Source organism: Schistocerca serialis, chromosome 4 (assembly GCF_023864345.2).
Source record: "Schistocerca serialis cubense isolate TAMUIC-IGC-003099 chromosome 4, iqSchSeri2.2, whole genome shotgun sequence".
Taxonomy (NCBI): Eukaryota; Metazoa; Arthropoda; class Insecta; order Orthoptera; family Acrididae; genus Schistocerca; species Schistocerca serialis.
Window position 1 is genome coordinate 164,750,495 of NC_064641.1, and position 1,153,433 is coordinate 165,903,927.

The 1,153,433-nt window shown below is 42.0% G+C and overlaps 1 protein-coding gene and 1 pseudogene across 1 annotated transcript; one reads left to right on the forward strand and one right to left on the reverse strand.

The window, feature by feature from the left end:
• The first annotated feature begins 392,391 nt into the window (after positions 1–392,391).
• LOC126474332 (prolactin-releasing peptide receptor-like) lies at positions 392,392–885,744 on the forward strand. The gene is made up of 2 exons (XM_050101800.1): positions 392,392–393,687; positions 885,624–885,744. The coding sequence occupies exon 1, from the start codon at positions 392,392–392,394 to the stop codon at positions 393,685–393,687; it is 1,296 nt and encodes a 431-aa protein (XP_049957757.1). The 3' UTR covers positions 885,624–885,744.
• A 158,760-nt stretch (positions 885,745–1,044,504) lies between these two features.
• Positions 1,044,505–1,044,622, reverse strand: LOC126476117 (5S ribosomal RNA; annotated as a pseudogene).
• Positions 1,044,623–1,153,433: the final 108,811 nt, after the last annotated feature.

The following is a 1,153,433-nucleotide window of genomic DNA, read 5'->3' on the forward strand; positions in this document are numbered from 1 at the left end:
GTACTAATCACGTACGACTGCACATAAAGCTGAAGGTGTTCTGTTTCCTGCCTGAATATTAAGAGAAACACGTCGACAGGCCTAGAGGAGTTGAACAAGTTTTTAGTTACAGAATTTCTGGTAGCTGATAAGAAACGGAAAATAGATCTGGTTCAAATACTATTGAAATGTATTAGAGAATCGCACAGACCCAAATCGCTGTCAGGAATGGGTATAGCAGTCGTCAGAAAGGATAACATGAAGATGTTAGACGACAAAATTATCCAAGCAACGGCGGCCGGAATTGGTATCGCTGTGTTGACCATGTGGGAACATATTGATGCGTCGTGGTGGATCTTAGGTAAAGCATACGTGTTAATGAAATGGGCCATTTGCAATCTGTCAAAATATCTCAGTTGGTGATAGCAAAAGGTTATCCAAAAGGATTGCATTTTGTTCATCCAGTTCTTGTATTTAGCTAAGACGTATAAGCTCAATTGCTTACGAATCGTGACATTTGGTAGTCAGTGCGATTAGTGCACGACTTGTTCATGGGCCATCTATAGCAGGACAGTTTTGCCTATTCAGGATGATGCCAGTATGCTCTTCGTGTTCTTGTATGAGTTGTTGCTTAAGACGAAATCAGCTTCTCCATAAAGTATGACGCTGACGTCACCTGCATAAGCCTGAACTCCATATTGATGTCTCAGTAACGTGAAGCCCTCGAGGTTAGAATGGAAGCGTTGCAGAAGTAGTACAGCGGCTAACGCATGTAAAGCCATACTCGTCTCAGACATCGATGGAAAGATACGTGAGAGGTGTTGGACTGATTGATCCTAATTCTGGTTCTAGTGTGCATGATACATCACGTTATAGTGTGATCGAACTTGGGATCCAAACCGTTACCCAGTAGCCACTGCCTTTGGTAGAAATATTCGGTGCGGTCATAGGATATATTAAAACCTAAAAAGCAAGTAAGTGTTCACATGCAACGCCATTCATACAACGTCTCTGTATAGTGCAAGAACTTCTCCCATGGATCGACACGATACTGATATAAGAGCAGTGGCTGTCAGCAATCGTGTATTAAGTGCCCTGGTATACAGTTGGAAGACAGCGTAAGGAACGTTATAGGCCGATAACGCTATTTCGTTGTTGGTTTGCCTTTGTTGGCTGTAAGGACGATGATTCCATCAGTGAAAGGCCCCATTATTAATACACCAATTGAAACATAATTAAAGATTTGCTGGAGGTTTAGTCCCAGTAAGTGCCAAAACCTCTTATACAATATCTTAGCCGGCCCGGGTGGCCGAGCGGTTCTAGGTGCTACAGTCTGGAACCGGGAGACCGCTGCGGTCGCACGTTCCAGTCCTGCCTCGGGCATGGATGTGTGTGATGTCCTTAGGTTAGTTAACTTTTATGTAGTTCTAAGTTCTAGGGGACTGATGACCTCAGATGTTACGTCCCATAATGCTCAGAGCCATTTGAACCATTTGAAGCTATTAACGACTAAATTCAGTGACGTATTAACTGATGTATGAATTTGATTGCACATGAGCCCTAGTAAACAAAAATGGAATACTAAAGAATGAGTTTAATACTACGATAACAGAACTATTTTTGGTAAGCAACAGAAACCAGCCTTTACGTTTACACCAAGTACGCTGAAGCTGTCAAATTTTTAAACACAATCTGCGTTGTATCGTCATGTATATATTCAGATTATTGTGTAACATTTGTCTGTTTTTAAGGTCTTATTTCTGACTAGGTTTGTTTCGAAAAATTTGGATGAGGTGCTGCTCCCCTGATCAGATTTTTCTGAATTTTATGAGTTTCTTTAGTATTGACGATATCTTAGTTTTAGTAGGGAGTGCCCTGTTTGAGATACTACCGAGCAAGTTTCGGCAGGGGTAAAACATTGGAAAGGTATTTTGTTCAGTCCCAAAGATGCCATCCAGACAGAGGTTTTCGTAAATTCCCTACATCGCTTAAGACGACCTCCTGGTCGACGGTACGTAAACCTCAATCATTCTTGTAAACCTCAATCAGTCTTCCTTTTCTTACCGCGATCCTACGTATGAAATTACTAGCGTAACGCCTGTTGCTCCTCTCGTGTAGACCGTATGGTTTGCTCAGATATTTTTATTTTTCTTTAATCAAATTTTTATGTTGTTCATTAATTACAACACCTTCTGAGCGTTTCGCACTAATTAAGGTCATTGAAGCATGCTCGTTTCCGAATGTGCTTATGATCAAAAAAGCGATTCTGGTAGTTTGAGCACAAGGTTTTTGTTAATCATGTCTTTTGCGTTCTTGTAGTGATATTTTCATAGAAACTTAAACCCCCTAACACAGATATATCTAACAGAGAATTGTTGGTTGGGTTGTAGTGGGGAAGAGACCAAACAGCGGGGTCATCGGTCTGATCGGATTGGGAAAGGATGGGGAAGGAAGTCGGCAGTGCCCTTTCAAAGGAACAATCCCGGCACTTGCCTGAAGCGATTTAGGGAAATCACGGAAAACCTAAATCAGGATGGCCGGACGCGGCACTGAACCGTCATCCTCCCGAATGTGAGTCCAGTGTGCTATCCACAGCGCCACCTTCCTCGGTAACCGAGAAGTGTGATACTAATTCCCATAACTGAAGCTTTAAAACATAGCCAAGTCTTTTCTCAAACATCTTCATCCTCTATTTCACCCCATACGGACTGAATTTCCAGGAACAGTGAAATGCGTATTTCCTTACTTTTATCAGAGGAGTCAAATATAAATTCTCGTAGATTTAGCTTCAAAAATGCTTCCATAATGAAATATTTGCTTAAAAATTTTCATCCTCTATTTCGCTCCATATTGGTTGAATTTCCAATGGTTCGTACGCTGACACTTGCTGATGGCCCAGGATTGAAATGTGCAGTAATTTGCGGAAGGGTGGCACTTCTGTCACGTTGAACGATTCTCTTCAGTCGTCGTTGGCCCGTCCTTGCAGGAAGCCGGCCGAAGTGGCCGTGCGGTTAAAGGCGCTGCAGTCTGGAACCGAAAGATCGCTACGGTCGCAGGTTCGAATCCTGCCTCGGGCATGGATGTTTGTGATGTTCTTAGGTTAGTTAGGTTTAACTAGTTCTAAGTTCTAGGGGACTAATGACCTCAGCAGTTGAGTCCCATAGTGCTCAGAGCCATTTCCTTGCAGGATCTTCTGCCGGCCGCCGTGATGTCGGAGATTTAATGTTATACTAGATCCCTGATATTCACGATACACTCGTGAAATGGTCGTACGTGAAAATCTCCACATCATCGTCACCTCGGAGATACTGTGTCTCATCGCTCGTTCGGCTATTATGACACCACGTTCAAACTCACTTAAATTTTGTAACCGATCTAACAACTGCCAAGACACTTGTCTTATATAGGCGCCGTATTCTGCCTGTTTATGTATTTTTGTATTTGTATACGCTTCCCTATAGCAGTTTCGTCTATTACATAGGTGAGATACTCTCAGACTTCAGAAAAATGTAATAATTCCAATTCGAAAGAAAACAGATGCTAACAGGAGTAAATATTACGAACTATCATTTTAATAATTCATGGTTGGAAAACATTAATAAGAATTATTTACCGCTGAGTAGTAAAAGTGGTAGTAATCAGTCTCGGGGAAGATCAGTTTCGATTGCCAAGAAAATAGGAACACGCGAGACAGTACTGAATGTTAGACTTACCTTAGAAGATAGGTTAAGGAAACCCAAACCTACGTTTAAAGGTTTTGTAAGCGTGGAGAAATGATTGGTTAATGTCGTTTGGAATAAACTCTTTGAAATTATAATGGTGGTATGGGTAAATTATAGGGAGCGAAAGGATGTATCCAACTTGTTCAGAAACCAGAAGGCAGTTACTGAGTCGAGAGGCATAAAAGGGAAATAGTGGCTGAGAGGAGAGTGAGAGAGCGACGTACCCCATACCAGACGTTACTCGATGTGTGCAGTGGCCAAGCAGTAAAGGAAATCACAAAAAAACTGAGAGAAGTAATTAAAGGTAAGAGAAAAGAAATAAACTCTTTGAGGTTTCCCGTGAGATAGTCAGTCTGTCAGAGACAACAAAGGACTTGTAAGAGCATCTGAACGGATTGGACAGTGTCTTGAAAGGAAGATATAAGATGAACACCAATGAAAGAGAAACAAATGTGATGGAATTTAGTGAAGTTAAGTCAGGTGACGCCAAGGAATTAGATTAGGAAACGGGGCACTGGAAGTAGTAGATGAGTTTTGCTGTTTTTGGTTGAAATTCACGATTTTCTGTTTTTGTGTCCTAAAAGTTCGGAAGGAAGATAGATTAAGTACGTCATTAGATAAAGCTAGGATGTTTAGATTTAGGTAGAATGGAGATATGCATAATAAAAAAGATGTGAGAAGTTTCCAAGAGGTAGCTATTAAACTGTAGCTGTAGCGTCTCTCCAAAGAGGAAGTTCAGAGCTTATCTATCGCGTGCAGTCCAACTAAAATAATTCTCTCGCAAAAAGTATTTAACCTAGCCGCATCCGAATTTTATTATAAATACTTACCTGTGTGGTAAGGACCGAGCGGTTCTATGCGCTACAGTCTGGAACCGCGCGACCGCCACGGTAGCAGGTTGGAATTCTGCCTCGGGCATGGACGTGTGTGATGTCCTTAGGTTAGTTAGGTTTAAGTAGTTCTAAGTTCTAGGAGATTTATGAGCTCAGAAGCTAAGTCCCACAGTGCTCAGAGCCATACGAACCATTTTTTCTCTTCTAGATTCGTATCAGTGTGCACTCTGTGTTCGAAGCTGCGTCGCGTTTGTGTACTTGCCAGGAACACCCTTGGATGCTGTATTATGTAAATGAGTTCGCATTGGGGCAGGGAGTTAATAACGGAATGAATCCAGTGATTTGTTCTCAGTTTGCGTATGTCGTATTTTCATGTGTCGCCGTAGGACAGACCTTCTATTATTACTAATGTGGCATTTGATGAGTATTAACATCAAATTTTGGCGAGCATTTCACTTTCAGAATTTACACCGACAGCGATTATTGAACAGTTTCATAATCTAGGAATAATAGAATCCACGCAATAGACTCTGATAGTACAATAGCTGATATGGGTAATCATTTGCCTAGAATTTTACGCTTTATCGCTTTCAGAATATAGTGAAAATTGTTATAGTAAACTGCATTTTCTGTGAATTCCAGACATCATCCTGAATCCTGAGAGTAATGAACTTCAATAATCAATAACTTCTATTCGCCATCAGACTGGGCACAGTGAAGTCTATAACTTTATTTTCCACCCACCGCCCCACAGTACTTGTTCCTACCTTCTCTGCTGCGAGACATGGCTGGTAATACACGCGCGGCGGCATCGAAATTACTCGGGGCCAGAAAGAGAAACTATACATGTGCGGAGATGCACTCAAGGTGGAGGACAGTAGCGCTTGAAGTGCCCTCTGCCGGGAGTCGAGTGAAGCCTTCCAGGGGGCAATGGCTGTGCTGCCGGACGCTGCTGTAGTTAAAAGCTGAGATGACTTTCTGTGTCGGTAAGGGAGAGATAGGTTCTTGTGCCTCCCATTTTAATTTAATGGCAGCCAGTGCTGGATTCCTAGCGGTACTTATTTAAAATCTCGCGTCCGTGTGAACAGAATTTTCTGTTCTACAGATGTTTATGAAATCCTAAAAGCACAATCTAAAACGATGATGGTGAGGAAAAGACTTCACTCTACTCATAGAACATGCGATGCTCCATGTTCAGGGATTGCTCCGCCACAGTGGATTTGTCCGGCGGCCCCGAGCGTGTGTGTCGATGGCTTCAGCCCAACTTTCTTACATGTCGAGAAGACCCTGTGCAATATACAGTGAAGTGGCAAAACTCATGGGATAGCAATACGCACGTATACAGATGGCGGTCAGGTCACGTACACAAGGTACACAAGGTAAAAGGGCAGTGCATTGGCGGAGCTCTAATTTTTACTCAGGTGATTCACGTGAAAATCTTCCCGACCTGATGCTCGACGCACGACAGGAATCAACAGACTTTCATCGCAGAGTTGTAGTTGTCGCTAGAAGTATGGGACATTCCATTTCGGAAATCGTTAGGGAATTCAATATTGCGAGATCTGCAGTGTCAAGAGTGTGTCGAGAGTACAAATTTCAGGCATTACCTCACACTTCGAACAACGCAGAGCTCGACGATCTTCACTTAACGACCAACGTAGAGAGTTGTCAGTGCTAATAGACATGCAAAACTGCATGAAATAACCTCAGAAGTCAATGTGAAACGCACGCGAGTGAAATCTGGTGGTAATGGGCTATGGCAGCAGACGGCCGACGCGAGTGCCTGTTCTAACAGAGCGACATCCACTGTAGCGTTTCTCCTGGGTTTGTGGTGACCATATCGGTTGGACCATAGACGGTTGGAAAACCATGACCTGCAGATCAGATGAATCCTCAGACTCAGATGGTGAGAGCTGATGGTAAGGTTCGAGTGTGGTGCAGGTCACACGAAGCCATGGATCCAAGTTGTCAACAAGGTTGTGTGCAAGCTGGTGGTGGCCCCACAATGGTGTGGTCTGTGTTTACATGGAATGGACTCAGTCCTCTTGGCCAACTGAACGGATCATTCACTGGAAACGGCTATTTTCGGCTACTTGGACACCATTTGCAGCCATTTCTCGACATAATGTTGTCAAAGAACGATGGAATTTTTGTGGGTGGCAATGAGCTATGTCACTATGCCACAATTGTTCGCGATTGGTTTGAAAAACTTTCTGGACAGTTCGAGCTAATGATCTGGCCACCCTGATCGCCCGACACACATCACATCAAACATTCATGGGACTTAAACGGTAGGTCACCTCGTGCACACAATCCTACACCGGTAGCACTTCCGCAGTTGTGGATGGCTATAGAGGCAGCATGGCTCAGTATCTCTGCAGGGCACTTCCAACAAGTTGCTGTTAACAAGACAGGTCGAGCTGCTGCATTACGCTGGGCAAAAGGAGGTCAGGCACGATATTAGGAGGTATTCCATGATTTTAGTCGTCTCGCGTGGCGGCATTGAAATTCATCGGGGCCAGGAACAGGAACTATGCGTGCAGGGATTAGCACTCACAGGTGGAGGTTCAAAATGGTTCAAATGGCTCTAAGCACAATGGGACTTACCATCTGAGGTCATCAGTCCCCGAGACTTAGAACTAGTTAAACCTAACTAACCTAAGGACATCACAGACATCCATTCCCGAGGCAGGATTCGAACCTGCGACCGTAGCAGCGGAGCGGTTCCCGACTGAAGTGCCTAGAACCACTCGGCCACATTGGCCGGCACACAGGTGGAGGAAAGTAGCGCTTAAAGTGCCATCTGCCGGGAGTCGAAGAGAAACCTTGCAGACATACGAAGTCGGCAGTGGCTGTGCTGCCGGACGCTGCTGAGATAACTTTTCTTGTCGGGTCAGAAAACATCGGTTCTTGTGCCTCCCGTTTTAATTTAATGGCAGCCTCCCACAATGGCAGCCTCCCACACTGGCGACTGATCCTATATACCCCGCGTTTTCCAAGGCCGGGATCATCTTTGAGCTAACACACAAGTTCAAAGAAAATGGCTCTGAGCACTATGGGACTTAACATATGTGGTCATCAGTCCCCTAGAACTTAGAACTACTTAAACCTAACTAACCTAAGGACATCACACACATCCATGCCCGAGGCAGGATTCGAACCTGCGACCGTAGCAGTCGCGCGGTTCCGGGCTGAAGCGCCTAGAACCGCTCGGCCACCGCGGCCGGCTAACACACAAGTCCCTCATATTTGCCACTGCACATAAACAGCACTTAAAGTCGTATTTCTGGAAGATACTTTCGGTTCATGAAGACATTAGTTGTCCCCCATCTTCGTTTACATCCCTACAGTAAACTCGCTTTGATCGCGATGCATTACTCATCACTGTTTTAGAATACCCGTTCTGTTGGAACACCGTTCACGGGTGTTGGAGCTCGCTTGGCAGGCTGTAGGGATCTGAGACCACATGCACCCTATATAAGACACTGTAATATTGCACAGAGACGGCAGATCGATTTCGAAGGAAGAAAGTCTGGGTTAAACGTCCCGTAAAAATCGATGTCATTAGAGACGGAGGATTTGGTTAAGGATAGGGATGGAAATCGGCTGTGCGCTTCCAAACGGACGATCCTGGTATTTGCCGGAAAACCTAAATCGGGATGGCCCGGACACGGGTGTGAGATGTCGTCCTCCAGAATGTGAGTCTAGTGTGCCAGCCACTAGCCACCTCGCTCACAATTGGACCCTCCATAATGTAAATCACTGATTTTGATGCGCTTCAAATATGTTGTAGAGGCACCTACCCAGAGTACGTGGCTATCCGGTTTTTTATCGACGGGCCTTGGGTTTTGAGAAAATCGATTTTGAAATTCATTGCATGGTTTTCATACCCGTAACAATACATATGATCCGAGCAAGTCAGCGTAGCGCAGCGGTCAAGGATCACAACTACCGCGCTGGAAGTACCGTGGTCGAATCCTGCTCGTGTACCTTTTTTTTTCAAAATCGACGGAATTTTTCAATTTTATTTCAAAGAATATCAACAAACAGTGTAAGGTGTGCGAAATTATAATGATATATTCAGTTACAAATTTTTTCAAATATTCATTCCATTTGTGGTTCGCATCATATTCTCCCAATTCATCTTCTTCGTTGAAATCTATCAATTCATCATCAATAATGATCTGTCTTTCGTCCAAGAGATCCTGTATTGCGATACATATTCCATCGCCAATTGCAACGGCATTGGCAGAGATCGCGCTAGGGGGTGTATTAGTTACGACATTCAAATCGCAGAGTAGATATTCGGCGTATTTAATGGCATTTGTGATTTCGCCTTTTGATTCCTCGTTCAGCTCCTATACTTGTGCATCTTCTTCCTGCTGCACTGCTGCAAAAACAGTTGGTTCTTCCATTTCACAGAATTTTTCTGACACACGGCATTAGAGACGCTTTGCGAGCAATTGACGCTGTAGTTAGATGCGAACGTAAAGGAATACAACTCGCGTCCTCACTGGCCTAGGAGCTGGGGTTCCCGTTACGGCTAACGGTATTCACAGGACCGGGGACGACAATGGGCGGAGATCGATTTCAGGTAATACAAGAAGCGACCGTTGCACGAACATTTGGAACTCCAACTGCGAACCACAAACGGAATGAATATTTGAAGAAACTAAAAGCTGAATATATCTTTATAATTCCGCACACCTCACACTGTTTGTTGATATTCTTTGAAATAAAAATAAAAAATGCGGTCAATTTTGAAATAAAAAAGAGGACACGAGTAGGATTCGAACACCGTATCTCCAGCTCGGTAGCCACGAACGTTTACCGCTGAGCTGCACTGACTTACTTGGAATATGTGTAATGTTACGGGTATAAAAAGTGAGCAATGAACTCAAAATCAATTTCCTCAAAAACCATGGCCCGCCGCTCAAAATCCGGATAGCCAGGTACTCAGGGTAAGTGCCTCTACAACATATTTGAAGCGCATCAAAATCCGTGATTTACAGTATGGAAGGACCCCTTGTCAGTGATAGATTTCGAGGTCGCACGCGAACATCACCTGCCGCGTCTCAACAGCAGTGAATTACAGCAACAATCACCACCATTAGATGTCAAACGGTTGTTCTAGTGAAATTTTGTGGACCTTGCGTGAGCTTATCCGGTGCTGAACACGAGAAGTGCGTTTGCATTCTTGTAGTTCCCGTCAATTGTAATAAGTTAAGCATATGGTGATAGCTTTAATCTGGTGTAAAATGCCTGTATAGCTCAGTCCTACCATCATCGAAAGAGACACTATGCCTGAATCGTCATATACAGTGGTGTCCAAAATGAAAAGCAACAAACGGACACTGTGCACGGTTGTGCTTATTTTGCAACAAAACAATATAAACAGGTGATAATAAAGGAGAGACAATGTAAAGAATGCAGAACGTAAACAACTGCAACATTCATAATGGTAGACTACAATGTTCTTCTTTTTTTCGAACTTAGCGCATTTGCAAACACATTCCGACAACTGGTTAATGTGCTCAATGTGGGGTGCGACCACCTCTGGCAGCAGTACAGACTTGAAAACGACGGGGAATGTTATAAATGATGTCATCAGTCTCATGTTGAGGGAATATCGCTCATTCTTCCGACAGAGCTGCTCGCAAGTCTTGGAGAGTGGTTAGTGAATGCTACCGTGATGCAAACTATCTCCGTAGTGCACTCCAGACGAGCTCTATGGGATTAAAATCTGGATAGAGAACAGACCACGCCATGCACGAAGTATCTTCCGTTTGCGAGAAAACACCTATCACACGTGCTCTACGAGGTCGATCAGTATCGCCCATCAATACGGAATCTGGACCCACTTCGCAAAAACAGCACGTGTAAGCCTAACATGTCATAGTACCTGACACCAGTTAAACCTTGCTGGTTCAACCGTACAATTTCATGAGGTGATTTTCGAGAGATGAACATAATCCCTGCCACACTATCAGGATCTTCCTCGATATAGGTCTCTTTCTACGACTTTTTGGTCCCGAAATGGTGGTCCAAGTTCTCTCCAGATGCGATCCGATGAGAATCACTCTGAACAAATAGGAGCGCATCTGTGAAAAGAACATTGGCCCCCTGTCGGCCGTCCAGGTGGCATGTTAACGACTACACTCTATGCGTTCCCTTCTGTGAAGACGCATCAAAGATACATATACAGCAGGTCTTCGACAATAAAGGCAACTCTGCCGTAGCTCTCTGTACACGTTTTGCTTCGATACAACACATCCATTTGATGTTGAAAGGTCAGATGCCGGTTGCCGTAATACTAACAAGGGAACCTCCTCATCGCACTCCCCTTATAACTAAACAACTTATAACTAAATCTAAGTTATTAGTTGGCACAGTGGATAGGCCTTGAAAAACTGAACACAGATCAATCGAGAAAACAGGATGAAGTTGTGTGGAACTATGAAAAAAATTAGCAAAATATAAAAACTGAGTAGTCCATGTGCAAGATAGGTAACATCAAGGAAACTGTAAGAACAAGAGCGCCGTGGTCCCGTGGTTAGCGTGAGCATCTCCGCAGCGAGAGGTCCTTGGTTCAAGTCCCCCCTCTAGTCATGAGTTTTATTTTTTATTTTCAGGCAATTATTATCTGTCCATCCGTCCGTCCGAATCGAGGTAACTGCGCCGTATTATGGGGACGCTACACCTAAACGGAAAAATTTGAAAACGTTAAAAACATATGTTTTGACAGAGCGCAGGGAAAACTGTGCGACTGTGAAACTGTTGCATTCATTTGTTGCAGTTTATTAGACCAACTCTTATGTTTCCATCACCTTTTTGGGAGTGATTATCACATCCACAATAAAACCTAAATCGGGCAAGGAAGAAGAATCTTTTTACCCATTCGCCAAGTGTACAAATTAGGTGGGTCGACAACATATTCCTGTCATGTGACGCACATGCCGTCACCATTGTCGTATAGAATATATAAGACGTGTTTTCCTGTGGAGGAATCCGTTGACCTATGACCTTGCTATCAAATGTTTTCGGTTCCCATTGGAGGCACGTCCTTTTGTCTACTAATCGCACGGTTTTGCGGTGCGGTCGCAAAACACAGATACTAAACTTATTACAGTGAACTGAGACGTCAATGAAAGAACGGACAGATATAACTTTGCGAAAATGAAGAAAGCACACTTCTCACTCCAGGGAAGGCTTGAACCAAGGACATCTCGTTCTGCAGCTGCTCACGCTAACCACCGGACCACGGTGCCCCTGGGCTAGTACTTTCCTTGATGTTGCCCATCTTGCGCATGGACTACTCAGTTTGTATATTTTGCTTATTTTTTTCATAGTTCCACACAAGTGCTTCCTGTTTTCTCGATTGATCTGTGTTCAGTTTTTCAAGGCCTATCCACCGTGCCAACTTATAACTAAATCTGAGGGGGGTGCGATGGGGAGGTTCCCTGGTAAGCTGGTACCGTCGTTCCCTTACAGCCAAATAAGGCGCCTCTCTTTATGACGCCACACGTGGTCGGCCTAGCCCTGGTGTTCGGGGTACTGTTTCGTTCTTTGTAAATTGTTGCCACATCCGAGAAACAACAGATCGATTCACGTTAAGCCTTCCGACCACATAAGTTTGCGACAGTCCTGCTTCCATTCTTCTTGTGGCCCTCCATCACAGAGAGTGTGGTAGGCGTCTTCTTTGTGCCATATTGCACCGTCTGTGACTGTATACACAGCGATGTGGATGTAGGACTACCCGGCAAACACTATCTTGTTTAATAGGTGGCCTGAAGTCGTCTTTGGTGTAGTTGTTCATTGACCAGAAAGTCATCTTCCGTGCAGAACAGAATCTCAGTTCGTATTACTTTATATTGAATTAGACACAGGACGGGGAAACAGCGGTTTGTTGCCTTAATTTTGGACACGAGTCTAAAGGACCACCCTATCATACTTGTAAGAATTAGAGAATGTCTGCAGTTTATTTCAAATAAGCTTTTACGTTGTCACAGATTTGACATTTATTTCAGATGATCGCCGCTTGCAGTTCGACAGAGGGTTGAGTGCGTATCGCAGCTGAGACGCTGCTTCTTTAAGGAGACACTTAACCGAGGTTGTCTCCAAGTTTCATTTCACGCGTAATTAACGTCTTCATTTCCTCGGCCGCGGAAAGCAGCCACTTCCAGCCTCCACGCTCCAGTTACGACCTCCCCTTTACTGGAGGAGGCGCGATGCTTAACTGGAACAACGATGTCGCTGCCGTTACAGGTCATCATGTTACGGAGATGAAATAAATTAGCGCCGAGGACGCCGGAGGAAAGGAAATGAGAAGGAGTGGTGCTCCTTCGAGGGAACACTGGCGGGATCGCACCTGCTTACCGTGGTGATCTGGGGTGCAGCCAATAGCCAGTGCGATCGGCTCTCGGTTGGGTTCAAATGGCTCTGAGTACTATGCGACTTAACTTCTGATGTCATCAGTCGCCTAGAACTTAGAACTAATTAAACCTAACTAATCTAAGGGCATCACACACATCCATGCCCGAGGCAGGATTCGAACCTGCGACCGTAGCGGTCGCTCGGCTCCAGACTGTAGCGCCTAGAACCGCACGGCCACTCCGGCCGGCACTCTCTCGGTTGGGACTTGCGTACAGAGCTGTTCCAATTATTACGTCAATAGATTGTAACATCCCACTTCCTAATTGGCCTACAGGTAAGCGATGTAATTGCCCGTGATAGCGTATGCCTAATGAAATTTTTCAGTGAGTAAGGCTCTCGTTACCGAAGGAAAATAGTACAGGTTAGTAGGAGGAGCCTTCTGAAGGAAGACTCTATTCTAAACTTAATCTAAATACTGATGATAATTTTTAAATGGGGAGAGTATAGTGCAATCATGGCGATCCATACAGTGGAGAAAAGGATACCACACTATATTTAATTTAAAAAAAAAAAAAAAACACCGATAATACAAAAAACACTGATTAGCTGAAAAGGCGATAATTAACGGTCACCAGCCCGCTATTTCAATGAACCGTAAAAATTGTAATGTCAAAGAAATTTATGCAAATAACCACTGGCGTGGCAACAGGAGGTTCTCAAGCTTTTCCACAACACAACAATTCACGAGAAAATAAATAGGTCAAAAGGTAGTGAGTTTGTAGTTATTTTCAGATACAACATTTTGAAAGAAAAGTTAAATAAATGCAACTAACACTTCGTCATGTAACAAAATGACTTTCAGAAAAATCAGGCAAGTAATTTACTTTTGATTACCGAAAGATCGAAGTGAACATACTCTAAGCAATGAGCAACTGATTTTACTTTTAAAGTAACAACAGTGAAATACCCACCAGGCCAGCTGAAGTTGCTCGCTAAGCTAAATATAGAATAAATGAAATTGGGCACACTTAATTTATGCAGTACCTTCAGCTATTAGTTTTGCCAGTGAAATTTTACGTTACTTTAAATGAATGAAGTTAATACTAAAAATTGCTAATTAGCCAAGCGTCTCTTATGCAACGGAAGAATGAACAGTTAGTGAGGCAGAAAGTTCATACCAAAATTGGTCATTAGCAAACAAACAAAACTGGCAGTAAATATTTAATCAATTTTCATATTTTTACGACACTCCGTGACTGTATGGGAAGGTAAGGACACTGGTTGGTGCTAATGTCTGAGGTCAATGGCAACACAGGTGTATTACAAGTTTTAACTATTGCAGGCTATAATTCAAGTTAGTGCTACTTTGTGAAAGAAATATCTGGATAATGGCTAGCCGATGACAATGCTGAGCTACCCATGTTGCTGCTGCTTGAGAACCCCGAGCCGTCTCCAGAGCCACGGATAATAATGGGACACGCAATAGTTAGACTTGTAGCTTCCTCCGCCTGTCCACTCCTACCGCATCCTCAATACTCAGGGGTTAACGAATTAGGCGTGCCTACACTGGCACGATCATAGCTGCACACCGCGTCTGCGCGAGCGCCAACGAACACTTCCACACTCTTTCATGATTCAGACTGCTCTTCTTCCTCTCTGATTGCAGCGCGACAGACACTCTCCCCACGCAAAGATAAATAACTGCGCATGCTGCCATTTCGTCGCTGCCATCGGTGCATCAAATTAAAGTTCCCTTGACTATTACCCAGAATTTACTATATTAACATTATAATTACAATCAATTATATACATTCACAATTAAATGCCCTATTACATACGTTACATATTAAATAGAGCTTCTGTAATAAAGATAACAGATTAAAAATAAGAAGTATTCTGCTCTCTCGCGATGTCTAATGACTACTGAGGTCGCTAATATGGAGTGCCGGACAGTAGGTGGCAGCACGATGCACCTAATATGAAAAACGTATGTTTTTGGGTGTGTCATGATACTTTTGATCACATAGTGTATGTATGGTGCGAGAAGTGGCTGTTTACAGTAAATAAGAAAACGTGTAAGGTCTTCCACATGGGCACTAAAAGAAATCCATTAAACTTCGGTTACAAGATAAATTTAACAAATCTAGTGTCTGTCAACTGGACTAAACACCTAGGAATTACGATTACGAACAACCTGGAGTCGAACGAACACGTAGATAACGTTGTTGGGAAGGCGAAACAGAGACTGCATTTTGTTGGCAGAAATCTTAGAAGACGCAACAAGTCTAGTAAAAAGACCGCCCACATTACTCTCGTCCGTTCTCAGCTACAGTACTGCTGCGTGATGTGGGATCCTTGCCAGATAGGATTGATGGAGGACATCGAAAAATTCCAAAGAAGGTCAAATCGTTTTGTATTATCCCGAAATAGGGGAGAGAGTCTCACGAATACGACAAGCGACTTGGGGCGGCTGTCATTAAAACAAGGCGTTGTTCTTTGTGGTTAGGTAGTGTCACGCAATTACCATCACCAATTTTCTCCTCTGAATGTGAAAATATTTTATTAATGCCAGCCTACACAGGGAGGAAACAATGAAAATAATAGAAATCACAACCCGTGCGGAAAAATTTAATTGTTCATTATTCCCAAGCGCTGTTCGGGAGTGGGAAGCTGGTTCAGTGAACCCTCTGCCAATCACTTAAGAGTGAATTGCAAAGTACTTATGCAGATATAAATGTAGCTGTAGATATAGATATAGCACCTAACGTACTCCTGATATATTCTTGTAAATTACATTTGCTGTTTTGCTCTCAGCTACAAATAAGAGTAAGTTTTATGTTTGTCTAACACTTAGTTGTCCATAGGAGAAAGACGATTCTTTTAATTCACTCCACAGCACTGGTATGTTTGTCCTAGTGCCTAATAGACAGTCGTATAATGGGCCAATCCTATCGGAAATTGGAGTCCTCTGAAGGTAAATGGTATGTTAGCTGACTGGATGGAATTCGTAGTGTGAATACGGACACTCCTTTTTCTCTTCAGGTTAATGTTTCCTCTTCTAGGATGTAGTTCAGAAGTCTTCTCGCTAGGGCATATCGGGAACACTGAGCAAACTTGGGAATGCTGATGGGAAGTTTACGCTTCCGTCTTGTTTCATCACGGTATGAATGAATTTAAATATTTTTTTCTTGCCCAGGTATCAAAGTTCGTGTATGATGATTTGTTTATAGAACACACACAAATTTTTTGTTTACATGTCAATTATTATTGGTTTCTTCGTCTTAAGCTTACTGCAGTTAATTTAAGAGAATTTTACTCCAGACGCGTTTCACTTTTATACACGAAGATCTACCGTTGTCATTTGAGTTTGCATGTTATCCAACCCACTGCTTTGTTACCAGAGGTTGATGTCGAAAGATACTTCGTTACATATATACACTTGGGAGATTTGGCCGTTTTGCACTTTTCCTTACGCTGCATTTGCATTGTTTACACTTGACCTGACCTGCAATAATATGCTCAGTAAGGACACATGTAACTTCAGTTCTATTTCCAAAAGCGAGGTGAATTGTAAATAACCCAAATACAGCATAAGAAAAATGGAAAGAAGGCAAAATCTAACTGGTATTCACGTGTAACGAAATTTATTTTAACATCAGCCTCTGCTAAGAGAGAAAATAGATGCAGTGGTTCGAAGAATATGTAAACAAGAGGCAGAAACACCGATGACAACAGCAGATACTTTGTAAATAAAAGTTAATTGTGTCTGCTGGAAAATTCTCTTTAATTGATTGCAGTAAGCTTAAGACGGAGAAACCAATAATAATTGCCTTTAATAACTTCTCCGGAAGATCGCCATGCAAACAAACATGTTTGCTTACGTGGTTTCTCTCTATAAGAGGATACACTTGTCGATGAGTTGTTTCTGTATTTACTACCATGCACAGTTCACTGATAAAGGTGATTTTGCGAGTGAGCGTTTGATGTGGTATTTGCTGTTACCAGATTGCATTGTAGAACAATTGAGAACATTCGAAAATATTCATTAACATTCGAGAATATTAACTAAAGATTGAACATACTGTAGAATAAACTCGAATTTTTCATTTCAAAAATACATTGACGTGAAAGAGGCATAAGATGTCCAGGTTACTGCTATGGGGTGTATATTGATTTAGCGTCGACAGTAACGATCTTGCCACGGTACTTTGAATTATGGCAGTGCCTTCTGACGATAACTGTACAAAGCTAATTCCGCTTGCTAGGTAAAATTCAGCACGTATTCGTGGTTTTTTTTTATCATTATATTTGTAACTATGGAATCAAGCTGATATGACGACAGTGCATGTCCTGTACGAATAAGGACGTAATGAACATGGTGGGTCTGCATCTTACCACGAACCAACTTGTGACTGTAGCCACGTACCTTCCGTTGTATTTCGGACTTCGAAATATCATGAGAACAACATTACGAAGATGTTTTACTGACAAACGTTCTTTTATAAACATACAGAGTAATAGAAAATACCACATTAGTCACAGAGCAATCATGAAACGTAATTGTGGAAAATGTCTATAGTAATTTATAACGAATATGAAAACGAATCGACTACCATAAATAGCTATAACGGTTCATGTGATTATTATAGGCTCGTGAAATCCCAAAAACTTTAACTTTGTATCTAGAGACATAATTGCGTTACACAATGATATATCAAACAAAAAGAGCTCTCGGACAAAAGTCAAGCAAATGTAACTTATTCATCGGAAGGAAGTTGAAGATTATGATGTAAATCAGACTTTAGCAATATAAACTAAGTGGAGAGCACAGTACCCAGTTACAAATATAAGTGCGCATCAACAATAAACCAAGTGATTATTGCCACGTACCCATATACTTCCTGATGAAACTAATGGGGCCTTTTCATCTCTAATATCCTAAAATCAGTTTCACAATACTGACAAGCACTCCATGAGTTTCGTTAACTACATTCTCGCTACTGCATAGGTACAGCAACATGCAGAACTTTATTCGCTACTGCTTCACGTTTTGAAACATATATCAAGAAAGTGTTCCTTCTACCATCGGAACAGAAAAGGTCTTTTTTTGTTTCTCGTACACAGCACAGACTGACAATATAGAATATCAATGGAAAACCGCTATAGATAAATACTAATCAAAATAAACTTCAAGAATGCACAGCAGCCGTTACCGTCACAAATGGTTCAAATGGCTCTGAGCACTATGGGACTTAGAACTACTTAAACCTAACTAACCTAAGGACATCAAACAACATCTAGTCATCACGTTTACCGTCACATCTTAGATGAAATTTGATTGTCATTAACGCAGATTTCTTTTGCGCAATGGTGGTTTTTTGAACATAAGAAACACATACAGTTTTGTGTACGAGAATTTGCTACATGGTGAAACGAATACACAAAATTACAACTATTATAATCAATGACATATACGTATGAGAAATGTTTCTTGGAAAGAAAAGGAATCGACTACCATAAATAGCTCGAACGGACTTCAAGACATAGAGTATTAACTAAAAAAAAATATATATGTGTAGATAAATAGCAGCTAGTATTTGAAAATACACTTCACCTACATGGATCAAAAGAAGACTGCATTACGCTGTTTCAAATACATATGGTTTTCAGCAAAAGAGCGAAAATCATTTAATACGAAGCAATGCAACTACATTTGAAGAAACTGAATCGAGTATCGTGAAAACAGCTGTACAGAGTCACATCAGACAGTAGAATCACAAAAAATATCTCGTAAGTAAATGATAGATAGGTACAACTTAAATAAAAATCTCAAGAGGGGACTTCGTTTTTTAGTGGTAAGTCGGCACATCATTTATTTGTCAGGAAAAAGTGAGTTAAGTTCTGTAGAAATAAGCAGTACAGCTAAAATGGACATAACGGCGTATAGTATGAACGTATGAAAGATGCATTTATCGTAAATAAATCGAAGCTGGTATCAGAATATACGTTTTACTTTTATGGCTGAATGAGGGACTGCGATATGGAGTTACGAATATACGGTATTTCTCAGAAGTAATTGGAGACGTAAGAGACATAATTTTTCCAGAAAGGAATTGTCTCGATTATGGTAAAAAGATGTCTACAGTTGCTGTGGAGATTAAGATTCACCCTATGAAGCAAAAATAAAATATCGCAATCGGAACTAGTGTCGTAAAATACACTTTAGCTATAGAGCTGAATAGTAGATTGCGGTACTCAGTTTCGATTTTACATACTTTCAGCCGTAAATCGTAATGTTTGTGGCAAGAAGCTATTTAACGTTTTTTCGTAAACGAGTCGAGCAGCATCAAAACAGTTGCAGTGTGTACCACGGCATACAGTGCGAACTAAAATGAATCATACAGAGGTCGAAGTTAGTAACTGAAAATAGCTCAAGCAGAGACTGTGATACACAGTTCCCAATACATGTAGCAATCAGAAAACGATCATCGCAAGAATAACTATATATCGGAAAGAAAAACCATCGACTACTGCAAAATAGCTCTGTAGCTGTAGTGGAAAACCACAAAACGTCGACTCTTTAACATCGAGAACATGTTTCAGCTATATACCTCAAGTGGAGACTATAGTACGCAGTTATGAGTATATGCATGTATCACTAGTAACCGAAACGTTATCACACAAGAACTTTAACTACTTATCGGGATGTAATGACTTAACACAATAATGCACCAGTAATGTGGACTACGAGAAACAGTCCAAACCAGAAAACAATAGCTCGCGCAAATAAGCCTGATGAATCGACTAAGCATTATTATTCCCTCCGAAACAGAACAGAGGGTAATTTGTTTCTTATTCACGGCGAAGATCACAAATATAATTTCACCAATAACCATCTAAAGCATGTCAAGAAGCAGTGCAACAAAGAATTGCAAATTAAAACGCGTATCTAGACGAGAGCTCAGCTCTACGACAACCATTACATCAGTGGTCAAACTCGATGGTTAGCATCATCAATTTCTCTTCATCCTGGCAAGACATACGTGAGCATCGCGAAGGAGGACAACTTTTATTTATAATTTGTGTTTATAAAATTGTTATCGGCCTAGGAGTAGAAAGCTATTGAAATATTTGGTGATCACTCACCTTGTGTATAGGCCAGCTCGCCAATCACACAGCAGTCCTCGATATTCCGAAGGGAAGCCGCGTTCGCATTGCTTCCCACCATTCTCGTTCGATACTGATATTGCTACGCAACGGCGTGTGACGTTCCATGGACTCGTGCATTGTTGAGAACTACGTTTCATCGTTTTTTCTATACGAGATACAGATACGAAATGTTGAGTATCTCAATGTGCATATGAGTTGTCAGCTGTGATCGTAATGCAGTATTATACATGAAGGATATTTGTCAGGTGGCCAGTTGTCATGTCTGTCGGCAAATGAGATACAGTTCTGCATTCACGTGTGTCTCCTGTGTAAAATACATCTTATTGTAATATTACGATAAAATACCAGAGGTTTTAAGGTGTAGTACTATACACTAGAATGAACCAAAATGTGTAACATTTATCTTAAAATAGTTTCTGGGTGACATATGGAGAGGGTAGTCCCATAGGTATCGAGAACATTGGAAACCTTGGGCTACTTCTCTATGGAGAACAGTCTCGGCTTGCGTCCAAAATTAGGAAATAGGGATAGCGGCTTGGTATAATGAATGGCAGCTCTTATTAAACGTACACAAATTTGAGATAATGCCCGTACGCATAACAAAGAGAAAGAACGCACCGATGTTACAGTAGTTGTCGTTAAATTCCCCGGCATACCCTGAAATATTTAGGGACGATACGGCCCTATGGAATGAAGTAGTACGAACAAGTAATATCGTTAACACGGAAGGTGAATGAAAATATTACAAGTTCTCACCTAACCGTTAGCAGATGAGTGTGATTCATTTAAATAAAAGTAGTTGTCGAGAACAAGCGCAACTAAGCTTTCACTTAACTGGTTTTTCTTGATGTTGACCTTAGTTCACTGTAGCCAGTTGTTGAATACCTATCTCACGTATCCCGTTTTTTTGTAAAATTAACATATATCACGTAGAGCAAATGCTTCGAACACAAATAAAAAACAAAATTCATTATTTATTTGCGTTTCTCACAGCTCATTTCTCCTACCCGCCATTCTGTCTTTCTGTTGGCTCCTGTCCGATCTTCAATACAATCTCTCCTGTACCAAAGACATAAGGTCTGTTAAATATGGCACGGAAACTGTACACAAACGTTTCAGAGGTATAAAATTAATGTTGTTAGCAGAATATGGTTTTGAATTATAATGTATTTTGTGGAACTGCTCCAGTAAATGTTTGATTCTGCAACGTCATATAGTTAGCTTAGCTATAGAAAATTTACAGTACGACTAAACATATAAATTATGCTATAACTGATCTAGATGTGAGAGAACCACACACTTTTGTTAGAAGTTGTTTTTGTTGTTGCTGTTGTGGTCTTCAGTCCTGAGATTGGTTTGATGCAGTTCTCCATGCCTCTCTATCGTGTGCAAGCTTCTTCATGTCCCAGTACCTACTGCAGCCTACGTCCTTCCGAATCTGCTTAGTGTATTCATCTCTTTGTCTCCCTCTACGGTTTTTACCCTCCACGCCACCCTCCAGTACTAAATTGGTGATCCCTTGATGCCTCATAACATGTCCTACCAACCGATCCCTTCTTCTAGTGAAGTTGTGCCACAAACTTCTCTTCTCCCCAATTCTATTCAATACCTCCTCATTAGTTATGTGATCCACCCATCTAATCTTCAGCATTCTCCTGTAGCACCACATTTCGAAAGCTTCTATTCTCTAATTGTCTAAACTATTTATCGTCCATGTTTCACTTCCATACAAGGTTACACTCCATACAAATATTTTCAGAAACGATTTCCTGACACTTAAAACAAGACTCGATGTTAAGAAATTTCTCTTCTTCAGAAACGCTTTCCTTGCCATTGCCAGCCTACATTTGATATCCTCTCTACTTCGACCATCATCAGTTATTTTGCTCCCCAAATAGCAAAACTGCTTTACTACTTTAAGTGTCTCATTCCCTAATCTAATTCCCTCAGCATCACCCGACTTAATTCCACTACATTCCATTATCCTCGTTTTGCTTTTGTTGATGTTCATCTTATACCCTCCTTTCAAGACACTCTCCATTCCGTTCAGCTGCTCTTGCAAGTCCTTTACTGTCTCTGACAGAATTACAATGTCATCGGCGAACCACGAACTTTTTATTTTTTCTCCATAAATTTTAATGCCTACTCCGAACTTTGTTTTTGTTTCCTTTACTGCTTGCTCAATGTACAGATCGAATAGCATCGGGGAGAGGCTACAACCCTATCTCACTCCGTTCCCAACCACTGCTTCCCTTTCATGTCCCTCGACTCTTATAACTGCCATCTGCTTTCTGTACAAATTGTAAATAGCCTCTCGCTCCATGTATTTTACCCCAGCCAACTTCAGAACCTGAAACAAAGTATTCCAGTCAACATAGTCAAAAGCAATCTCCAAGTCTACAAATGCTAGAAACGTAGATTTGCCTTACTTTAATCTTTCTTCTACGATAAGTCGTAGGGCCAGCATTGCCGCAAGTGTTCCAAGATTTCTACGGAATCCAAACTGATCTTCCCCGAGGTCGGCTTCTACCAGTTTTTCCATTCGTCTGTAAAGAAATCGCGTTAGTATTTTGCAGCGGTGACTTATTAAACTGATGGTTCGATAATTTTCGCATCTGTCAACACCTGCTTTCTTTGGGATTGGAATTATTATATTCTTCTTGAAGTCTGAAAGTATTTCGCCTGTCTCATACATCTTGCTCACCAGATGGTAGAGTTTTGTCAGGACTGGCTCTCCCAAGGCTGTCAGTAGTTCTATGGGATGTTGTCTACTCCCGGGGCCTTGTTTCGACTCTGGTCTTTCAGCGCTCTGTCAAACTCTTCACACAGTATCATATCTCCCATTTCATCTTCATCTACATCCTCTTCCATCTCCATAATATTGTCGTCAAGAACATCGCCCCTGAATAGACCCTCTATATACCACTTCCACGTTCCTGCTTTACTTCTTTGCTTTGAACTGGATTTCCATCTGAGCTTTTGATATTCATACAAGTGGCTCTCTTTTCTCCAAAAGTCTCTTTAATTTACCTGTAGGCAGTATCTATCTTCCCCCTCGTGAGATAAGCCTCTACATCCCTAAATTTGTCCTCTAGCCATCCCTGCTTAGCCATTCTGCACTTCCTGTCGATATCAATTTTGAGACGTTTGTATTTCTTTTTGCCTGCTTCACTTTCTGCATTTTTATATTTTCTCCTTTCATCAATTAAATTTAGTATCTCTTCTGTTACCCAAGGATTTCTACTAGCCCTCGTCTTTTTACCTACTTGATCCTCTGCTACCTTCACTATTTCATCCCTCAAAGCTACCCATTCTTCTTCTACTGTATTTCCTTCCCCCATTCCTGCCAATTGTTTCCTTATGCTCTCCATGAAACTCCGTACAATCTCTGGTTCTGTAAGGTTTATCCAGGTCCCATCTCCTTAAATTCCCTCCTTTTTGCTCTTTCTTCAGTTTTAATCTACAGTTCATAACCAATAGATTGTGGTCAGAGTCCACATCTGCCCCTGGAAATGTCTTACAATTTAAAACCTGGTTCCTAAATCTCTGTGTTACCACGATATAATCTATCTGAAACCTTCTAGTATCTCCAGGGTTCTTCCATGTATACAACATTCTTTCATGATTCTTGAATCTAGTGTTAGCTGTGATTAAGTTATGCCCTGTGCAGAATACTACCAGGCGGCTTCCTCTTTTATATCTTAGCCCTATTCCATATTCTCCTGCTACGTTTCCTTCTCTTCCTTTTCCTACTGTTGAATTCCAGTCACCCATTACTATTAAATTGTTGTCTCCCTTCACTATCTGAATAATTTCTTTTATCTCACTATACATTTCATCATTTTCTTCATCATCTGCAGAGATAGCTGCCATGTAAACTTGTACTACTGTAGTAGGCATGGACTTCGTGTCTATGTTGGCCACAATAATGCGTTCACTATGCTGTTTGTAGTAGCTTACCCGCATTCCCATTTTTTATTCATTGTTAATCCTACTCCTGCATTACCCCTATTTGATTTTTTGTTTATAACTCTGTATTCACCTGACCAAAAGCATTGTTCCTCCTGCCGCCGAACACTAGTTCCCACTATATGTAAATTTAACCTATCTATTTCCATTTTTAAATTTTCCAACCTACCTGCCCGATGAAGGGATGTGACAATCCACGCTCCGATCCGTAGAAAGCCAGTTTTCTACCTCCTGATAACGATGTCCTCTTGAGTATTCCCCACCCGGAGATCCTAAGGGGGGACTATTTTACCTCCGGAATATTTTACCCAAGAGGATGCCATTATCATTTAATCATACAATAAAGCTGCATGCCCTCGGGAAAAATTACGGCTGTAGTTTCCCCTTGCTTTCAGCCGTTCGCAGTACCACCAAAGTAAGGCCATTTTGGTTAGTGTTACAATGCCAGATCAGTCAAGTATCCAGACTGTTGCTCGAGCAACTACTGAAAAGGCTGCTGCCCCTCTTCAGGAACCACACGTTTGTCTGGCCTCTCAACATATACCCCTCCGTTGTGGTGGCACCTACGGTACGGCTATCCGTATCGTTGAAGCACGCTAGCCTCCCCACCAACGGGAAGGTCTATGGTTCATGGGGGCGGGGGGTTAGATATGTAAAAGGAAATGTTGCTTGAGGCTTTCTCGACAGACTACTTGCACGGTGTGAAAGGACACACTGCTGAACTAGGACTGAGGCCTGCTTTTTATGGCAATTTATTTATTAATTCTGCACGCATGAAGCCAATAAATTCAGTGACCAATAGTTGAGGTTTCCCCATCGGTAGCAGGCAGGACAGCTACACCACCGGACGGGCTTTGAAATAAGGACTCGGTTGCACGCGCGAAGGTTGTCATTTCTACGTAGATTTCAATAACCTCTCATTTATTCTATTTACAGACGTCACAGCCCTTTAATTTTCTACAGTTCAGTTACCTATTCTCTTTTAATATGCAATTAGTATCCAATAAATTATGACAAGAGTCCAACGCTGCCGTCGTAAATTTTTTCCCTTTCAAATCGTTTTTCAAGATCTCTGTGTAATCCGTCTCAAACATTCCGGTGTACCTAAGTGTCCCCAATGTACACAATCTTAGTTTATCCTTCCTAATGCAAGTGTTAGCAATTGTGCACTGAGCCAAATTCTGCGAGACTGCTCCTCTTGCCTCAGTCCATGTTTTCCTATGTTTTATTCTTCTCTTCTTTTCCCTACCATAGAAGTGTGATTCTTATCATAATTGAATGTTCCCCTTAAATATCAGGATAAAATCATCTATCTCACTCTATCTTCTTACAGTTTCTTCACCACCTGCGGAACTAGTAGTAAAAACGTGTACCCCTCTCATAGGTTTTCCACTTACCTTGGCTACAATATTGTGTTCTCTATGTTGTTTATAGTAACTTAATGAATTCCTACTTACTTTCTCATTATTAGACATACTCGTCCATTACCCCTGTTTGATTTTGTTTTGATCACACTGAACTCACCTGACAAAAAGCCTGTTATTCCTGTAACCACACTGCACTATCTCCCACTCTGTCTAACTTAAAACCTATCCGTATCTCCTTTTAAATACTCTAACATACCTCCCAGATTAATTGGTTTAACATTCAACTTTCTGACCTCAAGACCGACAGTTTTGTTTTTCCTGATGACAAGATCCTCTTTAGCGCTCCCACCAAGAAACCATTGGGTTACGAGTATTTTACCTTCGGAATAGTTTACACAAGAGTGTGTCATAATTAGTAAGACACACAGTATAGCTCCATGTCCTATGGAAATATAACGGCTGTAGTTTCCACATGCTCTCAGACGTTGGCAGTCGCACCACAAAGTGAAACTCCGATGAAGCTTTGCACAGATATGTTGAACAGTGTTTCTAGTATGCCCAGAGATCGCGTCACGTCGCTATTTTGAGTTCTGACCGCACAGTGAAAACGTAAAGATGTCTAGATAAATAGGACAGGGTGGTGGTTTGTAAAAATGGCTTGGACGAATGCGTGCATACAGCCACACCTCGTGAAGCTCACACGACGTGAACCCCCCGACACGTCATTCACACCGGTTCACGGTGCATTTACACTATATTCTCGCCTGACTGTTATTTTCAGATGTCAGTCTATTCGCGGCCATAGCTGGCCACCCAGGTCACCGGATCTGTCAGTGTGTGACTACTGTGTGTGGGGAGCCCTCAAATGTAAGACGTATTGCTACAACGCTCATAGTCTTCAAGAACTGCAGCAGAACATTTCGAATGACTTGCAGCAATTCCGACTGTCCAGATTCTACCTGCCTTCAGCAACTGGCTGACCAGGGCCCAGAAGGACCAAGAGATGAATGGTGGTCACTTCCAACATATTCTGTAGTCAGTATATAACACTAACTTGCTGCGAAACATGCTAGTGTTACCCTCTGGGAGGATTTTTAAGATTGAGCTCGCATGTGTCTAAAGGACGAGGGTATCGGACTGTAATTTTGAATTTGGTGAAATTAATAGAAAAAAAACTTACTTTAGCCTTGGGAGTTCATGGCAGTGATAAACTCGTAAGTGAACGAAAAAAATGAACGGTCGCCAGCCCAATTAGGTACATTAATTTGGAAATATACGTTTGAGAAAATTGAATATTGTTATTGAAGTTACTTTCGTTGAGATTTCCCTTTGAATAGCAAACAGGATACAAACTAACACAGAGCATTCTGAACTGTGTGTAGCAGCAGTTACCACAAACGCACACATCACCAAATTATAGGAAGTAATTTAGCACCAAGCTCATACCAATGACAGCTACACTCAAGAGCGTTACTTAATTAAATACTGAAATCTTACTGCATGAAATGCACAACTAACTTTGGACAGGAGGGGCTTTTATCTTCACTGACATAAAAAACATCAATGAGGACGAATAATCTCATAAATACACTGGTTAAGCTGCTCTACATACATCAGTTTTCCTTAGCAACAGCAGTAGTTCAATTCCTTCGTATAAGTGGAGAATATAATATGCTAGTTTAGTAGCATAGTTTCTCCAGTCGACTTTCTCTCATTATTACAGTAAAAAAAAGACTAATTCAAAAAGATAACCATTCATTTCACCTGGAGTACTTCATAATTTACTTTGTAAGACAATAAAACGCAACACTGGGCTCATTAACTTCAAAAAAGGAACTTCATGATAAAAATCAAAACCACACTATTTTGGAAAGGGAGCTTAACTTATTTCCCTTTTTATCACCTGTGAAACAGGTATTTTAAACAGTAATATTTACACAATCTTGCACTGTCTTCCAACGAAACTGTACTTTGTAATAAACTAAGGATACCTTAGCAAAATCCTGTGTAACTTCACTTTTGTGATTTTAAGTTTAATTTTTACTACTCTTTTTACATTAGGCAAAACATCGCTCTAAAACACTTGAATGCAAGAATTGTTCATTTAAATCAGGATGCTTGGTTTTAGTAGCACTTAGGTGAGAACCCTGCGTATGTTACTGACCATGATAGAAAATATGGTTCTGGACACAAATTTTTTTTGGGATTGGTATTCAAACCATACACAAATTAAGTGGTCCATACCCACATACATTACTGAATGTACGAAGTTAGTGAAGCAGTGGCGAAGATGGGTGGCAAGTGACATGGCGGCTAGATGTACTCACGGCTCTTGATGTTCGAATGCTCTATAAACTCTCTTCGTAGCGTCGGATTTTCAGCGTATTAGAGCTATACCTTTTTGTCGAGAATACCAAATAACAGACAGGTCCACATCGGAGGCAAATCCATTGAAACGCAACTTCCAATTGCCTCTCTTAGCACCATGGAAGTGTGCCGTGCTACGGCTAGCCACATACTGCGTACCATTCACACCAAGGAGCCACTCAGTTCGACCGCCATACCCATCTTTTACATCGCGCCATGCCACTTCTGTTGTGGAGGGACTTCCCTATATATTTTATGTGTTAGAAATACAAGTGCCCTAAGCATGAACCAGCTTTGAATAAACATTTTCTTTTTATGAACATACACATATTATAATAATTTTTAATTTTAACAAATCATTTTGCATTTTTCATATATAAATTACAAAACTCTAATTTTCCTGTCACAAATCAAGGACTTTAAATAATTATGAATACACACTATATTGTTGCAGACACACAGTTACATAATATTAACCTACTTGTAATCTATATTTGTGATTCAAGTACGGTACTGTCTTTCCTTTCCTGTGCTGTGTTTTCCTGTGCCCTAGAACTCTCAAAATGGTTCAAATGGCTCTGAGCACTATGGGACATAACTTCTGAGGTCATCAGTCCCCTAGAACTTAGAACTACTTGAACCTAACTAACCTAAGGACATCACACACATCAATGACCGAGGCAGGCTTCGAACCTGCAACCGTAGCGGTCGCGTGGTTCCAGACTGTAGCGCCTAGAACCTCTCGGCCACCCAGCCGGTCCCTAGAACTCTCTTCTCCAGGGTTCTCTTGTTTGCCCCATGCTGTATCTCCCACCACATATAAGGGCCTGGTGAGAGATTGCGCCTGATGTCATGCAGCCCACGTAACTTGACTGACATGCAGTTTCACCCACATCATAATTTTCGGCCGCACTCTGCAGAGGCAGTGAAGATGCTCCTGCAGCGTTTTCTGTGGGAAGTGTTTGCTCACCCACAATACATCCCGTAGTTGGAGCCGACTGAGTTTCATCTCTGTTCACATGAACAACTGACTGTGAAGGCAACATTTTGTCACAGACAATGAGCTGTAGACCAGCGTGTAGAATTTCCACCGATCGGACCTTACTTTCCGAGTAGCCCTCTTGTTATAAGCCCAAATTAGTCTGCCGCACCTGAAACTATAGAAAAGACTGCTACCCCTCTTTTGGTACGATTCATTAGAGTGTCCTGTCCACAGATACTCCTCTGCAAAGTATGCACTTATGAGACGGGACGGCTATCTTTTTTGTTGAGTCACGCGAGAAACTTCACCAAGCCAACAACCAGCAACTTCTATGTTTCGTGGAGAGGTTGTGACTGGGGGTGGGAAGGGATCTGTGCATCATTGTTGTAAATACGAGTAGCTAAATGAGAATGGCAGATCGGTCGTCAGGTAGTAGATGTCGTACACTATTCGACTTGTTAAGGTGCCGTTTCTGTTCAGATTTTGGTATCACTATGGCTAATCTTGGTTTTAACTTTGCGGATGTAAACAGTTGTAGGGAAATGCGTCTGAATCAGTCTCACACCATCCCTAGAAATGATTTTCGCCATTCTCTTCTTCGGATATGCCCTAAATATTCTAGTTTTCTGGGTTTGATTCCGTTCCCCAATAACTTATCGTTACTGATTCGTATCAGAACGTCTTCGTTGGTAACTGCTTGTGTTCGTGATATTTTTGACACTCGTCGGTACAATCGTATTTCGAAAGCCTGTGTCTTCTTCATTGTTCGGTTTGTTAATTTTCCCTGTCTGCATTCCACATATAACATTTAATCATTCGGAGTCATGGCTGAAAGTTTAAATTACATTTGGCAAGGAAGTACGTCATTTTAAAAAAGGTAGATCTAGACTGTACAATTCGTTATTGGTTTCCTGGGTCTCTCTGACTTTATCACTGATGCAAGTACCGAGCTATTTTTAATTTGATACACATTTAACGGCTACGGTGTTAATAGCAATGCACGACGATATCTTAGGAATTGTATATGTGGTTTTGCTAAAATCCATTCTGAGGGAGAAACGTTGCTGACTGCATAAGTTTCTTCAAATCGGGTCTGTAACTGTGTCACAAGTTCTGCCAACACTGGTGTTTCGTCACCTTAACGTATATTATTAATCTATCTTTCATTCACTTTTCACCGAGCGAGGTGGCGCAGTGGTTAGCACACTGGACTCGCATTCGGGAGGACGACGGTTCAATCCCGTCTCCAGGCATCCTGATTTAGGTTTTCCTTGATTTCCCTAAATCGTTTCAGGCAAATGCCGGGATGGTTCCTTTGACAGGGCACGGCCGATTTCCTTCCCCATCCTTCCCTAACCCGAGCTTGCGCTCCGTCTCTAATGACCTCGTTGTCGACGGGACGTTAAACACTAACCTCCTCCTCCTCCTCCATTCACTTTTACACTTATCTCTATGTTTGATAAGTATTGCGTTACTACACTGGCTGCCAATGACAGGTAGAGAAAATCTATAAGATAATGAGGTCATGATAGGATAGGGGACGTCGAATCCAGCAAAATTTTCCAGGTAATCAACGACACATCGTAAATGCTATGAGCATAACATGATAGCCAATCGATGACGAACGCACGGAAGGGTGTGCATTTAAACTTACATGCGCCGGCCAGATCGTGTCATGTTAAATGGCAGAGTTATTAATGAAATTAGCTGTACATAATGATTTCAGCTAAATAGTCAAAGCTAGGCAAACTTCAAATACCTATGGCTGCATAAGGACGATACACATTACGTGTGCAGTTTGCGGTCAAGGCATGGCTGTTAAATCAGCCAGGCTTAAAGTACCGTAACACTCTTAGTTTGTCAGGATAATAGACCGTATTACACAAGTAGCACTTTAGTGAAGTACTTGACATACAAGGTGTTCCTGTAAGAGCGTGTAAAAATTTTACATGTCACAGAGGACGCTCCACTGAACGATTTGAGGTAGGGAACCTGGGTTCCGAGAAGCCACCTTAAGGAGAGAATAGGAATAAATTCACATTACTGTGTACCTTTTTATTACCTTTAGTTACAATTAACTACAAATACCATCACTGACAGAACGTATGTACCATTTGTACTGTATCTTACAAAATGTGCTGAAACTGACGGCCATCAACCTCAATGCTAATATAACATCGGCGAACAAGAATCCGACGCGCCCTGACAAGTATCCCTCGTGTTGTCAGGTCCCTTGTATCTCCTTTCCAATGAACCAGTCTTCCTCATTCGTCGATCGAGAGAAATAAACACTCGTTATGCGGAAGATGCCTATTAGGGAATCATTTCCTTTACAACCTTTCAGCAGCGAAAGCATTGCAAAGTATTTCTACATACACAAGTTGCATGACAGTGAGTTCTGCGAAACTATACCGGTACTGCTACATCGTAACGTACTGTACGTCTCTGAACAGAACTATCTGAATGGTCTGTTGTTGATTCATAGCACGTTCTGTCATGGGACACAGTATATATGATACGCCATAGGCAGCTTATGGATAAGTAAAGTAAACAAGACCTCTACCACGACTTCCTAATAAACAGGCTCGTCCTCCTGGTTTCCTTGCAGGAAATAAAGAACGTACATGTAAACAAACACTACAGTATGTGAAATCTTGTACGCATGTTACTTGCAAATAAGCTAGAAAACAGAAACGGTACACAAAATGGTAGACAAGTTTACTTCCAAATCTCCTTAAGCTGGTTTTTCTTATCCCATGTCCCATGCCTCAAATTGTTCAATGGAGCATTTTCTATGTCCTGTTACATTTTTCCACGCTCTTACGAAAACACCCTGTATGGTGCTCTAAAGCTCAATATTTTGGCTAATGATATCAACAGAGCACAACATAAATGTTTATTAATGAACATGAAGCGTAAATGGACGTTTATTTTTCCCAAATAATTTTTTTTACGAGACAATCAAGAAATTTCTGTCTCCAACATCGCCAGCAGTCCACAGCAGCTACTCATTACCCGACCACATTTCTGCACTTGGTCTCCCGTGGACGTCATTGGATCATCTACATCTAAATCTACGGGATTACGCTGCTATTCACAATAAAGTGACTGGCAGAGGGTGCAATGAACGACCTTCAAGCTGTCACTCTACCGTTCCACTCTCGAACCCGTGCGTCAAAAACGAGCACTTAAATTTTTTCTCTGCGAACCCAGATCACTCTTATTTTGTCGTGATGATCATTTAACCATATGTAGGTGGGTGCCAACAGAACGATTTCGCAATTGGAAGGGAAAACTGGTTGTTGAAATTTCATGAGAAGATCCTGTCGCCACGAAAAGCGATCTTGTTTCAATGATTGCAATTAAAATTCACGTATCGTGTCTGCGGCACTATCTCCCTTATTTCGCGATAATACAAAACGAGCTGCCCTTCTTTGTACTTTTTCGATGCCATCCGTCAGTCCCACCTGATCCGGATCCCACACCGCACAGCAGTACTTAAGAATAGGGCGGACAAGAGTGGTGTATGAAGTCTCCTTAGTAGATCTGTTCCACCTTCTAAGTGTTCTGCCAATAAATCGCAGTCTTTGGTTGCTCCCCCTACAACATTATCTATGTGACCGTTCCAATTTAGTTTATTTGTAATTGTAATCCTTAAGTATTTAGCTGAACTTACAGTCTTCAGATTTGTGTGACTTACCCCGAAATCGAAATTTGGCGTATTTCTTTTAGTACTCCTGTCAATAGCTTTACACTTTTCTTTACTCAGAGTCAATTGCCACTTTTAGCACCATTCAGATATCTTATCTAAATCATTTTGTAATTCGTTTTAATCATCTGATGACTTTAAAAGACGGTAAATGACAGCATCATCTGCAAACAAACTAAGGTGGTGGTGGTGGTGGTGGTTAGTGTTTAACGTCCCGTCGACAACGAGGTCTTAGAGACGGAGCTCATGCTCGGGTTAGGGAAAGATTGGGAAGGAAATCGGCCGTGCCCTTTCAAAGGAACCATCCCGGCATTTGCCTGAAGCTATTTAGGGAAATCACGGAAAACCTAAATCAGGATGGCTGGAGACGGGATTAAACCGTCGTCCTCCCGAATGCGAGTCCAGTGTGCTAACCACTGCGCCACCTCGCTCGGTAACAAACTGAGAAGGGTACTCAGATTGCCTCCTACGTCGTTAATATGTCATGAACAATAGAGGCCCCTTAACACTTCCTTGGGCAACGCCAGACATTACTTCTGTCTTTCTCAATGACTCTCCGACTACTACTATGAACTGTGACCTTTCTGCCAGGAAATAATGAATCCAGTCACACAACTGAGGCGATATTCCATAGGCACGCAGTTTGGTTAGAAGACTCTTGTGAGGAACGGTGTCGAAAGCCTTCAGGGAATCTATAAATATAGAATCAATTTAACATCCCCTATCGATACACTCAGTACTTCATGAGTATAAAGAGATAGTTGTGTTTCGGAAGAACGATATTTTCTGAATGCGACTATTGTGAATAAATCGTTTTCTTCGAGGTACTTCATAATGTTTGAATAGAGTATATGTTCCAAAACACTAGTGCATATCGACGTTAGTGATATGGGCCTGCAATTGAACGGATTACTCCTACTTCGCTTTTTGGGTATTAATGTGACTTGAGCAGTCCCAGTCTTTAGGTACGGATCTTTCTGTGAGCGAGTGGTTGCATATAATTGCTAAATATGTACCTATTTTATCAACTTACTCTGAGAGGAATCGGACTAGTATACAATCTGGACCGGAAGCCTTGCCTTTATTAAGTGATTTAAGCTGCTTTGTGACACCAAGATATCTACTTCTATGTTTCTCATATTTGCAGTTGTTCTTGATTGGAACTCAGGAACATTTGCTTCGTCTTCTTTGGTGAAGCAGTTTTGGAAAATGATGTTTAATAACTCTGCTTTAGTGGCACTGTCATCAGTGATTTGACAATTGTTATCACACACCGAATATATTGATTCCGTCTTGCCACCTGTGTGCTTTATGTATGACCAGAATCTCTTTGGGTTTTCTGCCAGATTTCGAGACAGAGTTTCATTGTGGAAATTATTAAAAGGATCTCGTATTGAAGGAAGCGTTATCTTTCGAACTTCTGCAAAACTTTGACAATGATGGTGATTTGACGTTCTTTTACATTTGGCACGCTTTCTCGTTGCTTGTGCAACAGCGATGTGACCCGTTTTGTGTACCATGGGGGTTTAGTACCATCATTAATTAATTTTTGTGGTATACATCTCTCAATTGCCGTCGATACTATCTGTTTGAAATCATTAGACATCTTTTCTATGCTTACATGATCAGAACGGAAGGAGTACCTACTATCTCTTAAAATAGCGTGGGAGGCATTTTTAGCTGCTTTTATAAATAGATATACTTTTCGTTACTTTTTGATGGTTGTAGGAGCTACGATATTCAGCCTAGCAGCTACTGCCTTGTGGTCGCTAATCCCTGTATTCGTCACGGTATTTACTGTTTGTCTAGGATTATATGTTGCTACGAGGTCAAGTATGCTTTGTAACCATTTACGCTTCGAGTGGGTTTATGAACTAATTGTTCAAAATAATTTTCCTAGAAAGCGTTCAGTACAATATAGGATGATGTTTTAACGCTTGCCGCCGGCTTAAAACGTACAATTTTTCCAGCATACCGAGGGTACATTGAAGTCACCACCGACTATAATTTAATGAGTTGGCTACATGTTGGAAATGAGACTCAAGTTTTCTTTGAACTAATCAGCAACTATATCTTCTGAGTCAGGGGGTCGGTAAAACGATCCATTTAATAATTTAGTAAGAGAGTCAAGGATAACCTCAAGCCATAATATCTTCTTCAATTTCACTACAAGGCCAACTACTTCTGACGGCAATAAGTACTCCACCACCAGCTGTATTTAATCTGTCCTTTCTGAATCATTTGAAAAAAAAAAAAAAGACTGGCAGTCTTTAGCGTTTCCGCTACGCGTCCGAAACCAGATAGAACCTCCTCTGATCCAAAGAGGCACAATACATGAGCCGTCACCTACAGTTGGCTACACCCTGTACTTTTCATGGCATCCAGAAGCATCCTTTCCACATCCGGAATGATTCCTCCGGCATGCAGAAGGAGTACACACTGACTTCCTTCCCCTTTTTGGCAGCCATGTTCCTAAGGGGCCCCATTATGCGCCTAACGTTGGTTCAAAAATGGTTGAAATGTCTCTGAGCACTATGGGACTTAACATCTGTGGTCATCAGTCCCCTAGAATTTGGAACTACTTAAGCCTAACTAACCTAAGGACATCACACACATCCATGCCCGACGCAGGATTCGAACCTGCGACCGCAGCGGTCACGCGGTTCGAGACTGAAGCGCCTAGAACCGCACGGCCACTCCGGCCGGCCCCTAACGTTGGAGCACCCAACTTCCAGCAAATACACCTTCTCTGAATGCGCAGACCTTGCTGGCGGAGACGCTTCCTCTGGAACAGGGTGTACGATTGTATCCGGTATAAAGACGTCGTCTGCCACAGATAACGCCCGAAACGTGCTCATCAAACGAACCGGGGAGGCGCTACGATTGGCCCCTCGGAAAGTATTTTGCTGACTTGGGAATGATATCCCACTCAACCACAGATGAGGGGTTAACCTCAATGCATGCAGTACCCAGAGCGGCCAAAACAGTGCACCGACACGTGGGATGTGCTCGACTTCCTTCTCATCCACGCGTCCGACCCCCCACAGTGATGCCTCTTGGCAGCAGCCTCAAGTTGTGTGACGGAAGCCAATGCAGCCTGAGGCTGTGAGCGAAGTGTCGCCAACTCATGTCTCATCTGAACACAGCAATCACAGTTCATATCCATTACTGGAGTTGCTCCTGTCTGAAGCTCATAAAACAATATAACAAATGATCGGTGCTTTCGGCTTATTGGCAGCAGGAATTCGAAGTGCTCTCTCACTAACGGTCTAAACGACACTGAGCTACACAAACCAAAACAAATAAAAGCCTATACGATACGAAGGTCGATAATAACGGCAGTAATATACGCTACGCTGTTATTAGAATAAAAGCTTGTGCCTAGTAAGCACTCGAACACGCAAGAAATTACAAAAATAATCTAGTAACATCTGTAAATAAATGGCTCCAGTTGAAAGCTCGTAACAAAATATATTAAATGAACGGTGTACTCCCATTATTAGCAGCAGAACTCAAGGTGCTCTGTCTCTGACCGTCTATCCGACATGCGGTGACGTTACCATGAACAAGTTCAGTGGTGACTAAGAAAAACGCATCGGATTGTGAATGATTTCAAGACAGCAGTGCAAAAACTATTAATTGTTTCAGCGTGTCCTCGGGAAACGTCACGATAAAAACTCTCAAGATGCCTACCGGAGCACCGTCACCTTAATTTCCAATAATATTGTACACGACTGAAGGCCGCTTCACATACGTCAGCACCGCTACAGCGCCCTGACCGGCCCGTGGTTGCACCGGCCGTGATGGCACAGTGACCCTTTTTCTCATTGGTCAGTGTTTCCTCTGGCGTGCGGCAGTGCCCTTGAGCAGCAGGGACGATCAAGTTCTCGGACAACGATCTCATGCTGATTATTGTGACTAGTATAAGCAAGAAGCAAAACAATTGATGAAATGGAATTAGGTTCGTCAGTCGTGGAAAAATGGATTAACAGAAGTGGAATTTGCCACTCTGTACATTGAACTGATGGGCGATGGAGCAAATATTTACTAATATCTTCCAATGTCAGAAAACTCATTCAGTTTACTACTGAACTAATTGGAGGTTCATTTGAAAAAGCGAAGCACACACTGGAGAAAAGCCATCATATCAAGAGAACGACTTACCGTTGGTTTGAAGTTTGTTCGTATGTTATATAATTAACATACATTTTGACAGTGTATTGGTAAATAAAGACATGAAATCAACATTCATAAATATTGGTTTCTGTTGTATAGTCCTGCGTGTTTTGTTCTGTCTCGCGCAAATCTGGTTCATTACCTCTAAGACCACCTGTGACATCTTCGTTTGTCATCATTGTTAGTACTGGTCTCCATCCCCTCTTAGCGTTTCTTCTAAAAGCTCAACTGTTCCGAATTTTTGTATAGCTTCATACATTTACTCTTTCGATCACTCACAGTTCCAGTTCTCTAACATTTTCCCGCCTACCATTCAATGATGGCCCTACAACATACTAAACGTTATTTTAGCGTCAAGAGGTTTTTGTAGTCTTAATTTTCAGATAAAACGTACTATTTACAGCTAATGTCTACGTTTTGTACATGTTTCTTGGAGATGTGTTAAACAAAATTTCATTTAGATATCGTACGGTGCATAGTGCAGTTCTCATGATTGTACGAGAACCTGCAACATAATTGCAGGCATTATGATGGACGAACTGATGCCTACTCCGACAGAAGAAATGTGGAAGAACATCGCTAAGGGTTTTTATGAAATGTGGCATTTTTCAACTTAATAAGAGCTGTGGAAAAACACGTCTCTCTTCAAGCTTCTTTGAACAGTGAATCACTATCTTTAATCACACAAAGACATTCTCCATAAATTTATTGCCTCTTGTAGACGCTCAGTGTAACTATACTGCTAATGATGTCGAAGCATGTGGAAAGATAATGCTAGAACTATGCCCAACATTCTCCAACAATAATATTTTGTTTCACCGGTTGTATTTATTGATGTAAAATCAAAGATAGACTCTATTGTACCTACCAGTCGTTTTCATTTTAGCTACTTCTTTATTTGAGATTAGCCGAGCTGTACTAGGCGCTTCAGTCTGGAACTGCTGGACCGTTACGGTCGCAGGTTCGAATCCTGCCTCAGCCATGTATGTGTGTGATGTCCTTAGGTTAGTTAGGTTTAATTAGTTCTAAGTTCTAGGGGACTGAGGACCACGGATGTTAAGTCCCATAGCGCTCAGAGCCATTTTTTTATTTGTGATTGTTTTCATCAGCTCTGCGTTCAGGTATTTGGGACTGGAGATATCATACAACACAGGACAGTTGCGTACTAATTCAATAAGTCTTCGTTGCTCAAGTTTGTGACGGTAAACTGCTGTACGACTTGCAACGACCTGAACGTGTCGCGACCTATAAGTGAAAAATATCGGTAGCAAGAAATACGGCGATCACGGTACGGACTCGGCGGAAGCACGGTTTGCAAAAAAATGGTTCAAATGGCTCTGAGCAGTATGGGGCGTAACTTCTGAGGTCATCAGTCTCCTAGAACTTAGAACTACTTAAACCTAACTAACCTAACGACATCACACACATCCATGCCCGAGGCAGGATTCGAACCTGCGACCGCAGCGGTTGCGCGTTTCCAGACTGTAGTGCCTAGAACTGCTCGGCCACAGCCGACGGCTGCACGGTTTGCGCTTTCACAGTCACGCCACAGGCGAGTATGAAAACTGCCCTTGAAATTCCGAGGAAAGATCCTTCAAATACACCGTCTCCCTGACAAAATTAATTAATTTTAATAGCATAAGGCCGAGACGCTGTACATTACTCACTGCCATGTAGGTTGCATCTGATGATACTGCTTTTGGCCACGAAACCGATTGTGTTTCAATGCCACAAGAATTTTACAAACTGTCAATGGAATTCTTCTTAAAATCATAAAACTGTCGCATACAAACCATATACACACACCCTCAGAGAATATTTCCAACACCAGCAGGTTATGGAGACATCTCAGGGGGCATGGGCTACAAATGTGCACTCAGTACACTTAAAATATTTTCAGCGTTTAAAACTTTTTAACAACATTGTTGTGCTTTAAGTTGTTCCAAATGCAAGAAACACTTAACTTAATATCGCTGGATGTACAAAGTCCAGTTTAAAACGTTAAAAAGAGCGGAACATTGCCAGATTTCGCCGACATTATGCATTCTGCTTAACTGAAAAGATGTGATGATTTCCATAAATTAAAAACCGTTTAAAACCAAATCACTTACTGGTCCAATTATTTGTGTGGAAGTTAAATATTTTGGACAGAATATTACTTCGCCGGCTACATACGTACAAGTCTCACGCACCCAGTGGGAAGGAAAGAAAAAGAATTTCCGCCGTTCTGGCCTCAGAGTGGCCAAACAGGCCGAACCATCCACAGTGTCATCTATCAGTCAATGATGTTACTCGGATGCTGTACGGAGGGGCGTAAAGTCAGGTCATCGTGTCTCAGCCATTGTCGTTTTTTTTTTTCTTTTTGAGTCATCAGTCATATGACTGGTTTGATGCCGTCCACAACGCATTTCCTCTCCTATGCCAACTTCGTCATGCCAGAGTAACAATCTACGTCCTCAGCTATCTGCTGCATGTATTCCAACCTCTGTTAACCTCTACAGTTTTTACCTTTTACAGCTCCCATTAACACCATGGAAGTTCTTGTCTTTACAGAAGTCCTACCATCCTGTCTTTTCTTCTTGTCACTGTTTTCCATATTTTTCTATCCTCGCCGATTCTCCAGAGAACCTTCTCATTCCTTACCTCATTAAGCCACCTAACTTTCAGCGTTCTTCTGAAACGTAACATCTAAAATGCTTGGATTCTGTTCTTTTCTCGTTTTTCCACAGTCCGTATTTCACTACCAAGCCATGATGTACTCCAAACTTACATTCTCAGAAATCTCTTCCTCAAATTAAAGTCTATGTTTGATCCTAGTAGACTTCTCTTCACCAAGGATTCCGTTTATGCTAGAGTTATATTGCGTTTGATATCAGCCGTGATGTATTCCAAACTTACATTCTCAGAAATCTTTTCCTCAAATTAAAGTCTATGTTTGATCCTAGTAGACTCCTCTTCACCAAGGATTCCGTTTATGCTAGAGTTATATTGCGTTTGATATCGTCCTTGCTCCGCCCGTAATGGGGAATTATGCTGTCTTGGTAGCAGAATTCCTTATCTCATCTCCTTCGTGATCACCAATCCTGATGATAAGTTCCTCGTTGATCTCATTCCTGCTACTTCTCATTACTTCGTCTTTCATCGATTCATTCTCAAGCCGTTTTCTGTACTCGTTAGACTATTCATTCCAATCCTATGATTCTTATTCACTGACGAGAGCAATATCATCAGTGAGTGCTGTCACTAATATCCATTAACCTTGAATTTTAGCTGTACTCTTGACCGTTTCGTTTATTTCTGTTACTGCTAAGGCGAAATGGATTGACATCTAAAAATAAAATAGTTCAAATGGCTCTAAGCACTATGGGACTAAACATCTGAGATCATCAGTCCTCTAGACTTAGAGCTACTTAAACTTAACTGACCTGAGGACATCACACACATCCATGCCCTAGGCAGGATTCGAAGCTGCAACCGTAGTAGCCGCGTGGTTCCGGACTGAAGCGTCTAAAACCGCTCGGCCAGCGCCTAGAACCGCTCTGCCACCGCGGCCGGCGTCATCTAACACATCCTCAATTTTCTCTTCCATTCTTCTACATATTATTCTGGTCAGTAACTGGAATGCATGACCTGTTAAGCAAACTGTGCGCTAATTCTCCCACTCGCCGGCTGTTGAAATCCTGGGAAACGTGTGGATGATTTTTTCCGAAAGTAAGATGATGTATCGCCAGACTCACACATTCTTCACACTAACGTCAATAGTTGTTTGTTGCTACTTCCCCCAATGATTTTAGAAATTCTGATGAAATGTTACCTATCCCTTCTGCCTAATTCGATCTTAAATCTTCCAAGGCTCTTTTAAGTTAAAATCGTAATACTCTATCCCTTTCTCTTCTCTATCGGCTCATGTTTCCTCTTCTATCACGTCATCATACAAGTATCCATCCCCCCCCCCCCCCCCCCCCATTAATAGGGTCCTTCAATGTACTCGTTCCATGTATCTGCTCTCTCCTCCAATTTAACAATGAAATTGACCTTGCACTCTTAATGTTATTAGCCTGTTTTTCAATTTCACTGAAGGTTGTTTTAACTTTTCTGTATGCTAAGTCTTTCCAACAGTCATTTCTTTTTCGATTTGTTCACTTTTCATGCAGCTATTTCATCTTAGCTTCCATGCACTTTCTATTTATTTCATTCCTAAGTGCATTGTATTTCCGTATTCCTGATTTTCCCTCAACATTTTCGTGCTTCCTTCTGTCATCGATCAACTGAAGCATTTCTTCTGTTACGCATTGTTTCTTCGCTGTTACCTTCTTTGTACCTACGTTTCTTTTTCCAACTTTTGTGATAACCCTTTTGCAGGTGGCGTCTCATCTTGAATTGAACTGCCTACTGAGCTGTTCCTTGTATCAGTATCTATAGCCTCCGAGAACTTTGAGTGTGTCTCTTCAATCCTTAATACTACCGTATCCTACTTCATACATACGCAATGATTCTTCCTGCCTAACGTCTTACACTTCAGCCTACTCTTGATCACTACTAAGATGTGATCTGAGTCTATCTGCTCCCACATACGCTGTACAATCCAGTTTGTGATTTGGGAAATCTCTGCCTGAGCATGACGTAATCTAACTGTAATCTTCCCGTATCTCAGGGCCTTTTTCAAGTATACGTCCTTGTCTTCTGGATTTTGAACAAGTATTCGCTATTACCAGCTCAAGTTTATTGCACAACCCAATTAATCATTCTTCTCACTCATTCTTAGTACCAAACCTATTTTCTCCCGCAACCCTTTCTTCTTCTCTTTCCCATACAACCTTATTCAAATTTCCCGAGACCAGTAGATTTTCATCTCTCTTTACATACTGAATTACCCGTTGAATATCCTCATATACGTTCTCTGTCTCTCCATCTTCGGCTTGCGACGTCGGCTTACCTGAACTATCGTTGTTGGAGTTGGTTTGCTGTCGATTCTGATGAGTACAATCCTGTCACGGAACTGTTCACAGTAACTCACTCTCTGTACTTTCCTTTCTATTCATCATGAATCCTAATCCCATTACGCCATTTTCTGCTGCTGTTGGTACTACCCTGCATTCATATGACTAGAATCCATGTCTTCTTTCCATTTCACTTTCTGATGCCCACTTTATCTAGATAGAGACTTAACATTGTCCTTTACAGATTTTCTAGCTTCCCTACCACTTTAAAGCTGCTGACATTCCACGCGCTCCTCATAGAACATTATCCTTTCGTTGTTTATTCAATTTTTACTCATAATCGACTCCATACATGGCTGAGTCTATATACCCAAGCCGGGGTCGCTCTAGATTGCATATATGCTGCAGCAACCGTCCAACGGAAATATGTTGATCGCCCCTTATATTAACTTTTTAGTGGTACCAATAAATAGGTTTTAGTTCATTTTTTCGTCCATATTTATGATGATAGCTTTAGTTAACAGTGACATTCGAATTTGGATCAAAATGCTGAAGCTCTCAGTAACGCTGGTATGGAAGAAATATAGCTGAATGAACCAGTATTCTCAAGATAATTTCAAGTCCATATATGGTATCTGAGAGGATTGTTCATATTCTGAAAGTACATGATTACAGAAATTCGAAGAAACTGAATCAATGATGACTAAATTTTTGGCTAAAAATACTTGTGAGCAGTTTTAAAAGCAAGTGGTTACGTCAGCAAACAATGAAAAAAATGAATGCTCAGCATTTACCAATGGAGATACATCGATCAGGAGTACAAATCAGTGGGAAGACACACACAATGCTTCAATAAATTCGAGTTAAAATTATTTGTTCATTAATTTAAATACAAAATTTATAACCTAGAAGCAGTTATTAAACTTTTAGAGGAAACATAAAATTGATATTTAGTGTCAGATGTATGAAAAATTCGTATTTAAATACATAATTTTTAAAGTATTGCATTTTACAAAGAAAAGTTTTATTTTCCTCTTCTTCAGGTAAGAAACGTTATTCGCCTCTAAAAAATTGGAACTCTATTCGTGGCTCACGTACAGCCGAAAAGCCTGCCCTAGTGTGTAAGCAAAACCACCGAAACCCGGAGACTGTGCCGAAACATTCACGGATCTGACACAACATTCAAAGAGTTGTATCAGTCAGCTGTCATGCGTTAAGCGAAACCACATTGACCGAGAATGTTAGGGTAGAACTTTCAAATAGATGACGTGACGCCGCAGACTAGTTTCATTCTTTTGTTTTATTTGAGTAAAAAAACTGCCTGAACAAAGAAACAACAGCTCGCCAATAGTTTACAAATGGAAATCGGTTGTAACATCATTAATTAAACGTCAGTGAATTCTTTTCCATTATTAAGGGCACAGATGCTGTGTTCATCATTTTTGACGTGTTAAAACGGTTGGGGACTCGATTGTAGCGCTGCTCCACTAGAGAGTAACATTCTTCGATTGACCAGTTGGAGTACACCTCACACACCGATGCTCTGTTTTTAGCAGGACCCTAACGTTTCTTTAGTCGCCCCTATTGTCACAGTGCACAATTATGTCCCACGACATTGCGGGCTTGCCTTTGAATCGCCGGAGGAACACAGCTTTCGAATGGAAGGTACTTGAAGTCGATTTCAGGTTCAGTTTCCAGCAGTACGTCAGTTATGATAACGCAGTTGATGCTCTGGTGCGAAGCACTGGCTAGCACCGCAAACATTCTATGAAGTTTTGAACTAACACAGGTCGTCGTTGGTTAACGATGTCGACTTTTGCTCAGTCATCGCATCTAATTTTGCCACCCATTAAGCTCATAAACGGAGTGCTTATAAGTCAGTAATGTATTGCATCCTGGGATGTTGTTCTAGGCGCTTCAGTCCGGAACCACGCGACTGCTACGGTCGCAGGTTCGAATCCTGCCTCCAGCATGGATGTGTGTGTTGTCCTTAGGTTAGTTAGGTTTAAGTAGTTCTAAGTTCTATGGGACTGATGACCACAGATGTTAAGTCCCATAGTGCTCAGAGCCATATGAACCATTTGAACCTGGGATATTATTCAGGAGTGTGAAACCGATGCGAAACAGTACGACATGGGGTATTGAACGTATATGAAGAGGAGAGGGAGGAATGGTCGCAGCATTGTTTTAGTTACGGGAGAGGGCCATGCAAACACTGGAAAACCTGAAAGTACCAAGAACCAATATTAAGTTTTTACGTTGGCACTGCCACTATTTTCGGGCGATACTGAGGAAAATAACGGCATTGCCATGGCTATTGCAAAAGTTCCGTGGTAGCTTGCAAGCAGAGAATCGACCAAAACACCCTTACGACAGAGACAAAAATGGTTCAAATGGCTCTGAGCACTATGAGACTTAACTTCTGAGGTCATCAGTCCCCTAGAACATAGAATTACTTGAACCTAACTAACCTAAGGACATCACACACATCCATGCCGGAGGCAGGATTCGAACCTACGACCGTAGCGGTCGCGCGGATTCAGACTGTAGCGCCTAGAACCGCTCGGCCACTACGGCCGGCTACGACAGAGACGGCAATGCACAAGTCGAGTCCACACAGTGGGCTAAGCCAGGCCCAAGCTACGTAATAATGTCTATACAGCAACAACAACAACAAAAAAAGAAAAAAAAACGCAGAAACACTGTGGCGTTGACAGGCCAGTTAATACACCTTCAAGGACCAGGCTTCTTTTGGTGTACTTGGCTGGAAGCAGTGCCACAGCGAAACGGGCAAGCGCTAACTTGTATAAATATCCACCATTTTAAGCCATTTGCATCCCAGTCTGGCAGAACCGTCCATGCGGGGAACTCTACAGCCTACGAGTCATCATGATTCCATCAGCTTCCACCTCCGGACACGACTTCTGCACTGTGCAACATAATTAAAGGATCACTTTTCCGAAACACCGTACGTGTCTCCCATTGCGACGCATAAGTTTAAAATTTGGCTCAAAGGTGCGTACAACTCTCATCTGTAATGGTGCAAAAGCGTGGCACCCTGCGAGCTCACCATTGGGCTCAACAACGCATCAGACAGTAAGGTTTAGACACTTTGTAACACCATAGCTCTAATGTTCCGCTGACATATTTTGCTTTTTGTTTAACTCAATTTTACATCGTTGAGTTTCTGTAATTATTGATTGATTGAGTCGATACTGTATAAAAATGTATACTTTTTTCTTTGTCTTGTTAAATCATATGTAATGTATTATCTTCATTAGTGAAATTCTTTGCCTTATTTCGAGGAAGACAAAACTTACCACATGTAACTGGAATTTGTGTAAATAGTTTTTTTGTAGAATTGTCAATATGTGCAAATGATCTGTTTTGTTTAAAATGTCTGGTTCCTGCTACGTAATTACTGACCTTCACTTAGGGCTCTTAGTTTATTGTAAGAGGAAAAGTTTGTGTGGTTCCCCTGGAACGAAAAGTAGCAGCACGCGAAAAACGTGGTTGGCAGGGATAGAAAGGTGGGACCAAGAGTTAGTCGGAGACGAGCTACTGAACTGTCAAGAGCTTATGTTTGAACAGTGTGATGTGCTGATGCCGAGAGAGGCTTTTTGTGTGCTGGTTTCCACTATGCCAAAGTCTCAGATGGATGGATTAATTAGCTGGCTCTGTTCTGGAAACTGTACTTAGTAATCTGAGGATCATTGCCACTAATAAATGACAGAGCTCAACATTACCGATTGCAAATCCACCTCCCAAGTAGTACTCGCCACCAAATTGCGCAATCACCGAAACGGAACAATGTATTTGTAGAAGTGAAGGATCAGACTATTTGGATGTTTTGTTTGGTCCCAATAGTAAGGTAACTTAGAAACAATTTCTGAAAACTTACCTTGAATCATCCTGAATTACAGAACCACGCCGGGTCCCTTTCTTATTAACCAGGCTTACCGAGTGTCCTAGTTGCGAGGGTGAAAATATAAAAGCTAAGTTATTAATTGAATAATGACACTTAAATACAGTTAAAAGAAGGTAGTTAAATTCATTGTAAACTTGGCAAACTTGTCTGAGATAGTAAATGCAGTTTTGTGGAAGTATCTCAGTAATTGAAACAGTTCTTTTTGAAGGTATGTGGGCTTTCAAAAGCATAAATATACTCATTGGTTTCCAAATAACAGATTGAAGCAATAAAGACGGGCATTAATTCTATTTGAAGTTAGTTGCAAATGTATTTACTTTTAAAAACTTGGCTTAAAGTGTTCTTCATAGTAATCAATTATTTTACAGTCGGTTGGAAAGTACAAAAGGTGAGCCTGTGCTATATTAAATTATGTTAGTTTGTGTCTCACTGCAGTAAAGTCCAAATACTCTCACTGTTAACAGCTAATTACTCAGGCTTGCTAAATTTATGGTTCTTGTGCGTGTTAAAGAATATATTGGCAGTTTAAGGGGATCCATATTTTGTCTTTTGTGCTTACTGAGAAAATTTTAACAGAAAGATCATTACATATAAAAGTAGTTACTCCTTTTCTTTAGATAACAGTGAGAATTTTTTTGCTAATGAATTCTATTTGAATTTCTTGTCAGGTACAAAAGTATTTGTTAAAGTGAGACGAAACCTATGCCCAAATATATAATTTAGCAGTGAAATTTCATAATAATGTTATTGAAGCTATATGGGTAAAGCATTATCTGTTGCTTGTTGGACGATTACGTAACCCTGATTTTCACGTCCGATAGCAATCTTCTTTAGGGACATCACAGTCAAAACAACCAAATTCCTTTTAGAGGGTAACATTGGACTGTTTCTTTATACCATATTTGATTAACAAAACAGTTTCGTTACGTAAATAAGAGGCAGTATGTTGTGTTGTGAAGATCAGTATACGTAAAAGTTAATGATACCACATTTGGTAACACGTACTGACTCAAGTCTGTAGGGTTAAGGTGTAACAGCGATAGTGGAAGTGTTATAACGTGAAAAAAAAACTGTAGACGTTTTACACTATGGGAAGATAGCCACATCTCATATTACGTACATTTCACCCCCACCTTTAGCGTCTCTGTGATGGAGGCCAGAAATTCAACTTCCAGCGTTGAAATGTTGAAATCAAGCGGTTTTCTTATGAGTGGCGGCAGAAAACATTTCAGACAAACTGCTGTTCTACAGGTATATCGAAACGAATAGGCCTCAGGGAGCGGTGCAAAACGAGTCAATGAAAACACGGCTTTCTTTGGGACGTTGATTTCCACACCTCTCCCGTCTAAAACAACAGTCTGTAGTGAGAGGAGCAACAGGTAGACATTCTTCATAACCTTTGATACTGCTGACATCTCCATGACTCTTCAATACTTTTTTAACGACATCGTGGTCTAGCAACCACATCGAACGGGATCTCACCCCTGTGGAGTCCAGTGCGACGGCAGTTTTCGCTCTGGCATACAGGATGTAACCACTAGGAACCGTTCAACACCATTCGATGAAATCTGAACATGAACCGAAGCGGCAAAGTAGTCTTCTGCGTTTCAATACTCCTATTTCGCTCCCACCTATGGGGTACTCACGGAGGGATGGGACTTTGACACGTGCGTGAATAAAACTACAGATGGTCCCTCTGAAGTCTCACAGTTCGGCAATAACCTCGGCGCAACCCCCCCCCCCCCCCCTCCTACATTTACTGAGAATTTTAAAAAAGTGCCTTTACAAGTAAAACCTTCAAAATAGTCCTAGGCGCTCGCAGGAACGCAACTTGTACTGGTTGAGTACCAAATGTTCGCCTACCTGCAGGCAGTCTAATCTTCATAAAAAAATTAAAGAAACAGCTGATGTGGTTGCTGATCGAGAGTACAACTCAACAACTCAGCGAGATGCCTGGGAGTGGAGAGGAGAAGCCAGTGGAGTCTCATCCATACACTCCAGCCCAGCTAACGAATGCCGGAGCTGGCCAGCTGCCCTGCCAGTGTATGTAGCGTGTGCGCGGTCCCCTTTAATGTACTGTCCCATGTACGTTGTGTTCCAGTGCGTCATGACATAATGTATGTGTCATTGAGAGTACACAATTTACACATTGACATCTTTTCAGGAAGGCTGATTAACAGGAAATAAATAAATGTACTATGCTAATGTTTACGCCCTAAATTCACTTTCTCATACGTTTACAAAATGTACGACGTGTGTGAGGATAATAATGAGTCTGACATCAATGAATGCGATCTGTCAACGCCGGAATGTTCTACTTGTGTAGACCGTTGTGTTCATTTCTTCCTGATGCTCAGTGCAAGATCCAGCTCCGTACAGCCATCACGTGATTATTTTTCAAGCGCCACCGTTGAAGTTGTGTGTTACGAAAATGGAACTGCGGAGCTTAGATCTATGTTATGCTATCAAGTTTTCTGTTAAACTTCGGGAATCCCTAAGTATGACCATTCTAAATGGAAACGGGCCTATGGAGAACATTCCTTACCAAGAACACAAGTATTTCCCCGGCACAAGTGGTATTTTGAACGCCGAGTACATGCGGAATATGAATCTCTGCCAGGGAGAACTTCAACTTCATGAAACCGACGGAAACATCGAACCCGTGTGTGCTCGTGTCGAATGAGGCCGATGTTTAACAGTAAGGTTGATGGGTGACCTGTTAAACGCTTTCACCGTACATCAAATGTCGGTCGAAGTTTTGCACATTGCAGAAAGGGGATGTTACATCATGACAACACCCCATGTCACACGGCCACTTACATGAAGGAACTTTTGGCCTCAAAAGGCATTCCTTTCCTTCCACAGTCCCTCTATTCACCTTTTCTTTTCGCAAAATGGAAAAATGTCTTAAAAGTGTGTCATTCTGCGACTATGGAAAAAACCTGTATAGCTATCGAAGTGAATAACTTTGAAGAGGACAATATTGTAGGAAAAAATATAAGCATTGGTAGATAAAAAAATTTACCTCATTACTTTACCCGCACACCTTGTACACAGAATATTAGAAGGGCTTATTTACATCATAACCATGCATAGTTTTCTGGTTTTCTGAGTCAAGTGTCAACACAATGGTTTTGACTTTCTCGATGTTTATTGTGTTAATATTTTGTCTGACGACGTAAAGTGTTCCTGTAAATGCAGTGCCTACATTTGTGTCTGTTACAAAAGTGTACAGATAATCATCTTGAGGTTGAAGCTCTTCTGTCCGGGTTGGCTTACAAATGGCTTTGTTGTTGGAGAGGGCCCACCTTGAGCAAAACACAATTTCTTATTTTTCTTTTTATTCCCCAGACATATTTCCCTGAAGTTACAGCATCGTCTTTGGGTTACATGTAATCTTCTACAAAATATTTTGATGTAATGTTGCTGTGGTGTTCTGGATTTTGTTGTAGAGTTTGCTTGGAAATGCCTGACAGGGCTTTGAGATAATAATTATCAGATGTGTACAAACTGTGTTTAAAAAGTCAAATTTATATCTGTACTAGTGGTGAAAAGCATTTTTCCTGTATTGTAGAAGATAAACGTCACCCACTGATGATGCAGTAAATTCAGCGAAACATGACCGGGAAAAAGAAAGAAAAATAGGAACTTGTGTTTTTCTCAAGGTGGACCCTATCCAGAAACAAATCTAAATTGTACGGAAATGGGATACATAGTTTATTTTTCGGTCTTGTGTGTGTAAAAAAATTAAAATCGGTAAAAAATCTTTAGAAAGAAAGGGGTACGTGCCCACTGGGCAACCTGCTAACGATGCACATTTCCGTACGCCCTAAACAGCATACGTCTTGTCGAAGGGTGGAGGGGAGGGGTGTGTGTGGTCACGCTAGAGTGCCGTCACGGTTGTGTAACCCAAGGAATAATAAATGGATGAATATTAAAGATATTGGTCATCCTCCCGGAATCTGCTCACCGTCTCAACTGAACCCTGACACTGTAGAAGCCCTCCACGCCAATCTTTTGCAGTAGAGACTTCCACAGGCCCCTTCGTATTGCTCCCGTACGGATCGTACAAGTAAGTGTAGACTAATTTCAGTACACACAGACGTTTTTAAGGAATAATTCTAAGCTCACTTCGTATGGAACGGGACGCTCTAACATTTTGTATCATGCCAAGTACACCCTGCTTTCATTGCATATCAGGTTGCAAAATATGTATAAAGATGTAGGAATAGAAGCAGATCTGTTTGGAACAGTGAACAAGGAGATGTCCCGACTGGTGGGATCGACTTATCCAGGTGGGCCCTAGTTTGCGAGCACTCGACGAAAAACAAAATTCGGAATTTCACCTTGGGGACTGGTTCTATAGCACAACGGGTAAGATACTAGTTTCGCATGCAAACGAGTGTAGTTTCGAATCTTGTCGGGTGCTTCGAAATATTTATCGCAATGACTTTCATAATTATTTTTATTCAATTAATTGGTTTAAATGTAATTTATTCTATTCCCTTGTCATCGTATGAAATACACATTTGCTCTCTTTTTTCTTTCTGTCAGTCTTTTTAAAAATGGAATTTACATTCACATGATAGTGATTATTATCATGCATTAACATCGGTTGGATTGCTTTTGTTTTGTTATCTTACACTTTTATCCATGTTATGGCCTTCGTTATTTCTGTTTATCATTTTTCTTGAATTTCGTTTTACTTATAATCCCTACTTTCGGTTAAATTATCCTTCGCGTTATTTTGTCCAGAATACAATAATAATTTGTTTTTTAAATGTTTGTATTATAATTGCTATCCAGAAGGACATACATCGTGTAACAAAAAATACACTCTTGACGCCATTGCATAGGCAGTATAAATATATTATTGCATCTTTTGTTTTTAACCGACAGATCGGCATTCTCAAATGTTCAAATATTATGATAGATACATGACGATAATTATAAATTCCTGTGCACACAGATTCCAAGTGGAAAAAGAGTGATAGACAGAACAAATAAGAGCAACTGAAGAAGTTAAAACATTCATTAAAATGGCGTGACAAAGAGATATAAATAAAAGAACTGCGTTTAAACCAATCAATTGAATAAAGATAACTATCACAGTCATTTTGATAACGATTTCAAAATAAAAAGAACTCCGATGCATTTGACGAAATTCAGACAAACAGCCTGTGACGGTAAGAACCCCCGCTACTAGATGAATATTTCTAGTATGCAAGGATTGCTTTGTGGAGAGCGAGCGCGCTACATGGTGGGCGATTCGCGGAAGCGCGTGGCGCGCCCGCGAGAGATTTGGGCGTGGGACGGTCTCCGCGGCCCGGCGGGCACGTGGCCCGCAGCTTGGGCTGTTTGGTTCTTCGCGCTTTACGCGAAAACTGTGTAACTTACGGTGAAGATCGATGCGGCAGTGGATTGTGGCCAGCACTATGCACCTACTGAAAGATTGATCTTTATTTCAAGTCACGAGACGCAAAAGTTATAGTAACCTAAAAATCTGTTAACATCACGAATACTGAAACATTAATGAAAATAGTAAATAACAACTCACAGGGATGAGCGAGTACTCTTTAAAAACATTTCGTCATAGCGTATCGAGTGCCGTAGTCATATGTTAAGATTCATAAATAATTAAGCCCGTAAAGAGCAATAAACAACGTTTGAGTGAAAATTGTATATAAAATACTATAAAAAATTCATGACGTAAAGAACGGCACTGTATAATATTTTGGGTGGCATCACACGTATTTTAAACTAGTTAAGTTATACTATACACTTAACTTGCCATAGTTTTCATTGTTTGTAAATTATTATTAACATTTATCGCCCATAATTAAGAAATAATTATAGATATGAAGATTATACGAGGGCAGTTCAATAAGTAATGCAACACTTTTTTTTTCTGAAACAGGGGTTGTTTTATTCAGTATTGAAATACACCAGTTTATTCCCCAATCTTTTAGCTACACAACACTATTTTTCAACGTAATCTGCATTCAATGCTACGGCCTTACGCCACCTTGAAATGAGGGCCTGTATGCCTGCACGGTACCATTCCACTGGTCGATATCGGAGCCAACGTCGTACTGCATCAATAACTTCTTCATCATCCGCGTAGTGCCTCCCACGGATTGCGTCCTTCATTGGGCCAAACATATGGAAATCCGACGGTGCGAGATCGGGGCTGTAGGGTGCATGAGGAAGAACAGTCCACTGAAGTTTTGTGAGCCCCTCTCGGGTGCGAAGACTTGTGTGAGGACTTGCGTTGTCATGAAGAAGGAGAAGTTCGTTCAGATTTTTGTGACTACAGACACGCTGAAGTCGTTTCTTCAATATCTGAAGAGTAGCACAATACACTTCAGAATTGATCGTTTGACCATGGGGAAGGACATCGAACACAATAACCCCTTCAGCGTCCCAGAAGACTGTAACCATGACTTTACCGGCTGAGGGAATGGCTTTAAACTTTTTCTTGGTTGGGGAGTGGGTGTGGCGCCACTCCATTGATTGCCGTTTTGTTTCAGGTTCGAAGTGATGAACCCATGTTTCATCGCCTGTAACAATCTTTGACAAGAAATTGTCACCCTCAGCCACATGAGGAGCAAGCAATTTGCACAGATGGTTCTCCTTTGCTCTTCATGGTGTTCGGTTAGACAACGAGGGACCCAGCGGGAACAAACCTTTGAATATCCCAACTGGTGAACAATTGTGACAGCACTACCAACAGAGATGTCATTTTGAGCACTGAGTTGTTTGATGGTGATCCGTCGATCATCTCGAACGAGTGTGTTCGCACGCTCCGCCATTGCAGGAGTCACAGCCGTGCACGGTCGGCCCGCACGCGGGAGATCAGACAGTCTTGCTTGACCTTGTGGCTATGATGACACACGCTTTGCCCAACGACTCACCGTGCTTTTGTCCACTGCCAGATCACCGTAGACAATCTGCAAGCGCCTATGAATATTTGAGATGCCCTGGTTTTCCGCCAAAAGAAACTCGATCACTGCCCGTTGTTTGCAACGCACATCCGTTACAGACGCCATTTTAACAGCTCCGTACAGCGCTGCCACCTGTCGGAAGTCAATGAAACTATACGAGACGAAGCGGGAATGTTTGAAAATATTCCACAAGAAATTTCCGGTTTTTTCAACCAAAATAGGCCGAGAAAAAAAATGTGTTGCATTACTTATTGAACTGCCCTCGTAGATACGTAGGTCGCTATGGATTACATCGAAATACGGTGCTATATGCAGTTCTATGTTAAAACTTTGAGGCACAGATGTAAACAAATTTGCGCTAAGTGATGAAACTTTGCCAAAACTAAAACTTGATGTACGGGCGATAGAATAATCCTAGAAATTAATGTAACATAGTAAATAAGATATAGTTTTTAGCGCGGTTCGATTGTGTACTTATTTCTGTCGAGGAATGTATGTATCAAAATTTGTAATCTTAACTGGTGAGATGGGTACTTGCATAACCAGGGGGTAGACATACGGGCCTATACAAGCGAGCGGCCATCTTGGTCAGGGGTCAGTCGTTAGTCAGTCGTTTTGGAGGGTGGGTGGCGAGCGAGTCCCACTTGAGGGTGGCCCATGTGGTCGTTTGAGATTTTTTTTTTTATTGCGCCGATTTATTTCGAGAAAGAGTATTGTTTAATAGTGCAAGTGTGCAAGCATATATTTGGTGAACTGGAAGTGCTAAGATTATTTGTGTGACTGTGAATTACGAGATCTACATCGTCGTAAGGGAACATGTGGCGATCTGTGATGTCACGCCAAAACTGCCAGAACAAAGAGGACAGTGGGACTTGTGGTTCTGTTCGAATTGATTCAGTAATTTTCGTTTATAGCAGCCTACATTATTGCTATTGGGGGCTCGAAGTCAAATTATTATTAAAGTAAAACTGTAAACCGTCTCATCAGTGCTAATTTCATTGTGTGAAAGAAAAGGGCAACGCCAATAAATAGTGATTGAACTGTGTCGTGAAACACTGATTTTGCTATAAGAATCAACTAATCTTGTTCCCTAGCGTTAATAGTACTCATGAATATTAATTCAAAAACTATAACTAATGCGAGGGTGCGGAACAGTGCACTAAAGCACCGAGTGTGGAAATCATCCCCTGAGACTTGCGTGAGAGCCAAAATTTGCAATAACATTTTTTAACCAACATTTGTATATGCACATTCGTGTGTACTCTTCAAGTGCACTGCTTTATATTCCCGCCCCGTTGCAAACCTTTAACTTGTGAGGGCAGTATTTTAGCCATTACATTATGCAGTCAGTATTTAGATTGTTTTGCTTTTAAACCTATAGACCTTCACGCGAAATTCCGAACTTTTTTTTGAGTCTATTATTCGGGCATGGTGAATGGTTGCAGGGTGTAATTCTTTGAGGCTTAACCTACATCGCCGCACATAATGTTATAAAATGTTTAGCCCAACACTGGGGACCTCTCCTTCTTAGACGGATGAGAAATATGAACACGCGCCAACATTTTTGTGTGGAGTGATACATATTCCATAGTGAGACTTTCACTCTGCAGCAGAGTGTGCGCTGATATGAAACTTCCTTGCAGATTAAAACTCTGTGCCGAACCGAGACTCGAAATCGGGACCTTTGCCTTTCGCCGGCAAGTGCTCTACCAACTGAGCTACCCAAGCACGACTCACGCCCCGTCCTCACAGCTTTACTTCTGCCAGTACCTCGTCTCCTACCTTCCCAACTTTTCAGGTGTGCTAGTTCTGCAAGGTTCGCAGGAGAGCTTCTGTAAAGTTTGGAAGGTAGGAGACGAGGTACTGGCAGAAGTAGAGCTGTGAGGACGGGGCGTCAGTCGTGCTTGGGTAGGTCAGTTGGTAGAGCACTTGCCCGCGAAAGGCAAAGGTCCCGAGTTCTAGTCTCGGTCCGGCACACAGTTTTAATCTGCCAGGAAGTTACATATTCCATAATTCTTTTTTTGTGTATTTACTGCAAGTCGTTGTGATATGTAACTCTTCACTGCTTTAAACAACGTCCTAAACATTCCTTGAAATGACTTGCCATCGCCTGTGTAATACCAAGTGTTCGTTTTGTTTCGCATATAGCAGTGGTTCAAAGATATTGTGACATGCTTAACAACACTGGTTGCTACGTGATTATTAAATTTAATATGCGTGGGACGGAGGTCAGATTCGAACTTCGTCATTAAAGCAAACCAAGAGGTAGCATCCATTTCGTATGTGGCCAGTGACCTACACCAGCTATTTAAAGAGTCGAACTTCTGTGTACTAAACAGCTTAAATTATGTTTGCAATTCGTTGGGAGTGGCTAAGCGCTATCATTTTCGAACACTGGATGAGTATATTTCACGGAATTTGCGCTATGTTTTCAAAATGGTTAACTTTGCATGCATCTCAACGTTTATGACACCATATATCCTACAGTATGTATTGTAAAACTTTATATTTTTCAGGTACATTGAGACTTTTGTATGGATATTGTCTGCAAAATGTATTCTGAGTCGATTCAGTAGTAAAGAAGTGAAAAATTAAAACGCCATGGCTTTGCAGAAGTTTTACTCCACCAACAGAGAAAATGTATTAAGCGAAAAACTGTTTTCATTCATTACTTGGTACAGAGTGCCCGTGAGAAAAAGTAACGAAAACGTTTAAAAAGAGAGGAAAACACTTTTCGATGTCACTAAGTGGTCTCATTTTTAAGTACCAGATGCGTATTATGTAGGTAACTTGCCCGTCGTAAGTTATGACGCCCCAATACATACACACAGTAGCTAACTTTAATATTTGACTTATTATGTTAAACGTTCAAAGTTAGATTATAACTCTTAAACAGTAGGTTATGGTAGCATATTAATTGTTTACATTCGGTCAATAGTCACGTGACATAAGGGAAATACAAGCATATTGGCTCAGGAAGCTGGTTCTGCAATTGCAAACGGATGATTTTAGTAGTTTAGTAGCATAAGTGACCTCGTTGTGGGATCACTCAGTAATATCTGCGTAGCTCACAAGTGTCTTATTTTTGGCGTGACGCATTTAGAATATGACATCATCGCCTTTATGTTGAAGGTCTTTTAACATTGCTATTCCTACCGTAAATCTCTTTTGTCATATCTTGCAGGAGAATTTGAGGCGGCCAGAAGCTTATGTTGCGTCTTGCACATGGAAGAAATATCGTACATGAGCTGCGTTCTGAGTTGGATCATCCTAACTGACAACGACGTGAGATGCAACATAACCTCCCGACCACTTCGCAGATTGTTTCAATAAAGCACCAATGCTTTTTAAGTAATGCAATAAGAGACCTGCCACCTGAGTGTGGTCCTGAAACTATCGAAATGCGCAGTGGAAAGAAATAAAATTCTTGCGAATTTCGCAGACGCTGCGTTACACCGAGAGACTTGCACAGATGTTATTTTACTGAACGATCGCACTGCACCAGCGTAAACACTTGCAGAAGGGCGCCTGCGAGGCAGAGATAAATTTCGATTCTGGTTTTCTTTACCTGCAGCAAGGGGGCGATGCCCCACACACCTTCCTACGGGGCGTTCAGTGTGCGCAGCTGCCAACTTTCCCACGACAGCAATGCCTCGTCTCCGTCTTCGCAAGATGTAGCTTTCTTTCTGGGTACAGCATTGCCTTCTTTTTTCCACTGGACATTGTAGTTCATCGACTGCGGTTATTTTAAAAAAATATTTTCCCTTAGTACTTGCTCTTCGGGGCTTACCTTCTGTGTTTTTACTGTTTCCATCGGAGCACAGTGACTGAGTAACAGTTCTGTGACTGAATAACGGTCAAACTGATATTTGAAAAACAACACTGCTCTCTGACGTTTGTTATGTTAACTCCACTGCCTACTTTCGTTGGTATATTTACGTCTGGACCTTCACTGTCGTCAAACTATGTTCTTTGTAATAATACTGACATTGCATTTAGATAAAACACAGTACATGAAACTCTCCATTAGACAGGGCTTGACGAAACATCGACAGAATGTGTGATGGGAACTCAATACATTAAACACAGGGTGATTCAAAAATAAAAAATAGATTTCAGTTGTTTATTACAGACAATCTATGGAAGTTATACACACGTTACACATGTCACTGGGTGGAAGAACGTTCAGAGTTATATGTTTTCACATATTCTGTACTATACACTCAATACGTGCATCATGAATAGCACGAGAAACATCGAAACGATAGTCCATTTCATTCCACACACGAATCAACCGGTATGTGTTTGTTGAATAGACAACTTCAACAATTCGAGTTTTCAGCTCTTGAAGAGTAGCTGCCATAAATGGGACATAGGCTCTGTTTTTTTTTGTACAGTGTAATCTCCCCCCCCCCCCCCCCCGTCCCCTCCTTGCTACATCCATGTGTTGTCCACATTAAGTAAAGTACATTATGAAAATTTTAGAGGAGTCATGATCACTGTAAACTTTCTAGTTTACTTAGTTTGTCATATTGAGTTTGCTCAATTTCTTCTTATCCAAGGGTCTGACTCTTGAACCTGAAAATCTCACGTTTTAGGTCCTCACGGTTGGATTAAACTAAATAAATTTTAAGATTGTTGTTGCAGGACTTCTGCTTTTACGTAAATGCATTTTCTCACATTTTATATATCATACAGTCGTTTGATCTTTCACATTAACATAGCCGAAATTACGTTGTTCGTAGAAAATTACGTTCGATCACAGCAGAGGCATGCTTACGACCCCCACACTCTGAGGAAAATAACACTATTCCTAAGTTCTTAAAATTTTTCTTAACAAATAGATTTCTTCTAGTTTCTCTTACATTATTGAATTCCATTATTATTTCAGAAATGGATACAGAAATAAACATAGTAAACAGTAATTAATAATGGAAATTTTAAGTCTGCCAGTAATTCGTAATATCAAATGTTTCTGAAAAAATAATTCTAACTGTACATTCAGAACTACCAATTATCGATTGTAGCATTGAAACTAAAATATTTTATAAATTAATTCCTTTTCATAAATTTTACCTTGAAATATAAGATACTGTATATAAAATTATATGACAGTTTTTAGAAAAGCAACTTGGATAATATTGGCCAGTTCGAAATTCGAAAAATAATACTGGTATCGACAACTACTGTTAAGGAAAGGTAATGCCAGAGGAGAATATCCCATTAAAACCGCCGCAGATAACAATCACAAGATGTGAGGTCTGGTGATCTGTGAGCCGAAGAGCAATGAATAAAATCTTGTTGCCCACCTCTTCTAATCCAACGTTGTGAGAAGAGGTTTTTAAGGTCACGGCACCCCTTATGGTGGAACCGGGGCAGAGCGCCGCCATGCATAAAAGTGATATCAGTGGAACCTTCGTAAAGTTTAGAAAACAACCAGTTCTGCGATATATCCAGGTATAACATTCCTGCCACAGTCTGCTCTGCAAAAAAGAAAGGTCCATAAACTTTGTGAACAGGTATTTCACAGAACACATTCCGTTTCGGATAGTCTTTTTTATGTTTGAAGACGACGGCAGGATTTTTTCACTCCCAAATTCTTACATTTTGGCGGTTTACTTTAACCGATGTTGATTCCTTCGAAGACATAAGACATTGGGAAAAAGTGATGTAGTTAAGCGTAACTCGTAAGGCTTCATATGCAGGCGTTGTTTCAGAACACGCCACACCGTTGTTTGAAGGAGATGAAGTTCGTAGCCTACCTGCAAGCGTGGCCGACCAGTGGTCTTCCCATTGCATATGCAACCAGTTTCCAAGAATTTTTTGTGCCAGTCATAAATCTCTTGTACAGAGGCGGCTTCTTGCTACATCGACGGCGGAATGCTCGTTGCACCTGAACAATGGATTGAATTCGCTATAATTCCAAGACATAAAATAATTTTTCATGTTGCTACAAAGAAACAACAGCACAACTGCGTCAAAACTTTGAACCGTCTGTAACGCCGGAAATGCATATCCTCCTATTTCCATCTATTGTACTATAATTTGTTTTCCTTATTTTTGTTACCTGAATATATGACATTTCTGTCTCTTTATATATTGTAATTGTTTTACTGTTTGTATATATATATTTATGTATTTATGTCGATGTATAATTGGTTTGTTTCGTAAATATCATTTGTATTTTTACGCTGGGTCTTGCCTAGGGAAAACTGCTATCGAACGATTACATCGATAGGTCGTGTGAAGACTCAAAGTGTGTAGGATCTTTGGTAGTGTTAACTCTGCCGCGCGAAGCGCGGGCGGAGCAGTGAGAGTCTGGCGGGAGTAGCGAGTGGAGCAGGTGTTGTGTGACGCTCCCGCGAGTTGCCGCGCGTTCGGGGTTTGGCAGCATGTAATTGCGCTCGACTCGCGATGATAGTTTCTGACATGGTGTCGCGGACGGGAAGCATTAGCTGGCGCACATCAAGAGCCCATATCGCCTGGTGACCGTGTCGAGAAGAAGGCGCGCCAACATCCAGCTTCTGCAACAGCGACGGCGGACAATGAGTGACTGTCGCCACCTCCTCGATCGACGGCTTCAAACCTTCAATCAACCAACAAGGAAGACTAAAGGCACGTAAGGTTTCAGAACTGTATGGCAGACCTCAGCTTTTCAAATTGTTCCATTTGCCTCGCGAAATTACAGCAACTTAGCATGAACCTTTGTTGCTCATTGTCCCAACTGCATTGCCAAGCAGGGTCCCTTCCTTTTCCGAAATGAACCCGAGTGTCGTTGAAATTCAAACGCCAGCATTAAAATAATATAATTAGATTTCACTGCTTTAATTTCAAAGTTCAGTAGCTGGCTACAATATTTAGGTTACACGAGCACAAATTTAGAGAGCGAGTTTTGTTAGCATATTTTAGCTTACCTGTGACTGCAGCTCAGCTTGGTACGTACTAAATTTTACTATTGTTAATAGTTCAGAATCATTTAATTCAAGTTCAAAGTTAAATCTCTTGTTTCTAAATTGCGTAGAGTCAAGTTGCTTTTGAAATGATTGTTGAGGTAGTCCAAGACTAACCGTATTTTACTGGATTTCGATGTGCTTCAGAAAGAAAGCTCACTATTAACTTCAGTCACTAAATTAACTTTCGATTTTCCGGTTTTATTAATTCTTTTGCTAAATTAAGTCAGAGTGTAGCGAAATTTATTACATCTGACAAACTTTCAGTTTTCACACTACACGTGTCAACCTTCAGTTGTCACGCTTCTAGTGTTAATTATATGTGTAATAACCTTTCTTTTTCAGTTACTATAGTAATTGTCCTTAGGACTGGCGACCGTGATTTCCCCCAAATCTCAAATATCTAATTACTGCTAGTTAATTGTTAACGTAACGGCCGCACATTTACTTTCTTTATTAACTTTACCCCTTTTCAAAATTAATTTCCACCAGTTTCATTTGCATTTTTCCTTTCATTTAGATGTAACCCTTTCCTCCCTCTTTACCGAAAGATTAACTTCGGTGACGATTGCTTTTCCCAAATTTCCATTAGGTACACGCGGTTTAATTTTTCACTGTCATTAAGGTCGATAAGTGAGGGGGGAGGTTACACGTGGCGACCTGGTGACAGGACAATCTTCAAATTTGAGGTTGTTGTGGACACGAATTTTGCATTGTGCAAATCGCGTAAGAAAGTACTGGTTACGAAATGGTCGATACATCAGCGAGAATATTCGTGTGAGGAATCCTAATTAGAGTTGAGATTTTGCATTTATATTGAAAATTATTAAAATGAGTGAAGGCAACAATTACCAAAATTTGGTAGACTTAGATACGGAACAATCGGTCGAACAGTGGGAAGCGCGCACAGCGGTACCCACTGTTCCGGGGCAGGCGGCTAGCATGAAAGATGCGACCGCCGAAACGCTACAAAGAGCAGAAATGGAATTCCAGACTTTAGAAAATGTTTCGGAATCGGAAGTGAAAATCAAATCTGAATCCCTTGATGACGAATACGGGGGGACAATGGAAGAGGAAGCCGCTACGGAAGTAAAACCGGTGGTTTCCTGGAATTTAACTGATTTATTGAATGTTTTGATTAACGAAATCAAGAGTCAATCGGCAGAAATTAAAGATCAGGCTGCCAAGCAAGAAGCTCAGGCTGCCGAGCAAGCAGCTCAGGCTGCCAAGCAAGTAGCTCAGTCTGAAAAAATTGAACGAATGCTAGACAATCAGAACAAAGCTATTAATGTTGTTAACAACAATGTTGAAGTTGTTAACACAAAAGTTGATAAAATCAAAGACGATATTGTCGTGATTAATACCGAAATCGGTAACCTTAAACAGGAAATGATAGGCGTTCAGGCGGAAATTGCGAGCATAAATACTCGTCTTGATTCCGAAATTAGCAGAATCGAGAAAAGTGTAGGAGACGCAGTTGCTCCGATCATCGAGAATAAGGTGACGGAACAAATTCAATTAGTGAGAAAAGAGGATCAACAGAAGGTGGAAACTTTAAAGGCTTTAGTATCCGAAGTAGATACCAAAGTGACAAAGCAGGCTAACACCTGCGAAGAGAAAAAGAGGGAAGTGGAAACGCTTGCGACAACCACTTGCCAAGTGATTACGAGGGTGTCGGAATTAGAAAGGAAACTTGACGAAAAACAGAGCTATGTGCCAATCTGTGCACATAGTTCGGAGTTGTTGACGAAAGAGGAGCGGTTCGACCCCTTGAAAAAAGGCGGTATACACCCGACGGATTTCATTAAAAATTGTGAAAGAGTTTTACCCAGATCATGGACTAATGAGAGAAAAATTAATGCGGGTATTGATGTGTTGGCTGGTGATGCCAAGCGTTGGGGCCTAAACCTCAACATTACGAACCTGACTTTTGACGAGTTTAAAAATTTGTTTCTGGCTGAATACTGGTCAGAGCAAAAACAGCAAAGTGTCTGGCGCGAATTTGTCGTATCGAGGCCTTTCGATGCGAATTCGCGCGGCTCGATGAAGGAGTTTTGTGAGGGCTGGATCCGCAAGTTGGAATATTTGCGTGATCGCCGCACGGAATCCGAAATAGTCTGGGAACTCTACAAAAAGCTTCCAGATGATACAAAACGCTACGTAGGAAGCAATTACAGGACAATAAATGATTTCCTGGAAAGAGTGGAGGACGAGGACAATTGGCGCAATAATCGCGACAGTGGTAGAGGCCGTGGTAACAACAACGGGTACCACAGCAACCACACCAACGATAACCATGGGAATAATGCATACCGCAACCATGGCAGCAATAACAATAATGGCTCGGACCGTAATAACAATCGGTACAATGCAAATAATAACCGGAATGACGGAAACCAGTATCATACTAGCGTGATACGGGCTGCGCAGAATAGTAATAACGCCAGAGGGTGTGACCAGCCGCCTCAGCAGTATCCGGGGAGCGTATCTGCTGGGACGAGACAGGGAAACCATTAGCCGCGCCGGTGAGGGGCCGACCGGGCGTGGAGAAATTTTGGCGGCCCAATAACAGGAGAAAACCCAGGTGTCGTCGTTATGAAAATTCCGTATGGAATAATCAACGGCGGGAGAGTGTGCAAGTGTTAGGAGAAAGGAGTGCGCCCACAAGTAGTAGATCAGCTGTAGACACGGCAGTAGGAAGTACATTCACTGTCAGTGAGAACAATTTAAGTAGTGTTCCGGAAATCGATTATAAAGTGGCAGCTGTAATACCCACAGCGGAACTGGAGATTGAGTTTATGAATGATTCGCAAGTGTTGAAAGAAGATCAGATGTCGGATAAAACGTCCGTCATCGAGCGAGGAGATGCAGAGAGGGATGAGGTCTGGTTAAGGCAGTTCGGTCGCTTATACGACGAACTAAGAGATTATAGGGGCCTGTACGGGAGAAGTGTTTATGGGGAGCGCGGGCAGGATTTGCCGCGTCTCGTCCCGCAGGAAGATAGTGATTGTGAAGTGATAGAAAGTTCTGGCCCTAACCGGCAGACTTTACTAGAAATAGTTGATGTTAATGGGGAGCACGAGCAAGATGCGTCGTGTTTCGTCCCGCAGGAGTTGAATGTTGAAGTAGTAACGGAAAGTTCTGGCCCTAACCGGCAGACTTTACCGAAAGTTGTAATGGTAGAAGTAGCCGACCCATCCGACGCGAACATCCAGTTTAAACATTGCGAGAGTATTAAGGAGAAAGATTACGAAAATTTTAGTGATAGCCGAACACGATTGGTAGAAAAGCTCGTAGATTACAGCGTGTATGAGGTTAGAGCTGACATTATACGGTCAGAAGATAACAGTGTGGGTTGCGCAGATCTAGAGGAAGTAATTGCAGATACTACTGGGCACATGTCTCCAGGTAGATTGGCAGATGAGATCAATCTGATTAAAGAGGAATCAACGAAGGTGACAATTAGTGAATTGATAGCAAAGCAACACTCACTAGTTGACGAGTTACAGGAAAAGGTTTCGGTATTGGAGGCGACGCTACAGACTAAGCCTCAGGACAAACGTGTTGAAATTAAAACTGTATGTGAACAGAGGCTGAAAAAGCCGCCAGATAAATCGGATTTAGGATCAAAGCCGGATGGTTTGTTCTGGAATGACCTGGATATAGAGGAGGATTTACTGTGGGAAAATAAAGAAACAGTCGAGGACAAGTGTAGACAGATAGTAGTGTCTTAATATGCACGACCTACAACTAAACGCGTTGATGGACACCGGTGCAGAACTGAGTGCTGTATCAGGGAAAATATTTGAGTTACTGAAAAACAGACCCGGCATCGTAGTTATGCCAGTAACAGGAGTGAAAATTATCGGTGCTACTGGGAAGGCCAGTAAACCGGTCACAAAACAGATTTTTGTCAAGTTCGAGATATGTGGGGCACGATTTGAACAAGAGTTTGTCGTCGTGCCAGATTTAACTACGGAAGTAATTATCGGGTTATATTGGCTATTAAAGTACCGTGCAGTGATTAACTGCGAAAGCAAAACTTTGACATGTATGTCACTAGATAAAACAATGGTAGTTGGTTTTGACGAGGCAGGAGACGGTGTGCATAGGCAATACCAGCCTATACACATTGTTAACTGGCCGGATGACATTGACGTAGGAATGAGTTTGAGCTGCAGTAACATGAGGAATCTCAGCATTCACAAAAGTGTAGAAAGTGAATTGGAAGAGATAATCAAATTCCCTCCACGGATTGACATTAGTATTGGTGTGAAAAAAGATCGTTTGCGAGAAGTAATGAAGCTTAAAGCCGATGCTCGCATACGTCGTCATGACGCTAAAGCGCGTTTTGCTAAATTTGCAATCGGAGACTTAGTACTTGTAAAAGCTCATGAGAAATCGAGCGAGATAGACAATGAAATCTCTAAATTTAAGTTTCTTTATAATGGACCATATAAAGTCATTGGTATACCTCACACAAATGCTTATTGCTTAGAGTTTCCAAGCTCTGGAAAACGATTAGGTATACGGAATATAGTAGACTTGAAATTGTACCAACCTAGGATCGATTAATACCACACAATGCGTAATTTGTACAATATGTAAATATAGAGTGTAAGATTTAAGGTTTGCTAGATTGCCATGCTTTTGCCTGACCAAGAGGACATTAAAGAAGTTGTAATTAATAAGTAATTAATTTTGACTAAATGATTTAAGAGAAAGTGATTATTTATCAATTGAAAAATCCAAGCTGCTAGTTTAAGTTTTCAGCTGAGTCACAGTAGATTAAGCAATGTAAATATGATTTTGTAACTAGCTGTAAGATTTCACGAATATGTGTTTTACTAGTCATTGCCGATGCACTTAGACGGTGTTTTAAGTTTCAGGCTAGTACATGCGTGTGATGATGGACAGTGTTGAGTTATCCACTGTGATAGTGTTAATGGACTCCTTGAGATTACTCGGGAGTGAGTTTTCCCCAAAGAATCCAGTGAAGCGGACGTTCTGGAAATGTCGTTAGACAGGCGAGTGAGATCAAGCGTGCCGCACCGGCGGGCGCAACAATACTGACGAGGCGGAGCCGCTGTCGGCTCTTGTGCCGCCGTAGGCTCTCCGTGCCGCTCTCGGCATTCTTTGTACTTGCGGGTACGAAAGGCGGAATAGTTTTTCTTCCCGGACAGCTGATGTGAAAGAATTCTGCTGTCAATATTTATGTTTTTTTCGATCTACTAAATATTATTTTCTTGTTTAGCGTTAAGTAGATTCTCGTGACGAGAATATTAATTATGAAAAGGTTATATAAAATGTGTAGTCTATTTAATTATTTATTTGCGTATTTTGATCTACCTGTTTTTATGACCATGCAATCTAATTAATTTTGCAAATAGTATTCCATTTCTCATAGTGTTACGCATTTTAATGATTTTGGAATAGCTAAACCATTTTCTATATTTTCTATGAATTTTAATATGTTGTCAACCTGTTTTATTTTGTGCAAGGTGACAGAGTGGAATAAGATTAGGAGTGTCTCCACTCAATTATTATGGTCTAAAAATTGATTTATGATTAATTAGACGAATGCTAACTTTTGTTGATGTTTTGAGCATATGCATTTCTGCTGTTTCTTTTTTGGGACATTTTCTGAGTCTGTTTACGTTACACGAACATCCTCAGACAATGTGGGGCACGTGTAACGCCGGAAATGCATATCCTCCTATTTCCATCTATTGTACTATAATTTGTTTTCCTTATTTTTGTTACCTGAATATATGACATTTCTGTCTCTTTATATATTGTAATTGTTTTACTGTTTGTATATATATATATTTATGTATTTATGTCGATGCATAATTGGTTTGTTTCGTAAATATCATTTGTATTTTTACGCTGGGTCTTGCCTAGGGAAAACTGCTATCGAACGATTACATCGATAGGTCGTGTGAAGACTCAAAGTGTGTAGGATCTTTGGTAGTGTTAACTCTGCCGCGCGAAGCGCGGGCGGAGCAGTGAGAGTCTGGCGGGAGTAGCGAGTGGAGCAGGTGTTGTGTGACGCTCCCGCGAGTTGCCGCGCTTTCGGGGTTTGGCAGCATGTAATTGCGCTCGACTCGCGATGATAGTTTCTGACATGGTGTCGCGGACGGGAAGCATTAGCTGGCGCACATCAAGAGCCCATATCGCCTGGTGACCGTGTCGAGAAGAAGGCGCGCCAACATCCAGCTTCTGCAACAGCGACGGCGGACAATGAGTGACTGTCGCCACCTCCTCGATCGACGGCTTCAAACCTTCAATCAACCAACAAGGAAGACTAAAGGCACGTAAAGTTTCAGAACTGTATGGCAGACCTCAGCTTTTCAAATTGTTCCATTTGCCTCGCGAAATTACAGCAACTTAGCATGAACCTTTGTTGCTCATTGTCCCAACTGCATTGCCAAGCAGGGTCCCTTCCTTTTCCGAAATGAACCCGAGTGTCGTTGAAATTCAAACGCCAGCATTAAAATAATATAATTAGATTTCACTGCTTTAATTTCAAAGTTCAGTAGCTGGCTACAATATTTAGGTTACACGAGCACAAATTTAGAGAGCGAGTTTTGTTAGCATATTTTAGCTTACCTGTGACTGCAGCTCAGCTTGGTACGTACTAAATTTTACTATTGTTAATAGTTCAGAATCATTTAATTCAAGTTCAAAGTTAAATCTCTTGTTTCTAAATTGCGTAGAGTCAAGTTGCTTTTGAAATGATTGTTGAGGTAGTCCAAGACTAACCGTATTTTACTGGATTTCGATGTGCTTCAGAAAGAAAGCTCACTATTAACTTCAGTCACTAAATTAACTTTCGATTTTCCGGTTTTATTAATTCTTTTGCTAAATTAAGTCAGAGTGTAGCGAAATTTATTACTTCTGACAAACTTTCAGTTTTCACACTACACGTGTCAACCTTCAGTTGTCACGCTTCTAGTGTTAATTATATGTGTAATAACCTTTCTTTTTCAGTTACTATAGTAATTGTCCTTAGGACTGGCGACCGTGATTTCCCCCAAATCTCAAATATCTAATTACCGCTAGTTAATTGTTAACGTAACGGCCGCACATTTACTTTCTTTATTAACTTCACCCCTTTTCAAAATTAATTTCCACCAGTTTCATTTGCATTTTTCCTTTCATTTAGATGTAACCCTTTCCTCCCTCTTTACCGAAAGATTAACTTCGGTGACGATTGCTTTTCCCAAATTTCCATTAGGTACACGCGGTTTAATTTTTCACTGTCATTAAGGTCGATAAGTGAGGGGGGAGGTTACACGTCCCCCTTACCAGTGTCATGCGTAATGTATCTCTATCGTTTATAGTTTGTTCTTTCTTTTCAAATCACATCGTACAAAATTCCATATTTTTAGTGTTAAAAAGATTTTAAAAAACTGAAACATCAATACGTATACTAACCTTTCCTATTTTATTATGATACTACTTTCTGGGTCAGCCGTTCACTGAGGAAGAAAATGTTCATTGCTCAGGGGCGTGGGAGAAGCGTTAGAATGTGGTGTTGATTGCATGGGGAAGTGCCGTCATTGTGTTATTGTAGGAGAGTAGAACATGACTTAAACAGAATTTCTATCTGATGTGATGATTGGTAGCTTGCTTTAATGTAAATTGATGCACATGAATAGTAAAAGCAGTCTATTTATATACTCAAATACAGTATTAGTGGTGACATATATGAGTAACGTTGCAAAGCGATATGAAAAGGAACCAGCACATAAGGACGGTAATTGATTAATGGTCGACTCTGGTTTATTTGGAGGATTCAACGAAAGTGTAGCTCATCTGTAAAGGAGAACGCTTACAGAACATAACGTGACCCAATCTTCAGCACTTATCGAGTGTTTGGGATCTCCAACAGGTGGACTAAAGGAGGACATCCAAATAATTCACAGAAATACTAATAGGTTTTTTACCATTACGTTCGATAAACGCCAGAGTATTACGGTAATGCTCAGTGAACTCAAATGGAATCCATGGACGGAAAAGGACTTTCCTTTCGCGAAGCAGTAGGTAGAAAATGTAGAGGACCATAGTTTGGAGTTGAATGCAGAACGATTCTACTGCCGCCAAAGTACGGACAGCGTAGACAAGGTAAGAGAAATTTTGGCTGGTACAGAGACTTATAGACAATCGTTTTCCCGTGGCTCTACTTGCGAGTAGAACAGGATAGGAAGTAGCTAGTAGTTGTAGAAGATACCCTCCGTCACTAACCGTATGATGGCTTGCGGAGTATGTGCGTAGATGAAAATGTACAACCTCCCTTAAACAGTTTATTAAACAGTTGGGCATACCGTCAAAAGACAACAGTACATGTAATCCCTTGTGAAACTGGTTGTACAGAATCAATCATAGTTAGAAAACAAAACTAACATTCGTAAATATCACACTAGAAGGAGGTGAGTGAGATATTCCATCACTTGACCTTAGTGCATGGATGAGACACTCGGCCACAAAACTTTTTGTCAAATACACCAGTGATGTGAAGAATACAATCTATATGGCTAATAAAAGGGGAAGCACGCATGGTGCAGATTTGTATGTGTATGTATATTCCACATTTCCTTCAATATCACTCAGCCGTCTTTGTACACTGGTACGCCTACCACTTACTGTCCGGAAAGTATCGCTGATGGAGCATGAACCACCTGCCAATCAAAGTGGTGGGGAATGGAATGAAAAAAGCGTGCGCGAATGTTCACATTTTAGTCGTCTAGTATTTGAGAATGAGAGCACTTAGTGACTTGCAACAATTTTTACACGTAAGTTCAAATCCTTACGAATGTACAAGGTGGGGCAAATTGAAGCGGCCGGGAGAACAGAGTTCCAGGAAAAAAAAAAAACACAACAGAGAAAGGGCAATACAGTAGTAACTTGACTATAGGAGATGTTGAAAGCGACTACCATTCATCTCTTGGCACTTTCTGGCCATGGTAAGCAAGTTACTGAAGGCGGATCGAAGCTGGACTGCTCGGATTGCTGCCATCTCATCCGAAATGTTCTGCTGCAGTTCTCGAAAACTATGAGTGTTGTTGCGATCCACGTTAGACCTTAGGGCTCCCCACACGAAGTAACTGCTCGTTGTCAGATCAAGTGACCTTGGGGCCAGCTAGGGAGGCGACCAGGCTGTCCTCTGCTAACATTTCTGCCAGGCGTGAATATTGTGTAAATCTGCTTCAAGGTTGGGCAAGCTTCTGGGCATTTACTCCACCCTGTTGGATGTAATAGTCCACTTTTATTTGCCCCACCCTGAGCATAAAAGATTATATCATTGTACGATGCGTAGTTGAGGATATATGATGTTCATAAATATTGAATTGCGTGAATACGAAATTTCAGTGTGAAATTCGATAGAGATCAGGTGGCACGTAATGTGAAACATGTATTAAATGTATTGACATGTGTGTACGTGGGCAAACCCACGGGTAAAATTCTCCTTCTAAACCCATGGATCGATTTCGTCTAGACTTGGTATAGGTACTACTTACTACATCTAAAGGTATACTGTGGGGGTAAGAACGGGCAACCTCCCATTGTGGTATTGATGATAACATGGATAGAGAACGGGAGAAAAGGATATGGGCAGACAAAGAGGGAGATGTAAGGAGATGAGCTGAGATAGGGAGTCGAAGGAGATTGATAGAGGGGGGAGGTAGGCTTAGAGAGGGAAGAGGAGATGCACAAAGGGAAAAGACACAGAAAGGAAAGAGGAGATGGATACAGGAGACAGGAAGAGATGTACAGAGTGAGGGGGTGGGGTGGAGGAGGAGACAGACAGAGAAAGGGGATGAGGAAATATGGGAAAGGAGGTTAGTTGGTTGTTTTGGGAAAGGAGACCAGACAGCGAGGTCATCGGACTTATCGGATTAGGGAAGGACGGGGAAGGAATCCGGCCGTGCCCTTTGAAAGGAACCATCCCGGCATTTGCCTGGAGCGATTTAGGGAAATCACGGAAAACGTAAACCAGGATGGCCAGACTCGGGATTGAACCGTCGTCCCCCGAATGCGAGTCCAGTGTCTAACCACTTCGCCACCTCGCTCGGTGGGAAAGGAGGAGATGGACAGAAAGAGGGGGCAGAAGGAAGTAGGGACAACAAAGAGGAGGAGATGAACAGAGAGGAGAGAAAGAGATGGAATAGGAAAGGAAAGTGAATTTGGAAAGAGAGAAGAGGAGGAGGAGGAGGAGGAGGAGGAGGAGGAGGAATTGGACCTTGGGGTGGGAGGGGGGGAGATGGATTGGAATAAATACGTATATATCCGGGAAATGCTGGGAACTCAGCTGGTTGACAATATAATTACATTGAAATCCAGTTCTCTTTGTTTCGTGGAAAAGTTTCTAAATATCTAACAACATAAAATGTGTGTGTGTCTGTGTGTGTTTCTCGGAGAGAGAGAGAGAGAGGGACAGACGAAATTAAATGTAAATGAGCATGCGTAAGAATAGGTGAAAGAAATGTTAACATTACTGAGAAGGGCAGCCATGTAAGTGGTCTATATGTTGCTGTATTTTCACAGGCAGAGGCATTTGTAGGCCTAGTAAGGTAGCAGAAGAGACCAATTAGATTTGGAAATGAAGAGAATGTTGTTGTTGTAGTTGTGGTCATCAGTCCAGAGACTGGTTTGATACAGCTCTCCACACTACTCTACCCTGTGTCAGTTTCTTCATCTCTGAGTAACTACTGCAACTTACATCCATCTCAATCTGCTTACTGTATTCATCTCTTGGCCTCCCTCTACGAATTTTACCCTCCACGCTTCACGCTTCCCTCCAGTACTAAACTGGTGATCCGTTGATGCCTCAGAATATATCCTACCAATCGATCCCATCATTTAGTTAGGTTGTGCTACAAATTTTTCTTCTCCTCAATTCTATTCTGTACCTCCTTATTAATTAAATGATTTACTCACTCATCTTCAGTATTCTTCCGTAGCACCACATTTCTAAAGCTTCTATTCTCTTCTTGTCTAAACTTTTTATCGTCCATGTTTCACTTCCATACATGACTACGCTCCATAAAAATACTTTCAGAAAAGACTTCCTGACACTTAAATCTATACATGACGTTAACAATTCCTCTTCTTCAGATTCGATTTCCTTGGCATAGCCAGTCTACATTTTATATCCTCTCTACTTCGACCAACTTCACTTATTTTGCTCCTCAGATAGCAGAACTAATCTACTGCTTTAAGTGACTCATCTCCTAATCTAATTCCCTCAGCCTCACCCGACTTAATTCGACCACATTCCATTATCCTCGTTTTGCTTTTGTTGATGTTCATCTTATGTCCTCCTTTCAAGACACTGTTCATTCCGTTCAACTGCTCTTCCAAGTCCTTTGCTGTCTCTTACAGAATTACAATGTCATCGGCGAGCCTCAAAGTTTTCATTTCTTTTCCATGGATTTTAATTCCTACTCAATATTTTTCTTTTGTTTCCTTTACTGTTTGCTCATTATACAGATTGAATAACATCGGGGATAGGCTACAACCCTGTCTCACTCCCTTCCCAACCACTGCTTCCCTTTCGTGCCCCTCGACTCTTATAACTGCCATCTGGTTTCTGTACAAATTGTAAACAGTCTTTCACTCCATGTATTTTACCCCTGCCACCTTCAGAATCTGATAGAGAGTATTCCAGTCAACATTGTCAAAAGCTTTCTCCCAGTCTACCGATGCAAGGAACGTAGGTTTACCTTTCCTTAATCTACCTTCTGAGATAAGTGGTAGAGTCAGTATCGCCTCTCGTGTTACTGTGTACCTCGCCACGTTATCTCAGGTACTTCTCCTCACAGGGAAAGTTTATGGTTAATGGAACACACAAACACCTAACTGCGCATCTACCACAGACGCGTCACGTTAGTTATTACACGAACCAGGAAGGGGAACAAAACCAGTCTCTGGTGTATTTCGTAATGTGAATGAAGCACCACTTTCAAACAGTTGAAAATTTTTGAATAAGATTTTAATTTGATATTAGGCGACATCGTTTTGAAATACGTCATCAACAATAACACTGGCGTTATGACCTTTAATGTGGAGTTATTCTCTGTACACACTTTAACAGTGGGAAAAGCTAGTTCCGATAAATATCGCGCGTATTTTATGATAATCGGACAGTTTTGTCCTTCTAGCTTTTTCTTTTAAGCTCCTTCGTATGTACTGTACAACAAGTAACCACTCCAGGGGGCTACAGCCAGATAAACTACGTCTATCGAGTGACTATCGTCATACAAGTGGAAGTTCAATCATTTGTTAAGTTCTCAGATTAATTGCAATTTCACTGTAATTCGCTCTGTCGCATTTTTACAAAGCAATTATCCGTCGCTCAGCAAAATACCACCGTTTAACTTTGTATGTCAACTTGCGTGCTCCAGCACGCAACAGCGACTGTATAAACGTTTTCAATAGACAGTCGCTGCTCTAATTGCTCTCGCAATGGAAAAATGCCAATAACAGAGGTAGCGCAATTACGTTCTCTCTGCAAACGCACTGTCTCTTCCACTCCGAACTGGGGGATTAAATTGTTTGGATAACGTAACGATGGCTGGTAGCGCTATTTGCAATTGACGTAATATGTTTTCACATGGGAGTAATCTGCAGATACATACTTCATAAAATGATGAATTCGGGCGGGAAGACGTATCGGCTAACGACGTCACAATTGACTGGTTTTAGCAACTGACTGGACAATCGATTGTTCTTTCGTTCAGTCAGATTTTTCAGTCCAATGAGCATCGAATCGAAATTGTCTCTGTGGTCACGTCAGGTAAGTGAATGTTTTCACTCACTCCACGGGTTAGAGTCATTTCAGTGTGAGAATAAAGATTGACGTAAGTCTTGGGCGGATATGTCATGCACATGAAGGTTTTCGCTCAGTTGTTTCACTTGCATACCTAATAACCATTTTCGCTTGTGCATGAACCATCACTAGATTGCCCAATTTTTGACACAATAATAACAAACTTTATTTCAAAGAAGTGTAGAAGAGCTATATCCCTAAAAAGAAATAATTTCCGAAATTCACTTAGTTATCGTCTTTTCTCAGTTTTCCGTCATTCCTTATTTACTTCAGAATTTATGAACGTATGTTCCGTCTATGCAACTACATGAAAAGCACTTTGTTTTTTGCCATACATTTTCCATTTCGATTATTTATGAAACATCTTCAGTGGCCTGTAATACATGCTTATTTTTGCACACTTAATAAACGCACTACGTGGTAGTTACAGTATGTTACTGTATTACATTCTGCCACGTTTTTCTCTTGGTTCTCGGATTAGAAACCACATCATTAGCATAAATTTCGTGAGATTAAGTTATCGTTTGGTGTTACTTGCGATTACCAGTGTTGTTAGTGTGTGGTCCTGGAGATGTATTCATTCGGTCCTCATTCTCCAGTTGGCCTATTTTGGCGTTTTATCCACCACATTTATTACAACACATCACGTACACTTTTGATTTTGTGATCAACATGTGTGTCTTTACAGTGTAGTGCTGGCTACTTTCACTGTATATTCATCTTTTGTCCTTTATTTGTGGTGTGTATGTGGTTTGTTTTTTTTTCATTTGTTTTGTGTGTGTGTATTTTGTTATGTGTGAATGTGTCGTTTCTTGTGAGAGGGGTTATTTGTGGATATCTGTGTGTGTGAATCTGTCTGTGTGTGTGTGTGTGTGTGTGTGTGTGTGTGTGAGAGAGAGAGAGAGAGAGAGAGAGAGAGAGAGAGAGAGAGAGAGAAAGGGAAAGAAAGAAGGAAGATTTGGAACATTTGTTAATTATTTACTCTGATTATGTTTCAGATTGCTATTCTATTTTTGTGTCTACCATGATGAGTGAGCTATTACTTTTATTGATTTGGTCATTCATTACTTTATTTTTCATTTGCAAGGGCTCTTTGTATGCTAACGTTTTTTTGTGCTGTCAGGAGTTTGTTGTGATTGTTCACTCTAATAATTCGATTGTATTGTTCAGTTTTGGATTGTTGAGGTCCATTTCATATCGGTGTGCAGCAAAGGTAGAATGGCTAATTTTATAATTATAGCTTCTTATATGTTCTTTATAGCTAGTTTTGAAATTGGTGCCTGTCATTCACATTCTTGGCATTCTAACTGATATATACCTGCTCCTGGTTAATTATCTGGTTTGTCTGTTGTTGCTTGTAAATGTGTCTGGACTGTGTTTCTTGTTCTATAAGCAATGTGAAATCTCTGTTTCTTTAATATAATGGCTATCTTGTATGTAGTTTTGTGTTTGTATGTTAAAGTGTTCCATTTATTTCTGTTAGCTATGTCATGAGTGCTACTGTTTCGTGTTTCCATGTGCGCTGTAGTCTTGTGGGGTTCATTGGTGTCTGTGATTTCTGCTTGTTGTAATTTTTATTTAGTTATGTTTGGATTTTTTGGTTGACTTCTTTGTACTGTACGGTTGTTGTAACCACTGTTTATAGCTATGGGTTGTATTGAAACTTCCTGGCAGATTAAAACTGTGTGCCCGACCGAGACTCGAACTCGGGACCTTTGCCTTTCGCGGGCAAGTGCTCTACCATCTGAGCTACCGAAGCACGACTCACGCCCGGTACTCACAGCTTTGCTTCTGCCAGTATCTCGTCTCCTACCTTCCAAACTTTACAGAAGCTCTCCTGCGAACCTTGCAGAACTAGCACTCCTGAGCCGGCCGCGGTGGTCTCGCGGTTAAGGCGCTCAGTCCGGAACCGCGCGACTGCTACGGTCGCAGGTTCGAATCCTGCTTCGGGCATGGATGTGTGTGATGTCCTTAGGTTAGTTAGGTTTAAGTAGTTCTAAGTTCTAAGGGACTGATGACCACAGCAGTTAAGTCCCATAGTGCTCAGAGCCATTTGAACCATTTTTGGCACTCCTGAAAGAAAGGATACTGCGGAGACGTGGCTTAGCCACAGCCTGGGGGATGTTTCCAGTATGAGATTTTCACTCTGCAGCGGAGTGTGCGCTGATATGAAACTTCCTGGCAGATTAAAACTGTGTGCCCGACCGAGACTCGAACTCGGGACCTTTGCCTTTCGCGGGCAAGTGCTCTACCATCTGAGCTACCGAAGCACGACTCACACCAGGTACTCACAGCTTTACTTCTGCCAGTATCTCGTCTCCTACCTTCCAAAGTTCTGCAAGGTTTGCAGGAGAGCTTCTGTAAAGTTTGGAAGGTACGAGACGAGATACTGGCAGAAGTAAAGCTGTGAGTACCGGGCGTGAATCGTGCTTCGATAGCTCAGATGGTAGAACACTTGCCCGCGAAAGGCAAAGGTCCCGAGTTCGAGTCTCGGTCGGGCACTCTGTTTTAATCTGCCAGGAAGTTTCATATCAGCGCACACTCCGCTGCAGAGTGAAAATCTCATTCTGGATGGGTTGTATTGTTTATCATTCTTTTTCGTAGTTTTCTTTGCTGAGTGGGATGTTATTTAATATATGTAACATGTGTCGTAGGGCCGAAAATTTTTTATTTTGTAGGTGGTGGATGAAGAATGTATAATTTTATCTGCGGATGTTGGTTTTCTGAAGCTGTCAATTTTGTGCTTATTAGTGTCTCTTCTTTAGGAAATGTATTTGTTTCGGTGTTTATTATTTCATGGTGAATTGAATATTTTCATGTATATTGGTCATGTCTGTATGAAGTTTATCTGTTTTCTCTGTATTGTGATACAAAATTTGTTTCGAATCTAAAAACCAGAGAAAAAAACATGACAAAATGTAACATTGCAACATACTGCGACACTTATATGTGTATAAAAACAAATATGCATTAAAGGCCACGGAAGATTCTTCATAAATAAAAGAAACGAAATGCGTATGGCGAAAAACAAACTGACTTTCATTTAGTTGCATAAATGTAACATACCTCACAGAATCAAATATTTATTTACTTAAATACGAATGTTTCGTTCTTCAGACATTGAATATGAAATATTAGTTGGACTTAAGAGTTTAATAACAGGAGCTGCACTGTAAATTAATGGCCGAGAAACCACTCAAGTGCGAGTTCTGTACAAACTTAATTATGTATAGAGATAGTTCGTCTGTAGTTTCTGACGAGTGAGTTTGCGAGTTTCAAATATTTGACAAAATTAGTCTCTATTAATGGCATTGACCAAGAGTCTTTCGGTTTTGGTACTGGGAAGAGACCGTAGCCCTTACTATTTGGCATATCAATTTGATACTTACATCCGTTCTTGAGAAAAAGAGGTGTTGACAGCTGTATCTCTTTATTGCGTCGACTTAGTTGCCCACTTTTTTGCTCCTCCAAGAGACTGCAGACATTAGTACGAGGTGCATTCAAGTTCTAAGGCCTCCGTTTTTTATTCTCCGGACTGGAAAGAGATAGAAACATGCGCATTGTTTTAAAATGAGGCCGCGTTCATTGTCAATACGTCCCAGAGATGGCAGCACCGTACGGCAGATGTAATTTTACCGCCTGTGGCGAGAATGAGATCTGTTTTAAATACATAAAATGGCGACGTTTTCCTTACTTGAACAGCGTGCAACCGTTCGTTTTCTGAATTAGCGTGGTGTGAAACCAATTGAAATTCATCGACAGTTGAAGGAGACATGTGGTGATGGAGCTATGGATGTGTCGAAAGTGCGTTCGTGGGTGCGACAGTTTAATGAAGGCAGAACATCTTGTGACAACCTCGGGCTCGCACAAGCCGGTCTGACGACATGATCGAGAAAGTGGAGAGAATTGTTTTGGGGGATCGCCGAATGACTGTTGAACAGATCGCCTCCAGAGTTGGCATCTCTGTGGTTTCTGTGCACACAATCCTACATGACGACCTGAAAATGCGAAAAGTGTCATCCAGGTGGGTGCCACGAATCCTGACAGACGACCACATGGCTGCCCGTGTGGCACGTTGCGAAGCAATGTTGACGCGCAACGACAGCATGAATGGGACTTTCTTTTCGTCGGTTGTGACAATGGATGAGACGTGGATGCCATTTTTCAATCCAGAAACAAAGCGCCAGTCATCTCAATGGAAGCACACAGATTCATCGCAACCAAAAAAATTTCGGGTAACCGCCAGCGCTGAAAAAATGATGGTGGACATGTTCTGGGACAGCGAGGGCGTAATCCTTACCCATTGCGTTCCAAAGTGCACTACGGTAACAGGTGCATCCTACGAAAATGTTTTGAAGAGCAAATTCCTTCCTGCACTGCAACAAAAACGTCCGGGAAGGGCTGTGCGTGTGCTGTTTCACCAAGACAACGCACCCGCACATCGAGCTAGCGTTACGCAACAGTTTCTTCGTGATAACAACTTTGAAGTGATTCCTCATGCTCCCTACTCACCTGACCTGGCTCCTAGTGACTTTTGGCTTGTTCCAACAATGAAAGACACTCTCCGTGGCCGCACATTCACCAGCCGTGCTGCTATTGCCTCAGCGGTTCTCCAGTGGTCAAAACAGACTCCTAAAGAAGCTTTCGCCGCTGCCATGGAATCATGGCGTCAGCGTCGTGAAAAATGTGTACGTCTGCAGGGTGATTACGTCGAGAAGTAACGCCAGTTTCATCGATTTCGGGTGAGTAGTTAATTAGAAAAAAAATCGGAGGCCTTACAACTTGAATGCACCTCGTATGTCAGACATATTTCATCTTGATACCCCGACCCGTACCGCGAAGAATCAGTCTTAACAGACAGAGAACAAATGGGAAACAAATAATTTTGTATGTGATATAATTACAATTCAATAATTTTCGAATTTTTTTGCTTTACTTGCATTCTGAAACGTTGCTCCTTTCCAAATTTCATGATTTAGGACAACGGGAGGCATCCTACTGGTTTTGATGTATGAGTTTGTCCCTATCAAAATATGTGACATAAATGGCTATCTCTTTTCACTACATTGATTTGAAAACTTAAATTATTTACAGTAGGGCTTAGAATTTTGTATAAGTTTGAACTTGATATCTCTATGAGGTCCTGAGAAGAGCAGGTGTTAACGGACGGACGGAAAATAAAGTGATACTATAAAGCTTCCTTTTTTGACGATTGAGGTACGCATGCCTAACAGATAAACAAATTGTTTTTTATTTAAATTAATCGAAACTATACCTACCTCTTTCCGCTAATTTGAAATAATCGCCCATAATTCCCTTTCAGTAAATGCTGAGGTGACGTGAAGATAGAATGTTTTTTGATTGTTCGTGACTTAATCACTTGCTATTTTATCATATACTTATTGCCACTTGTGAGTAGCATTTTATTGGGAAAAATCTTTGTATCATTACTAAATTTCTATGAATTTTGCTAGTTACGATAGTTTTACAATATGAATCATCTTGCATATGCTATCTGCTGCATTGAATTTACGTTGATTGTTACTCTTTATGCAGTCATATAATTTCTCCCATTCGCACGCCACTGACCGCTTCGGCATTTGGATGTAGCCAAAAACTCATTATTGTTGAAACGCACTATTCAGAAACATTGATAAAAGACTCAACTGTACGCTACTTACTATCCCTAAATAAAAAGAAAATAACTTAAGAATAGCTGTACGGACAGGTAATAACACAGTACAGTCAACAATAATTATTTAATAGCAATAAGATAATCGATTGTTTTCTCTCAGAGGTTAATGCGGCTAGGGTCAGGCGAGTTGAAGTGTTGGTGCCAGCTGACCAGAGAGGTGAAATATCGGGTATGGGCCTACATTTTGCAGAGTTGGCTACAGACAGACTGTGAAAGTGGAGGGCTAATCTGTGAATGTGAATGTGAGTACTTCCCCATACCAATGATATACTTTACCTGCTGTTATTCACACGCTGCGAAATATAAACATGTCTGTGTGCATAGGTGTTATTTCTGTGTACATAGCTCCTGTGGCAGTCGTCTGCACAATATACACTTTAAGTTGAAAAAAGGCGGACCACGAAGGAATTATCCGAATGGGAGGAGAATCGCTAGAAATGATGAACATGTACAGTTAAACAAATGATTACAGTTTCAGAGAAAGAGGATGATATGTTATAGAGAAAGATGTTCACAAACCAAGAAACACTAGCCCGTTGGTCCACCTCTGGCCCTTATTCAAGTAGTTATTCAACATGGCATTTACTGATACCGTTACTGGAAGTCCTCCTGTCGGATATCGTGCCAAATTATGTCCAAATGGTGCATTGGATCTTCAAAATCCCGAGCAGGTTGGAGAGCCCTGTACCTGGTGTATTTCACACTCTGTGAAATATAAACTGCTCCCAACGTTCTCAGCAGGTGAGAGATCCGGTGACCCTGCTGGCCAAGGTATGGTTTGCCAAGCACGAAGACAAGCAGTAGAAATCCTCGCCCTGTGTGGCCGGGCATAATATTGCTGAAATCTAAGCAGGGGATGGCTTGTCATGAAGCGCAAAAATCGGGGCGTAGAATATCGTCGACGTACCGCTGTGTTGCCGCGGTTGACAATCAAAGGGGTCCTGTTATAAAATGTCACGGCACCCCAGACCGGCACTACTGTTTGTCGGGCAGTATGGCGCGCGACAGTCAGGTAAGAGCTGTCCGGAGCGTCTATCGACACGTCTTCGGTCTCTAATCTAATTGACTGGCGCAGAAGTGTTTTCAGTGAAGACTTCCGCTTCGAAATGTCTAGACGAGTAGCGAATATGTGTATGGAGGCACACCGCGATATTGCCTGTCCGTACTCGGCGAAAGTTTCTACTTCTTGTTTGACAAACCACGCCTCTGCCAGCAAGGTCATCAGACCTCTCCCGAACTGAAGACGTTTGGAGCATTTTGGGCTGGGCCCTCCAATCTGCTCGGCATTTTGACAATCTGACGCGCTACACGCACGGAATTTGGTACGATATTACCTCAGGAAGACATCCAACAACTCTATGAATCAATGTCAAGATGAAGAACTGCTTTCATAAGGGCCTGTCGTGGACCAACGCGTTATTTACCTGCTCAATTTTTGAAGCTCTTCCTCTTGAACAGATAGTCCAATTTTTCTGAAATTGTAATTATTCGTTTGTCTGTACATGTACATCACATCTAGTGATTTTGGTCCCATTCGGATAATTATTACGTGGTGCGTTCTTTTCCATTTTTTTTTTCTTTTTTGGAGTGTATACAAATTCAACCAAAATACGTAATGCTGCAGGACGAGATAATAGAATCTGAGTGCAACTTACTACGTGCAACCACCATCGTGGAAATGTGAACGATTACACTTACAATTGTTCGTGACAGGTAGGACGGCCACCAGAGTGTACTAGTGTTGCTTTTATTCACTGTTGTTATCGGGCTGGTATACGCATTGGTATTCAAATACAGAGATATGTAAACAGGCGGAATACGGCACTGCGGACGGCAACGTCTATATAAGACAACAAGTTCAAATGGTTAAAATGGCTCTGAGCACTATGGGACTTAACATCTGAGGTCATCAGTCCCCTAGAACTTGTTGTTGTTGTTGTTGTATTTGTTGTGGTCTTCAGTCTTGAGACTGGTTTGATGCAGCTCTCCATGCTACTCTATCCTGTGCAAGCTTCTTCATCTCCCAGTACCTACTGCAACCTACATCCTTCTGAATCTGTTTAGTGTATTCATCTCTTGGTCTCCCTCTACGATTTTTACCCTCCACGCTGCCCTCCAGTACTAAGTTGGTGATCCCTTGATACCTCAGAACATATCCTACCAACCGACCCCTTCTTCTAGTTAAGTTGTGCCACAAGCTTCTCTTCTCCCCAATCCTATTCAATACCTCCTCATTAGTTATATGCTCTACCCATCTAATCTTCAGCATTCTTCTATAGCACCACATTTCTAAAGCTTCTATTATCTCCTCGTCCATGTTTCACATCCATACATGGCTACGCTCGTTACAAATACTTTCAGAAACGACTTCCTGACACTTAAATCAGTACTCGATGTTAACAAATTTCTATTCTTCAGAAACGCTTTCCTTGCCATTGCCAGTCTACATTTGATATCCTCTCTACTTCGGCCATCATCAGTTATTTTGCTCCCAAAATAGCAAAGCTCCTTTACTACTTTAAGTGTCTCATTTCCTAATGTAATTCCATCCGCATCACCCGAATTAGTTCAACTACATTCCATTACCTCGTTTTGCTTTTGTTGATGTTCATCTTATATCATCCCTTCAACACACCATCCATTCCGTTCAACTGCTCTTCCAAGTCCTTTGCTGACTCTGACAGCCGGCCGGTGTGGCCGAGCGGTTCTATTCACTTCAGTCCGGAACCGAGCGACCGCTACGGTCGCAGGTTCGAATCCTGCTTCGGGCATGGATGTTTGTGATGTCCTTAGGTTAGTTAGGTTTAATTAGTTCTAAGTTCTAGGGGACTGATGACCTCAGATGTTAAGTCCCATAGTGCTCAGAGCCATTTTTGACTCTGACAGAATTACAATGTCATCGGCGAACCTCAAAGTTTTTATTTCTTCTCCATGGATTTTAATACCTACTCCGAATTTTTCTTTTGTTTCCTTCACTGCTTGCTCAATATCCAGATTGAATAACATCGGGGATAGGCTACAGCCCTGTCTCACTCCCTTCCCAAGCACTGGTTCCCTTTCGTGCCCCTCGACTCTTATAACTGCCATCTGGTTTCTGTACAAATTGTAAGCAGCCTTTCGCTCCCTGTATTTTACCCCTGCCACCTTCAGAATTTGAAAGAGAGTATTCCAGTCAACATTGTCAAAAATTTCTCTAAGTCTACAAATGCTAGAAACGTAGGTTTGCCTTTCCTTAATCTAGCTTCTAAGATAAGTCGTAGGTTCAGTATTGCCTCACGTGTTACAATATTTCTACGGAATCCAAACTGATCTTCCCCGACGTCAGCTTCTACCAGTTTATCCATTCCTCTGTAAAGAATACGCGTTAGTATTTTGCATCCGTCATTATTAAACTGATTGTTCGCTAATTTTCACATCTGTCAGCACCTGCTTTCTTTGGGATTGGAATTATTATACTCTTCTTGAAGTCTGACGCTATTTCGCCTGTTTCATACATCTTGCTCGCCAGATGGTAGAGTTTTGTCAGGACTGGCTATCCCAAGGCCGTCAGTAGTTCTAATGGAATGTTGTCTACTCCCAGGGCCTTGTTTCGACTCAGATCTTTCAGTGCTCTGTCAAACTCTTCACACAGTATCGTATGTCCCATTTCATCTTCATCTACATCCTCTTCCATTTCCATAATATTGTCCTCAAGTACAGTGCCCTTGTATGGGCCCTCTATATACTCCCTCCACCTTTCTGCTTTCCCTTCTTTGCTTAGAACTGGGTTTCCATCTGAGCTCTCGATATTCATACGAGTGGTTCTCTTTTCTCCAAAGGTCTCTTTAATTTTCCTGTAGGGAGTATCTATCTTACCGCTAGTGAGATAAACCTCTACATCTGTAGATTTGTCCTCTAGACATCCCTGCTTAGCCAATTTGTACTTCCTGTCGCTCTCGTTTTTGAGACGTTTGTATTCCTTTCTGCTTGCTTCATTTAGTGCATTTTTATATTTTCTCCTTTCATCATTTAAATTCAGTATTTCTTCTGTTACCCAAGGATTTCTACTAGCCCTAGTCTTTTTACCTACTAGGTCCTGTGTTGCCTTCACCACTTCATCTCTCAAAGCTACCCATTCTTCTTCTACTGTATTTCTTTCGCCACTGCTGTCAATTGTTCCCTTATGCTCTCCCTGAAACTCTGTACAACCTCTGGTTCTTTCAGTTTATCCAGGTCCCATCTCCTTAAATTCCCACCTTCACTTAGAGCTACTAAAATCTACCCAACCTAAGGACATGACACACACCCATGCCCGAGGCAGGATTCGAACCTGCGACCGTAGCAATCGCGCGGTTCCGGGGTGAAGCGCCTAGAACCGTTTGGCCACAACGGCCGGCTAAGACCACAAGACGAAAAGCATCTAGCGCAGTTGTTAGATCGGTTACTGCTGCTCCAATGGCAGGTTATCGAGATTTAAATGAGTTTCAACGTTGTGTTAGAGTCGCCGCACGAGCGATGGGACGCAGCATCTCTGAGGTAGCGATAAAGTGGGGATTTTCCCGTACGACCATTTCACAAGTGTACTGTAAATATCAAGAATCCGGTAAAACATCAAATCTTCGACATCGCCACGGTCCTGCAAGAACGGACCAACGTCGAGGGAAGAGAATCGTTCAACGTGACAGAAGTGCAATCCTTCCGAAAATTGATGCAGATTTCAATGCTGGGCCATCAACAAGTGTCAGCGTGCGAACCATTCATCGAAACATCATCGATATGGGCTTTCTATGCCGAAGGCCCACTCGTGTCCCTTGATGACCGCACGACACAAAGCGTTACGCCTCTCCTGGGCCCGTCAACATCGACATAGGACTGTTGATGACTGGAAACATGTTGCCTGGTCGGACGAGTTTCGTTTCTAATTGTGTACAGCGGATGTACGTGTATGGGTATGGAGACAACCTCACGAATCCAAGGACCCTGCATGTCAGCAGGGGACTGTTCAAGCTGCCGGAGGCTCTGTATTGGTGTGGGGCGTGTGCAGTTGACAGGTGACATGTACGTAAGCAACCTGTCTGATCACCTGCATCCATTCATGTCCACTGCGCGTTCCGATTGACTTGGGAAATTCTTGCAGGACAATGCGACACGCCACACGTCCAGAATTGCTACAGAATGGTTCCAGAGACACTCTTCTGAATTCAGTCACCAAACTCCTCAGACATGAACTTTTTTGAGCATAGCTGCGGTGCCTTGAAACGTGCTGTTCAGAAGAGATCGCCTCCCCATCATACCCTTTCGGACTTATGGACAGCCCTGCGGATGTCAGTTCGCTTCCAGCACTACTTCAGACACTAGTAGAGTCCATGCCACGTAGTGCTGCGGCACTTCTTAGGCAGTGTACCAGTTTCTCTGGTTCTTTAGGGTATTTTGAAGAATTTAAATGTTACACAACTGTGATGATTAACTGAATATCATTTTCCAATCCGCAAATCATACACGGGAATGGACAAAACGGAACGCGTCCTTTTCAGCTACGGCAAAATTAATCGTCGACGGGAGGTTTGGAAATTAAAACGTCACTCACAGTGCGGGCCGGTACTGTTGATACCTTCTGTCAGTAGGATCAAAATCTTAGAGGTTATGGCTGGAGGGTGAACGGGGGAGGGGGGCGGGGGGTGGCAGCAGCGTATGTGGCTACGAACGCTGACTATGTGACTATGTAGGGCACAGAGAGCAAGCGTAAGATGTTCCAAAGAGAGAGAGAGTCGCGGAAGCGGCGAGGGTGGGACATGTGCGTCCCACACAAGCGTATCGAGTGTCACACACGGCACCGAAGGTAGCAGTGCTACTGGATACTAGGCAGGAGTCGGTCGAAGCCGCTGTGAGCAAGCAGCCCTCAGAACGCGCTGACAGTGTGTTTACACAATCATCGTTGACATCAGTTCCTGATGAGTAATGGGATGATAGTGTTAATGGATGATTAAAGAAGAAACACTTAGGACGTTTAGTTACTGTTTAGTTCAGAATCTGCTGTTCAGTTTAGTGAAATGGGGATTTCGCGTTTTGCATGCCATTATAAATTTTACCGGGATGCAAGTCACTTATCGTCGTGCTGCCTTATCGTTGTTATCCACCATAAGCTTCATTTTTATAAAGCTTTTTCTATATAAAAAGTCTCGTGTGGTACGTTGTATGTGTGAGGAAGCAGACTATATAGTTCCCTCCTACAGGGTCAGATAGCCCGAGGTGGACTGTCATTTTCTCAGTGTGAATTGGGCCCATGTTAGTGTGACATCTCATTTTGTCACTCTTTAAACCATACCTATAATAAAAATGGATCTGTGACCAACGTGTCCACCTGAATTACTGGACCGATTTCAACCATATTTGTAACATTTATCACTTACTGTCTGGAAATAATCGCAATGAGGTACGAACTACATACTAGTCAAAGGTGTGGAGGAGAGAAGGCGAAAGAAATGAAGCACACGACACCCGAATACCCGAAATTTATTTATACAATATTTGAGAATGAGAGCAATATTGGTGGTTTGCTGATACAATAGATCCACATTTAAAAAGCGTATACAACCGCTAGCTCGTCGAAAGATCCGTGCCTAAAGACTGCAAAGTGGCACAAGTCACACCAACATCAAAGGAAAAAAATAGTAGCGCCCTAAATTACAGACCCATATCGCTAACGTCGATTTTTAGTAGGATTTTGGAGTATATAATATGTTACAACATTATGTGTTATCTTGAAGAAAACGGTTTATTGGTGGCCGGGGTAGCCGAGCGGTTCTAGGCGCTACAGTCTGGAACCGCGCGACCGCTACGACCGCAGGTTAGAATCCTGCCTCGGGCATGGATGTGTGTGATGTCCTTAGGTTAGTTAGGTTTAAGTAGTTCTTAGTTCTAGGTGACCAATGACCTAAGATGTTAAGTCCCATAGTGCTCAGAGCCATTTGAAAAAGATTTATTGAAAAACATCGAACACGCATTCAGAAAATATCGCTTTTGTGCAACACAACTGCCTCTTTATTTTCACGAAGTAATGAGTGCTATTGAGAGGGGATGTGAAATTGATTCCATATTTTTAAATTTCCAGTAGGCTTTCAACACCGTTCCTCAGAAGCGAATTCTAGTCAGATTGCTTGCATATGGAGTATTACCTCAGAAGAGCGACTGGATTCGCCATTTCCTGTCCGAAAGGTCACAGTTCGTAATAACTGATGGGAAGTCGTTGACTAAAGCAGAAGTAACATCTGGAGTTCCACAAGGAAGTGTTGTACGCCCTCTGCTGTTCGTGGGCTATATAAATGATTCAGGAGACAATATGAGCAGCCCTCTTAGATTGTTTGCAGACGATTCTGTCACTTACCGCCCTATAAAGTAATCAGATGATCAGAACAATTTGGAAAACGGTTCTGACAAGCTATCTCTATGGTACGAAAATAGTTAACTGTCTCTAAATAACAAACACCAAGAAGTCATTCACACCAGTACTAAAAGGTAACCACTATATCTCCGCTACACAAATATAAAGGCTGTAAATTCAATTAAACACTTAGGCATTACAATGACGAATAACTTCAGTTTGAAGGATCACATAGATAATGTTGTGAGGAAAGCAAACCAAAGACAGGAATTTATTTGTAGAACACTTAGAAAAAGTAACATGTTCACTAAAGAGACTGCTTACAGTACACTTGAACGTCCTCTGTTTCAGTATTTCTGTGCGGTGTGGGATTCGCATAAGAGAGGATCGACGGAGAACATCGAAAAAGTTCAAAGAAGGGCCAAGAAACACAGGACACTCACAGCTCTTAGCAGCATGATGTGTAAGTAGTTCACGTAAATCTCCGGTAATGAATACGTCATTCCTTCTGTGTTGACTGCGCCAGCACAATTCTGTTGCTTGACCAGTGCAAGAGATTTTGAATTTACATCACGCTTTAAAATGCATAAAATTTTTGATGTTATATTCTAGTAAAATCACGAGTTACGTCTCTGTGTTTGGCCGCGTTTAAAATTCTCTCGCACGCTGCGTCATTGGTCATTTTAACGTAAGTGTTACAGAGAACTGAGTGGCGGATACCCAGGTGAAGTAACTCATGAGTTAAAAATAACAACTTGTCCCTCGGACTGACGAACATCAATGTCGCTTTAGAGAGAATCCCTCATTTTCAGAACTGGTTTTTAACATAAAGTTAATAGTAATATATCTCAACAGAAGGCCAAAAAATTTCGTAATCACCTTTGTTGTCTTCAGGAAAGTTTATGACTCAATCGACAGCTAGTCATTGTTTCATATTCGCAAAGTAATTGGTTTAGACATCAAAGCTAACGCTTTAATAAAGCAAACGCTAACAAAAACTCAGTCTAAAGTGAAACGGGAAGGCTGCCGGCCGCGGTGGCCGTGCGGTTCTGCCGCTGCAGTCCGGAACCGCTGGACTGCTACGGTCGCAGGTTCGAATCCTGCCCCGGGCATAGGTGTGTGTGATGTCCTTAGGTTAGTTAGGTTTAAGTAGATCTAAGTTCTAGGGGACTTATGACCTAAGATGTTGAGTCCCATAGTGCTCAGAGCCGTTTGAACCATTTTTTGAAACGGGAAGGTGAAATTTCTGAATATTTTGAGAGAGAACTGGATTGAGACACGGATGTGGTTTCCCTCATCTGCTCTTTTTCCTTTTTTCTTTTTTTTTTGTTCAAAAGTCAAAAGACCATGAAAAATATCGTAAAGAAAAGTCAAATCACGATATTGCAGTGCCTGTCTTGTCAAGAAGTACGATTCAATGTACAGACACTGCACGATTACAGCAGTCATGAAATATGCAAAATGTATTCGCTTCTGAGAATACGGACAACCTTCACATGTATAATCGAATGACGACACTGGAAATTTGTGCTGGACCGGGTTTCAAATCCGTCTCGTCAAGCGCTCTGCTTGCATGCAAGTCCGAAGAAACTCTGTATTGTACTTCTTAAAAACACAGCCACTGTACTAACGTATTCATCTACCGATACCGTGCACTAAGTTTCAATTAACAAGCCTCCCCACTGTACATGAATTACACAATGTTTACGAGTGCAAATAGTGATGCCCGAACGACATGGTAGATTGTATCTAGCCGTGACTCGCGCATGGATAGCCAGATTGGCAGTTTGGCATTAGCTGCCGCCCGGAGAGAACGTGCCAATTCCGCCTGCGGAGCGTGTGAGTTCGTGTTTGTTTACATTACGACTTAGGCGCGCGGGCTTCGAACACAGAAATCACTGAAAATAAATTCAGTTAATCAACATTACACTTCAACTTTAGTCCGGAATATGCATGACCTAAAGCCTCAGATGTGGAAAATTTCCTTCGTGAGGAGACAAAGATCCCACCATCGTAACTTGTGGGTATCCGCCTCTCGATTCTTTGTAACACCGTTTACGTTAAATGATCAAAGACGCCATGTGCGAGCGTGTTTTAAACGCTACCAAACAGGGAGTCCGTTTCCGTCGCGCTGACGGTAACTTCGGCGTGGACAAAGTCGAATATGCGTAACTAGGCATTAGAACTACTCGCCTGTTCGAACTGCCGTTTGCAGTACTTGCAGAGGACGGCATAGAGGCTTTCCGGCCCTACGGCGCTGTTCATGATCATAAGGCAGAACGCTGGGCCCACTTAACGGGGTGCGTCATATGACAATTGATCTACACAGCCAGGTTCCGTCTTATATGACAGTCAGCGGATGTCAGGCCTTAATCATTAACGACGGACAGTTGCCTACTTGATCTGGGTGTGTAAAATAGGGCCACATCAGATCTGAATGTCTGCAGCGACGGATAACGCAGCTACCAACTGGAGGAGTGGTGTTTCCTTGGTCGTCTACGGTACTTCCGCTCGGCGGCTTTCGGAATCACGTGAACAGCTGATGGATAGTGTTCCGATCTTTTCCGAACCGCTTTTGGACGACGTGACTGACCATGTGACTTACGGTATGTCGTCAGTTCTGTTGGTTGCTGCGGCTGCGTCCGTGGCCGACGCTATGTCGAACGTGACTCCTTGGTCGACGCTCTGGTTGTCCCGACGAACAGTGGAGGTTTCAGTTTCCTAACAAATCAATAAAGATATGTCATAACAGCCTGCTAGTACCGATTGTGGGGTACGGCTCCAGTCTGTGAGCCGAATGCTCACTCACGTGCTGCCGGCTATGTCAATAACAACAATTCAAAGATATGTATAGTATCGTTGTGTTGTAGCCTTTTAGTACGAGTCTACAAATGCCGTACTGGCAATAATGGGTTTATGTCATTTGGATTTAATAATAAGGCAGCAAGCTATTATGTAATGGTTTCAAATTCTGAAGATGGCAGGGGTAAAATAAAGGGAGCGAAAGGCTATTTACAATTTGTACAGAAATCAGATGGCAGTTATAAGAGTCGAGGGGCTTGAAAGAGAAGCAGTGGTTGGGAAGGGAGTGAGACAGGGTTGTAGCCTATCCCAGATGTTAAGCAATCTGTATATTGTGCAAGCAGTAAAGGAAACAAAAGAAAAATTCGGAATAGGAATTAAAAGCCATGTGGAAGAAATAAAAACTTTGAGGTTCGCCAATGACACTGTAATTCTGTCAGGGACAGCAAAGGACCTGGAAGAGCAGTTGAACGGAATGGACAATGTCTTGAAAGGAGGATATAAGATGAACATCAACAAAAGCAAAACGAGGATAATGCAATGTAGTCGAATTGAATCGGGTGATGCTGAGGGAATTAGATTAGGAAATGAGACGCTTAAAGTAGTAAATGAGTTTTGCTAATTGGTGAGCAGAACAACTGATGATGGTCGAAGTAGAGAGTATATAAAATGTAGACTGGCAATAGCAAGAAAAGCGTTTCTGAAGAAGAGAAATTTGTTAACATCGAGTATAGATTTAAGTGTCAGGAAGTCGTTTCTGAAAGTATTTGTATGGAGTGTAGCCATGTATGGAAGTGAAACGTGGACGATAAATAGTTTGGACAAGAAGAGAATAGAAGCTTTCTAAATTTGGTGCTACAGAAGAATGCTGAAAATTAGATGGGTAGATTACATAACCAATGAGGAGGTATTGAATAGAATTAGGGAGAAGAGAAATTTGTGGCACAACTTGACTAGAAGAAGGGATCGGTTGGTAGGACATATCCTGAGGCATCAAGGGACCACCAGTTTATTACTGGAGGGCAGTGTGGAGGGTAAAAATAGTAGAGGGAGACAAAGAGATGAATACACTAAACAGATTCAGGATGTAGTTTGCAGTAGGTACTGGGAGATGAAAAAGCTTGCACACGATAGAGTAGGGTGGAGAGCTGCATCAAATCAGTCTCTGGACCGCAGACCACATCAATAACAATAACCAAAGCAAGACTGCAATAAAGTGCATTTATGAAAGGGTGTTCCCCTGGCTTCGGTGAAAGACATAAAGAATAAAAGTACTTGGAATGTTGGAAACTCAGTGGGAGGAATCGGTAACCGATAGGAGCGTTATGTATTCCTGCCCAGCGGCAGACAGACAGCGATTCTGAAGGAATAATACATTCTCGTACTGGCCGTGGCCCCCATCCGATGTATTTTCATGGGATAGCTAAACGACTGTCACCGGAGTGTGACTGTGCCGCCGCAAGGGAACGCCTGGACATATATTGTCTTAGTACTCATCACAGGCATGGGTTGCCTTGATAGAGAGGCAACAGTTAACAATCCAGCAATTGAAACATAGTTTTACGATGGTGACTTACATCGTATTTACTCTAAGCTGGCAAATAGTGTTTAGGAGAACCTCCTACCGTGTATTACGGTAAACAATAGAAGCCAACGTAAGACAGTGGCAGAAGCCGTGCGACTTAGTAAGTAGGAAAAAACAGTTAACTGAGACAAAGTTAGAACAGATGTTAGCAAGAACATTCTTCGGGAAGGCGCCCATGGGTTGGGCCGCCGAAGGGAATGGTTGCTGATTTACCAAATGTTGATGGACCGAGGTGGACGCTGGAGTGTGGTGCTTGGCAGGCTTCACTTCACTACGCTAGTGGTGGGGGGAGGAGGGTGGGGTGTCGTGGGAATAGCTGTGTTGATGGTTGCCTCGTATCAGGCGTTAAGAAATATTTTGTAGTTGTGCTGTAGTACAGTAGCGCAAACAGAATGTTAGACAGTAAATTTTTTGTCAGTTGTAACTGTTGTCATTCACTGACTGTTGATAAGACTTTATGGGGGGAAGGGGAAGGGATCTACAGAGTAGTGGCACTAGGTGGCACTAGCTTTACTGTCAGATGGTAGCGACCCGCCTCTTGGATAGGAACAAGCATCTGTCTGCGATTAGCCACGGAGGCTAAGAGGTCGAATCACAAGTGTATCGTAAAGTTAAGCAGAAGTATTTGTAATAACCACGGTAGTAGATGTATGTATGTACTAAATTGTGGACCTAGACACAACGGAGAGGCTTCGTCCCGCCGTCGTCCTCAGTGGTTCAGTACCTTGAAACAAGCCACACCAGTCCACCCTCCCCACCGCAGCCCCATACCGAACCCAGGATTATTGTTTGGTTCGGCCGCCAGTGGAACCCCCGCCCCCCCCCCCCCCCCACACCTCCCCGACCAGGAACGTCTCATACCAGCCGAGTGTAACCCCAAATGTTTGCGTGGTGGAATAATTATGGTGTACGCGCACTTGGAAACGGTATTTGCGCAGCATTCGCTGACACAGTGTAACTGAGGTGGAATAAGGGGAACCAGCCCGCGTTCGTCGAACTAGATGGAAAACCGCCTGAAAAACCATCCACAGGCTGGCCGGCGCACCGGACCTCGACACCAACCCGCAGGGCGGATTGCGGAACGGCGGCTGTCGGTGGCTCTCGCATCGACGAAACGGAGTGTTCCTGCCTCCGAAGTTTTAAATTTCACGTTCAAATAATCGTTCACACAGGAGAATCGTGCAAACATACTGTCATTTGACCTACGAACAGGCTTCCGTATGGACGATATAGTAATAGGCAGAGAAACAACCGAAAGATTTGAAAGCAAATAAACCACCAGGTCCGGATGGAATCTCCGTCAGTTCCCTTTTACGAAGAGTACTCTACGACATTTCGCCCTTACCTGGCTTCATTTATCGTGAATCTCTCACGCAGCACAAAGGAACCAGCGACTGGAGAAAACGCAGGTGACTCCCGTGTACAGGAAAGGAAAAAGAATGGACCCGCAAAATAACAGACCAATATCTCTGACTTCTGTTGGCTGCAGAACACTTGAGAATATTCTCAGTTCGCATATAAAAAATTTTGTTCACACTGGTAAGCTTATGTTCACGAATCAGCATGGTCTTAGAAAGCATCGCTCGTGCGATACTCAGCTTTCCCTGTTCTCACATGAGTCACTGAGAATTATGGAGAAAGGTAACAGGCACATACCATATTTCTAGATTTCGCGAAAACATTTGACACTGTACCGCACTGTTGGCTGTTAACGAAGGTACGAGCATATGGAATAAGTTCACAGATATGTGAGTGGCTAGAAGACCTCTTAAATAATAAAACCCTCTACGGCAAGTGTTCATCAGAGATGAGGGCACCGTCAGCAGTGCCCCAGGGAAGTGTGATAGGATGGCAGTTGTTCTCTACATACATAAATGATTTGGTAGGTAGGGTGGGCAGCCATCAGCGATTATTCGCTGATGACGCCATGGGGTACGGTAAGGTGTTGAATTTAACTGACTATAGGAGGATGCAAGACGACTTAGAGAAAAAATTCACTGATGACCCTAGATGTTAAGTCCCATAGTGCTCAGAGCCATTTGCTCAGAAAAAATTCCAGTTGGTGTTGAAAGGCAGCTGGCTCTAAATGTGAAAAAAAGCAAGTTAATGTTGATTAATAGGAAGAACAAACCTGTAATGTTAGGATACAGTATTACTAGTGTCCTGCTTGAAACATTCAAGTCGTTTAAATATCTGAGCATAACGCTGCAAAGCGATATCAGATGGAACGAGCGTGTGAAAACTGCGGTAGAGAGGGCTAATGGTCGACCTCGATTTATTGGGAGAACTTAGGAAAGAGTGGTTCACCTGTAGTGGAGACCGCATTTAGGACGCTGGGGCGATCTAGTCTTGAGTACTGCTGGAGTGTTTGGGATCCGTAACAGATAGAATTGAAGCAAGACAAGAACCAGATCAGAGGTGGGCAGCTTTATTTGTTGCCGTTAGGTTCGAACGATACATGAGTGTTGCGGAGATGCTCTGGGAACTGAAATGAAAATTGCCGGAGGGAAGGTGACGTTCTTTTCCAGAAACACTATGGAGACAATTTAGATAACCGGCATTTGAAGCTGACTGCCGAACTATTCTACTGCCGCCAGCACGTATTGCGCGAAAGGACCACGAACGTAAGGTACGAGAAATTAGGGCTCATACAGACAGTCGTTTTTCCATCGCTCTATTTGCGAATGGAAAAGGAAAAGAAATGAAAAGTAGTAGAATAGGGTACTCTCTGCCAAGCACCGTACGTTGGCTTGCGGAGTATCTATTTAGCTGTAGATGTAGATGTAGAAAAAGGAACGCTATCTGCCGATGTGACCTTGTCAGCAGGAGCTGAACAAATGGATACCACGGCGACGGAGTCACCGTCGGCGTGGAGCGTGGATTTTGAAGAAACAACATATCCCGTACAGCTATCTCCAAGGTTTGGTCAGACGTGCTGATGTCAGCTTTTGCTCCCTTCCACGGACGCCGGCAGCGCCTGCTGCCGGGTCCCTCTACCTCGTCACAGCAGCAACCTGCAGCCCCCCACACTGGTAGGACGTATTTTCAAGGACATCGTATCGCGACACTGAATGTCAACGACGTCCGCGCACCCATCAAGATCCGCCTCCTGAAAGAAATGAAAATGGGTTTCGGAACGAGACATTGCACTGTCACGGGGGGTGCATTTAGCAGCGCTTCCACGGATAGCAGGATACGACTTCTATGCCTATCGTGGCCTTCAGCTCGGCTGTGGACTGGCGGTGTAGTTACGCGAAGGCATCCTAATTCGCGACAACATGTATCTCCCGTTTGTCAGGGCTATAGCGTTTACGATTCTTTCCATACGGGTCATTAATGTGTATGCACCTTCTGGTACTAGGTGTCGGCTTGAAACGGCACAATTTTATGCGAAAGAAATTTCCCCACTGTTCTTATGTCGACAAGAACATCTTCTCTTTTGAAGGAACTTTAACAGCGTACTCGGTCGGAAAGATCAATACCTGGACTTGTCAGGAGCTGCGTCTCATTGTTCACGATCCAGATCTACGGAATACCTGGGCGGTACGGCGCTCAGATGATCCTGGATTCACGTTTCTCAAGAACCATTAGGCCAATTCGGTTAGACCACATTTATGTCTCCCGTGGTCTGGTTGATGCGATGCTCAATGTAGAGCGCGGCCTTTGGTGTTCCTGACGACTGCACGTAAATGTGTACACTGCTCCTTACCCGACAGGAGGTTCGGAGGAGTTGCGCACCGTGGAAATTCAACATTCACTATCTACAGGATCCGTATTGTTGCCAGTATATCTCTCATACGTGTAAAAGGCGCTAACACCGTCCCCGATCCTATGCATCAGTAATGGACTGGTGGCAGGAATGTGACAAACCGATGGGCCATTGAACATTCATCACTTACAGCAGGGAAGTGGTCGCTTGGCACAGGCACACTACCGACTTCTACTTCAGCGCCCTCGGCGACCTTGACAGCCAACACCTTCTCCGGCAGTGCAAACTGAACGCAGCATGATTAAGGCGAAACTACTAGCCATTACTTGCCGGAAAGTACAGGGGGCTGTGGTGGAGGCCCACATACATAATATGGTGAGGCGGGAGAATTTCACCATGCATTATATTGTGCACTACCGCAGACACCGCAAGCAAAACTTAGTCAAAGAACTCGTATATCGCCGAGCGCAACGCGTCACCTGCCAATCGGACATAGTCGATAGCTTTGTCGAACATTATCGCCGAGTCTACCGTGCCGATGATGGGGCCACCCTGGTCTTCGATCCTATCGCAGTGGACGTTCACTGTTGAGGAGTGGGCTGCATTAAGGAAACCTCCGTGGAGATCACTACCGCTTTCATGAGAGGTGCGCTGCGCAAGTCGCCATGCATTACAGTGAAATGAACACCCCTAGCTTCATATAGGCGTTGATATAAGTCAACGAGGACAGTCGAAAATTTGTGCCCCGACCGGGATTCGAACCTGGGATCTTCTGATTCCATGGCAGACGCTCCATCCATCTGAGCCACCGAGGACACTGAAGATAGTGCGACTGCAGGGACTTATCTCTGGCACGACCCCCGTGAGACCCACATTCGGAACTTACTGTCCGGCACTATATTCATAGTGCCCCTGCCCATTATGCTCATTACTCGCGACTTTACGGCGGAATAGCGTAAGAGTTCGGGCACTGTTTGTGCATCCGCGCAGAAGAAGATGGTCAATGGCCGGTGAGTCTTAACTATATATATATATATATATATATATATATATATATATATATATATATATATATATATATGAAGACGGTATCTGTTGTTTCGGACATGATGTATATATCGCCAGACACTGACGGACCTCGTACTGAATTTTATTGTACGTGTTTTGGTCTCATGTCTACATGATGAACGGAGGTGTATAATGAACTGATCGAGTCTGCAGCTGCGCCTCCGCAAGCTTTTGTCGCGGGCATTATTGTTCCCTCTTGGAATTACTACGACCCATTACTGCCCTATTGAAACGTCCCCTTAGAAAAATTTATGAATTGCTGTGCTGGAAAACCTCTTACGTTATTTGCTTTTCAAACAGCTGAGCAAAACTGAACGTACACAGACATTACTCTGTTTACTTATTCTGATCATTACTAAACTGACACACAATACTTTTAGCGCAACGGTGTCTGACTTTTAATAAACCCTACAAAAGAATTTCCCTGACTAACAGTAACCTATACCTTTCATGAATCACTTACCTCACAAAAATTTTCGTTACTCGAACTACTGCAATACAGCGAGCGCCAATACTGGCAGCTAAATAAAAGATTCTACACTCCTGGAAATGGAAAAAAGAACACATTGACACCGGTGTGTCAGACCCACCATACTTGCTCCGGACACTGCGAGAGGGCTGTACAAGCAATGATCACACGCACGGCACAGCGGACACACCAGGAACCGCGGTGTTGGCCGTCGAATGGCGCTAGCTGCGCAGCATTTGTGCACCGCCGCCGTCAGTGTCAGCCAGATTGCCGTGGCATACGGAGCTCCATCGCAGTCTTTAACACTGGTAGCACGCCGCGACAGCGTGGACGTGAACCGTATGTGCAGTTGACGGACTTTGAGCGAGGGCGTATAGTGGGCATGCGGGAGGCCGGGTGGACGTACCGCCGAATTGCTCAACACGTGGGGCGTGAGGTCTCCACAGTACATCGATGTTGTCGCCAGCGGTCGGCGGAAGGTGCACGTGCCCGTCGACCTGGGACCGGACCGCAGCGACGCACGGATGCACGCCAAGACCGTAGGATCCTACGCAGTGCCGTAGGGGACCGCACCGCCACTTCCCAGCAAATTAGGGACACTGTTGCTCCTGGGGTATCGGCGAGGACCATTCGCAACCGTCTCCATGAAGCTGGGCTACGGTCCCGCACACCGTTAGGCCGTCTTCCGCTCACGCCCCAACATCGTGCAGCCCGCCTCCAGTGGTGTCGCGACAGGCGTGAATGGAGGGACGAATGGAGACGTGTCGTCTTCAGCGATGAGAGTCGCTTCAGCCTTGGTGCCAATGATGGTCGTATGCGTGTTTGGCGCCGTGCAGGTGAGCGCCACAATCAGGACTGCATACGACCGAGGCACACAGGGCCAACACCCGGCATCATGGTGTGGGGAGCGATCTCCTACACTGGCCGTACACCACTGGTGATCGTCGAGGGGACACTGAATAGTGCACGGTACATCCAAACCGTCATCGAACCCATCGTTCTACCATTCCTAGACCGGCAAGGGAACTTGCTGTTCCGACAGGACAATGCACGTCCGCATGTATCCCGTGCCACCCAACGTGCTCTAGAAGGTGTAAGTCAACTACCCTGGCCAGCAAGATCTCCGGATCTGTCCCCCATTGAGCATGTTTGGGACTGGATGAAGCGTCGTCTCACGCGGTCTGCACGTCCAGCACGAACGCTGGTCCAACTGAGGCGCCAGGTGGAAATGGCATGGCAAGCCGTTCCACAGGACTACATCCAGCATCTCTACGATCGTCTCCATGGGAGAATAGCTGCCTGCATTGCTGCGAAAGGTGGATATACACTGTACTAGTGCCGACATTGTGCATGCTCTGTTGCCTGTGTCTATGTGCCTGTGGTTCTGTCAGTGTGATCATGTGATGCATCTGACCCCAGGAATGTGTCAATAAAGTTTCCCCTTCCTGGCACAATGAATTCACGGTGTTCTTATTTCAATTTCCAGGAGTGTAGCTACTGAAGGCGCTAACTACTGACAGGTACAGTTAGCAAATGAAAGATTTTGATAGTGAACAAACAATGTATTTACCTTAATAGTGTACAAAAGTCATAATATATATTTCAGTTCATGACATCCAGTCTTACAAATTTACTGTCTCTGATGCACACACGTCCAGATCATCCACTCTCAAAACTCCATCTCTCACCCCACATACACCACTGCTGGCGGCTCACATCCTACTGCGCAACGCTACACGCTGTTCACATCCAGCTGCCCAACACTACATCAGCAAACAACAATGCAAACAAGCCACAGACTGCACACAGCACAGCCAGTGATTTTCATACAGAGCGCTACGTGGCGTTATCAATAAAAAAACCTAAACAGCCTACTTACACTATCACACTATTAAATACTTATTGTAATATTTTTGCGCGTATGTTGAAGGCACGCTGCAGACCCCACTTACTACGTGTCCTCTCCGCAGAGCAAACTACGCCAGGTGCACAGTTAACGTCCACACAGCCACTGGAATTTGCGTGACGTAATTTTGCTGGCAGAGGTGTGCAGACTTCGTGCGGCGATAGGAGCCGTAGATTTAGACAGCGTGTTTGACAGGGTGCGCCATTTACGTCTATAGTCTATTTCCTGGTTCATCAGGGTCCTTTGGCGGCTCTTCTTCATCGCGCGTTCGTTGGTCCAGGTCAACGGGCGTGTGGTGGGGTGGGTCCGATACCGATCCAACGATCAGTCCGCCTAGTCTGCCCCCTGTGCATGTACCTTTATCCTCCTGCGACATATGGTATCATATATGATACCTTCTAATTTTTTATTTCGTCGTGCGTTGACGCTGGCGAGTTGTGCTGGTAGTTGCGGATTTTGTGCTCCAACGACGTGTGGAGCAACAAAAGTAAGTTACACAGCTTTCTCAACTGTTATTGTTTCGGATGTTTTTATATCTGGTTTTTAAAATGTCTTCGAACTAACATGTTGCAGAATCCAGTGATTGAAAGTGATATAACTGTTACTAACGAACAGTTTTCTATATGGTATCACCTATCTACGCCAGAACTCTATTACTGCAATTACGTTTGTTACATATATCAACTTTTAAGTGCACACTGGACTACTTAAGCTTAAATATCATGAATTTCACATTAAAATTTTAAATCCATCTTTTTTGTTTACGTTTTGTTACATTCATTCTTTAACTATCTGCAGGATTGTCCGAAATGAAGAAGAGCTCTTACAAGTGACTGATCCAAACATCTCGGATGCAGAATGATCTGAAGTTGAAGACGATGCTGATTTAACTGTCCAGGCTGCAACTCCCCCAGAGTACGAGATACCATCGGAATCTGAAAATGATTCCATTCCTCCTGGTGATTAACATGTCGAAGCGTAGGACGTTGACACAAATCTGAGTATGTGGATTAGAATTACGGTTAATTCCCAAATTCATAATGGATGTATAAAAATGTGTGTAATATGAGTCTATCTTAATTTCACACTGTTTTTGTCTCATTTCTAGTTTCCGAGTAACTCTGCCTGATACTCCGTCTGTTAGTATTCCTGAAGTGTAGGTACCATTTCACTACTTTCGCCAGTATATTCCATATTTTTTATTGTTCGCTGAGATGGTGTACAAGATGAATGTGCGCCATATTCCAATTACTGGAAAGTCTCTGAACTGGAGCGATGTGGATCTGCAGAAATTTTGTGGAGTTAGTATTGTTGCTGCATTGTTGGGTTTCCCGAGTATGAGCATGCGCTGGGAACGTCAAAGCCGCTATCCTGTAATAGCAAAGAACATTACCAGGAATCGCTGTTATTATCTGCTAAGAAGCCATTTAATATTGATGAATGATAATGCCATCGCAGTTGAAGTGAAATACAAAGATAGTTACTGGAAAGTACGTCCCCTGATTGATAGTGTGAAGTGTGAAGAATACTTGTCTGTGTCATCCCCGGCCAATATATGTGACGTTAGATGAACAGATGATTCCGTTCAAGACCCGTCAGTATTTAAGGGGTGTATCTCATAGTATCTGTGTTAAAAAAATTGTAATGGCTGTACGCTATGCCTTACCACTTGATTTCACGCTCTGTCACGAGAAAGGAAAGAAAATAACTTCTGAAAAATTTCCTACTGCAGAGAACCTGGAAGTAGGAGGGCGAACTGTTCTGTTCTTATCAGACTCCTTGCCACCAGGGTTATAGTTATACTCAGATCGGTACATCAAGTCTATCCCTCTATTAGACTCTCATTTGATTTGCAGTTCTGTTTCCCTCACAGTGACAACAATGACAAACTGTCTGCCCAATTCTGTTCAGTTAAAAAAAGCCGGTTCTAGGCGCTTCAGTCTGGAACCGCGTGACCGGTATGGTCGCAGGTTCGAATCCTGCCTCGGGCATGGATGTGTGTGATGTCCTTAGGTTAGTTAGGTTTAAGTAGTTCTAAGTTCTAGGGGATTGATGACCTCAGATGTTAGGTCCCAAAGTGCTCAGAGGCATTTGAACCATTTTTTTCAAAAGAGACCCTGATACGAGAAAGGAAGGCAGGAGTTCTTCTGACCAGGCGTAAGGAATGATGACAACATGTCTATCATCAAATAGTGTGACAACAAACTAATTATCGTTGCTTCACCTGCCTTTGGTGTTGAACCTGAACTGTAGATTCTGCGTTGGTCAAAGAAGGATGCAAGAAATGTGAGGATTCCTAGACCAAACGCTATTACCCAATACAATAATCTTATGTACGGATAAGATCTATTTGACAGGGTTAGAAAGAAGTATGCAATGAAAGAGAAAACAAAAAAATGGGCAGTAGGAATAACACATCATTCTGTGGACTTTGCTATAACTGCTGCGTGACTAAAAAGCAGACAGGATGCTATCCAAAACAAATGGTCAAGAAAGGATATGATGCAGTATTTCACATCTAAATTTGGTATTGCTCAAAATGTGGACTACTAGAAGAGGCCTGCTGAACAAAATGAGGGCAGCTTAGAAGGGGATGATGGACAGCAAGAGTCCAAACGTACGAGAGCACTTCAGGCGATGCCCCAGTTCACTCTAGGTCATCAAATGCTTTACACTTGCCAGAAATGAGAAAAATCTCACCATAAATGCAAATCCAAATGTAGATTCCCGGGATGTAAGGATCTCACCTTCATTTGTTGTACAGAATTCGAGGTATATATTGCAGCACAAGCGGACGCAACTGTTTTCTGAAGTCTCACAGTATGCAATCAAAGAAGAGCATCAGTTGAAGTTGAAGCTTAAATCTGCGTAGTGAGAACATAATGCAGTTTTCTCCTTTCATGTGCATTGTATAATAGCTGAGGGCTGAGGTAACAGACATGAGACCATCTGTAAAATTTTACTAAAAATAAAAATAAAAAAGTTATTTCATCCTAATTTATTCATGTAGGGGCCCTGAAATATACTTTCATTAAAATAGGAGATTGTATGTGTCTTCAGGACGCAAGAAGCTATGCCGTGACGCTGGAGCTGCTAACAGGTCTGCAGACGGCACAGCTGTCTGGACTGCCCTTACGCCCTTACACCTTCCGATGGGCATGCGCAGATGACTTCCTTCTGCTGATTCATTCTTGAGAGGAGGTCGCACAGACCCTCGACACCATTATTGCTCATAGGAGGGCAGTCAGAAGTGTGACGAATGTGCGCAAGTCCAGACGGTGTCCACTGGTCGCGAACTACCCCTAGAAGAGCTGGCGCCCCTGCCACTTGTCCCACTTCTCCGCTGTCATGGGACCACTTTTATCTCTTCAACGCTCCGTATAGAGGCGGGCGACTTTCGTCAAGTTTTGAGAATTACTCCATGACACCACTCACAACTCCCTCCGCCGCCTCGATCCTCTGCAGCCTGTTGGCTACCTGAACGCCTGTCTGGCATCCAGAATGGTTCATACTGTGCAGGTTCTACCGATGCCAATTACGATAGGACGCTGTACTCAAGCGGCATTCGGAAATTTTCTGACGGCTGGGTCCATCTTCAAAGTACGCTGTGACACACCTACTCGCCCCCGCGTGTAGCAGGGCTCGGTCGTACGAGACTATACGGCGGTACTTTACATGGCCACGATGTGTATACAATGATGCAGTGGCGGGACCTCCATTACGCACCATGTACTTGTCGTCCTTTTGCCGGCGTCCCTTTCCCTGCCGTTCCCGTTCGCTAGCAGCAGGCTCACACTGGCATACATCGCTGCCCTCATTGTGGAACTCAGTTACGCTCGCGCCGATATCCCAAGAAATGGCCAGCCGCATGCAAAAGTATTTTTGTGTCATTTTCCTGCGTAGTATCGTCTGTAAAGTGATAGAACGCAAGTTCCCTTTGCTGCAGTGGACTGTAATTTGGCGGCACATACATCACCACATTTTTTCCCGACACGTATCAGATCAATATGGTATTATGCCGCCTGTAGTAAGTATCCAACTTATCAGCGGCTCCATGCCATATAAATGACGTACTCTCTCTTCGGTGCCGTCTGTCGTACTATCGATGTGATCATCACCGATTCAACTGTGTAGCCGTTGCAGATATCTGATTGTTAGGGCGACAAACGGTCGAGTATTTTCTACGAGTTCCGCCTTATGTTATTGATCTCGAGTGCTTTCTATACCTAACCGTGGAAAATTTTCCTCCCACAATGTCTTGGGCGGTTCTCTGGATAAAGGGCTGGACCTAGTATATCCATATGGAGATGCTCTTCACTCGCACCTTGATTGTTGTCAGTGCTTGCAGACTGCAAATGCAGAGGTTGCGCGCTGTTCTCGTTATCGCACATGTTTCGCCAGTTAATCTTTGCAGCATTTTCACCTCCACCCTACTAAGTTGGCTTGTTTCCTGCGTGGCAGGCGTTCGCCCGCTTAGGAACGAAACGTGACGCGCCGTCACCTTGCACCCAGTTCCCCTACCTTGCTTTACCACTTAGTGGGGTTTCCACCCTTCCGAATGGGTATACTTGTTTTAATTTGCTTTTTCACAGCACATAAGTGCACAAAAAAAAAAAAACAAATAAGTAAAACAAAAATGAACATTGAGAGAGTGCAGCATATCTGCAAACAGGAAATATTTTCCCACACTTAACAAAAAAATGGTTCAAATGGCTCTGAGCACTAATGGGACTTAACATCTGTGGCCATCAGTCCCCTAGAACTTAGAACTACTTAAACATAACTAACTTAAGGGCATCACACACATCCATGCCCGAGGCAGGATTCAAACCTGCGGCCTTAGCGGTCACGCGGTTCCAGACTGAAGCGCCTAGAACCGCACGGTCCCACCTGCCGGCCTGTCACTTACATATGCAGCCAACATCGGTGCATTTGAAGACAGGCAGAAGCCAGATTTTACTTAAAACTGTTATTCTTGTTCTACCAATAAAAATATGTCGAAGCCGTGTTGGTAACTGGGCACTAATAAACAACTTAGAGTTCTTTTAAAGATTATTTGATTAGTAACTAAATCTTTGTGGATGCTGAGAATCCGTCGAAAATACATACTGCTAAGTCATTGACAATGTTGTGGACCGTAGTAAGTAACATTAGAGCTTCATGTAGTTTAATTTGGTAATGATTCCAAGAACTGAGCTTTTCTTTGAAAAATAGATCTATTGTGATTTGTAAACTGGGAGACAGTAATTAATATTTCCAGTGCCTTCAACCGGGCTATGTGAGATTCTCAGAAAATCGCATTAAGAGTAACTCATATAACTGCCTTTTCAGCTTCAAAACCAAACCTGAGTACAATGTGCTAAGACGCGTTAGAATCACGTATTACATGTAGATTGAAAGTTAGCGGAGTAGAGTAGCTTTTCTTTTCTTTTTAAATCACTACAGTCAAAGTTATCCACACTCCAAATACAGATCCACTTAAGTTTTCCGGTAGATCTGTGGTAAGGTTTTCGCAATTGAGTTTATCAGTTTCTAGTCACAAGAATTCAACAAAGCTTTTTCTATCTTGATGGCAGTTTCCATCTTCACAAAAGCGTGGACACTAGGGCCTAATATGATTATCAAATTCACTTGTTTCCATTATGTGACCCGAAAGATGACAAATGATTTGTGTTTCAGGTCAGAGTTAACTGTCATTCTACTGCATGTATGAAAAACTAACGTTTTATATGAAAATGATAGAATAAGTAATGATGAAATTTGTATCTATAGTATTCTTATACGGATTTTTCCCTTCTTACTTCCTCCGTAATATATTGCACTGCTGATGACATTAAAGTATCATTACAGAGAGAGAGAGAGCAAAAATTTACTGCAGCAGTACAATATTTGACATAAACTTTTCTTAAAGTGTATGGATCAGAGCAATGAAATTTGCTGATTATAATGACAATGGTGATGAGGAAATTGAGGAAATATTGTGTGAAATTTTTTGGTACTGTGTGGTGCCTGTTTATTCAGTTCAATTAGAACTTAGGAAACTTCGTTTGGAAACGCTGTAGTACTGCCAACACCTTTTTAACATGCTGCAAGTTTGTGTGTCTGTGTGAGTGTGTTTTATGTGTGTGTGTGTGTGTGTGTGTGTGTGTGTGTGTGTGTGTGTGTGTTGTGTGTGTGCTGAATAGAAAGTTGAATAGAAAGTGATGTATATGTGTGTGTGTTTTTGTGTACCATGTAGTGCCATTTTCAAAAATGTTCAAATGTGTGTGAAATCTTATGGGACTTAACTGCTAAGGTCATCAGTCCCTAAGCTTACACACTACTCAACCTAAATTATCCTAAGGACAAACACACACCCATGCCCGAGGGAGGACTCGAACCTCCGCCGGATCAGCCGCACAGTAGTGCCATTTTACTCAATTTAAGTGAATATTACATGTTTCTTTTATATGGAAACACTGTAAATCTTTCATCGTGGCGCCATTTTTACTTAATTGAAGTGAAACTTATATAATATCACTGTTATGTTGTGATTAGCTTAAGAATTTTAACGCCAGATAAAACACCAGGCTATTATTGGGTACTTCATTTCAATGGCCACAAAAATACTATGCTAAGATTGGCTGGAGAAGAGAGTCGAGAGTGTAGAGAGTGGTGGAAAGGGGTAGGTAGGGAGGGGTAGGTGAGAGAAGGGGCGTGATGACGTCGTAGGTAATGTTGACAATACTTCTTCTGTATGTAGGAACACAGATGTTAAGAAGTATCTTTTCCAACATTGGCAAAACAACCTGTTCGGCCTCAAGTCACCATTAAAAGTTACGCCATTTCCATTTTCGAATCAGAGACTGTAGGAATTGTCGCTTATCATCTGAGAGGGTATGGGTTTGCTTCAAGGAGTTGTCTTTATTTAAGTGCACGGGGAATCAAACTTTATTTCTGGAAGACAGTGATAAACCAGTTATGACTACAGCGTCGCTACCTACCTTCAGCATGCAGTAATAAAATAATCTAAGCGTAGTCAGTTCCTTTGGTTTTAGTTGAAGACGTTCTACATTTCGTTTTTTCTGATGGAATGTACAAGGCTCTATGTCTGCTATTTTAGCGCCAACTGCACCCCCACACACCACCGTCACGTAATGTATGCGAATAGCGTGACCTGAGCGTACACGTCTGGTGCTGTTTAACTCCAGAAGATGACGAATCACTTGTTGAACACCTGCCACACACAATAGACGCTGTACTGCGTTCCGAAGGTGGGCGAACTCCCTATTAAGCAAGCGACCAAAACGTTTTGGATGGGCAATATACTTACCTTACACTATATTGGCGCCTCGGTAGTATTATTTACGTCTTGGAATCCAGAGATGGGCTCCTTAATGGATCCGACATCCATTTCCATAACTACTGATCCCGCCCAGTTTTCATATCTGTCACAATCACTTTTCTACCTGTCTTTTCTCTCGTCCATTTGTTAGTATCCCTGTCTTTCTAGCACCTCTCAAATAGCATCTCTATATTGCTCGATCAATAAATCAGTTTTTGGGTGGTTTTTGCCTTGAGGTCTGTGTCTCACTGTTATACCTCGCAGGCAACCTTCAATGAAGTAGCAGAAGCGTAGTTATCAATACTCTAGGAAACCTCCACTCCTACGGTTATTTCTCTTCCTGTCCATTAGGTCGTGGTTTTTATATACTTTGAACAAAAAACTGGTTCTATAAATTCATTCTCATTTACTTCTATTTGATTATAAGTATATACTTCAACGTTATTGTAGACGTATTATTTCGGGCATACTTAACAAACTTTCTACCGGTCGATGATGAGGTTTTTCTCCACTAGACAAAGGCGGTTCGGATATGTTCCACTAACATGTATTCTCACTTCGCTTTTCGGTTTCAAGGTGTTAAATCATTCCTCCAGGACTGTTGGGTAAAGGTTTGGTTCTGTGAAATATCCTTACCTAAGTCCTCTTTGAATACTGAAATTTTATCATGAAGAAGACTCGTAGAAGCTGTAGGATTTAGATGTACAATGACGGAAAAAAATCGCAATATTAGAGAAGAATTATTCTAGAGCAATGAAATTCCGGGAATACATTTGTCTAGGTAACTCATTTAAGTGATTAACACTGCAAGATCATAGGTTTATGTAAATGCGTGATAAGCAATAGCAAATGTGAAATTCTAGTACATTAATAGCCGGCAGAATAGTCAATTCAAGCATGCAAAGCTGCAAGCATTGGGTTGTAGAGGTGCCGGATTGTAGGATGGAGTTCTATGTCTGGTGCATTTGGTCCATCAATACAAGGATGGTTACTGCTCTTTGTGCATAATGCTGGGGTTGTTTTCGGATGATATCCCATATGTGCTCCATTGGAGACAGATCTCGTGATCGAGAGGCCAAAGGCACATGTCGACAATCTGCAGATCGTGTTGGGTTGGAATAGTGGTATGTGGTTGGCCGTTATCCTGTTGGAAAACACCCCCTGGATTGCTGTTTATCAGTGGCTGCACACAGACTTCAAAATCCTCCATCAAAACATGAAATCAATAAAAAAATAAAATACAACTATATGAAGTTGAGCTCCGATCTTTGAACTGCACAGTAGTTTGTATTACTGAGCACTGGTGTACAGACACAGAAATCCAACATATAGTATTATCATTGCATGAAAAGGCAAACTCTTATTGCAGAACTACATCAAGGGGTGGAGGATCATGCATTTCTATCAGAAAAGGAACACATTTCAAATCAATACATGACCTCAGTACTGTAAGTGATGACAAACACTTTGAAACATCAGCTATTGAATTAACGGGGCTTGATATCACCAAGAAATTAATCATTTTGTGTGTGTATAGATCTCCCAGTGGTAGTGTCGACACATTTTTCAATAAGTTAACAGAAGTTCTAGATAAAGTCTCAAGTACAAAGGTCAACATAATTCTGTGTGGGGACATGAACATCAACACTAACATCATAAATGAATACAGCAGCACCTTCATAAACATCGTTCAAACTTTTGGCATGTTCCTATTGGTCAATAGTGCAACAAGGGTTACCACAACTACTTCATCAATAATTGACCATGTGGTCACAAATATGGACAGGAAAAAATGTGATGTAGCTGTAAGAAGTCTCTATCAGACCATCTCTGTCAAATAACAACAGCAAAGTCAGGCATCGAATGATTCCCTAAACTACAAGCTTACAAACAACACCTATAAGAAATCAAAATAAAAGAATTTTCAAAGGAACTAGAAAAACAAAGCTGGGATGAAGTTTATAAGGAAACCAATGTTAATATGAAATTCTCTAAATTCTCCACATTGTTTAAATTGAACTTTGAAAAGGCATTTCCAGAAGTATGCATGTCTGTATCAGCATCCCACAAAAACAGATTGATAACAGTAGGTATTAAGAAGTCCTCCCAAACACTTAAACACCTCAGATGAATAAAAAAATTACGCAGTAATCGAAAATTCTTAAATTTCTATCATAGATACTAAAAGACCTATAGAAAGGTACTGATTGCTGCAAAAAAGTCATTTACTGACAAAATAATGTATAATGCAGAGAATAAAAGCAAAGCAGTCCGGGATGTTGTAAAAAAGGAAACTGGGAGAGGCAAATAAACGCAAAATAACATATTGCTAAGGGAGGGGGATAAAGTATTTCAGAGAAGTTACAGCAAAAATTCACCCAAACAAATATAACACCTGTGAATAATGTTGCACTACATACAATGATGTTACTTCCAACCACAGAGAATGAAGTCAGTAAAACAATTCAGAAACTAAAAAATAAAAAGTCAATAGGCTTAGACGAAGTACCAATGTGTGTACTGAAACAATGCACAGGGATTATACAAGGCCCCTTAACAAATATAATAAATGAATCCTTCACATCAGGGACATTTCCAGAGCAGTTAAAACAGGTAGGAGTTGTACCTTTGCTTAAGGAAGGTAATGCAGAAGACATAGAAAATTATCAGCCCATTTCCCTGCTGTCAGCATTCTCAAAAATAAAAGAAGCAATTATGAAAGACAGATTAATGAATTACCTGAATAAATAGAATCTTTTAAGCGAATTACAGTTTGGCTTCCAAAGTGGCAAAAACACAGTCAGCCATAGTATAATTCACAAAAGTTGTACTTGATGCTCCTGATGAAGCTGAATCTGTCACAGGCATATTTTTGGATCTTTCTAAGGCGTTCGATACAGTCGACCACAAGATTCTATTAAATAAATTAGAAGCATTTGGAATAAGAGGGGTAGCTAATGACTAGTTTCGATCATACCTAACATATAGGGTACAAAAAGTAGAGATAACACATACTTCAAACAGATCCAAACATTTAGTAAAACACTTATAAGAACCAAAATACAATAATATAGGGGTTCCACAATGTAGCATATTAGGACCAATACTGTTCTTGATATACATCAAACACTTTCCCAGCAGTGTTACTCATGGTGAAAAATCCTCTTCACTGATGACAGCAATATTATAGTCACTGAGAAAACAAGAGAACTCCTTGCCAAGAAAGCAGCTGAAACACTTAGGGAAGTTTATGATTGGTCAGTAAGTAACATAAAGGAAACTAATGCCATGAATTTCAGTTTCAAGAGGAAAAATGACAATCTTAAATTAAATGTAGATGGCACCTATATAGAGGTGTAACAAACGCCAAATTTCTGGGAATGAATTTTGAATCTCAGTTGACGTGGTGTGAACGCACAAAGGTACTTGCAAACAGAATGTCATCAGCATGTTATGCCCTTAGAATCCTATCATTAGTATGTAACATGCAGTGTCTTTTAGTTACATATTGTTCATATGTACACTAAATTCTTAAATATGGCATTCTTTTTTTGGGGAACAAATGCAGAAAATATGAACACAATTTTCAAACTCCAGAAAAGAGCCATAAGAACATTAACCAAAAATACTAGTCGAGCTCATTATAAAGATCTGTTCAGAACACTGGGGATTTTAACTACTCCATGTGAATACATTTACCAGTCAGTTGCACACATCAAAAATAACATTGGTAATTACAGCACAGACAGCTCTGTCTATGACCATGCAACAAGAGATAGACTGAACTTACATCTACCAAGAAAAATTATACATAATTAAATATAAAACTAAAAACAGCATTTTCTACAAAGGAATAAAACTGTACAACAAATTACCAAAAGAGATTAAAGAAACTGCAAAAATTCGCTTATTTAAAAAGGGAGATAGAAGTACCTCTTATGCAATACATTTTATACATTGAAGGAGTACTTAGCTAAAACAAAGTAGAGGTTTGATAACAAATTTCATGCAAATAAATACTAATAATAATGATTATAAAATATCCACCATTCCACATAACACTTTCACTTTATGTTTTTTTCCTTCTTTTTTTCCCTTTCTGGAAATACTTCTCCTCTTTCTGAGCTCAACATCTCACTCGTTATGGAGGGATGCTGACTCATTGTTTCAGGATAGCATATGGGAAGTTGCAATACAAAAAATGCCCCAGAGATCACCAGTGTGTGTGTGTGTGTGTGTGTGTGTGTGTGTGTGTGTGTGGTGAGTGAAGTGTTATGAAACAATGTGTATATAGTGTGGGCAGTGGCTGGGAGTGAGATATGAGTGAACAATGTGGCATTACATTATTTAATAAGTTATTTGTAAAAATGTATTGTATACCAGAAGTAAATCTAATGATTGTCTCTAACTAGAAGACTGTAAAGATATGTGTATACGAATTAGCTTATTTTAAATTTATCTAAATTTGTAAATACTTTGACATGTCCTATATCCTTATAAAAAGAGATATACGGTTGAATAAAGCTACTACTACTACTACCACATAACGTTTCTGTCGCCTAACCACGTCCGTTAACTAGTTCTCACGACCGGTAAAAAGTCTACTTAAAGCAAACCTAATTTGCATCCTCATAGTGGTACTACTAGCACCACTATTAGGAGACTGTCGCGAAATATGAATAATCATGATACTCCATTTATAGAAACACGCCTACCAAATTTCGTTTAACTCGCACCGTTCCTTCTCAGTGATTTTTTATTTTTTGCCATAAGTTTATATTCTTCAGTGTACTAACGTATGTTAAATCAGTGCCTAGTTCGTGATAAGCTGTTAGTACAACTGCTGTTGGAACTGAGCTAGAAGCTTTTCCAAAATCAGTCATTGTCACTAAAAGAAATAATATATTTTCAATTACTCTTTAGAAGCTACTTCGCAAGTTTTGTTGTTTTAAAGGCCAATATTTCTCTTTGACTGGCTCATAACCGATGTGTTTCTATACGAAGTTAGTGATAACTGTTCTGTAACATAGTATGGGATAGCTTTGAACACGCTGCCCTCATCGTGAGGTGCTACGAAATAGTACACTGAGCTTTATGATTAAAATTCTATGGAAATCCTGCTGCTCAGTAGATGGAAAAGCGCATGTTTAAGCCTACTTCATTTCACGCAAATACTATCGGCTCTTTCTAAAAGTAACAATGATTTATAGAGTTATCAAACACTTGTAAGTATAGTGAGGAAATTAGTGGATCTTATAACAATATGTGGAATACAAAACTGCATCACACACATGGTTTGCAGCACTCTTTTGAGCGGACATACAAAATCTACTGCCAGGCCGTGAAATGACTGTCTGCAGTGTTCGATCCTTGTTGGAGAGCAGGCTTTTTTGCCACTATCAGTTCTCCGCAGGAGGCCTCCCCATTAAAAGTTTCATCGCTTCGAGAGACTAAAGCGGACGGATCTGCACCGCTGTCCATGCGGCCCTACACTGAGTACAGTAGAGCGCAGTCAAACCCATCCTCTTATGCTATAAAAGCTATCAGCCCTAATAGATCGGAAAATACTATTGCTAATACAATTCAGTAATGCTGCCCATTGCAGTTACTTGTACCATTACGCAACAAACTTTGTCAGTTGTGCCATTTCACCGTGAACATTGAACTGCGGAGTGCAATATGGGAGATGTTTACATGATTGCAAGATAAAACTGTTATGCAGACGAGGAAGCTTGTCATATTTATTTATTGATATTTGCAATACACGTTGTGCAGACAGGACGTACGAGAGATAATCATAACGTTTTAATTGTCACCTTAGAAACATTAAGATTCGTAATTAAAAAAACAAAGAACACCAAAAATTAAAAGAAGTTGGAATTAGGCTGGATAACAACTCAACTAATAGGCTCGCATTTGCGTAAGACGTTGATGTAATAAGTGGTAGCGATGTGGACTTGTAGGTCGCTACAAGTTCTTACAAAAACATTTCTAGGGAAGCTGGTTTACAAATTAATGAAGAGAAGTGGTCGTGAGCAAGACACCCGACGATGGCATCCCATTGAGAAGTGATGCAAAACCTTTAAAAGAATTGACATATATTTTTATCGAGCTGATTAGAATAGAAACTGAGATTAACCAATCGCACCGGCAAAAAAACATATCTGCCTTAAGGGATGCGTTACGCAGAAGAACAGCTTTAAGAAGTTTTAGGATCAACTATGCAAGAGTAAAATTCTCTCGGTGTTTTTCTTTGGCTCTGAAAGATTTACATTAAGGACAACAGATGAACAAAAGCTGCTAGGCTCCCAGAGAAAGATATTAAGGAAAAGAAATTGGAACACGTCATAGGAATGAATGATTTAAAAAAATTAGAAACTGCGAAACCTGCACTGACAAGCTCATATTTTATATGTACTCAATGTGATCAAAAGTATCCGGACACAACCCAAAAACATACGTTTTTAATATTAGGTGCATTGTGCTGACACCTACTGCCATGTACTCCATATCGTGACCTCAGTAGTCGTTAGAGATCGTGAGAGAGCAGAATGGGGCGCTCCACGGAACTCACGGACATCGAACGTGGAAAATTTCTATGAGACTGAACTGCTGAGACCATCGGTCCCTATACATTAAACTAATTTAAACTAACTTACGCTAGGTACAACACACACACCCATGCCCGAGGGAGGACTCTAGCCTACGAAGGAGGAAGCCACGCGAACCATGACAAGGCGCCTGAGACCAGGCTGCTACACCGCGAGGCTTCGAACGTGGTCAGGCGATTGTGTGTAATTTGTGTCATACGTCTGTATGCGAGATTTCCACACTCCAGAACATCTGTAGGTCCACTGTTTCCGATGTGACAGTGAAACGAAGATGTGAAGGGACACATACAGCACAAAAGTATCCAGGCCCACCACGCCTGTTGACTGACAAGAGACCACCGACAGTTGAAGAGGATCGTAATGGGTAATAGGCAGACATCTATCCAAACCATCACACAGGAATTCCAAAATGCGTCAGGATACACTGCAAGTATTATGACAGTTAGGCGGGAGGTGAGAAAACTTGGATTTCATGGTCGAGCGGCTGCTCGTATGCCATACATCACGCCGGTAAATGCAAAACGATGCCTCGCTTGATGTAAGGAGCGTAAACACTGGATGATTGAACAGCTGAAAAAGGTTGTGGAGTGACCAATCGCGGTACACAATGAGGCGATTCGATGGTAGGGTGTGGGTATGGCAAATGCCCGGTGAACACCGTCTGCCAGCGTGTGTAGTGCCAACAGTAAAATGCGTAGGCAATGGTGTTATGGTTGGTTGGGTTTTTCGTAGAGGGGATTGTACCCCTTCTTATTTGGCGTGGCACTGTCACAACAGAAGCCTACATTGATGTTTTAAGCACCTTCTCGCTCCCACTGTTCAAGAATAATTCGGGGATGGCTACTGTATCTTTCAAAACGATCGATCACCTGTTCATAATGCACGGCCTGTGTACGGAGTGGTTCCACGACAATAACATCCCTGTCGTGGACTGGCCTGCACAGAGTCATGACCTGAAACCTATATAACACCTTTGGGATGTTTCGGAACGCCGACTTCGTGCCAGGTCTCACCGATCGACATCGATACCTCTTCTCAGTGCGGCACTCCGTGAGTAATGGGCTGCCACTCACCAAGAAACCTTCCAGCACCTGATTGAAAGTATGCCTGCGAGAGTGGAAGCTGTCATCAAGGCTAACGGTGGGCCAACGCCATATTGAATTCCAGCATTACCGATGCAGGGAGCCACGAGTTTCAGGGTCATTTTCAGCAAGGTGTCCAGATACTATTAATTACATAGTGTAGTTAGTTCGGAATGGAGCATGTCTCATGAAAACGCAGCGCAGCGAGTTCGTCTCCACCAACATGCTATTGTGAACCGTGCAGCCCACTACACAGTTCCGCTGCAGCATGATGGCTTGAAGGCAGTTGAGGAGGAACACAGACTGAGAACAGGACAGCGTGGTCAATAACCTGAAAGACGGCTGGCGGCGCAAGCTGCACACTTCAGTTGGACGTCAGAGTACCTGTTCATAGGTTACAAAGTCAAAGATATTGTACAAATATAACCTCTGTCGAGAGGATCCGATCCGCGGCTGAGATATATTCTTTATCTGCTTTTCCTTAATAATGTAGAATAACTGTTTCTGTCTGTTTTCATGATCTGTGACTGTAATCGATTGCCAGCTAATATTATGCATGTGTGTATATTTGCGCAAACATCCTTTTGTCGTAAGATGTACCTCTTAACCACTTTTATGCTGGAATTTCTTTTCTTTTTTAGTCGCTGGGTTGTAGCACCAGGACCTCCACTTCTGATGCGATTTCCAGTTATCTCAGAGAGATGATTTGTTGCTTCTTGTCATTGGGACTTGTTTGATCACACTCCATCTAACCATAAGTGTCATACGATGGTACCCAGTTTCTGCACGCTTCCGTGAACTTAGAACAGTTTGTTGCAGCCCATTGTCACGAGCTGTGATGTTACCCTATAACGGACACAAATTAACTGTTTTTCTTCGTAATTTGTTGCCTTGGTCCAGGAGGCCAAAAGCGTTCTCAACATTCCTCCACCAATCATTTTTATTCCTGGATTTCTTGGTCCGTTCTCCTTTCTTCAGACCTATTGCTTCTGTATCCCTGATATCATCCATACGTTTTCTCCGTGTCCTCCATCTGTCCCACTGCCTTCCAGTGGCGCTGAGAATGCTACTTGTGGTAGTCATCTCTCTTCCATCCCAATTAGACGTCCTGCAGATATCAATTTTCTTTCCTTCATCCATATTTTTATACACTCCTGGAAATTGAAATAAGAACACCGTGAATTCATTGTCCCAGGAAGCGGAAACTTTATTGACACATTCCTGGGGTCAGATACATCACATGATCACACTGACAGAACCACAGGCACATAGACACAGGCAACAGAGCATGCACAATGTCGGCACTAGTACAGTGTATATCCACCTTTCGCAGCAATGCAGGCTGCTATTCTCCCATGGAGACGATCGTAGAGATGCTGGATGTAGTCCTGTGGAACGGCTTGCCATGCCATTTCCACCTGGCGCCTCAGTTGGACCAGCGTTCGTGCTGGACGTGCAGATCGCGTGAGACGATGCTTCATCCAGTCCCAAACATGCTCAATGGGGGACAGATCCGGAGATCTTGCTGGCCAGGGTGGTTGACTTACACCTTCTAGAGCACGTTGGGTGGCACGAGATACATGCGGACGTGCATTGTCCTGTTGGAACAGCAAGTTCCCTTGCCGGTCTAGGAATGGTAGAACGATGGGTTCGATGACGGTTTGGATGTACCGTGCACTATTCAGTGTCCCCTCGACGATCACCAGTGGTGTACGGCCAGTGTAGGAGATCGCTCCCCACACCATGATGCCGGGTGTTGGCCCTGTGTGCCTCGGTCGTATGCAGTCCTGATTGTGGCGCTCACCTGCACGGCGCCAAACACGCATACGACCATCATTGGCACCAAGGCAGAAGCGACTCTCATCGCTGAAGACGACACGTCTCCATTCGTCCCTCCATTCACGCCTGTCGCGACACCACTGGAGGCGGGCTGCACGATGTTGGGGCGTGAGCGGAAGACGGCCCAACGGTGTGCGGGACCGTAGCCCAGCTTCATGGAGACGGTTGCGAATGGTCCTCGCCGATGCACCAGGAGCAACAGTGTCCCTAATTTGCTGGGAAGTGGCGGTGCGGTCCCCTACGGCACTGCGTAGGATCCTACGGTCTTGGCGTGCATCCGTGCGTCGCTGCGGTCCGGTCCCAGGTCGACGGGCACGTGCACCTTCCGCCAACCACTGGCGACAACATCGATGTACTGTGGAGACCTCACGCCCCACGTGTTGAGCAATTCGGCGGTACGTCCACCCGGCCTCCCGCATGCTCACTATACGCCTTCGCTCAAAGTCCGTCAACTGCACATACGGTTCACGTCCACGCTGTCGCGGCATGCTACCAGTGTTAAAGACTGCGATGGAGCTCCGTATGCCACGGCAAACTGGCTGACACTGACGGCGGCGGTGCACAAATGCCATTCGACGGCCAACACCGCGGTTCCTGGTGTGTCCGCTGTGCCGCGCGTGTGATCATTGCTTGTACAGCCCTCTCGCAGTGTCCGGAGCAAGTATGGTGGGTCTGACACACCTTTCTCTGCCTCGTGATGGCTGGGTGTTGTGTGCTGTCCTTAGGTTAGTTAGGTTTAAGTAGTTCTAAGTTCTAGGGGACGTATGACCACAGCAGTTGAGTCCCATAGTGCTCAGAGCCATTTTCTGACACACCGGTGTCAATGTGTTCTTTTTTCCATTTCCAGGAGTGTAATATGTATGGATATAAACCGGTACATTATAATATCGGTAAATTACCATTCATAAAAATTAAAAATTTACCTTTTTTTCTTTACTGCATTTCAATGCCCCATATCGGGCGGTAGCAGCATAGGCGCCGCTCTTCAGCCGAGAGACAGACAGTAAGTACAGAACATGGAGGCATTTAAAACAACAGGAAGGAGGAAATACTGCGAAACAGACACATAAGGGGGGAAGCATAATGGATGATAGCGTAAAAAAGGGGGTGACTGTTAAATGGTGATAAAAATCTAAAAACTGTACACAAAAAACCAAACACTGTGACTGTTAAAAGAAACACAAAGCGAAGTACGGCCGGAGCATAAAAGTAGCGATGGGCGGCGTAGCACATAAAAACGTTTATCAAACGATCGCTCGATTAAAACTCCCTTGTTCAATTGCACGTAACTTCTTCAATCTCAACTAACTTCTTTTCGATGGCCTTTGATGGAATGAGTACGAAATGTAGCGAGAAAAAGAGAAATGTTTACATGCCACCGTGCTTGTTTTACGAAGTGATGAATAGATTGTTCTCGGGGCTTGGCAGACGGACCAAACCGACACTTTGCTATCGTTGGGAAGACGAATGTTAGCAGAGCCCCGCGTGCCGTTAGCAGATGCAACGAGCTTTCCGATTTGCCGCGAGAGCGCAGCTCTGTCGAGTTCTGCACGGCACCCAGGCGGAATTCCGTCTCTCGAGTTCCCTTGCTTCCTGCGGTAATAAATCACGTACCCTACGACACTTCTCCAATATTACAAAGCTATGAATACACCGTCTCTGTATTGTTTTACTGTAGATAACACTATCGAGGTGACAGAAGAAAAGTTATGGATTACATTGTACGAACAAAGGTCAAAATATTATCCTCTTGCACTAACACGTGACCCAATAATGTTATTTCGAACAGCTTTGCTGCTTCCCATAAATCCTAAAAATGCTGTCAAACGTAGTTGCATCTGTCTCCCTGCTGCTGAACAAACCATTTTTTACGGATTATTGTAGTGGGCTCTTGCAGAATAATGCGAATTAAATTCTCCAGTTTCATTGAAAACTGGAGTTGTAATTGACATTGTTATGTTAACCACTAGTTGAGGCTTCGAGCGACCTACATATAAGCCGATAACTCATTTTACTTACTGACTCAACAAATAGATATGAAACAAGTTTTTCTCACACTAACAGGACTGAGACATGGTTCATCAAATCAGCATCGCTCTATTTCTCTATCGTGCCACCCTCGAAACATGCGCGGGAGAAGCGAACGGCTCCATCTCTCTGCACGAGATCAGGCTTCTCTTATTTTCTCCTTGTGTAGGAGGAAATCAACAAAGTATTTTCACATTCGAAGGAGAAAGTAGACGATTGAAATATCGGCAAAGGTCTCACAGCAACGAAAAGCTTCTTTGTTTTGATAACTGCCACATCAAATTGCGTACCGTATCCGCAACACTCTCTCTTCTATTTCGCCATAACACAAGACGAGCTGCCCCACTGTGAACTTTTTCGATGTTCGCCATAAGCTCTGTCTAATAAGGATCCCATAACGCATAGTAATACTCTAGCAGAGGACGGACAAGAGTAGTGTAGGCTATCACTTTAATAGACCTTTTTCTGATTTCTGTCAGCAAAACGCTGTCTTCGGTTTACTTTCCCAACAACTTTATCTACGTGATCTTTTCAATTTAACTCGTTCGTAATCGAAATTTCTAGATATTTAGTAGGACTGACAGTCATTATGTTTGAGTGATTCATCCCGTAACCGAAATTTAATAGATTCCTTTTAGTTCTCGTGTGAATGACCACATACTTTTCAGTATTTAGGGTCAACTGCCATTTTTTGCACCATACAGGAAACGTGGCTAAATAATTTTACAATTAGTTTTGATCTGCTGTTGCTTTACTAGACGGTAAATGACAGAATCAACTGCAAACAGTCTACGATGGCTGCTCAGATTATGTCCTAATCACTGCTCCTGTTGTTTGCTGATGACGTTGTGGGGTAAGGGAGGGTGTCGTCGCTGTGTCACTGTAGGATGGTAGCCGGCCGGTGTGGCCGAGCGGTTCTAGGCGCTTCAGTCCGGAACCACGCTGCTGCTACGGTCGCAGGTCCGAATCCTGCCTCGGGCATGGATGTGTGTGTGCTGTCAAATGGTTCAAATGGCTCTGAGCACTATGGGACTTAACATCTTAGGTCATCAGTCCCCTAGAACTTAGAACTACTTAAACCTAACTAACCTAAGGACATCACACACACCCACGCCCGAGGCAGGATTCGAACCTGCGACCGTAGCATCCCCGCGGTTCCGGACTGCAGCGCTAGAACCGCACGGCCACCGCGGCCGGCTGTGTGTGCTGTCCTTAGGTTACTTAGGCTTAAGTAGTGGTAAGTCTATGGGACTGATGACCGAAGAGGTTAAGTCCCATAGTGCTTTGAGCCATTTGAAACATTTTGTAGGATGGTACAAAATGATTTGGACAAAATTTCTAGGTAGTATGATGAATGGTAGCTAGTCCTAAAAGTAGAAAAATGTAGGTCGATGCATTTGAGTAGGAGAAACTAATCTGTAACGTTCGAATAAAGCAATAGTAGCGTGCTGATTGAGAGGTCACATCGATTAAATATATAGGCGTTACGTGCACGGCAATATGAAATGGAACTTACATGTGCCAAGTGTATTAGCGAAGGTGAAAGATTGAGTTTGGTTTATTGGTAAAATTTTATGAAAGTGTGGTTCATGTGTAAAGGAGGCTGCATAAAGGACACCAGTGCGACCATTCTTGAGTATTGATCGAGTATTTGGGATCCCCTTGCTAGCTCCCCCTTTCTAATCGGTCTACTGAATTACGATATAACTGTCCGTGATCGCAGTATGCCTAATGAAATTTTAAAGTGAGTAAAGGTATCGTTAGCGAAGGAAAATGACACCAGTTAGTTGGTGGAAAGTGTGCAACACATCCTTCTGAAGGAAGAATCTATTCTAAATTCCAGCTAAATAGAGATGATAATTTTGAAATAGGTGGAGAATAGCGCAATCGCTGAGGAACCACACAGGGGAGAAAAGGGCACCACGTAATATTTACTACAAAAATTACTCATAATACAAAGAAAACACTGATTAGCTAAAAAAAGGGATAATTAAACGGTCGCCATCCCGCTAGGGCAATGAATCTCCAGAATCTTAAGAAAGGTAATGGCAGAGAAATTTAAGGAAAGTAATCACTGGCGTCTCAGCTGGAGGTCGTCACGCTTTTCCACAGCACAACAATTCAAGAGAAAGTAAATCGACCAGGAAGCATTGAGTTTGCAGTTACTTATTCTGAAATTCTAAGTTTGAAAGTAAAATTAAAAGGAATTACTGGTTAAATAAATGCAACTAAAGCCTTGTATGGTTAAAAAAAATTACTTTCTGTAACCTCAGTGTAATATAACGCAAAATTTAAGAAAAGTCAAGCAATTAACTTTTGATTATGGAAAGACTGAAGTGAATTTACTTTAAGCAAATGAGCAAAAGATTTTACTTTTAAAATAACAACAATGAAATACGTACCAAGCCAGCTGCAGTCACTAGCTAATCTAAATGCAGAGTAAATGAGATTGTGCACTCTTAATTTGTGCTGTGTCTTTAGTTATTTGTTTTACCAGTGAAATTTTACGTCACCTGAAGTGAACGAAGTTAATACTTACAATTGCAAATTAAACAAGTTTAGCCGCTGTTAGGCAATACAGGAATGAACAGTTGATGAGAGAGAGAATTTAGACTAAAACTGTTCATTATCAAACACACAAAACTGGCAGCAAATTGTTAATCAGTTTTCATATTCTTACGACATGGAAACGAAATGGACCCTGCCTGGTAATAATGTCTCACGAGAATGACAACAGAGGGGCCCTACAAGATTTAACTGTTGCAGGTTATTGTTCAAGTAAGTCATATTTTGTAAAAGAAACATCACTGGGTAATAACTACGTAAGTTTATAGTTTTTCACTTAACGGTCTTTGGACGTTGTAGTTGTGCGGACGACGAACAGTGTAGCCGACGACAACGCTGGGATGCCGCTGGTGCTGTTGCTGCTGCTGCTGCTGGATAAGAAACCGGAGCCGTCTCGAGATCCAAGAACACTTTTGGGACAGGCAACAGACTTGTAGCTTCCTCCGACTGTCGACTCCCGTCGTGCTCTCAATATTCGAGGTTAATGAATTAGGTGCGCCTACACTGGCGCGATCATAGCTGCACCCGTGTCTGCGAGAGCGCTCAACAAAGACTTCCGCACTGTTTCATGACACAAGCTTCTCTGCTTCCGCTATGCTCGTAACTCGACAGATAGTCTCCATACGCAGTGATAAACAACGGCACAGCTACTGCCATTTCGTCGTTGCTATCGATACATTAAAGTTCCCTTGGCTGTTACCCAGCAACTTACAATATTTTCATTATAATTGTGATCAGCTGTATTCAGGCAGGAATAAATGCACTGTTATATACACTCCTGGAAATTGAAATAAGAACACCGTGAATTCATTGACCCAGGAAGGGGAAACTTTATTAACACATTCCTGGGGTCAGATACATCACATGATCACACTGACAGAACCACAGGCACATAGACACAGGCAACAGAGCATGCACAATGTCGGCACTAGTACAGTGTATATCCAACTTTCGCAGCAATGCAGGCTGCTGTTCTCCCATGGAGACGATCGTAGAGATGCTGGATGTAGTCCTGTGGAACGGCTTGCCATGCCATTTCCACCTGGCGCCTCAGTTGGACCAGCGTTCGTGCTGGACGTGCAGACCGCGTGAGACGACGCTTCATCCAGTCCCAAACATGCTCAATGGGGGACAGATCCGGAGATCTTGCTGGCCAGGGTAGTTGACTTACACCTTCTAGAACACGTTGGGCGGCACGGGATACATGCGGACGTGCATTGTCCTGTTGGAACAGCAAGTTCCCTTGCCGGTCTAGGAATGGTAGAACGATGGGTTCGATGACGGTTTGGATGTACCGTGCACTATTCAGTGTCCCCTCGACGATCACCAGTGGTGTACGGCCAGTGTAGGAGATCGCTCCCCGCACCATGATGCCGGGTGTTGGACCCGTGTGCCTCGGTCGTATGCAGTCCTGATTGTGGCGCTCACCTGCACGGCGCCAAACGCGCATACGACCATCATTGGCACCAAGGCAGAAGCGACTCTCATCGCTGAAGACGACACGTCTCCATTCGTCCCTCCATTCACGCCTGTCGTGAAACCACCGGAGGCGGGCTGCACGATGTTGGGGCGTGAGCGGAAGACGGCCTAACAGTGTGCGGGACCGTAGACCAGCTTCATGGAGACGGTTGCGAATGGTCGTCGCCGATACCCCAGGAGCAACAGTGTCCCTAATTTGCTGGGAAGTGGCGGTGCGGTCCCCTACGGCACTGCGTAGGATCCTACGGTCTTGGCGTTCATCCGTGCGTCGCTGCGGTCCGGTCCCAGGTCGACGGGCACGTGCACCTTCCACCGACCACTGGCGACAACATCGATGTACTGTGGAGACCTCACGCCCCACGTGTTGAGCAATTCGGCGGTACGTCCACCCGGCCTCCCGCATGCCCACCATACGCCCTCGCTCAAAGTCCGTCAACTGCACATATGGTTCACGCCCACGCTGTCGCGGCATGCTACCAGTGTTTGCGAGGGAGCTCCGTATGCCACGGCAAACTGGCTGACACTGACGGCGGCGGTGCACAAATGCTGCGCAGCTTGCGCCATTCGACGGCCAACACCGCGGTTCCTGGTGTGTCCGCTGTGCCGTGCGTGTGATCATTGCTTGTACAGCCCTCTCGTAGTGTCCGGAGCAAGTATGGTGGGTATGACACACCGGTGTCAATGTGTTCTTTTTTCCATTTCCAGGAGTGTAGATTGCTAAGTAAATCTAGTTTATGTGATGCAGTTTACAGCTTCAGATTCAGAAGTACAGTATTAGTATTCAACGGATATTAAACGCAAAAAATTTCTGGATGGTGCAGAAGGTGTTTCATCAGCATTTCCGGTGTTACTTTCTCCATATCGGGTAGAAAGAAGGCATGAAACACGTTTAGAGGGGGCTGCCAGATTTGTTATCGGTAGGTTCCATCAGCATGCAGGTGTTACGGAGATCCTTCAGGTACTCAAATGCGGAACCCCAAAGGGACGACGACTCTCATTCGCAAGGCACTATCGTAGAAATTTACTGAACTGGCATTTGAAGCTGTCTAAAGAACTGCCGCCAACTCACATTTCGCGTAAGCATCGCGACGACGACACAAGGGAAATTAGGGTTTTTACGCAGGTACATAAATAGTCATTTTTACCTTGCTTTATTTGCAATTACAACAGGAATGGAAATGAACAGTAGTCGTACGAGGTAACCTCTGCCGCGCACCGTTCGGTGGCTTGTCGATTATGAATCTAGATATCAATGTAGATTAGAAACAGTAGAGGACCTATAACACTTCCTTGATGAACGTCAAATATCACTTCTCGTTTACTCGATGTCTTTCCATTAGTTACTACGAGCTGTGACCTTCCTAACAGGACATAACGAATCCAGTCGCACAATTGAGATGGTACTCCATAGGACATTAATTTGATCAGAAGCCTCTTGTTAGGGGCGTAGCAAATACCTTTTGGTAATCTAGAAAAAAGGAATCAATTTGAGATTGCCTGTCGATAGCACTCTTTACTGAATTAGAATAACGAGCTAGTTCTGTTTCACAAGAACAATATTTTCACCGAGCGAGGTGGCGCAGTGGTTAGACACTGGACTCGCATTCGGAAGGACGACGGTTCAATCCCGCGTCCGGCCATCCTGATTTAGGTTTTCCGTGATTTCCCTAAATCACTCCAGGCAAATGCCGGGATGGTTCCTCTGAAAGGGCACGGCCGACTTCCTTCCCCATCCTTCCCTAATCCGATGAGACCGATGACCACGCTGTCTGGTCTCCTTCCCCAAACCAACCAACCAACAATATTTTCTGAATCCATGTTGGCTGTGTGTAAACAGTTCGTTTTCTTCGAAGTATTTCTCGACGTTCTAACACAGTATGTGTTCCAAATTCCTACTGCAAATCGACATCAGTGATATGGGTCTCTAATACACCCGATTGGTACTATTTCCTTTCTTGAGTAATTATGTGACCTGTGCAAGTTTCAACTCCTTAGATGCGGATCGTTGGTCGAGCAAGCGGTTGTAAATGATTGTGAAGTACGGAGCCATTATGCCAAATGGTACACGCTCTAGACCGGTGGCATTGCTTTCATTAGGTGCTTTAAGGTACTTCGCTACACGTAGAATATCTGTTTCTAAGTTGCTCATGTTGTCAACGATTCTTGGTTCGATTTATGGAATATTTACTTCGTCTTCTTTGGTGAACTGTGTTTAGTAACTCCGCTTTAGATTCACTGTAATTGGAACATTATCGTTAATATAGTGCATTAAAGATATTGATTGTGGATTGCCGCTGGCGTAGCTCACATACGACCGAATATCTCTGAACTTTGTGCTGGATTTTGAGGTAGAGCTACACTGCGAAAACTATTAAATGAATCTCTGACTGAAGCTCGCGCTAAGTTTCACTCTTCTGTAAAACCTCCGTACCTTGTGGATTTTGCGTTCTTTTAAATTTGGCATACATTTTTCGTTGCTTCTGCAACAGTGTTCTGACATGTTTTGTGTACCTTGGGAGTCAGTTCCGTCTTTTAATTTATATTACAGTTCGCACATACTACACAACAAAGAAAAATGATCTTACAGCAGAAAGCTTAAAATCGCCACAAAATTTTAGCTCTATACCTCAAAATTCTGTTTTCAGTACTACGAATTACGGAATAAACCGATAAATACGAATAATCATAAGCACAAGGCCTTCCAAAAGCGGGAGGACTGTTTATGCAGCGTACTGTTGCTACATGCTGAAGCTCAATCTCGACTGAGTAAAAGTACAAGTGTGGACATCGTAATTACAGAAGTCTCTAACAGTAGCGAATCGGCGTTGGTTTGTTGCATGGGCTTACAATACATCTTTTTTGCGGTTCAACCTTGCCTTTATGTAGCTTAGATGTCAACTTTGAAGCTAACAGTTGAAAAATATCATGACACCATACAAGCAAGCACATTCATATGCAGCCAGACTTCTATCTGCCCACCAGCTCTCGTCAGCCAATTTTTTTATGACTATGTGTGGAAGAATTTTACTGATGCAATGAAGCTGTCATCGTCAAGCCGATTCAGGAACATAAATAAGACATAATCATCCAAAAATTCATATAGGTTTCGCTTTTTCCTACAATATGTCGGCGCGGTAGCGTTTTGAGCACCCGTAATGTCGGATTTCTATAGACGCGAAAAACGTAGCAGTTTCTACCTGTGACTCCGCATTTGTTAAACAGAATCCCTGTGTTGTGATATGCCTCGGGATATTCCACTGAACAAGTTCTGTGTTACTGTGCGTCATGGGTGTACAGGATGGGGCAAATAAAAGTGGCCCGGCGGAGTGGTACGATTGGACGTCAAAGTATGCATATAACCACACCGCGTGACGCACACACCACCCGTACTGACACCAAGTGACCGACACCGGTTCAGAGCGTAGTGCAGACTACGTCAGTGTGAGTGGAGCTGTGCAAAGGCGACGATAGTATTCACAGTGCTGGAGTGGGTGTTCGTTGTGGCGAGTTACGAGAGAACAGTGTCGTTTGAAACGGAGTGGTCAGTAGTTTGCCAAAAGGTTTAATGGTGTCAAAGTGCCAACACTAAAAAGTGCCATAGAACGCTTAGTCCGAAAATGGCGTCAGACCAGATCTGTTTTGAAGAAGTCGAAAAACATTCCGAAATGTTCCAGCACTCCAGAAAATGCTGGACAGATAATGCTTCAGAGTGCTACCAAATCAAGACGACGTCTGTCGCAAGAGACCAGTGTATCACTCGATTGTGCGGACGAATACTCCACCCTGACCTGCAGACGCATCCCTATCGACTGCATGTTGTTCATGCATTAAAACCAGCAGATACTCCTCAGCGATAGAGTTGTTGGCATAGACCAGTCTGGTCGTGGCCCTAGCTGGCCATCCAGGTCACCTGAGCTATCAGTGTGCGATTATTTTGTGTGGGAGCGTTCGTGCCTAAGGTGTATCACTACAGCCCTCATAGACTTCTAGAACTGCAGCGGAACATTTAGGATGAGACTGCAGCAATTCCAGTAGCCCAGTTTCCATCGGCCTTTATCAGGGTCCAAAAGTGCCAAGAGAAGAATGGTGGTCACTTTCAATATCTGCTAAAGTAAGGTTAGTTCTGCATTCCCTTTCCTCTGCTGTTTCTCTTTGGACCCTAGAACTCTGTTCTCCGGGCCGCTTTTATTTGCTCCTCCCTGTATAAGTGGCCACAGTTTGCACCAAATTGTACATGTATTTTCCACCAAAGGGGATAAAAGTGAAACGTCCCCTTAGAAATGTTTATAAATTACTGTGCTGGTAAATCTCTTACATTATTTGATTTTCAAACTGCTGAGCAAAACTGAACGTACTCAGATATTTCGCTCTTTACCTATTCTGATCAACACTAAACTGACAAACAATATTTTTTAGCGCAACGCAATCTGACTTTCAATAATCCCTACAAAAGAATGGCCCTGACTAACATTAACCAATACCTTTCACAAATCACTTACCTCACCAAAATGTTCGTTACTCGAACTACTGCAATACAGCGAGCGCCACTACTGCCAGCTAAATAAAAGATCCAAACTACTGAAGGCACTAACTGCTGATAGGCACAGTTAGCAAATGAAAGATTTTGATAGAGAACAAACAATGTATTTACCTTAATAGTGTTCTAAAGTCATAATATATATAGCAGTTCATGACATCCATTCTTACAAATGTACTGTTACTGATGGACACACGTCCAGATCATCCGCTCTCAAAAATCCACCATCTCACTTCCCCACATCCACCACTGCTGGCGGCTCACCTCCAAGTGCGCAACGCTATCCGCTGTTAACAGCCAACTGTCCAACACTACAATAGCAAATGCCAACAATGCAAACCAGCCACAGGCTGCACACTGCAGTCAGTGATTTTCATACAGAAAGCTACGTGGCGTTACCCATATAAAAACCTAAACAGCCTACTTACATAGCCCCCATGCTCCCTAACAAAAAGGTTTACAAATTGTTTTGGGCAGTGGCCAATACAGATTTGAAAAAAAATTTCATAATTACAACAACAAAGAAATCAAATACACACACTTATTGATACAATGTTGGTCAAAAGCTAAAATTTTCTCACAGTCCATAAAGACAGTCCTGAACATTCATCACAGTCCATAAAGACAGTCCTGATCATTCATCACAGTAAAATTGCAGTGTTTTTTTTCCCTCAAAGTCTGAGCAGTAAAAGAGAATGTACACGGAAGTAGTTGATTTCCATGCAGTCTTGAAGAAGTAGTGTTGTCCATCCAACGGAAAGACAGTGCTGACTCTTGACACGCAGACAGGTAATAGGTCACAACAGAGCAAACCCACAGCAGAGTCAGTCGAAGTTTTGTAGAATATTGGTAGGTAGGTCATCACAGAGCAGACCCGCTGTAGTCCTGGTAGAGAATATGGTATTGGTGGGCCATCATAGATGCAGACCCACTGTAGTCCTTGTAGAGACGCCCAACAGCCATCTGTTGCGACTGTGCAGGTGCAGAATCACCATCGAAGAGTCTTGCAGACAATATAGCGCTCACAAAAATTTTTTTTTTTAAATGTCCATAGAACCAGCAATGCCGTTATCCAGTCCCTTGCTGAACTATTAACAAACGTGCAAACACTAATAGTCCCAACTTCTCACATATTGTGCATTACTATGACCAACAGAAATGTGTGCAGTGAAATGTACCTTAACTTGAAGAACTGGTGTCTATGCAATTATAAATTTACAACATAAGAATACAATTACAAAGGTACAAAATACATCATTAAAGAACATAATAGTACAGATACCATTTGTAGTAATACAGGCTTTACAAAAGAATAGAAATAGACATATACATCAGTGTTACAGGAATTATGACATAAATAAATATATAAAATAATGAGAATAGTTTTCGAAACATTAATTTCACACATGAGCATTGAAACAGAACATAATTAATAATGTCTATAAACATCTTTACAAAGAAAATAACATATTATTAATACAAATTATATTTGAGGATAACAGTATTCCTCATCATAGTGAATGTAACTGAGTATTAGAAAAATTCTACAACATAATTCTCATCAGATAAACACATAAAGACAGGAAGAACACAAATACACAAGGGTACATAAACACATAGCGGAATAATACAACGGAAAAGGACAGGGTTTGTTTTCAGTGTAACATTTGGTACTGCAGTCCAACCCAAAACTTCATTCCATAGATCTTTCGTCTTATTTCAACATTTATTTCCACCAAAAAAATCCTATCCAAGCATGCTTTCTGTATTTATATGTTTACATATTTCTTACTTCATTATTTATTATGCATTATCTTACCTCATCATTTATTTCCAAGAAAATCTTACCTAAACCTGTTGTCCCTAAACCGTAATTTTTGTTCATATCCTCTTTCAAAATCCGTTTTTGGCCAAACCATTTTCTTACAGCTTCTCAATGCATTTCATCCAATTCATCACAGCTCATTCTCATATATAGCCTACCCCATATTAAGCTAACTTAAATCTACTGAGCTCAGATATATATACTAAGAGACGAGGCAATCAGCAGCACATAACAAATTAACACAAACAGCAATGACAAAAAAATGGAAATTGGCAAAGCAAGCAGCGGTAGATATAAATTAGCAAAGAAAATGCAACATTACAACTAATATGAGCCAATGTGTAGCAACAAGAAAAATAAATCAATAGTAAAACTGGTTTAACAGAGTAATCAAAGTGAAATTTAGTAGCACAATGCCTGGCAAACAGCAGCAGCAAATGCAATAATTAACATCTAAACATGACAAAGCCCAAGCAGAAAAAATAGTACACTAAAGACAACAATGCAGCTAAGGGAAATGTCTATTCACATCTTAATGTCTATGTCATTAAAGTTGTGCACCACAACTTATTCTACAAAAGAAATTACCAAGTACTTGAAAAGAAAATTCTGTATGCAATTCCGGTGAAAATAATGTCCTTCTGTGTTCCTTCATTTTTTTTTAAAGTACAACATAAAGTTATTATTTACTGGATCTGTAAGCATAAAATATTTATATTAGTACATATATAAAATTTTATTTTAACCAATGCTGCAGTGGAGCTAGATACTAGATATTAAACAAAATGAGCAATCTCTCAACTACAAGGACAATAGATGTAAAATGTTTCTCATCATTTCATTAGGCATTTTAGTAAAGATCATAAATTACGAGCTCCACAGTGTCATCATATGTTTTCAAGTTTGAGTGTGTCGTATTTGCGATGCTTTCTACAAAGAAATGTCAATAGCGAGGATAATGGCCTCCTTTTTTCTCCATCTGTGCCTTTGAAAGGCACACACTAATGGCTTTTTTTTCCAGGTGACTGTCGCTCAGCTGGGTCTCCACAGCACATTGCGTCAATGTCATCTACCTTCTTTACTGAAATATTTATAGCAGCAGTTTCCACTACAGTGACAGTCTCATATAAAATAAAAAGATTCAATGGTTAGAAATTTACATTAGAAGTGTGTAGAAACAAAATCTCATGTATACCAGTGTCAAAAAAATTTTCGTTGACATTGTGATACATTCACGCATTTACACACATTTCATAACTCTTAAAGTACTATCCTTATCCTTTATCACAAATCAGAGTCCCTAACCACTACTCATTATTCCTTACCTTATTACACATGTACATATTCGTCGACATTCTTCAATATTTCATCATTATAAATATGTAGCATAATCAAATTCCTTTAAGGGGATGTTTCAAACAGACACAGCTTCTTCATTTTAACTGTAACCACAAGTTCACCAGACACAAAAGAAAGAGCATTTAGAATAATTTACGTCGAAACACTCATCACAACTTCTCTGTATCTCTCTATGAACGTGGTGACATAAGTTACGCTGTGTCTCGCTATTGTCCTAGGAAACTTGCGGGAGGTGGTGAGTATGAAGTGAAAATGTTGTGAAAAACAGTTTATATAATTACAGCCTAGAAACAAAGACACTATAGATACGCAATATGACGAAATACACCAGCTGTTGTCAAGTCATGAAACGTGTTAACACAAACCAGCCTGCACAAACCCATCAATACAATTTATGCAGTTCCTGGTATAAGTCTACATGTAGTGAAGTTGACACATAGGTGTCAAAAAATGCTTTGGTAAAAAGTAAATAAAAGGGAAGATACTGTGTTCATCAGAAGATGGATTTGCAAAAGCACAAATTTAATTTGCAAAGAACGAATAGTGGCCTTGAGCTCCCGGGCGCCATAAGACGATTTTTTTTTAAAGAACAGAAATGTAGATATCGTTAGAGAAACTGAAGAAACCAGAGGTGCTGAGTTGTCAGCTGCCATATACCAACAGCCAAATCAGCTATAACCAGCCTTGCAAGAGAAGGACCAATAGTCGACACATAAGTTTTTGATTTTCACCCAGTAGTCAGCAACAGTCGATGGAAAATAGAAAGCCTGAAAAAGTGAGAGCACATACATACTGACGGGGATCAAAAGAGCCAAAAGGTGCTACGAAGGCTCATTTGAAAGAAGGTCTTTTGTTTCAATGTATGAAGTTGCTGTGTTGGACAACGAAGCCTACCTCGCCAGAGAAACATGATAAGACACTACTTGTCACTTTTCTTCTGACACTTATCACTTGTCAATTGTCTACCAATCATCCAGGAAGAACACAAACCCATTCAGTTTCTCCGCCCCTCCAAACGTTATAGACATTGGTGCTATTATATTCAATGTGTTTTAGGATATTATCGCTCATGCTATGTGCGGTCATGAAGCTCTAGCAGGCGAATGTAAGCTTCGCATCAGCTGCCACTAGTCACTGGCGATCTATGTTTCTATTTGGTGCCTCCCGACATCAACCTCGTCTGCCGTCCCAATCGCAGAATGAACACATTTGATAAGGTTTAGTAGTGTGCGTTCTTATTTTTTGGCGATATACGCCAGAATTGAAACAGTTTGGTAAAAGCAGTCGTCACTTACAGGTATAAATACGTAACTGTCTATTTCTCTGCATACAGAGCTCGAAAGAGCTTAAGCATTAACTTGAAAATTTAGATTATACGCTAGTCAAAGAATGAAGGAAACATCAGTGTAGTGGTATTTCTGTACGGCACGGTTGAACCTGTACAAAATTCAAGCAAAAGAAACTTGCAAAATTATTTACAAAATGTTTGTGAAAGGAGACAACAAGCAGAACTGGAATAATGCTATAATCAATCCACGTTACAAGAAATTTTTATTTTTATTTATTTATTTATTTATTTGGAAATTTGTGGTAAGGTCTTTTGGGACCAAATTGCGGAGGTCAACGGTCCCTAAGCTTACACATTACTTAATCTAACTTAAACTGACTACGGCTAAGGACGAAGCACACACCCATGCCCGAGGGAGGACTCGAACCTCCGACGGGGGGAGCCGCGCATACCGTGACAAGACGCCATAGACCACGCGGCTACCCCGCGCAGCTCATTGAGCTCTTATCATACTCTCCATAGTGTACAGAATGTTCATTAAATCCAGAATAACGTAAACTTTTTCAACTTCTTTGGTGACTTCCATCCGCCAGAAGAATATCGCCAATATTTTTCCAGCTATCATGTGTTTACAATTTTACACATTACTGAAACTTCAGTAAATGCTTACGTAGCCATGACTCTTGTTCCTCCTGATGAGTGTATATAAACAAGAGCCATGCACATCATTACATCAGTTGAGGTTTAGATCTCGTACAAACTGACTTCAAAAGAACGATTGTCAGTTCTATGTGTGAGCTAATGGTTCAAATGGCTCTGAGCACTATGGGACTCAACTGCTGTGGTCATAAGTCGCCTAGAACTTAGAACTACTTGAACCTAACTAACCTAAGGACATCACACACATCCATGCCCGAGGCAGGATTCGAACCTGCGACCGTAGCGGTCGTGCGGTTCCAGACTGTAGCGCCTTTAACCGCGCGGCCACTCCGGCCGGCTGTGAGCTAATTTTCTTCATTAAGTATAAGCAATGGAGACTGGAGTGTAGTTTTCATTGGGCTGGAGACGTATAACAGGATTCCTAATACCCAAGGCAAACAATAAATTACATCTAGAAGCTAGAAAAAATGTCGTGGGAATACCACCCAGCGCATTCCATATTAATGTGTTGCACCATTTTTAAGACCGAAAGTAAAAGGGATTGTGCAACGTGCAAACAGCAGTACACTTTAATTAGAAATACGGACAATGCAGTAAACAATAAACTTTGGCCAAAAAGGTTTAATAGCACGGCAACTACGTTTTCCAAAAACTCGGAGTTTGGGAAATATTCCCAATATATTTTGTAATTCCCATAGCGTAAAGCACTGCGCTAACACACGTCTCAACAACAATCTCATTACGATCTCATCTCTGCATTTGATCCAGGATATAAGATTACTGAGACGTCGACCAACGCAATACACCTTCCTCTGACCGTCTAGGCATTAGACCATCTCGAGCTGTTTATTGTGGACCAAGAGTGCTATGTAGTCGACATTCCTGCTGAGGAAATCATAGTACACCTTCACCTAAAGCAGGACGGGTGTAAGGTATCAAACGAGAACATGGAGTCATCAGTGTACAGCTTCACACTGAGGACATGACGTGATAACAGAGGAGAACTTACAGTTTCTTAAATTACTGGACCTGAAACCTCACAATGATATCACTCGTTAAAATATCTTCCATCAAATATGGCGTCCATACAACACGTCAGTAATACTTTTCACAAGCGCTAAGCTTTTGAAGCATTTAACAAAAATGATGAAATCAGGATTGTTACCCAGAACAAGGACAGTTTAACGAGTCCAAGCAAGAGTTTATTATGCCTTGACAGCAAGTTTCGGAAAAGAGATGGTAACACTAGTGCGGCATCAAAGCTAAAAACTAATGCTTTAACAGCCCCGTTTCATTAAATAAGGTATGAAGTGAACAAAGTAGAGATTGCCCGCACTTGCAATGTAGGCACCACGTCATTCATTAAAACATACGTTTTCGCATCGGACTCTGACCTGAATGGTTCAGAACGCACAGGATGTTCCCCAACACAAACTGGCGGGCGGAACAACGCCTGAATACAGACGTTTTAGCTGATGCATTCGTCTTAAGATTCTGATGAGATATTTCGAAACCATGAAATGCGTTGTTACACCTGCTAAACAGGAACTTATTCTAGTAAGGGTGATAGCTCATACATTGAAGGAGGTGGTGAAGAGAACAAGGCTATCACTGATAAAATAATAAGGAAAAGTGCCTGAGCTCACCACGACGGAAGAAGAATCTCTCAGACTTTTGAAGATTGCAAATGCATGTAATCATCTGTCTTGAGCTTTATGGTCTAGGTAGATCTCTGAATAACGCCATGTTACCGAACGCATCCAAAGAAATCAGGGGTATTTAAAATTCAATTCAAATAGAAACACCAAAGCCCATTACACTAGAATTCAAAACCGAGATGAAGGTAGATTTAGAGAGGTTCCTATTGTATTCGACAACTATAATTTAACTAATGGTAGGGTCTATCTTCACCCTGTGAACCATGGACCATGCCGTCGGCGGAGTGGGTTGCGTGTCTCAGCGACACAGATAGCCGTACCTTAGGAGAAACCACAGTGGGGTGGTATCTATTCAAATACCAGAAAAAGGTGTGGTTTCTGAAGACGGGCGGAAGCCTTTCCAGTAGCTGTAGCGGTCACTTTCTGGATGAATGACTGGGCTGCCCTTCTGACATCAACCAAAACAGCCCTGCTGTGCTGGTACTGCAAACGGCTGTAAGCAAAGGGAAACTACAAATAAAATTCTTTTCTGGGGATTTATAGCGCTACTGTATGGTTAATTGATGATGGAGTCCTCTTGGGTAAAACATTATGTATGCAAAATAGTCCCCCATTCGTGTCTACTGGCGTTGCTACCAGGGTGGATGTTATCGCCAGGAAAAACAAAACTGCATTCTACGGATCGGAGTGTATAACGTTAAGTCCCGTAATTACGCAGTAGGGTAGAAAATTTGAAAAAGGAAACGAATATACTGAAGTTAGGTATGGTGGGAATTAGTGAAGTTCGGTGACAGGAAGAGCAGGATCACTGGTCAGCTGAATACAGGGTAATAAATATAAAATCAAATAGGGGTAATGCAGATGTAGGTTTAATGAAGAATAAGAAAACAGAAATGTTGGTGAGGTACTATGAACGGCATAGTGAACGCATAATCGTAGCCAGGATAGACACGAATCCCACACCTGCGACGGTAGTAAAAGTTTATATATGTATACTAAGATGGTATCTGTTCTTTCGGCAATGTCCGAAAGAGCAGATACCATCTTAGTATATACACTCCTGGAAATGGAAAAAAGAACACACTGACACCGGTGTGTCAGACCCACCATACTTGCTACGGACACTGCGAGAGGGCTGTACAAGCAATGATTACACGCACGGCACAGCGGACACACCAGGAACCGCGGTGTTGGCCGTCGAATGGCGCTAGCTGCGCAGCATTTGTGCACCGCCGCCGTCAGTGTCAGCCAGTTTGCCGTGGCATACGGAGCTCCATCGCAGTCTTTAACACTGGTAGCATGCCGCGACAGCGTGGACGTGAACCGAATGTGCAGTTGACGGACTTTGAGCGAGGGCGTATAGTGGGCATGCGGGAGGCCGGCTGGACGTACCGCCGAATTGCTCAACACGTGGGGCGTGAGGTCTCCACAGTACATCGATGTTGTCGCCAGAGGTCGGCGGAAGGTGCACGTGCCCGTCGACCTGGGACCGGACCGCAGCGACGCACGGATGCACGCCAAGACAGTAGGATCCTACGCAGTGCCGTAGGGGACCGCACCGCCACTTCCCAGCAAATTAGGGACACTGTTGCTCCTGGGGTATCGGCGAGGACCATTCGCAACCGTCTCCATGAAGCTGGGCTACGGTCCCGCACACCGTTAGGCCGTCTTCCGCTCACGCCCCAACATCGTGCAGCCCGCCTCCAGTGGTGTCGCGACAGGCGTGAATGGAGGGACGAATGGAGACGTGTCGTCTTCAGCGATGAGAGTCGCTTCTGCCTTGGTGCCAATGATGGTCGTATGCGTGTTTGGCGCCGTGCAGGTGAGCGCCACAATCAGGACTGCATACGACCTAGGCACACAGGGCCAACACACGGCATCATGGTGTGGGGAGCGATCTCCTACACTGGCCGTATACCACTGGTGATCGTCGAGGGGACACTGAATAGTGCACGGTACATCCAAACCGTCATCGAACCCATCGTTCTACCATTCCTAGACCGGCAAGGGAACTTGCTGTTCCAACAGGACAATGCACGTCCGCATGTATCCCGTGCCACCCAACGTGCTCTAGAAGGTGTAAGTCAACTACCCTGGCCAGCAAGATCTCCGGATCTGTCCCCCATTGAGCATGTTTGGGACTGGATGAAGCGTCGTCTCACGCGGTCTGCACGTCCAGCACGAACGCTGGTCCAACTGAGGCGCCAGGTGGAAATGGCATGGCAAGCCGTTCCACAGGACTACATCCAGCATCTTTACGATCGTCTCCATGGGAGAATAGCAGCCTGCATTGCTGCGAAAGGTGGATATACACTGTACTAGTGCCGACATTGTGCATGCTCTGTTGCCTGTGTCTATGTGCCTGTGGGTCTGTCAGCGTGATCATGTGATGTATCTGACCCCAGGAATGTGTCAATAAAGTTTCCCCTTCCTGGGACAATGAATTCACGGTGTTCTTATTTCAATTTCCAGGAGTGTATATAGTTAAGGCTCACCGGCCACTTGACCATCTTTTTCTTCTGTGCGAATGCAAAAACAGTGCGCGAACCCTTAGAGGAATCGGCAACGCGCCGCGAGTAACGAGTATAATGGGCGGGGCACTACGAATGTAGTGCGGGAATTACGTTGAGAATGTGGGTTTCGCGGGAGGCGTGCCAGAGATAAATCCCTGCAGTCGCGCTATCCTCTGTGTCCTCGGTGGCTGAGATGGACGGTCCGCAGTTCGTGGTCGTGCGGTAGCGTTCTCGCTTCCCGCCCCCGGCTTCCCGGGTTCGATTCCCGGCGGGGTCAGGGATTTTCTCTGCCTCGTGATGACTGGGTGTTGTGTGATGTCCTTAGGTTAGTTAGGTTTAAGTAGTTCTAAGTTCTAGGGGACTGATGACCATAGATGTTGAGTTCCATAGTGCTCAGAGCCATTTGAACCATTTTTTTTTCGGATGAATAGAGCGTCTGCCATGTAAGCAGGAGATCCCGGGTTCGAGTCACGGACGGGGCACATATTTATATCTGTCCCCGTTGACGTATGTCAACGCCTGAAAGCAGGTAATGGTGTTCATTTCATTGTAATTTCAAAAATTTATATGCCGGCTGGCTCCGCAGATGTTGAACAGAATGCAGAAATGCACGAATACATAAAAGACAATATTAAGATAGTTGAGGGAACGTAAATTTAGTAGTGATGGGTGACTAGAATTCGAAAGTAGGAAAACGAAGTGAGGGAGAGATGGTAGATGAATAAGGACGTGATGAAAGTAAGAAAGAGGAAGCCGCCTGGCGTAATTTTGCACTGAGCATAATTCAATCATCGTTAATGATGAAGTAAGTAGGTGGTATACATGAAAGAGACCTGGACCCATCAGAAGGTTCCAGATTGATTGTATTGATTGTTTAAAAGACCAGAGGTTGTTGAGAGTTACAGAGGGATAACTGGGCGGAGGTTGATTAGAACTTCGGAAATCAGTCTGCTTCAGGCGGTGGCGCGACACGAACCTGCTGTCCCGGCCGCGGGCGCTCGTGGACGAGGAAGTGTTCCCACCGCCGGTACTCGCGCGTGTTGTTGTCTGACTCGGTCGCCATGGCACACAATTTTCGAGAGACTACGTTCCAATTTACGTTCGACAACGAATTTGCCAGACCAGAGGCTTTCGAAATAGAGCGCTTTTTGAGGGAAGCAGTTCTTTTACCTGCTGCAGACGTAATTGGAATACACCTGTCCATTGTATGCAGTACAATGTACGTAAAGATGACCGATGAAGCTGCGTGTGAAAGAACTCTCTCCGCTGCTCAAAGAGGATTTAAATTTCGACACTCTGATGGCCAAATCAGCCGTGTAACAGTAGCTCCTTCAGGATTGGGTGCGAGGGTCATTCGGATCTTTGAATTGCCGTTTGAGGTGCCAGAATCGATGGTTACTGAATCGCTGCGACCATGTGGAACGGTACTTAGTCATACGCCTGAACGCTGGGCAACTTTTAGCACCTATCCTGTGGTAAACGGCGTCCGGCAGGTGCGGATCGTCGTTGCTAAACATATCCCTTCTTATTTATACATTGGGGCATGTCGAGCTATTGTGATTTAAGATGGCCAGCCACGCACTTGTTCTGGCTGTGGTGGAGAAGGCCATATCCGCTCGGAGTGCATCCAACGCCGCGTCGTGCAACTGGCACATGGAGAAGCGTCACAGTGAGAAGTTCCCACAAAATTGCCGATGACGTACGTGTCGGTGGCCCGCCGGGAGGTGTTGCCAAGTTCAGAGCGTGACAAGGACGTGTTTATGCAAGAGCAGACCGGGTTACGGGAGCATGGAGGTGACTCGGAGAATGTCCCTACATCCACGTCACGTCAGTTGAGGGGGCAACCTTCCGAAAACTCACATGTAGCACGCGGCGTGGAAGTAGAGGTCGAGACAGTGGCGCCGGCAACAGACCAACGAACGATCGACGAACACAGTGAAGCGGCAGAGACAGCGATCGCCAAAGCGTCGCAGAAAGCTTCGCCATAGTTCGGGTGACACGTCCTCCCCAGCCTAGGGGACACGGAAGGTATCCTAGCCGAAGAACTGTCTGACACGGAACACGTGCCTTTAGAGGACGCTGACAGGATTCCGTCAGATGGTGACCGGATGTCCTGCCTTTCACATGGTCCCTCTTTATTGACACCGACTGATCCAGCGCTGCCGACGAAGGAGTCAGGGACACCAATGTCCCGGCAACCACGTCGAAATACATCAGAGGACTTTTCTCGGATCGATGACCGCTGCAACTGGGCGGAACCAGTCGAAGACATACGGGAATTGCCACCCCCAAATGATGACCACTCACATACAGGATGCACACCATGGAACGACAACAAAGGAGGGAAACCCGTTGGCGGGCACCCCTCTGAGCACGAATAGTGGACTAAAGCCCTTGGTGTTCTCAATGACATGACACGAGCATGACAACGACAACGAACCAAGCATATAAGGTGGGCACAGTGAACATTAACATCGCGCGTTCGCTTGCAAAGATGCAACTTCTCCGGGACATGATTTATGCCACAGACGTTGATATTCTGCTGATGCAGGAAACCTGCAATGCTGCTTTTCTTGACGTGCGTGGATACAACACTTATCTAGCGCCGACTCCAGATGGAGGACGTGGCACAGCAATACTAGTCCTGGAAGGGATTCCGATGTGTGACCTCGATTATCTTCCTTCGGCTCGGGGTTTGGCTATTACCGTGAACGGCATTCGTATCGTCAATATCTATGCACCCTCCGGATCTGACAATCGACAAGCGCGTGCACGACTCTACTCGGAGGAGATTGACCCCCTATTCCATGGGAGGTATGACCACATCTTGGTAGGAGGGGATTTTAACTGTGTACTCACACCGAAGGATCAAACTCCTAATTTCAGCTCCTGCCACGCATTGAAAACGATCTGCCGGGACATGGCCCTAATACGAGGGAAAAGATCCATGGGCAGCGAGAGGGCTGCACGTATTTTACTAGCCATTCGGCGAGCAGGGTGGATCGGATTTATGTTTCTGACGGATTAAGAGATCACGTGTTGGCTGTTGAACGTTGGCCCACAGATTTTACGGATCACCTTGCATATTTTTGCACGTTAACCCTCCCACGGCAGCGGGTCTGGCGGAGTCGTAGTTCCTGGAAACGTAATTCATCCTGAATGAGATTTTCACTCTGCAGAGGAATATGCCCTGATATGAAACTTGCTGGCAGATTAAAACTGTGTGCCGGACCGAGACTCGAACTCGGGACTTTTGCCTTTCGCGGGCAAGTGCTCTACCACCGAGCTACCCGAGCACGACTCACGTCCCCTCCTCACAGCTTTACTTCTGCCAGTACCTCGTCTCCTACGTTCCCAACTTTACAGAAGCTCTCCTGCGAACCTTGCAGAACTAGCACCCCTGAATGAAAGGATATTGCGGAGACATGGCTTAGCCACAGACTGAGGGATGTTTCCAGAATGAGATTTTTAATCTGCAGCGCACACTCCGTCTGGAGCCGCGTGACCGCTAGGGTCTCAGATTCGAATCCTGCCTCAAGCATGGATGTGTGTGATGTCCTTAGGTTAGTTAGGTTTAAGTAGTTCTAAGTTCTAGGGGACTGATGACCACATGTGTTAAGTCCCATAGTACTCAGAGGCATTTTTTGCTGTTTCGGCCACTTTAAAGTTTAAATATTAACACTTCGAATTTTAGGAGAAAATAGAACGTTCTAGTGTGGCCCTCCCCAAAACAGAGAACTGCCGAAAGTATTTTTTGCAGCAGACCATAGGCTTTCCTAAGACCCATCGTCCGAAAATGTATTAGTAATGGGCAACAGATTTGCAAAAATTACGTCAAAATATCACAGTGTGAACTGAGACTAAAGGTAAATATGTTAAAGATATTTACTGCCGGCCGAAGTGGCCGTGCGGTTAAAGGCGCTGCAGTCTGGAACCGCAAGACCGCTACGGTCGCAGGTTCGAATCCTGCCTCGGGCATGGATGTTTGTGATGTCCTTAGGTTTAACTAGTTCTAAGTTCTAGGGGACTAATGACCTCAGCAGTTGAGTCCCATAGTGCTCAGAGCCATTTTTTTGATATTTACCACTGTACAATGTCTCCAACGAATTCGCCAGAACAATGATGCATTTTACTAATATCTAATTGCTGATTCGAAAACCTTTCCTGGCTATATCGTGGTACACGCTGAATTCTCAGTGTCTGCGGGGCCGTAGTGTGGTTTTCGCGCGGCCAAGGGTGAAATTCAGGCGGATACATCATCAGCTAAGCAGATTACCTACCGAATGCCGCAGGGGACGCTTGCGTTCCCTGAATTCCAGCTCCTACCTCATAGGGCTCCACGTTCCGTCGTCCGTTTGACCCCGGGCGATCGGTTATTTGTCGTAAAAGCCATTCCGATGGCATGTCACCCAATTATGTATATGATCTATCGGCGCTCTGCTGTAGTCGTGATCATATTGTGTTGTTTTCTTTGCTGTAGTCATAACTTTGCCACATACTTGTCGAATTTCTCTCTCGGCCTTAAACAGGGAGCTAAGTGCTTATAGTGGATATCATTACTTATTCTCTGAATTGTCTGTCACTGTACCTCGTAAGGTTTAAAAGGGAGTGAAAATACACTCCTGGAAATGGAAAAAAGAACACATTGACACCGGTGTGTCAGACCCACCATACTTGCTACGGACACTGCGAGAGGGCTGTACAAGCAATGATCACACGCACGGCACAGCGGACACACCAGGAACCGCGGTGTTGGCCGTCGAATGGCGCTAGCTGCGCAGCATTTGTGCACCGCCGCCGTCAGTGTCAACCAGTTTGCCGTGGCATACGGAGCTCCATCGCAGTCTTTAACACTGGTAGCATGCCGCGACAGCGTGGACGTGAACCGAATGTGCAGTTGACGGACTTTGAGCGAGGGCGTATAGTGGGCATGCGGGAGGCCGGATGGACGTACCGCCGAATTTCTCAACGCGTGGGGCGTGAGGTCTCCACAGTACATCGATGTTGTCGCCAGTGGTCGGCGAAAGGTGCACGTGCCCGTCGACCTGGGACCGGACCGCAGCGACGCACGGATGCACGCCAAGACCGTAGGATCCTACGCAGTGCCGTAGGGGACCGCACCGCCACTTCCCAGCAAATTAGGGACACTGTTGCTCCTGGGGTGTCGGCGAGGACCATTCGCAACCGTATCCATGAAGCTGGGCTACGGTCCCGCACACCGTTAGGCCGTCTTCCGCTCACGCCCCAACATCGTGCAGCCCGCCTCCAGTGGTGTCGCGACAGGCGTGAATGGAGGGACGAATGGAGACGTGTCGTCTTCAGCGATGAGAGTCGCTTCTGCCTTGGTGCCAATGATGGTCGTATGCGTGTTTGGCGCCGTGCAGGTGAGCGCCACAATCAGGACTGCATACGACCGAGGCACACAGGGCCAACACACGGCATCATGGTGTGGGGAGCGATCTCCTACACTGGCTGGACACCACTGGTGGTCGTCGAGGGGACACTGAATAGTGCACGGTACATCCAAACCGTCATCGAACCCATTGTTCTACCATTCCTAGACCGGCAAGGGAACTTGCTGTTCCAACAGGACAATGCACGTCCGCATGTATCCCGTGCCACCCAACGTGCTCTAGAAGGTGTAAGTCAACTACCCTGGCCAGCAAGATCTCCGGATCTGTCCCCCATTGAGCATGTTTGGGACTGGATGAAGCGTCGTCTCACGCGGTCTGCACGTCCAGCACGAACGCTGGTCCAACTGAGGCGCCAGGTGGAAATGGCATGGCAAGCCGTTCCACAGGACTACATCCAACATCTCTACGATCGTCTCCATGGGAGAATAGCAGCCTGCATTGCTGCGAAAGGTGGATATACACTGTACTAGTGCCGACATTGTGCATGCTCTGTTGCCTGTGTCTATGTGCCTGTGGTTCTGTCAGTGTGATCATGTGATGTATCTGACCTCAGGAATGTGTCAATAAAGTTTCCCCTTCTTGGGACAATGGATTCACGGTGTTCTTATTTCAATTTCCAGGAGTGTAACTTGAAATAAAAGCGATTAGTAATTCTTTCTAACAGATGCTCAAAGGGCGTGAAATTTTCTGCACTTGCTCTTCGATAAATCGATTCACTTGTAAGCCGTGCGTGGGCCAGTGACGCCGTTATGACTAGGGAAGGAGAGATAGTAGTTCCCCCAAGATAGCATAAGCCACGATAAATGACGAGAGAGGAAAACCACAGGTCATAAAGTACTCGTAAAATGATGTTCATTCGGAAAATATTTCGTGTACCTGACGACAGGCGTCCTGTTTTACATTAGCCGCATCCAGCTGATCAGAGAGTTGGGTGGCCGATCTTATGGTCCATGAAATACTTATTTTGGTAATCTTATACTCTTATTGTTGCAGAATGATCAAACATGTTTTATTGGTATTTTGCTACACAGTATTTCTTTCTGTTAGAGGCTACAGTTATCCTTGCTTGATGTATGAATACCGTAAGTGAAATCTTGATAATCGGACATTGTAAATCAGAGACTTCGGCTACTCAGCTACCACTCCTAAACTATGCGTGGTGGTCACAAGGTGTCATTTAATAACAAGGCAAAGTGCTTTTACAGACTATTCACACAGCAACCTGATACCTCGTAAATACGGAAACTACAAAACAGGGTGGGGAAGAAAGCGTTCTACATCCGAGGGCGTGCTGAAGAGTGAGGCCTCAGAACATTTTATTTGAAAACTCTTAAAGCATTTTAAATAAAACTAAAGTTATTAACATTCTATGTCTTTATTCTTCTTGTCTAAATATTTATTTCTCAACACGGTCACCCTGGCGACGAACTCATTTCACCAACGAGAGACCACTTTGTCGATACCGTTACTCTAGAATGTATTAATTTATTGACGGAATCTGAAAGCCACCTCTGCTCGAAACGCTCCATCATTGTGAAAAGTGATGTCCACGAATGTGTCCTTGTGTGTTGGAAACAGAAGAAAATTGGATGGGGCCAAGTCGTTACTGTATGGAGAATGATCGATAACAGTGCATCTAAGGCGTCAGATTGCTGCACATATCGTAGGGGTCGCGTGTGGCCAGGCATTGCAATGATGAAGGATAGGGTGCTACCCATTTGTACCAACTCTTCGAATCCGAAATTGAAATACAGCATGCCGTTTGTCATGCAACGACATATTTACGTTACGTAATACTATGTTACACGCTACTGTTCGGAGCCTTCTAGCGGTAGAGGGCTGCAAAAATTTAGACATGAAGAATAGAGATGTCTGTTTTATTTAAAAATCACCAAGAGTTTTCATGTAAGAAATTCGGAGACATTTATGTTCATTACGCGCTTTTAATGTACGTCTTTGAGGATCTGAACTCTGTAACATATCTGTTTCTTGAAAAAATAATAAGACGGGCTTGCTGCAAAAACCAGATAAGTCAATTTCTGGTCAAAAATGAGATGTTATCGGCATGAGATGTAACATCAGAACGTGCATCTTTTGGTGAAAGAACCAGACTTTTGCGGACTGATCTGAATGCATGGTTGCGTTTGGTGGAAGAAACAGATTAGTCCTGGACTTGCCTGGTTCTAGCACTAGTAGGTGGCAGCACTAGTGTGGCAGGCTGTTGTGTTGCTTACATGGCTGCATGTGAAGTTGAAGTTGTTCAGATCGTGCGTTTATCTGCAGTGTATATTGTTTTTAAGGCATGTCTTCCGATGACTCACGCAGTGATAGTGAATTTCAACACGTAACAAAGAGAAGAAAAGGTGATTCTAGTAATGGAAAAGAAACAGAGACAAACTGAAAAGGCTACGCGGTGAGTCGTATGTCACATGTAGGGGCACAGTTATTGCAGATCGTGAAATTGGGCCTGCATGCAACTGCAAAAGAAAACGTTTAGATGTACCTGATACAAAGGAAAAAGAGGAAATACCGACAAAGTTTATCTCACTTGCAACAAAAGAAGCACAGGATGCGTTTTTGTGTGCATCGATTACATCAAAGCAAGTTGACCGGCGAATGGCTAAAGAAGGTGAAGATTAACAAGTTCGTAACTTCACTCACGTTCACAAAATATGTATTTGTGTAATAGCATGCAGTGAAGTAATATTAGCCCAAAATTATATGATTTTTAAAATGAGGAAACCGAATTTATTCACGAAAGTTTTTGAAATAATATTTTATGTCTTTCCAGGTTCAGCTTAAAACCCAACAACATGTAATATGCAAAAAAGCTTTCTGCAGCCTTTATGGGATAAAGAAGGCACGTGTTGAACGTCTGGCTTCATTTGCATAAAAAAATATTGCTCCACCCGCAGATCGTAGAGGAAAACGTCAAAACAGGCCTAACAGAGTGAGTGATAATGACCTACAAAATGTTATGAATCACATAAAACAGTTTCATGCACAAACATCGCACTACAGTAGAGCAGATAATATCAAGAAAGTATTTTTATATCCAGAATTGAATGTAAAGAGAATGTATGTGTTATATTTAGAACAACATGAGACAGATGTTTCTAAAGCCTTAACACCAATTCATTATTTGTTGTTATTTTGTTTTTATGTTATTTATGTCCGATTTTGCATGCAGTATTCCAGATGTTAAAGTCCTTGGTGAAAAAACCAGGTAATTCCAAATATTTATAATTGCAATTTTGATTTATTTGTGTGCATATTTTTAGTTTCAAAATTTTATGTATCGCACATAAAATACAGGGCTATAAGTCAGTAACATTGTCTTTTATAATTTCTCAAAAATGTACACGTTCTGTAGATGTCAAACTTTGTTTTTCAGTTTTCTCAGAATGTGTATTTTGTGACTTGCCTGGTTTTTGCAGAAAGTCCTTCAATTGCCTGTTGCTTTGAAACATCATAACGTGTAATTTTTTATTTTTTTATACTCCTCTTTGTAATATTAGAATGCAGAAACTGCTTTAGGACTAGGGATTATTAATTAATAACATTCTGTCGTCCGTCAAATATTTTGTTTTATAAAAGCTGTCTAACGCGTTGCGAAGCTACAACTCCATTTTCAAGGAATGTGTTGATATATTTGGCGTTAAATGTGTCTCAGTCTTTCTCCTGACAGTCACAGAACGGCACAGTTGTTAGAGTTAGCGAGACAGACTATTACTCACGCCCGATTAATGAGATAAAGCCGCAGAAATGAGAGGAATAAAGTCTAGTGACCCATTATCTGAATTACACCAAATGACTTTCGTCTCTCGTACTGGTGAAAAACTTCCACAATTGCACTTACGTTTTGAAACTATTTAGCTTGTTAATTATAGTACTACATGGCTCAAATGGTACATATTTAACTTACGTTACAGTGATGTGACGGAGTATTGGATTTAGTGTTACTTCCATTCACATAATTGACGAAATAAAATAATAAATTAAAAAAAAGAAATTTTGTTGAGGAGTGACAGTAGCAACTGCAGTTTTACATGTTTATGCATTCAGCATGAAATCTGAAGCGGTGATCTACATACGGAGTGACTTAATAACCATTTCACTTTGTTGATTCTATTGCTAATAAGGTGGTTGTGATGAAGTGTTGGTTGCTGTAAGACGAACGTACTGTGAGACTTTACCAAATATTTTTGAAATACGGATGCTAAGGAAATTAGATTAGGAAACGAGACACTTAAAGTAGTAGATAAGTTTGGCTATTCCGGCAGAAAAATAATTGATGATGGCTGAAGTACAGAGGATGTAAATTGTGGACTGGAAAAAAAAGAACATTTCTGAAGAAGGAACTGCGCATTTCAAATGAACATTTAGTGCTATTTTGGCTACTTGCTTCTGTATTTCAATGATTTGTTCGTTGGCCTTATCCAATGTGTATGTGATTGCCGCCATGTCGTCCGCAAACGCTAGACGGCCGATATTGATGCTTTTGAGATTTACTGCTATTTGAACAGCATTAGTCTTAATTATTTTCGTCCTTTCTCTCACTGTCTTATCTAAAGCACATTTGAAAAATACAGGTGACAGTACTATAATTTATTATTTGTATTTCTCTTGGTACTGAAAGTGTGTGCGAAGCTTATTCAATGTTCGGGTATGTAACTGTTCTTTTTCAACGGGAATTTCCAATATTCGTGGGTATAGTGCAGAGGAATTTTCAGTTAGGATAGCTAAGAGACGGTTATGATTAATCGGAATGGTTGTTACAGCGTCTGAACTCGTATGCTAGTGCAAATAAAACCATGACTCCTGAGAGAAAACCATGCGTCCTAGCACAGTTGTAAAATGTTACATCAAAACACCTTCAGTCATCTAAATTTCCTGTTGTTATTTTGCTTGAGCAGCCAGCTTCAGCACTACATTATGCAATCTTCAGGCCCCCTGACTGACTTCTAGGAAGAGTCCCACCTCTGGGCCAGACAAAACGGGGCCATGATTCAGTGACTGGTGTCCGCAGATTACTTCTTCACACAGCGAACCCTTCGATCATCACTTGCCCTTTCCCTAGGGACAGTCTCATTCGGATTACTATACTGTTCTTTACGTAACACCTATTCCAACTTTCGATTTAAAATATCGACGTGCCGCATGACTTCAACTGCCAAATGCGCCCTCGTAAATACGTCTGTCAAATTTCTCAGAATGTTTCTTGAAATGGATTTGCATTGAAGTTAACAAGTTACGTATTTTAAAATTTGTTCTCTGACTACCATGCAGGAATGAGACCTCAGGGTGATAAATCTTTACAACTTTTGCAGCACAGAACGACTTCGCTTATCTGCAAGGACAGTCTGCTTTGAGTTCACCATGGATAACTAATTACCCATTGTCACTCTCGTTCTGCTTTGATGACCATATACACTCATATAGCTTGAGTTTTAAGTATAAGAGGAAGTCTATTTTTATATAACAGCCCCTAATTTGTGCAGCTATAACAACTAACAGTCTCTCTCCTTGGCTTCCATCGATGTTTGGCTATTACAAGAATATAGTACTACATTACTGAAGGAAGAAGAATTGAATTTACCTTCGTAGTGATACGGACCTTATCAGTAACGAAGCATTCACTTTGATTCGTCTACCTTCAGGGAAGAAGTCGTTCATGGCCGTGTGTAATCTAACATGGTTGTATATGCTTCATGTGATAGAGGAATACTAGCCTATCTCAAGACGTCCACAAAGGAATTTGTAATATCTCATCTCGAAAGCGTTGACAGTTTTCAAATCGCTTCACACTATTTCGAAAATGTGTAAACTCTTCATGTTGGAGGTTGTCGATATTTTGTCCCAAATGCCCAAAGACACATGGCGGTAGAACTTCGAGTTGCCACATTCCGGAGTATTATTTAGGTTCCCTTTATACCTAATGGGAGACACATTGTTTTATTTTTTCTCGTTTATTATTGCTAATCTGTAGGTCCTATTTGCTTTCTGAAGGTTATTTGTGATGGTCGGAAGTAGCAGAAGTGCACTACAATTCTTTAACGGAGCAACGTTTCGTTTCTTAGTTAATTTATTACCGAAGCTACAGCTTCGGATTCCAACTACTGACGGACACTTTGATTCTTATCGGAATATGCAAGTATGTTTGCAGGACCTCACAATGTTGGATGTATCATTTTAAGAGGGTTAAACTGTTACAGACTGTACTTCATATATGGGTACGTACACAAGTAATGAGGTAATAATACTATCCTCCTTTTCTTCGAAATAGCAGCTGGGTGTTATTTGACAATAGACGCTCATTGTTTCGTCAGTTTACTCAAATTTAATGTGAAATATTTTGATTGATGCATGTTGTGCTTTCCTATCCTCAACTAGATTTGAACAGTAAGGCGATAATAAGTCCGGGACTTGGTATGATATCGTTAGAGAATACCGAACACTTATTTTCTTTTGTAAGAGTAGTGTACTGTTTAATAATCAGATTCTTGTTAGACAATACGTACTTCATCTAGGAAATAGTAAACTGGTAATTCTCGCGCTTACGAACTCAAATGGAATCTGGTTCTGTCTTTTCATTCCGTATTCTTTGTTCTCAAATTAACTCAAAGAGTGTTGCCCAATCAACATCCTTTCCTCTTGACGTGAGCTGCTATAGGAAATTGATCACAAAGTGGAAACGCGAGTTAGAATGAACAGCCCTTCTCACTAATTAAACGAATCGAGCTGAAGTAAAAGAGCTTCGATATTAAACCACTTCCAGTGATTTCTCTCGCTCCAGTCTCTGGGCCCGAAAGGAAAAACGAATGAATTTTACGTGTTGGATAATTCTGAAACGAAGTAGTTACAGACTTTATCTAGTTTTATATAATGCTGTTTATAATAGTGTGATAATGGAGGCTAATGAGACTGGTGTATTTGTAAGGAGGTTCATTCATTGACACAACCACTCAATAATTATGTTACTGTCTCCGACTATCTAACGACGTTCTTTAGAACGCACAATGCCCCAGAAACGTACTCAATACCCTCAGCTGACAACACAAGGGTTCAATACGCAATTATAACCTTTTATGTTCTACTGAAGACCGTTGCACGATCGAAATCAGTAACAGTATGAAATTACGCAACCATTTTGAAGGTGAACAGACAATTCTGAACCTTCTAAAAGAAACCAACGTATGTCTAGATTTACTGATAATACTGCTTATTAGTTAATGACAAACGAGATAACCGTCGAATTACCTCTTCTTCACAACTGACTGTTTTCTAGAGATATTGGAATCAATAATTCTTCTTACTCAACTTAATATTAAATTTACCAATATTCAACAAATAATACATTGGTAATACCTAATTTGATAACAGACGTAGAAAGGTCATAAAGGGCTGCTGTGATCCTCAAAATATCATCATAACATAGATATAGAATGTTTACGCCTGCCACGTAGCAAATGACAAACGTGACAATGATCTAAATCTTCACAGACTGTAACCCTTACTAAAATTCTCAACCGGATTTACCACGTGCTGTCACGTCTGAGGTGAGCTCAGAACGACCAATTCCTTCTGTGATCACGAAAACAAGCTTAGCTTTGTTCTCTAAGGTCTCCTAAAAGCTGAAATGTCGTACTTACAGTCTCCAGGTTCTGCTAAAAAAGATATAATGGATATAATTTCCAAAAATAAAAAGTTAACACACATTTTTGATAAACTCAGAAGCTGTTTAAGGTTCTTTCCCCACAATTTTGTTTCATGTCATACAAGTTGCTATAACATTCACAAGGATAACTAATACAAAGCATCAGCCCTGCAACGCATCTCAGTTGCATCCTTTTTCGGAATTGTTAGTGCCACAATGGCACACTTGGTCAAAAGACAAAAAAGATGTTTCACATTTTAACCTTTTACTGCAGATTACTAATAATCGTTCGAATTACGTTGAACAATAAACAGAGTTAGGAAATTGTAATGTAATATTTCTACTTCTTCGAAATGTTCAATGATCATATTATCGCATTACTATTACAATTACATTGCTCTTAATAATTTAGCGTTCTTGTTTCTAAAAGATCAAGGAAACTGAGCTCAGCAGATATGTTGATAGTCTTCTAAACAAAACTACAATCCGACGTCGCCTTTTCTCTGAAGACGACTTCCAGGTTCTGTATAGTGTTTCATAGCTGCAAAAACCTAAATGTGATGTTAGTACCGGTATTTGAGAGAATGAAGTATGTATTAATTTGAAATGTACTTTTGTTTTTTTTAATATTTGGGTTTTATGCCAATACAACAGTTGAGAAATAATCTAAAGTGTATGTTGTTTACACCTTATCCAGTATATTCTGAAGCCAAGTGTTTCTTTAGATTATATATCAATTTGATTTCTTGAATAGTTTGATTAGTGCTGCAAAGAATGTTGGAAGGGGTTGTAATTACTACTCATCAATAATGTATTGTTTTCTTCATCTATCCGTGAGTATGTAAACTGAATGTTAGAAAAACTGTATACGTATAAACATCTAGGATAGTAACCCCTTGTGTATTCCTTCGTCTGTGTGTGTTATGTGCTGCTATTTAAGTGTGCAAATTCCTACTGTAATATCGGATTCACAGTGAACACTATTATAAACAACCCAATTCAGGATTATAGTATCCGATTTACATTCTACTACACAACGCTGTAAACGCCACCTGTAGAATAACTTACATTTACCGCTATGAATGGTAATTTGACCCACATAGAAGCTGCAATTATCTGATTTACGATAAAACCGTGCATTTCTTGTCCATAAACAGCAACATTTGTTAACTTTCTGCACGCATGTGTATAGGCTTAAAAATAAGAACGTAAATATCAAAATGTTCTCATGAATATTACTGTAGTATTAGAATTATTATGAGCGGTGTTTAACCACTCTCTTCACACGTGTAACAACTACATTACATGTGTGAACCGCACACATTGCTCATGAAGTGTTCTACAGAAACCACTCGCGAATGTTGTTCCGTGTTGAATATATGTGGTACTCGATGCTTTTTCTCGTAAATGCTACAGGGCTTGAAGATGACTCTATTGAGGAGTCAAAACTGGTAGTTTAAATAAAAAGCTATAAAATTAACCGCTGTTGGGATATTATTTTTACAAAACATCGATCTGCCGCATTCCCGCACTCTATAATCGCAAAATGAAGCTACGTTTATTTGTTTCCAACTCATTCACTTGCTTTTCGGCTCCAGGGCTGCCAATTACTACGTCCTCCATACGGGAGTCTCTGCGACTGTAAACGATGGTATGTTTGAATGAGACGCCGACGTAAATAATTTCTTAAACGCGAAATTTAAAACTTAGCTGCCGTCGTCTGTTGCCACACGAGACTCGTCAGCGACTGATTGGACAGGAGCGTTCGACCCACTTAGCAGTTTTACATAGGGCCAGAATTTTCTTGGGTCCTCGGGAACATCTTTTGCTTCGATGTAACGGTAGTAGTTGTATCCTTCGCGCCTCGATCTTTTTACAGATACACGAATTTCTACTAACTTTTGCCTCTCGGCATTTGCACGTTCTTTTGTCAACTGAAAAATTAACAGTCTCGTGATTCCCCATCATATTGTGGGTTTTGTTATTAAACCCCGTTGGGTCCTTTCCTTCCTTAATCTACTTCCTCGGCAATTCCTACTCCACAGGCTGATGTACAGTCCTTTTAAACATTACTTACAATTACTCTACTTCCGTCACATTAGAGCTAAATGATGTCCATTCATTGTCTAAGTGGGGTGGTAGCAACTGCTTATTGACACTTTCTAGCAAAAATACTCACCTAGCCATCTGGATGGTTTCATCAGCTTTGGTAGCCATCGTCGTCATGATGGTATCACGATCACTAGTCCCTCGCTTTACACTGATGCCACTGATAACGTCAGGCCAGTTGGGAGCTACAAGGTCTAAAATATTTCCATTGTATGTGTTGTATGAAACTAGTTTTCCGAAAATGTGTTCAAGAGTGCTCTACAGGATTTTCTATCCGTAAAACCTGCACTGAATCAGTTGTCGGTATCATATGGGTATTTCCCTTTTACTGAGCGTAGACCATCTCTGAATGACTCTAAAGCTGCCACGGTGGAATCGCGTAACGGATAAAAATATCAGATGAACAAGTTGGTTCACCTAGACCTACTACACGAGTCCAGATAAATTCACAGCCAGACTCAATTTCGACCTCGATAAACGTAAGGTTTCTATCAATTCCAATGACCACTTCCCCTCCTACGACTATCTAATCTGCTTTTTCGATGTGCCTCGCTAAATATCTTAAGAGCTTTCCAATTTGGGTTGGTCAGTTCTCTGTTCCGAGAATAACTTGAACACCAGAACTTTCCCGGATGCCAATGAATTTAGGGTTACAGAAACATTGACAATATACTGCTAAAATTTGGAATATAGAAGTGTCTTTACTTGTTGTGCGGTCTGATTTCGCCCTCTGAGTATCGACTAACGAGCGTTCATTAGAGGCCCTCTAACTACCGCATAGCCTAGAAAGCCACCATCTGCTTCCATTTTGTAATGCACGCCTAACCGATCAAGGGGAGTCGAGGAACTCCTCACCCACATGCAGCCAAGACGGAGCCTTTGAGTGAGAGCCTCCACTAGGCTCGAAATACATATTAACATTGAAAGTACTCACAGTGAAAACCACTTGTACAATAATAACTTCGACCTACTTCGGCATTATGAGTCTGAATACAGAGAGTAACGATGGTTGCAGTGCGACGTTTGTGGTTATCTCTACTTGACGCTATAGCAACGAAACATAATGAATATTATGAGGCTATGCAGCATGACAGCAAAAATGTAAAAAATCTCTGGGTACTACCAGTAAATACCACCGACAAGAACTTCAGTACAAAGTGTAATCGCACAGATCTACAACTAGCTAAATAAACATATATACAGAAGGAATATGATGTTCGTGGTGCGCCAGTCCTTGGTCATCTAAAACAAAGTGTAACACAGCATCCCGAGGTGCTGCTGTTATGCCACTGTGAACAGATTATCTCCTCCAAATCGAGAGTATGCATACAGGGTGACAATTATTGAAAAAAATGAAAAAAATAGCAGTAAATCCTTAACGCTTTTCGTTAGGACGTTCAAGCTGCACTCTTGGCCGCGGGACATGTCCTAGAGGAGCACTTTAGGGATCGCACTCTGTCTCTGGGGTACCCAGAGGCCACTGGCTTGGACCTCGATTGTCCGCTATATTATCCGGATCTGAACGCATGCGACATCTTTTCGTGGGGCTATATTAAAGACAAGGTGCACAGTGATCCCTCAAAACATTTGCTGGGCTGCAAACAGCCATTCAATACGTCATCGACAGCAACGATGTTCCGACGCCCTAGTGGGTCATGCAGAATTTCACCTTCCGTCTGCCCCACATCACCGCCAGTGATGCCAAGCATATCGAACATGTCATAACCTAAATCCGAATATCTGTAGTGACGTTTATATGTTGAATAAAGTGTGTGTACGTCGTAGTTTGTAACTAATTAACGTTTCCATTCATGTAGTTCAATAATAATCATCCAGTATAAAGCAGAACGGCTGAAATGACTACAAATTCCTATTATGAAACACTAATTTATTTAATAATGCTTACACTCAACCTCAGGATTTGGTTTCTTGTGCCAGGCCTGCTCTGAGACTAAGTCCAGTCGGTGAACAGTACTTTCTTCTTTCTGGAGTAAACATTATCGTGGCGGAGTCGTGCGGTTTTCGATGAGCAACGGATTCATCTACGGACAAGTGAGCTGCGATGAACTGGTGGCGTAACTACGACTGGAAATGTGACTTGAACTGCCGGCCGGTGTGGCCGAGCGGTTCTAGGCGCTTCAGTCTGGAACCGCGCGACCGGTACGGTCGCAGGTTCGAATCCTGCCTCGGGCATGGATGTGTGTGATGTCCTTAGGTTAGTTAGGTTTAAGTAGTTCTAAGTTATGGGGGACTGATGACGTCAGATGTTAAGTCCCGTAGTGCTCAGAGCCATTTTGTAACTTGAACTCTGGCTGACTCTCGCTGGAATTCTGCCAGGTAAGCCGCTGAGAGCGGCTTATTTGCTAGTGCGCAGTGATCCTTAGATCCGCACTATCTGTTCCACGTGATGCTTGACGTGAAACATAGCTCATACTCTGCTAGCGGTCTGTGTAGATGGCCAACAGAATTTTCTGGTGGCCAAGATCCACTTAGTGCTTAGGCTGCCCCGTTCAACCTCTATCGCTGGAGGGAAGTCTAGCTTGCAAGAGTTGCCACTCTGGCCACAGCATTATTTCGAAATAAACACGTGAAATAACATAGAGACAGTGAATGCAGCTCGATCGCTACACACATGGTTTATTTAAGTGAAGTGAAAAAGGAAATAGTTCATAATGTACTCAGAGTGTTACTGATTCTTCATTGGCAGAAAAGTACTACAATACTTGCGTCTACTCTGACAATGACCAATTTGTCTACAATTAACTCCAATATTTTTCTTTTGACTAAATACACAAAAATACTTAGCAGTTGAGATTAACATGTGAATGTGCATCCACTTAGGCTTTTCCTATGGGCTACACTTGCAATTTAAACCATTATTGAAGTCAAATATCAAATATTATGCTTTCACGTGAGGTTCACTACAACATGAAAACCGATTTGCTCTAAGATCTAAATAGACAAAACAGGGGATATGCATAAGCGTAAAACATTACTGAAAATGATTTGACACATAGAAAAATACAGAGTAGTATCTCTGTACCGTAACAAACAAGTGATTTATCACAAAATCAATACAGCTTGCACGAAACCGGTCAGTGTATACAAGAACATATCATGTTACATGGGTGAAGTATCATCATGAATAATCAACAATTCCTTTTAAACACAAGTGTTCCACTTCTTGATCTCAACATAGATCAGATTAACTTGTTTTCCACTTTCACACTATAATTCTAAGAAATATATAACATGACATACACAATACGTTAACTGTATTTATAGAATCAGAAGACAAAGTTAGTGCAACGCCAGTAAATGGCAATAGAGGGTCAGCCTTTCACGGCGAGGATGCTTGTATTTGCCAGGGACATGAAATTAAAAGAATGTGTGCACCACTGATGTCATATGTTGGTGAAAGCCTTTCATTTTCACGTAAGAGTCATTAAGTGCCAGTGTAAATCTTTAAGGTTTTTATATTTTGGGAGTCCCACTAATTTTGTATAATGTATCAACAATATTTTCGGTCAACATATCACAATGTATGTCATCAAATTCTACATCCTTACTATAATCAACCTTGTTACCTTTATTATAAGTTTAATGCTGATTCCAAAATTGTGGTGCTGCACCTCATCACTTCTGTTTCCCAATAGCGTTTCTACTTTCTTTTAAATATTTATCAACATCGTCTAATCTATCATTAAAGTAGTTGCAGAACACACCTGACACTTTTTTCATAATTCTGGATCTAAAGAGAGTAATTACTAGAAACTGGACGTAATTCGCACATTGTGTTGGTATCACGATCAGCAAACTCAATATATCTGTAATTTATTATTTAAGATTTTCGTCAGCGTCCCAAGATAACCATAATACAGACGAGCAATATCGGTTATGCTGATATGAAGTAAAAACAAAAGAATTACGTACAATGAAACATTACACACGCCAGTATGTCACAAATTTATTGCACTGCTGTTAGATAATGTTGTCTTTCGTGTTTTGTTTATTACGTTGTACCTTGCAATATATGTGATGGTTTGTGAAAGAACGAAAATAATCGTAACAAGTCATTAATAAAAATGTTATTTCCAACTCCGATGGATATTTTCATTAATTAACTACAGGAAACTATACTAAAGTTTTCCCAATTTTGTACAGGAACCTTTCATTTTTCCCCATTGGAACTATGTTCTCACACATCATGAGTTTTGTGTATTTAAATGATCTGCAAGCCGATTACTATCTAATACATGAGCAGACCGTCATTTCCAACGCCGTAGACTTTGGGTAACCTATAGCTTCTCATAATCTCTCAACTTCTGACAACTTCGCTATATACGATACATTGCATTCTTTATTACCTAATGAAATTCATAATTTGAACCGACGTGATACCCTACTTCTCCATTACTTCCATCTCCATATCTTCACTTTCCACATCTTGAAACTACTGTAATAGGAAACCATCAGCTACTGTATTGTGTGTTACGTCCTATCATTCAGTTCATTCTCTTCTGTTCCCCTCTGCAGGCAGCCTTTGAGTTCCCAGTTCCTAATTCCTGCCACTCGGAGTGGCCACGTGGTTTAAGTCGCCTTGTCACGGATTGAGCAGCCCCTCCCGCCGGAGGTTCGAGTCCTCCCTCGGGCACGGTTGTTTATGTTCTTCTTAGCATTAGTTAGTTTAAGTAGTGTGTAAGAATAGGGACCGATGACCTCAGCAGTTTGGTCCATTAGCAATCCACACACGTTTGGACCTTTTCCTAATACCTTTCCTCCCTTGGCTTACGTCCGGTTCTTCATTGAATAGCATTTAGAAATCCCTTTCCTCTAAATAAAACCCTGCAACTCCTGTTTATTTATTTTTTTGACAGTCTGAATGATGTTCTCATACTTTCTCGTCAGTGAAAGTTTTATTTATTTAATTTATTTATTTGAATCATTTTCACATCACTGATATCATTCCAGGCACAATTCGTAAACCAAGCAATTATCCCTGTAAATCGTCCCTGTACTGAAACCATCATATGCTCTCACATTGCTGGACTGCCAAAAGAGAGACCTTCTCTTTGACGAGGTATCTTTTCTCTAATTGGGCCTAATACAGTGTGTGGTTGATTGTGCTTTGGCCAAGGTCTATTTCTACCTTCAGATAATCTGTTACCATTTCTGCCCCCACTACAATTCTGATTACATCAGACGAGCCCCCTCTCAACATAACATTACCTGTACTTATAGCCATCCCTGTTGTCTTAATTATTAATATTAATATTATTATTGTGCTTATCATTCCCCAATTGTGTCTCCCTTAGTCAAACTTCTGTATACGTGATCTGTCCAAAATCCTATACAACTTACCCACATATTTCAAAAATTGCTCGGTTGAGTAGTCTGGTGCATACAACAAGCAATGCCATTCTTTCAGCCAATCTCCTCTCAACGCATTAATCTGTGCTAATGCGTCAAAGAGTGGATTCAAACGAGCGAACTCTTTCAACTGAAGTATGCAACAATCATTCGAGACTCTCTTCTGTCTCTGTAGCATGGTGCATTCAGAAACGCACTCTTTATCCTAGCTAGCTCTGATTCTGACAAAAACGTCTCCAGAAACCCTTTCTCAGACTGGTCAAACGGTAAAATCTGAGAGTTGATTTTGTTGGGTCAAGAAATACTTCACCCTACAGAATTCTCTTTACAAATTTAATTTCTACCTCGTTACCTATTTCAGGACGTAACATACCCTTCCAATGATGCACAAAATCCACAGGGTGCGAAATCCTATCCCCAGGAACACTGTTCAGAGGTATATTACCCCGAAGGAATCTTTTTGAGTAAGTCCACTTTGTAGTTGACACATTTGAGTATGCATATTTACTACATTCTCTTCGCAAGTCGAGGTGTGTCCCGTCTCCATGTTATCCGTGTTTATGTATTCCATCAGCTGTGTACTGCCTTACTTGGCATAATGTGGATGATAATGTGGCTCTCTATCTTCAATGTCACACGGACTTGAGCACTCATTAGTGCATAAATGCCGATGAGGTGAGCTAGTTTTGCTTTGCTGTAAATAAGAGCTGTAGCCCTTCTTCGGCAGTGTTGGACAATGGTCAATAACATTCATCTAGCTGTTGTCGTAGATACAGATGACTGTATTAATCGGCGTGTCTTCATCACATTCGAATATTTCTTCGTATTTATTTAATATTTTTCTTAACGGGAAATGGATTCCTGTTTCTTCTTATCCACAAGGGGATCGTCTAGTCTGTCTCGCTAAGGAACGACTTCTTCTAAAACTCCATTTAAGTTGTTGCTGTAGTGCCAAAATTCCTTTAGCGGTTACTCAAAACAATGGCACGTAGCCCAGTAGAATTCGATTGGACATAGGTACTATTTCAGTGTGTAGCCGCGTAATATTTAGGTATGTCACTTCAAACTGGTTATTCTTCCAAATTTTCAGTTAATACTATCAGTGACAATGTAGGATCTGTTGTTCTTCAATGTTATTTTTGTAATTTACGTATATTTTTATTTATTTAAACTGTTACTAAGACATTTCCAAAGATTCCTTGACTTGATGCAAATTTCTTATAACTGTAAGAAACAATTGTATTACCACCAAAGTCAAATTTCTATTCTAGGAATTAATGGAAATTTATTGAAAGGGATTATTAAAAACTGATATTAAGGTTACCCTCTTTCTAATTTTGTAGAACTATAATTCCAACACTCTTTCTCAAATGGGTGAAACTTTTGGTATATGTTTTGACTTGCCTAATATATTCCAAAACAGACTCCTCACTAATATCTTTCAAGGATTCCTTAACTGGCCAACAAAACGTCAAAATTAAGGTTATTTGCTTTAACTATGAAGCGCTCATAGGCCTCTCACCGTTATTCAAAACCAGAAAAATTAAGAATCTCTTTCGTACTTTTGGTAGTATCGCTGCACTGTTCAACATACATAGTCAGCACACATTTCAAGTAATACACTTTCTAGTCGTGAAATGTTGATCTGATGTACAGGAATCATTGCAATTTCAAGAACTCGTCTGAAGTAACTCATTGCCTGCCGAGGTGGCGGAGCGGTTCTAGGCGCTTCAGTCTGGAACCGCGCTCCTGCTATGGTCGCAGGTTCGAATCCTGCCTCAGGCATAGATGTGTGTGATGTCCTTAGGTTAGTTAGGTTTAAGTACTTCTAAGTTCTAGGGGACTGATGACCTCAGATGTTGAGTCCCATAGGGCTCAGAGCCATTTGAACCATTTATTAATTAACTCATTATTCAAAAATTAATTTCAAATATTCATTCAATAAGAAGGCTCAGAAGAGATCTTACAATGATGGCGCGATGTTCTCACCGTCATGAACGGCCGACGCCAGTTTTTTAGTGACTTGCACTTCCGATTGCTTCATCGGTAGAAAATAGCTAGATCCGGAACTTATTTTGTACCATTATGTACTTCTGTTAACAGAGTTTTTTAGTAGTGTTGTCTAGGAAAATCTGCTGTATAAGTCTCACACTATTAAGTTTCATAGAATTCGATATTGAGTGTGGTTAACATTGGAGCTATTTGATACCCACTAATAACTTACCTTTAGAAATATTTGTGACTTCACATAACAAAATCATACAAATACTGAATAATATCTGAGTCATAATTTTAAGAATAAATCACTTTTCCATACTTCAGCACTGTCTGTTTAGTTCCTATTAGTGTTGAATTACTTGACATTTAATAATTACGATTCCTTTACGTTGCTGCTACACATTCATCTTTTGGATTTGCAGGCCTTTCATTTTTCCGTGTTTGCAGTTAAAACTAATGGATACTTGTTCAGCGTATTTTGCAAAACACAGTGTCCCCCTTGTTACCCAAACATGTTTCGGCATCTCTGTGCCAACATCATGTGTTTTTCATAAAAGTTGGAACCTATATGCAATGATTGCTGCTATAATTATTTGTACGTCTCCCTAATTATCGTAGGTTTTACTTCTGCTCTTCTACTGCTTGGAAGGATATTGACACCACGTAGGTATATTCCTAGTTTTACCATTAAGGTGCAGTCATAAAGTTCTCTCTTTACATAGGTTTCGGTTTTGCTTCAAGAATGCAATAAAAATAATTTTGGCCCTCCGTTGAGATATTAGGATCTGTTATTTGTAAATTACTTTAGAATAACTCACTCGTCTTTTATCTTTATACATACGAAGTATATATATTGTTAGTAACGGAGAACACGTCAGCTTACTATATCGATTTATAGCACATTGGTTGTACTTATGTTCAGTGACTGGCTCTTTCCGTGTATAATACCTTGAACAGTAGGGGTAGTAACATTTACCTTTTATTCTCATCATATTACCTTACTGCTGCTGGCATTAGTTGTCCTACTATCCCACAGGATAGCGAATGTTGTATTTACCGTATGTGTGGACTGCTACCCCTCCTTCCATTGTTAAAATATCGCCGTTGGCTCTACAGTGGTTATTATCTCACTCTTTCTGCCATTAAGCTTGCATTTACCATTTCCCTTTTAATATCTGCTTAGCATTACTAAGTATTCTCGATCATTGGATAAAGTGTTCTTAATTACGTTGACAATACGCCTTGGAATGAGTACAATGTGTATTTACCAAGCACTGCTTGCAATATAGGCGGGCACTTTATCTTTCATTATTTATTTTCTCCGTTTAAATCGAGGAATGATCTGAGAAAACTTTAAAGATGCATCTCGTGACCGAGAAAATTCGGGATTCGTTGGGATGGCTCCTGTTCAGTATTTTAGTGAGTATATTTTGGAGGCACTGTTTAGTCCAAAACCTCTGACAAAATTCTTTTACGGTATGAACTCTAACAGTATAAGTAATGAAAAATGGTAGTCACTTACAGAATTACGTCTGCTGCACCAACCTTCATGAGCAGCTCAGGTTCATGTTTGGTTTAGCACTACCCTCTTCCTTAACGATCAGTTCCTATCAACATGCCAACATCACTCTGCCGGTAATGGCTATTGTGGAGATTGCTTCCATGCAATACTCCGAGTACTATATCACAGAGAAATGGAGCTACACTAGTAGAGATTAGTGGTAAACTGTACGTCAACCATTGTGCTTAATGGGATGTACTACACAAAGTATCTCTCTTAGTAAACTACGTACATTATATATGTAACACTGCACCGACCAGAGACAGATGTTAGCAATATCTTCGCTTTTCTTCATACACTTTACTATTCCATAAGCATTTTTATTTTAGTTTTATACACGTTTCTCCTCGATTATTATAAACTATGGGCTAATCACTCCTTTTCATTTCCCTGCATGGTATCAAATTATAATTATCTCTTATGGACCGGTAACAGTTATTATAATTTAAGCGTTCCTGCTTCATCCCCCTTTCTCAACTTGTATTAGAGTACTACAGATATCTCCTATCCTAATTCTCATAAAGGACTGCTTTACGATAGTCGCGCGGTAATACATATATGTACCTCTTCCTCTAAATGTACTTCATGTACTTACAATGTTAAACACCTGACGTAATATTATGTAGCCACAACTGACCGTAACAGTACTTCTACGGTGTTCTTCCTCCTATCACCTGGTTCATTTATCAAGTGAAAAACGGATAGTCGAAGAAACTACAAAGAGAAGGTACAGGATACTTAGAGGATACGAATGGTGTACGGAAAACAAAAGAAGATGATATACATCAAACGACTGTGAATCCTGTTGTCGTCCGCTACATTTTCACAAAGAGTGCCAACACTTTGAGATTACAATCAGGATCTCACGTGGATGTCCCTACACATGACACCCTTTCTTCTCTTTTTCGAGTTCCATGAGGCTCTCAAAATGAATACAACCTGCCTCACGATAAACTAAACTCCTCCCGCTATTCTTTGGGATATCGTGACATGTAGCTAGGATTTCCTTGCTTTAATTCCGATATTATTCTAGAATAAGTTTTAAGCTGACACTTTGCACAATGTAGTTCAATAGTTTACTTCCTCATCTCTTCCTATGAATTAGATAATCCTTCTTCTTGTTTCTTGTCCCAAGCAAGTCTTACTTCGTTAGTAGATTCTGTGTGTTCTTGCATATTAGATTTTACTGCTTTGCGTAGATCGTCTTTATCCTTTTCGAGATAGGTGAGTAACTTTAATCCTAAACTAGATAAATTCTCTTTTAATTTGTTTATATCATTGTGTACCTGCTCTTCATTTGACTATGGAGTTGCATGTTAACTTAGCGTATCTGCTGAGAGATCTCTGACTTCGAGCTAAATCACTATTTCAACTGTTTTACTCCTGTCTTCCTCAGTTGCGTGTAATATTACGGTATACTGATAATTTTTGCTTTATGGACTGTCTGACAGCAACGGAATAAAACACAATGTTAGTGCCGTACGAGTTTCGCCTTTATTTCCTGCAAGGCATCTCCAGTCTCGATTGTGTGGACGATTTACTACGTATTACGCTCCTCTAAATGCAAATTTTCCGTTTTCTTCCCACATTTCACAGCACTATGGAGAAGTTTAGAAGAAGAACAACACCACCAAAAGTGCAACAGGAACGTAATACGTAGGAAATCGTCCACACAACCTGAGACTGAAGATGCCTTGCAGGAAATAAAGGCGAAACGCGTGTGGCACTAAAATTTTGTTTTTTTCAGTTGCTGTCAGACGGTCCATAAAGCAAAAATTATCTATAAACCGAAAATTGCTACTGGTTACATGTCCTGAGATCTGAGTAGTTATTTACTCGGTAAGAGCCTGATTATCATTAGACATTCACTCAGTAATACCCTGTTTATAATTGGACATTTGTTCACGAAGGGCCTGATTATTTTTAGACATTTACTCCGAGAGCAGATGAGTTAGTTACTGAGCCAATTCTCTATTATAATCTCTATTCATTTTCGCAATTCTCTTCGATCCTTCCCTAGCCGCTCCCTCAATTCTTTGGACAGTTTAGCTATATCAGCTCCATTTTAATTAATACACTAAACCATACACTAGTAGCAAAATGGATAAATGTCGTTCTCAAGTGTCTGCACTATTATCCACACTCACTGTAACAGGAAAGCCTATTGTAGAAGTAAGAGACACTTCAATCAAACACAAACACGCGCCCGTAGACAGAAAGGTGACGGCTAAGATCGGGCCATATTGGTGTTGACAGCTGAAATCAGTCACGGAGCACTCAGCGGAAAGCTCGTAGATTTTTAACCACTTGGCGTGGCTGCAATTATTTCAACATGTGATCAATTGTCTGATTTTAGGACCATCAGCACCGTCTGTTTAGGGTGCCTACATGGAACGGGGTACCATTCCCAGCCACATTAACACGGCTACTTGCAAAAGGATTCTAACCGACGAGAAAGGAAGACGAGTCTTATGTGTTGCCAATGACAATCGGTTCCAAACCCTACAGGAATTGCTACTATCAATGTTCGCAGGGCTACCTCAAACAGGTCCGAGGTAACGTCAAGAATGGACTGTGTCTAATGGACAGAAGATCAGTGTTCACAGCGGAACGCAGAGGCTGTCTTCAGCGGTGCGAGCAACAGAAGCTGCACAGTAGCTCATAGGAGGCACTGCACGTGGTTTGGCGAGTGTCGATGCTGACTCTGCTCAAGTTAATGCAAGACGTTGAGTGCCCAGGCTGCTCAAAGCGGCGTTCTTTTTAGCTTTTTTTTGTATTTTTTGTACTTTTGCTTTGCGCTTATTCATCCATGTTACCGCGAACGTGAAACAGGAAGTTTATTTCTACATTCACGGTGACTAAGTCTTATCCCCGATTTACACCTTATAAGGAACATACTGAGTGCTCATCTGAAGGTGTTGTGTTGACAGTTGTGACGGGGAAAATATTAATAGCTAACGGCTCACCTTGAGGGCGACAGAAAATGAGTATCCGAGAGGTGCAGAGATCAACCTTCTATGGGATGTATTTATTGCACTTCACAAAACGGACACCGTCGACATTCAAGAAATGTTCGAAACAAACCATTAATTTGCACAATATTCATCGAACGAAAAACCTCGCGCCACAGTGATCACAGCCGGCCGGGGTGGCGCTACAGTCTGGAACCGCGCGACCGCTGCGGTCGCAGGTTCGAATCCTGCCTCGGGCATGGATGTGTGTGATGTCCTTAGGTTTAAGTAGTTCTAAGTTCTAGGGGACCGATGACCTCAGAAGTTAAGTCTCATAGTGCTCAGAGCCATTTTTGATCACAAAAATTTGCACCATCAGAATGAAAGGCGATCACCTTGGGAGTTACAAAGCCCGCTGGACGTTCAGCTAGGTATCCACTCTTAAGGAACACATGCAGAATCATACTGGTGTAATGGAAGAGTAAAAACTGGTGGAATGTGATGGCGTGCAACTGGAAGCGAAACGGTCTGTCTTGGAGCTTATTCTAAAACTGGCTATCCTTTAAAGCGTAGCTGCAGATAGTGCGATAATATGTTCTATTGGCACGGAAAAGAACAAACATGCAGAGGCTGATTTTGTCCAGTGATTACAGGTGGTATGAATTGAAATGTCATACTCTTTTCAGGAGGGATTGTTTGCTCTCAGGAAGTATGATTTTTACGTGGCCCACCCGGGTAGCCGCCCGGTCTATTGCGCTGCTTCCCGTGCGGGAAATAGTGCCGATCCCCGGCATGAATCCGCCCGGAGGGTTAGTGTCGAGGTCTGTTGTGCTGGCCAGCCTGTTGATGGCTTTTAAGGCGGTTTTCCAACTGCCTCGGCGAAGGCGGGCTGGTTCCCCTTATTCCGCCTCAGTTACACCATGTCAGCGATTGCTGCGTAAACACTGTCTCCCCGCACGTGTATACCATAATTACTCTAACACAGAAACATTTGGGGTTACAATCGTCTGGTATGAGACGTTCCCCGGGCGATCCACTGGGAGCCGAACAGCACAATAATCCTGAAGGATTCGGCGGGACTAAGCCTCTCCGTCGTTTATAGGTCCCTGGTTTAATACACGATACAAACTATGAGTTTTATGCACGCACCAAGATTCAAGCAAATGAAAGTTATTTTAACCATCTGTTTGCCAAAATCGGTGCTCGTAATAGTTTTCTTACGCCCATTTTCTTACGCTTGCTTGCTGTGACGTAAATATTCCCTAAGTCCCTTGTAAGATAACGCAAATGAGAAAGAATCGTAAGGGCAGAGGACTCCAGCTTCTCTCAGCACAATAGATAACTACTCAACCAATTTTCCATCCAAATTAACAGTCAGAGAGACAGTATATGTATGGATTAAGGCAACTCTCTCGGTACCTCTAATTTTAAGGGTTCCTATCACATGCATTTCCACTGCAAATCCCGATTTTTCAGAGTTGAAAATAAATTCGTTCCTGAACGACGGGTTAAGTTTGTTTATCTCATCTACGAATTTTCTGTCCCATTCAGCAGGTTTCTATGCACCGTCAAGTCGACCTTTTGTTTGAAATTTCTTTGTCTGACGTCGTCCAATTCTGTAGCTCTGTTTAAAGTTATCCAACCATCCCCTGATTTGTTTGATATCACTGGAATTTATGACGTGCGAAACCTAATGTGCGTAACGTAGTAGGTCACTATGGTGCTCGTCATGTAAACTGTATCGAGAAGACCTGAATCACGCGAACACCAGTTTTTGTAACATGTGTACCTTGTCCTCGTTTGAATATCTGTAATATTTTTTTATGCACTACATTTCATATAGCTGCAGACTTATTAGAAATCTGTTGACAATGGTTTTTTACTATGCTGCGGCTGATCTTCCAAGCACGTAGTTATGTTTAGTACTCACTCCTTGGATAACGAGTGTCCTTTACTACGTTTCAGTGGAGACGAGATTTGTGGGTCCCTGTCCAACAAGGGCGATGAACTGCACGACTCGACACGTGTTTCAATGCCACTTTGACTTGTTACGCACGTACCGTCACCATTGTACGCCTCATGTACAATATCTGCCCAGTCGAGCATATACGACACCACACATTCTACTGACATATCTTACAGGAAGGCTAATATTTTATCTGGCACTTCTTTTCCAGTCTGCGATATTCCTTTGGTCCTTTTCTGACGAAATGTCAACTTCGCAAACGTATGTCGTAGAAACATTACACTCATCTCCAGACAAAATAGAACATCTCGAATGGGTAAAGGTAGACGTGTATTTTCACAGGACATGTACATTAGTATGTTCTGCAGAAATGATAAGCATTTCAATCACCTCGATTCAGCATGTGTCCTGTTGTCTAGGAGATACAGGATAACTTGTTTTTTGCACGAAGGCATCGTCGCGTATTAGACGCGAATAGCGGCATGTGGTATCGTCATGCACGACGCATTCACCTAGTCCCAGACTTCGTCTGTGGTTGTTGGCGTTGAGTCACAGTACTGCACCCGTCGTCTCACTATACATTACGCATTTTCGATTGGCAACAATCCTGGAGATGTGGTGGTCCAGACCAAAAGTCTGACTTCCTGTGACGCCATGAAGGCACGTGTTGGTGTAGTAAGATGTGGTCGTGTGTTGTCTTGCTGAAAAATATCGTCTGGGGTGTCGTGTAGAAAGAGTACGGCTACGTGTTGCAGGTAGTCATTTGCGTAGCCCACACTGGTCACGGTGTCCTGAAGAGGCAACAGCTGTGATTTTTGGTTGTACCCAATAGCACCCGAGACCATAAAGCATTTCGTTGACGCTGTATGTCATGTGCGTATGCAGTCACTGTGATGCCGCTCCATCTGTCTGCGGCGAACCAAAATGCGGCCATCAGTTTCAAAAAAAACACAACCTTGATTCGTCCAAAAACACTATCTGATGCTACTCCTGTCCCCCGTGACGTCGTTCCATTCAACACTGACTTCTGGCATGTTTCTGTACATTCGTCATAAGTAAGCGGACAAGTGGGTGACGCGCACGTAACCCATGCCGTAATAAATGGTCACGGACTGCCACCTCTGACAGTTTACGATGTGTTCCACTGTTCTACTGTTGAGCTACAGCCGACGAGAACGCAGATGTGTCCTGCAGTGCCATTTGGATGCTATGTCGATCTTCGTGGGGGAGTGATCTAGGTGGTTCGATCTGACCACTCTCGTCGTTTTCTACGGCCTTCCGTGATTCATTCTGCATGCACCCGTTGCACTGCCGGAGTACATCATCCCAAATGAGATGAAGTTTCCCGGATGGGTGCATCACTCTTTATCTTGCCAAAAATGTGTCCTCTTGCGAACTCACACATGGCATGGTTCACCCATATGTCTGCGAGGTATCTGCTCAAGTCACACTGATCCATTATCTTTGGTTTATAGCGGCGACGAGAGCAGCAGGCACATTTTACTAGTAGGTGGTGTTATGCCACTATAAGGATGTTGACGTTGAACCCGCTGGTTGACGTTGTTCAAATCCTAATCATTTCTACAGAATATATTAATGTACATGTCCTATGAATGTGAACGTCCTATCTCTAGTCGTTCAAGGTGTTTTGCTGTTCTTGAACATGAGTGTACAATATTTTCTTTGCTTATCGTCGCCATTGCTCGGCTTTGTATAAACACCACTATCAATGTAGCATTATTGAGAGTTACTTGTCGACTAAGCTGTTTGACTATGCTGCCTAGCCTCATGCTGTGCCTCCAGCCCCGCTCCCTGTTGCCATTAGCAGCCAACAGTGTGGCTGCATGGTAGACAATATGTGGGGCGGCGGATGCCGTCAACAGCATTGACCTTTTGCAGTTTCGCACTCAGGGATTGAGCCGGCCGTGGTGGCCGTGCGGTTCTAGGCGCTCCAGTCTGGAGCCGCGCTGCTGCTACGGTCGCAGGTTCGAATCCTGCCTCGGGCATGGATGTGTGTGATGTCCTTAGGTTAGTTAGGTTTAAGTAGTTCTAAGTTCTAGGGGACTGATGACCACAGCAGTTGAGTCCCATAGTGCTCAGAGCCATTTGAACCATTTGAGCCACTCAGGGATTTCTTTGTTAATGACGAGTAGGCTGTGACCGAGCACTCTTCTAAGATGACAACAGCTGTGTACGCAGTTCTGGATGTTACGTGCCTACTTTGAGGAACATTTTGGCACCTATACCACCCGACATTACACAACAGAAAATCTCTGGAACTATGTGGAACAACAGGTGAAAATTAGCAGTCAGCGATGCAGGTAAGTGAGCGTTCCTGGAAAGTAGACGGAGAAAGTGGTGTTGAAACTTGACCGGATGCACAGGAAAGATGCATCGGCGTGCAATTAGTTCGCTAGTTGAAGGTTCAATGTATCATTTTGAAAAGCCCCACGGAAACGATGTGGAACGATTCAATTTATAGGCTATGTATATATGATTAGTTAGTATGAGTACCTGCTTGCTGGCCATTTAAAGATTACTAACCTGGATAGTTGTTTAACTTTAACAAAAGCGAGCATATAACAAGAAAGTAAACATAGTTGTCTACTACAATCACACACTACCCGATTTTTATTAAAGTTAAATGATGTGAAAGGGTAACAGGTGAAAATGTTTTCGGATTTGATTTAAAATTTGTCTTTAATCATTTGTTTAATGTGTAAATGGACAATGAATGTAGCCCCGACAGTATGACGCTTAATCTTCCTCCATCTGGTGTTCCAAACGCAACACTGAAGAACTTCTTGAGGCAGCAGTGTTATAGCAAAACCATCTTCAAAACAGACTCGAAAAAAAAAGCAGCTACAGTGATATTTGATGGGTTTAGCAGGTTTTTCTGGGACATTCAAAAAAGGACTACCCTGACAGCTCAGAAGAGGAGCCGTGAGATGAAGGGCTTTGGGCTCCCACTTACGTCTTGGCCACATTGGTGGGGACGTATGTCTTTCCATCTGCCTTCAGGAACCACCACAATCATCACTCTAATTTCTGTGTATTTGTGCATCTTCACACACACACACGTAACGGCCCTGACAGAAAACGGTACTCAAGGTAAATGTATACCCTAAATATGTTAACCAATGTGGGACTGAATTATACTGTATGCCCACATTTAGCCCTTAATCATAGACCAAAGATAGCCTTTATAGGAGTCTGTTGATGTAGGAAATCGCAGGCTACTTGGTCCTTATTCTGTATCACGATATCTCACACAAATTCGTTGAACACTGATGTCTTCTAACCGTATAAATTCTGCCCCTGCGACTAAGCGAAAGTCTGTTTTCTTTGTTCCCTGACGCATTTCTCTTCTTAAATTTTCGAAACACCTTATGTGAACCATTGCACTTATTTTGTTTCCGAAATCCACTGTGCGTTATTTTGTCGAACTCTTTTGTTGTGGTGGCTGTATGCAGTTAATTTTTAATAGTATGTATTACCCCTTTATATAAGGATGTAAGTGGTGGCTTATCTCTGTTTCTCGGTTTATTCTCGTTTCTGTGATCAGTATCACCAATTAGTTGTTGCATATTCTGGTTTGGTTAGTTTAAGGGTTTCTGTACACAATAATGCAGTGTTGTCATGTTTCTTTAGCGGTTTTTCATTGTACTAACTTTTAAATCCTGTTCCATACTTAGTGGTTCATGGTTATACTATGAGAGGCGTTCAATAAGTAACATACCATCGGAAGCGGTCTCGGAAGATGAAACGGTATTGGTTGACCACCGTGTCATCCTCAGCCCTCAGGCATCACTGGATACAGATATGGAGGGGCTTGTGGTAAGCTCGCCACTCTCCCTGTAGTTGTCAGTATTCGTGAATGGTGACGATACTTCTCAGTCATGTAGTTCCTCAGTTCACCTCACAAGAGCTGCGTGCACCCCAGTGGCCAACAGCACTCGACGTACCCGGGCAGTCCTCCATCCAAGTATTAGCCAAGCCCGGCAGTGCTTAACTTGGGTGAGCTGACGAAAACTGGTGTTACCACTGCGGCAAAGCAGTAGGCGTTCAATGGGCAATGCTAAACTCATTTGTCTGAAAGCAGATTCTCTTCATTCAGGATTCCAATACACCATTTTATTCCCCACTCTTTTGGTTGGTACCCTATTTTTCAACATAATGTCCGTTCAGTGCGACGGCCTTACGTTACGACCCGCTACACTTACTGTATACCCGCATTTTACCACTCTACTGGTTGACGTTGGAGCCAATCGACTGCTGCAGCAATGACCTCCCCAACACCCACATACTGCTTTGAAACAGATGGAAGACGGAAGGGTCGAGATCCTGGCTGTAGGATGGATAGGAAACAACAGTCCAATAGAATTTGGCGAGCTGCTATCGGGTGACAACAATTGGTATGAAATTGTTACGGTTATCTTGGTAAAGCTCACTTAGTTCAACAGAGATGGTCCTTCGTTGCTCTTTATGGTCTTCTGATCGGCGGTGCTGAAATCAGCGGAAATACACCTTTGAGTACCGTAACTGGTGGATGAGTGTCAGCACTACCAACAGAAACGTCCAGTTGTGCAGCGAGGTCTTTCATTGTGGTCCATCTATCACCTCGAATGGTTCTGAAAGCACGTTCCAACATTGTAGGAGTCAGGTGCCTGGCTGTGATCTTCCGATCACCTTGAATGAGAGTGTCCGCACGTTCCATCAGGAGTCATAGCTGTTGTGGCTGGTCGGCGGATTGGACAGATTTTCGTGACCTTCCTGTTGCGATGACGACAGACGTCCCGCCTGACGCCTCATCGTGCTTTTGTTCAATGCCAAGTCTCCGGAGACATTCTGCTATTACCTGTGCATATCTGCGGTGCACTCGTTTTCCGCCAAAGTAATGTCAGTGATAGCTCACTGCTTGGGACCAACCTGCCTGACAGACGCCATCTTGAAGGCTACGTATCCTATCGGACCTTACGAAACTATAAGGGCGTAAGGGGGAATATTCCTCGATTTCCCACAAGAAATATCGCGTTGTTTCAATCTAAAATGACCGGAAAAAAGTGTTGCGTTACTTATTGAACGTCCATCGTAGTTAGCTGGTCAACAAAAGATGCAAAGCCATTTTCATGTTCACAACTTGTTACATGTTCTTTGTGACGTGTTTTGAGATTTCTTCTCATCATTCCCAGATACCAACATTTGCAGTCTCGACACCTTAACTGACATATACTTGCACTGTGGTCTTTGACGTTTTTCTATAGATATGTGTAAGTGTGACTCTCGTGTCAATCATGTTCTACATGCTACGTGTACGCCTTGTTCTTTGATATGTTTCATATCCTGTGTGTCATCTTGTACGAGAAAAGTCATTGTGTATGGATTACCTTTGTTAATGTTGTTAGGGTTTCTGTTTCCATTTATTTTTTTGTAATACAGCGTCTGTGTTGTATGTGAAGTTTTGTGCCTGTTTACCTTTTTTTTGTTTCGTTTTGTGTCATTTCAGTCTTGATTCTGTAACTGAGTTTTTATACGATGTGAGTATACAACAGATTAGATACTTAAGCATTAACATCACTGTCAGTTTGCTGCAGTTCACGCAGCGAGATTAATGTATGAACTGAAAGTAAATTAGCTCCACAGTCTACATAAACCGATATCCAGTCGCAAAGATATCATCGTTATTGATTACATTAACGAAAATCCAGGGTGTGGCCCTCGTATTATCTCTGTGCAGAGGGCGTTGCACGTCATAACGGGATGAAAGCGGCCGCACTGTTTATCATAGAACAAAGCGGTGTGTGCTCTGTCACTTAAGTGCCGGGATCGTTAGCATTGACCGCTCCATAATTAGCAGTCGTGTCCCTTATGTGTACGTAACTCTCGGTTCCGAGTTTGCCCTGATCCAGTATAATGGAGAGAAGTCACTGACTTTGACTTCTGAAGTACAAAAACTGGTTGAAGAGCAGTTGGCATGTAATCTGAACGTTGAAGTTATCATATTGGACCAATTCAAATGAGAAATAGGAATTCTGTGGCTCAAACTAACTTGGTGATTACATGTCGGTAGCATTTGGAATGAAATACGGGAACAATCAAATAGTAATCATCTTGAGGTATTCATAGAAAAATGGGGTATCCCAATGCATCCAGTAGCGTTTAGTCCTATACTAACTAAACAGTCGTCACACGGCCGTAAAACAGTATCACAGATATAAGCTTCATTTGTTGAAAGTTTGTACCGAAATCATATAAAAGATCGTGATCTTTAAGCTGTGAGATATCTGGAAACGGCAATAGTTTTATAGTTTTTAAAGCGAATCGGACACATAAACTGCGTCGTAGCAAAATTTAAGCTCAATTTGTTCAGTATTCTACATGTGATTGACTAACGGGCGGACGCGAGCACACACAGTTTTTTCTATACTAGTCTTGATCGAATGAGTTTATTAACAATTGCTCTACCTTTCTTCATACATTGGTCACCGAACATACTTTCACTTGTATTTATACTCCAAATCGACTATATCTTTCTGGCATTTATACTTTGATCGTCCTACGCCGCCTTCGGCAGAATGAACATCCGTGTCAAATTTTTTGTGTGTTTACTAGAGACTTTTGTTAAACCTTCCAAAATAAAGCGGTAGGGAGCTGAATGCGGGGTGCTAAGGTACTGGGATCACAAAATTAAGTGATTTTAACAACAATTTATCAAAATGAATCAATACAGTTAGAAAAATACACCAATAATGAAGCACCGGGAAAAGAAAAATTTTAAAGTTGAAAAACTGACTGTACAAGCAGTGACCAAAGCATAATTCGTCAAGAAAAATTAAAAAAAGGCCAAAGCGGCAGTACATATGAGTTATAAGTCGAGCCCACAGCTCAACGGTGCTAGTTAAATAGTTTTACACACATAGCAACTTCTAAACTGACTCAAGTGGCTATTAAAGATATGTTTCGTTGGTAAGTCCAAAAATTTAAGTCACAAGTAGGTGTAGAGCAATAAAGTACGCTACATTTAAGAAGTTAACTGGATGCAGTGAGAATACCGAGAACAGTTACGAATTTAGATTGTAAATACTAAAAATAATATATAGCTTTACAAGGAACCTTAACAGGACCCTAAAGGAAAGGTATGTAGAGCTAAGTAGAGTAAGATCTGGTAGCTAATACTTCAAAGCCATTTCAAGCTAAACTGTTTGACCTAAAGATTGTCAAATGTAAAAATAAACAATATCTAATTGGGTACAGCATAATATTACTGAGAAGTCATAGCTTCGTTACCTTCTCAGTGAGTAGTTCATTTACAGAAAAAGTCGTATCACTCTGTCTTACCCCATTAGTAGGACAAGAGTGGGTACCAACTTTATGGAAATACAGAAAAACTAGATTTTCAGTGAGAAAGCAGAAGAAATTTTTATTGAAGTATAATTTAATCAGCAATAATATTCACAGAATTGACATGTAAAGCAACAATCATCATCTGCTCCGAAATGACACACTTATAAGTCGCGATCGCAGTGTAGACACATTTATTGCTCAAACATGACCGGTTTCAACAGCCTTATACAGCCATTATCTGATCTAAGGGGAAAACAATGAAGAGGGGGGGGGGAGGAGGGAGACTGCAGCTCATATGACGGATATATAAAATATACAATATTCCACGTACCTTCTGGAACTTGCTATAAAATTGTCAAGTTACATTACATGAAGTCAAAGTATAATAGAGACTCCCACGTATACCCGGGTTCCCAGGTTCGATTCCCGGCGGGGTCAGGGATTTTCTCTGCCCCGTGATGACTGGGTGTTGTGTGATGTCCTTAGGTTAGTTAGGTTTAAGTAGTTCTAAGTTCTAAGGGACTGATGACCATAGATGTTAAGTCCCATAGTGCTCAGAGCCATTTGAACCATTTTTGAACTCCCACGTATACATACCATGTTCAAAATGCAGTCAATAAAATAGACACAGTTGGTAAAATGTTGACAAATGGTGAAAGCACACAGTTTAAACCCTCGTATCGTCCATGGAAGTTGGTGGCGAACGTGGCTGTTCCAGACTTCCCGCACAGCACTATGCTGCCACTGCAGTGTTAACATAGAGGCGGCAGACCCACTAGAAAGTTAATCTAACTTGCAGCTGGATGGCGTTTGTAGTACATTCTAAATGATCGGATACGGTAGTTACAAGCAATGAATAGCGGTACACCAGTAAGAAAGTTGGATTTTTCGAAGTGTCAGATACAACAATCAGGAAAGGCACCTGCCCATACGCACAATATTTCCATGGGCCTATGCTCCATACAAAATCTGCAGTAATTACATACCGCGTGCTTATTCACAATGCGTACAGGAGATTGGTTCAAATGGCTCTGAGCACTATGGGACTTAACTGCTGTGGTCATCAGTCCCCTAGAACTTAGAACTACTTAAACGTAACTAACCGAAGGTCATCACACACATCCATACCCGAGGCAGGATTCGAACCTGCGACCGTAGCGGTCACGCGGCTCCAGACTGTAGCGCCTAGAACCGCACGGCCACTCCGGCCGGCGCGTACAGGAGAATTGAAGGGTTCACAGCAGCAGCAAAAAATATAGAGAGCCCTCATTTTATTGACTGGTAGTCTCTAGTTTACTAAAATTAGCTATTTAGTGCCAAACGATGGACAAACAGTATTATGGCGAATGAGAGAATGAAGTACAGGCTCTACAGGTCTGTATTACTAAACTGCCATTCACCAAGTCCTGTGAAATACGTGTACTTTAGAAAAGAATCGTAATTAAAATGTCCTCCAACCTTCCGTTTCGTATCTGCTTGGCTCCTTAGAAAACTCAAGAATGACAAACGTTGTCTCGTTTTCTAGTTATTGGCGACCGTTATTGCGCTACATGCGCTCCTTACTGTTAAAACTGTGTTACAAATCAATATAAACGATAGTGTTTGTACTCATCTGATATCGTGGTCACTTCCTGGCCTCTTTGCGCGCTGCAATCGCAGTGGGTAACAAAAAAATGGCGGAGTGTCGCTACTGTTACGTTAGACTGTGGTACAGGTACAGGTCTATATTGCTAAAAAGCGTGACAGGTTGATTGCCTAACGGCTTCGTTTTCAATGTTTCATATAATTAGTGATCGAATGTTTTAAAAAAATGTGATGCTGTCACAATCTGTTCGTTAAGAAGTATGACGTTCCAGTAAAAGTTTGGGATGAAAGTCAAAGTCAAAGTCAAGTTAGAAACTATGAAAATTCACGACGTGCGAATGGTCCACAACTTATTCATCCAGTAATTGAGGATGAGAGCACTTAATGACTTCCAACAAAATATACACTAAATTTCAAACCTTTTGAAAACATTTTCTCACTTAACCTCCGACAAAATAATGAAGGGAAAAAAATGTATAGCGCACTACATTTTCGCTGATCAGGTAGTGAAACTTAAGCATCACGCATTACACTTCAGTTTAATACTTCTTCACTACTAACTCCGCAGTCACTAAATTTTGCAAGCAGTACCCACACATACCACTGAATGCACCTGAAAAGTTATTATTGTAAGTCACATAGTTCAAGAGACATGACATCACGGACATTGAAATGCATGAGAAACAAGCTTAATGCTAAATATATAACAAGTTAACTCATTTACAGGTGAGAGTTCAATTCAGCAAAGTTTCTGGGTGAGATGAAACAAGCGCTGTTATCGTTGTAAGAGGTATAGAGGCGAGCGAGTGTGCCGGGCCTTACCCCAGTTCGCTGCTACTAACGTTACATCACCATAACCCACCTGTGTATTAGATACAAAGGGCTACACCATAATTTATGAATGAAATTAGAAATTAAAATAACTTTTCAAAACTTCGTCAGTGTGTGCTTCAGTATATTAAAGTTAACATTGTAAGGTCTCAGAAAGATCAAATGAATACGATAGACAACCTATACGATCTTATGGAAATCATAAGTGGCGCTTTATAATAAAGCTACAAAGTCAAGTACTGTTCAGAACATGCAAATGTATGTCACAATTAAACGTTACAAGTATCAAATTGATCAGAGCAAAATTTTGGTCAAAATTGGTGTTATTACGAAAAATTGAAGGCACCAAATATTAGACTCAGAAAGATGAAAATTCCTATGTAAAGTCAGTTTGATACAAAAACATTAACTATGTGACATTGAAAGGAGTCTACCGGGGCACACTTGTCTGTGGCACCTGATTATGGCAATAATATTAATGTAAATTAAAATGGAACTAGTATACAATTAAACGATGTATGTCTCTCATAGGCTTTCTAATGCAGATCTATGACTGTGTACGTACGACGCCAGACTCAAAGACACAGCGTCTGGTCTGAGATTGTAGTGTTGGAGTAAGAGAGGACTTGGCGCTCAGTTGTAGGTTGCTGTCTGGGAGTGAAAGACGATGGAGTAGGCAGTTTTTGTGGTGTGCTGTGTGAAGCCACTAAGTGTTAGATTAATGGCGGAATTCCGAGAACATTCAAGCAAGGTAAACATGTTACATAATTACGATTTTTGTTCGCCAGCGCGTTAGGATACATGAGGTGGATGAAAACTTGTATTTGTTGTTTAACTCCAGAATATGTATAAACTGATTTGATAAAAAGGCTAGTTAGATATTTCACTTTTGAAATGTTTCTATGATTTGTTTACAGACCTATATATCATTTGGTGATTTGCATTTATGCTTGTTTAGTGAGGTTATATAGTACTTGTTGTATAAATCTCATTATTTGTGGATCAATTAGAAAACATGATATATTATTCTAATCAATATAGCTTCAATTGTAGATGTTTTTGAAACGACAAACTTAACTTGCTATATAATATTGCTAAAAATCTCAGCGTTACTAATTCACCACAATCAGTACCGCCTCCCTGCCGAGTCCATACGTTTTTCTAAGACGTCGGATTTTTCTCGAATGTTTTAATTTTTCAGCCAAAAGAATTTTATGTGCATTTCAAAGTATTACGGTCAGCACTGCACACCGTTGAGCCTGTAGCTAGTATATTTTTCTCATGAGAGACAAGAATATATCGCGTTACACCGTTGCTGCTTTAGAGATCAGACAACTTAATTTATTGGTTATGTGTACAGAGACCAGAGTTATCATTTTTGAACAGGGCAGAGGATTCAGTGCCTCAGGGGCTGAATGTATTTTGCAGTTACTGTATTTCTTTATTGGTATTGTGAGTTGCATTGTCCAATCAATGTGTATAAATTTTTCCTAACAGTAACACAGAGTAGGCACACCATTTGCACTTAACAATACGCTACACGATAATTCGAGTTTGGTACCCATTCCACAGTTCAGACATTCAGTCAACGTAAACGTAAAGCTTCCTTATGATAGAAAGTTGCAACATGAATGAGCTACCACTGTTAGTTTTCAAGGTACTCGATAAAAACAAAATTTGGAACGAAAAGGTCCTTATTTATGGTAGATTAAGTATAATTTGTATTTGTAATAGGAAGTTCTAATTACAGCACTCGATTACGTTCATGCTATAATACAGCTGCATCCGGTTTCAAGACTATTGTAAATAACTAGGGCTGCGTGGAATCTTGAAGAGGCAGTTCTGAGGTCATGTTCTACTGTCATTTCCGTTCTAAAAATTCTAATCGGAAAGGTTTAAATGCAGTCGAACTAAAAGCAAACTTTACTGCATTCATATGAAGATTAAGAAGATTGTAAATCGTTAGCATACATAGTTATTAATTAATACGAGTCCAACAAATATGCCATTTAGATACTGCTACCTACACCCGGGTGGTTGATAGCAGCTCTTCTGTTAGGCGATCCACTGCACCCCTACATAAACATAACCAGAGAGGTAATAAGGAGAGACACTTCGCCGTGAGATATCTACCTGTTCGCGTGAATCAAACGCCTGCATACGTTGGGCCTCGGATGACGCCAGAGCTGGACAGATTTGAATGCGTTTTCAGTAAAAGTAAGAAGTGAACTCGCGAGGACTCTACATCATCCTGGATCTGTTACATTTCATGGAAATAACTGTTTGTGTGCCCGCCGTAATGTCGACAAAATCGCTTGGGAAGGGGCGAGATTATTTTCCACTTTTAATGCGACCAATTAACATCTGGTGATTAGAAGTTAGGGAGATAGACCATTTTACTTGAAACCTCCTGTAGAGGTCGCCTCTGAACTGCTGACAGTGCTGCATCGACAGGTGTGTTGTTATTGTTAATATCATGAGGGGTATTACTAGTTTTGTGCATGTTAACTTTTACATACTATACCAAACCGTTAAAACTCATAACTTTTATTTATAGTCAAAGTTCCTAATCCCTCTGATTGAATGACAAGTAGGAACATTTCCTTTCAGTGAGTAGACTTGCAGCCTGGAAACTATGGTCGCTATGTTCTCTTATGGCTCTTGTAAACGGCGAAGGTAAGTATAAAGCAGGTACAGAAAATTTAAGTGTCTTTTGATGACGTCATAACGAGTATTCACAATTTATATTACTTACGCGCCACCCTACAAGGGGTGGTAGAGAGTTACCGGTGGGGAAAACAGTGAAAAAATAAGCTGTCCTGGGGCGTCTGTTCGCGAACTTCGTGTAGGACATTGTTAAGGAGACCCGCAATTCTAACTCTCATCCCTGCAGATATATTCCAACATGGGATTAGTTACTGTCAGTATCGATTTATTCAGAAGTAACTTGACCATTCATCCAGGGAACGCTAAGCGGAAAAAAATGATGTGCACTAGGACATATAGATCTTACATATCACATCTGTCACAACTATTCAAAAATAACGTGCTACAAAGATCTTATATATCACATTTATGACAACTATTCGGAAACGACGTGCTCCTACGATAACAGAACAAATATTTACAAGTTATTTCAAAGAAATTACATACAGTCATATTTATAGCAATGATGAACGATAATTAAATATAACTGGAAACGAAAGCATATGCAGGTTACGTAACAAATATCTGTAAAATAATTATAATCTTCCTACTATTAAGTATGTTATAGATAAAAGCTTTTCTACGGCTGCTTTAAAGTAACGTGCTGCTAAAATAGCGTGAACATTTTAGGAGCATACCATGATGTCATAGGAGCAACGACGTATATGACATAATCTGTACTAAAAAATTATCAATAAAGGAAGTTATAATGCGCCTATTAGATCTACAGATATGACTTGCCCTACATCAAAATCACAAGTGTCACTAATGTATACAATGTACGTTACTTCAGTTATAGATACTTGAAAATGGCCTAAGGCCGAAATTATACAACCGTACAAGATACAAAGAGAATTGCAGCTGAAGGCTTCAAGAAATCTTTCAAAAATTTCATCGCTTTGACAATTATATGCTCAATAATGTTTATGTCTTGGCAGTTTGGTGGCCAGCGCAATTACACTCCTGGAAATGGAAAAAAGAACACATTGACACCGGTGTGTCAGACCCACCATACTTGCTCCGGACACTGCGAGAGGGCTGTACAAGCAATGATCACACGCACGGCACAGCGGACACACCAGGAACCGCGGTGTTGGCCGTCGAATGGCGCTAGCTGCGCAGCATTTGTGCACCGCCGCCGTCAGTGTCAGCCAGTTTGCCGTGGCATACGGAGCTCCATCGTAGTCTTTAACACTGGTAGCATGCCGCGACAGCGTGGACGTGAACCGTATGTGCAGTTGACGGACTTTGAGCGAGGGCGTATAGTGGGCATGCGGGAGGCCTGGTGGACGTACCACCGAATTGCACAACACGTGGGGCGTGAGGTCTCCACAGTACATCGATGTTGTCGCCAGTGGCCGGCGGAAGGTGCACGTGCCCGTCGACCTGGGACCGGACCGCAGCGACGCACGGATGCACGCCAAGACCGTAGGATCCTACGCAGTGCCGTAGGGGACCGCACCGCCACTTCGCAGCAAATTAGGGGCACTGTTGCTCCTGGTGTATCGGCGAGGACCATTCGCAACCGTCTCCATGAAGCTGGGCTACGGTCCCGCACACCGTTAGGCCGTCTTCCGCTCACGCCCCAACATCGTGCAGCCCGCCTCCAGTGGTGTCGCGACAGGCGTAAATGGAGGGACTAATGGAGACGTGTCGTCTTCAGCGATGAGAGTCACTTCTGCCTTGGTGCCAATGATGGTCGTATGTGTGTTTGGCGCCGTGCAGGTGAGCGCCACAATCAGGACTACATACGACCGAGGCACACAGGGCCAACACCCGACATCATGGTGTGGGGAGCGATCTCCTACACTGGCCGTACACCACTTGTGATCGTCGAGGGGACACTGAATAGTGCACGGTACATCCAAACCGTCATCGAACCCATCGTTCTACCATTCCTAGACCGGCAAGGGAACTTGCTGTTCCAACCGGACAATGCACGTCCGCATGTATCCCGTGCCACCCAACGTGCTCTAGAAGGTGTAAGTCAACTACCCTGGCCAGCAAGATCTCCGGATCTGTCCCCCATTGAGCATGTTTGGGACTGGATGAAGCGTCGTCTCACGCGGTCTGCACGTCCAGCACGAACGCTGGTCCAACTAAGGCGCCAGGTGGAAATGGCATGGCAAGCCGTTCCACAGGACTACATCCAGCATCTCTACGATCGTCTCCATGGGAGAATAGCAGCCTGCATTGCTGCGAAAGGTGGATATACACTGTACTAGTGCCGACATTGTGCATGCTCTGTTGCCTGTGTCTATGTGAATGTGGTTCTGTCAGTGTGATCATGTGATGTATCTGACCCCAGGAATGTGTCAATAAAGTTTCCCCTTCCTTGGACAATGAATTCACGGTGTTCTTATTTCAATTTCCAGGAGTGTATTTAAACTCGGAAGAAAGTTCCTGGAGCCATTCTGTAGCCATTCTGGACCTGTAGGGTGTAGCATTGTCTTGCTGGATTTGCCGAAGTCCATCGAAATGCACATTGGACATTAATGGATACAGGTGATCAGCCATGATGCTTACGTGCATGTCCCCTGTCAGAGTCTGTCTAGAAGTATCAGTTGTCCCAAATCACTCCAACGGCACACGCCCCATACAGTTACAGAGTCTCCAGCAACTGGATTCATGAAATGGTCTCCATACCTCTACACGTCCATCCTCTCGATGTAACTTGAAACGAGACAGGCAATATGTTTCCAGTTATCAACATCCAAATGTCGGTGTTGACAGGCCCAGGCAAGGCGTAAAGCTTTGTGTCGAGCAGTCGTAAAGTGTAGACGAGTTGGCCTTCGGCTCCGAAAGCCTATATCGATGAAGTGTCGTTGAATGGTTCGCGCGCTGACACTTGCTGGTGGCCCAGCATTGAAATCTGCAGCAGTTTGCGGAAGGTTGCACTTCTGTCGAGTTGAACGATTCCCTTCAGTCATCGTTGCTCCTGTTTTTGCAGGATCCTTTTCCGGCGGCAGCGATGTCGGAGGTCTGTTGCTTCATCGGATTCCTGATATTCACGGTACACTCGTGAAATGGTCGTACGGGAATATCCCCACTTTGTCGCTGCCTCGAAGATGCTGTGCCCCATCGCTAGTGCGCCAAGTATAACACCACGTTCAGACTCACTTAAATCTTGATAACCTGCCATTGTACACCAGTAACCGATCTAAAAACTGAGCGAGACACTTGTTGCCTTATATAGGCGTTTCCGACCGCAGCGCCGTATCCTGCCAGTTTACGTATCTATGTATTTGGACACGCATGCCTATACCAGTTTCTTTGGCGCTTTAGTGCACTTTATACTGCCTTGTCCCATGACTAAGTAGCTGTCGCTGACATGGTACGACTGAATTTGAGAAATAAATAAATAATAGAAATAGACTACCATCAGCTACACTATGTTATCAAAACTATCCAGACAACCATATGTAAAAGGGAACTGGCCAATACATGTACATGCGCTGTGTTGGCAGTATTACCAGCAAAATAGATCAGTTAAAGGGGCTCAAGGACTTCGAAGGTAGACTAGTGATTGTTGTCGCATAAATAACACATCCGTCAGCGATATTTTAATCGTTATAAAATTCCCTAAGTCGATTGTTGGTGATGTGATTATGATGTGGAAAAGCAAAACCAGGACTTGGCAGACTTCAAGTACCGACTGAATGCGGTCTTTTAGTGTTTTCGAGGGTATCTGGAAATAAAACATCTCACGATATCAGCGACGGGAATAACTCGTGAGTTCCAAAGTGCTACTGGCAGTCCAGCTAGAACAAAGAATATGCGTAGGTAGTAAGAACGGAGTTTCTCCTCATAAGCCAGACATACGTGTAATCAATACAAAGCAATACTTGAGATGGTGTAAAGAGCGACATCACTGTACAATGGATGATTGGAAACGAGTGACTTAGAGTGTCGAATCGTGCTGTACCCTTTGCGAATTCGATGGCAGAATTTGGATTTGGCTAATGCCTGAGTAACTTCACCTGCCATCATGTGCCGTACCAACACTAAAGTACACGGAAAATGGTGTAAGGATATGGGTGTGTCTTTCTTCGTTAGGGCATAGTGTTCTTTTTGCACTTGAGAAAACGCTAAATGCCGAAGGTTATGAACACATTTTACAGCGTTGTGCTCTCCAAACATTACAGTAACAGTCAGGGGACAATCATTTTATCAGCATGGCAATGCAACCTGTTTTAAGGCATCATCTGTAAAGCTGTTTGGAAAGTAACGATTCTAAAACGGACTGGCCTGGCCTAAGTTCCATCCTGAATCAAATGGTATATCTTAGGGATGGGTTAGGAAGTCAACTTCGCTCCACATCCAACTGCTCAAACCATTAAGTTCTCTTTTCAATTCAATAAACTTTACCAGCAGTCGTACACTTTAAGGTACTTTGTTTTGAACGCAGACAGTTTTGGCAATTCAATTTCCCATCTTCAGTCCCCATACACTTTTTTTTTAATCAGCTAACTTATAGCATAGTGCCGTGAAACTGGATACCGTGAATCCCAATCGTTGTACAGCTGATTCATACGATTGGGATTCACGATATCCAGTTCTATGGCGCTTTACGACAAGTTCGTTGATACGACAAAAAAAAAAGAGAGAAAGCGTATGGGGCTTGAAGATAGCAGAATGAATTGCAGAAACTGGTTGCGTTCAAAATAAAGTATCTAAAAGTGTACGGCTGTTGCTAAAGTTTATTGAATTGAAAAGTACATTCCCCCTGTCCGCAATGGACCAACGGAGACTACGTTATCTGGTCTCACCCAGTGAGCTAAAATCGGGTACCATCCCTACACAGACATTTTGACAACTTGTTGAAACTATCCCCAGAAGAGTTCAAGCTTTCATAAAGGTGATGAGTGGACGCACACCTTATTAATGTCCTCGAATAGGTGTCCAGATAGTCTTGATAGATATTTTATGCCTTCGTCATAGGCTTCTAAGTACACACGTACCACAGTACTTCGCGTCAGTGATCAACTGTCTGTCATTTCGCTATAATCAAGGCACAAGATCTCACTTATTTATTATGCAAGGTGTGCTCAAAAATAAATAAAAAAGAAACTCGCTCTTCATTGTTGTTTTCGTCCGCAAGCTGCTGCAAGCTATCCAACAGCCTGCTCGCATTTCAATCACCAATTCTTTGTAAAATGTAGTTGACGCACTTCTTTCTACCACGAAATTAGAGTTATATATTCATACGTTCAGCTGCAGACGGGCGTTGATATGCACCAACGGAGACAGGTGAAAATGTGTGCCCCGATCTGAACTCGATCCCAGGATCTCCTGCTTACATGACAGATGCGCTATCTATCTGAGCCACCGAAGGCACAGAGGACAGTACGACTTCAGGAACTATCTCGCACACGCCAGCCGCGGGATCCACATTCTCACCTTACATGTCCACACACGACATTCGTAGTGTCCTTACCCAACACACACATTACTCGTGGAAGACATTCTTATCAAGTCCCGTAAGACTTCGGGTAATATGTGTGCATCTGCCGGCCGCGGTGGCAATGCGGTTCTAGGCGCTCAGTCCGGAACCGTGAGACTGCTACGGTCGCAGGTTCGAATCCTGCCTCGGGCATGGATGTGTGTGATGTCCTTAGGTTAGTCAGGTTTAAGTAGTTCTAAGTTCTGGGGGACTGATGACCACAGATGTTAAGTCTCATAGTGCTCAGAGCCATTTCAACCATTTGTGTGCATCTGCACAGAAGGAGAAGGTAATGGCCGGTATTGCCAGAATTATGTACTTATACGATTATGGTGTTTTTCGCACATGTCCGAAAGAACAGACACCATATCCATATAACTTGTCCGAAAGAACAGACACGATATCCATATAACTGTACAGTTCTGCAATACCGACAATGACCTTCTTCTTCTGTGCGGATGCATACATATTACCCGAAGTCTTACGGGACTTGATAAGAATGTCTTCCACGATTAATGAGTGTGTTGGGTAAGGACACTACGAATGTCGTGTGTGGACATGTAAGGTGAGAATGTGGATCCCGCGGCAGGCGTGTGCGAGGTAGTTCCTGAAGTCGCACTATCCTCTGTGCCCTTGGTGGCTCTGCTGGACAGAGCGTCTGCCATGTAAGCAGGACATGCCGCGTTCGAGTCCCGCTCGGGGCACAGATTTTCGCCTGTACCCGTCAGCAGCTGAAGGTATTAATATATAATTCTAATTTCGTTCCAGACGGCTGCAGGTCATGAATGTTGTGGGTTCTTTTGGATATGTCCGAAAGAACAGATACCACATCCACATAAGTATATGTTTCTACCAATCTGACAATGTTTCCTTGATAATGAAGACGTTTGGTTATCTTCCCGTCTGCACAACATATTCTCGCTGCTTCTGTTTTTTTTTTCTTTTTATTTCACTATCAGTCACAACTCTCTCTTTCCCCCATCTGCAGTACCTCTTCCTCATCACGTTCCTCTCTCTTTCAGTCTTCCATCTGTTCTCTCACTCCATTGCTACTGAATGTCATAGTTTAAAGCATCCAACCTGTAATTTATCTTTGTTGTAGCACTTATTACGAACGAATATAAACTCTTATTTTTTCTGAGCAATTTAAGTCATTCTAATATCCCAGTGTCGTATTCCACAGTAAGTTTAACCTGTACCACTCTGGCAATAGTATCATCTCCGCTCTATTGCGTCGTCAATCCGCCGAGTGCCCACGTCCTTTAGAAAGGCAAGGAGCACACAGCGAAAATCCCTAGTGGGAATTAATACTCAGCGTCCCATTAGGATGGCAGAGACGTGACGGGAATGCAAAGTGAGGTTGGGGAGCGGAGGTGCTAAGCTTGAGCCGTCCGCACCCCCGGCACAGCAGACCCCTCTGCCCAAATCCGACACGGCTCTCCCTCCCGTTTAATGTCCCATTTAATAGCAGTCACTAAAATTCCAGGTCCATCGATCTCCGCCAGCACGGAACAGCGCCGAGCGAGCGAAACTGCAGACAGCTGCCACATGAGACACGGTTTCGTTGAGCTTTAGACAGTGTTTGTCGGTATTTTGCGTGGTAGTTTAAAGTCCTCCGGGAGATACGTTGAAAGACGAGCTGCTTTAGCGTAATGGTTAAAGTGTATGGCTGCTAAGCGAAAGGTTCTGAGTTGAAACATTGATCGGTGCTTAATATTTTCTTTATTTAAAAACAATATTGAAGTGTCTTACATCATGAATTTTATTCGTTTGAATGCCATTTTTTGAAATTTCTAGTGGCAACTAAATTCGACCATACGGAAAGTAAACACTATGGACTTTTTACCTCTGCGAACTCTTCAAAATTTCGTGCAATGGTTTACTGCATCTAATGCTGCACAATAACTGGGTTGAACATCGAAACAATAGGAGATAAACAATTACTGCTGTTCTTTATTGTGAAAAAGCGGTTAGTGAGAATGATACATACACTTTTCCTTGCTATCGCCTGAATTAGGGGGCTTATTGCTTGTTTGGTTTAATTAATTAATAGACTATGAAGCAATTGGTACAAGGAATGCTTTTTCCAAACTTTCTATAAAAGAAAGTCTCCTATCAAGACATTGCTTTTGTTCAATTACTTTATTTATGACTGAACGTTTTTAAAACTGAAGGCACTCGTCCGTGCTCTGCACTGCAGTCGAGCTCTGGCAACGTCGTTCTCTGTTCATTGGCTGACTGTGTTTTGTGACATCAGATGCGCAGAACGAACCTAAACTCGGCCGCCATCATAAATGACGCGCACTTAAGTTTTCTACAAGACAATAACATCACAGTTATGTGGAATGTAAATTTTCTTCCCAAAAGATGAATTACTCAAGAGCACAGTAAGTGTAGTAGTACTGTAGGAAAACAATCGGATTATGTTAATGTACTGATTTGTCTCTCTCCAAGGTTGCAGTGTTGTGAAGTGCCACTGCGGCTGAAGTAAGTCGTTTGAGAAGCTGTCAAATATATTGATCACTTGTTTTGAATTTAAATTCTCATCAATACACACAAACTATTGAATTTTAAATACGTCACTGGGGTTCTACCCTTCGAGGCGTAGAACTGGAATTAAGATTGTGTACGGAAACCCATCAACAATCTTCGTAGACCAGCTCTGTAGAATTTCCAAAATTGTTCTCTGTTTATTGGAAATGAAAACGATAATTGCGTCACCTATAATATGACCAAACTCTGGTTTATGTGCATAAAATTGTAGATAATTGATACACATAAGGCGAAATACAGGCCAGAATGTTGAACGTTGGGGAATTCTAAGCACAGGTGCTTAGTTATGAACTACCACTTAATGCATTCCTTTTGTTTAATATTGAGTGAGCAGTCTGTTACCTATGTTGTTACTTGTGTAAATTTGTAACAGTGTGTTGGGATCAAAGAAAGTTATAATTCTAATTTTTTTGTCTCGGAGGGGATATGAGAAACCTTGCTTTCTCTTTTTGTTCTCTTAGATTACGATTCTAAGGCAAAATCGGCACGCGTTTCCTCTAGAGCATTTCCTTTGTTTCGCCACAGATGGCGCTGTAATCGGAGGAATAGAAACAGGTACACAATCGCAATTTACGACATGCTATTCAATGGCCCTATCTCTTCCGATTCAAAGTGACACACATCATTGGTACCTACATAAGCCACAACCTGCAGTTGGCTGCACCCTGTGCTCTTATCGACATCCGAAAGGAGCCGTTCCACGACTTGAATGGCGTTGTTTCTCACGTAAACGTAGCGACCGTGTAATTGTTTCTGCGACAGGAGCAGAACGTGCGGTGCCAGTGGCAGTAGGGGCGACCCCAATGGGTCTTGGTAAACTATCGAACTGAGACAGGCATTGTAGCTAAAGTGAGGAATTGTGTAGAAGACAAACAGAACTTTCACTTTGAGGTTAATGGTAGCATCGCTTCATACGTGCTCGTACGTTCTAAGAAGGCAAAGAAAAGAGCAAGTCAATAAAGCATTGGTCCAGTTGTTCGGCTTGACATTGACTGATACAGTTGTAGAGTGTCCTCCTGACGGACGTTTTGCCAAATTCTGTCCAACTGGCGCGTTAGATCATCAAAATCCCGAGATGGTTGGAGAGCCCTACCCAAAATTCTCCAAAGATTCTGAATTTGGGAGAAATTCGCTCACCTGATTGGCCAAGAAAATATAAGCCGAGAACGGCTTGCCATAAAGGGCTGTCGGATCGTATGGCGGGCGACTGTCGGGTTGGTAACCCACTGCTGTCTGGGATGACTCCAGACACGTCTCCACTGGTCATCGGGGCACAGTTCGAAGCAGGACTCATCACTAAAGACAATTCTACTCCAGTCAGTGAGGTTATAGGCCGAAGACGTGTCTGGAGAGGCACTGGACAGCGATTGGGCACTAACCTCACTGTCGTCCACCGTAGGGCCCGACAGCCAGGAGTGTTGCTCTGGGGTGCCATTTTTTTCTTAGTGAGACCCCTTCGGTTGCCATCCGTGGCTCCCTTACTGCACAGCGGTATGTCGATGATGTTCTTTTTCTTGCTCTTCGTGGCAGACCATCCTGGGCTTACATTTCAGCAAGATTATGCCCGCCCACACGACGACGAGAGATTCTGCTACTTGTCCTCGAGCTTGCCAAACACTACCTTGTCCAGCTTGGTTGCCAGATCTGTCCCCAATTGAAAGCGTTGTTTGAACAATGGGCTGAAGCCTACGACCATCTGGGGGTTTTGACGATCTAACTCGCCAAGTGGACAATAGTCGCCATGATATCACCCAGGAGGACACTCAACAGCTGTTATCAATCTGTGCCAAGCTGAATAAACGCTTGCGTAACGGCCAGAAGTGGACCAGCACGTTACTGACTTGCTCAAATTGTGAAGGTCTTTCTCTTAAATAAATCATACAATTTTCCTGAAACAATAATAATTTGTTTGTTTGTACATGTACGTCACATCTACCGATTTTCGTCCTATTCCGAAAATTCCTTCTTGGTACGTAGATGTTTTTCTCTTCAACTTTACATTATTACAAACCCGGTAATTGCTAGATATTTTCGATAACGTTTGCGTAACTGCTACCTTAACTAATTCACTGGGGAACAATTTGTAACTCAGTTTCTGTTGATTTCGATTTTTAAGGTGTTGTAGAGTTAAATAACCACACTGATGGCAAAATCATAGTTAGTTCTTTTCTACCATGTCAAGTTTTTTCTCTACACCTTAAGTGAATGTAACTGCTTCCCGAGGGTTCGAACGTGGTGTACAGCAAGCACTACTGTTCCCCCATCGGCTGACACAAACCTTCTCTGACTGGCGAAGGGAGAAGTGAATAATGCCGCAGTAAAGCAATAACAGGTTCATATCGACAAGACGACTTCAGTTAGGACTGAGGTACTGTAGTGAGACGTTGTATGTGGCTCTCATGTAGTGAGACGGATTCCGACGTAGACACCTAGTTCTTTTTTGTACAGAAGGTTAGCAGTGTTCCGTTTTTATTTATATGTGAACTGAAACCTTTCGATATGTCTACCTCAGGTAGTTAGCGTTGTAAATTCTTAAACAGCCCCTATTCGTTTTGTTATATGTATGGCTGTTTTGCCTTTCCCCATCGACGGAGAAACATCTCGACATTTCTCAGGCAAGCATATTTTGCCTGTTTTAAAGCGATAATTGGTGATCATTAACGAATTATACGCATCATAAGAACCTCAAAATGTATGTGCAAATATGCATGAAAAATGTTTAAAAATGCGTGAAAAGTGTTGAAATATGCAAAATCAAATAATTAAGAAAAAGGTAGTTACTTCGTGCGTTATATGTCAGAGTCGAACCTGTGCATATCAGTTACGAAGAAAAGCACCAGACACGCGAAAAATCGGGACATTTAGAACGCTGATAACATTTTCTGATTACTTTCAGGTAGAGGTTCGGAACGAGGCGTTTCTGAGATTATTTTGTACAAATTTAGAAAATTGGGACGTGTACTGTGTTTCAGGAATAGTTCCTTCTTTGCTACTGTTGCAAGTAACAAGAGGATACGATACGAGCGAGTCACAATGAACCAATCGGTAAGTACAGGACCGACTTCGAGATGTATCGCACCCAGGGGGCCACGCTCAAAAACTACGTAATATATTATTTCAAAAACAACATATAATCATGAATTTTTTGCACAGCATTATCTTTTGATTAATGCTATTGGACCAAAGAATCATTTATAACTTATTTTACATTTTTCTTCTATTGTAAACACAAATGACCAAGTACATCTCCAAATTGTCAGTAGTAAGATTGTGTCTTCAATCACTGAAAACATTTTTGTAAGCAGAAAAGGACCATTCTACATCAACTGAGGTAACTGGACAGTATTAAAATTTGTTTCGCTATGTTGGGGCTTATTGTTTCTGGTAAAAGTTCACCCATCCCGTTTATAAAACAATCAGTTTGGCACAGGGCTTCAAAGCCTAATTTATTGTTTAAAATGTTTTCTAACTTTTCTTTAAGTTTTGTTGGGAGTACCTCTAGCAATGAGGAGTTCACTAGAATAATTTTATTCATTAACTGAATAGATTCCTTCAACGCCTAATCTTGAGTTTGTACGGATATGTGCGCAAATGGATAATGCAGCTGAAGTGTCATCTCAAACCCAGGGTGTTAAACAGACTTTCCAAACAGATATGATTCTGGCATGTAACTTCAATGCATGAATTAATAAAAGTCAAAATTTGGGATCTATTCTAGAAAGACAAACAGCTGTTCCCTTTTTCATTCTACATATAATTTATCAACTGTGCTTTCAGGGTTCAAGTGATACACAACAATGATGTTCAATTAATTACTTTCAACTCTTATAACAAAATATTTAACTCTTGGACATATTGAATTGGCAATTGTTAAATCGTTATACCTACAAATGAAAATGTTATCACAAGCAAGAATGATCAAATTATTCATCTGTTAAATTTGCTTCTACAATATCGTAGCTGGTCAATGCACTAAGTTGGTGCAGAATAAATTTACCTTTTAAATCAATGAAAAAACGCTCATGTACTCAGTGTGAGAGTATGTTAGTATCCTAACTTTTGATATTCAATGGTTGGACTGAGCACAATCTCGACTCAACATTTATTGTGGCTTTATTGTGCGCGATGGTACTTTACCAATCGGAATCTGCAATGGCATTGTCTCTGTGCTGGATCTGAAATGCTAATTCCCTACTCTGGCCTTGAATGAATTCACTCAGTCTCAACTTCCCTCCATTCCCTAAAATGTTAATGTTTCCCAAGTCGAAATAATGCCTATTGCACATTCGCTAAGGGTTGGAGCGACATGCACAATTTCATTGTCCACAAAAATTCCCGCAGGGGTAATTAATTACCTCTCTGCTATTTGTTGCCACGATATGTGAAGCATATCATCCTGACTTCGCAGATGCTAAGCTCTCAACGCCCTTGCTATTTTCCACACACTTCTGCGATCTCCCACGAGACGGGAGATCTCCTGACATTTTTAGTTCTCAAAATGCTTTTATATAATGGTGACCTCCCCGCCATGTCGCGTTTGCATCACTCAGTATGGCTTCAGCCAACCGCCGTCTCGTTAGGGGTGAAGTTTTATTTTTCTTGCCGGGTCGCCGCTATCCCTGTTAAAGCCATGCAGCCACTGCCCTCGGTCCCGGCCGTATTTATGTTAAAGGGAATGATGTTTTGTTCTGGCCTTATCCCTTTCTGCACACAAGCTCGACGTTCTCTTGTTAAGTGGGGTTTTCCAATGCCGTCAACCACCTGCTCGTTTGTCTCTAAAATACGTTTCACTTTAGCTTATTTATGCACGCCCCCGTCCTTATATTGGTAGATATTGCTTTTTTAGTTTTCAGTACATGAGATTACTGCAGTTTCTTTTTGTTGATAATATAGTTGTCTGAGAATCTCATTCTGTATCGTATTGTCGTTATGAACCGAGCTCATGTAATGTCCGTAGAATCCAGACGCCTTACAGGTTATAAGCTTTCCATTACTCGCAGGTATATGGGAGAAATGAGTGCTAATCACAGCAACATCTTTTTTAATAACGGAATCATTAAAAGCTTTCTTGCACTTGCAAACTGCCCAAGCCTCTGCACTATCGAAGTAGTTTACTACCCCTCTAATGGCCTTGAAATGTTCACTGTAAAGCAACTCAGCTTCGACCCACGTATCCCAACGAATTACCATTGGTTCTGAACGTAAAGGCACATTTGGTAGTTTTTCTTTGTACATGATGATGCGAGCAGGAGCCTTTAGAAACACTTTCTTTGTGGATAAAATCAGTTTATCTTCATTCACAAACGTGGAACATACTTCTTCAGCAAGGTGTTGTTGTCCATAATCAAAGTACATCACATGAATCATAATGGGATGAACTACTCAGAGGGCTTTTCCTGCTTTGAAGACATAGGGAACAGCATCTGAAATAAACACCAACACCCTTTCATTTGCAGAAGATTCTGGAAATACTTTTCTAATAGCCTCATTCACAAATCTGACCATCGGAGAACGATTTACTTGTTCAAGTTCTTTGCAGGTCGCTAAATAGGAAGATGAAGGCTCTTCGTTTAAAGCACCAACAATTGAATTTGCAATGTAACGGTAACAAGTTTCAGTAGCTTCGTAAACTGAAATTCAGATAATGCTCTCCTTCAGTTCACTGCGTATTTCTTCAAGAATATTTACGTAATCTGTCGGTATGTAATTTTTACGCCATGTTGATTCATCAGGTATATTTCTATTTAAACAATATTTGCACACGAAGCCTTTGAGGATAGGGCTTGTACGTTTGGGAAATGAAATATTGCTTGCTGTAAATGCTTCACATATATCCTTGCTAAACCGACTTTTTTTATTACCTATGGATAGATCCCTGCTACTGCAACTTGCTGTTGTCAGAAATTGTTGTCGTGGTCGTTTCTTCTGCAATTCTCCGATATGAAGAGTTGTCTTGACTAGCTGGTCCATTTGAAACTTGTTTTTTGCACGAAACGGTTTTCTCTCAAGCCTGAGAATGTAAAAAAGAAAATCCATCGCATGTAAATGTTCCAGGATGGTCAGCTATCCACGAAAGGACGTTTCTTTTTCCCGGCGTCATAGCGCACAACACGTTGCACATTACAAGTCGTAAACACATTCAGCTGTGTACAAGTAAACAGAAAGCTAAAATGAAACAATGGACGTGCGACTAAAAGCTTGCATAGTTTAATGTAATTGTTGCCGACGCGTACTGTGTGAGAGCGGAAGGGAGTAACCGGTGGTACGGGCGCAGGAGCATTGACTTCGGTCTGTCTCTTCCTGCTCCTTTTCAGCAACGATTTCGCTAGATAGTTGCCTCTCGGTTAGCGATTGCACGCAGTTGTAGGTCGCGGTCAATCTGTGAGACTTCAAAACTAGATCGAGCTAGAGACACCGTCAAAATTTTTAAAATATTGTAAACATGGAGCGAAAATATGCATCATCACTAGTTTTTAGTTAAAATATGCAAAAACAGGTAAAAAGGAGTTAAATCTCTAGTGATCAAGATAAATCAAGAGCCCTTCACAAAGTATACAAAGAGTCTGTCGAGAAAGCACTGATGTGAACGCAGAGAACACGTGACGAAAAACATCAGTTTGGTGTATATCTAATTTGTCAGGAGCCCAGTAATTACCAAAGTTGTTGTTACTGAAAACGTAAGGATTCAACAACAAAAACCAATGTAAAATAGTGTGTCCTAGTTTATCATCAGCTATACAACAAATTCCTCATTCAACTGAAATCGCAGTGCCAGTTTTCAAAGAATTACCCCCTTGGGAAGTATAGGAATACGAGTGCGACCCAAGAACGAATATGTTGCTACTGAAGACGGTGCCGTTCGTAAGGGATTTGAGCAGCATGGCCTAAATTATTGACATGAGAGTTGGGATTATCCAAGGAAGCTTCATAACTGCGAGCAATAAGTCTGTGGCCAAACAATTTGTTTGGAAAAGGAGCTAAGGTACCCTCCTTTGTATCGCGAGAAAACTAGTTCTTGCATTACTTTCGAAGCGGTGATGGATTTGTGATATTGCCATAAAGTACAAGGTTTAATGGAAGAGTTGGGATATTTTGCTTATATCGCAATTGAAGGGCGATTTTTCATCGCTGGCTCAATGCGTCACTTGAAATGTGCCCGTCTCCACAGTGGAAATTCATTTGGTGTTAATCGATTGATACGTTTGTTACCTAAACTTGCTATTATACAAAGAGGAAAAGTAGCTAAACTTAACCGTTTGAGCATCTCAGTAATATGATCCACAATTCAAATTTTCGTCAATATATGCATCGAGAAACTTCGAGCATTCAGTCTCGCTTGGTGACTCATGTTCGTGGGACACCCCTATTCATTTTACAACTGAATATTGAAAACATCATGAGCAATTTCTTCAGTGTCATTCTCTGTGCTGACTGTCTTCAAAAACGACCATTTCTGCTTTATGAGTACTAAGCGGAAGGTCGTTCACAAATATGAGGAATAGGAATGGATTCAAAATAGGACCTTACTGTTTCACAGTATACCATGTTGTTTAAATAATATTATCTGCTTTATCAATTTTTCCCATGATAAGCATATTTTTGGACATTTTGATGAATTTCCTCAAAACATTATCGAATTTTTGCCAAAAATCAATTACTGTCGGATCTTGACTTCTTGTGGCATTTATCTGAACCTCCAGTTTCCTTTTATACAATATTTCGATCCCTTCAGTTTTCCATGGCGTACTTTTCTTTTAATGGACTTCCTTAATAATGTTTTAGGAAAGCTACTTTGAAGTATTGACCATAATATAGTATGGAATACTCACACTTTCACATCACCATCTCTTCCATGCATATATCACTCTGTACTACCACTCAACTTATTCTTAAAACATTGTATCTTTGTGTCGTTAGTAAGCCTCATTGATCTGTATGGATATGCATCAGAATCTGAAAAGTGCTACATTCTTTAGTTCCAGTAACTATGAACGATGATCAGACGATACATTGATGGCTGGGTATAAGTTAACTATCTCAGCCGGCGCAATGCCTACAAAAACGCTCTCAATTAGCGTTCTGATGTATTGCTATATCGTGTAGCCAACAGAGGGCCAGAAGAATTTCAAGTGTGGTTCTTGTTTATTTACTTAATGAAGATGTGGGCGTATGTCGAGTGAAACGTGTCAATAAATAAGATTTACATGGGACATGAGGCTGCTGTACGATTTTTTTTTAAGCTGAGTTATTATTGCAGCTCATTTTTCTTGTTAGTGTCTTTTAAGAAATCAACATTGAAATTTACAGAAACAACTAAATGTTTCATCTCGTCTGACTGTTACTCAATAATGAATCGAGAATTCTCATAAATATCTGAATGATTCCTAGACGGGATATGTAGACTGTCACAATTACAAATGAAGTATTCTGCAGTAAAAACTAAGGAGCACATGCTCCTAGGTTCTGATCTACACTGAACCTACTTGTTTCAATATTTCTGATTTTTTTAGACGTTCTATACATCTTACAACTCCTCCTTTTTTCAATGTGAGTCTACAGGAAAGTAACGTTTATATATAGCTTCTAATATTAAACTTCTACACCCTTCTGGCTACATAGTTTTCAGAGAGGCACGGAACATTCATCAGTCCAGAATTATCCACATATTTTAGACATACAAGGCGCTCCTTTTCTTATCCCGAATGATGTGATTTAGACAAATTGATATTACTTTTCCAGAAACCGGTACACATATTAGGGTCCTGTTACGTTCTTATTTCTTTCAGGACTATGCGAATTGCCCAAGCTAAATCATCTTCATAGACGACTAGGAGCGCTTATAGAGATATATTTTCGTAAGAAGGAGTACTTGAGAGTCTAAAATGGGTGTGAGTACACACCAAAATTAGTTCTACGGATGACCTTTTGGATTTCGTGGAAAAGGTTCAAGATTCCCTGTGCTACACACCATGTGGTTTACAGCGAAATCAGCAAAATAACGACTGGATCAGGGGTAAAAATTAGAGACCGTGACACATGCGGAACTGTCATGAGTTGAAATATCAAAATAAGTAAGAACAGACTGGTAATAACTGTAATAGGATTGGCAATAACTGCTGAAGGGAACAAGAGCAGAGTCAGCAGCATTTTCATGAACCTGTAAAGCATACAACAGCGAAAAGGAAACCGGTAAGTTGCAAGACTCGAGAGACGTTCGCTACTGAGGCATTCGCCGGCACCAATGAGCTTTAGAACTCTTAGAGGAGACGATAAAACCGGAATGAAAACGATTGTAATTTCAGCCAGATAAGGAGATGATTGATGATACTCGCTTATCTAAGGAAGAAAAGAAGGAAGAAGAATGTGTAGGTCTAGCCACGCTAAAGAACAGTGTTTCAGAAGCAGAGGGACGCAGAGCTGACTGAAACTAGAAATGGGTCTGTTGCGGACTGAACAATCACAGTAATTCCAGCTTCGATTACGTAGGAGGAAAGCAGTATTAATGGACAGGTGTTGTGTTACGCGCGTCTACAACAGTTAATTGTATTAGTGGGGACCACGGAGACTGTACGAACCAGAATCACAATGAAAAGTGCCCTTTAATGATGTTGTCGAGAACAAGGCTCTGACAGAATCGATGGAAATAAAGGTTATAACTTATATGAAATCCACTGGGGTCTTTGCCTACGAGAGCGGATCAACACCTTTGTTTTTACTGAGCACTGTGAGCGAATGACTCTAGATGGGGATGTTAATTTAGGATCTCTTGTAAAGCAGGAAAGCTGTTTTACTGTTACGGACAGGAATACTTATGCGATATTATAGTAATTTCTTTCATGTGATTCGTAAGAGCTTAATACATTCAAAGTAGTATGGCCTGCACGGGATACTGAACGAATCTCTGTCGGTGGTGTACAAGATGTGCTGATTACAATAGATGTTGTGTGACCTAGAATGACATACAAGAAACTTCAAGTTTGTGAAGCGTCTCTTAAATCTTTTCCCAGCGTAAAAGCGGAACGACTGAGAGACGTATTTTCTCGCTGATCATGTGATGTTCTCTATCGGAGCAAATGGATTTGCATGAAATGCCAGTACGTTACCTTGCTGTTCTCGGCTGAGAGATGATAGCTGACAAATCAGGCAGTACTTCTCATTCATTCATTTTACACCTACCTACGTACTCTGCAAGTCACTGTACGAGGCGTTGTGTGGAGTACCCTCTACTACAACTAGTCGTCTCCTTTGCTGTTCCACTCGCAAGCAGAGCGAGGGAGAAGGGACTCTTTATATGCCTCCGTATGAGCTCTAATTTCTCGTATCTTAGCTTCGTTCTCCTTACGCGAAATGTATGTTGGCGGCAATAGGATCGTTCTGCATTCAGCTTCAAATGTCGATTCTCTACATTCTCAGTAGTGTTCTTTGAAATTAATGTCTTCTTCCATCCAAGGATTCCCAGCTTGAGCTCCCGAAGTACATCCGTAGCACTTTCATGCTGATGGAACGTACCTGTAACAAATGTAGCAACTCGCCTCTGAATTGCTTCGAAGTCTTCTTTCAGTCCGACGTGGTGCGGATCCCAAACACTCGAGATGTACTCAAGCACAAGTCGCACTAGCGTCCTACAGGCTGTCTCCTAGACTTCCCTAAAATCCTCCCAATAATCCGAAGTCGATCATTCGCCTTCCTTATCACAATCCTCACATGCTCGGTCCATGTCACATCGCAATACAACGTCACGCCCAGATATTTAAACGAAGTGACTGTGTCAAGCGGAACGCTAATAATGCTTTACCTGAACTTTAGTGGTTTGTTTTTCCTTCTCATCTGCATTAACTTACATTTTTCTACATAAAGAACCCCCCCCCCCCCATGAACCATGGACCTTGCCGTTGGTGGGGAAGCTTGCGTGCCTCAGCGATACACATAGCCGTACCGTAGGTGTAACCACAACGGAGGGGCATCTGTTGAGAGGCCAGACAAACGTGTGGTTCCTGAAGAGGGGCAGCAGCCTTTCCAGTAGTTGCAAGGGCAACAGTCTGGATGATTGACTGATCTGGCCTTGTAACAATAACCAAAACGGCCTTGCTGTGCTGGTACTGTGAACGGCTGAAAGCAAGGGGAAACTACAGCCGTAATTTTTCCCGAGGGCATGCAGCTTTACTGTATGATTAAATGATGATGGCGTCCTCTTGGTTAAAATATTCCGGAGGTAAAATAGTCCCCCTTTCGGATCTTCGGGCGGGGACTACTCAAGAGGATGTCGTTATCAGGAGAAAGAAAATTGGCGTTCTACGGATCGGAGCGTGGAATGTCAGATCCCTTAATCGGGCAGGTAGGTTAGAAAATTTAAAAAGGGAAATGGATAGATTAAGGTTAGATATAGTGGGAATTAGTGAAGTTCGGTGGCAGGAGGAACAAGACATCTGGTCAGGTGACTACAGGATTATAAACACAAAATCAAATAGGGGTAAATCAGGAGTAGGTTTAATAATGAATAGGAAAATAGGAATGCGGGTAAGCTACTACAAACAGCATAGTGAACGAATTATTGTGGCCAAGATAGATACGAAGCCCACACCTACTACAGTAGTACAAGTTTATATGCCAATTAGCTCTGCAAATGACGAAGAAATTGAAGAAATGTATGATGAAATAAAAAAAAATGGTTCAAATGGCTCTGAGCACTATGGGACTCAACTGCTGAGGTCATTAGTCCCCTAGAACTTAGAACTAGTTAAACCTAACTAACCTAAGGACATCACAAACATCCATGCCCGAGGCAGGATTCGAACCTGCGACCGTAGTGGTCCTGCGGTTCCAGACTGCAGCGCCTTTAACCGCATGGCCACTATGAAATAAAAGAAATTATTCAGATAGTGAAGGGAGACGAAAATTTTATAGTCATGGGTGACTGGAATTCGAGTGTAGGAAAAGGGAGAGAAGGAAACGTAGTAGGTGAATATGGATTGGGGCTAAGTAATGAAAGAGGAAGCCGCCTGTTAGAATTTTGCACAGAGCACAACATAATCATAGCTAACACTTGGTGCAAGATTCATAAAAGAAGGTTGTATACATGGAAGATCCCTGGAGATACTAAAAGGTATCAGATAGATTATATAATGGTAAGACAGAGATTTAGGAACCAAGTTTTAAATTGTAAGACATTTCCAGGGGCAGATGTGGACTCTGACCACAATCTATTGGTTATAACCTGCATATTAAAACTGAAGAAACTGCAAAAAGGTGGGAATTTAAGGAGATGGGACCTGGATAAACTGAAAGAACCAGAGGTTATACAGAGATTAAGGGAGAGCATAAGGGAACAATTGACAGGAATGGGGGAAAGAAATACAGTAGAAGAAGAATGGGTAGCTTTGAGGGATGAAGTAGTGAAGGCAGCAGAGGATCAAGTAGGTAAAAAGACGAGGGCTAGTAGAAATCCTAAAGTAACAGAAGAAATATTGAATGTAATTGATGAAAGGAGAAAATATAAAAATGCAGTAAATGAAGGAGGCAAAAAGGAATACAAACGTCTCAAAAATGAGATCGACAGGAAGTGCAAAATGGCTAAGCAGGGATAGCCAGAGGACAAATGTAAGGATGGAGAGGCTTATCTCACTAGGGGTAAGATAGATACTGCCTACAGGAAAATTAAAGAGACCTTTGGAGATAAGAGAACGACTTGCATGAATATCAAGAGCTCAGATGGAAACCCAGTTCTAAACAAAGAAGGGAAAGCAGAAAGATGGAAGGAGTATATAGAGGGTCTATACAAGGGCGATGTACTTGAGGACAATATTATGGAAATGGAAGAGGATGTAGATGTAGATGAAATGGCAGATACGATACTGCGTGAGGAGTTTGACAGAGCACTGAAAGAACTGAGTCGAAACAAGGCCCCCGGAGTAGACAACATTGCATTGGAACTACTGACGGCCCTCGGAGAGCCAGTCCTGACAAAACTCTACCATCTGGTGAGCAAGATGTATGAAACAGGCGAAATACCCTCAGACTTCAAGAAGAATATAATAATTCCAATCCCAAAGAAAGCAGGTGTGAACAGATGTGAAAATTACCGAACTATCAGTTTAATAAGTCACAGCTGCAAAATACTAACACGAATTCTTTACAGACGAATGGAAAAACTAGTAGAAGCCAACCTCGGGGAAGATCAGTTTGGATTCCGTAGAAACACTGGAACACGTGAGGCAATACTGACCTTACGACTTATCTTAGAAGAAAGATTAAGGAAAGGCAAACCTAAGTTTCTAGCATTTGTAGACTTAGAGAAAGCTTTTGACTGTGTTGACTGGAATACTCTCTTTCAAATTCTAAAGGTGGCAGGGGTAAAATACATGGAGCGAAAGGCTATTTACAATTTGCACAGAAACCAGATGGCAGTTATAAGAGTCGAGGGACATGAAAGGGAAGCAGTGGTTGAGAAGGGAGTAAGACAGGGTTGTAGCCCCTCCCCGATGTTGTTCAATCTGTATATTGAGCAAGCAGTAAAGGAAACAAAAGAAAAATTCGGAGTAGGTATTAAAATCCATGGAGAAGAAATAAAAACTTTGAGGTTCGCCGATGACATTGTAATTCTGTCAGAGACAGCAAAGGACTTGTAAGAGCAGTTGAATGGAATGGACAGTGTCTTGAAAGGAGGATATAAGATGAACATCAACAAAAGCAAAACGAGGATAATGGAATGTAGTCGAATTAAGTCGAGTGATGCTGAGGGAATTAGATTAGGAGATGAGACACTTAAAGTAGTACAGGAGTTTTGCTATTTGGGGAGCAAAATAACTGATGATGGTCGAAGTAGAGAGGATATAAAATGTAGACTGGCAATGGCAAGGAAAGCGTTTCTGTAGAAGAGAAATTTGTTAACATAGGGTATAGATTTAAGTGTCAGGAAGTCATTTCTGAAAGTATTTGTATGGAGTGTAGCCATGTATGGAAGTGAAACATGGACGATAAATAGTTTGGACAAGAAGAGAATAGAAGCTTTCGAAATGTGGTGCTACAGAAGAATGCTGAAGATTAGATGGGTAGATCACATAACTAATGAGGAACTATTGAATAGGATTGGGGAGAAGAGAAGTTTGTGGCACAACTTGACCAGAAGAAGGGATCGGTTGGTAGGACATGTTCTGAGGCATCAAGGGATCACCAATTTAGTATTGGAGGGCAGGGTGGAGGGTAAAAATCGTAGAGGGAGACCAAGAGATGAATACACTAAGCAGATTCAGAAGGATGTAGGTTGCAGTAGGTACTGGGAGATGAAGAAGCTTGCAGAGGATAGAGTAGCATGGAGAGCTGCATCAAACCAGTCTCAGGACTGAAGACCACAACAACACCAACAGTCATTCATCACACCAACTAGAAATTTTGTCTGGGTCATCTTATGTCAACCTACAGTCAGTTGTCTTGAACACCTCCCTGTACACCGCAGCATCATCAGCAAACAACCTCAGATTGCTGCCACCCTGTCCGCCAGATCATTTACGTACGAGTGTATAGAAAACAGTAATGATCCTATCACACTTCACTTTTGCACACCTGATGTTACGCCTGTCTCCGACGAACACTCGCCGTCGAGGACAACATACTGGGTTCTGTAACTTAATAAGTCTTCGATCCAATCACATATGTGGGAGCCATTCGGTAACTACGTATCTTCCTTAACAGTCCGCAGTGGGCTACCGTGTCGAAGGCTTTTCGGAAAATAGAATCAACCTTTCGTCCTCCATCCATAGTTCGCAGTATATCATGGGATAAAAGAGCAAGCTGGGTTTCGCACGAGCGGTGCTTTCTAAAACCGTGCTGCTTCGTGGAGATGAGCTTTTCGGTCGAGAGGAAATTTATTGAATTATTCGATCTCAGAATATGCTCTTGAATTCCGCAGCAAACTGATATTAAGGATGTTGGTCTGTGGTTTTGCAGGTCCGTTCGTTTACCTTTCTCATACACAGGAGTCACCTGTCCTTTCTTCCAGTCGCTGAGCACTTTGCGCTGATCGAGAGATTCGCGATAAATGCATACTAAGGAAGGGGCCAATGACGTATACTAATCTATATCATACCGGATTGGGATTCCTTCCGGACCTGGCGACTTATTTGTTTCCCACTCCTCCAGTCTTTTTCTCTACGCCAGCGATGCTTATTACTGAGTCATCCATGCGGGTCTCAGTGCCACGGTAAAACGAAGGTACGTTTAAACGATTGCCTTGCGTGAACGATTTCTTAAACACGGAATTTAAAATTTCGTCCTTTCTTATGATATCTTCTACTGCCAAACCAGACTTGCCAACGAGTGACTGGATGGAAGCCTTAGATCCACTTAGCGATTTTACATAGGACCAGAATGTTTTCGGGTTCCGCGCCAGACTGTTTGATAATGTATGACGGTTGTAGTTGTTGTATTCTTTGCGCATAAATCTATTCACAGACGATGAATCTCTATTAATATTTTCCTGCCGTCACTTGCGCGTCCTGTATTCAACCGAGTGTGGAAAAAAGAATTGTTCAAATGTGTGTGAAATCTTATGGGACTTAACTGCTAAGGTCATCAGTCCCTAAGCTTACACACTACTTAACCTAAATTATCCTAGGGACAAACATACACACACCCATGCCCGAGGGAGGACTCGAACCCCCGCCGGGACCAGCCTCACAGTCCATGGCTGCAGCGCCCCAGATCGCTCGGCTAATCCCGCGCGGCGAGTGTGGAACAGCCTTTGCTTCCTCAGCATTTTCCGAACTTCGTTATTAAACCACGGTGGGCCTTTTTCGTCCTTAATCCACTTACCAGGCACACACTTGTCCAGAGTACGATTTAAAATTTGTTTAAACTTTGCCCATAATAGCTCTATGTGCATCATTTTTTGCACTAAATGACGGCAGTTCATTGTCTAGGTGACACGCGAACCACTGCTTATCTGCTTTTACAGCAGAAACACTCTTGTAGACATCTTGACTGATATATTAACTTTCGCAACCTTAGTCGCTATGATATCATGATCAGTAATCCTGGTCTCTACATTTAAACCATCGATATGGTCCGGTCTGTTTATAGCTACAAAACCCATGATACTTTCTTTGTGTGTAGGCTGCCGAACTAGCACCTCAAGACTGTTTTCGGAAACGTGTTCAAAATTACTTCACAAGGCTGTCTGTCCGTAGCCCTCCAATTAGTCCACACACGTCCCGTCTGGTAGGTTGAAGTCACCCCCAACTATTGTTGTATGATTTGTGTATTTATGTACAACCGACTACAGAATTTCTTTGAAGGACACTAGAACTATCACAGCACAGTCGAGTGGCCGATTAAACCATCCAACAATTAACTTGGTTTCATATAGACCTGTTATGAGCGACCAGGTAACTTCATTATCACACTCAATTTCAACCTCAGTAGAGACAACAGTTTGGTCGACCACAATGCACACTCTCCCTCTTACGGCGTCTAATCTGTCTTTCCGATAAACATTTCTAGACTCGCTAAATATTTCAGAGCCTTTTACTTCGAGTTTTAACCAGCTCTAATTCCCAAGAATAATTTGAAACTGAGAACCTTCGCGAATGGCAGTAAATTCAGGAACGTTGTTTACAAATAGTTGGACAATTTAATGATAGAATTTTTACATTTGAACTGTCTTTATTCTGAATATTGCCTCATTTCCCTACATGAGTATCGACAAGCGAATGTCCATGAGAGTACGTAAAACTATCGCCTAGCCTAAAGACCCCCATGGGCTCTTCACAAGTACTCTGCTACCGGAGTAACTGCTTCCTTTGTGTAGTACACCCCTGACCTATCAAGGGGAGTCCTATATTCCATTCCAAGTACGTATGCAGCATACAAGAATATCCTTTCTTTGCCTTGTGCGAACGGAACTCACGGTCTTGGGTGTTTTTCGATACGGATCATATAGCCAGCTTAATGTGGCAACATTCTAATGTGTTCATTTGCGATAAGGTGATTTTTTGTTATTAACAAACATATAGTTGTTGGGTGTCCATAACTGTAGAGCCAATGGTTAAGCTGAATCTTTTTATTGCCAAATGAAGATAATGTCAATTACTACTTTAATTCTTCGTTGAACTCGTGTTTGAAACCTTTCTCGACAAACGAAGAACAGTGTCGTTCATTTACTACTAGACTGTGAATTAGCACAGATGTAACACCAAGAAACATCAATGTACTTCTTTCATATAGAGCTACAGCTCCGAATATCGTTGGTTCCAAACAGATAAGTATGAGACCCTCATCCAGAAGGGATTAATAGAAGTAGAGAAAATCCGACAAAAAGAAGTACCTTCATTTATGGAAACGTTTACTTAGTGCGAAAACGACAGGAAGAAGCTCAAGAATTTCCAGTGGAAGGCAACATGATAGGCGTTGTCTATTACATAGATGTTTATTATTGAAATTCCAAGAGCGCACTTTCCAACCTAAATCAAGCAACATGTTACTTCATTTCACATACCTTTTGTGAAATGGCCACGACACGAAAGTAATAGGAAATAGAAGTCGTACGAATCTGTCACGATTAATTGCCTGCATCACTTGTGCTAATTGTGTACTCGATGAAGTGGCCTCTCAAACAGAGTGTACAAACTGCAGGCAAATGGAAAAACTACGTTGACATTTGTTTTGGAGGTCAATTCTATAGTGTTTGTATTGTTAATGAGCTGGTAATCGTAAATAATGTATGGTCACATTTGACATTACATCGAGCGGAGATGGTGCTCTCACTTTTACCCACACCACAAAGCGAAAAGGACTGTGTGCTGTGTGATGGGGACTGCGTTTATTTTTGTTTTATGTACTGTGGTCAAACATGGACGACCAAATGTCGAAAAATGAGAGTTCAACTGATTTATTTTTTTAGAGTTACCACGAGATTGTTGAAACTGCACCTTCAGCAACGTGTATCATGGCGTTTATTACCATCCACTAATTTTCGCAATATACATGACACGATTTCTTACTACAAAATTTTAAAACGAACATGTGAAGTATGGTGGAATTACATTTACCTGAAAAAAATGGAAATGAGCGTATGGCATCGTTTGGCCGCCGGTGCAAGTCTTATTTTAGTCGACGCAACATTGGGCGACTTGCGCGCCGGTGATGAGGATGACAACACAACACATAGTCCACGAACGTAGAAAATCTCCAACCCGGCCGGGAATCGAACCCGGGACCACTGCATGAGAGGCAAGCTCGTGACCACACAACTAGCCTGGCGGACATCTTATCTATCAGGCGTAGCTGATCAGTTGATCTGATGGAATTACATTTACCTGGAGCTATACTGAGTCTCAACTTTATCTTCCATAAGGATAGACGCTGAAGTAACGAATCAAAATTTGTGTCAAGGCCAGGAATCGAACCTGGGACCTTCTAGACATACGTGGCATGACAGTCAACACACCTGCATTGACTATTCCAGTACAAAACCCTCCCTAGCACAATATGTTTCCAAAGAAATATAATTCCATCAGATCAATAAATCACCTACGCCTAAGGTAAATGTAAGTTTCGTGTGACTAGCGCCTCCCGTCGGGTAGACAGTTCGTCAGGTGCCAGTCTTTAGATTTGACGCCACTTCGACGACTTGCACCTCGATGGGGGTGAAAAGATGATGATGACAACACAACACAACACCCAGTCCCTGAGTGGAGAAAATTTCCGACCCAGCTGGGAATCGAACCCGCGCCCTTAGGACTGACATTCTGCCGTGCTGACCACTCAGCTACTGGAGGCTGACTACACCTAAGGTGAAAGCAGGATATCCCCATTATGTACTAAGCTCGAGTGATATTCAAATATCGGAGAGCCTTGGCAGTTGTGACGTTTTAAGAAGGCGAAAATCATGGTGGGCTGAGGAGCGAATTGGAGTTTTTGCTAGGGAAGGCGCTGGACTTGGGTATTACATGCATGTGTGTTGTAGAGGGGAGATAACAGATAAGCTTTTACGTAGGACCCCAGGTCCGAAAACGTCATCCGAAGACGCTACAGAGCATCAAAGTTATAGGCGCCGGTGCCTGTAAATAGATAGGGTGTAGAAAAATTCGCGCTCACAGACTTCGCAGCACAATTATTGACCTAATGGCATATATCGGGCAGTAAACGGACGTTAGAGACTGGGAATATGGCAATACTGTAATCACAATTACGTTAACTACCTCTCCCAGTAGAAAGAGCGACACGACACTGTATAGTGGACAGCGTTTTGGGTTAGCATGCAGGAGGTCGAAGGTTTGTTTATGGCTGGAGGCTTATTTGTTTTTATGTGCTAAAAATAGTCTACATGGCACGGTATCTGGTATCTTGATTGTCAGTTAGAAATTACACTGGGTCTTCTACAAAACACTTGCAGTGACATGGTCTTCTTTTAAATAAGCATTTTGCACCTCGTGGACGCGAAATACTTCGCACCACTGTATCTGTTAGATTCCTAACCTGTTTTCTCTGTACCCACCCACAATGTTCCGATCGATGTGAGGCCCTAAGAGAATATGATGGACCTGAACTTGGCATGAATAATTAATCGATGGGACCATTGGGGGGGTGTACGCCGAAAACTGTGCGGAATCTAGTAGATGCAGTGGTGTGAAATAATTTGCGTCCACGACATGCAAAAGGGTTCTTTAAAAGCCGACTAATGAAAACTATTCTATTTCCTTTTCTGTGTTCATAGTACGTAAGTCCAAATGTTTTGCAAGAGGCCCAATGTAATCGCTGTATTACGATTAAGACGCCAGATAGAGTACCACGCAGACTTCTTTTAGCAAATAAAACCAAATAAACGTCTACCCAGAACCTAACTCTCGACCTCCAGCATCGTAACCCAAAACACTATTCACTGCACCAACTGCACAGCACTACTGCTATACCCTGACAGAGGTAATTACCATACACGTGATTAAAATGTTGCCAGATTGGCAATATTTAACGTCAATTTACTGCCCGAAGTACGTGAAGGATGAACTTTTCTGAGATACATTTTTGTATTGTCAGTATGTGAGGAACCGCGCTGCGCAGTCCAAGTACGCGAATTGTTCTTCACCCTGCATGAAGGGTGATTCCGTGATGGTGCCACTAACTGTCTAGGATGGTGGAGAAGGATAAATGTATCAATTTATGATAAGAGTCCCTGTTCTTCAAACGAACGAGTAGAAAGCTATAAGAGAAAACCGTTCCGATACCTCTGACAGTGGAATATATCTACTTTTGTCGGTAAGACTTAGGGAAGGCAACTTATAGAGGTGGTACGATGAACCAACTACAAAAAAATCCCAACAAAAATAGGATCGAGAATGCATACCTGAGGAAATTTGAGCACTTGTTGATCGTAGCTACTTTGAAACACATCTCCTCTACTAAGCAAGTGTTCATAGCTCTTAAAGTATGCATTTTATAGTCCATATTTACCAAACATTCTTTCTATTTATGGTCCATACCAACACCTCTGAAATTTGCCTGCGTTACAATCTTACCAACGACAATACCAGTACACGTATTCCACTGTCAGAGGTATCAGAACTTCTAACTTTCGACTCGTTCATTTGCGGTTCAGGGACCCTTACTTCATACTGATACATTTATTCTCCTCCATCGTCTTAGGAAGTTCGTAAAACCATCACGGAATAACCCTGTACATACATATGTACATTTACAGGTGCCTAGTTTATAGCATTGACGTTCTGCACGGTTGTTGTTTCCGGACATGGATTCCGATGTATAACTTGACCTACTAATTCTCCTCTACAACTTCTAGAACTGTGTAACATGTATAGTGAAACACTCTGTAGATTACAGACATAATACAAACCCCGACGAATGTGAACGGGGCTCACGCTCTGAGTTTTTCGTATAAACGTAATTATATATGTAAATCATAATCGTAGTTTCGTATTTCTCTGTGGCCTGATAGAAGTGTTTCTATTGGACGCCGTCTTGTCGACTTCGTGTGTCCCTTACCTACGACAGTTATCCAATCGGTTAAAAATTATCTTTAGCCTCATGTGGAATCTGAACTACTTCTGGTTTTTAGCAACTCATCATATCGTTAAAAGGTGAAGGCCAGGTTAAAACAAACAATGAACATTTGTGATTCGAATGAGTTTCGGTCCAGTCATCTCTCAGTTTGCCGGCACGCGATTTACCTCTTGACCACAAGACCCGACATACTGTATCTAAGGTGCCCATAATTAAGACTGTAGTTTCAAAACGCTGTAAGAAGAGAATCACGGCTCAGAACGGCGTCATATTGGAACAGCATATTATTGACGCCGGGGAAAGGTCATGGAACAAATAAAATTAGTAAAAGTTTTACCATTAGATGACTCTGATAGATTCTTAACTTAAATAGAGTTGGCTGGGAGTGACAGATGAGACGCAATACAATGGCTATGGTTTGAGGTGCGCATTACACTACCCGTACTGTTCAATGTGCATGATTGCACAAGTTGAGCAGTCAAGTTGTGGCACTGTTAGTTTGGTAAGCCTATCCATCACGAGATGGGAAAAATCGGGTTACAATTGTTCCGAGAAAAAAAAAAAAAAAAAAAAAAAAAAAGGAGATCGGGTTTTAATTGAACTCGGTCCAGAAACCATGTAATAAGGAAAATTAGATGTTGTGAGACTGGCGCAAGACACGTTCACTTTGCTGTCCACCGTATTCTGTCACACGATGAAATCGAGGAATAGCATGTTCCACAGCAAATTGGAGCATCTCAGGGGTCGCGTTCAGAATGCGTTGTTCACTTCGTGTCTTCAGTTCAGCCACGTTTGTAACCGTAGCACTCAACTCATCTTTTAGATAACTCCACATCCGGAAGTCACACGGATTATGATCACGTGATCCAAACGTCCAGTTTGCAGAGAAGTGACGGCTGATATTTCTAGACGTTCCAGAATTCCTCTGCAGTGACCGCCTCACTGGGTGTGCAATGTGCAGAGCAACACAGTTATGCATAAAAATGATACTCAGCGCTCATCCACGCTGTTGAAGGATTCGAATGACGTTCGTACGGAAAAGCCTCTCATAACATTTACCACTGGTGGTACAGGTAAGAGGATCTGCAGGACTCAACTCCTCTATAAAAATACAGCCCTACCATAGACGATGCTATTAACCCCACTGCACAGTCATGTTTGCAAAATTAAATAGTACCGCCTGATATGCGTGCGGATTTTCTGTTGCCAGTATTCTGCAATTCTGGGTATTCACATGTTCTTGGAGATGGAAATGGGCTGCGTTTGTCCATCGAATATTTCATAGCCGTTCAGTGTCCGCTCTCATGCGAACGAGAAATTACAGAATGGTCGTTTGTCTTGCTACCAGGTCAGCAGTAAGCAACAGCTGAAAATGGGTGATTCAAATGGTTCAAATGGCTCTAAGCACTATGGGACTTAACAGCTGTCATCAGTCCACTAGACTTAGAACTACTTAAACCTAACTAATCTAAGGACATCACTCACATCCATGCCTGAGGCCGGATTCGAACCTCCGACCGTAGCAGCAACGCGGTTCCAGACTGAAGCGCCTAGAACCGCTCAGTCACAACAGCCGGCATGAGTGATTCTTTGTTGAATGCAATAGCGGAAGTTTCATAGAATTTTTGGCACCGTGATCGCGGGCATGTTCACCGTTCGGGCAATTCCACGTGCAGAGCATGTTTGTACACCACTCCTGCAATGCTGTGGACATGTCATCGACGTCGGACCAACTGCTTTCCTCTCTCTACCGCACTGCACTTAAGAAGAACAAGTCTCTTCGAATTTTGTATTCATTTTCTCCAGACCCTTAGCGACCATCGAACCTATGCCTTTTTTCATATCCCTGAACTCCGGGAATTCTGTAGGGCTACTGTGGCACGGTCACAAAAAGAGCATCAACAGCAGCGCACGATCCTTCAAGGAGACAATTCCACTGGTCGTCTAGAATGCAAACTGAGGAACACCTGTATGCAGCGTTTCTGTTGGTGTACATAACCTGAGGCTTAGAGCTGCATATGGTCGTCAGGTTTTCGTTAAATCTTCTTTGTTCATGACGTTTCCCTCTGTGTCAATAACATGATGTTCAAATATGTCGTCCTTCTGACCGGTGGTTCTCTTCCAACAGAGTTTTGAGGCTGGGCTTTAGTTCCGGACATCCTGCATATGGATAGTTCTGCGATAGGCTTTGCTAAGTGAGATTGGTAGTGTCGAAAATTGTGACACATATGGCCACAGCTTTTAATTTCATTGACTTAGAAGCTTTAATTATGTTCACCGCCAATGGAGCGTGGTCCTTAGTGTTTGACATAAAACTTCAACTTGACACGTATATCTGTTCCTGTGAAAGAAGGCTCTTAATAGTTGGAAAGGCAGACCGACAGACCAACAACCACGTAATTCAGTGACAGTTCTGTTTCTACCGACTGAGATTCGAAAATCTGTTAAAAAAAGTATAAATGTATGTGCTTGTAACGGTGTAATTTGTTCACTTCTATGTGTCGAATTTAAATGGAATTAAAGTTGTATTCCTAACTGAATTTAATGTTTAAAAAATGTATCCAAAGAAGGAAATTTAATGCTACATGCTCTGATTACTCACACATTATTTACGAAAGAATGGAACGCATGGTAGAAGCCAGACAGGTAATAAACAGAAGACAAAAGAAAGTTTGGTACATCTTGAGTGAAGGCAGGGTATAAGGTGGCTCCCTATTAGGCCATTTCCATCTCCAGTCCTGGCTCGAAATTTTGGTTCGATACCCGGTCGATTCTAGCACTTTTATATATCATTTATCAATATTTTCACGTCTAGCAATGGTTCTAATGTCAAAAATTCAGAGTTGCACTGTAGTTCGAAGTATACCGTAAACTGAATATTTCCCAACAACCGGTAGAGTAATCAGTTCATCAGTCGGAGAATATCTCTAGTATATTATAGTGCTGTGACTTCCATAACGTTGTTATTGTTGAATACGTCTTTACTTTTAGGCTCATAAGGCATCAGTGAATTGTTAATTGGGTGTGGGAGGTAAGTGTGTGGGTTAAATGTTCTAGAGGGAGGTCAAAATTTTACTATAGCAACCAGATCAAATGGATGTAAGTTTCAGTACTTCTTCCTAAATGAAGAGACTTTTACGGGAGACGAACGGGAGGTGGCACTAAGCAATACTGCGGACTGAAGAAAACATCTAAAGCACGTAGCCGTATGCTTTCACAAGTCTATTGCTTTTTGTTAACCAGTATTGCATGAAGGTAACACTTTCACAGGAAATTAAAATGCGGAATAGATAACAATAACACTCACTTACTCATGGAAGGCTAAGGGAAGAACGGAAACGTCAGTAATTAGTTTGTTAAAATTTTTGCAGATATTACTAGAAAAGACAAAATACCAAATGATGAAACAAGGCTTATGTTTGGCCTATATTGATTGCAAGGTAGTGATAAGAGGTATTTAATCAGATGGTGTAGTGAGTCTGAACGTATTGAAAGAAGTGACTGCCTGACAGAATTCATGATCAAAATGGTACAGTGCGACTTTGGACGAAAACTGGTAAAATTGTAGATGGTATATAGATGAAAGAGCTACCAGATAACATTGCAGAAAAATACGCGGTGTTTGAGAACTCGTTTACGGGATGCAGCATTACCAAGCATATATATATATATATATATATATATATATATATATATATATATATATATATATATATAGGTATATGCATTCTGATGCAAGTTATTTACGTGTTGTGAAACATAATCTCTAATGGTCTTCATCAGCGATATCTCTGTCATGGGAATCTTAAAGATAACAAACAACAGCTAACAATCCGCTGTTTCTGTTTTAACAGCTTTTGTGAGGACTGTAATTAACCAAGAAATATATCTCAGAGATTTAATAGCGTATGTGCTATGGTAAACGGTAGTCACATATGAACAGATGTACAAAGTTCCTTACATAATTTATCTCTCTGCGGCAGCTCGCCTTCCGCTGCCAACAGCTTGACGAAATTTGGGACGCTGGAAATTCTCTTAAAAGCCAGATTTACAACAGCATTGGAAGCAGGTCGCTGTGTCTGAACGAAAATTAATCACATGTAAGAATCACAAAAAGCCGCTTTCAGCGTCAGAATAATAATTTCGCACGAATGAACTGGGTCCGGAGTTACCGTGGGGATTTATGTGTGTTTTTGCGTCGAATTCGCTTGCAGGCTTTTATGATCCGGGATTAACGCGAAATTACTCGTGCGGAAATTGTGGGAGCAACAGAATCGATATGTTCCAAAGCATTTACTAGAATCTGGAGCTGACGGTTTAAAAGCGGCTGAAGTTTCTGCATCCAGAGATTGTGGCACAGCTGTGCGCTGGTACTGTCCACGACTGTTGACCTAATCTATATACCGAGATGAGTTTTGTTTTACAAAGAGGATTCTTTTTAAATGCGAGAGACACATGAACCAATGAAGCAAGCCACAATACAATAACGCACTAAACTTTTCGTTTCGGAAATAAGATCTCTGCCGCCAGTGGCACGTATCGAAAGATGTGTTGTAAGTGACAGTATTGTCAAAAATATCGGTAACTGTGTTCTTAGTCGGCGCTAGAGAGAATGCGTTACTAAATTCAGGAAGAAGGTTTTATTTATGTTCTGCAAAAGCGTTTATTCGTACAACAATCGACTTCGTGCTTCTTACGATGTTATCAGATGACAACTGACTACCGCTCTCGGAGATAGATTCACATGACAGAAGTAAAATATTAGTGATGTCAGTCTGAAATAAAAATTGAATTCAAAACATCTTCAACTTTTATTCAAAACGTCTATAAACTAATGAAGAAAATAATTGTTAGTTGTTTGCACCAAAGCTGCTGTTTATTTATTGGCTGATTAGTTTCGGCTTTGCAGTTTTTCACAAACCAAGTGTTACAGGGAACAAAATTTAATGATTGGCTACGTCGATTGATAAAAATATCAGAAATAATATGGTCCAGATGGCAACTGTTTACATATTTTGCATTTCGATTCCATTTGGTGTGGACTGTTGTATGTATGTTACGACACTCTAGGTATATCTTAGATCTGCGATAAAACACATAACAGTGGTGGCTATACATTCCTGTAGTATGTCAATGAATGAACATAAGATGTACACAGGGGTGATAGCGATTTGCACATATACCGATGGTGTGGCAATAAGCATATCCGAGGGCGGTAGTATCGCATACACAAACTATGAAAGAGCAGTAAATTGGCGAAACGTGGGAAGTTCGACGAGCGTATCCTTCAGGACAGTGCGGTGAAATCTGGGGTTAATGTGTTATGGCTGAAGAAGACCGACGCGAGCGCCTTTGCTAACAGAACGGCGTCCTCTGCAGCCCCTCTCCTGGGCTTGTGACCTTATTTGTTGGACCCTAGACAGCTGGAAAACCGTGTCCTGCTCAGATGAGTCACGATTCTAGTTGTTAAGAGCTAGTAGTAGGGTCCAAGTGTGGCTCAGAGCTCACGAAGCTATCGACGCAAGTTTTGAACAAGGCACTGTGCAAGTTGGTGGTGGTCCCTTAATGGTGAGGGCTGCGTTTACATGTAACGGCTACTTGGAGACCATGTGGGGCGGCGGGTGGAATAATTTTTAATGTTCCTATTATTTATTTAATGCTGTCTTTTGCTGTTCTCAACATTGGCTCTCTAACTACAATATTGGTATCCAGAAAGTGATTAGCAAAACGTGAAGCCTGTAATTAGAATTCCTAGTGCCCACTTCATCTGCGAAACACATTTATAGCTACAGCTTATAGCTCTGAGGAATTAGGAGATTGTCTGGGATTCATAATCAAAAACCATTCTCTCTAAAATGTTCACTATATTCTGTAAGTCACAGACCAAAAAGAACCCACACAATCCAACTACCAGAGCAGTTCAGAGTCTAATGCGCTGATGAAAGTATAACTGTTCAAATTAAATATTTAAGTGAATGCTCGACAAAATTTGATGATAATGTTCATCAAACGCCACGCTAATAATGGTAGAACGTCTGTCCTGCGGCGGCACGTGAAAATACGACATACGCAAACTAAAGATAGATCATTAACGTCATCCCAAAATTAACACTTCACTCGAAAACGATTTCATGGTTACGCGTATCCCGTGTAACTTATTACTGCATCCGAGGCTGTTTATATCAACGATACCTACGCGACGCGACTCCCGGCACAGGTGGTGCGCTAATCAGCGTCTGGAGAGAACTGGGGCCTTCCTTTTTCACGCAGCTTTCTTACATATAAATCCGCGGTGCGGACGGCTAAGGGAACGCCTCATCAAATCCGCTCTCCCGACTACCCGCTTGGCTTCCTTTGCTGATGGCCGATGAAGCTCTCAATTTAAATGTGCAATCAGCACACAGGTAAGTAATCATAATAAAAGTCTGAGGCGGCCGGGGTGGCCAAGCGGTTAATGGTGCTACAGTCTGGAACCGCGTAACCGCTACGGTCGCAGGTTCGAATCCTGCCTCGGGCATGGATGTTAGGTTTAAGTAGTTCTAAGTTCTAGGGGACTGATGACCTTAGAAGTTAAGTCCCATAGTGCTCAGAGCCATTTGAACCATTTTAAAAGTCTGATGTGGCTAAGTCAAATATTTTGGGCGAGATAATTAATTTAATTACATTACACGCATTAGACGAGCTGTGAACACGCCCTTTGGAGATACGTTATCGCTGTAGTTTTATAGTTATTCAGTTGAAACCTCTCACATCTTTATGATTATAGCGGATCTCCCTTCTGCTTAAACTTAAAAATCCTAGCTGTATTTATTCGCCTACTTAATCTATCTTGCTTCCTAATTTTTAAGATAAAAACCAGAAAATTATGAATTTCAACAAAAATTTTAATTTGTGAGATCCAGAATACTGTTTCTACTAAATTTTTACGCAAAAGGAATCTAAATATAAATCTTTAAGTTTCTAGCTCTTCTGTTGCACCAATGACTTTTACAGAAAAAGTCCAAATTTCGAAAATGGTTAAAGCTATTGAACTGAAATTCAACACATATTGATTTAGTATTACTCCTGACAAGCTAGAAACGTTTCAGGTTATTTACTTGATTTTTTAAAGTATTGTGCAACATTTATGACGTCAGAACTAGTTACAGCGGACTGGCTGGCACACAATGGAAAGACTCATGTGAATTTTATAAGGCGTGAGTAGGCTGCTTCCCTACATCACCCTCTACTTAATTTTTTTGAATGTAAATAAAAAAAACAATTACAAAAAGGGATGCAAGAGTACAGCTTAACTCCGTATGAAAAATTAAAATTGAAATCTAAACATATTGAAATATTAAAAGAAAGTTATTACCTACTACAATTATTTAAATTGCTGGAATGTTCACTGCCTCTTAGGCAACATTATTACTCAAAATTTAAGCAAAATCAATGAAACACTTTGGCATACATATTGCCTTAGACAGACAAACTCATAAAAATATGTAAAATTATGAAAATCTTAAATCCATTAAATTGTCTGTAAATATTTTTACATACACAAATTCAGAGAAAATAACAGTTATTCATTATACATAAACAGATAATTATATCTTAGCAGTCTTTTCTAAACCTGAAAGAAAATTTCACAAATCGTGACAATTTCATTTTTACACACGTGGTTGTAGCCGCTTTGGCTGGCGTTCTTCACTTCCATTGACAAGGGTAGAGGACGGGAAGTTGCTATGGTGTGCGTCCTTCACGTTCACTCTAAATTACATGGGGAAAGGGGAGGGGTCACTGTGAGTTGTGTCCAAGTCACTCCACGCTTTCACGCAGCTACCAGGCTGCCATTATCTGGTTTGTCCTGCAGAACAAACAAAAAGAGTGCCTCAGACTCTGTTCACTTAATATCTAAGGGTGAGTCACAATGAAATGGGGATATATACATTTTATCTTTCAATATGTTGCTGGAACAAAGTTAACAGAACTTTTTCAATTTTACTCTTGCGGTTACTTAACTGTCATGAAATCGGTAAACAAATGGCTCAAAACGCCTTTACTCACGTACTAGAGAAAATTTATGCTCAAGGCATACATAATCATAAATCCTATTTAATCTCAGTTCATTATTTCTGGGCCGTAACACTGAACCAATGCTCGGTACATTCCTGAAAAATCTGTATTTTATTTACGTAACTCACTCGTCTTCGATTACCTTATACTTAGAGATAGTACGAGTATATTTGATTAGCAGTTGTCTTCTCAGCCTCTTTGTACATGCGAGTGACTTGTGGTAATAGTACAGTTCTGAGTGTTTAAAACACACTACGTTTAGCTGACTACTAAATCCACTTATTCGTCCTCTGGTACTGTGTCAGTTCCACATCTGCAATTATGTACCTACTTCATCGAAGTGTGTTTATGCTGAGCTATAAATAATGTTTCATGTCCGCCATTATGTTACTCAATTATGTTGCTAGTGTATGTACTTATTTAACACTCACTCTATTAACATTTAACGCATAGGATAGCACATTTATTTCATATCTATAGTGTATTACAGCTGATCAGTCTGCTCACGTTGCAGTCCATTTCCACTTGATTGGATGCTGAAACCACAGGTAGTCTCTCTCGACCTTCCACTAAAGTGCATTAAGAAATTATGGCAGAGCGTAATGTTAAATTCCTTAAAATTATAGGACACCATGAGCTGCTCTGTCTCATCTAACATAAGGGTACCTATGGTCGCATTCACGCCTCCAACTCATAACCTTAACACGTGTAGGGGTGTCCTGTCACACACTACACCAAATAACGGCCAGCTCAAACCTTACAAATATTTCAAGGACGTGTCCTTCACGTCTCAACCACAAACACTGTTAAATTCTATTACACTGCCATTCCTTGCTACACAAGATGAGTTCATTTTTACAACTTATCTGCCCATTTTTCATAACACTAAGCACTCTCTCTTACTATTTAGTAGTTAGCTCTAATGCATACACTAGGTCTTATTGCCACTTCAGATCCAGCTTATAAATGAACTTATATATCTTTTTTAAATATTATTGTGGGACCATTTCCAATAAAACAACACTTTGTACTTACAATATTACCAGGGTTCTATACATACTTATTACTCAAATACATTTGAATCTTAATTACGTCATACTTCTCTATTGTTTATGTCACTGTTAGGTTTGTCACATTAGGTATTTTCTTTACTAATCGGTGGATAGAATGGTTACAGAACTCATGGCTTGATAGCCATGACAGAAACTTTTAGTATTGCAAAGAAGGAGTCGAAACTTTGGTAGATAGGAAAGATGAAGAATGAGTGAGACCTGAAAAGGAAAGAAGATCTCACACAGCTGTGACTGCACAGCTGCCACACTGTGTAGAGGTTACAGAACAACCTCCTCCTTACGGAATTCATTAGCTTAATGCTGGCTTGATAGTCATACCGGAAGATTTTAATATTTGAGAGTAAGAGCCGATATTTTGGTGAATAGGACAGATGAAGAACGAGTGAGACCTGAAAAGGAAAGAAGATCTCACACAGCTGGGACTGCACAGCTGCCACACTGTGTAGAGGTTACAGAACAACCTCCTCCCTACAGAATTCATTCACTACCTATGAACTTCTTTAGGTCGATCACGTTCCTGAGACCTAATAGCTTTTTACTCTTAGGGTACTCTAGCCTATATGCATTTGCATGTGGTTTTCCTATGATCCTGAAAGGTCCTTCGTATACGAACATGAATTTCTTTGTTTCTGCATTTATTTTCTTTGATTTTTCCTTGGTCTTGACAAGGACTAACTGACATATTTCGAAACTGGTGGGTACAGCTTTTGCGTCATGACGCTTCTTTCTTTCTAATGTTCTTTTCCTTATATTTGCCCTAGCCCTCAACTTGTTTTCGTCTGTGGATATTTGCGTTAGAATAGGGAATTCTACCATATCTGCAATCACATTGTGTGGTTCGTGGCCAAGTTTCACCTTTAATTGACATTCATAACCTTTGACCACGCCAGGTCGATTTGAAAATACCTTATGATGCCTTTTTAAAACCTGTCTCAGTTCTTCCTTCTGATTAGCTGAAATTTTATCGATTTCCTGCAATTTAGCTTCTATATTGTCCAAAATAATTGCTTCCTCTTCTTCTTCTGTGTTTAGCTTACTTTTACTAAGATTAACACCTTCGTCCCAATATCTCCTATTTTTCAGAACTCGTATAGGCAGCTCTCAAGTTTCATCATTAGTTACTACATGTTTATCAATGAAAGGTACCGTAACTACTCCGGTTATCGCCAAGACCATTTTTAACTGGCTTCTATCAAAGACAACAACACTCTGATATTTTGAAAATAAATCTGTGCCAATTAAAACTTCAATAGTGAAATAATTTACAATTAAGCATGGATAATCAATTAAATTACCATTAATGTTAAAGGGCCGCAAAGCTTCTTGTTTTACCGTATTTGATACCTTGCCAGTAGCACCAATTATTCTTAGACCTGATACCCTCATTACGGTAAGCTAGTCTTTACTAGGTAATGCATCAAAGAAGGACTGAGATTTCGCACTCACCTCACTTCCACTGTCTAAGAGACAACGTACATTGATACCCAACATATTCACTATTATTATAGGGTGGCTTATTCTAGGTTGCACAGGTGGTTCCTCAAACTGATCCAATAGTTCCTTTTGGATTTGTCTCCAACTAAAGTGATTGACATCTGTCTTCATTACATTTAGGTCAAAGTGTGTAGGGATTTCCTGAATTACATTTTCAGCTGCCTTTTCCAGTCGGCCTATTAAAGTAAAATCGAAACATCGCACGACTTCATTACATTTAGTTTGCTGAACATGACCCAAATTACTGTAGTCTGAGCGATTCTGCGCCTCCAGACCGGGCATAACACTAGTTACAGCTAAACCACTTTCACTATTATCGTCGGGTTCCTTTTCAAGTGACAACTGGTCGCTGCTACTGGGTTCATCGACCCACAATAAGCTATCCTCTACATTCTCACTTACCTCCTGTCCTAAATCTATTAGTCTAGTATCAACATCCTGCACAGGCACTTTAGATAAGAGCACATCATCCTCATCGTAAATATAAGCATGAATTTCTTCTGCTTCTTCACATGACAATTCAGTATTTTGTAGCGTTTCCCTACCGTTACACTGCTGCGCCTTGTCTTTCTCTTCCCACTTAGAAAGAGTCTCTAACATGGTATCTACTAAATACTGTGAGTGATCTAATATTTCTGCTGTATCCTTAGATGCTACCGACCGCTCATCTACATGTTCAGTCTGAGTATACTGATCTGTCTTACCAATTACTGTAATTACTGGCTTAGGAAAAGTAACCGCTTGGTGAGCGCCAGTGTCCTCATAGACGGGAACTAGTTTTCCTGCCTCGGCCTACTACTGTTTCCTTTATTTCCATTATAGTTAACTGGCACAGCATTGCTTTTGTTCGGAACAAAATTACTATCATTTGGATGCCATTGTTGGTTCTGACAATTATTTCTCCAATTCCTACCTCTCTTAGGATGGCGAATACCTACTGTTCTGACGTTTACATTGCCATTCTGCTCGTTCTTAAAATTACTACTAGTGTTATTACCATTTCTGTTATTACGTGCTTGCTCCTCATTGGCAGCAACACGATCTACACGTTCCAAATACTCAATGAAACGATCAAGATTGTTTCTAGGGCAGATATAATTCTAGTTTGCCAATACAATGGCAGTTTGGCTTCAACACCTAGTATTATCATTTCAGGTTTCAGCTTTTCCGCCAAATGTGACAAACGCGAAATCCATGACCTAGCAAACTCTTTAATTGATTCCTTGCCTGCATTGAAGCGTTTTCCACTCCAAAATTCTCTCAACACTTCATTTTGCTTATTGCTAGACCAATACTCATTACTGAAAGCTGTTTTAAATTCCGCTAATGTTTTACACTTCAACATAACATCAGCTGACCAACGCATGGCGTCACCTGCTAAATGGCTTCTAATAAATGAGATTTACTCACGTTGAGTGGTGGAATCAGATCTTCAAAATCGTTCCAGAAATCTAGCGGGTGGATATTTTTATCTGGATCGAACGGCAAGAACTGCCGACATCCGATAAATGCGGCGTTAGCAGCTACAACTTGTTGTATACTACCATTACCAGAAGCTACTGAAGCTACTTTCCTCTGAATGTTAGCAATGTTAGTACTAATATTTTCTACTCTCATTTCAACATTATCTACTCTTTGCACAATATGAGTAGTATCAGTTTTGATTGCATCTACTTCTGCTTGGCATATGTTTACGTTTATATTAACATCTTTAAACCTATCTGAGCACAGTTCAGATTCCGCCTCGATCTTTTCTGTTAACTTGTGCTCCAGCGTCGCATCTTCCATTTGGAAGTCTTTGCGAACCTCAGCAACTTCGGCTTTTACTGTTTTATACATTTCAGAAAATTGTTGAGCAACCTTTTTCTTAATATCCTCATGATTGTAATCAATTTTATAATTCAAACGGTCAAGATCCTCTTTCAACTTATTGCAACCAACCTCCAATCGTTTATTAAAATTGGTTTGGCTGGCCACTGTCTCATTCTTCAATTCAGCATTACTGGTAGCTATTGCTTGTAATATAACATTTAAATCAATAGCCCCAATATCTTTGGGTTGCACACTAGCTGGTTTTTTATCACACTCAGGTGATGAAAAGCTAGCTCCAGTACCAGAATCATCAAAACGAAATGAAACATCTGATTGATCAGTCATATCTAACTTATCATTTTTAAACTCTACCACCTCTGATGACTGTTTCGTTTTTAACTCGTCAGATAAACTATCATCCAATAAATTAACAATTTCTGATTTCTGCTTTACTACAGGGGTCTCTATTATTGAATCATTGCCCCTTTTCACACTACTGTCAGGAGACAATACTTCTGATTTAAGTTTAATCTCAGTTTTATCTGGCGGTTCCATCGCCGACAGTCTTTTAGTGCAGCTTTAACAGCTTTTCACTTAACATAGTTCCTTCTGCACGACGTATGGCGTTGCCGGCGCGGCGTACCAGGATTACTGATGCTACGCGGCGCGTTGAGCTGCAGACGGCACTTCGACGGCTGCTGTGTCTTTGCGTGGCTCGCAACAGCAGTCGCGGCTCCAGTTCCTCCGGCGTACGACTGCGGTGAGGCGATACTGGCTTCTCGCGATGCCGGCAGCGCCGCTAGACTCAGTGCCAGCTCCGTCAATCCAGATGCTTTGTTAATCCAGTTGCGTCTTCCACATGTACCCGTAACACTATCACTGTTCTATTACTCAGTTGCATGTCGCATTTTACTCCTGAATCCCAATATTTAAAAATCACTCTCACTTTTACTCAGTTTCATACCCAGCCGATGCACCATATGTGGGGCGGCGGGTTTAATAATTGTTAATGTTCCTATTATTTATTTAATGCTGCCGTTTGCCATTCTCAACACTGGCTCCCTAACTACAATATTGGTATCCAGAAAGTGATTAGCAAAACGTGAAGCCTGTAATTAGAATTCCTAGTGCCCACTTCATCTGAGAAATACATTTATAGCTACAGCTTATAGCTCTGAGGAATTAGGAGATTGTCTGGGATTCATAATCAAAACCCCTTCTCTCTAAAATGTTCACTATATTCTGAAAGTCACAGACCAAAAAGAATCCACACAATCCAACTACCAGAGCAGTCCAGCGTCTTATGCGCTTATGAAAGTATAACTGTTCAAATTAAATGTTTAAGTGAATGCTCGCCATAATTTGATGATAATGTTCATCAAACGCCACAGTAATAATGGTAGAATGTCTGTCCTGCGGCGGCACGTGAAAATACGACATACACAAACTAAAGATAGATCATTAACGTCATCCCAAAATTAACACTTCACTCGAAAACGATTTCATGGTTACGCGTATCCCGTGTAACTTATTACTGCATCTGAGGCTGTTTATACCAACGATACCGACGCAACGTGACTCCCAGCACAGGTGGTGTGCTAATCAGCATCTGGAGAGATCTGGGGCCTTCCTTTTTCACGCAGCTTTCTTACATATAAAGCCGCGGTGCGGACGGCTAAGGCAACACCTGATCAAATCTGCTCTCCCGACTAGCTGCTGGGCTAGTAATGCACCACTTTAAGTTATCGAATAATTCATTGCTTCCTATGCTGATAGCCGATGAAGCTCTCAATTTAAATGTGCAATCAGCACACAGGTAAGTAATCATAATAAAAGTCTGACGTGGCTAAGTCAAATATTTTGGGCGAGATAATTAATTTAATTACACTACACGCAGTAGACGAGCTCTGAACTTGCCCTTAGGAGAATCGTTATCGCTATAGTTGTATAGTTATTCAGTTGAAACTTCTCATATCTTTATGATTATAGCGGATCTCCCTTCTACTTAAATTTAAACATGCTAGATGTATTTATTCGCCTACTTAATCTGTCTTGCTTCCTAAATTTTTAAGATAAAAACCAAAAAGTCATGAATTTCAACTAAAATTTTAATTTGTGAGATCCAGAATACTGTTTCTCCTAAATTATTATGCAAAAGGAATCTAAATATAAATTTTTAAGTTTCTAGCTCTGTTGCGCCAATGATTTTTACAGAAAAAGTCCAAATTTCGAAAATGGTTAAAGTTATTGAACTGATATTCAACGCATATTGATTTAGTATTACTCCTGACATGCTAGAAACGTTTCAGGTTATTTACTTGATTTTTAAAGTATTGCGCAACATTTATGACGTCAGAGCTAGTTACAGCGGTCTGGCTGGCACACAATGGAAAGACTGATGGGAATTTTATAAGGCATGAGTAGGCTGCCGCCCTACAACCATTTGCAGCCATTCTCAGACTTCGTGCTCCCAAACAACGATGGTCTTTTTATGGATGAAAATGCGCTAAGACACCTGGCCACAATCATTATCAGAACACTTTGGACAATTCGAGCGAATTATTCAGTAACCTATATCGCTCTACATGAATCCCATTGCACATTTATGGTTATTAACGAGAGGTCACATCATGCACAAAACCCTGCTCCGGAAACACATTCGCAGCTATGAATATTTCAGCAGCGGCCTTCCAACAAGTTTTTGAGTTTATGCCACATCGAGTTATTGTACTAGCCCGGCAGAAGGAGGTCTGACACGATATTTGGAGGTATTCCTCTGACTTTTGTCACGTCAGCATATTTGCGTTATTTGTTGTTCCTTCGTTATGTGGTATGATTTGATGCACGTGACAACGATATTTCTTATATGATAGAGAATTTGCTCGTTTCGGAGTTCACTGTGTGTCATGCAGGCTTATCGTTCATTTGTGTTTACGTAAGTATGGCAGATGTTGATGCAAAGAATCAAATTATATGTTCCTACGCAGGGTGGTCAGAAACATTCTGAAAAATTTGTTAGTGTTGTAGGGTAGGCTGTGAGATAATTGTAAAACAGTTCATTACGCCGTTTCCGAGTTAATTAGCACTAAACCTAGCCAATCACTCCGTTGCGTGCTTGTACATGATAGCACACGATAGTGCTTAGCCTTTTGATCCTTACTGCCATCCCATATCCACTTTTTGATCCGCTCTTTTGCCGGCCGGAGTGGCCGAGAGGTTCTAGGCACTACAGTCTGGAACCACGCGACCGCTACTGTCGCAGGTTCGAATCCTGCCTCGGGCATGGATGTGTTTCATGTCCTTAGGTTAGTTGGGTTTAAGTAGTTCTAAGTTCTAGGGGACTGATGCCTTCAGAAGTTAAGTCCCGTAGTGCTCAGAGCCACATCCGCTCTTTTGTTCTGTTCTAGGAAGGAAAATGAAGAACACGTTTCCCGACACCATCTCTGGGGAGCAGCTTCAGTTTGTGCATGCAAGGGCCTGTTTTGCTAACTTCAACGATAATTAACTCCGAAACGTTGCAGCTTATCGAAATTTTTGTCTCAACACAACCTACCCTGCAACAGCCTTTTAAGACGGTTTCTAAAGTCACTATATGTTCTCTGAATTATCCAACTTAGTCGGCGGCTATATCAGTGTCACTCATTTCGTCAATGCGAGACCCAATGTTCCAGTACATTACAACTGTGAAATTAATTTTTCATTCTTTTTCTAGCATTGTGTGAGGGAAGGCATATTACTTCATTTGTATTTCTATGGACTCAACAGTACTGTCCCATTCTCATAATTGAATTATCAGTGACTGATCTGTACAGAATGATCACAAAGCCCCGTTACTTCCTACCGCGTGTCCGCATATTCAAATATGGCCCCACTGAATTGCGGGATCATGGTGGAGGACAACTTTGAGGTTGTTGCTGTTTTTGTGGTCTTCAGTCCTAAGACTGGTTTGATGCATCTCTCCATGCTACTCTATCCTGTGCAAGCTTCTTCATCCCCCAGTAACTTTAAGGTAGTGTGACTCTTATTCGAGTGTGCGGCTGGTCCCGGCGGAGGTTCGAGTCCTCCCTCGGGCATGGGTGTGTGTGTTTGTCCTTAGGGTAATTTAGGTTGCGTAGTGTGTAAGCTTAGGGTCTGATGACCTTAGCAGTTAAGTCCCATAAGATTTCACACACAATTTTTTCTATTCGAGAGTGTCTGTATGTACATCATCCTTATCATAGCAGAATGTGAGTCTCCTCCATGTATCACGTGAAATTCTCCTCAACGTTGCTGACGTTGAAGAGCACCTTTGTGTTCATCAACTATCCCGTAACGTGTGGCAGTAACCTTCTCTTTAATGAAACCCCACAATGCGGTGTCACAAGATGACAGATCAGGACGTCAGGGTGGCTACTCCAAAGGCGAAGCCAAACAAACAGAACCACGTCAGTTCCATTTATCACGAAATATCTCACGGAGATATTCTGTAACGGCACTAATTTAACGATACATCCCTGGCATAAAATAAAAGCTAGTAATAAAATGAAACCTAATTTTGGTGGGAATGTAAAGAGTTAACTCCCTGAGTAGTTTATAATGCGCAGTGTGTACCTGTGTTGCCTCATATTTCGTTCCCAACTCGAGAGATCATGTACGGCAGTTGTAGAACTTTGTCCTTTTCTGCCAAGTATCGCATCAGTATGGGGCAGTGGTAGGGGGGTGGGGGGGGGGATCTGAACTGGAAGTATGTGGAAGGGCATTTCCATTCCAACTGTAGATCTGATGGCGAAGGGCAAGCTACCGAAGACATGGTATTTTTGCAGGAAACCTCTACAAATGGCGAAAGCTTCCAGCACCAGACTACGATTGCGAAACTCTAAGACTATCCACACCTTCGGCTGTATCACCAGTTGCTGCCCATCCAGTATGCCACAAATCGAGGGAGCCTGCATCCCTAGCAGTCGCTACGGAACCAGGTTGCGCTACGTTCGCGGTATCCACCACTGGTATCATTTCTGCTGTTTTGATTACGCGAGTCATACCATACCCTTTACTGCTATTCTTCTGCTAGACGACTTTATAGGACATCGCAGGAGGTCGACATCGGGCGTTTACGGTTCACCAGGTTAAACGACGTCCGAAATAAACGGTTTCTCAATCAGAGGACCATTCGTTGAGCTCTAAGACTTATACTAGCCACACCTGTGGCCCACCAGTCGGATCCTATTGCCATGCATATTGTCGAGTCATCATTATTGCATTTTCTTTAGACTGCATCTGTTGAGTGGTACTTAAGACAAGTAAATAAATTAGTGAAATCAAATTTAAGCAGAAATTAGAAAATAAATTAAAACTTTGGTTTACATACTGGCAAACAGCGGGCAGAGCAGAAGAGACAATGACCGTGAAGTCAGCAAGTTCAGAAGCCATCGCCCTCCTCACATAAGAGGACGCTGTCGATTCAGCCGTCAGGGCATCGCCCGACCGGCTCACGTGTTTCTCAGTTGTCACATGTGAGCAAAGGCCCTCGCCTACATTCCAAGAGCCAATGACCGACGTTAAGAATAATCTTCGAGAAGCTTTTCACGTGACAGAGGAGGCAATGACCGGCTCAAGTGCTTCTCAGTTGTCACATGTGATCAAAGGCCCTCGCCTACATTCCAAGAGTCAATGACCGACGTAAAGAAGATTTTTCGAGAAGCTTTTCAATTTGACAGAAGAGGCAATGACCGTGAAGTCGTTCACCTCCAATGAACTGAAGTGAATAAATACACGAGACGCAGTTGTCCCGACAAAGAAGAGGAGAGTAGCAATAGTTTTCAGTCAGTTTCGGTGCTGAGGACCATCATGCAAGAAGAGACTACATCATACACAGACGCACAAAGTCCGGCGCTATAATGGAATAGCAAGCAGCAGCCTCGGCGACAGAAGTTAAAAGGTATTTGAAGTCTGATTTTTACGTGCCCGGGTGACTCGTGAGGACGGGAAGGAGACGGCCTCACATCAGCAGTCACCTGTGAGCTGGGATGAAGATCTGACAGCCGAAGACTGGCAAGATAAAGTCCGTTGTTCGAGTCCAGGACACTGGCCTTCCCCCGCCGCGCCGCACAGCTGACCGACGCACAACACACGCGGCCGCTTAGAGAAGAGATCAGAAAAGTTAATATTAACACCTATCAGTTGACAACTAGTGATGAAGCAAATAAAGTTATTTTACAAGAGGCAAAAGATAGAGCTCTGGATACATTTTTACGTGGGTTACCTCCTGAAACGTCCCGTCGTGTTAGGGTAGAGTTTCGTAAAAATTTAGCAGAAGCTGTATCTATGGCGACGGCTTTCGAAGAAATACACGTTGACACCAGATACAAACAGAAGCGAAATATATTTTCAGCAGGAGTACGATGTTTTACATGCGATCGACAGGGACATACAGCAAAAAACTGCAGACAACCTCAATGCACTAATTGTCAAAGAATAGGTCACACATTCAAGGAATGCAGGTCTAAGAAAATTTTTGGAAATAGAAATCAATTAAACTCAAACGGTAATGTCGGAGCCGCCGCCAGGCGTTCCCAATAAATTTTCATGCCATTAAGGCGAATGTGAAGGCGGAATGCTGGTTATCTGCTACAATACTGGATAAAGAAGCATGGATACTGGTGGACACAGGCGCAAACGTATCAATAGTGAGTAATGAATGCGTTGGAGAAAAGAAATATGACCCTCCAAGGTATAGATTGAGTGGAGTAGGAGGAGGTACAGTGAAGTCATTAGGATGTACATCACTGATTTTCTATATTTACGATGTACAATTTCAAGATGTAGAAGTGATAACAAAGGTAACTGACGGGTACGACGCGATCCTAGGGCTGGATTTCCTGGATAAACATCACGCTAAAATCGACCTCAGACAGCAAACTGTAGAACGTAGCGGAATAGTGTTTCAGCTAGGTGACACCGCTGCAAAGGGCCCGCTGCCGCAAGATTTCCCCAACCAGAAGGCGAAATCAACTACACTGCGCGCAACGTACTTGAAGGTTGATTCACGGGATACGATACCATTTGCCTCAGGAAAACGTTTCTGGATGACCGTTGACCCCGAGGTACCTACAGATACAGTGTGTTTAATAGAGCCACTAGAGGAAAATGAGGAATTAGATGTACCATATTGTTTTGAACATAGAAGTGTTGTACGGGTTCAAGACACTGAGGGAGAAAGAAAAGTACCGGTACATACTGAAAATTTCGGAGTGGAGGACAAAGAGTTGCATAAGGGAATATTAGTAGCAACAGTCAGTACTTTTGAAGAAGAAGATTTCATTTGGTGAGATATTGATGATGGTCAGAAACCAGACGCCTATAAAACCGCATTACGCCAGAAGATTGAGCATTTGAAAGGAAATGATAGAGACACGATAGAAGCAGTTTTAGTTGAGTTCCAAGATTTATTTAATGCAGAAGGTCCACTGCCAGCAACAGATATCACACAGCATAGGATCCCAGCAGGAAACAGCCCCCTAGTTTATAGGAAGCCTTATAGAGTTCCGCATCACTTTCAGCCAGTACTGGATGAATTTTTAGAACAGCATCTAAATGATGGAATTATAGAATATTCTGATTCGCCTTACAATTCAAATATTGCAATTATTCCAAAGAAGTCTCCCGACGGTACGAAACGATATAGATTTTGTTGTGACTACAGGCACCTTAAAAAACAAATTATCTCAGATGTTTATCCTCTTCCAAACATTACAGATATCATAGACAGTTTGGGTAACAGTAAATACCTTTCAACAATCGATTTACGTAGCGTATATCATTAATTGGAAGTTGCACCCGAAGATAGGCATAAAACAGCATTTTCTACCCCTGGAGGCCACTGGCAAGTTAAAAGAATGCCTTTCGGTTTGAAAAATGCACCAGCAACTTTTCAGAGACTACTGGATGGAGTAGTGTGAGGACTCAAAACTCAGCAATGTTGTGTATATTTAGACGATATTATTGAATTCTCCAAAGACATTAATGAACATGCTGTGCATCTGCGTAATGTTTTTTAGAGACTTAGAAAAGCAAAATTAACGTTAAATATGGAAAAATGTAGTTTTTCACTGACAGAGGTTACATACCTAGGGCATGTCACTAGTGGAAAAGGAATTAAAACAGATCCTCGATTAATTTCGGCAGTTAAGGACTTCCCAACACCACAACGCGTTAAGGAAGTATAAAGTTTCATTGTTCTCGCATCGTATTACCGAAAATATGTTCCATATTTTGCTGAAATTGCCCGACCCTTAACCCAATTATTGAAAAAGGGTGCAAAATTTCATTGGTCTGAAGATTGTGAATCAGTATTTCAAACCCTTAAAGATGAGTTAACACACAGTCCAGTATTCGCCTACCCAGATTATAATACAGAGTTAATTTTTCATCCTGTGACGCAAGTGGTCATTCAGTAGGAGTTGTTTTGAGTCAGAATATTAATGGTGCGAAGCACCCCATAGCCTACGCTTCGAGACAACTATCAAGGGCAGAAAGAAATTATTCCACAACGGAGAAAGAATTGTTAAGTGTTATTTATGGCATCAAGTACTTTAAGTATTACTTACTTGGTAGGAAATTCGAGGTTATTACAGACCACTCAGCTTTAAAATGGTTGCTTGGGTTGAAGGATCCATCTAGTCGTCTTACCCATTGGGCCCTATGTCTTTCCGAAATGGATTTCGAAGTTATCCATAAACCAGGTAAAAAACACACGCATGCAGATTGCCTAATTCGGTAAATAGCACTTTTGGAAGCAACAGGTCGAGATACTGAGGACTGGAGAAAGGCACAAGATGAGGATACAGAATGCAAAATTTACGCAACTCAAAAACAATTTTTCTTTGAAGTTGGTGTATTATGCCGTAAAGCAAAACTTCGACAGAGAATTGTTGTTCCCCAACACCTTAGACAAGAAATAATGGCAGAGGCCCACGATCATATCCTAGCAGGACACGGTGGACGGTGGACAACCGAAAGACGCGTAGCAGAGCGATTTTGGTGGCAAACCAGAAAGCAAGATGTTGCGCAGTACGTTCGTAATTGCATTGCGTGCGCACAACGAGCTGAACTTTCTCGTTCAAAAATACACTTACAGAGGCTCCCTGAGGCTTCATGTCCACTTCAAATCTGTGGACTGGATCTATACGGACCATTTCATAAAACACCTGCTGGTAGTAAGTATGTTCTTACAATTATAGATCACTTTTCACACTATCTACCTATGGTGAGTCTCCCAGATCAGCAAGCAAATACAGTTGCCCAAGCTTTACTTAACAACTGGATACTTAAATTTGGCGTATGTGAAGCTATTATCACAGATCAGGGATCTAATTTTATGTCTGAATTAATGAAACAGCCATGCCACTTACTAAAAGTACGTAAATTACACACAACTCCATTACACTCTCAGTGCAACGGACGCACAGAAAGAGTTCATCAAACAATTGGCAACATGCTTAGTTATTATAGTAATGAACAACATTCTAATTGGGATACATATTTACCAATAATCGTGTCGGTATACAACGCCAAAACGCATGAAGAAACTGGCATGTCACCTTATGAAGTGGTCTATGGGAGAAAAATGCCGTCCCCTTTTGGTGTAATCTGGCAGAAAAACGGAAAAGTCGGAGAAACAGTAAGAGATTTCAGTCGAATGATGAAGGATATATGGAAAAAGGTTCAAAAATCTAATACAATGGCTTTGGAACGACAGGAAAGGTTAGGTAATGCCAAAGCTAAATATCTAAATTACAAAATCGGTCAGTGGGTGATGCTGTCAACCCCATACATTGCAAAAGGAAAAACGAAGAAATTTGTAACAAACTACAGAGGTCCTTACCATATTATTGAGATCACGTCACCAGTCAACGTTAAACTACAATTGCCCACCCGAACTACCATTGTGCATGCAAGTCGTTTCAAACCTTTTAAGGGCGCTCCAGATGCAATTCCTTCAACAATAGTGTCGGCTTTTCCGAAGGGTGGAGGAGGTTCCCGAAAAGGTAAAAGAGTGCCCACGCCAGCACAACATACAGACATGGCACCATACAATCTTCGACCAAGGGTGCGAATGTCCTAGTTGAATCTTAGTAGACTGTGGATAGTATACAAACGTAAATAAGTAATAAACGATAATGGTTTATTTTGTAAGGAAAAAAAGTTGAACGTAGAAACATGTAGATATTGTAGTTAACAATATATCCCTTCTTTTCTTTGTTTTTGTTTTTACTAGCATTTCCTACACAAAACTTATCCTATCTCAATGACTCCCTTCACAGTTCCCTTCTGAAGTCATTAGATATGTTTATAAGCTAACAGCAAGGCAAAATTGATGCCAATGTTATGATGGAACATGTTTTAAAGTTAAAAAGTGAACACAAAACTAAAATTATAATGCTAGGAACGGGAATATCTGGAACCTTTGTGTTGGTGTTTCTGCTTTGTACAGTTTTCTTTTATTTAAGATGAAAAAATAAGCCAAATAATAATATACCACTTTATCAAATCCCTGTTAACTGGATACCACACTCTTAACTGGTGTACTTGAGTACTTATGAGCATTATTGTATTAATTTTGTTTATTGTACTTCAGTCTTTATTAAACAGTCTCATGTTAAAATAAACAATACTGTAGAATAGATATTCTTTCCTTAATATAGGGTAGATTAAACAGGTGTTGCTATGTAGTTCTATAAGTGAAAAATCTATTTTTGTTTATTCATAGTCATCAAGATTTGTTACACTTATTATAACCATTTATATGTGAACTATGTGATTCATGAGCGTACAGTGCTTTAGTAAAGTGATAAAATATTTTCAACATACTTAATGTAAAGCATGTGTAATCGTCTGAGTCGAGAGTTTTCATTGCTTGTGTTAGTGCTTTTGCCGTGTGAAGAGTGGAGGAATATTGAGTGGTAAATTCGAGGGCGAATTTCTCCGAAGGGTGGAGGAATGTTGAGTGGTACTTAAGTAAATAAATTAGTGAAATCAAAGTTAAGTAGAAATTAGAAAATATATGAAAAACTTGGTTAAGTTTAGAGAGTTACATACTGGCAAACAGCGGGCAGAGCAGAAGAGACAATGACCGTGAAGTCAGCAAGTTCAGTAGCCATCGCCCTCCCCACATAGGCGGACGCTGTCGAATCAGCCGCCAGGCCATCGCCCGACCGGCTCACGTGTTTCTCAGTTGTCACATGTGAGCAAAGGCCCTCGCCTACATTCCAAGAGCCAATGACCGACGTTAAAAAGATTTTTCGAGAAGCTTTTCAACGTGACAGAAGACGCAATGACCGGCTCAAGTGTTTCTCAGTTGTCACATGTGATCAAAGGCCCTCGCCTACATTCCAAGAGCCAATGACCGACGTAAAGAAGATTTTTCGAGAAGCTTTCCAACGTGACAGAAGAGGCAATGACCGTGAAGTCGTTCACCTCCAGTGAACCGAAGTGAATAAATACGCGGGATGCAGTGGGCCCGGAAAGGAGTGAAGAGTAGCAGTAGTTTTCAGTCACTTTCGGTGCTGAAGACCGTCAGGCAAGAAGAAACTACATCATGCACAGACGCACCAAGTCCGCCGCTGTAATGGGATAGCAGCAGCCTCGGTGCCAGAAGACAGAAGTTAAAACGTATTTTACGTACCCGGGTGACTCGTGAGGACGGGAAGGAGACGGCCTCACATCAGCAATCACCTGTGAGCTGGGATGAAGATCTGACAACCGAAGACTGGCAAGCGGGAGTCCGTTGTTCGAGTCCGGGAGACTGGCCTTCCCCCACCGCGCCGCTCAGCTGGCCGACGCACAACACTGTCACACGCGTGCGCTTAGAGAAGAGAAACACAGGGACGCCACATCCAAGGTATCACCATCTGATATACGACTTCGCTCTCAATAATTAAACGGCCCCAGCAAGATGAGCGTCTCCAGTCAACTGGGCGAGACGGCGACATTAGATATACACTGCAAGGCGTAATCAGACGCCGCCGCTGCCGCAGCAGAAGGCTTCGCAAATGACACAGCTGCCTCTCTCCGAGCCAGAACATCCAGTAAGAAACAGTTGTACAAAACTTTCAATAAAAGTTATCTTATGTAAAAATGCTGTTTCATTCTACCTCATACCCGAGATAAGGGAGAACCCACCCAGCCCACATGTTATTAAGAGAGAAAAATTAATTTATCTAGGATTTTCACCCTGATATAATGCTTTAGAATTAAATTCCCATTGCAGTAATGCTTATCCTGACAACTGACTAGCATCAAAAGAGAAAACTCAGTTACATTTAGTGACAGAAGTGTTACATTTAGTGTCAGAACTGTTATACATCCTCGTACAAACAGTTCCCGGATTCATCAGTGATACCCTATTATGACTGACCAATATAATTCCTTCAGTGACTACTGGTATCAAACACGATATTGTTCGTACCTTCTAAAGAAATATTACTGTTTTCTCGAGCCATACACAGATCAGAACAATCTCGTGTTCTTTCTGACCCGCCTTTGAATTTCCTTTGTGTTTGAGTTAATAAACTTCCATTGTTCTTTGGCCACATGGGCACAGCCGTCCATAACTATTGCGCTAGTGTGCATCAGGCTCCATGGGACTTAACGAACTTGCCGATGAATGTGAGCTGTCAGCATACCCTGGTGATGCAATGGAGTCCGTTGTTCTAACACACAGGGGCCATAAGTGGCCAGCTGTAATAAATCTCGGCACACTGATACCTAATATTCACAGATTTTAAGAACATGGCTGTAAGTAAGTATAAGACAAACTCAGCCTGAATCTGAATTACTGAAAGTAAAATACGGTAACTGGCGAAACAAGCTCTGTATGATTGTAAGAGGTACAGAGACGAGGGAATGTGCTGGGCCTTACCCAGTTCACTGCTACCAACACCACATCGTAAGAATGCGCATGTACTTAGCACACAATGAAATGCACCTTAATTTGATACTGAAATTAAAAATTATAATAGCTTTCTCCAAACATCAACAGTGTATGATTAAGTATATTAATATTAACACAGTAAAGTCTCACAATGATCAAACGAACATGTTAGGCAAAATATACGATCTCAAGCAAACAATAGGTCGTGGAGAATAACAAAGCTATAAAGCTAAAAATTGATCACAATATGCAAAAGTATGTCACAATTAAAAGTGACAACTCTTAACTTAATCAGAGCAATACTTTGGCTAAAATCAGCGTTTTTATTAAAAATTGTAGTCGCTAAATAATGGACTCAGAAAGCTTAAAATACATATGTAGCCTCAGTTTCATGTAAAAACATTTAATGGGTGACACCAGTTAGCTACCTGGACTAGTTTTCAAGTTATTTACTAAAAACCAAAATTGCAACGAAAACGTCATTGTTCATGGCAGATTAAGTGTCGTTTGTATTTGTAATAGAAAATTCTAATCATAGCATTCGATTACATTCATGCAGTAACACATCTCTACCACGTTTCAGGACTGTTTTGTAAATAATAGTGGTTACAAAGGTCCTCAAAGAGGCAGTTCAGAGCCCATGTTCTACAGTCAGTTCTGTTCTAACAATTTTAGCCAGCAGAGTTTAAATGTATCGAGGTAAAACCTATTCAGTAACAAAGGCGAACTTAACTATACTGATATAATAATTTACAATATTGTAAATTGTTAAACGACAGAGCTGTTAATTAATACATCCCTGAGAAAGGGACCATTTACATACTACTACCTGTATCTAGGGCGACTGATCGCAGATCTTCCGTTTGACAGGCCGCTGCGCCTCTCCATAAATACAGCCAGACAGGCAGTGGGATGACACACTTTGCACCGAGATGTCAAAATGTTCGTGTCAGTCGAACACCTTCGTGCATTGTGCCTCGGATGGGCAGACTTGCATATGTTTTCTGCAAGAGTAGGAAGTGAACTCGCGAGGACTGTACATGGTCCTGGATAGCTTAGATTTTGCGGTAGGAACAGTTTCTTCCGCCCGTAATGTCTACAAAACCGTGTGGTAGTTGGTGAGACTGCAATTGTACCCCGACATCAAAATGGGATATGATCACTGTCCACACGTATACAGGCTGCACAACGGGTTGGCATACTCTGGAGCAAGTGGTCGAGCAGCTGCTGGGGTATAGCTTCCCACTCTTGCAGCAGTGCCTATCGGATCTCCTGAAGTGTCTTAGAGGTTTGAAGACGTGCAGCGATACGTCGACCGAGAGCATCCCAGACGTGCTCGATGGGATTTAGGTCTGGAAAACAGGCAGGCCACTCCATTCTCCTGACATCTTCTGTTTCAAGTTACTCCTCCACGATAGCAGCTCTTTGGGCCGTGCGTTTTCATCCATCAGGAGGAAGGTGGGACCCACTGCACCCCTGAAAAGGCGGACGTACTGGTGCAAAATGACGTCACAATACTCCTGACGTGCTACAGTTCCTCTGTCAAAAACATGCAGGGGTTTATGTGGACCAATCATAATCCCACCCCAAACCATCAAACCACGACCTCCATACAGGTCCCTTTCAACGATATTAAGGGGTTGGTATCTGGTTCCTGGTTCACGCAAGATGAATACCCGGCGAGGAGCACTCTTCAGACTACATCTGGACTCTTCCGTGAACATAACCTGGGAGCACTGTTCCAATGACCGTGTACTGTGTTCTTGACACCAGGCTTTACGGGCCCTCCTGTGAGCAGGGGTCAGTGGAATGCACCTTGCAGGTCTCCGGGTGAATAAACCATGTCTGTTCAGTCGTCTGTAGACTGTGTGTCTGGAGACAACTGTTCCAGTAGCTGCGGTAAGATTCCGAGCAAGGCTACCTGCGGTACTCCGTGGCCGTCTGTGGGCACGTATGGTGAGATATCGGTCTTCTTGTGGTGTCGTACACTGTGGACGTCCCGTAAAGTACCACCTGGACACTTTTCCTGTCTGCTGGGGTCGTTGCCACAATCTTGAGATCACACTTTGTGGCACACGGCGGGCCTGTGCTACGACCTGCTGTGTTTGGTTCAAATGGCTCTGAGCACTATGGGACTCAACTGCCGTGGTCATTAGTCCCCTAGAACTTCGAACTACTTAAACCTAACTAACCTAAGGACATCACACACACCCATGCCCGAGGCAGGATTCGAACCTGCGACCGTAGCAGCAGCGCGGCTCCGGACTGGAGCGCCTAGAACCGCGCGGCCACCGCGGCCGGCTGCTGTGTTTGGCCAGCCTACAATCGCCCTTATATTCTACCCCTCATAAGGTCATAAAAAGTGTTCTTTGGGCCATTTTCAACTCACAATCACCATTAGCACATCTGAAAACATCTGCACACTTACTCGCTGCACCGTATTCAGACATTCACCAACACACCTCTGCGTTTGTGGACTGCTGCTAGCACCACCGTGCGATGACCGCAGGTCAAATGCACCGCATGGTCATACCCAGAGGTGATTTAAACTAGCAAACCGCCCACCAGAGAGTTGTTTCACGATGTATCAGCATTATCTTCCATTTATGTGCATGAGTGTATTTTGGTGGCAGTGTAATTCTTCTGCTGTCAGCGTCAAACGCCGGTTCTCAAAATTTTCTCGATTTGTTCCTCGGAAAGAACCTCGACTCCTCCTCGGAGTTCCGAAGCATCACCGTACTACTTTCGTGGTGTTCGAACCTACCGGTAAGAAATCTAACAGCGCATGTATTCAGACATGTCATCTTTTAATCCCACCTGGTGCGGATCCAAGGCATTGGAGCAGTACTCAAGATTGGGGCGCAGTAGTGTACTGTGTGGTAGAGATGAACAACTCCATTCTTCTCTCCGCTGCACAGCTAGCAGCTATTATGTTACCCCAATCTCATTCTTCTTATTGGATAAACAAAGTAGGGAGGATACGTTATTGCATAGGGCAAAGCTCTGATAAGAGGACCTTGTCAGCCAAACATGAAGCTAGGCTTGTTGTGTTGTTTGCAGGTATGTAGGTCGCTGCGACAACTAACGTTGGGAAACTACGCCTGTAGCTTGGTGACAGTTACTCAGATGTTCAAATGTGCGTGAGATGTTATGGGACTTAACTGCTAAGGTCATCAGTTCCTAAGCTTACGCTCTACTTAACCTAAATTTTCCTAAGGAGAAACACACACACCCATGCCCGAGGAAGGACTCGAAATTCCGCCCGGACCAGCCGCACAGTCCATGACTGCAGCGCCCAAGACCACTCGGCTAATCCCGCGCGGCGGTAACAGCTACTGACGTGATGTGAAGTTTTGGATTCTCAGCAACGTATTAATAAATTACTCCCAGTTGCTCGGAATGGCTATACGTACAACCAATACAAGTGGTCGCAGGGATCTGCGGTTCCACAAAGTCCTCCCGCCAAACGGGTTGACTAACTAAAGTAAGGTAAAGTTCCGCATTCTGGCCCTATACGGGCCACTTGCTACTGTCCGGCAGCCGTGTCATCACCTACCAATGGCGTCAGCGTTGGGTTGCGGAGAGGAACACTAAGGTTGAGCAGAGAGGACATCAAAACTAGGATGGTTGTGTTTCATTTTCCTGTAGTGTTGCCAAGGGAAAAATTTAGTTATAATTGTATTTAAAATTTTCCAAATAATGTCACAATAAATTTCCAAATATGTCAAGCAAATCACATAGGGCCCCACAACTGAAATGTGGAGGAAAAAGTTTGTACAACAGTTTCGGGAAACTGATTCTAACAGATGATATCATTACATCATAACACAATTTTGTGGAGTCATCTTAAAATGAATGACCGAAGTAAGACATGTAGTGCAAAATACTACTGCAACATATCACAGAGTGAGATAAGTACTAGTGTACTTCGTATTTCGATAAAATCGTGAAGTACTGTTTAAAATAAAATATAACTGTATGTTTGTCATAGATGTCTCCAACAGTTAAACACATTATTAGTATGCAAACTAAACTTTGACATTAACAGCGGCAAGAGCTTGTTCCCACCACCAAAAGTATTTAGCTTGGTAAAACATGCGACGGTGTACTTTTCAGTAAATGATTTCATCAAATCCGAATCTCTCGCAAAATGCACGTAGATTACTGAAACATCGTTAGAATTTATATTTATTATGTTTTACGTGTCTCACCAAGAAAAGTGAAACATCCATTCATCATACAATCATCTCTGCATTGACGCAGCTCATATTTGACAACAGCTTAACGGTTTTGGCTCACTATCGCCACAAATATTTTACTAATTCTATCCCCAATACATATACTATTCTCCGATGCATGAGCATTCTTGCAGTCGCTCATATCATTATACAAATATACAAAGGATTATAGCTTCTGACAAGTCCTATATTCAGCTGTCATAAAATAATCGTTACTAATTAACATAGAATAGGCCACCATAATAGTGACCACCAATGAAAGGAGATAAACGTCGTTTTAGCACACTAAGGTTACAGGGACGACCAACCATCACTCAACGACGACTTTTTCCGTTCACCACAATATAATCAGGAAACAGCCGCAGATTGTTGCTCACCTTGTCTGCAGATCATACATGTACAGGGTGGCGCATGAAATGTGTTACCAATTGTTTCTTTCACAATTTACGACGCACATTAGATATCCCGCTGGGATCTCTACAGCAGTACCAGCAGAGATTCGAAAAACAAATGAGTTACGAAATGACGTGTAATTCACTATACCGCCGCTAAGAGACTAGTAAGTAGCAATGGCTGACAATGGAAGACAGACGACACAGCAACAATCGGTAATTGTGTTACTTTTTCATGAAAGGAAATGCCTTGTTGTGACTCAGAGGCGTTTTCGACAACAGTTTATCACACGATAGGTCCCTTGCAAGAAGATCATCCACAGGTTGTACGACAAATTTGTACAGGAAGGAAAATTATTGGAAGCGAGGCGACCTCGGCCTAAGCCTGTTTGTTCGCCGGGGAATATTGAAGCGGTATGTGTTGCTGTACAGACAAGTCCCGGGAAATGGTGTAGAAAGGCAGCAGTGCAACTGGGAACATCCAGACGCTCCGTTCAACGCATTCTTAAAAGTGACCTCCATATGTACCCATACAAGATGACCTGTGCACAGAAGCTCACTCAAGAACAGAAGCAGCAGAGACCACAGTTTAATCAGTGGGCGGAGGACAGGGAAGAAACTCTCAACAACGTTTGGTTTTCAGAAGAGGCGCATTTTCATTTAGACGATGAGGTTAACAAACCTAATGTACGCTTCTGGGCCACTGAAAACCAACAAGTGCTTCATGAACGACAACATTATGCTCCGAGGATTACAGCATGGGCAGCAATTTCTAGTCACGGACTTATTGGACCCCTTTTCTTTGAAGAAACCTTGAACAGCGAACGTTATTTGAGCATGCTTCGCAATAGCTTCATTCCACAGGTTCTTGCTACTGCCTTGGCATTCAACACGCAATGGTTCATGCAAGATCCAAGGCCACATACTGCAAACACTGAGTTGGAGTTTTTACACGAGCATTTCGACATGCGGATGATTTCACTCAGGTTTCCAGGTCGCTTCAATGAAGGATAAAATTGGTCCCCCCAATAGTCCAGACCTCAATCCATGTGACTTTTTCTTCGGGCGCACCTTCAGGAAAAAAATTTCCCAAAATATCCACGTGATTTAATGGAGCTCAGAAGAAAAAAATGCTTCAAATGGCTCTAAGCAATATGGGACTTAACATCTGTGGTCATCAGTCCCCTAGAACTTAGAACTACTTAAACCTAAGTAACCTAAGGACATCACACACATCCATGCCCGAGGCAGGACTCGAACCTGCGATCGTAGCGGTGCAGCTCTGAAGACTTATTCTTCAAGCTTGCAGTGAAATTATGGAATACATGTGCCGTAGGGTAATCACTAACTTCAGTGTTCGTTTAAAGGAAGATAGGAAACGAAATGGTGGAAATATTGAGCGTGTGCTGAGTTAGAACAAATCTCCATTGTAGTATATGTTTCTTTCATATTGTATTGACAATAAAGTTTATATTCAAAAACAAAGTCGTAACACATTTCGTGCGCCACCCTGTATACAGAAAATAAGAGCGGTCATGTCACACTTCCTTGGGGTACTGACTATAATCTTGTCTCTGATGAACACTCGCCGTCGAGGACAACGTACTGGTAACTGTAACTTGAGAATTCCTCTAACCACTCCAGCATTTTGGAGCCTGTTCCATGTGTTCGTACCCTAGTCAACAGTCTTCAGTGGGTCATCGTGTCAAGCGCTTTTCGACCACTGGCATCGTCTCCTTCACTTTTTTCCCAGCACTGTTCTATCGCTGTCGACTATGTTCACAGCCACTGTGACCCTATCTTTCTCTCACACAGCGGTTGTCTCCTTGGTTCCTCGCATACCGCAACCACTGTCAGGTACCTGCCGGTAGCCGGCCGAGGTGGCTGAGCGGTTCTAGGCGCTACAGTCTGGAAGCGAGCGACTGTTTAGTTTCGTCAGGATTAAGTAGTTCTGACTTGTAGGGGACTGATGACCTCAGAAGTTAAGTCCGATAGTGCTCAGAGCCATTTGATCCATTTGAAGCTGCAGGCACTTACCACTCACTGTCTCTTTCCCACGGGCTCCTCTCTCAGCATAGATAAGTGCGGTTCGTGTGAAACTTTTGCGGAAAACTTAAAAAGTACTGAGGAACGCTGAATGAGGCAAATGGGAACCCCCTTTTCAGACAGTCTTCCGATCAGGAGCATATTCGTCTTTATTGTGCTCTGGCAGGAACATTTTTCCGCTGATTCCCTTTTTCTGATGCAACAGCAAAACATGTCACTCACATGAAATGTGAAAAGAACTTCTTGGGTCAGTATACTTTTGATAGATTAATTAAGTGAAACTGAAATACTACCAAAGTAATTCTATACATCAGACAGATTTTCTGTTTACAAAAATTTTGCGTTTACCTTTGTATTACACCATGTGATTCCCAGAACGACAGTGATAATAGCACAGACACTTCGTAGCATACTTTTCCGTTCTACGTGACCGTATAAACTTTGTTTTCACCCCACACAAGATTTTACTGTCTATTTTACGTATAAAAATAGGATGACTTTGAGCCTCTGGTGACCGAGCGGTTCTGGCGCTACAGCCTGGAACCGCGCGACCGCTACGGTCGCAGGTTCGAATCCTGCCTCGGGCATGGATGTGTGTGTTATCCTTAGGTTAATTAGGTTTAAGTAGTTCTAAGTTCTAGGGGACTTATGACCTTAGTAGTTGAGTCCCATCATGCTTAGAGCCATTTGAACCATTTTTTTGAACCTCTGTAGCTCAGAAAAGGATAAAGACATCAACACAATTTTCAAGGTAATTCAAGAGCGGCATCGTAGGAATGTATCCCTAAAATTTTAGACATTTGCTTTGCACTGCTTTCTTGGGCACCACTACTCCATTTTGGTACTGAAGACCCATATTTTTGGGATGTTTCTCAACAAGACATAAAGATTCTTGAAAAAACGAAAATGGCACTTCTAAATAAATGCCTAGAGAACATAAATGGCATTTGAGCAGTTTTATGCTCTTACTCATTTAAGTATCCGCTGTTGACGGAGAAAAATGGTGAGAAACGCTTTTTCTGGTTTTCTCAGTAATTGCTCTTTAATTAAATGGCGTTTACATAAGCACGTTAAGGCACACTGTAGGTCACATCCAATACAAACAGAACCGACCCATTTTCTCAATTTGTTTAAGCTAGAGAAAGTGTGTAAAATTGAAACGTTGGCCCTGTACTGTAATATAGTTACAGTGAGACGATACTTCTGTTGGTACACAAATAGTTCCTAGCCCAAGGGCTATCGAAAACACTTAACACTACCTTTCTATCACCAATAGAACACAAGGTATGAACCCCGAAAAAATCTAGATTTTATGCTCCGCGTTTTGGATCACGTGCTGTCCCATGTTTACTGTAAGGTTTGTGTTTCGTAAATACTTACATTTAACATGTATATGTTGGTGTTGACGAGTTCATACTCTGTATTAACCATTTTTCTTTTGTTCGTGAGGTTATTCTGAAAGAATGCGAAGCTTGTCACTCAGAAGTTTATAGGTTCAGAGGAACATCGTGGTAATGTATCCATTCGAAGTTGCACCAGGTCCTGATATTCAACAAGCAGATGAAATTGGTGCAAATGACCATTGGTGTCGGCAGAGAGGTCAGAAGAGGGTAAAACATGGAGGTATACAGAAACAAATGAAGAAAAAGGGAATGAAAGGAAAGGAATATAGGACATACATAGCAGGTGGGAGACTGTTGATGGAGACATTAGGCTCAACACGTGAATGCTCTAAAAAGTGTTTTTTGAATATTATGTAAAAAAGACAAGCAATGCCTAGTCAGGAATTTCTGGCAGCAAAAGATACACAAAATGCGTACCTAAGGTTTGTTTACCGTCAAAAATTGTTATCCATAAGAGGACCTTTTGAGATTCGTATTCTGGAGGTGTTTAGCGGTGATGCTTCGTTAACTCGCCCAGCAAGTAAACATTCGCAAGTCAACGGTAAGTGATGTTAAGTGCACTCGGTTTACGAGTAAACGAAGTTAATTATCCATTAAAATTTTGTGAATAATATTGTGGGTAGAATTTACCATTTTCAAAATATGTCGTTACAGTAGATTTTACGACGGGGCGGGTTGCTCTCTCACTATCATTTAAACAATCTGTCCACCTACCAGAAAATGCTTCAGGTTGTCTGCTTCTTCACTCTGCGATGGAAGATACTGGTTTAACCAGCAAAAATATCGTTGATGAAAATTCTGCTGAACACCTACTACGCAAAGCCCACATAACTCTAGTCCATGGGTAGCATCAGAAAGTTGCTTACACTACCGAGCGTTCGGGATTCTTGCATTAATCTTTTGAAAAAAAAATTGTCAATAATTTCCTTTTAGCTGATTTATTCTCTTATTGTCTTTAAAACAAGAAAAATGGCTATCAAGTCCGTATTTAATATCCCGACATCAATTATGCAATGCTACTGACTGTCTCTGTAAGAATTTCATACGCAAAAGCAGCCTCAAGATATTTAGTCTGACCAGATATTTTAAACGTCCTAGACAAACACTAACCCACGACTAGTTGCGAGCTAACACGGTCAAGCCCTCTTGTACAGAGGTGCTCGCCATAATGTCTCGTTACACCACGTAGAGTTTATGTACGACTTGAAATGTTCACACGCGAATCTCACCTAAAATAAACCACTCATCATTCTCAGTCTTTCAGAAAATACTTAACACTGTAGTCGCCTTTCGTCACCTACACGAGAACCGAGAAAACACACGGAGTTCTTCATTTTGGTACAAATTCGACCAGCGCGATTTAACACAGGTGTTAACCAATAGATGCTCCCGAGCGTCTATATCGACTCACTGATCTGAGGCATAAAGCCCTACTCAGACGCGCGATAAATGGTGGATTCCAATAGGCTAGTATGTTAAACAGCCAATCACATCATCTCGAGCACTTCTATGCGAGCTCAATTTCAAATGTCAGCCAATCGGATTACGACACCTAATTTAGACTAGGAACCATGTAATCCTGACACTAGATATAATTTATTGAAATCAGTATACGACTACTTTCCACAAAATGAATTTATAGTAAATTTAATATTCGACGTCCCTTCTGTCTGCCCTTTACAAAATTAAGCTCACTCCAACATGCGTCAGAAATGCCCCTATTATACAACTGCCCTCTCACGCTTACATTTATATAGTTTTGATAAAATATCACATTCTCACTTAACGTACGTCCTCCATTCGCTCTCTCAGTCTCTCCAAACCTTCAAATAACCAAACCACAATGAAATAATAATTTTCCAATATATTGTTAATTGCGTCAGAAATCTGTGGTAAGGAAACTAAAGAAAATTAGATGATACTAACCTATCCTCTTGGTAGTAGTTTCAATTGAAACAATGGATGAAGGTTTCACAATTCCAGCACATTTATTACGTGTTTTAGTTAAAAATTTGTATCTCCGAAAGTACTGAATTAACTGATTTGAAATTTTAGCAGTATGGTTCTGTTATTCTAGAAATTGTTACACTAAGTATCAAAAAGGTCGAATAATATTTAATAGTACTTCTTCAGATTCATAGAGAGTATGTGTAACGTATTACGGGCAGCATTGGTCAAGTACACCGCTCGCTTGACCCAGCAGTCAGCGTCAGCTGTGAGAGTGTGAGAACTAACATGTTCTCTCTTCCCGGCTCCCCGGCAAGTTACTTTTTCAAAGGCAAGGTGACAACGTGTAATGATTTGCTACGTTGCAATATTTGTGAAAAAGTGATTTATCGGCACAAAAAAAACACGTTGGATGTATATGCAATATCATATTATGAGAATTTGTTGAAACTTTACTATTCGATTTCTCGAGACAACAGAAATGTCTCCTACCACTATTTACAGGTGAAGTTTTCGTTTTACAGTTTTTCTTTCCTTAAATATATAGAAATATAATACCATGTATACCATACACCAAATAAATACAAATAGCGAAATGCTTCATCACTACCTGGGGCAGAACCTATTCTTAATTTATTTATGAAATAATGTTGTTCACATAACTGTAAGTGTGAGAATAACTGTTACATTATTATGGAGTTGTAGGAACATATTTCGAAAACTTAACAGTATTCTCATCTTTGTGTACAGTAGATACTCGTAATCTACGTTGACATTTATTGCAAGCCTCCACTAACCTCCTGATCGTTAAAAGCGTTGCAAAAGTGCGCTTGTTAAGTTCGACCAACACATTTTCATTTAATAACGAATTATTCAGAGGATAAAAGCTCTTCAAGAACAAAACGATTTATAAATAAAAGAGTTATTCGTAGGATAAAAGCTCTTCAGGTAGAAAAAAGTATATAAAGGGTTTTGTTAAAGAGATATTTCTTTACAAAAATTTTAAAATTTCTTACACTTCTTAAAAATGCCGCGGTATAGTAATTTACAGTGAATCCTTGAACACGTTTTCTTTTATTCGAAACTTTTCCTCCACAAGATAGATCAGTCAAATAAAGAAACAAAGAATTACTGTGTAACTTCATGAATGCCAATTTCTACCCGTAACCTATTAAACCGATCTCGTGCAGGTGACTTCATCCGAAGAAAACGCAACTGGTTCATTCCAGCTATATACTCCAACACAGTTTCGCGGTTCAGAAATGTTTCATGAACATGGAAGTTTCGGCTATCAATATGTTTTGACTGTAGATGATATTCAGTTTTTCTTTGGCACTTTTAATACGGAACTCAAAGCTTTCGAGGTTGTTCTGGTTTTATAACACCTTCGTTTAGTAAGCGATGCCGTCAAATTAGTTCTTTGACACCAGCATTTGCTGCAATAATTTCGGCTTCATTTGTAGACGTGGCCACGACTATTTACAGTTGACTTGTCCATGATGTTGCCTCACCAGAACTGGTTGTGGAACGCCTTGTCCGCATATCATCAGCGATACTAGAATTATTGTACATCACAAAACTTCTTCTCTAACTTAAGTAATACAATCAATTAAAGTCCCTTAAGAATCTTCAATATGCATTTCACTCGATTCCGATACTTAGTAGATGTTTTTATGATAGATCGAGCAGATTTCATTACGGGAGAAGTTCTAAGTTCTAGGGGACTTATGACATCAGTAGTTCAGTCCCATTGTGCTCAGAGCCGTTTTTTTTTTTTTTTTTGAGTCGTTATTGAAAGACAGATGAGACATTCTGTTGCCTCGGAATAAGAGACGGACGACGAAACTGACTCATTTGTGTCGTTCTCTTCACATCCTATAGGAGTTGGAATTCCTTGATTCGGAATCTTCCCAGTATCTGTTTCGTTAAATTTTCTGGTCTTATCACAAATCTTCAGTTTCCATTCTGCTTTATTTTTATGCCAAGGAAGCTCAAGAGTATATGTTGTTACATCAAAGTAGCTAGTAAAATTTTCAGAAAAACTGTAGTTTCCTTTCTTGCCACTTCTCTCTGAGCAACTGGAAGCTTTAATAATAGGTGTTTTTCAGCTAGTGTTGTTAGTATGGACATCACTGTTCTTCTCGAAATGTGATAGATTGTTAATGATGAATTTTAATTAACAAATATGTGTTTTCTGGCGGTGCAGTTAAAATCTCAAACGTCTTTAAGAGGATATGCATGACGACCGTGGGTGAATGCAACATATTATTCCTAATGCTCGCTTTTGTACAATCAATACTTTCTTTTTAAGTGGTTAATTACCCCGCAAAGCTTATCCATAGGACATTCTTGAGTGGAAGTATGACAATTATGTCAGGAGCTGATTCCTTCGTTTCCAAGAATAGCAGTTATACGAAGAACAACCCTACCTGAACTTAATTATCTGAGTAGCTCAGTAACACGTCTCTTCTGGTTCTACGTGTCATCAATATGCACACATAAAATTTGGAGCACTCTACCCTATTACTAATTCTGTTCGTGTCCTACACGAGCTGTTGGTATGGTTGTCCTTGTTGCACAGAAACGAATGTGGTGCATCTTATGAACATTTAAGGACAATCCATTTTCAGAAAATGCTCAAGTACTCTTTGAAAAATTGTTAACAACCTCTTCTGCGTTTTACCTCTAATGGGATTTGGTATAACAATAGTATCTTCAACAAAAAGCTTCAATTCTGCTTATTGAATGTAAAGTGGAACGTCGTTCACATATACGAGTATATGGAATAGGAATGGACTCAAAATTAAACCATGTGGGTCTCCCTTGTGATTTCTCCACAGGAACTGCAATTTTCTACTCTTGAACATTGTTTGAATTATTCAGCCTCACTTTTTGCTTTATGTTTGTTAATAATGAATCAGACCACTTGAGTGTAAAGCCATCAATTCGATAAAACTCGACTTTTTCTAAGCTGGAACATGATCCTCAGACTGAAATGCCTTCCAAAAAACCCAGAACATATCTGTTGGCGATAATTTATTATTTATGGCTTGTATATTTAGTGAGTAAATGTGTAAATAACATTATCGGTCGAGCAATCCTTATGGAATCCTAACTGGTATTCTCTAAGCAAACTGATTCGAGTTAAATACAAATTGTTGAGCAACCACAATTCTCACGTAACTTCTTCTTTATTTTTATATGTTTCACTCGGGCACCTGCAATAGCTTCAACTCCGTGTAAATACAATGTGTTGCCCGACCATAGAACAAGATAAATTCACAGTTTCACCTCACAACGTTATAACACACGTAGAAATATGCGACTGCCTATAGCGCCGCCGTCTTACATAAAATGAAGTAACCTGGTTGCGTACAGGTCGCGAAACCTAATGAAAAGCAATGTATGATCGCCCGAAATAGCGACGGATATTTCTCATAGTTTTCCGATATTAGTGTTTTTTGTATTAAATGTTTGATGTTTAATGTTATAATGTACCTAACCAGATAGTTTACATTAACTGTACACAAGCAACTTTCTCTCCATTCTATGTATGATGTTTTCGCCACACACAGGCTGATATTTGTAACGCGCGGCGTCGGCTGCACAATGCAAGTTATCAGGTTGTAAACTGAATCTGGGTATTTTCTTTATTTTATACTGGTGTAACTCGTTGTATTTCCAGAGTCCTGAAGATGCTCGCATTGGACGAGTGAAACATGTAAGAATAAAGGAGAAGTTACATTTCACTAGGGGCTGCTCTGCAGTTTCAGTGTCTAATGGTTGCTGTTCCCCTACAGGCAACGACTGTGCTCGATATATTTCTATTTAAATATGAGACTACTCTCGAGGAATTTACTTTTTCTGTTATTTTAGAAGAAGATGTCAGTAAAGAGATGTGATAATAACTATTTAGGCCTTTCTTGTTGCCTTTCTTATGAAGATGTTAAACAAATACCTATTTCAGTCTGTTCAAAATGGTTCAAATGGCTCTGAGCACTATGGGACTTAACATCTATGGTCATCAGTCCCCTAGAACTTAGAACTACTTAAACCTAACTAACCTAAGGACATCACACAACACCCAGCCATCACGAAGCAGAGAAAATCCCTGACCACGCCGGGAATCGAACCCGGGAACCCGGGCGCGGGAAGCGAGAACGCTACTGCACGACTACGAGCTGCTGGCATTTCAGTCTGTCTGGAAAATTTTCCTACTACAGTAGGATTACTGAAAACATTACTTATTAAGTTAGGAGACCTTTTCGGAATTCAGTTTGAAATTCCATCAACACCATAACGACTTTTGGTTCTTAGAATTTTTTTAATTCCATTAATTTCAGTGGAGGATGTTACCTTCAGTTCATAATTTTCCGCACAATCAGCAAACTGTTCACCACATCGACTTCTTCTGGAAGCAGAATGCCTTTGATGTTTGCCACATGAAACCCCAAAAGGAGCATTGAAGGGAAAGAGGAACCTGATTACAAATCTTGGGTCTTCTGAAGAGGTGACATAATGAAAAACTTTACATTGAACTTTAAATTGCTTTTCCTGGAAAAGTATGATGTTTAAGTTTTATTTAGGTTTTATGCAGAATCTATGGCGGCTAGAATTATGAAGTTTTGTACTCTTATTTCTATGAAACCAATGAATGTTGTCACTAGAGTTAATTTTGAAATCCTGAGAGTAAGCTGAGATAGGTGGAAAAGTGCTTGGAATTTTGCATGAATTATACATTATCCTTACATAATTACAGTTAAAAATTATTAAAATTCTCTTATTCGATATAGTCCAAAACTGTGAAATTTCCTGACAGATTAAAACTGTGTGCCGGACCGAGACTCGAACTTGGGACCTTTGCCTTTTGCGGGCAAGTGCTCTACCAACTGAGCTACCCAAGCACGACTCACCCCCCCTCCTCACAGCTTCACTTCTGCCAGTACCTTGTCTCCTACCTTCCAAACTTAAAAGAAGCTCTCCTGAGAACCATGCAGAACAAGCACTCCTGAAAGAGAGGACATTGCGGAGACATGGCTTAGCCACAGCCTAGGGGATGTTTCCAGAATGAGATTTTCACTCTGCAGCGGAGTGTGCGCTGATGTGAAACTTCCTGGCACATTAAAACTGTGTGCCAGACCGAGACTCGAATTTGGGACCTTTGCCTTTCGCGGGCAAGTGCAATATCCCTTCTTTCAGGAATGCTAGTTCTGCATGGTTCTCAGGAGAGCTTCTGTAAAGTTTGGAAAGTAGGAGACGAGGTACTGGCAGAAGTGAAGCTGTGAGGACGGGGCGCCAGTCGTGCTTTGGTAGCTCAGTTGGTAGAGCACATGCCTGCGAAAGGCAAAGGTCCCGAGTTCGAGTCTCAGTCCATCACACATTTTTAATCTGCCAGAAACTTTCACATCAGCGCACACTCCGCTGCAGAGTGTAAATCTCATTCTGGAAATAGTCCAAGACTCTCATGCAGAGAAGCATGCTGTATGCAAAGAGATTGAACAGATAAAATTTTCTAGAAATCCCTTGAATAGTTTCTGAGAAAAAGGTGCATAAATGAAAAAAAATTTAAATTCCATAAAATAATTTTAATATATGTATTGCGAAAAGGAAAGCTGCTACTCATCAAGTAGTGGATATGCTGACCGCAGACAGTCACAACAAAAAGACTGTCTCAAATAATAGCTTTCGGCCAGTAAGGCCTTCATCAGAATTAGATGACAAACACATGTACACACACTTGAGCAAACGCAACTCTCACATATATGACTGCAGTCTCAGGCAACTGAGGTCACTTGTGCCTGATGGAGGTCGCGAATCGGTGGGGCTAAGGAGGAGGATAGGACAGGGAAGGGGAGGGATAATAGGGTAGGCATGGCGGACAGTTATGTGCTGTTGGGGAGCACGGGGGGGATGAGGTGGAAAGAGGGTAGGGCAGTTATGTGCAGTCAGGGGGTTAGTAGGAGGGAGTGGAGAGGAGGTGGGAGATAGTGGAAAAGGAGGGATCTAATAAGACTGCGGCATATGGAGGAATGAGGGCTGCACTCTGTCTGCCCCCTCCATCTAACCTCCAAACTGCACCTAGCTGCCCAACCCTTTTAACACCTCATCACTTTGTGTTCCCCAACACCACATCATTGCTTGCCATGCATACCCTGCTGTCCCTCCCTCTCCCTGCCCCAGCCTCCTCCTTATCTCCACCCAGTCGCAACTCACATCATGCACCACTGCTGTTGCTCACAGTGTGGCCTCAGTTTTTCAACCTTTTCGAATACGCAACTCCTTTTCAAGTAAATATATTCTGACGACCCCTAAAGCCATAGTGAAAGTATGTCAGCGATTTCAAAGCCAACGTATATACTTTTGGTTCTACTGATCGAGAAATCAAGTGCAATGTGAAATGAGGTCGCAGTGATCTGGGGACAGATATATTCTTTGCAGCGGTAGAGGCATGGGGGTGAGGAGGGGTCAGTGGGGTCATAATCACTCGTTTCCATCACTACAATCAGTTGTCAGAGTACACCAGCAAGTATGGAGGTGATTATTATCTTCGTGCCTTGCTCTGAGCGAAGATAAAACGGTCAAGTTTCTTAAAAGATCTGTGCAGTCCTCCATGTGTGGCACAACTTGCAGTGGCGAAAGAGAATCATAATCGAAAAAAATAGACTTCATGGCGACAGTTATCTGAAGTATGGTGTTACTGTCATGAACAATTAACCTCAATGTGTCATTTGCGGTGAAGTATTGCCACGTGACAGTATGAAACCATCAAAGGTTATTGTGTCACGTCTCAACTAAACAGTCTAAGGAATCTGATAAAACGTTGGATTTCTTCGCAAGAGAATTGAAAATACTTAACTAGCAGCAAGCTACTCTGATTCAGGTAATAAAATAGTAATGTTATATGTTGATTTAAAATAGTATTAACGTTTCTGAATTTTTATTCGTTTTTATGATTTAACAATATTTTTTCTGATTTTTGTATCCAGTGTCAACGAGAAAGCGTTACCAGCTAGCTACCGATTCGCATTCCGAGTCCCTAAAACAGGGAAGCAGCAAACTGATGCAGAGAATCTCATTTTGCCAGCAGCCCTGAATATGGTTGATATTATGTTACGTAAGCAAGAGGCAAACAAGCTAAAAGCATACCAGTTTCTGACAATAGTACTAAATGTGGAATAAACCATATGGCAGGTGACATCCAGGAAGAGTTTGTCGAAAATTTGAAGAAGAGCCCACATTTTTCACTGAAGTTTGATGAATTTATTGATGTTTCGGATTTTGCTCGATTTATAGTATTTGTGTGGTTTGAAGCAGATTAAAGTATCATGGAAGACATTTTATTCTGCAAAAAACTCTTTTCGAATATTACTGGTTACTGTTTGTATGACATGATTTTAGAAAGCACCCCCACTACGAGACTGATTGGACAAAATGAATTGCCATTTGTAGTGATGGTGCTAAAGCTATGACTGGAAGTGAAAGTGGGCTTGTCGAGACATTAAAATCAATAATGCCAAATATTTTCATCGACACACTGCTTTCTTCATCGACAAGCTCTGGCACTTTAACTTCTGATTTAAATGATGTTTTTAAAGAGGTAATCAATGTTGTAAATTGTATTAAAGGTGTAGCGTTGCAAACTCGACTGTTAGGATGATTTGTGAAGACACAGCTTCGCTTCATTAAATTCTCCTTTATCACGCAGAGGTCAGGTGGCTTTCCAATGGAAAGTTATTGACTCGAACTCTGGAATTGAAAGGTGAATTGTTAATATTTTTACAAGATTCTAAATCTAGGTATACGAATTACTGTTGTGACCGTGTTTGGCTATTAAAATTAGCATTGCTCACGGATCGTTTTAATCACCTAAATATTTCAAACAAGAGCCCCAAGAGAAAGAAGAAAACATTGTAACAAACTTAGTTTGCGGTCAAGGTTTTTAGAAAAGATGTTATTTGAGTCTTACTCTTGTATTCAGACGATTGTCAAAGAAATAGCAATGGACCAGTCTGTGGTACCAAGTTCTCACATTCCTTGCACGATACACAACTTGCATAATTTGGAAGAGAAACTGTTAAGTTACTTTCCAGAGTTGAACTCTGACGCTGAGAACTGTCAAACATAGTCACTAAATCCTTTTTTAGATATGTCAGTACAACTGGCTGATCTCAGCACGACCACAAAAGGAACACTTATAGATTTAGCTGCTGGTGGGATGCTTAGAATGGAATTTAATTCGCAAAAGATTGAAGTCTTATGGGTGAAGAGAAAGAAGAGTATTCACATATGGCAAAGGAAGCTCTGAAATTATTAGTGATATTCACCACTTTCACCTTTTTTAATTAGCCTTTTCTGCAATGGTGAAAATAAAATCTAAGAAGGGAAATAGACTTCAACTACAAAATGATTTGGTGATTTGTGTCTCAAAAATATAACCACAATTTGACAAATTATTAAGAAACAAACAGGCACAGCCTTCTCATTGAAACTGGTATATTTTGATTGAAGTCTAGGACCTATAACCCTTGCTTGCTTTCATCTTGTTAAGTATCACCCATGGCATATATCGCTGGTGTCGCCCTATGAATGAAAATTGTTCGAAACAATAAAATGTTAATAAGTGTCAAGTATGAAATTAGCCATCAGGCACCAAACTGCAGTTGTGCCAATAAAGCGCTTTGCATTTGCGTATAATCGCTGAATCGTTCTAGTATTGTTACTGACGTTACTCTGGACAGTATTGCTTATGCTCCATTGTAAAGAAATGAGAATGAAATAACAGACAATGCAGAGGAGGAAAGAGCATAATGCTTTACATCAGTATTGTTATTACTATTGTTATTGTTATTATTATTATTATTAACGAACAAAATACACTAGACGCTCTGACAAAGACAACGCCGCCGACAATGCAGTATTGAGCTGTATTGTTAGACAACATTCCTCGAGTTTCAATCATTGTAACCGATACCTCCACTCGGGTCTCCTCGATGATGTTGCCAAATTCTCTGTGATGGTGTTGGAAGCAAGACTCGTGTTACTTTATGCCCTTGAAATACCTCTATGTGAATTCCAACTTAGATATGTCGTCATTAACCAACACGAATTCAATAAAGCTGAGCATTAGCAAATATATAGGCCGATGTTTCATTCAGCTAGCCATCTTCAATGTTTATGAGTCATTTTGAAGAGAAGGTAAAAGCCAATTTCATTACATGACTTCTTGTAAAAAGGGACCTACATTTTATAAACTGTATTAGTAATTTTTAGATATGGAATGCATTATTCTTTTCGTATATGAATGTATCTTAATGCAGGTATGACTCAGGTGAATTATACTCGTTAAATAAGGTCCCACTCGATTGTCAATTAGTAAACATGAAGATCTGACATACTGTATCTAAAAAAGTATTTAGTGTCTATCTATCACTGTTGTCAGTGTCAGAGTCCAACTCTGGAAAGAAACTTACCAGTTTCTCTTCCAAATTAGTCTCACAGTTACATATTGGTTTCGTCTTCATTTAGTTATCTATCGGTTCCTGAAAACAGTTTTCCACATTTGCATTAATTTATTGTTATATGGGTAGTGGGGCAAAGAGGGAGCTGGCGCATTTGGTTAGTGCAGGTTGCCTACATCAGGCGCAGGTATACACTTAGGGACAAACCTATTGTTCTCCTTTGATTGACAGGTCATTAACCTATTGTTACCTCATAGACTGACAAGTCCTTAACGTATTGTTCTGCCAAAAGGATCCTTCATTTTTATTGATAGGCACTCAACCTAATGTTCCCTCACCCACTCACACACCCCTTCCGCTGCAGCAAACCTCCAACCCCCTCCCCTCCTCCTCACTGCTACAAGTACACTTTCAGGTTTAAGTTATTGGAACAGTCTCCCTCACTCTTATCAATTTCATTGACCACTTAATTAAATTGATCAATTAATTAACATAAATACCTCCCATCCTCCACCCCTCCTCAGAAAACGGCAGTAAGTTCAAATTCCAGCAGGAAACTGCAACACACCACGGATACCTCCATTAACCTAGGAAAATGGCGGAGAAGTAGCTCACTTGGGCTATCTGCACTAACCTAATTCATCTGAATGACACCTCTTACTAGGAATTGTTGGGGAAGGCCTCAGCCTGCTCTGGGCTGCTGGATAGGATGGACCCAAGTCTTTATTTTGTATGCAGTGTTTATTTAAACAATTTGAGACATTAGCTCCATCCAGTGTGTTCACCATGAGGTATGGATTCCAACTGAAGTAGTAAACAGTACCACCATCAGAGCATGCTGTCGTCCCTTCCATGACGTAATCGAAGATGGTGGTCTTGGGGCAAAAAATGGTGGGAAAAGGACTCAGCCTGTGCTGGGCTGCTGGAGAGAGCTAGGAGTGTACTTTATTTATTTTGTAACAATTTATTTAGAGATGGATCTCAGTTAGTTTATTTACTACAGTGACACAAAGCACTCGTTCGGACGTGCTTGGGCTCGCAATACACAGTCTACAGACCGGCAACTACTCGTAAATCACTGAAATAATGCAGTCTACCGATGTACAGACACGAAAACAACTCATACATTGTTATAATAAGGCATGTATAATGCTCTGTTAACACGCTTACTAATTGTAAACTGTCGAAATAATGCACTGAACAGCCTACAGAGCTGCAAACTACTCGTAAATCACTGAAATAATGCAGTTCGCCGATGTACAGACATGCTCACTAATTGTAAACTGTTGAAATAACGCTAACAATTTATTTGAGGATGGATTTCACGTAGTTTGTTTACTACACTGATACAAAATACTCCCCCTTGCGTGGTTGGGGTCGCACTAAATAGTCTACAGACCTCTAAACTACTCGTACAACACCGAAATAATACGGTACATTGATGTGCAGAGACTAAAACAACTCGTAAACTGTCATAATGGTGCATGTAAAAGTCTCTGCAAACACGCTTGCTAATCGCGAACTGTCGAATGAAGGCGTTTCACAGCCTACACAACAGTTTGTAACCTCCCCCTCACTTATCGACCTTAATGACAGTGAAAAATTAAACCGCGTGTGCCTAATGGAAATTTGGGAAAAGCAATCGTCACCGAAGTTAATCTGTCGGTAAAGAGGGAGGAAAGGGTTACATCTAAATGAAAGGAAAAATGCAAATGAAACTGGTGGAAATTAATTTTGAAAAGGGGTAAAGTTAATGAAGAAAGTAAATGTGCGGCCGTTACGTTAACTATTAACTAGCGGTAATTAGATATTTGAGATTTGGGGGAAATTACGGTCGCCAGTCCTAAGGACAATTACTATAGTAACTGAAAAAGAAAAGTAATTACACATATAATTAGCACTAGGAGCATGGCAACTGAAGGTTGACACGTGTAGTGTGAAAACTGAAAGTTTGTCAGAAGTAATAAATTTCGCTACGCTCTGACATAATTTAGCAATAGAATTAATAAAATCGGAAAATCGAAAGTTAATTTAGGGACTGAAGTTAATAGTGAGCTTTCTTTCTGAAGCACATCGAAATTCAGTAAAATTCGGTTAGTCTTGGACTACCTCAACAATCATTTCAAAAGCTACTTGAATCTACGCAATTTAGAAATAAGAGATTTAACTTTGAACTTGAATTAAATGATTCTGAACAATTAACAATAGTAAAATTTAGTACGTACCAAGCTGAGCTGCAGTCACAGGTGAGCTAAAATATGGTAACAAAACTAGCACTCTCAATTTGTGCTTGTGTAATCTAAGTATTGTAGCCTGCCATGAATACTTAAAGTGAACTTTGAAATTAAAGCAGTGAAATGGAATTATGCTGGCGTTTGAATTTCAACGACACTCGGGTTCATTTCGGAAAAGGAAGGGACCCTGCTTGGTAATGCACTTGGGACAATGAGCAACAAAGGTTCATGCTAAGTAGCTGTAATTTTGTGATGCAACAATTTTAAAAGTTTGAAAAGCTGAGGTCTGCCATACAGTTCTAAAACTTTACGTGCTTCCAGTCTTCCTTGTTGGTTGATTGAAGGTTTGAAGCCGTCGATCGAGGATGTGGCGACAGTCACTCATTGTCGGCCGTCGCTGTTGCAGAAGCTGGATGTTGGCGCGCCTTCTTCTCGACACGGTCACCAGACGAAACGGACTCTTGATGTGCGCCAGCTAATGCTTCCCGTCCGCGACACCATGTCAGAAACTATCATCGCAAGTCGAGCGCAATTACATGCTGCCAAACCCCGAAAGCGCGGCAACTCGCGGGAGCGTCACACAACACACCTGCTCCACTCGCTACTCCAGCCAGACTCTCTCTGCCCGCGCTCCACGCGGCAGAGTTCACACTACCAAAGATCCTACACACTTTGATTCTTCACACGACCTATCGATGTAATCGTTCGATAGCAGTTTTCCCTGGGCAAGACCCAGCGTAAAAATACAAATAATATTTACGAAACAAACCAATTATACATCGACATAAATGCAGAAATATGTATATATATATATATATATATATATATATATATATATATATATATACAAATACTAAAACAATTACAATATATAAAGGCACAGAAACGTCATATATTCAGGTAACAAAATAAGGAAAAAACTTACAGTACAATAGATGGAAATAGGAGGATATGCATTTCCGGCGTTACAAGTTCACAAAATAATTCAAGAGACAGGAAAACAACTCGTAAATTGTCAAAAGATAATGCATGTGTAATCCTATGCAAACATGCTTGCAGTGCCTAAACAGCCGAAAATAGTGCAGTGCACAAACACTCATTGCACATAAAAAAACGCTTTTGAACTTTCGTGAATCGCGACATATCAGCGAACTGCCCCCTTACAGAACTCCAATAGGTGCACTCCAGGCTGCGTGCTCACGCCAGTCCCATAAGTGAGACACCTCTGGGCCATTCACGCGTGTTAACCGTTGCTGGCGTGATAACTCTCTACCTGGGGATGCAGGTCACGCTATAGGAATTTGTTCCAATGCTTCCCAGAATAGCACACGGTGCATTGTTCCTAGCGATCCTAACGGGACAAACGAGCTGTGTCTAGCTGTGCACGCATTTACCTGCCCAGCATGGCTGATGCATCGCCACAAAATGTTCGCCTAGCATTTTACCATCACAGGTGCATCTAAAAGGTTCTCAACATTATACTGATGTCACATTGCATTGTAAATAAGAGCCAAGTCGACCTCTCAGAAACTGTAAATTGTTGCAGATATAGTTAATGGTCTCTTTTGTTGGAGTTTTCGTGATGTCTCAGCCAGTCCACATGGAAATCCTCGTCCTAACTGATCCTGTTTACGAAAACAGCCAGATTAACACCAAATGCATTCCTCCTGATGGTCCTAACGTGGCACCCCATCCATCACATATTACCTTTCCTGGAAAGCATTAAGTCCTACTTTCAACAAACATCTCTGAAACACAGACGTACTCACTGCTATGTAGAGGCTCCTGTGCACTAGCACAAACGATGTCTTGTGAATGAACGGAGTATTCTGATTGGCTCTAGTTGAATTTACCCGCCAAATTACTGATGCTGCTGGTGTGGGAGCACTGTCTGCCTTTTTTATCTGCAGACGAGACTTTCAGCGAAAAAACTATTTTGTACAGATCGCCGTATTGCACTGACAGTTAAACCCTGCAAAAAGTAATCTACAGATGGTCAAATAAATGCCATGTCATCTCCATTCTGCTGTGCACGCCGAAGGGGGAAACTACCACCATGAACGGTTCCCACGACCACAGCCACAGAATCTTGTGTCAACCAGAAAGAGGCCAGCCAACTGTGGAAAATCTCACATCCCAGGAGATCGCTGTCAATATTCCCAGCTCAAACACTCGTTATAGTCAACCTTCTCAAGTTTCTGCTGAGTATACACACCACACGCAGAGTCCCGCAGGCGACTCAATGCAAACTTCGTATTATTCCACTATTCACCTGTCCAGTGGAAGTGTGAGCCAAATCATCATAAACCAGACGCTTTCTTGGTCGCTTCAAACAAATGTGCAAACGATGGACAAACCCCAGGTTAGAACAAAGGTGTCCACTGTGATGCTGTTTCCGACTCCGACCTGCCTGCTTGCTGCTGTATTCTATATAGCCATCTTCAGATTCACAAGAATGTTGGGAACCAGAAACACATTTAACAGTGTAACTACAGTTTAATATCAGGATTGCTGCTGCAGTCTACACTGATCAATATATCGTTTTAGGACCGTGGTTCAGGAACCAGTATTTATAGTGCACATAATTTTCCATGTAAAGAGAAAACAATCTTTCATTTCCCTTATGGCCATCGATGTGCTGAATCTATATGTTCCTGATGGACGGGGTAGCCATGCAGTCTGTGGCGCCTTGTCGTGCTCCATGCGGCTCTCCCCATTGGTGGTTCGAGTCCCTCCACAGTAGTGGGTGCGTGTGTTGTCCATAGTGTAAGTTAGCATAAGTTAGGTCAAGTAGGGTGTAGGCATAGGGACCGACGACCTCAGCAGATTGGTCCCATAAGTTCTTACCACCAATTTAAATTTAAATTTTTTTATACCTCCCTTATGATGGGACATGTGGTAGCGATCACTGGACACTCGTACATATCCCATGAAGAATGTTGTAGAAAAGCTGGGTCGGTTCTTCTTGGCATAAAGGCGTCACTGTTTCAGACCCCGACCTATTTGCTTCTTTGCTTAATTTCTACAGCAACCTGGAGACTCTGGGATTACAAGAACATACCTAATTTCAATTGCTTGCCAGAACAGCATACCAGTTTCACTATAATTCTCGATATGAACCACATAGCAGAATGTTACTGATCTCTCACACAACATAATTCCGAACATATAGACGAAATTATATCTCGCGGAAACCCGAAACATTTGCGAGATGGAGCGTGCTGGTAACTACAAACTGATCTCGTCTGCGAAGACCTCAAAAAAATTGAGGGAACTAATATTTACACTCGCAAATACTGATGTCAGTGACATAACAGATCCCAAATTATCTTTATAATTTACAAAGACCGCTAAGGTGTTTCTCATGTGTACAGAACCAGCAAACGTGTCTTCCACCAGTCTTTCACCTGCTAGATGTGTACACCACAATCGATGTTCTCTTAACCAATGAAGAAAGGAAATGTGCAGAAGTGGTAAACCAGGCAATTCACATGGCAGGGAATAACGAGCCAGCACAAACACATGTCCATATTGAATCTTCTAAAATTTCCACGCGATTATGAAAGCTCTACAACACATATTAAGTATTAGTTCGCTATTCTGGCGTCTAGTGGATGACACAGTTAAGTGAACTACATCTCTACATCCGAACAGGACTGTGACACAAGCACAGATAGACGGAACCAGAAACCTCCTAGGAAGCCGGCCACATATATACTTGATCGCCATGCTTACAAATAAATGTTACGATTGCAGTCTCAATTCAGTGACATGCGACAATGAGCGATGTATCAGAAGTACACCCTGCTGACGGCTGTGCCTCTGGATATAGAAATATCTGTGCCATTCTTATGTCCTGACATACTCACCCCTTTGCTATCACAGTATTCCACGCCAAATCCATACCTTCCTTACAACTGGTCATAGCCATTACGTTTGCGCATGTCAGGATAAAAACACATACTTCACAAATCAGATGCTCAAGGCAAACCAATCACACATCCCCTACTACTAAGCATAAAACTTTGACGATAACTGACTGTTGGCGATACGAAATAGTACTGATCCAAAATCAGCGATAGGAGGACATGTCTCATGAGCTTTTATTGCTAGTGGTACCACTGTGTCTTAGAAAGAGAGGCATAGTCGTCTCATAAACCACTATATGTTTAAAAAACACAGTCACAACGACCATATTACTGTCACAAGCGGTCTTGGGTCTATAGGTGCAGTGTATATTATCAGACCAACAGTATGGATAGACATCACCAACGGTGCAACCTCGTAATAAAATTACCGAATCTAGAAAGTGATTCCCTAAGGAAAGTCTTATGAAACCGGCATTTGCAACTCCCTCATGCCACCGCTAGATTTATCTCCAGTATTTCCCACGCATTCTGTGTGGATTCAATGTCAGAGATTCAGTGATATTTCGACTGGGTTATAGGCGATGGTTGATTCAGAAGGATAACAACTGTAGATAGTGTGCTGATTCAGGTCATAAGAAATGTACGCAAGCTTTTCAGATCTCTAGTGCTCAGTCATCCACTAGAAAGCTGTCTGTGGTTTTGAATCAAGTCTTTCCATTCACCTACATATCTGCAGTAGATCCTATCCAGAAGTTCTTTAATGATTACAGCGACTAGTGAGTCATATTTCTGGCGCTCTCATATCTCGGAACGAGTCACCTTTCTCGAACATATCTGATACAGTAAAATTCTGATGTTATTTTAGGTAGTTCCAAAGCATCTTGCAATTGCTGCCACTTCTTCAGCTTTACGCATGTGATCGTTCCAATTTAAGTCAGAACTGAGTAGAAATCTGTGAAAGCTGTATCTTCCACCTTCTGAAACCTGTGAAGAAACAGGCTAAGCTGAGTCAGTGCGACAGGACTGAGTTTTGACCATTCGATGGAAACGGGAACATGTTGTTGTAGCTCCACCAAAGGTTTACAATGTTTAAGGTCAGCACCAAAGGAAGCCCACTCCTGCAACAGGAGGTAGTATAAAGGACTGTACAGGATCTGGGAGCAGGTTTAGGCTTTTACTACTCCAAACTACGTAGAGATACTGCAGACACAAGCAGATTCGCATCCCTCAGGGCCCATTCACCTGTGTCACTCCAACTAGCTGTCATCCTTATTCTGTATCATCCAACAGAGAGAAATTACGAACTATGAAAGCTCCACTAACTTCATCCGATAGAGAACTCGATAAGACTTTTACCCCATCTCTCTCTTCCCATACGTCAAAAATAAGTACCACATGCGTGATGGCACTGAGCACATGTGATGATCCTATGTACAGGAAATGATCCACTCCACAGACAAGTTAAACATTTCATCATCTGTACTGTAGGAGGATGACCATACGAGTATCCCACATACTAAACTGCAAGTCGCAAGAGATGCTCCCTGTGACCCTGTGTCGTTCTTTGAAACAGTGCTCCATTTTCTACTGTAACATGCTTTGTACACTGTCATACATTTTGATTTTCCGCCGCAACTTCGAGGTCATCGTCAGATTCAAAACTGACATTAATACTTTCTGATCCTTTGTCTCTTGGAGAAAACTAGACTTCGCATGGTGTAAATCACGTAGTTACTGCTGCTACCATAACACACCACACACGCTGGATGATTTTAAATAAAAGACATATAGTTCTGCGCTCCGTTTCGAATGATTCCTCATATTGCAGCCAAGTGCACGATCACTGTTTCGGTGCTAGCCATCCCCAGAAGGGGTTGTGACTCCACCAGAATTCTTTCTCCATCTCAAATAAGGGATGCCAGTCAATAATTGTGGGGTTACCAACAGCATACCAGTGGATGGATGGGATGGAACAGACACCGTAGATATACTGTAATAATAAGCATCACAGTTGATAGTGTGAACGATTTTATCAATTTTACAGTAATTTCAACACCAGCAAATGATGAAACAGCATGTTTCGCAATTTCAATACCAGCACGAAACCGCCCATTCTCTACTTTGCTAGTATCACCGCCAATTTGATGGACAACTATTCAGTATGTTCATTCACTGTTAATTATCGAACATACACATCATGAAAGTATACCAGACAGCGTTCATCATATTTCTAGCACCTCAAACATGGTGCATAATTTACAGTCTATCACTATGCAGATGGAAGTCTCACTGCATTTTCACAGTCTCAGGATAAAATTAGAGACTGAAAGACCACCTCGCCCTATCTCTGACCAACCCGCCCTGCAGCTAAGATACCGATTAACTCTGCAGCTCACCAGAAGTAGACTCCTACATTCTGTGTCTTGTGAATGAATGGACCTTGCTGAGTCCTTGCCCATCCAATAGCACAACATTTCTTCAGATGTGGCCATGTGGAGCAGGATGGCACCCCTCATCAGTGTGTGGTAGAAGATTTTGAAGTGTTGTAATAGCAGACGATTAAGAAGAACAAGGCACTCGTGGTTTTTATGCATGAAGGAGCTCTAGACGGATAGAGTTTGAAGAATTTAGCATAAATAAACTACGTTATCAGTTTTAAAATATTGCTCTTGTGTTTCGGATCAGTACCAAGAAGGTTATGGTAAGAGGGAACGCAAACACACGCACCCCTAAGGCTACACGGTTATGCACTTATAACCAGCTATAATGTTAGATCGCTTCAGTTTCTGACTTATCATTCATGTTGAGTGCAGCGCTGTAAATATACCACTGTAAGATACATATTTCCAGTGCATGACACACATTGTTCTAGGAGGTTTCTCTAAGATAAACTGTGGTAACAAACTGTAAAATGAAAAAAACTGTGATGGAAAAATATGTCTTACAGTGGGATATTAACAGCGCTGCAATCAACACGAATGATAGGTTGGCAACTGAAGTGGTCTAACATTATAGCCAGTTTTAAGTGCAGAACCATGTAGCCTTAGGAGTGCATGTGCTCATGATCTCTCTTACCATTACCCTCCTGGTACTGATCCGAAACACTAGAACAATGTTTTAAAATTTATAGTGTGTTTGATTTACGTTAAATGCTTCAAACTCCGTCTGTCTGGAGCTCCATCATGCATAAAAACCACCCGTTTCTTGTTTTCTTAATCGTCTGCTATTACAACACTTTAAAATCTTCTACCATACACCGATAACGGGTGCTAACATCCTGCACATGGGCGCATCTGGAGAAATCTTGTGCAATAGAATGGGCAAGGTCCATTCATTCGTGAGATGCAAAATGTAGCGGTCTACTTGTGGTCAGCTGCAGAATATATCGGTAAATATACTGCAGGGTGGGTTGGTCAAAGACAGCTCGAGTTGGTCATTCTGTCTCTAATTTTAGCCTAAGAGTGCGAGAATGCTCTGTCACTCCCACCTGCATAGAGACAGACTGTAAATTATGTGCTGTGATTGAGGTGCTAGAAATATGTAGAGTACTGTCTGTTATACATTGATGATGTATATGTTCGAGAATTAACAGTGAATGGACGTACTGCTGAGTTATCTACCTAGATTCACAATGATACTCGCAAAGTAGAGAATGTGCGTTTTAGCGATGATACTGAAATTGGGAAACATGCTGTCGCATCAATGGCCAGTTTTAAAACTACTGTAGAATTGCTAGAAATGTTCTCACTATTAACTGTCATGCTTATTACTGCAGTACATGACGGATTCTTTTCAGCCCCATCCATCTATTGGTGCACTGTGGTCACCACATAATGATTGAGTGACATCGCTTGTTTGAGGTGGGGAAAGAGATTTGGTGGAAAGGCAAACCTTCTGGGGATGGCTAACACTGAAACAGTGATTGCATACATGGCTGTAATATGAGGAATCAGTCTAAACAGAATGCAGAGCCATCTGTTTTCTATTTAAAGTCATCCAGTGTGTTTGGTGTGTTATGGTAGCAGCAGTAACAACATGGTTTACAATATGCGATGTCCAGTTTTCTGCGAGAGGCAATGGATCAGAAAGTGTTAATGTCAGTTTTGAATCTGACACAGACCTCGAAGTCGTGGTGGAGAAACAAAATGTATGGCAGTGTACAAAGCATGTTACAGTAGAAGAAATGTCAATGTTTCAAACAACGACTTAGGGTAACTTTAAACTGTTTTGTGCAGTGGGTCAATGCCTGTATACATATTAGGTACGTCACATGTGCTTGGTCTTTTTTTTTGTGGTTTTAGGGCGCACAACTTCAACGGTCATTAGCGCCCCGACTACGTTAGGAATGCACAGCGAGGCACAAGTTTAAAACAGCAAATAAAAGGGAAAACACGATAAAAGATTGACAGGCATAGGATTAAAAAAACAGCATAATCAAATGTCCTTATATAGGTTTGTCAAGTAGATAAAACGAAGAACGCGAGCAGCTGCTCCTGGGTCATCCGCTAAAATGGCATCGAGAGTACATGGCAGGCCAAGATCAAGACGCAGTGTAGTAAAATCCGGACAGGACGTTAAAATGTGGCGGACCATCAGCAATTGCCCAAATGGGCAGAACGGCGCCGGCGCAGCCGTCAGCAGATGGCGATGGCTGAACCGGCAGTGTCCAATTCGTAACCGGGCCAAAACTACCTCCTCCTGCCGAGAAGGGTGTGAGGAGGACGTCCAAGCCGCCGGAAGAGGTTTCAAGGCCCGAAGCTTGTTGTCCGTAAGTGCAGCCCAATCGGCATGCCACAGCGATAAAATGCGCCGACAAATGACCCTGCTACAATCAGATGAAGGGACACAACAAGAAGCTGTCCGAGGCTGGAGGACCGCAGCCTTGGCCGCGGCATCTGCAGCTTCGTTCCCAGGGATAACGACATAGCCAGCAACCCACGTAAAGCTAACCGGAGAACCGTCGTCCACCAGCTGCTGAAGAGAGCGTTGGATCCGGTGCACGAAAGGGTGAACCGGATACGGATCACTGAGGCTCTGGATGGCGCTCAGGGAATCGGAGCAGATGGCATAAGCAGAATGTCGGTGGCGGCAGGTATAAAGAACAGCCTGGTAGAGGGCAAAGAGCTCAGCTGTGAAGACCGAACAATGGCCATGGAGCCGGTATTTGAAACTTGGTGCCCCGACAATAAAGGAATAACCGACCCCGTCATTGGTCTTAGAGCCATCTGTATAAATGAAGGTCATATTAATGAATTTCGAACGAAGTTAGACAAAACGGGAGTGGTATACCGAACCGGGGGTAACCTTCTTTGGGAGCGAGCTGAGGTCAAGGTGAACGCGAACCTGAGCCTGGAGCCAAGGTGGCGTGTGTCTCTCGCCCACTCTAAAGGTTGCAGGGAGTGAAAAATCAAGGTGTTGAAGGAGGCGACGAAAGCGAACTCCAGGGGGTAGCAGGGCAGAGACATACAACCCGTATTGACGATCGAGAGAGTCGTCAAAAATTGAACGATAAGACGGGTGGTCGGGCATTGACAGTAGCCGACAGGCATACCGACAAAGCAGTATATGGCGCCGGTAGGTCAGTGGCAATTCACCGGCTTCAGCATGAAGACTCTCGACGGGACTAGTATAAAACGCTCTTGTCGCAAGACGTAAACCCCGATGTTGTATGGAGTTGAGGCGGCGTAAGATGGACGGCCGTGCAGAGGAGTATACGAAGCTCCCATAATCCAGCTTTGAGCGGACGATCGACCGATATAGGCGAAGTAGGACGGTTCGATCCGCTCCCCACGACATACCACTGAGAACACGGGGGAAATTTAGAGAACGGGTACAACGGGCAGCCAAATAAGACACATGTGGAGACCAGCTAAGTTTCCTGTTAAATGTAAGACCTAAAAATTTTGTTGTCTCCACGAATGGGAGAGCAACGGGACCGAGTCGTAAGGACGGTGGGAGAAACTTAATGAAACATAATGTTTATTTATATATTCGAACAGTGCATTAGCACGTCCAAGTGAACTTCGGGACCGCATGAGATCACTTTCCGCGAGACTGCTTCCGCCAGATATATCTGGTGACCGTGGCCAGCCACCCAGCCGTGCTTGGTCTGTCACACATGCAGTATCTGTTTTCGACATACTGGACGAGGAAGATGCGATAAAAATCTGATAGAGTTCTCTACCGAATGAAGTTAGTGGAGCTTTCATAGTTCGTAATTTTTCTCTGTTGGATGGTACAGATAAACGATAATAGCATGTTGGAGCGTTAGTGGTGACTTGGCCCTGAGGGACGCGAATTTGCTTCGGACTGCAGCATCTGCATGTAGTTTGGAGAAGCACCACAATGCAGTAGAAAAATCCTCGTCCTTCTCCCAGTTCCCATACTGTCTTTATACTACCTCGTCTTGCAGGAGCGGGCTTCTTTTGGCGCTGACCTTACACATTATACACTGTTGGTGGAGCTATGACAACATGTTCCCATGTCCATCGGATGGTCGAAACACAGTCCTGTTGCACTAACTCAGCTTAGACTGTTTCTACATGGGTTGCAGAAGGTAGTAGATATAGCTTTCACAGACTTCTACTCAGTTCCAACTTAAATCGGAACGGTCACATGCGTAAAGCTGAAGAAATGGCAGCCATTGCAAGATGCATAGGGACTACCTAAAACCACATCCGAATTTTACTGGAACAGATAGGTTCGAGGATGGTGACTCATTTCGAGGTATGAGAGTGCCATAAATATGATTCACTAGTGGCTGTAATCACTAAAGGACTTCTCAATAGGATCCAATGCAGATACGTGGTTGAATGGAAAGATTTGATTCCAAATCCCGGAAAGCATTTGTGGTGGAACACTAGAGATCTGAAAAGCTAGTGTACATTTCTTATGACCTCAATCAGCTCACCATCTAGTGTCTGTGATCCTTGTCCACAACCCAGTCAATATATCACCAAACCTCTGACATTCCATCGAGACAGAATGCATAACCAACACTGGAGAAATACCTAGCGGAGGCATAAAGTAGTTGCATATATTGGTTAACTGAAGCACTTTCTAAATTTGGTAATTTTAATATGAGGTTGCATCATCAGCAACGTGTAACAGTACTATTGTTCTGATAATATACAATCCGGCGATAGCTGTCTATTTTCAGTGTCGATCAATTCATTTGGAAGTAACGTCATACCTCGATCAATAACGCTGGTATAGTTTTTAACTTGTTTTTTGTCTGCACCTGTAGAACCAAGACTACTTGTGACAGTAACGTGGTCGTTATGACCGTGTTTTTTTAACACTTAGTGGTTTGTAAGACAATTACGCCTCTCGAAGACACAGTGATACCACTCGCAAGAAGAACTCATGAGACATGCCCTCCCATAGTTGATTTTTGGTCAGTATTATTTCGTATAGCCGGCAATCGGTTATTGGCGAAGTATTATACTTAGGAGTTGCAGATGTGCTATTATCTCGCCTTGAGCATCAGGCTTGTAAAGTATGTGCTCGTGTTGCGAGATGTGCAAAGGAAACATCTATGTCCTATAGTAAGAAAGGTATGAATTTTATATGATATACTGTGATAGCAAAGGGGAGAGTATATCAGGCTATAATAATGGCACAGATATTTTTATATCCAGAGTCACAGCCGTCAGCAGGGTGTATTACTGATACTTCTCTCATTGTCAAATGTCATTCAATTGAGACCAGAATCGTATCATTTAATTGTAAGTATAGCGATAAAATGTAAATGTGGCCAGTTTTCGAGGAGGCTTCCGATTTTGTCTATGCACGCATGGAGCTTAGTGCCAGTGGTCTGTGGCAGTAGTGATTGATGTTTCTCTCTAATGGAACGAGCTGTCCGAGTGGAGAGGCCTGTTGGGATGCAGGAATGTAGGTAGCTTAACTGTGTCTTCCTCTAGACGGAAGAATAGTGAACTAATACTTAGTATGTGTCGGAGAGCATTCGTGATCACGTGGAAAATTGAGGAGGTTCAATATGGACATAAGTCTGTGCTGGACCATCATTCCTCCCATGTGAATTGTTTGGGTTACTGCTTCTGCTTATTTCTCTTCTTTATTTGGTTGCGAGAACATCGATTGTGATGTACGCATCTAGCAGGTGTAAGACTGGTGGAAGACAGGTTTGCTGGTCCTCTAGACATGAGGAACACCTTAGTTGACTTTGTAAATTATAATGTAGATTTGGGATCTGTTATATCACCAACATCGGTATTCGTGAGAGGAGATATCAGTTTCCTCTAACTTTTTTTTTCGATGCCTTCTAAGACGAGATCAGTTTCTAGTTACTCAATGGTTTAGAGCACGCTCTACCTAACTAAAGTTTCGGGTTTCTACAGATATAATTTCCAGTTTATATCTGCGGAATTATGTTGCACAAGCGATCGGTAGCACACTGCTATGTGTTTCATATTGATACGTATTCGGAAATGGTATATTATTCTGGCAATCCATGCAATCTCAGAGTCTGGAGATTGGTGTATAAAGCAAGCAAATAGGTCAGGACGAGATACAGTGACGACTTTGTGCTGCGGGGAACCGACCCAGCCTTTCTACAACAGTCTTCGTGAAATATATACGAGAGTTTGGTGATCGCTACCACATGTCCTACCGTGCGCGAGCTGTAGATTCAGGTCATTAATAGCCATAAGGGGAAAGAAAGATTGTGTTTTTTCGTGGACGATTATTTCCGCTACAGATACTGAGAATCGTTCCAGAACCACAGTCATAAAGAGGAGACATATCCAGTACACTGCTCGGCGTCAGGCTGGTGCAACAATCCTAATGTTTAATTGAAGTTACACTGATAAATATGTCTCTGATTTCTAATGTTCATGTGAGTCTGAAGATGGCCGTAGAGAGCACAGCAGCAAGCAAGCAGGTCATGACCGGAAACAGCATCTCAGCCAACGCCTTTGTTCCGACCTGTGCTATTCTGGGACGCATATGAACAAATTTGTACAGCGAAACCTGTGACGTCAGTATCTCCAGGTAGAGAGGTATCGTGCCAGCAACGGTGAACACGCGCATGCAGACCAGAGGCGTCTTGGGTACGGAACTGACTTCAGCACGCATCCCGGCATACGTGCCTTTGAGCTCTGTAGGGGGACACTTCGCTGATATGGTTTTCAGAAATTACTGCAACCAGTCGCCTTTTATGTAGATGTATTTTATTTAACCATGACCGGTTTCGAGCTGCCTAGCAACTCATCATCAGATGGTATATACATTTAGTGTATTTTTGTACCCATTGTGTGGGTGGTTGAGTATCTGTGGCTAGACAGAAACGAGAACAAATAATCGCTACATGTGGTACAGTAACACGAAATATTTACAGCATAATTTATGTTTAACGTATAAGAGCAAATAATCACTACATGTGGTACAGTTACACGAAATATTTACAGTTTAATTTACGTTTTGAGGTGTTACTTACAGATAAATCTTTCTGCAGGTATATATATCTCTTTTAGGACGTATTTTTGAAACCATTGTGTCTTGTTTTTCACAATTTCACAAGTTAAAACTTTCACTAGATGTATATTACTTTTATGAGGCACTGTTGGAAACATATATCTTGTTTTACGTAAACATCGCTGAACACACTTAGCCACAGATACGAATACAGGATTTACACATTATAAACAAGCCAAAGATTGCAATATAATTACAGTATCAAAGATTTCAAGTTGACCAGAGGCATTATTAGTCATCACACACATTGACAAGAGATTTGTCTTTATTACATAGAAAATAAATGTAAATTAGCTTAAACTAGTAAAATGTTTATTTATAAATTAACTGTGCAATTTTAACAGGTATATAAAAAACTAGATTTTTTTACATTATATTTCAGTTACATTTAAGATTATTGGTATTGAGAGTATTATGACAGCTAATTTCTTGCTCCTTCCATTGGCTGATCTTGGCATATGATGTCTGGGATGAGAGGTTAATGGTTAACTTGAAATAATAAGTGATGCTGGTACTTGAAAGGGTGTGGAAAAGGAGTTGGCGGTGGGGGGGGGTGTGTGTGTGTGGGGGGGTATAGGAGAAAGGAGAGGGGGGGGGGGGGGGGTTGAGAGGATGATGTGGAGAGAGAAGAGAGCTGAAGGGGGGGGCAGAAGTGGTACAAGCTTTTATGTGTGTGTGTGGGGGGGGGGGCATTTTGTTTCTGAATGACTGTTTAGTTTTTTAAGTTCAAAGAATCCTTAAAATTCTGAAAGAAGGAGTTATTCGCCAATTCTGTCTGCTCATTTAAAATGGTATGTGGGGAATTATGTTTGTGGGTAAAAATCTCTAATTGTTCGAGAAGATCCATTTTGAATCCCTTGTCTACAGTGTGTAGGATTTGAAGGTTAGTTTTAATGTCTGTTATGGAATGTTTATTATCTGCTAGATGGGTAGCAAAATGGATAAAAGTCTTACTTCGCTGATATGTCGTGACTGACGATAGTTCGAAAGCGTTTTTTTGCATGGTTCTAGTGGTTCAAATGACTCGGAGCACTATGGGACTTAACTTCTAAGGTCATCAGTCCCCTAGAACTTAGAACTACTTAAACCTAACTAACCTAAGGACATCACAAACATCCATGCCCGAGGCAGGATTCGAACCTGCGACCGTAGCGGTCGCGCGGTTCCGGACTGTAGCGCCTTTAACCGCTTGGCCACCACGGCCGGCTTTTTTGCATGCAATAAGTACTTGTGCACTGCATTATTTTCCAATGATTATGTGTTGTGAGTGTGGTGTCACCGCCAAACACAACAGATGCTAGGTGGTAGCCTTTAAACCGGCCGCGGTCCGTTAGTATACGTCGTACCCGCGTGTCGCCACTATCAGTGATTGCAGACCGAGCGCCACCACACGGCAGGTCTAGTCGAGAGAGACTCCCTATCAATCGCCCCAGTTGTACAGCCGACTTTGGTAGCGATGGTTCACTGTCTACATACGCTCTCATTTGCAGAGATGACAGTTTAGCATAGTCTTCAGCTACGTCATTTGTTACGACCTAGCAAGGCGCCATATTCAGTTACTATGAATGTATTCTGAACAGATAATATTGTGAATCATGTACCGTCAAGAGCGACGTTCATCATTAATGGATTAAAGTTACGTATGAAACTAATTACGTCCGCTTTCTGAATTCTAATTCCTTGTCATGTTCCAGACCTCACGTCAGTATAGTCCTTCCCTCCTCACGCCAGCCTGCGTGAGCTAAAACGCGTGTATTTCGGCCTCCTCTAGTAACACGGTGTTGGCTCTTCTGCCAACACAACAGTGAGCGTGTTTGCATAGTGCTACACATGCACTATCTTTAGACAATTTTTGAGTTGTTTTCGTGTCTTTTGAATTATTTTGTGAACTGGTGTGTAGGCTGTGATATGCATTATTTCGACAGTTCATGATTAGCAAGCGTGTTTGCAGAGCCCTTTACAAGCATAATTTTGAGTATTTACGAGTTGTTTTCGTCTCTGCACATCAGTGTTTTGCATTATTTCGGTGATTTACGAGTAGTTGCAGGTCTGTACGCTGTGTATTGCGACCCCAAGCACGTCAGAATGAGTGTGTTGTATCAGTGTAATTAATAAACTACCTGGAATCTTTCCCTAAATAAATTGTTACCAAATAAATAGAGCACATTCCTTCCTCTCTCCAGCCACTCAGCACAGGCTGAGCCCTTTTCCCTCCATTTTTCGCCCCAAGACCGCCATCTTGGATTACGTCACGGAAGGGACGACAGCATTCTCTGATGCGATACTGTGTACTAGGTCAGTTGGAATCCAAACCTCATGGTGAACACACTGGATGGAGCTATTGCCTCAAGTTGTTTAAATAAACACTGCATGCAAAATAAAGACTTTTATCCACCCTATCCAGCAGCCCAGAGGAGGCTGAGTCCTTCCCCACCAATTCCTAGAAAGAGGTGTCAGTCAGATGAATTAGGTTAGTGGAGGTAGCCCAAGTGACCTACTTTTCCGCCATTTTCTTAGGTTAGTGGAGGTAGCTGTGGTGTGTTGCATTGTCCTTCTGGAATTTGAACTTCTCGCCATTTTCTAGTGAGAGGAGGGAAATGGGAGGGCTTTAGGTTAATTAATTGATCAGTTTACTTAAGAAGTCATTGAAACTGATAAGAGTAAGGGATGCTATTGCAATAACTGAGACCTGAGTGTGTACCTGTAGCAGTGAGGGGGGATGGGTGGGTTGGAGGTTTCCTGTAGCGGAAGGGTTGTGAGAGTGTGTGAGGGAACAACAGGTTAAGTGCCTGTCAATAAAAAGGAAGGATCGTTTTCGCAGAACAATAGGTTAAGGACCTGTCAATCAAACAGGAACACTAGGTTAATGACCTGACAATCAAGGGAGAACAATAGGTTAATGACCTGTCAATCAAAGGAGAACAATAAGTTAATGACCTGTCAATCAAAGGAGAACAATAGGTTTGCCCCTGAGTGCTTGCCTGCCTACAATGTAGGTAAACTCCACTAACAAAATGCGCCAGCTCTCTCTTTGCCCTACTACTAACATGGTGTACTTATTATAAAACAATCTGCATTATGCTCAATTCAGAATTAATGTTAAACAAGAAATTACACAGCTTCAATAAAAGAGAATACCTCTCTCTGCATGCCTATGTTTTTATGTATTACAGAACCCCTAGTTTTGAGACATGTAGCAGAATGATATTTCATTGACTTTCATTCAGTTTCAAGAGGAAACAACATTTCTTTTTAGTTAATTGCGATAATATGTAGTACATATTTTTACAAATGGTGATCCTGGTTTTTGTAAGGTTTTTTCAACTTTCTTACAAAGCGCTATCAAAACAACAATGATTCCCTTCCCAGGAATCACCACAATTAACTATGTCAAAGAAAGGGTTAATTAACCAGGTTACTAGCAACGACGAATAGGTGGGAATCCTGATGAATCTGCAGAACTAGGAAAACAGAAACAACGTCAACGTTCAGTTTGTGAATTAAAGTGTGAGTTGAGCTCAGGCATCCTAGATCCGCTCGGTAGAAATTGCTGTACTTCGTGCCTTGTCTCACTGCTGCCAATCCTAGCGATCTATTGTTCGGTTTGAAGCTTGTAACTGGCATGTTTCTAGTAGCCGTGGTGCCAAAGCTTGCACGTGAGCTGTGTGCGTGTTGTTGCAGTCATTTCGTGTCACATTTGAACGAGTGCATCTTCTAAATTCGCATTGATTAATTGTTCTCGTTGTGTGTGATATTTTTATCACAACAGATGATTGGCACGTAAACTAAGTTGTCACTAATTCACAAGACGCTGTAACTGCACCGCCGTTCTAGGCCGGAAATTGATGTGGTCCTTTCCCTATCGCTGCCAACCTCTCAGAGGTAAATACTATCTGTACAGGACTGAGTGACTCTCGCCGCCCTAGTTCCATTCCGCTGAAGTGCGAAGAGATCGATTAACGTCATGTTGCTTCTCACTGCTGCAAGTGTTTGCGTATTAGAACTCTTCAACAGGTTGAAATTAAATTCGTATTCGTTATTACAAAGAAGTACCACATCTGAAACTGAACTTACTTGCAACGTGCTTTCACAGAACCTTGTCACTTCCGTGTGACATTTATATCGTAGCAGATGACCGTCATCAAACATACGTTACCAGCCATGCTCCAAATGTTTTATTCTGCGACACAACCCAAAGATCAAGGTTTTGTAACCATCGAGGTGGTCGCGACCTACAGGTTGAAAAACACTGGTTTAAATATGTGTATATAAACCAAGGAACTTAACAGTAAGTGTTAATTTCACGTAAAGCAGAGCACAAATTTTCTTTCCCGTGGCTCCAAGATTGTGGTACTGGATCATCTTTTCAGCAGTGTATTTTTCATGTACGTCCCCCTTAACTATTTTGTTGTTAAATTATTTGCCTCCACTAAATTTTAATTGTTTAGTAACACGTCCATAGATTTGAGCTTCATTTAAATATTTTTAGTGCATCCTTCATTTCATTATGTCTTTCAGAAAGAAAAGTCGACGAAATTTACTGAAATAATCGTTAAAACAATAATAACGTCGGACATCTCCCAACGATTCTATACTTATTGTTCCGTTGACATGTGCATAGATTAATTTGTAAGGAACTATAAAACGTCTTACGTAATGCGAACCACCGCAAAATTCATCCTGGCAACCTCCTGTACTGCTGACAAAGTTTTTCAACATGTTTTTGAAGTATTACTTATTTTGGTGGTACACTTGTAGTGATTCAGAGGGTATCACGAAGTTCATTTGATAGCTTTATTCTGCTCTGACAACATGCAGATTCCATATAAAATGTCTGGACAATGCCATCATGCCTTCTTCTCGACTCGTCAGTTTTCTAATCCTTCGTTATAGTGTAGCGCTATATGTAACTGTCCTCGATGAAAACAAATGAGCGCCTGCATCAGGCACATGTACAACATTTCCATTCTAGACATGCACCGTTCATTGCTTCGTCTAATTTCGATATAAACTGTTCCTTTGCGAAATGGCACCTTGTTTTCCCAGTGAAACCACTTCAGGGACAACAAATTCGAGGGTCCGAAACAAAGCGATATTTATTCGGAATGATATGCTTGGTAGCACTACTACCACAATATCATTTATTTGCATCGGTGTAGTTTCCAACATCCGCATGCATGTCATATGGAGTGAATACATCGTCTCCACTCGCCTTGTTCTCTTTTCATGTATTTTTGCAGTCATGAGTGTTCTGTGGACATTCAACTACAGATTGAGTTAGTTGTTTACTTTCATTACATGAAATTTTTGTTTTCTCATTCTTTTGTCTTCTTCATACGACTGTTATTTTGTTGCCCTTTTCGTGAGATTTAAACTAAAATGCAGTTCTTTCCATTATATTTTTTTCACGGAATACTATAGCAAAAAACTGATTAATAACTCAGCTCAAATTTTGATTTTGCCGTGGTATTGTGTCCCAGAGACCTTTCAAATGATCGTATTCCTTTAATGGTTTTAATAGCATTGCTCACAAGAAAAATTTGTTGTTTATAAGCTGGTAATAGTAAACTCGTTGTTATTGAACTAGTGTGAGTAGTCTCTCTGCTTGTATCTTCGTGAAGAACAATATCCCGAGTGGCGTTGACTAGTCCTGCAGCTTACGTAATGTGATACAGGTAGACAAGTTACTCTCATGGTGTAGAAGCAGCTGCTGACTCCGACGGTTGCCTGTAAAATTCTTGAAATGTCAGAGAAAGAAAACTTCTATAGGATATTCTCGAATTGGAATAGTGCGATTCGCATTTAGTCATTCGAGTCTGCGAGTGAAATGAGTTCGTTTTGCAGAGAAAACGTTCTCTATGCTTTTGACCATGTTATTGAAGCAGGTTATACAGCAAACATCGGCCACCAAATGTTCGAAGTCTTGTACAAGCTTCTCGTACATTACAGTTCATCACCGAATCTTTTGATAAAAAATAAATACGCAAAATTACCTTTGCCATGCAACAGGCTCTTATGGCCGCTACTAAACTCCACGTTAACGTTACTTATCGCTTGTTAGTCTCAAAAAACTCAAAATATATAATATGGCGGTTAACAATGACTGTCTCATTGCGAAGACTTCATACACGCCATCTCGTTATCCTGTCTCGCAACCAAGTCCCGTCACAACCCGATTTTCTTACTTTTCTTCGCTCGCCATGGAGCACCGCGAAGTCAAGCAATAAATATTTCACTCCCACAGGAAAAATGCGCCACTTTCCGATCAGCTGATCGACTCACGACTACTTCCCGCTAGAATGGGCCAAGGGATATTACACAGCGCATTTAAAATACGATACTTTTGTATTCGTTCAATGTATCCCCTTCATATTTCGTAGATTCACCATTTAGATAAACAAATAGGCTTTCCAGTTCGGCTCCCTGTGTGTTATAATCCTTAGCTTCGCCTCACATATCTTAAAGAAAGGTGTCAAATGGTTCAAATTGCTCTGAGCACTATGGCACTAAACATCTGAGGTCATCAGTCCCCTAGAACTTAGAACTACTTAAACCTAACTAACCTAAGGACATCACACATATCCATTCCCGGGGCAGGATTGGAACCTGCGACGGTAGCGGTCACGCGGTTCCAGACTGAAGCGCCTAGAACCGCTCGGCCACCCCGGTCGTAAGAAAGGTGTCAAGTGACGAGTTTAAACTTTGTGTGTTGCTACATTCAAATTGCGGTCATAGTTTGTCACATATTTCTTTAGCATTCCAGCACGTGAACCTAATTTCTATAATTGGTTTACTTAGGGCATATATCTTTTCGCCATTCTACATTTCAGTTGTTGGTTGCCATGGCAACATCGCACTTCCGCGCGTGCCTTTAGTAATGTCTTCCAGTCGATATGAACGAAGCGCCACAGTGATAAACCATTTCCACTTTTCACGATTGTCTTTCCCACATACTTTATCAGATTTTCTCTGCCCGGAGACTGAGTGTTTGTGGTGTCCTCATCATTGTATCATCTTCAGAATTCGTGACAGTGGCTAGATTGGATTGTGTAGAAAAACTGGGCTGTGGAAAAATTAGGATTTTGTATGAGCGCTGATGACTGCGCGGTTGAGCGCCCCACAAACCAAACAAGCCAAACATCATCTTAGTTTATCAATATTCACTTTCTTAATCGCCATTGGCAGCCTTACTGATATGGAAGTTTCCCATTACCGTACAACTTGTTTCAACAGAAGTTCCTTCTGCAAGCATAAACTGGATTTAGTCAGTCTTTTTATAAAACTGTGTTTTGTTCTTTTTAACGTCATCTGGCCACAAATGCTGTTGCAAAACAATTTCAGCCTATGAACAGAGTTTAATTTAACGATATTCATTGCATACGAACCAATTACAAAGGTTTTTTTAAAGAAAGAAGGATAATTACAAGCTACCATGGAACCTCTTTTTACAAGCAACTGACAAACATTCTTCGTTTTGCTGTTTAATTCATGGCTTTCATTTACAGCAACTATAATACATATTTTTTAGAATAAAATTCAGTCGTCTCTTCGAAATATATTTTTAACACAATTTTCCATCCTAAAATTAAATTTACATATAAAAATTAAAGTCAGCATAGTGAAATTTTTCTGGATATCAAACTATGTTTGGTGCATGATAAAATTAACTTTGATATCTGCAGGAAATCCACCACAACAGATGACATTACTCATGTCTCTTTTTGCCACTCCTTTAAGCACAAATTTGCTTTCATTCATGCTATAATCGACCATATTTTTGAGGTGCTCCCATTACCGCTTCTGCTATTGCTACGGAACTTAATAACTAAAAGTATACAGCAGTCAAAAACTGATACCAAGTTCATTTTGTACAAAAACTTCACAATAGTAATAGCAAAAAGAATATAAATTCGTCTACACTCAATGCAATTGGCCTTACTCTCAAGAAATACACTACAGTCCCTTTTCTAGGTGACATTTCATATAACGTAGGCAGTTTCTTTAAGAACGTGGCATCACTGTGTTCTTTACCATTAACAGTGCCACCAAGTTTCTCTTTACACGTAATGTGAAACCTCCAACTTACAAATATCTTGAAACAGGATCATATAAAACAGAACGTAACATGTGTCTAGGTTTTCATATAGGGCAAACAGAGACAGCATTAAGACACACTTTCGTGTGCACTTGCCCAACAGAGTGGACGATAATTATTATGTCAGTAGTTGACGAGGTCTACAAAGTGAAGCTTCTAGAAGAAATTAAAATGTATAAACTTTCCCACCTACATCAACAAGATTAGCTCAATTTGCTTTAAAAAAACGGACACTGCTTTGATTGCATATTACTTCTTATAAACTACGAAAATCAGCCCATCCTTATTCTTTTTATTTTTATATACTTTTATATATGGCCCTTGCTACTAGCACTACAGCTTGACATAAGCGTAGATGTACTGAAGTTACTGTAAATTGTCAGTATATATTTAGAATAATCACATACAGTTTGTACAATATGGACAAATCATGATAGTGTACTTCTATGAAAAAGATTTTGTAATCGGTTAAGCCTACACTAAGAAAGTTTCTGTAATACACTTCTTATAACTGACGTAAATGTATAGCTGAAGTTTAAATATTTATAACATCCCTAATTTAGTTGGCTTCTGAAGAGAAGAAATTACTTTGTCGTAGCCCGTGAAGTGTAACAAACATTTATTTGCAGCTGACGACTGAAAATTATTCTGAAAAATTTTTCATTTTATGCTACATCATATCTGTTCATTGTTTTTTATGTAATCTGATTGCTCATCTCAGATATTACCTATGACAAATCGGGCGTGACTGGTTCACATATTTACGAAAAGTTTTGCATTTCATACAACAAACACACTCACAAGTATAATTCACATAAATAGTTGTACACAGGAATATTACATGATTTACATCATAGTTCTTTGTCTGATATGACCTCGTCGTCGACTAGGCGATAAACCATAATCCTCCTGTCATCTATGAAAGGAGTCATTAAGACTTGATATGCAGAGGAAACGAAAACAAAATTACCAAATAACCGGAAAAACGGGGAGGGGGGGGGGGGGGAGATTTGGTGGTGGAGGAGGTTAGCAGAAGTATCACAGGTTAATAATACTGAATCAATTGTTTAGAATAAATGAAGAGGAATGGTCTCTCAGATACAATGCGTTCACTGCAGCCAAATGGAATAAAAGCATTATCATTTGCCTTGGAGGTATATTGTTTAATGTTGTCACTTTTAATGAACTAATGTGTAGGTAAATGCACTATAGTAGTGCGTAATGGGTCGCATTACAATGCCTCGGGGAGTTGCAGCAAAAGGAAAATTGTGCAAAACCAGACGGACAGAAAAGTAAATATGGGTAGTATTGGACTCTAAATACATGATGATCCAGCACACACATACAGTTGTTAAGTGAAAGCGTGTTGCGAATAGCGTGAGGTAGTTTATTGCACAGAGGAGAGGGTGTGTTTTATTTTTGCATCCTCCACAAAGCGATTATGGTAATACGCTGAATAACAGGAAATGTGTTTAGTTCGTTTTCTGCACTGCAGTCAAATAATCACCACAGAGAATCGAATAACGAGGGTTTCAGAGGTTAATTACCTTAGAGCTACCGCTAGATGAGCAACGTCCCAGCGGCAACGTGTATCAATGGTTTGTCTTTTAAAATCTCATTGCGTAGTATACTTCAAAGTGTTTTGATATTTAAACACTCTGCATAGATAATTTACAGGTGGAATTAAAGAAATTAAATGAAAATAACGAAAGTTTCACCACTGTTTGTATTTCGTATAACGTTGCTTTTCCATTTTAATGTACGTTTTACCGGTACTCTATCAAAGGGATTAGCTCCGATGAGATTCTTGGCTAGGACAGAAGCCGCATGGCTTGAGGTACTTTAATGCTTTCTTGAAAATATTAGCTGTCCCCTTAAAAGAGTTCATTGGTCGCTTCGTAGCGCTGAAGATTTCTGAAACTCGTACTGGGCGAGAGGAGAGCAGACTGATCTTGGTCTACAAATTCACGTTTGAGTTATCGGTTGAATGGATGGAAGTTGTGTCGATGATAGTGGTGGCGTTGCAGCGACTATTTCATCAGACTCAGTCTTTTATCCACCCGTTCCCAACACCTCTCCTAAGTCACTGTAGTTTCTAGGAAATAGATCAATCAATAATCTTCTAACAAACCCACAAACAATTTTTAGAGTCAAGGGCCACAATTTTAGTGAGCGTTGGAAAGAAGCATTCAGTCAGTACGTATCCCAGAGTCAGCCTCTTATTCTCTGTACCCCACTTGTTGCAAGGCACAATGGACACTGAAATGAAGTGTAAACAATTTTATTCCGAGAAATGAGAAAGGGCTCACTTATTAACACCACTCATGGAATTTGTAAGTTAAGGTACACTTTGCAGAGACTATTGTTAAATCTTTGGTTCCAAAATAGCTCTGAGCGCTATGGGACTTAACTTCTGAGGTCATCAGTCCCCTAGAACCTAGAACTACTTAAACCTAACCAACCTGAGGACACCACACACATCCATGCCCGAGGCAGGGTTCGAACCTGCGACCGTAGCGGTGGCGCAATTCCAGACTGTAGCGCCCAGAACCATTCGGCCATTCCGGCCGGCGTTTAATCTTCAATTCCAAAATATTCCCGTTCAAGGGCTTCTAGATATCCCAATTACAACCCGGCGTTTTACCATCGGTTAAAACAAATCAAACAATCAGTATAAAACCCTGAGTCGGCCATCTTCTTCTCTGTACCCCGCCGGTTGTAAGGCACAATGGATACACAAATCGAGCGCCACAATATTCTCTCACGTCTAAATAACGTATATTAATGGTCTGTACCAGTACAGAACACATGTGGAATAGATGGTACAGTAAAGGAAGTACCATCCGTTTACAGATTTAGAAGTTCTTTCACTGATAGTCCATCTCAGGAAATACTGTTTTTGGAAAGGAATAATGTAATGCATTACTTTCTGCTCAAGGATGTATAACTATTTGTCATTAGTGACGGATAAATATATATATTCATTCTTTCGATGTTATTAGGTCCTGTTGAGGAGATATTCCGCTACGACTGATAACATTCGTTCTTATCTATATGATCGACATAATCGAAGTACCTGCAGACATTAGTAATATTATACTGTCTGCAAATAATTTCCTTCTCAGACCTACGACTAATGCAAGAAGGCCCTTTTGTGTCTAGAGTTCAATGATCAAGACACAGCATACTTTACAATTGAAACCTGCCTTCCTGGTAGCACTGGTATCATCACAGTGCCAGGTAGTGTGCTTATGTATAACAAGCATAACATTTCTTCTAGTCAAAAGCACTTCGAAATTTTGATTTTGCCCCGTATTTCTTTCATAGTAACATTTTTAATACATTCTACAACTACAATTCAGTCGATTGAGATTTATATTTTGTATGCTTACTCTCTGGGGGACTATTCCTGGCCAGACACCGAAGGGATTAAGGAACAGATGACCTTGTAATTTGTCCCTTTAACCCCATCAATCCATCCATCCATCCATTTCACATTCTTGTTAGTGTACTTTGTCAAAACTTTCAGATATTTCAGCGGAATTTGCGAATAGAACACTAAGTTTACAGCTTTGGAAAAGGAATGGTCATAAAAGTAGTTATTCCGTAAGTCTTAAAGTCTGTAAATTAGTTTGCTTTTGTTAGTTGCACAATGTTGAGAGCACCACATTTAAATATAATGAAACCGTCCACTGAAGCAGGTCAGAACGGAGATGAAAATTTTTAAACAGATTTTTTGTTAATGCTGTAACGCAAGAGATGTTCTTCTATCATTCATTTTCTGCGAAAATTCCAAGGTGGTATGCCCACATTCTGCTGATATTTGCAGTGAATACTGATATCTTGTGTCTGTCCCAGCAGTATCCAGAATTTTTCATGTAAGGTGTTAAGTAATTTGCAAACCATGTCTGCACATATGCAGTTACTGGGTCTTTTTCAATACCAGATTATGTTCTTCCCTCGTGGCAGTTGTTTCTACCAAATACTCCAGTGAATGATTTTTTATTTCGACGTCTTTCGTTTGGTGTACACACAACACGTTAAGCTCTATTATAGGGAATAGTTTAAGTCCATAACAAGTAACACGTTAAGTTCTATTATAGCGAATAGTTTAAGTCCGTTAGATACATTCCTTCTATTTCTTAAGAACTGCGGAATAACATTATTCAGGGGAGCCAACCAAATTGGGAAGAATCAATGATTGATGGAATTGTAGAGAACTATCTCCTGGATTGAAAAAAATTTGTTCCTCCACCTTTAACACAATCCTTTGTTACATTCAGTTTCAGCAATTTCCATATAGTTTATACATATGTACTTAAAAATGTAGGAAACAAAGAACGTGGTTTACAGTCATTCCTTCGTCTTGATTGTGAGGAAGTTTATTTTTATAAAAATTAAGTTTTGTGTTCTTATTGCCTTCCAGTAGAGAAATTACGGAACACTTTTAGCAATTACTCAGCAACTGTTTTGTAATCTATCTGATACTTAACACAACATCGAAGGCCACTGGGACAAACTACAATGATGCTTATTGTAAACACTGTTTGTAGGCATTTAATACACTTAGTGTTCCCCAGGATTAAATACACCATCCGTTCCGTAGTCATAAATCATTGTTCCAGTCTTGCGACAGCATTTCCTTTAGGTAACGAAGCTTTCTTCTTGTAGCATATTGGGTAATACTTTTCAAATTCGATAACATGGTTACTGATATCTTTATTAATCTTAAGTCTCGTGATGTTGTTGTTGTTGTGGTCTTCAGTCCAGGGACTGGTTTGATGCAGCTCTCCACGCTACTCTATCCTGTGTAAGCTTCCTCATCTCCCAGTACCTACAGCAAACTACACTCCATACAAATACTTTCAGAAACGACTTCCTGACACAAATCTATACTCGATGTTTACAAATTTCTCTTCTTCAGAAACGCTTTCCTTGCCATTGTCAGCCTACATTTTATATCCTCTCTACTTCGACGATCATCAGTTATATTGCTCCCCAAACAGCAAATCTCCTTTACTACTTTAAGCGTCTCATTTCCTAATCTAATTCCCGCTGCATAACCCGATTTATTTCGGCTACATTCCAAAATTCTCGTTTCGTTTTTGTTCATGTTAATTATAGATCCTCCTTTCAAGACACTGTACATTCCGTTCAACTGCTCTTCCAGATCCTCTGCTGTCTCGAACAGAATTAAAATGTCATCGGCGAACCTCAAAGTTTTTATATCTTAAAGCTGCATGCCTTCGGGAAAAATTATGGCTGTAGTTTCTCCTTGCCTTCAGCCGTTCGCAGTACCAGCACAGCAAGGCTGTTTTGGTTAGTGTCACAAGGTCAGATCAGTCAATCATCCAGACGGTTGCCCCTGTAACTACTGAATAGGCTGAATAGGCTGCTGCCACTCTTCAGGAACCACACGTTTATCTGGCCTCTCAACAGATACCCCTCTGTTGTGGATGCACCTACAGTACAGCTATCTGTATCGCTGAAGCACGCAAGCCTCCCCACCAACGGCAAGGTCCATGGTTCATGAGGAGGGGGGGGGGGGGCGGGGAGGTCTCGCGCTATGATGCCTAAATTTGTTATATATCTTTATTGTACAACTGGAGCTAATCCATATTAAGTTATTTGTTCCACCTGTTTTATTGTTGTTTACGATCAGGCTGCTGTTTTCTTGCTAGTATTCTTGTACACAAAAGACTTGGTTTAATGTTAGGTATTTACACTTCTGCACTTAGTCAAAAATCCCAGGAAAATCTTACATCATATCCAGATCTATATGTACCGCTTGGGTGACACCCCCAACTCTGCATCACATAATGTGGGGCACCACGTTGCATAACCCAGATTCAACATTGTTGTATTCCACTGTACTACAATGCCATGCAGGAGGCATTGCTGGGGAAGGAACAGTTTTTCAGTATTCCTTCTGCTGTCACATTGTCATTCCTGTGTAGGACGAGTAGTTGTTTTCTCTTGAAGTCATATTTCAGAGGCACCAATTTGTCATGTAGGTAACAGTTAAATACGTTTCGTTCTTTAACATGACAAATGGTAACGTCTTTAATTGTTCTTGACAGTCTACTAGTGAACAGCTGTCTCTCTGGCGGCAACCTTATGGATGTGCAACCCACATCTCCATAATATGAAACCTAGCTGACTAAGTAAATATAAGGATCTTATCACAGTCACGGTGAAGTCATATTGACCAAGGTGGTGCGAGGGAATGGAGCCGGACTCCGTGCATGTGACATCGTAGGGACTGTCTCACGATATGTATGTGCATAAGTCAGTAAGATGTCATACAAGTCGATACTTCTTCATATTCAAACTTGGATGTGTCTTATTTCTCATATTACAGGTCTGTGAGCAGCTAATGTACAGCGCCAGCGAGAGCAGCTGCAAAGAAAAATTGGAGATGGTACAGCCTGTAATGTTAAAGAAGAAAATCATATGGTACTTAGCACTTTCAGCATGGTAAAGTCTCCAAGATTTTCTCCACGAGACACTGACTCAGGGCCACCCTACAATTCCACTTACATGAGAAATTCAATGAGACAAAAGAGGACAACCTGGAAAAGTTTTTTCTTTGTGGCCACTCACACTGCAGCGCATGAATGAGATAGAATGATTTAGTATCCTGACTAAACAATGAGGTTCTTCAGATTATGCAGTCTCGGAATAAGGGTGTCACACTATGGGCTGCACGTGGACCTGGATATAATTCAACGTTCTGCATGGATTTTTGACAAACTGGAGATTTTCAATTAGCTAACAGCAAATCAGTGGTTCTGTGTGCAAGAAGACTGCGAAGAGAGCAGAAAAGTGATTATGAAGCCAATAACAGGGTTGGAATACACAGTTTGATGTGGATTAGCTCCAGTTGTGCAATAAAGGTATATAACAAATTTAAGTATCAAAACACATCCCTAGGAGTGAATAAAGTTATCAGTAACTATTGTATCCATTTTATAAAGTGTTCGCCAATATGCTCCAACATTCTGCGTGGTTTCTGTTTGTTGCAAGTCGTGTCTCCCTACCACTTTCGCGCAACGACGCTCTGAGCATGTTTTTTAGGGAATTGACTAGTTTGAACCTGGGACCTGTTGCTGGTAAGGAGACGCCAGACCACACATGACATGTAGAGTTCAGAAGAGTTCAGTGAGACTAGCGATGATATAACCAAATACTTAATGATTTCAGCGTCAGCTCCACTGCACTCCCTGTAAAAGAATCTTTAAAAGAATCTCAATATTAACTAAATTTAGAGGAAGGGATTCAAGGTTTTCCTATTTTTAGTTAGTTGGTAAAATAACGTCGAAAAAGCAGTTAAGTTTACCATTGGAATTTTTATTCTACTCAGAAAATATTGTTTATGAATTGCACTATTGATAAAAGGAAATGTTTTAACACAGGATGATAAAAACCAACTGCGTTCAACAAAAATGTGAACGAATTTTCCCTGAATGGGTTTCCAAGTTCTGCAAGGGATCGAAGGATGACCTATGCTATATCACATCTATAATCTAGGTTTAAATTAAGTTTCACAAAAGAGAAAACTATCAAAATGGGCTACAGTGACCCTCAATTATCTTTAATTACTTATCTAACTTGTCGTAAATTACAGTGGCTGATGTGGCTTCGCAATAATTATATAACAGAAAAATTATCGCGTTTCAGATTTTAACTTACGTAGCAAATGTGAATATCATGAGCTTCAATTGAAGATCGACACTAGTATTACATAAAAAGGGGACGTAACAGATGAGACTTCTGCAGTTCTGAGTGAAGACTTATGCGCTGTTATGCGGCATCGTGTGCGTTCATTACCTTGTCGTAGGTTAGGCAGTGTCAGGGGGCGTCGGGCGACGCAGCTCCATCCAGCTCGCCGTCTCGGAAGCAACTCTCTCCTAACTTTTCGTTACTACAATTTACCAAAGTTGGTTTAAAAAAAACTATCTGGCTGCGTTTTCATCTGACCAATCAGGGTCTCGATGTTAACCTTAAGCTCCACCTACAAAAATTCTGTCCATCCAATGAGAAACGTTATACTTTTCGTAGTGGGGCAATGTTTTTAAAGTTTGCAACGTAACAGAGACGCGAAAAAGTCTCACGCTTAAACTAGCAGCAGGTGTGGCCCTTTTAGTGTTATCGTAAGATCCATACTGTTCTTCTGGAGGGCTCTATCTTTTAACATGGGCTGGGGGGTGGTCCTGTCGGTTACGTTTCGTGGTGGGGCAATGTTTTTAACGTTTGCAACGTAACAGAGACGCGAAAAAGTGTCATGCTAAAACTTGCGGCTGGTGTGGCCCTTTTAGTGTTATCGTAAGATCTATACTGTTTTTCTGGAGGGCTCTAGGTTTTAACATGGGTTGGGGGGTGGTCCTGTCGGTTAGCTGGCGACGTGGATGTCCGTCCCTTATCGTAGGGCCTTCTAACTTAACACGGTTCTGCTCTCGGCTTCAGTTCTCGTTTCTCCCCTCGGAACTGCGTCTGTCTCACGGTGGGAAGGTATGACATGCATTTAGGCATTCTTGTGTTAGTCTGTGGTATTTCATTTGCTCACTCGTTACTCGTACTACTTTGGTTAATTTAATGTCACGATTTATTCGGAGCTATGTGACATACTACTGGATTTGCTTATCATCTCAGGGTTTTCATGGAAGGTGTTGGATTTGCCTGACACCTTACAATGCATCTACGAGAAACTTATTCATCTACCTTGCCTAAGTGTGGAGAATGGGAACTGGAATCTACGATTCATATTTACAGAATGGATGGAACGTTTGGACCTGTGGAAGACAGTCTAGTAGTGTAAAGTGCAACAAGCAGTATTTACGATATGATTCAGTGTATTCTGTGTCAATAGCCTTCTGTATGGTGTCAACTATCGGATGCTTACACAATAGTTGCTGTTTTGTGTTTGACAGTGTTGTGCAATTTGTGTGCTGGGAGGCAATAAGAAGGAACAAAGTTAATCGATGTACAAGCAAACCATCTTGACAAGGGGGTACAAATATCGAACAACAGCTGTGTTTTTGTGCCACAGAAAACAGGATGCCTGGTTTGGACGTATTTCTTGACTGGTTGTGTCGCCTTAACCAATGGAAAAACAATGGGCTGTGAGTCATTTTGTTGCATATGATCAGCACTGTAAGACAGGTCCGCTTGGAGACTTGAAATAATGGTAGAAGGAAGGGTGGGCGAGATAATGGCAAAATAGATTGGTTCGTGTATTAACATGGCGTGCGCATCAGGTCTACAATGAATGATTTACCCCTTGCCACTATGTAACACAGTGTCAGTATAACTTTATAACTGACAGTGAACGGAATGGAGTATGAGTCTCATTTGTAATCAGACACACATTTGGTAGGAACTGCTACTGTTTGTGAATACGGGCCAGACTGGCAGTTTTTGCACGTATGTATCCACTGCAACGCATATACAAAGTTAAATGGGGTAAGAAATGAAACCACATTCAGATATTCCGTATACAAAAGCGGACAACCAAGCACTACTGAATTCAAGCATCAGCAATTATCCCATGTGTATGGAGTCTGTTCGTATATAAACGGGACAAACAACACGTACTACCGACATTCACGTTTTGCAGATATTTCTGGTGGAACGGAGATGCAAATGTAAGCGGGTAGCAAACAAAACGAAATTCTCTTTCTCTGCATCAAGCCACTGGAGACTAGAGTCGCTTATATCGGCATATGCAGTAAACACCTCTGAACAACCTCTACAACCTGTATACGTGAATAAAAGATTAAAATAGAAAAGCGAACATGATAGTCAGATTCTGGCCAGCAGCTGTAAAAGTTAAAGATGTGTCTGCTAATGTTGATGGCAAAAGAATATATATGTATATAATAGAGAAGTGAAAGCAGTTTCAGTGGTGATGAAATACTATTATTTCCATTTTGGAACACTAAATAGTGCACAAAAGGACATCAGAAGTGAACAAAAGACATGAATTATGTAACTGTTTGCGTTACCGTCCAAGGAGGAATATTTTTAATGTGCAATGCGTTATCTTGTTTCCTGTAAGGATATGCAAGGATTATTCTAGCTCTGTCTGCGATCGAAACTAGTCATATTATATATGAGCTGTTGTGTCATGGTCTGTAGTTTACAAAATATTTAGAACGTATGTGGTAAATGTTGGCCTTCTGTTCATTTATAAAATTTTAGCATCCTCCTCCATGCCAAATATGTAGGTCTTTCTAGATTTTCAGTACAACAGAAGCAGCTAATAGTAGCATCACTGGCGTCGTGCATTCAGAGCGTACCAATACGTCGCCATTACGCGGCCATTTCAGTTGTACTTAAATATAAAAATAATCGCACACTTATTGTGAAGAAAAAGTAGTAAGCCCGACTTGTGTTATATTTTTGCATCATAGTAAAGCAATTTAAGGCGATTGTTGAGCTTCTAAATGCCCATACTCTGGATAGGCTTTGGCCTGTATTTATTTATTTATTGTTTATTTACATTTCAAGTTCCATAGGACCAAATCGAGGAGCAAATCTCCAAGGTCACGGAACGTCTCACTACATGCAATTACAATATAAAGGTAATAACAGATAGAAATAAAATGTTTATGAACCGGAGAGAAATAAAATGTTTATGAACCGGAGAAAAGTCAAGCCATAAGTTTATGTAAATGCGATCAACAATACAACAAGAATCAGCTTAATTTTTCAAGGAACTCCTCGACAGAATAGAATTAGTGACTCATGAGGAAACTCTACACGTTCTATTTGACAGCACGAGGATTATTGCTAAGATTTTTGAATTCTAGTGGTAGCTTATTGAAAATGGATGCAGCAATATAATACAAACCTTTATGCACAAGAGCTAAGGAAGTCCGATCCAAATGCAGGTTTGATTTCTGCCGAGTATTAACTGAGTGAAAGCTGCTTATTCTTGGGTATAAGCTAATGTTGTTAACAAGAAATGACAGTAAGGAATATAAATATATTGATAGGCCAATGTCCAAATATCCAGACTAGTGAACAGGGGTCGACTCGAGGTTCGTGAGCTTAACACCACTTACCGCCCGACCCATCCGTTTCTGAGCCAAAAATACCATTTTAGATTGGGAAGAGTTACCCAAAAATACAGGGTGAGTCACTAACTATTCACGCCTAGAATAACTTCGAAAGTACGATAGTAGCTGAAAATGTTGCATGGGAAAACGGGGGCCATAATATGACGTTGGTTTTTTGTTGCTAGGTGGGGGGTTGTCAGAGGTATGAGTTCCTACTTTGTCTTTTAAATGGGATGTTATAGTTTGGTACATATTTTCCGATAGCGGCTATCGAGACGAATCCAGTAATGTGTAACAGTAAGGTCTTTGAAGTTCAGTAAAGGTCAAAAAGGTGGCATGAACCTCCATATGCAGAAGGTGTTCGAAGTGATGACCATTGGTATCAGTGCACTGCTGCAATCTTCTTATCATGGATTGAGTGGTATTCCTTATCACTTCGGCACTTATCGAAGCACACGCTCTGACACTTCTCTCTCGAATATCGCGCAAATAGCAAATATTCACGGAATACGGTGTATCCATCTAACGTGCCATTGACATGTAAACACCTTTAGATGATTTCGCAGTACAACACTAATAGGAAAGGTAAGACTAGTGTCGTCGAATCAAGCGAATGTGAGTGACGTATTCCATCGGAGAAGTAGTCAATATGCTTCTCATTTACAGAAAATTCCAACGAAATTCAGTGAGAGCTAGAGACATATGCTGGAAGATATCGTCAACGTACTCACCCTACACGTCATACATTTAAATATGTGTATGATAAACTGAGAATAACTGGATCTTTAGCGCATCGGAAACATATCCGGCAAAGGTAAGTTACTAACGAGGAAACAGGAATTGGTACTCTTGCCACTGTGCTTCGACATCCTTGAGTTAGTTCGCGTCAAATCGCAAGGGAATCTGACATGAGTCAGAGTAGTGTTGTTGGTGTTCTGCATCGTCATAATTATCTTCATTACCATATCAGTCTCCACCAAGAATTAACTGTTACGGGTTGTATGCGTCACATTGAATTCTGCCGATGGGCTCAACTTCAGATTCAGAGGGATGACAAATTTATTAATTTGATATTATTTACTGACAACTGTACATTAACGAACCATAGAAATGTTAATTTTCATAACATGTATAATTGGGCAACTGTAAATCCATGTTGGCTGGTGCATGTTTCCCACCAAAAACCGTGGTTGGTGAATGTATGGTGTGGGATTCTGGAGGACAGAATTATAGAATTATAGGCCCCTATTTCATCGAAGGAAATCTTAATGGTTGGAATTACACCACATTCCTGCAAGAAGCATTAGGTTTGTATTGGAAGAAATACATTTAGGAACAAGGAACAGAATGTGGTATCAAGAAGATGGGTGTCCGGCACATTTTTCGCTGATGGCTAGAAATGAGTTGCAGAGATAATTCCCAAATCTTCGGATTGGACGCGGAGGAGATGTGCCGTGGCCGTCTCGTTCGCCAGACTTGAGGCGTCTGGATTTTTTCTTGTGGGAATTCGTAAAAGACATTGTTTATAAAGACGTTCCAACTACACCTGAAGATATGCTAGAGAGATCTGTCAGAGCATATGCTTTGATAAGTGCCGATGTGTTAAGGAATATCACTCCATCCATGATAAGAAGGTTGCAGCACTGCATTGATAGCAATGGTCATCACCTTGAACACCTTCTGTAAATGGACGGTCATGCCACCTTTTTGACCTTTGTTGAACTTCAAAGACCACTCACCAAATACCGTTCGAATAGTAAAAAATGGCAACATTAAGACTTTGAACGTGGGCTTTCCACGACCGTTTATTACCTACCTGAACACCTAGAAATTTGAACTGCTCATTTTCACTGATCATATGCCCATTCTGTTTGCTACAAGCCATGAACTTATGAATTTCACTATAACACTGAATTAACAAAAGACAAATGCACGACAGAAATTTTCACTCATCGAAATACTCGTTGACCAGACTTAATAAGAAAAAGTAATGAAATTAGTCAGTGATATTGCGTCAAGTGGTTGAATAATATCCTGTTTCCTACTCGTAGCGCCCTCGCGATTTAGTACTGATATTTGAAGGTTAGAAATTCATTCACGATCCAAAGGTTGAACGTATAATGAGTTGCTGTAATCTGAAAGCACAGTAGTTTAAACTGGGTAGCTGGAAAACCTTGATAAGTCTTTGAAATTGCTTTATGTCGTTGAAAGGATCGCAACCCTCGTTTGCTATCTATATAAACAAAACTATTCGTAAGCTCCTTGTCAGTTTTATTAAGTCCCCTGAAATGTATGTATAAGTAAGTCTTAAGTCTTCACTGGCTACGAACATGGTATTACCACACTGGAAGCTACTGTTTTTATCTGCAGAACAGATAGTGTGTTTGATTCTGTGGAGGAGGGCTTAAGTATTACAAGTTTGTCTGCAATGTTCTGTGCCATTCACTTCCCTGTGGTGCAAATTGCCGGATAGCTTACAGAACATAAGGTATTTTGTACTTAACAGTGAACTGCAGTTTGTCTAGTACTGCAATAAGAACGTACGAAAGTTGATTCGTGCACAAGTAAACTAACTCAACGGTGAAGACCAAACAAAAAGTATGAATTATCATAGAACGCAGGCTTTTACAGTGGTATTTGTGTTACGGTTGATCATTTAAGGACGTAAAGCTGTAATCCAAGGCATCAATCTCTACCTAACGTTTCGTCTTCCAAAGGTGAAGAAACCGTCAGAGCCTTTAACAACTCACAAAGCCGTTACAGACACAAGCAAGCACAGCAAGTCGAAGTGTATACTCAATGGTCAAATCATAACATAATGAGACCGCTGCTCCATGTCCATGAGAAAGGCAGCCCGTGGCGCGTACGTCACAGCACGTGACACTGCAGGTCTAACGAGGGCCATCAGCTGTCTCCGACAGGAAGCGGGTAAGTATTTCAGACGAATTTAGTAATTATTGACCGCGCATTTAAATGCATGCAAGCTCTCGATAGCACATGACAAGGTTAAGACCTTTAGTGGGTGGGCCTACCTTTTCAGTTTCGTACTGATTTTCCGTCGGACCTACACGGAGCTGAGCTCTCGCAACGTGAAGCAGACAAGCCGATTAATGTGATGTCACAAGTTCGCTGCAGGGCCCGTATTTCTCTAGGTACGCCACCTCTGCCTAAGACTGCAGAGCCCCGCTGCTGTATGGTGTGGCACTAGCAGTGAGGAAGAATTGGCGCTGTTTGTTTTATTTTACACTAAAACCCAAGCGCATCAAATGTCAGTCTTCCTTCTCCTCTGTTCACTTTTAGTTTGTGGTTTTAAAGTTCTACAGCTTCTGTGTACATCCTACCACAGTAATCATTAGGTCTTGCTAAAAACACAGTGTCAGAGAAACGAATATGGAGGTTTCTCGGTGATAGTGCGTGATTATTTTGCAGATTTTTCCATTTTGCGCAGGCGACAATTGCTATCATGTTCTTTAAAGCGCGTGTTAAGGCTTTTTTGTAGTTACTACACATACTAGGCCGCAAATAAAAGGGATTCTAAATTATCCTGCTGTGACAGATGGCGTAAGTCCTTTTCAGTGTTCAAATACTCGTACAGCTTTCCTGTTGGTTTAAACACTGGGTAAATGCGCCCAGTGATAGTTCTCACAGATGGAAGGAAAATTTTCCCTCTACTTGGTTGCCTTTCATTAGAAGCCCTAGATATTTTAGAACCTGGGAACACAAGAAAAACCATTAACACTCGCCTTAAGGAGCACAAGAGCGATTGTAATCTGGACATAGCGTACAAACCAACACTGGACGCCCATGTACCTATGCTGAACGTTACGTTAAGTTAATATTCGATCTGAACCAATCACTGTATAATACTATAGTCCACTTTAGGACCGGTGAGAGTTTTATTTCACTAAATAATTAAAATTTCACTAAATTACAGTTTCGTAATTTGTAAAAAATCCACCTAATTCACAGTTCTGTGGAGCACTTGTGTTCAGCAGTAACTCAATTAGTGCTCTGAGAAAAACTGTTATTAACATGGCGGATTTTTGCAACATTCTCAGGATACTATATTTTATATTTTGTTATGATTTCTGTGTTATAAGCTGGAAAGTAAAATTCAAGATATTATTGAATAAAATAGTTTCTCTCATTTTTCTGAAGTGTATTAAATGTCGAAATAAAGAAAGCGTTCCATCAAAGTACCAAATTTCCACGAGTGTTGTGTCAGAGGGAAAGTTCGGGTACTCCAGGACCAATTAATCAAATTCATGTTTACAGTTACCCATGTTTTCACCGAATCCTTATTACGGCAGTACATCCATGTGAAATAATAAACGTTAGTTGCATAATTTTGCACATCATTTTCAGTTATTTTCTTCGGATTTTCCGGTGATTAGCCACACTCAAACACGGGTGACTGAATAAATATAGAAGAGTGTGTTTTAAATTAAAGAATACCTCAAAGAGTCTGAGGGAGACCATTACATAGTGGTTAGTGCGACATCTAGTGATACAGGAACAGTTGACCTGTCACTGATAAGAGCAGTACTGGAGAAAAAGGACGCAGACCGAAGACGCAGTGTGCAAAACAGATCAGAGAATTTTGGGTCTGTTTTATGGACAAGAACGGATTGGGACGTGAGAAGAGTGGTTCGAGAAAAGCATCAAGTTATTCGAAATGCCAAAGACTTAAAAAAAAAAAAAAGAGACTGTTATCGTTTGCTTTAACTTTTACATAGCCTTCAATTTTGTGGGCCATACATTAATTTATGGCATACGTTATGGCTTCGAAGGAAGGAAAATTAGTGTATAACGTCCCATAGACGACAATATCCCGAGAGACAGAGGACGAGTTCGGATGGGGTAAGGATGCGGAATAAAACATTACTTGTCCTTTCGTCGGTAACTATCCCACCTCGTCCGTCAAAATTAGAGGAAACAATGAAAAATGTAACATCAGCGTGGACATAGAACAATGGCAGAAAATCCAGATTCCGGTCTTGTGATAATGTGTACCAACGTTAAAACACAATCAATATCTTCAGTGTGCTATAGCATTGGTAACGTTAACGATGCGCCGGCCGGAGTGGCCGAGCGGTTCTAGGCGCTACAGTCTGGAACTGCGCGACCGCTACGGTCGCAGATTCGAATCCTGCCTCGGGCATGGATGTGTGTGATGTCCGTAGGTCCGCTAGGTTTAAGTAGTTCTAAGTTATAGGGGACTGATTATCTCAGAAGTTAAGCCCCATAGTGCTCAGAGCCATTTCTACCATTTTGTTAACGATGATAGCACCAGTAAAGTAGATTTGTTGAACATGATTTACCCAAAACCCTTCATCAAAGAATATACAACAAATATTCAAGAATTCGAATCAACAGCAGCCACCAACCTGAGCAAATTCGACGTGTGTACCCTAAGTAGAGCGTAGCCACTCAATTCGGTTAATGAATGCAAATCTTCTGATTCAGACAGCATACCAATTAGTTCATTTTCGACTATTCTGATATAATACCTCCATATTTATCAATAATGTAGAACCTCTCGCTCGACAGAGGACCTGTATTTAAGCACTTAAAAATTTCACAGCTCATACCAATACACAAGAAAGGGAATAGGAGTGATCCGCTGAATTACAGACACATATCACTGACATCAACTTGCTGTATCGTTTTGGACCATCTACTGTGTTCGGACATTATGAAATACCGCGAAGAAAACGGTCTGTTAGTGCCTAACTAGAACGGATTTAGGAAATATTGTTCGTGTGGAACACAACTGGCTCCTGATTCACACGAAGTAACGAGTGCTGTCAAAGGGATATGCCTGGGCTAGCAGGACAGAGCGGATTAGGTTGGGGAAAGGGGCCAAAATGAGTTCCTGTCAGTTACACTCATCATACAAACTTTATTCATCAACACACAATATTACAAGAAGCGTGAAAAACACTCAAAACTTTAATCGACCTCCTTTGATTAACTTTAGATCGGCTGAAGGCCACACTCAAAATCCAAGACACAAGGCCTAAGCAAGAAATTGAAATACAAGGTTCTTCTGGAGGTTTCACCCAAGAATATTTTCTAAATCTTCAATCTAGACATGCTGAAGGCCTTAGAAATTTAATTTTAATGAAACTTGGCTGGAGGCCGCATATTAAGCAATAAGAAGAGTTCCAATCAAAAGGCATAAGGCATTATCTCAAAATGTGCATAATTTGGCTGAAGGCCCCATACAAATGAATAACAATTCTATGCCTTAAGGACAAGACAAGAACATTACTTTAAGAGATATTAAAACTCGGCTGAAGGCCACGCTTCAAACAAATACCTAAAACCCAAACAGCGAAATTACTATGTAACACAGAAGGAACGGTTCTGAGAAGTTTCCAAAGGTTGGCCTGGGATTGTAACACTAACGCCCGTTTAGATGAGACAGGCAGCCAGTCCAACGACTTCTTAATCTGAAGGCAACCCAACCGACAGACAGCCGTCTGACCAATCAACAAAATCAGTTCTGCTCCACACACCAGCAAAACGACCACATGGATTTAGTACAACGACACACAGAATATTGGCGCCCACAATGACCAAAAACACCTCAGCTGTCGAACTGCACGTCGCGCTGGGCCGCAACAACACGACGAGGAAAATACACTGCCGAAAATTACGGCAACGACCAGGCCCAGTAACCAGAATGTCAACGGTCACAAGGCAGAAGATATCGCTGGTCAACCTCTACAACGGGGAATAAATTAAGTTAAACTCTACAGGACGACAACTGGTATCTTTGCCAACTTGAAAACACACACACGCTGTTGCTCGCGGGAATGTCCCAAAAGCGACAGCCAGTATCAAACGAAGGAATGTAAACTGTTGAGGCTCGATAGTAAGTTAAGTGAAGACTGAACTTTCGTGTCCAAGATCGGTGGGCGACGAACTTCGTAGCACTCGTAAGCAGCACTTCACACTCCAACCACGCATGCGCATCGACAGAGGCCCCGGCCAGAGCATGCGCAACGGAGATTTCCTTGCTGCCCCACGCTAAGCGACCGATTGGTCACACTCCGCGCAGCCGGAAACTACATCCGCCACACCAAAGATAGTAGAGCCATACTAGTATCGATACACACTGCTGCTGCCACTCACGGAGAGGACAGCAACATGATCTCTTTAACTGCAGGAGAAATAAAACCGCAGGACTGCAACCAAGGTTTAATCCTAGACAAGCATGACTCGAGCCAGCCACGGCTCAGATATCTAAAACTGATTTCATATTTCTGGATTTTCAGAGTGTTTTGGCACCATTCCTCACTACTGGCTTCTACTCAAGTTGTGTGCCTATGGAGTATCGTCGCAGTAGTGTGACTGGATTCGTGATTTCGTGTGAGGAAGGTCACATATCGCAGTAACTGACGGAAAACTATCGTGTGAAACAGAAAATATGTCTGGAGTCCCCCAAAGAAATCTACAGACCCTATGCTGTTCCTGATCTATATGAACCTTTTAGGAGACAATCTGAGTAGCCCCCATAACCCGTCTGCAGATAATTCTATCGATTACTGTCTTATAAAGCCGTCAGAAGATCAATAGATGCAAAATAGTTTAGAAAAGATACCTGTATGGTGCGATAAGTGGCAGTTGCGCTCAACAATAAAAAGAGTGCTGACATCCACATGAGTTCTACAAGAAATCGGGTGAAGTTCGATTACATGATAAATCACTCAAATTTTAGGATTCTCTATTCAAGCACATAAGATGGAATTACATTTACGAACAAGTTAAACTCGAACCCTGAAGCAGAAAACTTTATGGGGAAGACGAAGCAAAGATTACATTTTATAGGCAGAAACCTTAGTAAACGCAGTAGGTCTACTATACTGAAGTGAGGAATTTCATGGGATGGCGATATGCACAGATAGAGATAACCTTTTGTATCGCATACACGAGGTATAGAAGAACAGTGCATTGGCAGCGATATCTTTTGTACTCAGGTGATTAATATGTAAAAGTTTCCGACGTGATTATGGCTGTACGACAGGAATTTCCTAACAGCACGACATCGACTGCAGCGGCTGGGCTCGTGACCATATCGGTTGGACCTAATACGACTGGAAAACCATGGCCTGGTCAGATGAATCCCGATTTCAGTTGGTGAGAGCTGATGCTGGGGTTCGAGATGGCGCAGACCCAGCGAAGCAAGAGACCCTAGTTGTCAACAAGACACTGTGCAAGCTTGTAGTGGCTCCATAATTGTGTGGGCTGTGTTTATATGAAATAGGCTAAGTCCTCTGGTCCAACTGAGCCGATCATTGACTGGAAATGGTTACGTTCTGCTGTTTGGACACTATTTGCAGCCATTCATCTTGTTGAAGTTCACCAGCGACGATAGAATTTTTATGCATGACAATACGCCATGTCATCGGGTCACAACTGTTTGTGATTGCTTTGAAGAACATTCTGGACAGTTCGAGCGAATGATCTGGCCACCCAAATCGTCCGACATGATTCCTATCGAACATTTATGGGACGTAGTCGAAAGGTCAGTCCCTGCACTAAATCCTGCACCAGCAGCAAGTTCGAAATTATGAACGGCTCTAGTAGCAGCATGGGTCGATACTTGTGTATGGGACCCTTCAGCGACTTGTTGAGTCCATACCACGTCGAGTTTCTGCACTATACCGGGATAAAGGAGGTCCAACACGATATTACGAGATATTCCATCACTTTTGTCACTTCAATGTATGTTCCATATTGAAAAGTATGCAGTTCAGCAAGTTAAAAAAAAAAAAAAAAAAAAAAAAAAGAAGATGAGCTTAAAAAAGGGTTTTGTTTCGAAAACGTTCTTCGCATTCATGCATTTCTCAGCATTAATATGAATTAGTTTTCATAAAGGCAACTTCAGAGAATGATAATATCCGGTGAACTTTTCTCAATACATATTGTGATGCAAGCAGTGTTCTAGATTCTTATAGTGTATTGCATAGCTTTCTGATCAACCAAAGTGGAAATTAATTATTTGGATCATTAAGCTTACCCTTGTAACTGTTTCAAAATGGTTCAAATGGCTCTGAGCACTATGGGACTTAACATCTGAGGTCATGAGTCCCCTAGAACTTAGAACTACTTAAACCTAACTAACCTAAGGACACCACGCACACCCATGCCCGAGGCAGGATTCGAACCTGCGACCGTAGCGGTCGCGCGGTTTCAGACTAAAGCGCCTAGAACCGCTTGGCCACAGCGGCCGGCCCTTGTAACTGGGTAAGTGATATTGGTTAAAAGTAACAGTTAACGCTAAACGAGTAACGTTTAACAATTAATTGACAACATTTAATAGTGTACAGTTTCAGTTTGCTGTTCGTGGTTCTCTGTTATCAGTTAGTGGTTAACAGTTACGGGTAGATGGGGGCAGTAGACTGCATGTAGTCATTTCTGGGTAGTGGGTGGTGTTCGGGCAGCAGGTGGTGGTTGGCAGTCAGTGGGAGGCCAGCACCATGCATCAGTCATCAAGTAACATTTATCTCTTTAGTTGTTGGACCTTTTGAAAGTTTAAGAATTTCACGGTCTAACGGTTTAGTCAATTACCCATGTGGGCAGTGGGATAAACTGAGACTTCTGCTTACATTTTAGTTGAGATATCGGCTGAACTTTGTGGTTTCCAACGTGTCCATTGGACGAAAGATTAATCTCAAATGTCAGCCGCTGAAATCCCAATGAAATATCTGGAACAAACTGGCGTTCCTGCAGAAAACACAAACTGAATCTGAACTGCATTGCAAAATATATTTAAATCAGTTTCTCAGCTGCTACAGAGACTGGAGATGCTGTTTTGATAGGAGATGGCAGGGCAACAAAAAGAAGATGTAGTGAAAGACAAAAATGTATTTATTAAAGCAGAAGGTGGAGATAATGAAGGAGAAGAGGTGGAATATCCAAATAATCAGGAAAACGGTGGTTATGATGAAGAAGAAAATAATTATAATGATGATTGTGATGATGGAGACAATGAAAAATCAGGAAACAATATTATAGCAGACACGAGGGGCAAACTGGCACAGCATTTTTATTGAACCAACAGATAAAACACCTGATGTTTCCATACTACTTCAGATTTGAACTGATATCAGAAATGTGGCTGGTAATGTCCATGGAGATGATTTAATAACGCACTTTATAAGTTACACAGCACGGAAAGGTCTACCCAATCTATTGATTAAAAGTGAACCATCTAAAAGGAATTCCACAACACGAAGAGAATCACGATTATGGTAAAATTCTCAAGGCTATCAATGCTCGCAATCAACGATATCTCTTCCATACACAAGCTAATTTAACGGAGACTGCAAATATGTACATACTTTTAAGCCTGCATTAAGTAGAATCCAAGGTTCGCTACTGTCAAATGATGACATGTATACCACATAGGAGACACCACACTTTCATATCGTAATCAATATGCAACTTTGACATAATAATATCTCACCTGGTTTTGTCGGAGAAGAAGATGCTATAAGTACGTCTCCAACTTCCTATCATATCCGTTTCTCAACAACTACAGATGTTCAGGAAAACAGAATATGATGAGGAAGAAGCTGATGAAGACCGTGAAGACAAGGGTGATAATGCTAAATGAAACAAGGTATTTATAACAGGAGGAATCCGAGAAGTTGCAGCAGACGTACAACAGTTGGATTGCGATGAAAACTTGAAGGGCATGGCTACTATGATGATAATGATATTGATGGTTATGATGTGTTGATAACTAGGAGGCAGACAACGTTCATCATTGGAAGATGCCATCCAACAAGTCTCGAGCTGATATCGACTATACCCACTAGAATGGCCCAAATGAACTGGTAGAGCGTTTAGTGTACTTGTTACCTCTGACGGCATACACAATAATGTCCATATTAATGAAATACTATATACTAAAGGGGAACTTTGAGAAACATCGACGACCGACTGAAGTTTACGATGGCTGGCGGAAATGGTAAAGACTAAATTTCAGAATGAAACTATGCGTATGAGAACATTTCGTCATCTGCAAAACACCTCAAATGATACATTTCGCAAATTAAAAAAAAATAGAAACAATTATAGCGCGTGATTTTGCATATCGAACAGCTTGCATTGGATTTGGGGGAAAAAATGGCTAGGGAGATGAGAACTAAATATATAGACTGACTTACAGTGTCTGCATTACAAGCTGATCGTCACAAACGGTGAGAACTTAGCAGATGCACGTTTGTTCCTTGTAACGTCCTATTGTTCGCAAAAGACAATATTATACATCGTGCTGTTTCATTTTAATAGTCTGTAAACTACTTTTTAACGTGAAAATATGGGAGGCTACAGCGTTTTACGTGATTTCTTGGGTAAACACCTCGGAACATGGCCCAAAAAATTCAAAGTGTGCCGATAATTTTGAGCACATCCAAAGGTACTAAAGGTTACAAAATTAAGGTAAATTTTTGGATAAGGCGAACTTTCATATGCAGCAAATATTTTATGGCGTTTGGATATTTTGGAGCACATTAAAAAATACTTGAACTTATTCCCTTTACGTAATTTGCAGATAAAGAGTTTTGATGGTGGCACAGAAATATTCAGACCCTTTAGACACTATTGAGCCCTCCCAAGGTGACTACATTGTTATGCTTTACGTAGTTTTTGCAGTAAATACCTTTGAACAAGGCGTAAAAATGTGTCACAGCATTTAGTTGCTCTTGAGCGCAGCCGAAAATACGAAAAGCTACACACCTTCCGTAATATTTAGATAAATGGGTTTGAAAACTGCTCAAATAATATTCAGAGCGTTTGCATACATTTGAGAATAACCAAGAAGGCTACATTGTTACCCCTTACATAAATTTTTGGAGTAATACTACTGAACTTCGTGCAAAAGAAAATTTGGAGCGTTCGTATACTATCTAGGGTGGCCGAATGGCGGGACTGTTACCGCCTGTTTCATTATAATAGTTTGTGATGTATTAGGTATTAGGTGGGGGGATGGGTAGTGTGGGGAAACTGAGCTGGTTCATCTATCTTCAATTTTATTAAAATTTTTTGTTCATCATTAATATTCCAATTTCCCACCATCTGCCATCTTCAATTTTTAAGTTTCCCGCCGTCTGCTCTCTCGATAACATCATGCGTTGAAGAATATTGAGTCAAGTGATGCAACCAGGGAACAAGTCAAGTTCAAGGTCACTCATGAGATCACTGCAAAAGTGGTCTCACTGTGTCGTGAAGTCAGGACGTATACATCCGGACCCAGGGCTGACGACTGGGTAAGGTCGCCATAGCATTATACTCGTTTTGATTGACAATTTGTTGCTAAACTACTCCAGCAAAATACTTTTGGGGAAAAGACTGCAGCTTCACAGATTTAAGTGCATAGAAATTGTGTTATTGGAGAGTACTGATGCAATAGACTGATAAACAAAGAGGGGTTCAGCAAATGTGAGACATATTTGAAATGAATGGGTTACGAGACCCGCGGTTTCGAATTGCTCCTTTGCCTTGTGAACTCTGCACAACGGCTTAAATTGAAACGCCTGAAGACAAACTGTGCGCTTTGTGGTGTGCTTCTGTTAGCTGCACTGCGGAGATACTCAGTAGTACCTAATTGGAGACATTCACAGAACCGCTTCCTCATTCATATAATGGGCTCGTTTACCTGTTCCGAGAACGCTTCAGCATCGAGAATTACACGTGCGTATTACACTTCTCTACCACGTATAGCGTCGGTTGCTTATCGATCAAGTTAAAGAGACAGCTACAGAACAGCACGGGATATAATTATCTCTTTCCACACACCAGTTCTAAACAGCATAGTAAAGAACGTAGGTCTATTCTGTTAACTACGACAATGAAGCTTGATAGAAATGCTTCACAAAGTAAGCATACAAACGTAATTTAGAGTCACTGACCCAAAGTGATATACAAGGATCTATACCTTTCCGTAGTCTGCATTGCCTGTTATATACTAGTAAAGGAAATGGTGATTGCAAAATTCGCCTCCTGTACACTTCACCGTTGATTAGTAGTATAAGCTATCTATATGTCTCTATATTATTTCGTTTTTACTTAGAAAGTATAAGGCAAAAATAAAGTGAAACTATTCGGAAAAGTCTTCTAGAGACTTGAGGACCTACAATCAGTGTTTGGTAATAGAAACAACTGAAGACAATAAGAGCGTAAAAAGATGGAAACCAGTTGAGTAGAAACCTAAATTCGACATTTAAGACGGTTGATTATATACACCCAGAAAGAAAAACGACGCACTATTGGGGAAGTATGCAAACTGGACACAGATTAATATTCATACAAGTATCGACGGAAAATGCAAAACTGTAAACATTGGCGGCGCGTGTGTCCCACTGCAGCGCTGTTTCACCACGCAGCTGCCGAGGCTAGAAAACAGATGACATGTCGATATCAGTTTCATTCCGTGTCCTCAGTTAGACAGTAACAATGTCTCACAGACAGATGCGTGAGCAATATACGCAAATTTCTCTGTTAGATGGAGGACGTGTAACTGGCCTCAAAGATGCCTGATGGAGTAATCGCCGAATCTCTCGACGTTTCAGTAATAGTGATGGGATTATTCGACGATGTTGGCACGAATGGATGAACCACGGATGAAAACTACGTCAAGAAGGAAGCGGTCGACCTACAGAGACAACAGAACGAGAGGACCGAACAGTCGCCAGAGAGGCACTCAGAGCCACGGATTCACTATGATCACCGATCCGACGTGCAACTGGTGCTTGTCTGTCCACAAGGACCATTAACAGGCGGTTCACAGAAAGGGAACCGAGTTCACGGCGTCCCTTCTGCCTGTTAACGTTGCCCTCTGTTCACCAACACGCCCGTTTGGAAGGGTGCGGGCACATATGACTTGGAATCTCATTGACTGGAGTAGAATTGTCTCTAGTGATGATTGCAGTTTAGAACAGAGCCCTGATGACCATCGCAGATGCCTCTGGTGAGAACCCAGAGAGACGTGTGATACAAGCCTGACTGTCACACACCTTACGTCACGACAACCAGGAGTGGTGGTCTCTACTGCCATTTCATTACAAAGTAGTACCGCTTTTTTTGTCATCCGTGACAACCTTACAGCTCAGCACTACGTCTACGATATTCTACGCCCTGTGTCGTTGCCTTTCATGGCAAGCCTTGCTGGGCATGCATTTCAGCAAGATAATGCCCTCCCACAAACAGTGAGAATTTCTACTACTTGTCTTCGTGCTTGCCAAAACCTACCTAGACCACAAAGGTCGCGATGTCTCTCCTAGTTGAGAACGGTTATAGCACTATATGCAAGGTCCTCTAATCAGCTCAATATTGTCGACCTAATGCGTCAATCGGACAAAATTAGGCTTGATATCAGTCAGGAGAACATTCATCAGCTGTATCAATCATTGGCAAAATAAGGACCAGAGATGGGCCAATGCACTATTGACTCACTCTATTTGCTCGGATAATTTCTTAGTGGTTTCTTTCCTTTTTTGTTTATTGTTTCTTAGCGTGTATTAAGTAACTGCAGCGAGCAAATTGTACAAACATCGACGTTTCCTTAGGAGGCTCTGTTTTTAAAGAGTTTAATCTGGAACAGGGATAAAAACGAAAACAAATACTTTGTTTCAGTAATTTGAGATAGGGTGTATAAAATCACTGAAGGTACGAGGAAAGTCAAGATTGCTCCAGAACATTATTTTTCTATGTAATTGATCAGAGAGGGGGCGAAGTATTACAGTAGGTACTCTGGCAATTATTTACGGAATGCCAAACGAGAAAATTATCTTTCTAAACGAATGAAGTTCTGTAACTACTATAGCTCACAGTAAGGCAGACTGGAAACACGTAAGAAAATGTAAGCTTGTCGCCCCCCATTCCGCAAGATTTAATAGTTTTGTATCCCGCCTGGATAGGCGTTGCGTGGTTCTGCTCCTGAGAACTGCTTCTGTAATATAGGCCGAGAGTGAAGGAAGCGAGTAGGAGCAGGAGAGGTGAAGCACTTCGGTACTGCACGTAACTTTGACACTTTTAATAGAGTCAAAACTACAAGTAAATATCAAATGCATACATAACATTGGCTAGGATGAGCACGTAGGAGTGAAGTCGTACTCAGTGTCTAATCCTGTGAAGTTACGATCACTGTTCTCTATAATCTCAAAACTAATAAATACTGGTAGCTGTCCAAACTTTAACTGAACGTAACTACTGTAATACGAAGTCTCAACACCAAGCTAGCCCACTCGGTTGTAGAAGCGATATTTCTAGGCCGTCTGCTCTTGATGAAATGGGCCACAAAACAAGACGGCACTCGCTGAGCTCCACAGCGTCGGCCAGAGGGCGCTGTGGTCGGTGTAGTTAGTCTTCTCTTGTAGTGCCAACTTCCGAGAACGCGCACCTCCGTTGTGGCATCGTAACTATCGACGCCACAAACACATTCACTAAAATTGTCACCAAAGGCACAGAAAAATCTAAACATTTTAGTTCAACAAGCGAAGAAGTGAGTTATGACATTGGTGAGCGTATTGTAACGTATATCCCGTACCGACAACGGTTGCTAAACAACGCATTGATTCAACTATTCATAGAGTACTGCGGAACATACACCTTAACGTCACAGCTATCATTAGAGCTTAGAAAATACTGAAACATGTATACCACTGTGCTACTGCTTCCGTTACAACTCACACCAATAGTGAGAACACCTAAACAGAAATAAGTATCAGTTAAGGAGATAGCATATCACCAAATTAGTTGTCCGAGAGGAAGATTTCAAACCCTCGAACTAGGAGGGCGATAAAGGAATATATGGTAATTGACTATCTGTGAATCAACTTCATTTTACTGACGATATGTAAAGTTTGTTTACATTAAACATCAGCTTCCGCAACTAATGGAGGAACCTAGTATGTTAAGATTTAAGGCAAGCTGGAAAAATCAGTTATTTTTTGAACTTTTTACCCTGTGCCAACTTGTGCATTTCAGAGTAGCACTTACACCGAAGGTTTTCGACCGTCTACGCCTCACTCTTGTACCACGGTCGTTGATCCCACATGTCCAAACAAACGTTCTACCATCATCTCTCTCCTTCTTGTCAATATTTTCCACATGGTCCTTCCCTTTCTGGTTCAGCGGACAACCTCCTTGTGTCTCATAAGTCTACCATAGACTCTAAATGTGAAAGCGGCCGAAACGAATCAAGGAGCGATGGAGACGCACATGTTAGGAATTACTACCAGAGACAGGTAAATCAACCAATGCATCAGAGGGCTGACGGAAATGGAGGACGTAATCACAAGAGGAATTAAATTTAAAATGGAGGGTTAAACCTTACTAGATTGATGATACATGCAGCTTGGATGTTTTTCCTTGTATTCCAAAACTTAATAAACGATTGCAGTTTCGATCTAAAGGAATGTGGGTAGATGGCATTGCAAAACATTTGCACTCGAGATTCGTTCTATTTATTAATTCAGATCATGTGGACGTATGCAATTAGGACACTCTCATCTAACCACGAAGGTACTGTGACCAATATGATGCTTATGAAAGAGGGCTGACACTGGTCCGGTACTGTGTTCAGTAGTAACTAATTGCCCGGGGCTATTTTATGTGACGGGGACCTAATTTGTGCTTGATCTGGGTGAAGAGAGGCCCGGCGAGGCTTAGACGGTCAAACGGCCGCTGTATTGGTGCCAGTTCAGCGAACGAGGAAGTGGAGCAAGTGCTGGTATTTCAGCCCAGCCTGGGAGACTTAGCCGTCGGTTTCATGTAGAGGGAGGCAGGCTGGCGTATACTGCCTGAGCAGCAGTGAGTGAGCCACGAGCAGAGAAGGGCTGTTTGCGAGCCAGAGTACATTGACAGAGAGGTTTATGGCAGAGTCCTTTACGACTTCTTTAGCCAAGTCGGGATAGACCGGCGTGCTGATAATTTATCCCTGTCGTGGTCAGTGCATTCTTCAGATTTTGCAGGTTTTTCCAGGACCTTCCTGCGGGAACCATATCTGTAATGACAGAGAATATATTTCGCCTTGGTGGCTGAAAAGGGCGGCATGGCAGGACACTCGAACGACTGCCACCTGGAGAGTCGTTGCTTTGTTAGGAGTCACTTAGGCACAAAGGCCAAGAGGTTTCGTTCAAGAATAGGGAAGAAGTGCCTTAACTGGAAATTCGATGGTTAAGTCAGAAAACGTATCGGAGAAATTTTTTCCCGTCCCAGAAAGCTATATGATCGGCGGAAACGAATTTGCTTGTCTTCTGGATGAAGATTTTACTGAAAAAAGACAATAACTGAAATGTCAATAACTCAATTTGGCAGTTTCAGTTTCTTCAAGAATACTTGATGTGGAGTGTTTTTGGCAATATTAGAGAAGAGACGGAGACATTGTTAATTGGATCTTGGCCGCAAGTCGAGTAAGATTGAGGTACGGGCTTTGGCCGTGAGTTGCGTTAGGTTGTGGTTACAAGTTTTGATCTGGTGATGCGATCACGAATCGTGGTCCGAGAGAAGAAAACGGAGATCCACTGTTAAAATCGACTCACAGACGCACTAGTGGCAGTATTGCAGACTCCTACAAGTGCAGTGTGAACGTTTTGCAGTTCCGGTGCTCTAGGAACCGTTAAGGTGAATTTTCACTCAATGTGGTACGTTTGTTCAAACAGCAACAATCACTGTTCATTATATTCATATCGCTTGAGTTTGCTCCTTTCCAGTTTACAATCACTGTCAAACAAAGCGGATTCAGTCAGATCACATTATCGATATTGAAAGTCATGGGTGTAATTAATTTTCCATCCACTCCCCTACTTCTTCAACCGTACTTCAGTATGTACTTCATCTTATTAGACAGGTGCTTGAATGTCAACAACGTGGTTTACTTCTGTTTACCTCAAATATCGTTCATGTTCTTTCGTAATATATCTTTAACTATCTCGAATATCGTCCCTTGTTCCAGAAGGTACCATTTCGTTATCATTTATTAATTTTCTTCAATAATGTGGAAGATAATAAAAGTATATTGGAGTGTAATACATCGTATCAACTTAAGCTTCACTGTTCCGTGGTCAAACTCAGTCGTTTGTGTAGAATTCTTCCTTTGCGTTAATTTCAAGTAGTGTAGCTGATGGGTGACTCTGTGCCCTAGAGTAATCCGGGGCAGAAGTTCTTTATACCTATTCCCACACTGCCTCCCCACCAGGCACATTTTATAAAGCGTCATTCCCTACCAGGAAGTCAAAATTTTTGTGATGCATTCAGAACAGTAATGCTCAGTTCACACTTCGTTTAATTTCGCTAGTGTATATCGCGTAAACGCCTGGTACTATCGGGTTTTGTTATGTATATTTCAATTCAATTACCAGTCAGCTTTATTTGAGTGTGTGCGTTAGTCTGTGGTTCCTGTACCACATGTTGTTGCTGTTCACGGTATCAATAACAGAGGAGTTCACTTCTGGAACTGTTACTTTTTCGATATAGTATATGTGTGCCAATACGCTGTAGGTTTTTTTCTATTTTCTTGCTAGAACTACAAGCAATATTCTGTTGTTATAATGATAAGGCAGATCGTCACGTCAATGGTACCGAGAAGTAAAGCACCGTTAGAGCGCGTTGGGAGTAAAAACAGGTTTAAAATAGGAAACTTGACGAGTCCTGCGAAAAATTGATCAATTTTCATATGGAACTGTCAGGCAGAAGTGCTGACAGTTTGGATAAGGCAGTGTCAAATTGTGAGGAACTGAATGGTGTACGATGGCAACGAAGATGAGGGGATAATAGAATCCCGACGTGTCCATGCTATGGTCACGATCAGAAGTACTTCAGTAGGGGTTAATGATAATTTGGTCTTGGCACCAAAGCGACGTAGGGCAACGAGTTCACGCGCATCTACACCAGAAGTAGTGATGGGAATGTATACACAGGTGGATGTGATCTTAGATTTTTTGAAGCAGGAAGATGAGAGGAGGGGAAAGAATTTAAAGCATGAAGAATAGAGTAGGCACAGGTAGAAGATTGGAGGCGAAAGGAAGAAAAGATAAGTCAGAGAGAAAGTAAGGAAAAAAAGGAATTCGAGAAAAAATGGAGGAAAATGTAATCCAAATCAAAGAAGAGGTGACGGTAAATAAGGAGATGGCAGTTGAGTCAAAGCATACAGCAGTTTAAGCGAAGAAAGACGCAAGAGTAGCTAGGATCGAACCATTACGAACAAGGGAAGTGCCACTAGTAGCGAAGAAACACGGGAGGCTAGCTGGAAATGCAGGAACTCAAATGAAGAAGGGTCTTCCCACACTACAGGAATTACAGAATGTAATACCATAAAGTCCGAAGAGGATAGAACAGTTAGAACGGCAGCAGGAAAACATGTCATACTTGCTGGAGTTCCACTCGCGCATTAGTGCACAGCAAGTAGAAATAATTACTGATCTCAAAGAAATGCAGTGTCCCGTAAAGCATGTGGAAAGTCGCTCTGCGAAGAAGTTGAACGAGGACAATGATAGTTTAAAACGAGTAGAGCAGGAAGTGAGTAGGGACAGATTGCATTCGGTAGTAACAGAACCTTTACATACAGTACAATCAACACTATGTTGACCAGCCGCTGCACATCATCACAAGCGAGTGCGTCACATGCTGCGACTTAGAGAGCCCCTATAGATACCTGTCTCACACATTAGTGATGAAGATAGTGTCCGAAGAAGTGGCAGTAACAAGCGTAATGGGGCCACCCACCTTATGGAAGAAATACGCATTTCGGAAGCAAGGGAAATAAGTAGTACAGCATTTTATTTTCGTTCAGAATTTCCAGAGCTATCGATTAAGTGGCAACAAACAGCATCCAAAGTCTCGAATTGCTCAATTTCATAGCTCGACGTCACCTTCTTGACTATTCAGTTACAGAGCGGAGATTATTTCTAAAACATGGGTGGTTCGATAGACAAGAAAATGCGATGTAATGCGACCACTTTTAGATCACAAAAGGAGATCAGAGATAGTTCCCTCACCAGCTAAAGGTCACATGACATTCAGAATCGAATGAAACAGGAATTTAGGACCCTTGTGAAACTCTTGGAATTAGTAATAAAAAAGCATCAGTTCGTGGACGGGCCATGTAGCTCAAGCGAAATAATCCGTTTCTCCTAAAAGAAGTGACCATTCACCTATCTACAGGTTCTTGTGAGTGGGTGCAGATATAAGAGAGAGGCATTCAAAAGCATTCTCCGAGAGCTAGAGCTCACCTATGAAGCGCAGAACGCAAGAGAGAAGGGGATGAATCATGATGGAAAGTTCCACGACCTGTCAAATACAAACAACGATAGGAGGAATAACAGTAGGAGTGCAACATCAGGAGGATAGTGCTATAGCCGACCACAGGCTAAAGTGCTACCATCAGAGAAAAGAAGCATCTAGAATAATTTTGATTGGGGTAATAACAGTTGGCATTTTGAGTGAAACTGGCAAGAAACGGATGAGAAACATTAGCAGGCCGAAATCGTAGAGGTGCAGCCTCCAAATCTGTCGAACAAACACCATAATGGGAAACCATTACACAACGCTCAACAACTGGTCGTGGGGCAGGAAAACACTCTCATCAGTAATCGCAACGAGCCATATGAACTTGTTTGAACATGAAGACATAGGCAAGCTACTTTCGTAAGAGAAAGAGAAACTCGCAAGACAGGATTTGCACTCCACTGTAAAGGTTACACCAGGAATATTAGGGTGAAGGCCATTTTGGACAACAGTAACCACGTGACAGCCATATCAGAATCGGCATATCACAAACTCCTTGTTGGCCGGGTCTGTCACTCAAGAATATGAGATGTGCTAATAGGAAAACATAAGGATGTACAACGCCAAACTCGCACAGTATTCAGATGTCAAGGATATACGCTTGTAACACATCTGTTGGTCGTGGTGAATCTGGTCCGGGGGTTCCTGAATTAGCTTCAAGCAATATTACATAGATCTCGGTAGGGGTCTGGTCAGTACGGCTATGCTACAATGGGATGCTTTCACTCACATACGATCTGAAGAGCATGAAACTTGTCTTAAGCCGAGTTATGCCGACAGAAAAGATGACAAAGAAGTGATGCTACAATCGAGAAGTATACGACCACAACGAGAAACAGATGAGGGAAGATGTGAAGGATGCAATTGAAGAAAATGTACAGAAAGTCCGGTACATTTCAGGAAAAGAGAAAGAGGCACTACAAAACACTGCTGTAAACTGGCACCAGAAAGAACTTTGAGTACACATTCAGGATACGAGAGCACATGAAATTCTTTGTATCACCATATCCAGTTCCGATAGTGTACAGATACAGAGTGGTCCTTGAGATTCGCAGACTGTGAGACGATGACATAATTCAGCCTGAAACATCAACAAACATTACCTCACTCAGAATGGTGCAGACGTAAGATGGGTCTGTACCACTTGTCTTAAACTCACTTCAGATAAACACCGCAACCGCATCAGAGACGGAGAGAACAGAGAAATTACAAGAAGTTCTACAAAATGTTCATGACGTGACGGTATTTACGTCAACTGATTTGCACTCCAGATTCTGGCAATTATCACTAAACCTAGACTGTCGGAAGTACGCGGCGTTTCTGGCGTGCGCTAGATGCTATCTGTTCAAGCACCTACCTTTTTGGTTAAAAGTACCTTTATCTGCCTTTATAAGAGAGCTGTGCAGTATTCGGAAATATTCCCTTAAGCAGCACGTCACCAGTTATGTGAATTACCTCTTCATAACAGAAGTGCCTTGGAAGGACCATAATAAAACCATGAGCCACGTCCTACAGATTTCAAAGAGCACGGTGTGAGAGCGTACATCAATAAATTATTTTTTTCGAATTCTCGGAGTCATATTTCTTCGACACATTAGTACATAAAGGAGTATCTCCGAATCCGGAAAACACAGTGGCTATTGATTAACTGGCGAGATCAACAACGAAAAATCACCTTAAAAGATTCCTGTGGATTCTTAATTTCTAAAAGAGATTTATAAAGATGACTACATCAGCAGCAGCGCGACTTTGTCAACTTACTGGCAGGAAGTCTATATGGTCTTGGGACACTGTGGCAGAACAAGAATTTTAGTCCTTAAAGTCGGCTTTGTTACGAGTGCCGTAATTTTTGCACTCCAGTTTATCAGAGGAATTCTGTATGGCCACAGACATTGCCTATACGGTGTACAAAGTCATCACATTTCAACAATATGGAAAGAATAGAAATCTAGTCCACAGGAAATTTACGTATTTTATCAAAATGTGAAAAGAACAGTTCTGTCACTGATCGGAAGCTCTGGCTGTTGTTCCATGTTTCTAACATTCAGGTTTTCCTTGTTTGACAGAAAGGTAAGAATATTCGCAGACCACGAGACACTTGAGTTCCTATTAACTGTAAGATTAATGCACAAGAGATTAACGAGATGGGTATTTAACGTCCGGAAAATTGATTTCACCATCATATAAGTACCAGGAAAGACCAATATAATTGTGGATGTGTTGTCATGTTCACATGTCGGATTGATTGATGGTATGAGGCACAACCACTTCAGTTTATTCTCCACATGCAAAGTGAAATTTGGAAATTGTATAAGGACATGAATGAGATCGAGAGAAAGAGAAGACAAGAGCCAGGCGCTTCCAGCACTGAAAAGGAGATGAAAACAGCGGTACCAAGCAGCGAGTTGATGGATTTACCTGTTGTGTAAGGGAACTGAGTTCCACCAGAACAGTGCAGCAGAGTCATTGATACCGTTGTTTGTATCTGAGGAACTAATTAACAAAGTCTTACGGCATACACGTCTGAGTTACGCGCAGTTTCAACCCAGAAAGAGCTTCTTACAGCTACAGACACTCTGTTACGTCAACAAATCGAGAGGAGAATTACGAGAGTCTTGGCTCACTGCAAGTCCTGCCAGAAAGCAAATCAATACACATTGGCAATGCAGGAACCATTGTACCTCATCGTGATCCAGAAACTGAAACAATTAGAGGCAAAGGATTTGATGGGACACATCCCACAAACTCAAAGAGGATTTTGTTACATAATGGTGGTTGTGGAGACGCTTCGAAATTCGTGTCACTCACACACACCTACAGAAGTTCTATAGGATCTGCTGTATAAAACAGCACACTTCTTGGATTCTTCGTACGGAGTTTCCAATATGTGATGCATGATGTGCCGTTTGATATTGCAACGCTGGCTCCAGTCACTCTATCGAGGAACCATGAGCCAAAACACTTATTTGGAGAATTTTTTTTTACTTTCCGCCAAAAATACAAAAATACAGAAACAACACAAAAATATAATGGAACAGGAACTCCAGAAGATACAGGAAGCAGCCAGGAAGCGGAACAGTCCGACAAGAAGGCTGAGTACACAAATTATATTTTGGGCATAAAGTCCTTGGGAAGTCTTTCAGACTTTCGGATGTGCATAATCAGAGTTGCTATATAATTTTCTCGGTTTACCGTGTATCAGACAGGCTGAACACCTCAGAACACTACAGCTGGGATACATGAAAATTAAGAAGCCAGTGGCAGTACATCAAATTTGTCATATCAACCTTTCTGTGAGTAGAGAGAGATTCTATGGACTCAGTTTATAAGCGTATTGTCATATCGCTGGCTTCGTTGTGGACTATCTTTGCGGGCAGCCGCGTCTGGGAGTCGACTGCGGGACACGGTACTGTTATGTTGTGTAGTGTGTAGCTGTGCATGTGAGAGGCTTTTTTGGTATTCAGGTTGAAGTGTTGCTAGAAGTGCTGTTACAGTAAAGTGATTAATAAATATGGAAGTAATTCAGAGGAAAGTGCATCAAGATGTAATTAAAAGCCCGCATCTCGTGGTCGTGCGGTAGCGTTCTCGCTTCCCACGCCCGGGTTCCCGGGTTCGATTCCCGGCGGGGTCAGGGATTTTCTCTACCTCGTGATGGCTGGGTGTTGTGTGCTGTCCTTAGGTTAGTTAGGTTTAAGTAGTTCTAAGTTCTAGGGGACTTATGACCACAGCAGTTGAGTCCCATAGTACTCAGAGCCATTTTTTTGTAATTAAAAATGAGCAGTGCCGCCGATAACGTATTTGTGTATCCTCTCGTTGCGTGTCACTCAGCATCGATCATCCGCGCCGTGTTCGGTCTCACACAATGAACCAATGTGAATCAGTAAAAATTAGTTACCATATAAGAGTGCAGTCAAGTGCCAGTGTCTTGTAGCGAGCGTGAGGACGTGCGTTCGATCATCGCGTTTCCGCATTATCAACAGTCAGCCGCGCCGCGACGGTGAGAACTGAGAACTGAAAAATTAACTTTACGAACAGTGTTATATCATTACTAGTGACAAGGAGGACTATTACCAGGTATCTGTATGTGTGACGAGCGTAAGAACTTTCGTTCAATCATTCGGATTCCGCATCATCAACAATCACCGGCGTCGTTTTGGTTAAGCGTACGCTCGTCTGAATTTTATTTTTGACTGTTAATCATCAAGATTGTTAATTGGGATAAACATTTACGATTTAGAGTGTAAACAGTGCAACCTGTGGCTTCCATATCGTCTCAGAATATAGATGTTCATACCAGACATAGGGCAGTGTTGTGTTCTAACGTTGAGTGGCTCCCCTAAATACGCTTGCATATTTGGATAGATAATTGTAGGCAAGCTAACAGCAGTGTGGAGCAGAACAGTACAAACGCAGCGGGATTACCAGGTACGTGGTGTGGACAGGGAGCACGGTCACGAAACGAGAAAAAAGTTTAAGGGTCCCACACCCCCATTTGTACCCCCAGGCGTGTTACAAGTTATGTTAATATTACTTTGCTTCAGTCTAATTGTTTTCGTTAAATAAAATTTTTTAATTTTGGTATGTGGTTCCCATTAACTAAAAAGCGCGTCTCATCCCAGTGTGACAATAATAAATTAACTGCAATATCATTCAGCTCGAAAGGAGCTGGGTATGTTGTATATTCTCAATACTTCCTGGTTGATACAAGTGCGTTGATAAAGAAGGTAAGAAAATGTGCAGAAGGCTTACCAGAGTAAACTATGCAATAATGCTGACAAGGTTCCTTCCCCATGAACCACGGACTTAGCCATTGGTGGGGAGGCTTGCGTGCCTCAGCGATACAGATAGCCATACCGTAGGTGCAACTCCAATGGAGGGGTATCTGTTGAGAGGCCAGACAAACATGTGGTACCTGAGGAGGGGCAGCATCCTTTTCAGTAGTTGCAGGGGCAACAGTCTGGTTGATTGACTGATGTGGCCTTGTAACACTAACCAAAATGGCCTTGCTGCGCTGGTACTGCGAACGGCTGAAAGCAAGGGGAAACTACAGCTACAGTATGGTTAAATGATGATGCCGTCCTCTTGGGTGACATATTCCGGAGGTGAAATAGTCCCCCATTCGGATCTCTGGGCGAGGGCTACTCAGGAGGTCATTGTTATGAGGAGAAAGAAAACTGACGTTCTATGGATCGGAGCGTGAAATGTCAGATCTTTTAATCGGGCAAGTAGGTTAGAAAATTTAAAAAGGGAAATGAATAGGTTAAAGTTAGATATAGTGGGAATTAGTGAAGTTCAGTAGCAGGAGGAACAAGACCTCTGGTCAGCCGGACGGTGTGGCCGTGCGGTTAAAGGCGCTTGAGTCTGGAACCGCGTGACCGTTACGGTCGCAGGTTCGAATCCTGCCTCGGGCATGGATGTGTGTGATGTCCTTAGGTTAGTTAGGTTTAATTAGTTCTAAATTCTAGGCGACTGATGACCTCAGAAGTTAAGTCGCATAGTGCTCAGAGCCATATGAGCCACCTCTGGTCAGGTGACTACAGGGTTATAAACACAAACTCAAACAGGGGTTATGCAGGAGTTGGTTAAATAATGAATAGGAAAATAGGAATGCGGGTAAGCTACTACAAACTGCATAGTGAACGCATAATTGTGGCCAAGATAGATACGAAGCCCATACCTACCACGGTAGTACAAGTTTATATGACAACTAGCTCCACAGATGACGAAGAGATTGATGAAATGTATGATGAGATAAAAGAAATTATTCAGGTAGTGAAGGGAGACGAATATTTAATTGTCATGGGTGACTGGAACTTTATAGCAGGAAAAGGAAGAGAAGGAAACGTAGTAGGTTAATATGGAATGGGATTAAGGAATGAAAGAGGAAGCCACCTGGTAGAATTTTGCACAGAGCATAACTTAATCACAGCTAACACTCTTTTCAGGAATCATAAAAGAAGGTTGTATACATTGAAGCAGCCTGGAGATACTGGAAAGTCTCAGATAGGTTATATAATAATAAGACAGAGATTCAGGGACCTGGTGTTTAACTGTAAGACATTTCTAGGGACAGATGTGGACTCTGACCACAATCTACTGGTGATGAACTGTAGATTAAAACTGAAGAAACTACAAAAAGGTGGGCATTTGAGGATATGTGGACCTGTATAAACTGAAAGAAGCAGAGGTTGTAGAGAGCTTCAGGGAGAGCATTAGGGAACGATTGACAAGAATGGGGGAAAGAAGTACAGTGGAAGAAGAATGGGTAGCTTTGAGGGATGAAATAGTGGAGGTAGCAGAGGATCAAGTACGTAAAAAGACGAGGGCTAGTGGAAATCCTTGGGTAACAGAAGAGATATTGAATTTAATTGATGAAAGGAGAAAATACAAAAATGCAGTAAATGAAGCAGGCAAACGTCTCAAGAATTAGATCGACAGGAAGTGCAAAATGGCTAAGCAGGGATGGCTAGAGGACAAATGTAAGGATGTAGAGGAGCATATCACTAGGGATAAGATACATACTGCCTGCAGGAAAATTAAAGAGACCTTTCGAGAAAAGAGAACCAGTTGCATGAATATCAAGACCTCAGATGGTAACCCAGTTCTAAGCAAAGAAGGGAAAGCAGAAAGATGAAAGGAGTATATAGACGGTCTATACAAGGGCGATGTTCTTGAGGATAATATAATAGAAATGGAAGAGAATGTAGATGAAGATGAAACAGGAGATATGATACCACGAGAAGAGTTTGACAGAGTACTGAAGGACCTAAGTCGAAACAAGGCCCCGGGAGTAGACAACATTCCATTAGAACTACTGACAGCCTTGGGAGAGTCAGGCCTAACAAAACTCTACCAACTGGTGAGCGAGATGTATGAGACAGGCGAGATACCCTCAGACTTAAAGAAGAATATAATAATTCCAATCCCAGAGAAAGCAGGTGTTGACAGATGTGGAAATACATGTGTACTAATAATACTGTATCAAATTATCTTCTGTGAAACAAGAAAATCGATTATATTTATAAGTAGAACGTCTGTATGAACGAGACTCTTCGCCGTGTTTACGTTATGCTACTACAATGTGCGAAAAAGTGTGTGACTATGTATATATCCCAGTATGTACTGCAAAATTAAAGATGTATATTGTGTATACCAACTACATAACAGAAGCAAACATCATACAATGTTAAACTGTAAGTTAAATGTTAAACTTATATCTACGATATACCATGTTGTAACACAAAATTGTAATATCAACAGGCAAACAACTAAAACAACCCGATGTAAATCACTAAAAAGCACCTGAGGATGAGCCTCCAGGGCTCGAAATGCATAGTGCAGTAAATAAACGCAACTTGTGACTGAAGGCGGTGTGTTCTTCATTTTACATACGGATTTAGATGTTAATTCCACCATAAAAACGTAAGGGATGCGATCTTTCACCAGAGTGCTACAACTTTACACAGTTCAGGGCCCTTTCTCCTACACACTCGGCTATCAGGTTACTATTCGAAGCATTATCTGTAAGGAAAATGGTCACGGAAGCAGTTTCTCGCCCGTTAGTACATTAATCAGTGTCTGTGACAGGTTGCAATTTGGTTCAGCTCTCGTCATATCTGAATATGGAGGGTACGGAGCGGTAACAGCTGAGAGGCGTGCTGTCACACACAGGAATACCTTCTGTTGTTGCATACGTACGAGCTCTGCATCCCTTACCTTCTGTCGTTCTTAGTGGACTGGTGTGGAAAATACGACAGTTTATGACATAACAAATAAATAAAAATAGTTACCTGTGTCACCTACTTTTCTTTCGCAATAATGATATTTTTAAGCAAATGGTTGTGCACATTAGATGTGTATTATCTTCGATCCGCTATGTGAGCTTGTATTGCTCTTTATTTATTTATTTATGCATTTATTTTACCTGGCAAGATTAAGGCCTTCAGGACCTCTCTTACACCTAAGCAGGCATACTCAGATTGAACGAATTTCAGTTTGTACAGAACATTATGGACATACCACGTGTTACACATTATTAATGTTAAAGAAAAAAATTGAGATTATAACAGTAGTGCAAGGATAATTATAACAACCAATGATAATAATAACGATAGTAATGACTATTACATGAAAGTAAACATATTTTTCTTTTATGAATGTCAGTCATATTGCTATTTGGGAATTTTCTCGTTATGTTCTTGCAGCTTGTGAGTTATTCACATCGAGCAGAGACATAAGACGATAGAGTGGGGTGAAAGAGATATAGAAGAGGTAGCTAGGTTAGAGGAAGAGAAATAGAATGGTACAATTTGAAGCTATGATGGAGAGGAGAAAGAAAGAGATGAGAGGGGCACAACTATGGTGGCTACACCGTCCCTAATATGTAAGTTCTGAGTTCCCTCTTGAATGTTGAGTGGTTCTGGATAAGACCCAGTTCACAGAGGAATGTGTTCCATAGTCGTGTGGCTGAGATGGAGAATGACACGGAGAAAGATTTTGTGTTATGTAAAGGTACAGCCAAGATGCTAAACGTATCCGGTCTGGTGTTGTCGGTTGTGGAATGTTGATAGGTGTTTAATGTGAGAAGATAAAATTGGGGGCACCAGTGACTAAGAAATCGATGAAGTAAGCACATCGTGTGAAGATCGCGTGCCTTATGTTGGCGTATCCAACCTAGCTGGGAGTATGAAGGACTGATATGATCATACAACCGTATATTGCACACTTATCTAACGCAAGCGTTCATCACTAGCTCGAGGCACCTCGAATTTTCACTATTTGAACTGTGTTGAACTACATCACAGTAGTGAAGATTATGCAAGACTAGTGTTTGGACTAATTTTTGTTTAACATGGGTTGGAAATATTTTTCTAAATTTTTGGATTGCATGTAGGGAGGAGAGCGATTTCCGGCAAGTAGTGACTGTTTGTTCTTCCCAGTTTAGGTGTTCATCCAAGATTATTCCAAGGTCTTTTACTGTTTTTTGGTATGGTAGTTGGGTACCATTGAGGAGTATTTGAGCCTTGGGGAACTCCAGAGCACACGTTTTTCCATGATGACTTCTCCGACCCACAAATGACGTGTTGACTTCTGCTTTTGAGGTAGCTGTCAAACCAGTGTATTGCGCTGTTTGAGAAATTCAGCTGTTTCATTTTAATTAGTAATATATCAAAGTCAGCTGTATCAAAAGCCTTGCTAAAGTGAAGCAGTGTTACGATGGTAGCTTTTTGTCTGTCAATAGCATGTTTAATGTCATCAGTTACTTTTATTAATGCAGTTTCTGTACTATGGTGCTTTCGGAAGCCTGACTGTTATTTATGATGGGTGTTATGAGTTTTGAGGTAATCCGTCAGCTGCTCATGGACAATGTATTTTGGAACTTTAGATATTGCAGGTAGTATGCTGATCGACCTTGCGACTTTCGGTTGTCAGTCTTGGGTATAGGTTGAATTAAACTTTGCTTCCACTCAGTACGATATGTACTACTGACAAGAGACAGGTTGAAGGTGTCAGTGGTAACTGGAATAATAGTGTCTACAACGTTCTTAATCCTGCCAATGCTCACTCCATCATTTCCTACTGCCTCGGAAGAGATTCTCATAATTGCCTTGTGTACTGTTCCTCAAGAGACATGTTTTAAGAAAAACTTGTCCCTCGAGGGACTGATGTCTTGGGGCTGGTGATTTGTCGCTGCGTGACAGTTCACGACTGTTGAGAAGAAATCGTTTAATTCTTCTGCAGACGCTTGAAACACAGCGTCAGATATTCGCTTCCCTATACCGAAACTGCGCAGCTTTTTCCACAGTGCAGCAGGTTTCGATATGCCGCATACGACAAAGCGGGCATGCCAGATTTTGGCATTCCTCTTGCTTTGCTTGGTTCTGTTTCGGAGTTCCCTGTAAGCTCCATACGCCTCGTGAGTTGGGTTATGCTTGAAGGCTCTATTTGCAGCATCACTTTTATTCGTTAACTGGCGTAATTCAGTGTTGAGTCACGGAGCGGGAGCTCTCTTTACCTTGACACTGCGCTGAGGAACATGTTTGTCATACAGTGCAATAATTTTGCGACATAATTCCCGAATTTTTCCATCTAAAGTCGGTTAATTGCTTATATCATGCCAAGGGAGTCTGAGCAATCCTACTGAAGAGCGTCATGGTTAACATTTTTTAGGTTTCTGCAGGTTACTAGGTGAGATTTTTCTTTGGTAGTATGCATTGAGTAATTTAAGAATATCACATCATGAGCAGAGAGTCCCGAAGCGGATGTTTGATTAAGGCGAATTATTTTATCTGGTCGCTTTGTTGCTATTATATCTATGAGTGTATGGCTGTGTGGCGTGTGATCAGTTGGGTCCAGCGGTGTTATATCACTGGAGAGGAACAGTTTCCTTAGTTTTTCTACAGAGGGAGATTTTAACCTTAAGTCAATGTTTGTGTCGCCCATAACGATTATGTGTTCATACTGTGACACGAACGAGGACAGGGCAGACTGAAAGGAGGACATAGCACCGACGTTTGGAGGTTTATAGATTACTCCAGTTAGCAGTTTCTGATTTGATGTATTTATTTCGAAAAACAAGATCTCTACTTCTCCTTCGCCCTTTGCATCCGATGTGCATAGTATCATAGGTTTTCTGATCAGAGCGAACATAGGCACTCACACCAACCCCGCGTCGTGTTTCACGATCTGCCCTTGGGAGAGAGTAACCAGTGATTCGGATAGCGTCGGAAGAAATGTTTGGTTTCAACCAAGTTTCAGAGACGAGGATAATATGGAACAGCGACTGGCAGAACAGGTCACAGAACTCGTCGAAGTGAGCCGTTAGCGACTGCGCGTTCGCGTGGGCCACAAAAGAGCCCGCCGCCGGAACCGGTCCGTCCCACTGTGGCCGCCTGTAGGACCGAGCGCGCTCCGTTTACCTGCTGCCCGGAAGAGGGCCAAAAGCTGGAATTCGGGGGGGAAGGCATATTTGCAGGTGTGCCCAAGGTCATGGCTGACTCAAGCATATGTGGGCTAAAGGTGAAAAACAGGCTCGAAGTATCGGAGAAGGGAGCGAAAAGAAAGATGGAAAGTGGCAGTAGTGGTTACGAAAAAGATAATAGTAGTAGTAGTGGTAGTGACGAGGATGAAAATAATAGATATAGAAAGGCGGATTTAAGGAGATTCCTGCTAATGGAGAATGTTAATTCCTGTTTGACTGACGATATGAATGTACTTGAGCACCTACGATAGAGAAATAAAGAAGCAATATTTATGTGAAAGAACTGACTTACTTTAAACAGAGTACTTATGGTACTTAGAGAAATAACGAAGTAATATTTACGTTAAAAATGAAAAAAATTAAAAATTAACTTATATTAGACAGAGTACAATATGAGACTTTGTGTCTCGCAAGATTTCGCTCAGTCTTTCAGTTCGAACATGTTCGTCACCGTTTTCCTCTCTCCTTCCATCTTGACTATGATCCCGCCATTGTGGGTCCATACATTTTGAAGGCTGAACCGTGTGATCGCAGCGTTCAAAGCTTTTAGTCTTTTGTGCGTCAGAACTTCCCTCAGGGGGACCCCACTCTTGGTAGTTTTCTTTTCTGAGCAAACACTTCAGCTCTTTTCCGGTAGGACACAAATTTAATTATTATGGGCCTGGGTTTCATGGCACCTGGTATCCAGCGCCCAACACGTGGCTTCAGTCGACCTCCACGCCAACTGTCTCACGCACTAGGTTAGTGACCAGGTCGTCGGTGTTTTCACTATCGTTTCTGGCGACCCCGAACATGCGCAAGCTGTACCTTCGCTAATACTGTTCAATTTCATTGGTGGCCGCAGACAGTTTAGCTTCTAGGTCGGCGGCTTTTCTCTCTTGTGCGGCCAGGGACTTTCTAAGAGACTGGATTTCGGCGCTGTTGCGCCCGACAGACTCTTGCAGTTTGTCCACGTCCGAGGCCGTCACAGAGTCCGTTATGGATTGCACGATTCCGTCTAGCGTGTCTTTACTGTGCAGCGCCGCACTCACCTGGGACCGGACGAGCTTCCCGATGTCGGGAAGCGAGGCCTCACCTGCCGCCGGAGACCGGGCGCCCGCGCTGCCTGCGCCCCTGTAGCCTAGCCTGCTGCCGCTTGCTCGTGCTCTTCCCATTTTTCATTCACTTATCACTTATCACTTGTGGTAATCAACGGAGAACAATACACCACGGCAAGTAACACTTGTTTACTCGGATGCTCACGTTGTGGACTGCCGCACTGCTCTGTAACACCTTCAGTAAGCGGAAAAACTCGCGAGCCGAAGAAACGCACGCCACTCAGTGGCCGCCATCTTAAGCTCCCTTTTTTACTTAACTTACAATGCACTGTATTTCTATACCTGTATAACCTCGGGACTGTTTGTGCTCCCGTTTCCAGGTTTTGTGCCACAGAGTGATCAAAGTGTGTAATTGTAACGCACCTCATGCCTCTTTTTGCTAGAAAAGTAGTACGTGCTTTATGAGTGTTCAAAATGTATTATTGCAGTTGTGCATTACGATACCAAATGCAAACTACACCCTGTTCGTAGCGAAAAGAAATTCAGTACAGACGACTGGCTACAGCCACCAAAACCGAATGTAATTAGTCCTTTCATCGACTTGAAGATGAGAACTTAAGCAATCGAAACGCATCGTGGGAGGAAATATAACTGATTGACATGCATATTTGTTTTAAATTTATCTTTTACACTATCTGAGTACTCGTAGTTTCTGGGGTACACACAGGGTGATCAAAAAGTCAGTGTAAATTTGAAAACCTAATAAACCACGGCATAATGTAGACAGAGATATAAAAATTGACACACGTGCTTGGATTGACATGGGGTTTTATTAGAACAAAAACAAAGTTCACAAAATGTCCGACAGATGGTTCTGGACAGCAAAACAGCTACCGTGACGGGTGAGAGGTACGCCGAAATGTTATAGAATCGCATCATCCCCAGCCTGGCTGATAAACACCTGCTGGAACGTACGATGATTATGCAGGATGGCGCTCCACCCCATATTGCTAGACGCGTGAAAACATCTCTTGCGCGCGTCGTTTGGTGATGATCGTGTTCTCAGCCGCCACTTTCGTCATGCTTGGCCTCCCAGGTCCCCAGACCTCAGTCCGTGCGATTACTGGCTTTGGGGCTATCTGAAGTCGAAATTGTATCGTGATCAACCGACATCTCTAGGGATGCTGAAAGACAACATCCGACGCCAATACCTCACCATAACTCCGGACATGCTTTACACTGCTGTTCACAACATTATTCCTCGACTACAGCTATTGTTGAGGAATGATGATGGACATATTGAGCATTTCCTGTAAAGAACATCATCTTTGCTTTGTCTTACTTTGTTATGTTAATTATTGCTATTCTGATCAGATGAAGCGCCATCTGTTCGGCCAATTTTAGGACGTTTGTATTTCTTTGGTTCTAATAAAATTCCATGTCATTTCAAGCATGTGTGTCAATTTGTACCTCTCTATCTACATTATTCCGTGATTTATTCAGTTTTCGAATTTATACTGACTTTTTGATCACCTGTTATTTATTCTGTTAACAAATCTTCCCCTTCCACCTGCCTTTATATATCTCCGCCCCCCCCCCTTCTCTTTGTCTATCTCCTTCTCTTACTCTCTCTGTCCAACTCCTATACCCCACATACTCTGTCTAACACCCCTTCATCCCCCACCCTCTTTCTGCCCATCTCCTCCACGCTAATCTTGACAGTCCATCTGCTCGTGCCCCCTCTGTCGATCTGACAACCCCCTCTGTCCATATCATCCCCACCTCTGAGGCCATTTTCTCCTGCCTCTATATCTCCTCCTCAGTCCCTTTATCTCCACGTCCCCATGTCTCAGTACATCTCCTCCTCACCCTCTCTCTGTTCATGTCCTCCTTCTGTACCTCTCTGGTCATCTCTTCTTTCCTTTCTGTGTTTGTTTCCTACTCCCCTTCTCTCTGTTCATCTCTTCCTCTTTCCCTTCTCTGTCCATATTCTCTTCTGTCATCTCTCTCTTCATCTCTTCCTCTTGCCTCCCTCACTCTATCTTTTGCTCCCCCTCTCTCTGTCCTCCTCCTCCTCTTGCCTCCCTCTGCCCATTTCCATCACCTTATCATTGTGTGTCCATCTGCTGCTCCCAAATATCAGTGTTTGTATCCTCATTTCCTCCCAGTCTCTGTCCATCTCTTCCTCCACCACACTATTTCCTTCCATATCCAAGAAGTCTATCTGGGGGATTGGGAGGAGCTTTTTACTTGCAGCCTTCCAAGAGGACTCATGTCACGTATATTTAACATATTCTTTACATATTTGTACTCTAGTTTCACTTGTATCTGTACCGAATTTCGTCTTCACGTTTCGTTTTCACGCAGCTCATTTCTGTTACATCATGTCTCCTGAAGAATGTGTCGCACAGTGATCCAGTTTTGCAGGTACATTCGATGGTGTATTGAGATGCTGTCTGGGAAATACGTTGCTACTAGAGTTAGTGGTAAAGACTAATAAATTAAAACGTCATGCGGGATGTAACAGGATATCACGCCACCCAGTACTCATCACCTTATATCTCCTGTGTCGTACAACTATCTTACTTCGCTGCTACATTGATTGGCATATGTGGTTACTGTTTGCGAATTCGTTAGCCAATAGAGCTAGTAGCAGAGAAGTAATAAATTTAAATATAAAGCACGATGCGGCGGTGTTTCACGTGTCTCAGTGCTTACGACATCATATCTCCTGAACCACATGTCGCACTATGGTACAATTTCGCATGTACATGTATTGGTATATGTGAATACTGTCTGCAAGATGTGTCAACAATACAGTTAGTAGTAAATAAATTATAAAGTAAAACGTCAGGTCTTATGCGGCAGTTTCACAGCATCAATAGCGAAAGCGTAGTAAGCGAGAAACCTTTTTCCTTTCATCATTTCGTGGTGGTTGTCAGCAACTGTTTCATAATGGTTGTAAATGATTGTAAAATTTGTCGCATATCACTAAGTACTCTCACTCTCAAATACTGGATAAATTAGATCTTTCACTTCTTACCAAGCTCCTTTGATAGGTGCCTAGTTCTTACACACTCAACGATTGTTTCCAGACGGTGAGAGCAATGTGTACCAGGTGTGGTTGAAATCAGTCCAACGGTTTAGGTGGAGATGTGGAACATAAGTACTTAAGCACATGAGTGTGTATGTATATCCATTTATATATACAGGGTGAGTCACCTACCGTTACCGCTGGATATATTTCGTAAACCACATCAAATACTGACGAACCGATTCGACAGACCGAACGTGAGGAGAGGGGCTAGTGTAATTGTTCAATACAAACCATACAAAAATGCACGGAAGTATGTTTTTTAACACAAACCTACGTTTTTTTTAAAAAAATTGAGCCACGTTAGTTTTGCTAGCACATCTGAACATATAAATAAATACGTAATCAGTGCCGTGTGTTGTATTGTAAAATATTAATTACATCCGGAGATATTGTAACCTAAAGTTGACGCTTGAAACATTGTCCTCACTTCATTGCAGGGGCCCAAACAGCTGCAACATACATCGCGTTTCTACAGAATGATCTGCCAACGTTGCTCGAAAGTGTCCCACTGGAAACGCGTCGACGTATGTGGTATCAGCATGATGGTGCACCTGTACATTCCGCAATTAACACTAGGCTGACCCTTGACAGGGTGTTCGACGGGCGTTTCGTAGGACGTGGAGGACGCATAAATTGGCCAGCCCGTTCTCCTGATCTTACACCTCTGGACTTCTTTCTGTGGGGTACGTTAAAGGAGAATGTGTACCGTGATGTGCCTACAAGCCCAGAGGATATGAAACAACGTATTGTTACAGCCTGCGGCGACATTACACAAGATATACTGCGGCGTGTACGACATTCATTACGCCAGAGATTGCAATTGTGTGCAGCAAATGATGGCCACCACATTGAACATCTATTGACCTGACGTGTCGGGACACACTCTATTCCACTCCGTAATTGAAAACGGAAACCACGTGTGTACGTGTACCTCACCCTTCATGGTAATGTACATGTGCGTCAGTGAAAAAGACCAATGAAAAGATGTTAGCATGTGGACGTCATGTGCTGTTCCAGTCTCTTCTGTACCTAAGGACCATCACCGTTCCCTTTGGATCCCTACGTAATTCGGTGCTCTCCGATACACACGATCGAACAGCGGAGGAGTGGTACTCAAGCGTCAACATTAGGTTACAATATCTCCAGATGTAATTAACATTTTACAATGCAACAAACGGCACTCATTACGTATTTGTTTATATGTTCAGATGTGCTAACAGAACTAACGGGTTCCATTTAAAAAAACGTAGGTTTGTGTTAAAAAACATACTTCCGTGCATTTTTGTATGGTTTGTAGTAACCAATTACACTAGCCCCTCTCCTCACGTTCGGTCAGTGGAATCGATTGTTCAGTATTTGATGTGGTTTACGAAATATATCCAGCGGTAATGTCAGGTGACTCACCCTGTATATATATGGATTCAATATTACAGTAGTTCATTTTCCTACTTTTAATGAAGTGCTCAAAGGGGAAGGGAGCTTTCAAAATTCGAGAGCCACTTTTTCTTTACACAACGATCATGCTTCAATAGAAGGGAATAGACAGACCTATTACTGGTCGTAGACTGTCTTTGAATCTTCTAGGGAATGTCTTGGCGGAGAAACTACTCATTATCTTTCCATCCAGTTTGTATCCACCCGTAGTCTCCACAATTCTTTGGCTAAATGAGGCATCAAATTAGCATCCTTGTCCTTTGTCCCCTCGGCCTCTCCTGGCCATCTTGGGCAGCGACGATCAGTCAATGAACAGTCTACACTTCGCAAGTGAAAATGATTCACGCGGAAAGCAGTTAATATTTATAGAGTTTACAAGTATTAATAACCTATTATTAAGTTTAACCTTGCAGTTTGAATACAAATACGGTAGCTATACGAACAATTGCAGGTCTAGTTCATTAACACGTGGGAACACAAGGAAGCCAGGCTATAATTGGAGCATACAGGAATCCCTGCATAGGACACAATGTGTAGTGACCCCCTATACACTGTCACTGCGTTGTTGAGGCACAGGATCAGGTCCCAGTTGCAGCAAAAGTGTCAGCAATTGGGGGACTGCAAGGTGTGACTGATCAGTCCAAGAATTGGGCTGTGGCGCTCATCCTTCCTCCGTCTTCCTCAGCCACAGGACCCACCATGGTGTATGTCTTGTGGCTGACAAAATTTTCTTTGTGTTTTATTTTAACAAAAGGGCAGGATCCAGATTTAGTAGCTGATCTGCTCTCGATTTCAAGTGACAACAAGACAAATGTTTTAAATTTATGTGTTGTTTACGATGAACTGGAATGATCATATGGTATTTTTGATAAATATATATATATATATATATATATATATATATATATATATATATATATATATATATATATATTTATTATGTAAAATGAATGGATGAAAATGGGGAATAAATGGCTTTAAATATTTTTGTTAATTACTCTTTCAGTACGAACTTTGTTGTAGAACCCTTTTTTTTACGTGTGGTAATAAAAATTCATTTAGACAGAATGAAGCACATTTAAAATTACGTGAACTTTAGCAACCCTCTCATGCTGATAAATTCAAACTAACTGATTAACAATATTTATGAGTTTGAAAATTATTGAAATTAAATTTTTACTTATTTCGGCCTTGGCACATATTTTCTAGATGCAGTGGGTTCTTAAATATTTACTGAACTCTTTCCCGTCGTTAGCTATGGAACACAAGACTATCTCTGGTAGCATAAAACGGTTAAATATTGTCAAGCCGACCTGAACGTTTAATTATCATTGACAAAACACACTTCACTATACGTTTAAGTTATTTGCTTTAGAAATTGAAAGAACCAACAGATTAACAACAACTTCAACGTTAATTATCCGCCTATGAATGCACAAATGTAAAACCAGTAATAAATTCAGTCAGCCTCCGAATCGCTATAAAAGAAAAATATTTCGTAATTCACTGCTAACTTTACCTGCTCCCGATTTACGGGTTTGGTTAATTTTATAGCGGAACAATTTTTTAAATGTGCCGCCGCTGCAAATCGTTCGGCCGCGGCACAGCCCAGCAACACCAACGATAATCGCTAAAAGTGCTGAAAATTCTTTAAAGAAATATTATAGATGACATGGGCAAGCTAATTTACATTAGTAATACACAATTTTGATAAATTATAATGTATTTAGACCGTAACAATAATTAAAATTACAATAATTACAATAATTAAAATTACACACCTTTGCAATTTCTCCTCTAATGGCGGCTAAAGATAGATACAGACAAAAGAAATCTACTTATTCATATAATGCTACGTCACAGGTTCCTCTCTCTCAGCTCTCGAGGGAGACGACAAAGGATGCACATTATGTAGTGCTATTTATACTATTGCTGGTTATGCATATCTCTTTGTAATCTTACAACATTATTTTCCTCTGTGGGTATATTTACATTTTTTATAGCATATATTAACATATTTCGTAATTACATTATGAGTATAGAAATATTGCAATCATAAATACATCGAGAATATTATTACAGAAAATATTACAATAATAACCAACGTCCATTATACAAAATGAAATAATATTTTTTGTTAAACAATTACAGTACATACGAATTGCTTCATAGCGGCGTACATAGTACAATTAAATGTCATTTCAGTTTATTAATAGTGTGTGTGCTGCCAGGGAACGTTACATTACTCCCTGGCAGCATTTGGCAAAGAGTTTCTATACTTTGACAAACAAATAATTAAAACACTCACTGCCACTGTCCTAGAAATTAAACATTCGTATCAATATGTAATACGATGTGCACAGTAAACAACAACTGGAGATAATAACAAAGTTTACAGACTGATTGTTGTCACAGTAGATGATCATTATTGAAGTTTGACCAGTCCACAACGAAAATTACACACTCACTGTCCAATTAATCATTTAAAACAGTCACAGTGTCTTTGTAATAACTCCTAGACTGGAAAGCTAGATAAACTGCGTTCATTTTCAGACTTGTAACATGAACTAAAACTAGTCTGTGGTACATTATTCTATATTTTCGGACATAGATGTTTCCCTGTTAAAACTGACAGCAGACTGACCAAAATGGTTTCCGCCCGGGCTCTTTTGTAAGTTTGCAGGAATTATAACTACATTCAGTTACTGTCGTTCACTAACATTCCCCAAATTACAATTAAAGATTTAGCTTCCTGAGCATATCAACAGAAGAGGAAGATTCTTCGGAATGTGAACTTCTAGCCACTACATTAATTAGTATTGAACTATACTCTCTAGTTTCCCAAAATATGGGATTTAATTTCAGTATTAATGTCTGAAGTAAGAATGTAATTACTCTGAAACTAAATGAGTGTAAATATCGCTAACATGTTTCCAATATAAGCTGTATAAATCCTATAGTTCTTTACGTATCTTTTTCATAGTGTCACGTAAAAGAAGGTGAAGCTAGATGAATGACGAACACTAACTTCACTTAACGAAAGTTTATTCAGCACTTGCACATACAAGAGCTCGGAGCGGACCACCTCCGGCCAGAACACATACGGTATATATACAGGTATAGAACATCCCGTACAATGATTCTTGAAATCCGTGGAGACTTCCAGAATGTACTCGAAACGAAGATAGAAATCAAAATTCTACAGTTCAGCTGAGTTATGAACTAACGACCCTCCATACAACAGTCTATTACCGTAACCACTACACCACGGATTCTGCGACATTGCTCCCTCCTTAAGCGAACAGCGTCTCATTGTTACGTCCACCTACTCCGGGAACGAGTCATCGGACCTGCATACTCCGACTGCCGATGACTGATGTTCGCCCTGGCGGTGATTTTCTGAGAACTTCCTTTGCCGCTACTCTCTTCGTCACCTTTCCAGCCTGTCGCTGGATCTTCGAATTTAATCTGAGTTGCAGGATCCTTATAGGGCTTCATTCGGAGGACGTGGACCGTATCTCTGATATTGCGTCGTCTTGTGTCCGTGTCGAAATCTTCAACTTCATAAGTAAAATCAGACAACTGTATTACAACCTTACAATGTCAAAAATAGCGCCTGAGGAGCTTCTTAGAGAGACTAACCTTCGAACAGGAGTGAAGATCAAGACGGTGTCACCAGGCTGGTAGACAAAAGTGCAGTGGCTCGCGTCATACCTTCGGCAATCGTTTCCTTGAGCCTGCAGTGTGCGGAGTCGAGCTATCTGCCGAGCTTCCTCAGCTCTGGTTAACACCTGGTCGATGTAGTCGTCGTCCACGTAGTCAGGATTTAACGGAAACACAGTGTCCATTACCGTCGTCGCCTCACGCCCATGCACCAGCAAACATATCATAAATCCTGTGATATCTTGTTTGGCGGTGTTGTAGGCAAACGTCGCGAAAGGTAGCACCTCATCCCAGTTGCTCTGCTCAACATTGACGAACATTGATAGCATGTTGGCCAAGATCTTACACTACTGGCCATTAAAATTGCTACACCACGAAGATGACGTGCTACAGACGCGAAATTTAACCGACAGGAAGAAGATGCTGTGATATGAAAATGATTAGCATTTCAGAGCATTCACACAAGGTTAGCGCCGGTGGTGACACCTATAACGTGCTGACACGAGGAAAGTTCCCAAATGATTTCTCATACACAAACAGCAGTTGACCGGCGTTGCCTGGTGAAACGTTGTTGTGATGCCTCGTGTAAGGAGAAGAAATGCGTACCATCACGTTTCCGACTTTGATAAATGTCGGATTGTAGCCTATCGCGATTGCGGTTTATCGTATCGCGTCATTACTGCTCGCATTGTTCGAGATTCAGTGACTGAAAGCAGAATATGGAATCGGTGGGTTTAGGAGGGTAATACGGAACGCCGTGCTTGATCCAAATGGCCTCGTATCACTAGCAGTCGAGATAAAAGGCATCTTCTCCGCATGGCTTTAACGGATCGTGCAGCCACGTCTCGCTCCCTGAGTCAACAGATGGGGACGTTTCCAAGACAACAACCATCTGCACGAACAGTTCGGCGACATATGCAGCAGCATGGACTATCAGCTCGGAGACCATGGCTGCTGTTATCCTTGACGCTGCATCACAGACAGGAGCGCTGGCGATGGTGTACTCAACGACGAACCTGGGTGTAAGAATTGCAAAACGTCATTTTTTCGGATGAATCCAGGTTCTGTTTACAGCATCATGATGGTCGCATCCGTGTTTGGCGCCATCGCGGTGAACGCACATTGGAAGCGTGTATTCATCATCGCCATACTGGCGTATCACCCGGCATGATGGTATGGGTTGCCGTTGGTTACACGTCTCGGTCACCTGTTGTTCGCTCTTTGAACAGTGGACGTTACATTTCAGATGTGTTACGACCAGTGGTTCTACCCTTCATTCGATCTCTGCGAAACCCTACATTTCAGCAGGATAATGCACGACCGCATGTTGCAGGTCCTGTACGGGCCTTTCTGGATACAGAAAATGGTTGACTGCTGCCCTGGCCAGCACATTCTCCAGATCTCTCACCAACTGAAAACGTCTGGTCAATGGTGGCCAAACAACTGACTCGTCACAATACGCCAGTCACTACTCTTGATGAACTGTGGTATCGTGTTGAAGTTGCATGGGCAGCTGTACCTGTACACGCCATCCAAGCTCTGTTTGACTCAATGCCCAGGCGTATCAAGGCTGTTATTACGGCCAGAGGAGGTTGTTCTGGGTACTGATTTCTCAGGATCTATGCACCCAAATTGCGTGAAAATGTGATCAGATGTCAGTTCTAGTATAATATATTTGTCGAATGAATACCCGTTTAACATCTGAATTTCTTCTTGGTGTAGTAATTTTAATGGCCAGTCGTGTATTAAGGCGTTCAGTAAGCCCGTTAGTTTGCGGATGGTAGACTGTCGTCATGTGATGAGTAATGTTGCACCGACTGTTAATCTCAGTCACAAGATTCGATTGGAAAACTTTCCATCTATCCGCAATTGCCGTCCCTGGGGCACCGTGTTTTAATACAATGTCTTCCACTATTAATTTGGCTACCTCGGCTTTTGTAATGGCATAGCGTGTCAGATAATCAGCGCAAACAGTAATCCATCTGTTGCCACTAGCAGACGGTGGAGATCGTTCAAGGAAGTCAATCCCAACACGCTGGGAAGGCGTTTCAGCTGGTGGAATTGGTATGAGTCGGCAAGGTAGTTTCTGAGGTACTGCCTTCCTCCTCTGGCACTCCCGACGTGCGACACATAGTGACGGACACTCCTAAATAAACCTGGCCAGGAAAATCTCTTGCGGATCCTATCGTATGTCTTAATAAATTCTAAATGTCCGGCATCAGGTGTTGAGCCGTAGCGCCGTATAGCAATCCTGCCTTGGAGGCGGTTAAGTGGGAGATGTGTCTCAGAGATGGAGAGTAATAGATGGTGACGCGAGACTGGACGCGCACGTAGTTTATGTATCAACCGATAGAGGACAATGTTGGATAGGGGACTGATTCAGTTTCGATTGTGCCCACTAGAGTGCACTAAAGTAATAGAATGTTTTTCATAAACCGTTCTATTATTTTGATAAAGTGTTATTATGTCGTTTTGTGTAGTTAAAATGTCATAAATGTGTTTTAGCAGTATGAATGATGCGTGAGTGCAGTTTAAGGTTAATATGAATATAATTGTTTAGCGAGTAATGTAGTGGGGTTTTTGTGTGGGAACATTTCAAAGAAGTATGGATGTGGACAAAGGGGATTTTTGTAGAATAGATTTGTAAAGTAAGTTTATGGTAAAGGGAAAGTTAATTCAGGTATAAATAACAATAGTAAATAACTTTATGCATAAGCAAGACTTCAGCATATTAGATAATTACGTCGGTAAAAAGTGCAGTCGTTAGGTTTACTATTTTGCGTTTGGTTATTGATGAAAAGAGCGGATTGATGCGGGAGAATCTTGTTCTGCTATTGGCTGTTGAGTAAACTGACCAATGGTAAAGCAATATTCTACGCGCGCCCTTCTCTGCAGGTGGAGAAGATTTAGAGTATTCTATAGAAGAGTCGGAGCCTAGCCATGAAACAGTTCGGACGTGTGTAGTAGTAGTTACGATGGAAATAATAAGTTGCCGGATCTAGCAGTGTTCCATACATCAAAAGTGTTGTAAAGTGACGGCATAATTATTCCGATGGGTGTGCAGAAATTTCGGAATTTTTAAGTGAATTATGTGAGGAAAAGAGATAAATTCCGAGTCGTGTATTGAGCAGGTCGGTGGCTAAAAACTGTGACTGCATTTGGTACGGACAGACTTAATATTTGGCGAGCATTGTCAATCAAAAACAATCAGTATTTTTGTAGCTATTACGTTTTCGGGAAATGCATCACCATAAACTTGCTAACGTGAGTGAAAGGTATTGTGAGTGACCGTGTTAAGACTAGCACGGGCTTGGCAGGGATATTTGTTCACCTAAGTTTCAGAATATATTAATTGACGACAAAATTTCCAACCTTTCATTTCATGTTTCTCCCGAAACGTAGATTAGTGACTTTAATATCAGCCTGGTTCACGTCGAAGTACAGTAGGTTTCACTCCGCTTTCCTACTGATGATCTGCTGAGACAATGTTCACAGATAGGTGCAGGTTCGTCGTAAAGGGACGGAAAGAACCGCACCGCCGCAGTGTCTCATGGAATTTCTGTAGAACATCTAAGAGCATGTGTTTAGGAATCATAGGTAGCCACCTCTTCCCAAGCGGATCAAAGTTTTCCTCGCAAAGTAATCCATTAAGTACCTTAAATTGTCCTTCCACATCGTCTGACCGATTTAAGGCACGCATGTGAAATCAGTTTCTTCCTCCATCACAGACATCGATACGACGTTTGGAAGTGGTTCAAACTTCTTGCGTGTAATTCTTTTTTGATGCGTTGTCTCGATATACAGGCAACATTTTATGAAGTTGTCTGCTGTCGGAACATCCTTCAGGAATAGGGCTTGATACATGTCCTCAGCAACACCCTTCATGAGATGTGCAATGTGCAACCGTATCTTCCTCCTTTATTCTAGGATCCACTATTCTACACAGCTCCAAGATGTCTTGAACGTACGATGCTGTAGTTTTTCCTGGACGCTTTGCCCTGCACTTTAATTTATCTTCAGCCTTCCACTTCTGTCGCTGTGTGTCGCCGAAATACTTGCGCAGTTCCGCCTGGAATACTTGTCGGCTTGTGAACTTCTCCTCGTTGTTCTCACACCATTGCTTCGCAGTGCCCTCCAACTAGAAAAATACGTTAGCCAAACACACGGTGTCATCCCATTTCTTAAATTTGGCTGTACGTTCATACACCTTCAGCCACTTGTTTGGTTCTTGGCCATCGTCACCAGAGAACCCTTAAGGATGTCTCATGTTGTGGCACACAGTTGCTGTCATCGTGTCGTCTTCTTCTTCTTCTGCCTCCGATAGATTGCGACCTGTTGAATATGGCTCGAACTCGTGTTTCTCGCCACGTAAACGGCGGCTCTGTCGTGGCCTGATGGGAGCTACTGTGTCGTCGATAATGTGCGCTATCACTAGTTCCAATATGAAGCGCCACCAACAGAATAATGTTACGTAGAAAAAGGTATAATTAGATGAATGACTAACACTAACTTCACTTAACGAAGATTTATTCTGCACTTGCACATACAAGAGCGCGGAGCGAACTGCCTCCGGCCAGAACATTCCAGTACAAATCGTTCAAATGGCTCTGAGCACTATGGGACTTAACAGCTGAGGTCATCAGTCCCCTAGAACTTAGTACTTGTTAAACCTAACTAACATAAGGACATCACACACATCCATGCCCGAGGCAGGATTCGAACCGGCGATCGTAGCGGTCGCGCGGTTCCAGACTGAAGCGCCTAGAACTGCTCGGCCACACTGGCCGGCACACTCCAGTACAATGATTCTTGACATTTGTGGATACTTCTAGAATGTACTCGAACTGAATACAGAAATCAAAATTTTAGAGTTCTGGTGAATTTTGAACTCACGGCCCTCACAGTCTAGTATCATAACCACTACACCACGGTTTCTTTGTCAATATACTTTGTCTGGGAGTCGGTAATCAGATTTATGTTTACTCCGATCAGCCACAACATTATGACCGCCTACCGACTATCGATATAAACCAGTCCAGGCGACAGCAGCGTCGCCTGGTGAGGAATGACTGCTTGTCTGCCACCCGCACGGCGCACGTAGTATGAATGAGCGTGCTGACCGTGTGTAGAATGGGGAAGATTGTGATGGCTTGGAAGCTCGACATGAGCATTTCGGAAACTCCACGACTTGTGTGTTTGAGGAGAGCTGTGGTGAGTGTCTTCAACAGGTGACGAAACGAAGGTGAAGCCATGTCCAGGCGTCGTCGGGTTGGGCGGCCATCCCTCATTACAGATGTCTGGTAAGACCGATAAAACAGGACAGGCGGCCAACTGTGGCGGGACTAATATCAAACTTTAAAGCAGGGGAGAGTGCAAGTGCGTCCAAACATAGAGGGAACGGGACACTCCTAACGACGGGCCTTCGTAGCCGATGACCCATGCGTGTGCCAATGTCAACACTTCAACATTGGCAACTACGAATGAATTAGACACCTGACCTTTGGCACTGGACGTTGGCGCAGTGGCACAGCGTTGCATCGTGTGATGAATCCCAATACTTTTTGATCACGCTGATGGGAGGGCGTGAATCTGTCGTCTTCCCAGGGAACAGCTCCTTGACACCTGGGATGGTGAAAGACGGCGGGGGGGGGGGGAGGAGGGGGGCTCCATTATTCCCTAAGGAATTCACATCCATGCGTCCAGTGGAGCCCGTGGAAGGCACCATGACAGCCGAAGAGTGTCGCACACGATTGCAGACCACGTACGCCATTTCATGACGATCATGTTTCCCGACGGCAGTTGGATTTTTCAAGAAGATAATGCTCCATGTCACGAGGCTAGGAGTGTGATGGAGTGGATTTGAAGAACACAGTGGCGAGTTCCAATTAAAGTGCTGGCCCCAACATCTCGCCAGATCAGAGCCCATTCGAACACATCTGAGTAGTGATTGGCCGTTTTCTTAGAGCTCAGTGCCAACCTTCCCGTAATTTACGGCAATTACGTGAGTTGTGTGTGCAGATGTGATACCAACTCTTCCCCCACCCCCACCCCCACCCCCTCCCTCGACCGAGCGACCTCATTGTTTCCTTTGCCAACGTGCGTTGGCGCTGTTATCCGTGCGAAAGGTGGACATACTTGCTGTACGGTAGGTGGTCATAATGTTCTGGCTGATCAGTGTACATCTGAACAATGAAAACTAAATTAAAAATCAATTTTGTTTGTAATTAGCATTATTCTTAGGTAAATTCATTACCCTTGTTCTTGTTGTCACCCTTATGGGTTTTAAATAACCGAAAGACAGAAATAGGTATTAAAGTGAAGTTGGCTAAGTATTGAGATAATTTTGAAGATTTTTATGTGTTGTGCACATTCCCTATAAATGATCATATCGAAAATATTCGTTAAGAACAAATAATTTTGCTGCGAAGAGAAGTATAAATGATGGAAGGAGTCCACGTGTTTTGTTACACATTGGACACAGGGTACATGTCCTTAGGCTGTTATTTTGCTTCGAATGATCGTTCCTGCAATATTCCTGATTATCATATCATTCTCCCTGGGACATCCGGTATATGAAATCAGAGGGTCCCACTACCCTCACTTACTGTGTTGGTTCACCTGCGCGGTGTAGCCGCGTGGTTCATCCGCGCGGGGTAGCCGCGTGGTCTTGGGCGTCTTGTCACGGTGCGTGCGGTTACCCCCATCGGAGATTCCAGTCCTCCCTAGGGTACGGGTGTGTGTGTTGTCCATAGCGTAAGTTAGTGTAAGTTAGATTGAGTAGTGCGTAAGCTTAGGGACCGATGACCTCAGCAGTTTGGTAACATAAGACCTTACCACAAAATTCCAAATTTTACTGTGTTGGTTTCCTTATATAGTAAATCACTGTTTTAATCCTCTGTTTTAAGAAACGGAAAAGAAATAGGTGTATTTCATTGTCAATGTAAATGTGATTGTATGCATGTATGCTAGAATAGATGGGAGTGGCTGATTGGTCTTCTAATCAAGCCTGTGTGGAACCGGCTTGTAAATTTTAGACGTTTTAACTTAATACTTTGTAGGGCGGTTTATTACCAGCGTTGATAACCGTCATGATGAGGGCGCCAAAACAAAAGTAGTCATTGCTATCCTTATTCTTTTACTCCTAACATCCATCAAAGAACTTGCTTAGTGCAGTTACTAACCATTCTCCTGGAATGTGTTTAGTATAACTCTGTTTCATTTTAGGTCGGGGCTAGTAGTCTAGTGGCCGGCACCATACCTCAGCGTGTGCTGCTCTCTGGAATAAAAAAAGTAAAAAAAAAAAAAAAACATGAGTGAAGTATTCGACATATAACTTGAAGGAGCCTCCCATGACGTCAGCCAAGACTAAATGGTGAGTATAATGACAAGTAAAATTAAAAATTAAAAACGCGGTAAAGCGAGTGCCTGAAACGCCAGAGGTCGTGGTATCGAATTCCGGCAAGATCCTGGAAATTTTGAGTGAGCTCATCTTTGTAGAAGATTGTTGACGGACTTGGGCTGATCAATACAAAGTATAAAATTATAGACACCTGCAGCCGTCTATATTTTGAATGCAAAATTAATTTTACGTTTTGTTTTTTATGGAAATTTTCAGTATGGCTGCAATCTAACCTTCAGCTTTCAGCGAAGTGAGGATCCGTCACGAAAGACCCGTGGTTAGGGTTCAACTTTAAGCTGTAGGTCATCTTTCCGTTGGATAGCAAGGGTACATTAGTTCACAGAAGTCGCAAAAGTGGCGCCCACTCGAAAGACTTGAACCCGTTCACTGAGAAACACGCAGCTTCATTTCATCACAGTTATAATTAAGTCCACCCCGCCAGTCTTTTCTTTGATCAGGAAAATGTGCCCTCTCGATAGAGAAATTAAGCGACAATGAAAAACGCGAATTAATTAAAAGTTTCTCATGCGTATTTTGTCGCTAATTAGTCAGCCAGCTAGACCGTTACACGTTCTGATGATTATGTGAACGATTCCTTGGTCGAAATGCGTGGAACGAGTCAGTTTACGAGATATGTATGCATGATTATACACGATCAGTGTTAAGATTAACGAACACATTATTGTTTGTTTTAGTCCTAATGTCTTCTCGTATCTCTTCCTCACTACAAGTTTTTCAGTAGAAATTCATCAATGGAATAGAAGCAAATGTCCAGGAGAAATGCTTTTAATTTAGTCTTAAGACATCAACCTGTCAGAAATCTTATGCTATTGGACAAATAATCAAAATTTTTTGTTGCTGCATATTGAACTAATTTCGGGGCCATTGACAGCTTGAACAACGGGTAATGAAGGTCACTTTTCTCTCAAATTTTGTAGGTATGTGCCTCAGTGTTCTTCTGAAACTTGATGGGCTATTTATGACGAATTTAATTAGCGAATATATGTATTGTCACGGAACAGTTAATATGCATAACTCCTTGAAGAGGTACCTACATGCCTTTCGTGGGTGAACACCACTGCCATACTGCTTGCTTTTGTAAAATCAATACTTTCTTCCGAAGTGGTGAGTTACCCCAGAAAATTATTCTGTACGACATTATTTAGTGTAATACGCAGAATAGGTCAGAGGGCTGATACGTTTGTTTCCAAGATTAGCAATTGAACGATAAGCAGAAGTGTCTGACTGGTTTTGAAGCTCAGCAACATGCTTCTTCCATTTCAGGTTTTCATTAATATGGACCTCTAAAAATTTGGAGCATTGTACACTATTACTAACTCCTGCTCATGTCTTACATAAGTTATTGGTATGAACTGAACTGAATGTAGTGTGGTTGCTCAAAATACACGGAAGAATACATTTTCAGAGAACCATTCAACAATTCTTTGAAATAAAAAGTAACAACTATTTTGTTGGTTTCTCTCTAATGAGGTTTATAATAACGCCAGTATCTTCAGCGAAAAGCACCAATTTAACATTTTGAATGTTAAGAGGAAGGTCTAGAAGGCAAAGTCCAACCGCGATGCCTATAGACAACGTAAATGCTTTTAATAAGAAATCTTCAGTCACTTGAAACAATAAGCCTACCAATAATAATTATTACCATCGCCATATAAATGATGATGTTTAAGGCCACTGCCTTTGTTAGCCTGTCGTCACTGTACAGTGACTCCCGACCATAAAAATTTAATAAAGTAATTAAGATTAATATAATGAGACCTCGATACTGACGATGTAAATTTCTTTCTCTATTTAGAGAATTATTAACGAAACAGAAAAAATTAAGTTCAAATCGGTTGGTCATTAAAGATATCTACTCTATCCCTTCGGAAACGACCTCTGAAACCTCTGAAAATAGTAAATAAGACATAAAAACCTCAAAATGTTTTTCATGAATTGAAAGTAAGATATTTCATCTACTAGTATGAAATTCAGAACATTTGAATAGTTGATGATAACTTATTATTCTGTAAACAGAGTGTACACATATCCTACATGTTGCTTCCACCAGAACAATGTAATGAAAGATAAACAGATACACATGTGACAAGTGAATATAAAACACAACTTTGCTAAAACAAGGTGATGTAGCATAAATATATAGCTTATCGGGCTGTGATTTTATTAATATACATTAGTAAGCGGACGTTGTGAAATTAAAATCTTTGGTTTTAAATGTTGCATATTCAAAAAATAATTCTGTCACCCACTGATGTTCGAAGCGATTTCATATATTTTCTGCAGCTCTGTTATTTGACATATCTCCACAGACCTTAGTACACCGTTTCAAAAAGATTGCTTTACATACTAAACCTTCTCGAAATGTGGCCCCTACTGACTCTGGAGAGATCAAATCGATAATGAAGTTCATCTCACGTTTAGCACAGCATGTCCCCATAAGTCTGTTCAAAAGCACTGATTATGAGAGCTCGCAGTTATGGTAGGTTTGTTGGTGGCGGAGATCTAAACATGAATCTTTCACATAGCCCCACACAAAAAAACTACATGGTGCTACGTCGGGAAAACGTGGAAGCCTGACATGAACTGCCGATAATTAACACTGCCGCGACCGACCCATCGGATTCTTAATTTACAAGTAACGAAAGTCAAGTGGGATGTTAGTTGGAGCACAAGCCTATTGGTAATGAAGTCCGTAAATGAAGTCCGGACCCCAGTTGTGGCATGAACCAATTTTCCAGCATGTCCAGATACGCAGCCTTTTGCAAAAGAAAAATGGGCTGTAAATTTTAAACCACGACACTATACAGAACACTACACCTTTTGGTGGATGTTTGTTCAACTTATTCCTGAAGTGACGTTGCATTGTTATGGCAGACTGATGTGAATGTATTTTAAACACAACATCCGCCTTCTCGGCGCCTGTAGCCATCTTGCTTCACTGCCCTCTTTTGCACTCTCGTGGCAGAAAACTGAAGTGTGGCACCTACAGTACAAACCTTTTTCAGTTTTCCCATAGCAGTGTTGAAATTTGTGACAATGTAACAGTTACTGTAGCTACAGTGAATTTATAAAATCGCTTCAGTCATTTATAACAACCTAGTAGTTTACAGTAAAGAGCCAAAGAAACTGATACACCTGCCTAATATCTTGTAGGGTCCCCTCGAGCACGCAGGAGTGTCGCAGCACCACGTGGCACGGACTCGACTAATGTCTAAAGTAGTGCTGGAGGGAACTGACACCATCAATCCCGCAGAGTTCTCCATAAATCCGTAGGAGTATGAGGGGGAGAAGATCTCCTCTGAACAGCACTTTGCAAGGCAACCCAGATATGCTCAATAACGTTCATGTCTGGTGAGTTTGATGGCCAGTGGAAGTGATCAAACTCAGAAGAGTGTTCCTGGAGCCTCTCTGTAGCAATTCTGGGCATGTGGGGTGTCCCATTATACTGCTGGAATTGCCCAAGACCATCGGAATGTACAATGGACATGGATGGATGCAGGTGATCAGACAAGATACTTGCATACGTGTTACCTGTCAGAGTTGTATCTAGACGTATCAGGAGTCCAACTGCACACCCCCCACACCTTTACAGAGCCTCCACCAACCTGAACAGTCCCCTACTGACATGCAGGATCCATGGATTTATGAAGTTGTCTCCACACCCGTGCACGTCCATCCGCTCGATACAATTTGATATGAGACTCGTTCGACTAGGCAACATGTTTGCAGTCATCAAGAGTTCAATAGTGCTGACGGGCTCAGGCAAGGCATAAAGCTTTGTGTCATGCAGTCATCAAGGTTACACGAGTGGACCGTCGGCTCACAAAACCCATATTGATGATGTTTCGTTGAATGGTTCGCACGCTGACTGATGACCCAGCATTGAAGTCTGCCGCAATTTGTGGAAGGGCTGCGCTTCTGTCACGTTGAGCGATTCTCTTCAGTCGTCGTTGGTCCCATTCTTGCACGATCTTTCTCAGGCCGCCGCGGTGTCGGAGGTTTCATGTTTTACCTATTCCTGAAATTCACGATACACTCGTGAAATGGTTGTACGGAAAAATTCCCACTTCATCGATACCTCGGAGATACTGTGTCACATCGCTCGAGCGCCGACTGTAACACCACGTTCAAGCTGATTTAAATCTTGGTAACCGATTTAAGAAGTGCACCAAACACTTGTTGTTTCATATAGGCGTTGCCGACCACAGCGCCGTATTATGTCTGTTTACATCTCTCTGTATTTGAATAAGCACGTCTGCACCAGTTTCATTGGCGCTTTAGTGTAGTTCATGATTAAAAAGAAATGCTATATCACCTCGCTTTCTTCTCTGCCCAAATAATTCTGGATCAGCTACAGTGATGTCTTCTATAAAACAGAGATGACGGTTGAAGCATGTAGCAATTGACGCGTGACCGTTACGGTCGCAGGTTCGAATCCTGCCTCGGGCATGGATGTGTGTGATGTCCTTAGGTTAGCCAGGTTTAAGTAGTTCTAAGTTCACGGGGACTGATGACCTCAGATGTTAAGTCCCATAGTGCTCAGAGCCATTTGAACTATTTTTTGTAGCAATTGAGCTCAGCAGTCTCTGGTGAGAGAAGGTGTTTCATGTTGGCTTTGCGCGTATAGTGAAGACTTTTGTTCTAAGTTTTTTGTGCGAGGTATAAGAAGTAACATCATTTTCGCTTGCCCAAATCTTGGCCCATATGACGTTCGGGTAGGACACAGTACCACTAGATGCAACATTTATGCCGACAAGCAGAAATTTGGAACAAAATCGCGTAACTGTTAACGGTTTGTAAATAAAGTTACGCAAGTGGGCACACAGCTCGAAAGGGAAGACTAGGATTACGAACCGGGGGACTCGTGGAAAGTTTGAAGGGAACTCGTGGTAAGCCCGAGTTTCTCCTAAGGCTTTTTCCAACCAAAACTGTGAAGCGGAGGGACTGTGTGTATCCGCCGGAAGCCGGTCAGCGTGGCCTTAGCCGCCTGTTGCCGGGGGCGGACCATCTGCCGGCTCCCACCGGCGCCTGGTCGGCAAGTTCGTTGGTACAGAGAGCCGCCCCCGGGCGTTCTGCGGAGGGAAGGAACACCTCACAAAATCGGACCGCTCGCCTCGCGAGAGGGCAGCAATCTGCCTAATGCAGAGAGGGCGTAAGTACGGCGAACCTAGCTCTGCAACCGAATACCGTGCCCACTGATCTTCTCGACTGTGAGCCTGTCCAATATTACACCATGATGCCTTTTAATTTAAAATATGGATAAAAGAGAAGAGGAAGAAATATTAACTATAATATTACTTTCTATACTGAAGCGCCAAATAAACTGGTATAAGCATGCGTATTCAAATACAGCTACGGTCGCAGGTTCGAATCCTGCCTCGGGCATGGATGTGTCTGATGTCCTTAGGTTAGTTAGGTTTAAGTAGTTCTAAGCTCTAGGGGACTGATGGCCTCAGAAGTTAAGTCCCACAATGCTCAGATCCTATTCAAATACAGAGATATATAATCAGGCACAATACGGCGCTGAGGTCGGCAACGCCTAAATAAAACAAGTGTCTGCCGCAGTTGTCAGATCGGTTACTGCTGCTGCAATGGCAGGTTATCAAGATTTAAGTGAGTTTGAACGTTTTGTTACAGTCCGCACGCAAGTGATGGGACACAGCATCTCCGAGGTAGCGATGAAGTGGAGATTTCACCATACCACCATACCACGAGTGTACCGTGAATATCAGGAATTCGATAAACCATCAAATCTCCGACATCTCTGTGACCGGGAAAGGATCGACGACGCCTGAAGGGAATCATTCAACGTGGGAGAAGTGCAACCTGCCGTGCGGAATGGCTGCTAAGTTACAGGCGCCATGTCACGGATTGCACGGCCCAACCCACCGGAGTATCGAGTCCTCCCTCGGGCATGTTGTTGTTCTTAGCATTAGTTAGTTTAAGTTAGATTAAACAGTGTGTAAGTCTAGGGACTGATGTTCTCATCAGTTTGGTAGGTTAGGAATTCACTCACGTCTTAACATTCTTGAAGTGCAACCCTCCCGCAAATTGGTGCAGAGTTCAATGTTGGGACATCAGTAAGTGTGAGCGTGCTAACAATTGAACGAAACATCATCGATATGGGATTTCGGAGCCGAAGACCCGGTCGTATATCTTTGATGACTACACAACACAAAGCTTTAGGCTTCGCCTGGGCCCGTCAACACCGACATTGGACTTTTGATGATTGGAAACAAGTAGTTTGGTCGGATGAGCCTCTTTTAAAATTGTATCGTGGGGATGGGCGTGTACGGTTATGAAGACAATCTCATGAATCCATAGGCCCTGCATGTCAGCAGGGTACTGTTCAAGCTGGCGAAGGCTCTGCAGTGGTGTGGGGCGTGTGCAGTTTGAATGATATGGTGAATGGTCTCTGTAGGATTCCTTTCATGTTAATTTCTTAAATCTGTTGTCATTTACGGCATATATACCTCTTCTAAATTTACTGTGGCGTTTCTGACTATCTGGGAGGAGACTGAGTAGAGGAACGTGTTACTTTTACACATAAACATGAACGATCTGTCACACTACTACACTTTAAAAGACAGTATGTATGTAACTCATGTCACACAGTCTCATACGGAACCTACATCCGCTTTCTTTTATGTTCTGTATATGATAAGATACTGTCATCCCCCTTCCCTTCTGTGTGAGAGGATGAATGAGCAAATGTATTTCTAGTTGCATGCTGGATGGTAGCAGACAAGCCTGTCTGCTAGAGAACAGTAGGACCAACGTCGGAACAGGTAGCTACGCTTTCTAAACGCAAAGAGGTTTCTATCCTTAGTATGGTCCTGTCCGTCCCTTCTCATGTTGATGTAGGAAGCTGCCTCTCTGGTCACTTCCGTTTTGTATACTGAAGCACCCTTGGTAGGAGCCCAGGGCAGTCTGTCCGCGGCGAGCGTCTGAAGTGGTAAGATCTCCGGCTAAGCGCGTGTCTGCTAAGTCCGTAGAACAATGGATTTCTTAAGTTCAGCCTAACTGAAAATTTAATCATCTTTATTTCAGGTTTAGCTCTAAAATATCTAATGTTATCTTAAATTGCAACGCTGTGTAATTCGAGTGTGAAGTTCAGAATATATTCCGGTAGTTGCTTTGTCACTACTTTGTGAGTAAAGTGGAAACACGTGTTGATCAGTAACTCTAACAAGCATCATCAATCTTCAATGCGAATGTGCGTGAGATTATAACGTCTCGTCTTGACAATATTTTTCAACATAGCAACATTTCTTTATGTTCAACCCACGTGGGGTGTACTTTGTGAGACCAGTACCACGTGCCTATACAATTGTTTGACCCATCAGGTTAATAGTAAGACGATAGTAACCAGTTCGAGGTTTTTCTTTAGTAGATTGCGTTTCGATGTAATTTATTTTAATTATCAAAATTATTGTGGAGCTACACTCTTTGTGTAAACCAAGTTGACCACGTGAAGCATGTGCTGTAATCATCAAAGTAGCCCTCAGCTATTCTTTTTGGGAAGATTTAACAGAGAGTTAGTATGAATTTAGTATACCAGTGTGTGGTAATTACATGACGGACAGGATTGCGCTACGAACGTAACTTCTTTGGGTGAAAATTGAAGCGGTCGGTTGTGGTTAATTTCCTTTTGCATATGTTTCAACGTTCCTCGTGTGTTATTTTATGAATGCAGTGTTGTATGCAGTCTCTCAATCTTGGCTCCATATTTGATGTGTTCTGTAAGATTACAAACTCACATTTTCACAATCCTAAATAAGGCACCAGTTCAGTTAAAATTTAATATGCTGAAATTTCAATGATCAATGTTAAAATAAATGTCCAAATATAAACTGATTTATTTCTTTTTATTTAAATTGTCTTTATATATATATATATATATATATATATATATATATATATATATATTTATTTATTTATTTATTACATGAACAACACGTCATAACATCGTGAACAACTTGAGAAAGATACATTTATGCTAATTTGGTTTGAGGACAAAGTCATACTGACAGTAGGTACAATTTCCATAGCACGAAATGTGCGTCACTAGATAGCATCGTGAACGACATAAGACAGCTATTTGTTAGTCAATAGCCGCGTGGGATTAGCCGAGTGGTCTAAGGCGCTGCAGTCATGGACTGTGTGGCTGGTCCTGGCGGAGGTTCGAGTCCTCCAACGGGCATGAGTGTATGTGTTTGTCCATAGAATAATTAAGTTTAAGTACTGTGTAAGCATAGGGACTGATGAGCTTAGCAGTTAAGTCCCATAAGATTTCACACACATTTGAAAATTTTTTTTGCTAATCAATAATCAAAACAGAAACATGTTTCCAGTATTTGACTGGTGTAGTAAATATAAACTGCGCAACTGTTTCACCAGGTATCCAGTCTAGATTACCAAATTCCCAACCAGACTAACATTAGTTATAATCTTTTAGTACTCCTCTTAGGATAACCGATAGTATATATATATATATTATCGGTGATACCTGGATACCTGGTGAAACACTTGCGCAGTAATGCAAGGTTAACTTCCTCAGATAGCTTACAGCTTTTAACCCATTTTTATGATCTTGTATATCAGCACCGCTTACACCTCAAATTAATGCAACAACATTTAATGGGACACCTAATATGTCTACATATGACTCTGACAAGTGATACGCAGGTAAGCATCGTGTCTGATCACCTGCATCCATTAATGTCCGTTATGCATTCCGACGGACTTGGGCAGTTCCATCAGAACAATGAGACACCCCACACATAAAGAATTGCTACAGAGTGGCTCCAGGAACACTCTTATGAGTTTAAACACTTCCGCTGGCAACCAGAATCCCCAGGCATGAACATTGTTGAGCAATCTGGGTTGCCTTGCAACGTACTGTTCAGAAGAGATCTACATCCCCTCGTTGTCTTACGGATTTTTGGACAGTTCAGCAGGATTCATGGTGCCTTCAGAAATAATTCAGACATTAAGCGAGTCCTTGCCACGTCGTGTTGCAGCACTTCTGTGTGCTCGCGGGGGCCCTACACGATATTAGGGAGGTGTACCAGTCTCTTTGGTTCTTCAGTGTATATTTAGACTATTGTAATATGACTACAGTTGATCATAAACTTCTAACATTTTAGTGTGTGAAGGCTGTAAACTTCTAAATCGGTAACATCTGGACTGTTATTAGCCGGCCGGTGTGGCCGAGCTGTTCTAGGCGCTTCAGTTTGGTACCACGCGTTCGCCACGGTCTCAGGTTCGAATCCTGCCTCGGACATGGATGTGTGTGATGTCCTTAGATTAGATGGGTTTAAGTAGTTCTAAGTTCTAGGGGACTGATGACCTCAGATGTTAAGTCCCATAGTGCTCAGAGCCATTTGAACCATTTTGGACTGTTATTACGATCTAACAGTATACCATGAAGCTTTCAAAAAGAGTACATTGGTCAAACGCAGCGCTGCATCTCTAAAACGTGCGAGGAACACATCAGGCATATTCTACTTGGACAGATAGAGAAATCTGCTATAGCTGAACATAGCATCAAAGAAAACCACACCTTTGATTTCGAAAACACCAGGGTGCTGTGTCGAGCCGGGAGCTATTGGGATAGCGTCATTAAAGAATCAATAGAAATACGGGTCCACGAGAATTTTGCGAACAGGGACGAAGGCTATCAACTGAGCGCGGCCTGGAATCCAGCATTAGCCACAATAAGCCAGGAACGCACCTAGAACCGTCCAGCTCACGAGACGCGATCAGAATGCTCTGACGGAGACACGAACGGCGCACCCGCTTCCCCCTCCACCCCGCCCGCCGGCTCCACTGGACCCAGCCTCCCGCGGCCAGGTGGTGGGGGGCACACCGCAGGTATAAAGGGACCGGCATCCACAAAGGCTCGGCGCTTCGCCTGAAGGTGATGAGTATGTCACTCGTCGAAACGTCGCAGTTTTGAAGACATCGCCACCCGGCTGGAAGCCCGAGAACTCTTCGCCAGCTGTATACGCCGGGAAAGGATACATTCACAAAATTAAAAAAGTTTTTAATTGTAGCATTAACCTCCTTTTTATTTGAAGTTGTTGCCTTTCATATAGTCTCACCTGATGATCCTTTTAGTATATTACTTCTTGTACCTTCGACTCATGTAATACGACCACTTTTGGTGATATTTATGTAAGATTATACTTTGTGCCGAATGTAAATGTATTCTTTCACTCCTTATATTGTATTTGTGATCTATAACACTTTTATGTTTATATTTACTACACCAGTCAAAGACTGGCAACATGTTTCTGTTTTGATTATTGACTAGCAAAAAAAAATTTCAAATGTGTGTGAAATCTTATGGGACTTAACTGCTAAGCTCATCAGTCCCTATGCTTACACACTACTTAAACTTAATTATTCTATGGACAAACACACACACTCATGCCCGTTGGAGGACTCGAACCTCCGCCGGGACCAGCCACACAGTCCATGACTCCAGCGCGTTAGACCGCTCGGCTAATCCCACGCGGCTATTGACTAACAAATAGCTGTTTTATGTCGTTCACGATGCTATCTAGTGACGCACATTTCATGCTATGGAAATTGTACCTACTGTCAGTATGACTTTGTCCTCAAACCAAATTAGCATAAATGTATCTTTCTCAAGTTGTTCACGATGTTATGACGTGTTGTTCATCGCAATGTACAGTTCTTTCTAAAGCTACTCTTTCACCTCATTTCTTCTTACATAGCCTAATCGCCACGCTCGGTTTGGCAATGACTCCCATCGAACAGACAGCGGCACTGTCAGATATGCCTATATAAGATGAGAAGTCCATTATATTCGGTCTCGTTTCGTGAGCATTTTACTAAAGTTTCGTTTAAGTGTAAGTATGATATCAATTGAAAATTACTTATGTTACTACGTATATATAAACTATCGTTAATTTCTTTGTACACTTTATTCCACAGCCTCAGTATGGTGGTAATATTTTGAAAAGCGTAAGGCTTAATAAAGAACAGTGCGATCAAGACCTTTCTATATTTCATTGTTGTGTAAAGCGTAAATGGTCGCGTTCCTCTACCATGGATGTATTTTTCCATCAAGTAATAGAAGATAAGAGCTTTTTTTGCATGTTGCTGCAATATTATTGCGTTTCAATCGACGAAAACCTTCACAGAGAGCTACAGGAACAACGATATTTATTAGCGAGAATCTTTATCAGTATAAAATTCTTTCTAAGTAGGTTACACGAGAAGAGACGGTAGAAGGGGATAATCTCACCGTAAAAGTAATAGTTAACCTCTACGAAGAAAGGACTATTCACTTCGCAACGATGTTGATGGCTTAAACCAGGCACCAGGCTGCCATGCAAGTCTCCACTGCTGTTGCAGTTCATAGCAGTGTGTATGTGGAGGTCGGTTTTATTGCATCGTACGACTGCACATGAGACAGATTGACAGAAAGAAGCTGTCTTCCTCGGTCGTGCTCATGAACTACATTGTGAGTGAAGTTAACCGCTTTGTTGGCATATCAGTGTGTACTCTTCAAAGCGACGAACAAGTATGGTATATCCCTCACAGCCGCGTAATACGACGTCGGAACAGTGCTTCTAAAGAGACGTCGGCCGACATGGACACAAGGCGAGTGTCACGCCTTGTCAGTGACAATCGGATACAAACCCTACAAGAATTGCCGCCTACTGATGAATACAGGTAAAGTTAAAACAGTTTTCCAGTGAACATTGCAAAACAAATCACATACAGTGAACTTTAGCACTCGGATATCTCGCAAAAGGCATTTTCTAACACCAAACACAAGAAGATACACAGATACTGGACAGTAACTAAATGTAGGCGTGCAGTATGCTTCAAAGGGTCGCTGTTTCGCCTGTTTTCAAATGATGGAAGCGTCTAGTTCACCGACAGCCCAATGAGGCGTTGAAAGTGCTGTTTGCTGAAAGTATAACTGAGGCCGGAGACAGTTCCGTTGTTTTGGGGAAGTAGGATTTTTACTTCAGACATTAAGCGAGTCCATGCCACGTCGTGTTGCAGCAGTTCTGCGTGCTTGCGGGGGCCCTACGCGATATTAGGCAGGTGTACCAGTCTCTTTGGTTCCTCAGTGTATATTTAGTCTATTGTAATATGACTATTTTTCGTGACCAAGTGTTGCCCTTTCATCTACGTCTTCATGATGACTATTATGTGCTCACTCCTGTGTACCCTGACGGCAACAGCCGATTTCTCGGTTTGCCTGCATACGTTTGTGGGTTGAAAAACACATAAATAACCCTTCGCAACTCGACTTGCTTGACAAATCACCCGATTTTAAATCCATAGTTGAGACTATTGGGAACAAAAGATGAACCGTAAAAATTAACGTCCCAACAAAGTACGATAGTTGTACAGGTTCTAACACTTAATGCGTGGCTTCTGCAGGCTATTGCAAACATAAAGCAGTTTGTGGATTATCTTACTCTTCCAACTGGGATCATTATCAAGGCTGGACAATGGCTACTAGCGTAATGCCTTCTGCGGCTCACTAGTTGTTAGTCTCGTCTGCTTATTAAAAGCATGTCAGTGCTGTCAGATATAATGGCCACAATGAATCTATTATAGTGACATACATCTACAACACTGTCTAGTCATCGAGCACAGTAAATCAGTACCATACCGTGCGAAGAAAATGATAGACACACACAGCCTACTCACATTAATGTGTCCACTACGTATATTCGTCGTCAACATGAAATAGCTACTCGTAGATGGTAGATGGCATCACTAGCAGTGTAGGGTATGCAGGGTGATTTTTCCCACCGTGTTCAAACTCGAGGGATTGTCGATGAGAGGACACGGAACCAAAAAGATATAAGAACTTATGTCCGAAAATGCATTGTTTCCGTGCTAGAGACCATTTATTCAAGTATACTTTGTTACAGAAATATTTTGTTACAGAGACTGCGATCTAATACGCGCTGTACCATGAAGCCACACTTTCATTACAAAGGGTTTCCTCCTCGACGGTGGTACTGTTCCTCATTCGTCATGACACAGCGCCCTCTCCTATCATAGTAATTGGTAATCCTGTGTCCGATTCGCTTCTCTTGCTGAAATAGATGTGATACAGCTTTGTACAGAATGGTTCCGTATTCGAATCGAGAGCTTGTCGACATCTACATCTACATCCATACTCCGCAAGTCACCTGACGGTGTGTGGAGGAGGATACCTTGAGTACCTCTATCGGTACGTGCTGTTCACTTACGGAAAGGCAAATGGCAACGGGAGATGGGTCGCAAAATTGTATCAGGAGATCTCTACCCGCCGACAACAACCACAGCATTCAATGTTTGCAACAGTATTTCGCCGTTTGCCTGAGACAGGGTGATTTCAGGAAGCAGAAAATCGTGAAGGACACACCTGAAATGTTCGAACACCATAGTTCGAGGAAAATATGATTAACACTGTGGAAGGCATCCGCTGTGTCAGTACCACGTAGTCGGCCAGCTAGTACAGGGAAGGTCAGGTGACCGTGTGTAGCATTCACCATGACAATTGTTACTATCCTTATCACTTACAGCATGTGCAGGAATTACTAATGACAGACTGTCTTATTCACTAGAAAACCACGATTCCGGCATTTGTGACATCCATCCTATTCACACATGAGGACAGCTTTACGCAGAATGGTATCTTCAACGTTCATAACGGTCATGTGTTGGATAGTGTGCAGAACCCCTACGGTATGGTAACAGCGAATCGTCAGCATCAGTGCAGCCGGAATGTGTGGGCCAGGATAACTGGGAATCTTATTGTGGCACTAGTCTTCCTCCCATGACACCTAAAAAACCGGAATTATTGGCGTTTCTTGCGGCTGGCTTTGTCTTCCATGCTAGAAGAAGTTCTAATGATGATTCGTAGGGTTTTGTGGCTGCTTCATGGTGGTGCTTCAGCCTTTTCGCAGTTAACGTCCGGACGCATCTCAGTCTTGTCTTCACTGGTCAATGGATCATGTGACGAGGGGTCCAGTTCCATGGCATGCTCGTTCGCCGGATCTCAACCCGCGCGATTTTTAGTTATGGGGTCATCTCAAAAGTATTGTGTATGCAGAGTGTATTCCAGATGTGGACACACTGGAGCAGCGTATTGATGCTGCCCTCAACACTGCCTGGCCGATGTAAACGTGTGAGACAGAACATGCTACGGCGCGTACACACATGCGTTGAGACATATGGTAACCATTTTCAGCACATACTGTATCCGTGGCTGCATGGTACGGCGCGTAGACTGAAGTCTCTGTAAGGATGTATGATTGAATAAGTGGTCTCTAGCATAGAAAGCATGCATTTCCGGATAAAAGTTAAAATGACCTCCTTTCTTCCGTATCCTCTGATCGAACAATCCTTAGAGTTTGTTGGAAAAAATCACCTGTGTAATGAGTGTCGGGGAGGGGGAGTCGGGAAACAATGTACGTGTTGTTGTGAAGCGGAAACGAAGCCACTTATCTGAGCTCCTAAAGCGCAAGATCATTGGTTTTCGGATCAAGGGTGGCAACATTTCTGAAGTAGCTAAGCTTGCAAACTGTTCACACACACCGAGGCAACAGTGGTCCACCAAGGCCAGTAGGTGACAGCGGTAAACGACGACTGTGGAGACGTGTGTGGGCGAAAAGACACTGAACTATTGAGCAACTGACCAACCACATGAACCAAGAGACTACAAACAGTTTCCTGAACGACGTCCGGCGAACGTTGCTAGATATGGACCTCGGCAGCAGGCTCCTGGTTTATGCACGAATGATGACTACTGGTCATCGGCGACGAAGGCTGTAATTTGCACCCCATTACCACAACTAGACGCCCACAAAGTGGCAACAGGTGGCCTTTCCAGATGAATCACATTTTAAGCTCTATCGTATAAATGACAAGCTCCCTGCAAAAAACGCCGAAAGGATCTAAGTTGGATCAGTGTGCGTCGTGGGCTGTGGAATTTTGTATTTGTTGGGATCCACAGACTCCAGAGGCTTACCAAATGTAAACATTTGTAATATCTGTATTTCATGTCATTTTCAAATCACTCTTAGATATTATGTCAGTTTAAGAAAGGATCCACATTACAATGGCACCTTTTATGATCGTATTCTGAACTTTGCTCTATGTACAACTAGGTAAACATCACATTACAGCCTACTACGGTACATGTTTACTTTTATTAAGGTCTGTGGAATGTTTTCGTGGCGTTCACTGGCTGATCTCATCATCCTGCAAGGCACAATGGATCGGCACAAGTACTAATCTATTTTCGGGGGACCGAGTCTACTCTTACATGCAGTGTGTGTTTTCTCAGCACGATGGCATCTACCAGCAGGACTACGCAATGCATCACACAGCTCGCAGTGCGCGTGTGTGGTTCGAAGAGTGCCATAATCAGTTTTCCGTACTCCCAAGTCCGCCAGACCTCCCAGATTGAAAGCCAGACGAGAATCTGTGGGTCCGTTTGCGCCACGAGAAACATAGATCAGACATGGCAATGGAACTGACATGGCTGCATATACCTGTTGATACCCTCCAGACCTTAAGTAACACTCTTCCAACTTGTCTCGCTGCGGTTCATGGTGCAGAAGGACGTTACTTAGGTTTTTGACAAGTGGACACATTAATGCGACTGCAGAGTGTAGAATGAACATGAATGCAAAGCCACAGATATTATGCCTAGCCAACGGAACGAGCAGACAACGCTGAAAAAAAAAGTTGAAGGTATTTCAATCATTTTTCACACAATTTGTCTTACTTGTGTAATAGCTAATCTGATATTATAATACTGACTATTATGTCATAGTACTGTCCTCTACAGAAGAACACCGTCTGTCCTAATACGTTTGTAACATTATCTTCTACTTTTGTAGTCCTGTTTTCCTCAGTTGCGTGTAATATTACGGTATATCGACAATTTTTACTTATGGACCGTCTGACAGCAACTGAATAAAACACAATTTTTGTGCCATACGCGTTTCGCCGGCATGGCTGCACATACCTGTTGATACCCTCCAGACCTCAAGTAACTATCTTCCAGCTTGTCTCGCTGCGGTGCACGGTGAAGAAGGACGTTACTTAGGATACATAGTGCAGTAACGGACGGGCACCAGTCGGCGGTACGAGCGCTAGCAGAGGCCGCCATTTCCAAGACACCTACTAGCATCGCCATACACGTGACCAGAAAATAGTGTCACAAGTATTCCGCTGCCGGTCGTTGCAAAGGTTGGCACCAAAGCTGCACAAGTCTGTTCTTCTGGCTTCGAGTCTCCCTCCTAGTCTCCGGGCGCGGGCTACTCACCCCGTCGTCTTAGGACACTCTCGAAGCCCATCGTAGAGACCGACACCGCTGTGTTCATAATCCATGTTCATTTCTCTAGGTGAAATTAGACTCTATCCAGGCTAGCCTTTTCTGTTCCTATGCCGGTGTTTTTCAGTACAGCTTCATCGGACTTGGAACGTTTTCCATACAAGCGTATTTTTCTATGAAGCTCACAGTTGTGCTACTTGGAAGACTCTGGAATCGCCATACTGTCTTCTTACCTGTGAGACACTGTATATGTAATCTTCGTCAATTAACTTTCATAAGTTATCATCACTGTTTTCACCGTATAGTGAGAGTGACATTTCACCACACGTGTTCTGCCGGTACAGCGGAGGGATCTTGCTGACCATAGGAGTACTTACAAATAACGCAGAAAGTTCATAGAGATACACACGATGTGTGGAAAAGCATGGTGGTATTGAAAAATGGTACCCGGATAATGTTGCATTAGCAGTAGCAAGAAGTCCGTGAAGTACCGTTATGGAGTCAGAGGTCCGTCAGTCATCACCAACCGTGACCTGAAGTTACGCCACAAGGCTCTCCACGCCGTGACATCAGGAGCAACAATGCTACTCCTCTCCAAAACGAAGTGGGAACGTGACCTCTCACTAGGTGGCCGCCATATTCAACAACGACGGCCATCTGCAGTAGTGCAGAACCGCGTTTCATTGCTGAACGCATGCAACGTCATTTATCTGCTTTCCGTGCTTCCTGGACACTGCACCACCCCAAACGCAATCGTCTGTATTTGGTAGTAATGGCTGCCCACCCGGAAGCAGAACATCCGGCACTTGCAGCGTGCGCCTTGGAAGACTATTGGGGTCTAGCGGCCGCCAAGACATGGACAGCGGGTGCGAAAGCAATGAGGATAGGACAGCTCGTTAGCTTGACTGTCCGAGAATTCTGTTCCTAGAATCACGGGCAATGTTGTGTGGTCTATACACAGGTCCCCTAGCACCAGTGGAAGTTTTGCTGCCACTATATTGTCGACTCCCTGTTTACTGGAAGTAGAACAGTTACTGGAGCTAACACAGAGTTACACAGCTTACAAGGTCCATCGATAAAAAATAACCAGAAGAGTTATATAAAAAGCACACAACTTGGACAAGGTTCGTGCTTTTTTAAAAATTTTTACGCTGTCCTAAACTATTACACTGGTGCATAAGTAGCGTTTTTGTTTTGCATGTTGGCTGCAATGATGTTGTCACTGTTGCTATTTGAGTTTACATGTAGTCATTTATTGATAGTGACTGGAGGTGTGGACGCTAAAAAGTGTAGTGACTAGTGGAGAAATAGGAACATTTCCGACATATTTTTCCGTTTGAGTTCAGTAGAGGGTAACAGCAGCGGAGTCAGCCAGAATCGTGGTCACAGTGTACTGGGATATTTCAGTTGCAAAGATCCTTGCAAAAAATGGTTTCCTTGTTTTAAAGATGATCGTTCTGACTTTAGTGACTCTCAGCTTTCAAGGCTGCTGTTATTATTGTTGTCTTCAGTCCTGAAGCTGGTTTGATGCAGCTCTCCATGCTACTCTATCCTGTGCAAGCTTCTTCATCTCCCAGTACTTACTGCAACCTACATCCTTCTGAATCTGCTTAGTGTATTCATCTCTTGGTCTCCCTCTACGATTTTTACCCTCCATGCTGCCCTCCAATTGTAGGGTAACGACATAAGTTTTGTGTAAATCACTTCCTTTTGACATACGACCATGTGCAGCCTTCGTCATCTACGTCAGTTACAAATCTCTTCAAAATAATTTAAATTCTTTTTAAAGTTGTCTCTGAATGGTTCTTGAACGAAACTGTAATTAAAACATCATCATTTGAGTCGTATGCGCAGAATTACGTCATTCAGTCCAATTGGTTTGCGCAAATTTTTTTCAATTTAGCTGTCGTTTGTTTCTTCTCAGACATTATATTAATGCAAGTTATCTGCTTTACTAAATATTAAAACCACATTGAGTAAACTTTTAAGACTCAAACTCGCGATGAACGTTGTCAAAATTAATAATCTTGTCAAATAAATCGGTACTGCTTCTTCCTTAATATAATTCTTCATAAATAAATTCTCGGAACACGTATTTAAACTTTTGTAGTATACATTAGTTTATTATCTTCCTATATATTACATATAGACGTGAACCTGAGCCTTGGCAAGATAGGACTGAACATTTACAACATGATTAAACTTTCTATGACGTCATTGTTGTAGAAACATTACAAATTCTTATTTTTTCAGTTTTTGGAAGCACGACGCAACGACTCGGTTTCAGGATCTTCTGTGGCTCTTTGGCTGTCGACCCGCGACGTATAGTGGCCAGCAATTTTCTCTCTGGTCCCGGCAGTGAAGATGCTGTCTCCGTTCGTTGCGCCGCCCTCTCCGTACATGAAACATAAAAATAAATACAAAACTTTAGATAATTCACAACAATTACAAATATTACAAAATACATAAACAAAACACTAAATTAAACTTATATTCACCTGCAAACTGGGCTGACACTGGTGGATGGGTGACGCTTCAATTTCACGTCCCACTACATACCCCACCCACAAGCTCAGTTAGTCAGGTTTTAACCGAAAATAAAACTTCTTCTATATCCAATATTTAACTGTTAATATTATACATTTTTCTCACATTTTCCGTAATCTAAAGTCCTTGCTCTTAGATAGATTCAATCCTTTTATGACGATATTGTTGTGACTATTTGTCATTGACTTTTAATTGTGCTATTATGGTAATTCATAACCGAATGTATGGAGATTACTCCCTTTCATTTAATAGTTGCTAGTAAATAATAATTTAGTACGTTCTTTAACGTTGTTACATTAGGACAGAGCGTTCAAATTGTGATAGGTTAGTTTCAGTTTTATTTATTTACTAGAGTTATTTTTTCCAGAATATATATTACTAATAAGTTTCTCACAATAACTAATAGTACTATTTCCTTTATGTCGTTCTTTTCCATAATGCTTTATTTATGCCTGAGGTCAAGAAGAAACCAAGAAAAACTTTCTTTAGTTTCTCGGCACGGCTTTCTTTACCTTCGGACACTTTGTTGGGTAATGGCAATTTATTTAGGAGAAACAAGCGAGAGAGCCCCGTTTGGTGTGTTCTATATTAACACTATTACAAATCGCTATTAACGGCACTCTGCTATGTTCCCGTGAGCCATATAGCTCTGGACACCCATGGTCCCTAAAATTATTTACCATCCCCTTTGGTTCCTACTATCCGAGTAAATATAAAATATACAAAATTCCTTCTGACCTAGTAACAAATATTTCTTCTATATAAATCCCTTTTTAGTTATCTTTCCCTTTTTGAAGTACCGGTAGTTATTGTAGGACACTTGTTTAAGCTTCCTGTTATTTCTTTAAAATAACACGTAACTATCACGAAAACTTCACATGAAGAAACTATGAACGCTCGTCCGTATGTAACATGCACTATATATTAACTTGTTTAGCAAAGAAGGGTTTAATTAGATCGACACTATATAATCCTTTAATTACACCTGATGAAGGTTCCATAATAAGTAACGCTTTGGGATGTACAATCGTATGAACAACATATGGACCCTCAAAGGTAAAGAAGAATTTTCTACATTCCTTATTGATCTTCGAACTTTTAGGATGAGATCGTACTAATACAAGGTCTCCTACCTGAAATGACGGTTCTATAGCATGTTGATTATAACTTTTAATTCTTCGTTCAGCATTTTTAACAATCTGTTCGCGAATTTTGTCGCTTGGAATGCATTGTCGGATCTCATATAATGGTGGCCAAGGTAGAGCAGCTAGTAAAGGCTCACCTATAATTCATTTGCCTAAAATTTCTGTAGGTGACTAATAGTTCCCTTTAGTCGACCTGTACTAAAGGACTTTACTAGTTTTCCGAACTTTCTATGATAACATCACCTACAACTTGACCTTCATTCATTTCTTGAAGATGATTTATCTCATTATCGTTATTGTGTTAATTTCCGAATTTTAAAATAACTACCCCGATTTCGTTGGCTCTCTTTATCTTTAGATTGACGTTTTATATAACAAAACCGGCTATGATCGTTGTTGTTAAATTTTCGTGGTTCTGAATTATTATTATTTCGAGAATTGTCATTTCTACCAAATCTAAATTTCTCGTCTTCCCGTTCTCTATTAAGTACATCTAACAGTTCTTAATATCCTAATAATTCGCAAGGTTGTGACCATTCCCTTTCTATCATTCTTTCCCTTACATAATACGGTAACCTGCTAATTAGGACTCGTATTAGATGACTTTCAATAATTGTTTCTTCAATTAATTTAGCACCGTTTAAATGCCATTCGAAATAATTCCTATAACCTCCCCACCGTTTAGAATAAGGAGGAGGGTCTAATAACTCTAAAGTTAAGTGTTGTTGTTTTCTTCTTGACCAATAATTTTGTTTAAACTGCTTAACAGAATCGACCCAGTCCCTAAATTCAGTTCTATGCAGTACTGCTCATTCCGCAGCTTTTGCTTCTAAACGTCCTATTACAAATTGAATCCGTTTTTCATTACTCCATTTAGGAGATAATGATGTTTCAGAACCTTTTATAAATATTATAAGGTGAAGTTAGCCTCCTGGTTTGAATACAGGAAATCGACTTGCTACATTTGAATTTGTCGTTATATCACCCCAACATTCTGCGAGAGACATAGTTGGATTTAGTTTAGATTGCAGAGACGGAGTTGCGTCGGATTTGCTTGCCGTGATTTCTTTATTTGTATAGTTGTCGCCCGAGCTAGCAAACACGATGCGACTGTTGTCTCTGATTACGTTATTATTTCTACTACTTGAATTGTTTTCATTATTGTCTAATTCCGATAACCGTTTAGTAATTTCCTGTATTCGCATTTCTATATTGGATACACGCTTAGCTAATGTTGATTCTTCACTGTGTTCACGATGTGAACGCTCTGTACCTTCGTCAATGTTATTATCTTTGGAAGTTTCAAGGTTACTGCATATTTCAGTAATTAAAAATTTCATGTTTTCTATTTCAGTATGATCTTATTCTACTCGATGAGTTAATGTCTCATTCTATATTGAAGAAATCTCTACTGGTTTGGTAGAAACCTCTTTAATAGGTTCTAATAATTCTCTACGAACAGTTTCTGTTTGTATAGAAAATTCTTCTCGTAATTTATCGTTATTTTTCTCTATTTCTTTTACAATTAAGACATTGACATTATCTAATCTCTTGGTTAAGTCAGTAATATCATTTCGCATGCGAGCTTTTTTCTCAAGCTATTCCTGGATATGTTCTTCTAACCTTTTACAATTATCAGCAATCTTATTACTAAGTCCTACTAGTTTCTCCTGAATTTCGACTTTAGAAGCCTCTATTTTATCACTTAATTCTTGACTGGTTTCATTAAGATGTTCCTGTAACCTGTCTGTAGATTTTGTTAGCTCACTAAATTCTCGACTGGTCTCATTAAGATGTTCCTGAAACCTGTCTGTAGACTTTGTTAGCTCACTTAATTCTCGACTGGTTTCATTAAGATGTTCCTCTAACCTGTCTGTAGATTTTGTTAACCTCCTTTAAGTTCCTCTTTTAATCTAGCCGTAGATTCTTCGTTAGATTGTTTTAATTTAGCGATCGCCCTAAAAAGGGATCTCATGCTCCTATCGGCCACAGATTGCTCTTCGTCTGACATTTCACTTCCCGACATTATTGTAAGATATTAACTAGTTACACACACATACTTGTAATCAACAATCCTATTAAAAGCACACTCCCTATGAACAACACTCCACTTACAACTTAAAACAGACTCACCGGACACCAATATTGCAGTTTGTAGTTCTCGGTGATCAGTGTGCTGCTATGGGCTGCAGAAGTAACAGCCGTTGGTGCAGCCGCTGAGATGCTGCGACCCCGCTTCCGCAACCGGCAGGATGCTGGGTCGAACACCGGAGACGTCACTGGCTGCAACCACGCCCGGCCGCACCGTGGACAGGCGAAGCCCTCAGCAACACATCTAATACCAGCCGGAGGACCCCCCCCCCCCCCCCTCAGCTGACCGTACTGGGCATGGTAGTTTCGGGAGGAAAAGGTGGTCGGGGTTTGCAGCGTTCAGCTGCTACCCAACAGATGCTCCTTCTCGTGGAATAATTGCGTGACCGTACTGCTTGGCTGCGCTCCGTCAGATGCCAACACCCGCGAAGTCGCCGCTGGCTGGTGAAGGCTTCACGAAGACTCGCGTTGACTTTCGAAGGACTCTTGATGTTTTAATTTTTTCGTACCTGTGTGCCTTAGTTGCACACACGTCCTGTTTATATGGTCGCCACGGTGTAGTGTAACGACGTAAGTTTTGTATAAATGACTTCCTTTTGACATATGACCATGTGCAGACTTCGTCACCTACGTCAGTTACAAAACTCTTCAAAATTATTTTAATTCTTTTTAAAGTTGTCTCTGAATTGTTCGTGAACGAAACTGTAATTAAAACATCATCATCTGAGTCGTATGCGCAGAATTACGTCACTCAGTCCAATCGGTTTGCGCAAACTTATTTCAATTTAGCTGTCGTTTGTTTCTTCTCAGACATTATATTAATGCAAGTTATCTGCTTTACTAAATATTAAAACCACATTGAATAAACTTTTAAGACTCAAACTCGCGATGAACGTTGTCAAAATTAATAATCTTGTCAAATAAATCAGTACTGCTTCTTCCTTAATATAATTCTTCATAAATAAATTCTCGGAACACGTATTTAAGCTTTTGTAGTATACATTAGTTTATTATCTTCCTATATATTACATATAGACGTGAGCCTGAGCCTTGGCAAGATAGGACTAAACGTTTACAACATGATTAAACTTTCTATGACGTCATTGTTGTAGAAACATTACAAATTCTTATTTTTTCAGTTTTTAGAAGCACGACGCAACAACTCGGTTTCAGGATCTTCTGTGGCTCTTTGGCTGTCGACCCGCGACGTATAGTGGCCAGCAATTTTCTCTCTGGTCCCGGCAGTGAAGATGCTGTCTCCGTTCGTTGCACCGCCCTCTCCGTACATGAAACATAAAAAAAATACAAAACTTTAGATAATTCACAACAATTACAAATATTACAAAATACATAAACAAAACACTAAATTAACTTATATTCACCTGCAAACTGGGCTGACACTGGTGGATGGGTGACGCTTCAATTTCACGTCCCACTACACAATGCCAAATTTGTGATCCCTTGATGCCTCAGAACATGTCCTACCAACCGGTCCCTTCCTCTTGTCTCGTTGAGCCACAAACTCCTCTTCTCCCCAATTCTATTCAATATCTCCTCATTAGTTATGTAATCTACCAATCTAAGTTTCAGCATCCTTCTGTAGCACCACGTTTCGAAAGCGTCTATTGTCTTCTTGTCCAAACTGTTTAATGTCTATGTTTCACTTCCATACATGGCTACGCTCCATACAAAATATCCTTAAATTCCCACCTTTTTGCAGTTTCTTCAGTTTTAATCTACAGTTCATAACCAATAGATTGCGGTCAGAGTCCACATCTGCCCCTGGAAATGTCTTACAATTTAAAACCTGATTCCTAAATCTGTGTCTTACCATTATATAATCTGTCCTTCTAGTATCTCCATGATTCTTCCATGTATACAACCTTCTTTCATGATTCTTGAACCAGGTGTTAGCTATGATTAAGTAATGCTTTATGCAAAATTCTACAAGAAGGCTTCCTCTTTCATTTCTTACCCTCAATCCATATTCACCTACTATGTTTCCTTCTCTCCCATTTTCTACTCCCGAATTCCAGTCACCCATGACTATTAAATATTCGTCTTCCACCACTACCTGAATAATTTCTTTTATGTCATCATACATTTCATTAATTTCTTCATCATCTGCAGAGCTAGTTGGCATATAAGCTTGTACTACTGCAGTAGGCGTGGGCTTCGTGTCTACCTTGGCCACAATAATGCGTTCACTATGCTGGTTGTATTAGCTTACCCACACTCCTATTTTTTTATTTATTATTGAACCTACTCTTGCGTTACCCCTATTTGTTTTTGTATTTATAACCCTGTATTCACCTGACCAAAAGTCTTGTTCTTCCTGCCACCAAATTTCACTATTTCCCACTATATCTAACTTTAACCTATCCATTTTCGTTTTTAAATTTTCTAACCTACCTGCCCGATTAATGAATCTGACATTCCACGCTCCGGTCCGTAGAACGCCAGTTTTCTTTCTCCTGATAACGACGTCCTCCTGTGTAGTCCCCGCCCGGAGATCCGAATATGGAGCTATTTTACTTCCGGAATATTTTACCCAAAAGGACGGCATCATCATTTAACCATACAGTAAAGCTGCATGCCCTCGGGGAAAATTACGGCTGTAGCTTCTCCTTGCTTTCAGCCGTACCCAGTACCAGCACAGCAAGGCTATTTTGGTCAGTGTTACAAGGCCAGATAAGTCAATCATCCAGACTGTTGCCCCTGCAACTACTGAAAAGACTGCTGCCCCTCTTCAGGAACCATACCTTTGTCTGGCCTCTCAACAGATACCCCTCCATTGTGGTTGCACCTATGATACTGATATCTGTATCGCTGAGGCTCGCAAGCCTCCCCACCAACGGCAAGGTCCATGGTTCATGGGGGGCAGGACTGATAATACTGTGTAAACATATTAATGCATAACGTTCCATGTCAGTGCACCCAAGAGCTGCCACATATGATGAACTGTGGTCATTCCGCTAGCGTGCGACATTTGCATCCAGTTGGAAAGTTAAAAAATCGGATGTATTGGTACCGCATGCTCTAAGCCAGAATAACCTAAATCAGCGGGTGGCGATACATGCATCTCTGCTAGCACGCCATGAATTGGCTCGTGAACAGTACCGTTACTGATGACGAGAAATGGTGTCCTTAAGCAAGCGTAAGGAAAAAAAAGGAACTTCTCAGCCCCAACAAAGCAGAAATTCCCCGTACAGAGATATGCCCACATCCTCAAATAATGTTACCTATCTGGTGGAACAGTGACGGTGTGGTTTAGTAGGAATTGTTTCCTTGATATGTAACCGTAACTTCTGCTATTTATTGTCAACAATGAGACGTCTTGCAGATACAATTCAAGAACAACGACCAGGAAGAATGTGTCAGGTGGTACTAACCCACAATAATGCCAGCCCGCGTTCTGCTAGACTGACAAAAAACACTGCACACCAGCTGGACTGCGAAGTCATTCCGCACCATCCTTATTCACCTGATCTTGCGCCCTTAGGTATGCACATCTCTCGCTCCCCATCAAACAGCCTTCAAGGAACTTACTTTCTGCATGAATATACGCTCCAAACATGGTTCGACGATTTCTCCATCTCATAATCACGTGATTTTTACAGTCGCGGAATCGGTAAGGTACCCCAGCATTGGTAGACTGCTTACATAGTGAAGGAGAATACATATGTATGAATAAAGTATCTGTTATCTCTATCTCTTGTGTTTATTAAAACTATGGAGAAACGCTGCGAACTTATGCACCAACGAAATGTAATCACATGGGGCAGACGCCCCTGACTTGTGAACGGAATGCTGGGAACCAGTGGAACAGGCTGTCGGTACCCTTGCAGGTGCGCGGGAACGTAAAGCAACGTCGTGTTGTTAGAATTCTGTTGCTCAGAAGGTTGAAGCCAATCGAAATTCACCGTCAGATGGCAGTGCAGTACGGTGAAAGTCGTTTGAATCAAACACAACTGTACGAGTGGGCGTGTAAGTTCAAACTGTGTGTAACAAGTGTTGCAGTTTCGCAACGGCCAGATCGCTATGTCTCTGCAGTCATGGAGGACAACACTGCGAGTGTTGATCTCATGCGAAAGAACGGTCGTATTACGGTGAGTGATATTACAACAACGGAGAATGTTAATCTTCGATGAGCTCACCTTATTTTTCGTGACGTTGGAGGATGAGTAACTGTGCATTTCATTCTCGTAACATTGTCTTTAAGATAATCCGAGTTTTTTTACTGACTGACCACTGTACAATGGCAGGGGTGGGCTATAGCGTACGTCAGAGGCATTGTCAGCCGGTGGTACGTAGTAATGTGGTACAATACTCTTTAAATATCGCACTATAATTGTGCCATTTCCCTTCGAATATGGGTCGCAATATGTGTATTGGTACGCAAATAAAATAGATGAAAACATATTTAGTAGCAGAAGGGATGCAGCTGTCTGTTTTCGACTGCACGCGCTCTGATGTGACGTCATGCTTCACGGCAATAATGGTGCTACATCGCTCACAGAACCTGGTCAGTATCTCTCTTTGAAAATGCGTGTAAAACATTATCTAAGCAACATGGCGAATTCTGCAGATAATCTGCTAAGGAGGCCGTTTCGCAGTGGATCTTCAGAGATGAGAGTTATCAGGAAAGCCTACTGGAAATTTAAATCTAACTTGGAGAGGGTAAGGGACGAAGCTCACCGATTTGACTGAAATTATAGTCGGGGAAAAAAAATCGCAACAGCAAGAAGCAATTGTACGACTTAAAGAAAAGTTTGTAGGTGTATTTCTACATCTGAAAGATAATGTCTACTTAGACTTTGTCCCAGCCGTCTGAGAGTGGCGCTTGTTTCGCCACTATGAGGCTGCACAACAGGTTTCCTTCAAATTACACGTTTTAACGGATATGAGCGTTAGTTAGCTTTGAGATTGGACATGGTGAGTTGATGTTACTCGAGATTGCCTTTAAGGCGACAAAGACGCCATTACCAACACCTCACTGAGTTTGAACGATGTATTGTAATAGGGCTACGAGATGCTGCGTATTTCTTCTGCGATAATGCACAACGACTTGGCAGGAATGTAGCCACTGCACGTGACTGATGACATCGGTGGTCGCGTGAATGTACGGCCTCATGAAGAAAGGGCTCTGGACGGCCACGTCACACTACCGAGAGGTAAGGCACCAAGTTCGCAGTATAGCTCTGGCACATCATGCTCCATCTGCAGCAGCAGTTCGAACAGCAATTGGCACTACAGCGACGCAGCGAGCTGTTACAAATCGTTTACTTACAGAAGAGCACCGAGCTACACGCCCAATAGTGTGCATTCCGCTCATCCCAAACCACCGCCGTTTGTGACTTCAGTGGTGTCACGCGAGAGCTCATTGGAGTGCAGGGTTAAGGTCTGTCATATTTTCTGATGAAAGCTGGTTCCGCCTCGATGGCTCTGATGGCTGTGCGTTGGTTAGGAGGAGGTCAGTTGAGGGCCTGCTACCAGCCTGTCTGCATGCTAGACACAGTGGACCTCCACCTGGTGTTATGATCAGGGGTGCGATTTCGTATGACAGCAGGAGCACTTTCGTGACTATCTCACGCACAAAGACTGTAGTTTTGTACGTCAGTCTGATGATACGAAATGTTGTGCTGCCATACATGCACAGCATTCCAGGGGATGTTTTCCAACAGGTTAACACTCGCCCACATACCGATGTTGTAACCCAGTGTGTCCTACAGAGTGTCGACATGTTGCCTTGGTCTGGTCGATGGCCACATTTGTCTCCAATTGAGCACATATGGGACATCGTCTGACGACAACTCCAGCGTCCAGAATGAAATTTTCACTCTGCAGCGGAGTGTGCGCTGATATGAAACTTCCTGGCAGAATAAAACTGTGTGCCCGACCGAGACTCGAACTCGGGACCTTTGCCTTTCGCGGGCAAGTGCTCTCCCAACTGAGCTACCGAAGCACGACTCACGTCCGGTACTCACAGCTTTACTTCTGCCAGTATCTCGTCTCCTACCTTCCAAACTTTACAGAAGCTCTCCTGCGAAAAGGCAAAGGTCCCGAGTTCGAGTCTCGGTCGGGCACACAGTTTTAATGTGCCAGGAAGTTTCGTATCAGCGCACACTCCGCTGCAGAGTGAAAATTTCATTCTGGAAACATCCCCCAGGCTGTGGCTAAGCCATGTCTCCGCAAATCCTTTCTTTCAGGAGTGCTGGTTTCGCAGGAGAGCTTCTGTAAAGTTTGGAAGGTAGGAGACGAGGTACTGGCAGAAGTAAAGCTGTGAGTACCGGACGTGAGTCGTGCTTCGGTAGCTCAGTTGGGAGAGCACTTGCCCGCGAAAGGTAAAGGTCCCGAGTTCGAGTCTCGGTCGGGCACACAGTTTTAATCTGCCAGGAAGTTTCAACTCCAGCGTCATTCGCAACCAGCATTAACCGCCTCTGTATTCACTGGAAGATTGCTGTAGGCCTGACACTACATCCAACGGACTGACATTCGACAGCTGTACAACACAATGGATTCACGTCAGCATGCTTGCAATCAACATTCTTGAGGTTACACTGGACATGAATGTGTCAGCATATCACATTTGCTATGCTTCAATTGCGCTTAGGCAATGGCCTTGACGCAGTGGATACACCGGTTCCCGTGAAATCCCCAAAGTTAAGCGCTGTCGAGCGTCGTCGGCACTTGGATGGATGACCATCTAAGCCGCCACGCACAGTTGGCATTTTTCGGGGTGCACTAAGCCTCGTTATGCCAATTGCGGAGCTACTCGACCGATTAGTAGCGGCTTCGGTCAAGAATGCCATCATAACGACCGGGAGACCGGTGTGCTGACCCCACGCCCCTCCTATCCGCATCCTCTACTGAGGATGACACAGTGGTCGGGTGGTCCCGGTAGGCCACTCGTGGCCTGAAGACGGAGTGCTTCGCAATAGCGCTTACATTAACCTGTAAGATTGCACTGTTACTCGCTTAAATATGTTACCTAGACAAATGTAGCTGAGGGAATTGGATTAGGAAACGAGACACATAAAGTAGTAGATGAGTTTTGCTATTTGCGAAGGAAAATAACTGATGAGCGTCAAAGGAGGGAGAGTATAAAATGTAGACTGGCAATAGCAAGAAACTCGTCTCTGGAGAAGAGAAATTTGTTAATATCGAGTGTAGATTTAGGTATCAGGAAGTCCTTTATGAAAGTATCTGTACGGAGTGCAGCCATATATGGAAGTGAAACATGGAGAATAAACAGTTTAGACGAGAAGAGAATAGAAGCCTTTGAAATGTAGTGCTCAATATTAGATGGGTAGGTCACGTAACCAATGAGGAGGTACTGAATAGAATTGAGGATAAAAGAAATTTGTAGCTCAACCTGACTATAAGAAGAGATCGGTTGATAGGACACATTCTGAGGCATCAAGGGATCACTGATTTGCTCTAGTAATGGAGGGAAGCGTGAGGTGTACAAACTGTAGCGGAAGGCCAAGGGATGGTTACAGTAAACAGATTCGGAAGGATGTTGGTTGCAGTAGTACTCAGAGATTAAGAGTCTTACACAGGATACAGTAGCGTGTAGAGCTGCATCAACCAGTCTCTGGACTGAAGACCACAACAACACGTTAACGCATCCCTGAAATTTCGTTCGTCTACATTAATTAAGTTTTATTGTAGCGACTGTTTCCCGGCAGTGTATGCGAGTAGAAGCAGTTAAATGCCCCTCTCAAGTTCCTTAATATATTTCTCCTGAGTTGGTCGTAGGAAAAATTAAAATGCTCTCTAATGATTTACGAGCACTGTATGTATGACGGTTTTTAGAGGAACGTTTGGCGTGCTGGTGCTGAGACGCAGTGGTGAAACGTGACGACTAGCAATTCCTGGATTCGGAATCGATTGCCGCTACTATCACCATTTTCCCATGTTATTTCATTTAGCGAAATATTAAACCACTATTATATATTGAAATACATTTAAACAGTTCAGTTCATTAATTTCAAACGAGTATATTCAAATTAGTTACGGCTACTACATGGTGGTGGTAAAAAAAGAGCTAGTGTAAGAGAAAATTTAATATGAAAGTTACGAAAAGAGTGGGATCTGGGTTGAGATGCTCCCAATGCATTTTTATGATTTCCATTTTACTAGGGCTACAACTTCGCTTCCGCCATTTTTCTCGAAGTTCGAGGCTTTGTTGTGAGCATCTTACAAAAAATTTACGTTTCAAAGTATTGGCCATCGCTGGCCACTACTTTCTCCCATCTTTCGGGCAGCATACGAATCCCACGGCGGAAGAACTGGGCGTCTTTCGAGACGATCCGTGCATTGATCCAATTTTGCAATTGTTCATATGACCGGAAGCGATGGGCAGCCAGGTCGTGTGCCATTGAACTAAAAAGTTGGTAGTCAAAGGGAACTATGTCTGGAGAATACGGCAGGTGGGGTAGGACTTCCCATTTCAACGTTTCCAGGTATGTTTTGGCGAGTTTTGCGACATGGGGTAGAGCACTATCATGCTGCAAAATCACCTTTTCACGTCTATCTCTGTATTGTGGCCGTTTGTCTTTCAGCAATCGGCTCAAACTCATCAATTGCTTTCGATAACGATCTCCTGTGATTGTTTCCGTCGGTTGCAGTAGCATCGAAAGCCTCCTCTCTTTCACAACCATGCCCGTCTTCAACATCAAAATCACCGTTCTTGAGGCATGGAAACCATTTTATGCAACGTTCTGTCACTAACAGGCGTCTCATCATAGGTCTTACCCAGCTTTTTATGAGCCTTAGCCGCAGATTTCTGCATATAAAAGCAGAAAACTGAAACCTCCCGCAGATTACGAGAACTGGGCTCATTAGTTGAAATATTCAGCGGAGAATAACTTTAAGGTGCAATAAAACATCGACTAATATTTTGATGTTGTTGTGTTCTCAAATGCCGAAGATTACCGTATAACACGAACTACGACTTGCGCCACTACTTTCTACTAATGCCGTGTACTGCAAAACAGCGGAAGCAAGGTTGTAGACCCAATAGTTATTCAGGAACAGCGAAGCGCGAGGTATAGATGGAGAGGAATATGTAGTTCATATTAATGCAGTAATAAAAAGAAGTAGCGAAAATTATAAGCATATAAACAACATACTTGATCTTAGCGCATTAGATTAAGCTTATACCACAATGATATTAAGTCACGCCTATCATGATGACGAATGCTGAATGTTAAATGGGTAGATCACATCACTAATGATGAGGTATTGAATAGAATTAGGGAGAAGAGAAATTTGTGACACAACGTTGACTACAAGAAGGGATCGGTTGGTATGACATGTTCTGAGGCATCAAGGGATCACCAATTTAGTATTGGAGGGTAGCGTGGAGGGTAAAAATAATAGAGGGAGACCAAGAGATGAATACACTAAACAGATTCAGAAGGATGTAGGTTGTAGTAGGTATTGGGAGATGAAGATGTTGCACAGGTAGAGTAGCGTGGAGAGATGCATCAAACCAGTCTCTGGACTGAAGACCTCAAAAAAACAATCATTACGACATAGTGAAAGGCCCTCTGCTTGTTTCTGTAATATTGTAGCACAATTGTACAATTTGGCACGATCCACTGTGTGAAATTTTTGTGGCAGGGTAATTTCCACTGCTAAATCAGCGTTATAAAATTGACCAAGTTCTTAGATCCAGGATAACATTGCCTTTGACCTATTTATGTGCTGCTGTCTCAGTTTTGGTTATGAGCCTCCTGTCTGACATTACTTTATGCAGTTCTTGCCGTAGTTATTTTGACCAGATAGTTCTGTGTAAATGCTTAGGTAAAGCACATCCATACTCTTTCAAGGCAGCCTCACATATTTGTCACGGATGTTTGGATACATCGGTTCTCAAACATACAAGATGTTCCAGGAGGAATGGCCGATATACAGGGACATGACAGGAATGGTCATTTGAAGCAAAAACCTTCTTCACGCAGACGTATGCTCTATTCTGAATTGTTCCCAAGATAGTACACATTTAACGTATACTATTGCATATTTCTGTATTATTCAATTCACTGTCAGGGTTGCACATGTACACTTGTACAACAGTTAGTTAATAGTACAACATGGGTTTTTCAAAGTATCAACTCAAAAATACATACTTTTAACGCATTCATTCATACAATTATCGTACGCGTCATATTACAGCTGTTGTACCGTTCACAATACGTGTGGAAATATCCCACCGTCAGCTTCAACGTGTTTTTGGTCTTTTGGTAGAACACGTCATATTACTTGGCTGAGTGTCTTTGGATGTTCTCTAATGAGGCCAACAGTGTCCACGATGCGACCAAGCAGTTCATCTCGCATCTCCACCTTTCGTTTGTACACGTCAACTTCACCCAGGACCATGAACAAAATTCTAATGATGTAATGTCTGCCAATCTCGGCGGCCAGTTCATTGTACCACGACGACCGACCCAACGATTAGGTTAAGTGCTGCTGAGATTATCCCTCTCACGTCTGGAGGGCTCGGTCGTGCTCAATTTATACTGTAGTCCGCGTGACCAAAGGAACATCCTATAGGTGTTCAAGAAAGGAATTTTCCAAAAAATGCAAGTAATTCTGCCCCGTCATGTGTGCTAATAACCCAAAAACAAATGTAGATTTAATGTTCTATCTCGGAAACCGTATGTCCACTGTGTACATATGATGTATTTTTCTCGATATCAGCGTTCCTTTATTTCCCTGAATATTGTCCATTCCTACTGGGGCACCCAATATAACTGAATTACAGATGTATTTTCCGCGCACGCATAATTTTTATGTGCCTGCCTTGTTCCAATGCCTCATATTTTGCTGCTGGTTACAATGAAGATCTGTAACGAGTAACATTTGACCGTATTTCCTTGAGGGATAACATTCTCAAAGCAATTTTCAGACTGTTGACGTGTCTCACTCTAGCTTATTTCTTCGAAAGAAGCACAGCATCATCAGTGAAGTCCAAAACTGTACGTCTGGTACGAATTTACTCTACATCCTTCTTTTTCTCCACTGTCATACGAAGTACTGGGCTCTATGTATTGAACTATTTTACTCCACATTCTGCTGAGACTTCATCAATAACTGATCAGCACGTCTGAAATGAGCAGCCCTAGTACAAGAGCTTTCTACAGACAGCATGACGTACTGGTCAGGAGCACTCCATAATATGCTGCACATTACATCCAGGTAGATGCCTACATATACCTTTGTTAGGTCTCATAACTTTCGAAGATCACTGGAAATAATATCCCGGATGCTGCCAACCACTCACCTGAAACCATTTTGAAGGGCCTCATACTTCTACACCCTACTAGAACCTTGAACTACTTCCTTAAAACGAATCATGTTTCCTGAGACGGAATAGTGATAGGAGAAATATTAGATGGCGACCTCACTTTGCCCTTCATTTGCGAGGAGTCAGACCATATACATATCGAAACACCTGTTCAATAAACAAAGCCGTCTCTTCGTACGTCCCTAAAGAGACAATTTATGACTGAGATCACTTTATCACTAGGTTGGACTTGGAAAATTGTTGCCTCCAGCTTCAGCGACTTTTTAAACCAAATTTCCAGGATCGTACAAAAGTGTCGGAGGAGAAAGGAAACCTCACGCTTTATAGAATTTTCATAATGGATGGAAATTTCGACGAAAATTGGACACTAATTGTGTTTACGTAATTTAGTCCCGAAGCACTTTTCATCTCAGTAAAGTTGGTTAATTTAGTTTCTTCTTGACAGGAAGAACTTTTCAGCCTAACATCACACTCACTCCAGCTGCGATCTGAATGCCTGCTACAGACTTCTAGAAATAATCTGAATAAAGTGGTATACGCAGTAATCTGACATCCACGCCATACTGTGGGCACCACATTCTTATGGTACGTGTACCGAATTATTCATTACATTTTCCATCGTAGGCACGGAAGCGTGGGTCGCTTGAATCTACTGGATGGAAGTAAACTGTTTCCGATAGTGACCCTGATTCAGGTTTTCTGTTTTGACGAACAGTTTCAGTTTATCAGTAGTTCTGACCTTCCCTCAGATTTCTACCGAAATATTCTGTTATGCGGTTCTGGACAAACATTCCTTGGAAAAAAGGTATGGTAAAGAGAGTGTTAATCATATCCTAAAAATTCTTTTTCGAGTAACTATTTCGCGCTGTTACGCTTTGCACACATCTGTAAAACGTTTTAACAGATAACAATTACTGTAAGCTGCAATACGACTCTTAGCTCCACTCGCGCGTTTCAAAGCACCTTACTTACCACTGCTAAGAACGTAGGAGATTGCGTTGTGGCCATTCGGCAAGAGAGATATTTTTATAATGAATGTTAATGTCGACATCACTGGAAGCTATGCGATTTCATCTCACTGTTTGTCTTTCTATAGCACTGGCGTTGAATGAAGGTCCCATAATAGGAATATATCTCTATAGTCTTGCTGAACTAGTGTCCTCCACTACGCCAATTTTTAGCGACCGAGAAGACGAAACCAGACTGTTACGAAGTCGGATTATGGGAGTATTACATGAACCTGATATGTAACCTTTCGGTTCCAAACCATTGCTGCGTTTACGAATTGTATATACGAATTATTGAAAAATTTGTAACATTGTCTGCTGACATGAAATATAATTTTAAATTAAAAACCGTTATCATTTGTTGTCAGATTGTAACAGTCTATGAATTTTTTTTTTTTTACTTTAGTCTGTAATAGCTATGGATTTTTAACTAACTATTGCCTGCTGAAATTAAATATAATGTTAAATTAAAAAGGGTAATCATTTGGTGTCAGATTGTAACAGTCTATCAAACATTTTTATGTTGGTCTGTAATAGTTATGGATTTTTTACGAACTTCCAGCATGCTGGAGTAGCTTGGATCAGCAACTTCTGTTCACCAGTAGAACGAAAAACCAGTTCAAGTTGCTAATTTTTACTTTTTATTCAATCAATGACTAGTTTCGGGCCTAGACCCAATCCAAACCATCGTAATATAGTCGAAAATGGCATTTCCGAAGATGGCAAAAATGAGCAACAAACATGTACACTGCATACAGATAACACAGTATGCACTGTAAATGATTGTTGCACATTTTTAACATATTCGGAAATGCCATAATGATCTGAAAATGAGTCTTGACTCGAAATTAGCCATCTAATGAATAAAAAGTAAAGTTATGGATTTATTTTATATTACCATCTCACTAAAGACTAATGTAATGCCCGATACTACGTCGTTGATAGGGAAAAGGATAATTCATAATTCGCATTATTACACAGGTGCTGAAACAAATATCAATTTTGAAATTCCACGTTTTCCAATTGGACTAAAAAATATAAAATATTTTCTCTTAATCTATTCCAGATCCCTAACCCTATGCAGATAGTCTGACAGGTTTGTAGTTGTGAATTTTTAAGAGCTATGAGAATAGTTGCAAGATTTACCAATAGAAACTTGGGGAGAATGTAGTAGACAGTAACAAAAAAGTAAAATATTCATGCATCTTATGTATTATGTTCATCGCTTTGAATCTTACAACTAGAGTCAAAGCTATTAAAAATTCACCGTCACGAATTTTCAAGATTATCTCCACTGATTTATGAATTTGTATGTGGCTAGGAGAAATAGTTTTATACTTTTTAGTCCGATTTAAATGCATGGTACGTTAAAAATCACTTAATAATCCTTTACAGTATTAACGAACAGTATCAGGAATTACACTAATTTTGAGTGACATGATAACAGAAGAAAAATCCAAAACTATTAACCATTGACTTCAGATTCTTTCGTTTGTTTTTTAATTGTTACAAACCAACATAGTCAGTCTATCTGCATGGGGATAGAAATCTCTGTGTGGATGACATAAATTAATACTTTCTACTCTGATTTAAATACGTGAAATTATTTTGATTTACATAAATATTTTCTAGTTTTCAGGTCTGTTTGAGTAAAATTTTTCAGTCGGTTTCTAAATTTTTGATGAGATTACAACATGGTCATATGATAAATCTCAGGATTATTTCAATTACTTTTCCCCTAAGTCAAATGATATATTACTTCCTGCTATGTTTATCTCACGGAGAGATTGTGAAGTTAAAAATTAGAGAGGTTAGAGCTCACACAGTGGCATACCAGCAGTCGTTCTTTCGCGAACCATTCTCGACTGGAAACAGGAAAATTGAGAAATGGGAGTGGTACACAAAGTATCTTCCACCACACACCAGACAAGAACAGGAGTTAATATTGCATTGCCTCCCAGTTTTCAACTATGCTGAAAGTTTCAAGTGGCATTGGCAATCAAGGTACCCTCCGATACACACCAAACGAAAAAGTGACTTAACGTTGTCTCGTCATCTACTTCAATTTTGAAAATTTCAAATTCCTGCTAAATCACTGAGTTAGTTTGAAATTAGTTTTAAAATTTGTGCCGAACAGTCAATCAGATAGACAAGAAACTGAAATGGCCTAGAAAGCATTAACCTATGTGCTTGCGTGTTTCTTGTACTGCAACGATTTCGAATCAGCTTGGGGAACTATTGTCAGGCAGATATGTTTTTTGGAGAGTCGTAAGAGAACATTGCCGTTTCACGGAAACATCTACTAAATATCAAATATCCTACGATCAATGCATACGGTATACCAATAAAATCGTTATACAATCGAAGTTCATTCGTCAGCGAAGTATACTGGAATACTAAACAACGTAAAGTTGTGAGAGATGGAAGCTGAGATTCCTAAGATTAGATCCAACGGACAGACGTGTTCTAGCATCTACTGCTCCACAAACCACTCCCTTCCAGCGGACGTCAGAAACCGATTGAAAATTATAATCTGTTGGTAAATGTTCCCTAGTATCCAACATCCAGAGAATCTCACCTGAATACTTCGCGGGGCAGAATACAAGGCAGAGACACTCAGGCATAGAAGGTCTTATACACTTCTTATCCAAGGTTTTAGGGCGAAGAGATATTTTGGCAGCTAAAAGCGTTCAGGTTACTCCGCTTGTACTGCTGAGTTAGTGTTTCGAATCGAGATCTAAGTGTAGACGTAACGACGAACACTGAACTTTGAACAAATGGGGACGTACATACTAGTTACTGTCTATAGTCGATGTTGACACCTATTATTCAATATGGAAATGTGATTCTGCCCTGAGAAAACACAATTCCTCTTGTTTTAGTACCCAAACGTGTTTCGCAAATTTTCTCCATTTTTAATGGGTACATTTACTCTCTGTTAAGTAATATGTTTAAACTTAGCAGCATAACACATGCTGGTAACAGTTTTTGAGATTGCAGTATTACATTAATAAATGCAAACAGAAATACCAGCACGATTAATATGACGCTTAATATTACGTGTTAGTGTTCATGTGGCTGCCTGACATCACAGTACGTAACATAACGCTGAAAACGTTTTGTTAATTTCAGATGATGTACTAGAGGACAATAACACAGGTAATATTATTGTCCTCTAGTATGTCATCTGAAATTAATAAAATGTTTTCAATGTTATGTTACATAATTTGTCAAACCTTAGGTCTAATACAAAATTTTATTGATTAACGGAAACCACATCTGTTGCCTTATGACAGCTGGTTTTTAGTAATCACTAACGTTAGTGTCAACTTTGATGCTCAACATGATAAAGATTAGTGTAAGTTTATAGCTTTACTGTTTTTATTTAACGTTCTGTTGTCAACAAGAGCTTGCCGTTTTCCTCTTTGACTACCGCTTTTTTAGGTCACACTACTAGTTTTCGGAAATGTGTTGAAGAATAGGTGCGTTGTGAATTGGCGTCGTGAAATGGTGAATTTTTTAGGGGGGAGGGGGAGGTAAATAATGTATCTAAATTGTATGTGCTTATTGAATATCGTTTTCTTAGGTTACATTACTAGTTTTCTAGAATGTTCAGCAGAATATGCTGATTGTGTGTACGTTCTCTGAGATGGTGAGTTGCTGGAGTGTCTCAGCATATTCTCCAGTAAGTTTTCGAAAAGTAATAACCTAAATAAAACAATAGTCGAAGAGAAAAAGGGTGAACCTATGTTGACAACAGAATGTAAAATAATAACAGCAATGTGAAAATCTATTAAGCCTGAAAATTTGGGAAATTACATAAAGTATTATCAATAAAGCTTTATTCATTACAGGTGACGTACTTAGGCACAATAATTATACTGTACCCTGAATGTCTGACGCCCACATGAACACTAATATGTAATAATAAGATACACATCATTCCTGCTAATCTTTCTGTTAATACTTTTATTAATATAATCCTATAATCTCAAAAGCCGTATGATGACGGAAAAATTCTTTATAGGTTATTTAACATAGAATAAATGGTCCTAATGAAGATGGAAAACTTCTCCGAAACATGTTTGGGTACTAAAATGAGATGAACTGTGTTTTTCTAAGTTAGAACCACGATTCCATGTTACACAGTATATCAGGAAGCAAACAAGGATGAGAAAAGGGCTTCAAATACAAGATAATTGACGTCTATTGTAAACAGTTATACTCCGGAAAGGATCAACAGTTTATTCACACAAAGCAGGGTGCTGATTTCAGTGAAGAGATTCATTTAACTAACTACCCTCTCACCGTATTATGTCAAGGAGTTATGATAATTATTAGATCCTTCAAAGCTCGTTTTCCCCTCTTTTGTGAAGTGTATCTAAAACGTGCCACTCTGTTGCTCACTAAGCCTAGAATGTAGACTTTCTATAAACTGATCTAGAAGTCAATAGTTAGTGGGTGGCTTAGTACGCATGTACATCATTGGCCATTTGCGTCAGGGTTCTGGTTCTGTAAAAACTTCTACGTTCTACTCAAGTATACCTGTATACTACCGTTAGTATCCTGTTGACCTTGCGCAAAAAATCATTGTCTACATGCACACTCATTATAACAAGGAAGTCACGTTCGATGATAAGGCATTTACGCTACCGTAAAGAAGAAGTAAAGTAACTCCCTTTACCTTTCTCGTAAAGCAATATTTACAAATGAGATCCAGTTTACTGGTATTAAGTATTAATGAGCGCAAAGCCATTACAGATACTAATTTCATGGGGGCAAATTTGTAGCTTTCTACCTGCACCTTGGCTAATAGATTAGGTAAAACACCTCATGAATCTCGGAGACACTGCACAATGGGCATACAAATAAGTCCCTCTCCTGAAAATCGTATCTGCTACATGCAGAAGCGGAATACTGTCAGTTATTCAGAGGAACTGTTAACTAAGCTATGCTCAGACATTAATCGACGATAGCCACTGACCATCATAACCAGTAATTGTCTGACACTGCTAATCGCGGTTACTATTTAGTGACAAGAGTTATTGTGCCGTCAGGAGACCACAACGTGGTGTCGACTAACTATAGCAGTCTGCTCTTATGGATGCTTTAATTGGTAGGCGTATTTCATAAGCGGCTGAATAATCGCCAACTTTGTTGGCTAACTGTAATGATTTTTATAAATAATAGCGGGATTTAACAATACTTACTCGTTCGGTTTCGTAATTACAGCAAGATCCTCGCTTGTGTAACCGGTGACATCTTAACTGATGTATTAGATCTGTGGCTACAGGAGTCCTATTTCGGTAACTGACTAATAATTTTACTGATTATGTTGGCGTTACCATTGCAATTAATTTTTAATTGTTGTTAAATGCAAATTATGTTCTCATTGATTTGGCAATTTAGTACAGAGTTATTCTATTTCACCAACTATCAGACACTTGATGGCCATTAAAATTAAAGGTGTTTACTTTAATAGTTATGAAAACGCACGTTAAATTCATTAATGTTCAAACGATATATTCATATGAATGTCTGGCACCCACACATGAAATCATTGGTGCTTCTTTTTTCCGGTATGAAACTTCTACGTGGAGTAAAAACTGTCTAAAAGTGATATTCACTTACGGCTCATCTTAGTCCTACCGCCTCGCTGCTCTGTCACACTAAGAAAGAAAAAAAATTCATTCTGATTAATTTGTACTCAGTGTCATACATTATTTATTTGTTTATTACTTTCTTTTAGTCTCTTATTTATATGAAAATGGTCCATATGGCTCTGAGCACTATGGGACTTAACATCTGAGGTCATCAGACCCCTAGACTTAGAACTACTTAAACCTAACTAACCTAAGGACATCACACACATCCATCCCCGAGGCAGGATTTGGACCGTAGCAGCAGCGCGGTTCCGGACTGAATATTTATATGAAAGAACAAACAGACTGTTGTACACGAATTGGCATGACTAGAGCACATAATATTTTAACATAATTTCAAATGTATTGGTAATACCTTACCATTATGCTCTATAAGGGCGGAGATCTGCGTAGAATAACTACATTAAAACAACAAATAATAATAATAACTGAAAACGGTCTGTTTAGTACAATTTGGCCAACTAGCGTACGGATTTGTTCATTTGGAATCCATAAAATATAAATTACTAATCCAATACACATCAGTAATTTCATAATTTATAATTCTGGACTGCACTAATACAACACTATACAACACAGTACTACTACACTACACAACACTACATTATTATTCTTGGTATCTGAACCAAGCTGGATCTCTCACACGTCTGGATGGTTAGCCCGTGGCGCGCTAAGGTGCCAATCAAGATTCTCAGGGGCCATCCAAGATGTAGAGATTTGGGAATGGCTGTCAGAGACTCAGGAATTCCTTCCTGGGCCTCCTTGAGGCCCGTCTGCTCCCTACTTCCAGATGGTTGAAGTAGTTGGGTTTTCTGCCGTTGCGCATCTCGTTATCATCATGTAAAGCGTCTTCTTGGTTGCCTCTCAGCTACGTATGGTGGCAGTTCGTAATCTGATATCTTAGCTGTCAGTGAGTTCATCTTATGCCACAGTTCCTCATTCCTTATTATGCTATAAGATGTTGCATTTCGAAACGCGTCCCTTTCGTGGTCTTCAACATCGCGTTCAAAGGTACACTCCCAGACGATGTGATCTGGGATACCGATTGCTCACCATTCGTTAAGTGTCTGTGGAGCGCTGCGCAGTTTTAGTAAGTAGCTGGTTAACGGACCATGTCCCGGCAGGTAGTCTATAGCTCCATTGGTAGGAAGGAATTTGGTCATTCTTGATATTTCTTTTAGGCTAGGGAGGAACTACTCAGTGTCCGACAGTGTAATGTCTTAGGACATTAATAATTAATGTGCAAGTGAGCACCAGAATGAGTAACCAGCGTCAGACGTACCTGCTGCAAGAACAGAGTGCAGATACATTACACACAGCCTGACAAAAGTTAAGCAGTCGGAAGGGGAGGAGGAAACGAGATGACACTCCACAGGTTGAGAGAGCAAGTAATGACATTGTTGTGATTAAAAAATCGAGTCAAATTTAGAGATAACTTCACAGTACTGGCCGACTTAACCGTATAATGTTTGACCTCGATGCATGAGGTGATTTTGTCGGGAAGGATATCACAAAGCCGTTGCATCCTCTCCTGAGATAACCTGGCCCACGACTGCTCGGATTGGTGTTTGCCAACTGGATTTGGGCGCTGAGACGAAGTTAAACGTCCAAGTTGGTCCCACACATGATCTGTGGGGGACAGATATAAGGTGGCCACGGGAGTATCTGAACATCACGCTGTCTCAGTTGGTAAAGACATGTGTCATTTCTATAGGGGCTGTGTCCTGTTTGTCCTGTTGAAAGATTTCAGCACAATACTGCTCGCGTGAGAGGTAACGCATGAGGGCTCTGGATGCCAGTGTCTTAACGTTGCGCCGTCGTAATTCTCCCATCTACTACCAGCCGCTGTGCGTATCCAAGATAATGGAAATTTGGCGTCTCTTACCAGTTCGCCCCCTTATTCGCTGACGACTGCATTCTGGGCTAGTGCAGAACCACATTCTACCGCTGAACACAGTGCGACGCCATTTATGAGCAGTCTATGCTTCCCCATCGTGGTACAACCCCAAACGCAGCCGTTTGAGTTGTGGTGTTAAGGCATTGTACGCGCGGGCCGGTAATTCCATAATGCTGTTGCTGCTAGTCTTCGACCAGTGATGCAGGATGTCAGAATGCTGCGTGGAAATGTAGATGACAGACTGTTGCCGGGAGTCCATTACTTGTTTTCGGATGGCAGGCGCGTACGTTAAGTGCTTACGATGTACTTGGCGCACAATGCGGTGATCGACCCTTGTGGTAGTCGGACGTTGTCAATCAAATACTTGAACACGCGTATGCCTGCCTTCACGTTCCTAAACATTCGAACGTTGGGTCACGGTCACACCCCAATTCCCCACAAATGCACCTACTGCCAGGTTCGACCAGCAATATCTACAATGAGACCCCTTTCGATCCGCCACATTGGCTGATAACGCAGTCTTGCACGAGTTCGTGTATCTCCGTGATGTTAACAGTGATCAGTCAGTATCCGATTCTTTTCACCCCAATAGTGCATCAGTAATGCACTGTTGTGGCCATTCTACCTGCATCACAGAATTGCAACACTAATCATTTACGTACCCTGCAATGGTGTGTACTCGTACAACCGTGTCTTCTGGGTGCTTCAGTTTTTCGACAGGTAGTTTTTCCTTGTATTTCACGTAAAATAGGTTCGGGCACCGCTGAATATTAGTACAGGTTCCCACTTTAAAGATCTTCAACAGTACCTTTTTGCAATGGTTGATGAACATGAAACTGCCTCTCTCCAAATACTCTTTAATAAATTGTTGTGCATCTCATCTGTAATGTCGAGGTCATTTTGATTTTTTATTAAGGGGAGACGGAAGGCAATTTTCATCACTATTCTGGCAATACTATTTCATCCTTTGAATTGGTACACTTTTTAGAAGAATTATAAATTTTAAATCAGTGAATATTTTACTCAATTAATATAACATATACCTGCATTTACAAGTAAAATTAACAAAATGCCACTTGTGTGCGCGAAGAAATTTTTTTATTCTTTCACTAACAAAATATCACTTCTTTTAATACATGAATTATTATAAAACAGTTCCTTTTGGGTTGGTGGTTCTCAGTTTAATTTTAATAACTTATTACCAGCCTGAGTATAAATTCAACAAATTTTGTATTTATAACGTAATTAATTTAGAAAAAATGACACCAGAAAGTAAAAAAAGAAAAACTTTCTTCTGAAGCAAATCAATTTCAAGTTTAGTAATGCAGTTTTAATATGGTTATTGATGAGAATTACTCACCACTACTATTTTCCTAGAGCATACTGAGCATAATTTGAGTCATACTAATGTTCTTTTCTTCTCTTTGTCATTCTTATTTTTTTATCTAGCTTCTTTTGTGCATTTTAAATTAGCAATTTCTGCTTTGCAGATTCTCTCTTTATCTATTTGCACCAAGGATTTTTCAGTATTTCCATTAGATTTTGACCCAATACTTCCAAAATATTCTATTTTTTAGTACCTCGTCAATGAAGCTTCAAATAGCATCATAAACACCAGGTTTCAAGGTTTTAATATGAACAAATTCAGTTTTCGATAATCGTGTCCAAATGACCAAATTCACACATTCATTTAAATTTTGCGTTTTTCCGTGAAGACAAACAAGACTACAATAAAATGTCTTTACAAAGATCCCTAACAGTTTAATTTCCTTCATTACTGTGGCAGGTAAAAAATGTTTGTGGTCGTATGTTGCACTTCTCCTGCGCTTTGCACTTGCACCAAATGTCAGGATCATTCACACAAAGACAGCACTAAGGATTTTCATTTGTCGAAAGCTCATAGCGAAAGATAGCTCATACAGCTTTTTCGTGTTTTCTAAATTCCCAACATTTCTTCTTATGGCCAAGCCATAACAATTCTGTAACCTGTTTCAGCATTTTTCGGGCTACATTCACATCATTTAAAAACGACAACAAACGCCATGTGAACGATGGTTATCGATAGTAGATATGGGGTAGGAAACCTTGACACGATAAAACAACAGAAGCAGGAAATAACGCACAAGGAATCAAAGAAATATCTGCATTATCTCAGCATGACGCGAAAAAGAAGGCGTTAAATTTAAATACCTGATCACGCACAATGTTAGGAGAACCATCATAACTCACGAAAAAATTGTCGTATTAGCGAGAAAGAAAAACTGTTTACGAAAATTTACAAATCGATTATTTGATCGCTTTTCGCTTCTGTCTCTCCTTAAATATTTGTGATTTTGAGATAAACTTTGGTCATTAGGATGAACTGGTATCATGAACTGGATGACGACTGTGTGGGCTTCTTCAAAACAGATGCAAAACCAGCCAACATAAAATCTCTGAGTGGGGCCAGCAACAGGTGATTACATGAAGAAGTAATGTCTTGTACCAGAAATATTGCTGATTGACACAAAGTTCTGGTGAGCAGTGCCTGAAACACGAAGCTTCAGTAGAAGCATAAACCATAAATATCATCACCTAAAGGTCTAAAGCGTAAGTGCGACAGTAACATTCACCCTCCGCCTAGGCTCAGTTTACACTGACACGTTAAAGACTAACAAAAATTTCACAGAAATATTCGAAAAATGTTTGGAAGTGTTTCACTCTCACAATAAAAATCTCTTCTCGCATAGTCTCAGTGCTGCAGCAGAAAGTTACACTGAGAGTACCCTAGCTTGATCCTCAAATAGTTTTTTGAAACGTTCGCTATTTTAGCTGATGTCCATCTTCTCACATTACATGTGTTTGCAAAACAATCTGAATAAGTGGTCCCATGGGCTCGAACAGCACTCCATTACTGATTATGTATGTTTTTAACGAGTAGTCACCTTTGCAAATAAGCTTCGGTTTGTGTAACCTGTGAGGTAACGGGCGAGTTGCGGCGCCCTGGAAATGTTCTAAGTTCTGAGTTGGGGCCATTGCATGTGGCACGCGGCAGGTTTAAGTTCGTTAGCATCTGCGTGGTGCCTCACAACGGCCAGAGCACATGGACCATCGGCAATGTGGCTGGGAATTCCATGGTAGCGCTGTGTCGATGAAGGAGACATGCAGGGAGTGCCAAAGATGGCGGACTTCGTGAAAACTTAATGGCAGACATTTCACAGTTCGTACAGAAAGTAATAGTAGCCACATGAATCATGATACCTCAAAAAGAAACATGTACATAACCATTACATGCACGACGATTCTGATAGTGTAATCAGATTTTAAATACACTCCTGGAAATGGAAAAAAGAACACATTGACATCGGTGTGTCAGACCCACCATACTTGCTCCGGACACTGCGAGAGGGCTGTACAAGCAATGATCACACGCACGGCACAGCGGACACACCAGGAACCGCGGTGTTGGCCGTCGAATGGCGCTAGCTGCGCAGCATTTGTGCACCGCCGCCGTCAGTGTCAGCCAGTTTGCCGTGGCATACGGAGCTCCATCGCAATCTTTAACACTGGTAGCATGCCGCGACAGCGTGGACGTGAAACGTATGTGCAGTTGACGGACTTTGAGCGAGGGCGTATAGTGGGCATGCGGGAGGCCGGGTGGACGTACCGCCGAATTGCTCAACACGTGGGGCGTGAGGTCTCCACAGTACATCGATGTTGTCGCCAGTGGTCGGCGGAAGGTGCACGTGCCCGTCGACCTGGGACCGGACCGCAGCGACGCACGGATGCACGCCAAGACCGTAGGATCCTACGCAGTGCCGTAGGGGACCGCACCGCCACTTCCCAGAAAATTAGGGACACTGTTGCTCCTGGGGTATCGGCGAGGACCATTCGCAGCCGTCTCCATGAAGCTGGGCTACGGTCCCGCACACCGTTAGGCCGTCTTCCGCTCACGCCCCAACATCGTGCAGCCCGCCTCCAGTGGTGTCGCGACAGGCGTGAATGGAGGGACGAATGGAGACGTGTCGTCTTCAGCGATGAGAGTCGCTTCTGCCTTGGTGCCAATGATGGTCGTATGCGTGTTTGGCGCCGTGCAGGTGAGCGCCACAATCAGGACTGCATACGACCGAGGCACACAGGGCCAACACCCGGCAACATGGTGTGGGGAGCGATCTCCTACACTGGCCGTACACCACTGGTGATCGTCGAGGGGACACTGAATAGTGCACGGTACATCCAAACCGTCATCGAACCCATCGTTCTACCATTCCTAGACCGGCAAGGGAACTTGCTGTTCCAACAGGACAGTGCACGTCCGCATGTATCCCGTGCCACCCAACGTGCTCTAGAAGGTGTAAGTCAACTACCCTGGCCAGCAAGATCTCCGGATCTGTCCCCCATTGAGCATGTTTGGGACTGGATGATGCGTCGTCTCACGCGGTCTGCACGTCCAGCACGAACGCTGGTCCAACTGAGGCGCCAGGTGGAAATGGCATGGCAAGCCGTTCCACAGGACTACATCCAGCATCCCTACGAACGTCTCCATGGGAGAATAGCAGCCTGCATTGCTGCGAAAGGTGGATATACACTGTACTAGTGCCGACATTGTGCATGCTCTGTTGCCTGTGTCTATGTGCCTGTGGTTCTGTCAGTGTGATCATGTGATGTATCTGACCCCAGGAATGTGTCAATAAAGTTTCCCCTTCCTGGGACAATGAATTCACGGTGTTCTTATTTCAATTTCCAGGAGTGTATCTTTATTAGTGTAAAGTTTAGTATATGACGATAACTTACACAAGTAACACCCAGCAACGAATTATCAAAATCTAAGCGGTTCGTCTGATTCTGTCGATCGACATGTCTTTAGAAAGCTATTAGTGTAAACCTAAATTGGTATAAATCGCAGGCATGTAACTTGAATAGTACATGAGTTATTGGGGGTCAAATTGGCCCATTACTATCGATCGCATCAGGCCATAAGTACTCCAAAGTTACACGAAAAACACGTTAGCAGCACGCTTATAAATATATTTATTCATCTATGTCTTTGTTCGTATCCGATATGTGCTATTCATGAAGAAATTGTTCAATTATTTACCGTGTTTTAGAAAGCACAGAGACTGCTAAGCTACTGTCCTACTTTTCCTTGCTATTCCTTTGGTATATGTGTATTTAATTAATTTGTGTATTTAATAATGTACGATAGAGCATGTTTATTGCCCAGCTGTAGGAATATTTATTTAATTTTAAGTTATTTAAATGTAAATCCAGTATTTCGAAAGCGATTTATGTTTTTGAGTGTGCATTGGCTTGAAGACATGGCGGGTGCGCTCTAGCCAATCACAGCGCTCGTGAATGGGGGGACTCGATGGAAGTGGGAGAACAGTACGGGACAGGACACGGGAGAGTATTGGACGTGACGGCGCTAAGGACGCACAGTTGCAGAAAAGACTTGGAGAGGGGAGCAGTTTGCGCATGGTGGCGAGAGATTGAAATATTTTCTAGTGCCGACTTGTGCACTTGTGACATTTCCGTGGCTTCTGCAGTGAAGACGTAGTATGCGTTTGGAAGTGAATTTCTGGCGAACTATGTTGTTGCTCATAACTAATTACATGAAGTAGGAATCTATTATTTCCCTGTTATTCAACTTATATTTTGTTTAATTGCTGTACCGTAGACATCAATAAGGGTTTTACAGTAATAAAGGGCATTCTTAAAGGTACTTCTGCTATCGTACTCATCATATAAAGTCGTTAAAATAGCACCTGCAGATTTTTTTTAATTGAAATCTTTTATTTATAAATTTATATGTTACATTCATAATTCGCAATTGCCGAGTGATAGGACCCTTCGACCATTCGATTCATGTGTATTTTCATATTGCATACTGTAGACTCAGGAGTATTTGGCTTGTAACGCGACAACTACGCATCGCAGCCCGTAGACAACGAGACCAGCCAAAACTTTTAATATTTCAACTCCTTTTTTAATGTTTCAGATCTGAGTCTGCGGATGCACAGTTGAGGGCCACCACATCATTTCATTTTATTTGAAAGCCCACAAATCTCTTGTAGTACTTCTTGACTTTCATTTATTTAATTTTGGGACATTATTTCATACATTCAATACGACCAACGACCTACTGTCAATATAAATCCGTCCAGGCGATAGCGGCATCACCTGGCGAGGAATGACTGCTAGTCAGACACACGCACGGCGCATGTAGTATCAGTCTGTGTTCTGTCCGTGTACAGAATGGGAAAGTTCTGCCATCTGTCAGAGTTTGACTGAGGAAAAATTCTGATTGCCCGGTGGCTCGGCTCAAGCATTTCGAATACGGAACGACTTGTAGGGTATTAGAGGAGTGCTGTGATGAGTGTCTTCAATTGCGATGAAACCACGGCCTGACGCCGTAGGGTTGGGGGCTATCCCTCATTACAGGTATAGGACGCCATTGGTTGGGCATATTGGTGAAACAGGAGAGGCGTTGAATGGCGACGGAACTCACATCAGGCTTCAATGCTAGGCAGAGAACAAGGGTGTTTGAATAACAGTGCACTCAACACTCCTAACAATGGGCCTCCACCGCAGCCGCCGACCCATGCGTGTTCCAATGTTAACAACGTGACATCGGCCACTAGGACTGAAATGGGCACGTGACCATTGGCATTGGACATAGTCGTAGTGGAAGAGCGTTGCACAGTCTGATGATTCCCGATACCTTCTTCATCACGCCGATGGGAGGGCGTTCATCCGTCGTCCTCCAGGGGAACAGCTTCTTGACACCTGTAATGCAGCCGCGCTGGGTGACCGTGCAATCTGAGGCGCCTTGCCACGGTTTGGGCAACTACCCCCGTCGGACGTTCGAGTTCTCCCTTGGGCATGTGTGTGTGTGTGTGTGTGTGTGTGTGTGTGTGTGTGTGTGTGTGTGTGTTGTCCTTAGCCTAAGTTAGAATAAGTAGTGTGTAAGGCTAGGGACCGATGACCTCAGCACTTTAGTCCCATAGACACATACCACAAATTTCCAGTTTTCCTGTAATGTAGGACAGAGACAAGCTGGCGGTGGCTCCAATACGCTCTGGGAAACATTCACATGAACATCCATGGATCCAGTGGAGCTCATGCAAGGCATCATGATGGCCAAGGAGTATCGTACAGTGGTTGCGGACCACGTACACCCATTCACGACTGCCGTGTTATGCTTCTAGTGGATGGTGCGTCTTGTCCCAAGGCCAGGAGTGTGATGGAGCGGTTCGATTAACACAGTGGCTACTCCCAGTATATGGTGGCCACCCGATCCAACACATCTGCGATGTTACTGAACCTGGCGCCAGAGCTCATCGCCCTCCTTCCCGGATTTACCGAAATTGGGTCACTTGCGTGTGCAGATGTGGTGCCAAATCCCTTCTCTGACTCCATGCCTCCAGACGTCACCGCTGTTATCCGTGCCAAAGGTGGACATACCGGATATTAGGTAGGCAGTCATAATGCTCTGGCTGACCAGTGTGCGTTGCTTTTATCTATAACTGAAATGACACCGCTTTCTTTCAACGCACAATAACCGCGAAATGACATTGTGCAATACCAATCTTATTTACAATGCCACTTAACACTGTTTGAGCTTAGTATTATTTCGTTAAAGGATGTACAGGAACTGCCGTTTCAAAGGCCTCGGAAGAATTAATTTTGACAGTGTGCAATGACATTTCCAGTCTCTAATTAGAACACAGTTTTTAATTGGCAACAAAGTCAATTTTTTTCATCAGTAGTCAGCAGGTCACAATTTTACAGGCCTTTTTGTTATTATTGTTCCTTGCATTTAATTTTTTGTCTGATTACCATTAGTGAGGTTCCAGCGATTGTATAATAAAGGTTATACGAATATTTTAATCTCACTCTTATACTAACATCATACACAGGCAGTAATAACTTAAATGTTAGGCGCAAAAAAAAAAAAAAACAACGGCAAATCATTAGAATCGTCCATTGCTTCACTTGAAGTAGCCTTATGAAGTCAATAAATTGTGACTTAACATACTCTAGCTACTATACCTGCAATCGTAAGAACATACTTAAGATGCTATCACTGGCCCAAGATATTACAATAGGGATTTATGTGGGTGTCAGCATCGTTTTATTCCAGTATTCATCTCGATATCAGGCGATACTTTAAGCGGTAGATTTCTATACCTCTCCAAGAGGCTTGACAATATCTATATTTACATCTACATCTACATATTTAATCCTCAAGCCACAGAATGGTGCTCGGCGGAGGGTACCTAGTACCACAGCTACTCATTTCCATTCCTGATCCATTCGAAGATAGAGCAAGGGAAAAACGACTATCTATATGCATCCGTACGAGCCCCAGTTTCTCTCCTCCTATCGTTGTGGTCCCTACTGGAAGTGTATCTTGGTGGCAGTACAAACTTTCTCCACTCAGCTTCTAATTCCGGTTCTCTAAAGTTTCTCAACAGTGTTTGGCGTGAAGCAAGTCGTCATATTTCCATGTATTTCCATTTGAGTTCGTGAAGCATCTCCGTCATACTCACGTGTTGCTCTAACCTACTAGAAGTAAATATAGCGGCCCGCTTCTGAATTCCTTCGATGTTTTCCTCTGATACAATAAACAGAGATCCCAAACACTCGAGCAGTACTTAGGAATCGGTAGCAAATGTGTTATACGTGTTATAGTACGAATTGAGATTGGTCATTAAATAGGATGAGAATGTACAGAAAACGTAGGTAATTTCAGCCACGAGAATGGAGTAGTATCTACTACAGCAACATATTGGCAGTAAATATTGCAAATGTTGAAAAGAAAAAATACTGAAAGTAATCTCTTGTAAAGGTCTCCAACGATAAGTCCGACACACCACACGAAAAATAATCAATAATCAGTTGACTTTGACCATGTTATAAAAGGTTACTGGCAACGACGCTTCTGTAGAGAAGACCGTTACCAAAAAGCATTAAGCATATCAACAGTCCTATGAAAGCTTTACTTTCTTACTGTGAAGAACGTGATGAAATTACACGCTATTCTAAACAACAGACCCAAAAAGTCTGTTTTGCTCGAATCTGAGGTCTGTGCTACCGTGGAACACGGACTGAGCCGTCGGTGGGTTTGCTTTCGTGCCTTAGCAATACAGATAGTCGTAGGGCAGAGGTAACCACGACGGAGGGATATGTGTTGAGAGGCCACACAAACATGAAGTTCCTGAAGAGATGCAGCAGCTTTCCAGTAGTTGCGGGATGACAGTTTGGATAATTGACTGATCTGGCCATGTAAAATTAGCCAAACCGGAATTTCTATGCTGGTACTGCAAACGGCTGAAAGTGAGGGGAAACTACATCCGAAATTTTTACCAAGAACATACAGCTCTATTGCATTGTGAAATGATGATGGTGTCCTCCTGCGTAAAATATTCCGGAGGTAAAATAGTCATCCCTTCGGATTACAGGACGGTTACCACTCAGGAGGACAAAACTGGCGTTCTGCGGATTGGATCGTGGAATGTTAGGTGCCTTAATCGGGAAGGAACGTTAGGAAATTTTAAATGGGAAATGGTTAGGTTTGAAGTTAGAAACAGTGGAAATTAGTGAATTTCGTTGTTAGGACGAACAGGACTTCTGATCAAGTCAATACAGGGTTGTAAATACAAAACCAAATAGGGGTAATGCTGCAGTAGTTTTAATAATGAATATGAAAATAGGAATGTGGGTGAGCTACTATGAACAGCATAGTGAACGCTCTACCGTAGCCAAGATAGACACGAAGCCCACACCTACCACAAAAGCACAATCCTATCTTTCCACTATACCCGCAGGTGATGGAGAGATTGAAGAAATGTATGAGATAAAATAAATTATTCAGGTAATTAAGGAAGACCAAACTTTGTGATCAGGAACCAGAATTCGATAGTAGGAAAAGGAATAGAAGGAAAAATAGTTAGTGAATATGGGCTTGGGGGGAGGGGGGAAGGGGAAGGAATGAAAGAAGAACCCGATTGGTAGAATTTTGCACGGGGCATAATTTAATCAACGCTAATATTTCGTTTAAGAATCATAAAAGACAACTGTATACGTGGAGGAGACGCAGAGACTCTTGTAGGTTTCAGATTGATTGTATAATGGTAAGGCAGAGATTTCGGGACCAGATCTTAAATTGTTAGATATTCCCAGGGGCAGATGAAGACTATGACTACAATTAATTGGCTACGAACTGTAGATTAAAACTGAAGAAAATGCAAGAAGGTAGGAAATGAAGGAGTTGGTACCTGGATAATGGTTCAAATGGCTCTGAGCACTATGGGATTTAACATCTGAGGTCATCAGTCCCCTAGAACTTAGAACTACTTAAACCTAACTAACCTATAGACATCACACACATCCATGCCTGAGGCAGGATTCGAACGTGCGACCGTAGCGGTAGCGCGGTTCCAGACTGAAGCGCCTAGAACCGCTCGTCCACGCCGGCTGGCACCTGGATAATCTGAGAGATCTGGAGGTTGGTGGGAGATTCAGACAGGGCATTAATCAGGAGTTGACTAGAATGGGGGAAAGGAATCCAGTAGAACACGAAGGGGTATGTAGACAAGGCCTAGTAGAAATCTTCGGATAACACAGGAGATTTTGAATTTAACTAACGAAAGGAGAATATAAAAAATGCAACAAATGAAGCAGGCGAAAGGAAATAGAAACATTTGAAATATAGGGTTTACAGAAAGTGCAGGATGGCTAAACAGCAGTGTCTAGAGGATAAATGTCAAGATTCAGAAACGTATTTCACTAAGGGAAGATAGACACCACGTACAGGAAAATTAAAGAGGCCTTTCGAGAAAAGGGAAGCAGCAGTGTTAACGTCAAGAGCTCAGATGGAAAACCGGTTCTAAGCAAGGGAGGGAAAGTACAAAGGTGGAAGTAGTATACTACATCTACATCTATGTGGATACTCTGCAAATCATTTAAGGGCCTGGCAGAGGGTTCATCGAACCACCTTCACAATTCTCTGTTATTCAAATATCATCTAGCGCGCGGGAAGAATGAACACCTACATCTTTCCGTACGAGCTCTAATTTCCCGTATTTTACCTTGGTTATCGTTCCTGTCTTTGTAAGTCGGTGTCAACAAAATATTTTCGCATTCGGAGGAGGAAGTTGGTGATTGGAATTTCGTGAGAAGATTCCGTCGCAATGAAAATCGCCATTCTTTTAATGATGTCCATCCCAAGTCCTGTATCATTTCTGTGACACTCTCCCATATTTCACGCTAATGCCAAACGTGCTGCCTTTCTTTGAACTTTTTGGATGTACTCAGTCAGTTCTATCTGGTAATGATTCCAGACCCCACAACGGTATTCTGAAAGAGGACGGACAAGCGTAGTGTAGGCAGTCTCCTTAGCAGGTCTGTTGCATTTTCAAAGTGTCCTGCCAATAGAACGCACTCTTCGGTTAGCCTTACCCACAACATTTTCTATGTGTTCCTTCCAATTTAAATTGTAGGTATTTAGTTGAATTTACGGCTTTTGGATGAGACTGATTTATCGTGTAACCGAACTTTAACGTGTTCCTTTTAGCACTCATGTGGATGACCTCACACTTTTCGTTATTTAAGGTCAACTGCCAATTTTCGCACCATTCCGATATTTCTTCTAAATCGTTCTGCAGTTTGTTTTGATCTTCTGATGACTTTATTAGTCTATAAACGACAGCGTCATCTGCAAACAACCGAAGACGCTGCTCACATTGTCTCCCAAATCGTTTATATAGATAAGGAAGAGTAAAGGCCTACAACACTACCTTGGGGAACGCCAGAAATCACTTATGTTTTACTCGATGATTTTCCGTCAATTTCAACGAACTGTGACCTCTCTGACAGGAGATCACAGATACAGTCACATATACCGAGCGAGGTGGTGCAGTTGCTAGCACACTGGACTCGCATTCGGGAGGACGACGGTTCAATCCCGCGCCCGGCCATCCTGATTTAGGTTTTCCGTGATTTCCATAAATCGCTCCAGGCAAATACCGGGATGGTTCCTTTGAAAGGGCACGGCCGACTTTCTTCCCTGTCCTTCCGTAATCCGATGAGACCGATGACCTCGCTGCCTGGACTCCTTCCCGAAACAACCCAACACATCCCGTCACATAGCTGAGACAATATTCCATAGACACGCAATTTCACTACGAGCCACTTGTGTGGCACAGTGTAAAAAGCCTTCCGGAAATCCGGAAATACGGAATCGATCTGAAATCCCTTGTCAAGAGCACTCAGCACTTCATGTGAATAAAGAGCTAATTGTGTCTCACAAGAACGATGTTTTCTAAATCCGTTTTAGTCTAGTTAATTCATTATGTTCGAACACAATATATGTTCTAAAATCCTGCTGCATATCGACGTTAACGATATGGGCCTGTAATTTACTGGATTGCTCGTACTACCTTCCTTGAATATTGCTGTGACCTGTGCCACTTTCCAGTCTTTGGGTACGGATCTTTCGTCGAGCGAACGGTTGTATATGAGTGTTAAGTATGGAGCTAATGCATCAGCATACTCCGAAAGGAACCTAATTGGTATACAGTTTGGACCAGAAGACTTGCTTTTATTAAGTGATTTAAGTTGATTCACTACACCGTGGATATTTACTTCTATGTTACTCATGTTGGCAGCTGTTCTCGATTCGAATTCTGTAATATTCACTTCGTCTTGTTTTGTGAAGGCATTTCGGAAGGCTGTGTTTAGCAATTCTGCTTTGGCAGCAGTGTCTTTGATGGTATCTCCATTGCTATCGTGCCGAGAAGGCATTGATTGTTTCTTGCCGCTAACATACTTCACATACGACCAGAATCGCTTTGGATTTTCTGCTAGGTTTCGAGACAAAGTTTCGTTGTGGAAACTGTTATAAGCGTCTCGCATTGAAGTCCACGCTAAACTTCGGGCTTCTGTAAAAGATCGCGAATATTGGGTACTTTTCGTCTGTTTAAAGTTGACATGTTTGTTTCGTTGTTTCTGCAACAGTGTTCTGACCCGTTTTGTGTACCAATGAGGATCAGATCCGTCGTTTGTTAATTTATTTGGTATAAATCTCTCAATTGCTGCCGATACTATTTCTTTGAATTTAAGCCACATCTGGTCTACGCTTATATTATTAATTTGGAATGAGTGGAGATTGTCTCTCAGGAAGGCGTCAAGTGAATTTTTATCTACTTTTTTGAATAGGTATATTTCTCGCTTAGTTTTCGAGGGTTTGGGGATTACAATATTCAGTTTTGCTTCACAGCCCTGTGTCCACTAATCCCTGAATAGGTTTCCATGCTCGTTATTAACTCAGGATTATTTGCTGATAAGAGGTCAAGTGTGTTTTCACAACCGTTTACTATTCGCGTGGGCTCATGAACTAATTGCTCGAAATAATTTTCAGCGAATGCGTTTAGCACAATTTCGGATGATATTTTATGCGTACCTGCTGAATTAAACATGTATTTTCGCCAACATATCGGGGGTAAATTAATGTCACCACCAACTATTATCGTATGATTCGGGTACGTGTTTGAAATCAAACTCACGTTTTCTTTGAACCTTTCAGAAACTGTATCATCTGAATGAGATTTTCACTCTGCAGCGGAGTGTGCGCTGATATGAAACTTCCTGGCAGATTAAAACTGTGTGCCCGACCGAGACTCGAACTCGGGACCTTTGCCTTTCGCGGGCAAGTGCTCTACCAACTGAGCTACCGAAGCACGACTCACGCCCGGTACTCACAGCTTTACTTCTGCCAGTACCTCGTCTCCTACCTTCCGAACTTTACGGAAGCTCTCCTGCGAACCATGCAGAACTAGCACTCCTGAAAGAAAGTAAAGTTTGGAAGGTAGGAGACGAGGTACTGGCAGAAGTAAAGCTGTGAGTACCGGGCGTGAGTCGTGCTTCGGTAGCTCGGTGGTAGAGCACTTGCCCGCGAAAGGCAAAGGTCCCGAGTTCGAGTCTCGGTCGGGCACACAGTTTTAATCTGCCAGGAAGTTTTTTTGTATCATCTGAATTGGGAGGTCGGTAAAAGGATCCAATTATGACTTTATTCTGCTGCAACAAACAATTCTTCTGACTGAAGACGACAACAGCAACATTACATCTTTACAGCACTTGTGATGTCTCTCGCTCCCGGTATAAATACACACTACTCAGACTGGTAAGTGATATCCAAGTCTGACAGTGATTTCACAGAAACATCAAAAAAAAGTATGAGAGAGGGTTTCACTCTCGGTTAGATAAATATAGTGAGAATGACGATTGCCAATGAAGTGCGAATAAATTCCAAAGTCGTACTGACGAGCAGTTCCAAAAAATTTAAGTCCCACTTCAAGGTATACGATCAGATCACAAGCTCCCATTAAACTATTCGTTGCTTTATTCGCTGCTGAAGGAAATTAATAAAAAAAAGTTTGATTTAAGCGTTCAGATTAATGTACTAAACAGGAAAACCTTTGGGATCCGCCCTGTTTACTTTACGTCGGCCCGTAACCATCTCTTACTTTCTCATCTTCACCGATGTAGTCAAATGGTAGAAATGGATCTAAGCACTGTGGGACTTAATATCTGAGATCATCAGTCCCCTAGACTTACAACTACTTAAACCTATCTAAGCTAAGGACATCACACACACCCATGCCCGAGGCAGGATTCGAACCTGCGACCGCAGCAGCCGCGTGGTTCCAGACTGAAGTGCCTAGAACCACTCGGCCACCGCGGCCGGCCACCAATGTAGTCCCGCGCGCCTGGAGGAGTAGAGATCCCAGAAGGAAGAATACTGCCGAGAAATGATTTAGCTGTAGCCTAGAGAATTATATCCAGAGTGAAATATTTATTATGAAAACAATCGCTTACGGCAAGAGGAAGCCATTTCCTCGCAGTGCTCTTCCTTCCGGGACTGCTAGTCCGTGAGATATGCAGAGCACGTGTCTGAAATTTCGTAACTGGAAGAGACGTACTGGTTGAGGAGAATCTTTGAAGACGGGTCATGAGTCATTCCCGGATGGCTCAGATGACAGAACACTGAGAACGGTAGGTGTAGCTCGGGCTTCGAGTCTCAATCCAACATACAATTTTAATCTGCCAGGAAGTATCAAGCAGTATACACTTTACTATAGAGTGACAGATTCATTCAGGATATCAATGTTTGATTGCCAGACAAAGTAACTATCCGTTGGTACGTAAACGTTGTCCTGGAAAGAACGAGATGCTATAAGTTAGGACGTGAGACTCGGGTTTTTCAGTGCACCGTTCTGGGCGAATTACAAGCATGTCAAGAACAGGAAGTTGCTATCTCAATTGCGAATGTCATCGCTAATCCGAAGTGTGGTTCGGAGAGTGGATAAAGTGTGGTTCTCTAGCCGAGTAGCCGCAGAGATTCGCCTGTGCCCCACCGAGGCATCGCGCTGCATTCCGCTCCCCAGGAAACCTTATCTGCGCAACTAGGATCTCCTGCCGCCGTTGTGCAGTGTTTGCATAGCCAGCGACCGGAGTCTCTCTGCGTGGCCCAGTCGAGGCTGGCGGCGGCTCGGCTGAGCGCAGGCGCCACCGCCGCCCCCGCGAGGCGTCGCGGCGCCAGCCCCCAGTGGTCGGCAGTTCGCCGTCCGCCGCCGGCAGCGACGAGCCTGCCTCGCGACCACAGCCCACACAGCCGTCGCCGCCGTTGCCGCCGAGCGCGCCGCCGCTGTCGCCCCGGAGACGGGAGCGCGGCACAAGTTGCATTGTTGCCGACTACCACTCGAACGCAGGTGATCATCGCGTGACTGCTGCGGTCCGAACGCAAACTGTGTTCATCGGTGATTCATCGTAGATATTTAAATGATAATTGCACGCTGAAAGGGTAAAAGACAATTTCTCTACTGGCTACGTAAAGTGGACTTACGGAAAAAGATGAATTAGTGTGCGCATATGTAACGTATCGTAATTTCTTACACAGTCATTCTCAAAATCCAGCACGAAACAGAGAAAACAAAAACACTTGTGTCGTGCATATGCTGTCACGTCAACGAGTGAAATTTTGATCTACAATTCTCAAAAACAAAAGACATTCTTGCTTGTTTACCAATAACCAGGTTACCCAACTCTCAATGAAGGTATAGTTGGCGTATAACATAGCAATTTCGTGATGGATTTCTTTGCAAACGTCACGACGTCGAGCAAACTTCGTCCCCAAGGAAGTACTTTTCATACTGGAAACATCAAATCTGGCAATGGTTTCAGGTATAAAATACATCATCGTTAACACTGTTGAATATCAAAGTAATTTCCAGAAGAAATTAGTCTCGTAAAGTCTCTACGTTCAGTCCACATCCTGGCATTTTTATAGTCGTCATCATATCAAGCGACAATTGCTACTGAGGCGATAAGCTAAGTCAGTGACCAGTACAAGTCCTTCTGAAGCTGGACGACGAAGCTCAATTTTCAGAAATTTTGGTGCTGCTATTGTTTCGAGTAATACTTGTGCTAGCTAGAGGAAGCTAAAATACGCAGATTAGCACCTCCGTATTCTTATTATCTCGCCTTGCTTTCCACTAGACGGCTCTGTCCTACGTTATCCAATAACCGGAGCACTTGTCGTACAAATCGTAAAACAGAGCCACTAAAGAAGACAGGACAGTCACAGAGCCTCTGCGCATGTCCTACGGTAGTCGATGAAACGTTATTCGTAGCTGTGGAAATATAATAGAGGACAATGGGAAAACTGACAAGTTTTTGGAGAGTTGACAATCTTCAACGGTGTTTTTATCCGACTGTGAGTGTACTTCTAGCGTAAACCGAGTTAAAGAGCGACAGATAACAACTTTGTATTTTACGAGATTGTGAAAGCACGTGAAAACTTGATACCACAGTAGGTATACTGATGGAATGATCACGTATGAATAACGTCAACAGCCCTTCTGTTTCTCGTACATTATGACCACTGAATAATCTTCATCGAGAAACAGCGTCATACGGTTCAAGAGACAACAGGTGTGTAAAGTGCTCACGTGACGATTCCTTTTATTCTCGCGGTATTAACTGTGAACGTAAAAGTAAATAATGCACATTAATCATGTTGGTTCGTCTAATATTCTCTGTGTAATATTTAATGCGTAATATCTTGAAATATTCATAATTTGGTTCCTCTGCGTTATCGGAGGAAAGTAAGTTTTTCTCTTCTTTTCCACACAAGAAAGAAATACTATTCCAAATCCGGATGCTATGTATACGACTATGGACCATCTCACTTCATTTATGACCAAGGTTTTATGAATGTGTAAACATATACAGTGAAAAACACCAATGTATTTGTGCTCTGCCACGTACAACGTATTAACAATTGCTCTGCAATACTCGTACTTGTAAACTCAAGTGTAGGAAGTGACTGAAATGGATTACGATATCCTTAAAGAAAAGAAGTTTATTTTATTGTTGTTACGAAACTAGATCAAATATACTTTAGTACGGCTCCAAGATATATTTTGTTCGTTCATCTACACAAAGCTTTGACCAGTGTATTTGAACGTGTGATAAGACGTGGTTGTTGACTTCGCGCATTTCTGTGCTGAATATCAGGTATCAATAATATTTAATGTTTCGTGGAGGTCTATTACAAAGATTTTCACTTGGTAAAATGTATTAAGTATTACACTGATTAATATTAAAATTTATATGATCTCTCTGGTGTATATTAGCTTGAAGCTCTGGAAGTAACATACTTAACTTCAAAGCACCCCAAAAATGATAACATGTTGACAATTTACTGAAATAAAAAAAAACAGAACTTTTAAAAAGCTGATAGAAAGAAACCTTACCAACGACTAGTGCCAAAAAGATAACGGATATATGAACGATCATATCGATTTTTATGAAACTTTCTACGTTTTGCCTGATATCTCCAGCGAACATTTGAAGCGTGCTACAGAGAGCCAGCGGAATTAATGGGATGATAGTTTTCGAAATTGATAGTGCTGACTATGAAATGTCTTTTCCTGCGTTGGTGATGTGTTGTTTAGGTTAGTGTATTTAGAAGTTTCGTAAACTAGAGTTCTGAAAGTATCTGATGGTGTCCGGCATCGTCTAAAAAGTAAAATTGGAGAGTCTTTGTGAAATCTGGAACTGTATAACCGTTTTAAGCTAATGAGTAATATACCTTGTGATCAGTTATGCACTCTTGAATTTTGGAAGAAACTAATGGACTGTTCACGTGAAGCGTCTTTGAGAAGTAGAAAAACCATATACATCATTAGAAGCTAACAAGCAATGTTCCCTATGCCAGGTATGCATGTTCCTGAGCCACATGCTTAAGACATTTGTGCTCTGAAATTACTCAGTAGCTCAACCACTCTTTATCCACTCTTCGAACCACACATGGCATTAGCGACGACATTCACAAGTGAGACAGCAACTCCCTGTTCTTGAAATGCTTGTAATTCGACCAGAAAAATCCAGTGAGAAGCCTGACTCTCACTTCACAAGTTTTAGCAATTCGTTCTTCCCAGGGCAATGTTTACATATCAACGATTATTTACTTAGTATTGCGAGCAAACAATGATTTCGTGAATAAATCTGAAGTGTATACTGTTTTGAAATTTCCAGTTCCCAGAGAAACGAATGGATTTTAGCTTGATTTGTGAAGTAAAGTGAAGATCTTCTCCCACGCTATAGACAAATAATGGCTCTGTTGAATGATTTTTGTCCTCTGTTGGTGATGTATTGTTAAGGTCTGTGTGCACTGAGCTAAGAACAGAAATTGGTATTCGGTTTGTGTGCAGCATATCGACAAGTAGTTATGACAGAGGGTTATGGAGCCAGTGAGGTACCTGTGACGGCTAATACGTCATGGACCACGAACAGCTCTGAGAGTCCCGCTTTCCTGGAGTACGACATCGGCAACGACATAATCTACAACGACGCGGTGCAGGTGCTGTTCTGCGTGGTGTACACGACCATCTTCGTGCTGGGCCTGGCGGGCAACGCGCTGGTCGTGGCGGTGGTGGCGCGCAACCGCGCGATGCACACCGTGACGAACGTGTTCATCGGCAACCTGGCGCTGTCGGACGTGCTGCTGTGCGCGCTGTGCGTGCCCTTCACGCCGCTCTACACCTTCCTGGGCAGCTGGGTGTTCGGCGGCGCGCTGTGCCGCGCCGTCGTGCTCGCGCAGGGCACCAGCGTCTACACGTCGACGCTGACGCTGACGAGCATCGCGGTCGACCGCTTCTTCGTGATCGTGCACCCGTTCCGGCCGCGCATGCGCCTCTCGACGTGCGCCTGGTCGCTGGCCGGCATCTGGCTGTTCTCTGCGCTGGCCACGCTGCCCTACGGCCTGTACACGGTGCTGCGCGCCGAGCACGGCTACTACTACTGCGAGGAGAGCTGGCCGTCGGAGAGGGCGCGCCTCGCCTACGGCGCCGTCACCGCCGCCGCCCAGTTCGCGCTGCCCTTCGCCGTCTCCGCCTTCTGCTACGTGCGCGTCTCGCTGCGCCTGGGCCGGCGCGCGCGCCACAAACCCGGCTGCCGCTCGGCGCGCAGAGACGACGCAGACCGCGAGCGCAAGCGCCGCACCAACCGAATGCTCGTCGCCATGGTCGCCATCTTCGGCCTCTCCTGGATGCCGCTCACGGTGCTCAACCTCGCCAACGACGTCTTCACCTCGTTCGGCACCTGGCGCTACTTCAACCTCTGCTTCTTCCTGGTGCACGCGCTCGCCATGAGCTCCACCTGCTACAACCCGTTCCTCTACGCCTGGATGAACGACAACTTCCGCAAGGAGTTCCGCCGCGTCCTGCCCTGCTTCGGACTCGACACGGGCGGCGGCAACGTTCGCGGCGCACCGAGGATCTCCTGCGCCCCTAGTGGCAGGACGCAGGACTCGCTGCTGCCGACGACGTCAACTACGCAGCCCCTACCTGCATCTGCGTGCCTCACACGTCTTCCATCTCCTGCCGAGGTAAAAGAAGACAACTCCACAAGATGCGCCTCCTACTCCGTACCTGCCGAAGAGGTTCACCTCCAGGTGAAGGACGAGTCGAAATTCGAACAAGACGGCCGCCATCTGCTCACCGGCGTCCTCAGTAATACCTTGTAGGTGAGTACACGTATAGCCACTCATAGCAATGTATTATTATGATTGATCGGGCAGAATTATCACCATTTTGTTCAATGCTATGCTGCTATTACAATACAGGGTGTTGCAAAAAGGTACAGCCAAACTTTCAGGAAACATTCCTCACACACAAAGAAAGAAAATATGTTATGTGAACATGTGTCCGGAAACGCTTACTTTCCATGTTAGAGCTCATTTTATTACTTCTCTTCAAATCACATTAATCATGGAATGGAAACACACAGCAACAGAACGGACCAGCGTGACTTCAAACACTTTGTTACAGGAAATGTTCAAAAGTCCTCCGTTAGCGAGGATACATGCATCCACCCTCCGTCGCATGGGATCCCTGATGCGCTGATGCAGCCCTGGAAAATAGCGTATTGTTTCAGCGGTAGACCAAAATATTGCACTGAAACAAGCGTTCAGTTCATAGTGCTGTGGAATGTGAAAAAAAACAGCAAATTGGCATTCATAAGAAGAACAACAACACCAGAAATGCAACAGGAGCGTAAGATGTAAGAAATTGTTCACGCAACCTGCCACTGATGATGCCTTGCAGAAAATGAAGTCGAAATTCGTATGGCACTAAAATTGTGTTTCATTCAGTTGCTGTCAGACGGTCCACAAGTAAAAATTATCAACATACCGTTAGCCTCTGCAATACTCATAATCTTCATGAAGGGTAGTAACAAGATGGGCTGAAGCGGCAACTGAAGTTCATATGCGGGAGAGACACGTACTACGGTAACTTGCATTGCTGTGTTAGCTGCAGTGCCAAGGTGCGCAGTGGTTAGCGCATCTGCATACTGTGTAGAAGACCCGAGTTCGAATCATGGCCTAGGTACAAATCTTAACTCATTGCTTCGGCCTGTATTCATTATCATACTATCATTATGTTGTCTAGCACATCCAGTACACCATCTTCTAGAGTGGGCATAATACATAGCTAATTATATATTAATGAAATCATAATTAAATCAATACCCTAAGCTGTTGACAGGCGTTGATTACATTAACGGGGACAGTTGAAAATGTGTGCCCCGGCCGGGACTCGAATCCGGGATTTCCTGCTTACATGGCAGACGCTCTATCCATCACAGCCACCGAGGGCACATAGGATAGTGTGACTGTAGGGATATTGTCCCTTTCACGCTCCCCGCGAGACCGACATTCCCAACTTTATGTCCACACACAATATTCGTAGTGCCCCTGCCCACTATACTCATTACTCGCGGCAGACAATCTTACCGAGTTCCGTAAGAGTTCGGCCAATGCGTGTGCGTCCAGCACAGAAGAAGAATGTCAATGGCCGGTTAGTCTAAACTATATGAAGACGGTATCTGTTCTTTCGGACATGTCCGGAAGAACAGATACCATCTTCATGTAATTATATATTATGTTGCGTCCCTTCCTTCGGTCATGTCCGAAAGAACTTACACCACGTATACATATAATGAAGGTGACGATGGGCAATGATCTCCTCAGTGTGGATGCACACAAAGCTTCAGCAATTATGGGAATCGGCGAAATGCAGCGACTATTGAGGACAATGCTGAAGTGGTACTATATCAGTAGTGCTTGTATAAGATCAGAACTTGGTTCTGACAGGAGGCGTGCTAGGGTAGTCCATGCCGTTGCATTAACCACTCCGCACAAAATGAAATGATCTGGCCGCCCGCGGTGGTCTCGCGGTTCTAGGCGCGCAGTCCGGAACCGTGCGACTGCTACGGTCGCAGGTTCGAATCCTGCCTCGGGCATGGATGTGTGTGATGTCCTTAGTTTAGTTAGGTTTAAGTAGTTCTAAGTTCTAGGGGACTGATGACCACAGCAGTTGAGTCCCATAGTGCTCAGAGCCATTTGAACCATTTTGAAATGATCTGTGGCATTGCCGGCCGGGACACCCCCATCCGGGGAAGTTCGGCAGCCGAGTGCGAGTCTTATTACAGCCGACGCCGCATTGAGAGAATTAAGTGCCGGTGATGAGGATGAAATGATGATGAGGGCAGCACAACACCCCGTCCACGAGCGGAGAAAGTCTCCAACCCGGCCGCGAATCTAACTCGGGTCCGCTGCATGGTAGGCAAGCACGTAACCACTTAGCTAAGCAGACGAACGCTAACCAGTCTGTCTGGATGGCGCAGTGGTTAGCGCGTCTACTTATTAGCCAGGAGACCCGGGTTCGAATTCCCAGTCTGGCATACATTTTCAAATTTGTGCTTTGACTTGGCCAATGGAAGCTAATGTCATTAATTCCGTTGTGTCTTGTGTGGGGCTTTGCACACTAATGTTGTATAGGGTGCCTAAGGCATGCTGCGTTCTCGGAATGCTATACAACAATTCAAGCAAATAACATTAGTAATTTTGTTTCAATAAAGCAGATTGACGATAATTAAATTTGAAATAACAATGGTATCGCAAGTGATGGGCGACATGCATCATGAATCCAAGTCCTTTGTTATACATAATGTTCATGCGTCATGGTTTATGATCAGAGGGAGCATTTGTTACTAAGTATACAATTATTTTCTTGGTCTGAGATTCATCAAAGAGATAATTATCAGTTAGGGTCCTACAGCTTTTTGTCCACCTATGGTAGAAAGTTAATTACTGAGATTAAATTCTAGGATCTAAATAAAGTTTGCAGATGATTTCTCTTATCAGATTCCCTCATGAAATCTACATTGAAATCACCACTGACTATTAACCTTTTGCTGCTGTCTGACAGAATGTACGCATTCGGATTTTTACCAAAAAAACCACACCGTTAAGCCCAACTTCCCACTTATAGTGTCTGAGATTTGCATTGAATGAGAATGTCTGTTACGCTTTCGCACTAACTAAAGGAACCTGTGAGAAAACACAGTTCAGGTAAAATGTTCCATAAACTTCTCTTGCACTCTACACATTTCTAATATATTTCCAGGTGACAATGCCACCTTATATCATTTAAATAGAATGTAAGAACGCGTATGTTGTAACTACTCGACAACACGTCAGCTGCCACTGAATCTCTCCATTTTGTCGAAATTTGTTATACTGTAAAGTTTTAGTTTTAGTTCGATAAACAGACAGGCATTAATATAGTTATTTACTAATGAAGGTGGTCACATTATTATTTGTCATACCATTCGCTGTTAGAACAATATAAGGAAAAAATGCACCATATGTGTGTATATGAAGATAATTTAATTTGGAAAAATGTTGATGTTTTACATCTAGTGCGTCACGTGCATTTTGCTGTTATGACACTCCAGTGACATTGGGGTACAGGATTATTGTCCTGAAATTCCGATTTACTTGTTCCGCAATTTTTGCAAGACACGTCAGTAGACATTAGAATGGTTCATAATAAAATATCCACAGCCGATTTACTGGAATGGGCTTAACCTAACTAGATTGTACACAATCTCTCATGATTTCTATGTTAAGACGTCAGTAATGTTTTACATTTCCTCTCTCTATACCATATAACTTGCAGAACAGATTGCCAACTTCTGCACTTTTCTATGCGCTCCCTTCCTCTTCACTTGCAGCTACTGAAATAAATCCCAGAGCAATGAAGACTATTTCTGTAGGAATAACGAATCCCAACTTCATTCGGACCTAGAGTTAGTACGCGTTTGAGACTAAGATTGAAATTACTAGCCAGGGATCGCTTATTCATCTGCAATACCTAGGCGGTCCGTACGTGTCGCGTTTATTGCGTTTATGACACAGGTCGTCAATCATTTTGCAAGTGTTAGTCACATATTATCAGCAGATCAAAATTGAGTGTAATCATTGAGTACTGAAGCCTGCGACAACAAACTTAAAAGAAAACAATTACACAGTGTGTGCTAAAAAATCTACAAATGTTAACATGTTGTGTGTGCTGTTTGTTGTGTGTTGCGTTGGTGATAGGGGTGGGTGTGCTCCTTTCTTTTTCTTTATTTTATTGCGCATGTTTGTTTCAAAGTTTTCTGTGTATCCATTACCTGAGGCTGCTTGTAATGTGTTATTCCTTTCTTTTTGCCAGTTGTTTGTCTCTGCATAACACACGAGAAAACGAGAAGGAAATCATAACGATAAACATATCAAAAAGACCCTCTCACCATACAAGAAAGCTACCACATTCAGAATGCCATAAGAGATAACAAACTATTCATAGCTATTCAAAACCAACATGGCAAATGACGCACATTATAAACTAATTATATCAATGTGTGGGGTCTGTTTTTTCTTACATGTCCGAAAGAACAGGAACCACGTGGAATGGTTCAAATGGCTCTGAGCACTATGGGACTCAACTGCTGTGGTCATAAGTCCCCTAGAACTTAAAACTACTTAAACCTAACTAACCTAAGGACAGCACACAACACTCAGCCATCACGAGGCAGAGAAAATCCCTGACCCCGCCGGGAATCGAACCCGGGAACCCGGGCGTGGGAAGCGAGAACGCTACCGCACGACCACGAGATGCGGGCCCCACGTGGAATCCGCAGCTGTGTTACATATTATGTAAACTGAAGGTGGAGTGGGGAGGAAGAGAATGAAAGGGATGGAACTGATGATATCAGCTGCTTCGTGTGAAATCAGCTGTCGTGACCGAAAATGTGTGCTTGATCTGGACTCAAACTTGGAATCTCCTGCTTGCTAGGCAGTTGAATTAACCAGTGTGCCACCCAGACACAGTGTTAATCGCAAATGTGGGGGCTACCTCAGAATGCTCCTGACAGTCCTCATCCATGCTAACTGTGATTCATAATTTTAAATTCCACCTGGAGGTTGAACATAAATGTGCATCCACACTGATGATTGAGGATCTGTAGGCTATCCAGGCACATCAATCATATGAACATTTCAACTGGGAACGATAATTATCGAGCATTGAGCACACTGACAACGACTGTGGCTAAGTGGTGGCAGTAGGTGGGAATGTGGATCAGCCGAGGAGCGTGCCGAGATGGTCCACGTTTTTTCGATTAACACTGGGTCTAAGTGGCGCACTGGTCAATGCAAATGTATACTAAGCAGGAGATCCCAGATTCAAATCCTTGCCAAAACACGTTTTCACTCAGCACAGCTCATTCCACGTAAAGTCCCGATCCAGCTGATATCAGCAGTTCCTTGCCTTTTCTTTCATTTCCTTCCCCCTCCCCCCCCCCCCCCCCCCCAGTCTTCAGTTTACATAATTGTAAACTAATGTTTCACTTACATAATACTACAAATGACATATTATCACTCGGCTATGTATGTCACCCATTGAGTACCACCTGCAATCAGTTTCCACTCACCATACCATCTGCTCCAAGTTGTTTTCCCTGTATCACTATCCCACACTTTTAACTTAATACTCCATGCTGAGCTTTCCCCCTCCCCCTCCAATCACACATCTGCTGTGAATATAAGAAATCTTCACTAATATGCTCTCGCTCAAACCTCCCTCCCCCCCCCCCCCCCCCATCACCACACACGTACACATTTCTCTCGCTGCAGTACTGCTCATTCTAATCCCCCACCCTCTCTCTTTCTCTCTCTCTCCTTCTCACACACACAAACACTCTCCATTATCCCTAAATACAATGCACAATTAAACCAAAAACACAGTAATTTAAATTTAAATATATTATTCGGAAATTTCCATTTGTTATAGAAAGACAAATATCTGACACCTCGAAAAGAGTAGCTACACCTCTTCCTACTCTGTGTAATTCAAATGACATTTGTTTCCAAAAAAGTCAACACATACAAGAACTATTTACAAGATTGTAGGTAATGAACACAAAAACAACCCTGCATCATCCTCCTAAGTATATAAGGCAGTCACTTGTAATATTCGTGGAATTCCAGAAATCAACCCAATGAGGTAATTTTATTTGATGGGGCAGTTGGAGCTGTGGGTAACTCGTTCACCAGTGAAGTACTGTAGACCGCTGGTATCTGAATTCGTAAGAGTGTAGGCAGGTTTCAGTTCATCAAGTGAGATGTTAACTGCGACATCCACAATTTCTAGAGCTAAATATTTTATTATTCACTCCAGTACTTCATAGTGTCCTTCCTTGAGAGATACTTGTTTGGGACTTTAATTTTGCAGTTCCTCATGTATGCATGAGTCCTTTATACAGATCTCTACTGACGGATGGCGTTTCCTTTACGTTCTGGAAACATTCTGAAGAGCGTAGTTTATCCATATGTTGGTGCCGATGTGGCTTGCATGCTGGTACATCTACGTCCTGTTTGTTTACAGAAATTAAAATGAAAATACCAGGCAATATGAGAGCTGTGCTACACAGCATTTCAGCATCTGTTGAGCTACTTTCTTTTCCCACACACCAATACAGTCGTAGGAGGAGGAATGAGATCACTCCATTTGTTATTACCATGTGCTGTGATGGCAGCTTCATTGTTCGATGGAGTTTCTCTATTTTACCACTTGATTGTCGATGATATTCAAGAGTTTTTGTTAATTTAGAATCACAAATCTGAGCTAATGCACACAACGGCTCTGACTGAAATTGTGGTCTTTGGTCAGTAACTATTTGGTTAGCTGCTCCAAATCTAGTGATCCAAGAGTTATAAGACGCTCGTACCACTGTTTTTACTAGAACATCACGTACTGGAGTGACCTCGTTCCACATACAGAACCGATCGATAAACGTTAAATAGTGCATGGATCTATGTCAGTGAGGCAATGGGCCGATCACATCGATGTGTATCACCTTAAATAGTCTATCTGCGCTTGGAAAAAAGCCAATAGTAGACCTAGTACATCTAGTCACATCGTTCTTTTTACACACTTTGCATAATTTCACCAATTTTATTTGATGCTTGGCTAAATACTTCTCCACCTGAATAATGTCACAGAAAACTTAATACCAGGTTGTGTCATACTGTGGTAATGCTGAAAAAGAATATGAAATCGAAATTTACTTGTATATATATTTGACTACAATAAACTTCCACTGCGAGCGGGGGTTGCATACTCTTTAAATTTCAGTGACGTCTGGACTGATTATTCACGAGTTCTTCTACACTCACTTGAACGCCTGCTATCTTCTCGCAATCAGTTGGTACTACTTCTTCCAGTCTGGATAGGGTGTGAGCCACAATATTTTCTTTTCTAGAAATGTGTGTTATATCTGACGTAAGTCGTGATATGAATTGTGGGCGATGCTATCACATGCAACCTCATAGGGGTTGCCTTATCGTTTCATTATTGAAAGTCATGCATCAAAGGAAGAGAGTCCGTATACACTGCATATGAACGTCCTTGAACTACATATTTAAAATACCTTAATGCCACGTACATTCTGAGAAGCTCTTTATGGTATGTTGAATAATTCTTCAGGGAGGACGAGCATTTTCTGGGGTTCGAACCAACTGGTTCCCTATTTCTTCATCTCTCTGTTGCAGCACTGCACCAGGTACAATATCTGAAGTGTCTATACACAATGCAAGTTCATTGTTTACATTGTGGAATATTAGAAGTCTGCATTTGCTAGGTTGATTTAGCACTTCTCGATCTGCCTTTCTGCATCTTTTATCCACTGAATGTTTCTTTTGTCTTTTGTATTGGTGTTCTTCAGATAATCATTTCAAGTAGCTTGAAGTTCTGCGATGTGTTCCAAATCCCTTTGGTAAAAATTCAGTTGCAAAACAAAATACATAATTGTAAAACAGTTCCTTGACATCTGAAATTGATGATCAGTTGCATTCGTTCTGGCTCTGGTTTAGTACCTTCTGGAGCAACATCATGGCCTCAAAATTTAATTTGAGTGTGTTCTGGAGAGCTAGAAACCATTACTAAGTCACCTAAGTACACAAAACAGATATATAAATTTCGTGAAACTTCATCAATAAATCTGTGAAAGGTGCTGGGTGCATCCGTGAAGCTAAAAGGGATGAAACTTAATTCATAAAGTCCAAATGGTGTTGTCACAGAACTTTTCGTTATCATTTTTGTCTAATCGAATTAGGTAATATGTTTCGAGGAGATTGACATTACAAAGAAATTTCTGGTCCACAACGATGGAATTTGCACCAGTTACATGGGGTTATTTCATAGTGGTCAAGAAGAATCCAGTTATTAAGGTGTCAGTAGTCTTCATTAACATGCCACTGACCATCTGACTTTCCTACCACGTGCACAAGACTAGCCCACTGTGGTTTAGAGGGGAAAATAATATTACGATTCAGAGGGAGATGTAATTCTTGTTTAGACTGTTTCCATTTATGTGGATCTAACATGCGGGCTTTAAATACACTGGAGGGCCATTCCTGGTTGCTACTTACTGTTTGGAATCATGCTTAATTTCTTCCACTGTAAGGGTGGACTTTCTCAATTCGTGAAATTTTAAATAGCTCAGTGTTTACAGTTAGTGGGGAGGGAACTAACGGGATCTGGGATATAAACTGTATTCTTTATTTTTAATCATGTTTGTTTCGTGTTTAAATCACATCTGGGTCATCACTTGTTGTTCCTGTTGTAAGATAAACACAAAAGCTCAAAAATATTATATAGAAACTTCTCCTTGGCACAAGGGGAAATATCACACACTGCAAAAGAACAGTTGTTGGGGAGATCTCTTACTCTGTGCAATTCAAATGTCACTTTTCTCAAATAAAAGCAAAGTCAATACAGAAAGAATCACTATCACTTACTGATATACAGCCTATGAAAGTAAACATCACCCCACAATGCTCAAAGCCTTCACAGAAAATAATGCATAAAGGCAGTCACTGTGCTCATCGCAGAACAAATTTTACTCAACGCATTAAACTGTGGTTCCATTTCTGTTAAGAAGTTTTAGAAGGTGAGGTGAAGCGCATATAACGGTAAGGCAATGTCGAAAGAAAAATCAATTTCAAAGAAGGTAGAAAATATCCAAGAAGAAATGTAGAAGTTTCTTTTGATCTCAGCCATTAATAGCAACAAAAGAAAAACCAGTGGTTCGCAGGATATATAAACATGAGGCAAAAAAAACCGTAAGTAAATTGGAAAGCAATTTTATAAAAATGTACTACTTTCAATCCAATAAGATCAGTTTGCATCGACGTATTATGTATCTATGTCGCTACACTGTCCAGTCACACTAACACGACTACATATCACAATCACTAATAACCACCTTTTGCAGTGCAAACCGCTGCGAGACATGCAGTAGGAAAGTCGATTATGTTCTGGATGATATCGACATGGGAGTGGAGCCTTGCTGATTCCAGTACAGTGGCAGGCTGCGCTAGGTTTCTTGGTTGAGGATTTGTGGCACCAACAGCCTGATCTAAGTGGTCCAGGTTTCTTGGTTGAGGATCTGAGGCACCAACAGCCTGATCTAAGTGGTCCTGCACACTGTCGATTGGGTTTTTCATCTGGGGATTCTGGTGGCCAAGGGAATATGTTACATTCATCGTGGTACTTTTCGAACCACGCATGTATCCTTGCGAACTGTGTGACACTCTCCATCGTCCAGCTAGAAGATGCCATCCTGCCAAGGGAAAATAAAACTGCGTGTAGGGGTGGATATGCTTCGCAAGAATAGATGCCTACTTGTGTTGATCCATTGATCCATGACGTGTCAATTCCAGTCTTCATCACCGATGAACAGCGGTCAGCATAGGTAAATGGACCAGGTGGCGCAACCCTTGTGACCTACGGCCAGTGGTGCATTCTAGTTGCCTCAGTGCCGGTTTTGAAGAGCCCTGTTTTACCATGCACAGTATACTTTAACCATGGTGGCACACGAACAGTTTACAGACTTTGTCGTTTCGGAAATGCTTTCCCCAATGCTCAAAAAGCCAATGATAGATGCCCTTTTGGACGTCAGATAAGTCGCTCTGTTTCCACCTGACGACAAAGTCTGCACTGTTCTCTCCGTCTCTCCGACATGCTTTATGTGTCTTCCATTGATAGTGCTGCCATCTGCAGTCTGTAAGAGTTTATTGAACGTTGACATCGTTTGTAGCAGTGGTCACATCAATGTTGCTTTAACGTGTAGATTAACCACAGGAGCTGTTTCGTAAACATAATCGAAACACGTCTGGTGTAAAATACACTTCCACTGCCATAAGCTTAAGACGAAAGAAAACAACAATAATTTACATAAAATCTACTGCGGAACATGGCCAGGCACGAAAATATATTATTTTGCACTGAAATGCGATTTTTAACTCCAGGGATGACACAGCTGCTTTCCGATATTGCTGATGAAGTGCTTTAAGTGGATGTTTTGTCCGTTATGATCGCTCAAGGCTTCAAGTGTTTCTTTGTTTTTAATGAATTAATTACATTTGTATTCTCTGATGAAACCACCTTCATAAATTACAGTGTAATTTATCATGTTAATAATGATATCGAGGCCACAGAATGTTGTAGGTAGGTAAGACATGTAGGTTATCAAAGTACGTGGTACAATATTTTGATGTGTGGCATCCTTGGACATGAGATAGTCATCCTACACTACTTCTCGGTTACTACGACAGATCGACAATTTAGACGCTTTCTTGAGAATATCAGTTAAGATATTAAAGGCCGTCTGTGGACGAAGGATGATGGTCACTCAATCCACTATGCGTGTGATGTTTCTGCACAAACTCAACAACGGGTTTTCTGGAACATATTTACGACGCCTTGGTCCTCAGGAATCACCTGTACGATAATCCGATTCAACACCAGTAGATACCTTCTTGCGAGGAAAACTAAAAAATCGTGTTTATGTCACCTTGTTCACAACCTCAGAAAGAAATTGTTCAAACGCTTTTCGCAGTAAGTTACTCTCCGATTTAAATCGTTACCGTGCAGCTGCTGTGTCGGTGCAGGTGGTCTTTGTGAAACTTGTGACCTTGTACTACTCGCAACGCACATATTACACTAATACTAGACACTGCAGCAGTTACCGTTAAGCTGACAAGGAGAGCATGATTTATCGCAGCTAAAACTGATATTATTAAATCCTTTATACATTCTGGTACTCGTTTATCAACGCGCCTCCTCAGATTATTGCTGCTTGAGCCCTTCCACCAGCGTATCTAACGGTACAAGCCATAGCTGCTTCAATGGCATCGTGTTGGCCTTCGTCAATCGTCATCAGCGGGCCAGCGTACTCGTTGGATCTATATACCTTTTCATTCCACGTTAATTTCCGTGACAGACATACACCTTGTTTGTTCGTGTAATCCTACCTACCTTGTCTACTGCAATGTAAGGATATGTTCTACAAATAAATGGAACAAGACTTCAAACATCGTGACTCATTGAAGGCACCAACTTCATATCAAGACTGCAGGAGCACAGCCGAGCATTCAGGAAAATGGGCAATCCTTTAAACACTTCACTTACATGAACATCCGCCACCACAACATCTATTTTTACACAGCCATTTATGCACAACATGTTATACCCACCTCCGAAACATTGAATGTTTGGAGATACATAGCCTAAACTGCCAGAAATTTAATTTAAACTGATATGCACGCAGTTGGTTCAAATACATCAGCAATGTATGAGACGGAAATAATGTTCTATTTTTTTAATATTATAACTCTTTGGTATATCTCTCTGTTCAATAACTAAATACACTATGTTCGTAAGTCCGCATAAAGGCGAACGCTTCTTAAGCGTACCCATCCAATTAAATATTCCTTTAACTTCTTAGTTTGCACATTACAGAAAAAAAACGTGTAACTTGATGGCAGTTCCCTAAGATACTCAGTTATCTTAGATGAATAAACGTAGTCTTCAAGTCAGTCCAAAGAATCTATCTCAACATACAATTCTAAGCTGACCAATGAGTGATTCCATACCGTATGGTGTCTCAAATACACAGCAGTCCGCACGTAATCTTTGATCAATATCTGACTGGAACGGCTTAAACTCACATATTAGGAATCTCTGTCCAGACCACACAGTCAGCAGAATTTGGGAACTGGCGATAGTAAAATTGATTCTCTAAGACTCTGGTTTCTTCATCTAACTCTATTTTTTCAACTTCAGTTTCCATATTTAATTAAACTCCTACTCCTCTCATTGACAAAGTAACATCATTATTATTACTGTTCTTGTCTAAGGTATTACTTGTGTAACACGTCGTTCATTACAGAATACAAATGGAAAAAAAAGTTGGAACCCTCAACAACGAGATTATTTGCACCCATACTGAAATATTCATAGAAACTACATGAAATACAGGCTCACGTAAAATTGGAACCTCTCACCCATTTTCACACACATTCACCTACTCAATCAAACCCACACGAGCCGGTTATATAATACCGATATCTTCAACGTTCAAATACTTCGATAAAATTCTAAACGAACTTTAGAACAATGGCTAAAATAATAACACAGGAAAACTTAGCTACATGATCACTCAAAAGAAACTGGATACAATGTAAACTCAATTAATATGTGCCATTCTGCAATTAACAAACCACAGAACGTTGGTGGCCCCTGTAGTTGGACTAGGAAGTCATCCATCATCCATGAGAGGACCTTCATATCGCCCTAGTGGCCGCAGTGAAATTTAATCCTATAATAAAGACAGTAGTTCGCGGAAAGGTGTAGTAAGGCATTTATCTACCAGATGACGACAAATCGCTGACAGTGTTGATAACTTTTAACATCAAAGTGTAAATATTTTTTTCATATCTAGACTTCAAGAAACAAATTCTCTTTGGAAGTTCTTCAAAATTCCATGTCAACAAAACATGCTGCAACGTCTGCGTTCACATTAACATGGAGGAATCAATACAGAAATTTCCAATGAAGGCATTAACTGGATTTACTTTGATATACAATAGACGTTTTATGCAATTTTTACTACAAGGTATGTCGATTAATTAATTAAAGTATGAATGGTATTCAGTAACGTTACTGGTATACTGAATATTGATAGATATATCTTGAAATCTGAAGCATTTACTTCAGCAGAATTTACAACAAATTTATGTGCCAGTAGATTCAGGAGATTTGAGGTCTGATAATGCGGAATTCTTAGATAACGTTCTTCGGGATTTATGAAATAATTTGAGGAAGGGGCATCAAACTGACTGTTCAAGTTAGTGAGTAAAATATTTGAGATTGGGGACATACTGTCACGATTTCGGAAAATATGATACACACAGTTCGGAAGATATCATAGGTGGATCAGTGAGAAAACTATCATACAACCTGCTTAACGGCTCATGTGTTACTATAACTGACAAGAATAATACACAGAAGAATGGAAAAGAAATTTAAGGATCTAATAGGAAAGGGAAAGGCACCACAGTGCCAGTAACGACTTTGCACTTGGCAACGCAAGCAGGATTTAAGAAGAGTTACATTCATAGAATTTCTTGACCTTGAACAGGCAGTAGAATTGTTCTGCAGTCAGTTTCAAATGCCGGTTCACTAAAGTTTCTCAATAGTGTTCCTCGAAAATAACGTTGCCTTCCATCCAAGGATTTCCATTTGAGTTCCCAAAGCATCTCTGTAACAATTGCATGTTGTCTGAACGTACCAGTAACAAATGTAGCAGGCCTCCTCTGAAGTGCTTCTATCTCTTTCTGTAATCCAATCTGGTGGAGATTACAAAGAGTCAAGCAACACTTAAGAATATGATGCACTGGCGTCCTATAAGAGCAGGGGGACAAACTGCGTTCGTGCACATTATTGATATAAAATTGGTATGCAAATTAATTAAATTGCGACAGCTGATTTATTATTGATCTTAAGCTATTCTTTTGCTAGTGGCTTATGACCTCCTGAGGGCTTTCTTGGAGAGCTGGACTACCCCAGGCAGTCATAAATCAGCCCTCAGGGGACATAAGCCACTTAGTAGCGCAATAGGTTAAGGTTATAAATCAATCAGCTATCACAGTTTACACACATAGAAAAAAGTTTTGCATCACCTTGGTTCAGAGAGTTCCGGAACCTCTACAGAAAACTGGAATAGAGATCGACAAAAACATCATATTAGCCTTTTTTTTTCTGCTAATGGAAACAACACATTTCATGACATCTTGGGTTGTCGGGTGTTCTGCCGGATATCAGCGTCGTACTTGCACGATATTTCGGTCACGTAGCTAGCAACCTTCATCAGGTGCGACCTGAGACTGCTCCTCAAGTGGACCTGGTCCAGTATTTATGCCACGCTATAGGCATAAATACTAGACCAGGTCGACTCGAGGAGCAGTCTCAGGTCGCACCTGATGAAGGTTACGAGCTACGTGACCGAAATATCGTGCAAGTGCGACGCTGATATCCGGCAGAACACCCGACAACCCAAGATGTCATTAGATCGCCAGGAAAGCCTGTAGAGTTACAACACATTTCATGTTGTACCAACATACAGCGAGACCTTCAGAGGTGGTTGTCCAGATTGCTGTACACATCGGTACCTATAATATCTAGTAGCACATCCTCTTGCACTGGAGCATGCCTGTATTCGTCGTGGCATACTGTCAGCAAGTTCATCAAGGTACTATTGGTCCAGATTGTCCCATTCCTCAACAGCGATTGGGCGTAGATCCCTCAGAGTGGTTAGTGGGTCACGTCATCCAAAATAGTCCTTTTCAATCTATCCCAGTCAAGTTCGATAGGGTTCATGTCTGGAGAACATGCTGGCCACGCTACTCGAGCGATGTCGTTATCCTGAAGCAAGTCATTCACATGATATGCACAATGGGGGCGCAAATTGTCGTCCATGAAGACCAATGCTTCGCCAGTATGCTGCAGATGTGGTTGCACTATCAGTAAGAGGATGGCATTCACGTATCTACAGCCATTGCGGCGCCTTCCATGACCACCAGTGGCGTGCGTCGGCTCCACATAATGCCACCCCAAAACATCAGGGAATCTCCACCTTACTGCACTCGCTGAACAGTGTGCTAATGCGCTCAGCCTGACTGAGTTGCCTCCAACCACGTCTCCAACGATGGTCTGGTTTAAGGCATAAGCGACACTCATCAGTGAAGACAATGTGATGCCAATCCTGAGCGGTCCATTCGGCATGTTGTTGGGCCCATCTGAACCGCGCTGCATTGTGTCGTGGTTGCAAAGGTGGACCTCCCTACGGACGTCGGGAGTGAAGTTTCGCATCATGCAGCCTATTGCGCGTAGTCTGAGTCATAACACGACGTCCTGTGGCTGCACGAAAAGCCTTACTCAACAAGGTGGCGTAGCTGTCAAGGTTCCTCAGAGCCGTAAACCATCCGGTAGCCTTCATCCACTGCAATATTAGTCCTTGGGCGACCTGAGCGCGGCATTTCATCGGCAGTTCCTGTCTCTCTGTATCTCCTCTGTACCCGAACAACATCGCTTTGGTTCACTCTGAGACGCTTCGACACTTCCCTTGTTGAGAGCCCTTCCTGGCACAAAGCAGCAATGCGGACGCGATCGAAACGCTGTACTGACCGTATAGGCATGGTTGAACCACAGGCAACACAAGCCGTGTACCTCCATCCTGTTGGAATGACAGGAACTGATCGGCTGTGGGAACCCCTTTGTCTAATAGGCGCTGCTCATGCGTGTTTGTTTACATGTTTGGGCGGGTTTAGTGACATCAGTGAACAGTGAAAGGGACTGTGTCTGTGATACAATATCCACAGTCAAAGTCTATCTTCAGGAGTTCTGGGAACGGGGGTGATGCAAAACTATTTTTGATGTTTGTTATTAGTATCATATCAATATGAAATCAAAAGTGTGCCAGAACGCAGTTCATCACCCTCCTTATATGTGGTCTCCTTTATGGATGAACGACACTTCCCACGAATTCTCTCACTAAACCGAAATCGACCATTCGCCTTCGCTACCACAATCATCACATACTCGTTCTACTTCATATTGGTTTGCAACGATACGCACAGATACTGAAACTATGTGACTGTGTCAAGAAAGATATTGCTAATGCTCTATCCGACCATTATAGGTTTGTTTTTCCTACTCATCCACATTAAGTCACATTTTTCTACTTTTAGAGTTAATTGCTATTCATCACACCGACTACAAATTTCGTCGACGTCATCAGGGTTATTCAGGGTGATTCAGCTGCCCCTACTGATATGTTTTAGGCAATCTGCAACGCCGGCACAAACCGCACCTGGTGTTTTCACATTCTCTCACTCGCTACGCGTGAACTGTTAATCCTACAGAAACAATGAGCTGGACCTGTTCGTCGAAAATTTAGTGTAGTTAAATTCTGTACTGTGATGCTTTTTCTCTGGAGGCCACAGTTTTCGAGTTATTGTAGAAAAATATATTTGAGGGTCACTTTTGTACGTTTTTATTTAATATTTTGAAAACTATTGCATATGGCGAAAAAGTATCTCAATACAGAATTTAACTTCGTTTTGAAGATGTTGTAGGTTGCATACAACCTATCGGTAGGGCAAGTGAGTCACCCTGTACATTCATGCTTCTGTGTGAGACATGTTTCCCAATAACTGGTGACTAGCGGTCACCTTGGTTGTAGAAGTCTACATTTGTGGCTATTCAGGAAATGCTCCACATGGAAATTCACCTCACCATGATTTCTCCTATGCGTGCCATGCAGTGGCTTCTTCATCCTAAGAAAGACGAAAACGTTGCTGTCTTGAGAATACAGGTGTTAAGGTAAAATTTAATAGCCCAAAGAAGCAGCAAGTGTGTCCTATCTGGAATGATCAGGGTTGTAGTGTTGGAACGTAAACCCACTTGGCGCTGCCTCCCTTTGCTCTTCGTCATCACAGTTTCCGGTAACCCTGTCAACATATTTTATATTCCAGAAGAGGGATTTCAATCACAAGATTTAGTAAAGACGAAAATGTCGCTGTCTGGAGAACAGGTGTGTCCTGTGCAGAATTAGTAGGGATGCAGACTTGGAACATAAACATTAGCTGGCGCGGCCTCCCTTGGCTCTTTTTCTCCCCAGCTTCCACTAATCCCATCAACATTTTTATGTTCCAGGAGGGGATCCACTCATAAGATTGTAGAATGGGCACAGATAACGACGGTATCATGATCAGAGAGAAAATTATGTCCATCGAAATGCAGCAAAAAAGGTAAAGACCATTCTAATTTTCTGAAGTGAAAAAGGAATTTTTCTTACGGATTACCTTGAAAATGACAAAAACACAAGTGACGAATGCTATGGAGGTGACCAAAGCAAATGAATGAAACAAATGTTAGTTATCTTGGGCGCAGTAACAAAATAATTATGTTCATCTATGATCGGGACTATGCACACATAATCCCTTGTAAGAGAAAAACCTACAACGTTTCGTACATATTAACCCATCTGAAGCAATATATGGATGCTATGCGTTTTCAGTGCAAAGGGGAGAATACCAGAGTCTAGATAGGAGTATTGTTCACTTTCGTGAATTGCTGTATCATCTCCGGATAGACACAAAAGGCGATTTGGAAATAATACAGACCATTTGGCTGATGAGACGACAACCATTCCAGTTGGCCTTGAAAAGTGCTGTGGAGTGCGCATCTTGTAGTTTTGACAGCGTAGTGAGCACTCTATGCGTTTTCAAGATGGCACGTGCTCGTTGCGCCAGCCCTCGAAGGACACCCACAGTTTGTGAGGGTTGGTACGCATGTTTCTTCAAGATACAGCAGTTGTGGAAAGGTTCTGAAACACCCACAACCTCAGTTAAACGAAAAGAAGTGTTCTTCACATCAGATTTGTACAGATTTATTGAGGATAATACGAGACTGGTCAGAGATAACGAGGAAAAGGAGATGCTTCTGTTTAGAGAGTTCTTCTCATATGTTGGCCACATTTTGTCTAAATTAGGCTGAACTTCAGAAAAGCATTACACCCCACCTTTCAACAGCTTCAACGACCTGTGGTTTTGTCGACTCTGTAAAGGGTTACTTGGGGTTGCAGGTGGCTGCACTTTGCAGGTTCCTCTGTACAAAGGTAGGAAGGTAGTGTAAACCGTCCCGTCGATATCGAGGTAATTAGATACTATCTTGTAACAATGAATATTTTGGTTAAAGTACAAACATAGTACATGAAATTTTAAGTAACATGAGTGCGACCCTCTCGTTTTGCATCCCAGTAAGTCAATAATAACTAGGAATTATATCTCAGCATGGTATTTGATGGGCTAATCTGCCTTCTAGAATTCTATTTTTAAGATTCTTTTTGATGGTGGCTTTTGACTTGACGAGGCGTGGGGTTCAATGATTTCAATTTATTCGCAGAGACAAAATTTAGCTCTTGATTCCTGATGCAGCCCGCTCCGTATTCCACTTATATTTGATCACTACCAATTCGTGAAACCAAGTACACTTGTCCGTTTTGAAACGTCTAGACAACCTTGTCTAAACCCTCTACAGTTCCTACCTACACACAACGCTCTGTTCACTCATCAAGGTGCGATATCCGTACAGCATCGCTGCCAGAAACATCTGTTCACTCGGAACAACCAAACCGCTGTTTACGCTTATCCTGTCCCAGCACAAAAGCCATACAATCATCCAGTATGAAATGATCCTTCGACACCATCACACTGAAGCCACTCCTACATTCTCTATCAAACAGGAAACCCCCTTTCCATGGCCCGAGGTAAGTGCTGCATTTCTTCACCCTGTTTGGCAACAACCTCTATTACATATCCACCTGGCCCATACCTCATAGGGACTTCCCCTTCCTACTTTTCGATCTTTCCTTATGTTCATTATTGCCCTGACCGCACACTAAACTCTTGGTACCAACAATACACACCATAAATCAACATAAAGTCCACATTTTCCCAAAATAAAGTCAGGCGTCAGCTGCACTATTGAAATATTTTGTTGCATTTAGCCAGTTCATCCAACTTTGGATGAAATTATCACTAAGTACATTTCGCAATATGCCATCTAAACTGGTTAAGAGCAATGAAATATTTCAATACTGAAGCCGGTGACTGGTTTTACTACGGAAAAATGTATTCCACAGTTGTTGGAGATATGACAACCAGGAAGAAAATTATTAATGTCCACATTTATACCTGAACGGACTTCTTACAATACATGTAATGCTTTTCCCTCCCCTAAATAGTCTTCTCCAGCGCTTGTTTTGAGGATAGCACCCATCTGCAACGTTTTTATTTAAAATGTTATTAAATTTATGGTCTTCTGGTTTTTATTTAACAACTAAAATGTTAACATTAGGTTCGGTCTTCGGGTTTAAAAGGACGGAGCAAGTGTTGGAGCGTTAGTGACGTCGGCTTACTCTGAAGATAGTTAGACGGTATTCAGCCGAAGAAGAGGAAGCCGAATTTATGCGACTGCACTCCCGAAACTTTATGGAACAGCTTCAAGCTCTGTATGTACAGTTTCATCTTCATGTATTTGTTAACCTTTTGGTTAATAGAGACATGTTGGACCACTGGTCGCACACCCTCAACTGCTGGAGGCTGTAGTATGCCACGTTACGGTACAGTGTTTCCCATAACTGTACCATAATCTAGTTAACAATTCACTACACCAAGTTAGACAACCAAATCAATTCACATTATGCGACGCTTAACAGTACGTAGATACACCCCACTGACACGGAATCTAATACTTACTTCTCAGTTTTATTTCATCGTTGAAGGAGATTATGTTCTTCTGTAGGCTGTGTTCACTAGAAGACTGTGGGAAAGTGAAGAAGGCAGCTGTAAGATGGCAAGGGGCTTTGAAACGGTTGCTTCTCTAAAAGGAAGAGTCACTGGGTGACGGGTGTTCTTTGATACAGCCGCTGTGCCATATAGTCCACCACAGCAGAAGTCGCTAGGCCGAACTCAGCATGTTGCGCATTGTGAGCTGCATTGAGAAGACCGCCTCCAAATGAAGGTACTGCTCTGCAAGGAGATGGCAAAAGCACGATGCACTCAGAGCGAGAGAAATCCGTTCCATTCAAAGAGGGTCGTCAGTAGTTCATGTTCAAATTTTGTAAGGGGGTCGCGGGTTGGTTCACCCAAAATTATATTGGTAGCAATGATGAAGACTGACAGACGCGTATCTGGAGCTGGTATCACTTACCGAAATTTGAAATTGTCCCTCCCCTACTGATGTAGTTAATGGATGACGGCTGCCACATTGAACATTTATTATAAAGAAACTAATCGTTGCTAAAAATCAGCTGTTATCCTACTTACTGCTTTCGTATCATATGAAGCGCCATCTGTTGGTGATTTTGTGCACTTTTTTGGTTTCAATAGAAACGCAGTGTCATTTCAAGTATTTGAGTAAAGTTTACCTCTCTACCTACTTTTTTCGGTGACATATAAAGTTTTCGCCGGCCGGTGTGGCCCTGCGGTTCTAGGCGCTTCAGTCTGGAACCGCGCGACCGTTACGGTCACAGGTTCGAATCCTGCCTCGGGCATGGATGTGTGTGATCTCCTTAGGTTAGTTAGGTTTAAGTAGTTCTAAGTTCTAGGGGACTGATGACCTCAGACGTTAAGTCCCATAGTGCTCAGAGACATTTGAACCATTATTAAGTTTTCAAATATTAACAGGATTTTCGGTGACCCTTTAGTTATTACACTGAGGTGGGAAAAGTCATGGGATACCTCCTCATATTATGTCGTAGCTCCTTTTTTCCGGCGTAGTGCGGCAGCTCGACGTGTCATGGTCTGAACAAGTCGTTGGAAGTCCCTGCAGAAATATCGGGTCAAGTCGCCTCTACAACTTCCATAATTGCGGAAGCGTTACCGCTGCAGGATTTTAGCACGAGAGAATTTCGGCTTTCTGCCCCGCCTTAGAGCTGCAGTGGGGCTACGTCTACGACTTGGGTCGTCAGAGGGAAAGATACATTCTCCATAGATCTGTGCAGAGCAAGGATTCCTTCAAAGAGCTGATCAGAGGGGCCAAGGCTGAACTTTTAATTCTCAGCTATCACTGCAACTATCTTCTGCACCCGAATTTCATTGCGATCTTAAGCATGAGCAGCATCTGCACGCTCCGTGACGAGAGAATCCCATAGGCTTTTGTTCCGAGTTTGAGTCTTGCTTTTGTAAATTAATTCATGCAGTTCACTACTTACACTCAACATGTCCTTAGGGAAATGAGCTGGTGCCTATAAATACTTTTCTGTAATCTGTTGACTAATTCAGGAATCGCTGGGGATTTATAAGAACACAGTAAATTGTACCAATGCCAATTCCACCCACCTGTGTGGAGGTGATACTGTGTATAAGTAATGACTCATTTGAAACTTTGGCCACCGTATAATTATTTCTTTTGCCTATTCAATGATCAAAATGTAGCTCATGTATTTTCTTGTAGCTTTAGCTTCATTTTGTATTTCGACGAAATCTCTTTCTCATCATATCTATGTCACCTATGGTACCAATATTTCATGTTTAACTGGGCCACCCATGTTTAAATTCAGATGTTCAACAGGTCCTGTTACTCGACATTTTCTTCATTACATTTCACATGCAGTTATTGAAAGCGTCCAGTTCGTTGTATAGCTCACTGGGTTCAGATCATGCTAGCATCTCAGGGTATGATAAATGCCCAACTGTAGTCTCACAGAAATAATTAAAGACAAAAAAGTCCAGTTGTCATACTCACCTTCGGATCAGTGCCACAGTTACCGACATAAGAAGTCGAAGGCATTCGAGTCCACTCCCGAAACCTCATGGAATACGAGGGACAATGCGAGATGACAGACAACCGCGGCTAGACTCCGAGCATAGGATACGAGGCAGTAGCAAGTGGCGCTGTCGATCGCACCTCAGCTTAAGCGGATGGCGAAATATACGAAATAGGCTGGCAGTCACACGGGCAGCAGCTAGCCTTAAGGATTCTCCAGAGGTGTGTGGCGGAGACAGATACAAGTGTGACGTCAGAGTGCCGTGTCGTCATGGTGATTACTCGGAGAACCCAAATTTTTTGACAGCTGCAGTGTATGTGATGTGCCTATCAGAAGAGACACAGAATAGGTATTGGCTCTACAGGAAAGTCAGAAACCACGCAAGAAAGCATAGCTGAATAACAACTCTGTAGATACACTGACGATAAAAAAAAAAAAAAAAACACAACACCAAGAAGAATTTGTGCGACATAAACGAAAGTTGGTAGGTGTGTTTCTACATCTGAAAAATGATGTATTTTTAATTCAGCGCCAAAGCCACTATAAGGATGCAAAACAGGTTTGCTATACGCGCTATAAAAATCGTAAACGTTAGTTACCTTTGAGACTGGATATTGTTAGTTAATTAGCCAGTTAGTTAGTAACGTGTTCCATGGAACGTTTTGCACGATAGTTGGTAATAATGTGGAGCGAGTTATTACACAGTCACATCGCAAATTAATTTGAACATACTGCTGCGTTCTGAATATTTCAATTTTTTTTTTTACAAAAAGAAACAAAAGATATACGGATGTGAGTTAGAAATTCCTACCCACTACCTCTTACACATTACGACGATAGAAATTCCTCTGCGGAGTGGAAGGAGTTGTCAGGAGAAACTTTCTCAGTTTCTTATTGAATCATACTTTGCTGTCTGTCAGACGTTTTATATTACCGGTAAATGACCAAAATATTGTGCACTCCTCTTTCTCCTAAAGACAACTGTAATGTGGAATAACGAATGACATTTTTCCTTCTGGTATTGTAATCATGTACCTCACTCTCCCTCTTGAACTTAGTGGCTTATTTACAACAAACTTCATGAGTGAATAAATATACTATGAAGCAACAATTAGAATTCTCAATTCCTTAAACAAATGTCTACAAGATGATCGTTGGTAGGGACCACATATTATTCTCACAAGTTTTTGCGCAATGAAGACTTTCTTTCTTAAAGATGAGTTACCCCACAACATTATTCCATATGGCATTATTGAATGAAAATATGCAAAATATGTCAATTTACCGATTTGTCTCTTCCCAGGATTTGCAATGATTCTAAATCCAAATGTGGTTGCATTAAGTTGTTTTGGGAATTAAAAAATTTGTTGTATTATCAAAAAAATGGCTCAGAGCACTATGGGACTTAACATCTATGGTCATCAGTCCCCTAGAACTTAGAACTACTTAAACCTAACTAACCTCAGGACGTCACACAACACCCAGCCATCACGAGGCAGAGAAAATCCCTGATCCCGCCGGGAATCGAACCCGGGAACCCGGGCGTGGGAAGCGGGAACGCTACCGCACGACCACGAGATGCGGGCTGTTGTATTATCAACTTAAATTCTTATCAGTATAGACCGCTAAGAAATTAGAAGTTTCCACATTGTTTATTATTTCCTCACCATGTGTTACACTTACCAATTAAGACGTGCAGAACTGAATATGTTGCATCCTTTTAAAACTGACGGTGAGACCACTCACAGAAAACCAGTCAATAATACTTCCAAGAACTTTGTTTACTATGTCTTCCTTTTTCTTTTGCTTGAATTGATTACAATTTTAGCGTCATCTGCAAAAAGAACTAATTGTGATTTTTGTGTATTAGATGGAAGATTGTTTACTTACATGACAGGAACATTAGTCATCCACAAACGACAAAGTGCAACCCACATGGAACTCCATCCCACGAACTGACATCCGGTAGCTGTTCAATATACTGCATGAAAGTTTGCATGCTTGCATTCAGCGCTCTGGCGGTTAAACCATCTAGTCATGTACTAGCTTCTCAACTTTGCAGTGGATTATTTTGCATTTCTATTAGCTTATGATCTTGCGATATTAATCACTTAAACATGTTACCTAGACAAACGTATTTCCAAAATTTCATTACTCTACATTGATTATTTTCTGACGCTGACTGACGACGAAAGATCTGAGTACATTTAATACCCTTAAACATTAATTAATTCTGTACCACATGAACAACACTACTCCAAACGGCTTTATAAGTTCTATTGAAACAGTTATATTTGAGATCTGATCTGGAATATTGATCCATAGGTTTAAAAAGCTAATATTAGAATAAAATATCTAACGTAACAATAGATGTAACGACAGTATTATAAAACAGACAACAATAACGCTCTGTACAGACCTGGGGTCGCCTTAAATAAAAAATAGGTACTATTAAATAAAATAATTTTCACCGTTTCGCTGAATAAGATGCTAATAACATAAGAACCATGAACCCCAGCAAAAACCTAACGTCACCCCTGAAAACTTGATGACGTTACAGCCGTAATTCAGTGTAATACTTATGACAGCGATACGTTTAATGCAATATATTATTCCTTGTAGAGTTCAGGCACTAGCAACGAAAGACATTATGTCGGATTTCGTAACAGAAAGACTATCTAACTGGCCTTTTGAGCTCAAAGAATCACCATGCAGGTACGAGTCACGAAATGCGGCGTTTGTTGTTTGGTGTTGTGGTCTTCAGTTCATAGATTGGTTTAATGTAGCTGCCCATGCTTCTCTACCATATGCGAGCCTCTTCGTCTCTGAATAAATACTGCAACCTTCATCATTCTGAATCTAATTGCTGTATTCATTTCTCTGTCTCCCTCTACGATTTTTACCCTCCCGTCCCCCATACTTTCCTCAGTAATAAACTGTTGATTCCTTGATGTCTAAGAACGTGTCCTACCAACGTATACCTTCTTTCGGACAAGTTGTGCCACAAACGTCTTGTCTCCAGCTGTGCGAGCCACTCATTTAGTCTTCTACATTCTTCTTTAGCACCTCACTTCAAAAGCTTTTAATCTTTTTGTCTACAATGTTTATCTTCCATATTTCACTTCCACACACGGCTACACTCCAGACAAATACTTTCAGTAAGACTTCCTAGCACTTGAATATTCGACGTTACCAAATTTCTCTTCTTCATAAATTTTTTTTTTTGCCCTTGCTATTCTACATTTTATATCCTCTCTACTGCAACCATCATCTGTTATTCCGCTGCCCAGACAGCAAAAAACATCTAGAACGTCAAATGTCTCGTTTATTAATTTAATTCTCTTAGTATCACCCTACTACGTTGTACTTTCGTCGACGTTCTTCTTGTGTTCTTTTAAGACAACGACCATTCCTTCATCTGCTCTTCCAATTCCGTTGCTGTATTGCGTTGGCATTTGGCAACCTCAAAGTTATGTCTTTTCTCTGAACTTTAATTCGTACTACACATTTTTATTTGGTTTTCTTTACTGCTTGTTCAGTGTACAGATTGAATAACATAGGGGATAGTCTACAAGCCTGTCTCACTCCCTTCTCGAGCACTGCGTCCCTTTCATGCCTCTCGACTCCTACTGCTGCTGCCTGGTTTCTGTGCAAGTTGTAAATAGCGTTCAGTTCCTGTCTCTGTATTTTACCCCTACTATCCTCAGAATTTCAAAGAGAGTATTCGTTTCAACATTACCAAAAGCTTTCTCTGAGACTACAAATGCTATAAACGTAGGTTTGCCTTACCTTTACTTATATTCTACGGCCAGTCTTATGGTCAGAAATGTCCCGAATGTTCGTACATTTGTCCCGAATCCCAACTGATCTTCACCAAGGTCGGCTTCTACCAGTGTATCCATTGTTCTGTAATGAATTGGTTTTAGTACTTTGCAAAAATTACTTATTAAACTGATGGTCCGGTAACGTTCACACCTGTCAGCAACTTGAGTATTTGGAATTACTACGCTCTTCTTTAAGTCTGAGGGTGTTTCGCTTGTATCATACATCTTGCGCACCAGATGGCCGAGTCTCCCATGGTTATTAGTAGTTCTGACGGTATATTGTCTACTCTCAGGGCATTGTTTCGAGTTAGATCTTTCAGAGGTTTGTCAAATTTTTCTTACAGTATCATATCTCCCATCTCATCTTTATCTAAGACCACTTTACCTTGCATGGACCGTCTATATACTCCATACTTATATACTTTTCACCTTTCTTTTCTTTGTGTTGGACAGGTTTCCTAAGCTCTTGGTATTAATACAGCTGCATCTCTTTTCCCCAAGGGCCTCTTTCATTTTCCTTTATGTATCTTTCCGCTGATGCAATATGCGTCTTAATCCATACATTTGTCCTGTAGTCATTCCTCTTTAGCGATTTTGTATTTTGTATTTTGTATTTTGGTCAATCCGATTTTTAATACGTTTGTATTCCCTTTCGCCTGCTTCATTTGCTGTATTCCTATAGTTTCTCCTTTCGTCAACTAAATTCAGTGTGTCTTGTATTATCCAACGATGTCTACTATCCCTTGTCTTTTTATGTATTTGATCCTCTGTTGCCTTCACTATTTCATCTCTTAGAACTGATCACTGGTCTTCCACCATATTCCTTTCCTCTGTTATAGTCAACTATGTGTGTAGTTTTATAGTAACTTGTACAGAATGGCTCATTTTTAGGGTTTTACAACAACATATCGGGGATATACTGGGTTTAAGAAAATGGTACGGCCAAACATTCAGGAAACTTCCCTCACATCGAGTGTAATAAAATGCTTTATATGGTCATAGCTCTAGTAAACGCATTATTATCATGTTATAGATAATTTTCTACATCTTCTCATACTCACATTAACCGTGGGAAAGAAACAGAAACACAGCGTACGAACATTATGTGAAATGTGTTTTCTTACTGTCTAAATATCTTCCTTTGAATCAAGAACTAATTTTAGGACACTTCCTGAACAGCAGACACTGGGAGGTACGATAAAGTTTATCTTCTCAAGATTTATCTCCTTTGTGAATAAAATGTTAAATTGCTCTAATATTTAACTTTCAGTACATATTACATTTCAATCTCTCTGAGCAAAGAAATAAAGGAAATTGTGGACAAAACGGTTCTCATAGATTTAATTTTTGTAATTTTGGCCGATAATTTTGATTATTTAAACTCAACAGACCCCGTTTTGCCCCCAAAGTTAAGTAAAGTATCCACGTCAGAACTTGGTAACAAACTACAGGAGAACAGAAAACACAAAAAAATGCGTAAATAATTCGGTAAAAGTTTGTAATTCTTTATATATATATATATATATATATATATATATATATATATATATATATATATATATATATATATATAAACTTCTACTTGGTCATGAATATGCTGTAATTGAGTGTAAATACATTTTACGTTGCTGACAGATGTGAGATTTAAAATTTCCATCTATATATAGCGTGTGTTGCACAAACCACGCAGGAGCCGCCAAAGTGGGATTGGTCACCGCTCGCAGTCTAATGGTAAATGCGTGTGAGATCTTATGGGACTTAACTGCTAAGGTCATCAGTCCCTAAGCTTACACATTACTTAACCTAAATTATCCGAAGGACAAACACACACACACATGCCCGTGGGAGGACTGGCACCTTCACTGGGACCAGCCGCAAAGTCCATGACTGCAGCGCCTTGGACCGCTCGGCTAATCCCGTGCGGCAATCTAATGGTAAACGCCACAAATTGGGCACATACCACAGAAAAATACGTCAATTCATTTGATAAAACACTGCGTACATCCAAAAAGTCACAGCCCTCCAAAAGACAATTTTGAAAGGCTTGCAATAGCAGCTACAATTAAAAAGAAAACGAAGATGGAAGTAGGTAATAGGAATGACAAATGATTACGGTGAAACCAAGAGTGTGAACAACTCTCTTTGGTGAAACTACATTTATTTTAAGGAAAGCAAAATTAAGGAACATTTTGTCACAACAGAAAAAGAAATCATATCTTGAACAATCTAAACACTTCTAATCTTTATAAAAGAGAGCGCTTAGCGTTGCAGCTTATATGTATGTGGGCTCATTGTGATGTAACGTCGATGGTGGTTTGCTGATGCTGGCGGCGTAATTATTATAGCTCCATCAGTCCTTAGATCGCCACGTATATGTCTTCTTGCTTACTATGTCGTTTTCAAGGTGATGCATTCCTCTTCTCATAAGCCGGTCGAACCCATTTGCTAATGTGTAAATCCATTTTCGTAGTTGTGCAATTACGACATTCCTTACACATGCTTCTCTGTTTTTTAACACCACGTGCACATCTTTTAAATAGTATACAATTCCCTTTTACTCGCCAATCGAGAACTTACAGTCCCTCCGATTTTAGTAATCACGACCGCTATGTAACAGATCTGAGAAAAATAGTGACACACGTAACAAACTGCTGAAAACTGTCCGCGGCAGCAGTTAACGTTTCATTGCGGAATGCAGCTGATTAAGTTGAACTTACGTAAAAAAAAAACAGTTCGTTTCTAACAACGACAATCACAGTCCATTTGTGTAAGCATTGCCACTGCTATTTATAGTACACAATTATGTTCACATTATTCACATTCTAACATTTTGTTTCATAACGTCCGCACCGAAATTTTGTTTATAGCTTGACGATCAAAAATGCATGTACAGGGTAAGACAAGCAGAAGAAAAGGAAGGCGAAACAGAAAGAAAGGGATATCTCGTAGTTGGCAGTAACCTCACAACCTCCCTTCCAGTACACGATTTTGAGCAGCATTCAAAGGTGGGTGACACATTTCTCAAACCTACATTTACGCAAACCATTTAGTAAAACATTTTACAATTGTTAATTTTTTTTCTGTCTGAAGGCCCGGTGTGTGCAGTGACACGTGCTGTATGTGAATGCACTAAGCTGCATGACGTAATTAGTTTTTAGGAGACCGAGAGCTGTGCAGCTCGCGGCTGCCCTTTCGGCTGCCATATTCTCAGTGCGCGCGTGCAGACTGCACCAGAGTCAACTAATACGGGTAATTAGCTTGATGGACGTCACACGCTGACGAGTGAGTTTGTTCCGCGCTGCACCACCCTGCTCCCTGGTGGCACAGCAAGGTACTGTACTGCCCGCCAAATAATCGCTGCCCAGTGCACACACATACATCGCCCGTCGCGGACAAGCCTACGACGTGCGTCAGACTACAAATAAATTTGCTGTTTATATCTACGTCTGCAACTGACAACGAATGGGCAGCTGCCCCAGGAGTGGCGTGGTGTTCCTGCTGGTTTCGCATGGCCAGTAGTGTTCGTCCTTTATTTTGCTTTAATGGTACGGGTCTGTTCACGTGTGTTACGTCCTGTTCACTCAGATACATCAATTTACAGTAACAGTATTAATTTGTAGCAGATATCATATGCTTACTCCTTGAACAACAATGTTAAGCGATATGTTCATATCAGTCAGCAAGTATAGTTTTCTTACGATATATTCTTATCACCTCCCCTTTATTGAGCAGATTGTTTTAAAAGACCCTCACAGTTCATAAAAATCTATTCTTATTCTGAATTAATAAGGAAAATAAGCTCTTTAAGGCATTTCAGTGCTTAGAAGGCATAGTATTCAAATTTGTCAGCCAAAAACATGCTAAATATACTCCCGTGATTTAAATTGATAGCTGTAAACACGGATACGCAAAGAGCCGGATATATAGCTTTCATATGAAGGTAGCAAGCATTAGATAACGAGACCTATTTTCAGTTGAGTTTCCTCTTGGTTCAAATGGCTCTGAGCACTATCGGACTTAACTTCGGAGGTAATCAGTCCCCTTGAACTTAGAACTACTGAAACCTAAGGACATCACACACATACATTCCTGAGGCAGGATTCGAACCTGTGACCGTAGCGGTCGCGTGATTCCTGGCTGTAGCGCCTAGAACCGCTAGGCCATTACGGCCGGCAATTTCATCTTAATGTGGGCAGTAACACGTTGGAAATTTGTCTGAATCCTGAAATACAATCCCTATGTCAAAAATGGCGACGTTTAACTTAAAGCTACAAGTAAAATAGTCCACAAGCTTAATCGAAATTATTTACATTATCCAATATTTTACTACGACTCAGTTTACTGATTACAGTGCATGTCATTCAGCTTATTGCACATAGAATAGTATTGAAAAACGCGATTGACGAACAATGAAAAATACAGAAGCCATTTAAACAAAATAACGTTTTCTTCAAGAAGTATGGGGAGAAGTAGAAGGAAATATGTGAAACAGAACAAAAGATATAGGTACCCAAGCACGACTCACGACCCGTCCCCACAGCTTTAATTCCGCCAGCAGATCGTCTCTTACCTTCCAAACTTCACAGAAGCCCTCCTGCGAACCTGGAGAACTAGCAGTCCTGGAAGAAAATGAATTTTCGTGTACTAATTTATTGGGGAAACTGGTAATATAGACTTAAATCATTTCTGTACAACATAAGAACGCTGTATTTTTGTATCTTTTGTGGGAATGGCCTTCAACCATTAGAGAATCAGGCAGTGGCTGAACCGCACAGGAGTCAGAGACAGAACTTTTCAAATGGTGTGCTCAAGGGAGCGATTCTGGGCACATTTCGTGTGGATCTTGAAGAAGACATTTTTTGTCGATTTCTTCAAGGACACACGCATACCTGTGGAATCGTGTGATATTTGAACAAGTGGGTGACAGATTCCGGGCAGATGATGGTTGCTACGAGACTTTAACTTTAGGACACTTATATGTTTGTGCTAGAAGAGGGCAGGTCTGCCTGTGGTAAGGTGTGTGATTTGGGAGTACAGGTGAACGGCAGCTACAAAACTCTGACTTCTTCCGACGACATTACGGAAATGACAATACACAAAATACGCGTTTCTACTTGTTATCTCTCGTATTTTAATTTGTAAATCACCATGTAGAAGTCTGCGTTCTTTCGAGCTGGTGAATATTTCGTGTGTTGTTATCACAAAAGTACTTAGTTATCGTATGTAATGAATGACGATTTAGCTTGGGGACTCTGCTATCATTCTTGTAACGCTGTCAACGCAACTCAACTTCATTTACCAATGTTATTTTCTGTCTACACTTTCATCGGATATCGTAGGACCACTTTCTGTTTATGTCAGATGAACTTTCTCGAATAAACATTATTCAGCATACTTGTCTGTCACCCTGATCAACTACAGGTGTTAGAAGAGAACTCTTTTTTCCGTTTTTAACTTCTCGCGGCATAATGAATAGTCCATGAAATTTCGGGCTTGCAGCCACACAAATAAAATTTCTTTCACTGATATTTCGGCCGCATGTCGTCTGGCCATCCTCAGAGTAAGTCACAAAAGTGACGACAAGTTTCTTTTTATTGTATTTTAGTTCCCCATATGGAGCGGGCTGGCAGCAGCATAGGCGCCGCTCTTCTGCCGAGAGACAGACAGTAAGTACAGAACATGGAGACATTTAAAACAACATAAAGGAGGAAATACGGCGAAACAGAGATATAAAAGGGGAAAAATTAATGGAAGATAGCGTAAAAAAGGGGGTGACTCTAAAAATGATGATAAAAACCTAAAAACTATACGCAAAAACAAGATACTTTTTCTTTCTTTCTACTTTCTTTTACTACTGCCTTTATCTTGCATTGTGCGCAGGGTCGGCAGGGTTAAGTATGGAATTGGCATCGTTAATTTCAAGGGGTGGCCGGATGTCCCTCCTGCCGCCACCCTATAACCCCCTGGGACGGAAATAGTGTAGCCCAGCTGTCTGCTTCTAGTGTAACTCGTGAAATAGTGTGAATGTGTTTCATATGTCTGCGAGTCGTGTAACTGAGGCGGGACGTGGGGACCAGCCTGGTATTCCCCTAGTAGGATGTGGAAAACGGCCTAAAAACCACATCCAGGCTGCCCAGCACACCGGCCGTCATCGTTAATCCTCCGGGCGGATTCGATCCATGGCCGGCGCGCCTACCCGAGTCCAGGAAGCGGCACATTAGCGCTCTCGGCTTCCTTGCCGGATGCAAAAACGGCCGGAGCATAAAAGTAGCGATGGGCGGCGTAGCACATAACAATCACTGACAGCAACGCTATGTACAAGTCAAGCACATGATTAAATTCACAGCTCTTGATGCCATGGGAGGACAGCACCAAACACAACACTGAGGTAGCGCACCGACGACGGTGAACAAACTGAGAGGATCTGCCAGGGGGACGGAGACGAGGGAGAAGGGAAGAAAGGGGAATTTTTTACAATACACATGACTAGAAACCCAAATGAAGGTAAGTTAAGAAATAAAACACAACATTTCATAACAGCATAAATGTTAAACATAAACGTAAACATTAAATATAACATTATAGTACCACCTACCGCCTGGATGAAGCATCACATCAACGTCGCGCGCGGAAGGCACTATGGAGAATAAGGGTTCGAGATATGCTCTACATGCCAGATGTGGAGGCTGGCGAGCTTTTTCACGTTCAGCTTGCCTGGCTGCTCAAGATTGGGACTGGGCAGACATTGACCCTAAGCTCTAGGACAGTGCTCCAGGAAGAAAGACTCATTGAGCCAGTGTTGGTTGTATATGTCAGGAAACAAAGCAAGTGGAACATACTGTCACCATGCTTAACCTAAGCGGCAAGCAGTTTCCTGACACCACCAACTCTGATTGCTTGCTATCAATGGGAGCAGTCCGTAAACAACTAGCAATCAATCACTGTTATTCTGATCCTGGTAAAAGAGGACAAGCGTGGGTTAGGCACTTACTGAGAATGACAATTCATCATAAAATGCTTGGCAAAATACTCAATATGAAGTAACCTGTAAAACGAAAGCTTGGGCCCCAACGTTGCAGCTGCTCCTCGGAATGTGCCTATTTAAAATTATATATTCGATATATAACCGACATATTTCCACCACATGTGGCAGAAGAAATCCACTGGGAGAACTGCAGGTTGATCATCAAGATAAAATCTCCAAATCTAACATTTGCAGACATGAGAAGCTGGCACTCAAGAAGATCTGGGAATTTCACAGTTGTTAGGAAATGGACTGACTACGTTGAGAAAGTTCGTCAACTTCTGGAGGATTCAGCACACAGACTTCAGGAATCTGACATAATGGACAGAATGGACGAGTGACTAGACCTCTCTTGAGCCCAATATATATGACTTGAAAGCTCATCAAACAGCTACCACCAAGCGTTCCACCCCTGCTATAAGGAATGCTGAAAGAATACATAAGAGTGAACAACTACGGCCAGTTGTCAGCAACAGGATCACGTATTATGTTCGAGTATAATGACTTTTCTGGAGACTAGAAATCTACTCTGTAGGAATCAGCATGGGTTTAGAAAAAGACGATCGTGTGAAACCCAGCTCGCTCTGTTCGTCCACGAGACTCAGAGGGCCATAGACACAGTTTCCCAGGTAGATGCCGTGTTTCTTGACTTCCGCAAGGCGTTCGATACAGTTCCCCACAGTCGTTTAATGAATAAAGTAAGAGCATATGGACTATCAGACCAGTAGTGTGATTGGATTGAAGAGTTCCTAGATAACAGAACGCAGCATGCCATTCTCAATGAAGTCTTCCGATGTAAGAGTGATTTCAGGTGTGCCGCAGGGGAGTGTCGTAGCACCGTGGCTATTCACAATACACATAAATGACCTTGTGGATGACATCGGAAGTTCACTGAGGCTTTTTTAGGATGATGCTGTGGTATATCGAGAGGTTGTAACAATGGAAAATTGTACTCAAATGCAGGAGGATCTGCAGCGAATTGACGCATGTTGCAGGGATTGGCAATTGAATCTCAATGTAGACAAGTGTAATGTGCTGCGAATACATAGAAAGAAAGATCCCTCATCATTTAGCTACAACACTATAGGTCAGCACCTGGAAGCAGTTCATTCCACAAATTATCTGGGTGTTCACATTAGGGGTGATTTGAAATGGAATGATCATATAAAGTTGATCGTCGGTAAAGCAGATGCGGGACTGAGATTCACTGGAAGAATCCTAATGAAATGCAATCAGAAAACAAAGGAAGTAGGTTACAGTACGCTTGTTCGCCCACTGCTTGACTACTGCTCAGCAGTGTGGGATCCGTACCAGATAGGGTTGATAGAAGAGATACAGAAGATCCAAAGGAGAGCAGCGCGCTTCGTTACAGGATCATTTAGTAATCGCGAAAGCGTTACGGAGATGATAGATAAACTCCAGTGGAAGACTCTGCAGGAGAGACGCTCAGTAGCTCGGTACGGGCTTTTGTTGAAGTTTCGAGAACATACCTTCACCGAGGAGTCAAGCAGTATATTGCTCCCTCCTACGTATATCTCGCGAACAGACCATGAGGATAAAATCAGAGAGATTAGTGCTCACACAGAGGCATACTGACAATCCTTTCCACGAACAGTACGAGACTGGAGTGGAAGGGAGAACCGATAGAGGTACTCAAGGTACCCTCCGCGGAGTATGGATGTAGATGTAGATTGGTGCGTCAATGTACCATGCAGCTAAGTATTTGAAGAAAATGTTGTGCCCATATGTGGAGAAATAAATTTTCCATACCTGCAGCTCAAAAGATATCACAAAATATCTCAAATTATGTTCATGGAGTCTCATATAACGGTCATTTATGTCGATGCAGGTCTTTTCTGTATATGAGCCAATATTATCAGCAGACAGAAGGAATGGCCTTGGGTAGCCTCTTGTCGCCAGTGGTTGCCTATCTGTTCGTGGAGAATTTCGTGCAGGGAGCGTTATAGATGGCTGGGTATAAGCCCACATAGTTTCTCACGTATCTGCATAATAACTTAGTGATCATGATGGGGAAGAGATCCATGAGACTTTGGAACATCTTAACTTACGCCAAACAAATGTCGAGTTCACCATTTAACTGAAGCAGGATGACGAGCTGCCTTTTCTGGATCTGCTGATCAGAAGGAGAGCAGATGGATCGTTTGGTCACTGCCTGTACCGCAAACAAATATACGGCGGTTTATATCTGCACGCCAGCAGCTGTAATCATCTGGCTCATAAGAATGGAGTTCTAAAGATATAGGTCCACAGGGCACACACCCCGTAAGAACGAAATATTTTGACGTCAGAAATAGAGCATCTACCCTTGGATTTCTGCAAAAATGGATACAGCGTCAGAAACAAAGGCCTTTCCACCAACCACTGTGGCACCAGTTGGAGTAGAGAAGCGAAATGAAACAAAGACAGCAGTTTACTTGCCCCATGCGGGATTTATTTCTGACAAGATCAACAGGCTTCACAAGAAGTATAACGTCAAATGTATGTTCTCTACCAAAGGACGAGGAGTACTGGGGTATGTGAAATATTACCTTGGTTTACGAAAACCAGGCATTTACGTCATGTCAATGTGACGTGCCGTACATGGACCATGAAACCAGGGTAGTGGATATCAGATAACAAGACCATCAGAGGTACACCAGACTGGGACTGGCAACTAAATCAGCTATGGCTGAACACTCCCTGGAAATCATACCATGATATACGAAGAAATGAGAGTTCTGGCGCAGACCCCGAGGTAATTGGACAGTACTGTAACAGAAGCAATAGAGATCATGATGGCAGAAAATCTCATGAAGCTCAGCAAGCATGTTGTCCTCTACTGTAATCTCTAAAACTGCAACGGCAGAACTCAACAGAAAGAACTGAGAATGAGGACATGGGAAAGGAACCCCAGAAAGAACACCAGGTGCAGTACACCGAGAACAGAACGCCAAATCGTCGTCCGTCGCACCGATCAGAAAGTGGAAGATCAGCTTGCTCTTAGGAGAACGGGACCGATTTGTGTGTGTGTGTGTGTGTGTGTGTGTGTGTGTGTGTGTGTTTGTCATGTGTTGTCCCAAGTGTGAGTGCCTTTGGTGGTATTTACTTCTTGGCTGTGTGGTTACAGGGTAAAGTTATAATTAATTTTATTTATTTCACATTCGAATGAAACTTGTGCTCTCAGAATCGGGTGGATTAGAACTTCTGTGGTCTTTTCCTGTCATTGAGAGGTCTATTATATGGCGTCTCTTCCAATTTTGGGGTAGTGGAACGGCTGTCGTTGTCTTCCTGGTCTTTGTTCACCTCTGTAAATTTCTTTCTTCTTTTATTGACTTTTGTACTTTGAAACTATGCCATGTATGGGTATCAACTGTTCCTACATCTCGTATCTGTGGTGTTACGTCCCTTACGAGGCCTATCTTCAAGAAATTTTTTCTGCGTGATCTTTCATTCTGTCTATAATATAATTCTCGTTTCGGTTTTCGCGGATTTCTTGGAAGCTGGTGTATGAAAAGGGAACGTTCTAGGTTGGATCTAATGGGAACGGACCGTAGGCTAAGGACTACAACTAGAAGACAGGAGCCATAAAAAGTGGATGCGTTTCACTCGTCTAACGGTACAGAGTCTCCGAGCTGATAGTCCATGCTGCTCCAAACGTCGTCGAACTGTTCGTGCAGATGGTTGTTGCCTTCAAACGTCCCCATCTGTTGTCTCAGGAATCGAGACGTGGCTGCACGATCCATTACAGCCATGCGGAAAAGATGCCAGTCATCTCGACTGCTAGTGATACGAGGCCGTTGGGATCCAGCATGGCGTTCTGTATTACCAGACAAAGACCACGAGTTATGCTGTCGCATTGCTATTGATATCCAGCAGAAATCTCAGCACCTCAAGATGCCAACATAGCACTGGGAAAGCCTGAAGGATTAATTGCACCTTTTGTCTGGTTAGATGTGTGTTCAGATCCATTAAAACAGTGAGAAATAATACACTACTGGCCATTAAAATTGGTACACCAAGAAGAAATGGCAGATAATAAACGGTATTCATTTTACAAATATATTATACTAGAACTGATATGTGATTACATTTTCACGCATTTTTGGTGCATATATCCTGATAAATCAGTACCCAGAACAACCACCTCTGGCTGTAATAATGGGCTTGATACGCCTGGGCATTGAGTCAAACATTGCTTGGATGGAGTGTACAGGTACAGCTGCCCATGCAGCTTCAACACGATTCCACAGTTCATCAACAGTGGTAACTGGCGTATTGTCACGAGCCAGTTGCTCGGCCACAATTATCCAGATGTTTTCAATTGGTGAGAGATCTGGAGAATGTGCTGGCGAGGGCAGCAGTCAAACATTTTCTGTATCCAGAAAGGCACGAACAGGTCCTGCAACATGCGGTCGTGCATTATCCTGCTGAAATGTAGGGTTTTGTAGGGGTCGAATGAAGGGTACAGCCACGGGTCGTAAAACATCTTAAATGTAACGTCCACTATTCAAAGTGCCGTCAATGCGAACAATAGCTGACCGAGACGTGTAACCAACGGCACCCCAAACCACCATGCCGGGTGATACGCCAGCATGGCGATGACGAATACACTCTTCCAGTGTGCGTTCACCGCGATGTCGCCAAACACGGATGCGACCGTCATGATGCTGTAAACAGAATCTGGATTCATCCGAAAAAATGACGTTTTGCCATTCGTGCACCCATGTTCGTCGTTGAGTACACCATCGCAGGCTCTACTGTCTGTGATGCAGCGTCAAGGGTAACCGCAGCTATGGTCTTCGAGCTGATAGTCCATGCTGCTGCAAACGTCGTCGAACTGTTCGTGCAGATGGTTGTTGTCTTACAAACGTCCCCATCTGTTGACTCAGGGATCGAGACGTGGCTGCACGATCCGTTACAGCCATGCGGAAAAGATGCCAGTCATCTCGACTGCTAGTGATACGAGGCCGTTGGGATCCAGCATGGCGTTCTGTATTAGCCTCCTGAACACACCGATTCCATATTCTGCTAACAGTCATTGGATCTCGACCAACGCGAGCAGCAATGTCCCGATACGATAACCCGCAATCGCGATAGGTTACAATCCGACCTTTATCAAAGTCGGAAACGTGTTGGTACGTATTTCTCCTCCTTACACGAGGCATCACAACAACGTTTCACCATGCAACGCCGATCAAATGCTGTTTGTGTATGAGAAATTGGTTGGAAACTTTCCTCATGTTAGCTCGTTGTAGGTGTCGCCACCGGCACCAATCTTCTGTGAATGCTCTGAAAGCTAATCATTTGCACAGCACAGCATCATCTTCCTGACGGTTAAATTTCGCGTCTGTAGCACGTCATCTTCATGGTGTAGCGATCTTAATGGCCAGTAGTGTATTTCAAAGTCACACTGATATCTCATTCCCAAGAACCTACGCAGCAGAGAATAAAGACAGAACTCAGATAACTTTTTTCAGATGTAGAATACTTTATAATATACCAAATGAAATACCGATATGAAACTGGAAGAAAATTTAGTAATGCCGACTACCGTTTTCTCCAGAATGAATATTCGCTATGCAGAGGAGTGTGTGCTGATGTGAAACTTCCAGAACAAAACCGTATGCTTTACTTGCACTCGAAGTTTGAATCTCTGCGTTTCGCGATCAGGTGGGGCACCGGATAATCTACCCTCACAGGCTCACCGCCCGCCCTTACAGCTGTGCCTTTGGCAGTACACCCCTCCTGCTTTCCAAAGTGCCGCGGGTTCGTGACGGCAATTATAAATAGGGGCAAGTCTGTGGTCTGTTGGTAGGACCCGTAATATTCCTCTGCTGTTGCTTGAGAGTGAGAGAAGAGGGAAAGAGAGAGAGGAAGAGACAGAACGATAAAAATAAAAAATAAAAATATAAAACGATGGGTGTAACATGCTGATGGAATTTACACAGCCCGCAGACATCTACGTCGTCTGTTTGAACTAAATTCAGATACAAGACAGATCACGGTCCTTGCCCTCCATACATCAAAATCACTTTGTTTTTAGGATACTGCCACCATAGCTGGTGACTGGAAGAAAATAGTACCCGATCTGAATGTTGATAACGGACCTCTTTCGTTTCCCCCTGGTGGAAACATGCTTCCGGAAAACACCTGCTCTGCTGCCACACGAAGTGACATCAAAATATGAGGATCTCGTGACACCATCATACCTTTTAGCCAAAGCAGTATCCCCGAAAGTAGCAGTCAGCAAGAAAAACTATACTGTCGCCGGGTACTAATTCTATTCCATCGCCGCATGAGTTAAAATTTTCAACACTGCTACCCCTCCTCTTCTATTGCGTAGATGAACTGGCGATTTTGTAGCTAATATAAACAATAAATACAGATTAATGGAGCATCTTAGACACACCTATTTAGTGTCATTTGAAACCCCAGATTACAGATTAGAAAACACACTTGCGCTTACATGCATGTTTGCACAAGTACTGGTGTATTAAACGTTGCCAAGAACATTAACACCCCCCCCCCTCCCCCCGCAAAACGTAACCACTGTTTCATATTTTCTCAAAATGCCTATTTAATCCATGTTTATGACAAAAATGATTACATGTAATTTGTACATAATTTACTTCCAGATGGTAGTATTGAAAACAGTATGGAATACAAACTCCAACGCTGCAGTCCTTGTATCGCCACCTGCTTTCTTTCCTTATCCACTTACCAGTCTTTTGCTTTCCTTTGTCGGAGCAAACTTAATAGTAGCACATGGCGTTTATTTTCTTGGCAGTTCGCGGTATTTTTCTGGGAAATATAGACCAAAATTTCTATTTACGCTTGTTTTTTGTGTTGTTTGCAATTATCGAATATCTCCTCCTGCATCTAAAATGTCGATGCTAAGTGTTCTTTTTTTTTTTTTATTAACTCCACTAGAGATATCTTTTGCTTGGTGATATCCTTGTACAAATTGAAACGATCGACAGTGGACCATAGGAAAATGGGAAAGAAAAGTTTTTCCACCACTTCATTTTTTGTCTTACAAATGGGTAGCTGTTCTAAAACTTACAGACACAGTCTTCAAGTTGTGTTCGTGTTAGATTATGTTAATGTTTGACTTTATTGTCCTTCTAAAACCTCGTTTTGAACGTACAGAAACCCCTTCAGCGATTGCCTGACGTTTCACGGAGAGGCCGTATACATCACTTCGATTTTTCCATTGGAGCCTTAGAATAAGAGAACCCCCTAAAAAAATCATTTTGCATCAGCTTTCTTGTTTTGAAGCTTATTGGTAGAGCCTTTTCTGTTTTCCATGACAGTTTCGATAGCTAGTGTCTAATGTTCCTAGAACACGTTCCTCAAAGGCACACTCGAAAGATTTTCTCCTGCTGCATGTAGTAGACAAAATATGAACTACTACGGCTATCCTAAAGCCAGGAGTCGTGTAGCGTGCTGGAAAGCACACTTCAGCGAATGGAAAAGCTGTGCCTGTACGGGGTAGGGGAGCCGTCCACACGGTCGGTACATGCCCGAATGGCCTACGGGCATAGTGCTGAAAGTGTTAAAAGCTTGTGTCTAATACATAAAAATATGGAAACTGGAAATTTTTTTCAGCAAATTACTTAATGAAAAGTCAATTCTGTTACGTAGCACGTAATAAAGAACGACAAAGTACTTTCACATTGTTTAAGAATACAAAATTTATGCATTTCTTTCTGCACGATGGTGTAAGTGGTGTAGTAGTGTCGTCCGAAAAGCGAGGTGACATGGCAAGGTTGGTACCTACGGCGGAACAGCAAATAAACATAGTCGCTGACAGACGAAACGACGAGCGCGAGACGTTGACATACACAAGCGCTAAAGGGTTTCCATACGTCACCGCTGGTGCTGCCTTACTGATGTCAGAACGCCACTCAGCCCGGTCTGTAGTCACGTGGTAGACAGACTACACAGCAACGTTTATAGGTAACTGTACTTTGAATGTTCAGTGACGGTAACAAATACACGCGACTTTCCTGTGGAAACAGAATGTTTCAAAGTATTCCGTCTTGTTGAAGTTATAGTAAAGTGATGTAATATTTTGTATGTGGTCTAGCATGAACTTGGTCTCCTCCAGACGTAATCTAACAACCCACTGCCGAGGCAACGAGTGTTATTTCTTCCGGGATAACATAAGGGACAACATAAGTAAGTGTTATGGAGATATTTCGGGAGCTAAAATCGGAATCCCTGGAGGGTAGGCCACATTCTTTTGAGGAACAATATTGAGAAAATTTAGAGAAACGGCATTTGGAGCTGGCTGCCGAACGATTGTACTGCCACCGACAGTAAGGACCGAGAAGATTAGATACAAGAAATTAGGACTCATAAGGAGGCATATAGACAATTTTTTTCCCTCGCTATGTTTCTGAATGTAAGAAGGGAGGGAATGACCTTCCGCCTCGCACCGTACGGTGGCTTGCTGTGGATCTATGTGAATGTGGATGGATGGATAGAAGAAATCGTATAACATTGACCTGTGAGGCTTCCTCATTCTAACTGCGTCGAAGAGAGAGAGGGGATAGAAGGCCATCTCATAATGGAAAAATTCTTGAAGCTGATCATCGGATTTCCTGAGGAGCTCTATCCGATGGAATATGGTTTAATGGGTCACTTGTAGATCCATCCAGTCAACGATCACAGCAGATATGAATCCTTGTATACTCGTCACTCTTTTTTTTTCGGACATACTTCATGTTGTCAAAGGTTTGGTTCAAATGGCTCTGAGCACTATTGGACTCAACTTCTGAAGTCATGAGTCCCCTAGAACTTAGAACTATTTAAAACTAATAAACCTAAGGACATCACACACATCCACGTGTCAAAGGTTTGACCAACCAAGGCAAGCATTGAGGAATTACCAAATTCAAAGACCCTGTGGCAGCTGACTGAGTCATTTCCGATGATTCCTGTGGATAGATATAACAAAATAAGTAGCAGGGAAAGGATCATGGGGTGGAAGCATCACTCAACAAACTTCTGAAGTTCTGCATTGTCACGCTGCACTCTAGCATCCCTCGCACCAACATCTTGCACTGAGATGGTGAGTGATACCCAACAAAACTCTTGAAACTGCTGGGTCACTGTACTAGCAGCTGGCATGATTAGAATCCATATACTGAGAGTATAGTCTGAAATCCCGCGACCATGACGAACCCTCTGGTACTTTTTGACGATTGCGTTAGGGTCTGCTCGGTCGTAATTTCAGACCATAACCCTCTACAAGACGTATCAGTCCTTCGATAGTAAAACACCCATTCTGCGCATCTTGTGCATAGACTTCTTGGGGTATTTTCTTTTCAAGGAAAATTATGTCGTGTAAATAAAGCTGCGCAGATATGGCGTACAGGAAATGCCCACTGGCATGAAACTAGAGTACCATTTTCTTGACAATGGTGAAGTGCAGTTCCCCATCGCCACTCCTCAAATCCTGGTGGTCAATTCCTTCCAAGGGAATTGTTGAGGTAGACCCCTCTTCAGGGTGCTCATTTGTTATCTTATTATTACTCATTCTCGTTAGGATGGTATGTGCAAGAACCAAATTGGGGAAGTTATGTCCTTGAATAAGCACAACCGACCATCGTTTATTTTCCGTGGATACGCAACGCAAAATTGCTCCAGCAGCCCAGTTCCGTCCATAACGTGGCCTGTGGCTGCTAAGAACGACATGAATAGGTGATACCCTCTTAACTGTACTATTCACATGCCCAATTCGGAGTCTGGAGAGAAGGATGCCACTGTCTCACCTGCCTTAAGATAGAGAGGCTGGTCAAATGTAACAAAATACTTTGATGCTTTTGCATTTTATTATTGCAGTGAGAAGTGAAGTGTAAACAGTGTCATTGTTATTGGAAGTTGCAGTGGTGAATGGTAAATACAGTATCTGTGACTTCGAGTACAGTTCAGAGCACGTTATTTGCTCCATGAAGCCATTCTAACCTGGAAGATAATCTCAATTTAGCAAAAATCCACTTGAAAACCTAACTCTAATATGAAACATGCTGCAACAAAAAGTTTCCTACTCTTCCCCACAACTTAAACAACCATTGTTAAATGGTTCACTCTTAATGCGGACCTGTACGGAAAAGGGTGGTCGAAGAAACTCAGTTTTGGACTTTTGGTCTGATATAACGCAAAATTGATATTTCTATAACTTTTGTATGGACCACTTTATTGACAGACGGGTTGGTTTAGCTGATATTACCAAACAGCAGATGCTAAAACGAAAATTTCTCATAAAGATGTAAAATTTGTCCAACTTTAATGAGTTATAGAATGGGAACGGGTTGTCCAGAAATACGCCTCTGGTCTCATTCAGTGCAAAATTTTATGCACAATATTTTCAGAAAGGACCATGTTTTCGGTATTGTGAGTTCTTTACGAGATATAGATGCGATACCGAAAGAAACCTCTTCTGGGCTACATTTTTACCCCCCTCCCCCTCCCCCCGTCTCCCAGCCACTTAAGCACAGCTATGCTGGGAGTTGGGAATTTAGGATACTCATACTGTGTCACAAATGATCATTAAAACAATTTAACCTTTTGTTTCTGATTTGGATTTGAAGCCTATTGGCCTAATTCTTTGTAGAAAATTTGCATAAACCTTTGAGTATCCCAGTTGTTGAATAAGTGTCATCACACTGCCTTCACTGAGGGAAGTTACGCGACGCTAATCATCTGTAGTCGCCCAACTGTCACAAAGAATGATGTCATCGACTTGCTGAATGTTGTTTGCAGTCACTGCAGTCACCGGCCTGCCACTCTTTCTTTTGTCAGCTGACGGCGATTGTCCTTAAGCTTCCTTACAGTGACGAACGTCTAACAGTATTGATATGCACTGCTAACATCACCGTACGTATTTTTCAGTCTTTCAAGAGTTGTTCCACATTCTGCATTCAAAAATTGTATCACAGAACGCTGTTTAAGACGAACATTGGTATCTGCCATTTTGCAAGCGATCGCAGTACTTGTATCTATCGACGCAGACAGTTACAACTAACTGGGTTAGAGAAGATAGTTTGCTGAATAGCGCCAGACTCAAATCATTCCCTTAAAAAACTTTATTTAAGGAGGTAAGAAGCAGGAGGCATCACTTTGTGACTTACCCTCGTATCTGCACTCATTCCCCCTCAGCTGTTATCTTGGATTATGCTTTACCGTACAGATAAGGAAAGTTCTGTCTATTGCAACTGAATCTATTTGTGTGCACGTAATATGTTTCGCTTATTCAAGCTAGGCATCTGAAGTGATATTCTTTTTATTTCCTGTCCACGCATCCATGTTCATAGTAACTCTGTCATAGTGGCATTGTCATTGGTAACATTTCCGTCGCTTTTACGTAGTGAAGGTAGCGATTGTTTCTTGACGCTTGTGTACTTTACTTACGACCAGAATCTATTTGGATATTCTGCCAGATTGCAAGAAAGTATCGTTGTGGATAGTATTAAAATCACCTCACGTTGAAATACACACTAACTTTCGAACCTGTGCAAAACGTCACCAACCTTAAGGTTTTTGCTTTCTTTTAAATTTTAGCGTGGCAATAGCCACCTTTCATGGGGTAAATCCTAATTCTATCACGCATATAATAAAAAAGAAACGAATGGAGGACACGTGGAAGGGATGGATAGTTAAGAAATGTACATACTTAATTCATTTTCCTAGAACCGATAAATATATGATCAGTCGTTACTTATGTGTTGGTCCAAACCATCTGCAACAAACCTAGTAGCCCGCCTCTTAACTGCCTCGATGTCCTCCTTCAATCCGACCTGGTACAGATCCCACACACTGGAGCAGTACTCAAGAACTGGTCACACCAGCGACCAATAAGCGGTCTCCATTACCTATGAATCACGCTTTCTTAAAATTCTCCCAATGAATCGAAGTCGTGCATTAGCGTTCCCTAGCAGTTCTCGTACGCTCGTTCCATTTCATATTGCTTTGTAACGTCACGCCCAGATATTTAAACGATTTGACTGTGTAGAGCAGAACAATATTAATACTGTATCCGAACATTACAAGTTTGTTCTTACGAACCATGAACATTAACTTCTATTTTTCCCCATTTAGAGCTAGCTGCCATTCATCACACCCATTATAAATTTTATCTAAGTCGTCTTGTATGTTCCTGCAGTCACTCAAATTCGACACCGTACCATACACCTTACTATACACCACAGCTTCATCAGTAAACAATCTTATGTTACCACCCTTCGTGTCCACAAAATCATTAATGTATATGGAGAACATTAGCGGTCCTATCGCACTTCACTGGTGCACTCCTGACGATATCCTTGTCTCTGATGAACACTCGCCGTCGGGGAGAACATACTCGGTTCAGTTACTAAAGAAGTCTTTGAGCCATTCACATTTCTGTGAACATATTCCATTCGCTCTTACCTTCGTTAACAGCCTGTTATGGGGAACCAAGTTAAATGCTTTCGGGAAATCTAGAAATATGGAATCTGCCTGTTGCCTTTCATCCTTAGTTCTCAATATATCATGTGAAAAAAGGGCAAGCTGAGTCTCGCACGAGCGATGCTTTCTAAAACCATGCTGATTCATGGACATAAGCTTTTCAGTCTCAAGAAAGTTTATTATATTGGAACTGAGAATATGTTCAATGATTCTGAAGGAAACAGAAGTTAGGAATATTGGTCTGTAATTTTCCTGGTCCGTTCTTTTACCTTCCTTATATACTAGAGTCACCTGCGCTTTTTTCCAGTCGCTTTGAACTTTGAGCTGGACGAGGGATCCACTATAAATGCTGGGTAGGTAACGGGGCAATGCCGTAGAGTACTCTGGAAAACAGAACTAGGACTCCGTCTGGACCTGGTAATTTATTTGCTTTTAAATCTTTCAAGTGGTTCTCGACGCTATGCATGCATATTACTATGTCGTCCATACACAAGTCTGTCCGACGGTCAAGTAACGGTACGTTTTTACGATTCCCCTGCGTGAAAGATTTCCTCGACGTGAAATTTAAAGCTTCAACAGCAACACCACGCTTTTCAACAAGCGACTGCATGGAAGCCTTAGACCCGCCAAGAGATTAGAATTTTCTCGGGTTCTCTGTCAGATTTTTTGCTAAGGTGTGACGCACGAAGGTCTACTAACCTTTGCTATTCGTTATTTGTGCGTTCGATTTTGAACCGAGAGTGCCACAACCTCTGCTTCCTCAGCATTTCCCAAATTTCTCTGTAAAGCAATGGTAGGACTTTAACGTCGTTTGTCCACCTACTAGGCACGGGACCCTACAGTCTGTTTAAGCTTTGTCTATAAGCCCTCAACATCCATTTTACTGGTGCTAAGTGATGCCAGTTCACTGTCTAAGTAAGATGTTAACAGCTGATTATCTTCTCCGTCTAGCAGAAACACTCTCCTTGCCCTCTTGACTGATTTGTTAATTTTCGGAATCAATAGTTGCTAAAATAACATCTTACTCACTAATCCCAGTTTTTATTCTAACATTGTCGATAGGGTCCGGCCGATTTGTAGCTACAAGGTCTAAAATATTTCCGCTGCATGTGGACCGCCGAGCTAGATGCTCAAGACAATTTTCAGAAAACGTGTTCAACAGTGTATTTCATCACTATCTGTCTGTACCCTCCGCAACGAATCCATAGACATCCCATTCTGTAATCGACAGGTTGAAGTCGCCCAGAACTAGTAATGCATGATCTGGATATTTACGCGCTACTGACCGTACACTTTCTGCGAATGACTCTACAACTTTGACAGTGGTGTTTGGTGACCGGTAAAACATCCAACAATTAACTTGGTTTCACCTGCATCTGTTACAAACGACAAATAATTTCACTATCACCTTCAACTTCGACCACAATGGGGACAATATTTTTGTCAACTACAGTGAATACTCCCCCTCCTATGGCCTCGAATCCGTCTTTCCGATATACATTCCGGGACTCGCTAAATATCTCAGAGCTTTCCTCTTCGAGTTTCATCCAGCTTTCGGTCGCAACAATAATCTGAGCGCGAGAACTTTCCTGGAAGGAAATTTGGTCACGAATATTCCCACAGCTTACTGATAAAATTTTGACAGTCGAAGTGTCTTTACTCCGAACGCCGTTTGGCTTCCGTTGCTGTGAATCGACTGGTGAATGCTAATCCGTGCACCTCAAACTGCCACCTAGCCTAAAATACCCTCACACGCACTCCGCAATTACTCTGCTCCCCGAGTAGCTGTTTCCTTAGTGTCATGCGCCCCTGACCTATCAAGGGGAGTCCTACAAATCCTTACACGATAACGCTCGTCAAGAAATCTGCAGCCAAAACCCTCACAGAGTCGATGAAGAGACTCTCCACTCAGCTCCATGCCAAAAGACCCCGATCTGCTCTGGGAACAATGCTCCAAATTGCTAGCTCTGTTTGCACCCCGCAAGGCAGGTTCAAAATGGTTCAAATGGCTCTGAGCACTATGATACCCAACTGCTGAGGTCATTAGTCCCCTTGAACTTAGAACTAGTTAAACCTAACTAACCTAAGGACATCACAAACATCCATGCCCGAGGCAGGATTCGAACCTGCGACCGTAGCGGTCTTGCGGTTCCAGACTGCTAGCGCCTTTAACCGCACGGCCACTTCGGCCGGCCCGCAAGGCAGGAAATCAATCTTCACCACCTCTTCCAGTCGCCTGTGAGGATGGCCTCAGAACCCATACAACAACCGTCGTTGGTGCTGGCGTCAGCCACAACCTGAAGACGACTGCACCCTCCACACTCAATAGCCGGCAGGCAACGCCCGCCTCCAAATCTCGGGTTCTCGGGTGAACCTCCCCCCCCCCCCCCCCCATCGCCCCAAGCAGACATACCAACTGCATATTGGCTTTCTTTCCATCCCTGAAAGCTAGGAGCGTAAGGAGCTCCATGACGCATCTGACCCTATAGCTCCCGATAACTAGTAAGTTTCTCCCACTATTTGCGTCTCGGACCCTTGTCCACTTGTCCACTGACAGAGTGAATGGGCGAAGACGGGCGGCCAGTCTCCACGTAGGCCTTTCCCCTCTACTAACGCGAAGGCGTTACCACCCGCCACCCACCCTGTGTAAGGGCCAATCCTCCGCGTCGGGTACGTTAAGAAGTCCCTCGAAAGCTTAGTGCGTGGACAAAACAAGCGACACCTGGGTGTCCCATGCATCAGCATCTCCGCCACCGACTCACCCCGTGGCAGAAGCCTTAAGGTGACTGACCATAGCTAAAATGGCATTCAACTATTCGGGAACATAGTCCTGCTCATCCTGCATCCATACACAGTATGTATATATTCTCGCGAAACTAACTGAGGAAGTAAGCTATAAAAGCAGACAGAATCCTAAATTTGTAACTTGCTACCTTCGTGCTGTCACCGATGGACGCTGTTGCGTCAGTGAGTTATGTAGTTGACTGTTCAGTGGGCAGCTATTGCGCTACAGACTGGGTGAATTTACTCTGGCAGAAACGAGAGGCTGAACCGCTTAAACAGAAAAACACGCCTGAAATTAAATTCAAGTACTACAGGAAAACACAGGAAAAAATAAACACTCATCTAGCCACTCTGTAGATGTGTATCAGCTGAGAGCTGCTGCGTGATTGACTAGATTAACAAACAAATAGACGGTTCTCTTCAGAACACAGCAAATGAGCAACTACTGCTGTGCATACTGAATGAATGTACACTTACAAAAAATGAAAGAGGTAAACTTGGAAGGAGCAGCTTTTGTAATCGATGACGGATTTCTTCTCCAGCAGGTTGTGTGGAAGGAAGATGAAATACTACAATGAATCCTCACCAAATACGTTAACTACCTACGAAGGCACTTCAACTGAAGTGGAAAGGTGTGGTGTTTGATGGATATCCAGAAGGCCTGCCAACCAAGTTCGTCAAATATGTTGAGGGCGTCCACCGAAATTAAAGACACACTACTCCTGAGATTATCTTCACCGATTTAATTGTGATGACCATGACTCAGAAGCATTTCTTTTCAAACGACAGAAATAAAGCGCATCTCATTAGCTTACTTGAGAGGCCTGAAGGTGAAGACTTCTCAGTGAAGCAAGCTGATGAAGACGCTGACCACCTGATTGTTGTCACGGCCCTAAGGTATCACAGAAGCGTGAAAAGGTTGTTGTAGTTGGTGAGGATACTGACATTTGCATCATGCTCAGTGCCATGGCCAAACGATCAGCAAACATTTATTTCTCAGAAGCAGCAAAAGGAAACATCCCTTCAGAAGTATTTAGTCCCAGTAGCTTCACACTGGCATAGAACGACAGAAGGCTACTGATACTTCTCCACAGAGTAATTGGATACGACACATCTTCAGTACTATTCGAGCAGGGCAAGAAGAAGGTAGTCAAGCAAATGGTCGAAAACAAATGTCACGTTGAAGAAATCGAACTTTTCTTCGTCGATAGCACTCAAGATGAAGCTATTGCCGATGCTATTCTATGATTTTTAACAACCCTGTGCGAATTTAGGGCAGCAGATACTGCAGATAAATTGCGATTCGACATGTTTTCCTAAGACCTCGTGATATACAAATTCAATCTGACTGCCAACAAATACCATAAGCAGCCTATCAACATTGCTTCATAACGTCCCTACAGGAACGTATGGGGACAGGACACCAGATGGATACGCTCCTCTGTGGATGACGGGTTTCAAAGGTTGATTTTGACCATCTTTATACCTCCAAGAAACCAGTGAAATAGTCTCGTCTCTCCACAGTTTTCTGAAAATGCACGTGATTGTGGGTGTCGGAGGGCTGGGATTAAGTGATAACTGATTTGCGACCATTGGAAGAAGAATTCCTCCTCGAACTTCCTCCAGCCAGATGAAACTGACGAACCAGACGTTGACGAAAACGTGAACTGCATACTTGGGGCGACGAACTACACAGACTTAAAACAGCTTGGTGTTGGACGACGAACTCCGAATCGGAGATTACAGACTTTAAAAACCCGGGTGGCTCAACGATGGTCAAAAGTTGACGTCTGCGAAATTTGTGTACTACCTATTTTTCCCCTTTCCATCTTCATACCTTTAACTACTGTTTCTGTCATGAAAAATTATCATCACTTATTGATTTCTAAAATTGTATTTATTTTCCTCCCTTCATCTTCATATGATTTGAGTGGATTACATCATATTCTATATGAAACCATTTTTAAGATAATCTCTTCATATATTGTACCAATTTAATATTACATTGTACTACCATATTTACTAGGTACACGATTAGTACAATGAAGTGCTATAGTAGTATATTTAATGTAGTGTAAATAACAGTTACTGAAGAATTGCAGTTTAAACATTCTTCATTGATGATGAGATATGATCGAACTTCATGGTGGAGCTGTATGGAAACTTTTGGTCTCATCGAACTTAGAATTTATTCATCCATAACTTGCGTATGGACTAATTTATTGATATATGGTTTAGTTCAGATCATATTACCAAAAAGCACAAGTGAAAATAAAAATTTTTCATAGATATGTAAAACTTGTCCATATTTGATGAGTACTAGTATGGGAACTGGTGGTCTGAAAAATATGCGTTTGGTCTCCTTCAATGGAGAATTTAATGCTCTACAACTTTCAATAGGACAATGTTATCGATATTGTGAGTCCTTTGTGAGATATAGCAGTAAAACCGCAAAAATACACATTTTATGGAGACATTTTTACCGCGCAACACTTAAGCACAGTCTCTTTAGGGGGGGGGGGGGGGGGGGTGGACTTAGGATAAGCATACTTGACCACAAATGAATCCATTGAAACAACCTTTTGTAGCAAATTTGTGCGATTCGTTTACTTTTATAGTTTTACATTACTGACCTAAATGTTAACTGCCTAGAATAAAGAGGAAAGCAAAATAACTTTCCTCCACGTTTTTCAGAGCTTCCGTTTAGAGGGAGAGGAGTGTCTGGAAGAAACTTTGGCCAAAGTAGAGACATGGATTCAGTTTTTTAACCAGGCACAATGCTGCTGTCATGGAATGGCACCATGAAAACTCATCGAAGAAGAGAAAGTTCAAAACTGTGCGATTGGCAGGAAAGATACAGCGGGAGTGATTATGATTGACTTTTCAGAACAGGGATTCATGATAAATTCTGTCGAATACGTCAAAACCCTTGCACCGTTCTTCCAACAAAAGCTATGGCAGATGTCCTTCTTTGGCATGACAATGCAAGGTCAAACGCCAAACGTCACATCACTGAAGAGAGTGTGGAAATCTGATGAGAAGTCTTTCCTCGGCCTCCAGACAGCGCTGCCTGGTGCCATCAGATTTCCATCTGTTCAGGTACCTAAAAGAAGTCTTTGTGGGATTCACGCCGAGGATGAGGAGGTGGTGAAAACGTCTGTGGATCAGTGGCTTCGGAAGCAGAAACTTGTGTTTTACCACACTGGAATACATGCCTTTGTTAAAAGATGGACCAAGACTGTGAAATGGACAGAGATTATATCGAAAAGTCATAAATTAATCGTCAATGTTCTGCTTTTCAACGTACGTAACTGCGTCTAAAATTCGTCGCAAATAAATGAATCAAAAATGAAGAAAGAATATAGGATGGATTACTTTTTCAGTGACACTTGTAGCAACAATCTTACTACTGTCCGTCAAGTATTTCCACCAGAGTCCTACAACACCTATAATAAGGCCCTCAACCATCTCCACAGGACGAGCAACAATTAGAAATTCGACAAAAAGCCTAAACAATACCATTACATTCCATATTACATTAATATAAAGATAAATACAAGTCTCTGAGCAGCACAAAAAGCCAATTTAACAACACAGCGACCTCATTTAAGTAATTAAATAAGGCAGCATTTTACAACGAAACAAAGAAGCTAGCAAAAAACTGTACAGATTTCACCCGCAGATAGCAATTTACCTGGACCTGCAGCCCTATGGCGTATGATAGATAAAGCTGAGCAGGTAGCAAAGAGGGTATAAAGAGAAGAACACAATACACAAAAGATGAAATAAATTTTATTCACAAAAAATCAACTGCAGGAGAACACCCATCCACCCACCAACACCTCCCCCCCCCCCCCCCCCACACACACACAGAACACATTTCGACTTACATATACCTGATAAGTCTCGCTTACACACTACTAAGTGAAGCAGAAACAAATTTGTTAGGAAAAGAGATTAAATAGAATGTTATTCGAAGTGGATTAACAAATGCAGACCACAAGAACAAAAAACCAAATCAATTAAATAAATGCAGTGCTGGTCGCGAAACTGATTGCAAAGCAAGTAAATAGTTTCATCAGACATCAAGATTCCTTTCACAACAGGTCGAAGGATAACAAAGAAGAACTAAGACGTGAGTCAGTAAAGAAAAATCTTCAGGGTGGTCTTCGTAGATAAAAAATAATACATGGATAAAGAAAGAAGTATTACAGAATACAACATTGAGGAATAAAATCCTGTTCCAACCAAAATATTTGAAACAAAACTGAAATTCACACATTAGCAGATATCAAAAGCACACTCATAGAAACACAGAAAAAACCGTAGTGCAAAAAATCCGGTACCATCAGTGCTGAAAAGACAGCATAAAATACATAAACACAATATTCCTGTAAGACCTGTTAATTAAATGTCTGCTCTCACATATACAGCAAAGTTCTCACACAAATACTTATTGGAACACATCCAAAAACCGCAAAAGTATAAAAATTTCCTTAAAATTTGACCAAAATGTAAAAGATACACAGATCTCATCAACTGAAAGACTGATTCCTTTGATGCGAAATACACATACACTTCAGTCCCACTTGATGAAACAATTAACTTCATAGGTGAACGAATAACTGGAAACCCAGACACTTCGAACACCACTACAGAAAAACTTATACAAATCATAGAAATAATTACTAAGAGAAACTATTTTCAGTGTAACAATTCAGTCTATTTACAAAAGAAAGACATCCAATGGAAAGCCAATCCATACATACTAGTAAATATTCTAATGAATCACACTGGAAACGGAATGTTTGCTACAACAACAGAAACAAAAAAACTATAAACTATTGTACTGGCACAGTCATGTAGAGAATATAATATGCCTAACCACAGAATATACGAACACTTTACTCAGCAGATAAATGACATAAACCACAATATTCAGATCGACATGGAAACAGAAAGAGTAGAGAAAACACTCTACCTCTATTTCCAAATCACAACATCTAACAATATCCACAGTTTCTACATTTTCAGAAGGGAAACAGCTACAGGCATGATAACAGATGAGGAAACACACCGCCTACATTCTCCAAAAATAGCAACTATCAAACGTACGGTATAAACTGTGCAGACCTCTAAGCAAAAAGAACTATAATGAAAAATTAAATATAACCCACCAACATAAGGCAAAACAATGGACGCAATAACAACACAATACAGAAAGTACAGGAGTCTATTAAAAGGGAAATACAGACAGGGGAAGCAAAATTGTAAACAGTCTAAATATACCAAAAAATGACAATAACACACAGTGCACACTCACACCAGAAGAGAGGGTTCCCAACAAAAAAGGCAGAGGAACATTCTAAAATAAATTCGCATAGAACATTGTTACATTTTAAAAAGACATAGAAATAATATATTGTTTGAGAGAAGTAGCACAATTCAAAAGTAACTAAAAATGTGACGGAATATAAAGATAAATACAATAGTTCAAGAATATATGGATTAACATGTAATATGTGCCACTCTAAATATATTGGAACGCCTACAAGAAATTTTTACACCAAGTACAAAGAACATGTAAAAGACACTGATGTCTGAACGTACCAACTCCACTTGTTCGGAATATTTAATACAAGAAATACACATCACACTTGGACAAAAGTAAACGTGACAGTCTTATGCCATAAAAACAAAGAGAAAGAAAAAGCGAACGCTCACTCCAATTAAAGATTATTCAATATAGAAAGGCCATGACTAACGACATTAAAATGAATTCACTATTAACCATAAAATGTTGCACACCCACAAACACACATACACACACGCTTCCCCACCATCCACACCACCCACCCCAAATCCATTCCCATTCCAACACGCCGCCTAACATCTCTCTCTACAACTCTTCTTATCTCTCGTCAGTCTTAAAGTATGTGAGAAAGGACATGTGCTATGTCGTACAGTACACGTCTTGTGCAAGGAAATCTTTAAAGGTGACATATCAACTGGAAGAAAACTGTGCTATTTACGAACTTATCTAGAATAACAAATTAATGCAGGAATAGCCATAAAATGAATACCACTAATAATGTCTTGTATGAAGAGGCGAAACATTTTGCTACACACAAATAAATTCAGCTGAAAAGGACGGAATTTTTCTTATCTATATGATAAAGCCTAAACTTATTTTATCCTCTGTCTTGCGCTGTTGAACTGTGAGCGAAGTTTCACAGTTTCAGCCTGTGTTGTCCAGGGAACACTTTGACAACATTAATATCTTCGGTTGGATCACTGTGTCGGTCTCTCCGTAACCAGACTGAATAATACTGTCGAAAATACAGATCTTCATACAGCTATGACTCTTCCCATTTATCTGGAACAATTCATACAGCTCGGTATGTCTGTCAGCAGTAGATTCGCAGCTGAAGCACGCGACGGGAAAGAAGTATTTCTGCAGGTGGGGTTCTATGGCCCCAGCAGAGAGAAGACGAAATTCCGGCAAAAGGTCTCAACGTCTCGGAATAGTCCCCACCGCTGCTTCCTATGGAGCGCGACCTGGCGGTCTGGTGGGTGGGGGGGTGGGGGGGGGGGGGGGGGGGGGGGGTGGGGGAGGGGTAGCCAGACATTACGTCACCGACTGCGTCAGCCGACGACGAGGTCGTTGACGCAATTACGGCTGTTCTTCGACAGATAGGGAGGGGTTAGGAGCCGGTAGAGTGAGGGTATTTAATCCATGGGCGTCGTTAATGGAGCACTAAAAGTAAATAAAGGAACTAGCGGGTCCGATTCTGTAGAGAGCTGGGGGATGGGACGCTGAGGAGCTAGGTACTGCACAGGGCGATTTCTTAGCCGTCGCGTCTTCGTGGCAAAAGAAATGCTCATCCATGAACTAGAGTGTGTTCTTCAGGACAGTTTGAGGGTGTTAATGTGTTAACTGAGTAACTCTCCTGTTACGCTGGGCTACTATAGTCATTTATTACACAGTTGTTAAAATATGTGTGGATCAAAAAATAAAATCACGAAACGTGAGAAATCAAAAGACAACCGGTAGGTACAATGACACTCAGATAGATTTATTGGATTAACACGTCACAAAAAAATGTTAAAACCTACAGATATGGCAGGAGAAAATGTCGTAATAGAGGTACACTGAAAACATATTTTTATCAGCAAAGTTATCATTGTTTTTGGAACTATGAAATGAAACAGGTGTTCAAATTAGGAGAATAGCGTCCTGACGAGGGCGATATTTCAAATGTACGTCATGCTAGGACAGAAATAGTTGAGCGAGGAAGTAGATTGTGGACTTTTCAAAGGAACCATAACAGTTCAGTCTTACGTGATTTATAGAAATCACAGAAAATCTGTATGGTTAGATGCGTATTAGGTTACTGTTAGTGCCACATCACTGGGTCTCGAAACACTTTTGCTATCAACGACTCAACTACTGTAATGTCTCTCCATAAAACATGGCCATCTGGGAATTCAGTCGGTTAAAATTGTATTTTTCAGTACTTTACCATCTTCGTTGGCGACAAGGGAGCCATTCAGTGAGATAGAGGACCAGATTCTGGCCACCGGATTCACAATACAACTTTACAGAATCCACGAAGCTATGCTGAAATTTCTGAAGTGTGTAAACAGCATTTCAAACTTAAAGTTCATGTAGCGTCAAACTGCTCAGCTGTTTAGAAGAAAAATGGTTCAAAGGGCTCTAAGCATTCGGGAACTTACAGAACTTTTGAACACCTGCGTTCGTGGAAGCTGTCTCTGAATGGCTGAGGGCCGGCCGCTGTGGCCGAGCGGTTCTAGCGCTTCAGTGCGGAACCGCGCTGTTGCTAAGGTCGAAGGTTCGAATCCTGCCTCGGGTATGGATGTGTGCGATGTCCTTAGGCTAGTTAGGTTTAAGTTGTTCTAAGACTAGGGACCGATGACCAGAGACGTTAAGTCCCATAGTGCTCAGAGCCTTGACCATCCATTTACCGCTTCGTAGACATGTGTATGGCTGTCCCATCAAAATCTGCATTTGCAATAAATATCACTCTCAACAATTCGGTGATCATGTGTTCACTGCAGTCTAAATTGACGATGCCGTTGAGTCAACATGGGACAGGTTACTCTGCTGTGGAATGTGCGCAAACGCAACAATCCATAATTACGATCGAATACACTGTAAAGAAACATTTAAGACTGATGTTGTAGTTGTATTTTATTGAATGTCGAAAATCCCATTTAATTATGTTGGAATGTTGATGGCTTGCATTTAGGAAATACTATAGAGTACAGCCAGTTCCACAGGGAGTGTACGCCGCTATCTGTGTGAAATAAAAGACGCTATCATAAATAAATGTTTACTAATTGCACAATTACCTAATAGTGAATCCAATAGCTGCCATTACCGAATATGGGTTGGCACCTTAGCCTTCTCTCTGGTAAATCATTCACGATTCCAACCTCTAAATATCGTTTGACCCACTTCGCAACGTAAGTGTTTGTCTTTCTAAGAATTTTAGCTCCATATGAAAGCTTTAGGCCCTTTCGATGATTTACGATCATACCTCGTGATGCTTCAGATATTTTCCGCTCATTTTAAACTGAAACCGACAAAATAAAACATTCAGCACTCACACGGTTTATCTATATACACTGTGCAGAAGCGGACTGATTACAGATTCGAGACGCTGTGGACGTTAAATATAAAATTAAGGCGCAGACTTTCTTGTGGGACTGACAGTATATGTAGCACTTGTATGACTGTATAACACACACTGCGTAGAGAACTCCGCTCTCACGCCGCCCACCCCTACCCACCCCACACACACACCAGGAAGTTTTTGCTGCGTGGGAAGTTTACAGAAACACGGCGATATCACAAATACAACAGTGACAAAGAAATTCTCTGAGAGGTATTAAATTATACATATTGATTTGACGGTAGTAAATCTATATAAAATAAACGTTATACTACATGCATTTAATATTTAATGGGCATTATTTACGAATAAAGACTACGGATGTAGCAACCAGTATGTTGTGAAATGTTACTTAGGGGCTACTGTGTACGAGATACGTAGATACTGCGGTATACACAGGGAAAAAAAATAAGCGGTGAGATATAACGAAATATTACGGAAGTAAATATTATATTGACATCTGATGACTAGTTGAAAGCTTAAATTAACCGTTGTATTAACGTGTGACTGAACAGGCTGCTATACTTTAGTGTGATGTTTATATTGGATTACTGATAGCATGTTGTTTATTCGCGACGGAAAGTAGGCGATTGAAATCCTGTAGAAAGGCTGTACCGGGTAACTCCATCTGTTCATTGAGGAGATGATGTGATTTGCTTTGATGTACATATGTTCGTGTTTCTATCTCTGCGAGTGGCTTCATAAGGCTGCATTTGACAGCATGGTGCAATATCCAGATGTGTTCTCCAATACTTTGAGACGTCCCCTTTGAAATATTATACATGACTGTGCTTAAACTGATACACAATATATTTTAGCGCAACGCAATCTGACTTTCAATAATCCCTGCAAGAGAATGGCCCTGACTAACATTAACCTATACCTTTCACAAATCACTTACCTCACAAAAATTTTCGTTACTCTAACTACTGCAATACAGCGAGCGCCACTACTGCCAGCTAAATAAAAGATTCAAACTACTGAAGGCACTAACTACTGATAGGCATAGTTAGCAAATGAAAGATTTTGATAGAGAACAAACAATGTATTTACCTTAATAGTGTTCAAAAGTCATAATATATATAGCAGTTCATGACATCCATTCTTACAAATGTACTGTCTCTGATGGACACACGTCCAGACCATCAGCACTCAAAACGTTGACATTTCTCTCCCCACATCCACCACTGCTGGCGGCTCACCTCCAACTGCGCAACGCTACGTGCTGTTAACATCCAGCTGCCCAACACTACAACGGCAGACAACAATGCAAACTAGCCGCAGACTGCACACAGCACAGCCAGTGATTTTCATACAGAGCGCTACGTGGCGTTACCAATAAGAAAACGTAAACAGCCTACTTACAACTTTTTACTCCTTGTCTGTAGATAACGAACTGAGAGAAGCTTCGACATTCGATTCAAAGAGCGTTGAGATGCCACACATCTAAACAACTCATCAAAACCTGCATTTCCAATACATATCACTCTCTACAAATCGGTGAACACGTGTTCACTGCGGTCTAATTTGACGATGCCGTTGAGTCAACATGGGACAGGTTTTTCTGCTGTGGAATCCATGTTGTACAATGTGTGCTGAACAGTGCGCTTCGAAACATTTTTGTCTTTACCGAGACTGTACTCTGTCGTCAGGATGGCCACAGATCGCAGCCTATCCGGCTTTACAAAGAGGGTTTGCCACCGACCGCAACATTATGTGATGAGGCTTGCACATCGAACACCATGACGCAGTGGAAAGACTTCGGAGTGTCAGAGAGGCCCATTCCTAGACTTTCTTATCTTTTCTTTCTTTTGCTTGTGCCTTGTTTCCCGCAGCGACGCAGGGGCGGCATGGTTAATCGGATGTGGCAATGTTAGTTGAAGGGGTGGCCGGATGCCCTTCCTGCTGCCACCCCGTACCCCCCCCCCCCCCCCCCCCACCGGGAAGGAATTAATGTACCCTAACTGTCTGCAACTAGTGTAATCCATGGAATAGTGTGAAAGTGTACAGATGTCTGCGAGCTGTGTAACTGAGGCGGGACGTGGGGACCAGCCTGGTATTCACCTAGGGGGATGTGGAAAACCGTCTAAAAATCACATCCAGGCTGGCCGGCACACCGGCCTTCGTCGTTAATCCGCTGGACGGATTAAATCCGGGGCCGGGACGCCTACCCGAGTCCAGGAAGCAGCGCGTTAGCGCGCTCGGCTAACCGGGCGGGTAGAGGCCTGTTCTTAGACGTCGGGCAAAAAGAAGATGGCATTTGTCGGTGGTGTTCATGTTGGTGGGTCTGCCCATCTGAGTACCATACCCCCGCTAGAATGATTTCCCTCTTCACCACTCTTGGCCTCGGTATTGGTCGAAATATTTTGGCTCATCGCTTTACACTACATGTTGATTAACGCAGTGAGAATGGCTACTTGAGCAGCGGAAGTGCATCGCAAATCTCAATTTCAAGTCAATGTTGGCATCAAGTATCTCCTTCGCTGCGAATATATAGTGCATAATAGGCCTCGGTATTGGAAAAATGTCCAGCATGAGTCAATCATCTTCATGTGAAATCGTAGTTCAATCTCTGCGTCACGTGATCCGGCAACTATTTTGTAAGAACCTCCCACTCGGAAAACGAAATGAAAGTATGTAGAAATTTTTGTTCGTTCACTGTAGCCTGTAGTCATTACAGCATTACAGTGCAAAATAACCTATCTTGTATGTTGTATAGTGATTTCATTTCCTAAATTTTGCTTTTTTCATTTTGGAGAAGTAGTATCTCCGTAAACGTTACCGATAGCGATCAGGTTGGTGTCTTTGTTCGTATTAACAACAGATTTGTAATTATGATTGAAACAGAGGCGATAAGCTGAAATGCTAGAATAACTGTCCAATTGCAGCGACTGAATGTGTTGGAAAACAAAAGAAATGCATGGCGGGTACAACGCCCTTCTGTATACTACCAGCAAGAACGACTGAAGTCATCCGTGCCAGTTACAGGTTTGCTTTTTAAAGGCTTCTGGGGAACAAAAATTTTATTTTCAATATTTCATGTATTTATTGACCTAGTTTATAATTTCAAATGCTCTCATACTCCTCGAATCGAGAGGTATAATTGTACATTAAAGGTTTAACACAATAAGTCAGTTATTAAAGTTAGAAACTGTGTGTGTATCTTGAGGGACCCAAACCATGGCGCACAAATTACCTAAGCTATATTCACTCCGTATCTGAGAATGAGAGCAGTTATTGACTTCCAACAGCCTGCACACGTAATTTCAAATCTTTTATAATCTTTTCTCGCTAACACCCTTAGTAATATTATGAAAGATTGATGTGGTGGAATTACAATATCCTCGAGAAAGGTGCATCTCGACTTCATCTTCGATAATGACGGAGACTGAAAAAATGGGTTAAAGTTTGTGTCATAGCAGGACATGAACCGAGATTTCCTGCTTATTAGGCCGATATGCTAGCCATTACAATACCCCAGCTTTGTATGTAATATGGAAATCCTGCCTGTATTTCAGGCTGTGATACTATTCCTGTAACAGAGAGCCCTGGAAAATTGACGATTTAAGAGGGGGCAAATCGGCTGAAGGCATAAAACGAAGTTTATGTTAGGGAGGACACTGAATGGGTGTAGACCATGCAGATGGATAAGCTCTAGTGGTACAGTGGTGTAAAGACCAGCGCATCGATCTAGCAAGCAGAGTACATGAAATCAAGTCCCATTTGTATCACATATTTTAATACATTTCTTCAGCTTCTATCATTATCGAAGATAAACTTGAGACTCACATGACTCTACATCTATATCTACATGTACCTGATTACTCTGCTATTCACAATAAAGTGCCTGGCAGAGGGTTCAATGAACCACCTTCATGGTGTCTCTCCACCGCTCCACTCTCGAACGGTGCGCGGGAAAAACGTGCACTGAAATTTCTCTGTGCTATAGCTTATTTCTCTCATTTTATCGTTATGATCATTTTACCCTGTGTAGGTGGGTGCCAACAGAATATTTTCGCAATCGAAGGAGAAAACTGGTGCCGCGCGGAGAGGCCACGCGGTTTGAGGCGTCCTGTCACTGACTGCGTGGCCCCACCCTCCAGCGGTTCGAGTCCTCCCTCGGGCATGGGTGTGTGTGTTGTTCTTAGCATAAGTTAGTTTAAGTAGTGTGTAAGCCTAGGGACCGATGACCTATGCAGTTTGGTCCCTTAAGAATTCACACACATTTGAACATTTGAGAAAGCTGGTGATTTAAATTTTATGAGAAGATCCCGTCGCAACGAAAAACGCCTTGCTGTTCCAATTCACGTATCGTGTCTGTGGTACTATCTCCCCTATTTCGCGATATTACAAAACGAGCTGCCCTTCTTTGTACTTTTTCGATGTCATCCGTCAATCCCACCTGATCCGGATACCACACCGCACAGCAGTATTCCAAAATAGGGTGGACAAGAATGGTGTAAGCAGTCTCTTTAGTAGACCTGTGGCACCATATAAGTGTTCTGCCAATGAATCGCAGTCTTTGGTTTGCAATACCCACAAGATTATCTATGTGATCGTTCAAATTTAGGGTATTTGTGATTGTAATCCCGAAGTATTTAGTTGAATTTACAGCGTTCAGATTTGTGTGACTTATCGCGTAATCGAAATTTAGTGGATTTCTTTTAGTATTCATGTGAATAACTTCACACTTTTCTTTATTCAGGGTCCATTGCCGCTTTTCTCTTCACACAAACATCTTAGCTAAATCATTTTGCAATTGATTTTGGTCATCTGATGACCTTACAAGACGGAAAATGACAACATCATCTGCAAACAATCTAAGACGGCTACTGAGATTGTCTCCTATGTCGTTAATATAGATCAGGAACAGTAGAAGGCCTATGACACTTCTTTGGGGAACGCCGGATATTACTTCAGTTTTACTTGAAGACTTCGCGCCTATTTCTACGAACTGTGATCTTTCAGACAGGAAATCACGAATCCAGTCACACATCTGAGGCAATATTTCGTTGGCACGCCGTTTGGTTAAAAGACGCTTGTGAGGAACGGCGTCGAAAGCCTTCTGGAAATCTAATAATATGGAATAAATTTAACATCGCCTGTCGATAACACTGATCACTTCATGAGTATAAAGAGCTAGCTGTGTTTGGCAAGAACCATAATTTCTGAATCCGTGCTGACTATGTGTCAATAACTCTATTTCTTCGAGATACTTCACCATGTTCGAATACAGTATATGTTCCAAAACCCTACTGCAAATCAACGTTAGTGATATGGGCCTGTAATTCAACGGATTACTCCTACTGCAATTTTTGTGTACTCGTGTGGTTTGAGCAAGCTGTTGTATATAGCGAGCTGTTGTATATAGTTGCTAAATATGGAGCTATTGTATCAGCATACTCAGAGAGGAACCTGACTGGCATTCAGTCTGGACAGAAAGCCTTGCCTTTATTAAGTGATTTAAGCGGCTTTGCGACACCGAGGGTATCCACTTCATTGTTTTTATCTTGGCAGTTGTACTTCATTGGAACTCAGGAATATTTACTTCGTCATCTTTGGTGAAGGAGGTTCGGAAATTCGTGTTTAATAACTCTGTTGTAGTGGCTCTGTCATCAGTGACTTCACCGTTGTTATCGCGGAGTGAAGGTATTCATTGCGTCTTGCCACTGTTGTGCTTTATGTATGACCAGGATCTCTTTGAGTTTTCTGCCAGATTTCGAGATAGAGTTTCGTTGTGGAAACTATTAAAAGTATCTCACATTGAAGTACGCTTTATATTTCGAACTTCTGCAAATCTGTGCCAGTCTTGGGGATTTTGCATTATTTTAAATTTGGCATGCTGTTTTCGCTGCTTCTGCAACAGCTATCTGACCCGTTTTGTGTACCATGGGGGATCAATACCATCACTTATTAATTTATGTGGTACGTATCTCTAAATTGCAGTCGATACTATCTCTTTGGAATCATTTGACAACTTTTCTACGCCTACATGATCAGATGGGAAGGAGTGAAGACTGTCTCTTAAAACGGCGTTAAAAGTATTTTTATCAGCATTTTTAAATAGACATACTTTGCATTTCTTTTCGATGGCTGTAGGTGTTACGGAATTCGGCCTAGCAGCATCTGCCTTGTGGTCACTAATCACTGAATTCATCACGATACTCACTATTTGTCCAGCATTATTTGTTGCTAAGAAGTCAAGTATACTTTCGCAACCATTTACGCTTCGAGTGGGCGCATGACCGAATTGTTGAAACTAATTTTGTGACAAAGTATTCAAGACAATGTCGGATGACGTTTTATGCCTGCCGCCGGTTTTAAAGTTAAAATTTTTTCAGTCGGGGGGGGGGGGGGGGTTGGTAAAACCATCGAATTAATACTTTAGTCCGATTGTCAACTATAACCTCTACCCATACTATCACTACTATTACGCAGGAACAATTTCAATGTAATACGATGAGGTTTGGATCCCAATACTTGCACTTTACTTTCTGTTATCTTATTATTGTCTTACCTTAGATTGCTGTCGTAGTTTGTTCATATTGATTTATTTTTTTCAGCAATGTTATGTGAGTCTTCTGTCCCTATCACAGGATTTTATGCAACCCGCAGTGCAAATAACACGTGCAAGGTTAAATTAGTTAAATTTCGTATTGGAACGCATTTTCTCTACACATTGTAGTTTTCGAATTACTTATAAAAGTGATCTTTAAATGCGTTTTTTCTTGAATAACTCGAAAACCGTGTCCTTTATGGAAAACGAAAATCTCGCCTGTGGTTTTAGAAGGTATTATGTGTTGGATATACATATCAGTAGGGGCACTCTAATGTATTTATACTTAGCCCTATTTAATAACCTTTTAACAGTAACTGGCGTGAGAAGTTTTGAAATAAATCTCGATTTCGCCTGTTTTAAGATCAGTTCATGTTGTACGTTGTGCCAAACTTTATTTACGTCAGCACCTACAAAAGACATGCCCTCTCGTAAAACGTCTTCTACACCTCTTTTTTTGTTTAAGTGAGTTAATGCAGGTGGCCCTTGAATCTACTGTATACTTTGATTCATATTCCCTTACTTCTATATAAGGTCCTGATGCTTTACGGTAGGTATACTGATTGCAGTTTAAAACCGTTATTACTTCTTGTGGATCTAGTGGAAAGCAGCTTTCATTAAAGTCTGTTTGGTCCAATACATTACTTTGGCTTCAACTTTTTTAACATTATGTCTAAGACAACCCTACGTGCTGAGCTACTTCTGCGCCCGTTCTTCAAATTCTAAGTCAAACAAACATAAATTTGTCCTTTAATTTCGGCTTTTGCCCTTCGAAGTTCTGGGAGGTGCTACGCCCAGTTGCTGTGTGATGCTGTTGTCCCAGCTGAGGGCTGAGGGGTCGCTACCTGAGAACACGCGGCTCCGACCCGGAGCACGGCACCACCTGGGCAGTGCGTCTGAGTCCCCGGGGCGGAGTTTCTCATTACCGACTGTTGCCGCCCCCGCTCCGCCCCTCCCCACACTAAGAGGAGGCGCCGTTGTTACGGGGGGCGGCTGACCCAGCCTTCCCTGCAACCAAGCCACGTGCCACGCCACAGTTTTTTTCTAACAAAGCGGTTCCCAACCTCGGCGTAATTAACCCCTGAGGGCTAAAATGAAATTTTCATGGGGTAAATTCTAAACGATTACATTCTGTTTCCGTCACGGAACTAAATTATTTTCAAAGCGTCGTTACTATTATCAAAAGTACACTACTGGTCATTAAAATTGCTACACCACGAAGATGACGTGCTACGGACACGAAATTTAACCGACAGGAATAAGATGCTGTGATATGCAAATGATTAGCTTTTCAGAGCATTCACACAAGGTGGGCGCCGGTGGCGACAATTACAACGTGCTGACATGAAAGTTTCCAACTGATTTCTCATATACAAACAGCAGTTGACCGGTGTTGCCTGGTGAAACGTTGTTGCGATGCCTCGTGTAAGGAGGAGAAATGCGCACCATCACGTTTCCGACTTTGGTAAAGGTCGGATTGTAGCCCAAAGCGATTGCTGTTTATCGTATTGCGACATTCCTGCTCGCATTGGTCGAGATCCTATGACTGTTAGCAGAATATGGAATCGGTGGGTTCAGGAGGGTAGTACAGAACGCCGTGCTGGATCCCAACGGCCTCGTATCACTAGCAGTCGAGATGACAGGTATCTTATCAGCATGGCTGTAACGGATCGTGCAGCCACGTGTCGAACCCTCACTCAACAGATGGGGACGTTTGCAAGACAACAACCATCTGCATGAACAGTTCGACGACGTTTGCAGCAGCATGGACAATCAGCTCGGAAACTATGGCTGCGGTTACCCTTGACGCTGGATCACATACAGGAGCGCCTGCGATGGTGTACTCAACGACGAACCTGGTTGCACGAATGGCAAAACATCATTTTTTCGGATGAATCCAGGTTCTGTTTACAGCATTATGATGGTCGCATCCGTGTTTGGCGACATCACGGTGAACGCACATTGGAAGCGTGTTTTCGTCTACGCCATACTGGCGTACCACCCGGCGTGATGGTATTGGGTGCCATTGGTCACACGTCTCGGTCACCTCTTGTTCGCATTGACAGCACTTTGAATAGTAGACGTTACATTTCAGATGTGTTACGACCCGTGGCTCTACCCTTCATTCGATTCCTGAGAAACCTTACATTTCAGCAGGATAATGCACGACCACATGTTGCAGGGCCTGTACAGGCCTCCATGGATACAGAAAATGTTGGACTGCTGCCCTGGCCAGCACATTCTCCAGATCTCTCACCAATTGAAAGCGTCTGGTCAATGGTGGCCGAGCAACTGGCTCGTCACAATACGCTAGTCACTACTCTTGAAGAACTGTGGTATCGTGTTGAAGCTGCATGTACAGCTGTACCTGTAAACGCCATCCAAGCTCTGTATGACTCAATGCCCAGGCGTATCACAGGCGATATTACGGCCAGAGATGGTAGTTCTGGGTGCTGATTTCTCAGGATCTATACACCCAAATTGCGTGAAAATGTAATCACATGTCAGTTCTAGTATAAAATATGCGTGTCCAATGAATACCCGTTTATCATCTGCATTTCTTCTTGGTGTAGCAATTTTAATGGCCAGTAGTTTAGTAAGACTCTCATAGTGATTAAGTAATTTGCCATTAATTAATTTTTCTCAGTTGGTAGCACTAATTCGGTGGAGATTACAGGTTCTCATTTAGTCCACTCTCTAAACACATACGTTGTGCTTTGTCCCGTACATCGCTGATAACAAAAGTGAGAAACATATGTTACAAATGCTAAATATCTGAAGAAAATGTATTCTCCGTGTTGTAGATAGTACCTGCAGTAGTCCAGGAACACTTCAATACCCGCTTTGAAACAGATAAATTAATTAATTAATAGCAGGACGCAGCACTAGAGACATGAGGGCTACTATGCTACTGTAAGCAATTATTATTATTACTATCAGTGGCTGTGATCAGACACATAGCATTAGTAGTCTATAGTCGTCCAATTTCTGCCATTTCAGAAGTAAGGAGTGCAGCAATTAAGAGATTTACAAATAGTGAGTGTAGTGCACACACCTGAACTTGTGTGATTTTAAATGGGGTTGCAGTGTGCAGGTGAAGCAAATGGCGCACTGGAGAGGAGTAATGTAGGAGAACCATGTTTTCTAAGAAGCCTGTACCCTCATTGTCTATAGTAAGCTTTTTTTCCGAGAAGGAGTCGTGGGTAGCACTTGTGATGCATCACGATTTCCTTCGTTATTCATTCTAAAACACACCCACACACAAACTCAAAGTAATTCATCTTTCATAATTGCAAAAATTACAATTTTCCAAAAAATGTCTTATTCTACAGTTTAGTTAGGTGTTAAAGTTAGGGGCAACAGATGGCAGACGAGAAGGAGGGGGGAGGGGGGGTGGACCATAGTACTACCTAATGTCCGATGATACTCAGGGGTAATGGTCTAACAAAGATTAGGAACCTCTGTTCTAGCGGATATTTTACTACAGTGCTGCCCAGATACTGTGTTTTCTAGGTTAGCTTCGGCAGCGAGCTCCAAAACGACGGATCAGCGTTTAATCTTCGAGTTATTGTCATTAAATATTTTTACAAAAAATACTGATTGCAGTCACTGCAACCTAGTTTGTTTGTGGGGGATATTCTGTAACAGGGAGGGGGGCTAAAAATGGAATGGGGGTGTGGAACATTTTTAATGCTTTGGAAGACCAGTGTTGACTTCTAAGTAGACATAGATAAGTTCCAGTTATTGGTCCTGTAGAAAAACCTTCGTAATCCTGTTTTGTAATTGATTTCCTTGAAAGAAAATTACCTGACTAAAACACATTTTTTTCCTTACCCTAACAACAAAACCTCCAGATGTCTGACAGGTCATTTCGGAATTTTATATAGCGACACAGTATAAACTAAAACACAGCTGCAATCTGTACTACACGCTGCTGTCCAGGAGAACGTACGTAAACTGTACGTACTAGGTAAGAGCTTACGTATGCAACACAGTAAAAGAGTAACTGTGAGTGTCTACCGCACAGAGCTACAATGGGGAAGTCCATATGACGTTAATTTGTCGTACTACAAATCCCGAGCTCGAGTACTGGTGGTGCCAGTTTTGTACTGTAATGCGTAAAATTTTGTGGCAAGTCCCTATGGGACCAAACTTCCGCCGTCTTCAAAAAAATGGTTCAAATGGCTCTGAGCACTATGGGACTCAACTGCTGAGGTCATTAGTCCCCTAGAACTTAGAACTAGTTAAACCTAACTAACCTAAGGACATCACACACATCCATGCCCGAGGCAGGATTCGAACCTGCGACCGTAGCGGTCTCGCGGTTCCAGACTGCAGCGCCAGAACCCCGCGGCCACTTCGGCCGGCCCGCCGTCTTCGGTTCCTAGGCTTACACACTACTCAATGTAACTTAAACTAACTTGGTTAACACACACTCCCACGCCCGCGGGATGTCTCGAACCTCCGTCGCGGGTAGCCCTGCGAACCGTCACATGGCGCCCCTAACCGGGCGGCAACACCACCCGGCTAATTCGTAAAGATATGTAGTGTGTGAAGCTGTTGCGTTGGGCAACATATTCAGGCTCTCGTGGGGAACTCGATATGCTGTCAGTTTGTCACTATAGGGATCCCGAGTTTGAGCACTGGTCGTGCCAGTTTTTTGTATTGTAGTGTGTGAAGTAGCTAGTGTGTATAGCTGTTAAATGGGGTGACACATTTCTCAAATATAAAAGGACTGCTCGGTGTTTATAATAATGTTTAATTGGCTGTCCACTTTCGCTTAGTTTATTCCAAAGAGTACAGAGTACGCTTGTAGTTTCACAGAATAAATATAAACAATCGGAAAAACGAAATGAAGAAACATTTGCATCACTCGTGGGGAAGTGCTAGTAGTAATAAAAATAATTGTTATTATTATTATGAATTTTGTTCTACTTATTATTACTATTATTGTTATTATTGTTGTTGTTATTATTGTTATTACTGCTATTACTGACACTCCTGCGCGTGTGGTGCAACAGTTTCTGTGTTCTTCTGTTGTGATCATTATTTACGTTTATTCTGAAACGCTTCAGATGTCCTCTGCGGGTTTGCTGCATTTAAATAAACGAAGCTAAAGTGGATGCCAACAGAACATAACGATAAACTCTGAACAGTACTTTTACATGTCAGGAACATGTTTCCGCGGATAATAGTTTCATACGTTCTACAGCACAAAGACTGACACGACCTTGAGTCGCAATCACACCCTTGGCACTACGACTAACTTTCTACTGATTTTGTCCACACGGGCTTTATACTGCAGAGGTGTAAAGCTATGCTTTTCATGTGCTCCGTACGTCAGGTGTTACTTATAAATTACTTTTTATACATGGACTCCTAGGCAACAGCCCATAGCACAAACTATATTGGATATTTGGTTGGTCCTCTGTGTATGCAAAACGTTTGATACCGGTCTGACTATCTGACATATGGAGGTTTGAGTGTAAGAGCTATAGGGACAGGAGGGGAGAGCGGCGTCCCCTTGAAACTGGGTGTGGGTGCTCTTGATGAGGCAGGGGCTCACAGGTTGTTACTCTACCCACCCCCATGCAAACATTACTTCTCCTCCGCACACGTTTAACGCGAGACAAATGCCCATGATTATAACATTAACTAGCAATCAGCCGCCACTATGAGCGGGTGGCAGTAACTATCTACGGACGAATGATGTGTCGGCCGAAGCGGTAATACAGTATACCAAAAACCTACCTTCTGAGTCAGGTTTCCATGCATGAAAACTATATCAAAGTGCCTATAGTGGCCCCTGAAATTAGCCTTCGCATATAGAAAGAAAATAACGAGTCAGGTGGCTGTAACATATATAGATGTATATACAGGGTGGTCCAAAGATTGTGACCGGGTCAAATATCTCACGAAATAAGCGTCAAACGAAAAAATGATACAAAGAACGAAACGCGTCTAGCTTGAAGGGGGAAACCAGATGTCCCTATGGTTGGACCGCTAGATGGCGCTGCCATAGGTCAAACAGGCATCAACTGCGTTTTTTTAAACAGTAACCCCCTATTTTTTACATATTCGTGTAGTACGTAAAGAAATATGAATGTTTTAGTTGGGCCACTTTTTTCGCTTTGTGATGGATGCCGCTGTAATAGCCACAAACGTATAAGTACGTGGTATCGGGGTAACATTCCGCCAGTGCGGACGGTATTTGCTTCGTGATACGTTACCCGTGTTAAATGGACTGTTTACCAATTGCGGAAAAGGTCGATATCGTGTTGACGTATTGCTATTGTGATTAAAATGCCCAACGGGCGTGTGCTATGTATGCTACTCGGTATCCTGCACGACATCATCCAAGTGTCCGGACCGTTCGCCGGATAGTTACGTTATATAAGGAAACAGGAAGTGTTCAGCCACATGTGAAACGCGAACCACGACCTACAACAAACGATGATGCCCAAGTAGGTGTTTTAGCTGCTGTCGCGGCTCATCCGCACATCAGTAGCAGACAAATTGAGCGAGAATCGGGAATCTCAAAAACGTCGGTGTTGAGAATGCTACAACAACGTCGATTACACCCGTACCATATCTCTATGCACCAGGAATTGCATGGAGACGACTTTGAATGTCGTGTACAGTTCTGCCACTAGGCACAAGAGAAATTGTGGGACGACGAAAGATTTTTTGCATGCTTTCTTTATAGCGACGAAGCGTCATTCCCCAACGGCGGTAACGTAAACCGACTTAATATGCACTATTGGGCAAGGGAAAATCAACGATGGCTGCGACAAGTGGAACATCAGCGACCTTGGCGGGTTAATGTACGGTGCGACATTATGGGAGGAAGTATAAATGGCCCCCATTTTATCGATGGCAATCTAACTGGTGCAATGTATGCTGATTTCCTACGTAGTGTTCTACTGATTTTACTACAAGATGTTTCACTGCATGACAGAATGGCGATGTACTTCCAACATGATGGATATGCGGCACATAGCTCTCGTGCGGTTGAAGCGGTATTGAATAGCATATTTCATGACAGGTCGATTGGTCGTCGAAGCACCATATCATGGCCCGCGCGTTCACCGGATCTGACGTCCCCGGATATATTTCTGTGGGGAAAGTTGAAGGATATTTGCTATCGTGAACCACCGACAACGCCTGGCAACATGCGTCAGTGCATTGTCAGTGCATGTGCGAACATTATGGACGGCGAACTACTTGCTGTTGAGAGGAATGTCGTTACACGTATTGCCAAAAGCATTGAGGTTGACGGACATCAGTTTGAGCATTTATTGCATCAATGTATTTACAGGTAATCACGCAGTAACAGCCGGCCGCGGTGGCCGAGCGGTTCTAGGCGCTGAGTCCGGAACCGCGGGACTGCTACGGTCGCAGGTTCGAGTCCTGCCTCGGGCATGGATATGTGTGATAAACTTAGGTTAGTTAGGTGTAAGTAGTTCTAAGTTCTAGGGGACTGATGACCTAAGATGTTAAGTCCCATAGTGCTCAGAGGCATTTGAACCATTTGAACCAAGCTGTAACAGCATGCGTTGTCAGAAATGGTAAATTCACAAAGGTACATGTATCACAATGGAACAACGGAAATAAAATTTTCAAACTTACCTACGTTCTGTATTTTAATTCAAAAAACCTACCATTTACCAACTGTTCGTCTAAAATTGTGAGCCATATGTTTGTGTCTATTACAGCGCCATCTATTACAAAGCGAAAAAAGTAGTCCAACTAAAACATTCATATTTCTTTATGTACTGCACGAATATGTAATAAAAATGGGGGTTCCTATTTAAAAAAACGCAGTTGATATCCGTTTGACCTATGGCAGCGCCATCTAGCGGGCCAGCCATAGCGCCATCTGGTTTCCCCCTTCAAGCTAGACAAGTTTCCTTCTTTGTAGTTTTTTCGTTTGACGCTCATTTCGTGAGATATTTGGCCCGGTCACGATCAGTGGACAACCCTGTATAATATAGATATGTAGGTGATAGGGATGTGATAATTCTGGTGTAGCTCTGTGCGTCTCTGGAGTTGTGGCGGCTGAAAAGAGGATTGTACACGTGAAAGAGATCTGAAGACACCGAAAGTCTTCACGATTATTACGTCATGGTAAGACGGAAATTGGGGAACCGTATTTTATACTGTAAGACATTTACAGGGCCCTTGCGGACTCTGACCACTATTTATTGGTTGTGAACTGTAGACTGAAACTGAAGCAACTGGAAGCAAGTAGGAAATTAAGAATATGAGGCCAGTTTCAGTTAAAGGAAAATAGGCTGCTGAGAGTTTCAGGGGAAGTATTAGGCATCGGTTCATTAGAACAGGGACAAGGACTACAGGAGAAGGCGAATGGGTAGCTTTAATAGATGAAATAGTGAAGACAACAGAGCATCGAATAGATAAAACGACAAGGCCTCGCAGAAATCCTTGAATAACACAAGAGATATTGAATTTAATTGATGAATGAGAAAATATGAAAATGCAACAAAAGCAGGCGAAAGGGAATACAAACGTTTAAATAATCAGCCTAAAAGAAAGCGCAAAATGGCTAAGCAGGAATGGCTAGAGGACAAATGTAAGGATTTAGGGGCACATTTCACTAGGGGGAAAGATAGATGCCACCTGCAGGAAAGTTAAAGCGCCCTTTGGTGAAAAGAGAAGCTGCTGTACGAATATCAAAAGTTCAGATGGGAAACCGATCGTAAGCAATTAAGGGAAACCTGAAAGGTGGATGGAATATGTAGAGAGTGTATACAAAAGAGATTAACTTGAAGGCAGTATTGTAGAAAGGGAAGATGAAAATGATATGAAAATAACATGAGAGTTATAATACTGCGAGATGAATTTAACAGAGCATTGAAACATCTAGCTCGAAACAATAAACCCGGAGTATACTATATCACGTCACTATTTCTGACAACCTTGAGAGAGCCAGCCGTGACAAAAGTCTCCCACCTGGTGTGTAAGATGTATGAGACAAGAAAAATATTTTCAGACATCAAGAAGAATGTGGTAATTCCAATTCCAAAGTTTCTGACAGCGTGAAAATTAGCGAAGTATAGTAAGTTATCGTTTCAAAATACTAATTCCTTACAGAAGAATAGAATAACTGGTCGAAGCCGACCTCGGACAAGATCTGTTTGGATTCCACAGAAACGTAGGAACACGTGAGGCAATACTGAGCCTACGACTTATCTTAGAAGATAGGTTAAGAAAAGGCAAACGTACACGTATAGCATTTGTAGACTTAGATAAAACTTTTGATAGTGTTGACTCTTTGAAATCCAGAAGGTAGTAGGACTAAAATACAGGGAGCGAGAGACTGTTTACAACTTGTACTGAAACCAGACGGAAGTTATAAGAGTCTAAAGGCACGAAAGGAAAGAAGTGGCTGAGAAGGAAGTGAGACAGAGTTGTAGCCCATCCCTGATGTTATTCAGTCTATACATGGAACAAGAAGTAAAGGAAATCAAAGAAAAATCTGGATTAGTAGTTAAAGTTCAGGGAGGAGAACTTCAAACTTTGAGGTTTGCCAGTGGCATTGTAATTCTGTCAGAGACAACAAAAGAATATAAGAGCAGTTGAACGGAATGGACACAGCTATAAAAGGAAGTTATAAGGTGAACATCCACAAGAGGAAAACAAGGATAATGGAATGTAGTCGAATAAAATTATGTGAAGTTAAGTGAATTACATTAGGAAACGAGACAGTTAAAGTCGTACATGCGTTTTTCTATTTGTGCAGCAATATTAACTCATGATGGTTGAATTAGAAAGGATATAAAATGTAGGAGGAAAATGCCAAGAAAAGCATTTCTGAAGAAGAGAAATTTGTTAACATCGAATATAGATTTAAGTATTAGGAAGTCTTTCTGAAGATATTTGTCTGGAGTGTAGTGATTATGGAAGTGAAACATGGACGATAAAGAGGTTAGATAAAAAGATAATACAACTTTTTTAAATGTGGCGCTACAGAATGCTGAATATTTGACAGGTCGATCATGTAACTAATGAGGAGGTGCTGAGCAGAATTGGGGAGACAAGAAGTCTGTGGCCCAATTTGACCAAAAGAAGGGATCGGTTGATAGGACACATTCTGATGTATCAAGGGATCACCAATTTAGTGTTAAGGGGAAGTGTGGGGGTAAAAATTGTAAAGTTTCACCAAGAGCGGAAGACAATAATCAGATTCATAAGGGTGTGGGTTGCAGTTGTTATTTGGGGATAAAGAGGCTGGCAAAGGATGGTGTAGCATGAAGAGCTGTATCAAAATAGTCTTAGGATTGAAGACTACAATAACATATATGTACAGATTCTGGTCTAGGTTTGTGTATCTATGGAGTTGTGGTGGTTGTTTACTTCTCTGCTTTCTCTGTCTGACACGCCCCCTACCTAACTGACCAGCTCATATTGAAATTATTGCCTCGAGATGCAACTACAACCGCAAATTAAATGTGGACCAGATAACAATATACATAATGTGCACTCAACATTATCTTACTTGTCAATTATATACACACCCATTCCTCGTGAAAATCACTACGGTAGTTTTTCAGATTACCCTTCAAATAGCTAAAGAAAAAAGCGACAGGGGACTTTCAATTATAATAATATAAATTATATTATTATTTATTTAATATTTATGTATAATATTGTCCTACGCCGGCCGAAGTGGCCGTGCGGTTAAAGGCGCTGCAGTCTGGAACCGCAAGACCGCTACGGTCGCAGGTTCGAATCCTGCCTCGGGCATGGATGTTTGTGATGTCCTTAGGTTAGTTAGGTTTAACTAGTTCTAAGTTCTAGGGGACTAATGACCTCAGCAGTTGAGTCCCATAGTGCTCAGAGCCATTTGAACCATTTATTGTCATACGTATTTCATTATTACTGGCTATATAAACCAGCGTGGCTGGAATCCAGGCAAATAGTGTATGTCGCATAGCAATCACAGCGTCTGAAGTGGAGATATATTCGGCCATTCTGATATTGTTCATAAAAACAAACGGAGCATCTCGGTTGGCGTCCGCGATGCACACATTAGCCAATCATGCATAGAAAACCTGACACAATACAGATGTGGTCCACTACAACATCAAAAGAGCTTAACCATTTAACAAGATATATCTAGGACAGACTGTAACTTCGTGTTCTAACTATGCCAAAAAGGGTGTAAAACTGTAATGTCAAATACTTTTACCATGAAATTTCGATGTAACATCTGCTCTAGAGGTACCTTTGGTACAGTCTTGTCTTTTGGCGTAAACCTTTTGCAATATAGAACATCTTGAAAGAATCGGCAATGTCCGTTATAGTCGCTTGTAATTCTAATCAGTCTTTAGAGACTATGTACGAATTAACCGTCATCTTTACTAGTGCCTGAGAAAAAAAAGCAGGATTCGGTATGGCTGTGTTTACTGTGCGAACATCATGTTACCGCTAAAGAACTTACGTTTTCTCTTAGCTGCATTTGACAAATATTGAAATTTAGAGGCCTATACCTCTATAAGCCCCCCCTACCCGCAAGAACCATGGACCTCGCCGTTGGTGGGGAGGCTTGTGTACCTCAGCGATACAGATAGCCATACCGTAGGTGCAACCACAACAAAGGGGTATCTGTTGAGAGGCCAGACAAATGTGTGGTTCCTGAAGAGGGGCAGAAGCCTTTTCACTAGTTGCAGGGGCAACAGTCTGGATGATTGACTGATCTGTCTTTGTAACACTAACCCAAACAGCCTTGCTGTGCAGGTACTACGAACGGCTGAAAGCAAGGGGAAACTACAGCCGTAATTTTTACCGAGGACATGAAGCTTTACGGTATGGTTAAATGTTGATTGCGTCTTCTTGGGTAAGATATTCCGGAGGTAAAATAGTCCCCCATTCGGATCTCCGGGCGGGGACTACTCAGGAGGAAGTTGTTATCGGAAGAAAGAAAACTGGCGTTCTACCGGTCGAAGCGTGGAATGTCAGATCGCTTAATCGGACAGGTAGGTTAGAAAATTTGAAAAGGGAAAGGGGTAGGTTAAAGTTAGATATAGTGGGAATTAGTGAAGTTAGGTGGTAGGATAAACAAGACTTCTGGTCACGTGAATACAGGGTTATAAATACAAAATCAAACAGGGGTAATGCAGGAGTAGGTTTAAAAATGAATAAAAAAGTAGGAATGCGGGTAAGCTACTACAAACAACATAGTGAACGCATTACTGTGTCCAAGATAGACACGAAGCCCATGCCTACCACAGTAGTACAAGTTTATATGCCAACTAGCTCCGCAGATGACGAAGAGATTGATGAAATGTATGATGAGATAAAGGAAATTATTCAGATAGTGAATGGAGACGAAAATTTAATGGTCATGAGTGACTGGAACTCGATAGTAGGAAAAGGAAGAGAAGGAAACGTAGTAGGTGAATATTGAATGGGGATAAGGAATGAAAGAGGAAGCCGCCTCGTAGAATTTTGCACAGACCTTAACTTAATCGTAGCTAACACTTGGTTCAAGAATCATAAAAGCATGTTGTATACATGCAAGAAGCATGGAGACACTGGAAGGTGTCAGATGGATTATATAATGGTAAGACAGAGATTTAGGAACCAGGTATTAAATTGTAAGACATTTCCTCGGGCAGATGTGGACTCTGACCACAATCTATTGGTTATTAACTGTAGATTAAATCTGAAGAAACCGCGAAAAGGTGGCAATTTCAGGAGATGGGACCTGGATAAATTGAAAGAACGAGAGGCTGCAGAGACTTTCAGAGAGAGCATTAGGGAACGATTGACAAGAATGGGGAAAAGAAATACAGTAGAAGAAGAATGGGTAGCTTCGAGAGATGAAATAGTGAAAGCAGCATAGGATCAAGTAGATAAAAAGACGAGGACTAATAGAAATCCTTGAGTAACAGAAGAGATATTGAATTTAATTGATGATAGGAGAAAATACAGAAATGCAGTAAATGAAGCAGTAAAAAGGAATACAAACGTCTCGAAAATGAGATCGACAGGAAGTACAAAATGGCTAAGCAGGGTTGGCTAGAGGACAAATGTAAGGATGTAGATGCATGTATCACTAGGGTAAGATAGACACTGCTTGCAGGAAGATTAAAGAGACATTTGGAGAAAAAAGAACCACTTCCATGAATATCAAAAGCTCAGATGGAAACCCAGTTCTAAGCAAAGAAGGGAAAGCAGAAAGGTGGAAGGAGTGTATAGAGGGTCTATACAGCGGCGATGTTCTTGAGGACAATATTATGGAAATGAAAGAGGAGGTAGAAGAAGATGAAATGGGAGATATGATAATGCGTGAAGAGTTTGAAGGGCACTGAGAGACCAAAGTCGAAAGAAGGCCCCGGGAGTAGACAACATTCCTTTAGAACTACTGATAGCCTTGGGAGAGCCAGCCCCAACAAAACTCTACAATCTGGTGAGCAAGAAGTATGAGACAGGCGAAATACCCTCCTCAGACTTCAAGAAGAATATAATAATTCCAGTCCCAAAGAAAGCACGTGCTGACAGATGTGAAAATTACCGAACTATCAGTTTAATAAGCCGCGGCTGCAAAATACTAACACGAATTCTTCCCAGACGAATTGGGGAAGATCAGTTTGGATACCGTAGAAATATTGGAACACGTGAGGCAATACTGACCCTACGACTTACCTTAGAAAATAGATTAAGGAACGGCAAGCCTACGTTTCTAGCATTTGTAGACTTAGAGTAAGCTTCTGACATTGTTTATTGGAATAGTCTCTTTCATATTCTGAAGGTAGCAGGGGTAATATACATGGAGCGAAAGGCTATTTATAATTTGTACAGAAACCCGATGGCAGTTACATGAGTCGAGGGTCATGAAAGAGAAGCAGTGGTCGGGAAGGGAGTGAGTCAGAGTTTGTAGACTATCCCCGATGTTTGTTATTCAATCCGTATATTGAGCAAGCAGTAAAGGTAGCAAAAGAAAAACTCGGGTAGGAATTAAAATCCATGGAGAAGAGATTAAAACTTGAAGGTTTGCCAGTGACATTGTAATTCTATCAAAGACAGCAAAGGACCTGGAAGAGCAGCTGAACGGAATGGACAGTGTCTTGAAAGGAAGATATAAGATGAATATCAACAAAAGGAAAACGAGGATAATGGAATGTAGTCGAATTAAACTGGGTGATGCTGCGGGAATTAGATTACGAAATGAGACGCTTAATGTAATAAATGAGTTTTGCTATTTGAGGAGCAAAATAACTCACAGTGGTTGAAGCAGAGAGGATATAAAATGTAGACTGGCAATGGCGAGGAAAGCGTTTCTGAAGAAGAGAAATTTGTTAACATCGAATATAGATTTATGTGTCAGGAAGTCGTTTCTGAAAGTATTTGTATGCAGTGTAGCCATGTATGGAAGTGAAACGTGGACGATAAATAGTTTAGACAAGGAGAGGATAGAAGTTTTCGAAATGCGGTGCTACAGAAGAATGCTGAAGATTAGATGGGTAGATCAGATAAGTAATGAGGAGGTATTGAACAGAATTGGGGAGAAGAGAAATTTGTGGCACAACTTGACTAGAAGAAGGGATGGGTTGGTAATACATATTCTGAGGCATCAAGGGATCGCCAATTTAGTATTTGAGGGCAGCGTGGAGGGTAAAAATCATAGAGGGAGACCAAGAGATGAACACACTAAACGTATTCAGAAGTATGTAGGTTGCAGTAGGTACTGGGAGATGAAGAAGCTTGCACAGGATAGAGTAGCATGGAGAGCTGCATCAAACCAGCCTCTGGACTGAAGACCACAACAACATCAACAATATCCTCTATAAGTTTAGTCATAATAAAATAATTGTCGCATACGTATTTATGAGAAGGGTTTTTCAATATTCTTGATGTTTTATCGCATTACTCTTATTGATATTTTGCAATGCAAAACACAAAACAACACATAATTACGTCAGTAACTTTCTCGTGAAGAAAAATTTGCGTATTCGTTCTTCACAGAGCGAATCCACACACACTAATGCAACACAAAAATTTCTGTCACAAAATTTCGTCCTAGGCATATTTCGGGCCGTGAATGGACGGTAAAGAATGGCAGTCGGTAGCTCTGTTATCACTTGTACGGTAACTACCTCTGTCATTGTACACAAAGAGTGCTATGTAGTTGATGCAGTGCATAGCATTATGGGTTAAGTTGCAGGAGGTGGAGGATAATTTTTTTTTAAATGTTGTCTGTATGATACGGTATCTGGCGTCTTAATCGTCATACAGCGATTACAGTGGGTCTTCTACAAAACATTTTCAGTTATGTACTGCGAACACAGTACTGTAAATGCAGTTGATTTAATTGGTCAAATTTTAAAGTAACCTTTTGCATGTCGTGATGCATCTACTAATTTCGAATCTTGTTTTCTTGTACACTGCCCCAATGATCCCATCGACTAATAACAACTATTACTCTTGTCACGTTCAGGTCCATTACATTCCATTAGGGCCTTTCGTCATTAGTAGAGCTACCAACAAGCTCTGTAAACAATTTCAATGGGACCATTGGTTGCGGCTACACTGGATACTGGTGTGGAATCTAGCAGACGCAGTGCCCCGAAACAATTCGTGCCCACGGTTTCAGGCTTCTTTAAAAGCTGACCAATGAGTACGATTGTACTTCCATTTCTGTGTTCGTAGTATGTAAGTGCCTAAGTTTTGTAGAAGACCAACTGTAAACGCTATATGAGAGTTAATACGCCAGATGCCCTGCAGATTACATTTAGTAAATAAAAACAAATAAACCTCGACCCACAATCGAACCGTGGACCTCCTGCAAGCTGACCCAAAACGCTATCCACTGCACCAACTACAGACGGCTGTTTGTGTATATACGAAAACAATTGCTGGCACCGTTGTTAGCTCGGTTACTGCTGTTACAATGGCAAATTTTTGAGATTTGAGTTTCAACGTGGTGTTATAATCGGCCCACGAATGATGAGGCATAGTATCTCCGCAGTATCGATGAATTGTGGATTTTCCCGTACAATTATTTCACGAGTGTACCGTGAATATCAGGAATTCGGTAAAATATCAAATCTCCGACATCGCTGAGGCCGGTAAAATATCCGGCAAGCGCGTCAACACCTACATAGGACTGTTGATGACTGGAAACATGTTGCCTAGTTAGACCAGTCTTGTTTCAAAATGTATCGAGAGGATGAGCGTGTACAGGTAGGGAGACAACCTCAAGAATCCATGGACCCTGCATGTCAGAAGGGACTGACCAAGCTGGTGGAGGCTCTGTAATGGTGCGGAGATTGTGCAGTTGGAGTGATACTGGACCCCTGATACTACATATAGATACGACTCTGACAGGTGACACGTACATAAGCATCCTCTCTGATCACCAGCATCCATTCATATCCATTGTGCATTCCGACGGACTTGGGGAATTCCAGCAGTACAACGCGACATCCAACACGTCTAGAATTGCTTCAGAGTGGCTCTAGGAACACTCTTCCGAGTTTACTCTGGCCATCAGACTTCCCAGACATGATCATTATTGAGCATATCTAGATGCTTCGTAAGGTGCTGTTCGGAAGTCATGTCCAACCTATCGTGCTCTTACCGATTTATGGACAGCCCTGCAGTATTCATGGTGTCAGTTCCTTCAGCACTACTTTAGACATTAGTCGAGTCCGTGGTACGTCGTGTTGTGGCACTTCGGCGTGCTCGCGGGGCACTAACAAGATTTTAGGCAGGTGAACCAGTGTCTTTGGCTTTTCGGTAACATAAGTTACCGGCGAAGCTCGATTTTAGGATGAAGTAGTTTCGCCTAGTCCAAACTCGTTCATCCTGTTACCGATGGGATAAAACAGTTTAGCCTAGGTCGAATCGGTTTATCCTAGTTAGAACTTACATGATTTAGGGTAAACTGCTACGTCATAGTCTGAACTAATTTTGCCTAGTCGGAACGCATGTCTCTGCCTGTACGAAATGGGAATCCCCGAATCATCTCTGGCTCGGCCCTCACGCGTCTCAACCGGTCTTCGCTAGCACTGTTCTTTGTTTCGAATGGCATTTTGCACCGGCGAGTGCGTTTAGAGGATTTTATTATAATCCTACTATAATTATTGAGAGACGTTTCATCATGGATGAGCCTTCGTGTAGTAGGCAAGCCACTCAAAAGCTGTGGAGAGAAAAGTTTCTGGAGGGAATTTTGCAGTGTGAAAACAAAAAGTCTTCTCATTATAATGTGTTATCAGTAGACGAATATGCGTATTTGGTTAAACAAGTAGAAGACACGGAAAAGTTGGAAAAAAGAACATCACTACAAAACAGAAGACTGAAACGATTTGCTGTTTTGAAAATTGGTGATGTGAAAAAACTCATTGCGTGGTGTGAAGGGAACATAAAATACTCTGTTCCAGCTGATGAACCTTATGATGTGATGGACGCAGCTCATGTAGCTATGAGTCATGGTGGTCGCTATAGGATGTTAGCCGAGACATCAAAAACACATACCAATATCACAAAGAACATGATACGCTTCTATTTATCAATGTCTGATGTTCGTCATCAAAAGAAGACAAAAAAGAATACAGTGATAGTTTCAAAGCCAACTCTCCATTCGGAAATAGCAGATGCCAAGTCGATTTGATTGATTTCCAAACACAACTAGACGGGAATTTCCAATTCATTCTAGTTTAGCAAGACCATCTCACAAAATTTGTTCTCCTTCGTGCGCTAACATGAAAAAGTGGCTTATCATTTGAATGACATATTCCTAAATGTAGGGGCGCTGTGCATTCTTCAGTCTGATAATGGCAGAGAATTTGTCAATAATGTTATAAGTAAAATCGCAAAGCTTTGATCACAACTGAAAATTGTGCATGGAAAGTTGAAGTGCCAACCAAGACTTTGAAAATATGAAAAGTACTTGGTTAATAGACAACAATTCGACGAAGTGGTAGGAAGGATTAAGGTATGTCCAATTGATGAATAATCGAGCTTACCACTCTGGCATAAAACAATCACCCTACAAAGCATTATTCGGAATCGAACCCAGAATATGACTTTCCACTTCCTCGTTGCCTCAAGAAATCGTGAATGATATTCGGGATGAAGATGACCTAAAAAAAGCAATCGACGATGACTGCAATACTGAACAATACGACGACAGTGATGATGATAACAGTGTGAAAATTGACGCAAACGACATTCAAAATGCTAGAATAATTGCGTCAGGAAATATTAAAAAACAAGCTAAAGGAATGAAAGCTTCCTCTGACAAATCCCATCCACCAACTGACACTGAAGACCAAGTAACCATACCTATTCCAGATGTAGATAAAGGCAGAAGTGACCTTCGAAACATAATTGGAGTAATACTTCAAAAGACTGGTGAGGCCCTCTACAAAGTTGACACCAAACATGGCGTACTTCAAAAACATTATTTCAGGTATAATTTTATTAAAATTTCCCTCAATTTTTGTAATAACATATTAAAAATATTTGTTTTAGCTTCTTTTTTATTCTTTAGAACTGATTTTGACGTCTGCGTTCAGAAGTTTTTAGATATGGGAGATATTAACCAGGATATTAAAATATCTTTAGGGACTACAGCCACAAAACATTTTATTGGATCAGGGAAAGGCTTCGTGAAATGCAGTTGTATGAAAAACTGTACAACAAACAAATGCAATTGTAATAAAAACAAAGAACTCTGCTGTTCTAAGTGCCACCAAAGTAAACCTTACAAAAATAAGTAAATAAGCAACTTGCAAATAAGATGATTTATGTGGATGCATATACATGTAAATTGATCTAGTGATAGATATGAATTTACTGATTAGTTTATAAATAACTTTAATGAATCATATTGACTATTTTATTTCTATTCCTTTATTCAGTTCACTTTGAAAAGCTTATAAAAGGTACAAAGTAGGTGAAATTAGTTCAGAATACTTACCAGTTTATCCTAAAGTATGTAAATTCTAACTAGGCTAAACTGATTCGACCGAGGCTAAACTGTTTCATCCTATCGGCAACAGAATAAACGAGTTTGACCTAGGCGAAACTAGTTCATCCTAAAATCGGGTTTGTCTGGTAACATATATATGTATATAGCGAAGAAAAATGCATATTTATAATGACCCATCTATCTTTGCGATCTCATGTATTTGCTAAAGGAGACAAAATGTGAGAAATGAAATTGGTCGGGGATGTACCTATGGGAGGGGCCCACACAGTGACCAGGAATGCTCTATCTCTACAAGTAAACAGACATCACTTTAAACACAAAGTTCTTTTTAAAAATGGTACATGTATCTTCTTCTAGCAAAATTAATATGAGAGGAGCAAAAAATTATGGCAGACTTGAATTCACTGCGCTAAACCTTACACATTCTGGCATACTTAAGACTTTAATTAATGAGAACCGCGCCACAGTTTCTGCCGTAATGCTACACTGATGTAATGTGGGTTGTCTGCACTGTCCCAAAGCCTACTGTGAGCAGCCCTTTCGCTTTGCATTACGACAGAAACTGTGGTTCCCTTGCCATCCTTTTAAATCTATGTCTGTAAGAAGGTATGAGGTTTAGAACAGTGAAAACACGTCATTAACTTGTACGTCCAATGTTCACTTCGTCAGGAGAAATATACATAAGCCATTTTATAAAACGTAATTTTGTGTTGAAAATTGTAACTGTTTAGATTTACAGATTGTGCGCTCCTGCCTCAGCCATGCGTTTCCCAGTCGTCTGCTGAGCGTGGATGTAGATGTGGACGCATTATCATCGAAAGCTCGATACTTTGTCCCAAAATGGCGCCCTAAGAATACCGAGAATATTTTAGAAAAGAATGTCGTTCTGTTAGAACATATCCTCTACGTTCATCTTCAGTTAGAAAAATAAGTGAACAACGCTGCCACTTGCTTCTACGTGATTGGTGCTATTGATAAAATATTGATATATCGATCATTTTTCCAAAAAATGTAGATGTGTATCGGCATTATTATTTTCACTGATACATCGGTATCGAAATGGCAATATCGAGTGCCGATATTTTTATTTTGTATTACAATTTTTTTCGCAATTTCCGAGAAATTCTTGATGCAGTTCTTTTGAAATTATTGTAGAACGTAATTTCACTTTCATTGTCTGTAGGAGTCTTAATGCTTTTTAATCTTCCATCACGCCCAGTCTTTCTCTTTGTGTGAAGCAAGTACAGGTGGCACAAAGAGGAAGTCCGTTTCCAGTGGAAGGTCGTGGTGTGATGGGTTATCAAAATATACGATGTGAATAAATGACACACCAGTAGCGGCAAGAAACAATTTTTAACGCAACTAGCATGCCATTCCTTCATATCGGTATTCTTCAGAAGCAGTTGCTGAAAGTGATGAGCAAAAATCTAAATGACAGAATTGGTCTTTGCGGTGGACGGAGACGTGTGGGGGAAAATACTGACGTGATCGGCCCTCGGTGGTACCAACAGAAAGTGCAACGTTTAACTTCATTACGGAATTTTAACACTACAGCTGTTAAGTGGCTGGCGTTTACAGGAATGAAAAGAAAGGGAAGTCGACAGGAAGCGTTCAAGACATCCGATATGTGACGAAACCGAACGACCATCGGACAGCTTTTGTTAATCACTTACCTGCAGTTACCTTTGTTAGCAGAGCGGTTATCACCAAGCGTGAAAGTGTATCGTGTTTCTTTCAGTTCTTGCTCTAAGCGGCATGAGCAGGCTGATAGCTCGTTTATGTACAGAATATCTAATAATAAACCAACATTTAAATGTACAACTCTAAAACTGGTAGTATATTTACAACTAACAGCAGTAATTTTTTTCCCTGTTCGTTAATATCTTTTCTGACCATGTATTGATTACCTATTACTTTTCTCGATACATCCAGAGCCACTAACATTTTTTAAAATATCGGTATACCGGACTCCCGATATTTTTAAAAATATCAACAGTCCTATAAGGGAGTACCGCTACAAACTGCAGAGAGTGGCTTATCTAGCTTTGGAAGATAACATGCAGTTCACTGATGGCTTTGAAACTTAGAATCTACCTGAATCATTACAATATGACTAACGCACGTACGTGATAATACACACCTTCTTGATAAGGTGACAGAGGAATGCTGTGAATAACGCTGATCGTGCACCCACGCCCATCCGTCAGCAACGCTGTGCAGTTTGACACTGCTGTTAAACCTGACTCATCACTCTTCATTCAGTATCCGCATAGAAATTAAAAACGAATTTAAATCGTATGCAGCAATTGACATCATCCTTTCTCTGATTTATAGTCATCCAAAATAGGACGTAAATAACGGATGACAAGCTAATTCCGCATTGCGAAATTTTTTGTTGACACAAAATCCTCGCGCTTTTTGCTTCAGTCTTCATGCTCCACCCTGTTACGAATTGATGTTAGTTTAAGTCGGAAAATCGTTTTCGTGAAGTGATTTTTAAATGTAACACAGAATAGGTATTCACAGGTAGTATTATATATCAAATCGTGAATGAAACAAGTTGTAGAAATGCGCCCTACAAGCTTTGTTAATTTAATTATGAGCTCTCGTTCATATGGGTTGATAAATGTGAAATGTATACATTAAAATGTACCTATTGCAACATGTAGTCTCACGCATCGACTGAGTGTAATATGAAACACATATGTACTATGTTACTGGCCACAATATTTGCCACTGAAGAGGAATAATCTTGTCAGCTTCACTGGAGAACTCTACGTTTCCATTCCATATTCTGTCGTATAAACCACTCACTGCTACTGTTAGTAATTAATAGCTACATATGGCTGCACAAACGACATGTGTTAATATCAGTTAACAATCAAAACAGTCTGTCAACCATTTTACGAGTATAAGGTGATTAGAGAACTTAAAAACTGAAGATATCATAGATATATCTACGAAAAATTACAAATATCCTCTTAGAACCACCGGAGACGTCTTACATAGGATGAAAAGCGGATTGGTAGAACACTGTTGTATTTTTGAAATAAATAAAACTAATCCGAAATGTTTAGGTGAAGATTTCAGAAACTACTGATATGCAATCGTGAAGGAGATAGTTGACTTAAGCTTGAACGAGCTATAGAAAAAGCGTCAGCGTCTTTAGCTCCTGTGTTTAAATATTTAATAAAAATCATCAGCAATGGCAGGCGAAAATTTCTGGAATAAGGAGTCACTTCGTTCTGACAACAGCCACATCAAATAGGCTGGAAAAGCAGGACAAACTGTTGTCCGAGGGGTGAGAAACTCCTCTCAAAGGCGGAAGAATCCTAATTAAGCAACAAGTGGATGTTGCAGGCAATGGAAACCATTGCATTGAAGACATATAAGTTGTATCTACAGGGCATATGACATGATAGTGAGAAAATATCATCATGATCTTTACATCTGCAAAACATTTTTTACCATTTCCCCACTGAGATCTCTGAGAGGAGACTGCCAAGACGGAAAACACCACGAGAACAATATTAAATATCCAATATTTCATATAATATTATATTTCTCTACTACTTCATTATTATTATTATTGACATTACTTATTGAGTTATCACAATTATTATATCATTGTATTTTAATAATAATGTCTTAATAGTCTAGAAGTGTAGAAAATCAGAATTATTATAATTGTTATTATTTTTATATATTAATTAAATTAGGTTATGATATTTTAATGTTCTACAAGGCAGAGTGTAGAAGTCATAATTTTGATTCTGGTAGGGAAGCTAGAAAGTGAGGATTTACAAAGGCTCAGTTTAAAAATAGCAAGCGATAGCAGCGTGAAATGGAAATGGGGACCGACTAATATTGCGTAACGTCAACAGCAACAAAAAGGGTGTGACAAGTGTATTACTACTACTACACCATGGGTGCATTCTATGAATCGAGAATTGTAGATGAAGATAACTTTTAAAGTATACTATTTTCAGAAGAGACCACATCTTCTTTAAGCTGACGGAAATGAGGGATGCCAAGTAACGTAACTTTGTCTTAATGCATACAATTATTAGCGTTGCCTGATTTTGGCAATACGTGTGGTTTACAATAAGTGTGGTTTACACCAATTGTCGTTTGAATACTTTTATAAGTGCAATGCTTCTACACCATGGATCCGCAGAATAGTTATCAGCAAGCAGTAAATTATATACAAAAAAAGTGCCCTAAACTGGACGCACCCTCCAACTAAGGGATACCTCCGGGTAACTTGGCTTTGTATACTCTTAAACCCTAGTGAGATCAAAACTAAATAGCTGTTTAGGCTTTTACCACTCTGTATGGGAGACATACATGATCTGCTGAATTAAATGAACAGCCTAATTACTACAGAATATGGATTGAGAGTGAACAGAAGAAAAACGAAAGTCATGACAAGCAGCAGAAAAGAGAATAGCGAGATACTTAATATTAGAATTTGGTATCACAAAGTAGATGAAATTTAGGAATTTTTCTACCTTGGAATGAAAATACGCAATGATGGACGAAGCAAAGAGGACATAAAAAGCAGTCTATCCCAAACAAATAGGGCATTGCTGGCCATGAGAAATTGGAACATATGCAAAACACTGGCAAGGAGAAGGGACAGAGCGCTAGAATACATTTTAAGACGTCGGGAGGTAACCTCCACTCTAATGTAAGAGAGAGTAGAAGGTAAAAGCTGTAGGGGAGGACAGATATTGGAATAAATCCACAATTCAGTATGCAAGTGCCACTCTGAGATGAAAATATTGGTACAGGGGAGGAATCCGTATAGGGGCGCATCAGACCAGTCAGAAGAATGATGACAAAAAAGAAAAATGTAGTACACAAGTCGCTCTCATGGCTTGGTGCTTTTGTGTTCACCATTACATGTTCTCACAATGGAAAAAGTTTTTACAATTTTCCACGTCGTTATTTCTTGAAGGTGATGGCAGGTAAGCCTTTCAACCCGCATGTTCTCTGGAACAGTAAAAAGGAATAAATGAATAAATTGTCTCATTTACATGTTTAAATAAAAATTTGTTCGGTTGACAATGTGTTGGCTGTAGTTGCTTAAACTGGACCATCTACAATAGCGTCAACCATGTCCCTTACCTTTTCATGTTCCAGGTCTGCCTGTATTAGCGCACGCTCTTTTTGTCTTGGAATTTTCTTGCAGATTTCAAGAGGGCAGTGGAAAAGGTTGATCAAAGGAAATGGAGAATATCTAAAACGACTAAAGCTGCTAAGGCAGCTGAGAGAAAGAACATCTGTTAGAAGAAGGCCAGTAAACATTTTTAATTTTCCAAATACTATACACAAGAGGTTGTTCAAAATAGAGTGCATTACACCTGGGCATCCAGCACAAACAAAAAGAGGCACACTTGCAGTGCTGGGTAAAGATTCTGAAGAACAGCTGGTTGACTTTTGTCTTTCTATGAAAGCTACTACTTTTGAGGTTACTCGTAATGACATGTGAAGAAAAAACGCTAGAGGCAACTAATATTGAACAACGTTTCATTGACGAAACTGCTCGGAAAAAGTGGGTTAGTGCTATTCTTTAAGAGCCACAGAAAAAGCAAACTCTCAGAAAGTAAACCAACATGAACGTCGTACAGTAGGGCTGCTGGATTGAGCAAAGAAAACTCTGAGAAATTCTATAACCTGACTGAACACAGTTCTCTAGTTTTGTTCAGTTCTGTCTTAATTATTTGAGTCAAATTTTAGCAATTATTTTTCAAACTGTCTATGTGTAAGGCTGTGAAAAATAATTTTCGTTGAAAATTTAATAGTAATTCCTGGAGTGAAATGTAAATGTCACACAGCATTACAGTAAAATGACATCCTTTCAAAAGACATTTTTTTTTTACTTTGTTAATATTTTCAATTTGTTAGGCCAATAACAAATCGGTGTCCGGTTTTGGGCACTTTCCTCTACAAAATAGCAAGGTTTGGAAAAATACAGCTTGGGTATGCGTTAGGAGACTGATATTCCTACTACACCTGAAGATATGCGAGAGAGAATTGTCAGAGCATGTGCTTCGATAAGTGCCGATGTGATAAGGAATACCACTCAATCCATGATAAGATGATTGAAGAACTGCATTGATACGAATGATCATCACTTCGAACACCTTCTGTAAATGGACGTTCATGCCACCGTTTTGACCCTCAAAGACCTTACTGTTACACTTCATTGGATTCGTCTCGATAGCCGCTATCACAAAATAAGTACCAAACTATGGCATTCCATTTAAAACAACAATATTGACCTTCATATCTCTGACGCGACCCCACCTAGCAATAAAAAACCAACTTTATATTATGGCCTCCCTTGTCCTATGCAACATTTGTCTCACAAACGTTTCAGCTACTATAATACGTTAGGAGTTATTCTGGATGGCAATAGTTGTGACTCACCCTGTATAAGGAGAAAGAATGCACAAGGTTATTATAAATGATTGAAGTGATTTCATAAATTCACTGTAGCTGCATTAACTGACATATTGTCACGAAACTCATCAGTCAGGTAGGAAACCTCAAAAAGTTTTCTATTGTTGGAGCCGCACTTCAGATATTTGTCTCGAGCCTGCAGCAGTGAACATTGAGGCAACATGGCGACAGTCACGGAGAAAGCTTATGTTGCTATGAAATACATTCACTTCGATCTGCCTTAACGGTGCAACGATATTTCAGAACGAACTTCAACAAAGATCCACCAGCTTCCAACTCCATTCGGAGATGGTGTGAGCAGTTCAAAGTTCGAGAATACCTCTGCAAGCGGAAATCAACGGGTCGGCCAGAAGTGAATGAAGAAACGGTTGACAGCGTGCGGGCGTTTCGCACGTAGCACACAGAAGTCGATGAACAGAACAAGCAGACAGCGAAACATACAACAGATCGTTCTGATGGTCTTAAAGAAACGACTGAAGTCAAGCCTTACCGCTTGAATTGCACAAGCAGTGATTCCCGATGACAGAATCAGAAGCTCCCAATTTGCGGCACAGTTGCAGCAGCCTATGGATGAGGATGAATATTGTAAGAAACCCATCTTAAACGATGAAGCAACACTTTTTGTGAATGGAACAGCGAACAGAGAATCGCCACGCTAACGTTCAGCACTTTCGAGATTCCTCAGCCATTAATGTTTTCTGTGCAGTCTCACAGTTTAAAATATACAGGGCCTTTGTTCTTCTGCGGAAAGACCGTTACAAGACACGTGTATCTCGACATCTTGGATAAATGGGTCATACCGCAACTGGAGACCGTCTAGTGCAAACTTCATCTATCAACGGGATGCTGCTCCAGCTCCAGACGTTATGATGTTCGTGAATTCTTAAACAGAAAACTGAGAAACTGATGATTCGCAGGGTTGGTGATCAGCAATTCATATCACGACTCTCACGGTCTCCCGACCTAAGCCCTTGCAACTGTTTTGTGTTGGGTTAAGTGAAAGCTTCAGATTTACCACCCCTTCGTCCAACGAACCTACCAGAACTGCGAGCTCGCATTAAAAATGCCTTCGCACTGATTGATAGGGGTGCACAACTTTTTGAAACAACTTTTTGAGGTTTTCCTTGTGTTTACAGAACCCTGTAACATTATCTAAAGTAATATTCGAGGACTTTACATCAAGTAATGCAACACCTTTCTTTTTCTCGACGAGTCTCGGTTGATAAAATGCGGAATTTGTTGTGGGACATCATGGAATTTTCCTGTTTCAGTCCCTATAGTTTCATTAAGTTCCTGTAGATGGGGACACTAAAAGTAGGCTTTAAAATGGCCTTCCAAGCGGAGACCTGTCATTGAGATTTTATGGACAGAAAACCACAACGTCACAGATGTTCATAAGGTGTTGCAGAATGTCTGCGGAGACCTGGAAGTAAATAATAGCGCATTTGAGTCGTAGGGCCAGGCGTCTGTCATCACCGCAGCGAACGTGATCTAACCTACATGATCTCCGGCTTACCCGCGGGTCACACACAGCTGTGGCACCTGCAACGTTGGAACGTCCGGACACACTTATTCGAGGTGATCCTCTTCTTTTTCTCCTACTTCTAGTTCTCCATAACAAAGCAAGGCCTCACAGAAGTCTGTGCATCCGAGAGGAGCTCACATAATGTCAATGAACTGTTCTTTCTCATATACCCTACAGCACGGATCTCGCATCTTGCAACTTCCATCTGTTTGGCTCACTGAAATATGCACTCCGTGGGAATTTGTACGTGGATGGTGGGGAGGTTATTGATGCAGCAAGACGTCGGCCCTGACTTTAACCAGTAGATTGGTAGCATTTTGGCATACAGGACCTCCAAGCAGGGTGGCACTGAATGACGATTATGAAGAAAGTAGGGTTTTGTAGCCAGAAGAGTGGGGCATAATTTGGTGTATTGGAATCCTGAATAAAAGCAATCTGCTTTTATTGAGCATTATTTATTGAACGTCCCCCGTACTAGACAAGAATCTTATGGCTTCAACATCCATTAATTCCAAAACGTGATTTACAACTGAGTACGCTTTTCTACAATTTTTTAAATTATTGTTTATTGCATTTGATTCCTTCTCTGGTTAATATTTGTACTATTTTGTAATAATTTGTCCAGTAGGTCCATCTTCATAAAGAGGGAGACATATTTATGTTTGCCGAAGCCATTGTAAAGTGTTAATAAACCTTAGATTCTGCAGCAGGGTGGCTGTTACTTTCGAATCCTACCAAAGTTCTAAGTGCACCGTTGCTCAGCCATGTTTAAAACTGTATATTGTCACTTTAAAAAAAAAATATGCAGCCTATCTCTGAGAGTTTTTGCTACTGTATCGTGTAAAAATGTGAAGTAAATTGGTTGAGAAGATTCCGAAATACTGGCTTACAACATTTCCTTATAATGTATTATATGTATATTTATATATTAATAATTCCGGAGTCACTGTATGCATCTGAAACAACACAAATAGGCGGGCAAACTGAAATCAAAGAAATAGAGAAACAAGAAAGGAAAATTCTCAGGAAAATTTTTGGTCCAATACAAGAGCAAGGAATCTGGAAGAAGAGACCAACGTCAGAATTATACAAATACACAGACAAGATTACGGATACAATAAGGAAAAGAAGAATGCAGTTCGACGGACGTATCCACTGGATGAATGATAACAGAATTTCAAAGCGAATTCTTAAAGTCAGGGGAAAAACAAAATGGATAAAAGAAGTTGAAGAGGACCTCAGACAAGCACACATAACAGTAAACGACGCAGAAAATGGAAATGAATTCGGGAACATCATCAAAAAACATACATTTGACACCACAACACAGAAGAGACCAGGATGCAAATGGACAGCGGAACGAAAGAAACAACACAGTGAACACATGAAGAAAATTTGAGATTAGAAAAAACGTAATCAATCATCATAAAGGAATTCAAGTTCAAACGCTCTCTTTAAATGGGAATAATCTAAAATAATAATAATAATATATATTATTAATAAAAAAATGAAGACCATGTCCATCCGATTGTTTGTTAAAATATCGTGTAAAAAATTGGAGTAAATCGATCAAAAGTACTTTTTGAGATTGTTGATAACAATGTATTGTCTTTGTATAGTAATATATTAGTAGATCCTCTTTCCAGTGACGCTAAAGCTTTATAAAGTAGTTGAAGAGTATGAGTAATTTTCAGAAATCACCCTTGCACGTCGTCGCGTTACGGGGCCCGTTAGGACGCAATAGCACGTGGGAAGGAGTGACATTGATGACGACATTTCAGAGCGAGCGCGTGGGGAGAGCACAAAGGGCCGAGGCTGGGGTTACATTCCCAGTCGGGGGCGGAGGGGCCGACAATAGCCGCGCCTGGATCGATGGTCCCGGATGGGCGATGAGCGGGCAGGACGGGGGCCGTGCCACTGCGTCGCGACGCCACGCCTCCATTAACGCCGGCCGTCAGCTCCAGGCGGCGCGCGCCGCGCCCGCTCCGTCCATCCCTCAACGTCAACGGCCGCTTGCGTCACGGCTTGCGCACGTGGAGGACCGTCGCGCACCCCGCCTATCCGAAAGCCGACAACTGTCGCTTCCCTCACCACCGGGCAATTAATTGCCGCGACCACTGCCCGCTAGACTGCGGCTGCGCGGAAACCGATTCAGTGACGGAGTCCAGCAAAGCAATCCGGCAAGCGTGGTTGCCAACTGATTGGAGGAAAAATTGAAAGTGATGTCTAAGAACTTGAACTCCTGTTTGTCTTTACTTAAACTCGTATTCGCAAATGTCTGGCTGGTATCTGATAATTCTATAAAACATATTTTAACATCGAAATATGTAAATCTCAGTCCAGGGCAAAAGAATTGTCTTAAAAATAAATTCTGAACGGAAGTACATTACTGACCATTAAAATTGCTACACCACGATGATGACGTGCTACAGACGCGAAATTTAACCGTCCGGAGGAAGATGCAGTGATATGCAATTGATCAGCTTTTCACAGCATTCACACAAGGTTGGCGCCGGTGGCGACACCTACAACGTGCTGACATGAGGAAAGTTTCCAACCGATTTCTCATACACAAACGGCAGTTGACCGGCGTTGCCTGGTGAAACGTTGTTGCGATGCCTTGTGTAAGGAGGAGAAAGCGTACCATCACGTTTCCGATTTTGATTAAGGTCGGATTGTAGCCTATCGCGATTGCGGTTTATCGTATTGCGATATTGCTGCTCGGGTTGGTCGAGATCCAATGACTGTTAGCAGAATATGGAATCGGTGGGTTCAGGAGGGTAATACGGAACGCTGTGCTGGATCCCAACGGCCTCGTATCATTAGTAGTCGAGATGACAGGCATCTTATCCGCTTGTGTGTAACGGATCGTGCAGCCAGTCTCGATCCCTGAGTCAACAGATGGAACGTCTGCAAGACAACAACCATCTGCACGAACAGCTCGACGACGTTTGCAGCAGCATGGACGATCAGTTCGGAGACTATGGCTGCGGTTACCCTTGACGCTGCATCACAGACAGGAGCGCCTGCGATGGTGTACTCAACGACAACCTGGGTGCACGAATGGCAAACCGTCATTTTTTCGGATGAATACTGGTTCTGTTTAGAGCATCATGAAGGTCGCATGCGTGTTTGGCGACATCGTGATGAACGCACTTTGGAAGCGTGTATTCGTCTCGCCATACTGGCGTATCACCTGGCGTGATGGTACGGGGTGCCATTAGTTACAGGTCTCGGTCACCTCTAGTTTGCGTTGACGACACTTTGAACAGTGGACGTTACATTTCAGATACTTTACGACCCGTGGTGTTCTACCCTTCATTCGATCCCTACGAAACCCTACATTTCAGCAGGATGATGCACGACAACATGTGTCAGCTCCTGTACGGGCCTTTCTGGATACAGAAAATGTTCTACTGCTGCCCTGGCCAGCACTTTTTCCAGATCTCTCACCAACTGAAAACGTCTGGTCAATGGTGGCCGAGCGACTGGCTCGCCACAATGCGCTACTCACTACTCTTGATGAACTGTGGTATCGTGTTGAAGCTGCATGGGCAGCTCTACCTGTACACGCCATCCAAGCTGTGTTTGACTTAATGCCCAGGCGTATCAAGGCCGTTATTACGGCCAGAGATGGTTATTCTGGGTACTGATTTCTCAGGATCTATGCACCCAAAGAGCGTGAAAATATAATCACATATCAGTTCTAGTATAATATATTTGTCCAATGAATTCCCGTTTATCATTTGCATTTCTTCTTGGCGTAGAAATTTTAATGGCCAGTAGTGTATGGGAAGTACACTCTACACGATGTGAAATCCAGGCTAGCCAATACATCCAGTAACTTCTCTGCGAGACAGCAATCTATTTTCAATGAAATTTATAAGTGCTATTTGACTGCAAAACAAATGACTGATATTAAAATGTTGGTCCTATGTGTTAATTTAATTGACGCGTATGATTTTCTGATATAACTGCTTGAAAACTCACAAGACAGCACTTTACTCAGATCTTCTACTGGTATTACGCCTCTGAACCAATGTATTATTTTCGCAAGTAACACTCTGAAAACCACTGTGCCTTACAATGTCCATGAATTTTGACGATGATTAAATTTGTCGGCATACGTGCGCGCACCGAAAACTGGTCAGTCCTGCAGTCTGTTAGTATTCGGAATGTTGCTCCGACCGTCCAAAACCTAATTTCGTTTACCTTACTTGCGATGTGCAAGACAGTGTCCTAGCAGTTTTCATAAAAATGCTTCTCATTACACAAGTCGTGGTGGGGAATGCGAGCATGCCAGCAATTATAAAGTAAATCAAAATGAGGAACTACACTTAGCGACATATAAATGGGAACAAAAACTCCCCGTTAAACTACGCTTCTCTACGCCATGACAACAGTCATGGCCTACACAAGTTATCAACATTTTTCTGATTATCATTCCTGTGTACAATTACTTTCCTTGACACTTGTTTCAAATATAAGAAAAAACCATGTGTTGCATTATAAAATTACTTCACCAAACTTTAATCATGGTCAATGTTTTAACAATAAGAAACTAAACAAATACGAAAAACTGGATTACTTTACACGTTGGATTACATAATTCCTCCATTACTACAGTTACTTAACAGAATATTTTTCATCAAAAGATATTGTTACAAAATCCATTTTAAATAATGCTGCCTCCACTATACGGCCGGTCAGCTTCCATCCTATTCAAACCAAGTACATTGTCAGACTGTGTAATACGCACTGCCTGCTACTCTCTACAAAAGAAGTAACCTCTCTGATCATTGTGTGAGGTCTCTTGAAAAGGCTTACAAATAATTTGGTTATATCTGTTATATTGGAAGCAGAAGCTTCAGGGAAAGTATACCGTCACTGGTGATAGTGCAACTTGACTGGCCCATTTAGTGAAAGTGGATTACTGATTCCAGCTCTGTCAAATAATACACATTGGCTAGGATTAGTGGAATATCGCTAGTGAATGTGTACCTTCACTGCCAAGAGGTAAGGCATGGCTGCAATAACAAAACAGTCGTACTTCGAAAGCTGTATTTATCACCTGATGTTTGAAAACATAGTCATATTATGTAAAATTCATTTATTGCCGCAAGTATGTGCTTTATGCATCCTCTTGCAATGGAAATTTATTGTGATCATTATCCTGCGACGTTTCAGTGCCTGTCTCATTGCTAACACTCAACTGTTTAATTATATTTTCATCAGTGCTTCAGGAGGTAAACTTGTTGAAGACAAACCATGTTTAGAAGGACAGCCAAACATCGCTTCATACGGAGATATTTTATTTCCAAAATATAAAGCGCGTCTCTAAATGGTTCAAATGGCTCTGAGCGCTATGGGACTTAACATCTGTGGTCATCAGTCCCCTAGAACTTAGAACTACTTAAGCCTAACTAACCTAAGGACATCACACACATTCACGCCCGAGGCAGGATTCGAGCCAGCGACCGTAGCGGTCGCGTGGTTCCAGACTGAAGCGCCTAGAACCGCACGGCCACACCGGCCGGCAAAGCGCGGCTCTAATCTGCAGTGTAGTGCTCCTGCATCCATGTAGTTTGCATAATTTCTGGGTCTTGACTGGCTTGCTCTACGCTGCCTTGGTCCTGACTGTCTAGGTTTACCGTGAGAAACCTTAAAATTACCGAGCGAGGTGGCGCAGTGGTTAGCACACTGGACTCGCATTCGGGAGGACGACGGTTCAATCCCGTCTCCAGCCATCCTGATTTAGGTTTTCCGTGATTTCCCTAAATCGTTTCAGGTAAATGCCGGGATGGTTCCTTTGAAAGGGCACGGCCGATTTCCTTCCCAATCCTTCCCTAACCCGAGCTTGCGCTCCGTCTCTAATGACCTCGTTGTCGACGGGACGTTAAACACTACCCACCACCACCACCACCTTAAAATTGGGCCATAGTTCAGTTAAGCTGCTCATTATTTTGCCAACGAACCCTCTACCACTGACAGACAGCAATACTGACGGGGCACCTGACAACGTAAAAATGTCAGTAATGTCAGCGCATAGTTCTTCATCTGTTTTTGACTTCAGTGCCATGAAAACAACGAATTTTGTGAGATGGTCGTGATAAACAATAACGAATTTGTAATCACCATCTGGTTGCGATTTGAAGTTGATGGCCAGCCGCGGTGGCCGAACGGTTCAAGGCGCTTCAGTCCGGAACCGCGTGACTGCTACTGCCGCAGGTTCGAATCCTGCCTCGGGCATAGATGTGTGTGATGTCCTTAGGTTAGTTAGGTTTAAGTAGTTGTAAGTTCTAGGGGACCGATGACATCAGGTGTTAAGTCCCATAGTGCTCAGAGCCATTTGAACCACTTTTTTGAAGTTGATGAGATCAACTTGACATCTGGAATTTAGCTCCTTGAACAGCTTCGCCTCACTATTATTCCTTTTTTCTGACCTTTTTGCTTTAGTAAACAAGGCTCACATGAACTAGGATAAATTTAGACATCTATGTTATAATGTAAGGCAATGGCCTTGCCGCAGTGAATACACCGGTTCCCCTTGAGATCACCGAAGTTATGCGCTGTCGGGTGTGGCCCGCACTTGGATGGGTGACCATCCAGCCGCCATGCGCTGTTTCCATTTTTCGGGGTGCACTCAGCCTCGTGATGCCAATTGAGGAGCTACTCGACCGAATAGTAGCGGCTTCGGTCAAAGAAAACAATCATAACGACCGGGAGAGCGGTGTGCTGACCACACGCACCTCCTATCCGCATCGTCAACTGAGGTGACACGGCGGTCGGATGGTCCCGATGGGCCTCTTGTGGCGTGAAGACGGAGTGCTTTATGTTATATTACAAAACACTGACGTCAAGCATTTCATCATTCGGTCGCGTCAACCGTGGCCAGTCATTACAAGAGCATCATGCAGAATATCATGCAGTTCGTCATCATAAAGACAGCATTTAATCTTACCTTCTTGAGTTACAGGTTGTGTTAATTTGGTTACGTCATTCACTTCCAGCACTTTACATGTCTTCAAATACTTGTAGTCATTGCCGTTGTCCGTTCCTCTTTCGTTCAGATTTTAGCGAATTAGCCTTGCTGATAAGTGACTCGTACTTTTCTGTGTCCACGAAGACAGAATTATAACTGAGGTTTTCCAGTTAAAAAATGGTTCAAATGGCTCTGAGCACTCTGGGACTTAACATCTGTGGTCATCAGTCCCCTAGAACTTAGAACTATTTAAACCTAACCAACCTAAGGACATCACACACATCCATGCCCGAGGCAGGATTCGAACCTGCGACTGTAGCAGTCGCGCGGCTCCGGACTGAGCGCCTAGAACCGCTAGACCACCGCGGCCGGCTTTTCCAGTTCCACTCGAAGTTGTTGTTAGAACTACACTGATTCAACCATAACAGATGTGAATCGTAACTGCACTACTGTCAACAATAACTGCACTGCTGTTTAACATAACAATAATGAACTGACGACAATTATATTTATGCTTCCAGAATGAGATTTTCACTCTGCAGCGGAGTGTGCGCTGATATGAAACTTCCTGGCAGATTTGTAAAGTAGCGGACGAGATACTGTCAGAAGTAAAACTGTGAGGACCGGGCGTGAGTCGTGCTTCGGTAGCTGAGTTGGTAGAGCACTTGCCTGCGAAAGGCAAAGGTCCCGAGTTCGATTCTCGGTCGGGCACACAGTTTTAATCTACCAGGAAGTTTTATATTTACGCTGATACGTGGTAGCACTGTTGGACGCACCGTTAATAACCCTGGAACAGCGATAGTACACCTTTACTTGTGGATAGTATGCTACTGTACACTTTTCCTAGCCGAGTACAGTGATGGTTCACTTTCACTAGTGGATATGGCTTTTTGAGTTTATGGTAAGCTCTAACTGATCATTTTAGTGATGGTGTACATCCACTTGGGAAGGTTTACCTTCCATAATCTTCCATTTCCACTATAGCATATCGATACTACAGAGGTTGAGTACATTTATCATATTCACAACTGGCTTTTACATTTATGGTCAGAACTTCTTGAAAATCGTAGTGGAATATGAGATAGTGCCCATTCAACTTATCGATTACAGAGAGGGAGAAAAGTACAGAGACAACGTAAACGTAACTTATTACAATGTCTAATGCGGAAAAGGAAACCCGTTGGAATTCAAAATTGCTTCGAAAATACAGGTCCTGTATAGTTTTCAAAGCAGTCTTATATTATTCTTCTTGCAAAGTAGTGCCAAGTTCAGGTACCGATAATGGAGGAGATTGGCCATCATGCACCCTTCTCTCCAAAGTAGACCTCAAAGGCTCAGTTGTATTCAGATCTAACTAGTCCTGGACCTTGTGCAACGAGGTGACAAAAGTCACTGGATACCTCCTAAAATCGTGTCGGACAGCCTTTTCCAGGCGAAATGCAGCAGTTCGACGTGTCATGGACTCAACAAATCGTTGAAAGTCCACTACAGAAATACTGAGCCATGCTGCCTCTACGGCCGTCCATAACTGCAAAAGTGTAGCCGTTGCAGGATAATGTGCAAGGACCCATTATGTCCCATAAATGTTCGACGGAATTCATGTCGGGCGATCTGGGTGGCTAAATCATTTGCTCGAACTGTCCAGAATGTTCTATAAACCAATCGCGAACAATTGTGGCACTGTGATGTGGCGCTCTACGATCCATGCAAATGCCATCGTAGGTTTGGAGCATGACGTCCATAAACGGCTTCAGACGCTCTCCCAGTAGACGAAGATCCAAAGGACCCAATGTATTCCATGTAAACAGAGCCCACACCGTTATGGAGCAACTATTACCTTTCACATTGCGTTACTAACAACTTGAGTGCATGGCTTCGTGAGATCTGTGCCACGCTCTAAAACTAACGTCAGCTTTTACCAACTGATATCTGGCTCAGATGACCAAGCCATAGTTTTCCAGTCGTCTAGGGTCCAACCGATATGGTCGCGAGCCCAGGAGAAGCGCTGCAGGCGATATCGCGCTGATGGCAAGGGCATTCGCGTCGGTCGCGTGCTGCCATAGTCCATTAACGCACTGATTTTTGCGGTTAGTTCACGCAATGTTGCTTGTCTCCGAGCAATAACATCTCTATGATAATGTCGCTGCCCGTCGTTAATTGAAGTAAGTCAGCTAATGCACTGTTCTCGGTTAGAGATAATGCCTGAAATTTGGTACACTCGGCGCACTATTGACACAGCGGATATCGGAATACTGAAGTTCCCAACGATTTCCGAAATGAAATGTCCGAAGCGTCTGTTGATTCAAGTCGTACGGCTATAGTAGAGTAGATTAGATTAGTACTTGTTCCATAGATCATGAATACGACACTTCGTAATGATGTGGAACGTGTCAGGTTAATAAAAGGTGTCTATACAAGATATTACGTTACACAAAATATTACATGACACTTAATATTTTAAATAATATTTTTTGTGGGGGTTGGGGAAATTGCCCACTTATTATATCCAAAAATTCATCTAATGAGTTGAAGGAGTTGCCATTAAGAAACTCTTTTAATTTCCTTTGAAATGCTATATGGCTATCTGTCAGACTTTTGATGCTATTAGGTAAGTGACCAAAGACTTTCGTGGCAACATAATTTACCTCCTTCTGAGCCAAAGTTAGATTTAACCTTGAGTAGTGAAGATCATCCTTTCTCCTAGTGTTGTAGCCATGTACACTGCTATTACTTTGAATTCGTTCGGATTGTTAATAACAAATTTCATAAGTGAATATGTATATTGTGAAGCTACAGTGAATATCTCTAGCTCTTTAAATAAGTGTCTGCAGGATGATCTTGTATGAGGTCCCGCAATTATTCTGATTACACGGTTTTGTGCAATGAACACTCTTTTACTCAATGATGAGTGCCCCAGAATATGATGCCATAGGAAAGCAGAGAATGAAAATAGGCATGGTAAGCTAATTTACTCAGATGTATATCGACAAAATTTGCAATGACTCTAATAGCATAAGTACCTGAACTCAAAAGTTTCAGCAGATCTTCAGAGTGTTTTTTTTTTTCAGATCAACCCCTCATCAATGCATACACCTAGAAATTTTGAATATTCTATCTTAGCTATCGATTTCTGATCGATCAATGGTGTCATTCCATTTACTGTGTGGAACTGTATATACTGTGTTTTGTCAAAGTTTAATGAGAGCCCATTTGCAGAGGACCATTTAATGATTTTCTGAAAAACATCTTTTACAATTTCACCAGTTGATTCTTGTCTGTTGGGTGTGATAGCTATACTTGTATCATCGGCAAAAAGTACCAGCTTTGCATCTTTGTGAATGTAGAATGGCAAGTCATTAATATATATTAAGTAAAGACGGGAACCTTTTCACGTGAATCACCAGAGTAAAAATGACAGCTCCACCATGCACTGCCCTTTTATACCTTGTGTACGTGATACTCCCTCCATCTGTATACATGCACATCGCGCTCTCATGAGTTTTGTCACCCCAGAGTAAGTTGTGTGAAAATGGGTCCTGTTGTTTTGGAATACGGCATCACCATTCGGGACCAGATATTGTACGATGAGGTAGATCTGATCACTCCCATGCAATATCACGATATGGCTGCCCAAACAATACGAATAACTTTGTTCCATGGCTGAAATGATTCACGATAGCGACATTCAGTTTAACGTTAATTTCTGCAGCTGTCATCCTCTTATCTTTCGTCACAGTCCTCGTCAAAACCGTCCGTCACAATCACTCAACACACACGTCTGTGCTCTAGTTTAGTGGATGATGTTTCTCCGCTCTCGCAGTACGCGATGTACTGGTTGGTCACAAGTAGTCTGAAATACTTGTAAGGGTATTGCAGGGTAGTTTGTGCTGAAACATAATTGTTAAGAAAAAATTCGGTATGTTACACTGCTTTCGATTTAATTAGCGTTGAAGTTACCCAATCAGACCCTTGCGCGTACAAATTCAAGCGGTCCGTCAGAGGCAGTGTCGTCAAACTTGTATTTCGTGTTGGTTTCCTAAAACCGAACAAGAAGCAATACAAAAATTAGACATGAGACGATAGGAAGGATCGAACTCGAGCCAAGGGCTGAACAGTCTCTCACGCTATCTTCTGCGCAAACACTAATGGCATCTGACCACCCTGTATATCTTCGATAGGGTGCCTCTTGAAACACATTGCGGCTACTTTGGGTACGGACGTACGAACCCCACGACCACCAACAATTTGCCCAAATTCTAATTAATTTACCTCCGACGCAACGCATTCAGAACCAAACAGAACAATGTTCTGACCGCGACTAACACGTGCAACGTTCTGAGGGCCTTCCACAGGTGCCGTTCGTGATTAAATGTAACAGCGCAAAATGCAGACCAGACTAGCACCTGCATTTATGTTGAAGGTTGTGTGTCTAGCGGTGTTTCAGAACCTCAGTGTATCTACTACGTCCACATTTATACTCCGCAATCTACCTTAAGGTGCGTGACGGAGCATAATTTGTATCTCACCATCACTTCCCTCCCCTTTCCTGTTTCAGTTGTATGTAGTCTTCGAAAAGAAAAGAAATGTCACCAAGCCTCAGTGCCAACTTGAATCTCTCGAGCCTTTACTCTCATGAATCTTTTCACCTAATTTGCATGGGAAATAACTTACTGACTGACTCTTCTGAGAACGTACGCTCTCGGAATGTTATTAGTAAACCACACAGGAATGCACTAACCCTAGCGTCGGCGACTGGAGTGGGCAGAGCATCTCCATGACGCATTCGCGCTCACTAAACGATCGTGTTAGGAACCGTGTAGCTCTTCTTTGGATTTTTTCATTTACTCTATTAATCCTTCTGATACACATAGAGGTAATGGAATTAAGCCAGTTACCGTATTTCGCGTATATTTGTACTTACAATTCCGAAGTCTCTGCATTTGTTCATTATATATCTATTAGCGTTTTTCACTTACCATATCTAAATATCCTATTTCCATTTTTCATTGATAATCCATTCTTCATTTGCGACTTTCTTGTTACTCCCCTTCGTAGTGTTTGATATGAAATTTGTGGCAAACATAATTTCATTTATATCCTTGTTACAACAGACAGAAGCAATGGAAGTTATATTGTCATCAATATTGTTTTCAAATTGTACTTGGATTTTCATCGCTGGGCGTAGAAAACATTGACAACAATGACTTTATAACGTTTCTTTGTTGCTCTTTCGATCTGTGGCATTCTTATTTTGATCAGCGCATAAGTTTGGACAAGCGTTACAGTCTGCGGGTGTGTGAAACGAATACTCCTGTATAACATAATTCAGATGATCTCTTGACGGTGATTATGATACGTAAAATTTGTGGTATGATGGAGGTCAAAAGGTTAACTTTGATGTTAATGAATGTGATATCGTAGAAATGAGAGGCATATACAGAGGCCAACCGGGGACAGATAATTTATTAGATGACATCAACAAAGACGAGGACCCCACTCTTCCAGAAGAGGAACTTACGGGCGCTCAAAGGCGAGGTTATCAGCGTCCAAATCCTGCAGGTATTCGAATCTAGAAGTGGTCTAGCATGGCATTCTATACCCTTCCGTTAACGAAGAACTGCAATTTAAAATATTCTTTCACACGAGTCTAGTCTAATAAAAGCAGTAATTATATTTCCTCTCTTTCTTCTTGAAAACTTTTTTGATATTACATGTAGGCATATTAGTGAAAAATGCCAACAGCACCCAAAACAACCTAAGGAGTGGAACAACATGACAAATGAGGAGCTGGCGTTTATTTCCATTCTCCTGGCAGCAGGAAACGCTCATGGAAATTACACTATCGTTTCCGAGTGATGGGACCACCCACTCAGCTTTATAGAAATCCATTTATCACGAATGTCATGTCACGTACCATATTTCAACAATGAGGTTTGATGACAAAACCATAGCCGACCGCAAGGCGGGTTTGGGGGGGGGGGGGGAGGTGGCACACTTTTCCCCTCCTGGAGCCTGGATAAAGACTTTTTACTTATTATAGATTTCTTACACATTTTTCTCAGTGACTCTACTGAGCTGTAAGTTTAACATTATTGAGCACGACGAGAACTTCTGTGACTTTAGTAATCAATATACTGTACATCTTGAATTTTTTCGTTGTGAAAATGGCCGAGGGAAATTATGTCGAATCCTAGATCCGGTGGCGATTTCAACACTGTTCTGCAGTCAAAAAGGTTGCGAAACATTTCAGAACTGTGCCGAAATACTGTCCTCGATTTTTCTCTGTCACTTCCTCATACAGCAACCACAACAGTAGTATACTGTTTTCGATTGGCGAAGAAGATTTGTGATGAGTTGCTGAACAAACATTCAGCTTTACACAGCAGAGCTACTGCTGATACCTAAATAGGTCATTCGAAAAACAGATAACACCGTCTTCTGCGATAGAGTGGAGGTAGAATGAAACAGTGAAATTTCAAAATCGAAACGAGGTCCTGCTCTTTACCTCTATGGGGTAAGACACAGCCCCAAATGCAGTCGTAGAGCTACGAATCCTGCAGAACAATAGGAATGACTGCATACAAATGTGACAGTTTTGTGAGATCTGCCGCATTGATGAAGTTCAATGTTGTCTCTCCGTTATACTTCTTCCAACCAAAAAAAAAAAATGTATATCTTAAGACGTTTATTTTTCAACTTCAGTTTCGTAAAAGAAATGGAGTGTTCCAATTCAGGGAATCAATTAAAATGAACAGATGTGAAGCTTCGTAAGCAAACAGTGTTATAGATGTCATCAAAGTTGAATAAGTGTTACGTAAAGTTTATTTCTTGTTTCTTCACTTTGTGGAAGTTTGAGATGTCTTTCCTTCGGTTGTTTTCGTTGATGTACAACACGTTTTTCTCAGTCATTCTGAATTTTTCTGCAACCGAGTTTTAATTTCAGTGTCAGCCGAACTTTACTAAGAGTTTTTTGTGAATGTTTTTACCCTATATTTCAATAAGGACTGGTAACTTTCAATGTAATTATATGATGATACAATTTCAGGTTGTTTATTAAATATTGTAGCGTCCATATTAACTTAATAATATCAAAAGATTGCATATACGGTTGAAATATGCATACCGTTTATGTATCAAACAATCTACCTTCGAGTACTAAGTGACTAATGTTCAGTCTTTTGAGATAGAATTAGTTTTTCCTGTTAAAATTATTATTTGGGAAGTAACACTTTCTCAAATTCAGCAGATCAGTGATTCCTGGGGACGTCCATGGCCTTCAGAATCCCAGATACAAATGGCAATTTCAGGTAGTGAGAGATGTTTTTGATATTTTTGTGGTAAATGGGAGTAGTTACAGCTGTAATCCTTATTTAACTGCTGACGAACGACTGGCAACTTTCCGTGGCCGCTTCAAGTATGCATGAAACTGAAACCAAGAAGCAGAGAATACAAATTTTTGGTATTTGCAGATGGTAAAAACGGATATGTATGTAATCTTGAAGTATATACGGACATGAAACACAACAAGAGAGAAGAAAATGTAGGGCAACATGATGTATTAGATATGATCGAACCAAATTTTTAGTCCGGAAGTGGAATCTCTTGAGATAATTATTTTACTTCCATATTTGTAGCTGAAAAATTTTTGCATCACAACTTAATGTTAGTTGCAACTCGATTAAGTGTAAAAAAAAGAGAAATAGCACAAGAGCTTTTGTCTAATGCTACAAAAGAAAACAAAAATCTTCATCGTTTCGATTGAGAAGAAAGATGACTGCTATGTCATACGATCCAAAGGAAAAGAAGTGTATTAACCTGCTTTCAGGCCAACACCATGATGATCCTGCTAAAGAAGAACAAGCAAACAACACGCTTACCATAATTGCTCACTATATTGAGACTGAAGGGGTAGTAGATATCGATGATATGACGACAAGAATATACAACTGTGTATGTATAACAGATCGAAGGCCATACTCAATATTCAACGAAATAATGGATACTGCAGCTCTCAATGCATGTAATATGTAGTTACAAAAATATACACATTGACAGAAAGATTCCACAAGAGGAAGAAAGCATTTTCCTCAGGAAATTATCCTGAAGTTAGCGGGACCACACGTAGAAGAACGTGCAGGAAATCCAATTGGACTATAGACGGAATATGTAAGAGCAATTGCAATTGAAGTAAATAATGCACATTGCACTGAAGGTACCACAGAAGAGCCTACCAAATTGAATGCAAGAAGATGACGTTCAATGTGACCGACAAATGAATAGTGAAAACAAGATTAAGATGCATAAAGTGCAAAAATCAGCGTTCAAAAACCATACAAGGAACACAGTTTTTGCTGGAAAAATCAGTGTTAGGACAAGTCATTTGAAAAGATTAAATTTGTCGGTTATTGAAAGTTTTAATATCCTGTTGTGTATGCAAAGTGGCTGGCTCTGAGCACTATGGCACTTAACTACTGTGGTCATCAGTCCCCTAGAACTTAGAACTACTTAAACCTAACTAACCTAAGGACATCACACATATCCATGCCCGAGGCAGGATTCGAACCTGCGACCGTAGCAGTCGCGCGGTTCCGGACTGTGCGCCAAGAACCGCTAGACTACCGCGGCCGTATGCAAAGTGACTGTATACCTGCGGTCCTTAATTCTAATACATCTCAATAGTTGCTTCAAATCTTTAATAAACATTAGTTTACTTTAGTAACTGCCATTCTGTATTGCTCTGTGTGACGTATAACAACAATTGTTTTATTTACAGTTTTGTCTCAGAAGAATTGTATTGTCCCCTTATCCCCCCTCCCCCGCCCCTTCGTAAACGATGATGTAAAATAATCTTGATAGCAGCTTGTAAGCTGCCTCCTTCGTGAACAGATTGCACTTCCTGAGGTTTCGTAAAATTAATCTCGCTGTTGCATCTGCCGTATCTCCGATTGCTTCTATGTCTGGTCGTTCCACATTAAATCGTACAGTCCGCGTACTCTCAGATATTTAATGTATGTGATGGCTTCCACTGATAGTTTTTCAATCGTCTGATCAAAAAGTAATTGATCTTCCTGCATATTTATGCACAATACGATACATAGAGTCAGCTGCGAGCATCTGCGCCAATCATCTATCCGACACGACGCAAAAGCTACTAGCGAAGCCATTTCTCTGCATATAACAACATAAATTGAGAAAAGCCTCATGAAATTTCCGAAATTACTTACTGAGTCGTATACATGTATTGTAAAAAAAAAAAAAAAAATGCTCCTTTTACACTTCTTTGGGGTACGCACGAAATTACTTTTGCGTGTGAATGTTTCTCTCCATTAAAAATAAGATGGTGTGCAGTGTTTTCTAGGAACTCTTAAGTATAGAGACAAAACTTGTCTGATATCCAGTGAGCTGCTATTAGAACAGTTAGGTGACCGTACGGAAACTTACTGAGACCTTCAGGAAGTCAAGAAACACATCAAACTTAGCACAGATGTATACTCACTTGTGGAGCTCACTGTCGAACCGAGTGAGCTGGCCTTCACACGATCGTTTCTTCTGGTATCTGTGTTGATTCCTACAGAGAAGATTTCCAGTCTTCAGAAATGTCGCTGTAAGCAAGCATAACGAGCATGAAACGTGATCCGAAGTTCTGCATTATACAGACGTCAGCGATATAGGTGGTTGGTGACTCTGCTTAACGGATCTCGTATTTTTCCAATAGCCTGAAATGCTTCGCACCTCCAGCAAACCCGCAGTTCACTGCTGCTCTGTGTAGAATCTTTAATGTATTGAAACAGGTCCAGCTGCCTTACCTCTGTTCACCGATTGCAGCTGATTTTCAAACCCACTATCATCTATATCATATTTACTTATGATCATGATTAACTTGGGATCGAGTCACGAATGTAACCAAAATTTAGAAATCGTTCAAGTACAGTTCATCACGTAAAGATCTGTTTCGCATTAGCGCAGTTACTAGGCCTCTGTCAACCATCTATGGTTTGCTCGACATCTTGACTCAGTTTTTTTGAGTACCTGTCGAAGAAGTTTATTCTGGTGCATTGTGGTATTGTTTAAAACGAACTGCGAAGAAGACGGGGTTACTGGTGTTAACTCCTTTCTCTATGCTCGTAATATTTATTAACTAAAGGAAATATATAATGATACAGTAATGAACGAAGGAAGTAATGTGAAATATTCAACAATGAACATACAAAATTCGACTTTCTTCATTTATCAAAGATTAATCGAAGTAGCAAGCAAGGAATGAAATAATGCAATACACCTATGCACAGTGTCTAAAGAGTTCTTGTGCAAAAAACGTAACGGAAGATATGCAGAGGCGAAGACCGCAATGAAATGGGTAAATGGACTGAGAGCAGGCGACTGCGACATGTGGATTCTAAATTTCGTCGGAAAATTTGGCAAATGTTTAAATAAAACAGTTTAAATGCGCAGAAATAAGCTAAGGTTCAATTTCTTTAGTTTGATGTCATTTGATAATATAAGGTATTTCTGGAGATTTTATTCTCTCCTAACGTTCGTTACTTCCTGGAATATCTTCGTATATGGAACGCCTGGAAAAAGAAATTGTAACACGTTTCGTTTGGGGTGACACAGTTTAAAGATTCACTTCTCATTCTAAAATGTCAACTATATGGTAATAAGCATCGTAACCAAACTACAATCGAGATCTACATTTACGTAAATCGACAAAATATAATACCTGTGACTCTTATTTCTTATGAAGCTACTGTGAAACAAATAAAAACCGTTGCCGTAAAGAGAAATGTAATCAGAGAAGACGAACGTATAAAAGGAAACATACATTACTGTAAAGTAGCACGACAAGTAAGGTAATTCACTATGTACTCACTTAGTACATCAAGTAATAACGAGCACCTGCATTCAGGAACTTAACGTAATCAACTTGTGTGCATATGGGCTACATGATAACCAACATGCATGGTAGGCCTCATATAACTTTGTTGTGCTGCTTGTAACGGAACCTATTAAAGGAAGTACTACTTTGTGTTGTGTCATTGTCTTTGGTGGACAGTGGAATTGAGATGGCCACCAGAGTAATAAATATTTGAAGTTTGAATATTTGTTGGTTCCGCTCGTTATTTATCATCAAAAGCACATCATTTTACCCCTAGACAACCAGATTTAGAGCCAGCATCAGCATCGAGACACAGCAGCGATCCAGCAAGCAGCAGCGATTACCACAATGCATTCTAATGGCGCCAACCTAACATCAAGTGCTAACATGCTCCGTAAATGGGAGTGAAATAGTGCGATTATAGCAATATCTACGACTAGGCGACTATAAAATGCTGTATCAAATTTGCCTGCAAAGTCTGCCTGCATTTGCTGGTGTGTCTCAGGGAGGAAGATAACGCTGAGAACATAAATTGCGTGTTTACGTTCATTTCAATTACAACTGGTATCAGCACAACATGTTCCCATAACCACAAGTCCCAAACATGGATGATCTTTCGATTTGAATGATTGTGGGTGTAATTGCAGACGAATGCCAGCGGACAGATTGAGGTGAAAGTACTTGGTAGACGTTATGTACATGTATATGTACAGAAAAACTAAGGATATCGATTTCAGAAGAACTGGATAAATTATTCAAGAACAAGAGCACCACAAGGTGAGGGAAGTAATAACTCGTTGGTCCACGACCGGGCTTTATGCAAGCAGTTTTTCGACTGAGCATTGATTGATAGAGATTTAGAATGGTCCCGTAAGAGACATCGGGTCGAATTCTGTCCAATCTGGCGCGCTATATCGTTGGAGCGTCCTGTCCATAATGCTAAAAATTTTCTTAACTTTTGGGAGATCCAACGATCTTGCTTTCTAAGGTAGGGCTTGGCAAGCACTAAGACAAACAGTAGAAACGTTCGCTGGCTACGGGAGGGCATTAGTCCTATCTGGCCAAAATGTAGGCCCGGTACGGGTCTGTCATCAAAGTGGTCTGGCCGTGTGGCTGGTAATTGGTTGGCGTCTCATCGCTGTCCATGGCGTCTCCAGACGTGTGTTCACTGGACATCAGGGCTCAGTTCGAGGCGGGAATTCATCACCGATAACAATTGTACTGCAGTAAATGAGACACCAGACCTCGAAGAGCAGTGAAGTGTACGGAGAAATCCCGGATTGTGATGAGATACCAATCTGTCAGCCACCATACAGCCCGACACTCGGGAGTAACAGTCTGTCGTGCCATTTACTAGTATTTCATAGCAGGACCGCTTTGGTTGTCATTCGTGGCACCCTGATAACACAGTGGTACGTCGAAGATATTCCACGCCAAGTTTTGTTGCCCTTAATAGCAAGCCATCCTTGGCTTTCATTTCAGCAAAATAATTCCCGGCCACACACTTCGAGAGCTTCAACTTCTTGTGAACGTTCTTGCCAAACCGTACCATGGCCAGAAGGGTCGCTGGACTTTCCTCCAACTAATAACGTTTTGAGCCTTATGGAGAGGTCCTTCTAACCATCTTCGGATGCTGACAGTGGAATGTGCCAGTGGGATAGAATTCGGCACGATATCCCTCACGAGGCCATCTAAAAACTAAAAATCAATGATACGCCGAGTAACTGCTTGCATAAGGGCCATACGCGGATCAACCCATTACTGACTTCTTATTTTTTTCTGTGTATATGGAACTTCAGACGATTTAACAGTCAGAGTCAGGTAGGTAATATTAAGCACGGTAATTGTGCAACAGGTAACTCTCAGCTACGGAAAGACCTTGGTACAGCGTAGTTAAGACGCTGCTTTAACCAAATCTCATAGTCATTTCCCAACAAATGCTGTGAGGGTTGCAAAGGAGGATGCAGATATGAGCAATAAAATTGTAGAAAGCAGTGCTATGTCTGAGAGAGTGACGAAGGGGTAGGTGGTGCTGTTAGGCTGGAAAGCGTGACTGATAAGTGAGTGCTGGAACATAATGGAGCGGAGGTGTGGCTATATAGTAGTAACAAAGGAGGCGGCGAGTGGTATTAAAGACCTGACCGAAGGAGAGAATATGAAGGCTACGGGTATAGCAGCTACTCTGGAAAAATGTTTTCCCTGTGGTTTCAAAGAGAGATAAGGAATAAAAAATTTCCGTATGTAGAGGCTGAGAAAATAAGCCAAGGGGGCACATGTTGGTATAAACGCGGCGAGTATCTGCGACAGGGGAGAATTTAGGGAAACAATGAAGTTATGATCGTCAAATTTACAGCGTGTTTAAGATTTACAAAAATGTTTATGGGATTAGGAAAGGGGAGTAGGATTTTATCACCTCTTATAGTTTGCTTGTTTGTGTGTATATCCCTTTCATATGTCAGCGTCCAAGGCAAAACTACTATTATCTACTTTTGTTGGTAAAACATTTGGTGGGTTTCAGGATTTACCTTTATGGCTCATAATCTGTCTAACTTATAGATTCTTTTAAGTTGCAGTCATGTATCACTACAGCGGGAAGGCAAAGCAACCTGACCAATTATTGAAAAAAGTTCAATGATTTATTTACTTTCCTCTTGTAGCACTTCTAAGTTCATTCTGTGACTATAACGCAGTAAGAATTCGCATTAGATTTCAGTTAGAATAACAGGTAATAGCAGTGTGTTCTATATTCGGCAGTCGTTTCATTAATTTAAAAGAGAATCGAAAAGTATTACTCTATCGTCGTAGCGGAAACGAAGTTTTACAGTGAATGGTTATCTGGCATATGTTATTTTCGATCATTAATTCCATAGACCCTCTTGATCTTAACGTCCACATGCTAAAGCACAACTTTTCACATTTTACACCACACAGTTTAATGCACTGTACCTTGGAACAATTCTTTAGCTGAACTAAGGTAGATTTCATCCTCTGTCTTTGGTACAGCTCGCATTCTCCTTCCGTGTTTAACATTTAACAACGACACAATACACGTAGGTAACTGGCTAAAAGTTTCAGTTGCTACCACACAAAAATTAATTGTGAAATATTTTACATTGAGACAGTTTTTATTTCTTTTACTGCCCTTTCACTTCACTGGTACATAATTACTCAGCCGCGTGGGGTAGCCGTGTGGTCTGGGCGGCTTGCCATGGTTCGCGCGGCTTCTCCCGTCGGAGGTTCGAGTCCTCCCTTGGGTATGTCTGTGTGTGTGTGTGCGTGTGTGTGTGTGTGTGTGTGTGTGTGTGTGTGTGTGTGTGTGTTTCCTTAGCGTAAGTTAGTTTCAGTTAGATTAAGTAGTGTGTAAGCCTAGAGACCGATGACCTCAACCGTTTAGTCCCATAGAACTTACCACAAATTTCCAAAATTTTCAATAATTACTGAATATAACGCAGATCGCCGGTGTGCGTGTTCTGATAAAATCTCCAAGTCTTTACTACTTTGAAGGTGTTGCCACTGACAGCAGTCTATCTCTTTTTAATCTGTTTACAGAAAATACAATGCTTCGCACTTTCTCTCTCTCTCTCTCTCTCTCTCTCTCTCACTTTTTACACTGAGGTGACAAAAGTCATGGGATTCTAAGTAATATCCTGACGAAACTCCTTTTCGCCGGCGTAGTGCAGCAACACGACGTGGCATGGACCCAAAAATTACTTGGAGGTCCCCTGCAGAAATAATGAGCCATGCTGCCTCTATAGTTGTCCATAATTGCGAAAGTGTTGCGGTGCAGGGTTCTGTGCAGAAACTGACCTCTGGATTATGTTCCATAAAAGTTCGATGACATTCATATTGGTCGATCCGGATGGCCAAATCATTTGCTCGAACTCTCGAGACTGTTTCTCAAACCAATTTCGAATAATGACAAGGCGCAGTGTGATCCGTAAAAATCCCATCGTTGTTTGGAAACATGAAGTCCATGAATTGCTGAAAATGGTCTCCAAATAGCCGAACATAATCATTTCCAGTCAACGATCAGTACAGTTTGACCAGATGACCCAGTCTACTCCTTGTAAATACATCTCGCACAATTATGAAGCCACCTCCAGTTTGCACAGTGCGTTGTTGACGACTTGGCTCCACTGCTTCGTAGGGTGTGCTCCACACTCGAACCCTACCATCAGCTCTTCTACATCTGCATCTACATCTACATCCATACTCCATAAGCCACCTGACAGTGTGTGGCGGAGGGTACTTAGAGTACATCTATCGGTTCTCCCTTCTATTCCAGTCTCGTATTGTTCGTGGAAAGAAACATTGTCAGTATGCCTCTGCGTGGGCTCTAATCTCTCTGGTTATATCCTCATGGTCTCTTCGCTAGATATACGTAGGAGGGAGAAATATACTGCTAGACTCCTCGGTGAAGGTATGTTCTCGAAACTTCAACAAAAGCCCGTACAGAGCTACTGAGCGTCTCTCTTGCAGAGTCTTCCACTGCTGTTTATGTATCATCTCCGTATCGCTTTCGCGATTACTAAATGATCCTGTAACGAAGCGCGCTGCTCTCCGCTGAATCTTCTCTGTCTGTTCTATCAACCCTATCTGGTACGGTTCCAACAACGGCGAGGAGTATTGATTTCGGATTGCATTTCCTTAGGATTCTTCCAACGAATTTCAGTCTGGCATCTGCTTTACCGACGATTAATTTTATATAGTCATTCCGTTTTAAATCTCTCGTAATGCCTGCACCTAGATAATTTATAGAATTAACTGCTTCCAATTGCTGACCTGCTGTATTGTAGCTAAATGAAAAAGGATCTTTCAATCTATGTATTCGCAGCACATTACACTTGTCTACATTGAGATTCAGTTGCCATTCCCTGCACCATGCGTCAATTCGTTGCAGATCATCCTGCATTTCAGTACAAATTTCCATTGTTACAACCTCTCGATATACCATAGCATGATCCGCAAAAAGCCTCAGTGAACTTCCGATGTCAACTACAAGGTCATTTATGTATATTGTGAATAGCAACGGTCCTACGACACTCCCCTGCGGCACACCTGAAATCACTCTTACTTCGGAAGACATCTCTCCATTGAGAATGACATGCTGCGTTGTGTTATCTAGGAACTCTTCAATCCAATCACACACTTGGGCTGATAGTCCATATGCTCTTACTTTCTTCATTAAACGACTGTGGGGAACTGTATCGAATGCCTTGCCGAAGTCAAGAAACACGGCATCTACCTGGGAACCCGTGTCTATGGCCCTCTGAGTCTCGTGGACGAATAGCGCGAGCTGGGTTTAACACGATCGTCTTTTTCTAAACACATGCTGATTCCTGCAGAGTAGATTTCTAGTCTCCAGAAAAGTCATTATACTCGAACATAATACGTGTGCCAAAATTCTATAACTGATCGACGTTAGAGATATACATCTGTAGTTCTGCACATCTGTTCGACGTCCCTTCTTGAAAATGGGGATGATCTGTGCCCTTTTCCAATCATTTGGAACGTTATGGTCTTCTAGAGAACTGCGGTACACCGCTGCAAGAAGGGGGCCAGTTCCCTCACGTACTCTGTGTAAACCAAGTAAAATTGGGACTCATCTGACCAGGCCACTTTTTCCTGTCGTACAGGGCTAAAGCAATATGGGCATTAGCCCAGGAGAGGCGCTGCAGGCGATGTTGTGCTATTAGCATAGGTACTCGCGTCGGGCGTCTGCTGCAATAGCCCATTAACACCAAATTCCTCCGAACTGTGCTAACGGATACGTTCGTCGTACGTCTCACATTGATTTCTGCGCTTATTTCACGCAGTGTTGCTTGTCTGTAGGCACTGAGAACTCTACGTGAACACCACCGCTCCTGGTCGTTACGTGAAGGCTGTTGGCCACTGCGATGTCTATGGTGAGAGGCAACGCCTGAAATTCTGTATTCTTGACACATTCATCACACTGTTGATCTCGGAAGACTGAATTCCCTCACTACCGGGTGATCAAAAACTCAGTATAAATTTGAAAACCCAATAAACCACGGAATAATGTAGATAGAGGGGTAAAAATTGACACACATGCTTGGAATGACATGGGGTTTTATTAGAACCAAAAAAAACAAAGTCCACAAAATGTCCGACAGATGGCGCTGGACAGCAAGACGTCAATGACTGCGCATGACAATCGTGTATAAAAGGATCTGTAATGAGAGAGATAATCAGATGCGCCAGCAGTCGCAGCATGTTGACGTTACCTGAAAAGGCGCTTTTAGTGAAGCTGTATTATCAGAATTGGGAATGTGCTAGTTCAGCGTTACGATCCCATCGCCATAGGAAGGGGATTCGAGCAGTTACAGGTCCTTTGGCAAGTGCAGCTGTGGCGAGAATGATTTCGAAATTGGAAGCCACGGGTTGTTTGGACGATAGACCCAGTAGTGGCCGACCGAGCACAAGGCGTAATGTTGCTGAGACAGTTCGGGAAGAAATGAAAACTGTATCGGGTTCGCCTATGCACGGGGAAGTCAGTGCTCTTGCAGTCACACCTCGCACCAGCATTCCATACACTACTGTTTGGTTGGCACTGAGGCGTACCCTCCGATGCTATCCGTACAAAATCCATCGGCATCATGAACTGTTACCTGGCGATTTGGTGAAGCGGTGGGCATTTGCGGTGTGGGCGTTTCTAAAGATGGCGAAAGATGACGATTGGTTGAGTAACGTGTTGAGAACCGACGAAGCTCATTTCACGCTCCGAGGGTCTGTTAACGCCCACAACTGCTGAATTTGGGCTACCGAAAATCCTAGAACCGTCGTGGAAACTCCATTGCACGACAAGAAAGTCACGGTATTGGTTGGATTTACCACATCTACCGTTATCGGGCCGTTTTTCGTCGGGGAAATGCGCGATTCTGGTTTTGTAACTACTTCCGTCACGGGTGAGAGGTACGCCGATATGTTACAGAATCGCATCATCCCCGGCCTGGCTGAGAAACACCTGCTGGAACGTACGATGTTTATGCGGGATGGCGCTCCACCCTATATTGCTAGACGCGTGAAAGATCTCTTGCGAGCGTCGTTTGCTGATGATCGTGTGCTCATCCACCATTTTCGTCATGCTTGGCCTCCCAGGTCCCCAGACCTCAGTCTGTGCGATTATTGGCTTTGGGGTTACCTGAAGTCGCAAGTGTATCGTGATCGACCGACATCTCTAGGGATGCTGAAAGACAACATCCGACGCCATTGCCTCACCATTACTCCGGACATTCTTTACAGTGCTGTTCACAATATTCTTCAACTACAGCTATTGTTGAGGAATGATGGTTGACATATTGACCATTTCCTGTAAAGAACATCATCTTTGCTTTGTCTTACTTTGTTATGCTAATTAATGCTATTCTGATCAGATGAAGCGCCATCTGTCGGACCTTTTTTCGAACTTTTGTATATTTTTTTGTTCTAATAAAACCCCATATCATTCCAAGCAGGTGTGTCAATTTGTACCTCTCTATCTACATTATTCTGTGATTTATTCAGTTTTCAAATTTATACATACTTTTTGATCACCCGGTATTTCCGATTACTTTTTGATCACCCGGTATTTCCGAAATGAAAGTCTTATGCATCTAGCTCCAACTACCATTCCTCGTTCAAAGTCTGTAAATTCCGGTTGTGGGTCCATAATCACGCGAGAAACGTTTTACATGAATCACCTGAGTACAAATAACAGACTAGCGTTTCATACCTTCTGTAAACAATACTTTCGTCACCTGTATATGTGCATATCGCTGTACCATGACACTTGTCACCTCACTATAATATTTACCAGTATCAGAAATATTTAAACTATCATTATCTGTAAGGGGATTTGTGGTGTCACCGCCAGACACCACACTTGCTAGGTGGTAGCCTTTTAAATCGGCCGCGGTCCGCTAGTATACGACGGACCCGCGTGTCGCCACTATCAGTGATTGCAGACCGAGCGCCACCACACGGCAGGTCTAGAGAGACGTACTAGCACTCGCCCCAGTTGTACAGCCGCCGTAGCTAGGAAAGGTTCACTGAGAATTACACTCTCATTTGCCGAGACGATAGTTAGCATAGCCTTCAGCTAAGTCAATTGCTACGACCTAGCAAGGCGCCATCACCAAGTTATATTGAGATGATAATACTGTATCAACAAGACCAATGTTCACCAATTGTGGATTAAAGTTAAGTATTCCAGAAGCTACGTACTTTTCTTTATAGCATTCATTACGTATCCTGTTTCAGACCTCACGCCAGCCTGCGTGAGTTTAAGCGCGTGCCTTTCGGTTACCCGTCACTGTGGACTGGCTGTCTTGTCAGTCCACAACAGGAATTTTATATTTGACACTGGGTAGTTCTGATAACAGCAAAACAAGCTAAATGCTGTGACATTTGATAATTCTCACAATGGAAAAGCATGCTAACAACGCCGCCTAGTCAGTGCTAGCGCTGCTCATACACCGTGTTGCGCCACTTGTAACCTAGAGGGCTCTTGTGTATCAACTTCGATATTTAGATCTGAAGCAGCCCGCACGCAGGGAACGAGAACTGGAATTTGTCAGTCAGATGGCACTGGCATTCACTAATGGATACTTCATTCTATTGACGTTATGATAGAAAAAGATGAAACGTGTCTGCTAAATGTCATAAATCTGTTATATGCCAGAAAGACAGTTTGGCCCACAGCTGTTGGATTTGTTGTCCTTGATATCGGAAATGAGACGAAGCTGACGTCCAAGCTGGTCTCACATATTTTCTATTGGGGAAAAGTCTCGCGAGCTGGATAGCCTCAGTGTCGCGGAGGTAATTTACAGATAATCGTGCCAAATGGGAACATGTACTGTCCTGTTGAGAAGTAACACGACGATACAGTCACGTGGCAGGTAACATATGAAGACACAGGATGTCTGTGAGGTACCATTGTGCCATCATAGTTTTCCCAGTCACTACCAGCTGTGACCTGGAGTCCCACCACACCAAAAGTGCCCCCCCCCCCTCTCACCCTCCCCCTCTCACGATAGCGCCAGGAGTAACAGCCCTTTGTTTTGCAGTGAACACATAGTATGTGATGGGTCGATCACTCTGTTGTAGAAATAATTAAAAAGCCAAGATCGCTTAAATACTGTTTACTGGATTAACTGGATTACTTTACCTTGTCTACAAGAAGAAAGAAGAAGCTGAATGCTGACGAGTATCTGTTTATATGGGCTAAAGTGGGGAACAACAGTTGTAAAATAAAGATTGTTGGTGACCGTAAGTTTTACTATAGACAATAAAAATTCCTTGAGGGACCCGGTAGACCACTCGTGGCCTGATGACGGAATGCTTTATCTCTCTTCCCTAAACAGTATCTAAGCGATCTTGGCTTTTGAATTAGCCTTGTGTTTCTCTGCGAGAAAGGGACCTCTCGCCAGGTCAGCACCATACTCGCAGATGATTCATCCCTGAACATAGTGCGATACCATTCACCAGCGGTTCACTCACACCAACCATAGTGCTGCTCCAAACGCACCTATTTTTGTTGCGATGTTAATAGCAGCCCACAGGATCTCTGGTCCGGCTGATTTCAGACTCCCACCAGTGGTGATGGATAATACAGAATGTTTTAAGGAGCCCATTACTTATTCTCGGATGGCAGCCACAAATGTGAAGGGGTTGAGATATGCTTGGTACACAACTCACCGGTCCTCTGTTATGGTGATCGACCGAAACTTTAATGGTGAATGTGCCTGTGCCCACAAATGGCTCTGAGCACTATGGGACTTAACATCTGAGGACATCAGTCCCCTAGAACTTAGAACTACTTAAACGTAACCAACCTAAGGACATCACACACATCCATGCCCGAGGCACGATTCGAACCTGCAACCGTAGCGGTCTCGCGGTTCCAGACTGAAGCGCCTAGAACCGCTCGGCCACACTGGCCGGCGCCTGTGCCTACCTTCACGTTCACAAGCAGTTCAACATCGGGTCACCATCATAACTGAATACCTCAGGAAACTGGATATGGCAGTATTCGGCCAGTCAGTAAGAGGAGACTCACAATGTGCCCCTTTCAGACTCTTCCTGGTAGTTATAACGCTGTCTCACAGGAGCACACAGTATCTCCGCGTCCTTCGCAGCGATCACCCGACACTTGCAGCCCCTTTACCAGACCTGCCACAACAACGCAAGGAATCACACTATCATCCAGCAATATGTCCATGGTACATTATTTCCTTAAAGTCAGTACCGCCATTAGACTGTTGTTAATTTACCGTGTTACATTACACTTACACAATCACGATTTCGGTTTCAAAATGCCATTATCAAATGTTTTAAAACACTTGATAATGGCACTTTGAAGCCGAAGTGCTTTAAAACACTTGATAATGGCACTTTGAAGCCGAAATCATGATTGTGTAAGTGTAATGTAACACTGTAACTAAACAACAGTGTAATGGTGGTACTCGCTTTAAAGAATTATATTATGACTGTGGCCCCACATTATTTATTTTCAGGAAATGTAAGCGTAACGCACGATTATGGAAATACCAAAGTTGCCCCAACAGCAACATCATGCTCCTCATAAACTCATACGAGTAAAAAAAATTAAATCGCCATATTTCTACCAACAACCTTTTGCTTACTATCCACATTTACACTATAATAGTACTTTGACTGACACCTTCAGAAAAATAAACCTTTTTTCATCTTAGCTCTACAATAGATTCACAGTCTCATATGTATATCACTTTGATTACTCTTAATTTTCAACAGTCAGTAAATGCACCAGTAATTTTTATCTACAAGACAACATCCTACAAACAGAGCTTAACACACCATCTACAGCTTTAGATACAACATGTACTTCACAGCCAACGTAACACTGTGCGTTATCACGATTGTTTCATATGATGACATTGGGAACAATGGCCACATAATTCCTTAAACAATGTTCCCCAGGTCTCTACTATTATCCTCCACCCAGAATACGAACATGGTCTCAGGAAAAACTCACTAATCCTAATTTTTCCTAACCTCACAAATCCTGCTATGATGCCTCCACCTACTGTCCCAGCAGCCTCAGTTCGTTGTTTAGGCATGTATTTCAGCCGATCCTCTCCAAACACATTCACAAACACTATGGCATGATTTAGTGGCTCACAGCACAGTTACGTTCTACCCCACTCAGCATTTTGTGACAGGGCTGATGATGTCTCCGTTCCATGGCAGCCATTCCCCAAAACGTCAAAGCTAGGAACCTCAAAGCTACCATCGGTTGACGAATGGGACAAACGTTGCAGGAGTAGCCACCAATTGAAGCCAGCAGCAGGTCCATGGGTAGCAGCTGCCTGATATCCCTCCACGAGTGGCTTCAGACGCATGGACGATGCACTATCTGGTCTTGTCTTCGTCCCAGAGTAGCTGATCTCTGAGACTGATGGCTAGACATGTAGCTGCCTGGTCTTGCAGCAGATGCCAACTATGACACATTGCAGTTAACAAGCTGTCACATTCAGACGGCCCAGATCCAAGGACCATGGGCCAGGCACTGTTGCCTTGATGTCCAAAAGCTGGTTGTCCAGCAGCAGAACCGTGGAGTTGGGAGTGCGCACGTTGGGAGATGAATGGCAGTTAGAGGCAGACCACATGTGATAGTGGGCCCATGTTGGTAGAGTAAGAGGAAGCACTCTCATCTTGATGTCCGAGAGAGTGCGTTTTGATGTAATAGAACAGCACAGACTTCTAGAGCTGCCTAAAGAGTCGACTGGTGGTTGCCGATTGACAGCACGATAATGCAGTCCCACACGGCGTCTGGTGTTGACTTGGTGTCTGGAAATCTGCGACTTTCGGCTGTATCAGGGGCTGCGTGTGCACCTTGCGTGCAGCACTTCTCAAGGACCAGTGTAAGTTGTTTTAAGACAGCCCATCATACAGCCGACCTTGTTTTACTGAAAATGTAACAGGTGTTAGAAAAAAATAATGTATTTGGGGCAGTAGGTCTGTCAAAGACTGATCCCTTTCTTACACTGCATTTAACTGACTTTGTGTGTGTCTGATTAGGCCCAATTGTGAATCTCCTGGGTAACATTACCTTGGGCAGGCCCTGTAACAGTTTTCGGTGAGGCAAAATCTTACGTGTGTTAATTGATGATACATTCGAACCTAGAAGGTAAACTCATTGTGGACTAAATGACGATGGCTATGGTGTTAATTATAATACTTATTTTATAGTTTCATTTTGTGGAGCTTGTGAGCACAGCGAAGTATTCTCTTGATTTGATCATGAGGGTCTGGTGTGATTAAATTTTCTGTTCTGGAACCATGACGACTGATTTTTATTATAACAGTTCATTTAGTCAATTTGAACTCTAATTTTTTGGTTTCGTCTAATGCAAATTAAATTTGTTGTTCTAGTTTTAGTGTTATTGTCCTGTCAGTCTCTTTCTTCTTTCATTTTCGAATTTTGGAGACTGAGTCATCTTATCCTGCATTATTTGGGAAGCCGTTAATGCTGTTCCTCAATATGTGACTTGCTATTTGCCAATCTTTAGATTTCTATTAAAGTTCTTTATTTGTATTGAACTGTATTACTGGTTGCAAATTGTTTTCAAAATGGCTCTGAGCACTATGGGACTTAACTTCTAAGGTCATCAGTCCCCTAGAACTTAGAACTACTTAAACCTAACTAACCTAAGGACATCACAAACATCCATGCCCGAGGCAGGATTCGAACCTGCGACCGTAGCAGTCGCGCAGTTCCGGACTGAGCGCCTAGAACCGGTAGACCACCGCAGCCGGCCTGCAAATTGTTTTATATTACTCTAACGGGGAAAAGCTGTGTGTTCTAATGAGAAAGGTAGATGTCTCACAACCCTCAGTTACCTCTTCTCCCCAGTTTGTGTTGCTAATACCCCTATTGTACGAAAACCTAAATAAGCACATAGCCCTTCCTCTTATCTAGTGTGGCTTGTGTCTCACTTTTCGCATTACGGCCGACTTCTCTACTTCAGTCACCTCCTATCCCTTCAGCACGATAGCCGAAAGGCCGTTAGATTTTATCCGTTGAAGTCGAAAAGAACGTAATGCTGTGTATAGAATTCGAGTCTCTTTCTAGACTTATGACCTTCCCACCAAACTATGTCGGCCTTGATGCGTAGTTACTGTCCAATCGTCCACTCTTTCCAGCCACAAAGAACAACAAATCCCATATATTCCCTTCTTGTGAAGGAGTGCAGAAAGGCTCAGTCTTCTCTCTACTGCTATCTGTTCCTTAAACTGCCCACATGCCCAAGCCACCACCTCCCTTCCATCTCCACCAGTGCGCCGCTGACATCCTTCCTAACTAGCCCTTTACCGTATACTCAAAAAGTTCAGAGTTTCCCTTCAGGTACATGTCGTCGTTTGATCTAGGAGTACAGTCAGTGACTCCTCAAGATAAACTGTATAAAAACCTAGGTACGAAGTAGAGGACGAACCATCTACAACTTCAGTCAGCATGACTTCTTCCGAACTATTTATGACCATCCTCTCGAATTCATAATCATCTGGGTTTCCTTCCAGCGATCTGCGTACGAACTTTGTGAACGATATGCTTTCATTGGTTTATGTCCTGGTACGGCTTTTCTCTCTCCATTGCAGTCCACGTTACTCTTCTCTTCTTGCGATTTTCCTTATCCTGGTTTGCACGTCTCTTCTTAGGGCGGCCAGTTTGTCTTTTTCTGGTACCATCATCTCAGAATACTAATGTGGAGTTCGAGTTGAGTGAATTCACCTCACTTGACCTCACCACTTCAATTATGCAGCACTCTGTCTGTCTTCCAGAGTCAAGGGCACTTGCTTGTCTCTCCTTACATAATATTTCCTGAAAACTCTGTTTCTCCTGTTTCGTTGTAGAGCCGACAAAGGAAACTTAATTTCATATGCTTGTATTTGACCCTTTACTCTCTTATTTATGTCACAAGTCTCCATACTGTACATCATGATTCGCAGGAGATACGTTTTCTGTATGGTGTGTTTAGATTTTAGAGTGACTCCATTGTTCCAGGCGTTTCGTACTTGGTGTAAGAAGCTGAATCGTTATGCTACTCTGTTTAAAACTTCTTGTTTGGCACTTCCAACACTTGATATGACACTTACAGATAACTGAAACTCTTCAGCCATCTCTCCTTCCACTACAATTTTAGAAAGTGTGTGTATCCTACTCATTTTAATAGCCACTGTCGTGGTCTTATTCACATTCAACATGATTCTTCAAATTTTTTATTCCAATAATCCAGTCTCCTCTTAACCTCTATTTCCTTCTCTGAAAATGACATTGTCTCCAATTAAACCAAAAGCGTAACAGGAAAAGCGAACTGCCTCTCTCATTAACAGACTAAAATATCACGTTATAGGAAATTAACATAGAAATCCCAACAATTAAACATCTCACAAGGCACCAAAGGTACCATATCTACTAAGTGGGTGAACGCGAGACAGCATCTTTCCGCGCCTGACCCATCCCGTGATAAGCAAATGTAGCCTGCACATCCTCTCTACCAAAGTTATATCCCTCTCTTCCTAAAGTCCGCAGTTCGTAGTCTAGTGGCTAGCGTTACTGCCTCTGGATCACAGGGTCCCAGGTTCGACTCCCAGCCGGGTTGGGAATTTTCCCTGCCCAGTTACTGGGTGTTTGTGTTGTCCCCATCACTTCTTCATCAGCATGATCATTCGTGACAGTGGCTAAATTGGACTGTGTAAAAATTGGACTGTGTAAAAGCTGTGACTTCGTACGGGCTCTGATGACCCCGTGGTTGAGCACCCCACAAACCAAACATCATCATCATCTCTCCCTAAATATTTGAATACTATGCACTCCGCCTCGCCTTCTTCATCTCCTTACACTCTCCTACGTGAATCAGTTTCGAGTAGTGTGTCCCACCTATTCTTCATCTACACTATTTGCATACTCTACCAACGCAAATTTAACTAGATCTGTCACCCAGACAATGACACCCATTCTGACTGCTACCCTATCCTTCTCCTCAATAGGACTCTTATAAGAAAGGTCTTTCCTCTACCCCACTTACATCTGCATCAAATGTCTTATTTCCTTAAAGGGTTGTAGTTACGACGTAAACTAGCGTGGTTCGTTGACTCACGTTGAGTAGTCCATTCTGGCAGTGGATTGCAGAACACTCCATTGTCAACTGATGCACGAGTAATTTACATCTGCATCAAATGTCTTCTTTCCATACTAAAAAACGTCCGACATTACGCAGAATTTACTTTGTAGGCTGCTTTTTCTCAGAACTGAAAAAATGAAACCAAAAAAGGGCTCAATCTCCCTTAAAGGGCTGAAAGGGACTACGTAAAACTTTCACAGAAGTATTAGGAGCTAAAGAGGACTTTTCCAGAAAAATCAAGGTTTTGAAATAGAATTCCCGACTTAACACTAAGGAAAATTAACAGTGTGACGTGGAACATTTTAAGAAAGAACATAAGAAATATATGTACACACTGAACTGAAACCAAGAACGTGTATGACGCAATGTTGCTTGTCTTCATAGCTCGATCATGCACCAGTACGATGCTTTTTCGGTGACATTTGAGTCTACTAATGTTTGTAGTTCGAATGGTATAAGAAAACAGCCTGCTCTGAAATCGACACTCTTTATGGCGCCGCTGTGACCCAGTGAACCTTTCGTTAAATTCCTTTTGACAGTATATGAAACGGAAACATCGATAACACGGGAGTTTATTTATTTTGTAGTTACGAAGTAAACTAGCGTGGTTCGTTGACTCACGTTGAGTAGTCCATTCTGGCAGTGGATTGCAGAACACTCCCGTGTCAACTGATGCACGAGTAATTTTTAACCAATCATCATCATCATCATAATCATCATCATCATCATCATAATCATCACTTAAGACTGATTATGCCTTTCAGCGTTCAATCTGGAGCGTTGTCCCCCTTATAAAACTCCTCCATGATCCCCTGTTCAGTGCTAATATTGGTGCCTCTTCTGATGTTAAGCATATTACTTCAAACTCATTCTTAACCGAATACAGGTATCTTCTCCTTGGTCTACCCCGACTCCTCCTAGCCTCTACTGCTGAACTCATGAGTCTCTTGGGTAACCTTGCTTCTCCCATGCGTGTAACATGACCTCACCATCTAAGCCTGTTCGCCCTGACTGCTACATCTATAGAGTTCATTCCCAGTTTTTCTTTGATTTCCTCATTGTGGACACCCTCCTGCCATTGTTCCCATCTACTATTACCTGCAATCATCCTAGCTACTTTCATATCCGTACCCTGAACCTTATTGTGTGTGTGTGTTTGAGGTGTACGGGCGCTAAACAGCGGGGTCATCAGCGCCCAAACGCATAAAAACAGGAACACATGCAGTGAAGAGACTAAGACGAACAGCGAACAAGGGGAACAGCTAAAAGACACAGACCGGACGCAGTTCCAAATTCTCACATACAGAGGCAAAACTAGAGGAGAAGGAGTGCACTAAAGAAGGAAAGGAAACACAAGGAAGGTAGGACAGAAACCGAAGGAAAACATGGAGGTATTCGCGACTGGCGGACCTCTTACCTAAAATCTGGGTGAGCCAGTCATCCAGCAGCACATTAAAACCCTCTCCCTAAAATCCGAGGCAACAAATTGGACAGGACACAAAACTGTAAAACCTTAACCACAGACGTTGCGTCGACTTTCAAAATAGAGGGCAAATCCGGTGGCAAAGAAACCACCGCCCTCTGGTCAGAGAATAGAAGACAGTCAAGTAAAATGTGGTGGACAGTAATCTGGACGCCACAAGCACTGCAGATTGGGGGATCCTCCCGCCGGAGTAAAAAACCATGTGTGAAGGGACTGTGCCCGATGCGGAGGCGAGTGAGGAGAACCTCATCCCGCCTGCATGACTGGTAGGACGTACGCCATGGCCGCGTGGTGGCCTTGACCAGACGCAGCTTATTTTCACCGACTGCCAGCCACTCCTCTTCCCACTGACGCATAACACGAAAACGCAGGAGGGAGGTAACAGCATGGAGGGGGACGGCACATTCAACAACGTGAGGGAGGGAACATGCATCTTAGGCAGCCACATCCGCCAGTTCGTTTCCCGTAATACCCACGTGCCCCGGCACCCAGCAGAAGGAAACCTCCTTCCCCTACCGCTGCAGGTGGAGTAGGGCATCATGGATGTTCTGGACGACCGTATCCGCTGGGTACAAGTGTTGCATGGTCTGAAGGGCACTCAGGGAGTCAGAACAGATGAGGAACTTACGACTGGGAACACATCTCATCTGCTCCAATGCCCGCAAGATCGCAAACAATTCGGCATCAAAGATGGTAAACGCCGCAGGAAGCCGTAACTTGACGAGTCGATCAGGGAAAACAACAGCACAACCAACAGAGTCCCCCTGTTTAGAGCCATCCGTAAATACTGGTACATGGCCGGGATGCTGGTTTAAAATATCTTAAAATAAGGAAGTAAAAACAAACGCAGGAGTGCAGCTCCTCCAGTACTCCGACAAGTCTAAAAGGACGCTGGGCCTCTGGAGCAACCAGGGAGGCAGGCGAGTAAAACCTTGTCGTTGGGGGGCCACACGCTCCACACCAAGGGACTCAAGCAAATGCTTGGCACGAATCCCAAATGGTCTCGTTGCCCTGGGACGACTGGAAAAGAAACGTTCCATAGGCGGTCGGGCAACGGTAGGGTACGCAGGGGAGGTAGGACAGGCAAGGAATTGACACACCCGTCGCACCATGAGGAGTTTCCGCCTGCGAGCGGCGGTTCCCCTGCCTCAGCACACAGGCTGGGGATGGGACTGGTACGGAAGGCAACAGTGGCCAGCCTGATACCCTCATGGTGTACTGCGTCAAGTATCTTCAGGTACGAAGGCCTTGCTGACCCATACACGGTGCAACCATAGTCAAGACGCGATCGGACGAAAGCCCTATAAAACTGCAGCAGACGCGCCCGATCTGCTCCCCAGGACCGATGGCTCAGACACTTTAAAATATTCAGTGCCTTCAGGGCCCGCACCTTGAGGTCTTTAAGGTGAGGGAACCATGACAGTTTGGAATCAAAAGTGAGGCCCAGGAACCGCACAGTGTCGCTAAAAGGAAGAATGGTGTCCCTCAGACGCAATTCAGGGGAGGTAAAAAGACGTCGAGAACGATTAAAATGAACACACACACATTTGTCTGCAGAAAAGGTAAAACCCGTCTTCGCAGTCCATGCCTCTAATCGCTGTATCGTAAGCTGCAACTGCCGACTAGCAGTGACAAGACTGGAGGAAGAACAGAAAACAGCAAAATCATCCACAAACAAGGAGCATTGGGTAGGACACCGGATAGTGGACGTGATACTGTTAATGGCGACGGCAAAGAGGGTGACACTTAAAACGCTTCCCTGAGGAACACCATTCTCCTGCACATACAAATCAGATAGCACATTACCAACCCTATATCGAAAGAGGCGGTGGGAAAGAAAGGACCGAATGAAGATGGGGAGACAGCCACGAAAGCCCCACTCATGGAGTTGATTGAGGATATGGCGGCGCCAAGTAGTGTCATACGCCTTATGAATGTCAAAGAATACACCTAGACAAAGCTGGTTACGCAGGTAGGCCTGTTGGATGGCCGCCTCAAGCAGGGTGAAGTTGTCTATAGTTGAACAACATCTTCGAAAACCACACTGAGAGGGGCTAAGGAGCTGCCTGGTCTCGAGCAGCCAAACCAGGCGACGGTTGACCATGCGTTCCAATGTCTTCCCGACACAGCTCGTCAAAGCAATACTCCGATAACTACTGGGATGCGTTTGGTCCTTCCCCGGTTTGAGGAGGGGAATCAAAATCGCCTCCCGCCACGAGTCAGGGTAAGTGCCGGATAACCATATCATATTAAAACAATTCAGGAGGACTTCCTTGGAAGGCAGTAACAAGTGCTGCAGCATGCTGTACCGGATTTGATCATGACCAGGCGCAGTATCATGAGCCACAGACAGCGCCGAATCCAGTTCCCACATTGTGAAGGGGCAGTTGTAGGGCTCAGAATTTGGAGACCGGAAGTCCAAGTGACCCCTCTCGATGGCAGTGCGGTAGCGGCAGAAATCGGGATCACAGTTAATAGTGGCGGTAGATGCCGCAAAATGCATGGACAGTGTCTGGGCAATGTCTCTCGGCGCCGTGAGAAGACTTCCCTGATGCAGCAATGCCGTGACAAGTAGCTGGCCGAGTTTCCCGGAAATCCTCCTGATGGCTTCCCATACTTTCGTAGAATTAGTGGAGCGGGAGATGGAGTTCAAGAACGAATGCCATGACCGTCGTTTGCTCTCTTTAATCACGCGCCGCGCTTTGGCCCTTGCCACCCGAAAGGCCGCAAGATTGTCAGCTGAGGGACGGCACTGGAAGCGGCGCAGAGCTGCACGGCGGGCTCGGATGGCTGAGCGGCACTCAGTGGCCCACCAATGGACAGGACGCCTCTTGGGAAGACCGGATGACCGTGGGATTGACAATTCAGCAGCATGGGAGATCACAGCTGTAACATGGTCTACCCATTCATGGACGCTGGCACGGTGTTCCAAAACACCCAGTTGGCTGAAAAGTGTCCAGTCAGCTCGTCAGAGGTGCAACCGGGGCGGCACTGGTAATGCCATAGCCCCATCCAGGAGGCGAATCCAAAGGGGGAAGTGGTCACTAGAATGGAGGTCAGCAGCAGCCTCCCACAGAGCAGAATCCGCGAATGCTGGAAAGCAAAAGGAATGGTCAATAGCTGTTGACGACCCAGAAGCAGTACATAAATGAGTGGGAGCACCAGAGTTGAGGATGCACAGTTCTTCAGACATCATGAAGCTTTCCAGAATGCGACCCCTGGGGCAAGTAGTCGAAGAGCCCCATAAGACATTATGAGAATTGAAGTCCCCCAGAAGAAGAAATGGGCGGGGGAGTTGGCTAATAGGGTCTGCGAGAGCCTCAGAGTCTATCGCATGCTGAGGTGGTAAGTAAAGTGAACAGACTGTGAGCCTCCGACCCACAAGAAGGTCAACTGCAACTGCTTGCAAGTCTGTAACGAGAGGGAGCTCAGATGAGGGGTGCATGTCACGGACAAAAACCGCAACACCACCCTTTGCCCTTTCCCCCGTCAGATCATCTTTCCGATAGATGGTTTAGCCCCGTAAAGAAGGAGCATCAGTGGCCCGAAAATGTGTCTCTTGGAGACATAAGCACAAAGGGCACTCTCGCACAAGGAGCTGTCATTCGGCCACATGCGTCCTGAACCCATTCATGTTCCACTGTAATAGGGGAGCCAGTGATCAGGGGGGCTGAACTCTCACCTTGCCTCTGTGCTTTGGAGGAGAGCCCGTACTGGCCGGAGATTTATTCCTGGGCCGAGAAGATCGCCCCCGGTCTTCGTCAATGTCAATCAGCTCCGATGACGACCCACGAGAGACGTCACACAGTACGATGGCCTCGTCATCGGACCGACCCTGACTAGTCTCCGCAGGTGGCAAAACCTTCAGCTTCGGCGTCTTTGTCTTGGGGGGCTTAGAATGCAGAGCCTTGTCAACAGGCGGAGCATTACTTACTCGCATGGGCAGAAGGCCCCATATGGGGAGAGGGAGGAAGTACCCCAATGTCAGCAATCACAGCCTTGTCCGACGTTGCGGGGAGAGCCGCAGGTTGCAAAACAACCGCAGCAGCACAAGTGCACTGGCAAACGCAGGTATTAGTGCTAACACTAGCAACCTCCGTTTGCGTAGCAACAGTGGCCACTTGTACCGGTTTTTTCAGAGCGGAAGCGAAAGATGTCGTAAACACAGGAGGTTGCAAGGCCTTAGAGAGCTTCTTGGCCTCACCATAGGGGATGCGCTTAGATGTTTTAATCTCCTGTACCTTCCGTTCGTCGAGATAGATGGGGCAGACCCGGCTCCAGACGGGGTGACTCCTTGAGCAATTCACGCACTTCACAGGCGATGAACAATCCGCTCCTTCGTGGGCAGGCTGACCACATTTACCACAAGTGGCTATCCCATTGCACCCCAAAGTAGTATGCCCAAAGCGCTGACATTTAAAGTAGCGCATTGGGTTGGGGACATATGGCCTTACTGGCAAACGTAAGAACCCCGCTTTAACATGCTCTGGGAGTCGTGGGCAACTGAACGTGAGAATAAACGAGTCGGATTTGACTAGGTCCCCATCGACTCGTTTCATAATATGCTGCACGTCAACAATACCTTCATCAGCCCATTCAGACTTTAACTCGTCTATGGGGATATCCACTAAGTCCCTACACGTCACAACACCCTTTGTGACCCAGAGTCCCATCTGCTCGTTTAATTCAGTCTACAGGGAAGATACGCATACCGATCGTTATCTTCATAAGCATTCAAACCATCATCCCAGGCAGAAGAGGGGTATTATCAAGACATTGGTGGACAGGGCTAATAAAATCTGTGAGCCAGCATATTTGCAAGTGGAACTAAACCACTTGCGAACCGCTTTCCAGAAAAATGGGTATGCTGGCAAGGAGATAGATAAAGCACTCCATCCCAGAAGAAAAATGTCCGAAAACGTGCAACAACAACAACCATCGGTGGGGAAAGTTTTTCTTCCATTCATCCACAATATTACGAACCGTATCGGGAAAGTGCTGGCCAAGTTCAGAGTTGAAACAATCTTCAGACCCACCAAGAAGATTAGTGAATGCTTAAGATCGGCGAAAGATGCACGACACCCTCTAGCTACTCCTGGTGTCTATAAGATTCCGTGTAGTTGTGGGAAGGTTTACATTGGAACCACAAAAAGAAGTATCAATACTCCCCTAACTGAACATAAAAGGAACTGTCGACTGGGACACACGGACAAATCGGCTGTAGCGGAACATGTTTTTGAAACTGGTGACTATGAAATAAAATTTAGTGAGCCGAGCGTGCTAGCTAAGACATCGCATTATTATGCACGTGTGTATAGAGAGGCTGTAGAGATTTTTAAACACCACAATAATTTTAACAGAAAAGAAGAAGGCTTGAAGCTAGATAAGATATGGCGATCGACTCTGTACCAAAGACGTGACAATCGATTACCTTCGATCGAGAGTAATGACGCCAGCCAGAGATAGCTTTACTGTTGACAACACGTGACGAGTGGTGGCGCCCTCTACGCGCTCTATATAAACAGGACCTCCACGGCCTAGCAGCCAGTCGTAGACTCACCTCAGATGATGTTGCCCGCAGCTGGCAACGAAACGTCAGGGAGAAGTATTTCTACTATTGGACCACGGCCTCTTAGCCCGGAAGTTTTAATTACTGAAGACGCCGGCCCCGAAAGCCTACACGCTATGATTAGGCGCCTCTACGGGTAGGATATGTCGGTTATGGTACGACGACTGGAGAGCCTACGCAAGAAGAAGGCCCAGCAGCTTTGTTCACTCACTTTCTTGCTACGTTGTCGTGACACCGGTACAGTTCCGAAGTTTTTGAAGGTGAGAAGATTGTTTCATTCAGCGCAAGCTAGCCGTATCTATTCACGCATGGAACTGGCAATGCTACGAGAACGGATCCATCTAACACGTCGAGGACTGGCGGTAACATGCAGTCAACTATTAAATCTCCATCTATTTATTAGCAATACAATGCAGGTTTGCGATTGGAGTAAGGTGGACGGGCTAACATTTAGATCCATGGAACATAGTGCAGAAGTGTCTTCTAATAGACAGAAGAAGAAGTTTGACTATCTACATAAGAGCAGACAGGAAACACCGGCTATAGACAATTCTCGAACGGTTACAAATTTGTTCGGAAAAAGAGTTATCCCGGGAAGAAACTTCTGTTCTCTCGAAAGGAGGTAATTTTGCAATTACCCCACTGAAGATTCCAACGGAGGATATTGTAGCTAATATAGAGGCGGGGATTCGGCTGTTACCATCACACACTGCTGATGAAGTTAGGATGGAAACAGCCAGGATACTGCATAAAGCTAAGCCACCTAGCAGTAATCTGTCTCAAGGAGAAAAGAAAGCATTACTGGAGATTAATGCGGACAAGAGTATTATTGTACTTTCTGCTGACAAGGGAAATGCTACCGTGGTGATGAAGAGTGAAGACTACCACAAGAAGATCAGTGACCTTTTGGATCTTACCACTTATAAAACGTTGAAAAAGGATCCTACAACGAAAGTGTTGACAGTTACCAATCAATTAATAAAAAAGTCTTCTATTCCTTCAGAGGATAAAAAAGATCTTTGTAAAACGGAAGCTTATCCTCCTAGATTATATGGGCTACCTAAGGTGCATAAAGCTAATGTCCCACTTAGACCGATAGTAAGTGCTATAGGATCCCCTACTCAAGAGCTGGCTAGACATCGTGCGACCTTGTTAGAACCGTTTATTGGAAAAACTGATCATCATATTAAAAACTCTATGCACTTCATCGATAAATTGAAGGAGATTACCGTCAGCCCCAGTGATATTCTTGTCAGCTTTGATGTGGTGTCTCTGTTCACCATGGTTCCTGTCAACGAAGCTCTTGCTTGCATATCTGACATATTTCCGACTGATATAGTAGCTTTGTTTAGACATTGCCTTTCCACGACTTATTTTCAGTCTAATAATGAGTTCTATGAACAAATTAATGGAGTGGCAATGGGTAGCCCTCTAAGTCCAGCCGTTGCCAATATTTTTATGGAATTTTTTGAACATCAAGCACTGCAGTCAGCCAGAAAGAGGCGTTTGAAGTGGTATCGGTATGTGGACGACACTTTTGTCATATGGAATCACGGTCAAGAAGAACTGAACCGTTTTTGAAGCATTTGAATAGCATCAATTCAAAAATACAATTCACTATGGAGACAGAAAGTAATGGACAGATAAATTTTTTGGACGTCTCAGTAATTAAACGAGCAGATTGGACTCTTGGTCACAAAGTCTACAGGAAAGATACGCATACCGATCGTTATCTTCATAAGCATTCAAACCATCATCCCAGGCAGAAGAGGGGTATTATCAAGACATTGGTGGACAGGGCTAATAAAATCTGTGATCCAGCTTATTTGCAAGTGGAACTAAACCAGTTGCGAACCGCTTTCCAGAAAAATGGGTACGCTGGCAAGGAGATAGATAGAGTACTCCATCCCAGAAGAAAAATGTCCGAAAACGTGCAACAACAACAACCATCGGTGGGGAAAGTTTTTCTTCCATTCATCCACAATATTACGGACCGTATCGGGAATGTGCTGGCCAAGTTCAGAGTTGAAACAATCTTCAGACCCACCAAGAAGATTAGTGAACGCTTGAGATCGGCGAAAGATGCACGACACCCTCTAGCTACTCCTGGTGTCTATAAGATTCCGTGTAGTTGTGGGAAGGTTTACATTGGAACCACAAAAAGAAGTATCAATACTCACCTAACTGAACATAAAAGGAACTGTCGACTGGGACACACGGACAAATCGGCTGTAGCGGAACATGTTTTTGAAACGGGTGACCATGAAATAAAATTTAGTGAGACAAGCGTGCTAGCTAAGACATCGCATTATTATGCACGTATGTATAGAGAGGCTGTTGAGATTTTTAAACACCACAATAATTTTAACAGGAAAGAAGAAGGCTTGAAGCTAGATAAGATATGGCGATCGACTCTGTACCAAAGACGTGACAATCGATTACCTTCGATCGAGAGTAATGACGCCAGCCAGAGATAGCTTTACTGTTGACAACATGTGACGAGTGGTGGCGCCCTCTACGCGCTCTATATAAACAGGACCTCCACGGCCTAGCAGCCAGTCGTAGACTCACCTCAGATGATGTTGCCCGCAGCTGGCAACGAAACGTCAGGGAGAAGTATTTCTACTATTGGACCACGGCCTCTTAGCCCGGAAGTTTTAATTACTGCTTATTTTGTGTTCACATATCGTAATCTTAACCAGCCTGTCTATTGTTTTCAACGTAAGATCCATAAATAATATGAACAATAGTGGAGACAGGTTGCAGCCTTGTCTTACCCCTGAAACTACTCTGAACCATGCTCAATTTACCATCAACTCTAACTGCTGCCTGACTATCTATGTAAAGACCTTTCATTTCTTGCCAAAGTTTGCCTCCTACTCCATAATCTCGTAGAACAGACAATAACTTCCTCCTAGGAACCCGGTCATATGCCTTTTCTAGATGTATAAAACATAGATACATTTCCCTGTTTCACTCGTAACACTTCTCCATTATTTGCCGTAAGCTAAAGCTTTGGTCCTGACAACCTCTAAGAGCCTTAAACCCACACTGATTTTCATCGAAATTGTCCTCAACTAATACTCGCACATTCCTTTCAAAAATACCTGAGAAGATTTTACCCACAACTGTGATTAAAGAGATACCACTGTAGTTGTTACACTCTTTTCTGTTTCCATGTTTAAAGATGGGTGTGATTACTGATTTCATCCAGTCCGATGGAACCTGTCCCGACTCCCAGGCCATTTCAGATATCTTGTGTAGCCATTTAAGACCTGACATTCTACTGTATTTGATGAGTTCCGACTTAATTTCATACACCCCAGCTGCTTTATTGCACTGCAATCTATTGACCATATTCTCCACTTCCTCAAATGTGATCCTATTTCCATCATCATTCCTATCCCATTGTACATCGAAATCTGAAACATTACTGGTCGAATTATCACCTAGATTGAGCAACTCTTCAAAATATTCCCTCCATCTGCCCAAGGAATCAACATGATTCCCCATCAGTTTTCCTGACCTGTCCAAAATACTTGTCATTTCCTTCTTACCTCCCTTTCGAAGACTACTAATTACACTCCAGAATGGTTTTCCAGTAGCTTGCCGGCCGGAGTGGCCGTGCGGTTCTGGGCGCTACAGTCTGGAATCGAGCGGCCGCTACGGTCGCAGGTTCGAATCCTGCCTCGGGCATGGATTGTGTGATGTCCTTAGGTTAGTTAGGTTTAATTAGTTCTAAGTTCTAGGCGACTGACTACCTCAGAAGTTAAGTCGCATAGTACTCAGAGCCATTTGAACCATTTTTCCAGTTGTTGTTGTTGTTGTGGTCTTCAGTCCTGAAACTGGTTTGATGCAGCTCTCCATGCTACTCTATCCTGTGCAAGCTTCTTCATCTCCCAGTACCTACTGCAACCTACATCCTTCTGAATCTGCTTAGTGTATTCTTCTCTTGGTCTCCCCCTATGATTTTTACCCTCCACGCTGCCCTCAAATACTAAATTGGTGATCCCTTGATGCCTCAGAACATGTCCTACCAACCGATCCCTTCTTCTGGTCAAGTTGTGCCACAAACTTCTCTTCTCCCCAATCCTATTCAATACTTCCTCATTAGTTATGTGATCTACCCATCCAATCTTCAGCATTCTTCTGTAGCACCACATTTCAAAAGCTTCTATTCTCTTCTTGTCCAAACTATTTACCGTCCATGTTTCACTTCCATACATGGCTACCTCCATACAAATACTTTCAGAAATAACTTCCTGACACTTAAATCTATACTCGATATTAACAAATTTCTCTTCTTCAGAAACGCTTTCCTTGCCATTGCCAGTCTACATTTTATATCCTCTCTACTTCGTCCATCATCAGTTATTTTGCTCCCCAAAAAGCAAAACTCCTTTACTACTTTAAGTGTCTCATTTCCTAATCTAATACCCTCAGCATCACCCGACTTAACTCGACTACATTCCATTATCCTCGTTTTGCTTTTGTTGACGTTCATCTTATATCCTCCCTTCAAGACACCATCCATTCCGTTCAACTGCTCTTCCAAGTCCTTTGCTGTCTCTGACAGAATTACAATGTCATCGGCGAACCTCAAAGTTTTTATTTCTTCTCCATGGATTTTAATACCTACTCCAAATTTTTCTTTTGTTTCCTTTACTGCTTGCTCAATATAGAGATTGAATAACATCGAGGAGAGGCTACAACCCTGTCTTACTCCCTTCCCAACCACTGCTTCCTTTTCATGTCCCTCAACTCTTATAACTGCCATCTGGTTTCTGTACAAGTTGTAAATAGCCTTTCGCTCCCTGTATTTTACCCCAGCCACCTTTAGAATTTGAAAGAGAGTATTCCAGTCAACATTGTCAAAAGCTTTCTCTAAGTCTACAAATGCTAGAAACGTAGGTTTGCCTTTCCTTAATCTTTCTTCTAAGATAAGTCGTAAGGTCAGTATTGCCTCACGTGTTCCAGTATTTTTACGGAGTCCAAACTGATCTTCCCCGAGGTCAGCTTCTACTAGTTTTTCCATTCGTCTGTAAAGAATTCGTGTTAGTACTTTGCAGCTGTGGCTTATTAAACTGATTGTTCGGTAATTTTCACATCTGTCAACACCTGCTTTCTTTGGGATTGGAATTATTATATTCTTCTTGAAGTCTGAGGGTATTTCTCCTGTTTCATACATCTTGCTCACCAGATGGTAGAGTTTTGTCAGGACTGGCTCTCCCAAGGCCGTCAGTAGTTCCAATGGAATGTTGTCTACTCCGGGGGCCTTGTTTCGACTCAGGTCCTTCAGTGCTCTGTCAAACTCTTCACCCAGTATCGTATCTCCCATTTCATCTTCATCTACATCCTCTTCCATTTCCATAATATTGTCCTCAAGTGCATCGCCCTTGTATAGACCCTCTATATACTCCTTCCACCTTTCTGCTTTCCCTTCTTTGCTTAGAACTGGGTTTCCATCTGAGCTCTTGATGCTCATACATGTGGTTCTCTTATCTCCAAAGGTCTCTTTAATTTTCCTGTAGGCAGTATCTATCTTACCCCTAGTGAGAGAAGCCTCTACATCCTTACATTTCTCCTCTAGCTATCCCTGCTTAGCCATTTTGCACTTCCTGTCGATCTCATTTTTGAGACGTTTGTATTCCTTTTTGCCTGCTTCATTTACTGCATTTTTATATTTTCTCCTTTCATCAATTAAATTCAATATTTCTTCTGTTACCCAAGGATTTCTACTAACCCTCTTCTTTTTACACACACTTTTTTCCAGTAGCTTGACCCAAAGTCTCCAACCTATTTCCAAAGTCTTACCAAGATTTCTTCTTAGATGCTGCAATTATCTGTTTGCCTTTGTTTCTTTCTTCAACATAACTTTCTCTGTCTACCTGAGTTCTAGTATGTAGCCATTTTTGATACGCCTTCTTATTCCTTTTACAGGCTGCCTTGACTGTGTCATTCCACCAAGCTGTTTGCTTCATCCTAGCTTTACACACTACTGTTCCAAGACATTCCTTAGCCACTTCTAGTACTGTGTCCTTGTATCTTGTCCATTCCTTTTCCAATCACTGTAATTAACTACATTCAACTAACTGGTACGTTTCTGAGATCACTGTTATGTACTTGTGCCTGATTTTTAACCAAGCTTGTCAAAAATGTGAGTAAACATATGTTACATTTAACATTCATTTTATGCACCAGCCTTCTTGTTTGTCTTCTTGCCGTGCGGAGTGGCCGCGCGGTTTGAGGCGCCGTTGACTTCAGCAGTTTTGTCCCATAGTCCTTACCATAAATTTTTGCGAAGTCAGTGTTTCTACATTGCCACCAGTCACCAATCACAAGTTTCACATCCAGCAAAGTGTCAACTGAGAGAGAGAGAGAGAGATGGAGATAAATTCAATAGCATTGATACGTGAAACAGCAAGCATAATCTCAAACACAATAACACATTTCAGAGACTTGGCAGTGCAGTGCAGCTTAGAACCTAACCACTGTTAAAGAAGTGGGCCAATGGAGATAACGAATGGAGACTCACGACTCAAGCCATTTTCTCCTGCTCGTCTCAGTAATACTGAAATTCTCTAGTCCTGAAGGAAGTCAGTCGTTAGGATCGATGGTGTTTGTATCGAAGCACTCAGTTCAATGATCCATGTGTTGTTCGTGCACTTCAGATGACCATGCTGCTTGCAGTTCCTAAGATGACAACATACAAGTAACTACAACCAGTCACTCGTAGAACTTGGTATTTGCCACCACCTATCACTTTGCTGATGGAGGTACTGAAGGGCTTCCACGACTTGTACGTCTCGCGTTGCTTATCACACTAACACCGTCATCACTGCTGGGCGAGAGGTCCATCTGGTGCCTCTGTTCCTGTACATCTCCATAGGCACTTCTGGGTGCCAGGATCTACCTGTGGGATGACCCAATGAGGCATCACATGACAATGTCATCTTCCATAGTAGAATTAAGGATGCTCTAACAACATGGGGGCACTCTCTCCCAGTTTCACCTGCAGAAGATGACAGCCGCAAGACTCCAGGTAAAGCTCTAGAATAGCGGCCTTGGCGACTACCTGGGCCAAGCTGGATAAGCAGTCATCGGATTTCTACAATGTCACTGGCATGGGGCTTCATCCGAGGCTAATGAGAAGACAATGAGCTATAAATCGGAATTAGTGAATGTTAACTAGCTAATCAGGTTTTATTAGCATCAAAAGACACTCTACAGGTCCACAAAACCATTCTAACAATCTAGCGGTACTTCTACTCAGTATCACTCAGCTAGAATGTCAGCAGCTATAGTATACCAGATGAGACGTCATTGTGCAAGAATCATTTGAAACATGTGTAGGACTAGGTCATTGCCGATTTTAGAACACACAATGGTGACTACTATATGGGGCTTGCAGTCGATGAGACCATTGACAGTTGTGCAGGTCAGTAGCTCATGTCGGAGATGGAAAATTAGATTCCAAAGAACCAGGGAAACTTCACCTTTACCTGTTTAAAGAGATAGAGATGACCAGTCACAGTACTGTAGCAGATACTGTCGTGCACACTAGGGCCAGAAGAAGATAGGAATGAGAATTTTTGCCGTTAGTGACAGCCTGTTGTCCATACACGATGAATGTGAGAGAAACGTGAGATAAATCTGTTCCAGTATGATGAAATGCACTTGCCTTGCTCATGGCGTACAACGTCTATCAAAGAAAGCCAGAAATAATTTTCCTGGTTTTAACAGTTTCATTTCCTGTGTTAAGGATATTTTTCTCCAAGCTCCTGCGTGTTTCAGTCATTTCAGAAAAGAGCTCTGAACATTCGTGTCCTATCTGAAGCCCTTCTTAGTTGTTCCACCTGGCTCTTGGCAGCTTATTATTATGCCGAACACTACCTAAAAAGTAACAAAAATTTGACATTCTTGGCACTTTTGAGTTCGCTACCAATGTCTACCTGTTGCAATTCAACGTCTAGAGCCCGTATCACTGTCACTGAAATATGATCTACACATGAATCGCAAATGTAATGGAAAGAGATACTTGGTCCAGTGGATACAACATTTGTCACAAAATTAATCGATATTCTTCTGAGAAATCCCGGATATGAAGAAACGGTTCACCATTAATTAGGAGCAGAAGTTCAGTGGAGTGTAGTGTTGTGGGAAAATGAGCAATTGGGTCGGAATATGCACCACTGACGTCCAGTGCTGTAGCTCGCTCTTTCTCAGGATACAAATATGTACTGACAGACAATAGGAAACTCTTTACTTTACAACACTTAGAAAGGTGGTTAATTATATACTGCACTAGCAAAAAGAATGTATAATTTCTTGTCAGTTGTAGCGTTAGGCCACGGAATGTGATCATACAAACCTACACGTTTCTAGTGTCTGTTTTTATGTGAGAGATAACTAAAAGGAGTTTTTTAGTAAAAGGCTTTTCTATAAAACATTGTGAAAAGGGAAAATGATTGCAACAGAGGTAAATATCTTAATTTTTTGTGTATTTTATCGAGTGCGATACAAGAAATAGTTAACTGTCTACTTTGCGTGAGTAACTAGAATAACTCTGTGAAAACTGTATTGATATTTTCTATGTTTATTTTAGTGTCCATTATGTTTCATTAAAACACACCAAAAATTTTTAACCAGTTTCTTTATATCTTAGCAGGGCTATTCCAAGAAAATAGAGGGTTTACACCCACTTTATACAAACTTAAAGTTTGGGCCCTACTTAAGACTGATTCCAATTGTAAATCATTCATATAGCGATCACAGGATATCACCTTTCTATGTTTCTTGGTTTATACAATTTTACACTTACAAAAATTCAAACCATGTTGCCAGTCTGTTCTCCACTTTGTAATCTTGTGAAGGACTGGCTTTACATTTGTGCTACTTTTCTTAAATAATACTTCATTACATATAACTTCGTTATCTGCAGAAAGTGTGATGTTATTTTTATCACTGTTGCGAGGTCAAAAGCATACAATATGAACAGCAAGGGTGTCAACAAACGTCCCTCAGTGACTCCTGAAATCAGTTCTATATCTGTCGCTGACTATTCATCAAATATGATGAGTCCTCCCTACCAACAAATCTCCAGTCCACTCACAAATTCCCTATTACTCTCCATATTGCCACTTTTTCATTAATAAACGTTGGTGTAATCAAGTGCAGTTTTTAAGTCAATGAATACTGTATCTACATAACTCCTTTGATCCGTACTTCTCATGATTTCATGCGAAGAAAACACAAGTTGGACCTAAATTTTTTGAAGCGGATCTACTTTCTATTCTGCGCATGTACCTTTACAAGAAAGATGCCCATACTCAAAATTGGACTCAATGTCACTTTCAAAATACTGCTTAACCGCTAAGTAAGAAAATAGCCCTAAGTGTATACTGTCTACCACTTGCTGCCGCTAACCCGCTAACATATCATTGAAGATGTTAAGTTACTTCTGATGCACTACAGTTAGCATATTTAAGGCACTTTGAACTTTCATCAAGCAGAGACCCATGATTGGTTATAGTAACAACATGCGGGAACAGACTCATGAATACGGATGCCGCTTGCCTCCAGCAGTAAACCATATTACACTAGTGAAGGCCACTAATACGGCGTAAATTGCCTGCTGACAACGTGTATATTAATATTCATAAGTGGTACGCACTCATGTTAGGAGCATCACTTCCACAGTTAACCTTGTTCGCCGCGTGTTCACAAAAGCGCGAAGCCCGCGTCGCTGAAAGCGCATTGCTTCAGCACTGAGTCCAGTGTGCTTTTCAGCTATCTACTACCAATTAATTAGTGATCGTAAGAGTACTAATCTGAAAAAAAGGTGTTTAAGAAGTAGTGCTTTAGTTGTATGAGATCAGGGGAATCAACTTTTGATACAGGAAACGATAGGTGACATAATGCTTTTAATACGCATACTTTATATAGCATAAGACTGTTCACAGGTTTGTTGAACGTACCGTATATCTGTCAATATGCAGTCCCTATTAAGGACCTTGGAGTCTTTAATAAGGGTACCGATAAATAAAACAGCCATAAGTACTCAATACTGACTGTTTTGTGTGCTTGTGTTTGTGTATTCATAGCCTCAGTAGCGCGGTTGTTAACATCCTTTTCATGTTCGTTCCATTTGTTGATTGTGAATATAATTATGTACATGTGTAACAATCTCAGTTCATTTAGACCTTCGTCTAATTTCATAGTAAGGTGAATTCCTTTATCATTGCCTTGATGGATTATTTTTACTTCTATCAGATATGCAGGGCCAAATTTAGACACTTGATTGAAGATTGCAATGAATGTACCGATTAAAGTAATATGATATGGCCTTAACTTACAGCACCTATTTTCAAATCTGGCATCTAAACACAGTGCCCTGTTCGAGGCCTAAGAATGCCGAATTAGCAGTAACTAGATCGAATTCACGAAGCTGAATTGACTCAACCTGTTGAAACCACTGCTTGGGTCACACTTTTGGCAGTGGAAAAGAAACCCAATGGCTTTATCCACCTATGCGGAGACTTTAAATGGAAAAAATACCGAGGTACAAAAAATGGTTCAAATGACTCTGAGCACTATGGGACTCAACTGCTGTGGTTATCAGTCCCCTAGAACTTAGAACTACTTAAATCTAACTAACCTAAGGATATCACACACATCCATGCCCGAGGCAGGATTCGAACCTGCGACCGTAGCAGTCGCACGGTTCCGGACTGCGCGCCTAGAACCGCGAGACCACCGCGGCCGGCAATACCGAGGTACAAATGGAAACCTATCCCGTACCTCATCCAGAGGACCACCAAACAAAGCTGTAGGACGTGAATATTTTACTAAGGTAACTCTTGCTGATGCATATCTGCAGATCCTGCTGGATGAATTAAAAAACATCATGCTTATACAGATACAACAGTTTTGCCTTTTACTAACTCTTGCGCTCTGGCGGTTTTCTGGAGATACCTGGAACAATTAACTGTGTCCATACCCGTTCATACTAACTGTGTCGAGGAATTAATTGTCATACGCGCTATGTATCATGAGGAAGTGTGCAACATTTGTAACCACCTTATTCTTTTGGGACGGCTCCCACTCTGGCAGTCTTCTAGGGACACCTGGAAATGCTAATCATGTACATCACTGCTCGTAATATCTCGAGGACTTAATTGTCGCAGGCATTACATATCAAGAACAACTATGCAACCTTAGTACCCACTTTCTATTTCTTTGCGGTACAGGGCTAAAGTGATAGTTAGAATGTACTATTTTCAGAATGAGATTTTCCACTCTGCAGAGATGTGTGCGCTGATATAAAGCTTTCTGGCAGATTAAAACTGTATAGAGGACCGACACTCGAACTCCGGAGCACTTGGGGCGAAAGGCAAAGGACCCAGGTTCAAGTCTCGGTCCGGCATACAGCTTTCATCTGCCAGGCAGTTTCAAGTGCCATCTCTTCAGGAGCAAGTGGAGAATCTTGAACAACGCTCAACAAAGAAGGGATCAAGCCCACTGACTGCAGCGTTACGGGAGGTGCAGGTTTCTTTGGGAAAAGTAAATTAGTGCACTGACCTACAACATTTTTGTTGCGTGCTATCAACAGTTGTTTAAGGGTGTTTATTTCAGATCTGAAGTCGGTTTTTATCTTCTGAAACTCTACTTTTATTGGAATCATAAAATGTCAATATTTCATGTTTTTTCATTAAATCATAATGTAAGTGGATAAATATTTCATATAAATCTCTTGAATTTAGCTGGTATTACAAATCAAATCACTTTAAATGGAATAGAATCCAAACAGAGTCTAAATCTATTAAGTAACATGAGCTGAAACACATACCGCCATAAAGAGGGTTACAGTTTGATAAAAGTGAATTACAACGAAATCCTCTGTTGAGGCAGAAATGTTCGTTTAAAACTCTTCAGTTTGTGGACTACATCAGGGAGATACAGTTTATTACTCCAGCAATAGTCTGTCATCATATGTTTGCCCTATCTTCCCTGATAGCGCTCTTCCATGGTCATAAGGTCCTGATGCAACCGTTCGCCTTGTTGATTACAGACGCCTCCGAGGTTTTCAGGAAATTTATCAACGTGCTGGGATGTTGTTGGAAACTCACAGTACATCACACGTCAAGAAACGCTGACAACATACGAGCTACGGGACTTTTAAAGCTGTTTTCTTATTACTAAGAAAATTTCCCATCACCGCCAAGAATGACGCCCATGCAGCCCTTTCCTTGATGTTCCTTTTTGTGATAAACCACGGATATTAGGATATAATATTCCATGTCTGTTTTTCATACGAATTTTCTTTGTATTAACGGTGCAAAAATAGTAGTCACTTGTGTGATGTACTGATTCCCACCGGGACATGGGGATTCCGAAAGGTAAGCTCCTAGGCTTTCTTCTGGTCCAATCATCAGCACTTCCTCACAATTGCGACGTGTAGTTTGTGGGGCCAATGCTTTATTTTGGTCGCCAAGAGTAAATCCACAGTACGTTTTATAAGCTTGCAACGGAAAAGATGTCATATTGTGTCTTTGACGGATAAGTGTGTAGCAACCACAACTGCAACAGAAACCCATGAAATGGATGCGCAGTTGCGAATACCGCCAACGATCAGCTGCACAATGAAACGATGACAGTGGTCATGTTTACCGCTTTGGTTTCCCGTGCGCCACTCTCGGTAAACCCCACACTTCCAAGCGTCATCATTCGTGTGTCCCCGGGTTCCCGGGTTCGATTCCCGGCGGGGTCAGGGATTTTCTCTGCCTCGTGATGGCTGGGTGTTGTGTGATGTCCTTAGGTTAGTTAGGTTTAAGTAGTTCTAAGTTCTAGGGGACTGATGACCTAAGATGTTAAGTCCCATAGCGCTCAGAGCCATTTGAACCATTCGTGTGTCACAACCTGTATACATTATGCAACTCTTACCACACTTCTCAACAACATATGCCTTGCAATATCGCAGCAAAAGCTGTCACGCAAATGAGAATTTGAAAAATTTGGTTGGCGTCTTTTCGTAGCCGCGACGTAACGATATCAGATCTGCAACAAAAATTACAATATCATAATTGTTTCAACAACGCAAACACGTAATTGATTAAAAAATGTTCAAATGTGTGTGAAATCTTATGGGACTTAACTGATAAGATCATGTCCCTGAGCTTACACACTACTTGACTTAAATTATCCTAAGGACATACACACACACCCACGCCCAAGGGAAGACTCGAACCTCCGCCGGGACCAGCCGCACAGTCCATGACTGCAGAGCCTGAGACCGTTCGGCTAATCCCACTCGGCATGTAAGTAATTAGTCTATCCGCAGACCATTAGAATGGGAAGGTTGTGAAAACGAGAGGATGGGGAGTAACACTGACGCAGGTTTTAAATCAGCAGGTCAATAACGTTAAGAATCAGTAAAAATATCATGCAAATAAGAATTTGAAAAATTTTGTGGACCAACGCTGTTCTTAGTTCTTCTTGTAAGTGGCCCATATTACATATATGCTATACCAGTGGCGGAAGAAAGGCATTCACCCTTCTTTCTTTTTTCCGTCTTTCCCTTAGTTGCTTTAACTTCGTGGAGGTATATACCGTCTATGCAACTAATTGAATGAAGTTTGTTTATTGCCATACGCGTTTCGCTTCATTTATCGCATATATCAATTTATGCGATGTGACAAATGTGGGTGAAAGAACGCCAGAAATTGGCCAGCTGGAGTATGGAAAGTAACGAATACATCTCCAGGACCACACATATCAGTTAACAACGCTGGAAATCGCATGTGATGATTCTTCCCAAATAAATGAAGCGAAACGCGTATTGCAATAAACAAACTTCCTTCAATTAGTGGCATAGCCGGTAAGCAGCTCTACGAAAAACGGTCAGTGCAGATATTCGGGGTGGACGGCTACCTGTGAGCACGCCTCCACACAGTCGAAGCGCCTGCTGCGCTCGCCACACCTCGTTACGACCTTTTCCACATACTCATAGCCCGTGGATGCCTCTCGAAGCCGGGCGAGTTTGAAAGCGCTCCGTAGAGCATGGAACTCAATAACAGCCGCTAGACGGCGCTGCTACTCCTGCGAGCGCAGGTGTCGCCGTTGGAGTGGCGGCCACGTAGCCACGTTCATCTTACTGGCATATCAATGTTCACGGATGCTCTTTAAAGTCAGCAACGCAGCAGGTCAATCTTTCGTGGCTATTCCTCTGCATTTGTGTATCATGGGCACTCTGCTGTGCCATCTCCGTTCCATCCTTACCTGAAGCATCCACCAGCATCTCCGACAGCACCGCCTCCTTCCCGCTACCCAGTGTGGCTTTCGACCGTCCGATGGCCTTCTCCTCTCATGGCCATGTCCTCTCTCAACAGCTCAACTCCCGTCGATCCGCCATCTTCCTCTCCCTCGACCTTGAACGTGCTTACGACCGTGTATGGCATTCCACTATCCTCTTCAAGCTCCAAACCTTTGCCCTTCCTATCACTTACGTCCGTCTGATAGGGTCCTTTCTTTCCCAACGTCCTCCCTATGTCACCATCCATAATACGGATTCCTACACCTTCTACCCCTCCGCCAGTGTGCCCCAAGGTTCCGTCCTCTCCCCTCTTCTTTACCTTCTGCATTCGGCGGACATGCTACCGCCTTCGCCCCATGTCCATTTTCTCCAGTACGCCTGATGACACCGCCTTCCTTGCCCACGCCCCCACCCTGCAACGCTCGCAACATCTTCTCCAATCCCATATTGACCAGTTCACCACTTGGTGTAACCAGTGGTTTCTGAAGGTCTATCCTTCGAAGACCCAGGCGATCATTGTAGGCAAAACCACCCCCTCCTTCCGTCTCCTCGACTTCTACACCACCATTTATGGCCGTCCTATCACCCTCACTCTCACCCTCAAGTACCTTGGCGTCACCCCTGACCGTCGACTCTCCTGGACCCCCCCCCTCCCATCTCCGGACAATCCAAGCCAAGGCACGCCCCTAACTCCATCTCCTCAAGCTCCTTTCTGGCCGCACATGGGGTCTGGACCCCTCCACCATCCTTGAAACCTATAAATCCCTCATCCACCTTATTCTCTGTTACGCCCACCCTACCTGGATCTCCGCCCCTCCTACCTTTTACAAATCGCTTCAAATCCTAGATCGCCATACACTCCCACTTGCCTATCATATCCGCCTCCCCTCCCCCACACGGATCCTGTATGACCTCATTCCATTCCCGCACCTCCTCCTTTTCCTCAAACAGATGTGGATACTCTACACCTCCTGTAAATTTCATTCCCCTGACCCACTTGTCTCTCCCATCCTCTCCAACCCCCGTCCGCCGCTGCACCTGTATTCCCATGTCCCACCTGCTCTCCATCCCTCCACTCTCCATACCCTCGCCCAAGGTGGCTTCTGCCAACTCCCCCTCCCTAATGATGCCCTCATCCCCTCCATCTGCCCCTCCTACCAACTTTGATCCTCCCCTTCCACACCCTGTGTCTTTTCGTATGGGCACCCTCTCCCCCTTCTTTCCCTCCTCTGTTCCTCCCTCCCTCCTCTCCCCCAGATTTCCCCTACCTCACCTAGGTTCCTTCCTCCCTCTCACATTTCCTCTGCCACTGGCATCTACACCCTCCCCCTTCCCACCTCTCCCATCTATTCCCCTTTGTCAGGTCCACGCACTCATACACATATAGTGACCTTCGCGTGCCGGCGATCATCGCCTAGTGTTTGTGTGTGCTGTCGTGTTCGTGTTCCAGTGTTTCATCATTTGTGCTTCGTCGTTCACGTGTGTCATCTCTGTCATCTCTGTGCATGTCCACGTTTCTGAACGTTTTATTATTTTTATATTTTGGACACTGCACCCGTGAATGGCTCCGTGTGTTTTAATTTTGTATGTCTACGTTTGTATATCCACCATGTCTGTTTTTCCACTGTCTCTATTTGTATCGTTTGTCATTTCTGTGGGCGCGACTGCTACGGTCGCCAGTTCGAATCCTGCCTCGGGCGTGGATGTGTGTGACGTCCTTAGGTTAGCTAGGTTTAAGTAGTTCTAAGTTCTAGGGGACTGATGACCACAGATGTTAAGTCCCATAGTGCTCAGAGCTATTTGAACCATTTGAATCATTTCTGTGGCCGAAGAGTGGCGTACTATGCCGCTGCCGGCCTACCTGTATCAGGTGTGAAAATAAGAATAAAGGAAAAATACCATCTCCTTAGCCTCTCTCTTTCTCTCGTAGTTGTCCACCCATTCAGTCTTTATGACTTGATGCTGACGGTCTTGGCTTTTTGGCGTGCTTCTGTAGGTTTTGAGGTCGTTCGCGGTCTTGACATACACCGGTAGAGTCAGATGTGATCAAAAAATTAATACGATATTGCAGTGTCTTTGCAGTTAATGCAATGTTCCGTCGGACATGTATTCATGTCTGAACGGACATGTACTGCAGCGACTATAGCCAAAATGAAATAGTATACGAAATGTATTTGCAGTCGTGAATATTTGAAGTAACTTTGCATCGTTTTTCTTTACAATGCAAGCACAGCAATATAGTATTTATCCGCTGACAGCAGGCAGCTACTTTCTGTTAAAATGTCCTCTCCTGTACAGGAATTACATATTGTCTATATGAGTACAGAGTGTGACGTAGGAACGACGACATACGAAAGTTCTGGTCTGGCTGTGAGTCGTGCACGGGTAGCCGTAGCAGCTACGGCGACAGCTCGCGTAAAGCGACAAATCTGAGTTCCATTCCCAATCCGGCACTAATTTTCGTAGGTCGTCATTGCAGCTGATACAGCTGGTGGTTGTTTGTATTCGTAACTGTGAATACTTTCTGTGTAAAAAATTACTAATTCTCGTAGAAACGAACATTGCACTCGCTTTCTTACAGTGCACATCATGTAAACGACTGCAAGTAGGTGGACGGGCTGTTCGCATGAGAGTAACCATTCTCTTGTTTGTAACCGCTACATAGCACATAAGCAATTCGGTGCCAGTATCTAAGAAGCTTATGGATAGGGATGGTTGTATGAATACAGGGAGATGACCACTGAGGTCCCACTGTCAGAAATCTGTGAGAATATTTTTCCTTCCATTAGTTTCATCTGGACTGCTGTTGATTTAGATTTCATTTGCTGCAGCGTGCTACATTATATTTTATGGCAGGGTGTGTTGTAACTTCTCATCCCTATAACAGTCATAGCAGCCCACCTACCTGAATAGGTTTCTTGTTGCCTGCCCCTCCATTCAGTGTTGATAGGTACTGACCCAGCCGACAAAAGCAGCACGGGTAGAAATTCGACTAAATACGTGCCAAACGAAGCTTGCCAGACTAGAGCCTGGAGGCAGCATCTGTGAGTTCGTAAATTTTTCGGGCTTTCGGGATACTAAGGAACTTGCTTGAAAATGTTTTAGAGTTCACTTAATAAGTCTTTATTGCCTCCAAAACACGTGGCAAATGGCCATCAAATCGGTATTACTGCCATGCTATTACCGGTGTAGTTTGGTTACTGTTTTATCTACAAAGTTTCACATGTAAACAGACAGAACTTTGGAAATCCGATCTGAATGATTTTGACGTTCTATACAGTCGCCGACCCACTGTTATTCGTGAGTTACTGGATCAAGTCATTCAGTGGTCTTAAGAAGAAGTGCTCACCCAGAATGGTCCGAGATGTTCCCGAAACATGCCACGCGGAGTTTTAAATATGACAGAAAAGTTTACGTGCCAGTAACTTCGAAACTAACTCACATTAAATTCCCAAACTTTCACCAAAACGTTCAAAATCATTGTTCTTTCTTAAATACGATAATTTTACTGACAAAAGTCTACATATTCTTCATTTTAACAAAGATATATGAGTGCCGTGGATTCACATTGACCTCTACGATAAGACGTTTTTCGGGCGAATCCAAAAGACACAGATATGTGCAACAACTCACTACACAAAGCGCAGGAAATGCTTAATTCCTACCGGATGATGATTTAAGTAGCCGACGGGAACACCTGCAGCCCTCCAATACTAGCATTAATCCCTATGTCATCCAATAGAATCACAGAAAAAAATTACGTAAGAAATGCTATATTTGCGAAACAAATTTAGATTTTAGTAAAAAGAAGTATGAATTATCCCCAGAAATGAAATACGAAGTGATTTATAACCAAGCTCTTCTAGCTGCTTTTATACAAATAGTTTTTAATAAAATGAAACATCCCCCCTTCATACATGTGCCCTCCATACACTCTTTCACTCTTCCGACATGTCACACAACAAAACATAATTAAATAATAATTTTTCCACGTGATTACTATTATGTCAGCAAACTGTTGTAACAAAAACAATGAAAAATTTAGAAAAACAATTTCTATGAACTAAATATTTTTAGTTATAGTTTCAATCGATATTGTAAATGATTACATTAAAATTCCTGGCTCATTTTGTAACGTCATCAAAGATAAAGGAAAGAAAAAAACGGATACTACTAACTGTAAGTAACGCAACAAAATCGGTCTCATAATGTGAATATTTGTCGCCACACTCAGTACTTACACGTTTCAATTACACCTCATGCCACAGCTACATGACTCTGCTGCAGACAGTTAACGAATATGTACCATCTGATGGCGAATCACGAGGCGGTTCGAAACTGGTAGTGAGAAGATAAAAATTGAAGAACAAAAGAGAAGTGATTGGTTGCCCTACCGTCAAAGAAAGTATCGGTTTTAATTACAAGTTTATGTCCTGAAAAGTATTGAAAACTTTGAACAAAGATTTCTTGCAGTATCATCGTATTATTTATACGAGTCTGTACGAGTAGTATGATTAAGATCGAATGAAATTTAATACTATAATTTGTAAGTAGGCTGTTTAGATTTTTATGTCGGTAATGTCACCTAGCGCTCTGTATGAAAGTCACTGGCTGTGCTGTGTGCAGTCTGCGGCTGGTTTGCATTGTTGTAATATTCGCCATTGTAGTGTTGGGCAGTTGGCTGTTGACAGCGCGTAGCGTTGCGCAGTTGGAGGTGAGCCGCCAGCAGTGGTGGATGTGGGGAGAGAGATGGCGGAGTTTTGTGAGCGGACGATCTGGACGTGTGTCCATCAGAGACAGTAAATTTGTAAGACTGGATGTCATGAACTGATATACATATATAATGACTTTTGAACACTATTAATGTAAATACATTGTTTGTTCTCAATCAAAATCTTTCATTTGCTAACTATGCCTATCAGTAGTTAGTGCCTTCAGTAGTTAGTATCTTTTATTTATCTGGCAGTAATGGCTCCTCGCTGTATTGCAGTAGTTCGAGTAACGAAGATTTTTGTGAGGTAAGTGATTTGTGAAAGGTATAGGTTAATGTTAGTCAGGGCCATTCTTTTGTAGGGATTATTGGAAGTCAGATTGCGTTGCGCTAAATATATTGAATGTCAGTTTAGTGTTGATCCGAATAAGTAAAGAGAGTAATGTCTGAGTACGTTCAGTCTTGCTCAGCAGTTTGAAAAGCAAATAATGTAAGAGGTTTATCAGCACAGTCATTCATAAATTTTTCCAAGGGGACGTTTCAAATTTCATAATTACCTTTTTTCACATTGAGGAGCATGAACAAGATCGAATGAAATTTAATACTGTAATTTAATAATTTCCTTACATTCACACTGAGTGGGCACAAGGGAATCGTAAGCACAGTAGCCAGCTCACGCTGCCCCGCCGTTCAGCGATGCCTGTGCCGATTTGGAAAAATACATAAATAAACAAATAAATAAAATACTCTCCTCCCGGGTCTGCAGCAAGACACAGTCCAAGATCGCTTACATCACTGTAAGGTGCGAAGCCCCTGAATAATTTTCTGCGTTACAGTTTGTTGTATCCGTATCACTAGGGAAAGACAGTGTGACAGGCAGAAATGTCCAGTGTGACGAAGAGGTGTGGCTGTTTAGCGTTTGACAGTTATAACATGTACACACAACAAATTCTGTAACGCACAGAACGCCATCAATTTCAACATCATAAAGATTTAATTCATCACCCACATATCATTTGATATATACCTTCTCCATCAGTCCAAAGAAGTTTCGAGAATAGAAAAATAAAAAAAAATAGACAAATGTTAACATGGTGGTTTTAGTCCTTCATGTTGTTCAACAGTCTCCCCCCACTTTAGTACAACGTACAGAACGTTTGTGCAGCTATGTTAAACTGTCAGAAAAGTGGTACTTGATGTTGTTCAAATTGCACTTTATATCAGTATAAACGTAGGTTTTGTCGACAAACTGTTGACCCTTCATGTGAATTTCTATACTTTTTCATTTTGTGGTAACTGCATATAGATTAAACCAAATCTCCACATGCGTGATGATTTTTCCGGAAAAGAACTGTCAGCTTTTTGCATTTCAATCATGTCGCGGCAGCTTGTTTCTGTTCGGGAGTCCGGGAGTACGGGTATGTGGGGCAAACTTTGCACACACCTCCTCTCTCCCTGCAAACATTCTGGAAAATGCCTTGAACCCTTGATTGAGATACCTTTCTCCGTTGCGATTTGCGACATAACAGCGATGACACACTACCATCGCATGTGCCACATATCGATTACTTAACAATGCCTGTTGACAACTGACTGGTTGAACGCACATCTGTTGTTTACAGTTATTAGTTTAAGCTGCCTCCGTAATTACAGGACTGACGTCGCTTATACGCTAGGAGTAAAATTAGCCTCTGAACTGTTATGTGCAACTCGTAGTGTATAGCAAGATGTCTCTTAATGAATACAAGTATGGAGTACCAATAAGCGAAGACTTTTGACGCTTTAACGAACTTTAGGAGTCATTTTGCACCAATCGCAGATCATTTTCAAGCATTATTTCCAAGTTAGAACTCATTTCCTACAATTTTTCGTACTCTGTTAAGAACTTGAAACGCAAAGGAAGTGAATGAACCAGCACAGTACTACAAATCTTTCTTCAAAATAATGTCTTGGTTAAGTTGTCGCCATCCAAACAACAGATAACTGACTCCATCAGAAATTTATAAGGTGAAGTGAACTAACCTTAATTTTCCTTTTTGTTTATTGAAGCATTTGATAATTATTGTGTATCTTTTTCTTAAAAAAATTATAATTCTTGTCATATGAACTTACATAAGTAAGTCAACATTATAAACAGGAAATTTTTGACTTGACACTGTTCATTGTGAATAGGTGTTACAGGAAGGCATACTCAGAGTGGATGGATGCACTGTGCATGTAGCATCACTGAACATGCTGTCCATACGTAGAACGGAGAAGGCGAGCAATCCATCTGAGTTTGTCAGAGCTGCTTGTGATAGCCTGGAGGTTCAGCACGAGCATTTCGGAAACTGCACGTCTTGCCGGATGTTCGACGAGAGCTGTGTTGAGTATCTTCAACACTTGCCGAAACCAAAGCGTAATCACCACCAGACGTCGTGGGGTTGGGCAGCCGCCCGTCGTTACAGATGTCGACGCCGTAGGCTAGGCAGACTGGTAAAGCGAAAGGCGGCAAAATGTGGCGGTAGTGACATTAGACTTTAATGCTGGACAGAGTATAAGTGTGTCTGAACACACAGTGAACCAAAAACTCCAAACGACTTTGCTCTCCAACTGACGACCCATGCATGTGCCAATGTTAACACTACTACATCAGCAACTGGGACTGAAAGGGGCACGTGACCATCGGCACTGCACGTTGGCGCAGTGGCAGAGCGTTGCATTGCCGGATGAATCCCCGTACTTCTTCATCATCCCGATGGGAGGGTGCGAATCCATTGTCTTCCAAGCGAACAACTCCTTGACACTTGTGTTGCATAACTGAGACAAGCTGGCGGCGGCTTCATAATGCTCTGGGGAACATTCACGTGGGCATCCATGTGTTCAGTTGATCTCGTGCAAGGCGCCATGATGGCTAAGGGGTACTCTACGCTGGTTGCTGACTTTGTATACCCCTTCATGACGATTATGTATCCCAATGGCAGTAGCATTTTTCAGCAAGATAATGCGCTATGTCAAAAGGCCTGGAATTTAGTGGTTCGAGGAATCTGGGATGTGATTGAAAATGGAGTCAGAACTCATCGGCCCCGTTTCCAGAATATACGGGAATTAGGTGACTTGCGTGTGCAGATGTGGTGCCAACTCCATCCAGCGACATACCAAGGCCTCATTGCTTCCCTGAACCTAATAAGATGGCGCAGTGGCTAGCACACTGGACTCGCATTCGGGAGGACGATGGCTCAATCCCATGCCCTGCCATCCTGCTTTAGGTTTTCCGTGATTTCACTAAATCGCTCCAGGCAAATGCCAGGGTGGTTCTATTGAGAGGGCATGGCCAACTTCCTTCCCCGTCCATCCCTAATCCGATGAGGCTGATGACCTCGCTGTCTCGTCTCCTCTCCCAAACAACCCAGCCCAACCCAACCCAACCTGCTTCCATGACACGATGCATCCCCGCTGTTATCCATGCCAAAGGTGGACACATTGGCTGTTAGATAAGTGGTCATACTGCACTGGCTTATCGGTCATAGACATACTGCACTGTTTGGTCGACTATCCATGTTGTGGAAGACCGCTTGTTGGCAGGGAACTGCTTAAAGTGTGGTCCCGTGATTATTGCTGAACCTAAAGGGTTCGGCGCGTTTCTGTTTATCAGGCTGTGTATTAGTTCACTAGTTTTCCATAAGTATGTGAGTATTCGACAGACTCCCGTGTTCCAGAGTGTCTCGTCCCCTACACGTGTTGTAGGTGTCTGTCCTCACTACATGTGTCTTTGATACTTTTTCATTCGTCGGTGTCGTTCTGTTAGCAACATTGCACCACGTGCTGCTGACTTACGGTGATAAAAACCGCGCTCAGACGTTTTACCATACGATATTCCACCGGTATTGCGTAAATGTTGATTTAGTGGTATGTTTAGTGGACTGCCTTTGAATAGGTCGTATAGTTACTTTGCCGGCCGGGACTCTGGGGGCTTCCTAGCAAGCAGCTCTACCGCATGCGGTATAGTCACATGTAGCCGAGTGCAAACGGAATCTTTTTGTGTTTCTTGGGCGCTATAGCGGTCTCTGATACGTATTTGTCACACAAGACCACTGTCAGAGAGGCCAGATTGTTTTCTATGATCTTCTATTCCCTCTATCAAATCTTGATGAGGATATAAAAAGTCGTTCTGCCAATATTGGCTGTGAAACAATACTCAGAACTTCGTGGTATATCAGCATACTCACAATTAAATGCGGTCAAAGTTTTATGCATATATTAATGATAACTGATATCATTTTGAACATTTCATGTAAAGAAGAGCTTCGTTAGTAAGCTGGTTAATCTGCACTACACGCCCTGACCACTCCAGCCACCTCCACACTAGAATGTTTCACGGTATTCTTCACACAATGACACTCAGACGATTCAGATGACACGGTTTAATCTGTAACCTTTTTGTCTGTTTATCTGAGCCTCGCAGCCCCGTTCTGCTCTGAGATCTGTTAACGGAAGGGCATACGGCTTCTGACTCATTTGACGCTGCCCGCCAGGAATGCCTCTCCTGTGCCAAATTTTCATCTCAGGGCAGCACTTGCCATCTACGTCCTCACTTATTTAATGAATGTATTCTAATCTCTGCCACCCTCTACAGTTATTACCCTATACGGGTCCCTCTAGTACCATCGAAGTTATTCCCTTACGTCTTTATACGTGTCCCTTCTCCTTGTCACCATTTTTCATAGGTTCCTTTCTTCGCCGATTCTGCGGAGACCCTCCTCGTTCCTAACCTTGTAAGTCCACGTGATTTTCAGCATTTTTCTGAAAGACGACATTTAGCTGGTTAATCTGCACTACACGCCCTGACCACTCCAGCCACCTCCACACTAGAATGTTTCACGGTATTCTTCACACAATGACACTCAGACGATTCAGATGACACGGTTTAATCTGTAACCTTTTTGTCGGTTTATCTGAGCCTCGCAGCCCCATTCTGCTCTGAGATCTGTTAACGGAAGGGCATACGGCTTCTGACTCATTTGACGCTGCCCGCCAGGAATGCCTCTCCTGTGCCAAATTTTCATCTCAGGGCAGCACTTGCCATCTACGTCCTCACTTATTTAATGAATGTATTCTAATCTCTGCCACCCTCTACAGTTATTACCCTATACGGGTCCCTCTAGTACCATCGAAGTTATTCCCTTACGTCTTTATACGTGTCCCTTCTCCTTGTCACCATTTTTCATAGGTTCCTTTCTTCGCCGATTCTGCGGAGACCCTCCTCGTTCCTAACCTTGTAAGTCCACGTGAATTTCAGCATTTTTCTGAAAGACGACATTTCAGATGCTTTGGTTCTCATTTGCTCTACGTTTCCCATATTACATGATTCACTGCCAGTCAATGTTGTACTCCGTATGTGTACTCTCAGCACTTTCTTCCACAAGTTAAGCCTTTGTTTGGTACCGCTAGACTTCTGTCGAACAGGAATGGTCATTTTTCCGGCGCTAATCTACTTTTCATGTCCTCCTTGCTTCGTCTGACGTGAGTAATTTCACTAGGTAACAGAATTCAATAGTTTCTTTTAATTGATGATCACCAATTTTTATCTTAAGCTTCTCTGTGTTCACGTTTCTGCTATTCCTCATTACTGTCGTCTTCCTTCGGTTTAATCTCAACCCATAATATGTACTCATTCAGTCGTTCATTTCTTTCAACAGAATCTGTAATTCTTCTTCACTTTCGCTGAGAACTTCAGTGTCATCAGCGAATGGTATCACTGATATTCGTGCTGAAATTTAGCCCCAACCCTCAAATTTTCTTTTCTTTCTGTCAGTATTTCTTGTACGAAAAGGTTAACGAGTAGGGGCGGAACACTACAGTTCTCTCTTACACCCTGTTCATACTGGGCACTTCATTTTCCTCCAGTCTTAGTGTCCCCGCATGGCTTTTGTACGTATCGTATATTACCCATCGTTCCCTGTAGCCTTCTCTAACTTTTCTCAAAATATAGAATTTCTCGAACCATGTCACACTGTCGAACGTCTTTTCCAAGTGGATAAATCGTATGAAATGCTCTTGATTTTTCTTCAGTGTTGTTTCGATTATCTAGCAAGACTGTAAGGTGTCAGGCAAATCCAACACCTTCCATGAAAACCCGGACACGATAAGCATATCGAGTAGTATGTCACATAGCTCCGAATAAACCGTGACATTAAATTAACCAAAGTAATACGAGTAACGAGTCAGCAATAGGAATACCACAGACTAACACAAGAATGCCTAAATGCATGTTATACCTTCCCACCATGAGACAGACGCAGTTCTGAGGGGAGAAACGAGAACAGAAGCCGAGAGCAGAACCGTGTTAAGCCAGAAGGCCCTACGATAAGGGACAGACTGGTCACCCACGTCGTCAGCTAACCACTAGGACCACCCCAGCTGCAAGTTTTAGTGTGAGACTTTTTCGCGTCTCTGTTACGTCAGGACCACCCCCCAGCCCATGTTAAAAGCTAGAGCCCTCCAGAAGAACAGTATAGATCTTACGATAACACTAAAGGACCACACCAGCTGCAAGTTTTAGCGTGAGACTTTTTCGCGTCTCTGTTACGTTGCAAGCTTTAAAAACATTATCCCACCACGAAAAGTACAGGGTGATTCAAAAAGAATACCACAACTTTAAAAATGTGTATTTAATGAAAGAAACATAATATAACCTTCTGTTATACATCATTACAAAGAGTATTTAAAAAGGTTTTTTTTTTCACTCAAAAACAAGTTCAGAGATGTTCAGTATGGCCCCCTCCAGACACTCGAGCAATATCAACCCGATACTCCAACTCGTTGCACACTCTCTGTAACATATCAGGCGTAACAGTTTGGATAGCTGCTGTTATTTCTCGTTTCAAAGCATCAATGGTGGCTGGGAGAGGTGGCCGAAACACCATATCCTTAACATACCCCCATAAGAAAAAATCGCAAGGGGTAAGATCAGGGCTTCTTGGAGGCCAGTGATGAAGTGCTCTGTCACGGACTGCCTGGCGGCCGATCCATCGCCTCGGGTAGTTGACGTTCAGGTAGTTACAGACAGATAAGTGCCAATGTGGTGGCGCTCCATCCAGCTGAAATATGAATTGTTGTGCTTCTTGTTCGAGCTGAGGGAACAGCCGATTCTCTAACATCTCCAGATACTGTAGTCCAGTTACAGTAGCAGTACAGGGACCAAAAACTTTATTGGCTGAAATGGCACAGAAAACGTTCACCTTAGGTGAGTCACGTTCATACTGACTTGTTTCCCGCGGATTCTCAGTGCCCCATATACAGACATTGTGATGGTTGACTTTCCCGTTAGTGTGGAAAGTTGCTTCATCACTAAACACAATCTTTGAAACGAAAGATTCATCTGTTTCCATTTGAGCAAGGATAAAATCACAGAAATCGATTCTTTTAATCTTATCAGCTGCATACAATGCTTGAACCAATTTCAGACGATAAGGTTTCATAACTAACCTTTTTCGTAGGACTCTCCATACAGTTGATTGTGGAATTTGCAGCTCTCTGCTAGCTCTGCGAGTCGATTTTCCTGGGCTGCGAACAAATGCTTGCTGGATGCGTGCTACATTTTCATCACTCGTTCTCGGCCGTCCAGAACTTTTCCCTTTGCACAAACACCCATTCTCTGTAAATTGTTTATACCAACGTTTAATACACCACCTATCAAGAGGTTTAACACCATACTTCGTTCGAAATGCACGCTGAACAACTGTCGTCGATTCACTTCTGCTGTACTCAATAACACAAAAAGCTTTCAGTTGAGCGGTCGCCATCTTAGCATCAACTGACGCTGACGCCTAGTCAACAGCGCCTCAAACGAACAAATGTACAACTAAATGAAACTTTATATCTCCCTTAATTCGCCGACAGATAGTGCTTAGCTCTGCCTTTTGTCGTTGCAGAGTTTTAAATTCCTAAAGTTGTGGTATTCTTTTTGAATCACCATGTTTAACGTTTCTCATTGGATAGACAGAATTTTTGTAGGTGGAGCTTAAGGTTAACATTGAGACCCTGATTGGTTAGATGAAAACACAGCCAGATAGTTTTTTAAACCAACTTCGGTAAATTGTAGTAAGGAGAAGTTAGGAGAGAGTTGCTTCTGAGACGGCGAGGTGAGCGGAGCTGTGCTGTCCGCCGCCCCCTGATGAACACCGACAAGGCAATGAACGCACGCGATGCCACATAACAGCGCTTAAAGCTTCACTCAGAACTGCCGAAGTCTCATCTGTTACACCCCCTTTTTGTGTAATACTAGTGTCGATCGTCAATTAGAGCTCATGGTGTTCACATTTGCCACTTGATGTAAAAATCTGAAATGCGATGATTTGTCTGTTATATAGTTATTGAGAAGCCACATCAGCCACTGTAATTTACGACAAGTTAGATAAGTATTTAAAGATAATTGAGGGTCACTGTAGACCATTTTGATAGTTTTCTCTCTTGTGTAACTTAATTTAAACCTAGATTATAGTGTGATATGGCATAGGTCATCCTTCGATCCATTGTAGAACTTGGAAACCCATTCAGGGAATATTCGTTCACATTTTTGTTGAACGCAGTTGGTTTTTAGCGTCCTGTATTAAACGTTTCCTTTTATCAATAGTGCAATTTATAAACGATGTTTTGTGAGTAGAATAAAATTTCCAATGGTAAACTTAACTGTTTTTCGACGTTATTTTACCAGCTAACTAAAAATAGGAAAGCCTTGAACCCCTTCTACTAAATCTAGTTAGTATTAAGATTCTTTTACAGGGAGTGCAGTGGAGCTGACGCAGAAATCATTAAGTATTTGGTTATATCATCGCTAGTCTCACTGAACTCTTCTGAATTCTACATGTCATCTGTCGTCTGGCGTCTCCTTACCAGCAACAGATCCCAGGTTCAAACTAGTCAATTCCTTAAAAAAAAAAAAAAAAAAAAAAAAAAAAAACTCGCTCAGAATGTTGGAAGATGTCAGAACTGCCCCTGATTGTTCTTTCCCTTTCACAATGTCAAACTGATGGTCATCCAACAGATCCCCAATTTTCCTTCCCTATTCTTCTGCAGATTATCATCGTCAGAAATTTGTTGCTTTAGCTGTTAAGCTGATTGTGCGGTAGTTCTCTCACTTATCTGCCCTTACTATCTTCGATACGTTGTGCGGATGATGTTTTTTAGAAAGCCAGATGTTATGCCCCCTGTCACATACACTGTACACACAAACTTGAGCACACTGGACTCGCATTCGGGAGGACGACGGTTCAATCCCGTCTCCGGCCATCCTGATTTAGGTTTTCCGTGATTTCCCTAAATCACTTCAGGCAAATGCCGGGATGGTTCCTTTGAAAGGGCACGGCCGATTTCCTTCCCAATCCTTCCCTACCCCGAGCTTGCGCTCCGTCTCTAATGACCTCGTTGTCGACGGGACGTTAAACACTAACCACCACCACCACACAAACTTGAATATTCATTTGTTTGCCAATTCCCACGGTGATTTTGGAAATGCCAATGAAATGTTATCTATCCCTTCTGCAATACATGATATCAAGTATTCAATAGCATTTCTAAATTGTAACTCTAATACTAGACCCCTACCTCTTCCATATCAACTACAGTTCCTTCTTCTATAGTATCAAACAATTCCTCTCCCTCATACAGTCCTTCAGCGCACTCCTTCCACCAGTCTGCGCCATTCACGCTGGCTACACGACCGCAGTAGTGGTTCTTTGGCTATCGATGATCGTCCGTCGTTTACTCTTCCCATCAGAGACTCTGGTCTAAGGGTCTCTGGTCGGAAGACTATTTAAGAGCGCGCTCCGTGTCGGTGGCTCTCTAGTCTTCCAGTTTGGTTCCGAGGTGGTATGAGGATACTCCGGGAGATGGAGGGTCACACTGCTGCTGGCAGACTGAGAGAGCGATCGGGCGGAGCACTGGGGGACGTTTTGTCCTCTGTGATCGATGGGAGCCGGTGTGGTCGCTGAGTACGGTTCTGCAAGGGTGCTGTACACTCGAGTCTGCGGGGCCAGTTTGCACTCATGTTTACAAACAGCAGAGACCGTACGTTGGTTTTATGGCCAAAATGCTCTTTAAAGTATTAGTGTGTCCCACAGCCTGGTTACAGTACAAGTGCGAGTACATATACTCTGTTACATGCTACTCTCTGACAGAATCGCACTACCGAGCTCATGTACGGGTGTTATTCTGAAAGTAAGGAACTATCGGTCGTGAAACTGGAAATACAGTGAAAATCTGATGAAGCTTTACAAGATGCGTTGGACACTGTACTTAGTACGCCTGTCGATCACATCATATCGCTCATTTCAGTTCTGAGCTCACAGTCAGAACGCAAAGATGGCTAGAAATTAGTTCAAAAAAATGGTTCAAATGGCTCTGAGCACTATGGGATGTAACATCTGTGGTCAACAGTCCCCTAGAACTTAGAACTACTTAAAGCTAACTAACATAAGGACACCACACACATCCATGCCCGAGGCAGGATTCGAACCTGCGACCGCAGCGGTCACGCGGTTCCACACTGAAGCGCCTAGAACCTCAAGGTCACACCGGCCGGCGCTAGAAATTAGTGTCTCCCACCAAGTATGAGGGCCTGGCGAAAGATTTCTCCTGAAGATACGCAATCAACATAACATAACTTTCATACTGTTCGTTCTACACGACAATTCTATGCCGCACTCTGTAGGGGCAATAAATATGCTCCTGCAGCGTTTTCGATGGGAAGTTTTTGATCGCCCACAATACAGCCCGTAAATGGCTACCCCTGTGATTAATCTCTGCTCAAATGAACCGCAGGCTAAGAAGACAATGTTTTGACACAGATAACGAGCTGCAGTCCAGAGTAGAAAATTGTCGAAAAGCACTGGCGGTTGTCTTCTATAAGGAGGGAACTGAAAAGTTGGTACAACGCTACGACTGATGTCCAGGTCTGAGCTGCGACTGTGTAGGGAAGTAGCTGGAAGGTCTAGTTAACCGTTGCAAATCAAACAGTTTTGATTTTCACTGTGGTTTCCATTTCACGACCGATCGTTCCTTACTTTCCGAATAGCCCTCGTATTATGAAACAGCTGGTTGGTGTAAGTGGTTCGATATTAGTAATTTGCCCATGTTGTACCGTTCAAAATTCTTCTGCCTGTGAAAAACCGTTTCAACTCCAGTTGGCTGCATTTTAGTACAGTGTGCATATTTATAACACCACTGTTGTTTTTTTAACGTACTTTAAATATTTTGTGCTTTAAATTGATTCCTCGAGTCAGCCGTTTGTGAAACAATAGATGTAATTGTTTGTTTTAAGGAGACACGGTCATATCTGAAGATTCTTGAAAATCTTTGTGCATGTTGTTTATCGTCAATATCATTTTACTGCCAGCAATCAGAGTTGTTAAATTAACAATCTTCTTAAATGTTGGTTTTCAGACTTTGATTAAAGTTCCCTGATATGACAATTTGAGTTCAAGTATTTAAAGTTTTCAGGAGATTAACAATAAATCTGTTATTAAGTGTGTTTTTAAAGTGCCTTACCAGTCCCCTCATGCTTCTACCATCCGCTCTCTCCACTGCGTTAAGCTTTAAGATTCCGATTGCGCTTTTTCTATTGCAAGGCTTTCCTTTCATTTCTCACTTTTCTGTATGCTGAATCAGTCGTTCCAACGATCTTTTCTTTTTCTACTTCTTCACACATTTTGGCAGCCATTTCATCTTGGCTTCCCTGGAGTTGCTATTTGTTCTACCTGCACTTCCTCTTATATTTCTGTTTTCCCCTGTATATTCCCCTGAACATTTTTGTACATTTTTCTCTCGTCGATCAGTTGACGTATTTCTCCTGCCAACTAAGGTTTCTTCGTAGTTACCTTCCTTGTACTTAATTTTCTCTGTCTAACAAATGTGATATGTGGTGTGTCACTTGGTTCCAATTGCCTACGGTAAACCATCGCAATCTCCTCCCTCGTAATTATTAACAACTATTGTCTAGACAGCTAAGACTGCCAAAAATGTCGCCTTACTTCGAAAATTTTTGAGCCAGCAGCACATCACTAAGGACTTTGCAGTTTAATAAATGTAAAGCACCAGTTTGCTTTTGTTCTACAATATTGCAGTTTGCTTGTAAGCTTGATTACGTCATCGAGAGTGCAGTATTTTCAAAGCGTGGCGAGAGTAGGAGGGGAGGATGAGAATTCACCCCCTGCCGCTGGAACGTTGTCCAGGCTTCATACTCAGACGTCTGAGTTTTCCGTTCTCGTTAGGCCGTATCAGAATGCCGGTAGGGAGAACAGCAAGCTCTCTGGCTTGGCTTACCTGCAAGTTCCTTAGAACGATCCTCCTACGGGATGTTTTATTTTGATCTCCACTTGACAACCTCTCCCAACATTCTCCCATAGCCAGTCTTGCATATTTTGTCTTTCTGTATCCCTAGTAGCCCTGATGAAATGGTGGAATGTGTCAGGAGGGCCGGGTTACTAGCTAAAGTTTACAGTAACTTTTTTATACATCATCTCAGACAGCAGCATTGTACGAAACCAAAGGTGTTCTAGACATTCCATTTTAAACTATTTTAGTATGTCTCTATATTTAACTTTCTCCCTTAGCACCAAACTTGAAATGCTTTTAGCTTCTACATTTTCATACGTCAGATGGTTCACATCATATTTGTATACGGTCTGATATTTTCCTTGCTTCGGCTACAAGAGACACTTCTCTCGCCTATCGAGAAAAGCAAAATTGTCGTTTCCCCCTTCCCACCCAATAAATAATCCTAAGCGCGGGATGGCGGACGCTGCTAGCACTTCCCCTGCTGTCACCCGCAGCAAGACTGCAACACACGAGGCGCGAGAACCGACTGCACCCGCCGAAACTCGCGCCCCGCCCGCTACCGAAGGCTAGGGAGCGGCTGGCGACGCTCAACAGCTTGGCGCGAAAGCGCAAAAGCAGCTCGAGTCGCGCCGGCTAATCACCGAACTTTTCGGGGCGGATGTCTCTCCCACCGAAACAACTACACTCAACATCACTTTACACTCACCTGTCACTGGACAGTCATTTACCATTCTCCCACCGACGCCGCAGCCTCAAGAGATCGAGGCAGCGGCGGCGGATGTGGACACAGAAAACCACTACATAGAGCCCTGGCAGGCGGAGGGCCCAAAACGCAGACCCAGAAAAACACCAGCACAAACAAGCGAGCAACCAAACTCGCTAGGCAACCGAAAGGCGCTGTTGCCTACACCCACTAGCTCATCTCAGGCTAGCAACATTAACACAAAACAAAACGCAAACACAGCTGTGGCGATCAACAACAAAGCACACAAAGCCTCAGCGGTGCCCACACAACACAAGACTGGTTTCCCCCCAGTCGTTATACAAAACTATGGGAACCTTAGTGCCCTTAACACTGCATTCGCGGGAAGGCACATAAACAGCACATTACATGCAAAGTACTCGGGGGATAGGGCCTCACTGTACTTTGCCACAGACTACGAATATAAAGATCTTCTGACCTTCCTCAAAGATCGGAAGATCGAACATTACACGTACAGAACGCTGGACGAGAGAACCCAGCAGTACGTGATCCCAGTACCCCCAACGAGACAGTACATGCGGCCCTTTGTTATCTGGGATTCGACTGTAAAAGTGCCTCCCGGATGACAGGGTTCCGTACACACGCACCGTTACCACACTACATGGTGGAGTTAGCCGACACGGCTGATTCCCGCGCCATCCTGCTTTCAGCGGATGGACGTACGTGCAGAACACTACGAACCACCTAACGTCCCCCAACAATGCAACAACTGCCAGCGGTTCGGCCACTCGGCCCTCCGCTGCGGCCTGGCAACTCGCTGCCGCGGATGCGCTGGCAATCACAGATCCAACACTTGCACACAAACACAGCCAAACCAGCGACGCTGTGCCAACTGCGGTGGGCCCCATGCGGCAAACTTCAGACAGTGCAACTCATACAAACAGCCGCTGAAGGGTAAACAAGACAAGAGCAGGGTACAGTACGACATACCACGCCCAAGGCCAGCGCCGAATCCAGTAAGGAACGGCGTAACGTTTGCCACGATTGCACGCCCTGGCGGAATGGCTCAGGCTGCGGAACCTCAGCGCCCTACACACACGTGAAACAACCGCTGCAACAGCCACACAACAGCACCAGACAACACCTGAAACCCAACAAGCATCGGTACCAACACCTATGCCCCCCAAACAACACGACCCCACTCCCAGAAATCACGTGCTGCGAAGAAACGCGCCATATACAGGAAAACACATCCACACAAGAACCCCCCGAACCCCAAGCCCAGAGGAGGAATAGACGTACACGCAAACACAGGGCGGGGAACACGAAATCACCACAACAGGCCACGCAGCAACGACAGAACAGCAATACACAGGAAAACAGTCAACAAGACACCGAGACTGTAACTCACACTACCATCCCCCTCACCACAGAAGTAACACAAGCGCCACAACCTCTGTCACAAAGCACAAATGCCGCTCCTAACAACACACCGATACCCGCACATGCGGCCGCTAACTCCACAACAGCACCTCAAATGTGTGTGTGAAGCCTTATGGGACTTAACTGCTAAGGTCATCAGTCCCTAAGCTTACACACTACTTAAGCTAAATTATCCTAAGGACAAACACACACACCCATGCCCGAGAGAGGATTCGAACCTCCGCCGGGACCAGCCGCACGATCCGACAGCACCTCAGGCTGCCACACCCAGCACCAACACACCACCTGGGGGAATACTGGAAACACTATTCCCCCGACACACGACCGTTCAAATCCTTACCAAGATGCTGACGGCCGTCAGTACACTCATCACCCAGCTCATGAGCGCCGAACCCGTGCAATACTGGGCTGTCATACACACTGCCATCACAACACTCTTTCACACTCCTACATGAATAATATGCCACACCCGGCCCGTAACGCAGAGCCGCACACACTATCACAGATCCTGTTCTGGAATGCAGACTCGATCCACAACAAAAGGGTAGAATTTGCCGCGTTCATGGAGCGCAAGGGAATCCTTGTTGCGCTACTGAGCGAGACTAAACTTAAACCGCACAAACAATTAAACTTTGGTTCAAATGGCTCTGAGCACTATGGGACTTAACAGCTGTGGTCATCAGTCCCCTAGAACTTAGAACTACTTAAACCCAACCAACCTAAGGACGTCACACACATCCATGCCCGAGGCAGGATTGGAACCTGCGACCGTAGCAGTCGCGCTGTTCCGAACTGCGCGCCTAGAACCGTGAGACCACCGCGGCCGGCAATTAAACTTTCCTGGCTACTGTGTCTATCGTACCGACCGACCGGGCGACGCCGTGGCAGGTGGAACTGCAATCGTCATACACAAAGACATTGAGCACACAAACATAGAGCTCCCTGAACTGGGAAAAATCGAGGCTAAGGCCGTCAGAGTCAAGTTCAATGGAGCCTACACCACACTGATATCGGTATACAATAGCCCTGCAGGCATTCAACACGCGATATCAGCACATTACTCAACATTTCACCGCGAGTAATAGTCGCTGGAGATCTGAACGCAAAACACCCAGAATGGAATTCACGCATACGAAATCCCAACGGCAAAAAACTGTACGAACATTCACTAGGCAGAAACCACATTATACTAGCGCCGACTGAACCGACGCACATTCCCTATCAGAGGGGACACAGGCCAGACGTGATAGACACGGCCTTCATCAAGGGCATTACAGCGACACTCAACGTTGCCGTTGAAAACGATCTGCCCTCAAACCACCAACCTGTAATACAATACATTGAGGAAACACTGCAGCACATGGAACAACGCAAGATGTTGGACTACGGGCGTGCGAATTGGACATTGTTCAGGCAAACACTCGATAGCCACATCCAACCTATACACGAAATTAATGAAACAGCACAAATTGATGAGGCAGTAGAAACCATCACTAACGCCGTCCAGGACGCAATGGCTGGAACCATACCTGATCGCACCTCACAACAACGCAGTGCGGCCCTGCCCCAGGAAATCTTGGGCGTAATCTCAATGAGAAATCGCCTCAGGAGACCATGGCAGCGCACCAGGCGTCCGTACTTCAAACGGCACATTAACAGACTACAGGGCATCATACACGATAAAATACAAACACATAGAACACAACAGTGGAACCAAAAACTCGAAGGGCTGGACACCGCACGACCTGGCGTGTGGCAACTAGCCCGACACTTCACCAGGGAGAAAATATACACCCCAACGCTTCAAGGGCCTGACGGACCTGCATACTCAGCAGAAGAGAAAGCAGAACTAATGGCCCGAACACTCGCAGCGTCATTCACACCGAACCTGGTACCATCAGATCCAGTGTTCACACTTGCTACTGACCAAGAGGTTACACGCATTCTAGCCCAACCATCGCGCGACGACATTCGACATGCTAGCACAGCCGAAGTCTCCTGGGCTATAATGCATTCCGCTGCTACGAAAGCCCCTGGTCATGATGGCATTCAAAACCGTGTCCTGCAGGAGTTCACGGATAAAGCAACTGAGTACCTAACACACATAACGAATGCCATACTAAAACACCAACACTTCCCCGCCTTTTGGAAGACGGCCAAGGTCCTGATGTTCCGGAAGCCGGAGAAAGACCACAGCCTCCCACAAAATTACCGACCCATCAGCCTTCTGAGCTCGCTCAGTAAGATTGTTGAGAAGGTGATTCTTAAACGCATCAATAGGCACTGCATAACAAATGACATCCTGAGACTGGAGCAATTCGGCTTCAGGAATCACCACTCCACAACACAACAACTCCAACAGGTCGTTGAACATATAACACATGGCTTCAACATAAACAAAGCTACAGGGGCAGTGTCCCTGGACATCGAAAAGGCTTTCGACCGTCTATGACACAACGGCCTCATCCGCAAACTCAGCGACGTGGGATTCCCCGACGGGCTGCTGCGTCTAATACACTCATACCTCACAGACAGGAGTTTCAACCTTGACGTGCAGGGAAAACGATCAACACGACACGGTATACACGCGGGAGTACCCCAGGGAAGCATCCTACGGCCCCTACTGTTTAACCTCTACATAAACCTCTACATAATCTCCCAACCACACACAACACAATGATGGCAATGTACGCGGATGACACAGCCGTCCTTGCGCAAGATTGGAAACGATCAAACATTACGTCACGCCTACAGACTGCACTCAGAGTGGGCGAGCCTTGGTTGGAGAAATGGCGTGTTACAGTAAACGTCGACAAGTGCGTAGCCGTTCTGTTCACTAGAAGACCGAAGCAACTGCGCAAACACCGCTACTGCAGACCAATAACTCTACATGCACGTCCAATACGTTTCCGCAAAAAAGTCAAATACCTCGGTGTCTGGCTGGACCGGAAATTACTCTGGGGGGACCACAAACAATACATGACCTACCGAGCTAGCGCGAGGCTCAAACAGCTCTATCCTATGCTCAACAGGCGTAGCACACTGAACAGAAGGGTGTCGGGGTCCATGGACATGACACTTATCCGACCCCTGATGACGTACGCAGCTCCTGTCTGGGGATACTCTGCCCCTACACGCCTGCGCCGTCTGCAGCTCATACAAAACAAAGTACTTAAAATCATAAGCAATGGTCCACGATACACACGCATCGTGGACCTTCACCGGGAATACCGACCTGAGACTCACACGGAGGTAATCTACAAACTCACCACAAGACTATACAGAAACTCCAGACATTCGCAGAACCCGTTTATTCTGAATCTGGGGAACTACGACCACAACCATAGATGGAAACATAAAAGACCAAAAGACATACTTGTAAGGACATAACATCTATGGCCAAGCATACGCAAACATAACGACACAGGCGAGCCCCTGTTAATCAGACGCCATTACTGGATATCCAGCTGGAATACACTGCCGAATAACTGGCACCACACAGGGAAGCTGTACCGTACACTGCATGCAAACAAGCTCCACACATCTCCCACACAGTGAGATGATCTATTGCCGATCTCCCACTACTGTATAACGATCTTGATTGTTCCAGGAATGTAGCAGCTGCAGCAACTGGGACACATCGCCATCGCTTGTCACGGTAATGATGCATGATACCTATACTAACAAATCCAACCTTGCATGAGCTATCGCAGCTAGTAAGCCACTACTGCTCTTACTACCCATCCCACTGTCGCAGAGGTTTTTTCCCACGGCACGAGCCATGGCACTTTTTTTCTGCTCTTCAAATCCCTACCCTCACTCGCGTTTCGTCCACTATCTATCACCTGATGGACCGTGTTAATGCGTAGTCTTACCCAGACGCACGGACAACATCACAGCCCAGCATCCTGTGATCCACTTACTACATAACTAACATGTTTACGGAGGTGACAGTGGAACTTTTGGTTTGGCCACCACGTTGGTGCGGGCGTGGAGGGGCCCCATGTCTTTTACCGGAGACCAATGATGTTTATGAATGGGGTAGCCTTAAATCTCGCATTGTGCACTACACTGGTTTGGTAGCGGAAGTGGAAGTGGGTGGCAAAAATCGTAATGCTCACGTAATTAATAATCGGAGCTGGTAACACAAATTGCATGGTGTAATTAATCTCTGCCTAGTGCGTCCCAATATTATTTATAGTAACCACAGGAAAAAAATATAAAAAGGAAAAACTGCTCCCGAAAATATTTATTCAGTTCCAATTCAACATTTAAAGGAGGAATAATTAATTTCTGTGAGTAATAATAAAGAAAGTGAAAATATACTAGAGCAAAATGCCCGAACGTAAAAGCAACTACTCGCGACCACGTATAGTGTCGAAATGGCCAAATATGGCGCAGGACAACGAAACAGATCATGAAAGAGAAGCATATGTAGCAGTGTTAGGAGCCAACGAAGAAGAAATTATCAAACAGAAAAGCAACGTGAAACTATTAGGGAGACAGATCAGAGAAGAGAGCACTCATACGGAGGAGCAGGAAAAAGGTCGGGCTGCAATAAAAATGATGAACAGAATAAAGGTGTAATAAATAATCTTCGCTTAGGAAATCAGGCCGAGGCACAACCATTGTAGACATCTTCAAATGATGGTTGGGCTAGGAACGTCGTGAAAATGAGGCATTTCATTACGATCCAAGTATAAAATATAGTGACCATCCATGTATAGCAACCCGGAGAGTGGATAAACTATGTAAGTATTGTAGGACGAAAAATTTTAAAGGAGAAACACCAATTATATGCTGCTCAAATAGTAAAATTACATAGCCACCAGTAAATTACTTCCAGCTGAACCCTTTGCATTTATGAATGTGAAACACTGATATCAAAGGACTGTTATTGTAAAAATGGAGACGCTGTAACGCATGTTTCCAAATAATAACATTGGGATCAATAGCAATAACCGGGGAGGAAGGATTTAGTCCGGTGTTTAAGATTCTAGGACAAATACATCGTAAAACTGGGTCACTGCTATCGTTTCCAAACAAAGCGCCGAAGTTTTTTCAAGTTTACTTTGTAGGAAACGAAGATGATGAAGCCGATCAGCACTCTCTGAACATCAATGGATTGCATCGAGATTTTATTCTGGACCTACAACGTTTCCGTCATAAAAGCAATGTGTTGGTAGGAAAGTTGAAAAATCAAATAGGAAAACCTATCTCACGTATTTACAAATTAATAATTAGAGCTGATAAGAGACCAACAGGTGAGCATGAATGACGGTTCAATACACTTCAACCATATGAACTGGCCGTAATAATTGTGGATAAAGAAATTAGTTATCGTGATACTGCAACAGAGCGAAAAAGAATAGGAAACGAAAATGTCTTTCACTGCAGTTTTTTCCATTATTAAGTATATAAAACTACTGGAACAGAACTAAAATCCAAGCGAAGCCTGTTATTATGAGATAGTAGGATTATACATAAAAATCCCACGCTCAGACCACCGTGCTACAAGAGTGTTGCAGTGTCGGGAAAGGGTACATATTCCAGGGCTGCTGCGGACTCAGTTCTGCTGTGATACGGTTAACAGGCACGCTACAGCGTGCGAGTGAAAAGGCAATGCAAACGTACTCCGAAGTTGAAGTACTAGGTCTATTCAAAAAATTTCGCAACATTAGTAATTTCGCGCCAATGGCGTGTTGGAGCGAAATGCCGTTGGCGTCCCTTCACACGTCTGTATTTAACGTGTAACTGCTTCAAATTTCATTGTTGTATATCGGTTCATTATTGTTCAGTGATGTGTTGAGTAGAACGTTGTGTTGCACAGTTGCGAATTTCGAGATGGGAGGGTTATAGCAGCAACGTGTCTCCATAATTTTGCGTGAAACTCAAGATAACTTTTAGAGAGGCACCAAATCGTGCAGGAGGCCTACGGTGTTGAGTTCTTCAGCCGTATTCGGTGTTATGAATTGTTCTCACGGTTTAAAAATGGACTGGCGGTAGTTAAAAAAAATGGCTCTGAGCACTATGGGACTCAACTGCTGTGGTCATAAGTCGCCTAGAACTTAGAACTACTTAAACCTAACTAACCTAAGGACATCACACACATCCATGCCCGAGGCAGGATTCGAACCTGCGACCGTAGCGGTCGTGCGGTTCCAGAACGTAGCGCCTTTAACCGCTCGGCCACTCCGGCCGGCTCGCGGTAGTTAAAGATGACTCTTGTTCAGGACGCCCTTCGGCGTTGACTGACCACCCTCACACCAGGAATGTAAACGAAATTTTGCGTGCCAATAGAAGACTCACTGTCCGACAGATTGCAGAAGTATGCAACATTTCAATCGGATCATGTCATGAAATTCTGATTGAGCATCGTGCAATGAATCGTGTGACCTCCATGTTTCTTCCACGGCTCATGAGTCAAGACCAGAAAGACCTTCGCCTCACAATCTGTGAAGAGCTTTTGGATCCCGCATATCTACAGCTATGATGTTCTGACCAAAGATCACTCTTAAGAATGGGTCGGGAAGAGACCAAGAAATGCTCGTCACGTCAGGTCAAATGTCAGAGCTGTGCTGATAGTTTTCTTTGACTTCGAAGGAGTAGTTTATCACGAATTCGTGCCATAGAGACAAACTGCTAATCGATGGTACTATCTGGATGTGTTGCGACACCTGCGAAAAAAATGTGAGGAAGGAACAGCCTGAAATGTTGAGAGACGGTTCATGGCTGATGGATCACGCCAACGCACCCGCCCATTCATTCCTGTCGGTGTGTGACTGTTGCTCAAAAAACGAAATCATTGCGCTGCTTCATGCTCCGTACTCTCCAGACCTGGCGGCATTGGGAGCTGTTTATCACTTCTGAAGGAAAGTATTTCGAAGGGGACCATGCACAAGAAGTAAAAGGCCAGCCTAGAAAAATTATGTGGACAAAGTTCCGGAATTTTCCGAACAGTCTTCGTACACGGGACAATGCGAAACATCTAAATTACACACAGATTTGCCGTGATATTCTTGAGGTTTACGGACCAAGTAAAACGACGCGTCCAGCTGTGATGAAATGGTGCTGAAAATTTTAGCACAGCCTCAGAGAAGTGGGTAATGCCTGATCGGGGAGGAAGACCATCAACATCGGGCACAGGAGACAATGTCCAGGCAGCTGAGGAACTGATTTGTACCAGTAGCGGACTTTCCAGCGATAAGGATCATCACATAACTGTTCTCTAATGTCTCCGTGATCAGGGAGCGGACTTCTGTTATCGAGGAACTGATAGTTTGCTACGACGGTCCGGCAGTCGTTTATAGAAACTCGGTGGCTATTTTGAAAAACAGTGTCGTGTATCTTTGTTTCATTCCAGTGTGGTGCAGCAATCAGTAAAAGTTACTTGACCTCCCATAATAAAGTGTAACTTACTTTTTGATATCCCTTGTAGTTGGACGAGGTACCACAACTCTATCCGGAGACTATTACCGCTGGAAGCAAAGATGTTGGGGGCAGTCTGACGTCATCATGGCTTGAGGAAGATTGAGGGGGTGGTGGTGGTGGTGCAAATCTGTTTCGAGAGGTCAAATGGGAATCTCTGGAGAGGAAGGGACATTACTTTCGAGGAATACTGTTGATTAAATTTAAAGAACCGGCATCTGAAGCTGATTGCAGAACGATTCTGCTACCACTAACACACACTGCGTGCAAGGCCCACGAAGATACGAGAAATTTTGGCTAATACGGAGACATATAGACAGCCGTTTTTCCCTGGCTCTGTTTGCGAGTGGAATAGGAGAGGAAATTACTAGTGTTGGTAAGGAGTACCCTACGCCACGCGCCGTGCGGTGAATTTCGGAATGGCTATGTAGATGAATAAGTAGATTTCAGTTCACCTTTCCATTATATCCTTAATTTCGTTTAAGATTATCGATGTTTTAGAAAAGCCCGCAGCTGTATCACTCCTAATTTAAATAATGAAAAACTGCATCAAGCACTTATTTTCTTATGCTTAACACAATGCGTTTTGATAATTTATTCTCACTTTCAATTCCATTTGTTTACCTGGATATTTTTGGTGATGTTTGCGTGTGTGATTATCTGCCTCTTTTGTACTGTAGATGCCATTTTCAGGTTCGACTGCTGTCGGAAAAGCCGGCATAATGTATCTAGGAGTACTTTTATACGTTGTTTCTGACATTACCGCATCAAAACACTTTACAATTCATTTTGTCCGACTTTGAGATTGCAGTATTAGCCCAAAACCCATCATTGTGATTCGAGTTCTGGTGCGTGGCGAAGTTGTACCCTTCTTACTACAAACACCTCTCGAAACATGTCCCTAACGCCTGCGTTTTTTCAACCAGTAACCCTACTCTGAAATGCTTCGATGTCTTCCTTTAAACCGACCTGGTACGGATCCCAAACACTCCGGCAGTACTCAAGAACAGGTCGCACTCTCGTCCTATATGCCGTTACCTTTACAGGTAGACCACACTTTCCTAGAATTCTTCCAATAAACCGAAGTCGACCATTCACCTTCCCTATCACAATTATCATATGCTCGTTCCAGTTCAAATCGCTTTGCTGCCTTACGCCCTGAGATTTAAAAGGCGTAACTGTGATAAACAGGACGCTACCAGTGCTGTATCCGAAAATTTCGTGTTTGTTTAACCTACTTATTCTCATTAACTTACATATTTCTACATTTAGGGCTAACTGCTATTCATGGTGCCAACTAGAAATTTTGTCTGTTATCTTTTATTCTCCTATAGTCACTCAACTTCAACACGTTACTGTACATCACAGCATCATCTGCAAACAACCACACATTGCTGTCTACCTTGTCCTCCTCATCTGCAAAGAACCACACATTGCTGTCTACCTTGTCCTCCAAGTCATTTATGTACGTGGAGAATAATAGCAGTCATGTCACACATCCCTGGGGCACTCCTGACGATACCCTTGTCCCCGATGAACAGTCGCTGTCGAGAACAAAATACTGGTTCCCATAAGTCAAGAACTCTTCGAACCACACACGTATCTGTGGACTTGTTGCACATGCTCGCAATTTTTATAATAGTCTGCAAGGGGCACCGTGTCAAACGCTTTCCGGAAATTTACAAATATGAAATATGCCTGTAGCCCTTCATCCATACTTCGCAGCATGTCATATGAAAAGTGGGCAAGCTAAGTTCGGCACGAAGAATGCTTACTAATACCATGCTGATTCGTGGACGCAAGTTTCTCGGTCTCCAGAAAATGTATTGTATTCGAACTGAAAATATGTTCAAGGATTCTGCAGCAACAGAATTGTTTGGGATATTGATCTGTAAGTTTAGGGGTCCATTCGGTTGCCCTTCATATATAAAGGAACCACGTATGGTTTTTTTCCTGTCCTTTGTGAATTAGCTCTGGATAGCCTACGAATCCCGTGGCGGAAGAACTGGGCTTCTTTTGTGGGGATCCATGAATAGATTCAATTTTTCACTTTTTCGTATGATAGGAAGTGCTGGTCAGCCAGACTGTATGCCACTGATCGAAAAGAGAGAGCAAGGTATGGAGAATACGGTGGGAGGGATGGGACTTCTCATTTCGACGTTTCCATGTATATTTTGCCGGGTTTTTCGACATGGGGTCGAGCACTGACCTGCAGCAAAATTACCGTTACGTGTCTATCGCTGTATTGTGGCCGTTTGTGTTTCAATGCTGGTCTCGAACGCATCAATAGCTTTCGATAATCATGTACTGTGACTGTCTTCGTCTGTTTCAGTACCTACAAAAAAGTTTTGTCCTCCCCCGCCATGCCGGTCTTCGTCATCAGAACCGCCGTTCTTGAGGCGTTGAAAACATTATCTGCACGTTCTTCCACTAATAGTCCCTCGCCACTGGTCTTACCCAGCATTTTAAGAGCCACAGCCGCAGATTTCTTCATGTGAAAGCAGAAAATTAAAACTTCCCGCAAGTGGCGAGAAATGGGTACGTAAGTTGACGTACTTAATCGAGAATAACCTTATGATGCAATCACAAGTCGACTAATATTTTTATGGCATTATGTTTACAGATGCCCAAGCTTGTTGTGTTATACCTATGACCACCCACCTGAACCCCACTTGCCGCTACTGCCGTCTATTGCAAAACGGCGGAAGCAAAGTTGTAGACCTAATATGTCTGAGAGCACCTTAATGACTGATTTAACATTTCACTACACACAATGATGTGTTCAATTTTCTCCTTTCTCTTAGAGGGCTTGATTCCACAGCTTTTTGAGTATCCTGGTACAGTCTCTGTGCCCAGTGAGCACCTACCGATACCCAGAATCATTATTTTTTTTTTTTAAATTTCGGTAATCTCTAAATTAATTTATTACTGACAATCGAAACTTCTAATAAGCTCAGTACTGTAACAACTTTCAGCTCTTGTTGACCTTGTCCGTACTTTTTCCTCACATTGTAAGTGGCGTGTACCATATTGCAAACTGATCTGCTACCGTGAGTAGTTAGATTAACCCCTAATCTGCTGTATGAATGGTCATGACCCAGTATTCAATTTGTAAATGATACTTGTCCATAAGTACGCAATTATACTTATCACAGTAATACACATTTACTTAACTCTCATTAACGTAAAACAAAAGTGCATAGCCTACGTAATTGAATGTCAAACATTAGGTAGTCACTCAATCCCACCAAAATTGTGTAATAGGCATACGTTCAGCTCGTGACTCTTCACCTCTTGACTGTGATTATGGAACTGGGATTCTAAAAGGATTTATTACTGCAGTGCCTCATCCAACTGACACCATGAGAGCGTAGTTCATGGACCATATCTCACAAACTATTGGAAAAGTAGGAAGGTGTTACCTGCATGTGTTATGCAAAATATCTCGTTGTCATATGAATATACACACTACAAAATTTGCCCCAGGTGTCTGTATTCTGGAGACAGCATCCAAACAGACCGTGTAGTATTTGCCATTACTCATGCAAAGAGAGGGATATTTATTATTAGTGAAGTGGGGGAGTTCTAAACCATTGAATTTTTACAATATACGTACACCGAAAGATCATCAAAGGAACAAAGGGGTTTTTAGCAATACGTGGTGGTAAGATAGCGTCAGAGAAGTCGTGTATCTATGTTACGTGCAAGAGTTAATGGATGGCTTGGAGAGACCAAAATAACTAGCAGTACTACCGAACTCAGAATGTGTATTGACTTCAGACTGATCAGACATATAATATAAACTGCGTATGATTCTCAGTACACGTACCATGAATCGAAGTTCTGGTAAAGCCAAGAATTACGTGTTCTCCCTACGCGTCTTCCACAAAATCAGTAACGTATTTAAAGTGCAGGAGAGGACTGAATACGTCTTGATCCCATAATCGGGTTCTGTCTTAAGAAAAATATGCGATCTGTAAGACTTTAGAATCCTTCACGACTGAATACCAAATCACGTTAAACTTCATTACAGTTCACAATACGGATTGGTTGAGAAATAAGTGTGCAAATGTTTTAATCACGTGACTTAAGTGAGCTGATCGTTGCATAAGAACAACCACGGAAAATCACCTGAAGTGGTCTCATCAAAATCTCCAATACTGCACTCACCACCTCAGAACTGCTTAGCTTCGATGAAAAGAACTCGTGTGAATTCAAATTCACTCGGTTACGTGCCTAGCTGATCGCGCACGTTCCTGACAGGCTAAAAACCAGGCGACTTTTCAGAGATGAAAACACTCATGCGCTCCAAAGCCTACCACAGAACCTCACAAGTGCTGTATTACTAGTCTTTACTATTCATACTACCTTCCCCGTCTTGAATAAGACTCTTGCGATAGTAGGAATCTACATCTTTCCTTTCGACCAATGTCGTTCCCGAAGGACCACACAGTAAAACCACGGTGTAAAAGCCACTGAAATGGTTCGTCATTTCAGGATTTTCACTGCCTACATGAGACGTCGGAACGCATATTCTTCTTTAAAGACGGTGCTAAGAAGTGCATCTTACGCCTGGCGTTTTAAAAATGGATCATATGAGTGTGGTAGATTTATGGCATACAAAGGGCCAAGCTGTGCAGAAAACAGCTGATTTAATAGCAGTTTTGTGGCAAGCTGAAGCATGAATTTATCGCGACTGACAAACCTCCATGAATCTGCGTCGAAATTGCAACAGGAAATCTAGAGGTGATGGCTGCTTCCTGAATCGTGAACGAAATTCGCTTAACTGCGGAACTGAATTACTGCTCATGGCTTGTAACACGTTTGCAAAGGTCCTCCACCATTTGTCACTGTCTCACCGAGGGAAGCTCTGCGTTCATATGTTACGGCGACCACAGGAGCAAACTGTAACAGCATCAAACATCGCTAATACTAATGTGTTGGTAGTGAAAGTAATGACACTCGCTATTGAAATTCATATCTGCGATGGCAAACTTTTTCACATTCGAAGATGAGTTTTTCATCAGTAATTGTTTTATCCGTCCTACATTTTCTGTTGTACGTCAGCACAGAGTTTCAATGTATCGTTATTTTACCTCTGCATGTAGTAAGCGGTCAGGTAGCATTAATAGTTGAGAGCGTTGGCTGTAATACACGTTTTCATATGAAAAACACCGATTTAACCAATATGAAATGACGAAGGCTTCCTAATAGATCGAAATAAGCACGACGAAAAAAACAAACTACATGTCAGCAAAGAAGGAAGCATATGGATGTGCACAATGTACGACAGTATTTCACTTCGTTTTGTTAACGAAAGAACTAAAGTAAGTTTGTAATTGTGGGGTAATATGGCATTCTATGGGGCTCAGTATCTGTACATGAGTTTCAAAAAATTTCTGGTTATTAACGTTAATGGATAATTTGATATACGGCAGTTTTGGCAGCGGAACGTTTTTTTTATTATGATTAGATCGCTCGAATGTGGAGTGAGACGTTTCAGTGAACACCGTCTACTTTTATTTATCAGAAGCTGTATGCGTTATTAATGGCGGGTTTCATTAAGTTTTAGGCTTTTTTTTTTCAACAAATAGATCCCCAGGCGTCGATGACTGTCTCACATTACGCAGATGTCACATCTTTCTGGGTAAAAGCTTTGTCAGATGTAAAAGTACCATCTACTTTGAGTTATTACTACTTTTCAGATACTTAAATGTCCAACAATCCTATTTCTATTATTTATCTTCTCTCTTCACGAACAAGTCCGCTAGTGCATTACGTCTTATTTCCTGTGCTCCTCAGCTTGAAGACAAAAAGCGAATGTATGGCTTTCCACCAACAATCAAAATCCAGACAGATCGTACGTTTATTACAGAAGACTGTACTGGATTATTAAAGATGACTGCACTGCGAAAGTCTTTTAATTTGTCCAGTGCCATGCTGATAATCCCGAGGACACATAGATGTTACTTAAGTCTCATCGTAAATTATATGATTGTATGAGAATCGTCTCGAGCTTCTAAAGTTTATCTGCGTCATGACTACACCATATCTCGGACAGCCCGGATATGTCATTCGTTTTCATAGTGGAAGACAGGTTTGTTTTGCTCTACACACCTGACTTGAAATTAGTCTGTATTATTGACTCTGCAAAGGAATGTGGTGATATAGCTGCCATTTTCTCTGGTTAGTTCTTTTTTCAGTAGTGTACTCGTCGGTTTGATGCGACACAACACGATGTCCTCTGCTGGGCCAAACTCTTTACCTCAGAACAGTACTTACATTCAGTATTATTATCTTTTGGAACGACTGTGAGCTGGTATTTGATAAGGTACTCACTACTAGTAGCTTCACAGCACAATCACTCCACTTTCTGTATTACCGTACCAGTGAATGTGATTCTATTCCATGCCCACAATTAGTGATGGAAAATAAACGCTGCGATATAGACCAAAAATCACGATGCCGTAACAAGGTCCACATCTCGCATCGATGCCAAAGAAGTTGATGTCTCGCTGCATTCAGCAACGACGAATGAGAGACGTTGGCGAATCCACACTCTCCCTCCGAGTGCTGCAGCGCAACCGCACGGAGGCCAACGTACAACAGAACAGAGGAAGGCTCAGCAGTTCGTAACCTCCAATCACGTAGACAACATCGTCTGATTATGACATGTATGTTACTCATGTCTTAGACTCAACTGTCATTCTGGACGCTATCTGCGAGATTTGTACGTCGAGGGGAGAGTTAAGTGCCCGTGTGCATCTGGTGACACTTTAATATTCAAAGACTATTCTAAACATTCGGTACATTCTTGTGGCAACGGATTGTATAACATTAAGTAAGTCTTTTTATCAGTTTTGTAATAAAGTGAACTAATAATTCGTATCTTGTAGTTCCACTCCACCATCTCACAGAACAATTAAAAAACCAACAATTATGCTAGATGACTGTTGTTTCCTCAAGTCAAAACAAGCTCATTATTGGTAACAGCAAGGAAAAGAAACTGTCGTTTCAAAACAATCATCGCGGTATTCACGTAGTGGTTATGTGGGTATACATACATAACCACGGACGTAACTACGCGTTGTAGAAAGTGATAATATGACGTCTTAAACAGCAGTAAGTGAAGACGATACAAACTCTCAACCGACGAATCGAATAAGATCTCTTAATCCAAAACACGTTTCATTTATTAACTGGGACAGTAACTTTCAGTTACATAATTATGCACCGGTAACCAAATGAGAATGTTAACTCTTTAAACGTGCTGTGCTGAAGGATGAGGGATGTTTTACAGTATGTCTGCATATTACAGTGTTACCATCGTTTACGCAGTAACAACTACCACCCCCTGTTCCAAATTTTGGGATAAATTGAAATACATAGTTGATGGTGATTTGCCGGCCGGGGTGGCCGAGCGGTTCTAGGCGCCACAGTCTGGAACCGCGCGACCGCTACGGTCGCAGGTTAGAATCCTGCCTCGGGCATGGATGTGTGTGATGTCCTTAGGTTATTTAGGTTTAAGTAGTTCTAAGTTCTAGGGGAATGACGACCTTAGAAGTTAAGTCCCATAGTTCTCAGAGCCATTTGAACAATTTTTTTGTTGGTGATTTATACTGTAAGGGCCGTGGTCGAAGACACGTTTCTCTGCTTAACGTTTCGTCTGTTAATCCTGGAACTGCAATAGAATCTATAAGACGCGGATAGTACTGATAAATTTAAACCACACTGAGCTGTGCGTGGCTCGTGTTCATGCCATATCTTACATGACATCCCGTTTTTACTGTACAACCAGCCTCGTTTAAAATTTTCATTTGGTAAAGGTTTGGGCCTTCTGCCTTTTGAAAATTCTTTGTAGTTGTGTTTTCCAATCGGGCTTTCAGCAGTCTTAAAATTAAGATTCCTTACTTGTTAAGTCTTAGATTCTTTAGGCCTTCAGCCTCATTTAAAATACTTTTAAATAAAGCTTTGGGCCTTCTGCTTTATGAAAATTTATTGTATTTGTATTTTTCAATCGTGGCCTTCAGCCGTCTTAAAATTTAAATTCCTTGCTTGTTAAGTCTTAGATTGTTTGGGCCTTCAGCCTCATTTAAAATATTTTTGGATAAAGCTTTGGGCCTTCTAGCTTTTGAAAATTTATTGTAGTTGTGTTTTTCAATCATGGGCCTTTAGCCCTCTTAAAATTTAAATTCCTTAGTTGCTAAATCTTGCATAGTTTGGGCCTTCAGCCTCATCAAAAAAAATAAGGATAAAGCCTTGGGCTTTCTACCTTATAAAAATTGATTGAAGTTGTGTTTTAAATCATGGGCCTTCAGCCGTTTTAAAAATTAAAGAGGTTCTGCCCTTAAGCCATAAGATTGTGTGACATATTAAGTCGATAGCTAAACTCGGAAATTTGGGCTGTAATGTTTGGGCAAGTAAATAATGTTATATATGTTCGAGTGTAACTGACTGCCGATCATTTCTGTCCCCTTTCCACAATCCCAGCTACCTGTTCTGTCCTGCGGATTTAACCAGGCATTTCATATACTCAGAAAGAAAAATTCTTGATCCATATCCCCACAACGGTCGGTCCCTCATGTCATCAGGAAGATACCTAAGACCACGGAGTCGTACCGAGGTGGGGTATGTAGTCTGTAGTAGCGCGAGTTACTATTTTTCGATTGATTTAGCACTAACAAGGAGAGGCCCCTAGCAGTGGCGTCGACTTTTTGAAACCATCCATACGGTGATGTGCGTTACAATTCCAGCTATTACACCCTGTAGCCACTCACTCTGGTGGCCCTTCGTTCGCGACTAATCGTCGAAAGAAAAAAATTCAGAAGTTTGCATCGAGCTCAATAACATTGAATAACGAGGTTTGTGTTGAATGGTTCTGTGGTGGAATGGACGGAGTTCTACCTTCGTATGCAACAGCTTAGGAGTTTAAAACATGTTGGATGACCTACATTATTTTTCCTTTATTATTCATTTGTCACATCATTTTAATCAGCACATCAACTTCTTCATTTACCCTCATTTTTTCCCCACTCGGAATTCTTGTGAATGTCAATTTAAATATGTTTATACATTATAATATTTAAATCCTTGAAAATTCCGATCTATTGGTTAGAGAGCAAACGACTAAATAATGTGCACTGTTGTCCAAAATGTATTTTTCGTTAAAAGGTGTGCACTGGTTTTTGGATGGCATTCGTCATCCAAACATTGAAAACATACCCTAAAGTCCTATTGCACTATAAACAAAATAACGCGGATGAAGACTTAAACGAAAGAAAAAACTAAATCAAAAATAGTACATAAATTAATTACAATCACACGAAAAAAGATTTCAAGCGGAAAAAGAAAAACGGGAAGAAAATGAGTGCTCATGAAGAATTCGATATCATGATTAAAATGACTTTACAAAAGAATATAAATATAAAATTATGTTTCAACTATCTAACCAAGGCAAACTAGTGATCAGAGTCATTTCGATAAAGATTTAAAAATAAAAGAATCCACGAGGTACTGTAGGTGAATGTACTGTCCGTTCCACCACGGAACGCGTCAACAGGGTATTGCTTATTAATGCTATTGGACGTCTTGCAAAATTCGGATTTTTTAGTCGATTACTCGCAAACGAGGGTCCACCAGGGTCAATGGCTGCTGGTGGTAATAACTGGGATCTTAACCTACATCACCATATAGATGGTGAAACACGCATGTTGTGTGGCGGCGATGGCGAGGCATTGCAGAGTCTCTGAGCAGAGAGCTATTTGTCATTCCTAGTCTGCGCTTGACCGCGCGAGTGTTGCGAGCAGTAGTCCGTGGGTAGTCTGTCGGCAGTGCAGTTGTCTGTTGCACTCTGTCGGTAGCAGTAGTCGAGTTCAGTTGCGAATGGCAGTCTGTTAGCACTAGTAGTCGAGTACGGTCGCGTGCGGGACGCAGTCGCAGGCGTCGACGTGGGTCTCTGGTCAAGATGCTGAATGAGGTATATTGTTAATTAAGGTAACCAAGCTGCATTACACACATCAGATAATGTAAAGTTTATTCACTGTAATTAATTTTCAACAACTGCCCCAATAATAATTTTGATTTCAAAGCAATTTTTTTTAACAAAAGAACTATTTAATTGAACGAACGATTTCCTTCCATTTCCTTTAAAGAAAAGTTTCAGTAAATTTAAAAAAAAACAAAAAAAATACTTGCGATGCATTTCCTCCAAGCCGTGGCCAATAATAAGAGCAGAAATTTGACATGCAGTTTGAATGAAGTAAGAAATTAATTCTGATTTTTTGCACAGGGCCAAAGACTGATATTTCGGTCTAATTTAGTTTTCATTGTCACTGAAGTTTCATTAGCATTGAATTTTTTTATTATTTTTGTGGGAGCTTACATCTTGAGTCAGATTGCGATTTTTCACATTTAATTGTCTTTGTCAGTACATTTCATTGCTGGGAGGTTACGCTAGGCTCCCAGTCATTTAATATTTCAGACGTACAATTTTCGGTGGGGAGGTTACAATGGTTTCAAAAGTCGATCACGCTCTGGCGACCTCTTCTTGTAAAGTACACACCTTGTGTAATATCAGTCCTTCTTCTTCGCTGTTAAAGGTATGTTTTTACATCTGAATTCGTATTCTCTCTCTGTATATCCTAGCATAGTAATTAGTGATCCTGGATAAACTCCTCCCCAAAGAAAGCTCCATAAAATACTTCGGACTGGTACCGCAGTTTTTGCCATTGGTCTGACAACGTCACCAGTTGACCATTCCGCGGGTACTTATTGTTAGTTGCAGTTGTTTTGTTTCTTGAAGTATGAAGTACTTGAGTCTCTGTAGCGTGTGCTGATGTTTCCAGCATTAGAGGACGAAACGTTTTCGTGGCTTGGACTACAGCCTCGAGTCCATACACCAAAAACAACCAAGGATGCATGTGCTACGCATATGTCAGTATCGATACGTCTTGCTCAGTATACTTCTCTGAACATCTTGTCTGAGCGATGTGTTCACCGGCGTCCCATGGGAAGCAGCTTAGCTGTGTGCCGAACGTATTTATTCGCACGCGCACTAACTTCTTGTCCGCAGCAGTAAGGAAAACGGTGAGTGCCTTTTGTTACGTATGATTAAATTACTGATTGTGATCCAGGAAAGCCTTTGTTCTATGAGCAAGCCTTTGCCGTAGATATTTAATTTTGTTTCTTAAGTGTAGCGGTGTGTTTCTTTGATCAGTGACCGTCATATTGACCTTAGTCCCAAACGTGGCTCAGCATTCCGAATTACCTGTAAATACCTGAGTAAGTTTAAGCCTACTTGTAACCGACAAACGGAATTCATGGATCCATACTGATTGTTTTGTAGAATTCTTATTTAAGAAGAGATATTAAAGTTCAGTATAACTGTATGCTTCCTTTTGAAGGCCCATGTGTTAAAATTGATAAATGGTTAAAACTGTAAGGTGTTCACTTTCTTTTAAGTGGTCACATGTCAAAATTGCCAGAAATATTTTCAAAATAACTGAGTCACACTTAAAGCCACGAAGTGCCTTATGAGATACCTCTACCTTGTGAGTTCATTTCAGATTTTTTGTCAGCTTATGGATATGCGATTTTAAATTTGACCTTGTATGTGTTTTAGAATCTACCGAGCGATGTATGGGTTGAGTTCATGTAGGTCGCCTTATTTCAACTGTTAATCAATAACCAAGAAGATTTAATTCAGTTCACTGAGTTGAGATTTAACTTTGCTAGTGTTTTCTTTGTTTGAATCAACATTCTTTATCTCAGTGTTTATCGTATTGAAAATCATATGTATAAAACTTTCAAAACTGACCTTAAATGTTTAATGCTGTGTAAATGCTACTGAGTGGATTATATGTTGTCAAAAGTCGCTCTTTCTTTGGGTTCAGCACCCTCCCATTTCACCTTCAATTTCCCTGCCATCTCAATGCAAATGCAATGACACGATTGTCCCTAGACACTGATCTACTTCCTAAGGATATGACAAGACGACTAAAGGTCGACCAACTGAATGGCAGTGGGCAATCAGTTCAGTGCAGCAGCACCGAGGGCTGTGGGAAACAGGAGACGTTCATAACTTAGGGGAGACGGAATATCTCTGTACTAATCTTAATGAACAACCACATTGCGGACTCCGATTTTCTAGCTGATTGAGACGTTCGTAGTCTCGTCTGCATCTTGGTCGTTACAAACACAGAAAAATCATCTACATAAAGATGAAGAAATGTATCGACTGTAGCCTATTGAACAACTTACGTAGAAGTTCGCCTAAACTGATGTAGAAAATTCACAGAATGAATCCCCTGTTGTTCTCTTTGAACACCAATTCTGTCAGGTTGGAATAATTCTACCGGGTGATCAAAAAGTCAGTATAAATTTGAAAAGTGAGTAAACCACGGAATAATGTAGATAGAGGGGTAAAAATTGACACACATGCTTGGAATTACATGGGGTTCTATTAGAACAAAAATAGGGTTCTATTAGAACAAAAATAACAAAGTTGACAAAACGTCCGACAGATGGCGCTGGACAGCAGACAACTGCTACCGTGACGGGTGAGAGGTACGCCGATATGTTACAGAATCGCATCATCCCCAGCCTGGCTGATAAACACCTGCCGGAGCGTACGATGTTTATGCAGGATGGCGCTCCACACCATATTGCTAGACGCGTGAAAGATCTCTTGCGAACATCGTTTGCTGATGATCGTTTGCTCAGCCGCTACTTTCGTCATGCTTGGCCTCCCATGTCCCCAGACCTCAGTCCGTGCTATTATTGGCTTTGGGGTTACCTGAAGTCGCAAGTGTATCGTGATCGACTGACATCTCTAGGGTTGCTGAAAGACAACATCCGACGCCAATGCCTCACCATAACTGCGGACATGCTTTACAGTGCTGTTCACAATATTCCTCAACTACAGCTATTGTTGAGGAATGATGGTTGACATATTGACCATTTCCTGTAAAGAACATCATCTTTGCTTTGTCTTACTTTGTTATGCTAATTAATGCTATTCCGATCAGATGAAGCGCCATCTGTCGGACCTTTTTTCGAACTTTTGTATATTTTTTTGTTCTAATAAAACCCCATGTCATTCCAAGCACTTGTGTCAATTTGTACCTCTCTATTTACATTATTCTGTGATTTATTCAGTTTTCAAATTTATACTGAATCTTTGATCACCCTGCATATCATTAGCCATCAGCTTAAGAGCCACAGCGGAATATGTAAGTACAGCCAACGTTCACATCCAAGATGATTTGTCTCCATTGTTCAGATTAGGAGAAAGCATTAACTTGAGCTAAACGATAAAAAATTTACAAATAATTTTAGCAACAAATGAGAAATTGATAGGGCATCTGTTCTGTGAACAGTATTGCAATGACTTGGCCGTAAATTATGTTTAATCTGGATGTTACTGTGGGGTTTTGCCTACGCGTCTCTTATAGGGTGCGTAAAGGATGCTACTTTCTCGGACAGTTATGCAACAATTCAAGCAAATCACATTAACAGTTTCTATTACAATAAAGCGACAGTACTTAACGTTGGATTTACAACGGTGTCGACGGTGGGCGACGTGGAAGTACTTCAGTGTCCTTAATATATACAATGTCCATGTAAGCAATGGATATGGATCACTATGCCAGTCTACTACTGTGCGGCAAAGGCTGGGAGGAGCGGCTCTTGTATTCTCTTCGGATAGAAGCCGCTCCGGGCTATTGGCTGACGTCGTCTCACAGACCTCTCTGCTCTTTCTCTCTTCATCTTCGCGGCAGCACTTGTGGTCACGCCGGAACAGTTGCTTTGAAGAGAAAATAAAATGGCCAGAATACAATGTTGCCGTAAGTAGGAAGACGTCCAATTGTACAAATGCCCTCCAAAGATTCGGGACTCTATTTATACTGGATGAGAAACAGAATTTTGTGCAGAACTTATTCTTCTGAATCTCTGTAGTGCACTGTAATCCAAGACTGCAGAAGAAGCGAAAAATCGAGACGTTTAGAATTAAGTATATCAGCTGAACCAAGCGTGTGCCCAAAACGCCGTGCCGTTATCTGTGGATGGCATGGAGGTTGAAAATAAAGGTTTTTTCACTTGCCTGTAACACGCCTACATATTATGCTCCAAGTACCTCTTGGTTTCTCATATCGTATCTCCGATTTTATTGCAATAGATACAACAATATTTCATCTATTAATTATTATATCTATATTGATATGAAATAAAAAGAGTCTTAAATACATTCTCCACTGACGCGGTCAGTATCTGGAGAAGCTACCCTGTACTCTGGGCACAACGTAACGATCCACCGCTTTTAAGAAATCGCTGAAGCCCTTTAGCCATCCTTGTTATTTTTCCCTAATAGTAAACAAGTAAGAACAGTTCTCTCTATTAAACAGAGAAGCAAACGCTAACTTCTTTTTCCAGTTACGATTATTCCTGTTTTCATTATTCACCTGCTTTACTTTCCGTTACTTTCCCTCCACCGGTTTACCATGTTTCTTTGTCTTTCCTGATTCCATCTCTCTTATCGTATCAATTGCTGCCACCACCCATACCCTAAACACAGCGCCCTGTAATTACTTTAATATTCACAGCTAGCTACACCCCTGTTAGCTATTGCTGGTATGGTTATTACATTGTCACTACTTTCATCATTATTGTTTCTAAGTGTTAGATTTCTTAATAACTGTTAATGGGAGGGTGGTGATTTGTGTCGTATTCCTCCAACGCTTCCTGTCTTTCAGTGTATTGTTAGCGAAGCTAAAGGAAGTAACACATGGAACGTGTAATAACATTTCTCTCCCACTTCTTCCTTGCTTAATGGGTCAGTTATTCACAATTCACTGATAAATAACCTCTCTGTTCCATGTAATAAACACTGTGGATATCTCTATTTTAAACAAAACCGCTATTTTGGAGTGGACAGAAGCAGTGTTATATACTTTCTTTGCCATTCTCTTTCACCTGTTACCTCTGTCCGAATATTTCTTTCACTTCCTTCAATGCCCTTACAACCTGTAATTGTGTCTTATTTCCTGTTTCATTAATCTTATTCAAACAAATTTTCTTTTGCAGAGATTACAAGCGTTGGCTCCATAGCTGCTCTTGAGCTCTACTGCTACCAATGTTATGCGATTGTTACTTTCTCTAGGGATTGATAGTGTAATTGTTTTTTATTACTACTTTCATTTCTCCCAGTAAGCGCGATGCCAGTTTTTTTTCTCAGGTAGGTTTCCTTACTCAAAACTGATGTGTTTATTTCAAATTTTCATTATATGTTAACGTTTCCTTTGACGGTGATCAGTTACGTTTTTCTTCGAGCATTTTATTTAATATACTCGGCTATAAGTATCGTGAACCAGGAAAAAAACCTTATGCCTACCAAATATTCATATGAAAGTAATTGAAGTCTTGTTGCTTTTAGTGTTTCACTCTATCCTTGTCTCAATCTTTCTGCCTGCTAACATAGATAAATGGAAAATAGCGTTTGACGTCATTGGCCGGGAGGCCCCTTATGGGGCAGGTCCGGCCGCCTTCGTGCAGGTCTTATTACATTCGACGCCATAGTGGGCGACCTGCGCGCCGGAGGGGATGAAATGATGGTGAAGACAACACAACACTCAGTCCCTGAGGGGAGAAAATCTCCCACCCAGCCGGGAATTGAACCCGGGCTCCTTAGGACGGCATTCCATCACGCCGACCATTCAGCTACCTGGGCGGACGCCAACGTGGATGTCATTTTGCGGTATAACATTTATGTTTTGCTTTGGCAGAGTAACTGACACTAGTTGCTCCAAAAAGTGGAAACTTTCTGAACTCAACCTGAATAAATCGTAGAATTTGTCGTATTGAGGATCCTTAAGAGAAACAACAGCCGAACTACGTGTGATATTTATAGCATTGTACGTGTGCAGACAGCATTTTCTTTTCTTTTTCGACATCTTGAGCATTAATTAATAATAAACCACAGTAAAGTCCTCTTCATCAGAGCTCACGATTGCTACTGCAACTGAAGCAGAAACGTGATTCATGCTTGTCGTATGGCGAGCCGCATCGCTTATGGTGTAGCCTATTCTATCCTCGCAGTGGGAACTCGGGTGACGTACCGATAAGCGACACGGGGTGTGACCTTTATTGCATAGTGTTGTACCGCATGTCGCGTTGTCTCAATATGAACCGAGCTTTACATGTCACCATGCAAGCAAACCTGGCATAACGTCCCTCATTCCATCGCGGTTCTCAGCGGAGCTTTTGCGAGAATCTGATGAAAGTGAGCTGTTAAGTTTCTCTCGTGTAAGGAAATTGAAACACGTTTGTATTCAGTAGCAGCGATGGCGAGGCATGACAGAATCTCTGACCAGAGAGTTATTTATCGTTGCTAGTCTGCGCTTGACCGCGCGAGAGTTCAGTGCAGTTGCGAGAAAGTTGTTGTACGTAGCGAGTCGCGAGAACATGTAGTTCGTTCGTGCTCGTAGCGGGCGAGAGACAGTCGGAGTTGTGTGTGAGGAGTCGGCGGGCGTCGACATGGGGCTCTGGTCAAGGTTCAGGACGAGGTATATTTTTTAAATAAGGTAATGAAGCAGCATTGCACACATCTGATAGGTAATGTATGTTAACTGTAATTAATTTGTTCAAGAATTGCCCCAATAATAATTTTGTTCTCAAAACAATCTTTTTAAGAAAATAATCATTACAATTAAAACAATATTTCCTTTGCTTTTCCTCCCAGAATCAATTTATCAGGTTGATCTTAACGTTAATTTTGTGGGGATTTAACATTTTTTCACATTTTTATTATCATTGAGTTTTGTTACTGTGGAAAGCTAACATTTGGGTCTAATTGCATTTTTATTCAATTCATATCATTTAATAATAATTACGGGGAGGTTACACTTAGCGCGATGTCTATTCACGTTTAAAAATTATCTTTCATTTTTGCGGCAAGGTTACACTTGGTTATATTCCCATTAACATTTAATTATTGTCTTTTCAAAACACTCCAGGAAGGTTATACTTGGCGACATCCGGTCCAGGATGGTATTTCGTTGAGAATCATCTGAGAAGTAGTCAGATATTTGCTCTTATTTACTTAATATAATTAGCATTTGGCGCAACGCTTTTACTAATTTTATGACTGTCTCTCCTCAGATCATCGGCAATTCGTTGCTCTGTTGTATTTGTGTTTGTGGCTTTTTGCATTGTGCTTATTTCATTTGTGAAAAATAGTGACTATTGTAAAAATGCCACGAAAGACTGTGAATAGTGTATCGCGAAGTATAATGAATGAAATTACCGATTTAAAGAACTTCACCGATAGTACTTGTGACACGCAGTGTAATGATGACAATCCTGCGTTCACTGACAATCAGTGCGTTCCAACCACTAATGATGAGTTTTATCTTAATGATGAACAAACGAAATCAATTGTCTCCTCTGTTAATTTGACGACAATTGATGACACGGAGCGCTCTATTGTAATTAGCGGTGCCCAGTTTAACACACCCGGTTTGGAAAATTCACATAACGGACAGACGAATTTTTCTAATGCAAATGAGCAGGATACTCAAAGTAGAAGAGATTTATTTAATTCCGAAATAGTGACTGACAGTGTACATCCGACTGGGAAACCTTTTTGTAAATTACAGAATGACCAAATGGTCACACAAAACGCGACAATGGCAGATACACCATCAAACAGTACAGAAAATAGAGTAGGTAATGTTACCTTGGAACAAATTATGGCAATATTGCTACAACAGGGTAAAAACCAAGACAATAATAATGCAGATCTCAAACAACTTAGAGAGCAGAACAAACAAGATAACGAAAATCTCAAACAACACTTAAATGAAAAATTAGACAACAATTCCAGACAGTTAACTGAAAAATTAGACAACAATTCCAGACAGCTTAGTGAACAGATTAGAGCCGTTGCCGCACAATGTCATGATCCTAAGGAACAGTTACGCGAGGTAATTGAGGCTTATTCAAGAAAAAGTAGCGAAGAAATTAGATCGGTTGCTCAAGAATTAAGGGATATGCAAACAGCTACAACAGAATCACTCGGAGACGAAATTAGTACAGTCGGTAAACAATGCTCTGAAAAAGCTACACAATTACGCGACGAGTTTAAAGCAATGACAGCAGAACTTTCACGCACAATGGATGAAAAGATTGACGCGAAATTCGACCAACAGAACACTCAAATTGACGAACGCTTTAATCTTCACATACAATACAGTGATAAGCGTTTCCGCAAATTTATTCAGGATCAAAATAAAGTAAAACGTCAAGTCATGGAAACAATCACAGCACAGAGACAAGAGGACAAACGTAAATTGTTTGCGAAGGCAAAAACATACGTAAACAATAATATTGCTACAGTGTCCGACGAAATTAATACCATCAAACAGTTGAACGCCGAATTACGTGATGAAATTTCTGATCTTAAATCAAAAACAGATACACACACACCGGATATTCAAACAGTGACAGACAGATTCGAACAATTAGAAGTAACACAGGATTCTGATGTTGTCAAAGCTGACGTTAAAAAATTAAACGAAACCACACGCAAATTACAAAAACAGATTAATGCTTCTGACAGTAAACACGATGATCAGGCAAAAATACTGACTGAAAAATATGATGAGTTGGCCAGTCGTATTGATGTTATCGAAAGTACTAATGACAATAAATCAGACGATACTTCACCGGTTTCATTTAATCAAACACCTGAATTTCAAAATTTACAACAGACAATTAATGAGATAGATTCATCTAATAACACATTACGCAGAAAATTGTCAAGTTTACAGCAAGAAGTAACAGAGATGAAAAGTATTTTAGTCAATAACACATCACAGTAGACGCCACTTTGTGAACATTTGTCAGACTCACGCAGCGCGTATAATTTGGGTAATCTACAGAGAGTACGGGACTTAGATTCCGAACAACCACAGTTCAACAGATTCTCATACAATCATGAACCTGTTCCGTCATACAGAGACGATAATTTCGATTACAAACATTTTCTATCAGTGAGAAAATTTAAAGTGTTTAAAAATGACAGAACACAGATTCATCTGCTAGATTGGATACAACAATTTAGCTTTGCTTTTCCACCGACTTGGCCTGTAACACACAAACTTGAATTTATTTGCAGTTTTTTGGAAGGCGAACCGGCAACTCATATGAGACCGATCGCGAGACAATGCTACTCGGTAGAATTTCAGAATGCTTTTCTGTCAGCGTATTGGTCGAAGACGACACAGTGCGGAAATAAAGATCAGTTAATTAGTTTACCAAATTATGAGAACTCAAATTTTCCCAGTTTTATGCAATTTTTTGAGCACATGGTCCAACAAAACCAGTACTTAAGTGAACCATATAGTGAATCTGCACTCATACAATTATGCATTTCTAAATTACCACAGTCATTAAGAGTGTCACTTCTAACGGGTCAGCAAAAAGAAAACATTTCGGCATTCAGTGATCTGTTACAGCTTTTGGAAGTACAGCAATCTGATTATTCCTTTGTAAACAAAAATTTTTCGTATAATAACCAAGGTCAACAAACATACAGCAACTATGATCAGGCACGTAATTTCAATAGTAAAAGTAACAGACGCTTTAGGAATGACAACCATCAGAACTATAACAACAGGCAAAATTCTAATTATCAATATTGTCAAAATTTTCAGCAACAGGAACCACATTTTAGTAACAATAGACGTTTTCCACCAGAACAGCATGAAAGTCAGCCGGTTAGCATACCTAACCAACAATGGAATGCACAAGGTCAACCAGGCTTTAATGTTTCGCCGCATGCACGTATAGTCCCTGATACAACAAATGGTAACGCACGGCAGCAAAGAAACAACTACGTACAGAAAACACAGTATTTCAATTCCTATCGCAATGCACAGTATAGGAATGGCAATCACGACAGACGTAAAAACAATGAGCTCAATTATCAGCGTACGTTTAACAACAGTCGGTCATACCAACAGCAAAATTATCCACAAGAACATATTCTCATGAATGAACCCGACAGTAGGTATCATCCAGAGCGTAATACGTCTGGAAGAAATAACAGAACAATTCAAGTAGTGGAAATGCCACAAAATCCTCCTAATAATAGTAACACGTCAGATAGAATCTGACTAGATACTGTACAAGTCGCATCTTCCAATAACACAAGCTCAACTTTAGACACGCAGAATGTTATTCACGAAAATGTTATTACTTTTGATGACATACGAGACACTCTTTTACAGGAAAGACCAGTTGTTCAAAAAACCATTTCACATCCTGTCATCGAAATTAAAATAGGTTCATCGAAATTTTCAGCAGTAATCGATTCCGGATCACCAATGTCAGTAATAAATGAAGAAACTTTTAACGAGTGTAACAAAGAGAATACCTATCCTACATTACCATTAGGCAAAACGAAAGTGAAAGGAGCAGTATCGAGTAAAGGAGTAGACGTTAAATTACAGACCCATTTATCATTTTGTATTGCAGGTCACACATTTCACTCAAATTTTTGGATTATTCCATTACTGACGACCGACATTATTTTAGGTACGAATTTTCTGGTACAACACGACGCAGTTATTGATTTTCAAAATGCCTATTTAATGTTGAAGGACGAGAATGTACAGTAGGCTTTGGAATTTCAGCACTCTTTATCTGCGGAAGAACAGACAATTAATCGTACAGAGGTCGTTTCCGTATCACGTAACATAAACTGTAATTACACATTGTTCACTGATACGTACGTACATAACTATAATACTCCAGACGAAGCTGACTACGACGTAATGCAGGTGATTTCTGATAAAGTTAAACAAAGTAGTGCAAATACAGACAACGAACGCAAGCAACTATACAAAATTCTTTTACAGCAAGCTCCAGTTTTTTACAACATTCCTGGTACTATGTCCGGATTTATGTATGAATTTCAAGTCAAACAGCACGACACATTTAAAGCAAAGCATTATCCTATTCCATATATCCACAGAGAACAAGTTAAAAAAGAATTGCAAGATATGCTCGACCAAAGAAAAATTGAACCGGCAGTTAGTCCGTACATAAACCCGCTACATATTGTCAAGAAAAAGGATGGCTCACTTCGCCTTGTACTTCATTCGCGTCATATTAATGATATTATTATTAATGAAACAGATCGACCACAGACACTAGAGGAACTTCTACAGAAATTTCACGGTAATGCTATTTATTCTACATTAGATTTGAAATCGAGATTTTGGCAAATTCAGCTTCATCCGAATCGCAGAAAGTATACAGCTTTTCTCTGTTTTGGTGACTGTTATCAATTTTGCAAATTACCGTTCGGTTTAACTATTTCTTCAGCAGCTTTTATTCGCGGTTTGAACACTATACTTCCGACAGAACTTAGAGACAGAATCACGACGTACGTAGATAACATTCTTATCGCAGAAGCTAACTGGTCTGAACACAATGTGATTTTAGAACGACTGTTGCAAACTTTTCATGCACAAGGACTTTCACTTGGGACAGAAGATATTAGTACGTACACACTATTTATCCAGCAGAATAAAAGGTAAGTGCAGTAAATTTGAACTTCTATACGCAGGTCCATGTCGGATTCCTCACCCCAATGTTGTACACGTCGAAACTCTGAGAACCATGCAGTAAATTTGAACTTCTATACGCAGGTCCATGTCGGATTCCTCACCCCAATGTTGTACACGTCGAAACTCTGAGAACCAGAAAAAGTAAAGGCAACCACCATGTCTTTAACATTAAACCCTTTATTGAATGAAGACACTTTATGATTTAACATGCTATGGTGCCATTTACACATTTTATGACTATTTCTGCAATTATATTTATGTGACTACTTATTGATGATTATCGTATTTTTTCTTGGCAAGTGCCCGGCAAGGTAAGGTTAGTAGGTCGCTCTTCTTGTCGTTGCATATCAGACTGTGCAAATTTTTCTTTAGAGAAACTTACGTATCTTATGAATAATTATGCAATGTTGTCTAGTCACACATCAATTTTTATTAAATTTTCTCTCCATTAAAGTCTTTAATTCTCGCCTTTATTAACCACACAACATACAAGCTGAACACAACGAACGTCACATTTTGTCCTTCTTATGATTGTTTCATGTTTTGTTTGTATGCACTGTGAAATAGTTAGGATATAACACACACCAGTTGACTTTGACATTTTTTGCCCTATGACATCTCAGGATCATGACTGTTTTACATTTTTTGCTGCTGCATTGTGATATTCTGTGTACACTTTTTGCCTCTGAACACTGCCTATGTCTTTGAAATATTACGTTTTCTGTCATGTTATGCTGTATGCTCAATTATGTTGCCGTAAACCAGTCATTATTTAGTGAGTATATGATGTAAAAGCACGACATTAATATTTTTTCATCATTTTCAGAAAGAAATAACGTGTAAAGGAAATAAATTAAACAGAAATGGGAATTTCACCTACGGAATAAACGAAAGAGGATGGAAAAACCTTATGAGGAAGAGTAAATGGATCAGAATTAACAAGCATTAACAAGAATATACTATACACATCGTAGAATAGCAGTCTTAACTAATTTTTTCTTTCAGAATACAAGGCGATTGATGCAGGCTGTCAGACAGAACTACACATTTTAGTTTTAGTGATGAGATATGCTAGAGATAAGGAATAGTTGTGTAACGAGTAATGAAGTGATTTTTGCAGATGATAATGAATGCTGATGAATAATGATGAAGAATATGCTACTATGGATAATGAAGTTTTTCTTTACAGGTGATGATAATAATGGAGTTATTTTTTCTTTACAGATGAGGATATTGTTGAAGTTATGCATTTATGCTATATAGTTATTTAAGTATTAGTTGCAGTTCGCTTTGACAGCAGGTGTTATATTGCATAGTATAATGACGGAAGGTTTTGGAAAGGACAGCTATGGAACACATTTTTATACACATTTCACTACCTGTTAATTCGAAGTTCACTACTTTTCAGCAAAAAATGCGCTTCTTCTTTCAGCTTAATAATCCATTTTTTTATATATATATTTTTGCAGCAGAAACTATTTATGAAATTAATGTGCAATAAGCGGTTGTTCATTAAATCTATGTCATCTATGAATGTGATTACATATACTCTACTTGTTTCATAATCTTGCTACAGCTGACTTATGACGAATGAAGTTACACATTTTCATTTACACCAACAACCGAGAAGCAAATTTTTCTCTTGCTTTCCCTTATAATTACCCAACGCAATGCATTGCTAACAAAAAAATGTATTACCAGTCCCAAACAATGATACCAGTTTAAGAGAGTTCTGAGTAATGCTGATCAGCTATGAATAATATGTCACCTGAAAAATGAATCCTACTAATTAAGGTATAGAGATGACCAATGCTTTGTAACTAGGAAAATACTACTAATTTCTGTATTGAGAAGACCAATGCTTTGTAACTAGGAAAAGAATGCTACTAATTATGCTTTGTAACTAGAAACTGAATGCTATTCATTATGCTTTGTAACTGGGAAAAGAATGCGATTATTTAATAATGCATTGTAACTAGGAAAAGAAGGATATTGATTATTACTATATTGAAATGACAAATGATTAATAATGCTTTGTAACTGGAATACTATTAACTAATAATGCTTTGTAACTGAGAGATGATGACTGTATTGGGATGACCAATGATTGAGTATCAACATTATTATTGACTACCTCCTGTTTTAAAGTAATGACTTCTGATGATTTATAATTAGAGAATGGGTGCAAATATTCTATATAAAACAATTAATGAACATTTTTCTGTAATACTACATACATGGTACAGAAATGTTCAATAACTGGGCTATGAATGGCGCAAACTACTAATGTAATTCCTAATGAAGACTAGTATGTAACTTAATGTCCTTTACCTTCTGACCTCGCTACCCTGAATTACTGCAATATCCATTTGTCCTGTACATCCTCCTGATTATGGAGCACTATTTTTGGTCTTTGCACTAATTCCACGTTGGTGTGCCTTGTAAGAGCGTGGTGTTGACACGACATGCTGTCCACCACCATGAGCGGTGGAGACGTTATTATGGTCCCACTGTTTGGTGTACCTAAGGTACTGCCAAAATGATAACATGGAATATTACTACGACATTTCAGTGTCTTGGCTACGCTGATAAATACTTCTGGGAAAAGAACTTCAAATTGTCTCACTTGGTGTTGTACTTCTGTGGAAAGATATGGACTTTCAGTGCAGCTGCGTGCAACCTAAATTGCTACAACCATGATGCAATCCTTCCCTTTCCTATCCTAATTCTTGTAACATACTGAAAATCATTTTTTTGCTAACATCATTTATATTCATGGCCTATACATTTTTTTCGATTTGCTGAAATGTGTACTTATGTCACTTATCAATATGATTTTTTTGCCATTATGTTTATTTGTTGTGCAAATGCTAAAGAGTTTTTTCAGTGCGTGTGCACTTACGTTATTTGTTTTGTACTCACATTTTGTCATTGTCTCATATGTTTTGTACTTGATGCATGTGCACCATATTTCTTTCATGTTCTATATCTGTATATATGCTGTAATTGTAAAGTTAATTAGTTAGGAAAAAATTTGTTGCTCATGGCAAGTCCAAATGACTCACCATCGCTGCCAAATATTGCCCCCCCCCCCCCTCCCAGTGGAGGGTTATGAAACACGTATGTATTCAGTAGCAGCGATGGCGAGGCATGACAGCATCTCTGACCAGAGAGTTATTTATCGTTGCTAGTCTGCGCTTGACCGCGCGAGAGTTCAGTGCAGTTGCGAGAAAGTTGTACGTAGCGAGTCGCGAGAGCATGTAGTTCGTTCGTGCTAGTAGCGGGCGAGAGACAGTCGGAGTTGTGTGTGAGGAGTCGGCGGGCGTCGACATGGGGCTCTGGTCAAGGTTCAGGACGACGTATATTTTTTAAATAAGGTAATGAAGCAGCATTGCGCACATCTGATAGGTAATGTATGTTAACTGTAATTAATTTGTTCAAGAATTGCCCCAATAATAATTTTGTTCTCAAAACAATCTTTTTAAGAAAATAACCATTACAATTGAAACAATATTTCCTTTGCTTTTCCTCCCGGAATCAATTTATCAGGTTGATCTTAACGTTAATTTTGTGGAGATTTAACATTTTTTTACATTTTTATTATCATTGAGTTTCATTACTGTGGAAAGCTAACATTTGGGTCTAATTGCATTTTTATTCAATTCATATCATTTAATAATAATTACGGGGAGGTTACACTTAGCACGATGTCTATTCACATTTAAGAATTATCTTTCATTTTTGCGGCCAGGCTACACTTGGTTATATTCCCATTAACATTTAATCATTGGCTTTTCAAAACACTCCGGGAAGGTTACAAAATGTAGTTCAGAGTGTTGTTGCCGGTTTACGTCACTCTCCGTGACGTCTCGAGTTTCAGTAACCGTGCTCCACATGTGACACAAGTGCGGACAAACGGCGTGGAGCTATCTTTAGCAGTGGTTGGGCAACATGTGTTTATTTCGGTGTTACCTGTCACGTGTGAAATAACACTTCATGGCGACATCATGACACTGCTGCTATTTTCATCGACAGACACATTTACTAAGATGCTGTTTACGAAAAACGTCTTGTGCCTGATAATGATTAGAACAATCTGAACCTTAAGAACTAACGCAGATTTTCATAGCAGCATTCGGTGGTACGGAGTGATTGTCTATAAATACCTACAAGTTGAGGCACAGTAACAACTGAAACTATTAAAATTGGATTCCTAATGTAGATATAACTTCTACTAATTCAGCTCTTCTACAGCTACAGTGAAGGTGCAATGAACTAATATAAAAATGAGTATGATTAAGAGATAACTAAATATACACGGATAAAACACGAACATTTTGAGATATACTTATGATGTAGCAGTGTTAGACGAATCTGAAAAGAGCCTGCGAAAATCTATAGAATGCATGATCAATATGTTTTTAAAATTATATAATATGAAAAGAATAAATAAAAACCTAAATCCTGGTTTGTAGTAAAGTTCCAACAGCAGCAAATCTGTTTCTGGAGGGAGAGAATCTGAAGCAGGTCACCAGCTTTAAGTACCTGGTGAAATGTCTCAATGTGAGATGTTCCACTGGCTCTACTCAGCTTACTTCAATCTTTCTATTCTTATTTTCACCTCCATTTGGCGGCGCATCTGTGCTTTCGATTCTGGAGAGAAGGATGAGATGCAGAGTGTTTAATTACACAGCGACTGTGCCACTTCAAATAGGCAGATACTGTCATTTATCAATTCATAATTTACATTTCTTACATCTATGGGTAGACTAAGTGTACATTCGTAGCCGTGTGCTTCATTTTCCCATTTATCTATTATGTTTCCTTGTTATATTTCTGTGTTTTTATTTTCCATTTCCTGTCATGTCTGCTAGAGAGAGTGTGTGACCGTCTATGTGTGGTGCTTCCATGTACTTTGGCTCTTGGGAAGGGATTCTTTCAATGGAACTGGAAGTTTGGAAAAGTTTGGTGTAGAGGCAAAGTTACTACTCTTGGACCAAAGAGATATTAGGGGAGACCGGTTTTCAGCTATTGTGTAAGTTAGTAAAAATAGCCGGAACGTAGTATCTCTGCCCATTTGCGCTACTACCTGTGGATCTTTCTCCTGTAGCGTGGATCATTACTGTTCGTCAATACGTCGGAAGGTGACGTTTCTTATAATTTAAGTTTCGGTAGTTGGAATTTGTAAAGATTTTGTTGAGACTGAGAAACTAATACGTTTCTTAGGACTCTGGTTATGATAAATCACGCAGGTGTATTTATTTCAATTATGGAGTGCGACAATGCTTATTAATATTTAAGTTAATTAACGCGATTCTTTATCCTATTACTATTTCCTCAACCCATGTCTTGTTTCAGTTGGTGTGAATCTCAAAGTGAGAATGCCCCGTGTGTGTGCTGTATCAGTTTGTCGTATTAAAATTCCTTATCCATGTTATAACTTTGAATTCAGTTCCTGAGATCGACATTTCTTTCTGCTAGCCAGCTGAACTAGAAAGCGTGCATTTTTGTCACGTGGAGAACCTTCCGTTCAACGTTACTATTCATTCAAACGTACTCTTTAAAATGAATTTCGCATCGAATGCGAATTTGTTTTCATTCTACATATTTCTGTCTGTTTTGTATCTCAGAGGTGGAGGATTTCTACGCAAGCTACCGACCACGCGGCTGAGCAGTTAAGCTAGCGTTTCTCCTGCCCATCGAGTATGCATCTGGTGTGAAAATTTATTTTTATGCTCTTGTCTTTCTGTTGGTGTGTTCTGGGATGAAGTGTGTGTGCGTGCGGTTCTAGGCGCTACAATCTGGAAACGCGCGACCGCTACAGTCGCAGGTTCGAATCCTGCCTCGGGCATGGATGTGTGTGACGTCCTTAGGTTAGTTAGGTTTAAGTAGTTCTAAGTTCTAGGGTACTGAAGACCTCAGCAGTTCAGTCCCATAGTGCTGACAGCCGTTTGAACCTTTTTTTTTTTGTATGTGCGTGTAGATGAGATGAACTCCTCCTTGTATTAAACCAATGTCTTTCCCATGTATTCAGAAATTGTCATACAGTAGTTACTGTGTCATGCACACGCTATCGGTCATTCCTAAAGTGATCTTCAGTGTTCGTCATTTGACGTTCTTACGATCCGATTTGTGGAATAAATGTTCACTGGATTCTATGTTGTATTTTTATGGTACTTGTGTAACCGCTCCCATTTTTAGTCTTGCTCCCTCAGAGTTATCTGATTTTATAAAATATTTGGCATTTTTTATTTCATTTGACGTTTATACGAAAGATTTACTTTTAATCCAATACAATACATGTCAGAGAGAAAACATCCCGATTATTCAGAGAAAGCATAGTAGACATTCCTATTAATCTGTTCTTAAATTAGCTGCATTAGACTTACTTCATCAAAAAAGCATTAATCTTGATTTCAGTCTAACAATTCGAAAGGGATGCGTAATTGAAGCACGGCAAGGTATGGTTCACTGGGTAGTAGACCAACACAGGATTGTCATTAAAAGTGGGTGATTAAATGCAGAATTTTACAAACCAAAATAGCATTCATAAACAAAAAGGAAGTACTACCCATCTGAAGATAGTTTAAACAGTATGTAAAACGTTTTAATTCGAGCGCATCCCTATATGACTCGGAGACATGGACAATAGCGGAAACGCTTCGGAAAACGCCAGAGGATTTTGAGGCGTTGTATTGGAGAAGAGTCCTAAAGATTTCATGAACAGGCAGAATGACCAATGATGTAGTCTTTAATAACGCCGGAAAGGGAAGAACGTTGTGCATCCGCACAGACATTGTCCCGCCATTGAGAAATTAATACAAGAAAATATTCCTGGAAAGATCGCACGAGGAAGTCCAAGACTTCAGTGCATGAGGCAGATGAAACAAGGCGTGAAACTGACAACATACTCCGAACCGAAGAGACCTGCAGATGCAAGGGAAAAACAAAGAACTTGAATTTCTGCTGATAATTATACGGATTCAAAACAAAAAAGAACAACTTTTATTCAAACAGAAACTAAATTTGAGTACAAAACATCAGCAATTGGTCCACACAAAATATGCGTGTGCACCTATGTCTGTATCTATACTCCATAACAAAAGCGGCTTGTTGTGATGTATCTCAGAAGACTGTCTGTATATCAAATGAATCTGTGGTGGCAGAGATCTTTTCAAGTCTCAAACAACTATGATGTGTAAAGGGCGATTAAAATTAACTGTACACACTCAGTGGATGTAATATATGCATGAAAGTTGAAGAGTAAGATGTTAAATAAAGTTTTGTCTAAAATGTCTTTATTTCAGGGTTGCAATCCTAAGTTTCATTTGTGTTGGGCATTCCTACAAAGGCTGTAAGGTGTCAGGCAAATCCAACACCTTCCATGAAAACCCTGACATGATAAGCAAATCCAGTAGTATGTCACATAGCTCCGAATAAATCGTGACATTAAATTAACCAAAGTAATATGAGTAACGAGTGAGCAAATGGAATACTACAGACTAACACAAGGATGCCTAAATGCATGTCATACCTTCCCACCGTGAGACAGAGGCAGTTCCGAGGGGAGAAACGAGAACAGAAGCCGAGAGCAGAACCGTGTTAAGCTGGAAGGCCCTACGATTGGGGACGGACGGACACCCACGTCGCCAGCTAACCGTTAGGACCACACCACCCGAAAGTTTTAGCGTGAGACTTTTTCGCGTCTCTGTTACGTCAGGACCACCCCCCAGCCAATGTTAAAAGCTAGAGCCCTCCAGAAGAACAGTATAGATCTTATGATAACACAAAAAGGGCTACCCCAGAGTTTTCGCGTGAGACTTTTTCGTGCCTCTGTTACGTTGCAAACTTTAAAAACATTGCCCCACAATGAAAAGTATAACGTTTCTCATTCGATAGACAGAATTTTTGTAGCCGGAGCTTATGGTTAACATTGAGACCCTGATTCGTCAGATGAAAACACAGCCAGATAGTTTTTTTTTTAAACCAACTTCGGTAAATTGTAGTAAGGAGAAGTTAGGAGAGAGTTCCTTCCGAGACGTCGAGGTGAGCGGAGCTGTGCTGTCCGCCACCCCCTGACAAACACCGACAAGGTAGTGAAAACACGCGATGCCGCATAACAACGCATAAAGCTTCACTCAGAACTACACAAGTCTCATCTGTTACACCCCGTTTTTGCGTAATACTAGTGTCGATCGTCAATTAGAGCTCATGGTGTTCACATTTGCCACTTGATGTAAAAGTCTGAAACGCGATGATTTTTCTGTTATATAGTTATTGAGAAGCCACATCAGCCACTGTAATTTACGACAAGTTAGATAAGTAATTAAAGATAATTGAGGGTCACTGTAGACCATTTTGATAGTTTTCTCTTTTGTGAAACTTAATTTAAACCTAGATTATTGATGTGATATGGCATAGGTCGTCCTTCGATCCATTGTAGAATTTGGAAACCCATTCAGGGAATATTCGTTCACATTTTTGTTGAACGCAGTTGATTTTTACCATTCTGTATTAAAACATTTCCTTTTATCAATAGTGCAATTTATAAACGATGTTTTGTGAGTAGAATAAAGTTTCCGGTGGTAAATTTAACTGCTTTTTCGACGTTACTTTACCAGCTAACTAAAAATAGGAAAGCCTTGAACCCCTTCCACTAAATTTAGTTAGTATTAAAATTCTTTTACAGGGAGTGCAGTGGAGCTGACGCTCCAATCGTTAAGTATTTGGTTATATCATCGCTAGTCTCACTCAACTCTTCTTAATTCTACATGTCATGTAAGGTCTGGCGTCTCCTTACCAGCATCAGGTCCCAGGTTCAAACTAGTCAATTCCCTAAAAAACACGCTCAGAGCCTCGTTGCGCGAAAGTGGTAGGGAGACACGATATAGAACAAACAGACACCACGCAGAATGTTAGAAGGTCAGCAAAGGCTTTCGCTGAGTAGCCTTTGCCTGCATGTCGACTTACGTTGCTTTGTACATCTCTCTACATTCCTCGGTTGATTGTGTCACGAAATCCATTGCTTTACTTGACTTCAGTGCAGTCCGTCGAATAGTATGGCGCTGTTATAGTGTACGGGCACCAGAGGTGATCGCACATTCATTGTGTTGGTAGTTCATAGACTGCAGTCAATGTGTCATGTACGACACATTCAGATGGTGAACAGGGGGATCCTTAAAACGCAGCAGAAAGCAAATTACGAGCAGCAAGATGACGGTATGTGGAAACGTTTCCTAAGAGAAGAGTACCAACCCTTCAGGCTTTCAAACCTGTACACAGGCTCTTTATGGAATTTGCCATAAATGGTGCACTACGGTTAGGTTAGCATCAGGTGAATGGTGGTGGGGGATCTGTGAACTTCCTGGGGATGGTAGTTGAAGATCCGACCATACGTATCTGCCAAATAAGTATCACTTCGGCGGTTCCTCAATCAACTGTTAGGCCGCCTGCTTCGGAGACAGCACTTCTGCCCGCTTCACCTGCAGAAGGTACAGCAGTTGACACCTGTAGACCATCCTAGACGACAGAATTTTTCTCAGCATCGTGGACGCTGATAAAATATGCACCCTTCGTCGTATGACAACTCTAAAGTAACTGCTGTACAAGGATATCAGTGTCGTTTTGTAGTGGACATTTTGTGTGGAATAGTGAACAGTCAGTTACTCAGACCACATGTTCTTCCACAGTGCCTGACTGTCAGAGAGATCCACAGTTTTGCAGCGTGAATTTGCTGGTCTGCTCCATGATTTCCCTGTCGCTACACGAATCCGTATGGTTTATGCATGACGATGACCTTGCTCATTTCAGTGTGGAGGCAAGAGAGTATTTCATTGTTGCTTATCCAGATCAAAGGATAGGTGATGCAGGAGCATTTGCCAGTCTCACCAGATTTCCAGATCTTGACCTCATGGACTTTTATATTTGAGGCCATGTCAAGGGACTGGTGTGTAATGCTGCAATTGAGAATGTAGTATAACTACAGCAGCGAACCCAAAATGGCTTTGCAACTGTGCCGATCAATATGAACGGACTTCCAACATTCCAAGAGCGGTAAAACATCGAGCACGTCACTGTTCTTGTCTATACGGGCATTTATTTGGAACATGTTCTGGGGTATATGTACAATAGGTAGTTGCGCTGAATTTTGGATCCCTTCGTGTAGTTGCTTTTCGAGAAGAATTAATTTTGTGTTGCTTGTGGTGCACTTGTGATCCTTCCTCTACTGCTTAGCTCTATTTAGGATTTTACTTTTGCTTAGATGCTTCCACTTCACCCACAAAGTGTGTACAACTACTTTTGAATCACCAAGAAGTAGTTTTATTTGTTTGTGGTGCACTTGTGATCCTTACTCTACTGCAAGTCTCAGAAGTAAAGCAATTTCTTACAAAAATTGATCCAAAATTTTACTCTTGTTTTGATGCATACATTACATCCACGAAGTGTGAGCAGCTACATTTGAATCGCCCTGTATATGCAGACTGAAACGAGGAATGAAAGTTTTTACCAATGCCGGGATTCTAACCTGGGTCTCATGTTCACTAGGCAGATGCGCTAACCACTTCGCCTTCCTGGCACAGTGGCTTTTTACAACTGCGCGGACTACCATAGAGCGGCTTCCTCCTCAGCCGACCAGGTACTCCACCTGTATATATTCACCTATATCTACGTGTGTGTGAAAGGAAGTTTGAAACGTTCCTTCCGTCCTTGTGTGTGAACTTACGTGGCGTCGAGTGAAATCATACACGTGCCCATTTCCAGAATCCACAGTACTCTCGTCGATGTGATCGTACCAGAAATGTATACGACGTAGTGTTACGCAGATTCAACTAGGATCTTCTATTAGTGGACCATGATTATTTTCTTATATTGCTATACATTCAAGATCAGTCTAAATAAGGATCCACAGCCACACTTTGACCCATGAGGTAGGGTTAAAAATTTCAGTATTCCAAGGTCAATAACTAAACATCTTGTAACGTATGTATAACCACTTTCAGAGAAATTTCTAGATCTGCCTACTGAAGTGGAATTGGGTTGTCGCTGAAAGTTCATACGCTGTCTCCAATTGTCCACTAACTACTCTCATCAGTTATCACCATGAGCACAAAACCGAATATACACGATGCAGTCATGTCAGTGTACCAACCGCCTATGTTCAACATCAGCATGCAGACGGAAAGTGACCGCATTAGCAGCGCAGAGTATGTAAAATGTGAAGAGGAAGGGGGGAAACAGTGCAGTCGTTGTCGCAGTGTATAAATGAAGCTATCTGTCTTACACCCAAAACGGCATGATCATTGGATCGAAGGTCAAGGATCGAAGCACTTCCGAAACGGCCAAGAGTGTAAACTGTTTGCGTGCCGCCGTGGTTAAAGTATACCGTGTATGGCAAAATGACACTACCAAAAACTGGCACCGAGGTAGCTGTGGTGCACTACGAGCCATAGACAACATGGGTGAACCCCGGCTGCAGAGATTTGTACGGGTGCACAGACGTGCAACTGTCGAGCAGCTGACTGTCCAGATGAACCATGCGACTATCAACACTGCCTCGTCATGGAATGTCTGCAGAAACTTTGCTGTGAATGAGTCCTAGGCGCAGGTGCCTGGATCATACGCCCATGCTAGATGCTGCTCATTGGCGACGAAGGTTGGAATTTGCACACCAAGTTGCGGCAACAAGTGGTCTTCTCATATGAATCACGCTTTGTACTCCATCGGATATATGGCCTTTGGCTTTCACCTTGTGAACCCTCGAAATAAACATGAAGGCCCCACTATCATCTGGGTATATTATTGTGTCATTGCTTGGTGCATCGTCCTGTTAAAAAATATATTGGATCAACACAAGTAGGCATCTATCCTTGGGGACCAGGACCAAAGCTACATGCAGGTCACTATTCCGCAGCGCGATGACATCTATGTGCAGGATAATCCAATGTGTCACACAGCTCTCGGTGGACGTGCGTGGTTCATACAGTACCAGGATGAGTTCAATGTACTTCCCTATCAACGAGACTCCCTAGCTTTAAACTCAATCCAAAACCTGTAGAGTCAAATGGATTGAGCTGTTCACGCTATGGACACAACCGAGGAAGCTAGTTAGCTGGGCATGGCACTCCGCGTTCCTGTCGCTACTTTCAGAGACTCTCTCCTTGCACTTCTCTCAGTGGACAGCGTTGGAAAAGGTGGCTGTTCACTCTTTTAGCAGGTCGTCACATTAACTGTGGTGGGACAGTATGGTTGAAAGTCACCTTAAAGCACCAAAATCGAGTTTACAAGGAAACAAACGTAATTTACTGGCATCAAATAACCTGAGCCAAATCCGACACTTTTATCCAAGAACGTCTCCAGCTAGCTAATGTCTCCATGCTCTGCTCTGTGTCCTTATTTTACCGAACAGTTCCACACTAATTAAATTTTAGGAATTGCAACAGAAAGCTTGAAAGGACCTATCCACGATTTGACGTTCACACACAGGACCGTAGTTTGGTATATGCTGTCCGTACCAAAAACTTAATCATCTTGACCACCAAGAATAGCTAACTCCCCGCCCTTCCGAAAGCAGAACCACTTTAAAACGCAAGCTCCGCTACGCAGGGCCTACGACTCGCCACCCCAAACCCACGAGGGATGCCTGACGACTTCTTGACTTCGTGAGCTCCGAATCACTGAGAGAAATCATTTAACTTCCGGGCCTTCCAGCCTAGCCGTATCAAAAGCAGAAATATAGGCATTCTCACTGATCATTTCCTACCAGGAAAGCCCTCTGTAAAGTGGTGCTTCCGAGCAGGACATAAAGAACTCCTTCTGCAATGAATTTTGGAAATACCAGCCGTCATGGCGAAATTGTTCTCCCTGTTCGCCCGCCTGACAGGTTCCGATCACAGTCCATTTACGAGGATTTGGAATAGACCTCCCCATCAGATCTAGAGTGAAGAAAAACCCACTTCCCCTGAACTTGATGATGGCCTACGAGAAGACAACAGAGGACAGGAAATAATGTATTACACATGCCATCTGACTATTCTTGCAACGAATTAGGCTGTCGGAATGGTAATAGGAACTATCTTCTGAGGCATAGCACCTGTCGTACAGCCGCTCCCAATGGATTTGATGCACTTCTCCTTAACTCCCTCGCGCAAGTTAAAGGAACGCATGATGAAATGTACCGCTCTCCTTTGGATGTTCTCTGTTCATCTGTTACAAGAATCGCCCAGATGAGTTTTTATAAGCCGCTTCTTCCGTGTGTAACGCCGAAGATGCATATCCTCCTATTTCCATGTATTGTACTATAATTTTTTTTCCTTGTTTTGTTACCTCAAGATATGACATTTCTGTGTCTTTATATATTGTAATTGTTTTACTATTTGTGAATATATATATATATATATATATATATATATATATATATATATATATATATATATATGCATTTAAGTCGATGTATAATTGGTTGTTTTGTAAATATTATTTGCATATTTGTTCTGGGTGTTGCCTAGGGAAAACTATGCTATCGAACGATTACATCGATAGGTCGTGTGGAGAACCAAAGTGTTTACGATCTTTGAGAGTGTTAACTCTGTCGCGTGGAGCGCGGGCAGAGGGGAGTCTGGCTGGGGTAGTGCAGTGGAGCAGGTGTGTTGTGTGACGCTCCCGCGAGTTGCCGCGCTTTCGGGATTTGGCAGCACGTAATTGCGCTCGACTTGCTATGATAGTTTCGGACATGGTGTCGCGGACGGGAAGCGTTAGGTGGCACACATTAAGAGCCCGTTTCGGCTGGAGACCGTATCGAGAAGAAGGCGCGCCAACATCCAGCTACAGCAACAGCGACGGCCGACAATGAGTGACTGTCGCCACCTCCTCGATCGACGACTTCAAACCTTCAATCAACCAACAAGGAAGACTGGTAGCACGTAAAGTTTCAGAACCGTATGGCAGACTTCAGCTTTTCAAACTGTTAAATTTTTCTCGCTAAATTACAGCAACGTAGCATGAACCTTTGTTGCTCATTGTCCCAATAGCATTACCAAGCAGGGTCCCTTCCTTTTCCGGAATGTACCCGAGTGTCGTTGAAATTCAAACGCCAGCATTAAAGAAATATCATTTGATTTCACTGCTTTAATTGCAAAGTTCAGTTAAGGTATTCATAGCTGGCTAGAATATTTAGATTACACAAGCACAAATGAAGAGTGCAAGTTTTGTTACCGTAATTTAGCTTACCTGTGACTGCACCTCAGCTTGGTATGTACTAAATTTTACTGTTGGTAATTGTTCAGAATCATTTAATTCAAGTTCGAAGTTAAATCTCTTATTTCTAAATTGCGTAGATTCAAGCAGCTTTTGAAATGATTGTTGAGGTAGCCCAGGACTAACCGTGTTTTACTGAATTCCTATGTGCTTCAGAAACAAAGCTCACTATTAATTTCAGTCACTAAATTAACTTTCAATTTTCCGGTTTTATTAATTCTTTTGCTAAATTAAGTCAGAGTGTAGCGAAATTTATTACATCTGACAAACTTTCAGTTTTCACACTACACGTGCCAACATTCAGTTGCCACGCTTCTAGTGCTAGTTATATGTGTAATAACCTTTCTTTTTCAGTTACTATAGTAATTGTCCATAGGACTGGCGACCGTAATTTCCCCCAAATCTCAAATATCTAATTACCGCTAGTTAACTGTTAACGAAACGGCCGCACATTTACTTCCTTTATTAATTTTACCCTTTTCGCAAAATTAATTTCACCAATTTCATTTGCATTTTTCCTTTCATTTAGATTAACCCTTTCCTCCCTCTTTACCGAAAGATTAACTTCGGTGACGATTGATTTTCCCAAATTTCCATTAGGTACACGCGGTTTAATTTTTCACTGTCATTAAGGCCGATAAGTGAGGGGGAGGTTACACGTGTAGGAGTTACATTGAGTCTCAGCTTCCTGTCTGTTTTCATTACAAATAGTTTCTGTGTGGTTGTTCCAATTAGATAAGACGGGGCTGATTCTCATGGATATTTTACATTTGTTAATTGTTTCCAATGATTTGTCGCGAACTGCGTAATGTAACAGTAATGGGTGATTATATATACAACACATTAGACTACATCTGCAGTTTTTACGCGAACAGGTGCTCGTGTGTAGCGAAGTGCAAGGATGGTATTAAGGAGAGCTTCAAAGGCAGGTAAATCTAACTTCAGTACACATAAGCAGTTATTCATCCATTGCTTCTTAGGAGCTTTCTTAGCTCCAGCTTTCTAGTATCAACGTACCTAACACCAAACATATCAGTATCATTCCGAATAACACCTCAGGGAGCCCATCAACTCGTTACCTAAATGCAATGTCAACGGTCCCCCCTCAGATGGCCAGTGTTCGGAATAGCTGTTCAGCTTTGACGGAATCACTGTAGGACGACGGACTTGAATATGGAGCACTCTATAAATTCAACAAGTTTTAAATGTAACTTCCACGGATGTGTTAAATGTCAATGACGTAGCATATCGCTGTCTCTTTATACATATAGAATTGTATGAAGAGTCACTGCATGTTCAGATCAGTACATATTACACTTCGCTTACAATTTCCTGTTGTTCCAGTACGCCATCAAGCAATAAACATTTTATTATTTCAAGATACTGAGATGTTTTTGTAATGTATTGGTGATTTTCCTATATCACCCCTGAATAACAGCTTAAAACTGCTCGATACCTGTGGAAAATCCAACATCTGTCTGTGTTCTAGGTACGTGTAACACCTCAACACATTGACTCCCGATTTTGATTTCAGTTCTGAATCCAGAGTTTTGAATTTCTAGTGCAAATTAATTCTCCCAGTTTTACATTATACAAAAACCGTCTTATTGCCTTGAATTACGTCATAGCACAATATTCCACTGAATAACTTCATTACAGTATATCAATCACGGAATCCATTCTGAAGCACATTTCGCACATTTGGGAAACCATTCATACTGGTTATATACTCGTATATTCATAAATGTCTAAACACTGTATTTACAATCTGACCGACGTTACGGTAGCATAAATTCCGTCTAACAGCAATTGAAACCACTAATAAACAAGCAAGATACTGCAACAAATATATGCAAATACTTCTACCACCACTGTACAAGGGGCATGAAGGACAAATGATTCCTTCCTTCATATACTGACCATAGCAATAATGAATCAATTTTTGGCACAAAGAAAGGGATTTATATTCTTCCTTCCTGTGACACCGAAGCATTGGTCTGAGCGCAAGAGAAATGTAACGGCATTTCTTGGTATCTTGCTCATGAAACGAGAACCGTAATGCATTGTAAATATTTACCTACAAGTATACAAGGCTGGTTCTGTCTGAAGCCTAGTCCGGGCATGAACTTAAACTGCCAATTTCTGGGAATAATGAAGTTCGTCACACATTAATGTTATTAAGGCTAACGTTTAGTTCCCTTTGATACCACGTGATGGCACTGGCCTGTTTTCCACTGATATTCAATTTAGAGCTGCCATTTTCATGACTTCTACCACACTGTAACCTATAGCTAAACACACCTTGAACGACTAGAGACAGGACGTTTACATTCATAGGACATGCGCATTAGAATGTTATGCAGAAATGATTATCATTTCAGTCAACTCGTTTCAGCATATGCCCTGTTGCTAGCAGTCGCAGGGTCCGCCTTGGGCTCTGGTAACTTGTTCCATGCGTGATGGCGTCGACTCGTATAAGGCGCGAATAGGGTCCTGTGGTACAGCTATCCATGATCCATTCACTTGGTTCCGAAGTTCATATGTGGTGGCTGGTTGCATCCATCGTTTGATCATATCACACACATTTTCGATTGGTGATGAGCCTACTAATCTGGCGGGATAGGGCAAAAGGTTGTCATCGTGTGACAGGAAGAAGGTATGTGTTCGTGCAGCAACATACAGTCGTGCATTGTCTTACTGAAAATTGGCGCCTGGGGTGTTTTGCAGTTAGGGTATGTTGAGGGATCGCAGAATGTCATTCAATTAGGTCACACTGCTCCCAGTGTCCTGGACATTTTACCCAATAGCAACTCGCACTATGAGGCCTTGAACTGGTGCTGTATGTTTTGTGCGAATAATGTGACTGTGACGCCCCTGTCTGTGGCATACCAAATACGGTCATGATCTTCAACCAAACGGAACCTGAATTCGTCGGAAAACATTATCACATGCCATTCCTGTCCCCAGTGACGTTGTTTCATACACCAATGCCGTCTAACATATTTCTGCACATTCGTCAAAGGTAGGCGGGAAAGTGGACGACGCCTATGTAACACATGTCGTAATAAATGGGGACGGGCTGTCACCCGTGATAGAGTCAGATGTGTTACACTGTTCCACTGTTGCGCCAGAAGCGGGAAGGACGCAGATCCGCCCTGCAATGAAATTCGATGAGATGTCGATCTTGTTGATCTCGTCGTGTTCTACGACCTTCTGTGAACCAGTCCGCACACACCCGTTGGTCTGCCGGAACATTTCGTCGCACACAAGCAGCAAATTCCCGGATGGATACATCACATTCTCTCAAGCCAACATTGCGCCCTCTTTCAAACTCACCGATTTGACGGAACGGTTCGCCAATACGTCTGCGAGGCATCCTGCACGTCTGCTCAAGTCACACTGGTCCATTACTCTCGGTATATAACGACAACTAGGGCCGCAGGCATATTTTACCGGTAGGTGGTGTTGGGACGCGATGTAGATTTTTAGCTCGAACACCGGGACCCGACATGGTTCTAATTCTATTAATTGCTGCAGAACATTCTGTGAATATGAAGGCCCCGTCTGTAGTCGATCAAAGCGTTCTGTTTTCCTTTTTCTGAAGATGAGTGTATTTCATAAAATTACTCTCTTACATCGGAGCAATTCATGGGCAAACGAATGCAAACTTGTACGACAGTTGCTATTAATAAACGATGTAATCAAATTTACACTACTGGCCATTAAAGATGCTACACCAAGAAGAAGTTCAGATGATAAACGGGTATTCATTGGACAAATATATTTCACTAGAACTGACATGTGGTTACATTTTCACGCAATTTGGGTGCATAGATCCTGAGAAATCAGTACCCAGAACAACCAACTCTGGCCGTAATAACGGCCTTGATACGCCTGGGCATTGAGTCAAACTGAGCTTGGATGGAGTGTACAGGCACAGCTGCCCATGCACCTTCAACACGATACCACAGTTCATCAAGAGTAGTGTCTGGCGTATTGTGACGAGCCAGTTGCTCGGCCACCACTGACCAGACGTTTTCAGTTGGTCACAGATCTAACGTGCTGGCCAGGGCAGCAGTCGAACATTTTCTGTATCCAGAAAGGCCCGTACAAGACCTGCAACAAGCGGTCGTCTGTTATCCTGCTGAAATGTACGGTTTCGCATGGATCGAATGAAGGGGAGAGCCACGGGTCGTAACACACCTGACACGTAACGTCCACTGTTCAAAGTGCCGTCAGTGCGAACATGAGGTGAGCGAGACGTGTAACCATTGGCCCCCCCGTACCATCATGTCGGGTGATACGCCAGTATGGCGATGACGAATACACACTTACAATGTACGTACACCACGATATCGCCAAACACAGTTCTGCGGCCATCATAATGCTGTAAACAGAACCTAGATTCATCCGAAAAAATGACGTTTTGCCATTCTTGCACCCAGATTCGTTGTTGAGTACACCATCCTAGGCGCTCCTGGCTGTGATGCAGCGTCAAGGGTAGCCGCAGCCATGGTCTCCGAGCTGATAGTCAATGCTGCTGCAAATGTCGTCGAACTGTTTGTGCAGATGGTTGTTGTCTTGTAAACGTCCCCATCTGTTGACAAATGGGATCGAGACGTGGCTGCATGATCCGCTACAGCCATGCGGATAAGATGCGTGTCACCTCGACTGATAGTGATATGAAGCCGTTGGGGTCCAACACGGTGTTCCGTATTACCCTCCTGAATCCACCGATTCCATATTCTGCTAACAATCAATGGATCTCGACCAATGCGAGCAGCAGTGTCGCGATACGATAAACCGCAATCGCGATAGGCTACAATCCGACCTTTATCAAAGTCGGAAACGTGATGGTACGCATTTCTCCTCCTTACACGAGGCATCACAACAACGTTTCACCAGGGAACGCCGCTCAACTGCTGTCTGTGTACGATAAATCGGTTGGAAATTTTCCTCATGTTAGCACATTGTAGGTGTCGCCAACGGCGCCAGCCTTGTTGAATGCTCTGAAAAATTAATCATTTACGTATCACAGCATCTTCTTCCTGTCGGTTAAGTTTCGCGTCTGTAGCACGTCATCTTCGTGATGTAGCAATTTTAATGGCCAATAGTATGCTTAGTATTAACAGAGAGGGAGCAGAGCATTGCTGATGCGTGGCGCGAGCTTAATAGCCGTCCCGCCTCCGTCCCGCTTTCGCCACCGAATCATCTTCATACATTTAGAATTTTTTTCGTACTGATGAAGAATCAATTTTTCCTCAGGGTACCATTTTGTGTGACTAAGTTATTTAGGTAGATGAGATATATGAAAATTTAATTGTGCTGGGAGAGTAGCTTTCGACAGAAGGAACAGGATGAAAAGGAAAATGCTAGGTAAATATGGACTGGGAGAAAAGGAAAGAAAGAGGAAGCCACAAGATGGAATTTTCCACAGAGTATAAGGTAATCGTTGCTAAACGTGATTTAAAAAACCATGAAGGAAGTTGTACATGTGCAAAAGACCTGCAGATTCTTGTAGGTTTCAGATTGATATGATGGTCACAGAGAGATTTCGGAACCAGAGTTTATATTGTAAGATGTTTACAGAGGCAGATGTAGGCTCTGACCAAAGCTTGTAGATTAAAACTGTAGAAACTGCAAAAAGTGGGAACTTAAGGAGATGGGAACTTGATGAATTGAAAGAACCAGAGGTTTTTAGGGATTTGAGAAATAGCTTAGGCAATGGTTGACTAGAAAGGGGCAAATGAATACGGTAGAAGTGAATGGGTACCTTTGAAAAATGAAATAAGGAATGCAGCAAAGCATCAAATAAGTAAAAATAAGGGCTGGTATCAATCCTTGGACAATACAGGAGATAATGAATATAACTGATGAAAGAAAAATTTTAATACAGCAGCAAATGAAGGAGGCGAAAGGGAAAACAAACATCTAAAAACCGATGTTGACAGGAAGTGCAAAATGGCTACGTGGCAATGGCTGGGGGACAAATGCAAGGTTTTAGAAACATACATCACTATGGGAAAGACAGATATCGCCTACACGAAAAATTTCGTCCTGGGCATATTTTCAGCAGGAAATGGATGTTAAAGACTGGAAATCTGGCAACACTGTAATCACATGTACGGTAACTACCTCTGTGCAGCTGGGGCAGTGGATGGGGTTTTGAGTCAGCATGCAGGACGTCGAGCGTTCGATTTTGGAATGAGGCGCATTTGTTTTTATTTGCTGGTTTCATTCTGCAGTATAATACTGTAGTATACACCCTTCCTTAAGCCACACGTTGTTTTTATATGCTGGTTTCATTCTGCAATATAATACTGTAGTATACACCTTCCATTATGTCACACGTTGTTTTTATTTGCTGGTTTCATTCTGCATTATAATACTGTATTATACGCCTTTCCATAAGCCACACGTTGTTTTTATTTGCTGGTTTCATTCTGCAGTATAATACTGTAGTATACACCTTTCCTTAAGTCACATGTTGTTTTTATTTGCTGGTTTCATTCTGCAGTATAATACTGTAGTATACACCTTTCTTTAAGTCACACGTTGTTTTTATTTGCTGGTTTCATTCTGCAGTATAATATTGTAGTATACACATTTCCTTAAGTCACACGTTGTTTTTATTTGCTGGTTTCATTCTGCAGTATAATACTGTAGTATACACCTTTCCTTAAGTCACACGTTGTTTTTATTTGCTGGTTTCATTCTGCAGTATAATACTGTAGTATACACCTTTCCTTAAGCCACACGTTGTTTTTATTTGCTGGTTTCATTCTGCAGTATAATACTGTAGTATACACCTTTCCTTAAGTCACACGTTGTTTTTATTTGCTGGTTTCATTCTGCAGTATAATACTGTAGTATACACCTTTCCTTAAGTCACACGTTGTTTTTATTTGCTGGTTTCATTCTGCAGTATAATACTGTAGTATACACCTTTCCTTAAGTCACACGTTGTTTTTATTTGCTGGTTTCATTCTGCAGTATAATACTGTAGTATACACCTTCCATTATGTCACACGTTGTTTTTATCTGCTGGTTTCATTCTGCAGTATAATACTGTAGTATACACCTTTCCTTAAGTCACACGTTGTTTTTATTTGCTGGTTTCATTCTGCAGTATAATACTGTAGTATACACCTTTCCTTAAGTCACACGTTGTTTTTATTTGCTGGTTTCATTCTGCAGTATAATACTGTAGTATACACCTTTCCTTAAGTCACACGTTGTTTTTATTTGCTGGTTTCATTCTGCAGTATAATACTGTAGTATACACCTTTCCTTAAGTCACACGTTGTTTTTATTTGCTGGTTTCATTATGCAGTATAATACTGTAGTATACACCTTTCCTTAAGCCACATGTTGTTTTTATTTGCTGGTTTCATTCTGCAGTATAATACTGTAGTATACACCTTTCCATAAACCACGCGTTGTTTTTATTTGCTGGTTTCATTCTGCAGTATAATACTGTAGTATACACCTTTCCTTAAGTCACACGTTGTTTTTATTTGCTGGTTTCATTCTGCAGTATAATACTGTACTATACACCTTTCCTTAAGCCACACGTATTCAACATTTACGTAGTACGTTCCTAACGGAACGAAGTGAATCTGAACGTGACAAGAGTAATAGTTGGTACTAATCGATGGTACCATTGCGGGAGGGGTACAGAAAAAACAGGTTTGAAGTCTATGAGATGCAGTCGTACGAAACAACTCGCGTCTAAAACGTGCAAAAGGCTTTCTTAAAAGCTTACCAATCGAAACGACTGTCTTCCATTTCTGTGTTTGTAGTAAGTGCAAATGTAACTTAGAAAACCCACTCTAATAGCTGTAAGACAACTAAGACGCCAGACAGCGTACCATGCAGACTACATTCAGCAAATAAAATCGAATTCGCCATTATCGAGAATCCAACAGGCAGCCCACTGCACGCTAACTGTAAACGCTATCCTCTGCACTTACTGCGCAGCACCACGCTCATATACTGGCAAAGGTTGTTACCATTCATATGATTACAATGTTGCCACGTTCTCCATTTTTGACGTCCATTTACAGCCGGAAATATGCGCAAGACGAAATTTTGTATCAGACATTTTTGCATTGTTAGTAGGTGTGGAATCGCGCTGCGAAGTACTTGCGCGCTAATTTTTCTTCACCCAGTATACATGTGGCGGAACTGACGAAACGGTAAAATTGAAATTAATATAATTACCAAAATAGTTAAAATGGGCAACCAAGAGTTAACTTGTATTACTATTACAATATTAATCGCAGGAACTGAAGGCATTGCAGAAAGCTTTTTCCAGGATAACAGTGAAAGAAATCGTCAAACACCATAGTGTCTGTTTGAAAGGAGGAAGTTTTGCAATGGTTTCCGTAGAGCAATAAAAGTCGGCTTTTGAATGAACTATGAAGCGACCATTTGTCGACTGGGTAACCGAGCAATGTATCCTCTTGCGCGGTGTAGAAAGATTTGCTTCCGATCGGGTCACCGGAGACAGGAGCGCATCATTAATCATCGCCTTCTTCAGCTTCGTAGCCGATTCCCCGCAGTCGTGTTTTTGTTTGACTTCTTTGTGTGTTCTGACCGTAATAAATCACTCTCGCCTAGAGTCGAAGTCAAGATAAAGCTGGGAAACTAATGCTTCCAGTTATCTAGCGGAACGACGCAGTGACGTTCGGTAATATCACCTCTGAGGTACAAAAAACGTGCGATTAGAATTAAATCGAAAAGATAAAATATGTATCGTTGCATAAATTCAGATTCTTAGTATAACACAAGCTGTATGTATATAAAACTGTAGAGTGCTGACAGATATAAATCTCAAATTACCCACATTAGACGCAGATGTTGGAAGGCAGTCCACTGGAGTAACTCGCTGGATGCTTCGCATAGACTATAGAAGCAACCATGGAAACGTCTCTTAGGCCACTCACTTACAGTGTTGCTCATTGTCTGAATGACACCACACTTATACGAAACGTCAGTGCAAAAGCTCTACTTGTGCATGTTGTATTTGCACACATTTTCTTCGGTCCACATCTCTCTCGGATGATGACAGTTTGGAACTATAGCAGTCGAGGTTTATAAAGTCATCTACCGAAAATGTCACTTCTGGTGTAAGGGACAGACAGGACGTTCAGTATGTACTACGCTCAGAGGGCCCCATAGAAACTGGAGGTTAAAGAAGTTAGAGTCATCGTTTGCTGACCATTACTTAAACAATAACCACCAATACCTAACAGATGAAAAAGTATTACACATAGAGGGAAAGAGTGGAAAGATTGCTCAGTTATTAATATCAAAAATTAAAAAAAAGAGAGATGTGTATATCACAACATTTGTTATTGGAAGAGTAAACTCAGTTCTATTATTCACCTATTTTGGACAATACTGCAACCTCTACGTAGGAGAAGAACCTTAATGCGTTTATTCATAAATAGGTAATGACAAAGACTGCCATAGCTGGTGTGCATTGCTCTACTTCAACGTATGTTTATAGTTATTATATGTCAAAGAATAGATAGATTAAGAAGGTGATGTATTTACCTTTACTTGGTTGCCATCTGTGGGATCATTGTGCATTAGAAAAGTGTCTTATTACCCCAAAATGTAGGTTGTACAATTATAATAAAGTATGTAGAACAAGGCAAAAGATAGGGTTTCATTTGGTCAGTGACAGCAAATACCATTACAAGATGATAACGAGGGACTTTACTCATGCGGTGCAATTAGAAGATAACATTTTCTTAGTGCACGATTGAGCACAAAGAATGACGAAATGAGTGATATAGAGCAAACGTTAGTATCAGTCTACCGAGAGGAATGTAATTTTCCTTTAACACATTTTTCTAGGTGGAAACAAAGAGAGATGTGGTGTAGCAAGAACCAAAATTAACTAAACAATGCAAAGGGATACATTTTCAGTCAAAATCGGAACAGCACAGGATTCTTAATAATTGAAGTGACCCTTGAACAAATGAACAAAATCTGGAAAGAAACAAATTCATCGAAAAGTGAGAAAGTTAGGTTCTGAGAATTTATTGAATAACAAGAACTGTTAAATTTGTATCTGGACAAGATTTTTCAATCCAGTGAAGACTCAGAATTATTTGGTACAAAAGTAAATGGAGTGAGGATCTGGAACTTAAGGTATGACGGAGACACAGCTTTGTTTGCGCGATTCTTAGCCGAGCGAAAGAAAATGCTTACAGGAATAGATAAAGATGGCAGCATTTTGGTGTCAGAGTAAATGACAAGAAAACTAAAAGGATGTCAATTGAAAGGACCCCTGGTGAAAACCAGTCCCTAGTCATTATTGGTAATATAATCGACTAAGTAACTAAATTTAAAATTCTAGGATCCGTAAATAAACTCGAAACTTGATTGTGATGAGGAAATTAAGATTCGCTGTAGGATTGCCAAAGAAACGTTCCGAAAGCTACGAAATGTGCTGATACACACAGGTATGCCGCTGTTATCTGAGAATAAGGGTGACACAATGCTACGTTATCCCCGTCCTACTCTACGGAGTGGAAACTTGGTCAATTACGCAGCTTCTGTAAAGACATTAGAAGTAAGAGAAATGTGGTTCTTGCGCCGATTACTAAGAATTCCATGTATTGAGAAAGTGACAGCGCTGAAGTGCTGAGTAGAGCCGGGGTGGATAGAGAACTAATGAGGAGAATCAAAAGAAGAAAGACGTACCTGGGGCACATTATAAGCGGAAAGAAATATGAACTTCCGCAATTTAGAAGGCAGAATAGAAGGAAAGCGCCCACCGTGTAAAAGGAAGCAATCGTGGTCACAGAATATCAAGACATGGACTTGCATCAACAACTCCGAGGAGCCAGCCGCGGTGGCTGTGCGGTTCTGGCGCTGCAGTCTGGAACCGCGGGGCTGCTACGGTCGCAGGTTCGAATCCTGCCTCGGGCATGGGTGTGTGTGATGTCCTTAGGTTAGTTAGGTTTAAGTAGTTCTAAGTTCTAGGGGACTAATGACCACAGCAGTTGAGCCCCATAGTGCTCAGAGCCATTTGAACCATTTGAAAGGTTAGTTAGGTTTAAGTAGTTCTAAGTTCTAGGGGACTTACGACCTAAGATGTTGAGTCCCACAGTGCTCAGAGCCATTTGAACCATTTGAACTTTGAGGAGCTGGACCAAGAAGCAAGGGAACGCCGCCCGTGAGCAGCCGACGCACTACAAGTGTATGGCACCAAGAAGAAGAAGAAGAAGTAGAAGAAGAAGAATAGGAACATATAGAAGACTAATTTAAAGAAAAAAGTTGGCATCGTGAACTGTAGAAATAATCTGAAGACGAAGGGGGACAATTATTTAACAAAAACACAGAGCTGAACACCATAAGATCATACTGGTGTTATGTGAGCAACTGGAAAGAATATTTCGTATCGAACAAGGCAATTATTAAATAGTTAGCTACCGCCTGCACTATTAAAAAGAAAAGCACTCCGTCTTCAGGCCACAAGTGGCCCACCGGGACCATCCGAACGCCATGTCATCCTCAGTTGAGGATGCGGATAGGAGGGGCGCGCGATCAGCAAACCCCTCTCCCGGTCGTTTTGATGGTTTTCTTTGACCGGAGCCGTAGCTATTCGGTCGAGTAGCTCCTCAATTGGCATCACGAGGCTGAGTGCACCCGGAAAAATGGCAACAGCGCATGGCGACTGGATGGTCACCCATCCATATGCCAGCCACGCCCAACAGCGCTTAAATTCGGTGATCTCACGGGAACCGGCAAGGCCGTTGCCGTGCACTATTAAACAAGAAACGAAATTTGGAGAGAATAGTGTTTTTGTGCAAGTGACCAAAGCTGGAGCAAACGTAACACAAACAGCACTTAAAAAAGTCTAGACATCGTTTAAAATGGAAGACGGTTCTCCAAAACTGGAACACTGTGTTATATGTCATTTGCTATCCAAGAAAGGAGCCATGTAAAATACGCGATAAAATCATATATTAATGTGTTATCATGTCCTTCATACGTACAAAAAGTATCTGTATATACTCATTTCAGTTATATATCACAATTACTTTGTACAGATTTATTAATTTCGGGTGGTACTGACAACCTTCAGACCTCAGAACACATGATTGTTAACCACGTCGAGTCACTGTATATAAAAATGGCGCAGTCAAAGTAATAAGCCAAACAATCTTCCACGTACTTACATAAAATGTAGGTACCAAATATACAAGTGCTGCAAACTCGTTGACTCTATGATATACAGGGTGTTACAAAAAGGTACGGCCAAACTTTCAGGAAACATTCCTCACACACAAAGAAAGAAAATATGTTATGTGGACATGTGTCCGGAAACGCTCACTTTCCATGTTAGAGCTCATTTTATTACTTCTCTTCAAATCACATTAATCATGGAATGGCAACACACAGCAACAGAACGTACCAGCGTGACTTCTAACACTTTGTTACAGGAAATGTTCAAAATGTCCTCCGTTAGCGAGCATACATGCATCCACCCTCCGTCGCATGGAGTCCCTGATGCGCTGATGTAGCCCTGGAGAATGGCGTATTGTATCACAGCCGTCCACAATACGAGCACGAAGAGTCTCTATATTTGGTACCGGAGTTGAGTAGACAAGAGCTTTCAAATGACCCCATAAATGAAAGTCAAGAGTGTTGAGGTCAGGAGAGCGTGGAGGCCATGGAATTGGTCCGCCTCTACCAATCCATCGGTCACCGAATCTGTTGTTGAGAGGCGTACGAACACTTCGACTTAAATGTGCAGGAGCTCCATCGTGCATGAACCACATGTTGTGTCATACTTGTAAAGGCACATGATCTAGCAGCACAGGTAGAGTATCCCGTATGAAGCGTAGGTGGAGGAACATGGGGCCCAATCAAGACATCACCAACAATGCCTGCCCAAACATTCGCAGAAAATCTGTGTTGATGACGTGATTGCACAGCTGCTTGCGGATTCTCATCAGCCCACACACGTTGATTGTGAAAATTTATAATTTGATCACTCTCCATACAGTGACGTGATCAACGTTAACTTGTACAGCAGCAATTTCTCTGACGCTGACATTAGGGTTATCGTCAACTGCCCGAAGAAATGCCTCGTCCATTGCAGGTGTCCTCGTCGTTCCCCAGTCGCGAGTCATAGGCTGGAATGTTCCGTGCTCCCTAAGACGCCAATCAATTGCTTCGAACGTCTTCCTGTCGGGACACCTTAGTTCTGGAAATCTGTCTCGATACAAACGTACCGCGCCACGGCTATTGCCCCGTGCCACTCCATACATCAAATGGGCATCTGCCAACTACGCATTTGTAAACATTGCACTGACTGCAAGACCACGTTCGTGATGAACACTAACCTGTTGATGCTACGTACTGATATGCTTGATGCTAGTACTGTAGAGCAATGAGTCGCATGTCAACACAACCACCGAAGTCAACATTACCTTCCTTCAATTGGGCCAACTGGCGGTGAATCGAGGAAGTACAGTACATACTGACGAAACTAAAATGAGCCCTAACATGGATATTAAGCGTTTCCGGACTCACGCCCACATACCATCTTTTCGTTATTTGTGTGTGAGGAATGTTTCCTGAAAGTTTGGCCGTACCTTTTTGTAACACCCTGTATATTGAACACTTCAGCGTAGCAACAAGTAATACCAATTTTACGTACGCTGAGACTGCGTGATTAGAAACTTGTGAGTTACTCAGGTCTGAAGTTTGTCATTACTGAGCCAAATTAATAAACTAGTAGTAACATTTTGTGATCCGTAACTGTAATTAATACACTCTCATTTTAAAAGTGTCCGAAGACATGTTAATGGACATTAACATAGACTGTGTCAACCCCTCATCCTTATGAAGGTTTGAACTCCGCTGGGGACGCTTTCAATGAGAAGTCTGAATGTTTGTGTAACAAACTTTCCTGAGCCTGAGAAGCTTACTTCCACGAGCCAGCATGGCTTTAGAAAACATCGCTCGTGTGAAACTCAGCTTGTCCGTTTCGCACGTGGTATATAGCGTATTATGGTTGAAGGGCAACTGGCAGATTCCATACTTCTATATTTCCGGAAAGCATCTGACACGGTGCCCGTTGCAGGCTGTTAACGAAGATACGACTATATGGAATATATTCACAGACATTCGAGTGGCTCGAAGACTTCTTAAGTTATACAACCCAGTAGTATGTCCTCGATGGCGAGTGTTCATCACAGCCCGGGTTATCGTCTTGAGTGCCACAGAGAAATGTGATATGATCACTATTATTCTCTTTATACGTAAATGTATTGGTGGGCAGAGTGGGCAGAAATCTGCAATTGTTAGATGATGATGCTCTGGTGTACGGTAGGTTGTCGAAGTTGAGTGACTTTAGGAAGATACAAGACGACTCAGACAAAATTTCTAGTTGATGTGATGAATGGCCGCTAGCTCTGAATGTGAAAAATGTAATTTAATGCGGATGAGTAGGAAGAACAAACCCGTAACGTTCGGATACAGTATTAATAGTGTCCTGCTTGACATAGCCAAGTCGTTTAAATTTCTCGGAGTAACTTTGCAAAGCGATATGAAATGGAACGAGCATATGAGTACTGTGGTAGGGAAGGCGAATAGTCGACTTCCGCGACTTCGGTTTATGGGGAGAATTTTGGGGAAGAGTGGATAACCTGTAAAGGAGACCGCATATAGGACGCTGGTGCGACTTGGTCTTGAGTATTACTCGAGTGTTTGTGATCCATAACATGTCGGATTGGAGGAAGGTGTCGAAACAATCCAGAGGCGGGCTGCTACATTTGTTGCCGGCAAGTTCGAACAACACGTAAGTGACGCGGAGATGCTGCAGGAACGCAAATGGGAATCCTTGGATGGAATGGGACTTTCTTTTCTTCCAGAAAAGCTATTTATGAAATTTAGAGAACCGGTATTTGAAGCCTAATTGCCAATCGATTCTATTACCACCAACATACATTGCGCGTAAGGACCACGAAGATTCGAGAATTTAGGGTTCATACGGAGCTATAGAGAAAGTCGTTTTCCCTCGCTCTATTTGCGAGTGGAACTGGAAATGGAATGACTAATAGTGATACAGGGTAGCCTCCGCCAGGCACCGTACGGCGGCTTGCGGATTATCTGCGTATATGTAGATGTATAACACCCCCATACCATAACTCTCTTTCTCTGTACTACACTGTCGTCGACACACTTGGTGGCAGGTAATTTCTCCAGGTCAGTAGTGTACTTTCGGACGTTCAGCCGAGTCTTTGTTTCCATTACTTCATAAACAATATTTTGACGATCCACTGAACCATTTTCTTCAAAATAACTGGTAAGAGTCCAGGGAGTGAGTACAACTATCAGCAAAACTAGAGCACCTGCAGAAGTCTGTAGGATCGGTTCTCGAAATACTGTGCATAGAATGGAAACACCATTTCTACAGAACACATGGACGCACATTATTAATCAATTGAGACGAGAAAACTTAAGAGGTACCAACGATCACCACACATTCACCAAACCCATAGCCTACCGTCGAACTGCCACAGGGTAAAACGTGATTGGTCACTTCAGATCCTTCTTTCCCGATCGTACATAACGCAGTAGCGTGACTAATCCTGACCACAAAAATGTGTTCCTTATGAGTACGTGATCGACCAGTGTACCCCATTCCACAAGCACAGTAGTTGTACTACCTAGATTGCTTGTAGCACTTTCGAACACGTGTGATTCCTTCAGCTGTTTTCATACAATTTTTCACAAGCACCCTTCGCAATTTGTTGACGGCACCATCAGTACACGAGGTCTGTCGGGTCTAAGTTTAATTGCGGTTGTTTCTTCGCGTTTGTACTTCACAATTACGTTATAAACAGTCGACCTGGGCTGTTTTAAGAGGATTGAAATATCCCTGAAGACTGTGTTACGCAGGTGACATCCAAAGACTAGTCCACGCATGAAGCCCCTGAGCTCTTCTGGCTGACACGCTCTGCTGTTACTACAACACCATACCCTTCCTGGTCAGTTACCCTCTAGTAAAGCCTACCGATCAATTTCCCATTACATAAGGGTATCCGGATATTTTTGATTTAGTAGTGTATGTATAAATAACTTTCTCGATGACTGTCGATTTTTGCTGCGACTATGTCGCAAAATGTACAGAATACTAGATTTTGATCCTGTCCCGCAAGAAAATTTGATTTACAAATGGTGAATCACAATGAGCCATCTTCCAGTTGTGAAAATTGTTATAGATCGGAACTTTGAGTAAGACTTGCACCTTTCATAGGATCTTAGTTTTCAGACAGTATTTGTGTCATTTGCTTCGATACCTGTAGTGTCAGACATTCAGACACGAGGATCTGATTCAGGCAGTCGTAGTACACAGTGGAACACACCCAACACGGCTATAGTGCCTATAGGAGCTCATCAGGACGATGGGGTATTCTAGACTGCAAGTGGGATCACCCAAGAAGATCCTTGACAACGGAACTGTCGTTAGCAAATCCAGAAGATTTTCAGGAGGCCTACAGGAAGTTTTTATATCGATTAACTGAGAAAATAACAATGCCTGGCTTGTTGAGCTAACATATCCTATCCACCTTCGATCTGATGGTGACACTTCATTGAACACATCTAGCCGGCCGGTGTGGCCGTGCGGTTCTAAGCGCGTCAGTTTGGAACCGCGTGACCGCTACGGTCGCAGGTTCGAATCCTGCCTCGGGCATGGATGTGTGTGATGTCCTTAGGTTAGTTAGGTTTAAGTAGTTCTAAGTTCTAGGGGACTGATGACCTCAGTAGTTAAGTCCCATAGTGCTCAGAGCCATTTGAACCATTTGAACACATCTAGTAGAGACATGTTTCAGAAACTAAAGGGACAACTTAATAGCGTAAATTTTAAAATAGGCCTGAAAAACAATTATAAAAGACCAGAACTCCTCGGAAAGCAGAACAATAGTAACAACGGAGCCATTCAACCTAATGATGAATTTTGTACTTCGTGCCATTGAAGATGACAACAGGGTGGAAAAGAAATAAAAAGGAAAAAGAAGTATGGTTATAAGTGGGTTTCGTAACGTAAATAAATTGTTAAAAACGTAATTTCCGAAGTGTAGGAGAATAAAGCATAAAATTAGTGTATGCTACTTGTTTTAACCTGTGGCAGTGGGAATTTAAGTCAGCAGGTTGCATCATTGTCTTTACGCACGCAGATCATTGATGATTCCGTATATGATTTTGCAAAGTATATTTATTTGCAGTCTCACCACAGAAATAAAAAGTTCCACAGAAAACAACAGTAACAGAAATGATCGTCCTTTCCTTGATCCAGTATGAATGTAGCAAAGCCAGTACGCTGGTGTTGTGTCAGAAAGGCCAGAAATTGTAGTAACTGAAGGAGAGTCGTCGAGTAAAGCAAAAGTGATATCTGGCACTCCCAAATGGAGGCGTTACAGCTCCTATGCTCTTTCTAATCTTTAAAAAAGATTGAGGAGACAAAGTAATCAGCACCCTCAGATTGTTTGCAGATGGTGCTGTCGTTCACCGTTTACTGGAGTGACCAGAATATCAAACAAATTGCAAAATGATTTAGATAAGGTACCTTTCTGGTGCAAAAAATGGTAACTGACTCTGAATAAAGATAAATTTCAGATCACCGATATGATAACTAGGAGTCCGTTAAATTTTGGTTACACAATAAATCTCACAAGTCTAACGGCAGTCAATTACCTAAGGATTACAACTACGAACAACTAAAATTAAAACTGTCACGTAGATAATGTTGTGGAGAAGGGGAACAAAAGACTACATTCCATTGGCGGAACACTTAGATGTCTGCACTACGCTTGTCCGTTCTCTCGCCAGTCCACCCTCTTCTTGAGTACTTCTGCGCGGTATGGGATCCTTATCAGATAGGTCTGACAGAGGACATCGATGAAGTTAATTATAACGAAACTTCCTGTTTGACGGAAGTTATTATCAGTAGATGTATAGCGTCACGATGCGATGTCCTCTGTCTGTAGTTGTGGTGAATTTGTTCATGGCAGATTCCAAGCAGTAGGCCTGTAACGCCATCCTTACGTAGACGGCCTTGATCAAGAGTTAAACGAAAAGCACTAAATACTGTGGTTTAGAAGTACGTAGCAGGCTTGGGTAATTATTCTGCGACAGTGAATTTTAAATATTTCAAGTTCGCCAACCTTATTCACACTGGAACATCGGACTCCATGATTAAGAAAACAACAAGCAGGTTAGATATAAATGCTGTAATCAGTAGTTAGTGGGATAGCGGCTAAACAGATTACGCCCAAGCCGGTTAATTCTAGTCATGGAACACACCCATCAACATTTCCAAAATATGCCCACTTAATATACAGTTCTTTCGTTCGTGTCATGGAAGTGAATAAGCACAATACTATGTGTTCATTTGATCAAATGTATTATTCTGGAAAATGATAATTCACATAATTACACACATCAGTAGAGGTAGAGGCCAGGAGGATAACAGATAAAGAACGAAGTGACAAGAGAATATAGAAATACAGAAAAGGAAAGATATTTCTAGAATTATCAATAATCCAAGCTCGTACACTAGGAACTCTCTTTTTAACACAAAGAAAATATTAAATGTTCAGGTGACGATATACCACCAAAAGAATTTTGTGTGATTAAACCCGTGGAGCAAGCCCATTTAAGATATTTTGTTAATATCGCTACATGGATGTCATCTTCATCTACATGTAGAGATATAAGCTGCAGTCCATATTGTGGTGGATAGCGGAGGTTACCCTATAACACTATTTGTCATTTTCTTTCCCATTCTGCTCGTAAACAGAGAGAGCAAAAAACTACTGCCATTATGTCTCCTTACGAGTTCTAATTTCTGGTGTCTTATCTTCGTGGTCCTCACTTGCAATGTAATATGGAGGCAATAGAATTGTACAGCAGTCCGCTTCAAATGACGGTTCTCTAAATTTCCTAAATGGCGCTCCTCGAAAATAACGTCGCGTTCCCATTTGAGTTCCAGAAGCACGCTGATAACACTTGCGTGCTGTTCGAATCTACCAATAACAAATCTAGCAGCCAGCCTCTGACTTGCTTCGATGTTTTCCTTTCCTCCGACCTAGTACGAGCAGTATTCAAGAGTAGTTCGCACAAGCGTTCTGTACGCTGTCTCCTCTGCAGACCAACCACACGTTCCTAGAATTCTCCAATAAATCGAAGTCGACCATTCGCCTTTACTCCCATAATCCTCACATGCGTGTTAGATTTCATATCGCTTTGCAACGTTACTCCCAGATATTCAAACGACTTGACGGTATTAAGCAGGACCTTACTAACGCTGTATGCGAACATTAAAGACTTGTTATTCCTGTTCATGTAAATTAACGTAGACCTTTCTGCTTATAGAGCTAGCTGCCATTCATCACACCAACTACAAACTTTGTCTGAGTCGTCTTGTATCCTTCTACAGTCACTCAACTTTGACTCCTTACTGTACACCACAGCATCATCAGCAAACAACCACATATTGATGCCCATCCTATCGGTCAAGTGACTTATGTACATGGAGAATAATAGCCGTCTTAGCACACATGCTTGCGGCACTCCTGCCGATAATCTTGTCTCTGATGAAAGCTCCCAGTCGAGCACCACATACTGGATTCTGTAACTTTAGAACACCTCCAGCAACTTTGTTAGCAGCCTGCAATGGGACGCCGTGTGAATCGCTTTCCGGATATCTAGAAATATTTTATCTCCCTGTTTCCCTTCATCCGTAGTTCGCAGTATATCACGTGAGATAAGGGCAATGAACCTCGCACGAGCGATGCTCACAAAAACCCTGCTAACTCGCGGGCATAAGCTTCTCGGTCGCAAGAAAATTATATGCGAACTGAGAAAATGTTCGTTGTTTGGTCACATGGACGGGGTAGCTCAATCACCTCAAATTGCTTCATTATACCGTATACTTCACTATGAAGGTGGAATAAGATTGCGCCTTCCCGTTTCTTGACGTAGTGGTGAAACAGAAACCAGACTCCAAGTTGGAACACATGTGGGCAAGACGTCTACAGTATTAATCTGTATCTTTATACCTCCAGTAGTCACAATTCCCCTGGTGGAAGCATTTTATGCACATCTCTCCACAGAGCGCAATCCGTACGACCACGACAGCCTTCCAAGTGAGATGAAGTATCTGGAGACAATATTTCGAAGAACTGAGTACTGCAGCAACCAGACAGGGTGTGCGTTTAGACAGGTTGTACCTAGACAACAATAGAAAGATAAATAAAAGCACAAATCACTAGGGTGCAATCCGCGCGTCAGCAATACCTCCAGAAAAGCCGGTAGAATCGTGGAGCGACGCTATGGTAAATGGTCATTTCGACTATCTTCTAAGACCTTGACACAAGCAGTTTCAGCAAAGGATTATCTTGGCCTTCGTACGCGAGATGTCTACGTGATTCCCTACCAATGCGGCAAAATATACATGGGGGAAACTGTATGCACGCTAGAAGACAGGTGCCGTGAATATAGACGCCAGACTGAACTATGAAAGACCACCAAATCAGCCTTGACCGCTCATACTATAAAAACATGCCATACTGTAAATTACACCAAAACAAAAATACTTAGATCATATTCATTCTTCTTGGACTGCGTGATTAACGATGCTATCGAATATTAGGGCCCGAGAAAGGTTAAGAAACAAAGATGGCGGCATACACATAAATCAAGTGCGGAGACTTGCTCTGCGTGGAAAAAAAGCAAACCTTTACCGTACAGAAACGCCTGTACACTACAACACTACAGAGGGATAATGATATTGACGATTTCACTATAAAATATTACCCCTTTTACTAGGATTTAGGACGACCGTAATCATGTGTGCTAAAGAGAAGTATTATAGGACTCTAATTCGTTTCCTGCCTTATGTGAGTACTGAAATGCCGAAAAGTTATTCGAGTGGATCCCGACCAGCGGTATACAGTAAGGAAGCAAAATTTGTGGTGAAGCAAATTAAGATGTCGCCAGGCTGTATGAGGCGAAGCAAATTTCACCCAATTGTATAGCATAACATAAAATAATTTCTTAATTAACATATTCTTCAGTAAGAAATCAGGTTAGCAAACGGACACAGAAAGCACAACCAAGCGCTAGCTAAGGAACCAGACATGCACTAATCTGTTTTGTTTTGGTATGTCCATCACCATTAATTGTGTGACTACCAGTTTCGGCGCTTCAATGGGCCAAGTGAGGGTTTAGTTGATGCTGAAGGGATTATCAAGAACCATATACAATGTTTTTCACGAAGATACTCAAATATTTTAATATTTTATTCTGCAAGTAAAGCTAAAGAATAAAGTTCACATAAACATAAGCCCGCAAATGTTTAGTTACGGAGTTACGGCTAATAAAAGATGTTGCCTGAAATTTAGCAACTTCGCTAATGTGAGGCCATCACAGTACCTTTCCAGAACATCCAGAGGGTGTAGAAACATTTATGTCATTGTTGGCAACCGTTAGTGAGTTGTTGCGGTCGTTTCCTAGCCTTGAAACGAATTAGTTTTCGGTATTGTTCAGTGATAGAATTTATAACAACAGTGTATTTAAGTAAAACCACACCGTAACTGTTGTAGTTTGTAGATTATTTATGAAATAGGGATGCCTTTGAAATTTACGAGAAAGGAATACGCCGATATGGCGTTTATTTATGGCAAATGTGATGGTAATGCTACGGCTGCAGATAACGAATATCCCATAAGTTATCCAACTCGAAGTATTCCGAATACACGAACCATTCGTCGAGCATTTCGAATGTTACGTGAGACTGTTCTCTACCTACCGTTCATAATCAGTACGAGTGCTCGATATGTGAAAACGATGATGACGATATTCTGAATGCTGTTCAATGTTGCCCGGGTACCAGTACAGGACGTGTTTCACAACGATTTGGCATTTCACAATCTAAAGTATGGTGTACATTGAAGTATAATAATCTGTCATTACGATAAACAAAAAATACCTCCGGGAGATCCTGCCGTTCGCTTGGAGTTGTGCAACTGGTTAAATACTAATCTACAACTTCTGTTGAAAACTTTGTGCAATTGCCTGGAATTTAAGAAACAAACTGGACCAAGTAGTTAATAAATTCAAAATTTTGCGGAACTACTTCTTTGCTTCTCTACATGTTCTGGAAAACTACTGCAGATGCAAGTATGGGACATGTTTTGTTAGATTCACCAGATCAATAACAAAATAAACGGAAATCGTGCTTTACTTTAACCTCGTACAGTTCTGCGATGGTTTCATATTAGCGAAGTAGCTAAATTTCAGGAAAAATCTTTTATTAGCCTCAACTCTGTAACTAGACATTTGCGAGCGTATGTTTATATGAACTTTTTTCTTCAGTTTTACTTGCAGAATAACATATTAAAATATTTGCATGTCTTCGTCAAGCACCCTGTATACGATGCATCAGTGGGCAACGTAACTGGTTTACGCAGACCACCTGTAATTGTGACGTCGTCACTCCAACCATCAACAGTCAACGGTCTCTAATGCTACATGAATGATTAACTGAGCTTTACACAACTTTGACTGTAGAATTATTGATAGACTGACTATAGCATAAGGGTCCCTGAAAATTTTCTGTCCCACAATAATTTTTCTGACTAACAATTTCACCGTTAAGTGAAAGCAATAAAAACATATAGGTATAAATACATAAATGCGCTGTTACAAACCTGTTTTAGAAGAAGAAATGTGCAGATCTTTAGTCTGTTATGCCCTAGGATCTAATTTAAAGTCACTGTTCTTCCTAGGAAATTTCATTTCGTGTGAAATGGTTTTCATTCATGAAAGTCATCACTTCGTATAGAAATTTCACTTAAACATTCTTTTACCAAAGTTTAAAATTATGAAGTTTAACTACCACATGGAGCGCTTAATATTACTTACAAAACCAAATACTATTGCTCCAGGGAGTTTAATATTCTCTTCGATCAATACAATCACTCATTTCGACACTTGCAACTTGTTTTTAAATTTCGGAATGTTTTGAAATGGGAATAGGGTTTTGCCGAGGTGAGTTATACGGTGTGTGATATACCGTCGAGATAGATCCCGTATAATGTGAAAATTTCAGTCAGACACTGCTCCATATGAGTATATAAAAAACTAAACATGACTTTACCTGAAGGTGGATGTAGCGTGATCTGCGACGAAAGAAAAATGATGTAAGATGCAATAATTCTTCTTGGCGTATTAAATGCAAATTACGGATAAAACCATATACTTAAAACAATTTATATCTCAGGCCTATTTAATCCACCAGAAGTCCTTGCCTCACTGAGCACTCGAGATGTTCACTATCTGCAGACCACCCACACAAAGTTCATTTGTGATTTGTACGAACTTTGAATGTGACACAAACGTAATATGCTACAGCTATTGAAGTGAGAAGCTTGTATCTATGTGCTTTGTATTCGAGTTATTTATATCTGCGAGGGATGTTCGGAAAGTAAGGTCCGACCGGTCGCGAAATGAAAACACAGTGAAAATAAAAAAAAATTAATTCGCAACAGTTAGCCACTCCTTCCAGCTACTTCTCTAAATAGTCTCCGCTGCGACTTAGACATTTGTCGTGGCGTTGTACAAACTTTACAGTACCCTCGTCACAGAAAGCATCCGCCTGTGCCTTCCACCAACTCCTACGCTGGTCTGCCGTTATTTGTTTATGCCAAAATGTTGTCTCCGTAGCCAGCAGTTCATATGAGCAGAGATGGAAGTCAATTGAGGGCTGTATTGTGGGAGATCAAGCACTTCCCATCGAAAACGCTGCAGGAGGGTCTTTATTGCCCCTGCAGAAAATGGCTGAAAATTGTCTTGAAATGCATGACATTTTTGTTATGTGGGCTGCATAGCTTCAGGCGAATTTTCTCACCAGATCCACATACTTGGCGGGAGACTATGTTGTTCTTGGCATTTCTCCGTGATCACTTTGCACTCTGAACTGAAAACAGCGACATGAAACGATCGAGAGACACACTAAAGATACTGCCCACCAGATTTGTGCGAAGTTCCACCGGATTTTCTAAGTGGTTTCCATTTCGCGCCTAATCGGACCCTACGTTCCGAATAGGCACAGTACAAGCAGTAGGGCGGAGTGGATGGAAGTGTCAACCTACAATTTATTGAGGCTCAGTCTGATAATGCTACCTGTTATGTTTTCGGGTGCATCACATGTTGGTGACAAGTAGTTTCATATGCACATCTAGAAATTGCTGTCTTATATATAAATTCCTTTGTGTTTTTATTTTTATCTCTTGTCTTCACATTTAACGAACATATAGCATGCAGTAACATACCATTCGCTCATGTGGATTAGCAATTTCTTTCGTTGACCCGTTCAGTTAGAAATGTTAACGTAAACATAAATAAATTTTTTCTCCTTCATTATCATAACAGAAATAAAGAGCGGAATAGTCTCTGTGTTATAAATAAGCACAGGGAGAGATTTTCGTTCGTATTCGCTGGAAAACCCTCGAGAAGTGGAGATGTCGCGTCCTCACTCCTTAAATCGGCCTTGGATGTTCCGAATTATTTGTGGCATGACTACCAACCTGTAGTGCCTACAATATATGGGGTACATTCATGCATTTCACGAATGGCTTTGCAAATCCGACAAATATGAGAGACGTTCCGGAAGCTTCTCCAACTCATGCAGCGGAATAAAAGCTCCCTCTACTCGCAGAAAACTCGAGAAATGGCGGACGATCGCTCTTTTGTGTGAGATAGCGGGCTTCCGACATCGTGAATAAATTTGTCGTTAATTCTTCGCCTGGAATCTTCCTCGGGAGCACGGGGTACTGCACCCTGCTGCGCTCATTTTTCTCATCTGTTTGCTTGCATTTGTAGCTGAGGATGTACGCGCGGCTACCGGTGACCAGACAAATAAACGGAAATGGTTGTTTTACGCGATACCAGGTTTCAAAGGTTTCAGTGTTTTGGCAAAACACGATTCAAACAACCGACACTCATTCCAAGCGTGGTCTGCACAGTGTGGCGATCCTCGGTCATTAATCACAGCGACCTTCACAATGACTCTGTTATCCATTGTTCGTAAGTGGTCTCGCTGTTCTGTCAAATGAATTCCTCCTTGAGTAAATATGCATGTCTAATCTTATCCGTGACGTATATTGTAACGCGAACTTTCCGCAGATGATAAATCAACATTGCTTCGAATAGTCGAAGCTTTAAAATGTTACTATTTTCATTAATCCAGTGCTTGTGATATAATAATTATATTTGCCTCGTCACATCTATTTTTCATTTTACCACCGGTTTATCAGGGCATCAAAACGGACCAGTAGACTGGGCGTTTATATTGTAACATTGTAAAAATCTTTATTTACTCCCTGATGTAACTACCGGTATAAGCGTTTACTATGTTCCTACCTCCTTTCTGAGTGGGTTAAATATGGCGCTCTACTTCAGAAATAACGGTGGGAACAGAAGTCAATTTTTACTGCGTTTCTACCTTATTTCTCAACAGATTAAATCTGACGTTCTACTTAAGGAATAATGAACGGAAAATAAGACAAGGAGAAGGCTTGTTACTTGCTATTAATTGAAACAGTCATTTTCTGTCAAATTACTTTGGCATGAAACAGGGAAGAGCGAATACAGTCTCCAATTTCGAGACAGAAGCGATCGCATATGAATAAAAAGATACAGTATAAAAGTACATTTTTCTGTGAAACGCAGCAAAAACTAGACTGGTACGAAATATCTCTGTTGGTCCATCACGGACAGGGAACATCTGCTGTTTAAGTAATTGTTAATGTCAATGAAATTCACCAAAAGCCGTGCAACTTAAGATGTTATTTTATTTCTAAGGCTACCAGTTTCAGCATTTCACTATGCCTTCGTCAGGCCCCATACACATCTCTCCAAATAAACGGAAATCTCATATAGAGCCAAAAACCTCTGGATGTCGTGAACTCAATCGTTAGACTAATGCTTCATTCGAAGACTTGATATCAACCCAAGTCAAGTAGGGAATCGGTCGAACAGGCGTCTTGTAAACCAGTTGTTTCGTGGAATAGTTACGTTTCCTTAATTCCTCCTATGAATCTCAGTCTGGCATCTGTTTTTGTGTTATGTAGTCATTCCACTTAACGTCCCTCTGGATAGTCATTCCTAGGTATCTCACAGTAGATACTGTTTCCAGCAGTTGATATGCAATAGCGCAGCTGCACAGTAGTATATTTCTTTTGCCATATATGCGCAATACTTTACATTTATTGATTCTCAGCGTCAACTGCCAGAGTCTGCACCATTCCTCAACCCTCTATAGATCATTATACAAATCGATACTGTCTTCTGGTGTTACTAATTCCTTACAGACATTCGCGTAGTGTGTTAACAGTCCTAAACAGCACCAGACAATTTCTGCTAGATCATTTATACACACTGAAAACAGTAACGGTTTTATCAACATTCCTTGTGTTACTCTCGAAATTATCTTCACATCTGTCAGTTTTGTTCAGTTAAAGTCGTGGTCTTGAGTTCTATCTTCAGACCATTCGATAATCTGGTCCGATTCTCGGTAAGCTCGTATTTCTTTTTCACTAAACGGTAGTGCGGGTTGGTGCCAGATACTTATCTGAACTCAAGAAACGAAGCAAAAATCAGAGCGCTGTTGCCTACAACGCTATGGATCTCATGCAGGAACAGAGGGAGCTAAATTACGAAAGATCACTGCGCAGTGTCGATTTTTGTTGGTTGGTTGATTTGGGGGAGGGGGCCAGACAGCGAGGCCATCGGTCCAATCGGATTATGGAAGGAGGGGGAAGTAGTAAGCCGTGCCGTTTCAAAGAAACCTTCCCGCCATTCCCCTGAAGTGATTTAGTGAAATGATGGAAAACCTAAATCAGTGTGGCCGGACTCGGATTACAACCATCGTCCTCCCGAATGTGAGTCCAGCGTGCTGAATACCGCGCCACGTCGCTCGGTGGATTTTTGTAGGGGAGATTTTCGTTCCATAGAAACGTCATAATTCTTCTCCATAAAACGTGTTCTATAATTCTGCAACAGATTGGCGTCGACGATATGGACCTATAAATATGTGTATCCGTCCTACGACCCTTCTTCAAAACGAGATTGCTCAGGATTTGTTGCCAGTCACTAGGTACCCTCCGTTGCTCCAGCTAACTGAGATAGACTGTTGATAGAATGGGAGCAAGTTCTTTCGCTAAATCTTTGTAGAACCTTATAGGTATCTGATCTGGGACTGATACCTTCCCACTACTAATCGATTGTAGTTGCTTTTCTATTTCGCGATCGGTTATCTCAATGTCTGCATTTCGACGTTTGTACGATGGTTGAAAGAACTTCCTAGGTGAAACAATTTCGAAAGACAGTGCTTTGGCCTTCTGTCTGTTGTATTTCGTTTCGATGCCTATGTGATCACTGAGTGACTGATTGCATGATTTCGAACCACTTACCGTTGTTACATAAGACTAAAACTCCTAACGGTTTTTAGTGAGATGGGTTGACCAAATTTTACTTTGAAAGTCGCTTAACGCTTCTCCCATTGCCCTCCTGAAAAACAAATAAACGTCATCCGAACATGCCTTGAAGGCCCAATGGCACTGACCGACCACCGTGTCTTCCTCACCCCTATGCTTCACCACACGCGGTTACGGAGGGGCATATGGTCAGCACACCGATCTCCCGGCCTTTGCAGTTTTTGTGACCGCGTTACTCTCTCTTCCTATATAAATAAATGACGATTCCAGATCTTGATATATTGTAACGTTCACAATTCCAGATAAAAGAAAGCAGTCCACAAGTAAACTGTATTTATATATTACATCTTATATGTATAATTAAGTCGAATATCTCATGAAGTAATACTTCCCATAGAATACATGTCAATAATGCACAGGCGGACTAAATTTTCAGAATTTCCCCATTAAAAATTTTCTGTCATTTCATTACCTTTGTATTACTGCTACTATTCACACTAAAAATCAATAACTTTAACTTACACCACACCCCTAATATTTTCCCACTGATCGAAACGTGACTGGCTTATACTTTCACTTTCATATCATTGACATTTACTGGACATTTCACAATGGACAACTTGGAAAATTTACTACTATTTGCCTAAATTTCAGCGACCGTTTCCAGAGGGGAAGTATTGACTGGAAGACGCAAGCTGCACCGAACAGACAGACTATAAGGGCGATGGGCGTAGTCTATTTCCTCTGTGTTACAGACTGTAGTTGAGAGTAGAGCGATTCACAGGAACAGTTACTCTATAACTTACACAGTTCAGCGAACAACATGTGTTGTGTGTTTCGTAAAGAGCAGCAGTGAAGAAGTAAAAGAAATACACGGAAGTAATATCACTCTTAAATGTTACAAATTAAATGTTAAATTTTTTCAGTATTCCACAATCAAAACACATTCTCCGAAGAGTAGTAAGTAATTCCCTTACACTTATTAAAAGAAACAAGTCTAATGGCCCTACTTTTTTGAGTCATCAGTCTTCTGCTTGGTTTGATGTGGCCCGCGACGAATTCCTCTCCTGCGCAAAACTCATCATCTCAGAATAGCACTGGCACCCTAGTTCCTCAGTTGCTTGCTGGCTGTTTTACAATCTTTGTCTTCCACTTTAGTTTTTCCTCACTACAGCTCCCCTCTAGTATCTTTATTCCCTGATGGCTTCACTCATGTCCTACTATACTGTCACTTATTCTTGTCATTATGTCCATCTTCTCATTTCCTCGTCGATTCTGCGGAGATCCTTTACTTCATGAGTCCATCTAATTTTCAACATTCTCAGGTAGCAGCACATCACAGATGCTTCGATTCTGCTCCGATTTTCCCACTGTCAATGATCCACTACGACGCAAAACTGTGTTCCCAATGTACATTCACATAAATTTTCTCCTCAAATTAAAGCCTATGTTTGATGCCTGTCGTCTTCTCCTGGCCAGTAATGGACTCTTTGCATGTGCTTCTCGGCTTTTTGTATCCTCCCTGTTTTACTACGCACTAGTGCTGAACAGAATACTGCAATGCTGCCTATGGTTTTGCTGTTGTTAGGTCTTTAGTTGTCGCTGTGTCCGTTCACAAAGTGTTACTACCCCGAAGGTTTCTGAGTACAACCAACTTACTACAATTCATTACTATGGAACCTAGCGATCGCCGCGCGGGATTAGCCGAGCGGTCTTACGCGCTGCAGTCATGGACTGTGCGGCTGGTCCCGGCAGAGGTTCGAGTCACCCCTCGGGCATGGGTGTGTGTTTTCGTCCTTAGGATAATTTAGGTTAAGTAGTGTGTAAGCATAGGGACTGATGACCTTAGCAGTTAAGTCCCATAAGATTTCACATACATTTGAACATTTTTTGAACCTAGCGATCGTGAAATAACCACGACATTACTGTCGTGCGGCTTTTCGCGGATGATTCTGTAGTATACAGAGAAGTTGCAGCATTAGAGAATTGCAGCGAAATGCAGGAAGATCTGCAGCGGATAGGCACTTGGTGCAGGGAGTGGCAACTGACCCTTAACATAGACAAATGTAATGTATTGCGAATACATAGAAAGAAGGATCCTTTATTGTATGATTATATGATAGCGAAACAAACACTGGTAGCAGTTACTTCTGTAAAATATCTGGGAGTATGCGTGCGGAACGATTTGAAGTGGAATTATCATATAAAATTAATTGTTGGTAAGGCGGGTACCAGGTTGAGATTCATTGGGAGAGTGCTTAGAAAATGTAGTCCATCAACAAAGGAGGTGGCTTACAAAACACTCGTTCGACCTATACTTGAGTATTGCTCATCAGTGTGGGATCCGTACCAGATCGGTCTGACGGATGAGATAGAGAAGATCCAAAGAAGAGCGGCGCGTTTCGTCACAGGGTTATTTGGTAACCGTGATAGCGTTACGGAGATATTTAATAAACTCAACTGGCAGACTCTGCAAGAGAGGCGCTCTGCATTGCGGTGTAGCTTGCTCGCCAGGTTTCGAGAGGGTGCGTTTCTCGATGAGGTATCGAATATATTGCTTCCCCCTACTTATACCTCCCGAGGAGATGACGAATGTAAAATTAGAGAGATTAGAGCGCGCACGGAGGCTTTCAGACAGTCGTTCTTCCCGCGAACCATACGCGACTGGAACAGGAAAGGGAGGTAATGACAGTGGCACGTAAAGTGCCCTCCGCCACACACCGTTGGGTGGCTTGCGGAGTATAAATGTAGATGTAGATGTAGATGTAACTGGTGTCTGCACACAATATTGACTGATGACTGCTGCTGCAAGACTATGATACTATTTTTCTCATATTGCCTTAATATTTATTTCCAGTGTGTTACATTGTGTTTCATTCATGAGTCTGTTTATTTCGTCTGACTTTCGGTATAATTGTGTTGATCAGTTTTACTTGTGCCACTACGTGTTTACTGAATTAGTAATACTTTTTTCCTTTTCATTGAAAATTATTCGTCGTGCTCAGTCGATGTGATTGTAGTGGATGACATAAGGTTATCTTAGAGAGAGAGAGAGCAGAAAATATTCGCTTATCGATAGGTAGCGGTTAGAGTCGAAGAACTGTTTTTTACCCAAGCGAACAGCTGGCTATTGATGGAGCATTGATGATTATCGATGACGCGAATTACGAGCTGCTGCTCTCTAGACTGTGTGGTATTAAAAGCACGTGCTCGCTAATGGAAATGTGAAATACCTATGTGCGTGTAGTGAATGACTCATACGTGAGAGTTGCGATGCGTAAACAGTGAACTGTGATGAGAGCTTACTGCAGTGAGACAAGTAAGCATTACGCTCCTATGTGAAGTGTTTCATTCTTTGTTGACGACTGCAGTTAATTTCAACATTATGAAAGAGGTAAATGCTCGCAGCTGATTTATGTACTACTGCATCAATATTAAAAGTGGTACCTGGATTCCCACACCCGGGTTCCCGGGTTCGATTCCCGGCGGGGTCAGGGATTTTCTCTGCCTCGTGATGGCTGGGTGTTGTGTGGTGTCCTTAGGTTAGTTAGGTTTAAGTAGTTCTAAGTTCTAGGGGACTGATGACCTAAGATGTTAAGTCCCATAATGCTCATAGCCATTTGGTACCTGGAAGAGAAAATTTACAGCTGCGCTTATTGCTACCGATTACGTTACTGGAGCAATGTGTAAAAGCGCCAAGCGAGAGAGAACGGAGCAGTATTATATTCAAATAAGAATTTATTAATCCTCTGAGGATTAGAAAGACCTCCGTTACGTGTTCTGGGAAATTATTTTATCAATACTGGCGTCCTTTCACTGTTGTTACCATTCATACCCGTCCCATACTCTAGGACTATTTTAATCCTGTGTATTAGAAGGGTAAAAGAATGGACTCGCAAAACTGCAGACAAATATCACTAACATCAGTTCCTTGAATATATTCTGAATTCGAATATAATCAATGTCCGAATATAATCAATGTGCTCAATCAGAACGGTTTTAGAAAGTATCTCTTGTACGAAACTTACTTGCCCTTTTTTCACATGATATGTTGCGAACTATGGACGAAGGACAAGAGGCACATTTTATATTATTAGATACCCAGATAGAATTTGACACACTGCCCGATGCCCCATTGCAGATTTTTACGAAGGACTGATCTAGACTGAAGCAGTACTTAAACTGATTTATGCTAAGAACAAGACGCACATCCATGCCAGAGGGAGTACTCCACCCTCCGACGGGCAGAGGGCGCACAATCCTTCACGTGGAGTCTCAAACCGCGGGGCCACTGCGCGCGGCACTCAGTAATAGAACCCAGTACGTTGCCTAGGACGGCGAATGTTCATCAGAGACGAGGGTATCGTCGGGAGTGTCCCTAGGAAAGTGCGTCGTTTAAATATCTGGAAGTAACGTTGTAAAGCGATATGAAATGGAATTAACATGTGAGGATTGCAGTATGGTAGGCTCCGATTTACTGGGGGAATTTTGGGACAGTGTGGTTCATCTGTAAAAGAGACCGCACCTGGGAAGCTAGCGCGGTTTATTGTTGAGTTATGCTCGAATATTTAAGATCCGTATCAGATCAGATTAAGGGAAAACATCGGAGCACATCGGAGGCTGACTGCTTGATTTGTTAACAGTAGGTTCGAGCAACACGTAAGTGTTACGGAGATACTTCGGGAACTCAAATGGGAATCCCGGAAGGGAAGGTGACATTCTTATCGAGGAACACTATTTAGAAAATTTTGAGAAACTGAGTGCAGAACGGTTCTACTGCCTCCAGCGTACATTTCACGTAAGAACCACGAAGACAAGACGTGATTAATTAGGGCTCTTACTGACGCCTATACACAGATGGATTTCTCTCACTCTATTTGCGAGTGGAAGAGGAAAGTAAAGGCTACGGGTGGTACAGGCTACCCTCCGCCATGCACCGTACGGCGGCTTGCGGAGTATGTATGTAGATGTAGTTTCCCTACATGTGAAGTAATTTCATCAAGACCGGACAAACTTGTGTGGTACTGATCAGGTAGTCCAGATCTTACGCAATACGAGTTTCATCCATTCGATGATCTCAAAGAACACCTGAAAAGAAAGAGATCTTCCAATGACAATGAAATTCACACAGCAGTTCTGCAATGTATCCGTGGTCAAGGAACGAATTTATGTGGGCGAGGAATTGATTGGTATCACGTTCCGGCTGTTATTTACAGACACTTGATGACTGTGTTGAAACCTAGTGTCGTGCGTATGTATGTCACTTAGAAGTGTAGTGCAGCATTCAATAAGTTACTTGGCTACCATAATTATGTGTAACTTAGTTTCTGAAGTCCTCTCGTATAAAAGAGCGGAACATGTTACCTAATTAAAGTCACATTAGGGAGGGAATTATTAATTTCTGATGTTTTCTTTACGTATAACAGTAAAGTATAATTGTTATAAGTAACAAATGGCTGTCGTGTTTGAAAACTGAATTGTTCTAAGTCAATTTATATCTTCTACTTTCTGGAAACTTGTATTAAATTGTATGTTTCTAGCTGTTGCTCAAAGAAGTAATTCTATCTAGTGGCAAATCTCTATCTCATCAGCTATTTCACACTTTAAAACAAAGTAATAAACATAATGAGTTGCTTCACAAATTAATTGGCCGATACTCGAATAACAAAGGAGTAATAATGTAACGAACCACAAAAGGAACAGTTAACACATACAGTAGTCAAAGTGTACAGTAGTTATAAGAAAGTTACCACATTGCGCGAGAATATCTACATTTATTTTATCAGGTTAGTTCATCATAACTGTAGAGGTAGTGACTACAAGGCACTGAGACCACGTCCAACGTGTAAAAAGAAAAAGTCTAGCTCACTTTTTCATTATTATGTTAGCTAACCTGTTACTATTGTACCCCCTTTTCTTTCCATTTAATGAGCAATATACCTAAGAATGACACAAGAAAAGGTCGAAACCAGGTATCTAATAAAATATTAAAGTGACCTAGGCGATATTTCAATAACAGAGTGGTTCATCACAATGGGCAAATACCATTTATACTACATTGACACAGAAATTTTGCAAAACTGTTTAACGTGGTCTTACATAAATGCATGTAAATAAAACTACCGGAAGAATTTACTTGCTTCAAAAACCAGTCGGAACATGATATATCACAGCGCTCACTTAGTTGTATTCTTGTAGCAGTTACGGTAAGAGCTGTGGTTATGCATAAGTGCAGTACTGTTTGCAATTGACCTGAAAAGCCGCAGCAAATATTTCGCGGGACAATTGTTTTGCCACCATGCATTAATCAAACAGTTAAAGGGATGACAGCGTATTTGTTATAGTTGCTGTCGCTATAGCGATCTGTTGTTAAATATTCGTCACGTGACAGTAAAAGCCGTACACCGCTATTATTTATACTAACACCTAAAATTGTGATTGACAACTGCCAATAGAACCGAAAGTCCTGCACATTGCTGCCAAGTTGCGGAACTAAATAGCGCCTGCCACGTCAGATTCATGAGGGTGAACATAGAAATCGATGGGAACACTTAGGCTATTGCTGTTTAAACGGGAAGTCTTACGACCGTCACATTTGCACGAATACGTAATGAAGCTACAAATTGCTTTGAGTACGCACTTTTGTGTTTCTTTACGCGTATGATTTTAAATACGACGTCCGTTCCCAAAATTCTGGAAAATACGTAATTTTGCGCAAATGGTATGTTACAGTGAAATGCCGTTGGCGCTGCACACACCTGAGCTCAATGTGTAACGGTCCGAAGTTTCGTTGTTGTACATCTCATAGTTATTTTTCAGTGCTGTATTGAGTAGAACGTCGTGTAGCACAGTTGGCGAATTTCGAGATGGCAGAATTAGAGGAGCAACTCATCTGCATTGAATTTCACTTGAAACTCAAGAAAGCCTTTACAAAAAGACGCTAAATGATGCAGGAAGCCCATGGTGATAAGTCCTTAAACCGTACTCAGCGTTAGGAATGGTTCATACGCCGGCCGCAGTGGCCGAGCGGTTCTAGGCGCTTCAGTCTGGAACCTCGCGACCGCTACGGTCGCAAGTTCGAATCCTGCCTCGGGCATGGATGTGTGTGATGTCCTTAGTTAGGTTTAAGTAGGTCTAATTTCTAGGGGACTGATAACCTCAGACGTTAAGTCCCATGGTGCTCAGAGACATTTGAACCATTTGAACCGGAGCTCATACCTCGGGTTCTGTTCGTGACGGAAAAGTAGGCTCAAGAATTCTAGAGTGCCCACTTATATCCAACGGAACGATTGTCTCACTGTAACTATCTTGCATTACACTGTCCAAGTTTCAACATTACACACTTTCATCAGCTTAGGCAAATGGAGCAAATCGGTTGGTACCTTTCTCATTAGATGTGATCTACAGTGTATCTTAACGAGTTTTTGGAGGCACCACTTAGTTCATGGATACCTCCTAAGAATACGCGAAAAAACGGTTTTTTACCATTTTTCGACCTTCAGCAGCGGATGTCTAAAGAACTAACAGCAGAAATTTGCTCAAATGTTAACGGTATATTGACCACGCATTTAACTGGAATTGCCGTCTTCCTGTTTTGAAATCTTAATAGGTTACTGAGAAACTCGCGGGAACATGGTTTTTGAGTACCAAAACAAAGCCAAGAATCCAAGAGAGCTATGCACAAGAAATGGCTACAGAATTTCCAGTATACTCTAAGAGACCGATCTCGAACAATCTTAAAAGTTTTCTTCATATTTTTATCCGTTTCAGAGGCACAGAGACCCAGAGTTATCATACTTCTACACGTAAAATCCGATGTGATGCGGAAACGTGGTTTATATAAAGTGACATACCACGGAACCGTATGCTGTAAAGGATATGCGTTATGATTAGAAGTTTTCTAGGGACCGCATGTTATGGTACTGAAGAACATGCAAGGTCTCTTGGTACATAAAATCAAGTGTGAGTAGTAAAACCAGTTTTTGCGTTATTGCAATTTCACATGAGTAAACTGTCAATATTTTATAGAGTGCCTTTCATGTGAGTGACTTCCCCTGATGTGGCAGGGGGAAAAAGGTGATAAGGACTGATGACCTAAGCGGTTAAGTCCCATAAGATGTCACACACATTTTTTTAAAAAAAAAGGTGAATATGCTCCTGTTTAAAAGACTCTGACTCAAAAATGGGTTATCGGCTCTATCTTCCTCACCACTTTTAAATAATTTTCTCCAAATTTTGGCAGGCGAACATATTTGGCTTTTTTATGCTGATAGAGAAGGAGACATTGACAGCGGGAAGGCACGGAAAAGTAACAAATACTGGAACATACTAGACAGCGGTCAGGATACAAAAGGAACAATGAGACACTGTGGTTTGAGAGAAAGACAGGAACACAACAGCAATGGAACGTAGTTGACAATCAGAGAGCAGTGCTAAGATAAAAGTGAAGGAAAGCTCTGAATGTGGGAGAGGAACGAAGAGGAGGAGAGAGTGGAAGTGGGTGAGAGCCAGTGATAATGCGAGACACTCTTTAACAATGAAAACGAGAAAGAGAGGCAGATACTGACGGTGAGAAGAGATAGTAAAGGTATGAAAGAATGAATGAGATAGTAGCAGTAAGAGAGAGCAAGAGGAAAACAGTGAGAAGAGACAGTGGTGTTAGTACAGAAAGAAGGAGAGTATGGCTGTAACACAGGAGACAACCACAGTTGGACAAAAAGAGATAATGACAATGAGTTTGGCTGAACGAGTGTCTGATATTGAGCAAGTGGCAGTGGGTGGTAAAATGTTTAAAGGTGCTGAATAAGGTAGAATGAAGCAACTGGTATTCCAGTATTTTTAAAAAGAGTAATTTTTTGTGCTCCGATACGAACACTTTTCCGCTGGTATATTCATGTTTTATACTGTCTTTGGCTGATTGTTTCACTTCAGGCACAACTCACTGTCATTTAAAACCATAAAGCTTCAATTAAAAACAAGTTTGGTGGAGCAACGGATCTCACTATCTGACAAATAATGAGCTGTTAAAAATATTATGTGCTGGAACTGTACTCGAATAGAGCTCACTTCAGTTCGTCAGGCGAACACGTTGATTCAGGCTTCATTAGAGTACTGAAGGTGAATACCTTGATGGTCCGTTGAACAGGACATGGCGGCTTCATCTTTTTCCATCTGGACTGTAAGATTCGTTTATAATTATCTCTAAGCTGAAAACTGGAGTAGCAAAGCTCAGGTATATTGTTTGATTCTATGACATGATAGATAGAGACTGCTAACGTAGTACTCTGCAAGTTCAAAGAATATGAATTCGCATGTTTAACACCGTTTTTCACTTGTTTCTTTTTTTAAATTTTTGTATGCACATATAATAATCTCTTTCTATCAAGAAAGGACAAAATGGTTCATCTCTAATGATCCAGTAGTGATACGTAACAAATAGGAGAGTGCTCCACAGCTAAAAATGAAGAATTGGCAAATGTTCAGGGTTCGCAACATGAAAAAATTCCAATAATTACGGATTTTCTTTACCATTTATACTACTGCACTCTACGGCTACTTATTCTTGGTGTTATCACTCTAGGTAATGGCATCTGATTTAAAGTGTGTGGCCACGTTTGCTACTCAGAATTCTGGAGCATGGCACAGTTCCTCATAAAGTTTAAATTTTTACCGTAGAGACAACATATAGAATTTCAATGCCGATTTACCGAATTTCTTACCAGCTAAACAATCCGGGCAATACTATGGGATCAACTGAAAACACGTATCTACCAACGCAACCATGCTACACATGCACCGTCCTAAGTCAGAAACTTCTAATAGAGGAAAGTATTGCTGGAAAATATTTTTTATATAAGCATCGGCGTGTGTGTGATATGCCTTGTTGGTACTTTAGAACTGTTCTCAGAATTGTAGCCATGTTTGGAGGGAACGCGGAATGTATTATTTCTTGACCACCGAGAAGGGAATGACTCGGTACATCATCAAAGTTTTTTAATAGAAGTATAACTGTAATTGAAACTTTTGTGTGTATTGTGGAACTGTTGTTAGAGGGGACTCAGTATGTTATTTTAGATGAAAGGTCATCGAGCAAATTCAGACGTGCCCCAGTAAAGTGTTTTGCAATCCTTCCTGTCTCTGATGAATATTAATGAACAACTGACACCATTAATGGTAATCTCAGACTTTTTGAAGATGATCCAGTTATCTATAACGAAATTTTATTTGATGAAAGCTCTTTATAAGATTTGAAAGTGTCACAAACATTGGACACTTGTTTCAAAAGTGCAGAATTTTAAAGTTACGCACAGCGCAAGAAAAAGGAAAAATAATATCTTATGTCAAAAGAATTAGTAACACGTGGAATAAGACAGCTTGTGGAAATACCTGTGAGGGGGGGCATATCAGTAACAGGTGACAGGCCTGTTCATTAGAAATATTGTGGAAGAATGCTGTCAGTCTGCTAAGGAGACTGGTTCCAAAACACACCTCACCTTAGAACAAAGTTCAAGTCCATTGGGCTCGTACGAGACAGCTCTTAGAGGGGATATTCAGTATGAACAAAGAATGGCAGCACAAATGGTTATAGATTTGTTTCATACACAGCAAAGAGTGAGGGAAGTACTGAAATGTATTAATAGCTGGACGTCTGAAGTTATCTCACGAAAATCTACTTGTGAAGTTTCATCAACCAGTATGAGATGAACGCTCTAGAGATGTACTTAGTCTCAAGTTATTGTATTCCACAACTCCTGTACATCCATTGACGTTTTATTGAATTAGACAAACAGCCATGCAATTCTAATTTTTGTCCTTGTTAGTCCCGTCGAAAGCTGTGGGATACGAATCGAATTAATGCAACTTATAAGCTGTGAGGAGCGAAAAATGTAATATTCGCTTCGCAACGCGTAAGTGTTAACATATTTAAAATATGTTTTTAATCCATTTACACATCTCACTGTATAATGATATAATCCCATGGGTATGAGCAAATGCATAATGTGCTTCATTTTTGTCTCCTCTGTTTCAATGAAAACATTGGCCGTATTATACGAGATTCAGAAAGCGCACACTATGTTGGTCTGAAATCAGTGGGCACATTCCAGACAACCAATTCTTATCTAAAAGTTTCACTGAAAAGTATAAGACACAAGGTGAATCCAATACTTTAGAACGAATTTAATAATTCATTTACTTAACCTTATCTGATTAGGGCTATCAGGCCTTCTCTTACCTCGGACCAGGGTTTCATACATACAGTAAATTTCATACAGCATAGTTACCTAAGAAATAACAATTGTAATATGACAAATAGTATTAAAATGATCTGAGTGTCTACAACGGGAATGGAAGTAAATAATACTATCAGGCAGTAAACTTAATACTGCAGTACTTGTACCACTGCTGCTGCTGCTGCCACAAATAATAATAACAATAGTATAAATAAAAATAAAAATGTCAACAGTAACAGTAATGATTGTGGCAGATATAAAAAGAACTTATTGGTGAACGAAATAGATGTTTGTTGATATAGCGAGTTCGGGGTAAGTAAATTTGTGGATGGTGTACCAGCTAAGAATACTCGGAAATGACGACGATCTAAATCTCCATCTACATCTGTATCGATACTCCACAATCCACCTTAAGGCGAGCGGCGAAGGATACCCCGTACCACTAATAGTCATTTTCTTCTCTGTTCCACTTACAAATAAAACGAGGAAAAAACGACTGTCTGTGCACCTCCGTATGAGTATCAATTTATCGCGTCTCATATTAGTCGTCATTACGAGCAGAGGTAAGAGAATCATTCTGCTGTCAGCTTCAAATGTCGATTTCCTAAATTCTTTCACTGATGAATTTTGCTTTCCCTCCAGGGATTCCCATTTGAGATCCTGAAGCATCTCAGTAACACTTGCGTGTTTTTCGAACCTGAGAGTAACGAACATAGGAGACCGCCTGTGAATGGCTTCGATGTCTTCCTTCAATCCGACCTGGAACGGACGAAAAATACTCGAGCAGTACTGAAGAGTCCAACCGGTGGTCTCCTTTAAAGATGAACCACAATTTCGTAGAATTGTCGCAATAAAACAAAGTCGACCGTTCGCCTTTCCTACCTTAATCCTCACATGCTCATACAAATTCATATCAGTTTGCAACGTTACACCCAGATATTTAAAGGACGTGGCTGTGTCAAGCAGGACACTACTAATGCTCTATCCAAACGTTACGGGTTTGTTTCTCCTACTCATCCGCATTGACTTACATTTTTCTACGTTCTATCTGCTACTCATCAGAATAACTAGAAGTTGTGTCTCAGTCATTTTTACCCTCCTACTGTCACTGAATGACGTCAACTTACAGTACACCACCGCATCATTAGGAAACAACCACAGGTTGCTGCTCACCCAGTCCTCCAAATCATTAATGTAAATAAAGCATAACAGCTGTCCTATCACACTTCCCTGGGGCACTCCTTACGATACACGTGTCTTTGACGAACACACACCGTCGAGGACAACATACTTGCTTCAATAACTTCAGAAGTCTTCGAGCCACTCACATCATCTGCGAACCTATTACACATGCTCGTACCTTCTTCAGCAGCCTGCATTGGGGTACCGTGTCAAACGCTTTCCGAAAATCTAGAAATATGGAAACTGGCTGTTGCCGTTCATCCATAGTTCGGAGTATATCACGTGAAAAGAGGGCAAGCTGAATTCCACATGAGCGATGCTTTCTAAAACCATGGTAATACGTGCACATAAGCTTCCCGCTCTGACGAAAATTTATCGAACTGAGAAAATGTTCAAACAATCAGCTACAGACCGGTGTTAGGATATCGGTTTGTAATTTTGCGGGTCCGTTCCTTGCCCGTCTTATACACAGGAGTCACTAGCGCTTGGTACTTTTCAATGGGTGAGAGTTTCGCGATAAATGCAATCTAAATAAGGGGCCAATGCCGTACAGTACTCTTTCAGAAACAGAATTGGAATTCCAGCGCGACCTTGTGACTTATTTGTTTTTAACCATTTAAGTTGTTTCTCTACGCCAGGGATGCATATTACTATGTCGTCCATACGGGAGTTTGTTCGACGATCAAACAGCGGTAGGTTTGTACGACTCTCCTGCGTCAATGATTTCTTGAACTGCTTTCGTTTTGCTAACTTCACCTGTCACACCAGACTGGTCAACAAGTGACTGGATGGAAGCCTTAGACCCAGTTAGTGACTTGGCATAGGACTAGAATTTTCTAGTGTTCTCTTTCAGGTCTTATGCCAAGGTACCACGGCGGCAGTAGCTGTATGCTTCGCTCACGGATTTTTTCACAGACGTTCGAATCTTTACTAACGTCGTTTACCGTAATTTGCGCTTTATCTTTTGAACCGTGAGTGCAAAAGTCTCTGCTTCTTCAGCAGTTTCCCAATCTCGTTATCGAACCATGGTGGGTGTCTCCCATTCTTACTCCACTTACTACGCACGTATCTCTCTAGACTACTATTTACAATCTGCTTAAACTTTGGCCATAATTCTTCTACGTCCATCTTGGGAAATAAGTGATGTCAATTCATTGTGTAAGTGAGATTCTGACAAGTGCTTATCTGCTCTTTCTGGCAGAAATACCTTCCTAGTCTTCTTGACTGCTTAATTAATTTTCGTAACCACAGTTGCAATGTCGACATGACGATCGCTAATCTCCGTTTCAGTACTGAAGTTGTCAATAATGTCCGGCCTGTTTGTAGCTACAAGGTCCAAGATGCATCCATTATGTGTTGGCTGGGAAACTAGCTGCTCAATGCAGTTTTCGAAAAACGTGTTGTAAGATATTTCACAAGACTATCTGTCTACATGTCTGCACCCGTTGCAATGAACCGGTAGGTTAAAGTCGCCTCCCACTAATAATGCATGATCTGTGTATTTACGCCCTAGTGACCGTAGATGATCTTTGAATTACTCTACAACTGCGAAGAGAACAATCCAGTGTGGGCGTTAAGAGCTCCAACTGTTAACTTGGTTTCACCTAGGCCTGCAAACACGACGAGATAACTTCACTGTCAAACACAACGTCGACCTCAATAGAGACAATATCTTTGTTGACTAAGAGGAACACTCCCCCTCTTGTTCCATGACTCACTAAATATCTTGGAGCTTTCCACTTTGTTTTTGAGATAGCTCCGGTCCTGAGAATAACTTGAGCGTGAGAACTTTCCTTACGAATACTGCCCCAAATTACTGATAAATTTTTGACAGTCGATATGTCTTTACTCTTAACACGGTCTGACTTCACTTGTTGCGTACCAAGTGGCGAGTTTTCATCAGGGTACCTCAAACTACTGTGTACTCTAAAAAATCGTCATCTAAGCTTCATAAGTAGTCTGCTATCTGGGTAACTGCTTCCTTTGCGTATTGCATGCCTGACCTATCAACGAGAGTATCACAAATCCCTAACCGATTACGCAGATCTAAAAACCTGTAGCTAAGACCATCACAAAGTCGACGAATCCTTTTGTTGAGAGCCTCAGCTCGGCTTCGAACCAAAGGACACCAGTCAGTTCAGGGAAAATTGCTGCAGATTGCGAGGTTTGCTTGCACCACGTGCGGGAGGCCAACAATCTTCAGCACATCTGCCAGCTGCCTCTATTAACTGAGAATGGCCTCAGAACCCATGCGACAGACGTCCTTAGTGCTAAAGTGAACCACAGCTTGCAGACGACTGCACTCTGCCAGCTCGGTAGCCGGTAGCGGGGCTGCCTCCACACTTCGCATGAGGCCCCCCGACAAACATACCGGGCTCACATTGACCTTCTTTCCGGCCCAGAACGCTATCTGCCTACGGTTCTCCACAGCGTGCCTCGATCTTCCGGTGACTAGAAAACCCCTCGCCCTATGTGCGATCTCGGATCTTGATGAAGCAGTGGTCACATGCCCACTCGTACAGTGAATGGGCGAGGCCAAACTAGCCATCTCCATATTGACCCTACCACGCGGCACGCTTAAAAAATGCGATCTTACATCTTTTAAAAGGAAACACTCAAGAAGCTTTACAAATTTACTAAGAGGAAAGAAGGATGTACATAGGTAATGAGTGCATACAGGGACTGTGATAATCCTCATTGTTGCTTTAGTAGATATGTCGTTAACTACCTTCTGAAACTGGAGATGTTATTCATTTCTCTAATATAATATGAGAAGTTATTCCAGAGTTTCTGCTACTAAGAAGGACTTAGAGAATGTGACTGAGAAAGGAGTGGGGAAGAAAGGATTTTTCTCTGATGGGAACGGGTGTTTCTGCCATGTTGTTAAGACAAGAGCGTTAAGTTCGAAGAGAGAGATGTGACAGAGTATATGTTGATACGACAGTAGGGATGACAAAGGGCATGGAAATCTCTGTGCATGTCTGCGTGCAAGCAGGACAGCTGTACATATGGTCGTCAAATATGTTCAAAGAGTCTAACATCGCACATCGAGTCCCATTAAAATAAAATCGTTACTGTAAAATCAGTGTGTGTAAAAATCTGTATAACCTCTAACCATCAGCTAGATTCTCACCTATTTGTATCTTACCACTTGCCGAAAACCTCGTATCACTGTCAGTAACTGTTTTATCATAATCTTAGCCGTGTTCAGATCCTGAATACTGATACCTCAGTGTATTAGTTCATCAGAACGCAATTTATGGATTACTTTCTTTAGTGTAACCAGTAAATACTCTAATATCAGAACTGAATCTCGTTTTGTAGATGAAACTGAAAATAACGTAGTGAGTAAACTTCAATATTTTCGTAACTAGCGTGTATATCGATTGCCAAAGTTGGCGGCGACCCTTGGCATATCAGTCTGCCGCCACCCAGCCGCAAGCCAATCAGGATGGCTGCGTCCAACACGTCGCTGATTGACCGGTAGACCGCAGACCACTTGGCGGATGAGATAACCTAATTGGGACAGTTATCGGCTCCTAACTAGCTATGCTGTCAGGCGCCAGAAGCGCGCTCGCGAGACCGCTGTAACTACATGTGTTGAACGGAAAATAAATTTTTATGTGATTAATTTCGTCAGCATCTTTGTTTCGAATATTCAGTCAACACAACGTCACTCTTATAAGAACGACAATCTTCTATTCTCTTATCTTCTGAAACGGAATTATGGAACATGTAACTTTCATAGAATATATTGGTGGCGCCTCTCTGACGTTTCGTGCTATAATGTTTGCTACTCTTAGGTATAATGATGTACTGGCAAAATTTGCATAAGCTATACTTGACCCACAGTCAGTCTGATTGGTCTCAGATCTACTTTTCTTTCTATATCCTACTGTACTGTACTACCGCAATGGTGCCATGTTTAGCACTTCATTGACAATATGGCTTGATCAGTAAAACAGCAGCTCGACCACACAGCAGTGTTACACGTAGGAAATGCGGATCAGCGGCGTGCCTTATACGAGGGCGTTTGAAAATTAAGTGCCAAAATAAAAACTTCTTACGTGTTTGCGGTATACCTTTTTTATATTTGGATATAGTCTCCTTTTAGACTTATACACTTCGTCCAACGCTGTTCTAATTTGTTGTTCCCTTCCAAATAATAGGAATAGTCCAAGTCTGCAAAATAGCTATTAGTTGCTGCAATCACCTCCTCATAGTAGTCCGAGGGAGCCAAGTCTGGAGAATAATTGGGACGTGAAAGGAGCTGGAATCCTATTTCCATTAATTTTGCGATCGCAACTGCTGAGGTGTATGCTGGTGCATTTTCGTGTTGGAAAAGGATTTCTTTGCGGTCCAGTCGCCGGCGTTTTTCTTGCAGCTCGGTTTTCAAGCGGTCCAATAACGATGAATAATATGCACCTGTACAGTGTACAGTTCTACACTTTTCCAAATAGTCGATGAAGATTATCATTTGCGAATCCCAAAAGACAGTTGCAGTAACCTTCCCGGCCGAAGGACTGGTCTTCACCTTTTCTGGTGCAGATTCTCCCTTGGTAAATCATTGTTTAGATTGTTGTTTGGTCTCAGGCGTATATTAATGTATCTATATTTCATCCACAGTGACGAAACGACGCTTAAAGTCCTGCGGATTCTTCCTGAAGAGCTGCAAACCATCCTTGCAACACTTCACACCATTCCGTTTACGGTCAAGCGTGAGCAATCGCGGAACCCATCTTGCGGATAGCTGTCTCATGTTTATGCAAAATATTATGTACCCGTTCATTCGAGATGCCCACAGCACTATCAATCTCACGCACCTTAACTCCATCACCATATCACGGATTTTATCAATGATTTCTGGAGTCGTAACCTCCACGGACGTCCAGAACGTTCAGCATCACTTGTGCCCATATGGCCACTACGAAAATTTTGAAGCCATTTATAAACAGTTCTAATCGAAGGTGCAGAGTCACCACAATGTTTATCAAGCTTCTCTTTAGTCTCCTGACGCGTCCTGCCTTCCATAAAGTAATGTTTAATCACCACACGAAATTCTTCTTCGTCCATTTTTTGACAATCACTCGACTTCCTTGATTCACACGAATGCCAAACACAAAGAAATAGACCAATATGGCTGAAACTTGGTATGCGTTCTTTCCAAAGATGCTACTAACTAAACATGACCTCGGTACGCGCCGGTGGTGCCATCTCTAGGATTTTGCACGGACTTATCAAACGCCCCTCGTACACCACCGTCCAGTCACATTAAAGTGACCATCGCCTATGTTCGACTTCAGAGTGTAATAACAACTCACAGACGGTAGGTGGAAGAACTAGCAAAGGAAGGTGTACAAATCGTGTCGGGGGAATGCTGAAAAACGCTGCCGTCGTTGTCGCAATGTGCAAAAGGAGTGATTTATCTGACGTCCAAGAGGGCACGCTCACTGGCTTCCGCTATAACGGTGGAAGAGTTTCCGAATCGGGGAAGTCTGTAAACTGTTAGCGAGCCACTGAGGTTAAAGTACACTGTGCGTGGCATACCGCCGTTATCCAAAACTGGCAATGAGGCAGCTATGGTGCACCATGGGCCATAGATAAAAAGGGTGAATGAAGGATGCGGACACATGTATGGGCGAACAGACCAACAAAAGTTGAACAGATGGACCATGGGAGTACCAACAGTGTCTTCTCAACAATTGTTTAGTGACCGTTGCTACGTATGGACCTCCTTAGAAGGTGGCTGCTTCGTGCAACTACACTGACTTCGGTTCATCGGAGATGACGGCTGAAATTTGCACGCTAATAGCGCGACGGGACGTCCAAAGATTAGCGACAAGTGGCCTTTCCAGATAACTCAAGTTTTACGCTCCGTCTGACATATTTGCTGTTGATGTGTGCGGCGTCGGAAAGCAAACTCCCTGCAACAATCGACGGAAGAGTCCAGGCTGGATGACAAAATCTCATCACTCTGGAAGGCACAATGGATCAATACAAGAATGCATCTATCCTCGGGGACTATGTCCACCCCAAAATCGGTTGGTTTTCTGCAGCACAGTGGCATGTCCGAGCACCGAGAATGCTACGTGTGAAAGAGCTCGCAGTGTACGAGGGTGTTCAATAAGTAACGCAACATTATTTTCGAGGCCAGTTCCGCTTGAAAAAATGCCGAATTTTTTTAGGACATCACTGACAATTTCCGCTTCAGCTCCTACAGTTACATGAACTTCCGGTAGTTGGCGGAGCTACACGTAGCCTTCAACATGGCGTCTGTAACGGAGATGAGTCCCAAGCAGAGTTTGGTGGGCTATTTATAGGCGCTTGCAGAATGTCTACGGAGACTTGACGCCGGCCGCTGGTGGACGAGCGGTTCTGGCGCTTCAGTCTGGAACCGCGCGACCGATACGGTCGCAGGTTCGAATCCGACCTCGGGCATGGATGTGTGTGTTGTCCTTAGGTTAGTTAGGTTTAAGTAGTTCTAAGTTATAGGGGACTTATGACCTCAGCAGTTGAGTCCCATAGTGCTCAGAGCCATTTGAACCATTTGTGACTAGACAGTGAACTAAAAGCACGGTGGGTCTTTGGGCGAGGGATCTGTTATCATCGCAACAAGGTTGCACAAACCTGGTGATCCATTGCCTGCCGGCCGGCCGTACGCAGCTGTAACAACTGCGATGTTCAAACAGGCGGACACAGACATTCGAGGATCGCAATCAAACACCCCACTGCTCAGCTGGACGGATGTGTTGGTAGTGCTGACACATTCGTCCACCAGTTGGGTTTCTCAAAGGTGTGTGCCCGTTGGGTTCCTTGCCACCAAACAGAAGACAATAAAGAGCAACTAAGGTCTGTGCACGCGCAATTGACTGCGCGTTACGAGGGTGATAGTGAAAATTTTTGTCAAACACTCTACCAGGTGATGAAAAGAAACGACAGTGCGTGGAGTGGTTCCATACAATCTCATCTCCGATTACAAAAGTTCAAAGCCGCATCCTGAGCAGCTAAAGTCCTGCCGACTGTACTCTGGTACTCTGAGTGGTTATTCTGTTTTATGTCCTCCCTCATGGTGCCGCGATCACTCTGAAATGTACTGTGATACACTCGGGAAATTCAGGAAACGACTTCAGCGTGTTCATCGCTACAAAAGTGCAAACTAACTTCTGTTTCTCCATGAAAAGTCAAGGTCTCACACCTGTGTTCACCAGAAAGGAGCACAGTAAACTTCATTGGACATTTCTTCCTCACCATTTCCATCTCTTTGCTCAATGAAAGATGCGCTCCACGGGAAATAGCAGGTGGATGATGATGACGCTATCGATGCAACAAGAGGTTAGCTCCGATGTCGAGCAGCAGAGTGGTACCATGCGGGCATTTAGGCCCTCCAAGTAAGACGGTCAAATACCAAGGAGGCTGTATTGATAAATTGGATTTCGTTTCCAAAGGAGTGGGAAAATATGTGGTGTATTGGAATCCTGAATAAAAGGAGCCTGCTTTCAGTAAAGAATGTCCTGGCCACCAGACTCCACAGTTTTGAACCAAATCGAGAATCTGTAGGACCTCCACGATCTGCACCCATATATATACTCCCTAAGCCAATATATGATGAGTGGTAAAGGGTACCCTGAACCACTACTAGTCTTTTCCTTTTGCGCTCCACTCGTAAATAGAGTACGGGAAAGAGACTGTCTATATACCCCTGTACGAGTCCTAAGCTATCTCATCTTGCCGTCATGTTCCTTACGTGATATATGCATTGGCGGCTGCAGAGCTGTTCTGCAATCAGCCTCTAATACCAGTTCTCTAAATTTTCTCAAAAGTGTTCCCCGAATTGAACGTCGCCATCCCCCTAGTCATACCGATTCTTGTTCCTGATACATCTCCGTACCTGCGTGTTGTTTGAACCTACTGGTAGCAAATCTGGTAGGTCGTCCATGAATTGCTTTGCTGTCTTCCTTTAATCTGACTTGGTGCGGATACCTAACATTTAAACAGTAGTCAACAATGAGTCGCACTGGTGTCCTAAATGTTTTCTCGTTTATAGATGAACCGCTTTTTCCTAAAATTCTCTCAATAAACGGAAGTCAACTATTCGGCTTCCCTACTATAGTCCTTACATTTTCATTCCATTTCATATTGTTTTGCTACATTATTCCTAGATATGTAATCGACATGACCGTTTGAGGTAGCGTACAAATAATACTGTATTCCAACATTCTTGATTTGGTTTTGTTTCTCATCATAATATAATGCGCGAACATCGAAAATGGAAGTATCGGTATTTTATATTAATTACGCTGGGAGGTCCACGTATCTTATAAATTCTAAAGCTACTCTGTCATAGACATGCATAAAAAATCTTATGTGTGCGTAGCAGTCAAGTAAGGCAAAAAAAAAAAAAAATTGTTCAAATGGCTCTGAGCACAATGGGACTTAACATCTGAGGTCATCAGTCCCCTAGAACTTAGAACAACTTAAACCTAACTAACCTAAGGACATCACACACATCCATGCTCGAGGCAGGAGGTGAACCTGCGACCGTAGCGGTCGCGCGGTTCCAGACTGAAGCGCCTAGAACCGCCCGGCCACAACGGCCGGCAAGTAATTAAGAGGAAGTAGATATACCGATACGAGAAATGTTTTCCTCTGTCTCTCACAATTCTTACCCTGCATCTTGATCAGGTGCTACGGTAGAAATGACACACGAAACTAACAAAATTTCGTGAAATCCCAGTCTATGGACTTCCACGTTTAAATGTTGCAGATTGGCTCATTTGCAGTAACACCCACATACCGCGCAGCTACTATACGAACAATCGTAGGTCTCTGATGGTGACAGTTAGAAAAAGAAAATATTGCTCTAACAAAGACTTCGCGAGCAACCCAGACTACATAAAGTTCTTTATTGGCACGGTTTTCTCTCTTAATTGTGCTAGGAGTAAAAGGAACTAACTTTACATTCATTTGTCACCATCATAAAAAAATTGAAGTAAGTTCGTAATTTCCAATTTTTCATTTCTGAATAGCCACGACTTCCCTTATTAGACGCGAAGTATATTTGTTCTACGCTATGCCTCAAAGAAGAACAAGTGTGATACTGAAAAAAGAAGAGTTAGAGCCACACAATTAGTGCGTACGCGAAGTAACAGAGACAACTGGGACATTGGTGATGGTAGCGCTACTGTTTTTTTTTAAACATACATTTAAATGTGCACTGAACAATCTTGAGAGTTGTAACTGCGGTTTGATGAATGTACAATGAGGATTTTGTAATACAAAACGTTCCCATCTGAGGCTCCTTTGTGTGATACAGCGTTATTCACACTGTGTCGTCATACGATAACAGTAGATCTGTCACTATTGACACAAAATCTATTTTTGAAAGCACTGTATGAAGAACTCACTTCAAAAGATCGAAGAATTAAAGGGAAATCAAAGAATAATTTCGATAATACTCGTAGCCACAATGCAGCATTTGTTACAGTCAGTTCTGAGGCTAAATTTACAGACACAGTTTTACGTGGAGTGCATCATTATTTCTCATAGGTCCAAGTAATTACATAAAAAATTTACTTTCATTAAATTACGAACTCAACTTGTCGAATTTCGACCACATGCGACACTAGTCTACATTAAATTACATTTTCCTACATTTCGAGATAGCTGCCATCACACAATTGAGTAACAATTCACACAGCAATACAGGCGTCCCAATTCTGGTGTCAAAAGTACTAAAATACAAAACGGAATAAAAGTAGAACAGCCCGCCACAGCTGCACCTATCCAAGTCGACCAGAGAGACCCACACAATTAGTCTCGCAATTCCTACGTTGCACCCCCTGCTGGACACAAATGTCATGTCACACCGTACAGAAAGCCACAGGAAGCCACAGGACTCAGCAGAGCAACCGCCGGCGGGTCCAGGCAAAGCTACCAATCCTCCGCAACCGACAAGAAGCATCACTAAAGACGAATGTCCAGCCCGAGCCGAAATCAATAACCGTAATCAACCACGACCAAAACCACCGATCGGGCTGTTCGTCCTATGGATGCAAACTGAGAAACCTAGCGCAGCTGGCCACACCACTTGGGTCGACATGGCTGCAAATCACTGTCGGAACCTTCCAGAACCTAACTGACTCTCTTCCTGGACTTCTCTTCGCGGTCACCACTGTAAAAGGTGGTTATTCTGTCTTTTGGCGGGTGGTCATATTAATAATATGGATAGACATTGTATACCAGTATCGTTGTGGCGCGTCATTCAGTGTCCACCTTATCCGTCGCGACGTATGAAATCTTCAATTTCCGCATAAGATAGCAGTCGGTTGATGTTCCAAACCGTTTACTGCTATACTGAGAGTACTGAAACGTGGTTCGATTAGTCTTTCTAATTATATTAGCTTATATGAACTTTTCGTTCCAACCACTGTGCACAGTATAAGAGGAACTGTTCTAATTGACTGACAAATCATGGCCCAGTCCAACTCGTTATGAATCGAAACTTGAAACTGGTAAGTGTTTTGATCTTAAACTGTAGGCATCGTTTAAGAAGATATTTTTCATAATTCAACTTCTGAGCGAGTGAAACAGAGGATGTGAGTTTTTTTTTTATATGTCGCATTTAAGGCGACATTGGAGCCAGAGTTTCGAAAATTAATATTTGAGTTTAAACTGTTAGCACATTGTGTAGATTTACACATGAGCAATGCGTGTAACAGCACAAAAATTCTATAAAAGAAAAGAAATTGCGTACCATACAATTTAGGAGAGGGAAGCGACAGGTTCAAAGGTCGTAGAACCATGCTGATGAGATCCTGTAGGATGTAGAACAAGTCAGGAAAACGGGAATACACATTTAATATTTACGAAGACAAATAAATATGCTGACGTACGCTATGTGATCAAAGGCATCCGGAAAACCTCAAAAAACATACGTTTTTCACATTAGGTGCATTGTACTGCCACCTGCTGCCATGTACTCTATATCAGCGGTCTCAGTAATCATTAGACATCGTGAGAGAGCAGGTTGGAGCGCTCTGCGGAACTCACGGACTTCGAACGTGGTCAGGTGATTGGGCGTCACTTGTGTCATACGTCTGTAATCGAGATTTACACACTCCTAAACATCGCTAGGTCCACTGTTTCCGATGTGATAGTGATTTTCTAACGTCAAGGGACACGTACAGCAGAAAAGCGTACAGGCCGACCTCGTCTGTTGACTGACAGAGACCGCCGACAGTTGAAGAGGATTGTAATGTGTAATAGGCTGACATCTCTGCAGACCATCACACAGAAATTCCAAACTGCATTAGGTTTAACTGCAAGTACTATGTCAGTTACGCGGGAGGTGGGAAAAGTTGGATTTCATGCTGTAGCGGCTGCTCATAAGCCACACATCACTCCGATAAATGCCAAATGACGCCTCGCTTGGTGTAAGGGGCATAAACATTCGACGTTTGAACAGTCAAGAAATGTTGTGTGGAGTGACAAATCACGATACACAGTGTGGCGATCCGATGGTAGGGTGTGGGTGTGGCGAATGCCCGGTGAACGCCATTGCCAGCGTGTGTAGTGCCAACAGTAAAATTCGAAGGCGAAGGTGTTATGATGTGGTCGTGTTTTTCATGGAGTGGGCTTGCCCCCCTTCTTGTTATGCGTGGCACTATCACGGCACAATCCTACATTGGTGTTTTAAGCACCTTCTTGCTTCCCACTGTTGGAGAGCTATTCAGGGATGGCGATTGCATCTTTCAACACGATCGAGCATCTGTTCATAGTACACGGCCTCTGGCTGAGTGAGTACACGACAGTAACCTCCCTGTAATGGACTGGCTTGCACAGAGTCCCGACCTGAATCCTATGGAATACCTTTGGGATGCTACGCGTGATTAGCAGAGTGGTCTAAAGCGCTGCAGTCATGGACTGTGCGGTTGGTCCCGGCGGAGGTTCGAGTCCTCCCTCAGGCATGGGTGTGTGTGTTTGTCCTTAGGATAATTTAGGTTGAGTAGTGTGTAAGCTTAGGGACTGATGACCTTAGCAGTTAAGTCCCATGAGATTTCACGCACATTTGAACGTGGAATACCTTTGGGAATTTTTGGAACGCCGACTTCGTGCCATGCCTCAGGGACCTACATCGATACCTTTCCTCAGTGCAGCACTGCCCAAGGAAAGGACTACCACTCAACAAGAAACTTTCCAGCACCTGATTGAACGTATGCCTGCGAACTTGGAAGCTGTCATCAAGGCTAAGGATGGGCTAACACCATATTGAATTCCAGCATTAGTGATATAGAGCGCCACGAAGTTGTAAGTCACTTTCAGCCAGGTGTCTAGATACTTTTGATGACATAGTGTACCTTCCACAACACCAAGTGATACGGTCCTTCTGCATGTGGAACAGGTAAAAAAAATTGAACATGCTCTAATTTAAGAAGTGATAAATAACTTGACAGCAGATGGGAAATACTTGTTACCGTAGTTTAATTCCGAAAGCTTAAGTTGATTCTAGTGTCTCTGTAGCGTAGACAGCTGTATCTTGAGATAAAATGTCAGTTAGTGAAGACTTTTTTTAAAAGAAATCAGTGTTAAAGTAGAATTACGATTTTATTAACGATTCCGGAAGTATTCTAGATTAACAGCTTAGAAGAATTACACTCTATACATCCTACATTTTAAGGGTGTATAAGTTGTCATATATTTCCTGACGCTTATGCTCTTTATAAATTCTTATACTCAACGTACACCTAAGTACAGAATGTTTGTAATAAATTTCGATTGACAATTGCGCCTATACAATTAATCTGTTTTATTGTTGGTACCTGATCCAATAGATTAACAATACAGGTCTAACTGAAATAATATATCTGCATTAAGCAGGTGAAGACTTTATAACCAATATTTACTTCAACTGAGCCAGTGCTCGGTTTATTGCAAACTCTGCCCTATGAAGGGAACTCTGCCACCGGCGAACGACTTTACGGTGACAGGTATAATTAGTTAGGAAGGTAAGACGAATACATTCGCCAATCTCAAATTTTAGACTTATCAGACGTCTTTAAAACCGATATCTCAGAAATAAGTGTTTAAATCCAGTTATTGATTCAAAGTTAGAATTCAGCAGATATATTAAATACATCAGCAACAAAATTAACGAACCAGTAAATGAGATGCCCCAGAATCAAGACCACATGGAAAGTTAGTTAATATCACAAACTGTTCTGAAATTTGGTCGGTATATTCTGACACCTTCCTGAGGAACGTGTAAGTCGTCTAGAAAAAATTCTCAAATATTGCTACCGACGCTCCCCATTATTTGACTAACTCAGTTACATAAATAGAGCTCAAATTACATAAATAGAGCTCAAATTTTGTAAAATTCCCGAAATCTTTCCGCAGTAACCCCGTAAACTCTACACCAAGAATGAATTTTCGCCCGGCCGTATCTTTCAAACAATACGTAACATCGCAGCTTACCCCGAGATATAAATATCCCCGACCGATTCTGTATCTCGAATCCGGGATCTAAATTTTTTCGCCTTTAAATTCTATTCAATCACAAGGAAGTAGCTGTTTGCAATTTGTGGCTGCAGGCGGTACGAAAGTTATAAACGCTAGGAATATGTAAATGATATGGACATTAAACGCGGGAATCTCCTAACATGCGCGCTCACTTCGACGCCATCTCACGGCAATGATACAAGCAACTGCACCCCTTTGGATTCTTGCCCTACCTTTTAGCCTACAAACAACTCAAGATACGTACGTATGCTACACACTGTGGGCGACCGAAATTATGGCTAATGAGTGATTGCACGTATACGGTTGGCGGTAGTACACAAGGTATGAAAGGCGGGGTGTGGAGCACCTCCACGCCCACACCGGCATGATGGCAACAAATGAGATCTACTGCCATCTCTGCATATCGGTTAGTCTTTACTAAGTCAGGCCTCGCAGGATGTGGATGCTGTGATGTTTTCTTCACCATTAATAGTTTATTTATTTATTGTTCCGTGGGACCAAATTAAGGCTAAGTTTCCACGGTCATGAAACGAGTCAATACATGAAATTATAGCACGATAGTAGAAACAGATAAAATGAAATATAAGAAACGTATTCAGGCGACAATTCGTAAGTTTAAATAAAGAAAATCAACAATGTAACACTGGAATTTGCTTAATTTTTCAGCTCTTCCAGGAGCTCCTGGACAGAATAGAAGGAGTGAGCCATGAGGAAACACTTCAGTTTAGACTTAAATGTGTTTGGGCTACTGCAAAGATTTTTGAGTTCTTGTGGTAGCTTATTGAAAATGGATGCAGCAGAATGGTGCACTCCTTTCTGCACAAGAGTGAAGGAAGTGCATTCCACATGCAGATTTGATTTCTGCCTAATATTAACTGAGTGAAAGCTGCTAACTCTTGGGAATGAGCTACTATTGCTAACAACAAACGACGTTAAATAAAATATATACTGTGAGGGCAATGTCTTCCCAGACCGTTGAATAAAGGTCGACAAGAGGTTCTCGAACTTACACCACATACCGGTCGAACAGCCCGTTTTAGAGCCATAGATACACTTTTTGAATCAGAAGAATTACCCCAAAAAATAATACCGTATGACATAAGCGTATGAAAATATGCGAAGCAGACAACTTTTCTTGTTGAACTGTCACTTATTTCAGATAGTGTTCTAATGGCAAATAAAGCAGCATTTAGTTTCTGAACAAGATCCTGAACATGGGCTTTCCACAACAGCTTACGATCTATCCGAACGCCTAGGAACTTGAACTGTTCCGTCTCGCTTATAATATCTCCATTCTGTCTGATCAAAATATCGGTTCTTGTTGAATTGTGAGTTAGAAACTGTAAAAACTGAGTCTTACTGTAATTTAGCATCAAATTATTTTCCACAAGCCACAAACTTATTTCATGAACTACATTATTTGATAATGTTTCAATATTACACACAAGATCCTTCACTACCAAGCTGGTGTCATCAGCAAAAAGAAACATTTTTGAATCACCTGTAATACTAGAAGGCATACTATTTATATAAATAAGAAACAGCAGTGGCCCCAGCACCGACCCTTGGGGAACGCCCCACTTAACGGTGCCCCATTGGGACTGAACATCACTACCACTCTCGATATTGCGGAGAATTACCTTCAGTTTTCTGTTCTTAAAGTAAGAGGCGAACCAATTGTAAGCTACTCCCCTTACTCCATAATGGTCCAATTTCTGCAGTAATATTTTGTGGTCAGCACAGTCAAAAGCCTTCGTTAAATCAAAGAAAACACTTAGCGTTCGCAACCTTTTGTTTAATCCGTCCAAACCTCACAGAGAAAAGAGAATATAGCATTCTCAGTTGTTAAACCATTTCTAAAACCAAACTGTACATTTGACAGCAAATTATGTGAATTTAAGTGCTCCAGTAAGCTTGTATATACAACCTTCTCGATAACTTTAGCAAACACCGATGGCAATCTCATCTGGAGATTGGATGGAAAGTTGAGCGAAGCGTAGAAGTTTCAAGGGCAGAGGGGGAGGGGGGGGGGAGTGCCAAGGCAAGAGCCAAGGGGGATAAAAAACTCCTGCAATAATTGGGTCGGGTTGTAAAAGCAGTAGCAACTATCTTGCTGTCTCCGACATGTCGTCCAAGTGTAGGCTTTGTTAGAAGTGGCTATCATGGAGACCGATACCTTTGTTGTTGTGCAGTGGTTTTATTCGGCGGCTGCAGCTGGGTGCCGTTGTTGGCTTCTCGGTCAGCATCAGCATACCTGTAACAGTTGGGCTCATCGTCGTTTCGTGCCCAATAGATCATATATCGGATTCACAGTGTAGTGTACTGTTGGCGTTTTGGTTGTACGTTAGAGTGGGAGCTTGTCGGTTTTCCTCTTGCAGCCTGCTGGTCGGCTTTAATCGCAGTTGGCATATCCAGTCAATGATTCTGATTTGCAGGGGCTTTCCGATGTTGTCGTATTTGGTTGTGTATTAGATCGCCGCAAGTGGTTATGATCTAGGCCTATGCCTAATTATCAAATGGCAGTGCATTGGCGGAACTGTCATTTGCGCTCAAATGGATCATGTGAAAAGGTGTCCGCCGTGGTCCTGGTCGCACGACGCGATGGGATATTCCACTTCGGAGACCGTTACAGAATTCAGTACTCGAAGATCCACAGTGTCAAGAGTGTGGCATTACCTCTCACCACGAATAACGCAATTACCTGCGGCCTTCACTTAACAATCGTGAGCAGAGAGGCGTCAGAGGGAACAGACAAGCCACACTGCGAGAAATAACCGCAAAGATCAATGTGAGGCATACGATGAACACATCCGTTAGGACAGTATGGGGGAATTTGGCGTTAGTGGACTATGGCAACAGACGACCTACGCGAGTACCTTTGCTACCAGCACGTCATCGCCTGCAGCACCTCTCCTGGGCTCGTGACCATGTTGGTTGAATGTTCGACAACTGGAAAACCGTTTGCCTCGTCAGATGAGTCCCGATTCCAGTTGGTAAGAGCTGATGGCAGGGTTCGAGCGTGGGGAAGACCCCAGGAACCTATGGGCCCAAGTTCTCAACAAGGCACTGTGCAAGCTGGTGGTGTCCCGACAATGGCGTGGGCTGTGTTCTTAAAGAAGTGACTTATCATTAGCTGAAAATGTCAGTGATCGGCTACTTAGAGACCATTTGCAGCCTTTCATGGACTTCATGTTCTCAAAAAAAACGATGTCGTGTCACCGGCTCAAAACTGTTCGCGATTGGTTTGAAGAATATTCCGGACAATTCGAGCGCATCTTTTGGCAACCCAGATCGGCCGACATGAATCCCGTCGAACATTTGTGGGACATAATCGAGAGGTCGGTTCGTGCACAACATCCTGCACCAGCAGGACTTTCCCATTTATGGACGGCTATAGAGGCCGCATGGATCAATATTTCTGCAGGGACCTCGACCGACTTGTTGAGACCATGCCACGTCGAGTTGCGTTATGCCGGGCAATAGGAGGTCTGACACAATATTAGAAGATATCCAGGTCAGTGTATTATAACAATAAATTTAAATATCAGGTACAGATGCGACTGGCGACATAAGTAAAATAATGTTTAATTAATATATTACTTGCATCAGTTACCACAGCTTTTGCTCTCATTGCTAGTATTGTCTCTGCAATAATGCCGCTCGTCTCTTATGCATTTTACATCCTTCATATCGTATGTAACTTACCTACCTATGACTTACAAACAAGATAAAACTGAGACCATATAAAGTTACTGTTGCTTGTAACGTATAACTGTGGCGTGACATGGCATCGAATATTTATAAGTACGTTGATGTTAACAGATACGTACAATTATTGTATGCTCCTCATATTTTTCAGACACATTGTATTGTATGTCTCTATAAGTTTGACGGCGGCGAACGCCGAAGTTGTAATAGCAGAAAAACAATTAGTACAGACATAACTGGAAAATTGCGATATTTAAAAAGAAACAAAATTAACGTTGAAGACGAAAACATACATCACGTAGATTCTCTCTCTTCCCCAACTCAGACTAGACTAAGGAATGAGCCCGATTCAGCCGTGGATCCAGAAATCCATCTGGACTTCAGCCCATCGAACTGATAATTGGAAACTGTAGTATTCTCACCTGTTGACTTAACGATACAGTAACAGTAACATGAAAAAGTATATAATTCCCACTGGATACAGGTCTGTAGATACATTATTCTACGAAACAGCATTTGATAATACATTACGAATAGTGAGATCGTCACGAGTTTGAAATGGCACAGCACCTGCCTGCTCCTGTATGCTGTTTACAACAGGTAGTGCGAGCCATAACGTGACCGCCGGCAGTACTGCGGCTATCGCTGTCTAGCATCTAATGGCGTCTGGGACGTGCCTGGCAGGTGACATCAATTGTGGTAACCCGCAGAATGGTTCAGGACTACAAATGGCTCCACCCCCTACCTCGCATTTTGCGATGAGGCCAGCTGTAATGTAGTTACGCGAATAACTGATGGTTGCTGTTTAACTCGTAGCAAAACAGAACGGTTCCAATTTACTGTAATGTTCAATTCTTCCTTTTTACAGTTATTAATTTATTCCCGTGTCAGAGGTTGTGTTTTGTGCCAAAATAATGCAGGGTGGCAGGTATTATCTCATGCTTCAATATAGCTTCAGTTTCTGGTCAGTTGTGTTTTGTAATTTACAATGTTTCCACGGACTGAATCAAGTATCCAACGTGCTGTGTAATCGCCTTCGTAGGAGGCTAGAGGTTGATTAAAGTGTACCATAATGATGTTATATCGCTCCCTTTCCTAATTTCACTACTATAAAACTTACCACCTATCGTTTTATTGTGAAACACTAGACCTTACTGTTGGGAATTGAATTATATATCTATGAATTTTTAAGAAGTAGAAGGCGTACAGTTAACATCAGTAACGTAAAGCTGTCCTCTACAAAAAGTTTGCTATTTGCTCACTGTGTTTTACTAGATTTGATACTACTACGAGTATTTACTGTTTGTGCCTGCCAACCTGAGACCTTTTAACTATCTACCCAGCTAGTTACCATGTTGCATGGGGATGGGATGGGGGTAAGGAGAGGAAAATCACCACTTCACTTAAAGCTGACTACGAGCCACCAAGCGTTATTTCCAAAAAACATTTTCAGATGTTGAATTTCCGGAAACACAAAAAATTCTTAGCCCGACTTTCTATTGATCCTCTAGGATTCTGATACGTCGTGTGATGGCCACTTAACCACTGATACATTCTCAAAAAGTGTTTTTCCCTTGTCGTAAATAACGTTCCATTGTGAGAATTGTGTACATCTGACCGAACTCCATCTTGGAACAATGACGCCTACCAGCATAATCACGGGTCTATTGTGAAAGCCAGTAAAGGGCAATACAGATAATGTATATATTACTGTAACAGAAATTTATTTAACAATTCCATACGGCACTCTCATGAATCTAAATGTCATCATAAATGTGTATTCCTTCCACGTCATGGAAACTCACTACTGTAAAGATAGCATAGTTTATTATTTACTAACCTATGCCACCCCCATGAGGTAAATTCAATCTAGCCACGCCAGTGAGAGACTGTGAAGAAATGCCATAGTAGTCACCATTATCTAGCAAATGGCAGTCATTGTGTCAACTGACAAAATTGCCCCTCCCCCCCCCCCCCCAGTCAATAATATCCACCATGGATTTACAGAAATTGTAATCACCATAACTGGTGTAACCATGTCAAATGACAATTGTGGTCCCCAATAGTATCCATCATATGGTCAGGTCAATGGTTGTCAACATGACTGGGGTAATGGCAATCATCATGTCAACTGGACATAGTTGCTCCACAACAGTATCCACTGGTGGTCACCATGAGGGGCAATGGTGACAATCATTATCCAGTAGAATCCACTATGCATTCACAACACATGCGTCAATTTGTTACTCTTACGTGGAACAATGGTGATGTGTGGGGCAACTTCTTATAGTTATACTGTAACTTGGCGATGTATTGGGTAACATTTTACAATCTTGACGTAACATGTTGCTGTGCACACAATTTTCTAAAACTTAATTTTTTTTATCTGTAACCAAACACACTGCCAGAAGAAAATGGTACACTCTTTAACAGGGTTTCAACTCACTGAAGTCTTATTTTTGCAACACTGTATATATGGTGTATACGTAATAATTACAATGACAGATAAAAAGCAAAAGCGGTTTTGAGGTAACAATGTGGACCCATGGTGAAACTCATATTAGTATGTGATGTAGCCTCCACAGGTGATAATGCAGACGCCGACTCTGACATCCGTTGATCGTACAGATGGTAAATACTGTCCTGCCATTCTCGTCCTGTCATATCTCACACGTACCTAGTTGGCGACAGGTCCAGAGGTTGTACTGGCCAAGGAAGTTGCTGCATGTCTTGCAGCGCTCACCAAGTCTATGTCGAACACACAAATGACCATTACTTGCGTGCAAGGAGAAACTACTTTCGTTGCTGAAGACAACAGAATGCCACTCCATCTTACAAGCTATAATCTGATGGCATCAGTTGAACCATGCTCGTTGACGCTGTGACCTGAGTGGAAGATGGTCTAGAAGTGTGCATGCCCATAGTCCCAAAGCTAATAATCAGTATACAACAATTTCTGTTGAAACCTCTTGGCTCACAAGCCCTCTTATCTGTGCTGTGGTACATACAAAACCCGCCACTGCTGCCCTTACAATAAGGCGATCCTAGTCGTTGTCTGTGCTCTGTGGACGTCCAGGACCTCCTCGACTGGATGTGTGAGAATGTTCACATGACAACTGACACAAGCATCATTGCACAACTGATGCATCACGTCCAACTTATGTGGCAATTTTCTGAAAGAACCATCCCACCAGTCGGAAGACCACAATTTGACCCTTTCTAGACTCACTTCATTAGCCGTACAAGCATGAGTGCATCTCTGTGGCATGGTTGCATGCTAGCTACACACGTCTGCACTACGCTGAGCCTCCTGGCTGTGAGCATACCCCATTAAAATATAGACACAGATGGCGGTCTGGTAGCTGAGCCACTATGCCATCTGTTGGCAGACGACTTTGAAACCATTATCAGAATATATACTGTCCCCCACATGGCATATACTGTCACTGGATCAAAATCGACGTGGTTTTTCCTGGTGTGCTAATTTATTTTTCTGGCAGTGTAAAAAATGGGGAAATTTGATGCAATTTTCCTGTAATATTGTAAAATATGGGGCAATATGTTACAGTTTTGCTGTAAAGTGGCTATTTAAACAGTGAAGTGTCATGCAGTCTCCACTGCGTGACTGCAAAAATTAGCATTGTTAGAAGCCGACGAACATTTAGTACTGCAAGATAAATTTATTATCTCAATATGTATTTGGGATGTTGTTGGGATGAATCTGAAAAGTAATTAAAAGCATTTAGTTGAAAGCATAGCTATAAACGTTTCTAACCGATTTGAATGCTTGTTATTTCTGATAAGTGTGCTATCTTTTTCAAATACCAAGTGTGACAGCTTATGATGGATGTCCAGGAGTAGACTTTTACCTGTAAGTTAGACCAGTAGTACCAATAGGCGAGCCGTGTGTTTTGGTCAATAACACAGATGATTTTTTTCTCTTTAAAGCTTCAAACAAAGACCAAACTATCCACATTGGTGAGTGTGTTTTAATCCGCAAGTTGCATTGGCATTAGCGTCGTCGTGATCTTTGTAATATCATGGGAAATATTCTGTACATGTTTTAATTAATAATGCAGCCAATTTTTGATTCCTTTAAACTATGGTACAAAGATCGAACAATTATCATCTACAAGAGCAGATTCACTAAGTAGTCATAATATGGGAGCCATGGGGCTTTCTTCTTCAATGATGTAGAATAATTACGTTACTACAGTGGTGCCAAATATATTTCGTGCTGTTATAGCAGAAAGCATTGTGTATGTTGATGTATGTTTGTGTTTGCATTTCGAAGCTACAGTTGCGGTTTATGTTAGGTAACTTGCATGAGTTTTGTACTGTTATTGGAAAAATGTATCCGTACTTTGATAAATAATTTTATTGCATTCGAAATATCGAAATATCGACTTTTAGAGGCATCGAAACCTCCTTTGTGTGGGAGCCCTGTCTTTGACTGTACTGTGTTTTGCGTCTTATACTTTGTGAATTTCTTAGATATACTCACGTGTTTACGAAAATATGCACATCAAAGATCTCTTCGAAACATATCATTTTTAGTGTACTTTGTTGTGCTAAGATGTTGGTTAGTATGACATCAGTCGAAAAAAATACTACAACAGGATTCTACAGTAAATAAAATAAGCTGTATTAGTCGGCCTGTACAATTAATTATATTTCTTTGTTTCTTTATTTTCTTCCTCCTAACAATGGTGCTCGGTCAGTGCGGTTTTAAAATATTCTCTTTTAGGACTAAGATGAAGTGTGAATAGTATTGCATCATGTTATTTTAGACACATGTTTTTTTATCGGTTAGGGACCGATTTTGACATGGTAATAACGCTGCAACAGTTAATTCGAGGGAATACAGTGTGCGTATACAGATCAAAAACTGGTTGAAAGGTTAGATTGCTATACTAGCGTACTTACGCCCAGCGGTTTTGCACTCATAAAATAATTATTCTAGTAAGGAACCACACGCAAGGAGAAGCAGCAACTATCGACTGTTGTGCAAATCTTCTGAACTAATTGGATGGGCCCATACTCGAGAGGAGACTTGTATTGAAAAGCAGAAATATCAATTTTGATCAGAACAATGATCAAGTTCACATAAGGGCTCCAAATTAGGAAAACTGTGAGTGTTAGGCACAAAACGTTGCGTCTGATAACGATATTATTGCAGCTGTTGATAAACATTGCGCACGCATTCTGTAATTAGGGCGTAGGTATTGAGTCGAATCACTACAGAAACATTTCATGAAGTGTACTGATGTAATACAGGATTACATAGAAACAGTGTATAAATGTTTCACCAAAAATGCAATGTCTTTCACTGATCGAATTTATCACTAGTCTTTCGTCTCGTGCTGCTTGCTTACTTTATTAATTCCAATATAAATATCCGTTCTCTAGATCTATAAGTTCATCACAATCTTAGAGTGGAATAATCGTCGGGAGGACGAATATATTTGGGTATACAGTTCGCGATCCTCAGATCGTGGACAGTTCTGTTCTCTAGGTGCTAAGCCTTTGGGCAGTGTCTACAAACGAACACAATTTTTCATAATGACTAAACTTTTGCACAAATGATATGTAATACAGAAAATATAGGAACACAACTGTGAAACAATATTTACAATGACATTGTTGATACATCGCGCTTTTCACAGTTCATTAACGAGTTTAAGATCTTCCATTTCTCTAATCCAGTTGAAAATGTTTATTGCAGCAAAGCCTTGGTTCCCGTCTATAATTTTTACGTCTCAAACGTCCCTTTACTACCAAATTTGCGATCCCTGTTGCCTTAAGATGGGTCTTATCAATCGATTCCTTGTTTCAGTCAGGTGGTGCCACAAATTACGTTTCTCCCCAATTCTTTTCTTTACCGTTTGAGTAGTCCTGAAATCTTTTAGTGATTCATTTTCAAATCCAATTCCCTCAGCGTCGCTACATTTATTTTGACTACATTCGATTATGCGCGTTTTTTTAATTTTTTTTTGTACCCTACCTTCAAGGCTCCTTTTTTTCTATTCAGTCGATCTGCTGAGGGCTTTGGCGTCTCTGCGAGAATTACAGCGTCATCTGCAACCACAATCCCTGTACTTTTTTGTCCTTGAATTTTCATTAGCTTGGTTTCCTCTATGGTTGCTCAAGGTATAGGCAGAATAACATCGATCAGAGACTGACAACCTATGTAGCTCCATTCTCAAATCCCTTTCATGACATTACGACTGCAATTTTGCCACTGTAAAACGTACGACTTATTAATTCAATTGCTCGATAATATTCACATCTGAAGGCATCTTTGAAATGACATTACCACATTTTCTACAACCTTAGGGTACCTGCACTGTTTCATGCGTTGGACGTCAGGTACAAAATGATTTTGAAGACATGTCGTTTACTCAATGTGGCTTGTTCGTCTCCTTTGTGTAGCCTTTCAGCATATTACTGCCACGTGTCCACCTTCCCCTCTTTTCATGTTACTGTCTTGACACCTCAGCTCTTAAACTATTTCTTCCCAGTATTGCGTACAGGCAACACGAAGTTTTCAGTAACAGATTTTAACGATGTGTTAGACTAATCGCGAAAGAGAAAAAAATTGGGCACATGGCTTTTGGGCGCTTTCCACACATTGACGACCAGTTCTGTACAATAATTTCATTTTGACTGCATTTTGTGAAAAATATCGTATTGCGAGAATATATCTCTGGGATGAATGGGTTAATATTTATACAGGTAGCCCTATTTTCACCAAACGTCTCCTTAATTTTTCTGTTGGCAAGATCTTTCTCCTCCTTAGTAATGCTTGGTTCTGTACCTATGCATTTCCATTTTATGTTTAGTCGACTAATGCTTGTCAGTTCGGTATATAATAATTTCTTTTTCAGATGAACCACAGCACCTCCACTTCTACTTGAATGTGCTTATAATTTTCCATCATCAGACTCAGAAACTATCTCAACATCCGATGTCATTATCGTACGCTTGTGTGAGGTCGATCATCATGGATGAACAGGGTTTGGATCTTGGTGGTGAAAGAAATTGACACGCCCAGTGTTGACAGGGAAACGGCAAGCGTTCCTGATCACTAAATACTGCGGTAATGTCATTGATTTAAAATGGATGCTCTCACAATGTCTGTCTCAGTGAGGACACGTGACAATGTTGACCATGATCTGCTCGTCGTATGGGTCGTTAAACTGAGCGGTCTTCTTGATGTAATTCTCGGGTATAAGACGTTATTCCATGATCCAGTATCAGTTTTCATCCTCTCCTTTCTTTCTCTCTTCGTCAACAATATAGACACGACAGTAAATCTCTGCAAACTGTCAACAAAGGACGTAAACTTATTATATAGTAGCTGAGTATCCAATGTTTCCTGAATGTGTATTTATTCCAATCTTCTATTAGTCCATCTCCTCCTTGACCTTCTCTCTGTGCATTTCATCCCACCCTCTCTCTCCATCTCCTCCTCAACCTTTTCTCTGCCCATCTGCTCCTCTCTCCGCCTTCTTCGGTCTGCTCATCTCTGTCTACATCCTCCTACCCCTCTAACTTCCTCCTCCCTTGTATATCCTGCTCATCGCCTCCAAGTCTATCTCCTCCTCCTCTTGTCTTAAGCCATCTTCTCCTTACATCTCATCCTTTCTGTCTCCTCCTGCCCCATTATTTGTCTATTTGTCTATGTACACCCCTCCCTTCTGTCGTTGTCCATTTCCTCCTCCCACTATCTGTCCATCTTTTCCTCTTTCCTTTGTCTGTCCATTTTCTCCTTCCCCTTATGTCCATCTGTTGTGTTCCACATCGTCAATATCCTCCTCAGATCCTCTAAGTCCATTTCCTCCTCCCTTCTCTATGTTCATGTTCTCCTCCATCTTCTGTCTGTCCACCTCCCTTTTTTCTGTCGATCTCCTTCTTGCTCCATTTTCTGTCCATCGGTTCTTTCCTTCCGGTGTCCATCTCCTATTTTCCCCTCTGTCTGTTCGTCTCCTCCTCTTCCCATTCTCTCCCCTCTCCCCCTCTCTCAGTCCATCTCCTCCTCCATTATATTTTTGTCTATCACCTCCTTCTCCCTCTCTGTCTCTCCATCTACTCCTTATCCCCTTCCTCCCCACGTCATCACCTCACACTAACAGGAGGTTGCTAGTTCTTATCCCCAATGTAAATTTTTTACAGACAGTAAGTTTGGTTGAAATCTATTCAGAGGTCTAGGAGGAGCTCTTTATCAGTGGCCTTTCCCATGTACACGCAACACATATATTTAGTATATTTCACATATCGTTCTTCACATATTTCACCCGATTATCTGAAGAAGCAAGATGGTGGAAATTTAAGGAGATGGTACCTGGATAAACTGACTAAACCAGAGGTTGTACAGAGTTTCAGGAAGAGCATAAGGGAACAATTGACAGGAATGGGGGAAAGAAATACAGTAGAAGAAGAATGGGAAGCTTTGAGGAATGAAATAGTGAAGGCAGCAGAGGATCAAGTAGGTAAAAAGGCGAGGGCTAGTAGAAATCCTTGGGTAACAGAAGAGATACTGAATTTAATTGATGAAAGGAGAAAATACAAAAATTCAGTAAGTGAAGCAGGCGAAAGGGAATACAAAAGTCTCAAAAATGAGATCGACAGGAAGTGCAAAATGGCTAAGCAGGGATGGCTAGCGGACAAATGTAAGGATTTAGAGGCTTATCTCACGAGGGGTAAGATAGGTACTGCCTGCAGGAAAATTAAAGAGACCTTTGGAGGAAGGAGAACCACTTGCATGAAATATCAAAGGGCGATGTTCTTGAAGACAATATTATGGAAATGAAAGAAAATGCAGATGAAGATGAAATGGGAGGTATGATACAGCGTGAAGAGTTTGACAGAGCACTGAAAGACATAAGTCGAAACAAGGCCCAGAAGTAGACAACTTTCCAATAGAACTACTGACAGCCTTCGGAGAGCCAGTCCTGACAAAATTCTACCATCTGGTGAGCAAGATGTATGAGACAGCGAAATTCCCTCAGACATCAAGAAGAATATAATAATTCCTATCTTAAAGAAAGCTGGTGTTCACAGATGTGAAAATTACCGAACCATCAGTTTAATAAGTCACAGCTGCAAAAAATAACGCGAATTCTTGCCAACGTTCTGTTTCATCAGGTGGCTTTTTAGGTTTTGGAATTTCAAAGTCTTTAGCAAGATACAACATCTCTTGTCCAGCTATTATTTTATCAGGCGGTTCTTTTTGTTCCTGTAATTCACACTCTTAATTCTTTACAGACGAATGGAAAAACTGGTGGAAGCCGACCTCGGGGAAGATCAGCTTGGTAGAAATGTTGGAACACGTGAGGCAATACAGACCCTACGACTTATCTTAGAAGAAAGATTAAGGAAAGGCAAACCTACTTTTCTAGCATTTGTAGACTTAGAGAAAGCTTTTGACAATGTTGACTGGAATACTCTCTTTCAAATTCTAAAGGTGGCAGGGGTAAAATAGAGGGAGCAAAGGCTATTTACAATTTGTACAGAAACCAGATGGCAGTTATAAGAGTCGAGGGCCATGAAAGGGAAGCAAGGTTGGGAAGGGAGTGAGACAGGGTTGTAGCCTCTCCCCGATGTTATTCAATCTGTATATTGAGCAAGCAGTAAAGGAAACAAAATAAAAATTCAGTGAAGATATTAAAATCAATGGAGAAGAAAAAAACACTTTGAGGTTCGCCGATGACATTGTAGTTCTGTCAGAGACAGCAAAGGACCTGGAAGAGCTGTTGAACGGAAGGGACAGTGTCTTGAAAGGACGGTAGTAAATGAACATCAACAAAAGCAAAACGAGGATAATGGAATGTAGTCGAATTAAATCTGATGATGCTTAGGGAATTAGATTAGGAATTGAGACACTTAAAGTAGTAAAGGAGTATTGCTATTTGGGGAGCAAAATAACTGATGATGGTCGAAGTAGAGAGGATATAAAACGTAGACTGGCAATGGCAAGGAAAACGTTTCTGAATAAGAGAAATTTGTTAACATCGAGTATAGATTTAAGTGTCAGGAAGTCGTTTCGGAAAGTATTTGTATGGGGTGTAGCCATGTATGGAAGTGAAACATGGACGATAAATAGTTTAGACAAGAAGAGAATAAAGGCTTTCGAAATGTGGTGCTACAAAAGAATGCTGAAGATTAGATGGGTGGATCACATAACTAATGAGGAGGTACTGAATAGAATTGGGGAGAAGAGGAGTTTGTGGCAAAACTGGACTAGAAGAAGGGATCGGTTGGTAGGACATGTTCTGAGGCATCACAGGATCACCAATTCAGTACTGGAGCGCAGCGTGGAGGGTCAAAATCGTAGAGGGAGACCAAGAGATGAATACACTAAGCAGATTCAGTAGGCTGTAGGTTGCAGTAGGTACTGGGAGATGAAGAGGCTTGCACAGGATAGAGTAGCATGGAGAGCTGCATCAAACCAGTTTCAGGACTGAAGACCACAACACCAACGTCTGAAGAATTTCAACCTGCCATTTTCTCTTCACATAGATCAATGCTAATGTCATCATATCTCCTGAACTATGTGTCGAATATTAATATAATTAGGTAGGTACATTCAGTGGTATATGCCACACACTGTCTACAATTTGTTTTGCAAATAGAGTTCGTAATAAAGTAGTGATAAATTAATAGCTCGTGTCTCGTGTCGTAGCTTTACCGCATGAAAAGTAAAAATGTAGTAAGACCAAAACATTTTTCCTGACATAATTTAGTGGGGTTTTCAGTACGAAAAACTTGGGTAAAGTTTTCAAGTTACGTGCAAGTCACAAAGTGCTCTCATTCTCAAATATTTGATGGATATTATCTGGCAATTTCTGTGTCGTGAGCTACGTTCGTTTCTCACCCCCACCAATTGAGAGGTAGTTGGTTCGTACCCTGACAGTTGGCCTTTCCAGGCAGTGGGTGATAAGTTTTTCATGTGTCGTTGAAATCGATCCTGATTAGGAGGAGGTGTGCATCATACATACATACATACACATACTCGTATACATACGTACTCACACACATGCGCTTTAATTTATATAAGGATTCCTAGCATGTACAACTAACACTGTGTGGAAGAAGGGTACCACTGGATGTGAGGTAAGAAAGGCTTTCCAGTGTAGCTGTGTTACGTTATATACGGTGTATATAAAAATTATATATATATATAAATTCACCTGATATATATATATATATATATATATATATATATATATATATATATATATATATATATCAGGTGAATTTTTCTTTTGTTAGAGCATGATTCTTTCTCTCAGGGATATTATCCTTCTCTTATCACTTTTAATTACATGCATAAGTAAATATGAACCGGGTTCTTGAAGGCAACTGTTATTCATGTACCAACTTTAGATTTTGAACGTGATGACTAAAATATAGTTGCCGTTAACTGAATTGAATGTAATTTGGTTAATTTCTATTTATTGTTTACCAAGCAAGGCTCGAGACAAAATCAATTGTTGCCGTGGAGCGGCCAAGATAAAACTTACTGAACTCATGGAATCTGTATAATTTAATAAATTTACTTCAACGTAAATTATCTTTTGCAATTTAAAAAGGTTCTTACAATGAAATCTCTCGCATTTACAGTTACTTTTAACACTTTGAAGAATAAATTAATATTTCGGAGCGTAATGGCCGACCAGAGGCTGCATCGGAAAGTGAGCTTCCCACAGGGAAAATTACTGAATAATTGCTTATTAAAAATAAGTAGCAGGTGCGACCATTTGAGGTGACAGCTATTACAAAGAAATTCATTTTTTGATAACAATAATTAGTTCAATTTAGCAGAATACCGTATAACTTACATAAAATATGTGTACCCGCTCAATGGCTGCGTTCCGCATGGCGAAACAAAACAGTGTGAGTACCATAAAGTACGTCCTTCCTCCTCGGCCGTACAATCGCGTCTCTTTACGACCCTTTTTTTATTTTCATAGACATGTTTTAAATAAAAATGCTACTTTTAAATTATAGCTGCATATCAGTTGTTTCAAGAACATTAACTCCATCTCTTATACTTACTATGTTCATAAAACATTTAAGTGTTTACAAATGATTTTTAGTTCACCCTTAACACCTCACAATATTGTTCACTGTTTACAACCAATACAAACGTCAATATTTATGTAATATACCGCCACATGGGCCCCCTAGTTCAGGTGTACGTAATGAAGTCCACTGTTTATGTTTAGAATCACTACGGTTTTACATTCAGTTCAGTTTTGTGGATGTCCTAAAGTCTATGTTTGGTCCACGTATTTCAATTCACTGTTCAGTTCTCTGTTCACTACGCAATTATAGGTGTCTTACATAATTCACCATTACAGCTGAGTACGTCTATCAGTCCCATCTGTCTTTCTGTTTTATTATGAACAGGAACAATCCGATATCTTACAGACCCTAGGCACTTTGACTTACGCTCCCCCATTCGGGTTACAGGCGTAAGGGAAACAAACGGGCCAAATAACCCCGCCCAGAGCCTTCGGATTGTTGTTATTACGGTTAATTTTGATTTACATTGAACGTATAGCACCTGCACACAAATTAACAGACAAATATATACATATACATTTACATTACAAAAAATCATCATTAAAACATGAAATTACATAACGTACAGCAGTCTTTTTTTTGTACAGATGGTTGTTTTAGTCTTTGTTACAATTCCACTGATAAACACAATCACACACGTAGTGTTCTTGCACAATTAACTATTCACACTTTTATATCGTTCCAATTCGTAGTTCAGTTTATCCGTCTTTTCACTATTTGAGCGTTCGCATAGTCACTTTTAAATTGTAACATGGTTTATTACATTTTACTAGAATTACATAATAAATATTATTTCCATTTTAGATGTTAATATACAATTAGAGTTCCTTCTAGGTGCGTTTATCACTTGGTTAAAAAATGGTTCAAATGGCTCTGAGCACTATGGGACTCAACTGCTGAGGGCATTAGTCCCCTACAACTTAGAACTAGTTAAACCTAACTAACCTAAGGACATCACAAACATCCATGCCCGAGGCAGGATTCGAACCTGCGACCGTGGCGGTCTTGCGGTTCCAGACTGCAGCGCCTTTAACCGCACGGCCACTTCGGCCGGCCTTATCACTTGGTATTCAGTGATTGACCTAGTTGTCACCTCTTATTTAAAGTGTTGACTAGTTGGTGTTACTTGAGCGGTGAGTTCAGTAGGTTTTATGACATGTGTATTATTTATTCATTTAACACTGATTCAGAAACGTTTGTCATTGTTGCGTTTGCAGCTGCCTTGCTTGCTCGCGAGTGTACCTGCAAGCGCCCTCAAGCTGGAATCAGTGTGGAAGTTAAGAGATATTATTCTGTTTGAAATTTTTTATTACGCGAATTCTCGCGTTTGTACAGCGAGTCGATGTATGGTGCGCGTCCGGCTACCATGCACAATGCTTCTTCCCTTTTCAAGGTTTATCCTGTGCAGAGCGTCCTTACACAGATTCATTTGATAATCTCTTTTCTGTCACGGCACATGTTTAAGAGCAGTATTCTCCTTGTATCACTACTCACTCATACATGCACTTAGCAACTACTCTGTATCTAACAAGCACAAGTATAAAATCAAATAAACATGTAATAAATCTTACTATAGGCATAAAACTTACATCTACCTTTACACAATACACATTTTAGACTTATACCCTTAAGTATCCCTGGATATAAACGGTTTTAAGTCCATGTGCGGGAACAACCCTCTTATCTTTCCTGTGTCCGGGTGTGCCAGCAGGTAACACCCGTCATGTGGTATCTCTAAAATACTATGTGGTCCTGTATACAAGAGTTGCCACTTTCTGTTGACTTTTTTGATACACGAGGACTTGGGATGACTCTTCAGCATCACCAAGTCTCCTCTGTTGTACGTGTAGGGTTTATTCAATATGCGATCGTACTTGTCCTTCCTAATGACTGCATTGTGTTGCATTGCGAGCAGGTCTTGCTGTAGCTTCTGCTCTCTGTTTACAAGTCGTGTAATTTGTGGCGTGAATCCTGTGTCATGAATTCACTTGGTGTGTACCCAGTGGATTCACGGGGTATATTATTATGTATTTCCTCCAATTGAGGTGCTAACTCAATCCACTTGGTTTGATGATTTGCCGCATATGTGCGGACAAACCTGTTGAAGTCGCGGAAGCAACGTTCCACAGGGTTTGTGCTCGGGCTATACAATGACACACAACATGCCTGATGTTATGTTCATAAACAACCACTTTGCAGTCGTGACTTTTAAAATAAGTAGCATTGTCAGTTAATGAAGTCATCAGCTTTCCGTTGTTCGGTATGTAATCTGATACCATTTGCCTGGCTATTGCTTTTGTGGTAGCCATTTTTGTAGGATACAACTTCAAATGTTTTGAAAAAAAATGTCCAAGGCTGCTACAACATACTTTAACCCGCCTCTAACAATCGCAAGGATCCTGTCACATCAACAGCAACAATCTGTGCTGGTGCTGTCGGCACTATTGGGTGTAGCTCGTGTCTAGCGCTACAAGTGCACGGTTTTCTCTTTCGACAAATAAGGTAAGTTCTCAATAGAGCGTCTACCTTACGATGCAAGTTTGGGAAGTAGCAGAACCTAGACAGTAAGTGCGAGCATTTCTTTCCACCAAAGTGTCCCCAAGAATCGTGTGTGTATCATACTAAATTCTCTACTGACTGTGTTGGTATACACACACACCAGTTTTCAGATGTTTCAGTCCTTCGGTGGTACAAAACATCATTTTGTGTCATATATAATTTGGCAAGTTCCCCATACGAATCATTGCTTAAAGAATCCATTATTCTACACCACAACGGATCATCATGCTGCATGTGTGCGATCGCTCGACACACACGCACATATTTATACCGCAGGATGGAATCTCCCAGTACCAAGATTTTGAATTCTGTAGATAGTTCTACAAGCCCTGCAAATTCTGGCAATGCTCGGGGTAATCTAGTCCACGCGTCTGCCGCAACATTATCCGATCCTTTCAGATGTCTGATTAGAAAATCATAGTCCTGTTGAGCTAAAATCCACCTCGTGAGTCGCTTGTGCAACAAACGGCACGTAAGCACATAGCTGAGCGCCTGGTGGACGCAAAAGATTAAGACTCTTTTGCCATATACATAGTAGCGAAATTTCTTTAAGGCCCAAATTACTGTAAGCGCCTCTAATTCAGTTGCAGAATAGGACCGTTCTCATGAATTTAACACTCGGCTGGCAAATATTATTATCTTTACTTCTGTTAGCTGGCCATTGTTGTCTACTTGGAATAAACCAAATCCCAGCCCGAAAAAAGATGCGTCTGTTGCTAGATAGAAATCTCGTGACATGTCAGGATGGTGTAGGATTTCTGCATTCTCTAATGCCGCTTTAATTTGGTCATAAGCTCTCTTGCATTCTTCCGTAAAATTCCACGGCCCATTCTTTCTAAGCAGACCTAGTAAGTCCTCACTGTTTAGCAACTGCGCCGGCAAAAACCGCCTGAAAAAGGAGGCCATTCCAAGGAATGCATTCAGTTGCTGTTTCGTCTTGGGGTACGGCATCTCCTCTATCGATATCAGCTTCTTCGGGTTAGGTAGAATCCCCACCGGAGAAATAATATTTCCTGTTGTTGTTGTTGTGGTCTTCAGTCCTGAGACTGGTTTGATGCAGCTCTCCATGCTACTCTATCCTGCGCAAGCTTCTTCATCTCCCAGTACCTACTGCAACCTACATCCTTCTGAATCTGCTTAGTGTATTCATCTCTTGGTCTCCCTCTACGATTTTTACCCTCCACGCTGCCCTCCAATGCTAAAATTGTGATCCCTTGATGCCTCAAAACATGTCCTACCAACCGATCCCTTCTTCTAGTCAAGTTGTGCCACAAACTTCTCTTCTCCCCAATCCTATTCAATACCTCCTCATTAGTTACGTGATCTACCCACCTTATCTTCAGCATTCTTCTGTAGCACCACATTTCGAAAGCTTCTATTCTCTTCTTGTCCAAACTAGTTATCGTCCATGTTTCACTTCCATACATGGCTACACTCCATACAAATATTTTCAGAAACGACTTCCTGACACTTAAATCTATACTCGATGTTAACAAATTTCTCTTCTTGAGAAACGATTTCCTTGCCATTGCCAGTCTACATTTTATATCCTCTCTACTTCGACCATCATCAGTTATTTTACTCCCTAAATAGCAAAATTCCTTTACTACTTTAAGTGTCTCATTTCCTAATCTAATTCCCTCAGCATCACCCGATTTAATTTGACTACATTCCATTATCCTTGTTTTGCTTTTGTTTCCTAAGAACTTTATTTCTTGCCGGCCAAATTCTGACTTCTCAAGGTTGGCAGTAGCTCCGACGGCTGCAAATCTTGCCAGCACATGGTACAAAATCTCCATGTGCTCAGACCAGGTTTCTGTGCCGATGAGAATGTCATCGCCATACACCGCTACCTTTTGGAGAAGGTCACGTCCTAACACGATGTCCAGAGCTGCAATGAACAAGCCCGCACTTATATTCAGCCCAAACGGTAGAACTCGAAATTGATAGCTTCTACCGGCGAGTGTAAACGCGGCATAATTTCTTGAGTTTGGCGTTAACAGGACCTGCCAGTACGAACTTTTTAAATCCAGGCTTGTTAAGTACTTAACATCATGACATTTCAAAATTTGTTCCTCTATATTTTCCGGCCGGGTCGGAACAGGTATTATTATATTATTAATATCCCGCGCGTCCACCAGCAGCCGAACGCTGCCGTCTGTGTTTGTAACCGCTAACAGCGGTCAACTATATGGTGATGTTAACGGTTCTATTATTTTCCACCGCAGCCTTCTCTGAATTTCTCTCCCCACGGTTTGTTTTTCCGACCTCGGTATTGAATAGGCACGGCAGAAAGTTTGGTGAGGTTTTACATGCATGTCGAACTCATACTCTTTTATTATCCCCGGTTTTCCTGAAACACTTGTACAAATTGGTTCAGCACTTAGCTCAGATTGCTGTGACAGGCTCAGGTACGACGATTCGACTACTTTTGATGCATTATGTTGCTTAATAGTAGCATTTTCCCGTTCCCAACCGAGTTCCGGTTCGCTGCTGTCTTGATTTACAACGCTATTGGTGTGATTCAACGCGTCAGGATCCTGTAAAGTTACCCGGACGTTCTGGCAGTAGTTCACATACGTGTCCAGAGTCCTCACTGTTGCACAATCCGCTGACGTTAAAACAAATTGAATAAACACTTCTGACAAATTTTAACTCAAGAAGATAATCACAGTGCATGGCCCCCGAATCCTTTCTTCCTTTAGTTTCCAGCCCAGAAGCGCATGCATATACACCCTTACCGTTATTGGTTACTGTTCTTTGGAGTTGTTTCTATCTCATTGGAGACAATGGTACGCACCTAGTAAGCTTCATGTCCATATATCTTCACTGGTTGGATCTCGTACAAGTTTTGTATTTTGTGGTACGTGGAAATAGATTGCACATATGGCATTAATTTCGCATACATATAACTATATATATTTAATTTATCAGGTGAATTTTTCTTTTGTTAGAGCATGATTCTTTCTCTCAGGAATATTTCCTTTTCTTATCACTTTTACTTACATGCATAAGTAATTATGAACCGGGTTCTCAAAGGGCCGCTGTTATTCATGTACCAGCTTTAGATTTTGAACGTGATGACTAAAATACAGTTGCCGTTAACTGAATTGAATATAATTCTGTTAATTTCTATTAATTGATTGCAAAGCAAGGCTCGAGAGAATTTCGATTGTTGCCGTGGAGCGGCCAAGATAAAACTTACTGAACTCATGGAATCTGTACAATTTAAAAAATGAACTTTAACGTAAATTATCTGTTGCGATTTAAAAATGTTCTTACCACGAAATCTCTCGCACTTACAGTTACTTTGAACACTTTGAAGAATAAATTAATACTTCGGCGCGTAATGGCCGACTAGAGGCAGCATTGGAAGATGAGCTTCCCACAGCGCAAATTACTAAAAAAATGCTTATTAAAAATAGTTAGCCGCTGCGACAGTTAGAGGTGACAACTATTACAAAGAAATTCATTTTTTGATAACAATAATTAGTTTAATTTAGCAGAATACCGAATAACGTACACAAAATATGTGTAGCCGCTCAATGGCTGCCTTCCGTATAGCGAAACAAAACAGTGTGAGTTCCATAAAGTACGTCCTTCCTCCTCGGCCGTACAATCGCGTCTCTTTACGACCCTTTTTTTATTTTCATACACATGTTTTAAATAAAGATGCTACTTTTAAATTATCGCTGCATACCAGTTGTTTCAAGAACATTAACTGTATCTTTTATACTAATTATGTTCACAAAATATTTAAGTGTTTACAAATAATTTTTAGTTAACCCTTAACACGTCACAATATTGTTCACTGTTTACAACCAATAAAAATGTCAATATTTATGTGACGTACCGTCACAGATGCCGAACCCAACAATCAGATTCCACTTGCCACTATCGACACATCACCCAACGAACTTCAGTATCTCGTTGGAGGGGGGGGGGCAGTATTTCTGTTTCATTTTCCACTTGTTACGTATGCTGTACAGCCTGTGGCGGACAGTTTCGCGTGCCACACTTCACGTGTGACTGTCACCGTGGTTGACATCGTGTCCCTCTCTCGGCTATCGACCCGCCGTTCAGCAGCGCTATTTACGACTGACGTGCGCCCAGCATCGGATGGCCGGCCACATGTGAGCGGCATTAGCTATGCCACAGCTGAAAGAGCACCAGTGTGGCTGCGTACCGTAAAACCTGACATAAAGGCTTCCGATGAGCGGCCGGAGGGGATGGGGTGTGCAGTACGCTGCGCAATGACCGCCGCTTGCTATTGGCGCGCGCGTTACATTTCCTATGTGAACGTAAATGGATCCTTTATCCTAAAATCCCATGTTCGATGTTTACTTATGTAGTTCTGTCGTTAGATGCCTTGTCTATATGTGCATAAGAGATCGATTTTCCGAAATTTTTGGGATGATGTTTTCGATAACAAAGTAGTGTGTTAGCGTACTAGAAATTATAACGATTTGGGCTCTGTTGATCACAGAATAAGGGTTCAAGACTTTTAGATACGCCTTGGCCTAGCGATAATTTGTATACTTATCGGAAGAGCGGGTATAATGCAGCAATCCTACAGTACAGGGTAAAAATTTAAGCATTACGCACTTCCTCCGACCCAGGCAAGTTGGACTGATCAGTTGCTTCTTTTGCATTAGATGTTGTGTAGGTTAGACCATAGGCAGCTTATCAAAGCATCACTTGTTCACGTGTGGTTCCTGAGAAAACTCCAACCAACTATGATTTATGTGTATGAAAATTACAAACCGTGGGTATGGCCACTTCTGTAAATTCTATTTATTACAATTCGTCGAAAATGTTACCATATTTTCTTGAGATGATATTCCAGGCGAACTTCGAAACTTTTTTCGATATAAATATCCGTTACTGAGATCCACAAGTTCAAAGCTTTCATACTTACGCAAAAAACAGCAAAAAACTAGTTTTAACCACTTTCCCACATGGGAAGCAATTATTTCAATAAACAGCAAATGGGTCACATTTTAACAGTACATTTTTTAGACGTAGATCTATCAATGCCACTTTCCCGTTTCCGAAAGTCTTTATTTGTTACCAAGATACACACGATAAATCATGATTTTTGGGTAACAGAAGTACGTTATGTGGATTACCACATCTACAATTTCTATTCATGGAAAATGGTCGAAATTCTTGCCACATTTTCTTAGGATGATGTTCTCATGGAATACAGAAAACGTTTTCGATATCATTTCCGCTACTGAGATGCATAGGTTCATAGTTACCACGCTTACGTACATGACACATGCACGTACTATCCAGTCTAAGGCGTAAATTTTTAAGTGAAGTAGTGAACAAGTAGCAAGTGGTCTGGTGTCATCGCAAGGGTTCTGACACCACCAGACTGTGTTTTTGGTCGCCATTTTTTCACCAATAAAACTTTACATTTCTCTTTCTCTTTATAATGAGCACTAGATGCTTATACAGGCTTGTCTTCACCTCACAAAAAATTTACTATCACATGAAATCATTTGCACTTCCTGATCAAACACAGAAGTTTTTTGGTATTTTGTAGGAGTAGCCTAAACATGTGGTGCATTTTTATGTAAAGTAGTGTAAAATGACCTTGCATTGGATGGGAGACGATTTTATTTTAATTTTTACCGATACACTTTAAGATATTTTACCTGTGTTGGTCAAGTACGGCCAGGAGACATCGGCTGGTATGTACCATTATGGAGCAATAGAGAGTTTACTTTCACGTTATACTATGCGTACTTATTTCTTGCTTATATATCTCAAAGTATGAAAGTGTGTGGAAGTATAAACAATAAACTATCAAAACTTCACTGACCAACAGAATTAATTTTATATAGCACCACATGTTGCTGTAATAAGAAAAAGAAGGGAGTCTACTGAAAAACATTCCTGATGGAGTACAAAAAAGGTGAATATGCTCGTCTTTAGAGAACTTTGTGAAATAAGTGGGGAATCAGCTGCCTCAATCCTCATTCAGCCTTCCTAAAAATGTTGCCTTCTGAATATGTTAATGCTTTTTTGTGCTGAAAGAGAGTAGGAGAGAGACGGTGACCGCGGAAGAGAGAGGAGATAATGTCTGTGTCAGAGAAAGATAGAGAAAACAGTGATGGTGGGAGAGAGGACGTGGCAGTGAAGGAGCACGAGAGATGGATGAAGACAAGACTATTGGGAGACAAAGAGAGAAAGGAGATAGTGATGGTCAGTGGGAGACAATGAGAGTAAAAGAAAAAGAGAGATGGATGCTGATAGTAGCAGTGGGAGCAAAAGAGAAAGGAGAAATGAGGAAGAGAGATAAGAAGAGACCATATGTAGTATTTGGGGGCGGAGGATGTCTGGACCACCCCATCACCTTCACTCACTCCCTCGAGACTGGCGAACTTTGACACACACAAAATTTGAGCACTCTCCCACATTCCCTGTACCCTCCACCTAAAGCTTTACAATCTAGGAGTTAAAATCCCAAGCCAACCATCCACCAAGACATGGGTGGAAAGGAGACAAAGGAGGCTGAAGAGAAAGACAGCAGCCTTCGAGCGAGAAAGAAAGAGACAATGTAAGTGAGAGAGAAAAAAATGGGACAAAGACAGTGGCAGTAGGACAGAGAGAGAGTGAAAGTGTCAGGGAAGGAGACAGTGGTAAGAAGGACCGAGAGAAAGTGATGAAAACTGTGGCAATGGGGGACAGACAGGAGAGAGTTTGTAGGTGAAAAAGGAGACTATAGGAGAGACCCATACGTAGACATTGGCAGTAAGAGGGAGATATTGGGTATGAATTCTTGACTACTAAGAGAGACTCGATAAAAGACTTAGAATGTCCTGTGTTAAAAAAGATTCTCTTTCCACGCTAAAAGTTTTGTAACGGAGGCGTAATGAGGACTGAGACAACTTACGTTTTGAGAATCTTCATTGAGTGGTATTTAAAGATACGCCCCGCGCAAATCAGTTTTTAAAAACTAGCGTCCAGCGCCTAATTTGTGAATGTGATCCTCTGGGCGTAGTAATGGATAAGTGTCAATGATAGTTCGTGGCTTAACTGCAGACCTTAAGTCAACACAGAGGTTTGGGGAGCAAAACCAGTGCACTTGCCCAATGACTAGCTCATATGGGCGCAATAACGCCAGTATCTTGCAATTATTTAAGTTCAGCAGCGACTTTGTCCTGTAAAGCAATGGGAACAATTCTGGCCCGTCAAAATTACGGCTGATTATTGTCTTTCAGCGTAAATGATTAGCTTTGCCTAAACCTTCAGAAAAGACTTCAGGTAATTCTTTTAGCAAGTTAGCTACATTGTCTTTTGTATTGAATGCAGACACTGACAACACATTGTCCTCGATATTAAGGTCAAACAAATCAACCGAATCAATACCAAATATGTTCTCACACTCAAGTGATTGTAGCACTTTAAATGTCACTGTTCGCTTGTGTGAGCGATAAAAGGCAGGCAAAGTACACTTTCTGAGAACGGGAATGTCTTGTCCATTATAAGCTGTCAGTTGCGTGCTAGTTTTAGTCAGGCGTGGGGAGCCTAACAGTTCACATGTGTGACGATGTAGCAATGTGACAGAGGCACCCGCGTCCAAAAGAAATTCTCCACGTTTCCCACAAATAAGTAAATAAACGAAACCTATGTGTAATTGGCGTGTCAGTGAAGAAAGTACATGATTGCTAGTTTTGCTAATGCCCGTTCCAGTCTTGGAATATACTGCATTAATCACATCGGCCTGGTGACTCGATTTTTGTAATAGAGCCGAATTCTTAAGTATGCTCCGTTTCCAACATATGGATTGTACATGTCCTTTCCTACCACAAGCCTCACACTGAGCCGGTCGAGAGGGGCAGTCTTGGCGTTTGTGCCTTGAATAACACCTAGGGCAAGACTTAATTGTGTTCGCCTCTATAGCTGCTTGTTTAGCGAGCTGCTTACATGGGGCGTATCTTTGTTTAATCGGCGTAGCTAACGCACGCCGCCGGTGCGGAATGGGGGGATCGCAACTAAGGGACTGAACCCAACAAAAAGCTGGGTGCTCAAATGTATGAGCCGACAATGCACCGGAGTAGTACTGATCTAGTACTTGCACTACCTGTTGAAATGATGGATCGGACTTTTTCAAAATTTGTTCTCTGAGTTTGACATCAGGTACATTGTACACGATCGCATCACGCAACATAACATCTGAATATAAAGCACCTAAGCACATTTAAATTTGCATTTCCTTGGCATACCCTGCAAATCTGTTACCCTCTCGCGATAATTGTGTTCTGTCCGTTTTTTGCAGTGTAGGAATTGATACCTAGCCTTTACCACATTCACTTGTTGGTAATAATAGTTAGTTAGCGAAACAACAACCTGGTCGTAACAAAGTTTATTCAGAGTGGCATTAGGAAAAATCTTTTGAATTAATCTGAACACTGCACTTCCTACCATGGATAATAGATGGGGAAGTTTCACAGTACCTGCAACATTGCAGGCTAGTAGGTGTACCTCAAACTGGGCTAACCCCTCGATCCATTCCTCTTCTTGGTCAACCAATTGTGGGTGGTATAGCCGCTGTAGTTGCAGGTGCTTGTTCCAATGGGCGCCCAGCGTCGGTCAGTAGCTGCTGCACAGTGTTCAGTAGGGCCGAAATCTGCTGCGCCTGATACTGGAACACCTGCATTAGCTGTGTTACATGTAACGCTTGCGGCTATGGCGCCTGAGCAGGGGCCGGGACAGGTGGGGTGACCATATTGGAAGACGCAGATGTAACAAATAGACTAGGTCAGCAAATAAAATTAGGACACAAGCAAAGAAAATTTCTACAACACCCAATTGAAAACACTTATTATCAAAACGACAAGAGACTGTAAAGTAATAAGCGCCCCTGCAAAGAAAAGACAAGAGAGAATTAAGGCACCAGCACAATATACACGAATTGCTGTGGCCGTTCGGCACCGAGTTTGGAGGATACTCGTCTCCAATTATGGGGTCTTGCTCAACGTTTCGAATTGGGTGCCTAAAGGAAGCTGTGTTCTCGGAATGCTATACAACAATCCCAGCAAATAACGAAGTAGTTTTTATTACAAATAAGAAGAATGGCAATACTTAACTCGTATTTTCAATAAGAGTTGCAAGAGATGGGCGACATGTAACCAGCTATACAGGATGTTACAAAAAGGTACGGCCAATCTTCCAGGAAACATTCCTCACATACAAAGAAAGAAAATATGTTGTGTGGACATGGGTCCGGAAACGCTCACTTTCCATGTTAGAGCTCATTTTATTACTTCTCTTCAAATCACATTAATCATGGAATGTAAACACACACCAACAGAACGTACCAGCGTGACTTCAAACACTTTGTTACAGGATATGTTCAAAATGTCCTCCGTTAGCGAGGATACATGCATCCACCTCCCGTCGCATGGAAACCCTGATGCGCTGATGCAGCCCTGGAGAATGGCGTATTGTATCACAGCCGTCCACAATACGAGCACGAAGAGTCTCTACATTTGGTACCGGGGTTGCGTAGACAAGAGCTTTCAAATGCCACCATAAATGAAAGTCAAGGGGGTTGAGGTCAGGAGAGCATGGAGGCCATGGACTTGGTCCGCCTCTACCAATCCATCGGTCACCGAATCTGTTGTTGAGAAGCGTACGAACACTTCGACTGAAATGTGCAAGAGCTCCATCGTGCATGAGCCACATGTTGTATCGTACTTGTAAAGGCACATGTTCTAGCAGCACAGGTAGAGTATCCCATATGAAATCATGATAACGTGCTCCATTGAGCGTGGGTGGAAGAACATGGGGCCCAATCAAGACATCACCAACAATGCCTGCCCTAACGTTCACAGAAAATTTGTGTTTATGACGTGATTGCACAATTGCGTGCGGATTCTCGTCAGCCCACACATGTTGATTGTGAAAATTTACAATTTGATCACGTTGGAAAATGTTTGATTCAAATGGCTCTGAGCACTATGGGACTCAACTGCTGAGGTCATTAGTCCCCTAGAACTTAGAACTAGTTAAACCTAACTAACCTAAGGACATCGCAAACATCCACGCCCGAGGCAGGATTCGAACCTGCGACCATAGCGGTCTTGCGGTTCCAGACTGCAGCGCCTTTATCCGCACGGCCACTTCGGCCGGCCGATCACGTTGGAATGAAGCCTCATCCGTAAAGAGAACATTTGCACTGAAATGAGGATTGACACGTTGTTGGATGAACGATTCGCAGAAGTGTACCTGTGGAGGCCAATCAGTTGCTGATATTGCCTGCAGACGCTGTACATGGTACGGAAACAACTGGTTCTCCCGTAGCACTCTCCTTACAGTGATGTGGTCAACGTTACCTTGTACAGCAGCAATTTCTCTGACGCTGACATTAGGGTTATCGTCAACTGCACTAAGAATTGCCTCGTCCATTGCAGGTATCCTCGTCGTTCTAGGTCTTCCCCAGTCGCGGGTCATAGGCTGGAATGTTCCGTGCTCCCTAAGACGCCGATCAATTGCTTCGAACGTCTTCCTGTCGGGACACCTTCGTTCTAGAAACCTGTCTCGATACAAACGTACCGCGCCACTGCTATTGCCCCGAGCTAATCCATACATCAAATGGGCATCTGCCAACTCCGCATTTGTAAACATTGCACTGATTGCAAAAACACGTTCATGATGAACACTAACCTGTTGATGCTACGTACTGATGTGCTTGATGCTAGTACTGTAGAGCAATGAGTCGCATGTCAACACAAGCACCGAAGTCAACATTACCTTCCTTCAATTGGGCCAACTGGCGATGAATCGAGGAAGTACAGTACATACTGACGAAACTAAAATGAGCTGTAACATGGAAAGTAAGCGTTTCCGGACACATGTCCACATAACATCTTTCCTTTATTTGTGTGTGAGGAATGTTTCCTGAAAATTTGGCCGTACCTTTTTGTAACACCGTGTAGATAATGTCCAAGCACTTGATACGGACCGCTACTAACTACACTCTCTGCTAGGCCGTGCTAATACACTGCCAATCTGGACACTAATGTCCGGACAAGGGTGGCAGGAGAGGCGCTTATATTCATTTCTTGCAGAGCTCGCTCCTGGCACAGTACGGTACTTGTGAGCGGGCTATTAGCAGATGTCACCTTGCCGCCTTTTGTAGTCTTGCATTCTTCCACTTCCTTCCCGCATTTGTAGTTACGACAGAATAAAAACCATTTTATCTCAGTAAAGTTCATATGACGAAGACATAAACAGTGAAATTTAAATACAATATGACACAATTCAACACGAAGTAATTCTTAAAATATTCGAAAATTTTGTATACGAGGTTCTTTTCGAAATATCTGACGCAGATTACTCTTAGTCTTAGTGTACGATTAATTTGCCTGTGTAACTGAAACTACCGATTGATTGGGTTTCCGCATATTGTACCTGCTCCGTCCATAATTCAATAAATACAAAAGCGCGGTAGGAGGGAGAGCATCTAAAATGGTAGTGAATGAGGAGGAATGATAGACAGTCAGCTTCTGACTTTTATGCAACGGCACAGTATAGAAAATGGCAACTTAATCTCTTAATGATTTTCCTGGGAATACTTCTTTGACGGGTGAAGGACAAGGCAGCAGTGCGACTGTTTTTTGTTTCCCGTTGGAGAGATCTTATCGCATAACGGCGGTGATTGTCTGGGGGGATGGGCAAACAGCTCAATACGACTCGATAGAAAGGCTTCGGGACCGTTTAAAGCTTTCTGCACCAGGAAAATACATCCCTCAGCTAATCCAGCACCTCCTGGAGAAACGTAACAGGAATACTACTTTCGTGAAGGTATTAACCGTCCTATGGCTACTCTTGACCGGGTAATGACAGCGATGATAATTATTCGTGCCTTACGACCCTAAACGACGAGTTCTTCGGTGCCCTTGCATAAGTGGCGAAGAGGGCGGTGAAAATATATTAAAAAAACGGAAATAAATTTAAAAAACGGGCAGTATCACACTGAAGTGCCAAAGAAACTGGTATAGGCATGCGTATTCAAATACAGAGATACGTAAACAGGGAGAATACGGCGAGGCGGTTGGCAACGCTTGGGTAAGTCAACAAGTGTCTGGCGCATTTTTTAGATCGGTTACTGCTGCTACACGTGGTGTTATAGACGGCACACGAGCGATGGGACACAGCATCTCCGAGGTAGCGATGAAGTGGGTATTTTCCATACGACTGTTTCAAGACCGTACCGTGAATATCAGGAATCCGGTAAAACTTCAAATCTCTGACATCCTGCAAGAACGGGGCTAACAACATCTTACGACAGTCGTTCAGAGTGACAGAAGAGGAACCCTTCTGCAAAGTGCTGCAGATTTCAATGCTCGGCCATCACCAAGTGTCAGCATTCGAACCATTCAACGGAACATTATCGATAGGGCTATCAGAGCCGAGGGCCCACTCGTGTACTCTTGGTGACTGTATGACACAAAGCTTTACGCCTCGAATTGACCCGTCAACACCGACATTCGGCTGTTGATGACTGGAAACATGTTGCCTGGTCGGACAAGTCTTGTTTCAAATCCTATCAAACGGTTGGAAGTGTACGGGTATGGACACAGCCCTGTAATTCCATGGGCGTTTCATGCCAGCACGGTACTGTTCAAGATGGTGGAGGCTCTGTAATGGTGTAGAGCGTGTGCAGTTGGAGTAATATGGCACCCCTGATACGTCTAGATACGTCTCTGACATGTTGGCCCGTGACACGTACGTAAGCATGCTGTCTGATAACCTGCATCCATTCATGTCCATTGTGCATTCCGATGGACTTGGGCATTTCCAGCAGGACAATGCGACACTCCATAAATCCAAACTTGCCACAGAGTGGCTCCAGGAACACTCTACTGAGCTTAAACACTTCCGCTGGCCATCAAACTCCCCAGATATGAACATCACTGAGCATATCTGGGATGCCCTGCACCGCGCTGTTCAGAAGAGATCTCCACGACTTCGTGATCTTACGGATTTATGGATAACCTTGAGGATTCATGGTGTCAATTCCGTGTTGCGACACTTCTGCGTTTTGACGGGGCTCCTATACGATATTAGTCAAGTGTACCAGTTTCTTTAGCTTTTCAGTGTAAAATAGAACAATTACGTTTTGAGACTCTTAAGAGACCAGTCTTCAAATGCAGATAAAATACATTAGAATAAGAGGATCAAGGATGAAATCCCATTTTACAAACACTGAAAGTGGTCCAGACCATTGTGGATGAGTGACCACTTGGGAAAACTGGGCCACCAAGCCACTCTGCGACACATCTAAATTTCACACCGAATATTTTTGAAAGGAGACTTGACACGAAGGGAAAACTAAAAAGATGGATCTTATCCCTCTCATTTTCCGTTACAACAAAGGGCACGTCCTGTGGAGACCCAGGTCTACCCTCATGCCATCATAAAAAATACTCTCAATTAAAATACACTCATGTTCAGATAAAACAGATAATCTTGAACGACTAGAGATGAGACTTCCATATTCACAGGGCATATACGTTAGTATGTCCTGCAGAAATTATCTGCATTTAAACCACGTCGGCCCGGGGGTTCAACGTCGACATCGATTTAGCAACGCAACGCCACCTACCCGTGAAATGTTACCGAAGGTAATAATCAGTGTGAATTCAATAGAGGTGCAGAATGACTCGCAGACGTAGGCGCCAACGGTGCCGTTAAATCAGTGAGTTTGAAAAAGGGCGCATTATTTTCATGAGAGAATGTGATGCGTCCAGTAGGGAAATTGCTATTCTTGTGAGACGAAGCGTTTCGGTAGTGCAACAAGTGCGTGCAGAATGGTTCACGGCAGTCCGTAGGATACGACGAAATGGGTCAGGTAGTACCAGCCAGTGCGCTCCCCAAGAATGGTTCTGAGCACTATGGGACTCAACATCTGTGGTCTTCAGTCCCCTAGACCTAGAACTACTTAAACCAAACTAACCTAACGACATCACACACATCCATGCCAGAGGCTGGATTCGAACCTGCGACCGTAGCGGTCACGCGCTTCCAGACTGAGCGCCTAGAACAGCTCGGCCACATCGGCCAGCGCTCCCCAAGAAGATCGACAACTTATCCGTATGGCATTGCAGGACAGATCATCGTCCTCCTTGGCTGTGGCGCACCACTAAATCAGAGTAACAAATCGTACACTATCAAGAGTGTCAGCCCGTCACCATTTATTACGGTAAGTTCGCCTGTATAGCTGGGTGGTAACGTGTTCGCTTCCCGTGCAATTGGGTACGGGTTCGATTTCCGGCTGGGTTGGAGATTTTCTCCGCTCAGGGACCGGATGTTGTGTTGTCTTCATCATGATTTCATCCTCAACACCGGCTTGCTAACCGCCCAATGCGGCGGCGACTGAAATAAGACTTACGCTTGCGTGCCGAACTTCCCCGAATAGGGGCCTCCCGACCAACGTTGCCATACGCTCATTTTATTTTTTTATTGCGTTGAGAGTTATGTGGGGGTCGTCCACTTCTCCGCCTTCCCTTGACGATAGTGCAGAAACAAGCTAGACGACACAGTGTATGGAACGACATAACTGCGGCAGGAGTGACATCACATAGTGTTTTCGGACGATTTCAGGTTCTTTTTGTTCGAAAGTGATGGCCGCAGTTTGGTTCAACGGAGTCAGGGGGAAGGGCATCGCAGTGACTGCATTCGCACAAGACATACAGTGCCAACTCAAGGCCTCGTGGTGTGGCGTACTATTGGGTACAAACACAAATCACAGTTGGTGCGTGTCCAGGGCTATGTGACCATTGAGATCTACGCGAATGATATCCCCAGACTCACAGCCACAGCCACCCATAGCCATATAGTTTCTGCACGACACCCTAGACGCTGTTTTTCAGCAAGACAGGGTTCGACCACATGTTGCTGCCGAACACGTGCCTTCTTGGTGTCACAGGATGCCAGCCTTTTGCCCTGGCCTGCTATATCACCAGACTTGTGGCAATCGAAAATGTGTGGGATATGGTGAAACGATGGGTGTAACGCCAATGCCAGCCACTACAGATGAACTTTGCAACCATGTGAATAGAGCATGGATGGCTATACCAAACGATGCCATTTGCGGCTTACACGCTTCGATGCTGTCGCGCATGGAACAAGTGATCACGGCCTGAGACTGTCCCTGTGCCAACCGTGCAACAGGACAGATGCTGAACTGCGGTGACTGAAACGCTAATCATTTCTGCACAACGTTCTAATGTACACGTCCTGTGAATATGAACGCCCTATCTCTAGTCATATAAGGTGCTCGGTGTCTTCTGAACGGGAGTGCATATCGTATTGATAGGTGTGTTTCCCATCTCTGTTACACTGGGGGCTTCTGGCGACGTAAGAAAAATCTCCGTGTCAACGGGCAATGTTCCACTCGAAGCCTTGCAAGGGCCGTGTCTTCAGCTCATCGTATTCAGAACGAGGTAAGCCCGAGTCGCACTGACTGTTTCACTGTCCGCATGTTATTAACTCCTCAGTTCCTGCCTCCGAGTCACATGGTCATCCAAGTCACGTGTGAGGTAACAGCCAGCAGTGGGGCTGAACGGCTTACGGCAGGTGGAAGGAAATAAGGCTCCTTGGCAGCCACATTAGCGAATTTATTTCAACGGATCCCTATTTGCCCTGGGACCTGGCTGAAAATTATTTCTTTTTCCTGTCTTTGAAAGAGAAAGAAAGCGTCCTGCACTTTTTATACCACCCTATACTTGTGCATCCGCTAGAAAAGGAAAAGTGGTAAAACCTGAGCAGATGTGGAATATCCTGTCACGATGCCACTGAAGACCACTCAAGTGTGTAAGCTTGATGGAGGGACGCTGCAAGCCATCAGCCTGGCACCGAAGGAGATACCTTCTGGGAATGAGATGCCGCGAGAACTTCTGGAGGAAAAGAGGATATCAGAGTTCACTATAAATGGCAGCAAACAAAAATTTTAGGATTTGTTGAGGTAGTCTAGATGCATGTTGGCACCGTGCGACTAGGAATGGAGCATAACTGCCGATTAGATAACATCTACTGTCGGGCTACATTAAGTTGCTAACGAAAGACAGGGTGAGACGGCAGACTTAGAGCGCCTAGAAGCACAAATGGTTCAAATGGCTCTGAGCACTATGGGACTTGACATCTGCGGTCATCAGTCCCATAGAACTTAGAACTACTTAAACATAACTATCCTAAGGACATCACACACATGCATGCCCGAGGCAGGATTCGAACCTGCGACCGTAAGAGTCGCGCGGTTCCGGACTGAAGCGCCTAGAACCGCTCGGCCACCGCAGCCGGCTCCTAGCAGCACAAGCGGGGATATTAGTGACTGAAAAACTCCGCGCTGTTTACTGGAAGAGGACCCAAAATCCGTCTTCGGAAACTTCTTATTTGAGACATCGTGCTGATCCAGTGTCACATTAAGTTCGTTTTATTATGTGCTATGGTACTCCCATTTCAGTTCCAGTACTTATCAGGCTCTCATTCTGTTAAGTCTGATACCTTTGGTGCTGCTTTTAGAGTTTCGCTCGATGAATAATGCCACTCCATCCCATTGGACGCTAATTTCAATTCCTTTCCTGTTCCACTTCTGATTCGAAACATCATTTCGACTCTCATTTGATGTTCTATCTTGATTTCAGGGTACAAACGCAACGGCTACGTCGACTTTCCGACCGTGGAGTTTCCGAGTTCATTGTGAGTGCTGCAGGAACCGTCGCTGTACCGGTCAACCAGTTATACACTACAGCGGAGCAAGTGCCGAGGCTCTTTAAAAATGGCAAAAGGCTGCATCTTGGCTGAACACCAAAATTCTTTCCCACCTAACGAAGCAGATTTCCAGATTACGAAACGGATGCTTAGCTGTAGGAAAAGCGTCCACAAAGGGAAGACAACACCTGTTTTCAAAAATTTTAAAGGCTAATTCCAAGATTTGGAAGATAAAGGTTTAGATTCGTCGCAATAAGTCGTATTATGTGAACTTTAAGTGTGAACTGTGTAAAGCAAGAAACGAAGCGATTGGGACGGCACAGAGCCGTGGCACTATTTCGGAGATCCAGCTGAGCGTTCACATTTTGGAATTAACTGAAGGTAACAGCTTTTTGAAACTTTACGACTAATCTCTTCCTAACAAAGGAATACTGGTACTCGATTGGGAAGAAGTGTAAAAAAGTCCTGTGCGAAAATATAACTGTTCTTGTGGATAGGACATCTGACATGTCTCTGCGGCGTGAACTCCCGATTCCCGCCTCCGCACCACCGCTATAGATATTCGACGCACGCCATGTGATATAGCCGTAACATAAATAAGAACAAAATAAGTGTAATGATCTAGTCTTAAAAGAGCAATAAATATTAAGACTAAGTTGTTCGAAGTAATTGAAACAACTGTATACCCTACACGTTGACGTCTGAAACACGAAAGATGAGGAGAAGATATTTCCTACTTTATTTGATTTACTCTCAGACAAATTTCAAATTACACGTGAAAGACCTTTTTCCTGGACTGGGAAATAAGAAGCCTAGGTGGTCACCGAAAACTGGAGCAGACTTTGAAATGGTTACATGCCGGCCTTTGCGGCCGAGTGGTCTAGGCGCTTCAGTATGGAACCGCGCTACCGGTACGGTCGCAGGTTCGACTCCTGCCTCGGGCATGGATATTTGTGATGTCCTTAGGTTAGTTAGGTTCAAGTAGTTCTAAGTTCTAGGGGACTGATGACTTCAGATATTAAGTTCCATAGTGCTCAGAGCCATTTGAACAATTTTTTTAAATGGTTACAATTAAAGCTATGAAAACGATGTTGCCAGAAAATTCTCTTTCCGATTACAATTTTCACTTCAGCAAGTACCTCTGTAAGAAAATACAGGAACTTGGTAACGGAGGATTACATGGAGAGAGAAGAACCCCGACTGCCTATCAGCATGTGTGCTGAAGTGGAACTATTCAAGAAACAGTGTTGCTGAAGCGTAAATGGTAGCAGTGAGGGATATTCTTGGTATAGAAAACGTCAAGAGATTCGCAGACTACATGGTCAAACAACGGACGGAAAATCCTAGGAATTGCAGGCTGTTAATTTTACTGTCACGCTAACTCACCTCGGCATAAAGGAATGAATTCCTTCTTACACGCTAGTTACGTATGCTCCACACAACAAACTCTCTCAAAAATACAGTACACAGAGTTCACGCATGAACGCGCAACTTCACATTTGTTACCAACTGTGGAAACCGAAAATTTGTAGGGGGCCGCAATTAGGAGCTGGGACGATATTAGGGCACCTTACTTTATTTGTGGTCGGACACACTTATTGACGTCACGGGTCGCAAAGCCCACTTTATTAAAATCCACGACACTACTTTCAAAGACGGCTAAACACCTGACGGCCTACTAAGTGAATGGTGAGGAGGCCCGGCTGAGGGGCCACGGTCGACGGCGGGAAGTCTTAATCCACTCTACTCCTACGTAACTACCGAAGCGACCAACTGCCGACAGCAGACAATCGCCGGCCACGTGTCTACCACTCTTCCAGACAAAGCCGAGGCATCGTCTCATCACACAGGCTACCGCACTTCAAAGCCAGCCCGCCGCAAACTCTTCGGCTCAACAGCCGATACAGGAGGAGGGTAAGATAAAAACGGCCGAGCTAGCTCATCAGCACACTTTAGCATCCTACATGTCGAGTCACTGTCTGTCCAGTTAAGGGGGGGATTCACGTAAAATTGCAGAATAATGTCGAAAGTACTTTTGACGCCAGATGATTTGTGACATGTTGCAAATATTCTCTCCAGTTTTCAGAATTAAACTCGTGCCAAAAATGATGCAAGAGCCAGCTTGTTTCAACCAATGCGCAAAGCCACGCTTCCTTTTCTACACGACTCCCCCTTCCTTGCCTTATATTATTGTTTCCTGTCACCAGACCAAATAGCCGGCCGGAGTGGCCGTGATGTTCTAGGCGCTACAGTCTGGAACCGAGCGACCGTTACGGTCGCAGGTTCGAATCCTGCCTCGGGCATGGATGTGTGTGATGTCCTTAAGTTAGTTAGGTTTGATTTGTTCTAAGTTCTGGTCGACTGATGACCTCAGAAGTTAAGTCGCATAGTGCTCAGAGCCATTTGAACCATTTTTGAACCAGAGTAAATATCTGTAGAACATAGAAAGCTGTGAACCAATTTACGATGAGATTAATCACGATTTATTAAAGAAATGTACGCATAGAGGGACACAAAACAGGAACGAAAGCTTTAATATCTGCACACAGAAGAAACGCCAAAAGGCAACAGCTTCCGCATTTAGTACAGGCTAATGAAGATTTCCTCATATGACGATTGTCCGGTGCACAATGATGGTGACACTGGAAGAATCAGGTCCCTAATGAGACTAGTATTTTATGTGCATTGCTTCACTGTAAACCAGCATGAGAAAAAAATGGTTCAAATGGCTCTGAGCACTATGGGACTCTACTGCTGAGGTCATTAGTCCCCTAGAACTTAGAACTAGTTAAACCTAACTAACCTAAGGACATCACAAACATCCATGCCCGAGGCGGGATTCGAACCTGCGACCGTAGCGGACTTGCGGTTCCAGGTTGCAGCGCCTTTAACCGCACGGCCACTTCGGCCGGCTCCTGCATAAGAAGACTGATAATGTGCGTATTGCTAGTTACGAAATGTCAGTGCGTACCATGCCAAAAGAGCACACCGGAAGGACCAGACTACAAGAAAAGGGCTACATCAAGAGCAAAAGGACCATATCAGTGGTTATGGTTAGCATGAAGGTACTTGTTTCTGGCACAAATGCTAGTACAAACTTTTTTCTACATTTCCGTAATTGTCATTTTTCAGCATATAAGGCCTATTTTCCGCTGAAGGGTAAAATTTGCTACAAACTTCGTACACACTATAACACAGCTTGCTGTGACACAAGATGTTTCAGTGCGTTAAATTTATTTAAATTTTTGTGAAAAAAGTTTGCTATGTGCCTACTAATCAAACTGAAATAAAAAAAAAAACTGGTACACAGATTTATTTATCTAATTACGAATAATAAAGAAAAATGGTTCAAATGGCTCTGAACACTACGGGACTTAACATCTATGGTCATCAGTCCCCTATAACTTAGAACTACTTAAACGTAACAAACCTAAGGACATCACACAACACCTGGTCATCACGAGGCAGAGAAAATTCCTGACCCCGCCTGGAATCGAGCCTGGGAACCCGGGCGTGGAAAGCGAGAACGCTACCGCACGACCACGAGCTGCAGAATACGTATAGTAACCTGAGACATTGGAAAGTAATAAGTAAAGTAACCGTTGACAAAATGTTCCTCTTGTGATAGCATGTGTCTATCCAGAAACGTCGTGATCAAATTATTTGGCAAAATATGTGAAAATAAATCCAGATATTAGCCAATAACATAATTACAACATGTACAAAATTAGGTTTAGTTATCTCTAAAACAGTAAAAGTTAGATTCCCATATACACTGTGGTGAAAAACTTCATGGGATACTCCTAATATGGTCGTCACACCTATTTCTGCCTGGCGCAGTTCGGCAACTCGACGTGACATGCACTAAACTAGTCGTTGAAAAACCCTTGCAGAAATACTGAGCCCTTTTGTCTCTGTAACCGTTCACAATTCCGAAAATTTTGCCGGTGGAGGATTTGGTGCACGAACTGACCTCTCGATTGGGCCCGTACGTGTTCGATGACATTCATGTCGGATAATCTGGTTGGTCAAATCATTCACTCGAACTCTACAGATTGTTCTTCAAACTAACTGCTAACAGTTGTGGCCCAGTGGTGTGGCTCATTGTCATCCATAAAAATTCCATAGTTCTTTGGGAACATGAAGTCCATGAATGGCCGAAAGTAAACATTTCCAGTCTATGATCGGTTCAGTCGGGAAAGAGGACCCAGCCCATTTAATGTAAACACAGCCCACACAATTAAGGAGGCACCACCAGCTTGTTCAGTGCTTTGTTGACACTTTGGGTTTATGGCTTCGTGGGGTGAGCGCCACACTCGAATCCTACCATCAGCTCTCATCAACTGAAATCGAATCTCAACTGACCAGGTCACAATTTTGCACACGTCTATTGTCCATCCGATATGGTCACGAGCTCAGCTGAGGGGCTGTCGGCGATGTCGTGTTGTTAGCGAAGGCAGTCGCGTCGTCTGCTGCTACAGCACATTATTGAAAATTTCGTCGCACTGTCCTAAGGGACACCTTCTTCGTTCGTCTCACATTGATTTCTACGGTTATTTTACGCGATATTGCTTATCGGCGTTATCACTGTTATCTCTACGCAAACGACATTTTTCTCGATCGTTTAGTGAAGGCCGCACTCATCACACTGTGGATCTCAGAATACTGGATTCCCTAACTATTTCCGAAATGGAGTGTCACATGCGTCTAGCTCCAACTACCATTGCACTTTCAATGTCTGTTAACTCCCTTCGTGCGTCCATAATTGCTTCAGAAACCTTTTCCCATGAGTTCAAATGGTTCAAATAGCTCTGAGCACTACGGGACTTAACATCTGAGGTCATCAGTCCCCATTTCCCATGAGTCACCTGTTTACAAGTGACAGCTCCTCCAATGCAATGCCCTTTCATACCTTGTGTACGCTATTCTACCCCGCCATCTGTATGCAGGGTATAACAAAAATTTACGGCACAAAGCCCAGGACATATTCTTCACACGTAGGCGATCAAATTATGTTAAACGGACCTGGAGACGCTTTTTCTCCATGTTACAACTCATTTTCTCCAACTCAATTCTCACGGGGAAACAAACAAGAACAGAACGTTAGAATTATGAGAAACATTCACTCTTGGTGACGTCTGGTTACGTTGTGCGTAAGAAGATTTTTCGGTTTATAGTATATTACTTCTGCGAAAATTTCCATGTCCTTATTCAAAGACGATTCTGCATCCGCTTCTCCGCTGAAGTGTAATGGCGTTTAGGTGTCTGTCTAACGAAACATCTTAGGGGTAAGTTTCTCGCGCAGTTTCGGAAAAATTTTAATTCCGCTAGTGTTGTAACAAATTAGTTACAAGTGTAGAAATCGTCTTTTTCGTTCAGCGTGATGAAGCTGCTGCCAATTCCAGTGGTAGGATTCTTCGACTAGTCACGTTCTTTTTTCCACCAATGTCATTTGTTTTTTTCTTTATTACTTACTTATCTGTGATAATAGATAATAACAGGAACTATATTGTGTGCAAAGAAGCACAGAAAAGGAGGGCTTCACGACTTGACACAGCACGACTTAAAACGACATAACATGACTAAAAGTTGCGTATCAATAGTTTTAGGCACGCAGATTTAAATATTTAAAGACTAGTAAACAGATTAACTTTGGGTGCAAGTTATATAAAGCAGCAAATATTTATACATGTATAGGCTCCAGCTCCAAAGAAGCACGGCGAGATGAACGCAGTACGAGGACCCGTTATTCCTCGTTTTGCTGTGGACGAAGCTCGACGTCTAGTTACTAGGCAACGCTTCGGTGCCAGACAGCAATCAAATATGTTTACTGCCAAGTCGACTTCAGGTTGCTGGAGGTTATTCATTGATCATAATGGCGATAAATGCCTTTATCGAGCTCCCCATCAAGTGAATACTTAAACATTCATGTTCTTGGCCACGTTACTGCTGAGATAGAAATGTTATAATATGTTTTAATGGCATATAGTAGCACTGGTACAAGAATATTAAAATACGTGCTAAAGCTGGTTTGATCATTCCCATTAAAAATGGCCGCATATACCCGAAATAACTATCAAAGACTCAAAAAAATTAAATTTGCTATTAAAAAAGCTATCTTAAAATGTAGCAAACGACCACAATTCAGAAGTGTCGCTATAAATTTTTACCTGAGACCACTAGAAAGCATTATCGAGACGTGAAATTACAAATGTTTTAAAACTTCTCATGGTAAAAATGTTTCAATAGCCAAGGACTTATAATCTGATGTTTATTGTTAACAACTATTTTCGACAAATGTTACAATTATCTTCTAGTCTTAAAATTTTTTTTGTTACTATACGTGTTCATTGTGATTTAAAACTTGAGGCGTTGTCGTCATTATAGTGCATAAAACACAACACTTCAAGCACAGGATTGTCAGAAATAAAATATTTACAATTATAAATCACTTTGTGTATATGGTCATGCGTAATAATCACAAATTAGTGTCAGTTCGCAAAAATCACAATGTTTATGTCCGCATGATTTGTCTCGCACATTCGGGATACATTATAGCGAGATATATGGTGCAACTGCAACTAAGTGAGACCCTAACTCACAGTGAACAAGTTTAGTAAAAAAAATTTTTCGAAGACCAGAAGACGATAGTTACTGTATCCCTATCGAAACCCATTGTCAAAAATAAAGAAGAGTTTATGCGATCTTAGGTACAGTAAAACAGGTCGCTCCTTATGATTTCTGAACATAAAAAATTTAATAAAGTTTACAATTTTTTAAAACAATGGTTTCTTAGTAATCTGATGAATGTTATAGGTAACTAAACTTCTCGTTACGACTACAAAGAAAAGCATGTTTAGTAGTTCCAAAGACGGATTGGAAGTACCTTTGTCAATTATAAGGTTACAGCGCCGGCCGGGGTGGCCGAGCGGTTCTAGGCGCTACAGCCTAGAACCGCCAGATCGCTACGGTCGCAGGTTCGAATCCTGCCTTGGGCATGGATGTGTGTGATGTCCTTAAGTTAGTTAGGTTTAAGTAGTTCTAAGTTCTAGGGGACTGATGACCCCAGATGTTAAGTCCCCTAGAACTTAGAACTACTTAAAAGTAACTATCCTAGGGGCGTCACACACATCCATGCCCGAGGCAGGATTCGAACCGGCGACCGTAGCGGTCGCCCGGTTCCAGACTGAAGCGCCTAGAACCGCTCGGCCACCCCGGTCGGCATCATACCTGTACGAGACCAGTAAAGTAACTGAAATTGTATTATTTAATTTGGAATTATTTAGTATATTCATGCTGTTTCTTTGCGATACTGGTGAGGGTGCTGTCTGGATCATCTCTCGGTCCCATCGAGTGGAAATAGGGCAAGACAGCAGTTTTTCACCGTCCTGTGTACCGCTCTGCTCCATGACAGAAACGTCCTGGTGAAACTGCTCGCTATGCTCAAAACTGAATGGACCACAGTTGTCTGGGAATACATCGAGATGGGAGTAACGGAAGGGCATCTTCAGGGTCATGTTGCAGCCAGTGACCTTACAGGCATGAATGAATTCGTCCACAACGTCCGTGTAATTTCATCTCTCCTTTTTCCCAAGAACAACATTGTCACTTTACAAAACAATGCCACACACGCAGGTGACCAGGGATAGAGTAGACTCTTAGTGTGTGTCACACAACAGCTGACGTATCTGTGGATCTGTGAATGTCCCCTTGGTGATATTCTCTGTGTTGAGCCGTAGATACTTCTTACACAGAAACTGAAATGCTGCTTCATTCCTGAGCATAGCCTTAACAAATGCTGACATGAGTCCCAACTTATCTTTCGACTATGGGAGAACAAGTTTGTTTGGATTCAATAGAAGGTCTCCGGCAATATTTTTGACCCAGGCACGCCGGCCGCTGTGGCCGAGCGGTTCTAGGCGATTTATTCCGGAACCGCGCTGCTGCTGTCGTCGCAGGTTCGAATCCTGCCTCGGGCATGGATGTGTGTGATGTCCTTATGTTAGTTAGATTTAAGTAGTTCTGAGTCTAGGGTACTGATGACCTCAGATGTTAAGTCCCATAGTGCTCTGAGCCATTTGAACTATTTTGACCCAGGCACAAGAGCCGTTCTTGGATACCTTTCCGTCTGGGTGAAGTGTTTTTCTCTTTCACGACCGTCCCACTCACACAGGCAGCAGCAGTACTTAGTTTATCCATTTGCTAACTCAACAGCATCATAATGATTTTGAAATCTCCACACATCAGCCATTCATGGTTATTGCAATTAACGCAATTTACAACGAATTTCAAGATTTAACTTTCTTTAGCTAAGGCAGCAACTGAAACGATGATGGAAGCCCTGTAATGACTATTGTGTAACAGTACTGCCTTGTTTTTGAGCGATCTATAAAGAATCATCACTCATCTGGTTTCTTTGTAACTCTCAGGTCTTTCAACAAACCGTCGCTGTCGCTGCAGAATGCAATCTTACCTTCAGTATTTAAATGACACTCAAATATTTTTTGACACCCCTAAAACACAGACGCACGCGGAGATTGCACTGCTGCAGTCGTGGTACCAAGAATATGATCTCACAATTTGGAACATCGAAGTCCACGATCAGGTCACTGAGTTCACACTGTATGATTTTGTGTGGATCTTCAAATGATGATGATGTCGTAAATGTAGGACCTGTGTCAGTGGTGGATGACTGCACTTTTCCGGCTGCAGGCGTCGGTTCACAGTCACTGCTACTGCTACTTGATGGTGGGATACAAACTGGCCGTTCTTCACCATGCGCCACAGGGTGCTTCACAGATAGAACGTCAGGGAATTGAATATTGCTCTTGCTCTTGGTATTGGCTCCTTTCCGCAGGGCAGATACCATACAAAATTAGCAATCCGACGCATGATTTGTGAGGTTCACGCCAAAAAGCAGGCACTCCAAACTTCATGGAGACACTTTTACCATCTATCCAGGGATTCAGTGTAGACTAACTCGAGGTGCAGCGCTGAGCGAGCTGTAGCAGTGGTTAGCACATGGACTCGCATTCGGGGGGGACGAAGGTTCAAATCAGCGCCCGGCCATCTACATTTAGGTTTTCCGTGATTTCCTTAAATCTCTCTAGGAAAATGTCGGAATGGTTCTTTTGAAATGGCGCGGCCGATTTCCTTCCCAATCCTTAACACAATCCGAGCTAGGGCTCCATCTCCAATGATCTCGATGTCGACTAGACGTTAAACCCCATCTTCCTTCCTTCCTTCGAGGCGCAACGCACGTGTGGACCCTAGGATTTACTTTGGTTTCCAACTCGCCACCCGCAGTACAGTGGTATGCTCGTGCCACGGAATTAGTCTGTGGTCGCCTTCTTAAAATATAAATAACATCTGCAGAAAGGTAAGAAAAGTTATCAGGTTTGATACTGCAGTTGTGGGGCATTTTTGTTAAAACGTATACATGCACACTAACACAATTCGTCAGTTTCAACACTTCATATGTCCGCCCCTGTTAGCTGAGTGGTGAGCGTGGCGGAATGCCACGTCAAGGGGAGCGGGTTCGATTCCCGGCTGGGGCAGGAGATTTTCTCCGCTCAGGGACTGGGTGTTGTGTTGTCCTCATCATCATTTCATCCCCATCTCCGGCGTGCAAGTCGCCCAATCTGGCGGCGAATGCAATAAGTACTTGCCCTCGGCGGTCGAACTTCCCCGACTGGGGTACTCCCGGCCCACAATGCCATAGACTCATTTCATTTTTTTACAGCACTTCATCTCAGATACATTAACTCACAACCGCCACGACACTTGTTCCAGTAACAATGCGCTCACGAGTCGTGAATGCAAAGCAGCGCTAAACAGGATGCATCTATCACACTCCTCACTCACCCATGGCAGAGGAACCCTTGTCACTATGCCCTTGCTTGTATCTCTCATAATGCACCAAGTGTGGCTGTAAAACGTAAATATCTCATTTACTGGTAACCCTGAGCTGGGAGGAAATTTTTGGTTTCATATTCGTGTCCAGGACTTCTGAACCTACACTCATGTTGAGAAAAACAGAATACCTTGAACGACTAGAATTAGAACGTTCAAATTCACATGACATGTACATTAGTGTGTTCTGCAGGAATGATTATTATTTGTACCATGTGGGCCGCAGGTTAAAGTTCAACACTGGTATCTACCTGTAAAATGAGCCTGCGGCTCTCCGTGTCGCTATGAACCGAAGGTAACGGATCAGTATGACTGGAGCAGACGAGCAGGATGCTTCGCAAACGTTGGAGCGAAACGTACCATCAAATCAGTGAGTTTGAAAGACAGCGCATTCTTGGCATCAGAGAATTTGATGCATCCATCCGGGAAATTGCTGCTGATGTGAGACGAATTGTAGCGGCATTGCAACCGGTGTGTACAGAATGGTCCACGGAAGGCAGTAGCACACTACGATATGGGTCAGGTCGCACCAACCGGACCACCCGCCGAGGAGAACGACATCACATTCGAATGGCATTGCAGGAAAGATCTCCCTGGCTCTGGCCCAACAGTGTATGACGTGGGACACTACCAGGGATGACAGTCCTTCGCCATTTATTATGGCACGGTTATATCCGCGACGTCCACTTCATCGCCTACCTTTGACGAATGAGCAGAAACATACTAGACGGCAACGGCGTGTGGCACTATGTCACTGTACTCACGAATGGCATCAGATAGTGTTAGTTTGTTTCAAATTGAAGACAGCATTTTGGTTCACCGCAGACAGGAGGTCCAGCATCACAGTGACTGCTTTCGCACAAGACATACAACGCCAAAAAATGGCTCTGAGCACTATGGGACTTAACATCCGAGGTCATCAGTTCCCTCGAACTTAGAACTACTTAAACCTAACTAACCTAAGGACATCACACACATCCATGCCCGAGGCAGGATTCGAACCGCCCACCGTAGCAGTCCCGCGGTTCCGGCCTGAAGCGCCTAGAACCACTCGGCCACCGTGGCCGGCATACAACGCCAAGTCAAGGCCCTATGTTGTGAGGTGCTATTGCATAGCACCATTAGTCACAGTCGGTGCGTGTCCAGGGCGCTGTGACCAGTGTGATCTACATAAATGACATCCTGCGACCCACAGCCTACCCTTTCGGCACAGCACCTCAGACGCCATTTTTCAGCAAGACAGCGCACGACCACATGTTGCTGCCCGTGCCTTCTTGGTTTCACAGGATGTCAGCGTTTTGCCTTGGGCCGCCGGATTGCGAGACTCGTGGCCAACCGATAATGTGTGACATATGGTGGAGCAACGGCCCCAGTGCTTTGACACAATGTTAATCACCACAGATGAATTTGGACGGCTATACCACAGGACGCCATTCACACCTTATATGTAGCGGTGCCATCACGCTTCGAACACGTTCCAAGGCCCACGGCGGACAATGTGCCTACTAGGCAATAGAACTCATGCTGAATCGAGGTGGCAGAAATGCTCATCATTTCTGCGGAACATACTAATGTACAGGGTGATCAAAAAGTCACTATAAATTTGCAAACTAAATAATCCACGGAATAATGTAGATAGAGAGATAAAAATTGGCACATGTGCTTAGAATGACATGGGGTTTTATTAGAACAAGAAAAACAAAGTTCACAAAATTTCGACAGATGGCGCTGGACAGCAAAACTGCTACCGTGACGGGTAAGAGGCACGCCCGTGTGTTAGAGAATGCCATCATTCCCAGCTTGGCTGATAAACACCTGCTGGAACGTACGATGTTTATGCAGGATGGCGCTCCACCCCACATTGCTAGACGCGTGAAAGATCTCTAGCGCGCGTCGTTTGGTGATGATCGTGTGCTCAGCCGCCACTTTCGCCATGCTTGGCCTCCCAGGTCCCCAGACCTCAGTCCGTGCGATTGTTGGCTTTGGGGTTACCTGAAGTCGCATGTGTATCGTGATCTACCGACATTTCTAGCGATGCCGAAAGACAACATGCGACGCGAATGCCTCACCATAACTCCGGACATGCTTTACAGTGCGGTTCACAACATTATTCCTTGACTACAGCTATTGTTGACGAATGATGGTGGACATATTGAGCACTTACTGCAAAGAACATCATCTTTGCTTTGTCTTACTTTGTTATGCTAATTATTGCTATTCTGATCAGATGAAGCGCCATCTGTCGGACATTTTTTGAACGTTTGTACTTTTTTGGTTCTAATAAAACCCGATGTCATTCCAAGCATGCGTGTCAATTTGTGCCTCTCAATCTACATAATTCCGTGTTTTATTCAGTTTTCATATTTATACTGACTTTTTGATCACCCGTTACATCTCCTGCAAATATTAACGTCCTATCTCTAGTCGTTCAAGGCGTTCTGTTTTTTGTGAACATGAGTGTGTAAATTACGGCTACTTTAGTTTCTATAACAAATTAAAAGTGGAAATTTGTGTACCAGTGTTACGACATTTCTGGAGACTGGATATCTCATCAGTAGAGCCGCGCTGGGTAGCCGTGCGATCTGCGGCGCTTGCCACGGTCCGTGTGGCTCCCCCCTCGGAGGTTCCAGTCCTCCCTCGGGCATTGGTGTGTGTGATATTCATTGTGAAAGTTAGTTTAAGTTAGATTAAGTAGTTTGTAGGCCTAGGGACCGATGACGTCTGCAATTTTGTCCCATAAGATCTTACCACAAATTTCGAAAAAAAAAAGAAATCATATGTAGAAATCAACATGCATCCAAAAAACAACGGTCGTATGTGATTCAGCTCGCTTTGTTTGTCGACGAGACCCGAAGGCGGGAACAATCGGTGTTCCTTGACTTTCGTAGGAAATGCGATACAGTTCCGCACTGCCGGCTGAAGAACAAAATACGAGCGTGCGGAATATCAGATCAGCTGCTTGGTAGGACTGCAGGGTTTCTAACAAAGAGAACTCAGCATGTCATTCTCAATGGACAGAGGTCTTCAGAGATAACAGTGAATTCGGGAGTGCCCCAAGGGAGTGATCGTTCAAATGGCTCTAAGCACTATGGGACTTAACATCTGTTGTCATCAGTCCCATAGATTTAGAACTACATAAACCTAACTAACATAAGGACATCACACACATCCACGCCCGAGGCAGGATTCGAACCTGCCACCGGAGCAGCAGCGCGGTTCCGGACAGACAGAAGCGCCTAGAACCGTCCGGCCACAGCGGCCGGCCCCATGGGAGTGAACAGGTACTTTACTTTTCACAATATGTACAAATGACGTATTAGACAAAACCGGAAGTTTTATGTTTTCCTCGCATGATGCTGTTGTATACGCGCTAGAGAATTGTAGTGATGTTTAGGAAGACCTCGCACTGTCGACGTTTAGTGCAGGAAGTGGCAGTTGACCCTCAACATCAGCAGATATAGCGTATTGAGTATACATAGGAAGAATGATCCATTATTGTATGATTACACGATTACAGAGAAGTTAATGGAAACCGTCCCTTATATAAATATCTGGGAGTATGCGTACAGAACGACCGCAAAAAGCTAGTCAGAGGAGCGGTAGATTCCAGACTGAGATTCACTGGAAGAATCCTCAGGAAAGTAGTTCTTATAAAACCATTGTGTCGACCAATATTTGGATATTGCTCGTCATTATGGGATCCATAAAAGGTAGGATTGGCAGTGGAAGTAAAGATCATCCAAAGAAGAGCAGCACGTTTCGTTACAGATTCATTTAGTAAGAGCGAATCTGTTACAGAGCTGATAAACCAACTGCTAGAGATATATTCATCAACCTGTGGTTTACTATTTAAGTTCCGAGAGCATACATTCCTAAAAGTCACCAAATTCAGAGGGGTCCAGAAAAACGTACACATTCTTTAATAGTGAATATCTGTGGACCAAAATGACACATCGTAGTGATTTTGCGCGGCAGCGTAGACCATTGTTTTCTCGACAGATCTGGGCGAGCGTTTTATTGCATATGACAGTGCAGCAATTACTCCATTCGAGTAAGACTGTCGTTAGAGCAACGCGTAGCCGTGTTGAAGTGGCACTGGAAGTACGAAAACATGATGGAGGTGAAACAGCAATGGCTTAACGTGTACGGAACTCAGCCACCAACGGGTACAACAATTTATCGCGAGGATGAACGGTTCTCAGGTCTGATGAGGCGCAGATCAAAGTGAACTGTACTGTAAACAGCCGCAACTGCGTTTACTGGGCTCCCAAAAATCCTCCCACTCACGTGAACAAACAGGTTAATATGGGACGTGGTCTGTCATCGAGGGGTTTGACTGGCCCACTCTTCTTTGAGGGTTCCGTAACTGGTGAGGTGTATGTTCATTTGCTGCTAACATCGATTTTACCCGGTATCCGAAAGGTGTTTGGAAACGAAAGATTTTATCTGCAACGAGCTGGCAGTCTGCCTCACTACCACGGAGATGTCAGAGCCTGCTCTGATGAAAATCTACCTGAGCGATGGATAGGTCGAAGAGGAGACGTTGATTACCCGTCATGGCCTCCAGAGCTTACACCTCTACTTACAGGGGACCTTGAGGAATGAGGCTCATCAGCAGAAAGCAGCTACACTGAATGAGCTACGAGAACCCATCGAGGCGTCCTGTGCGGCTGTTACAGCGGCAACAATGACAGCCGCAGCTCCGTCAACAGTTCAGCGGCATCGAATTTGTTTGACTGTTTATGGGGGTCAGTTTGAACATAGAAAATAACCTTATCTCCGTGGAAGAATTATAAAGGTATGTCGTCTTATTCCATTAGTACTGACTGTCAAAAAATGTCTACATTTTTCTGGGACCCTCTGTATTCTTCCTCGTACGTACATCTCGCGGAAAGAGAATCGAGGCCTCACGGATGCGTATAAGCGGTAGCTCTTCCCAGGATCTGCTTACGACTGGCACAGGAAAAGGGGGCAAAGGAAAATGATAAACAAAGAACCCTCCGCTGTACACCAAAATGTGGCTTGCGAAATGTAGATGTAGTAATTCAAAACGGACTGTCATTGCAAAGACGGTCGATACTACCGACACCGTGATTGAAAAGGGCCCTCCTACGATTCACCGTGGATTAAAGGCATTCTTCTGACCATCGAAGGTCGCAGTGCATGCAATTATGCACAAATACGTCACTGTAAAGAAGGTCCGCTGCTCATGGATTCTGTACTATTCGAATTAATCTCAAAACCAGTCTCGTATCAATAGCAAATACAAAACCCATATAAAACGTCGTGAAAAGACACGAAACTTGTGCCTATTGGTAACTGCTGAAAACTTAGAGGAGTTAACTGTTTGGGTGCTCTAAGGAGAGACGATATCAACAAAAGCTGTTCGTCTTCCAATAAAATAATGAGTATTTCTCAGGCGACACTAGACGCATCAGGTCCCTTCCTCTAGAACAAGGGTTCACAAATTGTTACACCATGAGGGCAGCATATCAAGTTCCGAATCTCAGTGGGGGCAAACAACACATTTCCTCAGCAATTCAAGAAGAACTTTGTGACGAAATTTATTGTTATTTAACATAAACATATTATTACATGAAAACCTCAGGTACACTTTGTTACCCTTATTACTGTTAGTGAGAGGTATGAAACTTGCCTTTTGTTTCCAAAATTTTCTCAGTACGTTGCTCTAACTTACTCTCTTATATGAGTAAACTCTCTCGTAAATGTTCGCTGTTCTGGTCACTTATAAACATCAGCAAAGAACATATTGGCTCACGCTTGTAGGCAGAGCTAAACACAGATAATAAACGCAGTGCAAAGTCTCATTTTGAGGTATTTTCCCTCTGGAAGAAACTTGTAAAACAACACGCCTTCCTCCTTTGAATGAGGATCTAAATCTGAGGACCTAGAAGAAGACACTTTCTACATCTACGCCAAGAAATTCCGTTGCAAACAAGAGTGAAGCACTTTGTAATGGCTTCATCTTCATGAAATGTTTTGTTGCAATCAAAGTCCATATTTCATTGTTTCAAATTTATGATTATTTACCTTGTTCCTGAATATATCAAGCTGTGTATCATGCTCCCTCTCTCTCTCTCTCTCTCTCTCCCTCTCTCTGTAATTCCTTAAAAACAGCGATACCTTCGTTACTGATAACACACATTGATTTGTTGTTTTTCTCTATAACAGCGTATTTCACGTTCCACATTGTACTGAAGATACAACACTCAGTATCCACTTTTCCCTTGTTTGCTTCAACGGACATATTGCACACATACGGTACTCGAAAGAATGGAAACATTTCAATAACAACGCAGCAAGCGCAGCCAGGCAGTCACACTCAGTTACAGGCGGAGTGCTCGTGCTGTCATCTCTTTATTTACGAGCAAGCGAGGGCAGTACTCGTGGCGGCCTCTCTTTGTAGTTAAACGAGCAGGAAGAATCGTACGCTACCTTAAAAAAGTTTCGCTCAAGCGCGGGCTGGACTAAATCCCTTCGCTTGCTGGATGCGATCCGAGGGCCGTATTTTTGAGACACCTACTTTGGCAGAATGGTAAACAGTGAACGCTGAATTGCATGAAATATGTCTGCCGCTAGCCCGTAATGTAATTCAGTATAGCGATCAAATACGTCCACATATTGCTCATAATATTACGGTAACGCGGGATCTTACATAGGACGTCAAACTGCTGGTTATTTGAAGGAGAATAACGTCGGATTAATAAACCAGTACCTGTTAGCACGTCATTTATCGCTTAAAGACTTACTGTTAGCCCCTCGCCGGCCGGGGTGGCCGAGCGGTTCTAGGCGCTACAGTCTGGAACCGCGCTACCGTTACGGTCGCAGGTTCGAATCCTGCCTCGGGCATGGATGTGTGTGATGTCCTTAGGTTAGTTAGGTTTAAGTTGTTCTACGTTCTAGGGGACTGATGACCTCTGAGGTTAAGTCCCATTGTGCTCAGGGCCATTTGTTAGCCCCTCAGGTTAAAAAAATTAAAAGAAGAATGTTGCATGTACCGCAATTTTCGTAAACGCAAGAAGCTTTTGAGTATTTCCGAAACCAAGTTTTTAAAATACAAACATAAGTGTAGAAAAAACTAATAGCTAGTATATCCAGTTTTTGCACTGATATAAGCGGCGATGCGTCGTGGCATGGAAGCAATGGGGCCTTGCTAGGTCGCTGGAGGGAGCTGGCACGACATCTGCACACACAAGGCATCTTATTCCCGTAAACTCCGAGGAGGGGGGTGGTGAGCTCTGAGGTGACGTGATGTGTTCGATAAGGTTCAGATCTGGCGAGTTGAGGCGCTAGCATATCAACTGCAACTCGCCACAATGTTTCTCAGAGCACTCCACCGCACTACTGGCCTTGTGACATGGTGTATTATGTTGCTGCAAAATGTCGCTGCCGTCTCGACATATGATCGTCATGAACCGTTGCACGTGGTCTGTAACCAGTGTGCTTTGCACGATTTCTCCTGGACCCGAGGACGCCCACCTGATAGTTTGGCAGAGCATAATGGAGCCGCCGCCAGCTTGTCTCCGTCCTGCACTGCAGGTATGAAGGAGATGTTCCATTGGGAGGTGTCGTATTCCTGCCCTCCCATAGGCATGCTGAAGAAGGTATCGGGATTCATCAGACCATGCAACTCTCTGCCACTGCGCCAACGTCGAGTGCAAATGGTCATTCGTCCATTTCAGTCGTAGCTGCTCATGTTGTGGTGCTAACATTGGCAAGTGCGTGAGTCGTCGCCGGCCAAGGCGCAACATTAGGAGTGTACGGTGCACTGTGTGTTCAGACACACCTATAACCTGCCCAGCATTAAGATCTGTTGTTAGTTCCACCGCTGTTCGCCGCCTGTCCTGTTTTACGAGTCTGCCTAGCGTACGATGTCCGACATCTGTAATGAGGGGTGGCAGCCCAATCCCACGACGTCTGGATGTGGTTTCACCTCGATTTCGCTATGTGTTGAAGATACTCACTGCAGCATTACACGAATACCCGACAACTCACGCAGTTTCGGAAATGCTCGTGCCGATCCTCTGGGCTATCACAATCTGCACTCGGTCAAACTGAGATAGTTAGCGCGCCTTCGGCATTCTACAAACGGACGGCACCTTCACTATACAATATGCAACGTGCGTGTGCCTAATTAGCAGTCATTCAGTGTCAGGTGACGCTGCTATCGCCTGGACACTTTTATATCGATAGTAGGTCAGTGATCTTAATGTTCTGGCTGATTAGTGTATAATTTGTAAAGGCTAGGATTTAGATAAACAGCAAATACAGGGAGGTCTATTGATCGTGACTGGGTCAAATATCCAACGAAATAAGCGTCAAACGAAAAAACTACAAAGAACGAAACTTGTCAAGCTTGAAGAGGGAAACCAGGTGGCGCTATGGTTGGCCTGATAGATGGAGCTGTCATAGGTCAAACGGATATCAAGTGCGTTTTTTTAAAAATAGGAATCCCCATTTTTTATTACATATTCGTGTAGTACGTAAAAAAATATGAATGTTTTAGTTGCACCACTTTTTCGCTTGGTGATAGATGGCGCTGTAATAGTAACAAACATATGGCTCAATTTTAGACGAACAGTTGGTAACAGGAAGTTTTTTTTTTAAATTAAGATACAGAACGTAGGGACGTTTGAACATTTTATTTCGATTGTTCCAATGTGGTACATGTACCTTTGAGAACTTATCATTTCTGAGAACGCGTGCTGTTACAGCGTGATTACCTGTAAATAACACATTAATGCAATAAATGCTCAAAATTATGTCCGTCAACCTCAATGTTTTTGGCAATACGTGTAACGACATTCCTCTCAACAGCGAGTAGTTCGCCTTCCGTAATGTACGCACATTCATTGACAATCCGCTGACGCATGTAGTCAGGCGTTGTCGGTGGATCACGACAGCAAATATCCTTCAACTTTCCCCACAGAAAGAAATCTGGGGACGTCAGATCCGGTGAACGTACGGGCCATGGTATGGTGCTTCGACGACCAATCCATCTGTCATGAAATATGCTATTCAATACCGCTTCAACCGCAAGCGAGCTATGTGCGGCACATCCATCATGTTGGAAGTACATCGCGATTCTGTCATGCTGTGAAACATCTTGTAGTAACATCGGTAGAACATTACGTAGGAAATCAGCATACATGGCGCCACTTAGATTGCCATCGATAAAATGGGGGCCAATTATCCTTCCTCCCATAATGCCGCACCATACATTAACCCGCCAAGGTCGCTGATGTTCCACTTGTCGCAGCCATCGTTGATTTTCCATTGCCCAATAGTTCATATTATGCCGGTTTACGTTACCGCTGTTTGTGAATGACGCTTCGTCGCTAAACAGAACGCGTGCAAAAATTCTGTCATCGTCCAGTAATTTCTCTTGTGCTCAGTGGCGGAACTGTACACGACATTCAGAGTCGTCACCATGCAATTCCTGGTGCATGGAAAAATGCTGCGGGTGCAATCGATGTTGATGTAAAATTCTCAACACCGACGTTTCTGAGATTTCCAATTCTAGTGCAATTTGTCTGCTACTGAAGTGCTGATTAGCCGCGACAGTAGCTAAAACTCCTACTTGGGCATCATCATTTGTTGCAGGTCGTGGCTGACGTTTCACATTTGCTGAACACTTTCTGTTTCCTTAAATAACGGCGAACGGTCCGGATACTTGGATGATGCCGTCCAGGATACCGAGCAGTATACATATCACACGCTCGTTGGGCATTTTGATCACAATATCCGTTGATCAACACGATATCGACCTTTTCCGCAGTTGGTAGAAGGTCCATTTTAACACGGGTAATATATCACGAAGCAAATACCGTCCGCACTGGCGGAATGTTGCGTGATACCACGTGCTTATACACTACTGGCCATTAAAATTGCTACACCATGAAGATGACGTGCTACAGACGCGAAATATAACCGCCAAGAAGAAGATGCTATGATATACAATTGATTAGCTTTTCAGAGCATTCACACAAGGTTGGCGCCGGTGGCGACACCTACTACGCGCTGACCTGAGAAATGTTTCCAACTGATTTCTCATACACAAACAGCATTTGACCGGCGTTGCCAGGTGAAACGTTGTTGTGAGGCCTCGTGTAAAGAGAAGAAATGTGTACCATCACGTTTCCGACTTTATAAAGGTCGGATTGTAGCCTATCGCGATTGCGGTTCATCGTATCGCGACATTGATGCTCGCGTTGGTCGAGATCCAATGACTGTTAGCAGGATATGGAATCGGTGGGTTCAGGACGCTAATACGAACCGTGCTGGATCCCAACGGCTGCGTATCACTAGCAGTCGAGATGACAGGCATCTTATCCGCATGGATGTAACGGATCGTGCAGCCACGTCTCGATCGCTGAGTCAACAGATGGGGGCGTTTGGAAGACGACAACTATCTGCACGAACAGTTCGACGACGCTTGCAGCAGTATGGACTTTCAGCTCGGAGACCATGGCTGCGGTTACCCTTGACGCTGGATCACAGACAGGAGCGCCTGCGATGGTATACTCAACGGCGAACCTGGGTGCACGAATGGCAAAACGTCATTTTTTCAGATGAATCCAGGTTCTCTTTACAGCATCACGATGGTCGCATCTTTGTTTGGCGGCATCGCGGTGAACGCACATTGGAAGCTTGTATTCATCATCGCCATACTTGTGTATCACCCGGCGTGATGGTATGGGGAGTCATTGGTTACACGTCTCGGTCGCCTCTTGTTCGCATTGACGGCACTTTGAACAGTGGACGTTACATTTCAGATGTGTTACGACCCGTGGCTCTACCCTTAATTCGATCCCTGCGAAACCCTACGTTTAAGCAGGATAATGCACGGCCGTATGTTGCAGGTCCTGTACGGTCCTTTCTGGATACAGAAAATGTTCGACTGCTGCCCTGTCCAGCACATTCTCCAGATCTCTCACCAATTGAAAACGTCTGGTCAATGGTGGATGAGCAACTGGCTCGTCACAATACGCCAGTCACTACTCTTGATGAAATGTGATATCGTGTTGAAGCTGCATGGGCACCTGTACCTGTACACGCCATCCAAGCTCTGTTTGACACGATGCCCAGGCGTATCAAGGCTGTTATTACGGCCAGAGGTGGTTGTTCTGGGTACTGATTTCTCAGGATCTATGCACCGAAATTGCGTGAAAATGTAATCACATGTCAGTTCTAGTATAATATATCTGTCCAATGAATACCCGTTTATCATCTGCATTTGTTCTTGGTGTAGCAATTTTAATGGCCAGTAGTGTAGTTTGTGACCATTACAGCGCCATCTATCACAAAGCGAAAAAAGTGGTGTAATTAAAACATTCATTTTTCTTTTCGTACTACACCAATATGTAATAAAAAATGGGGGTTCCTATTTTAAAAACGCACTTGATTTCCGTTTGACCTATGGCCACCTAGTTTTTCCGTTCAAGCTAGACGAGTTTCGTTCTTTGTAGTTTTTTCGTTGATGCTTATTTCGTGAGATATTTCGCCCCGTCACTATCAATGGACCACCCTGTATAAGAATGGACTGTAATATTTCCCGTGTGACCGATTGTGCGACATTGTTCCTTTTGTTACTATAGCTGACACAGAAGCAGGATGATAATGATTTAGCAAAGGCTCATCTGATTAAAATTGTTTGATATGATGATAAGCCTAATGGTGCAGCAATTTTACAGTTGTAGTTGTAGTTATTGCTACAACTGTATGGAAATCAGAAAACGTACGAATAATTTCTGTACTACACTTTTTGTGATGTGATTCGTCGTATAATGCATCGTAACTAGTTGACGGAGTAGGTGTAACTAGCGTACCCAGTTGTCCATCTTTATTCGTTTCAGATATTGTTGTGAAAAGAAGTGGAGAAGGACCAGCACATCATCCCAGTACAACACATAAGGATGTGAGCGTTCCAATATTCAAGTAGGAACTTTAATTCTTCGTGTTTCGAAGTCCGTGATTGGGTAATTTACTGTAACGTTAATATCTGGCAAAAAAATTAATACGTGAAATGTATTCGCAGTTTAGAATACGAGCAACCATTAGCTGTATAAGGCAATTACGATAATGAATGGAACACGGATTTCCCGCTTCACGCGATCGGTTGTATTACCAACTTTGGCTATCCGCGCACGACTGAAGGCCAAACCAAAACTTCCACGCGTCGTCTTTCCTGAGTCGCAATCCGCACTTGTAAACACGTTATGGAATTTCGCCACGGGGGAGGACACCTGAATTGAAAGTGACTGCCTGATGTCGGCAGATCAGCAGATACTGCCGTGCATGTGTTGTTAAGAAGAATGATGCAGTGCGCGTCCAAAGGCACTGGCGTTGTAGCTACTACAGCCATCATAAAATACATGATGTGTATTCACAGTTGCGAATGCGAACAACCGTCGGTTGTATAACGAACGTGCATGTACGAAGGAACATTTCATTGTTATTAACATCACAGGTACTGCAATATCGTATTTATCCGCCGCTACCGGGCAGCGACTTTCAATTAAAATGTCTCCCCGCTGTACGGGAATTACGTAATGTGTCTACAAGTAGAGGTTGTGACAAAGGAACGACGACACATGCAACCTTGGTCTAACAGTGAGTCGTGCATGGATATTCGAAGTGATTAAGACGACCGCTCGTATATAGAGAGAAATCCAGGTTCGAGTCCTGCTCCGGCATGAATTTTCACTGTCATCATTTCTTTTATAAAATCCATGATTGTTCGTGTTCGCAACTGCGAATACCGTTCCATATTTCATAGCGGGTAGTCTTGGCAGTGTCTCTTCCTTTGGATATGCGTGCAACAATGTTCAAATGTGTGTGAATTCCTAAGGGACCAAACTGTTGATGTCATCGGTCCCTAGACTTACACACTACTTAAACTAACTTATGCTAAGAACAACACACACACCTAGGCCGAGGGAGGACTCGAACCTCCGGTGGGAGGGGCCGCGCAGTCGGTGACATGACGCCTGAAACCGCGCGGCCACCCCGTGCGGCTATGCATGCAAGTCCGAAGAAACATTAGATCGTTCTTCTTAACAACAGAGGCATTGCACTGTCGTAAAAACTGATACAATTGCCACATATGTATGACGTTCAGTAATGCTCTCAGTCGAATCTTATACAACATACTACCCTGCCTGTCGTAATAGGGGGAGTTGGAAACGAAATTAAACTTCACTGGTTCAGAGGGTACGTGATGTTTATTTCAGTAATTACGAAACTGAATCAAATTTAGAATGAACTTTTCAGAATGAGCTCACGTATCACCTGCTCTTTGCGCCCCCTCTCGCTTGTGTGCCGGCACTGGTTTCATTCTGATGGGTGACATAGAAGAGCCGTGTCCTCTTATGAGGCAAGCTGGCCTACAACCATGGTAAAAGATGATCGAGATATCTAATACTGGCACTGGGACGAAGTTGATGTCAAATGTGGCTGCACCGATGATCTATCTGGGAGAGATATGGTGTCTCCTTCAACGTGGGAGTGTCTCAACTTCACGTAGGCAGTTTATGGAGACACGTGCCACATGTAGACCGACATTGTCCTGTTGAAATATGGCACCACAATACGGTGGCATGAGAGGTAACACTTGAGGTCGTTGTGCTGTCAGAGTATCATCAATCACTAACAGCCGTGAATGGAAGTCGAACCCCATGTCTTACCATACCATGACGCCGGGAGTAATACCTCTGTGCCTCTCCCGGACATTGGAAGAATTGAACCCTTCCGCGGCTGCCACCATACTCACTGATGACGGTCGTCAATGGTTAGCGGAGAACGAATTTATCGCTGAACACAATGCAGCACCATTCATGAGCAGGGCATACTTCCCAATCACAGCATCACTCCAAAATCAGCCGTATGCATTGTGGTCTTAACGACAACCTACGCACGGGATAGTAACTGTCTAATCTGGTAGGTGCTAGTCTCCGACCAATAGTATGTTGGTTGGTTGGTTGATTGTCTGGGGGAGGTGATCGAACAGCGAGGTCATCGGTCCCATCGGATTACGGAAGGATAGGGAAGGAAGTAGACCGTGACCTTCCCAAGCAACCGTCGCGGTGTTTGACCGAAGCGATTTAGGGAAATCACGGGAAACCTAAATCAGGATGGCCGGACGCGGCGTTGAACCGTCGTCCTCCCGAATGCGGCTCCAGTGTGCTTACTCCTCTGCCACCTTGCTCCGTTCAATGGCACGAGATGACACTGAATGTTGCCTGTGAGTACATTATTTCTCAGTTTCGAAGGGGTTGCGATGTCCTGGATGCACAATAGGATGATTCTCTCCAGTGGTGGTCAGACGAGGTCGACCGGAACCCTGATGACAAGTATGTCTGCCCTGATGTTCTCGTTGAGTCCAACATCGGGCATACCTGGGTGCTGCAAAAATGTGAATATTGCACGATTCAAGCAGCCCGCCAAATGGAGACTTACAGTGAGGCCCCATTCAACTTTAATTTGTTATCATGCTGTCCCATACGAGTAAACAGCAGCTCCGTGTCTTTCACAGCTATCACTCAACATCTGACGCTGTCCAAGACCCTTATACTCGCTACCAGGATTGGTAACAACAGTAAACCCCAACAACACTAATGCACTCTGGTGGCCGTTCTACTTGTTATAGAGAATAGCAACTCCATAATCATTTACGTAACCGCCGATGGAGTGTCCGTTTACTAAGCTGTTGTCGGTTTACCAGACCAGAACCGCTACTTCCCAGAAAAGTAACTCCCCAAATTGCCTCACAAGGGCTGAGTGCCCCCCCCCCCAACCACCACCACTTGTCAATAGCTCTTGGCAGTCCAGGACGCTGGCCCATCCAAGTGTTAGCCGAGACCGATAGCGCTTAACTTCGTTAATCTAACGGGAACCGGCGTTACTACTGCAGCACAAGGCCATTGACTTTCTATAACAGTGCTAGGAGTTCGTTAGTCTGAGGGCAACCGGTTTTTCTACCGCAGCAAGGCCGTTGACTTTCTACAACAGTGCTAGGATTTAAAGTTTCTCATTGGGGAAAAGATAGTTTTTCGTGAGCTACTGTCGTCAAATTGTGCTGGGAAAACTTGCAGTTTCTCGAAGACAACCTTCATTTTTGGTATAATACTATTGAAAATCAATGTGGAAGATTGTTTTGAACAGTAGTTAGAGACATGCACCGTACAAGAATACGTTTCCTCTGTCTGTGAATCAAGGACTGCACCAATTTATTTTGCTATCTTTCACATATCCTCATCTGAGTCTGTAACGCTGGTATTAGTGTCAACAGTAAACAAACCAAATTTAAATATTTCATCCACTACAGGAGAAAACAAAACGTAAATATATAAGCGAAAATTCTACAGTACTGCCGTCAAATATTAGTGATCTGACATGAGAAACAATTAGGACGTTAGAGATAGGGGAAATGACTAGAAAAATAACTACAGTATTAATAAATATTAATATGTGAGTTAATTTCTGGGTAATACACCACTCATGTCCAGAAATAAACAAAAATAGCTCTAAGCACTATTGGACTTAACATCTGAGGTAATCAGTCCCCTAGACTTAGAACTACATAAAACTAACTAACCTAAGGACATCACACACATCCATGCTCAAGGCAGGATTCGAAACTGCGACCGTAGCAGCTGCAGGGAGGTTCAGGACTGAAGCGCTTAGAACCGCTTGGCCACCGTGGCTGCCTAGAAATAAACTGAACGCCTTGAACGACTAGAGATAGGAGGTTCATACTCACAGAACATGTACCTTAGCATGTACTGTAGAAATAATTTGCATTTGAATCATGAATGCCCGTGGGTTCAGAGTCAACATCGATATCGTGGCGCATCACCAGGTACCGGTAAAATGTTCCTGCGGCTGTCGTTGTGGCTATAAGCCGAAGGCAATGGATCAGTCCGAGTTGAGCAGACGTATGTGCCAACCGCACCGTCAAATCAGTAAGTTTGAATGAGGGCGCATTATCGGCACGAGACAATGTGTTGCATCCATTCGGGAAACTGCTCCGCGTGTGGGACGAAGTGTTTCGGCATTGCAACGGGTGTGTGCAGAATGATTCTCGGAAGGCCGACGGAGCGAGATGGCGCAGTGGTTAGACACTGGACTCGCATTCGGGAGGACGACGGTTCAATCCCGCGTCCGGCCATCCTGATTTGGGTTTTCCGTGATTTCCCTAAATCGCTCCAGGTAAATGCCGGGATGATTCCTTTCAAAAGGGCACGGCCGCCTTCCTTCCCCGTTCTTCCCTAATCCGATGAGACCGATGACCTCGCTGTCTGGTCTCCTTTCCCAAACCAACCAACCAACCAACCATCGGAAGGCCGTAAAACACGACGGGATATGTCAGGTCGCATCACCCAGATCACCACCACACCCCCCATCGCGAGAAGATCGACACCTCATCCGAATGCCATTGCAGGAAGGTCTGCGTCCTCTTTAGCTCTAGCGCAACAGTGTAACACATCGTACACTATCAGGGGTGACAGTCCGTCGCAGTTCATTATGGCATAGGTTACGAGGGCGTCGTCAACTTCTCCCAGTGCCTTTGTCGAATGTGCACAATCATGCTAGATGGCAATTGTGGATGCAACTACTTCACTGACGACAGGAATGCCATCAGATTGGATTATCTGACGACTCAGGGTTCTGTTTATTTGAAAATTATGGCCGCATTTTGGTTCGCCAGAGAGAAGGGAGCGGCATCACAGTCACTGCATTGGCATAAGACATACAGCGCCAGCTCAAGGCCTTACGGTGTGCGGTGCCATTGGGTACAACCACAGATCAGAGTTGGTGCGTGTCCAGAGCACTTTAACCAGTATGACCTACGTAAATGACATCCTGCGACGCATAGTCTACCCATTCTGCAAAACACCCCTGCTGCCATTTTTCAGAAAGATAATGCACCACCACCTGCTGCTGCTCGAACACGTGCCTTGTTGGTGTCACTGGATGTCATCCTTTTGCCATAGTCCGACAGATGATCAGACTTGTCATCAATGAAAAGTGGGTGCGATATGGTGAAATGCGGGTGCAGCGTTATGAGCCAGTGCAAACCACCACATATGACGTCTCGACCCAGCTGAATGGAGCTTTGACGACTATACCAGAGGACGCCATTCGTACCTTACAAGCGTCGCCGCCAGCGCGTTTGGAACAAGTTATCAGGGACCATAGTGGACCCTATGCTTGCAAAGCAACAGGAGAGAAGCTGAACAGACTGAAATACTGATCATTTCTGCAGACCAAACTAATGTACACGACCTTTTTGCGTTGTTTGGGGAAGGAGACCAGACAGCGAGGTCATCGGTCTCATCGGATTAGGGAAGGATGGGGAAGGAATTCGGCCGTGCCCTTTCAAAGGAACCATCCCGGCATTTGCGTGGAGCGATTTAGGGAAATCACGGAAAACCTAAATCAGAATGGCCGGACGCGGGATTGAACCGTCGCCCTCCCGAATGCGATTCCAGTGTCTAATCACTACGCCACTTCGCTCGGTAATGTACACGACCTGTTAATATGAACGTCCTGTATCCAAGGTATACTGTTTTTTTCTAAACAGGCGTGTATTTATAATGAAATGAATCACCTTTTGCAAAAGATGTATTCCGCCAGTATTTGGGCTTTGTTAGCAGCCTTTTCTTGCCCAAGAGATATCTACTATTATCGAATAGTATAGCCCACAAATTGTGGAAGAAATTTCTTACAATGCACATTTGGAGCACGGAATTGTATCGTAATGAAACATGGGCTGTGGGAAAACCAGAACATAAGCAAATCGAGGCATTTGAGATGTGGTGCTAAGGAAAAATGTTGAAATTATGTTGACTGATAAGATAAGGAATGAAGAGTTTATCTGGAGACTCGGTAAGGAAACACATATTGGAAAAACTACCAAAACGAAAGGACTGAATGATAGGACATGTGTTGAGACAACACTGAACAACTTCCTTGGTGCTAGAGGGAGCTGCAGCTGTTAAAAACTGTAAACTAAGAAAGAAATTGGATAACATTAGGCAAATAATTTAGCACATAGGTTGCAAGTGCTACTATGAGACGAGCAAATTAGCACAGGAGAGGAATTGGTGATTGGCCGCATCAAAAGACTGATGACACCATGACTACATGAGTATTATATCCACTTCTAACAATCTCGAAGTAATAATATACTGTTCTATGCCTCCCTACCCTCCATACGAGGATGTCACAAAATCACATATTAATAATCTTCCGAATTATCTTCCACAGGTGTTCATCTCCACAAGTTCAAAGGCCGAAAGCATTCGCACAAAACCACCTGTTGGGATCAAACGTCAGCCGGAGAGATTAGGGCGGTCCCTTGTTCGTCATGAATCAGAATCACTCCGATTATATTCAGTGATACTAAGAGTCTGTAACATAAACACTACGAACTCTACGTCTGCGGTCTACGTTCTTATGTATGAGCGCTAATGTCCTTTATTCAGTCCACGGAGCTCGTTTCGTAGGATTATGGCGGAGTAAGATACAGTCTGTGCTTTTTATGCTAGAGCAGTAGCTTAGAGCTTGGTTAAGAACTTCGTACTTAAATCTTCTCCATTTCATGCACGGGGAAATGGACGACGCCCTGAAAAGAAGGCCGTACTAAGAAGCAGCATTAGTTAATTACGCGGCATAGACGTGAAGAAGTTTTTGTTGAGTTGGTCTCTAGAAGTGTATACTATCAGCGGTTTGACTGCAATCGTCTCTGCTGCTGTACTTTCCCATCTTGTATTTACACTATATTACGTGTTAATAAACCATCGTTGCACATACATCTCGCTCCGTCAATGGCCACGAAGATGATCTAAATTTTTACACCGATCGTTGTTCACTCTCCACTGAAAAATTGGTTTCTATCATCTTCAGTTTCCGTTTATGTTGAACAAAGCATGTAAACCTATCAGTATCCTTCCTAACTGAACAGCAACATTTTAACTTCCTCGTAAGAAGAGCTTTCGTCTCATTACTTTAGGGAAATGAGAATAAATTCAATAAGTTTTAAACAATTGGATTTGATTGATACTTTCATCTCGAGAGGCACTAAACATATAAGACTTCTGTACCTTATTATTTATCATAATCGTTCGCTGCATAGGCCGAAAATTAGTTTTCTTCGCCCCAAACGTTATGTGATGTCTTTGGTAGTATTTTATCTATTGAAATACACTCATGTTCATAAAAAAACAGAACATCTTGAACGACCAGAGATAAGACCTTCATATTCACAGGACATGTACAGCCGTGGACAAAACGAGCGAGACCCCTCGCCTTTTCATTATGCTGATCCGCACAGCTTTAAAGTCTGCTACACAGCATAACATGCAAGGCGACGAAGTATTACCAACATACTATGCACAGGCGCGGAATTGAAAAACTATCTGAACTTTGTAAGACTGTTTTCAATCATGTGCAAGACTATATTAATGCTGATTAGTGTGTTAAGCGCAACACGTAAATATAAGATATAAATGAAACGAGAAACGCTTATTAGTATGAACTGTACTAATAAAAATGAATTGCAGCTTATCGAGATAACATAACTGTTTTAGTAAGACAAAGTACACCTGATCTTCACGAATTAGCAAAATACACTCCTGGAAATTGAAATAAGAACACCGTGAACTCATTGTCCCAGGAAGGGGAAACTTTATTGACACATTCTTGGGGTCAGATACATCACATGATCACACTGACAGAACCACAGGCACATAGACACAGGCAACAGAGCATGCACAATGTCGGCACTAGTACAGTGTATATCCACCTTTCGCAGCAATGCAGGCTGCTATTCTCCCATGGAGACGATCGTAGAGATGCTAGATGTAGTCCTGTGGAACGGCTAGCCATGCCATTTCCACCTGGCGCCTCAGTTGGACCAGCGTTCGTGCTGGACGTGCAGACCGCGTGAGACGACGCTTCATCCAGTCCCAAACATGCTCAATGGGGGACAGATCCGGAGATCTTGCTGGCCAGGGTAGTTGACTTACACCTTCTAGAGCACGTTGGGTGGCACGGGATACATGCGGACGTGCATTGTCCTGTTGGAACAGCAAGTTCCCTTGCCGGTCTAGCAATGGTAGAACGATGGGTTCGATGACGGTTTGGATGTACCGTGCACTATTCAGTGTCCCCTCGACAATCACCAGTGGTGTACGGCCAGTGTAGGAGATCGCTCCCCACACCATGATGCCGGGTGTTGGCCCTGTGTGCCTCGGTCGTATGCAGTCCTGATTGTGGCGCTCACCTGCACGGCGCCAAACACGCATACGACCATCATTGGCACCAAGGCAGAAGCGACTCTCATCGCTGAAGACGACACGTCTCCATTCGTCCCCCCATTCACGCTTGTCGTGACACCACTGGAGGCGGGCTGCACGATGTTGGGGCGTGAGCGGAAGACGGCCTAACGGTGTGCGGGACCGTAGCCCAGCTTCATGGAGACGGTTGCGAGTGGTCCTCGCCGATACCCCAGGAGCAACAGTGTCCCTAATTTGCTGGGAAGTGGCGGTGCGGTCCCCTACGGCACTGCGTAGGATTCTACGGACTTGGCGTGCATCCGTGCGTCGCTGCGGTCCGGTCCCAGGTCGACGGGCACGTGCACCTTCCGCCGACCACTGGCGACAACATCGATGTGCTGTGGAGACCTCACGCCCCACGTGTTGAGCAATTCGGCGGTACGTCCACCCGGCCTCCCGCATGCCCACTATACGCCCTCGCTCAAAGTCCGTCAACTGCACATACGGTTCACGTCCACGCTGTCGCGGCATGCTACCAGTGTTAAAGACTGTGATGGAGCTCCGTATGCCACGGCAATCTGGCAGACACTGACGGCGGCGGTGCATAAATGCTGCGCAGCTAGCGCCATTCGACGGCCAACACCGCGGTTCCTGGTGTGTCCGCTGTGCCGTGCGTGTGATCATTGCTTGTACAGCCCTCTCGCAGTGTCCGGAGCAAGTATGGTGGGTCTGACACACCGGTGTCAATGTGTTCTTTTTTCCATTTCCAGGAGTGTATTATGCGCATTCGGCCGCGAAACGATCTGTGTCAACGTTCAGACCAGTCATAATGGATTACCGTTGCTGACCTACCATGAAAGTGTGCACATTTAGCAATGCGTGTGCCGGCCGCGGTGGTCTCGCGGTTCTAGGCGCTCAGTCCGGAACTGCGCGACTGCTACGGTCGCGGGTTCGAATCCTGCCTCGGGCATGGATGTGTGTGATGTCCTAAGGTTAGTTAGGTTTAAGTAGTTTTAAGTTCTAGGGGACTGATGACCACAGATGTTGAGTCCCATAGTGCTCAGAGCCATTTGAACCATTTTTGAGCAATGCGTGAAGATTAATAACGAAATTCGGTTTAAAAATCATTCAGTGCCACACTTAAATCAATGCAGTTATTGACAGAAGCGGAAAAGCAGGCAGTAACAAGTATGAAATTCTACAAGAGTTTCATATTGATATCCACAGGGCGCCGGTACAGAATACAGGTAGCAATAAAACGTATTGGGGGCGCGAGAATTTCTTAAAATTGCTTTGCTGGTATTCTACCTGCCTCCATCGAGATTAGAACCCAAAACAAACCAGACGTTCCTTGCAGTAGTGTAACCTCCCCACAATTTTTTTTTTAGAATGTAATGACAATACTTAATAGAAATGGGAGCCCAACGTAACCTCCCTGCAATTAAATTTAATGACAACAAAAGTGAGAATCGCGGTCTGACTCAAATATAAGTTCTTCATAAAAATTAAAGTCCATTCAGTGATAATGATAATTCAATTAAACCGAAATATCGGTCTTTGGCCCTGTGCAAAAATCAGAATTAAATTCTTACCTCATTGTAACAACTAGTCAAATTTCTGCTCTTGTTGTTGCGCACCGCTTGGAGGAACTGCATTGCAAATAATAATATTCCTTTTTATTTTTTGTAATCTAATTGAAAACTGAAACTTTTGTTTAGGGGAAGTGGAACGAAATAGTTACTTCAATTAAATGAAAATTTTATGTAAAATTGCTTTTGAAATCAAAGTTATTATTGGGGGCACTTGTTGAAAATTAGTTACAATAATTAAACTTTACATTATCCGATGATTATCTTAATTAACAGTATACCTCATTCAGCATCTTGACCAGTGTTGTCGCCAGACCACATCACGCAATCCCACTGGACTGCTACCACTGACCGACCGCTCTGCATGACGACTACTAGCGTACTGCACGCCACTGAACAGAGCTACTGCTCGCGACCACTACTGACAGAGTACTGCACGCAACTAAACAGGGCTACAGACTCGCAACGACTGACTGACAGACTGAGAACCGCTCGCAACACTCGCGCGGTCAAGCGCATACTCTCTGGTCACAGATGCTACAATGCCTCGCCATCGCTGCTATGTTACATACGTGTTTCATAACCCTCCACTGGGGGGGCAAAAATTTGGCAGCGATGGTGATTCATTTGGACTTGCCAAGTGCGGCAAAATTTTTCTTTAATTAACAAAATTCTACAACTTATAGAATATTTAAATGTTGTGCACACGCACTAAATGCAAATCAGAAAAATGTATATACAAATTATTTGACAGATAACAAAGTGCACAGGCACTGAAAAAAATTCTTTAGCATATTCAGAACAAATAAACAGACTGGCAAAAAATATTATGTTGACAAGTGACATGAGTGCACATGCACTGCAGTTGAGAACATATCAGTAATTGATGAAATGTATGTACAATTAGTAACAAATGACATAAGTGCATTCGCATTAAAGTATTGAATATACAGAATAGTAGAAATCATATTGAAAAATGAGAAAAGTGTACAGGCACTGAAGTTCAGTATAAAACATATTAACACCTAACAGAAGTGCACATGCACTGTAGTTCAGAAAATAAAAAGTGTATATACAATATAAAAGACAAAAGTGCACATATACTGTACTTCAGAACAAATCAAAAAAAATGTCTTTAGCATTTTGGCAATAAATAAACATAATAGCAAAAAAAATCATGTCGACCAGTGACATAAGTGTACTCGCACTGGAGTTTAGCGAATTGAAAAAATGTATAGCCATGAACATAAATAATGTTAGCAAAAATGATTTTTCACTATGTGACAAGAATTAGGATAGGAAGGGGAAGGATTGCATCATGGTTGTAGCACTTTAGATTGCACACAGCTGTTTTGAAAGTCCATATCTTTCCACAGAAGTACACCACCAAGTGACACAACTTGAAGTTCTTTTCCCCTCAGAATTTATCAGTGTAGCCAAGACACTGAACTGTCGTAGTAATATTCCATTTTTTTTTTATTTTGGCAGTATATTAGGTACACCAAACAGTGGGACCATAATAACGTCTTCATCGCTCACGGTGGTGGACAGCATGTCGTGTCAACACCACGCTCTTACACGGCACATCAACGTAGAATTAGTGCAAAACCAAATATAGTGCTCCATGATCACTAGGATAAACAGGACAAATGGACATCGCAGTAATTCAGGGTAGTTAGCTCATGAGGTGAAGGACATTAAGTCACATAATATTGTCAATTACAGTAGTAGTTTGCGGCATTCATAGCCCAGTTATTGAACATTTCTGTACCATGTATGTAGTATTACAGAAAAATGTTCATGAATTGTTTTGCATAGAATCAGTAATCTTCTTTTCCTAGTTACAAAGCATTATTAAATAATCGCATTCTTTTCCAGTTACAAAGTATAGCATAGTTAATTAATCATTTGTCATTTCAATATAGTATTAATCATTAACCTTCTCCTAATTACAAAGCATCATGAAACAATCGCATTCTTTTCCAGTTACAAAGCATGGCATAGTTAATTAATCATTTGTCATTTCAATAGTAATAATCATTAGCTTTTTCCTAATTACAAAGCATTATGAAACAATAGCATAGTTAATTAATTATGTGTCATTCCAATCTAGTAAGAATCATTAGCCTTCTTCTAATTACAAAGCATTATTAAACAGTCACATTCATTTCCAATTACAAAGTATGAACATTGAAAACAAGAGCTAATTAATGGCATAATTAATAACAATTCATTAAGTGACACTAATTATTGGCACTCAGTGGCCATCAGGTATCGAATAGTATGAAGCATTGTTCCTCATTCAGTATTATTCAGATCATTATGAAGTCATTATTAAAAATCAGTTAATTATAGTCATAGCATTAATAATCATGGGGATTATAAGTAGTCTCATTACAATAACAGTGGCAATTACTAGCCAGTTACTAAGCATTATTTTATATATATGTGTATTTTTGTTGTCTCATTAAGAAGTCATTACTCAAGTGACATACTATTCAGAGCTAATCAGTATTATTCAGAATTTTCTCAAACTGGTATCACTATTTGGGACTGTTAATACATTTTTGTTTGTTAGCAATGCATTGCGTTGGGATCGATAATTAATTGCTGAGGCATAACACTTTTTGCTTTTGACCTATTGCTGCAAATGAGGATAGGTAACGTCATTCGTCATGAGTCAGCTGTAGCAAGGTTATGTAACAAGGCAGTATATGTGATCACATTTATAAATGATAAACACAAATGGGTAAAAAAAAATAAAAATGCAAGTACTAGAACAGGTATAATAAGTAACAGTTTTAGTAAGTATCATGACAAGCATCTCCTGGAAAAAATACAAAATGGATTATTGACCTGAAAGAAGAAACGCACACTATGCTGAAAAGTAGTGAACTTCGAATTAACAAGTAGTGAAATGTGTATAAAATGTGTTCCATAGCTGTCCTTTCCAAAACTTTCCGTTATCCTACTATGCAATATAACACCTGCTGTCAAAACAAACTGCAACAAATACTTAAATAACTACATAGCATAAATATAAAACTCCAACATTATCCTCATCTGTAAAGAAAAAACTTCATTATCAATCACTTCATTATCCATACTATCATAACTTCACTATTATCATCACCTGTAAATAAAAACTTCATTATTCATAATACCATATCCTTCATCATTATTCATCAGTATTCATTATCATCTGCAAAAAATCATTTCATTACTCATTATACAACTATTCCTTATCTCTAGCATATTTCATCACCAAAACTAAGATGTGTAGTTCAGTCTGACAGCCTGCATCAATCACCTTGTATTCTGAAAGAAAAAATTAGTTAAGGCTGCTATTCTATGATGAGTATTGTATATTCTTGTTAATGCTTGTTAATCCTGATCCATTTACTCTTCCCCATAAAGTTATTGCATCTTCTATCGTTTATTCCGTGGGTGAATTTCCCATTTCTGTTGAATTTATTTCTTACACGCATCATTTCTTTCTGAAATTGATGAACAGAGATTAATGTCTTGCATTTAAATCATATACCCATTAAATAATGACTGGTTTATGGTAACATAATTAACCATACAGCATAACATGACAGAAAACGTAATGTGTCAAAGACATTGACAGTGTTCAGATGCAAAAATGTACACAGAATAATACAATGCAGCAGCAAAAAACGTAAAAACAGTCACGATCTAGAGATGTCATATGGCAACAAAAATGTCAAAGTCAACTGATGTGTTATACCTTAACTATTTCACAGTGCATATAAACAAAACTGAAAACAATCGTACATAAAAAGACAAATGTGACGTTCGTAGTCTTCAGCTTGTATAGAGTGTAATTAATAGAGGCGAGAATTAAAGACTTTAATGGAGAGAGAATTTGATAAAACTAATACGTCATTACATAGAATTGCATAATTATTCATAAAATACGTAAGTTCGTCTGGAAAAATATGCACGGTCTGATGTGTAACGACAAGAAAACCGACCTGCTAACCTTACCTTGCCGGGCACTTGCCAAGAAAAAATACGATAATCATCAGTAATTAGTCAGGTGAATATAATTGCATTAGTAAATTGCATCATAGTGTGTTGAATCACAAAGTGTCTTCATTCAATAAACGGTTTAATGTTTGAGATATGGTGGTTGCCTTTCGATTTTCTGGTTCTCAAAGTTTCGACGTGTACAACATTGGGGTGAGGGATGCTGCGAATCCGATATGGACCTGCGTATAGAAGTTCAAATTTACTGCACTTACCTTTTAATTTACTGGATAAATAGTGTGCACGTACTAATATTTTCTGTCCAACGTGAAAGTCTCGGCGTCTACAAACCTGTTTTTGCTGTCTTCTCCGGCGCTCTGCGGCACGTTTGATGTTGTTCAGCGCAATGTCAATTATTTCGTGGTGTCTTAGTCGACGACATTTAGGGAAGTTTACTAATTCTTTAATTTTGTTTGGTGGTTCAACGTTTTTCAGTATAACAGACGGAGATAGCATAGTGGATTCATTTGGAATGGAATTAATTACATCTTGGAATGAGAGTGTGTGTGTATCCCAATCAATATGTCTTTTGTGGCAGTATATTCGGCACAGCTTACCAATTTCTTTCATTAATCTTTCACAGGGGTTCGAAGAAGCGTGGTACTTGGATATATAGATCGGAGAAATGTTTCTGGCTCGTAACATGCGTGTCCATACGCTACTACGAAATTGAGATCCATTTTCAGAAATTACTTTCATCACATGCCCTACATGAAATAGAAAATGTTTTACAAATGCTTTCGAAACAGTTTTAGCAGTAGCTTTGCGTGATGGAGTGAAAGTAACAAATTTTGAAGTGAGCTCAACAGCGACAAAGATGTAGCAAAAACCTCAGTTAGTTCTCGGAATCGGACCAAAAATGTCTACAGCGGCCATATGTCTTAATTTAACAGGTATAATGGGATATAATGGAGGAATATGTGAAGTGGTGTCTGATTTAGCTTTCTGGCAAATTTTACAAGACGCTAAAACTCGTCGTATACGTTTCTCCATGTTGGTAAAATAACAGTTCTGTCTCAGTATAAGAAAACATTTTCGTGCTCCGTAATGTGCGTAACTTAAATGAGTGTACCAGATTAATTTGTTGACCAGTTCGTCAGGAATGCATAATAACCAATTGTTGCTGTCAGGATGAGAGCGGCGAAACAGAATGTCATTGCGTACAGTGTAGTGGTGTCTAATCGTAACATTTTTCCTATCTTGCCAAAGGTGTTTAATTTCTTTCCACACATTGTCCTTATTTTGCTCTTGCGCTATGTCCTGTAGTGACGATGAAATAAAGTTTTCAAATGCGACTTGCTGAATGTACATGACACTGAAATTTGTTTTGCAGAAGTTGGTTGCTACGTCTTGCTGACTGTTGCCGAGAGAACGCGATAGTGCGTCTGCTATAACATTTTGTGTGCCGGGAATGTGAACAATCGTAAAATTAAATTCTTGCAAATAAAGTTTCCATCTGCTTAATCTGTCGTGAGTAAATTTAGCTGAAAGCAAAAATTGTATTGCTCTGTGGTCTGTGTAGACGGTGGTATGTCTGCCATAAAGAAAGTGCCTAAATCTCGTAAAAGCCCATACAACACATAATGTTTCCAATTCTGTAACGGAATAATTTCGTTCAGCAGGTGACAAAATGCGACTTGCAAATGCGATGTTTTTAATTACAGTAGAACCATCTTCTTCAATTTCCTGGAAAATGTGTACGCCTAAAGCGGTGTTGGAACTGTCGGTAGCAATGGAAAACTTTCTAGTAAGATCGGGGTGCGATAACAGTGGAGCATTCAACAGAGCATGTTTCAAGTTCATGAATTCAGAATGTGCTTGCTTATCCCAAGACCAAATAGTGTTTTTACCTGTTAATTGGCATAGTCTAGGCGTGTCTAAAGCGGAATAATGAATAAATTTACGAAAAAAGTTAATTAAGCCCAAAAAACTGCGTAGTTGTTTCTTTGTCGTAGGAACAGTAATGTCACGTAGAGCCTGAAGTTTTTCCGGATCAGGTGCAATGCCTTCTGCTGAAATCACGTGTCCAAGAAATTTTATAGAAGTTTTACCAAAGTGCGATTTACTGAGGTTAACTGTAAGTCCTTGTGCACGAAAAGTTTGTAACAGTTGTTCAAGAATCAGATTGTGTTCAGACCAGTTAGCTTCTGCGATAAGAATATCGTCTACGTACGTCGTAATTCTGTCCTTAAGTTCTGTCGGAAGTATTGTGTTCAAACCGCGAATAAAAGCTGCAGAAGAAATAGTTAAGCCGAACGGTAATTTGCAAAATTGATAACAGTCGCCAAAACAAAGAAATGCTGTGTATTTTCTGCAATTCGGATGAAGTTGAATATGCCAAAATCCCGATTTCAAATCTAGTGTAGAATAAATAGCTGTACCATGAAATTTCTGTAAAAGTTCCTCTAGTGTCTGCAGTCGATCTGTTTCGTTAATAATAATGTCATTAATGTGACGTGAATCAAGTACAAGGCGAAGTGAGCCATCTTTTTTCTTAACAATATGCAACGGGTTTATGTACGGACTAACTGCTGGTTCTATAATTCCTTGGCCGAGCATATCCTGCAATTCTTTTTTAACTTGTTCTCTGTGAATATATGGAATGGGATAATGCTTTGCTTTAAATGTATCGTGCTGTTTGACTTGAAATTCGTACATAAATCCGGACATAGTACCAGGAATGTTGTCGAAAACTGGAGCTTGCTGTAAAAGAATTTTGTGTAATTGCGTTCGTTCGTCGTCTGTAGTTGCACTGCTTTGTCTAGCTTTATCGGAAATCATTTGCATTACGTCGTAGTCAACAATGTGGGATTACAGTCTATGTTACGCGACGTGGAAATGACCTCCGTGCGATTAATTGTTTGCTCTTCCGCAGATAGTGAGTGCTGAAATTCTATAGCAAATTGAATATTTTCATCCTTTAACATTAAATAAGAATTCTGAAAATCAATGACTGCGTCGTGTTGTACCAGAAAATTCGTACCTAAAATTACGTCTGTTGTCAATAAAGGAACAATCCAAAAATTTGAGTGGAAGGTATGACCTGCGATATAAAATGATAAATGTGTCTGTAATTTAACGTCTACACCTTTACTCGGTACTGCTCCTTTCAATTTTGTTTTGCCTAATGGTAATGTCGGATACGTATTCTCTTTGTTGCACTCGTTGAAAGTCTCCTCATTTATTACAGATATAGGTGAGCCGGAATCAATTACTGCTGAGAATTTCGATGAACCAATCTTAATTTTGATAACAGGATGTGAACTAGATTTCTGAACAAATGGTCTTTCCTGCAAAAGAGTGTCTCTGATTTCGTCAAAAGCAATTACATTTTCGTGAATAACATTCTGCGTGTCTAAATTAGTGCTTACGTTACTGAAATATGCAATCTGTACTGTGTCTGGTCAAATTCTGTCGTACGTGCTATTATTTACGGGAAGATGCTGTGGCATTTCGACTATTTGAACTGTTCTGTTAACTCTTCCTGACGTATTACGCTATGGATGGCACCTATTGTCTGGATCATTCATGATAATGTGTTGTTGCTGATGTTCTTGCTGCTGAAAAGATCGACTGTTATTAAATGTACGCTGAAAATTGTGCTCATCATTTTTTTTTTACGTCTGTCATGATAGTAATTTCTATACGGCGCATTGCGATACGAGTTGAAATAGTGTGTTGTCTGTACGTAGTTATTTCTTTGCTGCCATGCGTTACTATTTGTTGGAGCTGGGACTATACGTGCACGCGGCGAAACATTAAAGCCTGGTTGACCTTGTAGACTGCATTGTTGGTTAGGTATGCTAAGCGGTTGACTTTCATGCTATTGTGGTGAAAAACATCTATTGTTACAAAAATGTGGTTGCGACTGCCGAGAATTTTGTACATACTGATGATTACGATTTTATCTGTTAATAAAGTTACGGCGGTAGTTGTCATTACGGGAGTGCTTAATAAAATTGTCACAGTCGGTAAAAGTTGTCTTATCGGGTATTCATTACATGTTTCTTAATTCTAGATAGAGCAATAGTTAAAGAGCAGTTTTGATAGATATAAAGGATAGTAGAAGAGAAGGCTGCAGTGCAGAAAACTAAAGATGAAACAGCACTACTACAGCTCGGGGCCCTATGCTCGCTACGGCACATATTCATTAAAGCGTAATGAATCCCCTGAGGTCTATTACGCACTGCAAATAAATTTCAGCTTTTGCGTTGCGGGCAATGCCGGTAAAATTCCAAAGGCAAATTGTTGTATCCGTGCTAATTCTAGTTTCTTCATTATAGGCAATGCTGATGAAAATACAAAAATAAATTGTCGCATCTGGTTCAAAGCTAGCTTTTGCATTACAGGTAATAGCGGTGAATGTACAAAGATAAATTGTCGTATACAGTGCAAAGCGTGTACCTGTACGCTGTCATTATTAAGTTCTTTACATTTTCTTACAAATGCAAATTGCTCGAAATCTACGTACTCGTCATTGAATTTAAAAACACGTTCGAGTTTGTGTGTGAATCTGTTTGTCTGTGTCATTTCGTACTTCAAGTTACGTAACTTTTCAGATTTTAAGTCGCGTAGCTTTTCAGATTTTAATTCGCGTAGTCTCTGTAAATTGTTCACATTATACACGCTGCGTGACTCTGACAAATGCTCATAACGTGGCGGATTCTGTGACGTATTGGTGACTGAAATAGTTTTTAATTCTGTTACTTGAAAACTTGCGACATTTTGGTTGTTCTGTCGTTCACTTTTATTATTGACTTCCGTATTCGGAGTGTGTGAAACTTCCACTGACTCTAAATTAACTTCGTCGCGAATCTGTACTGCGTTTTTAGGGCATTGTTCAGTGATTGCATTAATTTCGTGTATCTGTGTTTCGTTTGCTGAACATTGTTCGGTGACTGCAATAATCCCGTCTTTATGTGATTCTGTTGTGTCTACACGTGTGCTACTTAATTCTTGTGCAACAGTGCCAACTTCTTCATTACTGTTATTAGCACAAGTCTTAGTATCTACACGTAATTGTACTTTATTGTCCCGACATTGCACGGTAACAGCTGTAATCTGCTCACTAACTTGTTTGTTCTGTTCTTTAAGATCGTCTTGTTTTTCGTTTGTGAGTTCGAAACTTTTATCAATTGTTTCGCTAAGTTGTTTGTAATGGTTGTCGAAACTTTCACTCTGTTGTCCGATCCGTTCAATAAGTTTGTCTAGTTTCTTGTTCTGTTCACTAAATAGTTGTTGTAGCAATCTTGCCATCATTTGTTCAAAGCCAAAGTTAGCGTTTATACTCTCTGTGCTGTTTAGTGGTGGATCTGGAACTTTCTCGCTTACTGTAACCATTTGGTTATTCTGAGATTTAGAAAAAGGTTTGCCAGTTAGACATACACTGTCAGACATTATTTCGGAATTAAATAAATCCGTCGTACTTTCACTACACTGACCATTTTCATTCGAAAAATTTGTCTGTACATTACTTGGATTTTCTAAATCGGGTGTGTTAAGCTCGGCAGCGCTCATTACTATAGAGCGTTCTGCGTCATCAATTGTCGTCAAATTAACAGACGAGACAATTGAGTTCGTTTGTTCATTATCAGGGTAAAAGTCATCACTAGTGGTTGGAATGCACTGATTGTTAGTGAACGCAGGATTGTCATCATTACACTGCGTGTCACATGTCCTATCGGTAAAGTTGTTTAAATCGGTAGTTTCGTTCGTAATACCTCGCGATACACTATTCACAGTCTTTCGCGGCATTTTTACAGTAGTCACAATTATTCAAAAACAAATAAGCACAAATGCAAAGGCAACACACAAATACAATAGAGCAAAAATTGCCGTTGACCTGTAGAAAGAAAGTCACAAGTTAATAAAAGCGTAGCGCCAAATCCTAATTATATCTAAGCAAATAAGAGCAGATATCTGACTGTCGCTCAAAAGACTCTCAACGAAATTCGATCCTGGACTGGGTGTCGCCAAGTGTAACCTCCCCACAAATTTTTTTTTTGAATGTAAAGACAATACTTAATAGAAATGGGAGCTAAACGTAACCTCCCTGCAATTAACTTTAATGACAATAAAAGTGAGAATCGCAATCTGACTCAAGTATAAGTTCTTCATAAAAAATTAAAGTCCATTCAGTGATAAGAAAATCTCAGTGATAATGATTCAATTAAACCGAAATATCGGTCTTTGGCCCTGTGCAAAAAATCAAAATTAAAATTCTTACCTCATTACAACACCTAGTCAAATTTCTGCTCTTGTTGTTGCGCACCGCTTGGAGGAACCGCATTGCAAATAATAATATTCCCCTTTTTTTTTTTGTAATCTAATTGAAAACTGAAACTTCTGTTTAGGGGAAGTGGAACGAGATAGTTACTTCAATTAAATGAAAATTTTATGTAAAATTGCTTTTGAAATCAAAGTTATTATTGGGGGCACTTGTTGAAAATTAGTTACAATAATTAAACTTTACATTATCCGATGATTATCTTAATTAACAGTATACCTCATTCAGCATCTTGACCAGTGTTGTCGCCAGACCACATCACGCAATCCCACTGGACTGCTACCACTGACCGACCGCTCTGCATGACGACTACTAGCGTACTGCACGCCACTGAACAGAGCTACTGCTCGCGACCACTACTGACAGAGTACTGCACGCAACTAAACAGGGCTACAGACTCGCAACGACTGACTGACAGACTGAGAACCGCTCGCAACACTCGCGCGGTCAAGCGCATACTCTCTGGTCACAGATGCTAGAGTGCCTCGCCATCGCTGCTATGTTACATACGTGTTTCAGTAGCAAACACCTTTGACTACGCTAGCGGACAACCCAGGCAAACAGCTCTCTATTATTACCCCAGGCATGAATAAGCCGGCAATTTTGCAATGAAAATGGCAAAATGATCTGCAGTTCCTGTTGCATAGAGCTTTCTGGACTCAAATACGTGAATTCTCCACCTTTATGTCACCGCTTATGTGGCAATCATTCGGGATGGTTATCGAAATAACAAAATACTGGTATTAGCGAGTAAATTTAGTAGGATAATTCTGCATCAACCTAGGAAATAAACGGCGACATAGCTCAAAATGGCTCAAATGGCTCTGAGCACTATGGGAGTCAACTGCTGAGGTCATTAGTCCCCTAGAACTTAGAACTAGTTAAACCTAACTAACCTAAGGACATCACACACATCCATGCCCGAGGCAGGATCCGAACCTGCGACCGTAGCGGTCTTGCGGTTCCAGACTGCAGCGCCTTTAACCGCACGGCCACTTCGGCCGGCGGCGACATAGCTGCCAAACGTATTCTACAATGTTTCTAATTCTCCATTAGATTCGCCACAGCCAGAAAACATTCATTAGCCGAAGTGTTCCATGAGCTGGCTAGCAATCAGTGTGACTTGAGGAGACGTGCTGGATGCATCGCAGACGTGTGCGCTAACCGTACCATAAAATCCGTGAGTTGAAAGAGCACGAATTATCGCCATGAGAGAACGGGATGCATTCATGTGCAACGGATGTTTGTAGAATGGTTCACGGAAGGCCGTAGAACACGACGAGATGGGTCAGGTCGCACCCCTCCCACCTTCCTCTCCCTACCCGCTGAGAGGTTCGACACCTCATCCGAATGGCATTACAGGACATACCTGCATCCTCCTCGGCTCTGCCACAGCAGTGGAATAATGGAACACATCGCATACCATCAGGGTTGATAGGCCGTCGCAGTTCATTTTGATACGCGTAGCGTACACGTCGTCCACTTCTCCGCCTACTTTTGACGAATGTGCAGAAACATCCCAGACGTCAATGGTGTGTGGAACGATGTCACTGGCGACAGGAATGGCGTCAGATAGTGTTTCCCGAAGAATAGAAGTTTTGTTTGTTTGGAAATGAAGGCCACATTTTTGTTCGCCGTGGACAGGTTCAAATGGCTCTGAGCACTATGGAACATAACATCTGAGGTCATCAGTCCGCTAGAACTTTGAACTACTTAAACCTATCTAACCTAAGGACATCACACAACACCCAGCCATCACTAGGCAGAGATAATAGCTGACCCCGCCGGGAATCGAACCCGGGAACCCGGGCGTGGGAAGCGAGAACGCTACCGCACGACCACGAGCTGCGGGCAACATCAGAGGTGTAAAAATTTTTGAGAGGTAACGTGTTTTAGACAAGGAGATGATTTTTAGTTCATATCATTTTAACCATTCACGCTATGCTTTGACATTCTAATCTTTGATTTCATTTTATTATTATGTATCTTTTCTCCAGTGAAAGTCAACGGTAGTAAGTTTCAAGATTTGAAGAATAACTGGATTTTTTAATTTGTGGAATAGCGTATTTAACAGTTAATATTTTCAACAAATCTGTGGTTATAGGACATATTAAGAAGCAAGTCAAAAATGGCATTGTGGAAAGATCAGGTTGGTCTCTAAAGGGTAACGACGGTAAAATAGCAAATACGAAACTATGGGTAACAACTATTGTTGATGGTGAGGAGCCATAATCGATATCCCACTTTTCTGTAATTGTATTTCTGAAGTTTATCGTCAGTTCTAGGACTGAAACCGATACTCTGTTTTACGTAAAGAATACAACCTTCAAAATTTATTTAGCGGCGCAGAATATTAAATCACAGTTTATAGATCTGGAACCTAATCCAACTGCCTTTAATTTTATTTTCACGGATGACATTGAGACAGTAAATAACAAGAGAAATAACAAAACTGTCAGAATCAATATAGAGAATTCAGGTATCAAATGGATTAAAAAGTTAGCTATAATAGCGAATAATTGCTTTTACAGACTCCTTCATGCCTACGTTTTCTGTCAGACAAAGTTTGAAACTAGGACTAACAAGGTAAACAATTTTTCCACAAATTGTCTAATTGGAAGTCGGAGAACCGCTCGGCCACTTCGGCCGGCGCCGTGGACAGTGGTAGCGGCATCACGGTGACTGCATTCAAGACAACTCAACACCTGATGATGTGGGTTGCTACTAGGTACAACCAGAAATCGCAGTTGGTGCGTGTCCAGAGACCAGTGGCCAGTGTGACCTACGTGAATGACATCCTGCGACCCGTAACCGTACTCTTCCTGCATGACATCCACTTTTCTGCAATACAACGCATGACAACATGTTGTTGCCTTCTTGGTATCATAGGACGTCAGCTTTTGGCCCTGGTCCACCAGATCACCAGACCTTTCGGAAATAGAATATGTGAGGGATATTGCGAAATGAGAGGGGCAGCGCTGTGACCCGACGCCAACCACCACAGATGAACTTTGGAACAAGGTGAATGCAGCATGGGCACCATTCCCGCCTTATACGCTTCGATACCATCATGAATAAAACAATTTATCGGGTCCCATGGTGGACCCTGTGCCTACTACGCAGCAGGACACATTCTGAACCGAGGTGACTGAAACTCTTATTACTTCTACAGAACATACGTACGTACATGTCCTGGGAATATGAACGTCCCATCTCTAGTCATTCAGGGTGTTCTGTTTTTTTTCTGAACATTGGTGTATATTATTAATATACTAATACAATATTTAATAAGGTGCTACTTCGAACAATTGCAGGAATCATGGAGCAGTGCTTTTAGAATAAAAATATGTAGAAACACCTTTGCTCGCCTTAGAGTTACACATGAATTGTTGGAAACACTAGGGTACGAGTGTGGTATGGAAATCAGAAAAGCCTCGTGATGACTGGGTGTTGTGTGGTGTCCTTAGGTTAGTTAGGTTTAAGTAGTTCTAAGTTCTAGGGGACTGATGCCCATAGATGTTAAGTCCCATAGTGCTCAGAGCCATTTGGACCATTTTTGAAATCAGAAAACAAGGTACACACAGGGCAAACAGGCGACACTGCTTTCACCTTCCCTTGTCGAAGAAGACGCTGCACATCTGCTTCCTGTCACGTACAAGAACCGCGTTTAGACTTTAAGGAAAGAGAGTATACAACTCTCTTCCTCCTTAGCCTTTCACATTTCACATGATTGTGAATGTCCCGCTGCAGTCCCTTCAGGAAGGTGACGGTCATTTATTATCAGAGTCTGGTGCTCTGCAGAATTTAAAAGTCTTTCAAGTCTGTAAGAGTGATGTGCTCTCCAAGGCGGATTTCTTGAAGGACAGGTGCCGGATTACTGGAAGAACAGGTACTTGATAACATAATAGGCAAGACGTGATTACGAGAACAGTTGCTAATATGATGCAAGCAGGGGAGACTGGGACAAATTTGCGGATTTCGTTTCAGAATTTTTTAAATTACCTTGGTAAGATTTATTGTGTTTGAAATTGTTTAGTGTTATACTTGACAACATAATAGAGAAGATGTGATTACGGGAACAGTTGCTCATATGAAGCAAGTAGGGGAAACTGGGACACATTTAAGCGGATTTCGTTTCAGAAATTTTTTAATTATTTTGGTTAGATTTATTGTGATTGAAATATTTCAGATTTATAGAGTGTTATTAAAATATAGCTTAGCACATATAATTCTAACTCGACAGTACAATTAACAGTGCAAATTAATATTACACAGGCTCAAACCGAGTGCATAACCGACCCTGTTGCGGGGCAAGTGTACGCATCTATAGGGGCACGTTTCCACATATCAAAGAACACAATACCGAGTCTACAAAACACTACACTAAACTTTTCAAAATATTTTTTATTGGCAATGAGCAATATTACTGCCTTGCTTAGAATGATGAACATGCTAAAGTACAAAATGTTACTGGCAGTAAACTACTTCTTGGCGAAATTCCACCTCTATTCGAGGTGCAGTTTATGCTGACAAAAACTAACGTGTTTCCTGTGGGACACTCATGGGCCCACCTTTTACATCGAAGGCACTATATCCTTTCTTGATTTCCTTTTGACTGATTGTACCGTTTCTAACAGTAAATACAAAGGCAATTTTCATCCTCTTCATCAGACTGCTGCAGATTATCAGGGTTGGAACTTAAATAGTGGCATCTATTTATTTAGAGCTCGTACAAAATAGATACGTGTTTGAAAGTTGTACTGACCTTCAAAGTAGTCACCAGCATTGTGTATAATCCGTTGCCAGCGATGTGGAAGTCGTAGGATATTCTTAGCAGTGCCAGTTGTGTTGACAGTTCGAGCGGAGCGGTGTATTGCCCGACGAATTTGTAGCAGTTCTGAAGCGAATGGCGTGAAGTGTTTCCTCCAGTTTAGAAATCGAGTTGAACTTACGAGGGGAGTGCAGTAGGTGGTATAGCACTTAGCTACCCTATCAGTCAAACAAATCAGTAAGAGATTGTACTGTACGTGCTTGAGCATTGTTCTTCAAAATGATAGTAAGGACCTGCAGAAAGTGTCATCACTTCTGTCTCTAAGCTGGACGTAGGTTGTGTTCCAAAAATGAACAACATCCCTTGCCCGTATCAGTCTTCCCTCTCGTAGAATTAATTCTTTCTGCTTGAGATGCATTAGGTTCAAATACCTTTTTCAGCAATTCCTACCTATAGTTCTCCTGTTCCATGACGTTTTAAGGCTGCCTTTTCATTTCTGTTGTCTTAAAGTTTCCTTGACTGCGGCATTAGCTAGGACAGCAATGCAAAATAGTGCCTAAACGTGTCCCAACAGAACTGCCTCAAAGTACCCCTTTGCCATGTTTGAAAAGTTGCTAAAATGCAATAGATACATTTGGGTGTTCGAATTATATAAAGTACTTTGCAAAGTAGAATAATCTCCTGTAAACGAACATATATTTGTCCATTCTCACTTCACCCCATTTTTTTTTTTCATTTTAGGTCACAAAACCAATTGAAGTCATAAGCGCCAATGTCATAACCTTGGAACACTAATAAGAAAAAGAAGCTGAATACGTCTACACCTTAAGCCAATTGACGGAAGGAAATAGAACTAAAAACAAAGAGTTGCTCTTGGAGAAAGGTCAACATAGTACAGAGCAGAGGCAGCCGTCACGAACCAAAGATCAAATGTTCTTCGCCACAATGCTACGACGGATAAAAAGTAAAACGCGGTCGACAGCCCAAGCGCTGTTCCCTAAAACGGCCGATAATTCTGATGGCTAACATACACGGTTAAGAAAAGGGCATTCGGCCAGGAAATTTGAGAACCTTAAATGGTTGACAAAAATAAGCACATAGTTGTGGGGGATAATCAATTAACAAATGGCGATGGCTAAACGGAAAGTGACCAATACGCAATTCAGCTAAAGTGATTTCCTCGTGGCGAGAGGGCCGAGAGGAGATCGGCCAAGCTATTGGGAGAGATTTAATTCACCGGCGCTTGTTTCCGTGAAGACAAGACCAGTGGTGACGCCGAAGTGAAACCACCTGCTGACAGTTGTCAAAACAGAAATCATCCGAAGGAATGGATGAGCTAGTGGGGCGACGTAGGACAGCAGACTTGGCAGCAGAGTCAGCGGCCTCATTTCGCGTCAGATCGAAGTGACCAGAAGCCCACATGAACATAGCGTTGGCTAGGGCTCTATCTCCGGAGGAGGTTGGTCCCTCAAGTGAGCGGGGTAGGTTTTCTTACTGGGGACACCATTTATTTGAAAAAATGGGACACCTTCTATCCATTTGAGAGCCTTTGGGCACGGTTTATTGGTCCTTGGGGCCCACAGTCTTGGTATTTTATATATACTTATTGTTGCTTCGTTGTTTTGTTGCGATCTTTCCGATTTGATTTGCATCTTGGTTCTTAGTTGTATTGTAATATGGATAGCGGAACTCTTATTTTGTGCCAAGGGGCTGGTTCTACAGTTGCCAATTCTTGTAATTGCTGTCTGGTAGGTCTGAGCCTCTCTATTTTTTCGATGCGTCTTCTTGTAGAGGTGTTGATTTGGTTGTCCACTGTCGGCATGTTTAGTTCTTCGTGTATTTGATTAGTACTCGTCCACCATGGGGCGTTAAGAATGAGCTTCAAGCATCTGTTTTGAAGTGTCTGAAGTGGTTTCCTGGTTATGCCCCACGACGAGCAGCCGTAGAGCATCATTGGTTGGACTATTGCTTTGAATATGTTTAGTTTTGTTCTTTGAAACATTTTTTTGCTGGCCAGAAGAGGGTAAATTGCGTGGATGGTTTTTGACATGCGTTGTCGTTTTTGTTCTATGTGTTGCTTGAATAAAATTCTATTGTCTATTGTTACGCCAAGGTATTTTGCAGATGTTGTCCATGGTATTTGCGTTCCGTTTAACTCGATTTGGTCGTGGATTTGTGGTCGACGGCGTGTAAATATGATGGCGACTGTCTTCTCTGGGTTTATTTTGATCTTGTTTAGTTTGGCCCATTTTTCTGTGTAGTCAACTTGTTTTTGTAGTCTATTTATTGTTGTTGATAGTCGTCTGTGCGTTTCTAGAAGTGCTGTATCCTCTGCGAATTGCTCTATTGTCGAGGTTTCTGTTTTCGGGATGTCGTTTACATACACGGTAAATAAGGTTGGCGAAAGTACCGAACCTTGCGGTATTCCTTCTTGTAGTACTTTGTGTGCTGATCGTTTGCTATCTATCTGTACAAAGCATCTCCGGTCGTGTAAAAAACTATCAATCATTTTGATATAGCATTCAGGTATGTCGGTCTGGTCTTTTAGTTTCGCAACAAGGTTGTCCTTCAATACTTTATCGTATGCTTTCTCGACGTCTAGAAAAACTGCGGCTGTATACTTGGAGAGGTTCATGTTTTCAGTAATATATTCTGTAATACGGAGGACCTGGAGTTCTGCTGACAGTTTTTCTTGGAATGCGAATTGTTCTTGTCGGATGATGTTGCCGTCAAGTAATGGTTGTCGAATTCTTGGGAGCAGGATGCGTTCCAGTAGGTTTGACATTGTTGGGAGTAGGCTTATCGGTCTGTAATTATGTGGTTGTTTCAGGTCTTTTCCAGGTTTTGGGGTAGGTACTATTTTGGAGATCTTCCATGCTTGTGGGAAATAATGGTTGATTAAACAGGCGTTGATGATTCTTGTCAGTAGGACTAAAGGCTTTCTAGGCAGGTTCTGGAGTTTAATGTTGGAGATCAGGTCCGGTCCAGGAGCGGAGTTTGTGCCGAGTCGATTGATAATTATTTTTATTTCCGCAGGAGTGGTTAGTTCTGGTAGGTCGCGAGCTGGTGTCTGACGTATATTCTGGGCTGTAGCTGTCACATGTTGTTGATATTGCAGTATGCCAGGTTGTTGGTTTTCTTGAGGTTCTATTGTATTTTGTTGTTCGTAGGTACCTGCAAACAGTTCTTCCTGGCTGAGGGCGTCGAAGATGAGGTTGTTGTTGCGCAGTAAGGCCAGTTTATGTGTTTTTGTGCGTCGCAGGTTTTTAATTAGTTTCCAGTCGTCTTTGTTTCGGAGTTGCAGGGTGCTCATTCGGTCTTCCCAGACTTCGGCTCTCCATTCTTGTACACGGTGATGTATTTGTTTTTTGAGTCTGTTTAATTGTCTTGTGTCTTCCGGGTTGCGTGTTTGGAGCCATCGGCGTCTACCTGCGTTTTTGAGGCACTTGAGATCTTGTATAAGTGGTGGCAGAGTGTGAACGTTTGTCTCAGGAAATATGTTTGTTGTAGATGCTTTCTTATAGGCTGTTTTAATTTTGTCTGTTAGAGAGCCGATGGCTTCTTCTATTTTTGGAGTGGTTGTTAGGTCTAGTGTGGGACGAATGTTTTTGTTTAACCATCTCTGGAATTGGTCCCAATTTATTGTGGTTTTGTGTCGTGGGTGAGGCGGTTCTATTGCGTTACCGATGTGGCCGATTACAGGTAGATGGTCGGAGGTGAGATCTTGAAAGGTTCGGAGATGCAGGTCGGGATTGAGGTTCTTGGTTATGCAGATATCTAGGACGTCCGGTTGGTTTCGGTGATTGAATGGAATGTGGGTAGTATCTTCATGAGCGGAAATTGCAGCATTCAGTCGTCCTTGTAGGTTATATAGTGTGTTTCCGCGTGCATTGTTTCGTCGGGCATTCCACGTGGTGTTTATTGCATTTAAGTCGCCGGCCAGTAAGATTTTGTTGTTGTTGTTATCTGGGGCTGAGGTATGTAGCCACCAGGGTTATTTTTCCTTGTACTGTTTCTATTTTTACTATTGTGGCTTCTAATGATGTCATTTATGGCGTAATTTCAGGATTGTGTCGTATATGTGAGCGAATGAAGATGGCCGTTCCGCCTCCCTGTCGGTTGGTTCGGTCTGTTCGGTGGCATACCATATTCCTGAGTTTAAAAGATTGTGTTGGACGTAAATGTGTTTCAGTAACAAATAGTATGTCGATTTTGTTTTCTTCCACGAATTCATTTAATAGGTCTTTTTTGTTGTGTATTCCTGAGGCGTTAAAGTTACAAAAACGTAGGTTTTGTTTCCTGGTAGGTCTAATTTCCATTGTCGGTACCAAAGAATTTCATTACTCCACCGACAATTGCCATTATTTTTGATAGTATGTCTGGTGCAGTCATAAATTGCTGAAATGTGGTGGTGATGATTGATATGATGTCCGTCCACTGAGCGTTTTGCCAGAAGTTTTTAATATGGTTTAGGAAGTCGAGGAAGGAAGCAGGTCCAGTTGTTTGGTTTGAGGCTGAATTTGGTGCCTGTTGTGTCTGGGTAGTTGAGGGTGATTCCTGATTTGTCTGGAGATATGCCCATGTTTTGCGTCCTCTGCGGCTGGCTTCGGCTGGAGTTGGCAATGGTGTGTTCTTTATGCCTGGTTGAACTGTTGCTACTGTTGGAGTGGTGGTTCTTGGTCGTTGGGCTTGTTAAATGCGTATTGCTTTCTGGAATTCTTCGCAGCCGCGAAAGGACGCGGGGTGGCCATCTTGTTTGCAGTTTACACAGTGTGATGTTGCATTTACTGGTAGGCTGCATTCTCTTGCTCTATGGGTGCCACCGCAGCGGACACAGCGAGTCGGCAGAGAACAATAGTTTGCGGTGTGAAGGAAACCCTGACACTTTTTACATTGTGGTGGACCGTCTTTATTTTGATAAGATTCAATTGTCACCTTTGTGGCAAGGATGTAGCGGACGTGGTAAATGACGTCGTTTTCTGGTTTTGTGTCAAGTGTTACGCAGAAGACATCCATGGGTCGTAAATGTTTTGTATTATTGTCCCTTTTCTTGTATTGATGAACGTTTCTTGGCTTGAAGTTGAGGTATCGTAAATCTTTGTCTACTTCTGCTTTTGTGACTGTTTCTGGTAAACCTTTTATCACTACTTTTAGGCGTCTTTCACTTTGCGGTTGATGAGTAAAATTGCAAATGTTGTGATGATGAAAGAAGTCGAGTGCTGTCCGTTGGTCTTTCATTGAGTGAAAGTGATATTTGATAGTGTCTCTGTGGTGTCACCGCCAGACACCACACTTGCTAGGTGGTAGCTTTAAATCGACCGCGGTCCATTAGTACATGTCGGACCTGCGTGTCGCCACTGTCAGTGATCGCAGACCGAGCGCCACCACACGGCAGGTCTCGAGAGACTTACTAGCACTCGCCCCAGTTGTACGGACGACTTAGCTAGCGATGCAACACTGACGAAGCCTCGTTTATTTGCAGAGAAGATAGTTAGAATAGCCTTCAGCTAAGTCAATGGCTACGACCTATCAAGGCGCCATAGCAATTGATAGTTATCGTATGAAGCATGTCTCATCAAGAACGATGTATACAAATGATGGATTAAAATTAAGTATTCCAGAAGCTACGTACTTTTCTTTATAGCATTCATTACGTATCCTGTTTCAGACCTCATGCCATCCTGCGTGAGCTTATGGCGTGCATTTCGGCCTTCTCTAGCTATACAACAGTCTCCTTTATGGATAGCCTGTATTGGTCCTTTCATGTGCTTTTTCAATGCTGCGTTGAGCGTTAGGTAGTGGCCTTTGTACTGGATAGTAATGGGCGGGATCCTTAGTTACTTTGGGATGGCTTGAGGTGCGTTTGATGATGATGGAGTTGGTTGGGTTGCAGTTGCTGGATTTCTGATAGTATTGCTTCGTTGCGTTGGAGGTGAGAGAGGTTCAAATCGGTTTTCTGCTTGAATGGTGAATTGTTTGTTCAGTGCTGTGTCGTCTTCAGTGTTCTTCCGTTTTGCTGTTTTCCGTGGGGGAGGGGTTTGGAAATCCCCTTCCCCATCGTCTTGTACCATCTCTTCTCGCTCAGATGACTCAGATTCTGAAGAGCGGTAGTACTGTGAAATGTTGTCATCATCGTATGTTTGATTTGTGTCTTCATTGGGCGAGTTTTGCTCTGTGTCCTGTCGTGGTGCGTCGTGATTGGTTGGTTGGTTTTGGCGGGAAGTCGCCATGTTGTTGTCTTGTTGTGCCTGTTGTAGCTTCTGGATTTGTTGTCTGAGTGCACTTTTGACATCTGTTTCCTGTGTGTTGGTGGTGTTCGGCTCAGACCTACTCGCGAGATCTACCTCAGCCCTATTGGTAGTTCTTTGCCTGGAAGGCCGCGGACGTACAGCTCGCGGGAGGCCGGCCTGCTCTCGCTCGGGCCCCTGCGTCTGAGGCCCTGGGTCTTCATCGTTCCCTTCGCTATCCATCCTATCCCCAGCTATTCTGCGGAGGCTCTCCTGAGTCCTATTTCACCCTGTCAACCTATCGACACGACAATTCCGCAATACGTTCACAACGGTGCGATGTAAAAACGCCGCCCCTTTGTGACCGTCACACAGCTTGCGCTGCTCGGCACCCGATGAACACAGCAGTGCCTCCTTCAACAGCTAGCAAGTGGAAGCTTTCTTGGACCCGCTGTGCTAAGGGACGGACTGTGTACATCACACAGAAGTTCTGACGGGCACTGGCTGAATTGGAGCATATGACACAGTCAAAAAGTCCTTATCGGATTTACTGGGTGGTCTGGTAGAGGGCCAAGAGTTCTGCTGTAAATATTGAGCAATGTTCTGGACGCCGATACCGAATACGTTCGTTGCCAATGACGAAGGCGCACCCGACACCACGGTCAGTCTTACAGCCATGAGGGTACACGAAGATGCTATCGCGAAGTGGCATGAAAATGTCGAGAAACTTTCAGTTTCCTTGGGAAGCGAATAAAGTCAATGATGAACACGGCCCCGCACGGAGCCAAGGTGGTGAAGGATTCACATCCACTTGGAACGTGGCAGGTAGCGTGAAGTTACGCTGCCGGAGCAGTAGCCGAAAGCGAACTCCGGGAGGTAGTAAAGAAGCAAGGCGCGCTTCGTACTGGCGGTCAAGGGAGTCATCAAAGAGGAGGGAATAGGATGGGTGGCCGGGGAAGGCAGACAAACCGCATGCGTGTCTGCTGAGGAGACCGTCATGCCGGTATGACAACGGTAGTTCAGCAGCTTCTGCTAGAGACTCTCGACCGGGCTAGTGTAAAAAGCGCCAGTGGCCTAACGTATTCCTCGATGGTGGATATAATTGACACGGCGTAAGGATGGACAAACAATTCGCTCCCTAGGAGCCTCGGTATTTGAGTTACAGAATTTACTCACCTTACACAAAAAAGTAAATATGTTCTTAGCGCTAAGACGTTCACTCAACATGTGTTGTGACGTTTGTGACAGACTTCAGCAGCTGGCACTACGGAACTTGAGCAGATGGTAGCGCTCTATCAAGAAAGATTCTATCAAAAAAGGTACCCCGTGCGTAAACGTGCCCCGGGTTCTCCTACTGCTTAAATAGTCAAGATGAATTGGAAAGTCTTTGTTGTTGTTCTTGTTGTTGAACAACACCAAAACGAAGTGCAGAACACAACTTGTGCAATACAGTCTACGGACAAAGTACGACCCTGCAAGCAAAACGAAACTACGAGAGACAGTCTAACAATCTAATGAGCCAGCTAATTCTTGTGACATCCTGCCGCTACGTCACAGACATTCCTAATCGTAGCAGCCACTATGACGCTAACACCGAGCAGAAAGGGTCGTTCACTGTTCATTAATTCAATATAAAATACGTGACAAAATTTGCAACCCCGTCAAAAGTAAGCATCATACATATAGTTTATGAATGGAAAAAGTTCGCACTATAGAAATCTACAGACACATAAATGAAATTGATGTGAATGTCAATAATGAGACTATAATTCTAAAATGTAGCATTGTGTCTAATAGGAGACGAAAATAAATTTACGATCAGGAACGCAAACGTCGACTTCCAGTTGTGACCAAAAAAACTCAAATCAAGGAATGAGGATACTGTTCAGCATTACAGGAAGGACGTTTTGCGTTGGGACTGACCTTTTGTTTTCCAGAAATTTAACGTTCTGTTCTCTATCACATTGCTAGCGGTGATTTGGGATACAGAAAAGTGTGTTCCAACAGGGTTCAACGACCATTGACAGATAAACACAGGAAACAACGAATGGGAGCTGCACTTTATTCTGTTACACAGTATGACAAGGCTGGCAAGGAATTTCTGAACAGCAGAGTTGCTGCTGACGAGACTTGCGTTTTGCATGAACAGAGCGCCCGTCAGTGGAACGGCATCAACAAAATCAAAACACGCAAGGTAAATACCGGGGCGCCAAAAGATTGTGGCCACAGTGTTTTGAGATCGAAAGAGCGTCCCACTCATCGACTTTATGTCTAGAGGAGAGACGATTAATGCAGCCGTCTATTGTCCGACCCTTCAGCGACTACGCCGCGCCATTCTAAACAAGTGACGTGTACTGCTGTCAACGACATTGTGCTACTTCACGACAACCCTCCTCACATTCAGCTGTCTTCGCCATTTTAATTCTGATGTCTCGACAAAGCATTTGCTTCGGCACTTAAAGTGGGAAGTTTTCTTAACACTCCACCTTACAGCGCGAATGATTCTCATCTATTTCCCAAACTACGGCATTCTTTTTTTTTCGGAAGGCACTACACAAATGACAACGACCTGAAAGATGTCCGTAGCCATTGGTTCAATAAACTACAACTCGGTGGGCAGAAGGTACAGTAAAGTTTATGGAGCGCTATGAGAAGTATTTAAATTGAAACGGAGACTAGTTGAAAAATCTAAGATTGATCCATAAGGCCTGGCATTTTTTTTTTTTTTTTTTGAGTGAAATTTTGCTTGGGAAATAAAATATTTTGTCACTGGTTTTATGTTATTCGATAGAGAATTAAGTGCTATGCAAAGTAAGTGTTTTTGTTTTTTTTTTCTTATGTACAGTACCTTTTTTCAAGCCATTGAAGTGGAGTGTCGACTCTAGAGAAAAGAGTATTTTCGAAACGTTCCTCTTTTCGGGTTTAATCGAGGTGGCAAAACATCAGAAGCTGCTCGAGAGATTTGTGGAGTGTATGGCGAAGAAGCGAAGTGATGCCTCTGTGGACGGCTTATAATATTGGTGTAAGCGATTCAAAGACTGCAATTTCAACCTCAAAGACACGCATCGCCTCGCACTCTCCGTTCCCTTCGACGAGGAGCGACTGAATCAGATAATTCATGAGGATGCACGACAAACGATGAGGGAATTGGCAGAGATAATGGAATACTCTCACAGTATAATAAAGCGTCACCTGCACTCGACGGGAAAGATTCAAAAGTTAGGCGTGCTTTGACTGAAAACAACAACAATCAACCAGCGACAGTCTCCGCCGGTTCTTGCCCGTCATCTAGAAACTGATGGACCCAAGCAGCATTCCGCTGCCAGATTGCTACTGGCGACGAAAACTATTGGTTTTAGATCCATATGAAGCTGTGCAAAGAATGGCTTAGCCCCCACAGATGGAGGACGGCGTGAGGAAAACAAGGCCTGCACTCGCGCAAAACGGTGTGTGTATGGACGGAACAGTGAATGCGGAAATTTATGTCCAACAGACTCAAAGACGCAGCAACGCTATCCTGCGAAGACGACCTTATCGGTCACATGGCGTTCTTCTGCAGCGCGACAAGACCCGCCCTCACACCGCCAATGTGACGGAGGTAGCTGTTCAGACACTTGGACGATAAGTGCTGCCAAATCCTCCGTATTCTCCCGAAATGGTGTCGTTAGATTTCCATCTCTTACGATCCCTTTCGAAAGCATAACGTGGCATTTCGTTCAATAATGACATGAAATAGAACGTTTTGTGTTTTGTTTCCGAACACCCAAGTCACCACAAAGTAAATTGATTCAACCAAATACAGATCACTTTATTTGAAGTAAAAGTGAGACACTTACACTCCTGGAAATTGAAATAAGAACACCGTGAATTCATTGTCCCAGGAAGGGGAAACTTTATTGACACATTCCTGGGGTCAGATACATCACATGATCACACTGACAGAACCACAGGCACATAGACACAGGCAACAGAGCATGCACAATGTCGACACTAGTACAGTGTATATCCACCTTTCGCAGCAATGCAGGCTGCTATTCTCCCATGGAGACGATCGTAGAGATGCTGGATGTAGTCCTGTGGAACGGCTTGCCATGCCATTTCCACCTGGCGCCTCAGCTGGACCAGCGTTCGTGCTGGGCATGCAGACCGCGTGAGACGACGCTTCATCCAGTCCCAAACATGCTCAATGGGGGACAGATCCAGAGATCTTGCTGGCCAGGGTAGTTGACTTACACCTTCTAGAGCACGTTGGGTGGCACGGGATACATGCGGACGTGCATTGTCCTGTTGGAACAGCAAGTTCCCTTGCCGGTCTAGGAATGGTAGAACGATGGGTTCGATGACGGTTTGGATGTACCGTGCACTATTCAGTGTCCCCTCGACGATCACCAGTGGTGTACGGCCAGTGTAGGAGATCGCTCCCCACACCATGATGCCGGGTGTTGGCCCTGTGTGCCTCGGTCGTATACAGTCCTGATTGTGGCGCTCACCTGCACGGCGCCAAACACGCATACGACCATCATTGGCACCAAGGCAGAAGCGACTCTCATCGCTGAAGACGACACGTCTCCATTCGTCCCTCCATTCACGCCTGTCGCGACACCACTGGAGGCGAGCTGCACGATGTTGGGGCGTGAGCAGAAGACGGCCTAACGGTGTGCGGGACCGTAGCCCAGCTTCATGGAGACGGTTGCGAATGGTCCTCGCCGATACCCCAGGAGCAACAGTGTCCCTAATTTGCTGGGAAGTGGCGGTGCGGTCCCCTACGGCACTGCGTAGGATCCTACGGTCTTGGAGTGCATCCGTGCGTCGCTGCGGTCCGGTCCCAGGTCGACGGGCACGTGCACCTTCCGCCGACCACTGGCGACAACATCGATGTACTGTGGAGACCTCACGCCCCACGTGTTGAGCAATTCGGCGGTACGTCCACCCGGCCTCCCGCATGCCCACTATACGCCCTCGCTCAAAGTCCGTCAACTGCACATACGGTTCACGTCCACGCTGTCGCGGCATGCTACCAGTGTTAAAGACTGCGATGGAGCTCCGTATGCCACGGTAAACTGGCTGACACTTACGGCGGCGGTGCACAAATGCTGCGCATCTAGCGCCATTCGACGGCCAACACCGCGGTTCCTGGTGTGTCCGCTGTGCCGTGCGTGTGATCATTGCTTGTACAGCCCTCTCGCAGTGTCCAGAGCAAGTATAGTGGGTCTGACACACTGGTGTCAATGTGTTCTTTTTTCCATTTCCAGGAGTGTATATTTCTCGATCTTCACGGTGGTGGCTTAAGGTTCACTTGCATCAACTGTCAACGTCTTGAGGTCCAAATAAAGAAGCAGCAGGAAACTCTGGACTGAGTTAAATCACAAGTCTGTAGAGAATTTAGTTCTAACTGTGTACTTCTGTTACTGATGGGTTGCTGGATGAGTTCGTAGTGTTTTTCCATAAGTTTAAAAAACACAACAGATGCATTAACTGAGACTTCAGTCATCAGAAATATATTGCTCTCACTATATACGACAGCCTGACAAAGCTGGGGTAACTTTACAATTCCCCGACTGTCGAAATCACGTGGTTCTGACGCGCAGAGCTCGTTGAGCCGTGTTCGGAGAGCATTTTCACCTGGAAAGGAGGTTAAAAATGTGTGTGTAATCTTATGGGACTTAACTGCGAAGGTGATCAGTCCCTAAGCTTACACATTACTTAACCTAAATTATCCTAAGGACAAACACGCACACCCATACCCGAGGGAGGACTCGAACCTCCGCCGGGACCAGCCACAAAAGGAGGTTCCTCAAAGTTTGTTCAATAGAGAGCGGAAAAGTTGAAAAATCAGGGCGCAAGATCATGTGAATATGGTGGGCGCGGAATGACTTCCCAGCCCATATTTTGTATAGTGTTTTTGGTCGTTCTAGCAGAAAGCGGGCCTGCGTTATCATGTAGCAGCACCACTTCACGCAGTCTTCCTGGTCGTCGTTCTATAACTTGGTCTGCAAGACGTCAAAGTTGTTGACGGTAAAAGTCATCAGTGATGGCTACACCTTGGGGAAGCAATTCGTAGTACATCGCACCGTCACTGTATCGCCAGATGCATAAAATTGTCTTATGTACGCAGAGTTGCTGAATTTTCTAGAATCAACCGCGCCCTTCTTTCTCCCTGTAAAAGTATAAAGACACCATTTCAAGTCACTAATAACGATATAGGATAGGAATGGAAGAAGTTGTTTAGGAGAGAACTGATGACTAGGAAGCAGAATGCACATTTGGCCAACCACTGTTTTTGCGTTTTGGTGTACGGTATGCAGTATACATATACCCGATTTTTCAACCTTTCGCATTGCATTCAAATGTCACACGATGGTGCAACGATCATAGTTCATCACATTTTACAGTTATTGAGTGTGGTGACATTGTGGATTAAACCGTTTAAACCATCTTCATCAAACCCCGAAAGTCTTCCTGAATGTGAAGAGTTACCAATGCCAAAACGACCCTCCTCAAAACGAGAAAATCATTTTCTTCCCTTGCTCTGTCCAGTGGCATTATTCCCATACACGGTATAAATGTTTCTCAGTGCCTCCGCTGCTGTCACCCCGCTACTGAACTGAAACAGAAGACTATGTCGCAAATGTCAGATCCGCTCACTGTCTCCAGATTACTAAATGACAATATGTAAACTCTAATAGCAACACTGAACTACATATAAAAATGACAATCGATAAATAAACCCACAGCAACTGGGATACCACTATGAAAAACAAAAACGCTACAAACTTGAGTACCAATCCAATATAAAGAGACGGCCTTTTCGCTACAGTCTGGAACCGCGCGACCGCCACGGTCGCAGGTTCGAATCCTGCCTCGGGCGTGGATGTGTGTGATGTCCTTAGGTTAGTTAGGTTTAAGTAGTTCTAAGTTCTAGGCGACTGATGACCTCAGATGTTAAGTCCCATAGTGCTCAGAGTCATTTGAACCATTAGAAAGGAAAAACACCTATACATTAGTTGTGCTCAATACAATGTTTATGGCGGAAGAAATTACAACCACTTTCTGGTACCTCTGCTTTTGTAGTGTTTATGTCAAATACTGGCAGTTGTAGGTAGCAGAAGGTTCTTTCTTAACCTAAGAACGACCAGTTTTGCCCAGGTAGGGCATCATCAGGTTATCTGAAAATATAGGGGAACGATGCTATTACAATAAATTCGCCTTGTTCCTATCATGGACTAGTATAAAAGCAAAATAAGCTTCGAAAATCAACTGATTAAAATTACATAGCAAACGTAATGTAACTCACCTTAAAAAAATCAGAAATTTTCTGTCAAAAAACAGGCAGGAAGAAGGCATAATACCGCATAAAACTTACTACAAGGCAACATATATGGAAAAAATAAAACGTACATAAAGGCAACCCATATGAAAAAAAATGTTAAAAATTAATATTTTGTATTTTTCCATTTAGGTTGAGTTTTAGTAAGTTTTATGTGGTATCATGTTTTCTTGACAGGTGCTTTTTAACAGATTATTTCTGATTTTTTAACGTGAATTACATTAGTCTTCTCCATATAGTTTTATTTGGTAGGTTTTTGAAGCTTAATCTGCTTTTACAATAGTCCAGGATAGGACCACAGAGGATTTATTGCGGTATCGCTGCCCCCTTGTATTTTCAGATAACATTATGGTGTCCTTTCTGAGCAAACACATCGGTCTTAAGTTAATGAAGAATATTCGGCAACGTATGACAGTTTTCTAAATAGTAGCAATAGAATGTTGCTGTACCACTAGGCCAAGATGGAATGGAATGGTTTCTTCACACTCTTTTCCTTCTCTTTGAACATATCATCCGAAGTTGACAGGAAAATATAGTAACAGATAGTGTGTCAGTTGCCAGCTTGAATTAATGTCAATTTCGCACCTTACATGAGATTTTATACATCATAACAAGTAGATGAATATGTCACCTGACATACTTCGGCGATAATGAACAGATTTGAAAATAAAAATGTACAGTGTGTAATGCTAAGGGATGAAACTCGATTCGACGGTATTAACACACTGAACCTAAATCCTGCATGTCATTGAGCAAAAGGTGAAAAAAGCTGCTGGAAGAAACGCTTTCGTTTGGGGGCAGACGCGAGTTGCTCCGTCATGGCCAGAGTACAACAAAACGCTTGTAAAACAGGTTGGTGACCTGTGGCGAAAGGGACCACGAACGCGCCTGGTGATACATTGAGGGGAGCAGGTAACGGCGCAGCATTGCTTGCGACGGAGAAATTCTTTAGAAAACTGCTTAGGGGAATTTCCAAATGGATACAAACAGACCAACGATGCAGTTGGTCACGTGAGATGCCCGTGCTACGCTCATGATGTACACGTGTAACTTTTAGGCCTCAGGAGCGGGCACAAAGTGTCCAATTGGCTGAAATAAACTCAGAAGGAGAGAAAAGGGGTGGCATTTCGATGCCGTTTAAGGGTAGATACTTTGTGATTGGCAGAGGTAGTTTCTGAAAGATGAAAGGGACGCTCCCATTGGTCTGAAAAAGCCAATACATGAAGCACGAAAGGACACAGGTGTGTGTGACAGTGTGCTACGAAACACACGGGACCAGCGTCGAGTGTAGAACAGGTCGCATCACGCTCTGTACGAAGGCAGAAGAGGAATTTTGTGTGAACACTGCGTTCTCTTTGGCTGACATTCAGCTAGAAATTAGCTGAAGAGTCGTTGAGCTCCGATAGGGGAGAAACGAAACAGGCACATAGTTAATTGTTCTTGTGAGAACTGTGAGGGCGTTGAAGCATACACACTGCTCCATCTATGCACGTGTAGATCGCCATATTTTCCAGACTAGGGATGAGGGCATATTTTCTCACCTAACGAGAAACATAGCGCAGTTTCAACTGATAAAATCAAAAATGGCTCTGAGCACTATGGGACTCAACTTCTGAGGTCATTAGTCCCCTAGAACTTAGAACTAGTTAAACCTAACCAACCTAAAGACATCACACACATCCATGCCCGAGGCAGGATTCGAACCTGCAACCGTAGTGGTGCCGCGGTTCCAGACTGCAACGTCTAGAACCGCACGGCCACTTCGGCCGGCTGATAAAATCGGTAAGGCGTTTTATTAGATTTTTATAGGGCTTTTAGAGGGCGACAGCAGTCATGCAGCTGACAGCACTTCACAGCTAAAGGTAAATGCCATTGGCAGAGGCGTAGAATTGTTGATTCACCAGCTTGCATCAACTGTGAACTAGAGCGACCTTGAGTAATCTTTAGCTCCTCTTATCACAAAACTAACCATCCTCCATAGACTTGATTGTCATCCTAAATAGTACCAAACTTAGAACCGGAATCGGATGATTTGTCTTAATATTGGCCAACTTCACTGTGTATAAGGAAGAAAAATCTTATAGAGAACCTTCTGTTCGAACCTGATATTGTTATGTTCAGTGTTATTTCCGCTAAACAGGAAGTAATGAATTATATTGACAACTGTCCTGAAATTGTCATGCTTCTTTAACAACAAAATAGGAATAATCCAATTTTAAAGCTAAAGACAAATGTAGTCTGTCCTAGAATAAGGATCTACTCCCAATCCCAGTCACTGATTATAGTGACGCTAACATATTCACAGTGTGGTTTTGCTCATGTCTGACAAACTTGAAAAGGAATGAAGTGTCAGATGTGATACCGTTTCCGCTACCCTAGGTTGTAAAGATACAGTAAAATAGCATGGTCTGATGCTGCTGCTCCATACTCAATGATACAAAAATTCTCACCAATAACGGATATTTATCTTTTCTGCAGCAGAAATGTTCAGTCTGTTTAACATCTTTTTTACTGCCTAGTAGCTGAGCTGTCCAAGATGACCAACCAGTTAACTGAATGTACCTGCTTATGTAATCATATATTTATTTATTGAAAACATTAGACATAGTTAGCAAACGTGTGTCTAACATTGTATGGCGGTCATGGAACACAGAGGTAAATCGTAAATCCAACAGACTTAGCTAGCAAACAACGCTGCTAGGTTCTGCACCGACTAAGTCAGTGGTTCCCAAACTATTTGTACCTGAAGATTAAAGTGATATTTTCTGAGGGTTAAAAACAAAATTTTCATTTGTTTTCCTATCATTTATTTTTAAAACACCGTTACTATTATCAGTATTCAGTAAGATTGTAATAATGATTGCATAAGTAATCAAAAAGTACATTTTTACCGATATTGATATTAGCGTTTCATATAGTCTAGTGGAACTTACAACTTCTGAAACGAACGTCTGAGCAACGGGTTCCTCACACAGTCCACCCACTGCACACATACTTTGTTCTTTGTACCATGTATTTATGGAGTATGATTTAGATACACGGACAGGGAAAAGAATTGCAACATCATGGGGGAGCTGTGCGACATATACGACACTTGTGAGGCGTGTTTCTACATCAGAAAGTTCATGTCTATTCAGATTTCGCGCCAGTCGCTAGTATTGCCACTAAGATGATCAAATAATTTTAGCTTTAAATACACGCTGAAACGATCGTGAGCGTTACTTACCTTTGTGTTGGACGTGGTGAGTTGAAGTTAGTGAGGAATGACTTTAAGATGACAAAGACGCCATTATCTACACCTCACTGAGTTTGAACGGGGTCGTGTAACAGGGCTACGAGAAACTGGATGTTCCTTCTACGATGCTGTAGAAAGACTTGGCACTAATATAGCCTGTGTTGTGTACTACTTCGTCTAATAATGGTGAGATGGGCTACAGAGTGGCACGGCAGGCTGGAGAGGAACAGAAATGATTAGCGAACAAGCTAACACAGTAGACAGAAGATTTTACTTAACTTGTAATCCTCCAAGCAAAGGAAGACTTATTACAAATAATGCAGCAAGAAACAGAATCCCACTATCACTATGTCAATAAGGATGGGCTTACTGTACCAAAGCAAGAATGATGGAGTCGGAGCTGCTGTTAGCGGGCGTCTGCATAGTGTGTCACAGCTAAAAGGCTGCAGATGCTAGTTAAATCACTGGCTGCCGTTGGCCGTCCTGTATTGTGGCAGCAGAGGGCATTCATAATCCAGAGCCACTGGAGAAGTGGCAAAGTGGGAGCGCAGCATTGTGTCCGCCGGATCTCTCACGAACGCTGTCGAGGTCTCTTGGTAACTTGTAATTCCACTGCCAACTTAAAGACGCCTGTGGGGTGGTATCGATACACACACACTGTACGTGACAGCTGGCAGCTTTGGTCACAAGACTGTACGATTGTAAGACGTCCAGTTTCTGGATGGCCACATGGCACCACCGAGAGAGAATATCATCGTGTTCAGCGTATAGCTCTGACACATCATAGTGCATCTGAGGCAGCAATTTTGGCACCACTGTTACACAAGAATAATTAATAAGAGACTTAAAAAGATAATGGAGGAGAATCTTGGTGAGGAGCAGTTTGGCTTCAGACGGTATATGGGCACCAGAGATGCAATAGGGTTTCTACGAATCTTGGGAGAAAGGTTTACTAATAATGGAAGAGACCCCTATATGTGCTTCATCGACCTAGAAAAGGCATTTGACAATGTGGCTTGGAACAAGCTGGCGACTATAATGAGGGAAAAGAGAGTGTCCTGGTAAACCAGAAGACTTGTAAACTCATTACAACTGAATCAAAAAGCCTGAGTTAAAGTGAAAGGAGAAAGTACAAACTGGATCGGGCTAGGAAAAGGAGTAAGACAAGGATGCTGTCTATCACCTACACTTTTCAACCTCTACTTGGAAAATATGACTGACCAATGCTAATTAGATAACAAAGGAGTAGAAATTGGAGGAAGAAGAGTAGGGTGTTTGAGGTTTGCTGATTGCATGGTCCTTCTAGCCACTGGGGAAAAAGAATAACAGGATTTAGTGGACACCATTGAAGCTAAAGGAAAAAATGATGGAATCAAAATTAACACAATGGAACAAAAGTATTGGCACTAGGAGGAAATAACGAAATAAAAGTTATGCTGATTGGGGAAATATTAGAACAGCTGCAAAATTTGGAAGCAGGATAGACACCGACTAGAAATGCAGCACAGAAATTGAAACTAGGATAGCAATGGCAGAAGAGGCATTTCATAAGAAAAGGAGAATTTTCTGCAGCAGTCTGGACAGAGAACTGAGGAAAAGACTCATAAAATTTTTTTTGTGGAGTTTTCTCGTGCAGGGCCGTGAAACATGAACATTGAGAAGAAAGATAGAGAGTGGCTGGAGGCTTTTCTGATGTGGACATGGCAGCGGATGGGAAGAATAAGTTGGATGAACAGAGTAAAAAATGAAGAGATACTGAGAAGAGTGGAAGAGTAAAGAGAGTTACGTGATGTAATAAAAAGAAGAAAAAGGAATTCGATAGGGCATACATTAAGAAAGAATGACGGACTGATAAAAACAGCTTTAGAAGGTTATGTAGGAGGGGAAAAGGAAACGAGGAACGATTTCAGATAGTGGATGACTTGATGGACGGTACAACTTACACCAGCCTTAAGAAGGAAGCAATGGATCGCAGAAAATGGAGAGACAAAGGACCTCCGATTACAGCGGAAAACCGATGATGATAACGAGTGACACAACGAATTGTTACAAACCGATTAATTGAATGGAGTGCATGGTGGAGGTCAGTCATCTTTTCTGATGAAAGCTGGTTTTATATCATAGCCAGTGACGGCAGTGTCTGTTGGTTAGAAAGAGGCCAGTTGCGGGCTAGAGGACCTGCAACCAACGTGCGAATGTGCTAGACACAATGGACCTACACATAGAGTTATGGTCTGGGGTATGATTTCTTACCAGAGCAGAAGCACTCTCGTTGTTTTCCCACGCAACTTGACTGCAAATCTATACGTCAATCTGCTAATTCAACCTCGTATGCTTACATTCATGAATATGTTTAAAAACAGGGTAACGCCCCTCCACATACCGCTGCTGTAACCCAGTATGCTCCATGGTTTGTTGGCATGACTTGGCCTGCTAGATCATCAGTTCTACCTCCAATACTGTACGTATTGGACATTATCATATGACAACTCTAGAGTCATCAACAAACCGAATTAACATTCCATGTGTTGACTTGCCATGCGCAACAGACGTGGAATTCAACCCCACAAACTGACACCTGGCATCTGTGTCGCACAATGCGTGCACTTTTGCAGTCCTGCTTTCAGCATTCTGACAGTTACACCGGTTTTTAATGTACCAGCATTTCACATTTTCAATTTCTTATCTCGCATCTACGCTAACCTGTGATGTTGCATTGTTAATCACTGAAAAATGTTACCTATACAAATGTACTCCCGAAATTTCAGTACTCTACATAAAACAGTTTTGGTGTTGTGATTTCTTCCGCCTATACATATGCTAAATTATTTCATGAAAACGTCCTCTGCAAGTTTTAGGTAGTTCCCACAATGTGAATGTGGTCTTTCCCGGTGCATACTGTTGATGAAAAGCCTACGGGTTTCCGGCAGTATTACAAGACTGCGACGTTCCGACGAGTGATGTACTAGTCATCTTCGCCAGAGGAGGATGCGTATATCGCTCGTCGAAATGTTGCGATTTTATAATACTGCCACAAGGCTGGAAACCCTAGAGCTTTTCATCAGTTCCCACAATGGATCACGAATTGCTTCGTTATTACTTTGCAACTATAGACGAAACAATTTGATAGTGTAACACAACCGTATGGTGGATACCATTCTGTATGGCATACACAGTATTCTTATTATTAGTGAGAGAAGTCATACATGATGCACTGGCAGGTTCAAGTCATCATATTTCTGTCACTTCGGAAGTAAGGAGTTTGGCAATCAAACGACTTACAAAAAATAAATTACTTTTTATCGGGTTTCATTGTAAATATCGGTGCAGGGTATGGGTGAATCAAGCCTTGCTAGTTCGGTGAGTGATGCAGAAGAACCATGTCTTGTACCGACATTCCCACACTGTTGGAAGTTTGCATTCTTCTCTGAGAAAATGTTGTCGGTAGCACTTGTGAAACAATGAGAACTGTTTTATCATTCTATACTTAAAAGATTCATAGAAACAGGTACTACCAATTGTCACACTGACACATTACTTAAATGTCACATCGATGGCACTTGCAGTTAGTAGTCTCACAAAAGTTGGGAAACAGTGCACTAAGTACGTGCAAGTCACTGTGCTCCCCGTGTGAGTTCTTTGTTAGTTCCTGGAATACTGAAATCATAATATTTGCTATCATTATTTTTCGGTAAAAGTTTGCTAATTTTGTATGGCTTGACCATTCGAAAATGAAGTTACTTTAGGCTTAAATTATTGAAACTACATTTAAAATCTTTAACGATTATTTACTATAAAGCATTTAGTAAGGCTGAGTTCTATTCTAAACATTAATGATTTTAATTTCATTTTTGTCAAAGAATTTTATTCGAATTTTAATCATGATTTATTTGTGGATAGTGAAATAGAATTCTGCTGCACGTTTCTGGCGTCCAAAGCCGAATCAACGAAAGTAAATTCCACACAGGCTTTTCAGCTAGCGATTCCATTGCACCTGTTGTAGTATCCATAAAACGTAGGTTTGTTTGAGCAGATCCTTTGAAATGGCGCTTAAAGTCAATGAAACCTAGTAAAACCGTACCTGGCCTTGACACTAAACAGTTCAAAAATGGTTCAAATGGCTCTGAGTACTATGGCACTTGACTTCTGAGGTCATCGGCCCCCTAGAACGTAGAACTACTTAAACCTAACTAACGTAAGGACATCACACACATCCATGCCCTTGGCAGGATTCGAACCTGCGGACGTAGCGGTCGCGCGGTTCCAGACTGTAGCGCCTAGAACCGCTCGGCCACCCCGGCCGGCACTAAACATTTGTCGAATGCAAATCAGTAATAGTGCTTTTAGTAATTTTTATCTGACGGAAATGCATTGACTAGTGAATTCCTAAAAAATTTGGCATATTGTACTACACAACATGTGGGATCAGTGATTCAGATGAGCGGCGGGCATACTGCGATGGAAAGGCTGAACCAGTTCACACTCGTGGTCAGACAGAGAATAAGACTAATACTGCCTCGTTTACAATGAAACCAAGCCCCCCTGATGAGTGTAGAATGGGCTGTCTGGCCTCAGGCGCTGGACCCGTCGTGTGGCGCTACTTAGCTGAACAGTTGTCGACATCTCCAGAAGTTACATTTTTCACGTGATTGACAAAGGTGTGCAGGTGACACTGAAGGTGTTGCCGAACTGGGGTTCTTAGAGGGACCTTTTGCCATGTTACTCATACACATGGCAATTTTTCTCCCCTCCTTTGTCAGACCAAAGGAGGCGCAGAACAAAAGGACTGAAAAAATGCAAACACCTATCGTTGCTTCGAATCATGTTTATGGTTTTGAAAGCTCCCTAGTTGTCCCACTATATACACCACAGCATAAATTGCTGTTGCAATGTACTAAACGTCTTTAGAATAGGATTCAATCATTCGAGGTATGGCAGCAGTGTCGAACTTTGTCAAGAACGTCGTTCTCTTGCTCGTCGCACTGCAAACTGTCCGCGAAATGCGTGGGAATCAACGACAAAAGGGAAGGCGTGCTTTCATTGGCGTCCTGTATGGGTCCCTCTGAGGGCTTTTCATGTAGATTCCGTGGGGCGTTGTGTCTGCAATATTTTCCTTGTCCACCCATAAGAAAATCGTGTGATTTCAACCCTGGGTGTCGTGGTTCTGAAATCCATCGCCGATGCGTCAAAAGATGGGTTGAAGTGGTCGCTGAGTCTGAGGGTGATGTTGTAAGGTGCCACGGTTTTTCACTATGACCGAGGAACGTTGTAGACACCTTTGAACCAAATTCCAAACTTAAGCGTCGCTATGGGATACAATCGCAGCGTCTAAAACGTGATAAGTTTGTGCGTAGATATATTAAACTGAAATATATCCTTATACCAGACATCCAAACTGTGCAGGGAAGCTTTAAATAAATAATCTGATACTCTGCAATTAAACAAACCTCTCGCATTACAAGTCGCGATCAAAGTATCTTCAGTGACAACAATACGACATTACCAGAGTTCAGAACGACTCTGTACTACAACACGCTTTCCTACCTTCACAAACGAGAGTTCTGCGCCGCACACACAATAGGCTTTCTTTCTGAACTACTCACATCTAAACTTTAGCAGTTTGTCACCAGCAGATATATACTTGAAACACATTACTGAAGTGAATCTTTACTTTAAATGATGTTACTATCACAGAATGAGCCAAAACAAAGTTTTCTTTTTTGGAATCATCTGTCATCTGGCTGGTTTGATGCGGGCCGCCACGAATTCCTCTCCTGTGCCAACTCTTCGTCTCAGAGGATCACTTACAATCTACGTATTCAATTACTTGCTAGATGTATTCCAATCTCCGTCTTGCTCTACACTTTCTACCTTCTACAGCTCCCTCTAGTACCAAGGAAGGTATTCCCCGATTTCTTAACAGGTGACCTATCACTATATCCCTTCCTTTTGTCACTGTTCTCCATACATTCCTTTCCTCTCCGATTCTGCGCAGAACCTCCACATTCCTTACCTTGTCAGTCCACCTAATTTTCAACATTAGATTGTAGCACCACATCTCAAATGCTTCGATTCTTTTCTGATCCGGTTTGCTCAAAGTCCATGTTTCTCTATCATATAAATCTGTGCTCTAAACATACATTCGTAGCAATTACTTCCTCAAGTTAAGACCAATGTTTGAAACTACTAGACTTACGTTGGCCAGGAATGCCCCTTTTCCCTCTCACAGTCTAGTTTTGATGTCCTCCCTGCTCCGTCGGTCATAGGTTATTTTGTTGCCTAGTCAGCAGAATTCGTTGACTTCGTCTACTTTGTGATCACCAATCCTGATGTTAAGTTCCCCACTGTCCTCATTTCTGGTAATTCTCATCACTTCTGTCTTTGTTCGATTTAGACTTAATCCATATTCTGTAGTCATCAGAATGTTCATGCCATGAACGCCTCTTGTAATTCCACTTTCACTCAGGAGAGCAATGTCATCAGCCATTGTTTGACTTTCAAATTTAAATTTTCTGTTCAGTCTTTCTTTCATTTCCATTATTGCTTCTTCAGTGTTTAGATCCAACGACAGGGCGAAAGACTACAACCCATTCTCACACCCTTTTCAATTCCAGAACTTCGTTCTTGGTCTTCCATTCATACTGTTCCGGCTTCGCTCCTGTATTGTACATTACCCAACTTTCGTTAAATCTGACCCCTATTTTACTCAAAATTTCGAACATCCTGCACCATTTTACATTATCGAACGCTTTTCGATGGTCGATAAATCCAACGAAGGTGTCCCGATTTTTCTTTAGTATTCCTTCCATAATCAACCGAAACGTCAGAACTGCGTCTCTGGTGCCTTTACTTTTCCAAAAGCCAAACTGATCGTCTTGTAAGAAATCCTCAATTTTCTTTTCCATTCTTCTGTGTATTATTATTGTCAGTAACATGGTTTCATGAGCTTTTAAGCTAATTGTTCGGGAATTCTCGCTATTGTGGGCGCTTGCAATCTTCGGGAATGCGTTTTCTCGGAAGTCAGATTGTGTATCCCCAGACTCATACATTCTACACATAGTGTTAATTATCATTTTGTGGCCACTTCCCCAGTGAGTTTAGAAATTTTGATGAATTTTATTTACTCCTTCTATCTTATTTGATTTTAAATCTTCCAATCCTCTTTTAAATTCTGATTCTAATACTGGATCCCTTATCTGTTCGCTACAGATTCCTGTTTCTTGTTCAATCACATGAGACAAGTCTTTTCTCTCATAAAGGCCTTCAATGTACTCTCTCCACCTATCCTCTCTCTCCTCTGCGTTTAAGAGTGAAATTCTTACTGCACACTTAATGTTATCACCCTTGTCTTTAGTTTCACAGAAGGTTGTTTTGACTTTTCTTTATACTGAGTCAGCCTTTCTGCCAATCATTTATTTTTCGATTTTTCAGATTTTTCATTCAGGCATTTCGCCTTAGCTTTCCGGCACTTCGTATTTATTTGATTTGTAAATGAATTGAATTTGTGCATTCCTGAATTTCCCTTTGAACATCTACTACTTGCTTCTTTCATCGATCAACAAAGCTTATTGTGACATTAAGATGAAGCTACATTCACCCGAAGTCCGTCCTGTTCAGTCACTGAGCAATGCCCCTTCGAAAAATGGTGTGCTCACGATTCTTAGTGGCAGTGACGTCAAAGATCACAGTTCGCGAAATATTACCATTGCCTGCCACTACAATATTCTCTCCGATTTACGTATATGGAGACAAACTGTAAACAAAGCTTTTATAAATTCGGTGAATCCTCTATTGTTGACTACATTAAAGTGTACAGTGTATAATTCTGCCTTGTGGTTGGTTCTGTTGGTGGAGTCATTTACCGGGACTGAAGTAAAGGTGCTTCCACTCCAGAGAACTGTGTCTTACTTTTAATTTGGGTCCCTTGTCTGTATTCCTGTGTCTGCTCCTATCATTTATATGCCTTACTGGTTGCACCCACCACGATGCCCGGCGATATTTAGGACGACTGCTGTGCCTGTGTCCGACTGCGTTTCACAGCCTAACTGCTTCCCAGCCGCCTCTGAATCAATTATGTTACGCTCGCTTAATTAAAACTTAATTATCTCCACGCTATGTACTCCAACCGTTTAGCTGTTTTCGCCATAATTATTAAAATAAAATATCGCATCATTTAACATGTTTTCCAACTACTTGTATTTCTGAATTATTATTCTTAATTGTCTGAATTGTTAATTAGAAGCTTGAGAATGTGCAGTGTTATGCTGCTAACTTACAGACTTAGCTAGATTCATCCTTTGCTACTTTACCGTTCTGAAGCAAACATTTGTTCTTCACATCTATCCTGTTAGGTTTATTTGTCGTATTTGAATATAAATCCTTACATCAACAGTTTGACTCATATCATCGCTTTTTCTTACTTAGACCTTAAGGCAAGATCGATTACAAAGTGAGAAACTACTCCCTCTTCTAAGGTCAACAGACAGAAAACATGTCAAGAGGATCTATAACCTAAGACTATGGGTCTAGGTACCTGGGGTAGGCTCAGTTGCAAGGTTATGATATCTCTCAAAGAGTGAGAGCTCCCCTACACATTTCCTTTGCGACCTTCTTCTACATAACTCTTTAAATCTAGTACATGCCTTAACTTGACATCAGGTACACCATGCAATGTGCATTTGTGTGTGATGAACTCTCCAAGAGAAAGTGCCGATTATATGTTCACCTGTAATAACTTCCTAATTTCTTGCAACACTTTGTTAGATCGCTCTTTCGGCTTAACCAATACGAAATCACCTGGTTGAGACACCGCTTAGCTATCCATTCATGAACTTTTATCTCTCCTTTGCGCTCTTTAACATTCGTCACGTGGCCAGTTTCTCGATCTCATCTCGCATTAGACTCCCACTCACCGGAAAGGCTACTTCCTCGCCGATAACTCTCGTAGGTTTATTATCAAACACGAGTTCGCACTGAGCGAAACTCGTAGCGTCGTCCAAGAGATTGTTGATCACCTCCTCGAAGGCCACAATAAAACTGTCCTAGGTAGTGTTACACCTGTGACGGAATGTCCCGCACTGCCTATTCAACTCAGTCGTCACCCACACACTTGAATGTCGTTCCCACTTCCCTGCTTCCCTGGACCATTAAACTTGATATCCTCGTAGGAATATTTTGCTAGTATCTTTGTGTGACAGCTTTCTTACATTAATTCTTAGCATCACACCAGTTCACTTCCATAAATCACTCAGATTCACCCTGTCCGATCATGGACTGGCGTTCGCCATTTTCGGCAGTCGTAAAACAACATGTTTTCACAGCTATCTCTGTACAATTTTTAGGCTACGATCTCCAAGCAGTAGGGCCTCCATTTCTCTTACGATTCATCACAGAGAGCTGTTCTTACACCTCATCATTCAGATTAGTCTGACCATCTTGATAGCTTCCATGCCACCCACCCATTGTTTCATATGGTGAAGCATTGGTGATCATGAAAGGTTGCAGTGTTGGTTGGATGGTTGTTTTGAGGGAGGGGACCAGACGGCGAGGTTATCGGTCCCATCGAATTAGTGAAGTACAGGGAAGGAAGTCGGCTGTATTCTTTCAAAGGAACCATCCCGGGGTTTGCCTGTAGCGATTTAGAGAAATCACGGAAAACGTAGGTCGAGATGGCCAGATACGGGTTTGATCTATCGTGCTCCTGAAGGCGAGTCCTGTGTGCTAAGAACTGCGCCATCTCGCTCAGTGGTTGCAGCGTTATTACCCATGAAAACTGCGTTACCGCTCGAAACCTTAAGATTAGGTTACGCCATTCTTATTGGTTCTTCTAGTGGAGTGATTTAGTATTGTAGAGTGCGGGTTTCGTTGTGTGCCAGAACTCCAGAGATCTTCTTGCAAACAAACCTAAAATCACTTGTGGTTTAGAGATAAAAATTTAAACTTTTTTAGTACCCCTCATATGAAGAAGCGTTGCTGTAATGTGGAATGTAAGTAATGTACCGACAAGACTATTCGGGACCTTGCAATGAATAACAATATATTACATGGTGTTGGGGGATAAGCTCAGATATGTGTATGGATGTCTGAATAAAATGTACTGAACAACATTACATCAGTATTTGTTTAATTTTCAGACTAATAATTATAGCTATTATAGGTAGTATGTTTTTAGGTTGCTTAGTACTTGAAGTATGCGTGACACATGCGTCCTTAATGTTTATTTTCCCCGGGCAGGTGATCAGGTATTGAAGCGTGACGCTTTGACGCAAAACGGGAAGTCTATATTGACAAGAATAGTTCAATTCATGACACTGTTACGACCATGCAGAAAACATGAGGCAGTAAACTGCGAGATGCGTTTGTGAGAGGGTCGTTAGATGCAGAGAAAGAACATCTCACACACTCATGTCGGTACATATTAAGGTACCAATGTTTGCAATATCTGTTTGTACACTCTGCATATCGCCGCTTTAATTGTTGTTTCACTTTTACACAACTATGCAAGAGACCGTAATCACTTTAAACGATAATATACCTGAAATGGGCATGAGTAACGTGTTACCGTTAGGATTTTATCATAACTATTTTTCTTCCCTCATCTTATATAGATGTGAAACGTCTGGAGTCTGTATACTATTATTTCAGTAGGTTCGTGGAAGAATTGTGACGAAACTCTAATATAAATGAGGGATTCGTCTGTCAGTAAGGTTCTTCGACAATAATCTCTATCGAGATTAGCTATTTCCCACTTCTCTGCGGGTCTGAAGCAAATGAGGGGTGGGAAACAAATTCAGAACAGCGTGAAAGACTGTAGTGGTATAAACAGGTAGACTAAACACCATTCTAGTAGAATGCTCTGCTACGTGGATGTTGCCCAAACCCCTTAACATTAGCAGTCGTTATTGGAGGACTGCTGAGAACAAGTTTCTTCCTATTGGGTTAGATAGATCAGCAATCAGTCGTGGAATTAAGTTGATTTAATATGACATTTATAGTCACAACGCAGATCAGATTTCGACCTGTGTCAGGTCATTATCAATGCTAGAACAAATACAAGAGTATATACTTCAATGTGATTTACAGAAGTTATAAGTCCATCACATCGTTGCCTTTTAATGCTAACATTACATAGCAGTGCGGAATTGGAGCAGTTGTTAGTTATAGTTTTGACGTCAAAACTGTAACTTCAGGCACAGCTCATAGAGGGCGCCACACGCAAAACCGATGTGTACTGTGAAACCAACATATCATTTTACGACAGTAGTGGTTGAACTGTGTAAGCATTCATTTGAGAACGAACAACTGCTACAATTCCGATCTGGTATCTAATGTTAGCATTAAAAGGCAACGATGTGATGGACCTATAACTTTTTTAAATAACAATGTAATATATACTCTTGTATTTGTTTTAGCATTGATAATGACCTGACACAGGTCGAAATCTGATCTGCGTTGTGACTATAAATGTCATATTAAAGCAACTTAATTCCACGACTGATTGCTGATCTATCTAACCCAATATAACCACAGTCGTTGCGTGCACCCATCCCATGGAGGGCAACCTGATGAAGTTTCTTTCTAGTTGTATCTGCAATGTATTATGTGGCACGACAGGTGGAATGTATAGCGTAACGTGTCATTATACGAAGGAGACTTGCACATTCCTCGTCCTATGTCTACGCGTCATCTGTAGCTGAATTATTGCAAAATTAGTAGCGAGAATGGGCTGTTAGAGCTCAATGATATTTCCGTTAAGACCTAGTATAGCAAGTTGTGTCTAGCGATATCTTCAACACCCAACGTGCTCTTTCCTTATAGTATCACTCAACAATGTTCCCTGCCAGGCGGGAGTTACATCGGTAGCAATCAACAAATGTGGTATTTGCACTGCAGGACGAGTTGAAATCAAAGTCCTAAAAATGAAGAAAAACAATCATACAATGTTGACACTGAACATGTGCGCGACTTAGTCAGTTTAGGGCATTAGGCCAGTTGAATTCAGTGCAGTTGCATCCGTGTGACTCTTCCACGAAGCAGCATACAGCATCGCGAACTCTGCAGAGGAAGACAAAAACATTTGCAGCGATCAAGTCGTGGGCAACATTTTGGACGATACTTTCCTATCCAAAACGATCAGAAAGGCAGAAGGCCACGTTAGTGTCATAGCGTTATCCAGTTACGAGGTGCATTCAAGTTCTAAGGCCTCCGATTTTTTTTTTTTTTCTAAATAAGTACTCACCCGAAATCGATGAAACTGGCGTTACTTCTCGACGTAATCGCCCTGCAGACGTACACATTTTTCGCAACGCTGACGCCATGATTCCATGGCAGCGACGAAGGTTTCTTTAGGAGTCTGTTTTGACCACTGGAAAATCGCTGGTGCAATAGCAGCACGGCTGGTGAATGTGCGGCCACGGAGAGTGTCTTTCATTGTTGGAAGAAGCCAAAAGTCACTAGGAGCCAGGTGAGGTGAGTAGGGAGCATGAGGAATCATTTCAAAGTTGTTATCACGAAGAAACTGTAGCGTAACGTTAGCTCGATGTGCGGGTGCGTTGTCTCGGTGAAACAGCACACGCGTAGCCCTTCCCGGACGTTTTTGTTGCAGTGCAGGAAGGAATTTCTTCTTCAAAACATTTTCGTAGGATATACCTGTTACCGTAGTGCCCTTTGGAACGCAATGGGTAAGGATTACGCCCTCGCTGTGCCAGAACATGGACACAATCATTATTTTCAGCACTGGCGGTTACCCGAAATTCTTTTGGTTGCGATGAATCTGTGTGCTTCCATTGAGCTGACTGGTGCTTTGTTTCTGGATTGAAATATGGCAGCCACGTCTCATCCATTGTCACAACCGACGAAAAGAATGTCCCATTCATGCTTTCGTTGCGCGTCAACATTGCTTGGTAACATGCCACACGGGCAGCCATGTGGTCACTGGATGACACTTTTCGCATTTTCAGGTCGTCATGCAGGATTGTGTGCACAGAACCCACAGAAATGCCAACTCTGGAGGCGATCTGTTCAACAGTCATTCGGCGATCCCCCACAGCAATTCTCTCCACTTTCTCGATCATGTCGTCAGACCGGCTAGTGCGAGCCCGAGGTTGTTTCGGTATGTTGTCACACGATGTTCTGCCTTCATTGAACTGTCGCACCCACGAACGCAATTTCGACACATCCATAACTCCATCACCACATGTCTCCTTCAACTGTCGATGAATTTCAATTGGTTTTACGCCACGCAAATTCTGAAAACGAATGATTGCACGCTGTTCAAGTAAGGAAAACGTCGCCATTTTAAGTATTTAAAACAGTTCTCATTCTCGCCACTGGCGGTAAAATTCCTTCTACCGTACGGTGCTGCCATCTCAGGGACTTATTGACTATGAACGCGGGCTCATTTTAAAACAATGCGCATGTTTCTATCTCTTTCCAGTCCGGAGAAAAAAAATTTGAGGTCTTAGAACTTGAATGCACCTCGTACTTGTTGTCTCTTGTTTCTAGACACGTATCACTCTCGTAATAGCTGAAATGCCAAGGTAAGAGGTGACTGTTTCTAGTAAATTGATTTTTCTGTTCGGTTGTAGCTCACACGCTAGTACCGGATCCATTGATGTCGGCAAGGCATACGTGTAGTTCCTTCTACCAATCCACTTCGATTGATGACTCTTTAGTTAATGAGTACTTTGAAGTTTTCAATCTAAGAATAGAAGATGCTTCTTGTCTTAAAAGTATGCCTGATTTGCTTGTATGAGCTTCTTTGGCCTTGTAGAGTGTGTAAATTCCGATCTTCTCAATGAGTCAGTGAACGTGACAACTCAAACAACCTAGAACGCACCATAAAACTGTACGTCCCGTTGGTCGTACGTTTTGACAGAAAACTGCTTTATTTTATACCGACATAGTGTGTCCCTTTTTTTACAGTAAAGATTTCTTTAACTCGGCTTGCTTCCCGTCAGCCAGTATCATAAGTTTATGAGGTTATTTACATCCATGTTTCTTAAATCGTAAAGAAGAATCACACAATGAAATGAATATGTTTATATGGGCTGTGTTGGAAGGGATAGGCACCGATATTAAACACAGGCGCGACAGTTTAGAAATGAAGTTGACATTGAGGAGAGAGTATGCAGTGTGAAAACTAACGCTCTTGTGTTACGCTCTATGTGTTGCTAAAGAACAGAGAATAATTCCTCTCACAAGCACAAAATGGAAAGTGCAAAAGATAACTTTACTGGAAAGATAATTACGAATTGAAATTAGAAATTAAGTACGTCTCTGTGGATAATTACGCTTTGGAATAGCCACATCATTTCATAGCATATGACAGAAGTTGTTTACATGCGTCACTGATGGACTGCTGTATTGGCTTTTAATAACTCGTGAATATTTCATCCAGCTGCTGTCTGGATAAATGTCCGGAACAAAGAAATACAGAAAGGTAGTGTATAAATACACATAATACGAAGCAGGCACTTGGTTTTAAAGTGGCTTCTTTCCGTAAGATTTAAAATCGTGTTACTCTTACCAAGCTCAGTTTGTTCCATAAATTCTGGAACAGTGTGGAATAAGATATATTATGACTGTCAGTAAATATCGGTGTATATTTTCAGCGTTTCACTCGCCCACAATCTTATGGACATTCAAAGATACGTAATTGTAATATCTGTTGCATGACTCACTTTCATACTAGAGGTAAAGTACGCAATGTACGATACGTACTGAACATGCGTTCAAAGGAATGACCATTAAATAATTAATAATCTTATTATACCGTTTGTTTCATTATTAAACTATGTCAAAGAGGATACTGTATGACGTTTATGGAAGGAATGAAGAAATGTGATTGGAGAATCAATATTACAAGGTTGGAACTGGATTTTCGAATCATAAAACTGTTAAAAAATGCCAGATTTACTTTAAAGATATACGCCAATAAAAGTAATAAGACTATTCCACAATTTAGTTGCCTTGGTAAATAACCTAGTGATCAACAAATATAGGTGGTGTTTCAAAATCTTCGTATGGAACGTGTGAGGGTAATAGATCACGTCATTGGGAACAACTTACGTTAGGCACAAAATGTTCGCTAACACTTACCGTACTATCACGGTCTATTTAAGCAGGTGCGCAGCATCCTACCTGCCCCAGTTCATTGATAGTGTGATTTTCTAAAAGGAAAGCTTCAAAATGCGTCTCTCTAAGCAGAGAAAGGTATTTTAGAAGCGTATAAGAAACTTTCATTCTTCTGGTCCTACTCCATTTTCACATGGAGCAGATGACTGGACTACTGGCAACACACAATGCATACAGACTCTGTAGCTTGCCGACACTTTGGAACCTATCAGCGGTGTCCATACATATTGTACAAATGGGTGTACATATATTTGGAAGTATGTATATATGTTTCACATCCAGTCCTAAACCATTGGACCGATTTTAACCAAACGAGGTACACATATCGCTTACTGTCAAGGAAGAATCGCTGTCTTGGTAAGAGCCATCTACCTATCAAAGGGGTGCAGGCGGGGGTGAAAAAGCAGTTTATCCAGTATATGAGACTGAGAGCACTTAGTGGCTTGCGACAAACTTTACTTACAATTTCATACTTTTATGAAATCTTTTCTCGCTGACACCCCCCACAAAAAGATGAAATTATCACATACTACATTATTTGCTGTTATTGCAGTAAAACTGCCGCATGAAGTATCAAATTTTAATTTATTCCTTTTTTATTACTAAATGTGGTCGCGATGCATTTTGCAGACAATATTCACAGTGAATTTGCAAGCAACGACTAACTTGCGTGATGAACTGCCACATCAGGCGAGACTTTTGAATTTATTACTTCGTTGATACTAAATTTATTCGTAAGCCATTTCACAGACAGTATTCACATATACCGCAGAATATACGTACAAAAAAGCATCATTGTGCGGTACATATTTCAGATGATATGACGTCATACATTCTGAGATGCGTGAGAAAGCGTCGACTTACGCATGACCTTTTAATTGATTACTTCTTTGCTCCTCTCTCTCTATTTACGGCAGAATTCGCTCACAGAATCCACATATACCATATTGCCAATCACATAGTTCTAGAGATACATCAGAAACACTGATATGTGCAAAATTGAAACTACAGCGCGAAATACGCTAGATTGCTTGGTTTACTCTGGGACGGCGATCAAACAGCAAGGTCATCGGTCGCATCGGATTAGGGAAGGACAGGTAAGGAAGTCGGCCGTGCCCTTTCAAAGGAACCATCGAGGGGTTGAGTGAAGCGGTTGAGGAAAATCACGAAAAACCTTAATCAGGATGCTCCAAATACGCTAGAGATATAGGTAAAATATTTAGGTACAATTACGTGAAAAATACTTAAATCCACTACTGGCCATTAAAATTGCTACACCACGAAGATGACGTGCTACAGACGCGAAATTTAACTGACAGGAAGAAGGTGCTGTGATATGCAAATGATAATCTTTTCGGAGCATTCACACAAGGTTGGCGCCGGTGGCGACACTTACAACGTGCTGACACAAGAAAAGTCTCCAACCGATTTCTCATACACAAATAGCAGTTGACTGGCGTTGCCTGGTGAAACGTTGTTGTGATGCCTCGTGTAAGGAGGAGAAACGCGTACCATCACGTTTCCGACTTTGATAAATTGCGGATTGTAGCCTATCGGGATTGTGGCAAAACATCATTTCTTCGGTTGATGGTCGCATCCGTGTTTGGCGACATCGCGGTGAACGCACATTGGAAGCGTGTATTCGTCATCGCCATACTGGCGTATCAACCGGCGTGATGGAATGAGGTGCCATTAGTTATACGTCTCGGTCACCTCTTGTTCGCATTGACGGCACTTTGAACAGTGGACGTTACGTTCCAGGTGTGTTACGACCCGTGGTTCTACCCTTCATTCTACCCCTGCGAAACCGTACATTTCAGCAGGATAATGCACGACCGCTTGTTGCTGGTCTTGTACGGGCCTTTCTGGATACAGACAATGTTCGACTGCTGCCCTGGCCAGTACATTCTCCAGATCTCTCACCAGTTGAAAACGTGTGGTCAATGGTGGCGGAGCAACTGGTTCGTCACAATACGCCCGTCACTACTCTTGATGAACCGCGGTATCGTGTTGAAGCTGCATGGGCAGCTGTACCCGTACGCGCCATCCAAGCTCTGTTTGACTCAATACCCAGGCGTACAAAGGTTGTTATTACGGCTTGAGGTGGTTGTTCTGGGTACTGATTTCTCAGGAACTATGCACCCAAATTGCGTGAAAATGTAATCACATGTCAGTTCTAGTATAATATATTTGTTCAATAAATACCCGTTTATCATCTGCATTTCTTCTTGGTGTAGCAATTTTAATGGCCAGTAGTGTATGTGTGAAATAATTTGACATGGGCTTTTGCTGCCAAACTCACCGTTAAGAAGCTCATCCTAAACCTATATAACGATTTCAACCAAATTTGATTCATATGATAGTTATGATCTGGAAAGGCATAATGTTGGGCTAATAACCACCAGTCTCCTGTTAGCGTGTGGATGATAACTTGGAGAGAGAATGAGCGGGAGGCGATGGACAGACAGCGAGAGCGGAGGAGGAGGTGATCGCAGATAGTTGAGGTGGAGATGGGCAGAGAAGGGAAAGAGGGGAAAATGGACAGATACAGGTGGAGGAAGAAACAGGTAGCCTGGGGTGACAATCAGATGGACATAGAAAGGGGGGGGCGGAAGAGGAAGAGATGGATGGAGAAAGTAGTAGGAGAGGATGGTCAGAGAGGGGGGTGGAGGAGGTGAACAAATAGGTGATTGAGGAGAACATGGTCAGAGAGAGTGAGAGGGAAGAGATTGACTAACATAAGATTCTAATAAATACTTACCTGTGTAACGGCGGCGTATTCAGCTAGTACAGCAAACATTTTGTTTACAACAGATGTTATTCCCGATGATTTGGTCCGTCACTTCAAGACGTTTGATGAAAAGACTTTGGATCACCCTTTACAGAAGAAATGTAATGAAGCAAATGAAAACTTAAGCCGCTTGCTACAATTACGGTTGGATGCTACAGTTCCGCTGCAGAATGTGATAGATTAGCTTTTGCTTGTGTTGCCCGCACCTTAGCATGTGAGATTTTATGTGGTGTCCTACATATTAGGTACTGATTAAAATAGAAAATGGTGTGAATTTCAAAATTTATATCACAGATGGCGTTGAAGAAGAGAACAGTACCTAATATAATGTTATAAATCTTAAAAAGTTAAGTCCGAACGCTAATGTACACCTGATTTGTGTAATGTGCATTTCCACTGTCTTACAATGTGCCTCGCCACAGTAACGGAGATATGTTTGACGTTAATGATGAACAAAGCGCTTTAGCACTTCACTTTCACCTACTTCTACATCTGCATGCCTATCATACTTAAGTCCTTGGCAGAGGGTAGGGTTCATCGAACCATCTTCACACTGATGTTCTGCTATTCCACTCTCGAACAGCGCGCTAAAAAAAAAGTCTATAGCTTTCCGTGCCAGCTCTGATTTCTCTTATTTGTCATGATGATTATTTCTATGTCTGTCAACGTCAACAAAATATTTCCGAATTCAGAGGAGACAGCTGATGAATGAAATTTCATGAGAAGATCTTGACGCAACAAGAAATGCCTTTGTCTCAATGAAGTCCACCTCAAATATTATATCATATCCGTGAACTCTCTCCCGTATATCTCAGTAATACAAAACGTTCTGCCCATCTTCGAACTTCCTCAATGTGCTCCGTCAATCCTATCTGTAAGGATCCCACACCACGCAACGGTGCTCCAAAAGAGGGCGGGCAAGTGAAGTGAACGGTAGTTTCTTCAATAGATTTGTGGTATCTTCCAACAGTTCCACCAATAAAACGTAGACTTTGGTTCGCCTTCCCCAGAATGTTTTCAATGCCTTATTTCCAATTTCAGTTGTTCGTAATTGAAATTCCTAGGCATTTAATTGAATTTACTGCCCTTACATCTGACTGATTTATCGTGTAACCGAAGTTTAGCGGATTACTTTTAGCAATGTTGATCGTCTCAAACATTTCATTATTTAGGGTCACTTGTCAGGTTTCGCACGATACAGATGTCCTATCTAAATCGTTTTGCAATTGGTTTTCACCTTCTGGGGACTTTATTAGGCTGTAGACGCCAGCGCCATCTGCAGAAAACCTAAGACGGCTTCTAATATTTTCTTCTAAATAGTTTATATAGATAGGGAATAGCAGAGGGCCTATAACAATACCTTCGCGGACTCATGAAATGGCTTCTCTTAATGAATCCAGTGGCACAATTGAGGCGATATTCCATAAACACGCAATGTGATTACAAGCACCTTGTGAGGTACGGTGTCAAAAACCGTCTGGAAATCTAGAAATACTTAATCCATTTGAAATCCAATGTCGATAACATTGAACACGTCGTCTGAGTGAAGATGTTCTCTAAATCCGTGTTGACTATGTGTACTTAGAGCGTTCCTTACGAGGCAGTTCATAATGTGCGAATACAATATATGTCCCAAAAGTCTGGTGCATATTGAAGTTAATGATATGGGTCCGTAATTTCATGGGTTACTCCTATTGCCTTTCTTCAGTACTGGTATGAAGTGTGCAGCTTTCCAGTCTCTGGGTATTGATCTTTCGTCAAGCGAAAGCTATGTCATTAGCGTACTCTGAAACGACCTGGAACCGAGGAATTCTAATTCGTAGGTATTTATCTGAACTTACGGCCTTTAGATCCGACTGAGTTATCGTGAAACTGAAGTTCAATGGATTCCTTTAAGCACTCATGTGGATGACCTCACACATTTATTATTTAGGATCAACTGTCAGGTTCCTCATCATAAAGATATATTATCTAAATCGTTTTGCAATTGATTTTGATCTTCTGATGACTTTACTAGACGATAAACGATGGCATTATCTGCAAAATACCTAGGATGGCTACTTATACTGTCTCCTAAATGTTTTATATAGATAAGAAACAGCAAAGGGCCTATAGCAGTACCTTGGTTATTTTTCTTGGATTTGGAAATTACGGTATTTAGTCTCACTACGACAACCCTGCGTTCACTAATTTCTGCATCCGTTTTGGTGGTCGTTATTACCTCAGGATTACTAGTTGCTAAGAGGTGAAGTGCGTTTTCACAACCGTTTACTATTCGAGTTGGCTCGTGAACTAACTGCCAGGGATAATTTCTAGAGAATGCGTTTAGCATAATTTCGGATGATATTTTGTGCGTACCTCCTGGTTTATACAAGCATTCTCGCCAAAATATCGAGGGTAAGTTAAAGGCACCACCAACTATAATTGTGTGACTCAAATTTTCTTTGAACCTTTCAGCAATTGTATCATCTGAGTTGGGAGGTCGGTAAAAGGATCCAATTATTATCTTATTCCCTTTGTTAAGAGCGACCTCTACCCATACTAACTTACAGGAACTATCTAAGTCAATTGCCGGCCGTTGTGTCCGTGCGGTTCTAGGTGCTGCAGTCTGGAACCGCGTGACCGCTACGGTCGCGGGTTCGAATCCTGCCTCGGGCATGGACGTGTGTGATGTCCTTAGGTTAGTTAGGTTTACTTAGTTCTAAATTGTAGGCGACTGATGACCTCAGAAGTTTAGTCGCATAGTGCTCAGAGTCATTTTTCTAAGTCAATTTAGATACCAGATAAATTACTTCTACCAAGCAACCAACACGTCACCGACAATTCTATTAAGCCTATCCTTTCTAAACACCATTAGGTCCCGCGCAACAATTTCTGCAGAATTTATCAGCAATTTCAGCCAGCTTTCAGTGCCTATAACGATTTTAGCATCATTGCTTCTTGTTAGCTTCTGGAATTCGGGTAGTTTTGCAAATGGTTAAGACAATTTACAACTGTTATAATGATGATTCTGGGACCTACGTTCTTCCTGTGTACGACCGGCACCCTTTGAGACCATTTCTGTTTGCCCGAGACCTTCTAATCTAAGAAGCTGCAAATTCCACGCCACGTAGCCGTCGCTACATGCGTAGCCGCCTCCGGCGTGTAAAGGACTCCTGGCTATTTAGCGGAACCCGAAACCTCACCATTCTATGGTGCAAGTGCAGGAATCTGCTAAGTACGCAGTGGCACAACCGTCTGAGCTTCTGATTCAAACCCTTTACTCGGCTCTGTGTCAAAGTTCCGCACACGGTTCTGTCGAAATGCTGCAAATGGTGAGCTCTATTTTTATCACTCAAGCAACATTGGCAGCTTTTACCAATTCAGATAGCAGATCGAGACCAGAGTGAATCTGTCCTTCCGGTCCAAAACGACACACATCATTGGTTCCAATGGCTCTGAGCACTGTGGGACTCAACTGTTGAGGTCATTAGTCCCCTAGAACTTAGAACTAGTTAAACCTAACTAACCTAAGGACATCACAAACACCCATGCCCGAGGCAGGATTCGAACCTGCGACCGTAGCGGTCTTGCGGTTCCAGACTGCAGCGCCTTTAACCGCACGGCCACTTCGGCCGGCTCACACATCATTGGTACCGATGTGAGCCACCACCTGGAGTTGGCTTCACCCCGGGGTCTTCGTGACATCCGGAAGGACTCCACCCTGTATGCGGATTGCACACTGTCTTTCTTCCCTCCTTGGCAGCCATACCCCTAAGAGGCCCCATTGTTGTTGTTGTGGTCTTCTGTCCTGAGACTGGTTTGATGCAGCTCTCCATGCTACTCTATCCTGTGCAAGCTTCTTCATCTCCCAGAACTTACTGCAACCTACATCCTTCTGAATCTGCTTAGTGTATTCTTCTCTTGGTCTCCCTCTACGATTTGTACCCACCACGCTGCCCTCCAATGCTAAATTTGTGATCCTTTGATGCCTCAGAACATGTCCTACCAACCGGTCCCTTCTTCTAGTCAAGTTGTGCCACAAACTCCTCTTCTCCCCAATTCTATTCAATATCTCCTCAACAGTTATGTGATCTACCCATCTAATCTTCAGCATTCTTCTGTAACACCACATTTCAAAAGCTTCTATTCTCTTCTTGTCCAAACTAGTTTTCGTCCATGTTTCACTTCCATATGTGGGTACTCTCCATACAAATACTTTCAGAAACGACATCCTGACACTTAAATCTATACTCGATGTTAACAAATTTCTCTTCTTCTGAAACGCTTTCCTTGCCATTGCCAGTGTACATTTTATATCCACTCTACTTCGACCATGATCAGTTATTTTGCTCCCCAAATAGCAAACTCCTTTACTACCTTAAGTGTCTCATTTCCTAATCTAATTCCCTCAGCATCACCCGACTTAAGGGGCTCCGGAACGCCCTATACTTGCAATGTTAAAATAACGCTTATAAATTACATCTTTCCTCACAAAGTACTTGAGGTAGGAAGTTGAACTTTCTGCAGATTATTTATTGGAATATGGGCTAAACTTAACACAGGGATTTTACAAAATTTTAGTTCAGTTATTAAAGATGATTTTTTTTTCAATTGTAATGAAAATTCACAACATTTTTTTGCAATTTTTAATTTATATATTCAAAAATATACAGTTTTTTGGAAAAAGGCTGTGTTAAATTATGCAGAAGGTACTGTGTAACATTTACTGAAAGTTTTGAAACAAATATGTTTGGAAGATCCTTAGAAAACATGTAATTAGTATGAGAAAATAAAAGTTTTGGGAATCGAGCCACAAAGATTGGATTAACTTTTTAGTGCATTCCAGGTCCATAGGATGGATTATCTTCATCCTCTGCAAACTCCTCCTCCAGCTTCCTCTTGTTCCTCCTCCTGTTTACTGTATTTCTAGACTCTTTACAGCCCTGTCTGCAGCCCGAAGGCGTTCCTTGTCTAAAGCAAGTATCGCTCGTACCATGTTAGAACCTATCTTCATTCCCGTATTTCTGTTCCAAAAGGTAGTCATGTATGAACACTTATCACATTTCAGTTGTATTTCACTAGCAAGTCCACTGGACTCGCATTCGGGAGGACGACGGTTCAATCCCGTCTCCTGCCATCCTAATTTAGGTTTTCCGTGATTTCCCTAAATCGTTTCAGGCAAATGCCGGGATGGTTCCTTTGAAAGGGCACGGCTGATTTCTTCCCAATCCTTCCCTAACCCGAGCTTGCGCTTCGTCTCTAATGACCTCGTTGTAGACGGGACGTTAAACACTAACCACCACCACCACTAGCAAGTCCTACGTACTTTATTATGGAGAGTTCCAGGCCAACTTCACTACCATGAATACATCTTACACAGTTTGAAAAAATTCCTTTGAGAACCGACATATCAAATATTTCATTCACATCCGATTCGCCCATAAAACATTCATAGTTTTCACTCATTGAACCAAGCTTCTTCTGTGAAGTATTTTCTTTCCCACTTTGACTGCTATGGGCAGGTGTACTTGAGAGGTTAGGTTCACTCACTTGGTTATCGTCTTTATTGTTTACAGTAGTAACACATGCCTTTGACTTTCCAACATTTCTCCTTTTCTTAAAAGCCTTCAGAGGATTTCTAATAACTTTACTTTGACTCATTATTATACTTCAACAAAACAGAGACTCAAGAAACAGAATTAATTACGAATATTTTCGAGATAACGACAGAGTAAATAAACATGAAACAATCGACAATCACACCAGCGATATATATTGAACCATCACAGGTTAGCCACAACACATCCTTTATCTCACATCACTACAATGTACCTGATGAATACGGACGTTAATAATAACAGCATTTGACAGCAGTTTAACAGCGCCACAGTGGGTCACGCCCATGTAGAACACATTTCAAAAAAAATTTAAAAATAGTTGCAGTCTTCGGAATTGAATAAATTATATATCTATTAAAAGGTAATAGTCTGCAGATTCAGAAAACGCAAAAAAGTAAAAATTGAACTTTTCATGATTTTGAGCCTTTCCGGAGCCCCTTAATTCGACTACATTCCATTATCCTCGTTTTGCTTTTGTTGATGTTCATCTTATATCCTCCTTTCAAGACACTGTCCATTCCGTTCAAGTGCTCTTCCAAGTCCTTTGCTGTCTCTGACAGAATTACAATGTCATCGGCGAACCTCAACATTTTTACTTCTTCTCCATGGATTTTAATACCTACTCCGAATTTTTCTTCTGTTTCCTTTAATGCTTGCTCAATATACAGATTGAATAGCATCGGGGACAGGCTACACCCCTATCTCACTCCCTTCCCAACCACTGCTTCCCTTTCATGCCCCTCGACTCTTATAACTGCCATCTGGTTTTTTGTACAAATTGTAAATAGCCGTTCGCTCCCTACGTTTTACCCCTGCCATCTTTAGAATTTGAAAGAGAGTATTCCAGTCAACATTGTCAAAAGCTTTCTCTAAGTCTACAAATGCTAGAAACGTAGGTTTGCCTTTCCTTAATCTATTTTCTAAGTTAAGTCGTAGGCTCAGTATTGCCCCACATGTTCCAACATTTCTGCGGAATCCAAACTGATCTTCCCCGAGGTCGGCTTCTACCAGTTTTTCCATTCGTCTGTAAGGAATTCGCGTTAGTATTCTGCAGCAGTGACTTATTAAACTGATAGTTCGGCAGTTTTCACATCTGTCATCACCCGCTTTCTTTGGGATTGGAATTATTATATTCTTCTTGAAGTCTGAGGGTATTTCACCTGTCTCATACATCTTACTCACCAGATGGTAGAGTTCAGTCAGGACTGGTTCTCGCAAGGCCAGTTCCAATGGAATGTTGTCTACTCCCGGGGCCTTGTTTCGACCCAGGTCTTTCAGTGCTCTGTCAAACTCTTCACGCAGTATCGAATCTCCCATTTCATCTTCATCTACATCCTCTTCAATTTTCATAATATTGTCCTCAAGTACATCGCCCTTGTATAGACCCTCTATATACTCCTTCCACCTTTCTGCTTTCCCTTCTTTGGTTAGAACTGGGTTTCCATCTGAGCCCTTGATATTCATACAAGTGGCTCTCTTTTCTCCAAAGGTCTCTTTAATTTTCCTGTAGGCAGCATCTGTCTTACCCCTAGTGAGATAAGCCTCAACATCCTTACATTTGTCCTCTAGCCATACCTGCTTATCCATTTTGCACTTCCTGTCAGTCTCATTTTTGAGACGTTTGTATTCCTTTTTGCTTGCTTCATTTATTGCGTTTTTATATTTTCTCCTTTCATCAATTAAATTCAATATTTTTTCTGTTATCCAAGGTTTTCTACTAGCCCTTGTCTTTTTACCTATTCTCCCTGACTGCCGGAATCTTGCAGGCTGAGAGCTTTCCTCTGAAACAAAACAAGCGACTGCATCTGGCTGAGGGACATTGTTAGCCATAATTGTAATGTGTAGGTAATTCTTTCGACGGAGGGAATCCTTACGTCAGTAGCGAGCACCTGTGACTTCCCTGACCTCATACACGTCGTTGAGGACTTAGCAGTGGAGAGGAGGATATTATGTCACCAACGTTTGTATGATACTATATGGTCATGAGAAGTTGTACAAGAAACAACGACGTAGGTGCCTGTGGGATGCTGTGTCACTGTGACGGCTGCAGCAAAGCGTCTTTTCAACGAATGCACAAATACACACTCTTAGGAAGGTGTTGTAATCGATGGTTCTACTGCACAGGACTGAGTATAGATGTTATGGAGGGTAAAATGGCACCACAAAATATTAAATTTGGCGATGTCCCACACCACCTGTCAAAAATTATCCAGATACACAATGTGATTAAAAGTATCTGGCCACCCCCCAAAACATATATTTTTCATATTAGGTCGATTGTGCTGCCACCTTCTGCCAGGTGTTCCATATCAGCGACCTCAGTAGTCATTAGACATCGTGAGACAGCAGAGTGGAGCGTTCCGGGGAACTCACGGACTTCGAATGTGGTCCGGTGATTGGGTGTCACATGTGTCTTACGTCTGTAGGCGAAATTTCCACACTATTAAACATCCCTAGGTCCACTGCTTCCTATGCGATACTGAAGTGGAAACGTGAAAAGACACGTATAGCACAAAAGCGTACAGGCCGATCTCGTCTGTTGACTGAAAGAGACCGCCGACAGGTGTAGAGGGTCGTAATACGTGAAAGGCAGATATCTCTCCACACCGTCACACAGGAATTCAAAACTGCTTCAGGATCCACTGGAACTACTATGACGGGCGGGAAGTGAGACAACTTGGATTTCATGGTGTAGCTGCTGCTCATAAGCCACACATCATGCCGGTAAATTCCAAACGACGCCTCGCTTGGTGTAAGGAGCGTAAACATTGGAAGATGGAGTGACAAATCACAGTACACAATGTGGCGATCCGCTGGCAGGGTGTGGGTATGGCGAATGCCTGGTGGACGTCATCAGCCAGAGGCGATGGTGTTATGGTGCGGTCGTGTTTTTCATGGAGTGGGCTTGCACCCCTTGTTTTGCTGTCACTATCACTGCACAGGCCTACACTGATGTTTTAAGCACCTCCGTGCTTCCCCCTGTTGAAGAGCGATTCGGGGATGGCGATTGCATCTTTCTACACAATCGAGCACCTGTTCGTAATGCACGGCCTGTGGCGGAGTGGTTACACGATAGTAACATCCTTGTAATGGACTGGACTGCACAGAGTCCTGACCCGAGTCGTACAGAACACCTTTGGAAGTTTTGAAATCCCGACTTCGTGCAGGCCTCACCCACCAATGTGTCTACCTCTCCTCAGTGCAGCACTCCGTGAAGAATAGGCTGTCATTCCCCAAGATACCTTCCAGTACCTGACTGAATGTACGCCTGTGGGAGGGGAAGCTGTCATCAAGGCTAAGGGTAGGCCTACACCATACTGAATTCCACCACTGAAGATGGAGGGTGCCACGAACTTTTGATGAGATAGTGGACATTAATATGTGGCATGTCTACCCTTCGACTTTATGACTGCTTGATCTCTGTTGGTACCCCAACACTCTTTCAGTGAACTGTCTGTGTGTGGAGGAAAGGCAACTCATTCTTACCCGGGAGTGGAAAGAAGAGAATGTAGTTATGTTGGACACTAGGATCTCGAACAAATTCGATGATTTGACTCATCCCAAAGATGTTACATTGATATCAGATTGGGACTCTGTGCAGGCCAGTAACATTCCGAAATGCTATTGTCCATAAACCATTGCCTTACAGAGGCTTTTTATGACAGGGTTTTCTTTAAATTCAATGGTGAGATGACACCTTAACCACGAGAAACACCTCCATACCGTAACACTACCTCCTCCATACTTCACTGCTCTTACTAGACATGATGGCATGTAACATTATTAAGACATCTGCCAAACACAAATCCTTCCATCGGATTGCCACACGGTATAGCGTGATTCATTACTCCAGATCACCAGTTTCCAGTAGTCCACTGTCTAATGTCTTCGCTATTTAGACCAACTCAAGCGTCGCGTAGCACTGACTACTGAAATCTGTGGCTGTCCGACCATTCTACGCCATTCTCTTTAACGCTCTACGTATAGTCATTGTGCTAACTCAACTTCCAGTAGCACATTGGAGCTCACAGCAGTTTACTTCCTCTGATTCCATGCGATTTCTGACAAGTATCCTCAGTAAAGGTCGACGGTAACAGTCGATCACTACTTAAAGTACACCTGCTCTTGGTTTATATTTGGTTATTCCTTCGCGTGTCTACTTCGTAATCATCAGCAGTCGACCTGGGCAGCTTCAGATTGGTTAAAAGGTTCGTGATGGATTTGTTAAATGACTAATCCACGTTCGAAGTCAATGAGCTCTTACAGATAGATCCATTCTATTGTTGCAGCTACTCAACACAATATCCCCGCCTTCTTGCATACTACCTGGCCCGCAAGCTAATCTCAAGGACCTGAGCTGTGCAGTAGAAAGAGTTTAACGTTTATGTTAGTAGCCCGTAACAAGAAGCTGGTTGTTCATAATGCTACTTCTCGCCGATTGTTGTTACCTAGGAGGTAACTCGAGAGTTATTTTGCTACTTTTTTTTTGGTCCATTGCAATTTACCAAATGTAATTACGACCATTCCTATTATAACCTTGTATCCCATGACAACTGACTCGCCACATTTTTTGTTCATCTGATTGTATTCTGACTGTACTTACTGACATGAAATCAAGTGAAATATCCTGTGCTTGCTCGAACTTATTATGAGTAACACAGCACGCTCTAGACACGATCATCTGCTTTGGTAATACAAGACGTGACCAATTTGCCATTGTCTATCATGCCATCAGCCAACACTAAGTCAGGCTAATAAGCCAACTATCAGATTATGCTGCATAGAACTTCCAATAGAAACAAGTAGAGTAAAATGCGGGGGCTTATGCCACAGTCTTGTTTTATGTTGATATTTCGTTAATCACCGAAAATATTTGATTGTTTTGTGAAATAATAGATGCACCAAGATATTCAAATATGCTATATCACTATATGAGGGATTTGGCAATTGTTTACTGGCAACACTCTATTGATGACATCGTAGTACAGCAAGTATTATGCTTCGGAGTGAACTATCGTTACTATCGCGTTATGCGCAGATGTCTCATTAATAATCGGAGACGTCGTATTGTGTCCAAAGTGCGCCCGCTGGGACCCTTCGGCTGTCAAGTACGAATCCCATTGTCTCGTCTCCATACATTAATGCGACCTCACTACGTCCAATATCAGTCAGACACGTAAATCTCACAGAGCTGATACAGTCTCTAGCATGGTACAGCATTTTTGAGTAATGACTAATAACCGACAGTAAAAGTGCGGTTTTGTCTCAGTAAACTTAAAAATGTTACTTTTTCGATTCTAATAGAAAATGGAAAAAAGGGGCCAACGTAAATATTATTTACGTTAATCGGGGTTGTGCATAGTGTACACATTTCGATGTTATCAAGTCTTAGTTAGCAAGCCACAAATTATTTATCGTACGGGATATTGGCAAGGGAACCAGTCAATCTTTGTTTCTTCATGTTCATGTTTTTATCAGTGTGTGCCCCAAAAAACTGGAACATTCCACCCTGTTCACTGTCACCTGTTACTGAGCTACATCAGTAGTTGGGATGACTTTGTATGTAATGTAGAACTTAATATTAAGTGAGACTCCATTTTCAGAAAGCCGCTTAGTATTTCTCATCATCTGCTGGTGTCTTTCTAATGAGATGTTCATAATACAACATATTCGATAAAACATGCCATTTCTGCGTGATGACTGTTATATGGAATGTAATCAAATGGTTCAAATGGCTCTGAGCACCCTGGGACTCAACTGCTGAGGTCATTAGTCCCCTAGAACTTAGAACTAGTTAAACCTAACTAACCTAAGGACATCACAAACATCCATGCCCGAGGCAGGATTCGAACCTGCGACCGTAGCGGTCTTGCGGTCCCAGACTGCAGCGCCTTTAACCGCACGGCCACTTCGGCCGGCGGAATGTAATCATACATATAAGAATTAGGTAAGAGTGGACCCCAATGTGACTTTCATAGTAATCTTTTTCCATTTACTAAAATTTCCCCTCCTTCTGATGTAAGGTTGCTATTATTTCACACCTTACAAGCGCTCGTCTACATACTTTGCTGTGACTTACAACCGAAAGTAGGTATCATTTGATAGGTTGTACATCGTGTATATGAATAGTTAAAGAAGACTGACATTGTCAATTATATCTTGTAAATAATTGTTAAGGCTTATTGCATGAAAGGTGATGGGGTGTCTTTATAATCAAAATGGCGTAATGAATGGTTGCCTATACCAGTAGAGGTTGGAACGCCAGTTGAAATGAAACGGCAGGCGTAACTCAAGCCCTGAGTGGAAAAGCCCACACAGGTGTGTTGGCCCTGCTTAATACAGGAGGTAGCCAAGACGGACAGTCGGGGCACCTGAGCGCTGATTCCCAATACAGCGGCGGCCGACCGCTATTGTAGCAGGGCAGGAAGGATAACCGGATAATACTTGTACTTAGGTAACTCTGAAAACCTTTGACGCAGCAGAGAAAAACGAGGAAGCGTTACCTCGGAAATCACGCAGGCTGAGTTACTTCTGAGGTTTTTTACTCTGAGAAGAGTACCATTGTATGTATTTCTAATTAATGAGGATAGGTATTTCCTCACAAACTTTCCGCGCTGGATGACAAAAGGCTAAAATATGGTTGGTCGGCGTTCGTAAGAATCTGTAGAGGGCGAGAATATTCCATAGTTTAGAGAATATGATTCGCTTGCTGCAGTTATGTGGGAGGGGAGCCGAGACTTGCTGGGAAGCTAGCGGTGGAGATGAACAGGTCTTCCGTTTAGAGCACCCGTGTTTGACTATCTCTGGATATCGGCTCTTTTTGATACAGACGGACTTTCTGTCTTTGCTCTCAGGTGATTTTTGTGGCTGGAGTTCTTCCATCGTCGCAGACGTGGGCGAGAACCATCACTCGGCGCACTGGAAGCAATAGATATGGTGATGTTGTTAATTGCTTCGGCTTATTAGGCTATAAGGCTAAACAGCTTGGATCACGCAAGTTTTATTTCCACTAAGGTTTCACACCACTGTGGATCATCTTTGGAACTAGTGTCTTCTAGTGTTTGGCACATAGATGACGTCAGTCATCTCGCGTTATTAATATTAGATCACGTAGCCATAAAAAGGGGCAGATTTGCCAAATTGATCAGTAATATTAGTTAGAAAATATAATTTAATATTATATGTAATATTTAACCTACAAATAATGTATAATCAGAAACAACATTTATCTTTTAGTAGTTACTAGTTCCCTTAATCATTCATTTATGTTTAGGTTGTAATTTATATGTTAAAGAGCAAAAAGGAGGAAATAGTATCACAATTAAGAGATCCTAAGATCTGCTTCAGGGGATAGTCAGACAAGGCCAAATGTTGATTTTCGCGTTCATTATTTTCCGTTGCGCACACTCATTTTACACCCGCCTGGAGTAGCATCTTGGACCGACACTGAATATACGAAGTTCCACCATGCTGATGGCAGGTAGAGTCAGCAACTTGCGTTTTATTTTCCTTCAATATATGTCATGTTTGTGATAACAGTCATTTATTTTTGGTGACACATTTCTAACAATCACATCCGTTTTCAATACATGGCCTTCGACGTAAGTGTAGTCATGTATTTGGCACCAGTTTACATGTGAGTAATCAAACACGCATTATTCCTCACCATTAACCATTACATACACACAACATTATAGACCTTGTATGAGTATACGATATGAATGAAATAAATGGGTTTGCTATACATCTGTTTATCTATACTTCAAATAAATAGTTTAAGATTATTCTCTTTGTACCTGCTGTCGTTAAGATAAAGGAACTGCTTTGAAAATTTGCTGACTTTAGTTGGAAATTATTTTGTAATAATATTATTTGAAACTTGGTGTTAACACTACCACATGTTTTAACTTTAATTACTTTTCACAATTAAATATTAGCACCAAAGAACATCTCTGTGTGGTAATATTCGGTGCTGTTTCCTTTAATTAATTTTTATTTGCTTTCTTTCTTTAGGGAGAGAAATTCTTTCATCGTTCTTTTCTGTTATGACGGTAATTACAGTTCTTTCTTCAAAGTAAGAATCTAACACAAATTTCCTTTATTTGATTTCCGTGTATAGAAGCAGCCGACGATAGTGAACTAGTGACAACAAATTTCAATCCACAATAAAACAATATATATATTACACGCCATCACCACATTATGTTACAATGTTTAAACAACTGGAGCGAAATTAACCCTCTTAACATGTTGGCTGATTGTAGCCAGTCGGCACACAAAACAAATGTAACTAACAGTAAAGCCATGACACACATAAGTAAATGGTTCCAGTTAATTATTAATGGACCTTCGAGATAAAATCTTGGCAATGATTTGGCGAAATTAACACTGTAGACTAATCAGTTTTCACGTTCCAAAGTTCATCTGTACCAGTGAAACTCTAGTCGCCGCTAGTTGATTTGGTATTATCAAAACGAAAATAAATTACCATTTTGCAACAATAACACACAGCACTATTCTCTCAATCAGTGTATAAGTCTGTAACGCTCCGAGTTGAACGCTTGATTCTATCAGAGGATACCAAATTCCTGCATCGAACAATTAGGGCAACACTCAAGCATAGATGAGCGTGCAGGAAATGGAACAGTGACACTGATCTAGAGAATCATTCAGATCAGCATGTGGTCCTCATCTACAATCGCGACTCATTAACAGGAGTCTGGTCTCGGTAGAGTCTTCACCATGGAACTCTTGTTTCCAAATAAAACATTTTTACGAACTCGTCATTATGAAATAGCTAGATATCCCTTGTTAGTCATCTATTCACTACATTAACCATTTACTAAGAATTCAGAAGCAGACGCTTGCAGTAATTATTCGACTATTTGGAGTATCCTAAAAAACAAAAAAACAAAAAAGACTAGTTCACCCCACATTGAAAGTGGTACTGTTCCGCTGCAATTAGCACAAGTTTATCTGTCAATGGCCATTCACACATGCACATAAAACTGGATTCAGCAACGCTCTCCTACGGTGACTGTACTCCAAGAATAGTTCAACCACGACTCACATAATCTCACGTGAAACCATTTAGGAACTATTTATCTCGTGGTCAACTGCTATCAGACTATTCTTTGCCACTCGAACCGCTCACGCTGCGTATGCACTGCAAACAGGATCTTTGCCTCTCAAATCTGAAATTCCGTCACGCATCAGTATTGATCACAGACATATATCACCAGACTGTCAAATCCGAGTACAATATCGTTGGTGTCACGGAAGCGAGCACTTGAGGATAGAAATATGGCGCCGAGCACAAAAGACGCGTAAACAGCTGTTTATTCACCGATAAAACAGTCGTAAGAAATGGGAATAAAGTGATACAACTACTTTACCTTCAGAGTTTTGACATCATTGTCCAAACATGCGTCGTGTTTGCTGGATTTTTTCGTACAGCAGATAAAGGAACATGTCTCAAAGCAAGCATAACCAGATATCTCGTACGTATTGTTGCTTTCGTACTGCATTAAGCACAGATAATTGCACTACATTCCGTCTTATACTAAATACCGACAGTGTTCAAATAGTTTTGTATATGTAAAGGGGTTTAATTACCTAGTATTAACCGATTTAGCTCAATGATGTGTTTTTAACCTGTTTTGATTACCTTTGGCTTTCGTTAGAATAGTATGCTCGTTACAAAAGTGCTCCTGCAGGTAGAAAATGCTAGTTACCGTTGATAATAAGTGTCTTTATTCATCTGAGTGTTCTTACTAAAACTACCGTTGCTATAAACGTGTATATATGTATCTTGGTGTACTTCTAATAACACGATTCTCCACAGTATGTATTTAACTGAAATAGGACGCAAATATTTGCTCAACTGCGGAATTTCTTTAAGGCTCGTAAAGCTTACGACTCCATTTCGTGTCAGAAACTCTTTTTAGTAAAATATACAAACTTCCTGATGCCGCCATTTTACGTCACTAAGTGTCCGGTTTCAGTATTGCACACTACAACATCTGCGTCGAAAGGACACATTTAAGCAACGTATAATAATATATATAATGCTCAGTTACAATCCGGCCACTACACCATTAAGTTTAAATGAAATAAGACTACCGTGACGACACATCAAATAAAAATAGTACAATATCCTTTTGACACGTGACATGCTCTTGGGTACATTGTTTTTTCGAATGTTTGGAAAAAGACAAGGAAAGGGCACTATTCCATTAGGTTTCGGGATTGCAGCCGGACGACGTTGGCATCTTGCCACAGTATTTCGGCTGACAACCATTCAGCCGTCTTCAGATGAGTTTATGCTGGAGATATCCAGTATACGTCAGTGAATTACACCAATGTTGGCACGATGGTTTTCAGTACAAAAACCGACCTCTGTCGTGTTAAGCTCCCTCTGTCTAATACTGCTCCAAATTCGGCGTGCAGGCGCATGAGCAACGGTGATACTGCATGCACGCCTCTGTCGAACTGAGGGCCTTCACAGTTCAAATTGAGTTGTCAAAATATTAAATTTAATTATAGCTAGACGTCAGCTCAGCAGAAGATGGCTACATGGTCGCCAGCTGAATTATTGTCGAGCCATCCCGCTGTAAGCCTCAAACTTCACGGAAAATTCACTACGCAGTGAAAATTTCAAGAATGTAATCAAACGACAATTATTGAAATCTTCTTTGACACCTACCTAATTATTGAAATCTTCTTTGACACCTAACTAATAAAGAGAATTAACAATGGCTTTCAATGGAAGTCATAGATCACTGATGTGAAGAAAGGAGAGGTCGTTACAGCTACAGTTTAAAATGAGTAATGGCAGCAATGGGAAAAAATACTGAAATGAGATTAGGGTTACACATCGTATCGAAGAAGAGACAAAGTAGTCGGATTGTGGAAGGATATCGAAAGAAACAAGCCATCCTCTTTCCACGGGACCATCCCGATATTCGTTCTAAGCGTTTCTGGAAAATAAATGAAAACTTAGATATAGATGGCGGGTCAGGATTCGCACCGCTGTCCTCACGGGTGCGTATCCAGCGTCTTATCACTGCACCATCTCGTTCGGTGTGCAGGAAACGTGAATCGATATCGAGGTCAGTAGCGGCGGACAACCATGAGAGTAGAAACTGACGGGATTCATAACGTTGTAGAAGGAATTGGCCCGCTCTGTCGCTGGACAAATTTCAATGAACTGAAAAGGAAACTGCATAAGGTCTTTTCAAATTTGACACCCGTGACATAAGGACAGCACCCTGTCGCTTTGTGAGCATCTTCCGAATAGTTAGTAATTTCTTCACTTTTTTTTTTGGCATTGGCAACCTAGTCAGTATTTATTTGGAACTGCAAAATACTGTAAGCTCGTATTAGCTGAATGGTTAAAAGTATTACTGTTAATACTTCACACTGCACAATATTGCCCCGGTCCTCCCCCCAAAAAATACTCACAGATTTACTGATGTTCAGTTTTGTATCACATGACGTGAATTATCTCATGGTAGGTTTCTGTCACTTAATACTGTTTCCTTCATTTTCCATAGGTCATGTGAACGATTTTACAATTCAGTGTGGCGTGGAGTGAATCAGGTCACGGTATATGCATACGTGATTAGTTTCAATGGATGACTACCTGATGGCCATTTACAAATTCTTAAATGACACATTGACCTAAATTTATCATTGATGAACGTGTTATGCAGCTACATTGAATGCTAGTTTCCTTTACATGTTACATGTTTCTAAATAAAACTTCGTCTATGGATTAAAAGGAGTTGTCCAGAAGAAATGATTTTATGTTAGATTTTAAACTAGTTTTATTAAATATCAGACATTTTATGTAACTGTGCAAATGATGCAAAATTTTTATTCGTACATGCTGAACGTGTTTCTGAGCCTCTAACTGCTGTTCCGCTGAAACTCAGAAACGAATTCCTCTGCGATCAAGTTCGTTATACGAAGAAGGTTGCAGTTTTCATCTAAAGGGCGTGCTTTTGAAGATATAAGGGCTAGAAAATTTCACTATCTAGAAATTTCTGGACAATTCGAGAAGATTACAGACTGTTTCATTCCATTTCAGAAAATTTTAGAGTATTTGGGAGCATTTCACAGCATTAAAGAATGTTTTAGAGTGTTCGACAGTGATCCTGGATGTTCTGGAATGCTGAGGAATAGTCTGGAACATTCGGGAAAAATACCAGAATGTTCGCTAATATCCCAGAATATTCCATACCATTGTGCAACATTCCAGAACACTCTAGAATGTTGTAGAATGTTCTGCAACATTGTGGACAAATCGAATCCTCTTTGGTATGTTCTGGAATTCGCCGCTGGTGAGCTACCCATTGGTAGGGGTATACAAAGAAAGACCCATCGTTGGTTAGAACGTCAGTTTGTTGTGAGTCAGGAAGGGGGGAAATGAAAAAATAATACAGTGAGTGAATAAAAACGAACAGCGACGTGTGAGCAGTCAAAGTGATATAGTGACTGAATATAATTCGAAAATGAAGCGTGAAAAGTGTGTAAAGTGTACTTAGTGTATTTGTTAATAAAATATTGATTTGATTTATATTGTAGGCAATGCCCAAACATAAAAGAGGAATAGTAATCCAAACATAATGTGTGCGTGTGTGTGTGTCTGTGTGTTTGTTTTTCACATCTCCTCAGAGTAACAACCACCTACATATGAAAGGGCAGGGAGGGGGAGTGAAAAAAAAGCATCACCGTCTCGAATTAATTCCCAGGCTTTATTAATCTAATATTTGGGAATTAGAGCACTTAGTAACTTGCATAATTTCGAATATTTACAAAATTTTTCTTCCTGACAATCCTTACAAAATAATGAAAGGAGAAATGTTCGTTACTTACTACTTTTCCGCTGTTCATGTAGTAAGAGTACTTCATGAGGCATGGCTTTATAATATATTAATTCTTTACTACTAACTGCATGCACGAGACATTTTACAGACAGTATCCACATATACCAGTGAATGTAAGTGCCAAATTATATCGTTGTAGTAGACGCAGGTCGGGAGATATAACGTCATAGACAGCGGCATGTGTGAAAAACAGCCACATTGTGCATGACGCTCAAATTGATTACTTTGTTGATACTGATTTCCTTCGCAGCGTATTTTCCAGACACATCCACGTATGCCGCTTAATTTTTCTATAAAATTATGTCACTGTACTACACATAGTTCAGGAGATACATCATAAACATTAGGGTCAACACCAGACGCTGCTTGGGAAGGACGTGGATACATGGCTGTAAAGAAATACCAAGGCAATGCTGGGTTTCTACATTAGTAATGAGCAATAAAAGCCATTAATTTTGGTTCTAGTGTTGTAGGCATGGGCGATGCTATTCTTCTCAAATTGCCATGGATTGTTTATGAGCAACTTCGTCAGCGAATGGGTACATTTATATTTTGCGAAACTGCGGGTAAAATGTCCTTAGTGATGAGTAACCCGTAAAATTATTCCATAAGACATAGTTGAGTGTAAATATGCGAAATATATTAGCAGGTTGATTCGTTTGCTTCCATGACTAGCATTTATACGAAGAGCCAAATTAGCTTAAATGAGGAACTCGGTAACATGTTTATTTTAGTTAATGTTTTCAGATACATGTACACCCAAAATCTTGGTACATTCCACACCGTTTACTGTGAGTTGTTCATGTGCTATATCATTGCTGGCGTGATTGTATTCCCTTGTACAGTAGTAGTAATTGTACCTTTTTTTTAAATTAGAGGGGACATCATTTTCAGTTAACCATTTAGCTATGCATTGAAATACATGCTTAACAATTTCTTTTGTGGCTTTCTCTCTCATGAGATTTATAATAAAGCTAGTACCGTCTCAAAAAGTACTAAATCTACTTGATTAAATTTAAATGGAAGGTCATTCGCATTTGAATAAGTTTTAGGAGTGGATCAAAAATTGAACTCTTGTGACTTCCTTTGTTATTTCTTTTCAGTCACTTAAATTTTTCTCTCCTTCTAAAAATTGCATTTATAAAAAATCGTTTTCATTTTGTTTATCAAATATTTTTAATACCTGTGAGATGTAAACCCATCAGTTATTTAAATTTAAATACTTCTAAGCGACAATGATGGTCTATGTAGTAGGACACCTTGAACACTTTTTTAAAAAATTCAATTTTTCGAGATTTTCTAATTCAGTGATTAAAATATTTGGTGCATGAATGGACAAATAGCATCCTCAGTCGAGGAACCCTTGTGGAATCCGAAATGTTGTCTGATAATTAACTTGTATAAAAAAATCTGAGACCCATCTTGAGTGCATCATTCTTTCGTAAATTAGGAAAAATTTTCACTTATGAAGTTTGACTATAATTATTGATGTTTTTCTTGTGATCTATCTCATAAAGACGATTAACAGTGGCATATTTTAATCCGTCCAGAAAAATTTCCCTGTGGTTGTGATATATCACAAGTATCACTAAGAACATTACTATTAAAGCTACAATAACACTTAAGAAATTTCTTTGAAATCTCATGAGCATCACACAGGCTCTTTCTGAAAACTTTCACATTTCAATTTATTTCAGTGAAGGTTGTTGGTCCTGCCATTGAAGTTTTGAGGAGAGACATTTCTAGTATATTCTGTTGCTACTTTAACTATTCAATAGTATTTTTGCTGCTCAAATTTACAAGTTATTGTCAGAAAATATTGACAATTTGTGACCTATCACTCACAATATTTTCATGGGATTAAATTGTGCCAGTATCTTCTGCAGTAACTGGTTGTCAATATTTCTGTCTTTTTCACATCTCTGTAGATTTTTATGACTATCTTTAAAATACTACATTATTTTTTGGAGAATAGAAATAACATCATATGTTACTTGTTCTGACCTTTGTACAAATTTCATTTTCCTTGTTACATGATACTATAATCCAATTATTTATCAGTGTGTGAGCAGGTGACGTATGTTATGGTCTTTATGCAAGTGGATAACGTATCTTACGCATCAGTGGTAATGTATGTTAACTGTCATCTCAAGCCAACGGTGGTAAACAGGCATTCCAAATGTTTAAATGGCTCTAAACACTATGGGACTTAACATCTGAGGTCATCAGTCCCCCAGACTTAGACCAACTTAAACCTAACTAACATAAGGACATCACACACATAAATGCACGAGGCAGAATTCGAACCAGCGACTGTAGCTGCCACATGGTTCTGGACTGAAGAGTCTAGAACTGCTCGATCACAGTGGCCAGCAGGCATTCCACATAGCTATAAATCTTGGGCCTATCTCAAAATCTAAAAAATGGCACTTTGACATTACTAGAATACACAAATTAACGTAAATGAAAAGTTTGGGATTTATCCTAAAATTATAACAAAATGTCTCCCTTTCTGATTCTACATTTAATTTATCAACTTTTTCAAGGTTCAAGTCATAAACAACAAGGGGGTTTAATTTCAACTCTCAACCAATTAATTAAAATTTAGATTTTGAATATGTGATTATTAAAACTTTGTCTATATGTGAAAGTATTATGACAAATGAAGCAATTAAACGTTTGTCAATGATATTTACATCTATGTTGTCATAGCTGAGCAATTGGATAGGTTGGTGGAGAATGAACTTTATGTTTTGAACTAATCAAAACTCTCATGCACTCAATGGAGTGTATTAACTCTTGAATTTCTATATTCAAAGCGCATGCAGGTTGGAGTGAGCGAAATCTCGACTTAACATTTAATCTTGCCTAAAGTACATTGGAATACTACCAATCGGGAACTGTGGCGGTGTTGTCTCCATGCTGGATCTGAAACGCTAAATTCCTACTCTGGCCTTGACTGAATTCAATCAGTCATAACTTTCCTGTATTCTGCTGAACGTTAAATTTTCCGTAGTCGAAATGAATGGCAACTGCACACTCGTTATGGGATGGAGCAACGTGCACAAATCGCAGCCCGCAAAAATTCCTGCAGGAATATGAACTACCACTTTACGTTTGTCACCACAATATGTGAAGATTACCGCCCTCACTTCGCAAATGTAAAGTTTGAGTCTCAGTGCCTTCGTTAATTTTACCACACACATATGTGTGGCCCGCTGTGAGACCAGAGCTCTCTGTGTTAATTTAATTCTCAAATTGTTTTTTACGATGTTACTCTCCCCACTGCTATCCTACTATGTCACACACTATGGCTTCGGTCAACTGCTTCCTCGTTATAGATGAATTCTTATTTCGTGCCCAGGTCCCCGCTAGCCTCAGCCTTGTTAATGTAGTATTGCAGTTTACCCAAAGTAACAGCTGTGTTTATTCTAAAAGGTATTATATTGTACTCACCTTATTTCCTTCTGTGCTTCAGCCGGGCCATCTTTTGTTAATGTTAATTGGGGTTTCCCAATGCCATTAACCACGTGCGCTGGTCTCCAAGCTGCATTCACTTTATCTCTTTTATGCATTCCCCTGTTGTTATAAGCGTAGATATTGTTTTGTTATTCTGTACACGAGATTGCCATAATTGTTTCCTGTTGACAATATAGAGTTATTTTCTGAGGATTTTATTCTCCATCATATGTATGAAGCTAATCTAATGTCCAAAAAATGGGGGCACCTTATACGTGCCATCCCTTCTGACTTGTTTTTGTGCTGTTGTGAGCAATGGCTGCGACATTAGTCATTGCAGTACAAAATTATAAGCTCAATTAATTTTTCGTTGTCCAGCTACTGGTCTACCTCATTCTAGATGATTCTGTCTTAATACCCTGAAATTTTAATTTAAAATCTTGCTTTACACAGTACTTTTTCTAGATGATTACTGTTCTGCTTCACAATCTTTTATAACAGTTCTGTTGAATTTAGTCCTACGATATTTCCTTTGTCTTATGGTTAAATTATGTCAAATGGTTTATCGGCACTTTATATTCTCCTTTGTTAATAATAATTCCAGGCATTCGACAGTTGTCAAACACTCATGATGGTGATTATGGAAGATGAATTGAAGTTAAAGAAGCATTTGGTTTCTGTTATCTGTAGTCTCAACACATATACCTGTTACTTTAATTAAGTTGTTATCATATTTAATTAATTATTAATTTTGCTTAGTGCCAACTTTATATTTTTTCATCATATTTATCTCTGCAAACACATGTTTTCTATCTCTACTATACACAATATTTTCTACTATGTTTAGAATAAATGAACAGACTTTACATATGAAATTGAAAATTATAAAAACATGATGATTTAGATTAAATAAAGGAAATTTACATCGAATAATTGTATATACTTTAACATATATATTTGCATAAATGGACAAATACAAGAATAATACAATAAATATTTAAATGTTGGACATTTAAGTAAGATTTTCTTGGTTACTTTACATAAATTTATCATTTATATGTCTTTACATTAATTTATTTTGGTTTTATGGTTCCTTCACTTCAGGTACGAGTATGAATTGGTGATATGTAGATTTGTTCGTTACTTTGTCAGATTATTAGTTTCCTCTTATTAATGTTTTATGATCTAGTTTACCAATTTAATTGATTAATATTATGAGACTTAAATTTTGAATAATTGCTTGTTTCTGTAGCTTGTCCTAATTGCATCTTGATTTCTGCTGGAACTGATAACATATCTCATGGCTAATTACCTTATGAATAGTGTAAAATTATTTTCCAATGTGCCTGTAGATTAGCACACCATACTTCAGCAAATAGTGCTGTGGGATGTCAACCAGTTTCTTTTCTTTCCATTTATGTTTGACTTTTACCACATCAGGATCTTTGTTCTTTTCATATATGTCATAGTCATTACTGTCTCTATTAAATAACTGCTCTGATATTGCAGTTAACTCACTTCCACTATCTATAATTGCGTTAACGCCAATACCCTTTACTGTTACATGCTGTATCGGACTTATCTCCGAAATACTCTCGTCTTTGACTTCTTCCATTTATACGCCCTCAATTACTTCACAGTTTAGTCAATGTATTTGCGTTTGTTCGATAGTTTGGGAGAAGTATTTCTCTGTTGCAAATTGTGTAACTGTATTATTGCTGCTTTTAGATCAGCTTCTACCTTAGCCAATCTAGATTTTAAAACATCGTTTTGACACCTTGCTCTCTCTTTTAACTTTGTCTTCTCGTCACACTTCCACGTCATCGTATTTAATTTGGACTTTTAAACATGACAACTGTTTTTTAAATGTGGGAGTACCTCACGTTTAGATTCTGGGGATTCGTTATATTCTACATTAGGTGTGTTTGTACTAGCACCCTGGTTCAACAATTCATTTTCATCTTTGTTATCTGCCACTGAAGTTTGCAGATTCACATTTTCAGCTATGTTGTTATTTATTGCGATGCTATTTTCTGTATCTGGCTCGATGATTACACAGTCTCAGTAATATTGCCGTACTATGTCCTCATATGTGCCACAACAATATACCCCTGACTCTGATTTATAAGACTGTTCTGATACTTTATTGTTTGGTTCGTTTTTCGGCCTAGACGAAATATTTGCCCCGTCATTGGCCTCTCTATGATCTACCTGTTCTTACTTATTTTGTTCGATTCCCCGTATCCATAACTCTTCCGTCTCTTTCCGTTTTTCTTCCAAGGTTTGACGGAAGGATTTTAACAAATCTTGCAGCGTATCGCACTTCTGATTAGGTGTACTCGTTCGTACTTTCCTTTTTTCTTTCTGATCTACACTAGCTGTATTTTGTGGGTTACTCTAATCGTCTTGCTCAATTGTACCGTGAGTAATTACATTAGGATATGTATTATCCTGTTGAGAATCGTCTTTCGTCTGCGCCATATACATCAATGCTTTCTCATTATTACTTGGTTCATGATTAGGTAAAGCTAGGAGCTCTTCCTCATCATCCGTATCTGTCCAATCTATCTCGTCCCAACACTGTGGTTTTTACTTCCTTCCTATCTGAAGTACCGGTGCTGATAATTTTGACGATCTTTCTGCCGTTCCTATCTCCAGTTTCGTTTCCAGTCCGTCATATTTTAACCTGTTTATCGCTGCTGTTACTTCGTTACTCTTTTCTGAGATAGTGTATTTTCTGCTTTAACGCTTGCATTACCTGACGTCTGCCATTATGTACGATTCCCTGGGTTTGGTGGTCGTAATTCAACCTCCCTCTGCGGTTCATTTCACCTTCAATTAACTGAGGTATTTGGCTGTGATTGTGTTCTTGCATCACCTCCCCATGTACTTTCTCTCCATTCACCTGGCGATCACTGATTAAAAGCTGTCGGTCGGTTTTTCCGAAGTCTCCAATTGCCATTCCTATTCACGTCCCTATTCGTCCTGTTCCAATTATTACTATTATTAAATCCGTACCCATTACCTTGTGGTCCCGTATTTACACTATTCCTACTTATGTAAGTATTTCCATTTCGTTCAGAATTTAGTCCCATTTACGATCTACCGTTGTTACCATTACCAGTCTCTTTAGTACTTGTCCTTTCAAAGTTATTCCATCCTGCCTCACGACGTCTTTCAGCGTCATTTTCATACATCAACTCAACTTCTCGCAAAACACCTTTGGTAGTTTCAACATTATCGTCCCCACGTCCTATCAGTGCTTGTTGGTATTTCATTAGTAGTTTAGTGTTGCATATCTGTATCAGTTCTCCATCACTATATGGGCTGCCTAAACATTGATCTCTTTCTGCCATGTTCTCAAAGAATTTGACCGCGGTTTTCTCTCGCGAATTTTCAAGTGAGACATTTTGCAATAGGCCATACTTTATTCCCATTTGCGCTTCAGGTAACCAATATCTAGCTACAAAGGCTGCTGGAAACGAATAATCCGAATCGCAAGTTTCCACTATTTTCTGCATGATTTCGGCTATACGTTCTTCCTTGTGTACACAAAGTCTAGTTTATGTTTCACAGGCCAATGTATTGGTATTCCAACTTTGAACTGGTCAATAAATGTGCGAGGATGTAGACTATTTGTATCTCCCTTATAGTGCTGGTATTTGTGCACTGTAAGAAAGTGGTTACCATCAAAACTTCTTGTTTCACTCTGTGACATCATAGCTTCTGTGTTTTGAAAACTCGAATTCTGTCCCATGTTTGCATCAAATCTAAGAAAATTGGGCCCATTATGTGACATTTTCGCCGAAGAACCACTTGCAGGTTTCATTGCACAATATGCTTGCATAACACCCACTACCGGCTCTGTTTCTTGTCTTGTGAGTGATTGTGGCTCGTGAGATAGTGTACTATAACCCGTTGGTATTCGTCCTACATGTTGTGGTGTTGCGAAATATGTCGCTATTGCTTGGTCTGCATGTGTCACACATTGTGCTTGACGAATGTAACATTGCTGCAACCTGCCGGACGAAGTGGCTGCGCGGCTCTGGCGCTGCAGTCTGAAACCGGGAGACCGCTACGGTCGCAGGTTCGAATCCTGCCTCGGGCATGGATGTGTGTGATGTCCTTAGGTTAGTTAGGTTTAACTAGTTCTGAGTTCTAGGGGACTAATGACCTCAGCAGTTGAGTCCCATAGTGCTCAGAGCCATTTGAACCATTTGAACGTTGCTGCAACCCTCATTCTCGTATTCCCGACTGACCTGTTATTCTCTCGTGAACAAGTGGTCGCAAACCACATTCATCTCTTCTGTTACCGTATTGTTCTCGGATATGCTGTTTTGGACTAAATTTCCCGATGTCTGTCTCCAGTTTTGGACTGACATTCACATGTGCCTTTCTGTCTCACTTTACCCGTACTTTCGCGTTCTCGTTCTGTGGTATTATCGGCGGCTGTTGAGTTTGCCATCTTCACAGTATTGTCTACCGACATTAAAGAGGATTCTGTCGTCGTTTGCGACTCCCCGCAAACGCTTTCCGCGTCTCCCCGACTTTCCATTGAACGCAAAACTTCCTTTCTGAGCCTTTGAAATTGATGTTCGTTCTTCTCTTGTATCCTTAAAATACGAGCATCGAATTTTTTTAAAATACAGCTGTCGTTGTTCTTTTGTGAGACATCGTTTCAGCAATGCCATGTCTCTCTTTCGTCGACGCTCTGATGCAGAAGATTCATTAACTTTCTTGGCACTTTGTTGCGTATCTTCACGTAACGTAATCATGTCTGCTTGGGCAGTGTGAATGTCTGTTCTCATTTGTGTGTGCCCTGTAAAAAACGTTTGAAGCGAAATTTGTACTTATTGAGCTTCAGTACGGGTGTGATGTAATTGACGTTGAATATTATCGCACGTATTTTGTATCTCTTTGTTAGTTTCCCTCAGCCCCAGTGCTATGCACCCTTCTAACTCTTTTTGCCCTTCAGTTTGCACCCTTCTAAACGCCCTGCTAATTCTTATTGTCGTTGGGTTATGTGCCCTTCTAAACACTTTTCTGATACTTGAGACTGTTGTAATAACCGCTGAAACATACCGAATATGTTGGCGTTTTCTACTCCTACACCATTTTCGCCTGTTGTCATTTGATGTAACCGTACCCTCTCGAACTTTTGTATGTCCACCCTTTTAGCAGAACGTCTCTGGCACGACGACAGTTTACTATCTGGACAAAAAATAAAAACAGCTACAGCCGTCTTTATGATTTGATTTGATTTTGTCGGTACCAGTTTCGACGCTTCATTGCTTCACCTTCAGGTCGTTTTGATGCAGTACATGTGGATACGATCCCCATGCATAACCCATCAGTTGCCAGCCTTACTGGATTCGCGGATAATCTGAAACTCACCTGTCAGCACTCCAACCATCAACTGTCATTGCTACAATTACTTCCTGTTTGCAGATTAAAACTATGCGGCATACAGTCGTTGAAGTTACTATCCTCACATATCCAGCATCAGGAAAGGTGTCTCATACCCCATATACCAATGATCCCATTTATTTTAAGGCGTTTTAATTCCCAAGCAAAGTTTCGTTGGCAATAACAGTAAGTAAGGTTCAAGTTCAGAGAAAGTGAGAAGAGGAAATGGTCACAGGCGGTGTGGTTGAGGCGAAATGGACATACATAGGGGTAGGGAGGAGATGGAAAGTCTGAGAAGAGAGGACGTGAGCGACAGAGAGAGAGAGAGCAGGAAGAGGTAAACAAAGAGAGGAGAGAGAAAAAGATGGTCAAAGAGAAGAGGGAGGTGGGGGGGAGAAGAAGATCACAATTTATATTCAATTCCCATACAGGTCTAGCAATTGCGAAGCATTTCCAGGCACGCTAGTAAGTTGTATGGCTCACGAAATCTGGATTCGAAATTACACTGCCCATTCAGATGTCTGGCATTAAATTACAGTTCAGTATCTCATTGAAAATTGTCATAAGGATAAATTTCAATTCAGATCCCACAACGATCAATACTAACACTCAAAACTCGTCATTGTTTCATTTGTGAGCCCTCTTAAAATATTTGAATATTTGTTTTTAATTATATTTACTTAGTGTTACTAAAATAAAATTTCTTTTACTTTCTCAATACGTAAATATATGAGTAATTAATGTAGCCACATCGCGGTTAGCGAAACTGCACACACATCTCCTGGAAGGTTTCTTCAATTAAGGTAGCCATCCCTGGCAGCGATGAACCATCCATCAATGTTAGTCATAATGGTTCAATATGATATAGTGCAAAACCACATAAGGACACCCGGTGATATGAACTAGTGTTCTCACTCGTTCAGGCCAGTGTAGCTATATCTGTGGCTTTAACTAAAACCCCTTTACTGATTACAGACTGATAAAAGTTCATTCTTGAACGGTTTAACGACGTCCAACAGCGAGACAACGGTTTGTTTGCCCTTTTATCCCTCTTTACGACATTTCCTCTAAAAGTAATAAGAGCGATATAACATTTTCATGACAATGATAACAACAGTGTATCTGACACCACACACACGCCTGTTCTACCCTGGCCGCCAGCTCTCAGGGTCCAACAGTCCACATCAGCAACCCGTAATGGAGGCGCTACCCCCAAAAATTTGCCGGCGCGCGGCCTGGGCCCAGCAGCAGGAAATCATGAGCTCACCAACCATAGCAAACAAAGCAAGAAGCAATAGACAACATCAGAACCCACCCCCTTCACGGTAACAACCCATTATAATAAAATTCCCGCTTCGTAAGTCTCAAGTGACCAATCATAACAACGTACTTTTAAAAATTATGCAGCAATTTCATGCGCAATGAGCAGCAATAATAAAGTATAAGCCACTCCACAGAGCTACAGTAGCCCCAGGACAAGGACTCTGTAACGGTGACCGAAACGGTGGTCTCTCCAGTACAATTTTTTCGTATTGTGATGTGGCACAGTACTCAGAAAACTTTTATATCAATGTTGACGTAGTCTACAGATTTCATAGTGTCCTTGATTACCACCGCAGGTCCAATGGAATCCCAGGTAAACGTTCTTCGTAGAACAAGACTGGCCGCGGCGTACCTAACTTCACGTACGCAGCATGTGCGGACCACGTGCGGCCAAACTCCGGCCTATCACTCGCCTTCGCTCTGTGGTTCTCGGAAGTACCCGGAACAGAGCGACATTTCATTGAGTTTTGCGGTGAGGTATTTTTCGGTCGGCATATATCTCATCAGTTCGGTGGAACTCTGGTGTCAGCGCTGTTTGCCATTTGTTTGTTCCAATGGTTCAAATGGCCCTCAGCACTATGGGACTTAACATCTGAGGTAATCAGTCCCCTAGATCTTAGAACTAACCTAAGGACATCACACACATCCATGCCCGAAGCAGGATTCGAATCTGCGACCGTAGTAGTCGCGCGGTTCTGGACTGTAGCACCTAGAACCGCTCGGCCACTATTTGTTTGTGGTATTAAGGATGTTCACTGATCCAGTGGCTGTTTGCACAAAGAGAGGCAGTCTAGCGATCTATTGTCGCAGGCCATTAAAATTTAATGGGAATGACAGAAGAGAGGAATCAGAATTCTCAACGTATATATTATGCAGACGCAGAAAATCCGGAATGTGTTGCAGTCCTCGCATTTAAGGTTGACTTGTGCGCACAGTAAGCCATTGCAAGGTGAGAAACAACTGCTATCTGATTTGTTGGGGATGAGTTTAAAAAGAAAATGACAAACAAAGTCAGTTCCCCAAGTTCAATGAAATTAAAGAAAACGTGAGGTTTTAAGAATTCATTGTGGCCCTGAAAGAATTACAAGAATAGTTGCCTAAACGCTATGAGGACAGTGCCAATCAGTGTTACATCCGTTTTCGACCTGTTTTATCACAACGTTTGCCGTTTCAGTTGAAATCCAGTATGGGCTGCTCACATGTGTCGAGCTGCAGTAGCATTTGAAGCTACCGTAGCTCAACGCATGTGAGCAGCACATAGTGCCTTGCCCTTCAAGCATTATGCCTTACAAATTTGGTGACTAAAACTTTATCTCTTGATGTTTGTTTCATACGTAACATACCAATTTCAGAGTTTTATTTATGATGAAGGCACTCGTAGGAGTGCCGAAACCTGGATCAAAAGACTCCGCTTTTGCGAGTGAAGGCTACTATTGCTGTTAATTTTACTTTGTAAACGGTCGCTGACCATGCAGCCAAGTTAAAAAGTATAAAACAAAAAGGGCATTCATTGTGGTAACTAATCTCCATCGTAAACAGGTGTGTTCTTTCTACTAAGTACATTCTATTTGGAAGAAAAAAACAAAGCTCTACGAATATGTAATCCGAATGGGATGGATATCTGTAGATGTGATATACATATGCCGGTAAACAAACCATAATAGTCGGCCGCTGTGGCAGAGAGGTTCTAGGCGCTTCAGTCCGGAACCACGCCGCTGCTACGGTCGCAGGTACGAATCCTATCTGTGCATGGATGTGTGTGCCGTCCTTAAGTTAGTTATGTTTACGTAGTTCTAAGTATAGGGGACTGATTCCCTCAGATGTTAGGTCCCATAGTGCTTAGAGCCATTTGAACCATTAGAAACCATAATAATTACATAAAAATAGGATAATTTATTCAAAGGAGGAGCTTCACAAATTTAGCAAGCCAATAATGCGTTGGTCCACCTCTGTCCCTCATGTAAACGGTTATTTAGCTTCATGATTGACAGAGTTGTAGCATGTCCTCCTGAGGGATATCGCGCCGAATCGTGTCAAACTGGTGCGTTAGATCATCAACATCCGGAGCTGGTGTGATGACCTACCCATATTGCCCCAAACGTTCTCAATTGGGGGGAGATCTGGCGCCTTCCTGGCAAAGGTAGGGTGTCGCAAGTAGGAAGACAAGCAGTCGAAACCCGCACCGTATGTGGGAGGCCAACAGCTCGCTGAAATATAATCTGAGGACGCCTTGTCTTGAAAGGCAACAAGACGGGATGCTGAATATTGTAGACATACAGCTTTTTTGTAAGGGTGACGCGGTTGACGAGCTGGTTTTGATATAAAAATAAGTGGCACCCCAGACCGTCACACCTGGCTGTTGGGTCGTATTGTGGGCGACAGTCAGGTTGGTTTTCAACAGCTGTCCTGGACGTCTCAAGACGCACGTCTTCTCTGGTCATCGGGGCGCAGTCCGAAGTGGACCTCATCACTGAAAATAGTTCTACTCCAGTCAGTGAGATTGGCTCAAGTGGTTCAAATGGCTCTGAGCAAATTCTGAAGTCATCAGTCGCCTAGAACTTAGAACTAATTAAACCTAACTCACCTAAGGACATCACACACATCCATGCCCGAGGCAGGATTCGAACCTGCGACCGGAGCGGTCGCTCGGCTCCAGACTGTAGCGCCTAGAACCGCACGGCCACTCCTGCCGGCAGTCAGTGAGATTCCAGGGGGAAGTTATCGACACCGCTGCAGACGGAATTGTTGGTGTCAAGGCCAATGGTAGGCGGCACAAGGGGCGCCATTGGCTAATCCCATTTCTGTGAGCCGCCTGCTAATGGTGCTTGCGGTCACTGAAGCATCATTTGCTCGTCGGATAGATGTTAATGACGAATCTAGGGCCATGAGCGCCTCTCTGGCGATGGCTCAGTGCTCACGATCTGTAGTCTCTCCAGGTCGAACGCTTTCTTCTTGACGCTGTGTTCGGCCATGGTTAACCATTTGCTATCGATATCGTCGAATAGTGGCATCGCTCCCATTCAAAAGTCGAGCGATTCCCCGATTACTCCAGCTGCCTTCTTCGAACCCAACTACATGTCCTATGTCCAATGGTGACATCTGCATGTGTTATTCACGCGCCTGTCTGCTACACACAGTTACTGTCCAACTGAGTGCAAGGAACGAAATTCGCAAAGACTTTATGGCTTGGTATTGACATGCCCATTGTTTGCTATCCCAGCCCCCTGCGCAGTGAAACTGCGCTGTAGCGTCACTCACTTATCCATCGACCGATAAAGTTTACAGTTCGGTATTTTAGGTTGATATTTGTGTGAATTTCAATTTGTGACCAATTTTCAGAATTCCTTCGTGATGCGTCGTTTCTTTTGTATTAGTGTATTCTTTAATTGATGGTACCGGAGGAAGAATTTCGTAACCCAAAATAGCTTATTCTGAATTACAGTTGATATGTTCTGTGACATTGAAAAAAGATAATTATAATCACATAAAACAGCTTATACAACAGGAAACATTAGCTGTACATATGAAACTACTTACTACCGACGTGCGGTGCATTCGATGATACATCTACATCTACATCTACATCCATGCCATGCAAGCCACCAGACGGTGTGTGGCGGAAGGTACCTTGAGTATCTCTATCGGTTATCCCTTCTATTCCAGTCTCTTATTGTTCGTGGAAAGAAGGATTGTCGGTATGCCTCTGTGTGGGCTCTAATCTCTCTGATTTTATCCTCATGGTCTCTTCGCGAGATATACGTATGAGGGAGCAATATACTGCTTGACTCCTCGGTGAAGGTATGTTCTCGAAACTTCAACAAAACCCGTACCGAGCTACTGAGCGTCTCTCCTGCAGAGTCTTCCACTGGAGTTTATCTATCATCTCCGTAACGCTTTCACGATTACTAAATGATCCTGTAACGAAGCGCGCTGCTCTCCGTTGGATCTTCTCTATCTCTTCTATCAACCCTAGCTGGTACGGATCCCACGCTGGTGAGCAGTATTCAAGCAGTGGGCGAACAAGTGTACTGTAACCTACTTCCTTTGTTTTCGGATTGCATTTCCTTAAGATTCTTCCAATGAATCTCAGTCTGGCATCTGCTTTAGCAACGATCAACTTAATATAATCTTTCCATTTTAAATCACTCCTACTTCCAGATAATTTATGGATTTAACTGTTTCCAGTTGCGGATCTGCTATATTGTAGCTAAATGATAAGAGATCTTCCTTTCTAAGTATTCGCAGCACATTACACGTGTCTGCATTGAGAATCAATTGCCATTCCCTGCACCACGCGTTAATACTCTGCAGATCCTCCTGCATTTCAGTACAATTTTCCATTCTAACAACCTCTCGATATACCGCAGCATCATCCACAAAAAAGCCTCAGTGAACTTCCGGGGGTTATCCACAAGGTCATTTATGTATATTGTGAATACAAACGGTCCTACGACACTCCCCTGCGGCACACCTTAAATCACGTTTACTTCGGAAGACTTCTCTCCATTGAGTATGACATGCTGCGTTCTGTTATCTAGGAACTCTTCAATCCGCTCACACAATTGGTCTGATAGTCCATATGTTCTTACTTTGTTCATTAAACGGCTGTGGGGAACTGTATGGAACGCCTTGCGGAAGTCAAGAATCACGGCATCTACCTGGGAACCCGTATCTATGGCCCTCTGAGTCTCGTGGACGAATATCGCGAGCTGGGTTTCACACGATCGTCTTTTTCGAAAGCCATGTTGATTTATACAGAGTAGATTTCTAGTCTCCAGATAAGTCATTATACTCGAACATAATACGTGTTCCAAAATTCTACACCGTACTACGTCATGGTGTAGCATACGCACATATACAAATGGCGGTAGCAAAACGTGCAGAAGTTATAAAACTCAGTGCACTGGCGGAGCTGTCATTTGTACTCAGGTGATTTGTGTGAAAGGTTTCCAACGTGTTTGTGGCCGCACCACGGAAATTAACAGACTTTGAACGCGAAATGTTTGTTGAAGAGTTGGACGCATGAGTCAGCCAGTTTCCGAAACCGTCAGCGAATTCATTATTCCGAGATCCACGTTGTCCACAGTGTCAAGAGCATGCCGAGAGTATCAAATTTCAGGCAAAACCTCTCGTCACGGACAATACAGAGGCCGATGGCCTTCACGTAACGACCGAGAACAGCGGCGTTTAATTAGAGTTGTCACTGCTAACAGACAAGGGCCACGAACGTTTTTCTTTTTTTTTTTTCGTCATCAGACGTCAGCCTGGTTTCCTACGGCCCACCAGTTCGTGTCCTGAGCCAACCTCTTCATTTTAGAGTAGCTCTTTGAACATCTTTACAAAACAATCTGCTGAAAGTATTCCAATCTCGGTCTTCCTCTACAGTTCTTATGCTCTACAGCTCCCTCTAGTACCACGGAAGTCATTCCCCCATGTCTTAACGGATGTCCTACCATTCTGTCCCTTCTTCTCGTCAGTGTTTCCTTTATTTACCTTTCCTCCCCAAGTCTGCAGACAACCTCCACATTCCTTAAATTATCAGTCCACCTAAATTTCAACATTAGTCTATAGCACCAGTTCTCAGATGGTTCGATTCTCTTCTGTTCCGGTTCCCCCACATTCTATGTTTCACTGCGCTCCAGGGGTACATTCACAGAAATTTCTTCCTCAATTAAGGCCTTTTTTTTGGTCATCAGTCTGCTGAGTGGTTTGATGCGGCCCGCCACGAATTCCTTTCCTGTGCTAACCTCTTCATCTCAGAGTAGCACTTGCAACCTACGTCCTCAATTATTTGCTTGACGTATTCCAATCTCTGTCTTCCTCTACAGTTTTTGCCCTCTACAGCTCCCTCTAGTACCATGGAAGTCATTCCCTCATGTCTTAGCAGATGTCCTATCATCCTGTCCCTTCTCCTTATCAGTGTTTTCCACGTATTCCTTTCCTCTCCGATTCTGCGTAGAACCTCCTCATTCCTTACCTTATCAGTCCACCTAATCTTCAACATTCGTCTATAGCACCACATCTGAAATGCTTCGATTCTCTTCTGTTCCGGTTTTCCCACAGTCCATGTTCCACTACCATACAATGCTGTACTTCAGACGTACATCCTCAGAAATTTCTTCCTCAAATTAAGGCCGGTATTTGATATTAGTAGACTTCTCTTGGTCAGAAATGCCTTTTTTGCCATAGCGAGTCTGCTATTGATGTCCTCCTTGCTCCGTCTGTCATTGGTTATTTTACTGCCTAGGTAGCAGAATTCCTTAACTTCATTGACTTCGTGACCATCAATCCTGATGTTAAGTATCTCGCTGTTCTCATTTCTACTACTTCTCATTACCTTTGTCTTTCTCCGATTTACTCTCAAACCATACTGTGTACTCATGAGACTGTTCATTCCGTTCAGCAGATCATTTAATTATTCTTCACTTTCACTCAGGATAGCAATATCATCAGCGAATCGTATCATTGATATCCTTTCACCTTGTATTTTAATTCCCCTCCTGAACCTTTCTTTTATTTCCATCATTGCTTCCTCGATGTACAAATTGAAGAGTAGGGGCGAAAGGCTACAGCCTTGTCTTACACCCTTCTTTATACGAATACTTCGTTCTTGATCGTCCACTCTTATTATTCCCTCTTGGTTTTTGTACGTATTGTGTATGACCCGTCTCTCCCTATAGCTTACCCCTACTTTTTTCAGAATCTCGAACAGCTTGCACCATTTTATATTGTCGAACGCTTTTTCCAGGTCGACAAATCCTATGAAAATGTCTTGATTTTTCTTTAGCCTTGCTTCCATTATTAGCCGTAACGTCAGAATTGCCTCTCTCGTCCCGTTACTTTTCCTAAAGCCAAACTGATCGTCACCTAGCGCATTCTCAATTTCCTTTTCCATTCTTCTGTATATTATTCTTGTAAGCAGCTTCGATGCATGAGCTGTTAAGCTGATTGTGCGATAATTCTCGCACTTGTCAGCTCTTGCCGTATTCGGAATTGTGTGGATGATGCTTTTCCGAAAGTCAGATGGTATGTCGCCAGACTCATATATTCTACACACCAACGTGAATAGTCGTTTTGTTGCCACTTCCCCCAATGATTTTAGAAATTCTGATGGAATGTTATCTATCCCTTCTGCCTTATTTGACCGTAAGTCCTCCAAAGCTCTTTTAAGTTCCGATTCTAATACTGGATCCCCTATCTCTTCTAAATCGACTCCTGTTTCTTCTTCTGTCACATCAGACAAATCTTCACCCTCATAGAGGCTTTCAATGTATTCTTTCCACCTATCTGCTCTCTCCTCTGCATTTAACAGTGGAATTCCCGTTGCACTCTTAATGTTACCACCGTTGCTTTCAATGTCACCAAAGGTTGTTTTGACTTTCCTGTATGCTGAGTCTGTCCTTCCGACAATCATATCTTTTTCGATGTCTTCACATTTTTCCTGCAGCCATTTCGTCTTAGCTTCCCTGCACTTCCTATTTATTTCATTCCTCAGCGACTTGTATTTCTGTATTCCTGATTTTCCCGGAACATGTTTGTACTTCCTCCTTTCATCAATCAACTGAAATATTTCTTCTGTTACCCATGGTTTCTTCGCAGCTACCTTCTTTGTACCTATGTTTTCCTTCCCAACTTCTGTGATGGCCCTTTTTAGAGATGTCTATTCCTCTTCAACTGTACTGCCTACTGCACAATTCCTTATTGCTGTATCTATAGTTAGAGAACTTCAAACGTATCTCGTCATTCCTTAGTACTTCCGTTTGATAATAGAAAACTGTCTTGGTCAGGAGTAACTATTTTGCCAGTGTTAGTCCGCTTTACATGTCCTCCTTGTTCAGTCCGTAATTCGTTATTTTGTTGTCTCAGTAGCAGAATTCCTTAACTTAATCTACGTCGTGATTATCAAACCTGATGTACACAGTAGCTTCCCTCTGTTCCTCTTTCTGCTACTTCTCTGTACTTTCGCCTTTCTTCGGTTTACTGTCAATCCATATTCTTTTCTCAGTTGATTGTTGATTCAGTTCAGAATGTCTCGTGAGTCTTCTCCACTTTCCCTGAGGATAGCAACGTCATCAGCGCATATTATCACTGATATCCATTCATCTTTACCACTTTTTCGTCTTTTGAAACTTTCTTTCCTTTTTGTCCATGCTCCTTCGATGTACAGATTGAACTGCAGGGGCGAATGACTATATCATTGTCTTACATCATTTTAATCCGAGCGTTTCGTTCTTCATTTTCCACTCTTTTTATTCCCTCTTGGCTGTTATTCATGTTGTATAGTAACCGTATCTCCCTATAGCTTTCCTCAGATTTTCAAACATCTTACACCTTATGACAATGTCGAGCGCTTTGTCGATAAATCCTGAGAAAGTGTCTTGATTTTATTTTAGTCCTGCTTCCATTGCCAACCATAAGTGCGAGTTGCCTCTCTGGTGCCTTTTCTAAAGCCATACTGACCGTCATCTAAGAGATCCTCAAATTTATTTTACAATCTTCTGTGTGTTATTCTTGTCAACAACTAGAGTACATGAGTTTTTTAAGCTGTTTGTGAGATAATTCTCGCACTTGTAAGCTCTTGCTGTCTTTGGAATGGATTGGATGACATTTTTCCGAAAGTCCGATGGTATGTCGCCAGACTCGTACATTCTCTACACCAACGTGAATAGTCACTTCGTTACCACTACCTCTAATGATTTTAGAAATTCCAACGGGATGTTACCCTTCCCTTCTACCTTATTTGATTTCAAGCGCTCCAGAGCTCTTTTAAACTCTAATACTGGGTCCCCCATCACTTTCCTATCGACTCCTGTTTCCTCTTATATCACGTCATCAGGTAAGTCCACCCATTCGTACAGGACTTTCGGTGTTCTCTTTCCATCTAACCGCTCTCTCCTCTGCATTTAACAGTGGAATTACCGTTGCGCTCTTCATGTTACTACCCTTCCTTTTAATTTCAACGACGACTGTTTCCACTTTCCTACGTGCTGAGTCAGTCCCTCCGACAATCATTTCTTTTTCGACGTGTTCACTGTTTCAAATAGCCATTCCGCTTTAGCTTCCCTGCATTTCCACTTATTTCAATCCTAAGGAACTTGTATTTTTGTATTCCTGAATTTCCCTGGACAGTTTTGCACCTCCTCCTTTTATCTATAAACTGAAGTATTACCTGTGTTACCCATGGTTTCTTCTCAGTTATCTTCCCTGTACCGATATTTTTCTTTGCCGCATCTGTGATTTCCCTCTTTAGAGATGTCCATTCCTGTTCAATTGAACTGCCTATTGAGCTATTCCTTATCATCTTAGAGAAGTTCAGGATAACTTCGTCATTCCTTAGTACTTACGTATCGCGCTTCTTTGCGTACTGAATCTTCCTGACTAATCTCTTAAACCATAGCGTACTCTTCACTACTACTAAATTGTGAGCTGAGTCTATATCTGCTCTTGCGTCCACCTCACAATTCAGTATCTGATTTTGGAATCTCTCTCCGACCATGACGTAATCTGACAGAAATCTTCCCGTACCTCCGCGCCCTTTCCAAGTAAACCTCTTCCTCATGTGATTCTTGAATAGAGTACTCATTATAACTGGGTGATATTTATTGCAGAACTCAGTTAGCGTTTCTCCTCTCTCATCCCTAACACCAAGCCCATATCCTCCATTAATACTTTCTTCTGCTCCTTCCTCTACAACTTCATTCCGGTTCCCCATGACTGTTATATTTTTGTCTCCCTTTAAGTATTTTTTTCAGCGTCAGCTTGCGACGTCGGTATATATACCTGAAATATTGTTGTTGGTGTTGATTTGCTGTCGATTCTGATGAGAACACCCCTATCACTGAACAGATCGCAGTAACACCCTCTCTCTCTGAACTTTTTATTCAAAACGAATTCTACTCCCGTTGTACCATCCTCTATTGCTGTTGATATTATCCTATATTTATTTGACCAGAAATGCTTGTCTTCTTTCCATTTCACATCACCGAGCCTTTGAATTTCCCTTTTCAGATATTGTAATTTCACTATCACGTTCAGACTTCTGACACTCCGCTGCCCTACTCGTAGAACGTTCAGGTTTCGTTGGTTATTCAATCTTTTCTCATAGTCACTTCCCCATTGGTCCCTCCTGGAGATGCGAATGAGGGACTATGCCGGAATCTTTCGCCAATAGAGAGGAGAGGTCATTATGACACATTTTCAATAATTGGCCACATGTCCTACGGATACACATGATGTGTCTTTAATGCAGTGGTTTCCATTGCCTTTTGCGTCTTACACTACTGGAAAAAAGTGGTCTGGTCCGCTGGGCCCTGATTTCAATTGGTAAGAATTGATGGTAGGGTTCGACTGTATCACGAATCCATGGTCCCAGGTTGTCAACGAGGCACAGAGCCAGCTGCTGGTGACTCCTTATTGGTGTAGAGTGTGTTTAACTGGAATGGACTGGGTCTGCTGGTTCAACTGAACCGAGTACTGACTGGAAATGGTCATGTTAGACTACTTGGAGACAGTATGCAGCAGTTTACGGAGGTCTCGTTCCCAAACAATGACGGAAGTTTTATCGATGACAGTGCGCCGTGTCACCAGGCCGTAACTCTTCGCGAATGGTTTGAAGAATATTCCGGAGACCTCGAGCGAATGATTTGGCCAGCTAGATCACCCGACATGAATCCTATGGAACAGTTACGGCACATAATCGAGAGGTCAGTTCGTGCGCAAAATCCTGCACCAGCAACATTTTATGGACGGCTGCAGAGGCAACATGGCTCAATATTTCGCCGTGGGAGCTCCAACCACTTTTTGAGTCCATGCTACGTCGAGCTGCTGCGTTACACCGGGCTGAAGGAGGTCCGCCACAATATTAGGAGGTACGCCTTGACACTTGTTACCTCAGTGTAAAACATATAACGTTGTCGCCTCAGTCGTTTTGAAAGTGTGGTATAGCACTTTCTTTCGCCGACCTTTCAGCTGATTCTATTAGCATCGATGTCTCCCTGCAATTTGATACTGTTCAGCCGCCTGACGTGTGAGGGGACGGACCCTCTGCGTAACGTCATTCCAACTCAGACTGCCACTCTACGCCCGCAGTGGAGCTGGGAATCGCTCATGTTGTGACAATGAAAACAGTGTACATTTTCGGAAGTGAAGCGGCAAGAGATTTACAGAATGTTATCAACGCACAAAATTACGAGCAGGGTGTAGTTTTTCATCTACTGCAGTTGTACAAAGCGGTGCATAGGAAACGCTAATTTTGATGAAAGAATCTCCCTTCAAAATTGATTACTTCTCCAGCATGTATTGTCTTAATGTGCAAAACTATTCGTTTTATACAACAGCAAGTGGTCCGAAAAGGCAGCCGCTGTAATGAGCGTGTATATTTGTATATGTCGATGGCAGACAATGAAAACTTGGTTACTCAATCCGTCTGTTAAAACTCTTAATTACAGTAACCACTTACGCCATAGTCAAAGAGAGATTTGATTGTGTAAGGATTTCCATTATCTGACAATAACTGGGCTTCTTTTATACGGTTGTACACGCAACAACTTCCTGATCACTTTATATTGTTTCTTAAGAAACCTTTCTTGCTTTACCTGTATAATTTAACAAAATGTAATTATGAAGTTTTCATTGCTTACCATCAATATTTGTGTGTATACACAGAGTCTAAAACTGTAAAAAGCATCTCGTATCTTCTGTAGAGGTAGTGTTGCGCAGGAAGCGATTTCTCTATTGTAGTACTCTATATGGTATACTGGAAAAAAGTAAAGCTGTATAAACGAACTTCAATGAATCACTTTAAGGTCTCAGTCGCCAATCTATAGGCCTTAAAGAGAGCTGTGTGCAACATCACATAACTTCACGATTACGTGTTTTCGACGTATTCCAAGGACTGAAAACTTGCTATCCATGACGATGTCGACACCGTCGTTTAATGAACAGAATACGATCTTACCGAGCGTTGGACTTGATTTGTGAAGGGATTCAGGATTTCCTTAGCAGGCAGAACTAAACACATCTTTGTCAACGAGACGAAATTGAGAAGTACATTGTCAACTCACGTTAATGAGACCACCTGCCAAAATCCCAAATAACTCTTTTTGCCGCGCGTTCTTGCAGAGTCGGTAAGGTTCTGGAAGGTACGTACAGGATATGGTGCCATGCCGATTCCAGTCCGTGGCCAGCTGCGCTAGGTATCTCGATTGAGAGTCCAAGGCGCTAACAGCCCGATCTATGTGTTCCCACAGTTTCTCGACTGGGTTTAAATCCGGAGAGTTTGGTGGCCAGGACAGCACAGTAAACTCATCCTGATGCTCTTCGAACCATGCAGGTACACTGCGGGCTGTGTCACACTTTGTGCTGTGCTACTGGCGGATATCATCGTACCGTGGAAAAAACAAATTGCGTGTAGGGGGGACGTGGTCCCCAACAACATTGGTTTTGATGCATTGTGCCTCTCAGAATGGCGAGATCACCCAGGGAATGCGAAGAAAGCTATTCCCAGATCATATAGTCCCTCTTCCGCCTTGAACCTATACGGCGATTGTTTCAGGGCGATGCACTCCAACAGTTTGTCTAACGGAACATATAAGATGTCTCATCTTAAAAGGTTACCTTTCACCACTCAGTGGACGTTCAGCTGCGATATTGTCGTACAAAATCTAGCCTTCGTCACCGACGAACGGCAGTCAGCAGTGGTACATGACTTACGACGACTTGAACTCTGCTAGAGAAACGTTCAGCGAGGTGACTGAATATCTGTGGAGTAGTGGCAGCCCAAAGAACAGGGACTGGAGAAGGTAGTGATGATGGATGGTGCAATCTGGAGTGAAGTCGCAAACCCCCACAAGGTACTCCCTACCTCAGTCACTTGCTGAGTCGATAAATAAAAGCTCTATACTCTCTATTAAGCCCTGCATAGGTGCCTTCTGTAGTAGTTATACATATTGTGTTATGCGTTGCCTTCACATTTATACTGGTAGGTTAAACCCACCCACTAGAAATTATTAATACCCGAGCAGTAACTCTCAGGGGCCTGTAATTTCTGGGACTACACTAATTTGTTAAACTAGTACTGCAGAGGATAACTTGAAAAAGCAGTAGGACACGATAAGCGACTGTAAATATCCCATCCAGTCGAATTTTACCAGTACCATCAGGTAGCATGGTTACGTTGCATGTGACGACCCTATCGAACATCTCGAGTCACAGGTCCTTCTGCCCAGTAACTAGGATGTACTAATTAAAACAAAATTTTAAACTACTACTAATTTTTTTCTTGTATAGCATAGCACAATTGTGCTTGTGTTGAATGCACTTAAACTTCATTTGTGTTGCAGGGTGTGTTGTTTTCAGCTGTAAAATTGATGGGTATTTCACAACATGAGCTTAGGTAATTAGAATTTTTTTGTTCCTATTTTGTGCTTGTACGCTGTGTAGGGTGTAGGAAACATTGGCTATAACGGTAGATACAGGTAATGAGTCAGATTATTACCAGGGCGCGCGCTAAAAGTATAGTAGTAATGGATGCGCTGAGTGTTGGAAACAATATATTGGAGAGCGCGCCGGCCGTGCCGGCTGGTGCAGAGTCCGAAAGTGGGGCAGTGAATTTGCGAGGTCATCTGACCACGGGCAGCCAACAAACAGGTGGGCCCGGCTCGTCCGCAACGGGACCACAGGTAGGAAGTGCAGGGACGATCTTGGAGGCCGCGAGCACTAGCGAGGATGTGACAAGGAAAGTTGCGGACAGGCCCCTCCCCCGACAGCCCTGGCGAGTGTGGGAGGTATGAGCGTAGAGAACCATCTTTCAGCAAACATTCTTCACTTCATGAAGCAGCAATCCAATGAGCAGAAAACAGCAAGTAAAGCATTAAATGATAACTTGACCTTACAGATCAATGCCTCAAATAATGCATTAACTGTTAAACTGAACTATTCAAAGCACTAAGTGAAGCTTTGCGAGACTCAAATAACGAGACGCGAGATGGACGAGCAAATAAGCGCAATGAATGTGCGATTTGATAAACAAGAACGCATGCTAGGGCACCACCAGGAACGCGTAGAAGCGTTAGAAACCAGAATCGAAACATCAGCTGCCGGAAACCAAGAACTAGCTGACTCCATGTCAAAGGAAATACAGTCTGTACAAATCGGACAGGCTTGAAAATCGAGTAATGGTGTTAGGAAGCGAACTGTCCTCACGAGAAATCGTCATTCCTTCAGAGTCGCAAATGATGGGAGTCCTAGACGACATCTGCAAGGAACAGAGAAAGGCTGTTGCCCGCCGCTCAGGGTGAGCAGATCACGGCGCAAGCAGACGAGATTGATAGAGTAATCAGTCAGATACGTGCCCTAACGAGTGCAGTAGAAAAAAATCACGCTAACGAATGAGGCGGAATCGGGAGGACACAGCCAGCCCCAATTGCAGAATCCGAAGAAATGCAATCACTGCTGCGGTTTAAATGGGTGCAAGCAGACATAAATAAACGCAACCAGGCCCTGACAGCTGACTTGCATAATAAGCTGTGGGAAAACGAAATCGCTGAGGGGAGTGCCACTGTTAGTAACGCGGCTAGAGAAGTGGAAAGCTCCAGCAGTAAGCATAGACGTAGAGAAGTCGATGAATACCGTAAGTTCGAAAAGAGACTGTAATCTGAGAGGAAATTCGGCGCCGCCTTTGCGGACGGCGAACAGCGGTACGAATTTTGATAGTGGCGAGGGGGAAGAGGAGACACCATCTTACTTTCTTTTCCCAGGCCCGACTCGCTACATAACGGCCTCAACGTGGTTAAACCAATTTGAGCACTCGCTGCCTCACTCATGGGGAGATGTGCTCAGAATAAAATTCGCGTGTAGTCACCTGGGAGGTGAAAGGGGTACGTGAATGGAAATAATACTAAAGGACTGTCGAACGTACGAGGACTTTAAAGCGGCTTGTCTCAGCGAATTCTGATCTCGGAGCTTGCAAGAACGGGTAAACTTAAGCAACTTGATGCGAGAAAACTATGCTGACAGTACGTAAAGCACCCCGTGGAATTTTACAAAGAACTCGTCAGAAGTAATCAGTTTCTTGATGCACCGTATGATACCAAGGAACGCAACAGAATTTGTCCAACTAAGCTTCCGAATAAATTGCCTAAAGAAATTACAATTTGCGGGTAGGGGTATGGATGAAGTTAGTGGTTTTCAGCACCTGTTACAAGAATTAGGTGCTGAAAGAAATTTAAATGAGCAGCAAAACGTGGTTAGGTTCGAAGGTAATGAATTACGGACAGAGACGCAGCCAGAGTTGGAGGCCTCAGTTCGCTTGCAATAATAATCATGATTGTGGTAATGACAGGCGTTGGCGTGGCTATTGGAGCCCTCGGCGCAGCGAAGAGGTTGGAGACGCTGTAGGTCAGATCGGCACCGGCTCGATAATGGTAACGTGGCGAACACAACGGACTGGAGGTCAGTGGAGCCACACAGTAATTCCCGAGGCAACAATACAAATGAAAGTAGGGACGCGTGACTAGCAGCGATAGGAGCGAGCACCTCCGCAATGCTGAATGGTGAAGCTTACGATGTCGACGCACTGTGCTTCTAGTTCGAAGACATCCGGGACGTATTACTAGAGGAAACAGCAGTAGTAAACTCGTTTAAATGTCCTGCAACCAACATACCAATTAACGGAATTACGATTCCCTGTCTGCGTGACTCAGGAAGCGAGGCATCGGTGATGAGAGAAGATGTGTTCACGCAGCGCAGCGTGAAGAGTCTGTGGCCGACGCCTCCTTTGCAGAAAACACGAGTGAGAGGTCCCGTAGGGAATAAGAGCGTAGAGACGAAAGAGCAGGCGTACATCGATTTTATTTGTCAGTCGTGTGACCTTACGGCCGTGTTCCTGATAGTGCCGTTGAAACCTTCCCGTCTCCTCTATATCTCTTTTGTTACGCAACCTTCCCCTCTACAATAACCTATGAAACCTTCACTTAGGATTTCTATCTCTTGCTTAATAATAAGAAATAAAATCATCCCTTTGAAATTAATTCTCTTTCGCAATAATAATAACTGCAATCTTCGGATACAAATTTAAATGCTGCTTATTAAAAGTAATTTGCTGATTATTTCGACGAAACATAGAATTCGTCGTCTTCGTGGCCCTCAGTCGTTACCTGCAATAACCCAAAAGTGATCCTTACATTTTTTATAGTTAATGGATCGCCATCTGACTGCTACATCGAACTGCGACATGAATATACTTACTCTGTTTTACTATACTCTATTAGCTGCTGGTGGACTGTCATAATAAGTGGCTGTATTTATTACCGAAGCTGATGTTATTCTCTAATAGCAAAGCGGATGGTTATTCTTTAATTAATTTGACTTAAATTACGTAAATTATTGTTCTTAACAACAACATAATTTTGCAAAGTTTTACTTGATGGTTTTTGGGATGGATTATAATCAGTAATGCAATATTTCTGCCAAAAATTAATTATATCCTGAAAACGATTCTTCAAATATTTACTGTTGGTAATGAAATGATTTTACAAACGTTCAAATGGGACTTTTACAATAATCTTACAACTAGCACTGCGCAAACATACCTTCATTAGTCTTGAGTTCCCTAAAAAAAAAAAAAAAAAAAAAAAAAAAAAAAAAAAAAAAAAACACAATAATGTGAGTTCCTCTTATGATAGTAGTTAGCTGTACGTCCGTTTATAATCTCTTGTAAATCATAGCTGGTGGATGGCAGGCACACCGCTCCTCTCAACCTCTCGCTTCAGACCTGCTACAGACTCGCTTCACATCTCGCTTACTACTGACTTCCTAAGAACGCTACAGTGCGGTCTCTCCCGCCAACAATGCTTACTGGTGCAGACAATTCCTGCTACCAATACAAAATGTACCAATGCGCGGCCTTTCCCACTCTTTTCTTAAAATGAATCAATACGCGGTCTCTCCCGTGCTTTTTTAAAATTATATCAATGTGCGGTCTCTCCCGACAATACTTTGTTGCAGACATTCCCTGTTACCACAACTATTTCCAAAATGACAAATATTAATTATTCCTACTTAATCCCATGAATAAAATATAAACATCTTTCATAAATTGTGGTTTGAAGTAAGCAATAGAAATATACACGTCTTACACCGTCACTAGCAGTTGAGGCATGGCTTGGGCTGGACTTTCTGAGACATTATAATGTTGTTCTAGATTTCGATGATATGTGCGCCCATTTGAGCGATCATAAAACAAGAATGACTGTTGCTTTCGATGAGGGTCGCGTAGAAGGAATGGGATGTGCGTGATCGGCGAGGATGATTACGCCGAAGTGTACCTATGCATGCTAGATACCGAGGAAGGAGACCGCGATAACGAGAAAACAGTAGAGGAGGTAATCCGCGAGAAAACGCGGTATTTAGGATCGATAGAGATAAGGGGGCAACTACGTGGGATCCTCAGAAGGTACCAAACGGTTTATTCAGATTGTCTTGGGCCCACAGAAAATTTCCAGTACAAATTTAAATTGAAGCCCAATACGCCGTTTGCTGCGGAAACTTATCCCATACCAGTGGTGCACCGTGCAGCCGTAGAACAGGAAATTAAGACTACGCAGGAGCGAGGTATAATAGAACCGGCGGTAAGCTCATACAACAAACCGATATATCTAGTTGCGAAGAAGGACGAGTCGATCCGTTTAGTTCTGGCTCGAGGCAGATCAACACTATTATTGAGACGGAAAGCGATCGGCCATAGACGCTAGACATCCTGTCCAGAATCTTCATGGCGTACGTGTGCTCACGTTGGTCGCTTTTCGGGCCAGCTTCTGGCAGGTCCCATTGGCGAAGGAATGCAGGAAACAGACGGCGTTTCTCTGTTTTGGCAGATCTTATCAGTTCCGACGGCTTCCGTTCGGATTGAGTGTCTCTTCTGCCGCCTTCCTCCGCGCTTTGGACACTGTTTTAGCGGAAACGCTCCGGAAAAAAAATTACGTCTTATATCGACGACGTGTTAATGGTCGAAGAATGATGGGAAGAGCAACACGGAGTGCTCAGGTCATAATTAGAGGCGCTGAGAAATAGAAATGTCAGTCTCAACCTGGCCAAGTCTGAATTTAGGAGAAAGGATATTCGCTTCCTGGGACATATAGTCTGAGCAGAGGGTATCCGACCTGAACCCGATAAGTTGTAGGCGGTTAAGGAATATACGATGCCCAGAGCAAAGCACCGATTACGTGCATTCCTCAGCTTAATAAACTTGTACACACGGCTTATTGGGATAGAAAGTGTTACAACCATGCGACTATGCCAACTAACAGGTAAAAAACAACCTGGGGTTGGGACGGTAAATAACAAGAGGAGTTTGACGCATTGAAAAGGGCATTGTTGAATGCGCCCATTCTGATTCACCCAGACATGGGGAAGGGAATTATGTATGTCATCCGATAGTTCCCGGCATGGCAAAGCAGTTACCATTTTTCAAGAGAGTAACCAAGACGGCAAAATTGTCCCGCAAACTATGGCTTTCTCAAGTCGTGTTTTAAACCAAGCCGAGAGAGACTACACGGTGACCAAAATAGAGGCATTTGCCACTGTATGGGAGTTCATTAAGTATCGGTATTACCTGTATTGTCGCGCTACGAAGGTGTAGGGCCTACTCGGACAACAAGGCGTTGCAGTTCCTCATGACGGCGAAGCTTACGCACAATCGCCTACTGTGCTGAGCCTTATATCTTCAAGAATTTTCCATCAAATATTCCATATTCCAGGTACGCAAAACGTGGTAGCAGATGCCCTAGCGCGGGGTCCGATTGGACTGACACAGGGGAAGGATGAGGAGTTCAAATAGAACAGGTTCGATCTAATGTATAGGAGCCCAGTTACTTTTGAAAATTACTTAAGTGCGGCCCTTAGCAGCATAGCAGGAGAACAAGACATAGATGAGGTGTTGAGCACCGTTGAAACTAAAGTGTAGGACGGTAGCGCCGCAGAAGGGTGTCGGTTCAACTCGTTAAGGAAGGACGTGTTGTTTTTCAGACGTGACTTCAACAGTGGAATGTTGCTGGTCTGTGTGCCGGAAGAAGTAAATAATATTTTCTTATGATACACACCTAAGTTACGGCCATTTCTGGGCGCGTAAGTGCTGTATGCAACTGAAGCAAATGGTATATTTTAAGGGCATGGAACGTAGGGTCGAAAGAGTGCTTCAAACCGGTAAGGTTTGCCAGGAGGCAAATCACTCGACCTAATGTTGTCGAGCACCCTTACACCGTGCAATACCGAGTAGACTAAAGGAATGAGGAGCGGCGGAACTGTTTGCCCTCCTCCCACTGACCACACAGGGATATCGCTATGTCCTTATCGTGGTGGAGATAGTCTCCAGGTATGTGACGTTTACCCCATTGTGGTCTGCAATCAGGTAGATGGTGACGTTTGCACTTAAGAGGAATTTCCTCAGAGAGGTATTAAGCGCAAAAAAATTCATCTCGGACAATGGTCCACAATTTCGGTCAATGTGTTGGCTAAACACCCCAAGGTTTACATTTCCCGCTATTTTCCTGCCGGAAATCCAGAAGAAAGGGTTGTTGTTGTGGTCTTCAGTCCTGAGACTGGTTTGATGCAGCTCTCCACGCAGAAAGGGTTATAAAGTAATTATTAACACTATGCAGAATATATTGCCACAATACACACCGTCAGTGGGATCAATATCTGGCCGACTTTCAGGTGATACTGAACGAAATTCAACACGGGAACACGAAGCTCGGTCCCACACTGGTTCTGAAAAATCAGTCACCTCCCAACAGAGTAAGGGAACTGGTAGATTGGCCACCAGAAAGGCGACAACATTACAGGGAAGTAGTAAAGTTGGACATAGCGAATATTAAAAAGGCAGCGCAAAGCAGGAAACGGCGACAGAAGGGAGGTATAAGACAATTAACCCTTGAAATTGGAGATAAAGTTCTCGTTAGAACTCATAGATTGTCCAAAAGACTCCAGTACATTAGCAGCAAATTTTTCAGTGTCTATTCTAGACCCTTTCGGGAGAGGCGTGTCGCTCATCAGAACGCGATTGAAATAGAAACGGCCCGATCCCGTAGGCCTACAGGTCTGCATCACATATGGAATATCAAGAAACGGGTCGAGTAAGAATTAGAAGCAGAAGTGTCATCTCTCGTAAGCAACGAATTAACTTAGTGAAAAAAAAACATCATGTGGGAAGGATTTGGTACTCTTTACTGTCTTTGCCCGGTCATCTGTTAGGTAGGATTCGTAACAACGAGTGTCGAAGGTAGATATTCGTACGTTACGGTCGTGATTTGCTCTAGAGGAGCGTCAACCATTTGAAAGGGAAACAAGAAGAAATTACGCTAGGAAAGGTAAACCTTTCGCAACGTACACTACTGGCCATTAAAATTGCTCACCACGAAGATGACGTGCTACATAAGCGAAATTTAACTGACAAGAAGAAGATGCTGTGATATGCAAATGATTAGCTTTTGGCCGGCCGCGGTGCTCTCGCGGTTCTAGGCTCGCAGTCCGGAACCGCGCGACTGCTACGGTCGCAGGTTCGAATCCTGCCTCGGGCATGGATGTGTGTGATGTCTTTAGGTTAGTTAGGTTTAAGTAATTCTAAGTTCTAGGGGACTGATGACCACAGCTGTTAAGTCCCATAGTGCTCAGAGCCATATGAACCATTTTTGATTAGCTTTTCAGAGCATTCACACGAGACTGGCGCTGGTGGCGACACCTACAACGTGCTGACATGAGCAAAGTTTCCAAGCGATTTCTCATACACAAATAGCAGTTGACCGGCGTTGCCTGGTGAAACGTTGTTATCATGCCTCGTGTAATGAGGAGAAATGCGTACCATCACGTTCCCGAATTTGATAAAGGTCGGATTGTAGCCTATCACGATTGCGGTTTATCGTATCGCGACATTGCTGCTCGCGTTGGTCAAGATCCAATGACTGTTATCAGAATAGGGAATCGGTGCGTCCCGGAGGGCAATACGGAACGCCGTGCTAGAACCCAACGGCCTCGTATCACTAGCAGTCGAGATGACAGGCATCTTATCCGCATGGCTGTAACGGATCGTGCAGCCACGTCTCGATCCCTGACACAACAGAAGTGGATGTTTGCAAGGAAACAACCATCTGCACGGACAGTTCGACGACGATTGCAGCAGCATGGACTACCAGCCCGGAGACCATGGCTGCGGCTACCCTTGACGCTCCATCACAGACAGGAGCGCCTGCGATGGCGTACTCAACGACGAACCTGGGTACACGAATGGCATAACGTCAGTTTTTCGGATGAATCCATGTTCTGTTTACAGCATCATGATGGTCGCATCCGTGTCGCGACATCGCGGTGAACGCACATTGGAAGCGTGTATTCGTCATTGCCTTACTGGCGTATCACCCAGCGTGATGGTATGGGGTGCAATTGGTTACACGTCTCGGTCACCTCTTGTTCGCATTGACGGCACTTTGAACAGTGGACGTTACATTTAAGATGTTTTACGACCCGTGGCTCTACGCTTCATTCGATCCCTGCGAAACCCTACATTTCAGCAGGATAATGCACGACCACATGTTGCAGGTCCAGTACGGGCCCTTCTGGATACAGAAAATGTTCGTCTGCTGCCGTGGCCAGCACATTCTCCAGATATCTCACCAATTGGCCGAGAAACTGGCTCGTCACAATACGCCAGTCACTACTCTTGATGAATTGTGGTATCGTGTACACACCATCGAAGCTCTGTTTGACTCAATTCCCAGGCGTATCATGGCCGATATTACGGCCATTTCTCAGGATCTATGCACCCAAATTGCGTGAAAATGTAATCGCATGTCAGTTCTAGTATAATATATTTGTCCAATGAATACCCGATTATCATCTGCATTTCTTCGTGGTGTAGCAATTTTAATGGTCAGTAGTGAATAATGACGGGGAAACGCGCCGTAGATGCGTTTATGTGGAGTAATGGCTCGCGCCGAAGTAGCGATGGGACCAATTGTCAGTTGAAAAAGGCACCGAATTTTGTGAGTTGTTGTATTTGTGCTATATGGTGCACAGAGACGAAGCGCTATGAAGTGTTGCTGACTTAGGCAGTGTTGACTTTGAAAGATCTTCAGGGAGAGCTGAACTCTATAAGGAGTGCATGACAGACCATAGCGGGGAAAATCAAGTTAGGCATCCTGGAGGTAAACCCGCCAGAGGAATGAAGGCAGGAAAAACTAGATAGGAAGCCCATGGAGGAAACAGAAGGGAGTACTGGTTGTAGTCGTGAATGTCATCCATTTGGCGGCAGATGATGATACGTGTTGAATAAGATGTAAATGTAAAGTGTGCGCCTAGCTTTAAATTAGTAGAGTGTGGTATGTGGTATCTGTGCTTGATTTTGTTCACAGGGAATAAATGGGACTAAAGAGGATGAGATGTTGGTGACGATAGATCAAAATTAATTGCGAGTAACAAGAGTTGCTGCAATAACTAAAGTGGAGGTATAATGCTTCTATGAGATTTTTCAAGCGGGCAACTCCGTAATGGTTTCCTTAGCGAACTAAACTTGATACAATGGAGATAAATACGTCCGCGTTGGGTAAATTATGAGATGGGACTGAGAGGTAATAACGCCAGGTGGTATCGTTCCAATGAGTTTTGATCTTGGTTATTCTCTTTTACTGTGTAATTCTCTGCTTAGCATTTGATGGGGTGATATCGTGGTCATACTCTCATGGATGAGCAGATACGTCACCTATTTTGGCTGTTTGTGTGTGGTAAAGGGACAGTAACAAAGCATCTAACCCATTTTGAAGGTAGATTAGAGGAATGGGTGGTAGTAGAAAAGGATAGTAAGAGCATATTGTGATTATTAAATGTTATGGATAACGAGCAAGTAACCTAGGCTCAGATAATTTATGCGATGTGTGCATGCAGAATAGCAGGACATGGAGAGGTAGATAGTGGTGGTGGTGTAGTGAATTGCATATGAATCCTCATAACCCATGATACCTGTCTTGACTGATTCCACACTTTTGTTCCTTTATGGGCAATCGACTATGATTTTGTACCAAACAATGTGACAGTAATACTTTAATAGTTGCAAAGAAGGCGTAAAAATACATTTAAGCAAGTAATAGGCTAGTTATTATAGGACTCTCCAACACTGTAAAGACTTCTAGGGACCTATTTTCTTTATGTAATTGTTGTTCAAGGATCAAAAGACCTGTATTGTCAATTTATTTAGTAAGTAAAGTGCCTCATAAATGAGAATGGACGTTTTAGAGGCCTATGTTTCCAAGCAAACGTATAATATGAAGAGTTAGGATTGTTTTATTTTGTTAACCCATTACTGGCCACTGTCTCTTTTTTGGGACGCGTATATTTTATTTATTTCTACGTAAGCAATGGAGCTTTTAGCCTTTATAGTTGCACCTGTAGGTGTAGTTAACTGCTATAATGCCTGTAAATGTAAAATAAATAACTTTTTCCTAAGTACTTCACGTCAGGATATTTAAAAACTTGCCGATTTTTTGTTCTCGCACTTGGCAGCAGTGTATGTCTGCTGGTAGTTCCTGGACGACAATGAGCTGTGATTTAGTTATCTGGGCGTGTTTGTTATGAAAATACGGATGTCCATTTAAGATTAAGTATACTTCAGATTTTTTCAAGTAAGTGCAATATCGATATATTTTATGTGTCCCAATAATAGGACAATGGCTTGTTACACTATCATTTATTGTTGATGTGTCCTATTCTTGTATGCACGTATTATACAGAGAAGAGTTGCATGTTATCTTCTTCATATCTACTTTTTTTCCATATTCTATTCGAATTTTACGATTCCAACGGGATAAAAAAATGCCGCGTGGATTTACACTTGAAGAAATTCTAGCAGAACTAGAGAACGATGAAGAGAGTGATGATGAAGATGATGACGTAGAATTGGCGATTATTCCACCCGATGAACATGTGATAAAGGATGAAGAAGACATTGACGAAAATGAATGGAACAATGAGTCTGTTGTACAAGATGTAGCCGGTACTTTAGAGCTCATAAGCAGCCGAGATGAAGCTAATTCTACAGTTGTACCTCCAGAAGCCAAAAGAATGAAAGCGTTAGGAGATGCTGAAACGTCCCCTTTGAACAATTATACAAGACTGTGCTTAAACTGGCACACAATATTTTTAGCGCAACGCAATCTGACTTTCAAAAATCCCTACAAAAGGATGGCCCTGACTATAACATTAACCTATACCTTTCACAAATCACTTACCTCACAAAAATCTTCGTTACTCGAACTACTGCAATACAGCGAGCGCCACTACTGCTAGCTAAATAAAAGATTCAAACTACGGAAGGCACTAAATACTGATAGGCATAGTTAGGAAATGAAAGATTTTAATAGAGAACAAACAATGTAATTACCTTACTAGTGTTCAAAAGTCATAATATATATAGCAGTTCTTGACATCCAGTCTTACAAATTGCAAAACTCCGCCATCTCTCTCCCCACATCCACCACTGTGGGCGGCTCACCTCCAACTGCGCAACGCTACGCGCTGTTAACATGCAGTTTCCCAACACTACAATGGCAGACAACAATGCAAACTAGCCACAGACTGCACACAGCACAGCCAGTGATTTTCATACAGAGCGCTACGTGGCGTTACCAATAAGAAAACATAAACAGCCTACATACAATGGAGCATAAAGTGGTACGTTTGTTGGTGTATACGACAAGTGTTTTGCTTTATTTCATACTGAATAGTCATTCAATAATATTAAAACATTCTTTATTTATTGTTTGTGTTTGCCAGCCGGCGTAGCCATGCGGTTCTAGGCGCTACGGTCTGGAACCGTGCGACCGCTACGGTCGCAGGTTCGAATCCTGCCTCGAGTATGGATATATGTGATGTCCTTACATTAGTTAGGTTTAATTAGTTCTAAGTCCTAGGCGACTGATAACCTGAGAAGTTAAGTCGCATAGTACTCAGAGCCATTTGAACTATTTTGTTTGTTTTGTTTCTTACAATACTATGCATGGAGAATAAGGTTGTGAATTTGGATAGCGTATTTGGCCAGTGTTCCAAAAATGGGACGGTCTGTAGTCTTTATTCTAATAAACTGAAAATTTTCAAAACAACTTTTTATTCAATTAATCACTCAATGTAACGTATTTATGTATAAAAGTTTGCAAAAGATGATCCGATACAGTTTTGGTCAGTAATGGGTTAATTACTATTCGCTATTAATTGTAAAGCTCTGGGGAAATCTGTAGATAATTAAGATTCGGTGGACAGTAGATGAAAATTGTACTTGGTACGCAAAAAATGGTTCAAATGGCTCTGTGCACTATGCGACTTAACTTCTGAAGTCATCAGTCGCCTAGAACTTAGAACTAATTAAACCTAACTAACCTAAGGACATCACACACATCCATGCCCGAGGCAGGACTCGAACCTGCGACCGTAGCGGTCGCTCGGGTCCAGACTGTAGCGCCTAGAACAGCCTAGAACAGCCGGCCTTGGTACACACAACAGAGGGACTGAGGACCCCTAAAGTTTAGGGAAGTGACAATTGTTCTATTTAAATGTTGCGAGGTGACGGCGATGAGAAACTAGAAGCCTATCACCCCCAGGTGGCAAGGACATGGGAGGAACTGTCCCTGTCCAACAGCTGATCGCGTGGACATGAGTAGCAGTCGGGACTTATGAATGGAGTCTCGCGTTATGTCCCCCCTCCTCCAAGCGGCAGAGGCGGTGGCCCACAAGGCGACAGCAGTGGAGACGGCCCGGGCTGACGCACAGCCCCGGGCTACGAAACGAGGCGACCCTGGGCGGCTACCTGCGAAAGGGCCACGGCCGGTCAGAGCGGCTAAACTCAATCCACTACAAAAGAGACCTCTGTTGCTATCGCTATGAGGCATCCTGTCTGGCGGAGATCGCAATGTCGCTCCGCCAGGACATAGAGGCGGCGACTTTGGCAGAGGTTATTAGCACTACCAAACCTTTTAGTTGGTGACGCAGAACACTGTCGTTTTTGCAATGACCAAGGGGTAAAGGATATAATACTAAGGACTGCTAGCCTCATTAGTAACCCTTGCTGGATGCATGAACACGGAGAACAGGGTGACACGCTGTAGAACTTTAAATGCAAAGACAGCGGTTTTCTAACTTAGAAGGAGGCCTTAAATAAGCTGATATTTAATTGGGTAAAGTGTGTGTGTGTTGTAATGATGAAATTCATTTGTGTTTTGGTGACACATGACGATGAGTAGCAGGCACAAACAGCAGTGCCTGGCTAGAAACTGTTCATCACAGAACTTAAGCCAGTAAGCCATGGCCAATTCCTCTTACAGATTTCGTAAGTAGACTGAGGACAGTAAGGTTAGGTCAGCAACTCAGGGGCATGTTATAAAGGCACATTTGCATGCCGTGCGTGAGTTTCCTCGGAAACGCGAAATCTTAGTTAAATAATTAATCTCTGACATATAAATAAAGCCTATGGCACAGAACTGCAGCGCTATGCCGCTGATAAAACAAAATACAATTAGGAAACTCTTATGTTTCATTAACAAGAAGAAGGGAGAGGTCATGTACAACAACTGGTGCGGGAAGCACGTTTATTTTATTAACTGGCACACCGCCACATTTGATGTTATATAAGAACACTGCGAGTTGCAATCTTCCTAGGCACTCGATTCTGTGAAGATTTCATATTTATGAAAGTAAGTAGAATTATTTAACTGTAGGCTTATTTGTTGAATATATATTATTTAACTAACTGTGTAAACTTTTTTATGTTTAGTAGACAGTCACCTCTGTACGACGTATTGACATGGCTGGCAAATTATTCTAATATTGAGATTTAGATTTGAGTCCGCACCTACCGCAGCAGTCTTTGGAAACGGTTTGAATACGAAGTCCGATTATTTGAATCACATTTCACGGTCAAGTACGAATAACATTGCATTTACGAAAAAGCCATTGTCAAGCGTCTGATACCAAATAATTAAACGTCCACGTTCCAGATAAGCAAATATTAATTACATCCAATCACTATCATACATATACAATAATTAATATTTTATTTATTTATTTATTTTATATTGGCGACTGTGACAGGACTTGTTATTTTGTCATTTGTTACATTGTTCTCTTTGTTTTATGTGAAAAATCAACTTTCTGGACCTGGACGTTAATGTATGAGAAATAACAAAAATCTGAAGATATTTTCCAATTCTAAAATTTTGCGGGAAGACGCAATGAAGCTTCCAGCAAAATAAGGTAAGACGCAGCATCTTTGCATTGGCAGGCTTGACCAGATGCATAATTCAGTGTATTAGTAGATTCTGTAGTATTTCTTTCGCTTGTAGCAGTTTTCAGTGATAAATTTCATTCTCAGTACTTTTCCTTAAACAATATCTTCTGCAACAATACCAATACACGAGTGTACAATATGGCCGACATCTGTACGATACGTTGTAACATGGCCAGCAGCCATTAAGAATAATCCATTATTCAGTTTAAATTTTTAAATTAACAATCAGCCATTGTTGCTACGAGCGATTCATGTTCAACTGCATTTTATTTTAAAACCAGTGTCAAACTTTATTTTCTTGAAGCATATCTTACGTGTGGCATGGTCATAACTAGAAAACAAAACGGGAAGATGGAACAGCAAAGACATACTATTCAGACGTAATCCGACTCGGACGAGAGACAAATGTTAGAAAATGACTTTACGACAGCAACCGGTAGTGACGATTCATCAAATATTGACGCAAGTGTTAACGGAAATTTGGCAATAGGCAGTCCACCACAAAAATTGCAAAGTCTCAGTCAGAGCCCATGTTAATACATGACGTCACGTCTAATGACGCGGCGGGGGCAGTGACCTTGCAAACAGTAAACATTGCCAACATGTTACAAATGCTAAATAAACAAAAAGAAAGTATGGCAACCTTAAAGACACAAAATGACGAATTTAAATCTGATCTCATAGCAATCAAGACATGTAATGACACTTTATGCAAACGAGTAGAACTTATAGACGCCACACTGACCAAACAGATGACTGAACTCAGCACGAAGTTTTTCAAGCTTAATACGATACAAGAAAAGACTACAAATGACGTAGCACTTTTACAGGCACAGGTAAAAAACCTAAATGTCACGTGTGAAGCTCTTACTGGACAAATTCAAACATATCCTACAGTACATGACTACCTTGAAAAACGAGCTACTGACGTACAGAATAAATTTGGCGATGTTGAACAACAACTGACTGACAGATTACAATCTGATGCCACAGCTCATTTTCAAAATATTAATAAAGAATTTCATGATTGGGTAGAGAGCAAAGACAAACATTTTGATAGATGCATACGTGAAAATTTATCAACAATTGTGCACGACTCCGTAGCAGAACACATCACTAATAACAAACAGCTGATTAGGGACGCAGCATAGTCTGTCACTGCACCAATGACACAATTCACCGATCAACCACAGTCTGAATGTAACGAAAATATCAGTCAAAATGTACAGTTCTCAAACCAACACACATAAGAGTATAACGCACACATACCGCTCACAACAAACACACCACGACAACAACACATACCACGTCGTGCAAACACAAACACAAGGTATTATCATGGTAAAAGTAATTACAGTGGAACAAATCCATATCATAATGCAAAGGAAGAAGAAAGCTTAATAAAACACAGCCAATTTCGGACTTTTATCCCAGAAAAACGAACCATTCATCCGGTGATTTTTTCTTAAATCTATTAGTAACGCATTTCCACGCACTTGGAGTGACCGGAAAAAGATTTCATATATTGTCGGTTACATCCAAGGCGATGCAGCTGTCTGGGCATACAGTCAAGCTGACGTATGTAACACGTACAGTGAGTTTGAGCGTGCCTTTCTGAACAAATTCTGGTCGCAATCCGTCCAGGAGCGACTCAGAAGACAAATTTTAGAACCTGAAACTTTTAACAATAAAAATGGTAACTTACGCAGATATTTTGAAAAATACTTGAACATGGGACATTTTTTGGACGAAACAGTCGCAACACGTGATATACTCCGTGCGTTGAAGGCCAAATTGCCTTTCAACATTAAAGAAAAACTCTTACATATTCCGGATGACGATCCAGATTATTTTTTAACAGCTTTAGATTCGGTTGACATGTTACTAGAAGGTCAGCGCCTCGCGAGGCAAAACAGCAGCCACAATGTTTATACTAGTGGTATGCAAAACATGCAGGCTTGCCAACTCAATTCTGGAGCGCCCACAGTTGGATACGCGGTACAGCAAAAACAGCAAACTCACATGTCGTCTCAATACGGAAATTAAAATCAACACGCGTATTCCAATACAAACAACAGTTGCAACAGTAACAACACTTCATGCGGCAATCCATACAAAAGGCACCGTGGTAATAACAACAACAACGGTGACAACGGATACAAATGTAACAACAAAAACATAAACAGAAATAGAAATAATAATAACTACGAGCCAAGACAGCATCAAGGCTGGACTCGTAGCGATCACTGCTTTCATTCAAACACTGCTATACCACAGCAGCCACCAGAACAAAATTGGAGCATACCTTACGACCGACAGGTAAGTCATAATGCGCAACAGCAACAACAACCGCAAAAATTTGGAGATCACAACAGGCAATATCCGAATGCGAATATAATAGAAGTGACACCTGATACACTACCTCAATCTGTGTCAGTACCTAATACAAATGCTAACCCAACAAACTAGAAACAGTCACTTCTATGCCCCGGGTCGTGGCTGAAGATTTCTTGAGGGGCGACTTCAAAGTTAATCAGTTATTTGACACCACCATTGAACAACAAAATATTGATTTGCCTAACAATTCTAAACAAAAACTACCTGTTTTATTTATAAGATACAACCACAATGAGAATATATCAGATGAACTTTTGCAAGACAGTACACAATGTCGTTCAAACACAAATGAAATTGTTTTAGCCTCTACTACTGGTGCAGTAGGTGGGATTCCAACTACTATTATCTTAGATACAGGTGCAGCTGTGAGCGTTTTGTCTTTTAATTTCTATAAAAATTTGTGTGAGTTGGAGCCTGTGCCTGAGTTTCCTGCCCAAAACTGTAAAATAACTACTGCTCTAGGTAATAAGTCATGTAGGGTTAAGAAGCAAGTTTTTGTAAACATTAAAATAGGTAATGGAACCGTACAATGGCCATTCCTGGTTGTACAAAACCTTGTGACAAATTGCATATTAGGAATAGATATTACGAGCGAGAAGAACTGCATTATAGACTTCTCCAAAGGTAAATGTATTTTAATTGATAAAGGCAGTGTAATTATTATTGATTTGGACAGCAGAACTCTAAAGCATGACAAACACTGTACAGGGTACAAGGTTCAGTTAGTACTTGACAATGACATTCAAGACACGCAAACACACTCAACTGACACAGAGCTAATGGACTTGAAAACATTGCTTGATCATAAGATAAATGAAGCTACAACTTTCAGTGTACATGAACGTATGAAACTGCAGGAAGCGTTATCCAAATATTTACAAGTTTTTGCCAAACCATTAGGTGTTATCTACACGAATGTGTACAAGATTGAAGTTAAGCCTCACAAGATCTTCTACCACAAGACATATAACGTACCGTTATCTCAACGACCTGCTGTGTGGCAAGAACTAAAACAAACCACAACATAGGTAATAAGTAGTATAGAAATTTTCATTTCAGCTGTACCAGTGACGCAGTTGAAGACAGAAGAGCTTTTCTTTCAACGTCGCGGCTCTACCAAGAAGACTGAATATTAAAGTAAAATTTATGATTACGTAGCTGTGAATGATATATTAATTTTTCACGGAACATTTGTGACTGTAGGTACCACTGACTTGGTATGACACCTGACGAAACGACAGACGTCATCTGTGAAGGGACCTTTTACTTCGAGAAATAGATTAGACGCACATCTCTCAGCAAGAAAAGCATCTACCAGTAGCCAAGGCCACACAGACACTATACACACACGAACAAAACGCGAGGAATCTAACAGTTTTCCGTCTCTTATTATTTTGAATATTTATTGAGTAGTGAAAACGCCTGGTCTTGCCTACTGATGTAATGAATGTTGTGTCTAACCTATCTTAATTTCAGATGACATCACAAAAAAAAAACATCGATAAAATCCCAGCAAAACCGTTAAAGAGAACGTAAATATCTGCAATTCATGTAATCAAATGTGACACAATTTAATAATTTATAGCTATGTAATGGTGATGTAAACATGTTTCTATGTAACTGTATTATGTTTGTGCTAAGAAAATATGTGACGTGTATATGTATGATTACTTATGTTTTTTTTTAAATAAATATGTATAATGTAACTGTTACTATGTGAAAATTTGAACAATAACGAGTGCCAAAATGTGAAAAACTTAAAAAAAAAGCGTAGTGAACCACTGTTCACGGACATTAACGTACATTACAAAGTCTTCAACTACGCAGAAACCTATGTGAAAGAAACTGTTAATGACATTCATCATGCATCGTACCTTTGTAAACGCGATGAACGATTTCTTTGGTAAGTAACTACGAACATTTAGGTGAGCTATATTTAAAAAAAAACTGAAAATGTGAAGTGCGTAATTGGTGCATCGTCTAGTGACATTACTACAGTATCTAACTTCAAGATGTTAACTGGTTTAAATGGTCACAACGTGCCTGTCCAGAAAACAACACGACGTGTGGAAGAATTTTGGTTGGAACTTCAGGGAATGGAATGTTCTCGAAATGTGACGGACACACTTACCTGGACTGTCCAAGGATCGACGCCAGCTATGTGTCGCTCGAGGTTCTGCAACTAAGCTTCCACGGAATATTGAAAACAATCTGCATATGGACCAATTACTCGACGGGTCACGTCTGCTCAGTAATAAACAATGCTTTTTGTCACAACGAACTGCATCACAACGACTATAATAGAAATAGTAAATGGACATGCTTATGTATCAATTACGTTGTTAAACAGCGATGTTATTGCGATCAAAAAACTTTACCTCGACGACACTAACCTGTGAAACATTACTATGCAGGAGATGAACATAAACTGTAATAACGACACGATGTGTATAGGTGAACGCACCTGAAACAAAAAGACATTTTTCTTTGAAGCATTTCAATGCAATACTATGTAACTAAGAACATTCAACAATCTAAAGTAATATTATAACAAATATTGTAATTTTAAAATTAAGTTACCTCTCATAGAATGTACTCCTTATGTGTTATCTTGGTGGAATATTTTCTTTGTGTAACGGCTAAGAAATGCGCGCGCACACGGACAATATGAACTGCAATACTGTGCCGCGTGATCTAAATTTACGATATAACGGCAGTGCCGGAGTCACATAGACGCTTCTGCGCATGAGCGCACTCTATTTTGCCAACATAAGAACTTTTACGACGCACGCGCGTCATTCAAATTTTTTATATAATATACTGTATAATGTATGTCATGTAAATAGTTGTAGATAACTTAGATTTTCTTGTGCCTTTAGGTGAATTGCTCGCCTGCAGGTGTGTCCTTTCTCCTCGCAATTCAGGGAGCAATATAAAGGCACATTTGAATGCCGTGCGTGAGTTTCCTCGGAAACGCGAAATCTTAATTAAATAACTAATCTCTGACAAATAAATAAAGCCTATGGCACAGAACTGCAGCGCTATGCCGCTGATAAAACAAAATACAATTAGGAAACTCTTATGTTTCATTAACAAGAAGAAGGGAGAGGTCATGTACAACAACTGGTGCGGGAAGCACGTATATTTTATTAAATAGCACACGGCCATATTTGATGTTATATAGGAACACTGCGAGTTGCAATCTTACTAGGCACTCGATTCTGTAAAGAATTTATATTTATGAAAGTAAGTAGAATTATTTAACTGCAGACTTATTCGTTGAATATATCTGATTTAACTAACTGTGTAAACTTTTTATGTTTAGTAGACAGTCACCTCTGTACGACGTATTGACATGGCTGGCAAATTATTCTAATACTGAGATTTAGATATGAGTCCGCACCTACCGCAGCAGTCTTTGGAAACGATTTAAATACGAAGTCCGATTATTTGAATCACATTGCACGGTCAACTACGAATAACATTGCACTTACGAAAAAGCCATTGTCAAGCGTCTGATACCAAATGATTAAACGTCCACGTTACAGATAAGCAAATATTAATTGCATCCAATCACTATCATACATATACAATAATTAATGTTTTATTTATTTATTTATTTTATAATGTACATGCAGTGTAGTTGTTTGACAGACAGATTTATTTGGATTACTGGAACTGACGTTCCGTTGCTACAGTCCATTCGTCTACTCAAGTTGCTCTAAGGCTAGTAAATGAAAAACGGGGGGGGGACTCGTACTCGTTTCTGACAGTGTGTTGACTGCAAATGGACAACTAGTTTGCCGCCTTCATTTTGCAGAAAGAAATTGTCTAAGGTACATTAAATTTAAGGAGACAGCATGGGATGAAACAGAGTCGGCAGAATGTAATAGGCTACCTCCAAGTTCCTTTGGAAGAAAGCCCTCCCTGACGATTACCCTAGATGGTGTGCGTGTGACTCCATAGTGCCGTTTGGCTACTCAAATTTAGGGCATGCCGAACAAAAACCGAACTAGCGTGAGAGCTGGTCCTTTTGATAATGAGCATATAGTGGATCTTTGTCTAGTTATCCTCATATTAATATCTTGTTTTCTTGTTTATGCCTCGTTTAAATATGTTGAGTAGTATATGAAATGTGGTTTGTTCTAGATTAGTCTATTCATTAGTGTTTCCTTTCTTTGCTGAAACATGAAACAGGACAATACCTTGGTCATTGTGTAACAATTCTGAGTAGCGAGGAGAGAGAGGACGTTTTGCTCTAATACAAAGAATTATCTCGAATCTTAGAAGCGTGATCGAGGGTATGTTGTACTGTAATGTATCAGAGACAGTGAGATGAACAAAATTTTTCTGGCTCAAGGCAAGATGTTATCTAATAACTGAATCACAATGTAGGTCGAGGATCTTTCCCTCATTCCTGTCTGACCGGAACTAAATTTGTGTATTGGAAAGGAGGCCCTAAGCCTAAAGATAGTGGAAACAAAGTAATCAAGTGTTATCTGATCGTAATGTGTATTAAAGGACTGTCACTCTGTGAGTTAACTAGCTAAAGATGGGATATCTTAACATTGCTTTCATGGCGTACATAACTTCATTGCTAGTCAGTAAGGAACACTATAGATAAAACTTATTACAGTGTTAAAATACAAAGTTGCTTTTCCCACGAAATTTGTGATCTACCTAACGAGCCACTGTATAGTTTTGTATTAGTTTAAATTGCGATTTGGAGCTAATCAAAGATTAATTATTAAGAAATTTATTAGGAGCAAATAGTCTCAAATAGTGATCAGTCTCAAATATTTTATTAAGAGTTTCATTACGAGCAATTCGTCTCCAGTTGTAAACAGTTTCAAATATATAATCAGAATTTCAAGTTCAGTGACTAGGTAATACGCATAACAGAAAATGTTAGTGGAGCCATTGAAGGCTGGGGGTTTATTAATTGCGTTGAATGTTACTACTTTATCGATGCTTCGCATAATTGTTGAATAACTAATAGACATAACCTGAAATGTTTTGAAGCCACTGTAGGCTGAGAGTTTATATTATTGAATACGTTGAATGCTTACTCCTTCTTCAATACTTTGCATAGGACATACTGCATTTCATTGAGATGCACTAACAGTCACCCTTGTTATGAATATTTGATTCTTATGTCTTAGAATAATTTAAAGTGTTTACATAATGCATACCAAGTAAGTCTGATTAACTACTTAAAAAGATATCATTTATAGGATTTTTGTAATGTTTTGAATATTTGTGGGGCAACGGCCTTGACGCAGTGGATACACCGGTTCTGGTGAGATCACCGAAGTTAAGCGCTGTCGGGCGTGGTCGACACTTGTATGGGTGACCATCCAGGCCGCCATGCGCTTTTGCCATTTTTCGGAGTGCACTCAGCCTCGTGATGCCAATTGAGGAGTTACTCGACCGGCTTCGGTCAAGAATACCATCATGACGACCGGAAGAGGGGTGTGCTGAACCCACGCCCCTCCTATCCGCATCCTCCACTAAGGATGACACGGCAGTCGGATGGTCCAGGTAGGCCACTCGTGGCCTGACGACGAAGTGCTTTTTTATGAATATTTGTGGCAATCCTCACTGTGTCAATGGTATTCTTTTGTGGGGTCTTGGCAAGTCAACTATTTCAAAAGATGGAATTTCAACCGTGCAAAGAAAACATATATATGTAATGGATTGGTGTAGCATGGAGATTAGAGTCTCCATTGAGGCACCTATCGAAAAAATGTCCGAGACTGTCGTTCCATCGGAAAAACAGCTGTGTGTAGATTTCCTTCGAAGATAACCGAGAGTGATGAAACGGAACTCGCTGTACCGTTCCATTTTTTTCTCATAAAATTTCCGACACAAGAGAATTAATAACGAGAGTGTTTCTACTCGGCAGATATAAATCAGTGGGTAACATGCAGGAGAGAATGGACCAAACGGCGTTTGTTTATTTATTGATTTTACTTGCTACCTGGGCTGTATGAATGAGAAATTATTTGAATTGGCAGAAAGCTTCACCCAGAGATTGTAGCACCACATCAGTAGACTGGTTCTGTGATAGGGTAGTACCAACCCCAAAACGCGAACGCTTTTGGTAACGAAAGTGTGCAAGTTGTGCAAGTTAGGTCAGAGAGGTCGCGAAGGCACTCTTATTGGGTCTGTGAGGTGGGCGCACCACCGCCTCCACCATCTGCTTTAGAACGTGCAACGGTTAGGCAATGTGGCCAGTAGGTCACTGGTTCCCGGGTACCGGCGCTGTGCAGACGATGGAAACTTATATCTCACCACGAAACCCACATAAGGGAGTTTATATTCGCAATTTGATTAAATTTCAGTAAGAACTTTTGCGTCAGGCACGTTTCATGGGCCTTAAGCGCATGGTCGTATTGAGAGGCACCCACATGCCTTGCTCATACTGTGGCATCAAGCAGTCAGGCCTGCAAGATGAGTGGTCTGCCAAGCGAGTGGGTTCATTCTTGTTTCTCGCAAAAACATCAATGACTGATCATGAGCTCTAGTACCCACAGTTAAGCTACAAATTATATTCCTGTTTGAATACTACGCAACGGAAAAGGATAACGCAATCTGACTATCAGTAATTTACACAACTCTGATTGTTCACTACGCACTGGCAATACCACATTTTCTTTCTTACCCAACGGCTTTGATCAACATGTGGCCATCACACTGAATATGAATGGCGCACACTTTATAAATTCTGCATATCATGACTACACACTATTCGAAGAATAAGGCCACCCACCAATCTTTTTCTTTTCACTATCTTTTTTATTCTGATAAATTATATTATGATTCAAAGATAACCTAAACGCACTATTACAGTTTATACAACAATTACACATGAGAAACTCCGCTCAGTGGGCATGGCTTTACATTGGTGATTCTCTATCTTATGGTCTCGTAATTATCTAACGCTACAGTGCACTTTCTGGATAGGATGGTGGATCTTTTGCTATATCTCACACTTCGACTCTCACACCCATCTTCACGAAATTTTACTCCAGACCGAGCGGTACAAAAAGGAACATGCATAACCCACTGCCTCTGAACCTATCTTGCTACTCATCCATGAAAACCACACATACTTAAATTACATGAAATACATCACACTGGCAACATACAATACATCACAAAGAATAGTCACAATGTTAGAATCACTTCACTTTCAGCTTTCCCACTTCAATTAGTATTCATCCCAGTTTCACACGACACTGCCCCACTTCGTAGCTTTTCTTTCCTACTACGAATTCTGGAGGATATATGCACGTCTTCCTGTGCAATGCAAGCCAAGTGGCGTTGCTGGATGGACGGCTGACTCACCTTGCTTCTCTCTCAGAGTATTAGAGTTTGAATCCAGCGTCACGCGGAAACATAACACGCAAAGTAATGTTAAGAACATATTCATCACACACGCGAGTCCTCAACTGATACCATGGACCAGTATTTCTCTTTATCCTTTGTCTCGTACACAGATTGAGACTCACACAGTACTCACCACGTGGAAGTACTCGTCTCTAATTTCAAGTCCGGCACACGCCATTTCCTAAATATTTCCAACTTACAGTACACACGCCAGTAATTCAGCTTAACTTTAGCACTTAGTACTAGCAGTCGCAAGTATTTCAACTTATTGCTACACGTAGTTTCATTGTGACCGTTGGTCACTTCCGAAGATTACTACAATCCCCTTAATACTAACGGCCTGTCATTTAATTCTCCCCTCAAAAGTTCCTGAAATAGAGAAATAATTATTCCAAGCAACTCTGAAGTATTTCACATGCATAACATTTTCTCCACTCTTTTGTCTTTACGGAGCGCACCTAAGACAGGTCTTACCAACACAAGATCCAGCGCCAGAGTGCTGAAACATGGCCGTTCTGCAGGTCATCTCGAACCTCCGCCGAGTTGGGGGAGCACCTTGCTACCGTATTGGTCAGCCACGCTCAAGACGCTCAAAGCTCAGGCGAATTTCATCTCTTTGGTTCCACCAGAGGTGACCAAAGGACCGTCTCAAAGATGATCATATATTGCACATTCACTATCTGCGGTTAGCAGACGACCATACATTCATTCATTTCACAGATTTCACCGAACTGTATATAGAGATTTATTTTGTAGGAGTGCACATGTGATCAATTAAATAAATAATTTGTCCTTCTTTCCTACACTGGGATCCGGCTTCGTTGTATTAAGTGAAATTGAGTTATTATTACAAAAAAAAAAAGTTGTTCTGATAAGAATGTTGTACCTATTTTCGATGCCGGGTGGTACTGCACCCTTTCAGTATTATTGCTCTGTGCATAACAGAAGTTAACTCATTTAATGTACTGTAATGTGCTGTATCTTCCACAGTGATATTTTTGGGGATTTTTTAATTTTTGACATGTTTTCTTCATGTACTTGGTTTCCCGTCACGTCGTCGGTTGGAGCCATTGCCACATTAGTGTAGTGCTGTTTCGTTCCCAAAATGTTCAGTAACTGTACTATAGTTTTGAGTAGCTCAATTCGGGAAAAAGTTGATTTGTGCGGATAATAAGAACTTTGAATCATGAAACGTGCATGTATTCACTTTGGCGCCAAATTGTGTCAACGGTCGTTGATAGAAAGGTGGGCCTCATCAGTAGATCCATGGTATGAGTAAATAATTATACGGTACTGCGTGAGTGTAAGATAGGGAGGAAATAATCTTGTGTGTCAGAATGTTTTCCATTTCTGTTAGCTACCCCAACTTGGCCACATGTGTGGACTAGTATCAAGGTGATAAGTAGTAAATATTTCTTGTGTCCCCCATAGCTGTTTGATTTGCTTATAATGGAGTGCGCTACATAAAATATACGGATCATATATGGGATCTATGGAAAAGTTCAGAGTTTAATGCCTATTGATGGGATTGAGACCTGCAAAATTTTCCCGCCATATCGTAGTAAATGTTCTTGAGCCCCCATTACAGTAATGTGGTGTTGTTTCGGAACGCTGGATTAGATCCAAACTGGCAGTCCAAGTCAAGTGGACCACTTGCTACCACCCCCCCATCCACCCTTTTGGTGCACGTGTTAATGAAATTTGAGATATTTAGAAAGATACCTTCCGACCTGACCGAATTCACTTGTAGTGTCTTTTGCTGAACTTGTTCTGCTTGACCTATAGTAATTAAATGTAATCTCAATAGAAGGCATGGACTCAGGTATATTTGTGTGCCTGCATAAAATCCCATTGAAGCCAGGTCTGCGCTCCCCTCTCCCTTTCCATAATTTCGTGGTAAAAGTGAATCCTATTGACTAGAGAGACCACTTGTCATGATGTATAATACGAGAGCCCCAGTTGTTGCACAAGAATGGGCAGTAACTACTCCAGTACATACATTGCCAATTTTTCAAATGCAGCAGGTAGTCAATAAACATGATACTCTGCTGATTATTTTTTCTCTTTATCATTAACAGCATAAAGAATAGGTGAAATCTAAAGTATCCAAATCTCCTTAACGAAATGGAGAATAGGTTTGATAATATATCCCTGAGAGGCAAACCCCGATATATTTGCCCCTACCTCAGTCGCATGCTGGGTCGAAAAATAGAAATAAATAAATGCTCCATGCTACCTATCCAGCCGTGCGTACGTGCCTTCTCTAGTGCTTATAAAGACTGCTTTATCCGTTGCCTTAAAATTTTTGCTGGTGGGTTAAAACCACCCTCTAGAAATTATTAATACCCCAGTAGTAGCTCACAGGGACCTGTTATTTCTGGTAGCACACCAATTTGTTAAACCAGTACTACGGAGGGTAGCTTGCAGGAGCAGTAGGACATGATAAGCGACTGTAAACATCCTACCCGGTCGGTACCAGCAGGTATTATGGTTACGTTGCACTACAAATACTACATCCATCCAGATTCCCTCCAGTTGTAACTATGAGAGAACCAATAAAACTGAAAACAGATATCGAAAGTCTCAATACCGGCCTCGGTGCAATGTCAAAATGGACGCAGGATGTAGGGTTACAGCTCTGTCATCTGTGCGGTACTGGTTGGTTATTTTAGGCTTATTAGCATGTAATATAGGGAATCCGTACCGTCGTTAGCCCGAAATCGGACATATATCAACTTCTCTCCCTCAACAATGAGTCTAAGATTAGTAATAAATATCTCAATTAGACTGACAATGCAATTGCAATGTCGAAGAAGGCATCAGTATCTCTCAATGCCCAACCAAAATACAAAAAGCTCTTCCCTCTTGACCTGAAAAAGAAACTTGTACAAACACTTATACTTTCAAATGTGGATTAATGCGATGTTATCCTACAGTCCCTTTCTAAGGAACGCTCACGGCTCCTGAAATTGGTTATGAGTGCCTATGTTCGTTATATCTGTCGTGTTCGACTCTTTGATCACATTTCATCACTGGCTGCGTGCAGGCAAGTGCGAAGATTTCCGTATCCTCTGCCTTCTATGCTGTCTTACTGACGTACACTTCCCCACATACATGGCCTCGACCTTACAGTTCTTATAATGAAATCCAGACCTTTAGCTGCTTACCGGTGTTGATAAATATCAACAGGGACAGTTGAAAAATGTGTGCAACGACCGGGACCTCGTGCTTACATTTCATTGTTCGAGAGTTGCCAGATCACGTATGATATCTGTACAGATACCAGCTTCATATACTTAAAGTTCTTGTCTCAACATCATGGCAGAAACATCCGTTCCAGGCAGTGCAAAATCCCTTCTGTCACACTTCATCGTTCAACCACTTTCTCGAAGTCCTTCTCAGTAGCAGGAACCCGACTCTCGCATAACCTCCCGCATAAACATCTCCAGAGTCATAACACTGTTAACCATATCTACTAAAGCAATAATCATGATTGCCATTGTCACTGCACGTACTCGTCACCCCTGTACATACTTCTTTTCAACCAGATCTTACTGAGATCCCAGTAATATTAGCTGGTGCAGCCTCCTTAAAAATCATTTTCTCAGAACTCGCTACATAAGAAAACATCTGTTTTGTACACCTATAATTTTTTTGCATCTGCCACTATCATTATTGACAGCGGCAGCAGTACGGCCAGTATTAATTTTATTGGAATATAGCACATTAGTATACATTCAGATTGTCACTACAGGCACTGCAATCAATTTAATGCTGTCTATTACATTGTGGGTTTGTGTGTGTCTGACATGCTGGTCCGACGCAACAGGGGACCTGATCGCCGTGATCAGATCAGATTGAATAAATAAATAAAATAAAATATAATAATTGTTAAGCCTGTTCTAGTAATGTGTGAAGAAGTGAATGAATTTAACTTCATTGTAATATGTTGTAGTTCACAGGTAACAGGTTGATTCTCAAAGTCCCACACATACGTTAATAGTTTTAGAGACTGACAGACATGAAACTCTGGCAAAGGCGCATACAAGAGTGGAAGTATTTGATATTCTGGGTGGTAACTCCTCCATGCATGTTACCGGAACGATGTAACGGGCTGCAGACAGATGTGGCTGTGGGTGGCCCTTGTCCGGTACGAGCTTCACGTGTACGGTTCAGTAATCTAGGCTGCCGTGGGGCGTGCAGCCAACACGTAACAGCCAGTTTCGCTGCCGCTGATCCAACGCCATTACAGCGGTCGCCGCTGCCTAATTAATTAGCCGTGACGGGACGGGAACGCGACGTGGACCAGCAGTGTATCAGTTACTGACAGTGACGTCAGAGCGGCGCACGAAATTACTTGCCGTTACCACGTCCCCCTATCAGCGACGATGTTCTTCCTCGCTGTAAAACGTACTTCATAGGCACCGTTGTTTCTTTAACAGAAACATCGTACCTTTTACACAGTAAGAGTTTAGTTCCCATAAAGCTAAGGAACGGTGGATACGAGCGATTAGTTGCAGCCCAGTTTATTGGAGACTACCAAGTGAGTTGAAGAAAAATGTGAGGCAGCAGACTTACATAGCTCCTTTTAAGAACACATTCTGCTATTCGCTTACCAACCTTTCCATGTGACACTGATGGTTTCGAAAACGAGTTCAGCATGTCAATCACTGCGCCATATCATTAGGTTCTTCAAAGAAGTATCATATTCTCAAATTTATCTACGTGGTTTCCTTCTCAGCAAAACATTCGGAATGAGTACCTTGTAAACTGAATTTTGGAATTTAGAGCTATAGGTGCAGTTGAAGAGTCAACGTTATCAGGCATTCTGGCTATTCCCAACGATATCTTTATGGACAAGAGGAAAATTGCATAAAAGCTTTCTGAGACGCTGATGCCAATTTTAATGCACTCACAAAATTACATTACTCTTCACCACTGTGCTTACGAATTTTACACGCCCTTACAACTTTTGGCGTTACGTCATTCTCAAACACTCAGAATACCTGTAAGACCTTCTTAGATAAAACGGTACTGCACTTGTCAGACATGGATAAAGAGTATCTGGTATATAGCAGTATTGGAGCAAGGCTGGTTTGAGGACAAAGTAACGTTATCCAAGATGGCGGCTTTGACGCCAATCAAGATGGCTTATTTTGGCGGCAAGTTTGAATTTTGGTGCGAAAGTACCACCTCGCCCCCTCCCCCAGAAAAAGAGTGCAAAGTTCAAATTCCAGCAGGTAATGCACCACACCCCAGTTATCTCTACTAAGCAAAGAAAATGGCAGGAGAAAAAAGTAGTTGTCTTCACTATTTAACCGATTTCAAGCAGGTGTGTTCTCCAATGAGTCTGGACTCCAACTCGCTTAGTTCATATCGTCGCCACCAGAGGACACCACCGTGACGTCAGGTGATGATGCAAGTACCATTATTCAAGATGGCCATACCAAGTGTGTTTATCATGAGCTCCAGATCCCAAATGGCTTAGTTCATATCGTCGCCACCAGAGGACACCACCGTGACGTCAGGTGATGATGCAAGTACCATTATTCAAGATGGCCATACCAAGTGTGTTTATCATGAGCTCCAGATCCCAAATGGCTTAGTTCATATCAGTGCCACCAGAGGGTGCTCTCCTGACGTCAGATCACGACGCAAGTACCAGTATTCAAGATGATGGCACCCAGTGTGTTCACCACGAGCTCCAGAGCCCAACTGACTTAGTTGATATCGTGGCCACCAGAGGGCACTACCGTGAAGTTGGGTGATGACAGAAGATCGTCCGCTCTCTCTCTTTCATGCATGCATAATAACCTGACACATGCCACGTCAGCGGCCCAGGAGCGAGTGATCACTTACATCACAGCCTCAAGCCCGCACCTTTATACTTGTGCTGGACATAGCCTTCTATAAATATACTAATAAATTTAACTGATCACAAGTGACACCAACATCGTTCATCTAACCTATCAATTACCTAAGTACTTAATTCCATTTCAGTTTTAATCATATGCAATAAGTCAATTTACAATTTCAATATTCAATGATCAAATGAGAAATTCCACATTTTCCTGTTGTTAGTGCAGTGTTCATTCATGACCTAGCACCCCCCATCCCTAGAATGCTGCACTCCTATTGGCTACTGCATTAGTCACATGATTAGACTTGATAGATCTTAGGACTTGGAATCAATTTTCACCAATGAAACACTCACCTGCACTTGGAATCAAACAGTTAAAGTCTCCACCACGATCCTCAACCCAGCACCACGGCCCCTTAACCATCCCACGTTGGCGGGCTAACGTGTACTAATGTGCAGTAACGTGCACAAACCTACACTAACGTATACTAATGTGCACAGTGCATGATGTCATCCAAAATGGTGTGGGCGAAATGGTGGGAAAACACATCTGATCACAGGTCTTTATTTTGCAGGTGGTGTCTCCATCACGAGATATACTGTCAAACTGACATAATACTCATTACTGCCATCAGATCGTACTGTCATCCCTCCTGTGACCTAATCCCAGATGGTGGTCTGTAGGGGCGCAGATGTTGCCAAAATGACTCAGGCTGCGCTGGGCTGCTAGGGAGAGGGAGAGTAAAGAAGGTGTTTATTTATTTTCGAAAATTTTATTTAGAGATCGAATATATTTATCACGCTGAAGCAAAACACTCGCCATGTTATGCTTGGGCTCACAATACACAGTCAGCAGACATGCAAACAACTACTATTTTACGCAAATTATTTAACTACAGACATTCAGACTCCTCCTAAATAATGCTTCACACTGATGTGTAGACATGCTCAATAGTCATAAACTGTCCAAATAGCGCACAGCACAGCCTACAGACCTGCTCGTGAAATAATGCAATCAACACATGCAAACACAGTCCAGTAGAGGTGAGTCGACGACTCACCTCGGAAGATGTTCTCCGTAGTTGAGAACGAAACGTCAGGGAGAAGAAGTTCTACAGATCGACCACGGCAACTTAGCCCGGAAGAGTTTACTGATAAAGACGCCGGCCGTGAAAGCCTACATGGAATGACAGTCCAGTAGAGTACACAGGAGGTAGCAATAAGTGACACATCCGTCACATGTCAAACTGCACACAGCTGCCCGCAAGCATGAGGGCCGGCTGAAGTGGCCGTGCGGTTAAAGGCGCTGCAGTCTGGAACCGCAAGACCGCTACGCTCGCAGGTTCGAATCCTGCCTCGGGCATGGATGTTTGTGATGTCCTTAGGTTAGTTAGGTTTAACTAGTTCTAAGTTCTAGGGGACTAATGACCTCAGCAGTTGAGTCCCATGGTGCTCAGAGCCAAGCATGAGGTTGTGGCATCCCCATTCATACCTCACACCTGACAAGTTCCTATAACCTAGACGCAGATGATGACACAATCGCACTGGAGCAAAGACATATTTACAGAGCACACATGCGATCAAAACTGGAACGCGCGCTCCAAAAAGCCCATAAAGAAGGCGGCCTGTCAGCTGTCAAAGCACACACAGGTCCCAACTTGTCTCCTGAGTGCTCTGTCACAGCTGCAGCTAGCTGCACTCGTCGAATGCAGGTGAAAGTTGCATGCCTCTACACAGTCATGGTTATACTGAGGTCATAGCATTCCAAGGCGCGCTCACGCCAGTCTCATATGCGAGACGTCTCCAAGCCCCATTTGTCTTTACCACTGAGGGAAGAATAGCACAGGGCGCATTGACACAAGCGTTCAGCCGTGCATACCTGCCCAAACGTGGCTCTCACCTCGCTGCGTGGCGACTCAGCATCTAAAACGTTTCCAGTGTTATTCTTACGTCACATGGCTTTGTGAAAAAAAATAACAAGAACCAAGTCGACCTCTTCGGAATTGTATAGCATCCCAGAAATAGTTAACGCTCGCTTTCTTGATGTCTCAGCTTGTATGCATAAAAATTCTTACTCTAACAGAACCTGTTTACCAAAATAACATCTATTACGCTCTTCCCAGCGCTAGAAACGTCTTACCCTTCCAGATTTCAACATAAGCAAACGTTCTCTCTGCTATGTAGAGACTCCTATATCCCAGCACAAACGATGTAAATGAATTGAGCGTTGTGATTGACTCTTATCGAAGTTACACGGTTAATTATTTATGCCGCCGGTATCGAAGCAACATCCGCCTATCCTTTCTCGGCTTGCCTGTGGTTATTTTACACAGATCGCTACATTGCATTGACAGTTAAACCCACAAAATTCTCTCCACATTATCAAATACATACCAGACTCACAAGAATGTTGGGAGCCGGGAACATATTTACCAGTGAACTACTATTAAATATTACGATTGCTGCTACAGTCTGACACCTATCAATTTACAGGGAATCTCTCCTCTTGATGACTGTGCTTCAGTATCTATAGCACATATAATTTTCCACTTAAAAACTCTATCTCATACTCTCATCATTATAAATCTGTTCAATCTATACATCCCTCACGATAGGACACACAGTCATCCTCTCTAGTCATGCCATAACATAAACCATACTATCTTTACAATGCAATATATATACAGTTTACACAGTGTAGGCCACACTAACTTTACAGTACAATATATACACATTTTAGACAAACAGTGCAGTTATCTTTTATATCTGTACAGCACCTGAAAAAATTATACCTACACACACACACCATCTATATGTCACGATCCCCCCCCCCCCCCCCCCACCCCCCCAATCCTAGGGAAGCACCGTCAGCCTTTCCTTTCTTTCAACAGACGCGAAATTCAGCGGTAATAAACTACTTTACACTGATCACTGAAACCAATCACCATTCGATCAATATATCACCAAGTACCTTGTTGATCTAGTAAACATACATTTCACATCCCCCACTATACAAAATAACCCTTTTTACATCAGGAACGAAAGTCACTCTCAGAACTGTTCTACAAATTCGCGATCGTTTCCCCTCGGCACAAACGCGTTATTGTCTCTGCTTCCTTGCCTGCTCTCTTTCCTATGCACATCTGCAGACTTGGGGATTACAAGCACACCCTTATTTTCGCCATAATATTATACCATTTTCGCTGTACTTCCCGATATCACGAACACAGCAGTAGCCTCCCTATTGCTAACGCAACATAATGCCCGACATATAGACTCGAAATCATTCCTCTACAAACAGTAAACTTCAGGTACGTTGAGCGTCCTCTAGACCACTAAGTAACTAGAAAGAAACATATGAAAAATCTTATTTCCAACTGCGAATACCGGTCTCGCTGATCTAACATACTCCAAAACATCCATATAATTTATAAGCCCACTAAGGTCTTTCCCATGTCTAGAGAACAGGCAAACGTATCTTCCACACAGCACATTCGATCTTCTCTCAACTAAATAAAGACGTGAAATGTGCACAAACAGCCAACCGAACTATTTATATGGTTGGGAATGACACTCCATCGCAATCATACCATCTTCTCAAAGTTCCGCTTGATCACGAAAGCCGCCTAACAGATACTAAGTATTAGTTCGCTATCTGGCCGTCTAGACAAGGGCGAAGTTAACTCATATACATTCATAGAACCCAACAGGCCTCTACATTCACACAGATGCTGCTGTTAACAGGAAACGTGAATCATTACCACCACGGACTTTTCATACACGGATCCATTCCCGAAAACCGGTAGCATATATGTTTATCATTATACTTACAATTAAATGTTAAGATCGCGCTCTCAACTGAACAGCATTCGAGAATGAGGGAAATATCGGAAATACACGCTCTTGTCGGCAGTGACTCTGGAAAAAGCTGTACCTTCCTTACAACTGAACATACTCCCCCCACTGCTATCACAGCACTCCAAGTCAAATCCGTACCTTCCGTACAACAGGGCATAGTCATCTCCTTTCCGGAAACACACATACTTTATAAACCTCATGCATAAATGCGAACATATCACCCAGCCACCAATAATACTAAGTATATTACTTCGTCAATAACTGATTGCCTACCATACCAAATAAAACTTGTCTAAAATCAGCGATGGACATGCATGTCTCTTAAGTTCTTTCGAGTCCTACCACTGTGTCCTAGAAAGAGACACGCAATCGGCGAGATGTTAAAGAAAAAATCGATCCCAGCTAGCGAATGTTACTGTCACAATCAGTCGTGGTTCTACAGGTCTACAGAGGTATCTATGTTAAAACCTGTACCCACTTTACGAATAGAGGTACGACGTTACCTCTGAATGGGGTGGTTTTTTCTGGACAAATACCGTGACGGTGATCGCAGGAATACGTATTATCAGCCAACGATGAAGCCTAGGGATAAAATCACTGAACTTTGAAAGTGATTCGGCTAAGGAACGTGGTATGTACTATGTTGACTTTAGATAGCACAGACTAAGGCATGCTGACAATATAATCAAAACGTTAGTGAAAAAAGCTAGACAGGTGCAGAGGGGTGCCAAAAGAAGGCTTGAAGATGACTATGAAGACAGTAAAGAGGGTATTAACTATGGATCAGGAATGTTTTAATCTTCTTTCTCCGTTTCCCTTAAGTTTTTACTTCTTCTGGAACATTATCTCAGATACTGGTGAACCGATAAGTCTGAAATTTTTATGACTTGGTCTCATGGGTTTCTTTTACACACTGAAACAACGATTTTTTAAATACATGTTTTACAAAAGACTTACCGGTGATAATCTAGTAAAATGTGATAGAAAAAGTTTACTTGAAACACATGTATGAAAATACTTCGACAATAAACTGTTGTTTCAGTATTGTTATAACATATCAATGCACATAGAGTAAAAATTTTATCTCTCAGTCTCCAGTAGTTTGTGAGAAAATGTTCCGTATAATAGGCATATTTTAACATTGCGCGGGTAGGCGATTCCGTATCCCCTTAAGCAGTATATCAGTGCGAGTCCCTAAGCTGTCGAGTGTGAGCATGTTGACAGAAATATTGTCCTCGTTTTAAGTAGTAAACGTACTTTCAGTTGATTTGTGTTCCCCTCGTGCCTACACTAAAGTTCATATAATATAATACTGTTACGGATGTTATATAATATCTAAAACAATACTTCTTTTAACAGTTAGCCGGCAGCGGTGGCCGTACGGTTCTAGGCGCTGCAGTCCGGAACCGCGGGACTGCTACGGTCAGAGGTTCCAATTCTGCCTCGGGCATGGATGTGTGTGGAGTCCTTGGGTTAGTTAGGTTTAAGTAGTTCTAAGTTCTACAGGACTGATGACCTAAGATGTTAAGTCCCATAGTTCTGAGAGCTATTTGAACCATTTTTTAACAGTTAAGGATATCGATAAACATTGATGATCCTCGAACGACATCATTTCCAAAAATTCATAACACTGTGATTATTTAATTCCGTTGAAATCTATAATATCATGGAATTAATGCCGTGTTAATTGAAAGAAAGCTTCTTCCGTGAGAGAATTGATTGGTTTAGATCAGAGCGATCCGCCAGATTCAAATAAAAAATAAGGATTAAAATAAATCTCTGTTCACATACATAGATAAGCAAAAATATTATAACCACGACTCACCGTCACGCAGGATACCACTTGGTTGCCTTGCGGGTACCGTGTGTAATCCGGTAACCAAAGCACATAAACGGAGCGGACACGGACGGGGTATTACCCTAGCGAAGATTTGGGCTGCTAATGTGGAAATCCATTGGGATAAGCGACTTTGACAAAGGGTAGATTATTATTACGCAGAGCCTGTGAGCAAATATGTCGAAAACTGCGAAGCTGGTCGAATGGTCTGGTGCTACTGCCGTGAGTATCTACGGAAAGAGGTCGACGGACAGCGAAACTATCACTGCAAGCTAAATGGTTAGATGTCACCGACCATTCACAGAAAATGGGGTTCGGAGGATTTCCTGCTCTGTAAAGTGGGATTGACGGCGATCCGTGGCATCTCTGCCGAAAGAGCACAGTGCTGGTGCACCCTCAAGTGCTTTGGAGCACGCAATTCATCGCACACTGTTGAACATAGAGCTCCGCAGCAGACCTTCCCAACATGTTAACATGTTGACGCAACGACATCGTCAATTACGATTGCAGTGGGTACGAGACCATCGGGATTCTTCTGTCGAGCTATGGAAACGTGTCGGCTCTTCGGGTTTCATATTTTCGCTATACTAGGTCGATGATAGACTCCACCAACGCCGGCATCGAGGTGAACGGCGGCTCGAAACGTGCAGCGAGTCACGGACACAGGCTGCTGGGAACGGTATTATGCTACGGGAGACATTCTCCTGCTCTTGCATAGGACCTGAAGTAGTAATCGAAGACGCACTGACAGCAGCGAACCGCTGCATTCCTTCATCTAGATGTCTTCCCCGACGGCGATGTCATCTTTCAGCAATATAACTGTCCCTGTCTCGCATCCAGTGCCGTGCTACAATAGTTTGAGGAGCATTACAGTGAACTCACACTGATGTCTCGGTAAGCAGATTCGCCTGATGTAAATCCCATCTGACACTCTGGGTGCCTTCGTACTCCGTCATGGAGTACGCAAATACAGCGGCCATTGTTTACGTTAATTGCATTATCTGTGGGTAGAGATACGTGCCTCCACAAACTATTGGGTTCATGATACGCAGAATCAGCGATGTATTTCGTTTGAAAGACGGACAAACAAGTTATTAAGCAGTTGGTCATAATGTTTTGGTTCATCAGTGTATACGTAAATCGCAGAATTAGTTATGTATTTTTTTCCAAAGACAGACAAACAAGCTATTAAGCTGGTGGTCGTAATGATTTGGATCATCAAATGGCTCTGAGCGCTATGGGACTTTAACTTCTCAGTTCATCAGTCCCCTAGAACTTAGAACTACACAAACCTAAGGACATCACACACATACATGCCCGAGGCAGGATTCGAACCTGCGACTGTAGCAGTGGCGCGGTTCCGGACTGAAGCGCCTAGAACCGCTCGGCCACCGTGGCCGGCTTTTGGATCATCAGAGTACACATAAAGGATAAAGACACAGTTGTTGTTATAAATTACTGTTTACTACTACTGTAACCATAATTACATCATCTTGTGTGAAAGTAGCACCACTATGCAGGTATAACGAGAAATGATTGTTAATTATTTTACACAAAGCTTATATAAATCAAAACTACAATCCCTCGTGCGATGCAATAAGACAGTACTGTATTGGCAGCATCGTCATTTGAAGGAGCAATATATTTCGTTACGCTTTACTCCCTACTGTAGTATCTAATTTATATAGGAATTATCTCATATTTATATCTGAGAAATTCTAAGCGTGCTTCCGTTATCGTGATTCGACTCCTTATCCAGATAGTAACATTTAATCCTCAGCTAGAAAGATACATCATGTACCACCAACACAAAGGTGAGGTGCAGTACCCCCCAATTCCTGCATCTATCCTGCCTTACTGATTTTCCACGTAAGACCTGTCCTACATTGTTTTCTTACGTTTCGTTTCATTTTTATACTTGATTATAGCATTAGAATATTTTACAACGAATAAATTACGTATCTTGACAACATTTTGCAATGAAAACTTATTTGTCTTTTTAACATTTGACAGTGAACACATTAGCCTCACATAATAAATCCAACATACAATAAATGTCCAAGCTCTATATCTGCGAGTCTGTTCTTCCTTCCCAACGGGGTTGGTGTCATTTGGCAGGAGCTCCAGCTTCAGCGACGCAGTCGCGACAAAGGAATGTCGCATTTTCGCCGCGACCAATGCTCTGCCCGCAGGCTTTACAAACTTAGTTCGTATTTCTGTCCTTCTTGCGGCTGCACGGCCTACACATTGAATTCTTTGGCGGAGGAGATGTCACGGCTTGGCTGCTGGAACTAGGAACGAACTCCTTGAGGCGCTGCTTCAACAGCTTAGGAAGGTGCCTGGATGCCTCCAGCGCTCGTAAAGCTGACCGCGAAGGAGGGCGAGGACGAGGTTTTGAGAAATTGTGGACGTGTAAGGGCTGCCCGAGGTGAGTGGCAGAAGTGAAGCCGGCCGAGGTGGTCTCGCAGTCCTAGGCGCTGCAGTCCGGAACCGCGGGACTGCTTCGGTCGCAGGTTCGAATCCTGCCTCGGGCATGGATGTGTGTGGTGTCTTTAGGTTAGTTAGGTTTAAGTAGTTGTAAGTTCTAGGGGACTGATGACCTAAGATGTTAAGTCCCATAGTGCTCAGAGGCATTTGAGCAGAAGTGAATCAGTAGGGCATTGATTCCAAAAACGATGAGTAGCGAGAAGAACAGCCTGAGTGGCCATCTTCCGCACGTTCGGCTGACGTCGAATGTTCCGCACAACTGATCGACAGTGTCGATACCGCCTTTGGTCTTATTTTAATAGGTAGTCTCCTCAGGCTTCTTCTTCCTCCCAGTCGATTCGTCTACATGATCATCGCAGCGATAGGTGGAGAGAAGACTCACAATCTTCTTCTGTTTTGGGACATAGGACGCCAAGGTGATCTGGTTACTGAATCCGAACATGCTGTTGCAGACTGGAAGGATAGTGGTCTCAGTGAATACCTTAGAGATTTATTTTTTGTTTTTGTTTTCCGTGAGCGTTCTAACCATGGTTATCTTGTGCCTGTGTAGGAGTTAAGTGCCCAGTGGAGGTCAAGTGTACCAGTTGTCCGTCGATAAGTCTCTTCTCCATCTAGATATTTTCATTATGAGGCGTTCAGTCACATCAGACGGGGAGCTGCTTTTGTGGAGAGCTCCACCAGATTGCTTTCCGATGTGCACCTCCATGCAGGAAGTGTAGATCAACTCGGAGTTGCACATGACGAAGACCTTGATGCCGTACTTGGAAACAGTTCCTCGTCAGTCGTAACATTGCTACAGAGGATGCAACTGTCCTGGCAGTTATTGATGAACTGGTGGAAGACATCACGTACTGGACAGAGTTTATCCTGTGCACGCAGAGCCTGTCGGGTGCTGAGATTGTAAAACCTGAGACAGAGCAGAAGGAATCTGACTCGTGGTCATCGTCAGGGGGAAGATCTCAACCTCAGTCCCACTGGTGGTCCAGAAGCTTGCCAGGTTCGTTCATCCAGCTCTGAATGCCCCCCATTAGATAGAGAAGCCCGAGGAGAGACATAACCTCAGCTTTGTTCGTCTTCCCCTACAGGCTATCTGACTTTGTCTTGTAGTTTTCGGTACATGTCTCTAGGTTCTTGCTGGTGCAGTCGACGATGATTCGAACAATCTCTAATCTAATGCAAAGACTAAAGGTATCCTCAGGAGTCTTTGCATTCCTCGTGTTTCTCGCCGGTCCCGGAGCTTCCCTGATGATGTTCCACGATCTGGTCCTAACCCTCTACGGGCGTGGAAGACATGGTGACGCCACCCTTTCCGAAGCAGAAGTCGTCACATTTGATGTGGACGTCGATTTCATCGTCACTGTCGTCCTCATTTGAATCAGTCTCCTATTCACTCTCTCCGATTTGACAATTAGACTCCTCGCTCCCATCATCAACAAGTAGCTAGTGATCCTCCACATTCTCGGCTTTCTCCTCCTCTTAGTCGACGTTTCGCAGTAGCTCCTTCAGCCTAGCTCTTTTGGATCTATATGACGACATCAAAAATCTAATCTAATATATATAATCAAATAATTATAATGTAATACAATAGAACAGACGAACACCACTGGTCCAGTTAAAAAACAACATTTTTTGTTTTTCATCGGAGAGTATAAGACTGTTGCAATAATGTATCATGATATAGTATTAAGGGTCCGCAAGGCGTCTGTCATTTACATCTGCCGCAGCTTGACAATCCAGATAACTAGCACGGAAAAGTGAGATGCAGAAAAACTCAACGGAGAGATTGGAGATGTTTATTCCTCAAGTTCTAGCGCACGAATGAGAAAATTTGGTGCTCACAAGAGTAAATGTCGTTGACAGCTATTCAGAACCTCAGTAGCGCCCGTGTCTCCATCTCGGTGTTATACACGAAAATATAGCCTTTGGGGTCTACTGCACCCCGGGTTTCTACTGGTGGGTTAACGCTGATTTAGCGAAGCTATGTCTTATTATTAACACACGCGTGATCCAATAATCAGTTTTTTGACATCATCTGATGTCGAAAGAAAAAAAGGGAAACTGAACATGTAGCTCACACTTATAATAAATCGCTCAACCAATGAACTGCAGGCAAATCATGGATATTTGAAAACCAATGAAAGAAGAGAATCACTAGTAAGATCCGATCATAAAATTAGAAGAGCGGCATAGTGACAGAAGTATGGCCCGATACTGTGTAATCGGGATCGAGGTCCCTTTTTGTAATCAGTATATGGAATATGACAGTTGTCTAACTGCTGTTAATGCTTTTGTAACTGATTTGAGTGATGATACGTGGACTGTTACATAATACTGAACACATCAGTACAACCCTGTGTGAAAGTTACGTGGTGGAATATGTACAGGCACGACATAGAAAATCTTCCACAGTAAATCTTCACTCAGAAAACGACGACAAATTCATCTTCACAGGTAAATATTTCCATGCAAAGGTCGGAATACTTATTACCAGATATAAGGGGAAGGCGTCTTAGAACTGAATTACGTCGCATCTTTTACAAGCGCAACGGCTAAGTTGACAAGAGGTACCCCACCTTACTGTGGTGGGAGACAAAGCATGCACCAGAGATTTTTATAATATTTAATAAACGACATAGGAAATCGGAAATGAGAAAGACCATATGCAATTAAGTGAAATATATTGACTTCAAATCAGGCAACCATAGGATGCAAGCCATTTGGCATTCAACATAAGTGTGCAACGGAACTCGAAGATTCCAGCAACCACAAAGATTTCAGTAAGTGGTCACGAGTATTTGTTTTAGGAAAGATAACCTAGACTAACTTAACTGAGGAGGAGCGTCTCGAATCGGACTGCATAATTTTTCGAACTGAATAAGAATAACACGACCTTGCAACTAGCTTCAAGCTTACCGAATGCATAAAGACTCGTCCATAAGTAATAACATGCCCAAATATCAACTAATCTGCGCAGTTCGACGGAAATGTGACGCGGGAAGCTGATGAAAATAAGCCGTAGGACACAAACGCCACGCGAATCAACTAACGGCAAGACGTTGCCTATGAACTACCATTCCGAATATATGAAACGTTCTCTCCGGTAGCCACGCAGCATGTATGTTGGGTCCGCACACTGTGAGCTTCACGCAATTACAGGTTTTTTGAAGTGGTCGGTAAACCCGCCCTCTTAACTAAGATTACTGTGAGTGTCTAAAAGCGCGTGAAAGTGGTCAGAGATGATCGTTCATCAGTTACGGAGAGATAGAACAAAAATAACCTGGTTACAGACCGTCTTATCATAGTATCAGCAAAGACATGTACGCGTATTATTGAATGTTGTTGTTGTGGTCTTCAGTCCTGAGACTGGTTTGATGCAGCTCTCCATGCTACTCTATCCTGTGCAAGCTTCTTCATCTCCCAGTATCTACTGCAGCCTACATCCTTCTGAATCTGCTTAGTGTATTCATCTCTTGGTCTCCCTCTACGATTTTTACCGTCCACGCTGCCCTCCAGTACCAAATTGGTGATCCCTTGATGCCTCAGAACATGTCCTACCAACCGATCCCCTCTTCTAGTCAAGTTCTGCCACAAACTCCTCTTCTCCCCAGTTCTATTCAATACTTCCTCATTAGTTATGCGATCTACCCACCTAATCTTCTGCATTCTTCTGTGGCACCACACTTCAAAAGCTTCTATTCTCTTCTTGTCTAAACTATTTATCGTCCATGTTCCACTTCCATACATGGCTGCACTCCATACAAATACTTTCAGAAACGACTTCCTGACACTTAAATCAATACTCGATGTTAACAAATTTCTCTTCTTCAGAAACGCTTTCCTTGCCATTGCCAGTCTACATTTTATATCTTCTCTACTTCAACCATCATCAGTTAATTTGCTCCCCAAATAGAAAAACTCCTTTACTACTTCAAGTGTCTCATTTCCTAATCTAATTCCCTCAGCATCACCCGACTTAATTCGACTACATTCCATTATCCTCGTTTTGCTTTTGTTGATGTTCATCTTATACCCTCCTTTCAAGACACTGGCAATTCCGTTCTACTGCTCTTCCAAGTCCTTTGCTGTCTCTGACAGAATTACAATGTCATCGGCAAACCTCAAAGTTTTTATTTCTTCTCCATGGTTTTTAATACCTACTCCGAACTTTTCTTTTGTTTTCTTTACTGCCTGCTCAATATAAACATTGAATAGCATCAAGGAGAGGCTAAAACCCTGTCTCACTCCCTTCCCAATCACTGCTTCCCTTTCATGCCCCTCAACTCTCATAACTGCCACGTGATTTCTGTACAAATTGTAAATAGCCTTTCGCTCTCTGTATTTTACCCCTGCCACCTTCTGAATTTGAAAGAGAGTATTCCAGTCAACATTGTCAAAAACTTTCTCTAAGTCTACAAATGCTAGAAGCGTAGGTTTGCCTTTCCTTAATCGTTCTTCTAAGATAAGTCGTAGGGTCAGTGTTGCCTCACGTGTTCCAACATTTCTACGGAATCCAAACTGATCTTCACCGAGGCCACCTTCTACCAGTTTTTCCATACGTCTGTAAGGAATTCGTGTTAGTATTTTGCAGCTATGACTTATTAAACTGACAGTTTGGTAATTTTCACATCTGTCAACACCTGCTTTCTTTGGGATTGGAATTATTACATTCTTTAAGAAGTCTGAGGGAATTTCGCCTGTCTCATACATCTTACTCACCAGATGGTAGAGTTTTCCTAGGCCTGGCTCTCGCAAGGCTGTCAGTAGTTCTAATGGAATGTTGTCTACTCCCGGGACCTTGTTTCGACCCAGGTCTTTCAGTGCCCTGTCAAACTCTTCACGCAGTATCATATCTCCCATTTCATCTTCATATACATCCTCTTCCATTTCCATAATATTGTCCTCAAGAATATTGCCCCAGTATAGACCCTCTATATACTCCTTCCACCTTTCTGCTTTCCCTTCTTTGCTTAGAACTGGGTTTCCATCGGAGCTCTTGATATTCATGCAAGTGGTTCTCTTTTCTCCATAGGTCTCTTAAATTTTCCGGTGGGCAGTATCTGTCTTACCCCTCGTGAGATAAGCCTCTAAATCCATACATTTGTCCTCTAGCCATCCCTGCTTAGCCATTTTGCACTTCCTGTCGATCTCATTTTTGAGACGTTTGTATTCCTTTTTGTCTGCTTCACTTACTGCATGTTTGTATTTTCTCCTTTCATCAATTAAATTCAGTACCTCTTCTGTTACCTAAGGATTTCTACTAGACCTCGTCTTTTTACCTACTTCATCCTCTGCTGCCTTCACTAATTCATTCCTCAAAGCTACCCATTCTTCTTCTACTGTATTTGTTTCCCCCATTCCTGACAATTGTTCCCTTATCCTCTCCCTGGTACTCTGTACAACCTCTGATTCTTTCAGTTTATCTAGATCTCATCTCCTTAAATTCCCACCTTTTTGCAGTTTCTTCAGTTTTAATCTCCAGTTCATAACGAATAGATTGTGGTCAGAGTCCACATCTGCCCCTGGATATGTCTTACAATTTAAAATCTGGTTCCTAAATCTCTGTCTTAAAAATGGTTCAAATGGCTCTGAGCACTATGGGACTCAACTGCTGTGGTCATAAGTCCCCTAGAACTTAGAACTACTTAAACCTAACTAACCTAAGGACAGCACACAACACCCAGCCATCTCTGTCTTACCATTATATAATCTAACTGAAACCTTTTTGAATCTCCAGGGCTCTTCCATGTATACAACCTTCTTTCATGATTCTTGAACCAAGTGTTAGCTATGATTAAGTTATGCTCTGTGTAAAATTCTACCAGGCGGCTTCCTCTTTCATTTCTTAGCCCCAATCCATATTCACCTACTACGTTTCCATCTCTTCCTTTTCGTACTGTCGAATTCCAGTCACCCATAACTATTAAAGTTTCGTCTCCCTTCACTACCTGAATAATTTTTTTAATCTCATCATACGTTTCCTCAATTTCTTTATCATCTGAAGCAGTAGTTGGCATATAAACTTGTACTATTGCAGTAGGCGTGGGCTTCGTGTCTATCTTGGCCACAATAATGCGTTCACTATGCTGTTTGTAATAGCTTACACGCACTCCTATTTTCCTATTCATTATTAAACCTACTCCTGCATTACCCCTAGTCGATTTTGTATTTATAACCCTGTATTCACCTCACCAAAAGTCTTGTACCTCCTGCCACCGAACTTCACTAATTCCCACTATGTCTAACTTTAACCTATCCATTTCCCTTTTGAAGTTTTCTAACCTACCTGCCCGATTAAGGGATCTGAAATCCCACGCTCCGATCCGTGGGACGCCAGTTTTCTTTCTCTTGATAACGATGCCCTCTTGAGTAGTCCCCACCCGGAGATCCGAATGGGGGACTATTTTACCTCCGGAATATTTTACCCTAGAGGACAGTACATACAGTAAAGCTGCATGCCCTCGGGAAAAATTACGGCTGTAGTTTCCCCTTGCTTTCAGCCGTTCTCAGTACCGAAACAGCAAGGCCGTTTTCATTAGTGTTACAGGGCCAGATCAGTCAATCACCCAGACTGTTGCCCCTGCAACTACTGAAAAGGCTGCTGCTCCTCTTCAGGAACCACACGTTTGTCTGGCCTCTCAACAGATACCCCTCCGTTGTGGTTGCACCTACGATACGGCTATCTGTATCGTTGAGGCACGCAAGCCTCCCCACGAATGGCAAGGTCCATGGTTCATGGAGGGGGGGGGGGGGAATTATTGAAAAGAAGAGTATTAAGATGTTGAAAGTTCCGTTTAAGGTGCAACTTGCGAATTGGGAACAAAAGTAACTCCCATTCTTTGTTCTTTTTTAACGCCCAAGGCAGTACAGCGAGTCGACGACCTACGGAACACAAGATATACTCAACAGTCGAATTTGATTTTACTTCAATTGCATCTTATAAATTGGAAAACGTAGCCGCATCGTATTTATCATCAGGTGGTCAGTAATTCGAAGAGTGAATAGCAAGTATTTTTTTAGCTGTATTTTGTCCTGACACTGAAGATAAATTCTAACATTCCATCTCCGACATATAAAAAAAGCTGTCGTATTAACCACATTGATGTGTTGTACTCTGCAACCTGATTCTCCCTTTCTCAGACCCCCATCGCGTGCATATTTCACACGCAAATAACGCTCGTGGACTTACTCCAGCCGGCCGGGGTGGTCGAGCGGTTCTAGGCGCTACAATCTTGAACCGCGTGACCGCTACGGTCGCAGGTTCGAATCCTGCTCGGGCATGGATGTGTGTGATGTCCTTAGGTTAGTTAGGTTGAAGTAGTTCTAAGTTCTAGGGGACTGATGACCTCAGAAATTAAGTCCCATAGTGCTCAGAGCCATTTGAACTTACTCCATGTACTGGCAAAAACAAATTCGCTGCGTCTTAAAAAAACTTTTACGTGCCCCTTTCATTAAACGTCGTCCGAGCTCTAGAGTAAGTTGGTAAAAGATAGCGCTGTGATGTACTATTTTTCTCTTTTTGCATACGTCGAGCTATTAGGAAACACTTCTCTAAAAGTTCTTTACTTTTCAGGTGTTTTCTACTTTTTGTTTAGTCTTTCATGCAGATGTTTTCATCGCGCAACTACGGTGGTAACGCAAATTATAAATTTTATGGCTTTGATTGGAAGTAAATTTGAGAGGGAAGTAGTAATATCCAGTGGTCAAATGTTTTTGAGGTTGACGCATAGGTGGCGCACGGGAAAGATAATGTCTGCAACTGCGCTCACAGGTACGTCTCGTTTCTAGGCTAAAATCAGAGATGCATCAATAAAGTTTTATGTTGAATGCCTTTATGTATAAAAAAGACTGGGTAATCACACGCACACTACCACTCGCTCCCTGTCTCTCTCTCTCTCTCTCTCTCTCTCTCTCTCTCTCTCTCTCTCTCTCTCTCTCTTTCTATATATATTTTTCCTACCTTTAGAGATAATATGCACCGCTTCCTCTCAATATGAATAACAACATTTGGATTGTATTTAATAAAAATTTTTGAGGTGCGACTTTCTGTTCTGCTCATTACTTTGTGACTTTTATTGAAAATACGTTATAGAAGCACAGATATGAGTCACTGACCTGAAAATATATGTAATTTCAAGTTTTCTGTGTATTTACATTTCTCTTTTGAACTCGAGTAGTGTTGCTGTCCTCAATAACACAACAGCAAATTGGAGATGGACTCAAATAATTTTGAATTTAATCTTGAGAACGGACAGTCTATAGAATAATTTTATTTTAGTAATTGCTATATTAGACACGAAAGTTCATTTATAAATTCGTAAAGACGAGTAATTTCTCAAATGTTTCATATGGATCGCACTGCATATACCTGCCGTAGATAGTCGCTTTCAGGGTTGCAGTAAAGCACTGTGGTTACGATAATGGTTAATTATCAGACTGAAAGCGGTAGCGTTGATTACGATTACGTTCATGATTGTGGTGGAAAGGGTGTGGTACTCTCGTGCCTCCTGCAGTCTACAGAGTACTTTCGCAATGACTTTGAATGCTGTGGTTTTTGTGCGCTGTACGTTGATTCTGAAAGGGACTCACTCTACATGTCTTTAATTCAGAGCAGAGCGTCTGAAAGAGAATTAACGCATAAAAACTGTATTTTTAATTTGCCGGGAGTCACTCTATATGTCTTTAATTCAGAGCAGAGCGCCTGAAAGAGAATTAACGCATAAAAACTGTATTTTTAATTTGTCATGGAATAATAAATCACTGGCCAGAAGATTCTGAAGTGCAACTACAGCATTACTGTTGCTCTGATGACAGAGGTTCACTAATAATGCCCTGCTTCTTTCGCGAACCTCATTTTGACGCGTCAACAAATGCACTGCAAATGGTCAGGTGTGTAAGAGTGTATATCACGATGACTGATAACGGAACCTGGTGGCCACAGTTGGAACTAGATGGTGGTGCTGCGACGCATGGGAATCATGCACCCCATACTCTGGACATTAATGCTACCAAGTTTGGTATTCGTGCAGTAATTGGTTTACGTGTCATAAAGTGTTAAATAGGGAATCTTTATTTATAACCACCTGGTATTTTAATATGTTAAGATATTGTTAAAGAGTTCATATATACACAATTCTAAAAAATTACATCCCATAGAACACTTTAACTTACGTAAAATAGATCCTTATCATATGTCCTATTTACAAGGGGAAGGGATCATACACGGCCAATCGATTCGGATCATATTTCCAAAGTCGCTTGTCCACAGCCTATAATGAAAGACTTTAAGATATTTTGGCTCAATAGGCCTCCTATTTTTGATAAATGCTCCCTCTGAAGTTCGTTACGGCAAATCGAGTCAGAAGTGACGGGATTCATAGATAACTGAAAACCGAATATTTTTCAATAACTGTATGAACTTCGCAACGCATATTTTCCTAGAGGTTTATTTTGTATTTTTTTTCGATACTACTAGTGATGGGAGGGTTGATGAGGAATAATAACAAAGTAACAAAATAAATTTCTCTGACGACTTTGGTTATTGAAGAATTAAAATTTCAATCTTCGTTGAACGCAAATAATTCTGGAATAGATTGCTGCGAGGACGAACGTTCGACCCACGTTATCGCTTAAGGGAGAAAAATTATACCTTGTCGCAGCTGGCAGTGTACATAAAAAACTATGAGGGCTCTTCAATAAAGAATGATCATAATTGTTTTGACCACATACCGTTCCCCATGAACCTTGGACCTTGCCGTTGGTGGGGAGGCTTGCGTGCCTCAGCGATACAGATAGCCGTACCGTAGGTGCAACCACAACGGAGGGGTATCTGTTGAGAGGCCAGACAAACGTGTGGTTCTTGAAGAGGGGCAGCAGCCTTTTCAGTAGTTGCAGGGGCAACAGTCTGGATGATTGACTGACCTGGCCTTGCTACATTAACCAAAACGGCCTTGCTGTGCTGGTACTGCGAACGGCTGAAAGCAAGGGGAAACTACAGCCGTAGTGTTTTCCGAGGGCATGCAGCTTCACTGTATGGATAAATGATGATGGCGTCCTCTTGGGTAAAATATTCCGGAGGTAAAATAGTCCCCCATTCGCATCTCTGGGCGCGAACTACTCAAGAGGACGTCGTTATCAGGAGAAATAAAACTGGCGTTCTACGGATCGGAGCGTGGAATTTCAGATCCCTTAATCGGGCAGGTAGGTTAGAAAATTTAAAAAGGGAAACGGATAGGTTAAAGTTAGACATAGTGGGAATTAGTGAAGTTCGGTGGCAGGAGGAACAAGACTTTTGGTCTGGTGAATGCTGGGTTATAAACACAAAATCAAATAGGGGTAATGCTGGAGTAGGTTTAATATGAATAAAAAAATAGGACTGCGGGTAAGCTACTACAAACAGCGTAGTGAACGCATTATTGTGGCCAAGATAGACACGAAGCCCACGCCTACTACAGTAGTACAAGTTTATATGCCAACTAGCTCTGCAGATGATGAAGAGATTGATGAAATGTATGATGAGGTAAAAGAAATTATTCAGGTAGTGAAGGGAGACGAAAATTTAATAGTCTTGGGTGACGGGAATTCGAAAGTCGGAAAAGGGAGAGAAGGAAACATAGTAGGTGAATATGGATTGGGGCTAAGAAATGAAAGAGGAAGCCGCCTGGTAGAGTTTTGCACAGAGCATAACTTAAACATAGCTAACACTTGGTTCAAGATTATGAAAGAATGTTGTATACATGAAAGAATCCTGGAGATACTAGAAGGTATCAGATAGATTATATAATTATAAGACAGAGATTTAGGAACCAGATTTTAAATTATAAGACATTTCCAGGGGCAGATGTGGACTCTGACCACAATCAATTGGTTATGAACTGTAGATTAAAACTGAAGAAACTGAAAAAAAGGTGGGAATTTAAGGAGATGGGACCTGTATAAACTGACTAAACCAGAGGTTGTACAGAGTTTCAGGGAGGGCATAAGGGAACAATTGACAGGGTTGGGAGAAGGAAGTACAGTAGAAGAAGAATGGGTTGCTCTGAGAGATGATGTAGTGAAGGCAGCAGAGGATCAAGTAGGTAAAAAGACTAGGGCTAGTAGAACTCATTGAGTAACACAAGAAATATTGAACTTAATTGACGAAAGGAGAAAATATAAAAATGCAGTAAATGAAGCAGGCAAAAAGGAATACAAACGTCTCAAAAATGAGATCGACAGGAAGTGCAAAATGGCTAAGCAGGGATGGCTAGAGGACAAATGTATGGATGTAGAGGCTTATCTCACTAGGGGTAAGATAGATACTGTCTACAGGAAAATTAAAGAGACCTTTGGAGAAAAGAGAACCACTTCTGTGATTATCAAGAGCTCAGATGCAAACCCAGTTCTAAGCAAAGAAGGGAAAGCAGAAAGGTGGAAGGAGTATATGTGGTCTATACTAGGGCGATTTACATGAGGACAATATTATGGCAATGGAAGAGGATGTAGATGAAGATGAAATGGGAGATATGATACTGCCTGAAGAGTCCTGAGTCGAAAACAAGGCCCCGGGAGTAGACAAAACTCTACCATCTGGTGAGCAAGATGTATGAGACAAGCGAAATAACCTCAGACTTCTTAAAGAATGTAATAATTCCAATCCCAAAGAAAGCAGGTGTTGACAGATGTGAAAATTACCAAACTATCAGTTTAATATGTCACAGCTGCAAAATACTAACGCGAATTCTTCACAGACGAATGGGAAAACTAGTAGAAGCCGACCTCGAGGAAGATCAGTTTGGATTCCGTAGAAACATTGGAATACGTGAGGCAATACCGACCTAATGACTTATCTTAGAAGAAAGATTAAGGAAAGGCAAACCTACGATTCTAGCATTTGTAGACTTAGAGAAAGCTTTTGACAATGTTGACTGGAATATTCTCTTTCAAATTCTGAAGGTGGCAGGGGTAAAATACAGGGAGCGAACGGCTATTTACAATTTGTACAGAAACCAGATGGCAGTTATAAGAGTCGAGGGGCATGAATGGGAAGCAGTGGTTGGGAAGGGAGTGAGACAAGGTTGTAACCTCTCCCCGATGTTATTCAATCTGTATACTCAGCAGGCAGTAAAGGAATAGAAAGAAAAATTTGGAGTAGGTATTAAAATCCATGGAGAAGAAAAAAAACTTTGAGGTTCGTCGATGACATCGTAATTCTATCAGAGACAGCAAAGCACTTGGAAGAGCAATTGAACGGAATGGACAGCGTCTTGCAAGGAGGATACAAGATGAACATCAACAAAAGCAAAACGAGGATAATGGAATGTAGTCGAATTAAGTCGGGTGATGCTCAGGGAGTTAGATTAGGAAATGAGGCACTTAAAGTAGTAAAGGAGTTTTCCAATTTGGGGAGAAAAATAACTGATGATAGTCGAAGTAGAGAAGATATAAAATGTAGACTGGCAATGGCAAGGAAAGCGTTTCAAAAGAAGAAAAATTTGTTAACTTCGAGTATAGATTTAAATGTGAGGAAGTCGTTTCTGGAAGTATTTGTATGGAGTGTAGCCATGTATGGAAGTGAAACATGGATGATAATTAGTTTGGACAAGAAGAGAATAGAAGCTTTCGAAATGTGGTGCTACAGAAGAATGCTGAAGATTAGATGGGTAGATCAAATAACTAATTATGAAGTATTGAATAGAATTGGGGAGAAGAGGAGTTTGTGGCACAACTTGACAAAAGGAAGGGACCGGTTAGTAAGACATGTTCTGAGGGATCATGGGGTCACAAAATTAGCATTGGAGGGTAGCGTGGAGGGTAAAAATCATAGAGGGATACCAAGAGTTGTATACACAAAGTAGATTCAGAAGGATGTGAGATGAAGAAGCTTGCACAGGATAGGGTAGCATGGAGAGCTGCATCAAACCAGTCTCAGGACTGAAGACCGCAACAACAACCTTTACTCATCCTCATAATTTTCATGGGCCTTCCAAAAGTAGTCTCCCATGAAAGCGATGCACTTTCCTAGCGTTTCCGCCAGTCGTAAAATGCATGCTCGAAACCATTTTTTGAGAGGTCCTTCAAAATGCCTCTACACCCTTCACCACTGCTTCTGATGATGGATAGTGTCTCTCACGGTCTGCAACCGCGAGACAGCTACGGTCGCAGGTTCGAATCCTGCCTCGGGCATGGATGAGTGTGATGTCCTTAGGTTAGTTAGGTTTAAGTAGTTCCAAGTTCTAGGGGACTGATGACCTCAGATGTTAAGTCCCATAGTGCTCAGAACCATTTGAACTATTATGTCTCTCACGAAGGCGTTTCTTCATGTTAGGGAATAGAAAAAAGTCACATGGGGCTAAATCAGGACTGTAGGGAGGGTGGGGGATGAACTTCACGTACATTTTTGCAAGATATTTAGCAACAACATTGGCAATAAGCGTCCGCGGATTATCGTGGTGCAACATCCAGCCTGCTTCACGGAAATATGGTCTTTTGCGCCTGATATGGATTTCCAACGATTGCAGGACAACTCTGTAGTATAGTCCAGTTACTGATTTGTGCAGTCCGGAACCGCGCGACTGCTACGATCGCAAGTTCGAATCCTTCCTGATGCATGTACGTGTGTGATGTCCTTAGGTTAGTCAGGTTTAAGTAGTTCTACGTTCTAGGGGACTGATGACTTCCGATGTTAGTCCCATAGTGTTCAAAGCCATTTGAACCATTTGAACTAAAGTGCGTGCAGGTACAACATGCTGATAAACCATACCATGAATATCGAAGAATGAGATGACCATAATTTTCTCAGCAGAAGCAACCACTTTTCCTTTTTTCTGGATTGGTGATGCAGGAGATTTCATCGCTGAACTTTTCTGTTTGCTCTCAGGATCAAAATGATGTAGCGTAGTTTCATCAGCAGTGATTACATTCGAAAGAAATTTCGGATCTTCCTCTAACATCAACTTTAACTTCATGCAGACCTGCTCGCGAATGTACTTTTCTTCGGGAATCAACAGTCTAGGAACCCACTCACGTGTCATGTGTAATTTTTCTGTCATCAACTTGTGGGTGACACCCAATGAAATGTTCGGTAGTTCAGAAAGTGATCTTGTGGTAATCCATCGATCCTCTCTCCCAATGAGAGCACTAGTGTTGATGTTTTCTTCCGTAAGAGCAGTAACCGGATTACCGGGTCCACATTCCTTTCAATTTGTTTTCTCCCCTCTTTAAACACTTTAAACCACATTCGAGCTGTGCAATAGGGAATAACGGACTCTTCATAGGCCTCCAGTAACACTGTATAGGCCTCAGCTGAAGATTTCTTGTGACAAAAGCAGAATTCAAAAGCCGCGTATTGTTCCTCGTGGGTTAACTCCATTGACGCGGCAGGCGATACTGAACATGTTTGACCTTGCCTGCCTCTCAGAGGCGGGAACCAGGAGTCCCAACAATGAAACTACTTCTGCGTGTTTGTTGCAGATTAAGCTAACAGAATATCATAAGATTAAATTTTATCGCGAGAAATTATGACCATACAAAATTATGATCATTCTGTATTGAACAGCCCTTGTACATTTAACCAACTCCTTAAAGTATCTTTACGACACTCCCTCCAAATCTGAGGAACTGACAGTCACTTTACAAAACATATTCTGAGAACATTTAAAAACCAGATGTTGCTGATTAAAGTTTTGTGTGATACTGGATTCCTGGAATGGACAAACTATAACCGTCATGTGTGAGAGCATGGTTGTAGATGAACAGAGTCAATCGATTAGAGCGTTAGAAGAAATACAGCCAAACCGCACACGTATGTGCCAGCCAAGTGATATTTTTTTATCGCCAAATTAAAAGCTTTACTTCGATGCTTTACAATTATATCCAGCCTGCTTCTGGGAAGAGCAAAGCAGAACGGGTGCATTAACGATTCACATCATAAGTCATGATGAACTTTGAGAACCGATTTTTCAGATAAATTATAATATGCATAGAACGCATCAAAATTAATTCCCGAAAAATAAATATTTTTAGTGAAAACTCAGTTTATTTTCCTCCGCATCTTCTGAAGGAACGATGCAGTTGTGCGTAGACTCCATACGTTGGGCATTCTTGGATATGTGAGTCTATTTGCTTCGAATGCTTATGTGACAAGTACCAACCATCTAGTTGTTCAAAGTAAACTAAGGACATACCTATATAACATAGTGGGTGAAGGAGACATTACAGAGCGATCAGGATTAAATTTTTTTATTATTCACTAACCCAAGTAATTAGGTAAATTTATTTACCTACCTTGTTGTTATTCTCTACTGATTTATTTCCTATATTGACCTTCCTATGCCTACCAATTTTTAAACGGAAAAAATTAAAAAAACGAACAAAAAGCAAAAAGAAAAACTCAAGAATAAAAATGAGAATCGGACGCAGCATCCCCGCTTCACAGGCAAACGTATGGGTCGCTATAACAGTGACGCTTTCATTGAACACCTCTTAATTTATGGGTACATAACCCACAATTGAAAAAAGTTTCTAACCTCGAGTTCTAGGAAAACATGCGTTTGTGGAGATTATGTAGGTATATCGATGAAAAATTCTGAGTTCTGAATTACTTATCGATTCCGAGAATTTTGAGTCGATTGTGCGTCTTGAGCTTTGGGGTAGTTTTCTCAGGGTGTTTGTTTAGTCCAAAATCTTAGAGTCCTACATTTTAGATGGTTCATAAACGACCTGTCAAATCCGATTTTTACCAAAGAAAAATCACCAAACAGCTGTGTGTTTTCAGAAGTTGTGTTTCACTTATACGACCAGTAATGCCATCTTCAGGCCTCTATGCCCTCCATGTATAGAAAATCAGATACTTTGCTGCATGCGTAACCGGGGGCATCAGTATCTGGACACCCTGAATTTTTGTGGAGTGTGTGCTTTGAAGATTGACAACAAGTCTTCGAAGTACACACTCCACAAGAAATTCAAGAGACCCACGTATTAGTAAATCTGGATACGCATGCATAGATGTATCTCATTCTATATACATGGAGTGCATAGAGCCTGTAGATGACGTTGATGACATGTCGTGACTGGTCGTTGTAAATAAAGTAATAACTTCTGGAAACATACGTCTGGTAAATATCAGGCCGGCCGCTGTTACATATCCACGATGGATAAACCGAGCTGATTCGGTTGCCCGCGTCTGAAGCCTTGTCCCTGTTATTGCTACAAATTACACAGCAATCTATGTTTGTCAGTTCTCAGATGTAAAGTTACAAAAACTATAAGAAACTCCTATTTTAGTATAATATAATCAAAACTTTGTAGCAATGTCAATAGTGGAGTGAAGCAAGGAAAACTTGGTAATAGTGTTTACTGTCTGCCGCCTCGCCCACGCGCCTCGGTTGAACTTGTTAAGCGCCGCTACTTGATAAAATAACACGGGGGTTGAAGTTGTTGCGAATGATGAACTTCAAAAACAATATTTTGTTTCGTAAAGAAAGGAAACAGGAACCGACATTTTAATAAAGAAATTAAAAACTATGTTTGTTCATATTGACAGTAAACTTTCATTTCGAAACGATCTGTTTATGTGTTACAACTGAACACACAGACGTGTTAAAAATAAATTACTTCATGTGTGGTGTATCGATAGTTCCTTGCTGCCATCGTTTGTGTTTAATATTGGATAATAATTTATGTCCTACCTTAGTACGTGTATAAACAGTCTGCAGACGTATCTAGCTATATCCTATAGATTGTTCACTATTTTATTGTTATTAATTCAGATTAATGTTTTATAAGCTGCTCATTTATTTAAAAATTTTAGGTCTGTTTTGATATACAATTATTAAACTGAACTCATTTTTTACTATCGAATAAAATTTTCATTCTTATCCTTATGAAGTTTTGTTATTACTGATTCTCTTGTGTTTTTCTTAGCATCTGTGGAATAATACTGTAAATTTTTAAGTCATTTTTGCAAATATAAAAAGAAATTGCTTTAGAGTTCCTTTAGTTTTCGAATACAGCAACAATTCTTACGCAGAGCTTCATGGACATTCCTTTGTAAAACGTTAATCATTACTTTCTGGATCACGGTCAGTCAATTTCATATTTCTGAAGGTATCATTGGCCGATATCACGTATGAGGAAAATCAATATATATGTATAAAATGATCACATACAAATTGTAATTAATCATAAATTTTCAGCATTTAATAACTATAATGTCCTATAACCAGCAATGTAAAGCAGAAGAGAAAAGAACTGTTTTCTTACGTATTACTATATAAACCAAAAAAGTGTCGCCCGTATGGGAAGACTAGTAACGGATAGAACATTTTTACGTTCAAAAACTGTAAAATAAATTGAAAAATATTTAATGATACTTTCGGTAGCAACATTAACTTTAATGAAGAAGAAATAAGAAGAATGAGTACGACCGTTAAAACTAAATTTACTACGTCAAAAATCGGTATCTGAGTCAGGTAACAATGTTGCAGTGGTACCTAAAAATGTATCAGAAATGGGAAATCTTTGCCCTAAAACAGGGAAACAGGTGAGTTGTATATCAAAACAATATAAACACACGAACCGTGGCTGTGTTACGTATTGTCTTGTATTTGATAGCACAGAGTTGATGGTTCCGGTATCTTTTCTGATGATAGAGGGACAGTGTTTTGCGGGACTCTTATCGTAGTAGTATTCGATCAAGTTCGACATATCTAGACCTACATCTACATATAAATGCATCCTACGGGAGCTGCGTATGGTGCATGGTGGAGGCTATCTTGTGCCACTATTAGTCATTTCCCTCCCCGTTCCACTTGCAAGTAGAGAGAGGGAAAAACGACCATCTATATTCCTTCATAGAGTCTAAGTTATCTTATGTTCGTGATCCTTACGCGAAATTTACGTTGGCGGTATTTTAATCGTTCTGCAGTCACCTTCAAAAGCTGTTTCTCTAAATTTTCTCAGTAGCGTTTTACGGAAAGAACGCCGTCTTGCATCAAGAGATTACCGATAAAATTCACAAAGCATCTCCGTAATACGCGGGTGTTGATCGAATGACGTACTTCTGAGTTGCCACCGAGCGAGGTGGCACAGTGGTTAGCACATTGGACTCGCATTCGGGAGGACAACGGTCCAATCCCGTGTCCGGCCATTCTGATTTAGGTTTTCCGTGATTTTCCTCAATCGCTCCAGACAAATGTTACGATGGTTCCTTTGCAAAGGCAGGGCCGACTTCCTTCCACGACCTCCCCAAATCCGATGAGACCGATAACTTCGCTGTTTGGTCTCTTCCCCCAAACAACCCAACCCAATCCCCTCTGAGTTGCCTCGACGTCTGTACATTAATCCTACGTTCCGAGGGTTCTAAGCGCTTGAGTAGTACTCAAGAGTCGGTCACACTGGTGTTCTATACGCGGTTTTCTTCATAGATAACCTACACTTCCCTAATCCCAATAAAACGAAGTCAACAATTCGCCTTCCCTACTATCGTCTTTAAGTGCTCTTTCCGCTTCAGATCGCTTTGCAGCATTGCTCCTAGATATGTAATCGACGTGACTGTGACAGTGCTGTATTCGAATATTATGAAACTTTTTCACCACTCATCTCCATTAAATTATATTTTTCTATTTTTAGAGCTAGCTGCCGTTCAGCACTCCGCCTAGGAACTTCTAAGTCATCTCCTGTCACTCAACGACGCTACATTTCCGTACAGCACAACGTCACTATAATAAAGCCGCAGGTTGCTGCTCAACCTGTTCGTCAGATTATTTATGTATACAGGGAATGAGAGCGGTGCTGTCACGCTTCTCTGAGGAACGTTCCCGTAAAGGTCGGTGCAGTGGGATTTATTACTTAAGAAGTGTTAGAGCCACTCACAAATCTGGCAATCCAATCCGTGTGATAGAACCTTCATTAAAAGTCTACAGTGGGGCACCATGTCAAATGCTATCCGGATATCTATGAACATGCAAGCTGCCTGTTGCCCTTTGTCCATGGTTCGCAGTGTATCATGTGAAAAAACGCAAACCGCCTTTCGCTAGAAAGCTGCCTTTTAAATGTCTCGCAGTTTGTGTACAGAAGCTTCTCAGTCTCAAGGTAATTTATTAGTCTACATTCGAACTCAAAATATATTCAATAATTCTGCAGTAAGCCGAAGTTAAGAAAATCTGTCTGTAATTTTTCGGCCCCGCTCTTTTACGCTTATTGTATACCCACTAGTGAGTACTGCCATGGTCTAGTGTTAGAATTTTTGAGTAGTTATCAAAACGTCCGAGGTTCCAGGATCGAACCTAGCCAGTTCTTGAATTTCGAATAAAAAATCATCATCTGTAGAGGCCGAATATTTACGACGTATGAATTAACCTTTGTTCTACCGAAGGTATTGTCGAAGGTGGTGGAGGTGTGGACATTGGTTCAAGTTCCTCTATTGACTTGGGGTGGTGAACTGCCCATAAAAGGCGGATGAATCAGCATAATGAACAGCGTGAGGATGCAAAAGGCAATGAAGGCCACTACATTAAACGCATGCAAGGTTTATCTACAGGACAGGTGACCTGTAACTGAAAATGTATAGTGATCATTTCTCCATTGGCAAAAGATTCTGGAATAATGCTACAGTCGGATCTCCTCCAAGGAGCAGGTGACCATGAGAAAAAGATGGAATAACCAACAAAAGAGTAACATTCTGCGAGTGGGGGAGTGAAATGTCAGAAGTTTGGACGTGGTAGGGAAGCTAGAAGATCTGAAAAAGGATCTGCTATGGCTCAGTCTATAGTGGGGATCAGTGAAGTGAGATAAAAAGATCACAACCCCTGGTCAGACGATTATAGGGTAATATCAATAGCAGCAGAGAATGGCGAAGTACAATAATTTATGTGTAGACATATAGGGCAGGGTGTTCTCACACTTCACACTGTTCTCGTCAGAATCGACACAAACGACTGCCAACTACACTAGTTCAGGAATACATGTCGACGTCACGAGCAGAAAATGAAGACATAGAGAATGTGTATGAGGCAATTAAACGTGTCATTCTGTACATAAAGCAAGAGGAAAATCTATTAATAGAGGGGACTATAGTGAGGTTGTAGGGAAAGAAGTAAAGGTAAGGCCTACGCCTGAATATAGCCTTGGTAGAGGAGAAATGGTAGTAAGTTCTGCAATAAATTTCAGTTAGTAATATCGAGAACTCTGTACAACAACGGCCTGGAGACACGGGAAGATTCCAGCTGGATTACTTCATGTATCAGAGATTCCGAAATAAGATATTGGATTGTAAGACTAGACAAGGAGTAGGTATAATTTCAGGTCACCATATAGTAACCGCGAAGAACAGACACAAGTTTAGGAGAACTGTACGGAAGATTCAGTGTGGGGGAATTGAGACACTGAAGTACTGAGGAATGGTAAACGTTTCTGGAGTTCGCTAAGGAAGTCGATACTGCAATAAGGAATATCAGAATACAGAGTTCAATTGGAATCGAGTGGACATCTCTATTAAGGGCAGTCACTGATGCAGGACGGACAAATATAGCTGCAGGAGAGACAAGTGCAAATGATGATGATGATGATGGTGTTTGGTTTGTGGGGCGCTCAACTGCGTGGTTATCAGCGCCTGTACAAATTCCCAACCTTTGCTCAGTCCAATCTCGCCACTTACAGGAGTGATGATGAAATGATGAGGACAACACAAACACCCAGTCATCTCGAGGCAGGTGAAAATCCCTTACCCCCCCGGGAATCGAACCCGGGACAACGTGCTCGGGAAGCGAGAACGCGACCGGACGACTACGAGCTGCACACGAAGCCTTCGATAAGAAGAAAAAATTCAATTAATCTAAGGAAGAAGAAAGTGCAGATATGTTCAGGGTGGACAGGAAAACAGCAATATAAATCACATAAGAATGAAATAAAGAGAAAGTTCTGGGAATTCACGACGAAATGGTTGCAGGCAGAACTGTGAAGAAACAGAAAAAAATTGTGGTCAGAAGAACTGATTCGGAACATTGATGGAGGAATTGAGGAAAGAACTATCTGATGACGTGGTAGAAGGCAAATGAGTCGATATGAAAGAGATCGGTGACCCTTTGTTAGCGTCAGACTTAAAAAGAGATTTGGAAAATTTAAGAGCAAATAAAGAAGAAGGGATATATTAAATTTTATCGGAATTGCTAAAACGCTTACGGCAGCTGGCAACGAAAGGACTGTTCAATTTGGTGTGTGCAATCTGTCAGACGGGCGCCGTGCAATTATATTTTCAGAAAAATGTCATCCACAGTGTTCCGAAGATAGCAACAGCAGTTAAGTGCTAGAACTATCATAGAAACAGGTTAGCAGCCCATGCATCCAGCTTGCTGACAAAAATAACATAGAGATGAATGTGAAACGAGAATGTAAGGTTTGTTATATGACGATCACTTTGGTTTAAGGAAAAGACACGACCTGAGTAGCGTTTGATCATGGAAGACAGACTGAAGAAAAATCAACATACGTTCAAAGTATATGTCGACCCGGAAAATGCGTTCGGTAATGTACAATGGTGCAAGATGATGGAAATGTTGATCTGTTGAACGAAATGAGTGATAGAATGGGCACTGAATACGGACCGAGGGCGAACCGAAGAAAGAAGAGAGGAATGAGGAAATGAAAAAATGAGAAAAGGGAGAAATTTAGTATAAAAAATTGTGATCACGATGTAGACGAATTTAAGGAATTGTGCTACCTTGAATGTAAGATAATCCATGACGGACGAAGCAATGAGGACATAAAAAGCAGACTAGCACTGGCAAAAATGACATTCCTGGCCAAGAAAAGTGTGTTGGTATCAAACGTAGATGTTAATGAGTGTGTGCATTTCCAGCACAGCATTGTATGGTAGCGATCTATGAACAGTAGGAAGTGATTGATCGTGAGAGACTGTAGTTAAAGAAAATTCTACCGAAAAAGAAGGGGACGATATCTGTAATAGTCAGTGCAGAACTGAAAGTCGCAGTCACCAACACTGTTTGCAGTTTCTGGTCAAGATTACGTGCAAAAGTGAAACATGGTGAGGATTAAGTGGTGGTTTGGGCAGCTATATCGTGGAATCAAGGATTATGTCACAATTTTTGCTGATGAGCTGTGTCTTTCATAACACATTGCTTGTTCCCCAAAGGTGACCCCGTGTTCCAAGACGACGGTGTCCTTGTTCACATAGCTCCCATTGTTCACGATTGGTTGTGTAGGAACGAGGATGAATTGTCTCATCTAGCATGAAACCACAGTCAACAGACCTGATTATTATTGGGACTGTGTGATCTGCTTTGGAGAGAAGTGTGTATGATCGCTTTCCAACATCATCATTGTTACCTGAACGTGACACTATTTTGCAGCAACAATGGTATAAGATTCTCTTGAAAACCTTGCCGGACATGTATTTATCGATAACTAGAGTACTGGAAACCTTTTCGAAAGCCCACGGTTTTCCTACACTGTATGCGGCTTGGTAATGGGTTTTTGATCACTCCATATGTTTGTACACCACCTGTATATCTTCAGAGCGGGATTTACAAACTTTGAACATAAATCCTCTTCGGCCATCACATTGGAGTCAAATGGTGTCCATTCGTTGTCTATGTGGGCTGCGAGCAACTGCGTATCTCCTTTTTCTTTACATGTTACGTCGTTGAACTCTGTTCTGATCTACAGGAAATGTATTCTGTCACCACAATGAAACAGTAATAGTTATTCTGTGGCTATAAACCCTTAAAATTAGTTGCCTATGTCAAAAATTCGCCCCATTAGCTACTGTAACTTAGTAAAAACGGCACCTCTATACATTTAGACTTTCCTTATGTAATCGAAGTGGCCTGTCTTTGCTGCCCTACCTTTTATACAGTTAGTTACGTGTTCCATTGTTCAATCCACACGTTAACCAGGAAACGTGTCAAGTGCAAAAGAAATTCACACATGAATGACGGTTTCCTTTTTTTATGCTAAAAATTGTATTACCAACCCCATTACCTTGAATGGCACAAAACGTATATATTATACTTATAGATTTAAGTATTCCTATTGAAGAATTCGTTTATGGTGTAGTAGGAGTTGTCAAAGAGATATGATTTCAGTTTATTTTTAAAACGGTTACTGCTATCTGTCAGACATTTTATTTCATCTGGTAATTTATCAAAAGGTTTTACAGCAGCGTACTTTAGCCCTTTCTGTGCCAAAGATAGGTTAAGTAGAGGATAGTGTAAGTTTTTCTTTCTTCTGGTGTTATAACCATGAACGTCACTGTTGTTTTTAAACTGGTCCATGTTGTTGAGAACAAATTTCATTACTGAGTAAATGTACTGTGATGCTGTTGTAAGAATTCCTAACCTTGTAAAGAGATGCCTAAAAGGTGTGAGACTATGAGATCCACACATTATTCTAACCACTTTCGTTTGAGCAGCTAATACTTTTCCCCTAAGTGTTGAGCTACCCCAAAATATTATTCCGTATGACATCAGAGAGTGAAAGTATGCAAAGCATATTAGCTTGCTAATGTGTATATCCTCAAAATTAGCTACCACTAACATCGATTGACAGTACGATTTTGGAACATATACTGTGATCGAACATTATGAATTACCTCGAAGAAAACGATTTATTGACAAATTCAGCACGGATTCAGAAAATATCGTTCTTGTGAAACACAACTAGCTCTTTATACTCATGAAGTAATGAGTGCTATCGACAGGGGTTGTCAAATTGATTCCATATTTTTAGATTTCCAGAAGGCTTTCGACACCGTTCCTCACAAGCGTCTTCCAACCAAACTGCGTGCCTATGGAATATCGCCTGAGTTGTGCGACTGGATTCGTGATTTCCTATCAGAAAGATCACCGCTGCACGGTGCAGAGTAAAGAAGGAGTAACAATTATACGGTTTTTTGTTTAGCAATATTTATGTCTTCCATGTAATTACTGCGCCTAGGAATTCCATGATGCTAATAATATTAATTACAGTTAAACTAAAATTTTCTGTACATTCCAAGAAAAGTAATGAAAAAGCCTTACAGAGTTACGATATTGTATTCGTGTTTACTATCCTTTACCAAAACATTTCCTTGGATGAGGAAAAATAATGCAAGGCGAAACTTTGTATAGTACTTAAACAGAGTATCACCATGGTCACTATTTTGTATTTGGATTTAATGTTGATAGTTTAACTGCTTAAAAGCTATTGCTTCTCCATGTAGTTTGAGAGTAAAGTATCTATATACTACGGTGCGGAGAGGAATTCTATAGAATTTGACATGAGTTACAGTGGTAAGTATGTACGGAGTATTTCTCAATGCTCACTATAGGACTTCAACTTTTTATGCTGTTCTGGACGTACGATTTGGAATGAGTGGAACAACGTCAGACCTAGAAATATTCCAGTGATCCTCTTGCAGCATTGCTAGGGCTGAATGTGACTGTATGTGATTTGGTTGAACATAACTTGAAGCATTTTAATTACTATTTGCTAAGTACTGTAACTTTAGTTATGCTCCTCAATGCAGTCGAACTTGTAATTATGAGTCAAACTGCCATAAATTAATCTCAGCTACATGCAGGACGTATCAAAAGGATTGTTAGTAGAGGTGTTGTTTTGGGTCCTATGTGAGCATATTTTGCTGCTAAACGTATGTTCGAAAACCCTTCGTATGCTTACTAGCTTCTCTAAAATGTGGGACAGGACGAAGGCAAATTGGCTACAGAAGGGGTAGGGTCTAAATGAGACAACGTAAACAGCAATTGCTATGAGACTGTTCACACGCTATGGCCTCCGAAACTGAACTGTATGAAAACAAATCAACACGTACAAGCAGTACAGGGATATTGTGATGGTAGAGAGTTTACCAGCGTCAGCTGCTTTACTTATTATCTGACACACACAGCACTCCAAATGCTTACGTAGGCAATCGTGGAGTACTGTAGTACAGTGTTGTTTTATGTTCCGTAGTCTCATACTCTAATTAGGTTTCAGACATTCGACGACTATCGTAAAACTGGAAGTAACAACGGCAGCTGTGTATAGAACTGCAGGGTACACAGACATGCTTCGCGTTTACGGGGAAGACAAAATCAATGCAAGTGAGGCTTCGCAGCAGGCATCATCCAACCCATACCATGTTTGCAAGAATAGAACGGCGTTCACGTGAACCGGTCAGCTTACGTCCTAACGGTCACCAAATTGGGTGCCAGCGGACACACCACACAAGAGACTGTAGTATCTTTACGTCAGCGTTTTGCAGATCAGTCTCCTAGGAACAACAGAGCGAGCAGTACAGCTATAGCACACACGATACGTATGAGCCATATGTGCATTGGGACGCATTATGCACGATGAACATCTTCATATCTACAAACTTCAAGAGGCTGAGACGATGAGTCAGCATGACTTTCCTCGTCGTGCTTACTTTAGCTGATGGCTGCTGGAAGAAAATACACAGTATCCTGCCTACCAAAGATGTATACAGTTTTCTGGTGAGTCCAGCTTTACCAAGGACAACATGTTCAACACCAGAAACAGTTATTAAAAATACACCTTCAAGACGGCTTGAACTGCACTTTGTGAAGAAACCAACTCTCAGAGATCTACTTTACGAAATTTTGATGGTGAATTTTGGAATTTTGATCGTTTAAACTCAAAAGAAACCGTGGAACATTAAAAGTTAGCTGCAGCAACCATGTCAGAGTTTGGTAGCGAAATCCAAAAGAACACAAATTTAGAAAACAAAAAAGTTCCGTATATAATTTCGTGAACGATATCGAAACAGACTGTAAATTGTTTCAGTTATAAATGAACAGATAAATGAACTAGCACCCTGTCATGATTCAGCCGTGATATGAAGTCCTACGAATATAGACACAGTGTACATAGCTGGCAGCTACCAGATTCGGAGCTCGACGTGGTAGTGCGCCTTGCAACAATACCAAGCGAGCTACTTTGCTGTGATTGCTGGCCCATAGGTCACTGGACAGTTGGTTAAAAGAAAACCAAAGTAACAGCAAGACGTAGTACGGTACGAAGCTTTAAACCATTTTGTTGTTATTACCAAACGGTGATAAATACGCCTTGTCATGTACAAGGCAATGACAAAGAAAAGAAACACAATAATCAAACTAGTGAATTTTGAAAGTGCGATCTGTGAAACGTGGTTACAGCTGTCGTTTTCCGAATTGTCGGGATCTTAATGAAATGAGAAAGGATGTTTGCGTTGAAAACGTTTTATAAAAGTTGTACTACTACAGTTTTTAGTGAATGGGGAAGACACTTCAGATGAAAACCACCGTCTAGACAAACGATGTACGACATAAGAGATGGTTTTTAAGAACATGGATTTGTAATAGGTGCACCAAGATCTGGCCACCCAACAACTGAGGAAAATGAATTGCTAGTATGTTTAGCAGTGACCAAACGTCCGCGAAAATTAACCAGACGATTAGCATCTGAACTGGATTCATCATGAAGGTCAATGCAAGGAATGTTACACAAACAGAAGTTTAAAGTTTACACTCCAGATTAAAACGAGGGTTACTGGAAGATGATCCAGATCGACGTCTTCAGTTTTGTGAATTGATTCTTGACCAACAGAAACATGACCCCAACCTATTCAATAAAGCTGTGTGATCTGACGAGGCCTATTTTAATTTAAGCTGACACGTTAACACACGTAACTTCACTTACTGGTATACTGACAATCAAAACCTTCTGTTAGAACAACCGTGTTGAGTGTTTGGGGGGGGGGGGGGCAATATCATAATTTGACGTATCTGGGCCGTATTTTCTTGAACGAACAGTGACAGGAGATAAATGTTTCGATATGCTTCAGAATTACGTGGTACGAGGACTTACGACGTCTGTTGAAAACTTTCAAGAAATTTACTTCCAACATTGTGGTGCTCCGCAACATTATGCCACTGCCGTCCGTAATTATTTAAACGACACTTTCCGAGGAAAAATGGTTAGTCGAAGGGCAGAACTGATATGCCTCCACGTTCATCATATAGCATGCCAGAGGATTTTTTTTTCTATTGGGTGTCGTCAAGGAATCTGTTTGTTCTCAAAAGTCTCAGACCACTGCCTAACTAAAAGACTACACACATGACACATTTCATAATTTCGACAATGATACCACACTATGTCATAGGCTATGTAACAGTGTCCCAAAAAGACTTCAAAGATGCATTAATGAAGACAGAAAACGGTTTGAACATAAAAAATAACTGTAGGCATTGTTTTTGTTTGTAATGGTACATAGATTCAATCGTTTACATAAATCAGTGCACTGTGTCCAATGACTTTTGCACCACCTTGTACAAACCCACTTTCGTATGTGACCGATTAGGACGTTCTTTATGCAGCAGGTCGCGGAACTGTAGGTCATCCGCTCTTAGCAATCTTAATCGCGAATTCCGGAGAACCAGACATATACCCGTACTTACAATGGAACTCTCTCAAATGTCAATGAACAATCTCGCTGAAACTTGTTGGGGCTGTAGAGGGGGCAACATAGTCCAACACTCATTCTTTTGTTCATGTAAAATTCTACTTTTAAGGTGTAAGACGCAACCAGAAAGGTAATTTGGCGCCTTAGGTTCAAAGGGATTATCTTCGGAACGATGACACACAAAAAAGTTTCGTTCATATGAAAGTTGATACGTAATTAGTGATCTTGAAAACTGTATAATCCACTTATACAATAATATGAAATTTCACAAAGTACTCCATCACCCTTAATTAATTTCGAAAAACCAAAACTTTTCGTATAACATAGATCAAAGCTTCCTAGGCACACTCATCCCTGAGTAATAAAGCTGGTTTCTTAGATACTACTGTTGGAAAAATAAGATATACACAGTGTGCTGTAGGAAGACTATCAACACATCTAATTAAAATATCTAAACATCCAGTAATATTCTGATTGTTTATATTATTTTTATTTGTTTCATGTTTTAAGTTATTATTTTATGTTTTACATTCATAGGTCTTTTTCGTTTTTTAGTTTACTGTCGCACGCATGAGTATTTAATTAATTCAAAATAGTGAGTAACTCATGAACGTGATTGAAAAAAATTACAATAATAATAATCTGTAAGGAAATGAGTGAAACATTACGTTCTTTTACGCCATGCGCATAAAATGAACTAAATATCATCATAGTAGTATACAAGACGGAGAAGACAATATAAAACAAAATTCGGTAGGATTTAAAATTGTCACTGTGATCCTCTCTATATCCAGGTTTCTTTCAGGCGTGTTTAAGTTCATTAATAAGCCTTTGCGAAGATAATTATGTATTCCTTACTGTAGCTTGATTTTATTTCTTAAGTGGAGATTGAGACATTTATGTCTGTGATTCCTCTACCTTATCGGAACACGTTTTACTTCTTTGTCGACTATTTCTATTTGACCTTTAATTTTTTTGTTAATAGTTGCTATTTGTCATTTCAGTTCTCTCTTCTTTTCCTTTTGCCCTGCTTTCATTGCTTTCTACACTTCTTTCATTTCTTTCCACTCTTCTTAAATATTATACGTCAGTTCTTTCAGTTTTATTAACACGAATGCTAACATACTTACTAGTCCTCCATTTCCACCCACTTCTCTTCACATATCTGGTTCACTTTAAATGGCTAACCGTCTATCTGTTTTCCATAACAGGTACAGTGTGTTTATCTCCCACCCGTTCCCATACCCATATATTTAGTCGTCCTTTTGTAGACCTAATGAAAACAAAACAAACCAAATCAAATTAAACCACCAACTACCTTAGACCCGAAAATTAAGAGAACCCACCAAGACAGCATTACAATAACGTTATCATGTTACAACACGGTCGCCATATGTGAAGAATTCGAATCAGTGGTATGACGAAATTTCGCCATAACGTCCTGTCGTAATGCTGTCTTACTCAGTCCTGTCGTAACCCACAATGGAATGATCCAATGCGAAGTGTCGAAACCGGTCCTAAAATTTTTATTCAGCAAGTATACACCGAAAGAAACACAATGTCAGTATTTTAGCTGCTTAGACATTCTGGAAGTATATTTAAAAAAGTAGTAAATTGCCAAATTCGCAGTTCACCATGCGGCTGGAGAAGGGTACACCTTGCTTTTGCTGTATCAGACAGAGCATGCGCCACACGGCGTGTACGTATTCTTGATTGATGGCTCACTCGTATATGGATACAACGCGATCGTAATTGTAGTTTACAGTGATAGTCACTTTGACACAACAAACTGTTCACAGTTATCGTTAGCTAGAATGTGCAACTCATTTAATACCCCGTCTGACTGACAATTATGAATTACAGAGATGTAGATGTAGATAACAATTATCAGTTGTCTTTGCGATGTCACTAAGCGTCAACAATGGAGATGAAAGTGAGTTAATTTTCTTTGTCATTTCTTCGTATTCGGTTGTTAACAGTATCTGTCCTTGTGCACATTTCAGGGTTTACCAGTAATGCGGAATCCAATTGTTTTCAATCTTGTACTGATGAAATGTAAAGAACATGGTATGTAATCGGAATCTCCTACCTGGCTCAGAAATTTACTTGTGTTTTACTTATTAGTTAAATTATTGGACATTCTTTCCACATTTCGTTAGAAATTGTGAAAGCATTAGAACAAACAGGATATAACTCGGACGATTCTGTGAATTCCGCTTCGAACAAAAATGATGTGTTAATTAAGTCCAGAAGAAAAACGGAGTACTTTCCAGGCCCAGAAAAAACATGTAAACTGACAGTTCCCAATGAGAAATAAATGGCTGTTTTTTTTTTTAGAAATAATTTTGTATAGTACAAATTATTCGCCAAAAGGAAAGGAAAACTTTTCGAAAGATTGAGATCTGCTTCGAGAGCCAGTGAACCACTTTCAACAGAGATCTATGACATTGGGAGCTCTGAATTGTAAGTGACTGATTTCCAGGTTTCTTCAACCAGGTCAAACAGATTTAGGAAGTAATGCGCAAAAGTAAGTCGCAAACTTAAGAACTTTACCTCAACCAAATCTGCAGAGAAAATATCATTACTAGGCAATACTATAGAGAAATTCGTTGCTGACGTGAAAACAAACTTCTCATTACCCCCTAAAGATTTAGCATAAGGCTAATCAGTCAGATTTCATGCAGGAACTGCGCGCAGATCGCGTTTCAGCATTTCTAACGATAAAGGACCAAGTGGCTTGTGTAGTCAATATCTTATACTACAATATCTTATACTGTACCGCCAGTGATGTGTATAATTGGATTACTGTTTCTGCAGCTTCATATCTGGTTTCAAAAATATCAGGCCAAATAAGAATCAAAAATGACTGTTTACTTCCAAAAATTTTGTACGTGTCTAAGAAAAATTGTACTATTGGCAGAAAACAATTCAATACTTTTGTTAGACTCTCGGCCTGGGCATAATGAGACCTCTGATTTAGGAGAAAGACCAAAAAAGTATTCATATTCCACCTAAAACAGTGTGATTCAACCTCTCAATAAAAAAATTTTCAACAGCATAAAACATTTTTCAGAAAATTGTCAGGCAATGTAATTTCTGATACCTCTTTGTCGTTTCAAGTTTATTAGCGAAACAGTATTGTTAAGCTTCAGTCAATTCTGCATTGTCTCTTTGCATCACTACATTATACACATTTGACTAAGCATGCCTGAAACACACCACAAAAAGCAGAACAACGGCCAAGACCATTTCTTCCTGAATTCCAGTTCTGTCTAAATAAAACTACTAATGAATGCGAAATGCCCTAATGAAATAAATTTATCAGATGTGCCTGATGTAGGGGAAATGTTTGTTTCCGTCATCCAACACACACTTCGCATTTTTGTGACTATTACGGGGATCAAAAAAGGAACTGTTTCACTCTCGGTAAAATATGCATTATTCGAAAATTATCATAGGAACTGCGCTAGAGAAATTTTTATAAAATATTAGAGAACTGTTTGGTGGAAGAAAATTGTAATGCAAATTTATGCACTACGCTGATATTGTTTCCTCTGCATGTCACTTGTGTAAAAATTACATGGGCGAGGGTTTATCTGTCAATATAAACTGGATGTTATTCAGGTAATTGACGGATTGAGAAATTTTTGTATGGTTTAAGTGCTGAAAATTTGCGTGTGTATACTGTGGACTTCGATATAAGCGGTGCTACGTCCTCTGATCACAGCTACGTCTACCTAATGCTGATTCGCGCACGAGCAGAAACGGCGGTAGAAACCGCTGCTATAATCGACTTCTTCGTGCGTCTAAAATGAGTTCACGCAGCTAACAGCTATGAAATTCGAAGTTCCCTCGGTAGCGTGACTCGTACCAATAACTAGCGAGCAGCTTTGCTACGATTAATCTTCTCTCGGAATCTGGTGCTTGGGCTACAATTTACGCGCCAAACCACATACCACAACAAAATACGTAATTACGCCCCATAAAATCACTGCACACATTTGTAAACGCACAACCCTCCTAAATATACGTTACTAACATGTGCTATGACATCTACAACAGAATTAAAGTAGGAAGATGGATGTAGCAAATGGTAATGACTACTGCTAATGTGGAGTCAACAGTGTCGAAACAAACTGCAAACACACATCAGTCAAATTACATTTGCTTTTAAGAAAGCAAAGTGAGTCAAAAGACAAGAAGAAACTGTTGTGGAAATTGTATAAAATGCTTTGAATGTTCACAGCGGAGACCGCTTTGCATTGTAGCTTATCTTTTTGTAGTCAATGTGTTATGACGTCAGCCGCAGCTCGTTGTTGCTGGCAGCATAAGTATTGTAATCCCATCAGTCATGAGACTGTCGCAGATTTGCCTTCTTTGGTGAGATAGCAAATAATACGACAATTTTACATTGCTCAAAAAATTTAACTGAAAGACTGAAGTATCAACATATATCTCTGCGTCATTTATCAATATGTTGGAAAGTGGTCAACTGAATCTGCTGAAGCACATTCTGTATTGGTGAAATAAAGATTTAGCTGGAGGTTCAAGCTCCACTTCACTTATGAATGTTAGTTTCCAGTTTTTAGTTAAAGTGTTACACCTTTGAATGTGACGTATGGAATAGACTATTTTCGAAATTAATATACCTTATGAACTAAATATATTGGAATCAGTTCATGCAATAAGTTGGCGTAGAACTTAAGATGTCAAGGGCTGGATAGATGATTAATGACTAAAATCAATAGAAAAATCCACAAATTCCTTTTCATTGTTCTAGACAAAAATCTAACTGAATTCCCAGAATAACACAAGATGCACAGTTGTGTTGTATGTAAATATTCCTCTTGAGATATTCATTACAAATGAATACGTTTTCTAGACATGCAATTACATTTGAATAATTTAATGATTTTTGTTGTTGTTGAAAGCAGTTACTTGATTGGGTAGGCAGCAGCAAGACTTTTACTGAACACACTGACAAATAATCAACAAAGTGGTCTCTAAAATAATAACAATATAGTGAAGTATAACGTTTTATACTGTTGGGCCATTGCTTCCCAGAAACTGAATGTCTGTCTGTGCCAGACGGCGCTTTCGAAAGTATGTGAGTACCATAACGTGATTTTTTTTTTACCAACGGCGCTTGGTAACGATGGAAATGTTTGAGATGATATCATCACAGCGCACTCAAGTGTCACAAAATTACTGGGTACTGGGTACAGTGCCACAAAAAAAGAAAATTTAATCTTAGAGAAGGTTTCGAATCACAAGGTAAGGAAAAATGTCAGGGACTCTGTTTACCACTGTTTGATCGTTTATTTACTATAGAAGCAGCTATGTATTATGACGAAAGGACGAGCTATACGTGATATAAGTTATAATGGTGTACCAGCTGTATCTCCCAGTAACCAATGGACTGACCGTATTTAACATAGGATAATTGGGTTATTTTCCATCCTAGTTGGTTTTTCTGTGTTGCAAAATCTTTTTTACTCATCCCTAAAGATAACAATAAATCAATAACCTTTGAAGGTTTGGTGTGCACACACCAGATGTTAGTTAAACGTCCCATACTGTCTTGAATTAGGTGATGAAATGTCACAAATGTGTTCCTTTGTCTTTATTTATTTTTTAGTCCTTTCTCTTTGAGTGAGGGATCTCCTAGGATTGCTTCTGCCTAGTAGATATGGCGTTATATTGCATGAGAAATACAGGCTGGGAGAGCTGCCAAACGTGTAGTCAGCTGAAGGTTAACTGCGCTGTGGTAATTATGACACACCTCCTTTGCAAATAATATGCGCATGAATAGAACCACAGCGTTGCTCAGATTGCCAATGAAGTTTATGTGAACTTAACATCTTCCATTTTAGTAGAACTAACTGACTGGTTACAATTCTTTATTTTTTTATCTTCATTCACCTGCGATACTTAACGCGTTATTAACCACAATTCAGAATGACATAACCAGTACATTCAGTGAGGTAGCTTACACTGAGTGAAAACACAATATACCATTATGTACTAATTATTTTGTATGTAACTTCGCATACAGAAATTAATGAAATAAACTACTGAGGTTATTTGTCTTTTAGATCTTTTTCAATTATTAGTTTTCTGACTTATTTGATGCTCCCCACCAAGATTTCGTCTCTTGCGCTGACATCTTTATCTCAGATTTGTGTTTTATCCTTTCTTGCATTTTCATACCAACGAACCCAAGCTACTGAAATTATCCTTCAATGCAGAATTCTGCTTATCAGAAAGTTCAATAAAGTAGTTCTCATTTCACTGGATTCAAATACTGCAACTGTTCATATACGTGATAAACTGTACCTCTTGAGCAGTAAATGAAAAAAAATCTATGTTTGACACCTTTACTCAGCAACTTATAGGGCTAAGGCGTTTCTGACATTTTTGAATTTAAAAATATTCTTTTGTTAATATTTTGAGTAGCCCTAATACAGGGAAGTGCCTGAAACTGGATCTGAATTTTAGTTTTTGTTTTACAAAATTGAATATAGTAAAAATACATTTTCAAAGCATTTAATATTTACTTTATGACGTTAAGCACTACTTACTCTTACCAAGTATAATTGAAATTTATTAAAACACAGTTCTTTTCTTAAACCTTATGCCTAGTGAAGTTGAAAAATAGTGGTCAAAACAGTATCTTTGTGAAAAACCAAAAAACACCAAAAATGGGAAGAAATGTTAAATCAGAGAAAAATAGTTAGGTTCAAAGTACAAGCTTATTATATCCTCGAAGAGGTTAAAGAATTTCCATATATTTTCTTTGCTAAACCAAGGTGCTTTGATCCCGTATTCCTTACCTCCCACATTTTGCTTTTGTACCGTTTGAGAGAACGACTGACTCACTTTTCCCCGGCAATGTCTCTGAAATAATGTTCATTGTTATTTCTCTCTGCTAACTGCCTACCATTCTTCATAAGTCGTTACCAGTAAGCCCAAATAAAGAAGCTTGCACAGCAAGACAACTGTGAACCAGATCTTCTTCAAGATCTTTACCCAAAACTCTAGCACAGCCTCTTCTCGTTTTAAGTGTTTCTTTAGGCTACCGTATTTCATACTGCACAACCTCATCAGTGTTGTTTTCGGAACCTCAAACTGTTCACTGGCCTTCCTCCTCCAACTTATGTTCGGTCTGGATCAACAACTTCAGTGATCTTAGACAATATCGACTTCCTCAATATCGTGTTGGAGTTTTATGCATGGCCATTACAAAAAAAGGTAGTGTTTACTAATACAGTCAACATGAGAAAAATAACTGGTGCAGTTTAATTAACTTAAGGAGGTCTAGTTTAGGTAACCTACATATTTGAACCTAATAAATTTTTAAACAAATATCTAAATGTAACGGTTTGATCGTAAACATTTACTGTAAATCTTACTGATCAAGGACATGTATGGGCTGAAAGACGTGTTGGCCAATATCTAGGAGATGTAACGAAATATGTGGAACAGTACAAAAAGTCTTTTGTCAATTCATGAATTGGAGAACTACTAACAAACAAGTGAGACGTACCGGTATAGAATGGTAGGAGTCCAAACTACAATTTACACGTGGTCCCAATACAGTCCAAGAGATACAAAGCCAAAAGACAAAGGGCCCACTTCATTGGAAGGTGGAGTGTCCGGTTTAGAACACTGTCCTGTACGTTTACATTGCAGCCATCGTTAAATAACCTACATTTCCAGCTTGCCATTCTGAACGTTTCCTTCTGCATGTAATTAATGTTTTCTTTTAACTCGGTTTGTGACGATACCCTTATTGTGCAGGTGACGTCGGTGACCGCAATCTTGGAGAAATGGAAGCGGCTTCCAGACGGGCTCCAGACCCTGCCGGCCGTTCCTCCACAGCCCCTGGAGCAGCGGTAGCCTGTCTTGCGCGCAACCTGGAAATTCGAGATGGTGCGAACTGACGTGATGTCATTCACCACATATAATTTTGTAAACTTTCTTTGTCAATCGTCTTCATGTGAATACACCATCGTTTGTAACGTTCAGTGATTTAATTGCTGTGGAAGTCAAATAAACTCTTATTGAGAAGAAAACAATAAAGAAAATGCTCTAGTAGTGCTAAGATCATACATACCATTCATTTCAAGTGTAGCAGTGAAAACAGTAGAGACAGGTAAGTCGAAGCCCATAATCACGTAAGAGTCATTAACCTTAACACAAATTGGAGGAACTAAGATAAATTTCACTTTCTTGTGTCTGAAATAAACATTAAAGTAATAAAACCTGATCTCTACTTGCACAGATTTATTTGCTGTGTAGGTGATAAAAAGCTGAGAAGTATAGAAGTTCTCTTCCTCAGGATATTTACATTTGATGGAATCAATGTACGCGATAATAAGGGACATCATACAATAGTTTGAAATTGTAGCTATTTGGAAGTTTCTTTGGAGTAAGAAAGGAGGTGTTTCTGAGATGGAATAAACTACGAATTAGCCGTCTGAGTCTTGTTAGCGTCATTAGGATTAAGTAGGTCGATAAAACTCATTCTTCATCAGTTTCTGTAGCGTTATATGAGTAATCTATCCTATCAGTGCTTTCGTAAAGTCTCCACGGAATTTGATGTGCCTAAGACATCAGTTCAGGCAATCTCTTTAAGTCTATATATAAGTGCTTAATGAGTCATTAAAACGAAGGCAAAATGAAAGTTACCAACTCTTCTACCTATATCGTGTGAGAGCATCAGTTTAATTAATGCCTCACTATACAAAGTGATTCATAACTATTCATTCTCATAAACGCACTAGTCTTCGAAGTGGAACATGGTTATCCACTGTCATTTCGGACTCCAAAGAAACGTGTCAGTACTCCTTCGTTATGATATATCACTGTTAGATACAAGAACTAATGGTGATCCGCTTTGACACTTGCCAAACTGCAAGTAACCGCTACATAGAAAAGCTCAAGGCAGTGGTATAATAGAGTTTATAATTGCTTCTAAGCGTGTTCAGTTTTATAAATCGAAGTAAAAACTGTCTGTAAATCAATCATTGTACTCTTCAGCGCTATCCTAGCTCAAGGCATTTCGTCAGTAAAACAATACTGGGTTTAAGTATCTCCCATGATGCGAACCTATCACCAAATTATTTTGAGTACAATTTTGAAGTGGCCGGTATTTTTTTCAGTTTCGGAGGCTCATTAATTGTAGATCCTTAAATAATGGAATTATCTTAATTCTATAATGTTACCGTGATTAGTTTCGTGCTTTTTGTCGGCACACGTCTTCTACTTTTCCTGTTCCTTACACATCACTACATTCATAACACTTGTATTTCCACATAGGGCATGCCATCCCATGCAGAACTGCATGTACCCATTGAAATATATTTTTGTAATTTAATTAATTCAGTGTTATGGGGCTATAGATGTACAATAGTTATGTAACGTTTTGACGAGCTTTAGCACCGTTTAATGTGCGTTACTGCGATGTTAGACTCGATTTACTAGAAAATACATTTTTTTTTAAATCAGAGAAATAACGTAGTTAATCAGTACACTGTAATTATATGGAAGTCAAATGGCTGATTTGTGGATCACCTGTTCACAAGTCATACCAATGTGTTATGTTTGCGTTGTAACAGACATAGATTTTAGCATTAAAAACCATTACCGTTGATGGCAAACTATAGCTGAAACTAATTTCGGGTTGACAAACAAACTTTTTGGATTAAGGCGAGCAGACAAATACTATATTCTCTAAATTATACGTGGGATCTTTCACATCAGGGTTTGGATTTGCATTTCACCGCTGTTATTTGTACTGTGGGAAAAGTTTACAAATTCGTAAATCGCTACCATGAAATGGCACTTTTCTTCGCATTCTGTGTATTGCCGACATACATGGCGAGACAATGTAAGCAAATTAAACAGTCATATAGATTCCAAAAGTTACAAAAATTGTGAATTATTATAAAACTGATGATACCATAGACTTTTACATATGTATTCTACATTAAGAGAAATTATTTCCTTTAGCCGGAAAAGGACCGCATATAATGTGGTTCTGTTAAATTTAAATGTCGTACATCATTCATTAGTGTTCCCATAAACATTTCTTTTAATACTAGAGTTTTAGTAACAATAACGACATATATTTTCATGTTCATAAATCTCAGAAAACGGACAAGGAAACCAAAATACATGCAGTAACCACTAAGCACACTAAATCAATGACCTGGGTTTTGAACACTTGTTCATTGCGACTAAATCGTTCTCTTATCTGATGAAGGACGCATAAACTCTTCGGATGACGGACGCAATTATTGTCGCGGTGCTGGAAACGCACGATATGGTTGGTCCCTCTTTTCTTCTTTAGAAGGGACCAAAGATGCCAATGTTGAAACACATTACGAGTTTTCCTCACACTTGCATTGCAACCGGAAAACAGCAGTAAATTTTAGCCGCATGATTTGTGTAATTTTTTGTTCAGGGTCACTCTTGATGTCTGTTCCTAGCTGAGAAAAAGTGCCAAAGTGGGCATGGACGGCTTGTTTTATGGTAACAGGTCTTTTGTCACAAGCTCCTGCTATTATATAATCCTGTCAGATGGAATCGACACATCTCCTTTTTTCTTTCTGTCTTAGAAGCAGAGCCAAATCGCTGTTGCAGGGCAAGAAGCTATGTCCGGAATATAGAAATTTTTCCTCTACTTGAAAGAGACATGTTGTATTTACTAAGTATGTGTATATTGAAAACACTTACCAGAAGTTGTTTTGAACAAAGCAGTGGTCAACATTGTAGGATGTGAGGTCTGCCAGATATGCGAAACATCGTTTCTCTCATTACCCAAACATGTTTCAGCATCACTGTGCTATCATCAGTGGGTTTCCGTTTTATTTATTCTTTACGCTTGGTTTGCATAATTTTTCCGGATCACTTGTGTAATATTTACTACAGGGAGCTTCTTATGTTTTCATTTGGCTAGCCCTATTATTCTCAACATCATGGTGTAGTGTCATGATGCACACATAAATATAACACGTATTATCCACAAATGAGGTCATGAAACACTTTTCACTTCACCAAAACACACTGTGTTTTGGTGGAAATGGAAATGAGCGTTTGGTGTCATTGGCTGGGAGAATCCTTGCGGGGCAGGTCCGGCCGCCTTGTTGCCGATCTTACTATATTAGACGCCATATTTGACAACCTGCGCGCCGGATGGGGATGAAATGATGTTGAAGACAACACAACATCCAGTCCCTGAGCGGAGAAAATCTCCAACCTAGCCGAGAATCGAACCCGGGCCTGTAGGACGGTAACCCGTCACGCTGACCACTCAGCTATCGGGGCGGACAGTATGTGTTGGTGAAGTGAAATGCGTTTTACGAGCTTATTTGTGTCATATTTACGTGTACATCACGACACCTCACCATGATGTGGAGAATAAGAGGGCTTGCCACACTAAGACATGACAAGCTAGCTGGAGTAAATAATACACAAGTGATTCAGAAAAATCATGCACACCAAGTGTAAAGAATAAATAAAGCGGAAACCCATTGATGATGGCACAGTAGTGCTGAAACATGTTTGGGTAATGAGAACAAAACGGTGTTTTGTATAACTGGCAGGCCTCACATCCTACAATTTTAACTGAAAACACGGTCAACATAAGGAGCTGCAAATCCAAATGATGAATACAGTGGTCATAGACGATATATCCAGTTCGTCGGCTATTCCCCAATGGCTTAAACATACGTTACCGACTTCTACAAGCCAGAAGCAACTTCAGTCAATCCCCTTTCTCCTAGGCAGACGTGCCATGTGAGCATAGTTATTTCTCTATCCCAAGGTTATTACAACCATGCAATAACAGGAATGTTTATGGTGATAATAAATACTATAATGTTTTATTGTGAGGACAGACAAGACCTATTGATCGATTTTTCAGGTAAATTATTTGAGTTTAAATAAAAGTATTTGATTTTCTTAGAATACTGGTCTCGATAGACCAGCTGGCCCTAGTGGCCGAGCGGTTCTAGGCGCTACAGCCTGGAGCCACACTACCGCTACGGTCGCAGGTTCGAATCCTGCCTCGGGCATGGATGTGTGTGAAGTCCTTAGGTTAGTTAGGTTTAAGTAGCTCTAAGTTCTAGGGGACTGATGGCCAGAGCAGTTAAGTCCCATAGTGCTCAAAACCATTTGAACCATTTGATAGACCAAATAAAGCAACAATTCTATTTAGTAAACAGACTACAGTGAACGATTTGTACATGCTATTACAGAAGAGACTGAGATGTCTACGTGTTACAGAAAGTATTAAATTGCATGCTACAATATGGTCCAACTTTACTCACTCAGTTGTTGAACTACCGCTGACGTTTATTTTCCTGTTGCTTCTTTACGAGCAGCACCGTTTAAGCCAGCAGAGAACTAAAAGCATAAATGTGCTACATTAACTATTAAGTGTCTCCCTTATTCGTACTCAAAATATTAACGGCAAGAGAATTAGAGAGAGGCATTAGTTGTACCTGAGAATGTGTCGGAACTATTACGCTTCCAAGAGAGTGTCGTACTTTCCCAAACCGTACCCGTGAATAACACCGGTTGAGGTCGATAGTACAATAATTCCTTATAGTGCTTATAATCACAGAAACATCAACAATCTTAATACAGTGATTTGAGAAATTCGTTGATTATACATGAAAATCAGATTCAAAGATCTTACAGACCCAGTTTTTACTCGTACACACTATATAACGTTGTAATACTAGTGCCAATATACGCGAAAAGTTGTTCGTGATGGCGACATTACGCTACGCCAAAGCATTAAAGAAAAACAAAAGAAAAAGTTAGCTACAGGGAAAATAGTTTATTTGAGCCTGATCCTCCAGCCTTAGGTGTTTCTTGTACTCACGCCGAAAGGAAAGAATTGCATTCCCTGATGTCACACATTAAAGGAGTTCTTAAGAGCAAAGATTATCGGATGATAAAGAGTAGGAGTGCATTGGAAGTTGTCAGATAGAACGGAGCAGCCTCAAGCTATCCCGAATGAAGGGAAGAAGGTAGATATGGAAGTAACGTGAGTTCTAGTACGAATTTGATAAAGCACTGAATGAATGAACAACGTAGCTGCTGTGAAACCTAAACAATCAATACGAACTAAGTTGCTTGTAGTGGTTCACAAAACTTATTATACAGTACCACAAATATATAACGGCAATACGGAATTCGGGATTTGTCTACAAATCTGAGAACTAACGGGTGATTAGTTCATCCTGTTAGGGCCGAAAAGAATTATTTAAAGAATACGTGGATGGCTCACTGAACAGCTATAAATAGGATGTTGCCTCAGGAGAAATTATGTACCATTTAACCAATAGTGGCCTCGGCTTTATTAATATATGGAAGAATAATAAAGCAATTCGTGAATGTGGATGAAGAGAAATGAAAGTAGACTAATACGTTCTACATCATAAATAGTGTCGGTAGAAACAAAGTAGGAATACTGAAAGTGCATATAACGAAAGACGCTCTTATGTTATTAGCGTGCGGCCTGGAGGCCGCGTGCCTGGATACCGAGAGGTCGCAATATGGAAAACAGTCCCTTCAGCTCTCGATTATGAGACAGCTCTCCATTATGTGACAACATGTGGTTCGGATTCCCCCTTAAACAGTAGATTCTTTTCCCCATTTGGTTGATGGCATAGATTATCGACACGCAAGTCGCGAAGTGGTGTCGATTTCAAAGACTAGCTCCTGGTCCTTGAGCCGAACTAAATTATTAATACTTTAATGTGACGCAGAATAGTGAATAACTTTTGTATGTCGAGGAACCAATAACGGGAATCTTCCAACGAGAAACAAATGCTAAACAGATAACTTTACCGGTTCTTTTTCTTGTAGGTGATGTATCCTTTATGGCCAACAGTGAAGGAAAGTTTAAACAACTCTTAAATATAGTTTAGGCACTCTGGTAGCAAAACTTGACTTAAGCACATTCAGAAAACATTTGAAGGTGCTGAAGAAAAGTAGATTGGCGAAGTGTGAACTGGTGAAGGTCTCTGACTCATAGGAGCTACAATAAGAAAATGTCAGCACCATCAAGGCTGCTGCTCTATAAACAGACAAGTTTGGAAACAAGTCGTCACAGTATTTCAAGACGAATAACTGACATAGCCTTGATGCTAAATACACCATAAGAACCATATAGATTCAACTGTAAGCTACTAAATGTGTACTCTTTCTCATCGAACAAGGCTACTTTCGTATATATGGCAAGCCAATAACACTAACAGGCATTAACAGTTTAGGAAGATGGGCTAACAGCCTCAATAAGGAAATAATCGATACTGCGATCGCAGGTCACACCTACTTGGATTGTAACTGCGCCTTTGTCGAACTGGCAAAGGACACTCTACTTACAGAAAGGCTCCCATCGTAACATCTATAATATCACTCACCATATTAACCATCTGACCACTCTGAAGGTAAGTAATATGACAATTATTCTCCTGCAGAAACAACATCTGTAGAACGAAATGGGAAAGATACACACATGAATATGAAATGTCAGTACAATAAGTTAAATGGTGGTTAGGGGCAGCTCCTTACGACATTTTAATTTCTCTTAACGAACGACGGTGAAAAGTGCCTTCTTTCTGGAGAAAATAACACGAAAATTCCTTGAGGCAAGCGAGAGAGATAAATCCGAATTATTTATAACCTGCGCGTGAATATTTAGTCTCATAAAGGAATCACATTCCAAAGGTGATTGGATTATTACGCATTCTTAGAGTTTCTCTGAGTGGCATCTGTAAGAGGCTTCAATTATCTGAAAATTAAAAATATTTATTAGTCTTCTTACCTCGCCCTTCATCGAAAAGTGATGGATATTCAGGACAATGCATAGCATCTGCGAGACGTCATTAATCAGTGATTATTGATCGTGAAAGTTTAATAAAATCCTTACATTGTATAACTGTAAAAGTTAATATAATCTGACTTCGATATTGACGAAGATAGGTTCTTCCTCTATTACAAGAATGAGTAACGAAAGAGCCAACATGAAACCTGAATCACCTTGTCGTTGAACGATGAGGTTCCTACCCTTTTTAATACTGCCTCTGAATAGTAAGAATCACTGATCTGATTCATTAATAACGATTTTATCATTGTAATTAGGATATTGCAAATATTACTAAGGAATAAAACATTGTTTCACAAGTTACTACACAACAGTTCTATAAGCAGACTACGATGGGACTTACATCATGCTTCCGAAGTGACACGATAGATGAGAAAGTGCAGTTAAGTCGGCAAGAGTTAAAAGAGAAATTAAACATAAAAAAATGATAAATTGAGTAAATATTTTCTCAGGATATTTATACATGATTTTCGTTAATTTTTAAAATATTTGATAGATTATTCTATCACATTTAGTTAATTTAAAGGAAACAATATTAAAAGGACCGCTTCAATGCTGAAAGTTATAGGCATCAAAAGCATATCCTTCTAGCATGAAATTACATAGGTAATTTATCTGTTTAGCGCTAATACGCTCTACATATACCTTATTTGTCAATTAAATTGTAAATAATTAAGCGCATAATGGGATATGGAATCAGTTAACTGGACACAAATTCATATTTGTAAGTTTTGACTTCCGGTTTGAGCATGGATCACAGAAAATGGCACATGAAACTGGGTCGAGTCGTTCAAAACTGCATCTTTTACTTCACGAGCTCTTAGAATCATGAAAACTTATACAGCAGCGTTAAGTTCACATAAGTGTTTAATTAGCACTTGTTTTGACATCTCATTTATTTCCACTTGCGTATTGATGTAGTATTTACCTTCACATGGAATCGAACATTGACTCTCTTGCTTCATGAATTATATCTTCTTGTTAAGAAATGATTTAAGCATAATCGTGACTTTTACAAGATATCTTCATATACTAAGCTGTTTGTAATACTTATCTGCATGCCCATGAGGACTAACTCTTGATCACATTGGCCTGTCACAAATAAAAATATTCCTTTTTGTCTCTGTGAAGAACATCCATTGATATTCGGGAGACCACTGTCTCAAATAGGAATCAGGAATCCAAGCATGTCCCTAAATCAAGCGGAACGTGAAATAGAAAGAAACACTATGTGCGCGAATGAAAATGTACCAGATGGCGCAAGAAAACGGTAAAACATGCACTAAATAATTCATTGCCTGTTACTTAACACAGGACCATGACGTTGAATCATCTATAACGCAAGAGGAAAACGTATAATCATCAGTAACTACATACATTGCGAATTATCAGCGTAAAATTACACCAGAAACAGAAGCATACATGTACAAATACATAAATGATCTGTGCATCGTGTTAACACTAAAGCGAGTTGCTCTAAATTCCCTATTATATTAATGATTCCAATATATGCAAGAAATTTATTTACCACTGTTTCGTTTCGTAATTATATAGTACAGCTCAGTGATTATTGTTTGCAATATAAAGTTGCATTTTACACTCTGATAACATATTTTGTTGGAAGTGTTCATCTCTTATTGGCTTACACTTATCTTATTTACTCATCTCTCTCAGACCTTGTTTAGTACCTTTTAGTACTCTCTGCATAATAAAGCATTAAAGTGAAACCTGGGAAACAACGATTACTTTGAGATCTTAACTATATAAGTATATACATTCGTTAAAGTAAAAAGTAGAAGTAAATAATTCTCATTGTTACGGTAACCCATAGCAACTATTCCAATATCTGTCCTTAGGAATGTGCGTAGGTTAATGATCCGTTTGAAAACCTTGATTCACATAAGAATCACTAAATCAGGATTCCTTAAATTATATCATGTATACACTCCTGGAAATGGAAAAAAGAACACATTGACACCGGTGTGTCAGACCCACCATACTTGCTCCGAACACTGCGAAAGGGCCGTACAAGCAATGATCACACGCACGGCACAGCGGACACACCAGGAACCGCGGTGTTGGCCGTCGAATGGCGCTAGCTGCGCAGCATTTGTGCACCGCCGCCGTCAGTGTCAGCCAGTTTGCCGTGGCATACGGAGCTCCATCGCAGTCTTTAACACTTGTAGCATGCCGCGACAGCGTGGACGTGAACCGTATGTGCAGTTGACGGACTTTGAGCGAGGGCGTATAGTGGGCATGCGGGAGGCCGGGTGGACGTACCGCCGAATTGCTCAACACGTGGGGCGTGAGGTCTCCACAGTACATCGATGTTGTCGCCAGTGGTCGGCGGAAGGTGCACGTGCCCGTCGACCTGGGACCGGACCGCAGCGACGCACGGATGCACGCCTAGACCGTAGGATCCTACGCAGTGCCGTAGGGGACCGCACCGCCACTTTCCAGCAAATTAGGGACACTGTTGCTCCTGGGGTATCGGCGAGGACCATTCGCAACCGTCTCCATGAAGCTGGGCTACGGTCCCGCACACCGTTAGGCCGTCTTCCGCTCACGCCCCAACATCGTGCAGCCCGCCTCCAGTGGTGTCGCGACAGGCGTGAATGGAGGGACGAATGGAGACGTGTCGTCTTCAGCGATGAGAGTCGCTTCTGCCTTGGTGCCAATGATGGTCGTATGCGTGTTTGGCGCCGTGCAGGTGAGCGCCACAATCAGGACTGCATACGACCGAGGCACACAGGGCCAACACCCGGCATCATGGTGTGGGGAGCGATCTCCTACACTGGCCGTACACCACTGGTGATCGTCGAGGGGACACTGAATAGTGCACGGTACATCCAAACCGTCATCGAACCCATCGTTCTACCATTCCTAGACCGGCAAGGGAACTTGCTGTTCGAACAGGACAATGCACGTCCGCATGTATCCCGTGCCACCCAACGTGCTCTAGAAGGTGTAAGTCAACTACCCTGGCCAGCAAGATCTCCGGATCTGTCCCCCATTGGGCATGTTTGGGACTGGATGAAGCGTCGTCTCACGCGGTCTGCACGTCCAGCACGAACGCTGGTCCAACTGAGGCGCCAGGTGGAAATGGCATGGCAAGCCGTTCCACAGGACTACATCCAGCATCTCTACGATCGTCTCCATGGGAGAATAGCAGCCTGCATTGCTGCGAAAGGTGGATATACACTGTACTAGTGCCGACATTGTGCATGCTCTTTTGCCTGTGTCTATGTGACTGTGGTTCTGCCAGTGTGATCATGTGATGTATCTGACCCCAGGAATGTGTCAATAAAGTTTCCCCTTCCTGGGACAATGAATTCACGGTGTTCTTATTTCAATTTCCAGGAGTGTATATACATACACATATATCCCATACAGTGCATGAATTGTGATTCTTTTGTCTTGGTTTGACCACATAGGTACTTAACTTTAAGACAAAGTTCACACACTTCTAATTAAAGATGATACTTTGTTAAATAAAACACAACATAAAAATTTCAGCATATACAAAGTAAAAATGAATGTGAAAAGTAAAATAGATTCAAAATCTTATTGTCATTGAATGTATTCTCATATCTTTATGATGGTATAAGACTTTGATTTGGTCAGATTCTCGATATGCTATGAGGCAACTCTCCTCATGAGGAATGTGAAGTGTTTTGTGTTGTCCAGAGTACTACTATTTAGAAGGAGGGACTATTCTGTGCGGGCCCTACCAGTATTTTGTCACGTACACAAAATCTCTGAACACATGTTAAACTTTGGCGTAGGTTTACTACCTCAGACGCTCATTGTCAACGAAACAGGTTTGTCCAACCACTCCTCCCTACATTTCCTTAATACTTGCTATTTGAGGTAGGGTACATATCCATTCATTCTTTTCTCTTTCCCCAAGCATGACTTTGATTGGTAAGTGGTGTGTAAACGTGTAAGGTAAACTGTGTACTCATTGTTCATACAGAGCTAAAAATTCGTCTGACCCATTTAGATTGTTCGTGTGCTATGTCTTCATAATCCAGATAATTCGTTTAAACACCGTTTGTAGTCTGATTTTATTCAGGACGAAATTTTGATATAAGGATTTATTTAATTCCCTGCTGCTATAGAAAAGACTTCCAAGCTTTACCTTTGACATTTGTTGCATTGTCAGTATCGCCTCCGAGTTACCGAACCTGGGTGTATAATCACTCACTCCCCTTTTTATTACCAGGAAGCTGCTGAGATTTTAAAGGCGTACAATCTAAATTGCTTTGAGAAAAGATCATAAAGAGCAAAGAGGTACTTCACGTGTCGCCTAGCTTCGTGTAACGGTCCTGTTGTGGTCGCCAGTTGAAATGTGCCTTCTTGTTTGAGAAAATTACAAAAGGAGAAAAATCCTCCAGCCAATGGACGCTGATAAATTCCGAATAATTCATAAGCTATGCATGAATATTTAATCATGTCATAAAGCACACTCCACTGGTGATGGGATTATTTCTCATTCTAAAAGCTTCTCTGGGTAGCATCTGTAAGCGAATTCGGTTGTTTGAAAATTAAAAATAATATTAGTTTTTTCCCATCACCTTTCACCGAGATTCTTGACTGTGAAAGTTTAATAAAATTCATTCATTGTATAAATGTCAGGATTATATTATCTGTCTTCGATATTGACGAAATCATTTCTTTCTCTCTTAGAAGAATGAGTAACGAAAGAGCCAACATTGAACTTCAATCATTTGATTATTCAACAATGCCGTTTCAAAACCTTTTAATATGGCCTCGGAAAAATACAGGTCTGATTCATTAACAACATCTTTAACATTCGGAGTAGAGTATTTCAAATATTACTATGAAATAAAAGAGAGTTTCACAAATTAATACACAATTAATCAATGAGAAGGCTGCAGGTGGGTACTTACATCATGTTTCGTCAGTGACAAGATAGAAAAGAAAGTTAAGTACGTCTGCACAAGACATGAGAAAACTGGAACATCTGCTGTTAAGAAATTAATGGGAAATCGTGTAAGCAGCTTCTTAGACTCTGTAAACAAATCTTTGGTTTTTGATTTCTTTTTATAATTTTATCACATTTATTTTCTTCGACTTCAAGGAAATAATGTTACAAGCTCTTATTAAAGCTAACCCACGGCATTATCCCAGGTTTCATCAGACATCATCCCACGGTTGCTGCATTCTGGGACATAGAGCAAAGATTTCTGTGCAGCGATTGCATGCAGGCTTTACAAACAATAATAATTATTAGTACTCCACGCAGACTATACTGTGTACTGATTATCCGTCTGAGGGACTTGGGCTGATCACAAGCGTTGTTTAACTGCTTTAAGAAAAACTGGCAAAACAGAGAAGCAACTCTCTATTACACAACGAAAAAACCTTACAGAAAAATTCCAGACCGTTTGCCACAACTATCCTTGAGCGGCCCCATCTTCTGACATCTGGTAGTGCAGCCGGTGTCAGGAAAGCTGTAGGACAACGAAGCTGCAGCATAAGTAGTTGTACATGCCGAAGACATGACGACCCTTGCGAAGGGAGGCTCTAGGCACCAGTGGTGCAAAGATGTTAAATTATGTATGGCCCATGGAAAGGCCACGCATATCTTATTAACAGAGCACCATTGAAGAGACCCGATTATGAAATAAATAATAAAGTACCAAAGCATATTCTGGGAAATGCGACTGAATTATAGTGTACTTATTAATACACTACTGGCCATCAAAATTGCTACACCAAGAAGAAACGTAGATGATAAAAGGGTATTAATTAGACAAATATATTATCCTAGAACTGACATGTGATTACATTTTCATGCAATTTGGTTGCATAGATCCTGAGAAATCATTACCCAGAACAGCCACCTCTGGCCGTAATAACGGCCTTCATATGCCTAGGCATTTATTCAAACAGAGCTTGGATAGCGTGTACAGGTACAGCTGCCCATGCAGCTTCAACACGATACCACAGTTCATCAAGATTAGTGACTGGTGTATTGTGACGAGCCAGTTGCTCGGCAACCATTGACCAGGCGTTTTCAATTGGTGAGTGATCTGGAGAATGTGCTGGCCAGGACAGCAGTCGAACATTTACTGTATACAGAAAGGCCCGTACAGGACCTGCAAAATGCGGCCGTGCTTTATCCTGCTGAAATGTAGGGTTTCGCAGGGATCTAATGAAGGGGAGAGCCACGGGACGTAAAACAACTGAAATGTAACGTCCACTGTTCAAAGTGCAATCAGTGCGAACAGTATGGCGATGACGAATAAGCGCTTCCAATGTGCGTTCACCGCGATGTCGCCAAACACGAATGCGACCATCATGATGCTGTAAACAGAACCTGGATTCATCCGAAAAAATGAAGTTTTGCCATTCGTGCACCCAGGTTCGTCGTTGAGTATACCATCGCAGGCGCTGCTGTCTGTGATGCAGCGTCAAGGGTAACCGCAGCCATGATCTCCGAGCTGATAGTCCATGCTGCTGCAAACGTCATCGAACTGTTAGTGCAGATGGTTGTTGTCTTGCAAACGTCCCCATGTGTTAACTTAGGGATCGAGACTTGGCTGCACGATCCGTTACCGCCGCGCGGATAAGAGACCTGTCATCTCGAATGCTATTGATACGAGGCCGTTGGGATCCAGCACGGCGTTCCGTATTACCTCCTGAACCCACCGATTCCATATTCTACTAACAGACGTCGGATCTCGACCAACGCGAGCAGCAATGTCGCGATACGATAAACCGCAATCGCGACAGGCTACAATCCGACCATTATCAAAGACGGAAACGTGATGGTACGCATTTCTCCTGCTTACACGAGGCATCACAACAACGTTTCACCAGGCAACGCCGGTCAACTGCTGTTTGTGTATGAGAAATCGGTTGGAAACTTTCCTATTGTCAGCACGTTGTAGGTGTCGCCACCGGCGCCAACCTTGTGTGAATGCTGTGAAAAGCTAATCATTTGCGTATCACAGTATCTTCTTCCTGTCGGTTAAATATCGCGTCTTTAGCACGTCGTGGTGTAGCAATTTTTTTAGGCGCAATTTTTTTAGGCGCACTGATTTATGCTCGCAGTAGGAGCACGGCTATGTAGCAGGGTGCAACGCGGAATACTTCTCCGATTGATGGGAGCTTTTGGTTCTGTGTCAGATGACACGTTGCAAGCCACACTTGACATACGTCCACTCGATCACCAGAGACGAAAGAAAGATAGCGACGTTTTGGCTGAAGAGAGAATGTGACGAAGTATAGGATGGAATAGGAATACTGGCCACAAGCAAGCAGCATATTAACAATCATTTCCTTTTGTGCCAGGAACGATGAGCTGCATTTCCCTCTACGAGACGAATCTGCCTTCTCCTAAAATTCAAAACAGATGCTGCGAAAGACGCTCGGGAATGCCACACAGGAGGTCTGACACACTTCTTGAATTGTCATTGACTTTACGCTGCCTAATAGGATCGAAATAGACAAATGGTTCAAATGGCTCTGAGCACTATGGGACTCAACTGCTGTGGTCATAAGTCCCCTAGAACTTAGAACTACTTAAACCTAACCGAAGGACATCACACACAGACACGCTGGCCCCAGATCGAATCTGCCCAGCGGATTAACGACGAGGGCCGGTGTGCTGGACTCTCAAAATAATGCATGAATAATTCAATCAACACGTACAACTACTGCAATCGAATGAGTCCATCGTTTTCCAGCCCTCTATTCAACTGATGGTTTTCGTTCGGATGTTCCCGTCAGTAAGCCGAGCCACGCGCCATGCTAAGTCATCGCGGTTTTAGTTTCTTTGGTGGCGAGTTGCGGCCCATATCTGTGCTTCCGCTTCGGTGTTGTTACGATCGCCATGCATGCTCTTTTGGTTGTTCTGCCGCAATCCGCTGGGCGGATTCGATCTGGGGCCCGCGAGTCTACCTGAGTTCATGAAGCAGCGTATTAGCGCTCTCTGCCGCAATGTTGAGCATAGCAGTTTTCGCTTTCTTGTTTCTCGATCTTCAGTCATAATCATGCTAGAGTAGTGGACGGGATTTAATAATTAGCTGACGTGTCACCCAAGCACATTTTCCTGAAATTTTGTCGGTTATACTGCGCGACCGCTACGGTTACAGGTTCGAATCCTGCCTCGGGCGTGGATGTGTGTGATGTCCTTAGGTTAGTTAGGTTTAAGTAGTTCTAAGTTCTAGGGGACTTATGACCTCAGCAGTTGAGTCCCATAGTGCTCAGAGCCATTTGAACCATTTGTCGGTGAAATCGTCCAGGATGTGCCATGCTGTCTCGCAAACCATTGTTTTCCTAACATCGAGTCTTCCTTGCCTGTTCGGTAGCTATAGTATTATACACAGTGGACACCCCTATTAAGTATGTCCTGTCATGCCTTTTCATCACATGCAGAGGATTTCTTTCGTGCTGGCTAGCCTGGATGAGGTTTTCAGGCGGTTTTTCACATCCCACTAGATGAATACCAGGCTGGTCCCCACGTCCCGCCTCGCAGACATCTGGAACACATTCACACAATTTCATCATTTACACTAGACACAGACAGCTGGGGTACACTGATTCTGTAACGTGGGGTATGGGGTGGCGGGAGGAGGGCATCCGGCCACCCCTTCAAATTAATCTTGCCAAATCCCATTGTAACTATGCTGACCCTGCGGAACTGCGAGACTAGGCACAAGCGAAAGAAAGAAAGATTTTGAGTGAAGTAATCTGTGGGAACAAGCGAATAAAACAACCGACAAAATCCGTCGTTTCGCACTCATTCTTTGCAAGTGAAAACCATGTTATTTGTTCTTTCATTCAACCGAAGCCATTTTTCAGTATTTTAGTGGACTGAGCTGTCCATTTATTCTTTCCAATGAAACCAGCCTGCAATAATTTCGTAAGTTGAACTAAAGCAGTGGTATATTGCTGGGGTACACACACGTATGTGGACATATCTGATGAATAAACCAAAGTTAAAATACGCATAGTATAGATTATGGAATGGTTGAAATGGCTCTGACCACTATGGGACTTAACATCTGAGATCATCAGTCCCCTAGACTTAAAAGTACTTAAACCTAACTAACCTAAGGACATCACACACATCCATGCCCGTGGCAGGATGCGAACCTGCGACCGTAGCTGCCTCGTGGTTCCGGACTGAAGCGCCCACAACCGCTCAGTCTCAGTGGCCGGCTTGTATAGATTAATTTAGCTTTGTACCATAGCCAAATAATTATCATTTTTCTTCTCATCGTTTACAACTTCTAGATTAGGCTTTCCAGGTGCCATTAACTCATAATTAATTAAGCTTATGTCGCGACTACGCACCTACTGATGGATTGAGTGTTCCAAGTGCAATAAGCGTGTAACTAATTAAGCTGATGTCACGATTACATACCTACAAATCATACCTAAGCTCACACGTATATTTACACTTTTTAGTGTGATAATAACAGCAGTATAGTGTTTCATGGGCATGAATAAGTGCCATTCGTATTCAACATTGTTACTTTAGTTCCACAGTTTAACAAATACCTGTAGTCTGTCTCTAAAGTGAGCCAACACGTTCATACCGCCTAACACCATTGTGAGCAATAATGAGAGTTGTCTGATCCTAGGTGCATACCGTCCCCTTCAGACACTTCCGATTGTTTTCGCATTGTTAAAGCGTTACTATTCTGTCTTCGCGTGCCGTCACTGTTGGTCCGATACTTCCATTGTATTGAGTGCCAATAAGTAGCTTTCAGTTCAGTCTCTCGTACACATTAATTAATAGGTATTTACCGAGTAGTGAAACTAGTGCCTAGATCAAAATTTCGAAGAGCTCAGTCCTGTGGGAATGAAAGAAATCATATAGCTGCATAAAAATGATGTTATATTTAGTGCGAAATACAGTATCTACATGCCTGATTCATATTCTGAAACTATATTAACGATAGTAATCCAAAGAAAATTAATTAATTCCAGCAAATGACTCCCCCTAAAAAAATACTTCGGACTAGTGGCAGTACATGCTTAAAAGTTAAATGACTAACACTTCAAACAAATGTCTCTGGGATAGTCTCCGTTCATTACTGCGAAGAATAACACGCCATACTCATTTTCCAAATGAATCGGTATGTAAACACAAACAATAGGATGCAAACTGCACAGTAAACGTGTGGGAAATCGTCTTATGTCTCACCTGCAGTGAGCACCTGTTAATCGGTTTGGTACAACACGGCCCACATGGTATGTATGTTCTATACCAGCTACTTTCTTCAGTCATATCAGCTCAGCTCCCTACTATGTATAATTTTCATCTTACACAAATGGCAGTCATAATTTGTGTTCAAGACTACACACCCTCTCACAAGCAACGTACCCTCGATGGGCATCACGTCTTTATGGAAAACACAAAGTCCCTGTTGACAAGATTTAGTTTCAGGGCCTACCGCTGTACCGCGGTGTGTGTGTCTATGTATGTTGTGTGTATTGCAGCAGGGATCTAGAAACGACGGAGAGGCTTCGTCCCACTGTAGCCCTCAGTGGTCCACAACCCCAAAACAGGCCGCAACAGTCCCCCCACCCCACCGTCACCCCACACCAAAACCAGGGTTATTGTGCGGTTCGGTCCCCAGTGGCCACCCCTCCCCCCTCCCCCTCCGTGAACGTCTCATACCAGACGAGTAAACCCAAACGTTTGCGTGGTAGAGGAATTATGGTGTATGTGTATGTAGAGACAGTGTTTGCACAGCAATTGCCGACATAGTGTAACTGAGGCCGAATAAGGGGAACCAGTCCGCATTCTCCGAGGCAGATGGAAAACCGCCTTAAAAGCCATCCACAGGCTGGCCGGCACGCCGAACCTCGACAATAATCCTCCGGGCGGACACATTCACTAATGGTGCAAGGGGTCTCGTCTCGGTAGTCATACAGTTCACTCACGTCACGACGTGTCAAATGACAGAGTGGATGACATACCATCATACAGACAGTGCACAGTGCCAGATTTGCACCTTGTGGTCCAAATTGGAACTAACTTGTTTTCTAGCGTCAGTCGGATCAGCATTAAGTCAAGAGTATATCTAGCGAGATTCACTGTCGTGCGATAATTACGGCCCACCCGGTATTTCTGTGAGTAGCTGCACTTTAATAATAAACATCCAATACCTGGGATTGAATCCGGGACCTCGATGGACTGAGTCTAGAGCTCTGTTTGCTAGAAAATCACGTTTAGTGTTAACTAATATCAGAAACTTTTTATGGAAATGGGGAGTATTATGTGATAGCTGTAACTGCATTTTGTATCATTAGTTTACTGATTCTCTCTTTCCGAGCAGTTACCCCGACTGGCGGGGTCTCCTGGTTAGTCGGATGTGACATGTTAATTTTAAGGAGTGTCTGTATGCCCTTCCTATCGTTACCCCATACCTTCCCAGGAAGGAATTAGCGTACCCTACTGTCAGCATCGAGTGTAATCCATGGAAGAGTGCGAATGTGTTCAGATATCTGTGACCCGTGTAACTGAGGAGAAACATGGGGACCAGCCCAGCAGTCACCTAGTGGGATGTGGAAAACCGCCTAAAAACCACATCCAGCCTGGCCGGCACACCAACCCACGTCGTTAATCCGCCGGGCGGATTCGATCTGGGGCCGGCGCGCCTACCCGACTCCAGGAAGAAACGCGTTAGCGCTCTCGGCTACCCTGGTGGGTCATTAGTTTATTGACTATTGAGAGTATAAATAGAAGAAGGAACACCACTTACGTTCAAGCTATAGCTAACTGGCTAAAATGTAATAAACAGGTTAATGAATCAATCTCCAGATAAAACCATGAAATATAAGATGGGATACTGCCAACTGTGGCTAGACGACTGTACGACATGACGCAGAATAAGACTAGGCCCAACCAAGATTCAGATTTTACTGATAAGATACGAGCACACGACAGCGAAAACTTGCATTTGACATACGGATCAAGCCTGTGATACTGGTTTGCATAAACATATCAATAAGTACGGGACATAAAAAAATGTAACAAGGAAAACCGAAGACCTTATATTTGGCTGCTGTGGCCAAAACGCCCGTTTCTTGAGCACGCTTATGTCCCATCCTCCCCCATACCACACCCACCCATAAAAATTTGATTTATCTGATTTTGTCCCGAAATTACATAGCTGACTTTCTATTTTATTACCTTTCAAAATGTCTATAATGTACCGTAAGTATCTAGCAGCAGCATACATATAAAAGAATAGCACTCTAGTATATGTTATGGCACTCTCTCTCTCCCTCTGTCTTCCTCTCACGCCTCTACCAAGTAATTAATGCACTCAAAAGTCGACAAGCCAAAAATTGTACATAGAATATGGTCAAAGCGAGAGAGTCCCGAACATCAACTACCTGCTTAACCTCCTGAGGCAGAAAACGAGACAAATTTCGTCTACAGAAATATAAGACGGTCTACGGAAGAACTCGCTACATTTACAGCAGAAACTGTCCCGCAACGCAGGCAAATCAGGGTCTGCAACACAATAAAAAAAATCTGAAACTGAAATGCCAGTGAATCACTCACACTTCGTCACATAAAAGACGACATGAGAAACTCACTCTCAGAAGAATGCAAAATTACAAGTCAGTTTCTCAGGCGAAACATATGATGGCTACATAGTAATATTCCGAAAAACAGCAGAAGAATTGCTCAACCCCACGGACGGTATCCGTAAAAATAAGGTAAAAACTTTATGGAGTCTTCGTTTACCCTTCGAAAAGCTGCAATGTAGAAGCAGCGGCTGAAAACTGCAACACAGTTTCTCCAAATCAACATGGATATACAGTAGAAACAGGTCAGATTAATGCTTGGAGATTACTGGCAGATATACATGTAAAAAAATGGCAACTGAAAAGTGCAGTCCGAGAACGAACCGGCGAAGGAAACAAAGAGCAAATGGTCTGTGGAAAAAAAATCCAAGGAAAAAATGATATACAAATGTAGAAAATTCAATAAATATATCATTTGTAGGATGAGTTAACATATTTTTGTCTTAGTTACAAGATAGTGAGATAAATAAATACCACCTTCGTTTGGAAAACAATCAGAACAGAAGCAACCGCAGTGCCCTAAAAGTGCGTAAGGCATATCGTTAAAAACTGCGTTCTACCGCTCAGGGAAGAATAACACATACCATTTGCATCAATGAACAGTTTGCCATCATTTTTCGGAGGTAATACTGTGTATCATCATTCGACCGACGTCCTGTGGAACAGAACATAACTGCTACATGTTAACATTAGATAGGTAGTCACGACGAGGTACAGTAGTTGTTGTGTTTGCCGATCCCCCTTGGCTACTCAGTGAGACTACATATTCACAACTACATTTCTAATTGGCTTTCATGTGCAGTAATTTTGTTTCAGCGTTACGCATATTGCCTCAGGCATACAAGCTAGCTTTCAACAACTAAAAGCTCATTCGGTTCTTGTTGTTACACCGCCACTATCGCCGGTGGAAGGGTTCTGACATGTGGCACACATTTCCACTACAAACGTATAGTTTTCAGTATTTGTATCACTTCCTGATACTCCGAACTTACAACACATACCGTTTACCTCAGATAAAATCATATGTTTTCAGATTAGATTCCATTCATTTAGTCTTCTCTCTTATTCCGGACAGATGGTATGGGGTAAAGTGGTCGATCGATTTTGTAAGAAACCGAATCAGTAGACTGCTTATGAATCTGGGTACACGTAGGTTTTCTACGCTGTTCCATTCCTGAAAACCTTGTGGTCACATCGGAATTAGTTCCAATAGACGAAACACTGAAGTGTGAATTCAGAGTTCCATTATATTGCCAGAATCAGTATTATCTGAAGTATCTCATCATGAAAAGGTTCCGGAAGATTTTTTTGAATTCTAAGATGTCCTCGACATGGTTCACTTTGCGGCATTTGTTATCTGACATTCTTAACGGCGACCACAGACAAGCTGGTCTTTGCACAAAAGTGTAGCGTGGGATTTTACTTTCATGCCGTAGTTTCCTTATCTTGTCTTCAATTAGTCCGCCTTATCCCATGTGACAGAGAAAGCTCTACTCTACTTTGTAGAGGGTAGCCTCATTCTGCAAGAGCAGACTTCGTAAATCCGTCCCCCGTCGTGTGTCGTAGAATATTAATTCTTAATTGACTTTACTGCCTTTTATCTGGGTAGTTCATAAAGAAGTTTGACGCAACAATTCAGAACTTTGGGCTTGAATGAAGCGACAGTAGGGGAGATTAATATCTTTGTTCCTCGTTCTTAGTCAAACTCACCTGCTCGGCTTATACAAGAAAATTCTGTACGCTTTCTCCCCGACTGGTGACACATTGCAAAATTACTACGGCGCAAGGAGCTTTTAGTCGTGAAATTTTTACCATATACTTTAATCTTGTTGTGTGGATATACAGATGAAACAAATATCGGAATTTGGTTAGAGGCATCCAGAAAATAAATTAAACATACAGGTTAGAAAAGCTGTATTTTAGTTCAAATTATCTTCTTGAAATTTACGTATGAGAGGCTTATTTATCAAAGCTATCGGCACAGTTTCTCGTAAAACCGACGTCATATTTGGTGGCTTTTGCTTCAATATTTCTTTATTCCAGTCTTTGATCACAATATAAAGTCCTTTGACGAAGAATGGTTTCAGTCAGTAATGACCATCTTCAGATCTCAGTTCTGATTTTCTGCTTCAGTTTACAGAGCCTTTTACATCTGTCGTAAACCAGCCATGGCACCAGTTTCACAAGCTACGACATAATCGCGAATACAAACAGTGATCCAGGTACTGTCAATGTTTTCTTGTTCCAATCTTTGATCAGAGTATAAAGTCCTTCGACGATGACCGGTTTCAGTCAGTAATGACAATCTTCAGATTTCAGTACTAATTTTCTGCTCCAGTTTACAGAGCCTTTTGACTCTGTCGTAAGCCATAAATGGCACTAGTTCCACAAGCTGCGACACAGCGGCGAATACAATTAGTGATCCAGGTACTGTCAATGTTTCCGCTTTCACCCAAGACCACGAGTCAGTGCCTGAGTTTGATTTAAGCCATTTTTGTTGTGTTTTTTTCTTTGGCTGCGGCGGAGGTGTCAAAGCATACAGAAACATTTAGCTTAGCAAATGTTTGAGCAGATAAAGGTTACTTTTGCAAATAATGAGACTAAGAGCGTGAAGAGATCTGAAAGATATTCCAGTATAGGTAATCAGTAGATACCGACACGAATTATCAGTGATTAAGACAAATGTAAATTAAAATCATAATTGTTGGCATCACTGAGAAATCTTGTCGGCATTACGTGGTGACGCAGTGAGAAGATGGATTGATCCAGTCTCAGATAACTCAGGTGGGTGATTAAACTACTTAAAACAATATCCCTAACAATGCCGCTCCAGTAATATACACCAAAATAGGGACCGAGAAGTCTAATCATGAGGCTTAAGATATGTACTATTCAGTTTAGTTTGTTTCTCTTGGAAGTGCGTGAACTCCAGTATATGTCTGAGTGATTGTCATGATTGTCAATTCTCCGGAAAATCGTCTCTATACACTTTTAGAATAAAGAACTTATTTTAGCAAAACGATTTCCGCTCTGTTAGCTGAGATACCCCCAAGGCTGTTTCGAGTACCCCGCATAAGTTTCGCTGTGAGGCCCTTACACATCCTCTGTACTGTCCCGGACTCTCCCATGCGACTCCCATGTGTTTAGAGCCTTTAAGCGAGACAATCGTGGCTTAGATTTGTTTCTAACGAAGAGGTGCAGGCCTGGTGCAATCATCGGTTTGTAGATAACCGCAAACAATTTTCCATGAAGCCACTCACCGCCTTTTCTCACAGGGCGATAAACGTATTAACACTTGTGATGACTACTTTTGAATAAATAATGAAGGGTTTATTTACTTTATTCCATCTATCTTGTTTCCTTTCGATTGCCCTTATAGCTAATATTCCATACATTGGTTGGAACTGGTGTACGACGTGTATATTCCTATTGTCCATTGTCAAACCACCATTTATGAAAGACGTTTGTATTTTATTAATAGGATTAAGTAGGAATAATTAATATTCGTCATGTTGGAAATAATTGTGGTAGCAGGGAATGTCTGCACCAAGGTATTGCTGGCAAGAGAGACAGCATATTGCTATAATTTTAAAAAGGGTGGGAGAGACCGCGTATGGATACATTTTTAGAAAAGATCGGGAAAGACTGCGCATTGATACATTTTGTAATGGTAGCAGGGATTATCTGCACCAGAAAGCATTGTTGGCAGGAGAGACCGCACTTTAGCGTTCGTAGGATGTCAGTAGTAAGCGAGAAGTGAAGCGAGTCGGTAGCCGGTCTGAAGCGAGAGGTTGACAGGAGCGGCGTGCCTGCCAGCCACTAGCTATGATTTACAAGAGATTATAAACGGATGTACAGAGACATCAGCTAACTATTATCATAAGAGGAACTAATATTATTGAATTAATTTTTTGAGAAACTCAAGACTACTGAAGGTAAGTCCCATTTGAACGTTTGTAAAATCATTTCATTCAGAATATAATTAATTTTTGCCAGCAATATTGTATTACTGATTATAATCCATCCCAAAAACGATCAACGTAAAACTTTGCAAAATTTTATCGTTGTCAAGAAAAAGTTTAACTATGAATTACGTAACTTCAGTCAAATTAATTAAAGAATAACGTCAGCTTTGCTATTAAATAATAACGTCAGCTTTGGAAATAAATACAGCCACTTATTATGACAACCCACCAGCAGCTAATAGCGTATAGTAAAACAGAGTAAGTATATTCATGTCGCAGTTCGATGTAGCAGTCAGATGGCGATCCAGTAAGAGCAAAAAAGGTAAGGAACAGTTTTGGGTTATTGCAGGTAACGACTGAGGGCCACGTCGACGACACATTCTATGTTTCGCCGAAATAATCAGAAAATCACTTTTAATAAGCAGCAATTAAATTAGTATGTGAAGATTGAGAAAGAGAATTAATTTCAAAGGGAAGATTTCATTTGTTATTATTAAGCAAGAGTTAGAACTTCTAAGGGAAGGTTTCATAGGCTATTGTAGATGGGAAGATTGCGTAACAAAAGAGATGTAGAGGAGACGGGAAGCTTTCACTGGTAACCGAACAGCTATCCAACTTGGTGAGCAGAAGACATAAAGCTTTTCTGGCTTTGGTACAGCGTCATATTGTAAAAAACTACTGCTGGAGAAACCAACGTTTCGGTCACGGTTGCAGCCTGTTTCTTTCGGGTCTATTAATGTGTTCTAGCTATGCGGTGTCCCTTATATTTTGTTATTACTGTTCACTGCGTATACCAATACGTGATAATTTCTAACCAAAGTTCATTTCATTGATCACTTAAGGAAGTAGGAGCGGGAGCTTTGATTGGTTGCTGCGGTAGAGGGAGAGCGTAACCTCTGTTGTCTATTGGCTCCTGCATTATGTGCCGTGATTGGTGGTCACCCGCGAATGAGAAGTCGGCTCCTGTTAAAGTGCTGGGTGTCGGCCGCGCGGCAGCAGTTACTCGCATGTAGTGCTAACGTCCTAACGTTGACAGTGCGGTCTGTTGGGCTCCGGTTGCTGGCCGCCCACATGGGGCAAGCCTGAGTCCACCGTTTCTATTCATGTTCTTAGGGTGTTTAAGTACTTCGATGACCACTCTGATTTTGTGTCTCGTCATAACCGGCTGCTTAGCCAATACACAGGCTTGGCTTTTCTTTATTTCTGTACCGCAAACTTGCTGATGTTCTGCCACTGCAGAATTTTTTTGTTACCTTTGACGAATATAGCGCTCGTGTTCCCGAATGCGCCTGCCAGTCTCGCCGATGTATGCCTCTCCACATTCGCATTTCACCTTGGTCACGCCTGCAGTATGTAATCCACCTACCTTTTCCTTAGTGGATCGTAGCACGTCCTGGATCCTGCGACCACTGTAGAAGACTGACTGCACTTCAACCCTGCGAAGGTGTTGGCCTATTCGGTCAGCAACATTTTTCGCATAGCTTAAGTGCACTGTTGGCTACAGTTTGTCTATTTCTTGCTTATCATGCGTACTTGTGTTCGTCGACAAGGCTATGTAAATCGATTTATGGCTGTGGCCACTGGCTACAAACGTTGTGCGCAAGATTGCGGAAAAGAAATAAAATTCAGTGAAGCCTGTGTATTGGCCAAACATCCTGTTATGTCGTTATGACGAAATGCAAAATCAGAGAGGCCATCGAAATACTTAAACAACCTAAGAACATAAATAGAGAGGATGGACTCAGGCTTGCCCCATCTTAGCTGCCAACAATCAGAGTCCAACAGACCGCATTGTCAACACGAGGAACGAGTACTAATGGCGAGTAACTGCCGCCGCTCGGCCGACGTCCAGCATTTGTTAAACAGGGGAAAACTATTCATACGCCGGTGGCCACCAAGCATGGACCACAGAGGTTACGGTCTCCCTCCACCGCAGCAAACCATCAAACTTCCCCCTTCTTGTTCCTTAAGTGAACTATCAAATGAACTATCTTTTTAAAACTACGACATAATGGCACGCGCAGTGAACAGTAATAACAAAATATGAGGGACACTGCATAGCTAGAACGCACCAGTAAACGGACCTTAACCTAGGTAGTCAATGAAAGCGGTGAAATCCAAAGTCAATGAAAAGAAATGAACGTTCGCCAGCACAATTAGGCACATTAATTTAGAAATATATGTTTAAGTAAATTAAATATTGGTTATTGAAGTCACTTTCATTGAGATTTCCCTTTGAATGGCAAACAGGATACAAACTGACACAGTGCAATCTGAACTGTGTGAAGCAGTAGTGCAGTAATGCACACACCAGTAAAATATAGAAAGAAAATTTGTACCACGCTGATACTAATGACAGCTACACTCAAGAGCATTACTTTACCAAATACTGAAATGTTATGGCATGAAGTGCAGAACTAAATTTGGATATGAGGAGCTTTTACCTTAACTGACATGAAAATACAAAAACAAATAAAGATGAATAATATCAGAAATACACTGATTAAGCTCCTCGACATGTATCAGTTTTCCTTAGCAACAATAATAGATTAATTTTTAACTAATAGGTAAAGGATATGACGGGGACCCATAAACTATTAAAGTTTCACTAGTCAATGTTCTTTGATTATTACAGTAGAAAAGAGTAATTCAAATAAACTAATCATACACTTCACTTGGAGTGGATAATAATTTCCTTTGGAAGACAATAAAATACAGCACTGGACATAATTAACTTCAAAAAAGGAACCATTCAAGATAGGAATCATAATCACACTATTTTTTAAAATTAACATAACTTATTTGCCTTTTTATGACCTATGTATCTTGTATTTTGCACAATAATAGCAATAATAATAGGCCAATTTTTAACTAATAGGTGGAGAACATGATGGGGTCCCATAAACTAGTATAGTTTCACTATAAACACTCTATGAATATTACAGTAGAAAAGACAGTTCAAAAAAGGTAACTACTCGGTTCACTTCAAAATGGAACCATTAAAGATAGGAATCAAAACCACATTATTCTTTAAAATGAGCATAACGTATTTGCCTTTTTATGACCTGTGAAGCAGGTATTTTATACAGTAATATTTACGCGATCTTGCACTGTAATCCTACAAAACTATATTTTGTAATGAACTAAGGATACTTTAGCAAAGCATATCCAACTTCACTTTTGTGGTTTTTAACTTTAACATTTACTATTCCTTTTACATTAGACAAAAATCACTTTTAATTGTTCATTTAAATCAGGATGCCCGGTTTTAGTAACACTTATGTGAGGACCCCGCACAGGTTCCTCATCAGGATAGAAAATATGGCTCCAGACACGAATTTTGGTTTTTGTGATTATTGATAAAACAGTACACAAATTAACAGGTCCATGCCTATATACATTACTGAATGTATGAAGTTTGTGAAGCAGTGGCAAGCGACATAGCGGCTAACTGTACTCACGGCTCTTGATGTTCGAATGCTCTGTATAATCTCGTCTTGGCGTCGGAATTTCCAAATATTAGAGATATTTCTTTATGGCGAGAATATCAAATAGTAGCCAGATCCACATCTGAGGTAAATCCTTTATAAAGCAGCTTCCAGTTGCCTCTCTCAGCACCGTCGAAGTGTACCGTGCTACGGCTAGCCACTGCCTGACGTTTACACAAAGGGGCCACCTTTTATATAACGCCATGCCACTTCCGTTGCGGTGCGACTTTCCCACAGCTCTTACATGTTACAAATACAAGTGCCCTAAGCATGAACCAGCTTTCGATAAACATTTTCTCTTTATGAACATACACATATTATAATAATTTATCATTTTAACATATCCTTTTGTGTTTTTTTCATATATTAATACAAAAATGTGATTTTCTTGCCACATTTCTAGGAATTTAAATAACACAGAATACTCACTTCATAATTGCAGGTACATAGATACATAATATAAACCCACTTCTATTAGATATATGTGTTACAGTATCTTCAGACTTTCGAGAAAACGTCGTCTCCACATTTCCGATGATAGCGAGAGCTGATAAGTGTGATAACTGGCTGACAGAAAGCTTAAGACTAAATGCATCCAAGTTGCTGTCAAGAAAAATATATGGAAGAATGGAAAACATAATATTGATTTGTTAGATGACTTCATGAATGGTAAAGCACCAAGAAGGAAGTCCTTTCGTTGTGCCTGACAATGGTAGCAAGACTGGAGAAAAACGAAGGTAAGTTTATGGGATATGCTGACTTGAATAAGCGATAGACTATGTAAAATGGTGCGACATGTTTAAAGTTCTGAGAAAAAAGGAGTGAGCTATAGGGAACGACGAGTAATATACAATACGTATAAGAACCAAGAGCGAAATGCTAGGATTAAAAAGGGTATGCGACAGGGATGCAATCTTTCGCTTCTATCGTTCAGTCTGTACACTGAGGAAGTAATTGCGGAAATAAAATAAAGGTTCACGAATTTGATTAAAATTCAGGGTGAATGGATGTCAGCGATAAGATTCTGTGATGACACTGTTGTCCTTAGTGAAAATGAACAAGACTTACACGATCTACTGAATATAATGAACTGTATGACATACCAAGCATGTTGTTGTTGTTGTGGTCTTCAGGCCTGAGACTGGTTTGATGCAGCTCTACATGCTACCCAATCCTGTGCAAGCTGCTTCCTCTCCCAGTACTTACTGCAACCTACATCCTTCTGAATCAGCTTAGTGTATTCATGTCTTGGTCTCCCTCTACTATTTTTACCTTCCACGCTGCCCTCCAATGCTAAATTTGTGTTCCCTTCATGCCTCAGAACATGTCCTACTAACCGGTCCCTTCTTTTTGTCAAGATGTGCTACAAACTCCTCCTCTCCTCAATTCAATTCTATAACTCCTCATTAGTTACGTGATCTACTCATCTTATCTTCAGCATTCTTCTGTAGCACCACATTTCGAAAGCTTCTATTCTCTTCTTGTCCAAACTATTCATCGTCCATGTTTCACTTCCATACATGGCTACACTCCATATAAATACTTCCAGAAACGACTTCCTCACACTTAAATCTATACTCGATGTTGACAAATTCCTCTTCTTCAGAAACGCTTTCCTTGCCATTGGCAGTCTACATTTTATATCCTCTCTACTTCGACCATCATCAGTTATTTTGCTCCCCAAAGAGCAAAACTCATTTTCTACTTTAAGCGTCTCATTTCCTAACCTAATTCCCTCAGCATCACCCGACTTAATTCGACTACATTCCATTATCCTCGTTTTGCTTTTGTTGATGTTCATCTTATGCCCTCCTATCAAGACACTGTCCATTCCGTTCAACTGCTCTTCCAAAAACTTTGCTGTCTCTGATAGAATTACAATATCATCGGCGAACCACAAAGTTTTCATTTCTTCTCCATGGATTTTAATACCTTCACTGAATTTTTATTTTGTTTCCTTTACTGCTTGCTCAATATACAGATTGAATAACATCGGGGAGAGGCTACAACCCTGTCTCACTCCCCTCCCAACCTTGCTTCCCTTTCATGGCCCTCGACTCTTATAACTGCCATCTGGTTTCTGTACAAATTGTAAATAGCCTTTAGCTTCCTGTATTTTACCCCTGCCACCTTTAGAATTTGAAAGAGAGTACTCCAGTCAACACTGTCAAAAGCTTTCTCTAAGTCTACAAATGCTAGAAACGTAGGTTTGCCTTTCCTTAATCTTTCTTCTAAGATAAGTCGTAAGGTCAGTATTGCCTCACGTCCTCCAATATGTCTACGGTATCCGAACTGATCTTCCCCGAGGTCGGCTTCTACCAGTTTGTCCATTCGTCTGTAAGGAATTCGTGTTAGTATTTTGCAGCTGTGACTTATTAAACTAATAGTTCGGTAATTTTCACATCTGTCAACACCTGCTTTCTTTGGGATAGGAATTATTACATTCTTCTTGAAGTCTGAGGGTATTTTACCTGACTCATACATCTTGCTCCCAAGATGGTAGAGTTTTGTCAGGACTGGCTCTCCCAATGCCGTCAGTTGTTCTAATGTAATGCTGTCTACTCCCGGGGCCTTGTTTCGACTCGGGTCTTTCAGTGCTCTGTCAAACTCTTCACGCAGTATCGTATCTCCAATTTCATCTTCATCTACATCCTCTTCCATTTCCATAATTATGTCCTCAAGTACATCGCCCTTGTATAGACACTCTATATACTCCTTCTATCTTTCTGCTTTCCCTTCTTTGCTTAGAACTGGGTTTCCATCTGAGCTCTTGATATTCGTACAAGTGGTTCTCTTTTCTCCAAAGGTCTCTTTAATTTTCTTGAAGGCAGTATCTGTCTTACCCCTCGTGAGATAAGCCTCTACATCCTTACATTTGTTCGTTAGCCATACCTACTTAGTCATTTTGCACTTCCTGCCGATCTCATTTTTGAGACGTTTGTATTCCTTTTTGCCTGCTTCATTTACTGCATTTTTATATTTTCTCCTTTCATCAATTAAATTCAATATTTCTTCTATAACCCAAGGATTTCTACTAGCCCTCGTCATTTTACCTACTTGATCCTCTGCTGCCTTCACTACTTCATCCCTCAGAGCCACCCAATCTTCGTCTACTGTACTTCTTTCCCCCATTCAATTGTTCCCTTATGCTCTCCCTGAAACTCTCTACAACCTCTGGTTCTTTCAGTTTATACAGGTCCCATCTCCTTAAATTCCCACCTTTTTGCAGTTTGTGGTCAGACTCCACCTTTGCCCCTGGAAATGTCTTACAATTTAAAACCTGGTTCCTAAATCTCTGTCTTACCATTATGGATGGACATAAAAAGCTGACAAACGCCAGCCAAGAGGGCATTCCTGACCAAGAGAAATTTACTTGTATCAAACGTAGGCCTTAATTTGAGGTAGAAATTTTCGAAAACGTACGTCTGGAGCAAAACATTGTGTGTTAGGAATAATGGAAATCGGAAAAATTGGAACAGAAGAAATAGCAACGTCTGATACGTGGCAGAGTTGATGAATGTTGAAAATGAGGTTGACTGATAAGGAATGAGGGGTTTGTGTGGAGAATCGAGGAAGAATGGAAATATGGAAATTACTGACAAGAAAATGGGGCAGAATGGTTGTGCAAGACTACACTGGTCTTGCGGTTTGATTTGAAAGGCTACAGCCAACTGTAAGTTTACACCCTTACAGCAATAACTTTAACTTATAAGCCTTCGACTGACACTACTGGCCACTCTGATTGCTACACCACGAAGATGACGTGTTACAGTCCTGAAAGTTAACGACTGGAAGAAGATGCTGTCATATGCAAATGATTAGCTTCTCAGAGCATTCACACAAGGTTGGCGCCGGTGGCGACACCTACAGCGTGCTGACATGAGGAAAGTTTCCAACCGATTTCTCATACTCAAACAGCAGTTGACCAGCCTTGCCTGGTGAAACGTTGTTGAGATGCCTCGTGTAAGGAGGAAAAATGCATGCCACGTTTCCGACTTTGATATAGGTCGGATTGTAGCCTATGGCGATTGCGGTTTATCGTGTCGCGACATTGCCGCTCGCGTTGGTCGAGATCCAATGATTGTTAGCAGAATTTGCAATCTGTGGGTTCAGGAGGGTAATACGGAACGCCGTGCTGGATCCCAAAGGCCCCGTATCAATAGCAGTCGAGACGACAGGCATCTTATCCGCATGGCTATAACGGATCGTGCAGCCACGTCTCGATCCCTGAGTCAACAGATAGGGGCGTTTGCAAGACAACAACCATCTGCACGAACAGTTCGACGACGTTTGCAGCAGCATGGACTACCAGCTCGGAGACCTTGGCTGGGGTTACCCTTGACGCTGCATCACAAACAGGAGCGCCTACAATGGCGTACTCAACGACGAACCTGGGTGCAAGAATGGCAAATCGTCATTTTTTCGGATGAATCCAGGTTCTGTTTACAACATTATAATTGTCGCATCCGTGTTTGACGATATCGCGGTGAACGCACATTGGAAGCGTGTATTCGTCATCCCCATATTGGCGTATCACCCGGCGTGATGGTATGGGTTACCATTGGTTACACGTGTCGGTCACCTCTTGTTCGCATTGACGACACTTTGAACAGTGGACGTTACATTTCAGATGTGTTACAACCCGTGGCTCAACCCTTCATTCGATCCCTGCGAAACCCTACATTTCAGCAGGATAATGCACGATCGCATGTTGTAAGTCCTGTACGGGCCTTTCTGGATACAGAAAATGTTTGATTGCTGCCCTGGCCAGCACATTCTCCAGATGTCTCAGCAACTGAAAACATCTGGTTAATGGTGGCCGAGGAACTGGGTCGTCACAATACGCCAGTCACTACTCTTGATGAACTGTGGTGTCGTGTTGAAGCTGCATGGGCAGCTGTACCTGTACACGCCATCCAAGCTCTGTTTGATTCAATGCCCAGGCATATCACGGCCGTTATTACAGCCAGAGGTTGCTGTTCTGGGTACTGATTTTTCGGGATTTATGCATTCAAATTGCGTGAAAATGTAATCACATGTCAGTTCTAGTATAATATATTTGTCCAATGAATAACCGTTTATCATCTGCATTTCTTCTTGGTGTAGCAATTTTAATGGCCAGTAGTGTATATACCTGTAAACGCGTGTGCTATGTTGATTCTGCCGTCTGACAGTGGTTGTTGCTGCTAGCCTGCTCAGGAGATTATCACATTTATCAGAATCTTAAATAATATCTGAATTTTGAAATAATTTAGTGAAATGATAAAAAACTCATTACTGTAGTTAATTATTAATGGGTGATTAATGTATCAACACTAGACTAATCTCTTACATAAAATGGCAAGAGTTTATTGATCATGCAAAAGGACCATCAACACAAGTTATGCGAGATGACACATAAATCATGAACTGTTGGCAACACAAATAGAAGTAAAAAATAATTAGCACTCATTGTTTGGTGTTTGATAGGCAAAGACTAAGATTTATCTCTATAATCTATTTACTTTGGCTCAAAAAATAGGTAAAGCAATCTGAATTTATCTAACGCCGAATAGACTTTGCTGGATTTATTCTTCACAAAAGTTATAGTACTTTGGAGCAACTGATAAAAAATGGCGAGACCGTGATTCTGTTTGCCGTAACAAGACGCAGGAGCAATATTATTGTCCTTTCTCGATGCACGGCACTCTCTCAGTTGATGGTCATTTTGCAAACGTCTGCAGAGCATTGATGTTCATAGCACTGAAATCTCAGCGAGTTACAGCATGTGTCACTCGCTTTCGCCAGTCATGTAATGGACCAATTTGACTCACTTATAAAGCAATGCATTCGCGGAGAACAAACGTCAAGGCGGCAGATCTGATAGGAAAAAGATTGTCCTCGGCTCAGCAAATTGTCCTACATGGGTAAGGTGTCGGTACAGCTAAGACATCACTACGGGCTCCCCAATTATGATCAGTGCCAATGCGAAGTATCGCTCAGGACGAGGGTCGCAACTGAAATCCATTCTGCTGAGTCAGGAGCAGAATCTCCTCTCCCGACCGGAGTGTGAACCAGAAGCCCCATTCCATCCACTCGTCCCTTTCATAAAACCTTGTTAAACTCGCTATATGCCCTCACTCAACCGCCCTTACAAAGGTTTCATGTCAATCACGAAACTCCAAGAGTGGCATGTCTCACCTGTAGCTTGTCTGCTCTACCTTCCAACTAATTCTAAAAAAAAAAATGGTTCAAATGACTCTGAGCACTATGCGACTTAACTTCTGAGGTCATCAGTCACCTAGAACTTAGAACTAATTAAATCTAACTAACCTAAGGACATCACACACATCCATGCCCGAGGCAGGATTCAAACCTGCGACCGTAGAGATCGCTAGGTTTCAGACTGTAGCGCCTAGAACCGCACGGCCACTCCGGCCGGCAGCTAATTGTAACCGAAGTTCATAATACCCTTTTCCCTGCTGGAGAAGCAGACAATCCCATACTTCTGAATTTCCGGGCAGGGAGGGAAAGATGTTACGCTCTTGTACTCTTTTTCCAATGGCCGCTTTAGGCAGCATGTTCTGAGTTTTCATGTAGACCTGAAGTGAACAACACATTTATTATAGAGATCATTATCTTGAAGGGCCGAGCGCTACAGCATGTCTGAGCATTGGCCTCAGCTAAACTAAAAAAAGTACTTTTATGTCCCAATACAGACTATTTCATAGGCACCATAAATATTGCTTTCCACCCTACAATTCTTCTGAAGGCCGGAGGCTTCCCAAAATCTCAACAGGCAGAGGGACGACACTATCTGATGACTCCATCTATAGCGTCTGGTCCATTGTGAATATGGAAACTTGCAAATTTTTATGGACGAAAGCGCTTTATACAATGGACGTTTTCAACTAAGTCAAAACGCCTTCGATGGGCGACCCACTTTTCTCCTGCACCCCTAACCCTCTAGTGACCAAAAAGGAGCAGACCGTAGGTCAGGTAGAAAATTGTTCGCCTCTTCAGTCGAAAGCATTGTCTGCACTCCGGTGTGAGAAATTGTTGGACCAGCTCTTTGTCCCCGATAAATGCTTTGAGATGTACCTCTCCCTAACAGCCACATCTGGCTTCCAAGCCCCAACTGTCCACTACAAGGTTTTCTATCAAATAGCCAAACGACCTGCTTATCCTGAACTGCAGAAAGTACTATTTGGAAGAGAGCTATCGTAAGGATCCCACATGCGTTAACAGTGTACTTAGTCCCATCAATGCCTGCTCATGTTGATAACTTTCTTTTTTCACACTAACATAATGTCAATGGTGTAATAAAAACATTAAAGAATAGCCTTGAAACTGAAAATAAGTGAGAGAGTGCCTTGTCCTCTCTTAATAGGACCTGTGTTAAGAGTTCAGAGAATAAATTCCATTGCGCAAGAGGGAGCTATAGAAGGTGAAAACTGTAAATAAGGATGTCAGGCACAAGTGCTGCTCTGAGATGAGAATGTTAGTGCAGGAGATGGGTTTGTGGTGGACCGCATCAGACGAGTCAGAAGACAGGTAACCCAAAAATACATAAATAAATAAAATTTCTGTTCATGTTTGCACTGCTCTACATCACTTTCCTCATAAAGCCATGTACCTTTAATCCATGTTCAGAACTATTTCATTTTTATGAAAAAGACACGAAAATCGGCAAATTAGTGTAAAGTAGAAGTACTTGCACCAAGCAGACCATCAACCTCATAAGAGGTCTCATGGCCAATACTGCTATAAGATAACATCATTCACGATTCTACAAAAGGAGCCAATAGCAGTCAACGGATCTAACTTCAAATGTTCAAATGTGTGTGAAATCTTATGGGATTTAACTGCTAAGTTCATCAGTCCCTAACCTTACACACTACTTAACCTAAATTATCCTAAGGACAAACACACACACCCATGCCCAAGGGAGGACTCGAACCTCCGCGGGCACCAGCCGCACAGTCCATGACAGCAGCGCCCTAAACCGCGCGGCTAATCCCACGCGGCCGCGGATCTAAGTCTTGAGTTCGGTCTGAAGGGTGTAAAACAGTCGCTATATTCTACTTCTGGAAATACCCACACAAAGTCAAAATCTAAAGATTCTACAATTATCACAACCATACCTGCATTCACACACAAATAAATCGGGATTGATACAGAAAACATTTAAAAAGTTACGCCAGCATTTTACAGTGGTCCCAATAGTTACCGAAATAGTCTACTGGCCCATGCCACGTATTAATTTTGATTATTACTTAATTAATTGGTTGTGTCTTCGATTATTCACTTTCGTTAATTTATACTATTTAAGTAGAGCTTAAAAACTATTAAAGAAACACTTGGAATTGAAAAACACTTGCGGAAACGAATTTTCCGGTCAGAATTCCGCAAGCAGTTATTTGAAATATGATCATTTGAATGCTTTAAGAAATTTGCTTTTGCATATTACTTTGGTAAAGTGCAAGGTCGAAATAAGGATAGTCTTCACCACAGATCTAGATATGTGCAATCACTCGCTGTGCTTCCTCACTGCTCAGTTCCGTATAGTAGCCCACACCGTCATATAGTGTGCGTTCAAGATGTATATCGAGAGCCTAAGACGCGACGAAATATGAAGAGCTGAGTACGTGCTACTTATGGAGGCAGAGTTTAAAAGTGTGCTTCCCGTGGACAACTCAACAGGTAAGGCCGCAGCTCGTGATGTCGCGGTCGCGTTCTCGCTTTTCGAACACGGGGACCCGGGTTCGACTCCCGGCGAGGTTGGGGATTTTCACCTACCTCGAGATGACTGGGTGTTTGTGCTGTCCTCATCATTTCATCATCATTCATGAAAGTGGTGTGATTTGACTGAGCAACGGTTGGGAATTTGTACGGGCGCTGATAACCGCACAGTTGAGCGCCCCACAAACCAAACATCATCATCGTCATCATCATCAACAGGTAAAAGCAAAAAACTTTGCTGATCATTGAAGATGGGAAGACTCAAAAGCTGACATCCCGTTAGACCTAAGGACTGAAATGCTTGAGGTGGTTTGTGTGACAGCATGTTTTATTAAGCATGATGTTATTTCTAAGTGACGTAATGAAACTACAAAAAATCCGATTACATGATTTTTTATCTAAATGTAGCATACACAACGGCTATTTCATTCAACTACACGCACTTTTTTATCTACATGATTACTCCGTAGCTCACGTTGTGTTTGAATGTGAATTCATAGAACAGCTTCCGCAGGGTTTCTCGACCATTGCACTCTTGAACTGCACGCGGGAAAAATTAATGCCTTAATCCTTCCGTCTGAGGTATTATTTCTGTTGTTTTGTTAGGGTTGCTATTTCTCCCTATACATGAAGGAGACAACAAATTACACTGACAAAAAAAAATCGCAACACCAAAAAGTAATTATCTTAGAGAAATGATGTGACGGGAATAAACTGCAAGACCACAGGTTAATGTAAGCTCGAAATAAGCCACTGCAAATGTGAAACACTTTTACAGTACTAATCGGTGTGATCACCAGAATGTTGAATGCAAGCATGCGAACGTGCATATACTGTACAAGTGTCGCATCTCAGATTGTGGGATAGAATTCCATGCCTGTAGCACGTGGTCGGTCAATACAGGGACGATTAATTTCGCTTGTGGAAGGCACTGGAGTTCAAAAATGCTCAAATGTGTGTGAAATCTTATGGGACTTAACTGCTAAGTTCATCAGTCCCTAAGCTTACACACTACTTAACCTAAATCGTCCTAAGGACAAACACACACACCCATACCCGAGGGAGGACTCGAACCTCCACCGGGATCAGCCGCACAGTCCATGACAGCAGCGCCCAGACCGCTCGGTTAATACCGCGCAGCACAGGCGCTGGAGTTGTCGTCCGATTATGTTCCACATGTTCCCGAGTGGAGACTGATATGATAATCGAGCAAGCCAACAGGCCGACACTATGTAGAGCATATTGGGATACAATAGCGTTATGTGGTTGGGCGTTATGGTTTTCTAAGACACCCCCTGGAAAGATGTTTATGAGTGACAGCACAATAGATCGAAACAGCAGATTGGCGTACAAATTTGCAGTCAATGTACGTGGGATATCCATGAGAGCGCTCCTGCTGTCATACGGAATCACACCCCAGACTATAACTCTAGGTTTGGGTCCAGTGTGTTTAGCACTCGGACAGGTTGATTGCATGCCCTTATGTGGCCTCCAACACACAGCCATCACTGCCGCCGAGGCAGAACCAGCTTTCATGAGGAAACACAACAAACCTCCATCCTTACCTCTAACGAGCTCCTGAACCCACTGAAGTCACCAATGACAGTGGTTTGAGGGGAGTGTAATACACACTACAAGGCAACTGGCTCGGTGTCGTCCTTGAAGTAACCGATCTGTAACAGTTCATTTTGTCACTATGGTGCCATCTGCTGCTCAAATTGGTACTGCAGATGCAATACGATGCGCCAGAGCCATTCGCCGAACACGATGGTCTTCCCCCTCGGTAGTGCACTAGGCCTTCCGGAGCCAAGTCTTATAGCGACAGTACATTCTTATGATCACCGCTGCTAGCAAACATGTGCAGTGGCTACATTTCTGCTACGGTTTCTACAATATGAAAGAGGGGAAAGTCAGCTTCTCATAGCAGTATTACACTACATCGTTCAAACTCAGTGAGACGTTGACAATGACGTCTTTGTCGCCATAAAGGCATTCTTGACTAACATCAACTCAAAGCGTCCAATTTCAAAGGATACTAACGCTCACGACCGTTACAGCATCTATTTAAAGTACGGTTGATTTGTATCCTCGTAGTGGAGTGATCCTAGAGACATAATAGAAACATGTCTATAAACTTTCTTTTATGTCACACAGCTCCTTGGTGTTGCGATCTTTTTCGTTTAGTGTATTTTGGTATTAAGAGGAGGAAGTTGGTGATTCGTACTACGCGAAAAGATTTCGCTGCAAGGATAAACGTCTTTCTTCGAAATATTCCCACCCTTACTTGCTCATCGCACCCATGCTACTGTGCCCATTCCCCCCCCCCCCCCCTCACGCCCCCACCATTCCTCAGTAATACAAAACGAGCTACGCTTCTTTGAAATTTTTCGATGTTTTCACTCTATGGATTATATCGTTGTGCGACGTATTGTTCAGGACGGATCACGTTTTATTCATGGGTGTTCGCCTGTTTGAAGAACTGAGGAAAGCGGTACTCTTGTTGTCTCCTAGATCCTTTACGTAATTAAGAACAACAGATGGCCTGTAAAACTTCATTGGGAAACCCCAGATATCATTGCAGTTCCATTACATGACTTCCCGTAAATTTCTACGAACTGTGACATTTCTGATAGGATAGCATGATTCTAATCCCACACTGTGACAATACCCACACACACACAATTTGATTAGAACTACCTTGCGAACAATATGAAGATAACATGAGATCCCCAATAGACAGCACTCATTAGTTCGTGTGAATTAAGGGCCAGTTGCGCTTCACAAGAACGACATATTCCGAATCCGTGCTTTTTACATATTAGAAGAACATTCTCTTCGATGCGTTTCATCATGTCGGATGGCAGTATACGATCCCAAGTCCTATTAACTTACAAAGCTATAACAATTATATTGGTCTATAATTCAGTGGATAGCTTGTATTTCCTTTCTAGTGTATTGGTGTAATTTGTGCAACTTGCCTGTAAGTAGGTGTTTTAAAGGCGCATTTGCGTCCTGGGCCTTTATTAGCAGAAAATCTAATTATAAGTAATGAAATAAAGAAATAATTTGAGCCATAGATATAGTCCACGGCTGTATAATGACTGTATGCAGCCGCTGGATACATCTGAAGTGCTTTGATCGTCAGATGATTCGAAGGATAACAGGCACCTTTTGTTTCCTAGGTCCTGTCAAAATCTGACGTATTTTGGCACACCGCCATTAATACTACATTATTTTATCAATACATTCACGAGTTGCAAACAAACGGGACTCGAAATTGCATGATACGACTCTAAATGTAAGTGTTGTAATTTCATTGTGTTACATTTCTAAATATACTGTTATTAGTAACCTATGTATGTTTTATTTTGTATCTTTAGTTATTGTAAGACTGGTTGGTGACTTGGTATGGCAAAAGGTTCTGTACTTCTGAGTAAAGCGTCGTCCAGCTCGATCCAGCGTCGTCTTCGGGTGCTGTCTTATTACGAAGTCCGATTTTAATCAAAACAAAGAGAGAAGAAACACGGTTAAAAAAATAAATGAACGGACCTTTAACGAAAAAAAAGCCATGCTCAAGCGCCGAGAGCTTGTATGATATTTAATATTCACTACTATAATTCATTGTTTTGTCCCGATCCTGGCACGAACGAGCAAAAAATTAAATTGGCGACTTCGTGTTTGGACGCATTGTTATATGTACTACATTGTCTTCCTTTTGTTACATGTTTATTGGATAGTAAACACTGGATACGAGACCGCTGCAATCGCGGATACAAGGTAAGGCACCGCATCTTTAGACCAGCAATCTCGCCCAAGCGCTTTGTGTTATCGTAGCTTGTATGGTTGACCTATAACAATTTTCCATATCCATAGCAGTGATTTTAAGCTACATTGTGGTTTCCTAAATTATTTTCATTATTCATAGAGGGTAACAATACAGTTATATCAGTTCACAATATAGCCAACTTTAGTTCTGTGCGACGTAATATGGCGTGAAGCCATTAGTGTTCCAAATTCCACCATTACTTACGACACTTATTTCCTTGTTCAGATATTGTCGCACAGCGAGATTAATTTTTACTTTTATTCTGATTACACATACGAGTTTAAATTTTAAATGTCATACATCACTTGTGGCATGGTATTGACCAGAAAACAATCAGCAAAGGTGTAGAATCAGAGACTGTAAACACAGATGCAATCCGACTTTGATGTGCCATTAAGTAATAAAACTGACGTTACTGTTGACTCGAATACTGACGAGCGCCATATTACTCACTACTCTGGTGAAGATAATTTTCATAAATAGACCGCCCACCAGTAATATGCCTAAATCTAGTTCGAACCCATTTTGATGTCTGACGTCAAGTCTAACGGCGTGGCGCGGGCGGAACATTTGCACATCACTAGTATTGCCATTACGAATCAAATGACACAAGAAAAACAGGACACTGACGCACGTATCAACCAACAGATGACGTCTATACGCACCAATTTGAAAACAGCTAATGACGAGATAAAAACGTGTTATGATGAAATTAAATCAGATTTAGCTGCACTTAAAACCTCAAACGACAATTTGTGTAGCCGTGTTGAGGAGATAAATAACAGACTGACTGGACAAGTGTCCGACCTCTACGCGGAATATTCAGAGCTTACATTACAACAAGGAAACACAAATAAAGATGTGACAGATATCCAAGCACAAGTGGACAATCTCAGTAAAATATGAGAGTCTGTAGTTACTCAGATGAATCTTATCTAGCAGTGCTCGATGATACAAAATTGCGTATTGCCGATGTCTAAATCGAGGTTGGCACATGACAGATGCGTCACATACGAACAATTGAGAGAGCCCTTTTATCTAAATTTTGGTCATAATCTGTACAGGAACGACTTCGTAGGCTGATTGTGGATCCTGAACCATTCAGTCCTAAGCACGGCAATTTGCACCGATATTTTGAGAAATATTTAAATATGGGACATATTTGCAAAGAGGGACATCCTTCGCGCATTGAAGGCAAGACTGCCGTTTAATACCAAAGAAAAACTTCTGCATATCACAGACAACGAAGCAGAGTATTTTCTCATAGTGCTCGATTCTGCTGATATGCTTTATACGAGGACCAGCGTTCCGTACGGCCAAACAATTACTACAATGTTTGCACCAGCGCTATGAAAATACGCAGGGTAGCCTACACAATTCCGGCGCACCTGCTGCTGTCGCACACCCAAGCCAACAGAATCAACCTCTTCACATGGCAAATTTATATACACAACAGAACCAACAAACTCACCACAGCACAAACAGCAACAATAACACTACTTATCCTACAAAGAGGCAATCCAAATAAGATATGGCGCAACACCAAGTACAATGGTAATAATAATTATCAAAATAGTAACAAAAATTTCTAAGAGAAACAAAAATAACTCTCAGTCACCATCAGACCAGCAACAGAGCTATACTAACAGCAACTACGCTGCTCAGTATCAAAACACTGCGACACCACCGCAGCAAAACAATTGGCAATTCACGCCGCCTCAAATGCAAACTCAAAACTGGAAAACTGGAATGTATCTACGAACCCGCAGGTGAGTCAAAACATGAAAACACAACGACCGCCCCAGTTCGGAGACTAGAACAAACAATACCCAAATATAAATATTATCGAAGTAACTAGTGATGCTCCACTTCCGTCTGTGCCTGCACCCACTATAAATGTGAGGACATCAAACTAAAAATAGTCACTAGTGTGCCCCAGGTCTTGGCTACGGAAAATTTAGGGTCTGACTTCAATTTAAATTTATTATTTGACACACCCACATTGTAACAACACAATGATCATGTACCTGACAGCCGTATACAGTGAAACATCCCCTTAGAAAAATTTATGAATGATAGTGCTGATAAACCTCTTACATTATTTGCTTTTCAAACAGCTGAGCAGAACTGAACGTACTCAGATATTTCTCTCTTTACTTATTGTGATCAACACAAAACTGACACACAATATTTTTAGCGCAACGCAATCTGACTTTTAATAATCCCTACAAAAGAATGGCCCTGATTACAATAACCTATACCTTTAATGAATCACTTACCTCAGAAACTCTTCGTTACTCAAACCACTACAATACAGCGAGCGCCAATACTGCCAGCTAAATAAAAGATTCTAACTACTGAAGTCACTGACTACTGATAGGCATTGTTAGCAAATTCAAGATTTTGACAAAGAACAAACAATGTATTTACCTTAATAGTGTTCAAAAGTCATTATATATATATATACAGGGCGTTTCAAAAAGAAAGAGCAGATTTCAAACATTTATTTCTCAAAAACTACAAATGATAGAAACACAATTCCAACGGTCCTTCACTCAATATGAGTACCAAATGTTACACAACAAATATCAAAACTGTACCTCAATATGAGCACCATTTGTTACACGACAAATATCAAACCGGTATCTCATTTCTTGCCACACACGACGCAACTGGTCTTTAGTTACCGAATTCACGGCCGCAACAATTCGATGTCGTACCTCTTGAAGAGTAGCGGGCATAGGTGGGACATAAACACAGTCCTTTATGTACCCCCACAAATAAAAATCGCAGGGAGTAAGGTCTGGTGACCTGGGAGGCCACAGACGATGACATTGATCTTGTGCTCCTGCTCTTCCAATCCACCGTCCTGGAATGGTGTTATTTAGGTACCGTCGTACAGGTTCAGAGAAGTGTGGTGGGGCGCCATCTTGCATGAAGATGAAGTGATTTGAATCTTCCTGAAGTTGAGGAAATAGCCAGTTTTCTAACATGTCCAGGTAAATGGTTCCTGTGATAGTTTTCTCCATGAAAAAGAAAGGTCCATAAACTTTGTTTACCGAAATTGCACAAAAGACGTTAACCTTTGGTGAGTCTCTTTCATGTTGAATAACGTCCCTCGGAGTTTCACTCGCCCAAATTCGTACGTTATGCCGATTAACTTTACCAGAAATGTGAAACGTTGATTCATCTGAAAAAATTAATCGTTCGGCAAAATTGTCCTCTTCCATGTCCTGTAGAATTGCAGTTGAAAATTCGAACCTTTTGTTGTGGTCGTCAGGACGCAATGCTTGCAATAACTGCAGTTTGTACGGCTTCATGTGCAGACGCTTACTCAGAACGCGCCATACCGTTGTTTTAGACATGTTTAGTTCGTGACTTGCCCGTGTCGTGGATTTTCTAGGGCTCCTTTCGTAAGCTGCACGGACACGCTCGACATTTTCATCCGATGTGCGTGGACGACCCGTGCTTTTTCGCTTGCAGATGCAACCATCTTCTACGAATCTGTGATGCCACTCATAAATTTGCTTATGACGAGGCGGCTGTTTGTTGAATTGACGGCGGAATGCACGTTGCACACCAACAATGGACTCTAACTTTGCAAATTGCAGCACACAAAATGATCGTTCCTGTGGTGTCGTCGCCATTTTCCTACAAACAAACGCCAGCGCCACTGCGGATTTGCATGGAACTTCTGCGCGGACCATTGAAAAACTTTGAACCTTTCTCTGACAAGAAACGTTTGAATTGTGTTTCTATCATTTGTAGTTTTTGAGAAATAAATGTTAGAAATCTGCTCTTTCTTTTTGAAACGCCCTGTATATATATATAGATTAGATTAGATTAGATTAGATTTACTTTCATTCCAATTGATCCGTAGTGAGGAGGTCCTCCAGGATGTGGAACATGTCAGAAAAACAACAATACATGACAAATATTTAAACTAAAACAAATAAGCTAATGTACCATTCCACAGGTCCCAAGTGGAATGATCGTCATTTTTTAATGAACACTAAGAGTCATTTTACAAATACTATTGCACTGAATTTAAAATAAAAAAGTTTTATATTTATTTATAAGGTAAGAAACATGTAATACAACTACTGTAATACTTATTTACAATGAACACATTACTGCACTGAAATGGTGCAGAAGTTAGATTATACTTACACACACACACACACACACACACACACACACACACAAATTTTCAGTGAACACATTACTGCACTGAAATTGTGCAGAAGTTATGTTGTACTTATATACAAATCAGTTGGTTTTCCTCAGAAATTCATCAATGGAGTAGAAGGAGTTGGCCACCAATAAATCCTTTAGGCTTCTCTTAAACTGAATTTCATTGGTTGTTAAGCTTTTTATGGCTGCTGGCAAGTTATTGAAAATGTGTGTTCCTGAATAATGCACACCTTTTTGTACAAGACTAAGTGACTTTAAATCCTTGTGAAGATTATTCTTATTTCTAGTATTGATTCCATGAATTGAGCTGTTGGTTTGAAAAAGTGATATATTTTTAATGACAAATTTCATTAAGGAATGAATATATTGGGAAGCTGTAGTTAGTATCCCTAGTTCCCTAAACAGGCTTCTGCAGGATGTTCTTGAGTTCACACCACATATAATTCTTACTGCACGTTTTTGTGCCCGGAAAACTTTAGCTTGGCTTGATGAATTACCCCAGAAAATAATCCCATACGACATTATGGAATGAAAGTAAGCATAGTATGCCAGCTTTTTCATTTTTATATCCCCTATGTCTGACAAAATTCGCATTGCAAACAGAGATTTGTTAAGACGCTTCAGCAGTTCTGTGGTGTGCTCCTCCCAGTTGAATTTATTATCAAGCTGTAATCCCAAGAATTTAACACCGTCCACTTCTTCTATCTTCTTGTCATCATATGTTAGACATATACTCTTGGGACACCCCTTACAAGTTCTGAACTGCATGTAGTGTGTTTTTTCAAAGTTTAGTGACAAAGAATTGGCTAGGAACCAGTGATTAATGTCTACAAATATTTTATTGGCTGATCTTTCTAAGACTACACTTGATTTGCTATTTATTGCAATGTTTGTATCATCAGCAAACAAAACAAACTTGGCATCTGGTAATGTTACTGATGAAAGGTCATTGATATACACAAGAAAAAGTAAGGGCCCCAAAATGGAACCTTGTGGGACCCCACATGTAATTAGTTCCCAGTTGGATGATGCCTGATAGCTTGATACATGTCTCTTTCCTAATAACACCCTTTGTTTCCTGCCAGAGATATAAGATTTGAACCATTTTGCAGCATTTCCTGTTACACTATAATATTCTAGTTTACTTAAAAGGATATTGTGATTTACACAGTCAAATGCCTTTGACAGATCACAAAATATACCAGTTGCCTGCAATTTTTTGTCTAATGAATTAAGCACATTTTCACTGTAAGTGTAGATAGCCTTCTCAATATCAGAACCTTTTAGAAATCCAAACTGTGACTTTGACAGTATGTTATTTGAGATAAGATGGTTATAAAGATGACTGTACATTACTTTTTCGAAAATTTTTGAGAATGCTAGCAACAGTGAAATTGGACGGAAATTTGATGCTATTTCTTTATCTCCCTTCTTAAACAGTGGCTTAACTTCAGCATATTTCAGCCATTCGGGAAATATTCCACTGATAAACGACTGGTTACACAGATAGCTTAATATGTTACTTAGCTCAGAATCACATTCTTTAATTAACTTTGTTGATATTTCATCATACCCACTAGATGTTTTTGATTTTAAAGATTTTATGATGGACATTATTTCTGTTGGGGTAGTGAGGGTCAAATTCATATTATGGAAGTTACTTGAAATGTCTGGTCTAAGGTAATCCATAGCAGCATCTACCGAACCTGACAACCCCATCTTCTCAGTAACAGTTATAAAATGTTTGTTAAAAAGTTCTGCAACACTATACACATCTGTCACCAATGCATCATTTACTCTTAATGCTATTTGTTCCTCTTCATGTCTGGTTCTACCGGTCTCCTCCTTCACTATATCCCATATTGTCTTTATTTTGTTATCTGATATGACTATCTTTTCCTTGTAATATATTTGCTTTGACATCCGTATTACAGTCTTTAATATTTTGCAGTATTTCTTATAATGTGCTATAGCATCAACATTGGAAATGTTTCGGATTGACAGATACAGTTTTCTTTTTGTTTTACAAGATACCCCTATTCCTCGAGTAATCCATGGCTTCTTTGTAGATTTTGCTCTAACCTTGGTAAGTTTTGGGGGAAAGCAGTGTTCAAATAAGGTAAGCACTTTATTAGCAAAAATGTTATATTTTTCATTCATGCCATGAGCACTGTAAACATCAGTCCAGTGAATGTCTCTGAGGAGTGTCCTAAAATAATCAATTTTTGGCTTACTGATTACCCTCTTGAGCTCAGATTTAACAGATTTTATATCCTGTTCAGTATTAACATTTAACAGAAGGAACTGCATGTCATGGTCTGAGAGGCCATTGACTATTGGTTTTGTAATATAATTTTGTTCATTTGACTTTTCTATAAAGATATTATCAATGGCTGTTTGTGAGCAAGTGGTTATCCTAGTGGGGAACTTTACTGTGGGAATTAAGTTGAATGATAGTGTTACTAACTCAAATAGGTTCTTATTGGGAGAGTCTTTAAGGAAATCTACATTGAAATCACCAGCAACCACTATTTCTTTGTTTTTGGTTGTTAAATGGGCCAGTACAGCTTCAAGGTGGTTTACAAACAGATTAAAGTTACCTGCAGGTGCTCGATATACACTTAATATTATGAAAGATTTTTTGTGAAAATCTAATTCTGTTGCACATGCTTCCATATGCTGTTCTAGGCAAAATTTATGAATGTCTATGTTCTTAAATTTATGACAGTTCCTGATGAATGTGGCAACTCCTCCTTTCTCCATTTCTGATCTACAATAGTGAGATGCTAACCTAAACCCTGTAACACTTAAAAGTTCTATACCAGTGGTCACATGATGTTCAGAGAGGCAGATTATGTGAGCTGGGTTTGAAGACTCTAATTCATCTATGCAGATAGTTAATTCATTAATTTTATTTCTCAGTCCTCGAATATTTTGATGCAATAAAGATAGCTGACATTTCACATTGACTGACTTAAAATTGGATGGAGTTAAAATATCTGCTGACAGTTGAAAATTCTTAACCAATGGCTGTTTATGTTGATGTAATAAGCTGGAATTATGTTTTTTGATTTCTTTCTCAAACTGAAGGTTTGTCTCAGTTCTAACCTCTCTTAAAATTTGTTTTCTTTCTGTCCTCCCTACCCTAAAAAAGGGTCTTTTCTGAATCCTATAACCACTGGTATTTTACCACTCATGACAGTGCCTCCCCCCTTTAACTTTCCTGCTATTTCCCCAGCCAATTTACCCTTCCCCTTCCTGTTGAGGTGAAGGCCATGCCTAGTATAATCCCACCTACTGACAGAATCAACATGAACCACACCAATGTGTGACCCCGCACCCGACATGAGCAGCCGTTCCAGCTCCAAATTAACTCTCTTGACAGAAGAGTTCAAATGAGGTCGGTCATGGCGCCCAAGAACAGATACAAACTCAACACTGGTATGCCTCGATGCTGATGCAATCTTCGCCAGGTCACACTCTATGCTGTACCCAGGATCTCTGTCAATACTGTTACCTGCCCCACCCACTATAACCACGGTGTCTTCCTTAGTGAAATCTTTGCAAAGTGATCCTAAATCCTCTGTCACCTGCTCCAGACCAGCACTAGGTTTAAAAAAATTGGTGACCTGGTATTCTGATCCTAGTTCATCCTGCAAGAGTTGGCCAACACCTCTTCCATGGGAACTACCTAACAACAACACTTTCTTTCTCTTTACTGATTTCCCTACATTCTTACTTTTCAATTTGCTGCTGAAAGTTTGTTGTGCCCTGTCTACACCTGTAACTGCTTGAGGCTCACCAGCTTCTAACTGAAGCAACAGGTCAAATCTATTTTTCACATTCACCATAAAGCTGTCAGACAAAGTTCTAGGCCTGTTCCTCCTGTTGCCTGTTGCCACTTCCCACCTCTCTTTACCCTTCTCCCTCCTTAACCTGTCAAGATCTCCCCTGGCCTTGTCTAACTCAGCCTGAAGGGCAGCAATTTTCCCCTCCTGTTCCAGTATCTTCCTATCTCTACTACAAATCCTACAAAACCACTGATGAGTCTCATTTACTTCCCCTATTCCCACGCCACTACAGTCACCCACATGGAAAAAACTACAGCACCCATCACACCAAAGCCCCGACCTAACAATTCTACGGCAAGTCAAGCACTTTTCACTCATGATAAACCAAATAATTTATTAAGAATAAGTCAGTTAAATTACAGATAAACACGAAAATATGGTTACACAAATTTGGCCTATACGCAACTGTGTGTAAACAAAAACAAAAGTGCAAAGTTTCTGAAACAACAAGTTAAACTTTACGCTACTTTCCGGAAATGCTAGTTAAATAATGAAGAGGTACGCTAAGTTAAATTGCTGGAGAGAGCAAGGAACAACTAAACGAAATTCTATAGATTTGCTGCAGCAGAACGTAAACAGAAAATACGACTGTACGGTCTTTTCGCGTTTTCTGCTATATTACGTAATGAGAAATGAAACCTTTAATGGTACACTTAAACGGCACACTAATACACTTATTTACCACGTAATCAGTACTAATCTATGTGTTTTATAATCTAAAATAACTTATCTTTACGAGAACACCAAACCTCGCGCTAGTCGCTTGGCTGCAGGGCCATATATATATATATATATATATATATATATATATATATATATATATATATATATATATCAGTTCATGACATCCAGTCTTACAAATTTGCTGTCTCTGATGGTCACACGTCCACATCATCTGCTCTCAAAACTCCGCCATCTCTCTCCCCACGTCCACAACTGCTGGTGGCTCACATCCAACTGCGCAACACTACGCACTGTTAACAGCCAACTGCCCAACACTACAATAGTGAATATTATAACAATGCCAACCAGCCACAGACTGCACACAGCACATCCAGTGATTTTCGTACAGAGCGCTAGGTGGCGTTACCGATATAAAAACCTAAACAACGTACTTACATAGCCCCCATGCTCCCCACAAAAAAATTTACAAATTGTTTTGGGCAGTGGCCAATACAGATTTGAAAAACTTTTTTCATATTTACAATAACAAAGATATCGAATGCACACACATATTGATACAATGTTGGACAAAAGCTAAAATTTTCTCATAGTCCATAAAGACATTCCTGATCATTCGTCACAGTGAAATTGCAGTGTTTCTTTTTCTCAAAGTCTGAGCAGTAAAAGAAAATGCACACGGAAGTAGTGGATTTCCATGCAGTCTTGAAGAAGTAGTGTTGTCCTCCCAACGGAAAGACAGTGCTGACTCTTGACATGCAGGCAGGTAATGGGTCACAACGGAGCCATCAAAGATGCCGACCCACTGTAGTCCTTGTAGAGACGGCCAGCAGCCATCTGTCGCGACTGTGAAGGTGCACAATCAGGTGCACAATCACCATCGAAGAGTCTTGCAAACAATATAGCAAGTCCATAAACCACCACTTGTGCACTCACAAAGTATTTTGGAAAAGTCCTTAGAACCAGCAATGCTGTTAACCAATTCCTTGCTGAATTATTAACACACATGCAAACACTAACAGTGCCAACTTCTCACATATTCTGCATATACTATGACCAACAGAAACGTGTTCAGTGAAAGGAAACTTAATTTGAAGAACTGGTGTCTACATCATTATAAATTTTCAACCTAAGAATACAATTACAAAGGTACAATATACATCATTACAGAACTTAACAATACAGATAACATTTGTAGTAATATGGCCTTTACAAAAGAATAGATATAGACATATACATCAGTGTTATAGGAATTATGACATAAGTAAATACATAAAAGGTCAGAATAACTTTCGAAACATCAACTTCACACGTGAGCATTAAAACAAAACAGAATAAATAGTGTCTAAACATCTTTACAAAGTAAATAAAATATTATAAATGCAAATTATACTTGAGGATAACAGTATTCCTCATCATAGTGAATGTAGCTGAGTATTAGGAAAATTTTACAACATAAGTCTTATCAGATAAACACATAAAGACAGGATGAACACAAATACACAAGGTACACAGACACATAGTGGAATAACACAAAAGGACAGGTCAGGGTTTGTTTTCAGTGTGACATTTGGTACTGCAGTCCAACCCAAAACTTCATTTCATAGATGTTTCCTTTTATTTCCCTTTTTTTTATACCTCGTCAATGCATTTCTTCCAATTCATCACAACTCATTCTCTTGTATAGCCTACCCCCTCTTAAGCTTAAAATCTACTGGGCTCAGACGGTAAACTAAGGGATGAGGCAATGCAGCAGCACAAAACAATTAACACGATAACAGTGACAAAAACATGCAGATTGGCAAAGCAAGCAGCAGTATATCTAAATTAGCAAAGCAATTGCAATATTACAACTAATATAAGGCAAAGTGCAGCAAACAAGAAAAATTAATCATAAGTAAAACTGGCTTAACACAAGGTAAAATTCAGTAACACTATGCCTGGAAAACAGCAGCAGCAAATGCAGTAACTTAAATCTAAACATGACGAAGCTCAAGCTAAATAATAATACACTAAAGACAACACTGCAGATAGGGGAAATGTCTATTCACATCTTAATTTCTATGTAATTATAGTGGTGCACCACAACAACTTTTGTAAAAAAATATTACCAAGTACTTGAAAGGAAATTTATGTATGCAGGTATTGTTATTAGACCCTTCTTATTGCCCTTTCCTTTCCCAGTGCTCCTTTTTCGATGAATGTGGGTCATAAAATTATTATTTAATAGATTTGCTGACAGAAAGTGTTCACATTAGCAAATGCATTTAATTTAATTTTATAAAACCAATGCTGCAACACAGCTGGAAACCAAATATCAAATGAAATAAGCAACTATGTAAAGCAAAGCGCAAAGCATCATTCAATAGCCATGTGGCATTTCATAAGTCAGTAGAAATTCTCTCAACTCTCGTAGAAAGACACTTGTCATAATCAGGTGTGCAGATGTAAGATTATTTCCCATCAATTCATAAGAATATCAGTAAGTAGCACAAAGTACGAGTAATCATATGTTTCCAAGTAATGAGCGTGGCATATTTGCGATGCTCTCTACAAAGTAATGTCGATAGCCAGGTTAATGGCCTCTTTTTCTCTCCACCTAATGGCTTTTTTCCAGTCAGGTGGCACAGCTGGGCACCCACAATGCATTACGTCAAGGTCACTTAGGTTTCTTACTGAAATATTTACGACAGCAGTTTGTGCTACAGTGACAGTCTCACATAAAAAAATTTCACAGGTCGAGAATTGGCGTTACAAATGTGTAGAAACAAAATCCTGTAAATATAAAAGTGTCCAAAAAGTTTTCGCCGGCACTGTGAAACATTTACGCATGTACACATATTTCATAACTCTTAAAGTATGAGTCTTGGTTTCCAACATCCTTTTTCACAAATCAGAGTCCCTAACCACTACTCATTATTCCTCAGTTTATTACACATATACATATTCGTAGACACTTCTTCAATATTTCATCATAATAAATACTTAGCATAATCAAATTCCTCATATAGCAACAGCTTATTGATCATAAACATACCTCAACAGCATAATACACATCGTCATCGTAATAATAACATCATAACAGCTCAGTCAAATCTCAAAAATGTTGTAGCTTTCTGCAATAATTTCAAAACCTAAAAAAAATTCTCTGCTCATTTAAATAGTGTCATCTACCTCAAATGTACTTTAAAAAAGTTAACCAACTGTGTAATTGCGTAAACATGTGACACTGATGTAGTAAAAAAAAAAGTTTGTCTCTCTCAGTTAAATGATCAGATAGCTGTGTAATTCTGTGTTAGAGAAATATGGTACCGATGTGTAAAGTTGTACAAGCAAATAACGTATTAGCTAGGGCTCCTAGCGCTCGCTACACGCTTAGCACACAAAGTAGGCGTGTACCCCCTGAAGATTAATGTAATTGTACCCTCAGGTGTTACAGATTACAGCAATGGAATGAAATGTATCACGGAAAACTTTCTGTGTAATTCAAAAATTTTTAAAAATAAATGTTTTAAGTACAAAAGTAATCACTCAAATACGTGTACTGCCGCCCTAAATTGTGCGTCTTGTTGTAATATAATCTCCATCATTACTTAAGGGTAAAAAAATGTGCCATGTGTCGCAATTATCGTCGTCCGTAAGCAAAGTTCTGTGGAAGTCAAAGTACTTACCTCGTAATTAACAAAAGCGAAATGCTATGCGCATAGATATCGTAGTTATTACGTACAGTACCGTGATCAGGAAAGTACTACAATGTAACGTATTGTTGTGCTACAAAAAAGGCTGTCTCATTGTAGCTATACCACAAAAGTTACTACCAAAACATGTTTTACTTTCCAGATTGATACTGAAAAACTGTGCAGGTATAAAACAGATACAGCACAAAAGCAGCAATGTAAATTGTGTCACTCATTAGTAGCGTTGTGATATAACCGTATAGCTGTCAAAGAAACGAAATACTAAGTCATCTTTAATCTCACAGAAAGTACTTCAAATAAAGAATGTCTTTTCAAGTAAACCAAAATGTTGCATTAAAATCTCATTAGCAGTAGCGGTAAATGTTGTAAGTATGTGAGCCTTATAGTCGTTACGTAATCGTGCAACTAACAAGCAAGAATGTACAAATAACAACACTGTGTGGTCTGTTCACTATAACAATGCATTCGTAATTTCTGTTTACGTAAGTTCCGTAGGGTCTTGACTCAATAGTTAACTTTAAACCAATGTTGCATGTTAACAATTTCTATATGTGTCAAAGCATACTAGTAATGTGACGTGAAAAATTTTATGGCAAAGACTAAGGTAAAAAGCAGATTGTCTCTCAATAAACGGTTTTGCATGTGAAATGTGGTGCAGTCTTTTACCCTTTCTAGTTCGCAGAGTTTCAACTTCAAAGCAATTACCATGTTGTATACGTCGGTAAGAAATGCTAAAATTTTTCTCAAGGTTAGCGTCAATGTTATTTTTCCCTGAGCCAGCCGGCGCACGTGGCTGACAGTGGTGTGAGTCATGGTCTGTCTCTTTGTTGGCGCACATCGTTATTGGGATTAGAAGACCTAAGTTCACCTTGTCGAGAGGGCCCTGCCCTGTTTGAATCCCGCCACTTTTGATGAAATTCAGGTCTGTCGTTAGGATTATATCGTTCGTCGTCATGTCGGTAATTTCTGTAATTAATTTCTTGTCGGTAATGTGGTGGAGAACTTCTCCCTGAGTCGTAACTGTGTGGACGACCGTTGTGTCTGAAGGTATTCTGTCTACCTTGATAATAATTGTTCTGGTTGCCATTTTATCTGCTTCTATGATTGTCTCTGTCATATTCATTACTACCGAATTGCGATCTTTTTCTGTAACTATTACTCTGCCAGTGGTTGTCATATGGGTGGTGTCTGTTTTGTTCACGATTTGCGTTGTACGAATAGCCTTGTCGTGTCCAGTTATTATTTCTTTCATCGCGGAATTGTGACGGATGTGACCTGTAATTGTTGTGTTCCTGTTTTCGTGTCCCGTGATTGTCAGTGTCAATTTCAAATTCTCGTAACAGTCCCTGAAAAGCTACAATGTCGTCTTTGCAACTTCCTGCCAAAATAGTATGTCGTAAATGTTCAGGCAATTTGATTAAGCAAATGCGGATGAGTTCTGAGGGGCTGTAAGGGTTTCACTGGTACTGATTCTTGTGCAACATGTCTTCAAAATATTTCACAAGACGGGAAAATTCAGATTGTTCGTAATGTTTCATCATTATGATGCTATGTTTTACTCAGTCTTGTGTAGCTTGAGACCAATATGCTGAGAGGAAGGCAAGATAAAATTCTCCTTCACTGTGACAATCGTGAATGACCGATCGCATTCTTACAGCTGGTTCATTCTCTAAATAGCCACACATAAATTCTAATCTGTGCTCTAATGACCAGTTGGGAGGGAAACTATAATAGAAGATGGATGAATGTCGTTGCCGGAATTCTTAAATGTTTTGAATTTTCGTGTAGTAATGAACAGCTTATAGTCAAAATCATCGTGTCGGCGAGTCGCATATCGGTCTTTGTTACGTCGTGTTGGCGGTTCCATCTCAAAATTCGGCGCACCTTGCCAATATCTTTCATAATTTGCGAAGTGCCCTGTGTTATTATTTTGTGGCTGTTCCGTATTTCTATGTCCCTCTTCCCGTATTGGAGCGTGAGTGTCCTCTGAATATGTAATTCATATTTTACCTGTGTCAACTGAACTTGTTATTCCCGGATTTCTCTTTGGTTTTGCGTATTAATTTTTTTCTGATTTTGTTTGAATTTCCTAATCTGTTCGTACTCTTCTGTATCATTAAAGACTAAAGGTCTTGTGTCATTCAGATTATCATTTACCTTCGTAGATAAATTATTTAGCTGATCCTAAAGTTCGACTACTTTCTCTGATTATGAGCTAATTTCCCCCATGTGTCTTTCTGACGGGACAGAGTTTTCAAAGTATCTACTGTGTCCTTTAGGTTTTCGTGAGTTTTTGCAAGTAGCGTAACTGAATCGATAGATGCAACTGAGTCAGTTTTAATTTGCAAGGTGTCGTGATTTCATGAACAATAGTTTGTACTTCCTTTATGGCTGCTTCGTGATTCTGTAATGCATTTTCATGACGCGAAAAAATAGGTTGGAAAAGTTCACAAATTTGTGTTTTTACGTCATTACAGACTTTTTGCCATTTCGATTCGATTTTAAGTAACTCAGCAGTTAAACCTTCATGTGTTTGTTCAAGCGTGGTATCCAACTTTTGAAGCTGTTGCTGTGTTTGTCTCTGGTGTTGTTCCATTGTGTCTAACTTTTGAAGATTTTGTCCCATTTGTTTCTGATTTTGATCAAGCGTTGTGTCTAATATTGTAGCCTTTGTCCCATTTGTTGCATTAATTTTAATAACAATGCACTGGTGTCTGAAACATGTTCCTCAGTGCAGTTCGGTAATGCATTTGAACCGGCAATATTCGCATTTTGAAAAGCAGAAAATGTGTCGTGACTTATTTGAGAAAACGGCGAAGACGCAAAACCTGAATCTACAGTATTTGCAAGATTCTGTCCCGTGATTTCGGATCCGTGAGACGAGCTGTTGCGGACCGATCGACCGATAATGCTTCCCTGTTCACTAATTGTTTCACTGTCTACACCATTATTTGCAGCCCGCTCCATTTCACTATGCACAATTACCAAATTCCTACTTTGAACATTAGTTTATTCATTACTCGGTGGCGCTAACACACTGCTTTCGTCTTCACTGTCATTTCTCAGTTTACTTTGGAGCCTAGTATTACGTTTTTCACACGCCATTATTGTCGCAACATTTCACACGATAACACAGAAAAGCACAATTCGAAGAGCAAAACAAAAAAAAAAAAAAAAAACACATTAACATAGCACTGAAAATAATATCTCGTATATTGCTAGTGCAGCTGCGAAATACTTGGTGCAAATCTACATGCATGCCACAACTGTTTTACTGTACAACAATGAAAAACTACAACTACAGAGGAAATTCTCTTTATAATTCCGCGGTAGCAATAAACAATAGCTACACTAACTACACAAACTACAAGAAAAGAATCAGAAGATTCCAGTGAGGTATCCTCGGCTAAGGGTCGACATATGAAACATCCTCTTAGAATAATTTATGAATGACTGTGCTGATAAACCTCATACATTATTTGCTATTCAAACAGCTGAGCAAAACTGAATGTATTCAGACATTACTCTCCTTACTTATTCTGATCAACGCTATACTGACGCACAATATTTTTAGCGCAACGCAATCTGACTTTTAATAATCCCTACAAAAGAATGGCCGTGACTAAGAATAACCTATACCTTTCATGAATCACTTACCTCACAAAATCTTCGTCACTCAAACTACTGCAATACAGCTAGCGTCAATACTGCGAGCTAAATACAAGATTCTAACTACTGAAGTCAATAACTACTGATATGCATAGTTAGCAAATGAAAGATTTTAATGAAGAACAAACAATGTATTTACCTTAATAGTGTTCAAAAGTCATTATATATATATATATATATATATATATATATATATATATATATATATATATATAATCAGTTCATTACATCCAGTCTTACAAATTTACTGCCTCTGATGGACACACGTCCATATCATCCGCTCTCAAAAGTACGCCATCTCTATCCTCACATCCACCACTGCTGGCGGCTCACCTTCAACCGCCCACGCTACGCGCTGTTAAGAGCCAACTGCCCAACACTACAATAGCGAATATTACAACAATGTCAACCAGCCACAGACTGCACACAGCACATCCAGTGATTTTCATACAGAGCGCTACGTGGCGTTACCAATGTAAAAACCTAAACAACCTACTTACAACAGCAACAACTATTATTCATAAGGTGTAATCATGACGAAAACTTGTCTGATGAACTGTTACAAGAGAACACTCAATGTCGTTCATCATCCAATTAAACTGTTTTGGCCTCAACTACTGGTGTTGTTAGTGTCTTGTCCTATAATCTTTAGAAGATAATGTGTGAGTTTGAACCTCCACCAGAGTATTCTGTCCAAAACTGTAACATTTTAACTACTGTAGGCCATAAGTCTTCTAGGGTTAAGAAACAGGTATTTGTGACAGTCAAGGTAGGTAATGAAATCATACACTGACCATTCCTTGTCGTCCAAAACCTGGTCACTGATTGTATTTTAGGTTTAGACATATTGTGTGAGGGGGCCAGCACTCTTGACTTCTTCCAACGTGAATGTATACTTATAGACAAGGGCAGTAATATTTCAATTGACATGGATACCATGACACAGAAGCACGATAAATATTGTACAGGGTACAAGATTCATTTAATATAGGACCCTCATGATGCTGACACAAAGACCCACTCACCTGATGCCGAGTTTGAGGACTTGAAGACATTAATAAGTTATAAGTTATCAGAAACCACAGCTATCATACATGATGAACGTAATGAACGTTATGATGTTTTGTTCACGTATATACAAGTATTTGGCTAAAAGACCAGGTGTGATCAACAAATATTTGTACAAAATAGAAGTTAAGCCTCGCCATATTTTCTTCGACAAAACCTATAATGTGCCACTATCTCAACGACCTGCTGTGTGGCACGAGTGGAAACAAATGTTAGATTGGAAAATCATGGAACCTGCAACGTCACCTTACTGCATCCCTTTACTTGTAAAGAAACGCAACGGCAATATCAGAGTTGTTTCGGATGCTCGTGCAATTAATGAGATTATTTTGCCTGTCCACACGAAATCTGAATATTTAGAGGAGCAACTCCCTAAATTTTTAGATTCGAAGTATTTTTCTACAATAGAATTGACCAATTCGTTCTGGCAAGTCGCAATCACGCCAGAGTCTAAAAAGTATACTGCATTCACATTGATGCGATGAACCTATCAAAAAATGGTTCAAATGACTGTGAGCACTATGGGACTTTATATCTGATGTCATCAGTCCCCTAGAACTTAGAACTACTTAAACCTAACTAACCAAAGCACATCACACACATCCATACCCGAGGCAAGATTCGAACCTGCGACCATAGCAGTCGCTCGCTTCCGGATTGAAGAGCCTAGAACCGCTTGGCCGTCAATTTCGTGACCTTCCCTTTGGTCTGAACGTCAGTTCAGGCGTGTTCATCATCGCATTGGATACTGTACTTGATACTGAAATGGTTGAATCAGTTACTCACTACATTGATGACCTGTCCAAAGCTAGTAAGGCTTCGTCTGAACACACTGATACTTCGCAAAAGATTCTGCATGAATTCGCACATGCCGGAGTGACAGCTAATCAAAAAAGTCGAAATTTTGGTTGTAGTGAAATTAAGTATCTTGTACATATTATTAATGCTCAAGGTATACGACATGACCCAGGTAAGTTAGACGCAATCAGGAATTTTCCTAGTCCACGCACTAGAATGCAATAGAGATCTTTCATTGGACTTTGTTGTTCCTTTCGACGACTTTTACCACACTAACTTTTAAAGAGCAATCATCTATGGAACCTACTAAAAGAGAATCCGATGTGGATATGATCTGACCATAGTATTAAACATGCTTTGGTTAACGCAAACATTTTGGATCACCCCGATTTTAATTTAGATTTTTGTATGACATGTGACACATTATCCTATGGATTACGCTGTTATTTGTTTCAAAATGTAAAGAATAGAGAACAAGAACAGGTGAAAATTTTTAGTTTTGCGAGCCACACACTTAGTGAATGTGAACGCAGTTACTCTACCACTCTCTATTGTGTGGGCCTTTAAGAAATTCAATTACATAGGCCAACGATGGAAAAACGTTTTTGCTGGGAATACCTTATTCTTATGTTTTTATACTTAAAAACTGTATCACCCACCATTTCTTCACATTATACGGTTAGATTTATTAAATTAAGCGATGTTTAAAAGCATTTGATAGCTTTCAAATAGTAAAATAATTTAAAATGGACGTGTAATGAATGTAGATGACCTTGGTCGCACTGCTGAACAACATTTGCTGGCAAAGAAGGTCGGTTCTTCTTTTGTGTTGACAAATGATCTTTTGCTTACTGTCAACCTAAAGTCACTTTCCCGTTTCCTGTACATGTGCACAGTACTATGTCTAATCGTAGTTGTCAGAACTCTGCTGACATTTTTTGTATTATTTGTGGTGAATTTGTGATTAAAAAAACACCAAAGAAACATTACAGACGTTGTGGGAAAGGTTTATCTATCATACTTTGAATCTAAACTTGGTGATTAAGATAATTCTTGGGCGCCACATAAGGTATCTTATGTGTGTGTTGAAGATCTGAGAAAACGGTCCAAAAAGGAGAAAAAAGCCTTTAGATTGGCAGTTCCTATGATATGGGGGCAGCCAAGAAATCATTTCAATAATTGCTACTTTTGCAGTGATGATATTACTGCTCATAATTCGAAAAACAAGAACGTAATAATCTACCCCAACCTTCCGTCCGCCATCCGACCAGTAGGGCATGGTGTACACAATTTAAATTCTATTCCAACAGAAGTATTTTCTGATGTTCAAACTGATGTAGATGAACCAGATGATGATGAATTCCAGCGTAATACAGAAAGTGTGGAGCCAATATTGTTTACTCAGACCAAGCTTAACGATTTGTTTAGTGGTCTGGGCTTAAGGAAAAAAGGCTGAATTGCTTGGCTCTAGGTTAAAAGAAAAGAACTTATTGGCAGCTGGAACCAGCATATACATGTGTAGAAAGAGAGAGCAGCAATTTACCATTTTTTTTTTTTTACCAAAGAGTACACTGGAGGCTGTTTATTAATTCATCCTGTAAGTAGGCTGTTTAGGTTTTTATGTTGGTAACGCCATGTAGCGCTCTACATGAAAATCACTGGCTGTGCTATGTGCAGTCTGTGGCTGGTTGCATTGTTGGAATACTCGCTATTGTAGTGTTGGGCAGTTGGAGGTGAGCCGCCAGCAGTGGTGGATGTGGGGAGAGAGATGGCAGAATATTGAGAGCGGACGATCTGGACTTGTGTCCAGCAGAAAGAATAAATTTGTAATATTGGATATCATGAACTGATATAGATGATGACTTTTGAACACTATTAAGGTAAATACATTGTTTGCTCTCTATCAAAATCTTTCATTTGCTAACTATGCCTATCAGTAGTTAGTGCCTTCAGTTGTTAGAATCTTTTATTTAGCTGCCAGTATTGGCGCTCGATGTGTTGCAGTAGTTCGAGTAACGAAGATTTTTGTGAGGTTAGTGATTTATGAAATGTGTAGGTTATTGTTAGTCAGGGCCATTCTTTTGTAGGGACTATTGAAAGTCAGATGGCTAAAAGTATTGTGTGTCAGTTTTGTGTTGATCAGAATAAGTAAAGAGAGAAATGTCTGAGTACGTTCAGTTCTGCTCAGCTGTCTGAAAATCAAATAACGTAGAGGTTTCCAGCAGAGTAAAAATCCAAAACTAATTTAAAGGCTGTTTTACTACACAATGTAACATGTAGGCATCTATACCTGATTGACATTCTGTACATATGAAAGAAAGCTATGAGAACCTAGAAGTAGTGCTAAATTAAATAGGCTATTCTGTTCATGGTTGGATGAAATGTGGCAATCTAAAAGTAACATGCATGCTCCTTGGTCAGCAAGGTGGCCTTACCAAATTTTCGTGTTTCTTGTGTGAATAAGACAGTAGGACTAGGGATCAACACTGGTGCAGAAAGAACTGGCATGTGAGAGAGTCTTTACAACCTGGTGAGAAGAACAATCTACGCAAAAACCTTGTATTTCCAAAAATTGTACTCCTACCACCTCTTCATATAAATTTAGGCCTAATGAAACAGTTTGTAAAGGCCTTGCCTAAATATGGACCATGTTTTAAGTATCTCTGCCAAACGTTTCCACACCTTTCGGAAGTTAAACTAATTGAAGGCGTCTTTGTCAGACCTGACATTAGAAAATCGATGTTTGATGTTCACTTTGAATCCACAATGGCCTTAAATGAGAAACAAGAATGGGTATCATTCAAGCAAGTCGTTAAAAAGTTCTTAGGACATGAAAAATACCCAGAATATGCTTATATTATAACTAAAATGTTAAAGAAGTTTAAAACTTTAAGATGTTTAATGAGCCTGAAAGTTCACATTTTGAACAGTCCCCTTGATTACTTCACGGACAATATGGAAGATGTTAGTGAGAAGCAAGGAGAGCGTTTTCACCAGGTCATTAAAGTGATGGAAAAACGCTAGCAAGGCCACTGGAACACCAACATGATGGGGGCTACTGTTGTTCACTTCACCGAGAAGTCCAGCAAACGACTCATCGTAGGGAAAGCTACACAAATAGCTTCAGACAAAGAAAGAGAAAGAAAATACAAACAAAATCCAGCTGACAAGTGAAACCTCTCTTAACACATATAATTGTTTTAAGTAGCTTACTGTAAATACAAACCATGCTTATGTTGTACCAAAGCACTTCCCTAGTTTCCCCATTTACCGTATAGCATAGGATTTTTATAATATATAATTAAAAGCATAAGTCTAGAAAACTATGGATGATACAAGAAACTAAGACTAGATTTGGATTCAGCTCGTAAAAATCTGTAAAGATCAGCTATCAAAGTAAAAAATGTTTCGGAGAAACATGTTTCATTGGCCTGTGTTATTATTTGTAGGATAAGCACAATAAAATTTATAATGACTACCAATCTCTCACAATTCTCTTCACTTGTAAGCTTGTACATCCCAGATTGTCACCCTGCGCTTCATCTTTTCAAAACTATTCCTTTGAAATGGTATATATTAAGGGTAAAGAAAACATCATTGCTTTATCTTTTCAAAACTATTCCTTTGAAATGGTATATTTTAAGGGTAATTGCCGACGCTTTGTCTCGTCTACCTCAAGGCTTGAATGAGCGTAACTCTGACCTGGAGAATGTGAATGAGTACCAAATACTTCTTATGCAGGATAAGCTATATCACCTGTATTATATCGACTTATGTAGAAATACGGCGAAGTTGCAGAAATCTGATCCTCACTGGAATAAGGTAAGTGGTTTACTCCCAAATCAACCTCACCATCCTCTGTCTAACCGATATTTGATACATAATGATGTGTTATTTTATCACCGTCATCCTGAAGCCACTACTTGGTGTTTCTGTATTCCTAAGGATTCTTAACGCAACCTAATTTGGCACAAACATTTAGTTTGGTCATTATTGGACCAAAAAGTGCCTAGCAAAGCTTAATACCTACTGTTACTTTAGCAATATGAGACGTAAGATCCACAGTGTACTCAAAACATGTGTGATTTGTCAAAAATCTAAACTGCTGAACTCGTCTACGAAGACTGATATGCATTCTATTCTACCCAGTAAACTTCAAAAATAGTAAGTTCTGACATAAAAGGTCCACATCCCGCAAGCAGTGCTGGTGTGAAATATATTCTTGCATTTTACGATTTATTCTCCAAGCATGTTAAACTGTATGCTATAAGATCTGCTACTACCACTGCCATCATTCGTAGTTTGTCGTGTGACTACATTCCTCACGTTGGATAACCAAAAGCTATTTTATCCGACAATGCTACATACTATATTGGTTACACCTGGCGTAAATTTCTCAAAGACAGTAGTATTAAGAGTATTTTTATCCCAAGCTATAGTCCCCAGTGTAATCCCACGTAACGTGTGTTCCATGAGATTAACTGATTTCTGAGAACCTACATTTCTACCAAAAATACCAAGTGGGTAACATATTTCTCTTTAATTGAAGAGGTACACACAACAACCTCAATGTTTACGAAACTCCGTACACTCCTAATGAGCTCTAGTTCGATAGCAAGGAAGACGACGATTCGACAACGTCGTTACCAAAACTTTCTTTTCAGCAAACAACACACGACGAAAAGGTAAGGGAAGTCTATGCGACGCTGTCTGCGGAAGCCAAAATTAGGAACAAAACGTATGCGCGCACTGTCAAGAGGAAGCAGGAATTTAAAGTTGGGATGTTAGTTCGTTTGCGTACTCGCCATAAGTCGTCTGCCCTTCAGCGGCACAACGTGAAGTGGCGTCGGCTTTACGACGGTCCTTATGTTGTTGTCAGCATTCCGCATCCAGGTGCAAATCTGCTGCAGCATCCTAAAACAAGCAGAATTATTGAACTATATGCTCACCGAGATCTTAGAGTATCCCATGCTCAACAGTAAACATATCTATGGATCATGCTTAAGTTATACACAACTATTAAATACACATACCTCACAGTACTTCTACAGAGAAGCTACGTAGTATGCGAGATTTACTTCAGCTGTTCTTATCAGCAGCAGAAGGAGAAAGCAGAGATTCGTCTTCGCCGAATACTCGCAGCAGCCACTTAAAATTTTAAAGCATATTTTATATTAACTTTTATACAGGAGTGAAGAAGGTATATTTTCAGCCTACGAGATTGACTGTCTGCACCGTCAGTCTACTACTACTTGATTAACGTGAATACTTAGTCATTGTACTCCCTTACACTTTCACCTTGAAACTGATTGGATACGCATCTCACCTCTGAACACACTCACTTACGAGTAGCTAAGGCCATGCTTACTCTGCACACTTACACTCGTGTCGCGAGTATTTTTTCTGTTTGATGTTAGTTCATTGCTTTTGTTATTTGCTTATTTGTAGTTTTGCGCTTGGTCTTATCGCTGGTGTGGGATGTCATGTCTAATCCTTCTCTATTTCAGGTGACTTCATTTGCAAAAGCAAAACATGGATCTAAACTTGTAATGGTTGTAAATACTATAATTATTGTAATCTTATCTAAAGCTATATGAAAAAATTTCTATGTCACCAACCATACTTGTGTGAAGACAAATATGTTTCAGTTTTTATGTAATATGTTTGTATGTATTTGTACCAATGTATAAACCTATGTGTAACATGTTTCTATATAAAACTTCCTGGCAGATTAAAACTGTGTGCCGGACCGAGACTCGAACTCGGGAGCTTTGCCTCTCGAGCGCACGTGCTCCACCAACTGAGCTACCCAAGCACGACCCACGCCGCGTCCTCACAGCTTTACTTCTGCCAGTACCTCGTCTCCTACCTTCCAAACTTAATAGAAGCTCTCCTGCGAACCTTGCAGAACTAGCACTCCTGAAAGAAATGATATTGCGGAGACATGGCTTAGCCACAGCCTGGGGGATGTTTCCAGAAAGATTTTCACTCTGCAGCGGAGTCTGCCAGGAAGTTTCATATCAGCGCACACTCCGCTGCAGAGTGAAAATCTCATTATGTTTCTATGTATTTATCCTTATTTAAGTAAAGCTAAATGATATATGCTCACTTGTATGTTATCTGCACTTGTGACATGCGCCCGTATAAGAAAGTATTTGTGGACGTTTACTATACATCACTGAACTTGTACGTACGAGTACAAGGAAATTGGTGTGCATAACCGCATAATTGAGAAATTACGTTTGAAATTTGTTTACAAACTGTTAATGTAAAGTCATGTTACGAATTGTTTGCGTAAAGACTTGACAATTGACAACCGACATTTGTTCTGAACTTGTGTACGAATGTTTGTATATCGCCTGACAAACTGAAGACGTAAAAAAAAAAAAAAAAAAAATAAATAAATAAATAAATAAATCTGATTAGCAAGAACTGGTTCACTATTGTACCTACGGGCGCTTTGCTAGAAAACGATGAACACCTCTCGACGGGTGGAGGAATTTTAGACGGTTCCTGAGGGACTAAAATGTCCTGGGAAATGACGGGCACTCATACCTGTTCTAAACAAGGATCGACGCCAGCATCGCTCCGTCCTAGGCCCTGCTTCCATGCATTCACGAAGTTATGCTGTGGGATTGGAATCTACGCAGTCTTCTATCAGGCTATGTACGACCTAGGGCAAAAAAGAAAAAGAAACATTTACATCAGTATAAATAAACAGTGTAACCAGTGCTAAAATATAAACAGTGCTACGAGTGATCGCGCAGACTCATCTGTATCGAAACTACGATCTGTGACAACATAATTCCAACGGCATTTACGTAACGTTTAACTGCCATAAACAATGCTCACCTTTATAATGTTATCGTATGTTTTCGGTTCATGGAACTGTGAACGACGACACGTCGTGAAAAGACGTTATACCTGAAACAAAAAAACATTTATAGCTCAATACTGTGCGGAAGAGACTAATCAACAACAAGAATTTGTAATTTTATGTTAACGAATGCTGCAACTTTGCGAGGTGCCGATCTGGAGAAGAGTTTGCACCTCTTTTATCCTGGCGAATTTTGCATGAGAACTGTACATTTACTCGAGCCCTCCATACGTACCACCTAATTGATTATGTGCGCAACGGTAACGAAAGGAATTGATGGTGGACCCTGCAAGTTGGTAAAATAAGGGGTGCACACTCACAATAATTTAAGAAAAATCATTATCTACTCAGGAAAGAAAATGTGAAATTTTTTCGTAATAAACGACAGGTAATGGGATTCTGCATTTATCTGTGAAACGATATGCGGGTTAAGTATTACAATGTGATTTATTTTAAATCGGAACCAAAGGGTACTTGGTTGTCAATACAAACACCAGGCTATAGGGTAGGTGATACAGAACTATTATGAGAATAAGAGTTGGCTCGAAAACATGGGACTCCTACACTCTGTGATGCAACAGATTGACGATAGTGACTGGAGGTCCTAATGAATCAAATATTACTCCCTCGAGTACGATGAAGTATTGCGATTAGTAGTGAGAGCTGAAATGGGGTCACATGGAGAAACAAGCAAGGAGGACTTGTAGCAAAGTGAGCACGCGTGATGCTGAGGGATTCAGTATAAAAATGATAGGTCCTACAATGCTGAAGCCGCATAATGCTTTACCAATCCTGAAATCTGCGGCACGTCACTGGTAGGCAGCACTCCGATGGTGTAGGCGCTGACTTCTGCTCTGCAGCAACTCTGTTTCAAACCCTGGCCTCGAAGGCTGTCCGATAATTCTAAGTTCTGCCGAAAAAGGGCGACTAAGACGCAACACTCCGACGGAGATCAGATCCTGAATGCTCTGCGCCCGAGCAACGCAAGGGCGAAGCCAACATTGCTCAACTCCCTATCATGCTCGAAAACCGCGAATCAGCATTGAGTGCTGATTCCAAAACTCCTCCACACTGTATCAGAACATCATTCGCGACTGTAGCAACCATTCATTCTAATTCTGAGCTGGGCTTTATGACGTCAACTAGCCTAAGTTGACCAATCATCCCTCTGCTATTCAGCTGAGGGCACTGAACTTGCCGTTTGACCGTCTACAAAAACAACATGCCTAGACCACCGGCCATCCGACACCAGACAGTCGCACCGAGCAGGGCACGGTCCACAAGTATTCTCAGAATCATTAGGACAATGCTGTCAGTCGGTGCCAGCAGTCTTCGTTCCGGACGCGCTGGAACGGTAAACATATAATCTGCGGCGACACTCAAACGTCTCGCAGGTCGCTTCGCCCGGCATACAATAGGCGAAACTCGATCGACGTCAATCGTTGGCCAGGCGCTTAAGCCCTTTGATGTAGGACCCTCTCAGTATTCGCAGAAGTGCAGTCACCAACTGGAAACGCAGTGTGTCGTGTCCTCTGGCGCTCGCCTCGCACAGGCCATCCACGGAAGTAACCCAACATGCGTAGGAATCAAGTGAAAAGTATTCTGAACTCTCGGTACAAATACTTTCATTACAATAATCTTATTTGGCCTGTTACTACCGTGCAATGACAAAAAACATTAATAAAATTGATGAAAATGAGAGGCGACTTGGATAAGAAGGCATGGAACCTCTCAACTTTATGATTTTGTACCTGTTTTAAATTTTAATTCTCATTCGTGAAAAGCCGGCCGAAGTGGCCGTGCGGTTAAAGGCGCTGCAGTCTGGAACCGCAAGACCGCTACGGTTGCAGGTTCGAATCCTGCCTCGGGCATGGATGTTTGTGATGTCCTTAGGTTAGTTAGGTTTAACTAGTTCTAAGTTCTAGGGGACTAATGACCTCAGCAGTTGAGTCCCATAGTGCTCAGAGCCATTTGAACCATCATTCGTGAAATCCATGATGATAATTCTTGTCTCCGCGACGTCTTGTGCACATTAACACACAGACTGAGTATAAATTATGTATCACTGTGTTGTCGCGTGATGAACTAGCTTCGCAATGGCCGCTCTAGTACTGAACTTTAAGCGACTGTACATGTGCGGTAGCCGCAATACCAGCATAAATCTGCTATAGCCGCACCCACCACACTCAAACACTGAAAATCTGTTTTGTATCAATATTGTGTTATGATATGTATGTTATATATGATATGTATGTGTATTCGTAATGTTATGTTTGCAATGTACTTTAGAGTGAATTGCACGCCTGCAGGTGTGTTCTTTCGCCTCGCACCTCAGAGGGCAGTTTAAAGGCACTTTTGCATGCTGAGCCTTTATTAGCAGAAAACCTAATTATAAGTACTGAAATAAAGATTAATTTAAGCCATAGATGTATTCCACGGCTGTATAAATATTGTATACAGCCGCTGGGAACATTTGAAGATTTTTGATCGTCAGATGATTGGAAGAATAAGGGGCAACTTTTGCCTTCTAGGTCTGGTCCAGATCGGACGTATTTTGGCACACCTCCATTAATAGTACATTATTTTATCAATACATTCAGGAGTTGCAACCAAACGGGACTGTTATTTGCATGATACGACACTCAGTTTAGGTGTCGTAATTTAATTGTGTTATATTTCAGAACATACTGTTACTATTAACCTATGTATGTTGTATCTTTAGTCATTTAAGATTGGTAGGCGACTTGGCATGGCAAAAGGTTGTTTATTACGAAGCAAAAAGTTGTCCAACTCGATCCAGAGCCGCCTCCGGGTGCTGCCTAATTACGAAGTCCGATTTTAATCAAAACACAGAGAGATGGAACACGGTTAAAAATACATGAACGAACCTCAAAACACAAAGAGAAGAAACACGGTTAAATATAGATTAACGGACCTTTAACAAAGAAAAGCCATGCTCAAGGGCCGAAAGTTTGTATGATATTTAATTTTCATTATTATAATGAATTTTTTCACTCGATCCAGGTACGAACGAGCTAAAAATTAAAGTGTGGGTCCTTACCCGAGTAAACTGATGTATATGACTGCTCTGTAGTCTGCAGCAGAAGATTTGTCTCTATTAATTGACTTCAGCTGCTTCGCTACGCTGCGGGAATCTACTTCGAAATCACTCATGCTGACACCTTGATTCGAACCATGGAATATTAACTACATTTTTTTAGTGAAGGAATTTAGGAATATCATGTCTATTAACAGTGCTTTAGTCATGCTGTCGTCAATATCGTTACCACTGCTATCATGCTGTGAAGGTATTTGTTAGATGGCAGTTTGTGCTCAAACAGTCAAACCATCTGTTTCGATAATGTACGTAAAATGCAGATCCTAGCAATCTGCAGAGTCTGTTCTTTAACTCAGTGTGAAAACTGAAGAGAATACTCACTACTATAATGACTGTACTGTTAATTACTTCTTCTTCAGCCTTCCTTTTACTACGGTAATGGAGACCCATTACTTTCTGCAGCCTTGTGATTTTCTTTAGCTGGCACCAGAGGCGCAGTTTTAAACCGCCAGTTCACTGGCCGACCGGTCGTCCAAGTGCTCCTCCCTGCCAAGCAGCCATGCCCCGACATGTCACCGTTTGTGGTGGACGATTTTATAGCGGTTGTGGCCGCTTCACCAACGCATTGCTACCTGCTAGGCCCAACCGTTACCTATCACCCCACACGCCACCATTTCCCCTTCTTTTTTTGGATTGTGTAAGCTGCCACGCGACTGGTTGCAGGTAGGGTCAACCATGCAGTCACGATGCGCCCACGGATAGTCAGACACGTCGGTGACCCGATCAACAAGAGTCGTTGGCGGAATCCTTGACCTGTGAATGGACGGACTTAGAGGGACCAAAGTATCATAATTAATTCAGTGGTGGAAGTCAACCCTGAGCAGGTACAGAGCAGAGAAGTCACAGAGTACCAACGCCACACAGCAGGTGTGAAGGAGGAAGGTCTGCACTCCACAAAAACTGCATTGTGTGAAGTACTAGAGAATCGTAATGTCTACAAACCAGTTTTAGAACTCAGAGATTGACACCATGTGACTGACCATTGGACGTGGCAGCGTCAACCAGGAATGTTTGTTTGTTTTCGGTGATTGGTTCACAGTAATTACTTTGGAAGGAAGGCCTTTCCCCATGTGTATTTATATGCAAGGCTTTTGGGTGGCCGGTGTTGGAAATCTGTCATGTAGTGGAAGTTATTCTCTACCTTCCTTCTAGCGCCACACCGTTATTGGTTAAGCATGACAAAATTTGTAACAGGAGTAACCTTGCTTTTAAAATTATTGTTTGGAACACGAAAGGTCAGAGAGATTCCTACACTGGCAGAACCATTCTCGTTTCATAGACTTAACTGTGAACACACTTCCAGTAGAGAGGTTCAAAGAGAGTTCTTGCTTCAAGTGTGCCAGAGAGAGAGAGAAAGAGAGAAAGAGAAAAAAAAGCTTCCGAGTTAGAGCAGCATAGCTGTCGAGCTGGAATCAGAATTCCCAGCTCTTATACATCTGTCTGCGATATAGTTTCATATTACGCTATCATGTGCCCACCTACCTGAGCCAAGGCTATAGTTCATAATTACAATCTTCTGTGCATTTATTAAATGAGTATATCCTTCATTCAGATGGTAGATCATTTTATTTGAAGTCTTGTGATAGTAAACCAAATCGACATAGTGACTGCTAGTTTCCTTTTGTAGTTAGATGAATAACTTCATTAACATATCCATTTGAAGTCTGATACCTGTACTTGCAAGCTTTATTTCAGTTACTTGACGCTTACATTGTTACTTTGGAAGATATGGAGACTGTCCGAGGGAACGCAGAAAAAGAGTTTTTGTCTACTTTTTTAAATGAATGTATTCTATGTTTAGTTTTGGTAGCTTGGATATTACACTCCTCAGTATCGCCACAACGACCATGCGGTCAGTAATATTTCTGTCTGTAATGACTCTTAGTTTACTCCGAATTCAAAGCTGCGACATTCGCGCCGATTAAAGCAGTGATCGAAGAAGTTCAGGAGAATCTACTGTTATATCCGTGAATGATCATAGAAGTTTGGTGCTTAGACTACCGGTTTCGGTCAGCAATCACCATCTTCAGATCTGCAGCAAAAATTGGAAGTAAATTACAACTAGCAAACAGATTACATCTTAAAAAAATTTAAAAGTATTATTCTGCCGGCACTGTGGCGTAGTTTACACTATATTTTAATTATGTGCGAAGATGATAAGCTGATTTTGTGTGTATCTTGTGACATTACCACTTTGGCTCTATTATATTATGACATGTTATAAAACAGGTATATATCGTCATATTTTACATGCATGATTCCACATCCATGAAAGTGATAATTTTTCGTTATGGCATATTTTATTACTGTAAGGTGTTATCTGTTCACTAGTTGTACCTCATTTTCCATACTTGTTCCAGATCTGAGGACAGGAATTGCTGATCGAAAATGATAGTGTAAGTACGAAGCAGTGTGTGATCATGGACGGAAATAAAAGTAATTTACTCTTACATAGAATAGGTTGTCACTACGAGCTCTAGCACGGTGTCACAAACATTTACTCTTGATGTGGGCTCCAGAACCAACTGCTTAAAATAATTTTCGGAGAAACGATTTAATAAGCCTTAGGAACATGTTTTACGCCTCTCAGCCTCTTCAGAGATATATATATATATATGTATATATATATATATATATATATATATATATATATATATATATATATATATTTGCCGACATACCGAGTGAAGGTAGGAATCTCCACCAACTGTGACCATATGAGATGCGTACCTGTTTGAAATGAAACTCAGTTTTCCTTGGACCTTTCAACAACTGTATCACCTGACTCAGGTGGCGGGGGCAGCAGGCAGCAATAAAAGAAATCACTCCTAGTATAATCTAATCATTCACAGCAGTTCTCTAATTTAATTTTAGTACAAGATAAATTACTAACAGTTACAGACACACCAACTGAAAGTAGTTCATCCTTTCTGAACTCCTTTGGGTTACTAGTAAAATCTTCTGCTCAACTTATCTCCAGCCTTAGCGAGCTTTCAGTAAATAGAATAATGCTTCGTATGAGCTCTTGGAGCTCTGGTTTTTTCCCAAAACACCTACAGACACTTACAGCTGTAGTACCGATGTTTACTAGATTAATCGTCGTCCTGCTTTGATTTGTTTCCTTTGAGATTTTGACTCTGTTTGTAATTTTGTGAGACCATCTATAGTCTAAAAAGACGACCAGTCTACTCCAGACAGTAGACGTCCCTTATGTGAAGAGGACCCTTCACCTATTAAGCGTACCCTGACACGTATCCGTTCTGTGATACAAGCTAAGAAATGTGTAGTCTCCCCGCTCGCAGAACCGGCTGGGCCTCTGGTTCAGATCGGTCAGCTCTGGTTTCAGTTCCAAGTAAGAGTGTCAGTCTGTAGCACTTCATATAACTCCTGGAAACCAGGAAGAATCTCTTCCGATCTGAAAAGGCACGCATCACTGATACCGACACGAACCACCACTTTAAGAACCCTTCTACATCTAGGATGACTCAGCCCCGGCACTACACAGAGGGCACACTGGGCTCCTTCCTTTCCTTGGCATCGCCATCAAGAGACCTGACATAGGAGATCGCAAACACCAATAATGTCACCCTCTGTAACCATCCGGACCCTTCAGACCGAGACGCTTCTTTGAAACAAAGCGAACGACTTTAAATGACCAAGGAACTATATCAGCGTGACAGCGTCTGAAACATGTTTATCAGACGAACTGCGAAGAAAGGTATTCCAACTCAGCTTGCATCTGAACAAAACATTTATATTCCTTACCCATATTAAATACGATGTGAATCTACATCACACAAACACGAGGACTTAAACTAGAGAGACACACAGAATAAGTAAGTCACTAGCTCCTACATAGAAGTTCTTAATGTGATTAATAAACAAACGAGCTACGTCGCTGATGCTGCTCGATCGAAGGCTTTAATGCGCTGCTGGCAACGACCGGTCTCTGGCCTGTTCGAAACAAACCAAGCGGCTCTGCAGATAGCGTAAATCTACGCTCTACCGTTAATAAACGCAAGTACACACCTCGTAAATATACAGACACACAGTAAAATAAAATTACACGACCGTGCAGCCTGTAACACTTTCATGCCGATGTGCTCTTCGACCATTTATTATTGTATATATACTTGGTTTTATCTTTAATTAAATTTATATGTACAGGATGTATGAATTAATTTGATTATTTTGCTGTATAATCAATTATGTGTGTCATGTAAACATCGCTGAGGGAATGTTAGGGAAACGTTAGGTTTTTGTCAACGAATAAGTATCGTTGGAGTAGCGGCGTGTCTGGACGCGGGAGGATGTTACGTCAGAGCGCGCGCTACACGGTGGGGGAACTCTGGTGTGAGACTGAGTGAAGTGCGGACGCATGGATGGCGTGCACTCTACTGGAGGAGTGATAGTTTAGCGGCACGTGGCAAGTGATGAGCATGGGCGGTGGAATTATTGGCTGCAGCAACATCTAGAACCAGCCACGCCAATATCATTGTCAATAACTCCCGTGCTCCCTAATTATCATGGAAAGGAGCCAGCAACAGTATCGTCGTCAGCAACTTCGTCACGGCGAGAATGGACTGAAGTAAGATTGTTGCATCACAGCTTATTGTTAACTAGTTTTGTAACGGCGTTACTCAGCTTTGTGGTGTTTGACGAGTGAATAATTACCATAGTTTAATCAAAACTATTTACCCGTGATTCTCCTAACATCATTCGCCAAGTAGGTTCCTGATCTGTCCTATTGTTACAATAATGCAACTACCGTTTATAAGAAATGAAAATCGCAGTGCCAGTTAATTTTGCTTATGAACTAAATGATTCAGTTAGATTAAAGATTTGAACTTAAAGCATCCAGTAATTTCAGTCTCACTAACTTTAAATTCGAACCTTAATCTGAGGCGATCTAACTGTTGCAAATAGTAAATCAACCAATCAAATTAAAATGATTCCTGGCACTATGAACAAAAGCACTAACTAGAATTAATGAGTGAGTGCAAATAGCAGTGATTATTGTAATTTTTGACTTGAAGTCGTGCTAAAGTATAATACTTACCACTTGATACAGTAATTATCAATTTCTACTTCCCTGTTCAGAAGTCAATAGAGTTTCTTTTAATTATTTATTGCCATTTTCCAAAATTCATATGAAAATAGTAGACATTATTGTGAGGTAGTGCCATTGTCACGTACAACAGTAAGTAACCATTAATGCAAGTGTCATCTCGTATGTTTTCAAAATTTCAGCTCTATTAGTTAATGATATTTCAAGTTCAAATTATTTTCTTTCTCGCTTTATTACGTAAATGTTTCAATTGTTTTAGCTAACGTGCGTGCAGCCCTCTGTTGCCGTGCGTGTTCGGGTAATTCTTGACATTGACTGTTCGGCTCATTAATTCACCTACCGAACAGAAATTTTGCCCAATTGGGCTGGCGACCGTATTTATTTAGCTCTAATTATTTCAGTAACTCTTATTTTTCTGTTCCGATCCACGCCTTCTCGTTGGTACAGTACGTGAATGATAGCACAAACCTTTCGAACAACGATACTAAATTTTACAGTAATTAAGTAGGCGGAATAAGTTGTCCTAGAAGCCATCTTGTTGTTAACCTCCCCCTCATTGATTGAATTTATATTGAATCTTCGGAACGATAGCCTTTTCAAAATTGTATTCCAATTGTTTTGGTACATGCTTACATGGTCATATATTTCTAACATTGTCGATAGAAGGGTAGGGGGATGTCACAAGGGGAGATCCATAACGAAAGCTTGTGCAGTTTCGCTCGACTCACATATAAGCCGTATCGACTGCAGGCGGTGAATGAAATGTTCACTGAAAGTCAACCAAATATTGCGATTATTCTTTATGTCGGTGTGTAGCCATTGCACCAGAAGATGCTGCACAGAATCCTACAGCGTATTCTTATCGCTGCTACTCTCAACTTTTCCCTTATACCTGACCAAAAACGCCAATATTATATGAGGATTTTTGCCTATGTTGGTTGGCAGATAAAGACGTGTAATGAAACAAGCAGGCAATTCGCCAATTTGTCGATACACATTCGATGTACTGGTAGTATGATTCACAGAAGCTACAATCTAAGACAAAAAAATAAAAAATGCACCACGACGTAAATAATCCGAATTGGACGGAAATCTGTATATGAGATATACATGATGATGGATTGGGCCACGTCTGGCCCTTATGCAAGCAGTTTTTTATTCAGTTTGCCATTGATTCATAGTGTTGTTGAAAGTCCTACTGAGGGATACCGCGCCATCTTCTGTCCAGCTGGCAAGTTATATCAACAAACTCCCGACCTCGTAGTAGGGCCCTGTCCATAGTGCTCCAGACGTCCTCGATTGGGGAAATATCCGTCGACCTTGATGACCAAGGTTGCGTTTGGCAAGCGCGAAGATAATTTGTTGAAACTGTCGCCATCTGCAGGCGGGAATTATCTCGCTGAAATGTAATCCCAGGGTGTCTTGCCATGAAGGGCAACAAAACAGGGCGTAGAATATCGTCGACGTATCACTGTGATGTAAGGGTGATGCAGATGATAACCTCAGGAGGCCTTGTCCTTTGGCCATTCGGCTAGAGACAGACTGGTATTCCACCGTTGTCCACGGCGTATCTAGACACGCCTTCCACATGAAATCTCTTTGGTTGGGTTAGCCCCGCTTCCATATGAGCTCCGATGACAACCGAAGACATGGCTGGAACGTCCCATACAGCGGTGGTATGCGAACTTGAATGTGGCCCGCCATACAGACCAATAACCAGGAGTGATGGTGGTGGGTGGCATTTCGATTCATAGCAGATCCCCCAAGGTTGTCATCTGCTTCACCCTTACAGTACAGCAGTACGTCGATCATATTCTACGCCCAGTTTTCTTGTCCTCGAGGCAAGACACTTGGTCTTACATTTCAGCAAAACTACTGCCCGCACGCACAAGGCGAGACTTTCTACTGCTTGCCTTCACGCTTCCGAAACGCTACGTTGGTCATCAAGGTAGTCAGATCTAATCCCAATGGAGAATGTTTGGAGCATTATCGGCAGGGTTTTCCAACCTGCTCTCTGGACGAACTAGTGCAGCAATTGGACTGCATTTGACGAGATATCCCTGAGAAGAACATACAACTACTGTATCAGTCAATGTCAACCTGAATAAGTCCTTGAATGTCCGCCCCAGTAGCTGAGTGGTCGGCGTGACGGATTGCCGTCCTCTGGGCCCGGGTTCGATTTCCGGCTGGGTCGGAGATTTTCTCCGCTCAGGGACTGGGTGTTGTGTTGTGTTCATCATCATTTCATCCCCATCCGGCGTGCAGGTCGCCCAATGTGGCGCCGAATGTAATAAGACCTGCGATATGGCGGCCGGACCTGCCCCGCGAGGGGCCTCCCGGCCAATGACGCCAAACGCTCATTTCCATTTCCAGTCCTTGAATGAGGGCCAGAGGTGGACCAATAAGTTATTGACTTGCTCAGTTTGTTAAGCTGTTTGAATTATTGATGAAATTTTTACGAAATTGTAATTATTTGTTTGTATGCAACTGTAGCTCACATCCACCGGCTTCTGTTCTTTTCGGATAATTCCTTCGCGGTGCGTCTTTTTCTTCTTGTCTTGGAATGTAAATAGAATAACTCTCAGTATTGTGAAAGAGACTAGAATTACGTAACTGTCTATTTTTCTTAATAATTAATATACTTAACGTTAATTCTATTTTTTTGTTGAACGAAACTGCTTGAGTTGGATGGCATCAGTTGCCGATTCATGGTAAAGCGCCTTAGAGCCAGCAGTTCTGTAGAAGATTCCATTTTATTTTTTACTACTAACAATTTGAAAAATTATCGATGCTGGCCATTACCCGAAAAATCACTTAACGCATTGCACAGCGGATTAAGTTACGCCATCCACCAAGAATAAAAAGTTTCACTCTTAAATATAAAAATAAATAGTATCAAAGATCTATTCTTTAAGTCAAAGAGAGTAAATAAAATACAAAATATCAGGAGATAGTTTATGTGGCTCTAGCGTCCGAGGACATCGTTGAGAGTATTTGGCCGGCAAGTGGAAGAGAGATGGTGGTGTGAAGCTCTCGTTCACTATTCTTTGCGCTAACGTTCTGGGTTAAGTGTCTCACGAAGTGAGGGCATAAGAAAATGTAGATGTTGATCGGGCAGTGTGATACATTGAGAGAGGAGCGAAATTTAACAGCCAGTGTAACGGGAAAAAGGTTTTATGACGTCGTTGGGGGACAAAGTCTGCACTGGCCGTCTTACAATGCACTCTTCGTGTCGTAAGTTTACGACCAAGGCTATTAGCTTGGCGCGCTTCAGTAGGTGTCGATCGTACAACAGAACTCTGAAGCCCATGCATTTATTAAACAAGTTACCCTTGCATCATTGCAATGCAGTAGGCTGCTTAGCGAAATAGTTTATAAACACGTAAAATTCATGGATAAATTTCTTGGAACTGGTAATATAGACAAAACAAAATAATTATCGTTTATACTCACTGAAAGTTTACCGTAAATTATTTATACATACGGAAATGGCGTCGTTACACTGTTATGGATTCAAAATAAAACAAAGATGAGTCTAAATAACTTAGTGCAACAGAAGAATGTAAACGGAACATGTACGTGCAAAGTTTGTTTAAAAATGCTGAAAATATCGAGATGCTGTCTCGTAAAAATATGGTGCAGTTTCCACAACGCTTTACGACACAATGCCCGAGTACCATTCAGCAATTATTTTGTCGAAGAAGGCTCAGCGGGACAAATACGAAACATAGAGATCCAACACAGATTCATAAACACCGCGTATTACTCTTAACAGAACGGAACAAATTGTTTAGTTATATACGTTGTAGACGTCGATTTTGCGCTATTAGAAGTTGGTGCCCATGGCATGATCTGTCACCCCAAGATATTTGGTGCAGTACCAAAAGAATTTCTTTTGGTATTTCTCATCAGCTACTATAATTTAAATTTCCGAGTCCGAAATAAAAAAATGTGCCCTTTCACCAAGTCTTAATCTGTGACGTTTTTCTGTGTGTGTGATCGGGTTGTGATATGATACAATACTGCTGTTTCGGATACTACTGCAAGCAGAAATCTTCAAGGTAACTTCTTTTGTATATGGAAAGCTTTGAGGTCGGTAGTTTAAGCAAGTCATGATGGAGTCGCATATCCCATAAGAATGTTACTGATGTGCACTCTGGCCACGAAAGCTGAAGCGCGTATTAGACACGACCGTTTTTAAAATAGGCCGTCCTCAACATTACAGCTGTGTTAGTATTTCAGTTAAGACTTCCGGGATAGAGACTGGTAAACGAGTCAATGTACAGGATGTCTTCGCACCAAACATTTTGGGGAGACAGATCATGCCAGGACCACAACTTTTGTAACAGAATTTACGAGTATTTGTATTGAGTTCACCGGTCCTCGGAAGACAAGATTTCACCAAACTGGCAGGACTTACTAACCAGGTATTCTGTATCTGCATACCACCTATCCTGTTAAATAGACAGAGTGAGTTTCAGTAACATAATATTAATAAAGAGTGTATCTAAGGTCAGAAACAAATTTCAGAAGCGAATCAGAAAATTATATTTTGCTGTACCTATCCCATTCCACGTGGAGAAATTACTTGGCTATAGGCAACACACACTGCGCATGCACGATGCATAGCACTTATGCCCTGCCACTGTAACACTCAAGTGTCACACGCAATATGTCATTAAAACTTATACTATGGTAAGTTGACGGGCTTCACCTTATAAGAAAGGATTTTGGTATATATGTTGACTGCGTGTACCTGAATGGAGGCAAAATCAGACTTTCACCCACTCAGTAACAACAACAATACGTCAAGCAAGTCTGAAGTGCAACTACACGTTAGGACGGACAAGAAACAACACAGCAGATGCTACCAAATTGTTAATAATACGGTCGCCAGCCTAATTAGGCATTAACTGAGTTTCTTCCCAGTAAAAGTTGATGCACGTTCATACAAAACAACACGTAATAACACTGCATACTATGGTAAATTTTAGAACCAGAAAATTTACTGAACTAATGATTTCACTTTCTGTACTGAAATGGACAAGCCATAGATACACAACAATACACTATAATGTTTACTACAAACTTCGTACTGTCTATTGATCTGACTAAAATCGGGCATAGGTTACCCTAGAAATAGCACTTTCTAAACACACATGCAATATCAATTTTGAAAGAGGTAAAACACTAATAAATTTTCGTTTTATATTGACGTTAACTTTGCTGGTCAAATCAGTGCAGTACACTTCAGAATTTAAATGAATAGAAAAGAAAAAAAAAAGGGGGGGGAGACCCTGAAACTGTTATGATCACTGTATTGAAAATATTGATTAAAGGATTCATTAAGCACTCAAGTTTTCCAATAGGTGAGTTACTACTCTTTTTAGCCTATTTCCTGCTCATTTAATTACCATTTTATCTGCCTCAAATAATTAAACTTCATTACTAAACCAATTTCAACATTATCTTCCAACTTTTCCAGACCTATATATTCAATAACAACAAAGTTCTTTAAACATCATTCTAACATAGATAGGTCTGCAGGTCAGTATTATTAACATAAACTTTAAATCTTCATCTCGGGACACTCGGATTGCACAACATATGGAAAGGACCCTGTCTAGGTTAGTTGTGAGGATAATTAACTGATAGGACAGTTCTGGTAAAATATAAGTTGTTATTGAACAGGATGGAACAAAATTTACACTGGTCCACACGAATACAGTACTAAAAGTTTCAACCTGTTCGTATCGAAGCGGCGGTTGGCGGGCGGCGAGGTGACGAGGCGTAGAGCACACATACAAGCACAGCTATGGCTCTTGATGTATAGGCACTTTGCTTTTCTTAGCGTCGCAATACTTTTCCATTTAGTGCCTATGGAATATAGCCATGCTGTATAGCCGTCGGAAACGGCACATCCGAGGCTCAATGAAATCACGTTTTCCAGGAGAGCCTCCTCGATCCAGAGCGTGTTTCTCAGACCGATGCCCAACTCCGACTACTACTGCTGAGCCCGTTATACCGTGCAGCGCCCGTGTGCATTTTCCCGCGCTCGCCTGCCATCCACCTTTTACCGCTCCCCTACAGACAGGGTATTCACCCGAGGTTTTGCATTCTACATATCCTAATACATTGCCTAGGTATGGACCAGACGCACAATTACAACTTTGACATCTTACAATAGTTCCAATGTTTCTTACATATCAATTCTGTTATAATATTGCTTGAAATTTGACATAAACATTAATATTCACACCGAAAATTGTTTACAGTTTCTTTAACACAATGGCAAGAAAAGAAAAAGAAATGAAATCAGAACATCGATTACACTAATATATCAAAATTCAGAAGAAAAAATTATTATATGTACAATAGTACAGCGTTGTTGCTGTTACACCACCTTTTCGACGCGTAACCAACAAATGAAAAACCCCCAGCGTCTATGGGAAGTGTCTGGCAATATTTCGTCTGCAACAAAAAATCTTCCCCGTAACGTAATCTATTGACCTTCGATGTAAAGATATTGAAACGACTTGCATAAAGCTGTTTCTTCACGTTTAGTCTACAATTGCGGGAAACATCTTTGGAGGTAACTGCAACAAGGACTCGAGGGGCCGCTGAATTTTATAGCGCTGCATAAGGGTCAACGACCTATAGTCACGTGATGCTGATTGTGTGATTGTCCTTAAGTGGCGCTACAGTTTTCGATTGCTAATGATCGACCGTCATTCTAATAGCGCAAAATCGACATCTATAATTTATATAACCAAAAAATTTTCTTCCTTTCTGTTAAAATTAATACGCGGTGTTTATGAATCTGTATTGGATCTCTATGCAGGGGCACATGATAATGCATTTAATTGCTGAAACGCTTGACTCGCTGAATTACTCTGTATCTTGATTCCTACCTCGGAAGATACAATGTGTGTTCAAAAGTATTCGAACACCACCAAAAACGCACGATTTTCATATTAGGTGCATTGTGCTGCCACCTACTGCCCGGTATTCCATATCAGCGACCTCAGTAGTCATTAGACATCGTGAGAGAGCAGAATGGGGTGCTCACACAGGAATTCCAGACTGCATCTGGATGCACGGCAAGTACCATGACAGTTAGACGGGAGGTGAGAAAACTTTGATTTCATGGTCGCGCGGCTGCTCATGAGACACATATCACATCGGGAAAAGCCAAACGACGCCTCTGTTGGTGTAAGGAGCATAAACAGTGGACTATTGAACAGTGGAAATACGTTGTGTGGAGTGACGAATCACGGTACACAATGGCAGCGTGTGTGTATGGCGAATGCTCGGTGAACATCATCTGGCAGCGTGTGTAGTGCTAACAGTAAAATTCGTAGGCAGTGGTTTTATGGTGTGGTCGTGTTTTTCATGGACGTAGCTTGCACCCTTTGTTGTTTTGCGTGACACTTCCACAGCACAGGCCTGCACTGATGTTTTAAGCACCTTCTTCCTTTCTACTGTTGAAGAGCAGTTCGGGGATGGAGATTGCATTTTTCAACACGATGGAGCATATGTTCATAATGCACGCCATGTGGCGGAGTGGGTACACAACAATAAAATCTCTGTAATGGGCTGCCCTGCACAGAGTCTTGACCTGAATCCTATACAACACCTTTGGGATGTTTTGGAACGCCGACTTCGTACCAGGCCTCACCGACCGACATAGATACCTCTCCCCAGTGCAGCACTCCTTGAAGAATGGGCTGCCATTCCCCGAGAAATCTTCCAGCATCTGATAGAATGCATGCGTGAGAGAGTGGAAGCTGTCCTCAAGGCGGAGGGTGGCCCAACACCATACTGAATTCCAGCATTTCCGATCGAGGGCGCGACGAACTTGTAAGTCATTTTCAGCCAGATGTCCGGATACTTTTGATCACATAATGTATGTTCCGTTACGACCGCTTTGTCAGTATTTCCGTGGGGGAAGATGCTTTTCTGTTTGACTGAGTGTGTTTCAGTACCTCCTTTTATGGTGCCACCGCACGCTGAGGTGACAAAAGTCATGGTGCTCCTCCTAATATGGTGTCGGACCTCCTTTTGGCCGGCGTATTGCAGCAACTCTACATGGCATGGACCTTTGTTGTTTGCGCCACACTCTAACCCTACTACCAACATTTACCAACTAAAATCGGGACTCTTACGACCCGCCACAGTCTTCTAAGGCCGAACAGACACGTTCAAGAGTTCCGGAGAGGCGTGTCAGGCTATGTTGTGCTGCTAGCAAAGGCAGTCGCCTAGATTGTCTGTTGCCATAGCCCACTGAATCCGAATTTCGCCGCACTGGCCTAACATTTAAATTCGTTGTAAATCCCACATTGATTTCTGTGGTTATTTAATGCAGTGTTCTTGTCTGTTGCCACTTACTACTTCAAGCCAACACCGCTGTTCTCAGCTTACGTGAAGGCCGTCGGCCACTGCCTTGCCTTTGGTGAAATTTGGTACCTTCGGCACATTCTTGACACTTTGGAACATGGATTATTGCATTCCCCAACGATTTCCGAAATGCAAGGTCCCATGCGTCTAGCTCCAACTACGATTCTGCGTTCAGAGCCTGTTAATTCTCGTCGTTTGGCCATAATCAAGCGAGAAAGCTTTTTATGTGAATCACGTGAGTACAAATCAGAGGTCCGTGAATACACTGCGTTTTAATACCTTATCTATGCGATACTACCGCTGTCTGTACATGTGCATATTGCTACCCCACGAATTTTGTCACTTCAATTTATACTTCCTGACAGATACACACAATTTCGTATAGCCCAGATGCTGCTAAAGGATATTGCACATCTTATGTCGTCCTTAAGCGTCCTTTTATCTTCTTGAGTAATCGAGCGATGTTTTTAATACCATACTTGCCCATCACGTTTCTGATCCGATCTGTCATATTGATAACGAACAGGAAATAGTCGTTTCCAATCGAAGGCCGTTGTTCCTCTTTAGTCGCTGCTCTTTTCTTGTCTAGGACGGAGTACTCGCTTCACCTCATTACTGCAGTAGTCCGCCCCATTAGCTGAGTAGTCCGCTCAGGGACTGGGTGTTGTCTGCATCATCATTTTATCCCCATCCGGAACGCAGGTCTCCCAGTGTGGCGACGAATCTATTAAGACCTGTACCAAGGCAGCCGGACCTGCCCCTTAAGGGGTCTCCCGGCCAATGACCTAAAACGCTCGTTTCCATTACTTGAGTAGTCATTTATCTTGAAAGCCGATCGCAGTCGAAGGCGAAACGGGAGGAAACAGGTTCATGTATCAAACCAATCTTTCAGCCCAGACATTTTCAGTGGAATAAACCCCGCCCGCCACCATAAGAGTCATCAGTCAGCTGATGAATTTTGACTAGGTGAAACTTCATAGTAACGTCGACAGGCCATCCACGTGTCGTGTCAGCTGAAACGTTTTGCGTGTTACACTTTACGTAAGCTTCAGTTGCTGACGGTCTGTAATTATCTACGTTGTATGAACCAAGCTCTGCTGCACACTACTGGATAATTTGGGTGAAGGTCGGAGTTGCTCACTCGCACGGGCGATGTCCACATCTTCACGCGTGTCCTCTGGCATCCTGCGGTGGACAGACGCCGTCCAGCTAATAGCTGACCACGGCCGGCGGCGGGGGCGGTCTGGGACAGGTGCGAGCGTTTAATTGAGCCGCCTGGGGGCGGGAGGCGGCGGATGGCGTGCTGCGCCGGTAATTAACGCCACCGGCAAATTAGAAACCGGCTGCAGCGGGGGCGGCGCGCGCTCGTTACCCCGCAGCGAACAGGTGTCTGCGACCGCCGCCTCACTGCGCATGCGCACAGCTACCGGGACCAGCACAGCCAGACACGCCGCCTCATACGCAAACGGCTTTCAGCAGTCAGCGGTACGTGGAAATAATTTTCAGCTGGAAGTGACGGCAGCTCTACCGCGGTTCGTTTTGTACCTGGAAAGTGGGATGCGGATGTTTCTCCTACTGCGTGAATAAAAGGGAAACAGATAATATGACTGGTTTCACGTGAAATGGGACGTACCACACGGATCAGTTGTAGGTCCGTTGCTTTGCGTAATATACTATGACGCCAACAAAACAAATAAATAAATAACAATTGCAACACAAAGAAGTAGTTGTGCCACAAAAACGAAACTTGGTAGATGCGTTTACACACCTGAAGGACAACTTCAGCGGTAGCAACACGGTCTCAGGCGCCTTGCAACGGTTCTCGCGGCTGCCCCCGTCGGAGGTTCGAGTCGTCCCTCGAGCATGGGTGTGAGTGTTGTCCTTAGCGTAAGTTAGTTTAAGTTAGATTATGTAGTGTGTAGGTCTAGGGACCAATAACCTCAGAAGATTGGTCCCGTAAGAACATACCACAAATTTAAAAAAAAAATCAATTTTCGGCCCAGTACCATAAAGTGGCTTTGTAGCGCCACTATGAGGATGCAAATCAGGTGCACTTTAAATACACGCTGTAAGGGCCGTGAGAGTTACACTACTGGCCATTAAAATTGTTATACCAAGAAGAAATGCAGATGATAAACGGGTATTCATTGGAGAGTTATATTATACTAGAACTGACATGGGATTACATTTTCACGACATTTGGGTGCATAGATCCTGAGAAATCAGTACCCACAAGAACCACCTCTGGCCGTAATAATGGCCTTGATACGCCTGGGCATTGAGTCAAACAGAGCTTGGATGGCGTGTACAGGTACAGCTGCCCATGCAGCTTCAACACGATACCACAGTTCATCAAGAGTAGTGACTGGCGTATTGTGACGAACCAGTTGCTCGGCCACCATTCACCAGACGTTTTCAATTGGTGAGAGATCTGGAGAATGTGGACAGGGCAACAGTAGAACATTTTCTGTATCCAGAAAGGCCCCTACAGGACCTGCAACATGCGGTCGTGCATTATCCTGCTGAATTGTAGGGTTTCGCAGGGATCGAATGAAGGGTAGGGCCACGGGTCGTAACACATCTGAAATGTAACGTCCACTGTTCAAAGTGCCGTCAATGCGAACAAGAGGTGACCGAGACGTGTAACCAGTGTCACCCCATAACATCACGCCGGGTGATATGGCAGTATGGCGACAACGAATACACGCGAGCGTTCTCCGCGATGTCGCCAAACATGGATGCGACCATCATGATGCCGTAAACAGAACCTGGACTCATCCGAAAAAATGACGTTTTGCCATTCGTGCACCCAGTTTCGTCGTTGAGTACACCATCGCAGGCGCTCCTGTCTGTGATGCAACGTCAAGAGTAACCGCAGCCATGGTCTCCGAGCTGTTAGTCCATGCTGCTGCAAACGTCGTTGAACTGTTCGTGCAGATAGTTGTTGTCTTGCAAACGTCCCCATCTGTTGACTCAGGAATCGAGGCGTGGCTGCACGATTCGTTACAGCCTTGCGTGTAACATGCCTGTCATCTCGACTGCTAGTGATACGAGGCCAATGGGATCCGTCACGGCGTTCCGTATTACCCTCCTGAAACCACCAATTCCATATTCTGGTAACAGTCATTGGATCTCTACCAACGCGAGCAGCAAAGTCGCGATAAGATAAATCGCAACCGCGGTAGGCTACAATCCGACCTTTATCAAAGTCGGAAACGTGATGGAACGCGTTTCTCCTCCTTACACGAGTCATCACAACAACGTTTCGCCAGGAAACGCCGGTCAATTGCTGTTTGTGTATGAGAAATCGGTTGGAAACTTTCAAATGGCTCTGAGCACTACGGGACTTAACTTCTAAGGTCATCAGTCCCCTAGAAGTTAGAACTACTTGAACCTAACTAACCTAAGGACATCACACATATCCATGCCCGAGGCAGGATTCGAATCTGCGACCGTAGAGGTCGCGCGGTTCCAGACTGTAGCGCCTAGAACCGCTCGGCCACCCCGGCAGGCGCTGGAAACTTTCCTCATGTCAGCACGTTGTAGGTGTCGCCACCCGCGCCAAACTTGGGTGAATGCTCTGAAAAGCTAACCATTTGCATATCGCAGCAGCTTCTTCCTCTTGGTTAAATTTCGCGTCTGTAGCACGTCATCCTCGTGGTGCAGCAATTTTAATGGACAATCGTGTAGTTAGCTTTGATATTGAATGTGGTGAGTTGATATTTGTCAAGAATTCCGTTAAGGCGACAAGTACACCATTTTCAAACATTTCATTGAGTTTGAATGACGTCGTGTAAGCGAGTGGAGCTGGATGTTCATTCTGTGATACTGCACGATGTCTTGGCAGGAATGCAGCTACTGTGCATTACTGCTGGCAGCAGCGGACAGGGGAATGTACGGTCACAAGAAAACCGACCACCGAATGGCCACGTGACACTGCTGAGAGGGAAGATCATCTTCAGCAGCAATTGAAGAAGCAGGTGGCAACAAGGAAACAGAATGGGACAACGAACTATTACAAATCGAATACTTTAAGGACAGCTCCGAGCCAGACACCCTGTAGCGTGCATTACACTGACCCCAAACCACCGCCATCTGCGACTTCAGTGGTGTCAAGTGAGAGCTCTTTGGATTCCAAGGTTGTGGTTTGTTGGGTCTCTGATGAGCACTGGTTCTGTTTCGGTGCCAGTGATGGCCGTGTGTTGGTTAGATGGTGACCTGTAAGATACCTGTCTGAGTGCGAGACACACTGGACCCTACACCTGTCTGGGGTGTGCTTTCGTATGTCAATCATCACACGCACGCTGACCGCAAATTTGTACGCCAGTTTGGTAATTCGACGTGTAGTGCTGTCATTCATGAACAGCATGTGAGGGGGTGTTTTATAAAAGATTAACGCTCACCCCCACACCGCTGTTGTAACCAGACATGCTCTACAGGGTGTCAACACCTTGCCTTGGCCTGCTCGATAACCAGGTCTATCTCCAGTCGAGAACACATGGGACATCACCGGACGACATCACCAGCGTCATCTACAACCAGAATTAATTGTCCTTGTACTGACCGATGAAGTGCAACAGGCATGTAATTCACCCCACAAACTGATATCCGGCAACTGTACAACACAATGCACGCACGTCTCCACGCTTGCATTCGACGTTCTGGTGGTTACACCGGTTATTAATGTACCAGCATTTCACTTTTGCAATAGGTTATCTCGTGGTTAAATTAACCTGTGATCATGCAATGTTAATCACTTAAATATTTTAACTGGACAAATGTATACAAGGAATTTAATTACTTGACATTCAATATTTTTTGGCGTTGCGATTTTTTATTTCGTGTGTGTGTAAGAGGTGATTCAAAAACAACGAAAAGATACAAATTGTTTATTACAGGCAAACTATAAAAGATAGAAACACATTGCGCATATCACTGGATAGAGACACATTCAATGTTTTTGTCACAGTTGCGCTGTTTGTTTGTTTGTGGCAATATGGCGACTGCACCACAAGACGAATAATTTTGTTTGCAGGAATCTGCGTGAAGTCAATCCAATGTTCAAGTGCAACGTGCATCCTGCCGTCGATTCAGCAAGAAGCCGCCTCTGCACCACTAAATTTGTTACTAGCATAAAAAATTCTTGGAAGTTGGTTACAGATATACATGGGAGAGCACTGGTTGTCTACACGTATCTGATGAAAACGTAGAGGGTATTTCAAATGCGTTCATACAGAGCCCTGGGACGTCCACAACAAGGGAAGGACACCAACTTCAACTTCTACAGAAAATGGTGTCACTTGTTCTGAGCCCGCATCTCGTGGTCGTGCGGTAGCGTTCTCGCTTCCCACGCCCGGGTTCTCGGGCTCGATTCCCGGCGGGGTCAGGGATTTTCTCTGCCTCGTGCTGGTTGGGTGTTGTGTGCTGTCCTTAGGTTGGTTGGGTTTAAGTAGTTCTAAGTTCTAGGGGACTTATGACCACAGCAGTTGAGTCCCATAGTGCTCAGAGCCATTTTTTTGAACTTGTTCTGAAACGACGCCTGCATATGAAGTCTTACAGATTCTAGTTACCGCAGCAATTGCATCCTATCGACCTTAACAGAAGGTAAAACCTTTTGCTTTTCAGTTTATAACATTAACGCGCCGTGAAACACGCTAAGGTTACCCTCTGAGAGGATTTAGAAGTTGGACAGCGCATGTGTCTAATGGACACGGGTATCGGACTATAATTTTGAATTTGGTGAAACAACAGAAAAAACCAAACGGGCTTTAATCTTGAGAGTTAACGAAAGTAGTAAACTCATAAATGAATGAAAAAGAAATGAACGGTCACCAGCCCAATTAGGCACATTAATTAGGAAGTATATAGTTGAGAAAATTTAATATTGGTGATTCAAGTTACTTTTGTTGAGATTTCCCTTTGGATACCAAACAGGATACAAACTGATGCAGTGCTCTCCGTACTGTGTGTAGCAACAGTTACCGATAACACACACACCAGTAAATAATGTGGAGCTAATTTACACCAAGCTCATGCTAATGACAGTCACACTCAAGAGCATTACTTAATCAAATACAGAAATATCACTGCATGAAGTGCAGAACTAAATTTGTACATGTGAGGCTTCTATCTTGAGTGACTGGAAAAGACAAAGAAAGAGGAATAACATCAGAAATACGCTGTTTAAGCTCCTCAACAAATATCTGTTTTACTTAGCACCATTAATAGTTAAATATTTTCTTAATAGGTGGAAAATGTGATGGGGGCCCATAAACTAGTACAGTTTGACTAGTCAAAGCTCTTTGATTAATCAATAGAAAAGACTTCCTCTAAAAGCTAATCATTTACTTCACCTGGGGTAGTTCATAAATTACTTCGCAAGACAATAAAATACAACACTGGGCTTAATTAACTCCAAAATGGAAGCTTTCATGATAGGTAACAAGAATACACCTTCTTTAAAAATGTGCATAATTTTTCTTCTAACAATACTATCCTAAATCTATTCCTTAAAGAGTTTTATGTACTTGAGCTTTAATTACCTCTGAAGCAGGTGTTCTTTGCAATAATATTTGCACAATATTCCACTGTAATCCTACAAATCTATATTTTATAGTAAACTAAGGATATTTTAGGAAAAGTCTATCTAACTTCACTTTTCTATTAATTGATCTTTGTACTTTTGTACTTACATTTCCTACCTTAACAATTTCACTTGGAGTAGTTAATTAACAAAACATCTAAATGCTGGTCTTTAACTTTTACTACTCCTTTTCCTTTAGACAAAAAATCACTTTTAAACACATGAAAGCAAGAATTGTTCATTTAAATCACGTAACTCGATTTTAGTAGCACTTAGGTCAGGACACTGCGTAGGTTGCGTGATCAGGAATGAAAATATGGTTCCGGACACGAATTTAAGTTTTATGTGATTATTATTGAAACAACACACAAATTAACTGGTCCACGCCCATATACATTACTCATCTGACTGTATGAAGTTTGTGAAGCAGTGGCGAAGAATGTTGGTAGGCGCAATGGCGGCTGACTGTACACACGGCTCTTGATGTGCGAATGCTCTACAAGTTCTCTTCTTGGCGTCGAATTTTCAACATATTAGAACCATTCTATTAATCCGCGAATACCAAATAATAGCCAGATCCACGTCCGAGCAAATCCCTTCTAATGCAGCTTCCAATTGCTTCCTTAGCGCCGTCGAAGTTTACAGTGCTGAGGCTAGCCACATACTGCCTGTCGTTCACTCCAAACAGCCACTCAGTTCGCCTACCAAACACACTTTTCATAACGCGCCATGCCGCTTTCGTTGCGGAGGGACTACTCTACAGCGTTTACATGGTACAAATACAAGTGCCCTAAGCATGAACCAGCTTCTCACAAACATGCTCTTTTTTATAAACATATTCATACTATAATAATTTAAATTTAAACATATTCTTTAAATTTTTTCATATGTAAATTACAAAACTCTAATTTTCTGGCCATACATCAAGGAATTTAAACACTTCATAAATCGCAAATACACAGTTACATAAAATAAACTTACTCCTAATCTATATAAGTAGTACAAGTTCTCCACTATAACGCATTTGACACATTTTCCGAACGACTTATCTTTCGGACGCCGGCCGATCGGTTCTAGGCGCTACACTCTGGAACCGCGCCAACGCTACAGTCGCAAGTTCGAATCCTGCCTCGGGCATGGATGTGTCTGATGTCCTTAGGTTAGGTTTAAGAAGTTCTAAGATCTAGGGGACTGATGACCTCTGCAGTTAAGTCCCATAGTGCTCAGAGCCATTTGAACCTTTTCGGACGAACCGACTTTTCATCTGTCGGGTAAAGTAAACAACCATAATATGGGAATTCGGGGGTCACAAGATTGTGGAATCGTCGAACATGAAAGATACTCACCGAGACTAAATGAGTTTTGTGCCGTTTTAACTTCTCTCCCCATGAAATTTGATGTTAAATTATTACGGCTGAACAATGTGTAGTTTCTTGAACGGAATCCTTTGGGCGAGAGAAGTCGCTTCTCCAACATTTTTTCACTCTTACAGGCATAAAAGTAATTACTCCACCCGAAATAAAATCTCGGGCGTTCGTCGACTCTGAAAATTCTTAAAACAATCAGAGGCGTAATCGTACGCCGTGGGGACGCCGACTTGGGTGCTATGAGGTGCTGCAGCATGGGATAAGAGGGGTGCTATGAGGTGCTGCAGCATGGGAAATGAGTCCAAGTTGTGTATCAGTTTCGATAAATTCCAGAATTTGTTCTCTTAAAACAGAGCGTAAATGAGCGAGGTGTAGACTATTTTGATTTCCCAGCATACAACATTCCCTACGAGTTACGACACACCGTATAATTTTCCGAGACACAAACAAGGGAGCAGTTAAAATAACTAGAGAATTTGACATACTTGTTCCATTTATGGAATTATAATTTTCCATAAACGATTTTCCTAGCTACATTTCAGTATACACCATGCTCTTGTCTGATGTGAAGTGTTATCATAGTTCATCAAATTACATTCGGTACTCAAAATGGCAGCTTACGACAACGACGCTAATTATAGTTGCATTGCTATCCTACGCTCCGCAATTCTCAGTCAGAGGTGGTAAGTCGATAGTCCACATAATGTTACTAATTCTATCCATAGTTTCTGTATCACGAGGATAAATAACCTGTCTCTCGCAGTCGTAAGGAGTCTTTTAGTAATATAAATAACTTAAGTGTGTTACCCTAATGCGGTGAGGTTGTTTAGTTAGCTTTCTTTCGATGTATCAAATGGTGATGCGAATGAAATTTCCCGATGTTTCTAGAAACGCGCGTGATGCTCATGTTGAAAGAACATGAAACTTCCACTATCCAGGAATGTAACCTTTCTTTCGATGTATCAAATGGTGATGCGAATGGAATTTCTCGATGTTCCTAGAAAGACGCGTGATGCTCACGTTGAAAGATCATAAAACTTCCACTATCCAGGAATGTAAGAATTGCTCTTATATTTTTCATAATAAACAACTGAAATATTTCCTTTATTTCTCAGTCACCTTGCATTAATAATTTGCCAATACACGTTACAAATGGTTTTAAATAATTTGTCTTTGCAGATGACATTAGGGTTATTCCTTAAGGCACAGAAAGTAGCACAAATAATACAGCAAACAAGGAAATCGGTAATATTAGCACGTGGCTTTCAGAAAATACATCATCGCTAACTGCAACAGAAACAAAAGACATACAATACCTGACACTGAATCTTGTACAAGAGAAATCGTGCAATCCCGACGTGATGCAGACGATCATTTTAAATTCTCGAGACGGAAAATAATCTCGACTATCTCTGGCACAGAAACAAAAAGATTTGTTCACGTTAACTCCATCTTCTCCTATTGTATCACGTGCTATGGCAACTCCGCAAGGAAATTTCTCAAACTTCATGTAGGCCATGGATAGGTGTTTCCAACCCACTGAGCAAGCCATCCCGCGCAGGTTTTAGTACAACTGATCATGTCCTCACTATACGGGAAACTATTAGAGAGCAAATGAGAACCATCAACTTCTTTGCCTTGCCTTCATTTATTTTGGAAAAGCATTCGATTCGATCAGTCACCCATCTGTGTTTGCGGCCCTGAAAGAACGTGGAATACGACAGGCCTATATTAAAGTCTTCCACAAGAAGCACGAAACTTCCATTGCGTTTGCGAATGTAGTTGAAGAAACCAACGAATTTTCCACCGAAAACTATGTAAAACGAGATGAATCTATATTTTCAAAACTATTTTCATCAGTTCTCGAGAAGTTAATGCCTGTATTGTATTGGAAAACAAAAGGGGATCCAAAGTCTGTGAATGAGATTAAAAAACCGGAGATTCGCTGATGATACTTTTCTGTTTGCAAATAACATGGAAGAACTTCAAACATCGGTTGGTGAACTTGCGTTTTCCTGCTCTGAAGCTGGATTAAAAAAACAAAGATCAAGGTGAATGAATGGATGGACACAGGAGAGGTAAGTATCTGTTGGAAGTATGCAGCTTCAAAGTGTCACAGAATATGTCAATCTTGGTCAACTGATAGATGTGAAAGGAGATGTAAAACCAGAAATATTTGGACCTATTAAATACGGGGAGACAATTATTGAACTATATGAAAAGAAACGTAAACTATTGACAAAATACGGCTTACACACACTTTAGTCAACAGTAAACGTCACTACAGATATTCCGATCTAGGTTACGACGCAATTCGGTATGCCCCCATCATTAGCGATGATGTGGCACGGACGAACAGCGAAAATTAGCATGACCCGCTGAAGTATCGGAAAGTCGATGGTCTCAGAGACCTCCTGAACAGCTGTTTTGTGGTTAGTGCTGTACACGTTGACTTTAATTTTATTTTATTTGAGTCATCAGTCTTCTGACTGGTTTGATTCGTCCCGCCACGAATACCTTCCGCGTGCCGACCTCATCATCTCAGAGTAGCACATACAACCTACGTCCTGAATTATTTTCTGGATGTATTCCAGTCTCTATCTTGTTCTACACTTTTTGCCCTCTATAGCTCCCTCTAGTACCAGAGAAGTCTTTCCATGATGTCATAACAGATGTACTAACTTCCTGTCCCCTCTCTTTGCCAGTGTTTTCCCACGTATTCCTTCCCTCTCCGATTCTGCTGAAAACCTTCTCATTCCTTACCTAATCAGTGCACCAAATTTTCAACATTCGTTTGTAGCACCACATCTCATATGTTTCAATTCTGTTCTGTTGCGTTTTTCCCATACTCCATGTTTCACTACCATACAATGCCTTTCTCCAAAAATACATTCTCACAAATTTCTTCCTTAAATTGAGGAATATGTCTGATACTAGTAGACTTCTCCTGGTCAGGAATGACCTTTGTCCATCGCCAAGCTCCTTTTGATGTCGTCCTTGCTCCGTCCGTTATTGGTTATTTTGTTTCGTAGGTAGCAGAATACCTTAACTTCATCTTCTTTTTGACCATCAATCCTGATGTCAAGTTTCTCGCTATTCTCATTTCTGCTACATCTTCTCAGCACTTCCGTCTTTCTTCGATTTACTCTAATTTCATATTAGACTGTCCATTCCGTACAGCAGATCATGTAATTCTTCTACACTTTCATCCAGGATAGCAGTGTCATCCATATTCTGTACTCATTAGACTGTCCATTCCGTACAGCAGATGATTTAATTCTTCTACACTTTCACTCACTTGATATCTTTTCACCTCGAAATTTTATTCCACTCCTGAAACTATCTCTTACTTCCATCATTGCTTCTTCGATGTACAGATTAAACAGTAGCGGCGATAGACTACACCCCTGTCTTACACTTTTTTTAATCAAAGCACTTCATTCTTGATCGTACACTATTCTCTCTTGGCTGATGTACATATCGTACATTACCCGTCTCTCCCTATAGCCTACCCACCACAGTTTTTCTCAGAACTTCGGAAATCTTGCACCACCTTACACTATCTAATCCCATGAACGTGTCTTATTTTTCTATAGTCATGCCTCCATTATCAACCGCAACGTCAGAATTTCCTCTCTACTGCCTTTACTTTTCCTAAAGCTGAACTGATCGTCATCTAATACCTCCTCAGATTTCTTTTCCAGTATTCTGTATATTATTCTTATCAGCAATTTGCATCAGCTGTTAAGCTGATTGTGCAGTAAGTCTTGCACTTGTGTCGGAACGTTGTGACTGCTATTTTTCCCGAAAGTCGGATGGGATATCGTCAGACTCATACATTCTACACGTTAAATTGAATAGTCGTTTTGTGGCCACTTCTCCCAATTATTTTAGAAATTCTGATGGAATGGTACCTGTCCCTTCTGCCTTATTTGATCCTAAGTCCCCCAAAGGTCTCTTGAATTCTGATTCTAATACTGGATCTTCTATCTCTTCTAAATCGACTTCCGTTTCTTCTTATATCACATCAGACAAATCTTCCCCCTAATAGAGGCCATCAAAGTACTCTGTCCACCAATCCGCTCTGTTCTCTGCATTTGGCAGTGGATTATTCCCGTTATCCTCTTAATGTTACCGCCCTTGCTTTTAATTTCATCGAAGGTTCATTTGACTTTCAGATATGCTGAGTCAGTCCTACCTGAAATCATTTATTTTTTGATTTCATTGCATTCTTCATGCAGCTACTTGGTCTTAGTTTCACCTATTTATTTCATTCCTCAGCGATTTGTGTTTCTGTATTCCTGCATTTCCCTGAACGTTTTTATACGTCCTTCTCTCATGGATCAACTGAAGTATTTCTTCCGTTACCCATGGTTTCTTCTCAGCTACCATCTTTATACCTGCGTTTTCCTTTCCAACCTCTGTGATTGCCGTTTTTAGATATAGGCAATCCTCTTCAACGGTACTGGCTAGTGAGCTATTCTTTATTGCTGTATCTATAGCTTTAGCGTATCTCGTCACTCCGTAGTACTTCCATATCCACTTCTTTGTTCTTTGCATATTGATTCTTCCAGACTAATCTCTTAAACTTCAATCTACTCTTCATCTTGTCTTATTATAGCCCCACAAAAGGTATTCGCATGTGTTCGGATCTGAAGAATTTGGCGGTAAATCGAAGTCCATGCCAGTGACCTCTGCGTACCTCAGATCGAGAATACGGCCTCCAAAGTGTTCCTCCAGGACATAAAATACTCTGCTTCTTCGATGGGGTCGAGCTCCGTCTGTCATGAACCACATCTTGTCGAAATCAACCCATCTTTAGATAATGGGGATGAAATCATCTTTCAAAACCATAATGTACTATTAGGCAGTCGCCGTGCCATCAAGGAATATCGCACTGATAATTCGTGACTGGACATTTCACATCATACAGTCACCCGTTGAGGGTGAAGAGACTGCTCGGTCGCGAAACGCGGATTCTCAGTCCCCCAAAATTACTAGTGTTGCTTATTGACGAGCCCACCCATATGAAAGTGGGCTGCGCCGCCTAACCGAACTATATTCACATCAAAGTCCTGTTCATCAAATCTGTGGGCAATAGAGTTGACGAAACACAACCGCTGTTCCATGGCCCTGGGGCTTAGTGGCTGATGGGTGTGGATTTTGTATGGGAAGAGATGCAGGTCTTCAAAGACAGGTTGCTGCAGTGTCTCCCGGTTGATTCCAATCTGTTGTGCAGCTCGTCTGATGGACTACCTAGGACTGTTTGAAAACAGCGCGTATCTTCTCAGTGTTTTCAGGCGTCTTCACCCTTTATGGAGGACCGACATTTCCATCACTGTCATCACGAACACTACCAGTTCCCTTATAACCTACGAATCCAGTTCTTCATTGTTAGCACTCTTGGACCGGTTGCATTCATCTTGAACCCGGTCACAAACTTCATTTCAGCCGAAGTTGGGCTGTTATTGGTGGGCCTTCACAAGCGCTATACACTCAGGTACGCAGTACCGTGATATTTTCACATGCAAATGTCTGACAACAAGCCGTGTACAACAACAAGCATGCCCATACTAATTCCCATCATTACCCGCGGCCAACTATGCAGTTTGAATGTCCTAATGGAGGAGGAGATTAGTGTTTAACGTCCCATCGACAACGAGGTCATTAGAGACAGAGCACAAGCTCGGGTTAGGGAAGGATGGGGAAGGAAATCGGCCGTGCCCTTTCAAAGGAACCATCCCGGCATTTGCCTGAAGTGATATAGGGAAATCACGGAAGACCTAAATCAGAATGGCCGGACGCGGGATTGAACCGTCGTCCTTCCGAATGCGAGTCCAGTGGAATGTCCTAATGCAAAACGTTCAGTAGTTACGATTTATATCATATAGTTCAATAATAATCTCCCCGTACTTTACATTTTGGGATCCAAGATATTGCCGAGTTGAAGAAAACAATAATATCGAGCTACACACAAAAGACAGAAAGAAAGCAGTTGATATCAGACAGACAATAAAGGTCAGTGACATAATGGAAATAGTGAATGCCTTGAAATGGCAGTAGGCTGGTCGTATCGCTGGAAGAATACCTGACAGGTTTTCAAAACAAATACTAGACTGAAGCCCTATTTACAAAAAAAAAAAAAAAAAAAAAAGAGACAAGGGGAAAACACCAGGCAGATGAGACGGAAGACGTAAGAAAGACAGCTGGACTCAACTGGCAATGGGAAGCTCAAGGTCAGCAGAAATGGAAGACACTGCCGGGATCTCATTTTACATGCCGACTCAAAGTGGCTACATTAGCAAGTGATAGAACCAGTTCTTGTTATTGATGATGTTGAACACTTCCTTAAGGACTGTACACAAAGGTGTGTTCCAAGCAGTAACTTCCAATTTCGGAATACTTCCAGCAAAACAGAAAAATTCGCTTTTCACTCCTAGTCTTCGAAAGCAGGAGAAGACTTTCATCTACCAGTAATGATCACCGGTGCTAGGGTAATTACTAGCGTGCAACAACACCGTATTGGCCACAACATATCTTCAGCATTTTAGCTATTCTATTACCTTTCTAAACTATACGCTAGATGCCACGGTATTACAGGGCAGAGACCAATTGATGAAGAAAATGGGAAAATGCTGTCGATCAAATGTTAAGACATGTTTAAGAATATCACCATGAAGGAAAGCAGAACAGAAATACCGTTGCTGTAATAGACACTAGTACAACTGCAGTACTTGCAAGTACATCTGTGCAGTTTATCATTTTCTAAGACGTGAAATAAAACAAGAAGAGGTATAATTCACACACCAGAGCCCACTGCAATGGGTTGTAGCGAAATAAAATCAGGAGTTGTAACATACATTTAGCTGGTAAAAATTTTATTGAACAGAGTGAGATTTTTATACTAAATGGTAAAATTGTTTTATGTTTTCCTAAAATTAGGAACGAATTCTCTTAGAGCAGAGGTGTACGTTGCATGCCAACCTTGTACAAGGCAGCAAACGGCTAAAATTTTCAAAGTCCCAGAGGAAAGCTATCTCACATACATTATGGCGATGACGCCACGAGGCGAGTGCCTAATATAGCGTTTCACCACCTGTGGTAGGTCAGTGGAAAACACAACATGGCGCTTCTGGCGAGCCAGACTCTGGACGTCAGCAGGAATGCAGTAAGCAGAGCAGCTAGATAGCATCACATCACCTGATGGTAGAAACGCTATTGCTAACGCAACAACGCGCACCAAGACCTATACTGAACCGGTCCTATACTGCAACAAATTCGTTAACAAAGCATGGAAGAGTGATAACTGCTGACATCTCCATAATGGCGAGACATATGAGGTCACAAGTGACGTTGGGTAAACATTAGTCACTACTTCGCTCCGTAATTACCCCAGCATTTTAGCTCATATGGCACTCACTCAGATGGATCGATGGTGGACATAACGTTCACACTCGACTCCCCGGTTACAATGAAGTGACGTGTGGCTCAAGTCTGCTGTAGATTTCCTGCACACTACTGAGAGAAGACAGTCCTACTGGGGGAGATGGCTACCTGACCAGAATCACCAATCGCAAAGTTCAACACCACAGCCCACCACTGTCACGAACACCAGCGTTACTGATACTTCGGCTGATAGACCAGGACCTATCCGATCAGCAGACCAGGACCATCGTACTACACGGCTACATGATAACTGTCATCGTGGTTCAGCAGAAGATGAAGAATGGGGTAAGCAGGATAAGTAGGAGCGGACAACCCACCTCACAAATCAGTTTGTGTAAGTTCAAGGTGCACCTGTGGTCTAGGACTACAGTTCCATTTCGAGCGCCGAGCTTCTTGTACATTTCACTAGCTGCAGCGTCTCTTCTGTGAAGTTTTCCTGGTAGGTGTTGGTCTGTCAGCCGAGTGAGTCGTAGCGCCTCCACTCCGCCTTATTGTCTGTTTGTGTTCGTCTACTTTGCAGCGGCATCGGCCGTTCCTCTACGGCTTCAATGGTTTCCCCGTGTATTCCACGTAAAGGTACTGTGAGCGCTTCACTTCCGATAAGATGATGCGACTCGTGCAGCCCGGGTCTCTAGAAATCCACGGTTGGCTTGTCAGTGTAATTCATGTGAACTGTGATCGGATCCCACACCTCTTATTTTGACGCAGACTAGTAAGTGTTCTACGTGCCATTTATGGATCCCCTTGAAGTTGAAAAATTACTGTCGCGACATGGTTATCAAATCCCGTTCAAGAATTGCGATACTTCCTCGCAGATACTGAAATTGACTATATCAATGTTCGAGTATTCATCCTCCCACCGGGGGTTGACGACAACTTTCTAAAGGACATATTGACTCCTGATGGTAAAGTGAAAAACGTCCGTCGTGAATGTTGGTCTACTCAACACGGATTTCAGTGTTATAGTGGAACTCGTTCCGTGGAAATGCATGTCAAACGCGATATTCCATCACGTTGCAAGTGTGTAGTTACCGCGTTCGTTCAAATGGCTGTGAGCACTATGGGACTTAACTGCTGAGGTCATCATTTCCCTAGAACTTAGAACTACTTAAACCTAACTAACCTAAGGATATCACACACATCCATGCCCCAGGCAGAATACGAACCTGCGACCGTAGCGGTCGCGCGGTTCCAGTGCCAGCGCCTATAGCCGCTCGGCCACACCGGCCGGCTACTGCGTTCGAGTCATGTATACTGGTCAAGAGGAAACCTCCTTCTCTAGTGAAAGTGGACACATTCGATCTAATTGCCGAGTCCGTATTAAAGCTCTCCTTAATGCAGCGTCACAGATTGACAGTTGCTGAAGCTGGTCCTTCCACTCGCAACGTCCGACCAAATTCTGCTTCAGATCATAATGAACAAAAAGTCAGTTCTGATAATCGTGTAAACGAATTTCCGCCTTTACCTCCGCGAAAGGTTCAAATGGTTCAAATGGCTCTGAGCACTATGGGACTCAACTGCTGAGGTCATTAGTCCCCTAGAACTTAGAACTAGTTAAACCTAACTAACCTAAGGACATCACAAACATCCATGCCCGAGGCAGGATTCGAACCTGCGACCGTAGCGGTCTTGCGGTTCCAGACCGCACGGCCACTTCGGCCGGCCGCGAAAGGTTCAGAATCCTATTGCCCCCAGGATAAAACCTGTGACAGTGACAAACAAGCTACGCCGCACTCAAGATGCTGAGGGTGAGGATTTGGCTCTGTCTGATGCCCCAACCTCCTCCGCATCGATTGCGTCCCCTTCTGCTCTCGATGCTACGATACTACCCGTCCGTGGTATGGTGAGTGGCGAAGAAGTTATGTCCAGCATTCCTCCTGCTCGAGAAGTAGCTCCTTCTGAGCTGCCTGTGTGTGGACAGGGAGCAGAGTCCTCCCCTTCGTCTTTGCGTCCTCCGTGTAACTCTGAGACACTGCAATATCCTCCAGCTCCTTCGTCTTCAGCCTGAAGCGTGGCAATGTGCTGCGCACGAATGACCACGCTTCAGATAAGAACTTCATGTGATACCTAGGAATATGAGGTGGCTTCATAAAGAAACCCAGTTGTTGTACGGGCAATGAAACTGAAGATCTAACCAGTTTAATTAAGCGAGCGCCGATTAGAATGCAGCGGCATGGCAGACAGATGGACACCCAGAGCGGAGGTAGAGTGCCAAAGGGTTACGCTAACAGCCAAGTCGGGCTCGGTAAGCCAGAATGCTGACTGGCAAGAACGTGAAGGCAGAAGGGCACAGAAAAGCCAGGGGTAGCTTAGAAATACGACGCAGCTTCCACAAGCGGACACCCCTTGAGGACGGAGAAGGTGAACTGGTCCGACCAGAGGCTGCCTAAGGGTAAAAAAGTACTTCATTTGAGAAAAAACCTTTTAATTAGAGCAGAGGGCCAGAGTAAAATTTGCAGAAGTGTGTAAATCAAAAGTCTATTTCCGCAGAAAGCTACAGGGAAAGTATAATGTTAAATGTGTCTGTTTTAAGGGTAGAGATGGTGGCTGTCTAGTGGGGGAGAAAGACCGCACAGTTCGCCATTGTTGATGACTAACGGTTAGACGGTGGAGCAGTACGGATGGCTGACATTTGCACTCCCGCAAGATTTCAACTAAGCTTGGCGAGTAGGTGGTGAAGTTAATTTGACTGTGAATGAATGTTTAGCTGTGTGACAATTACTGAGGTATAGACGCAAATCATTAATTGAGCAAAGCTTAGTGCACGCAACAACACGACAGTCATTGAACACTGTAAGTCAGCTGCTGTGCTCGCTGCTGCTGTTGCAATTCTGTTTTAGTTTTCTGCCAATGATCATTATGATCAAGTGGCTACGGTCATGCTTATTTTTACGTGGGGTATCAAGTGTATGTAAAGACTGAGTTCCGTGGCTTCAGGTAATACAAGATCCTGGTCTGTGAACTAAAAGACTCGCGTGGCAGCTGAGTGAATGATATTAAAACGATCACAATTGGGATTAGCCTGATTGAGACATCAACCAAAGGCAATCGGTATCTGACAGTTAAACCCACTTAGAGGGGCATAACCGTCTGACCGCTGTCTGGTTGGATTCTGGCGTGCAAACTACGATTCTGCATCTTGTTTGTAATAAATTGTTTCAAAGAATTTTGAGGCTAACGACTCTCTAAAACATAATTGCTTTTATTAGAGCTACCTTGCATTATTTAGTAGCGCCGGAATTCTTCTCCAAAACGCTAGTTGTACGTATTTAGTAAGTCTGGAATCCACAGGGTGCCGAATAACGTACGAGCGGCTTAACTGCAGGTAAGGGCAGGTAAGATTACAGCTCGAGAAAGCGAGGAGGCTGACTACGCTGCCACCACGCAGGTAAGTGACAAAGAGGACCTGCCATGCACCACTGTAAATATACTGCTTACCGTACCAGACAGTCCAAGAGGTCCAGTACGTTACAACTTATGGTCTGTCATTCTGCAGAGGGGATGTTACAAAATGGTACATCGGCCTTGGGAATGTTACAAACCATCGACGTTTTCCGGAGTTTTTCGCCTACAGCAGCTCCCCAGGAGAATGAAAATAGCGACGAAGTCTCACCTGTTGTATCGGTGGTTCCATAGAAAGCTTCCACCTTAGTGGCAGGACCAGCATTGCATGTCCCTTGTTCTGAGGGCAGCAAGCTGTGTCTATGTCCCCTCCCACATCTCTGCCTGTATAGCTGTGATCAGTGACACAACCCTACAAGTTCCTTTTTTTAAATGTTAATGTTGTGGAATGGGAACTGCGATTGGCTTCACTGATTGGTTCAAATGGCTCTGAGCACTGTGGGACTCAAGATCTGAGGTCATCAGTCCCTTAGAACTTAGAGCTACTTAAACCTAACTAACCTAAGGACATCACACACATCCATGCCCGAGGCTGGATTCGAACCTGCGACCGTAGCGGTCAGCGGTTCCAAACTGAAGCGCCTAGAACCTCACGGCCACACCGGCCGGCTGGCTTCACTGAATCAGGTCATGGATGAATCATGTGTGGACAGAGTATTCTCACAGGAAGTGTTATTTAGGCATTTCTCCTTACCTGATTTTCGTGATCTTTAACGTGGGAGCCGAATTTTCTTAGGGGACCGCCTTATTCTTTCACAGCAGGGCCCCCATGTTTGTCATCTGCGTCGCCCTTACAGCACAGCAGTACGTCGACCATGTTCTACGCCCAGTTTTCTTGTCTTCGAGGCAAGACACTTGGTCTTACATTTCCGCAAAATGATGCACATCCGCACAACGTGAGACTTTCTACTGCTTGCCTTCACGCTTCCAAAACCCTTACTTGGTCATCAAGGTCGTCAGATCACATCCCAACTGAGAAAGTTTGGAGCATTATCTGCAGGCCTTCGCTGCGTCGGGTCATTTATGAATCATGTGCTGACACACTGTAGTATTCTCAGTGTTATTTACACATTTCTCCTTACCTGATTTTCGTATGATCTTTAATGTAGGACCCGAATATTCTTCGGGGACCGCCTTATTCTTTCAGCAAAGACATTCCTATTGCTGAGGTGGAAATGGCGAATTATGGTAGGGCATGGATTGTCAAATTTTTAAACTTACCTTGGTTCATTTATATGCCCCTCTGGCACTGGTCGTGCAGGAGATTGTTGGCGTTCTTACAAAGAAGAAATTGTTTAGGGTCTATCAGTTGCTTGAGATTTCTCTGTTTATTCTGTTGGGTGATGATTTTAACTGTGTGTTGTGGCCTGCAGATCAATCTCAAAATTCTAATTTCACTTGTGAATTAGATGAATTGGTCCTCTCCTTACGCCTGAAAGATGTACGGATATGTAAATACTCGACGTTAGTTAAATTTACCCACTTTACTGCGACTTCTAGTAGCCGGTTAGATAGGCTTACTTATCAGACTGTCTGCGCGATTGCATTCTTAGTGTTGATGCCGTCCCATTTTCCTTTACGGATCACTGTGCTGTCACCACAACTCTCAATCTAGAATGGCATACAGTCAAATTGTTTCGCACTCCGCACTCCTCTCTCGCTGACGTGATGCGAGCCGCGTGGGAGTGTACTCTGCCGTCCACTGGGAAATACTCTTTCATCCTTGACTGGTGGACACTGCAGGCAAAACCAAGGTCAGGCAAACTTCCCTACTTTCTGTGCTGCGAAAGATCCAGAGTTTCGGAGAACATGAATATTACTATTCCATCCTGCGTGAACTATATGCCGCTTCGGATTAAGCCCCTCTGCGAATTGCGGATGTTAGGCGTGTAAAGGTAAAATTGTTGACTTTGAAGAGAATAGAAATGGACGGTTTGAAAATCAGATCCAAACATGTCCGAAAGAGCAGATACCATCTTTGTATATATATATATATATAGTTAAGGCTCACCGGGCGCTTGGCCATCTTCTTCTTCTGTGCGAATGCACAAACAGTGCCCTAACTCTTACGGGAATCGGCCATGCGCCGCGAGTGAGTATAATGGGCGGGGGCACTACGAATGTAGTGCGGGACAATACGTTGAGAATGTGGGTTCAGCAGGAGGCGTGCCAGAGATAAATCCCTGCAGTTGCGCTATCCTCTGTGTCCTCGGTGGCTCAGATGAATAGAGTGTCTGCCATGTAAGCACACGTTTTCATCTGTCCCCGTTGACGTATGTCAACCCCTGTAAGCAGCTAAGGGTGTTCATTTCATTGTAATTTCTTTACATCATTTGCTTTGGCATCAGACCCACCGCCGAAGCGCTTGTATTCATTCTCTCACGACAGATAATGGACGTATCGTAATGGTGCAAGCTGATGTAGTGCGTATCTTACACCAGTAATATGTGGACATCTACGACATCGATGAGTGCAGTGAAACCTTTTACGATCCACTAGTCAGCATCTTCGGTACGACAATTACACCTGAACATAAGGCAACGCTTTTATCTGCCTATCAGCCTGAGAAAGTTTACAAACCTATTGTGCAATTGCCTTCTCAAAAGTCCGTGGGTCTGGATGGACTTCACAAGAAATTTTACGTGCACTTTTGCCCGTTATTGGGTGCTAGCTTTACATCCCTTTTGAATGAAGTGTTACAGCGTATAGTAGTGCCGACCTCGTTCAAAGTGGGTATGAGTGTTTTAATCCCGAAACGCCCTTGACCGACTGCACCTGATAGCTTTTGCCCAATTACTTTGTTAAACTCTGATTATAAGACCGTGTCGAGGGCCATTAATAGTAGCATATCGGCTCTCATAGAGAAGATTCTTCCTAAACTTCAAAGCTGGGTACCTGGTCGTACCATTCTTACCCCTATAGTCGAGTGTCGTGACGTGGTTTCTGTCGCTGCTGTAACGTCCGTCTCGTGTGTCCTCGCTTTTCAAGACTTCGATAAGGCATTTGATCGTGTTAATCACGATATTATACTTCGGATTCTGGAGGCAGTTGGTTTTACTGTTGACTCAGGGCGAGTGCTCTCAAATCTGTTTACGGGTATTTCGGCTTCGGTGGTTGTTAATTGCCAACTGACGCTCCCCATATATATCAGTAGCGGAATCGCTCAAGGAGGCCTATTGTCAGTGACGTTGTTCGTGTTGTCTCTGGAGCCCCTACCTCGGATGCTAGCGTCCCAGCTACCAGGTTGGACGCTTTCCAGCAGGACTATAGCTGTTCGTGCATATGCGGATGATGTGATGGTTCTACTTCGCAATCCTGTGACTGACGGCTATAATCGATGATTATTGTCGGAGTTCAGGTGCGCTCCTTAATGAAGGTAAATGTAGGCTTCTTACCTTGCGAGCTTTTGATGACGCGGTTGTTCCATGGGTTACTGCAGTGGATCGGCATACGTCTCTCTGTATCTTCATTCATCGTTGTCCACTCAAAATGGTGACGCTCAACTGGAAGTCTGTTACGGAAACAAATTCAGGGAACGATACTAGACCATGAAAGGTGTTGTCTTACTCTGCTGCAGAAAGTCCGTTTACTGGATACATATGTCTAATACAAAGGCTATTACGTGGCCCAAGTTTACCTGCCTTCTTCGATGATTGTGAAGAAACTACAATTCTCCGGTCGTTTCTTATGGTCAAGACGTATATTTCGCTTACGATATGAGGTGATCGCAAGCCGCTCGGGGTAGCCGTGCGGTCAGGGGCGTCTTGTCAGGGTTCGCGTGGCTCCCCCCTCACGCTGTTCAAATGGTTCAAATGGCTCTGAGCACTATGGGACTTAACGTCTGTGGTCATCAGTCCCCTAGAACTTAGAACTACTTAAACCTAACTAACCTAAGGACATCACACACATCCATGCCCGAGGCAAGATTCGAACCTGCGACCGTAGCAGTCGCGCGGTTCCAGACTGAGCTGTGTCCGTCCTGATAGTCTTGAAGCCTCCCATTGATTTAGGTTGCATAAATTATAAGTGAAAATACATTCGTGACTTCTATCTTGCGGTGAGCTATTTAAGGGCTGACATTTTATGGAGACCCGTCCTCGCCATGAAATTCCTAAAGACTCGTTGGCAAGCAGTCCCTTGCCCGAATCTCGTTGAAGAGTTTGGCTCAATGTCAGCCTTCCGACTTCACCTATGCGCGTAGCGTCCTCGCTGTATAAGATAGTATATAACTTGATTCCAACGAACAAGCGACTTTTCCGTATTGGGCTTAGCCACACGAATCTATGTAGTCGTTGTACGTCTATAAATGGAAATGAGCGTATGGCATCGTTGGCAAGGAGGCCCCATTCGGGGAAGTTCGGCCCCCAAGTGCAAGTCTTATTTTAGTCGATGCCACATTGGGTGACTTGCGCGTCGGTGATGAGGATGAAATGATGATGAGGCCAACACAACTCGCAGTCCCCGAGCGGAGAAAATCTCCAACTCGGACGGCCATCGAACCCGGACCCGCTTGATTGGGGGGCGAGCACGTTACCACCGAGCTAATCAGGTGGATTGTACGTCTATAGATACGATACGGCATCGCTTTACTTGTGGAGGTCATATGGCAAATAGGTCTTGGATTAGGACACAATTAGCATTCCCTACTCGATCTTCTGATACTCAATTTACTAAGCGCATCATATTGCGCCCAGATTCTGCCTTCTTTCCACTGTCTAAATCCCAAACCGTTATGTGGTTTCTGGGACACTGCGTTCATTACATTGTAGAAGGCGAGGGGGAAGATCACATGAACTTCATGCAGTACTCTTCTGGTTTCCCTGTTCGTTTTGTTTTGTGTTTTGACTCAGCATTGCTCCAATTCTATTGCGAAATGTCTATAGATGAATTATACATACACATAAGCGTATGCAAGCCCTGCAATAAAATTGGGATTTCTTAGGTTGCTATTTAGAACATAATCTGATGTCGTTGTCCTTCTGCTTTTAGATTCTACATAAAAACAAAAAAAAGCGAAAAAACAAAAAATTAAAAAATACGAAAATATGAAAAAGCACTCCGTCTTCAGGCCACAAATGGCCTATCGGGACCATCCGACAGCCGTGTCATCCTCAGATGAGGATGCGGATAAAGAGGGGGGGGGGGGGGGTGGCCACCACACCGCACTCCCGGCCGTCACGATGGTTTTCTGCGACCGGAGCCGCTACTGTGCGGTCGAGTAGCTCCTCAGTTGGCATCACGAGGCTGAGTGCACCCCGAAAAACGGGAACAGCGCATGGCGGCCCGAATGGTCACCCATCCAAGTGCCAGCCACACCCAACAGCACTTAACTTCGGTGATCTGACGGGAACCGGTGTATCCACTGTGACAAGGCCATTGCCCGTAAAATATGAAAAACTATGCAGGAATAATTGTTCATACATATCATGAGAGCTTGGTAGTTGGTTGTCGGCTGTGTTCTCGGTTTCTTTCCATTTCTCCTTCCCTTTAATATTTTGTTGTCATAATTAATTTTTTCTCCCATTTGCAGCTTATATTACGTGATTATTTGACTATGATCGACTGAAGTGTCATGATACTACCAAGTAATTCTGATAATAAATAAACAAAAAGGGGTAGCGTCTTTGATTAGTAAAACGTCCTCGGTCTGGGTTCGACCGCTTATATTTAGAATAAAAATCATCATCATTGGTGGCTGAAGATGGCCAGCGTATGAAGTCAGTCTCATACTGCCAACGGCCTTGTCAAAGAGGGCGAGGAATGGATAGAGGTTCAGGGCGCTCTCACGCCCTTTAGGTGGGAAACTGCCCCTAAAGGCGAAACAATCAGCACCGATCAACAGCATGAGGATGCAGAACGCAATGGAAACCACTGCATTAAAGACATATAATGTGTATCCATAGGACATGCGGTCTGTAAATGAAAAAGTGTTGTGGTCACCTCTTTAATGGCAAAAGATTCCGGACTAGTTTCTCATTTCGATCTCCGTGAGGGGACTGCCAAGGTCGACGACACCATGAGAAAAAGACCGAATATTCAACGAATGTATAACGTTATACGAGTGGAGGCGCGGAATAATAGAAGTTTGAACGTGAGAGGGGAGCTAGAAAATCAGAAAGTGGAAATGCAAAGGCTCAATCTGGATTTAGTAGGGGTCAGTAAAGGGAAATGGAAAGAAGACCAGGATTTTTGGTCAGATAAGTATGGGGTAATATAAACAGCAGCGGAAAATGGTATAACGGGAGTAGGATTTGTTCTGAGTACGAAGGTCGGAAAGAGAGTTCTCATCACCGATAACGGCAGTTGAGGTATACATGCCGAAGTCGCAACTAGAGGATGAAGATGTAGAGCTAGTATATAAGGATATTGAACAGGTAACTCAGTACCCAATGGAAGATGAATATCTAAAACCCTTGGGGTAATGGAATGTGGTTGTAGGGGAAGGAGTCGAATAATGGCTACGGATTTTGTACTAGGAATGAGAGAAGAAAAAGTTAACCGAGTTCTTCAATAAATTTCAAACAGTAACAGCGAATACTCTGTTCAAGAATCACAAGGGGAGGAGATATACTTGGAAAAAGCTGGGAGATACGGATGTATTTCAGTTATATTACACCATGTCCTGGAAGAGATTTCGAAATCAGATACTGGACTGTAAGGCTTACGTAGGAGCAGACACAGACGCAGTTCTGAATTTAGTAGTGATGAAAAGTACACTGAAATTTAAGAGACTAGTCAGAAAGAATCATTACGCAAAGGCGTGGGATTCTGAAGTACTAAGGAATAAAGAGATATGTTTGAAGTTGTCTCAGGCGACAATGAATAGCTTAGTAAGCATTTCAGTTTAAGAGGATTGGATATCTCTAAGGAGAGCAAGGAAGTAACTGCAAAGAAATCATGGGTAACAGAAGAAATACTTCAGTTGATAGATGCAAGAAGGAGGTACAAAAATGTTCACGTAAATTCACAAACCCAGAAATGCAAGTCGCTTAGGAATGAAATAAATAGGAATTTTAGGGAAGCTAAGGCGAAACTGCTGAAAGAAGAATGTGGAGTAAAAGAATTATCAGAAGGACTGACTCAGCATATAGAAATGTCAACACAACCTTTGATGAAATTAAAAGCAACAATGTTTACACCAAGAATACAATGGGAAATCCACTGTTGAATACAAAGGATAGAGTGGATGGGTGGGAAGAGTACAGTTAGGGTTTGTACGAAGGGGAGGATTTATCTGATGACGCGGTAGAATAGGAAACAGGAGACGATAAGTAAGTTTAGTGGATCCAGCAATAGGATCTGAATTAAAAAGAGCTCTGGAAGACTTAAATACAAATAAGGAAGAAGGGGTAGATAACATTCCGTCAGAATTTCTAAAATCATTCGGGGTAGTGGTAACTAAGCGACTATTCAAATGTTTCAAATGGCTCTGAGCACTATGGGACATAACATCTGAGGTCATCAGTCGCTAGAACTTAGAACTACTTAAACCTAACTAACCAAGGACATCACACACATCCATGCCCGAGGCAGGATTCGAACCTGCGACCTTAGCGGTTTCGCAGTTCCAGACTGAAGCGCCTAGATCCGCTCTGCCACAACGGCCGGCTAAGCGACTATTCACGTTGGTCTGTAGAAAGTATGAGGCTGATGGTGTACCGTATGACTTTCGGAAAAGTGTCATCCACACAGTTCCGAAGACTGTATGAGCTGAGTAGTGCGAGAATTGTCGCACAGCCCACTTAACGGCTCATGTATCCAAGTTGGTGACAAAAATAATATACAGACGAATGGAAGAGAAATTAGAGGATTTGTTAGATGACGATCAATTTGGATTTAGAAAAAGTAAAGTCCCCAGAGAGGCATTTCTGGCGTTGTGATTGATAATGGAAGCAAGACTGAAGAAAAATCAAGACTTATTCACTGTATTTGTCGACTTGGATAAAGTGTTCGACAGTGTCAAATGGTGCAAGATCGTCGAAATTCTGAGAAACATAGGAATAAGCTATAGGAAGAGAAAAGTAATGTACAACATGAATAAGAGTCAAGAGCGAATAATAATAAGAGAAGACGACCAAGAACGAGGAGCTCAGTTAAAAAGGGTGTAAGACAGTGGTGTAGTCCTCCGCCCCTATTGTAGAATCTAAGCATCTAAGAAGCAATTAAGGAAAAAAGTTAAAGGTTCAAGAGTGGTATTAAAATTCAAGATGAAGGTATTTAAATGATAAGACTCGCTGATGACATTGCTATGTTCAGTGAAAGTAAAGATGTATTGCTGATGTGTTCAATGGAATGAAAATCTACGTTGGCTAATGAGTAAATATTATGGATTGAAGAAAGACGAAAGAGAAGGAAAGCAGCAGAAATGAGAACAGCAAGAAACGTAACATCAGGTTGATGGTCACGAAGTCGATGAAGTTAAGGAATTTCACTACGTAGGCAGCAAAGTAACCAGTGACGAACGGAGCAAGGAGGACATCAAAAGCAGACTGGCTCTGATAAAAGTGGAATTCCTGGCCAAGAGAAGCCTACTACTATCTAACATAAGCCTCGAGGAAGAAATTTCTCAGAATGAATGTTTGGTGCACAGCACTGTATTGTAGTGACGAATGGACTGACGGGATAACGAGAAGAGAATCTAAGCATTTTAGATGTGGTGCTACAGACATGTAAAAAATTAGGTGGACTGATGATGCAAGGAATGAAGATATTCTGCGCTGAATCGAAGAGGAAAGAAATACTTGGGAAACAGTGACAAGAGGAAGGGATAAGATAATAGGACACCTGTTAAGATCCGGAATGAGATTTTCACTCTGCAGCGGAGTGTGCTCCAATATGAAACTACCTGGCAGATTAAAACTGTGTGCCAAACTCCGACCTTTGTCTTTCGTGCAAAGGCAATCGTCAGCGAAATGCAAAGGTTCCGAGCTCGAGTCTCGGTCCGGCACAGAGTTTTAATCTGCCAGGAAGTTGCCCGTGTTAAGATATCTGGGAATAACTTCTATTGCACCAGAGGCAGAGGATAAAACTATAGAGAAAGACGGAGGCTGGAACACACCCAATAAATAATTGAGAACGTAGGTTGCGAGTGATACTATGAAATGAAGAGGATAGCGCAGGAGAGGAATCCGTGGTGGGCTGCATCATGCCAATCAGAACATTAGTGACTAAAACACCAGACCAACACATGTGCCGCCTTCACTCACTGCTTCGGCATCGCTGTTCGGACAACGCTGAAGCCACCGCGGACAGCAAACCTCCATAGCAGCAGCCGGTAGTGAACGGCCGTGCGGCGTCAGCTATCATGAACGGACTGCAGGCCGCTTTTGACGTGGTTCCTCGAAAGTAATCGACAGCCCATTTCAACAGTGAGTCAAGGCACCTATTGTAACTTATGGAAATAAATAACTGATTCCTAATCTCCTTTCAGTATTCCTACTGGTGAGATCTGGTCACCACCATCCTTCCGAGGAAAACTGGCAAGGATCTAACTGGGAGAGTGCCTCCTGACACAAGACCATCCTTACTTCCATCTTCCCAACAGTCGCCTCTTGCAAAATTGAAGTCAGGATGTGGTTGTGCTTCTGATGCTTATAGCACAGACGTCAGAAGTCTGTTCGAAGTACCGGAGCCACACCAGTAGTTACAACAATTGTGGGTGAGGTACTGAAAAGCTTCGTTTCTCACAAAATGTGTTGTGACAGCGATCATGCCCAGAATAGAACGCAGCAGGTTAATAATTACTTTATTAAAGCCTAGTGAACATATAGATGACTCTGAATTTCAGGTGAGTTACCGTGAAGTGTATTTAGTAGTGGTAGATTGTAAAGTTTGTAATTTGTCTTGCCACAGTGTGCCTTGCGATAAGTTTATCGCTCTAATATGTTCCGCTTGTGGTAAATATGGTCATGCAAAAGGGGCTGTGTCGTTGGCTGTCGATAACACGAAGTAATAAGTAATTTTTGGTATTCATGCAGCGTATATTGTGTGTGGTGTATAAAGCGACTGTTTTAGAAAAGAGAATTGCACAGATGTGAGCAGCTACTACAGATGGCATGGTATCTGACGGAGAAGATTAAATTATTAAAAGCACAGAAGTAGCAAATGCCTCATCAGATGCGTATTCAAACGGCAGAGCCTTCACAACCAGGTGTTAATGAAGTTAGGTGAATACTGGTAGTTCCTTCCCCATCCGCGAATCTTCCCCTTCTTTGGCAAAACATTGGAGGATGTTACTATTGGTATTCATAACGTGTTAACCGCAGCCAGCTTGTGCAATTGGTCTGATCAAACATCGTTACAAATGTCGAACGGAACAACAAGTTTACTGTTACCACTAACTGTTTATTTCTCCACGTACGTAGGGACCGATGACCGTAGCAGTGTGGTCCCTTTAATCCCACAAACCAACCAACGATCTCCACGTACGCGTACACAATAATTACTCTACGACGCAAACATTGGGGTTACATTCGTCTGGTGTGAGACGTTCCCGGTGAGGCTCCACTGACGGCCGAACAGCACACCAACCTTGGATTCGGTGTGGAGCTGCGGTGGGGTAAGTGGACTGCTGTAGCCTGTTGTGGGGTTGCGTACCACTGTGGGCTACGGCGGGGACGAGGCCTCTCCGTCGTTTTTAGGTCCCCAGTTCCATACAATACAATACAATACAACTGTTTATTTACATTAGGTAGATTTACATGTATTAGTATCGCGCTTTGTATGTGTTGTGTTACAAGTTTGGGGTAGCTTGTAGCACATTCTAGTGGAGAAACAAAAACACTATTTCTTTCGGGAAAAGTTAAGTAATTTGAGACAAATGCCAAATAGGACTGTAGAAGTGATTTTTGACAGGATGCGCTACTTGAAGGTCCAAACTTATGAGTTGACTAACAACCAGAACGCTGATGCAGTATTGTTGAGAGAGGATGACAATAGGACTATAGATGTGTTCCTAAGGTGGTTTCTCCAGAGTTTCCTCGCAGAGTGATGGAAAATCCACAAGAAGCAGCAGCCGCGCTGCGTGTAGGCTGCGAATGATAAATAATCCTACCAAGTCTCGGAATGATAAGAATATGTTTGTGTCAAAGAGTAATAAAACGGAAGAGGAAATTGAGACAATCACTTGTTAGCATAAATAATGGCAGATGACCATTATAAGCAAACGTAAGGGCTAATCCTTGCGAACGCGTCCGAATAAACTACGTGCATTTTTTTTTCCACAAATCGACAGTGAGATGACCTCATAAAACAAGAGTACACAATACATATCTGCAGGGTTGTTAGAGTTCCTTCCACATATTCTAAACGAAATGGTCCCCATGGTAGTGAAAAATTTTGTCACAAATATTTAAATACACGTACGCCGAGGTATATAAGGCACCTCAATCTTCATCAAACAAAAATCATTTTGCAATACGTATTTCTGACACAGAAATTAAAATGTAGAGAACTCAATTTTCAAAACAACTCTTACAGTTTTGCACTGTTCTGAGTGCGACAGAGAAACAAAAATCACGCTCCTCGCTTCCAACTATTGCCAGAAGTCACGCCTAGTCCATCTTTCTATAAACCTACATTCGTTCGTACCTCAGTAAAGTAATACTTCTCACATACCGTTCTGATATTTACACGTGCGTATTACGTTGAGAAACCTTCAGAAAAACAATCAGGGGTGAAATACGAATAGCCTACAAGCGTATACAGAATCTAGTGTAGTGGAAAAGCAATTTATTATCATGATGCTGGGACCTAGAAAATTCTTGCCAGGCAACGGTTACAGATTCATCATGATCTGTGCTTCCCACCACGTTGCAAAGAGCAATCTGGGAAAACCGTTAAGATAGAACGCGCATTCCTCATATTTTCTACACAACGGTCTGAAACACATGAATCACAAAATGTTTGCGGTAGGGGAATACAAATGAATTTTTCACCTGTGAAAACATTTTCTGTGACTTCCGTTTTAAAAACACAATAGAAGATTCAGAATACTTCGATAACCTTAAGGAAATTTACTTCACAAAGTTACAACACTGCTACGTTTACATATGCAGCACTGTACCGCAACCATGTTGTCATCAGCGATGGAAAATTCACATCGAATAACAGCTTCTCTGTAAGCAAAGGAACTATGTACATGGTGAGCAAAGGCCATCCGCCCAAGAGAATGTTACTCCTATTGGTTACCCCGTGCTAGCCCTTGTGGCGTTTTTCGTCATTATGCATACTACTACTGACATATATATCAAAGTTAATATATAATCTCTTAGCTATTAAGCTTCAGTATTAACTTACTACGGAATTTCTTCCCACTTTATTTTCCTGTCAGAACTCTTACATTTTATCACTTCTTTTTGTACTCTAAATCAACTCCAGTGGAAAAGTATAATCTCTAGGCAAAAGGTTTTATTTGCACACACAGGGTGTTAGGGGCGCAGATGCTTCTACTGGTGACTGAGGACAGTGTACTGAAGAACGTTTCACCAGTGTTTACTTCATATAAAGACTAATAATTACAGTTGTCACCAGTAGTATTTTTTTAGGTTGGTTAGTACCTCCCAGAACGCATGTCAATAGCAAGCCATTAACGTTCATTTTCCCCTGGGCAGGAGGTCAAATTTTGAAGTGGGGATGTGTGGATGCAAAATGGATTGTCTATAGTTACTTTTCGGCACACTTATGACTGTGAAACTAATATCAGGTTGTAAAATATGTGATGTGCTGGCGGTAAGTCTGTCAGATAGAGAAAGAAACCAGTAACATCCTGAAGTGGGTACATATTAAAGTACCAATTATCATAATATTTGTTCACATACCCGTAACTCCTTGTATAATGTGGCGTACATTTTCTGCAAATAGGACGTCCACCAACGTCAAAAGCTTAGAACAGGTTGTCTCAACGCTGCTACACAGGGCAAGAAGCCTATGAGCTCCCGTCACTATAGCCGTCTTCAGGTGCAGTTAATAAAGGCTACCCGTTGGGTGGCCTAACTACATACATTCCGTTCACGCGCGTGTAACTTGGACACCCCCACCCACAGTCGCACGGCCGGGGTAGTACAATGGTGTAGGCTACGTACGACACGGCTGTCTGATTACCCGCCCATCAGCTGTTTGTCCACACCTGCCCTCTGCTCATTTTATCTGGCTGCCCGCAGGTGGGTACACCAGTTGCAGCAGTCGGGTCTATAACATTCAAGGAGTCCTCCCGAGAGTTTCCACATGGACACATTCCGGTCCTAATTCGACTTCACGTCATCCCCCTGCGCCAAGGTCGCGTCTTTTACTGCATCCCTAGACACAACGATGAATACTGCTCCCCGCTACGTGTGGAAACGGAAAAGTCTGCAGCTTGTCTCTCTGCCTCATGACGACAGGTGTGTCAATAAAACCTACAGATCCTTTCTTTCACCTCTTAGAAAGCTAGGTACATTTTCCATCTCAGAAAAATATCACCCTTCGTCTAGATATAGTGTTAACTCATATATTAATTTCAAACTAAAATTTAGATTGTTCTGAGAAGTACGGGGTGCAGTGTAACCAGTCTCATCTCTTCAAAACAACTGAGTTCAAATTTGGAGTACTAATAATTTAAACGTCAACAGATTCTACCAAAAAGTTCGTCAGTGAAGTTTGCCACTAATAATCCACAAGGCTCCCATTAAACTACAATTAATTAGCATCTAAATTATTTCTGATAGCAGTAAATTTAATGAAAATGTATGTTCCCAAATTTTCGACGCCTTCTGAACCAAAGTAAGTGACCACAAATCTTAATGTTGATTATTCTTACTTCTGGTATTGATTCCATGAATTGAGCTGTTGTGTCGAAAATAGATATGTTATTTGATTAGGAAAAAATACGCAGGGCGGCAGTAGTTACTATCCTCAGTTTCTCTAACAAGACCAAGCACGACCTTCTTGAGTTCACATCACAAATAATTCATATTGCATGATTGTCGACTCACGCAATTTTAGTTTGGTAAATTCATATTACATGATTGTCGACTCACACAATTTCAGTTTGGTTTAGTGATTTACCCAGAAAAACGATCTTTTACAGCACTGGAGAATGAAAGTAGAAAATATCGAGATCCATAACTTGCACGCATTAATAATGCTGGGCAACTAATTTTCTTCTACAGAATATTTCAAAACTTTGTAGGGTGCCTTAATTGATTTCAGGCGTGCTGAATCCGAATCTACAAAACGTTTCCTTGCATCACGTTAGAATTTCTTGTAAAACAGAGATTGGTGTAACACTCAATGCACAATTGCAGTGATTTTAGCAAATTTCTTTTATTGTGTATCAATTAAAAAATAATGCATGCACTGTTAGAAATGACTAAACACTGAATATTGTCATTTTGAAGTTTCTCTTATAAGCCCCATATTTAAAAGCAAAAATTAACATACTGTAAATTAGAAAATTGGACACCAAAATATCATAGCATACTTACACAGTGAAGTTTTAGAAATAACTTACTTATCATAAACACTCAGATTCAAAAATACGTAGTGTATCATTATCGAATGTGATCTTTTATCTTTGCTTGTTAAGCTTCTTTTGTTTGGGCTCCGTTTATAAACACTTCTAGGTGCGTCCCTCTTCATCACCCAACCGATGTTGGCGAGCACTGTGGTGCTCCACTTGGGTCTGTATCTTGTTTGTAAGTCCTTGAGATCTTGGCTGAATCTCTTCCCATGTTCTCCGCTGTAGTCCCTAAGATACTCAGGACAGTTGTCCACGTGAGAATGTAGCATGTGGACCTTGGTACTCATATTACATCCAAGTTGCTTGGATGCATTCAAAATATCGTTCCCCACGTTTCTGTACCTTGTGTCTTTTGTATTACCTAGAAACGTTGTTACAACATTTCGACTGCCATGCTAAAAAATCTTTCGAATTCATTTGACTTTCAGAACTACCACCATGAAGCAGCTTCCTGACATCCGTGGTTGTAAATATAAGTTCTTTCACTCTTGCATTGCTTAAATCTTGGAACTTTTCACTATTGTACGAGAAGTAATGCCCTTCCATGTCCTAGGTCACGACAGATGTTTCATGAGCCCGACCTCAGTATAGAGAGGAGGTGAGAGAACATCAAATGTCTCATTAAGACTCTTCACCTTAATGTTATCTGACCCTTCAGGCCATTGTCTTTGAGGCCACTCCTTCTTAATCCAAAGCTGTGCGTCTGCCGTACGGCCCAAATCGGAAATGGAACACAGATATTTTGTGTAATCCAACTGTTGATCCAAAAAAGACTGTGTTGACTGAATTCTCTAAACAATTGCAATATTTTGTCGTAATGAACAATAGTTCCAGAATTTTATAAGACTCCTTGTAAATCAGTAACCAACTCGAAGTGAAACATATAAATTCTTATTAGATAGGACACACCTCAAACTGCGATTTGATGGGTCAATAAAAAGTCTCTTTTCAGTAGTGTTATAATTAGGTACCTCCACCTTAATCATCGCTTGCTGGATGATATAACAAAAAACTAATTTTTTTTTTCTCAATAAGGAGAAAGTTCTAGTACCAAAGGTATGAAGTCTCTGCACTGAGCAAACTTTATCAATCAAGTCTGCAACCTAGTCTTTCTGCGGAACTCTTTGAGAGCTCAAGATCACGAACTAGACCACTAAATTTTTCCTGACTCAAAGGTCTGGGGATGTTTAGAGCATCGTTAAGTTAATAGCCTTTAACTAATTCACTAGTTCAGATATCTGATTCAGATGTAGATGCAGAAAAATTATTTTATCTTTTTGGGACGGGGACATTGATCTATGAGAGGTGGGCAAAAGGTTTGAGTATATTGTGCCTGTTTCTTATATCATATACTGTCAGATTGGGGAAGCAAAAATAAGTCAGTTCCACGGTTGTTTTGTTCGCACCATCTCAAGGGCACCCCGAAGGCCTGTGCTTATCTTGTTCCGTGAATACATTGTCGAGTTGCATGCTTCATGTGGTGACCACGATTTGTCCTGGTCGCCAAGCTGTACTATAAAATAAGCACAATATCGTTTCTTCAAAAATTTAGGTTTGTTCCGTGGCTGCTTCGTAGGAGTAAATTATTCGGACATACAACAGAAAATGTCAGGACTATTCTTAATTTTGAATTCAGCATTTGTATTCACTACTTTGAGGTCGTACAGTGTTTTCAAACGTAAGGCAAGAGAACGCACAAAAATAGACTTAAAATAAACATAAATTTGCGGGTATTGCAAAACAAGGGTTTTAAGAAAACTGTACATAATGTAAATTAGTAAACTGTAATTTAAACACGACGCGGTAAGCCTTTTTTACGTTCAGATGCGGGTTCCGTGGGTAAGTCTCATCCTAGAGACGAACAAAATTTCCATGCAATAAAATCAATATTACCAGTGTAATTGTGCTTCTTATAAACATGATATCGCAGCCGTCGTATTTATGTGGATTTATTGGATTTACACAACGGAATCTCTCTGCGCATCTCTTCCACATATCGCAGACTCATGCGGCGGCCGACTTAACCTCTTATGCTGAAAGAAGGAACGCTTATGTGTCAGGTGTGTTGAATGGAGCGTACCAGAAGTCGAATCTGTTATGGAAAGGCAAAATCATAACCGTACGAAAAGGTGCTGTGAGGAATACAGGATTATGAATTGGGTCTATATAATCAGCATCTACAAGTGGTTCAAATGGCTCTGAGCACAGTGGGACTTAACATCTGAGGTCATCAGTCCCCTAGAACGTAGAACTACTTAAACCTAACCAACCTAAGGACATCACACACATCCATGCCCGAGGCAGGATTCGAACCTGCGACCGTAGCAGTGGCACGGTTCTGGGCTGAAGCGCCTAGAACCGCTCGGCCACCGCGGCCAGCTTAGCGACTACAATTTTAAAAGAAAATGTATGGAGACGACTACAAACGCAGTGAGTAATACAGATGGGAGATCACGATGACCGAAATGAAAGTCTTCCCAACTGAAACATTGTTTAAAACTACAGAAAGGCATTGAAAAGCACACTGAGAGTGTCTGTCATAAAATATAAAGTACCAATAGCAGAGGCTAATGAGCCCATGTGGTTCACAGGTGTCGACGTACTGATCGGGCATGAAGCATACTAAGATGTGAGAAAACCAACCAATCTAAATTGTGGGGCTATAACACAGGATGATAAAAACGAAGAGAATGCGATTGTTTCTTACAGACAAACTACGAAAGACAGAAGCAAAGTGCGCATGTCACTCCACAGAGGAGGTTCCAAAGTTTTATATTCACACAGACAACATAACATTCACCCAACTTGAGCACCATGCGTCACTCCTGAAATATCGAAACGGTAGTCCATTCTATTCCACACGCGAATCATCAGGTCGCCGTTTACTGAATCGACAGCTTCAACTATTAGATTTCTCAGCACTTGAAGAGTAGCTGGCATGAGCGGGACAAAGATCTCTCTTAAACGTACCACCACAGAAAAAAATCGAAGGGTATGACATCTGGTGACCTGTGAGACCAAAAGCAATTAACCAGATCTTATTGTCCATCTCTTCCAGCCCTACATTGTGCGGTGGTGACGTTAAGACAATGCATCATCTGAAGGTACAGATGAGACTGTGCGCGGTCATTCATAAAAATGAAATCACTGGGATCTCCGTGAACTTGAGGAAAAAACCGGTTTTGCAGCATGTCCAGAACGATTTCCCGTCAGAGTTTCCTTCGCAAAAGAGGGTTATAAGGTTCGTGAACAGAGACGGCACCAAACACATTCAGTTTCGGTGAGTCTCTCACGTTCGACAACGACGCCAGGTTTTCGTCACTTCAAAATTCTTACATTGTGGTTGTTTACTTTACCCGATTCGTTCCAAAAGATGAGTCATCCGTACCTTCTTTCATGGTCACTAGGACGCAATTGCTGCAGTAACTGCACCGTATAAAACTCTATATGCTGGTTTCGTTTCAGAACACGCCGCACCATAGTTTGAGGAAGTTGAAGATCCTGGACACACAGTCTTGTGGACTTCCGAGGGGTCCGCGTGAACGTCATCTAGGACACGCTCGACGTCTTCTTCAGACTCGAGTGGCCGAGCAGTACTCTTCATTTTGCATGTGCACTAACTTCAAAGAATTTTGTATCCTGGTTATAAATCTGCTTGTACAGAGGCCGAATCTATGTGAGTATACGCGTTTCACTTGAACAATGGATTGGCTTCGCGCAAATTTCAACACTCAGAATGATTTCTCTCGTAGTGTAGTCGCAGCGATGGTACTCAAACATTCCCTTAGAAACATTTATGAATTACTGTGCTGATAAACTTCTACGTTATTTGATTTTCAAACATGTCAACATAACTGAACGTACTCTCTTTACTTATTCTGATCATCAATAACCCGACACACAATATTTTAGGGCAACGCAATCTGACTTTCAAAAATCCCTACAAAAGAATGGCACTGACTGACAATAACCTATAACTTTCATGAATCACTAACCTCACAAAAATCTTCGTTACTCGAACTACTGCAATACAGCGAGCGCCAATACTGCCAGCTAAATAAGAGATTCTAACTACTGAAGGCACTAACTACTGATAGGCATAGTCAGCAAATGAAAGATTTTGATAGAGACCAAACAATGTATTTACCTTAATAATGTTCCAAAGTCATTATATATATATATATATATATATATATATATATATATATAAGTTCATGACATACAGTCTTACAAATTTACTGTCTCTGATGGACACTGTTGTGTTGGCAGAAGAGCCAACACCGTGTTACTAGAGGAGGCCGAAATGCACGCGTTTTAGCTCACGCAGGCTGGCGTGAGGAGGGAAGAACTATACTGACATGAGGTCTGGAACACGACAAGGAATTAGAATCCAGAAAGCGGACGTAATTACTTTGATACATAACTTTAATCCATTAATGATTAACGTCGCTCTTGACGGCACATGATTCACAATATTGTCTGTTCAGAAGACATAGTAACTGAATATGGCGCCTTGCTAGGTCGCAGCAAATGACGTAGCTGAAGGCTATTCTAAACTGTCGTCTCTGCAAATGAGAGCGTATGTAGTCAGTGAACCATCGCTAGCAAAGTCGGCTGTGCAACTGGAGCGAGTGCTAGTGAGGCTCTCTAGACTAGATCTGCCGTTTGGCGGCGCTCAGTCTGCAATCACTGATAGTGGCGACACACGGGTCCGACGTATACTAACGGACCGCGGCCAATTTAGAGGCTAGCACCTAGCAAGTGTGGTGTCTGGCGGTGACACCACAGACACACGTCCAGATCATCCGCTCTCAAAACTCCGCCATCTCTCTCCCCACATCCACCACTGCTGGCGGCTCACCTCCAACTGCGCAACGCTACGCGCTGTTCACATCCAACTGCCCAACACTACAATGGCGAATATTCCAACAATGTCAGCCAGCCACAGACTGCACACAGCACAACCAGTGATTTTCATACAGATCGCTAGGTGACGTTGCGAACATAAAAACCTAATCAGCCTACTTACACTACAAACAGCAGTGCAGCTATGTCAGAATTTTGAACCTCCTCTATCCAGTCATGTGCACAATGTGTATCTAACTTTTGTACACTGAAGAGCCAAATGAACTGGTACACCAGCCCCATATTGTGTAGGGGCCCTGCGAACACGCCGAAGTGCCACAACACGTCGTGGCATGGACTAGATTAATATCTGAAGTAGTACTGGAGGAAGATGATATCATGGATCATGCAGGGCTGTCCGTAAATCCGTAAGAGTTCGTGGGTTTGGAGATCTCTTCTGAACAGCACGTTGCTAGGCATCCCAGATATGCTCAATAATATTCATGTCTGGGGAGTTTGGTGGCCAGCGGAAGTGTTTGAACTCAGAAGAGTGCTCCTGGAGCCACTCTGCGGAAATTCTGGACGTGTGGGGAGTCGCATTGTCCTGCTAGAATTGCCCAAGTCGGCCGGAATGCACAAGGGACATGAATGGATGGAGGCGATCAGACAGAATGCTTACGTTCGTGTCATCTGTCAGAGTCGTATCTACGAAGCCTCGTCCAGCTTGAACAGTCCCCTGCTGACATGCAGGGTCCATGGATTCATGAGGTAGTCTCCACACCCGTACACGTCCATCCACTCAATAAAATTTTAAACGAGACTCGTGCGATCAGGTAACATATCTCCAGTCATCAACAGTGCCATGTCAGGTAGTCGACAAGATATTGTAGTGTGGATGAAACGAAGACAATGGTAGCAGCACATAAGGTTCGGAATATACGGTCGGACCACTTTATCAAAGGTTAGAAAAGAGTGTGAGTGACCACTACGGAGGAATTAACATTTTTCATCAGCCGATGGATGACACCCAGATTAGAGAGGTAAGACTGGGTTTCGGCCTCGGTTTGACTGTCGAGCAGCCTCGTGTAAATAACACCACCGGAAGAATTCAAAGTTGTATGGGCCCCAACATGAACAGGGTAGCTGTGGAGAAGCGAGGCGGCAAGCAGTTGTTGTGCTTGAGAATTAGAAGTAGTCCCCAAATTCAAAGTGTAATTCCGTCAACAAGAGCAGGATTTCACAGGGTTGACAACTGCATCAACACCTTTCTGAATAGTAAACTCATTGACCGTGGTGAAGGACTGACTGTCTTCAGTACGTGAGACCACGAGGAACCGTAGTGCAGCGGGAAGGGTCTTTGAATCATTAGCCTCATTACTGTTGCGTTTCGTAGACGTTGAATGGGAAGATGAATGGCTCATTGCGAGAAAATCGCCCATGATTGCCAGCGTTAGAGATGGCGCGCTCCTTCCAACTGGGGGCCTCCTTCACAATGGGGTGCACCCGCCTTAGCTGATTTTTCACACTTCAGGTCACACCTCCGGAACACCTGAGAGAGGAATCAACTGGCATTTTGGGAAGGTTTCAGCTCATGCAATCACCCCTCCCTTAGTCTGGCCTGTAACAGGTGTATGTGCGAACCCTACCTGTCGACCAGGGGGTGGGAATTACGTGTTACCCAGTCACCTTTTACGTGGGCCAGCCTTCAGGAGCGCACACGGAGGAACATGAAACGACGAGGCGGAGGAACGAGAGGAGAAGGGAACCAAAGAAAGGAAAAGGGAACGAAAAACTGTTGTGCGACTGTTCTTATGTCAGCGAGAGACAATGCAGAACATTCCCAATAACACCCCAGACATGTTTCCCAAGGGAGGGGAAAAAGAATAGCAAGAGGATAAACACGCAGGACGGAAGGTAAAAGATGCTGCAAAAGCTGGGGCCCCGTGGTAGCCAAGCAAGAACTCGCCGAAGAGTGGCGAGCCCCCTGGGGTGGGCGGAATCTCGTTTAAAAGCATTAATCCACAGTGATCCACGGCAGGGCACTCGAGAGCTGACAAAAGTAATGAACTGTGATGATTCCACTACCGCGTATGACAGGAAACGTTCATAAATCGGGTGTGTGGTACAGCATGGCTTAAACCAAAATCACAAAAATCAGCTGGTGGCCCTATGTGCATCTCTTCTTGATGCTCGTCATCAGGGCCTCGTTCTATTCTGTATCGTTACTGTTGACGAGAAAAGGTGTATTTATGGTAACATAAGGAAAAAAGAGAAGTGACTGAGTCCAAACAAAACAGCAGTTTCCCATACAAAGATATGCGCGCATCCACGAAAGATAATGCTACGCATCAGGTGGAATATTGACGGTGTGTTGTAGAACGAATTACTTTCCCGAGGTGTAAACGTCTCTGCTGACGATTATTGCCCACAACTGAAAGATTTAGGTGACGCAATCTAAGAACAATGCGTTGGAAGACTACGAAAGGGATGCTGTTCCGCCATAGCGCCCGCCCCATTCTGCTAGGCTGACAAAAAGTAGTATAAAGACGTCATTCTGCACCCACTTTATTCATTTGATCTTGCACCCCAGATGTTCACCTTACTCAGTCTCTATCGATCAACCTTCAAGCAAGTTCCTTTCCGGATGAAAATGCACGCCGAACAGGGCTTGACGAGGTCTTCACCTCAAAACCACGTGATTTCTACAGTCGCGGAATCGGAAAGTTACCACAGAGTGTGCAGACTGTTGTAAATTGTTATAGTGAATGCATTATTGATGTGTAATGTCTCGGTTATGTGTATCTGTTGTGCTTATTAAACTTATGGAAAAACGTTACGAACTTATGCATCGACACCATACATCTTCTTCAGACCGTTGTGTTGGTATGCTTTTCACGCAATTTTCGCAGTTTCCACGTCCTTTGAAATCACCTCTTTCACCCAGACGCCGATGAATAGCCGGAAACGTAGACTGGTATGACTGACATTTATTTGTATATCTTTGCCCATATATGCGTGAAGCTGCTTATCCATTTTCTTTCGCCTCACCACAAACGAAATGCGTATCTCACTGCCTGGACTAAGTGAAGTTCTTCATGATGCTGCCAACAGAAAACAGAAAACAGTTTTCGAGGAGGAACACTACCAATTATTCTATTGTTACAAAAAATGAAATAAAATTAGAGAAGGGGTTCAAAATCCCTGTCCCAAGTATTACAGGACATCAGTACACCATTGAAAGACGACTCACAACAATAACGTCTTAGTGACTCTTTTAAACAGAATGTCTTTCATTTAATAACTTTGTGAATACTAAATGATCGCGAGTTTAATCCTCCCACCATTTAGTCTAAGATTTTAAAATAATTCACAGTTCATTGCACAGAGTATACTGGTGGGCCTCCAACCGTAATCAGTCCATAGAACACTAAAACTTTACAGACTCTTTTCAGTGTAACATAACTGGAATACAGTTCGGACTGTTGTTCGAGGAAATGTATGGGTAACTGCGTTCTATTGAAGTGATATAATCTATCATCAGTTTCTTAATCGTCCTGATCTTGAAATAAGTCATTTCACTATTAATTAGTTTTTCTTCTTTGACCTTCTCCATTTGCATTTTCCTTTTCTTCGTCGATGTTCGGAGTATAAATTTCTTTTCGAACCGTTATAAATGAACGCAACAACAGTGAAGCAATCTTCTTCCAGATGGTTCTGATTTCATCTGTCTTTCCTTGTAAAGTGAAATGTTCTCCACATCAATACCATATGCCTCAGTTTTTCCATCCTTCTCTGCTGCTAAATCTATTATTCTTTCCACAAACAAATTAGTTTTCCCACATATTTACTCCGCACTCGCGCATGAACATCCAAGCACCTTCAAATCCAGCCACGAACTATACGTTCATCAACTGCCACTAGCGCATTCACAATTTTCGACATACACACAACAAAAAAGTTTTGCATCACCCCATTTTACAGAACTCCTGAAGATAGACGTTGACTGTGGGTATTGTATCACAGACACAGTCCCTTTGACCGTTTAGAGATGTCACTAAATCCGTCCAAAGATAAAAACAACCGTGCATGAGCAGCGCCTATTAGACGTAGGTGGTTCGACAGCCGATCAGTTCCAGTCATTACACCAAGAAGGAGGTACACGGCCAGTATTGTCTGTAATTCAACGATGCCTAGACGGTCAATAACGCGGTTCGATCGCGTCCGCATTGTTACTTTGTGCCATTAAGGTATCTCAACAATGGAAGCGTCCAAGCGTTACGGAGTGAGCCAAAGCGGTGTTGTTCGGACATGGAGGAGACACAGACAGGAACTGTGACATTCCACGCTCAGGCCGCCCAAGGGTTACTAGTGCAGTGGGTGACCACTACCTACGGACAATGGCTCGGAGGAGCCCTGACAGCAACGCCACCATGTTGGATAATGCTTTTCGTGCAGCCACAGAACTTCTTATTACGACTCAAACTATGCGCAATAGGCTCGCTCCCGACGTCCATGGCGAGGTCCATCTTTGCAACCACGATACCATGCAGCGCGGTACAGATGGGCCCAACAACATGCTCAGGATTGGCCTCACGTTCTCTTGACCGATGAGTGTCACATATGCCTTAAGCCTGACAATCGTTGGAGACGTGTTTCGAGGCAACCCGGCCAGGCTGAACACCGTCGAGCGAGTGCAGCAAGGTGCAGGTTCCCTTCTGTTTTTGGGTGGCGATATATGGGGCCGACTCACGCCGCTGGTGGCCATGGAAGGCGCCGTAACGGCTGTGTGATACGTGCATGCCGTCCTCCGACCGATAGTGCAACCATATCGGCAGCATATTGGCGAGGCATTCGTCTTCATGGACGACAATTCGCGGCCCCATCGTGCTCATCTTGTGAACGACTTCCTTCAGGATAACTACTTCGCTCGACCCGAGTTCTCCAGACATGAACCCTTTTGAACATGCCTGGGACAGAGTGAAAAGGGCTGTTTATGGATGATGTGACCCACCAACCACTCTGAGGGATCCAAGCCGTTGAGGAGTGGGACAATCTGAACCAACAGTGCCTTGATGAACTTATGGATAGTATGCTACGACAAATACAGGCATGCAACAATGCAAGAGGATGTGCTACAGGGCGTTAGACGTACCGATGTATACAGTAGTCTGGACCACACCTCTGATGGTCTCGCTTTATGGTGGTACACCATGCAATGTGTGGTTTTCATGAGCAATAGAAGGGGCGGAAATGATGTTTATGTTGTCCTCTATTCCAATTTTTTGTACAGGTTTCGGAACTCTCGGAACCGAGGTGATGCAAAGCTTCTTTTGTTGTGTGTGAATAACATGTTTCCTAACGATTCAGAGCTTCCCATGTAATTACAGTGAAAACTAATATTGCAGTTCAGAGAACATCATCTTTACGTTTCTACATACTTTATGTCGTAGAATGAATAAAGGATTGCGAAAAACAACTCTGCGTCATTTTACAGTACATAGACATCATTTTACAGTATTTGTTACGAAATTTTAAAATGGTCGGGCGACTGACGTATAATTATTGAAGAGGCGGAATATCCCAATTTAAATATGTATTTGAAAACTGCTCTGTGACTAATGAAAGATACACTGATATTTTGTTAGGTACTGGGTCACAAGCCCTCGTGGCCTGCGTATTTATTTTGCTAATTTTTCTATTAGAAACGAAAATAAAGATGACTGTGTTTATAGTGTGACGTCAGATATCCTGAACTGTAATGGAAGGTGGTAAAGTTCAGGGAGAAAAAAACTTTGAGGTTGGCGCTTGATACTATCTTTCTGTCAGAGACAGAAAAGGACTTGAAAGAACAGTAGAATGGGATGGACTGTGTCTCGAAAGTATGATATCAAATGAATGTAGTCATAAGCGAAACAAGAATGATGGAATGTAGTTGAATTAAATCAGTTGATGATGAGGGAATTACAGTATGAAACTGGACACTTAAACCAGTAGATGAATTAAGATATTTGAGCACCAAATGAATTACGATGGCCGAAGTAGAGAGGATATAAAATGTAGATTGACAACAACAAGAAAAGCGTTTCCGAAGATGAGAAATTTATTAACATCGAATATCGATTTATTTGTTAGGAACTCTTTTGTGAATGCATTTGTACGAAGTGTTGTCATGCGTGGAAATGAAATATGGATGTGAAACAGTTTAGACAACAAGACGTAAGAAGTTTCAAAAATGTCATTCTAAAGGAGAACGCTGAAGATTAGATGAGTAGATCACGTAACTAATGAGTAGATGCTGAATAGAATTAGAGAGAATAGAAATTTGTGGCACAAGTTGACTAGAAGAAGGGATGCGTGATAGGACACATTCTGAGTCATTAACAGTTTAGTATTGGAGGAAGTATGTGTTTGTGAGTGGAAGGGGGGGGGGCGTTGTAAAAACTATAAAGGGGGATCAAGAAATGAATACGGTAAGCAGATTCAAAAGGACGTAACTTGCAATAGACAAAGAGGCTTGCACACACTCACACTCACCGGTCATACCGGACTCGAGAGTCCATTACCGCAGCAACGTATTTTCGCCATCTGTCCCTGTCTTGGGCTATTTCCTTCCATTCACCTTCAATACCTAGGCTCCTCAGATCAGCCTTCACATTGTCCTCCCATCTTCGCCTCGGTCTCCCCACAGGACGTTTCCCCTCTAAGTGCCCTACCAGCATTCTGCGCGCTGCCCTGCCCTCATCCATTCGAGCTTCGTGGCCCGCCCATTGCAGCCTACGTGATTTAATAATATTGATTACGTCAGGGATTGAATAGAGTTAGTGAACCTCTTCGTTATGCAGTTTTCGCCACTCTCCGCTAATGTCATCCCTTTTTACTCCGAAGATTTTCCCCAATGTTTTGTTTCCAAATACTCGAAACGGCTTTTCATTTTGCACGGTGAGAGACCAAGTCTCACACCCATACAGCATAACTGGTAGAATAATAGTTTTGTATATTCTAATTTTTAAATTCCTAGACAATATCCGTGATGAAAGTATTCTATTAAGTGAGAAGCAGCACGCATTTCCCGCCCGTAATCTCTTCTTCAGTGCGGATTCAATCTCATTTCTCTAAGTGATGTCCACGCCTAGATAGTTAAATGTGTTCTCTTTTTCAAACTGCATGTCTCCAACACTTAACATTTCCTGATCCACTGCTGTTGGCATTCTAATAGTAACCAGATATTTAGTTTTGTCTTCACTTATCCTTAGACCTACATCTTCACTAGCTTTGATTAATGCATTCGCATTTGCTGTTACAGATTCTTTCCTATCGCCGATGATGTTTAGATCATCTGCATTCCATAATATCTTAATAATTCCATTTAACTCCACACCCTCTGAATTACCTGCTGCCATTCGTACACTATATTCTACGACTAAATTAAAATGTAGCGGAGACAGGGCATCCCCCCGCTTAAGTCCGTTCTTTATTACAAATTCTTTTGACTCCAATTTCCCCACGCTTACTCTACCTTTTGTGTTTTTCAAAATCGCTTCAATAAGTCTCACATATTTCTTTGGTATTCCAAGTTCCAAAAGAATTATGTACAATTTTGATTGCACACGATAAATTAGCATGTAGAGCTGCATCAAACCAATTTTCGCACAGAAGACCCCAACAACAACAACATGGTGACATAAATACAAATTTAAAACATCGATGCCGGCCGCGGTGGTCTCGCGGTTGAGGCGCTCAGTCCGGAACCGCGTGACTGCTACGGTCGCAGGTTCGAATCCTGCCTCGGGCATGGATGTGTGCGATGTCCTTAGGTTAGTTAGGTTTAAGTAGTTCTAAGTTCTAGGGGACTGATGACCACAGAAGTTATGTCCCATAGTGCTCAGAGCCATTTGAACCATAAAACATCGGTCTAATCGGGACATGTTTGTTCCTTGTGCGATAGACACGTAGATTTACTGTTCTACAGAACTACAACCAATCTATAATTATTTATTTTCTATCAAATATTTGCATTGGCAATTCAGAATACTCAGTTTTTCCTGCAGCTATGGAAATAAGAGAAAGAAAAACTAAATTCAGTACTGAATAGGGAGAAGCCTCTATTGCAGTTTTGTTCTGTCATACTGTAAGTAGAGGTAGGGAATGTTAAAGAACGAAATGTGATGGAAATGTAGGAAAAAAGCATTCCAAATTTATGCTGTAAGACGTGTAGCAGAATAATAGTTTAATATGATTGCTTACAGGTATGTGTGAATTTCTAATGATACTCGTAACCTATTCAGTTCCAGACGAGCCTATCAAATACGAAGTACTGTCTTCGGTTGTGCATAGGGAAGTCAACCAGGCGCTTCTTGATTGCGCAGTACTCCTCAAGTGAATTAGGAGTAGGACAAGGTACGTAAGGCAGAATAGCCGGGCGTGTGTTTGTATTCCACACTTTTCGATTCCGTAACATTTCATGCTTCCACATTTGCCATATATAACCATCACGATTCATCACATTCATTATGCTTTGCCCGATGCAATAAAAATGTTGACAGTTAACACTGTAACATTGTATTAGCTTTAAGAGTTTACTGCAATTTCCTCTGATGAAGTGAATCTTTGTCAATCTCGCAGAAGTCTCTCACTGTTTGCAGCCAGGACCTACATATCCGACAGGCAGGACAGCTGTTCGTGAGCTTCCATTATTGGGACTGTGGTCAGCGCTGCGGTTAACGAGTTCATTTATCGACTGTGATTGATCGTATGGAAGGGCTGCGCTTCTTACACCGACGATTCGAAGGATGACAGTGAGCGTGTCATATACGGATCAGTTCACGGCAGCATTGTTAGTAATATGGCGATACTGGTTTACGTAAAGTTTTTGATTTTGACATCATGGACGTTGTGCGTTTTCGAAGTATTGTAATTTAACACCGTAGCAATTGTAGTATAGTGGAATACTATTTTGTAACTACCACTTTGTGTCAGCATTCGGGAATGGTAAAAGATGAGTATGCTAATGGCAGAGTGCAAATTGTGAAACAGAGGTAACATGTGAAGTAATAAAAGAAGTATTAAAATATTAGTCTTTTAGAATATTCTATTTTGAGTATTAAAAAGAAAAGATAATTAATCTAACGAAGTAATAGGCCAAGAAATATAAACAAACAATGAAGTTTTACACTAGGTTCATGTATTTGTGTCATGATCTGCCAAAATTGGAATAAAAACATAAGTGTTTCTAAAAGACTAGAAGATGAGTGAAAGTATCAACTGGAGATCATCATGACTCCAAAGTCTTCTGTACCTAATATCTGGACGGCAGAACGTACCAAAGTATGGATACTGATTCTGGCCAAGACCTATAAGTGATGAACCGGAGACTTGAATTCAGGGTGATAAGGAAATACAGAATGGTTTACGAAATCAGTCGCGAATAGTTCAGGAGGAAAGAGGTACAAGGTGTTAAGGTAGAAATAAATAGGGAAAGGATAGTCTCAGGAACCGGATTATTCAGTAGATAATGTAGCATGCCGATTACTGAATGAAGTGTATCAATGCAAATGATAGTCTTAACGTCGATGTGCAAAGAAGAAAAATCTTTAAAAGAATAAACTGGAAAAGACATTACCCTGTAAGAAACTAATGCCATGTGCACATGTTTAAATACAATGTGTGACAACTAGTATGCTCAAAAGAATTAGGGGAACTTGACTTTGGGCGTCTGCGAAACGGCACTGAGCAATAACTGATGCGTGGCTATGTTACCAAATTATACCGTATCTTTCATAAATTAAGTAAACAACAAGACATCGTTATATCCTCGTCCAATTACATATCAAGAACTGAAGTATCTAAGAGAGTGGAAAACGAAGTGGAAGTAATCATTCATCCCGTCATCCTAGGTGCTTTTTAGTGACTGCGAGAGCTTCAATAACGTGCATACTTTCCGTGAACGTTTATCACCGCCTCACAACTACGTCACATATTGCGGTGGTCACCCTGTCGTACCTGTCCTCATTACTCATATAGAGTACTTGATAAATCTCGCCTTTCCATTGCTTGAATTTCCAGGTTTCTCAAAACATCCCTTGTTTCGTCCGTCACATAGCCCCTGGTATTATTGTATATTAAAAGGAATTCCGGCCAAAATCGTATGCAGCAACCACCACGTGGTCCAACAGGATGTGTTCGATATCTTACCTCGCGCTAAGGGAATCCATGGAAAATGATAGCATCCGTATAGCTGTCAATACTGAACCCTCACTTCAAAATAACAAAAACTCAGAATTTCCTAGACATCATTTGGAATGTACCGTTCACAACGGCGTCTCCATACACCAACACTGTCATCATCTTGCGCCACATAACTCAGGAGTCGTCTGTAAACAGCATGTTTCGCCAGTGACGAAGCTGTCAGTTAATATAGGAACGGTAGGATCGAAGGCTAGCTGCGAGTGTGAAGCGGGGGTACTCGAACAGGACATCCGGGTCTTAAAACCCGCTTTCGTAACCTGTTCCGTACAGGCTGCTAGGACACAACGGCCCCAGTGACCCTTCTGTGATGGTCTTGCAGTGTTCTGGCGGTAGCCGTATGACGCTGTAGATGACCGGATATTGGTCTTCACGTGGGGGTTGGAATGCGTCGGCAACCTTGTTTAGCTTGTATACTGAAATTTCTCCCTGTAGCGTGCCTACAATCTGTTGATGACAGATGGAGATACACTGATATCTGTAGCAATACGACGGAAAGTAAATTGTTCTTGGACCAAACATATTGCCCTAGCAACTTGCACTAGATTAAGATTTTGCGTTGAATGTGTTTGGGTGAATACAACGCGCACAACTGAAAACTGCTGTCTGTGTACATCGCTAGACAACAGTGTGCCAGCCGTACTCACTTCCTTCTGAGGGGTTACCTGCTACTGTAATGCATAACACAGTCGACAGATAGCGAATTATCTTAGTTGTTGCAGACATTAAAGGCGAAGATGTCATGCTATGCAACAAGACCACAGGTATAGCTTGTATGAAAACAACTACAACACACACACACACACACACACACACACACACACACACATATATATATATATATATATATATATATATATATATATATATATATGTGTGTGTGTGTGTGTGTGTGTGTGTGTGTGTGTGTTTGTGTGTGTGTATGTGTGTGTCTGTGTCTGTGTGTGAACACTTAATGAAATGCAGTTCAAGGGTCGAATAGACCAGATGAAAACAAAAGGATTTAAGGATTAAAACGGAAGGGGAATGTGCGGCGGAGAAGGATCGCCACAAACCGTAGCTGAAAACAGTGTGTAGATGTGGAAGACGTAGTGGAACCAGTTATGTTTGAGAAAGCACTAAAGGATTCCAGCACACTCCTTGAGGGAGTGCCTACAGGGCTGCGAAGTAGTTCAGCAAATTTGCACGCAGTACACTTGTCAGAATGAGTATGCTGCCCCTGCCCTCTGTATTCCGGCAGAGTTTTGGAAATGAAATTCTTTTTCATCGTCTGAGTTGGACGTGGCTTATACGAGTCTACGGCAATACACCGCGGACCTTCTGAAGTCTTGGCCAGAGAGACAGCTTTTTCCGTTGAAAGGTACTGCCCTAGTGATGATAAGGAGTTCAGGAACCATTATCAAACTCTCACGAAGAAATTCAATTTCCTTGAAACCACAGCCGAATATTGTGACAATTGTAGCTGATTAACACTGTGCTCATATTTATAAACCTATTTTGCTGGTTAACTCCTAGTAAGATGAACTTTCACATCAGCACACAGGGCGAAATATTAGTCACCGCCAAGTAGATATGACCCTAGTACTGTGTAACAGCGCCCTAGTTCGTCAAGGACGAAAGGCAACACGTTTCTCCAGAGACGTCACATCCAGCTGAAGCCAACCAGTGATGATTACAGCCCGTATAGCTACCGAATAGCTATGGTGATTAATGCTATGTTCACTCCCTACTTCAAACAGTTGCAGACATTTTGAACTTGACTACGATGTTGTGATTTAGTGGGTCACTCGACGCGCGATATGATTTTTTCAGTATTTGTTGAACGGGATAAGTGTGGTTAAGGGCGTGTGAACATGACAGTTTTCTTGGCAGACTGGAGCGTCCACAACACCCTTGAAAGGATACTGTTAAAACTTCTAAACGCCTATTTGTAAGCGTCTGTTTGGTACCTGAAAAATGTATAAAACTTACTTTGATGTCGGAATAAGTAAAACTAGTCAGTACATCAAACAATTCGCCTGCGAGAGAGCGATCTGTCTACAATGATATTTACATATGTTATCTGACTGCAGAACAAACGACTCAGATTAAAATGTTGGCCCTGAATGTTGTTTATCTTTAGTCTTGCAAATGATAATTGTACCAGAACCGTTAATTTATTTACACAGCATATGATCAAAAATTTTGACGCAAGTAGTTTTGTGATAAAAGTACTTGGAAACTCACAAGATATGACTTTACTGAGATCTTCTACCGGTATTAAGCCTCTCAACTGATCTATTACTTTCGCAAATAATACTCTGGCAATCACTGTGCCTTGCTATGGAGATGAACTTTGATGACAATTAAATTTGTTAGCGTACATGTGGGCACGGAACGCTCGTCTCTTCTGCAGCCTGTTACAATTAGGAACATTAATCTGACTGTCCGAAACCAAACTCCATTTGCCGTACTTTCGGTGTGCAATACAAGACGGTATCTTACCGATTTTCACTTTTCATGAAGATGCTTCCGCATCTTGTGATGTACAGTGCGAGTATTGAAAACCCATTCATGAAGGTAAAGGATTTAAAATGAGGAAGTGAATTTCATGTCTTATAAATGAGAAGAAGTTAAACTACGCTTCATTAAGCCTGAACAACAGTACTTCTTGAAAATCGACATGGCTAATAAGGCAGTCTCCTTTCACCCTTACCGTGAAAATGTCGGGAAAATAGCGGCTCTTGGTCTCCACTAGCGTTGAAATAAATATCCTGTTTGGCGTTCACGGTAACCTAAATGTGAAGGCGCAGTTTACGGTACTGATGACGCTCCCAAAACATCACAGAACGATCTATACTCTGACCTATACCCTACACAGACTGCTGGTTAAAATCGTCATTGGGCTGTTGGTGTGCTCGACGGTGTATCTTGGCCACCGTATAACAGTCTTCATATTTATTCTTCATGCTGACATATTTATTTTTCAACTAGTCACCCTAGCGACAAGCACATTTCCCCAACGAGGGACTAGTTTGTTGATACCATCACTGTTGAATGTTTGACATTGTTGACGGAGGCACAACCTCACTTCTCTTGCAACGCTACATCACTGTCACTGCGAATTCCTCGAAAGGATTCTTCAAGGTCTGCAAACAGATGATACTGGGTTGGGCCCCGGTTGGAACTGTATGAGAGATGATCGAAGACAGTGAACTCAAAGTTTCGGACTGTTGCGGATGTCACAGCGCTCGTTTGCGGGATTGTTATGCTGAAGGAGAGTGTCCTCAGTGTGTGGACGAACTCTTCGAATCCGTGAGTTCTCTTTTCTGAGAATCTCACAGTATTTTGCAGATTTTATGGTGTTGCCTTTGGGCATCAGTCGCAAATGCACCACAGCTCGAACATCCCAAAACAGTGTAAGCATGACTCTGCGTGCTGATGGCATGGTCTTGAAGTCTTTTGGCGTCGTTGGTCCTTTGTGGGGGAACTCCACTGATGCTCTCTTGTTTTCGGGGTAAAAATGATGAACCCAGCTTTCATCACCTGTTACAGTATTGTTAAGCCATTACCCTTAAGCTGAAAACTCAAAAGAAATTGCTGACCGATGTCAAGTCTCCTCTGTTTGATGTAGCAGTGAGCACTAGAGGTACCCACCGAGTGCACATTTGTGAGTTGCCACACTTACCTGCGTCTACGACTGTTTTGACTGACGAGTTCATCAACCCGATTGTGATGAGTGTCGTCGGTCACCGTCGCGGTCGTCACTTCAACATCTGTCACAGAAATTGAGTTTACCTCCACCGTCTCCTTCATTGCGAGCACGAAAAAGCCAACGTCGCTCATTACTGATGTAATGTAGACACAATAATCACCGTACACAGCTATCAGCGTTCTATGGATTTCAATTGGAGATACTTTCTCTGATCTTAGAAACTCGATTGTGGGACGTTGTTTCTTACGCTCTGACATAGTTACTTTACACAACGTCATCTTAGGCGCTACAATTACGAGGCGTCTACCGACAGACGGTCGGAACTTCCGTCAGCCAAGTCCGAAAATCGGGTGAGTAATATGCGTGACATGTAATACCTCAACCGAAGCTGAGAAGAGAACAAAGAATTCGGAGGCTTTTCTTTTCAGCACGCCCTCTTACTTTTGCAGTTTTATATGCCGCTGTCAGCAATTCAGAATATTCACTTCATGCAGTTCTAAAAAACATTAAATGTGAGTGAAATCTTATGGGACTTAGCTGCTAAGGTCATCAGTCCCTAAGCTTACACACTGCTTAACCTAAATTATCCTAAGGACAAACACACACACCCATGCCCGAGGGAGGACTCGAACCTCCGCCTCAACCAGCCGCACAGTCCATGACTGCAGCGCCTAAGACCGCTCGGCTAATCTCGCGCGGCATGCAATTCTCACCGCAGTGTTTGTTCCGAACCGAGATGGGCCTCTGTTCACTGACGATAGCAATTCCTATCGGACTTGAATCCGATAGCCATTAACAATGCATGACACTCATGCCTGGCCGATTGATATTTGATCGTTCTATGACCACAGTTGTTACGGCCCGTTTCATGGCAGCGAGTGGTACATCACTCTTGTAGACGCGATGTCCTATCCTGTCAGCGTCGATACACAAACAAATTGGGCAACTTCATTCACTGTGTGGTCAAAGGCATGCCCCAATTCGATAGCTTCTCTCTGCGATTCAGTTAGGTGTTTACATCAAACCGTCTTACGACTCTGATACCCTAGAACCGCCTGGCGCATACACAGAGATGCGCTGACGCGAATTACATGAGCAGCTGGATGGTCACGTGTGGAGTCTTCTGTTTGCTGATGACACCAGTTTGGTTGTGAAGGATGTTGTGTGTAATATTGAAACACTATCAAATAATGCAGTTCATGAAAAAAGTTCGTGGCTTGTGGAAAATAATTTGATGCTAAATCACAGTAAGACTCAGTTTTTACAGTTTCTAACTCACAGTTCAGCAAGAACCGATATTTGGATTAGACAGAATGGGCATATTATAAGCCATACAGAACAGTTCAAGTTCCTAGGCGTTCGGATAGATAGAAAGCTGTTGTGGAAAGCCCATGTTCAGGATCTTGTTCAGAAACTAAATGCTGCTTTATTTACCATTAGAACAGTATCTGAAACAAGTGAGAGTTCAACACGAAAAGTTGTCTATTTCGCATATTTTCATACGCTTACGTCGTATGGTATTATTTTGTGAGGTAATTCTTCTGATTCAAAAAGGGTATTTTTGGCTCAAAAACGGGCTGTTCGAGCTATATGTGCTGTAAGTTCGAGAACCTCTTGTCGACCCCTATTCAGTAGTCTGGGAATTCTGACATTGCCCTCACAGTATACATTTTCTTTAATGTTGTTTGTTGTTAGCAATATTAGCTTATTCCCAACAGTTAGCTGCTTTCACTCATTTAATACTCGGCAGATATCATAGCTGTATGTTTAATGCACTTCCTTGACTCTTGTGCAGAAAGGAGTGCAGTATTCTGCTGCATCCATTTTCAATAAGCTACCACAAGATCTCAAAAATTTTGGCAGTAGCCCAAACACTTTTAAGTCTAAACTGAAGAGTTTCCCCATGGCTCACTCGTTCTATTCTGTCGAGAAGCTCCTGGAAGAGCTGAAAAATTAAGCCAATTCCAGTGTTACATTGTTGATTTTTTTATTTAAACTTACGACTTGTCGCCTGAATATGTTTCTTATATTTCTTTTTATCTGTTTCTACTATCGTGTTATATTTTCATGTATCTACTCGTCCCATGACCATGCAGACTTCTCCTTAATTTGGTCCCACGGGACAATAAATAAATAAAAAATTAATAAAAATCAGTCTCGTCCAAACACACTAATTTGATACCATGACTCGTTGCCTTCGTCAGTTGCTACCTGATGAAGACAACACGACAGTTGTCTTCTTGGCAAACTGGAACGTCCACAACGCACTCACCGTCAAGATGTTGAGAAATGAGCGACACTTGGTCACTACTAGCTTTAAAATAAATATTCAGTTTGGCGTCCATGGTAACCCAAATAGGAAGAACAACTCACGGTATGCAAAACTCCTTCAAAACATCACAGAACGATCTTTGGACTGACCTGCACCCTACAAAAAACTGCAGGTTAAAATCCCGACTGAGCTGCTGGTGTGTTCGACGCCTTGCGTCATTTAAAAAGAGGCCTGCTATCAACAGCATCTGTTTTTTTTGCGATTGTATAACATGGAAAACATTTATTCTCCATGTTTACATATTTATTTTTTCAACTATTCACCCTAACGACGAACACATTTCTCCCAGGGAGCACCCGATGAGGACAATGGATCAAGTTGTCGAAATATTGTGCGTGTACAGCACTGATTTCCGTCAGAACACGTAGTGTCTCAAGGTGTCAGGTTTTATAATGATTCTCTAGACTGTTACACTGTATATGCCTTTGTGTGTCCTGAGTTTCTCCCGATGTATACAACACTAGCTGATATTTAGACAGACGCACACCCTGGCATTTTTAAGGTAAAACTGCAGCAAATAAGCACTGTGCAAGGGAAATTAAAACCTCGGCTTCCAGAGAAATTCCGGAAAGATAATACTCACGCACTCTAAACACTAGCGCCATCTTAAACTAAAGACGACCACCGTCAGAAGTTATCAATAGTGAAATTAATAATCTACGGTTGTGGTGGTATAAACTCTGTCCCTCTGTTTTCCGAGAAGGGAGAGAGCAGAATTCCATACAGAACATTAACAATAAAACCCGTCTCTGATTATTGAGATAGTAGTAAGCCGCTGAAATGAAATCAGAAAGAATCCTTATAGAGATGAGAGGTTTTTGATTAAATTCTGCATGGAGTCCTGCTCTCTCCCTTGGCATGACGCTGTGGCCGAGCGGTTCTAGGCGCTTCAGTCTGGAACCTCCTACCGCTACGGTCGCAGGTTCGAATCCTACTTTGGGCGTGGGTGTTTGTTATGTCCTTAAGATAGTTAGGTTTAAGTAGTTCTAAGTTCTAGGGGACTGATGACCTCAGATGTTAAGTCCTAAAGGGCTCAGAACCATTTGAACTATCTCTCCCTTGCCAAAAAACAGGGGGAAATAATTTACGGTACCTCACTCGTTGATCATTAATTCCACTATCGATAATTTCTAACGTCGGTCGTCATTGGTTAGTGATAGCGATACTGTTTACAGTGTGTGTGCGTGTTATCTTTCGGGAATTTCTCTGAAAATCGAGATTTTAAATTCGCTTTTGCAGCGCTTACTTGGTACAGTCTTGCTTTGAAAATTGGCGCATTTCCCTAAATTATTTGAACATTGTATATGTCTTTGACTGTGATTCACACTGGACAATATATTTAAAACTAACACGCTGAGCGACAATTTTTTAAGGAGTTCCATACGAAAAGACCAAACAGTAAGCCTACATCGATGCACTTAAAATACAGGTTGACTCAAAAATCGCTGACATTAGAAAATTCAATATTCCGCAGAATAACGTAGGTAGCCAGACAAAAATTGACACACGTGCTTCAAATGCCGTGGGGTTTTATTGAAGCCAAAAAATGAAATAAAGAAAATACTGTACAAAATGACTAACAGCTGGAGCTTCATATGATACAGAAACAATTATTAGCATTAACAACTGATTTTTAGGAAAGGCAATGTTTTTTATAACAAACGATTGCCATGTCGGCCGTTATTCGTCAACAATTTTTGTAGTCGAGGGACAATATTGTGGAAAGCACTGTGCAACGTATCAGTAGGTATGGCGAGAAACTGCCGTCAGATGTCGTCTTTTAGCGACCCCAATGAGACCTGACGATCGCAGTAGTCTTGCAACTTCAGCACCATCCCACAACCAATAGTCACACGGATTGAGGTCTGGGGTCCTGGGGCCCCAATACTGACGGACGTGGCATCTCAGCGATTGCGTAAGAGGTCTATTACACGTGTAGAAATGTAGGATGGAGCGCCATCCTCCATAAAAGTCGTACCTTACAGCAGGTGTCTACCAGCCAGGTTTGGAATGATTGCTACTCTCTCACACTACAGCATATAATCTCATGTGGCGTCACTGATGTGTTGTTGTCCAGCGCCAGATGTTGGCCAATTTTTGATCTCGTTTTTGGTTTCAATAAAGCCCCATGTCATTTAAGAAACGTGTGCATGTGTGTAAATTTTTATCTCTCTACCTACATTGTTCGGTGAATTAGTCCATTTTCAAATGTTAATAAGAGAAGATCCGCAATAATTCTTCAGATACTGCGTGAGTATTAAAGTTTGGGAAATTTGAATAATTCCCCCCCCCCCCCCCAAAAAAAAAATCCCAACAGAGAGGAATATTAGAACGTCACAGAGTGGGCATGGGCAGATACTTCGGCTCAAAATCACCCTTCCATCTGGAAACGGAAAGTTCAGTCCAGTCACACACTTAAACACTGAATAATGGGCAAAGTGGAAATATGAAAGTGTATGCAAGTCCCACCTTCGCCCCTAAAAATAAAATGCACATAACTGTTCGTAGGGGGTGTAGTGATCGGTCTCTGGGAAATAAGATTGTCACACCTTGATTAACAAGATGTGTGTTGGGATGTTCAGATGAAAGAGAGCCATATGCTCCGAAGAGCAAGTGCTGGATAGCACCGGATGACTGCCGTCTTGTCCGCATGCCAGCCATATCTACATCTATAAACTTAGCCCACAAGCCATCAAATGGTGAATGCTGGAGGATATCTTGTACCACTGTTAGTCGTACCGTTTCCTTTTCTACTTGCGAACGTAGCGAGAGAGAAACAACGGTCTATATGATTCCGTAGAAGCAATGATCTTTCTCATCTGGTCATCGCGGTCCTTACACAAGGTGTATGTTGATGACAGAGGATATTTCCACAATCTATAGCAAATGACGATTCTCCAAGCTTTCTCACTCGTGTTTCTCAAAAAGAAAGTCCCATTTCCTCCACTGATTCCCATTGGGGTTCATTTCCGTAACATACGTGAGTTGATTTAACCTACCGATAAGAAATCAAGTAGATACCTCTGTTTGCTTCCATGTCTTCCTTTAATCCAGTTCGATAGGGATCCCAAACAATCGAGCAATACTCGAGAATGGGACACATTATGTTCTGCGCGAGTCTCCTTTGTAGATGAGTTACACTTTTCAAGAATTCTCCCAATAAAGCAAAGTTGCTCATTGCCCTACCTTACTACCGCTACATTTCATGTCGTTTAGCAACGTCAGGCCTAGACATTTAATCGATGTGACTGTACCAAGCAGTACAACACAAATATTGTATTCGAATCTTACAGGACTTTCTTCCGCTCATCTGCATTAATGTATGCATTCCTCACATAGAGAAAGGAGTGATTCATCACAACAAAAAGAAATGATATCATCGTGGAGTCTACGAGTTCACTCATAGTTGTAATAATGGAACTATATGAGACATGGAAACGCCTGTGTGTCCACAGCTCGGCTGGCAGTACACAAGCCATTCAGCTTCTATATTCAGCAACATGGACGCCGTCACTAACTAGCTGAACGGCTAACCACGTCAGCTAGCACTATTGTGTGTAGTGTTTGTCCTTTTTGGGAGAGCGCATTGAGTTAAATTAATTCTTTGTTCCCACCCTTCCCCTACTGAGAGCTCAAAGGTTATTCAGCTTCGACTCAGGTGAAAAGACAGGCAAAAGAGGAATAAAGTTCTAATCCTCAAATGTTAGTAACGGATATTTAACTGAAATCGCCCTTTCTTGTGCTGGATGTAGATCTGAGTGCGTATTTGGATAACGTCTTCCCTGAATCTTACCTATAACTGGGATAACACTCATTTCACAAGACTTTCTGCGAACGTGACGTCATTTTGATGTCACTTGGAATAACGACAACCGGTAGAACTGCTGTTGACTTTGTGACAAGGAAGAACATGAATGTTACTACTCCTCGTTCCACTCACAGCTTTGCTCTTAGGCTCCTACCTACCCACACACTCGGAAATAACTACGTATACGAAAATACGCAGCGAAATACGTATTTGGGACAAGGAATAACATAAATATTACTGCTCCTTCGCTCGGCTTCACTCGCAGCAATTTAAGCTGTCCTCATATGTTCCAGCCTAACCACACACTCGACAAACGCCAAGTTTTTTTTTTCTTTTATTCTCTGATCAGACGGATTTGTAAATATCGACGAATATTGCAGGTAATGATTGTATTAGATTCATAAGAATGTCTCAGGATGTATTAACAACGCTAAGATTGAAAAATTGTATGTGGTGGCGGACTGCAAAACTACATCCTTATACGCATACATAGGGGCAGAAATCCATTCCAGTACGATTATGACATAGGTGGTAAATCATTGGAAGCGGTAACGACCGTAAAATACTTAGGAGTTACTATCCGGAGCGATCTGAAGTGGAATGATCACATAAAACAAATAGTGGGAAAAGCAGGCGCCAGGTTGAGATTCATAGGAAGAATTCTAAGAAAATGTGACTCATCGACGAAAGAAGTAGCTTACAAAACGCTTGTTCGTCCGATTCTTGAGTATTGCTCATCAGTATGGGACCCTTACCAGGTTGGATTAATAGAAGAGATAGACATGATCCAGCGAAAAGCAGCGCGATTCGTCATGGGGACATTTAGTCAGCGCGAGAGCGTTACGGAGATGCTGAACAAGCTCCAGTGGCGGACACTTCAAGAAAGGCGTTACGCAATACGGAGAGGTTTATTATCGAAATTACGAGAGAGCACATTCCGGGAAGAGATGGGCAACATATTACTACCGCCCACATATATCTCGCGTAATGATCACAACGAAAAGATCCGAGAAATTAGAGCAAATACGGAGACTTACAAGCAGTCGTTCTTTCCACGCACAATTCGTGAATGGAACAGGGAAGGGGGGATCAGATAGTGGTACAATAAGTACCCTCCGCCACACACCGTAAGGTGGCTCTCGGAGTATAGATGTAGATGTAGATACCGTAAAACACAACATTTTCTATTACTCTAGCGCTTCGTCGTGTGGTATTAGTTTCTTGCCTTAATTATCGTAGTATTTCTTGAAGGCTTATATCGTTGATGCATTGTTAATTGACACTTAATGATAATGGTGACACGTTTGTGATAAATTTTCAATGCACCGTTCCTTGAAACGGCACAGTGCAAGTAATAATACAAGTGTGTTTCATGCTTAACGTGTAAGATATTGACGACAACAACTCTCTCCTGAGAGAGCATTCTTATAAAAGAGCATTAACCGCCGATAACGCTTAATATGACGATTAATTATAACGAGAATAATAATAAACTGTAGCAAGAAGGCGTATTTTTATAAATCTTCGAAATGCGTGTATGAAGTGTAGTGAATAACGAATGTCGATAGCAGGTCCTGCTGTTGTCGATACTGCGCGTGAAGTCAAAATGACGCCATGTCTGCAGAAACTCGTTTGAAACGAGTGTTGCCGCTAAAATTTGGAGCACTAGGAGTTTTTATGAATAATGAGGAATAAACATGCCTTTCAGTTCTAAAAGATATTTTTCTAATTAATTAAAAGTTACACTCCAAATCATTCTTCAGATCAACTATGGCAGTTCATTTCTGTCACGTAAATGTTTTCAAACAAAAAATGAAAACAATAAATGCCGGGAAGTGTACTTCAAATATCTTCTTCAATAATACTAGACGCAATGCGAAGAGTATTTTCCTATTCAACTGCAAATATTCAAGCAGTTTTAACATTAACGTCAGTGAATAGTCTGACCTGCAGCAACACAAGGCATTACATCAGTCAGCCATTACACAATACAGCGAGTGACGGATTATACCATTTTTAATCGTTCGCTGAAGAACAGTAATGGTGTTCCAAAGCTCCCTGGTACTTCTGTCGCTCAGAAACTTTTCTTTTAGCCTTTCGGTAGCCCTACTACTTATGAGTGAAGGTAAAACAGGCACAGAAACGCTCTACATAGGTCGGCCGCTATACAAGTGACGACTACACATGTTTAAGACGCCGCCATGATTTCCACGACGTGGCGACCTCCATAGTTTACCAGCATGGGTGACGATTACGCAGTGCGACGGGTTGGAATGGCATTGGATACAACGTATGTTATTGTAAGCAATTAGTTGTTTCCCAGTGATAGATCAATGAAAAAACAACAACAGCAGCTGTACCTCATTTGCAAACAACGATTACTGTTTGCTTTTCGTAACCTGCTATTTTAAACTGAGCAGAAACTATAAATTTATCGGCGCTGCGTACGTAGCGTTTATTAATTTGTTTTTCTGGCAAAGGTGATCCGTGACCTGGAATGCTCAGATCGCACGAGAACTGGCTTCCAATGTAAATCGCTCATTTTAAATACGGTGGTATGATCCATTCACTTGCTAAACTACAGGGCCAAAAACACATAAAATTTAATGTCGTCACTTATTGCTATATTCCTCTCTGCTTAAAATAGGCAGCCCTCGACTTAGGTTCAAATGGTTCAAATGGCTCTGAGCACAATCGGACTTAACATCTGTCATCGGTCCCCTAGAACTTAGAACTACTTAAACCCAATTAACCTAATGACAATACACACATCCATTCCCGAGGCCGGACTGGAACCTGCTACCGTAGCGGTAGCGCGGTTCCAGACTGGAGCGGTTAGAACCGCTCGGCCACACCGGGCGCCGTACGATTTTTTGGTGACTGGGGATTGTGCAGATGGGGGGCTCCATTTAATACTTTATTTATTTACGATCAAAATTTTCAGTTAATGGAAATTAAATCACGGGCATTGAAATAAATATAACTATCTGTAGACCTAAAGCACTTACGTAGGGCAAAAATAACCAAGCACAAAATATCATTACTGAATAAGGTCAAATACAGAACAAATTTCGAATCACATCAAAGACAGCTACAATTCTGGCAACTAATTCCATCAACGTATTGACTGGTGATTCGTGCACAAGTGACTTTACGTATCCACATAGGAAATAAGGCGATTCAGGTCAGGCGACCTCCTCTTCGAATCAAGCGATCAGGAAATACATCATTGAGATGATTGCGGACATCCACAATGAAGTGAGGCAGTCCACTGTCACGTTGTTGGTTCATAGCACATTCTGTCATGGGTGAATGTCAATACGATACAACAGAGTCGTCTTACGGACAAGTAAGGTAAACAAAACCTGTATCATGACCTCCTAGTAATCAGGCTCGTCCTCCTTGTTTCCTTGCAGGAAAAATGGTTCAAATGGCTCTGAGCACTACGGCACTTAGCTTCTAAGGTCATCAGTCACCTATAACTTAGAACTACTTATACCTACCCAACCTAAGGACAGCACACACATCCATGCCCGAGGCAGGATTCGAACCTGCGACCGTAGCGGTCGCGCGGGTCCACACTGTAGCGCCTAGAACCGCTCGGCCACTTCGGCCGGCTCCTTGCATGAAATAAAGAATGTACTTATAAATAAACAGTGCGGTAAATGTAAACTTGTACGCATGTTAGTTGGAAATAAACTAGGAAACTGTAATGTAAGAGAAAGCAGTAGGCAAGTTTACCTCCATATCTCATTCAGATGGCTTCTCCGACCTCATGGTCCCTACCTCAAATTGTTCAGTTTATCATTCTCTATGTCCTGCTGCATTTTTGAAGCCTTTTACAGAAACATCCTATAAGTGACAACTAATTAGATATCTGACAATTAATTCAGCTAAAGCAATAAAAAAAGAGGAGTGAACCACTGGTTCAGTCACAGGAATTCAATAAACAGGCAGCTCTCTAATCCACTGAATAAACAACTGATACATGCTCGTGGCGTACACAATCAGTTTGTGATTCATTTGCTTAATTACGCCCACTGCATGTACTGTCACAATTATGGCTACTCCGTATCACAATTCAGCTTGCCGCAAGCTCCGCATGCCATAAATACAAACAAGCTCACACGGAGTACTCGCTGACTTCCGTCCAGAATGGTGTTTTACAAGTGGCTACATTCATAGCGACCACCTCCATATATGAGTGGGTGACCCGGCTTCGAATCCCGGTAATCTTATGTATTCTTCCTTGTTGGGAGGAGTGGTACGGGATGCACTCAGCCTCTCGAAGCCAACTGACGAGCTGCTCGAAAGATTAGCAGGGGATCCAAGGGCAAGAAACACGACCAACACCAGGAGAGCGGTGTGATGACCACATGCTCCTACGTACCGCAGCCGATAACGCGATTGGCAGAGGATGATACGGCGGTCGGTTGGGCCTCAGCGGTCCGTCAGGACGGTGCCAATGTGACGTCACGCTACTAGGCCTGTCCGCCACACTTCCGGTGCCGGAAGTGTGGGAAAAACAGTTAATTTAACTAAATCTGCTCTCTCAAAAAGGAAAAACATGACACACAATACGGGCGTGTGGTGTGGTTAGCCGTTCAATAAGCTGGTGACCGTGTCCATTTTGCTGAACATAGATGTTGAATTTCTTGTGTACTACCAGCCGAGAGCACAGTAACTGTGGACACAAAGGCGTTTACTTGCGCCATTTTGTTCCACTATTACCACTATGGATGAGCTCGTAAACTCCACGATGGTATCATTTCTATTTGATGTGATGAATGACAGCTTTCTCTATGTGAGGAAAACATACGATAATGCAGATGAATGGGAAAAAGGTCCCGTAATATTGGCTAAATGATTCAAGTGGCTCTGAGCACTATGGGACTCAACTGCTGTGGTCATCAGTCCCCTAGAACTTAGAACTACTTAAACCTACCTAACCTAACGACATCACACACACCCATGCCCAAGGCAGGATTCGACCCTGCGACCGTAGGAGCAGCGCGGCTCCGGACTGGAGCGCCTAGAACCGCACAGCCACCGCGGCCGGCCCCGTAACATTCGAATATAGTACTTGTGTCTTACTGGTTAATACAGCCACATTGATTAAATATCTAGGTTGTTTCAAATGGCTCTGAGCACTATGGGACTTAACAGCTATGGTCATCCGTCCCCTAATATCTAGGCCCGATGTTGCAAAATGATATGAAATGTAGCGGTAGTAGGGTAGGCGAATGGGCAACTTCGGTTTATTGGGAGAACTGTTGAAAAGTATAGCTCGTCTACAAAGGAGAGTTCGTGCAGAACATACATGCGTCCCATTCTCGGGTATTGCTCAATTGCTTGGAGTCCCTATCGAACTGGATTCAGGGAAGACGTGGAAGTAAACAGAGACATCTACTTGATTTCATATCAGTAGGTTCAATAAACTCACGTGTGTTACGGAAATGAACTCAAATGGGAATTAGTGGAGGAAATAAAACGTGCCAATGTGACGTCACACTAGTAGGCTTGTCAGCCACACTTCCGGAACAGTCGGCTGCGTGTAGGGCTCACAGGAAATCAATATTTAATTGAAAATGTACCGACTAAACGTCTTAACTTTTTCGTGTGCTATCCAGAACTGGCATGCATATAAACGTGCACTCAATAATCACTAAAATCATTTGAAATAGTTACTCTCTTCCTCGCCTAAGACGTCAGCTGCCACTCAAAGGACCTGCAGTGTCACTTGCTGTGACGAATGCACCACGACCTGTTTGTCTCATGGGCCTCGGTCAGGACCAGAACGCCGATCTTTACCTTAGCTTTACACTGTGCATCGTTTCAATCACAAAGCGACCAGCCTACCTGCATCATTTGCGAAAACAGTCAGGTAATGCTCCTTATAGCCAGCACAAGGCATTTCTTCGCCTCCTCTGGAGTTACTGGGCGTCCGAGACGATAAAGACAGCGATCGCTCCACCACGTGGTTCTCTAGATGTCAGCGGCGTCCATGCTGCCTGTAGGCTCGTCCAGCAACAGTTGGACAAACTCCAGTTCCTGGGGCCCCTCAGAGTACAAGGGGAGGTTCTGACATGTGGGTCACCGATTTTTATCGAGTTTTGCAACGACGTCCTATACTGAATGTAAAGAGATACGTGTATCGGCTTTTTGCTAGATACTCCCTAGTTTCTGAATAAAAAATCGCGGTCAAACGTGATGGTGGAAAGTCATATTTTCCATGCTACACATCGAATGATCGTCTAAAACAAAAATTTCTTATTAATGTTATATGGTGTCCAAAGTTAATAATTTTCATAATACTTATATTTTCGTGGTTTCATTCTGTAGGTAGCGTACCCATAATTTTAGGCGTGTAGCAGAGCCAGGTCGGTGATAGAGCGATCGAATCGTTACGCTACGAAATCGCTGGTCCGTGTTCAATTCTCGGACGTGGCTTTTTTCGTCATTTTACATTCTTTTCGGTGTATCTTTTAGTATTCTGATGATGGATATACCTTTCCTTGCTTATTCTTGAAGTAAAACATCGGCAAATGTGACTAATAAGTAAATAAGTCTACATAATGTATGGTTCAAATGGGTCTGAGCACCATGGGACTTAACTTCTAAGGTCACAAGTCCCCTAGAACTTAGAACTACTTAAACCTAACTAACCTAAGGACATCACACACACCCATGCCCGAGGCAGGATTCGAACCCGTGACCGTAGCGGTCACGCGGTTCCAGACTGTAGCGCCTACAACCGCACGGCCACCCCGGCCGGCCGTCTACATAATGTACTGACAGTTATTTGCAACTGGATACATGACGCGCTGCAATAAGCCTTTCGTAGATGCTGATGCTCAGCCGATCTGCAGCGTTACAGTGACACCACCGAAATATACCTCTGCTTTTCCGACAGGTACAGAATTTCTTGGCGCGACTTCAAAATCATAATCACAGCAGATGAAGGAATTAAAAGACTGGGCGGATGCTATCAAAAAAGTGGTTCAAATGGCTCTGAGGACTATGGGACTTAACGTCTGAGGTCATCAGTCCCCTAGAACTTAGAACTACTTAAACCTAACTAACCTAAGGATATGGCACACATCCATGCCCGAGGCAGGATTCAAACCTGCGACCAGCGCGGTCGCGCGGTTCCATACTGAAGCGCCCAGAACCGCTCGGCCACACCGGCCGGCGGATGCTATCAAACATCATGCGTTAGGCCTGTGCACGCCTTTCTTTCAAGATGCCCCGTTATACGCTTGGTACATATTTAAATTGATATAAGATGCAACTGTTTTTAGTAACGTGGCCACCTACGTTTTCCGCATGATAATGCACCGGTAAACATGTCAAAGCGGGAGATCTCATTCGTGGGTTTCATGGGGCGAGGGTGTTCATGTTTTGCCTTTTCCAATGTTAAATTCCACCCTCTGATTGTGACAACGCTCACGAATAAACAGTCAGATATGTTTGCGCAATAATCTACTTCAGATGTGTCTTTGTACACTACTGAGAATTAAAATTGCTACACCACGAAGATGACGCGCTACAGAGCGACAGGAAGATGCTGTGTTATGGAAATGATTAGCTTTTCAGAGCATTCACACAAGGTTGGCGTCGGTGGCGACACCTACAACGTGCTGACATGAGGAAAGTTTCCAACCGATTTCTCATACACAAACAGCAGTTGGCCGACGTTGCCTGGTGAAACGTTGTTGTGATGCCTCGTGTAAGGAGGAGAAATGCGTACCATCACGTTTCCGACTTTGATAAAGGTAGGATTGTAGCTTATCGCGATTGCGGTTTATCGTATCGCGACATTGCTGCTCGCGTTGGTCGAGATCCAATGACTGTTAGAAGAGTATGGAATCGGCGGGTTCAGAAGAGTAATACGGAACGCCGTGCTGGCTCCCAAAGGCCTCGTATCACTAGCAGTCATGATGACAGGCATCTTATCCGCATGGCTGTAACGGATCGTGCAGCCACGTCTCGATCCCTGAGTCAACAGATGGGGACGTTTGCAAGACAACAACCATCTGCACGAACAGTTCGACGACATTTGCAGCAGCATGGACCATCAGCTCGGAGACCGTAGCTGCGGTTACCCGTGACGCTGCATCACAGTGGCCGAGCGGTTCTAGGCGCTTCAATCTGGAACCGCGCTACCGCTACTCTCGCAGGTTCGAATCCTGCCTCGGGCATGGATGTGTGTGATGTCCTTCGGATGGTTAGGTTTAAGTAGTTCTAAGTTCTAGGGGACTGATGACCTCAGACGTTAAGTCCCATAGTGCTCAGAGCCATTTGTACCATTTATGAACGCACATTGGAACCATGTATTCGTCATCGCCCACTGCCGTATCATCAGGGGTGATGTTATGGGGTGCCATTGGTTACACGTCTCGGTCACCTCTTGTTCGCATTTACGGCACTTTGAATAGTGGACGTTACATTTCAGATGTGTTACGACCCGTGGCTCTACCCTTCATTCGATCCCTGCGAAACCCTACATTGAGCAGGATAATGCACGACCGCATGTTGTAGGTCCTGTGCGGGCCTTTCTGGATATAGAAAATGTTCGACTGCTGCCCTGGCCAGCACATTCTCCAGATCTATCACCAACTGAAAACGTTGGTCAATGGTGGCCGAGCAACTGGCTAGTCACAATACGCCAGTCACTAATTTTGAAGAGCTGTGGTATCGCGTTGAAGCTGTATGGGCAGCTGTACCTGCACACGCCATCCAAACTCTGTTTGGCTCAATGCCCAGGCGTATCAAGACCGTTATTACGGCCAGAGGTGGTTGTTCTGGGTACTGATATCTCAGGATCTATGCACCCAAATTGCGTGAAAATGTAATAACATGTCAATTCTAGTATAATGTATTTATCCAATGAATAACCGTTTATCATCTGCATTTCTTCTTGGTGTAGCAATTTTAATGGCCAGTTGTGCAATATTTTTTTGCGATGAAAGTAACTGTCAACACATCATAGTCACTTACTTGACCTTAATCGCACGTCTCGAGGTTTTACTTCAGAAAAGAGGAAAACAATTTTCCGGTATTAGATTAATATCACCATCACATTATTAACATAGGACACCATATTACAGTAATAAAAAAATTAGTTTTAGATGATGGTCCGCAGCTCGTGGTCGTGCGGTAGCGTTCTCGCTTCCCGCGCGGGGTCATGGATTTTCTCTGCCTCGTGATGACTGGGTGTTGTGTGATGTCCTTAGGTGAGTTAGGTTTAAGCAGTTCTAAGTTCTAGGGGACTGATGACCATAGATGTTAAGTCCCTTAGTGTTCAGAGCCATTTTAAATGATGTTTCGCTGTATCGCATTGAAAATAGGATTTTCCATCATCAGCGTTGACCTCGTGTTCCTCATATGTCAGGAGTGTCTAGTGAAAAGCCAAAATAAATCTTTCTTTATATTCGAAATACATTCAGGCGATAAAAGTCATGGGATACCTCCTGTAGTGTCGCACTTTCTTTTCCCCAGTGTGGTGCAGCAACTAAAGGTGCCATGGACTCAACAAATCGTTGGAAGTTCCCTGCAGATATACTAAGTCATGCTGCCTCTACAGCCATCCACAATTGCACGAACTGACCACTTGATTACATCTCTTAACTGTTCGTTGGGATTTCCGTCTGGCGATCTGAATGGTCAAATCATTCACTCGAAATGTCCACAATGCTCTTCAAATGTATTGCGGAGTGTTGTGGCCCGGGGAGATGGCGCATTGGCATCCATGAATATTTCATCGTTGTTTAGAAACATGAAGTCCATGAATGGCTGCAAATGGTGTCTAAGGAGCCGAACATAACCATTTCCAGTCAATAGCCCGTTCAGTTGGACCATGCGACCCATTCTATTTCATGTAAACGTAATCGACACCGTTATGGAGCCACCACAGCTTGCACACTGTCTTGTCAACAACTCGGGTCCACAACATCGTGGGTTATGTGCCACACTCGACCCCTACATCAACTCTTACCAACTGAAATCGGGATTCATCTCATTATGACACGGTTTCCCAGTTGTCTAGGATCCAATTAATATGGTCGCCAGCCCAGGAAATGCGCTTCAGGCGACATGTTCTGTCGTCTGCTGTCATTGCTAGCGTCGGTCATCTGCTGCCATTGCCAAATTAGCGCCAAATGTCGCCGTAATTTCCTAATGGATTCGTTCACCCTTCGTCCCACATTGATTTCTGCGGTTACTTAACGCAGTGTTGCTTGTTTGTTAGCACTGACAACGCAAACGCCGCTAATCTCGGTCGTTAAGTGAAGGCCGTCAGACACTGCGTTGCCCGTGATGGGAGATTGTCGTACATCCGCCCTTTGCATCTACACACTGAGGGTACTGTCGTGTGCAAACTTAGTTTACCACTTAGCGCGCAAATGGACAAATCATCTGAACTGTCTTCTCAAGTCCAGGGTGGCAAACAGACATTCTAAATAAATATGACACTGACCCTATAAGGCAACTAATATCAGGTGCGGATCGTAACAAAAAACATTAGAAATGCTGCTGTCACATACCTAGAATGCATGAATTAATAAAAGTTTGTGATCTACTCTAGAAAAACAACATAGCTATTCCCTCTTTTATTCTACATATAAATTATCAACTGTTGCTTTTAGCGGTCAACTGTTAAACAACAATCATTTTCAAATACTTTCGACACTCAGTAACAAAATATTTAGTTCTTGGACATATTTAAATTACGATTATTAAAATCGTTATCTCTACATTCGAAAATTTTTTTATCACAGTGAAGATTGGTTATTAAAAATCCTCGCCAGCTCATTTAAATCCATATTGTCATAACTGGTCAACAAACTCAGTTGGTGCAGTGTAAATTTACTTTTTGACCCAATGGAAAAACTCTGATGTACTCAGTGTGAGGGTAGGTTAGTATCCTAGCTTTTGATATTCAATGGTCAAAGCATACACAAGTTGGAATGACCAAAATCTAGACTCAACATTTACTGTGGCCTAATGCGAGATCGTACGTTACCAAGCGGCATCAGCAATGTTGTCTCCATGCTGGATCTGGAACGCTAATTCCCTATTCTGGCCTTGACTGATTTCACTCGGTCGCCACTTTTCTGCGTTTCGTAGAACGTTAATCTTTCCTTAGTCGAAATAATGGCTATTGCACACTCGCTACGGGTGGGAGCGATGTGCAAAATTTCTTTGCCCGCAAATATTCCTGCAGGAATAATAAACTACCGCTTTGCTATCTGTCCCCACGATACGTTAAGTGTATCGTTCTCACTTCGCCGAAAACAAAGCTCTCAACGCCCTTGCTTATTTCCACACACTTGTGTGATCCACTGTGAGACAAGAGAGATGTAGATTTTTTAGGTCTCAAAATGCTTTTATATAATGGGGATCTGCCCACCGTATCGCTTTGTGTTGGCAAGTACAGCTTCAGACAATCACCGTCTGGCTAGAGGCTAGAGGTGAATAAACTTTTTTTTTTTGGGGGGGGGGGGGAGCGGGGTGTAGCAGCCTAGCCCTGTTAATGATGCGCAGCCACTTACCCCCGGTCGCGGCCTTATTTACATTACAAGGAATAATGTATTGTTCTGGCCTTATCCCTTTCTGTTCTGAAGCCATTCTCTTGCTAAATAAGAGTTTATGGTATCATTAACCATCTGTATGGTTCGTCTCCAAAATGTGTTTCACCTCATCTTGTTTGTTCATGCTAGTCTATATATTGGTAGATATTGTTTTGTTAGTTTTTGGTACTCAAGATTAATTGCACTTGCCTTTTTTTGATATAATGTAATTATTATTTTCTGAGGATCTCATACTGTATCGTCCAGTCGTTATGTGTCAAGCTCTTGTAAGGTCCGTAAAATCCAGATGCGTTACAAGATTGTACATGAAACTTGGTATTCTCGCCACACTTCTGACACTGTGGATCTGGGGATACTGAAGGTCCTAACAATTTCTAGCTCCGACTACCACTCCGCGTTCTGGGGCCTTAATGACCATCGGATATATTTTCATATGGATCACATGAGTACAAATGACAGCTCCCTTTTATACCTTCTGTACACGATGCTACCGCCATCTGTATAACCGCTCTGTGACGACTTTTTGTCAGGTCAGTGGAGATCGCGGTTGCAAAACTTTGAAAATCGCTGAGCCACAATCAGACCTCCCTCGCGTGGTGTCTCTCTAGCAACTGACCACGCCACCGTCTCATCCCGTTCAAATGCAATACAACCTCAGACTTCGCGTCGCTGCACGTCTCCCAGAATAGCACCAGCCACCAGTCTCATCCGCTTCCACAGCCGTCAGCACCCCTCGCTGACTGCCGACGATGCGCCACAATCACCGACCACAGACCGGGAGATGCTGGCTCCGGTCGCAGCAGTTGGTTGCCCGCCATCCTCCACGCCTGTTACCAGCTATGAGGCCACATACCACCAAAATATCAGAAGCGTAAGGCCCAAGTCACGATTCGGAAACAGAGATCGGCCACTGCACTCTTAGTACCCTGGCAGTGCACTGGGAATTTGGGAAAATACCTTGCCATAATGTACAGCGTTTTTCTGCAAAATATGAGTACTGGATGATAATATTTCTCATTATGGATGGATCTGTTAGTCTGATGGTAAAGTGTATTTGTAAAGCGCAGTATCCTAACGCATTACTTTCCTCCACGGCCGACCGTCAATGCACAGTATTACTGTGCGTTTTTGGAGCATCACCTGCGACCAGGATTTTGAAAGAAGCGGCGACACTTTTTGCGCAACCCATCCATCATTTTGCACGACAATGCGCTAGCACATACAGCGCAAGCTATGGCTCTTCTGTTCGTTGGATGAGGCTGGGAAATACTGTACCATCCACCATACTTAAGTCGTTGTGACTTTGATTTGATTGCGAGAATGAAGGAACCACTTGGTGGCATTCGCTTCTGAACTGCTCCGAAGATTCGACACACAGTAGACCGCGTCAGTCACACCATCAACAGAACACGATCTGCTAAGGGTATATACTACGCCTTCCACATCGCTAGCAACGGGTTGTGCACAAAGTAGGTGACTACTTTGAAGGACAGTAACAGGTGCAAACATGTCACTCTTTTGTATCAGTTGTGAATAAATACAGTAGTTGCTACTATTTAAGTTACAACTCCGTACATCGCTCGTACTCTATGTTGTTGTTTTCCTCTAGCCGTTTTTTGTGCCTTGAAGTTTAATGGAGGCCACCGAGTCTTTCACAGAATTTAGCAAAAATGCAGTGTTTGAGGTATCTGTTTATAACGTTTAGGAACATTTGCGTAACTACTGTCGCGTTTCTAGCATTTGCAAGGTAGAATGGTGTTGTCACCAAGACAACAAATCATACTCTTCTACATCCATACTCTGCAAGCCACTGTGAAATACATGCCACTGAGTGACAAAATACACCATTCAAAGCAGAGTCACAAAAAAGTGGTTCGATTGGCTCTAGGCACTATGGGACTTAACATCTGAGGTCATCATTCCCCTAGACTTAGAACTACTTAAACCTAACTAACCTAAGGACATCACACAAATCCATACCCGAGACAGGATTCGAATCTGCGACAGTAGCAGCAGAGCGGTTCCAGACTTAAGCGCTAAGAACCGTTCGGTCACAACGGCTGGCACAGAATTACATACTCAGGACGTGACAAGATGCAGTAAAGTTGAATACTAATACTGTCAAACCGTGTCAAAACGGAGTTCCCCATCAAATGCCAGAAAGTACGCAAAACTGACGAAAATAAAAATAATGTAAAATAGAAGCACTATACATAACATGCATTTAAGGTGAACGGTTCACACACAGATTCCTAAGCAGTAACAAATATACAGAACTCAACAGTGCACCATCTGACGAAACAAGCTTATGATTAGTAGTAAGCATGCATGTTGTAAGCAAAACCATGTGTGGAATGATTTACCACATCCAATATTACGCATGAAAGAAGAAAGAAATCGGAACACAAACAACAATTTACAACGCAATTCAAAGAGTCCAACACACACAACAAGTCGTAATGAGATGCACAATGAGGTGAAACCAGCTACTGTTTAACTACAAAACGGAAACAAATATGGAGAACAAAAAAATCAGCCAAAAAGAAAGCGAGATGATGGTCTGATAAACTTGCAGCGCTCTAAGTGGCCTGTCAGCGAAACAAGGCCGTGTTATTAGACGTCCTTATATGAGTATCATCCCCATGTTGGCGGCGCTGGCGTCCATCACTTGGCCCGTGGTCCGCTCCACCTGACCTTTCGTGGCAGGAGGGTGACACATGACTTGAACGGAATCCCTGGGGAAAGAGAAATCGACTCTGCCGGCACACATAACTAATATATCTGAATATCAAATTTTCTCTACTGTTGTGGTATTGCACAGCTATTGCGTCTTCAAAAAGCAGGTCTGGGATTTCAGTGGACTGGTAAAAGTAAAGCGAAACAGAACAATAAGCATATCTGAATAAAGCCACTTTTTCACATTCGACAACACTTCTGGCTTCAACCAGGTTATAAATCTGGTATATCACCACTATCATTTGAAAATGTAATTAGAATGGTATTCCGTATCGGACACCGAGTGAGGTAGCGCAGTGGTTAGCACACTGGACTCGCATTCGGGAGGACGACGGTTCAATCCCGCGTCCAGGCATCCTGATTTTGGTTTTCCGTGATTTCCATAAATCGCTCCAGGCAAATGCCGGGATGGTTCCTTTGAAATGGCACGGCCGACTTTCTTCACCGTCCTTCTCTAAACCGATGAGTCCGATGACCTCGCAGTTTGGTCTCTTAGCCCAAAACAACCCAACCCACGACCCCCGTATTGGATAGCCTGAACGCTAAGGTGAAGTTGAATTCCAGTAGAAAATATTTATTGTTGCTCGCATACCGTAATGATTTTAGCACATGGAAATATACTAGCCAGTCACGCGACTGAAATACACTAACGGACAAGATATGCCAGCACCAGAGAGAAAATTGTGCTATAGAAACTAAAGTTGGTAGGCGTGTTTGTACATAAGAAAGATATTAAAGATGATATCTATTCATATTTCGCTCCAGTCGCATAAGAGTAGTGCCGGTTGCACCAGCAGAAGGATGCAAATCAGTTTGACAAACTGCCTATTGGCTTCTGTCTCCGGTTCTTCGGCCGAAGTTCATCTAATGATTTTTCTGACGTTTCGCCAGCACGAGTGCCTGGCATTGTCAAAGCTTCACCCTCCATTGCCGGTGGTGAACTGGAGCCGAGCTCGCGGCCGCAGACTATATGTACCTGGCGCGCCAACGTCCGAGGGCTTCTCCGCTGTCATTTCCGGTGCGGTTCTCCTCTTGCTACCTGCGACGGTCGTTCGCGGCAGTACGGGAAGCCAGGATCCGTTTACCTTAAGGCTTTCCTCTTTCTTGTTGAAACTATTCGCGTGTTTTTGTATTTCTACAGCTTCTCTGAACAAGCGCGTGTGATAGTGCTTCTCTACAGCCAGAACTTCCGTGTCGGCGAATTTTATTACGTGGCCGGTCTCATTCAGTGCGTGCTCTGCCACGGCCGATTTCTCCACCTGCCCCAACCTGCAGTGTCACTTATGTTCTTTGATCCTGGTGTTGACTGATCGTCCAGTCATTCCGACATAAACTTTTCCGCATGTGCATGGTATACGATCTGACTGGACGATCAATTAACAACAGGATCAAAGAGCATAAGCGACATTGCCGGTTGGGGCAGGTGGAGAAATCGGCCGTGGCAGAGCACGCACTGAATGAGACCGACTACGTAATAAAATTCGCCGACACGGAAGTTCTGGCTGTAGAGAAGCACTATCACACGCGCTTGTTCAGAGAAGCTGTAGAAATACAAAAACACGCGAACAGTTTCAACAAGAAAGAGGAAAGCCTTAAGGTAAACGGATCCTGGCTTCCCGTACTGCAGCGAACGACCGTCGCAGGTAGCAAGAGGAGAACCGCACCGGAAATGACCGCGGAGAAGCCCTCGGACGTTGGCGCGCCAAGTACATATAGTCTGCGGCCGCGAGCTCGGCTCCAGTTCACCACCGGCAATGGAGGGTGAAGCTTTGACAATGCCAGGCACTCGTGCTGGCGAAACGTCAGAAAAATCATTAGATGAACGTCAGCCGAAGAACCCGAGACAGAAGCCAATAGGCAGGTTGTCAACAAGTGGCCACGAAAGCCTTAACAATTTTGCAAATCAGTTTGCTTTAAATGTGCGCTGTAACGATCACGAGGGTCAGTTGCCTTTGAAATTATGCGTAATGAGTTGTTGTTAGTAAAGAATGGCTTTAAAACGACGAGGATGCCATTATCGTATAATAGGGCTATATCAAGCTTGATGTTCCTTCTGCGATTCTGCAGAAGGACTTGGCGGCAATGTAGCCACTGCACATGATAACTGGCAGCGGTGATCACGGGAAAGACCGTCGTGTTCAGCGTATGACTGTGCCGCATCGTACTGCGTCTGCAGCAGCAATTCGAGCAACAGCTGGCACCACAGTGTCACAACGGACTGTTACGAACTGGTTACTTCAAGAACATCTCTTAGTCAGACGCCCTGTAGCTTGCATTCCACTCATCTGGTTACTTCAAGAACAGCTCTTTGTCAGACGCTCTGTAGCGCGGATTCCACTGATCCCAAACCATCGCTGTTTGCGACATGAGTTGTGCCACGGGAGAGCTCATTGGGGGACAGGGCGGAGATCTGTTGCTTTTCGTGATGAAAGCCGGTTCTGCCTGGATGCCTGGGTGCCAGTGACGGTCGTGTGTGGGTTATGAGGAGGCCAGGTGAACGCCTGCAACCAACCTGTCTGCAGCCTAGATACACTGCATCTGGAGTTACGGTCTGGGGTGCGCCTTCGTTTGACAGCAAGTCGCCGTGTCTATCGTGATTATTACAGACACCCTGATTCCAAATTTGTTGGCCAGTCTAGTAATTCGACCTCTTGTGCTGCCATTCATGTACAGCATTCCAGAGGTTGCTTTGCAACAGGATATCGCTCGCCCACATGCCGGCATTGTAGCCAAACATGTTCAAGAGGGTGTCAACATTTTGCCTTGTCCTGCTTGATCGCCAGATGTATATCCAATCGAGCGCATGTGGGACATTATCGGACGAGAACTCCTGTGTTGTCCTCAAACAGTACTAACCGTCCCAGTATTGACCGACCAAGTGAATCAGGCATGGAACGGCTTCTCACAGGTCCGCAGCACGTGGTCTCGCGGTCGCGTTCTCGCTTCCCGTGCACGGGGTCCCGAGCTCGATTCCCGGCGGTGTCAGGGTTTTTCACCTGCCTCGAGATGACTGGGTGTTCTCATCATTTCATCATCGTTCATGAAAGTGGCGAGATTGGACTGAGGTTGGGAGATTGTATGGGCGCTGATAACTGCGCAGTTGAGCGCTCCACAAACCAAATATCATCATCATAGTCATCCTTCTCACAAACTGACATCCGGCACCAATACGACACAATACTCAACCTTTTACGTGCTTGCAAATGGTTCAAATGGCTCTGAGCACTATGGCACTTAACTTCTGAGGTCATCAGTCCCCTAGAACTTATAACTACTTAAACCTAACTAACCTAAAGACATCACACACGTCCATGCCCGAGGCAGGATTCGAACCTGCGACCGTAGCGGTCGAGCGGTTCCAGACTGTTGCGCCTAGAACCGCTCGGCCACTCCGGACGGCTTACATGCTTGCATTCAACAGTCAGGATGTTAACCCTGTTACTAATGTATCAGCATTCCACGCTTGCAATTGCTTTTCTAACGGTTGCACTAACCTGTGATCTTCAAATGTTAATCATTTAAAAATTTTAACTAGACAAATGTATTCCTGAAACTTAATTACTTACATTTATTATTTCTTCCTGTTAAGATTTTGATTCCCAGGCTGTATGTGTATTTCGGCGCTATTATATTAATACGTCGTTTCTTTGCGTTACCAAAGTTCCTGTCTTAGACTTTGAATGGGTGTCCATCGAAATGTATGTCGTGGTAAGAAGTGCAGTTTTGCAAGCGAATGGCCCATACCACTCTCTTTGGAATGGTTTATCTATTTTCTATGTATTTTTCATGCAATTCTCAGCGTTCGATGTCACTCAATATGTGCGTAACCTATAATCATTAGTGATGCATGTCCTGATCTTGTAATATAGCGCTCCTGTCTTTAGCCTCAGCAATAGCCGCGACTGACAATAATTAGTTCGTATAGAGCTTTCAAATGAGTTATTTCACGGCACGTTTCTGCTTGGTAGTAATTAGTAGCTGTTTATTTATTGTCTTCGTTGTGGAGCGCATTTTCATTTATACTGTTGTCTGCGTATTTTGCGAGTGGTAGAAAAGCGGTGTCAGACTTTGTGGTAAAGTTTCAGTCTGCCAAAGCACTACAGTGGAAAACATTTATTTGAATTAGAGCCCGTCACAAATAGTTGCTAGCACTCGTGTCTTGGACTTGTGGGAGCTGCGTAGCAGCTACACATCGAATGTTTGTAATGTATACCTTGTTCAGTAGTATAGGGCAACTGAAAATGTGGAGGGGCTATACCTGTTGTGTGCGGATGCAGGGGAAACTGTCCAGCACCCGTGAACAGTTGGAAACTGCATTGGGAATGGTCGACTTCATGCTGTTACGATGCTATCGTGGTGTCTGAGACGAAAGATGTTTTATTTCTGGTGCACCTAAGATCGCCCGGCGTTCTTGATGGCATTGCACCTTCGGACGAACTTCACCAGCAGGTGAACGATCACCTGCATGTGATTTGTGCACAATGGTGTGGGGGTGCCGTGGTCATGAATTTCTGTGTGGAAGGTGGAAGTGTGTAATGGCGGCAGGGCTGTCCGCTTGCGCTTTAAAAACAGAGCTGTTTCTCATTGCTAAGGGTACATTTCAGCGAGTGCGGTACGGATAACCTATTGGAATAGGGCTGTTATCAGTCTCGACATGTGCTTAGTGTTAGCTAGCTGATCACTGGGATTGTGACCCTAGGGAAAATAGCATACAGGACGGCAAGAAAAGCCACTGTCCTGGTGGATTGTTTGTCCGGAGTGTAGCGTACGAGATACGAAGGAATTGCTACACGTGGCTTCTAAGATAACAGTATGCATCCTCAGAAGCCGCACGGTAGCAGCAGCAGCATTTTGTAGCACCGTTCACGGAAGCGATCGCGGACCTTTGAACAGAGAACTAGTGTAGCTCAAACCAGGCGCTCAGACTATTCTGCGGAAGCCTTGAACGCGGGTTTCTCGAATTCCACTGTCGGGAGGACAACTATAGTAACCTATCCATAACTAAGTCGTGGGTTATATGACCCCTACCGAACAGGCAATGAAGGCCCAAAGGTACCGACCGGCCGCTGTGTCATCCTCAGCCCATAGGCGTCTCTGGGTGCGGATGTGGAGGGGCACGTGGTCAGCACACCGCTCTCCCGGCCGTATGTCAGTTTCCGAGACCGGAGCCGCTACTTCTCAGTCAAGTAGCTCCTCAGTTTGCCTTACAAGGGCAGAGTGCACCCCGCCGGCCAACAGCGCTCGGCAGACCGGATGGTTACCCATCCAACTGCTAGCCCTACCCGACAGGGCTTAACTTCGGTGATCTGACGGGAACCGGTGTTACCACTAAGGCATGGCCGTTGGCCGTGGGTTATATGGATAGTGCTTAATTACTAGGACTGCTGAGTACGTGTTACGTGCACATATGACTTTTGTAAGACACAGAAACCGTCAGGATCAATATTTTGGTACGATTTCGAAGCCTATTAACTGCAGAGGGTTATATTACTTTAATCAAGGGGTGAAACAAAATATTTAACAGTACAACTAGAGGAGATACCACGAAAGGCATGATGCTTAGACAGACGAGACAGTAGTGATGGTATTTTAGAGCTATAAATAATACGACAATGTATAGTGAGATTAGTACATAAATTACGTGGGACATATTGTGGGTGAATTTACGGAGATTTGCGAAATCATTATGACCACTTGCTTGATAATGTGGCGGTTCATCGTAAGAAAGCAATCCACCAGCTATTTTGTGTTGGCATGGGTTCGATAAACCCTTGGTAGTTTACCGGAGGTATGTGACACCAGGTATCTGTGAAAAGTACGGTCCGTTGATCTGTGGACGCGGAGCCGGCGTCCTGAAGTTTACAGACTGTTCCGTCGGATTCAAAGAAATGGCTCTGAGGACTATGGGACTTAACATCTGTGGTCATAAGTCCCCTAGAACTTAGAACTACTTAAACCTAACTAACCTAAGGACATCACACACATCCATGCCCGAGGCTGGATTCGAACCTGCGACTGTAGCAGTCCCTCGGTTCCGGACTGAGCGCCTAGAACCGCTAGACCACCGCGGCCGGCGTCGGATTCAGATCGGACTAATTTGGTGGACAAGTCCTCGACGTAAGTCCACTACCACTTGTCGTGACGTAGGTGCCATAAGTCAGAGAGCAGCGGTCGGAGCCTTGGCCTGCGGGCTGCAGCGATGTAGATGAGTAGGCGTTGCCAGCTTCCTGATACTTTGCAGCACGAGGCACCCCACCTCATTATTCTCGTGGACAGCCCGTCGTGCTTTAGGTAAGCGTAGCCAATTATGTGTGCCAAGACGACTATTGTAAAGGACAAGCGCCAGTTTCTCACTAAGGGGCGACCAAGATTGCATCAGATGCTCATGGAATGGCTAGGGGCCTGTTTCGCTGCATCACTTCCAATCAGTGCTGATCATAAACGAACGACCCTCAGTAGGCTGGCAGATAAACATACTTCTTTCGTCCACGACGTCCAAGTGGAGTGCTGTGGCAAACCACGGCTGTGGCTTGTAGTGGCATCGAATTCAGCAAGCACGTAGCAGACAGAGCATCACTGATCAGCTTGTTGTGGTTTCAATGAAACTCAATAGAATGTCATTCTCTCTGGTACTGGTGACACGGGCAGAAGACGACACGACTTAATTTGTTTGTGAGCTCCGAAAGTGCCGCTATTAAAGTACCAGAGCTTGCACATGTGACGTGGGGACTTTAGTAGGATAAACGAATTTGCCCTGGTTTATTGAACTCGTCAGTGTTCATTGCTATTTGTGGCGGCTCAGTAACTACACCTCGTTGTCACTAGTGTGACTTCTTATAAAGGTAGTCTTCTGCCGCCGTTGTCGATAATTCTTACTCAGAAGTTCAGCAGTAACTGGGAGATTACTTCCGCGAATCACGTTATGTACTTATACCACGATCGACGCTGTGGACGGCCAAAAACAATGTACTGAGATAATCACGTGAGCGCAAATTGGAACACAGGAATGAACCTATAATCATGTTAAACAACAACACACGATATAGTGGAGTCCAAAATCAAAATCCAGCTCTGGCGAAGAAAAGTGACAGTTGCTTTCGTGAATTGACGTAAGGAAGCTGTCAAGAATGGGACACGAACTGCCGATAGAGCCGTCGGGTTAGATATTTATTTCCTGTTGCTAGCCAAGGAATATCAATGTGCGACGTGGCCATGTAATTATTTAGATGTGCAATTCTCCATTAATGTAGATCGGCCATTACACTTCATTAGTGTTATTCGCATCTGGTGTTGTTACCAGGCCTCGTAGCATATATAACGCGCGTGAACAGTGTCGGACGAATGGCTCTGAGCACTATGGGACTCAACTGCTGTGGTCATAAGTCCCCTAGAACTTAAAACTACTTAAACCTAACTAACCTAAGGACAGCACACAACACCCAGCCATCACGAGGCAGAGAAAATCCCTGACCCCGCCGGGAATCGAACCCGGGCGTGGGAAGCGAGAACGCTACCGCACGACCACGAGATGCGGGCACAGTGTCGGACGTTGAGTGATCACTGTGAAAGATATGGAGACATTGTCGTGGGAGGCAGCATGACCAGGAACTCAAAGAGTTAGAAACGAATCTCATTGTAGGCCGCAATATGGCCGGGTGGTTGAATCGTGCGTTTTCTCGAATTGTGGTGAATTCGGATGCGACAGTTGTCCGCCATTTGAGTGAATGGTAACATGAGGGCCAGCATACACGTCATCCAAGCCCAAGTCGATTACATTTGATTATGACAAGTGAGGATAGAACGTCATAGCCTCTTCGCATCTGTGCCTGCCATCCGAGATCGGATAATGGACTCCCGGCAGTAGTCTACGTCACACTGTGCCACTGGTTGGACACTATCTGCAGCGGGACAAGGGAATTACCGTCCCATGTGTAGGCGGCTGTTAACACTACAATGTCGTATCACAGTTCTGCAACAACCCGGATAACCACGGTCGACGAGTACGGTTGATACCTCTGGATAGGTCCCATTCTTACTATATTTTGGAGAGGCACAGCAGAGTTACTCCTGGAGTCACGGCGTGGGGAGGCATCGGATATGACTAACTTCAGGTTGCAGCTAACAGTGACTTTTGGGGACTGTGACGACACATCTGTTTTACCGACATTGTCCGTCCACAAATCATAGATCTCATGTGATCGTATAGAACACTGCGCGTCCATGCATGCCACGTGTCTCTATGAACTGTCTGTCTGATGTTGATGTCACCTGTGGAGAGCATGATCCTCCTGTCAGTGCCCGATATAACATATGTTGCACCAACTCGGACGTTAACTCTATCGCAGTGCCAGGATTGAGGACCGTTTACAGTGTTGGGCCAGTTTGCCTCAAGAGAGGATTCTAAGGCAATACGACAGCCATCCTAACAAAATCATGGCAGCACAAATAGTCACAAGTTTTCTTGATCCATGCGAGAGCGTCACCACTCGCTTCATGATATATGCCAACTATTCCGCAGAAGCCTCCTCACAAAGTGTTTAAAAACAGCGTTAAGTAAGCAATATAAAATATTCTACAACACCCCAAGTGGGCCTCCCTAGAGACAACATTACATTAGTTGCAGTGTACACAGAGACACTGGAGCAATCATTCTTCCCAGACACTGTACACGGACAGAGTGTGAAAAAACCTAACTACTGTGTTTCAGTGGGACGTACTCTCTACATTTGTCTGCAGAGTATACAGGGTGTATCAGGAATAAGCGAAGATATTTTTATATGTGGTGCCTTCATATTTACACACATCATTGTTTTGTTGTTTTTTTCTCTGAGTCAGTCTTCCCACAAACACGTCTCTTAATTTACTACCTGATGTGTTCTGCATGGTCGAAATTGCACTGCCATGTGGACTACGCCCGTTATATAGACAAACCCTTTAGTGTCCACGTGTCCACACATCAACATCTGACCTGCTGCCCAGGGAAAATAAGCATTAATGGAACTTTCTGGCAGATTAAAACTATGTGCCCGACCGAGACTCGAAATCGGGACCTTTGCCTTTCGCGGACAAGTGCTCTACCATCTGAGCTATCGAAGCACGGCTCACGACCCGTCCTCACAACTTCAAATCTGCCCGCACCTCGTCTCCTGCCTTCCAAGCTTCACAGAAGCTCTTCTGCGAACCTTGCAGAACTAGCACTCCTGGAAGAAAGGATATTGTGGGACATGGCTTAGCCACAGCCTGGGGGATATTTCCAGAATGAGATTTTCACTCTGCAGCGGAGTGTGCGCTGATATGAAACTTCCTGGCATGTTAAAGCTGTGTGGAAGCATCAATGTCTTTGTCTTGCCATAAGTACTTGGAGATACTAATCAACCTAAAAACATACTATTCCTTATAGCTGCAAATAATAGTCTGCACATGACGTAAATACTGATGTACTATTGATCAGTACACTGTCTTCAGTCAGCACCTGATATATCTGCACTCACACACTTTATGCACTGTGCACATAATTGTAAAGGTCTCCACCAATGACCGAATCTGTCTCCATATCGGTTCTGTGTCGGTGTATTAGACTAACACCCTGCTGCAGACACAAGGCCAACAGTGTTCAGCTTAAGTACACTAGCTGTTAAAAGCTTTGAAGCACCTAGAAAAGCAGGAGGAAACGAAATAACTTCACGACTTGAGACGGTATGTGATCACTCACTGATCAGTCTGGCCTGGCAACGGAAGACAGCAAAATTTTTTAAATTTTAGCATTTGAGAAATCTTTCACGCAGGAGGACCGTACAAACATACCACCGTTTGAGTCTCGTACAGATTCCCGAATGGAGGACATAGTGATAGACATCTCCGGGGTTGTGAAACAGCTAAATGGGTTGAAAACAAATAAGTCGTCATGTCCTGATGGGATTCCAAATCGGTTGTACAGAGAGTACTCTACTGCATTGGCTCCTTACTTAGCTTGCATTTATCGTGAATCTCTTGCCCAACGTAAACTCCCGAGCGACTGGAAAAAACCGCAGGTGACGCCTGTATATAAGAAGGGTAGAAGGACGGATCCTCAGAATTACAGACCAATATCCTTAACATCGGTTTGTTGCAGTATTCTCGAACATAATCTCAGTTCGAATATAATGAATTTCGTTGAGACAGAGAAGTTGCTGTCCATGCATCAGCACGGCATTAGAAAGCATCGCTCCTGCGAAACGCAACACGCTCTTTCGTCACATGATATCTTGCGAACCATGGATGAAGGGTATCAGACGGATGCCATATTCCTTGACTTCCGGAAAGCGTTTGACTCGGTGCCCCACTGCTGACTCCTAACTAATGTACGAGCATATGGGATTGGTTCCCAAGTATGTGAGTGGCTCGAAGACTTCTTAAGTAATAGAACCCAGTACGTTGTCCTCGATGGTGAGTGTTCCTCGGAGGTGAGGGCATCATCTGGAGTGCCCCAGGGAAGTGTGGTAGGTCCGCTGTTGTTGTCTATCTACATAAACGATCTTTTGCATAGGGTGGATAGCAATGTGCGACTGTTTGCTGATGTTGCTGTGGTGTACGGGAAGGTGACGTCGTTGAGTGACTGTAGGAGGATACAGGATGACTTGGACAGGATTTATGATTGGTGTAAAGAATGGCAGCTAACTCTAAATATAGTTAAATGTAAATTAATGCAGATAAATAGGAAAAAGAATCCTTTAATGTTTGAATACTCCATTAGTAGTGTAGCGCTTGACACAGTCACGTCGATTAAATATTTGGGCGTAACATTTCAGAGCGATATGAAGTTGGACGAGCATGTAATGGCAGTTGTGGGGAAGGCGAATAGTCGTCTTCGGTTCATTGGTAGGATTTTGGGAAGATGTGGTTCATCTGTAAACGAGACCGCTTATAAAACACTAATACGAGCTATTCTTGAGTACTGCTCGAGCGTTTGGGATCTCTATCAGGTCGGATTAAGGGAGGGCATAGAAGCAATTCAGAGGCGGGCTGCTAGATTTGTTACTGTTAGGTCTGATCACACGAGTGTTAAGGAAATGGTTTGGGAACTCTGGTGGGAGTCTCTAGAGGAAAGGAGGCGTTCTTTTCGTGAATAGCTAATGAGGAAATTTAGAGAATCAGCATTTGAGGCTGACTGCAGTACAATTTTACTGCCGCCAACTTACATTTCGCGGAAAGACCACGAAGATAAGATAAGAGAGATTGGGGCTCGTACAGAGGCATATAGGCAGTCATTTTTCCCTCGTTCTGTTTGGCTGTGGAAGAGGGAGAGAAGATGCTAGTTGTCGTACGAGGTACCCTCCGCCGCGCACCGTATAGTGGATTGAACAGTATGTATGTAAATGTTGATGTAGATTTATTTCAGTGATAACTTCACACCCCGTGTGGCCTGGTTGCATGCAAGAATTCGGTTGGGATTAGGCTATAATAAAGCTGAAGATGAACAAATAGAGAAAGTGTATGAGGATATTGAAAGCGTAATGCAGTATGTAAAGGGGGACGAAAATCTAATAGTCAGGGCGACTGGAATGCGGTTGTAGGGTAAGGAGTAGAAGAAAAAGTTACAGGAGAATATGGGGTTGGGACAAGGAATGAAAGAGGAGAAAGACTAATTGAGTTCTGTAACAAGTTTCAGCTAGCAGTAGCGAATACCCTGTTCAAGAATCACAAGAGGAGGAGGTATACTTGGAAAAGGCCGGGAGATACGGGAAGATTTCAATTAGATTACATCATGGTCAGACAGAGATTCCGAAATCAGATACTGGATTGTAAGGCGTACCCAGGAGCAGATATAGACTCAGATCACAATATAGTAGTGATGAAGAGTAGGCTGAAGTTGAAGACATTAGTCAGGAAGAATCAATACACAAAGAAGTGGGACACGGAAGTACTAAGGAATGACGAGATACGTTTGAAGTTCTCTAACGCTATAGATACAGCAATAAGGAATAGCGTAGTTGGCAGTGCAGTTGAAGAGGAATAGACATCTCTAAACAGGGCCATCACAGAAGTTGGGAAGGAAAACATAGGTACAAAGAAGGTAGCTCCGAAGTAACCATGGGTAACAGAAGAAATACTTCAGTTGATTGATGAAAGGAGGAAGTACAAACATGTTCCGGGAAAATCAGGAATACAGAAATACAAGTCGCTGAGGAATGAAATATATAGGAAGTGCAGGGAAGCTAAGACGAAATGGCTGGAGGAAAAATGTGAAGACATCGAAAAAGATATGATTGTCGGAAGGACACACTCAGCATACAGGAAAGTCAAAACAACCTTTGGTGACATTAAAAGCAACGGTGGTAACATTAAGAGTGCAGCGGGAATTCCACTGTTAAATGCAGAGGAGAGAGCAGATAGGTGGAAAGAATGCATTGAAATCCTCTATGAGGGTGAAGATTTGTCTGATGTGATAGGAGAAGAAACAGGAGTCGATTTAGAGGAGGTAGGGGATCCAATATTAGAATCGGAATTTAAAAGAGCTTTGGAGGACTTACGGTCAAATAAGGCAGAAGGGATACATAACATTCCATCAGAATTTCTAAAATCATTGGGGGACGTGGCAGCAAAACGACTATTCACGTTGGTGTGTAGAATATATGAGTCTGGCGACATACCATCTGACTTTCGGAAAAGCATCATCCACACAATTCCGAAGACGGCAAGAGCTGACAAGTGCGAGAATTATCGCACCATCAGCTTAACAGCTCATGCATCGAAGCTGCTTACAAGAATAATATACAGAAGAATGGAAAAGAAAATTGAGAATGCGCTAGGTGACGATCAATTTGGCTTTAGGAAAAGTAAAGGGACGAGAGAGGCAATTCTGACGTTACGGCTAATAATGGAAGCAAGGCTAAAGAAAAATCAGAACACTTTCATAGGATTTGTCGACCTGGAAAAAGCGTTCGACAATATAAAATGGTGCAAGCTGTTCGAGATTCTGAAAAAAGTAGGAGTAAGCTATAGGGAGAGACGGGCCATGTACAATATGTACAACAACCAAGAGGGAGTAATAAGAGTGGACGATCAAGAACGAAGTGCTCGTATTAAGAAGGGTGTAAGACAAGGCTGTAGCCTTTCGCCCCTACTCTTCAATCTGTACATCGAGAAAGCAATGATGGAAATAATAGAGAGGTTCAGGAGTGGAATTAAAATACAAGGTGAAAGGATATCAATGATACGATTCGCTGATGACATTGCTATCCTGAGTGAAAGTGAAGTAGTATTAAATGATCTGCTGAACGGAATGAACAGTCTAATGAGTACACAGTATGGTTTGAGAGTAAATCGGAGAAAGACGAAGGTAATGAGAAGTAGTAGAAATGAGAACAGCGAGAAACTTAACATCAGGATTGATGGTCACGAAGTCAATGAAGTTAAGGAATTCTGCTACCTAGGCAATAAAATAACCAATGACGGACGGAGCAAGATGACATCAAAAGCAGACTTGCTATGGCAAAAAAGGCATTTCTGGCCAAGAGAAGTCTACTAATATCAAATACCGGCCTTAATTTGAGGAAGAAATTTCTGAGGATGTGCTTCTGGAGTATAGTAGTGAAACATGGACTGTGGAAAAACCGGAACAGAAGAGAATCGAAGCATTTGAGATGTGGTGCTATAGACGAATGTTGAAAATTAGGTGGACTGATAAGGTAAGGAATGAGGAGGTTTTACGCAGAATCGGAGAGGAAAGGAATATGTGGAAATCACTGATAAGGAGAAGGGACAGGATGATAGGACACCTACTAAGACAAGAGGGAATGACTTCCATGGTACTAGAGGGAGCTGTAGAGGGCAAAAACTGTAGAGGAAGACAGAGACTGGAATACGTCAAGCAATTAATTGAGGACGTAGGTTGCAAGTGCTACTCTGAGATGAAGAGGTTAGCACAGGAAAGGAATTCGTGGCGGGCCGCATCAAACCAGTCAGTAGACTGATGACCAAAAAAAAAAAAAATAAAAAAAAATAAAAAAGTCGTAGTATCACCTTCTGAGGAAAACAGGCCCAGAGCTGTTGCAAGTGGTCCATGATATCCCAAGTATTGGCACTGCGACGAAGTTGACATCTGAACTGGTCCTATTCAGTCTCTATCGGTTACATATTCCAGGATATTAACAGCCTCTGGAGTACCACACCATCACATATACAGTACGTAGCGACACGTTCCTTGTTTGGATGAGCATTATCCTGGTGAAAATCACATTACTATAGTGTCACGTGAGAGGATGCCGGATGTCTATAACGTACCTCGGGCAGTCGGAGTTTTTTCAATCACTATCTGAGGGTAAACCCGTCAGCTTCCCACGCCATTACGCCTGGAGTTACCCCACTACAAATCTGCAAAATACTGGGACACTCGGACCTCTTCCAAGCTAGTCGCCATACACGGCAGTGATGGTCAGCCGGGGTAGTGCAGAACAGCGATTCGTTACTGAACGCGATGGGCCGACACCCACCACCATTCGATGCTTCCCGGTCATGGCAACTCTCCTAACGCAGCCGCCTGTGACTTGGTGTTATTGACAGCCTACGCATGGTACGGTAGTTCCATATTCCGGCTGCTGCGAGTGTAACCGACTGTATTGGATGGAGCAGAATGCAGCAAGGAGTCCTTTACTTATTCTCAGTTGATAGGCGCAGACGTGAAGTGATTGGTGAACCATACGGCGATTTTCCCTTGTGGTGTCAGTTGACCCGAATGTTAACGGCGAGTACACCTCGCGCCCACTGTTCTACGCAGTCCAACATCAGGCCACTGTCACATCAGAATACCGCACATATTGGAATGTTACACGTTTCAGCTATCCTCCCAAATGTAAACCCACAACTGGGCCTCTTTGAAACTTTATCCGCCTCTGATAAGGTTGCCTCATACGAGTAACCGGCGCATCATTGTGTTTCAAAGAGATCACTCAACATCTTAAGCCGTTCACACCCGTTATATTTCGTACCAGGCCTGGTGTCAATATTGAACAGGAATAATTGTATTTCACTTTGACGACCGTTAAATGTCACAGGAAAGCGCAACGCTAACCATTTACATTAGCCTCCACTGAGTGTATTCTATAAAGCTACACTATCATCCGACCACGTCTTCTGGGTGTTCTACTACGTTTTATCAGGCGGTGCATAAGCTAGATGGCAAATCAAACATTTCCCGAATCACTGACACAATATACAGCGTGTCCGTAAGTTATCTTCAAAACTTAGGACTTCAACAACGTTAACACTATGTTAGATATTAAAAAATGGTTTTTCGACATGTGATAAGATAACACATAACTTGTTTTACTTACCGTATGGCAATTTCCGCACAAAATAGAACTTGAAGACTTGGAAAAATGTGGATGCCACAGGAGAAAGCTTAGTGTGTGGCCTGGTTCATACAGACAAAGTTCGATATCCAAGTGCAACGAATCTTCCAAACATCGTATGGAATGGAGGAACCGTCCCGACCAACTATTTGGGCTTGGGACACGTGATTTATTGAAACAGGTAGAGATCTCCATAAATCGGGGGAGGATTGCCCCTCAGTTTTAGACACCAGCATAGGCAAGGTACGATAGGCGTCAGCTAGGGGAACGAAAAAATCGTTGCGTAGAGCGACCGGAGAGTTGGAGATGAGACGATCAACAGTGTATAGTTTCTTGCATAAAAGGGTACAGTTATACCCCTACAAGTAGTAGCTGCTTCAGGCACTTATGCCTATTGACAAAGTTGAGCGCGAACAATTTTCAGTGGATATGGTAGGCAAACAATGACCTTTTTGGGAAAGAGGCAATGTTTCATGTATCTGGCAAAATGAATTGTCATAACGTTCGTGTATAGGGTTAACAGTATCCTCACGTAGCACGTGAAAAATGGAAAGAGACAATTCCAAGGACAATGTTTGTTGCGCCCCAAAGACTGGAAAGTTGCACAGGTCACACCAATAATCAAGAAAGGTAGTTGGAGTAATCCACTAAATTACAGGCCCATATCGTTAACGTCGATATGCAGTAGGATTTTAGAACATATATTGCGTTCGAACATTATGAGTTACCTCGAAGGAAACGATCTATTGACACACAGTCAACATGGGTTTAGAAAACCTCGTTCCTGTGAAACACAACTAGCTCTTTATTCACATGAAGTGCCGGGTGCTATTGACAAGGGATATCAGATCGATTCCGTATTCCTGGATTTCCGGAAGGCTTTTGACACTGTACCACACAAGCGGCTCGTAGTGAAATTGCGTTCTTATGGCATATCGTCTCAGTTTTCTGACTGGATTTACGTTTTCCTGTCAGAGAGGTCATAGTTCGTTGTCATCGACGGAAAGTCATCGAGTAAAACAGAAGTGATTTCAGGCGTTCCCCAAGGTAGTGTTATAGGCCCTTTGCTGTTCCTTATATATATAAACGATTTGGGAGACAATCTGAGAACACGTCTTCTGTTGTTTGCAGATGACGCTGTCGTTTATCGACTAATAAAGCCATCAGAAGATCAAAACAAACTTCAAAACGATTTAGAAGAAACAGCTGAATGGTGCGATAAGTGGCAGTTGACCCTAAACAATGGAAAGTGTTATGTCATCCACATGAGTGCTAAAAGGAACTCGTTAAACTTCGGTTACATGATAAATCAGTCTAATCTAAAAGCCGTAAATTCTATTAAATACCGAGGTATTACAATTACGACCGAGTTTAATTGGAAAGAACACGTAGAAAATGTTCTTGGGAAGGCTAACCAAAGGCTGCGTTCTGTTGGCAGGACACTTAGGAAATCTAAGAGACCTACTAAGGAGACTGCCTACAGTACGCTTGTCCATCCTGTTTTAGAATAATGCTGTGCGGTGTGGGATCCAGGTAGCACTGACGGAGTACATCGAAAAAGTTCGAAGAAATGCAGCACGTTTTGTATTATCGCGAAATATGGGAGAGAGTGTCACAGAAATGATACAGGATTTAGGCTGGATGTCATTAAAAGAAAGGCGGTTTTACGTTGCGAGGGAATCTTCTCACGAAATTCCAGTCACCAACTTTCTCGTCCGAATGCGAAAATATTTTGTTCACACCGACCTACGTAGGGAGAAACGATCACCACGATCAAATTAGGGAAATCAGAGCTCGTACGGAAATATATAGATGTTCATTCTTTCCGCGCGCTATACGAGATTGGAATAATAGAGAACTGAGAAGGTGGTTCGATGCACCCTCTGCCAGGCACTTAAATGTGATTTGCGGAGTATCCATGTAGCCTTAGATGTATATTGGCCCATACTTTTTCATCGAGTCTACTATCAATGTTGTGTTTGCCTGGACGTGTTACAACAGTGCTGTGCCGCAATTGAAACACCTGAAACTTGATGTCATATTTCGGCAGGATAGGTCACCGTCACACTGGTCCCTAAATTTCCGTCAATTTCTGAATGAAATGTTTTCGTATAGGTAGATTAGAGGTGATGGTCCAGTTCTATGGCCGCTACATTCTCTCGGCCTCTTACCACTAGTATCCTTACTGTTGGGTTTTGTAAGGGATCTGGTGCCTCCCCCCTCCCCCCCCCCCCCCCCCCCGCCCACCCCCACCCCCAAATCTAGGTTGGAGACCTACAGGACATGAAGGTAAGCATTCGCTATGCATCTGAACTCTTCACCATGGAGAGAAATGGAAGTCCGATTAGACACTGTTCATGCCTCTAAGGATGCACACATTGATGTGCATGAATGAGGAAACAAAACTTTTAGAGCCCTCTTATCACATGTTCAAAACCATTTGTTAATTTGTAGCACAGTTTTATAGACATTAATGTCTAAATTGTGAAGATAATTTGCGGACACCCTGTACGTCGCCTACAGTTCATCAGTGAAAGCGGGACTGGGAATGGAATTTCCTTAGTAGCGTAATTTCACTTTGTTGAGGGAGATACAAGGTTCGTAGAAAGCAAGGAGCGGTCGTGCGAGCAAGGCCGACCATAGTTTCGACAAAGCTCTAGGACCGTGGTCTCACCATTTTAGGACTACGTTACACTAGCGTGACGACGGCTACGACCTGAGTTGCTGCTGGCCGTATTCCGGCAGTTTTACGTTGGAGACTCAGACGTAACGCGCGCCGCTGCTCAGTGTAGCCGGCAGGCGGTGAGGCCGTTACTCCGTCATGCGGCCGAGTTGCTGACAGTCACCTGCTACATCCAAGGCTATACGTATGCAGCTGCATTGGACAGCAGCGCACACGCTAGACGGGCGGTGTATGGCCAACTGGGGACATGCAACTAACTGAGCTACTGTTTTTATAACGTTTTATGCCACGGCAGTTGTTCAGATGGCTGCTCCTCGTACCCATCTGCCATCCGCTGCTCTCTTTAGTTTCACCTAAAGGGGTTGGCGAAAATTATGGAAACACCGAGAGAAATTTGTGCTTTACCATAAGCGCAAATGTGAGGGACGGGAAAAACCCACCGTGGTTCAACAACAAAGTTAGAAAACTACTGCGAAAGCAAAGAGAGCTTCACTGCAAGTCTAAACGCAGCCAAAAACTCTCAGACAAACAGAAGCTAAACGATGCCAAAGTTAGCGTAAGGAGGGCTATGCGTGAAGCGTTCAGTGAATTAGAAAGTAAAATTCTATGTACCGACTTGACAGAAAATCCTAGGAAGTTCTGGTCTTACGTTAAATCATTAACTGGCTCGAAACAGCATATCCAGACACTCTGGGATGATGATGGCATTGAAACAGAGGATGACACGCATAAAGCTAAAATACTGAAGACCTTCTTCCAAAGCTGTTTCACAGAGGAAGACCGCACTGCAGTTCCTTCTTTAAATCATCGCACAAACGAAAAAAATGGCTGACATCGGAATAAGTGTCCAAGGAATAGAAAAGCAACTGAAACCACTCAACAGAGGTAAGTCCACAGGACCTGACGGGATACCAATGCGATTCTACACAGAGTACGCGAAGGAACTTGCCCCCCTTCAAACAGCCGTGTACTGCAAGTCTCTAGACGAACGGAAGGTTCCAAATGATTGGAATAGAGAACAGGTAGTCCCAGTCTTCAAGAACGGTCGTCGAGCAGATGCGCAGAACTATAGACCTATATCTCTAACCTTGATCTGTTGTAGAATTTTAGAACATGTTTTTTGCTCGCGTATCATGTCGTTTCTGGAAACCCAGAATCTACTCTATAGGAATCAACATGGATTCCGGAAACAGCGATCGTCTGAGACCCAACTCGCTTTATTTGTTCATGAGACCCGGAAAATGTTAGATGCAGGCTCCCAGGTAGATGCCATTTTCCTTGACTTCCGGAAGCCGTTCGATACAGTTCCGCACTGTCGCCTGATAAACAAAGTAAGAGCCTACGGAATATCAGAACCGCTGTGTGGCTGGATTGAAGCAAGTTTTTAGCAAACAGAACACAGCATGTTGTTCTCAATGAAGAGACGTCTACAGACGTTAAAGTAACCTCTGACGTGCCACAGGGGACTGTTATAGGACCATTGCTTTTCACAATATATATAAATGACCTAGTAGATAGTGTCGGAAGTTCCATGCGGCATTTCGCGGATGATTCTGCAGTATACAGAGAAGTTGCAGCATTAGAAAATTGCAGCGAAATGCAGGAAGATCTGCAGCGGATAGGCACTTGGTGCGGGGAGTGGCAACTGACCCTTAACATAGACAAATGTAATCTATTGCGAATACATAGAAAGAAGGATCCTTTATTGTATGATTATATGATAGCGGAACAAACACTGGTAGCAGTTACTTCTGTAAAATACCTGGGAGTATGCTGGCGGAACGATTTGAAGTGAAATGATTGTATAAAATTAATTGTTGGTAAGGCGGGTACCAGGTTGAGATTCGTTGGGAGAGTCCTTAGAAAATGTAGTCCATCAACAAGGGAGATGGCTTACAAAACACTTGTTCGACTTATACTTGAGTATTGCTCATCAGTGTGGGATCCGTATCAGGTCGGGTTGACGGAGGAGGTAGAGAAGATCCAAAGAGGAGCGGCGCGTTTCGTCACAGAGTTATTTGGTAAGCGTGATAGCGTTACGGAGATGTTTAGCAAACTCAAGTGGCAGTCTCTGCAAGAGAGGTGCTCTGCATCGTGGTGTAGCTTGCTGTCCAGGTTTCGAGAGGGTGCGTTTCTGGATGAGGTATCGAATATATTGCTTCCCCCTACTTATACCTCATGAGGAGATCACGAAAGTAAAATTAGAGAGATTCGAGCGCGTACGGAGGCTTTCCGGAAGTTGTTCTTCCCGCGAGCCATACGCGACTGGAACAGAAAAAGGAGGTAATGGCAGTGACACGTAAAGTGCCCTCCGCCACAGACCGTTGGGTGGCTTGCGGAGTATAAATGTAGATGTAGATGTTGCAGCACAGCTGATAGCCAAACCTGCAAGTGGCGCTGTTTCATCCCACCACTAACGATACTTATGCAATGCCCTCAGTATGTTGCATCGCTCGTGCGAAACTTACCTCTCCCTTTTCTCGCATGACAAGTGTGAACTATGGATGAAGAGCAACAGGTTGAAGCTTTAAATTTCGCATTTAATGAATCGTTCAAGCTGGGGAATCGCACGAATGTACCGTCGTTCGGCCATCGAACAGACTCCGGCGGTATGGCAGACATACCAACAACCAACTCTGGCATAGAGAAACAACTGGAAGTGCTGAAAATAAATAAGCAGTCAGGTCCGGATGGAATCCCAATTCGGTTACACAGACAATACTCTACTGCTTTCGCGTCTCACTTAGCTTGCGTTTATCGCAAGCGACTAGAAAAAGGCACAGTTTACTTCCATATACAGGAAGGGTAAAAGAAAGAACCCGAAAATTTAAAGATTAATATTCCTAACTTCGGTTTGCTGCAGAACTCTTGAACATACTCTCAGTTCCAATGCAATAGATTTTCTTGAGACCTAGAAGCATATGACCACAGGTCAGCATGGTTTTCGAAATCCTAGCTCGTGAGAAAATCAGCTTGCCGGTTTCTCAAATGATATACTGCGAACTATAGTTGAAGGACAAGTGGCAGATTGCATATTTCTATATTTATGGAAAGCATCTGACAGGGTGCCGCACTGCAGAGGGTTACCGAAGATGAGAGCGTACGGAAAAGGTTCCCAGATATTTGAGAGGCTTGAAGACATCTTAAATAGCTGATCCCAGTATGTTGCCCTCGATAGCGAGTATTTACCAGAGACAAGGTTATTAGCAGGAGTGCGCTTGGGTAGCGTGACAGAACCTGTATTACTTTTTGTATGTATAAATTATCTGGCGGACATGGTTGGCAACAATCTGCCGTTGTTTGCTGATGGCGATGTGGTATATGGGAAGGTATCGAAGTTATATGACTGTAGGAGGATATAAGATGATTTAGTCAAAGTTTATAGTTGGTGTGAGGAAAGGGAGCTAGTTGTTAGGGTAGAAAAACGCAAGATTATGCTGACGAATAGGAAAAACAAGTGCCACTCATAGTCAAAACAGTGCTCTGTGTAGCTGTGAGTGCATTATGTCGGAGCTAAGGAAATTCGAATGTTGGGAGATTTTTCGTGCTCTAATGGTGGCTGTTTCTGTAGCCGAGTCGCAGTGTTTGGTGTACAGAGATATCCCGAATCGAAGATTTTTACCGCATGCAAGGAAAGCGGAGAAACATCAATCGCTAAATCGCAACACAAATGAATTTATGTGTTGAGTGATGGTGGCAGACGGTCGTTGAAGAGGATTCTGACGAAAAATAAGACTACAACAGCTGTAAAAGTCATTGCAGAGCTGAATGTCCCACACGCGAAACCTGTCAGTAACAAAATAGCACACAGGGAGCTGCATAAACAGGTGACTGTACGGTTAGCTGGAATTCCAAAAGCTGATTCCAGCTATGCAAAAATGCCCGTAACACGAAACGTAGTGAAGAAGCCATAAAACCTGGAGTATGGTACGACGGAAGAAAGTCATTTGCTCAGATGGTCTTCTGTCTGCAACTTCTCGGAGAGTGTACGATTGGTGCATGTCTCGCAAAGCCTGTAATGCAGGTTGCTGCTGCCATGAGTGAAACTTGGAGAGGACTCGATGTCGATTTGGGCAGCCACTTTGTGGTATTCCATGGTGCCATATCGTTGCTCTGGAACGTTACGTTACTGACAGGACTTTTGAGACTATTTTTGGTGATCAGGTCAATCCCATGGTAAAATGTTTGTTCCCCAGTGATGGTCCTGTGATCCAAAACGAAGCGGTCCCTGTTCACACAGCTGGTTTTGTGAATACGGGTAACAATTGTCGCATCTCTCCTCGCACGACTGTCATGATATTCTAATATTATTGAGTCTCTGTGGCAGTAGATGTCAAACTCCTTTCGTCAAGAGCCAAAACTCTGACATAGTGGGGTGACATATCGGAGCGAATGCGTAATGGTCTTATTGTTAATTGGTAGTGTACATTAATTAGTACGTTATGAGCTCCCAATGGACTAGCTGTAGTAACTGAACGATAAGCTAGCCGCCAGCCCTTAAGTACTGATCTTTAAAAGTCGGCACCATTCGGAAGTCTTGGCGTCCAATGTTCTCCGTTTCAGACTGTTACTTCTCGGAGTCACTGACGTCGTAACACAGTAATTACATGATGAAGTGTTGTTGGGTTGTCTGTGTAAGTGGCCGATCAATAGGATAATTACAGTAATTGTACGCATATATAAATGCATTATGCAATGCGAGAAACAATCAGATGCGTTTATTACATGTTTTAATGTCTGTTTTTCTCTGCTCGTAGCTTTGTGTCACAACAGCATTAATTTCATATTCGTTGATACAGAACTGTACCGCTTTTCAAGGTAACTTTGTCTGTAGCGGGCGTTACTTCCCTGTCAGAATCTACAGCACTGTACCTAATCGGTTCAATATGGAGTTGGCGCACGCCTAGCCTTGATGACAGCTTCCACTCTCACTGAGATACGTTCAATCAGGTGCTGGACAGTGTCCTGGGGAATGGCAGCCCATTCTTCAGGAGTTCTGCACCTAGGAGAGGTATCGATGTCGGTCGGTGAGGCCTGACACGAAGCCGGGTTACAAAACATCCCAAAGGTGTTCCATAGGATTCAGTTCAAGACTCTGTGCAGGTCAGCCCATTACAGAGATGTTATTGTCGTGTAACCACTCCGCCACAGGCCGTGCATTATTAATTGGTGCTAAATCGTATTGAAAGATGTACTCGCCATCCCCGAATTGCTCTTCAATAGTGGGAAACAAGAAGGTGCTTCAGACACCAGTGTAGACCTGTGCTGTGATAGTGCCACGCAAAACAACAAGGGGTGCTAGCCCCCTTAGTGAACACCACCGCCTCCGAATTTTACTGTTGGCTCTACAAACGCTGACAGATGACGTTCACCGTGCATTCGCTATATCCATCACACCTTACCACCGGATCACCACATTGTGTACCGTGATTCGTCATTCTACACAACGTTTTTTCATTGTTCAATCGTCCAATGTCTACGCTCCTTATACCATGCGAGGCGTCGTTTGTCATTTACCGGCATGATGTGTGGCTAATAAGCAGCCGATCGACCATGAAATCCAAGTTATCTCACCTCTAGCCTAATTGTCGTAGTACATGCAGTGGTACTGATGCAGTTTGGAATTCCTGTGTGATGGTCTGGATGGATGTCTGCCTATTACAGACTATGACGCTTTTCATCTTTCGGCGGTCTCTGTCAGTCAACAGACGAGGTCGACCTGTACTGTATTGTGCTGTACGTGTCCCTTCACGTTTCCACATCACTATCTCATCGAAACAGTAGACCTCGGGATGTTTAGAAGTGTGAAAATCTTTCGTAAAGACGTATGACACAAGTGACACCCGATCACCTGACCACATTCGAAGTTCGCGAGTTTCGCGGAGCGCACCGTTCTGCTCTCTTACGTTGTCTTATGACTACTGAGGACGCTGATATGGATTAACTGGCAGTAGATGGCAGCACTATCCACCTAATATGAAAAACGTTTTGATCACATAGTATTCAGTGTGTTACAAAAAGGTACGGCCAAACTTTCAGGAAACATTCCTCACACACAAATAAAGGAAAGATGTTATGTGGACATGTGTCCAGAAACGCTTAATTTCCATGTTAGAGCTCATTTTAGTTTCATCAGTATGTACTGTACTTCCTCGATTCACCGCCAGTCAGCCCAATTGAATGAAGGTAATGGTGACTTCGTTGCTTCTGTTGACATGCGACTTATTGCTCTACAGTACTGGCATCAAGCACATCAGTTCGTAGCATCAACAGTTTAGTGTTCATCACGAACGTGGTTTTGCACTCAGTGCAATGTTTACAATTGCGGAGTTAGCAGAGTCTCATTTGATGTATGGATTAGCACGGGGCAATAGCCGTGGCGCGGTACGTTTGTATCGAGACAGATTTCCAGAACGAAGGTGTCCCGAAAGGAAGACGTTCGAAGCAATTGATCGGCGTCTTAGGGAGCACGGAAAATTCCAGCCTATGACTCGCGACTGGGGAAGACCTAGAATAACGAGGACACCTGCAATGGACGAGGCGATTCGTCGTGCAGTTGACGATAACCCTAATGTCAGCGTCAGAGAAGTTACTGCTGTACAAGGTAACGTTGACCACGTCACTGTATGGAGAGTGCTACGGGAGAACCAGTTATTTCCGTACCATGTACGGCGTGTGCAGGCACTATCAGCAGCAGATTGGCCTCCACGGGTACACTTCTGCGAATGGTTCATCCAACAATGTGTCAATCCTCATTTCAGTGCAAATGACCTATTTACGGATGATGCTTCATTCCAACGTGATCAAATTGTAAATTTTCACAGTCAATATGTGTGGGCTGACGAGAATCCGCACGCAGTTGTGCAATCACGTCATCAACACAGGTTTTCTGTGAACGTTTGGGCAGGCAATGTTGATGATGTCTTGATTGGGCCCCATGTTCTACCACCTACGCTCAATGGAGCACGTTATCATGATTTCATACGGGATACTCGACCTGTGCTGCTAGAACATGTGCCTTTACAAGTACGACACGACATGTGGTTCATGCAAGATGGAGCTCCTGCACATTTCAGTCGAAGTGTTCGTACGCTTTTCAACAACAGATTCGGTGACCGATGGTTTGGTAGAGGCGGGCCAATTCCATGGCCTCCACGCTCTCCTGACATCAACCCTCTTCACTTCAATTTATGGGGGCACTTGAAAGCGCTTGTCTACGGAACCCCGGCACCAAATGTAGAGACTCTTCGTGCTCGTATTGTGAACGGCTGTGATACAATACGCCATTCTCCAGGGCTGCATCAGCGCATCAGGGATTCCATGCGACGGAGGATGGATGCACGTATCCTCGCTAACGGAGGACATTTTGAACATTTCCTGTAACAAAATGTTTGAGGTCACGCTGGTACATTCTGTTGCTGTGTGTTTCCATTCCATGATTAATGTGATTTGAAGAGAAGTAATAAAATGACCTCTAACAGGGAAAGTAAGCGTTTCCGGACACATGTCCACATAACATATTTTCTTTCTTTGTGTGTGAGGAATGTTTCCTGAAAGTTTGGCCGTACCTTTTTGTAACACCCTGTAGATAAGCTGCATACTGGCATACGATCATATCCGTTTTTTACTTTGAATTTCTTAGAAAGTTATACCGAAAATTATGTAAGAGTACTTGTTTGAGGACCTCGTTCTCTAAAGAATACGCCAGTAATACTTTGAAAACGTAGTGTAGGAGAAAATAAGTACACTTCGTGTCAACTAACATACGCCACCGCTAAAACTAAGCACACTCTGGAAGAACTTTTAAAACAATTTCCAGCCTGCAGCAGAACTTTACCGACAAAATTTCGGGAGTTGATCAGGGATATTTTCCGACCATTTTCATCTAAGTAACCAGGCCCGTTAATCTTTACAAAGTAATAATGTAATAACGATTTATTCGGTTTGTTATCCCAATTTCCTTATTTTCTTTATAAACAGCTTTACAGTGGGGAAAAAGTACAACACAGAAATTTTAAAGTTCTGCAGCAATCTTCAGATGCAAAAGTCATGTAATGTGACTGCCGTCGATTCGGGAACAGCTAGGCATAGAATCGCCTTGCCACCCTTCCATTGGATTCAGTGGGTTCATACAGGAGCTGCACGCCGGTCAACTTCTCCCCAGTCAACCTGTCCATGCTGCTGTGGACCCCTGTTACAATTAACACTGCTGTGGGCAACAAACTCTGGAGTGCAAGAGGTGTAGAGAGCAAGCGTGAGGGCTAAGAGATAAGTGGACATTATTGTTGACAACAGCAAGCACTAGAACAAGTTTGCTCCCAAATGAGACACACTGTACATATCGTCTCCATTTTTACTGTAGTACGCGTATTGGAGCTAATACGGAAGTTTACTGACAATCACTCCTCACAGGAAGCATACGCAAGTGGATCAAGGAAAGGAGTGGAAACGAGAATGTTTCCAGAAGAATCCTTAGCAACACGCGGTAAAGGAGCATTTACACATGTGCGCTCTTTTCTCCTAGTTGCTATGCTCCTGTGCTTGTCCTGTTCGCAAAAAGAGGCACACATGTGATTGCATACCTCTTTCCCAAAGTGTGTAGATGAGTGATTACATTCAACCCTAGAGAGATGCAAGCATGCTACTCCAGTGTTCAAGCTGCAGCTGCAGGTCAAATGTTACGTGTGGCTGGCCAGTGGGCCGTAGGTTTGTATAACAGAACAAGCCTGGTGCGTTGGCGATGTTCAACATCGAAGTGCCATCTAAAGACAGCCTGAGGACCACCTAAAATCATTGGTAACTCATGCTGTTTGGAACGGAAGACGTGCTAGATTGTTAATATCAGAACTTTCGTATGTTAACTGAAAACTTCGATTCCATACAAAATTTGGCTACACTTGGGTAAACATTCTTGCTTAAATTATATATCCCTCATCTGTAGATGTGTCTAAATACATTTGATTGTCATAAAATAATTTTGTAGTAATACATATTTTTATTACCCATATCGATTCGTTTCGTAACAACGGTCTTGTACCATGAAAATTAATAAACACAATTCTCAACTTAAATGATCTAAAAAAATTACAGTAATCATAATGTTTCTTTACTTTAGTTTCCATGCAAACAAAATTTCAGTCTTCGCACACAAATTTTCTAATTTTAGCACTGATAACGAAACCGATCTTACAAAATAACAGAAAGCTACCACTATCCATATGGTCAAAATTTGCAACCTTAGTTACTGACCATTAGGCTTGTAAATCTTCACGTAAATAATTATTCCAGAAAATACTGCACAAATTAAAACTGAAAAACAGTTTCAGTTGAGACAGTCATATTAACATCAATTGGTCTACATCTTTATCTAAAAGGTACTGGAAGCTGGGTTCGTAATAGATGTTCTTTTGGAGCCAAGCGCGTCAGAGAGTTTACTGACTACGGCACATGTTGCTGTCTGTTCGACTGTGTTCTTTGTCCAACGTACATTTGAGAAGTGTTGCTGTAAAATGTTCGTCAAGAAAAGGCAGATAAAAGACGATGATAGTTAATGTTCCAACGACTTATCATTTAAACAGCCAACTAAGAGATCTTTTAGTAGGTTATATAGCAACAAACGAGCCTGCCTGGACGCTGTGACCGACTTTGTAAGATCAGAACTATTTATCAGCAACTACGGTACTATTCCTGTTACTAAATAATATAAAACGTTGTCTATACGATGAAATACTAAATACGAAGTAGTACTGTTGCTTCGTTATACATGAACAGCAAAGTAAGGAATTAGCACTATAATGCACAGACAAAAAAAAAACAAAAAAAAACGAGCACAACTTTAGTCACTAATCGAAAAGGATGATTTATTCAACAGAATGTGCTTCACACTGACCAAGTCAATTAGTTGTTGGTGCAGCTCTGGCTCTTATGCAAGCAGTTAGTGCGCTTGGCGTTGATTGATAGAGTTTTTGGAGTTCTCCCGAGGCATATAGCAACAAATTCTGTCCAACTAATACCTTAAACCGTCAAAATCCTGAAATGGTAGGAGGGCCCTGACATAACGTTGCAAGTGTTCTCAATTGGGGAGAGATGCGGCGACCTTCCGGCCAAGGCAGAGTCTAGTTAGTATAGAAACTCCACCCGTCTGCAGGCGGGCGTTATTTTGCTGAAAAGTGGGTCAGGTTGATATTCCAACTCTGTCCAAGGAGTCTCCAGACACGCCATCGCTGGCCCTCAGGGCTCAGTTCAAAGCAGGATTCATCAACGGAGACAATTCTACTCTAGGAAATAAGATTTCAGAACAAAGTTGTGTCTGGAGACGAAGTGGAGAATGGTGGGACAAAATCCTGACTGCCGCGATACTGCCCGACAACCAGAAGTGTAGATCTGGGACGCCATTTCTTTTCATAGCAGGCCCAGACTGCATGTCATTTAGACACACTCACACCACAGGTATGGGATGCCAATTTCTTTCATAGCAGGCCAAAACTGGATGTCACTTAGGCACCCTCACACCACAGTACTTCGTCGATGATATTCTTCGCCCCCTTTTTTTGCCGTTTAAGTCAAGCCATCCTGGGCTTACATTTCCGCAAGATGCAGCTCTCCATGCTACTCTATCCTGTGCAAGCTGCTTCATCTCCCAGTTCGTTCTGCAGCTTACATCCTTCTGAATCTGCGTAGTGTATTCATCTCTTGGTCTCCCTCGACGTTTGTTACCCTCCACGCTGCCCCCCAATACTAAATTGGTGATCCCTTGATGCCTCAAAACATGTCCTACCAACCGATCCCATCTTCAAGTCAAGTTGTGCCACAAACTCCTCTTCTCCCAAATTCTATTCAATACCTCCTCATTAGTTATGTGATATACCCATCTAATCTTCAGCATTCTTCTGTAGCACCACATTTTGAAAGCTTCTATTCTCTTCTTGTCGAAACTATTTATCGTTTACGTTTCACTTCCATACATGGCTACACTCCATACAAATACTTTCAGAAACGACTTCCTGACATTTAAATCTATACTCGATGTTAACAAATTTTTCTTCTTCAGAAACGCTTTCCTTGCCATTGCCAGTGTACATTTTATATCCTCTCTACTTCGACCATCATCAGTTATTTTGCTCCCCAAATAGCAAAACTGCTTTACTATTTTAAGTGTCTCATTTCGTAATCTAATTCCCTCACCATCACCCGACTTAATTCGACTACATTCCATTATCCTCGTTTTGCTTTTGTTGATGTTCATCTTATATCCTCCCTTCAAGACACTGTCCATTCTGTTCAACTGATCTTCCAAGTTCTTTGCTGTCTCTGACAGAATTACAATGTCTTCGGCGAACCTTAAAGTTTTTATTTCTTGTCCATGGATTTTAATACCTACCCGAAATCTTTCTTTTGTTTCCTTTACTGCTTGCTCAATATACAGACTGAATAACATCGGGGAGAGGCTACAACCCGGTCTCATTCCCTTCCCAACCACTGCTTCCCTTTCATGTCCCTCGACTCTTACAACTGCCATCTGGTTTCTGTACAAATTGTAAATAGGCTTTCGCTCCCTGTATTTTACCCCTGCCACCTTCAGAATACATCGTGATTCCAGTCCGAATGGGATAATTCCTTCGTAGGGCGTCTTTTTTGTGTGTCTTAGAGTGTGTATATTTAATTTATATCACAAAACGTGTAATTATAATGACGAACTCTTAACACTGAAAGTCTTTATAATAAAATGAACTAACAATCGCCCAGTCAACATGATACAATAAATTAACTTTTTTGTTCACTTGGAGAGCTCGCAGACTGAAATATTGGAGAGACCTCTTATCGTTTGTCGGCATTATAATGTACAGAGAGACAAACGATTATAATTTGTAAACAACACAAACAAAAATAGATGATTTATTCAACAGAGAGAGCTTCACAAATTGACCAAGTCAGTTAGTTGTTGATGCGTCTCTGGCCCTTATGCAACCAGTTACTCGGCTTGGCAATGATTGATAGAGTTGTCGGATGTCGTTCTGAGACATATCTTGTCACAATCTGTCCAATTTGTGCGTTAAATCTTCAAAATGCCGAGCTGGAAGGAGGGCCGTAACATAACTCTGCAAGCGTTCTAATTTGGGGAGAATTGGGAATTCTTTTCGCTGGCTAGATTGGAATTGGACGTTGAAATTTTAGAAGCATAGAGGTCAACTGTTTCTGCAGTATATGGACGTGGCTTACGGCTTATAAACCAATACGATGCGCTACATGTTGGAGATGTTGGGTTTCGACTTGCTAATGAAAAAGTACTTTCGGGACTCTCTTTCCTGCTAAAGATTGTAGTGTTCTTTTATTAACTCTCGTAGACGCAAATTTTTAATGAGTAAAAGCTGCCCGTAAGGAGCCAGGATGGCTTCCACTCATCAAGGCCCCCTAAATCTGTCGTCTCCTACATTATGTATTCATCGGAAATGCACATGAAAGCTTTTCGTTTTGTTTTTGTCCAGCTTTCCCTTTGTAGTTTCCAGGTTGTTTTTATTAGTCAGCCAATGTACACAGTTATATAGTTTACTTCTGTTATCTTAATACACGATATTAATCAGCCGGAAAAATGGAACTCCTTTGTGTTCCTAGTCAGACCACTCCGAGAAAGTGCTAATGCAAAGACAATCTCAGTGCGCGCCAAAAACTGGTTTTCTTAACAGTGAGGCGAACTGAAAGCACCAAACGCGGAAAATAGAAGACACACACTCAACTACTGTACGTATCTCCCCGTCTGTGATGTGCAAGCATCAGCGCCTGCCTACGACTGCCCTATTGTAGAAATCAGAGGCATGGGTGACTTTGCACTCATACATTCGCCTCTTTGACTCTTCGTGCATCGACAGCATGCCTTTACTGTGAGTGGGAAGTTGCGTAGATGCAAACGCACTCCAAGCGGGGACGTTCAAGGAAAACGTATACTATTTAAAAAATGCACCAAATCCACAATTTTAAACACGCGGCTATGAAATTTTGTACCATGCTTTACATGTTGTTGTTGTTGTGGTCTTCAGTCCTGAGACTGGTTTGATGCAGCTCTCCATGCTACTCTATCCTGTGCAAGCTTTTTCATCTCCCAGTACCTACTGCAACCTACATCCTTCTGAATCTGCTTAGTGTATTCATCTCTTGGTCTCCCTCTACGATTTTTACCCTCCACGCTGCCCTCCAATACTAAATTGGTGATCCCTTGATGCCTCAGAACATGTCCTACCAACCGATCCCTTCTTCTGGTCAAGTTGTGCCACAAACTTCTCTTCTCCCCAATCCTATTCAATACTTCCTCATTAGTTATGTGATCTACCCATCTAATCTTCAGCATTCTTCTGTAGCACCACATTTCGAAAGCTTCTATTCTCTTCTTGTCCAAACTATTTATCGTCCATGTTTCACTTCCATACATGGCTACACTCCATACGAATACTTTCAGAAATGACTTCGTGACACTTAAATCAATACTGGATGTTAACAAATTTCTCTTCTTCAGAAACGCTTTCCTTGCCATTGCCAGCCTACATTTTATATCCTCTCTACTTCGACCATCATCAGTTATTTTGCTCCCCAAATAGCAAAACTCCTTTACTACTTTAAGTGCCTCATTTCCTAATCTAATTCCCTCAGCATCACCCGACTTAATTAGATTACGCTCCATTATCCTTGTTTTGTTTTTGTTGATGTTCATCTTATATCCTCCTTTCAAGACACTGTCCATTCCATTCAACTGCTCTTCCAAGTCCTTTGCTGTCTCTGACAGAATTACAATGTCATCGGCGAACCTCAAAGGTTTTATTTCTTCTCCATGAATTTTAATACCTACTCCTAATTTTTCTTTTGTTTCCTTTACTGCTTGCTCAATATACAGATTGAACAACATCGGGGAGAGGCTACAACCCTGTCTTACTCCCTTCCCAACCACTGCTTCCCTTTCATGCCCCTCGACTCTTATAACTGCCATCTGGTTTCTGTACAAATTGTAAATAGCCTTTCGCTCCCTGTATTTTACCCCTGCCACCTTTAGAATTTGAAAGAGAGTTTTCCAGTCAACATTGTCAAAAGCTTTCTCTAAGTCTACAAATGCTGGAAACGTAGGTTTGCCTTTCCTTAATCTTTCTTCTAAGATAAGTCGTAAGGTCAGTATTGCCTCACGTGTTCCAGTGTTTCTACGGAATCCAAACTGATCTTCCCCGAGGTTGGCTTCTACTAGTTTTTCCATTCGTCTGTAAAGAATTTGTGTTAGTATTTTGCAGCTGTGACTTATTAAGCTGATAGTTCGGTAATTTTCACATCTGTCAACACCTGCTTTCTTTGGGATTAGAATTATTATATTCTTCTTGAAGTCTGAGGGTATTTCGCCTGTTTCATACATCTTGCTCACCAGATGGTAGAGTTTCGTCAGGACTGGCTCTCCCACGGCCGTCAGTAGTTCCAATGGAATATTGTCTACTCCCGGGGCCTTGTTTCGACTCAGGTCTTTCAGTGCTCTGTCAAACTCTTCACGCAGTATCATATCTCCCATTTCATCTTCTTCTACATCCTCTTCCATTTCCATTATTTTGTCCTCAAGTATATCGCCCTTGTATAGGCCCTCTGTATACTCCTTCCACCTTTCTGCTTTCCCTCCATTGCTTAGAACTGGGTTTCCATCTGAGCTCTTGATATTCATACAAGTCTTCCTCTTATCTCCAAAGGTCTCTTTAATTTTCCTGTAGGCGGTATCTATCTTACCCCTAGTGAGATAGGCCTCTACATCCTTCCATTTGTCCTCTAGCCATCCCTGCTTAGCCATTTTGCACTTCCTGTCGATCTCATTTTTGAGACGTTTGTATCCCTTTTTGCCTGTTTCACTTACTGCATTTTTATATTTTCTCCTTTCATCAATTAAATTCAATATTTCTTCTGTTACCCAAGGATTTCTACAAGCCCTCGTCTTTTTACCTACTTGATCCTCTGCTGCCTTCACTACTTCATCCCTCAAAGCTAACCATTCTGCTTCTACTGTATTTATTTCCCCCATTCCTGTCAATTGCTCCCTTATGCTCTCCCTGAATCTCTGTACAACCTCTGGTTCTTTTAGTTTATCCAGGTCCCATCTCCTTAAATTCCCACCTTTTTGCAGTTTCTTCAGTTTTAATCTACAGGTCATAACCAATAGATTGTGGTCAGAGTCCACATCTGCCCCTGGAAGTGTCTTACAATGTAAAACCTGGTTCCTAAATCTCTGTCTTACCATTATATAATCTACACTCCTGGAAATGGAAAAAAGAACACATTGACACCGGTGTGTCAGACCCACCATACTTGCTCCGGACACTGCGAGAGGGCTGTACAAGCAATGATCACACGCACGGCACAGCGGACACACCAGGAACCGCGGTGTTGGCCGTCGAATGGCGCTAGCTGCACAGCATTTGTGCACCGCCGCCGTCAGTGTCAGCCAGTTTGCCGTGGCATACGGAGCTCCATCGCAGTCTTTAACACTGGTAGCATGCCGCGACAGCGTGGACTTGAACCGTATGTGCAGTTGACGGACTTTGAGCGAGGGCGTATAGTGGGCATGCGGGAGGCCCGGTGGACGTACCGCCGAATTGCTCAACACGTGGGGCGTGAGGTCTCCACAGTACATCGATGTTGTCGCCAGTGGTCGGCGGAAGGTGCACGTGCCCGTCGACCTGGGACCGGACCGCAGCGACGCACGGATGCACGCCATGACCGTAGGATCCTACGCAGTGCCGTAGGGGACCGCACCGCCACTTCAAATGGCTCTGAGCACTATGGGACTTAACATCTATGGTCATCAGTCCCCTAGAACTTAGAACTACTTAAACCTAACTAACCTAAGGACAGCACACAACACCCAGCCATCACGAGGCAGAGAAAATCCCTGACCCCGCCGGGAATCGAACCCGGGAACCCGGGCGTGGGAAGCGAGAACGCTACCGCACGACCACGAGATGCGGGCACCGCCACTTCCCAGCAAATTAGGGACACTGTTGTTCCTGGGGTATCGGCGAGGACCATTCGCAACCGTCTTAATGAAGCTGGGCTACGGTCCCACACACCGTTAGGCCGTCTTCCGCTCACGCCCCAACATCGTGCAGCCCGCCTCCAGTGGTGTCGCGACAGGCGTGAATGGAGGGACGAATGGAGACGTGTCGTCTTCAGCGATGAGAGTCGCTTCTGCCTTGGTGCCAATGATGGTCGTATGCGTGTTTAGCGCCGTGCAGGTGAGCGCCACAATCAGGACTGCATACGACCGAGGCACACAGGGCCAACACCCGGCATCATGGTGTGGGGAGCGATCTCCTACACTGGCCGTACACCACTGGTGATCGTCGAGGGGACACTGAATAGTGCACGGTACATCCAAACCGTCATCGAACCCATCGTTCTACCATTCCTAGACCGGCAAGGGAACTTGCTGTTCCAACAGGACAATGCACGACCGCATGTATCCCGTGTCACCCAACGTGCTCTAAAAGGTGTAAGTCAACTACCCTGGCCAGCAAGATCTCCGGATCTGTCCCCCATTGAGCATATTTGGGACTGGATGAAGCGTCGTCTCACGCGGTCTGCACGTCCAGCACGAACGCTGGTCCAACTGAGGCGCCAGGTGGAAATGGCATGGCAAGCCGTTCCACAGGACTACATCCAGCATCTCTACGATCGTCTCCATGGGAGAATAGCAGCCTGCATTGCTGCGAAAGGTGGATATACACTGTACTAGTGCCGACATTGTGCATGCTCTGTTGCCTGTGTCTATGTGCCTGTGGTTCTGTCAGTGTGATCATGTGATGTATCTGACCCCAGGAATGTGTCAATAAAGTTTCCCCTTCCTGGGACAATGGATTCACGGTGTTCTTATTTCAATTTCCAGGAGTATATATATATATATATATATATATATATATATATATATATATATATATATATTTCTTTGATTTTTGGATCATTTTGGAGCTATGGTATTCAGTCTCGCCACGACAGCCGGGTATTCACTAATCACTGTATCCGTTTTGATGCTCGTTATTAGTTCACTATTATTTTTTGCCTAGAGGCAAAGTGTGTTTTCAGTTTCGTTTACTTTTCAAGTGGGCTCATGAATTACCTGCTAAAAATAATTTTCAGAGAGTGCTTTCGGATGATGTTTTATGCGTAACTCCATATTTAAACGCGCATTTTTTCCAACATACGAAGGTAAGTTGAAGTCACCATCAACTACAAATGTATGAGTCGGGTACGTTTTGGACATCACGCTCAAATTATGTTTCAGCCTTTCTGCAGTTGTATCATATGAGTTGCGAATTCGGTAAAAGGATCCAATGTTAGTTGGTATTGTTTCTGAGATACGTCACGGAGTTACAGACGATCTATGAAACCAAACAGTATATGTCACAGCCTTCTAGGTGATCCCGCGTGAGTTTGTTGACATTAAGGAACTTAATCGTTGTTCACCTAGTTAGCATTGCTTCAAGAAGTGGGTGTGAGAGGAAGGTCGAACCAAACATTTACTTATTCTTCAGGCATTTCGGATACGATTTTATCACTGAACTTTGGAAACTAGTTGTAAATTAGTTCTTCTAATAAATAATAAACAAACTGAACAATGACGTTTTCGGTCAATTTTATGAACGTCAGCCCTTAAGGTAGTTCGTGGAGTATACATGAATATTTTCATTTTGATGGAATTACGAAAATAGGTGGAGATAAGAAAGTATACGCTGTGGCTACTGATCTGGCTGTAAGGACAGTTGGAACTTAATTTTAATGCACGATACAAGGAATACGCAGAATTAAGAAGGAACAATGTAAGAGGCAAATCCACCTTTGCCGCTCATGTCATACAAGACAGTTACACGGTGCGCGGTATAAGAAACAACGTAATAATTTTTCATACAGCAAAGAGGTGATATCTTATGTGCATGTTCGAAAAAAGAGAAATCTATGCCCAGTTTCAAAGATATAAGGAATATATCATCAACCAGCAATCCACATGACGATACACCAGCTACCTGGATGTATACTGCTATTCCTTTACACGCACTCCACAATTTCGTAGCCGTGGTCAGATATTAGTATGCATGTTCTTCTTTCATAAGCAATCAACTTTGGGTCTACCATACACCAGTCGAGATGAAAAAAGAAAGAATCTGAAGACCTGTGTGGTAAACAGTTCTATGATTGGGTAAAGCGTTTAAAGTGTGAGAAGTGGGCCTATGAGGATTGCACACAGTAGATTGAAGATGACTTGCATGAGTATCGGTGTGTCCTATGCCTGGGACCTTGGCCATTGGTGCCGCACAAAGTACTTTTACCCCAAGGTATGGGGTATAGCCGTATATTGCACAGTGCTGAGTTATGTTAAATGAAATGTGAAAAATGAAAAATAAATCCTCATACTTCATACACAGTGACGGAAAAATTCCCAACATGAAGTTGGAGCTGTGCGACGTAAACAAAAGCTGGTACGTCCCGTGGAAGATGATGTCTATTCATATTTGGCGCCAGTCGCAAAGAGTGGCGCTAGTAGCGCCATTATGGGGATGCAAATCAAATTTTCTTTAAATACACGCTGTAACGATCATGAGCCTTAGTTACATTTGAGACTGGACGTGGCAAGTTGATGTTTATCAAGACTGCTTTTAAGGCGACAAAGACGCTATTATCACTGAATTTGAATATGGTCTTGTAATAGGGCTGCAAGAATCTGGACGTTACTTCTGAGATATTGCAGAAAGACTTGAAACGAATGTAGCGACCGTACATGCTGGCAGCGGTGGTCACGTGAATGTATGAATTCACGATGATCGGACTCCAGAAGATCACGTTGCACTACCCGGAGGGAAGACCACCGTGTGTTGCGTATGTCTATGGCGCATCATACGGCATAAGCTGCAGCAATCTGAGCAACATTTCACGCCATAGTGACACAACGAACTGTTACACATTGATTGCCTCAAAGACAGCTCCGAGCTAGACGCCCGTGGGGCGCATTCCACTGATTCCAAATGGTTCACTGGTATCAAGGGAGAACTCATTAGAGGAAAGGGTGGAGGTATGTTGTCTTTCTTGATGAAAGCTGGATCTGTTCGATGCCACTGATAGCCGTTTGCTGAAGAAGGAGGTCAGGCGAGGGACTGCAGCCAATCTGTTGGTGTACTACGTACAGTGGACCTACACTTAAAGGAATGGTGAAATTTTGTGTGACAGTGACAGCACTCCCGTGGTTATCCCATGCATCCTGACTGTAAATTTCTACATCAGTGTAGTGATTAGATTTGTAGTGCCACCTTCATATACAGCACTCCAAGGGGTGTTTTACGACAGGATAACATTTTCCCACATAGCGCTGTTGTAACCCACTACGCTCTACAGAATGCCGACATGTTGCCTTGGCCTCTTTCATCACCAGATCTACCTCTAATCGAGCATATACTGGACATCATCGGATGACAACTCTAGATCTTCCACAACCAGTATTAACCGACACTGTACTGACCAACCAAATGCATCAGGAATGGAACTTCACACCACAAACTGACATCCGGCACCTGTACCACGCAATGCATGCACGTTTGTCTGCTTGCATACAGTATTCTGGCGGAAACCAATTATTAATGCTGCGACATGTCATATTTTCAATGGCGTATCTCACGCGTACTTTAACCTCTGATCTTTCAATGTTAATCCCTTAAATTTATTTATTTATTTAATCGTATGGCTACGGCCCCGTCCGCAGCTCGTGGTCATGCGGTAGCGTTCTCGCTTCCCACGCCCGGGTTCCTGGATTCGATTTCCGGCGGGGTCAGGGATTTTCTCTGCTTCGTGATGACTGGGTGTTGTGTGCTGTCCTTAGGTTGGTTAGGTTTAAGTAGTTCTAAGTTCTGGGGGACTGATGGCCATAGATGTTAAGTCCCATACTGCTCACAGCCATTTTTGGCTACGGCCCCCCGTCGGGCAGGCTGTTCGCCGGGTGCTGGTCTTTCAATTTGACGCCACTTCGGCGACCTGCAGTCGATGAGGATGATGATGACTGCACAACACCCAGTCCCTGGGCGGAGAAGATTCCCCGACCCAGCCTGGAACAGAACCCGGGCCCAGAGGATTGACAATCCGTCACGCTGACCATTCAGCTACCGGGGGCGGAAATAGGTTACCGAGTTAAATGTATTTTCGAATTTTCGTTACTCTAGGTTGATGTTGCGATTTTTTTCGTCTTTATGTGTTCCCGACGTGTTGTTTATCCTTCATTGAAATACGTCTGATGCCCCAACAGTTAACATTCTCCTTACACTATGCTGCATAGCTCCATCGACCGAAATACTGCTGTCAGCCTTGGAGTACCAAAGACAGTGCTCCACTTGTAATAAATGTTTTAGACTCTACAGGATTCAACGTCCTCCCGGGGCCAAGTACCTGCCCGTTGATCGTGTCAACACACTGGCACCACCCTACGCTGACCGTCAATGACGTCTCACAGACAGGCCCTGGGTGTACCAGCTTGCACAACGCTCCCCGATCTAGTTCTTCGCTAACCGTTGCATACGTCCACAGTTACTCCACAGACAACACAGAACTGCATAAACGGGCCTACTTGAGACACGGACGACGCTACGAACAGCCATTGCTGTCAGCAAAATACTCCGGAACGCCATCTCTTAATGTCACTGGAGTGAAGTCCCAGAGTGCCGTCGGTCTCCGTTTAAGACTCACTCGCTGGTCCGTGCTAAGCCCTGCAGCTTGGGTGCTGGTCAGACTGAGACTTAATTCCTGCTCAATGCAGGCTCCGACTGGCGCCAGCCGCTCTTCAAACGCCGCCGGCCATGCCCCCTCTCCTAGCTACAGCGCCAGAACAGTGCCATAGCAACCAACTGTGTGCACAGGGAGCAAGACGTGACACGAATTACAAATTTACAGCCCAAACACTGAAACGAGTCAGTATGTTTAATTTATCAAAATATTCAGTTTCTTACACACTGAACAGCCAAAGAGACTGCTATACCTGCCTAATATCGTGTAGGGCCCCCGCGAGCGCGCAGAAGCGCCGCAACACGATATGACACGACTCGACTGATGTCTAAATTGGCGCTGGAGGGAATTGACACCATGAAACCTGCTGGGCTGTCCATAGATCCGTAAGAGCTTCAAGGGGTGGAGACCTCTTCTGAACAGCTCGTTGAAAGGGCATCGCACATATACACTCCTGGAAACTGAGATAAGAACACCGTGAATTCATTGTCCCAGGAAGGGGAAACTCTATTGACACATTCCTGGGGTCAGATACATCACATGATCACACTGACAGAACCACAGGCACATACACACAGGCAACAGAGCATGCACAATGTCGGCACTAGTACAGTGTATATCCACCTTTCGCAGCAATGCAAGCTGCTATTCTCCCATGGAGACGATCGTAGAGATGCTGGATGTAGTCCTGTGGAACGGCTTGCCATGCCATTTCCACCTGGCGCCACAGTTGGACCAGCGTTCGTGCTGGACGTGCAGACCGCGTGAGACGACGCTTCATCCAGTCCCAAACATGCTCAATGGGGGACACATCCGGAGATCTTGCTGGCCAGGGTAGTTGACTTACACCTTCTAGAGCACGTTGGGTGGCACGGGATACATGCGGACGTGCATTGTCCTGTTGGAACAGCAAGTTCCCTTGCCGGTCTAGGAATGGTAGAACGATGGGTTCGATGACGGTTTGGATGTACCGTGCACTATTCAGTGTCCCCTCGACGATCACTAGTGGTGTACGGCCAGTGTAGGAGATCGCTCCCCACACCATGATGCCGGGTGTTGGCCCTGTGTGCCTCGGTCGTATGCAGTCCTGATTGTGGCGCTCACCTGCACGGCGCCAACCACGCATACGACCATCATTGGCACCAAGGCAGAAGCGTCTCTCATCGCTGAAGACGACACGTCTCCATTCGTCCCTCCATTCACGCCTGTCGTGACACCACTGGAGGCGGGCTGCACGATGTTGGGGCGTGAGCGGAAGACGGCCTAACGGTGTGCAAGACCGTAGCCCAGCATCATGGAGACGGTTGCGAATGGTCCTCGCCGATACCCCAGGAGCAAAAGTGTCCCTAAGTTGCTGGGAAGTGGCGGTGCGGTCCCCTACGGCACTGCGTAGGATCCTATGGTCTTGGCGTGCATCCGTGCGTCGCTGCGGTCCGGTCCTAGGTCGACGGGCACGTGCACCTTCCGCCGACCACTTGCGACAACATCGATGTACTGTGGAGACCTCACGCCCCACGTGTTAAGCAATTCGGCGGTACGTCCACCCGGCCTCCCGCATGCCCACTATACGCCCTCGCTCAAAGTCCGTCAACTGCACATACGGTTCACGTCCACGCTGTCGCGGCATGCTACGAGTGTTAAAGACTGCGATGGAGCTCCGTATGCCACGGCAAACTGGCTGACACTGACGGCGGCGGTGCACAAATGCTGCGCAGCTAGCGCCATTCGAAGGCCAACACCGCGGTTCCTGGTGTGTCCGCTGTGCCGTGCGTGTGATCATTGCTTGTACAGCCCTCTCGCAGTGTCCGGAGCAAGTATGGTGGGTCTGACACACCGGTGTCAATGTGTTCTTTTTTCCATTTCCAGGAGTGTACTTAATATTGTTCATGTCTGGGTTGTTTGGTGGCCAGGGGAAGTGTTTAAACACAGAAGAGTGTTCCTGGAGCCACTCTGTAGATTTTAGGCGTGTAGGGTGTCGCATTTTTCTGCTGGAATTGCCGAAGTCCGTCGGAAGGCACAATGGACGAGAATGGATGAAGGTGATCGGACTGTATGCTTACTTACTTATCACCTGTCAGAGTCGTATCTACACGTATCAGGGGTACCATATCACTCCAACTCCACACGCCCCATACCATCACAGAGCCTCCACCAGCTGGAACAGTCCCCTGCTGTCATCCACTGTCCATGGATTCATGAGGTTGTCTTCATACCCGTACACGTCCATCCGCTCGATACAATTTGAAACGAGACTCGTCCGACCACACAACATGTTTCCAGTCATCAACAATCCAATGTCGGTGTCGACGGGCGCAGGCGAGGCGTAAAGCTTTGTGTCGTGCAGTCATCAAGGGCACACGAGTTGTCCTTCGGCTCCAAAAGTTCGTATCGATAATGGTTCGTTGAATGGTTAGCACGCTGATTTGATTTTTTACCGGATTCCTGATATTCACGGTACACTTGTGAAATGGTCGTACTGGTAAATCCCCACATCATCGCTACTTCTGAGCTACTGTGTACCATCGCTCATGTGCCGACCATAATATCACGTTGAAACTCACTTAAATCTTCAGAATGAGATTTTCACTCTGCAGCGGAGTGTGCGCGGATATGAAACTTCCTGGCAGATTAAAACTGTGTGCCCGACCGAGACTCGAACTCGGGACCTTTGCCTTTCGCGGGCAAGTGCTCTACCTACTGAGCTACCGCAGCACGACTCACGCCCGGTACTCACAGCTTTACTTCTGCCAGTACCTCGTCTCCTACCTTCCAAACTTTACAGAAGCTCTCCTGCGAACCTTGCAGGACTAGCACTCCTGAAAGAAAGGATACTGTGGAGACATGGCTTAGCCACAGCCTGGGGGAGGTTTCCAGAATGAGATTTTCACTCTGCAGCGGAGTGTGCGCTGATATGAAACTTCCTGGCAGATTAAAACTGTGTGCCCGACCGAGACTCGAACTCGGGACCTTTGCCTTTCGCGGGCAAGTGCTCTACCAACTGAGCTACCGAAGCATGACTCACGCCCGGTACTGGCAGAAGTAAAGCTGTGAGTACCGAGCGTGAGTCGTGCTTCGGTAGCTCAGTTGGTAGAGCACTTGCCCGCGAAAGGCAAAGGTCCCGAGTTCGAGTCTCGGTCGTGCACACAGTTTTAATCTGCCAGGAAGTTTCATATCAGCGCACACTCCGCTGCAGAGTGAAAATCTCATTCTGGAAACCTCCCCCAGGCTGTGGCTAAGCCATGTCTCCACAGTATCCTTTCTTTCAGGAGTGCTAGTCCTGCAAGGTTCGCAGGAGAGCTTCTGTAAAGTTTGGAAGGTAGGAGACGAGGTACTGGCAGAAGTAAAGCTGTGAGTACCGAGCGTGAGTCGTGCTTCGGTAGCTCAGTTGGTAGAGCACTTGCCCGCGAAAGGCAAAGGTCCCGAGTTCGAGTCTCGGTCGTGCACACAGTTTTAATCTGCCAGGAAGTTTCATATCAGCGCACACTCCGCTGCAGAGTGAAAATCTCATTCTGGAAACCTCCCCCAGGCTGTGGCTAAGCCATGTCTCCGCAGTATCCTTTCTTTCAGGAGTGCTAGTCCTGCAAGGTTCGCAGGAGAGCTTCTGTAAAGTTTGGAAGGTAGGAGACGAGGTACTGGCAGAAGTAAAGCTGTGAGTACCGGACGTGAGTCGTGCTTCGGTAGTTCAGTTGGTAGAGCACTTGCCCGCGAAAAGCAAAGGTCCCGAGTTCGAGTCTCGGTCGGGCACACAGTTTTAATCTGCCAGGAAGTTTCACTTAAATCTTGATAATCTTCCATTGTAGCAGCAGTAACCGATCTAACAAATACGCCAGACACTTGTTGTCTTATATAGGTGTTGCCGACCGCAGCGCCGTATTCTGACTGTTTACATATCTCTGTATTCGAATACGCTAGCCTATACCAGTTTCTTTGGCGCTTCAGTGTAGTAAGGACGTACCCATTTTTCCTATGGTATTATTGGGCATATCTCTTTTACTTCTTACAGATTTTGACTTCAGTAATTATTAAACTCTGCTCTTCCACAACATAACAAACTACATATTTTTCTTTTGTCTGTAGTTAAACTGCAAATTCGTAAACTGTTTTTTAATGTCGACACTTCTACATTCCCTTTATATAAATTATTTGAACCAGTGGACCCGTGCGAAACATTGTCACTACGTTAGTTTTTAATAATGACAATATTAAGAATGGGCATAGTTGTTGGGATAATGGTAGTTGTGGCAATGAGTAAAAAACATATTAAAAACGAAACGAACTACGTGAAATAATAATCATGAATTTGTGATTCATCCTTGTATGTATTTTTTCTTCTGTCGAAAAACGTGTTGTGCATTCGGAATGTTAGTTCCGTCCTGTGCGACAAGCACATATCAGGAATGTCAGTTGAGCCACATAACCTACAGCTTTAACTCGTCAGTCATTTTCAGTACAGTAAACACGTTAGGCTAGAGTGGTAATAGGTAAATCAGAAATTAAGGAGACGGCGGCAAATATGTTTGTCGTTTCGCAAAGTACATGCGTTCAAAAAAGTCAATGTGTACGACCGGCAAAGATAGTGGACTACCACAGCTGTCATGGTTATTATCTATAAGAATACTGTATGCAAATTATCCAGTTAATAAGTACTTTGAAAAAAATAAAATGGTACTTGTAATAAGATAATATGAAAAGTGAGTCTTATTCGTGATTATTAAGTTATATCCGAAAGATATGGATATGCAACGAGTCTATGATGCCCTTTTGCCTGCGATAGTTAAAAGTCTCTTTTATGTTAAAATTTTCCACAAATAGTAAGTTTTAACGCAAAATCTGTATATACAGTGTCAGAAGCCAGTTATGAAACGTTTCGAACGGTACCTCATTCATCCCTGTACGATTAACATGTCTTGGAAAAAAACGATGTTGACTTGGGAAATAATATGTATGATAATTATTATATTCTTATGTACAACGTTTGCTTGTATTTAATGGTATACTGTCAGCTTCACATTCTAGAAAATAACTTTAATATAAAAGTCTTAATCGACCGTGTAGTAAAATAAAGAACTCTTTAGCAAGTGGAGCTGTTATTCATGAATTCACTACACAGCTGTGGAGCAGCGCTCTCCATACATGGACAAACATGAATAAGTAATTTTTAAAATGAGCCCCATCGTGATGTACAACGTCTGCTTTAGCGTCTTTCTTTTGATTCGCAAGACCGCCTCTGTGGATGGAAGAATACTAATTAATAATCGATGTACAGATGGTTTCAGGAGCAACCTCATTCGTGGAAGAATCACATTTCCTTATGCTTCTTCCTGAAATCTTCTTGTAGTACCTGTATCCCGCTGTTTTCAGGGTGTTTATGACCTCATTTTCGAGCACCTTACACAGGACCTTATTACTTTACAGAGTTCACTGGATGCTTCACTGAAAATCTATTTTCTGACATCTGTGCACTCCCAATTACTTCATTTACGCTATTTACATATAGAGAAATTTGTTATTCTTGGACTCATAAATAAAATTTAAGTCCTCAGGATTTTAAAATTAGCGTGTCAGTTATTGTGCATGACGGAAGAATATATACTGTAATGGTATGAACGTATGATGACTAACTCATCCCTCAAGAACACCACAGCTCTTCTCCTATGCGTAATCTTGTGCACAAAGTACTTTTTTACGTCTGTGCAGTCCAAATTCCTCACATTAGTGCTTAATGTTTGTGAAATGGGATGCCGAACTTAGCAACGAACTTCTATTGTGGAATCTGAAGGATATGAAGGTATGACTTTACGCTGGTTGCTGCATTATCCTGTGACCTTACTGCATTTTCACTTTCACAATCTGTATCGTACCGCGCTCATTCATTAAGAATTTTAAGAGTTGCTACATACGTACAACCACAGTCGGTCGAAGTGAAGTCAAACGCCTCGCTGACCAACCACATCTCACGCCACCACTCAAAGTGAAAACTGCGAACTTTGAAACAGTTTGAGATCTCGAGTTCAGGTTCCCTCTTTCAACTTTCTTCAAGCTCTTCGGTTGAAAACAGACGAGCTTTACTTAGAATGTTAGGTTTCTGGAGCAATTATTTCACTCCTCTGAATTCCATTGTGTGGCCACAAGTTGCTGTAGCTCACCAATAACCAGAAAATGTAGCTGCAAAGAGAAAGCTGTAGCGATAAAAAGAAATGTTCTTCTTGGAACGGATGCTGCGAACAGCGAAATATATGTAATCCTCAGGCAGTAATTTCTACGACTTTTCTTTTCTTGATCCAATCTGTGCACTTTTTATAACGTTTTTTCTAGCTATATCCCTATTTTTGATAGAAATCGTTGTGAATCGAACACTACAACTTCAAAACCAAAAACTTCATTTCAATGATTATCAGCCATGGCATATATAAGAGAAACCTGGCGATATGTGTTAATGAGAAAAATAGTAAGTTATACCGTAGTTCTGAATCCGTATTAAATTTTAGGTCATCCCGTATCTAGCTTGGAGAGCGAGTCAAAGATCGGAAGTATACAGGCGCCACACCAGCGTGCTTATCAAAGTACAGTTTGGTTGGAACAAACCCTATGGGCTGATTACAGCATTGCCTTTGCCTTACCTTTTGTTACGCAGTCCTACGCGTGGCTTGAACTTTAAACCACTGTTAATCGAAATATTTTTGAGGAAATTGAAGAAGGAGACGTAATATGATTCAGTCACAGGACTGACCCATTTTCGTATCTCCATCCATCGTGTGTGGCTTACTCAGTTTTGTCCGGACTCATTTACAGCACAAAATAGTGAAGGTGTTTGTATCATCTGCACGTTACATAAAATGATGTCGTTATTTTCTGCCAAGTTAGTTTCAGTTTTCTTACGATAATATTTGTACAGCAGATTATAATCCAAAAAACAGTGTGGAAATATCTTCGCTGTAACAGCGACACATCGTTCAGATACACGGAAACGAAGAAATAAATTGATGAAATATTTGTTGCTTTTGTTTGAGAAATAACCGTAAATGAAACTCTTGTTTAATCTGGGACCACCACTCGCAACTCCTATAGTTGTACAGCATTTATTTTGAAAGTGAGTGCAAACATCCATGAAATACCAGCATTCTACGCATTCAGCTCAGACTTAGACAAACACTGACATTGTTTCCACTACTTGCAGACCGTTGCTTTTGTATGATATAAATGCATAGATATATCAGGGTTATTACGTATAGTTATAGTTTGTTGATTTTTCACAAGCTGGCGGAAGACAGCTTGTTTGTCTACGGCTAGAGGAGTACTCCTTGATTTATCATTCCACACAGTGCTAATGCGATAAAATAGCTTCCGTAGAGGATTCGTTTATAAACAACATAGAGGCTGCAGGGGTATTTATGTTTTACGAAACCGTAATCCACATATATCACTACGAACAATGATAGTTATAAAAAATTTTAAGGAAAAACCAAACGCAAGAAGAAATTAGATGAGAATTTTACCACTTTTCTTTTCACTAAGGAATTTAATTTTTGAAGTATTTGGATACAGATGACTGAATTATACTGACTGGTTGAGCCCTACTGCTTGTCTCTTGCAGAGGTTGTTCCAACTGCCAACGAAACGTAATTTAATTTGAGTTCTGTAGGGTGTTTTGGTGACATTGACACAACTTTAAATGGTAACTACGTAGAACAAATGTATCAATTTCACATCACCGACACTGATTCACAAAAAACTGAGTCGACGGTCACGAAGCAAAACCCTTTCGTGGGATGATACTGCGAGAGCAGTAAGAAAATCTCCGAGTCATTGTGTGTAAGATGAAGTTAACGTATACTTTGTATTTAGTTGCGAACGTTATAGTTTAAATGATCCTGACCTACATTTAACGTAACATATTGAATGACAGAGACAGAAAGATCCAGTTATGTACTGCAGATGCCTTAAAATATACGCTGACATTCTTCCGTTAAGGACTGTTCAGCTGCACCCTGCGTCTGCAAGTAGAAATATGAATTTGATCAGCCAGAGAGAAATTTTTTATTCAATACCAGCGATTTAAGCGCAATAGTGATGCGTCATAAGTGTTTGGTTGTTGTAACGCTAGAATTACTTTCGTGGTTTCTAACAACCCTACCACAACAAAGGTCAAAAATTAATTATGATTCAGGTGTTGCTCAAGCTGCTAAATACTGCATTTTCGGGCAACAAGAAAGTTACATTATGTGGCAGGTGTCATTAGAGCACAGTTAATAAAGTCATTTCATGAAATAAGGGATAAACTAGGCACTCATCTTTTCGTGTTACCCACACTGGTCTCGTTGTGAACTCATGGCACAATCATTGAAAATCTAGGTGGTGATGATTCCAAGCTCGGATGCAAAGAGGCCTAGGTGCTATTCTGCGATATTCAAAAGTTTTATATATGTGTTTCATAAACCATTCTTGAAGATTAAACTTTTGCAAGTTAAGACAATGGTGATGTAAAAATGTAATCAGCACTCCGAATTTATGTTACACTTCTTTTTTACTGCTTTTGTTGCAATATCACGTAACTCACAAAATATCACTTCACAATATAAAACACACTTGAAAATATCTTCCTCAGTGTTAAAGTTCACATTTTATAAAGTGACTACAATTTGCGTCTTTTCAACACGACGACGAAGACGTGACTCTCTAATAACCGCTTACGCGCCCAAAAATCAGAGTTACAAGTACGTCAAAGAACATAGTGACAAACGAAAGAATACACATAAGAATAATATCATTGCAATATAACCATATCGATGTATCAAAGTACCTCTATATTAATGAAACCAAATCCGAATTTTGTCTCAGAAATATGTTAACTACTTTACAGAAACACAGTAGAATATTGCTGGTATCGAGATGTTGAGGTGAGATGCCGTAATGGTTACGTAATTCAAGTATCATTACAGGTTCTTCATGGATCCGACCGGTATTGGGCGCCTGTTAGAGGACAGCTTGAGTACTGTTGGGTTATGACTAGTTTTATTAATGGCATCAGAAGAGTTTTCTGAGTCTCACTAGGAACCAACCTAACGAAGTTTGTACTTTGCAGCAGTCACTTCTTGGGTCAGGATTTATAGTGAACACGGGGGTTGAGAGGGTGTGGACGTGGCTCTACAGGTGCAGGAGGCCGAGATCGGAGGGCTGGTGAGGATGGCTGCCATACGCCTGGGGGTATTATTTGAACAGCGTTGCCTAGAAAGATCATTATCACATGTCACAGTGTCGTCTGTAGCGCGGTGAAGTACATGCTGAATCACCACACCCAAGTGTGATGGAGAACGCGCATGCAGCATTCTGGAAGTCGCGGCGTTGCGCAGGTGAGGGTGTATTAGTGATGTCGCTGCAGTTAGCCGGCTGTGGTACCTGCAGGCGCAAGCTTACAGACTCACCAACAGCCAGTGTGGCCTTTCTCAGCGGTCTTCATGAGAGACGTGTACTTAGGCGTCTTCCAGTGCCATATGACAGTTGGCGCGAGTCCTGTAGGTGAATGTACAAAACCAAAATCAGCAACACAGACTACAGTTGCCTCGTCCGACAGGTTGGGAGTGGTGGCTTGATGCCATTCGGCTGTTCCACATTTTCTTTCTGATACGGATGGTGCAAACATGAAGCAACAGCTTGCAGCAGCTAAGTTCCACTACAACTGGCTGGCTGAAGTATTGGAGAGCAAGTCTTTTTCAGGCAGCAGTCAGCACATGACGATTCGTCAACCAAATTATCCTGTAACTGGCTAGGCTGCAGTGACCATGCGGTTCTAGGCGCTACAGTCTGGAACCGCGCGACCGCTAAGGTCGCAGGTTCGAATCCTGCTTCGGGCATGGATGTGTGTGATGTCCTTAGGTTAGTTCGGTTTAAGTAGTTCTAAGTTCTAGGGCACTAATGACCAAAGAAGTTAATTCCCATAGTGCTCAGAGCCATTTGAACCACTTTGTAACTGGCTAGACTGTCATTCGGTCAGAATTAGAGATGTACACGGGATGACACTAAGACCATGATTTCAGAAAAGGGAGTATTGAAACCGGACTTAACGTCTTCGTGGATGACGATGCTACAACATTCGTTATCCGGACTTGTCAGCTCACTTATCCCGACTGTGGTATCTCACTTATAGTCAAGCTCTACAGGCCTTCGCAAGTTCGAACAGTGCCACGACGCCATAGAATAGCTGAGCTTGGATGTTACATGTGGCTACTCTGTAATGCGTGGCTCACAGGATGACATGTTGGGAGCTGTCATAGTGCACTATTTGCCCGACTCGCTTACTGCTCAGTTCTACGCAGCAATGTGTCCTGAGCGGCACTCCGCCTTCTGCGGCACTAACAATTATTGCGTGGTCTAGATATTGATTGTGATACACAGTATGAGGTGTACATGATTCTCTGTGACAAGCATTAATCTAAAAAAAAGAAAAAAAAGGTGTGCTCCTCCAGTAATCGGATCTGAAGTGAAACAGCATGGATGAACACCTCGGCACTCTGGTATTAAATAATTGTACAGGTTGTCCCCAAAAGAACGTCTCATTTATAAATTTTTGTAGTACCAACTGCAACCTTTGTATGGTGTTGTTTCGAGGTCACAATATAAGAGTAACTCAAATGAAAGTTCATTTCATTTAAAGTCCAATTGTGATCCTCCATGTATCAAAACCATCTGTAGATGGTACAGTCAGTTGGAAACGACCGGATGTGTGCGTAAAGAAAAAATCGCAGGATGACGAATAGTGCCTGAGGAGGATGTCGACGATGTAAGAGTCCTAGAAAGTCTGTTCAGAAACAAAGTCTAGAGCTTCCATTCGTAAAGAGAACAGTGTGCAGGATTTTAAGAACCGCTAAACACGAATCCATATCGGTTAAAGTTGGTATATGTTTTAAACTCAAATTTTTTAAGCTACCGTTAGAGATGTAGCTTGTATGCGTAAGTTGCATGAATGGCACTTTCTTCAATTTGACAATTGATCTGAAAACTTTATTTGGCAGTAAGTTCGAGCCGCTCCTCATTGGCAGTTGTCTGTACTAGAGTGGTTGAACGTCGAAGTCCCTTACCGTTGGATCGATCGTAATGGTTAATACGACGGAGCCTTTTCCCTCTACCCTTCACGTTCACCTAAACTCGCATTATACATTTGTTTCCTTTGGGACTCTATACAAAGATCGTGTCTATTTCCTGACACTACCAAGTGATTTGTCAGAGGTGAGACACAGATTTTAAGAGACTATTGTTTCCGTTACTCCGGACTTGATAACCAATATGTGTGAGGAATTAGACTTTAGGTTGTATGTGTACCTCAGAACTAAAGGTGCACATACGGAAAATTTGCAACAAAAACTAGGCTATTTTGTATTAAATCTAATGAAACGGTCTAAATTAATCTGTTTTAATATACGCTTGAAACTCAGACGCTATCTTATGGACATATGTTTTTTTCCCTCTGAAAACCAAAGTGATTCGCTGCAGAAGTTCCTCGTCAGCGTTTTAGTTCTCATTGGATCTATATTTCTGTCCATTTCCCTCCAAAACACAAACTTCTCGTTAGTATCCTCAGTAGCAGAACGCATATTGCTCATGGTTGGGCTATGTATTGCTATATATTTCAGTACTAGCAACCGTGATCTTGAGGTAGCGTCTCTAATTAGTAATCAAGTCATTCACAGTCCGAACTCAGTCACAGCTTAAAAGTTCAGTAAAATTCGTCAGCTACGGCGACCGAAGACTTCCGATATAAATAATCGCCCTCGTTCTGCCATTTTCCTGGTAAAAGTGGGTAGAAAAGCGTACAGAGGTTCGGGGCATCATCTTGTCCAAGGCTAGGAAATTGCCCCTAAAATACACTGTAATCACCGTAGTTCAACGACTTGAAGCTGAAGTAAGCAACAGAGAAAAATTAAGAAACGTAATTAGTATCCACGGGACATGTGACGTATAGTCTGTATAGTGATGATCAGTCAAGTGAAGTGGAAAAATACTATTTCTAGTGAGACGAATATAGGGTATTATCAACAGGAGTAAGAATATTATAACGAGAGTAGGATTTGTTATGAATAGGACGATAGGCTGAGAGGGTGTTATTGTGAAAAGTGAAACAATTAAGTTAATCTCATCAGAATCAACAGGAAACCGACGCCAACAACAACAGTTTTGGTATACGTGCCGATGTCACAAATAGAAGATGAAGACGAAGAGAAAGTATATGAGGATAATTCAGCATGTAAATGGAGACGAAAATCTAACAGCCATTGAGCACTGGAATGCTCTTGTATGGTCATGAATAGACCACTGATGAGGCAAAACCTTATGACCACTACTCATCGCGAGGTTGAATGCCTCCTGGTGGGCCGGCCGGAATGGCCGTGTGGTTCTGGGCGCTTCAGTTTGGAACCGCGTGACCGCTACGGTCGCAGGTTCGAATCCTGCCTCGGGCATGGATGTGTGTGATGTCCTTAGGTTAGTTAGGTTTAAGTAGTTCTAAGTTCTAGGGGACTGATGACCTCAGATGTTAAGTACCATAGTGCTCAGAACCATTTGAACCATTTGAACCTCCTGGTGGGCTTGCGGGCACGTAATACAGTAAGGAAAGAATTTAAGCGGAAGAGAGACGACTGGGCAGTCATAATAGCGAAGATACGGACCGCGAATGCGGAAATCATCTCTCATAAACGGTTTTCACAAAGAGCACATAGTTGTGGCGCTGTGGCTGGGAACGATACGCTCTGAAACGGCAGTGCTGGTTGCCTGTTAGCGTACTACTCGCTTGAGCTCCTACGGAAAGTGGTTGGAGGATGGCGAAATAACGAGCAGGCAGTACGTTACTGGAAGTCCACGTTTCATGGCAAAACGTAGAGATCGTATGAACCCCCTCTGTGTAATCCAGGATAGGCAGCGATCTATGGCAGATCTGACGACAGAGGACAATGCAGATGCAGGCACAAGTGTTTGGGAGAACACCGTCCAAAGGCCATTCTTGAACATGGAGCTCCACTTCGTACTACCCTACCTGTTTCTGTGTTGACCCAACAACGTCGTCAGCTATGATTGCAGTTGGCACTGCATGACTGAGTTTTCATCGTAGATCAATAGAAACGTGTCGCCTGTCGAATGAATCACATTTCTTGTTACGCCAGATCTATGTATGGGTCCTTACACGCCGTCATCCAGACGAATGGCTGCACGAAACATGCACCGGACTTCAACCGCAGGCCGCTGAGGGCAGAATTGTGCTATGGTGTACATTGAGTTGGGCTTCCATGGAATCTGTAGTGGTAATCGAAGGCATTAGGACATCAGTGAACCACTTGAACATTATTGCGGACCTCCTGCATCGCTTCATGCTTGAAGCCTCCTCATGCGGCGATGATATCTTATAGCAAAGTCAGAATCGTCCTACAGTGGTTTGAGAGGCATTATAGTTAACTCATATAAATGTCTTGGCCAGAAAATGTGCGTAATCTAAGGCATTTGGAACACATCTCGGGCGCCAGTTGTGTGCCCGTAAACCATAATCCCGTAATTTACGGAAATTACAGGGTTATTACAAATGATTGAAGCGATTTCACAGCTCTGCAATAACTTTATTATTTGAGATATTTTCACAATTCTTTGCACACACATACAAAAACTCAAAAAGTTTTTTTAGGCATTCAAAAATGTTCGATATGTGCCCCTTTAGTGATTCGGCAGACATCAAGCCGATAATCAAATTCTTCCCACACTCGGCGCAGCATGTCCCCATCAATGAGTTCGAAAGCATCGTTGATGCGAGCTCGCAGTTCTGGCACGATTCTTGGTAGAGGACGTTTAAACACTTCACCATTAAGAAAAAATGTTGCTTCATCACTGAAAACAAGTTTCGCACTGAACGCATCCTCTTCCATGAGCTGTTGCAACCGCGCCGAAAATTCAAAGCGTTTGACTTGGTCATCGGGTGTCAGGGCTTGTAGCAATTGTAAACGGTAAGGCTTCTGCTTTAGCCTTTTCCGTAGGATTTTCCAAACCGTCGGCTGTGGTACGTTTAGCTCCCTGCTTGCTTTATTCGTCGACTTCCGCGGGCTACGATTGAAACTTGCCCGCACGCGTTCAACCGTTTCTTCGTTCACTGCAGTCCGACCCGTTGATTTACCCTTACAGAGGCATCCAGAAGCTTTAAACTGCGCATGCCATCGCCGAATGGAGTTAGCAGTCGGTGGATCTTTGTTGAACTTCGTCCTGAAGTGTCTTTGCACTGTTATGACTGACTGATGTGAGTGCATTTCAAGCACGACATACGCTTTCTCGGCTCCTGTCGCCATTTTGTCTCACTGCACTTTCGAGCGCTCTGGCAGCAGAAACCTGAAGTGCGGCTTCACCCGAACAAAACTTTATTAGTTTTTTTACGTATCTGTAGTGTGTCGGGACCATATGTCAATGAATGGAGCTACAGTGAATTTATGAAATCGCTTCAATCATTTGTAATAGCCCTGTACTTGACTTCGTGCGTAGTCATGTGGTGCCACATACCTTTGGAATCTTGTCAAGGACTTATATAATCCATGTAAATCTGAATCTCTGTTGCACTGTGATTGAAAATTGGAACAACACGCTATTAACAAGTGGTCGTAATGTTGTGGCTCATCGGTGCAGTGTTACACATGAATATGGCCTTGATAGTATAAATGAGAGAGGAGAAAGACTAATTGAATTCTATAATAAATTTTACAGTAGGTGGAAGTACACATGGAGATTGCTAAAGACACGGGACAACTCCGCTTGGATTATACAATGGCCAGCCAGAGATTCGGAAATCAGATATGGATAGTAAGTGGTACCTAGGAGCAGATGTAGACTCGGATCACAATTTAATAATAATAAAGAGTAAAATCGTCCAGAAAAATCAGTGTGGAAAGAGATGGATTACTGAGGTAATGAGAAATGATTAGATGCATTCGAAATTGTCTACGGCAGTAGATACGGTGACAGTGAATATCACAGTAGGCTGCTCAGCTCAATCGGAATGGAAGTCTCTAAACATTGCAATACAGTGCTTGTACAGGCACATATAGATACAAGGACAGTACCGCGGAGAATCCTTGGGTAACAGAAGAAATACTTTAATAAATCGACGAAAGAAGGAGGTAGAAAAATCTGAGAAAGGCAAGAATACAGCAACGTCCGTCACTTAAGGAAATACATCAGTCTTGGTAGTCAGTACAATATTTGTTAACACTTTACCTCTAAACGTTTCAGGATATCCCTATCATCGGATCTGTCGTAAAACATCTCCTACAACGTACCGCCAGAGCATCAGCGGGTAGCTATGTCCCTATCTCTGCCTGATAAACAGGGACATTGAAACGAAACCTCAGAGAAGGCATTTAACGCGATTTAAAAGCTAATGGTTAAAGCGAATTTACCTCTTCTCCGTGCCGACTCGTAAAGTATCAGTCGGACGAATTAATATGGATATGAATGTAAGGTAGTTAAACAGCGTCTAACGATAATCAGTGGACCCTGCAGCGTGAAGAAAAAGAAACGATCCTGTCAAGTTTGAACGTTGGTATAATGGATGTTTCTGTTGTTTCCAATGAACATTCGTCGTCCACTACGAGGGGACTGCTTTCATTTCGAAAACATTTTGATAGAAAACCACACATCTGATAGGATTGTGTTTTACGGAACGCTGAAAGTTAATAAGTGCTCCACAAAAATGTTACTTTTTCCTTTTTCGACGTTTTGACGATATTAATTCATTTTCTGAATTTTATTATGATTTCTCTGCTATTAGTTATGCTTTAAAAAAGAAGTAATCACTGAACAGTACAAGTTTTCCTCGTTCTTTTAAACTTTTACTAACCTTCAATGTTCAGAGGGAGATGGTGCACTAGTTGGTATACTGGACTCGCATTCGGGAGGACGACGGTTCAAATTCGTGTCCGGCCATCCTGATTTAGGTTTCCCGTGATGTCTCAAAATTGCTGGAGGCAGATGCCAGGATGATTGCTTCCCCTTGCTTCCTTAATCCGATTTGGCCGATGTTGCTACTCATCTTATAACGGAGATGCTGAGTCGCAGACAGGGGCAACATAATGATTGTCAGAAATTAAGCTTTCGGCCAACAGGGCCACGTTTAAACAGGCTCTTTCATCGAAGTACCCGGATTCTCAAAGTGTTTCGTCAGAGAAAAAGTTTTGGAAACCCAAGTCCGTAGTGATGAACACATTTCGTAACATAAAGGATGTGGAATTTACGTTGCCGCTTTTGTCTCCTTTCTATTTGGTGATAAGAAAGGACTTCATGTAGGCTCTCGATGACACCACCTTCGGTACAATTTGCTTTCCACAACCTGCAATTGGGACAGTGCACTCTGGTAAAAGCACGTATTAACTTCAGAAACTGAGTTAAACATACCCGCCGGCGGGATTAGCCGAGCGGTCTTGGGCGCTGCAGTCATGGACTGTGCGGCTGCTCCCGGCGGAGGTTCGAGTCCTCCCTCGGGCATGGGTGTGTGTGTTTGTCCTTAGGATAATTTAGGTTACGTAGTGTGTAAGCTTAGGGACTGATGACCTTAGCAGTTAAGTCCCATAAGATTTCACAAACATTTTGCACATTTTTTTAAACATACCGTTTAACGGTAAGATCATTGCTCGACATGAGTGGGCCCTTGTCGGAATAGAGTATATGTTTACATGTTTTGTGTTTTCTGAAGACATAATTCTGCTGCGCTACGAATAGCAGGTACTACACAACCTGAGACTCCAATGGTGACATACGTGGCCTAGTACGATTTTTATGGGCAAAATGTAGAGAACGAAAGGTGTGGAAAATTAAGCATAGCGCTTGTATTCCTTCACGACAAGACAAAAGTCAACATGGCGCCTACAGCATGCGCTTTGTGACAAAGTTTTACACTGAAGGTTTGGAAACACCAACTATGAAATAAAGATCTTGCTCATGAGGTTTCCATCTTTCCGGAAAGTTGAAGGAGCATCCGGGAAAAGTGGTTTTACAGTGATGAGGCCGTTCTTCGAGTCTCAATGTCTCCGTGGCCATGGAGAAGATTTTTATCGTAGCGGAACTGAATGATTTGTGCAGTGTTACGATCGCTGTTTTCAGAGGGTTGTTGGCTATTTTGAAAAGGAGGTGTCTTGTACCTGTATCAGCATGAAGTGTAGTGCAGCATTCAATAAAACTTACTTGGACTTCAGTAACACTGTGTAACTTACTTTTAGTCGTCAACTCGTACTTATCATCAGTAATGTTACGCCGCTTGGACGTGTGATGGATTGAACGTAAGTTGGACTAAGTCTATAGGATAGCTCCGCCTCGTAGAGTGCAGGGCGCCGACTGTATTAAACATACCACTGTCTCCACTCTCAGCATTTTAGCAACGGTATTTCTTGAAAACTGTATATCTTCATGTTATAACTTTCAGATGTTACAGCAGAATTTTGAAATTGACACAATTAGAAATTTTTATTTTATTCAGTACTATACACGAAGAATGTTTAATACTTTCTATTGTAGGATATGACAAGAGCGATCATTCGAATCAAAAATGTCCACTCAACATGGGCTCTAAGATTCATACCTTAAGAGCTGTGAGTACTTCCAATACCGTGAAACAACTCTTCCTACAGCAAGCTCTTAGCATTTGATACACTGGGAGTATGTAGTATGGACCAAAACAAGACAAAATTGTCAAGTAAACTTGGGCTCACTTCAAGAGCTCCTGTTCAGTAGAAGATATGTATTTCACAGCAGCCAAAATGAAGAAATTCTCGCAGCTCTTAGGGTATCCACTTTCTACCTTATGTTTACTGGATATGATTGTTTATATTTTCATAGTTGTTGAAGAGCACCGGACCACAAAACTGCCACTCCCAGGGCACTTAACGATAATTCCATATCACCTTGTTAATGGTATCAGTACGGGAATGAAGAGAGTCCGTAACTTACTTCGTGCAGGAGAAGCGACCCATTGATGGTTAGCGTCTACAGCTCTAGCAGATTACGGAATGTCGATTGCCCCATTTCACTCACTGTTCCGAACAAATCAAGGTAATCTCTATGGCATTCGCATGATTGAGGTGTTGCAGAGATGGGTTGGGTTGGGTTGTTTGGGGGCAGAGACCAAACTGCGAGGTCATCGGTCTCATCGGATTAGGGAAGGATGGGGAAGGAAGTCGGCCGTCCCCTTTCAAAGAAACCATCCCGGCATTTGCCTGAAGTGATTTAGGGAAATCACGGAAAACCTAAATCAGGATGGCCGGTCGAGGGACTGGACCGTCGTCCTCCAGAATGCGAGTCCAGTGTGCTAATCACTGCGCCACCTCATTCGATGTGTTGCAGAGAGCATGAGTGTTCATAGTAAATGCATCTTCATGGAAGAAGAGAGTGTCCACGCCATAGACATGATGAAGTCGCAGAAAAGAGCAACCTATGGTCACCGGAAATATAGAAAAAAACATCCAGGTACATGTTCATGGTACCGGAAGTTTGTGAACCAAAACACACGCCTAAAACATCGTAGAACAGCTTTCAGTCTGAATACATGCTCCACGTGCTGAGATGTTTCTGTGCACAGGTCGTCACACAATATTAAAAGACATACAATTGCAACTCGTAGGACCACACAAGACTCTTCTATTCAGCTACTGCACAACAAGTGTATTCGAAGTTGGTAATATGAAGAACCATCAGCTTTATAAGGGAATGACAACAAGGAAAATTCGTACCGGTTCTGGACTCGAACATGGTTATCCCTCTTTACGCGAACGGTGGCGTTAACGGCTATGGCTATCCATGCACGACTCGCGATCCGACCGAAAACTTCAATATGTCGCCGCTACTACGTCAATGTATACTGGTGCAAACATTATGCAATTTCTGTACAGGGAAGGACATTTTAGTCGAAAGTTGCTGCCTGGTATTGGCGTATAAATACGATACGGCTTTGCCTGCGTTGTTAAGAAGAGCGACGCATTGTTCCTTCAGACACGCATAATAATGGAAAAATGAGTCTGGCCTTAAGTAGTACACGGATAGCCGAAGCGCGTAAGGCGACCGCTCGCGTAATGTGGGATATCAAGTTTCGAGTACCAGTCCGGCACGAATTTTCACTGTCGTCATTCCCTTCAACTGATGATGATCGTTCGTATTCGCAACTGCGAGTATACCTCAAGCGTTTTACCACAGCTGTAGTCATCTCAATGCATGTTTTTGTTTAGCGCTTTAAAGACTTGTATCTTTAGGTTTCGCTGCAAGAAATGGACTTCTGACAGGTACCCACCTTCAATCGCCATTACACGGAGCTGCCTTCGCAGTATTCGCTATGAAACACGCTAAATGGCACCTGCATTTACTGTCGGTTAAGATCATTTTACAACCAGAGTTCTGACACCTTGTTACGTGTCGGCTAGCGGCACGCCATACTTTATAGATCCTTTTCCACGTATATACCCCAACAAACAGGGCAGCATTTGTGGTGTGTTCTTCTCCTTTCTACCTTCCTGTCACGTCGTTCTGTTACGTCTCCACGTCACCGTATTTTCGTGCATTGATTAGTAAAACGAGTGGCTGGTACATACACACCTCATCACTGCAACGACTTACGTTAGCCTCGCTGGGGCAAGGTATCTTATAACAATCTTGTACAGTTACAGATCATTCACACCAGTGGTTCAAAGCGGCCACTGGAATCTGTTAAGAGAGTGTCGGTAGTTAATTGTTTGTCCCATGAGGTTTGATATATTTTGTTTTAGTTTATTGATCTTTTTATCATCCTATATTTGTAAATGGCATCCTTTTACTGACATGTAACGTACTGTTACATAATAAACTTTACTGATGGTGACAGAAGAAATTTGTGATAGTCTCAAGGTGCAAGTGACGGCTAGAAGTGTAGGGCACACAAAAGTTTAAGAAGAGTAAACTGGAGGCCGAGAAAGCTGAACAATGGAGTACTTTGTTAATAAAGAACAGCCAGGATTTACTACTACGTTAAGTAAACGAATAAAAAGACAATACTTTTATCATTTCTGTAGGCCACATTAAGACGTGGCAGTGACACATTATTTCACTGCGCGACTCATGTCCGAAAATGTTATTATGAAATTCTTTAAGTTTAAATAAAGCTTAAGTTGGGTAAAGCAAATCGTAAAATATGTCGCTGGAATTTTGAAATTTATTGATCCAACCCTCATTAGAATCTGACGTTTGATTTCAGTGTTATTTGATTTTTAGTCGAGCAGAGCATCAGAATTCTAGGAGACGAGTAGGAGCCATATCCACCCATGGTCACGCAAGATGACGAGGTGCGGCCATGGGAGATGGACGATCGCTTAAGGTTGTTGAAAGGCAGGTCCCAGAGAAGGGAGATAGAGACGTCTCTAAAATTCCAGAAGCTGAGCGTAGGAATACATCCGTCGAAACTAAAAAGTAAGACACAGTTTGAGAGAAAATCAACAGCACAAAGGGACAACAGATGTAGTCCTTCTGGGAAAATACTTTTTTGCATCAGACAGGTCTATCAAAAAGTTATCACAAGAAAAGTCCCGAGTCATAATAAATACGAAAGTAACTTAATCATCAATGTCAGGAAAAGTGACGTGTTTCGAGTCACAAGCTGGGAAAATCTTAGATGTAGGGGTAGTATACCCTTGTTATGGGCACTTCGCAATGCTGAGGTCAGACCACGTAGTTGGTGGCAGCTCAATCTCAGTAGTGCAACAAGGTTTATTGTTTGTTCATCCGCTGTTTGCGAAGTATAACTATGTTTTGCACAAGAGTTGTATTTTAAACTCTAACGATAACTGCGGAATTAGACTTGGTTACGTCAGCTGAACAAAGCTTACACCACGCTATTGCATCACGCCACACACTGGTAATGGTAACTGCTGCTACACTTATTATTTTACTGTGTATAGGTTCATCATTGTAGAAGACTAGCAAATGGTCATCTGGTCACTGTTCAGGGTGGAAATTTATTGGTCAGCGAGAATAATTTTATCAAATGTCGAAAACAGTGTCACATCTATTCTGGTGCATCACGTATGAAGTCACGCGTGTCTGCCAATTTTGCGATACCGCGGTGGGGTTGCTAGTTCGTCAAAAATGTGTTGTTCGTCGGTTGCTTGGAATCAGTAGTTTTCCTGAAGACTACTTCAAACCAGTTGCGATTTCCATTTCTCTCGGATTCGAAACTCATAAGGATGTGCACGACCTTCACTGGATGACCACGATCTCAACAACCTAGCCTACTTTTACCAGACGAGTCGGGCACCTACTTTCTGGGCAACTAACTCCTTTCCAGTCCGAGCACTTCATTCAAAGCCTGTACTTGTACCACCAGCTGGGCGCAACTTCAGAACTTGTACAAGGCAAGTTAGGCAGGGGAGTTGTTGATAGGCCGCCGCATCGCCGACGCGGACGAAGTGGCAGAACTCAACAGGTGTGCTCGCAGTAGCGCCAGGCTACGCATGTGTCTAACTAAGCAAGCCCCGCCTGCAGGAAGCTCTTCTCCGGAGACATGTTGCCTGCTCTCCGTTTTCGATATATCCATGCAAGCAGATACAAAGTGGCAAGTGACGTGGATGGTGGCGTTCGCTGCGTTCCTGTACAGGAAGCCGATCTTAAAAAAAACGAAAAGGAAAGATATGATTTGTAGTAATCGCTTTCATGGAGGAAGTCCTACGTAAGGTACATTTGCCAGATTACTGTTTTCTAGCACCTCAAACCGCATTGGAAAGTTGTAAGCCAATAGTCTTGTGTAAAACAGTATTCAAGTCATTTGGCCATCGACAATGTATCATTTATTTTTTTGATATCTATGACACATTTATAAAAAACACAGAGCAATACCTGGGTAAGTAACTACTTAGTTTGCTTATTCGCGCGTTGACAGTTTCTGGAAAAGGGATATTAATGTGAAACGTCCCCTTTGAAATATTATACAAGACTGTGCTTAAACTGACACACAATATTTTTTTTTTTAGCGCAACGCAATCTGACTTTCAAAACTCCCTACAAAAGAATGGCCCTGACTAACATTAACCTATACCTTTCACAATTCACTTACCTCACCAAAAACCTTCGTTACTCGAACTACTGCAATACAGCGAGCGCCACTACTGACAGCTAAATAAAAGATTCAAACTACTGAAGGCACTAACTACTAATAGGCATAGTTAGCAAATGAAAGATTTTGATAGAGAAAAAACAATGTATTTACCTTAATAGTGCTGAAAAATCAATATACATAGCAGTTCATGACATCCAGTGTTACATATTTCAAAACTCCGCCATTTCTCTCCCCACATCCACCACTGCTGGCGGCTCACCTCCAACTGCGCAACGCTACGCGCTGTTCACATCCAGCTGCCCAACACCACAATAGCCAACAACAATGGAAACCAGCCACAGACTGCACACAGCACAGCCAGTGATTTTCATACAGAGCGCTACGTGGCGTTACCAATAAAAAATCCTACACAGCCTACTTACAAATGTTGTTTGACGTGATATTAGTTTCCTGTCATCGATCGTCTATTTAGATACCAATGCACCTGGTCATTTAGCACCATACACAGTAATACATAACTAATTTTGAACAGGTTAAACATGCTAGTAGATATATAATGACAAATTCAGATCAATTAACTTAGTGAAATACCGGGTGATCAAAAAGTCAGTATAAATTTGAAAACTTAATAAGCCACGGAATAATGTAGATAGAGACGTAAAAATTGACACACATGCTTGGAATGACATAGGGTTTTATTAGAAGGAAAATCCAGCATGCCGCTCCACCGCATATTGCTAGACGCGTGAAATATCTCTTGCTCGCGTCGTTTGGTGATGATCGTGTGCTCAGCCACCTCTTTCGTCATGCTTGGCCTCCCAGGTCCCCAGACCTCAGTCCGTGCGATTATTGGCTTTGGGGTTACCTGAAGTCGCAAGTGTATCGTGATCGACCGACAACTCTAGCGATGCTGAAAGACAACATCCGACGCCAATGCCTCACCATAACTCCGGACATGCTTTACAGTGCTGTTCACAACATTATTCCTCGTCTACAGCTATTGTTGAGAAATGATGGTGGACATAATGAGGATATCCTGTAAAGAACATCACCTTTGCTCTGCCTTACTTTGTTATGCTAATTATTTCTATGCTGATCAGATGAAGTGCCATGTGTCGGACATTTTTTGAACTTTTGTATTACTTGGTTCTAACAAAAACCCTTGTCATTCCAAGCATGTGTGTCAATTTGTACCTCTCTATCTGCATTATTCCGTGATTTATTCAGTTTTCAAATTTATACTGACTTTTTGGTCACCCAGTACATCTGCCCTATCCCTGAACAACTTAGCCAAAAAGCGGAACACTTAACGTCTGGTAGCAATTTGTGAGCGGTTTCAAGATTTCAGCAAACAGAGGCTAGGTCATTTACCATAAACTAAATTACACAAGGCTAAAGGTAGAATTTAGATATGATTAAAACTGAGTCGTAAACTTAGAAGTTTCCGAAGTTGCTTGACGAGAACAGTGAAGTTTGATGCATTCAGGGACAAATCGTGAGGTACCTTCTAATATCGTGTCGGACTTCCCTTTGCCTGGCGTAGTACTGCAACTCGAGGTGGCGTGGACTCAACAAGTTACTGGAAACCCCCTGCAGATATGCTTGCTCCACAGCCGTCCATAACTGCGAAGCTGTTGCCCCTGTAGTTTCTTTTATGCAATCTGACCTATCGATTATGTCCTTAAACGTCCCTTTGGGATTCATGTCGGGCAACCTGGGTGACCAAATCAGTCGCTCGAACTGATCAGAAAGTTCTTCAATCCAGTCGCGAACAATTGTGGCCTGATGACATAGCACATTATAGTTCGTAAAAATTCCAATGTTGTTTGGGAACATGACGTCCATGAATGGTTGCAAGTGATCTCAGTTGATTGTTTTCTACCAGAGAACCCAGTCCATTCCATGTAAACACGGCCCACACCATTACCAGTCCACCAGTCCACCACCTGCGATCCGATTGGTCTCCAAGCTGCTGTCCATATCCATGCAGCGGACGACATGAATAGCAGCGGTCATCAGCACGCCGCCTTGCGCCGTATTCTAGGTAATGGACGCAGCTACGGACGGTAGGGTTTCAGTTCATTTTTCAACTGCCCAAAATTCTAATTCGGCTCTCGCAGTGGTGGCATCGATAGAACCACTTTGCCTCCTTTGATGATATTGTGGTACTGCATCCGATAACACATTTGTTTATTGATATCATGTATTTCACCTGTTCTCTTTGCTCCACCTTCTCTTAGTAGAAAAGTACATTAGATTCCATGGAGCGGCGTTTGTACTAGGTTCTAGCAAACCCTCTCTCAACTGAGAACTATGTATGTTACGGCATAAAGTCGGCGCCGGCACGGCAGTCGGAAACGACAGAGAAAAGATGGCTGTGAGAAGAAGTCCGCCAATCGCACACTGACCGACCTCCCTCCAGGACAAGAATGCGACACAGCGGCCTCTAGGTGAAGAGGACATAAGCGCATTGCCCGACTGGTGTCAGCGTCAACGTTAGCCACTTCGTTAGGAACCTCTACGTAACACAGACTTGTGATTGTCTATTCTGAAGAAGACTGATTATTTTGCATGTCGCCATTTGCTTGCGACTATTATCAAAGTCAAGAAATTGTATATGTCTTTTGTAATAAAACTCATTAATACGAGTTGTTTAGTGGTTTCTCTAACAAACCGATTATGCAGGATTCCTAGACGCAACCACATTGACGACGAGGTGAACGAATAACATATCGACAATCTGTTAACGTTTGAACCACGAGCCGTCAGCTGCTACAGATTGTGCCGGCTTTTTGTCATGGGCTTTTATGTATTGCTGGCACCTTAATTTTACCATGTGTTTTCTTTGCAGGGGTGTGTTTAAATGTGTTAACAGTGTCTCTTGTAGCTTTTTCTCTATTCAGTGGTTTCAGGTGGGCGCTGCCGAAATTTTCTTGCTTATGTCCTTAGTTTTATTGCATGCATTGTCTATTTGTTGCCTTTACCTATTCCAAAATGAACAACCCACCTCTCTCACTCGCTTCTCAGGCGCCTCAGCTGCAAGCGATAGATGCAACACAGCAAACACAGATGCTTCAGTTTAAGACGCACGTGCATGCCAAGCCGCGTAAACAGTTCTCTCAACAGGCGGCTACATCAGTGAGTAGAATTAAGTCATGCCCTCAGTGCTGTTCATGGCACAAACGCAAAGACTGCCTGTCCAGACAAGCACAGTGTTAAGCTTGTGGCAAGAGAGCTCAAGTACAATCTGTATGTTTGCAACGGAACAAACGTAAGCATTCCACCCACTCACAAAAATCTATTCACTTGGCCCATGTAGTCAATGAAGTGTATTGAAAGCCTGCTGCAGGCATTAGCAAAGCTAGCAAGAAAACAGTTTCTTCAGTGCTACGCTTGTCCAACTAACTTTTGGGTCATTCGCATCTTAGTGGAAAACGCGCAAAATTTCAGTTGGACACGGGTGCCTCTTTTATATTGCTGAATCAAAACAAACATGAACTGTTAGGCTCCCCAACCCGCTCTAAAAGTACCTGACGGCCTATAGTGGACAAGACATACCCGTTCTCATAAAATGTACTATGCCTCCCATCTATTTCTCGCATACGCGAACTGTGACTTTCACTCTACTACAATCACGCGATTGTAAGAACATACTTGGCTTGATTCATTTTATATTTTTGGCTTTCAAATTCAAGACAATGTGTTGTCAGTGACTGCATTCAATGCCAAAGACAGTGTAGCTAGCTTGCTGAAAGAATTCCCTGAACTCTTTTCCTGAAGGTTTAGGCAAGGCTAACAATGTTGTTGCCCATTTTACTATGAAAGACAACGCTCAGCCAAAATTTTTGCCGTGCCAGAATTGTTCCCATTGCATTACGGGACCAAGTGGGTGCTGAACGCGATGAATTGCAAGGTATCGGAGCAATTGCGCCCATAGAAGCTAGTGAAGGGGCATGTCCACTGGGTTTGCTCCCAAATTCTTCAGGTCCCATTCGCCTCTGTGTTGACTTTAAGTCTACACTCAATCCACAAACCGTGATTGATTCTTATCCATTGCCATTCCCAGAGGATCTCATGGACAGATTAGGCGCTGAACACTACTTTTCAAAAATTTATATGGGCGACGCATATCTTCAAATACCTCTAGAAGAAGAATCTCAAAACGTGTGTGTTGTGAACACTCATTTTGGTTAGTTTAAATATTTGTGTTTGCCTTTTTGCAGTGCTTCCGCACCCGCCACTTTCCAGTGATATATGGACCAGCTGACTACTCAAGTACCAAACTATTTGGACGATATTGTCGTAGCAGGTCGTACATCTGAAGAAAAAATCGCAAATTTGGGTGCTTTGTTTCATGTGCTATCTGATGTAGGATTAAAGTGTAGACAGGACAAGAGTGATTTTTTAAATCCTGAGTTACAGTATCTTGTTCTTGTCATAAACAGTCAAGACGTACATCATATACAGTCACATCTGTCAGCCATACGTGATCTGCCAGTTCCTTGCAATGCCACAGAATTCTAGTGCGTCTTAGGGAAAATGAACTATTATATTCGGTTCGTACCGAATGCTGCAAAAATCGCAGCTATATTCCATCGCTTGCGTCGCAAGAACGTCCCATCTGTTTGGACAGATGAGTGCCAAGAAGCTTTTCAAAAACTTAAAGATACATTGCTCAGTGATCGATGCTTAGTTCAATTTGATCCTGACAAACCATTTGTGTTGTAAGTTGACACTTCCCCTTACGGAATCGGTACAGTGCTTTCGCACTGATCTGGTGATAAAGACATGCCTATTACTTTCGCAATCAAAAGTGTTGACCAAAGCTCAGTGTAACTATTCACAAATAGAGAAAGAGACACTGGCTGTTGTGTATGTCATCACCAAATTCCATCACTATTTGTATGGCAGGAAAATCTATTTAGTAACGGATCACAAGCCATTGCAGTCCTTGTTTTACCCGATGAAACCGGTTCCTGTACAAGCTACCCAGAAATTGCAACCATGGTGTATGTTGGTGTCTCAATACCAGTATTAGATTTTGTATCGTCCAACAACTCAACATGGCAATGTGGACGAACTTTAACGTCTTCCGAATGGCGCAGAGAGACTCTGACGCTTCTGGTGCATCTTCTTGTCACGCCGATGCTCAGGATTTTGAATTGCTTCAATCCTTCCCTTTGGAGTGTAGAAAATCTGCACAGGCCACGCAAGCTGATTCAGATAAGAACATTTTGATAAAATACATTCGTACATCTTGTCCTCGCCCACTGCATAGCATAAAGAACTATGTAGTGCACCGATAATTTTACATGCCGGCATAGCCTCGCTATACAGCAAGGTGTGATTCCTGTTCAAAATGACAATGGACAGTCACGTGTGCTGAACTCCAAAGCTTTGCAAAAATAAGTGTTGCAGTTACTCCACCAAGCCCACAGGCGGATTGCCTGTACGAATAAGTTAGCGCATTGCCACTGTGCTTGGCAGGGTATGGACTCCCAAATAGAACATATCACGTCACACTGTCAGGCATGTGCTGAAAATCAGTCCGCTTCGCCACAAAAATTCTCTGCTTGGCCTAAGTCGCAATCACCATGACAACGTGTGCACATAGACTTTGTGGGATCTTCACGGAATACTCGTTGGTGGACTGTGCTAGAGTTACAGCAAGTTTCCTTTCGCTGTTCCAATGAACTAGACAACGTCACGTAGCACAGTTCCGGTCTTGTCCTCTATTTCTTGCCTCGAAGGTTTGCCTGAAATCATAGTGACGGAAAACGGACCTCAGTTGACGTCAAATGAATTTTAAACGTTTGTGAACGTAATGGCATACAACATCTCACTCGTGCACCTTTCCATCCACAGTCAAATGACGAGGCGGATCGTTTTGTCAGAACCATCAAGCAGCACATTGTCAAACTTCGCACCGCACACAACGGGAATTACGCGTTCCAGCTGTTTCTCGCTTGTATCGTTCGCATTCACGAGATGGACCATTGCCGGCGGGATTGCTTCACGGGCGCCGCCATCGGACACTGTTCCAATAGCTCCCGTCACCTCAGCCACCGGCGCCGAAGGAAGGCCGCCAGTATCGCTCCGCGCCTCATGATACTGGGTTTTTCGGGAGTGCCGACATCACAGTCAAGTCATATTCGCCGCTGTCATGTGCGCCGTGATTCTTCTGTATCTCTTCCCCCAGATTCACGGCTCCAGAGGACAGCGCGGCCACAGCAGCCGCCAGAGGGTGTCGTCACGACACCATGGGACGACCACATGGAGACCGAGCCTCCGCTTCCTCTGCTCGTCTCGTCCTAGCAATGGAACTGGACCCGCCCAAGCCGCAGTGGCCGACGCTTTCCACGACTGTTTATGGGCCTCAGCAGGTGGATGGGAACCCTTTTGGGCGTTTACCAGCGGACGTTTTCAGCAGAGTGCAGGCCGAATGGCGGGGTACGACCGGAAGTCTGAAGGTCCCTGCTTCGACAGCTTCCGGTCCATCAGAATGTTCACGCTCCTGGCTCTTCGCCCCCTTCTCCCTCCCCCCCCCCCCCCCCCTCAGTGGTCATGCACCATATACATCGAAGGTAAGTCGCTTTGAGGGGGAGGGGGGTTGCAGGAATGTGTCGGCATGAAGTCCGCCCTGGCACGCCAGTCAGGAAGGATAGAACAGAGATGACTGTGAGAAGAAGTCAGCCAATCGCACGCTGACCGACCTACCTCCAGAACAACAACGCAACAGCAGCGGCCCCTATGTAAAGAGAACATAAGCGCCGCACCCGACAGATGGTAGGCCACTTCGATAGCAACGTCAATGTTAGCCACTGCGTTAGGAATCTCTACATATCAGAGACTTGTGATTGTCTAGTCTGGAGAAGACTGATTATTTTTCATGCCACCCTTTGCTTATGGCACATATCAAAGTTAACTAATTGTAATTGTTTTTTGTAATAAAACTCATTAATACGAATTGTATGATTGTCTATCGAACTGAGTATGCAGCGTTTTTAGACACAACTATTTGCATGTTTTGTTCACATTAATATACATGATCGCTCCTTGTACAAATTCACTATCAATTTTGTGTTCGGTTTCAAGAAAATAAATGTATTTGTAAGTTTTTAGGATTTCAGTTATCTGGTAAAGAGTCATACTCAGTAGAATCCATCCTAATTTCGTTTTTATAGGGTAATTAATTTAATGAATGAATTATATGAGAGGTTAGCAACCTAACATTGGATTTATATCAGGGCCATTATAAGATCGTGTTACACACGTTGTGCAGGTTCTATACAAAACCCATTTGCATGTGATTTGTATAATATCCTGATTCTGCTCCCTAATTTCCGTATCAGATGAGGGTCCTTTGATGACAGCAATCACGTGGCTAGTTTCCATCGTAAGCTACAGTTCTGGATGTGAACCCTTAAACTTCACGCTTTTCGATGTAGGTAATCATCGCGTTCATTTAAACTAACAACCAAGACAACAAATGGTCTTTGGTGTCATATGAAGCGCCCACTTGCTTAGTCTTATTGTTACTTTCTTGCTAACGGTGATTATGATTGCTGCATCAAATTGTTATCCTAGTAATCAATTTTTGCATTTTTTGGTAAATGGAACGAATACCTGGATACAAATAGAAATTTGCGTGCACCGAATTTGACAGTCTTAATCTATTTTTGACAAGTTAACGTACACCCGCAACCGGATGGTATAGTAGTGTTCTGCTACATTTCCTGTTAGGAATTAATACTCACAACCGAGAAAAGATTTCGAGATTCATTACAATTATTAGACCTTTAGTCATTATTGTGGACTTAGCTTCTTGGTTCATTTGAGATCCATCTGTATTGATAGTGCTTGCTGGTACGAAAATCCTGTGCACTTTAGTTCCGTGTAAATGTTCCGTACTGCCATAAACAAACTTACTGTTTTCCCAATGCTGTCCATGCACTATCATCTTTCTCCAAAGATTCCTTGCTGATATTAAACGCGATAAATGTTTAAGACAAATCACATCCCTCCCTCAACATATCATATTAATAAGATAGTGCTTAGCATATGATGAGTGAGTCGAGAGGGATGATCTACCTACCTAATGAAAGATTGAATCATGAAAATTAATTCGATCCTCCGCCCTCCCCCATGTACTTCTCGCCATTTTCCTATATTTCCTTTATTTTACATTAAATAAAGGACGCGAAGAGCGCAGATTGTGAAATGAATAACTAGTATTTCATAAAATCAGTTCACTGGAAAATCGTACTGAAGTCTTAATACTGGTTTTGAGTGCACTTTTCAAGTGATTCATTGGATCAAATAAGTAATATATCATAAAGACATCACACGACAGTACAAATAGTGGAACTGGGATATAGCAACATTTTCCCTGCTATTAATAAGAACCGTTGTAATATCAGCGCACACTCCGCTGCAGAGTGAAAATCTCTTTCTGAGAACCATAGTACTTTGTCAAAGCGCATGGCACGTGGCGCAATGTGTGATCCGAAAATTAAGAAATCGAATATGAATAAGAAGGAAGAATAGAAACAGAAAAGCAAAACGAGGATAATGCAATGTAGCCTAATTAAATCAGATGATGCTGTGCTAATTACAGTAGGAAATGAGAAACATAGTGTAGTACATGAGGTTTGCTATTTAGGGAGCAAAATATGAGATGATGGTCGAAGTAGAGAGGATATAAATGGAGACTGGCAATGGCAAGAAAAGCGTTTCTGAAGAAGAGAAATTTGTTAACATCGAGTATAGATTTAAGTGTCAGGAAGTCTTTTCTAAAAGTATTTGTATGGTGTGTAGCCATGTATGGATGTGAAACGTGGACGATAAATAAATTAGACAAGAAGAGAATAGAAGCTTTCGTAATGTGGTGCTACAGAAGAAGGCTGAAGATAAGATGGGTAGATCACAAATTGATGAGGTACTGAATGGAGTTGGGGAGAAGAGGAATTTGTGGCACAACTTGACTAGAAGAAGGAACCGGTTGGTAGGACATGTTCTGAGGCATCAAGGAATCACCAATTTTGTATTGGAGGGCAGCGTGGAGGGTAAAAACAGTAGAGAGAGACCAAGAGATGAATACGCTAAGCAGATTCAGAAGGATGTGGGGTGCAGTGGTTACTTGGAGATGAAGAACCTTGCACAGGACAGAGTAGCATGGAGAGCTGCGTCAAGCCAGTCTCTGGACTGAGGAGCACAACAACAACAACAACAGCAATAAACACCTTTTAATCTTTATTGAGAAATGCACAGGCAGTATTTCCGTTATCTAAAAATTCATTTCATTGCACTTTATTCCCATTGAAGAGTTGTGGAGTGAGCCTAAGTGCCTTGTTTAAACTGCGATACTGACTGGAGAATTGTACTTCATTTTTGGAATTTATATTGATGGATGCCATCTTCCTGGGTATCGTGCTTGAATGTTGGTGTGGTGACTGCTGAGACGGAGCCAATGCAGATGGAGTACGTGCGGGCCTGCCAAGAACTGTTTATGGTTTTGCGTGCTGATAGCTTCAGTTGATTTCCAGTGGCTGTTATCGGCTGGCTCGCCAACTTCTCGTTCATGCCGCTTGGACCTGTGTAGATGGGATTGTTGTTACCGGCGGGACATCTTGGTTCTGTCCCTCTGACATTCTACTATTCGTAATTTTTCTCTCCCTGTTCCTTTATGCCTACGAATCGGCTAATTAGTTTCTTCAAATGAAATGGAATCTCAAAGCCAGAACTCGTTTGTGTGAGACGATTCGCTGAAGTATCTTATGAGCGGGGCCGATTCACACCAAACTGTAGTGTTCAGTCACTAAATTTCACACCAACTTTGACACCTTAGATTTTTTTGTATCGTCTGTGAGCAAACTTTAACCAAACATCGTAGCGCTTACAGGTGACTGCGTCCTGCAAGCGGTTTAAAAGATGTCAGTAAACGGATGCGGGATCATCTATCAGAAGCTACAGAGAACAGGGCTAAAGTTAGAATTTAGAGTTAATAAGAGCTCAGGTGGAAACTTAAAAGATTCTGAACGTGCGCGAAGACGAGAACTAAGTTTCATGTAACAGGTTTTAATACACCAAACTATGATTACACTTGAGTTCACTTTGACGACACATGACTTAAGTTAAAAACTAAAGCGCTGAGAGAATACAATTTCATTCAGACGACCCACAAGTGAAACAAAGTTAAGACTCAAATTAGCAGATGTCTACATTCCCTAGGGTTCTAATATACTGAGGTAATACTTAGACGGGCAGTACAGCTATGCTCTTACCTAGACGTATACACAACCTCTCAACTAGACTCTTAAATAATCACTCCATACACTCTACTCACCAATCTGTTAACCTAGGCTCCACAGCTTTCACATGACGACATCCTATATCACAGACACCAGTATCTGGACTTAACATACCACTAACTCTCGGATGACAAGCCCGGGAATTACAAGCTGATCCGCGTGATGTCAGTCCTGCCCCACGCCAAACCAAGAGTTGTTTATATATCATCATCCACGAAACGACTCAAGGCTTCCAGAACGTGATCCGCAAAGACACTGGTTTACATCACATTCGGTGCCTACCATGCCCGGCCTCCATCTCTGAAACATTATCATATTTCCCGACGATTCGATCACAGAAACGGCTCTTCTGTCGATAATAGTATTTCAAACATAGATCAACCATGATTTTATTAAAAAACAGTGAAGACCACAGCCCTTTGGCTGTCCCTCACAGGGATTTTATCTCCGAACACAGAGGACAGCTCACTGAGCACGGTCTAGCAGGCCTCAGCACTCGACTAACTAGCGCTTGACATTATTCATTATTATAAGTGTCAATACGTTGCATGTACGCAGCATTTTGTCATATACCACAGGTAAGGAGAAACATTGAAAAACATCTGCATTTTATGAGCATTCTATATCACTATTTGTACTCCGGGCTGTACTTCACCTACAGTCGACCTATCGATTCGTTCATGCTACCTCAGTAGAGGCATTTTTTGAGTCATCAGTCTTCTGACTAATTTGGTGTAGCCTGCCACGAATTCCTCTCTCCTGCCAACCATTTCATCTCAAAATAGAAATTGCAATCTACGTCCACAATTATTTGTTGGATGTATTCCAGTCTCTGTCTTCCTTCACAGTTTTTACGCTCTACAGCTCCCTCTAGTATCATGGAAGCTATTCCCTGATGTTTTAATAGATGGCCTACCGTACTGTCCCTTCTTCTGGCCAGTGTTTTCCATATACTCTCTTACTCCCCGATTCTCAGTCCTTACCTTATCAGTCCACGGAACTGTCAACTTTCTTCTGCAGCACCACATCTCAAATGCATCGATTCTTCTATGTTCCGGATATCCCATAGTCCATGCCCCACTACCATACAATACTTTCAGAATGAAATTAACACTCTGCAGCGGAGTGTGCGCTGATATGAAACCTCCTGGCAGATTAAAACTGTGTGCGGGACCGAGACTCGAACTCGGGACCTTTGCCTTTCGCGGGCAAGTGCTCTACCAAGTGAGCTACCCAAGCACGACTCACGCCCCGTCCTCGCAGCTTCTGGAAACATCCCCCAGGCTGTGGATAAGCCATGTCTCCGCAATATCCTTTCTTTCAGGAGTGCTAGTTCTGCAAGGTTCGCAGGAGAGCTTATGAAAAGTTAGGAAGGTAGGAGACGAGGTACTGGCTGAAGTAAAGTGAGTGAAAATCTCAGTCTGGAAACATCCCCCACGCTGTGGCTAAGCCATGTCTCCGCAATATCCTTTCTTTCTGGAGTGGTAGTTCTGCAAGATTCGTAGGAGAGCTTCTGAAAAGTTTGGAAGGTAGGAGACGAGGTACTGGCGGAAGTAAAGCTGCGAGGACGTGGCGTGAGTCGTGCTTGGGTAGCTCAGTTGGTAGAGCACTTGCACGCGAAAGGCAAAGGTCCCGAATTCGAGTCTCGGTCCGGCACACAGTTTTAATCTGCCAGGAAGTTTCATACAATGCTTTGCTCCAAAAGTACATTCTCAGAAATTTATTCCTCACTTTTCGATCTGTGTTTCATATTAGCACACTTCTCTTGGCCAGGAATGTCTATTTCGACAGTACTAGTGTGCTTTTTATGTCCTCCTTACGAGCGTCATGGGTTATTTTTCCGCATAGGCAGCAGAAGACCTTAACTTCGTCTACTTCGTGATCCCCAGTTCAGATGTAATGTTTCTCAGTGTTGTCATTTCTGCTATTACTCATTATTTTCGTCTTTCTTCGGTTTACTACCAGTCCATATTCTGCACTCATTAGACGGTTCATCCATTCAATAAGTCCTGTAATTCTTCTTCACATTCACTGCGGGTAGCTATCTCTTCAGTGAATCTTGTTATTGATGTCCCTTCACCTCGACTCTCAATTCCACTCCTGAAGCTTGCTTTTATTTCCGTCATTGCTTCTTCGATGTATAGAGTGATAGTAAAGGCGAAAGACTATACCCCCGTTGTACACACTTTATAATTCGACCACTTTGTTCCTGGTATTCAAGTCCCATTGTCCTTCTTGGTTCCTATAGATATTGTATATTACCCGTCTTTCCCTATAGCTTACCGCTATTTTTCTCAGATTTTCGAACATCTTGCACATTTTTTACATTGTCCAACGCTTTTACCAGTGGGACAAAACCAGTGAACGTGTCTTAATTTCTCTTCAGTCTTTCATCTATTGTCAACGGAAATGTGACAACTGCCTCTCGGGTGCCATTACCTTCCATAAAGCCAAACCGAGTGCCATCTAAAACACCCTCAATTTTCTCTTCCATTCATATGCATATTATTCTTTTTCGCAACTTGGATGCATGAGCTATCAAGCTGATTGTAGTTCTCGCACTTGTCAGCTGTTGCTATCTTCGGAACTGTGTGGATGACCTTTTTGCTGAAAGTCTGATGGTATGTCGCCAGTCCCATACATTCTACACACCAGTACGAATATTCATTTTGTTGCTACTTTCCCCAATGGTTTAAGCAATTTCAATGGAATGTTGTCGAACCTTTCAGCCTGGTGTGATCTTAAGTCGTTCAAGGCTTTTTTAAATTTCGATTCTAATATTGGATCCCCTACCTCTTTTCTATGGACTCCCCTTTCCTCTTCAATCATCAATCTTCGTCCCTGTAGAGGCATTCAGCGTTCTCTTCTCACGTATTCATTCTCTCCTCTGCCTTTAATAGTTGAATGCCCACAGCACTCTTAATGTTACCGCTCTTGCTTTTAATTTGACTCGAGGCTGTTTTGAGTATTCTATGAGTCCGTACTTCCGACGATCATTTATTTTAGATTTCTTCAAAATTTTCATTCATGAATTTTTTTTAATTTCCCAGCATTTCCTATCTATTTTGTTCCTAAGTGACTTGTATTCTGTTTTCCTGAATTCCCCTCAACATTTTTGTACTTCCTTCTTTCGTCGACCAACTGAAGTATTTCCTCTGTTACCCATATTTCTTTTGTAGTTACGGTTCTTGTACCGACAATTTTCTTTATAATTTCTATGACTGTCCTCTTTAGTCATATGCTTGACAAGCTATTCATTATTGCAGTATCTATAGCCTCAGATAACTTAATACTTCTGTATCTCAGTTCCTTGCGCATTGAGCTTCCTGACTATTCTCTTAAACTTTTGCGTACTCTTCACCATCACTAAATTGTGGTCGAGTCTACATCTGCTCCTGGGTACTGCTTACAGTCCAGTATCAGATTTCGTGATCTTTGTCAATGATTCAACCTAACTGGAATCTTCCAGTATCTCCCGTCCTTCTCCAGGTATATCTCTCCCTCCTGTTATTCTTCGCTAGTACTAAGTGAAATTTATTGTATATCTCAATTAGTTCTCCTCCACTCTCATTCCTAGTACCAAGCCCCTATTCTCCCGTAACCATCTTTTAATGCTTCCCTAGCAACCGCATTCCCGTCTCTCATGTCTACTAGATTTTCATCTCCCATTACACACTAATTTACCCGTTCAATAACCTCATATACTTTCCCTAACTTGGTCCGCCCCCTTAGCTGAGTAATTAGCACGTATGACTGCCATGCAGCAGACCCAGGTTCGGTTCCCGACCGGGTCGGGGACTGCGTGTTGTGTTGTTCCTATCGTCATTACATCATCATCAACAGCCAAGTAGATTAGATTACATTAGATTAGTACTTGTTCCTTAGATAATGAATACGACACTTCGTAATGACGTGCAAAGTGTCAGGTTAATAAAAGGTGTCTATACGAGATATTACATTAGACAAAATATTACATGAGACTCAGTACTTTTTTTGGGGGGGGTGTGGAAATTACCCCCTTACTATATCCAAAAATTCATCTAATGAGTAGAAGGAGTTGCCATTAAGAAATTCTTTTAATTTCCTTTCAAATGCTATATGGCAATCTGTCAGACTTTTGATGCAATTAGGTAAGTGACCAAAGACTAATGTGGCATCATAATTTACCCCCTTCTGAGCCAAAGTTAGATTTAACCTTGAGTAGCGTAGATCATCCTCTCTCCTAGTGTTGTAGCCATGTACACTGCTATTACTTTTGAATTCGTTCGGATTGTTAATAACAAATTTCATAAGAGAATATATATATTGTGAGGCTACAGTGAAGATTTCTAGCTCTTTAAATAAGTGTCTGCAGGATGATCTTGGATGAGCTCCAGCAACTATTCTGATTACACGCTTTTGTGAAATGGGCACTCTTTTACTCAATAATGTGTTACCCCAGAATATGATGCCATACGAAAGCAGAGAATGAAAATAGGTGTGGTAAGCTAATTTACTCAGATGCATATCGCCAAAATTTGCAATGACCCTAATAGCGTAAGTAGCTGAACTCAAACGTTTCAGCAGATCCTCAGTGTGTTTTTTCCAGTTCTACCCCTCATCAATGCATACACCTAGATATTTTGAATATTCTACCTTAGCTACCGATTTTTGATCGAAGTCTATATTTATTAATGAGGTCATTCCATTTACTGTGTGGAACTGTATATACTGTGTTTTGTCAAAGTTTAATGAGAGCCCATTTGCAGAGAACCACTTAATGATTTTCTGAAAAACATCATTTACAATTTCATCAGTTAATTCTTGTCTGTCAGGTGTGATAGCTATACTTGTATCATCGGCAAAAAGTACTAGCTTTACATCTTCGTGAATATAGAATGGCAAGTCATTAATATATATTAAGAACAGCAAGGGACCCAAGACCGAACCTTGCGGCACCCCATTCTTGATTGTTCCCCAGTCTGCGAAATCACCAGTTTTTTGCATATAATGTGAACTGTTTATTTCAACTTTCTGCACTCTTCCAGTTAGGTATGATTTAAACCATTTGAGCACTGTCCCATTCATACCACAATACTTGAGTTTATCTAGAAGTATTCCATGATTTACACAATCAAAAGCCTTTGATAGATCACAAAAAATCCCAATGGGTGACTTCTGGTTACACAGAGCATTTAATATTTCATTAGTGAAAGTATATATAGCATTTTCCGTTGAAAAACCCTTTTGGAATCCAAACAGACATTTAGTTAAAACTTTATTTTTACAAAGGTGTGAAGCTATTCTACAATACATTACTTTTTCAAGACTTTAGGATAAGGCAGTCAGAAGAGAGATTGGGCGGTAGTTGTTGACATCAGACGTGTCCCCTTTTTTATGCAGTAGTGTAACAATGGCATACTTCAGTCTATCTAGGAAAATGCCCTGCTTCAGAGAGCTATTACATATGTGGCTAAAAATCCCACTTATTTCTTGGGAACAAGCTTTTATTATCCTGCTGGAAATGCCATCAATCCCATTGAAAGAGTTTGTTATCTTCCTAATTTCAGATGGAGAGGTGGGTGGAACTTCAATTGTATCAAATGGTGTGGGTAAGACCTCTTCCATTAACTGCCTTACTTCTTATAATGAACATTTAGATCTTATTTTCTCTACAAGGTTTAAAAAATGATTATTCAAAATGTTTTCGACTTCCAGCTTGTTGTTTATCAAGTTTCCATTCGCTTTGATGGTGATGCCGTCTTCCTGTACTCTTGGTTGTCCTGTTTCCCTTGTAATAATATTCTAAATTGTTTTGATTTTGTTATCAGAGGTATTAATCTCAGACATGATGCACATGCCTCCTGACTTTTTAATAACCTTTCTTGATGTAGCACAGTAGTTTTTATAATATTTGGCTGTTTCTGGGTCATTGCTCTTTCTTGTTGTTAGATACAGTTCCCTTTTGTGGTTACAAGATATTTTATTCCTTTAGCAAGCCAAGGTTTTTTGCATAGTTTCTTATAATTAGATTCAACTACTTTCTTGGGGAAACAGTTTTCAAATTCTCTTACAAGTGTATCATGAAATAAGTTATATTTTAAATTCGCATTGGGTTCCCTGTACACCTCATCCCAGTCGAACTGCTGAAGATTTACTCTGAAGTTTCTAATTGTTGAGTCATTAATTGAATGCACAACTTTGGAGGGTAGTCTTGAATTACTGTATGGAGCTATGTCATATACTGTAACTAGCTGAGCATCATGATCAGAAAGCCCAATCTCAACAGGACAAGAATTTATGTTTTTAAACCTATCTTGGTCTATAAAAGTGTTACCTATCAATTTGTTGCTGTCCTTTAGTACCCGAGTAGGAAAATTAATGACAGATGTCAAATTGAAAGAACCGAGCAAGACTTCCAGGTCATTCTTCCTATTACACTCTTTCAATGAATCAACACTGAAGTCCCCACAAATAATAATTTGCTTTCCCCTATCTCACAGATAGCACAACAAGGCATCCCAGTTTTCCAGGATTAAAGGAAAGTTTCCTGAAGGGGACCTATACACTCTTACAATTATAAAAGAGCCCTCCTTCAGTTTAAGTTGACAGGCACATGCTTCTGTATGTTGCTCTGGACAAAACTTTTTTGTATCTAAGCTTTCTACGCAATGATAACTTTGACATATGTAGCAGCTCCTCCTCGCACCTTATTCTCTCTACTCATATGTGCAGCTAGTTTATAAACACTGATATATACCTTTTCCCTATCAGACTCAATATGATGCTCAGAGAGGCATGGTATATCTATTACATTATTAGATTCAGTGTCATCTATACAAACCAGGAGCTCATCTACTTTATTCTTCAATCCCGCTCACTGTGCTGTCAACTAAAAAGACTTGCAACTCGCCGGCCGAAATTCTACACGTAGGGACTCCCGGCCCACGATACCACACGATCAAATTCCCCATCTCTCCAGCTTCTGCTTCCCTATCACTGAACTGTTTACAGTAACTCACTCTCTGCCCTACCTTCCTATTCAGGACGAATTCTAATCTCGTTATACCATTTTCTTCTGCTGTATAGCGGGAATAGTATTCGTTGTGAATAGGAAGGTATGGTAGGGAGCGAGTTACTGTGAGAAGTTAAGTGATAAGGTTGTTCTCATCAGAATCGACAACAAACTAACATGGACAACAGTAGCTACGGTGAACAGTTCAGTGATAGGGTGGGTCTCACCAGTAATGATACGTATTCACTAATACACGCACATGGCCAAAATGAAGCCTCCCCTCTTTCATCCAGTTTACCAATATGAAATCAGGACAACACGTGCGTAGGGACGAACATTGTATATCAAGAATCATATTTGAAGACACGTTTCTACGTATTTTAACAGTAACCCTAGATGAAGTACGCTTCGGTTTTCCATGTGTTTTAGTTTACAGATCGGGCCTGCGATGCTCTAGTGTGAAAAGATCACTCGCGAAAGTTTAAAATCCAGTGCTATTAGTTGCACGTTCTTAGTTTTTTTTTTACTTATTACTATTTTATTTGGGTACCGCACAAACATATAATAGCTAAGGATGGGTTACCCTAGTAGTGTTCGTCGTAAATAAACTAATTCTATCAATTAATCGTCGAGCAGGTGTGGAGGAGCTAAAATGGCAGATGGGGCATTATGGGCCTTCTTGTAAATCTTTAATTTTCCACGTGGGTATATAATGTTTCAAAGGTAGTCACAATACACAGTTCCTACCATCAACAATTCACGAAATTCAGAAGTTAGAAATCGTGCTTTTAGACAGACACTATTGATGAAAGCATAGGATGAATGAGTGAAACTGGCGGAAATCCATATTTAAATCTGTACATTGTTCTTTAAATAACTCCAAAGAAATGTTATCTGAAAAATTGTTACCAATGAAATCCCTTTGACAAAAGATTTCAAACATACTAATCCTGCTACTTCAAGGAATAATGTTTATAACGCATGTATTGTAAGAGAACAAGTTCGTTAAATTTAACGTGGCTGGTGTAGGTGGATCTGGGTCCCTTTATTAGTTTATACACAAAAATCTTACATTCAGCTACTAGAGTAGGGTGACCGACATAATTCATTGCCTCAGCTCCTCTGTTCAGAAGCCTGTATGCTATTCACACTGGTACTTGTGGAAATGCAATACTTCCGGAACGGCACGTCCTCATTAAATCAGTGCAGTCCTAATGAAAGGCAGCAGTTCTTCTCTTCTCTTTCTCAATTTCTTGTGTAAGTGAAACAAGCAAAACATAACCAGACTACAGAGAATACAACAACGTCTCTGTACAATTGTACATATAAGCAATTCTATTCATTTGATTTTACGATGAAATTGTGTAATTGATGTTCTGATTTCATTTCTTTTTTGTTTCATGCCATTATGTTAAGAAAACAGTAAATAAGTTTCAAAGTGAATATTAATGTTTATGTCAAATGTCAAGTAATATTGTATTAGAATTGAAATGTAACAAATGTTGAAACTGTTGTAAGATGTTTAAATTTGTAACTGTGCGTCTGGTCCATACGTAGGCAATGTGTTAGGATATGTAGAATGCAAAACCTCGGGTTAATACCCGGTCTCTCAGGTAGCGGTAAAAGGTGGATGGCAGCCGAGCGCGGGAAAAAGCGCGCAAGGGCACTGCACGGCACAACGGGCACTATTGTTGTTGGAGTTTGGCACTGGTTTGAGCTACATCTTCTGGAGCGAGGAGGCTCTCGTGGAAGACATAGCTTCACTGAGCCTCGGGTATGCCGTTCCAATGCCCGCATAGCATGGCAAAATTCCATAGGCACTAAATGGAAAAGTATTGCGACGCTAAGAAGAATTAAAGTGGCTATACGTCAAGAGCAATAGCTGTGGTTGTGTGTGTGCTCTGTGCCTCACCATCTTGCCGCCAGCCAACCGCCGCATCGATACTAGCAGGTTGAAACTTTTAGTACTGTATTCGTATGGATCAGAGAGTGAACTGTGTTTGTTTGGTGCAATAATAACCGAAATTTTACCGGAACTTTCCCATCATTTAATTATCCTCACAACTAACCTAGGCAGGGTCCTTTCCAAACGTTGTGTAATCCGAGTGTCCCGAAAAGAAAATTAAAAATTATGTTAATAATAATTACTTGAAGAACTAGCTATATTAGAATGGTATCTAAAGAAATGTTTTGTTAATGAACCAGTAAATGAATAGCGAAGGTCTAACGAATTCGAAACATAACTTTAGTATTGAGATAGTAATGAAGTTTATTATTTCGAGACGGATTTAAAGGCATTTAAATGAGCAGTAAATAAGATGAAAGGAGTAGTAACTTATATACTGGAAATCTTGAATGAATAATGAATTCAGTAATCATTTTTTTAAATGCAGCAATCATAACAGTTTCATGGTCCCCCTCCCCCCTCATTCATTTGTATTCTGAAGTGTTCTAAATTAGTTTGACCAGCAAAAGTTAAAGTCAATATAAAAGTCAAAATTTATCAGTGTTTTATCTTTTTCAAAATAGACATTTTGTGTGTGGCACGAAAGTACAATTTCTAGGATAACCTATGCCCGATTTTAGTCAGATTTGTAGACAGTATAAAGTTTTGTAGTAAACATTATAGTGTAATGTTATGTATTCATGATTTCCCATATCAGCACAGAACGTGAAACTATCAGTTCAATAGATTTTCTGGTTCTAAAATTCTACTATAGTATGCAGTGTTACAACTTGTTGTTTTGCATGAATATATACCAACTTGTACAGGGAAGAAACTCAGTTAATGCCTAATTGGGCTGGCGACCGTATTATTGTCACTTTGGTAGCATCTTCTGGTTACCTTTTGATCCATCCTGACGTGTGATTGCATTTCGAACTTACTTGACGGATCATTGTTATCACAGAGTGGATGTAAGTGTGATTTGCCACCATTCAGGTACACGCGGTCGATATCTAAGCGAAAATCCTTTCTCGTAAGGTGAATCCCGCTCACTTAAAATAGCACAGGCTTTAAAGAGTACTGTGACAGGGATTACATGTGTTATTGTACTCAAGTAACTCATCACGTCGCTCTTAAATCATTGTAATGTAACTCTCATTACAGTATAATTGATGTAGGCGATACTAGCTTTTCATCAATATGTTACTACTATAAGGCGCAGTTACATGAAAACCAAACACCCGCTGAAGTGGGAACATGGAATTGTACCATTCGAAAGTAGTCATAGTAATCACCCCACGCGTTAAAACTGGGAGACGAAACGATCAACTCCTACTTCGTAGAACGCGGTCAGCCTCTGACAAATCCAAAACCGCACCCGCTCTTGTAGTTCCTCGTCCGACCGAAACCGACGTCCAGTCCAATTCCTCTCCTCAGGTCGCCAAAGAAGTGAATATCACACAGTGAAGGAATCGGGCTGTACGGAAGATGTTTCAGTGTTTCCCAAATAAATCGCTGAAGCGTAGCCTTCGTCCGATTGGGTGTGCGGGACGGTAGTTATCTGGCAACAGTATCATTCCGTATGTATTGTGGTAAAGACTGAACACGTACCTAACACTAACGAGCATAATCTAACTAAATTGACATTTAGAGAAAAATTAAAAGGGTTTCTTGTGTGTTAAAAATAGTGACGTGTTAACTACAAATTACTGAAAGACTGCGTCAGTGTGCGCGATGAATATCAAATTTTAAGAAGTTCAGTTTATTATCTGTAAAGCTCGCAAACAGCGATGCGTTTAACAAATAGCCTATTGTTTATAGTATCTGTGTAATGTACACTCGTGCTAATAAATTAAGGATAATGCTGATACATGATGAAACAACGCTCTGGTCGACGGTTTGCGTGTTTAAATCACCTCGGGGTATGACCATGCGGTGCATTTGACCTGCGATCGTCGCACGGTAGCGCTGGCAGCAGTCCATATACGCAGAGATGTGTTGGTGCATGTGAGAGTACAGTGCAGTGTGCAAGTGTGCAGACGTTTCCAGACGTGCTAATGGTGACTGTTTGTTCAAAATGGCTCAAAGAACAGATATTGATGACGTTATGAGGGGTAGAATACTAGGCCGACTGGAGGATGGTCAAGCACAGCAGGTGGTAGTACGGGCCCTCCGTGTGCCACAAAGTGTGATCTCAAGATTATGGCAACGATTTCAGCAGTCAGAAAACGCGTCCATGCGCTACAGTACGGGACGTCCACAGTGTACAACAGCACAAGAAGACCGATATCTCACCATCAGTACCCGCAGAGGCCACGGAGAACTGCAGGTAGCCTTGCTCGGGACCTTCCCGCAGTAACTGGAACAGTTGTCTCCAGACACACTGTCTACAGAGGACTGAACAGACATGGTTTATTCGTCCGGAAACCTGCGACGTGTATTCCACTGAACCCTGGTCACAGGAGAGCCCGTAAAGCCTGGTGTCAAGAACACAGTACGTTGCCATTGGAACAGTGGTCCCAGGTTATCTTCACGGACGAGTCCAGGTATAGTCTAAACAGTGATTCTCGCCGGGTTTTCATCTGACGTGAACCAGGAACCAGATACGAACCCCTTAATGTCCTTGAAAGTTACCTGTATGAAGGTCGTGGTTTGAGGAGTGGGGTGGGATTATGACTGGTGCACGTACACCCCTGCATGTCTTTGACAGAGGAACTGTAACAGGTCAGGTGTATCGGGACGTCATTTTACTACAGTATGTCCGCCTTTTCAGGGGTGCAGTGGGTCCCGCATTCTTCCTGATGGATGATAACGCACGGCCTCACCGAGCTGCCGTCGTGGAGGAGTACCTTGAAATAGAAGATATCAGGCGAATGGAGTGGCCTGGCTATTCTCCAGACCTAAACCCCATCGAGCACGTCTGGGATGCTCTCGGTCGACGTATTGCTACACTTCTCCTAACCCCTAGAACACTTCAGGAGCTCTTACAGGCACTTGTGCAAGAATTGGAGACTATACACCAGCAGCTGTCCGCCCCGGTAGCTGAGTGATCAGCGCGACAGAATGTCATTCCTAAGGGCCCGGGTTCGATTCCTGGCAGGGCCGGAGATTTTCTCCGCTCAGGGACTGGGTGTTGTGTTGTCCTAATCATCATCATTTCATCCCCATCGACGCGCAAGTCACCAAAGTGGCGTCAAATAGAAAGATTTGCATCCGGCAAACGGTCTACCCGACTGGAGGCCCTAGTCACGCCACCAGCAGCTGCTTGACCACCTGATCCAGAGTTTGCCAACACGTTGTGCGGCCTGTGTACGTGTGGATGGTGTTCATATCCCATATTTATATCGGGGTATATACGCACGAAACAGTGGCGTTTTGTAGAACGTGTACTTCGGGACGGTTTTCTCAACTTATCATCAATACATCTACATCTACATCTACATCCATACTCCGCAGGCCACCCGACGGTGTGTGGCGGAGGGTACCTTGAGTACCTTTATCGGTTCTCCCTTCTATTCCAGTCTCGTATTGTTCGTGGAAAGAAGGATTGTCGGTATATTTCTGTGTGGGCTCTAATCTGTCTGATTTTATCCTCATGGTCTCTTCGCGAGATATACGTAGGAGAGCCAATATACTGCTTGACTCCTCGGTGAAGGTATGTTCTCGAAACTTTAACAAAAGCCCGTACCGAGCTACTGAGCGTCTCTCCCGCAGAGTCTTCCACTAGAGTTTATCATCTCCGTAACGCTTTCGCGATTACTAAATGATCCTGTAACGAAGCGCGCTGCTCTCCGTTGGATCTTCTCTATCTCTTCTATCGACCCTATCTGATACGGATTCCACACTGGTGAACAGTATTCAAGCACTGGGCGAACAAGCGTACTGTAACCCACTTCCTTTGTTTCCGGATTGCATTTCCTTAGGAATCTTCCAATGAATCTCAGTCTGGCATCTGCTTTAACGACGATCAACTTTATATGAACATTCCATTTTAAATCACTCCTAATGCGTACTCCCAGATAATTTATGGAATTAACTGCTTCCAGTTGTTGACCTGCTATTTTGTAGCTATATGATAAGGGATGTATCTTTCTATGTATTCGCAGCACATTACACTCGTCTACATTGAGATTCAATTGCCATTGCCTGCACCATGCGTCAATTCGCTGCAGATCCTCCTGCATTTCAATACAGTTATCCATTGTTACAACCTCTCGATACACCACAGCATCATCTGCAAAAAGCCTCAGTGATCTTCCGATGTCAGTGACAAGGTTATTTATGTATATTGTGGCTTACAGATATGTGTCGTGTATGTTCCCTATGTGCCTATGCTATTAGCGCCAGTTTTGTGTAGTGCCACCACGTTGTCCGGCACCACATTCTGCAATTATCCTTAATTTATGAGCATGAGTGTAGATGAAGACGAACAGAGATTTTTTTTTTTTTTTGTTAGACTTTTTTTCCTAGCTTGCTTCGTGTAGCGGAAGGCCGCCATTGTATCACAGTCTGATATTTAACGTAAGTCTGTCTGTAAGTTATCAGAATATATGTCCAATTGTTATTAGAAAGTGTTGGTTATTGAAGTAGTGAGCACCTCCCAAAATAGCCACCATTTATTGTAATTAATAACTCTATTTCAGAACTTCGCGTTGCAGGGAGCTCTCTTTCCCAAGCAGCAATTGGTCGGCAATTACACTGACAATATTTTTTAGTTAGAAATTCAGTCTGTCATATTAAATGTAAATGCAGGAGACTTCTCTATTTTGATCTTTTAATAGTTTAAAACCTAGTAAAGTAAAGACAGATTCCATTCATTAATGTTTGCGTACTGAATGAGTTCAATACGTTTCAGATTGGCCTCTTAACGGCAGATGAGAATTCAGTTTTTGTCCTACAGATAACGAATAGTAAATACAGGTAAATATTCTGTTTAATAAACATAACAAATATATCAGTTTCTTTGTGAATGTTGGTACATAAATGACCAGTAACCCCTGAGAACCAAGTTATTCATTATAGTTTGCGTAAAAGCGCGCATGTTTTCTCTACATAATAGCAGCGCTCCCGCGAACTATCTGTTAGAAGGCGGTGAGTCGAGTGCTGTGTATAAAATATTATTTCGTGCGTACTTCGGAATAGCCGATGTCCGTACGCATGTTACCCTGGTATTGGTTTATTTCAGAGTCTCATGCTTGCCCACAGTATTTAACAGAGTAAATAATATTGTAGTGTTCAGTTTTTTTTATTAATCACTGCATATATAGAATTTAACAAAAACTCCCAATCCCGAGTACCGTGATAATTACTCCATGAGATATAATGAAATCTGTGTAAGGAAGGTGTCCTCGTCCGTAGTTCAGTGTTTATCATAGATGGATGCCATGTTGAGAAACAGGGCTCTACTTCTTTACTGCCAAGGATATTTCCTTGATAGGACTGTTCCGGTGTGCAGTCAGCCTCGTGATGCTAATTGAAGAACTACTTGAGCGAATAGCAGCTGCTCCACAGTCTGGAAAGTTTGCAAAACGGCCGAGAGAGCGTTGTGCCGATAACATGACCCTCCAAAACTCCGTCAGGCATAGGATGACACGGTGGCTGGTAGGCATCCCTTGGGCCTTTACGTCTTGGACGAGGAGCTCCTAAGCGAAAGCGTCCTCATCAATCAGGAAAGAATGGTACAGTGAAGAGAAAAATGTTTCTCCATTATGTCCCGAGACATTGCTTATCTTCAAGATACAGACGTACTTACCTTAGAAGAAGATAAAAATTTAGCTTTTAACCCATCACAGACATCTTCATTACCAGAGGAAGAGCACCGCGTTCGTAGAAGTACCGGGTGATCAAAAAGTCAGTATAAATTTGAAAACTGAATAAATCACGGAATAATGTAGATAGAGAGGTACAAATCGACATACATGCTTGGAATGACATGGGGTTTTATTAGAACCAAATATGTCCAACAGATGGCGCTTCATCTGATCAGAATAGCAATAATTAGCTTAACAAAGTAAGACAAGGCACAGATGACGTTCTTTAAAGGAAATGCTCAATATGTCCACCATCATTCCCCAAGAATAGCTGTAGTCGAAGAATAATGTTGCGAACAGCACTGTAAAGCATGTCCGGAGTTATGGTGAGGCATTGGCGTCGGATGTTGTCTTTCAGCATCCCTAGAGATGTCGGTCGATCACGATACACTTGCGGCTTCAGGTAACCCCAAAGCCAATAATCGCACGGACTGAGGTCTGGGGACCTGGGAGGCCAAGCATGACGAAAGTGGCGGCTGAGCACACGATCATCACCAAACGATGCGCGCAAGAGATCTTTCACGTGTCTGATAATACAGCTTCACTAAAAGCGCCTTTTCAGGTAACGTCAACATGCTGCGACTGCTGGCGCATCTGATTCTCTCTCTCATTACAGCTCCTTTTGTACACGATTGTCATGCGCCGTCACTGACGTTTTGCTGTCCAGCGCCATCTGGCGGACATTTTGTGAACTTTGTTTTTTTTTTTTGTTGTAATAAAACCCCATGTCATTCCAAGGATGTGTGTAAATTTTTACCTCTCTATCTAAATTATTCCGTGGTGTACTAAGTTTTCAAATTTATACTGACTTTTTGATTACCCGTACATCGGTTATGTATTCGTTAGTAGAAAAGATCGTAGCATTCCCTGTGCATGACATTGCGAAATGTACGTTTCGACGATCGTAAGGAAATGTGAACTACATAGGTTCCTAATATTAATCTGATTGTGTAACTACGAAGCCATTTAGTTTGGTTCTTGCTATGGTGGCGGAGTGTAAGTGCATTTAACTTTTTTCTAATTTCTTCATTTATATGTCATTTCATCAGAACACAGCACACATATACTGATGCCGAGTGTTTTCAGATTTCTGTGAGCAAAATGTTCATAGCGTGAATGTTTGCCGGTTGAGAATAGGAAGCTGAGCTAGTGTCGTTTCTCAGTTAACACACATGAAAATCTTAATGAGTATTAGACTCAAAAGCCTTACGTATTTATTGTGTTCTCTTAGACTGCAGCACGGTTGTATATAAATGTTGATACAGATAAAAGAGGAAGTGGAACAGGGAGTGTGGCATTGCCGGTAAACTGCTAAGAATTCTTGTAAGCAGCGCGGGGTAGCCGCGTGGTCTAGGGCGTCTTGTCACGGTTTGCGCAACTCCCCCCATAGGAGGTTCCAGTCCCCCCTAGGCCGTGGGTGTGTGTATCGTCCTTAGCGTAAGTTAGTTTAAGTTAGATTAAGTAGTGTGTAAGCTTAGGGACCGACGACCTCAGCAGTTTGGTCCCATAAGACCATACCACAAATTTCCAATTCTTGTAAAATCCAAAGCGCCTCTCATAGATTAGAACTCAAAACCGATAGATATCTGTACAACTTCGCAAAGACATTGAAACTTTTAACCAAAATAATTTGCAGAAAACTCGCCTATCTGGATCTGTAAATCAGCATCTATGCTTCCTTTTGAGTATACATGTTGATGAATGAAATTACTTCTACATTAGTTTGGAACTATTTACATGTGGAATCTGTTTAAGCTGTATCACATTTGGTCTATAAAGCGAAATTGTTGCATAGGGTTATTTTTTCTTGAACTGAAATACATGGTTATGACAGGACGATATTTCCTGCTCTAAGGCATATTTCCGTTTTCTGCCTCAGTTCTGTTTCATGATATTGTGTTAACTGTAGTTGAGGTAGATATAAAATGTAAAATTCAAAAACAGTAGTTTATTTATAAGCTTCCAAGAAACGTATTTAGTCATTTTACTTTTTTTCGCAATAACAAAATTTTGGAAACCTGCTTCAACAACAAAGTAATTTTTCAAATCTGTTTGGGAGTACTTAAAATAATTGATGTGCTGTTTTGTATCGGGAAATACACAGCATATAGGTTTAGCTTTTCCGTTTTCTTTTCAGGAAAATGAATGTGCAACCGTCCAATGTCAAGTTCGCATTGCCTCTGTGTAAATGTGGGGTCACCAGTAGGACTTAATGTTTGGTTTAGCTGCCAGTGAACAGTAATGCAAAGCAGGTGCCGTTTCCATGGTTGCTTTAAAATTAAAATTACTCCTCCGAAAGTCACCGTAGCACGCAGAACACTCAATATTTGCATTTACTAGTCTGCTATGCTAAAATCCATCTATTTCTTAATTGACGCTCTTAGTAAATATTGTGTCAAACATATGTAGCACTGACCTGCTGTTATTTCCTCGCTCTGTTTATTGCACGTACTGTTTGGCCATTGAATTGGAAACATCCATCCGCTGTAGTTCCAATGACGCAAACAAGACATTTGTTTCTTATTATTGACGTCTTTTATTTCTGGAGATTGTTTTCCACTACGTTCTATTACTCGGGAGGGAAGTAGTAATACGCTGCCGGAAAATATTAGTACACCCTTTTAGAGGATTCCAGTTCACTCAAGATTTGTGGTTGCAACAGTGCATATGGAGTACATGTAACTACTACATTTACAGATCGATAACACAAGAGCTCTGATTGATTCTGGCATCCAGTCGATCTTACAGATGGCCTATACTGCCCTGGGATACGTTAATCCATACCTACCCTACTTGTTCACTTAAGAGTTATAGGCTGACGAGTCGCACGATTCACTTCTCGTCCCATCATATCCCACACGTATTCGATGGTGGAGAAATACTGACGTCATGCTGGTAAGGGAAGTTGGTGCACGTCTTGCAGAGTACGTTGACTTTCAAGGTCAGTGTGCGGTCGAAAGTTATCGTGTTGGAACAACCTTCGTGTTGCAAGAGCGGTAAACGAACCGGTCTAGAAGATTCTGCACCTACCGATCGCTGATTAGCGCCCCCTCCAAAAACACCAAAGGTGAACGAGAGTTGTAGCATATCGCACCACAGACCATAAGGCCCGAGTGGGGCCAGTGTGTCTTGGATGAATGCACTCTGCGAGACAGCACTCACCAGATCCACTTCGTATTCGCTGACGTCCATCACTTGCGTGCGGGCAGAATCTGCTTTCGTCACTAAAGACCACGGCACGCGATTCCACCTTCCACGTGATTATTTGATGACACCATACGAGCCGTGCACGTCGATGCTGTGGCGTGAATGGAAGACGGGGTAGAGGTGTGTTTTCCGTAGTCCCACAGCTAAGGACATTTCTCAACAGCTCATGTTGACTCGTCCGGGGAAACAAGGCCGGAAACAAGGCCTCTTATCTCTTATCTGTGCTATGGTAGCTGCACGATCTGCGACTGCTGCCCTTACAATATGACGATCATGGCTGGTGTCTGTGCTGCGTGGACGTCCAGAACCTCGTCTACGATAGTGAGAATCTTCACGTATCCACTGACACCAGCGTCGTTGCACAACTAAAGCGGCACATCCAACGTGTGTGGTATTTCTCCGAAAGGACCATTCCGCCACTCGGAAGGCCCCGATGTGACCCCTTTGAAACTCTCTGTTGGCTGTAGGAAGCACGAGTGCGTCTCCGTGGTATGGTTGCCTGTTTCCTTCATATATTTGCAGCACACTGAGGCTTTAGGCTGGGAGCTCTCCCTATTTAAGGCTAGACACACACAGGTAGCTATTCTACTACACTATCTGTTGGCGTACGACTTTGAAGCCATTAACAGGACATCCACTGTCCCCCACGTGGCATATGCAGTCATCGGATCAAAGTCGACGTCGTCTTTCGACGTGTACTAATGCATTTTTTCGGCAGTGTGGTTTGGGTCTCAAGCACAGTGAACCATTATTACTCGCTTTTAATGTCATTTCATGTGGCTGACACTTTGTTTTCTATTACTCTTAGTGGCCATTGTAAGAAACATATAGTCTAGTAGCAAAATTAGGCTGCGATTCAAAAGAACAATTTTAAGGAAACCTAATTCATTCTCGAAAGACGCAGCGTAGGACTGATCCTTGAGTACTACTCATCGATTGTGATCCTTACCAGGTTGTATTTATAGAACAAATAGACCGGATCCGACGAGGAGCCGTGTGTTTTGCCACGGTGTCGTGTAATTGATACGAGAGCGTTAGGAAGTATTCAGCAAATTCCTATGACGGACGTTAAAAGAAGGGCGTTATGCAGCACATAGAGGTTTCCTATTGAAATTCCAAAGGAGAGCATTCCGAGAAGAAGCGGCTAACATAAGATTTGCTTCCACAGATGTCTCGCGAAATGACAGCAAGGAAATACCAGAAATTATAGCTAATACAGAGGTAACACGAAAGGCGTGTGTGTGCGTGTGTGTGTGTGTGCGTGTGTGTGTGTGTGTGTGTGTGTGTGTGTGTGTATGTGAGTGTGTATGTCTGTATGTGTGTGTGTGTGTGTGTGTGTGTGTGTGTGTGTGTGTGTGTGTGTTTATGGGTGTGAATGTGTGTGTGTGAATTCCTAAGGGACCAAACTACTGAGGACATCGGTCCCCAGACTAACACACTACTTAAACTAACTTATGCTAAGAACAAAACACACACCCATGTCCGAGGGAAGACTCGATTCTCCCGCCGGAGGTGTCTCGCAATCCGTGACATGGCGCCTCTAACCTCGCGGCCACTCCGCGCGGCTCGGATAGCGGTACCCGAAGTATGCTTCTTCTCGCTAAATACAGATGTGGATGTAGATAAAGGTGCGTGTGGAGAGTTATGTGAATAGCCTCAGGAAACAAAGGACAATCACCGTTAGCTACAACACACTTCTGACATCGGTTGTAAAACTGTTGGAAACGGTTTCCTGAAGAATCGATCGTAGAACCGTGGTCACGACCTGCGTTACAGCAGGTGACACCTCGTGCCACCAATACGATCCAGCGACAGGATGATATGATGTTCATAGCTTTCGCTCCTAAAAAAAAAAAAAAAAAAAAAAAAATATAAAAAACAAGTCTGCTGAAAAAATCCAACCAAAGCAAGACGATGTAGATCGCCTTTTTCGACAGCAACCACTTGATCCATCATGAATTTCTAGAGGAACCACTGTTCGGAGACAGCAGCAGCCACTGTAGGAAATAAGCACCCAATGCGTAGGCTGCCGTTAAAACAGCAACACAAGCACATTTTCTTGACACTATGCTGTGACTGGGAGGCGCAGACTGCTGATGAATGGGGTCCAGTGTGTTCAGCGATGAATAATTGTTCTACACTACAGAGGATGACCGTCGTTGGCAATAATGGCGCCGACTTTCGGAGACGCCTCAGTCTTCCAACGTTTTGGGGAGTCACAGCAGTGATATTCTTGGTGTCATGGTATCGGGAGCCATTGGATATGACTTCAGGTCACCGCTCGTAATGACTGAAGAACTCTGACGGTACAACGGTAAGTCACGAACATCCAGCGTCCTCCTGTGTTACAGTATCTTTGTCCCATTTCTCAACTGGAAAATTTCGTCCATACGTGACGCCTGTCTTCATCAACCGTCTGCGTGACGTTGAGGTACCTCCGTGGCCAGCCAAGGTGTCCTGCTCTGTTAACAGTAGAACACTTGTGGGACCATTTCCTTCCTGAGCCCCGTCCAGTATGGAAAACATCGAAAGCTAGCTATAACAGTTGTTACACAGCTGGCCTCAGAAGAGGATTTGACAGCGTGTTGACACATTTCCCAAACGAATCAGTGCATACATCAGACCTGATGGGGTACAACGTCATACTGGTAAATGGACTCATTACTGCCAAGTTCTTCATAAATCTGACGGCCTTTTGTCATTACAGACATAACATCACATAGCTACAAATCCCGTGAAATTTCCCTTCCATTTCCTCCTCGCCTCTGTGTGGTTCACTTTCTTCGTCAGGCTGTGTCGTAGAGCAATAGGTTCGCTTTCATTATTGTCTCTTGTGATAGTACCGCATAGTTAAATGGAGAGACTGCACTAGTCTGAAAATCTGAATCGTCAGCTAACAGCACCAGCTGACCAGCTCTATTTATAATTCGTATTGTGGTGTTTCACTGGGAACCAATAGCAGATCGGAAAGGCAAAGAGCTTCGTATTAGACAGATTGCAAATGGGAGGGGGCTTTTAACTGAGGTGCAAAAGTGACCTCTCCAGTCGTAGAAGAGAGCGCACTGGTAAGCCGATGTGGGCGACGTCACTCTGCTATCTACATTATTTACTGCTAATACAGTTAGTTAGCTGGCAATTAGTTCGAAAGAAGAAGCAGTTCTGATTTTGCACTTGACAGTGGAAGCAGTAATTCAAGTACATCGATTAATTTTGATAGGATTTGTAAAATTAGAAAACACATGTTTGATAACGTAGTGTGGCATAATGAATTAGACATGCTCAGAAAAATTAATACAAGCCTCTGGGAAAGAAGTGTCACGTACAGCATTTATAAAAGTCAAGAGGAAGTAATAAGCTGGAAGAGAAAGAAAGACGCGTTCAGCCCAAATGGGAATAAGACCGGGATGCAGTATTTCTCCTCATTCGCTCAGCCCGTGCATTGTAGAGGTAGCGATGAACGCTAAAGAAGTATTTGCGACGGAGATTAACATTCATGATGAAATGATACCAATAATATTCGCTAATGACAATGTTCATTTTGATTCTAACAGTCCAACTTGCACAAAGAATACATTACGAATAACCCTAGGAAAAGCGAAAGTAATAAGGAATATCAGAGATGAGTTCAACATTAACTGCAAAATTTGGGACAACGCAGTAGGTAAAGTGACGAAATTCTGTTCCATTGCAAGAAAAATAACGCATGATGGACTAAGCAAGGAGGATGTAAGAAGGAAACCAGGGTAGGAAATGATGGCATTCCTTGCTAAACGAATTCTTGTGGTACCGAACAGAGGCGATAGTTTCAGGAACACTATTCTGAGGGCATACTTTTGGAGCACAGCATTGTATGGACTTGAATCGTGAACTACTGATAACCTGAAAAGAGAAATACCGAGATTTGGTATTAGAGAACGATGTTGAAAATAAAGTGCATTGCTGAAGTAAAAAATGAGATTCATCTCACAGACAGTGAGAAATGCAATGTGTAGACAACACAGACAAGAAGAAGATATGCAATGATAGCACATGTGTTAACTCATCAGGGAATTACTTTCATGGGGTATGACTGTAGGGGACGACCGAGGTTGGAATAATTCCTACAAATAATTGAGGAAGTTCAGGGTAATTGCTGCTTCAAAATGAAAAGGCTAGCACACAGTTTAAATGTATAGATACGGTATACATTTAGCAAAAAATTAAAAATAAACATAAACAGTGACATAAATCATATTAAAAGAAATTCTCTATGGTCGTTCGGGTCTAATCCGTAGATTTTTCGTGAAAACCTCTGGATAAAGTCATAACAAGGCTTTAGTATTAACATGTATTTAATTATCAATATCTTTAATAGAGTGGTTCCACAGAGTAGTATAGTGGTTAAACGAAAATTTTCGACTTTTGCTATCCGCTGCGTGATATGGGCCATTTCGTTTTAAGTGCTACCATAGCAGTCCCATTCGCTCTGAACGGGACTTTTTATGCTTTTTGGCTTGCTTTCAACGCCAGCTTTCATCTGGTTTACATTTCCTATAATATCGAGCTTATTTACGAATAATATGGAACGAAAACTTTCATCGTTTCGTAATTTTCATCTCAGTACCGTTTATCGCTTATATTCTGGCGAATACTTTTTTCGTCCGAATTTGGGCGTTCGTAGTACTCCGCAAGCTCTTCACAAGGACAAACGAATCTATATCCTTGCTAAACGAATTTCCATACCACACTAATTTATAACTTTACGTTAAGCTAATTCGTAACCATCTTGCGGTGACGCCAACATCGGTGCCATGTCATAGGCAAAACAAATAGTGAGCGACAAATGCGTACACACATGATCTATCCGTTTTTTACTCATTATTAGTCTCGCAGTTAGCATCGATTGAAATCTGACGGTATTTTGTCACAAAAGAAACTTCGACCGACGAGCGAATACACGTTTTCACGTCATAATACATGCAAAACTGTACCAATAACCGATTGAAAATTATGAATGACACAGAGTGGAAGAATTTCTCAAAATTCCAGTGCGTATCCTCTGATGTAAGAAATGCGACCAAAAATAAAGTGAATAACTTTATTAGAAACAAAATAATAAGCTAATAATGAATTCGATTTAATGTCCTTCAGGGTGCCGTCCTCTGATGACAATGGACTTATTGCAACCTGGATCGATTTCTAGATGCATTTCTGGAAGTCTTCTTTTGGAAGGACGTCTAGCTGCTGCACCGTGGCTCTCTCAGAGTCAGGAATGATGTCTAAACTTTTTCCTTTAAGCACGGTTTTCATTTTTGCGTGCTGAATCTGGAGCATAATGAGGATGTGGAAAGCCATGACACTTTTTCCGGCAAAACACTTGAGAATTAAAAGCGAGGTGTGACACGGCGCGTTGTCATGATGATGAGGGAAGCCATTGACCCATTTTTCTGGTCTCTTCGTACGTCTTTTGCCAACGCAGCCGCACGCCCTTGTAAAATTTGGCGTTTACGGAGTTTCCCCTTGGAACGAGGCCTGATCGCACTTTTCCCTCCGTATCGTAAAAAACAAAGAGCTTACCTTTGACTGACGTATTGATTCAGGGCAAAGACGTTCACTCGATATCCATTGGGAAATCTGAATGTTTGGCTCCGGGTCCAAATACTTCGACCCAAGTTTGGGTCAAATGGTTCAAATGGCTCTGAGCACTATGGGACTTAACATCTGAGGTCATCAGTCCCCTAGAACTTAGAACTACTGAAACCTAGCTAACCTAAGGACATCACACACATCCATGCCCGAGGCAGGATTCGAACCTGCGACCGTAGCAGTCGCGCAACCCAAGTTTCATCTCCAGTTACAGTTCACAACGTGAAGTCCGGATCTGAATGAAGACGATTCTTCAACACCGTGCAAACCAACATGCGGAATTATTCTTTGATCGTTCATTAAACTGGGAAAAAATTTTGCTATCACACATCTCATTTGCAAACTATCGTTTAAATGCTTTACACGGACCCATACGAGATGCTAAGACCTTCGGTAAGCTCTCGAATAGTTATTCGCATATTGCAACGCACAATTTTTCCTACATGTGGCACGTTTTCTTCCGCTTCTGAGGTTGCTGGATGTCCCAAAAGTCCCTTGTCTTCTACCAACTCACTTTCGCTTTTAAATCGCTCGTATCATTTGGAAACGGCCTTCAGAGTTACAGTATTACCTCCATACAGCAATTTCAACATTGTATGAGTTTCTTCACCGCCTTTTGTGCAATTTTAAACGAAACTTAGTATTCACTCTTTGTTCGATGTCCATGAAGCGCCACAGACGCAGTAAGCACAATATCACTCTAGCGCAGTGATTCCCAACCTTTCTTGGACCTTTACCCCGAGTGCAATCAGACATTAGCAGGTACTCCCGCCCCCACTCTCCACCTCTTTTGCCCCCCCCCCACCCCCACCCCATACATTACCATAAAATAATCAAATTTAGCATCTAACTAAACAGAAGAATGAAAGACTTTTCTCGGAACACCTTTATTGATAAAATGATGAAAGATAGTTATTTTGTGTGTGTGTGTTTTAGAATGAATGACGAAGGAATTCGTGGCGCATACCAGGTGCCACCCACAACTCGCGTTCAGAAAAGAGCGTACTCAATTGCTACCAAACATGCTTCCCCTGCATTCCTCCTTTCCATTACGGCACTGGCTTGGCCTGCACACCGCAACCCCATTTAAATTCAAACCAGTCTTGATGAGGGTGCTATACTTACTATTCGTGCATCACTTTATTGCAGCACTCCTTACTTCTGAAGTTGATGACTTCACGTTGTTAATGCTTTGTGTCTAACCACTCTAGTAATAGGAGGGTGAGTCAAATGAAAACATTAAATTTGTAATAACAAATCGAAATTTTGCGCCGTTATCCTGTAAGTTGGTAAGCATGCTACAAACAGCATGCAGAATGACCTATAGGTGGCAGCATATTGCAGATTCACACATACCGTCGCAGTACCAATATAAAGATGGCTGCCCCAATTGTGACTTGTACCAGGGAAGAACAGCGTTCTGTTATACTGCTTTTGCATAGTGAAGGTGTGAAATCTATTGAAATTCATCGACGAATGAAGGTTTAGTACGGTGATGCAAGTTTGTGACAACAGAAAATCTACGAATGGAGTAGTAAGTTCGCAAATCGTGTGACTTCAGTGGAAGATGCTCCTCGTCCAGTTCAGGAACAACGAGTTGTGACTCCACAGAAGATTGCAGCAGTCGAGGCCATAGTGAAGGAAGACCGCCGAGTGACACTGAATGACATTGCATCATGTTTACAGATTAGTCATGGGTCAGCACACCACACTGTGCATGATATGCTCCAGTTTCACAAAGTGTCTGCAAGATCGGTGCCATGGCAACCGACTCCTGAAATGAGAGTGCGACGTGGTGATGGTTGTGAAGAACTGCTTCCGCACTTTGAACGAGAAGGTGATGGCTTCCTCGCAAGAATCATTACTGGGGACGAAACCTGGGTTTCACTTCCACCAACCGGAAACGAAAAGAGCGAGCAAGGAATGGCGCCATTCCTTATCACCAAAACCAAAGAAGTTTCGAACAGAACCATCAGCAGGGAAGGTTATACTGACTCTCTTTTGTGACGAAAAAGGCCCCGTTTTTGAGCATTATACGCCTAGAGGGACCACTGTCATCAGTGAATCATACACAGGTCTCCTAAAAAATCATCTGCGGCCTGAAATCTAATCGGAGCGACGTGGATTGCTGTCAGCAGATGTTCTTTTGCAATATGAGAATGCAAGGCCCCACACTGCCCGTACAACAGTTGCAAGAATCACAGACCTGCAATTTGAGTGTCTTCCTCATCCACCATACTCACCAGACCTTGCCCCAAATTATTTCCATATGTTTGGACCACTCAAAGATGCTATGGGAGAAGAGGTACGCCACGCGGCACATGAGTGCTTGCTTGGACTACCAAAAGATTTTTTCTCTAAAGAAATTTATGCACCTCGTAAGCGCTGGAGAACTTGCATTGAGCGTGGGGGAGATAATGTTGAAACGTGATGCAGCTTAGTACTACTTCTGCACAGCAAATAGTATTTAAAAAAGTATTTAAGGTTTTCATTTGACTCACCCTCGTAGTAAAAATAATACCAATAATAGAACTATGTACAGCACTATAGCAATTCTTACGTAATTACTACTGTGTCATGCCATCAATTAATTCATTTATCTATTTCAAAGCGAGTAATGAAGGAAATTGTGGTCTACTGCAGGTACTATCCTCAGCTTGGAAAAGACATACTGCAGGTACTATCCACAACTTGGAAAAGATATTTAGTTGACATATTTAGTATTTGTCACGTATATGCCTCACTTGCATCTCCAGCGATGTAAGGAGCAAAGCACAACATTGAGTGAAGGTAGGAGACGAGGTACCGGCGGAATTAAAGCTGTGAGGACGGGGCTTGAGTCGTGCTTGGGTAACTGAGTTGATAGAGCATTTTCTCGCGAAAGGCAAAGGTCTCGAGTTCGAGTCTCGGTCCGACACTCAGTTTTAATCTGCCAGGAAGTTTCAGAGCACAACATATGTGTGTGGTGGGTTGATTATGTGAGGAACGTGCAACCTCCACCTCACTAATTCTAGTAGCTGAGAAAGTAATTATTGATAACTTATAACACTGTCATAACAATAATCACCTTTTGAAAATAATTTAGTTTCGTGGCTAATACAGAATCGAATCGTTTCGTTTTTACTTCTCATTTTACCCCTCAGGGAGTATTTACCCCAGGTTGGGAACCACTGATCTATCGGCTCTGGACTCTAACAGACAAGCCAGTCTGTGTCACATCTTGACGCTGCCTATCTCAATGGATCAGGCTATCGGACAAATTACATCAAATGATAGTAGCGTCAGTAGCTGCTGCTGAGAAAATTCACTTGCCGTGGGCTTTTATCACGCCTCTTAGATCGCACTCCACTCAGAGCTTGTTGAAGCGAAGGTCAGCGGACTGTCGCCCCCCGAGGAGTGAGATGTCCCAGTCGGGGAAAAGCGTCGCGCAGAGTGTCGGAAAGTGATTGTGGCCGCGGTGTGGGAACTGAACTGTGGCCCGGCGCGCTGTGGGGCGGCTGAGAGCTCCGCTGCCTCCGCCTACGCCGCCTCCGCCGCCTCCGCGCTCCCTCGCCGTGACTAATGGCCCTTCTCCATTAGCTGCTCCGTTCTGCTCCGCCCTGCCCGCCGTCTGCTCCGCGACAACCTGACACCATGCCGACGACGACACGTGCTGAGCGCTGCGCTAACCGGCCGCGACATCTCTGCCGATACTTTTGCCCAGTTGCACACTCCTCAAGATCCAAACCGGCGACGACTGCGGCTACCAAGTATATGCTCACTCTGACATACTATCAAGAGATTTTCTCAACGGCCACTCGATGTTCAGTTTTATTTGTCACCTCAAAGAAATGTTGTTGTTGTTGTTGTTGTTGTTGTGGTCTTCAGTTCAAAGATTGCTGTGATGCACCTCTCCGTGCTACTCTATCCCGTACAAGGCTCTTCATATCCGAATAACTACTGCAGCCTACTTACTTTTCAATCTGATTACTGTTTTCATCTGTTGGTCTCCCTCTACGATTTTTACCTCTCACACTAAACTGATGATCTCTTGATGTCTCAGAATGTGCCCATCAATTGATTTTTCTTTCAGTCAAGTTGCGCCACAAATTTCTTGTCTCCTCTATTCGGTTCATTACCTCTCATAGTTACGTGATGTACCCATATAATCTTCAGCATTCTTCTGTTCGACCACATTTCAAAACCCTCAGTTCTCTACTTGTGTAAACTCTTTATCGTCCATATTACACTTCCGTACATGGCTACACTTCCGACAAATACCTTCAGAAAAGACTTCCTAACACCAGTATCTAAAATCAGTGTTAACAGATTTCTCTTCTTCAGAAAGGCGTTTCTTGCCATTGCCAATGAACTCTTTATATTCTCTCTCCTTCGGTAATTGTCTGTTATTTTTCTGCCGAAACAACAGCGTCTCATTTTTAACCTCAGCATCACCCAGTTTTATCCGATTACATTCCGTGATCATTGTTCTACTTTCCACTTGATGTTCATCTTATATCCGCCTTTCGAGACACGGTCCATTACTTTCAAATGCTCTTCCAAGTCCTTTGCTGTCTCTGACAGAATTGCAATGTCATCGTGAAACCTCAAAGATATTATCTCCTGTTCCTGAACTTCAATTCCTACTCCAAAATTTCTTTGATTTCCATTACTGCTCGTTCAGTGAAGCATCTTAAACAGGCTACAACCATGCCTCCCTCGCTTCTCAGCCACTGCTTCCCGTTCAAATCCATCGACCCTTGTTAACTGTCACCTGGTTTCTACGAAACTTGTAAATACCCTTTTACCCCACGGACTTTATCCTTGATACCTTCTGAATTTCAAAGAGAGTATTACACACTTTGGAACTTCAAAGAGAATACTCCACTTATTGGAATTTCAAAGAGAGTATTCCACTCAATCAGTGAAGCATCTTAAACAGGCTACAACCATGCCTCACTCACTCTCAGGCACTGCTTCCCTTTCAAATCCATCGACCATTGTAACTGTCGCCTAGTTTCTACGAAACTTGTAAATACCATTTTCTCCACGTACTTTATCTTTGATACCTCCTGGATTTCAAAGACAGTATTCCACTCAGTTTTCACAAAAGCTTTCACTAAGTCTACAAATGCCTTTCCTGATCCTATCTTTTAAGAAAATTGTAGGGTTAGTATTGCCTCTCGTGTTCCGACAATTCTCTGGAATCCAAACTGGTCTTCCCCGTTGTTGGCTTCTACCAGTTTTTCCATTCTTCTGTGAAGAATTCAGGTTTGGATTTTGCATCCATAACTTATTAAACTAAAAATTCACTAATATTCACACCAGTCGACACCTGCTTTCTTTGGAATGGGAATCATTCCGTAATTTTTAAAGTCCTAGAGTATTTCACTTGTCTTATACATGTTGCACACCACACAGAAAAGTTCTGTCGTGGTTGGCTTCCCCCAAGGCTGACAGTAGATCTGATGGAACTACTACTGAGGTCTTGCTTTGACTTAGGTCTTTCAATACTCTGTCAAATTATTCTTGCAGTATCATATCTCCCATGTCATCTTCATCTACGTCCTCTCCATCTACGTCCTCTTCTATTTCTATAATACTGCCTTCAAGTTCATCTTCCTTGTATGGCCCCTCTATATAATGCTTCCACATTTCAGCTTTCCCTTCCTTGCTTATGAGCTCCATCTGAGCTCTTTTTAGTCATACAGCTCCTTCTCTTTTCTCCAAAGTGCTCTTCAGTTGTCCTGTAGGCATTATCTATCTTTCCCCTAGTCATATGTGATTCTAAAGCTTGTAAATGCTCACATTTTTCCCTCTAACCATTCTTGCTTAGCCATTTTCCACTTCATGTCAATCACATTTTTTAGATGTCTGTCTTACATTTCGCCTGCTTCAGTTTTTGAATTTTTATATTTTGTCCTTTCATCTGCTGAATTCAGTATCTTTGGTTGTTCAAGGATTTCTATTAGGACTTATCTCTTTACCTATTTGATCCTCTGTGGCCTTCAGTGTTTCACCTCTCAAGGCTGACCATTTGTCTCCGACTATATTCGTTTCATCTGTTATAGTCAATCGTTGGCTAATACTTACTCTGAACTATCAACAGTCTCTGTTTCTTTCTACTTACCAAGATCTCATCTCCTTATGTTTTAGCTTTTGACAATTTATTCAGTTTTATTCTACAGTTCATAACCAATAAACTGTTGTAGGACTCCACAAACGCCCCTTGAAATGTCTTATAGTTTAAAATTTGGTTCTCTATTTCACTATTACATGATCAATCTTAACCTCCCGGTCTTTCCAGGTCTCTTCCACGTACACGATCTTCTTTCATGTTTGTTAAAACAAGTGTTAGTGACTACTAAATTATGCTCCACGTTAAATTCTACCAGAGGCTTCCTGTTTTATTCCTTTCTCCCAGTCCTTATTCACCCACAGTTTTCATTGTCTTAACTATCTGAATAATTTATTTTATATCATCTTAAAGTCCTTCAATATTTTCATAATCTGTGATTCTAGTTGGCATATAAACTTGTACTGCTCTGGTGGGTGTGGGCTTCGTGTCTATCCTGGCTGCAGTAACGTGTTCACTACGCTGTTCGTAGTAGCTTATTCGCATTCCTTGTTTTCTCATTCAAACCTACTACTTCAATACCCTCATCTGATTTTGTATTTATAGCCCTGTATTCACCTGACCAGAAGTCTTGTTCCTCCTGCCACCGAACTTCACTAATTTCCACTATTTATAACTTTAAACCGTGCATTCACATTTTTAAATTTTCTAGCCTACCTGCCCAATTAAGGGATCTAACATTCCAAGCTTCAACCTGTTGAAAGCCACTTTTGTTTATCCTGATGACGACATCCTCCTGAATTTTCCTCGCTTCGAGGTTGAAATAAGGGACAATTTTACCTCCTTTATATTTTATGCATAAAGGCGCCATCATCATTTAACCGTATAGTAGGGGAAAGTTACGTAAATAATATTTCTTTCATCTGCATGTCTTCAGCATTGGTACATAGTGTATTCTCCGCACTACACTAGCAGAGCCCGGCACTCCGTCCAAACAGGCCTCGCAATGCGCTGCGGTTCCGACCGACCGCCGTGTTATGCTCAGCCGATAGGGGCTACCGGATGGACTAGGAGGGTTATGTGGTCAGCACACCGCTCTTCCGGCTGTTATCAGAGTTGGTAATAGGAGCCACTACGACTTTATCACATTAGGACATGTGGAACAGATCTGAAAATGGTCGTTACTGACTGAAGCCGGTCATCAAAGGAATTTATATTGTGATCAAATACTGGAATAAAAAGACATTTGGTAGTACCTGAATCACTTTTTGTATTCGCGACTACGTCGCAGCTGATGGAGCCGCCATTTCTCATTCAAGCACCTCCTCAATTGGCCTCACATGAGCTGAGTGCACCCCACTTTCCAACAGCTCTCGGTAGACCGGGGCAGCCACTCACCCAAGTGCTAGTCAAGCCCGAAAGTGCTGAACTTCGATGGTCTCACTGGAGCCAATGTAATCAGTGTGACAACAACCTTGGCACACAGTTCTTCAACACAGGAGTTGAAACAAAATGACACAGCCCATAGATAAAATGCAATATCCTCTGGTAATTTGCTTTCTGCCTTTGAAGGAGAACAAGACGAACGTGGTGGAAGCGTAACACTGCAGTGCACCATCGTATGGCAAGCTGTTCACGTACCGCTGAGGTTTGCTGTTTCAACAAACAAATCTGAAAGATGAAGAACGAAAGTATAGACTATTTCCCTGTGAAAAGTCTGAAACATGTAGCGAAGTGGTGCCCTAGTGCTCAAAGACCGGTGTACCACAGCTTAGTCGTTTGTGAAAAAATGTGACTTACTAACAGACTACGCTGGTAAGGAGCATACAGTCACAAGATTATATTACCGAAATATCTTGATGAGGTAATGAGAGGCTCTCTAGAAGTGTCGTGGAATGCTGTCTCCACGAAAATGTTCCAGTTCATTCTCCATAGGCCGCTTACATATGCCAGTTCTTTGGGCAATCGCAGTATTCTTTGTTGCTCCTCCTACCCTCTTTCACCCCACCTTGTATTCTACTGGAACGGCACACGATGAATTATTCCTCTTTCGGACGACGGTTCAAACACGTCCCTGGCCATCCTGATTTAGATTTTCGGTGGTTTCCCTAAATTGTTTCACGCAAATGCCGAGAGGTTTCCTTTGAAAGGGCACAACTGATTTCCTTCTCCATCCTTCCCTCTTCCTCCTTCTCTTTCCATGGATGATCAAACCACTGCGGTTCGATTCCCGGCGGGGTCAGGGATATTCTCTGCCTCGTGATGACTGGGTGTTGTGTGGTGTCCTTAGGTTAGTTAGGTTTAAGTAGTTCTAAGTTCTAGGGGACTGATGACTACAGATGTTAAGTCCCATAGTGCTCAGAGCCAGCCAAACCACTGCGAGGCAAAAATCTCTGAAATGACGAAGAGTTGATTTTCAAATGGTTCAAATGGCTCTGAGCACTAGGCGATTTAACTTCTGAAGTCATCAGTTGCCTAGAACTTAGAACTAATTAAACCTAACTAACCTAAGGACATCACACACATCCATGCCCGAGGCAGGATTCGAACATACGACCGTAGCGGTCGCTCGCTTCCATACTGTAGCGCCCAGAACCGCACGGCCTCTCCGGCCAGCAGTTGATTTTCGAAATGAAATATTGGTACTTGTAAAAACGAAGTGTTTTCCTCCATGAATACGACGCCAGCCTCCATCACCACGCAATTCCGCAATCCAGAATGCACTACACCACGTGTTTTTCACCAACCACTGTCACTAATCTAGTGACTATTCGCCTCCTTGTTCGACAACAAAACAATATGTCTCATCTACGTGAAGTACCCCTCTTTGTTTCTGATGTTAATAAACACTTATAAATGATACAGTTTGCTGCATTGCACACTCTGCTTTTTATGTCGTTTGAATCTTTGGTAAAATAATCGAAAATCTATGATTGAGGAGTAACAAAAAACAATAACTTTGCACAGACAGGTCGAAGATTGGAATAATTTCACACACGACTAAATGGCACTTTCATAGAACACTGGCGCATACAGGATGAGTCAGCAGAAAGGTAAATTCTTAGGATGGTGATACCGTTAGTGATTATAAACAGATATCTCTATGTGGACATATGCCCTATTCCGAATAGTCTTCGAGATAGAACACGTTTACTATCACTTTTGTTCGGTTTTCCTGTATACCTCGAAAAGCGTAACCTCCAGGCAAATGTGCCGCAGCTCGAAATTAAACTACATCAAATTTCCTACAAAAAAAAGCCCATATTCATTTCTTTCCTCTGTGAGCAATAGTCTGTAATAAGAGGACACCAGACTATTGAAAATTCAGCGCGACGCGCCCTGCTCTGTAACTTAGATAGTTTTTACAGGTCAATTTGAGGTAGTTCACCGACATGATGGAGCACAAGTGTCCCGTATCAAATTGTTCGCGTCAGCTTCGTCTGTACTACCGTGGTAGGTTGTAAGCAATGACAATGTATGATGCAGAAAATAAGTAACATTTACATTAAATGTGTTCTTCCTCGAAAACCATTCGGCATTTGGCATATGTCAATAAGAAGTTTTCTTCTTCAGAGAAACTATTACCCCTAACAGCCTGTAACTCTCCTCCTGACTCACCATGAAAACTTAAAAATATTGGAAGTAAGTTATTTAATAAACTGAGAACTAAAAGAAAGAAAAATTAAATTGTGTGTTAAGTCCTCGAACTTACTGTCACTACACACTGCACAATTCTCTGAATCTTCTTTGGCGCTAATTCTACATCTTTCAATGACTCCCCATTACAAACAACACAATACTTCCTCCCTACCAACATATCCTCAGTGTACCCACAAATTTGGTTTGAATAGCCGTATTACCGTAGTTTAATGAACCATTGTTGCTGTGGTAATGGGTCAAGTATTTCACTAAATCAACCCAATTGCCTGGATACATATTTTTCATACCGAAAGTTGGGATTCTCGTGACCTATATTTTCGAAACCCATATCGTTTGGCATCAAGGCAGCCGTTCTGTTAGCAGTAACTCAATATGGCTGTGCTCGTACTAAGGTATAACGCTGTACAACACATGGACTTCAGTGAAACTGGACGGCTGTCTTGTGCATCACATAGGCTACTCGTCGTATAGATTGGTATCACCTCTACTTCCTTCCACTTACTGTGCACAGATTTTCGTTCGATGGATATACGGTATAATCAGTTTGATACCGGAGCTACCTCAACTACACTCTCTGTATGGATAATTCTCTATGGCCCTGGAGTCATGTTTAAATTAAGTGATTTTAGCTGATTATCAACGCAACGACTCTCACATTAACATTTACATCATCTACCTGCAGAGTCGTGTGAAAAGTAAACTGGGAAAGTGTTTCTGGATCTTATTTTGAAACGGAACTTGGGAAAATTGCGTTCGCATTTCTGCTTTCGCTTTCGTACTGTCCGTTACGGCCCCTGTCTCAACCATGGGCTCTCGACACTATCTTACGTGCAAATTACAGACTTCACGTGCAAGATGTTTTCTTTCGCGTTTGTGGAGACTATTCGATAACAATTTGCTACGGTGGTCATTGAAGGCTTCAGCGTAACCCATTGACATCCAAAAACATTTTACCTATCATCTTTCTATCTTAATTTCTATGCTTTGTTTATACCTATTGTGTAGTGATCGCTTTTTCTAGAGGTTTGCTTACGGTGGCCGCTTACCATGGAAGGTCTCTTCCATCTTTTGGTTCACTAGGTACACGTCTATCCACTACTCTATGAACTATTATTTTAAATTTAATTCACATTTTCTCAAAATGCTTATGACCAGATTTAAATGTTTCAAGTTTTGTCTTTGAGGTATGAAGCAACTACTTCTTAACTATCTTACTAACTATGGAAATTTTCACATTTTTTTCTGTTGTCCGTTTTATTTTAGCAGTTATTGTTCCTACAACTGCCTCATGGTCACTTATAACGATTTCAGTGTGAACCTCTTCAAAGACCTCTGCTTCATTTATTCTCATTAGATGTAATATACTTCTGCTACAGGTTAGGTCAAAGTTCATGAGATAGTTCATCTCCACCACTATTTCCTCACAAGGAAATAGAGCTTAAAACACTGTGCTGATGACTTCATCTTCCCATGTAGCAAGGTTCTTCAACTACAGTATAGTGGCATGAGCTGTATAAAACGACTCTCCAATTCAACCTGTTACTAAATTATTATAAAAACATAAAATTTTCCTCTACACTAACAACTATTTAGGGTTCAAGGAGACAAAATTGGTTCAAATGGGACTTAACATCTGAGGTCATCAGTCCCCTAGAACTTAGAACTACTTAAACCTAACTAATGCCCGACGCAGGATTCGAACCAGCGACTGTAGTGGTCACGCCGTTCCAGACTGAAGCGCCTAGAACCGCTCGGCCACAACGGCCGGCTCAAGGAGACATAAGGTGATAATGATACATGGAACCAAATATCTTTATGTTGCTTTATTTATTATATGAAAATACTCACCACAATAAGATCTGTATAAAGTCTAGGTGCATGTTCTGCGCTTATTCGTTTACCAGAAGTACTGTATCTTGAAGTCATTATATATCATCGACCGAAGTGGCGCAGTGGTTAACATAGTGGACTCGCGTTCGGGAGGACGACGGTCCAAACGCGCGTCCTCTCATCGTGATTTATGTTTCCCGCGACTTCCTTAAATCGCTTCAGGCAAATTCCGGCATGTTTCCTTTGAAAGAACAAGGCAGATTTCATTCCCTAATCCGATGGGACCGATTACCTCGCTGTTTGGTCCCCTCCCCCAAATCAATCAAGCAATGAGAATATATCTGAGCCAGTGAGAAGTATCACAGCTTCCAATTCCCTTAAAGTTCGATATTGCTCTACCTTTCCGTGATATTTTTCCATTTTTACGATATCCTCACTCTTGAACTGCATTAACCGATGTTACAAAGGCCAAGCATTCGGGAAAGTTTATGCTAAGCTTCTGAAATGAAGGACAATACGTCTACTCGCAGTTGTTAGTTGGTAGTACTTCCTGTTACGTACCTTGCCAGTAGCCTAGCCACAAGGGCTCTACGCACGTGCAGCTCGCGTGCGCTGACGGGAGGTTGGTGCCGGTCTGTGGTCGGCTAAACCATTATCTGCACGATGCTCCTCATACGACTCTACAGTTTAAGTCTTGCTCTCACAAAATATGAGTCTAACGCTCACCTTGCCGAACGTTCACGGGTGTGCAACGGTCAGGGTGAGTAGAAAAGGGAGAATAGTTGTGATATTTCCCTATGTAAACGCCTATACCCGTGATTTATGATATGAGCGTCTTACACAGTACTTCATGATATCAGGTCGAATAACTCCAGAGAGATTTGGCGCAACATTTGCTGGGGATGCAGTTCAACCCTTCTGTTTCTGTGACAAAGAAAGCGTTTAAAAGTACGACACTGTCCTTCGCCATCTATCGCCTGAACACATCATTTGTCTAGAACAGTGTCACACACTTGTCTGCGTTAGTCGATAAACGATTCCGTCCTATGCGCCACAGAGTCATTTATCTTCGTGGAGTTTTCCTTCTATCCCATGTATAATTTTTTCCGGCGCTAATGGCCATAATTTACACGCGATCAGCTGAGAATCAATCATGGAAGGTGAACAACCTGTTTTATAGCAGTAACTGTGCTGGTCTTTACTAACGTACTATATCCACTTTTAGAACTATTAAAGTCATAGAACTACCAGAAACTCGATTACTGTGCGAACATGTGAGGTTAATAGTTTCATACCTTATTAATCATTTACGACAATATTGTTCGTTGAATTTGCACTAATAGTAGCAGAACCTTTTAGAATTTTGCGCAAAGCATAACTTAATCATAGCTAACACTTGGGTCAAGAATCATGAAAGAAGGTTGTATACATGGAAGAAACCTGGAGATACTAAAGGGTATCAGATACATTATATAATGGTAAGACAGAGGTTTAGGAACGAAGTTTTAAATTGTAAGATATTTCCAGGGGCAGATGTGGACTCTGACCACAACCTATTGGTTATGAACTGTAGACTAAAACTGAAGAAACTGCAAAAAGGTGGAAGTTTAAGGAGATGGGACCTGGATAAACTGACTAAACCAGAGGTTGTACAGAGTTTCAGGGAGAGCATAAGGGAACAATTAACAGTAATGGGGGAAAGGAATACAGTAGAAGAAGAATGGGTAGCTTTGAGGGATGAAATTGTAGAGGCAGCAGAGGATTAAACAGGTAAAAAGACGAGGGCTAGTAGAAATCCTTGGATAACAGAAGATATATTGAATTTAATTGATGAAAGGAGAAAATATACAAACGCAGTAAATGAAGCAGGCAAAAAGGAATACAAACGTCTCAAAAATGAGATCGACAGGAAGTGCAAAATGGCTAAGCAGGGATGGCTAGAGGACAAATGTAAGGATGTAGAGGCTTATCTCACAAGCGGTAAGATAGATACTGCTTACAAGAAAATTAAAGAGACCTTTGGAGAAAGAAGAACCACTTGCATGAATATCAAGAGTTTTGATAGAAACCCAGTTCTAAACATAGAAGGGAAAGCAGAAAGGTGGAAGGAGTATATAGAGGGTCTATACACGGGCGACGTACTTGAGGACGATATTATGGAAGAGGATGTAGAGGAAGATGATATGAGAGATATGATACTGCGTAAAGAGTTTGACAGAACACTGAAAGACCTGAGTCGAAACAAGGCCCCGGGAGTAGACAACATTCCATTGGAACTACTGACGGCCTCGGGAGTGCCAGTCCTGACAAAACTCTACCATCTCGTGAGCAAGATATACGAAACAGGCGAAATACCCTCAGACTTCAAGAAGAATGTAATAATTCCAATCCCAAAGAAAGCAGGTGTTGACAGATGTGAAAATTACCGAACTATCAGTTTAATAAGTCACAGCTGCAAAATACTAACGCGAATTCTTTACAGACGAATGGAAAAACTGACAGCAGCCGACCTCGGGGACGATCAGTTTGGATTCCGTAGAAATGTTGGAACACGTGAGGTAATATTGACCCTACGACTTATCTTAGAAGAAAGATTAAGGAAAGGCAAACCTACGTTTCTAGCATTTGTAGTCTTAGAGAAAGCTTTTGACAATGTTGATTGGAATACTCTCTTTCAAATTCTGAAGATGGCAGGGGTAAAATACAGGAAGCGAAAGGATATTTACAGTTTGTACAGAAATCAGATGGCAGTTATGAGTCGAGGGGTATCAAAGGGAAGCAGTGGTTGGGAAGGGAGTGAGACAGGGCTGTAGCCTATCCCCGATGTTATTCAATCTGTATATCGAGCAGGAAAATTAAAGAATCAAAAGAAAATTTCGGAGTAGCTATTAAAATCCATGGAGAAGAAATAAAAACTTTGAGGTTCGCCGATGACATTTTAATTCTGTTCAAAATGGCTCTGAGCACTATGGGACTTAACATCTATGGTCATCAGTCCCCTAGAACTTAGAACTACTTAAACCTAACTGACCTAAGGACAGCACACAACACCCAGCCATCACGAGGCAGAGAAAATCCCTGACCCCGCCGGGAATCGAACCCGGGAACCCGTGCGTGGAAAGCGAGAACGCTACCGCACGACCACGAGATGCGGGGTTTTAATTCTGTCAGAGACAGCAAAGGACTTGGAAGAGCAGCTGAATGGAATGGACAGTATCTTGAAAGGAGGGTACAAGATGAACATCAACAAAAGCAAAACGATGATAATGGAATGTAGTCCAATTAAGTAGGGTGATGCTGAGGGAATTAGATGAGGAAATGAGACACTTAAAGTAATAAAGGAGTTTGGTATCTGGTGAGCAAAATAACTGACGATGGTCGAAGTAGAGAGGATATAAAATGTAGACTGGCAATGGCAAGGAAAGCGTTTCTGAAGAAGAAAAATTTGTTAACATCGCGTATAGACTTAAATGATAGGAAGTCGTTTCTGAAAGTATTTGTATGGAGTGTAGCCATGTATGGAAGTGAAACGTGGACGATAAATAATTTAGACAAGAAGAGAATAGAAGCTTTCGAAATGTGGTGCTACAGAAGAATGCTGAAGATTAGATGGGTAGATCACGTAACTAATGAGGAGGGATTGAATAGAATTGGGGAGAAGAGGAGCTTGTGGCACAACTTGACTAGAAGAAGGGATCGGTTGGTAGGACATGTTCTGAGGTATTCAGGGATCACCAATTTAGTATTGGAGGGCAGCGTGGTGGGTAAAAATCGTAGAGGGAGACCAAGAGATGATTACACTAAGCAGATTCAGAAGGATGTAGGTTGCAGCAGGTACTGTGGGATGAAGAAGCTTGCACAGGTAAGAGTAGCATGGAGAGCAGCATCAAACAGGTCTCAGGACTGAAGACCACAACAACAACAACAACAGTAGCAGAAAGTAACACACTGGCCGTAAATGTTAAACTTATACGTAAAAACTGATTACTTGAGGAAACTTTCTTCGGCATACGCATTAAATTCGAACTCCAAATAATTTCTGGATGAGTTATTTGTTAGTTGAATTTATTAGAGTTGTTAAAGAATATTACAGTAGCAGAGTTCTTTGACAATTCCAAGGCTGCTTGAAAAAACATACGAAACAATAAAACGAATTGTGATCGAAGAAACGATGTATAGACAACCATCAAAGTAAATATCACCACTGTGATCATCATCATCATCATCGGCATCACCGTCAGCATTATCTGTCCGTTGCTGGATGAGGGTCTCCCCTAGACTTTTCTACGTGTTACATTCGTTACAAAGACGTACCGAAATTGCTACAGCATGTCATGTAAAATGACACCCTTACTTGCGATTAGCGGCTCTCTTAATACTTCCTTATCTCCCGCTACCCATTGAAGAGCTTCCTTGGTCATTCTACCACTCGCCACGTTACAGGACTGGCCAATTTTTTTATCAGATTCATATTTTGTCTCCCTTTACAGTCTCTTCCTTGACAGACGTGTTTGTTCTCGTGTCGCTGCCAGTAATTTCCGTCACGCATCTCTGCATCTGACATGAACTAATGTCCTAACACCACCAACATTTGTCTTCAAACAACGGCCACGGTCTAAATCATGTCATCATAGGACAAAATTGCATTGAACTTATTAAGTCCTAAAACCCACAATATTTTCAATATATTCCTGCATTTTCTGTGCAACCGCCAACACAACAAGACAAAAAAGAAAAAGAGACAGAGAGAGAAAACAACGCACCATGACGGAATTATCCGAATGGTATGGAAATCAGTAAATGTCACGTACCTGTACAGAAAACCAAATCACTACAATTTCTCAAAAACAGGGTGATTTATTCAAGAGAAACAGCTTCATAAACTGAGCAGGTCAATAACCTGTTGCTTCCACCTTTCGCAGTTTTTAGCCTTGGCACTGACTGATAGAGTTGTTTGATTTCCTACTGAAGCACATGTACATAATACAGTCCAACTGACGCTTTAGATCGTGAAAAACCCCTAACATGTTAGAGGACCCAAGCATTCTCAACTAGGCAGAGACCCGACGACCTTGGGGGGTATAAGTAGCGATTGGAAGGCATGGAGACCAGCTGTAGAAAGTATCGTAGTATGCTGGTGGACGTTACCTTGCTGAAATTTAGACCCGGGATGGCTTGCTATGAAGGACTACAAAATGGAGCGTGGAATATTATCGACGCTGCTGTGTGCTGCGAGGATACTGTGGGCGAACACCAAAGGTGTCTTGAAATGAAGCGAAGTGGCACCACAGACGATCACTCTTGGTTGTCGGGCCATATGGTGGGTGACTGCGATGTTGATATCCCATCGCCGACCGGGACGTCTTCGAGGGTCACTGGTGTCTGAAATCTAACTGACTGGAGTAGAATTGTTTTCAGCGATGAGTCCGCCTCGCTTTGTCTATACATATACGACGCATCTACCGATCTCCGTCTCATCCGGATAATTACTGCGTGGTGCATTGGTACTCTTTTGCTTGGATTGTATGTTAATGCACTTCCACTACATTTAATTCATTGTCGCAGCAAAAACATCAACGCAAAAAAATGTTCAAATGTGTGTGAAATCTTATGGGACTTAACTGGTAAGGTCATCAGTCCCTAAGCTTACACCCTACTTAACCTAAATTATCCTAAGGACAAACACACACACCCATGCCCGATGGAGGACTCGAACCTCCGCCGGGACCAGCCGCACAGACATCAACGCACACTCGAATGTAATCGACAGGTAAGTTCTGTTTCGTACCAACAGTAACTCCCGGTTTCAAATAGTTTCAACAATAAAACTATATTACTGCGTAACCTTGAAAAATAACACAGTACTAAAGTAGAATACACTTACGCTCATTCTAAATGTAAAAGGTCATAAACTGACAGTTTATGTTATATTCCTTTCGGCGTGTTCATTGCACAGTTTTAGTATCTTATTGTAGTTGATTTCCAGACATATTTCTAAACATGCTCTACTACATGGTACCATTCGTAGTGGAAGCTTATGCGTGCAAATTGTAGACGGTAGGACCCAACAGAAGAAACGAATGAGGTTTAACTGTATTCCATGAATAAGTATTTCTTCCTCGCTTTCTCATCTTAAGCATCTCATAAATGTCGCGAGAAGTGTTGGTGGTAGCAAATCTCGCTGTCTGACTACTGTGTCAATTCTTGTTTTCCCATTATTCTCAAAACGTTTGCCCGACGTTGTAGCATTAATTTGTATATTCTTCAATACATAAACACAATGTTATCTTTTTTTCGGCAAGACAAGGATAAAAGCATTTCGCAATGGTCTAACGAGATTCGACCATCCTGTGATCAGCACCAGACAGAAACCGTACGCTACAAATGTTCACGTGAAGTTCCCATTGCGATATATTGTTTCCAAGACAACGTAAACAATATGTCACCGTTTTTTGTGTGTACCTTGGTTCTGATGACCAACACTAAATTGTTGAAAACGATTACAACCGAATTCGAAGCCCCTTTTTCTGGCCTTGACCGGCGAATCGCGGCCGACCGACAGCCGTGTCATCCTCTGCCAATCGTGTCACTGGACGTCGTATGCAGGTACATGGTGTGAGTGCCTAGCTCTTCCCGTCGTTGTCGCCATTTGTGATCTTGAAGCGGCCACTTCGCTCACTCCATTACCTCCTCAACTGGCACCACGAATTTCTGTGCACCCCATTCCATGTGCATGGAATAATCCCTGACGGTACCGAGAATCGAATCTGGGTCCTCAGCGCAGCAGTCACTCATGATGACCACTCGGCTACCGAATCGGATTGAAAGGGATTACAGCATTCTCAGATGCCACTACATCTTTGTGGTAAAAATTAACATAATTAACTTAATCTCCATGGGGAGGATGTATTTTTTTAACAAAATTAAGATACGCTTAACAATGACTAGTTTATCAACGATGTTGGAACATATTATCGTTGAATTTTAGTTAAAAACTGAAACTAGGAATCAGGACTGACTTAAAAGTCACACCCATGTCTGCGTTCCGAAATTTCGTTCGTTACTTTCAAATGATGCAGTGTGGTACGGGTATCTCGATTCTTTGTCTCATTAAAATTAATTATGGAATTAAAAGTTTTATCAGCACTAAGAATAAACTATATTAATATCAATTACGTAGTGAAGCAATTAAAAACATGATAAATTAACTCTGAAGGGAAATGTCTTTGAAGCAGTACGAGACATTAACTACAAGAGGAGTTCAATAAGTAATGCAAAACTGAGATTTTTTTTTTTTAAAGGAGGTCGGTTTTACTCAAGATTTCAGTACACTGTATTATTACCCATTCTTTTGATAAGAAAGTCCTATTTTTCAACGTAACTTCCAATCTGTGCCACTGCCTTACGTCACCTTAATGGGAAGGTCTTTATGCCCTCATACTATCACTCTACTGGTCGACGTCGGAGCAAACGTCTTGTTGCATCAATAACGTTCCCATCATTCACGTACTGCTCAAGCGGAGTGCATCCTTCATTAGGCCAAACAGGTGGAATTCGGTAAGAGCGAGATGTGGGCTGTAGGATCATGAGGGAAAACAGTCCATTCAAGTTTTGTGAGCTCCACTCACGTGCGTAGACATGAGTGAGACCTTACGTTGTCATGGAAAAGTTCGTTTCCATTTTGTGGTGACGAAGACACTATACCAAGCAACCGTTACGGTCGCGGGTTCGAATCCTGCCTCGGGCATGGATGCGTGTGCAGCCCTTTGGTTAATTAGGATTAAGGAGTTCTAACTCCTAGGGCAGTGCTGACCTCAGATTTTAAGTCCCATAGTGCTCAGAGCCATTTGAAGCATTTTTTCG

What these genes read in the sequence shown, in the direction of transcription:
- LOC126474332 (XM_050101800.1), top strand. Translation starts at nt 392,392, where the DNA reads ATGACAGAGGGTTATGGAGCCAGTGAGGTACCTGTGACGGCTAATACG.